This window comes from Anabrus simplex, chromosome 6, assembly GCF_040414725.1.
Source record: "Anabrus simplex isolate iqAnaSimp1 chromosome 6, ASM4041472v1, whole genome shotgun sequence".
NCBI classification, from domain to species: Eukaryota; Metazoa; Arthropoda; class Insecta; order Orthoptera; family Tettigoniidae; genus Anabrus; species Anabrus simplex.
The window spans coordinates 108,344,910-109,402,047 of record NC_090270.1 but is presented as its reverse complement, the minus strand read 5'-3'; the positions used below and the strand labels follow the sequence as shown (position 1 = coordinate 109,402,047).

The 1,057,138-nt window shown below is 40.8% G+C and overlaps 3 protein-coding genes and 3 non-coding genes across 6 annotated transcripts; 3 read left to right on the top strand and 3 right to left on the bottom strand.

The window, feature by feature from the left end:
- Positions 1-46,740: 46,740 nt before the first annotated feature.
- ATPsynF (ATP synthase, subunit F) lies at positions 46,741-54,811 on the bottom strand. The gene is made up of 4 exons (XM_067149068.2): positions 54,653-54,811; positions 54,228-54,326; positions 47,007-47,123; positions 46,741-46,928 (listed from the first exon to the last, which is right to left on the bottom strand). Exons 1-4 carry the CDS (start codon positions 54,729-54,731, stop codon positions 46,897-46,899), a joined length of 327 nt encoding a protein of 108 aa, XP_067005169.1. The 5' UTR covers positions 54,732-54,811; the 3' UTR covers positions 46,741-46,896.
- A 52,447-nt stretch (positions 54,812-107,258) lies between these two features.
- Positions 107,259-287,836, bottom strand: RNaseZ (ribonuclease Z). The gene is made up of 11 exons (XM_067149877.2): positions 287,448-287,836; positions 237,628-237,814; positions 221,188-221,473; positions 205,714-205,965; positions 187,419-187,563; positions 176,340-176,726; positions 168,272-168,478; positions 148,332-148,668; positions 135,591-135,786; positions 121,593-121,816; positions 107,259-107,570 (listed from the first exon to the last, which is right to left on the bottom strand). The coding sequence occupies exons 1-11, from the start codon at positions 287,720-287,722 to the stop codon at positions 107,415-107,417; spliced, it is 2,652 nt and encodes an 883-aa protein (XP_067005978.2). The 5' UTR covers positions 287,723-287,836; the 3' UTR covers positions 107,259-107,414.
- Positions 287,837-331,297: 43,461 nt separating this feature from the next.
- On the bottom strand, positions 331,298-855,838 carry sn (fascin domain-containing protein singed). Its single transcript, XM_067149067.2, has 7 exons — positions 855,695-855,838; positions 633,387-633,936; positions 607,098-607,512; positions 355,767-355,923; positions 351,313-351,474; positions 346,935-347,071; positions 331,298-333,635 (listed from the first exon to the last, which is right to left on the bottom strand). Exons 2-7 carry the CDS (start codon positions 633,867-633,869, stop codon positions 333,433-333,435), a joined length of 1,557 nt encoding a protein of 518 aa, XP_067005168.1. The 5' UTR covers positions 633,870-633,936; positions 855,695-855,838; the 3' UTR covers positions 331,298-333,432.
- A 151,370-nt stretch (positions 855,839-1,007,208) lies between these two features.
- Positions 1,007,209-1,007,281, top strand: TRNAM-CAU (transfer RNA methionine (anticodon CAU)). The gene has a single exon. It is a non-coding gene; the product is annotated as a tRNA-Met (tRNA).
- Positions 1,007,282-1,012,649: 5,368 nt separating this feature from the next.
- TRNAM-CAU (transfer RNA methionine (anticodon CAU)) lies at positions 1,012,650-1,012,722 on the top strand. Its single transcript has one exon. It is a non-coding gene; the product is annotated as a tRNA-Met (tRNA).
- A 2,568-nt stretch (positions 1,012,723-1,015,290) lies between these two features.
- TRNAM-CAU (transfer RNA methionine (anticodon CAU)) lies at positions 1,015,291-1,015,363 on the top strand. Its single transcript has one exon. It is a non-coding gene; the product is annotated as a tRNA-Met (tRNA).
- Positions 1,015,364-1,057,138: the final 41,775 nt, after the last annotated feature.

Below are 1,057,138 nucleotides of genomic sequence, written 5' to 3'. Positions count from 1 at the left end.
GCCACACATAGCACAGTATTCACTAGCACAGTACAAAAGAGCGAGTGCAGCAGTGCGTAGGGTATTGGCGTCCGCAACCCAGCTACTTCCAGCAATCTTGCGGAGTAGATTCACTCTTGAGCCAAGTTTCTTAGATAACGTGATGGACTGCTGTTTGAATGTCAAGGACCGATCCAGACAGATTCCTAGATATTTGGGATTGTAGTTATGCGGTACTTCGGCTCCGTTGAAAGTCACATGTAGCTTCACATGGGCTTCCTTACTATTTAGATGGAATGCAGTAACCTCAGTTTTATTTGGGTTAGGTTGAAGTCTCCATTTATGGAAGCAGTCATTTAATTTCGTCAGATCCTTTGTCAGTACATTGTCACAGCTCATAAGACCTTTACTCTGGAGGACTAACGCTAGGTTATCTGCATACTGGACTTTCAATGAGTCAGTGTCTGGCATATCATGAATATAAAAGTTAAACAGAATGGGGGCCAGAACTGATCGCTGAGGTAGGCCATTGTTTAGAGTCCTCCATCTGCTAGGTTGTCCGTTCAGAAACACCTTAAAGCGTCTGTTACAGAGCATGTTGTTAACTAGAAACGCCAGCTTTTGAGATGGGGTGATTTCAATAAACTTCGACACCAAGCCATCCCTCCACACAGTGTCATAAGCTGTTTAAGGTCCACAAAAACTGAAGCTGATTGGAGACCTCGTTGAAATCCAGCTTCAACTAGAGTTGTCAGTGTTAAAAGCTGGTCGCAGCAGCTCCGATGTTTCCTAAAGCCACTACGCGATGTGTTTGTTTTAATGAAAACCCTTCGAGTATACACATTTTGTATGGATTTGTATGCTCGAAGAGAAAACCAAGGCCCAGGAATTGAGCAGTCATTTGCGTTTAACTGTTCTGGTATTTGATGAAATGTATATATCGAATGAAATTTGCATCGATAAGAAATTGCAACAAAGGGTGGGACCACACAAGACTAGTCAAACTGTCACAGCTAGAGGCTTAGTTAAAGTATGGAAACAACCCATCCATTACAAAATTGATCAGGTGACGATCTATGAAATTTTGCGCGAAATACTGGTAGAATTGTACAGTAGCGGTTTCACTGTCGTTGGCCTAACTTGTGACATGGGCGGTGGGAATGTGAAACTTTATTCAGGACTGAACATTGGATACAATATATCATCTTTGTTTTAAATGCAGATGCGCCGCATTTACTGAAGCTTGTGCGAAATCATCAACTTGATCAAGGTTTCAATGTGAATGGTGCAGTAATAGACAGATCAGCTTTTGAAAAATTGCTGTGCGCATCAGGTAGTAAAATAACACTTGCTCACAAGGTTTCTAGGCACCATTTAGACATGTCTGGATCTCAGAGACAAAAGGTACGACCTGCTGCTCAGTTATTGTCTAGGATTCTCAAATGCGATAGAATATTGTGACACCCACAGCTTGGTGCCACATATTAACTGGAAGCAAGTCGATCTCCTGGTACAGCTGTTCAATGACTGGTTCGATCCTTTCAGTTCGTTGGCCAAATTTGGAGCACATTCGGGGGTTAATGCTTTTAGCACAAATCAGACTGCTCTTTTAAGCAAGATGACGGAACAAGTGTGAGCAATGACTGTTGGAAAGCATAAGTTTTTGTTACCCTTCCAGAAAGGAATCCTACTTAACAATGCGTCCCTGATGGAAGTAGCCTGGTGTATATATTAACATATCGCTTGAATCAGGACGTTGTTGAGAATTTCTTTTCATATAAAAGAGGAATGGGAGGCCCTCATGATCATCTAAGTCCCTTGGACTTCAATCATAGATGAAGGTGGTACATTCTGGGTAAATATTCTGCTGCTGTGTTTACTAAGAATAAGAACACAGTGGACAACAATGAATCATGTTTAATTAAACCACTACGTGATTGTGATAATATACGAAGTGATGATAGTAACAACACCTCCTAGATATAAGGCCTCACAACTGTTCCGGATGTCTACCGTGACGTCAGGACCGAGAGGCAAGCTTGAACCTCAGTTTTAAGAAAGCAATGAGTGTGGCCATGCGTCGATGCAGTTAAGTAGAAGTGTTTTAATATTTTTAATAGTACCAGTTGCGAATCGTTGTGTACAATGGTGCTAAAGTTTTGTGTGCCCAACTGCAAGGGAAATTACGATAATGATAAAGTGCATGTTTTTAAGTTCCCGAAAGATGAGGTTATGCAGCAGAGACGGTTACGTGCAATTCCAAGACAAGATTACCGAGTTACTAGTTACTCAGTGGTGAGTAACTGTTAATTTTACATTCTGACATAATCATACTGCACATAGGCCTATGAAGAATTAAACTACACGCAGCAACTGGTGATATGTAGGTATATTTACTCTCGCAAAATATGAGGTTATGCTAGCTTACAATCAAGGGATACATTATTATTATTACTCTAATGACATTTATTATACACATTAAACTACATGTCTCCATATGTAGGCCTATTCACTCTCAAAATATATGAAGTTGGCTCACAGTGGTATCTTATTTTATAGGTATGCCACAGACATTTCAAAGTCAGTGATGTTTTGTGGGAAGTAGCTGCTACTGATTCAAAGACAGTCCCCTGTATCTTTCCCAACTGTCCATCATATTTATCTTCACATTCTGCCACTTCAAGAGAAGAACCGGACAAAAAGAGAAGTAGAGTAAATAAAGGGTAATAAATAACTACTGCAGGAACAAAACTAATGTATCCATAAAACATTGTACAAATTCAAGAAAGTCTGTAATTTTCTCAAAATATGTATGTACAGTACTCGTGTAATAGCCAGAAATATTGAAGTCTTTTTGCATTACTAGCATGCCTGATATACCGTTGATGTATATCTTATTAACTTTAGTGCTAATGTGTTATAATTTGGACATAGGACTACCTACAGACCAGGTGAATGTTATGCTCCTCTTCCTTAATATTATTAACTCATTGTCTTTCTAAATTTACTACCGTTATAACTTACTTTAATTCTAAATAAAAATAGTCATTGTATGCACAAAAGACGATACAAGTTAAGAAAAATGGTTATTTTCACAAAATGGAAGTCTGTAAATAAATCTTAAGTTAGTGTATCATATTTTCGTAGTACAGTCTACATGTTAGGCCAAAACTAATTTTATGCGTTCTCTTTTTATTTTAAAATCATTTACTGTCTATTCAGTGCCTATTTAAATTGAAATATGTTTGTGAATTTCAATTCTGTGTGTTAGTAAGTCAGCCTGGAGAGTCTCTAAGATACTGTAATAACGGCAATATAATTCAATGTCCTTTAAAATTTAAACTTTATTTGTTGGTAAATAAGTTATTCCACAAGCTAAAAGTATTAAAATCATGTTTGTGTGTGACCATGCTTTGCATTTCTTTGGAATGCGATCGCCTCCTTAGCATGACGTCACAGCGCTGTTGTGAGGCCTTATTGTCTAGGTGGTGTTGATAGCAACAACGACGAATATTGCTTTACACAACCAAAGGTAAGCAAAAGTTCGGATAATGAAAACGGACAGCATTATGAAAAAGAGGAAATTAATGCTAATATTTTCGTTCAGTCCGAAAATCAGATTTTAAAGGTGGTGGACATGGCATACCGTATTTGAATATGACTCCAGAACACGTAAATGTGCTTGAAGCTTTTGAAGATATGCTATCAAAAGAAACAATCACGGAGGCTTGAAATACATTGCTGGCTATCTCGCTCCTAAGTTTCGCAACAGAAATTCCTACTTAGGCACGATTGTTCAGCAGCCAGAAGCAGCGACCAGACTGGTTCCGATGTATCTCAAGAGGAAATTTAATGAGTCCCAGTGACAAGTTACTGGAAGTTACAAATATATTGCAGAAAGAATTTAATGACTTTCACAGTAGTTTGCGGGGAACCCTACAAGTCTGACAAACTAACAGAGAACTATGAAGGATTTACCGCAAGGAGTGAAAATTCCTGGAGAAGTGATTTTAACCTTAGCGCGCACAAGATCTTATATTAGCTTAAAACAATTAGACAGGAAGAACATTCTCTTATATTCACATAGCAAAAAGTCCAAGAGAATGTCAAAAACTGCAAACTGCTAAAGCTATAACGCTTATGTATAAGGTAGTGATGGGCAACGCTCTCGCTCGAGACTGACGTCACAGATCTCGAGATTCTCGCGAGACCGATCCTCCTGTAGTGCAAGCTGTGCGACGTACCAGTAACTACGACTGTAAACTTGATAGTATAATATATCATTGGCAGTTATGGCGTGAAATAACGTTCTCATATGAAAACGTGTGAGCCAATACATTTTGTCAAAAGCCTGGAAAAGTACTGCATGTTGAACTATGAGTTCCTAAATACCATTAACGAAAGTGAAGACATAATGCCAGTATCATAAAGTGTTCACGACATATTTGGGGTGGACATCTTAGCTGAATAACCCTGCATATTTGTGAATAACCGTAGATAGAATGTAGACCTACTTGGATATTAGAGGCGTGCGTTATTCAAACTTGAGACGGGGAAGATGTGCTTTGCTACATATGCAACTCCCCTTACACATGAGTGGAACGTGTAATCTAAAATGCCCGACTTTGCTCCAATTCTTTCAGCAGGGGTGAAACGCTCTCGAGACCAATTCTCGTGTGCTGCGAGCTGCGCGACGCGACGTCCCAGTAACTATGAGTGTAAGTTTAATATTTATCATCAGCAGTTCTCATATAGAACCGTGTGTCACGATAAATTTTGTCAAAAGCCTATGAAAGCACTGCATGTTGAACTATGAGTTCCTAAATACAATTAACGACAGTGAAGACATAATGCCAGTATCTTAAACTGTTCACGATTTATTTCTGTCGGACATCTTAGCTTAATAACCCAAATAATTGTTATTAGTATGTAACCTACCTGGATGCCTCACAATCGTTGTCGGCAGGGTAGCTTCTTGTGATTCAGACCAGGCCGGAGGTGTTCTGTGACTATTCCTCTTCATTTATATTATGTGTTTCCAAGTGTCGGATCATCCCAGTATTTCTGCCGACGTATTTTACTTCTTTTAATAAACAGCACAGCGGGCTATGTGGCATCTCTTCAATGTAACCGACAACCACGACTTACGTTGCATTTCGGACATCGTCTTCAAGTTGTCGCGTATAACTAGACGCAATTACACATTGCACTGTCACATACCGAAGTACCTAATTATGAAGGGAATACTCTATAACACTGTAAGGATTTATTTCCTTCGATACTAAAATATCGGCAAACACAAGCAGTGGTCATATGTTATTGAATGTGGGGTCTGATAACGCTGTACATCTACCAGTCGAAAGAATATTGGAGCAAACTGAAGCATTTTAGATTACACATTCCACTCATGCGTAATGGTGGTTGCATATGCAGCAAGGCGCATCTTGCCTCGTCTCGAGCTCGAATAACGCACGCCTCTAGTATCCAGGTACGTGTACCTACAGTAGCCGTCAGGTTTTGTGCTTAAACCACTCATTCGCGTATCTACCAGTGCATACAATACCAGAATGCGCATCCTTTATAATTTTGTTATAAAACAAACCCAAACCCCATGGCACTACAGCCCTTGAAGGGCCTTGGCATACCAAGCGACCGCTGCTCAGCCCGAAGGCCTGCAGATTACGAGGTGTCGTGTGGTCAGCACGACGAATCCTCTCGGCCGTTATTCTTGGCTTTCTAGACCGGATAATTTTTTATACTGCGTCAAAATAGACCTCGGTAGAAATGAACGCCCTAGTCGCTTGTTGATACGTATTTACGAAATGGAGAAGGCCCGTGGTTGGCTATTCACATACGGGCACTCCGACTACATGTAGGCCTACGACACGCTGCTCTCCGCACAATGCGGAAACAAAGGCTCTCGAGATCTCTCGAAATTCCTCGCGAGAAATAGTGTCTGCGCTAGTCTCGAGAAATCCCGAGACCTAGTCTCAGACTGCCCAACACTAGTATAAGGCATTGATTACATAAATTAGTCTCGTCCGCGACGTCGTACTGTACGGTTGGTAGTGTTCGATGTTTCGTGTTCCATGTCTGAAGTTTCTAGAACTTACTCCTGCATTCGCGTGCTAGCTTGCGTGTGATTGTGAAGTGATGGCATGAATTCTGATAGTGGAGGTACTGGGGACTTTCCTCCCGCGTTAAATAGTAATGTTGAACGGGAAGAAGAGGTGAAAGTGGATACAAACGTGACTGATAGTTCTCCTACTACCCCTTCATTGCAAACTTCGACCCAATGCAATAATAACCCTCCCCCTCCTGCTCAACCTCCTACTACTATTGCATGTAATTTATACCCATTAAACCACCCAGGACCATATCTTGTTTTTGTTTCATCCAAACAAGGTAATAACATTGGCAACCTGCACCCTATGGCTATTGGGCGTTTACTACATGAAAGAAACTTTCCTGTTAAATACATCCAGTATAAAGGCCGTAACAGGATTCAGGTAAACTTTCACTCTCCTAATCATGCTAATGACTTTTTGCAGAATAAGTTCCTTGATACACACAAGTTGCATGCCTTTATTCCTCACTCCAATATCTTCCGAGTAGGCATTATACGCGGTGTTGAGAAAGATCTAACTGAATCAGATATTCTAACTTTACTTAAGAGTGACGTCAGAGTTCATTCTGTTCATCGCCTACGTCGTAAAACCCTCCAAGATGGTCAGGCAGTATATCTACCTACCGGCTCAGTAAAGATTGTTTTTTGCTCCAAAACTTTGCCCAAATATGTTTCAATCTATCACGTAATGTTAGAAGTCAATCCCTTTAAATTCTACCCCATTATTTGTTCCAAATGACAGCGTTATGGTCACACCATACGTAATTGCCAGTCCACTAACTTTCGCTGTCGTAACTGTGGTTTGAATCATGCTACCTCAGACTGCCTTGCTAATGTCAAATTAAGTGTACATTGCAATCGGGAGCACGAAACGGGCTCATCTGATTGTGCTGATCATCAGAAGCAAGTGGAGATCAAAAAACTCATGTGCACTGATAACATCTCCTTCTCAGAAGCTTCTGCTCTACTATTTCCTCCTACTTATTCTGAGTATAATAACATTCAACAATTCCCTCCCCTACCTTCTAAACATCCTTCTCCAATACCAGAAATGCCTCGCAAACGCAAATTCACACAAGTGATTGTCAAGGATTTGCCACCTAAGCCTTCTCCCGGATATGATAGAGCTGGATATCTTCAGCTAGTGCAATCCACTACATGCGCTCTCCCCTCTCAATCTCTGAGTTTTCAATACCCCATTCAACCCAGTCAGACAACTCCCTCAACATCGAGCCCGTCAATCCCTCTGCAACCCGCACAGCATCAAGAAACAGCTACTACACTCCCACAGCGAGAACATGTTCAACAGTGTGTTCTCAACCTTCTCATGCAGCTTACTCAACTAATTGGAGATCACCCCAATATTTCACCAGTTATTAGTCAACTTCGAGAAAGTTTACACCTTATCTTTAATAATGGTAGTACGCATCCTTCAATGGAATGCTAGAAGCCTACAAATTAAACGATACGAATTCAAAATTCTAATGCACGAAACATCTCCTCATATAGTCGCTCTGCAAGAAACTTTGTTTTCTCATAAAACCAACTTCTATTTTCCAGGTTATTCTATTGAACGCCATCACGGACCAGGATTTGATGGTGTCGCACTTATGATACATAATTCGTTATCGTGCACTCCATTACATCTACAATACATAATACCAAATACCTATTCCCTTGGCCTCACATATAATAACACATATGTTATAAACTAACATAATCCTCCTGATAACTACATCTCCTTCGCCCAATGGTTCAAATTTTTTAATGTTTCCATCAGATACTCCACTAATTTTTTTGGGAGATGTCAATATACATCATACTCAGTGGGGAGCCCCGCTCGACACCTCTAAAGGCACACAGTTCTTACATGCTGTGACTCAACACAATCTCTTGATTCTTAATGATGGTTCCACTACCAGGCTCACTCCTCCTGGTTCGTTGCCTCGCGCAGTAGATTTATCACTTTGCCGCAACACTATCGCCTCTATAACCACGTGGAGAGTACTAAGTGACATGATGTAGACGTTGATTCCCATAGGGAATCAGAAATAATTGTTCCGAATGAGTACATTTATAATACCAATATAAATGGTCCGTTATTGGACATTATAAATTTTCCAGCTAACTCATTCCTGGTTGCCAGCGTTTCGCCCCCGTGTGCTAGGCTGGGCTCATCAGTTGGTACCTAGCACACCTACCAAGACGCTGGATAGTGCATACCGTGGAGGCCACTGCGTAGGCTAACTGTAGCCACCGGCAGTGTCAATGCACTATGAGAGACATTGTCTCATTATCAAAAATTGATGCCTGCTTGGCCATCAGATGATATAGACGTTGATTCCCATAGGGAATCAGAAATAATTGTTCCGAATGAGTACATTTATAATACCAATATAAATGGTCCGTTATTGGACATTATAAATTTTCCAGCTAACTCATTCCTGCTTGCCAGCGTTTCGCCCCCGTGTGCTAGGCTGGGCTCATCAGTTGGTACCTAGCACACCTACCAAGACGCTGGATAGTGCATACCGTGGAGGCCACTGCGTAGGCTAACTGTAGCCACCGGCAGTGCCAATGCACTATGAGAGACATTGTCTCATTATCAAAAATTGATGCCTGCTTGGCCATCAGATGATGTAGACGTTGATTCCCATAGGGAATCAGAAATAATTGTTCCGAATGAGTAAATTTATAATACCAATATAAATGGTCCGTTATTGGACATTATAAATTTTCCAGCTAACTCATTCCTGGTTGCCAGCGTTTCGCCCCCGTGTGCTAGGCTGGGCTCATCAGTTGGTACCTAGCACACCTACCAAGACGCTGGATAGTGCATACCGTGGAGGCCACTGCGTAGGCTAACTGTAGCCACCGGCAGTGCCAATGCACTATGAGAGACATTGTCTCATTATCAAAAATTGATGCCTGCTTGGCCATCAGATGATGTAGACGTTGATTCCCATAGGGAATCAGAAATAATTGTTCCGAATGAGCGTCTTGGTAGGTGTGCTAGGTACCAACTGATGAGCCCAGCCTAGCACACTGGGGCGAAACGCTGGCAACCAGGAACGAGTTAGCTGGAAAATTTATAATGTCCAATAACGGACCATTTATATTGGTATTATAAATTTACTCATTCGGAACAATTATTTCTGATTCCCTATGGGAATCAACGTCTACATCATCTGATGGCCAAGCAGGCATCAATTTTTGATAATGAGACAATGTCTCTCATAGTGCATTGGCACTGCCGGTGGCTACAGTTAGCCTACGCAGTGGCCTCCACGGTATGCACTATCCAGCGTCTTGGTAGGTGTGCTAGGTACCAACTGATGAGCCCAGCCTAGCACACGGGGGCGAAACGCTGGCAACCAGGAATGAGTTAGCTGGATAATTTATAATGTCCAATAACGGACCATTTATATTGGTATTATAAATTTACTCATTCGGAACAATTATTTCTGATTCCCTGTGGGAATCAACGTCTACATCATCTGATGGCCAAGCAGGCATCAATTTTTGATAATGAGACAATGTCTCTCATAGTGCATTAGCACTGCCGGTGGCTACAGTTAGCCTACGCAGTGGCCTCCGCGGTATGCACTATCCAGCGTCTTGGTAGGTGTGCTAGGTACCAACTGATGAGCCCAGCCTAGCACACGGGGGCGAAACGCTGGCAACAAGGAATGAGTTAGCTGGAAAATTTATAATGTCCAATAACGGACCATTTATATTGGTATTATAAATTTACTCATTCGGAACAATTATTTCTGATTCCCTATGGGAATCAACGTCTACATCATCTGATGGCCAAGCAGTCATCAATTTTTGATAATGAGACAATGTCTCTCATAGTGCATTGGCACTGCCGGTGGCTACAGTTAGCCTACGCAGTGGCCTCCACGGTATGCACTATCCAGCGTCTTGGTAGGTTTGCTAGGTACCAACTGATGAGCCCAGCCTAGCACACGGGGGCGAAACGCTGGCAACCAGGAACGAGTTAGCTGGAAAATTTATAATGTCCAATAACGGACCATTTATATTGGTATTATAAATTTACTCATTCGGAACAATTATTTCTGTTTCCCTATGGGAATCAACGTCTACATCATCTGATGGCCAAGCAGGCATCAATTTTTGATAATGAGACAATGTCTCTCATAGTGCATTGGCACTGCCGGTGGCTACAGTTAGCCTACGCAGTGGCCTCCACGGTATGCACTATCCAGCGTCTTGATAGGTCTGCTAGGTACCAACTGATGAGCCCAGCCTAGCACACGGGGGCGAAACGCTGGCAACCAGGAATGAGTTAGCTGGAAAATTTATAATGTCCAATAACGGACCATTTATATTGGTATTATAAATTTACTCATTCGGAACAATTATTTCTGATTCCCTATGGGAATCAACGTCTACATCATCTGATGGCCAAGCAGGCATCAATTTTTGATAATGAGACAATGTCTCTCATAGTGCATTGACACTGTCGGTGGCTACAGTTAGCCTACGCAGTAGCCTCCACGGTATGCACTATCCAGCGTCTTGGTAGGTGTGCTAGGTACCAACTGATGAGCCCAGCCTAGCACACGGGGGCGAAACGCTGGCAACCAGGAATGAGTTAGCTGGAAAATTTATAATGTCCAATAACGGACCATTTATATTGGTATTACTAAGTGACAGCCATACAAGTGATCACTTTCCTATCCTCATTACTTATGGACATGGGTATATTACTAAAAACCCTCTTAACCACCATTATACCGCTCAAATTCGTTCCATCAAAATGCTTCGTGCTTTAAGTCCTTCATGGTAACCCAATTAGAGACATTCCCTGTAACAGAATTATCCTATCAATCAATTCTCAAAATAATAACACAGTATTTGGACCTCTACCATCCTTTTAAAGCACCATCAAACTTCATAGCAACTGGTACCACTAAATTAAAGTGCTGGGACACTGAATGTCACCAATTAATCCTTATACGCAAGAGACTCCTCAAAATATATCGTAAAACTTTAACCCCTTCACACTACTTTCACCTCAAACATCATATTGCTCATATCAGACGTGTATTCAATCAAAAACGACGACAAGCCTGGAAAACTTTTATATCCTCTTTCCATACCCATATTTCTGCATCTCAGTTATGGAATGCTATCCGTGCTCTCACTCGGGCTTCCACTCATGCCCCACGCCCTCAAATCACATCGAATGTTCTGAATCAATTTCTAACGTTCCTCAATCCAGATTATGTACTTCCACCTTATACCCCAGCTATGTCTGCCTCCACTAGTCGGTCTTCAATCCTTTCTCGTCCCATCACTCTCCCACAGCTCACGTTCATTCTTAACTCCTGCAAATCGTCCACTCCAGGTCCTGATTATATCTCTTATGCTATGTTACAACAATTGCCGATCAAAGCCCTACAAGTGCTTGTTCAGTACTTTAACTTTGTGTTAACCACTACGACTCCTCCTCCGGAATGGAACACTTTTTTCCTAGTCCCGGTTCCAAAGCCTCGTCGTCCAATGACCACCCCTCACAATATAAGGGGAATAATATTGCCATGTTGTCTACGCAAACTATTTCTCAAAAGCATGCTCCAAAGGTTTCTGTGGTTCTTAGAGTATTATTCCCTTCTTCCCAAGTATCAGTATTGTACCGGTAAAAGAGTCCGACTCTCAGATTATATTTTAAAGTAAGCAAGTATATAGTTCTCAGGGCAAAAACTGGGTGACTAGTAGCTAGGGCTCGGTACAGGAGGTAGGGTCCTATCTACAAGAAAACTTTGACTTTGACTGAACATGAGTTTATTCATATAAGACATGAAATTGCACATCACCTCCAGGTAGATATAAGTTGTCTTCACATAGTCCTATAATATGGCTCGGATTCTCCAGTTCAACAAGCCGGGCAGGTTGGATCACGCTCCAGAAGATTCCAGGGACTCCGTACAGAAGAGGCTGGACTGTCTGGGTTGGTAGAAGGTAGAGATGCCTCGAACTTTCGAGGCCCAGTTTGAACCCCGATGATCCTGGTGATGTTGCCGATAATCATTTACTACCTCAGTCCAATGTGACTGAGAGGGTTGATGTCTCCAAGGTCACTCGCAGTAGTGATAAATCTGAGTTCATAAAAACCTTGGGTGATTAACCTATTAGCGAAGTCACTGGTTATTATTCATCAAGACTTTCCAAATTTAACACTCGTAAAATGATATGTCTCTGTATACGAGGAAAATAAATAATTTCAAAGTTCACCACTAGCAAAAGTCTTCGTCTCTGATTAAATACTGGCAAAAAACACAAGTCCCTTCTCATGAAACTATGACTAAATTTAAAGTTCGTCACTGGCGAAGGTACAAGTCTTTGAATGAACACGGACGAAAAACATAAGTCCATCCACTTGAAAATCTGAATAGATTTAAAGTTCATCACCGGAGAAATTTATAAAGTTTTGAATCAACACTGGCGAATGTACAAGTCTTTGAGTGAACATGTACGAAAAACACAAGTCCATCCACATGAATAAATTTACAGTCTATCACTGGCAAGGTATCCAAGTCTTTGAATAAACACACGTGAAATCCTAAATTTATGTTTTAAAGACGTTGAATGAAGTTAGAGTTCATCACCGGCAAAGTGAGATGTCTTTGATCCAGTACCAGCAAAATCACTAATTTATGCTTACGGGAACATAAAGCACATTCAGAGATCATCACTAGCAAAGTTTATAAATCACTGTTTATTAGAGGAATGAGTCTCTTAACACTTGCAAATATTGCAGGTTCAATTTATGAAGAATTCGTCCTTTAACACACGTAAATAATACAAGTCCAATTATGAATTTAACACACGTAAATAATACAAGTCTATTTTATGAATAATTGGAAAAATTCCAGTCTCGAACACCCGTAAATATTGTAAGTTCAATTATGAAGACTTAGAAAATATTCCTTAACACTCGAAATATTGCAAGTCCACTTGAGAATACTTGGAAGAATTCGTTCTCCTACACTCGAAGAAAATACAAGTTCACTTTATGAATACTTAGAAAATTACAGAGTTCCTCGTCGGGACTCTCACAACACGACGATAGTAGCAGCGAGAGTGTCCACGCTGACTACTCAGCTGTAACTGAGTGAACAGGCTACAGTGGGTCCTCCTTTTATTCGATCCGGGACGTCTACGTCACAATACGGCTTGACTGAATATCTCCTAAATCCCTCGATGGATTTACTTGAAACTTGAGCATTGCGACGTTCAGGTGATTCCAAACAAGATGACATATCGCTCAAGCCGCTAGCATAATTATTACGGGAGTTACAAAATTTTCCCCGTCGAACAATCTGGAAGATGTGACGTGGAATCTAGAATATACGAGTCCAGGCTGGGAACACGTGGTTTGACGGGCGGGCGGTCTAGCTAGACCCTGTGGCTACGTCACAGCTCACAGCTGTTCTTCACTCGCTTGCTTGCACCGCTGACGGTAAACAAACCAGGCGTGCTCAGAACATCACGCGTGATAATTAAATGTAATTTATACTCAAAAAATACTCATGTACGGGTCGTAACCGGTACCGTATGCTTACTGTAAAGGTAGAAATGCTCAGGATGCGATCAATATGCTTATTATTGACATATTATTAGCTAAATCGAGGAAACAGCACACTATTGCTGTCTTCCTAGACATACAAGGTGACTTTGATTCAGTCCCCCTGAATATATTATGGGATGTGTTATTACAAAAAGGAATCCCGATTACTTTCATAACTTTTCTACGCCATCTGTTAATATATCGCACTCTTATATCTTCAAACCTCCCCTCACTACACAATCCCCTCGTCCGGCTACTGTCGGCATCCCTCAAGGTGATATATTCAGTGGAATACTCTTTGCTTTATATTTATCCGACCTTGAGCAACTTGCCCTCCAATCTGCCAGAATTCTTATGTATGCTGATGACATAGTTAAATATTTCTCCCATAAAGATCTAGATGTTGCCCGAAAATGCATAACACAGCTCCCGCTTAAAGCCCAGTCTTGGTTACATACTCATGGGTTGTCCTTATCTCCTGGAAAATGCTCTGTGGTAATTTTTACTACCAAGCGTGTTTACAATTCAGAGCCTTTACTGTTCGATAGATATGAAATTCCCATACGTTCGCACCATAAATATCTTGGCATTATACTTCATCGTAAATTACACTTCTCCCAACATATACAACACCTACGAAACAGTACTGCCACATATATTAACCTATTAAAAGCTATTACACGTCGTTCCAGGGGAGCTGATCCTGTTACAGCATAATTAGTATACTGCTCCACCATCCGTGCTCGTTTCGACTATTGTGCATATATCATTGATCTTGCATCACCATCCTCCCTTCAATCCCTCAATACGACACAAAATAAGGCGCTACGAGTTTGTTTTGGTGCATTATATACCACTCCTACTAATGCGTTATTAGCAGAAACTGGTGACCCTCCTCTTCTCCTTCGACGCAGATTTCTAGCAACTAAGTATCTTCTCAAACGACTTCTAGTGATCTCCAATAACCTTCTACCCAAAATACAACTACTCGCTCAATCATTTCCATCCCCTCTCACACAAAATTGCCGAGCCCCTGCCTTAATTTGGGCATTAGAGTCTGTCTCCCAATTTAAACCTAATATTATTCGTAGTCACGTGTTACCATACTATTCTGTATCATATGACGTGATTAAATATACTCCCACTATTATTTATTCTAAAGAATCTTCCTTTGCTATGCTCCCTTACCGGCTTTCATATTTTCCTCTATATTCTAAAAAACTTCGTATCTCACCCACTAATGCATGTACCAACTTTTATACCGATGGATCCAAAAATTCTTGTGGCGTTGGAGTTGCTTTTTACTACGAAAAAACTCAGTATGCTGAATTGTTTCATTTATCGTCACACTTTTCCATTTTTTCTGCCGAACTCCTTGCAATACGACAAACATTACTGTACATAAAAAATTCATCCATACTATCTTCTAATATATTTACTGACTCTCTCTCCGTGCTCCAAACACTAAAATCTAACAAGTTTACGCTGAATTGGTATGTATATAACGTAAAGCACATCCTATTTACTTTAAATCAATCAGGTGTCCAAGTTACACTCATTTGGATACCGGCACATAAAAACATACCAGGGAATGAAAAGGCTGACCGATTAGCGAAAGAGGCTTCACTATTATCTATAAACCTAGCTACATTTTCTATTCCCGCTACAGATTTCATATCTCTCTTAAAATCACAACAAAAACAATCATGGCAACACATATGGACAACATCTGCACGTGAAACGGGCAATTTCTGTCATAGTCTACAACCACTATTACCTACTACTTTCTGGTATCAACACGCAACCTACACTCGCCGGCATATTATCAATATCTTACGCCTTCGCTTTAACCATGCTCTTACACCACTACATAAATTTCCCTTTCGTTTAAAATAGCATCCCCTGTTATTGTGGATCCGTAGATGCCGATATCAATCATCTCTTTTTTCAATGTCCGTTGTATAACTCCTCTAGACGCTGCCTGTACTCAAGCTTAATACATTTCAATTTTCCCCTCCCCACGTCAATTGCATGTCTTGTATACAAGCCCCCTCACACAATAATAAATATATATTAAATCAGTTCCTAGATCACTCTAATTTACATCTCTAATCCCTCATTACCACAATACATTAACATCACTTACTTATTTCATACAATTCTCATTTGACTCCCGTCCTCCCTACCGCCTGCTTTTAAACCAAGCCACATGGCTACCGTATATTGTCATCTGTCCCCCTCCGCCGATCGCGTGTACATTTTCATTGACGTCATATCATCACACTGTCACCCCTCTTAATATTTGTTTACGATCTCAATAGCACTTTCCGCTCTCTAAATCCCCCATATACGTTGATCAGATATTCATTTCCCTCTGTCGAAAGTCCCACACTCTTACATATATTCACCCCTCCGTAGTTCCACTGCCCTCACCTACTTATCCCTTATATGTTGGCCCGGTGTTGTATGTTTTGTAGAAGTCGCTGAGATCGGCCACCCCAGCGTGAAGATTAGTATACCTTGTGTCCCTGTGATTTTCCTATATCTCCTAGTATTGTATACATAATTTAATCACTCTCAGTTGTCTAGGTGCTACGTTTTCTAATAAACTATTTCAAGTACTTTGAAACCATTTTGTGCGTCCACTGCACGATCTACTTTACTCAATCTTCAAGTACTTCTCAATCAGAGAACATTGCGAACTGCATTAGTGTCCTACTTTATCGGAATTGTGTGCGAGTGTCGAACTAGTACACATATAATAAAGTATTGTGTCTGGGTGAAATAACGAGCCCACATCAACTTCAAGAACAAGAACAAGAACAACAAGATTACATAAATTGAAGGTAGTACCATATTTGCGGTCTCTCGATTGTAAATACACATTGAACGATGCGCCAAGACCAACTACAATATCTCAGACCTTAACCGACCTATCGAAACTGTCCATAATGGCGGCAGCTGGAGTGCTAGCATGCGTTTGTTTTGATTTGTGAAAGTCGTGTTGTTACCAAATATTTACGGAAATTTGAATATTATTAATCGTACATTATATTTATTTATAGTCTTAAGAAGGTTATAGATCCTCTTGCAGTGCCGTAAGAAGTTGTTTGTTCTCAAAGAGGTTATTTATTCCAACAATATCGGTAGTGATTAGGTTAATGTTCATTCTCGTGTTGTTCTCTGAAAGTATTTTCTTCATTTTTAGTTACCTATGCAATATGTGTATCGATGTGTATAGTTTAATGTGCTGTATGCCTGGATGAAAGTATTAGAGTTTCAGTGTTCCCGTTTCCAAAAGACCTAGTATTAAGGCAAAGTTGGGTTAAGAGAATTCGTAAGGAAAACTTCGAACCAAATCATAGGTCTAATAATGTTCTGTGCATTAATCATTTTTGAAATCAAATGTATTGTTAGGGAAGACATTATATACCCATAGAAGGTGATGATCTAATTCGAGTGCCGCGCAGACTTCCGAAGTTTAAACTAATGATGCCCTATCAGCCAACGTACCTTACTACAAAGAAAATTAAATCAGTCCCAGAAAGATCCGGAAAATCATGATCAAGATGTATGACTCAGAGACGAAATTAATCTTAAACGGTGGTGCAAGAATGATGTAATTAATATTAAACGTTTTACAATGAACGTGCGTAAACTAAACCTAACCCCATTTCCCGTGAGTGAACATGAGGATTGTGTTCTTTTTTATATAATATACAATTATGCCATCAATTCTGGTGAGTTTTAAGGTGACGAGTGCTTTAGATGGTCAAGTGTATCATACAAATATCGCTTGTACCTACTCAACAATACAGGTGGATTTTGGAGGGTTGAAATATTGTTGGAGAAATTTGTTTGCGTGTTTTACATAATGGGCTGTGGTTAATGGTGGTGTCATAGTATTTCATGTAAGGATAATAATGCTTTGTTGACATCTATATATCGTATTTGCTGACCGGAGAATTCATATGTGAAATATTTTTATACAGTAGGCCCTACTCTGTCTTTTTCAACCTGACGTTGATACAATAATTCTCCCTTCGTTATTATTTTCCCCTCTGAAATTACATTTAGACTTACAATACGCATTACGCTACTTTTGGTGTTTAATTATTCATATTTCGAGTTAATGAGTTGCATTTTATGACGTTCGACTTGTGATCTTTTCTGTAGGTGACTCTGAATAAACATGCATAACCTTACCCTCAACCTCTCATATCGCCCACCGATGACCGCCATGCTTTTCCTGGATTACGGTCTGATGTAATTGTAGTTGGTCTTGGATGCGCTCTCTTCACAGCGCGAGAAATGTTACCACCTTCCCTGTTTTGCTACCAGCGTGATGTCACTGCGGGAGAATTGATGCGCACTGACATATCTTATAGGGACCGTGCAACGACATTAAAAACATAGACTGCTAATCTGATGGCCATCTTTGAATCTACTTGAACCACTGGCAGCCATGACACTTGTAGGCAAAACATATGCTTATTTCTTCTGAATCTGCCATACAAAGGTTCTGCAGAAGTTGTGTGATGGAGTACGGTCTTTGAGAAGGTGTGCAAGGTTAAATAAATAAATAAATAAATAAATAAATAAATAAATAAATAAATAAATAAATAAATAAATAAATAAATAAATAAATAAATAAATGTGGGCTATGAATTCAGTCGAATGAAGTCAGGCGAGGTTTGACCAAGAGAGGTCGGTATGTGGAAGGAATGCTACTCTCAACCAGGGGTCAGGTGTTCTCAACTTTAGAATCTGGGGTTACCCCATTTAGTTGCTCCTTACGACAGGCATAGGATGCCGTAGAGATATTGTACAGCGCAACCAACGGACGTCTGTGCTACATGTCGCACAGCAGTTCTTAGAAAGTAGCCATAAGCAGCAAAAAGCATAAAACGTAACAAACCAGACAAAGAAGCAAAATTCAAAACTTATACCAGAATGACACTGAAGGTATGTCATGAAAAGGCAGGGTATCTTTCTCTACGCGTGTGAATTCCTCAATGAACTGCTGTAAGTATAACATGTCTTTCTGTAGTGAATGACTTTATTGTTAGTGCATGACGCCGAATTATCCATTCTTCTACATACGTAATTCTCGTTTTAAGCAAACAAATGCTCACCATATGAACTGCGCTTATTTTATTATAACATCAATGTAACATTAAGCATGTTTGAAAATGTCATGTTTATTCTTAAATATATCTTTAATTTGCAATAACGTATAATCTCATCAATTCATTGAACTGATAAGGGCTAACTGTCAAGACCAAGAAGTGGCAGCCGCCATGACAGTTGCAGGCAAAAGTTAGTTCGCTGTGCTTCAACCAGGGGCGCTCTAACGAGTATGGTTAGCAGTCTATATATTTCATATCGTTGGGACCGTGCGAATAGCTAGTGCTGCAACCTGGTGGCTTAATCTGAACTAACTGGTAGGAGCACCGCCGGATTGAGACGGCGGTGGGTAGGAGTATCTCTCACCATCGAGTTACTAAAGTGTTTTTTTTAATTTTCCTAACTGTGACTGTTTACATTGCTTACTGAGACAGCCTACTTTTTTCAGCATATTCTCCAAGTATGAACGAAACTCATAGTAGGCCTACCTAGTGATGGGCAGTCTGAGACGAGGTCTCGAGATTTCTCGGGACTAGCGCAGGCATTATTTCTCGCGAGAAATTTCGAGAAATTTCGAGAAATCTCGAGAGAGTTGTCCCCGCATTGTGCGGCGAGCAGCGTGTCGTAGGCCTGCAGGTAGTCGGAGCTGAATGTTGTTTGTTTCGAATATGCAAATAGCCAACCACGGGCCTTCTCATTTTCGTAATTACGTGTCAACAAGCGACTAGGGCGTTCATTTATACAGAGGTATCTTTTGACGCAGTATAACAGAATTATAAAGGATACGCATTCGGGCATTGTATACACTCGTAGGTACACGAATGAGTGGTTTAAGTACAGAACCTGACGGCTACTGTAGGTACACGTAACTGGATACTAGAGGCGTGCATTATTCGAACTCGAGACGAGGCAAGATGCGCCTTGCTGCATATGCAACCACCATTACGCATGAGTGAAATGTGCAATCTAAATTGCTATAGAGTATTCACGTCATAATTAGGTAGGTACTTCGATATATGACGGTGCAATGTGAACTGTGTCGAATTGTACGCGACAACTTGAAGACCATGTCCGGAACGCAACGTAAGTCGTGGATGTCGGTTATTTTTAATATTTGTCACATAGCACAGCCCACTGTGTTGCTTATTCAAAAGAAGTAAAATACATCGGCAGAAATACTTCTGGGATGATCCGGCACTTACAAACCCATAATATCAATGAAGAGGTATCGTCACAGAACACCTCCGGGCCGGTCTGAATCACAAGAAACTACCCTGCCGACAACGATTGTGAGGCATCCAGGTAGGATTACATCCTACTAACAATTATTAAGAAATTACACGGGTTATACAGCTAAAAGTCCACCTGACATAACTCGTAAACAGTTTAAGATACTGGCATTCTGTATTCACTTTCGTTAATGGTAAGGAGCTCAGTTCAACTTGGAGTGCTTTCATAGGATTTTGTCAAAATGTATCGTCACACACGTTTCCATGTGAGAACTGCTGATCATAACTATCAAGCTTACACTCGCAGTTACTGGGACGTTGCACAGCATCACCCCTGTTACACGTTCCACTCATGTGTAATGGGGGTTGCGTAGGTAGCAGAGCACATTTTCCCCGTCTCAGGTTCGAATAATGCACGCCTCTAGTATCCAAGTAGGTGTACATCCTATCTACAGTTATTCACAAATTATGCATTGTTATTCACCTAAGATGCCCACCCCCAAAGAAGTCGTGAACAGCTTAAGAAACTGACATTCTGTTTCCACTTTAGTTAATGGTATTAAGGGGTTCATAGTTGAACATGCAGTACTTTTCCAGGCTTTTGGCAAAATGTATTGGCTCACACGTTTTCATAAGAGAACGTTATTTCACGCAATAACTGCCAATGATATACTATCAGGTTTACAGTCGTAGTTACTGGTACGTCGCACAGCTTGCGCTACAGGTGGATCGGTCTCGGGATTCTCGCGAGAGTCTCGAGATCTGCGACGTCAGTCTCGAGAGTCTCGAGCGAGAGCGTTGGCCATCACTAGGCCTACCAGTAAAAGCATTAAATGTCACTATTCCGTGTACGGTTGTAATTACACAAAATCACCCCACCAGAAATGATTTTTTTTTCGTCTTCCGGCCACAGCTGCCCATAAGATCAGAGGGGAAGCATCGATAAAGTCTTTAAAATGTTACAACACTTTATGGAAAACCGTGGGTTTCTGCCAGTAATTCCAGAATCTGCAGCCGACATTCATTGATGGAACACCCACCAGAAACCCTGATAGCCCTGGATATAAACCTACTTTGCATATGTTACCAGGAAGATCTAATGAGGATGAAACAGAGGAAACTAATGGTCAGGTACAAGAGGAAAGGGAGACAAAGTGAAATGCAAGAAAACATGAATTCTGTTCCTGAATCACATCTCCCCAAACTGCTTGTAGTATAGATAGGTAAATAGAGAGAAAAATAATGGAAAATAAGTATATCGACAGGACTGACCACAAATACAAAATTAGAAGGAATTTTAGCAGAAGCGATTGGGGTAAATTTTCATTCACTGGGAAGGGTATGGAGTGGAACAGTTTACCAGGGGTAGGGTTTGATCCTTTTCCAAAATCTCTAGATACACTGACTGACAGTGACAATGCAACACCAAGGAGGAGTGGCTCGATAGGGATGAAAGTTGGGGAAAAAACAGAGTCGGAAGAATAATTGATGTTTATTTCAAACCGATATGCAGGTTACACAATGCGCACGGCATCGACACAGTAGGATGTAGGACCACCGCGAGCGGCGATGCACGCAGAAACACGTCGAGGTACAGAGTCAATAAGAGTGCGGATGGTGTCCTGAGGGATGGTTCTCCATTCTCTGTCAACCATTTGCCACAGTTGGTCGTCCGTACGAGGCTGGGGCAGAGTTTGCAAACGGCGTCCAATGAGATCCCACACGTGTTCGATTGGTGAGAGATCCGGAGAGTACGCTGGCCACGGAAGCATCTGTACACCTCGTAGAGCCTGTTGGGAGATGCGAGCAGTGTGTGGACGGGCATTATCCTGCTGAAACAGAGCATTGGGCAGCCCCTGAAGGTACGGGAGTGCCACCGGCCGCAGCACATGCTGCACGTAGCGGTGGGCATTTAACGTGCCTTGAATACGCACTAGAGGTGACGTGGAATCATACGCAATAGCGCCCCAAACCATGATGCCGCGTTGTCTAGCGGTACGGCGCTCCACAGTTACTGCCGGATTTGACCTTTCTCCACGCCGACGCCACACTCGTCTGCGGTGACTATCACTGACAGAACAGAAGCGTGACTCATCGGAGAACACGACGTTCCGCCATTCCCTCATCCAAGTCGCTCTAGCCCGGCACCATGCCAGGCGTGCACGTCTATGCTGTGGAGTCAATGGTAGTCTTCTGAGCGGACGCCGGGAGTGCAGGCCTCCTTCAACCAATCGACGGGAAATTGTTCTGGTCGATATTGGAACAGCCAGGGTGTCTTGCACATGCTGAAGAATGGCGGTTGACGTGGCGTGCGGGGCTGCCACCGCTTGGCGGCGGATGCGCCGATCCTCGCGTGCTGACGTCACTCGGGCTGCGCCTGGACCCCTCGCACGTGCCACATGTCCCTGCGCCAACCATCTTCGCCACAGGCACTGCACCGTGGACACATCCCTATGGGTATCGGCTGCGATTTGACGAAGCGACCAACCTGCAATTCTCAGCCCGATGACCATACCCCTCGTAAAGTCGTCTGTCGGCTGGAAATGCCTCCGTTGACGGCGGCCTGGCATTCTTAGCTATACACGTGTCCTGTGGCACACGACAACACGTTCTACAATGACTGTCGGCTGAGATATCACGGTACGAAGTGGGCCATTCGCCAACGCCGTGTCCCATTTATCGTTCGCTACGTGCGCAGCACAGCGGCGCATTTCACATCATGAGCATACCTCAGTGACGTCAGTCTACCCTGCAATTGGCATAATGTTCTGACCACTCCTTCTTGGTGTTGCATTTGCTCTGTCAGTCAGTGTATATGCAAGATGAGAATAAACAGCAACAGAGAAAATAAATGTCAAAGGGCACTCGATCAGTGCAGGTTATTGTAAATTTTTAAAAAAATGAGTGTGAATAACGTAATTCTATCTCCTGGTCTGTGGAGATTGCCTGTAGGGGTGAAGTACAGTGGGGACTTGGGACCGCTACGGTAGCTGTGAAGGCCCCTCAGCAACTCTCAAAAGCGGTGGCAAAAGAGGCTCTGCTTAAGACGCAGCAGATCGTTATGCTACTTAGGTTCCAAAATGGGTAAAAAAAAGTATATTTTAATCTTATACCAGTTGTATAGTATTATTTGAAGTAATTCCACATACTGTATATGAGTTGACTATATAAGTACAGGAGATATTATAAGTAGAATTTTGCAAACAATATAAATTTATTAAGGATGAGCTGTGTGTTTAACAGAAAAAATTGTTAGTGAAATATTGCATAATATTGTATTCTAGGAAAATTTGTTCTCTTGTTAATTTAAAATTTCGTGCTTAACAATAATGTATTTTGGTGTACCATTTGCCACCGCGGTAGACACCTCATTTGCAAATAAAGTAATTTTGATTTGATTTGAGGTAGCTATCGAACAGGAAGAGTTAAACTGAACATTAAGGTTGCATGTTTCATTAAGATAATGTTAAAACTAACATTAATACAAATTTATAATATAATAAAAGTATCTAAATTAAGAACTTTATTCTTACCTTGTTAACATTATATGGGGTTTAACTGAAATGTCTCTCAAACATAAACCAAATACGTATTTTAAAAGTTTTTCTTCCACCTGATATATATGTGATGGCTATCATAAGTTCACGTTCTTTTCTCAAAGTAGAATTCCTAAAATACTGAGAACTCCACACATTTTTTTGAAAACCCGCATGAATAATAGCATACGACATAACTGGTTAATTCAAATTATACACATAACACATCTCAATTAGTAAACGACAGGTGATATGTTATTCTGGTGTTTTTCCAAACCAGTGAATAACTTTATCTTCCACTAGGGGCGCTGCGGGCAAAAATTTGTTGTTACACTCTGTTCCTATACTCACATCATGGTCTCGAAGAGAAATCATCTTGAAGCTGTAAGAAACGTCTCTGTAAGGGACTAAGATGAAGACTTATGGAAGCCAAACTGAGACCAAGAAGACCTGCCGGTGTGCAGCTTAATTCCCAGCACCGAGATTGGAATTTTCATATAAGTAATGCATGGTGCTCTTCGCAGATGTGTAACGATTTTGTTTCCCTGGACACCTGACATGAGAGGGAGAGAGTGAAGGACAGGAGAGCAATACTCACCCTGCAATGTCTCCGGAAGAACAGTGTTTGGAGGTGGCTCTGTTATGGCTGGGGTGGCATCAGCTTTTAGGTGCAAACGGAACTTGTAGTTCTTTTTCTTTTTACAATTGCTTTACGTCACACTAACAAAGAGGTCTTATGGTGAATGGGACTGAAAAGGGCTAGGAATGGGAAGGAAGCAACCATGGCCTTAATTTACAGCCCTGGCATTTACCCTCGTATGAAAATGGGAATCCCATCTTCACGGCTGCCAACAGTGGGGTTTGAACCATGCATAACAACATCCACACCAAAAGGCTCGTGTTGGAATTACATCAGCAGCATATAGCCCAGACCTCAGTCTCATTGAGCACCTGTAGTATATACTTGGGAAAAATGTCTGACATTTTAACACCCTGAAAGAGATGGCACCAGCACTATTGGAGGAGTGGATGCACACTGCCTAGGAAACGATCCAGGACCCTGCAGGTAGCATGCTATGGCATATGGAGTCAGACATCGACACAGGTAGACACACACATTACTAGTGTGAAGAAACACGTCAGTAACAGCGAGAGAATGTTTTGTTGTGAGATCATGAAATATGATAAATCAGTGTCGCTTTAATTCTATTCAGAGGAAATGTAAAAATTTGCATTTTTTTGAAAAATGTCAAAATATGGTAAACTTAACCTTTGATGATAATAATGAGCACAGAACAAAGTCAACGCAATGTGTTGTATAATCAATTAAAAAAACAATGTTTCAGTTTAATAGATATAACTCTTTAAAAAAATTGGCACGAACCACTTTATTTGCCAGTCAGTGTACTTCCGAATTGTTTTGATTTCAATATGCAATTACAGGTTCTTTTGCTGTAAGAAATGCTGCAGCAAAAGAGCTCAACCAAATATGCCTAGTAATACAATGGCTTCTTGGATTTCTAGTGCTGAACTGTAGAAGTATTGTAAAGAAAGGAATAGAATTAAGTAATTTAATAGATATATATTTACCAGATATTGTAATAGGAGTTGAATCATGGCTGAGAAATGATATAATGGATGCAGAAATTTTCTCACGGCACTGGAGTGTGTATCGTAGAGATAGGATAGGAAAGGTGGGAGGGGGAGTTTTCATTCTGGTGAAAGAAGAATTTGTAAGCTACGAAAAAGTTAAAGATGAGACACATGAAATTCTAGGTGTAAGGCTCATTTCTAAAGATAATAGGCAACTTGATATATTTGGAGTGTACAGATCGGGAAAGGGTAGCACTGATGCGGATTCGGAATTATTTGATAGGATAGTCAGCTATGTGGGAAACGACATGGAAAGAAATGTGATTGTAGCCGGAGATCTGAATTTGCCAGATGTAAATTGGGAAGGAAATGCGAACGACAGGAAGCATGACCAACAAATGGCAAATAAGTTAATATGGGAAGGACAGCTGATTCAGAAAGTGATGGAACCAACCAGAGGGACAAATATCCTGGATGTGGTGCTGATAAAACCAGAGGGGCTTTATAGAGAAACCGAAGTAATAGATGGTATTAGTGATCATGAAGCTGTTTTTGTGGTAGTTAAAAATAAATGCGATAGAAAGGAAGGTCTTAAAAGTAGGACTGTTAGGCAGTACCATATGGCTGATAAAGCAGGTATGAGGCAGTTTCTAAAAAGTAACTATGATCGGAAGAAAACGGTAAATAAAAATGTAAACAGACTCTGGGATGGGTTTAAAGAAATTGTTGAGGAATGCGAAAACAGGTTTGTACCTTTAAGGGTGGTAAGGAATGGTAAAGACCCACCTTATTATAATAGAGAAATAAAGAGACTAAGAAGGAGGTGCAGACTGGAAAGAAATAGAGTTAGAAATGGCTGTGGAAGTAAGGAGGAATTGAAGGAACTTACTAGAAAATTGAATCTAGCAAAGAAGGCAGCTAAGGATAACATGATGGCAAGCATAATTGGCAGTCATACAAATTTTAGTGAAAAATGGAAGGGTATGTATAGGTATTTTAAGGCAGAAACAGGTTCCAAGAAGGACATTCCAGGAATAATTAATGAACAAGGGGAGTGTGTATGTGAGGATCTTCAAAAGGCAGAAGTATTCAGTCAGCAGTATGTAAAGATTGTTGGTTACAAGGATAAAAATAATAATAATAATAATAATAATAATAATAATAATAATAATAATAATAATAATAATAATAATAATAATAATAATCGTATGGCCTCAGCTACCGTTTGCAGACATTTCGATTTGACGCCATCTGGCTGTCTGCTCGTCAATTTCGACGTTCCGGTTTACTCTGTCTGCCATCTAGCGGACCTAGAGTAAACCGGATCTCTCTTGGGCGTCTATGGCTGAGATTTAATTAATTTTGTCGGGTAAATACCAAATGTATCACCAGAGATCTTTTACATGCCGACATCGTACGACATGGAGTGTCGAATGGACTTTTTTCCGCCCTTCAAAAATCCGACTACCTCTGCCGGGTTTGAACCCGCTATCTTGGGATCCGGAGGCCGACACTCTATCACGGACCCACAGAGGCAGCTCAGTTACAAGGATAATGTCGAGATATAGGAAGAGACTAAGGCCGAAGAAGTAATAAAATTTACATATGATAACAATGACATTTACAATAAGATACAAAAGTTGAAAACTAGAAAAGCGGCTGGAATTGATCAGATTTCTGGGGATATACTAAAGACAATGGGTTGGAATGTAGTACCATATCTGAAGTACTTATTTGATTATTGTTTGGTCGAAGGAGCTATACCAGATGAAGGGAGAGTTGCTATAGTAGCCCCTGTGTATAAAGGAAAGGGTGATAGACATAAAGCTGAAAATTACAGGCCAGTAAGTTTGACATGCATTGTATGTAAGCTTTGGGAAGGCATTCTTTCTGATTATATTAGACATGTTTGTGAAATTAATAACTGGTTCGATAGAAGGCAATTCGGTTTTAGTAAAGGTTATTCCACTGAAGCTCAACTTGTAGGATTCCAGCAAGATATAGCAGATATCTTGGATTCTGGAGGTCAAATGGACTGTATCGCGATTGACATGTCTAAAGCATTTGATAGGGTGGATCATGGGAGACTACTGGCAAAAATGAGTGCAATTGGGCTAGACAAAAGAGTGACTGAAGGGTAGCTATATTTCTAGAAAATAGATCTCAGAGAGTTAGAGTAGGTGAAGCTTTGTCTGACCCTGTAATAGTTGAGAGGGGAGTTCCTCAGGGCAGTGTTATCGGACCTTTATGTTTTCTTATATATATAAATGATACGAGTAAAGGAGTGGAATCGTAGGTAAGGCTTTTTGCGGATGATGTTATTCTCTATAGAGTGATAAATAAGTTACAAGATTGTGAGCAACTGCAACGTGACCTCGAAAATGTTGTGAGATGGACAACAGGCAATGGTATGTTGATAAACGGGGCTAAAAGTCAGGTTGTGAGTTTCACAAATAGGAAAAGTCCTCTCAATTTTAATTACTGCGTTGATGGGATGAAAGTTCCTTTTGGGGATCATTGTAAGTATCTAGGTGTTAATATAAGGAAAGATCTTCACTGGGGTAATCACATAAATGGGATTGTAAATAAAGGGTACCGATCTCTACAAATGGTTATGAGGGTGTTTAGGGGTTGTAGTAAGGATGTAAAGGAGAGTGCATATAAGTCTCTGGTAAGACCCCAAGTAGAGTATGGTTCCAGTGTATGGTACCCTCACCAGGATTACCTGATTCAAGAACTGGAAAAAATCCAAAGAAAAGCAGCTCGATTTGTTCTGGGTGATTTCCGACAAAAGAGTAGCGTTACAAAAATGTTGCAATGTTTGGGTTGGGAAGAATTGAGAGAAAGAAGAAGAGCTGCTCGACTAAGTGGTATGTTCCGAGCTGTCAGCGGAGAGATGGCGTGGAATGACATTAGTAGACGAATAGGTTTGAATGGCGTTTATAGAAGTAGGAAAGATCACAATATGAAGATAAAGTTGGAATTCAAGAGTACAAACTGGGGCAAATATTCATTTATAGGAAGGGGAGTTAGGGATTGGAATAACTTACCAAGGGAGATGTTCAATAAATTTCCGATTTCTTTGAAATCATTTCGGAAAAGGCTAGGAAAGCAACAGATAGGGAATCTGCCACCTGGGCGACTGCCCTAAATGCAGATCAGTATTGATTGATTGAACAACTCCGTGAAAAAAAATAATTTAATAGCCAAATACTTCCCACAGGGTACTGTGAAAAGCCACCAGTGCTTATCTCACAAAAGTTGATGTTCAGTTTCAGAGTTAAGTCTGTTGAGGATTCCAACAAAGTATTCAACAGAAATTAACTTGTATAATTTTGTTTTAGCACTACAAATAGTAAAAACTGGTAGAAACAGAATCGGGCCTATGTATAAACCATATTCACTATAACGTGCTTTTCATGAGAACTTACCAATTTACTTAAATGGGAGATATCCTTAGAAATGAAAAACTTAAGTAGAATTTCTTCTTTAGTAAACACTTTGGGAACAAAGTGGAAGTAATTGGTGCAGGGACTTGGTCCATGATAAATAAAATATTGGCAAACGGTTCATAATAATGTTATTGGATTTTATGTTCAACTACTTTTATGGTTTTAGGAGACCCCAAGGTGCCAGAATTTTGCCCCACAGGAGTTATTATACATGCCAGTGAATCAACCAGCTTGAAACTACTATATTTCAACACCAAATACCACTAGAATCGGCCAGGATCGAACCCAATGACTCATGACACAGCTCTTCCATCAGAACCATTCAGCCTAACAAGTTCAAATTAATTATGTAACCAAACTCAAAGGAAATAATAGAAAATACTAAGATTCACAACATAACATTTCAGAGAATTCTCTGAAAACAGTGCAGCATACAAGTGAATTACCAATTTTCCAAGACTTGGACACTGCAACACCACACAAACCGAGTCATATGCAAAGAATTCTTCACTTGTCAGCAACATAAAAAATGGAATGAAAATGTGTAGAGCGCTCTCAATACATGAACATCATCAAAGAAGGTGGTGATTGTTGTTTTGAGAGTAAGTACAAGGAAACCAACCTCCAAGAAAGAGCAAATTACCTTCATTCCTAAAGTGTTTGAGATTCCCTTTTTCTTGAAACTGTGTTCAACTTTTCCCAAAGAAATCATGTAGTGAGAAACTGCATAAACATTGATACTCAATTATATCACATATTCTAGAAGTTCCTCTTTCACTAGAGTAAACTTTCCAGTTTTCGAGCTGCAAAACTCTTTGCATTACTTGCTGATATCTTGAGGTGTGTTTTTCTGTTTCCTCTAGTGCCGCACATTGCACCTGGACACTGAAAATTTACAGCCAGATGTAAGTTAGAGCACCTTCTCATCGGTTTAGTTAAACTGTTTCATACATGCACATTCAATCCATTTCATCTTCCAAAGAAATTACAACACACTACCCTTTATGATGATTAATACAGTTATTGAACAATGCTGTATTAAATTATTTCCCTGGTGGGCAGAGGCAGATCCAGGGAGGCCTAAGGGGAGCTTCGGCCCCTGCCACCTGTTACATTTAAAAGTTTACAAAGTTGATTTTGTTAAATAAAATGAAGCCTACCAGCATAGCGTATATGAGAGAAAGTGCGTACACTTGCCATTGTCAGCGACAGGCACCATGGTGTCTGGCCGAAACTGTGGCATGACGATCATTAGCTGACTTAGTTGCTAATGCATTCACCTTGTATTGCGTGCAGAAGTTCAGCTTATTTTTAACTTCGACGAATCTGTGATTGTTCATGTAACAGTTTGTTTGAAAATAATGCTTCAGACTTGCACACAGAATAAAAGGAAGGCAATCCAAAGGTCACTGCTTATTGTCTACGCATTTTGAACGGCTGAATCTATTACAAATACCAACTCACCACTCAAAAAAACACCAGATTTTTCACGAATAATGGTAAAGAATAAATTACCTGCACGACCCCCTCCATAAAGGCTAGATTTGGAGAGATACTGCTCACATTGACAACTGAAGGCATAATATGAAATTAATTTCATTTTGGTCCGTACTGATGATTTATCACTATCAACAAGGGTCATCTTCAGGACATCATAATAATGTACTGTTTTATTTTAAGACTATGATTTTCTTAAAAGAAAATGACACAAGTGTTGGAATTACGTGCAAGTCACATCAATTTTAATGTGGGTTACTGTAGTCACGTCCTAGTTCGTGAACCATGGGCAACGGCTGAGTGGCCTAGTAAGTGGTCCTGAGAGTCGGGATACCAGTTGCTATGGAATGGGAGTGCGCATCTCAGACATATTCTGAGTCGTGGCCCTCCTTGTGCTCAGGCGGCTAGGACTACACAATTCACCGGTGGTCCATAACCCGTTAGAGGAGAGATCCTCACTTGGACAATGTGCAAGTAGGGCAGCATCCTGCTTCATGAATTTACCGAGCTCAGAACACTTTAAGCAAGCCTCGGACCTATGGGAGTAATGGAGTCCCACTCTCATTTGACAGGCGAGGGACTCCTTGGAAACAACTTGGCGAACGACATGGAATTCGATGGGGAGCTATCAATATTAATGGGGCTTATGGAAGAAAGAAGGTAGAACTTGCTGAGTCAGCAAAGAGGATGCATCTGGATGTGCTAGGAGTAAGTGATATTCGGGTAAGGGGAGATAAGGAGGAAGATATAGGAGATTATAAAGTGTACTTGACGGGTGTTAGAAAGGGAAGGGCAGAGTCTGGGGTAGGGCTCTTTATCAGGAATACCATTGCACGCAACATAGTTTCTGTTAGGCACGTAAATGAGCGAATGATGTGGGTAGATTTGTCAGTGGGAGGAATTAGGACAAGAATTGTGTCCGTGTATTCACCATGCGAGGGTGCAGATGAGGATGAAGCTGACAAGTTTTATGAAGCATTGAGTGACATCGTGGTCAGGGTCAACAGCAAGGATAGAATAGTGCTAATGGGCGATTTCAATGCGAGAGTTGGGAATAGAACTGAAGGATACGAAAGGGTGATTGGTAAATGTGGGGAAGATATGGAAGCTAATGGGAATGGGAAGAGTTTGCTGGACTTCTGTGCTAGTATGGGTTTAGCTGTTACGAACACATTCTTCAAGCGTAAGGCTATTCACCGCTTCACATGGGAGGCTAGGGGTAACAGATCCATAATAGACTATATCTTAACAGACTTTGAATTCAGGAAATCTTTTAGGAATGTACGAGTTTTTCGGGGATTTTTCGATGATACAGACCATTATCTGATCTGTAGTGAACTAAGTATCTCTAGGCCTAGGGTAGAGAAAGTGAAATCTGTCTGCAAACGAATAAGGGTAGAAAATCTCCAGGACGAGGAAATTAGACAGAAGTACATGGATATGATTAGTGAGAAGTTTCGAACAGTAGACGGTAAGCAGGTTCAGGATATAGAAAGTGAATGGGTGGCATACAGGAATGCTGTAGTAGAAACAGCAAGGGAATGCCTAGGAACAACTGTGTGTAAAGATGGGAAAAGGCGAACATCTTGGTGGAATGATGAAGTGAGAGCAGCCTGTAAACGTAAAAAGAAGGCTTATCAGAAATGGCTCCAAACAAGGGCCGAGGCAGACAGAGATTTGTACGTGGATGAAAGAAACAGAGCGAAACAAATAGTTGTTGAATCCAAAAAGAAGTCATGGGAAGATTTTGGTAATAACCTGGAAAGGCTAGGTCAAGCAGCAGGGAAACCTTTCTGGACAGTAATAAAGAATCTTAGGAAGGGAGCGAAAAAGGAAATGAACAGTGTTTTGAGTAATTCAGGTGAACTCATAACAGATCCCAGGGAATCACTGGAGAGGTGGAGGGAATATTTTGAACATCTTCTCAATGTAAAAGGGAATCATCATGGTGGTGTTGCAAACAGTCAAGCTCATGGGGAGGAGGAAAATGATGTTGGTGAAATTATGCTTGAGGAAGTGGAAAGGATAGTAAATAAACTCCATTGTCATAAGGCAGCAGGAATAGATGAAATTAGACCTGAAATGGTGAAGTATAGTGGGAAGGCAGGGATGAAATGGCTTCATAGACTAGTCAAATTAGCGTGGAGTGTTGGTAAGGTACCTTCAGATTGGACAAAAGCAGTAATTGCACCTATCTATAAGCAAGGGAACAGGAAGGATTGCAACAACTATCGAGGTATCTCATTGATTAGTATACCAGGCAAAGTATTCACAGGCATCTTGGAAGGGAGGGTGCGTTCAGTCGTTGAGAGGAAGTTGGATGAAAACCAGTGTGGTTTCAGACCACAGAGAGGCTGTCAGGATCAGATTTTCAGTATGCGCCAGGTAATTGAAAAATGCTACGAGAGGAATAGGCAGTTGTGTTTATGTTTCGTAGATCTAGAGAAAGCATATGACAGGGTACCGAGGGAAAAGATGTTCGCCATACTGGAGGACTATGGAATTAAAGGTAGATTATTAAAATCAATCAAAGGCATTTATGTTGACAATTGGGCTTCAGTGAGAATTGATGGTAGAATGAGTTCTTGGTTCAGGGTACTTACAGGAGTTAGACAAGGCTGTAATCTTTCACCTTTGCTGTTTGTAGTTTACATGGATCATATGCTGAAAGGTATAAAATGGCAGGGAGGGATTCAGTTAGGTGGAAATGTAGTAAGCAGCCTGGCCTATGCTGACGATTTGGTCTTAATGGCAGACTGTGCCGAAAGCCTGCAGTCCAACATCTTGGAACTTGAAAATAGGTGCAATGAGTATGGTATGAAAATTAGCCTCTCGAAGACTAAATTGATGTCAGTAGGTAAGAAATCCAATAGAATTGAATGCCAGATTGGTGATACAAAGCTAGAACAGGTCGATAATTTCAAGTATTTAGGTTGTGTGTTTTCCCAGGACGGTAATATAGTAAGTGAGATTGAATCAAGGTGTAGTAAAGCTAATGCAGTGAGCTCGCAGTTGCGATCAGCAGTATTCTGTAAGAAGGAAGTCAGCTCCCAGACGAAACTATCTTTACATCGGTCTGTTTTCAGACCAACTTTGCTTTATGGGAGCGAAAGCTGGGTGGACTCAGGATATCTTATTCATAAGTTGGAAGTAACAGACATGAAAGTAGCAAGAATGATTGCTGGTACAAACAGGTGGGAACAATGGCAGGAGGGAACTCGGAATGAGGAGATAAAGGCTAATTTAGGAATGAACTCGATGGATGAAGCTGTACGCATAAACCGGCTTCGGTGGTGGGGTCATGTGAGGCGAATGGAGGAGGATAGGTTACCTAGGAGAATAATGGACTCTGTTATGGAGGGTAAGAGAAGTAGAGGGAGACCAAGACGACGATGGTTAGACTCAGTTTCTAACGATTTAAAGATAAGAGGTATAGAACTAAATGAGGCCACAACACTAGTTGGAAATCGAGGATTGTGGCGACGTTTAGTAAATTCTCAGAGGCTTGCAGACTGAACGCTGAAAGGCATAACAGTCTATAATGATAATGAATGTATGTAATGTATGTTCAAGACATGCCAATAGTGATATATTGTGTGTTGATGTTTACAAGTTACATGTTCTTTTCCATTTATAGTATAATTTAAGGGTAAACATGACCCAATACAGAGGTCGAAACTAGTCCTGATGTAATAAATAATGTTAACATATTATATACAGTATTGAATAGGTGGACCTTCTCATCCCTGTTGATAGTAACTGTAGGTATGGTGCTTTGGCAACAATGGTCATTTTGTGTTGTTTGCACTTTGGTTGTTAGTCCGCACGGCATTTTAATGAGTATCGTATTCTGTGAGTACACTCTCATTGCTGTGAAGGAGACAGGCTTTGTTATTTTGTAACAGGTTGTACGTCGGGTTACAAGGAGCAATAATGAAGCAAGACATTTCTTTATACCAGCAAAAAGTTTTTGAAGTGGATAAATGCTATTCTCCGGAAGCAAAGGAATCGCACAGCACAAAGATCTGTGTGTGTGATGTTAATTTTCATGACAAGAAGCATTAGTTAAGCTGATATTTGTGATTAATGCCAAACACGATGGGATTAACACGACTGAGAAGGCTATCATGGAGTGCAAGGATGAGGAACAGGATAAAATTTAATTATAGCTTCTGGCGAGAACGAGTACCAAGGACAGATGATTCCAAAAATCCTTATATGAGTCGAACCCATGTCCATCATGTTCAAAGAGGGGCAGTGCCCGTCTAGCGTGTACACTATCGTCTTTACTACGCAGTGGAAGTAGAAGGGGGTACTGGAGCAGAAGTTCGTGCGGTGTGTTAATATCTCGAAAATTTTCGTGACTTAGGCCCAGTTTCACAGTTTGAGTTTAAGCCGAAGCTTTAGTAAGCCACGCACGCCGCTTAAGCAAAGCTTACTCTTTGGCTTAAACCACCACCGTCTCGATCCTCCTATACTGCCTGCTCTATAAGAGCCTTTTTGCGACTACGCTGCGACAACATTTCTCCGCTAGATGGCAGACATAGACGCACAATGTTCTAAACTTATTCTAATGACGACAGCCTACAAAACACTATGCAGTATGGTCATATGTTCACTGAAGCTCGTAAATTACAACAGTAATATTAAATATCGGCAATATTACCTGTATGAAGTCGCAGTTGGCCTCTTCATGCAGAATTTAACGATTTGCCTGGAATAAGGCTTGGAGTGGTACCGTACTTTTTGTGTTCTTGCCAACGCAATATCAAGTAACAGGGGTCTTACGAACTTGGTTAGGATAATATCACTAACAGTTTGCTGATGTTCTTTGACTTCACACTCTAACAAAACACATTCTGAAAGTTTTTTTTTTTTTTTTTTGCTATTTGTTTTACGTCGCACCGACACAGAGAGGTCTTATGGCGATGATGGGATAGAAAAGGCATAGGAATTGGAAGGAAGCGGCCGTGGCCTTAATTAAGGTACAGCCCCAACATTTGCCTGGTGTGAAAATGGGAAACCACGGAAAACCATCTTCAGGGCTGCTGACAGTGGGGTTCGAACGCACTATCTCCCGGATGAAAGCCCACAGCTGCGCGCTCCTAATCGCACGGCCAACTCGCCCGGTATTCTGAAAGGGAAGACGTTGCAAGTCCTCGTGTTACGCTCGTACGTTTTAAGGACTTCGACAATAGGACACAGCAGCTTAAACGAACTCCTGCAGATGCTTCACCAGAGCAACAAAATAAAGTTTCGGGTATCGAACTCCTCCTCCGTCCTGATCAGTTCCATTTAGCGGTGTCGAAGTTCTAGGCAGTGAGATGTTCCTGACAAAAATGTCACACTCCATCCTCTCTGCAACAACACGAACCTAGTACCCGCAAATTAGGATTTGATTTCCTGTTTCTAGTTTGATTGGAATATTATTGTTTGGATATCTGAGACGTTTGTTTTGTGATTGTCCGTCACAATTCTTGTCACAAGGAATCCACCATCCTCCACGGCTTTAATGACTTTATGAAAAAAAATCCGCAGCCTGTTTCCAGTCATTCGACCGGGTCAGGAATGGAATGAATGAAGCCCCCATCTAGCAGCGAGGATAGGAATTGTGCCGGCTACCGAATCCTGTCGCACTCCTCCGGGGCATTGATTAATGAATGACAGATGAAATGAAATGATACTCGAGAGTTTTCCTGGAATGAAATATGACATGGAAAACCGGAGTATCCGGAGAAAAACCTGTCCCGCCTCCGCTTTGTCCAGCACAAATCTCACATGGAGTGATCGGGTTTGAACAACAGAACCCAGCGCTGACAGGCCGGCGCGCTGCCGCCTGTGCCGCGGAGGCTCCATCACCTCCTGAAATAAGGTAAAAAGGCACAGATACGAGAGTAATCTGAAGATATCAAATTACTTTCTTTATTAGGTCCTTGCCTAGATAAAGCTGACAGCTGCTTTTCTCAATTCCCTTCTAGATGTAATTTCATGGAGTCGTATCTTTTCTGACTGCGAACCACCTTGCCGAGATTGGCAAAATGTTACACAACAATTGAATATTTCGGGGAAAGAATCTGAAGTTTCAGTTCTGCGAAAAATATACCTTGCACAAATGGAAAGAAACGAGTACCAACACCTTAAAATCACTTTTGAAATGTCTATAAGCATAACATGATTAATTCACTTCACAGTTCTATACAAAATATCTGTTGTACGAACGGAAGTGACCAGACACGTTTACTCATTATACGAAATAAGGTTTTCAGACATTCATGCACCAATAACACAGTGCTACACCCACACTGCTTGCGAAGATTGTGCGTCTACTGCTGCACTCTTACGGCGACTTGGAGAAATATTGCTAGTCGCGCCTTCCTGTGTTAAACTAGTGGCAGGACGAATAGAAATGAATAGTGTGACGACTCCCTCTGAATCACATATTAACAGACACGGTGTACATGTTCTCCGCCACCTGCCGCGCTGCTGTCGGTAAAAGGGCCAAGTACGCGCGCTTTTCGTCGGCTTACTGTGGAAGTGTGCAAACATTATGTGGTATTTTTCAGTACTTTTATACATTCTCCAGTTGTATAAATGCAAAATAGCTGGCATTAACTTTTCATGAACTGAAAAGTGAAAAAGGTTATGCATTTGAGAAGTAGGACGTATACTTTGGCATATGCTTCAATTTACTACCGCATGTGAATATGCCTACAACTTGCAGTGTCCCGGGTTGTAATTCGGGTTACAATAAACATTCGAATGATAAGCGTCATTTTTGTTTCACCCCCAAAAGATCCCACTCTGTTCTCAAAGTGGTCGAAGGCTATCCCACGTCAACATCTGCCTTAAAGTGATAGTACCCTTAACATAATTTTTCAGTCAGATTAGACCCATGGCAAAAGCTGGTTGTCAAAGAGAATGCCAAAATCACAAGTACAGCTCAGGGAAAAAAAATTACAGCACGCTTACCTTTGATCAGCCACATTAAAAAAAAAAAAAAAAAAATGCTAGTTGCTTTACGTCGCACCGACACAGATAGGTCTTATAGCAACGATAGGATAGGAAAGGCCTAGGAGTTGGAAGGAAGCAGCCGTGGCCTTAATGAAGGTACGGCCCCAGAATTTGCCTGGTGTGAAAATGGGAAACCACAGAAAACCATCTTCAGGGCTGCCGACAGTGGGATTCGAACCCACTACCTCCCGGATGGAAGCTCACAGCCGCGTGCCCCTAACCGCACGGCCAACTAGCTCTGTCCACCATTATCAAGTTGGGAAGATGAACAAATTGCTCCTTTCACCAGTTCAAAAATTAATGTCATTCATAAGTTCTGTGGGCATATTGTTAAACATGCAAGCGAAGTGATAGGCTGTACAGCATGTATTGGTTCTATGCAAAACAATACAGAGGAGGACCTAAGAAGTCTAGAAGAATATTTTAACGCATCTATCTTATTTGTCCATCGAGTGAATTGTTTTTGATGTTTTCTCATGTAGAGGAAGTTGTGAGAAATATTAGTGTACAAGAAGCATATGGGGTGAAATATTTCAAGAATGCCTGGATAGTTTACCTTCAATTACTGTTTCTTATAGACTTGGGTGCTGTACTGAACATGCTCACTACTTGGTACCGGTATCAAAATTATTTTTTCATTATATACGATGCCGATTTTATTTCCGAACAAGAGAAGTATGGAAAGAAATGCAAGCTTGTACGACCGCAAAACATACCCGGAAAATGTCCAAGGTGTCCAGTTAACTGACTGATGGAGTGAAGTGCTGATAAGATTCATTAATTTGAGCATGTTAATATATAATTTAACTTAAGTAGTTATGTAGGAATTACATGTGTATGACATACCGGTACGTAACATCATGTGGGTGCCTGCAGAGTTTTAATGTGTTTATATTACGCAGCATATACACTAACAGTCGAACATGTGTCTTTTTAAGGTTATAGCTGATAATTGCACTGAGTTTCATTTTGTGGTGAATTAATGAAATAGCTCTATACACACATACCCGTTTGACATTATCGTTAAGACACTGACGAGCCAATTTCAGAAGTAATCTCATTAAATAATTACTAAATGTAAAATATTTCCTACGAACTTGTCACATATTACTTTCAAAACAAGGAACACTAAAATCTTAATTTGCACGAAACACAGATCGCACATAAACACAGTCAACGGTCAGTAAAGAGAATGCACATTCCTGAAACATAACAATAATAAACACACGGTTTTGAATAATTTATTTAAACGATAAATTCCGAATTAAGTCACATCAGATCTCATTTAAAATCACATGCTCAGGGACAGCTGATCCCTGTTTACCTACACCAGCGCCGCGTAGTGTAGGAACATATCAAACAGCAGAAGTCGTCACACTATGTACTTCTATTCGTCCTGCTAGTGGCATAGAGCAGGTAGTATAAGAGGATCGAGACGGCGGTGGCTTTACTAAGCTGAACATCTCCGAAGTTGGTAATGCTTGCGCATGCGCAATGATTCAATTCTCATCTTTGTTTACAACTTTACATCCGTAGCCTATGATTGATTGACTTGTAGGTTATACATCGTTTATCAGCCAAGATAATTTAGAAAAATGATCGGAAAATGTGATTCCAATAATAGTAACAAAAATAAAGTTTAAACAAGGTCACTCGCCCGTCCTGCTGACACGTATTACCACTTAAGTCTAAAATGGCCATAACTTCTGAACCATTCATGCAAATAATGTCCTGACAAGGTTATTGTAATCCTTATAAAATACTGGAGGAGGTCAAACAATTTATTTCGATGAGGAATTCGAGGATAATATCGAAATATTTATTTAATGTTAAGGAGTTACATTTTTTTTTACCGCTGAGTATAGCATAAAATCGCTTCTGGAGGGCAAACGATTGGAAATAGGTATATACCATCGCGGACTTTTTTTAGTAGAGGTTTCTATGCTCTACAATTCCTACGCTTACACTTGGGGTCTATCGTTGATGGTTCACGCAGCGTAAGCCAAGAAAGCAAGTGACCGACCGACATTTTTGTCTCTTTTACTGTATATCGGAACACGGAAACTGTATTATTTCACGAGCCTCGAAATATATTCAGAAATATAAGTTATTTAATGTTAATGGTTTTACGTCCCACTAACTGTGAATTTGAGCACCTTCACCACGACAGACAGGATCGAACCTGCCAAGTTGGGCTATAAGAAGGCCAGCGCTCTGAACTGAATCCTTAGCTTAAACCTCAGTTTCATACAGCTTAAGCCAGTCACAGATAAGCTCGGCTTACCACTTGCACTCCGCACTGTGAAACTCGTCCAGAGTTTAAGCTCCCGCTTAAGCCCGATCCAAGGCTTAATCGTATACTGTGAAACCGGGCCTTATAGCAACCAGTTAAGCCCATTAAAACTCTGTATGTAGTCATTTTGGGTTTAAAAAAAAAAAAAGTTTCCATTGTGTAAGAACAGATGGCGATTGACACCGATGGATAGAACACGATTAAGGAGGAGACTTGTAGCGGTGCAGGGTCTGTTGGGCCTGATCACGTGAAATAAATATTGTGTAAGAACTGCTTGCGCTTGTCGGCCTGTCCCAGCTCGTTGCGGAGGTAATAGCATGAATGCAGTATATTATTTTAATTTTCTTTTCAATTTGCTTTAAATCACACCGACACATAAGTTTTGTGGCAACAATGGAATAGGAAAGGTCTAAGAGTGGAAAAGAAGTGACCACGGCATTAAGGTACAGCCCCAGCATTGCATGAAAATGAGAAACTGCGGAAAACCATTTTCAGGGCTGGCGACAGTGGGGTTCAAACCCACCATCTCCTGAATGCAATTTGACAGCTATGAGACTCAAACCTTGGAGCCACTTGCTCAGTACTCTGTATTTTTAATTTCTGAGGGTCTAGAGCTGAATTTAACATCTTGGAATGTATGTACATTGGTGAGAAAATGACCTGCGGTGCTGCATACGAAAGGCCATGTGATTGTATTAAAATTGCTCACAAATTAAACTTCTCTTTCGTAGAATCTTATATTGCAGAGCGCAATACTATGATCGGCTCAAACAGGTGAAGTGTAACACACTCTTCTATATGCTATGCTAATACTGCAGTTTTATATCTGCCTTAAATATGTACATCACTAATGTTTGCTAGGGATGAGCATACATCCCTTGAATATTAACTATTGGACACATACTAGCAGTGGCCAGCGGACTGGCAACAATAGGCTGCATGGCAGCACATGCCGTTTACCTTAGCGACCGTACGAGTACAGTGCTTCACAAATTATGAAGAGCTTGCGGATTGTGGTGCATTAACTCTCACAGTGAATGTGTTTCAAAAGTTGTTTTAATTCACAGGTAATACTAGACAACAATATTAGCTGTAAGTTTACTATATTCTACGTGATTAGTAACAAACAAATTTTTTAGTGTTTCAATTCTATCATTTTTAAAAAACAAAAATTGAAGCAGGAGATAATAATGCTATTTGCTTTACGTCACACTAACTACTCTTTTACGGTTTCCGGAGACGCTGAGGTGCTGGAATTTAGTCCCGCAGGAGTTCTTTTACATGTCAGTAAATCTACCGACATGAGGCTGGCATATATGAGCACCTTCAAATACCACCGGACTGAGCCAGGATCGAACCTGCCACGTTGGGGTCAGAAGGCCAGCGGCTCAACCGCCTGAGCCACTTCGCCCGGCGAAGCAGGAGATAAAAATACCAAAATTCTTCTAGTGATGTTGACATGATTACTACTGAAAAAGCATACCCGCCAACTTTTAGAAATAAAAAATAGGAAGATATTTTAACTCTTGTATTTGATCACATATATTGCATCACAGTCTCGATGATACAAAGACAAGATAAAAGGCGGTACAGTTACAATACAATTAAATTTAAAATCTTAAACTAAGAAAACAAAAATGGTTACGAGAAAATGAAACGAACACAGAAAAAATGCTTAATAGTTCCTTTTATTTCACTGTAAAATGAAAGGAAATTCAATTTCATGGGTTTTGTGGCCATAACATGAAGAGAAAATTTTAGAAACTGTCATTAAACAACTCTCTGAAATAAATTCAAGTCATTAAAATTATGAACACACATACAGAGACATACACGAAACTACCTCATAAAAAACAGATCAATATGTTTCGTACGTTATTAACAGACGACTTCGACAGGGGGGGGAAAGCACAGAACTGCAAGAAAAAACACATGGACTACAACTCCAACGAAACTAAGCACAGAAACGATGTTAACAGGCCGTGAACCACACAATAACAAACTCGTTCTTTCATACAGATTAACAAAGTCGCTAGCGCACGCTAGCCTCTCTCGCTTGCACGATGATTTCCGTCCCGAAATCCCAGCTGTAAAGCATACACGGTGCTGTAGTGAACGGGAAACACGGTACACTTGCCAAATAAAGCATAAAATATATACGCTTGAAAATTATACAAGCACATAAGAATTATCCTAGGGGAAGAATATTGACTATACTGGAGGTTACATTGGTAAAAAACTGGAAGTAAAAATAAATCTGAAGAAGAGTTAAAAAACGGAAAGTTTCCGGGTAAATTGGAAGGTTTGGCAGGTATGAAAAAGGATCTGCAGATGATGAAACAAGGACAAGTCCTAATATTTCAGTAGCGAAATTAAGCAGGGCTATGTTTACCAGCAAATACCTTTTCAATTAGAGCTAAGCAGTTAGTCACGAGCAAAAAACTTACTATACAATTAACAAAGTTTAAGTCGGGTGTAATTTTTGAGACGCATATTAAATTATTAATTTAAAATTAACCGTACACATGACCAAAACATGGAAATGCGGAGTTTCTAGCGGTGGCTTACATGACTTTGCATGCTTAGTATATTCTCCAGGTTTACAGTAATCTAATCTAATAGCAACCCGCTAAATATTTTGAAGAATTTTCCTTCATATTATTTATGTACGAAAATGTTTAATAATGAATGCTTAGAGGAATGTTGATAGTCATATATGGTCCAACAATGAGAACTATTAGGGTCGGTTGTATAAACATAGCTGATCCGAGGTCAATTTTGATTCGAGATACTTTCTAAGGTGCTCATTATGTTGTATAACGTTGATCTCAGATCTCATGATCCGGATCAACTTTGATCCATCATCAAAGAATTTTGCTTGGCAACGTCGTAAACAGCGTGGGAAATTCGTACTAATCAGGAGTATGTTGGTAGTAGTCACGTTATTTCCCCAGCAGAAGTTTTCTATAATGAGTACTGGTTGGCAAACATGTAAAGTCATTTCAATCAGATTCTGCATGTATTATTCTTTCATAATATATCTGATCTATTAATGCAAAAAATTAGTTGTTTTTCCCTTTCTCTCTTTCTCACAGTAGGCAGACGTCTTAAATTTCACCTTGATTGCTGCCGTCAGTAAAATTATACAAATACACCGCAATTACCAAACAGATCACTTTTCACTGATCCAGAACACAAGTGTAAACAAAAAGAATACTAATATAAATGAAAAAGGTGCATGGCACAACTTGAACAAACGCGAAAGCGTTACGAACTGCAATCTCCAATAGCCAAAAGAAAATAGCCATACCACTATATTTTTCATTAGTAATTCCCTAATGTACTCCTCGAACTGAGAATTTGTATTTCTTAATAACTGCAACGGAATAGTTATTTGAGATGTTTTACTTACACTGACCACGCAACATGCATTGACAAAAGTACTCTCGTAACAGCTGATGTAAAGTCCACAGATAAGAAGGTAACAAACTATAGCTCCCTGTGAGATTTTTAATTAAGGAAGTCCAGATGTTTTATGTTTATTTATGAGACCTCATGTCACTGGTTAAAAGATATAACAACATTAAAACAACTAAAACTCTGTATTTATTATTCAGCAGGCTTATATTAAATGCATACTGGTACACAAGATATTTATTATTTAGTTCAAATGTAAATATTAATGGTAAATACTCCATAATTTCAGATTGAGTGTTCAATAACTGTTGGTGGGACTCATGATTCCAAGCCTAACGAAAGAAATCTTAACATTATAGCTGCACTGAAAGTTCAATTTGAGCCTGATGAAAATCCATTTGATTTGAGTTCTATTTTATTTGACGATTCATTTCCTGTATTGGAAGATATACCTGCAGTAGAGGCATCATGCTCCGAGGAGACTGTAACTGAAACAGCTGGGACAGATCGACACCATACAGGTGGAATCAGTGACTAAAGCCAGTGATAACGTGGAAGTAAACGTACTGACCGAAATATTGTCAACTCCAGCACACCCAAGCACGTTAAAACTACAATGAATGACTGTAAATATATTATAGCCAGTTCATTATCACGTACTAATGTTTACGAAACTAATTTGTTGGAATCAGTTCTAACATAGAGGTAGCTACAGCGCTAGCTGCAACTACCAGTCGTTGCGCACCTATAACTGTTGTTTCGGAAAATAATTTTTTAACATATCACCATGTTAAGTCACTGATAACTACGCATCTACAGATAACTGTCATTCCAGAAACCGGCCATAAATCACTGGAACATCGGAGTAAGTGGCTAGTCTCTATTCGATCGTCTCATTAGAGAGTTTCGAAGTCTACCTTACATAACTTCAACAGTGCGTTTGGTTAGACGGAATCTCATTGTAAAAGCTTTGTTGCTAAGTTCTGAGAATGGGTTTCCTCTTTCTTGGAATACTCGAAGAGACCACCAAAATTCTTCATTATCGTCATCTGAAGAAAAATCGGAGAAGTCAGACATCTGTAATTCAAAGACAGAATCGCGACAAAATCCCTTTATCAGATTAAATACCGGTAACAATGCAGAACCTTTTTTTAAATTTTCTTACCACGATTATTAGTGTACCGGGCGGTACACCTCCACGCCGATAATTCAAACTTTGCGCCAGTTGAAACTCCCCTACTGGAGGAAGTCTGAACTTTATCTAATGTGTTAATTTTCAAGTTTCTCAGAAGATGTCACTACTTGGAAATTTTGAAGTTTCTGAACTGGGTCGTTTTCGATGTATTTTTGTTTTACCTGTAGTAAGAAGTGTGAACTTTCTCTTCTAGAGGACACTACTGAAGAATTACAATGGTGCGCCCTAGTGCGAAGTGAAAGAACTGTTTTTGGAGAAATTTTTATTTCAAAAGTTTGTTCCTTGTTAAATTTCTTTCTGTTATTGTTTAAGTTGGCTGTATAACCCTTTCTTTCCCCTTGTTTTGAATTTAGCCAATCCCGAATTTCTTTAATTAATTTATGACCAATCAGGTGTATCATCCTCAGCGGGGATATGCCGCTTAACCCTAGCCAATAAAGTTTTTGTGGGAGGGTGTTCTCATTCCTGAAACGCCTCGAACTTTCCGCGAGAGTATATAAACTGCTGATTTTAGGGTCTCCGCGCCACTTCAGTAACATCTTTCAGTGTGTAAAGTACGTAACAGGGGGCGGGAAGCGCCTCTTTCTTCGGGCAGCAGTTCATCCATAAGGTAATGGCCTTTTAATAACTTCATTTCTTGCTAGCTCAGCAGTTTAACTCTCGGGGCAGGTCCGAAGCCTTTTCCATGTAACTTCCTTTTAAAAATGTAAAGACACTTGGTGTCAATTCTTTCTGTTTTAACTACATATTGGGATAGAGAGTGCTTAACCCTCTCGAGCTCCCACTCACATTGCATTGAGGTGAACCTATTTTTCACAACCGTTTCTTCCCTTCTAATGTAACGTAAATTGTTTCTCTTATATAAGTCACCTCTTTAGGATGGGATTAGCCCTTGCATTAACGGCCTAGTGCCAAGTAGGTTTTAAACAAAATGTATTAGGAGTGCAGCTTCGCCTCCTCTCAATTTGGTATTGTCGAGGCCATGCAATTTTTCTGTTTCTTCACTTAATAGGCCTCTGTAGGTTGGGTATCTTTTTACCCCTGTGTCTGTGTCCGTGGAGGACAGCTTGAAAGTAGAATTTGGTGTGGCCTTGGATAGGCTTAAATTTTGAGAGCGGGTTGCTCTTTATTGAAAATTGAGTTGTTGTATGCCTCGAGGAGGCTTTACCGTGTAAAGAGGAGTAAATGCTCCTGGGCATGATTGGGGTCTACTGCCCCTTGGTTGAATCTTGTATACCATAAGGTAGAGCTTATTGCTCAAGAATTATGTGTCTGGCTCTCGAAGCCCAAATCCTGTAATCTTTGTAATTGTACATTTTCAAATTGTGTTTCGGCTACTGAGTACCTGTTCTATTTGTTATTTCTTGATCTTTCAAAGAAAATATAACCTTGTTAAATTTTATCTTAACTTTAATTTCGCATCTTGAGACCCGTTCACCCCCGCACCTCCTTTCACCTCTGCTGTTCCACAGATACCTCGGAACAATTAGTACGGCACAATTTTTCACTACAAAAGCCTTCTTCCTTTCACGTTGATAAATGCGGCCTACAATACAAGAACACTACTTGATCCGGATCACAAGGCTTGATCCAAGGAATTTGTTGGATCAATTTTGATTCGAGATTAAGGAAAAATGATCTGCATCAACGTTTATACAACACACATTTGAGGATCAACGTAATTTACACTCAGTTTTATGCCTTGATCTAAGATCAACTGCTTTATACAATTGGGCCTTAAAATGCTTTAATATTCATGAAAATGCATGGAACTATAAAAATGATTCGTTGAATGGGATATGTAGCCTTTTAGTACAGCTGTCCACCTTCTGGCTTTATTACAAAATGTAAACTTGTTTTTGCTTTGTGGTATGGTATGTTAAAAAAAAAAAAAAAGTTAGCCCCCACCTCTCTTCAGGGAATCCTGGATCCACCTCTGCTGCTGGACCAAATGGGGCAGATTGTAGAGCGTAAGCCTTCTGAGTAGAAGTCGGCAAGTTTGATCTTTGCCCTGTCTAAGGGTTTTTGAAAGCGCTCAAATATACCAGTCTAAAACTTAGATTTATTAGCATATAAAACATCCCACAGGACTAAATTCTGGCATTTTGGCACCTATGAAAACCGTAATAGTGGTTAGCAAGAGTGAAAAACTATCAATTGTTAGATACACTTTCTCCCTAACATATTTCAAGCAATTCTGCGTGCAGATTTTTCTGATTTTCTACCAAGGGCAAATTTGTTATGAGCACGGAAGTACTAATGTGCATAATTCATTGTAATACTTACTTTCATTCAGTAAATGTAAAAAATACGATGAGAGCATTGATTTCAAACAGTAAACGTAAACTACATATCTCAAAAATACAAATCAATTACAGTATGTTCTGTTCATACAAGCATTAACTGAATACCCAGGTTTCAACAACGTATGTTAAATTTCAAAAAGACAGCATGAAAGAGTTAAATGCAAAACTAACATAAACATGAAACTGATAAATTTCTATCCATAAAAGATTCCTCCCAACCAGGGACATGATTACTTGTATGAGAAGGCCACCTGGCCTTATTTTACCAAGATAAATCACTTAAATTAAATCAATAAAAAGGCATCTCTCTGGATATAACTCTTAACGGTCTTCAAGGAACTGGACTCCCTAATTTTTGTTTTCAAAATTTACACATCACACATTAAATAACTTTAATTAGCATGATCAACTTATACATTTAATCATATAGCACAACTATCACATTACAGTACATTTTTAAAGTATATGTATTCCATGATTCAGTGAATGTACAATAAAACTGCTGCTGTTAACTACCAATTTGAAGACTTGTCCTTACCAATGGTACTTGTAGTTGCGATGTTGCTCTGAAACAAATCAAAGCACAAGTAAGAAATCTAGGACTATTTATGTCTTAAATATCATGCAAACTATAGGATACTTACTAGTTCTGCCATAGTTAATGATATAGAAGAATGCCATAGCACCGAATAGTACATGAAAGAATGGAGCAATTCCAGCTCTTTTAGGTTGGACATATTTGTGCTGCCATCTCCAAAATGCTGCAACAGGAAAAACTGTCTTTCAAAATCACAATTTTACTCCTAAGACAATACCCTAAAAGTATAATGGAAAGAGGAAATAATATAAAAGTAACATGAAAGAATGCTGACCTATTTCGAACACACTTCACGCACTTATAAAGCATCAAGAGTATTCTCAAATGATTGTATTTCAAAGTCAAATGACGTTGATGGCTATAAAAACAGCCGAGATTCTCAAGCATTCTGGTTAGTAATTTTGTTCATTCTAGTTATCTTTCCTGGAGTCAGGTGTTTTCAGTCACTATCGGTAATATTGTCAGTGACAAATGTATGGTTAAACAAACCTAATTATTACAGTGGTTTACAGTAAACAAGGTCTGAACCTGTCACTAGCATAATTTCTGATAAACTATAGTCCATTTCAAATGGGAAGCCATTTCAGTTGCAGTCGTTTTCACGAAGTAAAAATATGTTGACCTTGCACAAGATTTATTTCATGCAGTGAAGTTTTTCATGGTGTGCAAAGCTGTAAACAATTGCAAGACACAGCAGCCCACTGAATGGACAATTCCAACTATGTAGAACTAGGTCACTTCCCATCTGACATGGACTTCAGGGCTAAACCTGTCACTAATGGGAAATATCAAGGATTATTACACCCCTTTTGCATCTACTAAGGCATCTACCCATATTTCTGAAGCAGTAAAAGTTCATAAAAATTATGCAAAACGATACCTCCAGTAGCAGAGAAGAGAGATCCTTTACTTTGGGCTGATTGCAGAAACAGTATTTAGACAATGTGTGATGTTGATGATGCTTGTTTAAAAGAGCCTAACATCTAGGTCATCGGCCCCTAATGGTACGAAATGAGACAAAATGTAACAACAATTCAAAAGTTCAAAATCATCCACTGACCAGAATTAAAAAAAGGGGTTATGTGAATGATGTTGATCCACGAAATATCACCAAAATATTTGTCACAAATGGAAGATAGTAATTGATTTTACTCAAATAAAGTTTCAAATCAGAGGTTGATTAAGAAATACGGTCGTTACTAGCGAGAAATATGTATACGTACTTATAGGCTGTAAAAAGGACTCCATTATGTTGCATTCTGCTGCTCGCGCCATCTTTTGTTTGTTTCTTGAGGTCCAGGGCTGGCACCGATGAATGGGAGTGCTATGTCTGTGAATTCTCTTTTTTTTTCATATGTCCAGCACAGGTATTTTGTTGAAAGAAAAATAGCATGATCCCTGGACCAATACATGTATATTTTTTAAAAAGGACAATAGCATGATCCCTGGACGAATAAATCATTTAATGAATCAGTTTGGGCACATGAAGTGACAGCCCTTAAATTACTTTGAATGAGAAAAATCAATAAAACGACATCAAAGAACTTCAGTGAGAAAATACATCACACACGACAGTGTTAGACAAACAAAACTCTTACAGAAGCGCTGCGACATAGCAGAAATAGTAGTTGTAAGGCAGTAAAGTGTGTATTCTCTAAAATAAAATATTTCGGATTATTTCTTAATCAACCTCTGACTTGAGACTATTTGAGTAAAAGTAATTATTATCATCCATTTGTGACAAATATTAGTGATATTTCGTGGATCAATATCATTCACATAACATCCTCCTTTAACCAATATAAACATTTTCCATACGGGCCAAAAAATAAATTTATTTCTTGTAATCCTTGTACAGTGGCGTCGCTTTAGTCTCAATGTTACAAGATTTCATTTCCACCAAAAGCAATGTTCTTATCTGTGGGCAAGTCATGCTCATCTATATTTGTGTACTGTGCAGGAAGACGACAGCTGACTAACGTTTGGCATGCACACAGACTATAATTGGTTGCAACAAGCACAGAGTTGCATGGAATATACTCGTATTCCCATTTTTGAATCATTAGTGAAACATTAAACAATGTCTAGCTAAACACAGGCTGAACACTCATGCAATGGAACATTGTGCATAACTTAGATATTGTTCAGGCTTAAAACTAGTCTTTGTTTCTGCAATTGGCCCATTAGGTTTCCCAGAAACCCACTAACCCGCCCCTAGAAGTATTCTTACTTATACAGAAGAATTAAAACAAAAACTGATCAAATGTACCAAATCTGGCCAATTTTTGTGTTGCTCTCAGCAGCTTTGATGAATACAGGTCCGCTATTGTTTCCGACAGTGCTTGCAATTGACTGCCACATTCAGTCTAGAGATGTGGCCAGTTTAAAATTGTCAAGGCATAACTTACACAGTATGTGAGTGTTCCAACGGAACAGATCCAGGGTTTTGCCACTCGCCAGATGGTGATGATTGCTGTTTTAAGAGGAAGTACAAATTGGCAACCATCCTATATATAACACTAATCAGAGAGCGAGAATGGAAGGGGTCTAACACTTCGAAAAATGAAGGTATTGAAGAAGACAAGGGCTACGAATGGCGTGAAAATGAAAGACTCCCTAGCCCTCGCAAACCTAATAGCGGCGGGGTCAGAAAAGAACAAGAGTTGACCAAGTGAGGCCAGATAGGACAGATGAAAGTGAGGAGCCTAGCACAAGTAAGTGGAAGCAATGCCAGAACTCAGCTGAGGACCCCGTGGTCGCCAACCCACGGTCCAAAGTTCAGAGCCCCTGGGCCCCTTTTAGTCGCCTCTTACAACAGGCAGGGATACAGTGGGTGTTATTCTACCGCCCCCACCCACAGGGGGTTCACTCGCCAGACTTAACCTAAGCAGACTTATGCTGTTGTACAATGGAGACTAGGGATCTAGCTCTAACTTGTGTAATTCAACTTTTGTTCACTCCTAATACTGAATTAACTGCTATGCAATGTTTTTGCTCTGTAGGTTAGTGCACAATGTTGGCTGCCCTGTTTACTAAATTCTGATATCATACAAGCTGCAACATGCTGGATTTCTAACCTATCTATTGGGTACTTGCAATTGAATTTTTACGCAAATTTTTATCCAGACAGTGATTTAGTCAGTCCTGCTGCAATAGCACTTTCTGACACAGTAAAAGTGAGGGAAGCAATGACAAAATACCTCACTTGCCTTGCCTACTGCATAATCTTTGATGGTGCTACTTGAGGATCCAACCAGACTCTGGGCTGATGACCTAACAGACAGACATTTGGCAAGGTAACAGTGCACTGAGCAGACAGGAATGGATGAGTGAGCTTTTGTAGTTAAAAGATCTGACATCACACTCTCCTGGCTTCTGCTCAGAAGTAATTGGCAATCTTTTCTTTTTTTTTAGCAGCCAAATCGTTAAATCCAGTGTTCCAAACCACGGTCTGAACAAAAGTTACCGAGTGACAACATTCTTCAGGGGTTAATCTATTAAAGCACAGTAATTACTGCGACTAGTTAGATCATTCAGGTCTCAGAAAAACCTTAACAGGCATCATTGTGAATGGTTAGGTTCCGACAATGAGCAGCATTATAATGCAAATCACGTGTTTAATCTGAACATCTGTCTCACAACTACATGTATCACCTCTAGTATGCTAAATGGGAGGGAATGGTTCTTGTGCATAAATTGCAATGGCCTGGAAATATGCGGGGAGTGTGCTAATTAGCTCAATAACAGATCTTACACTTCGTTACATACTTCTCTTAACCTGATCACTTAACTCTTAAAACAAATAGGTTGATTATTTTCATCAGCCAAGGGTTTGTAGAATGGGTAAAAATGCAGCCCATCAGCCCCCCCGACCCCCTTTACTTGTCCACCCCTACTCTAACCTATCCAGACCAATGGTGTTTACAAAGCAAACTGTATTGTATTACTTTCACTTCAGTAAAACTTCCGTACCCAGTGTGCGAAAGTGAGGTTAGAGATCCAACGTGGTGCAGCTCGAGCGACATCATGTAACACTCGGCAGGCTCGCCAATTTATGCTGGATGGATGGGTTAGGTCCGGGGAGTGACAAAACCATTTGTCTGGATTGGTTAGGTCCGACTAGTGACAAGGCCATCCTAGAGGTAAGTAAAGGGGGCCCAGGTTAGAGCCGCAAAGCCTCTGGTATCCCGTGTGACACCATAATTGGTCTGGATAGGTTAGTGACAAACAATTGGTTTGGATAGGCTGGGGAAGGTTAGTGACAAAACTATAGGTCTGGATAGGGTTCTCTTACTTTCAGAGACAATAAGAAGCTTGTCCAGTGGATAGCAACGCATTGCGAACATTGGCCGGCCAAAAGGAACGCAGCACATGGTCGCATTCAACTGATTTACAGTCTGTTTTAATTCTGCTATATAAGAAAGAATACTTCCTGGGACGGGATAGCAGGTTTCTAGCAAAGATAAAGGAAGGATCTCTCCTTTCTGTTACTTAAGGTATCGCTGCATATCATTCTTATATTTATCACCCCTAAGTCTGCACACCGGGTTCGGAGGTGGCACCTTAACTTCAATTCTTTCCTCTTCTCCTTGGGGCTCAGCCTCCTCATCTCTTAGTTCTTAACTAAAGAGGTTGGCACTCTTATTGACAGCGTCCTAGACAAGAAGGCCACGAGAAATAAACAAACGACAGTCACTTTGCGTGGAGCCGAGGCATTAATACTGGAACCTGTGGGGTGTAGTATTGATGTGGAATGGATTGAGTAATTTTTTGCTGTAATTTGTGCTGTATTTCAAAAGATCTTCAAGAAATTGTCTTTAGCTGTATTGCTTCTGCTGAATATCAATGATACAGTCAACATGGGGTAATTTACCAGGATCACCAGTTACTTTAGAAAATTATTACCTGCTTCCTAGAACACTAATCTAAACACCAGAGACAATGGATATTATTAGTTCAGCCCGTGGGCCCCATTCACACAGACTTTTAACGACTGTAGTTTACTCGCTCACGGCCTTCTCGGAAAGAATGTTCTGCAGCAGTGCTCAGTGCTGCCAAACTCTGTACTTATGAACTATGCTTCAATAGTTCCCCAAGGGACGATTAGGATTCCTGATGATGATGATGCTTGTTGTTTAAAGGGGCCTAACATCGAAGGTCATCGGCCCCGGTTAGAATTTGTGCCGTGGACAAGACCATTGGTCTGGACGTTTAGAAGTCGCGAAGTGGCCTTAGGCCCCTAGTTTCACACACGGTTAGGATAGGATCTAGACAAGACGATTGGTCTGGAGGTTAGGATTCTTGCCGTGGACAAGACCATTGGTCTGAAGGGTTAGAAGACGCGAAGCGGAGTTAAACCCCTATTTTCTTACACGGTTAGGATAGGATCTAGACAAGACCCTTGGTCTGGATGGTTAGAATTCTTGCCATGGACAAGACCATTGGTCTGGACAGTTAGAAGCCAATCGCCCTACCGTGCACACTCAGAATAATGAAAACCGGTGGAGTTATCTCAAACACGAGAGCTACTCGGTTCCGGGATTCGGCAGGAGAAAACTATTTTTCCACGGTTATCTTGCCGAATCTCTCTTTTAGAGCTCGTTCCCTTTAAACACCCGGGTGCACTAATTCCTCAAGGCTACAACAACCCTCTACCCTCCTTCACATTAAGGTAAGTTTTACATATCTTTATTACTGTTCTGTATTGTACATTGTTTTCTTCACGTTACATTTACTTATGATCAACATTCTTGATGGCAAGGAGATTACGTGCCACTTTACATTAGCCAATAGGAATACAAATAGCTACTTCAGAAATGAAAATGGTGTGTAATAATCTTAATTAGGTTATAAAAGTAAATGTGCTTCTTAGGGCGAGATGGTAGGTTCCTGATGATCGCAATGAACACATATCTCCTCTCAGATGCCCTCCAAGTAAGATTTCAAATTCCACATACTTGTAACATTACTAATAAGGGGGGCTCATGGGCTGAACTAATACCTGGATATTATAAACAGAAGAAAAATGTCAATTTTTCAGAGTGATGTCCTATGGGCCTACTTTGGCATAACTGCAGAAAGCGGCACGCAAGGATTAGTAACACGAGCCACCACCAGGTGGCGCAAGCGAGTTTACTGTCGCACTACAAGCGCTTAGAGGGAGCGCCGCGAGGAACGACAATGCTGCCAACTGTTGCTTGTACAGCCGTCTTCTTGTTCGTTTGCAATGGCTGTTTGTGGAGGTTGTAACATTCAGGTGACGAAGTTTATAAGCGATTTTATCGACAACCAGGCTAATTTAGTTCTGTTTGAGGTTATTGTGAAGTATTTCTTGCATTTCAGAACCCCTAAATGACTTTTTTTCTTGCCGTGCGGACAGTATGCGCTGCGGCCATAGTTAAGAGCCTCTCGAAGGGAGTGTGGCTCCGGGAGCCACTGTTCTCATGAAAGAGCTTGGCCTGGATTTAAAATGATAGGTTACAGCTACTAAATTACGTTTTTTCTTGCCGTGCGGGCAGCATGCGCCGCGGCCATAGTTAAGAGCCTTTGTTCTTATGACAGAGATTGGCCTCGAGGTGCAAAAATACCTTAAAGCTAATAAACGATCTTTATATCTCGCACCGAGGCCATTTCAAACTTCCCTGGCCGCTTCATAATTTTCTTCCCCTGCAATGGTTGGTAACACAATCTCGGCCTCATCCTAGGTGTCAATGACGTCATCCTCTTCCATACGTGAACCAATCACCATTAAAAGCAATGGAGTATGGCGTCTAAAACAGTATTTTTGGTTATAAAAGCAAATGTGCTTCTAAGGGCGGGTGGGTTGGTCCCTCGCTAGCGTATTGAACACATCCCTCTTCCACAATCATTTTCAGGTGAGACTAGCAGCATTTAGAATAATATTTTATGTTTCCATTCTTGCGTGCCGCTTTCTGCATTTCTACCCCTACTTTAGATGGTTTCTCAAGGATACCAGCACTGAATGGCTGGGGGACAAGTGTTGAGTAAGTGTGGCTGTGTTTCTCACCAGCCAACCTATGCTACAACATTCTAGCAAGGAGTGGGGGGGAGTATGCAACATCGCATGCTGCAATTCTAAATCATACACCCATATTTCTAGTAGACCTAATAATCACAGGAAAACGTAAGTTACTAACATGAAATTAAGGGAATCGTCAAAATCAATATTAAATGGTTCAACAATGCCAAGATGGTACTTAAATTAGTTGTATCAGAATACAGCCTAGTTTCAAGAATAACAATTTACCTCGACTGCAAGCTGCGGCTATAGCTTGTGGATGCTTATTTCGACGAGCCAACCAGCCGCTAACTTCGCCTACCTTCAGTTCACCAAATGGAGTATCGGCTACAAAATGAAATATTACAAAATTAGGCTACAAAAAGAAATACAAAATTATTTTTTTACAAGCAAATTACACAATCGGTAAAAATCCATGCCACTAATGCGAAAGTAATCTATAAGTCCGAAAATTACTTGAATTATTTAAAACTAGGAGTTTCCTCACTATATATATAGAACACCTATAGAATAATCTCTAGAGGGATAACATATCCACAGTACTGAACACCGAATAAGACGCATAGAGAATGATAAATTACATCAATATTCAAGTGTTATATTCAGTTCAACTAATCGAGAATAAGCTGATGGCATTGTTTTCATAAACTTACGTTTCCCATAATAGCGGGCTGGATCATACGGCCCATGAACTTTCGGGTTATATTCTGCAGGATAATCCCCGAACGCCATATTGCCAAGTGAAAAGCAGCAGGCAAAGAATATGAGGATATGACGAAAGTTGAAAGATCAGCGAAACCACGGCTGACTGGATCCCTCGCAGCGCTCAAAGACAACTAGCTAAAGCGTTCTTGTTGGAACAAACCTTATAACATAGACATAGAGTTTACAAAACACTAGCACAAAGAAGTAAGAATACAGCGTACCTAAAAAACTATACCTCTAATAAATAAACTAATCTTACGCCTAGGGCTGGAAGGAGGAGCGTTGCACGTGACATTTCACGATGTTGCCACATTCCAGCAATCCTTTCTCTTATCCCTCGCTTCCGGCTCACTTGTTCCCTCATAAATCTGACCGCTGAGATCCGTTGCAAAATACATGATCAGATGGTGGCGTGTCATTTGCGATCACTCAGGTAGAACACAAGAATAATTTATTTTTGACGGGTTAAACATAGTCCCATTTACGATCATTCTTATCAGTGACATACAAACAGTCAGGTTGCTGTGAGGGAATTCCCTTACTGAGGGACATGTAGAGGACGACATACCTCAAGTAACTGGCGAAACTACATAGTAAGATTTCTACGAATCGTATGTTGAAACTCATTAAATTACTAATATTTACCGTTTGAGATTGATGTGTTAATATCGGGATTGGCAGAGAATAAACAGGACTCATATAAACGGTTGATTTATAGAGTTACCAGATGGTTGTGTGTGTAAAGACGGTTAAATGAGTTTTAAGAATTATATATGAATAGTAACACAGTAAGGTTTCCACCTATTCAGTACTAATATGTATTTACAATGTTATAAATTACATGGAACTAGTTTCGACCCGCCTAGGGGTCATCATCAGCCATATTAAAGCATACATAAGTATTTTGTCGACTCCTAAAAACATGTTATTTTTAACTGTAATAATCGTATGGATTTTATAATTTATAAAGTAAAGTTTGGTAATGAGATGAGAAATGTTAGTATGGTACAGGTGAGTAGTAAATAATAATATATATACAAACAAGTTTGGAACAAAGTACTAGTGGGGTGCTTAGAGTTGTAAAATATAACCTCGTGGATGTCAGTAGTCCTCGTACTAAAGAAACAATGTAAAATAACACATATAAACATATATACAAGTATGGAGAGTATAGAGTGATACTCTTTTAATGTCGAGTTGGCTTGACACTGATCACTTAAGCGGAGAAATTAGGTATTTGGTGTATTAAAGCTGTGTTGGTCAGTTGCGTTGTTGATTGTTGTTGTTGATCCACGAGGTTATATTTTACAACTCTAAGCACCCCACTAGTACTTTGTTCCAAACTTGTTTGTATATATATTATTATTTACTACTCACCTGTACCATACTAACATTTCTCATCTCATTACCAAACTTTACTTTATAAATTATAAAATCCATACGATTATTACAGTTAAAAATAACATGTTTTTAGGAGTCGACAAAATACTTATGTATGCTTTAATATGGCTGATGATGACCCCTAGGCGGGTCGAAACTAGTTCCATGTAATTTATAACATTGTAAATACATATTAGTACTGAATAGGTGGAAACCTTACTGTGTTACTATTCATATATTATTCTCAGTTCAGTACGGACCAACAACATGAAATTCATAACCCTTTTAAGAATTAGTACAAAAGATGGGCGTATAAAAACCATTGAATTTTACACTTTCCGATTTCAAAACAAAGATTTAGTTGTAACACCTTACTTCTTCGACAGCGCTACCCTTTTTGAAGAAATGATAGCTCATCTCAAACTTAACAATTAACGTACAATTTCTTATACAATAGGGGACAGTATTAAATTTGTATTTATTGTTAATGAACATAACAAGCGTTAAGCCCAAATACTTGTTCACAATGCAATAATAATAATAATAATAATAATAATAATAATAATAATAATAATAATAATAATAATAATAATAATAATAATAATAATAATAATAATAATAATAATAATAATAATAATAATAACCGTGCCCGGTCAGCTTACGTGGGGTTTAGCTCTGAATTTAGTAAGAGCTAGGCATAACCCTTCGTAAGACACTGGGGTGGGGGCCCTCAACCCCGACACGGCGCGTCCCAATGGCTGATAGGGGAAGCTCCTGTAGATATGCAGGACAGGTGCGAATAAGGCTTCGCCAAATAAGCACCCGCGGATCAACTGAGGTGTCAGAAAAAATGGTCAACGGCTTCAACGGCAGAAGAGGACATATCCCAATGGCAGAGAGGGCGGAAGAACCGACCCAAATCCACTTTGCGTCTGACTTGCAGCAAGCGGCAAAGTGGTCAGCGTCTGTCTCCAATGGAGCGGCTGAACATCACATCACCTGGCTGTAGGTTATAAAAAGCAAAAATCAACTATGAAGAGTTCTAAAACTGTGCCTCGGAAAATGCCGCTGCCTGGGGTACGCCAGGGCATCTCTGGAGCCACCGCTAGAGATGACAGCATGCGAGCCGGTGGTGGTGGGAGCGTAAGCTGCTGGCCTCCCATCGGGTCACCCGAACAAGCTACAGTAGCTCAAGACGATCACGGCGGAACACAAGAACCTGATTATCATACCGCACCTGGTGCGAGTGCTCTTGTGCCAAGTACGACCTCTCGTATCAGTAAGCCCAAAAAACGCATTAAATGGAACAATGATATGAATGAATCTATCATGCGGGCATATCTTCGAATAACTCGTCTTGAAACTGAAATTGCAGGATATAGGCAACAACTACACGCAGCCTTTACAAATCAGTACCCAACAATGAAAGTTACTGAACAGCGCGTTGCAGATCAACGAAGATCAATCATCAAGAACAATTTGATCCCGGGTCCTGTTCTTAGTAGAATCAGACAAGAAGTAACACAAGAACTCTTTCCACATCTTGAAAGTACCGAGTCTGACTCAACGGTTAACAGTCCACCTGATACTGATATAACAGTACATACAAGTACTCCCGAAGTGTTGAATTCTACAAGGCCCTTCTAGAATATTCTGGTACCGATCCCACACAAAGACCCATACTGCCAAGGCAGCAATCATCCAAATAGTTTGCAAAAATCATTGAAGATCTTAATTCGAAAGTCTTGCCAGAATATCTGAAAGAACATCAGACGTTCCCTGAAGTACATACTGCAATATACTGTGCAGCACTTGCCGCAGTACGACTGAACAATGGAAAGCCATTTTTGCCTAACAATAAGTCTGTCAAGAAAAAATTGAGAGAACCACCTTGGGCAAAACGCCTGAAAGAACGCATCATCCAAATCCGCCAGGACGTAAATCGCCTGCAGCAATATAAGAATGGAGTCAGAGGGAAACGCCTAAATAACAAAATTATTCGAATTCTGAAAATCAGTTCAAGGCAGAGTCTGGAGGAACCTGGAAGCACAGTACTACAAGAAACCCTCGAAACCATGAAGCAAAAGTTGGCCGCATTATCCAAGCGCCTCAAAAGATACCAAAACACCACAGAGAGAAAATCACAGAACGCAATGTTCGAAAGAAATGAGAAAAAGTTCTACAACAATCTGAACGAGAGAACACAAGATGCAGCACAAGATGGAAATACGCCCAGCGAAGAAAAAATTCACAGCTACTGGTCGGGAGTATGGTCGAACCCAATAGAGCACAATGCGGAAGCCCATTGGATCAGTGAACTGAAAGATAGAAGTAATGAAGTGAAGCATATGGCAACCAAGGCTGTTGAGATCGGAGAAATACAACAGAGCATCAAGAAACTGCAGAACTGGAAGGCCCCAGGCATTGATCGTATACACAATTATTACTACAAGAAATTTACATGTACTCATTTCCTTCTGACTGAACATTTCCAGAAATTCTTAGACAACCCGGCAACATTCCCAGCTTTCCTGTGCACTGGCATCACATATCTGAAACCAAAGGATGAAAATCTGCAAAATCCAGCGAAGTCTCGGCCTATAACATGTCTATCTACTCTATATAAGATATTTACATCTATAATAGCCAACAGAATTCTGAAACACTGCGAGGAAAACCACATCATTGCCGAGGAGCAAAAGGGTTGCAAGAAGAATACCAAGGGGTGCAAGGAGCAACTGATTATCGACACTGTGGTCCTGGAACAAGCACACCATAAATCCAGGAACCTATACACGTGCTTCATTGACTACCAAAAGGCCTTTGATTCAGTACCACACACTTGGCTCATACATGTTCTGGAACTATATAAAGTTAAAACCTCAATCATTCACTTCCTTAAGACGGTAATGGCAGACTGGAACACCTCACTTCACGTTTCTCTAAGAAACTACAGTGTTGCAACAAGACCCATACCAATACGACGAGGGATCTTCCAAGGGGACTCACTGAGTCCATTATGGTTCTGCATGGCATTAAATCCACTATCCTATCTACTGAACACAAGTGGGTATGGATTTAGCATTAAGAATAAGCGAGAAGAGCTATTCAAAATCAGCCACCTACTCTATATGGATGACATTAAACTGTATGCCTCTACCAAACCCCATCTCCAACATCTCTTCTCAATTACCAAGACGTTTTCTTCAGATATAGGCATGCGGTTTGGATTGGACAAATGCAGAACCCAAACTGTCATCAGAGGATCCTACTCAGCACAAGGGACACCTTTCAGTTTAAGCGACGAATCCATACAACAGCTGGAGGAAGAAGAAATGTACAAATACCTCGGTTTTCATCAGAGCACTCGTATGAAACACCCCGACATCAAGAGAAATGTCACGCAGCAATATATAACGCGTCTCAACAAGGTACTATCATCAAAACTGACAGCTAAACATCTTACCAAAGCAGTCAATACGTACGCCGTACCACTGCTCACATACTCCTTTGGTATCATAAAATGGACCCAAACAGAACTTCAGCAGTTACAAACGAAAACAGCAGTTTCACTCACCCGGTACCATATGCACCATCCTAAATCTGCAACCGAACGTCTTACACTCCCGAGATCAGAAGGTGGTAGGGGCTTCTTATCCATTGTCAATTTACATAGCAATCTGATATCAAGTCTAAGAGAATATTTCCACTCGAGATCTGATACATCGTGTCTTCATCATGCTGTTTGCAGAGCCGATATAAACTATACACCTCTCAATCTGTCGTCGCCAGAAATGCCTGTTTCTACCCCACCTACAAAAGAGAAGAATATGGCCATGTGGAAGCAAAAACCTCTTCACGGGAAATACCCCCATGAACTGGATCAACCTCATATCGACAAATCTGCGTCGCACGCTTGGTTGACCTACTCCGGTCTTTTCCCAGAAACAGAAGGATTTGTTCTGGCCATCCAAGATCAAGTAATTGCTACACGGAACTACCGTAGATTTATCATGAAGGATCCAACAGTTGTCTCAGACAACTGCCGCCGCTGTTCCAGAACTACAGAGAGCATACAGCACGTCATCTCTGGTTGCCCACACTTGGCCAACACCGATTATAAGCACCGACATGATCAGGTAGCAAAAATCATTCACCTGAAACTTTCTGTAAAATGTGGATTTCTTCAGTCACCAACTGCATATTGGAAATATACACCTCCACCCATTCTCGAAAACTCTTCATATAAACTACTATGGGACCGAGAAGTCATAACCGATGTCACGCTCAGCAACAATAGGCCAGATATTATTCTAATCGATAAATCAAAAAGATCCGCATCCCTTATAGAAATTGCTTGTCCAAATACCTCCAATCTGCAAACAACAATAGCCACAAAGATATCAAAATACACAGAACTGGCAATAGAAATACAACGCCTGTGGAAACTAGAATCAGTCACCACAGTTCCAATAGTAATATCATGTACCGGTGTTATTCCAAAATGCTTGCACAGCTCTCTGGTCGCATTAAACCTGCATCATCACACATACGTAGAACTACAGAAAGCCACCCTCCTGAGCACCTGCCACATTGTGAGAAAGTTCCTAGGAACGACTTTTCCTCTGACTCACGCCAAACAACATGAAGTTCCAGGTCGCAGTTCCAGTAATACTGAAGAACAGATTCCCAAAACGGGGACATAAGAAGTCTGAAGTTGTTTGTATTTATTGTATAAATGTATATGTTGTAATTATTTCTGTTGTAAATATTTGTACATATATGTACCTGTAGTTTCATAATCAAGAGGGTGACTCCTTGCTTAGGCCGAGTCAGCCCATTATGTTACCGGCACAAGCCGAGCCTTCCTAAATTGATACAAATAATAATAATAATAATAATAAGGATAATAATAATAATAATAATAATAATAATAATAATAATAATAATAAACAAGAATCTACAAACTAATATGATACAAAAAGACTAATCTAGCCCCACCCTGTACTTGTATTCACCACATGACCGTCCCAAGAGATAGTCGCAACAAGAAACGCTGACTTCACGTTGCAACAGATTCAGCTCATGACATTGTTTACACAGTTGCTTACCTCGCATTCTTTGTTCCCTGACCCACTTCCCTCGATTCAAATACACCAAATGACAACAGTTGCATACTATCCTGACACATCGTAATCAGTCATCATTTCCAACATACCATTTCATTTACTTGCTCAACTAATCCGCAAAATCAATGCCCTTTGTTATCACTTGGTCTTACTTAACTTCCAGGCTCGAAGTCCTTCTTCACTCTGTACACATCACCAGCACTTCACTTATTGTTAAATTTACCAAACAAACTCCATCCACTGAATATCCTCATACTATTAACCAAGCCTCCCTTACATCCTGGCCTTAACTCACCAGTTTACACATCTCCAATACTCCACTTACCATTAACCTAACCGTACAACTTCCATCCACTAAGTATCATCATACTGTTAAACAAGACCCCAGTAAACCAACATAAACACACATCCCCATTCCAAACACATGCCCCTTATTCCCTCCAAGCTATACTTCCTCTTCGCATTCACTGCACATACCTCCCTTACACTCACCACAATCGCTCTATTACTTTCCTTCTTCCATTTTTCCCCCACAGGAAATTTTGCCGAACATAAATACCCGTTCAATTCTCCTCCGTCTTCCCATTCCGTAATAATCCACCTTATAATACTCCGCTCATCCCCTTTTCCTAATATTCTCCGATGTTTGGCACTAAATAAACTATTTCTAATCTTACCTGTTTCTTCACAATTACCTAATAAGTGAAAATCATCGTGCTCTGCCCCACAAAGTATACATACTGACCTTTTAACCCGCCCTTATGTTTATGTAGTCCTATCGGACACCATACTCTCCCCTGTTTAACCCATCAACGTATCTAATATTTATCCCCGTTACTTCGTCCACTTTAATAAAAACACTAAGAGAACTTCTTAATCCACTGTACTTTCTGCCAATAATTTCTGCCTATACCGTACATATATTTAATCTTCCTTGAAAGCACCTTCATCCCTCTAGCTTCTGTTTTCGTCCACACCTCTTCCCACATGTACCCCAAGCCTATCATTTCCAAGTATAGCCTTAATTTTTTCTAACCAGCATCCCTTATACATGCTCTTCCGTTGTTGTTCGTACGCGGCTTGTAATACCCTCCCTCTTCCTAATGATCCTTTTCACACACTCAAATTTCAAATCCTCCTCATACATTAATTCCGCCCCTGCATTAGCTGTGCACAGCGGGAGCCCCATCACCATCTTACCGAAATCACTAATAATTCGTCTTAATTCCACTCTTTTCTCATCTAACCCCCATATTCAGCGCCATACAATACCCTACCGAAAATCACCGATCTTAAAACTAACCTCAAGGTTTTATAAATGATACCCGGAAATTTAGCTAGCAAGATTTTGACTGATGCTAGGGCGGCCAAACCTCTGCTTCTCGCCCTACTAATATGACCGTTGCAAGTGCCTTTACTGTTAATAATGACGCCTAAATATCCCAACTTACTTACTTGTTCCAAAACTAAGGTAACAAATTATGTTTCATAGTTTTCATGAGAGCGAATAAATTGAGGAATTTCGCACCTTAATTTATTTTGAAAAATTCAAATTGATGTTAGAAATATCATTTTAAGAGTTTAATCATGTATTTTCATCTATCCAGTGAAGTAAAATGTAAGAGAAAACGTTATTTGACGCATTGAAATTTCTAAATATTCATCTTGTTGGTCTCTTCTAGTAGAATATATGCGATTTTAGTTGATTATATGTAGTGCGTACTTGTTGGCGAAGCGTTTTCATAAGTGTAAATGATTTTCCCTATGATGTTACATTTATCGTGTTAAATTTCGTGATATTTTCGTTTTAACCAATACCAGAAATCCGGCTACTGCTGCAGCCATGTTTTTTTTATATTACAGTCTGAGGATTGGAGTCTGTCTTGCCTTATTGAACGCCTTTTCAAAATCGATTGCCGCCACATACACTTTACTTCTTGACAAGCTCCTATACTTCTCCAAAACTGTCATCACTAGCATTATATTATCCACTGTTCTTTCCATTCTTCTAAATCCCCCTTGGTAATCTGTCAATACTTCATTTCTTTCGGCCCATTCACTGTTCGTCAACACCCGCGTGTAAATTTTACTTAAGGAATCCAACAGAGATATACCTCTATAATTATTCAAACTGTTTTTACTACCCTTTACCTTATATATAGGACATACACTTTCTGTATCTATTCCTTCGGGTAATTCCCCTTATCAAAGATCTTATTGAATAGTTTAACTATGCCCTCTATCTTTGTAGCATTTTTGCTAATTTCTTTCCAAAACTTATTATTGATCCCATTACAACCCCCGCCGACCTGCCCCTGAGACTTTTATCGCTCTCAAGGTTTCTTCGCTTGTAATTTTCTTGTCCAGTTCATAATTTGCCACTCCTTTATTCCTCCAAATTACTTCTTCCCCCGTTTATCTTCAACATTCTTCTCCCTTTCCCCCGAGTAATACATCAAAGTAGCTCACCCACTGTACATCCTCAATGCGTTTTATCTCTAGACTCCTTCCACCCTTAATTATTCTGCTAATCCCTTCCCAAACTCTTTCAATGCTGTTAGTCTTACATTCTTTATTAGTGGCTTCAGCTTGTTCCTCTAACCACGCCTTTTTACCTCACAAATTTTCTTTTTATACTCTTTCCTCAACTTACAGAAGACCTCCATTTCTGCACTCCCACCTATTTCTCTATACTCTCCTAACGCACCCAGCACCTTCTTCAGCATTCCTTCACACTCTCTATTAAACCATTCTTCACCCTCATTCTTTTTCCTCCTCCTACATTTTACCTTCTGTGCTGTCATCTCTATTGGATGTTGCAGCAGTTCCAAGACTTTATTAATGACGATATTAAATTGATGCTTACATAATGTTCAAACTGTTCAAATATTCATACTGACACGTTAAGTGACCAGCTGCTCAAAGTAAAATTAGCCAACATTCTTCTGTATGTATGTATGTATGTAGTTCTAATTGTCTACACATCAGTCCCATTTCTTGATACCGGGTCGGGATGAACTGAGATTAACGTATACATTATGTTTCTACGATCGGATTCCCTTCCTGGCACCAACCTCAACTGAGGAGCTAATGAAGATGAAATTTGTTATGTTGAATGAAACTGGGTAAGGGGGTGGTAGGATTCAGCTCTGGCCCATGGATAGCAACTGTACGGCACTTGCCTGGAAGCGAAAATATTAAACCACAGAAAACTATTCTGAGAACAGCCGACGGTGGGGTTCGAACAAACGCGTTTCTCGAATGTAGAGCTTGGCTCCATAGACTTAGCGCGCTAAAACGCGCGGCCACTCAGCCTATTTTCACCTGTGTAAATAAAACAATAATTTTTGTCTGTACGCTCGGATTAGATGTACAAGATTCCAGCACTTAATGTTACGAAAATGTATAGATTAAAATAAGATTAAAATGATAATTCTATACCCATAGCGCGAAAAGATGATATTGCATTCGGAAAATAGTGGGTTCGAATCCAATTGTCGGCTGCCCTGAAAGTGGTTTTCCGCGGTTTCCTATTTTCACAACAAACAAATGCTGGGGCTGTACCTTAATTAAGGCCACAGCAGCTTTCTTAGCACTCCAAGCCCTTTCCTATCCCATTGTCGTCATAAGACCTATCTGTGCCGGTGCGACCTAAATCCAGCGGTAAAAAACCATGTCACCAAACATCGCTGACTTTTCCATAAATTTCTGTAAGAGTATCCATTATATAAAGCATAAGGCTTGCCTTTCTTAGTCTCAGTGACCTGCATGTCGTAATTAAGAACGCAGATAGCATAACAACAAAAGCTACATCAACGATGGATGTCTACAGCTGGAATAATTACAATATGTTAAAAACTATAGACTAATATTACATCAAAAAACGTTCAAGAGAGAGGGGGCGGGTTGGGAGAATCCTTATCACACAGTTGTGTGGAGTACGCCCTAACTAGCAGTCCCTTGCTGCATTGACGTTGGAAAACGCTGACAGGCTGCTGATAATTTTACAGTGATCGCAAATGGGACACGAACTGATCTTTCTCCATATTCTTGTTTTCTACTGTAATGGGAGTGATCGAAAATCGGGAAAATTTTGCTGTAATCGCAAATGGGACTGATCGCAAACTTACTAACGGCCACAAAACATAAACAGAAATAGAACGTCACTCACACTGAACGGCTAGCGACAAGATCTAACTCAGAAGTGAGAGGTTTGGCCACCCCAAGCAAGACGAGCTGGCCAGAAGATTTATCCCCATGGAAACCGCAGTCTCCTCACCCTCGTTTCCAGTCAACATCAAAACTGGATCATGAACGAATGGAGGCGTGTGGTCTTCACAGATGAATCCCACTTCAGTTTGCGGGTCGATTTCCGTCGCACATTAACCTGGAGAAATCCGGGTAGCCGATACAACCACAGGAACATCGTGGAACTGGGCCAGTATGGAGGTGGAAGCGTCATGATGTGGAGCACCATCATGTTGAATGGCCGTACGGACCTGCACATCTTCACGGGTGGTCCTAGGAACACTGTTAACGCTCGGAGACACGGGGATGACGTACTGAGACAACATGGTCGACTCTTCAGCGGTGCGGTTGGTCCAGACTTCCTCTTAATTAACGATAATGCCCGACCGCACCGCGCTGCTCTGGCGGATGAATTTCTGGCTGGGGAAGACATTCATCGCGTGGACTGGTCAGTGAGGTCAGCGGATCTGACTCCTATAGAACATGCCTGGGATGTATTGGGGACGCGAATTGCAGCCCGTCACCCTGCACTAAGGACCCTCCAAGACCTTCGCATTGTCCTTTCAGAGAAATGGGATCGACTACTACAAGAGCTCATAGACCATCTGATAGAGAGCATACCACGTCGCTGCGAAGCATGTGAGGCCGTTAGGGGTAACCATACACACAATTAACAGCATATTTCGTTGTGGAAGATATTGCTAAGTTTTACTAGTTGTTGTCAAAAGTGTACCTTAGCTATCAGATCCTTACTGGCACTGTTTTTTTTTTTTTTGGGACAAGGTGTGTGACATGGTTTGTGAGTCAGCTTCCGTTGGTTCAGCAATCCGTCTGACATTCCTATCAGGCGGTATGGCCTCGCTTAGTGATTATGCTTAACCTTTGGTCAGTAGTGTATTTGTGGGAACGCTGAAGGGCAAACTGCCCTACTTTACGTTAACTAAAATGTTCAGAAACTGTGGTCAACATGGACGTGAGATCGACCACCTAATGCGAGATATAATCGCACCAACTCGGGCTGGTTTGATCTTTAGAGTTTTGAAGACTGGTTTATGAACATTCTACTTCCAATATTGAAGCGTCAAGTTGGCTGTATGGTAATCATTGTAGACAATTTGTGTTCTCACATAAATATGGATGTAATTCTGGATTGTAAAGCGAAGGATATTCGCTTCATTGCTTTGCCACCATATTCTACGCAACTCCTTCAGCCACATGATGTGGCCATCTTCCGTCCAATGAAGGATAATTGGGGGAAAGTTCTCAACACGTGGACAGAGTCTGCTCAAGGAAGTCAGTTCACTTCTGTTACTAAGGATGCGTTCTCTCGTTTGTTGGCACAGCTGATCGACAAATTGCAGGTGAAAGGAAGAGAAAATCTACAATCGGGATTAAGGAAAACATGAATTTACCCCTTAAATTCTGAGGTGGTTCTTAATGCATTATGCAGTAGCGTTATATCTGAAGACAATGTTGTTAATGAAATTGTTGGAAAAAACTTCAATGAGCATCTTCAGAAAACATGAGATGATGCAACACAAACCCGTCAGATCAGAAGAAAGAAGTGGCTGATCTTGCCTGCTGGAAATAGCATAGCGGGAAGTGTTGTTTTTGTTGAAGTGACTTCAAATGAACCTCAACCATCCAATTAAATGATCCTCAAACTTCTACAAATAATCAGCCCAACAGAAAGCACAATAATTCAAGTTGTTCCTCGGACAGCAGTGACATGGAAGATGTTTCATACAAAGACAGTGATGATAGAACGTTAAACGGAGAACTGTCATCTGATGGAGAGTGAAAATTGCTTCAGTTTTCCATGAGAGAGATAAAACAACTGAAAATTATGCCATTGTAACATTAAACGGATCCTTGGACGTAAACTCAGATAAAGACAGCAAAGTTCCTTTGCAACATTTAATGCTAATTCACTGCTCAATGTAGGTAAACTGAAACATCTGGCCGACTCACTAACACGGCATAGTTCTGACAGCAGTATAGTACAGTACAGTACAGTAAACCAGATTCACTGAAGAACATGCATTTGAGTCACAAGAATACAGAATCTTAAAAAGAAAAGTGGGTCAGCAGGTAATGAAGAATGTACCTCACTTAGGTACAGGATTTACGTATAATCGTCCAGAAGATACTGGATTCAGTCATTGATTTTATAGTACGCGAACCTTTTCTTGAGCCCTGAGCTCCATAGTGCTGAATGGGAACTTGGGCTCAAGAAAAGGTTCGCGTACTTCACCTCCTCAAGCAGTCATGTATTCATCCTCTCTCTCAAATGCGCTAAGAAGAGCTACACTTTAGTCAATGCACGTGCCCCAATCAACGAGGAAAACAAGCGAAACCCGGACAGAGCTGACAAATTCTGGGAAGACCTAGAAGATATTTCCTCTAAAATTCCAGAGAGACATACCATCGTAGTGCTAGGCGATTTCAATGTCCAAATGGGAAGAGAGAAAAAATACAGAAATATAGTGTGCAACATTCCGGCGCATAAACGAACAAATCACAATGGAGAACGATTGGTAGAACTCTGTAGGATTTTTGGATTGGTCATGAAACCTAGAGCCTTTAAATATCTACCAAGGAAAGAGACAATTTGGATCTTTCCTAACACCATCCTGGGTGAATTCCAGATAGATCATGTAGCCATCTCAAGAAAATCCAAAAAGGAAATACGGAACATAAAGGTATCAGGAAGTGCCAATCTGGACTCAGACAACTACCTCTCAAAGATCAAATTGAGGCCTCAGCCTGGAAATACTACATTTCACAGAACCTTCAAGAGGGTCAGGTTCGATATAGAGCAACTTAAAGATAATCATGATGTCGAAGACTGAACAATGCAGATCTTAATAATTGGGACCAACTGAAAGAAGCTCTTATCAAAACGGCCAGTGAGCTTGCTTTCTTACTAGAAGAAGGAACCTATAAAAACCAAAAATCATGTATATCTCACTTTTTTCTTCCTCAGCAACAGAGAGTACTAAAGAATTGTAATTTGGTCTGCCAATCACACTATGCTTTCCCAATATGTTCGTGTATTTACAAGTCATATGGGGAGTGCATTTCATCAAATTAGGAATTGAAAATGGAGGCTGCATACCGTGCACTGCTCCACCGTTTCCCTAATATTTTACACAAATATTGTTTTTCATGAATTCCTTTTTCATTGTATTTACTAATGCAGTAGCTAGAGATTGACGTAGAATCATTGGAATCTATAAAGAAAAAATACTTTTTATAAGCTTATATTAAAGTGTATCTTTTTTGCAAGTTTTTTCACAGAATAATTTTTAAAAATCCAAAACAATGACATGTACAGCAACAGTTCTAGGTAATACTGTTCTTCCCTATAAGATACACGTGTGTACTAAATTTCACTTCATTATCTTGAAAACTCTGGCAATTACTAAGGAAACGGATTTGAAAATCCAAAGTTTCGGGAAACGAGCAACAAAGGTACCAATGTGTAGGAAAACTATTAAACCTCCCCTGTTGCATAAACTGGGCCTTCATCGGCACTCTTTCTTGAATTTTCTTCAAGGCTCAACCTCTTCGTGCACTTTCTGAAAGTTTTTGTGGATTCCAGAGTTATTTTTGTAGCAGACCGCACCCTTTCCTTGTTCAGGTCTGTGGCTGAGTCTAGACAAAATTTTCCACATTTAAGTCCCAGATTCTTCATAACTTTAATTCTGGACTGCAAACCATCATTGAAAGTCATACTAGCAACATGCACAGCAATCTGGACAGTCTTCTTTCCTGCAAAGCCTTTTTTAGACAAATTTTCCATATTTTTGCATTAAATGATTCATTGGTATTTTGAGTATGCACCACCCAAACACACCTTATTAGAAGCTCTCTTGTTACTAACCTCTTAAAAACAGAGTTTATTACATCCATAACTGCAGTTGGAAGATTATTTTTATGGAGGTATTTATCCGCAGAGCATTGAGTACAGCTCGTTGATAGGGACACCAGGTATCTGGATTCTTAGGACAAAAGTAACGGGTTGGATTTTTATCTGTTGATGCCTTATGATACCATTTTGCCCATATGGCTTGCCTCATATCATTAACAGACATGCAATGTTCTCTTATTGCATTGCCATAGTAGACTGTCAATGTGTTTATTACATTTTCTGTGAGTCTGTTCATCCCAGACAAAGGCTTCCCATCTTGTTGACTTTTTGCCCTTCATTTGCTGCTTCAAATTACATAAATGTTTCCCCATCCGTTTCTGAATGCGGCCAACAATTTGAACTTTTTTTAAACCACATCAGGTCTATATGGTTGCAATTCGGAGGCTGCCTTGAAATATTTGATGTCCCAATAAACCTATATAATTTATATATCTCAGGTTATGAAGTTTGAACGAAAGAAGGAATATCTTCTTCATTCCCTACACCTCCGTAATTCCTGCAGTCCCTGTGTGATTAATGGTGCATTCTTCACGCATTTCCCTCCTCTCTAAATATTCTATGGTTTCAGTCTTACCTTTCCACATCTCACAAGACTTTCAGGTCAGTGACAGGACTTCACCATCAATCACTTTTCCAGACTTCACACCAATAACTGAACACACTCCTTGTAAGGATGAATATCCCCTCGTCAACCAGGTCCCATCATATGAAACAGATATACCTTTGCTTCCACAGAGATTGGCTTCTTCAACAGCAGCCTTTCTTGTAGATTCATCAGCAACATGTGACGTAGCTTTCAAAATATTCTTCATCACCAAAGAATAACTTTATTCTTTAACAGGTGGTGGCAAGTACATAAGTCCACAAAAACATTTAAACTTGCCAGACCAGCCCTACACACCTCCTAGCATAAATTACTTGTCTATCGGTGGAATATACACGATTTTTTCCCTAATGTTTCACAGTTGTCAAAATAATTTTTTTCACATTTCTCACAAACTAGCTTCACTTTACAACCTAAACCTACAATTTTATCCAACATAATATTTACACAGCCTCCACATACGCATCGAAGGTGATTCATTAGCTCACCAAACAAAATACTACCGGGCGAGTTGGCCGTGCGCGTAGAGGCGCGCGGCTGTGAGCTTGAATTCGGGAGATAGTAGGTTCGAATCGCACTATCGGCAGCCCTGAAGATGGTTTTCCGTGGTTTCCCATTTTCACACCAGGCAAATGCTGGGGCTGTACCTTAATTAAGGCCACGGCCGCTTCCTTCCAACTCCTAGGCCTTTCCTATCCCATCGTCGCCATAAGATCTATCTGTGTCGGTGCGACGTAAAGCCCCTAGCAAAAAAATACTTACATCAAGGATTATATTAACATCACTATCACTTTCAGTCTTCAACTGAGATCCAAGCTTCCTCGAAGATACACTATAGAGGTTAGGTGGTACCAATGGCTCCTCTACGCATTATTATTAGTGTACGTGTGACTATTGGCAATAAATGTTTTTTTCTTTGTTTTATGAGCACACCTGCGGTATCCCATCGCGTATTTTATTACCCGGACACGTATTTTACTTATTCCACAGGGTGTAGTCAGAAGTAATTGAAAGAGCGTCAGCGCAAATTGTATGAATCAAGTTCACATACGGTAAATTTTACTGGAAAATAAGGTCAAATACTGTAAGTGCTGCGCATGGTTGTAGTCCGGAGAAGTTTAAATGGCTCACGTCGGTGACACTCCTGCACGTACCGAGCTCGATAGCTGCAGTCGCTTAAGTGCGGTCAGTATCCAGTATTCGGGAGACAGTAGGTTCGAACCCCACTGTCGGCAGCCCTGAAAATGGTTTTCCGTGGTTTCCCATTTTCACACCAGGCAAATGCTGGGGCTGTACCTTAATTAAGGCCACGGCCGCTTCCTTCCCACTCCTAGCCCTTCCCTATCCCATCGCCGCCATAAGACCTATCTGTGTCGGTGCGACGTAAAGCAACTAGCAAAAAAAAACTCCTGCACGTGTTTGCTCATAACTTCAAAAGTATGATACATATCAAAGGAAATGTTGCAGTGATTTGAAGAGGAAGGATCAATAAACGTAGAAAAAATAAATTGAAAAATGACAAATGTTTATCCTTATAGGTGAAGGTCCCCCACTAGGAAGTTCCAATCAAGACTCAGACAACTACCTCTCAAAGATCAAATTGAGGCCTCAGCCTGGAAACACTACAATACACGGAACCTTCAAGAGTGTCAGATTGGATATAGAGTACCTTAAAGGTAATCAGGAAATAAGTCGAAGACCGAACAATGCAGATCTTAACAATTGGGACTAACTGACAGAAGCTCTTATCAAGACGGCTAGAGAACTTGCCCTCTTACTAGAAGAAGGAGCCATCTGTGGTGAACTGAAGACTGTGGCAACACAATAGCTCAAATACTTGCAGCCTGGATGAAATGGAACTCTAAAATATCCAAGGAAAATTGGAAGTAATTTCTGATTAAAAAAAGGAAACTTACAACGAAGATAATCCGAGGAACCAAGCGGACCTTCACATCCAAACAACTAATCAACAAATCCAAATCGAAGAGGGCTTCGTTAAAAATAAATCCATGGCCTTCCACAAAACATTCAAGCAGACACTTGGAAAATACACTCCACCAAGTCTTCACTTCAGAGACTTACAGGCCAACCTGGCTTTTAACGACAACGACAACTGCCGCCTCTTAGCCCATTATTTTACGAACTTACTCAATTGTGATCCACCCAGCAATGTTTTTTATTATAAACAACCCACACCAAACCCAGACTCGCTGCCTCCTTTACATAAAGAAGTTTGTGAAATCATTTAACTTCTTAAGAACAATAAAGCATCTGGATATTTCTCCATTGTTGCTGAACTCTGTAAATATACTGGAAGCAATACCGTGGGCAAGCACACTGAGATCATACAGAACATCTGGGAAATAGAGAAGTTACCATCTGATTGAACCTCAGCTCTGATTCATAACCTTCATAAGAAAGCAGACTTTACTGACCTCAGCAACTACCGTGGAATTTCTCTCGTCCTGGTAACATATAGGACAATCTCGAAAGCGTTACTAACATGGGCAGAACGTCAACTGGACCGTCAACTCGGAGAATATCAAGGAGGCTTCAGGAAGAGCCGATCCTGTTCGGAACAGATCATCAACCTTAAAACTATACTTGCATACTTCAAAATGAGAAAGCAAAAGATGGTCGTCACCTTCGTTGATTTTCGGTAGTCCTACTACTCCGTTGATAAACAAACACTTCGAGATTAAAATATGGGTGAGACAAGGGGATGGACATTCCCCACTTCTCTTCAACTGTGTCACTGAAAAGGTTGTGAGAGAACTGACCAACTTGAGTATCCAGAGTGGTATATACCTGGATCATAAAAGGGAGTGGCTAGTTGTAGATATTGTTTACACATTTGTTTACGACATGGCACTGATCGCCTATTGGCTGGATACAGCAACAATACAGGTCAATTGCCCCAGAACACAGGCAGTCAAAGTGTGTCCTCAAGTGTCTTTGAAGAAAACAGAGTTCTTCACCACCATCAAAGAAGCTATCATAGAGATACTACTACAATGGGGAAAAATCAAGGGGGCTGATTTAAGTACTTGGCGAATGGACTGAACCCAACTTATCAGAAAGAGCATCATTATCCATGTGAGTTAACAAATTTAAACTGGCCTATCGACTGACAAAGAAAACTTATAACAAAAACTCCCTATCACGCAATCTGAAATTGAAGCTCTGTACGCCATGGAGTGTCTTTCATTGAACCGAAGAGGTCTGATGGAGAAACCGGAAGACAGAGGAGAATTCTCAGGAAGATCTTTGGTTCGGTAAAGGAAGATAAATAATTCCGTAGATGGCAATATTCCGAAATCTACGAACACATAGAGTGGCTGTCTAATTGTGCTAGTAAGACTGTACAGTATGATTGTATAGTAAGACTGCCTTCCGAAAGACTGACCAACCCCCTGTTCAATCTTCAAGCAGAACAAGAAGATCCACACAACTTGGCTGAGGGAAACTGAGAAGGACGTTAAAGAACTGGGAATATCAGATCTTCAAGATATACGGTCTGTAAGACGTACCGTGAAGGAAGTCCATGAATTTCAGGAAAAATCCCGGATGAAAGGTACTCCTTGGACAGATGAAAGAAAAAGTTGCACCTGCAGAAAATGCGCCAATCTTGGGCAAATATCAATGCCCAACAGTTGAATAAGCGTGGCCCATTCGAACGAAGAAGAGAATAACTTATTTTTTATTTTCTCCTTGTACCTAGTATCAATTGATCCACTGAGGTCTTACTTTGTGATGGGGAGGCTGTAATGCGTGGAAGGAAATGGAACCATAATATACTTGATCAAAGATAAAGGTTCTATTTTCGGCATTGTATCGCTGAAAACGTGCAAATATGTATATATATATATATATATATATACACACACACATATATATATATACACTATCATTTTCAAAAACACTAAACACTCTCATGAAGTAACCCGACTTTACAGTAATAAATTTTGACTTCAACGTTTCAAACTACGGTTCCTTATCTCAATTTGATCCGTTTGCCGTCCTCCATCATCCCTGAAAGTTTACATCATCACGAATACACCCTGTATAGGCTACTTGCTGAACGCATTTACAATTATTTTGAAAGGTTTTATCAATAAAAATTGAGGTTAGGTGTATGTATTTCCTAATTTTAACAGCGACAAAATATACACGTAAGCTCCACCTGCGTATTAGAACGTGCAGAATTTTGAAACAATTGAAGTTATTCTGCTATCTGCTTTACGTCACACCGACACGGACAGATATTTTGCCCTCGATGGGATAGGAAAGGCCTGATGTGAAAACGGGAAAAACCACCTTCAGGGTTGCCGACAGTGGTGTTCGAGCCCACTATCTCACGGATGCAAGCTCACAGCTGCGCGCCCCTAACCGCACGGCCAACTATTGAAGTACCAGGTGATATGTTTAAATAAGAAATTAAAAAAGTATATATACTGTACCAGTAAAATATGGTCCGACTCTACTGCTGATTTTAAAAGCGCACAAGACATTTCTCAGTTCAATCCTAGGTGAAAGTTAGCTGGGGCTTGGTACAGGAGGATAGGTCCTATCTACAAGAAAATTGAGATTTCTTTATAAAAATAGTTTATTCAAATTAAATGCAGGTTGAATTGCATATCACCTTGGTGAAGATATTCATCGTCTTCAGAATCGCCTGCCAGGTACGGTAACCTCGTACTCCCAGGTCTCCTTGTCACTATGGAATCGAATCCGTTCTGCAGAGATCTTTCGTCACCATGAGGGCCGATGATCTTCGATGTTAGGCCCCTTTAAACAACAAGTACATGGAATGAAGCTAGAACACCGACATGGGGTCGAACTCATATCTCGTAGTGAAGCTCTAGACGATCTCGAAGCTCTCCTACGATCTTGCCGCGGGGTAATCACTCGTGATTTACCAATACGCGCGTCCACATTTGCACAGTCCCCCGACACATTTATCCGGCACCAACGATTGAACTTTAATATTGAGGCAACACGAAGTTTGAAGTAGTCAGAACTTTACTTCTCACTTATAGATAGCAGAATTTGAATGTCATTTAAGAAGTTGTAGATGCGAGTAGCATTGAGTTAAGAAAGAAAAAAATCACAGTTCATGGGTACTGGCTTCTAGAAATAATGAAACTAAAGCTCGTTCACGTTTTGTGCACTGTTCGTGGTCTCTTTCCACAGTAAATAATGTTGCACTTGGCACACACACAAAATAAATAAATAGCTGCTCAAGAGTTTATCCATTGGACACTGCTATTAGCGACAAACTGATAAATTGTTCATCACTCTTAGGAAATAATAAAGTATGGAAATGATTACGTACAGTTTCAAAATCAGTCCAGTTTGAATTGATTACCGTTCACTTCAACACAGAATCAATCACCTGTATCGGAGCACTCGAGTATTCAATTACGCAAAGGCAAACACTTGTATTATTATAGCGAGCCAGTTTAAGCACTATCAAGATCACGTTTGCGTAGCAAATGAAATAAATTGAAATGAGTTTCTAAGTACAGATCTCTAAGAAAGGATCCACAGTTAGTGACATAATGTTGCAATGGTTCTTTGAAATATTTTGCACATTTATAACACTGGATAGTGAGAAATCTAAGTTCCACAAGCCGTTGAAAAAAATTTAAAAGCTTGACAAATGTTAAAGTCCCTTAGTACTGTGACCGTATCATCACAATTAATAATTATTTTAAGTTATATGCTTGGGAAGGAAGCAGGCAGCAAGCTTTCTCTGTGTGGATGTTGGGAGCAGCATCAGCTTGCGCAATAGAACGCCCGTCAGAGCGGCGCCTTACACACCCAGTGGATGGCTTAGGAAACCCCGAACTAGGCACACGTCATAGAAGAAGCAGCAGAAGAACACTATTTTAGGTACTCCATATTGAAAACAAATGCCAGCGTACGGCGATGCCAAAGCGATCGGGCCAGTTTTAATATATTTTCGGCTTAAAAAAAGGCTTGGTTAACCAAAATGCATCGCTCAGAGCAGTAGAAAGAATATTGGCTAAATTTTGAAATCAGGAGTTATGGTAGAAGAGATTCTCCACGGTAAATGCGCTTAAAACAGCCTACGTAACAGGCTTGGCGTACTGACGCTACTGGTGAAGCCAGATGCCTTCGGGAATTCCCAATTTCCCCTCCGATCTCATTAATTAATTACTGCAAACTTGCCGATCATTTTCAATTCCGCACGGCATAACGCACTTGTGAATAACCGAGCCACACAATCTGGCGTATTTCTGAATTCCACAGACTGGTTGATCTAGGAGATGTGAAAATAAGGGAGGGGGCGAGGTCCGCCGGCCACCCCGATCCCTGGCTTGCCTATAAGTATTTGAACTTCCCAGGGGACAGCAGCAGTCGTGAAGGAGCTTCGACGGGAAAAGACGGCCGGTTCGCTATCGAATTTGCCGCTCCTTTGTATATGAAGTGAACAAAGCAGGAGTGAATTTTCAGTGTTTTTCTCTTCTATTTCGGTGATAAAAACGGAAGATTATGATAATGAGACGTACCTGATATATCGGCCACGAGGTAGACTGTGAGTTCATGAAATATGAAGTAGGTTTTGTGTATAGAAAGTGATTACACGAAAGTTTGCAGAACTTCTGTCGAAGAACGCTCTTGTAAACTAATAATCAGTAGCTGTAAAAGAGAACAATTGATAGGGACAGAATCATGGTATTCGAAGACCTAGGAAAGGTAGACGTCTGACGAAGAACTGTGTAAATCTACGCTAATTTATGAACAAAGCTTAGGGTGAGATTATTGCACTGATCATCAGGCGGAGAGAAGTGTTCCCGAACTAATAAACTAGATAGAAGATAGGGATAAATACAGTTGACCAGCGTCACGACTTTATGTGGCGAAAAAATCTGGACCATGCGAATGCTTAGAATGTCCATATTAGCTGTGTCATAATTGAAGTAGACTAGCTGAAATTAGCCATTATCAACACGGAACCGTCGGTGGTTAAGGAACGAGGTAGCGGAAGTGAATGGTGACGTGTGAATAAGAAGTCTGTAAATTTGTGTCAACTACAGTATATTTTCAGTGATCCCTGTGCTATTCAAATGGATTACGCAAGAAACCATATGGAACTTCTAGATCCCAGGACTCCGAGAGCCAGCGCCAAGGAATAAGTCAACATGGGTAGGCCCCCGAAACGCCGGATGGGCCCGAAGACATCAAACTCTTGAGTACCAAGTTATGTTTCTACTCCAATGCTAGTGTTTCCCTTTTTAAATAACAGTAATGTAAGGATAGGGTTATTAACAATATGATTTGATAGGCTAACTCCGCTTAGAATGGTCGGGGACCCTTTATTCATGTTGTTTCAATTGATTAGATATGGGAAGGGAGTGATCCAATGTCAGTGTATAGAATTTGGGAACCTTTTAGTGGCTATATTTGCATGTTATCATAGTTTTGTTTATTTAGTGCTGAGAATTAATTGAGGGGGATAGGAATAGAAAATCGTGTAGATTAATGGTGTAGATCTCTCCTGAGCGATTGCTTAACTCAAGCAGGGATTAGCAGGTGACAGAGTCATTAACAAGTGCCCGTATAAAAGAAAGATTGGGAATAGAGTCAGCACTATAGTCTTAAAAGTAGAATCAGTAGTTTGTTGCATGTTAGTGTAAGTATTGGCTGTAACTGAAGATGTTCGAGAATTGCTGTGCTGAGGTTTGAACGCTTGCCCCCCACTACACTAGTGAGGTTACGTGTAGAAGCTCTGTTTAGTGGTTAGCAGGATTTTAATAATTTAAATTATTTTTTATGATTATTATTATTATTATTATTATTATTATTATTATTATTATTATTATTATTTCTTTTCGTATATGTTTGATCGATGATTTTATGGCGATCTATTTAAATGGCAGGTTAGTTTGATGCCAGGTACACAATCTCGGCCCAAACGGGAGAGATTAGGAGGCATTGTCCTTCGGCGAAAGGCGAACGAAAGTGTGAACTAGGTTACGAGAAGAAATGAGTGGTTGAATTCCAACTTCTGGCAAAATGAGGGAGTTTTGATATAATATGGCTGTTTAATGTGAGATATAATTATTGGTCATAATGATTGTATGAGTTGGTTCAAGCAGGTGGACCCTGCATTAGCTCAATTGAATGATTTTATTGACCTAGTGACTGCCGCTATTGAGCGTGTTAAATGGTCTCTCGCCGTGGTGTGAGGGGAGTATACTTGAGTCGTGATTTATTGCTCCCAGGAGGGAGGTCCGTGAGGGACACAGCCAAAAGAACTCGCCTTGCCAAGGAAGTGTTTTCTGTTAAAATGTTGCATTCTACTGTGAGAAATAAGGCAGAAATTATATGTAACCTCCACACACAGTCCATTAGCCTTGATCCGAAGAACAATGTAGAAATTGACGACCGTCCGTGACACGATTAGCTAAGTTAGGGTTTTTATTACAGCGCCCTGGATGGAGACGGCCAGAGTCTCAGGTTCAAACCTCACGTGAGCACAGAAGGGATCGACCGCTCGCTCATACAGCGGGTCACAACGGAATGACTACAGCCCTTGTATTTATTTGTACATACATTTGATATGTTTCTTTTTCAGGGTGTGTTCTTGTTTATTGTTAATCAATGTCAATTTGAATTTAGACTTCGTGAGAGTCCATTGGTAGTAATCGCAAGTGATAAGTTTGTTTCAAGTCGGTGCTTGATCTCATATGGGAGACTTTAGACCACCTATTCCTTTTCCGCGTTTAAGTGATGGATTTTTGATATGGTCGGAGCATTTGGATTAATTATTTCCAACTTTGTTATTTTTATTGTTTTCTAGATATATTCTGCGGTAGAGTTAAATTAGCCAACCATTCTAATGCGGAAAATTTTTCAGTGTAAATAGATTTTTATTGTGTAATACGGGATTTAGTCCCATGGAATACTCGCATTGGGAGGGACATGGCTTACTTTGTAAATATTGAAGGGTTATTTTATTATGTTGTCATACTCGACAGTTTATGTTTGACCGGTGGATAGCACACAAATAAACCAATATAGCACACATCTAAACCGATGTGGCATTTCTGTAAACAATGTAGGACACAGGTAATCCAATGGGATAAAATGTGAAAGTAAAGAGAAGTAGTGTCATCCTCTCGGACATTCTTCGTTTCATAGAGAGGAAGGTAACCATTAATGTATGTGTCAGAAAGGAAAATTTGTGGTATAAGAGACATTACCAGCGATCGTTGTCATCCACATAGATTTTCTGTGGAATGTGGAGGCAACTGCTAATGTCAGTGGTAGCACAGACTTTCCCGCTGCTAAAATATATGTTTTGTAATGTCACTTGTATCATAGTTATCCAGGATGTCAGTAATTGTTGTAAATTTTTCCCCGAGTGATTAGTAAATTGTTTGAAACTATTTCGTGCCTATCTATACCGAAACACAAGCATCCTAAAACCTCTTCCGTTTATTGTAAGCCTGTAAGATAGTTTAAGTTTTATAGCCTTTACTCGCCGCGGACGGTCTTCGACCCTGAGTAGCCAGTGTTCAGACCTCAGGAACGGGAGAGTAGCATTGACCTTGCTGTGCTGCATGGCCAATAACTTCTCATGTGAGTGGATTTATGGTAAAATCCCAATGAGTGGAAATCGGCACAGGCCGAAAAGGTCCCTTGACTATCGACTTCCGTGGAGCATGGTCCCATGTGTTCGTGACCCGAAAGGGTTAGTTTGTTGTCACATGGTCCCATGAGTTATGGGGGACGGTGGGAAAGGTCCCAGTACATTTATAACACTTGATGGTGAAAAATCTAAGTTCCACAATCCGCTGAAAAATTTAAGAAACTTGACAAATATTTAAGTCCCTACTTGCACACAAATTCTAAGTCCTATTTACTTGTAGAACGTAAGTTCATTTGACTCGCAGACTTGAACAGTACTATGTTCCAACGAACATAATTACGACTTAGCGTGGTGAGTCTGACACATCAGAACTCCCAGCTGTGACTGGTATCTACTGCTTTTTTTTCGGCGGGGCCCACGAAGCCCGCTCCCCCGCGTGAACATCGACTCAATCTACATGGCCTCCGACATGCTATTATTTCTAAGAAGAAGAAAGAGATAGAGGCAGGAGTGGGAAGTGATACAAGGAGTATCTGCCGGTTTCCGAGTCAGACTCGCTACCACGGCAAGAGTTTGTGTTAGGTAAGGTGGTGTTGATGTATGGTATTGAAGAGTCAGCGAAAAACCATATAGGCAGAAAGAAGAAAGAGCCTACATGTAAAATTTGACGTCTTTTGATAGCACATGCAAGGATGTGGGCTGGAAAAAGACCAGAGGTTGTGTTAGTTAGGAATAAGTGTCATGCAATCATAACCATTTCCTTGCCATTTTCTGTTATTATGGGGATCAGTCCTTCTTGTCACTGCCGGGTCGGCTCGGGTCTGCTAGCGTCTGGGCTTTGGACCACAGGTTCGTCCCATTGTCCAGCAGCCAGCAGTCTCTGGTGCCAAGTCTCCTTTTGGACAGGGGGAATTAGAGCCAAACCTTGCATGCAAGGGGCTATCTTCTTCCGCCTGTTGATGTCCCTCTATGCGGTGTTGTTGGAACACACTTGTCATTGCAGATCTAAAACTAAGGTTATTAATAACTTATGTATATACAGGTTCTCATTGGAGTGCCGGCTGTTTGCCTGCTCTCATGTCCAGCGTTCTACCTAAATAGGAGTGAACTCATCAAACAGTGCTGTTTGTAGAGCGCGGGCTGGTGTTCCGCTCCCATGTCTCTGTCAGGGGGCGGGGGTGGATTGATACGTCCTTGGCCGTCTAGCTGCGTTGCCGTCGTCTTCTTAACTTGTACATCTTATCAATCTTCCTCGCCTGGGCCCTGGGTCTAGGACAGCTGAGACATATTTACATAGGTGTCTGCAGTGTGTGGGTTTATGTGGTATATAGGTGTCAGCTTGGGGGAGGGGGTTGGCTATCGGCCCCTCGCCCACCCAACCCTGTGGCTGAACAGAATGTGCTTCGGTGTGGGATACTTTGTGTAAAGGTCGACGTCGTCGCGTCCGATCCCGCTTATTAACGGGTTGATCTTATTACTCCATGACTTTCTGTACATATTTAGTGTCTGTTTACGTACTTGATGCCTTATTGAGCTGACTTCCGCAATACTGCGTAGTTGGCGTATTGGAGTGTCGTAAGGGAGTCTGGTCGCTGCTCGTATGCATTTATTTTGTATTAATTCCAGCTTATCCAGGTTCGTCATTGCAGTGAATCCCCACGCTGGGGCTGCGTACATGATGATTGGTCTGATTAGGACCTTATACATGTTTATGGCTACTTCCGTGTTTATACTGGACTTTTTGTTCAGTATAGGATATAGCTGGCTAAGTCGTATGTGTGCTTTTCTTTGGATATCTTTGATGTGGTGTAGCATGGTGAGCTTTCCGTCTAGGACTACTCCTAGTTATTTGACTTTGTCATGCCACACTATATCTTCGTTGAAAAGCTTTAGCGGTTTTATGTTCACTGGTCTGCGTGTGCGTCTGTTCTTCTTAGTGAACAGCACGGCTTGGCACTTGTCAACATTGACCTTGATGCGCCATTTCGTTAGCCATGGCTCGAGAGTTCTTAGTGCTACTTGTAGCCTCTTTCGAGCGCACGCTAGCTGTGGATGTTAAACTGTGATAGCGGTGTCATCAGCGTAGAGGTGTGTAGTAGTGAGGTCAGTAGTAGGCATGTCGTTTGTATACAGGACGAAGAGGATTGGGCCGATAAGGGACCCTTGGGCTACACCCGCTCTAATCCTACGCGTACCGGTACTTGACAGTGTGTTGTGTACGTCTACTTTGAACTCTCGGCCCTCCAGATACGATTTTGTCTTATATAGCCTGGGTGGAATTCGTGGTCTATTAGTTTCGCTAGTAGGCCTTCGTGCCAGACTTTGTCAAATGCCTTCTGGGTATCAAGGAAAACCGAACCTGTGTCCCTTCGTTTATTGAGACCTATGTTGGCTTGTTCTATGAATCGAGTGAGTAATTGTGGGGCAGAATGTCCGTTCCTAAAGCCAAACTGCTCGTTGCGAATTATACCTTTTTCCTTGATATGCCCTATTAACCTTTTCAGTAGTATTTTCTCGAATACTCTACTGAGGGCGTCCAGAAGGCTGATGGGCCTGTAGTTGTTGGGGTATGACTTGTCTTTGCCTGGTTTTCCAAATATGAGGATCCTAGCCCTTTTTCATTGTTCAGGGTAATATTGGTATCGTCTGCTTAGCTGGCTCGTCTTATATACGATTGGAGCCCATACGTCATCAGATATCGTGGTTCTTAAGAAGTGGAATAACGCGAAATCCCTCGGTGGATTTGCTTGAAACTTGTTATGATAGCAGTTCATCGAATTTCCTACAATATGGCGTATCTCTCGAGCTGATACGGCCATTATCACAGAAGTTTTTGAAAATTTCTGAATCGAAGTTTCTGGAAGGCGCGACGTTTGTTCTGGAACGTTAGACCATGTCGTGTGGCAAGTGGATGAGCAGGCGGGTAGTCTATCTCGCTCCTGCACCTACGTCCCTCGCAGCTGTTTGCACTTCATGCTGGCTCGCTCTGCTAAACGTAGATACATCAAGCTTGCAGTAAATGGTGCGCATGTCGATTAAATAATATTCATCTTAAAAAATACAGCATGTGCCGCGCATTCTTGGTACAATATTACATGTAGCATACTTGAAGATATTTTTTGTTGATTTATATACATGCATTCACTTTCAAAGCTCATCTATTCACACATGTCACTAATTATTATCAAATATAATATAGACAATACTAGACACTTCCGTATTCTCCCGTACTAAACTGAGAGACGTGTTGACAGTGGCGCATCTGGAGGTCGACCTTAACCATCAGCTGCCATAACTGAAACTACAACAGTTGCATGTTAAAATTGATAGAAATAATGAAACTAAATAATTATATTGCTTTGTTTAACTATGAAAGATGAATGTTAATACTGATAGAAATAATGAAACTCAGTGATGATTTTGTTTTGTCCGAATCCTTGGTTGAATGGTCAGCGTTGAGGCCCTCGGTTCAACAGGTCCCGGATTCGACTCACGGCCGGATCGGCGATTTTAATTGCCTCTAATTCTTTTGGGTCGGCGACTGGGTGTTTGTGTTTGACGGACATGCCTCTTCATATTCAGACAACACACTACATTTTCAACCACCGCAGAAACGTACAATATTGATCACTAGACCTCAGATTATTTGGTGATTGTTATTTTAGCTGCCTAAAATAGATTCTCAAATAGGTTCGAAAATAATATTAGGCAGCTTGAATTCTAGGTATTTTAACAGTCATCAATTATACTACTACCATGACGAATAGAAGAACAAGTGTGAGGACTCATCGAGTTCAAGCGCGCCCCACCAGGCAGCGCTAGAGTGGGCTATATCCACAGTACCGATCAGCTGCTCTTAGGAATGAGGTAATTGATAAGTATATACACTGACTTTTAAAAACAATGATAGACTACAATTGCAATAACACGGCAGAGTACAATGGAAAAAACTCATGCACGGAAATAGGAGCTACGACCTTCATCATATGTTGCGAAAAGCACAGGTTACTGGAGTGTACATATACAGATAAATAAGACATAACTCCCAGCATATTAAAGCAAACACCCATGACCTACTTTCCAACTCAGTTCATCGGTTACTTGACTTCCGAAAGCTTGCGTGAAAATTTGGTGGATGTCCGAGATTGTAAATCTCGCCGGATATCTTTCATGTTAAGAAAAATCGGCACTTCAGATAATGATAAACAAGTCTGGGGATTATATCCATAACATGTTGAAGACAACAGCCACCTCCTGAAGGATCAACAGAAATTTTGTCTATGGAGTCGATACAATAAAAAAATATTTCGCCCCACATAGATTGTGAGTTGTTTTCCATGAATTACTTTCTCGGCCTGGAAAAGAATGTCACATATACTTTTCGAAAGGCGTGTTAAAATACTTTATTATTGCTTGAACCGTAGTCTTTTCTTTCGGTGAGAACTGAAAATGTACTTTGATTATTGTCACGTAGAAAATGGGCACAGGGCGAAAAAATAAATTTAGAAGAGTGATTAACAACGTACCCAGCCAAATGGTACACTAAATACTTCTCAATCGAAGAGTTTCGAACTGCGCTGTCAAATTCAGGTACAGAGCTTTCCCAGTCTTCGATATTTACTGCATCTTGAACCACAAATTTTTGCATATTGGAAATTTCCTCTGATTGTTTCACTGCCTTGTTATGCATTTCTACATTCCTGGCTAACATACGCATCTTATTAACATACGAGGTCAATATCATTCTGTATAAGGGACACTATGTCAAAACTGAAAGTGTGCTATGTTTGGTAGGAAAGCATACTGAAATTTGGAGAAGAAATGTATTTTTATTAGGAAATTCAAGACTTGTTTTTTTATTACTACTTCAAGTACTTTTCATTCATTCATTCATTCATTTATTTCAATTAATTCCAACGAGCCTGCAGGCTCATACATAGGAATTGTACAGGACATTACATACTGGCGGGCACTTACACATCAAAATATAGTTTGTGTATATAAGATAATTAGTAAATGGTTGAACATATAAACACATACAATATATAAAATATGTACATCATCAATATGAGGATTACAGAGAATTATTTCTGACTGTATTTACATTTACGTAACATGAAAGTTGCAAAAGTACAAGAATGGATTATGGAATATTTTCATTTACATAAGAGTTGCTGAAGTACAAGAATAGATTTCAGATTATTTACAATTACATAACACAAAAGTTGCAGACGTACAGGAATTGATTACAGAGTATTTATAGTATATATACATAACACAGAGTTGCAGAGGTACAAGAACAGATTACAGAGTATTTACATTTACATAACATAAAAGTTGTAGAGGTGCAAGAATAGTTCCGGACAGTTTGCAAGATTGTTTGGGAGAATGCCTTAAATGACATCTGATATTTTGATTTAAACAGCACTGTACCTTTCCCAAAAATAATGCTTGACTCTTTGTTTGAATTTTGCCAAAGTTGGTGCTGTTTTTATCTCCACAGGGATGTTATTAAATAACTGGATCGCAGAGAACTTCAAGCTGTTTATACCATATTTATAAGAGCAAACATTGTATAAGGCAAAGTCATTTGCATGCCTAGTACTATATGGATGGTTGTCAGAATTCAGAGTATATGTAGTGTTGTGTTGTATAAATTTATGTTTTATTTTGTACATGAGTACAGCTGTATTGAATTCTGCACTCATGCTTAGGGGTGGTATTTTAGCACTTAGGTATAGATATTTTATTGGTGTTAAGTAGGGAAGATTAAGTATATTTCTAACAGCTCTATTTTGTACTACCATTAGCTCATTCAAGTCGAACTTCTTACAGCGCATCCAGATTACATTCAAATATTGTAGGTGACTATGAATTAAAGAGTAGTAGATGTGTTTTAGAAGATGTTGTGGGACAAGATAACTAAGTTTCTTTAAAATTCCTGCAACAGGTGTGATCTTTTTAGTAATGTATTCAACATGGTCTGTCCAGTTCAAGTTCCTATCAATCACCAACCCAAGATATTTGACAGTTCTAACTAGTTTTATTTCAGTATTCTGCATATATATTTTACTGTGTGGGATTTCATTCTGACCTTGTTTTGTCATTATCATATAATTAGTCTTTTGCACATTAATAGTTAATTTATTTGCTTGAAACCAAAAGCACAGAGTATTGAGGTCTTCCTGCATATCCTTAACAATGGAGTCTATATTACTACCAGTATAGAACAAGTTTGTGTCGTCGGCATACAGTGTGATACGTCCTTTCAAGCGGCAAGTTGCAATATCATTGATGTAGACTAGGAAGAGAATCGGCCCTAATACTGACCCCTGTGGAACGCCATGGGTTACCCTAATTGCTGAGCTCCTACAGTTATTCAGCACTACATACTGTTTTCTATCGGACAGATAATTATCAAACCACTTCAATGCAACACCACGAACTCCTGCTCTCTCTAATTTAGCTAACAGTCTTTCATGGTCTACTGTATCAAAGGCCTTCTTTAGATCTATAAACAACCCACCAGCAAAACTATTAAAATCTATTGACTCTTGCAGCATATTTATGAGATCTACAGTTGCTATTTCAGTGTTAGAGTTCTCACGAAAGCCATATTGTGCATTGTAAAAGAAATTATTTTTGTTTAAAAAAGTGAGAAGTCTCTTTTTAACAATAGTTTCTAATATTTTGGAGATTATGGAAAGAATACAGATAGGCCTGTAGTTACTAGGATTCCTCCCGTCCCCACCCTTGAAGACAGGAACTACTTTAGCTACTTTTAGCTCACTAGGTAATGTACCAGATGCCAAGGATTCGTTAATGATATCTGTTAGCATCCCACTTAAAGAATCCTGGAATTCTTTTAGAAAGTTGGCAGTTATACCATCCTGCCCACAGCTACTCTTGCTTTTTAGATTTGATATTATAGATCTTACTTCAGTTTCATCAGTTGGATATAGGTAAAATGAGTTCAAGTAACTAGGAACTGCAAGTGTTTCAGTGCTCTGGGGAGGGATTGCTGTAGCCAGGGTTTTAGCAATATTTGTAAAATATAAATTTAATGATTCACATATTTCCTGACTGTCTGTAATTATCTTGTTATCTATTTCTAGAGATGTACAATTATCGCCTTTTGTTGTTTTTCTGTTATGTATGATTGCATTGATTATTTTCCACGTTTCCTTTGGGTTCTTGTTATGAATTCTAAATTTTTCAGAGTAATATTTGTTTTTAAGCTCCTTTTTAGATTTGTCACATTATTTCTACACCTGCGATATTCCTGATTGAGATTGATGTTATTCTTTAGGGTGGGATTTTTAAGTTTTGCACGTCGCTTAATAAGGCTGAGAAGTTCAGAAGATATCCATGGCAAGCTACCAGTTCTTTGTGTTTGATGACTTTGTGCTTTCTGTTTCTGTGTACCAAGCGGTAGCTGGTCAATAAAGGAATTATACATTATGTCAATTCTACTAGTAGTGTTGTTTATGACTTTTGTGTTATGTTCAGTGATATTACTACTTTCAGGTCTATCATTATTTTGGTCTACATTAGTTGCTTTCAGCCTTTTCAGTTCAAGCGATTGTGATGGAGATTTAGAATTTGGCAAAAGAATATCAAATATTAATATATTATGGTCACTTATATAGCTACCAACATTTGATAAATAATAATATATTCCACAATTATTTATAGACACATGATCTATTAAAGTGCTTGTGGTATCACATATTCGTGTTGGATATACATTATTGCATTGCTTGAAATCATAGCAAGAAAGCAGGTTCATGTATTTTCTTTTTAGTTGGCCACTAGTTAAGATATCAATATTCGTGTCACCCAAAAATAGGCATAAATTGTTAGTTGTTTTACTTAGAAAATTTTCGAGGGATGCTAGAAATGGTATGGCATTATTCCTATTTGGGTTATATCCTGCAATTAAATGAATACTTTTATATTTACTACTACTGTAATTACTGGGGTCAGATTGTGTTCCTTTCTTTAAGAACTGGTACCACTTTTGCAATTTTACATTTATCTGGTATTACCCCTGTTTGCAATGACAAATTAATTATCTCGGTGAGCAAGGGGGCCAGATGATTTACACACCTCTTGAGGAGTATGTTATTTATTCCGTCATCTGTGTAGTTATTCTTGTTTGCTAGTGCTTCTATGATTTGTGTAACTTCTTTAACATCTGTTGGCCTAAAACAAATACAGTAGAGACTACTCTACACACAGTTGCAGATCGTATGATTAGATAGCGAAGGTGGGTTACATGGACGAAGATCTTGAACCAAGTTTTCTACTACATTAACGAAAAATGTGTTAAAATCTTTACAAATATCTTCGCTAGAAGTGTGTTGAACATTTTCATAAACAAGTTCTGTAACTTTTGGTTTACTATTAGTTCTACAAAGTATCTGGTTCACTGCCTTCCATATTTCTTTATTAGTATCCCCTTTTCTAATTGCATGATAATAATATGACATTTTAGCAATCTTTTCATTTTAATTACGTCCTTGTAACATCTTGTGTACTCTTCGAGTGTTTCAGTTAAAGGGTTTTTAGCTTTAGTTTTTGTATATAGGCTATTTTTTCTTTTTATCACTTCTAGTTTTTTTTTATGCTACCCATGGCTCATGTGTACCTTTTTGTGGTGGTTTTTGCCCAATATTTGAACTAGCTCCTCTAAGTCTCTAACTAATAAAAGCACAGAGCTGGTCGTAGGCTTCATTCACGTCAGCAGATAGATTTGTACATGTATTTTTTTGTGAAAAAATGTTTCATGCTGAAGAAAAATCGGCACTTCAGATAATGATATATTTTTATGTTTGTACATTTGCGTCACTACTCAATGGAGAGCTCTCTTTAATTTGTTTTGTTACTTTTAGAATTAGAATATTATGATCACTAAGGTCACTTATTACATTATATACATAGTAATCAGCAGTGGCAAAGTTTGTGTGTATATGATCAATTAAAGCTGAGGATGTGGGTGTTATTCTTTTTGGTAGCCTTGTATTGTAGGGGTAAACGTGGTAACAATTCAGTAAGGATGTATAGTTCCTATAAATATTGCTATCATTTAGAAAATCTACGTTATCGTCTCCTATAAGCAATGAGTTTGATTTTCGGGTATTGCACAAATAAGTTCAAGGTCTACCATAAAGTTAGTAATATCTCCATATTACGTTATATCTCCGGTTTTTTAATAATTACTTCTATTTGGGGAATACTGTGATAACTGTTAATGACCTTAATGACTTTAGTTGTCCATTTTCTTGATACATACACTGACAGTCACCTTCCAGTACCCTCTCTAGCTAGGTGGTAAGATTAAAAGCTAGGTATGTTTCTTCATCTGATATCCAATTTTCTGTTATAACTATAATGTCAAGTTCTGCAACCTCATCAATAATAAGCATGATATCCTCAAACTTCTACCTAACACTTAGTTTGTAATTTATAGTTTATAGTTTTCTATAGTATCACATTGGATCTCAACAGAATTTATTATTTCCTTACTGCTATAAATGCGCTGTACCGGTACCATTTAAAATCAGTATAACTTCGTGTGAATATAGTACCAAATACAGTAGAGGCAATACACGACACTGAGCGAGATATCGAGGGACAGCTATTGGAACTCACTCTAGCGGATAGACCTGAACGGTACTGATTCTGTCATAAGAGCACGTGTATTTTTGTGTGAAGTTTTTGGTGTTATTTATGCGTTTTCAGTGAGTTGACATAATTAAATAGTAGCGTGTGTCATTCCTTGATATGTGCTGTGTTGGGCTGCAGTAATTACGAAGTAGAGAAAAATTCGCGCTCGTTCTTCAGGTTCCCTCGTGACAAGAACATGTAAGTAATATTGTGTTTGCATATATATTCTTCCAGTGACAGAGATTTTTATAGTACTTCATAATCTTCTGACCTGCTCGATCCATGTTTTAACGGGCTTAAAATATAATACGCATATTTTATTGTATAGTGCAGCAGTTAACCTTCAATACCGATGTGTTGTTGTAGGTGTGATGTGTGGGTTTTGAAATGTCACAGAAGCGATTTGGATAAAATGTACAAGAAAGAAGGGACGTTACGCTTGTATAAGAATTATAAGATCTGTTCAGATCATTTCCAGGCCAGCGACTTTAAAAATCCTCGACTATACAGCCAAGGGTATGTTACATTTTTACTCTAATTGTACGTAAATATTCCTCAAAGCATCACTATCGACAACATTTTAAAACTTTTCTTTCTTTTATCCCTCTTCTCAGATTAAAGCCGGGATTTTATAGATTTTCTTTCTGTTAGTAGGCTTCATGTTAAGAGGAAAATTCTCCAGCTATTAAATGTTAATTCACTGCATTGTATGTGTAAGGAATGTGCCGATATTTTTATTGACAAATGTCTTAATGTGATGATACATTGTTTTTAAATGAGGAAAAAAGACAAATCCAACCGTAAGACTTCAGCAGGTATGCTAAAGCTAAAAAAGTAATGCATAAATGAAAGATCAAGCCATTTCACAGCAGTCCATTTCACACCTTGTTTATGTGTCTAATTTCAGTCTTTGAATAATAACCTTTTAAGTAATTCTTCATTCATTTATCCAGAATTGCTTTAGCAACTTCGAAGTTAATATCTCAATACCACTGTCTTTCTAGACGTAATTTATTTATCCATTTCCGTATATACATTTCCATTGATATTTGAATTTAGCGCGATTTGTTCAGGTCAAGTCACTAGGAGCGCCACCGTCGAATTGTCTCCCATTTTAGCAAGGCGAAATCCGTAAGTGTCGTGTATTGTCTCTACTGTATTTGATAGTACCTGCAGTGTTTACTGTCAGAGTTTGTTCTCGAGGTGTGCGATCTTTTCTTCGTTGCTGATGAGCATGCTTGGTCCATCCCTAGCTTCGCGGACGTAGATCTTGCAGTCCCTTGTCTATGTGGCAAATACTTTGCCATTCTGCTTCAGTAGCCTGCACCTTCTTGCAATGTTCTCATTCTTGGGCGAAAGATGGTCATTAATGAATACTTTGCGTGATGGGCAATTCAGTCCAATATCCCGGGTGTTCAACACTCTTTTCTGCATTCTATGTATAGTATCTTCACTAGCAAAAGTACTTGAAGTAGTAATAAAAGGACAAGTCTTGAATTTCCTAATAAAACACATTTCTTCTTCAAATTTCAGTATGGCTTCCTACCCAAACATAGTACACTTTCAGTTGCTTTTGACATAGTGTCCCTTATACAGAATGCATTAGATAGTAATAAAATAGCAGCTGGAATTTTCATAATCCTTGCAAAGGCATTTGACACAGTTAACCATATCCTACTACTTAATAAACTATCAAATGCAGGAATAAGAGGAACAGCCTTTGAGTGGTTTAAAATTACTTAACTGATAGGAAGCAATATGTTAATATCAATGAAACTAAAGTGCCCATCTACAATGTTAAACATGGTGTCCCACAAGGGTCAGTGCTGGGACCATTACTGTTTTTAATATTTATTAATGATATAGGTTATCTTGAGTTTACTGGTAAGATATTCCTGCTTGCAGATGATATATTTATATTTTATGACAGCAATTGCGAACAAACTATTATGGAGTATATTCAAAAAGATCTGGACTTACTAACATCATGGCTGAACAAAAATAACCTAGTTATAAGCACCTCAAAGCACATGATATTTCAAAAACCAACACAAATTATCAATACCTGTAATGTAGTAAAAATTGGCAATGAGCCCACTGAAGGAGTAAAGCAGTTTTCATATTTAGGCCTGGCTATAGACAATAACTTAAGTTGGAATGAGCATATCTTAAATGCAAAGAAAAAAATATTAGTGTAATTGGAGTACAAAAAGATTGAAAGACTATGGAATAAACAACCAACACTTAAGAAACATATATACCTCCCGCATACATTCACACCTTATGTACATGAATATAATATGGGGAAATTGTACACAGGAGGCTATAAAGGGACTAGAAGTACTCCAAAAGAGAGCTTTAAAAATTATGTATGGATATGATCTACTAAAACCATCCATGGACATTTTTCAGGAAACAAACATATTACCAGTACAATGCCAGATTAAATACTCTCAAGCTTTATTTATGTTCAGGTATAAAAATAATATGATTTCTCTTAATACAGAACTACGATGCAGCAAAGATATTCACACCCATAACACAAGATCAGCAACCCAGTTTTACAAAGATTCCACTAACACTACCAAATATGGTGTTAAAAGCATTTCTTATTCAGCAAACACAGCCTTTAACAATCTACCTCCCAAACTGAAACAAATCAAGGCGCCTTTAGAGCGATAATATTGTCTTTTCGGCATCAGAAAGTACATGAGAATAACCCAAATTTTGATCAACATTAGACTGACCTTTTAATTCTCCATTCGCTGCTGCATTCCTACCTTCAATCTTCTTTCTTCTTTTCCTGGTGGTGTCTAGGTTCTTTTTCCTATTGGGAGTTTCACGGGATTTAATGTCACTTGAAAGGTACTTCGACAAATTAGGGAAAATGTGAGGCACTGCTCCTGGACGTAATTTCTATCTCGCACGAGAGATGGCCACTTTTTCACCATTCACTATAAAATTACCTGATTTTACTATCAAATCATCAGAGAAATGAAATTTACAAATTCTACTATTACGCGTTAACTCAGTATCCTTTCCTGGAATAGCTCTGGTCCGTTTTTCAAATGTATTTCTATCCTTCGGTGGTGCAAAGAATCGCATATCATTAACTACTCTACCACAGCCTGACTTACAGCCAGGCACGAAACAGTACGGCATGCAGAACTGTTAATTTAATCAAGCCACATAAGATACCTGTTTTAAGTATACAACACACAATGAACTGAGTTTAGGAACTGAACGCAAAGAAAATTCAACTTATATACTGAAATATCTCGCACAGTAACGGCTCCCGCACTTTCCTATACCCGGCTTGACGGAACTACTGGAGCACGTGTTGGACAGAATCGCTTGCACTGCTTGCACTGGCGGGGCCACAAAGTAACGCTATAACGGCTGAGTCCTCTCACTTGGTTCTTCTATTCGTCATGCTACCACGTTTATTTTGCTAAATTGAGAATAACACGTTAGGGGGAAATATAGAACAAGTTTCACTCACTGCTTTGCTGCAAACGTCACAGGATATAATTTTACCATCCGATGTGAAATGGGGAAACTCCTATAACCACATCTTAATTAAAGACTCCTTTGGACCTGACACTTCCGGCATTATTTATAATATATAGTGTACTACTACACTCAGTTTCAAGGCGTTCTCGCTAGGTGCGCTAGCAATCAATATCTTGTGATATCTCGCAAAAGTAGCACGTATTCTCTACAGCGTATTTGTTATTATCTTAACTCTAATTCCTGTTACCATTATTTCTACCAGAGAATGATTAAACAATAGGCCTAAGTTACTACACCTTGTAAGTGTAACTTTTAAATGTCGCATACCAACGCCCTTGAAAGGGTTTGGCCTGCCCGGCGTCCGCTGCTCAGCCTGAAGGCCTGAAAATTACAACGGGCCGTGTAGTCTGCACGACGCATCCTCTCGGCTGTTATTCTGGGTTTTCGAGACCAGGGCCGCCATCTCGCCGTCAGATAGCTCCTCAATTCTAATCACGTAGGCTGAGGAGACCTTGAACCAGCCCTCAGGTCGAGAGAAAATTCCCTGTCCTGACCGGGAATCGAACCCGGGACCTCCGGGCGAGAGGCAGGCACGCTACCCCTACATCACGGGGCCGGCTCTTTAAATGTCGCATGACTAACTAAAATAATCCCTGTGAAATGCTCCTACAAGCCAAGTTATATACAATAGAACTTTTTTATACAACATCTCTTTCAGAGATCCCTTGTCTGCAACGTCTGTTATTCTGTTGAACAAACATATTCCTCATGAGGAAAGTGTGCCTTTGCCTCAGTAGAACTTCGTTATACGACTTCGATTTCAGAGATGCCTTACCTGCAACATGATGTATTCTGTAGTACTAACATATTCCTCACGGGGAAAGTGTTGCCTTGCTTATGACGACAAACTTATATGCATCTACCTCGTCATTCTCAACCACAGCACATTTCAATGCCTTGCTTAATTAAGCTTTAGAATGGCCATAAAAAAGAACTCGGCACGAAAGCGTTAAAGTCATTTAAAAAAAAAAAAAAAAAAAAAAAAAATGGAAGAGAGTTGACGTGCCTCGTCTGGTGACATGTGAACATGTTCTACAAAGTTAAAAGAGGGTGCAACGAAACCGTTATTGATGCAAATAATGAGCATGGAACATAATTTTGAGTGTGTATGAACAAGCGGGAGAAGACAGAAGAAAAGTACTCGTATTACTCCTAAATAAAGAAGCTTCGTGAGTACTGTACATTCGACACTCTAGTTGTAAGTTTAACTGCACAAGCTAAAACTCTTTTACAATAATAATAATAATAATAATAATAATAATAATAATAATAATAATAATAATAATAATAATAATAATAATAATAATAGGTGTAGTACACGAAAGTGCAAAGTACATTTTGAGACAGACTTCCTCAAAAACAAAAACAAAAAGGAAAACTTTGCTCTGGTACATTTTCTGTGCTTCACGGAGAAGCACAGGAGCATGGATATGTTTTTGGACTTGCAAGGGAACTGTTCATACTGTCATATCGAAATCGACAATGAAATTTCGTAGAGACCATGAAGAGACCCATAAAAAAGAGATGTACAAAAATTTAGCTGCCATTTCGAAGTGGAAAGTTTGGAAATCTTGAGACAAATTCCACGTAACAACGCAGCTTACTGGACAACCCTTGCTTCTTGCTGGCTAGCGTGGCGCACAGCGGAGTGGAATTTCAGTTGTGCTGGAGAGAGTGAGAGAGAACGAACTGGCAGCCAGCCACTCACCGGGGTCACGTTATGTTACAGAACGAATGTGAAACATAAATGAGGTGCGTTAATCGCATGATAAAAACACAAGTATTTTTGGCACCATACACAGCGAATATGCATTTTGAGGCCGCACTGTTTTTCACAGTTTTCCTTACTTGTTTGAAGGCAATATTTCGCAGGTACTTCGAACTCAGGAGGACTCTCCGTTGTATAATTGGGTGCGAACCACGAATATATATCTTCATATTGTGATCATTCCTACTTTTAAAGTCATCACTTAACCTTATTCGTCTACGGATGTCGTTCCACGCCATCTCTCCATTGACAGCTCGGAACATACCGTACCACTTAGTCGAGCAGGCCGTCTCCTTTCTCCCAAGTCTTCCCAGCCCAAACTTTGCAACATTTTTGTAACGCTACTCTTTTGTCGTAAATCACTCAGAACAGGGAACTGAAAGTTAAGTAGGGAAGACATAAAAATGTTAGTGCTCAACTGCAGAAGTATCGTGAAGAAAGGAATCGAATTAAGTAATTTATATATTACATATTATATACATAATATAGTAATGAAAAATCCACAAACTGTTTCCAGTCATTCGATCGGGTCAGGAATGGAATGAATGAAGCCCCATCTAGTGGCGAGAATAGAAAATGTGACAGCTCCCGAAGCCTGTCGTACTCCTCAGGGGCAATGATAAATGAAATGATATTGGAGTGTGTTGCTGGAATGAAAGATGACAAGGAAAACAGGAGTACCCGGAGAATAACCTGTCCTGCCTCTGCTTTGTCCAGCACAAATCTCACATGGAGTGACCGGGATTTGAACCACGGTATCCAGCGGTGACAGGCCGGCGCGCTGCCGCCTGAGCCACGGAAGCTTCACGTAATGTAGTAATATATATATCATATATACATATAGAAGGAGATCAGTAGTGATTGAATTGCATATTTTATCATGTCCTTGAACCGTGGGGAAGAAAACTGAATAATGAAGGACTGCATTTTCAGTATGCTGCTTCTCTGATAAACATCAAACTGAAAGTATTCACAATTCGGCACAATGTCTGTTAAGCGGCGATGCAAAGCCTTCCTCTGCCGGAAGAAAAACTTGTCCAAGGGCTGTAATTTCGCTGTAGTGCAGGGAAGAATCTGGATAATTTCTATATTGTTGCCTGGAGAAGTGTCTTCAAGACAGCTCATATCACTATAAGTAGCAATAGCTAACACTTCTCTTCCGCAAATGGGAAGAAGGATCCTTTAAACGAATACTTTAATTCCTTTTTCCCTGATTTTGTGGCTGTTACAATTATATTTCTGGCATGAAACATTTCTTTGCTCTCGGACTGAAATTTCCAGTTGCTTCCTGTAGTACAATGAATAACTTCGGGAAAAGAGTACAGGCCATACTAATTGTAGGCACAATTGTGTACGAACTGGTGAGTGCACTAATTGATTGAGCAACTGTTTCTGTATGTTTCCCACAAACAAAGGATAGAGTCCGTTTCGCCTTCATTTCGCGCACGAAACCACTTCTGATCAGTTTTGTATACTGAATAAGGGGTGTAGTCAAAAAATCGCTCTGTAGCTTCTTCCACAAATTTCTTTAAGAATTTATTTTTCGTCTTCTTCTTGCAGGCACGTACGGGATACAAATTCCGTAATTTTCTACTTTTTCTTAAAACGGCTCAAACCAACTAGCACATACGCTGAAAGTTCGCCCCATTGAAATCTCTCTTGAAATTTCGAAGGCGTACAGTCGCAGGTCTTCGTCGCATACATTCCACTTTAGTCTTCTTGCTTCTGTAAAGCGAGAAAATAATTTTGTATGCATCAATTTCATGTGTTCAATGAGGCTTATTGATGCAGATTCTAATTGGTTCTACCACCTGTACAGTTCTCGTAGTGACGTCACTGTACAACTTTTGCGAACAGTGGTTAATGAAAGTCGCTTCTTACCCCCCTTATTTAACCATAAATTTACAGCTTTTCTCTTGTACGCATTATCTACAGTTTCTTTCACTTTCTTCTGTGGACTATCAGACTCAGGGCTAACCATCGGATCCCTAACACATCTTGTTCCTGGCAATGGTGTGCTGCCTTCTCTTTCAGATAATGCAGATGAGTTGTCACTGCTTCCACTATCACATTCACTGTCACTATTTCTCTCCAGACACAACTCCGAGACGATGCTGGTACCCATGGGATGATTTTCAATTAGTTCGATCACATGTCGACCCATCTCCCTTTCTTCCGAAGTTATTTCACGGGAAGAGGAGAATTTTTTTTTTTTTTTTTTTTACAGAAATAACGTAAAGCATACTCTACAACATTAGCCGGATTCGTGACTGCTCTTTCAAAGGAACATGTATCAACTGGCTAGCGCAAAAGGCTCAAGGTAATCCGGTCGCTTCAGCTGGTCACCAGGGCTGTCCACGTCAGCTATACGCTAGTGCGTGCAATTCTATTAGACATTTCCGTATCGATTTCAGGACCTTACAGATCGAAATGGTCGCTGGAATTTTGTACCTTGCTTTCTTATGGAGCCCTCATCCTCTTTTCCAAATTTCATTGTCGGTTTCGATATATGACAGTATGGACAGTTCCCTTGTTATAAAGTCGAGAATTAGTTCATATCCACAATTCTGTGCTCTTCCGTGTAGCGATGATGATGCATGAGTGCAATGTGCTAGTGTCTGTAATAGAGTATACAGGTGCAATTAAATACTTTTCATGAAGAAAAATAATGATGGAATGAAACAAAAATGTATTTACACATTAATGTACAAACATCGGTTTGGGTACGTTAATTGTGTTATACTCGGTGTAATGGACGGTGGTAGGAAAAGTACAAGACGTACTATTGAATTGTTAACTGGTTTACATGGTGACTGAACATAGCATCGGCGCATGTACTACTGGGTCGTCGTTTAATTCAAGGGCAAACCTAGCACACATGAAGGAGAAAAACCTTTGATGAGATGCTGACTACAGATCATTGTTCAAATCCCCACCAAGTACGATGGATAGTAAACGGTAACCATTCTCAAGAAGCTTGCGTTCTTATAGGAACGTATAGACGATGCTGCTGGCTCCCCCCGCATGACCATCGATTCAATCTACATGGCCTCCGACATGCTACTAGTTCTAAGAAGAGAAAGATAGCAGGGAGGAGTGGAAATGTAATACTACTGGAGTATCTGCCTGTCCCCATGCTCAGCATGTGACTAGGCCAGATGTGGTGATGGGTATTAATAGTGGTGTAATCGGGTAATAAGGGTCAGGACAAAACCACATAGGCGAAAAGAGAAAGATGCCTTCATGTAAAACCTGACATTTTGTAGATAGCACATGCAAAGATGTGGTTCTGGAGATGTCCAGGTAACTGCGTTAGTTGGGAATAGCTATCATGCACAAGTCAGTCTAGTTACTGAGGGGATCAGTCCTTCTGGGCACTGCTGTGGCTAGCGCGGGCCTTGCCGGTTGCCGAGCCATGCGGCAATAGCCACTAGGGCCTGTTGCACCGCCCGACCCCCTTGGGGTCCTTCGTACCCAGTCTCCGATGAGTTCTCTCACCTGCCTATAAATCTACCGACACGAAGCTGACGTTTGACCACCTTCAAATACCACCGGACTGGGCCAGGTTCGAACCTGCCAAGTTGGGGTCAGAAGGCCAGCGCCACAACTGTTTGAGTCACTCAGCCTGGAAGTGTAAGTAAAATCAACGGACCGAGCAGCTGGCTATACGGTTTGGGTTACTTAGCTATCAACTTCCATTCGGAGATAATAGGTTCGAAACCCACTATCGGAAGCCTGGAAAGTGGTTTTCCGTTGTTTCCCATTTTCACACTAGGCAAATGCTGGGTATGTTCCTTAATTAAGGCCACGGTCGCTTCCCGCTCCTAGCCCTTTCCTATCCCGTCGTCACAAGTCCGTGTCGGTGCGACGTAAAGCAGACGATACGAGGCTGTCGAATTTGAGCACATTCAAATACCACTGGACTGAGCCAGGATCGAATCTGCCAAGTTGGGGCTAGAAAGCCAGCGATTTCACCGTCTGATAATAAACAGTTACCGGGCGAGTTGGTCGTGCTGTTAGGGGTGCGCAGCTGTGAGCTTGCATCCGGCAGATAGTGAGTTCGAACCCCTGTCGGCAGCCCTGGAGATGGTTTTCCGTGGTTTCCCATTTTCACACCAAGCTGTACGTTAATTAAGGTCACGGCTGCTTCCTTCCCATTCCTAGTCCTTTACTGTCCCATCGTCGCCGTAAGACATATCTGTGTCGGTGCGACGTAAAAAAAGTGTGAAAATAGATTGTTTACATGGCACTTGTAGGATATTTTGGCATATAACCAGTAAACCATCATCTAATCAGTAGGATACGTTAGGTCACGAAGTCATAATTCCGTTTCGTTGTAAATGAAACAAACAAAAAAACAAAAAAAGAAACCAGATCATTTCAAACATGGTTTCAATTATTTTTCTGACAGATTACGTGCAAATGCATATCGTTCTAAGTCGTCTATACGCTGCATTGCTTCTTCATGGGTTATTTCTGAATCGAGAGGACAGATGTAGAACTCTTGAGATAATGAAATTACACAGTAAGCACAAGATAAGTTCATCCTCTCATGTCCTTGAATTGGAATGCAGGGAGGGAAGGAGGAAGTTACAGTAACTAGGAAAATCCATCCTTTCAAGCTGTTTTTCTAAGCCCCATTGCTAAATCGTTAGCACGCTGGCCTTTGGCCACAGGGGTCCCCCCGCTTCGATTCCCGGTAGGGTTGGGAATTTTAACTATCATCGGTTAATTTTCTGGCGCGAGGGCTGGGTGCATGTGTTGTCTTTATCATATCATCTTTATCATGATGCGCAGGTCACCTACGGGAGTCAAGTCAAAAGACCTGCATCTGGCGAGCCGAACATATCCTCGGGCACTCCCGGCACTAAAATCCATGCACCATTTCATTTCATTTCATTTCATCCACCACCAATGAAATAACAATAGGATCAAGTACAAAACCATCTACATCCTCCTCAAATGTTAAGAAATACATTGACGAAAAACTCCTTCAGATGTTCATGAAGGATCAATCAATCAATCAATCAATCAATCAATCAATCAATCAATCAATCAATCAATCAATCAATCAATCAATCAATCAATCAATCAACCAATCAATCAATCAACGCTCATCTGCATTTAGTGCACTCACCGAGGTGGCAGATTCCCTATCTACTTTTTACCTAGTCTTCTCTTAAATAATTGCAAAGAATTTGGAAATTTATTGAACATCTCCCTTGGTAAATCATTCCAATCACTAACTCCTCCTCCTATAAATGAATATTTGCCCCAATCTGTCCCCTTGAATTCCAACTTTATCTTCATATTGTGATCTTTCATATTTTTAAAAATACCACTTGCACGTTGATTTACATGCCAGTAAATCTACCGACACATGAGGCACCTTCAAATACCACCGGACTGAGCCAGAATTGAACCTGCCAAGTTGGGGCAGAAGGCCAGCGCTGTACTGACCAAGCTACTCCGCCCGGCACAATTTTTTTTCAAGAAATAAATTACAAGTAAGAATTACCTTTTCTGGTAATACATAACGGTTACATGTAAAACTTGCTATGAATGTAATAGTTACAAGTAATCCGATTACTTTTACCCCATTACTTCCCGACTCGGAAAATGAAAGCATATTGTGTGCAATTCTTCCCTAAGATTCTGACATGTGATTGACTTATAATATTGTTTAGAGATCGCTGATAATCATTTTGAAACATCTGACGTTTTAAAAAGTATTCAGTGTTGTGAATTTAAAATGTTCATTGATCATATTCGCCAGATTAAATGTTTAGTTATAGTATCAAAAATGACTTTTGACTATATGTTAACTATGTTAAGATAAACAACCATTAATAATAATCACAATAATACATTATTATTATTATTGTTCCGAGGTATCTGTGGAACAGCAGAGGTGAAAGAAGGTGCTGGGTGGAATAGGTCTCAACTTACAAAATTAAAGTTAATTTAAAACTTAACAAAGGTTATATTTTCTTTTCAAGATCAAGAAATAACAAGTATGACAGGTACTCAGTAGCATATCAACAAATTAAGAATGTACAATTGCAATTTGTTAATGGATTTGGGCTTCGAGCCCCCAGACACGCAATCCTTGAGCAATGAGCCCAACTTTACATATGAACAACGTTCAACAAAGGGGCAGAAAACCCCAACCATGCCAAGGAGCACTAGCTCCCAATTACCCAGTTAAGCCTGCTTGAGGCACACAGAAACCAAATTTAAGAAAGAGCCACCCGCTCTCAAAGTTCAAGCCTATTCAAAGGCCACACCAAAATCTACCTTCAAGCTGCCCTCCAGGCACACAAGAACAGGGGTAAAAATACCCAACCTACTGAGGCCTATTCAGTAAAGAAACAGGATAATTACATGGCCCCAAAATACCAACATGAGTGGAGGCGTAACTTGCACTCCTAATACACCTTTTTAAAAACTATTTGGCACTAGGCCGCTTATGCAAGGGCTAATCCCATACTACGAAGGTGACACGATAGGAAAACTTTATTACATTACAAAGAGAAAACGTAGTCACCTCAAAACACTATGAGTGGGAGCTTGAGAGGGTTAGGCACTCTCTATCCCAATTTGTAGTTAAAGAGATAGAATTTTATACCAAGTGTCTTTTACATTTTAAAGGAAAGTTACATGATAAAAGTTTCGAACCTGCCCCGAGGGTTAAACTGCTGAGCTAGCGAGCAAAGAAGTTATTAAAAGGCCATTACCTTATGGATGAACTGCTGCCCGAAGAAAGAGGCGCTTCCTGCCCCCTGCTACATAATCACACACGGATAGATGTTACTGAAGTGGCCAGGAGAGAAGAAAATCAGCAGTTTATATACCCTCGCGGAACATTCGAGAACTTTCAAGAATGAGAACCCACACCCCCCTCAATTTTATTGGCTAGGATCAAGCAACATATCCATATCGGAGAAGACATACGTTATTTGTCAAAAATTAATTAGAGAAATTCGGGATTGGCTAAATTCAAAACAAGCGGAAAGAGAAGGGTTATACTGCCAACCCAAAAAATGACTGAAAGAAATTTAACAAAGAACAAACTTATGAACACAAAATTTCTCAAAAAAAAGTTCCTTCACTTCGCAACAGGGTGCACAATTGTAGTTCTTCAGTAGTGCCATCTCGAAGAGAATGTTCACACTTCTCACTACAGAGAAAACAAATATAAATCGAAAAAGACACAGTTCAGAACTCTTCAAAATTTACAATAGCGACATCTTCTGAGAAACTTTAGAATTAACATGGTTGTTAAAGTTCAGGCTTCCTCCAGTAGAGGAGTTTCAACTGGCGCAATGTTTGAATTAGCGGCGCGGAGGTGTACCGCCCGGTACAATTATTATTATTATTATTATTAATTGTAGAAAAGTTTTAGTGTTGAAGTAGACTACTGTGAAATAATTAACACTGTACCGGTATGTCTCCGTCCTGTTCTTGTCACAACCTCCCTAACGGTACGGGACGACGATGGCTGGACCACTGGACAATTTGCGGATAACAGTAACAACACTTCCCGGTGCAGGAAACTGCGAGTCGCAGCGCAACACTGTCACAGTAGCAGTGGACCAGTAGAGAAGAGACTCCTGGAGTAGGTTGCCACTGCTCCATTCCAAGAATAGGTGATGCGTACCGGTACACCAGTACCAACACACCTCTAGCCCGGAGGCTCGAGTTGCATGGTCTGATGAATCCCGATACCTTCTTCATCGTGCTGATACGAGGGTGCGAATCAGTCATCTTCCAAGGGAAGAGCCCTTCGACAGTTTTATTGCGAGACGGAGACAAGCTGGCGGCAGCTCAAATATGCTCCAGGGAACATTCACGTGGGCATCCATAGATCTAGTGGAGCTTGTGCAAGGCAAAATGATGGCCGAGAAGTATCGTACACTGGTTGCAGACCACATACAGCCCTTTATGATGATCATGTTTCTCAACGGCAGTGGCATTTTTCAGCAAGATAATGCGCCATGTCACAAGGCCACGAGAGTGATGGAGTGGTTCGAGGAACACAGTGGCAAATTGCAATTGATGTACCTGGCCTCCAGCATGCCAGATCTTAACCCAATCGAGCACATCTGGGATGTAATTGAATGTGGTGTCAGAGCTCACCGCCCCCCTCCCCGGAATTTACAGGAATTAGGTAACTTGTGTGTGCAGATGTGGTGCCAACTCACTCCAGCGACCTATCAAGGCCTCAATGCTTCCATGCCAATACGCGTCACTGCTGTTATCCATGCCAAAGGTGGACATACCGGCTATTAGGTAGGTGGTCATAATGTTTTGGCTGATCAGTGTATAGATGATGAACCTGCTAATTCCAGATAGACCTCCAGCCCAAAAACATATCCACATTAACTGTGTAAGGGACTACAGTCTTTTCTCACACATCATGACATATCTGTTACATTGTTTTCCCCATAACCAGCATAAGCACTGTAAGTCTACTTGATAAAAACTCTTGTTCTTACACAATTTGTGGTGAAAATCGGGTCTTCACATGTTGCAAGTCATACGATGCCTGCATATTCCTGAGAGATCTTCGCTCATATAATGATAATTATTTCCTCATACCCTTGTGTAGATTGAACAAGTAGCTGGAGCTTCGAATCCTCGTCGAGAGGGAGATCTCTTTTTTTTCTTTTGCTAAGGGCTTTACGTCGCACCGACACAGATAGGTCTTATGGCGACGATGGGATAGGAAAGGCCTAGGAGTTGGAAGGAAGCGGCCGTGGCCTTAATTAAGGTACAGCCCCAGCATTTGCCTGGTGTGAAAATGGGAAACCACGGAAAACCATTTTCAGGGCTGCCGATAGTGGGATTCGAACCTACTATCTCCCGGATGCAAGCTCACAGCCGCGCGCCTCTACGCGCACGGCCAACTCGCCCGGGAGGGAGATCTCTTCCGTTAAGGCATAGGCTAGGCATGAACACCTGCATTTTGATAAACAAGAACTCTTTTTAAGTATGTCGACTTAACCTTCTCTAGTTTTGCAAAATGTCTGCATTTCAGATGCGATCCATATAAGGCCACCTGAGCAATTAGGTGAAAAAGTCTGATTGCTATTTCCAGCCAGAGGTCTGTAACATGCTTTATGTCACTCATTGCTCTTATGGTTGCATTCGCTCTCTGCTGAACACAGGTTGTGAAGATGTTCCCTTGTGTCTGTAACGTGACCGCTAGGTATCCACAGTGTGAGACAGGCAGGAGAGGGTCTGCTTTTAAAGGGAATGGCTCCACATTTACTCTCTTTTCGAAAAGTCACCATCACTGTCTTACCCTTATTCTGAGCAATTAGTTTCCTTCTGCCAATTCAGTCACTCCATTGAAGGCTTGTTGGAGATTATCTTGGCTACTTGAGGCCAACACCATGTCATCTGCATACTTGTACAGCTTTACATTTTTTGGTATTGTTCTGACAACATCTGCTGCAGCCCCAGTAAATAGAATTGAGCTCAATGGGTCCCCTTAAAGGACTCCTATCGTCTGTGGTATGGTGTTGGATCTTGTTATGTTGTCGCAGATTGACACACAGTTTCTACTGAGTGTGTCCCTTATAGTTACAATGCTAAAAAGAGAAAGATGTTCCACCTTTTCAATACAATAACACTGTTACACGAATCAATGTAGCAACTTATTTAATTTATTATGGGACCGGTTTCGACATCTGTCCATGTCATCATCAGCCTACACAAAAATGGAAAGAAGTCAACACAATTGTAACACTTATGACACTTTTCTTGAATTAAAAATAGAAGTTCATGAGCACTCTTGCTGATTTTTTTAACCTCAAGATCAGCAAGAGTGCTCAAGAACCTCTACATGAACTTCTATTTTTAATTTTGGTGGTACTATATTTCCACATAAAGATTGTCATAAGGTGACATGGGTATCACCAGATCATAGGACAGAAAACCAGATAGATCATATGGCTATTGGATAAAGGTGGAGGAATTCATTGTTGGATGTGAGGAACAAGAGAGGTGCGGACATTGGTAGTGATCACCATCTTGTTGTGGCTACCTTTAGAATGAAGATCGAGGCACAAAAGAGAAGGATAGAGCAGATAAGGAAGCGATATGATGTTGGAAAGCTAAGGGATAGAACTAAAGAATAGATTCCAAGCACTCACTGAGGTGGAGGATGAAGCTATTGAGGAAAAATGGGTGAAGACTAGATCTGTATTTACTGAAGTAAGTGAAAATATCCTGGGTTTTAAGGACAGGAGGAAAAGAGACTGGATGACTGACCAGACATGGGAAATTATCAGGCAAAGGAAAGAGATAAAGGAAGTAATGAATGCATGTAAGACACGAGCAAGGAAGGCAGAATTGCAATCCAAATATGCTGTGAAGGATAAGGAAGTAAAGAGAAGTGTGAGGAGAGATCAAAAGAAATGGATAGATAACCTATCTCAATAAGCAGAGGAGGCAGCCAGAAAGGGAAATCTTAGAGAACTCTATACCATCACCAGAGTTCTGGCAAGGAAGCAGATGCAGAAGAACCGTCCAGTCAGAAACAAAGATGGTGTCCTCCTAACAAACTCCGAGGATCAACTGAAGCGATGGCAGGAACATTTCTCTGCGGTGTTAAACCACTCCTTGGAGGAGCAGGTAAATGCACGAGAAGGCGAAGAAGAAGAAGAAGAAGAAGAAGAAGAAGAAGAAGAAGAAGAAACCCAGCCTGACCCAAGGATTAAAGTCTGCATTCCAACAGTGGAGGAAATCAAGCAGGCATTGAGAGAGTTGCATATTGGTAAGGCAGCAGGTGTTGACAATATTCCAGCAGAAGTCATGAAGGTTGATATGGATACCACTGCCTATATGTTGCAGCCGCTATTTAAGAAGATGTGGGTTAATGGAGAATTGCCAACAGATTGGAAATGTGGGTTGCTGGTGAAGTTGCCAAAGAAGGGTGATACGTCAAACTGTAACAACTGGAGGGGCATTACGCTTCTTTCAATCCCTAGCAAAGTCTTCACCAGGGTTCTGTTGAACAGAATTAAGGAGTATATCAACTTGAGGCTCCAACGGGAACAGGCAAGCTTTCGATCGAATTGCTCGTGTGTAGACCAAATAAACACCTTGAGGATAATTCTGGAGCAGTGTGCTGAGTGGTCATCTTGCCTCTATGCAGTGTTCATTGATTTCGAAAAAGCTTTTGATTCGATCAGCAGAGAAGCTATGTGGAAGGAAGTGAAGCGGTATGGAGTGCCATCACAAATTACCAACCTCATTCAGGAAGCATACCGTGATTATACATGCAGAGTCATACATGAGGGCCGTGTATCTGAGCCTATATCTGTACGTTCAGGAATACATCAAGGTTGTATCCCCTCGCCAACTATGTTCCTGGTGGTGATTGATGCGGTAATGTGGAATGTAATGCGAAATGTGAAACGTGGTATCCAGTAGGGATTGGCTAATAGGTTAGAAGACCTAGACTTCGCTGATGATGTGTGTCTCCTGTCTGAGGCACATGGTGAAATGCAATCAAAAAGTGAAGACTTGGTAAAAGAAGGAAAAAACGTGAGACTAACGATCAACTCGAAGAAGACCAAGGCCCTAAGGATGAACACCAACAAACTAGACCCATTTGTCTTCAGTGATGAACCTATAGAGGATGTAGATAGTTTCCCCTACTTGGGCAGTGTAGTTACTAAAGATGGAGGAGCAGTATAGGATGTTTCTCAACGTATACAAAAAGCAAATTGTGCGTTTGTTCGGCTCTAACCGGTATGGAAGAATAACAAAATATCTATCAGGACCAAACTTCGCATTTTCCGAAGTAATGTCAAGGCTGTTCTACTATATGGGTCCGAGACCTGGAAAGTGACTCAAGTGATTACCTCCAAGTTGCAGACCTTTGTCAACCACTGTTTAAGGAAGATTCTAAGCATCTACTGGCCGGAAGTAATCTCCAATCATGAACTATGGAGAAGGACGGGTGAAACCGAGATGGCCATACAGATAAAGCGGCAGAAATGGAAATGGATAGGGCATACGTTGAGGAAAGGGAATGAAGCCATTGAGAGAGAGGCACTGGATTGGAACCCGCAGGGTAAAAGGAGGAGAGGAAGGCCCAAACAAACATGGCGAAGATCTGTACACATGGAGGCAATGGAAGAAGCCAAGACCTGGAGAGAGGTGAAGAGGTTGGCTGGCAACAGGATCAGATGGAGATACTTTGTTAATGCCCATGCTCCACAAGGAACAACAGCAATTAAGTCAAGTAAATCAACGAAGTTCCATTTAAAAATTGCCCGTATATTTCCCGCACTCAGATTTTTAACATGAATATTTTTGGGAAAATGTGCAAGATATACCGTATGTCAGTAAATATGATAGTAGAAGTTAACTGAATGTATAAAATGAGAATAACATGAGAATGCAAAAGAAGAGTTTTAATGACAAAGGAACGTCCTCGGGTTCACAATCTGTGGATATACGTATATCAGCAGAGTTTGGTATAACTTTCATTTACTCACTTTGTCTTACCCCCATTTAGCAAAAGTTGTCTCTTTCTCCTAATCCAATAATTCAAAGTCGACTAATCGCAAATCATAATTGGAGGTTGTGATGCAAATAAAATACAAGTAATTTCTTTTCCTTTTTTTAATTGCATTTACATGAGAAAATAATGCTATTTACTTTATTCTATACACATATAATAAATTAAAGAAATAATTCATAATCCAATGCAATTTAGGTGTCTAACATGATAACAACTTATACCGGAGTACGTGTCAAAAATCGTTATGTACTGCTTTGTATTGCTTTATTCTCTCTTTCCCTTTCCTGCTTCATCAGTCTTCGTGCAGCTTTCTGTTCCATTTCTTCATAATGTTCAGCAAACATCAGTTTCAAGGCCGGATAGAGCAGTGGTAAAAGTGGTAGTTCACTGAAAGTCACCTGGAAAGAGAAAAACCCATTCAAAGAAACGGTCAGTGCACATTGTAAATGAAGTTAAGACTAGAAAACAATTCAACTATTGACCGCCAGATCTCCCAGTCCATGAAATCTTGTCCCCAGACTACTTAAGCAATTCTCCCTCTAGGGACACCAAGACCTTGACATCGGTGTGGGGGCACTCGTAGGACCACAAACGGAACCTTTCTTTTCTCTTTCAAAGGGTGGCACCATTCAAAATACGGCATCTGAGATTGGTAAGAAATGTAAGTGGTACAGTCCAGTTCCAGTGGATTATATAAGTGATGAACGTCCTTCTCGATTCCAGCTTGCTTCCAGGGTTGATGATAAAAGTTTTCTTGATGAATGTCCTTTCATGATCAGTAATTCTATCGAAGAAATTGTTGCTGGTGAAGTTCACAAGATGCGCATGCTCCGCGATGGATCAGTACTAATAAAGACATCAACGGCTAAACAGTCCAGACAGCCAGTTAAGCCAAGTTATTCGGAAAGTTTGAGGTCAAAATTGAGATGCACCAGTCCCAGAACTCCTGCAAGGGATTTATATTCCACAGGGACCTGGTTAAGTCTTCCAATGATACTATGATCCGGTAAATAACACGTCGGGGTGTAACCGATGTGAAGAGGTTGATACGCTGCTTGATAGGGCACTTTCATCCTTAGCTTTGACGCCGAGACCATAACTGAACGGATAAAAGTGGCAATGTATCATCTGACTGTTTGTCCATATGTTCCAGCACCAATGAGGTGCTATAATTGTCAAAAGTTTGGTCACACCTCACTATGATGCACAGATTCGATGACCTGCAAAATGTGTGGGAAGTGCAAGCATGCTGGGGTTGAGTGCACAACACCACCACCACCACCACCACCACCACCACCACCACCACCACCACCACCACCACCTGTGTGCATCAAATGCCCAGGTGTGCATGCTCCAATCTCAAAGGAGTGCCCCACATTCAAGCAGGAGAAAAAGATCCAGCAGATTAAAACACTGGATAAGTTGTCTTATCCTGACGTCCAGAGGAAGTTAGATTCCATGGCTGCTCGAGAGTTTTCCATCCCCTTTGCTGAGAAGGTCGCGAAAGTACAGATCACGCCAGGATCTTTGGTACAGAACATCGGTACAAACAATGCATTGAAAAGTCAAGGTCACCAACAACTCATATGTAAGGAAAATGGAGATTCAACTAATGTACCAGAAAAAGCTGGAACGTCAAAATGTGCATTAATGCCGACGTTGCCTGGGAAGGGTCCTTACCAGGAACGTTTGGCTGGGAAGTCCTCCCTCACTAGGGTGGGTGGAAAGACTTCCCCAAATAGGGCTGGTTAGTCCAGCCCTCTTTACCAAAGCCCAGACCAAACAGGAGGAGAAGGACAAGCCCTAGAGCACCCCTAAGAAATTGGAGAAGAAGCCCTCTCCAACTGAGTTGGGGATCACAGGATCCCCGCAGGGATCAGGCAAGCCATCTGCCGGTTCTCCTCCAAAGAAGAGGGAAATGGTGGGCAAGGTCGAGGGACTCCGATGGCCTCTTGCTCGATCGCTTTCAGGAGAACACAGTTCTTCTAAGAAGGCTTACCGTTCCCAATCAGCTAGATCACCATCCGCAGAGTGCTCAACCCGCATCTCCCTCTGCTGAGGAGAGAATGGAGACTGAACCACTCACTCTCTGGATGGTGATAATGACAAAAAGGACAACAACAAGGAAGGTGGAAACTGGCAGGTATTTGATCAAAAGAAGGGCAAGCATTTGTCCTAATTTCGTATTGCTACCAATCCACACAATGGCACTATTGCAGTTCAACTGCAATAGTTATCACGTCGCCTAGCAGAATTACGTCAAGTGATATCCATCTCGGTGGCCTCCATAGTCTGTCTACAGAAACCTTGTTTGAGACCTAGACACGACATGACTATGAGAGGAAATCATCTTTATTCTAAAGACAGAGTAGCTTTAGATGACGCTGCGACTGGGGGCATTTGTACCCTAGTCCGCTCCAACATCTTCAGCAACGAAGTACCGCTCCACACTAAGCCAGATGCAGTTGCAGTTCGCGCTCCGTTGCCAGTAATGAGACAACGGTGTGCAACGTGTAAATACCACTGGATATGATCTTCAAATGCACTACAAGATTTGATCACTCAGTTACCTCCTTCTTTTCTCAAACTGGTAGATGTGAACACCCGTAACACACTCTGGGGTTCTACGTCTTCCTGTGCTAGGGGGCGGATGCTCAAGCGATTGATCAACCAGTTCAATCCGTGTGTGCTAAACACAGGGGAGCTGACACATTTCAGCAGCGCATATGGTACATTCTCACATCTGGATATCACTCTGTGCAGCCGTGTGCTAGTTACCCTGCTACGGAGGCAAGTACATGATGACATCTGTGATAGTGACCACTTCCCGATAATTCTATCTCTCTTGAATCAAAGACGGTCCAAAGTACACAAGCGCAGTTTTTACTTCGCTGGGCAAATTGGCCAGAATTTTCCAAACGTGCAGTGATGGCCGATGTTATGCTGGAGTCTGTTGACGACCATGTTTCTTCTATTACTACTGGAATTCATTCTGCTGCAGAGGAAAAAATTCCTTCCTCATCCAGTATACCTCACTGGAAACAGGTCCCATGGTAGATCGACGAAATTGCAGCAGCTATACGTGATTGCTGATGGGCTATTAACCATTATCATCTGAATCCTACGATGGCCAAACATATTACATTTAGCGTTTGCGCAAGAAGGCCCTTTTTTTTTTTTTTTTTTTTTTAAGAAAGTAAGAAAGCTACGTGGTAGAAGTATGTGTTTTCCATGACGGCACAGACTCCGTCATCACACGTGTGGACAAAACTCCGCCGTATTGTTGGAGTTCACAACTTGCCCTCAGTCCCCGGAAACTCCATTAATGGAGATATTACGATTCCTTCCATCATTGCAGAGCACAATTAAATTGAAATAAGATATATAGTGGTTCAACCTTTTCAATACAAGTAGAATTAGAAATGTAATGTTACATTCCTAGCTGATTACAAGCGGTGATCTTTAAGCCCATACAATAGAAGGCTTTACGTTTTGCTTGGTCAGCATGTTCATTTAAAGATAAAAATTTCATAAGAGATACAGTTTGGAAAGGATTTGAATCAACATTTAAAATGTATTATTTATTCATGGTAGGTGCAATGCAAGTAATTTACCTTTTTATTAAGAAATTCAGATAGGAAACTTAGGAGGAGTATGATACAAGTTTAGAAACTAACAACATGAAACTGTCAGAATGAAATTAGTTATTAAAAAAAAAAGGAAACCTTTTCTTGGAAGAATTACTTCTGCCAGTCATGGTGAGGATCCTGCTGGCGAGTCTGTAGAGGTTCATATGGGTCGAGTGTCCATTGAAGGCTAATCGCCTTTTCCTCATGGATGCCATTATGTCTTCCTAGAGTACACAGAGTGCATTGTTGTGCCTGATTCTGTAGGTGCCATCCTCTTCTGTTAAGGTTCCTAGTATTCTCCTCAGGATTTTCCTCACCTTGAGTTTTAATTCTCTGATCGGGCCCTTCTTATTTATCACGAGACATTCTGAGGCGTAGAGAGTACTGATGTTCTTACTGCTGAGTTGCAATGATTGAGCTTGAGGTTCTTGGAGGTGTAGATGCTCTTGCAGGAGTGGAGGGCCCTCTCCAACTTGGCGTTCCTTGTGTCTATGACCCGGGTCTCGCTCTTGTTTGTCGAGACCCACTCTCCTAGGTACTTGACTGCAGTGACTTTATGTATGGTGGCGTCTTCTAGTGGGATTGTAGAGGGGTCATGTTAGGTCATGAACTCTGTTTTTTGTATGCTGACCTTCAAGTCAGTCTTAGCTGTTACGCTGTAGACGTGCTCTAGTTCGTTGAGTAATCTCCTGTATGTTGCTAGCTAACTTGACATATTCTACCATATGTATAAATCATTTGATGAAAGATTACTGGTGGCAGCAAGGGAAAGTACTCACTCTAAACAGTGTGTGTTACCTGAGGACGAGAGGCACAGTCATATATTCAAGGAACACTAATCAGTTTTGTTAGGAATAGTGCTGCTGCTGTTGATATGCAGGGAATTGCTGAGAGAGAGAGAGAGAGAGAGAGTGAGAATTTTTTTGCTTCTGTGTTGGTTAACCGAATTGTAGTTCTTTGTAGTGTAGAAACACCTCCAGAGAAATCAGTGAAGTGATCCATTTATACAGCAGAAATATCAAGGGTCTCGATTATCCAACCTAAACGGGACATGGAGTACGTTGGATCACTAAAAATGTCAGATAATACACAATAACTTTGAAAATGAACTGAAACAAATAGGAAGGCTATACTCTAGTACTAAAACAATGACATGTTTTATGGTATTCTATTTATTGAATTATCAATTCAATTGTACACTATATGCAGTATTGAATGAAAGCATTCCAAATGTCTTACGAAAAGAAAGTTGTCAACGATGTCTGCTTGCCTGCTGATCCATGTTTCCTTGCTGCGAGATCCCGCCATCGAAGAAAAATCAACACCTCCGTTGCGCTTACTTCCGGCTGTTGCTCAACGTAGGTTACGGCCATTTCCAAGGCACTTAATCCTTCACTGTGAGTCATCGTTTTCTCCTTTTGTTCTGCAATGCCTCCTTCTTCTTCATCCTCATTTCATTAGCATACACAAAATCAATAATATCAGGGTTAGTTAGTTCAAACAGCTGATCTTGTACACACCACTTACATCTTCAGTCTAGCATCCTCACAGCCAGGAATGCAATTCAGTAAGGGCACAATATTTTCCGTATCTTCTTGTACCACCTCCTCTTGATGTTCAACCTCACTCAACAATATGTTCCAAGACTTTGCTAATGTCGTTGTTTCAACTTCTTCCCAAGACTGCGCTATCCAGTATGCCACATCTTTCATGCTGATTTGTTTTAACTTTTCTATCATGTCATTGCCACTGTTCATTTTCTCTATCAGCGATAAAAGGAGTTTCTGCCGATATTTCCTCTTCAATGTTTCCAGCACACCTTGGCCCATTGGCTGGCATAATGATGTCACATTAGGAGGGAGGAACAGGACTTCGATCTCACCACTTCAAAGTTGCTCTTTATTTGGGTGTGATGGAGCACTGTCTAGTAGAAGAGCATTTTTGGGGGGGATTGTTTGAAGCTAGTAATGGACTGGAAGAGCATTAACAGAAATGTTTTTAAATGCCCTAGGCTGCTTTGCTTTACCGATAATAAGCAAGTTTGCTTTTAAGTTCCCAGCAACATCACTACAGGCAAGAACAGTAAGTCTTTCCTTACTATGCTTGTAGTCAGCTGCAGACATCTCGGCTTGGGCTGCGAGAGTTTTTGATGGCAGCATCTTGAAATTTAGCCCAGTCTCATCACAATTAAAAATCTGATCACTGGTTAATCCTTCAGCAAGAATTATTTTCTGAAATTCATTTTTAAATTTCATAATCTCATCGGATTTAGCTGACAGTTTTTCTCCACACATATTAAGCTGCCTAATGTCGTACCGTTTTTTCCACCGATCAAGCCACTCAGCATTGGCAGTAAAATTATGGTCCCCTTCATTAAACTCCTTCTGGAAATACACAGTCTTTTCTTGCAGAATGGGGCCAGACATTGGCAGGCCCTTTTCCCGGTGTTGAGTGAACCAAAGAAATAGTGCTTCACTTACTTTTTCGTACTCACATTTTTTCGCTGTTTTTTTAATTTTCAGTGCATCACTTGCTGCTCTGGTAGAGCACCGCTTTTCAATTTCTTCCCTCTTTTCTTTTCTCTCAATGTAACACGTCCAACACCATAATCTAAAGCCACTTTTTGAAGAGTTTCCCCTATGTCCAGTCTCTTTAATGCACTCAACTTGTCTTCCGTAGAAACAATCACTTTCTTCCGTTTACTCGCCATACTCACAGAGGATATAAAAACTATAACATCCGTACCCAACCAATACTATAATGTACAATGACTGAAGACTCGCTGCACCTGTCCTTGAGGAAAATAACCGGTCGTCCTTGAGGAAAAAAACGGTCCTACCGCCAGCGGTCAGGCCAGTGCTTGTCTCACGGTCGCACCCTCCACACTGGGTGTCTTTGAATTTAGTATCCACCAAAAGTTCAAATTAAGTCTACCAGTGTCGGATAACACGGAATGTCGGATAAGTGAAGGTCGGATGAGTGAGACTCTACTGTACTATGTTTTAAGATTTTATAAAGAAGATAGGTCTTCAGAGCTATGTTAAGGCAGAATAGGTAAAAGTGAGAAGACAGTATGCAACACCATCAGTTAGTGTGCAAAAGTGGATAAAATTCTAACTCGAGGTCATTGTTGACTATGAGCGAAGACAGAACTTGATGATTTAGATAAAAGTGTTGCATGACCAACATTCTCGGAGTATTATCAAGTGGGGAAAGAAATTCCTACTGGTCCCATGTTGCATTAATTTATGATGAACTAGAAAGAATTGTGATATATATTAATATTGAAAGCAGCGATTAAAGTGATGATGAAACCAACATTGTGGGTGAGGCAGCCAACGATTCTGACACAGTTTAACACACACAGCCGATGAGTTAACTGATACAGTGGATAAAGATTTTGATGCTGGATATTCCACTTCAGATGCTGCGCATTAACGGATTACTATACTGAGTGTCTGCATGAAGTTGTATATTTAAATAAATTATTATACTGGTACCAGCGTAGTCTCTGTGGCTCAGGCGGCAGCGCGCCGGCCTTTCACTGCTGGGTTCCGTGGTTCAAATCCCGGTCACTCCATGTGAGATTTGTGCTGGACAAAGCGGAGGCGGGACAGATTTTCCTCCGGGTAATCCGGTTTTCCATGTCATAATTCATTCCAGGAAAACTCTCCAATATCATTTCATCTGTCATTCATTAATCATTACCCCAGAGGAGTGTGACAGGCTTTGGCAGCCGGCACAATTTCTATTCTCGCCACTAGATGGGGGCTTCATTCATTCCATTCCTGACCTGTCGAATGACTGGAAACAGGCTGTGGATTTTCATTTTCATTGGTACCAGCAGCACAATAACATGCAATCTGTATTCTGTATTCTCAGCCAGGTATAATCATTAATGGCATATGGAAATGGCATACACAAATACGTATAGTGTTCTTCTGTTGCTGAAATCATGTCTGTGTATGCCTATCTACCTAGTTGGGCAACACCACACTGTTCATGTACTGGCATTACCTACTTCTTATAAGACATTCACATTTGCACAAAGTATAACTGTTAACAGTGCTCTTTGAAGTGAGTGTAATGCTGGCTCTCTTGCTTTGCAAGCTGTTCCCATGCCTGTATTGTATGCATTTTAGATGCCCTATACTTGCACGAAAAGTACCCGATGCCCTTAAAACATGGTGGCTTATCAAACTTTCCTATAATGAGGGGAGGAAGTCTCTCGCTTTTGTCTGCATTGCAACACAATACGGTGACTCTATCCTTGTACGACTTCTCGCCATGGCACTTCTCTTGTAATTCAGAAATGCCAACCCTTGCCGCATTATAGAGTATTCTAAGACTAATTAATGCATGGAATCACCTTGATTCTCAGTTTAAACCTTTCAAATGCCATGGAAAAAACTACTTCCGAAACATATCCAACAAGGTGCATTTACACTATTCAAATAATGCACTTGGATAAATCACTGGCAAACATAACCTCACACAATGAAAGAAGAAAAAAACCACTATTTAAAGATGAGGACAAATTATGCTAGCTCCCCTGTGAAATATTTTTTTGGATTACTGTACTGTTTGCATTTTTAGATGCCCTGTATTTGCAAGGAAAGTGTCCGACACCCTTAAAACATCGTGGCTTATTGAATTTTCCAATGACGAGGGAAGGAAGTCCCTCGCTTCCTCGTGCACTGCAAAACACTACAGTCACCCCCACCCTTATACGATTTCCCGACTGGCACTTCTCTCCTTTAAAACCATAAGTTCGTCTGGATATCAGCATTAAAGAAAAAGAAACCAATGCAGTATCATCGGCATTGAAAATATTAAAAGAAATAAGTTTCATAATGATAGATCCGTATTGAACTGTGATTACAATAGAGTAAAATAATATATTATTATTGGTCCACCTTTTCAATACAAAATGAAAATTACATAGGGACTAGTTTCGACCTAGTAATAGGTCATCATCAGCCTGAAGTAAATTAAAGCGTAAATATCGAAGAAAACATAAACAATGTAAACACAAGTACAGTCTTTTTAAAGGTACATACCATGTAGAAAAAAAAAAAGAAAAAAAAATCTCATACCTTTATTTTCCTTCCTTCACCTCCTCAAAAATTTTCCTTTGATCCTTACCTACCTCCGTTTCTCTCTTCGGCTAAAAAAAAAAAAAAAAAAAAAAAAAAAAAAAAAAAAAAAAAAAAAAATCTTACTGCCTTTTATTCAGATAAAAAAAATTCCTTTGATCCTTTCCTACATCCGTTTCTCTCTTCAGCTCATCACATCATGCTTAAATTTTCCTTTTGACATATTTATTAAAAAATCTTACTGTCTTTTATTCAGAATCAAATTTATGGTCCGCATTGAACTGCGAATTTATATCCACCTTTATTTAACTCCATATATGTTATTCCACCTCGTGAAACATTCATCGTCCTTCAAGATTCCAGAAGCAGAAGAGCTTTCTCCTAGTATCATACTTCGCATCGTCTATTAATTCTAGTTTATAAACATCTTGAGAAGACAATGTTACGATTCTTTATTTTCAATTAATCTCTGAATGAACAACATTATCGCTTAAGAACCAAGTTTTTTCGATTTCCATTTCCACAATTTATACGACGCACGGGACTTTTTTAAGGATCTCTATTTTTTAACATAATATAGCGCTTCTCTGGTTTCCTAAGCCTCCTCGCGCAACAATTGCCTTGTTCCAAAAAATGAAGAGCCTTTCCAACATCCATGTATTTTGACGTCTTTCAATACCTTATAAAATACGACGTAATCTTCTTCGAATATACAACAGCTAAGAAGAAGCCAGCATTCTACCTACTCTTCTTCTTTATTACATCATTTAGTGCACAGTGTTCTTTTATAATATACGGCGCACCGAACTTTACATAACTTCCGCTCAGTGCTTCGTCAATTGGAAGAGTTATTATTTTTAATATATCTCTTCTCAACTTCCCACATGGTATGTACCTTTAAAAAGACTGTACTTGTGTTTACATTGTTTATGTTTTCTTCGATATTTACGCTTTAATTTACTTCAGGCTGATGATGACCTATTACTAGGTCGAAACTAGTCCCTATGTAATTTTCATTTTGTATTGAAAAGGTGGACCAATAATAATATATTATTTTACTCTATTGAAAATATTGTTCGGTGTGTATGAATTGATTGTATGAGCCACGTTTCTTTGCCAACTGTTGGCATGACCAGTGTTCACAGATTCTGTTTCTCCGCACACTGCCTGCCAAGTTATATTGTGACGTTCCTTAAAACACTGAATACAAAATAATTACAATTTCACTAGAACTTAGCAAATATGAAGCACACTGGTGAGTGAAAGTGCGGAAAGCTTCTCCAGCATGTTGTGCAAGATGCGTTCTTTCAAGATGCGATAAATTTTGAATATAAATTTCTCTGTAAAATACTATATTTTTTCGAATTAAAAGTCTGAATTTTGGTAATGGGACGACACTCTTCTTCGAATGACGGATTATCCGTATTTCGAATTAGATGGGATTCTGAATTAACCAATTTTGAATTATCGATGTTCTACGGTAATCAGACAAATAATAAATGCTCATCATATTATTAAACATATTCTACAACACTTTGTGTTGGATTTTAATAACAATTATCCCTACAAACATATACAGTATAATCCCACCAGTCCGAACTAGGGACCAGTCTGTTCGGAAAAACAAATATTCAGATTAACACGGTAAATTTATAATCAATATAATTAGGCCTATACATGAAGTCTACAAGTTCATTCAACTCTATTGTTGTAATGTGAAGTGCTATTCTTCTGACGCAAATGTCATTGTTTGAAAGCAATCTCGTGGAGGTAATTCACATGATCCCATGCATGGCTGAATGATTCAAGGGTATTTTTGTAACTGACCGAGTATGTACATTCCCTCAGCTCTTTCACTATTATTCATCTTGCAGAAACCAAGTTCGAGCACTTGATCAGTCATCTTTATTCTGAGTTTAGATGAACTGCAGATATCAATCACAAAATGTTATGAGTGCCTCTAGTGGATATACTGTATTGCATCATGAATAGTTTTTCCTTTTTGTGATTTTAATTCTCACTGTTTGATTAAAAATATTAGGCAAGTAAAAGCATAGTTCTTGTTCATTTAAAGATAAACTTGAAGTTTTAAAATGCTTAGATAAAGGCAAAAGTGGAACAAAATTACCAGATGAATTTGGTGTCAGAAAAGCAATGATAAATGATAGAAAGTAATTTAAGCCCAGATGGAGCAATTTTGCAGATCTGTGACTGAGAAGGTAATTGAGGAGCACCATGCATTAAAAAATTCCGAATTTGACAAGTTGACGAAGACATTTTTGTATGGCTTTTGCAAGAAAGACAGAGAGGTGTTCCACTGAGTGGTGCTGTAATCCAAGGAAAAGCACTCTGGCTCAGTAAGCTGTGCGTAGTGATTCCAAATTTACTGCGAGTAATGGCTAGCTGGACCAAGATGAAAGACGCAGAATGGGATATGACAATTATCAATCATTGGAGAACCTTTATCAGTGGATCACCTGGCAGTACAAAAGCAAGTAACTGAACTTCCAGACATGGTTTCATCAAAAATTATTCACCCCAAGAAGTTTACCACTGCAATGAAACTCGATTAATTTTAAGTTGCCAAATAAGAGTCTCACTGCTAAAAATGAAGCTAGTGCTCTTGGTTTCAAGTTAAGCAACGAATAAGTCACAGTTTTGATGTGCAGTAATGCATCAGGGAATCATAGTTATCACCTATGGTTATTGAAAATTCAAGAGCGTTTTAAAATTATAAAGCCCTCCCTGTTTTCTACAGGAATCAAAATAAAGCATGGATGACTAGTGCATTATTCAAAGAATGGTTTTGTAACCAGTTTGTACCTTCAATACAAGGGTTTAATGAAGAAAATGATGTACCACCCAGGGTGTTACTTATTATGGATAATGCAAGAGCACACCCCTGAATATGTGAAATGGTCAATGGAGATGCAAGAACAATTTTTCTGCCTCTGAACATTATGCCATTGTTACAATCGATGGATAAATGACTGCTACAAAATATGAAAACTGCTTTAAAAAAAGAAGCTTATAAGCAGCATTGCCAACAGTGGAATAGGATTACCAACTAAACAGCTGCTTGAAGACCACTACAAACACTAGCCCCCCTCCCCTCCTTAAGCTTGTTGAGTTATGAAAATACTAATGAATATCAACACAAAAATTAAGTAAACCCTTGTAGTTCAAAGGTTAAAAGTATTCAAAATATGTTTCAAGGTAACATATATAATAGTCCAGGATCAATGCTTTTTCTAACACTTCAATAGAAGGCACAGAGGAAGAAGCATGAGTAGAAACAGATGTCTGATATGTCCCTACAGTCCCTACTTGCTGTAATACTTCGTATGGTTGCTCATATGGCAGCACTGTTTCATCCGATAATGGTAATACCAGGCACAGCAGTGCAAATGTTGCCAGATCCTGTAAGGGATTGGTGTTATTTGCACCACAGCATGTCATCATTTTACATCAGAAATCAACGGTGTCCATGGTTTAAGACCAGTTTACAAAGGACACATTTTTCCAACTGATATGTTAATCTCCGCACTGCGTCAAAGTTAAATTATTCAAGAAGGAGAATCAACATCTTTATAAAAATCTTTTGTGCTTTTGACACTTGAAGAAGTCACTTAGTCACTTGAAGAAGTGACGTGACATGTCACTATGAAAGAAGAAAGCAAGATGCACTGAAGCGCTCCTTGCTTCAAGTGAATCTCCTACATCTTAGCTCTACCTACAGTTCAGCTCTTCCCCAGCAAGCCTTTTAATGATGGCATCACAATTGTCAATATCAAGAACTTAAATTTTAACTATTATGTTATTTTACTCTTTATATTACATAAAACTTTAATCGAAAAACCACCAAAATATCCACTGACATATGCACAAAAAAAACCTAGATTCCCCACTGCCCATCATGTGTTAATATTTATTCACGAGTAAAAACATGTAAATTTATTGGGAAAACCACCGTGTTGGCAACACTGCTCATACGATCCCTAATTGAAAACTAAAATGCTTCTAAAACCATTGTTGATCTCCTCAAACAAGTCACTATCAAAGATGTGATTTACTGGGTGGCAGAAGCATGGGAAAATGTCAAAAAAAAAAATTGTTTAGAAAATCATGGAAAACGTTATGGCCAACTCTATCATACAGCAAAAGCCCAGACCAAGCAGAGGAGACCAGAATTGAAGTTTTAGATCTCGTGAAGCAAATCCCAGGCTGTTAAGAAGCAGATGAAACAGGTGAACAAGTGGTTGACAGCTGACACAGAAGACCAAGTTATGACTGATCAGGAAATAGTCTCCCTTGCAAGTCAGGCAGATGAAGCAGCTGCAGCCCCACTACCTAGAATTACTCACTTGGATGCAGCAAAAGCATTGGAGAAATCCCTTCAGTACATAGAGCAATACCCCAACACTACAGCAGTGGATGTAATGTTTATGAAGCGATGGTGAAATATTGAGTCATCTTCAAGATTTTCGTCTGTGTGTCAGCAGAAAGTGACAATTTCTGTGTAATAATGAAAGATGTAAGATACTGTGTTGTCTTATAGTTTTCAGTCTTAAATCTGTTGAGTATTAAATTAAATCTGCTGTTCTGTACCGTAAATAATTATGTACTGCATATTTTTAACAGTATACTGATGTTCTAATGTGTAATACAAGGCCATTTGAGCCTGAAATTTATTTGATAATTTTTCTATCAGAATTTTAGGGTTTGGATTATCCAGGTTTTCAGACTGCTGGGGTTTGGATTGGCAGGGCTCCACCATACTTCACAATCTGTTCTCTCTTTCTTTCTCCATCTCAAGAGTAAAACACTGCTCTTTAATGCAAATTTGAATTAGGCCCCCTCTTAGCTTCCTGAAAGTATGTAAACTTTATGACACACAAAGCGATCAGCTGAAAATTTCAAGTCCCTGAGTACAAGCGTGACCAAAAGGAAGGAACACATAATCAGGGAGATTTCTTAGCTAGTTAATACACTGAGATTTACCTCCACTTTGTCAGTAAACGGGTTCACATCTGTGTTTTAAGAACAAATTTTAAAAAAACATTGTCTATAAACATAATAGAACAATGCAAGTTTATATGTAAAAGACAAATGTATATTAAAGGATAAGACCAGATATATTTTATTATGAAAGATCAAAGCACAGGACAAGGTATATAAAATATAATGCTGATTCTTCCATACAAGAGTCCACACAGATTTTGTGTCAAGTGTGAAACAGAACCAGGTTAAGACTTGGAGTAAAGAAAGGTATAATCAAAGGAAAGGAAAATAAGAGAAGAAATCTTAATAATAATAATAATAATAATAATAATAATAATAATAATAATAATAATAATAATAATAATAATAATAATAATAATAATAATAATAATGTTATTTGCTTTACGTCCCACTAACTACTCTTTTACAGTTTTCGGAGACGCTGAGGTGCCGGAATTTAGTTTTGCAGGAGTTCTTTTACGTGCCTGTAAATCTACCGACACGAGGCTGACGTATCTGAGCACCTTCAAATAACACCGGACTGAGCCAGGATCGAATCTGCCAAGTTGGGGTCAGAAGGCCAGCGCCTGAACCGTCTGAGCCACTCGGCCCAGCAGAAGAAGAAGAAGAAATCTTAATATTACGGTGAAAAAAAAAAAAAAAAAGCTGTGTATCTTAATCAATTATGACAAACCTTCATATTGTCAAATGCAATGCCCACATTTGATGTGAAGTTTTCATTTAACCGAGGCAGCTTGGCATAGCGTTGGCTGAAGTGTGTCAATAAAATAAACTTTGCATTCATTCTCTTTCCAATTTCTATTGCTTGTGATGTAGTAGAATGAAACTTTATTCTAGCTTCTCCATTCAAATCGTCTTCCATAGTTGCTTCATGAATTAATACATCACTGTCTTTCCCTGTAATGGAAAAAATAACACAGTTTTAATAACAGAGCAATCAAATACTGGCAACTAATTTAACATTGCACTAACAAATGAAAAGTTTTTGGTGAGACACAAGATGGGAAAGGGCTAAGATTTGGAAGGTAATTATGTTTTATGCGATTCATGGTGTGGGTTACTGTAGTCATATCCTACTTCTTGAACAAAGGGCAAAGGCTGAGTGGCCTAGTAAGTGGTCCTGAGAGTTGAGATACCAGTTGTTACGGAATAGGAGTAGGCACCTTGGACATGTTCTGAGTTGTGGCCCTCTTTGTGCTCAGCTGGCTAGTAGTGATGGGACATTCGATTCATTTTACTGATAATACAGATGTTGATTCCCATAGGGAATTTAAAATATTTGTCCCGAATGAGTAAATTTATAATACCAATATAATGGTCCGTTATTGGACATTATAAATTTTCCAGCTAACTCATTCTTGGTTGCCTGCGTTTCGCCCTCGTGTGCTAAGTTAGGCTCATCAGTTGGGACTTAGCACACCACCCAAGACGCAAGGCTAGTACATACCGTGGAGGCCACTGCATAGGCTACTTGAAGCCACCAGCAGTGCCAATGTACTATGAGAACTATGTCTCATTTCCAAAAATTGATGCCTGCCTGGCCATCAGATAATACAGATGTTGATTCCCATAGGGAATTTAAAATATTTGTCCCGAATGAGTAAATTTATAATACCAATATAATGGTCCGTTATTGGACATTATAAATTTTCCAGCTAACTCATTCTTGTTTGCCTGCGTTTCGCCCTCGTGTGCTAAGTTAGGCTCATCAGTTGGGACTTAGCACACCACCCAAGACGCAAGGCTAGTGCATACCGTGGAGGCCACTGCATAGGCTACTTGAAGCCACCAGCAGTGCCAATGCACTATGAGAACTATGTCTCATTTCCAAAAATTGATGCCTGCCTGGCCATCAGATAATACAGATGTTGATTCCCAAGAATGAGTTAGCTGGAAAATTTATAATGTTCAATAACGGACCATTATATTGGTATCATTTTACTGAATCGATTCATTTGATTCTGTTCACGTTACTGAATCGATACAGTGATCCGATTCACGGCACATTAGTCACCGCTCCTACTGCATCTGTGTAGTATGTGCCGGTAAGACAACAGCAACAGCATTCAGTGCTCGCAGCTGCCATCTGGTCTTCATACTAAGGACTCCTTTCTTAGAAAAAAAATGCTAGTCACTCTAATACATCGAAGGTTTCTGGCGACGCAAGGTGGGAAAGGTTAGGATTAGGAATGTAGCAGTTATGGCCTAAATTAAGGTACAGTCCCAGCATTTCCTGGTGTGAAAATGGGGAAACTACGGAAAACCATCTTAACGGCTGCCGACAGTGGGATTCGAACCCACCATCCCCCGAATGCAAGTACATAGCTATGCGATACTAACCGCACGACAACTCGCTCAGTCATTTTTGAAAATATGTATATAAAGCTGATTATTCCATACAAGAGTCCACACAGATCCACAGGATTTTTTTAAATCGTCATATTTTGTATGCTACCCAAGATGTACAGTAGCCCGCTGGTTTTCTGATTCAGCATACTGTTGGTTAAGTTATTGCGTCTGTCCACATATGATTGAAGTCTTGTGCAACGATGTGACATATGAACTGAGAGAATACTGAGCCGTTCTTCCCAATATAAAACAGGTACCTTTGAATGATCATGAGCATGACTCCTAGTCATATGGCGGGCTAGAGTCGAGTTTAATTGTCAAATGTCAACTAAGTTATAATACTAAGATTCATTAAACTAATAAATAGTATTACCTAATAGCCTACCTACTTACTAGCTACTTCAGAATTATGTTTTGACTACCTTTTTAACACTGCAAACAAATCCATCTATTTTTTTTTTTTTTTTTTTGCCATTTGCTTTACGTAGTACCGACACAGATATGTCTTATGGCGACAATGGGATAGGAAAGGCCTAGGAATGGGAAGGAAGCAGCCGTGGCCTTAATTAAGGTACAGTCCCAGCATTCGCCTGGTATGAAAACGGAAAACCATCTTCAGGGCTGCCGACAGTGGGGTTCGAACCCACTATCTCCCGATTACTGGATACATCTATTATTTAAACCTCCCTGTAAGAAGAGGACAGTGAATGCAAATGGGCATTATTTTCAAATGAGCTGAGCTCGAAAGTCCATTATAGCATACGATTCTTTCAGTGTACCATGGCTCACTGTATGTCTCGCTGCAGCGGAAGCTCGGTTCTCCGCCAGTGTCCAGTGAGCCGAGAAGGAGCTGGGTGTATCTTGTGTCTCACTGAGCCATGTTCGTTCACGATTCTTTCGGTGTGCCATGGTCCACTGTATGTCTCGCTGCAGCGGAGGCTCGGCTCTCTGCCAGTGTCCAGTGAGCCGATAAGGAGCCGTGTGTATTTTGTGTCTCACTGAGCCGCGCTCGTTCACGATTCTTTCGATGTGCCATGATTCACTGTCTCGTTGCAGCGGTAGCTCCGCTCCCCGTCAACGTCTAGTGAGTGCGCCACTCAGCACTGTCCGCTGGGAATAAGCTCAATCGTGTGCCGTGAGCTTGCCGTTCCTGTGAATCGATTCACTCGGACACTTGAATGAATCAATACACTGCTTCGAATCATGCATTCAGTAGCCAACACAACTGCCTAGGACTATACAATCCACTGTGGTCCCTAACCCATTAAAGGAGTGATTCTCACTGGGATTATGTGTAAGTAGGGTAGCATCCTGATTCATGGAATTTATCAAGCACAGAACATTTTAAGCAAGCCTCTCGGACCAATGGAAGTAGCAGAGTCCCACTTCCATTTGTCAGGTGAAGGATTCCTTGGAAACAACTCGGTGAACGAAATGGAATTCGTTTGGGAGCTATCAATATTCTGGCGATTTGTGGAAAAGCCTTGTAGCATTCCTAATCCTTTCAACGAAAGAAGAGTTTGGGCATTTTCAGATGCTGTTCAGATTATAAAGTGCGTGCAAAATAATTTCCACCAAATTTCTGAGTTATATTATCACGATGTAATCACCTATAATTATTAACAATGAGTTTATGATGCAGGTAGGTCCCCGCTAGAAGCTCACTTTCGCTCATTTTGATCCTATGTCATTTTGACGTATAAAGTTAAGACATGGATTAGCATCATCCTCCTTTTCCTTTATGCAGTTCCTGGCAGATCAGGGCATTTATGGCACTTTAACCTCTTCTCTCCTTCCACCATTCCTCTACCATCATTTTGTGCCAGTCCAGGTATTTTCTTCTTGCATTCCTCTTTATTGAATCAATTTACCTTGTTCTAGGTCTCCCTCTCGCTCTCTTTCCCTCAAACTTCCTCACCATCTCACCATCATATGTTTAGGTATTCTTTCATCCTCCATCCTTTTTACATGTCCAAACCATCTTAGTTTACTACTATCAATTCCCTCATTTAGGTTTTCCATTCCTACATTCTTTCTCACATCTTCATTTCTCAATCTGTCTTTTCTTGTCTTTCCTACCATACTTCTTAGGTATTTAATTTCACTGGCTTGAATTCTACACTGCTCCCTACTTGTCACTGTCCAGGTGTCAACCACATGTCAATATGGTGCATAATACATGTTTTACATTATCTCTGTTGCACCTTCTTGCTAATCTCCATGGTCCAGCCTTGTAGTTTGCATTAATTCACTCCCTAGTTATTTGAAACTGTCAACAATTTCAAGGCTTTGACCATCAATTTTCACCCTTGTCTTTCTCCTCTTGATAACACGGTCTTGCTTTTCTCTACGCTGATTTTCATACCATACTTTTCAATTTTCCTGTTCAGTGCAACAAGTTGTTCTTGTACTTCTTTGCTGTTTGTTCCCCAGACTACAATATCATCTGTAATAACTTCATCTCCCCATTCCCATATCCTTCTTTATCTCCTTCACAATTTTGTCCATAACCGTCAGAAACAAGAGGCAACATTACACTCCCTTGTGTTAGTCCAGTTTCATTTCTAGATCATTATGTCTTTTCAAACGGTGTCTGTACAATCAATCACTACTGATCTGCATTTAGGGCAGTTGCCCAGGTGGCATATTCCCTATCTATTTCCTAGCCTTTTCTTAAATGATTGCAAAGAAATTGCAAATTTATTGAACATCTCCCTGGGTAAGCTATTCCAATAACTCCCCTCCCTATAAACAAATATTTGCCCCAATTGATCCTCTTTGAATTCCAGCTTTATCTTCCTTCCTACTTTTGAAGACACCCCTCAAACTTATTCGTCTACTGATGTCATTCCACGCCATCTCTCCACTGACAGCTCGGAACATACCACTTATTAAAATTAGAAAATTATTTTATTTATAACCACAATGAAACTCATATCTTTATAACCACCTATTCAATACATTACAATACACTCATTGAATTATAATATAATCGTGAAGTGTTTAATATTGGGACATGTTTCGTTCGACATAGCGAACATCATCAGCCATTAATGCAACAAAAACTAGATCAGGGCCCTGAGCTTAAAATATAGAGAATGTTATCATCATATTAAAAAATGAACTATGTCATAATAAAAAGTGATAATCAACAATCAATACAATAAAAACATTAGACTTGAGGTTGTAACAACATATTCAAGTTAAAAGCAAAATTTGTCGTGGAGTACATTAACGGTGGCAATCTGTGGAATTAAAAACAATTATGAGGCCACTGAAACATGACAATGGATATTGTGACATAGACATACGTCAATGTGTGAAGCGTGGATTAATAATATGAGGATGAAGTTCCTTTGAATTCATAAATAAGTACTTAACATTAAGAATTTCATTCTTCAGGTTCCGTACTGAATCAAGATTCACAATAGAGAAATGGGAAAGCTAATATCCACCTTTTCAATACAATATATTATGTGAAGGTTCACATTTAAAACATCACGTTTATTTACATTTGGTACCGGTTTCGACAATGTTTGACGTCATCATCAGCCGGGACAACTATACAAAGATATATTACATTAATCGTGACTCCTACAGTAATATTACATTAATAGTATTGAATATAAACATGAATATAATTAAAAAGTATATACATATATAAGCTGACAGTCAGTGCGATAAAAGATTGTTTTTTAATAAGTATTTTAGTATTTTAGCTAAAAAAGGAGAAAGTAATGAAAGTGAAGTATAATAATCAGCTTTTAGTGACATATTTGTCTGTTGAACAGTAGGGTTATGTTTATGAAGGCTTTGTAGCCATGTTTAACATTATAAAAGAAGTGAACACATGCTTAGTTATGAGTGTTTCTACATAAAAATATGTACAGTAAAATCTAGAAAGTATTCGAATGTGGCTTGAGCTTGGACTTAATAGATTGGATGTCACAGCACGTTGATGCTGGCATGTAAGGATGTCCGTTGGTAGATTCTATGTATAAGTTTTTTGTACTCTAATTTTGTATGTTTATATCATATTAGTGGATAGAGCATTTTGGATTACGTGCAGTTCTGTTGTGATGGTATTGAAGAGTTTCTTGTGCTTTGAGTTGCGAGTACATAGGTTGTTCGAGAAAGATCTTGAACCAAAACGGAACCTATAAGAAAATATAATCCGCCAATTTAGAATTACGTAAGCCAGGAATGTATATTATTAATAAAAGAATAGAAAACTCACCTCGGATGCCAAGCCAGTATTAGATGTGTCAGAGAGGAACCAACGGACTAACTGAAGGTAAAGGCGGATCTGCACGAGTGCAGAGAAGGGTGGAGTTTCTAAGTTGGAGGGAGGGGGAGGGGAAGGGCGATAGAGGCGGGACTATAATCAGGTGGGCCCGGAGGGCGGTAGGGGTAATACTTGAGCATGTTATGTATTGTTTTGAAGACTGATTGATTTTGGGGTATTTTTAGATTATTTAAAATTTTAATGAACGTGTCAAACAAGATCGTAGGTTTTTCAGAGAGGTCATTGAGATTATAATCAGGGTTATAGTACTGGTCAAGTGATATATAGAATTGTTCTGTTAAATCGAGTGCAGGGCCTTTGTTTATTATTTCGATGATGTCTATGTCTTGGTCTAAGCCTTGAAATTTGTGTTCGTAGTCATTTATATGTTGTCCTACTGCAGAGAATCTTCGGTATTTGATAGCATTTACATGTTCTGTATATCTAATTTTGAATGATCTACCGGTTTGTCCAAGATAAGTACTGAGGCAGTTGTTACAATGAAATCTATATACACCTGACTTTTCTAATGGGTTGGAAGTGTTGAGTTAGAATTGTGCAGAATGTCTAGGTTTCTATTATCGGTTCTGAAAGAGATGTTGATATTCTGTTTCTTAAATATGTTTGTAATTGGATGGATGTTGTTGTTAAAGGTGAAGGCTGCAAAAGTTTTTGATTTAGTAGTTTCTTTAAGAAGGTTAGATTTTGAGCGATGTTTGAACTTGCTAATTATACTTTCTCTCTTGTTGTAGCCGTTATAGAATGCTATCTTGCGTGTGGTATTTAATTCTTTATTGAGGTCACTCCAGTATTGTGTATATCCTTTCTTCATTCTCATCTTTCCTTTCTCCTTCCATTTAACTTTGCTCAACACCAATATTTCTATATCCTCTTTCTCCATAAAACTCCACCACTTCTTCTGCCTTTCCTGTCAGAGCCATAAGGTTGATTATGCCCAAATTCATGATGTCGGCTACTGGTCGCCCAATTTTCACAGTTCCCCCGGTGCCTAAGGAACTGCGCATCGCTGGCAGCAGGGTACACCCTAACCTTTTCAGACGCAAGTTTAGAAGTACTATATCATGTATAGACTATTATTACAGTGGGGTCGCCACTCCCAGAGGCTTTAATATCTACTGCCAGGTGTAACTTTAGGCCACTCCTCAGGAGTACAGACTCCTTCTGCAACAGCTTCACTGAAGTACAGACATTGCTGACAGGAGAAAGTTCTTCTGTTTTATACGTCATTAGGACCAAGGTCCTCTTCCACCATCTAAACCGTTAACCACGTTCTTCTTTCCGGTGAATTTATGTGTCATTTCCTATACAAAGGCCTCATCTGGCCTCCAAAGGGAGGGCTCGTCTGGATGTAGCCGCTGGTCCCCCCTTTGGTTGTCAAGTTTGGTAATAGCCGCTTGACTATGGGCCAGACAGTTGCTGGTAGTACCGTCTACTGTCACATACGGTAGCAGGATGATCCTGACCTGACTAGAGTTAAGATGTGCTATGCAATTGTTAAATAATTCAGTAGCCAACAGTATCAAATTCTTTAGAGAAATACATAATATATAAATACAGCCGGATTCAAGGGCAGCAATTCAACATAAGTGTTCACTAGGGATGTTAATTGTTTCAATGTTATTGGCTTTACGCCCCACTAGCTACTTTTGCGGTTTTTGGAGGCGCCGGAATACAGTCCCACAGGAGTTCTTTTACATGCCAGTAAATCTAACGACAGGTGGCAGTCATATTTGAGTAGTACCTTCAAATACCACTGGATTGAGTCAGGATCGAACCTGCCAAGTTGGAGTCAGAAGGACAGCACCTCAACCGCCTGAGCCAATCAGCCTGGCCGTTAAATGTTTGGTAGATTCACTGAACTGCATAAACTCTCCGTAGGGCATGCAGCTTTAATAAAATGGAAACGTCTTTCTGAAAGAAGAGTACCTTTGCTTCTGAAAGGACTCTAGAATTTCTAAGAGTAACAGCTGAGTAATAACTGAAAGTACTCTTTTAAGTATCTGAACATTTATGGAACCATGGATTTAGTTTTATTCTTGCTTTCGAATTTTATCAGGACCCTCTAGAATGCCACTCTGAAATCTTGAGGTTAAGTTGCTACAACCACCCATCTCCAATAGACTTTCTGAATCTTCACATGCTACTGTCCATTTATGTCCCAACAAAGCTCTCATTATCATTGGGTTCCAACTAGGAATATAAATCATAAAGTCTATTGACTTCCTACATAAATCAAATAACCATTTTATCTAGAAACTTAGAGTGAAGAAACAAAGATGAAACAATTGACGTCCGAAACGGGGGAGGAGCTTACCGTCAGCTGTTTCCAATATGGCGGCGAGATAGTGACGGGATGTAAACACGACAGTGATCGGGTGTGCGTCTGTAGGATTTATTAAGTGTTCAAAATGTCTTTGGTGTCGTATGCGCAACTGTTGAGAGTTGTCGGAGATTTCATGCGTCCATTAGTGGAAGGGGAAGAAATATTCAAGCGTAATTACTTGATATGTGTAGGTAAAAAGTTTTAAACAGAAGATGAAACTGGTTGTCTTTACAATCATCCCACATCGATTCAAAACAGCACAAAGTTAATGTTGTCTTGAACAAAGGGGTGAAAATGTGAAGTGCAACTGTATATGTAAAGCGGGTTTGTCAGAGAAATGTTACCGCTGACACGCTAATTCACCTTAACAGTTAAGCTACTGTAATTTTCCACTATTAGAGGTTATGGAGTAATTTCTTAGCCAGGTGACGGGGGAGTTACCTGTTTTGTAAACTGTAATCTTGGGGAAGAAAGAAAATAATAATTCTACTAAGTAAATGTTGTAAAGCAAATAAATCTAGGCTTTATACAGGCTTGTGTTGGAACAGCCCACACAAACTTAAATGTTCTTCCATTTTTACCATCAGCACAAAAGTTAGAACTTAGAACCGACAATAATAAGTATAAAAAAATTATAAGTACCTACAGAATATGCAGAGTAAAGTTGGAAAATTATAATTTAAGAGTACTATAACCTCTACAGTCACAGCTGTTTGGGGTTGAAGAATACTTGCTTTGTCCAATTCTACCAAATAATTAGGTTATGGCTTCTAATTTATGATGACCGGGCGAGTTGGCCGTGTGGTTAGGAGCGTGCAGCTGTGAGCTCGCATCCGGGAGATAGTGGGTTCGAACCCCACTGTCGGCAGCCCTGAAGATGATTTTCCGTGGTATCCCATTTTCTCACCAGGCAAATGCTGGGGCTGTACCTTAATTAAGGCCACGGCCGCTTCCTTCCCATTCCTAGACCTTTCCCGTCACATCGTCGCCATAAGACCTCTCTCTGTCGGTGTAACGTAAAACAAATAGCAAAAAAGGCTAATTTATGACGGCAAAATACTACATATTTTCTTTCATTGATAGAAGTATTATATAGGCAATTTTAATTCAGTGCTTAATTACTATCAGTTAAAGATATTACTCACATGTAGATAGTTAATTTACTGTCTGCTGTTACACATATGAAGAAGTTTACAAAGAGCGGATAACATTCTATGTGCGGCACAGAAGTATTAGGCTACAAGTTTATCAGTATTTTTGATGTAGCTAAATCTTTGTGAATACAAATTAGAGATAACAACTATCAATGAGTACAATAAACAGTACCGGTACCTACGCTGTGGAAAGAAGTCGTCTTCACGAGAATGCAGACTGCGCACTGTCATGTATCGCGCAACGCGTTTTCCAATTGACAGCGCGGAAACCCATCTTTCTCTCTGAACTTTTTGTACAGGAAAGTAGTGACCAGATTTCGCATCCGTTTTATACGATTTGCAACCTTATACAGAGCAGTACCTCCTCAAATTTGACAATTTTCTTTCTGTTTCCATCACGACGTCAATGCTTCGCCATGTAAATATACCTCACCAGTCACTGTGTTGCAGCTTCAACAATCTACCGCGTGGCTGCGCCATCCAACTTTTCTGACGTCAATAACGAGAGTGTTATAAAACAAACTTTAGATGTTCAAGATCAGAGGTGCTCATGCTGGACGTTTCGTCCCATGAGCGCACAGCAGTGTAAGCTGGCGGACAGGCAGATGATGAGCATATGCTGCTCAGCCATAGTGACAATGTTGTTACGTCACAGGCCGTGAAGGTTGAGCGAAGTTCTCCCAGTCACTCTCGATCACTGTGGCAATACCAGAGCCAGGGGAAGAACTGGTTGGGTTTTTTTTTTTTGCAAGCAGGAGACAGTGCAAAATGTGGGCAGTTTGTTATATCAAAGAGGTATAATACAGAACGCCACTACAAAATGATTTTCTATTTATTTGTTCAGCAAGATCGATTTCCACGTCTACATTGGTGATCAGCTAGGATAATGAGCATCTTTGGTTCTACGTATTTGTGCAAACAGACTTACTGACCTGAAAATTTGTAAAAATAGATGCAGCTCGTTCCTGTCAGGCGTTTATATAAACTGTTTCATTCGGCTGCATTCTTCTAAAATTATTATCCCCGATATCCCCTCTTGCCGTGCACAAACAAAAGGTGCATTGAATTTTGAATTGAAAGGGGAAATTTGGTGACTACAACACAGACAGAAGGTGACAGGGAGTGCAGAAACAGTGAAGAACAGTAAATGTTCAATTAAGAATTAATTTTCGAAGTGCTAATTTTATTTTGTTTTATTGCCAGTGGATGGAAATCCAAGACATTTTCAGTTTACGTTGTAAGAAATAAGTTATTTCTGCTCATTGCAGTTTATATGTTTTGATTGGTTATTATAAAGAATTATAACCTCAAATATTTTTGTACTGTATGCAATGATTTACAATTTTTACTATTACATTTTAAGAGGTGCTTTATCAGCATTTTAAACATAATACATAGTTAAGGTAGATAAGCTGCAGGTTGTGACTGCTTGGGTTTTATTTATCTGATAAACTCACCAACAATCCAATAATGCTTACAGGAAATAACATCAGTTAGGTTCTTTAGTTAAAGGCATACTTTATATCTATACAGTAGATGCATTTACATTGTTGTTGTACTTTAATCTTGGTTAGTAAATATCTGCATCCTCGTTTGTAATGGAACTCACTCGCCTGATAAGTTTTAAATACTATTTTCAGAAATTCAGTGAAAAGAGAAAAACACATAACACTACAACATTGTGCAAATATCAAGCATTACACTTGTTGAATTACTTAAATATATCAAGTTTTGCTGAATGAATAACAGGAATTTTACTTTCCTTAATGGAAATACTGTCATTTCCATACCAGGAATTGTAAATCGTAAACTCCGTATCTTTGTAAATTGTAACACAAAAATTGTAATGTGTCAGTTTTCTTTGAATGTACTGTATAAATATAAGAAAATAAAACTGACTGTTTATATCGAGCACAGTATAAATCAAACCGGAATATCTTGAAAAGGTTGGTTTTCTTGTGATAATAATATCTTCAAAAAACAATACTGTAAACCCAACCTACATTTTGCTAAGTAGTTAAGGAGAGATTTGTAGTCACAATCCAACATCACAGCTTCACTTCCCTGCAAAGTGTGTTCGCTCTCTCGCTTCAATGTGACATATGCTTGCTACGTAAGCTGCCCAGCTGAGCACCTCTGTTCAAGATACTGACTGGGAAGACGTTCCAAAAAGCTCGGTGGGAGTAGTATTGCTAAGGAATGCTTAGTTCACCATTTTCGAGGGTTCACTGTTCGCCAAGAAACAAGAATTATGAAGTGTGATAAGTGCCTTTGTCTTTTCTGTGACATTCCCTCAGGAAATAGTTCAGTTGCATTGCTCACAGATATCAAAGACTATGGATCTAGCGTGGGAAACATCTCTCATGCATCCCTCGAAAGATGTTTCCATAAGCTGAAAATGTGCTAGTTCAAAAACTTTTGTGTGAAATAAGTATGCGGGGAGACATATTTTTTTAATGTCTTGAAGATTAGAACAAATAATTGTTCAGATTGGCAAAGTCGACTGTTCTGAGGTACATGTTAAGGACATAATCTCTGGCTCTTCAAGAGTATCAGACAACCGAGGAAAGAGTTAAAATATTGTAAGACATCGAAAGAAGCACAAAAATTATCTAAAGTAGCCGACAACAATGGGGTGAGTGAAAATTAATCCATCCACATTTATGTTAGTGTTTGGTAGTACAATCCAGTTTATTCCCTATGGCAAAGCATGTTCCTTCTATTTGTTCAAGTTTTTATTTCTTTAAGCTACTGTTGTGCAATCAATTATGATAACACGAAGCGTGATGAAGTGATGTGTTGTAAACACACAACGTAATCCTTGGGGCACTAAGGAGGCAAGAGCTATCTTGTACGAGAATGCATGAATTAAGATTTGGATAAAAGCATTTGATAGAGTTAAATGGGAAATGTTAATAGAGATCCTAAAATAATTTTTTTTTTTTTTTGCTAGGGGCTTTACGTCGCACCGACACAGATAGGTCTTATGGCGACGATGGGATAGGAAAGGCCTAGGAGTTGGAAGGAATCGGCCGTGGCCTTAATTAAGGTACAGCCCCAGCATTTGCCTGGTGTGAAAATGGGAAACCACGGAAAACCATCTTCAGGGCTGCCGATAGTCGGATTCGAACCTACTATCTCCCGGATGCAAGCTCACAGCCGCGCGCCTCTACGCGCACGGCCAACTCGCCCGGTGATCCTAAAATCAAACACAGTAAACTACACTGACTGAGCAAATGTTATGGGATAGCGGAGCACTGATGTGCAGGTGTGTTGTCTGCGCACCACACGCTCTCTGTGCCAGCAGCAGTTGTATAGGAGACCTTGTGAGCAGTGGCTGTGCATGTGACAGGTGTAACATGGAACGTCGTCGTGAGCTGACACCGTTCGAACAGGGTATGGTGGTCGGTGCCCGACGGATGGGAAGTGCGATTTCGGAAGTGGTGCGGGAATTCGGCTTCACACGATCAACCATGTCCAGGGTGTATCATGAATGGTTGAATGCGGGTGTCACCATCCACAACAGATGAACGACCGGCCGTCCAGCCACCCTCGATGACCGTGACTGGCGACATCTGAGACGGATTGTCAATAGTGACAGACGGGCACCGTGCAACACATCACGGTTCAATTAAACACAGGCCGTGCTACACACGTCTCCCAGTGGACAATCTGTAGGAACATGGGTTCTATGGGGTATGGGAGCCGGCGCTGCACACGGGTGCCACTGTTAACCCGTCATCGGGCACGAAGACGCGCATTTGTCGCCAGTCACCAGGGATGGACACTGGAACAATGGCGTAACGTGACATGGTCAGACGAATCAGATTTCAACTACACCATGCCAATGGGAGGCACCGTGTATGGCACAGACCACATGAAGCGGTGGATCTCGCTTGCCGCGAAGGTGTGATCCAGGGCGCTGGTGTCTCTGTTATGGTCTGGGCTACATTTTTCTGGTATGGAATGGGCCCCCTAGTTGTTCTGGAAGAGACTTTCAATGGTATGCGGTATGTTGAGCTGTTCGGAGACCATCTCCACCCATTTTTGGCCTTCCAGTGCCCAGACGGTTCTGCGGTGTTTCAAGATGATAACGCGCCGCCACATCGCTCCCATGTTGCCCGGGAATGGTTCCAGGAACATGCAGCGGAGGTCCAACGACTGCCATGACCACCCAGGAGCCCCAATATGAACCCTATCGAGCATATCTGGGATGACCTGGTACGCAGGCTCCTTGCCATGGATCCTGCACCCGCGAACAGACCAGCACTGGAGGCCGCTCAGCAAATGATTTGGTGTCAGCTGTGTCCAGAGGACTACCAGGGACTTGACAACTCACTTCCACAGCGTCTCATTGCAGTTCGCAGGGCCAGAGGAGGCCCCAGCCGCTATTAGGTGACTATCCCATGACATTTGCTAAGTCAGTGTAGAATGACCAAAGATTAATTAAGGAGTTGTACTTGGCCCAAAAGAAGAAAAAGGGATGATGTCACAGATGGTTCGATTTAGGGAGAGGAATACGACAAGGTATACACGTACCTAAAATTTCGAGTTCTGGACATGGCATTGTATCTCCAGAGTAAGTCAATTTCCAACCATCTTGATGCTTGAAGGCAACTCCAAATGCATTAGGACAATGTTTCACCAGCACAGTGCTAATATCTGCCATACGTAGTTTTTCAAGCAACTGAAGTTTTCCAGACCCATGGGGCAACGAGCTATCACGCATAAGGTCCTATTAAAAAAAAGAAAAATATTAACAAAACAAAATGAAAAGTAAGATACACAGCAGTAAAAATATTTCATCTCGCACGAAACAAGAATAAAGCATGTCTCGAATGGAAGAATAGTAATGACAATATTCTCCAAACCCGATCAAGCGTTAAAATTTATGAACTATGTATAAAAATAAAATCAAATTATTGAACATATGCACTGCTATTAATCAATAAAGTAAAATGATAGAATATACATGTACACAAGAATATAGTCTATTATACAGCACATATAAAATTATATGTGATGTGTAATATAAGCAGGTAGCAGATAGGGACCCTCTTCGGAGGCAGCTCTACCCAGGGAATGGCAGCCCTGCCTATGTGAGTTCCAGAGACCAGTGACCTCAGGGTTACGAGTGAAGACCTCAATGGCATCTACAACGGAGAAGGTGGACTTCAGTATGGTGGATGTGGCAGAAGACGCAGCTCTGGAATCGGGGATAAATACAAGTACAATCTAAAGAGCCCAACGGCTTCGAGCAGATGAGGTTCTTTAAGAGGGCTGATGGTCGCTTGATGGAGGTAATACCACTAAAGTCCATTTAACAGCATCTGCACTCCATGTTAGGGGTGGCCTGAAAAAATCCTAGCAGTAGGTATAAAATGCCTTTGGGTGTGGCAGTCCTACTGTACTAATAGCTTATAAAATGACAGAGTTAGTAGAGGCCTCAGAAACGGTTAGGGCGTCCCACAAAAGCGACGTGCACTTTCTGGAGTTCTCATCCTGGGGAGACTGTGACAAGTGGGCAACCAGCGATGAAGATTGCAACCATAAATGTCTTCGGGTTCATATCACATGGTCCAAGTAGGGACAGACGTCTAAAATAGTGGGGCCTATCAGCCGATTATCGTCATTATTTGTCGACAGATATTCTAAAATTCATGCTTCATCCTTCTTATGAACTAGCAATGTGATCCTGAGAAAGAAACTTTTCAATATAATTTAATAAATATGGCGAGATTTCAAAAATTTGTTAAACCTGACCCTTAAAAGGAAGACAGAAAAACTAATGCATGGAAAAGAAGGACGATGCATTTTTGGGACAGAGTGAAACCAAGTGGACAGGAACAGGACAGAAGAGATTGAGGAAAGGGTTTCAGTTGTTTTGGAGTAGAGGAGCAAACTGCAATAAAGGGGTAGGTTTTGGAGTGAGGGAAGACCTGGCACAATATACAGAGAAGGTCTACCAGGTAAATGACAGTCATGCAAATTAGACTTGGCTTGGAAAGTGGAGTGAAAGATTTTATCAAAGTATATGCACCTCGGAGAGATAATGTTGAAGAAAGTCAATACGAGTTCTTGGAGAAACTAGAGGAGTACATCACAGATAAAGAAATGGTGATAATGGGAGACATGAATGCCCTCATAGGAACAGACAGGCAAGGTAAAGAAGAAATAATTGTCCTTTCAATTACAGAAATAAAAAAGCAGGAGAGCTACTACTAGATTTTTGTGAGAGGAATGGCTTAATAGATGGTTCAGAAAAAAGAACAGCCAAAAAATAACTAGATATGGATAAGGACAAAGGAGAACGAAAACAATGATTGATCTGATTTAGTTGAGGGAGAGAAATGCAGACAGCTGGGAGATATGACAGCTATGCCGAAAGAAGATTTTGAAGGAGACCATAAAATTGTAGTATCTAAATTAAGACTTGGTAAAATAGTGAAATTAAAAGAGATGAGAGAAAGAAAAATAAAGGTTAAAGGAAAAGAGAGCCTGAGAGAAGTTCCAGAAGAACTTAAAAAAAAAAAAATCCTAAAGGAGAGGTTGGCAATGTTGAAGAAGAATAGGCTAAGTTCAAACAAGGAATGGTGAAATGCGCAAAAGGTACATGTGGTAGAGTATCAGGGAAAAGAAGGACAAGGAGACACTCTGGTGGAATAACGAAGTAAGGGATGCGGTGAAAGAAAAACAGAAGGTATGGAGGAGCCAGATAGGAAGCAGAAATATGGAAAGTAGGCAAAAGTATCATGAAGCAAAGAAAGCATGTCAGAAGATTGTACAGGAAGAAAAACCAGAAGTGCAGTGAAAACTTCACACAAACCTTGCGAGAGAATGTTAATGGAAGTAAGGAAGTGTTGTATGGATTGGTAAAAAAAGAAAGAAAAAAAAAGAAGATACATAATTTGTAAGGACAGGTACAGGACAAATTTTGACACAAAGAGAGGATATTCTCCAGCAATGGGAGGAGTATTTTGCTAAATTACTTAATATCAAATTCAAAAAACAGGGGGAAGTGGAGAACATGAAGAAGAAATGATGGAAGAAAACCAAAATTAAGATATAAGAATGCTGGAAGTAGAAGGAACTACACTATAAAGAAGATGAAAAGTGGCAAAGCATCAGGTGTGGGTGAGGTGGCTATAGAGATGATAAAGGCAGCACGACCAGAATGGTTACATTGGATAAGATTATTTTGAGTGATATGAAAGAAAAAAAACACCAGAAGATTGGAGGAACGGTCTAATAATCCCAGTATTCAAGAAGGGTGATAAAAGAGAATGTAGCAACTATAGGGGAATCACCCTCATTTCAGATGCAGTAAAGATCTTTGGGAGGATATTAAGAGGGAAGACTGAGGATGAAAGTAGAAAAGGAAATGGAGGAAGAACAATATGGATTTAGATCAACTTTTCATCTAATTTTTGCATTAAGGAACATGATGGAGAAAAAGTGGGAGTTAAGGAAGTTAAGAAAAGATTTAGTGATAACATTTATAGATATTAAGAAGGCATATGACAGTGTACCATGGCAACTGGTCTGGGATGCATTGATAAGAGAGGTAGACAGAGCAGAATTGCAAATGACCAAAGCCATGTATAAAAGGTGTGTAAGTAGTGTAAGATAGGACAAACAAGCTTCAAATATTTGGGGAGTATACTTGCAGAAGATGGGAAATTACCATATTTACTCATTATTAGACCACCCTCCCTCCCCCCCTGGCTTTTCAAGACGAAGAAAATGAAAAAATAAACCTTGCATACAAGACCCCACAACGTAATCCGTCAGGGAAGAACGACTCCGCTTTGAAGCGGGTACAAGCCTTATTGCAGCTCTGATGATATCGCACAAATTTGCGAATAGTTTCGTCCGTATGACCCACGCAATGAGAACACTCATCAATGTCATGCGGTACACCTTTGTTTCATATTTAAGAAATGTCTGCCCCTGTAGTGTAGGCCTACTGCAGCTCTGCTGGTGTTGTCCAAATAGGTGAATAGTTTTGTGTCCGACCTGCGCATTGCAAGCACGCATCATTCATGTATGTGTCTGTGTTTTGTAGTTAACAATGTCTGCCAGCATAATGGTTAGCACAATTAGCTGCCATTCTCGGGAGCCTGAGTTTGATTTCCAGTACCATACTGCCCGAGATTTACGAATGGCAGGAAGATTGATATGCAGTAAAAATGGTACATGCAACTCCCTTCCACTGGAGGCCTGTCAAAAAAGAGCTGCACCACTTCAGGATGAGGAAACGAGTTTACTTGAATTAAGAAATATTCATGGTTGTTGCTATTAATATAGCAGGCGAGATCATTAACAAAATGATCGTTTAATATCTCGTAACTCGGGCCAATATAGGTTTTATTTTTGGAGGAATCATAATTTTTGTTTTACTTGCCAACGTACTTCATAATAATAATAATAATAATAATAATAATAATAATAATAATAATAATAATAATAATAATAATAATATTTTTTGGAGACGCCAAACAAAACATACTATGCATTAATAAAACAATGGAGACAACGATCGTACAAAATTAAACTACCACCACACCTGTAGATATCCATAAATGCAGTAAACTTTCCTGTTATTTATTTTTAAGCTTCCCGTTGTGGAACTTCTGGCACTATGCGCACTTGATAGCATACCTACCTAACCTAAACAATGCGATCTCTCTCATCTCATTTACAGCTATTTAGGTAAATCCTGATATGATAATGTGCAGAACGAACATGAAATATACTTAAAAATAAGGATTTGGCTTTAAATAGCCACAGTTCTGCAAACAACACTTCCAGTCGCTATGTATTACATTTGGAAGTACAACTAGTAACATGCTAGTTATCAGCTGGTGGTTTGGCACGCTTTCTGCAGCACATCTTTATTCGGAAGGCGTGGCTTCTGCTACACATACACAAACTCTCCCCAAAACTATTTGGGAATAGAGTCTCACTGTTCAGACCCTATAGTCGGGAACGAAACTACTTTTAAAAGTTTCAAAAAGACGGGACCTCGAATGCTCTTGATGCATGGCTGACGAGATGGCAGTGAAGATGATGTCATTTGGAATGATGACATGCCAGTAGCAGGGAAGATGGCGACATCATCATCATCATCATCATCCTAAACCATCTCCAGTTTCCTGGGTGTGGTATATGAGCCTCCTCCATCCCATCCTGTCCTTGCACCATTCCTCCTCCACCAACTTGTCCTCTCAGCAGTACATCATTCTTAACTAAATCTATCCATTTCCTTTGTGGTCTTCCCACAGGTCATCTTCCTTCTACTTTTCTGTCAAATTCCTTCCTTGCAGTTCTTTTAACTGGCAACCTCTTCATGTGACCAAACCACTTCAGTCTTGATGTCTGAATCTTATCGAGGAGAGAATCATCTATTCCTACTTCTCTAATTTTCTCAATAGAGATAACAGAGATAATTCCAAACTCAGGGCAGCTGAAATGAAATTCCTACGCACTATGATCCAGAAAAGCAGGAAAGACAAGATTAGGAATGAGAAAAGATGGCGACACACTCAGGTTTACTGTGTAGTACGCCTACTACTCAACTGACAAGAGACAAGTGACTGGCCATTAAGTTCTTATCTATCAATATTGCATAATATGATAATACGATACGCTTATCCCTTTTCTCTACGGCGTCGTGAATGAAGTGAGACGAATTTACGTAGCGAGTTTTTATGATTGTATGTCCTTCCCGACGTCAACCTAATCAGAGGAATTAATGAGATGAAACGAATGACGTGATATGATTAACTAAAACTGACTATATTTACTTTATAGGCCTAAAAGTCATGTTCACCATTTGTTGTCTGTTTACATTTAGAAATACTGCCTTCCAAGAAAATAGCCAGTATAACTCAAATACATTCATAAGTTTGTTAAAGAACAGTGTAGAATGTTTACATGAATAATTTATAGCTCCTTATATCTAGAAGCCATGTGTCCGCTGCACAAACTTTGAGGTTATCGCATATTCGACCCCCCCTCCCCTTACCTTTTAAGCTGTAAAAGTGGAAGAAAAGGGGTCTAATACGTGAGTAAATACGGTAAATGATGAAATTGGAAAGAGAATCCAACAAGTTAATGGGTTTTACCAATGTGCGAGAGGTATAGTGTGGAACCAGGACATCCCAGAGAAATACAAGAAAATTTTGTACTCAATGTATTACACACCAATTTTGACATATGTGACGGGCACATGGGCAACAATAAAACATGATGAAAGCAGAATCCAAGCAGTCGAGATGAAATTCCTTACAGGAATAACGGGAGACACACAAAGGGATAAAATCAGAAACATAGAAATCAGAGACAGAAGTGGATTCCCTACACTGCAAGACGAGACAGAGACCAGTAAGCTGAAATGGTATGAACACATGATGAGAATGGGAGAGGACAGAGTTCCAAAGTGAGTATTTACGGAGAAAATAATATGAGGAAGACAACGGGGAAGGCAAAGAAAGTGGTGAATGGATATGGTGAAAGAGAGTAAAGAGAAGAGGGGAGTAAAAGTAGAAGAAATATTGGAGAGAGAGAGAGAGAGAGACAGAGAGAGAGATGTGGAGTCCTTGATTCACAACCTGACCCAGAAGACTGTAAATGGGAAGTAGAGATGAATGAATGTAATACAATAAAACTTGATTAACCATTATAGTAAGTATTGCTCCTAGGTTCCAAAAAATGAAATAGTTCTACACAATGTCAGCAAACTAATCTAATACAGAATTCACATTTTAAACACAACAACTTGGAAACAGCATTCATGGCCCAGAATTATATCTAACAAGTGAGAGCTTTACACAACTACAAATCTTGTGATAAAATACAATCTACTGTTTTACGTGAAATCCGAACTACATAGATACAACATCTCCGAACAATTGTCACATCCGTTCAATAATTTCTCGAAATGCAAACAGTAGTGAAATAGTCACTATTCATGCAGCTATATGTTTGAGAAAAAAATCTTACTAACCCAGTTCCTAAGTTGCTTTCAAACTGAAAGGGATACTGTTAAGAACTGCTTTTTTTTTTTCCCCCTTTCTTTTCTTTCTGGTTTTACATCATACTAACACACAAAGTTTTCAGCAACAGAAGGATGGGAAAGGACCAGGATCATGAAGGTAGCAGCTGTGGCCTGGTGTGAAAATAGGAAACAACAGAAAATCATCTTCACTGCTGCCAACGGCAGGATTCAAACCCACTACCTCTCAAATGCAAGCTCACAGTTACGTGAACCTAGCTGCAGAGCCAAATTGCTTGGGTAAGAATTGAATCAACATTTCAGAAATACAGTTTAAAAATAAATACCTCAAAGATGAAAACCCAATGCATGACTCATGAAATTACCAAAACATTTTTGCTTAAAGACTGACTCAGATACAGGAAAAGTCAAATCTTCAATTTGTCTACGTCAGAAGATTACAGAAGATTGAAGGTGCACCACCTGAAGTTAAATGTTGAAATGCTCAGGCCAGAGAAGCAGAAGAAAAATTTTAAGTTAGCAGGGTTTGTACTTCTGAGAAGTGGCTGTAAAAGGCATCTGTACTTCAAAGAAGTGCTTGCAAAAGGTGTCTATACTCCAGAGGAGCAGTTGCAAAAGGCACTCCAGGGGAGTGGCCTACATTTGACAAATGGCATGTTATCATGAGAAGAACAGCGGAGCAACATGACAGCTGGAGTATTTCTCAGTCACGTCGATATCATGCAGTGTCATTTCAGGATTTGGAACAACAGGCTAGTGCATCCCCCTCGAGTTACCCCTCACCCCCCAATATCTGAATGGCATGGGATATTGGCGAAGGCTAACGATCATGGGACGAGATGGGCTAAAGAAGCTGCTTCCATCATGTCTTAGCACTCTCAAGATCAGTACCATGACTGGAAAAAGCCGCTAGCAGGCCAGTGTTCTTAAAAACTGCTGAACAGACATGAAGTGGAAAGGAGCAAACCCAAAGGACATTGGGGAAGTTTGCAAACTTCACAGCCATAAGTCAACCAGGTCAGCAAGAAGTTGCGAGATAATATCCTACAAGTCAACCACATACCTGATTGCTTAATGTTAGCGATGATTGATGTCAGCACAGTGAACCTTCCAATTACTTTCATGCTGCACCCTGCAAACAAACTGCCCCAACAATGTGAAGAACAACTTCTAGGAGAGCCTTAACACCCATCTGGAGTCAACCAGGCAAGAGGAACATATCACAATTGGAGGTGACTTTAACAGACATGCCAGACAAGAAAGAGATGGCTATGTACAGCAACATAGTGGCCAAGGATATGGCACATGCAATGAAGATCAGTGATGCATCCTTGACTGTGCTGAAACACGTGACCTTGAGGAAGAGACCATCCCAGCTGACCACCTACAACAATGGAAGGCATGCAACTCAAACAATACTAACAAATGCAAAGGTTTTTCCATAAGACCGTATTGCCCCTCAGCAAAGTCTGCTTGTCCTGCATAAGCGACCGAATGTTAACCATCAGCAAAGAGTGCAGACAGCAATAGTGGAAAGGACTAAGTGGTGACAGTTAAGCAAATACAAACAACTCATACATGTCCTAAAAGAAATTGAAGTCAACTCCAGTCAATCGGTGGCATCTGTCTGGAACAATTTAGCTATCCAAATCTCCGCAGCATCCCATGAAGTACTAGAGACAACCAAACTGGCGAAGCACATTTTACACTACCAGATATGGTGGTGGAATGATGAAGTTTAGAGAGCCCTTAAGGCAACATTCCAGACAGGTATGGTATCTCATATTGAAGCAGACCATGAGCGATGTAAGTCCATGAAGTTGGCGTCAAATCAGGCGGTTGCCGTAGCAAAATCAGCACACTTCAATAGACTGTATGAAGAGCTGGATAATCCTGATGGAGCAAAGAAGATCTGCTTGGCCAGTGTGCAGCACTAATCAACGCAAATGTTGGCCTTGTCAAAAGAATAAAGGATGATACACAAAGTCCTTCAAGATCTGCGTGTGATTCTAGAGCAATAGAGCAATACTTCTGAAATATCTGCAATGAAAAATTTCCACACCTATCTATATAGAGCACTGATCCAGTTCTTGGTCCAGTACCATAAATAATAATGTTTTTTGCTTTACGTCCCACAAACTACTTTTACGGTTTTTGGAGATGCCGAAGTGCCAGAATTTAGTCCCGCAGGAGTTCTTTTATGTGCCAGTAAATCTACTGACACAAGGCTGATGTAGTAGAGCCCCTTCAAATACCACCGGGCTGAGCCAGGATCGAACCTGACAAGTTGGGGTCTGAAGGCCAGCACCTCAACCGTCTGAGCCAGTCAGTCCGGTTAGGCCAGTACCATACCAGCTATACTGGTATTATAAATTTACTCATTCGGAACAAATATTTCAGGTTTCCTATGGGAATGAACATCTTTATCATCTGATGGACCAGTACCATCCATCACCACAACAGAAGTGGAAACAGCTATCTGAAAAATGAAGAACGGAAAGGTGACTAGCCTGCTGATATCCTGGCCAAGGTATGGAACAGATTAGGTATTTGTGACACTTTCGCTGTCATGAAGCTCTTCAATCACATTGTGGAGTCAAATGAGGCTCTCTGTTTGGCTGAGCAGTATAACAGTGCCCACCTAGAAGGGCGAAGGTGGTGCAACCGAATACTCAAATTGTCGTCCTATCCATCTAATATGCCACATGTTAAAGATCTCAGAAAGATAATATGATGCCCTGCTTCACAACATTGTTTCCATTACACCAAACCCAGTGTGGATTTGTCGCAGGGTGTGGTCGTCATCGCCTGATACTCGTACACGAGTATTCATCTCTCTCCTATGATTTTTCCAGTACTTGAATTCTGGGATGCAGATGCCTTCGATGGCTAAGGAAACCAATCCTGAAATGAAACATACGACCATATTGGTTGCACCTTATAGAGGGTACAACATATGCTATCTACGTGGCTCTCTTCCTCTGAGAACGACATCATGAGAAGAACAAGACTGTTCACATTATCTTTTAAGACTTGGAAAAGTCATTCAACAGGATATCCTAATGATCTCAGCTGGCATGAACAACGTTTGCACAAAGTTCCATAAGCCTACATCGAAGGACAAACTTCTGTATCGCAATGTCAACAGCGCTGTTTGTTGTCCAGTTGGAGTTTCGGCTTTCTTCACCATCAGCATAGAAGTTCACTAAGGCTCAGCCCTCTTGCCAAAACTATTTAATCTCTGTATGGATGCAATAACCACCAACCTTCAAACACCCCACCCATAATCTCTTCTCTTGATTGACAATGTCCTTCTAGCATCAGAAAGTCACTAGGCATTGCAGCATCAGGCATGACAGTGGAAGACATGCCTTGACACCAATGTAATGAGGCTTAAAACTCAGAAGAATTAGTACATAGATGGGCAAACTGATGATGATTAGAACATGAGACGATGTAAAAACTAAACATCTCACTAAATGCATTCTGAGATGCAAATGAACAGCACAAGAAACACACAGCAGTGTATCGGCAGATAAAGTAATTTAACTTCCTTTTATTTGCCATAGATTTTAAGAGACACTGGATTATTAGAATTTTGTCCTGCAGGGGTTTAATGTGCCAGAAGCCAATGATATGGCGGTGTTGGATTTACCATCTTTACTCGTGTATTAGGACGCCCTCCCCCCTTGGCTTTTCGAGACAAAGAAAATGAAAAAATAAATCTTGTATACAAGACCCCGACCTCCCAAAAATAATTCGTCAGTGAAGAACAAAGATTCCGCTTCGAAGCGGGTACAAGCTTTACTGCAGCTCTGATGACATCACACAAATTTGTGAATAGTTTAGTCCGTACAACCCACGCAATGAAAACACGTGCCGAAGTCATGCTGTACATCTGCGTTTCGTAGTTAAGAAATATCCGTCTCCATAACGTAGGCCTACTGCAGCTCTGATGACGTCGCACAAATAGGTGAATAGTTTCGTGTCCGACCTGCGCACTGCAAGCACGTATCAGTCAGGCTATATGTCTGTGTTAAAGAATGTCTGCCAGTGTAATGGTTAGCACAATTAGCTGCTGTTCTTGGGAGCCTGAGTTTGATTCTCGGTACCGCAATGCCAGAGATTTACGAATGGCAGGAAGGTTGATATGCGCTAAAAATGGTACACGTAACTCCTGTCCACTGGGGGCGTGTCTAAAAAGAGCTGCACCACCTCGGGATGAGGAAATGAGTTTGCTTTAGTTGAGAACTATTCACGGTTGCTGCTATTAATATAGCAGGCAAGATCATTAACAAAGTGATCGTTTAATATCTACTAACTCAGGCCAATATAGGTATTTTTTGGAGAGAAGTAAGTTTAAAATGTGATAAAAATAATCCAATCATATTCGCCAACGTACCTAACAAATAATAATAATAATAATAATAATAACAATAATAATAACAATAACAATAATAACAATAATAACAATAATAATAATAATAATAATAATAATAATAATAATAATAATAATAATAATAATAATAATAATAATAATAATAATAATAATAATAATAATAATAATAATAATAATAATAATAATAATAATAATAATAATAATAATAATAATAATAATAATAATAATAATAATAATAATAATAATAATAATAATAATAATAATAATAATAATAATAATAATAATAATAATAATATAGATTTTACGTGCCCACTTACTTTTAATGATTTTCGGAGATGCCAAACAAAACATACTATGCGTTAATGAAAAAGAAAGGAGACACGAAATGTACGAAATGAAACATAATGATAATAAAACACATTACCACCACATTTATTGATATCCATAAATGCAGCAAACTTTCCTGTTACTTATTTTCATTCTTTCGTTGTGGAACTTCTGGCTCTATCCAGGCACTTGATAGCATACCTAACCTAAACAATGCGGTCTCCCTTCTCTCATTTACACCTGTTTAGGTAAATCCTGATGTGATAAATGTAGAGAACAAGCATGAAATACACTTAAAAATAAGGGTCTGGCTTTCAACAGCCACAGTTATTTAGTTATGATAATATTCAAAGAATGCTTCCAGTAACTATGTGTTACATTCAGAAGTAGAACTCATGACATACGCTAGTTATCAGCTGGTGGTTTGGCACGCTTTCTACAGCATGGCTTTATTCAGAATGGGCAGCTTCTGCTACATATACACCAACTGGGAATATCAGAGACCATCTCCAGCAACCATCTGGGAAGAGGTTCTTACTGTTTGGACTCTATAGTCAGGAACAAAACTATTTTTAAAAGGTTACAAAAGATGGGACCTTGAATGCTACTGATTGCCATGCATGGCTGACAAGATGCCAGTTAAGATTACGTCATCTGGAATGACGGCACGCCAGTAGCAGGGAAGTTGGCGGCACAAGACGATAATTCAAATGAAAGTAGTGATCAGATTTACTCAGGTTTACTGTATGGTAGGCCTACTGCTCAACTGGCAGACAAATGACTGGCCATTCAGTTCTTTTATATGAATACTGCGTAATATGATCCCTTATCCCTTTTCTCCACGGGGTTGAGTATGAAGTAAGACGAATCTTCATAGCAAGTTTTTACAACCGTATGCCCTTCGTGACGTTAACCTCATCAGAGGAATTAATGAAATGAAACGAATGACGTGATATGAGTAACGAAAACTAACTATATTTACTTTATATGGAGGCCTAAAAGTTGTGTTCACCATTTATTGTGTTTTTACATTTAGAATTACTGCCTTCCAACAAAAATAGCCAGTATAACTCAAATACATTCATAAGTTTGTTACAGAACAGAGTAGAATGTTTACATGTACAATTTATAGACTAGAAGTCATGGGTTCACTGCACAAATTTTGAGGATATTGCATATTGGACCCCTCTTACTATTTTTAGCTGTAAAACTGAAAAAATAGGGGGTCTAATACGCAAGTGAATACGATAAACTGCTCTAAATGCCAGTGACTTAGGTGGGATCAAACCAACTATCTTGAGAAAAGTACGTAACTAAGCAACTATATCCCAATAATTTATCTATGTTCCACTACTTTAAAAATATGAGAAGATACTGGCTTATTTCCTCTTCTGATTCTACAAATAAATCTCACAATGTTCAAAATGGCTTTTGGAATAGATGTGACAGATCCTATTGCCTATATCATGCAAATGTACTCAACAACAACCAGTAAATAAATAATTTATCAAATGTAATTTAAAAAATAAATACTCACCAGATCACCATTAGCCACTAATTCTAAATCTTGGAGAATAGGCTCAAAGCATCTGTGGTATAAACTCAGCCATGATTTAATTTGCTTAGGAGCCATTAAGAACACAGGTCGATTCATTTCTTCTTGAGGTATTATGTTTTGAGCCACGGCATTACACAGAGCTTTTCTTCTTCCTTTAAGGATGCCAATAAGCCCAATGTGATGGTCGGCATGGAGATGAGAGACATAAATAGCTCGTAATTTACAAAGAACTGTATCAACTTTCTCTGGTCCATAGAACCTAACAAGCTGCCCGTATGTGCCTTCCCCACAGTCTAGAAGAGTACAACTATCTTCACTGAAAATTAACAAAAATACAAATAACAAAAGCACGCCAAATTTAAAAGGAAAAATTCTGTGAATTAAATACAAATAAAAACTTTGTACTTTACCTTCTACCCAGTCTAGCCATAAATACTGTTACAAACTTTTGACACACACTGTACAACCCGTTTGCAGTGGGGCATCGAAACTAGTACTGATTGAAATATATGTTGTAATTACATCTACGCAGCAATTTTTATGTACTGAATAAGGTGGACCCAAATTATAATAAAAGTTGTAGTGGAATGGGGTGATTATGAAAATCGTGTTGCAGTAATAGCATTACATAAAGTTGAAAAATCTCCAAGCGACATTTTCAAGATTCTGCAAAAGCTGAAAATCATTCGTATGTCTGTGAACCGGACCATTGAGCAATTCAATGCAACCGGGACTGTAAAGGATCTTTTTTTTTTTTTTTTTAATCTGCTTTATGTCGCACCGACACAGATATGTCTTATGGCGAAGATGAGATAGGAAAGGCCTAGGAAGTGGAAGGAAGCGGCCGTGGCCTTAATTAAGGTACAGCCCCGGCATTTGCCGGAAACCACGGAAAACCATCTTCAGGGCTGCCGACAGTGGGGCTCGAACCCACTCTCTCCCGATTACTGGATGCTGGTCGCACTTAAGTGACTGCAGCTATCGAGCTCGTCTGTAAAGGATCATTCGAGGGACGGTCGCCCACGCAGTGTCAGGACTCCTGCAGCAAAAAAGGCAGTGGGGGCTCGTATTCGGAGAAATGCGGTGTGGAAACAGGCTATCATGGCCCGTGAAATAAACATTTCAAAAAGGTCAATGTCACGGCTTCTGTCAGAGGAACTTGGACTACGGGCTTATCGCCAACGAACAGGACATTACCTTGACGCGCACCTAAAGAAGCTGAGAGTGCTTGAATGTCGATGTCTCCTGCAGTGTTACGCACAAAATGGTCATCAAAACATTCTCTTCACCGATGAAAAGGTATTCACTATTGAAGAATCTTTCAATGTGCAAAACGACAGGGTTTATGCATCATCATCATCATCATCATCATCATCAACAATCAATCAATACTGATCTGCATTTAGGGCAGTCGCCCAGGTGGCAGATTCCCTATCTGTTGCTTTCCTAGCCTTTTCCGAAATGATTTCAAAGAAATTGGAAATTTATTGAACATCTCCCTTGGTAAGTTAATCCAATCCCTAACTCCCCTTCCTATAAATAAATATTTGCCCCAGTTTGTCCTCTTGAATTCCAACTTTACCTTCATATTGTGATCTTTCCTACTTTTATAGACGCCATTCAAACCTATTCGTCTACTAATGTCATTCCACGCCATCTCTCCGCTGACAGCTCGGAACATACCACTTAGTCGAGCAGCTCTTCTTCTTTCTCTCAATTCTTCCCAACCCAAACATTGCAACATTTTTGTAACGCTACTCTTTTGTCGGAAATCACCCAGAACAAATCGAGCTGCTTTTCTTTGGATTTTTTCCAGTTCTTGAATCAGGTAATCTTGGTGAGGGTCCCATACACTGGAACCATACTCTAGTTGGGGTCTTACCAGAGACTTATATACACTCTCCTTTACATCCTTACTACAACCCCTAAACACCCTCATAACCATGTGCAGAGATCGGTATCCTTTATTTACAATCCCATTTATGTGATTACCCCAGTGAAGATCTTTCCTTATATTAACACCTAGATACTTACAATGATCCCCAAAAGGAACTTTCACCCCATCAACGCAGTAATTAAAACTGACAGGACTTTTCCTATTTGTGAAACTCACAACCTGACTTTTAGCCCCGTTTATCAACATACCATTGCCTGCTGTCCATCTCACAACATTTTCGAGGTCACGTTGCAGTTGCTCACAATCTTGTAACTTATTTATCACTCTATAGAGAATAACATCATCCGCAAAAAGCCTTACCTCCGATTCCACTCCTTTACTCATATCATTTTTATATATAAGAAAACATAAAGGTCCGATAACACTGCCCTGAGGAACTCCCCTCTCAACTATTACAGGGTCAGACAAAGCTTCACCTACTCTAACTCTTTGAGATCTATTTTCTAGAAATATAGCAACCCATTCAGTCACTCTTTTGTCTAGTCCAATTGCACTCATTTTTGCCAGTAGTTTCCCATGATCCACCCTATCAAATGCTTTAGACATGTCAATCGCGATACAGTCCATTTGACCTCCAGAATCCAAGATATCTGCTATATCTTGCTGGAATCCTACAAGTTGAGCTTCAGTGGAATAACCTTTCCTAAAACTGAATTGCCTTCTATCGAACCAGTTATTAATTTCACAAACATGTCTAATATAATCAGAAAGAATGCCTTCCCAAAGCTTACATACAATGCATGTCAAACTTACTGGCCTGTAATTTTCAGCTTTATGTCTATCACCCTTTCCTTTATACACAGGGGCTACTATAGCAATTCCAGCAATCAATTCCAGTCGCTTTTCTAGTTTTCAACTTTTGTATCTTATTGTAAATGCCATTGTTATCATATGTAAATTTTATTACTTCTTTGGCCTTAGTCTCTTCCTCTATCTCGACATTATCCTTGTAACCAACAATCTTTACATACTGCTGACTGAATACTTCTGCCTTTTGAAGATCCTCACATACACACTCTCCTTGTTCATTAATTATTCCTGGAATGTCCTTCTTGGAACCTTCCATCATCTCGGGAAGCCAGTAAAAAGGTTCCGAAAGTTCAGAGGGCCGATCATCCCTCCACTGTGATGGTGTGGTGGGGGGTGAGTTATTCTGGCACCACCCAGCTGCATTTCTGTGAAAAGGGTGTTAAAACCAGCACCAGAGTGTACAAAAGCACAGTTTTACAGCCTATAGTGAAGAACTTAAGTGGCACATTATTTCAAAACCAACTCAGGACTTTCCAGCAACATTCTGCTCCAGCCCACAGGACTAGGTCAACTCAAGGGTGGCTTCAGCGTCATGTCCCAAACTTCATTTCAACTGAAGATTGGCCCAGTAGAAGTCCGGACCTGAATCCTTTGGACTACTGACTGAGGTCAGTGATTGAGGGCATCGTCTGCAAGAAGAGACGCACCACCATTGGAAGTTTAAAGCGTTCGTTATTGTTTGCAGTGGTGGATTTCCCCCTGGATGTCCTCCGTTCCGCCATAGACGAGTAGCCACAAAGACTCAGAGCCTGTATCAGTGCCCAAGGAGACCATTTTGAAAAGTGATCGGTGATTTGTGTAAAGAATGCCTGTAAGAACAACATACTAACAGCAAATTAAAATACTTCTCATAATATTTGCATTTTTCACTTTTTAAGTTGTAACAGAATTTATGGCTAGACTAGGTATAGTTATGACTTAAGATAGCCAGCTTAAGTGAATGCAAGTGTGAATATGAGAATGAATGGTGCAGTACTTAAGTATTCATACTCGTATTACGATGCACTCAAGTCACATCCAGTAGATAATCAGTTTCCTGCGTAACTCTAGAACCGATAGGGTATAGCGCATTTTATTACTAGTTTTCATTATTTTTAGTATCACAACTATTACACAGAGTCACCTAGTTACAAACAAAATTAAGTCGGCCAATATATTGTCAAAGTCCCTGTTTCTCATTGCAGCGTGAATGTAAAAAACCTCTTCTCCACCATCACCTCTACCATCATAAGCATCACCTCATTAATTTGTAAGAATAAGACAATCCAATCTGTAATTAAAAATGTGGTTAAGTGTGAGAGAGCCAAAAGCCCAAACCTTGCCACTTGTAATGAATGAATGAATGAATGAATGAACGAATAAATAAGTGATGAAGAAGTTTAGGGTCAGGTCAGGTACATCCTGCTACCATATGCGACAATAGATGGTACTACCTGCGACTGCCTGGCCGAGGGTTGGCCGGCTGTTACCAAACCTGACCAACTAAGGGAGAACCAATGGCTATGGGCAGAGGAGTTCACCCTTAGGGGGCTTGTTGAAGCCATTGTGTAGGAAATGACAAATTCAACTGGAAGCTGCTGCCTTGCAGATGTGGCAGGGGACTGCTCTAAAGGCAAAGGGAAGAAGTTTAGGGTCAGGTCAGATACATCCAGCTACCGTAAGCGACAGTAGATGGTACTACCTGTGACTGTCTAGCCGAGGGTTGGGCGGTTGCCACCAAACCTGACAAACTGCACGACAGAAAATCTTCTCTAACGTTAGGCCTAGCAAGTCAGTTGGAGAGTAACTGCAATCGCTTTCAACACTTATGCGAGCCTAGGATGCAAACAAAGAATTCGGGAGTAGACAACAGCACCCGCAGACCCACGCCAGGTATGATGGCTTTAGGTCAAGCCTTGCGATTGTGCAAAAACCACAGAGAAGGCAACACACTCGAATAGAAACAATCAATGTACTGAGTTTGACGGGGAAATGTGAAGAGTTAGTGGACATCATGGACAGAAGGAAAATATAAATCCTAGGACTGAGTGAAACTAAATGGAAAGGTAAAGGGAAGAAAGAGTTGAGGAAAAACGATACCCTCTAATGGAATGGTAACAACAGAGAGATGAAAAATGGAGTAGGATTGATATTGTCTAAAGAGTTAGATGGTATTACAAAGATCCAGTACATCAGTGAGAGGATTATAAAGGCAACAGTTCACCTTGGGAAAGAGAAGCTGACACTGGTGCAAGTGTATGCCCCTCAGACAGGTTTGCAGTCAAGATGAAAAGAATAAGTTTCTCAAAGACCTAGAAGAGACTATCAGTGAAGAGAGGGCAATCATCATTGGACCTCAACGCACAGCTCGAAACAGAAAGGAATGGCTATGAGAAGGTGATGGGACTACATGGCTATGAGAGAAGGAATTCAGAAGGGGAACATCTCCTAGACTTCCGGGGGCGAAGGCGGCCGGGCGTAGAGCTATCCACTCTACCCCACCAAGTGCCAATGTTATGGATAGTGGAAGCTTTTACCTTCCACCCTTCCAATGGCCTCCTTGGCTTATATGGAGATGACTTTGCTTTTTGAATACTAGTACTCATGTTTATTATGTTTGTTTATTCATACCCTCTGCTTTGTAATTTAGTGACCATGGAATGGCTCTTGATTAATTTATTTACACTGTTTACGCCCACACTGAAGTCCCAAAATCAACCTTATACAATAAAATCTTCAAAAAATAAGTACATTAAAAAATAAGTTCATTTTTTAACACTTGATAATTTCTTCTCTTTCCAAAACTTCTTCATTTTAGACGATATTACAGCCCGTTCTTCTGCTGATATAACATACGGCTTACGTTTTGATGTTTTAAGTGATAGTTTTGTATATTTGTTGTTTAGAATCTTCTTCTCTTCTCTATTTTCAATTTGTTCTGTAGTAATTTTCAATTCATCCAAATACATTTGTATTTCTTTAAACCAAGTGTTTTTTGTTTTACTATTCCAAAAGAAATCAAAAAGCTGTTTTTGGAGTCTAAAATTTGGCAAACGGTATGTGTGTCCAAAACATGCAATCCTCCGTTTTCTCATCGTGTCGAAAATTGATTCACTTTCCTTGTAAATTACTGAATTGGGTAAAGTCTCCACTGGCCATCAACCTGATGTTTTTTATTAATAACTGTCTGGAGAATTCTTCTATCCACTTTCTGCTTTGTCTGTTGTTGCATGGGTATTTAGTTTGAATAATGTTTCACTTGCATATATTGCTTCTGGTTCGATGACGGAGTTATAATGGTGAATTTTGACATTAATTGAAAGAGACATTTTTTTTGTAACTCGGCCATGTAATTTGTTGTGCTCGTCTCAATTTTAGAGTTCCATTGTCTCTGGACGCTTTTTCATTAGCATTCCAAGTGACAATTGCACCAAGATATTTAAATTTACGTGTATTTACAAATTTAATTTTCTGAGTATTATTTAATAAGTAACTTCACAGAGGCTTGCAGACTGAACGCTGAAAGGCATAACAGTCTTTAATGATAATGTATGCATGTTATTTAATATAATATGTGGAGTGTCAACTTTAAAGGATGGCATCTTTTTTGTTTTCTCAAAAGATATTTTCAACCCAACCTTTGCTGCTAATCTTCCTAGTTCCTCTACTTGAAATTTTGCTTCTTCTATACTATTTGCTAATAGCGCCAGATCATCAGCAAATGCAAGGCAATTTAGTCGACTATTTCTTCCAATCTTAACAGTCGGAGGACATACCTTACTCCATTCAGGCAATTTTTTTTTTTTTTTTTCACACAAACATCAATGGGAATAATCCATCTCCCTGTCAAAGACCAGTAAGAATTTCAAATGGTTCAGAGATTTCATTTCTTAACCTAACTTTAGACTTTGAGTTTCTCAGAGTGACCGCAATAAGGTTAACAAGTTTCCAATGTAGACCAAATTCAGTAAGGATATTGTGACATTTTTCTCATATCGGCGTTGATAATAAGCATCTTTGCTTCACGGAGAATGGAATCTGCATCTATAATTATCTTTGGAATATGATGGAACGACGACATTTCAATATAGTAATTTATTTAAATGAAAGAATTGATAATAAAAGTTGAGAAAATGGAGCACTATTTCTAAATTCACGGCATGATTTATAAGGTAATAACGAGATGGTTAATTAACAAAACTGAGTATGGAAACTCAACATTTAAAGTGGGATACAACTGAAGTCGTACAGACGTGGCAAGCTTACATTGCCCATTGTTAACAACTCTCACTCACTCTCTTGCCCTGAACGTGGAAGGAAACAATCGTATAAGCTGAGCATTTATTATTATTATTTCCACATTTCACGCTACGGATTGTCGCCAATATTCACGACAGATGCAACCGATATTCTGTCGTACGGTCGGAGTTGCGGATTTAATATTAATCTGAACTGTTTGCTGTGATAATTTCAAGATCGGAATCACAATTTCTCGATCGTATAAATATTGATTTTATTAATTGTACTTTATGCATGCTTGGCCAAGAATAATGTATACTATTATGTTACAGTGTGCAACATTCAAGATGTGCATTTTCTTTAATGTGTGTTACATCAAGATGAATAATATGTGAGGCACCAGGACAACGCCAAGATGGACTGTAATACTTCATCTGATCCCGGCGGAGGCGGCTCTACACAAGATAAGTCCTTACTTTTATGTTCATTAATACAGAATTCTCTTTCAGGTTATTTTCCTTATTTTGATTTTTGTGTACATATCATTTACAATCGGCAGGGAAGAAAGAATATTTGGGATATGAGATTGATATTATATCTTCAAATAAATCAAGGTACCGTAGGACATAGTATATCTTCAATTAACAATTTCAAGCCACATTTAATGTTGATCATGTATCTAGATCTCACTTACTTGAATTTCTGGATGTTAGTCTTCAGTAATATCAATTTCAGTGTTAAATGGGTCAGGTAAATTACGATCTTCGAAACAACGATTATGCATCAACTGTAATAATATTTGTACTATTATTGTTGAGTAGAGAGTAGTAATTCTATTTCAGAGTATTCAGCAGATTTAGCAGATTTGTATGGTAAATTTTATTTTACTGGAGAATCAAGGACAGTGTTAGCTACATATTATTGAATCTTTGTATCTTAGGTCGACAAGTTATTGAATCTACGTATTTTTGAAGGTCTGCGAGTATTGAATCTATGTGTTTATGAGTCTATGAGCTACTGAACTGACGTGTTATTTAAATTGCCTGTTATGTTGCACTGATATTTTATGAGAGGTATTTGTTGAATAGGGTCTTCGAGTAGAGAAATGAATAGATCGCTTGTAGCAATTAAATAAGAAAGGTAACAGAATGTAGCAATCTTCGATATTAATCCATGAATATTAGAAGCCGTATGCCGAGTTGTGCTCTTGTTATTAATTACAGGTGTATTTCCACGAGAATCTGACCAGAATTGATCCAGTAACCACCAGCAGTAGTACTGTAATATTATGTTTGTGCATGAGATTTTATTTCAGCCTTTCATCGAAGAGTAATCCAGAATTAATACAGTGTGGCTATATTGTAATATTGTGGGATGTACTTTATCCATTCTAGGATGATGCCACATTCTTCTCATTTTATCAGTATGTTGAAATGATTTATTCTCTACTTGATGGTACCACATTTGTTTATGTTCTTCGAATCGATCTTTAATCTCACATTATTTATTTCTGCATTGAAGTGAGTACATTGTTTGAGAAAGGGAAAATCTCTTTCATATTTTATGAGTATCTTTATGTTGCTGCCATTGAATTAATGTTAATTTACAATTGCTCAAATGATATAACCTGAAGGCGAATACTGGCCGAAGTAAAGATTTCTCTTAGAACCGCGGGTAAAGGAGACGAAAATCAACCAACTCAAACTCATTCCGACCAATTTATATCCAAATTCAATCATGTTATTGCCAATTACAATCGAGATTAACTTATAACACGGTGACATGTATTAAATCAATGATTAAGGTGATATTTAAACCACCATTTATGGCAATGTTTTAAATCATTTTCAAGTTACTTGAATATTCATTTGAAGATTTATTATTTATGATTGAGTCAATGTCAGACTATATGAAATTTCAAATGGACTAAGGATTAAATATTTGTAAATGCAATTGTAATTATGGACATGTTGTCATTTTAAAGGTCATTGATTTTTTTTACGTCGCACCGACACAGATAGGTCTTATGGCGACGGTGGGACAGGGAAGGGCTGGGAGTGGGAAGGAAGCGGCCGTAGCCTTAATTAAGGTACAGCCCCAGCATTTGCCTGGTGTGAAAATGGGAAACCACGGAAAACCATCTTCAGGGCTGCCGACAGTGGGGTTCGAACCTACTATCTCCCGAATACTGGATACTGGCCGCACTTAAACGACTGCAGCTATTGAGCTCGGTGTAAGGTCATTGTTTACATATGCCATTGTTGTTACTAAAGACTGCCATTCTTCTCATGTTATCTTCAACAATGTACATTGTGTCCTCCAACAATAGTGCATCTGATGTAAATAAACCAGCCATCCTATATTTAAGTTTATTATTTGATAGTTAGGAATCCTCCACATTACTTCATAATAATTAATTATTACCATTGCACGAGACGCCTGTCTGTTTCAGGTATGTTTTATTGTTTTACGATTAATTTAACATTGTGGTGAAACTGTCGTGAGAACCTACTCATGAGTTAGGAATCTTATGTTCTGCCGGAGCTAAGCGAAATACAAAAATGATATAATATGATAATAATATAATATGATGATATGCGTTATGATGAATATGAACATGCGCCGAACCCATATGAGATATCTATTACGACATCCTTCCTAACGATGATTTTGATGTTATTATGATTCATGATGTACATATCTGTTGTTGTCTGTAATGGATTTATGATGAAGCCGTAGGATGAACGTTATTGACAGCGCATATTATAAATAATGTAACAGTTAGGCCCCATATATTTTCACCACGCTTAATTTACTTATAGACAATACGACCCATTTTCGTCACCCAACTGTGGGGCTGGACTCATATATTTAATTCACGATGGATAGTATCATAAGCCTTTTGAAAATCAACTAAAGTGATCACTAAATTTTTGCTCCTAATGCGTTGATGTTTTATGATACATTTGAGACTGATAATTTGATCTGGACAACTTTGTCTTGGACGAAAACCACCTTGATATTCACCCAATTCACTATCAAGCTGGTCATGGATTCTGGAACATAGGATCTTAGAGAAAATTTTATAGGTGATATCTAGCGAAGAAATTCCCCGATAGATACTAGGATCTGATCTATGACGTTTTTTATGGATAAGTGCAACATTCCATTTTTCAGGCAATTTTTCTGTATTCCAAATATGTCAATGAGATGTTTACGTAGATTCTGAATAGTCTGTATATTTTCAGTCTTCCAGAGTTCCGCTACTAGATTTTCTCCAGCTGCTTTAAAAGGCTTCAGTGAATCAATAGCTTCACTTACTTCATAGTAAACCAATGGTATGACCTTCTCCAAAGATGTTTTATTTCTGAGAAATAGATCAAATTCAAAATATTTTCCAGGTTCATCAATATTAAGTAATGTTTTAAAGTATTCAGCCAAAATTATTGCATTGTCATAATCATTATAGGCCACCTTTCCATTCTTATCTTTCATCAGGAGAGTAGGGGGAGTATAATATTTTTGGTATTGTTTAAATGTCCTATAATAGTCTCTTGTTTTATTTCGACTGAAAGCTTCCTCCTGGTAATTTCTTTTAAATCTCCTGATTTCTTTAGCCGTTAATCATCTAGCATTGATTAATTCTTTTCTAGAGCTTTGTGTTTTTTTTTTTTGTTGATCATTCAACCAGGCTTCATGCCAGTGTAGTATTGTTGTATCACACTCTTATTTCAACAAGCATATTTTTTTTTCGTTTTTTAATGGGAGCAACTTCCTCTGCTATGGCTTTTAGTTTGTTAATAGTGGTTCCCGAGCTATCACTTAAAAGTGTTGTGGATTTCTCAAAGTATGTTCGATTATTATTAATGACTGAAATAGGATCATACAATCTTTTCCTATTAAGGTTATGCGGTTAATTTTTCCTTTTAGGAGTTAATATAAATTATACTTGGAGATGTAATGGTCTGAATCAACATCGACACCACACAGAACCTTAACATTATACATCTTTTTATGAAATTTCCGATCCATGGCCACATGATCCATTTGGGATTCACCCAATTTAACATTTGGACTTTTCCAAGTCATTAATTTATATGGTTTTCTTCTAAACCTTCTCGTTTCTAAAATTGGTCCATTGTTATTACAAAATTCAATTAACCATTTGCCATTCTTGTTTGTTAATTTATGTGCTGGCCATCATCCCACCACAACAGAAAATTTTCTCTCATGTCCAATCTTTGCATAAAAATCTCCAAGGAGAATTTTTATGTTAGTATCAGGTATACTCGTTACCAATTGGTCAAGTTAATCCCAAAATTGATCTGTTCCCTCTTTGTCAGTTCTGTTCTTTTCATCTGTTGGAGCATGAACCTTTATCAATCTATAAATCTTGTTTTTCACTTTAATCATTAATAATGCTATTCTTGATGGATTTGTGGAAAAATTAATAACGGAATCTAGAATTCTATTGTGTATCAAGAAACCAACTCCAAACTGAGGAACATTCTTTATGACTCTTTCACCTGGAGGTTCTTTATAGAGACTATGCCTTCCTGATTCAATTGGGTTCTGATCAGTATTACATAATTCTTGAAATCACAATGTTATGTTGATTCAAAATACTGTATCTGATAGATGTTTCAACTTACCAACCTTCATCAATGAATTGATATTTAATGTTGCCATATATGAAAACTTTCCTGGTTTATTGAACTTAAATACATTCTTAGTTTGATTAAACTGCACGATTGATCATTAAGCCTCACCACAATCCTCTATCTGACACCCCACCGTATCCGAATGATGTCTTCGTTTGGAAGATTATATAGCTGTCCAAACTGGTGGATTCTTTCAATAGAATACTTTCCATATTAGATTGATTGTCTGATCAATGATCAAGAGTTTGACCATGGTCAGGGTTTGCAATTCCAGATGTGACCTGGAAAGGTGATAAATGAAATATGATATGATGAAAAATGAGATTGTGAAGTGTGATTGCCTCAAGATGTTCTCTGGCTGTTATTGTACGGCACTGAGCCAACCCTCCTCCTTTCCCCGGGCTTGGGACCGGCAACAGCAACTACTGACCTACTCAATCCACCCAGTAGGTGCCGTGGCTCTTGATGTTGTAAATTATATTTATTTTTCTATTGCATACTGTTGTTGTTGTTGTTGTTGTTATTATATTTTCCTTAACATGTAAATAAACTGATATTTAACATAGTAAATTATGCTTATCTTTTGTATTCATTTATTTCATTGCATATTGTTACTGCTATGACAACATGCCTTCTTAACGATGTAAATATAAAAGTATTCCTTCCCAAATAAATTTGTTATACCTGCACCAATCAGACAACGGACTAGCATAAATGGCAGTCATACAAATTTTAGTGAAAAATGGAAGGGTATGTATAGGTATTTTAAGGCAGAAACAGGTTCCAAGAAGGACATTCCAGGAATAATTAATGAACAAGGGGAGTGTGTATGCGAGGATCTTCAAAAGGCAGAAGTATTCAGTCAGCAGTATGTAAAGATTGTTGGTTACAAGGATAATGTCGAGATAGAGGAGGAGACTAAGGCCAAAGAAGTAATAAACTTTACATATGATAACAATGACATTTACAATAAGATACAAAAGTTGAAAACTAGAAAAGCGGCTGGAATTGATCAGATTTCTGGGGATATACTAAAGACAATGGGTTGGGATATAGTACCATATCTGAAGTACTTATTTGATTATTGCTTGGCCGAAGGAGCTATACCAGATGAATGGAGAGTTGCTATAGTAGCCCCTGTATATAAAGGAAAGGGTGATAGACATAAAGCTGAAAATTACAGGCCAGTCAGTTTGACATGCATTGTATGTAAGCTTTGGGAAGGCATTCTTTCTGATTACATTAGACATGTTTGTGAAATTAATAACTGGTTTGATAGAAGGCAATTCGGTTTTAGGAAAGGTTAGTCCACTGAAGCTCAACTTGTAGGATTCCAGCAAGATATAGCAGATATCTTGGATTCTGGATGTCAAATGGACTGTATCGCGATTGACCTGTCTAAAGCATTTGATAGGGTAGATCATGGGAAACTACTGGCAAAAATGAGTGCAATTGGACTAGACAAAAGAGTGACTGAATGGGTTGCTATATTTCTAGAAAATAGATCTCAGAGAGTTAGAGTAGGTGAAGCTTTGTCTGACCCTGTAATAGTGGAGAGGGGAGTTCCTCAGGGCAGTGTTATCGGACCTTTATGTTTTCTTATATATATAAATGATATGAGTAAAGGAGTGGAATCGGAGGTAAGGCTTTTTGCGGATGATGTTATTCTCTATAGAGTGATAAATAAGTTACAAGATTGTGAGCAACTGCAACGTGACCTCGAAAATGTTGTGAGATGGGCAGCAGGCAATGGTATGTTGATAAACGGGGCCTAAAAGTCAGGTTGTGAGTTTCACAAATAGAAAAAGTCCTCTCAGTTTTAATTACTGTGTTGATGGGGTGAAAGTTCCCTTTGGGGATCATTGTAAGTATCTAGGTGTTAATATAAGGAAAGATCTTCACTGGGGTAATCACATAAATGGGACTGTAAATAAAGGGTACCGATCTCTGCACATGGTTATGCGGGTGTTTAGGGGTTGTAGTAAGGATGTAAAGGAGAGTGCATATAAGTCTCTGGTAAGACCCCAACTAGAGTATGGTTCCAGTGTATGGGACCCTCACCAGGATTACCTGATTCAAGAACTGGAAAAAATCCAAAGAAAAGCAGCTCGATTTGTTCTGGGTGATTTCCGACAAAAGAGTAGCGTTACAAAAATGTTGCAATGTTTGGGTTGGGAAGAATTGAGAGAAAGAAGAAGAGCTGCTCGACTAAGTGGTATGTTGAAATAATAAGTGGTATGTTCCGAGCCGTCAGCGGAGATATGGCGTGGAATGACATTAGTAGACGAATAAGTTTGAATGGCGTTTATAAAAGTAGGAAAGATCACAATATGAAGATAAAGTTGGAATTCAAGAGGACAAACTGGGGCAAATATTCATTTATAGGAAGGGGAGTTAGGGATTGGAATAACTTACCAAGAGAGATGTTCAATAAATTTCCAATTTCTTTGAAATCATTTCGGAAAAGGCTAGGAAAGCAACAGATAGGGAATCTGCCACCTGGGCGACTGCCCTAAATGCAGATCAGTATTGATTGATTGATTGATTGATTGATTGATTGATTGATTGATTGATTGATTGATTGATTGATTGATAGGGAAGTATCTTTCATTAAGGTACATAATGTTATTACATATATGTATAACTGAAGATCCATGTACAGGTAAGTGGGTCGCCCTATGGTAGAAGTTCAAACTGTGTAATTTGGGAGAATAAGCCCATGTGGAATTGCGAATCACAAGAAACTGAGTGAATTGGCTGTGCAGTTTGATCACATTGCTGTGAGCTTGCTTTTGGGAGATGGTGGATTCGAACCCCACAGTTGGCAGATCTGAAGGTTTTTTTTTTGTGGTTCCCTCATTTTTACTTCAGGCTAATACTATGGCTGTACGCACAGAGTTAGTAAATGATACACTAGAGGTAGCATTGGCGCCACCGTCTACGAGAAAATCACTGTAGCGAGCGGAGCATGTTGAAATCGCAGCTGTTTGGCAAAAAGCTCACTCCGCTGTACTCATCAATGTAAATTGGGGACTTTTAAAACTGTGTGGATATTACATGTAAACATTCTCAGATACTACAGTATACTTGCGACGCTTCTCTCCATAAAAAAGAAAGCCCATAAAGCACAAATACAGAGCTAAATGCGTGATAAAAGAGGACGGTGTTCAGGTGCAGTTAAGTAACACAAAATCAATTTTCTGTTTATATTATGTCTTCTAACAACATACGTTTAGAAGGAGGGCACGTATATTTCGCTATTTTTTGTGTAAATGACCAGAAATTTGGTATAATTCTGCCCAACGACCGAAAGTGTCCTCTCTCGTACGAGGCGGATGAGCGAGTTTTTAGGCCTAAAAATGTTGGCGAGATTTTGGGGTAAAGTAGACAAAATATTATCATCGCCGGTTTAGACGTTAGCTTTCTGAGCCCGGGAAAGAAATCCGACACCTCAGCTTCTCCGAAAACCGTGCAAGTACTTAGTAGGACGTAAGGCCATTATTATTATTATCACTGTCACTGTTTTCTAAACGTGATTACAAGTGGAAATATAACACTCGGTTGTGGTTTCAGTCTATTATGGAGTTTTTATTTAGCTTTTCCTCAAATTTGCTTTAAGATTTTAAACGTTTCTAAAATGATTTCCATTAATGGAAAGGGAAAGTGGTAAATTGTATGTTTGAAGAGAACTTGCTTTATATCACACCGACACAGATAGGCCTTATGGCGACGATGGGATAGGAAAGGACTAGGAGTGAGACGGAAGCATCCGTGGGCTTATGGTGTGGAAATGGGAAACCACGGAAAACCATCTTCGCGGCTGCCGACAGTGTGTTTGAATCCACTATCTTCCGAAAGCGAGCTTACAGCTGCGTGGCCCTATCCGCACGGCCAACTCGCTCGGTCAATAATTTATTATGCTTGTATATAGTCCTATATGCCATTTAAAGGAATAATAATATTGACGAAAGTAAAGGACTCCCATGTTCACACGGTGTTGCACATCTAATTTCTAATTGTAAAATCCGGTAAGGTATGAATGTGGACTGCTACACCTATTGTACGAAGGGAAAGCAACATACTGTATATACAGAAAATATATTCAATAGCTGTTAATACCACAAATACACTCAAAAAGGGAAAAGCGGAGCCCAATTCCAGGCTAACATGCACATATTTCCTTATTTTCTTTTTTGTACCAATTTGCTTTACGTCGCACGGACACAGATAGGTCTTACGGCGACTATGGGACAGGAAAGGCTAGGAGTGGGAAGGAAACGACTGTGGCCTTAATTAAGATACAGGTCCAGCATTTGCCTGATGTAAGATTTGGAAACCATCTTCAGGGCTGCCGACGGTGGAATTCCAACCCGTTATCTCTTGAATGCAAACTGACAGACGTAAAGCCTGCAGCCGCTCGCTCGGTATCATGCACATTATTTTTCTGGGTATTCGCTTTCAAAGGCATGGCCATTCAGTGAAAGGAAAATGTCATCCCTTATATTTCCTAAAACATTAATTTCAGTCTTCAAGGTAAGATCCAAAGAATCTCATTCACGCCGACAGGGGAATCAGTCGCGAAGTCACCCCAATTAGGCCAATTCACATGACAATAAGGCCCGGTTGTATAAAGACATCTGACTGGAGATCAATTAAGAACTTAGTTCTGAAAATGAACTGAGATTACGACTTCATCGCGTTGTATAAAACTGAACTCGGTTTACACATGTGTAGTTCAAATGTAATCGGAGTTCAAAAAATTGGACGTGGCAACACCGCAAAACAAATGAAATACGAAATAGCTCGGCCCGTTGGATAATACTTAAATAGTGGGATTGACCTGGCCGTGACTGTCAACAAATGAAATACGAAATTGCCGTGACTGTCGAAGAAGGAGAAGAAGATAATATTGTGATCTCGCGAAGTAAACATGGAAGGAACTTCACACAGAAAGAAAAGGGCGATCTGGTGGATATTGTACTATCAAGGTACAAACATATAATAGAAAATAAAAGAACCTATATGGTGATATCAAAGTTGAAAGAGAAAGCCGTTGACTTGTCAATGTTAAAGAGCTCTCCAACAACCATTTGAAAACTTACTGTAGCATAAAACCTAAGAGTTATTAGGAACATACACATGGGTGACAGGGGATAATTTATTTGACTAGGTTTTTGTAGTGTGTCCCTTAACTTTAGTTCCAGTCGTTCCACAACATCTTTCGATAAACGAAATCTTATTTTGAACATTTCACACAATTCAATAATCGGATTCCGTCTGTGCCGAAAGACGCGAGGAGCTCGTTGTAAAATCAACTCTTCATCAGACGAAAAGTCGGAATAATCTGACATCCCTGCTAAAGAAAATATATATGCTTTGTTTTGTAAACTTGAAACATAATAGAAAACTAAGTAAGAACATGTTGGTATAGCAGTAGGCTATTGTTTATATGATATTCACATAACCTCACTTCTGAAAAAATCGAGCGATCTTTAGCATTATTTAACTACTAGCATTCAATATATTTATAACGCACCTCGATATTATTAAGGTACGGCATTCTTACGCATATACGCTACAAGGAAACATTTCTCAAGTCTTCAGGTCTAGTTCAATGTTTAATATGAATGATAATGATCTAAGTTCAAGGAGATTAACCGACGAATATTCGGCAGTCAAATCTGAACTTAGATCAAGACGAGATGATCTTAGGTTAGCGTTTATACAACGGAAAATCTAAGTTCAACTTGACTGGCAGCCATTTTTCCTCTTTAAACTCAGATCAAAAGTTTTATACAACCGGGCCTAAGTGTCACGCAAAGTATTATTTTACAAGCACGGAAATGAATTTCAAGGAAAATACCTGTGAAATTATACGCCATTGCTCTTTATGAACCTATCTATGCAGCCATAAGCTGCACAGGAGACTGGCATTTTCCTTCAATTTATTGGGAAGCTCCAGTAGTGGCAGTGCCAAACAATCTAGCTTTTGCCAAACAGCGCGATCGTTCAACTTCGCACGCGACTGCAGCGCCAATGCTACCTCTAGTGCAGGGCCTCTCAGGGTGCATGCGCGTGGTGCATGCACTGTGCACGGTGCAAAGACGACTTCGCTTGGTTGACCAGAGTGCAGACCCCTCCACTCCTCTCTCCCCACACCTGTCTCACCCGTTCGGCCTGTCTCCGCGTTCCTCACCTTCACTGCTGTTTCTCCCCCACTGCGAAATGTTTACGTGTGGTGAGCGGAGACGCTCAGCTGTATGGGACAAGGTTACCAGTGTTATTAAAAAAATTTTAAAAAAGTGAATTAGAAATACACATACATGTTTGAGAGGAATGTAAACATAATTTTAAAAAATGCAGAACCCGTAACCACAATGAAAATGCTACAGTACTGGAACAAACCTCATTTGTGGCTATAGAATGCTCTTCTTCAAGATGTTTCAACTTCCTTAATTCTTTCTCTCTGACGTTTCCTATGATTTCACAATAATTTTCCGAATGTAGTCTGTTGTAGTGTCTTTCAGCAGACGATTTTCTTACGCACGTAATTATCGTCCCTATCGTCCCTATCGTCCCACAGATTAAGCATTTGGCGTTATCGTCACGACAAAAAAAAAAAAAACGAAAGTTCCCAGTTCGACTGAAATGGACTTTTGGAAGTCTTTGCTTTCTTCGAAACAGGTTGCTCCATTATTATGTTGTTGTCGTGCGCTTATCTATTTCACTGATAAACACGTCGTCTACCACCAAACGCTTCGTCGCTCTCAGCACACTACACCATCCGAGTCAAGCCGAGTTGAGGCGAAGCGTACCGATGCACAGTGCACAGAGCCTATGCACCTCGCTCTGCACGCGTGAGAGTTTGGGCGTTTGAGAGGCCCTGCTCTAGTGTATTATTTACTAACTCTATGGCTGTACCTTTATTAAGGCAATGATCACTTCCAGTCTTAGCCCTCTTTCCTATCCGATTCTTGCCTTACAACGTGTCTTCAATAAGCGTGACTTAAGCCAATATATATAAAAATCTGGTAATGTTGTTTGACTCATCAGTGCCCCTGTATATTTTCTGGGTTTCCCTAATGTGGTAAGCTTGAGATACACCAACTTGCAACCTAAAAATATGTTTTAAAATTCCCATCTTCTACTGCTTATTGAAGAAAGAAGAAGAAAACAACTTCCAAGCAAACGGAAGGACAGATAGGTCCTATGTGGCAAGTCCTTGAACTTTTGGACATTGCAATAAATTATACAATCTTCTCTCTCTCTCCCCCCCCCCCCCTTTAATTTTAAGAATAGGGCTTTAGTCATGCGTACATCAAAATAAAGGCAGGAAATGTTTAAAATTAATTTAAGCGAGTGAAGGAGAGTTCAGATGGTAGAGATCAGGTTGGTGGGTTCGAGCCTGACGGTATTTGAAGGTGCTCAAATACGCCAGTCTCGTATCTGTAGATCTATCGGTACGTAAAAGAACTCTTGCAGGACGAAATTCTGGCACCTCAGCATCTATGAAAACCATAGAAGTAGTTAGTAGAACGTTTAACCAATAACATTATTATCCTCAATTCCGCAGTGAGCTTGAAAGCTGACCTAATTTCCATTCAAGTAGCTTGGCACATTAGCGCATTTGTATGTTTCCTGGATAAGCTTGAAGAAACAACCAGCCTACAAGGTGAAAATATGTCCAATAATCTCTCTCCTTTACTGGTTACTGAAGAGAGAAGAAAACGTTCGTGCAAAAGAAAGGAACTTTCTGGAACTTCCGAAAATTACACTGCAAAGACTTAAACAGACTGCATCGTTGAAGACATCCCTCTTTTCAAGAATACGCTTACAGTAATGCGTATATCAAAATAAAGGCAGAAATATATAAAATTAATGAGTGAGTGTGAGATAGTGAGTTTATTTCCTTAATTCCTCATTGAATGTGGAAACCAACTTAATTATATATATCTTGATTTATTTCATCTTAACTTTTCTCATTTACTTGGGTAAGGGAACATTCATTATCGATGCTTACAATGAGGTTAGTTTGTTATGGTTAAGTCTGGTGATTTTAATATGAAACTACTCAAGTTGGCAGCAGTGATGAGCCATTAAAAAAAAATAAAAGAGAATAGGGCAGCAAATATTTACCTTCTAGTGTATGGCCTTACGTGGCGATTACTATAGCGTGATACACCCTACTCTTATGGAGGTGTATAAGAGACACCTTCAGTTATGAACTACGGAGCACGACAGAATAAAAAGGACTTAGGAGAGAATCCACTTACCTTGTGTGGAGCAGGATTGCACTAGTATTCCGAGTTTTATTGGGAATGCAGGAACCTGTTCCCAGGAATACCAAATGAGGGTACGGTTCTACAGGTTTCCGTGCTGTGACTAACTGTTTCTGCAGCTCCACAAAGGCTTCTTTGAAACCATCAACTCTAAATGTCTCGTCTACAAACTCTTTCAAATTGAGTTTCAGCTCTTCTTTCCTACAAGAAAATGATCAAAATTATACGACTGATAACTTATCTCTCACTTTAAGTCTTAATATCCACAGGGATAGAAGCATAAAGAATCAAATTCTAAATACAAATGGCAGAAAATCTAAAACTACAGTAGATTTAAAATATACCAAATTTGATTTCTTAATAACCTGTAATACTCAAAATATGGCTACCAAAACAAGAAATATATCCTCTCTTAGAATGATACTGACTCTCAGAGGAAACAGGTTACTTCAATGGAGTGCTTTCGACCAAATTTGATCGGCCATCTTCAGACAGGAACACTTGATGACTGATTCCAGTTAGAGGGACGCAAAGGTGCTCGCACCCACAGAACACCCTGAACTACACTTACCCACTGGATGGTACTAAATGAGTAATAGTGTTACTGACTGTTACTTTGAGAAAATATTAGCTATATCACGAAGCCAAAAATTTCAAATCACTAAAAATCAAAACCAAAAACACTGGCAAATCAATTGCATTTAATAAGAAGTGTCTAAAATTGAAGCTCATTCCCAAATACATACCCACAGTATCATCAACTCAAATATAAACATCTCAACCACAGTTGTTATGGATAAGAAATGAAATAAAATTCACACATATAAAGAAACAAGAAACCAACAAACAAATGTTATGCATTCATATAAACCTATGCAGCTTTGGCACCCCACTCAAGGATCCTACATATATTTTTTAGATTACATAAAAAATGAAGAAAAAAGATCACTGAAAACAAAATCAGTACTCTAAGCAATACACAAACTAAACTAGAACTTCCACTCTAAAGTAATTAATAATTCAAACACAACCTTCTCAATAAGGAAATAAATCTGCTCGAAAAAGGTTACAAGATCAACTGCTATGGACGTCACACCAAAAAACAACACAAAACAACTAATCACTGGGATAGAAATCGCTTGTGAAAACAAAAAACAACTAATCACTGGGATAGAAATTGCTTGCGAAAACATGTCCATACCACCCAGAGAAATAATTTTAAAATATAGCCACCAACGAAGCCCTTAAAATAATGAAAATTCTGCTTAACCTAAATTCTACAATCACAAAGAATGGGTATTGTCTGCCTAATCAATACTTTATTATATCTTGTTACTAAGCAGTACCGGTTTCGACCTTCACAGAGGTCATCCTCAGCTGGTCATAAGATCTAAAGTTAACTTAACATATAATTTTAAAACATTACTAAATCTAATGAAGAATGTCACATGACGTGAGTGATAATATTAAAATATACAATGATATGATGTGTCTTCTGGTTTAAAAACAAGCGTCAATATTCTATGACTTGTATATGTTACATAAAATTCTAGTGTACTGTTCGTGAGTAGTAGATAATTTGAAATTTGATAATGTATTTCACCAAATTATCTACTACTCACGAACAGTACACTAGAATTTTATGTAACATATACAAGTCATAGAATATTGACGCTTGTTTTTAAACCAGAAGACACATCATATCATTGTATATTTTATATGTTGTATATTTTAATATTATCACTCACATCATGTGACATTCTTCATTAGATTTAGTAATGTTTTAAAATTATATGTTAAGTTAACTTTAGATCTTATGACCAGCTGAGGATGACCTCTGTGAAGGTCGAAACCGGTACTGCTTAGTAACAAGATATAATAACGTATTGATTAGGTGGACGGTACCCATTCTTTGTGATTGTAGATACCAAGTATCAATACGGACATGAAACTGATAGATTACAATAACCTAAATTCATAACTCAATACTTGGCATTAAAAACAGTTATGAACAAAAAAAAAATGAGAACGTAACAGTCACAAAAGCAGATAAAGGAAACACAGCTGTCATAATAGAAAAAGACTAGTACACAGAAAGAAAAAAAAATTCATTAATAACATTGGAATTCAAAAGGTACAGCACAACCCAAGGAAAGTTTCAAAAATAGGATGAAACAAGTGATCAAGAAAACAGACCTTATTCTTACAAAACAGGAAAAAGACAGAAATCCCCAACTCCCCACACTATGAGCCCCTCCAAAATACATCAAGATTCATGTCCCATCAGACCAATAGTAAATTTCATAGATGAACCATGTTACAATATATGCAAACAACTCAACCAAATGCTAAAAGAAAAAAATCTCAGTCAAAGAAGAAAGGTAGATTAAAAACACCCACAAACTAACCAAAGAACAACATAAGGTAAAAAAACAAAACAACGGAGAGCACAAGAATGATAACCTTTGACATCACCAATATGTACACTAACAAAATAGAATCATAATAATCACCATCATAATCATTTCCTAAAGGCCTTGTCACTGCAACCATTGATCTCTTCTCTCTGCAACTCGTTTCATGTGTGCGTAACCTTGGCACCCCATGATCTCTACTACCACTTCCTTCTTGTATGGTTTTCCTCTACTCTTCTTACCCAGTACTCTGCCCTTCAAATATACTCTAAAGGAAATTGTTGTGCCAGAGAAGGTGACCAAGTACCAATACCAATGTTTTCCTCTTTTTTACTGTTGCAAGAAGCAGTTCTCAGTGTTTCTTTAAGCACTTCATTATTGGTTTTCCTCTTGGTCCAGCTGGTTCTCATCATCTTTCCCCATAGCCACATCACTGCCACCTGTAGCCATTTCTCATCCTCTCTCAGAATGATAAAGATAAGCAATGATAGAGATCAATAGAAGAATAAAATTGTAGAAAACCATCTAAAAGACAACAATCCACTACAAGAAACAAGGTCGAGGACGGCAAAGACAGATACAAACTCGTAAACATCGGAACATGAACAAATAGGATAGGGGTCGTACACCAAACTTCCCAACTTAATGATTCCGTATAAAATTCGTACAACTTGAAAATAGGTGCAATGAGTATGATATGAAAATTAGCCTTTCCAAGACTAAAGTTCTGGCTCCTTAAAAATGTCAATATATTATTTTCATCATAATTAATGCTTGTAATTTATGTTATAGGCCTACCATTTTCCTCAATCTATTAATGTCGTAATATTCAGGCTATGATTTCCCACCTTTCAGACGGCCGATGGCAGGGTTATTCTCCCCCTGCATCAGATTCATCAGCTGCTTCTCCCATTATTTTAATGATATGCATTTGTTTCCTGTACGCTTTAATTCTACTTTATATTTCAGTCTTGTTTTCATGTTTTGTAATTTTTTTACCAACAGTTGTTAGACAGAAATTCTTCTCCTCCTTCTACCGCTTTTCCCACCTTTGTGGGGTCCTGGGTGCGAATTGTGTCGCATGTGTGGATTTGGCCCAGTTTTACGGCCGGATGCTCTTCCTGACACCAACTCTAGATGGAGGGATGTAATCACTATTGCGTGTTTCTGTGATGGTTGATAGAGTAGTGTGTTGTGCGAATATGAAGAGGAAAGTGTTGGGACGAACACAAACACCCAGTCTCCGGGCCAGAAGAATTATTCAGAGGCGATTAAAATCCCCGAGTTCGATAGCTGCAGTCGCTTAAGTGCGGCCAGTATCCAGTATTCCGGAGATAGTAGGTTTGAACCCCACTGTCGGCAGCCCTGAAAATGGTTTCCCATTCTTACACCAGGCAAATGCTGGGGCTGTACCTTAATTAAGGCCACAGCCGCTTCCTTCCCACTCCTAGCCTCTTCCTCTCCCATCGTCGCCATAAGACCTACTTGTGTCAGTGCGACATAAAGCAACTAGCAAAAAAAAAAAATCCCCAACCCAGCCGGGACCCTCTGAACCGAAGGCCTCAATGCTGACAATTCAGCCAATCACACAGTTGTTGGACGGAAATGTTTAAGTTAAATTTAGCGAGTAGTTCATACTGAACTGCATTTATTGTGCTTGTTTTCTTGTGCGTCTTATCCGGTAACTGTATGTTCCTTTAAAATGGAGATAAAAGTGGACTGGAATTCCACACTGTCGTCTGCCATGTTAAGCATTGAACTACCCGGAAGTCATCGAAGTGTTATCACAGTCTAAGGTGTTATATACATGGCACGTGCACGACCTTGATCAGTGACACTCAGTGGCTGCTTCAGATACTCGAGTGTACGCTGTGCTTCCGCTCTATATTTTTATTCACCGCAAATGCGGAGTGGAAGCTCATCGGCAGGGAGACACTCAGGCACCCAGCGAGCATACGCTCACTCGCTAAGACTCATTTTTATTCACACCACCCATTGTAATTAATACTTTACAAATCGATAATGAGTGTCAGCAGGAGGGCGTCGGTTATTGTAATCAGTACTTCCCACATCGACTTTGACTTTGACCTTTGTACTGTAATTAATAATTTCCTTCTCGATTTGACAGACAGAAGGCTTGGGAACGTGGAACTTTATTCAAAACTCCTTTACCCAATCGCATTTGGCAGTAGGCAAGGGTGCCCCCCATTATAAACAAATTTACCCATCTAAAATGTGACTGACGTTAGGCATAGTGGCCTGCTATTATAAAGGAAACTCACCTACTCGGCGTGACTGGCAGTAACCTGACTAAAATTAGGAAAAGGAGCCTGTGATTATAATGGTAACAGCACAACAACTCAATTTTGACTGGCAGTAGGGAACCTGCCTGCCATTATTATAAAAATTCGTGAACTGTTATCTGTCTGGAAGTAGGAAATGGGGCCTGCCATTGCAACGAAAAATCCCCATATGGATTGTGACAGCGCAGTAGGCAATGGGGCCTGCCATTATAATAAAATCTCCCAACTTGGTTGTGAACGGCAGTAGGCAAGTGGACCTGTCGTTACCAGCACTACTCCACAACTCGCACTTTACATTAAAAACAACGTATGTGGATCTGCCTATGCTGTTTCTTGGATAACGCTAAGAGAATGGAATTTTAAAAAAATCTTATTCACTGCATTTACAGTAATTTACTTCGATATCCGTATCTAATGTAGAAAAACGTAGCAAATTATGGGTATATTTGCTAGTTAAATATATATATATATAAATACATCACTTATCGTGTTACAAAAAGTTCACTATTGCTGCTTAGTATGATCACATTTTTCCTAGCCCAGAAAAATGTTCTTGTGAAATGAACATGATTTACAACACAGGTTAAAGCCCTCACCATAGGAGGCAGGTCGGGGGAAAGTTGCTCAAAAACGGGAAATGGGCTTGAATTCCTGAATTGTACAGGTTAAATTATAGCTTCAGGAAGCAAGCCATTAGCCTCACGAAAGTTCAATTTTGCTCTCTGGTTTTCATTGATGTAGCTGAACAACTTAGTAAGCCTGTTTGTGCTTTTATTTTGCATTTGATTCAGAAGTTAGAAATTTATTCTGTGTTGAGTAATACAGTGAAGGGTTGCAAATATTTGTCACTTGATAGCCTACCTATGGATTAGGAATATAATCGTGTGAAGTTAACTAGTGTGGTGCATATTTGTCTTGTAGTGATGATGCTTGTTGTTTAAAGGGGCCTAACATCGAAGGTCATCGGCCCTATTTGTCTTGTAGTAGCCTAGTTATGGATACTGAAAAAATTGTGAAATCACTTACTAATGAAGACAAATTTAAAATCCATGAAGTGGACAGTCATCCACTTCTTTCAATGGTGGCACGTTTGTTGAAACTTGCACCTTTGAGTTGAAGTGTTGAATTCAAGATGGCAGTCAAGGTCATTATCTAGCACAGGATCAAGTTTAACCTGCAAATAACTCATGGTCGAAGAGTGTGACCAAAAACAATGTTTAATAACCCACCAGTCCGAAATAGAAGTCTTCAACTGAAGTTTGTTTTAGAAATGCTCTAATACTTTTATGGGCACCAGTGCAAATGTTTTTATATTTGTTGTCTGGTATATAATATAATTTTTATTTTATTAGATTCCTGAAAATTATCAAGGCTACCACAGGGACAAAGATTATCAAAGGCACAAAATATGGTCATAAAATTGCTGATAAAAGTTAGGAATAACCCAGTGGAAAAGGTTTTCTTATTTTTTCTCTTGTCTTTTTCATGCCTTTTAATAATCTCATCTTTAGAAACGGTACGTAGCCTATATCTTTCACTGTACCTGTACATATACAACTTAAAATGCACACGTCTCAGAAAAAGAACATATCAAGAGTTCCCAGATCCCTGTTTTTATTCGTGTATTCCATAGTACTTTCTCTCACTTAATACATTCTCTTTCCTTGTCCCCTGCAAAAACATTCTTACAAGGTTTAACTGAATAAACAAGCCCCTAAAATCAGTCATCCACTCTGCATCGTATTTTGAAGCGCATCACATTCTTACTTAATTTCAGTATATAGCATTGAAATTAAGTGATCGTTTACCTTAGCCTTTATTTCTAATGACTTAACTACTGCTATCGGCCATGTTATTTACACATTTATTACGGAAACATGTTTTCTTTCAGTTTGAATTGTGTTTACAGAACACCAATCGATGAGTATTACCAATCGACTCTGACATCGCCTTCGAGTTTGAATGTTGACGAGAGAACTCACTAGTGTATACACCTAAAAAACTATACCGAAGATGATCGATCACATTCAATATAATCGCTGCAGTGCATAAATATTAATAACGGAAATAATGCACGCTTAATCACTCATAACGAGTGCAACAGTGATAGGGTTCTCCCTTTAACTGAAGGATAATACACGGTTTAATATAGGAATTCTCAAGGGACAGAAAGAACTGTCGTTATAATGGAGTTCTCGCTATATGCCGTACTCGCTATAGTCAACTGCTACTGTGTTATATGAAACAACTTAAAACATAATAACAATTTAGAAATGATGCTGTGAAGCTCAAATAGAATGATGGTTGCTTAATATCATCTGACATGAACTGACTGTTGAAGATTTTGACTTGCCTTGTCAAATATTAACAATCCTGAATCAAGCTAGGATGAAACATGGCAGATGCAGGAACTTGCCCTTTCAGTGGTAAAATGTAGCAAGTCACAGGTGTGATTGCGGAGCCCCTTGCCAGACAGCTGAACATGTCACTCATGAGTGCAATCTGAGAAGCTGGACTGGTGATTAGAAAAACGTAATAATGGCTACTCCTGACACTGTTAAATGAATCTGCGAGCTTGATCTTCAGTTTCGAGTGGTTTGTTGTCTTTATATTTTGCATTGTTTTGAATTTCTACTGGTCTGTCCAATGTATCTGAGACAATGTCCATATTCAATTTTTTAAATAATGGACAAGTTATGTTTGCATTGTGGATATTATCTCCAGGTTATATTCTGTTCTTTGTTCTCAGTACTGCCATGTTCAAGTGGCCTGTAGAGAATGAAACCAAGGAGCTATCAACTGCAGTTAATGAAAAGTATTACTGCTAAAGATAACTGAGGTTAATCAACTGCAGTTAATGAAAAATAATACTGCAAAATACTACACTGCAAGTATAATAAAGCACTTGGCCTGGATAACATACAAATGGAATACAGTTAAAACAACTCTTGGACAACTAACTACAAAATGACTGGCTGAATTCTTCAATAACTTTTTAAACAGAATCAGATACCAAAAATTTGGAGAAAGTCAAAAGTAACTGCCATCTTAAAACTTGAAAAAGAACAATATGATCCTAGAAGATAGAAGGCAAAACAAAACACAATCTAGAAAAATGGTGAAGTTCAAAAGAACCAATACAAATCCAGTTTGGAAGGAATCTAATTGTGAACATTTAGATTGGTGTAGTTGCTGCCCCTGTCATGCAGCGAGGAAAAAATGAGTTAAGGCTAAAAACAATCACAGCTGACAAATTCATTTCTTCCAGTAAAATTTTTCATTTTATTCTTTGATGTGATGGGTATTTCATGTGACTTCTGATATGAATAAATAAATGTGACTTACCTATCAAACATTTTTTTTGGTCTCATATGGACAGAATAGAAAGTCTTGCCTCTCACTAGGGAAATGTCTGTGAAAACATCAGGTCTTGAATGCTTGTCACATACACCATTAAGAGTAGTCAATTTACACGTCCTTTCATTCACCACATCACTCTGTTCTTGCAACCCTCCTACATGCTCTTTTAATATCGGAGCTGCCTCACTTTCACCATTCTCAGTCTCTTCCACTGCTATTCCATTGTCTTGTAACAGAGGAAATATATCAGGATGCAACAAATGCAGTTTGTGCTGAATACGATGTACTGCCACACTTCCCATGCAAGTGTTCTGTTCATTCAGAACCAAGTGATGTGTGCTGGGAAAGAATTTCTCCATCCAACTGCGATACCTGTAAAAAGAAATTATAAAATTCAAAGAAATGTAAATAACACTGGTCTTATAACAAGCCCTTTCTCCACATCTACTGAAAAAAAAAAAAAAAAAAAAAGCAGCATAATTTGTCTATACTCTCAAAGCATTTTGCAATTACTCTGCGCATAGTACAACACTGGAATGACAGCCCTTAGAGGCCTAAACCGCACAAATTTTCATCCACTAATGAATACACCCTCTTATCTAAAATGCCTGTAAACACTTAGGCTGGTGATTAGTGTTTTAATAGGAAGTAACAATGGGCAACCATCGTCATTGGCTGGGATACTGATCAAAGAAATATTTTCATAGTTGTTGCTATCTCTTCTATTCCCTTGTTTGCATATTAATCCAATTAGTACTTTTCAACTAATCGAAAAGTATTTTTTCAAAAGCCCATCCCTGAATAGCTGTAAAAGGGATTGCAGAAACATACATCTTCATTATAGACTGTTATGCCATTCAACAATCAGGCTGCAAGCCACTGAGAATTTACTAAACATTGCCACAATCCTCTATCTGTAACTAGCTCTCTGGCCTCGTTTAGCTCTATACCTTTTATCTTGAAATCATTAGAAAATGGAGTCTAATCTCTGTCATCTTGGTCTCCCTGTACTTCTTTCTTTTTTTTGCTTTACGTCGCACCGACACAGATATATCTTATGGCGACGATGGGATGGGAAAGGCCTAAGAATGGGAAGAAGGAGCCGTGGCCTTAATTAAGGTACAGCCCCAGCATTTGCCCAGTGTGAAAATGGGAAACCAAGGAAAACCATCTTCAGGACTGCCGACAGTGGGGTTCAAACCCACTACCCCCCGATTACTGGATACTGGCCGCACTTAAGCGACTGCAGTGAACTTCTCTTGCCCTCCATAACCTAGTCCATTATTATCCTCGGTAACCTATCCTCCAAATGCTTCACATGACTCCCACCACCGATGCTGGTTAATGCGTGCAGCCTCAACAATCAAGTTTATTCCTTTATCAATCTTTATCTCCTCATTTTGCATACCTTCCTGCCATTGTTCCTACCTGTATGTACCCGCGATCATTCTCTATACTTTCATGTTTTTTACGTCTACCCTACGAATAAGATATCCCAAGTCCACCCAGCTTTCACTCCCGTAAAGCAAATTTGGTCTGAAAACAGACCCGTGTAAAGACAGTTTCATCAGGAAACTGACTGTGAACTCACTGCATTAGTTTTGCTCCACCTTGATTCAATCTCACTTATAATACCACCATCCCAGGAGGATATACATTCTAAAATACTTGAAATCATCTACCTGTTCCAGTTTTGTATTCCCAATCTGACATTCAATTCTCTTAGGTTTCTTCCCTCCTGACATCACTTTAGTCTTGGAAAGGCTAATTTTCATATCATACTCATTGCACCTATATTCAAGTTCCAAGATATTAGACTACAGGCTTTTGGCACAGTCTGCCATTAAGACAAAGTCATCAACATACGCTAAACTGCTGACTACATTCCACCTAACTGAATGCCTCCCTGCCACTTTATAACTTTCAGCAGTTGATCCATGAAAACTACGAACAACAAAGGTGAAAGATAAACAGCCTTGCCTAATCCCTGTAAGTACCATGAACAAAGAACTCATTCACAATCTGTAAGTTTCCTGTCCGCACTGATTTTTGATGTTTTATTCAACCTAGCTATAAGTTTTAATATGGAATAGTAAACGTTTATAATTTAAGAACATTGTATTTTAAACATTTATCATCCATGTACATAATAGTAATGTTAAGTTTTAATTCTCATACGATTTAACGTAGATGAGTGCTTAAGCTAGGACAAAGAATATTTGCAAATTGACAATGTTTGTACCCATACTATGTGACAGTCTTATTGTATCAGTGATGTTTTAATTACATGTTATGTTAGTCAGCTGCATATGACCTTCACAAGGTCAAAACCGGTACTGTAAAATAACAATACATAAATAAAGTATTGACTAGGTGGAAGCTTCAAACTTCATATCTGTGAAAGAACCCATTCTACCATCGATTCTCACTACAACCCAACTGTCAATATAAATGCCTTTCATTGCTTTTAATAATCTACCCTTAATCCCATAGTTCCCCAGTATGACAGACATCTTTTCCCTTGGTACTCTGACATACGTCTTCTCTAAATCTAAAAAACAAAAACATAACTGTCTACTCCTCTCGTAGCATTGGAAAATCTGATCCTGACAACCCCTCTGTGGTCTGAAACCACATTGGTTTCCATCCAATTTACTCTCAACCACTTATCGCACCCTCCCTTCCAAAATGCCAGTGAACACCGTGCCAGGTATACTGACCAATGAAATACCTCAATAGTAGTTGTTGAAATCCTTCCTGTTCCCTCATTTATAGATAGGTGCAATTACTGCTATCTATCGATGGAGCATAATTTCACCAACATCATTGCCCTCCCCATGAGCTCAGTTGTTTGCAAAGTCCCTACAAAGATTTCTTTTTACATTGAGAAGATTTTCAAAATATTCCATCCCCCTGTCCAGTGATCCCCTGGGATCTATTATGAGTTCACCTGATTTACCCAAAACACTATTCATTTCCTTTTTCCCCTCTCATTTTAAGAATATTTATTACTGTCCAGAAAGGTTTTCCTGCTGTTTGACCTAACCTTTCCAGGTTATTACCAAAATCTTCCTATGACTTCTTCTTGGATTTAACAATTATTTGTTTTGTTCTGTTTCTTTTATCTATGTACAATTCCCTGCCTGCATAATTCCTTGTTTAGAGCCATTTCTGATACACCTTTTCATGTTTACAAGCTGCTCTCTCTTCATCATTCCACCAAGATGTTCACTTTTTCCCATCCTTACACACAGTTGTTCCTAGGCATTCCCTTGCTGTTGATACTGCAGCATCTCTGTATGCACCCTCACATTCTCTTTCTATATCCTGAAACTGCTTACTATTCACTGTTTGGAACTAAATCATATCCATGTACTTCTGTCTAATTCTTCGTCCACCGGGCGAGTTGGCTGTGCGGTTAGGGGCGCGCAGCTATGAGCTTGCATCCGGGAGATAGTGGGTTCAAGCCCCACTGTAGACCTGAAGATGGCTTTCCGTTGTTTCCCATTTTCACACCAAGCAAATGCTGGGCTGTACATTAATTATGGCCACGGCCGCTTCCTTCCCACTCCTAGCCCTTTCCTATCCCATCGTCGTCATAGGACCTATCAGTGTCAGTGCGACGTAAAACAACTTGAAAAAAAATTCCTCATCCTGCAGATTTTCTACCCTTATTCGTCTGCAGACTTTCTCTATCCTAGGCCTAGAGATACTTGGTTCACTACATATCAGATAGTGGTCTGTATCATCAAGAAATCCCCAGAATAGCACACATTCCTAACAGATTTCCTGAATTCAAAGTCAGTTATGATATAGTCTATTATAGATCTGGTGCCTCTACCCTCCCACATGTAGCGGGGAATTGCCTTATGCTTGAAAATGAAAATCCACAGCCTGTTTCCAGTCATTCGACCAGGTCAGGAGTGGAATGAATGAAGCCCCCATCTAGCAGTGAGGATAGGAATTGTGCCGGCTGCCGAAGCCTGTCGCACTCCTCTGGGGCAATGATTAATGAATGACAGAGGAAATGAAATGATATTGGAGAGTGTCGCTGGAATGAAATATGACAGGGAAAACCGGAGAAAAACCTGTCCCGCCTCCGCTTTGTTCAGCACATATCTCACATGGAGTGACCGGGATTTGAACCACAGAACCCAGCGGTGAGAGGCCGGCGCGCTGCCGCCTAAGCCACAGAGGAACAGCCTTATGCTTAAAGAATGTATTCATAACTCCTAATCCCATATTAGCACAGAAGTCCAGTAAACACTTCCCACTCCCATTAGTTTTGATATGTTCCCCACATTTACCCATCACCTTTTTGTATCTTTCAGTACTACTTGCTACTCATGTATTGAAATCACCCATTAGTACTATCCTTACTGTTGACCCTGACGATGACGTCGCTCAATGCTTTATGGCGCACCCTCACACAGTGAATACACCGAGACAATTCTTGTCCTAATTCCTCCAACAACTAAATATACCCACATCATTCACTCAGTTTTGTACCTAACAGAAACTACATTGCATGCAATAGTGTTCCTGATGAATAGTCCTACCCACACTCTGCCCTTCCCTTTTAATGCCTGTTAAGAATATATTATGATCTCCTGTGTCTCTCCTTACCCGAATATTGATTCCTAACACATCCAGACGTATTAAAATTATAAAATCCTTTTAATCACAACCACCTACTCAATACATTATATTACTCATTGAATTATAAAACTATCATGAGGTGTCTTAAATAAAGGAACATGTTTCGTTCGACATAGCGAACATCATCAGCCTTAATTTACAAGGATTAGGTCAGGGCCCTGAACTGAATGATAAAAATTATTAAAAAGGTGACAATACCATAATAAAAAGTAAAATGATAACATTAAACATGAAATTATAACGATATGTACAGATTAACAGCAAGAATGCAGAGGAATACTTTGAATGATGGTAGTCTATAGAGTTAAAACAAACATGAGGTTGTAAAAGTAAAAAGATACAGATGTAGTAGATCCCAAATTATAAGTCAATGTGTGAAGCGTGGACCAAGACACCTCATGATTGTTTTATAATTCAATGAGTAATATAATGTATTGAGTAGGTGGTTGTGATTAAAAGGATTTTATAATTTTAATATATTGTCCTCAATACGGTCCCATTATGAGATTAATTACATGTAACATCCAGACGTATCCGCTTTGCTGACTCAGCCAGTTCTACTTTCTTCCTTCCATAAATCCCATTAATATTGATAGCTTCCCATCAAATTCCATTCTGTTCATTAAGTTTTTCCAAAGACTCCCTTGCCTGTCAAATGGAAGTGGGATTCCGTTACTCCCATAGGCCTGAGGCTTGTTTTAACGGTTCTAAGCTCAGTAAATTCTGTGAAGCAAGATGCTACCCTACTTACACCACTCAAAGTGAGGATCTCTCCTCTAACAGGTTAGGGACCGCCGGTGGATTGTACAGTTCTAGCGGATTGACCACAAGGAGGGCCATGACTCAGAATATGACTGAGATGTCCACTCCCATTCCGTAGCAACAGGTCTCCCGACTCTCGGGACCACTAACTAGACCACACAGCCGTTGCCCATGGTTCACGAGCTAGGACGTGACTACAGTAACCCACACCACAAACCACAAAGAAACTGTAAACACAGTAATACTGTACTTATAATAAGCCTTGAAAATGTAATCCATTCTCTATGTCTACGGAAACACAAGCATAATTTACATATTTATCGAAATATCTTGGAATTATGTGGTGCATGCAGAAAATCTGGACCTGACAGCCCCACAGTGGTCTGAAATGGCACAAATTTTCATCCACTATCCCATCAAATTCCATTCTATTCATCAAGTTTTTCCAAAGACTTATCTAAAATGCCCACTAATACCTTAGCTGATATACTGGCGGTAGAAGTGGTGGTGGATATTTTAAGAGAAGTACAACTGGGCAAATATCGCAATTGGCAGGTACACTGATCAAAGAAATACCTTTATACCTGTTGCAATCTTTTCTACTCCCATGTTTGTAGATTGGTCCAATTCGTGCTTTCAACTAATCAGAAAGTACCTTTTAGAATTCTTTGTTAATTTTATTACTCTTTGAATCCATTTTACCTGCTCCTTTCCCATTATATTTTACAATTTTTGGTTAAATTTTTTTTTTTCACTCCTCCAAATTTATAACAGTGCAGTTTATTTACAATTATTTCCAATTTCACAGGCATGATTATGTTGCATTATTCTCCTCTGGTGTCCAATGATCTATATGAAATTTGTCTTGTGTAAAAATATTCCTTTAGTGACAACCACCATATTAACATAAATGCACATGCAGAAGTTGAAAACGTTTTAAAGAAAATGAGAACAGCCAAGTCACTGGGCACTTTCACATCAAAACTGAAGATCTGTCCAGATAGCCCTGCATAAGTATTAATGCTCATCCTCTGTATGAAGCTGGGAAGGAGAAATGAGATAATTGGGAACTCGGAAGAAATGAATGCAAAGAACTGGGGATGATTAGGGGAGAGCCCACCTATTTGAAGAAGGCAGTGTGTGAAGATGTGGAGATTTTCATCGTCTCCTCATTGACCAATCATTGTGTTTATTCTATAATGCTGTCCGCATGATGTTGCTATCTCTATTACTAAACTTGACTCTTAATTGTTTGTTCCTTTCCAATAATCATAAGCAGTATGAAGATATTTGAAGAGAAGAATGGAGAAAATGGAATGGATAGAAAAAGGAATGAGGAGGAGTTGGAGGAGAGTTGATTGTAAAAGAGTGCAAGTGATTTAAGAATGATAAGAGTATTTTTGGCTGTATAACAAACAACAACATAATTTGTCCCTATATTGGCTTATAGGTTGGAAACATGCACATCTACCAAAAAAGATGACAGCAGACTTCAGGCTTCAGAAAAGTTTCTAAGAAGCAAGCTTCAAAAGACTATGAAAGACAAAGTAAGAAATGAGAAGATTAAAGAACAAGCTGGAATAAATCGGTCCCCAAAGGAGACCAGAACTACGGCATGTTTGCAATGTTTTGGTAACGTCAAACGTATGATAGAAAGAAGAATTGCAAAACAATGGTTGCATACTGAGATACTGAAGTCTGCTGTTATCTTTTTTGGGAGTTGTGCATGTTTCCAACCCATAAGTCAATATAGGGACAAAGTATGTTGCTGTTTGATATACAGCCAAAAATACTCTTATCATTCTTAAATCACTTACACTCTTTTACAATCAACCCTCCTCCAGTATTAACCATCAATACGGACATGAAACTAATAGATTACAACACTAATAGATTACAATACTCTTACGTGGCACGTCCTAGGTGGCGGATAGGGGGGTCCTAACCGGCTTGCAGGCGGACTTGAGCAAAATAAAATACCTCTTGCGGACCAAACACACAATCCCGTGGATGGGGGGACGCAGTGAAGAATACACCCACGTTATCCCCTGCCTGTCGTAAGAGGCGACTAAAAGGGAGCGACCAAGGGATGATTGTATTAGAACCATGATGATGATGATGATGATGATGATGATGCTTGTTGTTTAAAGGGGCCTAACATCGAGATCATCGGCCCCTAATGGTACGAAATGAAATGATAACAAAAAATTCAAAATCATCCACTGACCAAAAGAAAAAATAATCGTCATGACGAAGGAATGGATGGACATGAAGCAAAAAAAGAAAAGAGCAAACAAAAAAATTAGTGGATTCAACTCAAAAAAAAAAGGGATCATATATAATTTATTACTGACCAAGGGACCACTCATAAAGCAGAATCCTGAATCGAGGATGCTTGATGTCTAAAGGGGTGCAAACTCCACGTCTAAGGCCCCACAGAATGGTACATGTTGCGAGTAAAGTAGAACTATGCTATTTGTCATGTTGGGGTACTAATCAAAAGTAGCGAAGACTCACAGTGTTCCACACAAGATGGTACTAATCACAAGTATTGTACTTCGTACAGGTAACGCAGACCTATGGTGTTTCTCACACAATGGCGCCACTCATAGCCAATGCAAACCGATGAGTTTCCTCAGCTAGGTGTACTAGGCACGGGTGCCGGTCCCACGGGCTCCGTGGTGCTCCTCACATAGTGGGTACTAATCACAGGCAACGCAGACCCATGGTGTCGCTCATATAGTGGTACAACTCACAGGCAACGCCCGGACCCGTGGTGTTTCTCACAATGGTACTAATCACGGGTACTGGAAACCCACAGGGGAACCACTCTCTGCTGCTACTAATCACAAACCTATTGTGTACCGAATATAGTGGTACTATTCGTAAGTAAAGGCGACCCATGGTGTTCCCCGCATGATGGTACTAATCAGTAGTAGTTTCATGGTTCTAATACCAGCATCCCTTGGTCGCCCCTTTTAGTCACCTCTTACGACAGGCAGGGGATACCGCGGGTGTATTCTGCATGAGCGTCCCCCACCCGCAGGGGGTATTAGAACCATGAAACTACTTGTGATTAGTACCACCACGCGGGGAACACCATGGGTCGCTTTTACTTGCGCGTAGTACCACTATGTTAGGTACCAAATAGGTTTGTGATTAGTACCAAGAGAGTGCGTTGCCGGCTTCTATAGTACCTGTGATTAGTACCACTTTAGGAGCAACACCATGGTTCTGGCTTGCCTATGATTAGTACAATACCCACTATATGAGGAGCACCACGGGATAGTGCGAGTCCCTGTGGTTAGTACACGTATGTGATGAACACGATAGGTTTGTGTTGCCTGTAAATGGCCCCACAATGTGTGAAACACCATAGGTCTGTATGCCATGTGCGAATTTCATTACCTGTGAGTAGTACCATACTATGTGGAATGCTGCAAGTCTACGCTACTTTTGATTAGTATCGCAACATGACAAACACCATGGTTCTACTTTCCTAGCGATAAGTACCATTATGAGGGGCCGATGACTTGGATTTTGGACCCCTTTAGACTAAAAGCATCATTGATTCAGTATTATGCTATACACGCAGTCCCTTAGTCAGTAATACTATTGTTTCAAGTCAGTTTCTGTGAATGCGAGACATTGTGGGTCGGATCCACTGATTGTTTTAAATTCATATCCATCCATTCATTCTACGACCTCACGTTTTGAATTCTGGTCAGTGGAGGATTTTGGACTTATAATTTGTCATTCCATTTTGTCTCATTTCGTACCATTAGGGGCCGATGACCTCGATGTTAAGCATCATCATCATCATCACCATCATCATCACATCCAAAGGAATCACCTGGGATGAAGTCTTGAAGGAGCAGGGGTACATGAATAGACTAAAATGGAGGGCGCTCGTAAACCACACCCGGGAAACTGGAGTGGAAACTTGATGATGATGATGATGATGATGATGATGATGATGATGAACAAACAACAAATGAACCTTCTATAGCACAGGATTATAGAGAGAAAATAAAATAAAATATGTATTAGATAGTAAGAGATGACATGAAAGAGATACTACAAGGAAATGAGAAAAGATGCTCAGTACTGAGAAAAATAGAGGAACTCCAGTTGAAACCAGCAATGACAAGGAAGGTGGAGAATGGTGAAATGAAAAATAGCAGTGTAATTTTCCATAAACCTAGTTTCAACCAACAGAATCAGTAGTGGCGACTAAGGGGAGCGAGGGGGCACCGCCCCCCCCCCCCCACACACACACACTTTGTGGAGAAAACATTACATTTTAATTCCATTTTAGCCGGCTGAAACAAGGAATTATTGGAATTATTAAAAAAAATTGTGCGAGCCCCGTTATCTTATCAGCTAGCTATTTAGTTTAATTTTCTTTAATTATTAGCAGAAATGTCATTTGGCACGGCTAACCGATTTGCATAGCGCCGCATTAAGTAGTGGAGACGTTGCATGTGCCATAAAAAAGGGTAGCAGGGGTACGTCTTTTTGCCGAGATCAAGGACACTGAGGTATGATTCACCGATTGTCAGGCGCATTCATCCGTCTGGCAGTATCTTTATTGTCTTAGTTTCTTTGTGTGTAGTGAAATACTAAACGATTTTTAATTTCATAATCACGCCGTAGTTCTATTTAATTGTAATACATATGTATATTGTTCCTTTGGTGAAAGTTTTATTTTGTAGTCTAGTATGGAATCAACATCTCAAAAACTGTTAGTACTGCACTTAAATTGGTAAAACCTTTACCTCTCTGTGGAAATTCGCCCAGAGAGCATAAAAAAAGTACCACTTTGTAGCTTTTCTTCCAGTTTACATGCATATACCCTGCCCTCCCACCCGCCCGCTATATCCCACTAACCCGGGTACTTTTTGTTGTCCGTAATTTTGTTTTGCCCCCCTACTTTTCATTCCAATAGCTGCTACTGAACAGAATTATCGCTCAAAGTAGTTATTCTAAAAAGTTCTCTTTAACAGAGACCTCTTATTCCTCATGTTACTTCATTTTAAGGGATTGGAGTATCTTGAATTACCAGTCCAGAGCAATGGTCTGAGAGAGGGAGAGAGTGCAAGTGTGTGTGTTAAATCTGATATCCTGTGATCTTGAGAGGTTAGTTAAGAGTGCTACCGTAATTATTTACATCCAGTACAGAGTTAATTGCCCAAAGGCTTAAACAGCTACCAAGTTGGCATTTTCCTGGAGCAAGAAAGCTTGTAGATTATCATAACTGTAGATATCATGATCACAGACAAGGGACCTGAATTTTTAAGTGGAATTCAAAATGCACAGATGTGAAATTTAATTTTTTAAATTCCCACAAGCATGGGTTGGATTTGAAATATGCCTAGATGGTAAGCCAGTGATGATATCACTTGGATATCACAGCCTCCTTTACTAGAGCAAGTGCAGAAAATAACACCTCATGATTGTCGCTGTCGGAATCAAAATTCAACCTTTACTTCTGAATTGCGCAGATTGCTTGTTCTATCACATAGCACTTGACTGGCTATGAAAATTAAGTGTTATTCTTCATTGACAGGTTATAGCTTATCCATAGTAATGCAATAATAATCTGGAGTTTCAGAACTTGACAATATAACATAACCGACTGACCTGGCATCTTCCATAACTTCTGGTGGCGTAAAATGAACAACAAGATGAGCTGCATCTTCCTCTACCTTTGTGGTAGCTTGATGTTGAATGAAGGTAGGATTACTGACCAATGAGTCTATGTAGTTTACTGTTGGACATTCCACCACTGAAGACAAAAAAAGAAATATTTACTGACTGCAATTAAGTAAACATCTGAATTACTTTTCATGAGAAGTAACATTAATATGAAGAATAATCATTTCTCTTCTGTTCTTTTAGTCAAGCCACGTTCAGACCAGCATTGATGGATGAACTCTCAGTTTAGTCAGTATGCCAGGATATAGTTTCCTTGCCTGAATTACAACCTGAAGCATCAACTACCCTGGTAGTGCTGGTGGATTTAAGGGACAAAGCAACAAAATTCCCAGACCCTCAAATCTGCATTATCATCTTACTTCTCAAAATAGGTAATAGCACACTAAAAATTCCAAAATACTGACAAGTTTTCATGTTGTTCTGACATATTATGCATGTTGATGTTTCAACTACTCTATGGTACACCTTGTCAAAAAGAAATGACACAAGTTGGTGGTCGCTCATATGAGCAATTCATGACAATTCATCTTGACAAGAGCACTGTAGAGTAACTGAAATATCAACATGCTTGATGTGTTCAACACGGCCTACTCTATGAAAGCCCTTGTCAAGAAGCAATGACATGAGCTGGTTAATGGTAGGAGCAGTTGAAACATCAACATGCCTAATAAGTCAACATGCTCTAATATCCCAGAACAACATCAAAGCTTGTCAATTAATATTGGCTATGAAAACTTGCACCAGTAAAATTCTAAAATATTATGAGCATAAAACTGAATTTCCTTCAGATGGGTGATGCATGTTTCTGTTACACTGCAGCACTCTCGAATTTGGGTTGACACTGATATACCAACAATTCATCCTCAATAACAATTCTCCACAACAGAGGGAGCTCATTTTCACTACAGATGATTATGCCTTTCAGTGTACAGTCTGAAAGTGTCTTAACTACGTGCCTCAGTTCTGCAGTCTTCTTTGAGTTCCATGTCTCGTATCTTTAAATCATTAAAAACTGGGTATAACCATCGTTGTCTAGGTCTTCCTCTGCTTTCTCTGGCCAAGACCATTATTCTCCTCAGTAACTTATCCTCCTCCATTCATATCACATGACCTCATTACAGTATTGCCAACTCATTTTCTAGTATGTCCCCATAGACCTCTCAAAATGTCCCCACACTGACTCCAAAAGTCTGTACTCCAAAGATGAAAAAATGTAAATCCACAGCCTGTTTCCAGTCATTTGACCGGATTGGGAATGGAATGAATGAAGCCCCCATCTAGCAGTGAGGATAGGAATTGTGCCGGCTGCGGAAGATCACACTCGTCTGTACTCCAAAGATATTGTAGGTAAATAAAAAAATTTATATAAGAACAAGAATAAGAATTATAGGTCGTCTTCTTTTTCTTGCCTCTATTTTCTAAAATTTTATTTATAATTTTGCTTCTCTGTTCTTTCATGTTCTCTCCACGATTCCTTTTTTTCTCTTTCCAACGCTGAAACCATCAAATGAAACTAATTACCACTATCATAACAGTATCATTCTTAACCCGGCAGGACGCGCTGTCTCTATTGAGATGCAAGGATGTGCGATAGGTGAATATTAAAGGCAAAGAATAATACTAGATTATGAATTCCACCTATTCAATACATAAGAGATTTTTATTTAAATTTAAGAAATAGATCTTAACATATTAGATACAAGGACATGTATTGCCCATAATGAGGGCATCATCAGCCCAAAAATCTCATACCTGAAAGAATGAAAAATCAGGATAAATAAATGGCACCATATTTACCAGATTTCATTTCAACGCAGTAATTTACGTATTTATTTTGAACTTTTAACTCACTACTTGTTACCACATTTAAAAACAGGACATTCGTAAAAATCTATAATAAGGATTGATTATAAGACTTTGTCATAAGAGTACTTAAAACTACTGTCTTCCACTTGCTAGTTTTTTTTAGATATATGTACCTACAACAGTATCCTCTTATTTATATTTTAGACCTTCGTTAAAAACTACGAATAAGACCAATCAGAATCCTGATTTTTCATTCTTTCAGGTATGAGGTTTTTAGGCTGATGATGCCCTCATCATGGGCAAAACATGTCCTTGTATCTAATATGTTAAGATCTATTTCGTAAATTTAAATTAAAAACTCTCATCTATTGAATAGGTGGAATTTATAATCTAGTATTATTCTTTGACTTAAGTACATTTCAATACGAACCATACCATGAGATTTGTAACATGTAAGGTGAATATTACCCATACGCAAAAAATGCTCCTTAATTCTGAATTGCAATTATTGGAAACCACGTAAATGATGATAAATTAATGTACTAAATCAACTGTAATAATTTCGGAGTAATGATAGCAATATGCAATTTCTAATAATAAGAATGGAAATTGAAATATTCATTTTCTCGGTAAAGCATACACTGGTATCAGTCAGTTGTTTATGTTAGATCATTTATATGACACGTTTTGTATCAAAAGAGTTGCATACGGTAAATGCCCATTGGCTCCAGAGGGAAGAGCTGAGGGTGAGAACTGTAGAGAATGGTCAAAGATCAGGCTTGATCACATTTCACTCCCGGTTGCTCATTCGCTTGTTCTGCGCAGTCTTCACACACACTGGCTTCACATGTTCCTGGCAAATTAGCTTTTCACACATTATGCAACACATTGTGCTTTTCCGGTCCATATTACTTCCACAGTCTTAGCATCTTCCTGCTTGACGCTTTCCGAGGACTGTACTTTCTCCTTGCTCAGTTTTTCCAGAAAGCCACTGAATACGACTTTGGAGACTTTTGGGAGAGTCAGTATTTTATTTCTTGATACTAAATGTTCCTCTGCGAGATCTAAGGATAGCATTTTCAAGTCATTTTGACGGAATGTAGGTTCAGTATTGAGATTGTTTACTTTACAGATGACTTGAACATTGATAGCAGTGATGTTTGGAATGCTGAAAAATAGTGATAGTGGCCATCGAGATGATGTCCGAGAGATGATGTAAGTGCCACGTATTTCATCAACAGTGTTCTACAACCCCTTTTTTTTTTTAAGGCCTAGGAGTTGGAAGGAAGCGGCCGTGGCCTTAATTAAGGTACAGCCCCAGCATTTGCCTGGTGTGAAAATGGGAAACCACGGAAAACCATTTTCAGGGCTGCCGATAGTGGGATTCGAACCTACTATCTCCCGGATGCAAGCTCACAGCCGCGCGCCTCTACACGCACGGCCAACTCGCCCGGTACAACCCCTTTAGTACTATTGTACAATGTTATCATTTCTGTCTTCTTGGTGCCAGACACTTTATCAATGGCTGCAATGCAATGTGCAGTGGATGGAGAACCAATAACCACAACACCTACAGTTCCACAGTCACCATTCTCTTGTTCACTTTCCGAACCGTGATCACTTTCTTCGACACTGTCAATTTTTGACTCATCACTAGCCTCGATGTTGTTGTCTTCCTTGGGAGTATCTAACAGGTTTGTAATTTTGTTCTGCATCATATACATTTTCACTTCCTGAAATTCACTAAAATTTTGCATAAACTTACCGAAAAATGCATGCATACTATAAAGTACACTTGTCTAATAATAATAATAATAATAATAATAATAATAATAATAATAATTACTACACCGTTTGTCCATAAAAATAAAGTAGTTAACAATAAACAACAATGGCATTCTGAAACGTATGAGCTCGTGCACGGGTGAAATTTACCCCGTTGTTGTTTCTCTCACACTATGAGCAGAACTAACAAAGCTACGTGGCTGATTCAAGGTCATGACATATGGAAGAGTTCACTAGAAAGGTGCTGAGAGGGGAGGTGTGAAGAGCATGTTAGAAATGAGTGAAATATACATTTCAAATTCGCTTGGGTAATTTTTACCCATACACACGTCCTTACGGTAAACTTAAATACAAACTGAAAACTACGCTTTGAACTTCTTATCACACTATGTAATAACAATATAGGTAACTGAATTCACTGTTTGATTACATGATGTAAAATACTGGAAGCGAGAAAAAACGAGGGAATTCAGCAAGTTCATCTCTCTGCACACTCATCAAACAAAATACTGAAATACTGAAGAGAGTTTGTCTTCTACAGTGAAAAGTTTTTTTGTTTTTTTTTATTTAGTTAATTTCTGTCTCCAGCTGAAACATCACTGTTTTGAAGTAGATTCAGAAAATAATTCCTACTTTATAATGAAATGGGACAAACATCACTAAGCTTAGGGACATGTCCCTATGATTGACAATACTGCCCCACTACCAAAGCTGATTCATATGAACAAATTCACCCATGAAGATCACTCCTAATGGAGCCTTTATTTCCTCACAGTGAGTACCCTCTGGATATTGTTCCCACCCATTTGTACCAGCAATCAAATCCTGCTACTTTCATGTCTGTTACTTCCAGCTTATGAATAGGATATTCTGAGTTCACCCAGCTTTTACTCCTTCTACAACAGTCTTCTGCAACTGATGTGCTGCCACTAAATGATAGGTACACTTAACGTTTATGAATTGCAATATTTGTACTTAAAGTGGATTACCAATGACTGCATGAACTACAAGTAAGTACTGTATATGCAGCCCTTCTTCTATTTTTAGAATAATAGTCCCGCATTTTCTAATTTCAGCTTTAATACAGCAGTGTTCTGAGGTAGTCCAAAATTTGAGTTTAAGAATCATAGTCTCCTTATTTTCTAGTCCATCCTTTTTTCCTTGTAAGGAACAATACATTCATTATTTTGGCAACATGTGCCTACTTGTTGGCTGAATGGTCAGTGTACTGGCCTTCGGTTCAGAGGGTCCTGGGTTTGATTCCCGGTCGGGTCGTGGATTTTAACCTTCATTGGTTAATTCCTATGGCTCGGGGCTGGGTGTTTGTGATGTCCTCAACATCCCTGCAACTCACTCACCACACATAACACTATCCTCCACCACAATAACACGCAGTTACCTACACATGGCAGATGCCGCCCACCCTCATCGGAGGGTCTGCCTTACAAGGACTGCACTCGGCTAGAAATAGCCAAACAATATTATATTATTTGGCAACATGTGATACAATTGTGACTTTTCTAAAATTAATGCATAATTCATAATCCTTTTCCTGAAAAATAGATATCGCACTTCCCTTTTATCAGTCTTCTGGGATTTGTTTAACGTTCACACTCTCTTGAGTGGTCCCTGTATCTACTGTAACACAGAGGTTTAGCTGCCTTTTCCAGGTGTGCAACATGTTCATCCATTCCCTACCAGTTCTACTAATGTATCAATATCTGTTTCAACTTTTTCTCTTGTTAATTAGATATCCTCCAGTGTTTAATCATATTATGATCTTATATTCAACAAGTCTTGAATATTTCTTCCCATCTGCTCATGATTCCTGCTGGTGATGACAAGATTACTGCAAAAGAGCCCGATTTGATCTAACTGCAATTCAATAACATTCAACTTTGAGTCACAACAAAAACGGAATTCAGGAAATACTTAAATTGGGCTACATATGTATATTACACAATTAAACTGAAATAACATTTCTCAAAACCTGACTGGCGAATTTAATTCTTTAACTTTCATAGGGCCAGTTGCATACAAAGATAATCTGAGTTCAAGCAAAGAAATTAAATTTCAGTCAAGCTAAACTTAGAATTTCAATGACAAATTTTCGCCCCATACGAACTTTAGCTTGGAACATATTGTTTAGTCAAGCAGCTCATTTTGTTACTTCCAAGTCTTCCAAGCCAGAGTTTGCAAAATTTTTGTAACACTACTCTTTTATCGGAAATTACCCAGAAAACATATGCTGCTTTCCTCGGGATCAAGCGATCCTGGCGAGGGTCTCATACACTGGAACCATACTCTAATTGGCCTTATATGCATATGCCCTTTCCCTTACAAACTTACTACACTACATACCTACCAGCCTTCGGCCATGCGGTTAGGAACGCGCGGCTGTGAGCTTGCATCCGGAAGACAGTGGGTTCGAATCCCACTGTCAGCAGCCCTGAAGATGGTTTTATGTGGTTTCATATTTTCACACCAGGCAAATGCTGGAGCTGTACTTTAATTAAGGCCACAGCCGCTTCCTTCCAACTCGTAGGTCTTTTCTATCCCATAATTGCCATAAGACCTATCTGTGACAGTGCGACGTAAAGCCACTAGCAAAATAAACACTAAGTACCCTCAAAACCACATCAAGAGATCTGTAACCTTTACTTACAACCTTGTTAATGTGATTATCCCAATGAAGATCTTTTCTTATATTATCACCAAGGTAGTTAAAACAGTCCCAATGATGATGATGATGATACTAAAAATTGAAGAGCGCAAATTATCATTACATTTGTTGCAATTACGTTATTTTCAGATTACTCTGATGTTTCATCTGAAAACTACTTAGAATTTCAGCGGGTTCCTCGTGTATTTCAACACAGAACGAATCTCCTCATTGAACTTGATAATAGAGAATTTAAAATGATTCAGATAAAGAAAATCTGTTGTAGAAGAACTACATCCATAGCTCACAACTTTTTTTTTTCTAGTTGCTTTACGTCGCATCGACACAAATAGGTCTTATGGCGACAATGGGACAGGGAAGGACTTGGAGTGGGAAGGAAGCGGCTGTGGCCTTAAGGTACAGCCCCAGCATTTGCCTGGTGTGAAAATGGGAAACCACAGAAAACCATTTTCAGGGCTGCCGACAGTGGGGCTCGAACCTACTATCTCCCGAATACTGGATACTGGCCGCACTTAAGCGACTGCAGCTATCGAGCTCGGTCATAGCTAAGAACAAAACTGACAGAAATCCTGGGTTGAACCTAACGTTTATGATTCTCCTCATTTTGAGGTTCTATACAATTGACAGTTTCCAAATGGTGTCTGGAGTTAATATATTAAATGTGAATAAAGGAACGGCAAGTAGAAGGCTGCATAACATTAGAAGAGAAATAACTTTTTTAAGACCTCGGTTCATCAAGTGCCTTAGAGGAGGATCAAATTGGACAGATGATGACGACGACAACAACTGGACTTTTAAGTGCAATAGACTGCAAACTTCACCTACTGGCAATAAGGCTGAGGTTTATAGAAATAGCCATTGTTGGTTTCCTCTAAATGTCCTAGCTGCCTGAGACTCAAAAACTTGTTTCCAGAATGTTGTTGCCAGATGGCAATGATTAGAACCTGAGAGTAACATTTTTGTGAATTCTAAAATTCATGCCAAGTTTGAAGCTACATAATTTCATATAGCAGACTCCTGAGTGAGAGTGGATGTCATTGCTGTTACTACCTGCTCATCCCTACAATGTGTGGGGAAAAATAACTGAAGAATGAGCACAGAACACAGCCCACAAGCAAGCAAGATCAGTAAATAAGTGGTCTTTCAAGTAGCCAAGATATGTTTTCCATGCTTTGGAATGAAACTGGAAATATGATGTAGGTGCACCGATGTAGTAAAAAGAATAATCACCACTTTAAAAGTAGTCATACTTAAAATCACTCTCCACCATCAGGCAATAGCCGTAACCTCAATTTATGTTCATACACAATAGTCCTGTCATGGCCACCAATTTGTTCCCCCTGTGGGTGGGGGCGGCAGAATAACACCCACGGTATCCCCTGCCTGTCGTAAGAGGTGACTAAAAGGGGCCCCAGGGGCTCTGAACTTTGGAGCGTGGGCGGTGACCACGGGGCCCGTAGCTGAGTCCTGGCATTGCTTCCACTTACTTGTGCCAAGCTCCTCACTTTCATCTATCCTATCCGACCTCTCTTGGTCAACTTTTGTTCTTTTCTGACCCCGACGCTATTAGGTTTGCGAGAGCTAGGGAGTCTTTCATTTTCACGCCATTCGTGGACCTTGTCTTTCTTTGGCGATACCTTCATTTTCCGAAGTGTTGGATCCCTTCCATTTTTCTCTCTAATTAGTGTTATATAGAGGATGGTTGCCTAGTTGTACTTCCTCTTAAAACAATAACCACCACCACCACCACTACTCACCAATTTGATGTAGATACAGCAATGAAGTTAAATATAATAAAACTACTACTATCACTTTTTTTTACTCAACACAATTACAATTACACTTGAAATGTATACATACGAGGGTAATCCCAAAAATAAGATCTCCTTTTTATAAATACAGAACTCTGTTCATATGGCTGTTGGTCACAATATTGTGAAGCGTGTTTCCCGCGCTTGCTTATAAACATGCGCACGCCGCGCTGACACCAAGTACGAAGTGCGTGCGGTTGTTTGGTTTCTGAATGCAAAAGGTACTGAACCGATTGAAATCCATCGCCAATTGATGGAAGTGTATGGTGAGTCGTGCATGGACGTTAAAAATGTTCGTGAGTGGTGTAGAGAGTTTGCAGCCGGTCGGACTGAAATTCACGACGAACAAAGGAACGGGAGACCGTCAATTTCCATTGAGACAGTCATGAAGGTTGAGAAAATCATGTGTGAAGATCGGCGGATCACCCTGGATGATCTCTGCACTTTGGTTCCTGAGGTTTCCCGAAGCGCCGCTCACAGAATTTTTACAGAAAATTTGAAATACCGGAAGGTGTGCGCGAGATGGGTGCCACGCATGCTGACTGAAAACCACATGCGGCAACGAGTTGATTCTTCCTGCGCATTTCTTCAATGCTTTGCCACCGAACAGGACAATTTTTTGGACTCAATTGTCACGGGTGATAAAACCTGGGCATTCCACTTTACACCTGAGACCAAACAACCACCACGCCAGTGGCGGCATCCCTCTTCGCCAAAGCCGCAGAAATTCAAGCAAACACAGTCTGCCGGTAAAGTCATGACAACTGTGTCAAAGGAAGTTATGTTGACTTTACATCATGTTTATCAGAGTAAATAAATGTCTGTGTCTCCCAAGTTGCTCAGGAGAACCCCCATTGGTAGGATGTGTGTGAATGTAAAAGCTCTGGAATATTTATGAACCAAAGACCTGTTGTATACCATCATGATATTTCTTTCAAGACAATGTTTCAGTGAACATCATCACCCACCCACCCTATAGTCCCAACTTGGCGCCCAGTGACTATCACTTGTTCCCTAAGTTGAAAAGAACATTTGGCTGAAAAGCGATTCAGTACCGACGACGAGGTGAAAGATGAGGTTCACAACTTCCTGAACAGCATGGCGGCGAGCTGGTATAACTTGGGCATACAAATACTATCACAGCATCTACAAAAATGCATTGACCGAAATGGTGATTATGTAGAAAAATAGCTAAATGTTCAAGCTGTAAAATGATGTAAACCATTGTAGAAATAAACAGGTCTATATGCATTTATAAAAAAAACAGGAGACCTTACTTTTGGGATTACCTTCGTAATAATTTACAATCAATCTGTGAAGCAGAATCAATATGGTACGAATGATCTACTCACTGCAATCCACTACCACCACAATATCAAAACAGCTGAACTACGATAACATCACCAACCGACTTGCATCTCTGTACCAACTCACTTTACTTCTTTCAACACTCTTCATATGTATACTGGCTGTGATCCTAGATAATTCTGTTTTCATACAACATAGTATTATTACAAGATACCTGGGTCCCGTTTCATAAAACATATTACACTAATATTATTAGTAAGAAACCAAAAATATTAACTTATAATATATTATGTTTCATAGAGTTATTAGCTAATAATATTAGTAATTAGTTTACGAGTCAAAATTATTAGTAGATATTACTAATAATATTAGTAAACTGTTTCATAGACAACATGACTAATAAAAGTTACTCATATTATTAGGATTATTTCCATGAGTGTATGTTGACTCATAATTCATATTATTAGTGATACCAAAGTGAGTGGTATTTTAATATTTTGGCATAAAATCGTGAAGACCACTGAAATGGTCGACTCTGATTCAAATAGTGATAAGGAACGAGTGTAGGTACTCACCGTTCAATAAATGTTACGTCAAAAAACAGCCTGTACTGGCATGTAACAAACATATGAATACAATGGGAGATTTGGTTAGAACTTTTTAGTATTTGCTTGATAGGACTGGTAATAGAATGTACCAATGCAAGGAATAAAGCATAACCTTAAAATAGCAGTTTTGCATTGCACTCCATCGGTTGGCAGTTATACATAGTATCATTGTGTTTCTCTAGTGCAGTTTTGGCCGGACACTCCAGGTATCCTTTAAAATCTTGGCTTATATCACCAGTAAACCAAGATAATTGTGGTGATGTTTGTTTTAAGAGGAAGTAGACTACAACTAGGCAACCATCATCTATAATAACACTAATCAGATAGAAAAATGGAAAAGATCTGACATTTTGAAAAATGACGGTATCGGCCAAAGAAAGAGAAGGGCCACGAAGGGCGTGATAATAAAGACTCTCTCGGCCTTGCAACCTAATACTGTCAGGGTCAGAAATATACAAGAGTTGAACAAGGGAGGTCGGAAAGGTAGATGAAAATGAGCCTGGCACAAGTAAGTTGAAGCAATGGCAGGACTCATCTCAGTGCTCCGTGTTCGCCAACCCACGCTCCGAAATTAAGAGCCCCGGGACCCCTTTTAGTCGTCTCTTACGACAGGCAGGGGATACCGTGGCTGTTATTCTACTGCTCCCACCAACAGAGGGTAGTAAACAAAGATTTTGCTAGTCCATCTCAACAGATTTTTAAGAGCACTTGAAATAAAAAAGTAAAAGGAACAAGGAGGGTTATAGTGTGCAAAAGCCTGTGAATAGTTGACGCTTTAACTCAATCACTTTCCGCAAAGGAACTTTCTTCTCTCACATGAAAATGGATACATGAAGTGAAAATAATATGTACCAAAGTCACAACGAAAATATCAAGTGAGCCTCTCGAACACGTGGATTAATAGTCGGTTGTAGTCAAGCATCAGCCTCCCGCTAGGAACAAACCCAAACCAAGAACATATGCACCAGACCGCTTCTAACCTCCATTTGTATCAGCTGACTAATGAACTAATGTAATTACTGAAGATATTTTATTAGTCATGTGTAAATCTTTATGAAACAGAATTTGGTTGACTAATAATTATGTTTATGAGTTCTAATATTATTAGGTAATATTATTAGTTAGTTTTATGAAACAGGGCCCTGAAAGATTCTATAATAACATCGGAAAGTCCTGGTAAGTTCCGGTTTTAGAATTGTCTTGAAACAAATTTATCACGATGGTATACAACAGGTCTTTGGTACATGAAGATTCCAGAACTTTTACATTCACACACATCCTACCAATGGGGGTTTTCCTGAGCAACTTTGGAGACACAGACAGTTATTTACTCTGATAAACATGATGTAAAGTCAATAAAACTTCCTTTGAGTAATATACATATAACCATAATTTTCCTGAATGAGTGAACACATCAAGGATTACGGAAAACATAGCCTAATCTATAACAATGAACTATATACACATGATTAACCCATTGAGCTGCGCAAATTTTTTGGCATGAAACTGCATTGGAACTGGGATTATTTTGAAGGAAATACAGTGGTACTTTAAATGAAGATACATTTCTTATTGGCAAGAGCATTAAAGAGTTGACTGTACATGAATAAAACATATTTGAATTAATAAATGCTACATCACACCTAACATTTTCCTCAGTAGTTCAAAAGTGTGTGGTAAGCCAGAAAACACTCTTCCAAATGCAGTGGAACCCAGCATTTTTGGCACAACCACCTCACTTCAGCTCTCTTCTTGCGTTTTGTGCAAACTATACAGGCTCTGGAGAGGAACTGCTTTGTTGCAATGGGTGGAATAGGAGTAGGGAAATGAGCCCAGTTCCTGGATTGCAACCTAATGGGGTCATCAGCCAGTGAAGGTCTCCCTGAAATACTATGCTGTGGAAGACAAACTGCTGATAATCCCTTCAGCTACATCTACTCTGAAATCTGTGTAATGTGTCTTTTTCATAATAATATTCTCACACACAACATACGAATTGAATAAGGTCATGTCCAACATACAGAAGAACAATTTCCATTAACCCTTTACTGTATGATGTATTACAGGAAAGCTAGCAAGTACTTGATCTTGCCTATCCACTTGTTATAGTCTATGATCGGAAGAGACTTCTCAATCATCTGCTCACCACCATTCCTAAGTTCCCTCCTCTTCCTGGTCTGTTGCATACACATATCTCTACGGTCTTTCCATTTCACCACCAGTATGTTCCTACTACTCCCAGCCACTGCCTCCCCTGTTTATAGTTGAACTGTCTTGAAATATGGTGGGATGTTCCTTTTGTTTATCCTAACAGTGCTACTATTTGCTTTACGTCGCACCGACACAGATATGTCTTACGGCGACGATGAGGTAGGAAAGGCCTAGGAAGTGGAAAGAAGCGGCCGTGACCTTAGTTAAGGTACAGCCCAGCATTTGCCTGGTGTGAAAATGGGAAACCACGCAAAACCATCTTCAGGGCTGCCGACAGTGGGGCAAGAGGGAGCAGCAAGATGAATGGACTCTGTCAAGAACAGTATAAGAAAAAGAAGACTGGACTGGAATACAATTACTGAAAAGAAGTGGTGGAAGGAGAGGCAACAGTGGAGAGGTTCCCATCAACACCCCGACCTGGCAGGAGCTGGACAAAGGGAAATGAAAATGATGATGATGATTATGATGACTAAAGTAATTAAAACAATGATTACTATTTTTGTTTATGGAAGAGTAACTAAGAAAAATGAAAATCAAACATCACTGAGGACTTGCATTCGATTTGATACAATTACGCTTTTCCCTTACATTTTCCACCTGCTTCACACTATTAAATGCCTTTCCATGATCATAGGTCAGCAACGAACCAGGTTCACATGATCTAAGATTACAGTTGCAAAATGCAAATAGAGAAAAAAAATAACTATATTTTGATCAAAAGCAAACCACAGTTAGCAATTTTAATGCAAACAATATCAACTGGTCAACAGGTACTGATAAATACCGTATTTACTTGTGTATTAGACCTCCTTTTCCCCCCCACTTTTAGAGCAAAAAAATAAAATAAAGAGGGGTATAATATGTGATAACCTAAAATTGTGTGCAGTGAACACATGACTTCTAGGCTATTATGAGCTATGAATTGTACATTCTACACAGTTCTTTAACAAACTTATGAAAGTATTTGAGTTATAGTGGATACTTTCATTGGAAGGCAGTATTTCTAAATGTAAAAAGTCAATAAAAGGTGAACACTACTTTTAGGCCTACATATAAAGTAAAAATAATCCGCTTTAGTTACTAATAATATCACATCATTCGTTTAATCTCATTAATTTATCTGATGAGGTCGATGTCAGGAAGGGCATACGGTCGTAAAAACTTGCTATGAAAATTCATTTGACTTCATACTCGACCCCGACAAGAAAAGGGATATGGGTATCGTATTATCATCATCATATTACAGTTCCAGCTTCCCGGGTACTGTTGGCGAGCCTCTTCCATTCTGTCTTATTGAGATACGTTCTGTTGTTAATGATGTCCTCCAGTGTCCTTTCCCGATCTGCAATGTCCGTCTTTACGATGTCCATCCAATGGGTTCTTGGTCTTCCCACCATCCATTTCCCTGCCAAATGTCTCTCCAAGTCAACATATGCTATCTTTGTTGGCTCCATCCTGATTACATGCCCAAACCACCTCAGTTTGAACATGCTCTAACAATGATGTAACAATCTCAGCTTCCTTCCTAACCACATAATTCCTCAACTTGTCCAGTTTGGTTTTTTGAATTGTGGACCTAAGGAACTTCATCTCGGATGCCTGCAACCTTGATGAGTCTTTCTTAGTGAGGGTGCAGGTTTCAATACCATACGTTAAGATTGGTATGAAGTACTGATTGAACATTATCATATTATGCAATATCGATACAAAATAACTCAATGGCCAGTCATTTGTCTGTCAGTTGTGCAGTAGCCCTACCACACAGTAAACCTGATCACTGCTTTCATTTTAATTACCTTGCGCCACTAACTTCCCTGGTACCGGCATGTCGTCATTCCAAGTGACGTCATCTTCACCGCATCTCGCCAGTCATGCACTGCAATAGAGACCGAGAGCATTCGAGGTCCCGTCTTTTTTTAACCTTTTAAAAATAGTTTTGTTCCTGACTATACAGTCCAAACTGTGTGAAATGATTCCCAAATTGTTTCTGGAGATGGTCTCCGATATTCCCAGCTGGTGTATTTGTAGCAGAAGCCACTCCTTCCGAATAAAGCCGTGTTGTTGAAAGTGTGCCAAACCACCACCAGCTGATAACTAGCATATGTTACGAGGTGCATTTCCAAATGTACCGGTAATACATAGCGACTGGAAGCACTCTTTTGATAACTGCGGCTGTTGATAGCCAGACTCTATTTATATTTCATGCTTGTTCTCTACATTCATCACACCAGGATTTACCAAAACAGCTGTAAATGAGATACGAGAGACCGCATTATTTAGGTTAGGTATGCTAATGTCCAGATAGTGCCAGAAGATAGATAGATAGATAGATAGATAGATAGATAGATAGATAGATAGATAGATAGATAGATAGATAGATAAAGCCTTTATTTTCTGTGGCGAAGTTAGGGCTCTTGGCCCTTTCTTACACTTAACCACACACATATTGTTATTATTCCATAATCATATTAAACCAATATTTAATTTATTGTGCAATAATATATCATTTTCACACACATGACAGAAAGAATAAAAATAAATAACAGGAAAGTTTGCCGCATTTATGGATATCTACAGGTGTGGTGGTAATGATGTTTAATTTTGTACATTTGTTTTCTCGTTTTTTATTAATACATACCCTAGTATGTTTTGTTTGGCATCTCCGAAAATCGTTCAAAGTGGGGACGTAAAATATCAATATTATTCGTTAGGTACGTTGGTGAATAAAACAATTGTGAATGGATTGTTTTTATCATGTTTTAAACTTACTATTTTCCAAGATATCCTATATAGCCCAACTTACAAGATAATCGCTTTGTTAATGATCCCGCCTGCCTATATTAATAGGCCTAGCAACAACTGTGAATGTTTCTTAACTAAAGTAAACTCATTTCCTCATCCCGAGGTGGTGCAGATCCTTTTTAGACAGACCCCCAGAGGAAGAGAGCTGCATGTACCATTTTTACCACAAATCAACCTTCCTGCCATTCGTAAACCTCTGGCAATATGGTACCGGGAATCAAACTCAGGCTCCCGAGAATGGCAGCTAATTGTGCTAACCATTACGCTGGCGGACATTCTTAACTACAAAACACGGACATATACATGACTGATGCATGATATATACATATCTCTATATATAAAATAAGAGTTTTGTCTGTACATTGCTCAGAATTTGAAAAGAATGGTATTTCTGTATCGGTCATGTCCACAGTAACAAGAAAATGTATTTTTTACTTTTCCGTAATTTCTGTCTGTCTGTCTGTCTGTCTGTCTGTCTGTCTGTCTGTCTGTCTGTATGTACACGCATCACGAAAAAACGGCTGAAGAGAATTTAATGAAAATCGGAATGTAAAGTCAGGTGATGAACCGCTACAATCTAGGCTATAAATTATATTAATCACGCTGAGTGAAATGGTAGTTTAGGGGAAGGCCTGAAATTTAATTCTCAAATATTTATGTTATTAGTGGTCGTGTCTTAATGAAAATCACTAGACAAAGATGTGAAATAATTCGCTACAATATAGGCTATACATGCTGAGAAAAATGGTAGTTTAGGGGAAGGCCTAAAATGTAACTGTCAAATATTTATTTTAATAGTGGTCGTATCTTCACGAAAATTGGTATGCAAAGTCGGAGAATAGGTCGCTATAATCTAGGCTATCAGTTATGTTATTCACACTGAATGAAATGGTAGTTTAGGGGAAGGCCTGAAATGTAATCTATATATAAAATAAGTGTTTTGCCTGTACATTGCTCAGAATTTGAAATGAATGGTATTTCTGTACCGGTCATGTTCACAGTAACAAGAAAATGCACTTTTTACTTTTCCGCAATTTCTGTCTGTCTGCCTGTTTGTATGTACACGCATCACGATAAAACGGCTGAAGAGAATTTAATGAAAATCGGTATGTAATGTCGGGTGATGAACCACTGCAATCTAGGCTAGAAATTATTTTATTCACGCTGAGTGAAATGAGGGGAAGGTCTGAAATGTAATTCTCAAATAAGTTATTTATGTTATTAGTGGTCGTATCGATACTACATAACTAACATAACTTTAGTTATGTCGTAAGTTTGTAGTAGTTATGTAAGAAGTTATTAAATTTCCAATTACTTATGTCTTATACATTGTTACCGTACTGCATGTAATCGGAGATATTCATGAATTTGGATTTTTGTTACTAAGTCCAAATCAGCGCCGAGTCACGAGAAAATGGGTAAAGAGAATTTAGTGAAAATCGGTATGTAAAATCTGAGAATAAGGAACTACAGTCTACGATATAAATAATTTTGTAAGACACCCTAATATCACAGAGTCGAAAGAAAACTAATGTGAAGGCCTGCAATATAGAAAGCTCATAAACTTTATCAACAATAACATTACATTGACCATTATTTGTTGTGATGTGCTTTTTGTCTTCTGTTTCCTCTCATCCCCGATAGATAGGATTACTGCAGCGTACCGAGGTTTTTTTTTTTTTTTAATTTGCTTGACGTCGCACCGACACAGGTATGTCTTATGGCGACGATGGGATAGGAAATGAATAGTGGTGTGAAGGAAGCGGCCTTGGCTTTAAGCTACAGCCTGGTGTGACTGGTGTGAAAATGGGAAACCACGGAATACCATATCTTTTTTTTTTTTTTTTTTGCTTAACGTCGCACCGACACTGATATGTCTTATGGCGACGATGGGATAGAAAAGGTCTAGGAAGTGGAAGGAAGCAGCCGTGGCTTTAATTAAGGTACAGTCCCGGCATTTGCCTGGTCTGAAAATGGGAAAAAAACGGAAAAACCATCGTTAGGGCTGCCGACAGTGGGGCTCGAACCCACTATCTCCCGAATACCGTCTTCAGGGTTGCCGGCAGTGGGGTTCGAATCCACTATCTCCCGGATGCAAGCTCACAGCTGCGCGCCCCTAACCACACGGCCAACTTGCCTGGTCGTACTGACTGTAACAGCCTGCCTGTATATTGGTGGGAAGTAGCTGGGGTGTAAAATAATTTTCTTCCTCTGGTTCATACATTTTTTGATATATCTGGTACGTAACACACTGGTTCATCATAGTATTCGAGCTATACAGTCCCTACTCTGAGCCACTAATTGGAATGAGTAGTGTGCATATTTAACGGAATAATGACAAAGGAGCGTTCACGGCAGTCTGCGACTTGGTTATTCCATCTCTGGAACTTTGGACTCTTAGATCGGCACCGTAGTACTGTCGTTGAAAATGAGAAAGTGTGCGGTTTATTTTTTTTCATTTGATCGAGTATTTTATATGATAACATTCCTTTCAATCGCTACATTCCTACTGACGTTTTTGTAATGACCTATGTTGAATTCAGTTAGGAAAACCACCAAGACAGTCTTTCTGAGAATCCCGTAGCGAAGCACGGGTACATCAGCTAGTATATATATATATATATATATACATGCTTGCACTGCACGGGACAGACACGAAACTATTCATCTATTTGTGCAACGCCATCAGAGCTGCAGTAGGCCTACGCTACAGAGGCGGACATTTCTTAACTACGAAACACAGATGTACCGCATGACTTCGATGCGTTTTCATTGCATGGGTTGTACGGATGAAACTATTCACAAATTTGTGTGATATCATCAGAGTTACATAAGGCGTGTACCCTCTTTGAAGCGGAATCGTTGTACTTCTCTGACGAATAAGATGTATGCAAGATTAATTTTTTTCATTTTCATTTTCTTTGCCTTGAAAAGCCAAGGGGGGTCTAATATGCGAGTAAATACGGTATCTTTTTGCATGAACATAACAAATGGGTTAGAGCAGAGATAGGATACAATGGTTACACAGAGTTGAAGACGACAACAAAAACAAAAACCACCATAGAAACGGAGGAGATACAAAGTCCCCACCCCAATCATTATATCACTCTCTAGTAGTAGTAGCAGCAGCAGCAGCAGCAGCAGTAGTAGTAGTAGTAGTAGTAGTAGTAGTAGTAGTAGTAGTAGTAAACCTACTGAATGCTCACCTATGAATACAGGTCCAGGATCATCTGGCAGACGTACATCAGCAGAACGGACAACTGTTCCGTCATCAAGTGTCACATCCAGTCCAGATTTAAGGATTCCCAGCAAAGGGCCAGCAGGAACACGCTTCTCCACACAGCGTTCTAAACATAACGCTCCTGGCCTAGGTTTCAACCGGCATATATAGCATAGCGATACGGGGGAATCTTGCAGAGAGATTTTTCGGGTACGTTCTTGGCAGAAGCGTTTCTTTTCTGAAATTTGTTAAAAACAATTTATTTTACTTATTCTACTTTGTGAACATGAAATGACTGTACTAACATACTTCACCACTACAGTCCAGATACCAAAATGAAAAGACACTGCTATGTTTATTAAGAGACACAAACAACCACTCAATCATTAGATATACTTTGCTTGACCTTGAAGTGATGATGTAATTTGAAGTGAAATGATTAACAAAATTTCAATAGAGTTCCATAATGACAGCTGAGCAGCTTGTCTATGCTGTGAAGAGTAAGAGTAATCTGACAATACCATCTTGTGCAAAATGGTGGAAACATCATAGAACAAAATCAAATATCTACACCAGAAATCTGTGCATAATATACAGGGCTCTTTATGTTTAACTCTGTCTGACCCCGCGTTGTAGGAGGGAACGCGTCCGCCTGTCACCCAGCGGCCCCGGGTTTGATTCCCGGCCGGGTCAGGGTTTTTTAATTGTAATGATTAATATCCCTGGCCTGGGGACTGGGTGTTTGTGACGTCCTTAATCTTCCTTACCTCACACACAACATTCCACACTACCGCCATTCCAATTACACGCAGGTTCATACAATATGGTGCCAGTAGGGGCAAAAGATCCACATGGGTCGACACCCCGAACACATAGCATTTAAAAAAGATGACGAAGTGATTTCCTTCCCTGCAGCCAGGCACGCGATAGCACCAGTTCTGTCCTTGAAAGCCGGTCTGCAGCCTGCAATGGCGAGTGCTCAATCGAAGTTAAAAACTTCATGATCGTTCCGTATTGAATAGAGAAATAAGAAGATGTACAATATTAGAAGGATCCACCTTTCAATACTTCGTTGTAAGTTGAACTAAAAAGAAGTCACAACTTGTTTATTGGGACCGGTTTTGACACATTACAAGTGTCATCATCAGCCAAATAGTAAAGTAGGGCAAGATATAAAGATCTTAAAACAACTAATACATTGAACACAGGCAAAAAATTAACATTGATTCATATCGTAGCAATTCAGTTAATGTCATTGTGTTTTGTTTTGGACGAATCCACGATGCATAATTTGCACAGATATGGGCGTTGAAGAGTCAAAACGACATCATGCTCTTGGCTCAGGCAAGTGTATTGTGTTTCGTGAAGCACTAGAAAAGGCCAAAAAGCAGTGGTGAATGGTACAGATCCTTCAAGCCAATATACACAGGAGTCTAACTGCCAATGATCTACTGACGCAGATGATCTATGAGATAGAAGCAGACATCTTGATTCTCAGCGAACAATATCAAGACAGAGATCAACCAGGCTGGTTTTCAGACAATCTAGGGACAGCTGCGATATGGGTACCAGACCTCGGAAAATACTTAGTTACAAATCACGGATGCGGAGATGGGTTCGTCTGGGTCCAAGTTGAGAAGGTAATTTTTGTCAGCTGTTATTTTACCCCGAACGAGACTATTTCTGACTTCCAGACAAAACTAGATGGCTTGAAGATACTCTGCAAGGGATGAACACTAACCTAGTTGATGCTGGTGATTTTAATGCTCAAGCAGTTGAATGGAACATGCCTCAAACAGATTCTAGAGGGCGGCGTACAATGGAGATGGTCGCGAGATTGGGATTAATGGTTATCAACGTTGGTAATGTGACAACCTTTCGGCGACCAGGGTGTCAGGGAACTATACCAGATGTAACCTTTGCTTCTGAAGACATTGCGTCTAGGATAACTGAATGGCGAGTAATTGAAGAATATACTGGAAGCGATCATCAGTATATAACTTTTCGTGTACTTCAAGAGACTCCGAATCTAAGGATTACCATGCCCAAGCCAGAAAGATGGAACATAGCCACTATGGATAGAGAAAAATTTCATGAAGTAATACAGAATGGAATGGATTGTGTGATGGATACATGTCACGGAGGCAAAAGAAGCATTATTGCTAATAAATGCGTGGAACACACCATGAGACTCCTTCAGCAAGCATGCGACGCATCAATGACCAGAATCAAACAATGGAGAGGCAAGTGTCCAGCATATTGGTGGAATGAAGAAATTGCTGAGCTGAGGAAACAATGCCTGCGACTCAGACGAAGGACACAAAGAGCACGACATAACGATGAAGCTCTCTCAGTAGAGTATAAGACTATGAAGAAAAGACTGCGAAATACAATTAAAAAGAGTAAAGCCGACAAGTGGTGGGAAATGTCTAAGGAAGTGGATGAAAATCCATGGGGATTAGGGTATAAAATTGTCATGAAGAAATTCGGGATGCTACCAACCCCTATCATGGATCCACGCACCATGGAAGAAATAGTACACATACTATTCCCTGATCATGCAGAGAGGATTGATGATGAGGCCGAGAAAGAACTAGACAATGTACCACCTTTTACAACTGAAGAATTGATAACAGCAATTAATTCCCTTAGAAATAAGAAAGCCCCTGGACCAGATGGTATTCCAGCAGAAGTACTAAAGGTGGCAGTTGAATTATGTCCTCAACTGCTGTTGAGAATGTATAATCATTGTTTGAAAGCGGGAATTTTTAGCTTTCGTTGGAAGATAGCTAGATTGGTTCTGATCAGTAAAGGGAAAACTGGGGGGTTACAGACCTCTATGTATGCTGGACACTGCCGGAAAAGGTTTAGAGAAGCTCCTACAACCGAGAATACTAGCAGCAGTCCGATTAGCTGGCGACCTATCCGACCAACAACATGGATTTCGCAGAGGTCACTCAACGCTAGATGCTGTGAAGGAAGTGGTGAAGACAGCAGAACGAGCTCAAACGGGTAATCATTATTCTAGGAAGCTGACGCTTCTTGTGACTCTAGATGTTAAAAATGCCTTCAACTCGGCAAGATGGAGTGATATTTTGGAAGCTCTAGAAGAAATTTTCAAGCTACCAGAATATCTCATGTATATACTGCGAGACCATTTGAAAGACCGTACATTGTTATACGACACGGAAGACGGTCAGAGAAGAAAACGGCTCACAGCTGGTGCAGCGCAAGGCTCAATTCTCGGACCACACCTTTGGAACATCATGTATGATGATTTGTTACGGCTGGAGATGCCAGAAGATGTAAAACTTGCGAGTTATGCTGATGATGTGGCTGCTGTGATAGTAACCCGTAACCTAGAGCTGGCTCAATTTAAATTGAATCAGGTGATGCGACGTGGATGATAAATCACAAGTTAGAACTCGCAGATCATAAAACGGAAATTGTCCTCCTGACGAGGAAAAGGATTAATACTGTTGTACCGATGCAGATCGGACAGATAGCCATCGAAACAACTAGGAGCACAAAATATCTTGGTGTAACGCTTGATACTAAGCTTACATACTGGGACCACATCCAACGGGTAACAGATAAGGCAGCGAAAACCATGACTGCACTGAGTAGATGTTAAAAATTAAATAACTGGAAAGGAGGTTCAACCTATTCAATACTCAAAAGAAAGAAACGTAGCAATCACATTTCTATTTAAATGGGACCGGTTTCGACCTTAGTCTAGGTCATCATCAGCCATAAAAACATGTAAAATGTTTATGAATGTTGGATGTCAGTTTCACACTCTGTTAGGCACAAAGACACGACACCACATTCTGTCCTGCACAAAGTCACAACACTAACAATCAACATGCGAAGATCAAAAAGGCTTGAATTCGCAGACGAACAGATCTGTAGTAGAAAGCCGCCAGCTCCCGGTGACCAGCGCGGCACACTCAAGGTCACGCGCTGCGGCCAAACACCAAAGTGAAGTGGAGAACGTTTCGAAGGTCCAGAACCTGTCACGGCTGCGGGAAGCCAAGTACGTATATAAAAATATACGACGCCAATTAGTACAACCGAATGAGCACCCGTACTCCAGTTAAGTTCTTGGTAAACAGTTGACTTGAAAAAACAATTGTAGAGAGAAGAAAAAAATGTAGTAAAAAGCGCAATATCGGAAAACAAATGAAAACTTATATGCACAGTGCGCTATTTTTTAAAAAGAAAAAATGTTTAGGTTATGATTGAAGTAGTCGAAGTTGGCGCAAGGCAAAAAAATTTTGAAAGAGGAGAATAAATTAAACGAGGAAGAGTGATATTGAAATAAGAGAAAGAATAAAAGAAATTGAAGTTAGATGGTAATGAGGAAAGATAAGATAGGGAAATGAAGGAGGGGTAGTTTAAGGTGGGTTAGGAGGGTGGGTTATTGGAGGTAGAAAATGTGGGTGGGAACTATGTAAGACATGGAAAATAGAATTGGGGTTTTGGAATTTGGAATTTTTGAGAAGAAGAATTAGGAAGTCAAAAAGGATATTGGGTTTTTCAGAAATGTCGTTTAAATTGAAATTAGGGTTGAAGTACTGGTCAAGGTGGATAAAGCAATTTTCAGTAATGTTTAAGAGGGGCCCTTTGTTAATGATTTTAAGTATGTTTATGTCATTGTCAATACTGGTGAAACTATGTTTGGAGTCTTGTATGTGCTGTCCTATGGCAGAGAATCTGTTGTATTTAATGGCGTTGACATGTTCAGAGTACCTGATATTGAAGTTGCGGCCAGTTTGTCCGACGTAGGAGGAACTGCAGTTGTTGGTGTATACAGATTTAAATGCAACAACTGCAGTTCCTCCTACGTCGGACAAACTGGCCGCAACTTCAATATCAGGTACTCTGAACATGTCAACGCCATTAAATACAACAGATTCTCTGCCATAGGACAGCACATACAAGACTCCAAACATAGTTTCACCAGTATTGACAATGACATAAACATACTTAAAATCATTAACAAAGGCCCCCTCTTAAACATTACTGAAAATTGCTTTATCCACCTTGACCAGTACTTCAACCCTAATTTCAATTTAAACGACATTTCTGAAAAACCCAATATCCTTTTTGACTTCCTAATTCTTCTTCTCAAAAATTCCAAATTCCAAAACCCCAATTCTATTTTCCATGTCTTACATAGTTCCCACCCACATTTTCTACCTCCAATAACCCACCCTCCTAACCCACCTTAAACTACCCCTCCTTCATTTCCCTATCTTATCTTTCCTCATTACCATCTAACTTCAATTTCTTTTATTCTTTCTCTTATTTCAATATCACTCTTCCTCGTTTAATTTATTCTCCTCTTTCAAAATTTTTTTGCCTTGCGCCAACTTCGACTACTTCAATCATAACCTAAAAATTTTTTCTTTTTAAAAAATAGCGCACTGTGCATATAAGTTTTCATTTGTTTTCCGATATTGCGCTTTTTACTACATTTTTTTCTTCTCTCTACAATTGTTTTTTCAAGTCAACTGTTTACCAAGAACTTAACTGGAGTACGGGTGCTCATTCGGTTGTACTAATTGGCGTCGTATATTTTTATATACGTACTTGGCTTCCCGCAGCCGTGACAGGTTCTGGACCTTCGAAACGTTCTCCACTTCACTTTGGTGTTTGGCCGCAGCGCGTGACCTTGAGTGTGCCGCGCTGGTCACCGGGAGCTGGCGGCTTTCTACTACAGATCTGTTCGTCTGCGAATTCAAGCCTTTTTGATCTTCGCATGTTGATTGTTAGTGTTGTGACTTTGTGCAGGACAGAATGTGGTGTCGTGTCTTTGTGCCTAACAGAGTGTGAAACTGACATCCAACATTCATAAACATTTTACATGTTTTTATGGCTGATGATGACCTAGACTAAGGTCGAAACCGGTCCCACTTAAATAGAAATGTGATTGCTACGTTTCTTTCTTTTGAGTATTGAATAGGTTGAACCTCCTTTCCAGTTATTTAATTTTTAACATCAATAATTTCAATACGGAACAATGAAATTTTTATCTTTAAATGCACTGAGTAGACTCATGGGAAATATCAAGGGACCGATATCTAGTAAAAGGTGGCTTCTCATGTCGATTGTTCAATCGATACTGCTATACGGTTCGGAAATTTGGGCTGAATCGTTAAAAATTGTGAAATATCGGACAAGAATTGCGGCTGTACAACGGAGGGCAGCTTTACGAATTGCCTGAGCATATCATACAGTATCAGAACCTGCGATTCTAGTAGTAGCAGCAGTAGCTCCTATTGACTTGTTGGCCTTCGAAAGGCAAGAAATTTGGCTCACACAAGAAGAGCTAGGAAGGAAAAGGGCAAAGGCTTTGGCTCATAGTCACAGAATGCAACGATGGCAAACAAGATGGGAAGATGATTCTAGAGGGAAATGGACGAAAAGACTGATACCTTCTCTGGGCGTATGGGTTGCCCGAAATCATGGTGAAGTGAACTACTATCTCACACAGTTCTTGACAGGTCATGGATACTTCCGAAAATTTCTTCATAGGCTAGGGCTAGCAACTAGTCCGGTGTGCATATACTGCGGTGATATCGATGACGTATCACATTCTTTCTTTGTGTGTGTTCATTGGCTGCCACAAAGAAGATGCTTAGAAGTTATGCACGGAGAATTGACGCCAGAAGGGATCATGTCAGTAATGCTACGAAGTCGAGAATCTTGGGACCAGGTGACAGTCTACGTAGAAAATATTCTGCGTCAGAAGAAGGACCTGGACGATTACGACAGACAGTACAGCAGAAGAAGGAAGATGAAGCACAAGATGCATTAAGCACGACATCCGCCCTGAAGTAATGTGAGAGCGGTTTCCGGGGCGGAGATAAACGTCGTGGGAAAAGGGAGTGTGGTTTTTAGTGGGTAAGAATCTCCACACACTTTTTGAGTGCGGACCCTCACAAGCGTCTTATGAAAGATTTTCCACACTCCCTCGCAAAAAAAAAAAAAATTATTATTATTATTATTATTATTATTATTATTATTATTATTATTATAATAAGAGTTAGGTTCACATACACCATCACTCAGCTGTTGTCCATGATTCAAAGGTAGAAAACCAATACAGAAATTCTATATCATTATTAACACATTCCAAAGACTTCTATTCTTTACTATCCATGTTTCAGATCTATACCATGCCATATTATACTTTAGTGATAAACGCAATACTTGTGAAATAGTTTCTTGGTACACTCTTATTACGGATTTATCATGGCCAAATAACAGATCTCCAAAAATTTTAATAAGGTACAATAGAGTAAAACCCCACTTAACTAAAATGTTTGCAAAAAACCTAAATAAATCAAAATTTAACTGGCAACATTGCAGCAAGTAACATCATTCTCTTACCCCTAGCCCACATTCAAGTATCCTGTATACCATTTCCTTCTACTGCTCATTCCATTTCTGTCACAGCAAGTGCTACAGTACCTGCTCGCAAGCATTGGGGGAGAATGTTCAAAAGAAAATTTCCAATTTTTTGAAATATTGGGTCTAAATTAGTCATGGGACCTCAATCCCACATTCCCTTATAGGAAGTTTGTGGGTGGGACGATTGGTCTCTAATAAGCCTTCCAAAAATAATACAAACTCATGCTCCATACGTGTGCATGAGTCACACTCAGATGCCTAACTTGACTTAAAATGCATCGTTACTCTTCGAATGTCCATGCCCTGGCTGGAATCTTATATATCACCACTGACTCTAATCGAGGCTTATTTACAAAACCTATGAACCCTTAACTCCCACGGAAGGATGGGTTTTACTATGTTAGAGGGAAAAAGTAAAGTACGAATTCCATCGCATACTAGTTCCTGTTCATCTGGATGTGACCCTGCATTGTCCAGCAATAAAAGTGCTTTTATAGGCAGACCCTTCTTTCAAAAAGAATGTTTTAGTTTCAGGCAGGACAACAAACACACGTGTGATCTCCGTAGAGAGATTATTTAGCGTATGATGTATACAATATTATATACAATATTTACAACAACAATCAAGTTCATAACTAAAGTTCCATATCAAAAGTTGAGAGCCAGAAAAGAGCTTCACTTGAGACACAGTGTAAGTCCCCTATAAAGCCTCTATAAGCATGCAAAGGACACTCAAATGCAATGTGATCCACTATCTGCTCCTCTTCTCCGCAGTCACATTGTAGTGATGTCCTCCATCCCCATTTGAAGAGAGTGGCTCCACATCTATCTTCGCCGGTCCTAATTTGGTTTAGCATCCTCCACTGCTGTCTGGGAAGGAAAAAATCCATCTGGGCACTTGCAGAGGTTCTTAATGTGATGATGTGGTAACGAGGATTGCCGTTGCCATTGTTCTTTTCAGGCGTCCGATACATTAAAGGAGGTGTCCTGCAGATTCACTGCAGTACACCAAGAAGGGTGTCTGGATTTCAGTCGTTTAGGTGGAGAAGCTGCTATGTCAGAATGAATAGGGAGGTGAGGATTGTTTTCTATTTTCTTCCACAAGTTAAGCAGTGACTGTGATCTTCTTAGGGATACAGGTGGTATGTGGCTTAGGGTGGGAATCCAGTGTGTGTTAATCGAATTCACCCTGGTTCAGCTGGGTGTCTACTAGTCCAGTGTGAGCACTGTCAAGCCAGGTTGAGCAGCAATATTCACCAACAGAATAAGAAAGTGCAAGAGCAGTGGATCGCAGGATTTGAGCGTTAGCACCCTAAGATGTACCCGCCAGCTTTTGAAGAATGTTATTCCTGTCTTGATCTTGGCTGACACATTACAGAAGTGATTCTTGTAGGTCAAGGACCTGTCCAGGGTGACTCCCAGGTATCTTGGGTTGTTACATTACGGTATTGTAGATTCTCTTCTCTGAATGGTATGGTTGGTTTGTACTGTACCCAGCACTTCTATTCCGCAAGTGGAAGGTAGACATAACAGTTTTCTGAGGGTTTGGTCTAGGGTTGTTCTGACGAAAGTAACTGTTTAGAATCTTTAAGTCTGATGTAAGCACTGACTCAGACTCATCGAAGCATTGGTGTTGGGCGACCAATGTGATGTCATCTGCGCAGATGAATTTTCTGGATTTGGTTACTGGGAGGTCGTATGAGTATAGGTTGAATAGCAGAGAGGCAAATAAGAGAGCCCTGAGAGAGTCCACCACTTATCTTATGTACTTTACTTCTGGAATCTTCTAAAATAATCCAAAAGTACCTATTACTCAGCTTGTTAATGAGTAATGTGGAGAGTTTCAGGCAAGGGATGTTTTCAAAGCCATTTTCAATATGGGTAACTAGTGCTATAACCTGTTCATCAAATCCTCATCCAGGTCTAAATCCAGCTTGCTTGACTGGAATATGCTGATTGATTGTTGCAGAGTTCCTGTTATGAATCAGCCTTTCCAGAAGCTTCACTAGAACACTGAGCAGTGCTATTGGCCAGTAACTCTCAACTTTTGTTGCGTCCTTAGATGTTTTTAATACAGCTATTATTTTTCTTTTCTTGAAGAGTGAAGGCAGGTTACCTGTCTCTAGTATGTTTGTGAAGAAGTTAGTTAGCCATTTAGCAGCAGCTGGTCCAAGATGAAAGAACTCTGGATATATACCATCAGCACCTGCCACTTTTCCAGGTTTTTTACTTTCTATGGCCTACTTAGTTTCTGGTGGTTGAAATGGGGCAGAGAATTCAGAGGACCGCAGAGCCGAACATTTCTTTTCCTTCAAGAGGTGCTTTACGTGCCTTCTATGATGCTTTTCAACTGAAAACTTTGAGGTAGAGATCATATCATCACTGCCAGGAGAAAACCTCCTATGTGAAATATTTTAACTTAGAACTTTGGCTGGTAAGGTTCTGTATCAGGATCACCATTGGCCTCAAATTCTTTGAAGAGCCTTTCACTCTCCTCATTGTATTGTTTACGATATCCTCTTGGGATACATCATTCTGTTGCACTTTAAACTACACTGCTGTAGTTACTATGGATAGGTCTTCTCCATCGCAGGTTGGAGTCAATCTGTTTAGAAAATGCATCCCAATTGGCTTTTTTTTAATTCCATCTCTGTTTCGGGCAGGAGTGAACGATAGACACAAGCAATCCAGACTGGAGAATTATTGGTCTGTGCTGATTGTGAGGAAATTTGTTGAGCACTGTGTGTCATATGTTGCTGAGTGGGTTTTGACTGCATTACAAAACAGAGATCCGGGGTGTATTCTTTGTTCCATCGTGCAGAATGAAAGGAAGCCTTATCCTTGGCATCAGAGATAAGTTTAAGGTTTTCAGTTTCCATCCAATCAGTGAGCTTTTGCCCATTACTGTCGTTCTCCTCGTATTCCCATAGTGTGTGATGTCTGTTGAAGTCGCCTGCAATTATACTTGGATTTTGCAGAGTTGGAATTGCCAGAGATGGCCAGGGAATTCCAGGAGGTTTATATACGTTGACTACTGTCAAATCGCAGACTTAAAATGAGATAGTAAATATTTCATTATCTGAGGAAGATGGCAAGACTAGATAGTGGGTGATATCACTTCTCACATAGGTGGCAATCCTGTAATTCGCATGATTAATTGCGGGCACTAATTTAAATCCCGGAATTTTCCCTCTGGAATGCAGTTGGAGATATTTTCCATATGGGTTTCTGGAAGCAGGATGATATGAGTCTGATGTTCTTTGAGAACCTTTGCTCTGCTTATGCCCTCGATGTTAAGCTGGCATATTTTCAATGAAGGGTCGATGTTACGAACTTGAGGGCCCTGAAAAGTGCCTCTAGGGCACATACGATGACATGGTGGGATGTAGCAGGGAATGAAATGCTGTAGAAAACTCATTTTAAATTTGTGAAAAGAAAAATGACGAATTAAAAACGGCGATAAGGTTCTTCTTTATCGCCGTTTTTAATTCGTCATTTGAACACTGACTTGTTGAATTTTTAACCAACATGAATGAACTTTATTTCATCATCATAATTATATGTTTTAATCTTCGTGCCATTTTATCATATCTTTTAGCTTTTGTATCATCATAACATCAATGTATTTTAATTGTCTTGCCATTTTGTCAAATTTTAGCTGAAGATGTTCCATAATCGGAACAAAACAGTTAACAACACGACATAAGGGAGGACGTTAAATACGACACAACTGACTATAAGACTCATTTCAATAATCTAACCACAACTCAACTTCAACTACGGTTATTTTATCAAGAGTTCTCCCGATAAATATACATTAAGAAAATCTTGTATTTCTCCAATTTATCTTCAAGATTAACAAAATGTACACGTCTCCAACATTAAGAAAAACCTTATCGCCGTTTTTAATTCGTCATTTGAACACTGACTTGTTGAATTTTTAACCAACATGAATGAACTTTATTTCATCATCATAATTATATGTTTTAATCTTCGTGCCATTTTATCATATCTTTTAGGTTTTGTATCATCATAACATCAATGTATTTTAATTGTCTTGCCATTTTGTCAAATTTTAGCTGAAGATGTTCCATAATCGGAACGAAACATGTACTAGAGATTATATGGTTTATATTATGTAATTAATAAACCTATTATATAGAAATTGATAAGTATTGGAAGGTGGGAACCTACTCATAACTTAACCTTAGTTGTGCTGAGCCAATACGGAATAAATATGAGATTTATAAGCTGTAAAGTACAGAGAGGTGCCAAATTCGACTCGGATCATTACCTCCCCAAGGTTAGGATGAATTTCATCACTCTGTAGAAGGTTCCCTACATCATAAATAGAATTCATAAATGCAATGTTGCAAGTCAATTATGATGTTCTAGAATACCACCAGCAACAGACCTTTGAATCCAACAGAAGGACAGACATCGCGTATACAATACAACAAGCAGCCAAGACAAGGAAAAACAGATGGGGAAATGAAGCCTGTGATGACTTGCAGAATACAGTAAGTGCCTGTTAGAACTGGAACTCGACCCAGAGACCTGAAGATATCGAGATGTTCTGTGAAGCTTGAAAAGATGCAACCAGAGCGTTCTGAGGTCATATGTAAAACAACAGTTAGAAATGATCGATCAGGCATTCCAAAAGAACATCATCTGGGACTTCTTTTTCCACTTTTTTGATTGGAAAGGAAGCAGTTGTGGCCTTAATTAAGGTACAGCATCAACATTTGCCTGGTGTGATAATGGGAAACCATACAGAACCATCTTCAGGGCTGCTGACAGTGGGAGTTCGAACTCTGGGACTTCTACCAAACATTCAAATCTAATCTGAAAAGATACCAAAATCTCTAGTCTGTGCTTTAGAGATGAAAATGGAAAGCTGGGTCTGATCAACAAAGAAAGATGCACTATTATGGTTCTTGGTACTTTGAGAAGTTACTCAACTGTGATGAACCAAAAGAAAGATTATCCAGGTGCCAGCTGATTCACAGACCACCCAAATCAAGCTCGCCTAGTAAAATGGAAATGAAAGAGATTCACTCAGGCTGAATAATAATAAAAGCAGCCAGGAAAGACTCACTCACAGCATAACTACTTGAACTGGCAAATGAGGAAACTCTGGACAAACAAGTTGAGGTCTTCAAGGAGCTCTGGAGAAGTGCAGGATCCAGATGACAGTCGACACTAATCCATCCTCAACATAAGAAAGGTGACAAGGAGGATGTCAATAACTATAGGGGCATTTGAATAGAGATTGTGGTGAACAAGATTCTCTCCACAGCACTCCAGAGCAGAGCCTATCACCCGGGTAGACAGACTGGAGAATACTGGATGGCTTCATAAAAGGGCTTTCCTGCCCAGAACAGAGTTTCAACCTGAAGAAAGTAATCAGAACAAGATGACAGGAAGGTACAATTACGTGGTCATGTTCGATGATTTCAAAAAGGTATATATGTCTATTGACTGGCAATCACTAATGAATGTTCTGGAAGAATTTTTGGGGTGGACAACACATCCAGAGTCCTGATCAAACACATGCTCACCAATACAGTATCAAAAGTGAAATTTACGGGTGAGATCTCAAAAACATTTACGATCTAAACAAGTCTCAAACAAGATGATGGACTATCTCCACTCCTATTCAACTGTGTTCTGGGAAAGGTAATTCAAGAGTGGAGGAAAATGCTGAGCCAAGAAGAAACAAATGATCAGTTCTGAATTTGTCGCAAACTCAATAGTGTGTACATTGACTGCCTGGCCTATGCGGATGACTTGGTTGTTTTTGCTAATGACATTAATTCAGCAATCAATAAGATCAATAGGATGATTTAAATAGTCCAGAAAGTAGGTATGTAGAATTCTTTTAAAAGACAAAATATATTGTTGAACATCAGTGATGGACCAGCCTGGATGATCATTATGGGAAGATTAGACGAGTCAAAAATTTTGGATGTCTGGGTGAGGTGAAGCAGCAGAATGGGTTAGAAGGGGAAACTATTAACGTCAGGATAGGGAAATTAGACCGGACATACCATCTCACGAAGAACTTGTACAACAAAAGGACAATGAGTAAACAAGCAAAGTTCAGGCACTACAATACAATTGTTAAAACAGAGGGATCATATGCATCAGAAAACTTGACCACCAGTAGACAGGGATAAGTAAGTCAAATGTAAAAAAGAGGAACATAGAATATTAACTTTTTGAACTCCATTACCCGTAGCGTATGCTTCCTGCTCCACTCCTAATTAATTTCTGCACTATTAACAGCTGTAGGATGTGAACAAAGCAAAAGAATCTAACACAAAATATAAGTATGTTACATGAATATATTTACAATTAGGCATCCAAATACATTAATCCTTGTAGGTTTTCACTGTGTGGTACTTTTCAAAACAGTTTTCTGGGTGGAGACCAGGTTCTCTCGAACATATTTTGCAGTAGTAAACTTTCCTTTCTACCACCTTTCTTGCTCCTGTTTGAACAGACAGCACCGTCCTTATGTTGTTTTCCAGGCAGCTTGTTGATGATGTGCAGTTTACCATTCAAACATTCTTCAACATCAGAAGTAGATGGTCTTCCTCGCTTTTGACCTTTGTTGCGTACTTTGCCAACCAACTCACTGATCACCTGTTTTCGGAAGGTTTTGTGTGACGGAATCTCCATGCGATTCGTGGTGCAGTAATCTTTATAGAGCAAAAAGCTGTTGACTATTGCCACTTCCAATAGCCAGAAGTACAATTTTCGCCACCATTTCAAGCTTTTCACTACAAAAGCGTAGCTTGATGTGTAGTGGTCCGAGCGATCAACCCCTCCCGTATGTGACGTGTAGTCAACAATTACATTTGGTTTCTCTAATTGTTCAACACAGTTTCTCTTCTTTCTGACAATAACTGAGGTTTAATTGTTTCCAGATGTTGAAAGCATCAGTACTGTGCGCTTGTCATGCCATTCCAGAACCATCATGGTGTCTGTGCGAAAGCACTTGACTTCATGCTTCTTTAGGCGCAGATTTTTCTGCCGGATCCCATTTGGCAAGTGCTTGCGATTCGGTTGAATTGTTCCAATGATATGGATCTTTTGCTTCAGTAATTCATCAGCCAGAGTAACACCTGTATAGAGACGATCAGTGTAGACATGGTACCCAGACTGACCTGTTGCATTTGTAACATTAATAACTAACTGAAGCACGATTCTTTCTGTGAAAGGCAAGTCTGGTCGAATCAAAGATTCTGTAGTTGCAGAACCGTAGTAAGGGATAAGACTACACACATATCCATTTGTAGAAACGCCATTTAGTAGGATTCTGAGGATTGTACATCTTGAGTAACACACGGCCTCTGAAAGACACTGTTTATTCATCAGCTGCTAGATATTTGTGTGGTGCATAAACTTCCAAGAACTTTTCATTGATATAGTCCAAAACGTACTTGACTTTGCTAATTCGAGACCTAACTTGAGGATTCAAATGTATTGCTGAATCTGGAGCAGAAACATGCAGAGCCCAGAATATCTGAAAAAATCTTTTATGGCTAAAACAGTCTACAAAAAAATTGGACGATTCTAACCAACCTCTTGAAAAGAAATCCTGCATTCTGTCGTTTTTCTGCATTGCCATATTCAGTAAAACTCCATGGAAAGCCTTCATTTCGTTTACGGTAACATCAGTACAACCCCACCAAGCCGAATGCCTTTTAAGTGGTGTCACTTTCTGAATTTTGACTAGCATTTTTGTTGGTCTCATCGGCAATTTGCTTGAATAACTCGTCACTAAAAATATGACACGAAAGCACTGACTGATGGACTCAAGAAATACTGGGAGGATATCAAAGCCAGAAGAAGAACAAGAAATGAATTTAGTTGCTATCATGGGGTCCATAGAGGATCAACTATGTTTATCACCACTAAGCAATCTCAACTGCTGACCAAACTAGCACGGATTCAATCCACCAACCTGGATCATAAGAGAAAGAGCACCTTACCAACTGTACTATACCAGTGGCTATATTAATAATTTACTTACCTCTGTCACCAGATCTTCGACGCTTCTTCTTCCTTTCATGAGCATAGTAGTCAACATCATCATCACTTTCTTCAGACATCCTTGATGGTGAATGTGCACTTTTTTCGTGACTTGCTCCATCTATTCTTGATGTACCTTCAGAGTTGTTTTGAGTGTCCGGTGTTAAATGAACATAGTGCACAGTTAGTACATTATCTTCAAAGAACTGCCCAGCCTCGCAGTTAGCCATTCGAACAGAGAGATCGCGAAGGATTACAAACCGACGAGTAGCAGCAAAGATTTCATTCTGAAATAAATACAGTACTCCATGATTTACAGAAGTTACTGGACTATAAATGATATAGATTACATACAGCCAGATAACGCAAGGACAAATTATTACATTTACAGCAGAATTCCAACTATTTGTTTACCAATTTACAACACACAATAAAAAAGGTTTCTTTCTAAATTTTGAACTTAAGTATAGCAGAGAATTTAAAAAGAAATAACATAACACACAAAACATGAATAAAGAAAACTGACATAAAAATTATATTATTTTCTAAGTCATAATTTGGTGGGTACTGTCACTGTCCTGAAAGTCTATGACAAATATTAATTAGAGCAAAAATCATGGAATGGATAATGAAAGACATCTGAATCCAGTTCCCAGCATATGAGCAATACTGAAATAGTATAGGCATTTGCAAACAAAGAAGAGCAGCATTGCAAATTATGTTCTTGAAGAAAACAAAAGGACAAAAGTTTCTCTACATCAGCAATCTACCGGAGGTACAAATTTGTAACCTGCGATATGTGTATCCTGTATCATGATCACAAACGAAAAAAAGAAATGAATTTAAAAAATAACATGCCAGAATAATAAATGTTGCCATACTGTGCTTTAGTTAATTACTGACGCTTTTTCAATATATCAATTTAGCCCATTTAATTTTTGCATCCAAAATGAAGTAAAAATGTAACCAGTGATTTGAATACTTCAGGGATATGAAAAATATTTTTAATATTGTTCATCTTGCATCTGAAGAAATTCAACTAGAATTCATGGAGTTTTGAAGTGATTTTTGGCTAACAGAAAAATTCCACAGAAGCAGACTCAGTTTCTTTTATGCTGAACCGACACAGATAGGTCTTACGGTAACGATGGGACAGGAGGGGGCTAGGAGTGGAAAGAAAGCGACCGTGGCCTTAATTAAGGTACAGCCCCAGCATTTGCCTCGTGTGAAAATGGGGAACCACGGAAAACCATCTTCAGGACTGCCAACAGTGGGGTTCAAACCCACTATCTCCCGAATACTGGATACTGGCCGCATTTAAGTGACTGCAGCTATTGAGCTTGGTGTCTTACAGTTTGCTTCAAAGACAAGTATCATTCAAAACCGAGCTACAAGGGTAACCAACATATTCATGTTAATTATTTCTCTTGAGAGGAACACCTATCTGAGAAGTGGTATGTTCAGAAGACATTTCTCCTAATACTGATAATTAGTGTCAAAAACCTGGGCCAAAGTTTCTCATCAGAAAAAGTATGATGTGCACAGGCCTCCTGCACTCAGTAATTGAGATGTTAACATTTCACTTACCATATTTGCAATTTGTGGGATATAAAATGTAAATAGTTAACATATTTTCTACCTATTAACTTCATACCTACATTAAGCACTATGGCAAATAAACTGCTGAGTAAACATTCATACCTTATAAAAAAATTGTCACTACTCTCAAAGCCTTTAATTGAAGGGCTGCCTAGAATAATGTTGCAAGTCATTTTTCATTTCATTTTTTCAAAACAAATCTATTTCATGTTTACATTGTAATGTATCATTAAGAAAATAAAATTAAAACACTTCAGGCTTCAAAACTAGTGCATATATTTTCATGAAGACAGTAGCACAAGAAGAAAGACATGCAATATAACATTTTTTCAGCAAAATCTCTTTGTTGAAAGGTGACTTGGAACGTTATTCTAGGTACTGGTAGCCATTCAATTAATTATTCATGCAGCCACCCTAGATCCTACAAACTTACAAATGGCCCTTCAAAGGGTCTGAGTCTGAGACCATTGCTGTACAAGCATTTAGCTCATCTACAAGAAGACAACAATACATGAAGATGTCCTTGTATTATTGTGTTTTCATGTTAGTTCTTGTCCTTACTTTCTGTTGCTTCATCATCTCACACAGACCTATTATTGTCCTTCTACTTGTGGCTGTTCCTAGACATGTGCAATGGGCCGACCGTGTCTTATGCTATTAGTACCAAAATTGAAATATGGATCAAATAATCTCCCAGTATGACACTGATTATCATCACCATCATGTTAAGTTCTTCTTCATTTGTGTATAGCATGACTGCTTTACGTGGGTGGTACCGTGGTCTGTCATCCTAAATGATATTAAGTTTCATGGCATTATAAGATTTTTTTAAACAATTTGCTTTACGTCGCACCGACACAGCTCGGTCTTATGGCAACAATGGGATAGGAAAGGGCTAGGAGTGGAAGGAAGCAGCCGTAGCCTTAAGTACAGCCCCAGCATTTACCTGGAGTGAAAATGGGAAACCATGGAAAACCATCTTCAGCACTGCCAACAGTGGGGCTCGAACCCATTATCTCCCAAATGCAAGCTCACAGCTGCGTGCCCCTAACCGCAAGGCCAACTCGTTTGGTCGTATTATAAGACACAGATGGCCAAACATATGGAATGAATATTGTGGAAGTGATGTTTTTAAATTTCATAGCGGGCCAACAAGATTTTAATCCATTTTAAGGACATAAGCATTTGCGATAATGATACTTTAACATATGTTCACAGTCATCTGAATTCCCATAAGACTATTTCACTGGTGTTTGTATTACATACCAAAACTTCAAAACCCTCTTTGGTGTTTGAATCACATGTCAAAACTCCAAGCACGTTACAGCAACTGATGATGATGATGATGATAGGACTATAATGTCCGGCTCCATGGCTAAATGGTTAGCGTGCTGGCCTTTGGTCACAGGGGTCCTGGGTTCGATTCCTGGCAGGGTCGGGAATTTTAACCATCATTGGTTAATTTCCCTGGCAGGGGGGCTGGGTGTATGTGTTGTCTCCATCATTTCATCCTCATCACGAAGCGCAGGTCACCTACGGGTGTCAAATCAAAAGACCTGCACCTGGCGAGCCGAACCCACCCTGGGATCTCCCGGCACTAAAAGCCATACACCATTTCATTTCACAGGACTATCATTTTTAAGCTAATTTTAGATGTATAATATCAAGTTTGTACGACTTACTTACTTTGACTTATTTCCTGTTGCTCCTCCTGGAGCATGGGGCTTCCATGAAACACTTCCATCTGTTCCTATCCATCCGGTTGTGTTTCACTTCGGTTTCTAGTTTATATTTGAGGCTGTGCGAGTTATTAGCCCACAACAACCCGAGCTTGGTGGTGGGACTGCCACCTAAGCCTCCAAACCTGTTGTTTTCTTAGGGGTTGTCCCCCTTAGCCTTTGAAGATCCCTCTTCACCACAAGGCAGTGGTTCCCCTTGTTTCTTTAAACCCCATGGGAAGAGGATTGCCTCGTCTGCCAGCTTTGCCGTTCCAAAAGTCTATTTTTCAGCCGCATCTGCCATTGAGGACTCCACAAGAGCCCCGTTAGCAGTCACTTTTCAGGGTTCCTGTAGGGCCTTCACAGCTACAGTAGCGGACATGGGGCACACACAGTCCCTGCTGTACATCACCCCTGCAGGCAATCCCCTACTTCATGCTGTTGCCCACCTCCCACGACGCGGACGAGGGTTTGGACTTATGGGAGGCTTAGTTTGTATGGATGTTTTAATATTTTGATCACTGATGAAGAGAATAGGTCAATTTCTCTAAACATGTATAACTCGTGTAAAGTAGCATTGTTTTATGTATATAATAAAGTATTGACAGGCCAAACCCACTAAGAACCTTTTGAGTTACACAGTTCTGTCTTAGTCAACAGGGACCATATTGAGCATGCTCAGGATCATAAGGGCGTATCTACATTTCTGCCATTTTGAGAAAATCAGGAATATCACTACACAATTTATTTAAAAGTATATCACCAGTACAAGATAAGTACCAGCACATGATGATGCAATTAAATGGTTTCATTTAGGTTTGAATTAAGCAAAAAACCAAGTAATTCAAAACAAGTTCGAATAACATTGTTCCTAACTTTATTTTAAAATTCTTTTCCCTGACATACGCCCTTTTGTTATTCACAGTTTTCAATGAGTTAAGTGGCGTAAGTACTTGTCTGATACTTTAAAACTTAAAATAACAGCAAGGCATACGTCGAACTGTCCAAGATAAATGAGATAATAATAATAACAATAATTTTATTGTTACGATATAGTAACGTGATCATTCCATTATTAACACAACCCTGACTGAAAACTCAATATGTTTGTGATACAGAACACTCCAAAGTTACAACAGAACATCCATACAATATTTTATCTAGACTATGCTAAATTCAGACTGATAATAAGACTAATAGTTACTACATTAAACTTTGACAAATATGTAGATCATTGCTGATTTAAAGCATAACAAAACTACACTAAAGCAATATGCAAGAGCAGTTTTGAATATTTTTCATATTGCTAATAACGTAACATTGATGAAATCCGTAAGCAATAATTGCAAGAATCAATAAAGGAAAAGGATACTCATTAATTGCCAACATCATCCGGATCATTGTCACTGTCTTGGATTGTGGTGATTGACTTCAGGGACATATAAAATACTGGGATTTAATAATACCTTGATGGCAAAGTTCTTGTAAATCTTTTAACTTTCCAACCGAAATTGGAAGAGGTTGTGAATAGATCCTCTCTAAGACTGTTACAATTCTGTTTCCTCCTAGGTGCTGATCTCTTGTTTCCTACAATATGCATTTTGTTGAATTTTTCATGCATGTTATACTTGAAGTAAACATGTTCGGGATCCTCTTTCAAGTACCGTACTTCAACCACACAATTTTCATCTATGTTACTTTTGACCACTAACATCTACTATTGTATTGTTTATAGGGGCCTGCTTTACTTTTCTAAAATCAAAGAAATCATCTTGTGACATAACTTATACTTCATAAGGTGATTTTCTTGCTAGGCGGATGACTGTCTTCCAACCAGTTGACTCAAATATGTGAACACTCTTCTTCTTTTTTCGATCATAGAATGTACCGAATCAACCTCCGTCTGTGTGTGGCCTGGAGTAAGATATTTGTGGTTGATTTCAGGTATATTTAATTGTTTTACAGCAAAAAGAAACATTGCACAGATATACGCATTCCTATTTTGGCCACTGCATGTATCTGTATAAAAACAATCTCTTTGCCATTTGCATTTTGAGTAAGAATCTTATAAACACATGATACTATTTCAGATGACCCTCTCTTAGCTATAGTCTCATTCCACGTGTAACAGACAGCACTATTTGCAACTGCATTTAACACTGTTAGGTTGTAGAAAGCAAGTCTTCTTTTGTAAAACAATGCTTTGGCATTTGTATGTGGACAGTACAGCACAGCTTGTAAATCGAATTCAATGAGTAGCCACTCACCTTTGCATCATCATTACATTTCTTAAATCACCCATATTTTCTTCAGTGCTTGACAACGCATTACGGCATTCCAAATGGGGTAACTTGGAACACAACCAGCCACATACATATGCATATGCATGTTCCTTAATTAAATCAAAACCCACAGATCACACCTACAACAACACATCAGTATTGAAGGTTAACAGCTGCACTAATACAATAAAATAAGCTTATTATAATATTTTAAGCCAGTTAAAATATGGGGCGCGCAGGTCAGAAGTTTAGGAAGTAGGCCTTCTATAAAAATATCTTTGTAACTGGAAGAATATATATGCAAACACAGTATTTACATTTTCTTGTCACGAGGGAAGCGGAAGAAAGACTGCGAATCCTTGTGCACTTCATAGTTATTGCAGCCAAACGCAGCATATATCTTTCCACTCATATTGACAGGAGATATAAAGGAATGACACACGCTACTATTTACTTATGTCAACTTAACACAAACGCATAAATAACTCCCAAAACTTCACAAACAAATACACGTGCTCTTATGACAGAATCAGTAACTCTCAGGTCACTCCGCTAGATTGAGACCTAATCGCTGTCCCTCGATATTTCGCAAAGTGTCGAGAATTGTCTCTACTGTATTTGGTAATATACTTTGCTAATTTGTGTGGCTCATATTTTAGACTCACCTTCTTCATTGATAGTATCATTCTAGTTTTAAAACACTATCAAGTATTTCATTACTCTTATAGTGCTCGAAAATAGAGAAACTAATTCACCTCACAATACGGTGATATGTTTAACACACGCTAGTCACATAGGTTTCCATAGAGAATAAACGAAATAATAGTTAGAGTGAAAATGGCATATCAGGTGTTACGCCATTTTGTTCCTAAAGTATGTGCCTCATATCTTACGTGTTTGTGAGTAACAAATGGGCGTATACTGATATGCCCTTTTGTTATTTACTAAAACAAATATCTTAATGACTTACGCCATGCAAAATTTAAAAACTAGCATAGTTAAAGATACGCCGTTCTGTTACTCAAATACAGCATTCTTTTCGCATTGCAATGATATCATAACCTCAAAATGTCAAAAATTGTAGATACGCCCTTATGATCCTAAGCATGCGAGGACCAGGAATAGTCAAATTTGTTCATTCTAATCAGTGCTACACGAAATATTGTCACAAAACGCAGAGCAGTGCTTAATTCGGAGCATGTGAATGCACTCTTCATGTTTAAAATCGTGGATGAAGCAGTACTGACTAGGTGAGTCTTCCTTTCAATTAACATTTTTAGATTTAATCTATGTTTGTTGTATAATTCTCTTACATAAATTTACACAGTAAAAACTATCATCAAGAAATCATAAAATATAATATTAGTAAGTTATTTTATATTAATAACTGGCCTTCGGTTCAGAGGGGCCCAGGTTTGATTCATGGCTGGGCAGAGGATTTTAACTATCTACACATAATTCCCTCTGGATAAGGTCTGGGTGTTTGTGTTCAACTTAATAGGCTACACTTCTCTTCACTTACATACAACAAACCATACTACCAATCACCACAGAAACACGCAATAATGAATACATCCCTCTACATAGGGTTGGTGTCGGCAAGGGTTTCCAACCGTAAAACTGGGTCAAATCTACATTCAGTGCCAACTACAAGGACTTGGAAAAAGGTCAAGAAGAAGATAATATTTTTTTTTAACAATTTGCTTTACGTCGCACCGACACAGATAGGTCTTATGGCGACGATGAGATAGGAAAGGGCTAGGTGTGGGAAGGAAGCAGCCGTGACCTTCATTAAGTACAGCCCCTGCATTTGCCTGGAGTGAAAATGGGAAACCATGGAAAACCATTTTCAGGACTGCTGACAGTGTTATTTGTTTTTACATTCAACTAACTGCTTTTACGGTTTTTGGAGATGCTGAGGTGCTCGAATTTAGTTCTATAGGAGTTCTTTTACATGCCAGTAAATCTACAGACATGAGCCTGATGTATTTGAGCACCTTTAAATACCACCAGACTGAGCCAGGATCGAACCTGCCAAGTTGGGGTCAGCACCTCAACCGTCTGATTCAATCAGCCCGGTCCCAGAAGAAGAAGAATTTCCTTGTTTTAGCCACAAATATTTTCAAATCAATCAAATTTTGATTTATCAATAGATTAATCTAATCTACTGAACTTAATAGTTAATCGATTAAATATTTTGACCACATAATCATGCACCTGGAATTGATGACATTCCCTCTGAATTACTGACTGCCTTACAAGAAACCAGCATGACAAGGTTATTCCATTTAGTGTGTAAGATGTATGAGACAGGAGAAGTTCCATCCGATTTTCAGCAGAATGTTGTTATACCTATTCCCAAGAAAGCCAGTGCTAACAGGTGTGAAAACTATCGCATCATTAGTTTAGTATCTCATGACTGCAAAATTTTAACACATATTATTTACAGAAGAATGGAAAAACAAGTTGAAGCTGAGTTGGGAGAAGATCAATTTGGCTTCAGAAGAAATGTAGGAACACATGAAGCAACCCTGACTTTACGTCTGATATTAGAGGATCGAATCCACAAGGACAAGCCCATGTACATGGCATTCATAGATCTAGAAAAGGCATTCAATAATGTTGACTGGACCAAGCTATTTAAGATTCTGAAGATGATTGGGATCAGATACCGAGAACGAAGAATTATCTACAATCTGTATAAATATCAGTCTGCAGTGATAAGAATCGAGGGCTTTGAAAAAGAAGCAGCAATCCAGAAAGGAGTGCGGCAAGGCTGCAGTTTGTTCCCCCTCCTTTTCAATGTTTACATAGAACAGGCAGTAAAGGAAATCAAAGAGGAATTTGGAAAGGGAATCACAATCCAAGGAGAGGAAATCAAAACCTTGACATTTGCCGATGATATTGTTATTTTATCTGAGACAGTAGAAGATCTAGAGAAGCTGCTGAATGGTATGGGCGAAGTCTTGGGTAAGGAGTACAAGATGAAAATAAATAAGTCCAAAACAAAAGTAATGGAGTGCAGTCGAACGAAGGCAGGTGATGCAGGAAATATTAGATTAGGAAATGAAGTCTTAAGATGAATATTGTTACTTGGGTAGTAAAATAACTAACGATGGCAGAAGTAAGGAGGACATAAAATGCAGATTAGCACAAGCAAGGAAGAGCTTCCTTAAGAAAAGAAATGTGCTCACTTAAAACACTGATACAGGAATAAGAAAGATGTTTTTGAAGACTTTTTTTCTTTTTTTGCTAGGGGCTTTACGTCGCATCGACACAGATAGGTCTTATGGCGACGATGGGATGGAAAAGGCCTAGGAGTTGGAAGGAAGCAGCCATGGCCTTAATTAAGGTACAGCCCCAGCATTTGCCTGGTGTGAAAATGGGAAACCACGGAAAACCATTTTCAGGGCTGCCGATAGTGGGATTCGAACCTACTATCTCCCGGATGCAAGCTCACAGCTTTGAAGACTTTAGTGTGGAGCGTAGCATTGTATGGAAGTGAAACATGGACGATAACTAGCTCAGAAAGAAAAGAGAATAGAAGATTTTGAAATGTGGTGTTACAGAAGAATGCTGAAGGTGAGATGGATAGATCGAATCACAAATGAAGAGATACTGAATCGAACTGTTGAGAGGAGATCGATTTGGCTAAATTTGACGAGAAGAAGAGATAGAATGATAGGACACATCTTAAAACACCCAGGACTTCTTCAGTTGGTTTTTGAATGAAGTGTAGGTGGTAAGAACGGTAGGGGTAGACCAAGGTATGAATATGACAAGCAGATTAGAGCAGATGTAGGATGCAATAGTTACGTAGAAATGAAAAGGTTGGCACAGAATAGGGTGGCATGGAAGGCTGCATCAAATCAGTCTATGGACTGATGACTCAAACAACAACAATCACGAAATACATAAATCAGGAATGCAAGATGTATTTTACTATTTCTTTCTTATTTTGAAGGTGTACAAATATTTTGACTACATAATAATGAAGTATATAGCCTAAATCAGGAATGCAAGACATATTTTAATATTTCTTTCCTATTTTGAAGGTGTACGTAACATCCAAATCACACCTGGGTGACTGGAGTGGAACACTGATAATGAAGACGATGATGATGTAACATCCAAGAAAACCTAACTCGGCCACAGCCAGTTTCAAGCACAAAATCATAAAATACATAAATCAAGAAATGCAGAACAAATGAAGAAGGAAAAGGGTTAGAGTTGTAGGTCTGCCTCACTTCACTCCATAAAAGTATAAGAGCAAGCAAGTTGGCTGTGCATTTCGAGTTGCTTAGCTGTGAGCTTGCATATGGGAGATGGTTGGCTCGAATTCCATCGGCTGCTCTGAAGATGGTTTTCCATGGTTTCCCATTTTCACATCAGACAAATGTAGGCTGCACCTTAATTAACACCGATCCTACCTCTTTCCCATCCTTGAATTGCCGTAAACCTTTGATGTGTTAGTGTGACATTAAACCAAATCACTAGAATGAGAACATAGGAAGCAACCCCTCTATGAAGCTAGGGTGCTGCAGAAAATCTCAATTTTACGATTATTCCACATTTTACACGAGAGCAAGTATGGTAGAACAAAAGGAGACCAAATTGGCAGGCACATAGGAAAAAGCACCAAATCATTGGTGCAACAGCCTGCAGGCCTGCAGTTTACAAGGTGTTGCACACGTGGATTTGGCCGTTTTACGGCCGGATGCCCTTCCTGACGCCAACCTTAGAGGGTTGTAATCACTATTGCGTGTTTCTGTGCTGGTTGGTAGTGTAGTGTGAATATGAAGAGGAAAAAGTTGGGACAAACACCAACACCCAGTCCCCGGGACAGAAGAATTAATCAGAGCCAATTAAAACCCCCGACCCGGCCGGGAATCGAACCCATGACCCTCTGAACCGAAGGCCTCAATGCTGACCATTCACTCAATGAGACGGACAGATACTGTAGCTTGTCGATATCACTATTAAAATATGCATGCAATTATACACTAAAAGTGTAGAAAATATGCATTAAAAATTGAAAAATATGCACTTAAGAATAAGCCAATTTTATTCACTCACTTTATAAATGTATCATTCACTGCATAAGGAAGCATGATAATAGATAACTGCAAATTTTTCAATGTTTTCTGGAGACAAATTATGTCTATTGTCTGTCAAAATAAGTCTATAGGCCAAGAATGACCCTTCTAGATCAACTGAAGTGATGGGACAAAATTTATACACTGGCAAATACCAAAGATCCCGAACATTTATCCGACGACGACACCCTGATTCTACTCAAGTACTGACTAATTGTTTGAATCTTCTTTAGTCTGGATGTTTTGGTTTACACACTGTTTCTTCAGAAACGATTGTAGAGATAGTTTGTTTCATGTATTTCACAGATTACTGCTGCGTACTAAAGCCTTACAAAGATTGGCTGAAAATGTATTACGTGGAGACCTCAGTTTTACAACCATAAGAAGTAGCTGCAGTGTGCTGTTTTCCTTTCCCTCCTTTGCCATATATGTGCAGTCGTTTTTGCATGTTCAAGTTGAAATTTCTTTTCACATTTCACTTCTTCAGGCATACTTGACAATAGACAACACCATCAGCTGAATGTCCGCCTCCGTAGCGTAACGGTTAGTGTAACGGGTTCGATTCCCGGTACTGCCAGAAATTTAAGAATGGCAGGAGGGCTGGTATGTGGTTCACATGGTACACGCAGCTCACCTCCATTGGGGGGTGTGCCTGAAAACCACTTCAGGATGAGGACACGAGCTTACTTTTTTATCAGCTGAATAATCACTATTTCCCGACACCCATGGATTTAAGAGAGATAATCCACTTAACAGCTGCCCCTATAATGGAATCGAAAGATCGGCCTCCTAATCAGTTCATATGAACAATATTTATTTTATGTGATGTTTGGATTAAGTCATAACTGAAGATTAAAACTGCCAACCATCAAGCAGATTGTCCCTTTCAGATTTTATTTGAAAAAGAAACTCCAATATATGGTGCTTCAAGTCAAGGAGTACAAATGGTATCTAACAATGGCCAACAAATTTTTCAACGCAGAGTACGCTATGGTTTGGATAATGGTGTCTGAAATTTTGTTTATTCTTAAGAAGTTCAGCGTCTCCTTAGGAACTGTTCCTTTCATGCCAATCATAAGGCTAAGGACTTCCCATTTTGTAATATCGTACTTCTTTTCGAGATCCTCAATGCATGATTCTTATATGGCCTTTTTCTCCTCACACACTAATTGAGGCTGCTGTTCCCTTTCCTCAAATCTTACAGTGGGATCAATCACCATACTCGGCCGTACCTTTCTGCTGTTCTTCTCTTGGGTCATTTGGAGAATATGCAGACTAAGAATGAAGTAACACATTAACTGAAGAAACTCCTCATAAAACTAACCCCGGGCTACTGGTTGCCAGACAGTGAAAGGAATGTCCCATCCCATCCCTTTGTTGAAATAGCCAGGCAGCATGCTTGTGTAAAATACTGTTATCGTGAGAGAGGTAACTTAAAGGATTCAAGACAAATGAATGTTATAATGGTTAAGTTACAACATATTTACTTGGGACTAGTTTCAACGCTGTTTAGTGTGATCTTCAGCCAAAATGTGAGAACAAGCATTGGTACATATATACAAACATACACAACAGACAAAATATTATAACGTTATGCTTAAATGCGAGTAAAATGGGGATAAATTTTTTTTTGCTAGGGGCTTTACGTCGCACCGACACAGATAGGTCTTATGGCGACGATGGGATAGGAAAGGCCTAGGAGTTGGAAGGAAGCGGCCGTGGCCTTAATTAAGGTACAGCCCCACCATTTGCCTGGTGTGAAAATGGGAAACCACGGAAAACCATCTTCAAGGCTGCCGATAGTGGGATATGAACCTACTATCTCCTGGATGCAAAATGGGGATAAAATAGTGTATAGATTTTCAATCACAAGTTCAGAATTTGACAGTCATTATCAGAACAACATATGGAAGGTGATTTAAAATGGCAATCTGATCGTACAAACACGAGTTAAGAACTCAACAAACATAGTTTTTAAGAATACATATAACACTTTAAAACATTTGTTGAACTTTGTAGTCAAGGGTTCGACTTTTAAGTCACTTTTTGCATTAAATGATATCACTTATTGACTAGAAATATAATGAATATTTTCACTGAGTAAAGATTTTGTCGCTTTTTGACCAGAAGTATAACATTCAATTTGCATAAAATGTTCCTCTGAGAGCTTTGAAGTCATATATCACGGATGTGTTGTTGCCTGTGGTCTAATGTTTTAATGTTTAAACATAACGTGTGAGGTGGAGACCAAGATTTGAACCAAGGTCCTTTAGATATTCGCAGTTCAATACAAGACCTGCAGTATAAAAAGAGATATTAAAAGTTGAAAACTATGAGGAAAAAGAGCTTGGGCTATAAACGAATGAGACTCACCTCGGGTGGCAAAGCTATGATGCGTGGAGAAGAGGAACTAAGCATGATGGCCAAGCTTGGGTCAGGGAAGCAACTAGTGTTGGGATAGAAAAGGAGAGGGAAGGAGGAGGAACGGCAGGGGAGGTGTGAAGAAGGGAAAGTTAGAGAGGGTGATGCGGTAAAAGCATGTGGCGTGAAAAAGTATTGCACATAATATGAAAGACAGATCTTATCGACATGATACTGTATAGGCTTTTGGGCTTATGCTGTGTCAAGAAAATAAGGCGATATTATTTACGTTTCGCAGAGAACTGTGCTCTACGTCATCAGAAGAAAATCTCGACTGTCCATGAGAAAGGCTTCTTAAAGAATGACTTTTTGATATTTAGACGTTATAATAGAAGTGGAAATGGTACGTTCATTCGTCACCAGGTGGCTCACCGGACGAGGCGCAGCGCTAGTGTTCGAAGCGGAAGCTGATGGAACCATCAGAAACAAAAAAGATGTTGCCCACAGACCTATTGTTAGTGCAATAGGTTCTCCTACGTATGCTCTGGCTAAATACCTAAGTAAATTGCTTCAGCCATACATAGGACGTACTGAATCATATGTCAGGGACTCTCGGTATTTCGTCAACAAGCTGTCAACCATAACCCTTCAACCGAATGCACTTTTGGTGAGTTTCGATGTGGAGTCCTTGTTCACTAAAGTGCCGAATGACTCAATCATTTTTAAGGGCAGATGGCGCATCTATAGAGCATTCATCCAGGACTATGAATGTGTCATCCATGATGACAGCCGTGATGTAACACTGCCTTCAAAGCTCTCGGAGGAACATTTTATGCAAATTGAATGTTGTACTTCTGACCAAAAAGCGACAAAATCATTATTCAATGAAAATATTCATTGTACATTTAGTCAATAAGTGATATCATTTAATGAAAAAAGTGACTTAAAAGTCGAACCAATGATTACCAAGTTCAACTCGGACGTAAACAAATGTTTTTTTTTTTTTTTTTTTTGCTAGTTGTTTTACGTCGCACCGACACAGATAGGTCTTACGGCGACTATGGGACAGGAAAGGGCTAGGTGTGGGAAGGAAGCGGCCGTGGCCTTAATTAAGGTACAGCCCCAGCATTTGCCTGGTGTGAAAATGGGAAACCACGGAAAACCATTTTCAGGGCTGCCGACAGTGGGGTTCGAACCTACTATCTCCCGAATACTGGATACTGGCCACACTTAAGCGACTGCAGCTATCGAGCTCGGTAAACAAATGTTTTAAAGTGTTATATGTATTCTTAAAAACTATGTTTGTTGAGTTCTTAACTATGTTTGTACGATCAGATTGCCATTTTAATTCACCTTCCATGAGTTGTTCCGATAATGACTGTCATATTCTGAACTTGTGATTGAAAATTTACACACTATTTTATTCCCCATTTTTCTCACATTTCATAATGTTATAATGTTTTGTGTATTGTGTATGTTTGTATATATGTACCTATGCTTGTTCTCACATTTTGGCTGAAGATGACACTAAACAGCGTTGAAACTAGTCCCAAGTAAATATGTTGTAACTTAACCATTATAACATTCATTTGTATTGAAAAGGTGGACCCTTTAAGTTACCTCTCTCACATTCTCAGTTCAATACGGATATAAGATGAAATTCTCAAATTCTCGTAACCTGTTACTAAAAAAGTTGCTTACTAGGGATGTCCAACATGCAGGCAAAACCAATTTTGTTCGAGATGTTGTATTTAGAATATGCGATAAATCCAATAAACCTACAAAATATGCATTTGCACATGTATTTTCAAAAAATCCGGTCCCTAGTAATCACACAGGCTGAGTGGACCTCGAACCAACCCTCAGATTCACATAAAATCCCAGACTTGGCCAAGAATCAAACCCAGAGCCCCCAGGTAAGAGGCAGCCCGGATGGCAGGAATGAGTAGCCGGGCGGGTATTACTATGTAAAAATTGATACAAAAAATTTTCAATTTATTCCCCTAGGGGCAGTAACAATAATACCAGGCAAGTAAATTAACTGCAAAGAACTATTTTAGTGTTATCACGAAAAAGACATAACAGAGTAACTTCTAGTGTTCTACTGCTCATTCATAATCGTGTAACACCGGGGCATACCACTTGGTTGCTGTGGAGTGCCATACGGATTTATGACGTCCCATGGAATCGAGTATTCACATGGGATTGTGTGCTAATCCAGACACCACTTGCACACGACACTATGTGATAGTCAAGCTAAACATTTAAACACCAATATACATAACTGATGCAATTATGCTGACAATAATGAAGATTTATCATTTAAATCAATAGATTTACAGTATTTTCATTTTAATTTGGAGCACCCAATGACTCAAATATGTTTTAATATTATGTAACCAGCACATACCTAAATTATGTTAGCCAAGCGGTCTGTGAAAACGGCAGGGCGGCACACCCAAAGAAAGTCCTAGGGAGAACACTGCCGTGGGGCCAGCAAAAAAAAAAAGGAGAGAAAATTTGAATTGATGCATTGGATAAGAAAGGACTGCAGAGGACTGGAGACATATACAGTCCCAGGCATAGACAGAAATATCTGCTAAGCTACCTGTTATTCCCCAACAAAGAGCAAGAAGAAGATCAAGCAAGTTGCTTTACGTCGCACCGATACAGATAGGTCTTATGGCGACGATGGGACAGGAAAGGGCTAGGAGTGGGAAGGAAGCATCCGTGACCTTAATTAAGGTACAGCCCCAGAATTTGCTTGGTAAGAAAATGGGAAAACCGGAAAACCATCTTCAGGGCTGCCGACAGTGGGATTCGAACCCACATTCTCCCAAATACTGGATACTGGCCGCACTTAAGTGACTGCAGCTATCAAGCTCGGTAAGATGAAGATCAACTGAGAAAGTAACTTCTCTACATTTTGACAACTCATGCAAGCATAATTTTTAATTATGCTCAAGGACAACTCCAAAGTTCCTTCAGTGTGGATATACACAAACTTTTCTTTCTGAAAATCTTGCAAACCGGACTGAGACCTGATATGCAACTGCTCTTCAGTCAAAAGCAGGTGACGCTGTTACTCAACTGTCATGCTGCCAGGTTTCCTCTGTTTCAAACACCCATTCCAAGGACAGCACACTATTCCAATATCTCTGGCACATATCAGAGTCCTATATCCTCATAAATAAAAAAACATACATTTCCAGGGTAAAACACATGACAAGAAAATTTCCATACACATCATTACATCAAGTATCTGGGTTTAATTACTAAAAATGTCCATATTTCCAAAAATGGATCAACAACATAAAACAACATTTCCTATGTAGATGATTTCTGCAGAGTTTAAAATATGGTATCATATTGTTTTCATACTAACAGTTCCTTCGGGTCCATGAATGGTAATTTCTGGAACTCCTACATCTTGGATGGTCAGCGCTACACCAGGAAGGCCACCAATATTCTCCCAAGAAGGATGGGTGATAAAAATATGCTCAAGTTTCGATAATTTCATCCGGTGTTCATGTGCAAGCCTCTGGGTTCCTTCTCCACAGTTGAACAGGTATCTAACCATAAATAAATAAAAAAACACAATTTCAAAATATGAACATTTACAATAAAATGTCTCATGATCAACTATAAACACAGAACATCAATCATTAACACCACTAAGCTATTTGTAGCTTATATTTATTTATTTATTTATTTCATGCCTTCATTTGTGGCGAAGTTAAGGCTCACGGCCCTCTCTTACACTTAACCACATATCTAATAAACTTTATAAAACAGAATAATGAAATAATTTAACAAAATATAAATCCTTACCTCATTCATTCTTCCATTCATACTGCCATTCATACAAGCTGGTTATACATTTAATAGGTAATCTCGGCAAGACCGCTTGAAAGAAGCTAAGGAAGTGCAATTCCTAACACTAACTGGAAGGGAATTCCATAGCCTTGCACCAGACACTTGAAAGGAGCGGTTAAATGAAGATGAGCGATGCACAGGAATTGAGAGTGTTATAGTCGATCGTGTGTTGTGTTCATGAGAGGAGGAGAGTAAATTAAACTTTGAGGATAAATACTGGGGTTTAGATTCATTCACCGGATGAAATACGAGAGTAGCAACGTGAAGATGTCGTAGTTTATCGATTTTTAACCAGGAGAGAAGTTCATAATAGGGGGAGATATGAGTTGAAAATTTAATTGAAAATATATAAACCTAATGCATGAGTTCATTGCCCTCTGTAATTTTAGTGTCTGTTCCATGGTGGCATCTATCATTACAATATCACAATAATTAAGTATGGGAAATATGAGGGTCTGGATAAGTTTAATTTTCAAGCTTAGTGGAAGAAGTGATTGGCGAGTTTTGAGAGGGTGAAGTGACGAGTGAATTTTCCTACAGATGCTTGTTATGTGCTCACTCCAATCTAGTGTGTCACTTATGATAATTCCAAGATTTTTACCGACTTCTGAAATGGTATAGCTACACCACAAAGCAAAAGTGAAGGCAATAATTTCTTATTAAGGATATTTAACTGCCTTTGTTGCCCTATTATAATAGCTTGTGTCTTTTTAGGATTAATTAATAAACAATTCTTATTAGAATAGGAGCTAATCAGATTTAAAATGGAATTCATCTGATGAATTCCAAACTCAATATCAATAGCTTTACAGTGATAATATATTTGTAGATCACCTGCGTATAAATGATACTTACAGTTACTGAACTGAGAAGATATATCATTGATATATAGAGTAAACAGAAGAGGACCAAGCACGGATCCCTGTGGGACACCTGTTTGCTTCGTCTTCCAGTCTGTGGTAGTGCCGTTTATGACAACACGTTGTCGCCGATTGGAGAGGTACGAAGCAAAGAGCTGAATAGCAGAGGGACTCAGATTAAATCTTTGTAGTTTCGCTAATAATATGTCAATATTTACTGTGTCAAACGCACTACTGAAGTCATTTCTTTTTTGATACTAGGAACAATCTTGGTCGCCAGCCCCGTGTGTATGATTATTACAAGTGTCCTAAGAATTTACACATCCAAAACAACGAAGAAATATTAACCCACTGACATACTCATTTTAATGTACTGAGCATGTGCATGTATAACATTTTTTTCATGCATAAGATACAGTTTTACACTACTAAGATTTATACATGTAATCTGCAACATACTGAATTTTAATCATACCCTTATTTGATGTGATGAAGTGCAGCACTCAGAAGAACAATCTGTGTAAGTTTCAATGGTGTGAAAACACCCTAAAACACTCTGGGAAATGCAAAGCCACCAAATACTGTCATAGTCATATCTCATTACACTTTTCTTGTTTGTCCTGCTTTCAACACAGTCACAGCATGATTTAGGATTGTAAGCCTTGTAAAATGTTCCCAGCAAACTCATACAGGGTGATTTAGGATTATTTTTTTCTGTGAATATCTGATCAGCAAAACTGTTTCTTTCAGTAGCTAGCTCATCCCATAAAGAGATGTGAATCACATGTTGAGATATGTGTAGAGGGGAGGAATCTGGAGAGAGGGTCCTGTTTATGATGGGTTTTATTCCAGAATTTCATATAAAATCATATTTGGATGGTTTATCACCTGTTTGATTCCATTACCAGCCATCTTCCTTTGTCTTTTTGTAGGCAGGATGGACTTCATCGTCACTTTCAAATGCATCATCACTCTCACGTGAAATTTTTCGTTATGCTGCTATAATTTTCACTGCTAGTAAATAAAATTGTTTAATTTTCTAAAACTACATCACAGCCCAATTCACTCTTACTACCCATAATATACATGTCAGCAGATTCTCAACTTACAGACGGTATACTGCATGTCATGCCATCTATGGACAGAAGGCTGGAACTAGTTGCAGAAAGCGTGCCTCTCAGTGGACTGCCTGCCAGGCGTCATTGCACACGCGACCGCCAGGCAGGCAGCAAAGTATGCCAATGAGTTAATGTTGGACAGGACAGGTAAGCCTAAGCAATTATATCTCAAAGCAAATATTGGTATTTAACAGCTTAAGTAGTAATATGAGATTGCAAAAGCAAACAAGACAGATGAGGAAGTCCGTCTAGTGCAGAAAGAAAGTAAAGGACTGTGCCATGCAATGTTACACAATACTGAAAGTAACAGGCAGTGTACATCCAGAACTTGTTCTCGTATCTTGAACAGATTAGGTCATCCCCCTCCTCTTCCCCTCCCCCCACCTCAAGAGTCAGGTCTTATGGCGACGATGGTATAGGAAAGGGCTAGGATTGGAAAGAAACCACAGAAAACCAATTTCAGGACTACCAACCAGTGGAGTTTATACCCAATATCCCAATGGCTTGAAAGATCTATTTCAGTTGTATGCCCCACAAACAGGTCGCATAGATGAACATCTAGAGGACTTTTTAGAGGAAATGGAGAGACAGATAGAAGATAAGGAGGTGCTATTGATGGGAAGTCTAAATGCACAAGTTGGAATGGAAAAACAAGGAAAGGAAGATGTTGTAGGGCCCTTTGGTTATGGAAATGTAAATCCAGAAGGCAAGTTATTGGTGCATTTTTGCATGAGGAACCAAATGATTGTTGGAAACACCTGGTTTAGGAAGAAGAACAGTCAGAAGATTACAAGGTATGGTTGGGAGACAGACAAAGACCATGATTGATTATATAACCATCGAGAAAGAACACCGGAAGAACCTTTTAGATGTTACAGCCATGCCTGAAGAAGCCTTTGGTGGAGATCACAGAGTGGTGATAGGAAAATTGAAAGTGGGAAAGATTGCAAAAACCCCAATTAAGAAGAGAAAAAAGAATTAAAGTATGGAAGTTGAAGGAGAAAAGCATACAAGAAGAATTTCAAAGGTAAATAATACCCTTGGTACTGTGACATTTTCCTCATATGGATTTTGAATAAGTAATTTTTGAGTCATGGAGAACATAATTTATAGTAGTAATAATCTATGAATGCGATGTAATAACAACATGTCAACATAACAATTTCATTAAAATGAAGTAATAGATAACAGAACTTGAGGAGAAGATGGAATAATCTCTCATAATTTATATCATAATTTATTACAATGTTACCACATCGATACTTAACAAAATGCTTATAGAAACTCAGAATTCAAGATATGACATGACTGGGATCCGAACGCTGAGCCTTGATATTTACATTCATAACCGCCGTGTTCCGTATATACATATCGCCACCGTGTATACGACAGAACGAGTCGCGACTGTCGTACGGTCGGATTGCTGGAATTTTAATATTAAAGAAATTTATTAACTATGATTCTTCAAATATTACATCTGAAATAATCTCTCGACCACGTGTATCTTATATTAATCAATATTTAATTTGCACGTGTTTGGCTCATATAATAATGTGCAATATTATTTTTCAGTGTGCGGTGATTATGAAAGGTTTTTTAAAATTTGAGTGTACAACATCAAGATAGAGTAAACATGTGAGGAGCCAGGACAACGCCAGGATGTATTATAACTAGGGTTCGGAAGTTTAAGACCTAAAGAAGTACAAAATATGCAAGCAAATATGCCCTAAAAACTAGCTAAATATGACCTAAAAGCTATAAAATATGACCTAAAAAACTATAAAATATGACATGAATTTTTGGGACAGGTAGAGTATCACTAACATACAGTAAACGTCTTTAGTGGCAAAACGTGATCAGTGATAATACACCAGGCACATTTAATCATCTTCTTCTTCTTCTTCAAGTGCCATATCCGGGTGCCCAGACGTCGGCGATTACTCTGGAGAAAGTTTTTCTGTCTTCTGCTAGTCGGAAGAGTCTCTCAGTTGTCTCAATACCGGTCCACTGCTTGATGTTGTGTAACCATGTTATCTCTGGTCTACCAACTCGCCGTTTGCCCTCTATTTTACCTTGGAGAATGAGTTTTATGAGGCCAAGTTTGTTTCCTCTTAATATGTGGCCTAGATAAGCTGTTTTGCGAACTTTTATAGTTGTTATTAGTTCTTGCTTTGTCCTAGCTCTCCTTAGGACTTCATCGTTTGTTATCATATCTGTCCAGGGTATTCTAAGCATTCTTCTGTGCAACCACATTTCAAAGGCGGCAAGTCGTTTGATACTTGCGGCTTTTAAGGTCCATGTTTCTGCTCCATATAACAGTACTGACCAGATGTAGCACTTCATTAATCTCTGTCTGAGCTTCAGATTTAGATGATTATTACAGAACGAGCTCATCCTGCGAAATGCAGCTCTAGCGTTCTCAATTCTGCATCTGATTTCCTTATCTGGATCCATACTCTCTGTTATTATGTTGCCGAGGTACTTGAACTGGTGGACTTGTTCTATTTTACGGTTGTTTAATGACAAGGTGACATTTGCATTACTATTTCTGCTAAATACCATTAACTTAGTTTTTTCTAAATTTATATTGAGACCATACTGTAAACCTCTGACATGGATTCTGTTCAGGAGTTCTTGAAGGCCTTCTATAGTGTTGCACAGAATCAGAGTGTCATCTGCATATCTAATATTATTGATCAAAACACCATTTACTTTCACCCCCAGTTCAACAACATGCAACGCTTCTTTAAAAATGATGTCAGAATACATATTAAAAAGAAGCGGCGAGAGAATACAACCTTGGCGTACCCCTCTTCTGATTTTCACATCTGATGTTTTGGTTTGGTTGATTTTGACTGTTGCTTGTTGGCCCCAGTAGAGATTCTGTATGATGCGTATGTCTTTTCCATCGAGATGTTTTCGTTGGAGAATCTCTATCAATTTTTCATGTTGCACTCTATCAAAAGCTTTCTCATAGTCAATGAAACATGCAAATACATCTTTGTGTAGTTGGCGGCATTTTTGGAGCAGGACATTGACGCTGAATAAGGCTTCTCGTGTGCCAAAGGCATTTCTGAAACCCATTTGGTTGTCATCCAAGTCTATTTCGCACTTTGTTCTAATGCATGCATGTATTATACGTAAGAATGCTTTTAGCATATGACTCATCAGACTTATGAGACGGTAGTCACTGCATTTCTTTGGATGAGACTTTTTAGGTATTGCGATGAATGTCGATTGCAACCAGTCCCCTGGGATTATTCCAGTATCATAAATTGTATTGAAAAGTTTACCAATTTGGTCAACATTCTCTTCAGTTATTAGTTTTAGAACCTCGGCTGGTATCTGGTCTGGACCTACTGCTTTACCATTAGGTGATATTGTGAGGGAATGTAATACTACTTCTTTTGTTATTTTTGGACCTTTCGCATTGTGTAAGTACACAATTTCACCTCTGTCATCACTGAACAATTCGTTTATGTATTCTGTCCAGGTCTGTATGACTTTTTGTTCATCTAGGATGGGTTCGCTGGTGTCATCAAAGAGAGTCATTGGCGTCTGTTTTCTGTACAGCCCAGCTATGTCTTTTACTTTCTTGTATAACTTGAAACTATCATGGTCTTTATTTAGTTCTTCTATTTCTTCACAGTTCATTGTCATCCATCTTACCTTGGGTAATCTGATTTCCTTCTTAATCTCCCTTTGTGTATGTCGGTAGCTGTCTTCTCTGCCCTTTTCTATTCTTCTCCATTCCATTAGATCAAGTATTTCATCAGTCATCCATCTCTGCTTCTTTTGCCTTGTTGGTGTAAGATGATCCTTACAGACTTTTAACAGTGTATCATGTAATATTTTCCATTGATATTCTGTACTGTTGTCATTGTTGTTGCTATTGTTGGTTTGCATTTTGTTGTTCAGGTCTTGTATTACTTTTTTAATTGTACTATCTTGCAGTTTGGTAACATCAAACTTGTTAGATACTTGCTTTGATGTGGTGGTTTTCAATTTCAATCTGATATCTGCCACTAATGGCACATGGTCGGACCCAATATCTGCTCCAGGATACGTTGTTGCTCGTTTAACAATATTTCTAAATCTTTTGTTAACCAGAATATAATCAATCTGATTCCTGATTGGTCTTCCTGTTTCCTTTTCTAGTGGTGAAATCCATGTGTGGAGGCGCCGTTTATGAAGTTTGAACCAAGTGTTGCAAACAACTAGATCTTGCTCTTGGCAGAATTGGAATAGTCTGTCACCTCTTTGGTTAGTTGAACCCAATCCATATTCTCCCACTAAGTCAGACCTTCTACCTTGCCCAATTTTGGCATTGAAATCTCCTGATATTATTATTATGTCAGTGCTGTTGAGTTCTTTACACACCTTATTCAGCATTTCATAGAACTCATCAACGTCATTGTCATGTTTTGTGTCTGCATTTGTAACAGCATTATATGGTCAGAGATTGGTATGAAGTTTTTGACATATCTGACATAGTTTGCCGAAACGAACACACCTACTCCATTCCAGTGATTGCGGTCTTGCGGGTCCCTGCCAGAGTAGTAGTGTGTGCCATGTTCATGGCGACACAATCCAGAACCTGACCAGTGTAGCTCACTGATTCCTAAGATATCCATTTTCAATTGCCTGGCTTCTTGAATCATATTGTCCAGCTTTCCAGCTGCATATAAACTTCTAACGTTCCATGTAGTTATACGTAGTTGATTTTTAATTATGTTAAACCGGGGGATTCTTAGCATCCCTTGCCCACTTAAGGGCTGCCCGGGACTAGTGGCCTTTGATTTATTCTTTCTCTCCATAATAACTTCCTGGGAATATTGTCACTGGGGAACAGAGAACAGACGCTGGGTGTAGCCGCCCACTCTGGATCAGACGCTACACGTCGTATCAAAATTTGCCCTTCTTAAGATGGCTGACAAAATGGGCAGGCTCTGTGTCCTAGGCAACCGCGTGAAAATAGAGTAGAGTGCACATCTTCTTTGTGGTCTCCATGGTAGTGATGGCAGACGAGACAAAATGGGTGCCAGTTAGGGCAAAATGTTTAAAATAGATATAGTACGTTGCACCGATACAGATAAGTCGTATGGCGACGATGTCATAGGAAAGGGTTAGGAGTTGGAAGGAAGCGGCCGTGGCCTTAACTAAGGTACAGCTCCAGCATTTGCCTGGTGTGAAAATGGGAAACCACGGAAAACCATCTTCAACGCTGCCGACAGTGGGATTCGAACCCCACTATCTCCCGGATGCAAGCTCACAGTCACGTGCCTCTAACCGCACGGCCAACCAGCCCGGTAATCATACAAACTGACAGAGAGCTACAGTACATTAAAATTTTCAACATTCATTCAGTATCATAGCCTTGAGATGCAGTTCTTGCTCGGTTTTCCTAAAAGAAAACAAAAAAAACCCTGAAGTATTGCCATGCTTTATGATATCTGTTGGCATAAGTTAGAAGACACTGCTTAACAGGAAGTTTATTGAGTTCTTATCGTACATACCTCTTAATCTTCTTCTTTGCCAGCATTGCACATCACAACCATGTGCATTCTCAGGCTGTCGAAAAGAAATCTCCTTCAAAGGTCGCTCAGTATTTTTCTTTTCTTTTTTTTTTTTTTTTTTTTTCTTTTTTTGTACTGGGAGAAGCTCCTTTCTATGTCACAGGAGCGTATTTAAACATAGTTCACTGCTGCTTAGCTGCGGGTCATTTTTGCCTAAACCAGATCCATTACCCTCTAAAATGGCACCAATTCTGCACATTGTTGCGTATCCTCCATTTGCACTCAGCACCTTACTAAGTTCGTTCTTCACCGCAACTGACACTGTACCCCTTGCTTGTTCTACTTTGGATACCATGTCCTTTACTATTCCAAAACTCTCACATAATTCTAAACCAGCAGTTTCTAGGCGAGAGATAGTTTTCGATAGATCTCTATAATTTGAAGAAATATATACTAATTGTCCCGACAAATCATTGGAAAACAGTTCCTGTGCAATTTTTATTGATGATGCCTCACTACTGTCAAAAGTAGAAACAATTTCTTGCACAGTTTTGTAGTGTTCACAGTAGTACTCTGCTGCGTTAAGCCATGTTCCCCATCAGGTGAGTACTGGCTGAGGAGGAAGAGGAAGCGAAGGCACATGATCTTTGAATTTTGCCACCCTCAGTGGAGCCTTCACAAATATTTTCTTGACGTTTGATATTAACCAGTCAACATCAGGAAAATTCTGCCGTATTTCTTCAGCAACTCTGTGCAATCTGTGAGCAAGACACGTTAAATGGACCATTTTTGGGTAATGTACCTTAAGTCCCCTTACTGCTTTCACCATGTATGGTGCAGCATCGGTTAGTAACAGCAAGATTCGTTCTCGCTTAACTTCACCATCCCACAAAAGCTTCATGGCATTGTCAAAAATTATTGCAATTGTGGAATACATCGCCTGGACGATCCACGAGAAGCGTGCCAATTATAACATTCGCAACATACCTACCACAAACATCCGTAGTTTCATCAACGGATACCCACACGCTATTGTTGTCAACACTAATTCTAATTTTTCGAAGTGCGTCTTCATAACAGGAGGGCAAATAACTTTTTCGCAATGTTACCTCATCCAGGATCGACTGTGCTGTGTATTTAGTTAAGAATTTTCGGAAGTGTTCGTTGTTCACTTTGTTAAGCGGAATATTGGTAGATAACAACACTTCGCACATGTCTTTTGAGAAATCGGAAAGTCTGGTTGATGAAGATTTCGCTGTATCAAACAAAAGAGCCTGCATGCTTTGTTCAGAAGACTTTCGATTCGCGCAGCTTTTATGCTTGGCCGTAGCGCAGTGCTGTTGCACATTAAATCATTTTATCGCCGCTATCTTAACTTCACATGCTTTATAAAAAAGAAATGTTCCATCAGTAATGAACGTCTCTTCACCGAACTCTTTCACATACTTTCTTAACTTTACAGCTTCACTACACTTCACTTTCGGCATGAAGGGGCTCACTGCAGTACTACAAGTGTGACCAATCTGTTGAAATCCGTTGATAGTGAAAGAGCAAGGGAGTTTTAACTCAACCCTGCAAGGAAGAACTGGGCGAGATACAACATGGCATTTCCTTGTTTGCTTCTGAGCTAAATATATCTACTGGAGTGACATCCTATTGAAAGGCGGAAACTCACTATCGTCATGTTCCGTGACCTCATGCATACAGTGTTGCAATCTAACTTGTCCAGAAAGATGTGTTAAAAGATGTCTGTAGAAGAGCGCCTTCTTGGAATCAGGTCTTCTAAACCTCCTACCTGCCTATTCTGGGAAAAGAAAGAAAAATATGTCTACCACACTATTAGAAACAGGCGTAGGGATGTGGCGACCCCATTGCCCAGTGGGAAAACACTGCAATCAGCCACCCGAGTATTGGCGGGAAAACCATACCTCATTGGGTTAGGAGGAAATGCCAACCCAGAACCCTGAACATCTGGGGTTGTCCCTCTGCGGTTAACAACCGTAGTTGTAAATCGGAGCTTGCTCTACCCAAGGTTAACTACCTTCGAAAGTCAACCATGGAAAGGTCTTTTAGGAAAAGAATTCCACCGTCCTGTCCAAGAAAGCAGGAGAAGGCTACATCGGATTCGGTGGGTAGCCACCTTGAAGGCATCAACGAGTCGAGCGTTGGCAATCACCCATTCCTATGCCAGCACATAAGAACAGGAGCAAACAAGATCAGATCAACTACATTGCAACTTATAATATTAATTCTCTACTTAAAGTAGGAAAACTAAAGAACTCAACAGATGAATTAGGTAAACAGAAAATTTTAGTAGCAGGACTCCAGGAGATGAGAAATACTACAGAAGAACCATTTGAATCTCAAGGCTACAGAATTTACAACGGGAAACCTGGACTATTTTATTTATTTAATCATATGGTGATTATAACTACAAATTTATAAGTCCAGGTTGAAGTGTTTCAGCCACGTCCGCAGGATTGTACCTATTGATTGCCCTGCACGTGTCCCCCGGGTGGTGCTAAGCGAGCAATAGCGTTATAAGGTGATTATCAGGGAACGGATTTATATGTAAATACATATCTCTTTAGGAAGCTAAAATTAATTATATTTTGCATTATCTTTACGAATCATGACGTGTGGAGTTGAAAAATGGAGTATTCATTTTCCGTATTTTTCCATATTTTGGAGTTTAGCACATATGTTCCATATTCTTCGTCATTAAAATCAATATAGTCCACATTTCGACTAAAAAGTAGTCCTCTCAATAATGGAGAAATAAATTAAAAATATATATTCAAAAAATTAATATTTTAACTGGTGTGCAGGTCATTATCACGCCTGTCCACGTCTGGGCTGATAAAATAAGCTCATAAGCGGTGCGAAGAAAGAGAGGGGTTGAGCCCGGAAGTGGTGGAGATCAGCCGGTCAGTACCGTGACTACCTGAATCACACTTACAGCACTGATAAGCTGCATTACATAACATCGACTGTGTCTGTGACGTAATTTTGTAACTAGGGAAATCTCATTCATCGACGATGTGGTACTGGTTTCCGGATTAGTTCGTAATTCTGGCATTCCCTTTGATTGTTTCATAACTCCATCTAGTTCACTACCAGTCATTCACAGTTTGAATTACCAGTGAGACGGATCATAGTGTTCTTGTACGTTAATTGTGTGCAGTTGTATAGTGATATTCATAGAAGACATTAACGTTGTTACAATATGCCTAAAGTAGCTCAGTCAACCAGTTTAAAATTGAAAAGTTACGTATCAGAATTTAAAGAAGATGGTTTATCAACTGACAGTAAGATATTATTTTGTAATTTGTGTCAATGTATAGCGACATCTACTCAAAGGTTCCTTGTGCAACAGCACGTTTCAACCAGTAAACACCAGGCTAACAAACAACGAGATTCCAAGCAGAGACAGTTGTTTCCGACACAACCAGCAACTTTCAGTGTAACGTCCGAGTTCAACACCGATCTCTGCCGTGCTCTCATCTCTGCTGACATACCTCTCTTCAAACTGAATAATCAGTGCTGCAGGGAATTCCTCGAGAAATGTACTAAACGATCCATCCCGGATGAGTCAACGTTCAGAAAAGCGCACTGTTCAGCCATATACGATGAAACTGTTCGGAAGATAAGGCAAGAGGTTAAAGACGGTCCAATTTGGGTTTCCACTGATGAGACAACAGACAAAGAAGGCAGGCTAATTGGCAACGTAATCAATGGTTTGTTAAGCGAAGATTATTGTAAACTGATTCTCTTACACTGTGATGTTCTAGAAAAGTGCGATAAAAAAACTGTAGCAAAACTGTTCAATGAGGCTATGGGTATCCCCTGGCCACAGGGCGTCAAGTATAATAAAGTGTTATTTTTTATTAGCGATGCCGGACCTTATATGATAAAAGCCGGAGAAGCATTAGGTGTTGTATATCCTAAGATGACTCATTTAACATGTGTAGCACATGCCTTTCATCGTGTGGCAGAAGTGATAAGAAGCAGTTACCCCAAAGCAGATTTATTGATTTACTCAGTGAAAAATGTTTTTCTCAAAGCCCACAGAAGAGTTCATCTTTTGAAAGAAATGTACCCAGAGATTCCATTGCCGCCTAAGCCGATTCTAACTAGGTGGGGTACGTGGTTGCAAGCGGTTGAATATTATGTTGAATATATAGACTGTATTAAGAACGTTCTGCATGCCATGGACTCTGAAGATGCAGCCTCACTTGAAGCCGTGAAAACAGTTGTCTGCAATACAAGTGTGAGAAATGACTTATGTTACATTCAGCATAATTTTTCATGCATCATAAAAACACTGAAAAGGCTCCAAAACTCGCATCTCTCGCTTTCTGAAAGTTGTGAAATTGTGAATAAAACTGTGGAACAACTAAATCGTGGTACAGGTAAAGTTGCAGATGTAGCAAACATGAAGATGGCCACTGTACTTTCAAAGAACCCTGGATATGAAGAAATGACAAAGGTTTCTGCAATGCTGTGTGGAGATTTAAGTGTAAAATTAACACTGGATTTAACCCCAGCAGATATTGTGAAAGTGAATTATGCCCCCATTACCTCTTCCAATGTTGAACGCAGTTTCACTCAATATAAATCTGTCCTTAGATATAATAGGAGAAGATTCACTTTCCAGCACTTAAAAGAACATTTTGTAATCCATTGTTTTGGTAATTGAGAATAAAGGATTGTGTGTTCTTCAAATATATTAAAATGAGAAATGCAACATTATGTTGCATGTAGATCTACTGTGTTTAGCTTCTTCAAACTTTGATATTAAATAGAAATTAATGTTATATGTGTAATTTTAAGTCTATATGTAATTCCATATTTCAATAAAAATAACTAAATATGTACATATTTCAATAATTATTAGTACATATAAATCTGTTCCCTGGCGATTATCTTCCAGAAAGTGCTGTAAAGTGGCTGAAACACTTGGCTGAAACCTGAACTAAGGGTTATGAAACAGTGTCCCCAATTTGGAACTGGGTTTATAGTCAATGTGAAAATAATAGATTCAATAATCGATTTTCAAGCCATCTCGCCTAGAATTGCAACTTTGAGTTTAAAAGCATCCAACAAAATTTATACCATCATAAATGCCCATGCCCCTACTAATGAAAAGAATTTTCTAACAAAGACTAGGAAAGAAGTGGAAAAGTTTTGGAATCTCCTTGACCAAACTGTAAACCAAATAAATATTAACAACGTTAAGATCCTATTAGGGGACTTCAATGCCCAACTCGGAAGATAAAAGAAATACCGAGATGTCATTGGGAAATGGGCTCCACATAAACATACAAATAAGAATGGTCAAAAACTTGTTGAACTCTGCAGAGAACACAAACTGATCTCAAAGTCCACCTACTTCAAAAGGAGGCCCAACAAACTTAAAACTTGGAAACATCCTGATTGGAGAAAAGGGGAATGGCAGCTGGATCACGTATTTATGGACAAAACCTTTCACAGAGAAATCTACAATGTTCAAGTATTAAGAGGAGTAGATATATGTTCAGATCATTACAAAGTCAAAATCAAAATTAAGTTCACACCACTAAAAAAGAAACCAAAACGCAATAAACGAAACGGAACTTTGATCCACACCAATTAATTAGGAATGATAAATATAGAGAAGTCATACTACACCCTACCGGGCGTCGAATGGATGACCCACGCATAAGAATGCCTCCACGTAACGGGGTAAACACCCACGGATGAGATTTGATTGAAGAGCGGGTCGAATTGCTTAACGAGCTTCGGACCGCTCCCCTTCCTACTTTCTGTGCCGGCCCGGCAGCCTGAGCACTTGGGGAAGTGGTACGTTCAAGAAAAACAAAAACAACAAATACTTAAGATGGAGTCTTATGTCTATAATATGAAAGTAGGATCTCTGGGTTCAAATGCCTACTGGATACTGCTTACCACTGCTACCAATGACAAGAACCATAAAATAGGGGTTACGAATGCAAATTTATTCAAAAATAACAATTTAAAAAGGTTGATACAGCTCTATACAATGACTCTCCACATATGGGATGAAAAGAAAATAATAATCATTTTAAAATACGAATCGCCCATGGGCGTCGTCTGCATAACGGTATGATTGAGGTTTTGCGACTTGCTATCGTTCATTTTTCCTCATTAATTCATACCGCTCATGAAATTTGTACATTATTCTGTCGATCACACCGTGAGATGACTTGATGTCCCGATACACAAATATCACTAGCTGTTCTAAGCACGAACATAACCGGGGCCTACGCTACATAATATCATATTAAAAGACACATTTGCATAATGCACAAACAAACACAAATACCATTTTTGCTAAACCCCGGACTTCTCATCTGTCACCAAGACCACACGTCGTGCACATAGGTTCTGTTTGAACTCAAAAATATGTGCACATCATTACGAAACATACACAAAACATATGGATATATACACTTCATGCACACCGGAGAACCCTTCCTAGAAAAGAAAACAGCATGGTTATCACAGTCTCCGGCCCAAAGCGCAAGCTTGGAAGCAGCTCGCTCAAGGGCGCCGTCATCATCCGGCGTCGAACTGGCAGACTCCCGACCGAGAGGTACTGTGGGTTTCTGTAGATACCGAGAATAGCTACAATCTCATCTCGCCGGATATCTGGGGGAATCCCTACTCATTTATTAAATACCCTTTTAAAAGAAGTTACCGTGATATTATCATTATACAAGTATTCTTAGCTGAGCCATTTAAACCAACCGAGGGGAGCGCGAGGTTGACCCAGGGCTCCAAGTTAGTCTTAACACAATGGTTTAAAGGGATCCCTCTGTCGCGAGGGCGAGAGCCAGTCATTCACAACAGAAGGAAGGCCGGCCATTCACTTCGCACGGCCGTTCTGATTCTTCTCTCGCTCACACGTCTACCCTCTCATCTCGGGGACACACATATCCACAGCCCGCTTCATTTGTTTATTCATATCATTATGGAATTCCCATGAAATACTCTTTTTATTCACTCCCTTCTCATTATTATCACTGAGACTGTGGGCACGATCACTTCTCAATCATCTCATCGTAAGTTCCTATTCGGCCCTTCCACTACGCCTCATACCGCGTATCTTCTTCCCTTGGGCCTATGGCTCTCATGGCTCCTCGTCCATACCACATAACTACACTTATATTTAAACCTTCTGGCCAAAGATTAGGAACTCATGCCCCTGGGTCTTACCCCGGCTATAGATAAAAAAAATACACTCCAAACCATTATGGCCCATTAATCAAAAATCACGGGAGACTTGCACATGGTCCCTCACACCTATCTAGATCACACAGTATGTACCTCTCCCGGTCGGGATTTTCTTCATTCTTGATGTACATGCACGGATTATATCTGTAAGCTAGGCATGCATTATCTGACTGACCCATGAGTTTCCCTGGCATATCCGACAACCACGTGGGACAGTGACTACCAACATTTCGACAATTTCCCTGCTTGCCAGCACTATGTTTCCAACCGCCCCTACGGGAAACTCAAATATTCTCCTAACCTTGTTCCCATATTTGCTAGGACATTCTACATTAAAAATATAACCCTCACGATAAGCTAACCATTAAGAAAGAAATATGAGTCGTCCGGGAATTCAGCTCCCTTAAATTTTACTTCAACATTATAAAATCAATAAAATTTCCATATAGGACATGCATTAACTTACAACATTTTGATATTTACAAAAGAACGCTAATCCTATCCCCGGGTTATGTCATGCTTAGAAATTAAATTTGGACATCACTCATCTGTTTGGTGGCCGTTGTTTCTTCCGCCACGGGAGACCCATGGTGAAGTTCTTAGTACTCCATGACCACTCGGTAGGTGGCGGGCGTGCAGTCCTTCATCCCTGGTCCATACAAGTCCGACATCATGGGGAACTCGTCACAGCTGAAATCTTACAGTAATCCAAGTGGGTAACACTTTTACACTCGTCACACGTCCTCTATTTCAGAGTTTACACCCGCGTTCACAGTAAGAATCGGGTGGCTCACGAGATTCGAGCCCCTGATTCAAAGTAACACGTTGGGTGATACCAAATTATGAATTTGACTGACTCATTAAAGCCGGCACTGTCTCAGCCGAATTCCAATACTTGTTTGCAAATTATGCTCGCGGGTTTTTACTAGTTTGACACGCAGCACAGGAACAATACCTAGGCTCGTTTGGCCTCCCGTTCACTTCACAAAGCGTGCTGGACACAATGGCGCTTTCAATACACGGTCAAGGGTTTCTGACTTAAACTGGGGCACCGCGGGATATAGTGTCCTCCTCACCGACCCGTAAAAGAACAACTGTCTCTACAATGGCCTGCCCGGCTTATATTATCTTACCCACCGGAAGCTCGGGGGCGTCAACGTTCACGGTTCATTAAGAACAAGAGCTCCTTTCGTACCAAGAATTGACGATATTTGAATAGTGCATCTTGTAGCCCTCTGTCTCCTCTTTCATTTGAGCCTGGCGTGCTGGACCGACGATCAGCAGTTTTTATGTAATTTGCTTCCCGCCTTTGATTAATTCATAGCGTCCTCTGGGGGGTGGAGCTATCTCCTAAGCGCGATTCTTGGCGTGGGTGACGCCGCTGTATCCACATGTGTTAGCGATATGTTACATCTTGACAGCTGGTGACCTCATTTCTTCCCCTGCATAAGTTATTACATATTTTTAGTCTGGAGAACGCAGAAAATTCCGCTCTATTCAATGGTGTGTCTCGCATAATTTTCCTATGTCTGGATTAAAATATCATTCTATTGTTTACGCGCCAAAATCCGACGTTGGCACCCGTGACACGTGCATAAAAAACCGGAAGTTCCTTATGTTCGTTTGGAACTCGGGGAGGCTAGGCTCCACCTCGGGGCGTATCTGACTATTCCAGCATCGCGTCCCCTTCTATCTCTCTCTGCACGTTGAGAGCGTATTTCCGCGAGGGCTTGGCTGTTGCTTTGTCTTTCCATTGTTCGCAGGCGCTCTTTTCGCGGGTTCCGTTCTGGCCGGACGCCGCTCGATCCCCTTCGCCCATACTGCTACCAATGACGCGACCTTTAGGAGTAATTTTAATGGAGTATAGAGGCCCATATCATTCCCATGGAGCTGTACAGGACACTGTACGGTTTCAATACAAAACATAAAACTGACAGATAACTTAGAAGAACTGGTTCCAATTCTCAGGCAACAAGCTGAAAATTTAGCCCCATTGAACACACGTAATTTTTTTTTTTTGCTAGTTGTTTTACGTCGCACCGACACATATAGGTCTTATGGCGACGATGGGACAGGAAAGGGCTAGGAATGGGAAGGAAGCAGCCGTGGCCTTAATTAAGGTACAGCCCCAGCATTTGCCTGGTGTGAAAATGGGAAACCACGGAAAACCATTTTCAGGGCTGCCGACGGTGGGGTTCGAACCTACTATCTCCCGAATACTGGATACTGGCCGCACTAAAGCAACTGCAGCTATCGAGCTCGATGAACACATGTAAAAGACATGCCTGGTGGACCTCAGAATGTGACAAAATTCATGAAGAAAGACATCAGGCATGGTTAAAATTTCAAACACACAAAACAGAAGAAAGTGCAACCAACCTCAAAAATATCAGGAAAAAGTTTACACAAATTATCAGGCAAACCAAGAGACAATCACAGAAAGATCTAATCAACTCAATAGAGGAAAACTACCACAAAACCAATTATACAGAGACTTTTACAAAATGTTTGGAAGACAAGTACAAAAATTTGCCCCTCCCACATTAATGCTGAAAAGTGAGGATGGAAAAACGACACATAATGACAAGGAAAATGCCGAAATCATGGCAAAAGCATTCATTAAACTTTTGAATTATGAAGAACCCCAGGAACTTTTAGCAATTAATACAGACACGCCCATCAAAACCCTGCCTGAACTCATAAACCACCCAACAATCCAAGAGGTGGAAACAGCACTCAAAGAGTTGAAAAATTATAAGGCATGCGGAGAAGACCAAGTTTTCACAAGAATGTGGAAATATGCCAGTGATACAGTTCGAACATCCTTACACATGGCCCTAACAAAAATCTGGATAACAGAAAAGTTCCCCGAACATTGGACCACAGCCATAATCCACTCACTCCACAAAAAAGGAGATAAAAGCAATCCAGATAATTACAGAGGTATTTCTCTCTTAGATTGCACATACAAGATTTTCTCCAGAATCCTATACAGGAGGATCAGAGAGCAACTAGAGGAAGAATTTTTTTTTTTTTTTTTTGCTAGGGGTTTTACGTCGCACCGACACAGATAGGTCTTATGGCGACGATGGGATAGGAAAGTACTAGGAGCTGGAAGGAAGTGGCCGTGGCCTTAATTAAGGTACAGCCCCAGCATTTGCCTGGTGTGAAAATGGGAAACCACGGAAAACCATCTTCAGGGCTGCCGATAGTGGGATTCGAACCTACTATCTCCCGGATGCAAGCTCACAGCCGCGCGCCTCTACGCGCACGGCCAACTCGCCCGGTAGAGGAAGAATTAGGTGAATACCAAGGAGGCTTCAGACCTTGGAGAAACTGTGCAGAACAAATCATCACTTTAAAATTAGCCATAGCATATTACAAGAAGCAAAACAAACCTCTTGTAATAACCTTTGTGGACTTTAAAAAAGCTTACGATTGTATCCACAGACCTTCAATGTTGAAAATTTAAGAAATTTTGGGCTCCATCCAAAATTAATCTAACTGATAGAACTCAACCAACACTAAATCAAAAGTCAAGTTCAGAGGGGAATTCTCTGAGCCATTCATCATAAAAACAGGCTTAAGACAAGGAGATTGCTTGTCACCACTGCTGTTCAGCTGTGCCTTGGAATATATAATGAGGGAATGGTATAGGAGTAACCCAAAGAACATCCAAATTGGAAGATCCAAAAACAACATAAGTTTAAATTCCCTAGGATTTGCCGATGACGTTGCTCTCTTGTCCAGGAAACCAGACAACAAGTTATATCACTACAGGAAATAGCACAGAAAATTGGTCTTGGAATATCTTTTGAAAAGACAGTAATCAAGTTTACTGACCCACCACTCATAAACAAAATTGCCATAGGAAACCAAGAAATCAAAACTGTAGATAAATTTAAATATCTGGGAGAAATCATAACATATAACCTCAATGAAAAGCCAGCATGGCATAACAGAATAAATAAACTGACCAGAGCACAATATGTCACCAAAAATACCTACAACAAAAAGGGCCTGTCAATAGCAACAAAATTGAAACATTACAAAACAGTCACTCAACCAGAAATAACATACGCAAGCGAAACCATCTTCAAAACAACTAACACTGCACAAATGGACAAAATACTCAAGATAGAGAGAAGAATCATTAGAACGTGCATCAACAAATCATACCAAAAAGATGAACACTGGAGAGTAGCTTCTAATGAAACAGTCTACAAGGAAATAGAACCAGTAATAAGCACAATCAGGAAGAAACGCATTTCATTTTTTGGTCATCTAATCAGGACACCAGAGAACAGGATCATCAGGAGAATAGTAGAAAAATTATGGAATAGTAAGTACAACATTAAGTAGATTACAGAAATCAAAGAAGATATGGATGAACTACAAATTACAGTGGAAGACCTAAGAAACAAAACCGACAAAATCAAGAAATTCACAGACAAGCAAACCAGACTGCAAATCAGAATCAACAAACAGACAATAAGAAGGATGATTTCCGATGAAGAAAGAAGGATAAGATCAGAGAGAAAAAAGAAGTACTGCGCTAACAGGAAACTGAAAACTTCTTGGTATAAAGTTGGCTAGAGTGGTCCAATGAAGGCCATAAAATGTAAATAATAACACTATTAGGAAAACCTGTGTTTGAGATACACGTAACTAATCTCATTTTGTTCCATACTGAAGATAACAATAAGTAAAATTCTTTCAAGAATAATATTTACTGTGTCCACCTATTCAACACAATTATATTCTGTAGTGATTAAATTCTACATGAATTACAAACACTAATTAGGAACATGTTTCGCCCTAGTTTTGGACATCAGCCTAATAATAATCTTAAGGTCAAACCTTTAAATCTATTAAACATTGGAACTTAAAACTAAATACAATGGTCTTTTGCTAAAATAATTTACAAAAAATTGTGCTTTAGGTGATATTTACATAGTTTACAATGTGTACATTAATTAAAACCCAGAATTTGTGACTAGGAAGCAATTAAAATTATCTTACAATGACTAGAAATTGTCAAAAGTGTAAATTGGAACTTCTCCTACTGTATGGATGAAACATTAGGTTGAAGGTTTATACAGTTGTGTTCGTTCATTATGGTCACCTATGTCGTAAGTATACTGTTACAAAACCGGAACCGTGGTATAATGCCAATCTTGTTGGGTTTGAATATTCCTTTAGAAAGAAGCATGGTTGGATGGTAATATTTTATAGGTTAAAACATGTATGTTGGAACATACTGTTAATATGATTCATTAGTCAGGTGCTCATCTGATAAAATGTTTTCTGGAATTTTGTGCCATTCTTGTTGGATTAATGTTCCCGTTGGTGCATTATTCAACCTTTGGGAGGGTTTATGAGTATTGTCTGTAAATGAATAAGAGAAAAAAAAGAATTTAGAATAATGAACGTAGAGCTCACATAATAACTGTGAAGATGAAAGTGTCATACCGCATAAAAGTGGACAAACTTATTTGTTCAGCCAGATGTTAGCTGGATCCACTTGTTCCGGTTGTGTCTGAACGACTAACCTTGTTACTTCTAGTGAAGTATTGATGCGGTAACGGAGGGGTGGACCGTAGCGGGGAAAGGGGAGTGAGTTTTAATTTGTGCGCCTGTGTTATTGCCAGAGAGGTGTTACTCGAATTGGATTGGGCGGGCCCAGCATTAGGCGTGGCAATTGGAGCGCATGCGTGCTGTGACTGAAACATGCTGGGGACTTTATTCTGATTTACAGCCTGGATTAACCTTGGAGTTGCCTCATATAATGGATTTTTGTTGTCAATGACGTCATTAAGATTATTATGTCTATTATAAGTTTGCTCCAAATAAATGTACAAGTTTTCCGTCTCACTCAATAACTTCCCCTTACCTAGGCTTCTAACGATCGTCAAATCTTTCTCTATTGAGGTGAATTTATGTCCCGTTTCACTCATATGCTGGCTCATGGCTGAATACTTGTTATATTTGGAAGCATTGTAATGTTTCACATACCTTGTGTAAAAGCTTGTAAAAGCTTCTCCCTGTTTGACCAAGATAAGTGAACCCACACTATGTACATTTTAACCTATAAACACCAGATCTTGAGTAAACATTATTATTGACCTCATTGTGGTTGAGGAATATGTTCTGGTTATTATTTACTGTCCTGAAGGCTATGCTGACGTTGTGTTTTTTTTTTTAATATTAGTGATCTGATGAATGGCCGGGCTGTTATACGTAAATGTGGTGTAGCTATTTTTCTTTGATTTCTCTGGGACTAGGCTGGAAGACAGCCTAGTTTTGATCTTATTAATTAACCGATTGATTATATTTATTTTAAAGCCATTGAACTGTGCTAACTGTCTTATGTAATTCAGCTCTATTTCCAAACTTTTTGGCAAAAGAGGAATTTTTAGTGCCCTATATATTTAGACTATGATAGGCAGCTAGTGTTTGGGTCTTAGGATGCAGGGATGAATCTTTTATAGTTATGGGTGAATGAGTAAGTTTCCTAAAAATATGAAATTCAAAAGTGTTATTCAAGCATGTAACTGTTAAATCTAAATAATTTAAAGAATTATTGACCTCATCCTCTTTGGTAAATTTGATATTAGGTTCTATTTTGTTTAGTGAAACTAATATATCGTCACTATTAGTAATGCCCTTATTGATGATCACGAAAGTATCGTCAACAAATCTTAGCCATAAACAAATACCCTTTATTTGTGAAATAATTTTTGTATGTTCTATCGAATCCATATAAATACCTGCTTGAATGCCAGAAAGAGGGTCTCCCATAACTAGGCCTTTCTGCTGGTAATATTTTCCATTAAAGGAGAAGTAATTATTGTTTAGAACGAAATTCAATATCTTCATGAATTCTTCAATTTCCATTTTATTAAGGCCGCTGTGTTTACTGATGTTGTCATGGATAATTTTAATGGTTTCTTTAGTAGGAATGCTCAGAAACATGTTTGTGATATCGTAAGAACATAAAATATGGTTGGGTTGCAGTTCAAATTTCTTCATTATTTCGCAAAAATTAATTGAATATCTTAAGACGGATATATTATTGAAAACATAATGCTTTCTTAAAAACCTATGAATGAATTTCGATACTTTATAGGTAGGGCTATTCCTACAATTTATAATGGGATGCATTGGGGTGTCCTTCTTATGAATCTTCGGCAAAGCTCTGGCGGTAGGGATATTGGGGTTCATGTTGAAAAGTCTTTGTTGCTCTTGTTCGTTGAAAAGAAAATTAGAACTTTTTATAAAAGGTTTTAAATTTCGCTGAATTCTTACAGTAACACCTCTCTGGCAATAATACAGACGCACAAGTTAAAACTCACTCCCCTTTCCCCTCTATGCTCCACCCCTCCATTACCGCATCAATACTTCACTAGAAGTAACAAGGTTAGTCGTTCAGACGCAACCGGAATAAGTGGATCCAGCTAACATCTGACTGGACAAGTAACACTTTCATCTTTACAATTATTATGTGGGCTCTACATTCATCATTCTAAATTTCTTTTTTTCTCTTATCAGTTACAGACAATACTCATAAATCCTCCCAAAGGTTGAACAATGCACCAACGGGAACATTAATCCAACAAGAATGGCACAAAATTCCAGGAAACATTTTATCAGATGAGCACCTGACTAATGAATCATATTAACAATATGTTCCAACATACATGTTTTAACCTATAAAATATTACCATCCAACCATGCTTCTTTCTAAAGGAATATTCAAACCCAACAAGATCGGCATTATACCACGGTTCCGGTTTTGTAATAGTATACTTACGACATAGGTGACCATAACCACCTTTGAACGAACACAACTGTATAAACCTTCAACCTAATGTTTCATCCATACAGTAGGAGAAGTTCCAATTTATGCTTTGGACCATTTCTAGTCATTGTAAGATAATTTTAATTGCTTCCTTGTCACAAATTCTGGGTTTTAATTAATGCACACATTGTAAACTATGAAAATATTACCTAAAGCACAGCTTTTTGTAAAAATTTTTAGCATAAGACCATTGTATTTAGTTTTAAGTTCCAATACAAGATATTAGAATCATTCCGTATTGACGGTTTTCACTTTACAATGGCGAAAAATGAAAGTATCCTCCTAATCAATACATCATATATTCCGTCATTAGACGGAGTAAACAAGATCAGACATGTTTCGGCTCGTTTGAGCCATCTTCAGTGAAAAAAAAAAAATTAGGGGGGTTGGAATAATTTACATAATATGAGTTGAAAAAATGCTAAAAAACATAATGAAAGCGCAAATGAAAAAACAAACAAAAGAGCCTATACGGAAACAAAATTAGCACAAATATACAATATTTACATCAATATGCAGAGTAAAAAACAACTTATTGTGACAAAATTCAGTGAAACAGGTGTTAATTTGAAATAATAATTGATACTAAAAACTGCGTTAACCTAAGAAGCAAGGGAATGAGAAAACAAATGATGTAGATGGAAATGAATAATAGTAGCACATGGTGAGGTTGTGGACCTCATAGTTTACAAATTATTGGTTTATAAAAATCACAAAACAGTTTGAAATCGCTGTCAAAATCATCTTAGTGGAAACCCATCACATCAAATTGGTCAGGAGGAGAGCGGGAGCAAACATTTTGAGAGAAACCAAGCCTGAATTAACCTGCAGGCGAAAAGCCTGTGATAAGGAGAAAAAAACACCATGAAATTTAAGGCTTTAGAAATAGCAGCATTCTCAATATCTTCTCAATCTAGCGGTCCCTTTCTTCATTAGTGTTTCATAATGTTGGCTGGTGTTTTGCCTTATTATAGAGGGGTCGGAAGAGCCGCATATAAAAATATGAGAAGCTGTGTTAGGTACAAAACAGATGCATAGTAAATTGTAGTAATCTAGTGGAAACCGTCAATGAAGTGGTGTCCTCTCTAGTGGCCTGGCTTTCTCAAAGCCTACTGCACACCATTAGAACTTCATTGACGGTTTCCACTAGATTACTACAATTTACTATGCATCTGTTTTCTACCTAACACAGCTTCTCATATTTTTATATGCGGCTCTTCCGACCCCTCTATAATAAGGCAAAACACCAGCCAACATTATGAAACACTAATGAAGAAAGGGACCGCTAGATTGAGAAGATATTGAGAATGCTGCTATTTCTAAAGCCTTAAATTTCATGGTGTTTTTTTCTCCTTATCACAGGCTTTTCGCCTGCAGGTTAATTCAGGCTTGGTTTCTCTCAAAATGTTTGCTCCCGCTCTCCTCCTGACCAATTTGATGTGATGGGTTTCCACTAAGATGATTTTGACAGCGATTTCAAACTGTTTTGTGATTTTTATAAACCAATAATTTGTAAACTATGAGGTCCACAACCTCACCATGTGCTACTATTATTCATTTCCATCTACATCATTTGTTTTCTCATTCCCTTGCTTCTTAGGTTAACGCAGTTTTTAGTATCAATTATTATTTCAAATTAACACCTGTTTCACTGAATTTTGTCACAATAAGTTGTTTTTTGCTCTGCATATTGATGTAAATATTGTATATTTGTGCTAATTTTGTTTCCGTATAGGCTCTTTTGTTTGTTTTTTCATTTGTGCTTTCATTTTTTTTTAGCATTTTTTCAACTCATATTATGTAAATTATTCCAACCCCCCTAATTTTTTTATTTTTTTTTTCCACTGAAGATGGCTCAAACGAGCCGAAACATGTCTGATCTTGTTTACTCCGTCTAATGACGGAATATATGATGTATTGATTAGGAGGATACTTTCATTTTTCGCCATTGTAAAGTTTAAGTTCCAATGTTTAATAGATTTAAAGGTTTGAGCTTAGGCTGATGATGTCCAAAACTAGGGCGAAACATGTTCCTAATTAGTGTTTGTATTTCATGTAGGATTTAATCACTAAAGAATATAATTGTATTGAATAGGTGGACACAGTAAATTTTATTCTTGAAAGAATTTTACTGTGTTTGAGACTCGATGCAGATAACACGCACCTTGTTAATGACGCCTCAATTTAAACAAAAATGCTGAAATTATAACTATATATGACCTTATAACACTAAAATGAGCAAAATATGACCAAAACAATTAAAATGGCCGAAATATGCATTTAAAGGCAACATCAAATTGCTTTAAATGTGGTCGGGGACCCGTCATTCAAACTTATTTTTCAGATTTCAGGTAAAATGAGCTCAGGAAAAAATATGACTTTTCCTTAACATCCGTACCTTAATTATAACACATCACCAGAACCCGGTGGTGGCCGGTTCATCAAAAAGATAAGTCCTTACCTCATTATTTAACTGATCGGTATTCTCTTTCAGGTCGTGAATTTCGATATATATTTTTGTGATAATGAGCAGAACATGTAGAATATCCCACTCATTGGATGAATGGTCAGCGTTGAGACCTTCGGTTCAGAGGGCCCCGGGTTCGGTTCCCAGCCGGGTCGGGGATTTTAATCGCCTCGGATTAATTCTTCTGGCCTGGGACTGGGTGTTTGTGTTTGTTCTAACACTCTCCTCTTCATATTCACACAACACACTACACTACCAACTAACACAGAAATGCGCAATAGTGATTACATCCCCTTTTATATGGTTGGCGTCAGCAAGGGCATCCGGCCGTAAAACAGGGTTAAATCCACATGTCCAACACAGTTTGCATCTTTTATTATTATTATTTATTATTATTATTATTATTATTATTATTATTATTATTATTATTAATAATAATAATAATAATAATAATTATATACAGTCGTATCAGCACGCACTTCTTTTAAAAATAACCGGTTTTCGGACATTAAGGTCCATCATCAGTGTTAAAATTTAAATTTAACTCCGCATGAGTGTGTCGTCAAAATTAGTTAAATGACCAACAGCCTGAGCACGAGGAAAAGCCAGCCCTTCCTATGTTTATGTCAACAGGGCTACATTTTAAACTCATTTAACTAATTTTGACGACACACTCATGTGGAATTAAACTTAAATTTTAACACTGACGATGGAGCTTAGTGTCCGAAAACCGGTTATGTTTTAAAAGAAGTGTGTGCTGATACGACTGTATATGATTAATAATAATAATAATAAAATAACTGCATCAGCACTGTTAATAAGAAATGGCTTTGATATTTTATAACAGTTTGCATCCGCGACCCCAGGGGTGTGGGAAAAGCAGTAGAAAAAGAAGAGGAGAACATGTAGAATATTTAGAAATAATTATGAAAGTGATATCGTGTCATCAAGTGAAATAGAATCTCTAGGGATGTAAATCTTCATTTAATAATAGTAGGGTTGGGCACTATGTCCCTGTTTCGGCACACTGTGCCGGTGCACAGTTATGTTCCGTTGTTCCAGAACACCGAGTGTCAATTGTTCCGAAACACTCTCAAGTGAGCTGGAGACAATGACTCGCAGTCCCGTCAGAAGTGCCACTATGCACTGCCCTTCGCTTACTAGCTGAACTGTGCAGTGGGCGCATGGGACGCGGGACTGTAACTGCGCAGTGCAGAGAGAACTTTGAGAGACAACATTACATGCTCCGCGCCAGTGGGAATGTGCCTGTTCGGAACGTGGTGTGTGCCTGTGTGTAGTTATGGCCATGGTCCTGCATAAAGCTGTAGGGAACGTGAACGAACAGTCGGAACACTGAAATTCGCGCCCAATAATCACGTTTAAAGGCTGCTTTTAGGTTAAGATTTTTCCGGTCCATATAAAATACACATAACACGGTTACAATGGCAGCGCAGGTGTTTAAAAGTAACTAATTCAAGAATATTTTCACCAGATGAATGTGTTGGCCTGTATTGTGAGTAATTAGTGCCAGGATAAAACTTCACGGCACGTGAGAAAGCAGTCGGAACTCTGAATGAAATACTCACCCAAAAAAATCATGTCTAAATTTTCTTTTTAGGATAAGAATGTTTTCATCTGTTCTGAAATACACCTGTCATGGTTACACTGGCAGTACAGGTGTTTACAAACATCACAATGTTATTTTCACCAATTAAAAGTATACTCGCACAGTTGAAGAAACAATCGTCAGTGCTCTATTCACGTACACAATATACAAGCGGAACACGAAAATAAAAACTGTGGGGTGTTTAAGTTTGAAATGTCTTGTCATTGTGCTGGTTGAAGGTCCCTTTTCAGACAAAATAGAACATAAATTGCATTTCACTCTGTCCGGTTTTCTTCTAGTAAAAGTCCTGAACAGGACTCCAATGTGACATTATGCAAAGTTTACCGTCTTTCGTACGGTTTAATTACTTTCGTGCTGTTATGCTCTTTGCACTTCGAATTCCTTCCCTCTCAACTTCCATTTACTTTGTTTAATATCTCGAAAATTTCCCTCAACACTTTCTCGGGGATTGACGTTAAAAATTAATTTGGATTTTAAGGAAACTTTTAAGCCCAAGAAAAATATAGATCATTGCTTTGGAATTAAAAATATTACAGGATGAATGCATTGTTGTACTTTCGTGCTGTTATGCCGTCTGCACTTCGAATTCCTTCCCTTTCAACTTCCATTTACTTTCTTTAATATCTCGAAAATTTCTCTCAACACTTTCTCGGGGATTGACGTTAAAAATTAATTTGGATTTTAAGGAAACTTTTAAGCCCAAGAAAAATATAGGTCATCGCTTTGGAATTAAAGACATAACTGGATGAAAAAATGTTGACACTCCAGCACAGGGCGGCACACAGCCGGTATCGACAGACACAGCCAAGGCCAACTAATCAATCTAGTGCGGCCTTGACACACCACGTTCGGTTCAGGCATATTGCAGCTGAAGCGGAGCATGTCATGTCGCCTCTTAAAGTTCTCTCTAGGACGCAGTTACAGTCCTGTGTCCTGTGTCCCGGCACTCTGTATCGAAACACTCCGCCTCAAGGTCCTAATGTTGCGGAACAAGTGAATGTTCCAGTCTGCCCAACCCTAGTGCAGAGTGGCGCTTCTGACGGGATAGCGAGTCAGTGTCTCCGGCTCGCTTCAGAATGTTTCGCAACAATTGACACTCGGTGTTCTGGAACAGCGGAACATAACTGTGCACCGGCACAGTGTGCCGAAACAGGGACATAGTGCCCAACCCTAGTTGCAACACAAGAATGTTGGAGGGCGGATATAAATTATACTGGAGTGGTAATCCTGCAGTGGCGAGGAATGAAGTTGGTTTTATACTCCAGAAAGACATTGATAGTGTAACAGATGTCTCATTCATCAATGAGAGATTAATCAAAGCTAAAATATGCCTAAATGGAGAAACTCAAACTATGATCCAAGTTTATGCTCCCCAGCAGAGTTGTAGCAATGACCAAAAAGCAAGCTTCCTAGAAAAACTAGAAGACATCACTGATAAGAGAACATAATGGTAATTGGGGATTTTAATGCCCAGGTAGGAACGGATAGGTCAGATTATGAAGGATTTATTGGTCCATATGGATTTGGTAACAGAAATGAGGAGGGTGAACTTCTGTTTGATCTATGTACATGAAACCAACTTCTGGTGAAGAACTCGTGGTTTTAGAAATGGGAAAGCCACAAGATAACAAGATACAGCAGGGATGGTCAGTATAGATCAGTGATAGACCTTATCATCACAGATAGGTCAAGTGGAGAAAAGGTGCATATTGCAAAAGTGATACCTAGTGAGAGCCTTGATAGTGACTCCTCATTGCAGACCTAAGAATCACCAAACCTATTATTAAAGTACACAAGAAGAAAAAACCATGAATTAAAAACTGAAAATTGAAAGATCTAGAAGTCAAACAGCTGTTTCAAGAGCAAATCAGAGCTAAAATACCAATAACAGACACAAAGAAAGGTAATGAAGAATGGAATGATTTTAAGGCAAGTCTGGTTGGTAGTGCAGATAAAATATGTGGAAGAACAAGCAGAAAAGCTACAGAGAAAAGACCATCTTGGTGGAATGATAAAGTGAAAGAAGCCATAATGAAAAGGCAAAAAGCCAAAAAAAGTCCTTGATGTGGCTAAGTCTGACAGAAGAATTGACAGTGACCGAATAGACAACAATAAATTGGAAGAGATGGCAAAAGAATACAGATACAGGAAGTTGAGTGTCAAGAGAATTGTACGGGAAGAAAAAGATAAAAATTGGAAAGAATTTACAACTAAACTGGAAGAAGACAGTAAAAGGAATATGAAAGTGATATATGGAATAGTAAAAAGTAAATGATCAGATAAAGAAGCAATTACAGCTCTGGAGACAGCAGATGGGAATATAGTTCGCAATATGAAAGATATCACAGATACAATGGGATAGTATTTTGACAAGCTCCTAAATGGCTCTAGTAAGATCTCTGTTGAGGATGTAGGACAGAAAACAATAGAGGAAGATATCCCAATTACATGGACAGAAGTAGAGCAAGCTCTCCATAGGATTAGAAGTGGTAAGTCAGCAGGAGCTGATGAAGTTACAGCTGACATGATTAAAGCTGCTGGTCCACTAGGAATACAGTGGCTGTATAGAGTTCTCAGAACAATATGGAAGGATTATGAAATACCTGAAGATTGGACAAAAGGGATGATGGTTCCTATCTTTAAGAAAGGGAGTAGAACGAAAAGTGAAAATTACAGAGGCATTACCCTCTTATCACATGGCCTTAAAATTATGGAGATCATTGAAGCCAGAGTAAGGGATATACTAGAGCCTATCTCAGAAGAGGAACAACATGGCTTTAGGACTGGAAGAAGCACAACAGATCTGATATTTGCTTTAAGGATGTTGGCAGACAAACACTGGGAAAGAGGAAAAGACATTATTGTGTTTTTGGACCTTGAAAACGTGTATGATAATGTTCCTAGATCGACTATTTGGAAAAATCTTAGAAAACTTGGTGTATTACCAGAGTACCTTATTAGGAAGATCCAAATGCTATATACTAATTGCAAAAGCATTTGTTCAGTATTGGAGATGGTCACTCTGAATGGTTCAATACAACCAAAGGAGTGCAACAGGGAAGTGCCTTATAACCTTTTCTATTCATAGCAGTTATGGATACCATTTTAAAGGAACTAAAAGGAAAAGGTAATAAAGATCTTCAGGCTCTGGTGTTTGCAGACAATGTGGTAATATGGGATGAAACAGAGGAGGGAGTGCAAAATAATCTGAATGCATGGTGTAAGAAGTTTGATGATTATGGAATGAAACTGAACCCATCAAAAACAGTAGCACTGAAAATCAGCAGACATTATACAGAATGCAACATAAAAATACAGGACCACCAAGTTGAAGTAGTACACCAATTCAGATATTTAGGAAGTGTAATGGCTAGTAATAATAGAGCTGAGACAGAAATAACAGAGTAACCAAAGGCTCTAACTTTTACAGTATTCTTAGACACCTACTATGGAATGAGAAGGTCCCACAAAGAACAAAAATAACCTTGTACAAGTCATATTTCATTCCCATCCTTACATATTCTCTGGAAACCTGCACACTAACATCAATGGATTGTAGTAGGATTCAAGCCTGTGAAATGACATTTTCTAGAACTGCCCTCCAAAAGACACGACTTGATCATGTGAAAAATGATGAGATCCGATCTAACCTAGGTCTAAATGAATCGATGGAGGAAAGACTTCGGTCATCTAGAATTAAATGGTTTGGGCATGTTGAACGAATGAATAGCACAAGGTTACCATGTGCTTATTTGGAAAAGAGAATAACAGGTAGAAGACCAGCTGGAAGACCAAGAAGAAGATGGATGGACCAACTGAGGGAAGATGTGGAGAGAAGAGGATGGGAATCTGTTATGGACAATAAAATCTTTTTGAATAGGCAACTTTGGAAGACGCTCGTTTTCAAACACCCTACCCGGCTCGCTGGAAGGGCAAACCGACGATGATGATATCGGTCAGATTAATTAGGATCTTCAAGATGATAGCCATTCATAGTAGAATTACTTAATTTTGTACCTGTATTGCTGTGTACAGCAGGAATTTTATTTCAGTGTGGTGCAGCTGTATTATGGTTAAATAGTACGGTTATTTTATTACAGGAGCGGCGAAGACAGTATTAGCTATGTGTTACTGTGAATCTACGTGTCATTGTGAAGCTATGTGTTTATTATGAGTCTACGTATTTATTGAGATAGTGAGGAATTTGTTGAATATAGAATCTTCGCATATGAAAATGAGTAGGTCGTTTCGAGTAATGAATTAATATGGAGGCAACAGAATATAACAATCATCGATATGAATCAAAATAGGTATTAGAAGCTGTATTTCAAGTTCTGCTCTTATTATTTCTTCTAGGTATATTTCTACGGAAACCTGACCAGATCCTGTGACCACCAGCATCATGGTAGTGTTGTACACGTGCATGATTTTCTTGCAGCTATTCATGAAGGAGCGATCCAGATTCATCGATCCTGTGTGGCTATGCAACTGAGATATATTTTGGGAATGTATTATCCATTCCAGGAATGAGCCAATGTCACGTTACTGTTATTTTTATTCGCATGTTGGTGCATAATTCTTTTCTTACTTTGAGATGATGTTATTTGCATATCATATCTTCAAAATGAATTCTTTCAATTTCACGATATCTACATTTCATTGAATTATGTGATTTGATATAAGAGAAAAATCTCTTTCATATTTTAATGAATGTCTGTATGTTGTTGCCATTAATGTAATGTTAATTCATCTTTGTTTTTAATTGAACAACCTGAAAGCATGTACTAATATTGACGTGAGGATTTCTCTTAGAACCATGGGCAAAGGAACAATAATTCACTAAATCATACAACTTGTATATATTATGTTTCAAGTCTTATATTTATTATTTATTATTATTACAACTTCCCCCATGCGGAGGCTGCCACAAGGACAAAGTATGTCGACTACACAGTATTTTGTCTTCTAAGTTACTGCTGACTTTGCTAGTGGGCTAGGTAGAAAAATCACCACAAGGCTTAGGAATAAATTTGCAATACAGTTCTTCAGATGTTATATAGATGATTACGGAGTATGGTCACTGAACCTCGTATTGCGGCGATAGCAATGTCATGAAGTCGTGTCCGGCTGAGACCGAGAGAATCCCATAGCTGAGACATTTAAGCCACTATTTCTGAGGGCAAGACTTTCTTAAAGATTTTTAAATATTCAATTTAAGATTGTCATAATTCAGCGATTTAATAATGCAAAGATTTTTTTAAACTTTCACATGGACTAACATTAGGATAATTTTTGTAAATTCAATTGTATTCCACGGTCATGTTATCATATTAAAGTACACCATTGTTAAAGATTAATATTGCCATTATAGTCAACCTCTTTCTCTTCAACAATGTAATGTTGCGCCTCCACAACAAAGCAAAACAATGTAAATAAACCAGCCATCCTGTATTTGTAGATAGGAAATCCTTTCATATCCCTTCATTTAGATTAAATCTCTACCGTACCATTACACGAGATGCCTGTCTGTCTCAGGTATTATTCTAATTTTTAGTGATGATTATCTGTCGTGAGAACCTACCCTTATGAGATATGAATCTTATGTTTTGCCAGAGCTAAGCCATGATGTGAAATTTACAGGGTTATACGCCAACACTACCTGTGTAATTAAAGCTGATTGATGACATCCTATTTTGATAATAATTCAGATTCAATTATATTTAAGATGTAGATATTTATTGATGATAATAGGTTTGCTAGGATGCCATCATATGAGTAATGTCCATAGCGCATTATGTTATATTTCGATGCCCAATTTCAATCACCACATTTGTTACATTTTGACGTCCAACTTTAGGGCAAATTTAAGGACCAAAATTTTACATTTTTGGACACCCAACTTTGGGGCATGTTGTCATAGTACCCAGGATGGAGATGGGGAATGTTGAAGATGAATGAAAAAGATTTAAGAAAGCACTGGTTGGATGTGCAGAAAAGGTATGTGGTAAAAGATAGGGAAATGAGAAAGACAAAGAGACACACTGGTGGAATGATAGGATAAAGATTAAAGTGAAGGAAAAGAAAATGGCATGGAAAGCATGGAAATCATCTAAGACTGAAGAAAGCAGAAGAAAATGTGTGGAGGCAAAGAATTTGGGCAAGAAAGTAGTGGAGGAAGGAAAAAAAAAAGAAGAGGAAAGGCTGGGCCTTATTCACACAGAAATTGAAAGATGATATGCACGGCAGCAAGAAATTATTGTATGGTATCTTAAGAAACAAAAAGAGGGATCAAGTAAACACCAGATTTATGAAGGATGAAGGCAGCATAATATTAACAAATCCAGAAGAAATAAGAAATAGATGGAGAATATATTTTTAGAAGTTGCTGAACAGAAGAACTAATGACAGTCATTCAATGGACCCCCAGGAAAGGAAATTAGTTGATGAAGAAATGGAAAATGAATGAAATTGAAATGGCAGGCAGAAAGATGAAGAATGGAAAAATGCTGGAATAGATGAAATTTCAGTGAAGATGATGAAGGCAGCTGGAGCTGTAGGCTTGGACATACAGAGTTCTCAGGATTGTCTGGGGGAATAAGGAGATCCCTGAGGATTGGCAAAAAGGAATAATCATCCCAATTTTCAAGAAAGGTGATAAGAAAGTATTGAATAATTACAGGGGAATTACTCTGATATCCCATGTTGCTAAGATAATGGAGAGGATACTGGAAAATAGGCTAAGGTTGAGGGTTGAAAATCAGATACAGAAAAATCACGTTTGGTTTCAGAAGTGGAAGGTCAACAATAGAGCCCATTTTCGTTATGAGACAAATAATGAAAAAAGCAATGGGAGTACGGGAATGATATGGTGATGACATTCACTGACATTAAAAAGGCATATGACATTGTCCCCAGGACTAAAGTTTGGGGCAGTCTGGTGCAAAAAGGAATTGGACAGGGATTAATAAAAATGATCATGGCATTGTACAAGTAATGTAGTTGCATGCAAACACAAGTTGCCAGGACAGGTTGGTTCAAAATCATTAGTGGGCCGAGACAGGGAGGTGTTCTATCACCAATCCTGTTTAAGACAGTGGCCGACCTCAGGGATCAGTTCTGGCCCCCATTTTGTTTAACCTGTATATCCATGACATGCCTCACACAGATTCCATGAAAATCCAGTATGCAGATGTCCTAGCATTAATTATTCAGAGTAAAGATTTCATGAACTGTGAGAATGTTATAACTAGTGATCTAGTGATCTGGTGAAACTGAGTGATTACTTCCACTAATGGAGAATTCAAACCAACCCAAACAAGACTGAGGTTACTGCATTCTATCTAAATAGTATAGAAGCCCAAAGGAAGCTGCATGTGACTTTTGACGGAATCGAAGTACCCCATAACTACAATCCTACAATATCTTGGAATCATTCTGGATAGGTCCTTGGCATTTAAACAACAGTGCATCAAGTTATCGAAGAAACTTGGCTCAAGAGTGAATCTACTCCACAAGATTGCGAGAAGCAGCTGGGGTGCGGACGATAATACTCTACGTTCTGCTGCACTCGATCTTGTGTATTCTGCTGGTGAATATTGTGCCCTGTATGGGAAAACAGCGCTCATACCACTAAGATTGATGTACAACTCAATGAGACTACGAGAGTTATCACTGGTACTGTTAGATCTACTCCCACACAGTGGCTACCAGTCCTGGTTAATATCGCTCCGCAAGATCTAAGGAGGATAGAAGCTAAGGTAAGCTTGCTCAAGAAGATCACCTCTCATAAGAACTCTCCAATGTATGATGCCCTGCACGATCCACCAACAACACGTTTGAAATCACTCAAGCCACCCTGGGTTGATTTAGAAGGTATCAATTCTTTCTACATGACCTCCAAGTGGCAACAACGTTGGAGCGAACATCCACCCAACAATGCTCACCTGGTTGAAGATCCTACAAAGAAGGTAGAGGGATTCCAACTACCACGCCAAACCTGGTCAAAGCTGAACCGCATTAGAACAGGTCAAGGGAGGTGTGGTCACACCTTAAAGAAATGGGGTTTCCGTACATCAGCTGCCTATGACTGTGGAGTAGAGGACCAAACCATTCAACACATTGTTCAGGAGTGCCCACTTCGTGCATTTGATGGTGGTCTGAAAACTCTACACCAAGTGACACCATGTACTCTGGAATGGTTGTCAAATTAGGATATTTCCATTTGATTGTTTTAAACTTTTGTGTACTTGTACAACCATACGATATATATAATGGGAAGATCGAAGAATGTGAACTGAAAATAAGTGTAGAAAAGAGTAAAACTCTTGTTATGACTAGAGGGGAGAAAGAAGGGAAAGGTCAGATTAGATTTGCAGACAAGTCCCTGGAATTAGTGGAGATGATCAAATACCTGGGGAGTGAATTAATGGAGAATGCTCGACTGGATGCTGAGATTGGTAAGAGGATTCAAGCTGGAAGCTGTTTCTATCATAGTGTAAGAAATATGTTATGGGACAAAGATTTACCAACGGAAGCAAAGGAAACTATGTACAAGATGTATTACGTACCCATAACAACTTAGGGAGCAGAAACTTGGACAATGATAAAGAAGGATGAGAGTCAAATACAAGCAGCCGAAATGTAGTTCTTGAGGAGTATGATACAGTAGAAACAAAATAAGGAATGAGAAAATCTGGGAAGAAATTGGAGTGGAAAAAATGAATGACAGAATAGAGAAGAGCTGATTAAGACGGTTTGGGCACATACAGCGAATGAGTGATGAAAGAATGCCAAGAAAGATGACCGAAATGCAAATGCAAGGAAGGAGAGGCTGCGGATGAACATGATTGAGATGGAAGGACACAATCCAACGTAGTATTAGAGAAAGAAACCTGGACTGGGACACACTGTTGGAGGAGGAGTGGTGGACAGACCGAAGAAAGTGGAGAGGAACCATATTTGCCCCTATCCGGCTACAGCTGGTAATGGGAAATGATGATCATGATGATGATCTCCTGGAATGCAAGCTCTCAGCTACAGGACCCAAACTGTGTGACCAACTTACTCAGTTCTGTTACAAAGTAGTGAGGGGATGAAAATGATACTTGGAGGTCCAAGTCATCAATATGATAAATATATAAGTAGGATTCAAAACTGACATCTGGAACAGTTGTGGAAAATACTATTAAACTTGCAGTCACTGCTGGGATTAAGGCTTGGTTCTACCATTTCCTGGTGAAATAAATGGTAGCTACACTGGAAATAAATGACCCACAAGTACATATCCCTTGGCACTATGGCTTGCACACTGCCTATATGTAATCACTAAGTAGTTACCAAAAGACAGACACCATTAAAAGCAGTTGGCTAAATTGATTTTCAATAAATTCAAACTTTCACCCAAAATGCTACTGTTAAAAGTACTTTATAGAGCTCACGAGACAATCCCTGAAAGTGCAGCGCATACAGAGAGTAATGAAATGTGTTGAGCAGTTGCAGCTTGGCAGAAGACCTGCTATAGGCTCGCGGCGAGCAATATCTCATACTAGCCTCAACAAAATCATTGAGTTGTTTGATGATGATGATGCTTGTTGTTTAAAGGGGTCTAACATCTAGGTCATCGGCCTGTAATGGTACAAAATTAGACGAGATGAAATAACAAATTAGAAGCCCAAAAAAATCCACTGACCACAATTCGAAACGTGAGGACGATGGTTAGATGGATGGACGGACAGACGGATTTAAAACGATCAGTGGAACCGACCCACAGTGCCTCACATGCACAGAAGCTGGCGAAGAACAATAGTACAAGGCATGTTTTTTAAGTAAGTAAAGTTTTGATATTCCGCCAATGCAGCGCTGCGGTCGGTATTACGTGCATGCGCACTGTGTACCTGCATCTATTGGCAAGGCTGAGACGCCATTACGGCAATAGTTGCCCTTGTGTACGTTTGTTGGCAATCATTTGAAATGGCCTCGCCGATCGAGAGTCCCACCGACTGTGAAGTCCGGTCTGTTATTCGTTTTCTGAGTGCAAAAGGTTTGAAAACTATCGATATTCATCGTGAGATCTGTGCAGTTTACGGACCAAACATTATGAGCGATGGAATGGTTAGGAAATGGGCTCGAGCATTTAAAGGTGGCCGCAAAGATGTGCATGATGAAGAACGGAGTGGGCGACCTTCAGTAATTAGTGAAGATTTGGTGCAGACAGTTGACCAAGCAGTGAGAGAAAACAGACGCTTTACGATTACGTCATTATCTGACGTGTTTCCTCAAGTTTCTTGAAGTGTTCTTTATGAAATTGTGAGTGAACGATTGAATTGCCGAAAGGTATGCTCACGCTGGGTACCAAAAATGTTGACGGAGGAGCACAAAAGCAAACGTTTGGGCAGTGCCTTAACTTTCCTGGAGCGTTACCACGAGGAAGGTGATGATTTTTTGAGTCAAATTGTAACGGGGTATGAAACCTGGGTGGTCTACATTACACCTGAATCAATACAGCAGTCTATGGAATGGCGACATTCAACTTCACCCAAGAAAGTTAAGTTTAAGCAAACAATGTCAGCCCGGAAAATCATGTGTACAGTGTTTTGGGGACAGAAAGGGGGTGTTACTACTTGACTTTTTGTCCCATGGTGAGACAATCAATTCAGCAAAGTATTGTGAGACCTTAAAGAAACTGCGCCGCTCAATTCAGAACAAAAGTTGTGGCATGCTCAGTAAGGGCATCCTTTTGCTTCATGACAATGCCCGTCCACACGCGGCTCATCGAACCCAAGACCTCATCACATTATTTCGCTGGGAACAACTCGATCACCCTCCATACAGTCCCGATCTTGCGCCCAGTGATTACCACTTGTTCCTGCATTTGAAGAAACATATGGCCGGCAAACGCCACGACGACGATGATGGTATCAAGATGGCCATATTGCATTAGCTGACAAATCAGGTGGCCAACTTCTATGAGGATGGTATGCTAAAGCTCGTACGGTATGACAAGTGCCTCAATATTGGAGGGAATTGTGTTGAAAAGTAGAGTAATGTACAGGCTTTCATATAAATATAAAATTGTTAAAAATCTCTGTTTGTTTTTCATTTATTTAAAAACGGAACTTACTTAAAAAAACATGCCTCGTATTACTGATCAAGGGACTGCTTCTATAGCACAATACTGAATCGATGATATTTGTAGTCGAAAGGGGTCCAAAATCCAAGTCAGCGGCCCCTCACCAATGGTACTTATCGCTAGAAAAGTAGAACCATGGTATCTGTCTTGTTGGGGTACTAATCAAGAATAGTGTACACTCGCGGTATTCCACACATTATGGTACTACTCATAGGTAATGAATTTCGCACATGTATTACAGACCTATGCTGTTACAAGTGATAAATATCATTTTTGATCCGTATTGATGATATTTGATTCAAATAATAACAATAAGTTAATTTATTAATTTGTCCACCTAATCACTACATTTACAGGCAACGCAAACCTATGGTGTTCATCACATAAGGGTACTAACCACAAGGACTCGTACTATCCCGTGGTGGTCCTCACGTAGTGGGTACTAATCATAAGCGAAACAGAACCATGGGTTCCCTCATTCCATGGTGTCGCTCATACAGTGCTACTAATCACAGGTACTGTAAAAGCCGCAGCACTGTTGTTTGCTACTAATCACAAACCTATTTGGTACCCAACATAAGGGAACTACGCACTAGAAAAAGCAACCCATGGTGTTCCCCGCGTGGTGGTACTAATCACAAGCAGTTTCATAGTTCTAATTTGATCATCCCTTGGTTGCCCCTTTTAGTCACCTCTTATGACAGGCAGGGGATACCGTGGGTGTATTCTTCGTCTGTGTCCCCCACCCACAGGGGGTTTGAGTTGTTTGAGCGCACTGTGTATGCTTGTCCTGTATAAATACTGCAATCTGGGTGATGTATACCGTTTTATTTCTGCATACCATGTGAAATCAATATTGTAAGTTGTGTCGGTATGAGACTTAACATGATAGATTAAAATACAGTTTAAATACTGTCGATGTTGCTAATACCTGAATTATTATTGTAAGAAGATTTCTGTGTATTGCTTTGTTCTACTGTTTTATGCTGCATGTAAAAAATGACAAGTGATCACAGGCATGGTAAGACTATCCATAGCGAAGCGTGGGAGATTATAGCCTCCACAATAAGCATATGTGATGAGGAAGTTACTAGTTATCAATTGGAGATATCTATTGCAGACAAAGCAGTGAGGTACCCAGGAGGAAGAAGTCACCATTAAAAGAATAAGGTGCAAGGCAAAGAAAAACGACAATAAGGGACCATCATCACCTACGCAATCACCTGGAAAACAGCGACCTAGAGCAAGAGAAACGAACATCAACACAGATCAATCAATCAATCAATCAACCAACCAACCAACCAACCAATCAATCAATCAATCAATCAATCAATCAATCAATCAATCAATCAATCAATCAATCAATCAATCAATCACTACTGATCTGCATTTAGGGCAGTCGCCCAGGTGGCAGATTCCCTATCTGTTGTTTTCCCTAGCCTTTTCTTAAATGATTGCAAAGAAATTGGAAATTTATTGAACATCTCCCCTGGTAAGTTATTCCAATCCCTAACTCCCCTTCCTATAAACGAATATTTCCCCCATTTTTCCTCTTGAATTCCAACTTTATCTTCATATTGTGATCTTCCCAACTTTTAAAGACACCACCCAAACTTATTCATCTACTGATGTCCTCCCACGCCATCTCTCCACTGACAGCTCGGAACATACCACTTAAAAAAACAGATCAGATGTAAGGCTTTTCAGGCGTTTGCTCTATTAACCAGCGTTTTGTCTTAGGTCTGAAACTAGACTCATCAGAGTGGGATGTGTCAGATCCTACGCACTGACGCTGGGGTGTATGCAGGTGAACTTATCAGAAGCCCATTATAAGAGGCACAGTCTGATAACTGCATACGGGAGAATCTCCACAATGGAATTATTGCCCGCCTAGCAATTCCGAATGGAAATTCTAAGTTCCCTGGAACTTAGTCGAGCAGCTCGTCTCCTTTCTCCCAAGTCTTCCCAGCCCAAACTTTGCAACAGTTTTGTAACGCTACTCTTCTGTCAGAAATCGCCCAGAACAAATCGAGCTGCTTTTCTTTGGATTTTTTCCAGTTCCTGAATCAAGTAATCCTGGTGAGGGTCCCATACACTGGAACCATACTCTAGTTGAGGTCTCACCCGAGACAAATATGCTCTCTCCTTTACATCCTTACTACAACCCCTACATACCCTCATAACCATGTGCAGAGATCTGTACCCTTTATTTACAATTATATTTATGTGATTACCCCAATGAAGATCTTTCTTTATATTAATACCTAGGTATTTACAATGATCCCTAAAGGGAACCTTCACCCCCATTAACGCAGTAATTAAAACTGAGAGGACTTTTCCTAATTGTGAAACTCACAACCTGACTTTTATCCCCGTTTATCATCATACCATTGTCTACTGTCCATCTCACAACATTATCGAGGTCATTTTCCAGTTGCTCACAATCTTGTAACTTATTTATTACACTGTACAGAATAACATCATCTGCGAAAAGCCTTATCTCTGATTCCACTTCTTGACACATATCATTGATATATATAAGAAAACATTAAGGTCCAATAATAACCTTGCGGAACAGATAAAGCTTCACCTACTCTAATTCTCTGAGTTCTATTTTCTAGAAACAGAGCCACTCATTCAGTCACTCTTTTGTCAAGTCCAATTGCACTCATTTTTTCCAGTAGTTTCCCATGATCTACCCTATCAAATGCCTTAGACAGGTCAATCGCGATACAGTCCAACTGACCTCCTGAATCCAGGATATCTGCTATATCCTGCTGGAATTCTACAAGTTGAGCTTCGGTGGAATAACCTTTCCTAAACCCAAACTGCCTTCTGTCAAACCAGTTATTAATTTTGCAAACATGTCTTATATAATCAGAAAGAATGCTTAACCCAAAGCTTACGTACAATGCATGTCAAACTGACTGGCCTGTAATTTTCAGCTTTATGTCTATCACCCTTTCCTTTATACACAGGGGCTACTATAGCAACTCTCCATTCATTTGGTAAAGTTCCCTCATCCAAACAGTAATCAAACAAGTACTTCAGATATGGTATTATCTTCATTCACATGCGCCAAGTGAGTTATGCCGCTTGTAAATTATAAACTGAAGTTTACGATAAAAAGAGGACAAACACAAGAGATTGTTCTAAATGTTTACAGTTTTATGAAGAAAGAAACTACTGAGGGGAGTAAGAATGAAGATGAATAACATATGGCTGTAGTACGTTGAACTGTGCATGAATTCTATATGATGCAAAAGAAAGAACTGGCATGTCCCAAATTGTTGCCATGTCCCCATAATTTTCAGGTTTTCTATGGCTAATTAACCACATACGTGATACTGATTGTATTGAATAGGTGGAACAATAAATGTACTCCTTTTGTAAACTAAGTGAGAATCTGCTTTATGTCACACCGACACAGATAGGTCTTATGGCAACGAAAGCTGGGACCTAGATGGTGTTAACGTATATCTCGACGCAAAATATTAATTGAAAGACCAGGTATCGTTAACTGGAGAGGGCAACATCTGCAAACAATCACAATATATAACTGCCTGAAATCAATTTGGCACTTGAAAGAGACAGCAAAGCCTGCTGGCCAACCTATCCCATGTTGGTTAGTAACTAGTATCCAAGATAAATGTTGAAGTAGGGCAGGAAGGGAAGGGCAGTTTCTTGTGACAGACTTGATTGGGAAGTACGGTCAGTAGCTCAAAGCAAATTGGTTCATTTCCAGTGCAGATTCCTACTATACATGCGCCAAGTGAGTTATGCTGCTTGTAAATTATAAACTGAAGTTTACAACAAAAAGAGGACAAACACGAGATATTGTTCTAAATGTTTACAGTTTTATGAAGAAAGAAACTACTGAGGGGAGTAAGAATGAAACACAAAAACAGCACAGAAGAGAGTTGTTCAAAGTATAACAAAGAGCAGCAGATGCAACAAACGTGTTGTTGAGGACAGTCAAAAGAATTTTAGTAGAACAGAGAGAAAACACAAGACCAAGAGAACTTCATTTTGTATGGCAGAAAAATCATGGAAGGGAAGAAGTATGTAACGGACACTGATGATTTTGATAAGTGAGTTATTCGACGCACAATTCACGAATTTTTCATTCATCAGAAAACGGCTCCATCAATATCTAAATTACAGCCTGTACTAGAAGAGAAGATTAGTTTCCAAGGAGGTTGCACCAAATACAGAAATACTGTAAAAGAGTTTCAAGTGGAAGAAGACTAAAAATAATAAAAGTGTTTTACCACAAGAAATGAGCTTCATAATTAATCCATTTTTTCAACCTTGAGCAAGTTTTAAGAGTGTCTGAGTAAACACCTTTACAATAAAAAAAATCTTCATTCCTTTTCTTCAGAAAGGGACATTTTTTATCTCTATTTTGGAACACGTCTCTTTCCTTAAAAAAAAAATAAATAAAGAAAGAAAGAAAGAAAGAAATTTATTTTAAGTATTGTAAAGGTGTAGTTTACCCAAACACTTTTAAAACTTGCAAAAGAATTTAATCAATAAATGTGACATAAGAAGCATGTGACTATCTTAACTTACAGTCATAAAGAAGTACAAGGAAGAAGGCTGTTCGATCATATAAGACGAAACCTATATACATGTTAGGAATTCTATGCCTAAAGCCTGGACTGACGACAGAACTTCAGGAGTATTAGCCCCCCGGTCTCAAAAGGAGAATGACTGACTATTCTCCATGCTGGTCATAGGAAAGGTTTTGTTCCCAACGCGCTGCTTCTTTACCAGTCCCACAAAAAAAGTGAAGATTACCTCAAGGATATGAACTGTGAATATTATATTTGTTTGTTAAAAGAGAAATTGATCCCTAATTTGGAATCTAATTCTGTGCCTGTTATTGACAACACCTCATACCACAACACAAACACAGAAAGACAAGGCCCCAACATTAAATTCTAATTAGAAAACTATGAAAAACTGGCTGCGGGTTAAAAACATTCCATTCTGTGATTCGATACCGATATCTGCACATAGGGTAGTCACCCAGGTAGCAGATTCCCTAGCTGTTGTTTTCTTAGCCTTTTCTTCAACTATATGAATTTATTAAACTTTATAAAACACGACACAAAACTTAAGTAATTGATAGCTGCTAGTGGTATTGAGACTGCCTCCATAGCATGCAGATCTAAATCCCTAGAACTCATCTGGTCTAATGTAAAACAGTAGGCTGGTACTAATGTCACTTTTAAAACTGATTATGTTAAACACTTTTGCAAACAGAGTTTGTTTTTTTTTTTTTTTTTTTTTTTTTTTTTTTTTTTTTTTTTTTTTTTTTTTTGTTAAGAAGGAAGGAAGCCGTTTTTTCAATGACAAATCAGTTAAATATAACTTAAAAGCTTTCCAGTCTGTTGAACACAAAATCCTTCACTAATTTTTTTTAAACGATTACATTACACATGTTCCCTGGCACTGCGTAATTCATGTGACATTATGTTAGATTAGTGACTCGAAACCACGTGTGACATGATGGATAACAATCGTGTACTGATAGCCTCAAGCCTGACTCAGCGCTGGGTGGCAAGTCTGGACTTGTTCTTCATGAGACTTCGCCCTCAAGTCGGCACGGGTTAGAATGCTCCGATCAACACCAAATTTTGTATAGATATATTTTAGTATCATTCAAATCAAACAGGAGGTGAACATTCAAAAATTTTGAAGTCAGAAAAGAAGGGACACCCTAGTATATATATATAATACTTTCATAAAAGTACAGGAAATCTTGTATGAAAACAAGGCGGAAACTTTGAAAAATTTTCAAACAGATCTGTACCTAGCGTCAACACAATAAGAAATCTAGCTAAAAACTTCAGCCAGGTTTGTAAATGATCGTAAAAGACACGGAGACATATTCTTACAGAAAAGAAATTAGATAAGATTAGAGAGAGACTAGATGACAACCCGCAAAAATGTCTTAGGCATTTGGCGCACGAAGCTGGAGTAAGTAGGAATTCTGCACCACGGAAAACCATCTTCATGGCTGCTAATAGTGGGGTTCGAACCCACTAACTTCCAGATGCAAGCTCACAGCTGCGCGCTCCTAACCGCATGGCCAACTTTCCCGGTAAAAAATAAAATTAACACCCTTCTTTTAAGACTCTCAAATTTTCAGCAGAAGACGAGCACAGAGAACAGCTATAGTGATTTCATACAAATTCAAAAAATTACGATCGGAACAAATGAAAAAGTACTGAGCAGACCGCAAGGACCAACCCTAGAACCAAACCTGCAGAGAGAAAGTGAACATGGAACGACTCAAGTGGTCCAAAGTGGCCAATAAAGTTCTTAATAATAATAGTAATAATAATAATAATATGGATCTGGTGCCCCTACCCTTCCACAAGTAGTGATGATAAGTGTTACTGCTAATTCCATACTAGCACACAAGTCCACATATATATATATGTATATATTTTTTTTTACAATTTACTTTACATTGCACCAACACAAACAGTTCCTATGGTGACTATGGGAGAGGAAAGGGCTACATGTGGAAAGGAAGGGGCCAAGGTCTTAATTAAGCTCTAGCCCTAGTATTTGCCTAGTGTGAAAATGGGGAAACCACAGAAATACATCTTCAGGGCTGCTGACAGTGGGGGTTCGAACCCACTATCTCCCAAACGCAAGCGCACAGTTGCGTGACCCTAACCACACGGTCAACTCACTCTATGCACAAATGCTTTTACTCCTGAACACGATATATTGCAGACCACCATCAAGTCTAAAGTACGACAACAATCATCTGATCGTACGTTTCCAATTTTGAACTGTCTCAGAGTCTGAAGTGAGATGAGAACTGATGTCAATTAAATCCCATGCAATGGGGGCTGATGAAATCCCTATTTACTTTATTACTAACACTATGGATATTATATTGCCGATTATTACTGACTTATTTAATGCATAACTCTCTCGAGATTATTTTCCGAAAAGTGAAAAGATGCACAAGTTGTCCCAGTTCCTAAAAGGTCAGCAGCTAACATAGCATCCGACTTTCGTCCCGTATGCATTCTTTCAGCACTGCCTAAAGCTCTAGAAAAATTGATCTACAAGCAATCTGAACAATACTTGGAAAAATATTCTCTGCGTGACCCCTTCTAATGTGGTTTCAAGAAAGGACATAGCACAGGGATGGCACTACTAAGAATTACAGACGAAATTAGACAAGCTATAGATGAGTGGAAAGTGATTATACTTATTCATGAGGTATATTTTTGGGCTTATGCCGTGTATGAAAATGATAAAAACACCCTCAACGCGTTTCGAAAGGAACCTTGCCTTTCTACATCAGGAGACGCAGAGAAAATGAAACGACGCCATGCGTTGTCTCTATCTGGGGCTAAAATGGCGTCCCGTTTACATCTTAGGGCACCATTTCAAGTTCCTTGTTGCTTTCTCCTAGCAACCTGTTATGCGTCGTTTCATTTTCTCTGTGTCTCCTGATGAAGAAAGGCAAGGTTCCTTTCGAAACGCGTTGAGTGTGTTTTTATCATTAATTACACGGCATAAGCCCAAAAATATACCTCATGAATAGTTACACGGGCCGTGAAAGTCTAAATGATAATGATTATACTTATTTTACTTGACTTCAGTAATGCGTTTGACACAGTAAATATTTACATATTACTAGAGAAACTACCAAGATTTAATCTGAGTCCCTCTGCTGTTCAATTCTTTGCTTCATACCTTACCAATCGGCAACAGGTTGTTATAAACGGTATGACCACAGACTGGAAGACTAAGCAGACAGGTGTCCCTCAGGGATCCGTGCTAGGACCTCTTCTGTTTATTCTACATATCTATATCTCTTCTCAGTTCAGCAACTGTAGGTATCATTTATATGCACATGATCTACAAATATATTATCCCTATAAAGCTGTTGATATTGAGTTTGGAATTAATCAGATGAATTCCATTTTAAATCTGATTAGCTCCTATTCTAAAGAGAATTGTTTATTAATTAATCTAAAAAGACACAAGCTATTATAATAGGGCAACAAAGGCAACTAAATATCCCAAATAAGAAGTTACTGCCTTCACTTTTGCTTTGTGGTGTAGCCTTACCATTTGAGAAGTCTGTAAAATATCTTGGGATTAGCATAAGTAACACACTAGACTGGAGTGAGCACATAACAAGCATCTGTAGGAAAATTCACTTGTCACTTCATCCTCTCAAAACTCGCCAATCACTCTTCCACTAAGCATGAAAATTAAACTTATCCAGACCCTCATATTTACAATACTTAATTATTGTGATATTGTAATGATTGATGCCACCATGAAACAAACATTGAAATTACAGAGGGCAATGAATTCATACATTAGGTTTACATTTTCAATTCAATTTTCAACTCATCTTTCGCCCTATCATAAAATACTCTCCTGGTTAAAAATCGATAATGATATCTTCACATTGCAACTCTCGTATTTCGTCTGTTAAATGAATCTAAACCCCAGTACTTATCCTCAAAGGGCGTGAAAATGAAAGACTCCCTAGCCCTCGCAAACCTAATAGTGTCGGAGTCAGAAAAGAACAAGAGTTGACGAAGAGAGGTCAGATAGGATAGATGAAAGTGAGGAGCCTGGCACAAGTAAGGGGTAGCAATGCCAGGACCCAGCTAAAGGGCATCGTGGTCGCCAAACCACGCTCCAAAGTTCAGAGCCCCTGGGCCCCTTTTAGTCGCTTCTTATGACAGGCAGGGGATACCGTGGGTGTTATTCTACCGCCCCCACCCATGGGGGGTGGAAAGGGAGTAAAGGAAGTACAAAGGACATTGGACATTTGGAATGAAAATCTGAAGGAGTTTGGAATGGTAATTAGCAAAAAGAAAACTATGGTCATGCACTGTTTAAAAGAGAAAAAGAGAAGCCAAGTGAACAGAGACGGAGAACGGTTAGAGAATGTAGAACAGTTGACATATCTGGGTAGCATTATTAATGGAAGTAATGAAATCAACTTTGAAATTAATAACAGACTAAGTAAACTTTACAAAGGAATATCTTGTAATAGACTAAGTAAAGGTACAACATTTTATCATTAAGTCAGAGAGCTTTTATGGTATGACAAAGTACCCAAGAGAACGAAATTACCATTATATAAACAGTATTTCATACCAATTGTAACACACAGACTAAAAACACTAGTAACTAATAAGAGACAAGATAGTAAGATCTAAGCAGTAGAAATGAAATTTTTAAGAACATTGGTTAAAAAGACAAGAAGAGATAGAATTCAAAATATTAAAACCAGAGAAGAGCCAAATATAGAGCCATTAGTACTGAAGATACAGAAAGCAAGACTGAGATGGATCAGACATGTAAAAAAAAAAAAAAAAAAATGGTAAAGGAACGGGTAGCAAGAAGAGAAGTGGAAAGAGAAGTTAAGGGAAAGAGAGCAGATGGAAGACCGAGAAGAAGGTGGATGGATCAGATTTGGAAGGACATTAAAGAAGCTGGACTGGATGCAGCGGAATTAATGGAGCAGGCAAAGTGGAAGGACAGAAAGGACTGGAGGAGGCTTGTTAACCACAGCCGGGCGACTGGAGTGGGACACTGATGATGATGATGATGATGATAAACTATGGAGCCTACCATGAACTCTAAGAAAGTGATTTCCTATTTCAAAAATCTTACTGTACCATATCTATATGAACTGCTCTGCTTAATAAGTGTCTAGAACTAGGCAGAATATCAACACAATGGAAGAAAACCACAATAAAGCCTTTATACAAAGGTAAAGGAGACACAGACGACCCTAATTCCTACGGAGGAGTATTCTTAGAGTCAACAGACCTAAAAATGCTAACAAGAGTCCTGACCAAGCGAATAGAGGGAATGATAGATCCATTGCTACCCGAGGAACAGTTCGGGTTTAGAAAAGGAAGGTCCACTATCAAGGCTATAGAAAATCTGCTGGGACATATCAAATCTACGTTGGAAACACCAGGAGGAAAACTCTACGTGATATTTGTAGACTACTCAAAGGCTTTCGATTTAGTGAACAGGGAGATCCTAGTCAAGAAGCTGGAGAAATTGACCGGGAGATCTAACGTGACAACGCTTATATCAAATATATTAGCGGAAAATTATGTACAAATAGGTGATGGGATAGACGTATCAGAGTGGATACCACAAAAAATAGGGGTCCTCCAAGGAGATCCACTGAGCCCAATCTTGTTTAACACCTTCACATGTGATGTAGGGGTAAAGATAAAAGGTACCGATGAGAAAATGTATATCTACGCGGATGACATGGCGATTGCTTCAGAGAACGTCGATGTACTGCAACGAGCTATGGACTTACTCGTGGAATGGGCAGAAGAAAATGAAATCTGCATAAACAAGGACAAAACAGAAATTATGATTTTCAGGAAGGGTGGTAAATTTGCAGAGGCTGACCAAATAATGTGTAGAGGATCATGTAAATCATTTCAAATATCTAGGACTAACTCGGCAAACAAGTGGGCATTGCTTCCGAATACACATCAGATCCGGGATGGTTGCTGCGATCAGAGCAATGAACGACATAGGGAATATTACCCTTATTGCAGTAGAGACAGCTACGCAGCTTTTTAAGGCAAAGGTAATACCGGTGCTGACATATGGTCTTGAACTCATAACAGAATACCTTACTTATAAACAACTGGAGGAAATGGAGAAAATCAAGGCTCGCCACCTCAAAAGGGTTCTGGGGGTATCAAAGGCAACCCGATCGTGTTTGGTATCTGAGCTAACGAGGGAAACGTACCTGATTGAGGACCTTTGGCATGAGCTGATACTGCCAGTTAATGCGGCATACGAGAAGCTTCTACAAGATCTGAAAGCCAAGAAAATGGAAATTTCGGATTCCTTCTACACTAAGTTACTGAGGCCATGATGGACAGAAGGTGGATGGGTACAAATTACCAGCTGCGCAACATCGCTACAAGAATGGCAGTCCATGGTTTCCATTTTAAGTTGTACTCAGAGAAGAAATTCCATGACCCAAGTGATCAGTGTGTGTGCAAACTTTGTGGTCAAATCTGCGGGCGATATCATATACAGGAATGCTCCTAGAGAAAGTGATCAATTAGTGAATTTGTGAAAGACTGATAGTGATCTCCGCCTGAACTAAGCAGGTCTGGATGCATATATATCCTTGTATTCTTGTTTTATGGCCACTGGCTGCATTAAGACATTAAAATCTTACTTGGCCTGATCGGAATTCGAACGAAGATCACCTTGGGGAGATGCTAACAACATAATCACTCTGCTACCACACTACAGCATCTTCCAAGTGTTGCATACCGGTTTTTAGAAGAACACACTAAATGTCACTAGACTCTACGTGATTGCCATTCAACAATTAAGCCTATCAGCATAATTTTCGAGGTTAATCAGAAGTAAAAGACGTTACGAGGGGAAAATAGGTTATAAATATAGCAAAGAAGTACACCTTACTGTGTTCCTCTCACCTTGATTGGTCAGTAAAGATATATAGAGATCTAGGCGCTCCTTTAGCTCCACTCCCAAGCACTTTGATGGTTACTGTTCCAGGTACATATTTCTGATTCTTTTCTTTCAGCTTCAGTCTCTGCTGTTGAAGGACTGCAGTATGTTTCATCTCCTTCGGCATGGTCACGAGAAGGTTTTTGAGGTTACGCGCTGATTCGGAAGAGTACTCTCTACCATGTGGCAATAACACCGTTGACACATTGAAGCATCTACTTAATATAACAATTAAATTCATTTGTTATGAAACTTTCTCATAACAAAACCCAAAAATTAGTTTCATGACGATGTTATGTCATTTGACGGAATGAATGTCGTGAGACTTTCACGGAACTTCTATATCGTCCATCTTCTCAAGCATCTTCTAACTCTCTCACACACTGCCTGCTCGATCTGCATCCGATGGCTGCTTATACTGCCTGCTCATTACAACATTTTAACATGGCACTAAATGAAACACTCCGTTTACAAATACCCACAGCAGGTGGCAGCACTAACCGGCTCCAGACCTGTCGGAATGAAATAGCGGGAAATAGGATAGGCTGTACTTGTTTTCAGTGAAAATGGTGTACTGCTGCGTGCCTTTCTGCAAATCAAAGAATGGGAAACCAGAATGCCGTGATATTTCATTCCATGATATACCTTCAAGTACACAATTGTGTCGAAAGTGGTTAAGTATTATATCCAGGGAAGGAAACAGCAAGGGAAGTAAATGGATTCCTGATTATTCCGTGGTTTGCAGTCTACATTTTGTAAATGACGATTTCAAAGTGACCAGCAAAACGCGAAAATTAAAAACAGGATCTGTACCCAGCCCTTTCCCTGATTATCCAGCTTATAAACAACCGCTAATTTCAGAGATGATTAAGAGAAGGGATTCAAGCACAGAGACGTCTAACAAGAGCTCTTCAAACACCATTGCAGAAAATGGTAAGCGTAAGGTTTGAAGTATTACATACTAAGTAATATAATATCTGGGGTCACTGTACTGTTAATGTGAAGGTACAAAACAGAATAATATGCTGTCATAGATTCCATTGTCCGCCTCTATGGTGTAGTGGTTAGTGTGATTAGCTGCTAACGCCGGAGGTCCGGGTTCGATTCCCGACTCTGCTACGAAATTTGAAAAGTGGTACGAGGGCTGGAACGGGGTCCACTCAGCCTCGGGAGGTCAGTAGAGGTGGGTTCGATTCCCACCTCAGCCATCCTGGAAGTGGTTTTCCGTGGTTTCCCGTTTCTCCTCCAGGCAAATGCCGGGAGCTTCCTTCACACTTCCTTGTCTATCCCTTCCAAGGCCCCTGTTCAGCATAGCAGGTGAGGCCGCCTGGGCGAGGTACTGGTCATCCTCCCCAGTTTCATCCGCCCGACCCAGAGTCTGAAGCTCCAGGACACTGCCCTTGAGGCGGTAGAGGTGGGATCCTTCGCTGAGTCCGAGGGAAAAGCAAACCCTGGAGGGTAAGCAGATTAAGATTCCATTACGAGTTTTTTGCTAGCAGTATAATATCGTGTCAATATACTGCTCTTTTTATTACTATTATTATTTACGCAAGTAGGGCCTATTTAGTTAATTGGTTAATTCCAGTGGTTCGGGGGCTGGGGTGTGTATGGCATCTTCAGCATTAGAAATCATCCTAGGTAGGGCTTTCATCTTCACAGATATGCAAGTCGCCTAATAGGCCGTCTATTATTATTATTCCCTGAGTATGTACTTGATTTACTGGAAGATTTTCGTGAGCCCCCTGAGTCAGTGTGTGTCACTTCGGAAACTGCTTACCAGGGATTAGTGTGTGGTTATTTAGTGCGTGTAATCGAAGAAAACACAGAATGCAGCACGTGCTTGAATAACGTTTCTACCTCATTTAATTCATCCCCATTGATAGCTGCGCTAGCCCTAGCAACGATTTATTGGCCTAATTATGAGGGTTCAGAAATTTGTTGAGACGGCTCTACCGTACTGCAAGAAATCTTCAAGTCTGCTCCAGATTATAAAAAACTATGTTCTACCTTCTTTGTGCCAATGTAATTTTTTAAAGTGTTTGAGTAACAATAAGCACCAGGAACTTGTGTCAGAAACTGTGCTGGCCAAAGTCGTGAAACCTCTACTTAGTAATGTAGGGAAGTACCATACAGACAAAGTTTCCAGGTTTTCTTGTTCGTCGTAACCTCTTTCTCGAAAAGTGCTGAAGCTATAACTCTCTAGAGCACCACTTTATACGTAAAATTCTTTAATATTTCTCTTACTTTCAGATTTTAAATTTTGCTAGTATGCTTATCTAGTTGTATTCACGCGGTAAATGGGTACGTTTGGTGCTGCCATCTAGCGGCAGATTGTTTGTAAGGCGTGTTACACGTTTGAGTATGGAATGAGCAGGCAGTTTAAGCAGCCATCGGATGCAGATCGAGCAGGCAGTGCTCTCACATAAACGAGCAAAGTATTATTCGCACACTTTTTAGTGATCGATTTTTGTACTGGGTCGTTGCCTACCAGATATACAAGGCCGAGAAGTGTGCGCTATTTCTGAGCATAAAAACCGTTCCCTACCAGGTTCGCAGTACCGCCGCCAGATGACTCGACTTCGTGCTATAGTTTCCATGTCCTGTAGTGTATTAACATATAGAGAAAAGTGTTTTTAATACGTTTGCTTACAGATTTCACTTACTGTTAGTGTTCAAATGAACTCGAAGTAAATTTCATATACTCTATAAAATATGGTATATCGTACTGTAAGTCCAATTCGTCAAAAAAAAAAAGGACAATTGGAGTTTTTAATAATTTCCAGCCGATCCAGTTTTAAAGGAGAAGTGGATAATTGCTACATCCGGACGGGGGGGGGGGGGGCAATTAGGTTCGCTTTGGTCGCCTGGGACGTCATCCAGAGTCTGTAATTTACATTTTAAATATTGAGACTTCAGATTATGGGTTATAGATTCATTAGATCACTTCACTGCCTCCGACTACCGCATCAAAAGACACGAGTTAGGCCTATGTTGGCTTTTCGAATCGAAAAAAGTAGAATAACACCCCTCATTAAAGATCCCCTCGTGGGTGGGAGCGGTAGAATAACACCCACGATATCCCCAGCCTATCGTAAGGGGTGACTAAAATGGCCCCAGGGGCTCTGAACTTTGGAGCGTGGGTTAGCGACCACGGGACCCTTACCTGAGTCCTGGCATTGCTTCCACTTACATGTGCTAGGCTCCTCACTTTCATCTATCCTATCCGACTCCTCTTGGTCAACTCTTGTTTTTTCCGACCTCCGTGGTATTAGGTTCCTCAGGCCTAGGGATTCTTACATTTGCACGTGGTCCTTGTCTTCCTTTGGCCGATATCTTCATTTTTGAAGTGTCGGATCCGTTCATTTTTTCCCTCAGATTAGTGTTATATAGAGGACGGTTGCCTAGTTGTACTTCCCCTTAAAACAATAATCTGCATCCGGGAGATAGTAGGTTCGAATCCCACTATCGGCAGCCCTGAAAATGGTTTTCCGTGGTTTCCCATTTTCACACCAGGCAAATGCTGGGGCTGTACCTTAATTAAGGCCACGGCCGCTTCCTTCCAACTCCTAGGCCTTTCCTATCCCATCGTCGCCATAAGACCTATCTGTGTCGGTGCGACGTAAAGCCCATAGCAAAAAAAAACAATAATCACCACCACCACTACCACCACCACCACCACCACATTAAAGAAAACCTCCATTACGAAGCCATGAATTTGACATGCGTGGAGGAAACGTTAGGATCCCTTATCATAGATGAAATGGTTATCAAGCCCAGAGTACACTATAATCAGCAACATTTCTGGAAATAGGCCTACTTGATGAGACGCTCGAAGGTAAGCTAACCAATCAATTCGCGATTATTCTATTTTCTTTCAGATGTACTATTTTTAATAGGCCTAAAATATCTGGAAGTATTTTTGCTATTGGTTTTACGTCGCACCGACACAGATAAGTCTTATGGCGAAGATGGGATAGGAAAGGGCTAGGAGTGGAAAGGAATCCACCGTGGCCTTAATTAAGGTACAGCCCCAGTATTTGCCTGGTGTGAAACTGGAAAACCACGGAAAACCATATTCAGGGCTGCCGACAGTAGGATTCGAACCCACTATCTCCCGGATGCAAGCTCACAGCTGCGCGCTCCTAACCGCACGGCCAACTCGCCTGGTAGTTTTATATTATATTGGATGCTATTGATATTAAGAATGACACCATGCCTTTTCAGAAAAACCTGTCACTCTGGAGTTGTCTTCCTTGGCTATGATATGTGGTTATCTTGTTGGAGTTGCGGAAGAAAATTCCAACTGTGAATCATGCTTGGGACAGATATCCTCGGCCACTACTGACAGTCCATTGATGTGCCTCATTAAGATGAAAGATTGTGGAGCATTACGCTACCCCTCAAAATAATTTGTTTACTTCCTGCAAAATATGTTGAATTTTACGCGTCACTCATTACGTTATCTGGGAAAAACGAATTTAGTTTAAAAACTTCACGTTTTTTGTTGTTCCAAAGTTCATTAAGGCATTCAAATGTGACGAGTGTGATCAGAGAGTACTGACTGCAACTCCCATTACAAAACTTTTCAAACCAATACTCGACAATGAAGCTCATACAATTACAGATGCTCATGTCTTGGAAAAAAAAACTTCAGGACAAAGCCTTAAAGTTGGAAGATCTTTAAAATGTGAGTGAAACGAACAGTGATCGTGGTAAGTCATTTTTAATGTATTACTTTTATTAATTATCGCACTTGACTTCGCCTAAAATAATTCCAAATACCACTTAAATGTGCTTTACTTTACACCCAATCACTCGAAATCACATTTAGGTGGTCCTAACTTCATTATTTGTAGATTTTTACGTCTTTAGAAACCAACATGTACTATTAATTGAATGTATTTCGCGCGAGCAGCATAGCAAGATGCCGAGACCTCTAGCGGACATTCGTAAAACTACTTCGACCCGCATTTCTATCGGTCCACTTCCCGGCCTTGTATATCTCGTAGGCAACGACTGGGTTGAGGAGTAAGGATGGAGCCTGCCGGTTCCGGTAATACTGCCAACTGAATGGACATTAAATCTGAATTGAATCGATAATATGATCGATCGATAAGAATTTTCTATACCTTTATTATCTTGCGCCAACAACAGTGTCACACACATAATATATAATATTATATAACATTTCTCGATGCGAAACTTGTTGCTAGCATGAATTCTATAGTTTGGCTTTGCTGTGTAAACAACAACAGTACGAGTACGTAAAGTGTACGCCAGATGTCGCGCAGCGATCATAAGTGATTTTTAGTTTGTGTTTCAAAAGTTGCCAATACGAATCTCGAAGATAACCGAGATCGACCGATTCAGCACTAATAAAGTTAACGTAAAATTAACCGCAAGAGCTTGGAGTTTGCAATCCCTTAATTTTACGGACTCGCAGTTAAGTTTACGTCGGCGCATTGTGAATGGATCCATTAGATAAGATGGCCTTTAACTTCTAAGTTAACGTAAATTTTAAGTTAACGTTACGTTACGTTTGCATTGTGAATGGGGCTTAAGTGTGTCCATCTATCACTAAAAAGTTCGCGTACAATATATACTTTCCTATTTCCCCCAGTTTACAGAGATTCGTTAAAATTTTGACGTTTTGGCTACATCGTCCAGGAAAAAAATGATAGTAGTACAATGCAATCAATAATCCCGCTTTCGGCAGGATAGTCCCTGTTTTTGTACTCTGCCCCACAAAACATAATTGTCACGCTTTCGTAAAATTCAGTTTAAATTTCCCGCTTTCCAAAAAAGTCCCAAACCAAATGATGACCATGCAATTTCTGATGAATTTAAATTTTATGTTAAATTATGTGACAGATGGACAAAGTCACTGTGTGGAATGATTCTAGGATAACCTATGGACAAGCGATGGACTGAGTTAACACTATGGAGAATACGAGTCACGTTGCGAGATATCGCGAAAACATTGATTGCCAGCGCATCTACCGCGACGGCCTTGAAACGAACTATAGTAGTAAAATAGATTACATAGCTGTGTAGTGTGAAATTTTGTACTTGGACTGGCGTTAAGAAGAAGATTTTCGTGAAAACTTAATTTATCCGGTGACTTAAGATTTTTAGTTTACAATCATACAAGGTTTGTGCTGTTTCGGGCTGCCATAAATTTGAAATTGTTTAGCTATCGAAAACGTTCTTCCGCTTACCATGAGAAAAACAGTGGGATCTTTCTTAACAATAGTTAATTTACTGAAATGAAAATGAAAAATGAAAATCTACAACCTGTTTTCCAGTCTTTGACCGGGTCAGGGATGTAATGAATGAATCATACATATACGGTAGGCTATTAGTACGATGGGGTCGCCACTCCCGAAGTGATTTTATTAAATGACTGATAGATGCTATGAAATGATAATGGAGAGTGTTGCTGGAATGAAAAATGACAGGGAAAAACGGAGTACACGGAGAAAAACCTGTCCCGCCTCCGCTTTGTCCAGCACAAATCTCACATGGCTTGACCGGTATTTAAACCACGGTATCCAGCGGTGAGAGGCCGACGTGCTGCCGTCTGAGCCACGGAGGCTCTAGTTAATTTACTATCGGTGAAAAAATGTTCTGTCTTCTTAATGTATTCAGTTATATCCATGATTATTGTATAGTAGGATGGCCTTTATCCGCCATGGTGATTGTTGTCTTTAAGTTTTATTTCAGGTTGTTATATTGTTTGTTAGCTACCGAGTTATTATTATTCTCCTGCTGTTTTTTAATAATAATAAATTTGAGTTAATATATTAGAAAATTAAAACAAAGTACATAAATCAAACATTCTTCTACTTCTTCCTCTACCGCTTTTCCTACATCTGTGGGGTCGCTGATGCAAGCTGTGTCACAGATGTGGATTTTGCCCTATTTTACGTCCGGATACCCTTCCTGACGTCAACCCTATTTGGAGGGATGTTATCACTCGGATTTTAGGGTAAGACCTAGTTCGTTCCTGATTGATAACTTAAAACAAAGTTGTATTTACACGTTTTATGTATTTATGAGGTTAGAAGCGGTGGTCGTACAGAGCTTAAAATACCTGAAGTGACGTTAGAACCTATATTAGCCTACATTCCTATAATTCGTATTTTTATTCCAAAATCGGTTAAAATGCTTTTAATAAATTCCAAGAAAATACAGTATTTGCTGACTCCTTGTCAGTGTCTTCAACAAAATCTTAAAAACGTAAAGCGGAAAACCATACAAACCGGAAAGTCTTAAAAACCTCCCGAAGCGAAAACTCCCGTAGTCTGTCCCGAGGCAGGAGACAGTATCCATTGAACTACTGGAAAAAAGGAAAATCTCCCATTCATTCTGAGTGAACATTTCGGTACTCCCGCTTTGTCAGTTTGTGAATTTTGCAGAAAGTGTCAAGTTCCAAGTCGTCATTAATAAAAATGTGGTTACAGGTGTTTCCCCATTTCACATCGGACAGTAACATTGTATTCGCTGTCCTTTGCAGCAAAGAGGTGAGCGAAAATTGTTTTATATTTCCCCCTAACGAGTTATTATAAATTTAGCAAAATAAACATGGTGCTTTAATTGGTGCCGATTAAAATACGTCAAAGTGAACAACAGTTTACCATCTAGTTTTAGGTCTCGTAATCACTAGTGCATGATTCTGTGGTGGTTGGAAGTGTCGTGTGTTTTCTGAATATGAACAGAAAACTGTTTGAATAAACACAAAAACCCAGAAGAATTAATTAGACTAGATTAAAATCCCCGATCTATCCGGGAATCAAATGCAGGACCGTCTGAACCGAAGGAATCAACGCTGACTATTCATTCAAAGATTCGGACAAAACGAAATCATTATTGAGTTTCGTTATTTCTATCAGTATCAACATTTAACTTTCGTAGCAAAACAAAACAAAAATCGTTTAGATTCATTATTTCGATCAATTTTAACATCCGAGTTTTGTAGTTTCAATCATGCCGCCTCATGTTTAAGGTCGAGCCGCCAGGTGCGCCACTGTCAGCATGTCTCCCAGTTTGGAACGGGAGAATCCGGGAATGTCCAGTATTGTATTATCTACAGTGTATAAACTTTTCGAACTGATGTACTTATTTATTAATTAATTATTAATAAATTGTATATTACCTTCCTACCACATCCATCCAACTTATATTGAAATTATAAATAATCTGAAGATAATGCAAAATGAAGTTAATTTGTAATGACAGATTACAGATTGGGTCTCGTAAGTCTTACTTTGATTCTGACTTCCAGAAATGCCTCTTTATGATATCGGTACGCAAGTATTGAAGTTGTGGAAGCTATACGGAAATGATATGCGACCAAAACGTTGTAAACCATTATACGATCGTATCAGCTCGGCAGAATAAACCAGCCTGCTTGGCCAGTTAGTACTTCCCTATATTTTAAGTGAAGAAATCCAAATACCAGCACTTTTCTCCTGATTTTATCCTTCAGAGAATAATAATCAGGAGAAAAGGCGGCTTCTTAGTGACAGGGGATTCAGAGAATCATTTGAACCTAAAAAGAAGCCACACACGCGTGCGCGCTGAGATGCTGGATTAATAGCCCACAGGAGTTCTTTTACGTGCCGGTACCGGTATATCTACCGACAAGATGATGACGAAAATTTATGATGACAATAAAAGAACCTGTGATTATTTTCTAACCCTCATATTCCTCTATCTCTATGCTAAACAGTTAAAACTTAGGACTAAACTTTGAACAGAATCTATCTTGGTTAGACCTAACATCATTTGGCAAGAGAGTCTTTGCTTCACTACTCAATATACCCACTAATTTCAAATTGTCATTTCCATTCAAATTAAATAAAATTCTATCAGAGGCACATACTTTACCAATATTTGATTATTGTGACGTTGTTTACCAGGATATCAGTAAGGAAGGCGAGCACTAGTGTTCACAGCACACTATGTCTTCTGGTATGGGCTGGATTAAATTTGTTATTGACCTGTCTCAGTTTCATCCCTGGCTTTGACAATATGAAAGTGACTGAGGTACAAGTGATTCTAGTAATGCTATTCCTTATGCAGGCAGTCCCTGTTATGAATGGTGTGAAAACGTTGTTCATAGGGTCAGTTGGTGGATGCATTTCAGTGGGATTGGCAGACTGATATGAAACAGCAACTTCTGGCTCTGTGAGGAAAACAACAGTAAAATACCCCACTCTTCATTTCCCTAGTATGCCTCTTCAGTGATGCATAGGCCATCTATGACAGCTGATGATGGAGATTATGAGGATCAAACCAGCCTTCGAGCTGAATATCAGGTTTTACCCTCTCCCTTCCTACTATGACGTGTCATTCATTTCATCTTATTATCTTCCCTGATGAGGCTGTGGAATAGCATCGAGACAAATAACTGTCAGCAGCATTATATGCCTTCACTCCATATGAGCACAGCGGAGAGAATTGGAATTTAATCAAGGCCTTTTGGGCACATATTCTAGTAATTAGAAACTGTATACCACCACCTACCTTACCCTGCCAGGCTGAATAGCTCAGACGACTGAGACACTGGCCTTCCATCGCAAACTTTGCAGGTTCACCTCAGGTCATACACGACACTGTAGAGAAACGGGATAAGGATTGGACCTGTCAAAATTGATTTTTTATAACCAACACATAGACTTCTCCTGTCGAATAGCATCCAGAGGTCTGCGCAAGGTTTTACGTCTCCATCCGACGGACAAAATTATCAACACTCCTCCTCCTCCTCCTCCTCCTCTTCTTCTTCCTTCTAACATACGTGTCTACATAGTTGAGCAAAATATTTGATAGCTATGAGGAGGCAAAGGGAATGCAACAAGAAGAACATTTTAATGTTAATGGAATATATATTGTGCAATTATTTACAAAATTAAACAAACTACTGCCAGTTATACTACAGTCTTTGTTATGCTGCCCACAAGGTTGCTGTACTCCTTAACATCTTACTGTGAAGAGGTAGCATGCTTCCAAAATTGTCATGCCCACTGCAGCATTCAAATTACACAAAATATTTATTGTTTATGAAATTAAGATTTCAAAATATATTATACTATGCATGTTATGCTTCACAAAGAAGTTGATGCAGTTCTTACCTTGATGTCATCCATGTGTTTAGTTCATTTCAGAATCATTAACAGGTACTGTAAAGAAAGGGAAAAGTTCATGCACACACTGTGTACAGTTTTCAATCTTCAGATTAGGTCCATCCCAATAGATGGATGTGATTTACACCTCAGTGCTTGTAATGTCATCGACAGCATCTGCATGAAGCTACATCGATTGACATCTTACTGCGGAGAGGATGTCCCAAAAAGCATCCACGAAAGGAGCAGCGTACGTAGATAAAAATCCTGGTGGTAAACACTGAATTAGATGTTTAGGCATAACTGGGCTGTTAAAACATCACATTTTACTGAAAAGCCTTTGTATATTTTTGTGGGTTTCAATCCCATCGTAAATTCAACCATGAATATAGTCTTTGCCCTGTGGAAACCCAACTTGAAGACTTTATTATAGTCAGTGATAAAGCTATTGTGGCTGCTTCATACTGGAGCACTTTCAACATTTGAGAATACTTGAATACGGTCATCATCAGTACTGTAACTCATTCTTCATTCGCTGATCAAAGAAATAAAGTCTGCCTTGATGAATTTTTTTACTCTGCCAATGACTACTTTGTGTAAAGTAACTCTTATAGATCATCTTGAGTTTTGTCACAGATGGAGTAGGGAAGGAAGGAGAATTTTTTTTGTAATATGTGAAACAATTGTTAAATCATAAATAACAAAATAATAAAAAGTGTAATGAACTTCCCATGTGATATTAACAACAGCCTACACACAAAATATGTTCTTAAAATCTGCCCTTATGAAAAAAAAAAAAATTGTATTCATTTTCTATTCATTTTTAGACAAGTATTTGCAGACCGCAATATTTCTTATTGCCCTTTTTTATTTCCCAATGCAAAGTAATTTAAATCTTCTATGGCAAAACCTTGACTGTTCTAAAAACGAAAAAAACAGGAATTGTAACTTGAATGCAGCATGGGAATTGAGTTAATGTACATGTTTCTTTTTAATCAAATATTGTGCAATAAGATGACCTGGATATGTAAAGAGGATGGAGGAGCAAAGAATACCAAAACAGACAATGGAGATGAAGTTTGAGGGCATGAAAGTGAGAGAGAGACCCAGAACAAGAGGTGTACAAGAAAAAGAAACCAGGATTGGGACAAAATGATTGGAGAGGAATGGAGGAAGGTGAGAGGAGGGTGAAGAATGTTATAAATGCACCAACCTGGCAGGAGCTGGATAAGGGGAAGGGAGGAGGATGATTGTGCAGTTACTCACTGTTGACAGTAATTATGCTTTGTTGATTGGAACATGATTTACTAAAATTTGCATTACCGGGTCAGTTGGCCATGCGGTCAGGGGCGCGCAGCTGTGAGCTTGCTTCCGGGAGATAGTGAGTTCGAACCCCACTGTCGGCAGCCCTGAAGGTGGTTTTCCGTGGTTTCTCATTTTCACACCAGGCAAATGGTGGGGCTGTACTTTAATTAAGGCCATGGCCACTTCCTTCGCACTCCTAGGCCCTTCCTGTCCCATCATCGCCATAAGACCTATCTGTGTCAGTGCGATGTAAAGCAAATTTTAAAAAAAATGTGCATTACAATAACAGACTCGGTTGAACAATTTAATTTAAAATTATCCAATTAAAATACACAATTCTGAATGATATAGCATCTGGAAATATGTTCAGATTTCTGGTCGGTGGATGCAGAGTGGGTCTCGGCTCACAAGTGGCCACGGCTGGTCCATGGTCCAACAGCTCTGCACTCTCACCGGCCAACCGAGCAGAGGAGGGGTGGCCATATTCGGGAGATGGAACAGGGCTGGATCTCAAGGCTGGCCCCAATCGTCGGCTGTTCTGAGAATGGTTTTCCGTGGTTTTCCATTCTCCTACACTGAGGCAAATGCCAGGACATTTCCTAGTATAGGCCACAGCCACCATCCCCCTCGTGCATCTCCTTCACCGCAACAAAACTCCCGGCCCGAGAGACGGTGTTACCATCTGCCTCCCCATTCGGGGGAGGAATGAAGACATTTTACTAGCAGTAGTTCAGATTTCTTCTGAGAGGTACACCTATATTCTGAATAGTCTGGAAATACAGTATCTGGATTGTTGGTAACCCTAATTATATTGGAAATTTAGAGGTAGATATTTCTGGTGCCAGCCAAAGGTAAACTTTCCGTCTTTCTCCTGTAGACAAGGTTTCCCATTAGCAAGTAATATTACACATGTAGAGCCTCCATGGCTCAGGCAGCAGCGCGCCCGCCTCTCTGCGCTGGGTTCCGTGGTTCAAATCCCGGTCACTGCATGTGAGATTTTGCTGGACAAAGCGGAGGCAGGACAGGTTTTTCTCCGAGTACTCTGGTTTTCCCTGTCATATTTCATTCCAGCAACACTCTTCATTATCATTTCATTTCATCTGTCATTCATTAGTCATTGCCCCAGAGGAGTGCGACAGGCTTCGGCAGCCGGCATAATTCTTATCCTCACGTCTAGATGGGGACTTCATTCATTCTATTCCTGACCCTGTCGAATGACTGGAAACAGGCTGTGGATTTTCATTTTTCATTACACACGTGAACTAGATGCTGTGCGGTGCTTTTAATGTCATTAGCAACATTGTGTTTTCCTGACTTCTGAGTGCAATATTTTCCTCTTAAGCTATTACTCCCCCCTAAAAGAACTCAAGATTAAGCATTTTAATAATGAGTGCGCAGAAAGAGTTGAGAGCAGCTGACTTCTAATACATTATGTTGTAAAAACTAGATGGCAATATGCGGAGTCAAGGCGCAAGCAAAGCTACAGTGATGTACCTGGCTGAGTATATTATGTTCACCCAGTACAATCATACAGTTCATTTGTTGTTAATTATTTAATATTAGAGCCCTGAACTTCAGGCATTTATTTTTGCTAAAATAGGCAAGAAAATAAGCACTTAACATTTAGGAAATAGGCAGTAAAATAATTAAAATAAGCATTTATAATGAAAAAAATGGACACTAAAATAATAAAGATGCTTTAATGTAAGCTATGTGACACACATCTGCATCACATTTTAGTACTTAATCTTATATCCTCCTGTGGATGGGATGATAGAATGACGTCAGCAGTATCCCTTGTCTGTTGTAAGAGGAGGCAACTGAAAGGGGGACCAAGATGATGATGCTTGTTGTTTAAAGGGGCCTAATATCAAGGTCATCGGCCCCTAATGGTACGAAATGAGACGAAATGGAATGACAAATTAAAACTCCAAAATCCTCCACTGACCAGAATTCAAAACACGAGGATGAAGATTGAGTGGATGGATATGAATTTAAAACAATCAGTGGATCCGACAGGCAATGTCTCGCATTCACAGAAACTGACCATTACTGACCATAGCATAATATTGAATCGATGATGCTTTTAGTCTAAAGGAGTCCAAAATCCAAGTCGTTGGACCCTCATAATGGTACTTATTGCTAATGAAAGTAGAACCATGGTATTTGTCATGTTGCGGTACTAATCAAAAGTAGCGTAGACTCGCGGTATTCCACACATTATGGTACTACTCACAGGTAATGAAATTCGCGCATGGAATACAGACCTATGGTGTTTCGTACATTGCGGTGCCATTTACAGGCAACGCAAACCTATGGGGTTCATCACGTACGTGTACTAACCACAGGGACTTGCGCTATCCCGTGGTGTTCCTCATATAGTGGGTACTAATCATAGGCAAGCCAGAACCATGGTGTCGCTCATCCCATGGTGACGCTCATATAGTGGTACTAATCACAGGTACTGTAAAAGCTGCCACTGTACTCTTTTGCTGCTAATCACAAACCTATTTGGTACCTAACATAGTGGTACTGCGCGCAAGTAAAAGCGACCCACGGTGTTCCCCGTGTGGTGGTACTAATCACAAGTAGTTTCATGGTTCTAATTCAATAATCCCTTGGTCGCCCCTTTTAGTCGCCTCTTACGACAGGCAGAGGATACCGTGGGTGTATTCTTCGTCTGTGTCCCCCACCCACAGGGGGTAAAGAGGGACGAGGGAGTGTGGGTTGGCGACCACGGTTCCCCTAGCTGAGTCTGGCGTTGCTTCCACTTACTTGCGTCAGGTTCCTCCCTCTTACCTTTCCTGTCTGACATCCCTTGGTCAACTCTTGTTCTATTCCGACCCCAACGGTATTAGATTTGCGAGCCCTAGGGAGTCTTTCATTTTCACGCTCTTTGTGGTCTTCCCTTTCTTTTACCAATACCTTCATTTTTTGTAGCATGGGACCTCTTCCATTTTCCTTCTCATTAGTGTTAGTAGAGGATGGTTACCTTAGTTGTTTCTCCTCTTAAAACAATAAGCACCTTTATGCAGCAAAACCGGGACCTGGCAATCCTCTCGACCTTTGACTTGTAGAGTTTTCAGTAGAGATTTGTGTAATATGAAAATATCATTTAGGTAAATGTTATTTTTTATCTATTAAATTAAATTTTTCTTTATTATTAATACAGTACATTGAAATTATATAATTTTTCTTTCCATTTATTAATTTTAATACATAAATAACAGCAGAAAACATCCACAACAACTTCAAAAGGGCAAAAAAAAGGCATTAAACTATCAAATAGACTACGGAAGCTAAAATAAGCAAGAAAGGCAAAAATAGAAACTGGTCCTACTGTTCCCAAATCTACAGAAACATGTTTGTCTCTATGAGTCACTTCGATACATCCACCCAGATTTAGAAAAAGCATTTTGAATAACTTCTGGGCTCTATTTATAATGTATTCCTAAACAAGCTTTTATTTTGGCCTAATGAGTAGAGGTAATAGTCAAAGGAGTAGGCTATTTAGTTATCACTTATCACATATAGAAATAATTGAATGGGTGAGATTAAAAAGGAAAAGATTCCACTTTTTGGTCAAATTAAACTGAGATTGCCATTATGTAGCTTATACTCAGTCACATCAAAAAGTGGAAAAAAAGAAAAGAATGAACAAATTTCTATGGCGCTATTGGAAGTTGAAGTTCAAGAGTGAGTTGGCTTGTTTTCCTTTTTAAACTCAGCTTGTAACCAATTTGCTTTTGTAACGCTAGGAGAATATGATAAAATTATCGTAGAGGCAAACAAGATAGCCCCATTTATTTTGTGTTAACACCATACTAAATGAAGAAATTAAGGACTATAAAAAAAAAAAAGTGACTACTCATTTTAAGGAGAGTTTACTCAAGGCTCGAAAGAACCATTCAAAATAAATAAGTACAAACATCTGACTTTCAAAATAGAGGAACCAGGGTATGTTGCAGCTAAGGAGTTTATTGTCAGACTGCTTACTGTTCAGACTGTTTAGAGGAGGAAATCTGAACCTTCCTTCGCAACATACATATGGCGGAAAAGTTCTCATTAAGGCAAAATTAGATAATGTTACAAAAGTTATGCACTATATACCTGATTAGCACAACATGAGAACATGAGAACATTTTAAACCGAGCTCGATAGCTGCAGTCGCTTAAGTGCGGCCAGTATCCAGTATTCGGGAGATAGTAGGTTCGAACCCCACTGTCGGCAGCCCTGAAAATGGTTTTCCGTGGTTTCCCATTTTCACACCAGGCAAATGCTGGGGCTGTACCTTAATTAAGGCCACGGCCGCTTCCTTCCCACTCCTAGCCCTTCCTTGTCCCATCGTCGCCATAAGACCTATCTGAGTCGGTGCGACGTAAAGCAACTAGCAAAAAAAAAAAAAAAAGAACATTTTAACAAGTCCATCAACAAGTGCTCTGGGTGATGATGACAATGACTAGTGTTACAAAAGATATACTGAACATTCTTTGTATGAAATAAACAGTACAGCCTACTAAGAAAATATTGCTTTACATTATGAAACATTTACAGAATATTAATAGGTGTAAAAGGTAATTATAATAAAGTTCTAAGTTAGATTAAATTTTTGTACACTCTTAGCATTTCCCAACCCATTGAGATAAAGAAGGAGAAGATTCCATTTACTGTAAACTGACCCAGGAACCAGAATATTAATACTACTTGGTAACATATATTACAGTATGGTAACTAATATACAAACAAACAAATACAATTGCACATTTTTCAATAAAAGTAATAGTTTTGTAGTTTCTTTCTCTTTTTACAAGTTGCTTTATGTTGCACCAACACAGAAAGGTCTTATCATGATGATGGGATAGGAAAGGGCTAGGAGTGGGAACGAAACAGCCGTAGCCTGAACTAAGATACAGGCCCAACAATTTGCCTGGTGTGAAAATGAGAAACCATGGAAAACCATCTTCGGGGCTGCCGACAGTGGGGTTCAAACTCACTATCTCCCCAATGCAAGCTCACAGCTGCACGACCAACTCACTCAGTTTTTGTAGTAAAACAGTTTTTTCTAGTTTACCAAAAACTACTGCAAGTGGAATCTTTTCCTTCTTAATCTAACCCATTCAATTAATTTTGTTTCCTACGCATAACCTAATGAAACAAATATAATTAAATGTATTTACTTACCACAAGGCATTTGAATACAAAATGACTTATTTTGTTTCCTCACCATAATCTAATGCACTGAGCAGAACAAGACATTAGGCACAATAAGATTGCTAAAAGTTTAAATCTGTTCAGATATGTGCCCCCTCACTAGTTGCAACTGACAGCTGTGCAAGCAGCTGCTAGGCTGTACCTTCCATCAGAACGCATACTCTGCTCCTGTACCTGCTTGAGATGGAGCGCTGCTCAGAGAGCCGAATTGTGCCCGCCTTTGGTTTAAGCTATTTGAAAAGTTATAAATCTGGGAAACAAAGTTTAAATTCTTTCTTTACAGTGTTATATTACCCAGAAACAAAATGCAATCGATCTTTTTGGAGTTTATTAAATATTTGTTCATAAATTATAAGACAGCTTATTTAAAAAATAATACACACACATATAGATGCCTAAACATCTTACAACATATACTTTTCTCTTATGACAAGGATTGAATTCACTGATCAAGAATTTACCTTCTCAGCATACTTATGATGATGGTTATTCTACTCATTAAACACTTTTCATTCATATTCACATGTACAAAGCAGGCATTCACTCAGTTTGACCTCAATATCCATAAACCTAGCAATAAGAATATTAATTGTATTAGAATAGAATGCTCTAGTTGGAGACACATTAAGTAAAAAGCCATGATCAGTTTATATGAAAGAAGCTCTTTATCATATATCAGAGGGTATCTGAACACTGTTCTTCTGATAACCACTCTTATATATCATATAAATGCAATTTCTGGTAAAGTTATGTTCCCATCACATTGCTGTGAAGGATTACATATCATTATACATCTCTAACTCAAAGTTACACTTGAAAAAAATGTATTATGCTACAGTTAACAACGATTTGTAGTTTGACTTTGGACTTTTAGTGAAACCTGTTCTCATAAATTTCTTTTCTCATATCTTTGGTTCTCTTTTGTCTAAAATATATTACATTTTTTTTGTCATTCTTCTATGTGTTTGCCTTGCATATCTTTTCCTACACAAATTCCTCTTCCCCTGCATTTTTCCCTAATACAGATTGACTGTTCCCTGAACAATATCCAGCTTTGTTCAAGGAAGGTTTAAACAGTGTATATTTTATACGGGCTGTATCAGAACTATACTGACAAAAAAAATCAGGGATGCTTTTCGTGTTTTGTTAACGATGGTGCAATCGAATAGGCAGAGCAAATACAGCGAGTTTGTCAATTTGAACCACGAGCAAGTAACCTCATTTTCTTGAAAAGAAAAATTTTCTCCACCAATCCGATTACACCATGGTTCTTAACTTAACACGAGGAGCATCCATTATTTTTTTGTCGGTATAGTTCTGATACACCTTGTATAGTCCAAACATGCTTATTTTGATTTCTGGAATCATTTCCATGTCAATTGCTGCACTGAAAGTCTTCCTTCATTACCTTAATTTGCTAATTAATGTACCAAGTGAATCAGGATTAAAAATCAACCAGTTTAGGCAATGGAGAAACATTTCTCTAAAGTGTATTAGGCAGATGTTAATGATCAGATGTTTTTACAAAATTCTTGGAACAGTAAAACCTCTGTTAACTAAAATAACAGAAACCAGCCCCATGTTTTCATAAGCAAAATAGTGGATGCCAAATGAATACCCACTTTTAGAGATGAAACTTCAGAAGCCAACTCTTGAATTATAGTTACATTAACGTATTGTGTGTGTTAAAGAAAAAACGTTGTTTAGATAATGAAATGAAATGACGTATGGCTTTTAGTGCCGGGAGTGTCCGAGGACAAATTTGGCTTGCCAGATGCAGGTCTTTTGATTTGATGCCCATAGGTGACCTGTATGTCGTGATGAGGATGAAATGATGATGAAGACGACACATGCACCCAGCCCCCGTGCCAGCGGAATTAACCAATTATGGTTAAAATTCCCGACCCTGCTGGTAATCGAACCCGGGACCCCTGTGACCATAGGCCAGCATGCTAACCATTTAGCTATGGAGCCAGAAGTTTAGATAATGCATGCGTTAGATACAGTACACTATTTATTTAAGAAAAATTCTGAAATAAAACCAATTTCATGTTTTTACCCATATTGAACTTACTACTAGTATTTACAATTCTTGTTTTTATTATCCACTCAATTCAATACATAAAATGTTTACTGTCTCTAAAGGGACATTAAAATACAAATGTTTATTGGGACAGGTTTCGCTCGCTGTATCGAGCATCTTCAGCCATCTTTTATATGATTTTTTCAAGGTTGAGTCATACATTAAACCTTATTTATACTAATTTTTTTAATTAAAAATGTTTTACCTATAAATTTTTGTCACTACTTAAAAAGTAAACAAGTAAAATTGATTGTATCATTAATGGACTAGACGTTAATTACATTAAACATTTTATGTATTGAATTGAGTGGATAATAAAAACAAGAATTGTATATATTAGTGGGATATAGCGGGCGGTGGGGAGAGGGGGGAAGACAGCGGGGTGTATGCATGAAAACTGGAAAAAATAGCTACAAAGTGGTAATCTTTTCGATGCTCTCTGAGCAAATTTCCACAGAGAGAGAAAGGTTTTACCAACTTAAGTGCGGCAATAATTTCAGATTTTGATTCAATAATAGCTATAAAATAAAACTTTCACACACATCTATTACATTTAAATAAAATTACGGCGTGATTATGCAATTAAAATCATTCAGTATTTGACTAGGCTTATACACTAAGAAACTAACAGTCAGTAAAGAGACTGCCAGATGGACGAATGTGCGCGGCAAGTCGGTGAATCATACCTCAGGGTCCATGATCTTGGCAAAAAATTATACCCCTGGTACCCTTTCTCACAGCACATGCAAAGTCCCCACTACTTACTGTGGCGCTATGCAAATCAGTTAGCCGCGACAAACGACATTTTGTGTGTATTTCCGCTAATAATCACAGAAAATGAAGTAAAGAATTAGCTGATAAGACAACAGGGCTTGTTCAATTTGCTTTTTTTTTTTTTTTTTTAATCCTATATTCCTAGTTTCATATGACTAAAATGGAATTTTAAAAAATTTTCTCCACAAAGTTGGGTGGGGGTGGGGAGCAACTGCCCCCCTTAATCACCGCTACTGATGTAACTTGGGTGTATCAAAAGATCCTGAAACCAAGATGCAATCTTCTGTTTGATGCTTTCCACACCCACAAAATTTAAAAGAAGTTGGCTGTTCTGGAAAGAAAATGATTGTGACTTCCTTCACTAAAATGGATTGTCTGACCAGTGTGACCTTGTTAATGCCAAATGGTAAGTGAATAAATGTCCTATATCCTATGATTCATATCCTATGAATAAATGTCTACAACCAATTTCTGCACAACAAAATCACACATGCATCTGACCAAGCCACAGGAGGCTTCTTCATATCCAGGAAGTTGTTAAGAAAATGAGTTGTCTGATTTCCATTCTTTTGTTCAGTTTGTTGTAATGTGGAAGTTCTCTCTTTCCAATTGTTAGGCTGTTGCAGGAGAATGTTTTCTCAATTTGAACCTTCTGTTTCTTGCAGCAGCAAGATTGGTGGGGTTGTTTATCCTCTTATATTCACAAATAATAACATCATGTCAGTGATATTGGGGAGGCTAAGAACAGGGAAGCAGTATATGGGGTGTGGATCTAATGGTCCCAGAGAATAGTCTCTTGGTGTTTTTGAACAGGTCATCTACATTTCCTACCTATGGACTGTTTACCCAAACAATTCCATCACATTCAGCTGCTGAACACATAACAGAAGAGTGCCTAAAGTGTCTGTAGAGGCTCCCCACATAATACTGCACAGTTTGTGAATGATGATCTTCCTAGTTTTAAGCTTGTCAGGCAAATGTTTCATATGCTGTTTACAGAACAAAGTTCTGTCTAGGGTTATTCCCAGGTACTGCACTTACAGAAATAGTTGCCTAAAAGGAGAGTTTTTCTGTTTGGTACTCTTCAGTTTGTTCCATTGATTTGTGCTTGATAGTCAAAGCAATATCATCAGCATAGGTACACTTCTGTGGTTTTGTTTCTGGCAAGTCTGATGTGTAGAAGTTACGGTACTGTAAACAAAAGGGGAGCAAGAATTGATCCTTGTGGAAAGCCATTATCCAGTTTCCTTAGTCTGCTGTTTTCTTGCTCCAAAACAACTTAGAATATCTTGTCACTTAAAAAGTTATTTATAAGACTGGCAATTGTTTTGCACTGAACTGTACGAAGAAGTTCATAGATTAAACCTTGTCTCCATACTGTACAGTGTCATATTATTAGTGATTATACATAATACATAAGAACTACCTATTAAATATGATTGCCAATTCATTTTACCATAACACATGCTGCATATTACATTTGGAATAAACCACAAGAGTAAACCAAAGTCATCTCCGTATAGGCCATGAAGGCCCTGGGAGGGGTGGAAGGTAAAAGCTTCCGCTATCTGTAACTTGACGAGGAGGTATTAGCACCAATTCTAAACAGATGAAATAACTTTTCAGAAAGTGTATTCTAACACATGTTTAAATATATACTAATTACTCCTACAGTTTAGAATTCCTATTCACATAAAGATAACTGAATGTAAGGTTATAACTGAAGCCAAATGATAACAAGCACCAGGAATAGATAGCTAACAGATTGGAATTATTTTATACAATTATACCTAGCCCTAGGGTACACTTTGCAGTAGAACAATCATTTTAATTTTATGTATATATTTTTAAATGATGGAGTTTGTAGGTTGGTTACTAACCGTCTCTCTGAATGAGAAAAGAAATAAGTTATGCTACGGGTACTTCAGTTGCTTGATGATTAGATGTTGATTCCCATAGGGAACCTGAAATATTTGTTCCAAATGAGTAAATTTAGCCCAAATAGAGCCCAACTTAGCACACTGGGGTGAAACACTGGCAACCAGGAATGAGTTCACTGGAAAATTTATAATGTCCAATAACAGACCACTTACATTGGTATTACTTCAGTTGTGTCAGTAACAATGTAAATAGGTCATGGAGATCACTCAAACATTGAGTTGACTCCTACTGAAGAGCACCAGTTCACAGGCACTGAGGTATGTGATTAATTGTATTTACTACGCTTGAAATTTAAATAAATACTTTATAATCCATAGGTTTAGTTGTGCTCTGTTGTAAAATGTGGGTACCACACGAACAGAGTGAACAGACTTTGGTTCGGCTTGAGTGTATCTCCTATTCTTTGTTGAGATATAACTAAAATGATCCTTTCCTCAAACTACTGGTGATGAAAGGTAGATTATGTATGATAGATAACATTGTGAAAAAAAATCATGGTGCATAAAAAGGTGAACCTCCACCAACAGTTCCTAAACTAGGTCTGCATCCCAGGAAAGTACTGTTCTGTATTTGGTGGGATTGGCATTCTACACTATGAATTATTTATTAATGATGATATCATCAGTTCAGAGATACAATGTAGGTGCTTGTGATATTGCAGTAATGAAAAACTGACTATGTTGTACTCTTGGCTGTAGTATCTCAGCAACTTCCTTGCCCCAGCTATATAGTTGGTGTGCAGCTTCATAATTTTCATGTACAGTTCATTTTGCACTTTTCTCATTTGCTTCTCATTTGCTCATTTGCTGAGGCAAGATCAGATGCATCCAAATCATTCTTTTGTTTTCAAAAACTGCCAGAACTTTCTGATTTCCCTTGTTTTGAATACATTGAAGCATTTTTATCTTCTCAATGAATTCAATTATTTTTCTTGGGGAAATCTGTCATAATTCTAGTACAATGAACAGTGGCGTATCCTGGAATCTCCACTGAGGCATGCAACTAGTAACCATGCAGTTAACACAATGTATTAAGTAAATTTCAATCCTAATTACATGTAAGTGAACTCGAGCCAAACAGTTTTACTGTAAGTTCCTGGATTGAACGTGCGTACACAATTCTTGTTTTCTATTTTTAAATTTACGAGAGTCCGCCTCTGTGGTGTAGTGGTTAGTGTGATTAGCTGCCACCCCCGGAGGTCCGGGTTCGATTCTCGGCTCTGCCACGAAATTTGAAAAGTGGTACGAGGGCTGGAACGGGGTTCACTCAGCCTCGGGAGGTCAACTGAGTAGAGGTGGGTTCGATTCCCACCTCAGCCATTCTGGAAGTGGTTTTCCGTGGTTTCCCACTTCTCCAGGCAAATGCCGGGATGGTACCTAACTTCAGGCCACGGCCGCTTCCTTCCCTCTTTCTTGTCTATCCCTTCCAATATTCCCATCCCCCGCAAGGCCCCTGTTCAGCATAGCAGGTGAGGCCGCCTGGGCGAGGTACTGGTCATCCTCCCCAGTTTTGTCCCCGACGCAGAGTCTGAAGCTCCAGGACACCGCCCTTGAAGCGGTACAGGTGGGATCCCTCGCCGAGTCGGAAAAGCCAACCCTGGAGGGTAAGCAGATTAAGAAGAAGGAGAAGAAGAAGAATTTTTTTGCTACGGGCTTTACGTCGCACCGACGATGGGATAGGAAAGGCCTAGGAGTTGGAAGGAAGCGGCCGTGGCCTTAATTAAGGTACAGCCCCAGCATTTGCCTGGTGTGAAAATGGGAAACCACGGAAAACCATCTTCAGGGCTGCCGATAGTGGGATTCGAACCTACTATCTCCCGGATGCAAGTTCACAGCCGCGCGCCTCTACACGCACGGCCAACTCGCCCGGTAAAGAAGAAATATACGAGGGAAGGTAGAGGTCTCCCAGCTTGAATAATTTGAATCTTTTCATCAAACGAACGGCCAGTAAACTGATTTACAATTATATCCGTTTTAGACTCATCCATCGTTAATACCACAATAAGCGCAAAATATAATAAAAGACCGAAAACGACGAATAGCACAGGAACAGCACACACAGAATGAACTCACTAATCAGCAAAACACACAATGAATTAACTCACTAGTTAGCCACAACTGAAGCACTGGAGGAAAGTCACCTCAGTGGCATTGGTCAGTTTCGTCACGTTGGGTTCTCGCTGGGGGATAATCTGTGGGTCCCGTTCGCTGTAAACATGTCGACTTTCTCCAAGTTGCTAACAGATGGCAGAGGGTAGCACGGGTGTGGGGTGACAAATTCTGACCACGTTTCAATTGCAGCGACATCGTTCGGAGGGTTTCAGAACTACGTCTGCCACTGAATGCAATTTTAAGATTGAATGCCTTGCATCCTTAACTCCGCCATGCTGTCTCTTTCTTCCTAGAGAGGAGTAGCCGGCGAGACTACACCAGCACCACACGTAGTCAAGCAACGGAACTAGTACAGTTGCGCGGACCTTTTGAACTTCTGAGAGATGAAATCGTTAGTATTTGACTTAACAACCTAAAATCGTACATCAGACAGTTCTTTGTGTTATCATAACGCATGCAGTGAATGCCTTGCATTCAAGGAGAATACGCCCCTGACAATGACGTTACCATATCAGAATCTCAATGCTTTGGAGGATTGAAAGTTAAGGACTTGCTCCTGCACAACAACTTCACCAGAGAGCAAACTGCTAGTGAATCGTAACTGCTATACACAAGATGGACCAGACTGAAGAGGATCAGGACAGGTCATGGAAGATGCAGGGATTCTCTCTACAAATGGACCATTATGCCATTTCTAGAATGCGACTGTAGAGCCCCTTGTCAGACCATTCTTTGCATTGTAACCGAATGTCACCTTCGGGCTTATCCAGGTAGCTGGAAGAGTTCCTACTGTGAATAGTAGTAATAAAGTGGATTGAGAAGCTGGATATTCAGCTATGATATCATACTAATGCCTGATGTGAGTTCATATTTTTTGTTATTGTGTATGTTATATTGTATAGAGTATATGTTAAATAAATAACCATATCAGACCAACATAAATTGTGTAAGGTGGTCTGATATGGCGACATATCTTTACACCATGATTGTGACCGACTTCCTGAGTTCTGAATTCATTGAGAAGATTGAGACTGGTCAGCAAACAAGTTGCAAAAGAGTTTGGGAAAAAGCCTAATGGATTATACGTGGAAGGTTTTTCTTATTACTTGTTACATTAATAGACAAATGTTCTTTATATGATGTACAATATACTCTCTATTGGTATTGATGATATGCAAATCAAATTAAGATATTTCTTGGCTGTGCTCCATTTTGTTTATTATATCAACTAACTTTGAAATATCCTGTACAAGGAAGTTCTAGTCCTCTATATACAGCACAGCTGCTTCAGCATTCAAAATAGGGTTTGATGGAAAATATATTCATATATATATACTTATGAAGCTCAGTTACTTTGGATCTTTATTAATCCTTATACTTATTACATCATCAGAAAAAACAAATTTTATTTTTAGGTCTAGAAATTTTTAGCCATTGAGTGTAAGAAACTAACCTCATCCCTCCAAGTGTTCCACCATTTCGTTCACACTTTGTAAATCCCCCGTTCTACAAGAATATCACCTACTGAACCAACCGATTGCTCTTGTTGACAATCAAAAAGACTTAGGAGTGCATTTTGACAGTAAATTGTTGTTTGTCTCGCACATAAACAGGGTTACCTCACGTGCTATGTCACTCCTTGGTTTACTCTACAGGTTTTCTGACATCACAGATGTAAATGCCCTCAGAGCATTCTACGTCTCCTGTATCTTACCTATTGTTGAATACGCCTCTCCAGTCTGGTCCATTTCTGCTTCTTCAAACCTCAGCCACCTTGACCGTGTACAATCTTTTTTCTGTGCTATCGTCAGAGCCAGGGTCCCTGCATGTCGCAATCTAAGCACTATCCAAGTGCTTGGGAAACTGAACCTCAAGACTCTTTCTGCTCGGAGGAAAGTAGCCGACCTAAAGCTGCTATACAAAGCAGTTAATGGTCTGTTTAGGTCTCCAGATTTAGCTTCCTTATTTCCCCTCCACGTCCCATCCCGTAATACCAGAATGAAGACCCTATTCCATACTCCTTACTCCCGGCTTTCTCTCACCCAAAGGTCCCTTTCGGTACGTATTCCAGCAATGTTAAATACATTATCTATCAACAACAACCTAGATCGCTTCGTAACGTTTCCTTCCTTCTGTCATGATATTTATCATATAACTTAATTTTCCTTCTTGTTCTTTCCCGTTCTGCTCCTGTATTTACTGTAAATGTATTTTTCTTTGTTAATAACGTTGTTTATGTAAATATGTATTATATATGATTGTACAGTTTTTATTGTGTATATTCGTGTCCTTTGTAAGTATTTATATATCTTTCATTTTAGATTCATATCTATTGTACATAGCTCAGATCGTTGTAATTCGGCGTTATGCTGTTGCTGATCCTGAATAAATAAATAAATAAATAAATAAATAAATAAATAAATAAATAAATAAATAAATAAATAAATAAATATATAAATAAATAAACAAACAAACAAACTCAGGTAGCAGGTAGGGACTCTCTTTGGAGGTAGCCCTGCCCAGGGAGTGGCGCCCCTGCCTATGCGAGTCCCAGAGCACACTGACCCGGTGTGTAACATCTGGTAAGGGTCTCATCTCAGGGTTACGAGTGAAGACCTCAACGGCATCTACAGCGGAGAAGGTGGACTTCAGTATGGTGGGGATGGCGGAAGAGGCAACCCTGTATTCAGGGTTAGTAAGAGTACAACTTTCTATTAGACAGTGTTTGTTCCCCATGTTGGGGCAGCTGTTGAAAGCGTCTATACCCCAGGTTAGGGGCAGCCTGGTTTAATCCTGGCAGTAGGTATAAAATGCCCTCAACAACAGGCTAAGCAACCAGCCGGTTGAGGTATTTTTTGTTGCATCTATGGCTATGTCTTCTCAAAATTCAGAACATGCTAGGGCGTTCCCCCAAAGTGATGTGCGCCACTTGCACCTGAGTGACGTGAGAAATGTGCAAGGTTACCTTCCCATGGATGGGGTAGGTTAAAAAAGTTAGTCCGAGAAGAGCAATTAAGAGTAAGATTTGCTACTCTGAATATTGGAACGTTGACTGGCCAACATCGTGAGCTAGCAGAAATGTTGAACAACAGACATGTTGATATTGCTTGCATATAGGAGACCAAGTGGAGAGGTTCCAAAGCAAAAGAAATTGAAGATGGCTACTAATTCATCTAACATGACACCAGCACAACATCGAATGGCGTGGCAATAGTGGTTGGCCTAAGTTACTGCAACAACATCACAAGTGTCATCAGAGTGTTGGATAAGATCTTGTCTGTCAAGACTGATTTAGCATCAATAACTACCCATATCATATCTTACTATGCACCTCAAACTGGATGCACAGAAGATGAGAAGAATGAGTTCTGGAACAGTCTGGAACAGTTCCTCCAGATGAGTTCATTTTCCTTTGGGGAGACTTAAATGTACATGTCAGATCTCAACGGGATGGATATGGGCGATGTCATGGAGGATATGGTCTTGGTATGCGAAACGATGAGGGATGTCATTTACTTGATTGTGCAGAGGGTCATGACCTAGTTGTGACCAACACATATTTCAAGAAAAGGATAACACATCTGGCTACATATACCAGTGGAGGTCATGCTACTCATGATCGATTACTGGATGGTTCAACAACAAGATCTCAAGATGGTAATGGATACTGAAGTGATCCCATATAACAGCATTGCCCCCAACATGGCTGCTTGTTCTGCATATTCCAAAAACTGTCAAGCGTCCTATGACACTTAAAACTGGACCTGAACTGGAAAATGAATATCCACAAGAACGAAATGAAGACAAATTTAACCAACTTCATAGTGAAACCTGACTAGTCAGGTAAAGACATATGGGAAAATGCTGCAAAACAGATACATCAGGCAGCAACAGTAACTCTGGGAAAAACAAAACCTGGGGGAAAATACATTGATAAACAGACCTGGTGGTGGAATGATGAAGTCCAACAAGCTAACAAGGAGAAAAAGGTAGCCTTTAAGGCTTGGTGGAAGACACACCTGAATACTGACCTTCAGAGATATGAAGTACTGAAATCAGCAGCGAAAAGAGCAATGGCTGCTGCAAAAGATTGTTATTACCAGGATCTGTACGACCAGCTTGATACACCAGCAGGAGAAAATAATGTTTATTGCCTTGCGAAGTCCCGTAACTGTTCAACCCAAGACATTGGATATGTCATGCATATCAAGGGAGCTGACAACAAATTACTACAAGACCAACAAGCTATCCTTCAATGATGGTCAGACTATTTTGCAGATATCAGTAACAAGGAATTCTGCAGCGGGCTTGCCAAGCATTTTCCAGATTTCTGCTGGTATGTCATCTGGGCCAGGTGCTTTTCCATTCTTCGTCTTCTTTATGGCAATCATTACTTCCTCTGCCACAATCAAAGTCACATGTCCATAGGTGGAATCAGAACTTGCAATCAGTGGATGATCAAATTCTTTGTTGGGTTAAAACCTGAAGATGTCACCAATAGGACGAAATGGAGGAGGAGATGTAGCAAAACAGCAGACCCCATACTTTGGGATAAATGCTAGGAAAGAGCGAATGTTAGAAACTATACATCCAGGAACTTTTGACTTATGATCTTTAACATGTTCTTTTCTGGGGGCAAAAGATCTACATGGGTCAACGCCCAGAACAAATAGCATTTTTTTAACATGTTTTTTCACTGTCATTACCAGTACTTTTATTTTCAGAATTGTTGCCTTTTCTATTAAAATGAATGCATCATTATCTAAGATATTTAATTATAATAATAATTATTAAAATTTCATTAAATTTGTATATTTTAAGTCTTGTCAAATACAGACTATACTGTACTTTGGCACCGTAATTGTCTTTCAGTCAGAAGTCATTTAGGGCTTGTAAGAGTGAATTTGAAGTATTATAAATAAGGTATTCAGAGGCTAAAAGTCCAAAGTCTATCCATTACCATACATGTCATTCAAATCTTGTTTTTCAAGCATAACGTACAATATACACAATTAATCAAAACAAAGTTTAGAAAAACAATTTCTTTTTCTCCACTTTCTTTCAAAAGTACATATATCTATGTGCAACAAGATGACATTCATATAAAAACATTTTTAAAAAAGGTACAAAAATTTCTCCATTGAATTGGAGATAGTTACAAATTTTCTACCTTTGTATCAGTACTTTATTAAAGTTTTAGTTGTCCAAATGTGTTAATAACAATTTTATACATCATGGGCAGTAGTCATATGACTAGCAAACTGCATGATAAAGACAGATGTTCTGTTTTTTAATAAATATATATACATGGAAAAATATTGAATCAATTGATCAGTATGGTACTGCAATGCTAGTAAAGAGGTTAACACGTAAGAGATTTATTTTTGTCTTATCCTTAACCCTAGAATCATCAAGTCCCTCCAGTGTAACACGAATCATAAACTTTCGTCTGTCAGACTACCAAAAAGAAAAGCACTTTAATATGCATAAACCCAACATTTTACACAAAATACAGAATATTATACTTAAAACTACCACACGTAGTGATGACAATACACTCTGGTCAGTTTTTCTTCAATAGGCACATTCAATGCACTGTTTTGCCTGGTGATCAAGACAAGTGCCTTCGGCATGTCTTAAAAAAGAATTGGGTCATTCTTCATTTATTTGATGGACAAAATGCACAATTTATAATTTCTTCACCAGTACCTGATTGAGGCTCTTCAGGAATGTCATCTTTTCCAAGAATTCCAGCGATGGTCTTCTTTAGGCTGCGCCTCAAAGTTGGTGTCTGAAGTCTCTCTTGCAGCTTTGGAACCATTAGCATTTCGGATATATCCTTTGCAAACTCTCGCCTTGAAAGTGGCTTTTGGCCTTTTTCAACCATCTTATGCGCATAAATAATGTATCCATTGACAAGTGATGTATTAATCATACTATAAAAGATACACATTGGCCATCTTCTCGTTTTTCTTGAAGAGGACATCAATGTTGACAATTCATCGAAAGTGTCCACGGCACTTTTAGTCCCATTGTAATCTTCCGCCATATCTGGTTTCCCACTGGCTGCTATTGTTCCTACTTCATGGCATGTAGAAAGGATTACATTCTTGTTTGGTTTCCCTTTATAGGCTACCATTGTTTTTATACCATCATAACAAAACGGGGAGGACCCAAGCTTTCTTCCTTTGACTGTTTTCATCTCTGGCGGTATCTGTGGCTTGTCTTTTCTCATTGTTACGATGATTGTCAGGTTATTGTCGCAATGCAGATAATCAGCCAGACGAATTGAGGTGAACCAATTTTCGGTCGTAATATTTCTGTTTGATCCATGTATTGCCCGGGTAATTTCATTCACGAAATACATTACCACTAATGTCTCCTGAAGAGAGTGGTTCTCTGTCTAATTCAGAAAGAACTGCCGCTATCAATTCATCATCGTGCGCTAGATTTTCCATTTCAGTATCCTATTAAGCTTACGTATTACGTATAAAATACATTACTGTAATAAACCAAATATTCACACTATTTACAGCTATGTACAAATCACGAATACTTTCACAAATCATAAACTTTCGCCTCTCAGACGACGGTCATATCGCAGTGAACAAACAACTGGACCTTTATGCTTGAAATCAAGGTCAGCACTTATTGTTGATAGCTGGGGAAGATTAGATGGAGGGAGAAAGCACAGCTCATTAGCGTCTTGAAGTTCTCGCAGAAACTACAGGGGTGCGTAGTCTGGGAGACGAAAGTTTATGATTCTAGGGTTAAAAACCATCATGTTGTTTCTGGTCTCCCAATGGCTACAGCTGTACAAGAAAATGAGTTATTTCCATTGGTAACAACTTCATAACTCCATGTGCAGTTGTACTGATCTCTCCTTGCCTCTAAACGAAGTGCCTGTCCGCAATTCTGTTTGTTCCATCACCGCAAAAAATACGGAATAAGCAGGATTGGGATAGTTAAAATTAAATGTAATGAGACGGGATGGGCTGGGAAATACGCAGTGTAATGGCAGGGAAGATGATGGCAGCCCATAGCGCATGACACTGACTGCATAGGGCAGGTAAATGCGACAGATTTGCAGAGTTCTACTCCAGTGCCCCCCAGAAACATCTGTGATAACCCGAAGAAAGTTCTTTTCCCCCCCCCTAGTATAGCATGCAACATGAAGAATGTTAAATATCAGTTACATGAGAAAGAATAGAGAGAATAGATTTACAGATACAGGACAGTCATCAGGAACATCTTATTCAGGTAAGTTTATGACATCTTTTCCATTGTATTGTTCATGTTAGTTGATCAGAATCTCATTAGATGATCCCATTTCTGGTGAGAATTTCTCCGACAGAGCCTCAAGTGTGTGTTCAAGTTTTTACATTATACTTGGATTTCAGTGATTTAATAGTTTAACTTTAAGGAATAAACTAATAGTATTAACACCGTAAGTTCATTTAATTAGTTTGTATCATTAGATATCTGGTTCAGTATCTTACTAAAGATTTTAATTATAGTATTTGTTATAATAAAGAATAATTTATAGTGTTACCAATATTTGATAATAAGAAAGAATGTGTAGAAAAATAATAAATTAGGACTTGAAAAAGATTGCACTGAAGTGATGTGAATACTTTTATTTTTGATATTTTGTTTCATAAAAAATTTAGATTTTCAATCATTATTACAAATAATTTGTCTAACAATAAGTTATTACTCATGCCTCCGTACTATTGAGATTATGATTATGCTAATTGCTTATAAGGCAATATTGCAACTCTCTATTAAATAATTTCTACTCCTATTTACTTGGTATAATTAATTACTGGTACATTAGCACTGTTTTAACTTCACAATAGGCCCATGGATTGCTAAGTTTATTGCCCAGTTGACTAACTTTGAATGTGGTCAAAAAAAGGTCACAGACCCTTGCACTAAGTGATCTTGTCTCTTCTAATGAAATTTTATTTGTTTGTTTGTTATGTTATTGTTTTGCCACATTTTCAGATATTGTTTACTGTTAATTATGTTATTGGGTGGTCTCATAACTTCATTCACTTCTCCATTGCCATTCAGCCACTATTAACACTTGAAAACACTGCCACCTGCAGCAGAGGTCTGGTAGAGATCTGCTGAAAATCTTCGGGTTTGGGATATGGACGTAGCAAAACATTCTACACAAGTCATCCATACCAGAGAAAGGACATACAGTAGAATAATATGTTATCATAAACAAACTTTATTTCACACAGTATGCCCCATTGTTAACACTATATTGCCATTTTTCTGGAATTGTATAAATTCCTTCTCCTAAATATAGGGCTTTTCTGGTTAATGAACTGTCCCACATTTAGCCTCCAGTCCTCCAGGGAAGTGAGGCATTTGTCATTAAGGAAATTCTGCTGGGGTCTCAATAGGTCAGAAGGGGCAATGTCCGGATAATAGGGTGGATGGAGTAACACATCCCTGTCGATATCTATCAATGTCTGACGGGTCGCCACTGATGTATATGTTATGGTGTTGTCATCATGGAAAACAACTCCTTCAGTGTTCACCAATTCAGGTTTTTCTCTTGAATGGCAACCTTCAGTCTCTTCAATTGCGAATAGTATTTTTCAGAATTGGTCTCTCCAGTGGTAAGAAATTCAAAGTAGAGAGAGGATTCCTCTACAGTTCTGCCAAATATACAACATAACCTTCCTAGGATAAAGAACTGGTTTTGTAACTGATAGAGGTTACTCATCTTTCTTGAACCATGACTGAACCTTTCGGATATTGTCATACACTATCTACTTTTCACTGCCTGTCACCAGCCATTTCAGAAAATCATCCTTGTGATGGCACCGCAACAACGAATCGCAGATAGAAATGCGCTGTGCCATATTCTAGTCTCTCAGTTTGTGCAGAACCCATATATCACATAGATTGATGTAACCAAGCATCTGCAAGTGTCTCGCTACATTAGCATGAGATACATTCAGTACTAGTGCCATCTCTCATGTTGTCATTCGCCGATTAAGTCCTTTACTGCCACCACATGCTGTCCTCTGCACAGTTAGTCTTTTAGGGAAAATTCCCCCAATTGAAATTGCAAAAACCACTTTTGATATGCCTGATTCATCATTAAATCTTCTTCATTCACTGCACAAATTTTCATTCTGGTTTGCACAAGTTTTACCCTTACAGTAATAAAATGATGTAAGATGCCAAAAATGTTCCTTTTTATTGTTGATTCTCATGCATTGTATTTTGAAAACAGTTTTTACTTGTTGCTTCCTTCAACAAAGGCTACTGAAGGCAAAACACACTAAATGATGAAAATGGACACTATCTGAACAAATCTAGTTCCGAAAGTCTACTCAAACTATTTAAATATGAAATTATAATAACAGTTCTGTCGAATGATATATCAAGGATTCAGTTACACAGAATATAAATGATTTTTCCTTATGGCCAGAGATCTTTCCAGAACATTGAGGGCAATAGCAGTCTTAAACATGAAGAACAACAACTTGTAACTTTGCTTACAGAGAAGCGTTTAAGATTTCGTGATGTTGATGTCTATGGCCAATTTCTCTAAATTGTGCATTAGCTGCTGCTGTCAGCACAGTTATAATTTCCTGTTGCTATGAGTGTGTCTTCGGCAAATCCCATGGGTGTTGAGCTGGAGACTCCCGAGCATGACGGTCATTTAGATTCTAATGAGAGGTCAATTCTTGTAAGATGCAATTTGTTGACAGGTAATGATGGTCCTTGCACGACGTAACTTTTGATCATAATTGGTTTGGTTTTACAGTGTCTTCTTTCAATCTGTGCAACGCTGTTCTCTTGGAACTCCACTTCAAGGTTTGTTAGCTTTGTTGGAACAACTTGTGAAGATAGCATTTTCCTACAATGGTTATGCACGACATTATTTAAAGAGTTTGTGATATCCAAGACTCGAATGTGACATTGTTCTTCAGAGCTTTTGCTGGCATAAGAACTGCCTTCATAAAAGCTGTTCTGATGAGAGTGCCAAGTATGTTAGGAAGGATAGTTGAGCGTGGAAGTGGTGATTTATTTTACTGATGTTAATTTGGCATGATGTTTGCCTGTCATTTAATACTAACCGTGCTGCTGTTCTTTGTTTATTATAGTAGAGAAACAGAGTCTTATGATGCTCATACTTTTTATATCACTTCTTTCCATCCCCTTTTGTAGCGGGGGTGCTCGACTACTGATATTTCCGTTCTTCTTCTTATTATTATTATTTACAATTTTGCTTTGTTGCACCGACACAGATAGGTCTTATGACGATGATAGGATAGGATAAGAAAGGGCTAGGAGTGCGAAAGAAGCATCTGTGGCCTTAATGAAGGTACAGCCCCTGCACTTGCCTGGTGTGAAAATGGGAAACCAATGGAAAACCAACATCAGGACTGCTGACAGTGGGGTTTGAACCCACTATTGCCCGGATGCAAGCTCACAGCTGTGCGCCCCTAACCACAAGGCCAACTCGCCCGGTAGTGATAGTTCCATTGTGTGTTAAACCATCTCTTTTTTTCATCGTGCTTTATAGAAATGCACAGTAGGGTGTTCAGGTCTAGGGAACTGGTGAACTGTTCTGGAGAGAAATTCAGTGAAACATTTTACATTGTTACAGAATGTACCATTTGTATATTTGATTATTTTTTGTTTTCACTGCGTGGACCAACCCTCCCATTTCACACACTCTCAGTGGTGGTATTGACCGGTCCAGCTCCACCTTGGGAACACCCTTTCCCATTCATGCATTTACCATTTATATGCTGTGGTAGAATCTAGCAGAGATTCAATTAAAACACTGCAGTCTCAAAGACTTCTTGGTAAGCAAGCTCCTTCTGGTCAACAGAGTGAGTGGTCATGGGATACAGACTGTTCTGAAAGTAATGTTATTACTACTGATTCAGTACTGCATATACAGTTAATCAACATGCTTACCTTACAAAAGGTCCTGGAAGTGGCAGCCTCGTTCCCCTAAACAAATCTCATAACACTAACACACATTTTCATTAACACATTGGAGCTCTGCTAGAGAAATTCCAATCTCACATTGAATGTTTACTGAGAATCGTACACTTTGGCGCTACACTGTTTCTACATCAGTTACAGTGTTTGAAAAGGAACGACGATGACATGAAGAGGATAAACGGCAACACAGCAGCTCCGTTAAGCTCAGCCCTGCCTCCCCCAGTCATTCCGTGTGATCTGTGTGGATGTATGTTTCATGCCAAGATTGGGCTACAAACACATTCACAAAGCATTTTGAGTGTGAAAATGTAAACTGCTGAAGAATATGTTTACTCTGATATGAAGTTGTAGCCAATGACGATGACACTTTATCTTCTACGTTTCCCCACAAGAAAAAACTGCACTCTGTAACATCGGGGCTTTTAGGGGGGCCACAAACCTTTACTTATCAGCCTATCTTCAAACACTTCACTTAGTGCAGTAACAGACTTAGCTGCTATGTGAGGTTTTGCTGATTCTTGCTGAAACAAAGCATAATCCCACTCCTAATCAGTTAACTCTGCGAAGAACACCCTTAAAATTTGCATGATGTACCTCTCTGAATTCACTTGTGAAAAATATTGGACTGATAATTCTCAGTCCGGCCCCACAGTATAGGGGGCAACGCATCCGCCTGTCACCCAGCGGCCCCAGGAATCGATTCCCGGCTGGGTCAGGGGTTTTTAATTGTAAATGATTAATATGCCTGGCCTGGGGACTGGGTGTTTGTGTCGTCCTTAATGTTCTTTTCCTCACATTTAACACTTTACACTCCCGCCATTTCCAAATATACGTAGGTTCATAACATATGGTGCAAAGTAGGGGCAAAAGATCTTAGGTCAACACCCCGAATAAATTGCAAAAACAAAAGCATTTAATGGCACACCAAACACCTACCTTATCACTGTAGAGTGGAATTTCATTAAGAAATCATCTGGTTTCTCGGAGCTCCAATAGCAATTGTTGCGCGTGTTAACTCACCCACTTAAATGGAACCAGGATTCACCAGAAAAATACAAAAGATACGGGTCTACTGTGTCGTTAGTTACTGACTGCAAAAACCTTTTAAATTTATTTTATTTTTTACAAGTTGCTTTACGTTGCACCAACACAGATAGGCCTTATGGCGATGATGGGATAGGAAAGGGCTAGGAGTGGGAAGGAAGTGGTCATGTCCTTAATTAGGGCACAGTCCCAGCATTTGCCTGGTATGAAAATGGAAAACCATGGAAAATCATCTTCAGGGCTGCCAACAGTGGGGTTTGAACCCACTGTATCCTGAATGCAAGCTCACAGCTCGTGCCCCTAACCACAACTCTCTCAGTATTGGAAAAAATAACACTCACTAAATAGCACTCAGAAAGCTGGATCTTTAAATTTCAGTGCATGAACTCAGATTGCTTTATACGATTTTAGGGGCAACAGTTTGGTAGCCTTATAGCAGAGCCTAAAGACATATTTCCTTGTGCAAGTTTGGGAAAGGTTTATTGCTGGAAACTCAAGTCATAATACTAGCACAGATTTCACCCACCTTTTCTTTTGTCAACAGTCAAGAGCACATGTATCTTCTGGAAAATATACACAATAATTCAGGAAACAGGAAAGTTCCAGCAATTTGGTATCACTGAGATTGGTAGAAGTGTGAAAGAAACTATGCATTTCCATAGGAAAGCGATCACATTCCATCTGTCATCCAGTGGAATTCCATTCATCTGAATTTACTCCATGGGAAGTGCCCCTTGTTTGCTCCAGTAGCAAGATGATCTGTATCATCTTTAATCTTATTTATCTTGTTGACAAAATTAAAAGCAAAAATATTCGCATTGACTGTGACAATCTTTCTTTACTGCAATTGCCAGTTGAATATACCTTGAAAGCTTCCATATTGTCACAGCCAAACAATAATAAAAGTAATCCTATTAGTTTTACATCTCACTAACTAGACACTTATTAAAATTTTTACACTTGGCACACATTATGGTAAAAAGTGCATTATGTTCATTTAAAAAATGTACTGAAACATAACGAGAACACTACTGTTTGATATATCTAAAAACCAGTTTCAACCAGTAGCTGATTTGATATACTGGAATTTCATCTGCAATTATAATGTTTGTCATTCCTTCTTTAATCATATTGTCAGCAATGAGCTTGCATTTGAGAGAGAGATGGTTCGAACCTGTCAGCAGCCTTGTAGATAGTTTCCCCCGTGGTTTCCCATTTTCATCACAGGAAAATGCTGGGACTGTACCTTAATTAACACCACAGCCATTTCCTTCCCATTGTCACCATAAGACCTATCTGTGTCAGTTTAACGAAGCCAACTGTAAAAAAAAAAAAAAAAAAAAAAAAAAATCTAGGCCTATTTCTTCCAGAGAAACATGTGAACCAGATACAGTTACCGAAGTTCAAATGCTTTGTCTAGGTTAAATGAAATGAGTGGTTGTCACACATGGCTAGTCCTGCTGTATAGGAGTAGCATGCCTGTCTCTCACCTGAAGCCTTAGATTCCATTCACCACTAGATTTCAATCTGGACCAAGAGCTGGAACACCGGGTTCACTCAACCTCATGAAAGCAAGCGAGTTGCTGTCTAATGTGAAAGGCAGTGGACCCAGTCAAGGAAGCAAGCAATAAAGCTGAGGATGTCGTCATGCTAATCACATGGCACTCCAGTATCTGCATGCCATCTGGCTGTATGGCAGTCAATTTGACAGAACAAGGCCATATACATGTTAGAAAATCTGCCGATTTTGTTCATTGTTTATTTAGCCCAAAAATCTTTCATCAATTTGAGCATAACACTTCATTTAGAGAAAGTTAAGAATCTTCCTGCTATCTTCTTCTTTAGTTTTGGTCGACAATGGATCACGTTAATTCGAATTCGGCTTCATCTGTTTCTGGGCTTTAATCCTTGTCCAATACTCCTTATATTCCTTCACCCTTTCACTGTGCATCTCATCCTTTCTTCTGCTTGGGTATGGGATCAAACTTTTTCTTGAAACCTCTTTGTGGCCTTGATCCTCGACTTGTAAGAATCCCTGTTGCTGATTTCCATTCTTTGTATTCCTGTTTCTTCCACGTCCTTCTTCGTATCAGCGCACCATAGTTTTCCTGATCTCAAAAAATCTTATTATCTGATTGGTCAGTCTTCTCGAGTTCATTCTGTAGATATGTCCGAAGAACATAACTCTCCTCTTCAGGATGGTATCCAAGATCTTTTCCATCTTGAGGTATAATTACTGTTTCCCATCTTTCTGTATGATCCATCCACTGTTCTTTGGGGTCACAGAGTTTTGCATTGATCGAGATATTCTTCTTGTTGTGTTCATAGTCAGTTTATATGCAAAGTTCATCTTGTTGATTCTTGGTAACAGTCTCTCTCTTTCTGACTCCCCCAGATATTTGAATTTCTCCACTTTCTGAATCATTTCTCTCTTAACTGTCATCCATCCATCCATCTGGGTGCTGTTTTGATGTTTGTTATGTACCATGTTTTCTCAACGAAGATCCATAGGCCTGCCTTACTTGCTTCTTCCTGGAGTTGGGCAAGTTGGTTCCGTGCCTCCTCTATCAACTCTGACAGAATCACGTCATCCACAAAGGCTAAACAGTCAACTCCAATTCCTTTGTTCTTGCATCCCATTTGTATACAGTACCGCCTAATCCTTTCTTCCTGCTATATTGATTTATACTTCAAATTTTGATTACTAAGCAGCCAACTCAACAATTTCTTTCATAGATGACTGATAAAAGCCAGTGGCAATTAGCAAAAATCATATAGCACACATGAAACATGTCTTGATTTATCCATATCTTGAAAGCCTTTGGGCTTCTTTAGTCATATAATAAAATAAATGGACTATTGTAATCACTGTCAGCACAGGCTAATTCTGCAAACACATTTTACAGTTTAGTCTTTCAAAGAGGAAGATGCTTAGAATAAGTTTAGCAATAATGTACAAACAATCCAAAAAAGGAAGAGCAAGTCTTATTAATTAACAAAAAAAGTTTGAGCACCAGAAAAGTATTTACACTGGTCAGTTCTCTGAAAAGAGAGGGACCATTCTGAATCAAAAGTATAATTTAAGACTGTCTTTAACATGCAGGAACTGCCAATTATAAGTTTCCAAATGGTAATTTCAAATCATTTGACAGTAATCTGATCAACTAATTTCTACAATTTAAATGAGAACATTGCAAAATAATCTTCATATAAATTCAAATATATTACAGTATTCTAGTGACCAAAACTAAGAAATAACTACCTATAAATAATACTGAAACAAGGAAATTTTCTGGCCATAGGGTACTTGCAGTATTACAAGAATTTAGCACAGTTGACCAACAGGAGCATTATTTAGCACTGCTTAATTAGGAAAAATTTATCTTTAAATAGGTTTTAAAAATTAGCACAACAATTATTCAGTATGAGCAAGTCTGAAAATTGAAGGATATAAAACAACACTAACATTTAAAAAATCTCTCGTATTCAAGATTATCTTCAAAATGATCAGATTATCCTGACAAGACTATGAGAAATTCCTAAATTTTTTATTCCATCACCAAGAAATGATGTCTAGTATTGCCTAGTATTCCACTTGGGTTACTATACATCACTACAGCTATAATGATCACTAAACACATGTAGAGGAAGATTATATCTAATACTACCTAGTTAAAAAGATATTTGATACTGACAACTTTTTAAAAATCAGTGTTTATAGTTAAAAAAAAGAATTATTACAATCAAAATTTAATGACTGAACTTATACACTTCGAAATACACCAATATGTCTGCAATGTGGATACCACATTGATTTTAAGACCTTGTAGTAGGTCTTTTACCTGTTATGGTATTCTTTTAATGGCAGTTATTCCATAGCTGTAATATTGCAAAATAATTGATTTTGCACATTATATTTTTAATATTATGCATGCAATTATTAAATACATTTTTTTTTTTCCAAAACAGTTTTATGCTTACAAAGATATCAAAACCATTCACACTCACAATTCACAATTAAACTTCTTCAAACAACTGGGCTAAATATAACTGGAAAAGGAAAGAAAAAAAAAAGAAGAACATTTCTTTAGAGAAAAGCTCATCTTAAAGTCTCTGTACATGAAGGTTACAACAATTTATACTTTCATGAGAAATAAATAATGTATTGTGGTAAGTACCAACAACATGTAAAAGTGAAACTATAGAGGTGGTAGCAGTGACAGGGGAAAGACATTCTTGTTTATAAAAATGTCAGCAATATGAAGGCATGGACAAAATTAAAAGTACTGGTAAGCTATGTCTAGAGAAGAACAAAAATGTTTTTACAGATAATGGCATGCTTTCTTGAAATACATCAATATATCACAAATTAAAAATAAAATACAACCAGTCAATACATCATAAGGATTGTTCTTAACTCCACAGCATACTCAGCTATATATGGCATAGCTTTATGAAAATTAAAATAATTGTTCTTTCTTATACCGATTGTCATCCTAGGAATGTAATAAGAATCTATAAATTCAAACAGGTTATAACCTTAACCTACTGCATTTTTTGATAGATAATTAACTTCTCTCTCCTAAGAATATTTTATTCATCCTTCTATGTATAGTTTAGTTTCATTAATATTTTAATTAGGGATGGAAATCAGAAGTAGTTTCCCAACAATATTAATTCCAAGAATAAAATAACATTTTACCAATACTTTTAGAATAAATCTGAATTCAGCTGGTACTACATCTACCAAACAAGCATTCCTGTAAAGTAAACCAGGTTAGCGGAACACGTTTGGATAATTTTGTGTATCTCAAGAATACTGATACTGGAAAACAAACTTCCTGCATTTAAATAAACGGCCATCAATTTATATACTTATGAAGTTTAATGATGAAAAAAATAAGACTGAAAAGCTACTGCTTTATTGATAAATTAATGTCTTTGATAGTTTACATTAATCTACATGGTAAGCATTTGCAGAGTGTTCTAATTCTTTTTATCAAGGTTTGACATTGGCTTTGTTGTGCATAAAACACAGGGAAAAATAATCCTGAGTGTGTTTATATACTGCAAGCAGGACTAAGTGTGAAGGGTTTTTCTATTCACCACAAAAATGAGGCTTAATTTTCCCCAAATATTGGTTATATATTACTGATACAGTTTATTTTAGGTTTTAGAAATTGTTGAGTATTGCATCGGGCCAAAGGATTTCCAAATACTCTATTCTTTATAATATACCATATGGAGAAATTTTGACCAAAGCTGAGCACACATCTGAGCAACTCTGAGGAGAAAGTTGCTACAAATTTCACAAAGATCATTCTGTAAAGTAGCCAGAAAGGACCAGAAACAGAGAGGCTTATTTAGCAGAGAAGTTCTATCTCCTAAATTATACTGGGTAGTTATGAAAATAGAACGGTTTCCTGGACTGATCCTCATTAATCCAATAATATCAATGAATCAATTTATAGTTTCCGAAGATCATGCCTGAATCAGTGCACACAGGCTTCCTTTGCAGCAAGTTAAAATTAAACCCCAAATTAAAATAAATTGCTTCTTTATTGATTTTATGTACCGGGATTTACTCGGCAAAGATTAGAAAAGACCTTCACATCCAAGATTGTGATTTATGTATATAACTATTAAGATATAATGTACGATCAGAGGAACAATATCTCAATAATTAATAAAAATAGATGCATCCATTCTCCAGATACACAGCAAGTTTCAATGCATTGCTTCATTAGCAGTTTTTCTTTCTTTACCACCCACCCGTATACACCAATCATTCACAAGCTGTCAAAAACACACACACAAAAAACAAGTGTTTCCTTTCCTATAATTCTCTGACACTCAATGTGCAACATTTTGAAACCTGTTACAAAAGGAGGCATTTTATCTGGTGTTGGTGTAAACAGAATTATCATCCCAAAATTTTTCAAGAGGACCTAGTTTGGAGAAGTACATCATACAAATTTTGAACATGTTCATTGTAGAGCTAATGGAACAGGAGCAGGATTATGGTTGTTTTTGGTGAGATTCATCAAGATCCCAAATAGAACTTCATTCTATAGCAGCAATAAGTGGACTGTTTGATAAAAGGGTGATCAGTGATCAACTGTAGCCCCCAGCAAATCAGAGATATTACATGATTTGACTTATTCGTAGGAAAGTCTAAAAGATAAAATGAACAAATTCAATCACCAAACACATAGGAAATCAAACACAACATATGACATGAAACTAAAAGAATTCCCTCAGAAGAGCTCAAACATGTTTTCCAGAAAATGCTCAAGGGTTGCAAGCTTTGTTCAGAATAATATGCATGTCATTCTGGTATATGCTTTACTTTACTGCTTATTCATAACAGTATCACTCTAAATAGTCTGTATCCTGGCTTTTGCTAGCTTGATGACAGAGCCTTCTGTACATACTGTGTGGTGTATTGTCAAGTTAATTGTGACATACCATAGTTATACATGAAAGCGATGGTCTTAGATCCCACCATTCGCTTTGAAAGAGACCTTAATCAGGCTCGGGATGTGGACCTAGAAAAGCAAGCTATTTATGTTCCGTGCTTGCCTTACCTTTCATCTAAGTATAAAATACCTATTGATCGGTGGATTGTCACAGGCCTGCTTTTCGGAGCAAGAGGCACCCTCCCTAGTCAGACATCGAACTTCCTACAAAATTTGAAAGTTCCATTCTGCGAGTTAGAAAAAATAGTAATACAGATACTGAGGGACTCGCTGCAAATCATTCATTTCCACCTATACCTGAGAACGTGAGTTACATTCCTCCCCCACTAACCCTGGAAAAAAAAAGAAGATAACAGCATTAACGATTAAATGTTCATCTTTTGATATTTTTAAACCATTGAAATTGAAACTGTATTCCGGATCCAAATGGTCACCCTCATTGGAGGACGGATGATTTATTTCTTTAATAAATCTCTCTCTCTAATAATAATTACTTCAAAGCTCTAGCTTAGAGCCCACAAGGATGGTGGTTTCATTTTAAGCCATTCACAACCATGTAATATCAATTACAAAATGAAATCTCATATCAAGATTCTGGTGCAGAAGATGCCACATAAAAATAAATGTATCCTTCATTTGAAACAATAGATTGCTAGGTGCCAAATTTAGCAAACATAAGGCACATTCAACTGCAATACCAATTACAAAACATAATAAACCAAACACACTCATGCTAGTAACATCAAACTTCACACTATATTATGAATACATTTCTGATGAAAGGTAGTGTCTACTGTGCAGTATGTCTTCTGGTATAGGCTAGAACAAATTTGTTACTTTCACCGACTTGTCTCAGTCTCATCCTTGGCTCTGACTTAGACTTCCTGCTTTGACAATATGAAAATGACAGACATGAGGAATGCTAGTAATACCATCCTTATACAGCTTGTCTCTGTAATGAATGGTGTGAAAGTGTTACTTTTCGGTCGGTTGGTGTGTACATTTCAGTGGGTTTGGCAGACTGATGTGTGATAGCATATTTTCTGGATCAGCGAGGAGAAACAGGAAACTACCGTACATCGCTCTTAGTTTCCTTAGTATGACTCTTCAGTGACACTTAGGCTGTCTACGACAGTTGCTGGTGGACAGTTCGGGATTCTATCAGCCTTCAAATCGAGATCTGAATAAAATGCATATGAATATGAAGACAGACCAGCAATTCAAACTATATTTGGAGATTGTGTTTCTCTACAGGCATACAAAAATCATACCACCTAAAAGAAAATCAGACATTGTTGTTCATAACTCCAATGAGAAAACTAATTTCACCATTGTTCACCCCTCATTTTCCATTATTAACAAGAAGAAGTCTCCAGACAATTCAACTGGTTACATCAACAGAAGTCTGAAGGAAAATTATGAGAAACTGAGTCTAGATCCAGTCCATACCCTGTTGTCATCATCATCATCATCATCTATTATTATTATTATTATTATTATTATTATTATTATTATTATTATTATTATTATTATTATTATTACTACTATTATTATTATTATTATTATTAGAAACACAAATTACAAATAATTTCTCTTCAATAAAAACAAACTGCCAAGAAAGCATGCTTGTTTAAGAAACTGAGACCTTTAATAATGCCTTTCTAGTGTTGCATGGAGATTGGATTGTTAAATGGTGACTTTTGTAAGGAAATATATTAACAGGTATCTTGGGGTATAAACATAAAACAAATCATATAGAAAATAAGCAAATATATATTTATTAAGGATGTATTTAAAGCAAGACAGATATTCTTACAATAAAAATGTACATTACATATACAAAATGTAACATTATAAAAAGTTTCAGGATATAAGTAACTGACAAATATTTTTCAGCTATTAAAAATTATAGTTCATTAATTATATAAGTTAAAATGTATATTGTGCTATTACCTATCACAATTTACCACTGTAACTACATATAACTGGTACATAGGTTTTTTTACCTTTATCTGAAATATACAATAAAAGTTAGGAAAGTGTCAAGAGTCTGCAGCACAAAAGAACTGCATTACCCTTCTCACTTTTGAAGTTACCAATAAAGAAAACATAAAAATAGAAACTGTGATGATATTTTCATTATTATATATAAAAAACAAAATTTAAAAGTGAATATATCAAGACAGAGTAGTTTATGAAGTATGTTGGCAGGGAATGTTCCTGTATTTTTAATCATTATAGAAACTTTGGTCCATTCAAAATAATACTTTTTGAAAACATATGTATATAAAAAAGTTGCCTACTTTTCAAGCCATCCCTATCGTATTACTAAACATTGCACATTCTTCTTGTGTGATAGTAAACTGTGCTTTGTGCAAAACTGTAATCCAAATTTCAAAGTTTGCTTTGTTAATAAATTACAGTTAAATAAATAAAAATGTTGGTAAGTCGTCAAAAACTAGTTTATTTAGAGAGAGAATTATATTGAGCTTTTTGGTGGTCATCAGCTTTCCCTGCAAGTTATTTCTAAGCCATTGGAACTTTAAAGACCCAACAACATAATCACAATTATTTTAAAAATCTAGACTAGAAAAGTCTTCAGCAAAAATGTCGAGGTATGCAAGACTGTGTGGGCAGTGTTGTGTTTTTGTAAGTTCAAGGCAATAAATTTCCAGTTCTATGGATGTACTTTCCTTTCTCTCTTTTGATTTATGGAAGAACTAGTCATGACTTTGTCATTAGGTGACAGAAACTATCTTCATTGTAGGCCTTTTACACTTTTACAAATCCAGCCAACAGACTATTTTGCAGTCAATGGAAAACAGCAAAAATTGGTAGGTTCCTTTACAAGAACCTTGAATGACTGGAATGATATTTCCTACACCACAATGAAAATCCATTTACCCTTCCTTGAAATTTAATGGATTTTTTTCATAAATATGGTGTTAATAGGTATTATTGATAAATTACTATGTCCATGATATGAGAAGTACTTTTAAATCTTAATGCCATGTAATATAGTGTTAAATGAAGAATATTCGTAAGATTATTATAAAAGTTAAAAATAAATAATGATCTCAATTAACACTTTTTACATGACATTGTCTATACAGAGCATCATCTTAAACTTGTATGGTTTCTCATTTGTGGGAAACACATTACATACACATATCTTATACCGTACCTTAAACGGAAACAAATATTTAATATTTTAATGCTAATTAATTTTCAAGATGTCATAGTTAAATGTCCATTGTCCAATACTAGCAAAAATTTGTTTCCTTTTGATAACAGAATGGGGTATATACATTACACTTCCTCACTCGATTTCCTATTTATTAAAAGTACTCCTCCCTCTTAAGTCATATTTCTCATCTTCACTGCTGATAATATATACATATAAATTATAAACTTCTACTTAGATTTAATTGGAAAAGAAATCTTTGGAATTTCTATTGCTTTAAATTCACTTTACAGCAACTATTTTCATAGAAACTAGTGAAGTGATATACATAATGTTCCTAGTTTTGGAGCACAACTTTATAATACCCTATTTCAAGAAATATTTCTGGAGTTGAAATCATAAAAAATAAATAAAATTAAAAAAAAAAAATGCCTTCTTCTATCAACTGTCATTGAACACCAATAAGCACATTTATATTTCATATAAATAAATAACCTAATCATTTCATTAAGCCTTTTGGTTTTAATAAAAACTTGCTCTCTATCATCTCAAGAAATTCTACAAAACTGTTTCTACCTTTGTTTTGACACCCAACCATTCCTACACACAAATCTCTCACACAGTGTTATGCCATATCGTAACACACAAACAAATGAGTAACAGACATTGGACATATCTTTAGAAGGCGCTAAAGTAAGAAAAAGACTTAGTACTCCCACTTGGTAGCATTCTCATAATCTGTATCTCCCAGACGGAAGGCTCCATTCTTTCCAGCAACAAGATATTCACCACCGACGCTCTTGATGCATATTCGTGTAGGCTCACGGAGCTCAAGGAAGAAGCCTTCGGGTGTGTCTGAATCTGCAGTCACAGTCTCACCATCAACATGCCAGTATTTTCCATTTTGACCTAAAAGTAAGAAAATACACATAAAATACTTTGAAGAATAATCCAACACACCACAAAATAGTATATTTTATAAATATTAACAACACTAAAGACTAATATCAGAAGCATCATACAAGGTATCAACCACTGGCAAGAAAACTACTTGTTCCCTGGAAATAATTAAATATACACTTAATCGAGGCCACAACAGTAAAAATTTATGGGTGCATTGAGAGAAAGTTTGTTTATTGGGAGTCCAAAAGGTTTTCTACTCAAACTCAAATATTTATTTAATGCAAAGGAACGACAAGTGTCGAATCGAGTCGAACAGAGCAATAGGAACACGAAAACGAACACTATGTCATTGTGTTTATCACAATGCATTTTCCTTCCCACATTCCTGTGTGTCGACAAACATTTACAACTGTTGATAAAATAATTTGACCGTAATAGGTGCTATTTACTCCTGTATTGACTTGTATATTAAGATATACGGAACACGTTAATGCTGCTTAACATAGAAGATATTCAGCAATGGGAGAACGCATAAAAAACAATCATAAATTCACAGACATTAATAGCAACATGGAATTAATACATTTGGCACAAAAAAAAAAAAAAAGGGAAATTCATGAACGCTGTAGAAAATTTAGAAATTTATCTTGCACAGAAAAATAGTTTTGATACAAGTTTAGATGAAAAAATTACAGACAGCATATAATCATTTAGAAAACAAAAAAAGAAAAGAGCCTGAGTATATATATCCTATGATCGGATTGCAAAAGAAGACGTTTACTACTAGGGTACTGCTGAAGATAATAGAGAAGTATGCTGAAGCATGTTAGAAATGATAAACATTTTATTTGTTTTAAGACCACATTATATTTCATCCTCTTTTTATCAGATTCTTACTCTACAACAAACTGCCTAAGAAATAAAAAATCTGAATGGTAAAAAATTTCAAAAGACATTAAAAGATCTCTTAATTAACAGGTTCTTGTATGCCATAAATAGGGGCCGTATTTTTTGGTAATAGCGATAAGCACGAAATTTTTCATATCTTCTTTCTAGCCTTTATATGACCTTGTAGGTACCGTACCGTAACGTATTTTAGCGAAATGAACTCGCGAAATATCGCGAAATCTGTTTATTACGCGAATCGCGCAAATAATCACGAAATATACCCCACCTGGTAAGAAAAATGCGAAATCGTATCGGAAAAGATCTCTAATAAACGTTTAAATGCTCTTGAGAACTTGACTATAGTAGTTTCCTTCTCAGTTGATTGATAGCGCTGTATATTCTCTACACAAATGCACACAAAGCGATGAGCCCTGTGTATCGGAAGTATGTGTATTCAGTTCCGCGATCTCTAAGGCAGTCATTAAAAATCGATATCTGTTATCGATTACAGCAAATGGCGTTGTGGTCGTAGCAAGATCGGTTGTAGATACAGCAGTGCGCATTATACTCTTTCGCATTGAAAGTTCGCCACTTATGAACCTTTATCAGCGAATGTCCAACATTTAAGTACAAAAATGCTGAAAACTAAAGTCACAACAGTTTTTCCGAGGGCCGAGGAATACAACAGTGAGGCGTTCTATGTATTTGATACTGCAAGAAAGATTCTAATGTGTAAGTACTGTAATGTTCGCATTACGTGAAAACGAAGAGATGCGTGCGATAAATACTGTAGAGAATCAGAAACACACAAAAAGAAGAAGAATGAAGCAAATGAACATAATTTTAAGCGGCAAATAACAATCGGCGATACTTTACACATCGCAAAGGAGTTGAAAAGTGATAGAGAGCAATTTGTAATAGACACAACAAAAGCATTCATGCAAGCCAGCATTTCTATAGAAAAATTGGATAATCCTGGCATGAGGACATGGATGAATATAAAAGGGAAGATAAATAATACCGACTTTATTATAAAATATGACGATATTAGTAGGCCTATTCTAAATAAATCGCACCGAGCTGGATAGCTGCATTCGCTTAAGTGGAGGCAGTATCCAGTAATTGGGAGATAGTGGGTTCGAGCCCCACTATCGGCAGCCCCGAAGATGGTTTTCCGTGGTTTCCCATTTTCACACCAGGCAAATGCCGGGGTTTTAAGGCCACGGCCGCTTCCTTCCAATTCCTAGGCCTTTCCTATCCCATCGTCGCCGTAAGACCTATCAGTGTCGGTGCGACGTAAAGCAAAGAGCAAATAAATAAATAAATAAATAAATAAATAAATAAATAAATAAATAAATAAATAAATAAATCGCCTGGTTGAGTTGTAATAATGTTATTGTTTTTACGTCCCACTAACTACTTTTACGGTTTTCGGAGATGCCGAGATGTCGGAATGTTGTCCCACAGGAGTTTTTTACGCACGAATCAAACTAGTAACACGAGGCTGACGTATTTAAGCACCGGACTGAGCCGGGATTGTACCTACCAACTTGGGCTCAGAAAGCCAACGCCTTAACCGTCTGAATTACTCATCCCCGGCCGGGCAGCACCAGCATATCCACGAATATCTTCCAGGGATATATGGCTTTGCAAAATGCAGTGAAAGCACGTCTGATAGAAGAGAAGAAAGAAGACATTGTTAGTGAAGTTTAGGAGGATTTGCACCAAGTGTTCGCAAGTATTATGGTTTCCGACGTCTAATGTGGTCAGCGAAAGGGGCTGCTTTGTTTACAAAAACATACTTTCTGACTGTCGCACAACTCTGAATCCTGATAATGTTGAAACCATGCGTAGTTTTTTTTTTTACTTTGGAGACAAGTCACTCAAAATGTTAAAACATGTAGAACCAAACCAAACCCCACGGCACTTAACTCCCTGAAAGGACCTTGGCCTGCACTGTGACTGCTGCTCAGCCTGAAGGCCTGCAGATTACGAGGGGTCGTGTGGTCAGCACGACGCATCCTCTCGGCCATTATTCTGGGCTTTCGAGACCGGGGCCGATATCTCACCGTCAATAGCTCCTCAGTTCTAATCAGGTAGGCTGAGTGAACCTCGAACCAGCCCTCAGGTCGAGAAAAAAATCCCTGACCTGGCCGGGAATTGAACCTAGGGCCTCCTGGCGAGAGGCAGGCACGCTACCCCTACACCACGGGACCGGCAAAAACGTGTAGGCTACGTATACATTCCTAACTTCCGCCTAAATTAATTTTGAGGTTTCAGTGATTTATATAGGCCTACCGATATTTATTTCTACAACATTTTGTATAATTGGTTGTTCTAAGGTTTAATAACAATTTAAAACATTACAAGTGTTCACTTTAAAACCCCTAATCACAAAATTAGTTAGATTTACCCCATACCATAAGGAATATTTCACAAGAAACATCGATCAGTATGACAATTTATTTCACGAAATACCTACCGAAATAGTGTTAGTTTTAACACCGAAATCAACAGTTTTATTTCACCAAAAAATAAGGCCCTTAGCCATAAATGAACTATAAATCAGAATATGTGTTTTTCATTTGTATAAATCAGAATCTATGTTTTTGTTGTACATGGTCTTTGACGAGTTCTATAAACAGTAAATAAAAATTGAAGTTGTTTTTGTTATAAATTAAATTTACCAATAAGATAATTTAATCTTATTTAACATCATCTTAATAATGACTATTTTTATATGTTTTTAAAAAAATGCTGTTCATTTGGGATGTCGACCCATGTGGATCTTTTGCCACTACTGGCACCACATTGTATGAACCTGCGTGTAATTGGAATGGCGGCAGTGTGGAATGTTGTGTGTGTGAGGGAAGGAAGATTAAGGATGTCACAAACATCCAGTCCCCAGGCCTGGAATAACAATCCTTACTATTAAAACCCCCCTGACCCAGTAGGGAATCGAACTCGGGGTCGCCGGGTGACAGGCGGACGCGTTGCCCCCTACACCGCGGGGCCGGACATTATGCATCACCTGTGTAAGACATAAACACACTCCTCGACCCATGTTGATATGATGCAAAACAGCTCATCCTTTGACTGTCTTAACATGTAAACAAACTTGTGTATAGCCCCATCAATCACAAGCATACCCATTTCGTTGAATGTCTGAGGCAGTTACATGCGTGCTTTTGTTCAGACAACATTGCAGGGCTTTTGTACTCAGTGTATGGACGTTCTACAATGGCAAGAAGACGGATATCAATATTTGATCCCACATTGATTGTTGCTTTATGTCAGGGGTTTCCAAATGGCATGTAGCCCACAAAGCCATATAATGCGGCCCGCGAGAGCATTTTAATGAATAATGTGGAGAATAGTTACAAAAGAAAATTTTGTTGGTCATTCAAAAATGTATTAATTTTTATATCCGGTACAGACCCCATTCTGAACCAATTTAATTGATTTCGTCGTCTTTAAATATTCACTTGATCTGAATAGATTATTTTTATTTATAAAAATTTAAAATCCAAATTTAAAGTAATGATTGGTTTTTAAGACCCAATAACTACTTTTGATGGTTTTCGGAGACGCCGAAGTCCCGGAATTTTGTTGTGCAGGAGTTCTTTTATGTGCTAGTAAATCTACTGACATGAGGCCGACGTATTTGAGCAACCTCGGAACGATCTAACATTGAACCTGCCAAGCTGGCTTCAGAAGGCCAGCGCCTCAACCATCTGAGCCACTCAGCCCGGCTCCAAATTTCACTCTTTTGTGCTATTGTAAAATAATGTTTTACCTAGGTAATTAAAATTATCAAATCTTTATTTCAATTGCACAGAGATGCCAACTATTACGATTTAATCGTAATAATTACGAATTACCCATCTTAATTACGCCTTTACGAATCACACACCACAAATTACGATTTTTTGTTGATTTTTAAATCTAAGTGTATGAAGTGTTGAAAAGAATGCACAAGGCGGCTTGAATTCTCAGAATAATATTTTCGGATTTCTCAGTAATAATTTATACCCCTTTCCTGTCCCTCGTTTAAGAATATTTCGAGTTTTCACGCGCCGAACGCAGTGTACGCAGTGTGCTTCCAGTTCCGGAAATATAGGCACCTGTGAAGTGGTATATCTTGCGGAGTTGTTGTCTTTGTTCATCACATAATCAGACTTCCATGCAAGTATGCGAGTTCTTTTGTCTTTGTTTTGGCGGTAAAGTGGTGACAAACTCCGTTTAATTGTGAATACTGTGTGCATGACTGTTGAAGATGTATTTATTGCGATTTTGGTTGCCAAATTTACATATATTGCTCTTCTAGGATATATGCTAATCGTGTGTTACGAAATGCGAAATAATGAAATAATGATGGCATTGTTTAATGCATTCCTCAAAATCTCATTCACATGTGTTTTGTAGTGTGTTTCGGATGCGCATGATGAAGAAGAACAAGACTGAATTTCGTGCTAATATGAACTCCGAACTGTTAAGTGCTCTGTTAGTGCAGAGGATGCACATGATATGAAAAGAAAAAGCATGTCACCAATGTACGTTTACCAAACAGGAACTACAAGCTTTAAATTAAATGATATGTAAGTTAGTAAGATTACGGGGGGGGGGGGGGGAATCTGCGACCGCCCCCCCCCCCCTGCCCTAACGGCTGCATTACGAATTACCTTTCTTGAAAGTTGGCATCTCTGATTGCATTATGCATATTATTTCGTAATGGTACTTCCGTAGGTCTACTATACGCAGAATTTTACGAAAATTGGCCTATTAGTGAAGTGCGGCCCTCGAACATGACTAAGGTTTCCAATAAGCCCCCCCGAGCCCTTACAAAATGGAAACCCCTGCTTTATATCAACAAGGACTGTCGACAAGAGACATTGCGATGCAAATAGCAGCGAGCTACAGAGATGTGGTATGGACTTGAATAATTTTCAAAACACAGAATTTATGACTTGCCCCGTACTGGTCGCCCTAGGGCAATAACTGCTGTAGACGATTGGTATCTGTGACTTCTAGCCCGCAGGAACCCCGATCACACTGCCACCATGATTAACAATGACTTTATAGGGGCCACTGGGAGGCATGTGTCCAACCAAACAGACTCCACAACGCCTCTCTGTATTCTAGACGACCAGTGATAGGCCCACCACTTAAACCGTGACACCATGCTGAACGGTACAGATGGGCACACTATCACTAAGAATGGACTATGGAAAATTGGCGCAAAGTTCTCTTCACAGATGAATGCCCCATATGTCCGATACCCGATGACAGTCGACAACATGTCATGGCATCATGTGGGGGCATTGGACGTGATTCTTGTCCATCCAGGGCACACCTAATGCTCCCCAACAAAGAAATAACATTCTCCAACCCATCGTTGAATGGTTTCATCAGCATTTCGGGGAAGTATTCAAGTTTATGGATGACAACTCCCGTGTTCATTGTGCAGGCATCGTAAATGATTTCATCAATCGTGCTGGTATTGCCCGAATGGATTGGCCTTCATGTTTACCCGATATGAATCCTTGGAACATGCTTGGGATTGACTGAAAAGAGCTGTGCCAACACATTCTGCCCCATCATAAAATCTACAGGTGTTACGCAGATTTCCACTGAAGAATGGGATAAATTAGACCAGCAGTGGTTAAATGAACTTTTGGGCAGCATGCCATGCAGGGTGCAGGCTTGCATTCATGCAAGGGGCCATGTTACTCTGTATTGAAGGAGATTGCTATACAATAGGCTTACCTCAAGAAAAGTGATTTGTATTTCTGTTAGCTTACAGTGGAAGTGATTTGTTTGGTTTTGGTTGTCAATAAACTGGAAGTAGCACTTCAACATTACATATAATGCCTTAGAACTTTTTTTTGATGTGTGTGTATATTCAAATGTTCCTACCATTTATATATGTTTTATTCACTGATACTGAAAGTCTCGATATAAATATTCTCTTTTAAAATCAGAATAAACAAATGAAAACTGTTACATTGTTTTATTCATTGTTGTTATAAATCATTATATAAAAGCTCTGTTTTGAACTTTTACAGATGAAACAAGTTTATATTATTGCTGAGAAAGAGAATGTTTGTTTTTCTCAAAACATGTACAATGTTTTTCACCTTGGCAAGGCAAGGTGGATCTTTCCAGCATCCTATTTCAAATAGATTTTTTTTTGAGAAAATATTTATGATTCATATCTCATTACAAAATACATACCAATTTGAAGAAAGACTCCTAGACGTAAAAAGTTGCACAAGAATTCATCCAATAAATTTCTGTAAAAAAGCAAGGTTGTACTTTTATGTAACAGTTGATTTCTTGATTGTAAGACTCTCGAGTTTTACATAAAATCTGAACCACAGGGAGTGAACTTTATCCTTTCAAAAATCATATGTGCACTGTCTAGGATGCAGATGTCTTGGCAAGAAGCCAGTGATGATGGCATGCAGATCTATCACCTCTACTGGCTGTACTTTGCACAGACACATATGTCTTATGGCGATGATGGGACAGGAAAGGGCTAGGACTGGGAAGGAAGCGGCTGTGGCCTTAATTAAGGTACAGCCGCAGCATTTGCCTGGTATGAAAATGGGAAACCACGGAAAACCATTTTCAGGGCTGCCGACAGTGCGGTTCGAACCTACAATCTCCCGAATACTGGATACTGGCCGCACTTAAGCGACTGCAGCTATCGAGCTCGGTGATCTATCATCCCTCAAATTTCTGTGACAAGGGATATCTATGCAAACAACCAAAATAATTTCAGAAGATACCGGTAGCTGTCACTGCTTGGAAAATTATTTTTCAGAATAATAAGTTCAGTGTCTTTTACCACAAGCAGACTTTACTACACTTCGGTATGAGTTGCTATAATATTGAAGATACTGGTGAAACAGTAACTACCGTATGGTGATATAAAAACTATAAACAGATGAACGTTAGATTACATTTAAATTTTATTTGTAGTACTAAAGCAATTAGATTAATAACAGTGTACTAAGGCAATTTGATTTGTAAGGGTAAATTGTCTGGACATTTAATATGATTAGAGATCACCTGATGTGGCTATCACATCAAAAGTGCTTCCAGCAGTGTATACCATACAGCAGAGTAATCAAGCATGAAACAACACAAGTATGTATGGCCACTTTGCTGTAAAATAGCACCTTACAGAAACAAACCAAGCAAGCCTGTATTGTAGTTTTACGGGCTGTTGCCTCCAGGAAATTGCCTCCATTTAAGAAGGAATGGTATACTCTGATTACAGGTGCTAAATCTATTCTTGGGGAGTGATCATAGATACGGGACCTCCATTTTTATGAGGGATTAATCAATCAAATCACTCAATGATCTGCATTTAAGGCTGTTGCCCAGGAGGTACATTTCCTATCAATTGTTTACCTGGTGGATTTTTTTCTTTAATTTTCAAAGAACTTGGAAATTTATAGAACATTTCCATTGATAATTTATTCCAATCCCTTAACTCCTCGTCCTATAAATGAATATTTGTCCTAATTTGTCCTCTTTCTGTTACCTTCATGTTATGATCTTTCCTACTTTTAAAAGCTCCGCTCAAGCTTATTCGTCTACTAACATCATTCCATGTTATCTCTCCACAGCTCAAAACATACCACACAGTAGAGCATCTCATCTCCTTACTCACAAGTCTTCCCAGCCCAAAGTTTGCAACATTTTCGTAACACTACTCCTTCAGAATGAATTATTTTAACCATAATGGTCAACTATCTTAGGTCCGCATTGACTTAAAATTAATTGAACATTCATTTATGTAAACTCCTTGTTCCACCTTATCAATACTACTAACAGTTTGCTGTTATTGAAAGCCGTACACGTTTCGAGAAACTTAAGCTGTTCTCTTCTTCAGAGCGTAAAATTAACAGATATACTCTTGGACTTGTTGCATCATTATAATCCCACTAGTACATAAGACTGTCTTCGATAGTTGAAAATACTATCTATGAAGTAATTGGAAATTCTAAATTAATGTAACATATGAATAAAAGTTACAATTTCCAGGTTTTATATGGCATTCAAATGGAATCAAAACATGTATTGTGGTATTTCCTTACAAACTATATTGAGTGCAGTGATAGCTCGGAGTTGTACTTCGACATCTATGGATCTGTGTACTCTTGAGAAAGAGTACATACAACTGTCCAAAACACTGGAATGGGAAAATTTATCCCAACTTTAAAATTTATCCTGGTGACTTATTCATTGTGACAGAGATGGCAAAATTTAAAGAAAATTGCCTCCATTTAAGAACAAATGGTATACTCGGATTACAGGTGCTAAATCTATTCTTGGTATACAACACTTTTCCTGAAGCTGAGCCCATCTGAATTTCTGCATGTATGTATTTTTTGTTTAGCTTCCATAGATTCAATCCTGTTCCATTGCACAAAACAGCGTTATTTACTTCATTAACACCACCGCACATTAAAGAGACAATGCTAATGTACTTTATTTGGTCACCTATCAAACTATTCAAACCTATTGGTTGATGATGTTAACTTGTTCATTTCTTGGTCAAAAAAAATGCTACTTCAGAACACATTTTACTCTGACTTGGATGAAAAGAAGAACCAACTGAATAATGGTAAGTTTTTTTAATTTTTAAATACTGTTTTGTTGAATCTCAATAGTGCCATTTGGCCTAGTTCACTGTTTGAAATTTAGAAGCAGTTCAGTGAAGTTAATAAAGTAGAATATTTAAAACTTGACTGGATAACACCTGTTCTGTAACAGTGAGGAATTACTGCCAGGCACTGTCTTAAGTCTGCATTAAGCAAGATCACTTTTCTAGTGAAAGGTGGTTTGTTATTCATTGTAAGTAGCTGACCTACTGCTGAAACAGCATGAAGGGGAACCATGGTTGCTTCATCCCATATGATTAACTTAACCTGTCTCATTTACTATGCGTCTTCTGATGTAATGATGGACGTAGAGATCTGGGAATTACTCTTTCTTTCCTGTGACTTAACTTTTCTCAACTCATCTTTCTCAAAACGTGTCATTTTAGCTTCAGTTGTTTGTCCCTGTAATTGTATTTTATCTTTGCCACTTCTGCCTTTGTTTACTCTTTTCGTCTTCTTCGTGGAGTTTTAAAACGTTGGATGGTCGGCTCATATAAATATTTGTTGATTTAACACACAAAATTCTTGCAGCCTTTGTTGATCAAAAATTCTTTCAAGTGAGACCTCATATCTTCATGGATGTTATGTTCTCCAGAAGGATTTCTGATGAAGTGGCGGATGCAGCAAAAGTGATGGCATACATTCCACAACTGATTATGTTTGGCAAATGATCTACTCAGTGATATACTATGGGACAGGATTCGGGAACAGCCTAAATAAAATCCTTTTGTTGTGACAACAAAGTAATAACATTTAAACTATTGTTAATATTAATGTTGAAGCTATCGTTAAAAACGCATATACAATGTATGACATAATCAAGGTTTTGACATTTCCTCTAATTATTATTGGTATGTGTGGACGTATAGCCGGTTGAACAAAGTCTAAAACTCCAAGCTACAATGAAAAAAAAAAAATTAAAAAAAAAGCATTTTGTGGCATAAAATATGATTCTCTGGACACAATATCATGAAAAAGTAATTGGCATAATTTTCTGGTAAATAATCACCAAATAATTCACTCATTAAATCTGCCATTATAGTGTGAGCAAATGGAGACTATGTCTACTATCCAAGCACTTAAATGCACAGAATACAAATATATCGAATTACTGTTATTTGTTAACATGTCTATCTGTAATCCAAAGACATCAAAGCAGGCAGCAGGACTTGGTTCAGTCTAGTGCCATTAGATTACCTTAAAATGACAACCTCACTGCACTGAATGAGAAACATCAACAATTGTTGTCCGTTATCGCATTCAATACGCGAACACTTCAAAGCGAAGTGTAGAACTTGGTTCGGTCTTATGCCAATAAATGATTTTAAGGTTGTTATGTGCAACAAAATGACAATCTCACGTCAGTGAATGAGAGGCGTTTTGTCGAGGTAAAAGCCGAGCATATGAAACTCCATCTCAACCGAATCAGATCTCTACCATAGAAACACCTGCAACAAAGTATCCAAGATCACCATTTGTTAAGATGTCATTCCTCAAACTTGGTGGAAGGCTTTCTATCTCACATTTGTATGCCCTACACTTGTACCGTTTCTCTACAGGGTTGGGTGTGAAGTGAGATCAATCTTCGTAGCGAGTTTTTATGGCTGGATGCTCTTCCTGACGTCAGCCTCATCAGAGGAGTTTATGAGAAGAAATGAATGATGTGAAGTAAGAGAGTAGGAAGGGAGAACGTTAAGCCCAGTGCCGGGCACATGGCCTACTCCTGTCGAATAGGACCAAGATGTCTGTTCAAGGCTTTACGTCTCCACCCAATGGTCGAATACCATCAACAGCGTCTTATGCCTTCACTCCATATGAGCACTGCAAAGAGGTTTGGAATTTAAACCAGGCTTTTGGCATGCATTCTAGCGATTAGAAATTGTACATCACCTCTCCTACCCTGCCAGCCAACATTCTGATGGTAAAAGTATTCCAACCATCTAGCCACGGTGTCGTACCATATGGATCTGATGTGTTAATAACCATGGCCACCAAACAGGCTGGTCTACTTCATGCTTATTGATAGAAATAAACATCAGAATGGAAAAATAAATAAAAGATTCCTTCATTTTGGTGAAAGAGTATTTTTCACTGAACAGTTCAAGTATGATGGTTACCATTGCGTAGTTCTTGTAACCAATATAGGCTACCACTCATATCTGTAGAAGGTAACAGAAGCCAGGATGTATGCAATCTGACATAATGCCGATGGATATAGCTGTGTACCTACGCCATCATGGTGAATAAGTGACAACAACTTCACTGATAGAATATTTTTATTCAAATAAGCACAAAAGTCATGGTCGTGAGAGGTTCATTGTAATTTTCTTGTAAAGAAAACACAGAAATCTATAATAATAATAAATTATACTACTACTACTACTACTACTACTACTACTACTACTACTACTACTACTACTACTACTACTACTACTTTCCTTTGCTTTCTTCGGCTTAACCCAATTACTTCTGGGGTCGTTGGAGCCACCCTGCTCATTTTGGTTTTGGCTGGGGATTTAAGGCTGATGGCCTGATGGCACGCGATTTCCAAGATGAAAATCTCAACTCAGGATTAACCGAGATTCAAACCTCAGCCTTCCGAGTGCGAAGCCAGCAGCTAAGCCGCCGAGCTAGTCCACCCCGTGAATGATTCTTTTCAGTATTAAAACTAAATTATCCAAGTTTTCAAGCAGGCATTTCAGATAAAAATTTGATAAGTAGTTTACGTTTGTTTGTAACATGTTCATCTGTGGCTAATTTTCAGACTACTGCTTACTTTTGTAAACAAGACTAATTAAAAGGAAAACAGCAATTTATATTTAGTATATCACCAAACATATGCTGTCCGGCCCCGCGGTGTAGGGGGCAACGCGTTCGCCTGTCACTCTGCGGCCCCGGGTTTGATTCCCGGCCGGGTGAGGGGTTTTTGATTATAAATGATTAATATCCCTGGTCTGGGGACTGGGTGTTTGTCTCGTCCTCAATGTTCCTTTCTTCTCATTCAACACTTAACACTTCCGCCATTTACAAAATACACTCAGGTTCCTCACATATGGTGCAAGTAGGGGCAAAATATCTTTTCAGGTCGACGCCCTGAACAAATAGCATTTAAAGAAAAGAAAAAGAGAACATGCTAGTTTGATTGTTGTGTAAAAGTAGATGTACGTTTGAAAATACAGAAACATACAAATATCCTTTGTATTTTAGTCCATTAGTCAATTTGTTTTTTTCTCCTTTTGTAGAAAAAAGAAAAACAACAACAAAAAACTGTTAAGAGTTTACTGTATCAATCAGTTCAAAATCACAACCAGCATCATTTTGATCTGAAAGTATTTGCTGTTCCTTTGTAGCCCCTCCCATCATGTGAGATGCAATTTGATTGCTAATTGACAAGCTTAATATTTTATGAACAATAATTCTGATTTTCATGTAATTTCTACTGAAAAATCAATGACAATCTGTCTTCTGAAATTGTGATGCGCGAGCAGACCCCCTGCCGCATGAAGATATGTGGAAATAAAGACTGACGGGAATGGAGAGCAAACTATGCTGGCCAGTGATTCCGAGTCTCACACTATGTGTACCTCTGCACACTGTGCAAAATTAATTTGTCGAGTGTCTGCCCTTTATATTGAGTTTTGCATAAGTTTGAAACTTCAGAGGCAATTTATCAAGAACATCGTCACAGTGCTGTGTCCAGTCTTAAGACATTAGTGCGAGAGCAAGAGAGAAAATTTATTACCTTTGAAGAATACAACTCCTTTCTCACTGCGTTCAACTTGAATTGTTTCGTACGTAGCCTTGTTGCACTCCAGTTTGGGAGATGATGCACTCTTGTAACCCACAAAGCCTTGTTCGCATTTCAATACCAGGATGGGCCTGCAACAGAAATAAACACATTAATAATTACGGCTAGAAAGTATATTTATTTATTTATTTATTTACTTATTTACTAACTGATGTATCCATTGTTAAAGATTTAGTTTTTGAATAATTATACCAGTAATGCCATCTAGCAGAGGTGAATGGCAGCAGAAGAGACAGAGCATACAAGAATTAACAACACAATGAAACCTCTTTAAGCTGTCCAGATGATAAATAACCTAAAATCTGTGTCTCAGTAGTGAACAATTATTGATATCCTCAGATTCTCAGTAGAGTAAACAAAGCAATAACCTCTTCCACTCCTATTCAAAGTAATATACTTTCACACAAACACACTACCTTATTTAGAATTTCACAAGTGCTGACTAGAAGGGCTGGTAATTAGATCCTGCCAACACGAGTTCGGAGATCAGGTGCAGTCATACATCTTTGAACACAGCAATTGCCCTTAGCACCCGTTCAGATCCCAAGCGACCATTGTGGCGCTAATTTCCACCCACTGCAGCTTAATGACGAGCCGCCTGACAATTTTACTGCCACTTCCTTGCTACGCCATGGGAATAGATAATTTTTTCTCAGTCGGAAATTCGTCAGTCAGTGCGAGTGAACAGCAGTCCTACACTGCTGTAAAGAAGGATTTCTGCACATTCTGAGTAGGGGCGGTTAACCTTCTTCAGTAGTAAATGTATCGTCACAACCATGGCCAAGTGGCTGAATCACAATGGTAAAGAGCAAACCTGTGAAAGTGTTTTGTCAAGAGCCTGTTCTCCCATGAAAATACCGAACAAAGGACAGGATGCGAATTTAGTGGTATGTTCACCTTCCATATCTGCTCCAATTCTCGCTGGTGAGATTAATTATGCAACAAAAACAAAAATGTACAAATATCAAGACAATTCTAAAACAAGGTTTCATTAACATTTTGTGAATTGCTTCAATATTTTAGTCAATGACAGTTTGAAGTCTGCAAAACCTATAAGGCACTTCCAGACAAAACATCCAAAGCATGAGGGTAAACCTATCAACTTTTTCAAGTGTCATGGGTAAATATCAAATTCCTAGTAAAGCATGCTACAATTCCTAAGGAAGCACTAAGAGCACCTTACGAGTTTTAACCAGCATCATTTTATTATTATTATTATTATTATTATTATTATTATTACTATTACTATTAGATGCGAAAAAAAAAAACCCCAGAAAACTGATCATGCAAAGCTCACTTAGAAGTTGTGCATTTTCTTCTTTGCCAAGCAGCCTTCATTTTTCTCTCACCGTGGTTCTTCATTCTTTTGTCCACTTGGCTCCTGTCTTCTTCTCGTGGTTTCACTTTGACTCTACTTCACACTTGCTGATTTTCATTCTGTAGCAGGTTCGGTCTGCGATGCCAGCCACTTTGATTCCTGATTTTTCCAGGTCTTGGCAAATTTCCAATGTCCACTTATTTGTTTTGATGTTTTCTATTGCCTCTAGTAAGATTCTTGGCAGTCTATTTTCTGGAAGGCGTTCGATGTGTCCGTAAAATTCCAGGCGTCTTGTTCTGATGTTGGCCGCAAGGTTTGAGAGCTCCTTGGTTTTTGTACGAGATTACAGTCTGTATCCTTTGTCAGTCAGTTTTGGGCAAAGAATTTTTCTGATGATTTTTTTACGTTCCTCTTTCAGGATGTCTTCGAGTACTGTTTTTCTGTGGAGATCCAGTGTTTCACTCGCGTCTAGTATTTCAGGTTTGATCACGGTGTTGTAATGTTGAATTTTGGTGAAGATTCAGACATTTATTGTAAATGTTTTGCGTTCGGCCGAGGGCTATCTTCATTTTTTGGATGCGGACCTTGAGGGCGTTCTGTTTTTTTTTCTGTTGGTACTACAATTTCTCTGAGACATCGGAACTGTTACTTCTTCGATTGTGCCAAATTTCATATTCAAATTCTGGAGGTTGCAGTGGTTGCACATGACCTTGGTTTTTGAGGAGATTTGTAGGCCAAATTTTTCTGAGCATTTCTTAAGGGTTTCGATTTGGCTGACTGCCTGTTCGTTTGATGCAAGGATCACGAGATCATCTGCTAAAGCGAGGGAAGATATTTTTACATATTTTCTTATCATACTTAATGGTTGCCAATTTGTTTGAGCTTTTAGAGTTTGTTCCCATTCTTTCATGATTTTGTCCAGGGCTATGTTTAAGGGTACCGGAAAGTCTATCTCCTTGTCGGACACCGGTTTTTATCTGAAAATTTTCATATGTACTTGCCATGAATTTTACTTGGGAGGTTGTGATGGTGAGTTAGTCTGATGATTTTTTTAGTCTTGTTGTCCAGTGCGTATTCACTCAGTGTTTGGAAGAGGAATTGCCGCCGGTCAATGGAGTCGTATGCTTTCTTAAGTCCACGAAGGTGCAAATTGTGGGTTTTTTTCTGGTGTGTTGTAGTTTCCGAACGGTTTTCAGATTGAGTATCTGTTCTGCACAGGATCTGTGGGGCCTGAAGCCCGCCTGGTATTCGCCTGTGAGTGGTTCTAGTTGTTCCTGTGTTCTTTGGAGGAGGGCTGCGGGGAGGATTTTGTATGCGACTTTTACTAGTGAAATTTCCCTGTAATTGTTCACATCAGTTCAGTCACCTTTTTGTGAAGTGGAACGAGCAGGGCGTTCGTCCAATTTTCTGATAGTTTTTAAGTTGTCCAAATTTCTTGTATGATTTGTGGGAGTTCTTGGAGTGAATACGTAGTGTGGGGACCCCTACTTTGTCTGCTAAGAAACATTTTCAACATTACAAGCGGTCATTACAAATATCAAATTAAATCACATGGTAAAGGAACATAAAACAGGCCAGACATAATGGCAGGTCAAAATGGGAAGAGGGAACAACAGAAAAAGGAGACTAGGAAAAACATGAATACACAGAAGGACAAGGACATTCTCCACATCCTCGCTCACTGCCATCCTCTAATACAGGGCTTTCCACATGGCAGCCCACGAAGACATACTTTGCAGCCAGCGAGGGCTTTAACAAACAAATATTTTAAGAAATGCGAGGAAAATTTACAAAAAAAAAAAAAAAAAATCTAGCTCATTAAGAATGTATCAATTTTTATACTCTTTATACACTCAAGTAAGAACTAATTCATTCTTTAGCATTATTTCCTTTTTTGAAGTATTCACTAGGTTTGAATAGATTTGTTTTGATTTTAAAAACATGTAAAATCCAAACTTCAGCGAAAAATGAGCCCTCACGAATGATAGTGCTAGGTCTTAACCATTATCAAAAATGGCTACGCGATCCATACCAAATCTTGAATTCCATGCCAACCTCGCTGTGGACATTTTACTGTAGCATGCAATGAATACCAAGAAATACTTTAATTGCCATTGGTGTGAGAAGCAGTTTCAATTCTTTGTTCTTTTCTCATTGGTAGTACAGGCTGGTACAGAGTGCTGCACACTTGAAGAAATTTTCAGGGAAGTACTCCTGGAAGTAGGCCTAAATTGCTGGGATTTTACCCTCTTACAACTGTGTATCATTGTTCCCTTCTGTGTATCATTGTTCCCATCACACTACTCACACTAAACTGTCTTTTAAGCTTCGTTTTGACTACATTATTAATCTCAGTTTGTGTTTAGGTACAGTATTTTTTTCCCTTTTTGTAATTTGTAAAATATTAATTCAAATAATTTGGCATTATTTTGTACTCTCCTTCCAAATTCAATTGTCCTGGGTATAATAGTGTTGATTTTTAATTTCACTCTTTTATGAAATTATAAAATAGTATTTTAAGCAATTACTTTAAAATTAGTACCTCTGTTCTCTTTGCAGAATTTTGAGAAATTTTGAGAAAATTGGCCTATTATTAAAATGCAGCCCGCAATCATGCCTAAGATTTCCAATGTGGCCCTCTATCCTTTACTAACTGGAAACCCCTTCTCTATCAGATAGGCTCTTTCCTCATTCCTCTCTTCTCAGCCCATGATGAGCTTGTTTCTGCTTCCCGGCTGCGTAAGGACGGTGGGCATCAATGCCCACTGAGATCTTCAGTCTTAAGGCAAGAAGTGTAGGATTAAAAAAGGGCTCAATAAAAACAGCATACAGAAAATTACAACGGGTAAAATATTAGAAACACAGGACAAAAATTATCATTTTCTTCGCACACATTTTATTTGAGATTTATTTAATTTATTTATATCCTGCAAGCGTGACCACTGTAAAAACAAAATTACATTTAAAAGAAAGTGTTATGAAAATATTTCCTACCTGTTGATGAGGTAAAAGAAATATTTGGCATTATCGTCAACTGCATCAGAGTTTGCATACAGATGTCCAGATCTCTTGGTGGCAATATACTTGCCATTATTTGCACGGAATGCTACGGAGCCATCTCCCTGCCAGACTAGGTCAAAGAGAGCATTTGAAGATCTGGAATAGAAGAAATATTCAAATTATTATTTGACATACATGCACAGAAAAGGTGAAGCAAGCTACTCTGATCATTTGATCAACAGAAAATCTGCAGGTTGAGTGCTCTAGGTCCTGACTCCCAATACAGAACAGTTATATACTGTCAGCAACTTCTACTAGCTTGCATACACATAGGATATGGTTAAACAGACAAGCTCCCTCCCAACACACGTTTACAGTATTAAGCCAACCGGAAATCACTATAGTTACAGTTTTTATTACTACCACTCCACGTCAGCATTCTAAGTAATATGCAGAATTTACACTGTGGAATATCTATTCCAAACTCTTATGATATTTCTCCAAAGTCAGCCAAACTGTCAACTGGCATTTTGAACAATGACAAAGCAATTTAGAACATGCATAGGAATGTACATGTAAAAAGAAGAAATAATTTTTAATTTTAATTTTACTGTCAGCAAGAGTTGCCGAGAATTAATAATTTTGCTGATTGTTTTTCCTAATATGAATGGATGATAAACAGTACAGAGATTATGTTGCCACTGATGTTCCTGCTGCTTCATGAAAAGACTTTGGAACATCATTGTCAATAGTTTTGTGTACTTAATGCGAGTAAAATCTACGTGATATCCTGTATGGATGTGATTTATATTGTTAGTACATTTTCTGGAAGACCACATGTTGGTTCATAAAGTGGCTGGGTATGATGGAGTGGCAAACACTAAAGGTCAACAATCTGTTTTCTTGTACGAAAGCTAATATACCGGTAACTGTCAAGATTATGAAAGGGCTGTATGATTTAGAACAAGTGCGGCCAATGCATAGTGCACAGAATGTTACTTTTTGTATTGAGAGTTTCAAAAGTGCCCCTCCAGTTCATCATAAACCCTCGAACCCCCCGCACGCACGCACGCACGCACGCACGCACGCACGCACGCACACACACACACACACACACACACACACACACAGGTCACATATTCTAGAAACGTTATGTGTTTCTAATTAGGCTATTTGAGAATGAGTAAAGGGGCCCATAAACGTGCATTACTGCACAATATCAGGGTTTGTGCAATATAATTGATAGTATGTATTTAATATTGAAAGTTTGTGCAATATACTGTACGAAATCAAAAAGTTTAAAAAATATTGCTCAAATCGCAAAATACTATATATGAGGTGTGCCGTGTGTTGGCAATATTGTGCAATATTCCGTCCTCCCGCCAGTAGGTATCAACAAGTGGGGAAGAACGTATCGTGATGGCAGACAAACAGGATCTGAAAATGTTTATTTTGGAGTTTATCGAAGTGTACCATGGCCTTCCGGCTCTACAGTACAGTAATCCCGTTAAAAAAGGTGAACAGAACGAGGTGCTTATTGAGAAATATCCCGAAAAATTCCCGAACACCGACAAGCAAGAAGTTATTTAAAAAAATAGTTCTCTGCGTACAAACTTCCGAAAGGAAGTGAAGCGGCTTCGTGATGCAGAAAAGAGTGTTCACCAAACAAAACACCGGCATGGATTGACTATATATTGCCACGCATAATGGACGTCTATGACACGTTTGCACAATATATTGGACAACCATCAATATTATCTCCACACGATTCTATTTACTGCATAAACCCGATTGTTGTGCAATAATATTGTACGTCTGTGGGCAGCTAATAATATATTGTACAATCCACTTTGCGCAATAATATTGCACGTCTATGGGCCCCTTAAAACAGAATCTCCGTAAAAAATATTTAAAAAATCTGAATCAAAACTAGTACTAATTAATGATTCATACATATCGTTGTTGCACCTTGAAAACCGCTATGTGGCTATGTTCGAGCACCTGAAGGGCAAGTGCAGCACGTCACTGACCTAACTAGGGTGAGGGGCATGACGTAATGGAGGGGCAGCGAACTGGCAGCCATTTGGATTCGAGCTAATGAAAGGGCAACGGTTTTTCGAATGCTTTGCACCAAGAACCTTGGCTTTGCACTTTGCAATGGAGTGATGACAAAGCAGGGCTTCATAAAGGTAAGTTCCAAATTCATGATGTTTGAACAGAAATTAACAAATATTTTTAAGAATGAGACACGACGATCTTTGTTTAATAATGTGTATTTTTATTCCCTGTTTAATAATGGTTTTTTTTTTTTTTTGTAGGTACGTTGTAAGATTTGTATTGAGGTGGTGTGTTCGACGGGCCGAAAAGCTTTTACGTTGCAATACTGAGCCGCAGCACAGATCTCGTCAAGAAGAGAATATTCTTTGAGGATCATCACACAATGCTGAACCTTAAAGGACAGATCCTTAACAGCCAAAGTTCTAATCTGAAATATTTCACATAGCAGTTTTCACAGGCGCAACGACAATATATAATAAAAAGTACTTATGCAATTTATGAACTTCATTGTTTTAATTTTAATTTCGTGTGGCTATTTCTAGCCGAGTGCAGCCCTTGTAAGGCAGACCCTTCGCTGAGGGTGGGCGGCATCTGCCTTGTGTAGGTAACTGCGTTTTTATTGTGGTGGAGGATAGTGTTGTGTGGTGTGTGAGTTGCAGGGATGTTGGGGACAGCACTAACACCCAGCCCCCGAGCCACTGAAATTAACCAATGAAGGCTAAAATCCCCGACCCGGCCGGGAATCGAAGCCGGGACCCTCTGAACCGAAGGCCAGTACGCTGACCATTCAGCCAACGAGTCTGACAACTTCATTGTGACGTGAGTATTTGACATTTTGTAACATACCCACACAGTAACAACCAAGTTCTTCACACCAAAATAAACTAAAACTTGCCTTTTATAGACTCCTAAATATAACAACAGATACAAGAAAATACTTGTGTATTGTGCCTCAATTGCAGTCGAGAGGAGTTTCCCAGCTAGATTTAAGAGTCCCCTTTTTATTGTTAAGATCACAAAACATCACTAGACAACTGAAGAAAGATTTTAGCTACAAACTACTAAATTAAGGATTAAAAATGCCACCAAATAAGCAGCGTCTAACTAGAAGAAGATACTACGACACACACTTTCTTTTTACTTTTAAAATGTTTCCATCATTACCTTAAACATCTTGTCAATTATATTTTTTAGATATATATAATATCTTCATGAAGATGTCCCATATAGAGGAATGAAACTTGTACTAATTAAGCATTGTTCTAATTATATGTTTGTTCTAGATACAGACAAAACAATAATAATAAACGTATTGAAAAGGTAGGAAGTCTCTCAATTACAATTGAAGTACTTCTGCCTCATAAATAATAACTGAAGATGTGAAATGAAAATCCACAGCCTGTTTCCAGTCATTCGACCGGGTCAGGAATGGAGTGAATGAAGCCCCCTTTTAGTGGCGAGGATGGGAATAGTGCCGGCTTCCGAAGCCTGTCGCACTCCTCTGGGGCAATGATTAACAAATGATTAATGAAATGATATTGGAGTGTGTTGCTGGAATGAATGATGACAGGGAAAACCAGAGTACCCAAAGAATACCCTATCCCGCCTCCGCTTTGTCCAGCACAAATCTCACATGGAGTGACCGGGATTTGAACCACGGAACCCAGCGGTGAGAGGCCGGCGCGCTGCCGCCTGAGCCACAGAGGCTACTATTGAAGAGATAATACAGTATATTAAAATGCCTACAAGTAAATAACATATTCCACACTGAGAACACCGACATGAAACAAAACAAGCTTAGTCTTTACAAAGCTTTTGAATGTATTTTGTCCACCAATGTTGGGGTTCGTAAATTATATTGCCAGGAGCAGCAGGTTTTTAAGACGCTGGTAAGTGGGTTTTTAATGATACTCATTTTTCACCAAGCTCGTAACAGAAAACGATTCAATATGTACCCAGGTATGTCGACCCAGTGATATCACAGGGCCATATCTTGGAGTGTTGAAAATAAGCAGGGAGTAAGACACTTCAGATGACAAGTTCTTGGTTAGCTGGGTCTCCAAGGACATCCTTGAATTTGTAGTGAATCGCACTGTTGTTCTGAAGCTCCTGAATTTTGTCCTATGCGTAAGAAGAGAATAGTATTTGTTTTGAAGTGCCACTCTAAACTGAATTTCTTTGCAACTGCAAATAGTATAGTTAGACCACAGCAAACTCTTGAAGTTCACTCTGGTCAGACTCAACTCTGAGGCATGTGGTCGCCAAAACTTCTTATCAGTTGAGAATCCCTCGGAGGAGGATGAGGACATTCACTACAGTTGGATAAAGCTTAAAAGTAAGTATATTAAACATGCAGGATTGTTATTTTAATGTACAACCAGGGTACGTACTTCTTATCTCCACAGGCCTGAATACCACCGCCAGTCTCCAGAGTCCAGTAGCGGTCCTGCATTGTGCGAATGTACCACCGCTTAGTAGAGCCGTCAAACTCAAGCTGGAAGGTCTCATGGTCGGAAATCTCATCCTGGTTGGCCGTCACATCCACGCCTGAAACAGTAGACATAAGTTTATGATACTCCTCCAGCACCTGAATGCAAGACAACTGTTCTAACTTAACAGAAAAGTATAAAAAGGGGCAAAAGTTATTAGTTCAATTAACCCATTTGTCATTATGAAAGTAATAACATAGAGTTCTTGATCTTATAAGCCAGTGATGGCAAGCTCAAAGCCTTCAGAATGCAAATAGTGCAGTGTAAAATTTCAGTTCCGATTACGTTAACAATAATAGGTTTTTTAATTTATTAACTTACCGGAAACCATTGTGGTTTAATTTGTTTTGGTCCGTATTGACTTCAATCTATTCACCACTGAAAATCACTGTCAATACACATGGCAGATGCCCACTCTCACTGGAGGGTCTGCCTTACAAGGGCTGCATTCTGATAGAAATAGCCACAAGAAATTATTATTATTAGCCTTGTCAATCCCATTTTTAATTGTTTGTTTATTTTTTTTATTTCAATCACTAAACATATATAGATATATAACAGTGGTTTTCAGTGGTGAATACAATAGCAGGTTTAGCAAGTCGAGAAAGCACACGGGTGCAGCAGGGACAGTTTATGTTTGTGACCACATGGCTATGTTTGAATGTAGAAGTTCCAAATATTGTTCAAAGAACGCAATTCTAGGATAACGAGATAAAGGACGAAGGCTAGGATTACGTGCTCGAGACATGTTTGCACTCGGCCACTGACGCAAGCTAGGTCCTTCTGGAATTACTGAAGTAATGCACCATAATGATAAGCTTCTAGATAGGATGGTCCTGTTTCAAGATAATTCTAGAATATGGGCTTACCAAGGACTTCTGGATGTTAATTATAGCACCTTTCAGGTATCTAATATGGTGTGAGAAACCAGAATTATCTAGAATTGTAGCCAGAATGTATATAAAGAGTGTTGAGTCAAGTTGTGAGTTAAGTGTCCTGTTGTGCTACGGAGTTGAGTTGTGCGAGTTTACTATCGATAGGACTACCATTCGACAGATCAAGGATTAATTACTGTGTTTTGTATATATGTAAATTTGTGCTTAGTGAAAATATATGAGTAGTCAGCGATGATGGTGATTTTATTGCTACATCGTTGCATCTCCATCACCATGCCAATAACTACTACTAATTTTGTTCAGTTACTCGACGAGTCCTCTGTGATTCAGTGGTTCCTTTCGCTCTAACAAAGCTAGCGCCCGTACGATCTACACACATTCCATTCTGAATTCATTCTATTGTTTTCTTGCACCTTGCAGCAGTAACAAACTATTCTATAAAATATATCTTCTCCTGTTGGTAATGTGACACTTATGTGATGACTGTACTCGGTCCACTAACGTGCCTGCTGTCATGAACCAACTGCGATAAGCCCAAATACAATCATATCTTGAATACGCAGTATTTGATATATTTAAGCATATTCTGTAATAATATACAAACCTCATTTTTTGTATGGGAAAACGAAACACAAAAATAAATATAGTATAGATCGCATCTGTTTCACAGGCGCCATTAATACGATTTTGTTGTATTCCTTAAGTTAATGCTTTAAAAAAATTTTTTTTTTTGGAATTGGCTTTACGTCGCACCGACACAGATAGGTCTTATGGCGACGATGGGATAGGAAAGGCTTAGGAGTGGGAAGGAAGGGGCCGTGGCCTTAAGTAAGGTACAGCCCCAGAATTTGCCTGGTGTGAAAATGGGAAACCACGGAAAACCATCTTCAGGGCTGCCGACAGTGGGGATCAAACCCACTATCTCCCGGATGCAAGCTTACAGCTGCGCGTCCCTAACCGCACGGCTAACTCGTCCGGGTTTTTTCACAACTTGTCGTTTATACACTCAACATTGAATATTATTTCCTGCAACTGTGCACAGGAATACATTCTTCCACTGAGAATTATATTTATTTTACGAAGGAGATTATTCCGATTGACTCGTGTCCCTAGGCATAATGCACACAACATCAACCTCCACTCTCTGCCATCTTACAACTTGGGAGAGGACGGACAGAGTTAAGAGCCGAAAGGGCTGGGTGGGAGGTGACGGTGATAGCGGGAGACTGTCCAGTGACATCCGCATCGACGTCTCACCAAGGCGTTTTGAATCCTGGCTAATGGCTGTAGGATGTTTGAAATAGAAAACAACATCGATGCAAAATCGAAAGGTTGTGGGTTCGGATCCCACTGGTGTCCGGGTGGCCATTTTTGTTCTGTACTTTACATCTCTTCGGGTATGTAGTAGGCATAGTCTATATGTACTGAATGTGACTCAATAAGAATATTCCAAGGCAAAGGTTATATGGCTCTTTTGGTAGAATAGCCAGAATAGCAGCATTCGATTTAGCTGGTCCCGGGTTCGATTTCCGGCCGCATCTAGTTGGTTTCCTCTGGCTGGGGGATTGCGTATCTTACTACGTATCTCTTTATTTACATATAATTTATGACAATACCAACCACTACAAAACGTCAATTTAATGACTAATTACATCGAAGGGCATAAGTCCGTAATATTAGGTCAAGTTCACCTGTGAGAGACAGATCGCAAAAGCGACCCCGGCAAAAGGAAGAAGAATAAACAAAGAAAGAAGTCATAGAAAACTGGGAAAAGGAATAGGGCCTAACTTCGTCTGTTAAACTTAATACCGTCGAGGTCGGAAAGATCAAGAGTTAACCAAGGGCGGACGGTTCGACAGGAAAGATGATAGGAGGAATCTGAAACTAGTATCTTATAGTAAAAGTAAAGCAAAACCCAGCAAAACCTTCGTGATTGCCATACGCGTCCTACAAAGAAGAGGAAGACTGTTCAAGAAAATCTTAAATCTAACCTTAAGAGTAGAAAATGACCACGGGAAGGAAATTACTGGGGGCATAAGCAATAAGATACACTAAGACCAGTAGCGGCCGTATGGTTTTAAACGTACTGACAATTTTAGCACTAGGCGCAGCATGCAGCTAGTGGGACAATGTTTGAGTATGGTGACTTATCTGGATTCTTCCGATTGCCAAACTATTAACAAACATAACTATCAGGTTAGAAAAAAACGAGTATGCATTTGCTTACTAGTGTGTGTTTAGTAAGAATGTACATTTTTTTTAAATAGTGCCCTTCCGGCAGTCCCTTTCAGTAACCGCTACTGACAGACTCAGAGGCGTAACGAATGGGATACGCCCCCCCCCCCTCAAATAGAATATGAAACCTATGAACAGCTAATATAATTCAACTACAGCAGGTAGAAACAATGTAATATATTGTCAAATTATATAAACAAAGTAATTATACATTATTGTAAGATTAGTAGGTATATGCAGTCGCTTAAGTGCGGCCAGTATCCAATAATCGGGAGATAGTGGGTTCGAGCCCCACTGTCGGCAGCCCTGAAGATGGTTTTCCGTGGTTTCCCATTTTCACACCAAGCAAATGCCGGGGCTGTACCTTAATTAAGGCCACGTCCGCTTCCTTCCAATTCCTAGACCTTTCCTATCCCATCGTCACCATAAGACCTATCTGTGTCGGTGCGACGTAAAGCAAAAAAAAGATTAGTAGGTTTTTATTACACTGTCTCTAGGTTTAACGGCTAAGTCACTGAACTTAGTAGTTCGTACTTAACCCGCGAGAAGTCTCGTCAAAATAGATACGTGATAGGTCGCGCATGGTCGATTTGACCGGGAAGTATAAAATACCGGTTTTTGTAGCAAAACACATTGTATTATTAAAGAAAAATATATCCGTGAAACTAAATAGAAGTTTTTGTTGCAAAGAGATTGTAGTATTGAAGATAAATATATCCATGAAACTCACAAAACACTTTTAAACCGACAACAAAGATCGCTGACGGCGAACGTCAGGAGTCGCGCACGGTGGAAACGACCAGGCTTACAGAAAAACCTTGCCACTGACAGACTGGTGATTAAAGTGGGGAACAGCGAGCGTAAGCACGTGTAGTGGACGAGTCCACTGAAAGGTACAGAAAGGGATGAAGCTTTATACCGTGAAACTATTTTGAAAGAATAAAAAATGTATGCGCCCTGGTTTCATTTGTCAGGAACTTAAAACTATAACCTGCAACCGATACTGAAGTCTGCAATAATAATGTATTCAGTTACAACACAGAAACATATAGGAACAAAATTAAACAAGAAACTGTTCAAAAAAGTTTGAAAAATATCTAACCGTACAACTTATAAGCTCATTAATAACTTCGCGCATAGAGAGCTCGTTCGAAAATGAACTGACCGATTGTTTTGTTACAAAACATTCTTACTGGCATTTACACTGTTGTCCAATAATGTGTGACAGAAGTTAAATGTTCAGCAAATTTTGTGCATAATACTGTCTCAGATGCACTATACATGAAGTAAGTATCCTCTTTCTAACTAAAATATGTTTTTATATCCATTTATATTGTTGTGATTATTTTTCAATAATTTGGAGCGGGTCTTTTGTGAGGAGCCTGCCACAGTGTTACGAGAGACAGCAAGAGCAAGCATTGTTCACAGTTGTGCTGCGTTACACTCAGTACAAGGAACTGTTGCTAGATGCAAACGAGTGGCAATTATTCCCTCAACGTACACATTTTAAAACAAACTTTCGACTGATTCTACAAAATCGCCTTGGCCATTTCCCTGCAGAGTTACATTAGTTTATTTTTCTTTTAGCGAGGAGTCTGCGGGCCCCTTAAAGACGCGAGCCCGTCTGCACTGCAGGCCCTCCAGGCCCTAACGTTACGCCTCTGCGAGTAAGACTCATTCATAGTTTAAAAATTCAAACGGTGTATGTAATCCAGCTAGTTTAAAAATTCAAACGGTGTATGTAATCCAGCGTTTTCCATTCATGTCTATTTCGAGAAGAGTCTCTCTGGTCAGTTTCTTTCACGTTCAACAGACCACAGTACATTGTTCAGTAAATCTAATTTTAGCCGGTGCGATAATGTCAGCAACGTATTTAAAAAACGAAACAGATATGATGAATGACACACATGATAGGCTACTTTAATCCTATCAGGAGACCATTAAACGTCTCGAGAAAAACTAATTGGTAGATAAGGAGCAAAGTGGAGATAATAGCCAGTTATCAAGAGCAGGCCTAGGCTACCAAGGGCAAGTGTCCTGGGCCCAGCCGGAAACAAGGAAACGATTGATGTTACTGAACCTACATAACTTCGTTTGTCGCGAATGTGTGATTTTTCTGCAGATTACTTTGCATATACGGGTCTGTTCTTGCAATGAATGCAGGTAAAACAACTCAACGTCATATTTACTAGTAAACTTATTTTCCAAATTCCTAGACTGTTGGTTAGGCGCTCGCTTGTGAGGAATTAAATCCCAGCACATTAAGAGTGCCTACACGAAAGAGAGAACTACAAGCATATACCTACATAGGTAAACTTGTATGTATGTTCATAAATACCTTTCTTTCGAAAACAAATAAAAACAAGAAAGAAGTATCAAAATGGATAGTTTGCCCGAGTTTCACGTTATGCAATGGTGGAAAAGAACTGAAAGTACCCGAGTTCAAATATCTAGAATTTTTTTCACAGAAAAAGATTGCCAGAAACAAAAACAACATACGAGGAATTGCACTGCTGGCTAAAGATAAAATTTAATGCACAAAATAGAGGTAGTCGTCTGAACTGGGTATTAAGGTGCTATAATCATTATTCTTGACTTAGAGAAATAATGTTATTAGTTTTACGTCCCATTAACTACTTTTACGGTTTTCGGAGACGCCGAGGTGCCGAATTTTGTCCCACAGGAGTATTTTTACGTGCCGGTAAATCTAAGGACAGGGGGATGGCGTATTCGAGCGCCTTCGAACACCACCGGACTGAGCCAGGATCGAACCTGCCAACTTGGGCTCAGAAAACCAGCGCCTTAACCGTCCAAGCGTGTGTGTGTGTGTGTGTGTGTGTGTGTGTGTGTGTGAAGAGGTCGAACACACAAATACCCAGTCCCCTAGTCAGGGGCATTAATCATTTGCGGCTAAAATACCAGGGACCGACCCGGAATCAAATCGAAGACTATCTGAACATAAGGGCGCTGCTCTGACCATTCAAAACCCAACCAACAGCAGTAAATAAATGAATAAATAAATGAAAACTTTGCACTGATCGTCCCCTGCTGGACCCCTAAATCTCTAAACACAAATGAACACAATCAAAACCCTTCATCCTATCAGGACGGGTAAAAAATCTGATGTCAATTACAAGTGCAGCATTTTTATTATTTGCTTTTTAATCGTCCCCAAAACAAAGATCTTAATACTCAACGTAGTAAACTGGCAGAGAACTTCAGCACAGTTGACTACCGTCGACCTTGTAGTGACCTTCATGAACCTGGGGAAGAAGACATTCTAGTCGCGCACCGGAAACTGTTTATTTCTTCAGTCTCCTCTCTTTCTCTTCACGTCTTTCCCTTCTGTACGGAACGGAACAGAAAACTTTCATCTAAAGTCTGCTACAGTGCTAGTTAACTATCAAAATTGTCACAATAAAATAGTAAGATCTGAATAACCAAAAAATATCAATACTGCCCTTTACCTCCAGAATATATGAAATCACTAAAACTGCGCAAAGGATAAGGCTAAAATAAACTGTTGCTCAGTTTGAGTTTATCTTTGCCTGAATAGAAAACACTAAAATTATCCTAGGTAACGAATGTTAAAAGAATATCATCAAAAGTTAGTAAGTGAACAAACTATGTCAGGTCTGTAAAATACGATTTCATACCGAACTTTAAGGTCAGGTTATTCCACAACCTAGTAATCGTTCCAACTGCAGATGTGAAAAGAAAATTCTAGCTATCCTTTTGCGCCGACGACTTACAGAAATACAGTAGTATGTTTCTTAGTGAGAGTTCAACTGCAACTAATAATAAATTCGAGTCACGTATCAAATGGTGATTCATTTGAACGCAATATTGATACAGTTAACCGACGATAAACTTGCGTATATATTGGACTAATAGGACTCGAACCGATAAATAACTACGTGGCAACATCATGCAATGACGCCGTAACGACTATGGCTACCTAGGCAGCTTGTAGTTTTAGTTCTTGCATGCAACTCATATAGTTAAGAGTCAACAACTTGTTAGCTTGGGAAGTCTTTAAAAATTCTGTGATAGCTGGACGGGATTCCGACAGCAAAGTCTCAGATAGAAGTAAAGTCTCAGTTAAGGGCGTTAACTGCCTCTCGAACTTCTCCATAGCTAAAGTAGAGACTATTCTCCCACATAAATGTTTTCGACCGAATTTCCAAATAAATGTGCAAACTGTCGCATAAATTTAAACCGAGATTTTGTCTGGCTGTCGAAGTACAGGTCCTAAAGGTTATATTTCATCCCTTACTCTGTTCTCTTCTGACTAGGGATCCTCCATATGATTCAATTTAATCAAGCGTCGAAAATTAAATGAAAAAATAGATGCATTAAACTGCATTGAATGCCACCTTTGCAGCAACGTAAATATCACTGTCGTATTTTAGGTCAGATGTAGGGGATTTACGATTCCTAAGGAGGACTGAGTATTTATACAGTGAACCACCGTTTCTATGGTTGAGATATAAATGTTAATAGAAGGGCTGGGACAGTCTGTATACCAGCTATAAGAGTCGTTATAATGCCCCTTCATCTCAGGCAACCCACATAACAAATGAGTGTTGTTGAATGCCTGCCTTCCTCCGCTTTATAATACTCTAGATAACCTTGTGCCACATGTTATATTTCATCCCTTACTCTGGTCTCTCTTAACTAGGGATCCTCCACGACGTACTATACGAGAAAGGAGACTTCAATGATAAGAGTCTTGTTCCCGGGTTCAGTCGAATTTATAGTCGTCGTATGTGTGTTTTACTCCCAGCATTTCCGAACTTTGGCATTTTCACATGCATTCTCTGCATTCCTCATCTTTGAGAGACTGATTCCGGTACGATACTTAAACTAGAAGCGCTGACCGTTCTGAGGTTGAGTCTACCCTTAATTTCCTCACTACATTTCGACAGTTTTCGGACGCCGTGCACGTTTTGAACTCGTGCAGCATAATTACCTGCTACTCGCGTCGTCCGAACAAGTACACAACACTGTAGTACGTCTTACGACACCTACAGCTTCACTTTGTGTGGCGTAAAGGCTAACTATTGTGATGATCTTCAACGGGTACTATTCACGTTTCCAGACGTCCCGTACAATAGGAGGCAGAGACGACTGAATATGGACATTGTGCATTTCGGGCATTGATTTCCGTACAGCCTAGTATTTGTGTTTTTTTAAAGAGATGAACTTTTTAACGAAGCACCTTTCACTAGAACAGTGTTTAGATATTTACGGTGGCCATTATTTTTATTTCATTTATGTTTGATGAACTAAATCACTCCGAAATTCATGCAACTGATTTCCATTTCCAGATTTCTTCCTAGTTTCTATTTATTATTATAATTCATAATATTAATTATATAATAATAATAATAATAATAATAATAATAATAATAATAATAATAATAGTTTTGTGTCCCACGAACTACAGTCCTTTTACTTTCACGGAGACCCCGAAGTGCTGGAATTTTGCCCTGCAGCAATTCTTTTACATGCCGGTAAATTTACGGAGGAGAGGCTGCCATATTTTAACACCTTCAAATACTACAGGTGGGAGTCGAATCGAACACACCAACTAAGGCTCAGAAATTCAGTGGTCTACCGTCTGAACCACTCAGCCCAGCAGCGGTGGCGTTTTGTTGAATGAATATTTCCTCCTGAGACACAGTTACCTCTTTTCATCGAATAAGGAAAACTATGTTCTTATTTAAAATGCTCATATAAGTATTATTTTACCGAGCGAGTTGGCCGTGCGGTTAGGGGCGCGCAGCCCCGAGCTTGCATTTGGGTGATAGTGGGTTCGAAGCCCACTGTCGGTAGCCCTGAAGATGGTTTTCCGTGGTTTCCCATTTTCACACCAGGCTGTACCTTAATTAAGGGCACGGCGACTTCTTTCCAACTCATAGCTCTTTCCTATCCCATCGTCGCAAGAAGATCTATCTGTGTCAGTGCGACGTAAAGCCAACTGTAAAAATAATATATGTTTTAGAAATTACAGCATCGACATAGAGAACTTGAGTTGCATTTTATAGTTAGTATTAAATAAATAAATAAATAAATAAATAAATAAATAAATAAATAAATAAATAAATAAATAAATAAATAAATAAATAAATAAATAAATAAAGGCTGCGAATCTCTTGTTACGATTCCCAATACCTCTAGCTATGACGAATAGCTGAAGACAGATGACAGAACTATTTAATTTACTTGGCAAGTAATTACGATAAAAATGGGCTTAATCAATTAGGCCTACATCAAACTTAGGTCTACTTAATACATTCAATTTTATCGCGATCTACCTCCAACGAAGAAGTTCCTTTATCAAGTGTTAAATTCTCCTCTCCTTAGTTCCCATATCAGCACCTAACTTCCTTTCTGTGATGGTAATCCTGATAAGAGCTACGATTCCTGCGTCCTGCAGATACCATGTACTGTACATCGGTATCAAGTTACACAAGGTTGTACGCGAGGTGGTTTCCACAGGAGACAAGACAACAGTGTTCCTTCTTAGACATCACTTACATAGATACAGGCCTAGGTGAATCTACGTTCATCTAAACCTCTTCAGGAAGAGGAAACTAACCAGGTTTATTGTAAAAGCACAAACCAATACCGATTTCCCGAAGAAAAATGTTTGGTTGGTAGTACACAATGATCCACTATGGTAAACCATCATCTGACATTCGGGTTAATTCATAGGTTGTGTTACGAAAGTTAGAACAGTAATTTTGCTAAGTGAGCGAGACTTAATAATGGAGCCTCTTTTTCCGACATCTGTAGTATTTATGAAGAACCCTAATCAAACTGGCACCATTAATATGGTTTGAGCGTTACAGCTGCTTTTCTTATGGCGAGTTCACAGAGATACGGGGAACAGAGGTTAAAATCACCCTCTGCTTTCCTTAAAATGGATTTCCATTTGTTTTATTTCTAAGAATATGAACATTACGTCTGTTCTCTCCCAATCCTTTTTTTACTGTCGAGTTAACAAAATACAGTGCTAGAAAAATATTTTGAAATCAGATGCGTGATAGCCGAGTAGCAAAATCACCAGCTTCTCACTGAGCCGACGACGGTTCGAATTCCGGCCCATACATCTGGGATGATTGTGAAGAAAAGTAACGTCCTGTGGTTCTGATTCCAGGTAAAAACTAAGGTCACATTAACAAAAACGTGAAACTAAAAATCATTCTACAACTACCGAAGTATTTATAGAAAACCGCAGAACATTCATGCCGTAAATTACTGCTCTGTGGTTTTGTTTCAATTTCTTTCAAACATATACCGGAACAGTACTTAATGATGGGTATTTAGAACTGTTCCCGATGCCTTCTGTATAACGATTAAAAGTGTGGGAAACATACTTTCAAAACAGCCTTTCATAAAGTTTGGAATACCGAAAGTTATTGAATAAATAATTATCTACTGCCGGGCTGAGTGGCTCAGATGGTCGAGCGCTGACCTTCTGACCCCAGCTTGGTAGGTTCGAAGTCCGGTGCTCAAATGCGTCAGTCTCGTGTAGGTAGATTTACTGGCACGTAAAAGAACTCATGCGGGACAAAATTCCGGCACCTCGGCGTCTCCGAAAACCGTAGAAGTAGTTAGTGGGACGTAAAGCCAATAACATTATTATTATTATTATTATTATTATTATTATTATTATTATTATTATTATTATTTTGCTATTTGCTTTACGTCGCATCAACACAGATAGGTCTTATGGCGACGATGGGATAGGGAAGGCATAGGAATGAGAATGAAGCAGCCGTGGCCTTTAAGGTACAGTCCCAGCATTGCCTGGTGTGAAAATGGGGAAACCCACGGAAAACTATCTTCAGGGCTGCCGACAGTGGGGTTCGAACCCACTATCTCCCGATTACTGGATACTAGCCGCACTTAAACGACTGCAGCTAACGAGCTCGGTATTATTATTATTATTATTATTATTATTATTATTATTATTACTCCGAAGAATAGTGAATTGAGACATCCTGATTTGTTTGTGTTGCGGAGAAGCACACAAGAAGTTCATTGAGAATTGGTTTACATCGCACTGACACAGACAGGTCTTATGGCGACGATACAAGAAGTTCAGAAGAAATTCTGTTCATCATCACGATCACTATCACCATATGCAAAAATCTATGGTATTCTTTCTCTGGAGATGAGAGTTGTCGGTTGGCGATTACATCCTAACAGGCTGCATAATGCAAAGGATGAAAACTAATGGGCACCATAAAATAATCTTAACTACGTATGTCAGCACGAATTACGAATATCAACAGTGGGCTGTCCACAGTCATTAGTTACCGGGACGCTCTACCGTACTAGCTTATCCGAGCTGACGTGGCCGGAAGCTAGTTCTCTAGGCGCCGTCAAAAAACTCTGGATATAAAGCTGTAACTGGCGGAAAGTCGAATCGTTCATCAGTGGTAACAGCTGCCAAGGTGACGACAACGAGGAAGGAGGATCATAATGTGGCTCTAAATCGACTGATAAATCAGGAAAATCCCCTTGTGGGTGGGGGGCGGTAGAATAACACCCACGGTATTCCCTGCCTATCGTAAGAGGCTTCTTTAAAATAACTAACTAAATATTATTACTCATGTCAAGAGGAGTTTGAAAGTTAAGTTACACACTATAGACAACATTACTACCGGGCGAGTTGGCCGTGCTGTTAGGGCGCGCAGCTCTGAGCTTGGATCCGGGATATAGTGGGTTCGAACTCTACTGCCGGCAGCCCTGAATATTGTTTTCCGTGGTTTCCCATTTTACACCCGACAAATACTAGGGCTGATAGCGGCCCCGGTCTAGTAAGCCAAGAATAACGGCAGACCACACGACACCTCGTAATCTGCAGGCCTTCGGGCTGAGCAGCGGTCACTTGGTAGGCCAAGGCCCTTCAAGGGTTGTAGTGCTCGGGGGTTTGTTTACATACTGGGGCTGTACCTTAATTAAGGCCACGACCACTTCCTTCCTACTCCTAGGCCTTTCCCGTCGCGTCGTCGCCGTAAGACACTTCTGTCGGTGCGATGTAAAAGCCAATTTGCAAATTTGACAACATTATTGATTTTACATCTTTTAATGGTTTCTTCCATGCTCTCTTAATTATCAGCATACATTGTTCTAATTACTATGTGATAAAAGACATCAGCATTTTGCCAGTATTCGAAGAAACTAAAGTATTTTTTACTCATTTTAATGTTACAGCGATTCACACTAATTCAAGAGAAAGCCATGTTACAAAATAATCCTGAACAATAACGGAAATGGTCCGAAATATGACTCAAAATGTGTGTCTTTTTAACGTAGACTTACGCTCCTTGACAACGGGTATATGGAAAGAAAAACTTTACGACGCTTTTAGTGTTTGGGTAGAACTCTTACATCGCCGAGAGTTATTTAACTTACGATTATGTTTATTGTTTCAATTAACAGATAAAAGAGGAGGCTATTTGTCCCCCTCCCCCAAAAAATTAAACAAATTAAAAATATCTGAAACTTAGTTTTTATGAAATAGCGCTTCAAAGTAAGGCAACATGTGTGCTAAACATGTGACGTCACACGCATACTCTGTTATAAGATGGATCTGTGTTGACTCGCGCGCTCAGCTGGAGGTTAGCTGGAACAGCGAAAACAATCTCATAAGCAAGTCTACGAAGCCCTGCAAACCCTACGGCCGTTACAATAGCGACAGTCTACCGCCAACTTTTATCTTGTGCTCACTCTTCCCATCACTGTCCGAAAAGTTCTAATACACCGGCAGGAACCGAAGACGTGAATAATGGTTTCCATCTCACCGTTAACGTGAACAGTGGCTGTAGTCTTGCGGGAATTAATCGTACATAGTCCATGTTGGTTCAATTTGCAGTGCTGAATGGCTCAGACGGTTGAGAACCGCTGGCCTTCTGACCCCAACTTGGCAGGTTCGATCCTTTTTTTTTTGCTAGGGGCTTTACGTCGCACCGACGCAGATAGGTCTTATGGCGACGATGGGATAGGAAAGGCCTAGGAGTTGGAAGGAAGCGGCCGTGGCCTTAATTTGCCTGGTGTGAAAATGGGAAACCACGGAAAACCATATTCAGGGCTACCGATAGTGGGATTCGAACCTACTATCTCCCGGATGCAAGCTCACAGCCGCGCGCCTCTACGCGCACGGCCAACTCGCCCGGTAGGTTCGATCCTGGCTCAGTCCGGTGGTATTTGAAGGTGCTCAAATACGTCAGCCTCGTGTCAGTAGATTTACTGGCACGTAAAAGAACTCCTGCGGGACTAAATTCCGGCACCTCAGCGTCTCCGAAAACCGCAAAAGTAGTTAGTGAGACGTAAATCAAATAACACTATTATTTATTAAATTTAGATTAATTGAAAACGCAGCCTGGTCTACAAACTTCTTAGCAGTATTATCTGACACGTACACATTAGCTAAGGTCCACTAGTCTGCATTGAATTTCTTCAACTCCTCAACGAGAATGAACTATGTCTCGTCATTCATCATTCTGCTGATTCTTCATACACTAAGAACAAGGTATGACGTTAACGATGCAATAACTAGGCTAAATAATGATCTACAGTTCCTGGCAGAACAATGGTTTCACGATGAAACCAGTTTTACGAAATGTTACGTAAGGCGTACGCCAGGAGAATGGCTACATATAGCTTTTGGACAAATCAGATCGGGGATCTCTCTAATTCATAGCTGGTTATTAAGTCGTCACAATTTCTCTCTGCCGCTATCATATTGCGATACTGATCATAAGAGAGCATAATGAAATGTAACTGGCGGCCACGGATGAATTTGTATCTGTCACCGAGCCATTTCACTAGGACTCCATCTTTTGGTGGAACTACAAACTAGCGGATTCGTAAGTTGCAGCGAACTCCGTTCCATTGTTTCTGATGAGTCTTTTTCCCAGAGTTGGAGTCTTGACAGTTGAGTGGCAACAATGCGCTGAACTACAGAAAATAAACACCACCAAACAATATTGCCAACAATACGCAGTGCCCCGCCCCTCTCACGGACACTCGTTTTGAAAGTCATGATTCATTCTCAAAATATTCACATATTTTCAATAATACACTTCTTCCGCTGTTCCCACATCTGTGGTGTCGCGTGCGCGAACTGTGTAGAATATGTGGATTTGACCATGTTGTACGGCCAGATGCCCTTCTTAGCACCAACATATATGGAGGGATGTAATTACTATTGCGTGTTTCTGTGGTGGTTGCTAGTGTGTTGTCTGGATATGAAGAGGAAAGTGTTGGGACAAACACCCAGTCTCTGGGCCAGGAAAATTAATCAGACGCTATTAACATCCCCGACGCGGCCGGGAATCGAGCCCGGGACCCTCTGAACCGAAGGCCTCAACGCTGACCATTCAGCCAATGAGTCGGACATTTTCAATAATACACCATTCAAACTAAATCCACAGGAGGAAACACACGAATCTATCCTATCTTAAATTAACCTAACCTTCTAAAACTAACCTAAAAGTAACCTTCAACTATGAACAAACTAATAGTGAGCTAATTGTGAATAGCAAACAGAATAACTGCGCACGAGGAATGAAATAAAAACACTGACAATAAAAATACTGTACGTGCCCGTGAGACAGGAAGCTTGCGTATTTCAGCACCTTTAAATAATACCGGACTAAGCCCGGATCAAATCCACCAACTTGGACTCAGAAGCCCAGACTTTGACCGCCTGAGCCACTCAGCCGGGCTGAAGTTTTCCGTGGTGGTCAGAAGTGTGATTTCTTGTATGAGAATAAAGTAGGGAATTGAAACGATCGCTAATAATAATAATAATAATAATAATAATAATAATAATAATAATAATAATAATAATAATAATAATAATAATTTAAAAAATCATATCCCTGAGAGAGAGGGGAGCCTCCGTGACTCAGGCGGCAGCTCGCCGGCCTCTCACTGCTGGGTTCCGTTGTTCAAATCCCGGTTACTCCATGTGAGATTTGTGCTGGACAAAGCGGAGGCGGAACAGATTTTTCTCCGGGTACTCCGGCTTCCCCAGTCATATTATTCATTCCAGCAACACTCTCCAACATCATTTCATTTCATCTGTCATTCATTAATCATTGTCCCGGAGGAGTGCGACAGGCGCAATTCCTATCCTCGCCGCTAGATGGGGGCTTCATTCCATTCCTGACCCGGTCGAATGACTGGAAAGAGGCTGTGGATTTTCATATCTCTGAGGGAAAGTAGTACTGGAGTCTAAATGTAGTCAACAACACAAGACTGTGAACCTTTCCATGGTACTTGAAGGAGAGACACTTCTACGTAAATATGCAAATGAAGTTTCTTCGAGCTGAAAGCGTACTCTGCCTGAGGGGAGCCCTGAGCCCTATGGATCAATAGAGAGAACGACTTGGTACGGGAGGTGGGTAAAGCCTCTCCCTACTCCCTGCATGCGTTCCACAGCACGCACAAGGCCGGTTTACACTACACGATGTGACTATACATACAAACGTACATACTATAAGGATGTATTGAAACACTACTGAGAGGCAAGTCTCTTGTAAGATATGAGCTACTTGTTTGTAATTTGTTCTGCTGTGATTTCAAATGACGCTGTTTAGTTGGACGCTTTTTAATGTTCATTTTCAACTAGTGACCTCTTCAGCAAATACGGCAACAAGAACAACAAAAACTTACAGTTCCCCGATACCCGAATAAAACTGCAGTCGATCTTTGCAACCTAGTGGCCGTTGTAAATGTCTGGGCTCAGTTTCTGTAGGATCGACCGCGGTTAAGGGGACGTTTCCTAGCACATACAGAGTATAAAGGAAGTGTTCGAAAAAAATGGCCCTGTTTCTATTACGTATATTTAGACACCATGGAAATGTGTTACATTTACCGAACAAATCAGATTGGTACTATTACGTAAATCCTCAGTTTCACTCTTAATTACAAATGCCAATATGCTCTCCACCTGCTACACAGATAACACCGAGGTGATAGCTGAATTCGTCCCAAACGCGTCTGGGATGGTCTTGTGTCACTTAGTGCGCTGCAGCCGCGATTCTGGTTCTGAGCTCCCCCAAGTTAGCGTGTAATGGTAGAACATAAAGACTCTCTCTGACGTGTCTCTATAAGAAGTCGCATGGTATGGTCTGGAGATTGCGGGAGCCAAAACCGTTGTGCCAGGTCGTGGGCACCCGTGTTTCAAATTGTCGACACCAGCGACGAAAGTTGTTTTGGTACCGGTGGAGCAATTACGTAAACGCATTCTGCTTCTTAATTACCAACTTTGCCTTCTGCTGCCTACCGTAGACGCCATATCGAAGACTACGCCTAGGGCCTACGCGGGCCCTCTTACTGGCATCTAGCGACAGTCAACTAAACCGGCCATGGCATCCAGCAGGAGTGGTCCTTTAAAGAGCGCATTGGCGGTTCACAGTATTGAAGTTTCATTCGTGTGGGTTTCGTAGGTGCGTAGATAACTATCGGTTTTCAAATTAAGTCATTCTTTTTAAACATCCTGTATTGATGGATATACGTATTAATTGTACATAGCGTCCAAGTTCGTAACGACAAAGCTTCAAGTCACAGTTCGTAGTAACTTCAAGTTACCGTCTTAACAGTACGCCAACGCGCTGATGCTTGAAATCGGCTATTTTCCCCGCTGTGGCGCTGTTATCAGCTACCACATGGTACCTAGCGGTAGTCCTCGGAATTACTTCAAGAAAACAAGAAAATTACGTAAGATTTTCTTTTCGCCGTTGGATTTACATCGCAGGTCTTATGGCAACGACTGGATAGCAAAGGACTAGGACTGGGAAGGAAACGACCATGGCTTTCACTTAGGTACGGCACTAGCATTTGCCTAGCGTGAAAATGAGAAACCGCGGAAAGCCACCTTCAGTAATACCGACAGCGGCGTTGAAATCCCCGAAAGCTAGCTCATAGCTACACGACCCGTAACGCGTAACTAACTCACTCGGTCCGATCAAATTAATCTAGAACTTAATCACGTGTTGACCGACAGATATGCTCACTTGATCTCAGAAAGAGTCCAGTTAAAGTTAAGCCCACCTTCCTTCGGTAGCGGCACACATTGGGACCGTGCAATTAGTACGCGAACCAGCGAAGTGTTACCACTTTAGAAGGTCATCAATACACTAGCTGCATTATTATTATTATTATTATTATTATTATTATTATTATTATTATTATTATTATTATTAAATAATAATAATGGTACCAACCGGTGTGAAAAATGGCAGGAAGGTTTTCACAATAGAGTGACGTTCGGTGAAGCCACCAACATCAATCGTCTTCTGTAGTTGGGTCGTACGAGGTGTGAATAAAGTAGGGTAAATTACCTGCCGGACTAGTGGATCAGCTGTACTGTACATGGTAAAAGAAGAGGGACAATCACGAAACGAGGTTGGCTTATGTGCTAAATGATTTCAAGGTAAGAGGCCACATTAGGTTACTGCCTATACCCATTCGTGTAGAGGCACCAAGTTGTCAAATACTTGCAGACTTGTCATAGAAAAGCACAGTCTATAACTGAATATATTTAAAAATTAATTACAGAATCAGAGATGGATCCTATTACATTTAAAACTAGTTTTATAAAACCGTATTAAGTTTTTCTTATTGGTAGACATTGCCAAGATCAATTTCTGGCGAAACACTATCCACTATGATTCCTGGTATGGGATGCGTATGGTATAGAAAGATAGAATATTTGTAATGCTGAAAACAGTTTCTTAGCAGACAAAGTAGGGGTGTCCATACTATGGAAATAAAAATATAAAATTAAGCAATTTTCTCAATTGTGCTGAACGTTGAAGGGCTTAAATGGAGTTCCAAGAAAACAGCCTAAATCCGCTATTTTCTTTACTCGTTTTCCTTTTTTATTCAAATTCTAGCCTAATTAAGTTAATTATTTCTGTAACGTATACCTTAGTTCAATACACTCAGGCGTTGTTTGATTTTTTGAAAAATACCCACACGGAATGTAGTTGTGTATGTATGTTCAGTCATCAGCCCTAAGGCTGGTTGGATCCTCAACACTCCGCCATCAGCTGTCATAGATGGCCTAGGTATCAGTGAAGAGGTGTACTAGGGAAATGAGGAGTGAGGTAGTTTCCCGCTGCTTTCCTCACCGAACCAGAAGTTGCTATTACATAACGGTCTGCCAAGCCCACTAAAATGCATGCACCAACCGTTCCTTGAGCAACATTTTCACAGCATTCACAGCAGGGACTGGCTGCATACGGAATGCCATTACTAGCATCGCTCATACCTCAGTCACTTTCATATTGTCAAAGCCAATGGTAAGACAGAGATCAATGAAAGTAACAAAATTGTTCTAGCCCATACTAGAAGACTTAGTGCACTGTAAACACTAGGTCCTGCCAGCAAAGGCAGGTAATGTAGTTATAAGGGCTTAAGTTAAACTCACAGTTAGGGCTCGTAGTGCTGCTTAAGTGAAAAATCCATTGACTCACATTAGCCCTCGTAGTGGTAGAAGACGCAAACTGCTAATCTTTTTTTTTTTTTGCTACGTCGCACCGACACAGATAGGTCTTATGGCGACGATGGGACAAGGAAGGGCTGGGAGTGGGAAGGAAGCGGCCGTGGCCTTAATTAAGGTACAGCCCCAGCATTTGCCTGGTGTGAAAATGGGAAACCACGGAAAACCATCTTCAGGGCTGCCGACAGTGGGGTTCGAACCTACTATCTCCCGAATACTGGACACTGGCCGCACTTAAGCGACTGCAGCTATCGAGCTCGGTAGCTGCTAATCTAATCGACCGGATAACGATTAAGAAAAAGGATTGTTTTTAGGAATAAATAAATAATATATTCTCCTACTTTATTATATTTTATTCACCTAAAATTCGTAGCTCATATCCCTAGGATATTTTCAACATTGAGTTGCTTTCCTGAAGGGCTAGAACTGTGTCTCATCCTTGGCTTTGACAATATGAAAGTGACTTCAGCTATCCAGTGTTAGTAACGCCAATTGTTGTGCAAGCGGTACCTGATGTCAAGGTGTAACTCTTAGGGTTGGTTAGAATACGCATTTCGGTACGCTTAGCGGACTGATTTAGTGATTTGTAACAATCTTTTGGCATAGTGAGAAAAACGAGAAACGACCTCACTTATTTTCCTGGGACGTCTCTTAAGTGTCGCTTGGGGTATGACAGGCGATAGTGGAGCTATTGGGGATCCAATGAGTCTTCGGGTTGAGCACTCAACGTACATTGTTGGACTACGCCGCCATACGCTAGGTGTTACTACAATACCTCACCACCATCCCTCCGTGTGTTAAGTCCGGGTTGGATTTCCGACTGTCACGTACTGAAATATGACGGGATGGGGCGCACGCTGCCTCTGTTAACACAACTGAGAAGAAATAGGAGTTACAATTCCACTCTCTGTCATTCTATGAACGGATTTCCTTTCAACTCCGCTTGAAAACAAGAATTACGGGATGGTCCTGAAGATTGAAACCACGTCTGCCTCTTTCCTGGTAGTCATCAGTACTAAAGTTATAGAGGCATGATAGCAGACCGACATAATCCTGACTTCTCACCATGATGGTAACTGTTCGAATCCCGACCAATGCATGTGGGTTTTTTAACATAACATACGGCTGATTCGGATTCCACGTAAAATTGGCTGGAGGTCCCCTGGGCTATGATAGCGATATCAACAGTCGTGTAAAGCAACAAAACTTGCTCGTTTAGTGCTAACGTTAACTACATCGACACAAGGTATCGGAGAACACTTCAGGCACAAAGTACAATAGCAAAGAAAAACTTGCCTCTCCGCAGTAAAGGAATTTCGGGTCGTTTAACATGGACTTTCCACCCCTCCTCCCCCTGCCATGACGAGTTAGGGTGAGGAACGCACCATCAGCTTGGAGCGAGGTGACACTTGTGTTTTGTCTAAAAGTAGTCTTTTTCTTTTTTCTTGTGTATATTTAGTTAAGAAGGAAGCCATATTTTCCAGTATCGAATTAATGTAACTCTGAAGTTTTTCAGCCTGTCGAAAAAATTATTATAACATTTGCTCGTTGTTTAAAGGGCCTAACATCTAGGTCATCGGAACAATTATAACACAAATAACATAGGTACCTGTAAAAAGATCCACACTATTAAACAAAAGAATGGCATGCCACCCCCGGAGGACCGGGTTCGATTCCCGGCTTTGCCACGAAATTTGAAAAGTGGTACGAGGGCTGGAACGGGGTCCACTCAGCCTCGGAAGGTCAACTGAGTAGAGGGAGTTCGCTTCCCACCTCAGCCACCCTTGAAGTGGTTTTCCGTGGTTTCCTACTTCTCCAGGAAAATGCCGAGATGATACTTAAGGCCACGGCCGCTTCCTTCCCTCTTCCTTGTCTGTCCCTTCCGATCTTCCCATCGCCCCACAAGGCACCTGTTCAGCATAGCAGGTGAGGCCGCCTAGGCGAGGTATTGGTTCTCCTCCCCAGTTTCACCCCCCGACGCAAAGTCTCAACGCTCCAGGACAATGCCCTTCAGACGGTAGAGGTGGGATCCCTCGTTGAGTACGAGCAAAAAACCAAGCCTGGAGGGTAACGGATTAAAGAAAGAAAGAAAGAAAGAAAGAAAGAAAGAAAGAAAGAAAGAAAGAAAGAAAGAAAGAACATCTTCAGATTCTATCAAATGACTTCAAATCATGCGTATGCATGCACATATTGTTTACATTGCGTAAATTGTCAATGATTGAGTGTTGGTGATATAATTAAAAAGTAATAACAGACTGTTCTGGCTAGCAGTCCGGAAGCAGTTGTTGAGAGACGACGGGTTACTCATTAACAGCTTAGGTAAGTATAGAAACATTTCTTTAAGTTAATAAGGTGATGGTTGGATACTAATAGAATAGTTATTTCTCACTGGTTGTTCATAATATCACCAACTCTAAATTATTGACAAGTTTACGCAGCGTAAACAATATTGTACATATATGCGCATGATATTCAGTGATTTGATAGAATCCGAGGATGTTCTTGTAGAACGAAACGTCATTCTTTGCTTAACAGTGTGTATTTTTTACAGGTATGTTATGGTGTCATGAAAATCCGCAGCCTGTTTCCAGTCCTTCGATCGGGTCTAGTGGCGAGGGTAGGAATTGTGCCGGTTGCCGAAATCTGTCGCACTCCTCCGGGGCAATGATTAATGAATGACAGATGAAATGAAATGATATTGGAGAGTGTTGCTGGAATGAAATATGACATGGAAAACCGGAGTACCCGGAGAAAAATATGCCCCGCCTCCGCTTTGTCCAGCACAAATCTCACATGGAGTAACCGGGATTTGAACCATGTAATCCAGCGGTGAGAGGCCGGCGTGCTGCCACCTGAACTAAGGAGACGTTATGGTGTCATATATGTTATAATTCTACAGACTGAAAAGCTTTAATGTTACATTACCTTACGGATATATAAAATTTATCTTTGTTCTTATTTTTTTGAAAAACTCGTTTTAAAATACCAAACGTTTATTTCGGTTGCGATGATAGTCATTTGTTAAACAAGAGGAGATTTTTACTTTACGTCGCACAGACAGACAGGTTTTATGGCGACAAGAGGGCTAGAACTAAGAAGGAAGTGACTGAAGCCTTAATTATGCCTGGTGTGAAAATGGGAAACCACAATAAACCACATTCAGGGCTGCCAACAGTGGCAGTGAATGCAAGCTCTCAGGCGCAGCTGTATCCCAAACCCCGTAGCCAACTAGCTCGGTAAATATTTTATTTTTAAACAGAATTTCACATAAGCGAAAACATTATTTTGGCAGTTATCACTATCATGTGTTCATAGGTGGTGGTGGTGGTGGTGGTGGTGGTGGTGGTTACTTACGAGGAAGTACAACTGGGCAACCATCCTGAATTAACAATAATCACGAGGTCTGGCGAACCTAATGACAGCGGGGTCGGAAGAGGAAGAACTGACAAAGGGATGCAATTTAGTAAAGATGAAGGCGGTAAGCCTAGGAAGAAATGCCAGACTCAGCGAGATGACCGGTGGTCGTCATCCCACGCTCCCAAGATGAAATCTCCTGGGTCCTCTCTTAGTCGCCTTTTACGATATGCAGATATTCTACAACCCCCATCCACAGAGAGTTCATGTGTTCATTCATCAATAAAAATATATCTATTCATAAATAAAATAGTTGTTTTTTTAACCTTTATGTAGGTTTTTAAATCTGGAAATACGCATTTATTTCCATTTTGTTTCTTGTTATTACAGAACAAGAAATGCTGTGAAGTACTGCATACGCATACGGAAAATATAGTAATTCCACAACCCCATCGCCTCCATTTTAATATTTAGGTCTATACGTAGCAGGGCGAGTGCCTAGCTTTCTGTGTAGGCTGTGTCTACTGAGTATAAAGGGCTTTTGACGCCAAGTTTCTAGACCCTTACCTAAAGTAACAACGAAGCAGAGAAGCTCCTATTCATCCTAAACTTTTGACATCCACCGAAGTCTTCCATGTTTATTGAGCTTGTACAGTACTAAATTACAGTTCTCCAGTATCTCTCTTATAATAATAATAATAATAATAATAATAATAATAATAATAATAATAATAATAATAATAATAATAATAATAATAATAATAATAATCTTCCGCTTTTCCCACAGCTGTGAGGTCGCGGACGCGAACTGTATCTCACATGTGGTTTTGGCCATGTTTTACGGCCAGATGTCCTTCCTGAGGCCATGTCTATGTGGAGGGATGTAATTACTATTGCATATTTCTGTGATGGTTGGGAGTGTGGTGTGTTGTCTGAACGACGTATTAGGACAAACACAAATACCCAGTATACGAGCCAGAAGAATTAATCAGACTCGATTAAAATCCCCGACCCGGCCTGGAATCGAACCAGGTCCCTCTGTACCGAAGGCCGCGGTGCTGACCATTCAACCAAGGAGGCTAACAGTATCTCTGTTCAAATCTGTTATTATCATTATTATTTCGTTTTCGAGCATGAAGTATAGAAATTTGATAAGCCGAAGATGTTATAACAGGAAAAGCATGCTACGCCATGCCCACGGTGCACAATCAACAACTCCAAGTGACATGAACAGCTGGTGGTGTAAGCCCGCCTCTGTTTTGGGGCGAGGCGATGACCTGCACCACAGACTTCGCTCTTGAGGAAGGGAGAGCACGAAACAGCGTGCACAAAAAAAAAAGTACACCCTCCGGCAGCTGGCCCCTCCCTTTCTCTGCAGTTCAAGACGAGCTTCGCTTGGTTATCTATGAAATGCTGTCTTGTTTCATCTCCAAGCCCCAGAGTCTCGAGGGTTACTAATGAAGGACATTCAGATGTCAAGAAAGGGGTTGAGTTTTGCCTCCTCAGAAATTCAAGGGCATTCTTCTGGCATTGACAAATGACTGAAATGAAAATACGACAGATGGATTAAGAGGAGAGTTAGGAGAAACAGAATACGACTCCAATCTTGCTAGCGGTGTTGCCAAGTGCCACACTACGTGAATATAAACGAATGAATGATGAATGAATGAATGAATGAATGAATGAATGAATGAATGAATGAATAGAATAGAATAGAATACTCTTCTCTCTCAGGCACTGAAGATCACAAACTGGGGAGAGTGTATTAAGTAATCATAATCAATACATGCAATTAGTTTATTATAATGCACAAACAAAACTAAGAAAAGATTACAACATGATATAGATATTACCCATACGGAACCTGAAAAACTTGTCCTGAACGAATAAATTCATAAATCCAATATAAATGGTCCGTTATTCGAGATTATAGATAAAAGTAAAGAATGAGTTAGCTGGAGAATGTATTACATCTCCAATAACGGACCACTTATATTGAAATTATGTTACAACATTATTTAAGTACACTTACTAAGATACAGTATATCCCATAAACAGTTCTTGAACGTACTTTTGATTAATTTATATATATATAAAATAACTTGTCCTGACTGACTGACTGACTGACTGACTGATTCGTCATCGCCGAGCCAAAACTACTGGACATAAAGGAATGAAATTTTGGGGATACATTCATATTACAATGTAGGTGCTCGCTAAGGGAGGATTTTGGATATTCCGTCGCTAAGGGGGTGAAAACGGGGCATGAATTTTTAAAATGAATGTGTCTATATCTCAAAACTTTAAAAGTTTACAGATCTAAAAATTGGTATTTAGAATCTCCTCTAAGTAAAAAGAAAGACGTATTTTTTGTTTTCGGAAAATCCCAATAGGAGGGGTGAAAAATGGGTTGAATGCATTTAATGATGATACCTATATCTCAAAACCTGAAGACATTACAGACCTGAATATTGGTTTTGGGGATCTCCTTCAAGAATAAACATTTTGTTTTTGTTTTTGGAAAATCCAATTAATGGGGGTTAAACAGGAGTGACAAATTGGGGTGAATTTTTAGAAAGATTATATCTACAGTATGTTTCAGAAACTTAAAATGTTACAGACGTACAAATTGGTACTGGAATCTCTTGTAAAAGTAAAGAAACATAGGTGATTTGATTTTAGAAACTCCATTTCAGGGGAACTAAACAGGGAGCGAAATTTTAAAATGAGCATTTATACAGTATATCTCAAAAACTTAACACATTACAGAAGTGAAAAATGGTATTTTTATCTCTATTAAAAATTAAGAAACATGTATTCTTAGCTTTCGGAAAAATCACTTGGACAGGGGCGGGGATAAAAGTGACTGAATTCTTTTAATTTGGATACTGATATCTCAAAAACTGAAGATATTACAGACATGAAATTTTGCATTTTGAATCTCCTTTAAAAATAAATAATACGTATTTCTGTTTTCGGAAATTCACTTAAAGGGGGCGGGGAATTGAAAAATTAGTTGAAGTATTTATAATTAAGATACCATTATCTCAAAACGAAAGATTTTGCAGACGTGAAAATTGGTATTTGGAATCTGCTATAAAAACAAAAGAAAAACGGATTTTTGGGGCAAAATCATCTTGCGGGGCGGGTATGAAAAGGAGTTTAATTCCTTTTATGAGGACGCATATTTCAAAAACTAAAGATGTTAGAGTCGTGATAATTGTTATTTAGAAAATCCTTTACTATAAAAGAAACAAGTATTTCTTGCCGGAAAATTCACTTGTGGGGGGGGGGGGGTGAAAGGAAGTGAAAGAAAATTCTTTTTATGAGTATACTTATATCTCAAAACTGAAAGTAACAGACGTGAACATTGGTATTTGGAATCTCCTTTAAACATAAAGGAACACGCCTTCTTTCTTTTCTTTTTTTTTTGGGGGGGGGGGGGCGTAAATCAACTTAACGGCGGTGGGGTGAAAAAGGAGTTGAGACCAATTGATTTTACTGTTCATAATGTACTTATTCTGATCATAAACCGATTATTTTAATCATTCGTGGGTTCGTTTTCAATGGTTATCTTTTCCTTTGGAGAACGTAAAGTTAGATTACAGTAGATTCTCCTGGCATATAAATAAAAAATTAAACACGTTTGAAATAAACGATAGGAATGACATTGACTGTCAATTGTTCACCTCTGTAATAAGGTCAATAATGCACGGAAGTATATCATTCGTATCGCCAGGATTCCCGCGCACTTGCCTACGCGCGACAATGGTGCTGGTCACATTGGCAGGGTCCATAATAATAATAATAATAATAATAATAATAATAATAATAATAATAATAATAATAATAATAATAATAATAATAATAATGTTCTGGACCGTCGTCAAAATGTGCGCACCGCGCTGGAAACGGATCCTGGCCGGGTAATGACAACGAATGCAGCCCGGCCGCGGGTTCAGTACCGTCAAGGCACCCAAGACGACACCACACCGGATATTCTCAAGGATTTGATCCATATTAAAAATGCTTATAGAGACATATTCCAAAGATGTAGGGAGCCAACTGACCGGGTGGAATCCCTGGACCTAGCGCGGGAAGTACGAAATCAATTGCTGGAAAGAAAGATTGAAAATGGGAGGAACTTTGCCGCAATCTTCTGAAAACGAGTCAGATAGCGAATTTCAGCGGATTATATATAAAACGTTAATGATTCAATTATAAGTTTCAGTATAATACCGTAGCGATGCACGGGTATTTTGCTAGTGATTAAATAAACTTAGTTAAAGTCTACGAAGTATCTCATAAGGTCATGGAGTAGAGGTGACTGGATTGATGGTGGGTGGTCGTGAAACGACACCGAGCCTTTTTGTAAAGACCTGCAAAATGCTAGGCATCCTTACAATAATAATAAAAATATCGCAATCTCGACAGTTAAGAGATCTGTCGCGATTTTACGAAATCATTTATATGCTACACAATAATATGTTAATGTTCTTAATTTCTTCTACTATTTTTCAATCTTTTTATCGGCAATTGTATAACCATAATTTGTGCTTTGTTATGCTTTGTCCCTGTGGCAACCTTGATAACTTTCACGAAGCTCATAAAATAAAAATACCTCCGTATGCATATTCTTACCACTGGCTACATGCATCTTCTCTGTTTCCACCTTCTTTAGATTTCTTTTCCCACATACACCTTATATGACAAAGTTTTGCTGTTCTACCTGGTGTCTTCTTCTTCATCTTCATCTGATTACCCTCCAGGGTCGGTTTTTCCCTCGGACTCAGCGAGGAATCCCACCTTTACCGCTTCAAGGGCAGTGTCCTGCAGCTTCAGACACTGGGTCGGGGATACAACGGGGGAAGATGACCAGTACCTCGCCTAGCGGCCTCACCTGCTATGCTGAACAGGGGCCTTGCGGGGGGGGGGGGAGGATTGGAAGGGATAGACAAGGAAGAGGGAAGGAAGCGACCGTGGCCTTAGGTTAGGTACCATCCCGGCATTTGCCTGGAGGAGAACTGGGAAACCACGGAAAACCACTTCCAGGATGGATGAGGTGGGAATCGAACCCACCTCTACTCAGTTGACCTCCCGAGGCTGAGTGAACCCCGTTCCAGCCCTCGTATCACTTTTGAAATTTTGTGGCAGAGCCGGGAATCGAACCCGGGCCACTGGGGGTGGCAGCTAATCACACTAACCACTACACCACAGAGGCGAACCCTGGTGTCTTCCATTTCTGTTCATTAACTTACCGAAAGTGTGAAGTTCGGGATTATTTTTGATTTTACCTATCTACTTCCCATCTACAGTATGTATTTCTCTGTCGTCTTTCTCTTTTCGTTACAATATTTCAGAAGGTGTGCTACTTCAATAATATCTTTTGCCGGGCTGAGTGGCTCAGACGGTTGAGGCGCTGGTTTTTTGGTCCCAACTTGGCGGGTTCGATCCTGGCTCAGTCCGGTGGTATTTGAAGGTACTCAAATACGTCAGCCTCATGTCGGTAAATTTACTGGCACGTTAAAGAACTCCTGCGGGAATAAATTCCGGCATCTCGGCGTCTCCAAAAATTGTAAAAGTAGTTGGTGGGACGTAAAGCCAAATACCTTATTTATCAATATCTTTATTGCATTTTCTTCATTTTTTTGTCTTATGGCTTTATTTTTATACACTCCCCCATCAGCCACCAAATTATCCGTCCCATTTCCATTCCAGTTAACATTTCAGTCTTTACATACATATTTTTACTTATTTTACAAATTTCGACAAGTTTTCTCTTGTTACTACATTTTGCCCTTATTGTTTGTCTTTTACTCTTTGGACCACCTAACACAACCCCATATTGTCCTTTGATAAATTCCTTCCCAGTGGTAACCCATTCAGATGTCATCCAGTAGTTTCTTCACCCCATCCACCCATTAACCCCCATTTTGATTTTTCATTTGGTGCTGGTATGCTATCCTTAGAATTAGGTGAAGGTAAATAGGACTGAGACTGTAAAACGCCGCCCTTCTAATTCAAAGTTGGAGGGTTCGAATCCGGAAAACTATTTTCAGGGCTACCAACATGTACCGCTAAAGCCAACTCTTTCAGTGCGTAGAAGTTTTATGTACACCTATAGTAAGATGACTATCCTCTGCTTTTGCGATAATTTGAGCACGGACTTGTATAGAACACTCATTGTAGACAAAACCAAAGCCGACCTTTAGACAATGGTCAAAATATGAGAGAATTTGGAGAGGATGGAAGGTCCAAGAGTAAATTTTACAGGTACTATTTAAGCATCAGTTAAGTGGATATTGCAACACAAATGTCTTTGCAAGTATGTGATCGATTTCTTAAAATAAAATGCAAAATGTGCAAAATAAGTCACCCCTCATGCCGGACTATCCTAACGAACACAGGGCAGAGGGCAAGGATGTATTATTCCATGGGACAACATCACGCATTCTCCTCCGAATATTTCTTGGCTAGAGTCAGTCTAATAACATGTTTCGCCTCTGGTAAGTACTCGACGTGTTTTGGATCCCAATAAGGACGTGTCGCGCCAAACTTGTCCGCTAGGCAGCGAGTGCGTTAATAGACTCTTTGTGCTTCCCGCTTCTCACTTGCCTTGTATATAATTCATTAGTTATGGAGATTTCAGAATTTGAGGTTTCCAAACCAAAATGTTTATTTTTATTCACAGAAAGTGAAATTTTTATCTTCTATTGATGTTGTGAAAGAGAAGGCGAATAATATAGGATCGACATTCGCTCACCTGAAAGCAGAACTAAAAGAAGAAGAGAGGCGGAAAAATAAGTGCAAAGAAGCAAGAGTTGACAGCATGTAAAATATATAATATAGCAATATTTAGTGAATTTGTTAAACGTTCAATTATGTAAGCTCATATAGCCTTTTAAAAATTATGTTTGAATTTTCGTATTTCTTATCGTTACGTTAGAACATAAAGAAAAACAAGCATGGCATGTGTAGGACTACATTAACAGTGGTTACTACTGATCGCAATTTACCTTCCGTTATTTTGAGTTTTTCAACTCATAAGTAAATATTTCAGTCTCGGAATAGATTTTTTTTTTCTTTTCGTTTTTAGGAAGTTTGAGATTTATACTGTTCTAGTTTGAAATTTATAAGTCACTCTCTGATTCGGGATACCGAGGTTTATTAAGTTTGTCAAGTGTTCAGCAAAATCCAGTAATTTTTACAGGATAGGACAGGTTCGAACAGAGCTTGGTAGTGCCAGTCACACTTGTTATTCCAGTAAATCGCATGCAACCACACCTCCGTATAGGCTCCCGCTTAGGGAACGCTGGCATGAATACTCAACGGTTGATTGACTTTGGTACACTGGAAAGCAGAGAGTCTGATATTTTGCAGTTTTCTCCTTTTATTTTCACGTGTTAATGCCATTTGAAACACACACCCATAGACCCCACCACCCCTCTAATGGACACCAAAGCGGTAATTTCAAACGCTTATAGCTCCCTATACATTTCTGCTCTCATCGGAACGAACTGCATTCTTCACACCAACAGTGTCGCAGTTTTACAAAACAAAAATGTTTTGTCTAAATTAATATTTGTATCTGTGATGTCATCATAAAGACTATGAAACTTTGAAACCCTATATAACTTCTAAAGTTGAAAACAGAGACAGGAAATAAGGTCTACATATCTCGGGTCACTTTTTCGTTAGGAAAAATACATGATAATAGTTACTTCGTATTACAATTGAAACAGTGCTCGACTTCGAGTGTCAACGTAGAAACACTCATTAAAAAATCAAGGAAACATATGACGAACGAGAAGCACTACTCGTGACGTCGTGAGACATCTGTCTGTTGTATTTCAGTATAACCCTATTGAACATATGCAGGGTATTTTACTCCAGCATGCCTGCACGTCTGAGAAAGGATTCAGTTTAGGATGTCTTTGAGGTGTTTAACATCAAGAGTTCATCACATATATTAACTGAACAGCAACTTCTGATACGCAGTCAGCTATAAATATCGTAATCACCGGTCTTGTTTGCAGAAAAAATCTCGACAGACTCTTCAAGACTGGAATTTCTATCCACAAGTTGTGGTCATGTGCCCACAGCACACATGTTCATGCAAATGACTCTCTGTGCTCTCGTGTTTTAGCATAAACTGTGACCGGGATTGTCACTCTTGACTGCCAATGAGATCAGTGTGCTGGAGTAGTGCTGCTGTATTATGCAATAAAATTAAAAATAAGCTAGTAAATAGTGAAATCCTACACCTGAAAATAAATTACTGGGAAGGCGAACAGACACATGAATATCATTTGGGCCTGTGCATGTGCTTCTGAAATCACTTCCGACATTATTCCTCACAATCCACTAACGTTATCAGACGTATTACCTATTTGCTTAAAGAAAAAATTCGCGCAAGAAAACGCAGCAGATACGTATAAACATTATAATAACAATTTCTAATTAGCATAATAAACCGAATGTAGGATGCAGACGCTAGCTCATGTGAAGTTATTCAGTCTGTGACCAATCAAGAACTAATTCAGAGTTTAAAAGTCTACTAGAAAAGCCCCGCTATTAGGGTTGCCACCTTTCACCAAACGAGATAAGGGACATTCAATGGAAATAATGGACACTGCTGATTTGAGAACAGGATTAATTACTATACTTCTTCCATGTGCACTTTCTATTTGCTTTTGCAAATATCTCCCTGTCGGTGGGGGCGGTAGAATAACACACACGGTATCCCCTACCTAACGTAAGAGGCGACTAAAAGGGGCCCCATGGGATCTGAACTTTGGAGCGTAGGTTGGAGACCACGGAGCCCTTAGCTGAGTCCTGGCATTGCTTCCACTTACTTGTGCCAGGCTCCTGACTTCCATATATATTATCTGACCTCACTCAAGGCCTGGGGGAATCTTTCCTTTTCACGCCTTTCGTGGCCTTTGTCTTTCCCTGACCGATACTCTTTCGAAGTGTCGGATCCTTCCAATTTTCCCGCTGATCACTGTCATATAGAGGATGGTTGCCTAGTTGTACTTCCTCTTAAAACAATAATCACCACCACCATCACCTGTCAGCATAGTATTTTTGCACGATATGGAATTCTTGACACGACACTTTCATATTTGTAAAATCAGTTCACTCTTTAATAAGGACAATGAGGATATATATTTTTTGTATCACATGTTTGCCATCAAGGAGGATACGCGTTCCACAAATACACTTGAACCAGGATCACTGTGCAAGAAACACACCAATTTTTTAAGTTCCTTACATGTACGCACATGTTTATGCTTTGTAAACACGTTTACTCACTTTTACGTTTACTCTTTACCACTTTCCAGGATGTCCGACGGGATATTTCCAAAAATGCAGAACTCTTCCATAGTCTATCAGTTTTTTCCGTTAACTGAAATTCAACGTCACCTTCCGACGAGAAATATGAATGATTTTCTTCAAAGTAAACACTTATAGCTCTGCTGTAACATTGTCTTCAGATAAATCATCGGAATGGAGGACATTTTAGAGCTTCGCGTGTATTCAAGATCGTATTAAGTTTTGCAAAGACTACACATAGACAATTTCTTAACCAATGCTATTGAAAAATGAAGGACACCAACAGATAATCTGGAACATGTCGCTTTTGCCGAAAATACGGGACAGGTGGCAATCCCGATCATTCACGTAAACATCAGACCTTATAAAGCAAACTATGATTACATTCGTTAGTACATCGATGACTGAGAATCCATTGTCCTGCATCAGTCAGGGTATTTTCCAAAGGAAGTAGGATGCTTCAACAAGAAGACTACAATATCATGAACATTCGGTGTAAATATCTACATGATAGCGTTGTATTTTCACTGTTAAGCTAGCAATAAGTCACTGTACTGTTCTGGACTATAAATAGTAGTGTTAAGATATTGGAAATATTTAAATTATTTGTATATATGTAGGTGATTGCTTGTAATTATTATGTTACACTACTCCCAAATAATTTTTAACCGTTATGTATTCTTTGTTTCTTGTTTTCGCGTGTTTATTTTTAATTTTTCTTTCGTAATCATGATTTTTCTTGTTATGATATAACTATTTGTACGGAAGTTGTGACACGCAACTAATGTCAATTTATTTCACAAGCATGGAAGAATCACGTTGCAAGACTCAGTCCCATTTATAATAATGTTTGATAACGACAGAAAGATTAATTCACGTGGCAAAGAACGTTCTGTGCACTGAATGAGCGTAGGTACTCAATTATATGATTATTAGAGGGTCAATTGAGGCCCTTAACCTCTAGTTTACTGCTCAAGCTCGTGAATATTAGTGAACTGTTGAGGGTCCGTACGATGATTAACAGGTTCGGTGAGTTTGATTATTATTATTATTATTATTATTATTATTATTATTATTATTATTATTTAAGACACTTGAGAGTTATCTTCAGTTATTAGTGGTGAGTACTATAAATGGGTAATGAGATTTCTACGAGAACAGAGAAGGTAGTAGTAGAAGTAATGGCTTTAATCCTCAAAGATGAGGATCTTTCTGAAATCAAGAAAGATGCTGTTGTCACTCCTGTAAGTTATAAAACAAGGGCACCGAAACAGGAACAAACAGGTTTCAAGGTAATCCAATATTCCGATTGGAATTTTAAATTGGTTGTTAGATGTAGATGCTTGTTCATTTGAATATTTTGAACCGGTAATAAATCAGTAATTAACTTGAACTGAAGAGAACATACTGTATTCACAGGTAGTTGGCCCCAAACAATTTAGTTTCGATTGTAAGCCGAGTTATGTCGACATCTTGCCACCTAAATAGCACTGCTTGTACGATTATACCTTCTGAGCATGAAATAGTATTTCTTATCGTGAAATAATAATAGGCTCCTGCAGTAAACTGCTACAATTTTATAAGAACCAGAGAAATGTGAATCACAGTTAAATCAGTCTACGGTTACACTGTTACCACTAAAAAAAAAAAAATCTGTTTCTAAACGTGTCCATTTAAATAAGGATAACAACGGTACAGAAGACATTTACGACTAAAGAAAAGAAGCAGTGAAAGGTCGCCATTTTTAACTTATTCTAAAAACAAACATTTCGGTCTTTTAAAGCAAACATGTCCTGATTTATGTATTATTCTGCAATACTCCCAATTAATTTCCTTTTAATGATTGGTTCAGTGAAGCCCCATTTGAAAGACTATTTTATTATACAGCATAGCTTACTTACGCGGGAATGCTCTTTCTGTCTCTATTTTCTTGTGAAGGTTTTTTTTTTTTTTTTTTTTGCTTTACGTTGCACCAACATAGATAGGTCTTATGGCGACGATGCGATAGGAAAAGGCTAGGAGTGGGGGGGGGGGGGGAAGCGACCGCGTTGTGAAAATGAGAAACAACGAAAAACCATCTTCAGGTCTGTCGACAAAGGAGATCGAACCCACTATCTCTCGAATGCAAGCTGATAGGTACGAGACCCAAACCGCGCGGTCACTTGCACGGTGTTGTGAAGTTCAAATTCTGCGGCGGATTTGGGAAAGGATCGGGACTTCCCACAATTGTATTAATGAACAATTCCAACAAGGATTAGTGACGGATTATAAGCAGAGGCAAATGGTTCCTCGAGAGCATTAAACACAGTGTATCCAGTTACAGTCACCCACGATGTAGTGGAAGTAATTTGTTTCTATAACAACATATGCCTATGAGCGAGACAGCCGTATTCTATTGTGAGTTGTTGGTTTCACTCGACAACAGATGGCACTGCAGTATCAACTAAAGGATCAAGGGAGACTGGTTCTGCTAGCTCTTTCCCGGTTCCCATGACAACCGATCCGAATAATAACAAATGTCGTAACTCATGTCCAGCTCCGTTGTTAGCATCCTGACCTTGGGTCCAGGGGGTCCTGGGTGCGATTCCCGACCTGGACGGTTGATTTTAACCTCCATTGGTTGATTCCAATGGCTCAGGGGCTGGGTGAGTGTGCCGTCTTCAGCATTAGAATTCAACATAGGTAAAGGGCCCCATCCTCACAGACGCGCAGTCGCCTGTACGGCGTCAACTCGAAAAACCTGCACCAGGCCTCTCCAGAGGCCGCGGGTTCTATTCCCGGCCAGGTCAGGGATATTTACCTGCATCTGAGGGCTAGTTAGAGGTCCACTCAGCTACGTGATTACAACTGAGGAGCTATCTGACTGAGACGGCGGCCCCAGTCTAGATAGCCAACAATAACGGCCGAGAGGATCCGTCGTGCTGACCATACGACATCTCATAATCAGCTTAGCACCGGTCGCTTGGTAGGCCATGACCCTTCGGGGCTCTTGTGCCATGGGTTTGGTTATTATTATTATTATTATTATTATTATTATTATTATTATTATTATTATTATTATTATTATTTTTAATGCGTAACTCATGAAGGAGTGTACTGGATAGAAGCGATTAGCGGAAACCGGTTTGGGGGAATTTGAGTCGCTTATTTTCTTGCCGTAAACACGTGTAGGGATTACGGTTGTTACTAAATTCATTTAAAGTGTTGTATTTTCAGGTAGGTAGTAAGTCAGGCTACTGAAAATCAAATACAGCTTGATCTCAGAAAGTTTCAAACTTACGATCTGCAAATGTTTACGGTCGCCCGTTCTACTCGGAGTTGTATCAGTCTGAAGTGGATGGTTTATTTACGTCAAGAGGTGCTTGTAAGTAGGGAAATGATTGTTAGGTGTGAATAGGGAAGAATGCTAACGTATTAGCACAAGGCGCAAGAATATTCTAGCAGCTCTACAGTTATCCCGGCGAGTTACATACATTTTAGGGGTTCTGATCGCTAATATGTATGCAAATATCACTACAGAATTGTTGTGCGGGTAGAAAACACTTGTGCCTTGGTTAAATACGTTTGCACTAACTTATTCGTGCCTAGTAAAACCGGCCTCGCTGTTCCTACGCAAAGGGAGAGACTGTGGCGAGGTTTCACTGATCGGGTAATCAAGTGACCATATTTATTGATTCAAGGCCTTCCCTGATCAGTTTCACGAGCTGGCGCACCATTTACGGCTGACCACTCACGTGCTCGTGCTCATATAAGGGTGCCCAATTGCATCCATCAAGATCTTGAAACGCCTCACTTGAGGTGTTAAAGAGTCATTATCATTTTGGCAAGCTCTCAACTCAATATGCATATGAATTGTAACTGCTGCTACTGCACAAGGTGTTGACAATGTATTCAACAGCTAACGGTTAAATGCGAAGCGCTGCAATATACCCTACGCCCAGGAGCGAAGTATTATCGAGGAAAATTGCTCAGCAGTGGTTCTACACCATAAAACGACCTCTGTCCAGTTTAAAGAAGTGACATTTAAGACATTACAAACACATCGTAAAGACTGACTATCACACAATGTATGTGTATTAACCGAGTATGCATTACAACAGCAGGACTGAGTAGTTAGATGGTAGAGCGCTGGCCTTTTGACTCAAGTCCGATCCCGGCACAGAACAGTGGCACTTGAGGTCACCCTCGTATCCATACTTTTAGAGGCACGTACAAAATTTTTTTCCGTAGAATGGAATTCGGGCACCTTGGCGTCTCAAAATAAAGGTGCCCCTTTGCGAATATGTCTCTGCAACTCTACGTCGAAGGAAATTGTAACCGCAGCATCTTTGACGACCAAGGCCTAGGATAAAGACAAATGTGACGTCACTTCCGTTACACATTTTGTCGCGTTACATCACACAAATTTTCGCATGACCCCCAGCCATGAGAATATTCATGGCAGAAACCGTAAAATTAGTGCCCTTAATTACGGCACCCTAACCCTATGGCTTTACGTCGCACCAACGCAGATATGTCTTTTGGCGACAAGGGATTAGGAAAGGCCTAGGAGTTGGAAGGAAGCGGCCGTGGCCTTAATTAAGGTACAGCCCCAGCATTTTCCTGTTGTGAAAATGGGAAACCACGGAAAACCATCGGATTCGAACCCACTATCTTCCGGATGCAAGCTCACAGCCGCACGCCTCTAACCGCACGGCCAACTCGTCCGGTACCTTATGGACTGTGACACATACAAGAGCCTTAACCTGCGAAGAAAACGTTGCCCAATCATATGGCCTGGAGATATGATCGTGCCACTTTGCCACCGAGGCGACATTCTCGGCAGTATTTATTGGCCAGATCCATCGCCTCTCATACCACACAGCTCCTCAGATGACCTCAAGAGGCTGGGTAAACCTTGTTCTAGTCCTCAAACCATAATTAAAATTAGGTCGGTATCTCTCTCTCTCTCTCTCTCTCTCTCTCTCTCTCTCTCTCCCTCCCTCCCTCCCCGTCTTCTTCTTCTTCTTCTTCTTCTTCTTCTTCTTCTTCTTCTTCTTCTTCTTCTTCTGTACGTTGAAAATACAATTTCAATTCCTCGTTTTTGTATTTCGACTCCTTGCTCTCTGGAGTGTGACGACATTGCGTTGATATATATCGTCGTTGCCGGGACAAAACCTCTTATGTGATAATATTTTTGGAGAAATACTGACCCGCAGCACAAACACTAAGAAGAGCGAGAATGCCTTGACAATATTCACACAATATTGCACCTTCGATGACAGAACCTTACCGGCCAAAGTTCTGAGCTAAAATATTTCACATAGGAGGTTTTTCCCCGGCAGCGACGATATTCTCTACCCATTCAACGCCAAGACGCATCGAACCAGGCTGTATTTTAAAACATATCTCAGCTGCAACAAACGTGCCGACGTAATGGTGGTAATAACATTAAAAATGAGAATTCCTAACACCAACTACTGGCATAATGTACTGTCCGGCTACAATTTTCTGCAGGTTACAAAGTACTAGGATGATATATTCCAATTATTTTAGAATAAATACTAGTAGTGTTACAGATGTTCGAACTACGTTCTACTCACGCCTGTGGAATGCAGAAATACCAGACCATAAATACACCATTCTGTAGCGCACGAGTGAACTTGCAAGAACGGGCAATCGTTCAAGTAGAGGACGCAGAATACTTCCTAATGATGCAGAACACTTCCGAATCATGAACAAGAAGCAAGTTTGTCTTATCACTTAACACACTGAGAAATTGTGTTAAGAATAGAAAAGATAAAATCCAAGGCATTCCTAACGATTAATTTTACAACCAAATCTATAAATTAGCAGTTGACAACCGAGTTCATTAATGTTCTGATAAGCTGACCACAATGATGGTATGAAAATGTCGCCCACGGGGTGGTGCGTTTATTTCAGTGGGCGTTGTAGACATGTGTAATAGATGCCTTCTGGATCAGTAAAGAAAGCAACGGGAAACTACATCGCTCATTTCCCTAGCACTCCTTTTTAGTTACGCCTAAGCTATAAACGACAGCTGATAGTTGTTGGGGATCCAAGCAATCTGCGGGCTGAAGAGTCAAAATGCATCTGAATAAGATGATCTAGAGGAAATGGGAGTTGTCATCAATTGAAAAAATGATCAAAGCAGACTTTTATCGTGTATCATGTGCAGCGAATGAAGAACGAGTCACTGCACTAATACGGAAGTTCAAACAAACAAACCCATAGCACTACAGCCCTGATGGGCCTTGACCTACAACGCGACCGCTGCTCAGCCCGAAGGCTTGGACGTTAAGAGGGGACTTGTGGTGAGCACGACAAATCCTCTCAGCCGTTATTCTTGGTTTTCTAGACCGGGCCCGCTATCTCACCGTCAGATAGCTCCTCAATAAATTGTACGAGTAATCACGTAGGCTGAGTGGACCTTGAACCAACCCTCAAATCAACGTAAAATATCTGACCTGGCCGGGAATCGAACCCCGTGCCTCCGGGCTAGACCGGGGGCCTGGCTTACTGAAGCTGACCCCATCTACAGTATATCAAAAGCAAACTCCTTCGGTGCAATAAGCCATCGGCCATTCAGGACTATTGTATATGTATAGAGATGATTCAATAAAATTTCATTAGACCTATTAACTACGCATCATCATCATCATCATCATCATCATCTTTTTCTTCTTGCCTTTTCCCAAATACCTGGGGTCGGCGCTTTGTATGGGATGACTTTCCTGACGCCAACCCTACATACTCACCACTGTGTGTTCCTGTGGTGGTCCGTGATGTGTACAGATAAAGATATGTGTTAAGACGAACACAAACACCCGATCCTCGAGCTACAAGAATTAATCAGACACGGTTAAAATCCTGGATCCAGCCGGGTATCGAACCTGGCCCTCTGAAACGAAGACACCAATACATGGAACATTCAGGCAATAAGTCAGACTTAACAACCACAATTCTGACAACAGAAATAAGGAACGTCCAATGAAAAAAGAGCAAGGCACACGAACATATAGTTTCTTAGAGCAATGCTTAAAATAAGACCGAGTGGAACCGAGCTAGTTTGATTTTTGTAGTACGGGTCGTGTGAAGAAAAGTTTTCCGTGGTTTCCCATTTTCACTTCAGACACATACAGTACTAGGACATTACCTTAATTGGGGCTACGGTCGCTAGGAAGCGACTTTACCTCAGGAAGTGACCTTTCCTATCCTATAGTCACTGAAAACCTTTCTGAGTTAGTGCGACGTTAACCCACAGGCCAACACAAGCTTAATACGGATACGATTTATAATATTCATAAGGTTTACTACGTAAGTAAATAATAGGTAAATATAATTTCTAATGATGATTGTTATTCAAAGGGAGGCCAAATAATTTCTCACCGTTCATTCATTCTCTCAATCAACCGGCTGACTAATCGCACATTCGTTCACTCATTCATGTACCGAGCAAGTTGGCCGTGCGGTTAGGGTCACGAAGTTGAGAGTTTAAATTAGGAAAATAATCGGTTCAAATCCCACTTTCGGCAGCGATGAAGATTGTTTTCCGTTGTTTCCCATTTTCACATCAGACAAATGATGGCGGTATATCTTCATTAAGGCCACGGCTGCCACCTTCCCAATCTTAGCTCTTTCCCATCCTTGCATCGCCGAAAACCTTCGATGTGTTAGTACGATGTTAAACCACTAAGAAAATAAAGAAACAAAAACTCATTCATGTGTTCACATACTTTCTTCCACTCTTCACGTCTGTTATTCACTTGTGCTCTACCGGGCGAGTTGGCCGTGCGCGTAGAGGCGCGCGGCTGTGAGCTTGCATCCGGGAGATAGTAGGTTCGAATCCCACTATCGGCAGCCCTGAAGATGGTTTTCCGTGGTTTCCCATTTTCACACCAGGCAAATGCTGGGGCTGTACCTTAATTAAGGCCACGGCCACTTCCTTCCAACTCCCAAGCCTTTCCTATCCCATCGTCGCCATAAGACCTATCTGTGTCGGTGCGACGTAAAGCAATTAGCACTTGTGCTCTCACATATTCACATACACATGCAGTTTGAAATAATTTTCTTTTCTTTACGTAGAACTAGCCATTGCCCGCGGGTTCGCTCACGAAGATTATTAAAGAATTGTTTACAAATAACGAAACCGCAATGAAGCCAAGCCCGTGAATGAGGCGGAACTATGCGTATTTCATTCGAACATCGTCAGTTCTGTAGAAGGCGCTCCCACTGGTCCACCTGGTCGTTGTCGAGCGATTTATAATTTTCGGAGACATCTTAAAGTGTATCTCTTCGAAATACTTCCCGGAAGAAAGCCTTTTCAAGCAATTTGCTTTACGTCGAACCGACACAGATAGGCTTTATGGCGACGATGACATAGGAAAGGGCTAGGAGTGGAAAGGAAGCGGCCGTGGCCTTTATTGAGGTACAGCCCCAGTATTTGCCTGGTGAGGAAATGGGAAACCATGGAAAACCATCTTCAGGGCTGCGGACAGTGGGGTTTGAACCCATTATCTTCCGAATTCAACCTCACAATTGCGCGACCCTAACCGCAAGGCCACTTGCTCGGTAAAAACAAAAGGCCTTTTCAAAGTCATTAATTTTGCTCCCCTGCGGATTTTTTTTTCAAGTGAAGTGTCGCAGATTTTCGAAATAATCATGCCAACATTTTACTGTTCTGAAAACGGCAAAGATGGAAACCACAAAAACGTTTATTGTGAGCTATCTACTGCAGGTATTTCCTCTCTTTTATAGAAGATCTAACAACCATTTTCTTACCGTGTTTGCTCTATTTGCAACAGAGATGGCCATAACTTTTAAGAGTCAAAGCCAAGATTTTTTCTGGAATTGCTCGATTTTCTTTTACTGCATACGTCTCATCAGATTTATCTTTATGCGTTATATAGCCCAGTATTTAAGTTTAGAATGCAACTAAACGTTTACCAGTATTCGGAAGATAGTGGGTTCGAACCCCACCGTCGGCAGCCCTGAAGATGGTTTTCCGTGGTTTCCCATTTTCACACCAGGCAAATGCTGGGGCTGTACCTTAATTAAGGCCACGGACGCTTCCTTCCCACTCCTAGCCCTTTCGTGTCCATCGTCGCCGTAAGACCTGTCTGTGTCGGTGCGACGTAAAGCAACGTGCAAAAAAAAAAAGTTTACCAAATTACAGTCCAGCAGTTTCTCAGTTAGGGCGGAGAAAAACCTAACAGACATCACTACTCCCTCAATTTAAGTATTATATGTACGGACGATGTGCAAAAATATGATTTTACTTTAGCTTCTCTCGCAGTGCTACGGAGAAGATGAGAAATACGAAGTTCAGGCTGTAATCAGTTGACGGACTCATGAGTAGGTAGCTACACAATGACCAATGGACGGCACAGTAGCAGCTGCTGTGCTAGTACCGCTATCTGTTCTGCGAACTACTGCTGATTCATGATATTAAACAAGGACTTTAAACATATTTGAATGCAAGGCTGTTTTCATCAGGTACTCTCGGCAGAACAAAGATACAACAGTGAAGCACACACTACTATGCACTACAGTGCAGAGATAGCTTAACCGTATCCTAATACCCAGACATCCATAACATCAGCCCCTACAGCAACATCGCAGACTCACATTTTGAGACACATCTACAGGGCAATCATGAGGGTTTAGCTAAGTTTGGCATTATCTTTACTGTTTCATAAAAATGATGTTATTCGTGGAATGTCTCTGCAATTCACACAGATTTTAAGAGCCACTGGGGTGTCACAATTTTAACGTGCAAGAAGCTAACTGTTCACAATCGAACCTTTTTTCTTCCTTTCTTGTTAAAATATGCTATCTTGATCGAATTTCTAGCTATTTATTCTTTCTTTTCTTTCCTTTCTTGTTAAAATATGCTATCTTGATATAATTTCTAGCTATTATTTCTTTTTTCTTCCTTTCTTGTTAAAATATGCTATCTTGATCGAATTTCTAGCTATTTATTCTTTCTTTTTTTCCTTCCTTTCTTGTTAAAATATGCTATCTTGATATAATTTCTAGCTATTTATTCTTTCTTTTTTCTTTCTTGTTAAAATATGCTATCTTGATATAATTTCTAGCTATTTATTCTTTCTTTTTTTCTTTCTTGTTAAAATATGCTATCTTGATATAATTTCTAGCTATTTATTCTTTCTTTATTTTCTTTCTTGTTAAAATATGCTATCTTGATATAATTTCTAGCTATTTATTATTTCTTTTTTTCTTCCTTTCTTGTTAAAATATGCTATCTTCATCGAATTTCTAGCTATTTATTCTTTCTTTTTTTCTTCCTTTCTTAATCCGCTCACCCTCCATGTTTTTCCCTCGGACTCAGCGAGGGATCCGACCTCTATCGCCTCAAGAGCAGTGTCCTGGAGCGTGAGACTTTGGGTCGGGGATGAAAATGGGAAGGAGGGCCAGTACCTCGCCCAGGGGCTTTTTTGGGGGATGGGAAGATTGGGAGGGATAGGTAAGGAAGAGTTGACGCGGCCGTGGCTTTAAGTTAAGTACCATCCCGGCATTTTCCTGAAGAGGAAACCACGGAAAACCACTTTGAGGATGGCTGAGGTGGGAATCAAACCCTCTTATACTCAGCTGACCTTCCGAGGCTGAGTGGAGTCCGTTCCAGCCCTCGTACCAGTTTTTAAATGTCGTGGTAGAGCCGGGGATCGAACCCTGGCCTCCGGAGGTGGTAGCTGATCACAGTAACCACTACACCACAGAAGCGAACGAGCTATTTAATACACGTTAAAAACAATGAAATATGTCAGTATGCTGTGCGGCGTGCCATAGAAGCCGTCTTCGCGAGACACCTAGTGGGACGCGTGTCACAGGTTCGCCATCCCTGCTTATAGACCATAGGTGGGCAATGAGAGAGTCCCGCTCCTTGAGTTAACGGCAAGAGCGTTGGAAGAGCCGAGAGCAGCTCACTTCTAATAGTTTGTGCTGTAAAGACTAGGTGGCGATATGCGGAGTCAAGGCGCAAGCAAAGCCACGGCAATGTACCTGGCAATACAATCGTACAGTTTGTTGATCATCGTTTATGCTGTATTCCTGAACAAGCTTTAAGTATGGCCTACAGTACAGGCAGTAGTCAAGGGAATATTTAATTATCACATGTCAAAATAATTCATTTTTTCCTACGCATAACCTAATGAAATTAATATAATTACATGTAATTAGCACAAGGCGTCTGTATACAAAATAACTTATTTTTGTTCCCACCATAATCTAATGCACTGAACAGAACAGGGCAATAAAACTGTTAAAAACTTAAATTAGTTTAGATACGCGCCTCTTCACCTTACAATGTGCTTTACGTTGGCTCGACACAGGTAGATCTTATGGCGACGATGAACACGAAAGGGCTAGGAATGGGAAGGAAGCGACCGTGGCCTTAATTTAGGCACAGCCCTCAGCATTTGCCTGGTGTGAAAATGGGAAACCACGAAAAACCATCTTCTGGGCTGTGACAGAGGGGTTCGAACCCACTATCTCCCAAATGCAAGCTGACAACTACGTGACCCAAACCACGCAGCCACTCGCTCGGCAGTGCACAATCTGGCTATCCCTCAACTTAAAGAGTTTCGCAGAAATCCTATCAAACCATGTTTCCATCATGTCTCAAACCCACCCCATTTTTCACTTCTGTATACGAAGTCTGAGGTAAAAAGAAAAGTTTGTGGAAAAAATCTTAAGTTATTTTATATTGAGTTCTCAGCCCAGGGCTGGTTGAAATCCCTCAACAGATCCACGAGCAGTAGTCATAAATAGCCTACGTGTCACTGAATAGGTGTACTAGGGAAATGAGGAGAGAGGTAGATTCCCGGAGCTTTCCCCTTCGGACCAGAAGGTGCTGCTACATATCAGTCTGCTAAGCCCACTGAAATACATATAGAAAAATACCCTCTAAATAACTCTTTCTCGCCAGTCCTCACAGGCACAGAAACGGCATTGCTAGCATCGCTCATACCTCTATCACTTTCGCATTGTCAAAGCCAAGGATGAGACCGAGACAGAAAAATGAAAGTAGCAAACTTTACCTAGCCCATACATTAGAATCTTAAATGAAGATGGGAAGAGGATTTACACGTTTCGCTTGTCAAGCAATCGTCTTCAGAATAATAATAATAATAATAATAATAATAATAATAATAATAATAATAATAATAATAATAATAATAATAATAATTCAAGTATCTAGGTGAAATTATTCAGCCAGCAGGGTTAAATCAGGAAGCGAACAAAGAAAGAACTGCTAAACTGCAAAGGGCTTACAAAATCACATGGAACAGATACAACAAAAGATGTATATCAAAAAATGCAAAATTACGACACTACAATACAGTGATCAAACCAGAGGCACTTTATGCATTTGAAACACTGATCATTGGCGGCAGGTCACAAATGAAAAGCATTGAGAAACAAGAGAGGAAAATTCTCAGAAAAATCCTAGGACCAAAGTTCGAAAATGGAATTTGGATGAAAAAGAAACCACACGAAATTTTTCAATTCACAGAAAAAATCACAGATACCATCAGAAAGAGACGGCTAAAATTCTACGGACACCTACACAGAATGGATAACAACAGGCTGACAAAGAAAATTCTAAATCTAGCTCTAACCCTGAAAATCCGCAACAATTGGTTAGCAGAAATTCACGAAGATCTACAAGAAATGGGTATTGAGGACGAAACCATTCAAGATAGAATGAAATTTAGAAGCTTAGTAAACAAACATAAATTTGCAGAGAAACCAATAAGAAAAAATACAGGCTGGACAGAAACACGCAGAAAGGAACACAGTGAAAAAATGAAGAGATATTGGGAAGAAAAGAAGAAGAAACATTGTGCAAAATAAGTTCAAACGCGCTTCACAGTTGGGCACAACGAATCAATAATAATAATAATAATAATAATAATAATAATAATAATAATAATAATAATAATAATAATAATAATAATAATGGGCCGATAACCTTAGATGTTAGGCCCCTTTATATAACAAGCAAGGATTAATAATAATAATAATAATAATAATAATAATAATAATAATAATCTTTTGAGTCCTTCCTTTTAGTTTCATACCACTTATGGAAATAGGCCTGATTGTTTGATAATTTTACGTATTATTTCTCTCTAACGAGAGTTTTCACATCGTTTAAGTGATATGTTCCACAAGCAGTAACAGTTATAACTTTGTAAATTAAGGTCCCATTAAAAATGATTGCTTATAAACAAACATTCTACTGTACATCAGCCTGCGCTATATAACTATATAAACGTTTTCTTACCGTCGTTAACAGTGTCAGTTCCTGACATTCCAACTCAAGTCTTTCAGTCTATATTGATTTCATCTTCTATCAATATTAATCTAGCATTCACTATAATAATAAGCAATTGTGCGAGGATTTGAGATCGGATACCATTCTTGACGTCACGATATATCTGTACCTGAGAGCTAAACATAAGTCCACAGTAGTTTTATTTTTATGTAAATAAAATAGTAATTAACCATTTTAAGTGTAAATCATATCAGTGAATGTATTCAGTGATCAAAATTACACAAAATACACTAGCAGAAATGGAAAACGTTACTCCATAAACATCTCGACCGAAAGTCACCAAACTTGTACCCCATGCCTGTGAGATATGATGATTAAAATTTCATCCTCGCACGGCCTAATTGTTAATACAGGAAAACGCCATTCCAAATGATGGCGGCTGGTGTGTGTTCGTGTTGGCTGTTGGGTGTGTCTAATGTTACTGTCTTTTTTCAAGTAGAGATCGTAACACAGCATGCCTAGAGGACGTGCAAGGGCAGCTTATTGCTATGTTTCGAACATTGTGAAAGGTCGAATCATTGGCACGAGGGATATGGTAACATCATACCGAAAGATTGTGCGGACAGTTGACTGTAGTGCAATGACTGCAGAACGAGTAGTGATGAGATGGACTCAGGACAACAGTGTGACACAAAGAGCAGACACGGGTCTTTCCAGGACTACACTAGGATTCGTCGATTTGTTCTGACGAACAGACGGATGACAACAGCTGAAGTCCCAGCAGAGGTTACAGGCAGTGTGTCACCACAAACCTTCGGGAACAGATTACTAGAAGCTGGGTTGAGATCTCGAGTTCCCATGCGTTTACCGCTGACACCAGACCAAAGACAACGGAGACTTGCTTGGTGTAGAGCCAGAGTCAATTGGGACATCGAATGGTATTCTTTGGTGTTCAGCGATGAGTTTTTTTTTGTTTTTGTTTTTTTGCTAGTTGTTTTACGTCGCACCGACACAGATAGGTCTTACGGCGACGATGGGACAGGAAAGGGCTAGGAGTTGGAAGGAAGCGGCCGTGGCCTTAATTAAGGTACAGCCCCAGCATTTGCCTGGTGTGAAAATGGGAAACCACGGAAAACCATTTTTAGGGCTGCCGACAGTGGGGTTCGGACCTAGTATCTCCCGAATACTGGATACTGGCCGCACTTAAGCGACTGCAGCTATCGAGCTCGGTATTCACTCTTATCAATGTTGGTTTCTTGCACATTTAGAAAACCTGCGTCGTATTTATATCAGTGGGTGAAATGTGTATGACTACGTAGTTTGACTTAATTTACAAACCAAGGGTGGAAATATGGAATAAAGAATGACCAGTGAAAACAGAAAAAAATTGTCTCGCCCTACGATTCCCCGACATGCAGCCCTTATGAAGTGATAGGGCTCAAGAATGAACCATAGCTACTGCCAAAGAAAGGAAATTGTGTGCCCTGGCGAGGTCTGTCGCATTCCCCTGGTTATAAAAGATTAATAAATGACAAATAAAATTGTTTGAAACGGTGATGCTGATATAAATATGAAGAAATCAGAAATAATATTTTGAACGCCAGCTTTGTCCAGGGGTAAGTAGGGGGTGGACACTGTCAAACTCTGAAACACGAAACTTCCCTGTGGAATTTCCAAACAAGACCTCTAGTTCCTAGAATGATTAATGACCACGGCGCAAGTTTTACTGATTTTAACACGGCGCAACTTTTACTCGGCGCAACTCATACGACACCTGTCTGGGATGTGGTGGGAAGACGTACACGGTCATACCAGCTTCCAGCCAGCAATTTTCATGAACTGACAAAGCATGTGTTTCAGGCATGGCAAGAAATCCCTCGAGATGACATTCGGGGGCTGTTCCATGTCACACAGAATACAAGGTGTATTCGTGCCAGTGGGGATCATACCTCATACTGTTGATGATGGTGATAGACAGTTCCGAATGGACTGGAAGTTTAATCATTTAATACCTATTATGTGGTGAACATCTCCATACAGTTTGATAAATATCGGAGTGGTTATTCATGGTGTATATCATGGTGTATATCACGAACAATGATGAGCATTTATTGCCGAAGTCATAATGCAGCAAAAATGCTCTTCAACCGACGTTTTTCCGCTCTCCTGTATAGTGACTAAAATGTGACTTACGCTGGTTTAGATATCAGGTACAGATCTGTAGATGCATTTAGTTTCTCTCTTCTTTAATAATAATAATAATAATAATAATAATAATAATAATAATAATAATAATAATAATAATAATAATAATAATATTATTCTGGAGGTAATGGGTTCAAAGCCCGCTGTACATTCTGTACCTAAGAGCTATTCCAACGTAAGCCACATTTCAGTCATTTTACAGGAAAGAGGAAAAACGTCAGTTGTAGAGCATTTTTGCTACATTGTGACTTAGGCAATAAATACTCGTCATTGTTCTTGATATATTTTGTGTAATTTTGATCAGTGAACTCATTCATTAATACAATTTACACGCAAAATGGTTAATTATTATTTTATTGACATAAAAATAAAATGACAGTGGACTTATGTTTATACGGCTCTAAGTTTCATAAAATGTGACATGCTTGTTTAGCTCTCGGGTACAGATATTTTTAGTTGAAAATTCTGATCTGAAATTAATCGGGATGTAAACCTCGGCCATCCGGGTGGAATGCCAGCCACTATGCTAACAACATTCACAAAATGAAATAAAAATAAATGCTGCAGAAATACTGTCTTTTATATTTTAAGATGAACTTTACTGCGGTATTGTATATTTTATTTCAACGAACACTGTGTGAGAGGTTCCTACTGTTTCACAAGTTTAGACTATGTCCATTCAGTGCCTATTTTAAGAAAGCCCAAAGCAACGTTAGTCATTCCCCTCCAGGTAAAGGATAATGTTAATTTCCGGCTAGGCAAGCGGCTTGACAGTGAACAGCTGGCTGGAACATGCCAACCCCATATGGCACGAACACCTGGCGCCATGAGTTAGCCTACGCAAACTAAGAAGCGGAAGAGCTGCAACTATTTACACTAGCTAGTTTAAATGGTTAACGGTACGCTCGCTGCCATCGTAGAGATATTACAGTTCTATTGAATGCTATTAAATGCTAAATCATGGTCAGTGGAGAAACGTGTGCCCTAGAATTCATCGGCAATCATGTGCAAGTTTATGGACAGAGAATCTATCCCTGAGTTGTTAATAGAACTCCTGTCGTGAAGAAAGTTCATATTGCTTGCACAACACTTTTGGGGCTATATCTATTCTTATTTTTTACTAAAAGTTTATAAAAACTCTAAACATAATTTCATGTTTCCACTATCGAAACTTTGAGATACAATGTATGCAATTGGAAGTTCTCGTAACAATTTCTGATTTTTTATGTTTTGTTTTACGTCGCACCGACACAGATAGGTCTTATGGCGACGATGGGATAGGAAAGGGCTAGGAGTGGGAAGGAGCTACCGTGATCTTAAGGTATAGGCCCAGCATTTGCTTGATGTAAAAATGGGAAACCATCTTCAAGGCTGCCGACAGTGGGGTTCGAACCCACTATCTGCCGAATGCAAGCTGATAGCTACATCTACGTGACCCAAATCACGCGGGCATTTGCTGGATTATTATTATTATTATTATTATTATTATTATTATTATTATTATTATATTACTATCTACGTATAAATTAACAGCCCGCCTGGTGGCCATGATAAGGCGTTGAAGTCTAAACGGTCTGACACCGTGATTGGCCGGTTCAAGTCCCGTTGGTCGAGAAAATTTTCACCATCAGAATGTTGGCTGGCAGGGTAGGAGAAGTGGTGGTATACAATTTCTAATCACTAGATTGGGTGCCAAAAGCCTGGATTAAATTCCAAACCTCTCCGCAGTGCTCATATGGAGTGAGGGCATATGACGCTGTTGATGGTGATTCGTCCGTCGGATGGAGACGTTAAGCCTTCAGCAGACCTCTTGGTGATATTCGACAGGAGTAGGCTATTAACGGCACCAGGTTCACCCTCCCCTTCCTACTGCCATATATCATGTCATTCATTACAACTCATTAACTCCTCTGATGAGGTTGACGATGGGAGGGGGATACAGTCATAAAAACTCGCCACGGCAGATTCGTCTTACCTCACTTATACCCGACCCCGTAGCGAAATGAGACATTTACATATAAATTAATAACTGCACGTTTAAAACCTGTATTCTGTGTTGCAGCTATGATCGCCCCTGTTAATTTTAAGTTTATACCCAAGAACTAATGCGGACATGTTTCTATCTTACATTTGCTGCGTAAATCCATAAAGTGGCTCTGAAACACCGCAGGCCCATATTCTTCTACGATGGCTACGTTAAGATGTTTAATTCGCAACAACAGGGTTTTGTGTGTGTGTGTGTGTGTGTGTCACTTTATGTTTAAGTTGCCATTTATTTGCCGATAATAGTCGACCAGAAGCGCAACCATGCGTAATGTCTGCCATCACACGTATTCCCCCATTACTTCGCCTCTCCCCTCACACCCCCAGCATCAATATAATCCATCCCCTTGCTACAACAGTCCTAGAACTTTCTGCTGCGTAGTAAAATGATGGCATCGGTTTTGCGTCCCTCTAACTATTTGTTAGGATTACTAGAAATGCCGACGTGCCCAACATTTCGTCCCGCGAATGGAATTTTCTTTTACGTAAATCTTCGGACGTGATTCTGGCTTATTTGAGCACCTCCTGGACTGGGTTGGGATTGAACCCACAAACTTGGGCTCAGAATCTGCGTGGAAGAGAGCTTACCTCTGATCGCATGGACATTAAGATCCGACCCCGATATTAGTATTTTGCTATCTAATGGTATGGTTCTATCAGTTTTACTGAGTCAAAGCTACAGCTCCCCCGCCCCCTATTTTTTAAAATTTCCTTTACGTCACACCGATACAAATACGTCTTATGGCGACAATGGAAGAGAAAAGGGCTAGGGATGGTAAGGAAGCGACCGTGGCGTTAAGGTACATCCTCAGCATTTGCCTGATGTGGAAATGGGAAACCACAGAAAACCATCCTCAGGCCTGCCGACAGTGGGATTCGAACCTACTATCTCCCGATTACTGGATACTGGCCGCACTTAAGAGACTGCAGCTATCGAGCTCGGCGAGACCTCCAGTTTATAACGTGGAAGGTAAGTTACAGAGACGCAGGAAGGGGCTAGGAGTGGGAAGGAAGCGTCCGTGGCCTTAATTAAGGTACAACCCCAGCATTAGTCTGGTGTGAAAATGGGAAACCACTGAAAACCACGTTCAGGGCTGCCGACAGTGGGATTCGAACCTACTATCTCCCGATTACTGGATACTGGCCGCACTTAAGAGACTGCAGCTATCGAGCTCGGCGAGACCTCCAGTTTATAACGTGGAAGGTAAGTTACAGAGACGCAGAGGTGCTAACTTTATGGAACCCAGATCCCCTCACCCCCTCACGACCCCGCTTCCCAACTGAAAACCCTAAACAATGAATAAAAATTAAATAAATGGAAAGCAGTTTCAAGAATTTAGTGAGCACTTTGCTTCTTCTTTTTCTTCTTCTTCTTCTTATTCTTCTTATTCTTCTTCTTCTTCTTCTTAGCCTTTTCCCACGTCACGTAATGTCAGCGTTGTTTTTGTGGATTCTTTTCTTGCATAAATGTCTATCCAATGCTTCTTCCCTCTTCCAACCTTTTTCTTTTAGATGCTCTTTTCCCTCGTATTTTCCATCTATTTTAGGTGTTCCTCTCTTCCTTGACCCTTCAGTTTCTGGATTTCCAATTGTTTTCCTCATGTAGTCCTCCCCTCTTCTCTGCATATGCCCATACCATCTTAGCCTACTTTCTTGAACCTTACTTCGTTTTCGTATAGGTCGCACTTTCACTGATCCTCTGATGTAATCGCTCCCTATTCTACCCTTTCTTGTAATTCTACTCACCTACTGTATATTAGCATTATTATTTCTGCCGCTTCCATTATTCTCTCTTGGGGTTTTGTGATCGGCCGAGTTTTTGCACTATACAGCATCGCAGGTCTCACCACAGATTTGTAAAGTTTTCCTTTCATACTACAAGTGACCTTCTTATCACCGAGATATATTTTTCGATATTTTCAAAATAATTAATAAAAAAGTTCTCAGTAATGAATCTTACTGACGTTCTTGTGAGAAGAAAACAACAACAACAACAACAACCGGAAATCAAGAGCAGGCTTCCTGAATTCCTACTACTATCCCTATTTCATATTCTACAGCAGAAAGGAAATTTTAGAGCCTGAGAAGACTAAAAAGTAATCTGAGGTTAACAATGACTTCCAAAGGCCTACACCATCTTGCTGTCCTGAACTTTCATCGTGAGGAATCCACCTCTTTGGATATGGATTCTATAGCAAAGTATTTAATTTACACGGCAGATATACGGGAGTTATCTTTCACAATATAACTGGAAACTGAATTTTATTTACGCGCAAACAAGTCGTATTCAACCAACGTAATCCTGCAGGGGTGCAATATGTTGCATAGCTGTATAGCTTAGCCCCGTTTCTTGACACAGGGTCGGGGATGAGGAGAGATGAATTTGTATGGCATGTTTTACGGTCGGATGCCCTTCCTGACGCCAACCTCAGTTGAGGACCTAATGAAGATGAAATTAATGACGGGGGAAAATGGGTAAGGAGGTGAAAGGAATCGGCCGTGTCCTATGAATTGGAACTGTCCCGGGACTTGCCTGGAAGTAAAAATGGGAAACCAGAGAGAACCATTCTCAGGTTTTCCTACGATGCGTTTCGAACCCACGCGTGTCCAGAGATGTAACGTTTGATTTCAAGGATCCACATTTATTGGCCGGGATTTGAACTACGATCGGCTTGGTGAGAAGGCAGTGACAACATTACTCAGCCAGTGATGACTAGTACATAAAATGCCGGCGTTCCATTTCCCGTATGAGCTTCTTTGTGGGTTTCAAATGAGAATGTTTAGGTGCAACCACAGTCAAATGCAGTTCCGGTTAGTGGCCTTTTCCTAACTACTTGTGACCGACACAATGCATGGATTGAGCCTAGTTTTACGGCAGGAATACTATCCTGACGCCAAGATTACGCTGACGGATGTATTCACTATTGTAAGTTTCCGCTGTGGTTTGCTGTAGGATTATCTAAATGAAGCTGTGTCTAACACGACACCCAGCCCCCAAACTAGAGGAATTAACCATGAGGTTAAAATCCCCGGCCCAGCCGGGAATCGAACCCGAAGGCCACTATGCTGACAATCCAGCCAAAAGCCGGACACTGCAATCAAATGCAAATGTGAATACAATTTTTTTTGCTAGTGGTTTTATGTCGCACCGACACATAGGTCTTATGGCGACGATGGGATAGGAGAGGCCTAGGAGTTCGAAGGAAGCGGCCGCGGCCTTAATTAAGTTCCAGCCCCAGCATTTGCATGGTGTGAAAATGGGAAACCATGGAAAACCATCTTCAGCGCTGCCGACAGTGGGATGCGAACTCACTATCTCCCGGATGCAAGCTCACAGCCGCGCGCCTCTAACCACACGGCCAACTCGCCCGGTACCACACAAAACTGTAAACAGATGAAAGGAGTAACGAACTGAGAAACGCAAAACGTGCCAACAGAATTAATGTATGGTTTCTTCATTCTCACCACACTATCTCGGAAAGCCGAGTGTTCTGCGCACAATCTAGGAAAGTTCACAAAGTTTCAGAAAGAGAAAACCGTCAGTGGGGTTTGATTTATGTTCTGATGTTTCTCTTCCTTTGTTCTCTAAAGAGAATCATGATATTTAAAAATATTAGACGATGGTGAAGGTTGCTGTTTTAAGTGGCCAAATACAGAGGCCATCAGCTCCTTATGCTTTTTATATCGACTTCCTGTTTCCCACGTGTAGGACACTAGGTTTTGTTCTTTGAGTTTAAACGTCTTTCATCTTACGTTTTCAAGAAACGTATTATTTTTTTCCACTTCCTGATTCTCATGTCAGTCTCTTCATTCATTCTTCTCCCGTCAAACCTATATTCAACTAACAAGTAAAGCAGCAAAATTGAAGTCATCCTTGTACAGTTTATGAAGGCCCTTGGAGGAGTGGAGGGTAAAGTCCTCCACTAACTATAACCTCAGCATTGTGGGACAGAGAGATCAATCAATCAATCAATCAATCAATCAATCAATCAATCAATCAATCAATCAATCAATCAATCGGAAATTTATCGAACATTTCCCTTGATAAATTACTCCAATCCCGTACTTCCCGCCCTATAAATGAATATTTTCTCTAATTTGTCCTCTTGAATGCCAATTTCATCTTCTTTCCTACTTTTATAAGTTCCGCTCAAGCTTCTTCATCTATGTACTAATGTCATTGCACGCCATCTCTCCACTGACAGCTTGAAACATACCATTTAGTCGAACATCTCGTCTCCTTACTCTCACGTCTTTCTAGCCCAAAGTTTGAAACATTTTCGTAACACTACTCCTTTGTCGGAAATCACCCCGAACAAATCGGGTCTCGTAACCATGTGGATCAGTAACCTTTCTTAACAACCTCGTTAATATGATTACCCCAATGAAGATAATTCCATATATTAACACCTAGATATTAACTCTATCCATGGCCGCCTCTGTCCTTGGGAATTACAAAGGTATTGAACGCTGATGTAGGCTGAGCTAACTTCGGCCGTGTGCCTCTACAGAAGTGGAAATCGAATTTCCTAACGGATGATCAAACCACGTGTTTCCGAGTAAACCAAGCACATCAGTTACCGCCGCGGCTACGTAGTCCCGTGTTCAGCAGTCAGTCAATGGGAAATGTTAATTTAATTTATTTAAAGTCCCTTTAAGGAACACCGGGATATCGTCGGATTTTGACCCGTACGAGTTCTTTATCACGACGGATATCAACTATATGCTAGTGACTTTTGTCGGGATCGAACCTGTTTCTTGGGATCGGAAAGAGAACACCTAATCGCCTACACCAATGAGATGCTGGTGGTGTTTACTGTTTTATGGGAAGGTACATGTAGCTAACAATCTCTTCTCAAAACTAACCAGAAAGGAAAAAAGGAAGAAGTCTTGGCTCTTCGAAGAATAAGGTTATTCGCAAAAGAGGGGGAGGGGGCATTAAAAACGTGGAAACCGACACTAGGTCTCGTAAACTTAATGCCGCCGGCTTAGGAAGAGAACAAGAGTTGAATTAGAAAATTCTGTTAGAGATGCTGAAAGAGAGGATGCCATCAGTTCACTTATTTATTGTATGGATTTTATCGCCAGGAGTAGGGGCTGTCTGGCCGAGGCGATAAAAGCGTGCTCGGTTCACCCGGAAGGACGTGGGCTCGAATCTCCGTCAGGAAGTCGTAAAATTTAAGAAACGAGATTTCCACTTCCGGAGGTGCACATAGCCCTGAGGTTCACTCAGCCTACACCAAAAATGAGTACCAGGTTAATTCCTGGGGACAAAGGCGGCCGGGCGTAGAGCTAACAACTCTATCCCATCAAGTGCTGAGGTTGCGGATAGTGGGAGCCTTTACCTTCCACCCCTCCAAGGGCCTTCATGGCCTGTACGGAGATGCTTTGCTTTGCTAATGTTAATAATAGTATTATGACCGTCAAATGTTTAAATATTGGTAAAATATGAATGCGAAATGTACAGTCAATAGCCCAGGTTGGGTACAGAAAACAGTTGTGTCCTGCAAAACGTGAAGCAATGTAACTGAAACAATAACGTCACATCAAACAAGTATTCGTACACATCACAAAAGTATTCGTACATAGATCTGAAACATCGGTTTGGTTTTGTCCTGAATGGAAACGAAACCGAGGATGCACTCAAGATAGCAGTTGTGATACAGACACAGAGCGCAACAGCCTACTACAAACGGTACAATGGCCCGTAAATGTAAAAACACGTACGTTGAATTATGTCAGCTGATAGTTGATAATTTCAAGAAAGATAAACATACCAACAGATTAAATAAATCACGAGAAAATAAATTTCGACAATCCAGTCAATCATCAAGGAATTCAAGAAAGGAAACAGGATTCGAGATGAACCAAAATCAGGACGTTCTAGACTCCAAGAGGTGAACGATTTATTGTAAATAAAATGAAATAAAGTAAAATAAAAATAAAATAAAATAAAACAAAACCCAAAAACGAGTGCTCCAATGATTGTTTCCATCAGTGAAAACAATATTGGTAAAAGTGCAGAAACTGTAAGACGAGTGTTAAGGAGTAACAACTATAATGGGAGAGTAGCTATAAAAAGAGATTTGCATTTGTTGTGGAATATGCAATGAAATCAGAGGATTTTTGGAAGGAAGTTATATTTACTGACGAAAGTAAATTTAACATTTTTGGGTCAGATGGTAGGCAACTAGCATGGATAAAGGCAAATGAACTAAATATCAAAAATCTTAGTTCCAATATATAAAATACGGGGATGGTTCAGTACTAGTATGGGGTTGTATGTCTTCCAGCTGTGTTGGAAATCTAGTCTTCATTGAAGGCACGATGTACCAATACAAGTACGTAGACATACTGAAGAATAATTTAAAAGAGAGTGCTATAAAGATGGGCATAGAGAATAGTTTCAAATTCTACCAAGACCCGAAGCACAAGTCATAACTTGTACGTACTTGGTTGTTATATAATTGCCCTGAAGTACTGGAAATACTTCCCCAATCGAAGAATATCAATCCTATAGAAAATGTGTGGTCCCACTTTGGAAAACAACTTCCAAGACATGACATTCGAAATGCTACAGATCTTAAAGAAAAACTTCATGAAGAATGGCAGGCTATTTCACCATCAGTAACAAGCAAGTTGGTAAAATCAATGCCTGAACGGCTACAAAATGTAATACAACAGAAAGGTTATCCTAACAAGTACTAATTCGTAGAACATTCGTGTTATATGCATACTTTTGTGCTGCGTACGACCTGATGATGATGATGATGATGATGATGATGCTTGTTGTTTAAAGGGGCCAAACATAGAGGTCATCGGCCCCTAATGGTACGAAATGAAATAACAAAAACTTCAAATTCATCCACTGACCAAAATAAAATAAAAAATGCCATGAAGAATGAATGGATGGACATGGACCCAACAAAAAACAAACAACAAAACAGTGGATCAGTCTAAAAAAAGATCGTAAATAATAGTATTAGTTACCAAGGGACCACTTACAAAGCACAATGATGCTTGATGTCTAAAGGGGTGCAAAATCCACGTCAAAGGCTCCACAGAATGGTACATGTCGCGAGTAAAGTAGAACCATGGCATTTGTCATGTTGGGGTACTAATCAAAAGTAGCGAAGACTCACGGTGTTCCACAGAAGATGGTACTACTCACAAGGATTGCACTTCGTACAGGGAACGCAGACCTATGGTGTTTCTCACACAATGGCGCCACTCAGAGCCAACGCAAACCGATAACGTTCCCCACCTAGGTGTACTAATCACGGGCGCCGGCATTCCCGTGGTGTTCCTCACATAGTGGGTATCAATCACAGGCAACGCTGACCCACGGTGCCGCTCATTTAGCGGTACAACTCACAGGCCACGCCCAGACCCGCGGTGTTGGTCACATGGGTACGACGCACGGGTACTGGAAACCCCCAGGCCAGCCTCTTTACTGCTACTAATCACAAACCTATTTCGTACCAACTTAGTGGTACCACTCCGAAGTACAGGCAACCCATGGTGTTCCCCGCATGATGGTACGAATCAAGAGTAGTTTCATGGTTCTAATTCAATCATCCCTTGGTCGCCCTCTTACGACAGGCAGGAGATACCGCGGGTGTATTCTACATGTGCGTCCCGCACCAACAGGGAGTAGTGTGTTTGGTCCGCGAGAGGTATTTTATTTCCCTCAAGTCCGGCGGCAAGCCGGTTAGGACCCCCCTATCCGCCACCTGGGAGTATCACTTCTCCCCCTGCTACGCCTGCGTAACAGGTTCGTGGGCGTACGACTTTTACGATGCGTACGAATACGTCTGTGGCACTGTATTGTTATGATTTTGTGATATTCCTTATCAGTGTCCTATGTAAAGGTCAGAAATGATTAAAGTCCATATGTACAATCTGCATTCCTTTTCATTTTCGTAAAAAATATCACAATCCAAACATTAAATATCTTTCATTTATAAATACCTCTAGTGTACGAATACTTTTGTGAGTCACTAATTAATGTCTGAATCACAATTTTTAACCATACCCGTCCCAAGTTCAGCGAATTATTCTGCAACACTGATGTGTTAAAATACATTCACACTGGTTTCCTTATTTCTCGTTCGTTAAAGGCAACATACTCTGTATTCATAACAACTTACGGAGCTGAAACTTGGAAAATAAAGAAGGATGACAGTCCAATACAGGCAACCGAAATGAAGTTCTCGAGTATGATACAGAAGAGAGAAAATAAGGAATGAGAAAATCCGGGAAGAAATTGGAGAGGAAAAATGATAGAATAGAGAAGAGTCGAGTAAGATGCTTTGGCACATAAAGGAATGAGTGATGAAAGAATGCTACAAAAGGTGATGGAAATGCAAATTAAAGGAAGGAGAGGCCGCGGATGACCACGATTAAGATGGAAGGACACAATCAAACGCAGTATTAAAGAAAGAAACCTGGACTGGGGCATAGTGATGGAGGAGGAGTGGTGGAAAGACCGAAGGAAGCGGAGAGGAACCATATTTGCCCCTATGCGGCTACAGATGGATAATGGGAAATGATGATGATGATGATGATGATGATGATGATGATGATTACTGCGCGGAAACTGACCACCGGGTGCAACTTCTGTATATCCAAATTTAACCACCGAGATCAGCTCATGCATTACGATCAGGCATAATATCTTGAACGCAACTGATGAGCTATCGTATAAGTTATACAACAGCCTGAAGAGAGACTACTGGGTGGGGAAAAATGCTGCTATGCTTGAGCCAGTGCAGCGAGGTCGGGTACGGACAGGGCAAGGTGAGGGTCAAACAAGGCAACTCTCTTGAACAGTTACCTAAGTTTCTCGTTCTCTACTGGTTTACGTCATTCAGAATGCGCCAAGCAATTAGACAGTATCCCAGCTGACACCGGTCCTCCATTAAACAAGTGCCAAGTCACCAGCATAGCCTGGAGCAATGACCTGCAGCCGCTAGCGCACGTCCCATTAAGACGAACACCTGGGAATTAGCGACGTGTGCTCCGAACTTCCTCAATTAATAAAATAACAAACCTTCAGCGAACGAAAAATAAGGAAATCAATGTAATGGCGTTTTAAACACATAGTATTATTGTTTGGGTCATCAGTCCATAGACTGGTTTGATACAGCTCTCCGTGTCACCATATCCTGCGCTAACCCTTTCATTTCTACGTAACTAATGCAGTACATCCTGCATCTACTGTAATCGGTTTGTCATATTCATACCTTGGTCTACCTCTGCTGTTTTTCGCACCTACATTTCCCTCGCTGAGGAAGACCTGGGTGTCTTAAGATGTGTTCTATCATTCTATCTCTTGTCCGACTCGTTGGCTGAATGGTCAGCGTACTGACCTTCGGTTCAGAGGGTCCCGGGTTCGATTCCCGGCTGGGTCGGGGACTTTAACCTTCATTGGTTAATTCGAATGGCCTGGGAGCTGGGTGCTTGTGCTGTCTTCATCATTATCATTTCATCCTCATCACGACGCGCAGGTCGCCTACGGACATCAAATAAAAAGACCTGCACCTGGCGAGCCGAACCCGTTCTGGGATATCCCACCACTAAAAGCCATGCGACATTTCATTTCATTCTCTCTCTTCTTCTGGTCAAATTTCGGTAAGTAATTCTCCTCTCACCAGTTCGATTCAGTATCTCTTCCTTTGTGATTCGATCAACCCATCTCACCTTCAGCATTGTCCGCCTCCGTAGCGTAACGGTTAGTGTTATTAGCTGCCGTCCTCGGGGGCCCGGGTTCGACTCCCGGTACTACCAGAAATTTAAGAATGGGGGTGTGCCTGAAAAGAGCTGCACCACCTCTGGATGAGGACACGAGTTTACTTACTTACCTTCAGCCTTTTTCTCTAACACCACATTTCAAAAGCTTCTATTCTCTTTCTTCCTGAGCTAGTTATTGTCCATGTTTCACTTCCATACAATGCCACGCTCCAGACGAAAGTCTTCAAAAACATCTTTCTAATTCCTTTATCAATGTTCGAAATGAGCAAATATCTTTTCTTATGAAAGGTCTTCCAAGCTTGTGCATTTTATGTCCCTCTTACTTTTGCCATCATTAGTTATACTACTTGTCGGCAGGTTTCCCATTTTCACATCAGGCAAATGCTGAGGCTGTACCTTAATGAAGGCCACGACCGCTTCCTTCCCACTCCCAGCCCTTCCCTGTCCCATCATCGCCATAAGACATGTGTCGGTGCGAAGTAAAGCAACTTGTTATTCTACTACCCAAGTAAAAATATTTTTACAATTTGTTTTACGTCGCACCGACACATATAGGTCTTACGGCGACGATGGGACGGGAACGGGCTAGGAGCGGGAAGGAAGCGGCCGTGGCCTTAAAGGTACAGCCCCAGCATTTGCCTGGTGTGAAAATGGGAAACCACGCAAAACTATCTTCAGGGCTGCCGACAGTGGGGTTCAAACCCACTATCTCCTGAATACTGGATACTGGCCGAACTTAAGCGACTGCAGCTATCGAGGGTAATAGCTCACAATAGAAATTGTATGGTTTTCGTCTTATCCTTTCACAGAACAGTAAAATGTTCGCATGATTACTGCGGAAATATGAGACACTTTATGAAAATAACATACCCCACAGGTGAGTAAACGGGAACTATTTCGAATGAACAAGTGTCAAGGTACCACCTCCCAAACAGTAAATAAATCGTCGAACAAGCAGTCGGACAGTTGGGAGCGTGTTCATTCGACAGAACAGCTGGCCATATTCCAAGGCAAGGAGCACAGCACCACCTAATTCAGGGACTTAGCTTCATTACTGGGCCGTTATTTTGTTAACGAATCCCAAATATACGTTAACGAAGACGGACGTGCAATGACTGGGAGGGTGGAGGCACGAGCGATTAAATTTCCTCCCGCGATCAACTTTTAATCCCGATTCCCTCCAGAACAAACATTGTACTGTAAATATCCCAATATTCTCTCCTTACCACAGAGGAGTAGGAAGATTCCCTCTATACTATACCGTCGACTAGAAATACAAATCGATGTTTGAGATAAAAATCTATTTGGCGCACGCATGCACAGAAATGGTGTTCCGACAGACAGACAGACAGACAGACAGACAGACAATAAACATTGCCTCACTCCAGTACTGAAAAGGAAGGGAGAGAGTGAAGGGGGAGTGCTGAGGGCACAGTGTGTGTATTGCTATATATCCACCACTGCGCCCATTCCACTGACAACAGTCTTGTAGCGGGCTGTCTACCTGCAGCAGTGCGTTAAGCGAAGAGGTTAGGTGGGGGTGGGGGGACGCCATGCTTTGTTAATATCGGGACATCATTTCTGTGCATGCGTGTACTACAGTATTTTGGCTTTTGTTTTGTGCTGGTGGCACTGAATGAGTTAAATGGGGTGTGGCATGTTTATTCGTTATAACATATTGCACTGTGTAATGTGGAGACCATAGGGTGGGGAAAAGAAATGAGTGAAGAAGAAGAAAAGAACGGATTGTGTTGGGAAACTACTGTACACGTTTTTGCTTTCAGAAAACAATAAAGGATGGTGATCATATAATTTTCCCAACAGCATTGTTCTGGAAATACACATACCTTAAGTTCTTTCTTTCTTTCTTTCTTTCTTTCTTTCTTTCTTTCTTTCTTTCTTTCTTTCTTTCTTTCTTAATCCGTTTACCGTCCAGGGTTGGTTTTCCCTAGGACTCAGCGAGGGATCCCATCCTTACCGCCCCATGGACAGTGTCATGTAGCGTGAGAATTCTGGTCGGGGGCATACGAATGGGGAGGAAGACCAGTACCTCGCCCAGGCGGACTCACTTGCTATGCTGAACAGGGACCTTGTGGGAGGATGGGAACGTCGGAAGGGATAGTCAAGGAAGCGGCTGTGGCCTTAGGTACCATCCCGACATTTGCTTTGAAGGAGAAGTGGAAAACTGGAAAACCACTTTGAGGACGGCCGAGGTGGAAATCGAACCCCCCCCCCCCTACTCAGTTGACCTCCCGAGGCTGAGTGGACCCTGTTCCAGCCCTCGAACCACTTTTCAAATTTCGTCGCAGAGCCGGGAATCGAACCCGGGCCTCTGGGGGTGGAACATCCCTTCGGCATGTACTGTCTGTACTCAACACGACCTAATAAGTTGAAGGCGTGGCCTATTTTAAGTGAAAATTAAAGGATTGTGTTAGATAGTGCTGTTTCTCTATACCCTTGACAGTCCAACGTCTGTGTAAAAGTTTAACGGAAAATTGTGTGTGGTTAAGGAATATTTGCTATGGATGGCATAAGACTACACTAAACGATAAATAACGTAAACTTTAAGAAAAAGAAGAAGGGGTGGGGCTGTTTGTATGCTTTCTCGGGATAGAATTATTACAGCTTGTCCAATAAGAGAAGGGTTCTGACTTCGAGCACTGCGATCGCTCGGTCAGCTGTTATTTATCCGCGCATTTCCAACGTGGTTCAGTTGCTTAGAAGTACCTAGGCTAATACGGTATCTGTGATTATTTATAGCCGTCATTCCGTGCATAGGCCTACATGTATTATAGCTTGTCATTTAAATACATGTATGTATTACAGGAGTGTATTACTTCGTTATAATGGCTGTATTGAGTGCCTGTTTTCTTTATGCGTTATGACAGATGGATTTTTCAGCTAATATTACGTGCCCTCCTCTATTTCTATTTTATGGCAATATCATTACAGTACGGGTGATAATATTTAAGAATGCATGCTGTCGGTTGATCGAATATGTACATTTCGTAGCTTACGGAAGCGAAAAAAAAAAAAAAAAAAGAATTGCATTACGAAAACCGACGCAGATACACCATTCGGAGATTTAACAACAAATCAACTGATGGATATCTCGCAACGCAGTTCGCCATTGTTTTCGCAGTAGTTCTCGTCACGGCCGCATCTGTCAGAACCCTTCTCTTATTGGACAAACTTTAGAACCTGACTTTTGTGAGGGACTCTGCTTTTTACTTTACCTGAGTGCTCATCCCGAGGTGGTGGAGCTCTTTTCAGGTACACCCCCATTGGAGGTGATCTGCATGTACCATTTCAATCACATACCAGCCCTCCTGTACTTTTAATTTCTGGAAGTACCGGGAATAGAGCCAGGACCCCCGAGGACGGCAGCTAATAACACTAAACTTTACGCTACGGAGACTGAAAATAATAATAATAATAATAATAATAATAATAATAATAATAATAATAATATGCGAACATTCAGGGATGTGACGCACTGAATTATGAATGGAGAACGCTTCGCGATATCTCCGACTGCACTAACAGCCGATTCACAACGTTAATATTTTCTTCCTATTCTGTCCATAGTACGCCGTGTTTTTCTACATTCAATGACAAAAGGGACTGTAATAGATTCTCAAGTTTTCTTTGGCAGCAGTTCGTATTCAGAAGTTAATACCACACTGCATTTATCATTTTATACAGTCTTGTAAAAAACATACACATGTAGGCTGTACAAGGTGCTGTTGTTACAGCTATGCATTTGAAACGTCTCTTGCGTGTTGTAATTGGAAGTGATAAATCAAATTGAAATGTTTACATAGTTTTATTTAGTCATGTATACTTTGCAGATGTTTTGTGCAATTATGAATATTTTATTGAACAATGGTGAATGATGTGAGAAGTAAGAAGAGTATGACTTACACTATCCTCCCATTAGTTGTTTGTTTTTCCTTGCTGATTGTGGGATTTGAAGCCACCATCTTCGGAATGCAGACTGAAAGCTAAACTCGCCAACTCGCTCGCTGAACGAAGACTTATCTCTGATAATCTCTTTTTTTATTGTCCTTGTACTCGAGGACTAGAAATTCTCAGCCGATCACTTTTTGTATCACGATGTAGTTCGTCACTGTGCATAAAGCAACTTGTGACGTTACAACTACGCAAATTCACTGGCAAAGCGAGTATTGAATTATGGCAGCAGGGTTAGTGTTAAGTTGTCTCTCAAGAGGCTAGCATCGCTACGCCACCTAGTAACCGACAGAAGAATCGAATAAAATGGCGTAGACACGTTTTACATTCAAACAAGTTACAATTCTGAAGGGGTATTTTCAAGCGGAGAACATGTAAGAAGAAAGTGAAAATGGAGAATGTTCAATACTGTCTTACGAAGCTCTGTTTAAATGAAACCCAAAATTGTGTTTTCACTGGGCTCCAGAAAATTCATGTGGAGAAAAAGTAAATTTACGGGGGGGGGGGGGGGGGGGAGGACTGCACCCATGTGCTCTGTGCGGATGAGCATTTTTCATTCCAGCACGACGCATCATCATCAACCACACTACCATCGTGATGTGAGAGTATTTTGATGACATCCTACCAGGACGTTGGATAGGACGAAGAGGTGCTGCTGAATCCCCTCCACTTGAGCCAAACTTAACAGCCCTCGAATTGAAGGATGTGGTGTACCATCAATAATCAGATACACTGCCTGCACCATGGGAAGAAATTGAGGTGGCGTGTGGATATCCGCGGATTTAGTGTCTTGGCGGATAAAAAAGTATGGCACTGCGGATAATTTTGCTGATAATCTTTATATAATGAATTTTATTGAATTTCACTCAGGTATACTCTTATTGTTGCTTGTGGTTCGGCGACCCTTGACATTGGTATGGGGAATGGCGATATATAAAGAGCCTTGAGTCCATAAAGCCGTAAATCTGACCTAAGCCTAACTGTCTCCTGCCCGCAATAAGTGGAAGGAAGGAAGGAACAAAGGTAATACAGTTAAATATTTACAAAATCCGCGGATAACCATTCGAGGATGCGGGTGAGGATGAAGGAAGTGTGGATGCGGATAATATTTTGTATATCCGCGCAGGGCTCTCTACCTGTGAACACCGTTGCTCGTGCAGTGTTTCACCCCAATCAAAAATGTCTGGATGCTAACGGTGGACATTTTGAGAGCACCTGAAGTGATTTCAGTAGTGAAACATACCTCGAGTATATACACAAAACCTAGTAATATACAGTTATATAAGGAAGAAATATTTTATTACGGTATATTCTACAAGATTTTACGCTAATCCCCCCGTACTAGAGTCCTCTCAGTTTGTATCTTTTTTCCTCGACTTGTTAATATCATTTAAAACATGAATCCCATAGCCACCTTCCTCCAAATCCACATCGACTATAATGGCGTTACGAAAACAAGGGTCATTTCAAACGCTTAGAGCTCCCTTCGTTCACATCGTATCCCAACTGGACAAACTGCGTTCTTCACAGTAATAAGAGTTGCCAATTTTATAATACAAATAAATTTCGTCCGAATTAATATTTATAGATGTAACATTATTACAAATGTAGATTTCGAAACTAAGCGTTGACTCACTGTATTTTAAAAAGTTGAAAACAAAGAAACAAGTGAGGGCTTAAATTGACGACTTCAGAACATTCTTTCATAACCAAGAAATATGTTATTTTTAAGTTAAAAATTAAAAAATGGAGAAAGTCATCAAAACTGTATGTTGCATCGAAAACATGGCCCCAAAAGATACGGAAATCAATGCCAGCAAAAGCAGCAACACATAGAGGACTATTTGGGAATTACCAAAGAAAAATAGCCAAGTCCGACACGGAGCGCATGCGCGAAGGCCGCTGTGCTCGGCACGCTATCAGAGGAATTAGGACCAAAGAGTATTTGAAGTCTATGAATTATAGAGGCAGCATATACAGGATGGTTAAAAACGACGTGAATCAGGTATCAGCGAGTTGGTCATACTGATAAATAATTTGAAAAAAAAAAAAGCGATTCAATATCTCGCGCCGTTATTTTATCAGCTTATGAGGTTAACTAATCAGATCGCTTCGCGAGCGAATTGAAATACGTTTCATGGGCTGTGTTGCTAAATATGTACGTGACTCAAGACCGGCTTGAGAGCACCAGTCGAAGAAATAAAACTTTGCCCGAGGAGGGATTGGAACACAGACCTCCAAGCTGACAGGATCGCGCCACAGCCACACGGGTTGAAACCAACGGGGTGTGTGTGTGTGTTTCATGCTGATATCTCAGCATAGCCCTCAAGCCGGTCTTTAGTCACGCGCAGATTTAGCAATATCACCTCGCAAAGCCCATTTGAATTCGCCCGCGAAGCTATCTGATTAGCTAACTTCAGAAGTTGATAAAATAACAACAGCCGGAGATATCGAATTAGTTTTCTTTCATATTATTTATTAGTAAGACCAATCCTCTAACGCACATATACCCAGGTAACGTTGTTTCCAACCACTCTGTACCAACAACAATGCCTTGAATAAGTGGGAAAAAAGCTTTCTTATGGTACACTATAGCTGAAATTCTCATTACCAATCCAATTGACTTAAAGTCAACAGAGCAATAATCATCTTTATAGCTTTTTAAATTTTTTAACATTTTATTTCTTTAGGAAGATGATTTACACTAAAGTGCACAAAAAATTGTCTGCCGCAGATGACTATTTCAAAATCCTCTTGCTTGAAATAGAATAAACGTACACAAGAACCTCGTTTATCCGTCCCTCATTAATCCGTATCTCCGGTTTATCCGGATCGAAAATAATAAACATTTATTTTTACTTGTATAACATTTCTTTTACGGCGTCTACTCTTCTTGAATGTCTTTTCCACCAAGGATAGTTACGGACAGGAATTCGGCCACTGTCTTTCAAAGGTACCGTCCCGGCTTTCCCCTGGAATTGAGAATGGGAAACCGTGGAAAACCATTCCCATGACGGCTGAAGTGGGATTCGAACCCACGCTCTTCTGAATGCAACGCACTATTAATTAACTGATGGTAAATTCGAAAATGAAGCCGGCGCTTCATCAGAAGAAACAATGACTCATGTAGAGGCAACAATGCAGCTGGACAAACTGATGGCCTATTTAGAATCCTTAACTGAAACCACACCGGCAGAACTATTGTTAGTGAAACGTCTTCATGATCGTGCTGCGCGCAAACGCTGTACAAATGTAAGACAGAAAAAAAAAAACCTCTCAGATTATTTTAGTGCATAAAACAGAGTCGTAAATCTACGAAAAGTGTTCTTATATTTTTTGTACAATTGGAAAAAGGTATTACTGTACAACTGATGTTAATAGATTATATAACATGTACTGTACTTATTTTTCAGCTTTTCCGGATTATCCGGATTTTCGATAATTCTGATCAGTCCCGGTCCCACTTAACCCGGATAAACGAGATTCTTATGCACGTTCTTCGACCACCGGCTATCCTGTTTACAAATATCCTCGCGTTTCGAGAATGTATAAAATTAAATATTTCTTCGTCGGCCAATTTTTGTGCGGTAGAGTGTACATCTTGCATGGTATTCTACGAAAAGAGCAATGGAGGTAATGTTCCGTACGAATTCATGTACGCCCAACTACAACAGGCACATAGGGTAGGCTTACCTGAACAAGCAAAGTGAACTTACTCCTCATTCTTAAAACAGTGATTACTGGAACTTGTAAAGCCATAAGGAAGTAGCTGATTCAAACGTTTGAGGGGGACACTCTTTGGGTAATGGAAGACCAGGCCACAGAACGATAACACAGGTAGGAATGTGTCGGCTGATTCGAGTATATCCCCCTCGCGCCCGTCTCTAGGGCCGGTACATCCCGTTACATTACGTCGGCACTAACAAACTGGTTGGTCAACGTACCCAGATTTCTATGTAATGAACTCAAGGCCGCCAGCCCAGGTAGGAACAGCGTACAACACTGTACATCCGGGCCCACACTACTTCAAGGATCGATTCTAGCGGGGCCCACACTACAAGGATCGATTCTCGCGGGACAGATCCTGACTGAGCGTAGTAAGAATATTACAGAGACATTTTATGGGCCCAGTTTCGAATGCATGTTAAAAAAAAATCTGTTTTCATTTAACTATTAATTGTAAAGATTACATACCTACATTAACTGAAGGCTACCTTGGTCAGCTTTTAAGCTAAAATCTAGCCTTTTGATTCCTTTTTAGCTTCATACTCTTAAATTGTAATAATATTAATGTTATTGTTTTTACGGCGCACCAACTAATTTTTACGGTTTTCGGAAATGCCGAAGTGCCGGAATTTTGTCCCGCAGGAGTTCTTTTACGTGTCAGTAAATCTACCAACACGCTGCTGACGTATTTGAGCACCCTCAAATACCACCGGATTGAGCCAGGATCGAATCTGCCAAGCTGGGGCCAGAAGGTCAGCGCCTTAACCGTCTGAGCCACTCATCCCGGCCTTTTAAATTGTAATCTGGACTTCATAATGGCGTGTGGCCTCCGAAGAGGCCTGTTGCAGGTCTTTCAAGCTGACGCCGTACAGGCGACTTGCACGTCTGTGAGGATACGGCGCAACCTATGATGAATTCTAGTGATAAAAACGGCACACACACTCGCCCCCGAGCCACAGAATTAACCAATGAAGGTTATAACCCCCGACCTGGCCGGGAATCGAACACGGGACCCTCTGGACCAAAAGCCAGCACACTAACCATTCAGCCATGAAGCCGAACAATCTAAAGGTAAAAGAACAAGTTATTCTTAGGAGCCCATATCCCCTTAACAGTTTAACAATAAATGTGGCGTCCGGCTCGTTGGCTAAATAGTCAGCGCTGACCTTCGGTTCAGAGAGCCCCAGGTTTGATTTCCGGTCGGGTCGACGGTTTTAATAGCGTATGATTAATTCCTCTGGCTCGGGGCGAAAGAGTTTGCGTTCATCTTAATACACTCCTCTTTATCTACATGCAAACCGCTACACCACAGAAACACGCAATAGTGAATCAAACCCCATATAGCGTCGGCGTAAGGAAGGGCATCTGGTCATTAAAACTAGGCCAAACTCACATCAAGTGCCCAGCAATAAAGTATTGCAAAGGTCAAGAAGAAAAAGAAGCAGAAATCTGGCAACAAAATTTGAGTAGTTCTACGAGTTATGCAAGAATGAAATTTCTAGCACGTTCTGGTCCAGTGAAAGCAATAGCAAGCTACCTCATTCCTCATCTTGCTTTGTAGGCCTCATTATGGCACCGCCATAGGTTTTTTCAGGTTTTCCCTATAACAGCAATAGCGAAAAGATTCTTAGGCACGCGTAAGTTAGAATGCAAACGTATTTATCCAAGGCGCAAGTGTCTTCTACCCGCAAGACGGTTCTGCAGTGAGATTTGCATAAATATCAGCGATCTGAACTATCAGAACCCCTAAAATTTATGCAACTCACAGACATAACTGTAGAGCGGGTACATGATACTTGCGCCTTGTTCAAACACGTTTGAATTCTAACCTATTCGTGACTAAATACTACTTTCCCTAAGCATAACCTTTGGCGATTCTCTTTGAGGATACAACTAACCTACGGACTGAAGAGTTTAACAGACATTAACGAGGTACCGAATACTCGACTCAGAATATTCATGATGATAAGCTAAGCTATGTAGCGGAAGTTTTTTTTTTCCTTTTTTAAAATATTGGCTTTCGGTCCTAACGACCATTTAGCCAGCTACAATTTTGTATGTTTCTGATTTTAAGTACTCATTATTAAGTGATTTGATGAACTGAACTTATACATTAAAGACGAACACAAACACCCAGCCTCAGAGCCGGAGAAATTAACCAGGCGAAGTTGAAAATCCCCGATCTGGCTAGGAATCGAACCCGGGACCCCAGTGACCAAAGGCTAACACGCTAACCATTTAGCCATGGATCCGGGCGTGGAGGTCATGTATAAGAGGTACTCCGATCTTCAAAGTGCCTAAAGCAAAGGAAATAAATTTATTCTTCCCTACCGCATTCTGTCAAAACGTCCTCATTAAATCATTACGGTGTAAAAATAATATTGCCATTGTAACATTTCGGACATTTACAAACTATTCTTCACGATTACAGACATTAGAGGGTTTAACTCTCCTTATAATTCGAAGTCATCTTAATTGCGATCTTTCCTTCCAGCAAGCTAGTGCAATTTGTAAAAGGTCCATACAGTTTGGGCATAACTTACAAATAATTTTTGAAAATTAAAACTGTTTTGAGTAAATTAAGGTTTTGTCCCCATCTGAAGTCCTAACACGTAAATTTCCCGCCTAACAAGTAACGCATTATCAAAATAGCAGTACCTCTTCAACTATATTGCGATGTAGCCTAAATTATAAATGGAAACTCAGACTGTGTGAACAGATGCAAAATATCCGAAACACAACAGTCCTGTAATTAAGTCGCTATAAAGTCCTTTTAGTTTTATGGGACAACTAGCTGTCACCCGCGGCATCGCTCGCGTGGATTTCTTAATCTGATAAAAGTAATCGTTCCACTGTGCTGCACTAAGACATTTGAAAATTCCTGAAGTGTAAAAACTACTGAATAATTGAGTTTCATTAGCCCAAGAACCTCTTCGTAACGGTATTGCCTTTTAGAGCTAAGATGAGCAGGCTACTGGCAGAGCTAACTCTGGAACATGCGACATAGAATTGTACATGTCGAAAACAAAAAGAAAATACTTGTTTCTTTATTTTTTAAAGGGGATTCTAAATACCTGTTTCCACGCCTGTAACGTCTTCAGTTTTTGAGATATAAGTATCCTCATAAAAATAATTCAACTCCCTTTTCACTTCTTTTCCTCCCCCGTTAAGTAGCTTATCCGAAAAAAAAGAAGAAAAAAACATGTTCCTTTATTTTTAAAGGAAATTCCAAATAACAGTTTAAAGACATGAAAATTGGTAAGTTTTTGAGATAGAGATATACTAATTTTTAAAATTTGCTCCCCTTTTCATCCCCCTTAGCGACGGAATATCCAAAATTCCTTACTTAATGAGCACCGACACTGCAATATAAATGTATTTCAAAAATTTCATTTCTTTATGCCCAGTAGTTTTCGCTCGGCGATGATGAATCAGTCATTTTATATACATATATATATATCGAGACAACAGCCACGGGACCTCCATTTTTAAGCGAATCCGAACTACGTGGACGTGACTACATTTCAAATTGTCATTATTCGCAAAGATTTCGTTTCATCCTGTATAATCCATTGTGAAATACTTTAGCCCAAAGATACGAGAAATAACAGGCGCTATAAATAACCACACGCGGTTTCTCCATTGCACTAACCAAGGTGCTTTTAAAATCTACAAGTAATATATACCGTAATTCCCTAGGCAAGTGCTTTTTATACATTCTGTATGCCTACGTGAAAATTGCACCTCCACCAACGCTGAAGTTACACCGTAATTACCATAATCGCAATGTAGATGTAACTACACGGGTAACATTATCTTCCTTCGAAATTATTTGCTTACGTACGACGAAAATAGCCGAGAGCGTTAACTTCGTCAAAGCCGCCAAGCTGGACTAAGTTCAAGGGGCCATGATCAACTTGTTGGGGCAAAGATCAACAATGATCTACAAAGCATAGAGTAGACTTGCCAGAAACCGAGGTCGGCAGATACAGAGTGGGTCTCGGCGCACGAGTGGCCACGGCTGGTCCGTGGTCCGACAGCTCTGCACTCCAACCGAGCAGAGGAGGGGTGGCCTTGACTGTACAGTGGCTCTACGCTTCTGTATTCGGCAGACGGAGAGGGGCTGGTCCTCACAGTCTGCTGTCCTGAGAATGGTTTTCGGTCGTTTTCCATTCTCCGGCACCAAAGCGAATGCCGGTACAGTTCCTAGTACAGGCCACGGTCGCCAACCCTCTCACATTCTCCCCACATCATCATCTCCTATACAAATCTCCTGGCCCGAGAGACGAAGTCACCGTCAAGCACGTCCGTCTCCCCCTTCAGGGGAGGAATGAAAACATTTAATAATAATAGTAGCAGTAGTAGTAGTAGTAGTAGTAGTATCAAAACCGGAATTCAAGGAATAGAAGGATGCACATATCTTCGTTGATAAACTTACACCGAGCTCGATAGCTGCAGTCGCCTAAGCGCGGCCAGAATTCAGTATTCGGGAGATAGTGGGTTCGAACCCCACTGTCGACAGCTCTGAAGATGGTCTTCCTGTTTTACCTTAATTAAGGCCATGGCTGCTTTTTTCCCCACTGCTAGCCCTTTCCTGTCCCATCGTCGCCATAAATGTGTCGGTGCAACATATCAAACCGTAAACAAAATAATATTTCCGTTACGTCCCACCGACTACTTTTAGGGTTTTCGGAGACGCCGAGGTGCCCGAATTTAGTCCCGCAGGAGTTCTTTTACGTGCCAGTAAATCTACCGATACGAGGCCGACGTATTTGAGCACCTTCAAATACCACCGGACTGAGCCACTCAGCCCGGCAAAATAATAATAATAATAATAATAATAATAATAATAATAATAATAATAATAATAAATCTATAGCACATTGCCCTCATAAATATAATATCCCAGATCAATTGTTTTATTTAAGAATACGAAGTTGTAATACTGTTACTTTTAAGACCTGAAACCGCGCGCGCTCACATTAGCGCCTATGCATATTTAAAAATACAATATTCTGAACTTTTTCTTTATTGTTTCGGAATAGTTATCTGTAAAATACAACTTTTAATTATATACTGAATCTAATGGAAATTCAAACAGCAGCCTTCTCAGATAACAAGGAGAGTCGGCGAATTATATCCGAACAGAATTTGTGTAAACTGGGAAAAATCTTTTAACTATTAAAACATTTAAACTTAAAGAAATTCTTGTTTCAGCCCTACCTGATTTAAAAATAATTTTCCGTGAATAACCAAATAAATTAAGTGTCATCGTATTTTGTCATCAGTTCGGCTATAATTTAGTTTCTTTCAATTTTGTTCTGGTTTTTGTTTTGTTTTGATGAGTATTATTGTAGTAGTTTTGATGTAGAATTTCATTGTAGCTTACCGTTCTCTAGCACACATTGAAAGTGTTCTAATTTTATCAGCTGCATATTATGCGATGTCCAATGCATACAGCCCCTTAAGGTGAGCTTTGCTCGTTGGAGCCTTTCACAAATAAATAAATAAATAAATAAATAAATAAATAAATAAATAAATAAATAAATAAATAAATAAATAAATAAATAAATAAATAAAATCTTCAAATATCTCGAATATTTCAGAACGAGATACTGCAATACAAATGAGCCGATATAATGAACAACTCTGTGCAGGGATACCTCACGCAAGTAATCACTACTCTGTTTTCATGTCGCATGTCATTTCGTGATTCGTGATACATGAACAGCCTGGCTGGAGCCTAGGTCTGTCCAACACACAAGTAATGAATTATTCTTGGCTATATAATGTTTGTAGTGACGTTAATGTACATGGAATAGGGAAGGAAACTTTCAGAAAGAGTTAATGAAAATTTTCTTTGATTCCTACTTCCAGAAAGCCTCTGTTCAGGCGGCAGCGCCGGCCTCTAACCAGTGGGTTCCGCGATATTTGTGCATGCGATATTTGTGCTGGACAAAGCGGAGGCGGGTCAGGTTTTCGCCTGGGTATACCCTTTTCCCTACCATATTTCCCAGCAACACTCTTCAAAATAATTTCATTTCATCTGTCAGTCATTAATCATTGCCCTAGATGAATGCTACAGGCTTCGGCAGCTGGCACAATTCCTATCCTCGCCGCTCGAGGGGGGTTTCATTCGTTCCATTCCTGACCCGGTCGAATGACTGGAAACAGGCTGTGGATTTTCATTTTCTACTTCCAGAGAAGTACATGGCCCAGAGATTCACTCAGGATGCAGTGTCATGTTAATTGCTGGGGACAAAAGTGACCGGACTTCAAGCAACTGTCCACTAAATATCGAATAATGGAGGCATTACACTCCTCCAAGGGCCTCCATGGTCTGTACGGAGATGGCTTTGCTTTTAGCTTTTGCTACATTATTCTCCTATTGCGACTGAAATTATTATTAACAGCTGTGGATTTCTTTTTTTTTTACAATTTGCTTTATGTCCCACCGACACAGATACGTCTTATCTCGGCGATGGGATAGGAAAGGGCTAGGAATGAGAAATAAGCGGCCGAGGCCTTAATTAAGATACAGCGCCAGCATTTTCCTGGTGTGAACACGGGAAACCATCCTCAGGGCTGTCGACAGTGCGATTCGAATCCACCATCTTCCGAATGTAAGCTAATAGCTACGTGATTCAAACCACTCAGCCACTAACTCTGTTTGGATTGTTTAATTTTGTTAGCATTTTAGTCGAATTAGCAAACAGTGGTTAAGTTAAGAAAGGGCCAGAGCCCTAAATCACCGCCAATAAATAAGGTATCAAATCAAATCAAAAACAAGAAAGTTCACCCCGAAAGTAAACTCTGCTGTAAATCGAACGAGTTGGGAGCGCGGTTCCAGCCGTGTAGCTGGTAGCCTGCATTCGGTAGATGGTGGGCTCGAAATCCACTATCGGCAGTCCTGAAAGGGTTTAAGATTTTCACACCTGGCAAATGTTGAGGCTAAAGCGTAACTAAGATCACGGACTCTTTTTATTTTTTTATTTTTAGTCGTAGTACTTTCCTATTCTGTCGCCACAAAACCGGTCACAATGATGCGACGTGAAAAACCACTATGAAAAATACCCATATGCTATAGATGATCAGAACTCAATCTTTACAACACAATGAAAATAGGATGGATTCAGGTCATTTGATTCGTAAAAACGGAAAAGAATTAACTGAAACAATGTAATAATGTTTCCTAGTAGGGCCTAAAGGAAAAGTTGAATGAATACGACAGGTAAAGCTTTGCTGATAACAAGCTGTGACCGTGTGAAAACAAAAAACAAAACAAAAAAAACCGCTCCTTCTCTCTCTCTCTCTGTATGTGTGCACGCTGGGTCGGATAATAATAATAATAATAACAATAATAATAACAATAATAATAATAATAATAATAATAATAATAATAATAATAATAATTACGTCCCACTAACTACATTTTGGTGGTTTTCGGAGACGCCGAGGTGCCGGCATGTTGTCCCTCAGGAGTTCTTACGTGCGAGTAAATCTCCCGACACGAGGCTGGCGTATCTCAGCACCTTCAAATACCACCGGAGTGAGCCAGGATCGAACCTGCCAGGGCCTCAACCGCCTGAGCCACTCAGCCCGGCTCAAACATTTGAAACTTGAGATTGTTCATTCTTTAATAGACTGTTGATAATACAAACCCTGTTTCGTGATACGCAATTCACATGTTTATGACCTGATTTAGGAATATCGAAATATAACACGATTTCACCTATTTTCTCGCAGGACATTTGCTTGAACTGACAATGAATATTTCTTGACTTGCTGCAAGAACATACTTAACTCACCCGATTTCACATCCAACAGGAAACAAATTGTTTACATTGCACTGAATTGTTTTGCCGACAGTCAAGAAAGGGTCATTCCCTTGACCGATAGAACATTGATTTAGGGAAGGATTGCTAGCATGTAACTTTTGTATATGTAAGGGGACATCGTGAAACTGTCACCAGGTGGAAATATCGTAATTTACATTTTTTTTCTATTTGCTTTACGTCGCACTGACACAGATAGGTCTTATGGCGACGATGGGATAGGAGAGGCCTAGGAAGGGGAAGGAATCGGCCGTGGCCTTAATTAAGATAGAGCCCCGGCATTTGCCTGGTGTGAAAACGGGAAACCACGGAAAACCATCTTCAGGGCTGCCGACAGTGGGGCTCGAACCCACTATCTCCCGATTACTGGATACTGGCCGCACGTAAGCGACTGCAGCTATCGAGCTCGGTAATTTACATTATTAACATGCGTATCACATTTTAAGGAAGATTCAGCTGTCCCTGCCACTTTTCCTGTTTAGTTTGTAGGGCAGTTTCAAGACGAGCGATCAACATTTGTTCCAGAAGTCTTAACATACAGCTGCTGGGTCTAATAAATTCTATGGTTAGGCATTTGTCTTGTACGCTCACAGTTTTAAAATCTAATCTCGGCCCAGCCGGTTGGCACTGAAGTGTGCATAATGCCAGAGACCAGACTCAGTATATTTCCTGTCATGTTAGAAACATTTCAGATCAAATTTCGGCACTCCGCCGTCTTAAAAGCTACAGCAGGGAAAAGGACGTAAACATATTTATTATTATTATTATTATTATTATTATTGCACCCATAAGCGAATGTACGTAATTAATTTACAAATTAAAAGTTGAATATTTCGCGTATGGGATACTACAGTAGGCTGTGAGAGCTAGCAGTCACAAAGGAACATTCTGGCGCCAGTCAGTCGGCAAGGAAATCCTCGAAACTTCTCTCATGGCACGAGCAACTTGTAGACCGACCTGAGTACTGCATCCAATAAATTTTATGGTACCGCCTAGGAGTGGCAACTTTCTACTTGGTTCTCACGAGAAAATCACGCGTTGAGGCCTGACCTACTTAGCAGGACAAAGGAGACAACGATAGCACCCACCATCCCTTGGGAGAAAATGGAAGCATCCACGCCGCGAAGAGCGCGAAAGTCTCAGCCAATCACAAAATTCCAAATTTGAATGTCCTGTCATAGCGGGAATCTACAGTCAGTAGTTCGCTTTTTGGAGCCCGGAGTAGTGGTGAAAAACAGTGTCCTGACTTCCTAATAATATTTGAAAATTTATCGGTGCGAAGGTGTGGTCAATTATTGACTAATTAATAAAAATTTAACTTTACACGGAAGAGTAGTATCGCCCAGGAATTGAACTGTCATGGCGGGAAGAAGCCATTCGCTCGAAGAAAATAACGCCGGTGACGCGCGCCGTCGTGTGGATTATCCTGTGATCGTTTCCCACGGCGCAATATAACAAGTAAGTCAGACCGAAATTAGGGAGATTTTGTACATAATTTTTGAAGCTTTAACCTACGGATGTCTGATAAAGCGCTCCCAAGTGCTGGATTACTACGCCACATCCCTTCCACAGAACTATTTTCAAGGTGGGGGAGAACTCATTACAAAACCAGCGAGCAGAGTGGTGAATCTTCAGTGTATCCTGTGTTCGTGGGTTAGTTGAATCTTCAGTGTGTTTAGAGTGTGTCAGCTAATTCAGTTAGTCAGCTTTGAACTTTACTTTTGTCTGGTAGGAACGCGATCAGAGACACTTGTTGGCATCCGAGTGACCCATGTATTTTACTTGGGAGAGTAACATTTCAGAAATGAACACTTTAACAAACTTTACTTTATTTTCAGTTTATGCAGAGATAACAGGCAATAGCTATATTTTTCAACACTTGCCTTAAATGAACTCACATTACTAATCGAGAGGGACAAGTCCATGTTTCAGCGTAGCTGCATAAAACCTTTCTAATCCACGTGTAGTTTGACATTTGTTGGAAAGCTATTTTATTCTTCATTTTTGGAGGACGATCAGCATAAATTTCTCCACATCATTGGAAACTGTACTTTAGCTTGCTTTTACCACTTAAAATAAACTGTTATGGCAAGCGAGATGTTTTCGGGGAGAAACTAGTTAAAGCAGACAGGGAGCAGAATGTCTTTTCTTTAATGGAAGGCCGCAATGTTAAAGACCTTGAGCAAACTGTTATGTTCCGAAGGGGTGAACAACCGGTAAGCTGTAGGTAAACAAAACTGAGAGAGCGGTGTGGAGACCAGCAGGTGTCTTCAGCCAGGTAGCGGAGAGGAAACTTTCGACTTCACGTCAGGAGTCTATGCAGTGCAATTGTATAATCTTCACTGGAGTGCGAGAAAATGCGTGTGTTATGTTAATGTGAACGTGTGTAACGCCATAATAAAAATGTATCAAGTTTGCGCGTGTGAAAATTCGGAATACCACATCAGCTTCAAGATGGAATTCTAATTCACCATGACGGAGCCCGGAGGGTGATCCAACATGCCTCCAGCACCCAGGTATGAGCATCAAAATAATAATAATAATATGTAAATAAATATGTAGGACTGTGACTAATCGATGATCAAATGTAGCTTAGACTGTTAGGTAGGATTGTAAATAATTCACATTTTAATAACCATAATAATAATAATAATAATAATAATAATAATAATAATAATAATAATAATAATAATAATTTTTGCACTTTTAGCTAGGGTTATTTGCGCACTTCCTTTATGTATATGTGTTTGCGTATTATTATTATTATTATTATGGATCTTTTGTAGTAAGTCATTTTGACAATTTAGGATGCTATATTATTTGATCTCAATGAGTGTAATGCCGATTTTCATAATAATAATAATAATAACAATAATAATAATGTTGTGATAACGTTGGTTTTGAGCGATATTTCTGTTGGAGTTGTGATCTTGTAGACGCCGCCTTGTTGATTTTAATGCTTATTTGGAGATTTGCGCATTCAGCTTGTTTTATGTTGTGGAATCATCATTCAGATGATTTCCGGTAGTTCTTATACCGTGTATTTTTGCGACGATTGTTTTGGTGGACGCGAGTATTTTATTCCTGTGTAGTTGCGGCTACACATTTTTCAATAGCCGTGTTTTTGAGAGGCAATCTCGTCATATTTAAGAAACAGTTAGTGCCAGGAAGCCATTGAGGAGTCAGCTGATATTTTGTGATATGTGAAGCAGAGAATGATCTAGAGATCGAGCTAAGTGAATAATAACCCTGATCTGCGTTGATAATGGAAATGTGATATTTGGACCATGTCATGAACTGTCGTAAGAAAATAGAGATGTGCACGACAGATATTTCGCCCGCCGGATACGAGCGAGGCCGTATTATGAGGTACGTCGAGATTAATGATGAGTAAATAGAATTGAGAGATGAATAATTTAACCAAGAGTGTTAAATACGTAACGACATGGGTTATGATTGTAGGCAGAAGCCTGTATTTTGTTTCAAATAGTTCCAGGGAAAGTAGATGCTTGGCAAATAGGCCAGTTTATGCTAGCCGTAGTACATGTGAGCAGAGCGACGAATCAATGTGTATTTTTGATAGTCATGTTGTAACGGTTCAAATCCCGTTACAAGATGATATCTGTATTTTTATTATTGTATGATTTTATCTGTATTTTATTATTATTATTATTATAATTATTATTATTATTATTATTATTATTATGTCAGTATTATTATTATTTTATCTGTGATATTGTTACTATTATTGTAATTATCCGTTTTATTCAATTCGATTTTGCAATTGCCTGTTGCTTGCAAGATTGTACTTAGATGTATGCATATATACGTATGTGTAGTATAACACTCAATACCTGTACAGTGAGAATTGTTGTATATATCAGAGATTGGGTATGACGTTGGTGCATTGTGCAATATTGTTGGCGATTCTGCCAAGTCATCGCCAAGTCTTGGCTACGTCATCGTATTTATTTAGATATGCGCTCAGAAAGTCGATCGCCGCAGGGCTATTTCACCACTGTATGTAATATCTGTCGCGTAGGTGGGAGTATGTCATTGTTATTTCTGGAGATTACGTAGTTGTGTCAACCAACGTCTATATAAGGTAGCTCCATATTGTAGCGTCAGTCATTACTTATACGGATGCAGTACAGTGAAGTAGTCTACTAGATCAAGAGGCCTTTGTTGGCCAGTCAACCAGTGTGAACGAGAGATGGAGAAGACTCAGTGAGCCAATATTGGTCATTGAGAGAGTGAGACCAAATGGTTGGTCCGTCACTTAGTGGAAGACGCGGACGCAAGGCTTACCAAGGAGTCAGAGAGGGCAACCCTGGACCTACCAAGAGGTCATACCATATTGACTTACAAAGAAGTCAGATGATATGGAGAAGAAGCAGTCTCAAGGATGTATCACCACGTTAGGCGTGACACATCTACAGTAAACACCAGAGCAATGGATTACGTCGTAATTACACTAAAAGTGTTGAAGGTACAGTCAAGTGAATCAGTGAGGGAAATATTTCGTATAAATTGTTAAATGTCCGGTCAAGAAGAATTCAAATTCATGCCTAGTTTCTTTCAGTTGCAATGTCATAATTTCACATTCTCATCTGTTTTATCGCAACAAGACTCACTATTTTTGATATATTTTTTAAAGAATATATATTGTTCTATCAAACGAATTCATAGTTTCATTTCATTGACAGTAAAATATCTTAACCTCAAAATTAATGGGGAAACCGAACGCCAATCTCCTTTTCCCAGAACTTATATGGTATGTTGTCAAAAGTAAGCTTATTACCCCACACCCTAGAGATGGTCAAGAGTCTCATTCTATTATTGCTGTACTGAGTGACAGCTGGCGCCCTTCAAATAACGTATGTGTAAGTAAGCAGGTAACAAGTAAGTGTGAGTACAAGGTCAGACGAGTGTGTATTTTATTTAATGAATGTTAATTTTCAGATTTCCATTTTAAATGCAGATATTCAGATTTTCAATTAAATGCAGTTTTATAATGTTTGTAAATTCAGTAAGACAGTTAGGAAGTTCTCAATGTAGAGTCATGGATGACATGGAATAGCAGTAATTATTGTCCATAAAGGTTAAATAGTGTCATGGCCAGACATTTCTCGTCTGAGGTTAGAGATTGCCGTCAAATTCACAATATTTTGCTACTCGTAGCGGGGTAAATTTTTCTGTAGACTCCGAAATTTTGCGCATTTCATCCTTATTAATTTTCAGTAGGCAGCGATGTTGGGATCTAGATTTGTTTATTTGTTATTCTTTCTGAGTGTACCTTTTATTACCGTTTATTTGTGGAATGTGATCGTATGTGAATTATTTATATTTGATTTGATGTAAATAGATAGGTGTAGTTAGGCTAGTTTTGATTTTATTTTCTTTGTTGGAGCAGTGTTTCTCCATTAACAGGTCTAATTATGTAAATAAAATTTCATGTGTTAGGATAAGAGATCATCGATTAGTTCATAGTAGTAGTGGTATGCTCATACCAGGCATTCAGTAATTACCAAACCTTTAAAATCCACTACTTTTTAAATTAGGAAATGAAGCGATCTTTAATGAACCAGTTGTATAATAACTGCCGCAATGAATGAGGTAAATGAGATGGGGTCTGCCTCCATCTAGTGGTGGTACCACAAATTATGAGTTCGTAATGAAATGCAGTCAGCGGCAAATTAAGTAAAATTTTAATGTACAAGGATCGCTTCATTTGAAATGTAAACATGAGGCACTTGGCCTAATCATTATTTATATTTTAAAGAGGTCCAGGCTATCACAGTCATGCAAGTGAAGTTTAAATAATTAGATGAGTGATGGTAACACTCAGGTTCAGGTGTCAATAATTTCCTTTTCAATTATGAGTTGTTTTGAATGTGGCAGTGGTTACGTGGTAAATGAAGTATGATGTTCATGGCTGTTTTCTTTGAATTTTGGTCTTATGTTTTGTTACACTTGGTTAGTGCAGTCCACGATTATTTTAAACTTGGGTGTTTCCCAACTGAGTCACATGTGTTAATGATTTGATAAACACCTCTGAGTCAGTGTTGATTTGATGACGTAACTAATTAATTAATTATTCAACCACAATTTATTTTGTGTGACATTTTCTACGCAATACAATTCTGTACTTCAAATGAGATGGTATTTTCTGACCAGAGTTTTGAATTTATTCACGTCATCGTCCTGAAGACAGTGTCAACATAACCTGGAATAATTCATTTTGATTGAGCTCCAGTCAGTTTTATGAGGCAGAGATTGAGCTATTGTAAGGCAGATCTTTAATCTTTCTTTTAATTTCATTTCATTTCACTTTATTTATTTCACCAGTTTATTTCAATTTTTTTGACACTTTGCACTTTATTCAATAAATCAGTTTGTTATTTGAATTTTAATTCAGTCTTTGGGTACCGTCATTTATAGTTAGTTTACCCCAACTTTTCATTTCCTCACTCCCTGATCGACGTGTGGCCTATCTTCGGGGATATACGGACGCACCGCGCCTGAGAAGGAAGAGTCTACATGCAGCGGTGAGTATCATTTAAATGTCATTTATTACAGTAGCAGTCGGCGCACAGAAGAAGGAAGAAGTTCACCGCAGTTGTTGCCTTGAAAAGGGCACATTATTATTATTATTATTATTATTATTATTATTATTATTATTCTCTTCTTCCTTTCTTAATTTGTTTACCATCCAGGATTGGTTTTACCCTCGGATTCAGGGAGAAATCCCGCCTCTACCACCTTAAGGGCAGTGTCCTGGAGCGTGAGGCTGTGAGTTGTGGGATACAACTGGGGAGGACGATCAGTACCTCACCCAGGCGGCCTCACCTGCTATGCTGAACAGAGGCCTTGTGGGAAAGAGGGGATGGAAGGATTGCAAGGGAATAGGCAAGGAAGAGAGAAGGAAGCGGACGTGGCGTTAAGTTAGGTACTATCCCGGTATTTGCCAGGAAAAGTGAGAAACTACTTCGAAGATGGCTGAGGTGGGAATCGAAGGCCCCTATTCAGTTGACCTCCCGAGGCTGACTGGACCCCGTTCCAGCCTTGGCACCACTTTTCAAATTTCTTGGCAGAGCCGGCAATAGAACCCGCGCCTCCGGCGGTGATAAAAGTATGAGGAGAGCCAAGTAGTCGGTTCCCCAAAACTACCTAAAATATTCCTTAAATAAGAAAAAGAAACAAACAATAATATCAATTTCGAGGTAGTAAATTTTAAGTTCTACTCATCAAAATGTTGACATTCATTTCTTGATTAGTATTAATATCTACATTTTAGTTAGTCACAGAAGTATTCTGAAATCTACGAGCGGTTTCAAAAAGCACCTAATGATATCATCCTATCATACGAACTAAGAACAACAGCGGAATATTTAGTTATGCAGCAATCTCGGAAAGTAATGTTTTACCTTATGAGCGAGGTGTTTATGACAAATAAGGTAAACTTGTCACTTCAGTTGCTATTGCGTACAATATTTCATTCCATACTGTGACAAAATGCCTTTGCTGGCGGGACCTACTGTTTACAGTGCACTATGTCTTCTGGTATGGGCTAGAGCAATCTTGTTACTTTCATTGATCTGTCTCAGCTTTATCCTTGGCTTTGACAAAATGAAAGTGACTGAGGTATGAGTGATGCTAGTAATGCCATTCCTTCTGCAGCCAGTCCCTGCTATGAATGGTGTGAAAATGTTGCTCATAGGGTCGGGTGGTGCATGCATTTCAGTGGGCTTGGCAGACTGATATGTAATAGCAACTTCTGGCTCGGTGGGGAAAGGAACGGGAAACTACCTCACTCCTCATTTCCCTAGTACTCCTCTTCAGTGATGCCTAGGCCATCTATTACAGCTGATGGTGGAACTGTTGAGGATCCAACCAGCCTTCTGTCTGAGGACTAAACACACATACTGTGACAAATTTACATTATTTTAATATACAACATTTTGACACGGCACCACCTAAATCATGCATGATCGAGGAGGCCATGATAAACACACAGAGACCAAATGACAAACCGAATACTCGAGAGGAAATTTGAACCATACAGAGAAGCTGCTGGTAAGCGAACTGGAGTTCAACTAATCAGAGACACTCTTTAAGGAAAGTGAATGAGTGTCATTTTCCGTACACTTTTGAGAGTGAAAAGAAGTAAAATTCGCCTTATTAGGGATAAAACGGTGTAATTCATCACATTCTGAGAAAAACATTTTAAGCTTGCATTCAGGAGAGAGTGGGCTCGAACCAGATGGTCTTGCGTGGTTTCCCATTTTTTTACACCAGACAAATGCTGGGACTGTACCTTAATTAAGGCCACAGCCACTTCCTTCCCACTCCTAACCCTTTACTATCCCATCGTTGCCATAAGACCTATCTGTGTCGGTGCGAAGTAAAGTAACTTGTAATATACATCGTAAGGTATGGAAGGCTTGGAAAGCAATACAGAAATGTCGTTACAATCAGAAAATAACACAGGCACCATTGAGAAGGCAGTGGTTGACTTGCCTTGCTACAAAGATACTGTACGTTCAATAACAGAGGGATTGGCGGAAAAAAACAAAGGCCGGAAGAACTAAAAAAAAGCGGGATATAGAGATTATCTGTACGCCAAACGAAATGGCGGCAATTAAAGACGAGGTCAATATACTCTTTCTCAATGAACAGTTCGCATGATGCACGCTTTCTTAAACTTTACCGACGGATTTAGCGTTTAGTCAGTCGATTCCATCAGAGGAGGGAATTGGAAGGACATAAGAAAGAAAAGAGGAGGGGTTGGATGGGGCCTGAGGGTAGGAGAGGATCAAATAAAAGAAAGGGACACGGAACAGAATACCACGTAATATAAAGGAAGCTCTCAGAGATTCGTAAAGCAAGCCAAAAATAATTGGATGCTCGGAAGACTAGTAATAGGCAGAGAAAGTATTATCAAAACTGAATGATGGATGTGGGTATATACGAGCAAACCTTCAAATAATATTGGACGAGGTATAAGGTACACAGGAATGAGGTGCACTTACCAGAGAAGAGGTCGTGAACGCCTTAAACACGGGACTATTCAACAAAACACGGGAGCAGAGTCGATACCATGTTTTCCTGTTTCTTAGGTTTCATCGGTTGGTAATGCGGCGGGAAACAGGAATATGTTTTCACTTCCAGATTGTTTCCAATAGGCCTATCAGACTATCAGCTGTATATCCGCTCTGCAACATTCAACATTCCCGTGCATACACGTCAGTTTTAAATTAATCCTCTGTAAGCTAAATGAGTAAAATCAGTAGTTAATTCATGTATTTTTTTTTTACAGTTTTACGTTGCGCCTACACACGTAGGTCTTATGGCGACGATGAGATAGGAAAGGGCGTGGCCTTAATTAAGGTACATCTTCACGTCAATGAGCAAAATAAGGAAGACTGAAGAAGTAGAATTTGTCAAATCTATTTGTGATCCTGTAAAACAGTAAACTAACGCCGAAAATACACGTGCTGAAGAGGATCTCGAAACCAAGACTGTAAATCCACAGGTGAAAGGAAACAGATTCTGATAATGACTAGCTAGATCGTTGAAGACTTCCGAAAAAAAAACCATACTTATTCGAGAAAGGAACGGATTGTGACGTTGAGAGCATATCGGAGTGCAGAAGTGTGGAAGTTCGTGTAATACCACCTATATGGTGAGTGCCGGCATTTTTCTCCTAGCAAAAGAGCCCTGTATAGCGGCAATAATGAAACACGAGGAGTAGGAGGAAATTAAGGAAACTATTTTCAAGACAGAGCATCTGTTTAAAAAAAACTGTTGGCTTATGGGTCATTCGACGTTGTAGCGACCGTAGAACACAGAGTATATAAAACGTTCTTCAGAAATGAGAACAAACAAAACATTCACATTAAGCCAAATGCTCACACAACCATAATAGCACTGTGAGCTTGCAATAACGGTCAAATGGCCTTCTGCTATTAGGTATAAATTTTACTGCTTGGCAATCATAACCAGGTTCGTGGTCTCTCATTAGTCATTTCACGAAGCTGATTAAACTCCGTTTGAAACCTGTCACGATGTAAGATGTTAGGCTACCTGGGGCCACCGAATACAAACCTATTTCTAGACAGAGAGAGAGAGAGAGAGAGAGAGAGAGAGAGAGAGAGAGAGAGAGAGAGAGAGAGAGATCCCATTTAAGAACGATTAATCAGACACGGCGTTAGGATGAACACTATGAAAGTACAACAGAAAGTAATATCGCAAGAATAATGAGGGGGAACAAAAACTGCAAGAACACCACACTAGGAAATGATTGCGTAAAGCAGAGGAAGAAATGTAAAAAGAAGAATCCTTGGTACATTCCATGGGTGTAGCAATTCGGGGTCACAGAAGAGTTTGACACCATTCTGCTTATTTGTAGTCTTCCTTCCCTTCTCTTCTCATCTCATCTCAATGGTTATCATGCAATCGAGGCCAATAAGGTTCTTTGTTGCTTATGATTCAGTATTTGTGACTCGCTGCTCGGTAAGGGTCCCGAAGTCAGAAATAGAAATTTTACAGCAGAGCTTACCAACAGTATTTAAGGTGTAACCATTTCATTTCTATGTTATGACGTCTTCCACGTTTTCGACACTGCACTTCGGTTAACCGCTACGAACTGTAATACTACTTCCTGTGTATGTCCACCCTGAATCAATGCCACATTTCTGGCTCGATCAAACTGGGAATTAGGCATTACACATAAAACGTCAACATTGGCTGAAGTTCGTACTGCACTGTATACACTCCTATAATTCTCTGAATTTCCTCGTTAACGACCGGCGACTCAAACATTAAGCAGTAACCAGATTTATGACTGTCTCCAGCCGCCTCTGTTGTGGCCAATAGCAGGTGGTTCTTGACCAATAGCATGCTTGCTTTGTCAGTGACAGTCCACGTGGAGTATTTCGAAAGCGCGCCGGTCCTGGAGCCGGCTCGCTTGTCAGGTCTCCAGTGTTGCACAGCTGCACGCAGTTGTGTCCTGTTTCGCTGTTCACTCTCAGAGATTAAGTAGTTAAAACGGAGAGATGATAACGCTGTGCCACGAGTTGGGGAAATCCTGGCACTCTGCGGACAAGGAACGTAAACACAGCCGGCCAGCTAGGCTTCAAAAACGTGCCGGTCGTTAACAAGGAATCTGCAAGAACTATACCAGTCTTCGTCTGAAATGGCACTGTTCATCCCAGGCTCAACGCAGAACGTAGGAAGAGACATCTGCTGTATGGTAAACAAGCAAATGAATTACTTGTGCGTGTGTGCAATGCTCTGTACCACAAATTTAATTTAATGGCATATGGCCTCCGGAGAGCCGAAGTGTAGGTCTTTCGAGTTGACGCCAGTTTGTGATCTGCACGCCAGTGAGGATGGGGCCCTAGTTGGATGAATTCTAATGTAAATGATCACACACACACACACACACACACACACACACACACACACACACACACACACACACACACACAAAGAGAGAGACTTAAAACCATCGGAATTGACTGAGGTTAAAATCCCTGACCCGGCTGGGAATCGACCCCACGACCTTTCTACCGCTTACAGGACTACACATGCCCTACGAGAGAACGTGCCTAATCCTACAATACTCCAAACCTAATCTGAGGTGTATAATTTAGTATATTTGCTTAGTGAGCAATCCACAAGGGAGTGCAATTTTAACTGGAACATCTCAACATGTATTACTATGTATTTATTATATATTCACGACAAGCATTGCATAGTTGATATCGCAATAATACGATATGGAAAAATAACACAAAAATAAAGAATAGATTTAAAGAAATAGGCATGCACAGGTCAGGATAAGATTTTACTTTAGATTTGCAGTTAATTGCGATGGCTCCCAATGAGTTTGCATAGTTAATTCTATTTTATTTTTAAACTATGTTGTTTTTGTAAATAACGTTTTATATATGCTTGCTGAGATTAATTAGTAAGCAAATTTTGAACTCAGATTTCACAATGTCCCTATCTAAGTCGTGGTTCTTAACTAGCATATTAAAAGCGGAGCACATTCTTAGCAGTTTCGGCTACGTAAGTTTGATTTATTTACGAATTCATTCTGGTAAGCAAATCACCGCAGTCTGTACTTTGAGTGGTGTTGTACACCGTATTACTTTCCTACATAAAATTAGAATATTTTGAGAACTTACCAAATTCGGAGGAACAGTGCCACGCGTCAAATAAACTGAATGAAAAATGAATTCTTCGAACATGGCTTACCTGAAACAAAAGAAGACAAAATTGAGTTAGAACGACATCACATAAACTTCGAGATTGTTTGATTAATAACTGAAGAGGAATAATCACTTGGAACTGGAGGCTGATGATTATTCTGTAGGCAGTGCCAAAAAATTCAAAATTTGTAAAAAATAACAAATAAAAAAGGAGAAGTTGCAAGTATTGCCAGTACATAATGCTGTAAGTTGCATGAAATCACATTAACTGTGATAGGTTACAACAACGTTTTTATGAAGTATCCATTGAAACCAATTTATAAAATGAGAAATTAATATATTTACATAAATCCACATGCATTTTTTTTTTCCAGTTTTAAGAAATTAACTGAATAAACAACCTCTCTTATAAGATAGGTCTTATGGCGACGATGTGATAAGAGATAGACGTGGAAAAGAAGCGATCGTGGCCTTAAGATACAACCCCAGAATTTGCCAGGTGTGAAAATGGGAAACCACGAAAAACCATCTTCAGGGCTGCCGACAATGGGGCTCGAACCCACTATCTCCCGAATGCAAGATGGAAGTAATACGTGCTTTGCCTCACAAAAATAACCATAGCTTTTGCCAACATACGCAAGCACTTGTTCACAATGTCAGCAACCACTAAACTGAAATGTACAAAATGCCTTACCTTCTACTTTAAGGCTACTTTATATATTTGGAAGGGATATCCGCTACACTCTGTATGATTAGATACAAATAATTCAACGACGCTATTCATAAACACTTAAAATGAACACACAAAAAAAGTTGGCAATTTTGATATTTATTGTTTGCATTTTAGTAGGTAAAGGTAACTGAGTCGCCAACTTACATTAAAGAAACAGAGCAAAATTCATTGCAAAAATACCAGATTGTTACATTACAGAGTGAAAAAGATTTATTTCTGTCGCTAATAAGATATCTTTAAAAAGTCGCTAAGTGTCTATTTCAACACGCTAGAACGAGAAATATCTTCTTAAAAGACACAGTCGTCAGTTACAGTGACAAAATCGCTATATTGCCAATGCTGGATGTTGTGCTTACCACAAGCTGTACTTCGCCGTTCCTTATGGTTGAAATATAAAGCTTTTTGACTATTGCTTGTACATGCTGCACTCTAGCGGATGAATCTGAAGCGTTGCGTAACGTGACCACTGGCACACACTCCGCCCGTAACAACACACATAAAACCAAAGCCAAACTGAACCAAACATTCTTCTGTACAGTGTCTTATGTTCGGAAGCGGGGCCCGTGAGATCTTGTCTCTCATACTCAGACGAGTTTTGCCCGAGTGCATGACAGTTGGCGCGCTCGTTTAAATGAGGGAAAATAAGATCTGCATACATTTTATTCAAGTTTCTTATATTAAACTTCTTCAGAGGAGAAGAAAGATAATTTAAAAAAAAACTCCAAGCCTGGTTTCTGAATTCCTTTCTGAAAGAGATTGCGTCAAAAAACAAAAAACAAAAAAAAACCAAACAAACAAACCACTGGCGTTACAGCCCTGAAGGACCTTGGCCAACCAAGCGACCAGTCTTCAGTCCGAAGGCACGCAGATTACAAGGTGTCATGAACAGTGGAACAAGTCCTCTCGATCGTTATTGTTGGTTTCCCACAGAGTGTACCAAAACTCAACGGCAAAACTTCAGGAATTGATTCCTCATACAGAAAGAGAATGCATAATTGCAAAGTTATTCGGCCTTCGCTTGGCCGCCACACTCTCCTGACTTCAAATGGATTTATAGTTTTGGGGACACATTAAGTTTGTCATGTATTCGACTGCTGCTGATGAACCCACTCTCCACGTGTGTACTTTGGTAACCTGTCAGACAGCAGGCACTACACAGGTATTTTTCACTATGTTCGGTATTCAATGCAAAGACGGGCAGGAGAAGGTCACTGAACTAGGGTTGCTAGGTTTCAGAAATACCATTAAGGACAGGTCATGACTAGAGTCCGGATTTTTAGACAGTAATAGGTTAGAATGCAAACTTATTGAAGCGGGTAACAAGTAAAGTCTACCCTACACAACGGTTACATTATGACTATTGCATGAACTTTCGGGGTACGGTCCACTAGAACCCCTAAAATTTATGTTACACTTGCTACATAACGGAAGAACGGGCTACACGACACCTCCTATAGTTTGCATTCTGTCTAAAATCCATGGCTTAATGGTTAACGTGCTGGCCTTTGGTCACGGGGATCCCGGGTTCGATTCCCGGCAGGGTCGGGAATTTTAACCCTCATTGGTTAATTTCGCTGACACGGGGGCTGGGTGTATCGTCATCATCATTCCATCCTCATCACGACGCGCAGGTCGCCTACGGGAGTCAAATCAAAAGACCTGCACCTGGCGAGCCGAATTTATCCTCGGACACTCCCAGCAATAACAGCTGTACGTCATTCAATTTCATTTTACTGTCTAAAAATCTGGAGTGTAGCTCATGGCACACTATTATAGCTTAGATTATGTCGAACAGAATGCTAATTCAACAGCAATGACACTAATGTCATTATTTCCCTTCTGAAACATAAATGTTGTTATTTTAGAGGCAGTGTTTATTTGCCTCACTTTCCCCTCTAAAAACGATTACAAGTAACACACGTTGCCTTGAAACTAATTTTGACAACAGGTGCAATCCACTTATAATCTTCCCATTTTTTTTCAAATAAATCTAAAGTCTTTTCTTCTTTGGTTTCGAGGAATCACACGTTAAAGAACACTAGTATGAACACTCTTACACTCACCTCACTTCACCACAGAACACAAACTGCCAGCTTTAACAATTTCCGCTAAAAAGCATTGGAAAATGAAAGAATGTCGGGTTTCGTTAACTGATGCGCTGTCATAAGCCAGATGCCTTCCTGCCTCGCTCCCGCGAGTCGCGCGCTTACAAGGTGTCGAATACATGACAAACTTAATGTGTCCCCAAAACTAAAAATCCATTTGAAGTCAGGAGAGTGTGGCGGCCAAGCGAAGGCCGAATAACTTTGCAATTATGCATTCTCTTTCTGTCTGAGGAATCAATTCCTGAAGTTCTGCCGTTGAGTTTTGGTACACTCTGTAGGAAACCAATAACGACCCAGAGGACTTGTTCCACTGTTCATGACACCTTGTAATCTGTAAGCGTTTCACTCCCTCGCCAACTGCACGTTAAGCTGCGTTTACACTAGCGAAACTCCCTCACGAAAGTCACTCGGGCGAAACTTACTCGCTCCGAGTGAAATTTCGCACGACCCAAAACAGAGCGCAATTCAGAGCGAAAAATAGCGCGAGTGGGGCGAGCCGCCTTCGACAAGCCTGAAAGCTTCAGTTCTGGTTTTGCAGCCAACATGGAAACTTGTTTTGTCCCTCCAGCCCCTACAATATTTCATCATCATATAGTAGATTAGTGTCATAAAAGTGCCATAAAGTTAAAATAAATTTCAGTTTTTGTAAGAAATTGAAGTGTTGCGTTTTTTCGTGCCGGTCAGTGTAAGTTCTTCACAATGACCCAAGAATGCTTCAAAATAGGTAGCGGTAGGTTCAAATAAGCAATGAAATGAGAATTTTGCATTTTAAACCAATAGTAATTGCTTACATGATCCAGTGACTCTATTCTTATTTTCTTTCGATCTTTCGCTCCGATATGATCCCAGTAGCGCATTCGTCTTCCCTTTCACTGTAGAAATAGGAAATTTTAGTTGACAATTAATTTCCTTCCACGCATCTTCTCTTTTATTGCGATTGAAATAGTTTTTGTTTTTCGGATTCCACATAAAATCTCGATTTTTTCTAGAGCTCGATGAGCTTCAAGTACTGTTCTTGATTCATCCCTCGCGCAACTATGGGGACCACGTTTACACTGAGCGAAATTCGATGAGCGAAACCCTTTGATGCGCGGACAAAAACCGACTGAGCTCCGGCTCGCAGCGAGGGCCCTCACTCCGCAATTACTCAGGGGGGGGGGGGGGAGAGGAGCGTTTACACTAGGCTCAATTCCCTCGCGAAATTATTTACGATCATAGTGCAGAATCGCCAGATGAAGAATAATGAACTGAAGTACAGGATCGGTAAATGTTGCTGTAAATAGATAATATTACCCATGGCAGAAATGAGTTGTTTAAATATGCGAAAAAAGGCCGTCCCGTATGCTGTTAAAACGGAACAGTACTTTAAACCTTCAAATGCGGGAAATTGCGTTTAACACGGGACACCTGGCAGCCCTACGTTGACCTTTTCATCGTATACGAGAACAGGATGTTCCAGCTGGTGTTAAAGAAGGATTTAGTGTAACAGTGCAACAGAGTTGGGACTGCCTGATTACACTATACTCCGCACGGCTCTACTTCTAAATTGACGTTTTGGCAGATTTTGGCTCCGTCTGGTGATTATGGGCTGAAGCATAGGCATCCAACCAATCCCAATCTGCCATTCATATCGATTTATATCGGCAGAGCACGATCTCGAAACCCAGTTGCCAACTCTAATCTTTACATTCGCCACGTGGTTAACCTATCTCACGCGAAGCCCATCAAGTTATCAAGACAAGGCAACCTATCTCGCTCAGCGTGTATGGTATTTGGTACGCTTCGCGATCTTTTGCATTTTCCTTCAGTAATTAGTGTGTTTTTCATATTGCTGGAGGGTTCTAGTGACTGAGATCAGTGGAGTGTTCCCTTTGTAGGCCATAACCTCCTTTCTGTGCCAGCCATTAGCGGTGAGTGATGTTTGATTTCCTCATTCTCATTTATTCTTATTAATATATTCTCTTATTAGTGTCAGATGTTGTTAGTAAGTGTAGTTTTTGTGAATTTGTTTTCAATCCATATTCATTAGTTTTTCTGAGTACGGTATTACATTTTACAAGGGCTGTTTACCGCGGTCATATAGCATCAGCTGTTCTCGCGGGCGTAGCGCGCTGGCAACAGAGGAAAGGCGATGCTCATTTGTTTTGCGAAACTTCAATTTAGAAGTAAGGCCGTGCGGAGTATAACTTCGGAAAATAATGACTCGTACAGAGAGAGAAAATGGTGTGCCAGCATGGGCTCTAAAATGCAATAACTCTAAATTTGCGATTAGTTTTCATACACTCTGCAGAGTGAGGCTCATATCTCGCCATTAGATAGATTCTCAAATGTTTTTACGTGAGTGGTCCTCGAATCAGCTGGCAGATTCAGTAAGAATCCTGTCCAGGAATCGAACCCGCGGGCTCCGGTTAAAAGGCAGGCTCACTACCTACAGACCGCGGGACCGGCCCAAGAAAACAACAACACTTTGCCAAACATCATTTTCTGAAACATATTTTCGGGCGTGCAATCGAACAATTACACCATTATTCGTCAAAGAACAAGATATCCTATCAGAGGAAGTAAAACGGCATTGCACGGATGAAAAATGAAGAGAATTAACCGCAAGAAGAGGAGGCTCATGATAGTGCACGGAAGTGTATATCCTGCCGTGCTTGTTTACAGAGATGACTCCCGTCTACTTAACGGTGTCTCAACCAACAAACAAGAACACACATGTGACTATGCATCAGAGAACTAGCCCAAGCTACTTGAAAGTAGCAAGCCTGCACGTCAAATAAAGATACTAAACAGATCACTTCACGTTCTCGTACAGCATTATTCCAGGTTACATATGAACTGCTGTCTTGGAGAGGAATTTCTCTGCCTTGTGCTCCAGTTCAGGTTACCAGTTTTTAATTAATATTCTCTAAATGCTACCCAGTATAGTTAATATGTAATAGACTATGGAGATGGACTGGTCGATCGATTTCCATCTCAACTCCAAGGAAAATCTCAGATAATACCTTTCCTTCAAAGATACGACTTATTTGCATAACCTAGTCCCAAAAGAAACATTCATATATAAAAAATCGCAACACCGTAAGTTTCCAAACTAGCACATAATAATAATAATAATAATAATAATAATAATAATAATAATAATAATAATAATAATAATATTGGTTTTACGTCCCAATTACTTTTACGATTTTCGGAGACGCCGAGGTGCCCTACACGGGGCTGACATATTTATACTCCGTACGGCTCTACTTCTAAATTGACGTTTTAGCAGATTTTGGCTCTGTCTGGTGGTTATGCGCTGAAGCATAGGCATCCAACCAATCCCAAGCTGCCATTCATATCGACTTATATCGGCAGAGCACGATCTCGAAACCTAGTTGCCAACTCTAATATTTACATTCGCCACGTGGTTAACCTATCTCGCTCAGCGTGTATGATATTAGGGACGGTTCGCGATCTTTTGCATTTTCCTTCAATATTTAGTGTGTTGTTCATATTGTTGGAGGGTTCCAGTGACTCAGATCAGTGGAGTGTTCCCTTTGCAGGCCATAACCTCCTTTCTGTCCCAGCCATTAGCCGTTAGTGATGTGTTATTTTCTCATTCTCTTTTATTGTTAATATATATTCTCTTTTAGTGCCAGATATTGTTAGAAAGTGCAGTTCTTGTGAATTTGTTTTCAATCCATATTCATTCGTTTTTCTGAGTACTGTATTACAGTTTAAAAGGGCTGTTTACCGCGGTCATATTGCATCAGCTGTTCTCGCAGGCGTAGCGCGCTGGTAACAGAGGGAAGGTGATGCTCATTTGTTTTGCGAAACTTCAATTTAGAAGTAAGGCCGTGCGGAGTATAAGCACCGGACTGAGCCAGATCGAACCTGCCAACTTAGGCTTAAAAAGTCAGAGCCTTAGTCGTCTGAGCTACTCAGCCCGATTATTATTATTATTATTATTATTATTATTATTATTATTAATCTTACGCTCCACTAATTATTACTTTTACAGTTATCGGGGACGCCAAAGTGCCAGAATTTTACCCAGCAGGAGATGATTTACGTGCCAGTAAATCTACCAACACGAGGTTGGCGTATTTGTGCACCTTCAAATACCACCGGACTTACCCGGGATCGAACCCGACAACTTAGAAGACCATCGCTCTTCCATTTGAGTCCCTGAGTTTCATAAAACCACTATAGGTACATGAGAGACAGGTAATATCCACCCAATTCTATAAACTGAAACAATGTCACTCCTTGGCTTAGTATTAGATGAAGTATTGACAATGACTGAGTTACTACCGTCTAAGAACTGGATTATGGCACTGATATGTTCATCGCGAAGACTTATTCCATTTGTGTATTTCTTGTTAGATGCAGTATTCTTTACATTTGACTCTCGACATAGGTCATAGTACAAGGTAGCTTCCACTGAAGACCGTCTCATAAGACTGCGACGGAGTGGAAGCCTGTTTCACTTTCTTGTTTACAATATTTGCTTTACGTCACGCCGATACAGATAGGTTTAAGGTGTCCAGGGGATAGGAAAGTGCTAGGAGTTCGAAGGAAATGGCCGTCGCGTTAATTAAGATACAGCCTCATCACTTGCCTGGTGTGAAAATGGGAAACCACGGAACACCATCTTCAGGGCAGCCGAAAGTGGGGTTCGAATCCATTCCCGAATGCAAGCTCACAGCTGCACGCCCTTAACCGCACAGCCATCTCGCTCGGTGAGAGGGGAATACCCCACGAACGCTCTCACTGGCCTTTCGCCTGCGTGTCCGTGTTTCAAATCCCGTCCAATGAAGGCCTATGAAGGATTTTTAAAATTAAAAGTCACGTCCCTTTAGTTCGGATTCCACGTAAAACCGTAAGTTAGCTTGCTTCTGCTTCTAAAAAAATGTAGCAGACACGAAGATTGACGCCAAGCAACAGGTGCTATTCTGCAAACCAGGAACACCACTATTTGTCAAACAATATTAAATGAAGTACTGATTTGTATTCTCGCATGCAGAAAGGCAATATGTAACGGAATATAAACAGTTCGTAACACCGCACACTGTTGGAATTCTAGCCTGTCATGTTGTTCCGCTGCGGGGTACATAATGCAGCATGACAGGCAAGCAAACAGCACAGCGCAGCGTGAGAAGACATCGATGCAACAAAAAAAAGGAATTCGAACTCACTCAAGTGTGTTTATCAAAGATGGTAGATTTTTGCAAACGCGATAAATGCGAAATATGGCCAAATTCTGTAAAAGAAACTGCACTTCACGTTCAAAGGACAATTAAGTCTATCATAGTTTCTTCATGTCCGACGCCTTGGCTGAATGGTCAGCGTTGAGGCCTTCGGTTCAGAGGGTCCTGGGTTCCATTTCCGGCCGGGTCGGGGATTTTAATCACTTCTGATTAATTCTTCTGGCTCGGGGACTGGGTATTTGTCTGTTCTAACACAATCCTCTTCATATTCAGACAATACACCACACTACCAACCACCACAGAAATACGCAATAGCGATTACATCTACATCCCTCCACACAGGGTTGGCGTCAAGAAGGGCATCCTGCCGTAAAACAGGGCCGAATCCACATGTGCGACAGTTCGCACCCAATACCCCACAGGTGTGAGAAAAACGGAAGAAGAAAGAAGATTACGGTTTCTTGATCTCTGATTAAACGTGAAGGTATGAGTTTCCGCGAAGTAAGAAGGAAACTACGTGGTTAGAGCATTGTCCTGTTTAAGAAGAAAATAGAAATGATGAGTGTGTGCCTTGTGTGTATTACTGTATACTTTCATTTGACTTTACACCGAATTCTGGCCCACGTCCCGACTTTTCTTCAAATAGTTCGGTCACCCCTCCATGCATTTGTCTTCTTACCGTCTATTAAATGTTCTTGTTATACTTTCATTGAGTGCTTCAAATAACGTTAAGTTCACATTTTATCTTGAGCAGCGATGCTTTAACTGAATGTCAGGTTAAAAAAGGAAATTAAATTAATTTCATTTTATTATGTAATTCTTTTCTTTTTTCTAGTGGTTTAACGTCCCACTAACACATCAAAAGTTTTCGACGACGGTAGAATGGTAAGGGCTAGGATTGGGAAGGTAGCGCCCATGACTTTAAGGTACAGAAGCAGCATTCGCATGGTGTGAATGGAACACCACGGAAAACCATCTTCAGGGCTGCCGAAGGTGGAATTCAAATTCACCATCTCCCGAATCCAAGTTCACACGTACGAAACCCTAACCGCACGGCCAACTCGCTTGGTAAAATTGAAACAATTTGTGTTAAACAGTAATGAGTGTATTCAAACGACGAAATAAAATGATTTATTGCCTTGAATACTGACTGAGCAAGTTCATGCTAATTTACATGTTTATGTTCCAAATTTCACTTCAATTTTACATGTTCTTTTAGTTATTTTCTTAAATTTAAACTGGAAAATCTAGAAAATCCAGCAGTTGATTTTGATATTTAAACATCCAATTATCTACTCGAGAATATCGTTTCCATCGTAAAACTCTACTATATGCTAAATAATATCCATTCAATCAATCAATCAATCAATCAATCAATCAATCAATCAATCAATCAATCAATCAATCAATCAATCACTACTGATCTGCATTTAGGACAGTCGCCCAGGTGGCGGAATCCTTATCTGTTCTTTTCCTAGCCTTTTCTTAAATGATTGCAAAGCATTTGGAAATTTAACATCTCATTTGGTAAGTTATTCCAATCCCTATCTTCCCTTCCTATAAACGAATATTTTCCCCAATTTGTCCTCTTGATTTTCAACTCAATCTTCATATTGCGATCTTTCCTACTTTTGACACACCACTCATATATTTTTATACATCGAGTTGAGCCTCTATGGACTGCGTGGTAACAACCAACTTCATTTCAGTGTCTAGGTCTTGTTCTTGTTCCGGCTTTGACTTCCTGCCAGTATCTTCTGAGCCCAGCGACGAGTGCCTGTTTATGCTCATCATTTTATTTTATGTGGGATGTCCCTTAGTTTAGCCCTCTTGTGAAAAAGCAAGTAACTGACTTTTCACCTCTGAAAGGACAGATCATGTTTCATTAGCTAAGGATAAGGGCAATAAAGAGTAAGCCTTCGCAGTGACTCAGACTCACAGTGACTTAACAAGTGGTAAATCGTACAACGAGAAAATCCAAATAGATTCCCAAACTTAAATGCCAGCGCACGCAAATGCATTTACTAGATTATATTATGAAACGGTGATTGGCAGAGCAATCATCCGGATGTCACTCAAATAATAATAATAATAATAATAATAATAATAATAATAATAATAATAATAATAATAATAATAATAATAAAAGACTGATAAATGCGGTGTTTCCGCCGAATCCTTCATTTCAAATTCTTTAGAATATTCAGTAATTCCAGAAATCCATTGCATTATGTATTTATTTATCGTATGGCTTTTAGTGTAGAGGGTGTTCGAGGACAAGTTTTGTTCGCCTAGTACAGGTCTTTATATTTGAACCCCATAGGCGACCTGCGCGTCTGAGTGTGGGATGATGATGATGATGATGATGATGATGATGATGTAGACAGAAGGTCTAACTCTGTGTCGGTACATAGCGTACTCCTGGCGAGCAGCACTAAGCGGTCTGCTCAAGGCTTAACGTCACCGACTGACGGACGAAGCACCACCAATCCCCTCCCTCCCTATGAACACTGTGGAGATGTTTGGAACTGAGTCCAGGCTTTTGACACGCTGTCTAGTGACCGGAAATTGTATACCATCACCTGTCCTACTTTTCCGGCGAAAATTCTGATGGTGATTTTTTTCCACCAACGGGACTCGAATCGGCTAACCACGGTGTCGGACCACATACAGAATTGACGACTTAACGATCATGGCCACCTGTCGGGCTACTTTTATACTTAAGCAGCCCGATTTTTCAAAATATTGACGATGACAAGAGAAGGGAAAGGCTAGAGGGCGTCTAAGAAGGCCTTAACACTGAAGGAGTGTGAGTACAAAGTGACTAGTCTAGTGTAAGTAACTGGAAGCAATGCCGGACTCTGCTACAGCCCCGTCCTCGCCAATCAGCACTTCCTCTCTCTTATAAACAAGCACCGGGTGAGTTGGCCGGGCGGTTATGGGCGCGCAGCTGTTAGCTTGCATTCGAGAATAGTGGGTTCGAACCTCACTGTTGGCAGCCCTGAGCATGGTTTTCCGTGATTTTCCATTTTCACACCAGGCAAATGTCGGGGCTGTACCTTTATTAAGGCCACGGCCGCTTCCTAGACCTTTCCTATCCCATCGTCACCATAAGACCTATCTGTTCCGGTGCGACATACAGCAAGTAGTAAACAAAATAAAAAAAATAAAAAAAAACAAGCAGGGAATATCGTGGATGTACACTACCGTATGTCCCAAGTTATGCCTAACGCAATCATACAAACAGTTGGAAGAATTAGGCCGCTCTTTTATTTTACAAAAATAGATTTTAATGGATTTCATCCATCTAGTTTAAGGTCTGAACTTAAACTCTCTCGTGAAATAAAGAAGATAGTTCAGAACACTCCCTATATCTGGCGATACCAGACATTCTCGCTGATAGGATGAATGCGAACTACGTTACGAAGTCTGTAGCAATCCACTCATCTGACTCGTAAATCTATATTGCACCTAGTAAGGTAGCGCGCACATACTGCACTGCGCAGAACACACTGCATAACCAAGCTGCCTACCTTACAACAGCTCAGGAGCTTACAGCAGACACAGCTAAGCAGATCGCCGAGTATTGGCAGTACTTTGCCTGCTAAGCCGATTCCCGCTACTGCTTGCAGAAAGAAGAAATCTCTGCAAGCAGACTGTGTGCTAGGATGAAAAATGGATTTGAAAGAGTTCTAATCATGTATGAAAAAATATCTTTGTTACAGTGTCCAGGCATTTTAATCTGACGCAATTCTGGGCTTTCTGCGTGTAAATTTCGACGTTTCGTTTACTATACCAGATGTCAGAGAAAGCAGATCACAATCGGGCGATCTACGAGTGAGTTTTAAGAAGAATTTGCTTTACGTCGCACCCACAAACTCACAACTGCATGCCTCTAAAGCTGCGTTTACACTAAGCGCAATTTCGTCTAGTGTAGACGCTCCCTCACCCCTGAGTAATTGCGGAGTGAGGACCCTCGCTGCGAGCCAGAGCTCAGTCGGTTTTTGTCCGCGCATCAAACGGTTTCGCTCATCGAATTTCGCGCAGTGTAAACGTGGTCGCCGTAGTTGCGCGAGGGATGAATCAAGAACAGTGCTTGCAGCTCATCGAACTCTACAAAAATCGAGATTTCATATGGAATCCGAAAACAAAAACTATTTCAATCGCAAAAAGAGAAGATGCGTGGAAGGAAATTAGTTCTCAACTAAAATTTCCTATTTCTACAGTGAAAGGGAAGATGAAAGCGCTACTGGGATCATATCGAAACGAAAGATCGAAAGAAAATAAGATCAGAGTCACCGAATCAAGTAAGCAATTACTGTCATTTCATTACTTTTTTGAGCCTACCGGTACCTATTTTGAAGCATTCTTGGGTCATTGTGAGGAACTTACATTGTCCGGCACAAAAAACGCAACACTTCTATTTATTTTAACTTTACGACACTTTTATGACACTAATCTACTATGTGATGATGAAATATTGTAGTACGGTCCCATGTAGGTGTCTAACAATGAAAAAACAATGAAACAACAGTGACAATGACGATTTTAAACAAATTAACTCATAAAGGTAATGCACAGCTGTAGCAGCTGGAGGGACAAAATAATTTTCTATGTTGGCTGCAAAACCAGAACTGAAGCTTTCAGGCTTGTCGAAGGCGGCTCGCTCCACTCGCGCTATTTTTCACTCTGAATTGCGCTCTGTTTTGGGTAGTGCGAAATTTCACTCGAAGCGAGTAAGTTTCGCCCGAGTGACTTTCGCGAGGGAGTTTCGCTAGTGTAAACGCAGCTTTACCGCATGGCCAACTCGCACGGAACGTAAGTTTTAATTATGTTGTGTAAGTCACAAGAGATCTGTTGCGTGAGAACATCCTCAAATAATGATATACCTATCCTATTAATATTTTATTATAAAACCTAAATTAAACATTTTAATTAATAATAATAATAATAATAATAATAATAATAATAATACATAGCAGACAAGTCAAATAAAATTTCAAATAGAGAAAATTATTTCACTGAACATTAAACTATAGAGATAAATCTCTCTGCAATTACGTAAAGAATTCCCAACTTGGTCTTTAAAACTCAGTTTACCCATATCATGCTGTCATCGTACGCCACTGATCATCATCATCATCATCATCATCATCATCATCATCATCATCATCTGAATCTGAGATTTCCTCATTCATTTGAAATAGCAAATATTTCATCAATAAGGCATTTATAATGAGATAGTGTTATTTTATGAATTCAGGTAATATCGATGATGACTGCAGGTAATAATTTCGTGTGGCTATTTCTAGCTGAGTGCAGCCCTTGTAAGGCAGACCCTCCGATGAGGGTGGGCGGCATCTGCCGTGTGTAGGTAACTGCATCTTATTGTGGTGGAGGATAGTGTTGTGTGTGGTGTGTGAGTTGCAGGGATGTTGGGGACAGCACAAACATCCAGCCCCCGAGCCACTGGAATTAACTAATGTATAGGTTAAAATCCCCGACTCGACCGGGAATCGAACCCGGGAGCCTCTGAACCAGTACGCTGACCATTCAGCCAACGAGTCGGACATGATTGTAGGTAATACGGATGCTGAAAAATCCCAAATAAGCTTCTCTGTAAGTCACGTTAAAATTCAAGATTCAAAAACAGACTCGTTGGCCACATTAGTAGATACACGTTAACCTGATACGTATCACAGTGTTTACGGTGTTACCACGTACTCATATTGACCTCAGTAACTCAGAAATCAAAGAACATTGAGCATTAGCGTTTTAACGACCATTACTTCACTTTCGATGTGCAGTGCTGTATACCGCAAGGACTTTTCCATATCTTCCACATCAAGCAGGAAATTACACTCGAACACTTCTCGGCACCGCAGAAGAAAACGAAACCACATCTCAACATAGTTACGGTAATCACGTTAGGTATTTCACGATACTGCTTGCACTCCCATATCGTAGTTACTCTCGACAAAAATAAAAAAGCTTAAAGAATATATGTAACCAGACAATTCGTGCGAAAATGGCCTCAAGCTTGGATGATGAAGCTGTTTAAATCAGATTCGTGACAGCGTCGGTCCAAAATAGAAGAAGAAGGGCATTGAAAATTACAATACTTCGTTCGAAGATCTGCGTTACTTATCTCACAAATTGGTTTTGAATATCTAAATCATACAGTACTATCACGAAACATCTGCATTACTCTCCACTGTCCACACCAGGTTCTCTTGGTCGGTGTTGACCATGAACTCTGGGCAAGCCGTACACTCGACCAACAGACCTCAGCGATGATGTCACCGGTGTCCGGTCATCGTCTAGTTTCTAAAATACAGTGAACTCCCGATAATTCGTGAGCAGTTAATTCGCTTTGCGGTTGATTCGCGAAGTCTACTGCAGTGCACTGGTCAAAGCTATAGTTTCAACAGCAGAACGTCCGTGTGAAGTAATCTTTTCCGCAAAGAAATATAATTTTAATGCTTGAGACGAAAATATCTGATCAGCATCAGCATTTCTACTTAATGGAACAAGGGCGTGAGAATCTATCTGACCTATCTGACTTTTCACTTGATTTTCACAAATAATGCAATACAAAACATATTTACAACCTTTTTTTAAACACATTGTTGTTGGTTTTACGAGCCACTAACTACTTTTACGGTTTGCGAAGACGCCGAGGTGCCGGAATGTTGTCCCACAGGAGTTCATTAACGTACCGGTAAATCTACCGACACGAGGCTTGAGGTATTTGAGCACCTTCAAATACCACCGGACCGAGCCAGGATCGAACCTGCCCACTTGAGCTCAGAAGGCCAGCGCTCTACAACCTGAGCTACTCACACTGGCTTTAAACATCTTTTTATCCACAGCAAGCAGTGTAAAATCTTGTAGACAGAGTTCAGTAATTATTAAATAAACACTGACTTGTGACATATATATAGCAAGCTGCTTTACGTCGCCCCGACACAAGATAGGACTTATGGCAACTAGGAAAGGCCTAGGAGTGGGAAGAAAGCGCCCATGGCCTTAATTAAGGTACAGCCCCAGCATTTGCCTGGTGTGAAAATGGGAAACCACGGAAAACCATCTTCAGGGCTGCCGACAGTGGGGTTCGAACCCACTATCTCCCGAATACTGCATACTGGCCGCACTTAAGCGACTGCAGCTATCGAGCTCGGTGTGACATAATTTAACACCAGGGTTCTGAATGCAAGACGCTTGGCATATTCGAACCTGGCTCAGTCCGATGGTATTTGAAGGTGGTTAAATACGCCATTCTCGTGTCTGTAATTTACTGGTTCGTAAAAGTACTCCTGCGGGACAAAATTTCGGCACCTCGGAAGCTCCGGAAACCGTACAGGTAGTAGTGGGGCGTAAATTATTATTATTATTATATTATTATTATTATTATTATTATTATTATTATTATTATTATTATTACATGCCAACCCCGTGGTAACCCCACTCGGTACTTCAAGGATGGGGCTAGTGACTCAGACGACCTGGGATCTCCCAGCTGGCTTGTGGGATGGGGCCGGCTTTCTCGTTTATTGTTCTCGTCTGCCGACTTACCTGTGAGTTTCTTGGAAATTCAACGGGAATGTTCTGCCTCTAGCCACGTCGCGAAAATTCTGATTCAAATCACCCGAGCTATAAAAAGGGACGCTAACCGCGGACAGTCAGTCGCAGTTGGACCCCGTGATGGAGACAATGTCAGCGTTGGACTCCGTGGTGAAGTCAGTGAGAGAGTATATTAGGGTTCAGTGGCTGGGCTGAGGGCGACATATGTTGGCTGTTGCTAGTGTCCCACCGAGATCTGAACGAGGAACGGTCATTGTGGTGTCGGAGAGACCAGTGAGCGGATGGGCTGGAGATGACGGAACGCAAGAAGGGTACTATCTGAGAGTACTGTGTGATCGTGTATTTCTGTGGACTGAGGCTCGGCGTGCGCCAGCGAGGGAAGCCGCTATCGCGAGTGTGAAGATAAATGGACCTGTGTTTATGTTCACTGTTGTGAGTATCCTCCTGCTATTGAGTACTGTTGAGCTGTTCACTGCATGTGACTGTGTGAATTACAGAACTGCCTGCGGAATCGAACCAACGAACAGTCATCGTGTGCCAAATGGCTCGTAGCCCTGTGTTCAGATCCAGCTGTCTAAACAGAGCTGCTGTATGAGGTGACTGGACTTTAGGAAAGTGAAAGTAAGGATTAAGCGTCCGCAGGTATAGTAACGGGCTGGAGCGCCTACTGTGCCATGAGAGAGAGAGAGAGAGAGAGAGAGAGAGAGACGCTTGTAAATAGACAGCAATTAGTGCGCGTGTGCATTTATTGTGTCATCCTGATTTTTTTCTAGTGGCTTTACGTCGCACCGACACAGACAGGTCTTATGGCGACGATGGGATAGGAAAGGGCTGGGAGTGGGAAGGAAGCGGCCATGGCCTTAATTAAAAGGTACAGCCCCAGCATTTGCCTGGTGTGAAAATCCGAAATCACGGAAAACCATCTTCAGGGCTGTTAACGTTGGGGTTCGAACTCTCTCCCAAATGCCAAAAATAATGTATTAGCATGCTTTTTGGTATCTGTCGGCGTAAGTTCGTACAGCATCTCTTTCATGGAATCATATCTTCTAAACCTGCTACCTATCTCTTTCTGGAAAAGAAAGAACTACATCTACTACAGTATTTTAATCCTGTGTTTGAAAATAGATGCAGATAACATGTGCCTTGTTAACCATGGTCCCTCAATTTAAACAAAAAATCTGAAAATATAACAAAATATGACCTTATATCACTAAAATGAGTAAAATATGACGGAAGCATTAAAAATGGCCAAAACATGCATTTATATGCAACATAAAATTGCTTTAAAAGTGGTCAGAGACCCATCATTCACAGTTATTTTTTAAGATTTCGGGTAAAATGACCTCAGGAATGAAATATGACTTTTCCATAACATCCGAACCTTACTTATAAGAGTCAGCCGTATGGGCTTGGTGCATGCTCTGACGCTTATAAGCTTCACCATCAATGAATACGTTAAAGAAGTGCGTGTTTTTTAAAAACTTTAAAACACACGACGAAATATAGACAATTACTACTCGCAGTACGTGAGGTTCGCTTCACGCCAGAGTTTCACGGTTGTGAACCTAATGTGGCCACCCTTTAGAAGGCCCTCCGAAAACTTGTGATTTATATGTGAACGTTCTAAACTGCATTGTGGCTTAGAACATGACGCTTTCTCTCCAATTTATCTCCCACTGCACCATCAAGGGTTCGAGCACGTGTTCTCATATTTCGGGCTGACAGCCTGCGACTATATTCTACTAACCCCTCCGCCTGTTAACAATCAGCCAACAGGAGTGTCCCTCTTCATTAGAAAGTAGTAATCAAGTGACGAAAAAACCTCGTCATGTTTACGGATTAACACGGGCAGAAACAATACGCCATTGAAGCTCGCCTGACTGATTATCGCGGTACACAGGGAGGGAAGGGAGGGTCTGGTTTCCATAACGACCCCTCATCTCAACTCTGTCGTATTGATCGAGGATGCTCTGACACGAGGACTCTGCTCGATACCGGTGCCGATTCCTCGCTATCAGATCTTTCGCATTTTTCTCTACTACTATGTCGGCTACATCGCAGCGTACCTTCTCAACTAACAAGTGTGTTTAGAGGTGTCAACTTTCCGATGGCCGATTCCTTCACGCCACTAAAAATCTACTTACAGGCCAGGTATGACAATACGAGCAATAGGCGACATTGGTCACAGATTGATTGACTGAAAGCTGGGGCAAGAAGGCAGCATGTTGTGACGGTTGAGTTTAAAAACATATAAAATCAAATTTTCGAAGAATCCTTACATTCCATGCAACCGTGTAAATAAACAAATACATAAATTAATTCATTAATTAAAATGATAGTGACTATCAAAATTTAGTCCGACTCCAGGATTATGCGGTTAGCATGCCTTTGATCACAGGGACTCGCGTTCGATTCCCCGCCGGGTTTGGGATTTTAACCTTAGAAGTTAATTCCTCTGGCTCGGGGACTGGGTGTTTTTGCCTCTTCAAAATTAGATTTCATCTTAGACAGGGTCTTATCCTCACAAATGCGCGGCAACGCGGAAGACTAATTTATTTATTTATTTCACTCATTCATTCACGAACCACAAGATACAGTTACACTGGGCACATTTCACTTGACCTGTCAACAGACTAATAACCAAATGTAAACTTTCATAATATAATATAACAAATATAACAAAAGATAACAAGATCACTTACACAGACTACCAATAAGAACTGTCCAAATCGAAAAACCGGGTTCAAACCCTACTGCCGGCAGCCCTGAAGATGGGTTTCCGTGGTTTCCTATTTTCACACCAGGCAAATGCTGGGGCTGTACCTTAATTAAGGCCACGGCCGCTTCCTTCCCACTCCGAGTCCCTTCCTGTTCCATCATCGCCATAAGACCCATCTCTGTCGGTGCGACGTAAAGTAATTTGTAAAAAATTGAAAACCCCTCTGGAATAAACTTTTACAGTACTTGCTGCCACGTCAAGCTCTTGTCTCCTATTAATAGTGTTAAAGAGAGTTGGGAGGTGGATTAGAAAAGATCGTTGAAGTATTGAGTGCTGAGTGCGGGGAATGTGGAGAAGGTCTTTACTCTGGTGGAGCGGGAAGGAACGCGGGGAGACCAGACGTTCCGGGTGGTAATGTCCATTTAAGATTGTACCAGGTCTCTCCGGACACCAAACGCCATTATAACCGACAGTATGTACATCCAGTACCGTTCACCCGGCAACAAGTAGATCTGGAGCAGAAATCCAGCAGTGTCTTAATGTTCGAATACCGTGGAAAGGAACGCTTAAATGTCAGTGTCATTTCCTCACACATGTGGAGAAGGTGCTATTTTAAGAGATCGGAGTTCAAAGACTTGTAAGAATATTGTTTTTGTTCCCTTGTGGTCTCTGCGTGCCACAGCCCACGGGATGGAATCCAGAAGCAAGAAACTAAGTACTCCTGCCGGAAGGAAAACAAACGACACTTGAACTGTTTACCAAGTCCTCTGTAATCATGACGCCAAGCGTAGCAGGCGCTGAAGCACGCATTACAGGAACATTACAGAAGTTACCTGACCGAATAAAGAGAGCTCTTGGCAGGCATCCAAACACCTTCATCTCTGAGAACTAAGTAGCTGTTACTTGACTCGTCAGAATAGAACCAGAGTACCTGTGAATATACACGTGCACTTTCTTCACTGCGGGGTTGACATGATTATTGTTTTAAGGAGATTCCTCGGTGGATCAGCGGTAGAGAGTCGGCCTCCGGATCTCAAGATCGTGACAGAGAGAGTCGAATTTTTGAAAGCCAGAAAAATTCCACTGCTCACTCCATATCGTACGATGTCGGCATGTAGAATATAACTGGGAATACATCTGGTGTTTATGTGAGAATATTAATTAAAACTCAGCCACAGTTCACCCAACACTGCCATCTGGTAGAGTAAAATGGAACGTCGAAACTGACGCGCATGCAGCCTAGTTGGCCTCAAATGAAAATTCCTGCATACTGTAGCAAATACCACAGATTACTTCTCCTTATTATTATTATTATTATTATTATTATTATTATTATTATTATTATTATTAATACAAAGGGAAGTACAACATGGTAACCCTGTAATATTGTTTCCCCACTTTCGCACCAAGTGAATGCCCAGAGCCAATACGTTCCTTGTGCTAGCCCTTTCCTATCCTAGAACTGACAAAAAAACTACGACTCAGTTAAACTGTTAGAAAAAGGAAAAAAGTAACCCTTCTCAAAAACATTTAAGCTCTTCAGGCTTTCTCAATCGTGAAATTACCACCGTTTCGCCTCAATGTAGCAGTGGGCTCATCAGTTGCATTGCTACACCTTACCAAGACGCTGGCGGCTAGTGCGTCGTTGAGACACTCCAAGCCTCTTACGTAGGACAATGCAGTGACGGTCCACCTCCACGTGTATAAATGCCTGCCTTTAAATAATTAACTAATTCATGAAATTAAATTAGGGTTTCCTTCTGGGAACTCAATTTTTTATAATAACCCTTCTTGTTTATTTATTTATTTATTTATTTATTTATTTAGAGGGGCTGCTGATATAGATATTTTATTCCGTAAATAACACTATCAAGATCACGGCTTTGCAGGGTAAAAAAAAACAACCTATCTTCATTCAGGGCATAAAAATCTTTGCCCTCTTATATCCGTAGGCCTAACCTCTGGACTAAGTGCACTGGGGGTGAGGGGGGGAGGGGGGCAAATTGTTAATTCTGGGCCCGGCCGCCTTTGTTTCCAGCAATAAACCTAGTACTTAGTTCTACCGAGCACTTAGTGAACACCACAGCCACACACCTCCGAAGAAGTCATTTTGATATTCCTTGCCGGGGAAACAAACTCAGGTCCCTCCAAGAGTATAGCCTCAACTAAGCACCTTCAATATTACCGAGCCAGTACACCGTGCGGTTACGGGCGCGCAGCTGTGAGCTTGCATTCGGGGGATAGTAGGTTCGAACCCAACGGTCGGCAGCCCTGAAGATGGTTTTCCGTTGTTTCCCATTTTCAAACCAGACAAATGCTGGGGCTGTACGTTAATTAAGACCACGGCCGCTTGGTTGCAAGCATCCTCAATAACGACCATGATGACAGTGGACAATTTACTGCCGAATAATGAAAATATAAATGTAATTATTTAAAGTTTGACAGTTCGCTCTGTAGACTACATACTCACGAGTAAGGTATGTCAAACTAACAGGCACACGCCTGGAATCTAGGTGGAAACTTTAACGCTACAGTGGATTACCCAGCCATGCAGAAAATTCACTTCCTTATGAGAGTTCGAATCTAGAGAGGTCATTTCCACAATGAAATTTCTCACACTTGCGAAGGCAAGACTTAAACCAGAACGATTTGCCTGCTACTGGATCACTTCTATAAAACAGGTATCTGATCTCTCGCGAAGCGAGTTCAATTCCACAATACCAGATATAAAATGTTTACTAAATCAGAGGCGGGATTTCTAATATATTAAGCTTTTTTCATACGCGACTTTCAATAATTCGTTCTAGAGTGACAACGTGAAAAAAATTCAGTCCATAAAAAAAAGACATTGTATTACAGTGCTAACAAAATATTAAAACAACTTACGACCCGAAATAAATAAATAAATAAATAAATAAATAAATAAATAAATAAATAAATAAATAAATAAATAAATAAATAAATAAATAAATAAATAAATAAATAAATAAATAAATAAATAAATGTTGTGCGATTTCAGTCACGTAGTTATCAGCTTGCGTTCAGAAGATAGTGGGCTTGAACCCCACTGTCGGCAGCCCTGAAGATTTTTTCCGTGGTTTCCCATTATCACATCAGGCATATGCTGGGGCTGTTCCTTAAGGCCACGGCCGCTTCCTTTCCTCTTCCTTGCCTATCCCATCCAAACTTCCCATCCCTCAACAAGGCCCCTGTTCAGCACAGCAGGTGAGGCCGCCTGGGCGAGGTACTGGTCATTCTCCCCAGTTGTATCCCCTGACCCAAAGTCTGAAGCTCCAGGTCACCGCCCTTGAAGCGGTAGAGGTGGGATCCCTCGCCGAGTCGAAGGAAAAGCCGACCCTGGAGGATAAACAGATTAATAATAATAATAATAATAATAATAATAATAATAATAATAATACCTTGGGTTTCAATCACACTGTCCACGTTAAAAATTTTCGGAAACGCCAAGGTGTCTGAATTTCGTCCTGCAGGAATTGTTTTACGTGCCTATACAAATATACTGATATGAGGTAGTAGTTGTATGGCTGTTCTAAGAGGAAGTAGAACCAGGCAACCAACCGTTCTCAACACCAATTAGAGAGGGTGGGGTCGGAAGTGTTCAAACGCTTCGAAGAATGAAGGTACCGGTATCGGCAAAAGGAAAGGAAAGGGCCATCAGGAGATGCGTGAAAATTAAAGACCCCCCTAGGCCTCGCAAAACCTAATACCGTCGGGGTCAGAAGAGAACTAGAGTTGACTAAGGGAGGTCAGACAGGAAGGGTGGAAAGTGGGAAATCGGATATGTGGAAGGAATGCCAAACTCAACTCGGGGAACCATACTTGCCAACCCATGATCTCAAGTTGCGAGTCCCTGATCCCCTGTTCTGTCACCTCTTACGACAGGAAGGATGCATTCTACCGCCCCCCATCCATACTGGCCATGTGAGGTCATACAAGAAAGACGAAAGCAAGTAGGATGGTACAAGGAAGTGGAACCAATGCCAGACTCAACAGCGGCTCTATGGTCTCCAACGCAGAGAGCCCCTGAGGATCATCCATTTTAGTCTTGACTAAAACTTACTGTAGCACATATATCCGTTTCAAATTAACTATCATCACTGCTATGTACAAATCTGCCCGACTCATTGGCTGAATGGTCAGCGTTGAAGCCTTCGCTTCAGAGGGTTCCGCGTTCAATTCCCGGCCGAGTCGGGGATCTTGATCGCCTTTGATTAATTCTTTTGGCTCGAGGACTGGGTGTTCTGTTTTTCCAACACGTTCCTTTTCATATTCAGGCAACTACACTACTAACCATCACAAAAACACGCAAGAGTGAGCACATCCCTCCATACAGGGTTGGCGTCAGGAAGGGCATCTGGCCGTAAAACAGGGCCAAATCCATATGTTCACCTCAGGGCTTAGCCGCGGCCCCACAGATACGGGAAAAGTGGTAGCAGAGAACAAGACTGCTATGTGCAAATTAAGTCCAGTCTTCACTGTACCTTTATTTATTTTTATTACAAGTGGCTTTACGTCGCACCGACAAAGAGAGGTGTTATGGCGATGATGGGACAAGAAAGGGCTATGAGTGGGAAGGAAGCGGCCGTGGCCTTAATTAAGGCACTGCCGCAGCATTTGCCTGGTGTGAAAATGGAAAACCACGGAAAACCATCTTCAGGGCTACCGACAGTGGGGTTCGAACCTACTGTCTCCCGAATACTGGATACTGGCCGCACTTAAACGACTGCAGCTATCGAGCTCGGTGAGTTTGAAATGGAAATACATGTGAGAGGCTATTATTTTGAATGTAATGTTCTCGAAGCCTAATTTTTATTTTGAACACGTATTTGATTTTACTGAATTTCAAAGAATTACTGTGAAAAAAACCGTCCGGATTGCGTACTAAGCAAAAGGGTCATATCTGATGTCCCAAAGCCGGACATCTAGCAACTCTATTGAGAACCCCTACTTCAGAGCGTGATGCGGTTCATTCAATCGAGCATCGCTCCACAATATTAGGATGCTGAATGTGAACCCTGGGTGTTACTCACAGGAAGACGCAAGACGGCAACTGAATTGCTATTAGTGTTGTTTGCTAAGTACTAATAGGATACAGGCGATTGATTTGTGAAGTGTGGTGCAACCTTACACCAGTCCGTCGTGAGAAGCTTAAAATTATCGTCTTGTACCGGATATGATCAGCTTGGCTCGTTCAGCTTTATATGCACAGTGACCTACTGTAACAACAGGTAGATAAAAGATTAGCATAAGGTAGGAGTGGTGAAACGCTTATAAATACTTGCAGTTTTGTATTTTTATTTTCAGGACTCAAACCACTTATTAATGTGTTTTCGAAACGTGATTTACTCAAAATGCGATATAAATGCCACGTCGAGCCCGCCAATTTGATTTCTGAAGGCCAGCTCTCCGCCGGCTGAGCTACCCAGCTCGGCTCTGTAATCTTTCACCTTCGTTGTCATAGTTTACAAGGATCATCTACTGACAGGTATAAAGTGGCAGGGAGTGATTCAGTTAGGTTGGAATGCAGTAAGCAGTCTGGACTATGCTGATGATTTGGTCTCAGTAGCAAATTGTACTGAAAGCATCCAGTCTGATATCTTGGAATTTAAATATAGATGGAGTGTATATGATACGAAAATTAGCATTTCCAAGACTAAAGAGATATCAGTAGGGAAGAAAACTGAGATAACAATGTCAGGTCCTGAATGCAGAACTGGAACAAATAGAAATAATAATAATAATAATAATAATAATAATAATAATAATAATAATAATACTGTAATATTGGCTTTATATCCCACTAGCTACAGTACTTTTACGGTTTTCAGAGACGCCGAGGTGCCGGAATTTAGTTCCGCAGGAGTTCTTTTACGTGCCTGTAAATTCTTTTACGTGCTAGTAAATCTACCGATACGAAGCGGACGTATCTGAACACCTTCCAATACCACCGGGCTGAACCAGGATCGAACCTGCCAAAGTGGGCTCAGAAGGCCAGCACCTCAACCTCACTCAGCCTGGCTGGAACAGACAGATCAAGCAAAGCTAATACAGTGAACGCGCATTTGCGATCAACAGTATTCTGTAAGAAAGAAATTAGCTCACGGACGAAACTATCTTCACACCATTCTGTTTTCAGGCCAACTTTACTGTGCTGGAATTGACTCAGGATATCTTATTCATACATTAGAAGTAACATACATGGAAGTAGCGAGAATAATCGTTTTTACAAACTATTGGGAACAATGGCAGGAGGATACTCTGAAAGAAGATATAACGGCTAAGTTGAGTATGGATCCAGCTGTACACAAACAGACTTCGGTGGTGGGGTTATACGAGAGTAATTGGGGGGGGGGGGATAGATTACATAGGAGAATAATAGACTCGTTCATTGAGGGTAAGAGAAGTAGAGGGAAATCTACACTAAGTTCCAAATTATTTAAAATAAGAGGTATGGAACTAAACGAGACCACATATAACTAGTTACAGATAGAGACTATTTGTATCTTTGAACATGGTAAGGAATGGTAAAGACCCACTATATTATAACAGAAGTAAAGAGACTAAGAAGGACGTTTAAGGCCACGGCCGCTTCCTTCCAACTCCTAGGCCTTTCCTATCCCATCGTCGCCATAAGACCTATCTGTGTCGGTGCGACGTAAAGCCCCTAGCAAAAAAAAAGAAGGACGTGAAGGTTGGACAGAAATAGTTAGAAATGGCTGTGAAAGTAAGGAGGAATTGAAGGAACTTACTAGGAAATTGAATCTAGCACAGAAGTCAACTAAGGAAAACATGATGGCAAGCATAACTGGCAGTCATACAAATTTTAGTGAAAATGGAAGGGTGTGTATACGTACTTTAAGGCAGAAACAGGTTCCAAGAAGGACATTCCAGCAATCATTAATGAACAATGGGAGTGTGTGTGTGTGTGTGTGTGTGTGTGTGTGTGTGTGTGTGTGTGTGTGTGTGTGTGTGTGTGTGTGTGTGTATCTTCAAAAGGCAAAAGTATTCAATCAGCAATATGTACAGATTGTTGGTTACAAGGATAATGTCCAGATAGATGAGGTGAATAATGCTAACGCAGTATTAAAATTTACCTATGATAACAATGACATTTACAAAAGTTGAAAATCAGAAAAGCAGCTGGAGTTGAAAAGATTTCGGGGGATGTACTAAAGACAATGGGTTGGGATATAGTACCATATCTGAAGTACTTATTTGATTAGTTTTCATGAAGGAGCTATACCAAATGAATTCAGAGTTGCTGTCGTAGCTCCGGGGTAAAAACGAAAGGGCAATAGACATAAAGCTGAAAATTCCAGGCCAGTCAGTTTGACATGCATTGCATGTAAGCTTTGGGAAAGCATTCTTTCTGATTATATTAAACATGATTGTAAAATTGATAACTGGTTCGATAGAAGGCAGTTCGGGTTAAGGAAAGGTTATTCCACTGAAGCTCAACTTGCAGGATTCCAGCAAGATATAGCAGATATATTGGATTCAGGTCAAATGGACGGTATAGCGATTGACCCATCTAAGGCATTTGATAGGGAAGATCATGGGATACTAGTGGCAAAAAATGTGTGCAATTGGACTAGACAAAAGAATGATTGATAGGGTGGCTATATTTCCAATAAATATAAATCGGAGAATTAAAGTAGGCGAAGCTTTATCTGGCCATGTAATAATTAAGAGGCGAATTCCTCAAGGCAGTATTATTGGACCTTTATGTTTTCTTATATAGGCCTATATATGATATGAGTGAAGAAGTACAATCAGAGATAAGGCCTTTTGCGGATGACGTTATTCTGTACAGAGTAATACATAAGTTAAGACACTGTGAGCAACTGCAAAATGACCTCGATAATGTTGTGAGATGGACAGCAGGCAATGGTATGATGATAAAAGGGATTAAAAGTAAGGTTGTGAGTTTCTCAAATAGGAAAAGTCCTTTCAGTTTTAATTACTGCGTCTCATACACTGGAACCATACTCTAGTTGGGGTCTTACTAGAGTTTTGGCTGGGAAGACTTGGGGCAAAGGAGACGAGCTGCTCGACTAAGCTATCAGTAGAGAGATAAGGTGGAACGACATTAGCAGACGAATAAGTTGAAGTGGTGTCTTTAAAAGTAGGAAAGATCACAATATGAAGATAAAGTGTAAATTCAAGAAGACAAATTTAGGCAAATATTCGTTTATAGGAAGGAGAGTTGGAGATTGGAATAACTTGCCAAGGGGGACGTTCAATAAATTTCAAATTTATTTGCAATCATTTAAGAAAAGGCTAGAAAAACAACGGACAGGGAACCTGTCACCTGGGCGACTGCCCTAAATGCAGACCAGTACCGGTAGTGACGGATTGATTGATTGATTGATTGATTGAGAATTATGGAGGCGTTGAGTTACTTGACAGAGGCTTGCAGACTGAACGCTGAAAGGCATAACAGTTTAAAACAGATGTATATAGCCTGTATGTATTCCAAAATATTCCCATTTAGAATTTCAGGTCTTCGACGGTGAACTGCATTGGGAATGTGAACTGCTAATACTGTATGAAACTCACATCTCATTGTGGATTACTGTTGCACGGACGATGAGCTGCATTAGCCTCACAATGGTGGGAATGCAGCTGTTGGCTGGCCGGAGGAAGTATGCGGTCTGGACGCGGAATGTGCACGACTAAGGTTGATAGGTGACGTCATATCCGCAGATTCAGCACAGGTTGTTGTAACAGAGGGCGTATCTACCATCCTGTTAATTGACAATTTGGTTGCCGTTAGCACTAATCGATCGGAGTCTGCTAGGACCTAACTGAATAATGTTTTTATGCCTTTTTTCACCCTTCCCCATACAAGTAACCGAATGAGTGAAAACAAATGTTCTGCTCCTTACTGAATTGTTACTGCCGCGGCCTTCGGTTCAGATTTCGATTTCTGCGCGGGTCAAGATTTTCATCGCGCCTGGTTAATTCCTTGGAGAATGCTTGTTCGTCTTTTCTTACACAAGCAAATAAATCACATTACCAGTCACTAAATAACACGCTATAGTTAATTCATCCCTTTACAGAGGGCTGGCGTTGGGAAGGGCATCCCGCCGTACAACAGGATCAAGCAAACATGTTCGACCCACTTTGAACCCGCGACCACACCAGGGTGTGGGGAAATCGGTGGAATAATAATAATAATAATAATAATAATAATAATAATAATAATAATAATAATAATAATAATACAACGAACGCCTTGCTGAATATAATAGACTCCTATTCATCTGATGTGGGAATGACGTTGGGAGTAAAGAAGTGTAAGCTGCTAACAATTGAACGTGGTCGGTACGCTAACTCCCAACCATATGAGCTTCATACCGGATTTTTAATTGAGGGAATGACACAAACAGAGACCTACAAGTGTGACTTCCCCTCTCGGAGAACAATCATCGAACGAGAAATGCAACCATTCAAGCTAAGGGCGCCAATCTTTAAGTTGAGGACTTAAAGATAAAAATTTATAATCAAGCTTGGACGGACTCTTATCACAGGGGTGGGGTGATAGTGCACTAATCATTAAGCAGGAGAATTAGAAATCAAAAGGCTAATTAAGGCAGATTGATTAAAGTGAACTAGAAAAATACAATTTATTATATTTAATATGAATGACGACGGTTTAACGAGAACTGAATTTAAAATAGAAAATGAATTTAACAAAAATTTGAATGACTCTACTTCGCGAAAACTTGCAATATCTTTAACTCGCTTGCTCACCATGTAGTCTTGTTCTGCTGGTCCTTGGAAAGCTTCCATCCTTGTAGCTGGAACATCACCGGTCGTCTTTGAGATCTCTTCATCTGCCGCTAAGTACCATTCCTGCCTTGCAAATTGCACCTCCCACTAATTGGAAGATGACTTCAAAACTAACACTCCCTATTATGCTCTATCCCAATATTGGAGATAAGCCCTAAGTCATAGTTAGAAGAACCACCTTGGGTTATATGGAGAGGATACTCAATTAAGAATCCTTCCAACTTTACTGAAAATGTGCTCTGAAGTTTCATTTCTATCTGGTTTAATACTACCTATTGACTTAGACTAGACTTGGCTAGACACCCCTCATCCAGAATTTCTAAGTACCACGTCGTGGTAAATGAAGTAATTACTGTAGAATACTAATGCAGAATCAAACGAAGAATCCGAAGAATCAAGTAGAAGAGATGAAGCCAAGAGCTCCAACACGCCCTTTTATAACCTTCTCTGGCGCTAATTATAGGTCGCTACACGTGGTCCAATCAGATGACACGTCTCTCCCCACTCCAGATATTAGAGTTGACGGGTCTTAACCATGATATCAACTGTTCTTCTATTAGTCCTTTCACTCAGTATCCATGGCAACATGACGCTCCTTTGAAAATATAGGCGGTGATCATTTTGAATAATTCTGGTCGAAATACGGTAGCTTACGTTAGAACGCTTGAACACGTGCTCGCTTTTCCCAGAACTTGGTGTCTAAATTTGTCCTTCCTTCTTCCTCGGTGATGTGGCAAGATAGAGGAAATCTACTGCAAGTTAATTTTAAACTAATGTCGCAAGAATCTAAGTGAATATTAGGATGTTCAGCCCTCGTTTACAAGTCGTAGTTACAAAGTAATGAAATGATAGTGAGCAAATGATTAAACATGAATTATAATACAATTACATACCAAAATAAATATCATGACGTTAAATTCCTGAATTAATTACACATAATAAAATTAACATAATTACACTGTAACGTCTGGAACGTTACACAAGTATTATCCGCACACTTTATCTTGGTGCATTTGTGTACGGGGGTAAGGAGTAAGGAGGGAGCTGTCCCGGTATCGATAGTGCTGCCTGGTGCTGCCAACTGAATCAAAATGCAATCTGAATTGAATCGAGAATATGATCGATCGATATGAAATTTCTAAACCGTTATCATCTTAACCCTACAACTATGTCACATACACATTATATAACATTATAAAACATTTCTCGGTGCGAATCTTGTTCCTAGCATGAATTCTATACTTTGGCTTTGTTGTGTAAACAACAACAGTACTAGTACGTAAAGTGTGCGCCAGATGTCGCACAGCGATGCTTAAGCGATTCATAGTTTGTGTTTCAAAGGTTGCCAGTACGAATCTCGAAGATCGCCGAGGTCGACCGATTCAGCACTAGGGTGTAAATGCACCAAGATAAAGTGTGCGGATAATACCTTGGATTTGCTCAGAATACAACCCTGGAGCACAAGAAAATCAAACAGGAACTCAATGACAAATGTACATCGAGGTTGCATCAGATTTTGCGTAGTTACCTAAACGCCAAGAACAAAAAGCAATAAACACGTACACTATTCCAACTCTGTTTTATTCGTTTGGAATTCTGAAATGGTCTGCTACAGAAATAGACAGCATACATAGAAAAATGAGAAGTTTGCTCTCCACCTACCGTTTACATCATCCTAATTCATGCATGGAAAGGGTCACTCCCTCACGAAAATCGGGAGGCTGAGGAGTACTGGATCTTCAAGTCATGCTCCTTAAGCAGATAAAGAACATAAGAAGATGCTTCCATAAAAAGCAAGAAAACAGCCTTCTCCGTAAAGCTGTAGTAGGCCTACTTGCTGACAAGTGCACTGAACTGTATCCATATAATGCCTCTGACCCTCATACAAATTATCAGCATACAATTAATCAAGTATCCCTGCAGGAGAAAGAAAGAACCCGGGGAGAGAAAACCCTCAACGGAAAATACTACAGCAATGTAAACCAACAGAGCATAGACAAGAATGCGTCATGTATGTGGTTACAAAGTGGGCGCTTATTTGGGGAGACAGAGGGATTTACAGTTGCTATAGAAGACCAAGTAATATCTACAAACAATTACAAAAAGTACATCATCAAAGACACCAGCGTACTCTCCGACAAATGCAGAGGATATTCCGTTCATCTCGAGACCATCGACCATATCACTGCGGGCTGCCCAGTACTTGCCCCCGCAGAATACACGATACGGCACAATCATGTCTCGGGAATTATACACCAGGCACTTGCTCAGGAAAACCAATTAATTCAAGAGCGTATCCCTTATTACAAGTACCATCAAACACCAGTCCTGTAGAACGATTCGATTAAGCTTTATTGGGACACTGCTGTAGTGACAGACAAAACAGTTAACCATAACAGACCAGACATCATACTGGTAAACAAGAAATCTGGGACTACCTTCATTATTGACATCGCAATCCCCAGTGACACCAACATCGACAGGAAGTACCATGAAATAATCTGCAAGTACAAAGAACTTGCAGAAGAGATCAGGAGGATCTGGCAGATGAAACTGGTACGAATAGTCCCTGTGATTCTGTCAGTCAACGGCCTCATTCCACACACACTTCACTGGAGTCTGCAAGAACTGGGTCTCCCACCGAACATCTAGAAAATTATGAAACATTCTGTCTTCATGTCAACATGCAACATTGTGCGATCGTTCCTCTCGCAAGAATGAAGATCCCGTGATCTAGAGTTTTGTAGCCTATATACCTGTAATTTACATCAATGTTTGTATTATAATGTATAAATACTTTAATTATTGTAAGGCACTTTGTGCATCCCGTGCCTCGTTAATACCCATATTTCCTGTGGAGAAGTGTATGTAACAGTAATAATAATAATAATAATAATAATAATAATAATAATAATAATAATAATAATAAATAATAAGCTTTACGTCCCACTAACTACTTTTTCGGTTTTCGGAGACGCCGAGGTGCCGGAATTTTGTCCCGCAGGAGTTCTTTTACGTGCCAGTAAATCCACCGACACGAGGCTGTCGCATTTGAGCACCTTCAAATACCACCGGACTGAGCCAGGATCGAACCTGCGAAGTTGGAGTTAGAAGGCCAGTGCCTCAACTGCCCGAGCCACTCAGCCGTATTAGTGTACTATGAACAGTGTTTCTCGACAGACGCGCTCTTTTGCGCCTCATTTAGCCTATAATGACATAATTGCTCAGGCTTTCAGTAATGTTATGCATGACAGGAAAACCGTATTTTAAGCACGGTTCCTCTTCCTCTGGTCCCTATGAAGTGGGCACATTACGTGCGAACCACAGTTTCAAGAACCACGAGATGCAAGTGTAAAGGAGTTAAAAATACCTGTGGCACAAACAATCATTTTGGGCTTTGGCTTGCGATTGCCTGCAGATACTGGAGAAATACGCGGTCAACTTGATGACGTCCTCAGCCATATTTCCTGGCTTTAGTTACCGGGGTGTAAAGTTCAGTAGTTTCAGAGCTATAGAAGGTGTTCCTACCTTTGGAAGTAATGGAGGCGTACGTAGAACACCGCAAAGAAACGCAAATTATTCTATGAACGTACGTATTATGGTCCATCGCTTACGAGTCAGACAGTGCCAAGTCGTACTGTACTGGAATTATATTTTGTAATACCTCCACCTGAAAGTATTCAAAATCAACCGGGCTGAGTGGCTCAGATGGTTGAGGCGCAGGCCTTCAGACCCCAACTTGGCAGGTTCGATCCTGAGCCTGGTCCAGTCCGGTGGTATTTGAATTTGCTCAAATACGTCAGCCTCGTGTCGGTAGAATTACTGGCACGTAAAGAATTCCTGCGGGACAAAATTCTGATACTTCGGCGTCTCCAAAAACCATCAAAAGGTAGTTAATGGGATGTAAAAAATACACTTAAGAAAATGGAAATTGCAACACCATGAAGACATTGGTCGTTTGTGTTGATTTTCAAGATAAGGAACGATGCCATGTAGGTATGTAAACGATCAAAGTTTCAGACCCATTCGATTGTTGCTACAGGTCTCCCCACGTGATTGGTCGCGGAGGAATCAACTCCTCTATACGGACTCTGGTGTAGCGTAGTTGACTTGCAGTCTGTGCAGTGAAGTGTTCCTCGTCAAACATGCCTCGACGACAGAGAAGAGCACGCTATCAACAACTGTCGCCGTTTGAGAGGGCTCGGATAATTGGGCTGTGTGAGGCTGGATTATCGCTAAGGACTGTCGCTGCACGTGTTGGCCGACAGGCATCTACGGTACAACGTGTATGGCAGCAGTGGTCAAATGAAGGTACCCACACTCGTAGACCTGGCACAGGCCCAGCGCGACGGACAACTGTGAGAGAGGATTGCCGCATTATTCGGATGGCCCGGATGGAACCCTATGCAACAGCAGCGCAAATTCGAGCAGCTGTGGCACCCCACGTTACACAACAAACAGCTGGTAATAGTCTGCGTGCAGCTGGCTTACGAGCCCGTGTCCCTGCAGAAGGTGTTCCATTGACCCCACAACAGCGACGTGTAAGGCTGGCCTGGTGTCGAGAAAGATCAACGTGGGTCGACGAATGGAATACGGTCGTCTTTAGTAATGAATCGCGCTTCTGTCTTGCCCGCAGTGATCGCCGGAATCGTGTGCGCGGACGTACCGGGGAGAGGGGCCGCCCAGATCTTATTGTCGAGAGGCACACAGAGCCAACACCAAGCATTATGGTCTGGGGAGCTGTTGGCTTTAATGTGAAATCACAATTAGTGCTTGTTGAGGGCACTATGACTGCTCGACAGTACGTTGATAGGGTACTCAATCCAGTGGTTGTCCGTATTGACAATAGGATGTTTCAGCAGGAAAATGCCCGGGTTCACACTTCACGCATCTCCAGAGAAGCTCTCCACGACATCACAACCTTAAAATGGCCCGCCAGATCCCCGGACCTCAGTCCTATTGAGCATGTGTGGGGCATGATGTGTCGACAACTGGCCAACCGTCCTCAGCCACCCACAACTGACCCGTGCAGTGCAGCAAGCATGGGCCACAATTCCTTAGGAAGCGATCCAGGGCCTTATTGACTCCGTGCCTAGACGAATTCATCAATGTATTGCAGCTCGTGGTGGGCACATCCTGTATTGATTGTTGTCCAAACTTGCTGTCAGAGGAACCTGAAAGTGTAATCATCGAATCACATCCGAACACTCGTCCTGCATGTTCAATTGCAGCAATGTAGCACAACTCCTGCTGGGTGTTGCAATTTCCATTTTCTTCAGTGTAGCATTATTATTCTATCGTTTTTCCCACATCTCTGGAGTCGCGGGTGCGAATTGTGCCGCACATATGTATTTGGCCCTGTTTATGGCCGGATGCCCTTTTTGACACCATCCCTATATGGAGGGATGTGATCACTATTCCATGTTCCTGTGGTGGTTGGTATTGTAGTGTGTTGTATGAATATGAAAGTGTTGGGACAAACATGAACACCCAGTCCCCGAGCCAGAAGAATGAATCAGACAATTAAAATCCCCGACCCGGCGGGGAATCAAACCCGGGATCCTCTGAACCGAAGGTCTCAACGCTGACCATTCAGCCAATGAGGCGGATTATTATTATTATTATTATTATTATTATTATTATTATTATTATTATTATTATTAAAATCACCCCTTTTATATGAATCACTGTGATTTTTATTTAAACAATATCGACACCGACCTCAGAGCATGTAAAACGGATTATTTAAAATAATTTGAATGTTTATGATCTAAAGCCTTAAATCAAAGGAACTCACTCATTTTGACAATCGTGCTTACTGGAAACATTGAAAATTTAAAAAAAGAAGAGAGTGGACCGAGCGAGTCTGCTGCGTGGTATGAGCCACGTAGCTTACACTTGGGATATAATTAGCTGGAACCCTACCATCGGTAGCCCTGAAGATAACTGTCCAAGGTTCCCCCCCCCCTTTTTTTTTTTTTTTACACCAGGCAAAGGGCCGTTTTCTTCCAAATCTTAGCCCTTTTCTTATCCCATTTTCGCCGTAAACCACGTATGTAAGTCAGCTCAATGTCAAGGAAGAGACTGCATTCTCTTTCAGAAGAGGAAAAAAGGAATTAACCACTGACTATTATGTGAAGAGGACGGCAGGAGGATGTAAATGAGAATGCCATTCAAAGTTAGTCCACAAATAGCACAGATACGAAAATAGCAAACACAAAAAGGAAGCAGTAGATTTAACAGCTGTAAAGGAAATTGGTAGGGAGCACCACCAGCTGCTGAGCGGTTCACCCCCCCCCCCCCCCACACACACACACACTTCTACTATCCGATTGGTTACAAGCCTGCCGCTCAAGGTCGAAGGGTGAACAGTGGGAATTAAAAAAAAAAAAAAAACTGTCGATCCAACGCAATATATAAACCCAAGTGAAAAACTTTTTCACTTCTAGTAGTTTTTCTTGTAATAACTTGTTCTGTCTAGCTCCGTGGCTACATTGTTAGCGTGCTGGCCTTTGGTCCAGAGGGTCCCGGGTTCGATTCCCTACCTGGTCGGAGATTTTAACCTTAAATGGTTAATTCTCTTGGCTCGGGGACTGGGTATTTGTGCTGCCCCCAACATATCTGCAACTCACACACCACACATACTCTCCTCCACCACAATAACACACAGTTACCTACACATGGCAGATGCCGCCCACCCACATCGGAGCACTTGGCAGCAGTTTTTTCCTATCACTTGTTTCAGAAGCAGTTATTTTTGTCATTATATTGCAGCGTACCAACCTTCGCTTCAAAAGGTCTCGGTTTCGATTCTCATTGAGATGCGACTTTTCACCGCGTATGGTTAAATCCGCTGGTTCGCGGGACTGGTTGTGTTCGTCGTCATATATTTCTTTTCACACACGCACATATATAACATTGCACTACCAAACCACAGAAACATACAATAATAAACACATCCCTCCAGGAAGGGCATCCGGCCGGAAAACTACATCAAATCTACATCAAGGTTCCGAATCCAATGAAATGTGGAAAATGGCAAGAATAAGAAGAATATATTTATCGATTGTGAAAAAAGAATCATTTTTGGGATAAGTATTATTTTGTGAGAAATTTTGTTGATGTAAATTATCCTAAATATTCTTTGGAATATGAACCAAAGTCGTGTCGGCGGTCTTGAGATAGGAAGCCTGCCTGTTATCCAGAGGCCTGGGTTTAATTCCCAGGTAGTTCAGGGATTTTTAACCTGAATCGAAGGGCTGGTCCGAGGTCCAATTAGCCTACGTGAGAACTGACGTGCTACCTAATATTGAGATAGCAGCACCGGTCTAGAAAGCTAAGAATAACGGCGGAGAGAATTTGTCGCATTGAACAGGCGCCATCTCGTAATCTGCTGGCTTTCGGGCTGAGCAGCGGTCGCTTTGTAGGCTACGGCCCATCAGGGCTGCACCATCATGGAGTTTGGTTTGGTTTGGTTTTGAGATACTCGAGGGTTGGCTCAGAAGTGATGGCAAATTTTTTTCTCTCTCGAAAAATCTCGAACACAGCAGATGTTCCAACGACATTTGAAAGTTCATGACAAACACTTTTTAGAGGAGACACCACATACGGTAGGGATCTCTGGTAAGGCAAAAGAACAAACATGGGATTTCGAAATCATTGTTTTATCTGGTTTATTCTCCTACAACCTGTACACAATCATTTGCACGTACCTTACAAGCTATTTAACACCCTTCAAAGTAGTCTGCTAGGTTGTCTGTGGTTCGTTGCCATCAATGAGGAACACTAAGTACTATCGACTGCATGAGATTCGTCAACGTGCAGTACATCACGTCGAGATGTTCGTGTGATGTCTTATTTGTAGGCAATGCGTTTTCCACGCAATGGCTGCTTGCGTTCAAAACTGCGTATTTCCCGACATATCAGACTCTGTCGTGGGCTAAAACGTCAGGTGGTGTAGACTAGCTTGCATTTACTGATGCACTCCGGTCATTACTTTATAAGAGGTGTTCAAAATACTCGCCTCTTGCCATACTACAGGCTTGTACTTGTCCATCGAGTTACGAACACGCTCAAATATGCCCGGTGTTGCAGGTATTATTTAAAAGGACCTCACTATTCTGCCATAAAGCGCTGCTTCATTTTCCACAGCAGTCGCGTGTACCAAAGACTTCATGTATCCCCACAGAAAGATGTCCAACGGGTTCAAATCAGGTGATCGTGACGGCCAAGAAAGTACGCATTTCCGGACTCAAGTTTATATGCCCTTTCTTCCTCCTCTATATGTAAGGAATGAAATTATCTCGTGTATTTATTTAAACAGCCTGTATGTTAAATGTTTGGCGTTGGCACATTATCGGAAAAAGATAAATCCTTGCCATGACTTTTGAATCAACGCTCGTATATAAACTACGTCGTAATAGCAAAGGAACAGCGCTGTCCATATTAAAAGGATAATATTAAAATAGAATCCACAGTGAAACTAAGTAAGTTACTGAGTGCTCCTAGCTTCGGCTTAACGGCGGATACTTTTGGCTATCTCTGCAGTTCGACATTCGGGAGGAGGAGGGGCTGGTGCCCACCGTTGGCTGCTCCGAGAATGTTTATCAGCGATTTTCCATTCTCTTGAAGTAAGGTGAATGCCGGGACAGTTCCCGGCCGCATCCCCCTTACCCTCTCCGCATATCACATCACCGAATCAAATCTCTCTGGCCTGAGAGACCGCCTAAGGTGGCCCCACCATACCGTGGTTGGGTATGGAATGAAAACTTTAACCCATCCCCCTTGAATTACGCGTGTAAAAACCGCCATATCAAATATTTTACCTTAGAAGTTTGACCGGTAAGGTTCTGTCATCTAAGGTTCAATATTGTGCAAATATTATCAAGGAATTATCTTTTCTTTCTTTCTTTATTTCTTTCTTATTCCGTTTACTGTCCAGGGTTGGTTTTCCCCTCAGTTTCTGCAAGAGGTGCTACCTCTACCACCTCAAAGCCAGTGTCCTGGAACGTGAGACATTTGGTCGGGGATACGACTGGGTAGGATGACCAATACCTCACCCAGGTGGCCTCACCTGTATTGCTGAACAGGGAAGGAAGAGAGAAGGAAGCGGCCGTGGCCTTCAGTTAGGTACCATCCCATCATTTGCCTGGAGAAGAAGTGGGAAAACTACGGAGAACCACGTCGAGGATAGCTTACGTGGGAACTGAACGCCCCCCCCCCCCCACACACACACACTCTACTCAGCTGACCTCCCGAGGCTGAGTGGATCCCGTTCCAGTCCTTGAACCACTTTCCAAAAAAAGTGGCAGACCCGGGAATCGAACCGGGGCCACCGACGGTGGCAGCTAATCACACAAACGACTCTGGATTCTCGCTGTCAATGTGCTGCGGGTCAGTATTTCTCCAAAAATATTACCACATAGCAGTCTTCGCACGAGCAACGAAGAGACAAAGATAATGCTTGTTGATTAAAGGGACCTCATATTTAGGACATCGGCCCCCTCGATATAAAGAATTTGTCACTCTGTCTTTCTAACACTGATCTATAGAGGATGGTTCTTTCTTCAGTTAACACAGTACCAGCTACTGCCCTCGTTATTACAGTGTTTTAACGACGTGATTTAATTCCATTCATTTCAGACCTTTTTATACTTTCTTCTAAAGGTTAATCAATGGCGCGCACTTTCTTTATTCCTTACAAGCTGGAAACTTATCTTGTTTACATGGTAACGAGACGTTTAATTTCATCTCCTTCATTATATTCAACTTGTTCTGCTACTCTGGATCTTCGCTGCGATATCAAGAACTTTGTAATTGATTAATTACTCGACTTAACAAGCACACAGTGGAGCTTGCAAGAAACACTAACTGTGCCTCTTCCACTCCGGCTATTAAATAAGGTCTCAATTAAAGTTGTTGCATTAAAAAAAGTAACGTGTAGACTTTTACCGAGTGAAAGATGTGGTGCTGGTTATTAAGGAAGACTAGTCTGTATAGCTCATATAAATAGCACTAGCAGATCCCGCGATTCCTCCCACATTGAAGCAGAATAATAATAATAATAATAATAATAATAATAATAATAATAATAAGAAGAAGAAGAATGGTTTAACGTCCCACGAACTACTTTTACGGTGCCGAGATGCCGGAATTTTCTCCCGCAGGAATGTTTTTAGTGTCTGTAAATCTACCGACACGAGCCTAACGTATTTGTGCACTTTCAAATATCACCGGACTTAGCCGGAATCGATCCCGCCAAGTTGAGCTCAAGAGCCCAGCGCTGTACCACGTGAGCTACCCAGTTCGGCCGTTGAAGCAGCGTTGCCAGATGGTCTATATAAATTTTCCCTCAGGCGGTAGATCGCCGGCCATTTGGACTTAAGTTGGCAGGTTCGATTCCGGCTCAGTCCGGCGGTATTTTAAGGTGCTCAAATATGCCAGCCTCGTGTCTGTGGATTTACTGGCACTTTAAGGAACTGCTGCGGGACAACACTCTGGCATCTCAGCGTCTCCGTAAACCGTAGAAGTAGTTAGCGGGACGTAAAACTATAATAATACAACATTATTATTATATTTTCCCTCTTACAAACGTTCCTACACAAAAATTTACTACGGCTAGTATTAAGATTATTCCTGCTGTAAATGTAGAAATAATATTGCGTAAATAAATAGCGCAACCTGTGTTCTGTAACACAAATCTTCTCCAGAGATATTAAGAATGGTTGAAGTTTCTGGTGAAGCTGCAATGAAAGCTGCCTTGGAAAAAATAATAATTTAGAAACGTTGATGTCTTTTCCATGATTGTGCACCTCTACACGGGTAAGACTTGGTAAACAAAAAAGTAATTTGCGAGGTACAGTATCACGGCTTTGGCGCTTCCTCCATACTCTCCAGATCTGTCACTACCAGACTTCCCCCTTCTGCGACGACGATCCACGAACACAAAAGAAGTCACCGCAAACGTGACGAGAGAACAAAGAATGGTTTCATAAAATGGTTTCCAGCAATGCTTCCAAACAATTTACACATGTTGGCAGCAGTGTGTCACTTTGGAATGGGACTATTTTGAAAGAAATATCTAAAAGAATGTAGAGCGAATAACTTTTGTGTTATCAAATTCCAGAAGGCTTACTTTTGAAACTAAGATGTATCTTCATAAGTTACGTAAGTATATACAAAGTGTATGTTACACACCATCCCTTTCATTTCGCTTAAAGTGACGCGGAAAAGCCAACCTCAGTGGCATAGTTGTGGGTCGTACTCCGGTATACGTCTGTCCCCAAGTTATATTTACCCTGTGGTAGGTCTACGCTGTGCGTGAGACAAGAAAGAAGTCTGAGAGGGTAACTTACAGTCCAGAGCAGTTTTAAAGCAAGTTTCTTAATTACAATTTTCGAGCTTAAAATATTTTCAACTCTTTGTCATGTACAAAATGCTCCTTGCGACTGAGTTCTTAAAAGATTCACTTGAAATTTTCAGAGAATGTTTTATTATGTACAGGAATTAAGGGAAGTTCTGCATTTTATTACCAATTGAATATTACCTTCATAGTTTTACACCTAACATAGCACAAAACTAGATTTTTGCATATTGTATGAATTTTTTTTAAAAACCTGAAATGCGTGTATCTTCAATATTGTATACCTGACCGCAAACGCAGAGTTATGATTAAGTACATGAGTATTTTTGACAAATCTACCAAATTATAGCCCAAAATAAGGAAAACTGTGCCAAAAGAAGCAGTTCCCGTGCAACATAAAAATTTAGCATTTTAAAATAATAAAGGTATTGGCTTTACGCCGCACCAACTACTCTTACGATTTTCGGAGACGCCGAGGTGTCGGAATTTCGTTCCTGAGGAGTTTTTACGTGCCAGTAAATCTACCGACAAGAGGCTGACGTATTTGAGCACCTTCAAATATCACCGGACTGAGCCAGATGATGATAACGCTTGTTGTTTAAAGGGGTCTAACATCTAGGTCATCGGCCCCCAATGGTACGAAATGTAATGACAATTTTAAAATAAAAATCATCCACTGACCAGAATTCAAAATGTGATGATGAAGAATGGATGGATGAATATTAATTTAAAACAATCAGTGGATTTGACCCGCAATGCCCCACCTTCCCAGAAACTACATTGAATCAAGACCAAGGGACTGCTTCCAAAGCACAATCCTGAATTGATTATGCCGCTTGTTTAAAGGGGTCCAAATTCCAGGTCAACGGCCACTTATAAGGGTACTTATGGCTAGTGAAGTAGAACCATAGTATCTCTCATGGTGGGGTACTAATCACAAGTAGCGTAGACTCACGGTGTTCCACACATTATGGTACTACTCACAAGTATTGTACGTTGCACAGGTAACGCAAGCCTATGGTGTTTCTCGGATAATAGCGCCACTTATAGGCAACGCAGACCCACGATGTCGCTCGTATTGTGCTACAAACTACAGGCAACGCCCAGACCCGTGGTGTTTCTCACATAATGGTACTAATCAAGGGAAACATAAGCCCGTGGTGTTCCGCATTTAGTGGTACTAATCACAGGTACTGGAAACCCACAGTGAACCACTCTCTGCTGCGACTAATCACAAAACTATTGAGTACATAACATAGTGGTACTACTCGCAAGTAAAGGCGACCCATGGTGTTCCCCGCGTACTGGTACTAATTACAAGTAGTCTCATGGTTCTAATTCGATCATCCCTTGGTCGCCCCTTTAAGTCGCCTCTTACGACAGGCAGGGGATACCGTGGGTGTGTACTTCGTCTGTGTCCCCCACCCACAGGGGGTGGACTGAGCCAGGATCGAACCCTACCAAGTTGGGGTCAGAAAGCCAGCGCCTCAGCTGTCTGAGCCACACAGCCCGGCAAAACGTTTTTAAACCCTGCAACAAATTAACTAATCAACTCCAAATTGTGTATGGTGCTGCATCTTATTAATATACGCTGTCATGATCGCAGATCAGGACACGCCCTTCCGTCATTTTATTACGGAGCGAACAGACTCGAGCGAGTTTCGAAACCGCAACCTCCAATGGAGAGGGATATTGAAAAATGTATTAACCCATTAGTGCATAGCGTCCATAAAATCGGACGTCTTAAAAATGATAAAAAGTACAAATTTTATGCATGGTTTTAAGCCCACACTACTTTCTTTTCATTTCAGAAAGGCTGTAGCTAACAGGAAACAAGAATACATTATTCTCAATTCTTAGCATTCATTGTTGAATCACATTTGTAGCCAGGAAGGCGGCAAGACAAAAATAAACCTCATGCATTAATGGGTTAAAATTCAAGAGAGAAAGTAACAGTGCTTCGAGTGTATAATGATGTGAGCAAGTAAGAGATACTTCTGTTTTGCACTCATTGATGCATACAATTCAATATGTAAGTATAGTTTGGTGGAAACAGAAGCGAGTGCAATGTGGTGAAATAATGCGTCAGCGCCTAACTGTCGCGAAACTTTAGATAGGGCCATGTTCGTCACATAAACTGCGAAGGGAAAAAACGCAGAGCTAAAGCGCTGTAGAAAAAAATTTTGTTCTAGAAACTTCCAAAGGCCTTGCCTAGTCACCCTTAAAGTGGTAGGAGGATCAGGAGAGCCAATCAGCTCACAACACACCAGAGTTATGAAGTAATAGAAGTTGATATTTGGGAAGAGCTCTCGCTAGTAACCTCTAACAACACACACTGGATATTATAAGCTGAAGTTTTAGGGTGTATCAGGGAGAAACCTGGTAGCCGTGGTGAAGTTCATATCGGGGGAAGCTCTGCAACCTTGGATAAGTTCATATTAAGGGAGAAACTGAGAGAATCTCTGTTCATATTTCAGAGTGGAATCCGTACAGGGATGTAAATGAACAAGAATATAGTGAGGAGGGAAAACCTATATTTAAAGGTGGCTTGCCACTTACTGTACTTAGAAGGCCAAGAGTTCGAGTCTGTGGATCTGCATTTTACTTTGAACAGTGAGCCACACGTCCTAAGCTTCATTGGCGTCCGAAAGAAAGAAGAGAGATGACATACAAGCTAAGTGAAATGAAAACCTACAACCTTTTTTCTCGTCAGTGACCGGGTCAGGGATGGAAGGAGGATAGGAACTGTGCCGGCTGCCGAAGCCTGTCGCACTCCTCTGGGATCCTAGCTAAGTATTAACTATATTTAAGAGACTAGAGAGTAAGAATGTACTTCAAGATATTTTCAAAAAAAGCAAAGACAAAAGACAAAGACACCTTCGTACAGGCAATGAAGGCCCTTGGAGGAGTAGAAGGTAAAGGCTTCCACCATTGTCAACCGCGGCACGTGATGGCCGTCTGTGCCCCCAGGAATTAACCTGGTACTCATTTTTTGTGTAGGCTGAGTGAACCTCAGGGCCATATACACCTCCGGAAGTGGAAATCTCGTTTCTTAAATTTTACGACTTCCTGACGGGGATTCGAACCCACGTCCTTCCGGGCGAACCGAGCACGCCTTTACCGCCTCGGCCAGGCAGCCCCTAAGATATTTTCAAAGGGAACTGAAAAGACTTCGTTTCAATCGTAGATTTGTGGATAGGGAGTTCCCTCAGTAAAGATAAGAAAAGTAGAGTGTTGTATATTTTGTAGTGTATATAGAACTGTTAAGATTTATTAATATATGGTGACAATTTTGGTGTCCGCCTCTGTGGTGTAGTGGTTAGCGTAATTAGCTGCCACCCCCGGAGGCCCGGGTTCGATTCCCGGCTCTGCCACCAAATTTGAAAAGTGGTACGAGGGCTGGAACGGGGTCCACTCAGCCTCGGGAGGTCAACTGAGTAGAGGTGAGTTCGACTCCCACCTCAGGCATCCTGGAAGTGGTTTTCCGTGGTTTCCCACTTCTCCTCCAGGCGAATGCCGGGATGGTACCTAACTTAAGGCCACGGCCGCTTCCTTCCCTCTTCCTTGCCTATCCCTTCCAATCTTCCCATCCCTCCACAAGGCCCCTGTTCAGCATAGCAAGTGAGGCCGCCTGGGCGAGGTACTGGTCATACTCCCCAGTTGTATCCCCGACCAAGAGTCTGAAGCTCCAGGACACTGCCCTTGAGGCGGTAGAGGTGGGATCCCTCGCTCAGTCCGAGGGAAAAACCGAACCTGGAGGGTAAACAGATGATGATGATGATGATGATGATGATGATGACAATTTTGGTGATAGGGCAATCTGATTTGTTGTGTATTGCTCCTAGAATCGAACCCAAGCCCAAACTGTAAGAACATCGTACACTGTATATATTCCAATAATGTAACAGTGATTTAATACAGTCGCATGTAGTTACTGTGATAGAAGAACGTTTTAGAAAGTGACCAAGGAACAGACATTCGCAAGTAATGGACATTAAGGTTCATAAATTATTATTTAATGTGTAATTGTACCAGCAACTATAAGGCTCATAACCATTAAAACTCAATTAAGTCTGAAAATTATGATAACTTCATGCTGCACTCCCTCTAAAAGCAGAAGTAATGGCTCATCATTTTTCATGTCATGCAGTAATTTGTAATGGCTGTAGAAATCATTCCTGAGTTGCAGTGAAAGTTCATAAGCTGAACTGTACAGTATTCGAAATATGGACTCTCTTCAACAGAGGGAGAGGATTGTGGAGAAATACCTTCCTTTCACCAGTGCGAAAATTAGCGTGTAATATAATTACTGGTGAGAAGCAAAGGAGTTGTAAGGAATCCTGTAACATTCAATGAAGTGTTAGTAGGAAGCTTCCGTTATGTATGGTATTTATATTGCAATAGCACGAGGATCTGCTAATTTTAAATGATGTGACAATATCGTCATGTACAAGGAAATATTAAAGAAATTACTGAACTTATGAACTTTTTATTCATTTTTACTATTTGCTTTACGTCGCACCGACACAGATAGGTCTTATGGCGACGATGGGATACGACAGGGTTAGGAGTGAAAAGGAAGCGGCCGTGGCCTTAATTAAGGCGCAGCCCCAGCATTTGCCTGGTGTGAAATTGGGGAAACCACAGTAAACAGTCTTCAGGGCTGCAGACAGTAGGGCTCGAACTCACTATCTCCCAAATGCAAGCTCACAGTTATGCGACCCCAACCGCACGGCCAACTCGCTTATGTAAACATTATTGCAAAATTAAGCTGCTGATTCTTCTTCTTCTTCCACTGCTTTTCCCCACACCTGTGGGTTCGCGGGTGCGAACTGTGTTGCACGTGTGGATCAGGCCCTGCTTTTACGGCCGGATGCCCATCCTAACGCCAGCCCTATATGGAGGGACGTAATTACTACTGCGCGTTTCTGTGGTGGTTGTTAGTGTGGTGTGTTGTCAGAATTAGAAGAAGAGAGTTGGAACAAACACCCAGTCCCCGAGCATCCGGGAGATAGTAGGTTCGAATCCCACTATCGGCAGCCCTGAAGATGGTTTTCCATTTTCATACCAGGCAAATGCTGGGGCTGTACCTTAATTAAGGCCACGGCCGCTTCCTTCCAACTCCTAGGCCTTTCCTATCCCATCGTCGCCATAAGACCTATCTGTGTCGGTGCGACGTAAAGCCCATAGCAAAAAAAACAGTCCCCGAAGCCAGACGAATTAATCAGCCGCGATTAAAATCCCGACCCGGCCGGGAATCGAACCCGGGACTCTCTGAACCGAAGGTTTCAACGTTGACCATTCAGCCAAGGAGTCTGATAGTCTTGCAAAATAAATAAAATGGAATGAAATGCAGTCGAATGAAGCCGAATGAAGTCCGGTGATGCAAGAAATAATACGCTAGTAATGAAGCTCCAAGGAAGACCGGCTCCTTGAGTGAATGGTCAGCATTAAGGCCTCAGTTCAGAGGGTCCTGGGCTCGATTAAGGTTCTCTCGGGAATTTAATATCGTCTGTTTCATTTCTCTGGCTCGAGGAATGGCTGTTTTGCTTAATACATCTCCATCCCCACACAACACACCACACCATTGCGCGTTTCTGTGGTGGTTCGAGTGAATACAACCCTGGACATGGGGTTGGTGTCAAGAAGGATATCCAGCCATAAAACTGGACCAGGTAAACATATGTGACATATAAAGCATCTGTGGCTCCCCTAGGGAGGGAATAATAATAATAATAATAATAATAATAATAATAATAATAATGTAATTGCTTTTACGTCCCACTAACTAATTTTACGGTTAACGGAGATGCCGAGGTGCCGGAATTTAGTCCCGCAGGAGTTCTTTTACATGCCAGTAAATCTATCGACACGAGCCACTCAGCCCGGTCTAGGGAGGGAAGTAGACGAATAGCGTAAAATAACAAGTGCTCGCACGGATAAACTTTATTTTATAGGCAGATATACACTCATGAGAAATTTTAGAGATACCTAGCTACTAGCGTGTAGCACCCCCTTTCGCCCTGACGATGGCGGCAATGTGGTGTGGAATGGACTTCACATGACACCGGAAGCGTTGGAGGGACCGTACTAATCAATGATTGCTGCACAGCCTCCCATAATGCATGAGGATTGTTCGGAACAGGGTCCAGGGCACGCACATCCCTTTCGACAGAATTCCAGATGTGTTCAACGGGATTGAGGTCGGAGCTCTTCGAAGGCCAGGCAAGCATCTTCACCACATCTGTGGAACCAGTCAGGCACAGTTCGGGAGCGGTGGGCTGGAGCACTGTCTTGTTGTAGACACAGTTTGCCTGCAGGTTGCTGGAGATGAACGAAGGGGTGAGCATGATTTGGCAGCAGGTTCCTGTAACGTTCGTCGATGAGGGACGTTTTCTGATGTACCGGGAGTCCCATTTCATCCCACGTGAAGTCACCATACGAGAATACCATCACCACCGGCCTGAACTGTATCTCGTTGGTAAGAAGGATACATTGCCTCATGCGGTTAATGACGCAACCGTACCCGGCCATCAGCCATGGTACCTTGACCCATCTGTCCACCTGACCTTTTTCTTTGCTTCGAGCGTCCAATGGCTGCGGTCCTTTGCGCATGCCATTCGTTGTGCTTTGTGACGGGTGATGAACAGAGGTACCCTCGTAAGACACTTACTTCTGTACCCCATGGCGAGGAGATGGTTCTGGATGGTAGGGGCTGCTCACACGTCGTTATTGTCGAGCATTGATTTGACGAGTGATCTGCTGCACTGTGGCCCGTCTATGCGCTCTTGCAATCCGAGCTAGCCCACTGCGATCCCTGTCATCAACGCGTCGTACACCACGGCAGATGACCCTGGCGGTGGTGGTTTTTCCAGAATCCACGTACTCAGGTACGCTCTTGACACGGTGGCCCTTGAAAAGCCCAGTGCCTGCAGGACTTCAGAAATCGAGTGGCTCATACATCTGCCATCGAAATCTGACCGCTATCAAATGCGCTGAGGTCTCATGTCTTGACCAATCTGTAGTCAACTGTTACTCATACAGCCCATACTAGGACTGGCGTGCCCGCTTTTACGTGCCACGCCCTTTTATTACACTCACCGGACCAAGCACAGCGCCATTTCCCAAATATGACAGCTAATTCAATTGCACGAGAGTGTAAGGATACACTGCAGTAGAGCAGTAATGCGTATTGCTGTTCAATATAGTTACCATTCTTGTCCAATCACTTTTTCCAACGGCCCATCAATGCATCGATACCAGCATGGAAGGAATCTGCGTCCAATTCCAGAAGCTACGTCACGATGACATACTAAAACGATCATATTGTCATCGAATCTCCTAGTACCCAAATGCTTCTTCAAGAGTCCGAAGAGATGAAGACAACTGGGTGTCAAGTCGGGGCTGTAGGGAGGATGGTCCAGATGGTTGATTTCCTCGCCAGGGGAGTGACAGTGAATGCTGACAGTTCGCGGAAAATGACCAGGATTTCTTTTAACAGGCGTCGTGTTACTGCAAAACGCCAGGCCACAAGCATCAAATTGCACGCGTGAATTGCTGCGGCACTTCCGCCTGGAGGTATTGGACCATCCTCCCTACACATGGCACTCTGATTTCGATCTCTTCGGACCGCTGAAGGAAACACCTGGTTGGTAAGCGATTCAACGACGATACGGCCGTTTAGCATGACGTCATGATCTGAATTAAAGGACTGGACGCAGATTTCTTCCATGCATCATGGCATCAATGTTTTCGTGTACCGTTGCAACAGCTGCCTGGGCAATAATGGTGACCACGTTGAACAGTAATGTATATCAGTGTCCTACTACCGTATATCTTTACATCTGCCTGTAAAATAGATTTTCTCCTTGCGAACTCTCGTTGTGTTTCTTATTTTACAAAGCTACCTTGTATCAATAAGAATTTACAGAGCACGACAGCTGCAGTCGCTAAGTGCGGGCAGTATCCAGCATTCGGGAGATAGTGGGTTCAAACCCCGCTGTACCAGGCGAATTGGCCGTGCGGTTAGGGGCGCAAGCTGTGAACTTGCATCCGGGAGATAGTGGGTTCGAACCCCACTGTCGGCAGCTCTGAAAATGGTTTTCCGTGGTCTCCCATTTCACACCAGGCAAATGCTGGGCTGTTCCTTAATTAAGGCCACGGCCGCTTCCTTCCCACTCCCAGGCCTTCCCTATCCCATCGTCGCCATAAGACCTAGCTGTGCCGGTGCGACGTAAAACAAGTTTTAAAATATCAACAAGAATTTAATGTATTCAAGCCCGTTAGTCTTTTTTCAAACTTACGTCTTCTGTCCACTACTACATTCAGCACAGTTCACTGTAATCTTCTGACAGTGTGTGTTACGCTGCATGAATATTGCGGCTTTCTGCTCGGTGGCTCCTTGTCTTGACAGGAAAAATCTATTTCAAACATATGACATTTTTCAAGTTTCGAGAGTTGCTAAAAGTTTAAATGCTGGCTTAAACGTGAAACTTTCTTAGAATAAACATACACCTGAAGAGTTTCGAAGTACAATAAGAGCACAACACGAGGTCTGCTCGTCGAGTCATCACTTGGAAAGCTTGTTGGATCCTCAAACAGCACCACCGAAGCTTATGTGGTTATAGGGAAAGCACAAAATCCGACAGTTATAATGAGGCGTACCAGGCATGATGAGGAATGAAGTAGTTTACCAACGCTTTCTTCGGTGGGTCAGAAAACGCTATAGCAGCATGAGTGACTGAGCAACACCTTTCATAAGAATCCTATGCATTAGTCATGCTCTGAATGGAATTACTCAGCACACATCATACCTCAGCAGCTTCCATACTGCCACAGCCTCTACATTTCGCACATTTTATTCTGACCTGTAGGCTAAAAGATTGATGCAAAAATTTTGCATTCATCAAGAAACAGCAAACGGCAGATATCCGACATACGAGCGAGAAAACCTACATTTATCTATATAAATAAAGTTGTAGGGTGTCCGCCGTCTGTAATTTCGTTGGTTTTGCCAATTTTTCAGATATTTATTCGTTTTAGGTCAACTCAAGACCGTATCAGTGGTTTTTATTTTTCGTGTCTGTTTGTTCCACCATCACGGCGAAACGGCTGGACAGATCTCGAGCAAACTTCATATTTACAGTAGAGTATACTCATCCCATGGAAGGTTTTGATGGGCCTATGCATATGCATATGATTTAAACCTCTGTGAACAGACGGGGGGTTTATAGGAAAACCAGAACAGTTTTATTCCATTTTCTCTTCTAATATTGATTTTCTGTAAAATCCGTGGACTATATGTGAAACTTCTCTTCATTACAAACAACTTTTGTTATGATCCGAATTTCGCTTACTCTTCAAATGACTGAGAAAATTACTGCATTGAGTGACAGACAGACGAACGTACAAGTTACCATGGCAACGTCTCTGACTGCCTGCAAGCAGGGAAGTAACGTATTGTCATTTTCGTAATCATTCCTGTAAACTCGTTGTTCCTTGGTTAGAAAACGAGAGATGTCAATCGGCCATTCTGCGAGATATTGGTGGAATACTGTTGGAGGTTACAATCGTCCTCGAATAGCACTACTATAATTGTTACTGTATTTCTATTCTACTTCTCTTTTCCGCTTTAATTCTTGCCTCTGCCTTGCCTCTTTAGGCTTAGGTAATAGCAACAAAAGTCATCTTCTTATATGTTTACCTAAGAATCCCTGCGCCTAAATTTCTCCTCTGTTACCGCCTTCTTATATCCTTAACTCTTATCAACACAATTTATTGAGGGGCATTTTATTTTCCAATATATCCACTTGGTATTTCCATATTTGTCCTATCTGTCCGTCCTCTGTTATAATTCTATTTTCTATTAATTTCACTTTCTTCCTTAATTACTCCGTATGAATGCGAGTGCTAATCCCGAAACCTGGACACTTTTCTTTGAGGGCAAATTCCAACCTCTTCAAATGTACAACTTTTGGTCTCGGAAAATATCGAAATGTGGATGCAGTTTTAATGACTGTCCAGATCTTCGTTTCGGGATAATCGGTTGCTAAACGGGAAGTCTTATCGCAAAACAGATAGCACAATCGCCGTTCAATTTGGAGAGATCTACAACTTTTGTCCTATTACTTATTGTCGTGTCTCGATTGATGATACGTTAGCTAGCGCTGCATTTGTCAATTATAATCAAATATCTCCAACTCCATTGTGACTAGCAACTGGATAAGGAGCCTGTCTTTATAATGAAAACTCCCCATCTCTATTGTGAATAGCAGTTGCCACGTGAGCCTGCCGTTATTGCAGAAACTCCCAAACTCGATTATGAGTGGCAGTAGGAAATGTGGCCTGCCATTACCCTCAAAACTTTCCCAATGCCTACCTTACATCCGAAAGAAGTATAGCGTCCTCCCTGTTTTTCTCGGATAGCGCTAAGAGATATGCAATTTAATATAACCTTACTAGTAGTATAAGAGGCGGATTCGGCCGCCACCACCCCCACCGGCTCCCAGAGGCCTCCTCCACCACCACCACAGCCAGAGGCCTCCCAGAGGCCTCCTCCACCACCACCACAGCCAGAGGCCTCCCAGAGTTCTCCTCCACCACCCGCAGGAAATTTGAATTTGTAAACAAAGCCACGTGCTTTTTGACAGCTATCATCGACAACAACGCATCGCTAACCTCACTGCTGCCGTCTTGACGGGCCTAAACCTCAGTAGCACCAACTTAACCTAACTAGCGCGAGATTTGAATTGGTAAACAAATCCACGTGTTTTTTGATAGCCACGTGCTTTTTGACAGACAACAACGCATCGCCAACCTCAGTACTGCCATCTTAACGGGCCTAAACCTCAGTGCTACCAACTTAACCTCACTAGCGCGAGATAAACAAATCCACGTGCTTTTTTGACAGCTGTCATCCGCCATCTTTAATCTATAGAGCACCGTGCTGCCCTCATTAGCTAGATACCTTTGAAATGTGGTGGCAGACAATTCCACGTGACAGCAGCCATCTTTAATCAAGAGCACCGTGCTGCCCTCTATGTGGTGGCGGTAAATTCTACATGCTCTTGTTTGGAAACAAACTCACGCGCTTTTTTGACAGCCGTCATCCGCCATCTTTAATCAACAGAGCACAGTGCTGCCCTCTTTAGCAAGATACCTTTGAAATGTGGTGGCGGCAAATTCCACGTGCTCTTGTTTGGAAACAAAGCCATGTGCTTTTTTGACAGCTGTCATCCGCCATCTTTAATCAACAGAGCACCGTGCTGCTATCATGCGGGCAATTTCGTCAGCCGTCATCCGCCATCTTTAATCCACAGAACACCGTGCTGCCCCCTTTATGGCTACTACCTTAAGCACGTAGTAGCGGGCAATTTGAAAAGTTCTGTTAGCTATCATCCACCATCTTTAATCAAGAGAGCACCGTGCTGCCATCTTTAGCTAGATACCTTTGAAATGTGGTGGCGGCAAATTGAAAAATTCCACGTGCTCTTGTTTGGAAACAAACCCACGTGCTTTTTTGACAGCTACCATCCGCCATCTTTAATCAACAGAGCATAGTGCTGCCCTCCTTAGTTGAAATGTGGTGGCGGCAAATTCCACGTGCTCTTGTTTGGAAAAAAAGCCATGTGTTTTTTTGACAGGTGTCATCTGCCATCTTTAATCAACAGAGCACCGTGCTGCTATCATGCGGGTAATTTCGTCAGCTGTCATACGCCATCTTTAATCTACAGAGCACCATGATGCCCTTCTGTAGTAGCGGGCAATTTGAAAAGTTCTGTTCGCTGTCATCCGCCATCTTTAATCAAGAGAGCACCGTGCTGTCATCTTTAGCTAGATACCTTTGAAATGTGGTGGTGGATAATTTAAAAAGAAAAATTCTACAGCAGCCATCTCTCGACGCTAATTGCATAAGATGGTGGCTATTCATGATTCCTTAAGGGTGCTAACGCAAGATGGCTGCTATACATAGGTTCTTATGAGACTCCCTTGGGATGCTTGCACAAGATGGCAGTTATACATGACTCCTTATGAGATGCCCTAGGGATGCTTGCTCAAGATAGCGGCTGCTCTTATAGGACGGCTTAAGGGTCCTTGCACAAGATGGCTTGAGACGCCCTAAGGATGCTTGCGCAAGAAGGCGGACACAAGATAGCTGCCACTCCTAGCTTAGAGGCTAACATGTCGTGCTAGTTCGATTCATTAAATTTAGGGCTTAAATGCAAAATGTTAAATATCTCGAAAACGGTGCACCGTAGAGCAAAACGGACAAAATTTTTCCGCCTAATACCCAGGTTCGCAGTATGAGGAACAAGAAAACCATAGTCTAATGATGGGATCAACGGTTCGGTTCCTACTTAGGCCCTTTGGCATTTGCTCTATTTTAGCTTGTATTGAAGCGAGTCTTCGTGACATGATCAGGTCTAGCTATGGTAGAGAGTATAACGTACCGTGCTGGTTCGATTCATTAAATTTGGAGGCTTAAATGCAAAATGTTAAATATCTCGAAAACGGTGCATCGTAGAGCAAAACGGACAAAATGTTTCCGCCTAATACGTAGGTTCGTAGTGTCAGGAACAAGAAAACAACATAGTCTAATGATGAGATCAACGGTTCGATTCCTACTTAAGCCCTTTGGCATTGGCAGCTATCTATTTCTACAAGATGGTGGTTGCTCTTATGAGACACAAGATGGCTTGAGACATCCTAGGGATGCTTACGCAAGATGTCGGACACAAAATGGTGACTATACATAGCTCCTTATGAGACAGCCTAGGGGTGCTCGCACAAGATGACGGCTACACTTATGAAGAAAGCTAGCTTAGAGGCTACTGCGCAAGATAACAGCTGCTGTTATGCATGCGGTGGAGGGCAATTTGAAATTCTATGTGCTTAATCAACAGAGCACCCTGCTGCCCTCTTTAGCTGAAATGTGGTGGCGGATAATTTGAAAAATTCTTTTGACAGCTGTCATCTTTAAACAATGGCGACTATACATAGGCTGTTAAGGCCTTATCATTCTCCTCCTCCTCCTCCTTCTCTACCTCCTCCTCCTCCGCCTCTTATGTCAAGGCATAGCTTTATATCGAACAAGTTTAAACCTGCATCGCGAAGGTAAGCGTGTGCAGCGATAACATTATTGTGCATGTTTAGACTTTCGAAACATAAGATTAGTAGAATCAAACGCTGTACTCGATACAACATGTGAACAGAACATTGATTGATGTGTTCAGAAAACAAAATAAGTGATCAAGACTAGAATCGATCACTGTACTCAATACAACATGTGTTTAGAACATGTTAGGGGTACCCTTGTTCTAAGAAGATCAGAATGAAACATAACAAGACTAGAATCGAACACTGTAATCGATGTTGTTAACTTCAACATATGATCAGAACATTGTTTGATGTGTTCAGAGCAAAAGTACAATTTTGATGATTTGCTTAGTGTAAAATCAAAAACTATGGAAACACACTGTGCACATATCGCGTAGCTAACTCGCTCAGTAAGCAATATTGCAAAACTACAACTTCAATGATTTGCCTAGTGTAAAAATAGTAGCTTATGCGGGAAGTAAAATTAAACAGAACGCTAGTGCTATGAGAAATACTCTGCTTACATTTAAGTCCCTAGCTGTTGAACAAGTTATTACATAAATATGTAACATGAAATATCGGTTCGGAAACATATTGTTTCAATCTGTTGACATAGATTACAAGCATGTAGCTTGTGCAGGCGAGGGCTACTATGCAAAATGCTAAGCCGAAAAAAAAATCGTGATAGGGTATGGAACCCAGGGGTTACATCTTATCAGAAGGGCAAAAAGGATGAAAGGACTCTTCCTCCTCCTTACCGCATATTCCTTGTAGGGCTAATTGGCTAAAGGGCTAATGGGCAAAAGGGCTAAAGGAGCAACAACCTCATCGATCGCTATCAGCAAGAACGCTTGTACTTTGTTAAGTGTAGAAAATTAATCTTTATTGGTAAATAGTTTTATGTTCAGAACAAGGAATGGAACCTAGGGGTTACGTCTTACCTAATAAAATCCCCGAGGTGCGATGAGTTACGTTTTCTAACTAGTGTTTGGAACACTGAACTTTTCAAGATGGCAAGAGTGAGGTTAGCAATGTTCTGTTGTTGGATTTTAAATTCTACGCTATAACATGCATAAGGTGGCAGCCTTGAGGTTTACCGCCGTAAAGATGGCAAGAGTGAGGATAGCAATGTTCTGTTGTTGGATTTTAAATTCTACGCTATAACATGCATAAGGTGGCAGCCTTGAGGTTTATCGCCGTAAAGATGGCAGCAGTGAGGTTAGGGACGCTCTATTGTCCTCCAAAGTGGGTTAGGGTTCGTCAAGGAGACAACTCTCAAAAAAAGCACGTGGCTATGTTTACCAAACAAGAGCACGTGGCTGTGACGTCACGGTCACGAAGTATGCTGCTTCAGCATGCAAAGTTCAATGTCTACAGCTACGTAGTTAACACTCTGCTATGTTCACAAGATTTTTTACACATAACTATTCTTTATGTTTTAAGTTCGTGCACATAGGTTATGTTAAGATAGCAGCACACGTACAAGCGATGGTCGCTCGCTCTAGTAGAAGATGCATGCATTATCAAAAGGTGGTGTGTACACGCTTTTAAACCTTGCTATTCTTACTGCTACTATGTTCGCAAGATTTTTGAACATCGCTATTCTTTGTGCTTTAAGTTCGTACGCATAGGTCATGCTAAAGTAGCAGCGCAAACACATGTGAACATTGTACAATGTAGCGGAATGTGTTTGGTATAATAGCTGATGCATGCAAAATCGATAGGTGATGTGTACACGCTTTGAAACATATCTATTCTTCGTGCTTTATGTTCGTGCACATAGGTTATGCTATGATAGCAGCACACTCTAGCGGGAGAAGTTTAGTACTCTAGTTGATGCATGTATAATCGATAGGCAATGCGTACACGCTTTTAAAACATTGCTATTCTTGCTGCTGCTGCTATGTACACAAGATTTTTATACATCGCTATTCTTTATGCTTTAAGTTCATGCGTATAAGTTATACTAAGTTAGCAGCAAGGTTGTCGCACGCTCTAGTGGAAGAAGTTTAATACGAAAGTCGATGCATGCATAATCGATAGGTGATGTGTACACGCTTTGAACTTGGCTATTCTTTGTGCTTTAAGTTCGTGCACATAGGTTATGTTAAGATTGCAGCACACACAAGCGATGATTGCACGCTGTTGTAGAAGAAGTTTAGTACGATAGTCGATGCATACATCATCGATAGGTGATGTGTACACGCTTTAGAACATAGCTCTTCCTTGTGCTTTAAGTTCGTGCACATGGGTAAGGGATACACAAAAGCAATTGCTACATGCTCTAGCGGAAGAAGCCTAGTACGATAGTCGGCGCATGCATGATCGATACGTGATGTGTACACGCTATTCTTTATGCTTTAAATTCATGCACATAGGTAGCAGCATACAATTGTGATCGTTGTACGCTCTAGCGGGAGAAGTTAAACTTTATACACATACGTTAGCAATACACATATGCGATCGTTGTACGAAAGTCGATGCATGCAAAATCGATAGGTGATGTGTACACGCTTTGAACTTAGCTATTCTTTGTAGTTTAAGTTCATGCGTATAGGTTATGCTAAGATAGCAGTACAATCTAGCGGAAGAAGTTTAGTATGAGAGTCGATGCAAGCAAAATCGATAGGTAATGTGTGCACGCTGTGACACATAGCTATTCCTTGTACTTTAAGTTCATACGTATAGGTTATGATAAGTTAGCAGCACAATCTAGTGGAAGAAGTTTAGTATGATATTCGATGCATGCAGGAGGCCTCTGGCTGTGGTGGTGGTGGTGGTGGTGGTGGTGGAGGAGGCCTCTGGGAGCCGGAGGAGGTGGTGGCGCCAGAATCTCTGTATTATACTACTCTTACTCACTGTCTTTACAGTAATTTACGGAGAAATCCGTATAGAATGTACAATTACGTAGCGAAGCACGGGTACATTTGCTAGTCACAAAATAAATTTATTTGTAAGTACTTGTGACAGGACAATTTCTCTCCTACACAAGTGGACAAAGGAGTCCTCTATAGGCCACCAGAGCATCCGAGTAGTAAGCAAGCAGCACATAGCGTGTTAATGAGCTGTGAAACACTTTACTGAGAGTGACACAGGCATTTGATGAGTTTTACACGACTGTTCTTGCTGTGGTGGTGGACAAATATATAATTAACCGGCCGTCTCCTCCTGAGTACTTCCATATTACACCGAGTGAAAGTCGTATTAATTCAATTAATGTACAATGACATTTCATAAAATTACATACAATTGTAAAAAAAAAAGAGAGATTGTATTCAAGCTTTCCACCCTAGCGCAACTTCCGTAAAACGTAAGAAATGAATCTTGACAACTTAGTACAAAAGGTCAGAGTGAGAAAGGAGTGAATGAGATTAAGTCACAAGGTTCTCCCAGTCACACTGGTTAAGTGGTCAACGTACCAGCCTTCGGTACAGAGGATCACGGGATCGATTCGCCGCAGAGCTGTGAATTAATTTATTTTTTTGTTTATTTTCTAGTGGTTTAACGTCGCACTGGAGGTTTTCGGTGAAGTCACAATTTGCAGCTATCTCTGCAGCCGTGTTTATTTCCAAACCTGGTGTCATAAATAATAATTACAAATAGAGTCTATCCAACCTCGTTCCGGTCTCCTCCTACTTCTCCATTCTCCTCCACCTAGGTGGGTTTATGCGTACTGTTTCATCCATCGAGTTGATCCCTAACTAAGCCTTTATATCCTCATTCCGTTATTTCCTCCCGTTTGTACCAGCAGTCATTCTCACTACTTTCGTGTTTAATACTTCCCAACTTATAAGTAAGATGTTGATCCCACCCAGCATGCATTCCCGTTGACCAAAGTCTGTCTAAAAACAGTCCGATGTAAAAGTTTCGTTCGGGAACTGAATTCTTAAGAAAAAAGTTCACAGTTCTAGCCCTTCGGACAAGCAACTCAATGTTGAAAACATCCTAGGGATATGATCTACGAATTTTAGTTAAATAAAATATAGTAGAGCATGAGAATATATTTATTTATTCCTAAAATTTACAATCCTTTCCTTAATCATCGTTATCCGGTCGATTAGATTAGCAGTTTGCCCTTTTCTACCACTACGAGCGCTAATGTGAGTCAATGCAGATGATGATGCTTGTTTTTTAAAGGGGCCTAACATCGAGGTCATCGGCCCCTAATGGTACGAAATGAAATAATAAAAACTTCAAATTCATCCACTGACCAAAATAAAATAAAAAATGCCATGAATAATGAATGAATGGACATGAACCCAACAAAAAACAAACAACAAAACAGTGGACCAGACTCAAAAAAGATCGTAAATAAAGGTATTACTGACCAAGGGACCACTCATAAAACACAATGATGCTTGATGCCTAAAGGGGTGCAAAATCCATGTCTAAGGCCCCACAGAATGGTACATGTCGCAAGTAAAGTAGAACCATGATATTTGTCATGTTGGGGTACTAATCAAAAGTAGCGAAGACTCACGGTGTTCCACACAAGATGGTACTACTCACAAGCATTGTACTTCGTATAGGTAACTCAAACCTATGGTGTTTCACATAATGGTGCCACTCAGAGCCAACGCAAACCGATGAGGTTCCTCACCTAAGTGTACTAACCACAGGGACTCGCACTATCCCGTGGTGTTCCTCACATAGTGGGTACTAATCACAGGCAACGCAGACCCACGGTGTCACTCATATAGTGGTACAACTCACAGGCAACGCCCAGACCCGCGGTGTTGCTCACATGGGTGCGACGCACGGGTACTGGAAACCCACAGGAGAACCCCCTCTTGCTGCTACTAATCACAAACCTATTTCGTACCTAATGTAGTGGTACTACTCGCAAGTACAGGCAAACCATGGTGTTCCCCACGTGATGGTACGAATCAAAAGTAGTTTCATGGTCCTAATTCAATCATCCTTTGGTCGCCCCTTTTAGTCGCCTCTTACGACAGGCAGGGGATACTGCGGGTGTATTCTACATGTGCGTCCCCCACCCGCAGGGGGTAGTGTTTTTGGTCCGCGAGAGGTATTTTATTTCCCTCAAGTCCGCCGGCAAGTCAATGCAGAGATTCACAGCCCTTGTAACTAAATATGGTGTGTACATTTTTCAAAAAAGGAAAAAAAAAAAGGAAAACATTACAGAAAACGAGTAAATAAACAAGCGATTTTAGGCTTTTTTTCTGGAACTGCATTTAGGCCGGAAGAGATTTTCGATTTTTGTTTGTTTGTTTGTTTGTTTGTTTGTTTGTTTGTTTGTTTGTTTGTTTGACAGAGCTATCCAATACTCACAATTTGAAACCTTCCCCGGCCAGTAACCCTTCAGCGTTCGGCACAACTGAGGAAATTGCATAAGTTGACGTTTTTTGTAGTAGTGGGAACTCTACTTTGCTAAGAAAGGATTTCAACATTGAAACAGAATACCGTTGATCGCAATAATGTTAGCTCACTGCATTAGCTTTACTGCTCCTTGATTCATGTTCACTTCCAGTGAATATTCTGGTACTACTACAGTATTCTGGAAGAATACAGATCCTGAATACTTCAAATGATCTACCTGTTCCAAATTTGTATTCTTGTCCTGGCATTTAGTTCTCGTAGGTTTCTTCCCTATGGACATCACTTTACAGTCTTGGAAATGTTAATTTTCATATCACAGTCGCTGCACTTCTTTTCAAGCTCCAAGATAGTAGATTGCAGGCTTTCACTACAGTCTGCCATTGTGGTTATGTCACTGGCATAGGCCAAATTGCTTACTACATTTCCACCCAACCGAATCCTTTTATAGCCTACATTTCAGTAGATAGACCATTTATACTATGAATAACAAAGGTGAAGCCGCTAACCGCTGTAACTATTTTGAACCAAAAACTCATCCTACCCATTAATTTTCACTACGGCCCGATTCTCAATATAAATATCTTTGATTGACTGGAATAACCAACCCCTAATTTCTCAGTACGCCTAATAAATTTTCCCTCAATATTATATAAACACAACTGTCCATTCCTCCCGTAGTCTTTTTCAATTACTGTACTTTACGCACAGCCCCTTCTCCTGACAGCCCCTTGTTGTCTGAAACCATACCAGTTTTCATCCAATTTACTGTCCACCATTGATCACTCCCTCTTTTCCAAAATGCCTGTAAACACCTTGCCTGATGTAATCATCAATGAAATACCTCGATAGTTTTGTTACAATCCATCCCGTTTCCTCGTCGATAGACAGGTGCAAATTCTGCCAACCAGAACATACATTCCACGCTAATCCTGTCACTATTTAGCCATTTCATCCCTGCCTACAGTTCTTAATTAAGGACACTAATTTTATCTCCACATTGGTTCAACAATTTTGTATATCATCAACTATTATACTGATAAGAGCACCATTTCTTTCTGCTGGCTAATGGCCAAGAAGTAACTAAGAGTGAATTCTTATACATGGAATATACATTTTTAAAAATTTTTTTTTTACAACTTGCTTTCTGTGGCACCGACACAAGATAGGTCTTATGGCGACGATGGGATAGGAAAGAGCTAGGAGTGGGAAGGAAGCGGCCGTGGCTTTAATTAAGGTACAGCCCCAGCATTTGCCTGGTGTGAACATGGGAAAACACAGAAAACAATCTTCACGGCCGCCGACAGTGGGGTTCGAACCAACTATCTTCCGGATGCAAGCTCACAGCTGCGCGCCCCTAACCACACGGCCAACTCGCCCAGTCATGAAATATACTAGATGCAGTCCGGCTCCATAGCTAAATGGTTAGCGTGCTGGCTTTTGGTCACAGGGGTCTTGGATTCTATTCCCGAAAGGATGGGGAATTTTAACTATAATTGGTAAATTCCGCTGGCACGGGGGCTGGGTATATGTGTCGTCTTCATCATCATTTCATCGTCATCACGACGCGCAGGTCACCTACGGGAGTCAGATAAAAAGACCTGCACCTGACGAGCCGATCATGTCCTCGGACACTCCCGGCACTAAAAGCCATACGCCATTTCATTTTAGTAGATGCAGTGTGTGTACTGCGAAATATTAAACAATTACGGTCCCTGTTCTGTCGGTAATATATCACACGTTTGGTAATCCTAATCACCGTATTCTCGGGAAGACCTCAGTCACACTGTATCCGCATCTTCTGTGGATCAGTTCACCGTCGTTGCAGAATTGGATTAAGATTTTACCTTATTTGAGGGTCACTCGATGACTTTGCTGAATACAGTAGTCGGGTAAGAAGTATTGAGAAAAAAGAAAGCTGCTTGTGGAAGGTCAATACCGACAGCGAAAGCTGCCCGCCCCCACCCCAAAGAAAAATAACCAAGGTAACTGCATTGCCTGAATAGTTCTGTCGTGCAAACACGGCACATGTCGTGGCAAGCATCACTCCACAATGTCAGTCTTGCGTGGTAGGTCTACGTACGCCCGTCATTCGAAACATGACACGCGGGGGGCGCAGCCTAAAAGGACACCGATTTGCACACGAAAGGGGAATTAAATAATTATATATATATATACAAATCCCGAGACAGGAGGGAATTCTGCAACTGTGTTCAGGAGTAGAAACCCATGAAAGGTTTTCTTTTCAAGCTGTTTCTAACACCGCAGTGACATGAACACTTGGCATTATACATCCAGTAGGCTTCCAGCTATTCGGTCATGTCGAAGGGCCTGTACAGGTATGACTTCGCTGTGGGTAGATACTGTATAGTACATGCCAAAGAGAAGTTAAGTGGGTTCGAATCCCACTGTCGGCAGCCCTGAAGATAGTTTTCCGTGGTGTCCCATTTTTCACACCAGGCAAATGCTGGGGCTGTACCTTAAGGCCACGGCCGCTTACTTCCAAACTCCTACGCCTTTCCTATCCCATCGTCGCCATAAGACGGTGTCGGTGCGACGTAAAGCCACTAGCAAAAAAAAAAAAAAAATAAAAAAATAAAAAAAAAAAAAAATCAAGTACAGAGCAAGAATATGTATGTACATTTCTCCGCTACACTGAAAAACATAGCATCATGAATATGTTTTGGGGCTTGGAGGACAAAAGAGAGAGTACAGATTCTTTGGTTGTTTACCTCTTAGTAGCCACTTACCACATTCAGGGCGTACAGGGGAGATGAAAGTTCCGACAAATCGAAATAAATAATTCTCCCTTCCTTCCGCAGTCCAGTTTTTTTTTCTTTTCGAATTGGCCACTGAGGATCACGCTACAATTTCATTTTTCCTTTGTCTGAAGTTTATTATTCATTCATATGGGCGCTATGCTGTTTCTTCTGTTCATCCGTCCAGGCTCTTCCCGTCTTTGCAGTTCTTTCGACTTGAAACCCTTCCAAATTTTGAATCACGGTCCGAAATATTTTCCTGTCCAACATCTGAACTTCATGGATGTTGGACTTCTCTAGATCTTCACGAACTTCCTTAATCCATGCCATCGCTGTCTTCTTCTTCTTCTTCTTCTATTAATATTATTATTATTATTATTATTATTATTATTATTATTATTATTATTATTATTATCCACCTCTGTGGTGTAGTGGTTGGTGTGATTAACTGCCATCCCTGGAGGCCCGGGTTCGATTACCCGCTCTGCCACGAAATGTGATAAGTGGTACGAATGTTGGAACGGCGTTCACTCAGCCTCGGGAGGTCAACTGACTAGAGGCGGGGGGGGGGGGGGGGGGGGGGGTCGATTTCCTCCTGAGCCATCCTCGAAGTGGTTTTTCGTGGTTTCCCCACTTCTCCCCCAGGCAAATGCCGCGATGGTACCAAGGCCACGGCCGCTTCCTTCCCTCTTCCCTGTCTACGCCTTCCAATCTTCCCGTCTCTCCGGAAGGTCCCTCTTCAACACAGCAGGTGAGACCACCTGGACGAGGTACTGAACCTCCTCCTCAGTTGTATTCTCCGTCGGAAAAGTCGGGCACTCCAGGACACTGCCCTTGAGGCGGTAGAAGTGGGATCCCTCGCTGAGTCCGAGAGAGAAACCAAAACCTGGAGGGTAAACGGATTATGAAAGAAAGAAAGGCATTATTATTATATTATTATTATTAATACCGTTTTCCCGTTAAAATTATTCGCCACTGTTTTGTTTACAGCCTCTCTTTATAGGTCTAATATACGTCCAACATCAACATCTTCCAAAACCTTGCCTTTCCGTCCACCAAAATGGCGCAGTTCTTCCATCCATACGATGTATACTGGTTGCCTTGTTACGGTGTCTGTTCTTTGTCGACACAAAACTGTCGACGCTAAAATGAAGCGGCCATGGCCTTAAGTTAGATGCCATCCAGGCATTGTTTACGCTAATTGTTTACGCTAATTTTAGATAGACCCCACTCCCCGAGCCCAAAAACGTATCCATGTTAAAATGACCAGCCACACACCAATGTGACTCCGAACCCACAGCCTTCGGATTTGGATTTCGATTCCAATCGATTGAGCTAGGGTGACCCTGACATTTCTGCTCTGTTACCTAAGACCTGTTGCCAGCACAACTGAACGCGCTAACGAGCGTTGTGAGTGCTGCGGTTGGTGTAAACAGAATAAATCACGATAAAGCTTTTTCAGGGCTGCCAACGGTGAGGTTCGACATCGTGATAAAAATAATTATTATTCCGGCATCAACTTTTTTTTTGCTAGTGGCTTTACGTCGCACCGACACTTATACAGTAGGTCTTATGGCGACGATGGGATAGGAAAGGCCGAGGACTTGGAAGGAAGCGGCCGTGGCCTTAATTAAGGTACAGCCCCAGCATTTGCCTGGTGTGAAAATGGGAAACCACGGAAAACGATCTTCAGGGCTGCCGACAGTTGGATTCGAAACCACTATCTCCCGAATACTGGATACTGGCCACACTTAAGCGACTGCAGCCATCGAGCTCGAGCTTTCCTTGGCAGATACCTTCATTTCTCGAAGTGTCGGACCCTTTCCATTTTTTATCTTTGATTAGTGTTGACAGATAATGGTTGTCCAGCTGTACTTCCTCTTAAAATTGTAATCACCACCATCACCTCCACCTGCCTCCCATTCTTCCAATGAAGCACTCAGACGGCAGCACCCTTCAGACAGTGAACTCGTGATCAACCGTCTGGCAGGATATAGGACGACGTATTTTCGCATTACTCCTGCTTGCCTCCCCTTACTTGGCAACCAGCAGCCACCTTCAGTCCTGCTTGGAGGGGAAGCAGTAATCTATCGCCGCAAATACCTCGACCATTCTTCAGATCAAGCAGTAGAAGCAGGTCCTGGTAGTCCTGCTCTTAACTGCTCTAGTGAAATGAGTGGATGTTCTAGTTTGTACGCAGTAATTTGAGTGTTGCGAGTGGGGACAAAAGACAATGGACAAAATAAGCAAATAAAGGAAATTTTGGAATCAGCAGAATTCAAAGCAGTCAAGAAAGACACTGTTACTGGCGCACAAGTTAGTCGAACATACTTGTAAAATGATCATGAATAGTGCAATGAGCATATCCAAAAGATTTTTCTGGAAGTTACTTTAATATTACACTACAGGAAAATGTATCCCATGCTCGACCGAGCAGTTTCTATAGATACTTTGAGTTCCATCGCATTGAAACATAATTTTACAATTACCTTTTTCAAATTTGATTTACGTCGAACCATCATACATACAGACTGAAACAGTCTTATCTGTACAGGTGGTTATTTTACACTTTATAACATAATAACTCGTACTCCTATATTATTTTTGGGCCTTTTTGTCCTGTTCTGATTGTACAGGTATTTAAGGAGTAGGACAACATAGGTAACAATGTCATTACACCTTTAATATAGAGAACAATGCTGACAGAAACAAAACGTACATTTCATATCACAACATTTCTTTATACACCAGTACACCAAAACTACTAAACAAACATGTTCTGCGATACAAGAAGAACCTAATATCGAGTGGCATAACCTCTGGCCTTTATTACGGCCTTACAACGTCTCGGCATAGAATTTACTAGCCTTTTACAGACATTGGGGTCAATTTTTTTCCCATTCCTCTGCCACAATTTCCTTTAATTGACCTTTAGATTGAATGTGCCTAGAACTAACTCGTTTTTCCAAGTGAACCCACAAATGCTCAATGGGGTTCAGATCTGGGGAATGAGTAGGTTTTTTGAGCTGCTTAGGATCACTCCATATGAGCCATTCTTTACACGCACCAGCAGTATGCTTAAGATCATTGTCCTGCTGGAAAATGCACGACGGTAGAAGTCCCATCTTTTGCGCGCTCTGTTTCAAATTTTCCTGCAATACTTCAAGATAGCCCCATATGTCCATGATTCCATCAATAAAGTTAGATTACATACACCCCCACTCTAGAATGGAACCACTTCCATGTTTTACTGTAGGTATTATTAGGTTCATTCGCAGTATTTGCCTTCCTGCATACTCTGCTATTCCCATCTGGCCGGAAAATTTTAATTTTGGTCTCATCAGACCAAATAGCTTGGTCCCAGAACTCTTGGCTCCTATTTTCTTACGTCTTGGCAAACTTCATTCGAGCGACTCGATTTTTACGACTTACAAACTGCCTCTTTCTTGCCCGTCTTCCGTGATATCCATACTTCCAAAGTACTCTGCGAACAGTCTGGCTAGAAATGTTCTTTCTAAACAGTGTTTCTGTTAACTGTCTGATTTCTGGAGCACTTATTTTCGGATGTTCAATCACTTGTTTACAAATGAAACGCTCGTGTCTGTGATTTGAGTTCTTCTCGGCAAATTCTTTGTTGCGCCATTGTACCGAAATTTATTAAGCACATAATTCTGTGTAGAGTGCGGTTTGTTTACTTCTCGTCCAATTTGTCTAAGTGAATAGGCTTTAAGCGCCGGCCCCGTGGTGTAGGGGTAGCGTGCCAACCTCTTACCCGAAGGCCCCGGGTTCGATTCCCGGCCAGGCCAGGGATTTTGACCTGGACCTGAGGGCTGGTTCGAGGTCCACTCAGCCTACGTGATTAGAATAAAGGAGCTATCTGACGGTGAGATAGCGGCCAGGGTCTAGAAAGCCAATAATAATGGCCGAGAGGATTCGTCGTGCTGACCACACAACACCTCGTAATCTGCAGGCCTTCCGGCTGAGGAGCGGTCGTTTTGTAGGCCAAGGCCCTTCAAGGCCTGCAGTGCCATGGGGGGCGGGGAATAGGCTTTAAGCACTGGGTTAACGATAACTTGTTTCAAATCAGTGTTTAACTCTTTGCCCTTACCCATCGTGCACGCAACTAACGAAACGACACTTTGGCCGCGCAGTCTGGCGGTATGCGCACAACGTTTATTGACGTTCGGAATTCCCTGCCCATTACTTCCCATGTACAAACAAGACTGTTGCAAGCAAATAGGCCACTACAAAACATATTGCCCTCCCAATCTTTAACAATGATATACCGAGGCTTTTGGTCGCTAACATCCCGTTCTGAACACCTTGTGCAATAACGTATTCACGTCCCGTGCATTGATAATCTGTATGTAGACATTCAGGCACTGTATATCTGCTATACGCGGGGTGTACAAATATGAATGTTACGAACTGTAGGTCTGCTGTCTAAGCCATTCAACCTGGCAATCTGACCTTTTATGCTGTCTTTCGAATTTCCAGTTTAAAACAAACATTTGTTTACATAAATGCACAAGGTAAACACTCTGCGGTCAATGGATCCTCTACGTACAAAATCCCCAGAATATTCGCATGCTGGAACCGAATCCAGTAAACACGCTCATAGCGACATATGGTACTCGTACCCACCGCGGCGATTTACAAGCGTGTTCGAGGAAGAAGGGAAAAATAACACTAGACACATGTTCATGACTAACGCTAGTTAAATACACGGAGTCATCAACCCATCTGCCTCTGTGCAGTAGGTTCGTGTTTACTTTGCTCTTCGGCTTTTGGCAGAGAGCAGTACCGTACATGAAACCTACTTCCTGAAACAGACAAGTACTAACAGTGTCCACGACCTACTGGAGTGGCCCCATGCATTCCATAGAAATTATGGTTTCTAATCCCCCCCCGTGTCATGAGTAAACCATTCCCCTAACTTTTTTTTTCAATCTGCTAATTGTTAAAATTTTGCCATCTACATTTTTTATCATGTGACAATTTCGGCCAACAACGTAACACCGGATCAAGTGAGAAATCCGAAGTTAAACCTGTGGGTCAATGAATGAAGTCGCCAATGGAAGTGTGCTCTGTTTTCAAAGCAATTGATATAAGACGACTTCGGCGGTTTGACCATTTCTGCCATATGGATGAGAACATACAGGCTTCTTTGGCGGCAGTGGAAAATTCAGAAGACAGAATCCGAGTTTTTTTTTTTTTTTTAGTGCCGGGATATCCCAGGACGGGTTCGGCTCGCCAGGTGCAGGTTTTTCTATTTGACACCCGTAGGCGACCTGCGCGTCGTGGTGGTGATGATGATGATGATGAAATTATGACGAAGACAACAAATACACCCAGCCCCCGTGCCATTGGAATTAACAAATTAAGGTTAAAATCCCCGACCCGGCCGGGAATCGAACTCGGGACCCTCTGAACCGAAGGCCAGTACGCTGACCGTTCAGCCAACGAGTCGGACAATCCGAGATGACGTGGGCGAACACATTGAACGTGACGTGAGGAACTTATGACATGCTATAACTCACGCTCCTATCACAACTACAGACAGTAAAACCTGGAGAAAGGCAATTTATTTTTACACGTTGTTTTACGTCGTACCGACACAGATAGGTCTTATGGCGACGATGGGAGAGGAAAGGGCTAGGAGTGGGAAGGAAGCAGCCGTTGGCCTGGTGTGAGAATGGGAAACCACGGAAAACCATCTTCAGGGCTGCCGACAATGGGGTTCGAACCTCACCATCTCCCGAATACTGGATACTGGCCACACTTAAGCGACTGTAGCCATCCAGTTCGGTTGAAAGACGATTAATGAAGTTCGAAAACCAGCGGCACCCATCGCAGCGTACCTGCTTCGGAGCAGATACCGACGGAACAAAGGAGAATAAGATGGTGAACTTAAATTTCACTCGTATCACTTACACTATAACAGAAAAGAGAAAATGAAATAAACTTAGACGACCAAACACGTTTATCCTAGACTGGATTCGAACCGCAGTAGACGAATCATAACATCTCCTCGGCCTCAGATGTCGGTCTTGAGCTACGCCTGCTTTCTCCAGATTTATTTCGCGGAGTATGTGAGAGAAATCTACAGGATAGGTCCTTACTAAGCTCAGACCTTAATCTTATGGCTCTACCCGATACGAATCTCTCGTCTGCAAGCAGAATCCTCCCAGCTGCTGAAGCAATTTATTTTGGGGATATAAAAACAAGCGATAATGACGGCAGTTTAGTGTTGCTATAGAAAAAGTAAGGTCATATAATGTTCCAGTTTAGTTTTTCTCCCCATCTCGAATGTTCCCAAACCGAATTGTCAGCTGTCTTCCAAGCAGGAGACTTCCAACGCGCATGACATACGTGCGCCCCACCCCGGCTGCACGCGTCTCTAGCATACAAGTACCATTATGACAAGTGTTTTTCTTTCTTTTCTTCTTTCTCTCTGAGTGTGACAGAATTTCTTGACAAAAGCACATCTGCAGGTATAAAATGGACATTAAACTAATGAAAGGAATCTTAATTGTATCATACACGGTTAAGAATATGTCTGCTGAAGTAGGTGTAGACGAATGTGGATGTCGTTTCGAGGACGTGTATTATGACTAGGGCTCTGAAGTTTAATACCTACACATTTCCTTAAAAATACTTATAAAATTCCTATATATAACCAAGAAGTTATCTAAGAAAATAGCAAAAGGTGCCATAAAAATGCGATCCAAATTCATTCATAATTTTCGTCTAAATCACATATTTAATGAAGAAATATGTTAAAAAATGCAAAATTCTTATGTTATGCAACATACAGTGAAAAATACGAGTGAAGTAAGTCTTCTTTCGGACAGTATATATACATTTTAGATTAATCATTTTAAAAAGGAATTCCGTGTATGTTTTAAAAAAAACTATTTGCAGAATTTAAAATGAAGTTTTCGCCACCTGGAATGAACTTAGCGAACCCGCAATGGACATCGTGGAGAAAGAAACTGAAATTAGTATAATTGGAATCATACGAAACACACTACGGTTACAGAAACTGGAATTCCGAAACCTTACCTCAGTTGGCTTTGCAGTACATCACAATAGCCATCTTCAGGTTCGTATGGATCGTTGGTTTTCAAACAGCACTTTGCGAAACATCGATGGTACTTCTCTTCACATCAACGGGTGTTAAGAGTTCATACTTAAACAAAGTAAGATCTTCCTCTTTAAAAACACATCAACATTTTCTCCTTTCAATATTTTACTTATCTTTCACACAATTTGAACACACTGGTTTTTTCAAGCACTAGTTTCATTTCTTCCATGTCATCTCATTTTAATCTCTCTATTTTCAGATATTGTACAAATATACTGTCCGGGTCCATGGCTTAATGGTTGTCGTACTGGCCTTTGGTTAATGGGGCCCGGGTTCAATTCTCGGCCGGGTCGGGGATTATAACCTTAATTGGTTATTTACACTGACTAGGGGATTGGGTGTGTGCGCGTGTGTGTGTGTCATCCTTAAATAGAAAATAAAAGGAAAGAAAGAGAAAAATAATAAACACTTCAATCATTTTAAAAAAGTAGAAATTTTTTAAAAAAGGTGAGGTTGCAAAAACAATTAAGACCTAAAAAAAGGTTAAAAAAGGATCAATAACCCAAAAAAGAACGCGGCAAAAAAGGACAAATAAAACGCTCCTTTTCTGGCCTATAGCGACCCAGAATGAGCATGTATTATTATGCGCCTCGTTTTCGGACACTCGTGGAAAAAGAAAAGGATTTTTCCTCATCTTCCGTGCCCTAATTATGACTAGTGGCGTGAAGAATTACAAATCTCTTCCATTTTATAATGCACGTTTCGATTCGGGAATAAACCACCTTTTTAAGGCGAAATGCCGAATTATTCGCAAGGTTAATGTTAACTGAACTAACAATTTGAAGAAGGGAACAAGCGCAAAAAAATCGAAATTAGTTTTTTTAACCAACCGCGTGTTATCGAATAGACGCTCATTTTACACCTATTTCATAATCAGTTTGAAAAGGGGAACGCATCCACTGTTTTGGATATCATATTTCGTTACTAACAGTTCAAGTGGTCTTCCCAAGTTACTGGAAGAGTGGATTAACGAAAAGAAATTCTCACAAAAGTTCATTAAGAAAAAATTATAAATAGGGAAAGTAAGAAGTTCATTTACTTTCTCGACAACCACTTTTTGGATTCCTTCCCTTCTTCAAACTGCTGATTCAATTAAAGACAATACTGCACAATCAGTTTGTCATTTTTAAATAATAATCATCATCATATTGTTTTACTTTTATGAAAAGTTGGAAGGACGTAGGTTCAATTCCGCGTTAGTAAGCTGAGAAATATGAAAACTAGAGTGACACTTGTGGAGATAAATATGACCCACACATTCTGTCAGAAGAGAGAAAAAAAGAAAACAAAACAGAGTAGGCCTACCGCGTTAATTCCTGGGGACAAAGGCTGTCGAGAATAAAACAAACCACTCTTATCCCACTTAATAACCAAGTTATAACTGTTTCTTTGCCAATGGAGTAGCTTTCAGACTTACCGACAAGCGAACAGCACACAGCCTTCTGAACACATCCGAAACGCTTACCTGAAACAAAGTAGAAAATACACATTATATTAATAACACTTACAAAAGTTACATGCTGTTAATACAAAGTGCATTAAGAGTATAAGAACGAGCTGACGAGGTATTATGACTGGAAATCAAACAGACATCTTCGCAGCTTCCTAACAGTGTGATGCAATTACACTTGCGCGAGCATCGCGTGAGAAATTAAGCCTTTCCAATCGTAATGGAGAAAGTATTATTAATAATGTTATTTATCATCAGTTATTGCTACCGGATACGTAGGTTACAAACCACCGGGATGTCTGAATTTTATCCCTGGCGAATTTCTGGAAGTTCTGAAAGCTAACGACATTAAGTTGTCGCAATTAAAGACAGTCATACGCCCCCGACAACACATAGGATCGAGTTTGATATCTTAACAACAGAATAATTATAATCGATTGTGCTTGATATTGGCTATGGAAGTAGCACTAACTATTTTTATGAGTAAACACGGATAAATTCCCAGGTAGTGACCATTCTTTCATAATTACGTCGCAATCCACCATAAATCTCGTGGTTTATGGATTGAATTTCGAGACCATTCACACTTTTAATTCCCTTCCGCTCCTGAACTATCACTTTACAAGAGTAAATTCTCTCAAAGCAACTTCCATCAAAATTCCTTCTCAGAAATGAATCATTTTCACTTCGAATATCCTCGAAAATTTCAGGTTAGAATCCGGTCAGAAAGATTTAAGGGTGAATTTAATTAAGGCAAGTATGAGAGAAAACAAAAGTAATAAGTTAAACAGATTACACATGAACTACAGGAAACACATTTACTCTATAAAGGAATGCACGTAATGAAAACAGGCATGCAATTTTATCCCAGTACTGGGTAATCTTAACCCTCACCTTGTGAGGTGCGGTCTACACAAGACCACAAAGACATTCTCCAGCTGAAACACATCCGCTCTTGTCGCTGGTTCTTGCTCATTTACTGTATTCTGTCCTTCCTCCTAACTTGTGAAGCTCTGCACAGCTCAGTGCTGTTCTATCTGTTTAAATAAGTAATTAACTACATTACAAACTCTGGCTGCTACCTCGGAATGAAACTCTCTGTCCGTGCTTCAAATTTACAACCTTGAATTTAATATTTACGTATGAAGTGAAGTAAATGAATGTTCTCGTCCCGAGGTGGTGCAGCTCTTTTCGTGCGCACCTCGAATGGAGATGAGCCGTGTGTATATCTTGAACCACCTAACAGCCCCTGCCAATCTTAAATTTCTGGCAGTACCGGGAATCGAATCCAGATGCTCTAGGACAGCGCTGACAGTTCTGGACGTAAGGAGTATACTATCGTAAATGCAAAAACTATGATTTTGAGGTTTTTATTGTATGTGACTTGTTTTGGTCGCGTCTTCTTATGGGTACACTAGTACGGCTCCATGGCTAAATGGTTAGCGTGCTGGCCTTTGGTCACAGGGGTCCCGGGTTCGATTCCCGGCAGGGTCGGGAATTTTAACCATCATTGGCACGGGGGCTGGGTGTATGTGTCGTCTTCATCATTTCATCCTCATCACGACGCGCAGGTCATCTACGGGTGTCAATTCAAAAGACCTGCACCTGGCGAGCCGAACTTGTCCTCGGACACTCCCGGCACTAAAAGCCATACACCATTTCATGAGTTCACTATTGTATATATTTATGTTTCACAGGAATGAAGATAAGCTATGTGATACTATCGAATGTGCTAGTAGAACCCAGCGATAAACAATGGTAAGTGATTATACAACAGTTCAGCCTACTCCTTATCGTATTGGTTCTTAGGATAGTTTACCATAGAACTGTTGATTTGACCTTCCCTCAAGGTAATAACATATGCGCCTTAGCTGCTTCTTTCTGCTCTCCTGTGAAGTTAGTCAAATATCACTTACCCTGACGTCCAGAGTTATACTACGGATGCGAACTTTTACGAATTATAAGGCAAATAAAATGAACTAATATTCGCACATGATCTTAATTAGTTACCGTAATCATTTGTCTTGTGTGCATGCTAAATACACACTAATCGGCAAAAGTAATTGATCACTTGAATTTCCAAAGGAAAATGCACGTTAAATTGTGAAATATTTGTTTTATTATTTACATTAATTTTTTCATGAAAAAATTTAAGTAACTAAGGGTAGTAATGCCATCACTTAGATAATTTATAATGAAAATAATCGATGAAAATAAAACAAATGTTTCCCAATTTTACATGCTTTTTCTTTCGAAAATTCAACTGATCCATTCATTTTTCTGGTCAGTGTGTGTAGGTGGGTATATGTATGGGTCCATCGGTGATCTCTGTGACCATATTTTACAGTATACGTCCCAGAAATTCGACGTCACAAGTTAATGTTCTTAGGATTTGCTGTGAGCAGATATTCAAATATAAACGTTTTGGAAATTACTACTGTACAGCTTGCTTTGGTATACATGCCTTGATTGTGTAACTCCCCAATCGCATCAGAATGACAAGATGTATAACTTTTTCAACTTAATGCCTGATGTTGCGACTTCGTTAAATATCGCCCGACCGAGCGAGTTGGCCGTGCGTTTAGGGCCGCGCGGCTGTGAGCTTGCATCCGGGAGATAGTGGGTTCGAATTCCACTGTCGGTAGCCCTGAAGATGGTTTTCAGTGGTTTCCCATTTTCGCACCAGGCAAATGCTGGGGTTGTACCTTAATTAAGGCCACGGCCCCTTCCTTCCCACTCCTAGACCTTTCCTATCCCATCGTCGTCATAAGACCTGTCTGTGTCGGTGCGACGTAGAGCCACTAGCAAAAAATCACCCCGATCATTTTCACGTTCCATTACGAAATGACAGTGCCATGATGCACAATGACTAGAACGTTCCGACGCTGAAGCAGTGTGTATTGCTGGAATTAGAACAAACGCGACGATCACTTCACGTCACAGTTTCAAGATTGTGAATCCAACCTTGTCATCCCGGTTTTAACTACACGAAAAATCTTGAAATATCATCCAAATGAGCAGGGATGGAACCCACCAACTTTGCCAAAATAACACTGAGCTATTGATGGGATAATCAAATACAAAATAATAGCTTATTCGATTATTTAGGCCTAATTTTATTTGGTTATTCGAGTTTTCATCAGATTATTTTTTCGATTATTCATTCACAACTCCATTCGGTATCTTCGAAATTTTGTCGCTAAATAACTTCAAAAACCTTCAAATCGCTAAAGCTGGCAACACTGATACTGATGATGATATTGATATTTTGTGATAGTGGTTCTTTCCCCAGCCAATAAAATGTGGTAATCGTCAATATCAATAAGAGTTGAAAACAATAAAGTAAAAGGTGGTAGTGATTACTGTTTCAAGAGGAAGTACAACTGGGCGACCATCCTCTTTAAACACTAATCCAAGGCAAAATATGGAAGATGCCCGACGTTTCGAAAAAATGACGGTATCGGCAAATGTAAGACAAGGACCACGAAGGGTGTGAAAATGAAATACTGCCTAGGCCACGGCAACCGTCGAGGTCGGGAAAGAACAAGAGTTAAATAAATTAATGGCGTGTGGCCTCCGGAGAGGCCTGATGCAGTTCTTTTGATTTGATGCCCGTAGGCGACCTATGCGTCCTGATGAGGATGAGACGATGATGAAGACGACACATACACCCAGTCCCCGTGCCAGGGTAATTAACCAATTATGGTTAAAAATCCCAACCCTGCCGGGAATCGAACCCCGGAACCCCTGTGACCAAAGGCCAGTCCAGCGACCATTTAGCCATGGAGTCGGACAGAACAAAGGTTGACTACGGAAGATCGGTTAGGAAGCATCGTCTGGATTCAGCTGAGGCCCCCGTGTTTGCCAACCCATGATCAATCAATCAATCAATCAATCAATCAATCAATCAATCAATCAATCAAATACGTGTTTAGGGTTTATCACTTGTTTACCTAGGGAAGCCCTACGGCGATTTTTAGTCGCCTCTTAGGACAGGGTGGGGGAAAATAAGAGATTGTGAATGAAACAGAACCGTATTATTATTATTATTATTATTATTATTAATACAGCTCTGTCTCCTTCATTCACCACCCTTTATTTTCCCTTATTTTCACTTATTTAGTTTCAATATTTAGAGGTTTTTTTAAAAAAGTCGTATTCCTCTTTTTCGTAAGAGTTCATCTATTCATTGTCCGGCCCCATGGCTAAATTGTTAACGTCCTGGCCTTTGGCCTAGAGGGTCCCAAGTTCGATTCCCGGCTGGGTCGGGGATTTTAACCTTTTAATTCCAATGGCTTGGGGACTGGATGTGTGTGTGTGTGTGTCTCGTCTTCAGCATTAGCATTCACCCTCACAGACGCGCAGGTCGCCTACAAGGCATCAACTCTAAAAGATCTGCACCAGGCCTCTTCGGAGGCCACACTACTACTACTATTATTATTATTATTATTATTATTATTATTATTATTATTATTAATTCGCTTATTTCAATCGCTTATCCATCCGACACACTGGAACCGAAAACTGAATTCATGGGTCATGACAGATTATTCTATACTATGCAACTGAATGATATTTGTAACTCATTCCATTATTTTATTCGATTACTTAAATAATCGTTTGGAGCTTATTCGATTAGCATTCAGCCCATCAGCATAGGTTACTTTGTGTTTAAACGTCAGTGTGTGATCCAGAGTGACTCAAATATTTCGACTGAAAACAATGTTCCAGTTATATATCTCTCCTAATTACTTGAGTTTTTTTTATGTCTGTCGGGAGTGTTTCCGAAGAATGCATTATATTAACAAACCCGTTCGAGCGTTTCCTGGGGAACAGCAAGGTATCGGACGATTTTTTTTTCCGATCACCTGAAATGAAAATCAATCTTGTAACGAGCGAAACTTATCTCGTTAATGGACAGAGCTGGTGATATCACTCAAGGTGGTGTGGATCACCCCTCTGAAAGCCTCTTCACGCGAAGGCTGGTCGAGGAAGAGAGAGATGTATCTCATTTGAAAGTAACACTTTTACTGCCGACCAAAACACATCAGCTCGACCGGAAATAGGGGGAACAGTTCAGCACGGAACGTGACCACAAAAAGTTCTCTCCGAGTGCGACAGAAATGGAACTATTCAGGCCGGATTCCGTAGGTAACTGGTTAACATGCTGCCATGGGTCAAAGGAGCCCCGAGTTTGATATACGGCGGGGTTGGGTATTTTAATCTTCAATGGCTGATCCATGTGGTTTGGGGACTGGGTATTTGAGCAGTCCCAATGGGATTCAACAAGAAAGAACTGCATCAGGCCTCTCCGGAGCTCACACGCCGTTATATTACACTTTCCTTCAGAATGTTACAGCACAGATCGGCAACAGCCTGCTGAGAGAGAGAGAGAGAGAGAGAGAGAGAGAGAGATATACCCCCGCAAAACGCAAGTCACTAGAGGCAAGAATTATCTGATCTAGAGCCCGGATTTTTATGCATTAATAGGTTAGAATGCCAAGTTTCTGAAGCGAGCAGCAATTGAGGACCGTTTTTTTTCAAAACTCGCTCCTTGCAAAATCATAATTTTTCAGGAGAGACAAAAAGTTGATTAGACAGTAGAGTAAAAAGAATAATTTGACAAAGTACATCTTAAACAGTTTATTTGTTAGTTACAATCTCATATAAGTATAGCCAAAAGCACAAATTTGAAAAGTTTTTACCAAAAAGGTAGGGGAAAATGTTCGTTTTTTTCAAAACTCGCTTATTGCATAATCCTAATGAGTAAAAATTTCCTCCACAGCATGTATAAAACAAATTTAAAAACATAAAATGTCGGAATTTACACACAGACATTATTACAATACTATAAATGAAGAATGGTAGTGGTAATAGTATATACGATACCAGTGTTTCAAAATTTAACAGATATAAAATTAATGAATCTCTGTCTTTATTGACTAGATCACTTAATTTCTCAATCAGTTTCCCGAACTTCTGTATCCTCCATCATATCACTTACATTTAGCTTGTTCTTGGTATGTTTTCCCTTAAGAACCACTTCATAGAACTCCTTAGCTGCCCCAGGTATTTGTATGAATTTCATTAACTTTGCCATATCTTGGATCTTTTCCTTACTAACGTGATTTACTATTTCCATTTTTGGAGTGAAGTCCATTTCTTAGAAGGAAATCTTTCCTTTATTGAGTATTTCTACAATGGCTGATTCACCACTGTATGTGTATCGAACAGCGACTTGTACCTTGAAGTTTTCATGTTTCCTGTATTGAATGATGCGGGATTTCGCGATGTTGAAATCTTTCTTGATTTTGCCTTCAGATCATAGATGTTCCGATCTCACTTGGCCGTGATCACTGAGTAGGCTATGATACTCCATACGCGATACAATCTCTTCTTTCTCTCTGTATTTTTTCTCTACGTTCCCGAACTTTAGACTTTTCTAGGAAACGTGCCACAGATGCTAATAAAATACTATTCTTATTTTGAGATACAAAAGAGTCTGAAAATAGCCTGATTTTTTTATATCTAGCCCCTTCCCTGCGAAGATTATTTTCTTTTGCTAGTTGCTTTACGTCGCACCGACTCAGATAGGTCTTATGGCGACGATGGGACAGGGAAGGGCTAGGAAGTGGAAGGAAGCGGCCGTGGCCTTAATTAAGGTACAGCCCCAGCATTTGCCTGGTGTGAAAATGGGAAACCACGGAAAACCATCTTCAGGGCTGCCGACAGTGGGGTTCGAACCTACTATCTCCCGAATACTGAGATTATTTTCTAAGTGCTCAAGATAGTCCTTTACACCCGAAGCTATTTCATTCGCTCCACTACCCCTTCTGTCTCCAACCACGTATAAAAGAAAACTTTAGTTTTGTCCAGTCGCTTTTCATTTGTCATGACACAAAGATTATATAACCATGCTTGTCTCAGGTAAAATACTTCCCCAACAGATATTTTAGGAATGGGTTGATTTTGTTGCATGTCAAATATGACATCAACATGACTATCATCCTTTTCTTTAAGAATGGCAACAAAATTATTAGCTCGTGCTTTGTGTAATCTATAATCAATTCGAGCCTTGTTCCTTACAACGTCATTTTTCGTATCCTTAATTATCAATAAAAGTTCTTTACACGTCGAACATGTATCTGAGTGTGGATTCCCAAAACCTAAATTGAATTTCGTATAGTAAATTTGCTTGTACTTTGAGGTTGAACATTTTGATTTCCCTTCTAAATCTCTTTCTTTGCAGAACTGAACGTACATTTTATTGATATTAAGGTCCGGATACTAACATTCATACTTAAAAAAACAATGGAAACTTACATGTCAGCAAAATATCCAGCAGTCTAGCGACGTTTGCTGTAATGAGCGAGTTTTGGTATAACGCATATCGTAGTAATGAGCGAGTTTTGGGAAAACAACCCATATTTAGCGGCTTGTTGTGATGACAATAAACAACTTTTGCTAAAACCAGTTTAAGGACATGAAAGCCAAGTGACCTAACATCCACGTCCCGTATATAACTCAATTCACCCCATTTTTGCAATGTGCGAGTTTTGAAAAAACGGTCCTCAATTATAGTCTACCTCAGGGCCTCTCAGGGTGCATGCGCGTGGTGCATGCACTGTGCACGGTGCAAAAGACGACTTCGCTTGGTTGACCAGAGTGCAGACCCCCCACTCCTCTCTCCCTACACCTGTCTCCCCGTTCGGCCTGTCTCCGCGTTCCTCACCTTCACTGCTGTTTCTCCCCCACTGCGAAATGTTTACGTGTGGTGAGCGGAGACGCACAGTTGTATGGGACAAGGTTACCAGTGTTATTAAAAAAATTAAAAAAGTGAATTAGAAATACACATACATGTTTGAGAGGAATGTAAACATAATTTAAAAAAAATGCAGAACCCGTAACCAAAATGAAAATGCTACAGTACTGGAACAAAACTCATTTGTGGATATAGAATGCTCTTCTTCAAGCTGTTTCAACTTCCTTAATTCTTTCTCTCTGACGTCTCCTATGATTTCACAATAATTTTCCGAATGTAGTCTGTTGTAGTGTCTTTCAATAGATGATTTTCTTACGCACGTAATTATCGTCCCACAGATTAAGCATTTGGCGTTATCGTCACGACAAACAAACAAAAAAAAAAAAATACGAAAGTTCCCAGTTCGATTGAAATGGACTTTCGGAAGTCTTTGCTTTCTTCGAAACAGGTTGCTCCATTATTATGTTGTTGTCGTGCGTTTGTCTATTTCACTGATAAACACGTCGTCTACCACCAAACGCTTCGTCGCTCTCAGCACACTACACCATCCGAGTCAAGCCGAGTTGAGGCGAAGCGTACCGATGCACAGTGCACAGAGCCTATGCACCTCGCTCTGCACGCGTGAGAGTTTGGGCGTTTGAGAGGCCCTGGTCTACCTTCACAACGATTACGCTATAGGGTTTGCATAAACATTAGGGGTATGGCCCATCAGAACTCCTATACTTTATGCTACTCTTGCAACATTATGAAAGAGCGGTGCCCGACACTTCCTATTAACCAAATTTAATTTGCAATCTACCCTGTTACAGCATGAAAATCCGGGGCTTTACGATAACACTACATAGAATGTACGGTACCGTCACAGCAGCAGAGGATTAACGGGTCAGCAATCAGTTACAGACTTTTGACAGTGAGACCCGGTTTCTTCAACTCTGTGTTACATTTCACTTAACAAATGTTAAGTAACAATTGTTATTAATTTAATACTACGGTTAAAAGTACCCTAGCTTATTTCACGAAAACATTTCCAACATTCGTTACGAAACAAATGTTAAAGACAATTGAATACATTTCCGTGAGATTTCTGAACGCGTTTGGCAGTGCACGTATTTTGTTTCTTTACATAAAGCGCTCCTAGCGGTATGTTGGAATAGTATTTTGTCACACATGGGTCACATTATTATAGGTTATGGTTAGCGGAGACCGCTGAGACGTAAATATGTCAAGTACGACGCAACAAAAGCGTTATGATGCTGAATGCGAGGCAAATGTTACAGAGTTAATTTGAAAGTTTGCGAGTGTGCTAGAAAAATGAAAGAACGGACTGTTATACCACAGTATTCAATATATTCTTGTATAAGTGTAACCTAAGGCCCCTACATCACTGGGACAATGTGATAATTGATAGGTTTTGAATGATTTTCGGGCATTCTTTTACTGCGGGGTGGGGGAAAATACAGTAATGTTACAGCACAGATTGGCAACAGCCTGCTTTCCGAGAGAGAGAGAGAGAGAGAGAGAGAGAGAGAGAGAGAGAGAGAGAGAGAGAGAGAGACCCCCGCAAAACGCAAGTCACCAGAGGCAAGAATTATCTGATCTAGAGCCAGGATTTTTATGCATTAATAGGTTAGAATGCAAAGTTTCTGAAGCGAGCAGCAATTATAGTCTACCTTCACAACGATTACGCTATAGGGGTTGCATAAACATTAGGGGTATGGCCCATCAGAACTCCTATACTTTATGTTACTCTTGCAACATTATGGAAGAGCGCTGCCCGACACTTCCTATTAACCAAATCCTGCAATGGCAGCAGGAATTCTTCGCAGAATTCCAAACACTCTTGTCTTGCACTCATGTACACAGTTGCCTACAATTACATGAAAAGAGCCTGAAGCATAATTTCTAAGTTAGTTATAATTATAAGCAACTGCTGCACTGGAGACACTGACAAGTTTCAATCTGTGGGAAACTAACCTATTTTCAATTTCTTCTACCGCAGTACCTTTGTTCATTATGGCTTTGGTAATTAGGTATATTTGTATAACACGTCCTGAAAACTCTAAAAAATGTAGTTAGTTTTTTTCTTAGTATGGGTCGTACGTTGCTTTCTTCAGTTTATAAATAGTCTTCAAACAGCAGTAAAAGCTTCAAACTTACGTCCTCTACATGCTACCATTTTGAAATGTTAACAACAGCTGTTAACAGGTTAACACAGGCCTGCTACCATGTTAATTTAACACAAGCATTAACAATTTGTTAGAGTTAACAAGTCTTGATGAGACGGCGATTTTGTTTATGTCCTTAACAGTCTCCTTAACAGCAGTGTTAACACTTAAAATTCGTTTAAGAAACTGGGCCTCACTGTCATTCTGTTCTGTTAAGCGAGTGAAGGATGTCTCCTTCTGAAATAGCCACTTGTCCTTGAGCGACCTTGAGCTCAACTGTCAAGTCATTGATCCAGAACACACCATTTTAATGCAGAAAACTGTATTTTCCATCCATCCATCATCCACCTTCCTGACTTGCCGTAAGTGTTGTGATTTACAAGCACATTTCAACCACACACGGCATAATCTATACCAATATTATAAATATAGAAAGTTAGCGGATTTGTTTGTATGTGGTGGGCAATCTCGGGAATTCAACCGATCTCGGTAATTATTTCACAGTTAGAAAGCTAATTTCATGTAAAATCCCCCTCACAACCTAGGGAGGAACGATGTATACGTTTTCTTTTATCATTTTAAGAAGATGTAGTGTTCCAGATATACCATAATTCTTCCTGTCTAAGAAACAAGCAAGTACGTCAAGAGAAAATATGTTCCTTTTGGAGAGGACACGAAGCTGGATCAGACACGTTTCCTACTCCAGCCTAATTGTATTGAGGACAAGCGGAAATTAATGAGGCAGTTGTACTTGTATAGTGATATGCAAAGCAGGCATCTTTACAACCTTCTAACAAATGACTTGGAATCCCAGATTACATGCCTCCGGACCCTCATCAACGGTATCCCAAACTCACCATTCATTTAGCAAGAATATCTAAGAAAAGAACAATAACAATATATTGAAAGAGAAGAATACTTTCCACTCTTCTACATCGAAATTAGGCAAAAAGATGCGGTATAGAACTGCAATATCGTACTGAAACGTTGAACAACAGTTGGGAAAGAAGAAATATCTAAAATGATGCTAACATTTTGTACATTTTACAGATGCAATGGAGTTTGACAGCAATAAGAATATTAGGGCAAACGTCGGCATTGTGGTCGCGTGATTAACGTGCTGGCTTCTTTCTCTATACTTCGGGTTCGATCCCGGATGAGGTCTGTAGGTTATTGAAGACGAGGAAAAAGCAGTTGCCGTTGATGTCTATTTTTAAAAAAATGCTATTTGTTCGGGGCGTCGACCCATGTGGATCTTTTGCCCTACTGGCATCATATTGTATAAACCTGCGTGTAACTGGAATGGCGGTAGTGTGGAATGTTGTGTGTGAGGAAAGGAATATTAAGGACGTCACAAACACCCAGTCCCCAGGCCAGGGATATTAATCATTACCATTAAAAAACCCTGACCCGGCCAGGAATCGAACCCGGGGTCGCCGGGTGACAGGCGGGCGCGATGCCCCCTACACCGCGGGGCAATATCCATCTCACCAAATTCTCTGAGTAGAGTTTAAGTTTCTCTGATAGGAGCTCTCTTCACTGTTAAATGTAATGGCACGAACTACTGGTGACAATGGAACGTCAAATTGACATCCAAGTCACCCATGTGGTGTCTACTAACGAGACTTTCATTTGGCCAGCTGACGTCGTACGATATTACCATGGATACATTTTTGGGCTTGGAACTAACGTCAACAAATTCCTGACATCATTGTAACCTTGGCAACCAGTGTTCGTCTATGAACACTAGGCCAGTTGCGTCACCTTAATGCGCGTTTCTTTCCTGTAACTAAGAGCTTAAGAAAATATCGCATCAAGAGAACCCCGTTCTATTCCTCAGTCCATAATTAAAATCCTTGAACTGGCTGGAAAACGAACCCAGGCCTTGGAATAAGAGACAGGCACGCTACCTCTACACCACAGGACGAGATAATAATAATAATAATAATAATAATAATAATAATAATAATAATAATAATAATAATAATAATGGGATAGTGTATGAAGAATATCAAATATGCCTAGAGCATAGTCGAGACAGATAAGGAATAAATTCCCTTATACTATCGCTATTTATTTTATATTCCGTCTAAAATGTTAAAAAGCAGAGAAAATGTATGATGTATGAACGTTCAATACTGCCGTAAATGTAAACAAACAATCTTGTAATATTACGTGACTCTTAGTATTGTGATCACAGCCAAGGGACCTACAACTTTTACGTAGAACCATCGGGTCATGCCTTTTCATTCAAGAAATTCCGCATGAATTGGACGGGATTCGAAACGCGGCCGCCTTGGTGAGAAGCCAATGATAATACTATAAGGCTATCTCACGCTCCGCGTCGTAAATTTGTTCCAGTTACTGCACAAAGCAGGGAATCTTGTTCAGTATTTTACAGGAACAAGATCGGGTTCCGCATCAGATATGAAGTAGTACACAAATGAAATTATTCTTCCGGAATAAAATCTTATCGGATTGAGAACTCCTCATTCTTAGGCTGATAGGCCTGTTCCGAACTTTTGCCGAGATGTATCTATAGTTTTATCTTCTTCTTCTTCAGTCTCCTCAAAGAACGTTGGCGAACATCACGGAGTACGTTTTCCTATCTTATGTTTCCCATCTCGGAGTTACCGCACCGTGAATGTCGAACTACTGTTGAAGGTTCTTCTCCACCTAGGACCTCGTAGCCCTTCTATGATCCTTTGAATCAAGCTGAATCATTTCAGAAGAAGTGGCTGCTTTCTTACGCTTTGCAAGGGTTAAAGCTTCACGTGATCTCACGGCGCGTTCTCTTTGACTGAAAAGGGTTTAAGTAATGGTTTTTAAAAGTAGCACGTATCCCTGGGATTTAAGGAATCTCGAAACATGTTTCGACTGTCCCAAAGTGAAAATGTAATTATCATAAATATGTCTTTCAATAAAATGTGTGACGAGATGTTACCTAGCAACCGTGCAGACTTATGTCAAGACTGACGGGTGGTCATGGCATACAGATACACGACCTGGACAGCTCTCAATGTACAGTTGCTAAGTAACATGTCATAAATTTTGTTACCTTACGCAATTTCGTTAAACAGATTTTCGGATGACCCTCGAACCCCCAGCTCGAAGACATTTTAGTCAAAATTGACCGAGCACAGAATTACTGTATGTTCCTAGAGAGCTGAACCACGTATTGAACAAGCAGAACGTCCTTTTTTCACATAAGAGAGATATTAGGGCAATGTTACTCAAACGGAAGTGCCAGGCTGAGTGGCTCAGACGGTTGAGGCGCTGATCTTCTGACACCAACTAAGCAGGTTCGCACCTGGCTCAGTCCTGCTCAAATACGTCAGCTTCGTGTCGGTAGATTTACTGGCACGTAAAAGAACTCCTGCTGGACTAAATTCCTGCACCTCGGCGTCTCTGAATATCGTAGAAGTTGTTAGTGGGACATAAAGCCAATAACATTATCCTTACACATCAGCCGAATGTAATTTTGACCAAGGGGTACCAAAGAGGTAGATCCGGCCTTGTTATTGAATATCGTTCACGAAGATCTTCCGCTTCAATCAATCAATCAATCAATCAATCAATCAATCAATCAATCAATCAATCAATCAATCAATCAATCAATCAATCAATCAATCAATCAATCAATCAATCAACATTGATTTGCATTTATGGCTGTCACCTACATGGCAGATTCCCTATAAGTTGTTTACCTAGTATTTTCTTACACGAGATCAAAGAAATTGAAGATTAATCAAACGCCTCCCTAATGTGGTGGTGGTGATTGTTTTAAGAAAAGGTACAACTAGGCAACCATCCTCTATTGAACACAAATCAGAGGGGGGAAAAATGGAAGGGGTCCGACACTTCGAAAAATGAAGGTATTGGCCAAAGGAAGACAAGGGCCAAGAAGGGCGTGAAAATGAAAGACTCCCTAGGCCTCGAGTGCTCTAATACCGTCGCAGTCGGAAAAGAACACGAGTTAAGGAGCCTGGCAGAAGTAAGTGGAAGCAATGCCAGGACTCATCCAAGAGCCCCGTTGTCACCAACCCACGGTCTGAAGTTCAGAGCCTCTGGGGCACCTTTCAGTCGCCTCTTACGACAGACAGGGGATACCGTGGATGTTATTCTATCGCCCCCACCCACAGGAGGGGAAACACCTCCCTAATTCCTTTTGCATTAAACAGTATTTGCCCAATTTGTCCTCGTGAATTCTAACTTAGTCTTCATTTCATGATCTTTCCTACTTTTAAAAACTCCACTCTAGCTTATTCATCTATGTCATTCCCAGCTTTCTCACATCTAGACCACGATTATTAAAATCGAAAGATCTTCCGCTTCCTCACAACTGGAACACGATTATTAAATTCGAAACAACCAATCATCCCTATTATATCCTGGGCTGTGAAAGTATCAATGACCGAGCTCGATAGCTGCAGTCGCTTAAGTGTGGCCAGTATCCAGTATTCGGGAGACAGTAGGTTCAAACCCCACTGTCGGCAGCCCTGAAGATGATTTTCCGTGGTTTCCCATTTTCACACCAGGCAAATGCTGGGGCTGTATCTTAATTAAGGCCACGGCCGCTTCCTTCCCACTCCTAGCCCTTCCCTGTCCCATCGTCGCCATAAGACCTATCTGTGTCCGTGCGACGTAAAGCAACTAGCAAAGTATCAATGAAAACAGCAGGAAGAAGTTTCAATGTTACAGAATATTATTCTGTAACTATAAATTTAAAAAAATGCGGAATTACAGATAACCTGCACAGCTGAAAACAACTTTCGTTTGAGTCACATTGCCCATAATTATATCCCACGTATGTTATAAAGATGTTCTGCTTTACAAGGCAGAACGTATTCGTGTAAGAATATTCTAACTACTGAGAAATTAATTTTCTAAGGCAGAAACTGTACTAGACAACAAACAGTTCAGTAGCAGAAGGCGCATCATGATTAGCACATCGGAAACGAGACAGGAGATTAAAGCAATGTTCAGTATCACTCATTATCTTATCAAGCAGGGAAAAATATGGCCCATACAAGAGCAACAACAGAAAAGTTCAGGGAATATGTGTAGCACATATCTAGACGATCAATAACACGCATGGAAGACCGATATGACAGCTCATCCTAGCAGTAAAAGCCATTGATAAAAAGACCACGCTTTCCTTATACCACACGCAAATTCTTCAAATGTGTCTCGCAAAAAGGGTTATTCATTTATTTATTTATTTATTTATTTATTTATTTACTGACTGATTAGTCGAGGTTTCTGCCAAAAAATCGTAAGTACACAGGCAAATAACTCCTTGTCTAGTGACCAATGAGAGAAATGGAAGTTAAAAAAATGAATTGGAATTCCTTTTCCATTTTAGTGCCGGGAGTGTCCGAGGACAAGCTCGGCTCGCCAGGTGCAGGTCTTTTGATTTGACGCCCGTAGCAACCTGCGCGTCGTGATGAGGATGAAATGATGATGAAGACGGCACATACACCCAGTCCCCGTGCCAGAGGAAGTAACTAATTATGGTTAAAATTCCGAATCCGGGACCCCTGTGACCATAGGCCAGCCATTTAGCCATGGAGCCGGACAATGGAAGTTAAGTCAATAGGAGGGAATGTTGGCACGTCAAATCACGGAAATCTACAGGGCCTCACATAAACTCAGACCGAACACACAGTGTTTGCACTCTGCGCTACGGCAGCTGCCTCAGCCGAAGTTGCGTCGCGCGCGGCCGCCCTGCTTTAAGCGTGTATACAAATCTTACCATATTAAAAAAAAAACTCGTATCCTCATCCCGAGGTAAGCCCGCCTCCGTAGCGTAACGGTTAGTGTTATTAGCTGCCGTCCTCGGGGGCCCGGGTTCGATTCCCAGTACTGTCAGGAATTTAAGACTGGCAGGAGGGCTGGTATGTGGTTGAAATGGTACATGCAGCTCACCTCCAATGGGGGTGTCCCTGAAAAGAGCTGCACCACCTCGGGATGAGGACACGAGTTTTTTTACCATATTAAAGACGCAGGCATTGTATCTGGTAACCACATTCTGGCTGACGTGAGTTCTGCCACTGTAATGTTTCTGATTTCATTCGTAATGCTTTATTTCAGTTCTTCCACTGTGCGAGGATTTGTTTTTCTTTTTATTTCAGTTTACCCCACAAGTATAAATCACACACTGTTAGATCTTGAAGACGAGGGGGAAACAGACCAGCACTGATCACTCTGTCTGCAAACACTTTCGAGATTGTAAGAAGGGAATCTTCTGCTGTATGAACAGGGGCTGAATCTTGTTTAAACGACCCACGCGATTTTATTCTTCCGTTAACTGATCGCAGAACGACGTCAAAATGTCACCTTGGTAACTTACCTCTCTGCATTTTCTGTCGTCCCTAAAAATAGGCCCAATTATTCGTCTTGCACTAACAGCACACCAAACACCAATCTTCCTATCATAATGAGGGACTTCATAAACATCATTAGGATTTCCTGCGCACCAATACCGAGAGTTATGACTGTTCACACTACCATTAAGATGAAAGCAGAACTTGCACATTCGAAAATACGGTGTTGCAAACTATCTCACCATGTTAACAGCTGATAATCAGACTGGCCAGGTCGAACACGTACAGGCTGCTTGCACGGTCAAGAACTACGCGCCCACCTCCCATACTGTAGCTGCCGTAGCGCAGAGTACAAACCTAGTGCTTTCGGTGTGGGTTTATATGAGAGACCCTGCATATGTATAAATGAGATGGAACTCCGTAGGCAGAAACGGGAAAAGAAGTCAGAAATTCAATCAGAATTGCACTCTACTGACGCAACGATAATCCGTAACTGGGCCGAACCGAAGAACAAAATACGGAGTGCCCTAGCACCGCTAGCAATTCATTAATTTCATCATAAGATGAAGTCCGGCTTCTGAGATGAATGGTTAGCGTAGTCGCCTTTGGTTTAGAGGGCCCGGGTTAGATTCCCGGCCGGGTGGGAGGTTTTACTCTTATATAGTTACTTCCCTTGGCTCCGGGAAATGTAAATAATTTATTCCGAGACTCCTCCTTAAATTGCTGTCAGTGAGATTTTCTTGATACTGAATTTTTTAGCTTCTAACAGGAAAGCTCTGCACACTGTGCTGTGCAGATTACAAGAAAGCCGCTTATCAAATCAGCTACGGTAGAACGATCTGGCCACGAATGCGGGCAGTATTATTAGCTATGGCTCAGTTTGCCATGCCTGCCTCACGGATTATTGGTAACAGATCGTCGTTAAGGCCAGTGGACCGTTACCATAAAATAATATTGTGTATTAATCTGTTAATATCGTGTGGTTTTTCTGTCCGCTGAAGCCCGGTAACCTACCTTATGAGAATGTTTACAAAGAGAGTGAGCAGTGAATTATGAGCCACGCGTCTACGACTTCGCCATTTATGCCATCATCCCGTATCGGGAATATACCTATCTCTGGTATTAAGGAGAGAGAGAGAGAGAGAGAGAGAGTCAAATTAATATAACCCAGGACAGGCGGATGGACAGCGGGGACCCTTCACAAGCTGTGTTTTCTATTTCTGCTCCATATTATGTTTACGGAGCAGCTATAAAAACCGAGATGGTTTCTTTCCGAGTAACATTCTTTCCGTACATAAAAACGAATGCGCACGAAGCTTTTTCTACGAACAGGAAGGAATGCCAACGTTTGGCAAAAATGAAGATTGTGAAAAAAAAACGTATCTCCCCATTCGTACTGACTGTATTGGCAACAATTAACTCTTTACAAGCGGTCGTCATGCCGTGGCCAATTTTTATGGTCAGCACAACACAAAGCATACCGTAATATTGGAATCATGCATGTTCCCTAAGAAACAAATATAGCAGATCTAAGATTGCTGCCAACTTGCAACGTCACGTATAAAAATCATTAAATCAAACAGTAACTCAATGCAAGTATCAGTAATGGAGATTTACTTCCCTACATTGTTAATGAAACTTAGAATGTAATCCTACAGCACGTACATTATGAAATAATACATTAATGTCTTTATTCTATTTACCCGGCCCGATGACCTAGATGATAGGCCCTTTAAACAACAACCATCATCATCATGTTCTATTTATCTGATATTACCCTAAAGAAACCAAACAAAAAAGAAACCCATTACTATTTCGATTTTCTCTAACATTCCTAGGAGTACTGAATTTTTAGTATCTTTGACAAAGATTTAGTACAGTAATTCGTCTAGATCGCGGGAACGGTACAAATAAATACTGATGTTATTGATATATGATCAAAATAATAACGAGCAAGTGGCCGTGCGGTCAGGATCGCACAGCTGTGAGCTTGCATTCGGGAGATAGTGGGTTCGAACCCCCCACTGTCGGCAGCACTGAAGATGGTGTTGCATGGTTTCCCATTTTCACACCAGGCAAATGCTGGGGTTGTGCCGTAATTAAGGCCATGGCCGCTTCCTTCTCACTCCTAGACCTTTTTTATCCCATCGTCGCCAGAAGACCTGTGTGTCGGTGCGATGTAAAGCAACTTTTAAAAAACAATCAAAATAAGTAATTAAAAATGTATCATTATACAGAATACCCGAGATCCTGTGCCGAATTTTTGACAAGATCTTTGGAGGTAGTTACTGTGATGACCGGGCTGAGATGCTCACGCGGTTAAGGTACTGGTCCTCCGACCCCATCTTGGCAGGTTTAATTCTGACTCAGTCTGGTGGTATTCGAAGGTACTAAAATAAGTCAGCCTCGTGCTGGGAGACTTATTGGCACGTAAAAGAACTCCCGCGAGACAAAATTCCGGCACCCCGGCGTCTTCGAAAATCGTTAAATGTAGTTAGTGGGGCATTATTATTACTACTATGTTACCAACCAATGTTACGTATAAAATCAACAATAAAATGAATGCCATTATGTCACCCATGTGGCCTGTATTATATGAAAAAAAGAAAAACAGAAACATAAGAAGAAACAAAAAACAAAACAATAGAAACAAAAAATACTCCTAAATTTGTACTGCCCTTGATAGTCGTCTAAGAAGACTTATCGTCCCCTTGGCCTAGGGACAAACCCCCGCAATCCATCCCCAATACCTGTAATGCTTTCCTTCACCATCTCCCTCTTCTAGCAATCGCCTGCAACCCTGTCCAATCCCCTCGCCAGGGAGAGGGCGACACCTTCTAGATGGGCCGCCCCATCACTTCAGGGCGTGGGAATGAAAACTTGAGAGAATGTAGCAGGCATGGCCCTAATTAGGGTACAGCTCCGTTATATGCCTAGTGTTATAATGGGAAACAATGAAATTATCTTCAGAATTGCCGACGGTGGGGTTAGAACCCAAGATCTACGAAATTTAGAAGGGAGTGGGGCGTGATAACCAAGTGGCAATGTTACTGGCTTCTCACCAAGGTACCCGCGGTTCGACTCCTGGTTAATGAAATTGGGATTTTTATATATATATATATCTGTGGTTAGGCTTCCGCGATAAACCGGAGGTCTGATGGCTTTTTTTTTTTTTTTTTTGCTAGTGGCTTTACGTCGCACCGACACAGATACGTCTTACGGCGACGTTGGGATACAAAATGCCTAGGAGTTGGAAGGAAGCGGCCTGGCCTTAATTAAGGTACAGCCCCAGCATTTGCCTGGTGTGAAAATGGGAAACCACGGAAAACCATCTTCAGGGCTGCCGACAGTGGGATTCGAACCCACTATCTACAGGATGCATGCTCACAGCCGCGCGCCCCTAACCGCACGGCCAACTCGTCCGGTTGTCCGATGGTTATGATCACAATAATTAAGTCAAGTAAAACTACAAGCTGGCTTTGAATATATCTTGGAAAAGGAACCTAGCAAGTGAAAGAAGTTATTTGTTCATACATTGAAACTGATAAATAAGGAAAACCGGAAACACTACGCTGAATTAACAAAATATAGGTAAAGTAGGGTTTTCCACTATTATAATTAAAAAATGAGGTAGTATTAAGGCGGAGGCTGGAAGAATCGACAATCTATCAATGACAGCATTCTTCAATACCAACCGACGAGGCGATGAGATTGCACAATTCTGCACAAGGAAGAGGAAGGCTTATTAATTAACTTTTTTCAGGGATTTAGTAAATAAGAGTATTTCCTACGATGTTGAAGGGCAGTCACGCCTTCAAGCGTCAGTTTTTACCATTTCCTATATCCAACCAGTCATATCCCATGCCAGCTGTCTTATTTCATTCAGAGTTTTTGCTCTGTACCTAGTAATTTCACGAACTACTTATTCCCATTCCAGTCGCTGTCGTCCTTTCTTCTCGCACTTTCAAATCTACCCTCGAATACTTGATTGGTCGCTTTGCGTTCTTTATCCATAATCACAATATTCATTTTCAGATCGGCCTTCTGCAACCCTTCTTTTTCAATAGACAATGGTCGCAGACACTATTCACCTTGTGTATTCTACTGTTAATCTCGCGGTCAATTCTAGTCATTACTATAACTACAGTACAACATTAAGCTTGTCCTCAATCTACCGTGAATCGTAGTGTTAAGGTAGGTCTATTACAATTTGAGTGAGTTTCTACGCCAGTCCATTACAGCTGTGTTCTATTAGTTGTAATGGAGTATTTTACGTTACTTTAGTAAATCTTGTGTGAATTCCCATGCGGCTGATTGTAATTATATCACACTTCTTGTTCTTCATAGCATTTTCTCAATCACTTAGGGTTGATACTAGATGTAGGTAAAGTCCATTTTTACGGTCGGATGTCTTCCTCGACTCCAAACTTTCAACGTTTTCACATGTTAATTTCGTAGCTATGCTATGGTAAGCAAGCACTGCCATCGAGATAGCTCCGAACTACAACGCATTTGTTAGTAATCATCGGGAATTATTACTGGTCCCAGTCTTGTATAGCAGATGACTTACTCTAAGATTTCTCCTTTCCATTTGTTCTTCACCACTACTGATATTCATATCATGTACCAGGGGCCTACATCACATGTTACAGTTAGAAGTTCCCGAGTAGTACTACAGCCATCGCTATGAACATGTTCCGCATATTTTAGCACACTATATAAATTGGCCGTTTTCCTTGCGGTTCATCATGATGAGGTGTATTTCCATTCACTTAAAGCACCTTTAATCGCATGCTATAAGAAGAGAATCCTCTCATTTCGGATTATTAGTGCCACGCTATGTCAGGAGGAGATGTTAAAGCGTGACAGAGCGCCATGGTCTGATTTTGTTAAGTTGCCGATCTTCAAAATTGTCGGTTACCTCTTTCTTCATTGATCTCCACAGCCGTTCGTATGTGTTGTAGCTGAACTGTGGACATGATTTAATGTAACACTTCCAAGCACCCTAGAAATATGAACTTTATACTTGATAACCGTATTTATTGACACGTCTGTTAGGTCATCAGCCCAGAGGCTAGTTGGATCTCCAAATAGCACCACCAAGGATTATGCGGTTATAAGGAAACCATAAAAACCAACGGTAGCATCAAAACGAGGCGTACTAGGCTAGATGAAGAGTGAGGTAGTTCGCCATTGCTTTTCTCACATTTATTGACATAAATATGCTTTATAGCTGGGGGTTCATCTGAAAATGTGTGTAACGTAAGGCAACAAAATGTGTGACGGAAGTGTAACCATAGCAACTATGCAGGCTATGTCTTACGGCAGGCTGCCATCTGAAAGTAGCAACCATTGATAGATGGCCATAACCGGGAGATATATTTATGTGCATTTGGTTTTCGCAAAGGGAAAAGTGTTTTCTATTTTTAATGCTGAAGTCATTTGTTAGCAGACTACGAAAAACGTAAAATTGAAGCAATTTTCTCAATTGTGCCGAAAGGTTTTTTTTTTTTTTCAATTTGCTTTACGTCGCAGCGACACGGATAGGTCTTATAGCGACGACGGGACAGGAAAGGGCTAGGAATAGGAAGGAAGCGGCCGTGGCCTTAATTAAGGTACAGCCCCAGAATTTGCCTGGTGTCAAAATGGGAAACCACGGAAAACCATCTTCAGGGCTGCCGACAGTGGGATTCGAACTCGCTATCTCCCGAATACTGGATACTAGCCGCACTTAAGCGACTGCAGCTATCGAGCTCGGTGTTCCGAAAGTTGAAGGGCTAAACGACCCGGGAAGATTTCAAATTTCGAAAATCACTTCCGGCCTAAATGCAGTTCCGGAAAACACCCTAAAATCGCTTGTTTTACTCGTTTTACTTTTTATTCAAATCCTAACCGAATTAAATTATTTACACAATTCTTTCAATAATGTGTTCCTTGGTTCAATACCCTAATGCGTTTTATTAATTTTTTGAAAAATGTCCACACCGAACGTAGTTATAAGGGCGTAAGTGAAACTCTCTGCACTGGCTCACATTAGCGCTCGTAGTGGTAGAAGAAGGCAAACTGCTAAGCTAACAGACCGGATAACTATGATTAAGGAAAGGATTGTAAGTTTTAGGAATAAAAAATATCTTTTAATAGTTTATATTTGATTTACCTAAAATTCGCAGCTCATATCCCTCTGATGTTTTCAACACTGAGTTGCATGTTTGAAGGTCTAGAACTGTGGATTCTTTTCTCGTATGGATTTTACCACCGGGAGTATCCCGAGGACGAGTTCGGCTGGTGTTTTTATTTTACGGCCATGGGCGACCTGGGCGTCTGACTGTAAGATAAGGTAGGGAAGAAGGTGAGACCCGGTATGTGCACAGTCTACTCCTGTCGGACAACACCAAGGGGTCTGCTCAAGGCCTTACGTCTCCATTTGACGGACGAATCACCATCAACAGCATCCATATGAACATTGCGGAAAGGTTTGGAATTGAATCCAGACTTTCGGCACGCAATTTAGTGATTACAGATTGAATACCACCTCTCCTACTCTTCTGGCCAACATTCTGATGGTGATTTTGACATTAATATGTCTTAGGGCTAGAGGTCATCCGAAATTTTGCGTGACTGACAAAATGTGTAACGTCAGGGACGTCACAAAATGTTTTACGTAGCAACAGTGACCTTGAAAGGTGCACGGGATGTAGATCTGTATAAACCTCTGTACCCATCTCTGTGAAATGGTTCAAATAAATCGTTCGTTATCAATATTTGAGTTTCTTTTATTGAAAGACATATTCATGATCATCAGCTTTTCACAAAGGGCGAAGTTAACATTTTTTTTCCTCTACTAACGGGCAATTACCAAACTTGGCCAAGCTGGGGGACGAATTTTGGTTCAGAAGCGAAACGAAAGTACACACGAGTAAGCAATGTTTTCACCCAGTAGGAAACTACTTCCTTCCCTCCCCTCCCCCACAGGTATTCGGAATGTCCATGGGCTTAGGGAAAAAACAGATTTACGAATATTTTAAAGTAATATAAATGCTAAAGAAGTCAGTAGGAAATAAATAAATAAATAAATAAATAAATAAATAAATAAATAAATAAATAAATAAATAACATACATACATTATCATTATAGACTGTTATGCCTTTCAGCGTTCAGTCTGCAAGCCTCTGTGAATTTACTAAACGTCGCCACAATCCTCGATTTGCAACTAGTGTTGTGGCCTCATTTAGTTCTATACCTCTTTATCTTTAAATCGTTAGAAACCGAGTCTAACCATCGTCGTCTTGGTCTACCTCTACTTCTCTTACCCTCCATAGCAGAGTCCATTATTCTCCTAGGTAACCTATCCTCCTCCATTCGCCTCACATGACCCCACCACCGAAGCCGGTTTATGCATACAGCTTCATCCATCGAGTTCATTCCTAAATTAGCCTTTATTTCTTCATTCCGAATGCCCTCCTGCCATTGTTCCCACCTCTTTGTACCAGCAATCATTCTCCCTACTTTCATGTCTGTTACTTCTAACTTATGAATAAGATATCCTGAGTCCACCCAGCTTTCGCTCCCGTAAAGCAAAGTTGGTCTGAAAACAGACCGATGTAAAGATAGTTTCGTCTGGGAGCTGACTTCCTTCTTACAGAATACAGTCGATCGCAGCTGCGAGCTCACTGCATTAGCTTTACGGCACCTTGATTCAATCTCACTTACTATATTACAATCCTGGGAGAACACACAACCTAAATACTTGAAATTATCGACCTGTTCTAGCTTTGTATCACCAATCTGACATTCAATTCTGTTGAATTTCTTACATACTGACATCAATTTAGTCTTCGAGAGGCTAATTTTCATACCATACGCATTGCACCTATTTTCAAGTTCCAAGATATTAGACTGCAGGCTTTCGGCACAATCTGCCATTAAGACCAAGTCGTCAGCATAGGCCAGACTGCTTACTACATTTCCACCTAACTGAATCCCTCCCTGCCATTTTATACCTTTCAGCAGATGATCCATGTAAACTACAAACAGCAAAGGTGAAAGATAAATAAATAAATAAATAAATAAATAAATAAATAAATAAATAAATAAATCATGAAATCTATTTTGGCTACTTAATTTTGAGAAACTCGACGGCGATGGTTCCTCTTCTTCAGCCGTATCCGCGTAACGATCCTTGGCGATTATTAATGACGCTCATATTAGTTGATTATTCGAATCCTCCTCGAAACATTTCGCATGTATATTTCCCATTTCAGTCCTTTAGATTATTATTTAGCCACCGAGCTCGATAGCTGCAGTCGCTTAAGTGCGGCCAGTATCTAGTAATCGAGAGATAGTGAGTTCGAGCCCCACTTTCGGCAGCCCTGAAGATGGTTTTCCGTGGTTTCCCATTTTCACACCAGGCAAATGCCGGCGCTGTACCTTATGGCCACCGCCACTTCCTTCCAAATCCCAGGCCTTTCCTATCCCATCGTCGCCATAAGACCTATATGTGTCGGTGCGACGTAAAGCAAATAGGAAAATTATTTAGCCACAGTGTTCTGCCGGGATCTCGACTGCCTTCGATCTCACCTTACATGGTGATGTGCAAGAGACTGTATCCCTGGGTGTTGAATGACATGAGTAAAATATTTCTAGCTGCACTTCTTGATGTTTTTTTACCACTTATTTTGGTTTTCTCGGCACGCCTCAGCTCCTGCATATTTCTCATATTACACAGGGGAACAAAATCAAGTATGATGCATGAGATTTTTCGACTATTTCTATGTATTTTAGCATCGTCGATTCCAAACATGAAGTCTGTTTTCCTGTGCATGCTCTAGTTTTCATGCAATAAGAGTGTTAATTACTGCTGCAGATATGTGGTTTTCATGCTGAATGTTCTAGTTTTCATACAACGATTTTCATTATTGCTACATTTCTGTTTTTCACAGAAGTTAGGTGAAAACGAAAATTACTAATACTCCACATAGACTAAACATAACTACAGGGTAATTAATGGTTTACCATTTTGTAATTTGTATACAACAATAGGCTATACAATGACTAAACATCCTTTGTTTTGTTTTTTTCAGACTGGGTCATATATTCAAGTCAGCATCAGTGTAAAAATAGCCCTGATACATTATATTTTATATATGGCTGTTACACTCTTCAACGTCAAAGGCGCAATATTTCGTCATTTGTCAGACGTGCATATGAAACACATTTTGAAATTGCAGTAGGCGACCAAGACAATAAATGGGCTCCGCATATTGTGTTTCAAAACTGTGAGGAAATGCTTCGCGACTGGACAAAAGGAAAACGAAATGGCATGCCTTTCGGTGTTCCCATGGCTTGGCGTGAACCAAAGAACCACAGCAGTGACTGCTATTTCTGCCCGGTCAATACCAAGGGTATCGGTACGAAAGAAAAAAAAAACGGCATAATATTACATATCCCTGCATTCCCTCAGCAATACGACCCCTCCCACACTCTCCCGCGCTCCAGGTTCCAGTTTTCAATGGTTTTCATAGTGATCACGAGACTTTTCTTGAGATGCATGAGGTGATTGTTGCAGAATCTGACGGATCTTCTTCAGATGCCAACCAGTCATTAACCCCCCCCTCCCCCCCAGCAGTTCAATCAGTCTGAATTAAAATTTCATATTTATGCACAAAATAAGTGATTTTATTCCTTTGAATTTCAAAACTGTATGCAAAATTGTACGCCAGTGCAAGTTTTTTGCGTTTAAATGACATTATCACCACGCACGTGATTGAGATAATATCCAACAGTTTTTCGTCGAGATAAATGCCGAAAGAATTGAAAATTTTACATTAACGTGAAAATAGACAGAAACGAATAAAAAAAAAACCTGTAGCTTACAGAGAAAAACCTTCAGGTATGAAATCAGTGCACCCAAATTAGACAAGAACAAGTGTTTTTATCAACGCAACAAAAATTTTGTTTCCCTGAGTCATCAACCCACTTTAAGCGTTTACAAAAGCACATTTCAAGTGCTTGGAAACTTTTCAATGTTGAAAACATTTCTTAGACAAAGTAGCCCCCCCCCCTACTACGAAAAACGTAAAATTAAGCACTTTCCTCAATTGTGCCGAAATTGAAGGGCTAAAGTGCCCGGAAAGGTTTCAAATTGTAAGTCTTGGATAGCTCTATCAAACAAAAAACAAAAAAAAAAGCAAATATCGAAAATCAGTTCCGGAAAAGTAGCCTAAAATCGCTTGTTTCTTTACTTTTATTTTTTTTACTTCAAATCTTAGACATTAACTTATTCACATAATTCTTTCTGTAATGTGTTCCTTGGTTCAATACTCTCAGATTTTTATTTTTATTTTTGAAAGATGTGCACACCGAAAGTAAATATAAGGGCTTAAGTGAAACTCTGCATTGACTCACATTAGCGCTCGTAGTGGTGCTCAAGTGAAACAAAGCACTGATTCACATTAGCGCTCGTAGTGGTGCTCAAGTGAAACAAAGCACTGATTCACATTAGCGCCCGCAGACGCAGAAAAAAGGTAAACTGCTAATCTAATAGACCGGATAACGATTATTAAGGAAATGATTGTAACTTTTAGGAATAAATAAAGAATATATTCCCATACTTTATTATGTTTTATTTACCTAAAATTCGCAGCTCATATCCCCAAGGTATTTTCAACATTCAGTTGCTTGCCTGAAGGGTGGATTTTTTAAACGAGTGTCCGTCAAGGACAGATTCTCTAACGGTAAATCAGGATAGAGCCTGTAAATTTAAGATGTTAATATTACCACCAGTATGTTATAATTGTATCCAATTTACTTCCCTGAAAGCAGTCGAGCGCGGTAAACAAAAAACAGGATATAGACTTTCGGGAAATTAGAAGTCTGTTTCACTTCAATGAGTTTACGTTACAAGGGAGTGCCAATGCACGTAACTGGAACACATTTCCACTTCATTTCAAGTAGAGGGAGTTTAATGTGCTCAATACTAGGAGGCATTTTTATCACGCCAGTACTGAACTTCAATTTTATGCCTTTAGTAATGGCCCTGTTAACAACTTGGCACATTGACAGATTTAGTTCGCTTAGCTGTTACCATCTCCAGGGTATGGTCAACAACACGACCAGAATAACCACCACACTTCCATCAGCACAGCTTTAACACCGGAACTGAAAATTAAGTTTCAAAACAAACATAACTACCGCTGTAAAACTTACTTCTGGAGAAGAGTGTAAGAAGAATTGGATGCTAGAAGTGAACTAACAACTGGTAACGAGAACGGACGTCAGACCAAGGAGAAACGTGTTCGTCAAATATAATCAAGTTTCTCTCAATTTAAACTAAGGCCCGGAAGTTGATGAAAAATAATTTTTTTTGGAATGTCATAAGACAAGGCCCAACATAATATATGTTTATTTTGGGTCATTGTAGGCTAGAAAATGGTCTGTTTTATTCGTCTTTTTTAAGCTTTTTTTGGCTTATTGGTCCTTTTTAGCCTTTTTAGGCCTTAAAGGAATTTTTTAACTATTCACCTTTTTTCGACTACATTTTTACTGCCCATTCTCAGTTCGAATCCTCATGAGTTCATCCATCACCTCTTAAACATCTTTTCTCTAGTAAATACGATCTAATCGATATTTGAAAAAACAAGATGTGAAATGAAAACAAAATCTAGCGCTTGAAAAGAGGGGTATCAAATTATGTGCAAGATAAGTGAAATAATGGAAGGAGAAAATTTTGATGCGAATGTTTTTGAAGAGGAAGATCTCACTTGTTGCAAGTATGAACTCTTAAGATCAATTGATGAGGAGAGAAGTTCCTCGATGTCTTTCTGATGCTGTCTGAAAATCGACGATCCTTTACACCTAAGAACCTGGAGATGAATATTGTGGTATACCGGTACTGCAAAGCTAACTGAGGCAAGGTTTCCGAATTCGAATTTATGTAGCCCTAGTGCGGTTAAACCAAATATGTCCATTGCAGGTTCGCTGAATTCATTGTAGGTGGAAAAAAATATTTAATTCTAAATTCTGCAAACAGGCCTACTTTTTTTAACAAAAATTGTGTTCATCTAAAATATATTCTGATGATGATGATGATGCTTGCTTAAAGGGCCCCAACATCTAGGTCATCGGCCCCATATTCTGTCTGAAAAGAAGTACTTCACTCCTATATTTTAGCCCTGTATGTTGCATATAGGCCCTAACACCAGAAGTTTTCATTTTTTAAACATATTCATTAATTAAATATGTAATTAAAACTACACTTATGAATGACTTTAGACAGCATTTTTTACGTCCAAATGACAGTTTTTAAGTCCTTTTGTAACATATATTTTTTAGGTTTTTATACGTCTTTTTTAGGCAATGTATAGGTCTTCAACTTCCGAGCCCTATTTATAACTGTTCGGTTCTTCAGTCTATCGAAACTAACTTTGAATAAATAAATTTATAAACTACCAGGAAGAGAAAGCGTAATACCTGAGAAACAGCTTAATTAAAATAGAATGGGATGTTTCGTTCCTGAAAGAACATCATCAGATTCTATCAAATCACACTCAAACATATCTAGAAATGTATAAACATTTATATTTATTTCTGTTTAAATCCTTAAAAAAACTGAAATGTGGAACTCAATCAATCAATGATCTGCATTTAGGGCTGTCGCCCGGGTGTGATTCCCTATAATTTGTTTACCTAGTTTTTTTAATGAACATTTTCAAAGAACTTTGACATTTATCGAACATTTCCCTTCATAATTTATTCCAATTCCTCACACCTCGTCCTATAAACGAATATTTGCCCCAATTTGTTCTCTTGAATTCCAACTTTATTTTCGTATTATAATCGTTCCTGCTTTTCAAAGCTCCGCTCAAATTTATTCGTCCACTTATGTCATTCCACGCCAACTCTCCACTGACAGCTCGAAACATTCTTATTCTTCTTCTTAGGACCACGCGAAATCAACACTTTCTAGCCTTCCTGTTGGCCCAGTATTCCTTCATGCGCAACGTTTGGATCTGTTTTCGTTGCTCTGACCGTGTATGTTGTGTAGTCTTCTCTTCTTCCTCGAAATCCCGTGTGTAAGTAATTTTCCTGATTTCATTCCGGTCAAGTAGGTTTGGTGATCCTAATGCCTTCAGGTCTTTTTCTGTAAGCTTGTAGCAATTCGGTCTAGTAGCCTTGTTCTTTATGAATGTATGTATTTTGTGCGTTAATTTGATCGGGTCCATTCTTTCTAAGTGTCCTATGAATTGAATTCTTCGCATTCACATTGAGTCTGTGATTTTGGGATTTTAAAAAATATCTTTCTGTGTTAGGCTTTGGATAATGTACACCGTCTTTGGTTCTTGGCCCAAGAATTTTTCTCATTTTACGGTTTTCACTTCTATTTGGTGTTTTAGTGTTTTGTATTGGAGATTGAGTGTCTGAAGTATAGAGTGCTTCGCGTTTGATTACAGTTGTGCGAATTTTTCAGTTCCAGGAGAGGCTCTTTTTGTTTTATATATTTTTTGTTAACTGGAAAGCAATCTCCATTTTCTGGAGTCTCGATTCAATAGATTCCTTTTCGTTACAGTTTGCTGTAATCCATTCACCTAAATACTTAAACTCGTTTACACTGTAAAGATCTTATTGCCAATTAGAAGTTCATTTGATGAGATTTAGATGTCGGTCATAACTTTTGTTTTTTCAAGCGAGATTTGTAATCCAATTTTCGCTGCTTATTCTTGTAGTAGTTCAAGAAGTCGTATCAGCACACAAGTGAAACCATATCCATTTCACAAGCGCAAATAAGCTTGAAGGCTTGGATAACCATTAACCGACTGTCATGCGATCTCCAGTTTTACAGTACGCTAAATCCGCACCTCTGAGAAGTGACTTTACTTTAAAAATCCCACATGCAATAGCCAGGATTCGCACCTAGTAACAATGCCATTCTATCACGCTATTAATTTCATACTGATGTTTTCAGTTATAATAATAATAATAATAATAATAATAATAATAATAATAATAATAATAATAATAATAATAATAATAATAATAATAATGCCACCGAGTTTCAGACCTTTTGAAGTGGTGCCATCTTGGCGGCTTGCCTACGAATTCTGACATTTCGATTGTGCTGCTAACAACGAACGCGGAATTTTTACAATACGTTTCCTATGGCAGAGTTAATTTTAATCTTGTCGGAAGATACCGAGTGCGCGATCAGATATATTTGACATGCCTACAACAAAGACATGGAATGCCAACATTTTTGAGCGCCCTTCGAATATAGACTACTTCAGCCGGGATCGAAACAGATAATTTAGGGTCGTAAGTAGGACAGTCTACTACTGCTCCAACGAAGACAGGCGTTTAGGAACAGCTAAAATTGGGACAGCGTGACCTGGAAACGAACCGGAAAGCTCTTCCCTACTGGGAAATTCTACCTAGGAGAACACTACGAACTTCCTTGACAATGCAAACCGTAAGTTTTAAGGCGAAAAAGACATATACAGATCGCATTTAGCGAGGTAAATCGATGAAGAAACGGGTGAACTCCCTCCGTTTCCGAAGAACTGCTGTAACCAATGAGGATTCGGACACAGAAAGGACACCTGCTGTGGTCGGCCCAGCCACGGAGGTCTATGTGCAGCCCAATGAATGTTAATTGAACGCAGAATTGAATTTTCATGAGCTCACTAACTCAAATTAGACTGTCGCCTAATAGACGGTGAGGCTGAAGACTAGCTGGAGAAGGGATTGAGATACGAGAGACTGACACAAGATGTTCATATCAGTTGTATTAACGAGAGAGAAAGTAAGTTTATATGTATCGGGAGATTAATCTCGGGATCAACTCAACATATTACAATGATTTTTTCAGCATTAAAATTTTTATATCTTCCAGATTATTGAACGCCACATGTAATTGTGAGTAAAGCAATGGCAAACTACCTCACTCCTCGTGCCTGGTTTGCCCCCATTATGACGCCGCCATCTATTTGTGTGGATTTTTCTACGATAACATAATATTTAGTAGTGCTATTTGAGCATGCACACGGCTCTTGAAATACGCAATGAGGAGCGCCACCTAGCGTGGAATGCAGGTAACCGTGAGGGTGAAGCCGCTGCGGCAGTAGAACGTAGTCAGTGTGAGAGTCAGTGTCACAGCACAAAGGAGTAACACGTGAACAACGAGTTCTGCTATAAATTGGGGAAAACGGTAATGGAGACGCATGCAACGCTGGTGCAAGTTTACGGGAGGAAAGTCTTAAACAGAAAATGCCCCTGCGCACAGTGCGATCCGTGCGTGCTAATTCCTCCCTCAGCGTGCCGTGCCTTTTCTTCAGCATCCACCATACTGCCCTGATCTGGCTCCTACGAACTTCTTGTTTTCCCACCTGAAGAGGGTCATGAAAGACGCACATTTTGCTGGCAGCCATTTAAGATTATGTGACAACCGTTCTGCAACCCAATCCTAACGAGGACTTGCATGTCGAGCATGGTACAGCCGAGTGGATTAGAGTGAAAATCCCTTTTTTGTTTTTTGTTTACAAGTTGCTTTACGTCGCACCAACACGGATAGGTCTTGGCGACGATGGGATAGGAAAGGGCTAGGAGTGGGAAGGAAGCGACTGTGGCCTTAATTAAGGTAGAGCCCCAACATTTTCCTGCTATGAAAATGGGAAACCACGGCACACTATCTCCAGGGCTGGCGACAGTCTGGTTCGAACCCACTATCTCCCCAATGCAAGCACAACATTTCCGTGCCCCTAACCTCACGGCCAGCTCGCTCGGTGGGGTGAAAATCGTTAGTGATATGCATTAGAGGTGCTAGTCCAAAGTCTCTTCCACACTGTGGCAGAGGCTTTGTTGATGTGGAAGGCGGGAGGCAATGAAAGAAAATATAGTTGTAAGGGACCTAACATCTAGGTAAAGTCCGCTGATAATGAAATTAAACGAAGTTATTAAGATTTTAAAAGTCTGTACTCTCTAAGGTGAGTATGGAAAACAAATAAAAATAGTTAGCAGAACTTAAAATCCAAGCCTTGTTATGCACCCTTGGTCTCAAGGGTACATTAAAAATGATTAAATGCAATTTAAAGGTAAATAAAAGAAACGAGGAATATCGTGATAAAAATATTCGAAACCAGGTTAAAATGCACGTATAAGACGTATTATTACATAAGGTAAAGTACTAGCATTTTTTTTAATATTTTACTGTATATTTTACAATTTCCTTTACGCTGCACCGACATAGTTGGGTCTTATGGAGACGATGGGATAGAAAAGGGTTAAGCGTGGGAAGGGAGTAGCTGTGGCCTTAATTCCGGTAATTAAGGTACAGCCCCAGCATTTGCCTCATGTCAAAATGGGAAACCAAGGAAAACCATCTTCAGGGTTGCCGACAATGGTGTTCGAACCCACTGTCTCCCGGATGCCAGCTCATAGCTGCGCGCCCTTAACTGCACGGCCAACTCGCCAGGTAAATTTCTTTCTTAACGACGGGCGACTGAAACGCTCAAAATTATCACCTGCCGACCATAACCAGATATACGACTGCCAGGGGTCGGCTCGACTGTCGACGAATAGCAGACGGCTCTTGCCCAATGGCATTTTGGCTTTTAAAAGAGATTCCAGTGTTGCTGAAGTGCATGCAGTTTTGTCCAGTTTCGTTGCTTGCACTCAGAGGCTATACAGATACAAGAGTGCAAAAGCGTGCCGGTACGGAACTATTAACAACGGAAAATTATTGGAGAAGTCTTACCTTGTGAACAAGTCGAGATTTTCTTCTGAAGACGCAGATCAAAGTTCTTTGCGAAGTGTAAAGAATTTCACTTTGTTTTCACGACACGGCAAAAGCCTAAACGCTTATCATGCCACGTGAAAATTAATTTAAAAATGAAGTAAAAATGCATCTAAAATATTGACGATTAAGATAAAAATCACAACTAATCCCATATTTTCATAATGCATTCCTGAATCTCTCTCTCTCTCTCTCTCTCTCTCTCTCTCTCTCTCTCTCTCTCTCTCTCTCTCTCTCTCCACGAGTTCTAGTAAAAGTTAAGTCTCTCGCGGAGAATCTTAGAAACATCCATTTAACAACATTTCGTAAGATTTTGTCAAAAAATAAACCAAAAACATCTGATAATTGGAAAGGTACTAGTAAGTTCTGATGCAGATAAATGTCTAGTCGTTTAGTGGTTCCGACTGCAGAGGGCCGGAGTATTTTAGCTCAAGGTGGCGGGTTCGAGACCAGCTCAGTCCAGTAGCTCAAATACGCCAGCCTCGTGTAAGTAGCTGTGCAGGCACGTGGACTATCGTAGGACTAAACTCCGGTACCTCGGCGGCTCCATAAACCGTTGAAGTAGTTAGTGAGCCAGTGCTCTACTGTCTGAGCCACTCAGCCCGGTGGCTAAGAATGGCTGTGTCGCGATTGAGGTACAGCATTTGCCCGGTATAGAAATGAGTGGCCATGGATAACCACCATCACAGCTGCAGACAGTTCACAACCGAATTCAAGTTTATAATCAATCATAACTACATGACACTAACCGCCAGGCAACTCGCTTGGTAACAATCAAGTAAAAATAACTAGAGCCCTTTGTGACAACACTCTTGTCTTCTTGTTTCTTTTGTTGATACACTTCACTTCAAAGCCTTGTACTTGAACACGGAAGGCAGTTAAATAGGAAGTTAGCGGTTGATGACAATTTCCGTATCCGGTAGCGAGCGAGCTCAACTCCCGGAGGTCCACCTGAAGCTCGTCTTGCCAAGGATACTCGTTCCTCTTCTTCAATAACGGCGTAAATAGGACATACCGTCATGATTTAATAATGGTACTCGGGTAATAATTATTTCAGCAGTATAGATCCCTTTTGCGGCGCTCACAAGTAACCGATAGTGACAAATGAGTATTCAAACGAAAGAGAATAGACATTAGCAGTGACGAATTATTGCACTCTCATTACATAAATATCGATAATTTCTTTAAAAAATGAGTTAAGAAAATTGTACGAAGTGTGCGATTTGCAAATACTGTTGCTGTAGGAAAATATGCGCCATCTTTGCTGTCCACTTCACACTTGGCCGCCTGTTTTATATCATTATAATATGCTGTAATTATCAGTTAAGAAAAGAATGATAGTAAAACCAAAAATTACTTCCGGAACATTCGTCAGTATAATAATGCACTTGCATTTGCTTCCGTTCAAGTGGATAAATGTTAAAAAAAAAATCAAAGATCACATTAAGTGGTACGTAAAACTGTCTAATTAATATTATACTGATTTGTGTATTCCTTAGTTCATCAGGAGGCTACTCCACCACATACTTGATGAACATGCGAGATTTCTCGCACAGGTCCCCTAGTTTCCTGATAATTCCTGTCTACTCAGAGATACTTCACAATATGGCTGAGACGGACGAGTGCTCGAGACAGTGCGTAATTAGAACAGGATAGAATACTCCCATCCCCTAGTTTCGGATCACCTAAAACCGTGAAGAGAGCATTCAATTATTGCAATCTATTTTTCTACATGAATTTGATTTTCTTTAATACGATATTTTTAAAATTTTTATAACTGCACTGAATTATAATTAAACCCAATAATGTTTATATTGCCTCTTCGACTAATTATTACTTTTTTCCCCCTTTGTCCTAGATGTTATACTAGGACAAACGTGTATCCTATCCTTTAGTGATTTAGTGCTAGTTTTGTTTTCTGTACTTCACTTTTGCCATACATATGTTTAGGCCGGCCCTGCAGTGTAGGGGTAGCGTGCCTGCCTCTTAACCGCAGGCTGCGGGTTCGATTCCCAGACAGGATAGGGATTTTTTTTACCTGGATCTCAGAGCTGGTTCAAGATCCACTCAGCCTACGTGATTACAATTGAGGAGCTATCTTACGAGATAGTGGCCCCGGTCTATGAAGCCAAGAATAATGGCCGAAAGGCTTCCTCGTGCTGACCACATGACACCTCGTAATCTGCAGGTCTTCGGGGATGTTGCGCCATTGGGTAGGTTTTTTAACATATATTTTTAGAATGCAGAAAAATGTTGCTCTTTACTTTATATTCATCAGGCAGATATTTTATCTTAAGTGAATCATTCTCCCTACATGCTCTCAAATAGATGAGCCTCTGGCATTGATTCTCCACACAATAAACAACAATTTTCTTATACTGTATACACCCAGCAACCACTATACCACGCTTCTTACTTCTCTATTTGTAAACCTTTCTTTCTTAACTAATTTTGCATAATTATAATGTTCTTTCGGTCTCACATCCTGCCATGATCATATGTTTCCCACTATCTTTCACTCTAATAGTTACTTTCTTACTCATATCCTAATCATCGTTCCGAATTTCCTTATCTGAACAGTCTCCCGTTCCTATTCTGTCTAGCATCATGTTTACTTAGCCGGTAATCATCTTAAATGTTTCATCTGATGTTGGTAAGCTGAATATTTCCCTCCCGTTTTCCCTTCTTAATCTTAAACAATATTTCATAAACTGTCTATCTATATCTACTTGTATGCTTATATCTTCACATATGATTGTAACTCCACTATTAGCTATACGTTCTGGTAGACCCATTATTATTTTGCAAAATTCATTGCCTATTATTTATAGTTCTTTACTGCTTTCTTCAATGCCCCATACTCATACTCCCATACAACGCTCTGGGTTTTAGAAAGGAAATTAAAATATTTTTATGCAGCTTATATTCCGTATTTGGTACCTTTCTCTCCAAGCAACTTGTGCTAGGTAGAGTTCTCAGACCTTCCATTTTTGTTGGTCTAATTTGTTCATTCCACTTACTGTTCGATGCTAGTATAATTACTGAATATTCTATTTTATTGACTACTTGTAATTCTACGCCATCTATCAACTATATTTCTTTTTTCTTTAATGTATTTCCCTTCTTACATACCGCTACTTTTGTTTCATTAACGTTAATTTTTAAATTCCCATTTTCTGCAATATTATGCAGTTCTTATGGTGCTGCTTTGCATACAAACTGCTGTTAGAGAGAGCAGACATTCTCCTTCCCTTCATTGTCCAAAATATCGTTAATAAATATAATGAGCAATATTGGTGATAGCTTGCATCCCAGCTTTAGCCGACTGTGCGTAACTGCGAGGTCCCAGATTCGAACCTTGGACGACATGTTGGATGCACTTATTTTCATATTGTCATTCCTCTCTCTCTCTCTCTCTCTCTCTCTCTCTCTCTCACACACACACACAGACACACACACACACACACACAAAAGGTAGATTCAAAAACTTCTGTAAAAAGAGCTTGCATGGAGAAACATTTTATAGGCTCATAAGGATACACACCAGTAGAGCACTGATACCTTTACTACTCAACATAGTGACAAATCTTGTCCAAACACTTGTCCCAACAGTATTCCAAGACATCGCTGCAGGTATGGAAGAAATCTGCGACCCGTTCCTGAAGGCACGGTGAACGGACATATTGTCGTTGAATTGCCTATCACCTACAGTTGATGCTTCTTCAACGGTCCAAAGAGATGCAAATCACTGGGTGCCAGGTCAGGGCTGTAGGGAGGATGATCCAGATGGTAGTTTCCAACAGGGGAGAGAGAGTAAATGCTGCCAGCTGATTCGACAAACTGAAGGATTTGGGGGTAGTGATTCGCAGAAAACGACCTGGTCTTCTCTCAACAGGCGTCGTGTTACTGCACGACAATGTAAGGCCACACGCAGCCTATAACATGCGTAAATTGTAACCCCTTGGTGGGAGGTATAGTTTTCAGAGACGCCGAGTGACTTCGTCACTGGCTTCACACCACGGCGACCGCGGTTCGAATTCTAGGGAAATACATATGATAAATTTTCACATTCTTGTTGTTCGGATTTCACGTATAACTGGAGGTCCCGTAGCTATGATCACGATATCACGAGTGGTATAAAACGTCAAGCTTTCTGTTTGCAGAAACGTCGGAATTTTGTCCAGCAGAAATTCAAATATCACCGGAATGAGTAGAAATCGAACTCTTCACTTAACGCTGAGAAAGCCAGCGATATATTATCTGAACCATTCAGTGCGGATATCGATACACAAGAGTCAAACTCTGGAACTTCTGACTCGCGAACCCCTCCCTCCTGTCTTTCACAGTCCCTCTCAAGTCGGCATTCCAGGTCAATACTGTCAATCCACTTGTCTGAAAAAAATAATTCATTAATCAGTTGGTTACCACCCTAATGACAGTTCCATGGACTGTGAGGTCATGCTTGATATGAGAGCAGACGAACAAGAATCTCCAGAAGGAATGTGGTAGGGCTGGAGCACGAGAGCGTGTCACTTTTTGTTACTGCGTGGCAAGGCTCGAGTGACATTTCACGCAAGACGGCGACTGGTAATAAGCATGGAAGTGTAGCCTTTCTCCTCCACCCACAAGAAAGAAAGAAATTCTCGCACTCAGAAATTCGCCCAACCGCCATGTCTAATTTGTGATGGACAGAATAAAGGCCGCATTGGCAGGGATGAAGGGTTAAATGGTAAATACTTACACTCTCGGCAAGTTCATCATTTCAGAATTAATGTGAATAGTTGTGCCCCTAGAATAGTACTACTTCTAATTTGTTTAGTGATCGATACAGTTGTTGTCATGGTTGCTGTGGTTGTTGTTGTTGTTGTTCACAGAAGGCTGACGATCACTGTGAATTAGTTATCCCCAGTTTCCCGTATCGTGGATGTCGCACAGCTGTTGGATTATCTCCACCCACGTCCAAATCCATATTTCCCCTTTTATCACACTGTATATATTAATCACAATCAGCCAGTTCTTTGCGTGAATCTTGACGTCTTCAACTCAAATAAGTGTTTAGTAGTCTTTTCCACACACAGCGACCTTGAGCTGAATTGTGCCAGTTTAATCCGGCCATCTTTCGGATGCCCTATTTCAGCGATCCGGTGACCTTCCGCTTGGGCTCCATTCAAGAACCTTCGTCCATCTACAGTCCTTTCTTCGAGCTTCATGGCCTGCAAATTGTCATTTCAAGGTGGACACTCTCTTGATGATGTCACTAACATTTATGACTGCTCTTATACCATCAGCACTCTTCCTGTCCTTTCTTGTAAATCCGAGCATATACCTTTGCATGCATTTTCGACCTGTTCTTAATTTCCGTTTGATAAATTAATTCATTGCCCAAGTCGCACAGCCATACTTCATTAAAGGGAAGATGCACTGGTCATGAATTTGTTTCTTCAGATTTACTGGAACGTTGGCCTTGAAGATATACATACAGGGTCGTCGGAAACAACGCGAACCGATCACATGAACATTAGATGTTTGGTCATACTGATACATAATTTGAAAAAAATAATTCCATTAACACTAGGGCCCGGATACATATGCACTAAAAACTCCGAAAATATGCATGCACATATGCAGTAAAATGTTGAAAATATGCACGAAAATATGCACTAAAAATAAAACAAAATGCACTTACCAGCCGCATTATTTAATTTTAACTGAGTGCTAAATTGATAAACAAGTTTCATTCCTCGTAAAATGATACATGGCAGTAGGTTATTAACAGTTTTTCAATGTTTTCAGAGGTCAATGACTTTCTGTTGTCGGACGGAATTTATTTATACGCTGAAAATGATCGTTCTAGTCGACGGACGTAACTGGGCAATACTTGTGCACTGGCACTGACTGCTCGGAACATTCTTCTGGCAAAGACTGCCTGATTGTATGTAGTTGCTTATGGATTGAAACGTCAAAAAGAAGGAAATATCTGTTGTGAAAAGGGTTATTATCCGTCTGCGACACTGAAAGCACTGTCCTTGATCAGGGAAAGCTTCCCGTGTTGCCAAGGGATGTAAACACACACACACACACACACACACACACACACACACACACACACACACACACACACACACACACACACACACACAGAGAGAGAAATCTTCGATAATCGATCACACATAAGAGAAAAATATATCTATATATGCACTAACGTTCACATTATGCGCATATGCAAATGCATATCGTCGCTGCCGGGACCAAACCTCCTATGTGAAATATTTTAGCTTATAACTTTGGCCAGTAAGGTTCTGTCACCTAAGGTGCAATATTGTATGCATATTGCCAAGGCATTCTCGCTCTTCATAATGTATGTGCTGCGCGTCAGTATATCTCCAAAAATATTATCACATAGGAGGTTTTGTTCCGGCAACGACGATATGCATTTGCATATGCGCATTATGCATTTTTATTAAATTCGGGCCCTAATTATCACTCGCCATTGCCATTTTATCAGCTGATGAACTTAGCCAATCAAGTCGCTTCGCAGGAGAATCCAAATGGGTTTTGTGAGATGGTGTTGCTAAATCTGAACGTGGCTTACGACCAGCTTGAGAGAACAAATCGAAGAAAACACTTCGGCAGGAGAGTGATTGAAACAGGGACCACCGAGCTGACAGGATCGTGCCATAGCAAGTGCGCTACAGTGACACCAGCTGTGTTTGATGCTGATTTCTCGGAATATATCTCAAGCAGTTCTTAGGTCACCTGCAGATTTAGCAACACCGCCTTGCAAACGCGATCTGATTGGCTAACTTCAGAAACTAATAAAATAACTGTGCGAGAAATCGATTTATTTTCAAATTATTTATCAGTATGAACAATCCTCGAATGAACATTTATATCCGCTCACGTTGTTTCCGACCACTCTGTATATTCGTAAGGTGTGACCAAAATAGGCTAATTTGCTATGTTTTGAAGGAATTAGAACTTCACGTCATTTCCCGGCTCTACGGAGTACCCCCTCATTTGTAACAGTCCACCCATGGTGTCTTCCATTCTGATGCATTTAAATTTCGCATGCCTTCAGTCGATTCACTGACAAAGCCTGCATTTCCAGCCTTCGATACAGTCTTAATATTTTGGCGAACACAAATGCCTCAATCGTGTTACATCCGCTCAAATGTGCCTCAACTCCTACCACCTCTATGTTTACTTCCGAGAGAGGCCAATGTCAAAGAAGCCGGTCTGGTCGGGTTGGCAAGTTGTCTGAACAGGACATTATTCGGCTATAAACTATTATGGAACGATTAGCTTGGGAATGTAAGCATATTACTATAGCTGAAGGCAGTGAGTCATTAGGAGTCCAGTCAAGTTCAACGCAGTCCACCAGACGAGAATACCAAAAACATCTTTAATATTCACTCCAAGAAGCCACATTGTTAACACACAAAGGACGGCCACTGTGATGCTGGATGACTCCTCTCCAAACAGGATGGGGGCAAGATAAGGCACTGTAGAATATTTACAGGAGTAAAGAAAAAAAAGCTTGTGCACTCTCATGACAATACCAGTTTCTGCCATTAAAAATTCTGTATACGTTCACATGTGAATGTCACAATATCAATATAATTATAATTACTAATTATGTGTGTGAAATGCGTGTTAAGTAGAATAGAATAACCCCTTCCCCTCTCGGAACAGTAAAAATTGAAGAGACAATGAGACTGAAATCTAAATTGTTTGTTATATTGTTCATAGGCTGCAATAGTTACCGAGTTATTGCGGACTCCAACATTGACCGTACATATATTTCATTATTATAAGCCACAAACTCCCGAGATAGACCAACATAAAAGATATTGCAGCAATAGTGACACGTCTCAAAATATCTAGGTCATGACTTCGGCAAGGAGACGGAAGGAGCAGTTTTTTAAGTAGGCAGTTTTATTAACTGAACTCCTATAGAGCCGGTCAGTACCGCTTGCCGTTTATTCCATAAATGAACTGTATGATTTCTGTATTCACTACTAAGGGAAGCTTTGTACTTATTTACCTCAGAACCTGGCTTTTTGACTTGTGCCTCTGTTGCAGCCCATGAGCGATATGCTTTCTATTATAATCCGTATTGGAATTCTTCCTTGCAATAGATTATAATTATACACATTATAATTATATATTTAACTAGCAAATGTACCCGTGCTTTGCTACGGTATTCTGCATTGTATACGAATATTGAAGTAAATACTGTACATGCAGTAAATGAGATTGTTTTAAAATTGTATGTCTCTTAGCCTTATCCGAGAAATAGCATGGGAAGGACCCCATACGTTGTTTCCAATGTAAAGTGAGGGTTGCGGAGTTGTGATGATAACGGCAGGCTCACTTGCCTACTGCCATTCACAATCGAGTTGGCAAGTTTACATATAATTGCAGGCCCCATTGCCTACTGCGCGGTCACAATCGATTTGGGGAGTTTTAGTTACAATGGCAGACCCATTTCCTACTTTCAGACAGATTACACTTGAGGAGTTTTTATTATAACAGCAGGCAACTTCCCTAACACCAGTCAAAATTGAGTTGTGCAGTTATCATTATAATGACAGGCCCTTTTTACTGCTGCCAGCCAGCTTACTGCTAGTCACACAGAATTAGTGAGTTTCCATGAAAATAGCAGGCCACTATGCCTAATGCTAGTCAAATTTTAGATTGGAACATTTGTTTATAATGGCGGGCACCCTGGCCTACAGCCAAACACAATAGGGTAGGGAACTTTCGAACAAAACTGCATGATCCCTTGCCTTCTGCAAGACAAATCGAGAAGTGAATTATTCATCAAAATGGTAGGCCCTCCTTACTAATGCCAGTTACACAGGCGTTGGAGAAGGGCCCCATTCCTACTGCCAGCAGTCAAAGTCGGTGTAGGGAGTACTGATTATAATAGCAGACACACCCTTTCTCGATCGCTACAAATCGACATCAATGAATATATATAGATGGACATACGAAAGTATATGCATGTTTACAATATTGGAGACCTTCATTTACAGATTAACTGCTGCTAAACGGTACGTCATATTGACAAAGGATTGTACCGTAAGGCGCAGTATTTAGTGATCTAAATGGATGGCCCTATGATATTTTCTCGCATCTCATCTATTCATGGGTCAGATTGAGTCAGAAACGTTAAATAGGTCGAAATTTGTGTACGATTATCTTACATTGCATTACTTTTCGGATAATTATGTGACAGCGTTTGGCTCACATATGGGTACTGGGTGGGCCAATGTTCGTGTAGAGTTTGATCGTACTATCTTTCCTGTAAGTGACTGAAAGTATGAATTATATAGTTAAAGAGTCGAAATGTACTTAAAATCGAGAAACAGAGACGAATCTAACGCATAAACGATACAGATACGATAAAAAGTCATAAGACCAAGGTTGAAGATCAATCCTAATTCAACGAAGATTGTGCCATCCGTTGTGTGATAGGACTTCAGTTTATTCCACGAAATACCTCGAACCGAAGGTCTGCACCATCATTAAAATTGCTTCGATATTTCTATATTCGCCTGGGATAAAAAATGAAAAATTTAAAGATCTGTGCAGTTTTTCGTTCGTTACAGGCTGAAACGTATAATTTCGCCAAATTTCAATTTTCTTGCTTGTCTGGCAGATTATGCTGCAATCTGGATTTTGGGTGAGAGGGTAAAAATTATGACTTTCAGGAAATTAAATAAAAAAATATGCAGACGATCATTATTACCCCTCAAACGGGCATCTGCACGAAAATTTCACCAAAATAGTCTATGTACAGGCACACACAGTCGTTACGATTTTATTTATATGGCTAGATAAGGAATCTGCTCCACGTACAACACATTTTGGCTACGTCCGCTGGACTTAACCTGCAAAACCAACCGTTCATGATATCTCACTTATTAATCCTCCTGTCGAAAAATTCACATGAGAACAAAAGTTTTAGAAATGGATTTCCATTAAGGATTGTAGATTTCGATTAATTTCGGATGTGCATATTTTGAGGAAGTGCAAAATCATGGTTCCGGTTTCGGATAAACCCCCAGTAAATTTAGGTATTAAGAATTAATATTAGCCCTAAAACCTACACAAGGACAGGTGAATTCTAAATATCAAGTTAGGTAGAAATATATTCAGTAGTTTTCAAGTTATAAAAACTAATTCATTCAAACCGACAAACAGACACCAAAGTTAAGAAATATGCAGATGGTCATTATTACAACTGCAACGGATAACTGTACGGAAATTCCGCCAAAATAGCCAATGTATAGACAGACAGTCGTTGCTATTAAATTTATGTAGATGACAGATAAGCATGGGCACGTTCGAAAGTGCAAACCTTCATTTCGAGATTTACTGCTCGTAAACGGTACATCATACCAACAAACGGTTTGCACCCTCAGACGTCCCCTTTACCGCTCTACATGTTTGGTCTTAAAACATTTTCTCGTATCTCACATATTTATGGGTTCGATTGAGTTACGATGTTTGAATGGGGTGAAATTTGGGTACATTTTCATCATTTTACATTATTTTTCACATACTTATGTGGAAGCTAGAATCATGAAATTGGGTTCACATATAGCCTTTGGTCGTGTCAATGTGCATGCCAAATTCAATGGCTCTACCTTTCCTATAAGTGTGTCAAACTAATACACGTGTCAAAAGCAAACATTTACGAACCATCGAAATATACAGCCAAATCTACCCTATAAGGGAGAGAGAGAGAGAGAGAGAGAGAGAGAGAGAGAGAGAGAGAGAGAGAGAGAGAGAGAGAGAGAGAGATACGACAAAATATCACAGGACCAAAGTTGTAGATCACTCGAAATTGAACGGAGATAGTGCCATCCGTTTTGTGATAGGACTTACCGTTTAGCCGCGAAATAATTCGAAACGAAGGTCTGCACCGTCATTAAATTGCATATATTTCGATATTATTCGGCATAAAAAGTGAAATATTTAAAGATCTTGGAAGTTTTCCGTAGGTTACCGGCTAAAACGTATACATTTGCTTAATTTCAATTATTCAACTCGTGTGGCATATTGTGAGGCAATCTTGATTTTGGGCGTGTGTGTGTGGGGGGGGGTAAAATTTAGGATTTCCAGGAAACTATAGCTAAAAATATGCAAAGCTGTACGAAAATTTCGCCAAAATAGTCAATACACAGACACACGGTCGTTACGATATGATTTATCTAGATAAATAAGGAATCTGCTCCACGTATAACACCTTTTGGGCTATGTCCGCTAGACTTAGTCTGAAAACCGACGTTTCATGTTATCTCCCTTATTAATCCTCCCGTTGAAAAATGAACATGAGAAAAAGAAATTAGAATTGGATTTCCAAATAGTTTGATCGATTTCGAGTCAGGTTGGTCTTTTACTTTATATATTGTGGGAGAGTAAAAATCACTATTTCGGTCCCCTATAAAACCCCAGTCCATTCCGGGAATTTGAAATGGTGTAAATCTTTAAACCTACCCTTGGAAGGGTGGATGCTAAATATAAAGTTCGGTTCAAATATCTCAGTGGTTTTCAAGTTGTAAGAAATACGCTTTACGCGCACCCGCTCTTGCGTTAAGTCCGGTGGGACTTGTACCGAAAAACGGTCCGTTAATGATATCTCCGTTATTAATCCTGGTATCGAAATGATGCACATGAGAAAAAAGGTTTAGATATTAATTTCCATTAAGGCAGGTAGATTTCCATTAAGTTTGGTTGTGTATATTTTGAGGGAGTGCAAAATCACGGTTTCGGTTTCGTATAAATACCCAATTAGTTAAGGTATTTAGAAACAGTATTTGCCCTAAAACCTACCCAAGGACAGGTGGATTCTAAATATGAAGTTTGGTTTAAATATATCCAGTAGTTTTCAAGTTATAGAAGGACAGACAAACAAACAAACAAACAAACAAACAAACAAACAAACAGACACCAAAGCTAAAAATTATGCAGATGGTCATTATTATACCTGAAACGGATAACTGTACGGAAATTTCGCCAAAATAATCAATGTTCAGACACACGGTCGTTACGATTTTATTTATATAGATTATAATTTCATACTGGCAGAGTTTTATACCTATTTTACCCATTATAACCATTGTTTAACTCTATTAAGCAAGACTGTGGATGACGTGTCGAATACGTTATTCTGTGAGATTTTGAGGAATTCTTATTTTGGAAACTTACAAGAAACCCTTCAAACTGTTAAGTCTCCAATCTGATTGAGATTTGGTACAACGATTCCAGTAGGAATGCTTTACTCAGCCATATAAAAATTAGATGCCCAGTCGTATATTTAGCACCTGTTTTGGGGTGTCAAAGTTTACTCATGTAAGGGCGACGTAGACATGAGTGAGCTACGGGAAGCAGGTAGAGATGGGGAAGTAAAGTCTGTGTATGCAACACCGCCTCGCAAGGCCCATTTGACTCCGCCCGCGAAGTGATCTGATTGGCTAACTTCAGCAGCTGATAAAATGACAACGGTGCCAGATATCGAATTATATTTTCTAATTATCTATCAGTATGACCAACCCTCTAACACTCATGTACCCGATTCACGTTGTTTCTGACCACTCTGTATATAGTACGACGGTAAAGCGATTGCAATATCTATGATTGATTTCCTGAATCATCATCTTCCTGGTCTTCTTCCCAAGTTATTGGGAAAGACAGCTGATGGGTATTTGGCACAGTTTGATGAACGGATGCCCTTCCTTGCGCCAACTCTATGAAGAAGGATGTGTTAAAATAATGCGAGTACGAACACCTCAGACAATTGAAATGGCAGTATGTGCACTATCCAGCAATTACTCGTGAGTAAGTGACGGCAGACACAAGTTATAGCCAGATTAAAAAGATACGTGAGAAGCTTCTCAATTAACATTGAGGTTCTCCTCAATCACGACTCTTCAATATCGCACATTAGTCAGCTGCGAGCGTGACTTGCCAAGCCGAACAATAGCTCGGTGTACAGTTAGAAATACACACCGTACGGTGCAGGTCAATGGGGTTCACAAATAACAGCAAATTTATAATAAGTCTCCACCGTTAAAAACTGGGATAATGTTGCTCAACATTATTTTTTTTCAATTGGCCTTACATCGCACCGACACAGATAGGTCTTACGGTGACGATGGGATAGGAAAGGACTAAGAGTGGCCCTATTAAGATACGGCCCCAAGCACTGCCTGGTGTGAAAATAGGAAACCACGGAAAACCACTTTCAGGACTGCCGATAGTGGATACTTGGGGATAAAACATGACGACTTCCCCTCACATCACTACTCTCCATCAGCAGCCCGTTGTCTATTAGCGGCTTGTAGGATTTACTACGTCTACTGTAGCCGGAGGTGCCAAATCGTCTAATGCACTCGACATGAAGGAAGGGTAAAGACTGAAGAGAGCGTGGAAGAAAGTGGTTTGGCAACCTCTCCACACCAAACAACGATCACTTAGAAAGAACTCGTGAACTCAGCTGCAGGGTGTGATTGATAGCTAGCTTCCAAGAACTGAGGCAGTCATGTTTTGGCCCCAAGTATACCATCAGGAGACGAGCATGCCGCACTGGAACTACCATCAAGTGGCGGCATGGCCAGCCGTCTCATGTTGATTTATTTCGTGTTTTAAGTTCAAATCATTAGTGTACATGTGAAGAGAAAGAACGATGTTTGGTCGTAAATTCAAGAGATACTATAAAATCAACCCTAATGTTCGATGAATTTCATAGTTCTTTGAAAAAGTTTAAGAAAAGGCGAGGTAAACAATCAATAGAGGACCTACCACCTGGACGACAGTCCTAAAAGCAGATGAGTGATCTATTTATTTATTTATTTATTTATTTATTTATTTATTTATTTATTATTTATTTATTCGCAGTTTGCGAAACTTCATTCAAAATAATATTTACACACATTCATTAATTTATTTGTCCGACTCATTGGCTGTATAATCAGCGCTAAATCCTTCAGTTTAGAGGGTCCCGGGTTTGATTCCTGGCCGGATCGGGAATTTTAATCTCGTCTGATTAATTCTTCTGGCTCAAGGACTGGGTGTTCGTGTTCATCCCAACACTTTCCTTTTCATATTCAGACAACGCACTGCAGTACCAACCACCAAAAAAAAACACGCAATAGTGATTACATCCCTCCATATAGGGTGGGCGTCAGGAAGGGCATCGGCCGTAAAATAGGGCCAAAACCGGCTGTACTCAACAGTTCGCACCCGCGACCCCCGCAGATGTGGGGAAAATCGGTACTAGTAGTAGTAGAAGAAGAAGAAGAAGAAGAAGAAGAAGAAGTTCATTAATTTAGTTCGAATTTGTTCTCCTGCATTATGCTCCTTTGGATTCACAAATTATTAAATCAAATTTTAAAATTAGCCTCTCTGGAAATGACTAATCCAAAATCATTCGTGGATCAATATATTTATAAAATCGAATAGCCAACATATATTTATCTCCCAACAAATGTTGGAAATCCAGTTCATTCTACGGGTGCAAAGAACAAGGCAGTAACAAACGTGATTGACGGCAGCCAGTTGTCAGCATGATTCAAGCCTGTTGCATGTGCAATCCACATTGACTGCACTCGCTGCTGTTGAGGAGAAGAGGGTGGAGTAAATGCATTCTTCTCCCACGGTTCCAACGTTTTTTTATTTTTTATTATTCGGCGGCACTCTCTTTAAGAAATTGATAGTGCAGACAACTGCAATTTGCAAGAGTACCCTACTCTCTCAAGAGTAGAGTTGTTACTTTAATTTAAAGACTAGGGATATCATGATCAATAGGAGTGCTTTTTTACCTGTATATATATATATACCCTAGGGCAATAAAATAACAAAGCGTGTAGTTTTACGTAGCTACTCATTTCAAAAGTCCAACATGCACTGGTTGGGATTCGAACCATGACCACCTTGGTGAAAAGCCAGTGTAATAAATTGTAAGAATGTAACGGGAGCTCAGGTAGGGTACCAACAGTTTATTAAAGCACAACATAAATAAATACAATAAATAAATACCAGGCAAATGGTGGGGGCTATACCTTAATTAAGGCTAAGGCAGCTACTTTCCATATCCTAGTTCTTTCCTATCCCTTCGTCGCCGAAAACCTTTTTGTGTGTTAGTGCCACGTTCAACCACTAACAATAAATAAATAAATAAATAAATAAATAAATAAATAAATAAATAAATAAATAAATAAATAAATAAATAAATAAATAAATAAATCTGCATTTAGGATTGTCGCTCAGGTGGCAGATTCCCTATCAGTCGTTTGGCTAGTCTTTTCTTAAATGATTTCAAAGTATTTGTAAATTTATCAAACACCGGCTTTGATAAATTAGGAACTCCAATCCCTAATTCCTCTTCCAATGCAGTAGTATTTGCCCAAATTTCTCACTTTAATTGAACTCCATCTTCATTTAATGATATTTTCTGCTTGTATACCAATAAAATCACTTTAAAAGGCTGCATGCCAAGAATTGAACGCATCACTAGTCATTTTTCTTAAAATAACGAAACTTCCACCAATTTGCTTCCATTGGTTGTAATAGAAACCAGTCGTCTGAATGCTAGTAGAAACTCAGTCTCTACTGGCTTTTCTTAGTACAGTACCCTACCCTTACAAGCGTGGTAGTTCACAACAATGCTGCTTCGCCGGCCAGCCCTGTGAGTATAGCCGACCTTCCCAGTCTACACAGAAAATTCATCACGAGCGTGTCCATTCCAACTTCCTATAAGCTATATCCCTCATTCCCACTATTCATTTTGAGAAATTTCATGACAGGACAATGAAAATGCGAAAATACGGAATCCAGTAGCCTGGTGGTGACTGAAGTACATGATAAATTATGTAACTTGTAAAAAGAAAATAACATCCCAGAATTTACCTAAACTCTCGAGACTGTCACCGTTTGGTCACTGTTAAAGCGTTAGGTACAGTACCATCTCGGCATCTGAAAGATAGCTGGCAGGTTAAATACTATGCCGCTTCTGTAGCAAAACGTAAGGTTTTTGTATACTTAAACAAAGAAAAGATAGGCTTCGATAAAAGTAGCATCTCCTAAAGTAACCGTGTCGTTACAAAAGAACAAAAATACTAACACACACACTAACAAATGACTGTAAATCCTAATGCCACAGCCTAGGTAGTTGCATGTTTCAACCATTACTTGTAGACCAAAACAGGTAACTGGAACTTATCACCAGTAGGCGTGCACAGTCCTGAGTCAGCAACGTGGGGGAGTACAAACCGACTGAGGGGAAGAGACCTGCGCCCTGGTGCACAGGTATTTCTGGCACGGACACTGCGCTTACGACGGGTAAGCTTTGACATCAGTCATCTGAATGACACGGTATAACGCAAAACGGCCATCCCTGGGTATCCGTATGTTCCACCTATCTCCGAAGAGATAGGTGGTTTGTGACCTGCCGATACGGGTGCGCTATTCCACGCTCCTCTGTCGGTCTGTAGTGTGTTATGTTTTTAAAAGCCAGTTATTGGTTTAGTATTCAGTTGAGTTTTTTTAGTAAACAGTATATGCACGGACGTTTGGCCACCCATCCAGTGGGTGACCACGCCCAATGATGTTTAACTGTGTAATTGTGTTTTCCAGTATGTGTGTGTTTCGTATAAGACATTATTAAATTGAAAAGACACGTCAAAAACATTATTTGTATGATAGAACATTTCAAATAAAATATTGGCAAACTTTGTTAAAGTTGTAAGTCATATAATCAATAAAACTTGTTGAATTGTTCATTAAACCCTTGATGATAAAGTTCGTGGGAACTAACAGTTGTATTCATAAAATCTTAAAAAGGTCGTTGTTGTGAATAAGAACTCTTGATTTAAAATATTGCCAATATTTTATTTTAAATGTCCTATCATACAAATAATATTTTAATGTGTCTCTCCAATTTCATAATTCATTTTGGTATTCTGATATATTATTGTAGTTTATTATAACTGATCATGTCCCTTAGGGGACGAAACATGTACTAAACGTAATAAATTACTATATATTGAATAGGCGGACCACTTAAATATATAATATTTAAGTTAATCTTAAATATTCACTATTTGATTTTATTGGTATAGTGAAGATCTAAATACGTGACTAAATGTATTTTTGAGCAGTGTATAATAATAATGTGTACTGGTTCCTGAATTTGCACTATAAAGGATTCTCAAGTTAGTCACAACGGAGACCGATCTTACAAGTAGATCATTTATTTCCCTCTCCGTCTCCATGGCCAAATGGTTAGCGTGCTGGCCATTGGTCCAATGGGTGTCTGGTTCGATTCCTGACCGCGTCGGGGATTTAAACCTTAATTGGTTAGTTCCGATGACTCGGGGGTTGCGTGTACGTTTGCCGTTTCCAGCATTAAAACTCATCACAGGTAGGGCTTAACCCTCGCAGACGCGCAGGTCGCCTATAGGTGTCAACTTGAAAGACCTGTACCAGGCCTCTCCGGAGACCACTCGTCATAATGACTACCTATTTCCCTAGCTACTCGTGGGACCAAGAATGGCTAGGTTCTTCCTCAATCGCACGTTTCATTTAAAAAAAAAAATAATAGAGTTTTAATCCAATCGGCCAGTCGAAAGGAAGTGACCGACGACTACTTAGTTGTTTTCAGGATCGTTGTTCTAGTTATTTCTGTAGGATATGAACAGTAAAGTTACGGACTGTCAAGGCAGAAACTTAAGGATCTGACCTAGCCAGAAATATGTACAATAATAATAATAATAATAATAATAATAATAATAGCTGCAGGTAATCTCTGAATGAACTAATTGGTCTACTTCAGAAACCGCCCTGCATTGTGAATACAATAGCAAGAACTGTCCAAGCTGCTCCCCTGGGAGCAGGAACCCTACTTCGTAGACCACTGCCTAAGGCACCTTGATTTGTGTGTAGAATTGTCCTATCCTCATAAACAACAGGTTTTCAAATGCTTTGCTTCGTACAGACACTAATTCCACTTCCAATTACCAGTTTTCAATTTATATCAACCGTGAAAACTAGAAGCAGTTTTAACACCACTGTGTCTAATCGTACCGCACGCAAGCTCGGGTCAACATGGCCGCTAGGACCGCGACCAACTTCATTAGCGCGCTTCTAAAAAAAAAAGAAATGCTCACAAGGAATGTGAAACAGAGTAAATTACTGAGATCGTTAGCATACTTACGTTCTAATTTAATGTGCTGATAACATTGGAATATAGCACAAAAAAGGAAATATTCTTGACCTCTCTAAAAATGTCACCCCTCTGCTACACCAATGTTACTTTTTCACAAGGTAGACAAAACATATGAATAGCATATTCCTTCTGATATCTCTTGCATGAAAACTAATATCAAGTTTAGGGTTGGCCATGCGGTTAGGGACGCGCAGCTGCAAGCTTGCATCCGGGAAATAGTGAGTTTGAAACTCACTGTCGGCAGCCCTGAAGATAGTTTGCGTGGTTTTCCGTTTTCACACAAGGCAAATGCTGAATCTGTACTTTAATTAGGGTCACGGCAGCTTCCTTCCTACACCTAGGCTTTTCATATCGCATCGCCGCAGTAAGACCTATCTGTGTCGGTGCAACGTAAAGCAAATTGTAATATATATATATATATATCCTACATACATACAGGGCTGTCGGAAACAGTGTTGCCAACTCAGCGGATTTTCCGCTAAATTTGGCGAAATTTTAAATGGAACAGGGGATAAAATTTTCTTTTAGCGGACAGCGGAATTTTTGACGGATATTCAAACTTCCGTTAACGGTTTCCAGCGGTAATATCATCATATTTTATCGTAAGGAGAAACAATAATATAGAACTTACCATCATTATTTGCTGCTGCTGTAATCGTCAGCCGGCCCCGTGGTGTAGGGATAGCGTGCCTGCCTCTTACCCGGAGGCCCCGGGTTCGATTCCCGGCCAGGTCAGGGATTTTTATCTGGACCTGAGGGCTGGTTCGAGGTCCACTCAGCCTACGTGATTAGAATTGAGGAGCTATCTGACGGTGAGATAGCGGCCCCGGTCTAGAAAGCCAAGAATAACGGCCGAGAGGATTCGTCGTGCTGACCACACGGCACCTCGTAATCTGCAGGCCTTCAGGCTGAGCAGCGGTCGCTTGGTAGGCCAAGGCCCTTCAAGGGCTGTAGTGCCATGGGGTTTGGTTTTGGTTTTTGGTTTTGGCTGTAATCGTCACTGAAATGGTGAGCTGGGTATGTTGTGTTTGATACTGTGTGTCTATGCCGAAAGGAAAGGTGCAGCAAAGTAACACAAGATGGCTGTCTATTCAAGTTGTTTTTCTGAAACACTCTTTGTCAAAATGTTGGAAAATCAATAAATCATTCCAGTCGAACTCGGCAGACCATATCGCCAGAAGAATTGTTCCGAGATACTAAAGGTGATATTTTGACAGTAGATATTAGTAAATATAAATTTACTTAAATATCTCTTGGCTATGAAAAGTGATGAGTGTGAAAAACATTTCGAAATAGATCTGAAAATGTAAAATTTTCACTACTGGTGAGCTGCAAAGTCGACGGAAAGTTCCTTTGACAGCTCTGAAAGAGTAATAAAGAGTTAGGATATTGGTCCAATGCTGTTGTTGAAAGAGCTCTCAGCCAATTACATTAGATAAAAAACTTGAATGTCAACCGCTATTGCTTACCCTTCGAGCAGGATTGAAACGAGTGAACAATTACTGCAGTGATTATGAATTGGCATCAGATATTTCGAAAAGGAGTGTTACCAAGGCTTCATATGAAACCATAGGAGAGGAGAAGATTATGGAACCCTGTTCTAAAACTGGCGAGTATCGACTTAATTTCCTATATACAAAAAGCTGGTATATGCTATTTTGATTTATTTCGAAATTTAGCGGAACTTAGCGGATTTTAAACTAAAATTTAGCGGATAAAGTATTTCTCGGTTGGCAACACTGGTCGTGAACGGGGTATATGAGCGTTAGAGGGTTGGTCATACTGATAAATATTTTGAAAGAAATAATTCGATATCTCGCTCCGTTGTCATTTTATCGGCTGCTGAAGTTAGCCAATCAGATCGCTCCGCAGGTGAATTCAAATTGGCTTTGAGTGGCTGTGTTGCTAATCTGTACGTGGCTTGAGAGCCTTGCCGAGAAATCAGCATCAAACACTAACACAAACACACACCACTGGTTTCAGCCAGTGTCACGGCAGCGTACTTGTCATGGCCTGATCCTGTTAGCTCCGAGGTCTGTATTCAAAGCCCCTTCCCTGGCAAAGTTTCATTCCTCGACCGGTGCTCTAAAACTGGCCTCAAGCCACGTGCAGATTAAGCAACACAGCCTCAGAAAGCCTATTTGAATTCGCCCGCGAAATTTTATGATTGGCACACCCCAGCAACTGATAAAATGACAACGGTGCGAGATATCGAATTATTTCTTTCAAATTATGTATCAGCATGGCCAACCCTCTAACGCGCATATACCTGATCGACATTGTTTCCGACCATCCTGTATATGTACTATCAAGCTTAGTACTAATTAATTCTGGCATTTACTTTGATAAACCCGAGCTCGGAGTTTTCGATCATTACGCTAAGTGATTAGACTAAAGACACTGAAAAAAAAAAACCCACCAAATTACAGGCACATATAATATTTTGTAAATAAAATCCTATCCAACTATCGTTATTTTGATCTTCATAGTTTATTATTTTAAGGCAGTCCTGCAATTTAAAAGATATCAAGATGATTTAATGGAAAACATCCCCATTAAACAGTTTTTGTCCCTCCTGTAAAATTTGGTTTACTGGAGCTAATGGGTGTTTTAGTACCATGATTCATATGTAAAACATATTTGCTAATTAATTATATACATTTTTAAAATTTTGGCTTTCAGTTTTAACGACTATTTAGCCAGGTACAATTTTGTATGTTTCTGATTATTAATTATGAATTTTGCCTTTGCTGGCAGGACCCAGTGTTTACAGTGCACTATATCTTCTGGTATGGGCTAGAGTAATTTTGTTACTTTCATTGATCTGTCTCTGTATGAGCGATGCTAGTAATGCCATTCCTTCTGCAGCCAGTCCCTGATATGAATGGTGTGAAAATGTTGCTCATAGGGTCGGTTGGTGCATGCATTTCAGTGGGCTTGGCAGACTGATATGTAATGGCAACTTCTAGCGCAGTGAGGAAAGCAACGGGAAACTACTTCACTCCTCATTTCCCTAGTACGCCTCTTCAGTGATGCCTAGGTCATCTATGACAGCTGGTGGAGGAGCTGTTGAGGATCCAACCAGCCTTAGGACTGAAGACTGAACATACAATTGTGAATTGACTTTGATGAATTTAACGTATACATTTAAGATGAACACAAACACCCAGCCTCCGAGCCGGAGAAATGAACTAGACGAAGTTAAAATCCTCGACCCGGCCGGGAATCGAACCCGGGACCCCAGTGACCAAAGACCAGCACAAGATACAATTATTTACGATGAATGTTTTGGTACCTGTAAAAGAATGATTCACAGCATGTAGCACCAATGTCTTCTTCATACTCCGAAACACAGACTACAGACATTTCCAATTTCCCGTCTAACCAGCACGTGATGTGGAGATCATCGTTTCCTTCCTAATGCCTGTGGTAATATATAACCGCAATACATTGGATACTAAGTGAGAAACCATCTGGCCTCGCACGAGATCGCATTACAATAAAAAGAATGCCTGGCCTTGAACTAATTCAGTGTTCTGAGATCTAAGAATTATCCTCTTCCCCACAAGTAGCGCTCGTCAGTAAGATTACGGTACGAATAAGACCAAGATCTTGTGTCAGCAGAAAACAGAAGATGTTAAGATTAAAAGTAACAATGAAGAAATACAGGTGGTTAAAGCTTTCATCTTCCTTGGTTCTAAAATGCATTGCGAAAGTGACTGCACCCCTGAAAACACGCGGTGGCAGGATAAATTAACAATCAGGGAGAAATATAACTGGAAAAGCAGGAATATCAGTGAGAGAATAAAGTACGGATTGGTCAGCGTCATCGTTTAACCTACAGCCACTTAAGGCTACAAAACATGCACCATGAAAAAAGATGGTAGGAGGATAGAAACATTTGAGCTTTGGTGTTGGTGACGTCAAATGGGGACGCCGTGAGCAGCCATAAATGGTAATAAGAAAATCTTTGAATAGGTCAAACCAAAAATCTTCTTGGAACGGAGTCCAGTGAGACAAAAGCTATTCTACTCTGGCCACACAGTGAGGAGTACCTCCCTGGGAAACGATATCATACTCGCATTGGTGGGTGAAAAAACTGGAACTGAAATGCCAAGATAATGCTGGCAAGATGGCATCGTATATTTCACCGAAAATCTAACCCTTAATTTTCGTTGACAAGTCTTATAAGTAAAGGTTAAGTGAGCGGAGGAAGCGGAAGTGACGAACAATTTCTAACAGTTTCTAAGTAACGTAAACAGAGAACATGGGAGTGGTTCAAACCGGCTATCCTATCTGTGGCAAAATAGTACACCACATAAAACATATCTGTACACCGTCGTTGAGCCTAGAAACACCGCTTTGTGAACTCTGACCAGAACGCTTCTGTCGTCTAAGGTTCAGTATTGTAAGAACTACACTGACTTAGCAAATGTCATGGGATAGCCACTTAATAGCGTGTGGGGCCTCCTCTGGTCCTGCGAGCTGCAGTGAGACGCAAGGGAAGTGAGTCAAGTCCGTGGTAGTCCTCTGGATGCAGCTGACACCAAATCGTTTGCAGAGCGGCCGCCAATGCTGGTCTGTTCGTGGGTGCAGGATCCATGGCACGGAGCCTGCGTTCCAGGACATCCCAGATATGCTCGATAAGGTTCATATCGGGGCTCTTGGGTGGCCACGGCTGCATGTTCATGGAACCATTCCCGGGCGACGTGGGAGCGATGTGGCGGCGCGTTATCATCATGAAACACCGCAGAACCGTCTGGGCGCTGGAAGGCCAAAAATGGGTGGAGATGGTCTCCGAGCAGCTCAACATACCGCGTACCATTCAAAATCTCTTCCAGAACAACTAGGAGGCCCATTCCACACCAGGAAAATGCACCCCAGACTATAACAGAGACACCAGCGCCAAGGACCATACCTTCGAGGGAGGTGGGATCTATCGCTTTATGTGGTCTGCGCCATACACGGTGCCTCCCATCGGCATGGTGCAGTTGAAATCGTGATTCGTCCGACCATATCACGTTACGCCATTGTTCCAGTGTCCACCCCTGGTGACTGGCGACAAATGCGCGTCGTTGTGCCCGATGACGTTGGGTTAACAGTGGCACCCGTGTGCGGCGCCGGCTCCCATACCTCATAGAACCCATGTTCCTACGGATTGTCCACTGGGAGACATGTCTAGCACGGCCTGTGTTTAATTGAGCCGTGATGTGTTGCACGGTTGCCCGTCTGTCACTATTGACAATCCGTCTCAGATGTCGCCGGTCACGGTCATCGAGGGTGGCTCGACGGCCGGTCGTTCTCTGTTGTGGACGGTGACACCCGCATTCAACCATTCACGATACACCCTGGACACGGTTGATCGTGTGAAGCCGAATTCCCGCACCACTTCCGAAATCGCACTTCCCATCCGTCGGGCACCGACCACCATACCCCGTTGGAACGGTGTCAGCTCACGACGACGTTCCATGTTACACCTGTCACATGCACAGCCACCGATCACAAGGTCTCCTATACAACTGCCGCTGGCACAGGGGGCGCATGGTGCGCAGACAACACACCTGCGCATCAGTGCTCCGCTATCCCATGACATTTGCTCAGTCAGTTTAGATCGACGAAGTTTCGCTCTAAGTTATATGTCACATAACGATATTTCGAGGCGCAACGACGATATATTATTTACATTTTATGTCATGAGCAGAGTTGATTATCAACATCTAGGTCTGGCCACAAATCGACCGTGTAATAAAATATCTTGGGCCGCAGTTTGACATGTATATCAGGTCAACTTTTCGTTTGGACCGTGCCTGCACCGTCCCGAATGCCAGATGCACTTGAACTACTCCACAGCAACTGGTTATACAGACTGAGAATCACCAAACCATTTGACTGGTTTATGAATCACGATGGAACAGAGATGCGAATAAATAAATTTAAAAACAAATATTTACCTAACACCCACATTACAGTTCTCAGTAAGCGACCGTGTTTCGAATCTCGGCCGCTGGGAGACTGTTTCGAAAGATCACGTCCTTGAGGTTCGAATTCCACGAAAAGGGAACTGTAAATCCCGTGGCTTGTCAGTATGGTGCCGGCCCCGCAGTGTAGGGGTAGCATGCTTGTCTGTTTCCCTGAAGCCCCGGGTTCGATTCCCGGCCAGGTCAAGGGATTTTTACCTGGATATGAGGGCTGGTTTGAGATCCACTCACCCTACAGGATTATAATTGAGGAGCAATCTGACTGAGATGGCGGCCCCGGTCTAGGCAGCTAAGAATAACGGCCGAGAGGATTCGTCGCGCTGAACACAACGACACCTCAGTCTGCAGGCCTTCGGGCTGAGCAGCGGTCGCTTGGGTAGGCCATGGTCGTTCCAGGCTGTTGCGCCATGGGGTTGGGTCTGGTTTGGTTTATGTCAGTATGGAATTCAAGCTTGCTGTGACTAGGGCGGACCACAAAAAGAACAGTGGACAAAGAACAATGAAACAATACAAACTATATGTCTCTTTAACATCAATACTACGCACAGGAAGTGAGCTAGTATTCATGACACACACCATGTACCTCGTCTAGCATCAGAATAAACGATCAAAAGAGAACAGGGAGGAGAGCTATTCCCTCAAGGTTACAGCGTCCAGCCTCAAGACTTCAAGGAAGAAACGTATCTGTCATCAGCAGCGCGCTCGCGACACAGTCTTCATGGTAAACATTCCATTAGGAGTCTGTCTGCAGAGCGTTCTTTATAGCTACCGGAGATCATCGCTCCACGGTCATAGCCAAAGAACTTGAGGGATTCCTTAAAACAATAGTTCCCAAACATTTCCAGTCCCCAGTAAGCTCTGAAAATCCCTCCCCCCCCCCCCAACCTGAAATGCAGTAATTTAATTCTTTATTTAGAAACATATATATTTGAAAATAAGGTATAATAAATAAGAAAATTTAAGAATTCATTAATTCTGTAAAAAAAAAAAAAAAACCATAGGATGTGTGGCGGCAGCTAGAATGTAAATTGAAATATACAGTAAAAAGGCTTAAATCATCGAAGTGTCAATATCAAGCGGCTGCTTCAAATAATTTTAAAATGTAACTACATTTATCATCATCATCATCTAGCCGAGTAGCGGGCTATGAAAAAACTCTGCATTTGGGAGACTAGTAGGTTCGAACCCCACCGTCGGCTGTTATGAGAATGGATTTCTGTGGTTTCCCATTTTAATATCGAGGCAAATTCCGGGACAATTGCTATTTATAGGCCACAGCCACTTTCATCCACTATCATTCACTTCTTCTGCATTAGCTCCTCAACTGAGGTTGGCGTCAGGAAGGGCATCCGGTCGTAAAAATATGCTATAATATTTCATCTTATTTCATCCCCGACCCCGTACCAGAAAACGAGACTAAGAGGTAGACATACTCTTCTTCGCTTTATTATTATTATTATTATTATTATTATTATTATTATACAGACAAGTTTCTCTACGGTTAGGGTCACGACTCATACCTAATTTAAACTGAAACTGCGTTTTAACAGCGCCTAGTGACTACCATCTCTTTCTGCGTCTGAAGAAGTTCCTCGGTGACGAGTGTTATCACGCGGATGACCAAGTGAAAACGACGATTCAGAAATGGTTTCCCTAGCAGGCAACAGATTTCTACGACGGGGATCAAGAAAACCTTGACTTTCGCTACGACAAACTTTTCAATACTCATACAATTATACGGAAAAGTAGCTAAAGATATGCAGGGAATTAACCAATAATATGTAGCGGTTCTTACTCTACTGACAAACGGTCCATATTTAAAACATAGTGCTCGTACGACAATGTGAAAAGGAGAAACCGTTCAAATACACTGTGTCTATGTCCGAACATGAGACGTCTCGCCGGTGCAACCTTGGAGGGACTGAGCAGCGGAGTCACAGTTGGCGAAGCATGGCACAAGGCGAAGGTTTCACAGTTCCCAGGACAAGTAATTCAAACCCTCACAAAAGTAGGACATAATAAGACCCTCAAAGAATGCGTATATGGGACGAATCTAAGGCCAGGCGATATTGGGAAAATTATATTCACTAAATGATGCAATTCCTATCCTAGTTAGGAACAAATAAGAATATTCAGCAGTAATTCAAGATTCCTTTTAAGCAGATCAAATTCAATTGATTCAAACTGTGCACAATAAGATTTTAAGGCATTTGTATTATTAGATATTTTGAAAGACACTTCGACTTGCAAAATATTTTATGCACCATTTCATTTTTTTTATAAAGGTCAGTAATACGAATGAAAATCCTGAGAAAAATGCTTGCTGGTGGAACTGAATTGCTCGGTCTGGTCTCCTTTGCTGTTCCACGTGTAAGTTCACGCCAGCAATCTGTTTCGCGTCTCGAGATCTAGAACTGTGTAGGCCTATCACATGAATTCCTCGCTTGTAAAAATTTGTTCATTTTACAATTCAATCAGGGGAAAAAACTGAAAATCCACAGCGTGTTTCCAGTCATTAGACCGGGTCAGGAATTGAATGAATGGAACCCCCATCTAACGGCAAGGATAGGAATGGTGCCGCCTGCCGAAGCCTGTCACACTCCTCTGGAGCAATGATTAATGACGGACAGATGAAATGAAAGGATATTGGAGTGTTTCGCTGCAATGAAAGGTGACAGGGAAAACCAGAGTACTTGGAGAAAAACTTGTCCTGCCTCTGCTTTGTTTGTCCCTGCACTTCATTAATGGGCATACAGAAGGCTTGCTACCTTTCCGTCTGTGGGAACGTTGGTTCTTTTCTCTTAGCAGCATGCAAGTTATTAGGAACGTTCTGCCATCTGTTGAGTAATACTCTGTGGTTTGACATGTAGTAATCAAACATGGCTGCATGAAATCATAATACTAAGGAGGAAAACCACATATATCAGAATATCTATGAAAGTGTTAATCGCTTAGCAACCTGCTCAGTGCAGAATGTATTGCGGGCTACGGTAAGCCTTCGCCTGCAATTATTGGAGTGGTCATTAAAGTGATTTGATTTTACGATTACTCAAAGTTGGCTGAACTTGAAGACCTATCAATGCCTTATGATTCACAGGCAGGTAATTCCGGAGAGAATAACAATCCACAGTTCTAGGCCATTCAGGTAAGCACATCCTAGGGATATGAGTTACGAATTTTAGATAAATAAAATATAATAAAGTATGAGAATATATTCATTATTTATTCCTAAAAATTAAAACCCTTTTCTTAATCATCATTATCAAATCGATTAGATAGCAGTTTGCCTTTTTATACCGCTACGAGCGCTAATGTGAGTCAATGGATTGTTTCATCTAAGCCCTTACAACTATATTCGGTGTGGACATTCCTCATAGTAAAAACAAAATGCCTGAGGTTTTGAAACAAGAAACGCATGACAGAAAGAATTATGTAAAGAAGTTAATTTTGGCTAGGATTTGAATAAAAAGAAAACAAGAGTAAAGAAACTATGGATTTTACGGATTTGTTCCGGAAGTGCACTTAGGCCGGAAGTTATTTTCGAAATCTGTATTTTCAATTTGAAAAAGCTATCAGATTCAAAATTTGAAACCTTCCTAGGCCCTTTAGCCCTTCAATATTCGGCACAATTGAGGAAGTTGCTTAATTTGACCTTCTTCTTCTTCTTCTTCTTCTTCTTCTTGGCTGCTAAGAAATGTTTTCGACATTAAAAAGAGTTAAGCAATGTTTCTAGTAAACTTTTTTGATATATAGACAGCATTTTTCGATAAATGTAAGTGCATTTCATTAATAATTTTCAGTGATTTTTTACATCATCAACATCTACCTCTTACTGATGAGTTTTCTTCAATCAGCAGGCACAGACTGCTCGTTCATTTGGTCTGGTGACAATCCCGTTCTCCCACCTTTGGATAACTAGTGCTAGTTTACATCCGTTTAACGGGGTTTAACTTCATCTTGTCAGACAATAATTTACAGGAAATCCAAAAACTTCGTTACACTATTATTCTCTTCTTGATATAAGAACCCATCATTAACTGGAGATGACCATAACGGTAGCAGCGAGCATTTCGTAAGCTGTTCACTTCTGTTCTGGAGTGCTGTACCACCCTCCGAGTAGAAAGTAGACACGGGTCTTGTTAACTTCCTCATTAGAAAAGCGTATTCAGTTAAGTCAGTTAGAAAAACATAAATCCATGTAGAGACCAAACATCTGCCGCGACCACTTAGCGTGCCCCAGCATCACAGACTTCACGTTCTTGGTTGGCTTTCATAATGATACTCTACCCAGACCACAGAACGGACTAAACAAGGTTACAGACGAGGTTTTATGTAATTGAAAACTAAGTTTCTAAGTCATCGAGTACACCACGAAGGAGCACGTTATCATTTATTTCCCGTCAACACACGAAAGTCTATCTAGAGCAGGTCTGTCCAACGCGACGCCCCTGGTATAATTTTTTGGCGCCCTCCAAATGCAGATTTAGTTTTAACCGCAGCTGAAAGTTCACGAATAGTTTTGAACATAATTTTAATGGTTAAATTTTTCCCTAACAATCCCACATTCTAGTTCACCTCTTTCTCTTCTTAGTTTTAGCTTTACTCATTCCAAATACCTTGCTGTTGCTATTTGCTTTACATCGCACGGACACAGGTAGGTCTTATGGCGACGATGGAACAGGAAAGGCCTACAGCCCCGGCATTTGCCTGGTGTGAAAACGGGAAACCACGCAAAACCATCTTCAGGGCTGCCGACAGTGGGATTCTAACCCATTATCTCCCGGATGCGAACTCACAGCTGCGCGCCCCTAACCGCACGGCCAACTCGCCCGATATTCCAAATACCACACCGTGTGGTATTTCAGAATATTCTCTCAGGTGCTGTGTCTTTTGAAGTACGCCGTGTATTATGACAACTGTGTGCATTAAAATCCCTGCTTTCTGTGGAGTGCTAGATGTTTTAGAGAAAGGCTGCGGAATGAAGAACGTGTTAACACTTGGTATTCCCCATTTAGAACATTTCAGGGACATATTTCATTGTGAATGTTTCATAAATCCTTCCTTCTCAATATTCTTACAAAGCATCGGATGTTCACAGCCGTGGAACAGTTTCACGATATCCTCAGTTGAATTTGGATTGTATCGTGACAAGAAGCAGTCCGTTATTTATCTACAAGTTCATTTTATTTGCTCTTTCCTTTAGCTTAGACTTAACCTTTATTGAATTGAATTGAATTTCCACGACCTCTGTTTTTACTTATATTGATTGCGAAAAGTATCAATCAGTTTTGAGGCGACTAAAAGGGGCCCAAAGGCTCTCAACTTGGGAGCGTGGGTTGATGACTACAAGGGCCCTTAGCTAAGTCCTGGCATTGCTTCTACGTGCTTGTGCCAGGCTTCTCACTTTTATCTATCTTATCCAACCTCCCTTGGTCAACTCTCTTTTTCGATCCCGACGGTATTAGGTTGGCGAGGTCTAGGGAGTCTTATTCTCGCGCCCTTCGTGGCCCTTGTCTTTCTTTGGTAAATACCTTCATTCTTCGAATTGTCGGATCCCTTCCATTTGTTCTCTCCGATTAGTGTTAATAATTGTCGATGGGTGCCTGGTTGAACCACCTCTTAAAATAATAATTACCACCACCACCACCACCACCACCTCCTCCTCCTCCTGTGAACCGAGGTAGACTGTTCCGAATGACTGCTTTCAAGCTGGATGGTCGGGCCAACAATAATAGCTGCGGAATCATTTGTGTTAAATGCCACGATGTCACTGAATCAATGGGATCCATTATTACTAACAGCAAATGCCTCGTCTATGCAGTCGAAATCTCTCTTGGCTAACAGGTCTTTTAGCCTATGTTTAACCTTATGATGTCTTGAGTTTATCAGTCACCCGTTATATAATAATAATTGTACCGGGCGGTACACCTCCACGCCGCTAATTCAAACATTGCGCCAGTTGAAACTCCTCTACTGGAGAAAGCCTGAACTTTAACAACCATATTAATTCTAAGGTTTCTCAGAAGATGTCTCTACTGTAAATTTTGAAGTGTTCTGAACTATGCCTGTTTCGATTTGTATTTGTTTGCTCTGTAGTAAGAAGTGTGAACATGCTCTTCTAGATGGCACTACGTAAGAACTACAATTGTGCACCCTAGTGCGAAGTGAAGGAACTTTTTTTGAAGAAATGTGGTATTCATAAGCTTGTCCTTTGTTAAATTTCTTTCGGTCATTGTTTGGGTTGGCAGTATAACCCTTCTCTTTCCGCCAGTTCTGAACTTGACCAATGAGGAATTTATGTAATTAATTTTCCACCAATAAGGTGTTTCTTCTTCGTCTGGTGTATTAGTTTTTGCTTTTACCCAATAAAATTTTGTGGGCGGGTTGTAATCATTCATGAAACGTCTCGAATTTTCCACGAGGGTATATAAACTGCTGATTTTTAGGTCTCGGGGCCACTTCAGTAACATCTCTCCTAGTGTGATTATGTAGCAGGGGGCGGGAAGCGCCTCTTTCTTCGGGCAGCAGTTCATCCATAAGGTAATGGCCGTTTCATAACTTCATTTCTCGCTAGCTCAGCAGTTTAACCCTCGGGGCAGGTTCGAAAACTTTTCCCATGTAACCCATCTTTAAAATGTAATAGACACTTTGTAAAACTTCGGGTCTTTAACTATAAATTGGGATAGAGAGTGCTAACCCTCTCGAGCTCCCCCTCCTATTGTTTTAAGGTGACTGTTTTCACAACCGTTTCTTCTTTTTTTTAATGTAATAAAGTCTTCTTATACAAGTCACCTCTTTAGTATGGGATTAGCCCTTGTGTATACGGCCTAGTGCCAAATAGGTAAAAGTGTATTAGGAGTGCAAGTTACGCCTCCAGTCAAGTTGGAATTTTGGGCCATATAATTAACCTGGGTTTTTTTTTTTTTTTTTTTTTTTTTTTTTTTTTTTTTTTTTTTTTACTGAATAGGCCTCAGTAGGTTGGGTATCATTACCCCTGTTCTTGTGTGCCCGGAGGGCAGCATGAAGGTGGAGTTTGGTGTGGCCTTTGAATTGGCTTGAACTTTGAGAGCGGGTTGCTCTTTCTTAAAAATGTATTTTCTGTGTGCCTCGAGCAGGCTTAACTGGGTAATTGGGAGCTAGTGCTCCTTGGCATGATTGGGGTTTTCTGCCCCTTTGTTGAACTTTGTACATACGTAAAGTTGGGCTCATTGCTCAAGGATTGCGTGTCTGGGGGCTCGAAGCCCAAATCCATTAACAAATTGCAATTGTACATTCTTAATTTGTTGATATGCTACTGAGTACCTGTTATACTTGTTATTTCTCGATCTTGAAAAGAAAATATAACCTGTGTTAAATTTTAAATTAACTTTAATTTCGTAGTTGAGACCTGTTCCACCCAGCACCTTCTTTCACCTCTGCTGTTCCACAGATACCTCGGAACAACAATAATAACAATAATAATAATAATAATAATAATAATAATAATAATAATAATAATAATAATAATAATTCACCTTGTCCTTATTTATCAAAGAGTTGTCGGTCCGGTGGCAAGCTGCTTGTCCCACTGACCACTCGACTGCTCGTCCAATTAACACACACACATTAACGTTAGTCGTCCTCTTTAGGTGCAAGTCAGGTACGCACCACTTCTGCTGATGTACCTGATATCAGAACTTGTCTTGTGATATATGTGATACATGTGGTACCCGTGCGCTCTATTATGTATACAAGTCAGTGAGATTTAAGAAAAAAATTCACTGATAAATACACACTGTCTTACTAATAGAAGAGACAGCGTTATACAGTAATATAAATACACAGGTGAAGGAAGCAGGCTCATGACGTTCTTCAAATTCAAGGGCCAAAATACTTTTCAGCAACCGCAACTAATTCATGTTTTGAAGAAATGATATGAAAATCCACAGCCTGTTTCCAGTCATTGACCGGGTCAGGAATGGAATGAATGAAACCCCCACTTAACGGCGAGGATAGGAACTGTGCCGGCTGCCGAAGCCTGTCACACTCCCCTGGGGCAATGATTAGTGAATGACAGATGAAATGATATTGGAGAGTGTTGCTGGAATGAAATATGACAGGGAAAACCGGAGTACCCGGAGAAAAACCTGTCTCGCCTCCACTTTGTCCAGCACAAATCTTACATGGAGTGACCGGGATTTGACTATGGAACCCAGCGGTGAGAGGCCGGCGTGCTGCCGCCTGAGCCACGGAGGCTCAGGTTTTGAAGAAAAAAAATTTAAATTATTTCACTCGGGCGAACTCAACAAAAACATGTTCTTAAAAATGTTACGAACTTTCTTCAGATAAATATATTAATGTCCACCTCTGTGGTGTAGCGGTCAGTGTGATAAGCTGCCAACCCCCGGAGGCCCGGATTCGATTCACGGCTTTGCCACAAAATTTGGAAAGTGGTACGAGGACTGAAACGGGGTCCATTCAGTCTCGGGAGGTCAAGTGAAGAGAGGGATTTTGATTCCCACCTCAGTCATCCTCGAAGTGGTTTACCATGGTTTCCCACTTTTTCTCAGGAAAATGCTGGGATGGTACCCAACTTAAGGCCACCTTGACTATCTCTTGCAAAGCCCCTATTGAGCATTGCAGGCGAGCCCGCCTGGGCGAAGCACTGGTCCCCCTCTCCAGTTGTATGTTTCACGGTACAGGACAGGCAGCAGAGGTGAGACCCCTCGCTGAATTCGAGGCCAAAACCAACCCTGAACGGTCAACGGATTAAATTTAAAAATACATACGTACAGGATGGTCGGGAACAACGTGAACCGAGTACATGAGCGTTGTCATACTGATACGTAATTTGTAAACAATATACGTCGATATATGAGCATATGAGCGTTGTCATACTGATACGTAATTTGTAAACAATATACGTCGATATATGAGCATATGAGCGTTGTCATACTGATACGTAATTTGTAAACAATATACGTCGATATATGAGCATATGAGCGTTGTCATACTGATACGTAATTTGTAAACAATATACGTCGATATATGAGCATATGAGCGTTGTCATACTGATACGTAATTTGTAAACAATATACGTCGATATATGAGCATATGAGCGTTGTCATACTGATACGTAATTTGTAAACAATATACGTCGATATATGAGCATATGAGCGTTGTCATACTGATACGTAATTTGTAAACAATATACGTCGATATATGAGCATATGAGCGTTGTCATACTGATACGTAATTTGTAAACAATATACGTCGATATATGAGCATATGAGCGTTGTCATACTGATACGTAATTTGTAAACAATATACGTCGATATATGAGCATATGAGCGTTGTCATACTGATACGTAATTTGTAAACAATATACGTCGATATATGAGCATATGAGCGTTGTCATACTGATACGTAATTTGTAAACAATATACGTCGATATATGAGCATATGAGCGTTGTCATACTGATACGTAATTTGTAAACAATATACGTCGATATATGAGCATATGAGCGTTGTCATACTGATACGTAATTTGTAAACAATATACGTCGATATATGAGCATATGAGCGTTGTCATACTGATACGTAATTTGTAAACAATATACGTCGATATATGAGCATATGAGCGTTGTCATACTGATACGTAATTTGTAAACAATATACGTCGATATATGAGCATATGAGCGTTGTCATACTGATACGTAATTTGTAAACAATATACGTCGATATATGAGCATATGAGCGTTGTCATACTGATACGTAATTTGTAAACAATATACGTCGATATCTCAAGCCGTTGTCATTTTATCAGCCGCTGAAGTTAGCCAATAAGATCGCTTCGGGGGCGAATTCAAGTACAGGTAGACCTCGTTATACGCGATAGTTACGTTCCGCGGAATTGTCGCGCATACCGAATTCGCGTAAATCGAGAGTCATTTTATATGTAAAATATAGGGTTATGTTTCTGTTTACTCGCATGTTAAGTTCAAAATAGCAGAGATTCTTACTATTTTTGAAAAAAAAAAAGTATCCATTATGTTTCTGAAACGCATTTTAATGCAAATTTTACATAAACTTAATTTTTTAACACTGAAACACAATAATAAACTAAATTCTGCATACAAGCTCTTGCTTTTAGCTTCAATAGCAGCTCCAGAGAGAGGCATGTGTTGGTTGGGGTAGGTTGTGACGCTCAATCCAATCCATTATTTCTATCACTTCCGAGCGAGATTTGGTCATTCTAGTCACACTTTAGTAGAAGATAGAGCAGTTTTTCGCATTGATTTCGCATTGTCACGAATAGTTCTCACAGTGGGTTCAGTAAGTCCCAAAGCACGCTGAATATCAACAATACGCTCTCCTTTCTCATAGCGATCCAAAACTTTTTTTTTTGCTACTTGCTTTACGTCGCACCGACACAGATAGGTCTTATGGCGACAATGGGACAGGGAAGGGCTGGGAGTGGAAATGAAGCGGCCGTGGCCTTAATTAAGGCACAGCCCCAGCATTTGCCTGGTGTGAAAATGGGAAACCACGGAAAACCATCTTCAGGGCTGCCGACAGTGGGGTTCGAACCTACTATCTCCCGAATACTGGATACTGGCCGCACTTAAGCGACTGCAGCTATCGAGCTCTGTCCAAAACTTTTAAATTCGTTTCTAACGAATACAACTTTGATACACGTTTCTTTCCTTCGAACAGGTACATTTCTTTCCTTTTACCCGGTATTTTAAAATAGGAAACCTGTCAAGTGCAACTTCACAGCTCTACTGACCAAAACTGACGATTCACGTCTCGACAAATACGACAGAACATACGCGTAGAGATGCGCTTGCTCCGTTTAACCTTGGCGCGCGGCGTAGTGTACGTTACAGAGTTCGGCACGCATGTCTGTACCCGTCTTAAGGCATTACAGCTTCTATGTACTGTTAACAGATGGCAACATTAGACTAAAAACTAAAATCGCGGATAACGAATCCGCGTATAACGGGGCTTACCTGTACGAGGCAAAGTTGCTAAATTCGCACGTGGCTTGGTCGGGCTGCCTATCAGCAGGGAGGTCGTTGTTCAAGCCTCTCCCCTGGAGAAGTTTATTTCTTCTTATATTGTACCTTAAAAAAGCCAACTGGGCCGTTTTGTTTCTTAGCCTCGGTTACTTCTACCATCACAGTATTCCTTTCTTCGCCCCTATGTTCATTCAGATTAACTTCGCAATCCTATCCCGCACACAACGAAATATTTACACTAGTTGGAACACCACAGCCACACAAATCAAGATACATGTTTTACACACAAATACACGGGACAGTTAACCAAGAAGTTATAAGTCCTATAGCTGTGACAACTGCAAACAACTTTTCCTTTGTTGTGTGCAGGTCGACTCGTAGTATTTGACGAATTTGTTTTGTGGGGCTGAGGTGGCCAATAAAATGTTAGAGAGATCTCAATTCAAATGCAGTAATGCTTTTAAAAAACTGTAAATTGTTTGTAACATTCGCAAATTGATATTTTATGGATAGTTTGATTTTAATTTTACCAATTCTCCTGCGGAACGTTAAACAAACACTCTTTTTACAATTTGCTTTAAGTCGGACCGACACAGATAGGTCTTATGGCGACGATGGGACAAGGAAAGGCTAGGAGTGAGAAGGAGTTGACCGTGGCCTTAATTAAGGTACAGCCCCAGTATTTGCCTGGTGTGAAAATGGGAAACCACGGAAAATCATCTGCAGGGCTGCCAGCAGTGGGGTTGAAACCCACTATCTCCCAAATGCAAGCTGATAGCTATGCGATTCAAACCACGCAGCCACTTGCTCGGTTCGCAAAAATATACAGAGAATGCCATATAATGTGTAAGAAAGGTTAAATGCCATAAATGGCCACCTTAAAAAAAGACTAACCGCTGATATTTAAAAAAACCCAAAAATACTACGTTGTTTAAAGGGGCCTAACATCTAGGTCATCGACCCTTTCTAGTGAAACATTCGTAACTAACTTATCATTGTATCGCTCTTACAAACAAAGCAAAGCAAAGCAAAGCAAAGCAAAGCAAAGCAGTTCAATAGAGGCCATACCTGTAACCCAGACTACAGTGGGCTACAGTGGTTAGCTCTAGGCCCGGCCTTATTTGCCCCCAGGAATTAACCTGGTACTCATTTTTGGTGCAGGATGAGTGCACCTCAGAACCACGTAGGACCTCCCTCCTAAGAAGTGGAAATCTCATTTCTTAAATATTTCTACTTCCCCGACGGGGAATCGAACCACGTCCTCCCGGGTGATCCAAGCCTGCCGTCCCGGCTAGGCAGACCCTAGTCAAAAAAATGCACATTCAACAAATCTCAGCCCTACTGAGGGAGCATTTCTTCCGGCAGACGTAAGTTATCCTCCAATGCATTGTACTCTAATCATTCCGTAACTTAAACTGTACAGCAAGAACATTGTGTGGTTTGAAATACTTGGCTTGTGGCAAGAAATAAAATTAAAGCAACTTAAATCGCTATATTATTATTTGTTGGCATTTGTTGGTTGTAAAACATTGATCTACAGTACGTGATAATTATGACTGGCGCGTTAATGGAAAGATATAAACTGGAATTCAATTCGAAGCTGTGTTTTTCCACAACTTTTTGTTACTTACGGCGAAAGAAACAAATTCCTTTGTCGTTTGCTACAGAACACAAGTTTTGAAACTGTGCTTCGCAGATCCCTGGGGCGTTACTGCAGCTCGAGAAGATTAAAACTGCGCACCGTACCAATTTCTCTTTGAAATAATTCATCACTGCTTGAGTTGGCGAGGCAGAGTTTTAGAGATTTGTAGTGAGGCCCTCTCTGTTTGGATTTGAGGAACTTTCTAAAATCAATTAAACCGTTTATTCCCATTGACTGGGATTAAGTAAAATATTTACAAATTAATATTCATACCCCTTCCAAGATCCGAATTTAAATCATCATTCTTTTGTAACGTGGTTCGTAAGCTGGGTTCCTGTAGTACATCCTAGTTTGTGAACTATGGTCTATGACCGAGCAGCCTCCTAGACGAGTCAGGACACCATTAAGTTAATGGCATTAACAATCGTCTGGGACCGGGCATCAAGGGTATATTCTGAGGCATGGTCCTTCTTGTGTTCAGGCAGCTAGGACTTACCAATCTACCGATGGCCCCTCTTCCGTTAAGACTTCAATCAAAGGCGGAAAGAATTTGGCTCAATGAGCAATGCTCCATCTTAGGCAGGTATACAGTAGCAGAGAATGAGCTCTGACGGAAGGTACAGGCTAACATGTGCTTGGACGGCTCTTAGTGTCAATTAGTGAAGGGGCGCGTATCTAAATAGATTTAAACTTAACAGTTTTATTAAGCCTAATGTTTCGTTCAATTGCGTACATTAGATTATAGTGAGGAAACAAAGCAAGTTATTTTGTATACAAACTCCATGTACTAGGTAAATACGTTTACTTATATTCATTTCATTAGGTTATGGGTAGGAAATAAAATTCATTACTTTGATATGTAATAACTAAACACTCCTTTTTTTTGCTAGTGGCTTTACGTCATCCCGACACAGATAGGTCTTACGGCGACGATGGGATAGGAAAGGCCTAGGAGTTGGAAGGAAGCGGCCGTGGCCTTATTTAAGGTACAGCCCCAGCATTTGCCCGTTGTGAAAATGGGAAACCACGGAAAACCATCTTCAGGGCCGCCGACAGAGAGATTCGAACCCACTATCTCCCGGATGCAAGCTCACAGCTGCGCGCCTCTAACCGCACGGCCAACTCGCCCGGTAATACTCCTTTTACTACTATCTGTACTCTACTCATAGAAATACTGCAGGCAAACAAAACCGGGTTCAAGAATAGAGCATAAACAATGAAGGACAACTGAGATGTCCCACTGTATTGCATAAGCATTGTATACCTAGCAAGGTACAATGATGTGGCTTTGCTTGGGTCTTGACTCCGCATATCGTCATCTAGTCTTTACAGCAGCTGCTCTCCGCTCTTCCCACTCTCATGTCGTTAGCTCAAGGAGCGGAGCTCTCTCATTGCCCATCTCTAAATTAAGACCTTACTTCGGCTACGTTTAAGCAAGTTAGCAATCTACTTCAAGTACATCCCTAGTGCTTTACAAAGTCTCTGATCTATGAGGGTGACGAATCTCCACGTCCACTAGGAATTTCTTGAAAACGACTCTTAGAGGGCACAGAAGCAAATGAAGGCATAGTGTGAGTCATAAGAAATGAATCAGCCGGGCCGAGTGGCTCAGACGGTTGAGGCGCTGGCCTTCTGACCCCAACTTGGCAGGTTCGATCCTGGCTCAGTCCAGCGGTATTTGAAGGTGCTCAAATACGTCAGTCTCGTGTCGGTAGATTTACTGACACGTAAAAGAACTCCTGCGGGACTAAATTCCGGCACCTCGGCGTCTTCAAAAACCGTAAAAGTAGTAAGTGGGACGTAAAGCCAACAACATTAATTAAGAAAGGAATTAGAGAGACAATGGGCACGGTCACGAAATCCAAGTAATATGGATAGAGAACGTCGTCACATTGACCATGTGACTTTCCAGTATCTGCAGGCCATCTGAATCGGCAGCAGTTCCTTTTGGCAGGCGAAGGCACTTAATAGACTGCATGCGCCACGAGAGGAGAAGGAGGTGCAGTACCTGCCTAATGCTCCATAGACGAAAGAGTACGTACGTACCTCTAGGCTGACCTGAATGCTCTCATCACAGTTCTGTACACTACCATGCTTTCCTAGAATATATATTCGAGCTTCTTGGCTAAACGTACAGCCTTTGGTCCAGACGGTCCCGGGTTTGATTCGAGGGCGGGACGAGGATTTTAACCTTAATTGGCTAATTCGACCGCCTCGGGGCTGGGTATGGGTGCCGTCTTCATAATTAGAAATCATCGTTGGTAGGGCCCTATCTTCACAGGCATGCAGGTCGCCTACAGGCAGTCTACTAGGAAAAAACATGTATCAGGACCCTACGGAGGCTATACGCCATTATTCTTATTCTCATTATTATTATTATTATTATTATTATTATTATTAGTGAATTCTCCCAATATTCGAAGACGTTACGCAAATAACGCAATCAATTCTTTGAGTTTTTCTTAATGTTCCAATAGGCTTTCTTTCTTTCTTTCTTTCTTTCTTTCTGAGAAGGCTTCTTTACGTTCTACCGACCACTTTGGTCTGTACTGTTTTTGTTGCGGTTGCTCTGATGTAGCTTCCCAATTGTTTACTTTGTGTCTAAATATATCTCTTTCTATTATTAGACCTGCTTTCTTTTTCGTATCTGCCCTTTATTTCATTTTATACACACTTAAAAAAGCATCTGTGTTTAAACGCCTACCATAAATGTGAACGATAACCCGCAACGCAAGAGCATGTTCCGTTGACTATCGTCTACTGTACGAAACTGATTTTTAAAGTGTTAAGATGGGTTGCTCGCCAGTATTTGCACGATTCGTATGTGTTTAATGATCTCTACAGGAGGTCGTCCGGTTTATATCTGACCGATTTTCGAGGGTACTCACCTTACAAGATACCTCGTCACTACCGGTCGGGTTCTATTGGATCCCAAGTACGGCGGATTACCGCCAGACATCGTAGTTTCTATTGAAGCAGATTCCGGCGGAGAACAGGATTAAGAATTCTCTCCCAGTCCTTCCTACCAGCTTTCCATAGACCATACACAATGCACAGACGGTGATGTTGGAAATGTCTTTTTAACAGTGCAAATGAGCAGAATTCCATTGGATCAATAAATATTATGTCTTGCTCCGTGGCTGGATCGTCAGCGTAAAGGTCTTTGGTTCGGAGCGGACTCAAACCATGCGCGTATCCAAGTAGACAGGCCTCAAGTCATACCTCCAGAACATCTCTGCGTTTTTATCAGGAAACGGAACGGGAATTAAGGAATTTGTGTAATTCAACACATTCCTGTGAAGAGCCCTAATACAGATCCAACGGAAATGCCTGACTGAGTAGCTCAGACGGTAGAGTGCTGGCCTTCTGACTCCAAGTCAGTAGGTTCGATCCTGACTCATTGAGGGTGCTCAAATACGCCAGTGACCTCGTCGTCCATTTTATGAGGGACAGTGGGTTGTTTTATCGTATATAAACGTATTATTTCCTATTAGTCTTTATATTATTGTTTCCTACGTTTTACTTTATTGACTCTTAGTTTCTGTTTGTATATTTTAAAGTGTTCTTTTATATTAATTTGCATGATATATTATTGCATTTTAAGGCAATGTCTAATTCTACAATAATCTATCATTGTATCGAAAATAAGGCATTGCGAATTAGATCAAGTGATTATTTTGAACTCACTATCATTCTTCATCATTTGTTTTAGATTCTTGACAGTGGATACATTTTAAAATTTTAATTATCATATCACGTCGTCCACCTCGTACCATTAAGGGCCCGTGACCTGGATGTTAGGTCCCTTTAAACAACAAGCATCATCATCATCATCATCATCATCATCATATACGCCAGCCTCGCGTCGGTAGATTTGCTGGCACGTAAAATAACTCTTGCAGGACAAAATTCTGGCACATTTTTTCACGAGTGGCTATTGCTAGCCTGGTGCAGCCTTTGTAAGGCAGACCCTCCGAAGAGGGTGGGCGGCTTCTAAGGTGTATGTTAAACTGTGTGTTGTTGTGGTGGACGATAGTATTTTGGGTGGTGAATGAGATGCAGGAATTTTGGGAACAGCATAAACTCACAGTCCCAGAATCACGGGAATTAACTATTTAATTTCAAAATCCTCGATCCGACTGGGAATCGAACACGGGGCCCTCTGAACAGGATACTATGCTGGCTATTCAACCAAGGAGCGAGGCCATTAGTTTGCACTGGAAAGGGATTAAATGTGAGAAAATCACCAAGTAATTTACTGCATATTAAACAATTCTTTTCCCACCCTGCTGAGCATAGAAGGCAAGCACCTATCCAACCCAACAGAGCCAATTAACGAAGACTGTAACTGAATTTACCATTATGCTAAACATGACATTTCTGGGCTACACTAAAATGTGCTACATTCGCTACCTTACTTCCAGTAAATTGCTTCTTCAGTTGTGAGATTAACATTGTACTACCTCCTGTAATAAAGCAAAAAAGAAAAACAAGGAGAGATACATAAGAAGAGAGCGACATCAAGGATAAAATACACACACAACGCTTCAAATCGCTGAATACTCTCGAAGAAACTAGTTACAGAGACGCCCATCACTTTATATTATTGCGCTATTTCAAGTGGCATTTATAAGGTCGTGACACGGAAAGCTTCACTTGAATGATAGAGCCTTTCTGAAACCCAGGAGCACCGTTATGCCGTTTGCCAAACCGCATCTAACAGCGATGGATAGACATTAATTACGATGAAATACAAAACAGTTAAACTACAGTACGGACAAGCAAATGGCCCTGAGGTACACTCAACCTACACTAAAAAATGAGCATCAGATAAATTCCTGAGAAGAGGGGGGAGAGGGGCAAAGAGAAAGGGTTACAACTTTTTAAAATGTATTTTTGAAATTTTTTCATCAATGTATAGTTAATTTCGATCTCTATAATCCCCGAAAGTGTTACAACAAAAAATCTAATGTCTTCATGCCAGGAAGCACTTCTAACGGTTTTCAATGTTCTGAAATTAGTCGCCTTGCTTAATTTGAAAGGGTTGCATTTTGAATTGTAACTTTTCCAGATTATAAAAATTATGTGAGAACTATGTATACATAAATTTTCATAAAAAACGTGTAACATGTGTATTTTTGAGAGGCAATCCTGTAAACTACTAAAATCTTTAAACTCTTCTTCCGAAAAATCGGACTTTTAATTGTAACCCTTTCGTTCTCGGCCATCGAACTGTTCTTCTATCCCACTTCGTGGTGTAGTCTAAGGCTTTACTTCCTACTTCTCCTGTGGCCTTCACGGAGTTTGCTTTGCTATCTGTTAGTCTCGTGGTGTAGGTACAGCGTGCTTGCCTCTTATCCCGAAGCCCCGGATTCGATTCCAGGTCAGTCCAGCGATTTTCATTCTGGACTAAGGGCTGAGCGGAGTTCACGCAGACCGACTAAGAAGCCGTCTGTTACGAAACGCAGCGTATGCGCTAAAGAAACCCAAGGAATACGGCTGATGACAACATCCTGAATGACATATGACTGTTTTCTGAACTGAAACAGATAATCAGCGACAATAAAAAAGGAAAGGACTAGGACGGGTAAAGTAGCGACCGTGGCGTTAATTAAGGAACAGGCCCATCATTTGCTTGGCGTGACAATGGAAAAAATATCACAGAAAATCTTCAGGGCTGCTGACGGTGGGATTCGAACACACATCTCCCACACGTGAAGAATATCTGGTAATTTAACTCACCGCTTTAGTAGAGATAGTAATATTCCGTGGAACAGGTGTTTGTATCGCGGGTCAGTATTTCAAGGAGACGCTCAATTTTGTTAGCCAGAGGTGGTATAAGTTTTGTAGCGGGGTCAAATACATTTTTATTTTCTATGGAAAAAGTATTCATTCCTATAATTCCACGATTAACCATTTTTATTTGGTCGCGTTTGATAATTATTCTGCATCTATATAATTATTTAAAGATGGTTTACTCCGTTATATAGAATAATTGATACTGTCGTAATGTTTAATACAAGGTTTGTAATATGTTTTGTTGGCTAACACTACATGTATCTTCTCAAATATTATATGCCTCTTGGTCAGATACGCTCTTAAGACATTACATTATTATTATTATTATTATTATTATTATTATTATTATTATTATTATTATTATTATTATTATTATTATTTATTGTACCCTATTAGCCGGTCCCGTGGTGTAGGGGTAGCGTGCCTGCCTCTTACCCGAAGACCCCGGGTTCGATTCCCGGCCAGGTCAGGGATTTTTAGCTGGACCTGAGGGCTGATTCGAGGTTCACTCAGCCTACGTGATTAGAACTGAGGAGCTGTCTGGCGGTCCAAGAATAACGGTCGAGAGGATTCGTTGTGCTGATTACACGACACCTCGTAATCTGCAGGCCTTCGGGCTGAGCAGCGGTTGCTTGGTAGGCCAAGGCCCTTCAAGGGCTGTAGTGCCATGGTGTTTGGTTTGGTTTATTGTACCGTATTCGTACCCGAGTACCATACCTGCCGAGCTCGAACGGTAGTTCGCTAGCCTTCTGAGATCAAGCCTGCGGGTTCGATCCCGGCTTTGTTCCAATTGTTTCTGTCCACCAGCCTCGTGTGATTTACTGACACGTAAAAGAACTGCAGCAGGACAAAATTTCGGCAACTTGAAGTCCCCGGAAACCGTAAAAGTAGTTAGCCGGACGTAAAAACAATGCAATTATTGCACTGCCTTACATTTGCCCTAAGATGATGTTCTTTAAGTGTCAGTAAACACTAGTTATAGATGAGAATTAAGAACCCTTAAATGTAAACGAACAGCACCGGGATTCGACCCTGCAATCTCGATCAGAACAGTAGGCACCTACAGAACTCCACTATGCAGCCTTTTGAGAGACATGCAGACCACATGTGTGTTTTTGGAACCTATTCAATGCTGACGAGAAAAAAAAAAAAAAAAAAAAAAACCCAACATGTGTTTACTTCACATAACCAGCCTCCGTTTACCAACTCTTCAGTTCTCTCAAGTTCGACCGGTTAATTACCTGGACGGATATTGGAATACCCACGTGTTCAATCAGTAGAACACTCGCTAACGGGGGCTAATGGACTCCTTGTTTGAAGAGTGGAGGAAGAACAAGAAGTTTGTTTATCGCTCAAGATGCAAAGCCATTCATGTAAGAACAAATATTTGACCTCTGATCGAGATGTTGATGCAAGTGGACTGTATTACTTGTGTAATTACAATCGCAGGGCAAGATCTTTACAGTAATTCTCTATAATACTGTCAAACCTCTCCTTACGGACGTTCCTCAAATAGATATTTCCATGACGTATATACGTACTCCTACAGTACGGTACGGTACGGTACGGTACGGTACGGTGAGGTTAATTTTTCTTTACCCATGATCATAGGAAAATCAACTACGAAAACTGTTCTGGTGGACTGCATATCCACATGTGGCTGGGAGGCGCGACGTGACCAATCTTAAGGAAAGTAATGGATAGAAAGGACATTGACAAATACCCGGTATTCTTTCTCCAGTGGCTATGCACTTGGGCCGATGACCTTAGATGTTTGGCCCCTTTAAACAATCATCATTATCATCATCATCATCATCATCATCATCATCAAGCTGTGCACTTCTTCGCAAGAACGCTATTCAAGCACACTGAAAGTACTTTCTGCTGGAGAGTAGGGATCCTCCAAAAATAACGCTGATAAAAGAATCTCAGGAAGAACCAGAGAACAAAAAAGGGTTTCGGATACGGCTGCTTCTCGCTCCAGTGCCCTGCAGATACTTCTGGTGCCACATTGTAAGCGTAAGGACTTGCTCAGCCATACTGATTGGTTTTCTGGCCCAGTTCACTGCCTCTCGTATCCGACAGCTCCTTAATTGTTCCAGGTCTCAGTTCATAATTACAATCCCTGTACTGGCTGGGAAATGAACTTGGCGTAAAAGGCAGGCGCGCTATTGCTACACCACGGGGCTGGTCCATCTTATATCAAGAGATGCGTTTATCATCTGCGTATAGGCCTTGAACGCCTCAGGAGTGCAAGGTAAAGGCTTTCACCTTCCGCAACCTCAGCAATGAATGAGATAGGTAGTGTGTTCAACTTTACATCCAGCCGCCCTTGACTCCATGAAATAATAATAATAATAATAATAATAATAATAATAATAATAATAATAATAATTTACGTCCCACGAACTAGTTTTTAACAGTTTTCTGAGACGCCGAGGTGCCGGAATGTTGTCCCATAAGAGTCCTTTTAAGTGCCAGTAAATCTACCGACACGAGGCTGACATGTTTGAGCACTTTCAATAACCGCGGACTGAGCAATTATCAAACCTGCCAAGTCGGGATCAGAAGGCCGGCGCCTCAAACGTCTGAGCCACTAAGCCCGGCGTTCCAGGAATTAACATGGTACTCATTTCTGGCGAAGGCTGAGTGAACGTTAGGGCCATTTACAGTCCCTCAAAAATAAAATAAGAGGAACATATAATACCATACGCTCATATTTTTTAGCGACTGTACCACTCCAGGAGTGCAAGTAGCTTTTCGAAATATTTCGACTCCCTTATGGAAAATCGAACCCACGTTCTTCCGGATGAACCGAGCACGCCTCAGCTAGGCGTCTCCCAATTCTAGACCTAGACAGTCACGGTTCTTACCGAAGAGAAACTTTTAACCGAGGAGAGAAAGTACATCCTTAATTTCTGGTTTATATCAAAGTTAATTTGTTTCTAGGTTTGCGATGAGTACAATAACCACGGACTTAGTCTTCCTTGTCGTGTGGTCTGATTATCTAATGACAGACTCTTCCCGGAACTGCTCTACAGAGCCAGATTCCGCGAAGAGAGTCGTCATGAAGATAATTACTCTACGACAATACGAACAGTTTCAAATTGGCAATAAACAATAGCTTGCAATTGAGTAGGAGTGAAACAAGTTCCTTTATAACCGTTACTTATAGCTCATCAGCTATTACTTACATAAGAAACCTGATTCATTGTCTAAAAATATAACCGCATCTTATATAATTTTTCCCAAGAACAGTGCAGAGGAAGAATTGTAATTTTCTTCGTCCTTTGTTTTAAATAATTAACAACAGGAGTATATGTTTAAAAAAAATTATAACAAGATAATACAGTGTGTTTGTGTGCCTCCGCGCCAGCCTCTCACCGCTGGGTTCCGTGGTTCAAATCCCTGTCACTCCATTTGAGATTTGTGGACAAAGCGGAGGCGGGACAGGTTTTCCTCCGGGTACTTCGGTTTTCCCTGTCATCTTTCATTCCAGCAACACTCTCCACTATAATTTCATTTCATCTGCCAATCATTGATCATTGCCCCAGAGGAGTGCGACAGGCTTCGGCAGCCAGCACAGTTACTATCCTCGCCGATAGATGGGGGCTTCATTCGTTTCATTCCTGACCCGGCCGAATGACTGGAAACGCTGTGGATTTTCATTTTTCAATAGTAATGCGTCTATTAACCTGAGCATGGTGTGCAAGGTTGCCACAAGAGAACAAAATGCTAAATGTGTCAAAGGTAGTAGATTCGGAAAGAAAAATCTAAATGCTATTTAACCCTAGAACACTAACCCTATATCGCCACGCATTATTACTAACCCGTCGTAAATTTGACTACTCCAATTTATAATTGTTATATTTTCTAAGTAACAGCTTATATTCGGCAAAATTTTGGTTATTTAAAGTTCCTATAGTGTCGTAAACTTAACAGGAATCAAAATAGGTAGATATTAAATAATTTTATGCGATTATTTATTAAATATAGAAAACTTGACACATACAAAATATTAAATGAACACGTTTTATAAGAAGTGAATTTTATAACACAATATATTCAAATAAACCCTTAAAATTATGAATGTGTGTTATTTACATCGCAAAGAAACCAAAACTACCAAGAAAATAAGTAAAATAAGTATAAATGTAAAAAAAGGCATTAAGATACATTATACTTATAAGTTCACACTATCACTAACCGTTCGTCAATATGACGACACCCACCCAATTATTACAAGAATGAGCAAAGTTGTCAACAATCGCAGATGCCACAGTCAATAACTGCTCGAAAAAATCAGCTACACAAAACGGCGGCAAGCACGCATGCGCGGAAGGGAGTAAACTATACCGTTCTGCTACCTACCGTCGTAAAATTTACGAAGGGTTAGTGTTCTAGGGTTAATTTTGAATATTAGCGTTAATAAGTTAATGAATGAGTTACTAGTAATGGACCAGAACTTGTTAAATATGCTTTAGGTGTAATACACTGTATGTTAATAGAACTATATTTCAAACATGAATGACGAAAAGCTCACCCTGTTTGTCAATCACTTTGGTTGTACCCGACTGGTCCAGGTTGCAGTTCTGCCATTCACTATTACACCACTGTAAGAATTATCACCAGGTTCTTGTTAACAGCCATTTCACGATATTCGAGTATGTTTCATAATGTATATAATATAATGTTATATATATAATATACAGTAATTTAATTTCGTGTGGCTATTTCTAGCTGAGTGCAGCCCTTGCAAGGCAGACCCTCCGATGAGGGTGGGCGGCATCTGCCATGTGTAGGTAACTGCGTGTTAGTGTGGTGGAGGGCAGTATTAAGTGTGGTGAGTGAGTTGCATGGATGTTGGGGACAACACAAACACCCAGCCCCCGAGCCACTGGAATTAACCAATGAAGGTTAAAATCCCCGACCCGGCCGGGAATCGAACCCCGGACCCTCTGAACCGAAGGCCAGTACGCTGAACATTCAGCCAACGAGTCGGACATAATATACAGTATATGTAGTATATACTGTATATTATATGTAGTATATACATATTAGTACATGCATGCATATATATAGTATATTAACACTATCGTAAATAAAAGTCAGCTCAGCAAAGTTTTATGATTTGAAATCTTCTTCATATAAAGCACACTATCTTAAAAAATATAGCGAGAGAGTCATGTAAAAAACATCAATGATTTGACCTATGTAAAGTAACAATATGACATACTCATGTACGAAGGATGACGCAAACACAATTTGTGTGTTAAAGTAAACTCAGGAAGCGTTGGCGGATTCTGAATGAATAAGAACACTAGAAATTACATTTTTTAAACAGGAATATCCAATTGTTTATATTATAAATATAAGAAATTATTCATAAAATATGTTACGTAACTTTAGGGGAAAGGTACTAGATTTCCATTAAAAAATCTCTGACGTGCTAAAATTATTATTGTTATTATTATTATTATTATTATTATTATTATTATTATTATTATTATTATTATTATTATTATTATTATTATTTTGAAGGTGATAGACGTAGCGTGAAAGTACTAACTGTTGCATGTTCCACGTTCTTAAGTCCACAGTAGAGAATGAACTCATTACACTCATTAGTTTTTCACGTTAGTACGGGACTAGACGTATACCTATTGTTGATGTTCTTGTACTTGTAATTGTAATTGTAGCAGTAATGCTATCTACCGGAGATCAGCAGCAGCAGCAGCAGAAGTGACAGAGCACAGATCAACTAGAGTCCGTTGTGTAATATTACTGTTGGTAAGTTTTAGAAGCCTAGAACATTGCAGGTCATCACTAAAGCCTGGAAGTTCAAGCATTTATTTTGACGAAAATATAGTTTCTGCAAATGTTATTTTTTATCTATTAAATTGCTCTCTTATTAATACAGTAGCCGAGCTTAGTAGCTCAGACGGTAGAGCGCTAGCCTTCTGAGCCCAATCATCCGGAAACTTATGTAAAGAAATAGTGTTATGTAACAAAATGTGTGACGTGATGTTACCCGGTAACAATACATTGCACAGAGTTGCACAGACCGTGATATGACCATCCATCAATACTTCACATCACAGCCTGCGCGGTTGCTAGGTAACATCACGTCACACATTTCACTGAAAGACATATTTATGATTTGATTTTCCCCAAAGGGAAATTTAATATATCTTTACCCATGCCAATTTTCATTATAAAAGCTGCCAGTTCCAAGTCTGGAAAAAGGTGGTAAGGAAAATGTTCGGGTATCCTTTCTTGCGCCCGTACGAGTTTACATGTCAGTTTCTAATTATCGAGCTCTTCAGAAGAGTTTACATTCCTCTAAATAATTTGTTATTAAAGGCCAAAGCATAGAACGAGGTACACAAAGTTGACGTTCATTTTTCTGTACAAGAGTTCACTCAGCTTTTTTAAATTCAAAGTGCAGAACTGTTTTTTTGCTATAATATTTAATATTGACTGCTCGGACCGTAAATTTCTTGCAGGCCTCAGATTCATCAAAACGTCCTCTCTTTACGCAGACTGACAATGTTTGTACGAGTGCGTTAACTAGCTACGCCAGCCTGTAGTAATTAAACACTGATCGGTGACCGAAGTGTACATAGTGTGACGCGTCTATATTATTAACCTTTTGAACTGACAAGCAATTCAATGACATATTCCCCCCCTCCCCCCTCCAGAGCATTTCATAACATTTTACAACGTTAGACACCGTTCATTTGCATTCCAGTTAATATTCAGACAAGTTTACCAGGAAGTTTGGTCTTTTTTATTTGTATTTTTTAGCAGAGGTCACACTGTAAGTTTCATAACCTACAAGCATGTCGTTAATCAAGGGAACAATAATCTATCAATCACCACTGATCCGCGTTTAGGGCAGTCGCCCAGGAGGCACGTTCCCTATCTGTTGTTTATCTAGTATTTTCTTAAATAATTACAAATAATTTTAAAACTGACTGAACATCTCCCTAGTTAAATTATTCCAATGTCATCATAAGCTGCTGCTGCTGGTGGTGGTTGAGGTGGTGGTGGGTGTTGCCTGTAATGAGAATTTTTTTCTGATAAGACATAACACAGAATTTTACTGTAACATGCTTTTGCACTTGTTCGTAATACTCCCCAATTCGCAATCAGAAGCATATGCCACACAACGTAAGCAACACCGAATTTATACACGCATGATATAATCGGATGGTGTTCTTTTAGGAACGGAACATGTCATTTTGTTATTACATGTCTTCTTTTATAGGTATCTTCTAGTATGTATTTATTGATCTTGCATTAGTTTCGACAAATTAAAAAACTTAAACATTTTTTTTTCAATTTGCTTTACGTCGCGCCGACAGGGTCAGGTCTTGTGACGACGATAGGATAGTAAAGGGCAAGGAAATGGGAGAGGGAGCGACCATGGCCTTGATTACGCTACAGCATCAGCATTTTGCTGGAGTGAATCACCAAATACTATCTTCAGGGCTGTCAACGGTGGGATTCGAACCCACCGTCTCCTAAATGCAAGCTCACAACTACGCGACCCTAACCACACGACCAACTCGCTCGGTGGGCACGTGTTTCTGAACGTCTGGTATGTTACACTTCTTTTGAAAAAACTGGTTCCACTGGCGTATTGCAAAGAACATTGAGTTATGGAATCGATACAATGAGATGTATCATTTCACCAGGCGAGTTGGATAAGGTCGGCGTCAACGCATCACTACCCTACCTGACGGCCGACATCAGGTCATTTCTGCGTTGCGTCGTTGTAACGCTAGTGCCAGAGAACTACAATAAGACTTCAGAAGGGCTACAGGAGTCACGGTAACCAACCACACTGTACGGATTAGGCTACGCGAAAGGAACTCTCGACCCAAACGACCTGTTCCGAGTGCCTCGCTTAAAGCGACAAAATCAAGCAGCTGGAGGGGCGTGCCAATCCAGCTGATGAGACCAAATGGCACGTCTGGGAGAAACTCTGCAAAATGCACACGGCCTAACCACCGAAAAGCTGGTTCTATTCATGAGCTCGCCTTCTGTTCACCCGTAACCACGTCAACTGGCAACTTCACCACCGGAGAGGTGTAATGCTCACAGACGAACCATGATTTCCCCCGACTCAAATGATGGCCGCGTACGTGTATGGAGACGCCCTGGTGAGCGTCGCTACTTGCCAAATGCTGTACAGCAAGCGGACAGATTCGAACAAGGTTATGTGATGGTGTTGGCATTAATGTCGACAGCTGTATAGATTTTGTAGTTGTCCGTTGCCGCCTTACCACCAGGGTGAACATCAAACAGATCTTGTTAGACCATGTGGTGGTTACTGCATACTATATTGACCTTGAATTCCTTCTCATTTATGACAATGCTAGGGCGGATGTAGCGGGCGACATCAGGGACGTCTTGAGAAGCTGGTGGAATGGCGAGCGGTCAGTCCCAACCTGAGTCCCATTAAGTACGTGTGGGATATGGTTGATAGACATGTTCGATATCGCCGTGCTGCAGCACAGACGCTCCAAGAACTCTCGCATATTCTCACTGAAGAATGGGGACAGACAACGCAGAGCGAACTCCGTAGATTTGTACGGAGTATGCCACGTAGGTGTAAGGCTGTGAAATTATTACGGAGTGCATACTTGATACTGCAGCTCTGAAACTCTGAAGAAAACCGAACTGGTTGTACTCTTCAGACATTTTAGTTCATTTTGTAAAAATGAATGACAATCAAATGATGTTCTGTTGTCAATTATTGTTCTATGCAGTATGGCGTACGTTAAAAAAAAAAAATGTTCCGCCATTTCTTTCGGCCAGTGTATTATTGAAACTTAGAAGAAAATATTTTCACTTCAAAAAATCGTTAAATAATCAGAGTTTCGACCCCAGTGGACGAATCAGTTTGAATATGACGCCTTTCCTAGACGCTGGCTAGTACACAGTCAGTTGAAACACCTCATCCAGTCTCCTTGGAAGCACAATGCATTGGCAGTACACTAGGGAGATATGTTACTCGACATGTTGTCAATTCTCCAATGAAGTAAAGCGCTGACAAGCCTGTACACTTTTAATTTTTGTTGATCTAAATGAAATATTTCACAAGATTGCATTTGTTTTGGAAGTGCAGAATGTGTAGTTACCTGTATATTTAAATTATAAACTCTGAACAGCACATGTCAAAGCTAACACCTCGACGAAGACCTGGTTTCGTGCAGAAGATTTGAGAAGAAGAGAGTTTCTCCTCGTTTTTCTTTGTTCTGTCTGTTACTGCACTTCGCAAGTTTTGTTGTAACCTTCTAAGCGTGCAGGTAGGTGAAATGTGACTCTCCGTTTAGTGGCTTTTCGTCTTGATTTAAAAAATATATTTTCTGAAGACAATGGACTGCTACTTTATAGACATGATATTGCCTAGCAGCTACTAAATGCTTGTTAACGTGCGCTTTCTTAAAGCAAACTGACATACGAGCGCAAAGGGTTTGGAACGTTCAATATGCAAATGCTACACAGGGATTACTAACAATTTCACATCATGGCCTTTTCAAGTTACTTTTGGCTAACGTACTATACACGTAACACCAGTGTTAAAATCTCTTGGGGATATAAAATATAATCTTGTGGAATTTCAATTTCCATGAGCATGAAATCTTGATTGTGTTCCATTTTCCCTAATCCCTACAATCATCTGGTGAGAGCTACTGGCTGGACCAGATACAATCTCTCTGGTAAGCCCTCGGGACGGGGAGTGGCTGCTGAGTGCTGGTTGCTAAGCAACAAGCGCTGCTGGAGTCGTCGTGCCCGCCCTCAGATTTCAGGCTTTGTGTGTTCCATTGCACCGCATCACACTGACTGCTCCAACAGGCCCACCCTCTCCTAACCGTTGTGTTGACGACTTTCTGAAACGGGCCATTTTTGGCTAAACCGACATAGTCCTGGATTAAAATTGTGAAAAAGTAATAAGGCTGGATGTAATTTTCGTATTTACTATTAAATGTAAGTCAGTTCAAATAACAATTTCTTTATCATGTAGGGTAGAGAAGTGAGAAATGAGGTGGTGTTGAGAAGAGTAGGGGAAGAGAGAGAAATATTAAAGGTAATCAGGAGGAAACACAACTGGTTTGGTCATTAGATGAGAAGAGATTGTTTACAGATGGATGCTATAGAAGGGACGATGAATGGAAGAAGAAGGCGCCAGATGGTTGGTAGTATAAGGATAGATGCCAGTTATGAAAAAACGAAAAGGATAGTAGGTGACAGGATTGCATGGAGAACTGCCATGTGAACACTTGCCCTAAGACAGAACACTACTGATGATGATGATGATGATGATGATGATGATGATCTTGATTTTGTGTGACTTTTACAACCTGAGTCATCTCTTCGAGGTCACACACATCTGTGAAGACAGGGAAATAAACAGCGTGGATTAGTAGAGTTTGAGGTGGAGAAATGTGAAGCACCTAGTCCCAGAGCTACATGAATTAAAACGCTGTTAAAATCCTACGACTAGGTCGAGACTCTAACGTGGAATCCCACGGAACCCTGAATATCAGGACGTTGATCAATTCCCCACGAAGTACAGGCATCTACTGATCAACACGCTAAACAGAAATCAAATCACATTGGGCCGACATACTTTAGTGTATGAACTTCGCCCTTTAACGGCATAATAATAATAATAATAATAATAATAATAATAATAATAATAATAATAATAATAATAAAATAAGAAGAAGAAGAAATAGTTGCAAATAATTTCAAGAATTGCCAACGTTGGGATTCGACCCTCTATTTTGTGAGACTTTGTGTATATGACACCGTCTACGGCAAAAACATGCAGAACAATTTCCAGAACTCACAAGATACTACTGCGGCGTATCAATCAATCAATCAATCAATCAATCAATCAATCAATCAATCAATCAATCAATCAATCAAGGATATCATTTAGAGCTGTCGTCTAAGAGGCAGATTCCTCATCAATATTGTTTACTTAATTTTTCTTACATCAAATCAAGGAACTTGAAAATTTATCGAACATCTCCCTTGATGAATTATTCCAGTTCCTAATTCCTCTTTCTATAAATGAATATTTGCCCCAATTTGTCCTTCGAATTTCAACTTTATCTTCATATTATGATATTTCCTACATTTAAAAGCTTCTTTGTCGACTAATGTCATTCCACACCATTTCTCCACAGACAGCTCGGAACATACCGCTTAACCGAGCAGCTCGTCTCCTTACTCCGAATTCTTCCCAGCCCAAAGTTTGAAACATTTTGTAACACTACTTCTTTGTCGGAAATCACCCAGAAGAAATCGAGCTACTTTCCTTTCAATCTTTTCCAGTTCTCGAATCAAGTAATCCTGATGTGGGTCCCATACATCGGAATCACACTCTAATCTGGGTCTTACCAGAGACTTATTTTCCCTCTCTTTCACATCCTTACTACAACCCCTAAATAAACTCAACCATATGAAGAGATCTGGAACCCTTATTTACAATCCCGCTTATGTGATCACCCTAATTATCTTTCTTTAACACTACGTACTTACAGTGATAAGCGTCGAAGAAAATTCTGGTGAAAATTAAGAACAAATAGCCGTGGTGCAGAAATAAAACCGCTCTGCTTTTAACTAGCTCCTCTTCTCGCTGTACGAGTCAGGGAAGCATTCAGGCTCTGTACCTGGAAATTATACGTTACTGTGTTTACAAAATCTGCACTCTAATCAAATTATTGTGTCTGGAAAGGTTACAGGCACCAACCTTGTTTCTAACATCACGTTATGCTTTATGGGCGCTCTAATCAGTGCCCAGGAGGCCTGCATGAGCGAACATCGGCGCAAGTTCTGGGTGGACTTTAAACAGGGAGGGGTCGAACTGAGTGTTTTGAGAGTCCTCCAATTACTAGCTCGACCTCAATTACTGGAAAGATGCGTGGCTTGGGCGTTGCTTAGACCGGACAACAATCAATTGAGGGCGTTTAGCAGGACGCACCTTTAACTCTCAGCAGACAGCAACGAGGTTGGCTAACGAATGTGATGTACCAGCTTATTCATAAAAGTTTGACTAATGTAATACACTCTTAGGGCTCACGACTGGATGGAAAAGGACAGCATTCACGAGACCTCGGAGTTTGATCCCGGCTTGGGCAAGGATTTTAATCCCACGCTAAAACTGAGTTTACTCGCAAGAACACAACCCTGAAGTGTACTCTCCGATTTTGATTAAACTAGTGTTACTGAAAATATTTTCAAAATGAAAATCTTCAGCATGTTTCCAGTCATTTGACCGGGTCAGGGATGGAATGAATTAAGTCCCCATCTAGCGGCAAGGATAGGAATTGTGCCGGCTGCCGAAGCCTGTCCCCCTCCTCTGGAGCAATGATGAATGACTGGCAAATGAAATGAAATATTATTGGAGAGTGTCGCTCGAAGGAAAGGTGACAGGGAAAACCGGAGTACCCGGACAAAAACCTGCCCCACGCCACCTCCGCTTTGTCCAGCACAAATTTCAAATTAAGTGACCGGCATTTGAACCAGCCGCCTGAGCCACGGAGGATCTTATCAAAATAATTAATAAAGATACGAATATCGTCGACAATCATCAATGCACAAGCAATGGCATCTATACTGCCTCGTAATCATCAATGCTTAGTTGAGTAAAAATATTTCGTTTTCTAATTTTACCCATCACTGTATGTACTTTAATTGATTAGTGTTATACTATTTCTACTGTGTTATTTATAGAATATATCTGACATCTGTATTGCGACCCAGCCTTCAAAGATTAATAACGGGTCCATCCTCTAATAGGTGAACATGGTTAAAATAAATCCATTCAACGTACTAAACATACCCATCGATACTTACGGAACAACTACAACAATGTACCTGAATTGAAAATCAATTGTTACGAGTGTGAAGATTTTCACTTCTGTATTTGTGATTGGTTCCAAAAATCTTAGTTTTTTCACTTTAAAAAATTAATTATCATGATTGCCTACATTATGTACCGTCATAGGTTAAAACCACCTTCTGACGTTCCTTGGTATATACTAGTTTATAACAAAAGTTCTAAATTTTCGCTGTTAAACACCGATAACCGCCAACAAATGGATATCGTTGTTGATCATTTTGAAGGTATTTTCAGTGACACTAGTTACATCAAATTCGGAAATGTACTCTTTGCGTAGTGTCCCTTGTCAACATCATGAGTTTAGTAAAGTAACCGATAGATAAATAAATAAATAAATAAATAAATAAATAAATAAATAAATAAATAAATAAATAAATAAATAAATAAATAAGTAAATTGGTTTACGTCCCACCGACTGCTTTTACGGGTTTTCGGAGAAACCGAGGTGCCGGAATTTTGTCTCGAACGATTTCTTTTACGTGCAGGTATATCTACCGACATGACACTGGCGTATTTCAGCCCCTTCAGGTAACGCCTTACTAAAATGGAGTCCGGTTCCATGGCTAAATGGTTAGCGTGCTGGCTTTTGGTCACAGGAGCCCCCAGTTCGACTCCCGGCAGAGTCGGGAATTTTAACCATCATTGGTTAATTTCGCTGGCACTGGGGTTGAGTGTATATGCAGTCTTCATTATCATTTCGTCTTCATCACCACGCGGAGGTTGCCTGCGGACGTCAAATCTAAAGACCAGCACCTGGCAAATCGATCATGTCCTCGGACACTAACGGCACTGAAATCCATACGCCATTTTCATTTACTGAAAAGGAATCAAGAAAACTAAGCAATACGGCTGAATAAGTCGTCAAACTGGCCACGTGCATTCAAATATCTGTAGGCCTGTGACTGAGCACCGGTTTTCTTGGCCCACAACGGTCCGTATGTGACACAGTGTTTTGTTTCAGGGCTACAGAACAGACTGTAGAAAGAAAAGAAAAAGAAATGGTCAAGTTCTATATCTATTGTTATTACATATTTGTACTCTGCGCTAAAAGCTACCTCACCTAATGAATCCACCAATCATTACGATTAGAAAGGATATCCACGCTGATATCGGCGAGTTTACCAGAATAGTCATATTGACTGCTATCTGTCGTTGACATTGTGTCTTAAATGTAAATATTTATTTTATGTTCTGCTTAATTTGCAGAATGAGACGAATTATATCTCCCTGATAAAGTTTCGCTTAGACGTGCAACTGTGTCTTGTGATGGTAAATTTATTAAACGGAGACTTTTGGGTTAAGATTATTCTGCGTGGCTTTTTAATTTTATTAGTTTTATTTCTTTTCTTTTTGACTTTACGTCGCATTGACGCAGATAGGCCTTATGGCGAAGATGGGATAGGAAAGGCCTAGGAATGGAAAGGAAGCGCCCGTGGCCTTAATTAAGGTACAACCCCCAGCATTTGCCTGGAGTGAAAATGGGAAACTACGGACAATCATCTTCAGGGCTACCGACAGTGGAGTTCGAACCCACTATCTCCCGAGTGTAAGCTCACAGCGGCGCGCCCCTAACCGCACGGCCAACTCACTCGGTTTTGTTGTTATTGTTATAATTAGTAGTAGTAGTAGTAAAAAGAATGAAATGGCGTATGGCTTTTAGTGCCGGGAGTGCCCGAGGACAAGTTCGGCTCGCCAGATACAGGTCTTTTGATTCGACGCCCGTAGGCGACCTGCGCGTCGTGATGAGGATGAAATGATGATAAAGACGACACACACACCCAGCCCCAGTGCCAGCGGAATTAACCAATTACGGTTAAAATTCCCGACCCTGCCGGGAATCGAACCCGGGACTCCTGTGGCCAGAGGCCAGCACGCTAACCATTTAGCCATGGAGCCGGACGTAGTAGTAGTAGTAGTAGTAGTAGTAGTAGTAGTAGTAGTAGTACTACAAGAAAACATTTAGCCTTAAAATAGGTAGCAATAGATCCATACTTTTCTAGATATATACATACAGGCGGGGTTATGCACCCCGGCAAACTTATTCAAGCGCTAAGGATTACTGAATATATCCACGTTGAACTACGTATTCGCTAACTATCGAGAAAAAGAGTAAACTGAGTCGTCACATTTGAAAGTAGCGTGTAGAATCGTGTTACAGTGGATCAATACACTGCCCGCACGGTGCTCTAGCTCCTCATTATATTGATGAAACTGCCATTAGCCATCCAACTGTAAAGGGTTGGCCAAAGCTAACAATTGAACGTCCACTAATCATATTGATTGTTCTATACACAATATTGCTTCCAGCTCGTTGTTGGGCAATTACAATATGGTTCTGCTACACTACAAGGTGATGGGAATTATGGAATTATGTAAGCCCTATATCTGTTTCAGAGTATGGGACGAGGAAACTGACAGAAATAAACCTCGTTTATTCCGAAACAGAGGAATACGCAGCATATCTTGTTGCCTGATGAGTCTAGTGTATATAAAGTTGAAATTTTTAAGAATACACTCAAATATTTCAATACATGTTGTTACCTTAAACTGGTATATGTTTCATCCCCTAGGTGCCATAATCAGCTTAAGTAATATACGTATATTCATCAGATACAAAAACATATATAAAAATGGTGAGACAAGTTAAAAATCACGAGATAAAACATAACATTTAAAACTGGATGATTAAATTGTGAGCATTAAAATACAGTGTTGCCAAAAAGTTTAGAGACACCCGTATACTTCAGACTTGAACAGAGTGTCCCTGTACTTTTAAACTTATGATTTATTTTAAGTACAACTGATATAAGGTACTCTAATATCATGTTTGGTTGAAAATTTGTAACTCAAATAGTTAATGAGTTATGATCTTTTATTGTCTTTTATGACCACCCAAAATTGACCTTGATACTGAAGAAACAAATGATACATTTAAAAGATATCCAGCAATGCATACTGATTGTTACGTGGTTACTAAGCGATAACAACACTTTTAAAATGACCCCTGTTAGGTGTTAAAGGAGTTCTTACTCAGTTTGCCATCATTTTAGGAAAATTTCAAATCGGAAATAGCTGAGCAAACAGTTAGGTTCCAAACTTCACAAAGGTATGAAACACCTGTGAGCTGGTGATTGCGCACGCAGTTAGCTCGCTCAAACATTGCAACATACGGAATCAATTCGTGAAAATGTCATCGCACTAACTGCCTCCGTCCATAAGTTGCAGCAATTCAAAAGTCAGTGCTATTACGCCTAAAATTTACAGGAATTGAAATTTTACTAAAATGATGGCAAAATAAGTAAGAACTCTTAACACCTAACAGGGGCCATTTTAAAGGTGTTATCGGCTAGCAACCACGTAACAATCGGGATGCATTGTTGGATGGCTTTTTAATTGGATTATTTTGTTTCTTTAAAATCAAGGTCAATTTTGGTTGGCCATAAAAGACAATAATATTCATAACTCATGAACTATTTGAGTTACAGTCTTCAAATTTTCAACCAAGCATGATATTAGAATACTTTATATCAGTTGTCCTTAAAATAAATCATAAGTTTAAAAGTATAGGGAGACACTGTTCAAGTCTGAAATATATGGGTGTCCCTCAACTTTATGGCAACACTGTAGACGTTTTGAGTCTCTTGAACTATGTTAATTTTCATTAAAATTCCCACCAAGTATTTCCCAACAATAATTTTAAGAAGCTATATGTATGTGCATTAAACATGTTAAACACAGAAGAAATTTAATCAACACTATTGTTATTCTTACCACTAATGTTAACATCACATCACACTTAGTACCTTAATGTAATCCTGAATCAAGAATTTTATGGATCCACCAATATTTATTATTTTTAATGAAAATTAACATACTTCAAGAAACTCAGAACTTCTATTTTAACGTTCACAATTTATCATCCAGTTTTAAATGTTATGTTTTATCTCACGATTTTAAATTGTCTCATCATTTTTATCATTTTTGTTTTTTGTATCCGATGTACATTACTCTAGCTAACGATGTCCCGTTGGAGACGAAACACGTACTAGTTGAAGGTAACAACAGGCGGATACTTACATAGTATATTTGTGAGTATTTTTAGATATTTCAACTTGATTTCAAGTCAATGGAGCTATTAAAGCTCGTTACTTGTAATCTAGTGTATATATGCGAGTCCCATCCGACAAGGTAAACCAGTCGAGCAGAAGCTTGAAGCAGTGATAAGTTATGTGCTATTCTTCGCTTGCGGAGTTCAGTTCCACGAAAGGTCAGCTGTGTTTAAAGCTTGATGGTGTTTTCTTCGTCAAACCATTATGGAATTACTGAAGTGTACTTCAAAAAGAAGAAAGGAAGTCAGATGAACATAAAACCATTACCCGCTCTAGAGCTCCGTGTTTTTAGGTTTGCACGACAAATGATACTGGTATTACTGGTAATACCTGTGTGGAAATTTACATACACTGTTATTTTCAAAAATAACTGTGGAAGTATTTACAAACATACTTGTTATTTCCGATATTTATGGCGGAATTTACGAATGGCATAGCCATTAATATTACTTTTTTACGCCCCACTAACTATTCTGACGGTTTTCGAAGACTCCGAGGTGCCGAAATGTTGTTCTGGAGGAGTTTTTTACGTGCCAGTAATCCTACCGACACGAGACATCTTGAACACCTTCAAATACCACTGGACTGAATCAGGATCGAACCTGCCAAGTTGGAATCAGAAGGCCAGCTCCTCAACCGTCTGAGCCACTCACCCCGGCATGGTATAGCAATTTCTAATAATATAGGTCTACAGTATTTATTTATTTATTTATTTATTTATTATTTATTTATTTTACAAGTTGCTTTACATCGAACCAACACAGGTAGGTCTTATGGCGACGATCTGATAGGGAAGGGCCAGGATTGGGAAGGAAGCGGTCGTGGCCTTAATTACGGCACCGCTCCAGAATTTGCCTGGTATGGAAACAGGAAACCATGGAAAACCATCTTCAAGGCTGCCGACGGTAAGGTTCGAACCCACTATCTCCCAAACACAAGCTCACAGCTGCGCGCCGCTAATCGCACGGCCAACTCGCTCGGTCTGATAATATCGATGGCCGAACTTAAATACTAGTGCTAGGCTATGCTTGGTAACATCTGTGGCATTTACGAATGGGATTTTTATGCCTGATAACTACCAATGCGTCAATAATCTAGGACTCAGGAGAAAAGTAGGTCACCCATATTTGAAGTTCGGCTTTGCGACAGGTGAAAGCGTGCTGGTCTTCGGTCCCAGAGGTCCTGGATGTTATTCCCGAGCCGATTGTGGCATTTTCATCACGGATAGTTAATTTTATACTTCTGGGGATGAGCTTTCTGGGCTGTTTTCAGCAGCTAACAAACAACACGTTCCTCCAATAGCATACACCAAGACACAGAACTTCTCACGGTAACTTCCGCTTACTCTCCATGGAAAGACTGCCTAACTGCTTGTGTCTGAGAGGACTATCAACAAAGGCAGGGTCAAGAAGGGTAAGTGCACCAAGTATTTCAGAGGCGATCCGTGACCCAGCTATCTCCAGCGCATGACCTGCTCCCGGGAGAATGCAATAAACTTAAGCAATAGATTATGGAGCTATTTTCTTACAGAAGAAACTGAAGTGCAGCTTCTCCTCTTGTACGTATCACGACCCTGCGAATAAAGAACCAGCCAGGCTGAGTGGCTCAGGCACTTAATCGCTGGCTTTCTGAGCCCAACTTACCAGCTTCGATTGCAGCTCACTATTGGTCCGGTGCTCAAATACGCCAGCCGCAGTGCCTGTAATTTACCAGCACATTAAAGAACTTCCACGAGACAAAATTTCGGAGTCTCCAAAAATCGTGAAAGTAGTCAGCCCCTACTAGAATGAAAAATCAACGAAATTTCTATTAACTTGGAGCAGTACGTTTTTAGACACTGATTAAATTTCGTGGTGAATACTTCGCTTTAAGACTTCCTTGGTGTGCGGGTTTGATCTGGACACTCTCTTAACTATTCCCACACACAAGTTAACTTTCAAATTTTGCACGGATTTCATCCAGATTCTTAAAATCCTGGCGCTAAAATATCTTTATAAAGCGAAATGACCGTCGCTTCACTTACTCCATTTTCTAAATAAGATTTTTTTTTATAGAACTCATACACCTGGGAATTGGACAAATTTCGTTCATATCGATCCAGGGTTACGCTTTCTTCTGTAGCACCCGTATATTTCAATCCACTGTAGGCTACCACAGACATTTTAAAGCTTCTTTTCTATCAAAATTATCCACTCGTTAACACAATGTTTAACTATTAATAACAACACTCGATATTCAAGCACAGCACCGTAACAATAGTTCGATTACTATCTGATAAAACACAACCACAGTTGCTCACTAAATTAGTTTTGCACGCGAACGAGTCCATTTTCTGCAGCGTGAAAGGGGAGGAATATTCCCTATTCTAGTTGCTACGGAAGTGTTCACATCGGCTCCTGGAGACTAGTGTGACAAGGCTTCATTTTGGTCCCAATAGCGCAGCATTAGTTACTCCCTCTACTACCTTCCCTTACAAGCTCGGGGCTTCGCGCAGGTTCGTGCCATCACGTAGTATTCTTATACTACAAATTGCTTTTGCCCCACGATTAAACAATTATTTACAGTAAGAAGTGAAACAGTTCCTTAAGAATAGGCAGAAGTGCGCCACAATGGCGAGCACATAACACGCTGACGACAACCAGGCTGCCCTACACTCATCACTCCTGTCACAATTCAACTTGTACGTTGAACAGTACATGGAATCACATAATCTATGAAACTGATCTCAAACAAGAACTCCCTGGTCAAAGGAGAGGAGAACACTTGAATTCTAGTAACAACTGCACAGAAGTTCACCTACCTTGCTTTACGGAGACGTAGCGAGCGTTGAGAGCAGCCACAAAGCTGGCCTGGGGCAAGGAGTCCTCCAGAGAGAAGAGTTCGTCCTTTGTGACAGTGGTAGAGCGAGATTTGAGAACAGCTTTGGAACCGATGGGCGACAGGTAAGCTCCAGATCGGTCTCTGAGAGCCAGTTGACCACTGTGGTACTCGGCAGAAAAGAGGCAGTCCCTGTTACATTCGTCCACCAGCTTGCCTTCTCGACTCAAGTACTTGTTGTTGCAGGTGTGCAGGGCATATTTTCCACCTTCATCCACACGGAACTCCAGGGTGAACAGTGTATCCTCACCCCAAGGGATGTTGGCGTCTACGTGAATCTCGTCCAAGTTTTCAGACAGGTGAGCAAACCGCTTACGTCCCACTGAGCGAAGGTTGACCTATAAGCAAAGAGTAAAGAAGGGGATTTCAGAACAACATCCAATCAAACTAATATTTTCAACTGCATTACAATACTATACATTAAGAGGTTTTGGGTTTATTCCGTGTAAATGACACCAAGAATGATGAACATTTTCTGAGGCCAGTTAAGAGTTATTCAGTAGAAACTGTGGCTAAGAACTCATTGTAGACAGCCTGTGTGCTGTTGAGAAGACATAGCTAACCATGTCTTATGAAGGGTGTTGCCAAACACGTGTGAAACAATGGAAGGATGGATATGTTAGTACACCCGAAAACACAAAACGTTCCTATTAACATATGTCCTACACCTGGAGCTGGGCGAGTTACACAGACATGCTGTTAGCAGTGTCTTCGACGTCAGAATGGGGAAAAGCGGCCGATCACTCCGCGTTTGATAGAAGGGCCTTGGCACCAACATATCTGAAGCCACTGTGGTGAGCATGCATCGAAGGTGGTGCATTGATGGGCAAAGAACGATGCGTCGTCCAGCCGTGAGTCAACAGCAGGTCATTGATGCTGCGCACATTGTTCGGAGCGACCGCGGGACCACAGTTCGAGAAATCGCCAATAGGTACAACAGCGATGATCAGGCCAATGTTTCCCAGCACATGGTTCATTGTACACTGTTATGTATTGGACTGTGGAGTCGAAGACCCAGTCGTACCCCAAGGCTGGCAAAGTAGCGCATGGGGTGGGCACAAAATAATCGCCACTGGACTGTGGATGATTGGAAATAGATCACCTGGTCCAATGAATCTAAATTCTTGGTTCATTATGTCGATGGCCGAGCGCATGTACGCCATCGGAGGCTAAGGCATACGATTACACGGTCGGGTGGAGACAGACTGGTAGAGGTGTTTCTTGCTATTTGCTTTACGTCGCACCGACACAGATAGGTCTTGTGGCGACGATGGGATAGGAAAGGGCTAGGAGTGGGAAGGAAGCGGCCGTGGCCTTAATCAAGGTACATACCCAGCATTTGCCTGGTGTTAAAATGGGAAACCACGGGAAACCATCTTCAGGGTGGCGACAGTGGGGTTCGAACCCACTATCTCCCGAATACTGGATACTGGCCGCACTTTAGCGACTGCAGCTATATTTGGAAATATTTGTGTTTATTTCTGACCGAAGATCTATTTTTGAAATCTGGAATTTATTACATATGTTGTTTTAGGAACGAAACATGTCATTTTGTTTAAATGGTGTGTACTTTATTCCTTGTTTAATGATGTTTTTACAGGTATGTTATACTGGATTTTTGATACTGAAATTGTGTGTTCGGGTGACTGGAAAGCTTTAAAGTTTATAAATATATCCCACAATACCTCCCACCACCTCGCTGAATCGATGCCTCGACAGGCGGTCGTGGTTCTGCGGGCAAAAGGTGGCCTACCGTACTAGGAAGATAGTCATAACGTAATGAGTCACTGGTGTATAAATTCTAGAAAATATTAGATGTAAAAAAAGCAAAATTTCTAATTTCAAGACTATAAACATCAGCACCTCTAATGATGGAAAGCAATATTTACTTGTAAGACACATGGAAGATCTATTGAAAATAAAATACTTTTGTGCACATTTTTATGGCGCCGGAGTATCGCAAATTTGTCCTCAAAGTGATTTGAAAACATGCCAGTTAATCTAGTCACAGGGAGACTCTCATTGGAAAATGATTTAAGGCTAACCGACTGCCCCACGATTTCAAGCCACAACGCTGAATGCAGAATGCGTTAGCCCAAACAAACTGCCAGTCAATAATAATAAACGCTACAGAAACACTAGAAAAAATGAAAGGTATGTAGATTGAGAAAAAGGAAAAGTTCCTCAGAAATACTTTGGGTCGTAAGAAAGTGGCCGATGGTTTTGTCTTCTACCTAAGCTCAAACCAGGAACTGTATGAGAGAGTCGAAAAGATCACCACCGTTATGAAAAAAGAAAGCTTAAGCTTTTTTTTTTTTTTTTTTGCTAGTGGGTTTACGTCGCTCCGACACAGATAGGTCTCATGACGACTATGGGACAGGAAATGGCTAGGAGTGGGAAGGAAGCGGCCGTGGTCTTAATTGAGGTACAGCCCCAGCATTTGCCTGGTGTGAAAACGGGAAACCACGGAAAACCATTTTCAGGGCTGCTGACAGTGGGATTCGAACCTACTACTGTATCTCCCGAATACTGGATACTGGCCGCACTTAAGCGACTGCAGCTATCGAGCTCGGTAAGGTTAAGCTTTTATGGTCACCTAAAGAGAATGAACCCAGAGAGATTGGCGCACAAATTGCTAACTTCACACGAAAAATGAAAATCTCATCCTCGCTGCCTTGAAGAGATGCATAAACACATGCGGGTAAATGAGGGAAGACCGGAGGACATACAGAGAGTTTCTCAGGTTTCGACGCTCTGTCTGACTCCTACTGTTTGTCGTCTAGGTCCAGTTACAGGTGGGGCTCGATGTGACGACCACGAACCTCCGTAACATGTTCTCGTACACACAATCACCAATCCCTGGTACTCCAACATCCACTGCAGCCATAACCCGCGCCAGTATGTCTTCCTCGGATTCCACAGGGGTCTCGTAAATCAAGGTTTTCATGCGACGCCACAAGCAATAGTCTAGCGGTGTCAAGTCGGGTGAACGCTGAAGCCAAGCAATCGGGCCACCATGACCAAATCTTTGATGCAAATGATCTCGGACCGCAAGTGAAAAATGAGGTGATGCGCTATCGAGCTGAAACCACATATTTGACGCACATGTAGTGGCAGATCGTCTACGAACTCATGCAGTACGTCTTGAAGGAATACGAAGTACGCGCCACCTGTGAGATTTCGTTGAAGAAGGTATGGCCCAATCACACATCCATTCAGGAACCCTGCCCACATGTTCACCCATGTGGGCACGCAGCATACGGGTTTTCAGCAGCCCACACGTGACTTGCGGGATTTGAAAATTTCTTCCCTGGTGAACACTGCTTCATCGGTGAAGAGGTTCCGCCGTGGGAAGTGAGGATCATCCACAAAACGGTGCAAGAACCACCTGCAGAAGTGGGCTCTTGACGCAAAATCCTGTGGCTGCATTGCCTGTGCCCTCTGGGGATGGTTCTGGTGTAGATTCTGCTCATGCAGAATACGCCAGACAGTTGTGTGATCCACATTCAGTGTCCTTGTTATGTTTCTGGTACTCGTAGTATCGTCCTCTTCAACTGCGTGGAGTACAGCCTCTTCGAACTGGAGCGTGCGGCGCCATCATGGAGCGCCACATTCGTCTCTGTTGACGGTTTATTTATTTAGCGTATGGGCCATATAATCAAGCTGAGTTCAGATATAAATTATATACATATTTACATAACAAGAAAACAATGAACAAGAAAAGGCTCCCTACAACTGAATGTCAAGATCACTGATCCACTGTATTGCTTCTGGAGTTGCCATCAGGAAATCCACTTTGCTGCCTGTGTATGCCCGCGTTGCACACTCTCTGACATAATGATGTATGGTTTGTCGTGCAGCTCCACAGTCACACGCGGGTGTCGGCAACTTGTTCCATTTAAACAGCATGTCACTGCATCTGCCATGGCCTGTTCTTATTCTGTTCAGAACAGACCATGTTTTACGTGGTAGTTGGAATCCACTTGGAAGTTTGGCATTCGAGAACATACTGTGCAGGTGCGTCCCCGTTGCTGCTTCCCACCGTCTTTTCCACTCTGTAGTTGTTGACGGTGGAACTACCCGTCTCATGGGCTCGCCTATACATCTTAGCAAAGAGGGAGTGCGAAGGTGTCCGGCAGTTTGGAAAACGCTCCCCATAAAACTGACAAGCAGCTCTCCCACCGCACCGAGCTTCGCCGTATGATATCTATATACAATGAAGAAAATGGAAATTGCAACACCCAGAAGGAGTGGTGCTACATTGCTGCAATTCGACTGTTACACTTTCAGGTCCATCTGACCACAAGCTGCGACAACAATCAATACAGGATATGCCCACCACGAGCTGCAATACATCGATGAATTCGTGGAGGCATGGAGTCGGTAAGGCTTGATCGCTTCCTGAGGAATTGTGGGCCATGCTTGCTGCACTGCACGGGTCAGTTGTTCCAGAGTTGTGGGTGGCTGAGGACGGTTGGCCAGTTGTCGACCCATCATGTCCCACACATGCTCAATAGGACTGAGGTCCGGGGATCTGGCGGGCCATTCTAAGGTTGTGATGCCGTGGAGAGCTTCTCTGGAGATGCGTGCAGTGTGAACCCGGGCATTGTCCTGCTGAAACATCCCATTAGCAATGTTCGCCATCATAGGGACAACCACTGGATTGAGTACCCTATCAACGTACTGTCGAGCAGTCATAGTGCCCTCAACAAGCACTAATTGTGATTTCACATTAAAGCCAATAGCTCCCCAGACCATAATGCTTGGTGTTGGCCCTGTGTGCCTCTCGACAAAAAGATCTGGGCGGCCCCTCTCCCCGGTACGTCGGCGCATTCTGGCGATCACTGCGGGCAAGACAGAAGCGCGATTCGTCACTAAAGACGAACCTATGCCATTCGTCGACCCACGTCGATTTTTCTCTACGCCTGGCCAGCCTTACACGTCGCTGTTGTGGGTTCAATGGAACACCTTCTGCAGGGACATAGGCCCGTAAGCCAGCTGCACGCAGGCGATTACCAACCGTTTGTTGTGTAACGTGGGGTGCCACAGCTGCTCGAATTTGCGCTGTTGTTGCATGGGATTCCACCCGGGTCATCCGAATGATGCGGCGAGCCTCTCTCTCAGTTGTCAGTCGCGCTGGGCCTGTGCCAGGTCTACGAGTGTGGGTACCTTCATTTGACCACTGCTACCATACATGATTTACCGTAGATGCCTGTCGGCCAACACGTGCAGTGACAGTCCTTAGCGATAATCCAGCCTCACGCAGCCCAATTATCCGATCCCTCTTAAACGGCGACAGTTATTGATAGCGTGCTCTTCTCTGCCGTCGAGGCATGTTTGATGGGGAACACTTCACTGCACAGACTGCAAGTCAACAACGCTACAGCAGAGTCCGTATATTGGAGTTGATTCCTCCGCGACCAATCACGTGGGGAGACCTGTAGCAATAATCCAATGGCTCTGAAACTTTGATCGTTTACATACCTACATGGCATCGTTCCATATCTTAAAAATCAACACAAACGACCAATGGCTTCATGGTGTTGCAATTTCCATTTTCTTAAGTGTATGTCGGCATATTCCGCAAACGTGTATGCCATGGTCAACAGCAACACATACCAATGAACTACTGTACGTACAGCTTACTGCTGTGTACGTAGTGAAGAATTACTGTTATACTGTAGTATGAACGATGATCGAAAGGATAACAGGAGGTCTCCGTGCGGAAGACACACTCAACAGAATGGCATGGAATGTCAACAAACCTGGAGGGGTATGGGATATCACGTGATCGTTCAATGGCGTACGAACTCTCGTCAGTAGCGCCGAAAACGCGGGAGATTTGAACGTGTGCTGTGGTGTTTTTTGCGGGTAGCGGGAAGACGGTACGTTTCCGGACGCAAGTTCCTAGGCTAAACTTAACCGTCTTGGTCCCCACTATAAGCCCTCAAAGTCTGCAATGGGAATATAGGAACAGACCGAAATGGAAAAGACCATCTTTAGAAAGAATGTAGCGGGGTTGAGGATGATCCAGAGACAGAACTTGCTAAACCGCGGAACATTTTGGCGGAATAACAGCTGAAAAGGAGCGAGAGGTTGAAAAACCTTTGGTTACAATGTAAACAAAAAGCTGCAAGACTATGGAAGAGAGGCAGGTAGTGCGTGTAACCGTAGTCCACAGCTGTCTGTATCGATAAAAATAAGTAAATAAATAAATAGTAAGACTACTAATAAAATCCTCTGCTTGTTTTGAAGGGTGTATTGTGAGTGGTTGTGTAAGCATGTCATTTCTACCCCCTCTTAATTTCTCGGTCCGCTCCGAATGTATGCTGCAGAATGTAATATCAAAGCAACGTGGCGTTTGTTTTGACTCTGCTTGTTGATGTGTCAAGTGGGATTTCCTAGCTGTCAGTTTGGTTCTCGAACGAGCGCACTGTCAATGACAGCCCATCCTTATCACAGTGACAGGAGAGCCAACACACACTCGACCACTCTATAGGGGAACCCCACGGTTACAGGTTGAACAGAATACACGAGGCAGTACTTAATCGAATCTCTCTACTAGTGGATCTCCATACAGAGCTAATTACCCACGTGAACAGGGCATGTGGTCATAGGTCACAGAGGATATGACATCGAGCATCGAATTTAAATAACAAGAGAGTGCTTTAATCCACTGAGTGGTTTTCAAAAATCGTAAGGGATTTACACCGTTTTAATTAACAATAATGTTCTGAGGGTAAGTAATCGGTCATCCGATAATAATAATCATCAACATTGGTTTACAGTCCTAAGACTTATCAGTTGCCATGAAACATTTCCAGATTATCCTGCCAACTGCCACTTCCTTCACCAAAACATAATTCTGTGGCAGGCTTCATTAAGAACAATATGCACAAGAAAGACCTAAAAATACCTTACTTAAACTAATTCTAATTGACGTCTAGGCACAGAATTATGTTTCGGTGAAGGAAGTGTGTCCACGTATCACGTGCAATCCAATAATAATAATAATAATAATAATAATAATAATAATAATAATCCCGGAAAAATCAAGGTCCGCCTCTGTGGTGTAGTGGTTAGTGTGATTAGCTGCCACCCCCGGAGGCCCGGGGTCGATTCCCGGCTCTGCCACGAAATTTGAAAAGTGGTACGAGAGCTGCACTCAGCCTCGGGAGGTCAACTGAGTAGAGGTGGGTTCGATTCCAACCTCAGCCATCCTGGAAGTGGTTTTCCGTGATTTCCCACTTCACTTCTAGGCAAATGCCGGGATGGTACCTAACTTGAGTCCACGGTCTCTTCCTTTCCTCTGCCTTGTCTATCCCTTCCAATCTTCCCATCTCCCCGCAAGGCCTCTGTTCAGCATAGCAGGTGAGGCCCCCTGGGCGACGTACTGGCCATCCTCCCCAGTTGTATTCCCCAACCCAGAGTCCGAAGCTCCAGGACACTGCCCTTGAGGCGGTAGAGGTGGGATCCTTCACTGAGCCCGAGGGAAAAATATGGACCCTGGAGGGTAAACAGATGAAAAAGAAGTAAAATCAAGAGAGTGGGGTTTATACAGAATTAGCCACGACAAGGAACTTCGCCAACAATTACCATTACAAGAGCTACGAGAAAGAGGAGACTGACCTACGGTCATATTTAGCATGGATAATCGGAGACTCACCTCGAGACACCAACACCATCTCTAGAGCGAAAGTGACAAACACAAAATGGACCGCACTAGTTACAAAAGATTTAGAACAACTGGAAATTCACCCCCCCCCCCCCTCCGGAGATCTACAATAGAAATAACTACAAAATGCTGATCAGAATACCAGATTCCTTCCTGTCAATAACAGCCTGCGCCCTGGAATAAGAGAGGACCATACTACACGGTCCTGCAGTAGGCGTGAAGTGGACTCAAGAACGAAGAGGCATTCACAGTGCGAGGATGTGAGAGTACTGGACTAAGAAGAAAGCCCGCGAGACTTGAGAAATATGCGATTCTTCATCAGCCTAAACGGGCCAATTAATAATAATAATAATAATAATAATAATAATAATAATAATAATAATAGTAATCATCATCATCATCATCTACAGTGTTTAAAGAAGTCGATTCATTCAGGCGGCCTGTGTACTAATTTCGATCTTCTGATTGCGCTGCCATCTCGCAACGAAATGGAATCCTACATTTAGTTCAAGTTGAGTTAATTCTGTCAAATGGATACAGTATGTGCCACTGAAGGTATTAAACACGCCAAGAATTATGGCATGGAGTGTCAAGTATTTTGACCGCCACCTACAGTATTTGATACCTCGGAAAAAAAGTCTCTTACATCTCTTCCAAATTCCAACTATCTTAGCAGAGCGGCTGAATGAAGGAATTTCGTCTTACAGGACTTCCTTACGGAGCCAGAAGCAAATAAAATAGGGCTGTCGCAATTAACCATTAATATAACCAGCCTAAACCGAAAGGAACTCGCTTTTCCTAAGCATTCACTCACTGGCGAGCATAAAGATGTCTTCCAAGTGCATCAACGTTGCTGACTATGGGTTCTTAGAAGCAAAAGAAATCAATCCCCTCTATCTGGATAATAAATAAAAACAACGTTTAAACAAATGTTAATAAGGTCGGAACCTTAGAAAAAATTGCTCAGTATACGACTCACCACAGAAGCAATGCATTTTTATTTTTATTTTTACAACAGGCTACGTCGCACCGTCACAGGTAGGTCTTATGGCGACGATGGGATAGGAAAGGGCTACGAGTGGGAAGGAAGCGACCGTGGCCTAAAGGTATAGCCCCAGCATTTGCCTGATGTGAAAGTGGGAAACCACGCAAAACCATCTTCAGGACTGCCGACAGTGGGGTTCGAACCCACTATCTCCCGAAGCAATGAACTGATCTGAATATTATCCTCGGTATTAGTTTAATAAGTGCCTATGTTTCTACACCACTGTGATTGTGCTCTTATTTTTACCTTTATGGTTGGTAATTATACAAATCAGATAATATTCGTGTCATCGCGGTGGGGATTCACTTCACACCAGTGATTTAATAGAGCGAGTGAAGATGCGCCGGTAATGGTGAGGGAGGTCCACACACTTAGTTAACACAATTACAACTCCCACGTGCCCTGGAGTTCGAGGGGAGCTGACCCACGCTGTATAATCCATTCAGAGAGGGCTGCGTTATGTATTCATGAGTACAAAACGTTCGACCGAGTACACCGTCATTCTTTCAGACAACCAAACTTCTCGTTCCTGGATTCAGTATAGAACATTCCATGTGTAACAACAACAACAACAACAAAAATAGTATTTTTTAAATTTTGAGAGAGAAAATCCACTTACTAGACCTGCCCTAATACCACAGAAACCAAAAAGGTTGATTGATCCGTAAGGACAATAAGAAAATACTTTGAATTCAATTTACATTGGAAACTTTTAAAATGTTGGAATTTTTTTTTAATGTTGGAAATGCCGGGCTGAGTGGCTCAGACGGTTAAGGCGCTGGCCTTCTAACCCCAACTTGGCAGGTTCGATCCTGGCTCAGTCCGGTGGTATTTGAAGGTGCTCAAATACGACAGTCCCGTGTCGGTAGATTTACTGGCACGTAAAAGAACTCCTGCGGGACTAAATTCCGGCACCTCGGCGTCTCCGAAGACCTTAGAAAAGTAGTTAGTGGGACGTAAAACAAATAACATTATTATTATAAAATGTTGGAATATTTATTAATTTTACGGCAGCTACCCCGGATGGATTATATTTATTCAAATACTATACTATTTGGAGTGAATCTCTCAAAATCGTAGTTGACATTTCTTGTAGAACAGTAGTGGGGAGTAGAAACGTTTTAAAATTATTGACATAGAAATTTGTGATTGTTCCACGCGCACGAGTAACTTCCCAAGTCACGAAAGAGAAGCTCATAGTGCCTTTTCTGTTTCAACCTCTTTGGACTGCATTTCATCTCGCTCAAATGTCTTGAAAGTCTTCCTGTAATTGCATGCGAGTGAATATATATTTTGTTCAGTTAAAAAAAGAGTCGCGCCTGAATGTATGCAACCCTACATGAAAGGTTACTTACCCGTTTCCGTAGAACATGTGCTGCATTACTATCCGCATGTTGAGTAACTGTGTTTCTTGTGGGAGCTCAACCTCGCCACTGTAATTATTTAATGATTTTTCATTTGTATACAACCGATAAATTTGGCAAGGCAGATTTATTCAACTATTATTAATGATTAGATGCAAGGCTTTTCAGGCGTACCCTCCATAAAACCAGGGTTTCGTGTTAGGCTTGGCACTGACTCAGAGAGAGGTGTGGGACCCTATCCATTGACACTGGGGTGTATGCAGATTCTTCTTCTTCTTATTATTATTATTATTATTATTATTATTATTATTATTATTATTATTATTATCATCTTCTCGTATCTTCTCGCCATTTGGGCCTTCTGTTTTCTCCTCTTCCAGTATTCCTTCATTATCTGGCTGTGAGTCAGCTTTCTTTCCTCCCTTCACATCGGTCCGTTGGTTCCTGTGCTCTTCCTACTCGTAAGTGAAACTGGAAAATTTTTCCGCTTGATGGCTTGCCGAAAGTATGGGTGTAGTCATGTATGGACTCATGTATGGACTCATACGGGATCCCCAGCTGTTCCAGATCAGACTTGACCGAAGAGATCCACTTGTTCCTGGATGCCTTCCCTGTACCTGCCACAGCGAAGATCCTGTTGTTAAGTCTGCAAGGGCCCATGCAGGTTAAGTGCCCACAGCAGACAAGACTCCTTGTTCTTATGCAAGTAACTATGTTTTTCTGATGTTTGTATAGCTCAACGTTGTGCCGAATTCTGTAGGTGCCTCCTTCTCTTATGGGTCCCAATATTCTCCTCAGGATCTTCCTTTGAGTTTTAGTTTTCTGAGAGGGCCTTTCCTGGTTAGCACGAGACACTCAGAGGCGTAGAGAACAGTTTGTTACTACCGCATTATAGTGCTTGAGTTTGAGGTTCTTCGAGAGGTACTTTAATGCGTAGATGCTTCTGCAGAAGTGATAGGCCCTCTCAAACTTGGTGCACCAGGTGTCTATGGCTAGGTTCTCACTCTGGTTTACATAAATCCACTCTCCTAGGTACTTGACCGCCGGCACCTTTCTGATGGTGGTGTCTTCTAGTAGTTTGTTGGAAGGGGCTTCCTTGATATTGGTCAGAAATTCAGTCTTCCTGGTGTTGATCTTCAAGCCAGCCCTAGCCGCTACAGTATGAAGGCTCTGCAAGTGATGGGTAGCTTCCTCTATACAGTTAGTATGGTGAAGTCGTCGGTAAAGGCTAGGCATGAGATATTAAGGTTGTCTTTCTTGTACCCTAGCTTCAGTCCTACTCCTGGTGGTAATAATGCCGTCCATTCCGTATGATCTTCTCCAGAATGCAGTTGAAGAGAATTATATATTATTATTATTATTATTATTATTATTATTATTATTATTATTATTATTTATTCCCATATACACAGATGTTGCCAAGAAAACCCGATGAGTCGGAAAAATCTCCGTTGTACTGTACTGCTCTGCCATGGGAGCAAACAATCCGTCATGGAGGCGGTATTTTGCCCCATGTCAGAGAAGAAACCATCTCTTGTCTAAGCTAAAGTAGTCCATTAGTAGAGGCACAATCCGATAACTGCATACAGGAGATAAATCTCCACAATGGAATTATTGCCTGCCTAGCAGTTCCTAATGGGACGTAAGTTCCCGAACACTTGCCACACCAAAGAGTAGATGCAAGGCTTTCCAGGAGTTCACTCTATAAAAAACAGTGTTTCGTCTTAGGCCTGATAACTGTCGAAGCTTAAAGCATTCGTCTTTCAGATATTTTACCATTGTGGAATAAAAATTAATTTAATGATTATCATTTAGACTTTCACGGCCCGTGTAACTATTCATGATGTATATTTTGGGTTTATGCCGAGTAATGAACTATATACACACTCTCTCAACGCGTTTCAAAAGAAACCTTGCCTTTCTTCATCAGGAGAAAACAGAAAAATGAAACACGACGCATCCTGTGAACAACTAAGGACAGCTTGCCTAAATCGCAACAACCTGGTATCTACAACGTTCCCCGTACTTGTGGCAAGGTTTATACTGGGGAGAATGATATGTACTCGCAGTAAAGAACATAACAGGTGTATCAGACTTAACCACCATAATAAATCAGCTGTTGCTGATCATGCCTTAACACCTGGTCATGATGTTATGTTCCAAGGAGTGAATGTTCTTGACCGTAAAAAACAAAATCACCCTAGAATCATCAGGGAGGTGGCTAAAATACGTAAACACCCAGATAATTTTAACCGCGATACAGAGTACAACCTCTGTGAATCATGGGTACCTATTATCAGCACCATCAGAAAATAATGCTGTGCTGTTGCCATTCGTTGTCCTAGCATGGGGCTTAAATCGCGTCCCTATTACATCTTAGGGCACCATTTTAAGTTCTTTGTTGCTTTATTTGATCAACCTTTGGTGCGTCATATTTCATTTTTCTATTTGCTCCTGATTAAGAAAGTTAAGGTTCCTTTAGAAACGCGTTGAGATTGTTTATATAGTTCATTACACGGCATAAACACAAAATATACAACCTGAATAATTGAATGATTACCTGAATAATAACGTGCAGTATACACATGAGCTACACATAATAAAAAAAAGCCTATATTATGTATGTGAAATCAAAACCTCCTTCAATTTTCGAAGGATAACCGATATATGGGCCCCAAAAATAACGAAAAAGCATATTACAAGATTATAGAGAGTAAAATATTATTCACATAATGTTGGTTTTGAAGCTTTTCTACGTATATTTTACTTTTACGTAGTAAAACTTTAAAAGAATGACATTCATTTTTTGCCGTTTTTTGTCCGACTTGTAGAATGTTCTACATGCTTCAGACCTTGAGATTCGTGAAGATTTATTACCTATATCACAGTCTGCAGTGACCAGAATCGAGGGCTATGAAGAAAAGAAGCAGCAATCCACACAGTGAGACAGGGCTTCATTTTGTCCCCCTCTTCTTTTCAATGTTTATACAGAATAGGCTCTAAAGGAAATGAAAGAGGAATTTGGAAAGGGAATCGCAATCCAAACAGAGGAAATAAAAACTCTGAGATTTGCCGATGATATTGTTATTTTATCGGAGTCTGCAGAAGATCGGGAGAAATTGTTGAATGGTACGAACAGATTCTTGGAGCAGTGCAAGACGAAAATAAGTCCAAAACAGAAGTAATGGAGTCCAGTCGGACGAAGTAAGGAGATGCAAGAAATATTAGATTAGGAATTAAAGTAAGTAGGTGAATATCCTTACTTGGGTAGCAGAATAAACTGTTTATGGCAGAAGGACGACATAAAATGCAGACTAGTACAAACAAGGAAGTCCTTTCTTAATAAAATGAATGTGCTCACTTCGAATATTGATACAGGAATTAGAAAGATGTTTTTGAAGACTTTCATCTGGAGCGCGACATTGTATGGAAGTGAAACCTGGACGATAACTAGCTCAAAAAGAAAGAGAAGAGAAGCTTTTGAAGTGTGGTGATACAGAAGCATGCTGAAGGTGAGATGGGTAGATCGACGAATGAAAAAATCTAATTGGTGAGTGGAGAACGATTTGGCGAAATTAGATCAGAAGAGACAGAATGATAGAACAGAACTTAAAAGACACCCAGGATTTGTTCCGATTGTTTCTGAGGAAAGTGTAGGTGGTAAAAACATCAGGGATAGACCACGATATGAATGTGATAGACCCATTATAGTAGATGTAGTAGTTACACAGAAATGAAGAGGTTAGCAAAGACATGGATAAGGGCTTCAAACCAATCTAAAGAATAAGAAAAAGAATTTATTCACGGTTAACACACGATACGTTGAAGAGCTTTTTACTGGAGTTTTACTTGTTACGATATTAAGGCAATTAGGATAAATACAGACAAGTGAAAGAGTGACATATAGGGATAATGTACTTAATAACTTAACTGGTGTATGATCACTTCTTAAATTTTATGGATAATATACTCCTACATGCACTCCCATGGATTCGACCATGGACCGCAATCACGCCTTCTCCTGCGCCAATGAAATTAACCGGACAGTTTTCAATGGCATATTCATGCATTTTTTCTTTTTGTCTAGTTACGTTCTAATGTTACGCGTATACGGAGAAGGTATCTCAGTCGGCTGATGGAAATATAACTTTTTTTAAATGTGCAGATCTTTCGAGTTGACGCCTATAGCTGTCTGTGAAGATGGGGCCCTACTAGGATGATTTTCTAATGTTCCAGACGAGACAAACACACACAGCCCCCAAGCCATCCCAATTAACCAATTAAGGTTAAAATCCCCGGCCCTGCCAGGAATCGACCTCAGGACTCACTGAACTAAACGCCAGCCCACTAAACATTTAACCATGGAGGCGAACAGTATAACTTAACACCAGACATAATAAAGCTGAAGGTAAAATAAGTAGAGATGAGCTTTCTATGTCATATACAGAGGGAAATAAAATCAAATAATTCATAAGGTAAATGTGGAAATAACTATTACATCATTTCTTCATATGAGCTCTCGCAAGGCAAGTACGAGTATTTAAAACCGGTTTCATAATGTTGTTCAGGAGGAAATGTTAAAAGCCTGACATTTATATGCCAGTCAATTTCCATTAAGGTTACTATTTATTTTTTACACTTATTTTCCTTGTATACATGTCTCATTCAAGCTCAGTCACAGAGCAAGTACTTGATATGCACACGGGCAGTTATGTCAATGTATTCTGGATATTAGAAATAAGAAGGCACGTATTTATGGTTCGCATTCCATGTACAAGAAGAGATCTTGTGCCTGTAACGATTACAAGTCACGTAAAACCGCAACCTAGCTTGTTTTCTTCTGTTTTGCGTATACATTTGAACTTCCTAACACAAACTTATAAGAGATTTTCGAGAAGAAATGTCAAGACAAATCCCCATGCTATCAAGCTTTTCTTCAGTTGGCACACACCTACAGCATCTCTACGGTATTATTTGTTCCTAAATGAATATCGTTCACGTCCTTCTAATGAATCCTCAATTTATTGTTTAAGGCCAAGTGACACCAGATTTTTATTCTTCAATTTTTTACAAACCCTCCTTATGCAAGACTTTACAGAGTTATTTTTGTAATCACACGTGTAAAGCTTTTGATGTGGATCTTGATTCCCACAGAGAACCTGACATATTTGTTCCGAATGAGTGAATGCATAATTCCAATGTACATGAAATTATAAATTTTCCAGCTAACTCATTGTTGATTGCCAGCGTTTCGCCCCAGTGTGCCAATTTGGGCTTGTCAGTTCGTAACTAGCACACCTACCAAGACGCTTGACTAGTGCATGTAGTGGAGGCCACTGTGTAGGCTACTTGGAGCCACAGCCAGTGCCAAAGCACTACGATATACTTAGTCTCTATTGCTAAATTGATGCCTGCTAAGCCGTCAAATTATGTGGCTCCAAGTAGGCTATACAGTGGCCTCCTCTATGGGGCGAAACGCTGGCGACCAAGAATGAGTTAGGTGCAAAATTTATCATTTATTTTACATTGGAACTGTGAAAATCTTTTGTTCAAGTGCAATCCAGTACTCACTATTTTAATGAGTCTACTTGGAAACAGAAATCTTAAGTTATTTTCAACCACTTGTACAGCAAATCACGCTGAGAAGGGAATGCAAGCAACGCTTCTGACCGTGTGACCTTGGCTGGAGAAAAAAATACTGATCTTTGAACTTCCCTTTCTTCTACAGACCGAGTTATAACGGAGCGCAGTTCAAGGAAGTTCCTGAACATCGGCGATCGTCAACAAAACTTGCCATATTGTCGTTGGTTTCGTACCTATTCGAAAATTATATTGCGGAAGATTGGCTATATACTTCTGAAAAGTTCCGAGAACTACAGTTCTGTTAACAATCCGATAAGTTAAACGTTTGTATCCTTATGAACTTCCTAACAACAACTAGCTGCTTAAGAGAAGAGGTAGTGATCACGCAAGGTACAGCTCCGGTCAGTTGCGACAGGCAAATCAGTTTCTTGAAGCGAACTCACGATGTTATACAGAAAGCACTCCCGTGCTCTAGAACACATCACTCAAGGAACACGCAAGATAACGGAAGGATGCCACAGGCGCAATACTTCCAGATTATTCCCATTCTTTTTTGTGACGTTGTCCTTTAACAAGTCTACTTACTCTAGTATTTAGTAACGCAAGAAGCCACTACTGTGTATCCTTATATCTTCCTGTAAAATAAAGTTTCTCCGTGCGAGCTTTTGATACTTTATTTTTTGGAGCTATTTACCAGCGTGATAGGTCCTTCTGTTCCCAGGATAGTGATTGGCTGTTCAGTTTAATGCCCTGTACATAATGGAGTGTCACGTGTTCAGTGTGACATCCTCATATGTATTTCTTGACTTTCTTGACCGGGTCCGCTCTCTCGTATCAACAGTTCCTCACTTTGCCGAGAGCGGGTTAATAAACTCTGTTCTATCCTTGGACGGGCCGAAAATCGAATCCGTGTTCAGAGGGTAACCCTACCCCTCGGGGAAGATAAAAGGATACACAGTAGCGGTACACTGATACGCATCATTATTCAACAAAGTCACTAGTTTTGTTCAAGCACTTATTCCAGTGGTGCATCAAGGCATCGGGGTCGGAATGGAAGAAATCTGCGTCCAGTCCCTGAAGCCAAATCATGAAGACATGCCGAACGACCGTACAGTCGTTGAATCGCTTACCACCCGGGTACTTCTACAACGGCCCGAAGATATGGAAATCACTGGGTGTTAGTTCCGGGTTGTAGGGAGTATGGTCCAGTACCTCCAGTGGGAACCACCGTAACAATACACGCGTGCTGTTGGCTGAGTGTGGCCTGACGTTGCAGTGCGGTAACATGACGCGACGTCACGCCGGTTTAGGGAAGTCCTGGTCATTTTCTACTAACAGTTACTTGCAAACACTCCAATGTGTCATGGTAACTGGCAGTATTCACCTGTCGCTTCCTTGGCGAGGAAATCAACCACCTGAGCCATCCTCCCTACAGCCCTGACCTGGCAGCCAGAAACACCTGGTTGGTAAGGGATTCAACGACGATAAGGATGTTCAGCATGCCGCGATGACTTTGCTTATGTGTACGTGACTTACGAACGGCTTGAAAGCCATGGCGAGAAATCAGCATCAAACACAAACACACCGTTGGTTTCAGCCGGTGTCACCCTACAGTACTTGCTTTGGCGCGATCCTGTCAGCTCGGAAGTCTGTATTCAAACCTCTCCCCTGGCGAAGTTTCTTCGACTGGTGCTCTCCTGCCGGTCTTAAGTCACGTACAGATTTACCAATAGAGCACGCGAAGCCCATTTGAATTCGCCCGCGAAGTGATCTGATTACCTAAATCCAGCAACTGATAAAATAACAACTGTGCTAGGTACTCGAATATCATTATTTCTTTCAAATTATTTATCAGCATGACCAACCCTCTAACGCTCATAGCCTATATCTAGTTCACGTTCTTTCCGACCACCCTGTATATGACCGTTAAGTGCCTACAATCTGTACGATATTCACATCCTATTAACTATTTTTTGGAGACGCCGAGGTGTCAAAATTTTGTCCCACGGGAGTTTTTTTAAGTGCCTTTAAATCTACCGACACAAGGCTGGCCTTGTTTAGGACTGAGCCAACTTGTGCATAGAAAATCAGCGCCCTACTCCCTGTGCCACTCCGTCCCGCAGCCTGATTGAGGAACACACAAAATACAGATATCCTCTACTTACACATTTCGCGCTTTCGGGAATATTAGTACGTATATGCAACTTTAGCAGGTTGTCTTTAATTGACATCTGCTACTTTCAGTTCGTTTCAGCATCATTTTTGAGTTTGTAACACTACCGCCAATTGTACACGCATTTATAAAATTGTTCAAGGAGAATTTTGCGTCCCGTAGAATATTTTCAGAACACCAGGAAGATTGAATATTATTTTTATCTTTGTTTAACAGTTCTTTCAACGAATCATTCAACGGGAATCTGTTTCATAATGTTTACCCTAAGACCATTTCCATTTCCATCGATCAGGAATATTAAAAATAAGACAAGGAATTATAGGACCAAGCAACAAACTACATTATCTTATCGGAAAATTATCTGCTTATTACTAAAGAAGTCATGGACTCCTAACTAGCACTGTAGCGTTGAAGTCAGGTCACGTTCATCCAGAACCCTAATATTTCAGGGATACTGGTGCATTAGCTCAACAAGTCATGATAGCAAGAGCATGGTATCCGGTTCAGTGACTGGCAGTAATAACATGACCTGAGAAAATCCATAATATGATCATTCTTATGTTCTCAATCGATTATAGATAACTCACCTGAGATGATCGAGAAAGATTTACATTTCTTCACGTAAGAAGTGCAGCCATCATCAAACCGACGTCCACAACAAGTAAAGGCACGATTTCTTCCCATGAACACGATCAAAACATGAACAAAAATTTGAATTGATTGTGAGATATCTTAATATTTTTTTACAAGTTGTTTTACGTCGCACCGACACAGGTAGGTCTTATGGCGACGATAGGATATGAAAGGGCTAGGAGTGTGAAATAAGCGGTCATAGCCTTAATTAAGGTACAGCCCCACCCGCATTTGCCTGGTATAAAAATAGGAAACCACGGAAAACTATCTTCAGGGCTGCAGACAGTGGGGTTCGAACGCGCTACTCTCCGAATACTGTATAGTGGCGACTGCAGCTATCAAGCTCGGTAGATATCTTAACGAATCATATGATTTTGGTAAAGTTACTACAGCGATACGGACGACTTAAAGGGAAATTGGATTGCGATAAGTAGGAAAAGGATGAATATTGAATTTTCACGACCGCATTGTAATCGTAACAGACTTTCAACGTATTAGATCGTGTTACGTACATGTAGTACGTGTTGAAGAGATGATAAGTACAGAACAAAAATGGCCAGCCGGACACCAGTGGGATCCAAACCCACAACCTCCCGATTTCGCGTCGGTTGCTCTACCAATTGAGCTATGGTGGCCTAGGCCATCTTTGTTCTGTTTGAACGGATCTGAGCTACAGGTCTGGCACTGCTGCTAGCACACTGTAGAGTGCGTTTAAGTCGCCCGTTGTGAAAATTCAATATTCATTGACATGCCCCACAACGGGCGACTTAAACGCACTCTACAGTGTGCTAGCAGCAGTGCCAGACCTGTAGCTCAGATCCGTTCAAACAGAACAAAGATGGCCTAGGCCACTATAGCTCAATTGGTAGAGCAACCGATGCGAAATCGGGAGGTTGTGGGTTCGGATCCCACTGGTGTCCGGCTGGCCATTTTTGTTCTGTACTTAACATCTCTTCAACACGTACTACATGTACGTAACACGACCTAATACGTTGAAAGTCTGTTTCGATTACAATGCGGTCGTGAAAATTCAATATTCATTGACATGCCCCACAACGGGCGACACACTCTACAGTGTGCTAGCAGCAGTGCCAGACCTGTAGCTCAGATCCGTTCAAACAGAACAAAGATGGCCTAGGCCACCGTAGCTCAACTGGTAGAGCAACCGACGCGAAATCGGGAGGTTGTGGGTTCGGATCCCACTGGTGTCCGGCTGGCCATTTTTGTTCTGTACTTAACATCTCTTCAACACGTACTACATGTACGTAACACGACCTAATACGTTGAAAGTCTGTTTCGAGTAGGAAAAGGATATTTAGGCACGAACAGGTTAGAATGCAAACGTATTTAAACAAGTTGCAAATATCAACTAGCCCGCTGTACAGCTACGTAGGCGATTTACATACATTTTAGGATTTCTGATAGTCCACATCCCTAATACTTATGCAAATCTCACAGCAGAGCCATTATGCGGGATAGACGATACTTGGAACGTTTGCATTCTAACCTATTCGTGCCTGGAAGTCCTCTCTCTAGCGAGGAGTGTGAAATTACAGCAACGTTCGTACACGCTAACGAGCTTGACATTTTGTTTCAAACTACGTCTGTTACGGGAAATGGAAGAGAGAAAAACATCTCAGCTGTGTATAAATGCCCATTAGGTTTTAAATATTCTTGGAATCTCTTCATACAATGACCACACACGCGACAAAAAAAAAAAAAGAATCATTTCTTAGTAATTGTTACAAATATCATCAATCTCATAGGTGTTGGACTCCTGCCAAGTGAAGTGATTGGAATGTTACACTTGGAATGGCTGGGTTCAAGCACACCACTTTATACGGTACGACTCTTGGGCATACACCATGACCGGTTGTACTTCCGTCTTACGGTGTTTTTATATGGACAAAATTTGCAAATGATGTATTAAAATCCTTTTGAGTTTTCTGTTCATCCCTTGACGTACAGAGATTTATTTCTCGAAGTATAATTCGAACGTCACCGGACTAAGTAGTTCAAACGGCACAGCGCTGGCCATTTGGGCTCAAATTCCTAGGTAATCAATAGTGCTCAAATACGCCATCCCTTTATCCGCAGATTTATCGGCAAGTAAAACAACTCCTGCGGGACAAAATTTCGCCCCCTTGGCATCTCCCAAAATCGCAGAAGTAGTTAGTAGAACGTTAAACCATTAACATAATTCATAATAATTCATAATAATAATAATAATAATAATAATAATAATAATAATAATAATAATAATAATAATAATAATTTGATGATGATTGTTGCTTAAATGGGTCTACCCTCCAGATCATTGGTCCCTATTGCTAATTTGAATGTTAATGACTGGAGACGACCAGTGCAGAAGAGGTCCACTGTAACATAAGAGGGGTGTTCGTTTATTCATTCATGCGTGCATGAATACAATTATTCAATCATGAAATAATTAATTAATTAAGAATTAATGCATTCATTCATGTCTATTGTAACAGACTCAGGACAAATACTTGCACTAATACAAATTAATAAGGGAAAGATACATGTTGTCCTAGACTATATAACACTTAAGGTCCACACCAAAAATTAAGTATGATTTTAAAAACTACAATCTAGAAATTGGGTGTAAATAGTGATAAGGCGCAATTGTAACAATTAATGTAGTAACAGATTAAGTAATTGTAACAAGAAAATCATGCATGTACCAAAAACACCTTCAAAGACTAGAGATATGAAGTTCATATTCACAGGACATGTGCATTAGTATGTTCTGAAGATTAGAATTTGAATCATCTCGGCCCTCAGGTTCAAGGTCCACATCGATATCTCGGCGCACCAACACCGACTGGTAAAATGTGCCTGCGGCTCTCGTTGTCGCTATAAACCTAAGGTAATGGATCAGTGTGACTTGAGCAGACGTGCAGGATGCCTCGCAAACGTATGCGAGAACCGTACCGTGAAATGAGTTTGAAAGAGGGCGCATTATTGGCGTGAGGGAACGTGATGTATTCATCCAGGAAATTACTGCTCGTGTGGGACGAAGAGTGTCGACAGTGCAACGGGTGTGTACAGAATGGTTCACAGAAGGCCGCAGAACACGACGACATGGGTCTGGTCGCACCACCGAGACCAGACACCCTATCCGAATGGCATTGCAGGACAGATCTGCGTCCTCCGCGGCTCTGGCGCAACAGTGGAACAGTACCACACAGTACACTGTCAGGAGTGACAGTCCGTCGCCGTTTATTACAGTCTGAGTTACCGGCGCGTCGTCCAATTCTCCGCCTACCTTTGACTAATGTGCATAAAACATGCTAGATTGCAATGGTGTATGGAACGATGTCACTGGTGACAAGAATGGTAACAGATCGTGTTTTTGGACGAATCCAGGTTCTGTTTGTTTGAAAATGATGGTCGCATTCTGGTTCGCCGCAGACAGGGGGAGATGCATCACATTGACTGCATTCGCACAAGATATACAACGCCAAACTCAAGGCCTTATGGTGTGGGGTGCTATTGGGTACAACCACAAATAACATTTGGTGCGTGTCCAGGGTACTGTGACCAGCTTGACCTACGTGAATGGCATCCTGTGATCTGTAGCCATACCCTTTCTGCACGACACCCCAGACGTCATATATCAGCAAGACAATGCCTGACTATGTGCTTCTTGTTGTCACAGGATGTCACACTGTTGCCCTGGCCTGCCCGATCACCGGACTTATCGCCAATCAAAAATGTGTGGGATATGGTGAAACGACGGGTGCGGCGCTGTGACCAAATGCCAACCACCAAAGATGAAGTGTGGAACCAGGTGAATGCAGCATGGATGGCTATACCCCAGGACGCCATTCGCGTCTCATACGCGTCGATGCCATTAAGCGTGGAACAAGTTATCAGTGCCCATGCCATGGAGGACCCACTGCCTACTAAGCAACAGGACACATGCTGAACCTAGGTGACTGAAATGCTAATCGTTTCTGCATAATATACTAATGAACATGTCCTGTGAATATGAAGTTCCTATCTCTAGTCTCTCAAGGTGTTCTGTTTTTTTATGAAAATGAGTGTAATTTGGATTACAATAAATGATTACCCTCTACCCAGTTCCATGCGACCTGGGACTAGGGGATAGGAAGTATTCTATTATATAGTATCCGGTTCTGTTTCTATTCTAAATAACGCTAAGAGAGAATTTGGGAAAACATTTAGAAAATTATTAAAGCTATACGCGAGTTCCATTTCGCGAAATAACGTGACGAGTGGTCTCACTGTTTATACATAATCAAGGTAGCGTAGGATAGTCCAACTACTTGGCTGAATGGCAGCATATTGGCCTTCGGTTTAAATGGTCCCAAATTCGATTCTCGGCGAGACAGGGATTTTAACTGAGTATGGTCAATTCTTCTGGCTCGGGGACTGGGCTTTTGTAAACACGTGACTACATCAGGGTGTGCGATAAACTACGGAAGAATAAGAAGCAAAAATATATTACTGATCCATTAGTAGAGCAATAAATAAATACATCAAGCCATGTACGCCTTTGGAGAAGTGGAAAGTAAAGGCCTACACCTCCCATAACCTCGGTGTTAAAAGGCACTGAGTGTTTAGCCCTGTGCTTGTGTACCTTTGTCCCGAGGTATTCATTTTGGCGTAGGTGGTGGCTATTTTAAGGAGGAGGTTCAACTAGGTAACCATCCTCTCTGAAAAAATTAAGGGGGAAATGAAAATAAATTAAAACAATTTACTAAATGGATGAATTTGAATATTAATTTAAAAATAAAACAAATGATATTATAGTAAGCCGAAAACGTCATAGAACACTTGAAATGTATACGTCTTTGATTAATCCACTCTCATACACAAAGCGATATCGGTAACGAGATAAGCAGTATTCCCGTCATTGGCTAGTATGAGTTCGTGTCTCTCCTGCAGGCCGAGGTTCCGCCTTGGGCCAGAGAGATCGGCGCACTCTGTGAGGAACCGAGCAAGTGGCCGTGCAGTCAGGGTCCCGCAGCTGTAAGCTTGCAGTCGGGAGATAGTGGGTTTGAACTCCACTGCAACAGCCATGAAGATGGTTTTTAATAATAATAATAATAATATTTGTTTTACGTCCCACTACTTTTTAAGGTCTTCGGAGACGCCGAGGTGCCGGAATTTAGTCCCGCAGGAGTTCTTTAACGTGCCAGTAAATCTACCGACACGGGGCTGTCGTATTTGAGCACCTTCAAATACCACCGGACTGAGCCAGGATCGAACCTGCCAAGTTGGGGTTAGAAGGCCAGCGCCTTAACCGTCCGAGCCACTCAGCCTGGCAAGGTGGTTTTTCGTGGTTTCCCATTTTCACAGCAGGCTGTACCTTAATTAAGGCCATGGCCGCTTCCTTCCCACTCATAGCCCTTTCATATTCCATCTTCGTTAAGATCTATGTGGGTCGGTGCGACGTAAAGCAAATTGCAAAAAAAAGCTCTGAGGATGTGGGCCACAGTGAATTCGGCACTACAAGAACACACTGAGAGTCTTTCCTCCTTAGGACATAAGAGTGCGTAGATTTTCCAAGACCTATCTTCAGCCCACACAAAACTAAGATGAATGAACCCACTCTAGTGCGACTCCATAAATGGAAATTTCCCTTCTTAACTGTTCGACTTCTTTAGTGAGAATCGAACTCTTGTCGTACTGGGGGAACCTAGTACGCTCTTACAGCCCATCTGAGCCGTTCTTGAAACGATTAATAAGGTCACACAGAAATAAGTTATCATAAATAAATGACAACAGGAATGTTGCAATACTGACCTCAATGTAATATTGTAAACCTCAATATTATGACGAACAGTTTTAATGGATGTAATGTGACATGTCGCAAAATTGGCACGGCTAGTGATGCACACTAAATATAAACGAATGGGATTCGTAACGAGGTTATGATTCAATAAAATTAACCAATATGTATTGCCATTCATTCCCATTTCCGTAACATTCTCTTAAAACACACACAAACATGACAATTTCAATACCCTCTCAAATAGGTAATTTATGATATATCACAGTGTAATTATATTCATTACAAAAGGAAATTAGAAAATAAAAGTACGAAATAATAATAAGAATAATAATCCTTCCCAATATAAAAATGTGAAAAAGTGTTTCGATGTTTGTGGATTTATCACGTCTGAACGATTTGATGCATTTGATTCAATTTCACACAATTTTAGAGCATGATATGGGATCATGTACAGACTAGTTATACTATTATGCTGTCTCCTAAGGGGGCCCTGCAGCGAAAGAAAATCTGAAGCAAGTCAAGGTTATTTGTACATTTGAGGCCCTTACAAGTGAATATACTGCCTGAACGGTTAATCATATTAAATACAGACCACACCAAGTGTACTGAAAATTTTTAATTTTCAGTTTTCAAACAAAAAATCGTATTAATTTTCTTTCTAACAGTTTAAAAAAAAATATAATATGTGTGTTTGGGCGTGTATTTTACCCGCTACAAAATTAATCGGAAACCTGTTAGTGTTGTCAGAAAAGGAGATTAAGAGCGTGAATCTGTCCGCTAATTCTCTACATTTGGAGGATGGTTGCCCAGTTGTACTTCCTCTTAAAACAATCACCACCACCACCTCTGTCATACATTTGCATCCGTTGAGCTGAGTGGCTCAAACGGTTACTGCGCTGGCCTTCTGAACCCAACTTGGCAGGTTCGATCCTGGCTCAGTCCGGTGGTATTTGAAGGTGCTCAAATACGTCAGCCTCGTGTCGGTATATTTACTGGCACGTAAAAGAACTCCTGCGGGACATAATTCCGGCACCTCGGCTTCTCCATAACCCGTCAAAAGTAGTTAGTGGGACGTAAAAACAAATAACGTTATACAATAACATTCGCATGCTCGATTTTTTTAAATGTTGGAAACTATGACCGCGCGGGCCAAGCCGCGGGAAGACTATGATTATAATAATAATAATAATAATAATAATAATAATAATAATAATAATAATAATAATAATAATAATAATAATCATAATGGAATTTTGCTCCGAAAAGTGGTTCTTTAACGATCAAGTAAATCTGATGACAGTTCGCTGGCATCTAAGTACCGTTACATGCCACCTGATAGCGCCGAGATTCGAATCCGCAACCTTCGGCAATGTAATACAACCTCCTGGCAAATTTATGCTACGTAGTTGGCACAAATTTAGAGATAAAGTGAAGGGTAAATCGAAAGAGAACAGAGAGATAAAGAGAAATAAGTAACGCTTCTTACAGTAGCGGGCTAATTTTAACCCCGCCATGCTGATGGCTCAAATTGGCGGGTTCGACCCCGGCTCATAAGGAGACCCTTAGACTTTTGGATCACCGATGACATTTTGAAACTTCATGTATCAGTGCATGGCATTTTTTCTCGCATTTAATGTTCCATCAGATTTAGTAGATATCAAAACATAATTCACCTTCTATGTAAGAAACCCTGGGGATACCCACAACAAACAAATATTGTATCACAAACAGTGAAGTCCATAAAGTGTGTTACTTTTGCTCAGGCTCTTTTGGTACGGCATACGATTTGGCAACTCCGGCTACAGCCGCTAACAGAAATTGCGCTGCCACCAGGGAATGGTGGTATGAGGCGAGGACGTCATGTTTTGTTCCAAGTTCATAACCAATTATATTTATAATGATATTTCAGAATCTCTGAATGCTCACTCTAGTAATAAACCAGAATTTTACTAACCTGAGGTCTGGCGGCGAGGTGAACATGCCAGAACTCGGCGTCTCCAGGCACCTTGGCGGTGCACGTCAGTTTGTCAGCGGACGCCCCGAGGAAGTAACCTCGTGTCACGTTGCGGAATGCCCAGCGCCCAGTGTTGTCGTCCGCCACAGAGATCTGGAACTTGGAGCCAGGATCACGTTCCTCGCTCTCACAGGTCACATTACCGAAAGAGTCTACCGCCAGGTATTTGTCAAGGTGAGAGCGCAGGTAGATGGTAGAGTCGGAACCGCTGAGGGAAGCTGGCTCCAGAGTCCACACTTGCTTCTTCTTGAGAGAAGCGCCGTTAGCGTTGATTTTGAAACCAAATGTCTCTGCTGTTAGGTAACGGAACTTGGAGTTGATCAGCCCGATGGTCCAGCAGCCTTTGGGTAGGTTCTGGGAGATCAGCTCCCCACTTCCTCCATTCAAGTCGCCGTGTCCGTTGAGCCCATTTACACCGTTCATGATTTTCACGTAGCGGGGACCGTCAACGATTTAAAAATTACTCTTCTCTTCGGGCTCTCGCAGGTTTCTGAAACAAAATAATATTCTATTAATCAGAGTAAATATAACAAATCCGTAAAAAAAGCTTACTCAAACACAATATTTTTTTTAAATAAGCCATTACACAACAAAGTGAATTTCCTATTTCCATACTCTTTTCCAGGAAAGCAGCAAATCAAACCATACGTCGACGTCGAATAAGAAAAAAAATCCCAATCTATTTCCAAATGTCGGTTCTTTTTTTAAAGTAGAAAAGATCATGATATAAAGATAAAGTTGGAATTCTAGAGGACAAATTGGGGCAAATATTCATTTACAGAACGAGGATAAAAAATTTCTGTACGTCGCACCGACACACATAGGTCTTATTGCAATGATGTAATAGGAAAGGGCTAGGAATGGGAAGGAAGCGGCCGTGACCTTAAGTCACAACCGCAGCCTTTGTCTGGTGAGAAAATGGGAAACCATGGAAAACCATCTTCAGGGCTCTCGACAGCGATAATAGAATCTCCCGAATGCAAACTGACAACTACATGCGTCAAACCACGCGGCCACTCGCTCGGTGGATAAAAAATGAGGGATTGGAGAAATGTTCCACAAATTTCCCAGTTCTTTGAAAACATTTAAGAAAAGGCTACGTACAAAATTGATAGGGAATCTGCCACCTGGGCGACAGACCTAAATGCAGATCATTGATGAGAGGAGTAATTTAAAAAGTATAAAAATAAGTAGAACTAATATTTTTTATATCGGACGTTTCGTCTAGAACTACAGGAGACATCTTCAGCGGCATGGTAGGCTTCGTCAAATATACTACCTGGTTTATTTGTATGTTAATAATAATAATAATAATAATAATAATAATAATAATAATAATAATTGTATGGTCTGCGGTACAGTGTGCTGATATATTTATCTGATGTCATTTAGGCTGCCTAAGTTCCAATTTCGACGATCGATTTTATTCTACCAGATAATGGAGAAACATATCTTTGTTGGGCGATGTATGAATGAATGAAGAATGAATGAATGAATGAATGAATGAATGAATGAATGAATGAATGAATGAATGGGCCGGTATAGTATTTATTTAACATAGGTTTTCGCTTAATTACAATGTTCCCCTATTCCAAATTCAAAATAACCACAGAAATAAACATTTATAAACAAATAAAATCAAACTAAATCTACTATGTGGCCTTTCACATGGGCGGATAGCCAGTCCACATGCACACGCAACCTGTACATCTAACTAAACTAACGACTTAACTACATTAAATCTATACTAATTCTATCCTAAATCTGTCTAGACCGGGCGAGTTGGCCGTGTGCGTAGAGGCGCGGCTGTGAGCTTGCATCCGGGAGATAGTAGGTTCGAATCCCACTATCGGCAGCCCTGAAGATGGTTTTCCGTGGTTTCCCATTTTCACACCAGGCAAATGCTGGGGCTGTACCTTAAGGCCACGGCCGCTTCCTTCCAACTCCTAGGCCTTTCCTCTGCCATCGTCGCCATAAGACCTATCTGTGTCGGTGCGACGTAAAGCAACTAGCAAAAAAAAAAAAAATCCCTACAACCTTCGACGGGTTTGAGCCCGCGATTTTGTGATTCTACGGGACAAAATCCCGGCAGCTCGGAGTCTCCGGAAACATTTAAAGTAGTTTATGGACCTCCTTTATCTCTTCTGATTAGTGTTAAAAGGTTTTTTTTTCTAGTTGCTTTGCGTCGCACCGACACAGATAGGTCTTATGGCGACGATGGGACAGGGAAGGGCTAGGAGTGGGAAGGAAGCGGCCGTGGCCTTAAGATACAGCCCCAGCATTTGCCTGGTGTGAAAATGGGAAACCACGGAAAACCATTTTCAGGGCGGCCGAATACTGGATACTGGCCGCACTTAAGCGACTGCAGCTATCGAGCTCGGTGGGGTGGTTTCTTAGTTGTACTGTACGTCCCCCTATACCACCTGAGAGTGGAGGGGGCAGTAGAATGCATCCACGGTATCCCCTGCCTAAGTATCGTAAGAGGCGACTAACAGGGTAAATACCCAGGGGACCTGAACTTGGGAGCATCTGTCAGCAACCACTACCAAGAGTCCGAACTGGCTTCCACTTGTGCGAATCTCACTGTTTTCAACATTCCTATCCAACCTTCCGTGGTCAACTAGTTCTTTTCACAGGCCTAATACCATCGGGATCGGAAATCTTATTTTTACACCCTTCGTGAGCCTTTTCTTTTGCTGATACCTCATTCTTCGAAGGAGTAGACTTCTTTCTCCTTTCTCCCTGTCCAATCAGCTTTGAAGTTTCCGAACATTTACAGAAAAAAATACAAGTAATCATATGTATCAATTTGTAAGACCTCGATTTCGAGGGACTTCAACGATATAAATAACTGACTTGTACAAAAAGCAACAGTTAAAAAGTTATAAACAAAGCCTTTCTTTCACCTATCGAAGGAATGTTGACATGTAATATCGACATACTCATATTTACAGAGGTTCCGAGACCTAGCGACTTTCTTAATGGAGTGGAAACATCAGATAATACTAACGTTCCTGTTTTCATTTTCGTAACTACCTAACTTCGAAGAGTTCACCATTATTACGGAGAAACATCTTCATGATTACTTTGTAGAATGCTCGTTCAGGGATTGATGTAATTAATTTTACGGCTTGTCTCATCTTGCCCGTTGTATTACGAAGAGTGGAAGACTACGTGAAAAAATCTTTGTCGAAAGAAGGCCGTTTAAACCCTTGAAATAAATCCCCGCCAGAGTATTATCTAATAGCAAGGTGTCAACCCGGACCAGTGACATTTCAGTACAAATCGTAAAGCCAGATCTAACTGCCTTTCTTTCCTTTCACATCCAGCAGGACAAGGTCGTCGCAAAGAGGGTGATGGTCAAAGAGAGGAGAGCGTGTGATTTACAGCCGTGCTTGGAGCAGACGTGTCAACGATCCCAAGAATTGGGTCGTCTCTGCGACACAGTTCTTCTAATACGCGTGAATAAGCCAGCCGTGCTGAAAGGCGTGCAAATCATACATTGCATATGTGCGACTCTATCGAAGAAAGCTATAGTTAAGCGTGCACTCATGCTTTCAACCTAATGTTCTGTCGTTCACAGATCCAAGCAAGGTTGTCAGATCACCATTATCTTTGGATCGCTAACGATACACAATATAAAGGATGGGATCGCTCGTCGCTGTATGTATTATACCTTTCATTCTGGTGTTTATGCAGCTTTGCAGAAAGTATTATGAAGCCGCGCATGGTGTGCACTCAACACCTGTTAAACAAGACAACAAGGGATTGAAGTACATTTCAACATATGAATCTTGAGCATAGTCATTTCCATAGTACAGACATTCAGTGAACGTTATGAATTGGCTCAATTGATGGTGACAGTTGGTGACATTTCACGCGAATGACCAGTAGTGTTTCCCGCTGAACTAGAATATCTCATTGTCAAGGCCTCGGGGACAATCAACTGTCAGCCGGCCACGGGCAGCTCTAGTTACGAGCAATTGAAAATATGGGAACCCGAAAACGCTCACATTCACACAAAACTTTCCTTCTCAGATGCAGTATTTGACAGCGCGACAATATACTTTATATCGAACGATTCGCACTCTCCGGTGTTTTGCCGGGCTGAGGGGCTCAGTCCGGTGGTATTCAAAGGTGCTAAAGAACATGGGTTCAAACTCGGCAACGAGAGAGAGAGAGAGAGAGAGCAATTTCTGAAAGATGGAAAGAAATCCATTCGACACTCGTCATTATCAATCATCAGTCAATAAACATTTAGGACCGTCGCCCAAGTGGCAGACTGCCTATCAGTTGTTTACCTAGTTTTATTCTTAAACGATTTCAAAGAACTTTAAATTTACCGAATATTTTTCTTGGTTAATTATTCCAATCCCTAATTCCTCTTTTGTAAGCTGTTTGCCCCAATTAGTTCCCTTGAATTCAAACTTTAACTTCATAATTTGTTCGTCCCTGCTTTAAAAAACTGCAGTCAAGCGTATTCGTTTACTAATATCATTCCATCATAATCTCTTCACTGACAGCTCAGAACATATCACTTAGTCTAGCAGCTCGTCTCCTTACTCCCATATCGAAGTTTATCGCATTTTCGCAACATTACTCTTATCAAAAATCACAACTTCTCGAATCAAGTAATCCTACCTGGGCTGAGTAGCTCAGATGGTAGAGCGCTGGTCTTCTGAGCCCAACTTAGCAGGTTAGATCCCGGCTCAGTCCGGTGGTATTTGAAGGTGCTCAAATACGCCAGCCTCGTGTGATAGATTTACACACGTAAAAGACCTCCTGCAGGATAAAAGTTTGGCACCTCGGCGTCTCCAAAAACCATAAAAATGTAGTTAGTGGGACAAAAGACAAGTAATATTATCATTAAATAACCCTGGTGAGAATCCCATACACTGGAACTATAAATTAACCCCATGGTACTACAGCCTGAAGGGCCTTGGCCTACCAAGCGACCGCTGCTCAGTCCAAAGGCCTGCAGATTACGAGGGGTCGTGTGGTCTGCACGACGAATCCTCTCGGCCATTATTCTTGGCTTTCTAGAACGGGGCCGCTATCTCACCGTCAGATAGCTCCTCAATTCTGATCACGTAGGCTGACTGCACCTCGAGCCAGCCCTCAGATCCAGGTAAAAAGCTCTGACCTTGCCGGGAATCGAACCCGGGGCCTCTGGGTACGAGGCAGGCACGTTACCCCCACACCACGGGGCCGGCCTGAAACTACTATAATAATAATAATAAAAAAATAATAATAATAACAACAATAACAATAACAATAATAATAATAATAACAATAATAATAATAATAATAATAATAATAATAATAATAATAATAATAATAATGGCGTGTGGCCTCGAAGAGGCCTGGGGTAGGTCTTTCGAGTCGACGCTGTGTAGGCCATCGGAATTGACCAATTAAGGTTAAAATCCCCGACTCTCTGGGAATAGAACCAGAGACCCCCTGGACCAAAAATCAGCATGCTAACAACTTAGCAATGGAGCTGGTCACTTACGCACTCTCCTTTACGTCCTTAAAGCAGTCCCTAAACACCCTCCTAACCATATGAAGAAAGCTGTAACTTTTATTTACAACGTCGCTAATATAATTACCTCAATGACGATATTTCCTTATATTAACACATTTGTACTTGTAAAAATCTCTTGTGACACGTTTGGTGTTTACTCCAAAAAAAAAAAAATTAGTAATAATTCAGCCATAGATCCACCACCACCACCACCACCACCACCACCACCACCAGCGTGTTATTTTCGACGTTCCGTTTTACTCTTCCAGATGGCAGAGAAACTGGTGGCGGTGATTGTTTTAAGGGAAGGTGGTTTATCTTATTCATAAGTTAGAAGTAACAGACATGAAAGTAGCCGAGTCGACGCTGTGTAGGCCATCGGAATTGACCAATTAAGGATGGGCTACCATCCTGTGTTAACACACATCCGAAGAGGAAAAAGAACGGAAGACAGCGAGTAGACTGCGTGGTCGAGTAGCTGTAAGCTAACATTTGAGAGATGAAATGAAATGTCCTATGGCTTTTAGTGCCGGGAGTGTCCGAGGACAAGTTCGACCCACGTAGGCGACCTGCGCGTCGTGATGAGGATGAAATGATGAAGACGACACATACACCCAGCCCCCGAGCCAGCGGAATTAACCAATTATGGTGAAAATTCCCGACCCTGCCGGGAATCGAACCCGGGACCCCTGTGGGCAACGGCTAGCACGCTAACCATTTAGCCATGGAGCCGGACATTTAAGATATAGTGAGCTCGAACCCCACTGTCGGCAGCCCTGAAGATGGTTTTCTATGGTTTCCAATTTTCATAGCAGGCAAACCATACAGTGTGGACATGTGTTCATTTCAGAGTTTACTCGTTGCCCTGATGGCCCTGTAAAATGTGGAACACCGCTAATGATGTTGACGAATATAGATTGTGCGCTGTAAGGTCGTAAAAGGTAAAAGCTGAAGAAATGTTATTGTGGAGACCAAATCGAGTCATTTATCTTGATGTTCTCTGCTATTTGAACGTTGTCGTGCTGCAAGATTGACGCTGTCATAAGAACTCTCAGTACTATGATTGATGAAGATACTTTGATAGCTTTAAAATACTATTTCCTCCCTAAGATACACGGTCATGTTGTCACTTTGAGCCTGTATTCTTGCACAGTTGGAGTTTACAAACTTCCGGAACTTCTGTTTGAAATAAAAAGCAATGCCATTCCTGTACAAGCCATGCATACGTCTTGAGGAATTGGTGGTGGTTGTTTTGGGAAGAAGAACAGTCAGGCAACTATCCCCTCTTTCAAATACTGATCAGACGGGGTAAAGGAAAAGCTTCGACTTAGACTAATGGAAAAAAAAAAGAAAGGGAACGACCACGGAGGATGTAAAATTGCAGTAGGGTACTGTCACAGACCTCGCAAACCTAATACTATTGAGGTTCAAGAAGAACAAGAGTTGGCCGTGCGGTTAGGGACGCACAGTTATGAGCTTGCATTCGGCAGATAGTGGGTTCGAACCCCACTCTCGGCAGCCCTGAAGATCATTTGCATCGTTTACCATTTTCATACCAGGCAAATGCTCGGGCTCTACCTTAATGTCACGGCCGCTTCGTTCCCACTCCTAGCACTTTCCTATCTCATTGTCGCCATAAGAACTGTCTGTGTCGGTGCGACATAAAGTCAATTGTGAAAAATAAAAAACAAAGAGTTGACTAAGGGAAGTCATGATCAAGGGATGTGGTGGTGATTATTGTTCCGAAGGAAATGCGACTGGGTAACTATCCTCTCTTAACACTAGTCAGAAGATAAGAAAGAGGTGGAGAATGTGGTGGTGATTATTGTTTTAAGAGGGAGTACAACTGGAAAAACGTCCTCTATTAACACTAATCAGAGGAGAAAAATGGAAGAGGTCCAACACCACCAAAACTGAAGGTGTCGGCCAAAGAAAGGAAAGTGCCACAAAGGGCGTGAATATGAAAGACTCCCTAGGATTGGCAAACTTAATACCGCCGGGGTCGGAAAAGAGCGAGTTGACCAAGGGAAGATGGGATACATGAAAGTAAGGAGCCTGGCACAAGTAAGTAGAAGCAGTGCCATGGCTCAGCTAAGGGCCCCATGATCACCAACCCACTCTTCCAAGTTATGAGCCCCGGAGCCCCTTTAGTCACCTCTTACGACGGCCAGGAAGAACGGATGCATTGGCACTTTCCGTATGCAATACGAATTTAGATTTGTCTGTTGCACCAACTGCAATGGACTGGGCGTCACAGAGCAGAACCATCAACGTAATTCAGCACAAGCCGCTACTTGTGCACACCAAGTTGGAATAATGTCCTTGGACACATGGAGAGAGGCCTGTATGGTAGCGATCAGGGGGCTCCTAGCTGGATCTGAAATTGCTTCCACATACTTGCGCCAGATTTCTCATTTTCGTCTTCCTACTAGACTACTCTTGGTTATCTCTTGGTCGAACCCTATGGTAAATAATAATTGAGTATGGCCGCTGGAGAGACCTGACAGTTACAGGACCAGGAATTGACTCCAGGACTCCTTGGACCAAAGGCCAGCACGCGAACCATTTAGCCATGCAGTGGGACAACTCTGTGGTAAACCATTAAGGCGTGAACATGGAGAACCACGGGAAACCATCTTCAGGGCTGCCGACAAGGGGGTTTGAACCCATTATCTCCCGAACGCAGGCTAACCGCTACTGTACACGGCTTGAACTGCAAATGCTCGTATGGGAAACTAGTATTCGTTTCCAGCCAACCAGTGTAGAGACAAAGGAGAGAGACGTGACTATCTTTTTTCGCGCTGTATCTGTCTTGCGTTGGTGTGGCCACTGTTCGCAAGCGACGAATGAATTACAACAGCCCTTGTCGTGACTAATGCTAACGGGGCACAGCAGCAGGGGGGCAGAAAAAGATAGCTATTATAATAGATCGCGTCTGCCTGTCTGTCCAGTAATGCTGGTCCCAAGTACTATACTTCACTTCAGACTACTTTCTGACTAAAGAGAAAGGAGATGCAAAGAAGCCTGCAGACCATATAGTTTAGTCATTTCGTACTGCATTTCATTTTACTCGACAGTAACTCAAAATACTAAAGTGTAATATTCCGGGCCGTAAAATACAGTAAATACACGCGAGGACTACGCGCTTGCTTCACTATAATAATAATAATAATAATAATAATAATAATAATAATAATAATAATAATAATAATAATAATAATGTGTTATGATCATCAGTCCATACAATGGTTTGAAGCAGTCCTCCATGGCACCCTATCCTGTGCTAACCTCTTCATTTCTACGGAACTACTACATCCCAAGTCTACTCTTATCTACTCCGTGTGTCATATTGTACCTGGGTCTTCTCCTGTCTACACTTCGCACAAAAACCAACTGAAAAAATCCTGGATGTCTTAAGATGTGTGTCCTATCATTTTATCTCTTCTTGTGGTCAAATTTCGTCAAATCGTTATCCTCTCATCAATTCGATTCAGTATCTATTCACTCGTGATTCGACCCATCCAACTCACCTTCCCCATTTTTCTGTAATAATAATAATAATAATAATAATAATAATAATAATAATAATAATAATCTGTAAATGATGGCCGAGTGCTGAACGCTTGAGTCGAGTGTTCCGAGAAAGTGTGTAATATCTAGTGTAATAGCAGATGCATTAAGTTCAAATTATACTGATGATGATGATTATGCTTGTTATTTAAAGGGATCTAACATCTAGGTCATCGGTCCCTAATGGTACGGCATAAGACGACATGTAATGACAAAAGTCCAAAATCCTCCACTGACCAGAATTCAAAACGTGAGGACGAAGAATGAATGGATGGATGAATATGAATTTGGAACAATCAGCGGATCCGATCCGCAGTGCCTCACACTACAGGGGGTTGTGTGTTTGGTCCGAGAGAGGTATTTTATTTCCCTCAAGCCCGCCCGCAAGCCGGTTAGGACCCCCCTATCCGCCACGTGGGAGTTGCACCTCTCCCCCTGCTACGCCAGCGTAGTAGGTTCCTGGCAAATAAGACTGCACGTGTTTTCTGTGATAACAATATAACCACAACATTTCTTAACTGAATACATCCCGCGTAAAGCATAAATTAAAGGAGACCCTCACTCGAACCCTTCAGTTTGGGCGCGTGTGAGGGCTGCAGAAAAGGCCTGAAGGTACAGTGCGCTTCCTGTAGAATATGGTACCACACAAAATGTGTGAACAAGGTAAATAAACTCAGTGAAAGAAATAAGAGACTAAATGAAGTAGCACCGTCGCTAAACAGCACATTTCATCTTCTAAAAGAATTGAAGGAGATGAAGAACGAGCAAAAGGCGAGGGAAAATGATCTTAGTAACTCCTTGGAACTGTGTTACAGGAAACTGGGCGACACTCTTCTTCTTAAAGCAAAACAAAAGGAAGTGATGGCACAGTGTAACAAGTGTATCGAAGAGTTAACTCAGAAAAACACTAACTTGCAGGTAAAAAATCCAGTCACTGGAAAACCGTGGGAACGAAGCTGAAATGTATTCCAGGAGAAATACTTTAGAAATGCATGCGGTTCTCGAAGTACAGAATGAGGCAGTTTTTGATACTGTAAGGAGGCTTGGACACGCGCTGGACATTAACCTATCCGAGGAAACGGTGGACATGTCAGGTTTATTCTACCTCAGTTAACATTTAACTGCATGTTAAAATATTTTAACAGTGAACTTAACCAAATTAGGATTTAATCAACATTGCTTAAGACTAACAATCTGTTAAACTCTCAATTAACTGCCCAGATTCAATTCTTCTTCTTCTTCTTCTTCAAGACGCCGTCTCCGAGCGGAGGTTGGCGATCCAAGTAACTAGCTCTGATCTTGACAGCGCAGAATGGAATGCCACGTCTGAAGTACAGCAGTGCCATCTTCGAAGGTCTTTCAGCCATGAATTTCTTCTTCTCAGTTACCTCAAAATTAGATGCCGAACTTCTGTCTCTTGAATATTTGGAATATGATAGGCCTTTTCCAGAAAGAGTTAGAAACAGATAATTTTCATGCAGTTCTTCCAGTTCCTTCATCGTACGTTAGCTAACGTCAATATGCACTTTACACTACAAATTTTCTGTCAAGCGTCACTTTTAGCTTTGAACACGGATCCATTAGCTTGCTTACTTTCTATAATAGGTATATACTTTGAAAGAATTTCCAAAAGAAGAGAAATTTGAACCACATATTTTATTCTCGAATTTTTTCATATTTGTCTACAGAGCAACAGAAAATTCACGGTCAAGACAAAAAGTTATAATAAATGTTGACTTTACGCACCTTGGTTTACAGCTGTATTCAAACAAAAGCACAACGGAGCGCGCTGAACATTCTGCATGGTTCTGCCACTGTTTTCATGTTTCTGCCACTGTTTTCTAGATCGTGACTCTTGTGAGAGTTCAGAATGTTAGCTAACAGTTCCCAGGAAATGTTTGGATAAACGCAGTAATCTTAACATGCTGCTAAATGTTTAATGCTATGTTAACAAATAGAGCGCTAGTATTTTAACCGAGATTGAATGACCCACGCCATAGTCTTCCTAAGGCACTCAATCAACTCACAGCGTTTTTATTGTGAAGTTTATACGACGAATGGACAAGGAGAGGTTCCTAGAGCACAGACGAGTGAAGAGGAACGTGTCTATCAGACACAGGAGACTCTCAAGTGACACAACGTTGTACGTGTACGAGAGCCTGTCTTCTGAGGAAATTCCTAGCACAAGCACGAACCATCACGAAGGAGAAGTACGCCTACACCTGGGTAAGAAATAGTCATAAATTTACTTAAAAATAAATTTTCCCGTGTTATCGTAATCAATGGCCATATATCAATATTTGCCAGCTCTGGCGCAGATACGATTTCTCCCAGGAGAAAGCAGAGCGCAAACCACGGTAAAAAAAACATGAAGGGTTTATTGATATATATATATATATATATATATATATACTGTAATAAGATGTCTCCTACTCAGGCTACAATACAGATCTGAAAAAATATCATAACAGCAGCACCTTCCTACGTGTGGGCGGGAAAGCTAGAGAGACCCTGAAAGTTTCATTCACTTGTTACGGTACATTACACGAAGGCGGGCGGACTACGTTACACCCGACTATCCACAGAAATAATCATCCCAACAAGGGCTGAACAGTACCGTAAAAACGAATTCTATTGGCGACATGTTGGATATGGACATACGAAAATTAAGAACAGAGCCTGAGAGGTAAATGACTTTCCTGATCTGAAATAATCTGTTTCAAAGCTAAGTTCCGAAGAAGTCCTCAAATTGCTCGTGTAAAGAATTGAACAAACTATCACCAACCTACAAGACATCATACGAGCTATGATCTCTCTCTCTCGCTCTCTCCGCGCGCGCGCGCGCGCGCGCGTGTGTGTGTGTGTGTGTGTGTGTGTAAGTGGGAGAGAGGCGTAGAATACATCTACGTATCCGTATCCCCTAACTGCTGTAAGAGGCGACTGAAAGTCACGAAGGCCCTCAAAGGATAACTAGTATCACTACTCAGGATAAGCAGGGCTGCAGTCGAGGGTACACGCGGACTTAAGCCGTACGCCTTCTGCTCAACTCCACTGATTTAGATTTGCCTTCTGATTTCTTACGTATACCTTGTACTTTCGTTTCTTTTGTTCTTTAACTTCGCCATTCTGTCAGTGAGTTTTAACTCTCCCGCTACGCTCGTAATCGTGAACATCGAAGGTTCAGCTTAATGAATAACAGTATCAGCAATCACTTATTGAAGATCACCACTGTTCATTACTTACGTCTTCGGCTTTATGTTCATACATTTAAATGCCTCACCAGTTGACTGGTTTAAGCCTGAGAAATATATGAAAACGTGGCTGCAAAACCACCGTACTGCAAGATATACCAATTCAAGATTTTTTTTTTTTTTTTTTTTTTTGCTAGTTGCTTTACGTCGCACCGACACAGATAGGTCTTATGGCGACGATGGGACAGGAAAGGGCTAGGAGTGGGAAGGAAGTGGCCGAGGCCTTAATTAAGGTACAGCCCCAGCATTTGCCTGGTGTGAAAATGGGAAACCACGGAAAACCATTTTCAGGGCTGCCGACAGTGGGGTTCGAACCTACTATCTCCCGAATACTGGATACTGACCGCACTTAAGCGACTGCAGCTATCGAGCTCGGTAATTCAAGAGTTTGTTCCAGTGACAAGTGTAATAGCAAATCAAAAGAGGCACTTTGGATTGCTTTTTAATAAATATCTGGCAGTAGGTCCAGTAGAAAACTACTGTGTAAGTAAATGAAGATTTTCAAACTAGTGCATTCAAATATGGATTTCTTCTTTGTCATCATAAAACTACCTCTGCGTGCCTGATTTATGCCAAATTCAGGGAAGTTAGGAAAAGTTATATTTCTGTCCTGAGCTCATTTTATCAGAAATTTGAAAAATAAGTGTGAATGATGGGTCGCTGACCCCCTTTAAAGTAATTTTTATTTGCCTATAAGTGCATATTTCCGCAGTTTTCTTTGTTTCGGTCATATTTGGTTATATTTTGAGCATTTCTGCTTAAACTGATGCGTCATTTTTAACATGGTACAGTTGTATGCGTCGAGTTTCGAACACAGTATTTCCAAATAGTGTAGTAGACATATTTTTCTTTCTTTTCCTGGAACAGACAGGTAGCAGATTTAGAAGACCTGATTCCGAGAAAGAGCTGGTGTACGGACGTCTCATTGAGGAAAATGTCACTTCAGCTGCTTCATTTACCTCAGAAGAATTAGCAAACAAGGACATTCCATGCTTATCCTCACCCGGTTCATCCTTGACGGGTCCAGTTACAGCCCTCTTCCTCTTTCACCACCAACGAATTTCAGACTGATCACACTTCTAGTTTTTTTTTAAATACTGCAGTGAACCGTATCATACCTATATTAAGGCCCACGAGGGTTAAGAGTCTGACGTTCAGCGCCACCGGCGAGGAAAAGTTGACTAACGCTGCTCGAAAATTGTCTGTTGCTATGGCAACGATAACAGCGATGTCACGTTTAAAGAAGCTATCGCCACGTGGATTGGCTTGTTCCCAGTCGCTCTTGTGATATTATTGGGAGTGATACTGTGTTAGTTGTTGCTGGTTTATGTCATTATTTACCTGTTTGTTTCCTGAATATTGTTTTCGTTCTTAATTTATTTTCTTGGTAATTTAATCAGTGGCTAGTTGTACAGTTCTATTATCTATGTAGCGTGTGCATCTGTTGAGGTTATGGTCAGCTTAGTGATTATGAAATCTCATATTTATCGGCAATGACGTGTTCTGTCTTACATGCTGGAATTATTAGCACGAGCATAGGAACGGGTCAAAGTTTATTGAAATGCATTAGGCCTACATATTTGATTAAATATTCAGGCTGTGTGAAATGGTAATATGCTGCAGATGGAGGTAACTATGACAACGCAGCGTACTTTGTAGTTACTGCTTTCGCCGCTCAAATGTCAGACTCCAACTCTCGTGGGCTCAACTATAAGCGAAGTGAAGGTGCAAAATTAAGAAATGATGTGGAAGAGTTCTGTGAAGAGATCTTCAGTAGTGACGGAACAAAAGACGTTTAATGTTAGTGATACTCTCATATTTGCTACTTATTACTAAATTCCATGTCATATTAAGCTAGTTTTGAGGCCATAGCCTATTTATTTTGTACTTCTTTACGTAATAAACTTCCGAACCCTAGTTGAAACTAGCTTTAACCGACTAATTTTAAACGCCACAGTGGTCTGGCATTCGGGATTTGTCATGACAGAGCATACCTCGTGAGAATTTTGGGACTACAGCGCTGAGGATAGGGTTCTTAGCAGAGTCTGCTATTGCTTTCACTTACCCGAGCCAGGCTTCTTTACTATCTGACCTCACTTATTCAACACTGTCTTTTGAACCCGTGGCTATTAGGTTTGCGAGGCCTGAAATGTCTTTCAAGGCCGTTCGTAGCCCTTCCCATTATTTCTCTAATACATTCTATAAATGATCGGGCCTCTTCTTTTCCCCTTCTAATTAATGCTAAGAGGGGATTTTTGCCTGTTATTTTATGGGGAACTACAACTAATCACCTCCACCACACCTTAGACGTTTTATTTTCAAGCAAGTCTGCAATCGTTTCGAATCAATCAAGATCGCATTCATTTTTGCTAACCATCTCCACTTCCGATACCAATGGTAGTAGGTTTGCACGGCCTAGAGTGTCTCATTTTCTCGCCTTTCACGGCCATTCCCTCTGTTTAAACGACTCCTTCATTCTTTACTTTTCCAGATATTGGCATCATTAGAAGGGTTGATTATTCCGTTACTCTAGCAACTACCATCACCGCAAAAAATCACAATAAACATCCTTGTCAACCGCAGAAACAATCAATCGAGCTCCCACGCGTTCAATTCGTAACTTTCCAAAAACAAAACAAAAACTCATGGCGCAAAAGCCCGTAAGGGCCTTGGTCTACCAAGCAACCGCTGCTCAGCCCGAAGGCCTTTAGATTACGGGGTGTCGTGTGGTTGGTACGACGAATCCTCTCGTCCGTTATTCCTGGCTTTCTCACCGTTAGATAGCTGCTCAATTGTAATCACACAGGCTGAGAGGACCTCAGATCCAGGTAAAAATCCATAACCTGGCCGGGAATATAACCCGAAGCCTCCTGGTAAGATGCAGGCACACTACTCATACACCACGAGGCCGGTCTACGAAATGTGTGTAGGAGTTAAAGAGAAAATAAAGTTTATTCGTGGGAAAAGTAGTTTATGGACCCTTGTACTAGGTTGTATGTTACGTGATTGATAAGTTGAGCATAAGCAAAGGGCAAGCTGAAGTATACATGCTATTCTGTAATATCAATAGAATCTTGGGTATATAAATTACAATAATATAAGTTGTATTTTTGTGTGCGTGTGTGTGTGTTTAATTTCGATATCATAATGATCCGTTATGGGACCTTGGAAGCCGGAGATTATGGAGTAATTAAAGCATGTCGCTCAGTTTATTTATAATTATTTAAAAGGGCAACTTATTTTTGTGAGGAAAAATATATTTATTGTTGGTAATCCAGCAGAAATCTCGGAAAGCTGTAATGACGATGCTGGAGGTCCAAGTGCGCAAGTAGAGAGGATTGATGCTGGCAGGCCAATGCACCCCGAGTATTGATTGTAGTCCACGCCCAGCTCCAAACTCGCCCGCTCCCTGCAGTTTCCAATGGAGATCTGAGAACGCCGCTCTCGTCCACAACCTTCTCAGCGGGAAGTTCACTTAATTACCCTGACTTAAACCTAACCTATCATTGACGTTCATTTCTGAGGTATGACAAGATGCTGGCTGCATTAATCGAGATGCATAATTTTAATGATCATTTTTACAGAGAATCACTGAACGTACATTCAAGCAAAACAAATTAAATTCAACAACATAACGCTACAAAAAGCACAAAAATACATCACTTATTTTTGGACTGGAATACATCTGTCATTTTTTTCCAGTACTGGGTCCCTCGGGAGGAACAGGTGTGTCGCAAACCAATGTATACCAGAGTTCCTTCAATTATTTCCAAACTGAATCGATCCAGGCAAAAAGGGCTTCAGTTACGATATTGTTGAAATCAGGATTAGCTCAAATGAATACCTATACAGGGCGAACCGAAAATCGCGCGCTCGGGCGTCGCAGTGCGACTCCTCACATGCCAGCAATAAAAAAATCTCTCGCACAACAGTTCGTCCTGCGAGTATATCAGGCAGATAAAGGACGTTCAAGAGTGGCAATATGGCAACACTGTAACCACATGTAGGGTAACTACCTCTGTCAGCACGTATTAGTCGTGCTGTACAGTTGGTGCAGTGGATAGAGGTTTGGGTTAACAAGCAGGAGGTCGAGGGGTCGATCCTAGGTCAAGGCGTATGTTTTTTATTTCGTAAATGTAGTCCAGGTGGTATATACTATCTGGCACCTTAATCGTCAACAGCGATTCCAGCGTGTCCTCTAGAAAGCAGTTGCAATTACATTCTATGATCCTGGATATGGACGAACAATCGTTTTCATTGGTCAGCTTTGAAAGACACCCTTTCCACGTCGTGGGCGTGAATTTATTCGCTGTAGAGGCGGTAGAGGGAGGATCCCTCACTAAATCTGGGGGAGAAACCAAAAACCTGGACGATAAACTGACTAAATAAGAAACTATTGTAATTTTATCCCAAAACAAATATTTTTTTCTGGAAATGCAACTACGAGGGCAGATCAGAAAATAAGTTGCACTTCCCAGTTATGGCCATTTATTACACCACCTACACAACAGCAACACGACTATAACGATATACACTGTAACGTCACTTTTCCACATAGTTTCCAAGAGACTCCAAACATTTCTGCGAACGCACAACCAACTTGTCGATGCCGGATGCATAGAAATTTCCTCCAGCGTTCTGCAACCAGTCGGAGACAGCGGCCTTCACCTCCTCATCGGTCTGGAAACGTCGATCACCGAGCTCCGTTTTGAGCTTACCGAACAGATGAAAGTCACATGGCGCTAGGTCGGGACTGTAGGGTGGATGTTGCCAGACCTCCCACTTGAAACGCTGCAGCAGGACTCTCGTTTGGTGGGCCTTGTGAGGTGTTGCGTTATCGTGCAACAAAATCACACCGGCGCTCAATTTCCCCCAGCGCTTCTCTTTAATCGCTTTACGCAACCGGTGCAACGTTTGACAATACGACGCCGCGTTGATCGTCATTCCTCTCGGCATGAATTCCGCGTGCAGCAAACCCTCCATGTCAAAGAACACTGTCGCCATAACCTTACCGGCTGAATGTTGAACATTGGCCTTCTTTCGTTGTGGTGATGAGGGGTGCACCCATTCCATTGATGTTCGCTTCATTTCGGGGGTGAAGTGGTGGACCCACGTTTCGTCGCCTGTGAAGATTCGCCGCAGAAACCCGTTGCCGTCTGCGGCATAGCGTTGAAAAAAATGCCAGGGGGGATTGGAAACGTTCTCTCTTGTGCTCATAGGTGAGAAGACGTGGGACCCATCTTTGACACAGCTTACGATATCCAAGGTCCTTGTGAACAAAGGCGAACACAATGCCATACAAAATGTTCAGCTGTGTCGCGATTTCTCTCAGTTTAATGCGCCGGTTCTGTCTAATGATCGCATTCACACTGTTGACACACCTCATATTTGAAGTGGACGTCCAGTTGACGCGCCATTGCATTTGGATGCTATTCACACAATACTAGACGAGACACCACAGCGACCTGCCTAACATTCGAACGGGCATTGTCTGTCCCTGTGCCCACGTTTGTGACACACAGCGCGCTGCTGCGGCGCGTTAGTGCAACTAACCTTTTGATCCACCTACGTACTTATTTTCAGGACGAGAGAGGCTTTGCATGTTTTTCTCAAAATCACTTCTTACCGACTGAAGCCCATTCTGTATGTTGCGATTCAACTATAAAAGCTAGCAAAGACTTAAATGAGGAATGCCCAAGAGTCTACCCGAATAGCTTTCAATTTCAGATGGCACGACAGTGAGTAGTGGCCGCATCCGCCATTTTGTGGTGAAATCTGAGCTCTGAGTGGAGTGTAAAATTAGTGTAATTCGGGAATGCGAAGTAATAGTACGTACAGTGAGGTGGATAAGTTTCGTATACGCTAAACCTATCGACATCTGTAATGATATTTGTGAGTAAACTTGACTCAGTGGATGAAAAATTGTGAAATAGTCGAGAATTTTGTGAAAAATTCCAAAATGTCTCAATATCTTAACACAAAGAAGACTCAAGCATGCAGCAGACGAAAACGAGTAGAAAAATGAGTCTCAACACAACTACCCAAACCCAAAATGGTACCGAGTCTGATCGTAAGAGAGCCCGTGTACACGCATGCACAGATATGGTGTCCCGATATAAACAAAGCATGGCGCCCCCCACCACCTCCTAGCTTAACGCACTGCTGCAGGTAGACAGTCCGCTACAAGACTGTTGTGACTGAAATGGGCACAGTGGTGCATGTATAACAATACACACACTGTGCCTTCAGCACTACCCAGTCACTCCCTTCTCCTCCTTTTTGGTACTGAAGTGGCCTTCAAAACTACCCGTTCCTCTTTTTCAGTACTGAAATGGTACTATGTTGGTTGTTTATGTCGGGACGCGATTTTTGTGCATGCGTGTACACTCAGCGCATAAACAAAATCGGCCAGCAAAGAAATACTTAATTTTATAAATTCTCAAAATGTGATGATATTCGTCAACTTGTGCAATCTGTACAATCTAAGAAAGTCGAGAAGGCGAGCGCTACTAGTCATAACCGAGTAGGTCCTATGTCTACTGCGCCCGTCTAGCCTCAGGAGACAGATAAATCTGAAAATACTCAAGATATCATCGAGTCGATGGAGATTGGAAATGGTGACACTCCATAATATCCGCAAGAGGAGGGTACAGCTAAGAAAAGGAAATAAAAATCTCGTTAAGCCTGAACTGTACGCATTCACTTAATTGCAACATCTACCCAACACCCTCGCGCAGAAGATCTGCGACCGTGGTTTCGACAAAGCACGTAGGCGTATACTTTTTTTAAATAGTGTACTAATGTCGCATCAACTGAGGGTTTTTGGGGAGCGAGGAATATAGGATAGGTTTGGGGCGGGGAAGGAAGTGACCGGACCTGACACCTTAATTACGGTACAATCCAAGTATGTCCTTGTGCGAATGTAGAAAACCACGGAAAACCATCCTCAGAGCTACCGATGGTGGGGTTTGAACCTACAATCTAGCGAATGCAATGTAACTAGTGAACCGAATCGCACAGCCAACTCGCTCGGTTTATATATCACATTTTTTTAGGACTGTTTTATTGTGAATGTGTTTTCTTACCAGCTAGAGGCCCACAGTACGTACGGTAGATGGTACCTTCTACCTGTAGTAAGAGGCGACTGAAAGGTGCCACCCCCAGCGACTCTGAACTTGTGCTGGCAACTTCCGGACCCATATATTTGTGCGCGACTCTAAAACTTTCATGTCTCATACCCAATATTCCTCGGTCAACCCTCGCTTCCTTCCAACCCCTACAGTATTAGCTTTGCATCGCTTACGAAGTCTTCCATCTTCAAGCCTGTCGTGACCCCTTCATTCTTCTACCGATGCCTTTATTCTCCAAAGGGTTAGAACCCTTCAATTTTTACTTCCTCCAATTAGTGGTAAAAGGGGACGGTCGCCCACTTGCAGTTCCCCTTTAAATAATCACCACCAATCAATCACTGGACGTACGCCGTCTTCTATTTACCATCCACCCTCAAAAAAAGAAAAAAAAAGAAAACAAGCACCGTTGAGGAACTTAATCGCAAGTCAAAATTATTTCTCGGTTGACTGCGATGATTTTGCGCGTGAGAGATTTGCTGAATGGCACATTCTACAAACCGTAAATAGATTATTATTATTATTATTATTATTATTATTATTATTAACTACTGTACTCCATGGCACCTTATTTGGTCTCTCACTAAACCTAGCAATATAAGGGCATTGCAATTAAACACCATTAAATATTTATAAACCATTTTACAATGGGAGCGAGCAGCTGCCTCTGTGGATCACTGGTAGAGTGTCGGCCTCCGGATCCCAAGACAGCGGGTTCAAATCCGGCAGAGGTAGTTGTATGTTTGAAGGGCGGAAAATACTGCATTGGACACTCCATGTCGTACGATTTCGGCAAGTAAAGGATCTCTGGTGACACATTTGGTGTTTACCCGACAAAATTCATTAAATCTCAGTCACAGACGCCCAAGAGAGTTTCGGTTTACTCGGTCTGCCGTCTAGTAGACCTAGAATGAAAACGGAACGTCGAAATTGACGAGCAGACAGCCAGATGGAGTGAAATTGAAATGTCTGCACACGGTAGCTGAGGCCATAGGATTTTTTTTTTTTTAAATGGGAGCGAGTGCTGACATGAAACCTAAGTGCCTTTCAGTCTCAGTGTTCTACAAGCAACCTCTCAGGAGCTGTTAATTTGGGGAGCGTGAAATGAGGACCTAAGGAATCCTAACCGAGTCTCGAATAATTTCCACCTGTCCATGCCAGATTCCTCATATTAATATTTTCCGTTCTTCCGAACCCAACGGTGTTGGATTTATGAGGCCCTTCCTGATACTTCTCTATTTCTACCGATATGCCTTAACGACTTCCGATCACTTCCCTTTTCTCGACCGATAAAAATTTAATTGATCTTTAAACAATAATGAATACCTCCAACTCGAAAGAGAAAAAAACCACGACAACTATCAGGCCTGACATTTATTATAACTAGGACATTTTGAATCGATTGAAAATTGAAAAATGTCGATGTTATTTCTATTGAGTTTTTGAAAGTGTAATTGCCGTAAACGATAAACGGCAAAAACCTTTGAAATATTTATATGTATTTTTCAATTTTGAGTAACTGTTTTCCGAGTTAGGTCTATCAAGAATTACTCTAGAACAAGTTCCGGTTACACGCAGCATACTTCTGTTTGTTTCTTTTTTTTTGTTTTTTTTCTTTACGTCGCACCGACACAGGTAGGTCTTACGGCAACGATGGGATAGAAAATGGCCGGGAGTGGGATGGAAGCGGCCGTGGCCTTAAGGTACAGCCCCAGCATTTGCCTGGTGTGAAAATGGGAAAACACGGAAAACCATGTTCAGGGCTGCCGACAGTGGGTTCGAACCCACTATCTCCCGAATACTGGATACTGGCCGCACTTAAGCGACTGCAGCTATCGAGCTCGGTACTTCTGTTTCAATAGAGCACGTTGAGGTCGACAGGGGATATGTTAATTGCTCCACTCTGCATTACAATAGAACAAGATATTGCCCGCATAAAACAAAAGCGCTCTCTCTTGATACCATCTCCCTTCCACCGAAAATCCATTACCGGAGACTTTCAAGCAAGCAATTCCAGATTCCGGAAGTGGCTTTCCTGGCGCTATTATGCGCCTGAGGGCCCCAGAGAATAGTAAAGTGATTCACACACGAGTGGAGGAATCAAACTTCTCTCAGCCACTCAAGGGCGCCTTGAACACTAGAAGATTGCCCCGGTGGAGTGGCGGGCCACAGTGCGGTCTCAGCCTCTTACCATCTTAATCGCGAACGAAAAATAAGGCATGTAAAGCTTACAACATTTCTTATTTCAATTTGGTAGTTGGCTTTAAAAAGATTTTACTTTGTAATAATAATAATAATAATAATAATAATAATAATAATAATAATTGTACCGGTTGGCACACCTCTACGCCACACTTTTGAATTTTCCGCCTTACTCTGAACTTCAAAAACTGAATTATCTCAACAGTTTCTCAGAAGATGTCACTGTGTTAATTTCGAACTGCTTTTGTTTACTAATTATCAAGAAGTGTGGACATTCTGCGATAGATGTCTCTACAAAACTATGACCATGCACCCTAGCGCGAAGTGGTAGAACTTTATCGGAAGAAATTTTGTATTCTTAAGTTTGTTCCTTACTAAATTTTGTTCTGCCATTTGTGGGTTGGCAATAATAATCTTTCTTTCCGCCAGTTTTGAACTTAGCCAATCAGTAATTTCTGTAATTAATTTCCAACCAATCCTAGGTTTCTTCTTCTATTTTGATGTGTAACTTTTAGCCAGCCAATAAAGTTTAGTGGGTGTGTTTTAATTATTCATGAAAGGTCTCGAATCTTCCCTGAGTGTATAAGAACTGCTGATTTTCACGGCTCCTGGCCACTCGAACAACATCTAGCCTAGTGTATGGAAGTGTAGCAGGAGGCGGGAAGCGCCTCTTTCATCCGGCAGCAGCTCTTCACCAAGGTAATGGCCACTTAAACTTCTTTACTTCTCGCTAGCTCAGCAGTCTAAACCGCGGGGAAGGTCCGAAACCTTTACTGTGTAACCTATCTTGTAACATGCAATTTGCCGTCGCTTTTGTAAAAACTTCATCTATCTTTAACTGAAAATCGGGAATAGAAAGTGCCTTACCCTCTTGAGCTCCCCTTCATTTTTGGTTTGAGGTGACTACGTTTTGTAACTGTTTCTTCCCTTCTGTAATGTCTTAAAAAGTTTTCTCATACGAGTCACCTCCCTAGCTTGGGAATAGCCCCTGTGTCATCGGCCTAGTGCCTCTTAGGTTTTAAAAGTGCATTTAGGGCCATTTTAATTAAACTATTATTTTTCTTTTAAGGCCCTGTAGGCTGGGTACGAGATACCCTTGTTTAATTCTTGTAAGTTGTGCCTCGATGGCAAGTGATTGTAAAGTATAGTATTGCCTTTAATAGGCTTGAAAGGTTGAGAGCGGGTCAGTTCTTTCTGGTGTTTTGAAAGGTACCTCTAGGAGGCTTGACATTACTAGGTGGGAGCAAGTGCCCCATGTAATTAGGGGTTTTCTGCCCTTTGGTAATTTGTGGTTGTGAGCTGAGAGCTCAGGAATTATAAAACTTGGGGCTCGAAGCCCAGATCTTTTAATGATCCCCTAAAACTTGTGCTTTCGTGCTCTCGTTTATAAATTATACCTTGTACGTGATTTTTGGCTTGTTGTTGATTTGTTACTTTTTGAATTTTGAAAGTCTATATGAAAATTGTTAAGTTCTGAAAATATAACCTTTATTGAAATTTTAATTCATCTTTCGGCCTTGTAGTTAGACCCATTCCAGCCCGCACCTTCTTTCACCTCTGCATTCCACGGGTAACCCCGAACAACAACAACAACAATAATAATAATAATAATAATAATAATAATAATAATGATGGCGTTGTTTATGAGCCAGCCCCGCGGTCTACGATTGCCGTGCCTGCATATTACCCTGAGGTCCTGCGTTCGATTCGCGACTAGGACAAAGACTTTTACATGAATCTGACGGCTGGTTCGAGGTCCACTCAGCCTACCTGAGAATAATTGTGGGGCTTTCTAACAGATAGCTTCCCCGGTTTAAAAAGCCAAGAATAACGGCCGAATGGATTCGTCTAGCTGACTACGCATTCCCTGGTAATCTGCAGGCTTTCGGGCTGAGCAGCAGTCACTTGGTATGCCAAAGCCCATCAGAGTTGCCGAGCCAAAGGGTACGTTTTCGCATTGTTTATGAATATTTTTCTATGTAAGACTTGCCTGATGTGTATTGACAAGCTTACAAATGTTTAAATTTTATTTAAAATTATAGCACGCTTATGCGATTTGAGACTCGGTTTAGTCAGTCAGCAACAACAGTAATTTTTAAAAAAATCATTTTGACGGATGTAATCTACAGCACTGCAACAGACAGAACGCTGTGCTTGCAGCTGGGATGCTGCCTGTACCAACCCCACAGGAACAGAGAGCGCCGAGATGACGCAAGGTCGATACTTGGCTTGGCTGCTGCTCTTCGACAAGGTTAAGGCCACTAAGGGCGTCGCCCCCAACATCGCTCGAGCGAACGAAATTAAATTCCGTCTCCTTATTGAAATACTTACTTCCTGGAGAGCAATGGAAATTAAATTTAAAAAGCACTTTCTTGATGTACCACAAAAGGCCTCCTAGGTTATATGTATGAAATATGCGCACCCTTGAATTCTACTGGAAATTGATTTATAATTGAAATCAAAAACATATTATAGACTGTGCTTTCATGAATCAGTCTGTAAGCTTCAGCGAATTAATTACGAGCTTCCACAATCCTCCATTTGCAATTAACTCATGGCCTCGTTAAGTTCTCCAGCTTTCATCATTAACTCATTAAAACTCAGTAAAACCATCGCCGCCTTGGTCTCCTCTGGTACGCTTACCCTCCACAAAACAAACCCGTAACACAACCTTGGCCTGCCAAGACGACTGCTGCCCAGTCAAATGACTTGGTGCCACGTTGTCAGCGTAACGACATTTTCATCCTAATTGCTTGGCTTTCTTCAACGCCTCTCGTATTGCACAGTTCCTTAGTTGGTCTTCACGGCAGAATTATTCAGGCCATTAATTAAGTCTATTTTCTTCACGTGCAGTTTTCTGGATAAAGGGCCGTAAAGGGTTCAGATTCTTATGAATAGAGGCATGATGTTTTCACATTAATTTATCTACGAATTCGCGAAAAGGAAGCAATTTATCGCTTTATTTCGCGAAGTAGGTCTTGCCCATCGCTTGAATTTCGCTTTAATAATTTTCCAAAATTAATCACAAGTTTCCTTCGTGTGATTTGTGAATTATTTATGTAGAAGAGAGATACCATAAATATAATATTGATAATCATTCATTATTGCTTATATAATTATTTATGTAGAAGAGAGATACCATAAATATAATATGATAATCATTCATTATTGCTTATATAATTATTTATGTAGAAGAGAGATACAGGTACCATAAATATAATATTGATAATCATTCATTATTGCTTATATAATTATTTATGTAGAAGAGAGATACCATAAATATAATATTAATAATCATTCATTATTGCTTATATAATTATTTATGTAGAAGAGAGATACCATAAATATAATATTGATAATCATTCATTATTGCTTATATAATTATTTATGTAGAAGAGAGATACCATAAATATAATATTGATAATCATTCATTATTGCTTATATAATTTTGATTAGAACTATAATATTGTCCTAATCAAGATTACATAATGAATAACCTTTTCACCCTCCATGGCCACACCGTTAAGGCATTTACTAGAAAATTAAAACGAACAGGTATTTGCGTCGAATTGAGAAATACTTATTCTGTGCTCCGTTTCTCTTCACACGCGTCATATTGGAATACAGTTAAAGCCCGTTTCACTTCTTATCGCAAAATAATTAAACTTCGCTTTAAACTGGCGTTATCGCTTTAATTCACAGTAATCCGCAAAAAAAACAAATCACTATTTTCTTATCCAAAATAATGCGTTTCGTTAACGTATCTCAACATCGCTTCAAATATTTTTAGTTGTGATTATCGTTAATGCGAAAAAATAATGCACCTACGTTTAAAGTACTGTTTTTAGCCATTCACCGGCGTCAATTTTATGGAAAGTGTGACTGATAAAGAGGATTCTGATGTACTCACTGTACAGACAGCCACTGATGGTCGGATATTGTAAACACACACAGGTTCACCGACCTGCTGGAAGGGGAGGGTTGACTACTCTTTCTCGTCGATTAGTGGACAAGTTATTCCGTAACTAGCAAGGCTCCAGAACTTTCGGAAGTCGACTGAGATTGAAGTTGTATTCAAAGTATACTGATGCCCTTTAATTATCCCGCAAATATGACTTAATATAAGTTACAAGTAGAGACGAGATCTTTAATGCAAATGCATGTTTTACAGGAACGTAGGACATACTGTAGCTCAAAATGGGTATACTTAACCATTTTCTAACTTTTCGGTTTCAAGGAGTGTGCATGTTTGCATGTTTTTGCCATTTGTTTGGAGAAAAATCACGCATAATTCATGTTTAATGTTTTTTGGCTTAATCACGCATAATAATATACCTTATATTCAGTTTAAATGCATGCCTTTATGGTTTTTCAAAAAAGGTAATATCCTGGCGTAATTTTCCCGTTACCGATTTTTACTACCCGTTTTTACGCTCGCTTGTGAATTGAGCTTCGCTTTCTCCAGTTCCATAATAAGCAGTCATTTAAATCGGTATGAAATGATACTGTTACTTAGTTAACGTATCTAGTTGTAATGATCGAAAATAATATTTCTCTTATTTCATTCTGAAATAAATTGTCCTTGCCCCTGCGAAAAAGAGTCTGTGATAATATTGTTGGAAAAATACTGACCCGCAGCACATATATTATGAAGAGCGAGAATTCCTTGACAGCCGTCGCACAATATGGAACCTTACCGGCCGAAGTTCTAAGCTGAAAGATTTCACACGGCGGTTTTAGCAGACGCAACAATGAAATACTTCTTCGCCACATGAAGTAGCGTGTATCAGAAATGCACTAGCAGTGTTTGAATGAAAAAAATATGTACAGCAGGATTTAATGAACATTAAGACAAACTTGTGTGAACTACCTTCTACAATAACCAAATTAGAAGCCACATGTCTGCCACTGGTAGACTATGTCAATTGTTGAGAAATTCCGCAGATCCCTCAGTTATGCCTGTGGAAAAGTGGACTTAGCGACGAAGAATAAATTGAACAGGGTCATCAAAGCGAACCCGGACTACGGATGTTTTTGTTCAGTGAAGAAGGTTCTTTGTAGAGAAAACTCGAATGAAGAATACTGTATATTCATTTAAGTTTGTACCCGTAAGATCCTGTGATTAGAGGTTATTCTCTGCCTACAAAAACGAATGACTGGAAAACACTGACTGACGGACAATATCCTAGAAAGTTTTATAATGCACGAGTTGTATGAAAATGAAGTAATCTAATCTTCTTCATCATCATCATCATCATCATCATCATCTGTTTACCCTCCAAGGTCGGCTTTTCCCTCGGACACAGCGAGGGATCCCACCTCTACCGCCTCAAGGGCAGTGTCCTGGAGCTTCAGACTCTTGGTCGAGGATACAACTGGGGAGAATGACCAGTACCTCGCCCAGGCGGCCTCACCTGCTATGCTGAACAGGGGCCTTATGGAGGGATGGGAAGATTGGAAGGGATAGGCGAGGGAGAGGGAAGGAAGCGGCCGTGGCCTTATGTTAGGTACCATCCCGGCATTCGCCTGGAGAAGAAGTGGGAAACCACGGAAAACCACTTCCAGGATGGCTGAGCTGGGAATCGAACCCACCTCTACTCAGTTGACCTCCCGAGGCTGAGTGGACCCCGTTCCAGCCCTTGTACCACTTTTCAAATTTCGTGGCAGAGCCGGGAATCGAACCCGGGCCTCCGGGGGTGGCAGCTAATCACACTAATCACTACACCACAGAGGCGGACATCTGATCTTCATAAGGATATTAAAGGACGTACATTTCTAAATTATACTGCATTGTTTAAAATAAATTGTACATGTGGTGTCTTTAATAACAGACTAATCGCCAAAACCCACACCTCTAAATAATTTGTCCTCCAGTGGGCATATATGCCCCCTACATACCAACATTCGATCCCTGTTGACTTGTGAAAGCATTGGAATAACTTGTCCACCGCTGAACGAGGCAGAGTAGAAACTCCGCCCTCTGCAGCAGGCAGGCAAACCTGTGTTTGTTTACATCGTCCAACCATCCCTGACAATGCCTGCGTATGTAGTCGTATGCACAGAAATGGCGTTCCGACGTAAACAATCAACACTGCCCCGCTCCAGTACTGAAAAGGACAGGATGGAAGTGAACGGGTAGTGCTGAAGGCACAGTGTGTGTATTGCTATACACTCACCACTGTGGCCATTTCAATCACAACAATATTGTAGCGGGCTGTCTACTTGCAGCAATGTGTTAAGCGAGGAGGTGGGGGGGGGGGGGGCAAGCTTTGTTTATAGACTGTCAATTGTTTATGAATTCCGCAGATCCCTCAGTTATGCCCGTGGAAAAGTGGACTTAGCGACGAAGAAGAAATTGAACAGCGTCATCAAAGCGAACCCGGACTACGGATGAAAAGCACATCGTATTGTACAAATTCATCGCAGGAAAACTAATCTCAGAAAAAACTGAATCTATACATACAGTATGTTTGCTGTGGGTATCCACGAGGTTTATATCTAGACGAGAGGTGATTTATATTTTTGAAAAAATTTAAAGTCTATATTAAAGGCGCGACATGTACAATTCATTTTAAACAATACAGTATAAATTAGAACTGTACGACCTTTAATATTCTTTTGTAAGATTAGATGACTAATTTCATATAACTTGTGCACTATAAAACATTCTAGGACATTGTGAGTCACTGTTTTTGTAGGCAGAACATTATCTCTCTACATCACAAGAATTGTATTTATGGGCACAAAATTAAATGAATATATTTGTGACAGTGTCAGGTCAAGTAATTCATTCAAGTTTTCGCTACAAAGAACTGTCTTCATTGAAAAAAAAATTCGTAGTCCGGGTTTGCTTTTATGACCCTGTCTAATTTGTTCGTTGCTGCTACACTCACATTCCCATGGGCGTAACATGGATCTATGGGATTCCCCAATAACTGACATTGAGTCCACCAGGAACATAAGAAAACCATATCCTCATTTTCTTTTTTGAGTGACTATACCTTCTGTCTAGACCACTGTGAGTGTATTGTATGTGAATTGTTAAAACGCATTATGAAAGCCGAGTCTCTTAAAATATATTATTTGTGGCCAAATCATGTGAATTTTGAAAGAAGACTGATTAAAATAGAGCCTCTGTGGCTCAGCTGGCAGCGCTGGGTTCCGTGGTTCAAATCCAGATCACTCCATGTGAAATTTGTGCTGGACATATTTTTTCTCCGAGTAATACGTTTTTCCTTGTCATCTTTCATTCTAGCAACACTCTCCAGTATCATTTCATTTCATCTGTCAGCCATTAATCAGTGCGACAAGCTACGGCAGCCGGCACAATTCCCATCCTTGCCGCTAGATGGGGCCTCATTCATTCCATTCCTGACCCGGTCGAATGACGAAGCAGGCTGTGTATTTTCATATATTAAAACACCACATTATTCTCGGAATTTCAACTTTTTCCCCATTTAACAATAAATTAGTCTACCTTTATAATGAGATCTTTAGAAAAGTGGCACTCGCAAATCGTAGGCACGCGTACGCAGCATGTATTTTTTGGGGGGGATTGCTCTAATATACTATAAAACATTTCATTGTTCCCAAAAATATTCAAAACTGAGTTCTCTATTGGAAGGAACAAAAAACACAAGACAGATTTTGGCGACATGTAACATGGTTTCTCGGGCCACATCAAGTACAGCAAAAATGAGGTACTTAAATACTATTCAAGAACAAAAAATAAAACTATTTCCAGTAAAATTGTTTCTAGGACATAACCAGCTGAGAGTATTCTTTGTTAGCAAGTGCAGAGTTAGGTAGCAACGTGAACATGTTACGAAGGTAATAATCAGGCTGCCAAGAGGCTTTTTGCAGCGTAGAGAAGGGAGCATGTTGCCATGACGACCAGCTAGGTCGTAGGAGTGACACACAACACAAAGGCGAGGTGCTAAATGGAGAAATTTCGTTACTGCAACACGAAATAAACTAGTTCAAATCGAGGGGTGAAAGAGGGCTGAGGATCGTACCGAATTTCCCTTCCAGTTTCTTCTCACGCGTAGAAGAAAATACGTTATATGGACATGGGTCTGGAAACCTTTATTTCCATGTTAGAAATCATTTTCTACAACCCTACATTGTACATTAACAATGGGAAACACGCAGGAACAGAACATACCAGCATACCACACGACACTTTCTTACATGTTCAAAATGCTCTCTGTTAGCATTGGCACATGCATCGGGAATTCAATATATCAACCCGCCTCGAACTGCGTAGCCAACTCTCTCTCTCTTTTCTCCAGGTTTCTTGAATCTACAGCGAGTGTCCAGCCAAAGGCCGGCTTAATCCTCAACAGTTCCGCCATCAGCTGCCATAGATGATCTAGGCAATACTGAAGAGCCGTACTAGGGAAATAAGGAGCGAGTTCCCAGTAGCTTTGCTCACGGAGCCAGAAGTTGCTATTACATACCAGTCTGCCAAGGCCTCTGAAGTGCACTTACCAACAGACTATGAGCGACATTTTGACACGATTCATAACAGGGACTGGCTGCAGAAGGAAATGGCATTACAAGCATCGCTCATACCTCTGGCCCTTTCATATCGTTAAAGCCAAGGAGGAGACAGGTCAAAGAGAGTAACACATTTTTGATCTAGCCCATATTTCAAGACATAGTGCACTGTAAACACTACGTCTCGCCAGTAATATGGTCTTAAATAGAAAAAATAATACCAAGTACACATTTCAAATAACTATAATTTGTTATAAGCCCCTAGTAGCTCCTCCCCTCCGACAAAAGGAAGAAATCAGTTGTGAAAATACAATTCCCTTACATATGATCTATATATTATCAGAACCAAAATAATATCCTTAAAGAGAAAATCCGCACGAAGTAACTGCCCTATAACAAGGGGTACCGTAATGTAACACCATCAAATTGATAATGTACTTTAATGCCAATCCAACTTTCACACTAGATAAAATGAGCTGATATATTTTTAATTCTGAAATTTCCCTACAATCTAATCTAAATGATAATTTGACCGACATTTTAAACAATTTAACGATCACTTCAAGCACAGGCTTAAACAAGTTCTGGACAACACAGGAAATACCTCAGCACTGCCAAAAGTATTACTTCAAAGTTTATACATCAAATAATCCCCAAAGAGGGATCATGGCAATTAATGGGTTATGAGAAGTCACGTCACTAATGTTAGCAGAGAGGGAACTATGACCTGGCAGAAGTGATCGCGAAAGATAGCAGTACAATGTAAGAGTATGGCAAGAGAATAACCAAATACTGTACTGCGCTGATAATTTGATCAGAGGAATTTGAAGTGTGAAGAAAGGCGAGGTGATTTATCTGAATTATTCTGCGGAGAAGAGTTAATGAGTGCAATTTACGGCGGTCTTACACTCGAAGCCATTCGGTATTCTACGAGTATCATAACGCAGACTGGAAATAAATCTAATGGGGGCGTAAAGCAAAGAGCATAAATTATTATTATTATTATTATTATTATTATTATTATTATTATTATTATTATTATTATTATTATTATTACTAATCTAATGCAGCCATTTCAAGTCCAGTCTAGTTTCTTATTACTGTCTGGAGTTACGTCCATTAATACAGTCTCACAATACTCAAGAATACGTAAGAAGAAGAGGTGGCGGTGATTATTGTTTTAAGAGGAAGTACAACTGGGCAATCATCCTCTATTAACTGTAATCAGAGGGGAAAAGGGAAGGGATCCGACACATCGAACAAAGAAAGACAAGGGCTATGAAGGGTGTGAAAAAGACTCCCTAGGTCCGACCATCGGGGTCGGAAAAGACCAAGAAATGACCATCGGAGGCCAGGTAGGATGTATGAAAGTGAGGAGACTGGCACAAGTGGAAGCAACGCCAGGACTCTGATAAGGGCCCCATGGTCGCCAACCTACGTACCCAAGTTCAGAGCGAGTGCACAAGTTGTATTTTGAGGCATATAGAGAAAAAAGTTTATAATCGCTTCAACGGATAGTAATTTTTTACATTTTATTGCAGGTACTTGTTATGTTTTAGGTCCGATGTAACGTCTCTTTCATTACAACATCTGTGCGGCTCCATGGCTAAGTTGTCAGCGTCTTGATCATCGGTCCTCGTGGCCCCAGGTTCGAATACCAGCAGGGTCGAGCGATTTTAATCTAAAGGGTTCATTCCCCCCTGCTCGGGGTCTGGGTGTTTGTGCTGTCCCCAACATTCCTACAAGTCATACACAACACACTAACAAGCACTTTTACTTACGTACACGGCAGAAGACACCTACTCTCGTTGGAGCGTCTCCCTATTGCGGGTACGATCTCAGGACCTGCGCAAGGGTTTCATTTTCTATGTGGCATCGCCTGAAGAGAATTTTAATGGCATTTCGTAGTTTTACCTATCGTTTTACGTAGGAGAACCGCTATGTGACAATATTTCAGTTTAGAACTTTGACAAGAAAGGTTCTGTCTTCTCAGATTCAGTATTGCATGAACTCGATCCAGGAATTTTTGTTTTAAGTGATGCGTGCGTTGCGGGTCAGTATTTCTCCCCTGAATATCTGGACATAACGGCATTTCGAGACGCAACGAAGTCGACAGTCGCAGAGGCGTTTAAGGTCAAATTTGATTTGGTCAATACATATTGTATTTTATTGCTCACTGTACAACGTTTACAAGTACTGTTTTCTGCAAGATCATAAAATGATTACAAGGTGTCAAGGTTGATAGGATGGGCGTGCAATAAAGTTGTCGATGTAATATACAAAGTCTATCTGCTAGTCCATTGACCAGCTGACCGTGCAACTATTGTAGCGGTACTTCCAAGTGACGGACGTGTCTGAGCGACGGTCAAGTCTACCTGCGAGCGAAACTGACAGTCGTCGACCCACTTCTTGAGATGCTGGCCTCGTTGAAGGCGCACAGAGAGGGAAACTGGATTCCTTCTAAAGCTCGCACCTGCTGACGCGTATTGACCTTGCACTTGAACTTGCTTATTCCAACATGGCAAGTATCCACCCTATTTAGCGACTTGCAAGTCTGCTATTATTGACCTTGTTCAAGGAACAAAGACCACTCCATGTAACAACCTTTCATACTTACCAAAGTATTCATTATGCAATGCGTAAACCAGGGGCGTTACTGGGAAATTGAAATTTTACAAAAATGAAAATAAAAAGAAACTGATAAATAATAAACTAAATAAACATTTAGAGACATAATTGTACTATGGCCGTCTGACGGGAAGTCGCGTGCTTCCGGGGTAAGGGGTAAGCATGGTTGCTGCGCATGTGCTAATCTCAAGTCTCACGACCAGACAATAAACATCGGTTCCACCCGCAGTGATTCTTCTGAACTAAGGTGCTGCTGCTGTGAAGTTTCAAACTGGTAATGTAATTTACTGTAAGTACTGTACAATGAACAATTTAATAATGAACACGCATCTCTTTCAAAGAGCTCGTACTGATTATCACTACCAATATTTTTACCTTAGTGTAGTATTTGTTACACGTGCCGTACCTACAAGCTGCCGCGACTTCTCGTGAGACGCAGATAGTAGAACCAACAGATCTGTTGAACCTATTTTCTAAGAAGGCTCGAAAGTTCGATTTTAGATTGTAAACTGAACATACCATTCGCTGTAAAATTGTTGACCTTAATCGTATTGTTCCTAATCTGTATTTTAATGTAAGATTTTGTAATGTACTGCAATCTGAATACCAACACAATTCACTTGTATCAGTGTCATAATGACAAGTCTTGCATTCGCGCACCGCACACCCACAAGCACCTTCATTGTGCTCTGTCATCATTTTGTAACTATGACCCCACACAGCGGCCAATCCTGGTTATGCTGCTGCGTAAACCTCATGGTTTTAATATGTTTGGATTGAATACAAACAACTTGAGGTATGCAGATGACACCACTTTGCTTGCTGAAAGTAAGGAAAAGCTCGAGAACATGGGCCTGTACCTGAATATTAACAAGACCAAAATCATGACAACAGGTTTACCAGCAAATATTATGATAAATAATGAGTTAATCATAGAGGTGAATAGTTTCTGGAGTTGGGATCAACCATTAGTAGAAGTGGCTCAAGTAGTCCAGAAATTCACCGAAGACTTGCCCTTGGAAGAACAGCATTCGAAAGTCTGGATAAGATCTCCAAGTCTTCAGATGTATCTTTGCATACTAAAGTCAGAATGGTTAAGGCACTAGTCTTTCCCATAGCTGCATATGGTTGTCAAAGCTGGACCATAAGGAAGCGAGATAGGAAGCATAAATGTACTTAATATCTAGCTTTGAACTCATGTACACAGATCAATGTTTACGGCCATACTTTTCATTGCTTTATTATGTATTGTGTTCTGTTTATGCATTGCTTAAATTTTTCAGTTTGTATGTTAATTTTTTATTATGAATTTCTCCTTTTTTACTTTTATGCTCCGGATTCCTTCTTATTTCAGGTGTTGAGCTTTGCTTTCTTTCTTCATTATATTATTATTAAGAAATGCAACGCAATCGGGAAATATCCCGGTGGCAATGGCCACTTATAGTAGTGTGATAATATACCCAACAACAACAACAAAGCTACAACAAAGGTCCAACAAGCAACTGCATGAAACGAAAATATTACGAGAAATACCACGAATTTAACATTCTAAATCTAGCATCATATATAAATTCACATGAAACTTAAGAAAATCCAGTGCTTAACATTACGGCTTACAAACCAATAGGTTGAGCTTAACATTACAAGTGTTAACAAAGTAAAGTTAAAAACATAGGTAATTAGCCAACAACAACTATGTTCTTCAAATCCTTAATTTTTAGCTTACAGTTAGTTATCTTTTATTTTATAATAGAATAATACATTACTTTTATATCCTATATATATTATCAAACTTCGCCACTGCTAAAGTCAAATAAATAAAAATATTGATGCATTTGAGCTCTGGTGTTGGAGAGGAATATTGCGTATCCATTGGAGAGCCAAGAAGACAAATGCATAGGTCATTCAAAAGATCAAACCAGATTGTCTCTTGAGGCATTCATTACGAGATTATAGTTGTCATATCTTGGACGCATTATGAGAAGCTCTGGTTCATTTGAAAATACTATTAAGCTGGAAAGGTGGATGAGTCTCGAAGACGAGGACGGCCAGCAATGAGACAGATAGACTCCATCAAATCAAATATGAACATGCGACCGAAGGATCTGAAGTATATGGGTGAAAACAATGTGGGGGCAGTCCATTCAACCAGTCGCCAGGGGTCTACGTCGACTTGATGGCACCTAATAATAATAATAATCATCATCATCATCAAACCCGGGAATGGCAATGGAATCTATCCAGGGAGTGGTCTACTTTACTGGACTAGTGACAATACAATCAGCAGAACTGTCAACATCTCAGATTTCAGTAAATGTTATGAAGATTGATTGCGTTTTATAGCTTCCAGAGCTCAGCTTTATCAAAACACTTAGATACGACTCAGAATTGTCATCCCTAACAAACGTTTAAGAACACCCATACCTTTTTGGATAACTTTTTAAATGCAATGTACACTATTGCCGACTTGCTGTAGTGCCCGCTAATACTTCTAAAACCGAGCGAGTTGGCCGTGCGGTTGGGGGCGCACAGCTGTAGGCTTGAATTCGGAAGATGGCGAGTTCTAACTCCACTATCGGAAGCCCTCAAAATGGTCTTCCGTGGTCTCCCATTTGTTTTTTTGGAATTTTAAAATTTTCTTTAGGTAGCACCGACACAGATAGGTCTTACAGCGACAACGGTATAGCAAAGGGTTAAGAGTGGGAAGGTAGCAGCCGTGACCTTAATTAAGGTATACCCGCAGCATTTGTCTGTGTGAAAATGGGAAACCATGAAAAAAACATTCAGGGCTACCGACGGTGGGATTCGAACCCACTATCTCCCGAATGTAAGCTCACAGCTACGCGACCCTAACCGCACGGTTAACTACCTCGGAAAATAAAATTTACATAGGGCATGTAATATTATGCTCACCGACTGACAATGACAATTGTGTATGTCTCCAATACTTAGTCCGTTTCTCTACGGCGGTTATCTGCAGGCTTGGCTCGCTGGAACAGCCCACGAGCAGACCCCGCCAGTACGCTAGCGATGTCCTTCCTTCCAGTACGGTCACGGAAGGTTTCCTTTCAAGCGCTGTTTTTCAATGAACTGTTCTACCACTACCGTAAATAATTGTTATCTGAAATAATACCAGCAGCTTTACAGGGTCTACACGAATATTTACTATTATTACTTAAAGTTTTAATTTGATACCAGATAATATACTCAAAACATAAGAGGAAACTTCGCAAAAGAGATAAGTGATATATATGAATTACATGTTCCTTTACAATGAAAATTCCTCTTAGGGCTGCAAGAGCTATGTCAATATTTAATAATATGAAAGAAAATCATCATCATCATCATCATCATCATCATCATCATCATTTCCCCTTTTCCAGCTGATACCAGGTGGAGGAAAATATGGTTCCTCTCCACTTCCTCCTGTCTCCCCGCCATTCCTCATCCAACAGCGTGCTCCAATCAACGTTCCGTTGTCCTACGCTGTTCTTCACAGAGTTCATCCATTGTAATTGTGGTCTTCCTCATCCTCTCTTCCCTATCATCTGTATTTCCAGTGCTTGTCTAAGCAGTCTTCCTTATTTCATTTGCTTGACATGTCCAAATCACCTCAATCTGTTCTATTCCAGTTTGTCATTTAGTTTGAATATTTAATGTAACTCTTCTCACATCTCTTCATTTCTCACTTTATCCTTCCTTCCCTGTCTTCTGTACCATACTCTTTACGAACTTTACTTCAGCTGCCTGGACTTTACTCTCATCTCTCCGAGTCACTGTTCAGGTTTCTGCTGTATATGTCGTTGCAGGTAAGTACATTACTCCCTTAGCCTTCATGGGTACATGTTTATTCCATATTGATCTCCGTACGTGGTGGTAGAAAGCAATCCCCAGTTTATCCATCCACTAATTTCCATATCCAGTCTTCCATTTTCTGTCAGTTCTACTTTTTCCAGTTCCTTGCCAACAATTATGAGAGCTCCTTTTCCTTCTTGACTTCCTCTGTTGGTCACCACTGCCTTGCTCTTCTCCACATTGATCCTCAATCCCCATTGTTCAATCCTTCTTTTCAACACATTCAGCTTTTGTTGTACCTCGTCCTCACATTCTTCCCGGATCACATCATCATCTGCTATACCACTATTTTCAGTCAACAGAGGAACGTTTTTACTGTCTACATTTTCATGAATACGTTTTTCAATCTTTGGTGTTATTGTGAGCAACTGCAACATGACCTCGATAATGTTGTGAGATGGACAGCAGGCAATGGTATGTTGATAAACGGGGTTAAAAGTCAGGTTGTGAGTTTCACAAACAGGAAAAGTCCTCTCAGGTTTAGTTACTACGTTGATGGGGTGAAACTTCCTTTTGGGGATCATTGTGGTGCTAATATAAGGAAAGATCCTCATTGGGGTAATCACATGAATTGGATTGTAAATAAAGGGTACAGATCTCTGAACATGGTTATGAGGGTGTTTAGGGGTTGTAGTAAGAATGTACAGGAGAGGGCATGTAAGTCTCTGGTAAGACCCCAACTAGAGTATGGTTCCATTGTAGGGGACCCTCACCAGGATTACCTGATTCAAGAACTGGAAAAAATCCAAAGAAAAGCAGCTCGAATTGTTCTGGGTGATTTCCGACAAAAGAGTAGTGTCACAAAAATGTTGCAAAGTTTGGGCTGGGAAGAATTGGGACAAAGAAGAACTGCTCGACTAAGTAGTATGTTCCGAGCTGTCAGCGGAGAGATGGCGTGGAATGACATTAGTAGACGAATAAGTTTGAGTGACGTTTATAAAAGTAGGAAAGCTCACAATATGAAGATAAAGTTGGAATTCAAGAGGACAAACTGGGGAAATATTCGTTTATAGGAAGGGAAGTTAGGGATTGGAATAACTTACCAAGGGAGATGTTCAATAAATTTCCAATTTCTTTGAAATCATTTAGGAAAAGGCTAGGAAAACAACAGGTAGGGAATCTGCCACCTGGACAACTGCCCTAAATGCAGATCAGTATTGATTGATTGATTGATTGATTGATTGATTGATTTTGAGTTGAAGGTATCCTTAAGGCTCAGATCTCAGAGCCTATTTTTACTGCCTTCCGCAGTAAGCTCCATTATGTTAACTGAGAAAAACTACTGTACCACAGTCACAGAGAGGAATAGAGGACAGTGGATTGTGACGTCACACCACCGTGCCAATGCAATGTGCTTTGCCCACGCCTAGTTCTCGCAATTTCTTTGTTAAAGCCTGGCACGCTTTTGAAGTCCACGTGGAGTCTGTCATTTACGAGCCAAGCTAGTCTAGTCACCCCTCAGACAGCCGTATACGTGTCATCTGCTACGGGTCGAGCCAGTTTCAGTCGCCGGTCGTTAACGAGAAAATTGCGAGTACTACAAGTGCTCGCTGCCAGTTTTTCAGCATTTGCACACCCCTGTTCTACGCGGTCGGGTATTAAGATGAATTTTAGTAGTGAGTTTTTATGACCGAATGCCCTTCCTGACGTCTACCTCATCACAGGAGTGAATGAAGTGAATGAAGTGATATATGATAGGCAGGAAGAGGGTAAAACCCCATGCCGACACATAGCCTAGTGCCGAATATAACCATGGCTTTACGTTCCATCCAATGGACGAATCACCATCAACAGCGCCATATGCTCACATTCCTTACGAAAACTTGCAGACGTGCTTGGAATTTAATCCAGACTTTTTTTTTTTTTGCTATGGGCTTTACGTCGCACCGACACAGATAGGTCTTATGGCGACGATGGGATAGGAAAGGCCTAGGAGTTGGAAGGAAGCGGCCGTGGCTTTAATTAAGGTACAGCCCCAGCATTTGCCTGGTGTGAAAATGGGAAACCACGGAAAACCATTTTCAGGGCTGCCGATAGTGGGATTCGAACCTACTATCTCCCGGATGCAAGCTTCACAGCCGCGCGCCTCTACGCGCACGGCCAACTCGCCCGGTAATCCAGACTTTTGGCACGCAAGCTGAAGTGAAGAACAATGTTAATTAACATTCCATTTTTAAAAGTAACTCGAAAACTAATAACCACATTATCAGTTCTGTTTAACTGGAGATATTAATCATAGCCTGAAGTTTACAAAAATTCATATTCACGATACCTAAACAAGCGAGTCCAGGATTTCCTTCATCTGAATTAGTGTAGTGGTCTTAAACGTTTCTTAGATACTTCAGTAATTAAAGCGTAATATTATAAACCCCCTTCAGTTTGTTACAACAGTTCGACTCCTTGGCTGGATGGACAGCATAGCTGCCTTCGGTCCAGGGAGTCCAGCATTCGATTCTTCTTGGTCGAGGCATGTATTTCAGCCGTGTCTGCTAAATTCCAATTGCTCTCCGACTACGTATTTGTACTTTTACACCAAGCTGATAACCACCGCAAGAATACGCAACTGTTGAATCCATCCCGCCACACAAGGTTGGCATCAGGAAGGGCCGTAAAACTGGGTTAACTCAACCGTGACCGAATCGACTTGTGGGAAAATAAGCACAGCCAGATGATTTTAAAACAATAGTCGTCAGATGGCTGTGTATATACACACTTATGTTTTAACAGACATCGTGACACGTGAAGATTTCCTACAGTTCATTTACTTGACACGGGTAAAAACCCAAAAGATTGTCATGTCTGTACATAATTTAGTAAGCGTACAGCGAATTACTGGAACGTGCAGGGAGAAAGCGCTTGAGAAATAGGTATTCTAAATAGCTGATGACTTATGTTTATGTAGAGTCATATCAAGATTCGATGTCTCATCATGAAACACAAACTGTGAGTTCTGTGTCATCACAGAAAACAAACACAGAGTTCCTCTATCCAGGTCAATGACTGAATAAATGACACAGTTCTATTTTAAGGTAAGACCGAATGCCCTATCTCGCCAATGTTAATTTCGTATAATTTATGTTCTTTTTTTCTCAGAAACTGCTAAAGATAAATGCATGAAATTTTTATAGTATATTCCTCAACTCTTACTAGGTGCTGGGATCTACAATCGGAACTGTAGTTAAATAAATGTGGGAGTAATGATTTTTTATTGAAAAGATACATTCCAATTTAAAAAAATCATGAACAATAAGGCATAACTCCCAAGGTATTAGTCGCAATGACCTGATTGTAGATCCCCAGCTGTACTGTACATACATCAGGTACCTGTCAAAATTTTATGGTTATACATTGTACAGTTTTGAAGAAAAAGGAACATTTATTGAGATTTTTTTAAGTTTCAAGAAAATCAACTCCAAAGTTGAAGAGTGAAAAAAGTATCTTAAAAGTTACCCTATCGTTTTCCTAGACCAATTAGATGCATCCAGCACCATAACCTGACTCGTTACTGGCTAATCTGCTCCTTTTTGTCTTCTTCCTTGCTTCTCTTGCTGCCAGATTTGCCACAAATTCTGCTTTTTGCACCCTTAACCTGTCAAGCACTTTCAATACAGATGCTGTATGCTTTCCTATTTCTACTCCCAGTTCTTCAAAAACCTTAAGTCTGCCTGAATTCCCATGATTTAAGGTTATTACAGCATCTGAGACCCCTAACTTTAATGTATTATATCGCACAAGCCCTGATCCAGATGATATTATTAAAAAAACTGTAAGAAATGTGAAACCACAACAAGGATTCAATAAACATATAACTCTAACGCCACTTATTTGTTTTTCAACAGCAGTAGGTAGACATTTTAGAGCGTAACAGTATAGCCAACTTCCGTAACTTTAAAATGAGCCAAACTACAGCCTTCTAGGTCAAGAAGTTCCTGATATATCAATAACAATACCAATCGGTGCAACATGGAACAAAAATCTATGTAGTGTAGATTTAAATTTAAAAAATAATTAAAAATACTTCTGGGACGAATTTCTATATAAATTATACAGCAAAATGTTCGACGACGATTAAATTGTAACAGAAGTCAATAAACGAAAAAGGTCATTTTTTTCAGATTTTGGCGTTCGGTCTTACCTTAAGGGATTATAATTCGATGATGATGATGATGCTTGTTGTTTAAAGGGGCCTAACATCGAAGGTCATCGGCTCTGGATTATGATTTACTTCACGTCGCACCGAAACAGCTAGAACTTATGGCGACGATGGACTAGAAGTGGGAAGGAAGCGACCGTGGCCTTAATTAAGGTGCAGTCGCAGCATTTACCTGGCGTGAAAATGGAAAACCAGGCATTACTATGTTCAGGCCTGCCGTCAATGGGGTTCGAATCCACTATCTCCCGGATGCAAGCTCACAGCTGCCCGCCCCTAACCACAAGGCCAACTCGTCCGCTGAGTGGTCTGTTTAGTTCCAGGAAATTCCATGAATGTATAACCACTCCACGTCTCTGATCGACTTCTGGATCCGTAACATCCCCTACACCCTACAATTTCTAGAAAGGAAATATTGCGTTTAATGCCTTTCATGTCAACATACCTGTGTGAGTGTACCTTTTCTCCTCTAACTCAAATGAAAACGAAGTACAGAAACAGAGCTAATGTAGAGGCTGATCTTCGGTTCGAGTGAGTACGCTTGTAAACCCGCTTGGTCATTGAAAAACACCACCATCCGTCCCATTCACCCAACAATCGCAACAAATGAATTTTTTGAAGTAAGTTTCCAGATCCAAACTGTTGTAATGAAATATCTTTATGCAAATTAATTTAATTAAAATTCCAAATAAAGCAAATATTAGTCCTAAATTATACGAATAAAATCAAACATGGTGTCATTACAAAATTCTGTTTTTTTGTTTTGTTCTTTACTAAATACAGTAGCCGTCTCTGTGCTGTAGTGGTTAGTGTGATTAGCTGCCACCTCCGGAGGTCCGGGTTCGATTCCCGGCTCTGCCACGAAATTTGAAAAGTGGTACGAGGGCTGGAACGGGGTCCACTCAGCCTCAGGAGGTCAACTGAGTAGAGGTGTGTTCGATTCCCACCTCAGCCATCCTGGAAGTGGTTTTCCGTGGTTTCCCACTTCTCCTCCAGGCAAATGCCGGGATGGTACCTAACTTAAGGCCACGGCCGCTTCCTTCCCACTTCCTTGTCTATCCCTTCCAATCTTCCCATCCCCCACAAGGCCCCTGTTCAGCATAGCAGGTCAGGCCACCTGGGCGAGGTACTGGTCATCCTCCCCAGTTGTATTCCCCGACCCAGAGTCTGAAGCTCCAGGACACTGCCCTTGAGGCGGTAGAGGTGGGATCCCTCGCCGAGTCCGAGGGAAAAACCGACCCTGGAGGGTAAACAGATTACGATACGATACGATACGATACTAAATACAGTATTATGTTCTGTAGCTAAGGGGTTCTTGGACATACATGCAATATGCCAGGAGGCTTCAGAGAAAAGAAGTTCGGGAAACCTTGCTCTAATTAGTCAAAATAAATATAATTCGAGCTCCGGATTTCCTCAATCTCTTGGTATATTAATACAGGTAAGGATTTTTTTTTTTTTTTCCTTTTACGTAAGGTCGGGAGCCTGAGAGACAAAAGCAAGTTACGTACAAGGATGTGATCTGTGTGGCACACCAAGGTGAGAGACCGCGATTATTCACCGGTCGAGCTAGTTTGAGTACGGGAACGCACCTGAGAGTATGTTATCCCAGACGTCCTCCTTTCAGTATAGCGGAAGTTTTTCAATTGGAACGAACACAAGGTAAACACATAAATGTCAATATCATATGACAGCAGCAAGCACAGTAACTGACCGCAGCAGGTGTTCGCGCCATCTGTTGTCCTTCTGCCACCTCACGCGTGGAGTTAACATACTTCATATGCATTCTGTCACATTCAATAGCTTTCTACATTTAATGGACAATTAAACTTAACATCGCTGCCCTGGACAGGTTTTATTGAAAGCGATATATGTATCGGATGGCTTCACTGGTGTATACATATTATATTGTAACAAATCTGTATAGTGACTTTCTGATGACCGTTGAATGAAAGAACACATTTTTTAATTTACCTTGCAGCTTTAGTAACCGACATTATAACCTAGTTCTTAAGAAAGTGGGAATGAGGAAGACTACATTAAATTATCATCATCATCATCCCCTTATCACATATTAGGAACCACGTACCAATTGGAATTCCTCAGCTTTTGATGTTCCTCTTCCTTTCCCTCTAATACTCCATCCTTTCGCTGTGATCCTTCTTTCTCTCCGCAGACCACCTTTGTGCCAGTATTTATTCATTTCCCTTTAGCCCTGGAATCCTTCCATTTTTAACACTTTATTTATAAAATATATCTCTGCCCTTTATTTCTTCTTCTCTTATATCGTTCCAAATTTGTTTTGACCCCTTAGATGCAGGTTATTGTTGATTTTTTCTCCCAAAGGAATTTGAATATCATTTTTGTTATAATACTTTCATCAACCTCAAAGATATGCCAAAAAAAATAGCACACTCCTTATTTCTTATTGTTTATGTTTTCTATGTTCTGATAGATTTTCTTATTACATCTTAACTGTCATAATTATTTAATTTTCTTTTGACCCAGGATTTTGTGGGGGGTTTTCTTGCTAGTGGCTTTACGTCGCACCGACACAGATAGGTAAGGCGACGATGGCATAGGAAAGGCTTAGGAGTTGTAAGAAAGCGGCCACGGCCTTAATTAAGGTACAGCCACAGCATTTTCCTGGTGTGAAAATGGAAAACCACGGAAAACTATCTTCAGGACTGTCGACAGTGGGATTCGAACCCACTATCTCTCGGATGCAAGCTCAGGGCCACGCGCCCCTAACCGCACGGCCAACTCGCCCGGTCAGGATTTTTCTAATGATTCTTCTTTCTAATACTCCAATTCAATACTAGGCATATTATTATTATTATTATTATTATTATTATTATTATTATTATTATTATTATTATTAATCCATTACTTTTGCAAAATTTAAAACGGGTTTTCAGCGTCCCATGGTTGGGAAAGGCATGACCGTAATATGAAAAATGTAAACCAATGAAACCTATTTTTAGAAATGCCGATGGCAGTGTTCGAACCCACTATATCTGGAACGGAATCTTACAGCTAGACGACCTGTACGCCTACACCGAATATCGCTTCGTAACAAAATTAGCAGCATTGCTCAATTAAGATCCGAACTGTTTGTAAGAGAACTTTCATACTGGCATCGTCAGCTTCGGACAACTGTTAAATTACCCAAATGTTCTCCTAAGGAGAAAACCCAAATCGCTACATTAGGTAGTAATAAATGTAACCCTTCATACTTTGGAATTCAGTTACTTTATTACGTCCTGAACTACAGCCTTTTAATAACACTTGATACTTTAGCACTATTTCAGTGGTGTAACTGCAAAGCATTAAATTCTATTTAAAATTCTTGAACAACATTAAATTGTTCTATAATTTTCAGTAGACGTTTCTAATCCCGACGAACGGACCACTTATTTTTGAAAGAATATTTCTTTCTGCATTTTGAAGCAATAATAATAATAATAATAATAATAATAATAATAATAATAATAATAATAAAGCGTGTGGCCTCCGGAGAGGACTGGTGCGAGCCTTTCGAGTTGACGCCGTATAGGCGACCTGCACGTCTGTGAGGATGGGGCCGTACGTATGCTGAATTCTAATGCCGAAGACGACACATACGTACACCCAGCTTCCGAACTATCGGAATTAACCAATGGAGGTTAACATCCCCGACCCTGCTGAAAATCTTAACCCGGACCCCTGGACCAAAGGCCAGCACGCTAACCATTTAGCCATTGAGCCGGACAGCAATTTTAATGAAAGACGAGGAAACTATACATCTTCATTTGAGTATCTTCCTTCTTCGATATGTTACCGCACCATTCGTCAAAGAAATCTTACATGAAACTCCTTTAATAAAACGGTAATTGATGTATCCCATCAGTAACCTACAGATTCATTTAAGGACAAGTTGATAAATAATGGACGATGTAATTAAAGAATCCTCCGGTAAGTTTAAATTTCTATTTGCTTTACGTCGCACCGACACAGATAGGTCTTATGGCGACGATGGGGCAGGAAAGACCAAGGAATGGGAAGGAAGCGTCCGTGGCCTTAATTTAAGGTACAGCCCCAGCATTTGCCTGGTGTGAAAATGGGAAACCACAGAAAACCATCTTCAGGGCTGCCGACAGTGGGGTTCGAACCCACTATCTCCCGAATTCTGGATACTGGTCGCACTTAAGCGACTGCAGTTATCGAGCTCGGTGATAAGTTTAAAGACGGTTTACTGCATTCATCTAGATGAGGAGCGAGTAGCCGCGTGGTTTGGGGCACGTAGCTGTCAGCTTGCATTCGGGAGACAGTGGCTTCGAATCCCACTGTCGGAGCCCTGAGGATGGTTTTCCCTGGCTTGCCGTTTTCGCACCAGGCAAATGCTAGGGTTGCACTTTAATTAAGGCCACTGCCGCTTCATTCCCGTTCCTAGCCCCTTTCTATCCCAAGGTCGCCATAAGCAAAAGTAATGGACTGCAGTCGAACGAAGGCAGGTGATGTAGGAAATATTAGATTAGGAAATGAAGTCTTAAAGGAAGTAGATGAATATTGTTACTTGGGTAGTAAAATAACTAACGATGGCAGAAGTAAGGAGGACATAGAATGCAGACTAGCACAAGCAAGGAAGAGCTTTCTTAAGAAAAGAAATTTGCTCACTTCAAACATTGATATAGGAATTAGAAAGATGTTTTTGAAGACTTTTGTGTGGAGCGTGGCATTGTATGGAAGTGAAATATGGACGATAACTAGTTCAGAAAGAAAGAGAATAGAAGCCTTTGAAATGTGGTGTTACAGAAGAATGCTGAAGGTGAGATGGAAAAATCGAATCACGAATGAAGAGATACTGAATCGAATCGGTGAGAGGAGATCGATTTGGCTAAATTTGACTAGAAGAAGAGATAGAATGATAGGACACATCTTGAAACACCCAGGACTTGTTCAGTTGGTTTTTGAAGGAAGTGTAGGTGGTAAGAACGGTAGGGGTAGAAAAAGGTATGAATATGACAAGCACATTAGAGCAGATGTAGGATGCAATAGTTACGTCGAAATGAAAAGGTTAGCGCAGGGTAGGGCGACATGGAGAGCTGCATCAAACCAGTCTATGGACTGATGACTCAAACAACAACGCATATTAAGTTGTCCTTGGATGGTGCATCACTCCGAATGATTTTGCTTTTTATTTAGACGGAGTGCAGTGTCTCATTCATTTCCATCAGTTTGTGAACTGTACTGTAGCTCCTTCATTAAACGAAAGCAACTTTGTAATTTTACGTGACTGGATATATAGTGATGAAAGCCAAGGGACCTCCATTTTAACGAGAACTCCGAATAACTGGCATGTGACTTATTCGTTTAAAATATCACATGCATTCGTCGGGATTCGAACTGGAACCACCTTGATGAGAAGTCAGTGACGATGACACACTGGTTTCGCCTCCCCTCCCAGCCGCCTGCCATCAACTCCAAATCGGAAATCGGCACCTTCTTTAATTTCTTTTCCTGTATCATCTGTTTGAAGAACGCTGGCGAGATAACAGTGTGTTTAGTACTCTTTATTTATGGTATCCTTCAAGATACGCTCTCTTACGAAAGTGCGCCATTACATGTAGTTTATCACGGTTCATGTCCTACTTCTTTTAGCAACTAATTATAGGACTTAATTACTCCCGTCTTATTAAACTCCTCGTGTGCTCTGCGCAGAGAAAGTTGTTACACAGAGGGAAGTTATATTTAATTACATTTGAAGACCGCTAAATTCGTGTTGAGGAAATTATGAAGTAGATATCTAAGTACACTAAAATGTTGGAGATATTTTCATTTTTATACGGGAAATGGGATGCTGTTTTCTAGAGTTTAATTTTGCTTTACGTTACACCCTAGTGCTGTATTACAAACTAACTGAGTAGAACAAATGTTCTGTTAATTAAGAAGCATTTTGTCTCAAAACGATGCACACCTCCCAGAGGGACAGAATTCGTCCACGGTATCAACTGCCTGTCGTCCGTCCTTCTTGACGCCACGTGTTTTCCCCCTTAAGTGTGAGTTGCAACCCGGGATCAACCGGGAATCGAACCTCGGCCATCCGGCGGAAATCCAGCACGTAAGCTACTGCGCTCATCACGCCCCCCCCCCCACCTCTATTTTCTCACACGATGATTACAGAAAAAAAGGGATGATTTACTTCGTATTTCTCCTTAAAAATAATCTTCACCGTGTTGTGCTGTACGTAGAATGATATAGTGATAGTTATCGTTTTAAGGCAACCGCACCCCAGTTAACACTAATCATAGGATATATGAAATAATTCGGACACTTTGAAGAATGGATCTATGCAAGAGGGTTTGAAAGAATTGAAAAATTAGTTGAATTATTTTATGAGGATACTTACATCTAAAAACCTAAAGACGTTATAGACATGAAAATTGGTAATTGAAATCTCCTTCGAAATAAAGAAACGCACATTCTGGGGGAATCAACGTGGGATGGGGGGGGGGGGGGGTGAAAAAAAGTTGAATTCTTTATGAGAACATTTACATCTCAAAAAGTGAAGATGTTAGACGTGAAAATACTGTAGGTATTTGGAATCTATTTTTAAAATAAACTTTTTTTCGATTTGAGTGAAGACTGTTTCTCACTTGTAGAGTTCTATGTCGCATGGCCATGTTAGTCCCATGTTAGTACTCCTGAAGCCTGTGGTAATGTGATGGGGAGGGCCCACGTAAAATAAACGATGGTTGGTACGCGTGGATGTTGACGGGATGGAAGGAGTACCTTTGGTTGTAGGGCTGTTTTGTCTTATGTTATATATAAATAATAAAACAAGGTATCACTGGTACATGTCTTTAATTGACTGTACAGTTGAAGGTGTGCCGTAAAACTACCTCTGTCCACAATCTGTATCCATTTATAGAGGTGAAAAGTCATATGTTGCCTGAGGGCAACAGTATGCAATAAAGGGTTTTAACATGGTGGGACAGTTATCATTGCAACACCGTATTTTCGTACGTAAAAGTTCTGGTTTCATCTTAACGATCGTGTGAATAGTCATAACTCTCGCTATTGGTGTGCAGAAAATCCTAATGGTGTTTACGAACTCCCTCATTATTATTAATTTCGTGTGGCTATTTCAAGCCGAGTGCAGCCCTTATAAGGCAGACCCTCCGATGAGGGTGGGCGGCATCTGCCATGTGTAGGTAACTGCGTGTTATTGTGGTGAAGGGTAGTGTTATGTGTGGTGTGTGAGTTGCAGGGATGTTGGGGACAGCACAAACACCCAGTCCCCGGGCCATTGGAATTAACCAATGAAGGTTAAAATCCCCGACCCGGCCGGGAATCGAACCCGGGACCCTCTGAATCGAAGGCCAGTACGCTGACCATTCGGCCAACGAGTCGGACACTCCCTCATTATGACATAAAGACTGGTATTTGATGTGCTGTCAGAGCAAGACGAATAATTGGGCCTATTTTCTTTTCGAGACGACAGCAAATACAGAGAGGTACGAATAAGAAATGCTGAAAGAAAACACTACGAAATAAATCAGAAACATTACAGTGGCACAACTCACTTGCGTCAGCTAGAATGTGTTCACCGGACACAATTCCTGTACAACCCCGGAAGGACGACACCTCCGGTATCTTTTATAAGGTATGATTTTACATTTCACGCTTAAAGCAGGGCGGCCGCGCGCGACATAAGTTCGACTGAAGCAGCTGCCGTAGTGCAGAGTACAAACACCGCGCCTTCGGTCTTAGTTTGTCTGAGACACCCTGCGACATTTACACGGATACAAAACAACAGGCGCATGCCCCAATAGAACCCCTGCAATTTATGCAACACTTCCTACGTAACCGTAGAAAGGACTACTGACTGCACAACTAACATGATAACATTTACTTGGAAGGTCAAGAATTTTGACTACTCTTAAATAAGTCTTCTATCACAGCAAGGACGGAAACCGCGATCTCCGGATCATTATTTGAAAACTCTACTACTGATCCACCGAGAATGAGCGAAGAGTTGCCACCACTCGTAGAGTTCATTCCTGAGGATATTTTGAGCATAAAAACCAGGGTCGTACTGCCATTGTTTAAAGTAATTTAAGCTGCAAGCTATTCCTATTCTTCAGTTTGCGGAGTAAGAAGGAAACAGCCCGCATTGTTTCGATCTACTTGTATTTCAACTGCAGTAAACCTTAATCGACTAATTTAATGTTTCTCTTGAGTTATGTTAGCCCTGGAACCTGTGTGTACGTTGAGTAGAATGTCCTAAACCGGCTGCTGGTCGATGACTTCAGTGTCAATGTCTCGGCCCTCTGTCTTGTCATCGCGCTCTGGAACGTAATTAATGGTGTAATTATAATAGTCCTGCCTCCTGTTGAGGCATTGTTAGACGCATCTGATAATCGATGTGGAAGATCTCTCATTAAACCTGGAAGTTGGATGTTAGTGGGGATTATTAGCCTAATTCCCTTACATTACTTCACAGCGTGAAGCATAGCAACTATTCTCCTGTGCTCTTAACAACCTTGTTCAATCTGCAACGATAAAATGTCATAGTCAAATACGCATTTCAGTAGTTTATTTTCAAAGTTCAAAACACAGAAATCATTTCTAAAAAAAAGTCTCCTATTTACTGATACGGTGGAGTTGTCGAACTCCAACCCTTCAAATGGCTCCGACAGAAATTAAACCGATTACTTTTCGAATAGGCTTCAAGTTCAACACCCTCCAATGTGCCACTAAGGTCGACTCGTATAGTACGTCGCTGTCATGTGAGACAACCACTTACGTCAACAACTCTCCATTCATGCTGCACGAAGGCGCTGAAAGCTGCTAAGTAGGTTTCTCTGACCAAGCAAGGTGTATCAAGTAGGCCGTTACTGCAGTCGTTAATTGCACCTGTTGAAGACATACAGCACACTAAATGGGCAAGGTTTCTCCTCGAAGAATCTCTGTCACTACTGTCCTGATTACATCTCGCATTAACAGATCTAGGATTTATATAGTCATAATTACCATGTAAACCAATTCCCATCAAATAAGAGACCCTAAAAGTCATGGCCTACCAAGCGACCGCTGCTTAGCCCCTGAAGGCTTGCAGATTACGAGGTGTCGTGTGGTCGGCACGACGAATCGTCTCTGTAGTTTTAAAGTCGAAAACATTTCTTAGCAGATAAAGTAGGAGTCCCTATACTACGAAAAACGTAAAATTAAGCAATTTCCTCAATTGTGCCAAACATTGAAGGGCTTAAAGGGCCCGGAAAGGTTTTAAATTGTGTGTCTTGGATAGCTCTATCAAACTAAAAATGATCGAAAATAGCTTCCTGCCTAAATGAAGTTTCGGAAAAACCGCCTGTTTCTTTACGCATTTTCTATTTGATTCAAATCCTAGCCAAATTAACTTATTTACAGAATTATTTCTGTAATGTGCTCCTTGGTTCAATACCCTCATTCATTTATTTTTGGCTTTTGAAAAATGTCTACACCAATTGTAGTTATAAGGGCTCAACGGAAACTCGGGATTGACTCACATTAGCGGTCGTAGTGGTAGAAAAAGAAACTGCTAATATAATCGACCGGATAAAGATGATTAAGAAAAGGATTGTAATTTCTCGCAATAAATAAAGAATATATTCTCATAATTTATTATTTTTTTACCTAAAATTCGTAACTCTCATCCCTACGATGTTTTCAACAATGAGTTCCTTGTCTGAAGGGATAGAACTGTGGATTTTTCTTGGCTTTCTAGACCGGGGCCGCTATCTCACCGTCAGATAACTCCTCAGTTGTAATCACGAGGCTGAGTGGACCTCGAACCAGTCCTCAGATCCAGGTAAAAATCGCTGACCTGCCCGGGAATCGAATCCGGAGCCTCCGGGTAAGAAGCAAGCACTCTACCGCTACACCGCGGGGTAGGCGATAATTGCCGTATAAGTGTAAAATTAAATTTTATATCGTTCAGCTGTATACAAATGTCTGATCTGACTGGTCAGTGTACTGGTCTTTAGTACAGAGGGTCCTTGGTTCGATTCCCGGCCGGGTAGGTGATTTTAACTACACGGTTACTTTCTACGGCTCGGGGATGGGATGCTTGTGTTCATCTTAATATCGTCACACTATCAATTAACACGGAAGCACGCAATAGTGAATACATCCCGCTATAGACTTGGTGTTAGGAAGGGCATCTGATTGCAAAACTTGGTCAAATCAACATCGAGTACCTATTCCAATAACTTGAGAAAAGGCCAGGAAGAAGGAAGCTGTATACAAAAGAAAACTGTGGTGTTTGTGGTGAATCAAACAATGCGATAACGACAGTGCAGTGTTCTAATAAGATGAGCTCAGTAGCTCAGGCTGCAGAGCGCTGACTTTCTGAGCCCAAGTTGCTGGGTTTGACCCTGGCTCAGTCTACAGTAGTGGTATTCGAAGGGCTCAAATATGTCAGCCTTGTGTCGGCAGATTTACCGGTACTGCACGTAAAAAAAAAAAACTCCTGCAAGACAAATTGCGGCACCTCCGGAAACCTTAAAAGTAGTTGGTGGGACGTAAAACGCTTATTATTATTATTATTATTATTATTATTATTATTATTATTATTATTATTATTATTATGTTCGGTTCCATGGCTAAATGGTTAGCGTGCTGGCCTTTGGTCACAGGGTTCCCAGGTTCGATTCCCGACAGGGTCTGGAATTTTAACCATCATTGGTTAATTTCGCTGACACGGGGACTGGGTGTATATGTTGTCTTCATAATCATTCCATCCTCCTCACGACGCGCAGGTCGCCCACGGGAGTCAAATCAAAAGACCTGTACCTGGCAAGCCGAACATGTGTTCGGAAACTCCCGGCACTAACAGCCATATGCCATTTTATTATTATTATTATTATTATTATTATTATTATTATTATTATTATTATTATTATTATTATTATTATTATAAGATTTTCTTTTCATTCTCGAGAAGAAAAACATAAAACGAGATATTTATTTACACAGAAAAGCGCACAATTTGCAGGGGTATAAACTTAATCACTACAAAGTTTTGTCAGAGAACACGGTCTTTTCGGGCACTCCAGTGCGTGGTAACGACCACAGAACTTCTCACACCATCGACATACACAGTCATTGTTACAACACTCTTTGAGAGTGAGAAAGAAGATTCTCTTTGGTTAAAATTGATGATCACGGGAAGACAACCGTAACCAACATTAAAAGCAATTATTAAAAGTGCGTTGTGAAGTTTGCACTGAGATTAGATTCATGCGATGGTTCGAAGAAAAAAAAAAACAATTACGTACCGCTAATGCATATCAATGACCTCAGATACTGTGTGTAGGCAGTTTTGGGATACTCATTTAGGCTGCCTGCGCGTCAATTTCAACAAGCCACTTCATCAGATGGCAGAGAAATCGAAACACTGTTAAGCGACCTCTGTCTGATATTTAAAAGATTTTGTGGAGTAATCACTAAATGTGTCAGAAGACGTCTTTTACATGCCGCCATCGTACGACACAACGGGTGTCGAATGGATTTTTTTTTTCTAGCCTTCAAAAATTCGAATGTTTTTCGCGGGTTTGAACCTGCTTTCTTGGGATCCGGAGATCGGCATTCTACCCCTGATACAGAGAGGGAATTTGACACATTACTCGACGATGGTGTTTATACGCACCTAACAGAGAGGTAAACGGAGCCAACATCTGGACTATCGTTACGGGAAAAGGCGATGGATTAAAACAAGGTACTAAGTAATCCTTCCATCTTGTAAGAGAGTACAAACTGGTAAAACATGCTACCCCGGAGTAAGAACTTCATACTGAAAGCAAAATGCTGTATACTGATTTACCTGGCATGCGGTAGAGTGTTCTGGTCCGATCCGGAGTGGGGGCGGTTTTATTGCCATATTCCTTCCTTACTGGCACTTGTTATCGCTATTTTATATGTCGCACGTGACCGGTTGCAGAGCACGGCAAGTCAAATCACTTCATCACTAATGCCGGTAGCAAATTCCTGATAATCCTTAACAGCTATTTTAAACATAGTGCCTTTTAATGTTTCTGAGGACAGTAGTGTTTTTATAGAATGATTTACAGTCTAATAATCAAACGATAACTGAAGTCAAATGAAACCGTGGCTCTCTAGCATGGAAAATGAAATGGCGTATGTCTTTTAGTGCAGGGAGTGTCCGAGGACATGTTCGGCTCGCCAGGTGTAGGTGTTTCGAGTTGACTCCCGTAGGCGACCTGTGCGTCGTTATAAGGGTCAAATGATGATGAAGACGACACATACACCCAGCCCCCGTGCCAGAGAAATTAACCAATGATGGTTAAAATTCCCCACCCTGCCGGGAATCGAACCCGGAACCTCTGTGACCAAAGGCCAGCACGCTAATCATTTAGCCATGGAGTCGGACTCTGGCATGAAAATATAGTAAGATATAGCTTTTCTAAGCATGCACGTGAGACAGCCAGTGTTGACTGAATGGGGAGACTTTAAAAGAGAACCAAGCATCTTAATTCAAGAGATTAAAGAACGCAATGATATTGCGACCATTCAAAGCACCTGGTGACGGTTTTGAAAGAGACTGCTGGTGGTGGTGGTGGTGGTGGTGGTGGTGATTTTAAAAGGAAGTACAATGGGGCAACCAACCTCTATTGACAAATCTCAGAAGGAAAAATTGGAAGTGGTCCGACACTTTGAAACATGTAGGTATCGGCCAAAGAAAGAGAAGAAACACGAAGGACGTGAAAATGAAAGACTCCGTAGACCTCGAAATATAATACTTTCGGCGTCGGAAAAGAACATGAGTTGACCAAGGAAGGTCAGATAGATGAAAGTGAGGAGTTTGGCACAAATGGGTGGAAGCAATGCCAGGACTCATAAGTGCCCCGTGGTCGCCAACCCACGCTCCAAAATTTGGAACCCCTGGGGTCCTTTTTAGTCGCTTATTACGATACCGTGAGTGTTATTTTACCGCCACCACCCACAGGAGGAAAGAGCCAGGCGATATTGGTGCTCGAATTATCACAGTCGTTTGCAATAAAATATGGAGAAATTGCAAATGGCCAGATAACTGGGTACATCCAACTTGACTCCTCCGTATAAAAAGGGCTCCACAGTGAAATGCAATAATTATAGGGCCTCATCTCTATTCTTTAATGCTCGCAAAATCATGTTGTGTGATCTGAAAGAGAGGGTCCAAACTGGCCTTTTTTTCCACTGATTTCCCTGGAATAAACTGATACTGTTAAAAGGGAAAAGCACTAGTGAACAGCAACTCAACAGCCGACAGATAACTAGTAAAAGTAGAGAATTCTAACTTCCTATGATTGTCTGCTTTTTATATTATAGGAAAGCCTTTGAACTGCGTTCAATGGGCGACGCTGAGACCAATTTTATTGGAAATGGGAGTTTCCAGGCATATTGTCTACGTGATAAATGACATTTAAAAGTCTGTCGCAACAGGTGTCAGAATGTATAGCAAAGTGTCTGAAATCTACAAGACACAAAGCGTTGTTCGCCAAGGCTATATACTGTTACCAGTGTTTTAATATTCATGGGGATTTCATCATGAGAGCTGCACTGAACGAATAGGGTGATGATTTCCTATTGGTGAGAGAAAGATATGGAATCTCCGCGGATGACACCGTCCTCATTGCCGTGGATGACGCAGAAATGACAAGAGCTTCTTGATCGTGTCAGAAATGAGAGTATTAGTTCGAGTTTGCAGATCAACATGAAAAAGACCAAACGATGGTAGCTGATCGGGCCGGTAAAATGACAAATCAACGCTACTAGGGAAATGAAAACAGTTTCAGAAACGTTGTACCTTGGATAGCAAAGATCCGCCTCTGTGGTGTAGTGGTTAGTGTGATTATCTGCCATCCCCCGAAGCCCGGGTTCGATTCCCGGCTCTACTGCGAAATTTGAAAAGTGGTACGAGGACTGGAAAGGGGTCCACTCAGCCTCGGGAGGTCAACTGAGTAAAAAGGATTCCATTCCCGTTTCACTCATTCTCGAAGTGGTTTTCCGTGGTTTCCCACTTCTTCTCTAGACAAATGTCGGTGATGGTACTTCAGGCCACGGCCGCTTCGTTTCCTATCCGTTCCAACCTTCCCATCCCTCACACCGTCGCTGTTCAGCATAGCAGTAGAATTTAAAAACGCCAAATGAAGTAGAAGCCCAGGAGATAACTTTCAGTTTTGAAAGTGTGTGTGGTATTCTAAATGTAATTGGTGTAATAGATAGAACGCACATTCCAATTTTACCCCCAACAGAAGGTTATTGGCCAGTATCCAGTAATCGGGAGATAGTGGGTTCGAGCCCCACTGTCGGCAGCCCTGAAGATGGTTTCCGTGGTTTCCCATTTTCACACCAGGCAAATGCCGGGGCTGTACCTTAAGGCCACGGCCGCTTCCTTCCAATTCCTAGGCCGTTCCTATCCCATCGTCGCCATAAGACATATCTGTGTCGGTGCGACGTAAAGCAAAAAAAAAAAAAAAAAAAGGTTATTGTGATTTTCTTAATCGCCAGGGCTGGCCGTCATATAATATGATTGCAGCTGCTGATCATTTATACACGTAAATATATTTCGACAGAACTTTAATGCTGATGATTTTGTCAGAACAAACATGGAGTGTGTGCGCAGTCGTGTTCAATACGATCTCAGTACGATCCGCGTTTACATGGAACTCAATTCGAACTGAGTACGATACGATCCCAGATTTTACCGTATCGACCTCGAGACTCAATCCGATTTGAGTCCCCGTTTACATGGCGTTTTCAATACGGAAAGTGTACTTAGATCGATCTGAATCCTGCATGTAAACGTACTAATTGAGGCGGTAGAGGTGTGATTCCTGCTACGGACCACGTGGTTCTTATCTCTAGCAGCTTTCTTCTTTGACCAGTACTCCTTCACTCTTGCATTGTGAATGTCTTTTCGCTCCTGAGTCCATTTCACACCTCCTCCCGGACGTACTGTTTTTTCTGTTAGTGACTGGAGAGAGTTTGATGTTCTGATCAGCGTTCTGTACCTATTCCTGTCATAAATTTCACTGGGAGCAACGTCCAATTCTTGAAGGTCTTTACTGACGAGTCTTGCCCACTTGGCATTACTCGCTTTCCCTCTAGAGATGGTGTGGAAGATTCTGGAGGTGAGCCTCTGATTGTCCATTCTCATGACATGACCGTAGAAGTTCAATTTCCTCTTCCTCATAGATGTTGAAATGCTATCCAATTGTTGATACACTTCGTTGTTGTGCCTGATTCTGTACTTGCCTTCTTTATTTATTTATTTATTTATTTATTTATTTATTTATTTATTTATTTATTTATTCCTTCATTCATTTATTCATTCATTCATTTATTTGTTTACGTCGCACCGACATAGATAGGTTTTATGGCAACGATGGGATAGGAAAGGTCTAGGAGTGGGAGAGTAGCAAGGAAACGGCGGTGGCCTTAATTAAGGTACGCCGGGCTGAGTGGGTCAGACGGTTAAGGCGCTGGCCTTCTGACCCCAACGTAGCAGGTTCGATCCTGGCTCAGTCCGGTGGTATTTGAAGGTGCTCAAATACGTCAGCCTAGTGTCAGTAGATTTACTGGCACGTAAAAGAACTCCCGTGGGACTAAATTCCGGCACCTCGGCGTCTCCGAAGACCGAAAAAGTAGTTAGTGGGACGTAAAGCAATTAACATTATAATTAAGGTACAGTACCAGCATTTTCCTGGTGTGAAAAGCTGTCATCTGCGCGCCCCTAACCGCACGGCCATTCCGCCCGGTTTTATAAATAGGCCCTACTAAAACTTTTCATGTATCTGAGCTTTAGAACACATGACTCTTCACTGTAACTGCATTAGTCCACTTCGTAAATTTCTGAAATAGATTTATGCTCATAGCGCTGGCTGGTCTTGTTGATCGGGTTTTAATGTTCAATTTTTTCCAGGATTCTTTTTCGGGAAGCTTTCGTCTGAATTAAGTTTCTGTCCTTGTAAATATGCTAAAAATAGTTTCACAGTCGGCATTATTATGTGGAAATGATAAAATAAAAAGCATTACGTTAGAGATGCTGTCGTGTTTAAGAACACTGCGTCTACATTACCAGTGTCCACTGAACATCAGTTCTCTCCACTTACTTACAGAACGAGGAAAAACCTAGGATTTGCAAGAAATACAGGAACACTAAATCTGTTCTCAAAATCGGGAGATAAGTCTGCGATCTAGAGAGTGGGAGGAAGAACCAAAAATAGGAAGTCTCCCGCTTAAATCGGGGGACTTTGCACGTCTGTAGAATGTTTAGCCGTACCTTATTCTTACGCCCAGTAATTTATATACGAAAGAGTACATTCTCTTAGTCAAATTAACAATTAATTTACCTAACTTAAGTCCTCATGTGGCGTTTTCAACCTAGAATTTTAGCGTATTCTAAGGGCATTTTGTCTAATGGATAAAGCTGCTAGGAGGACCTTTGTTTGTAACTGAAGACTTTACATAATACACTTACTCCTTATCAGTTTCTATGGCAGACATGTATCAGACAGATTCTTTTAGCATAAAATGCTTCCCTCCAGGACGTGTTGACGAATTTAACTAGTTTTTTTCCCTATATGCTTTACGTCGCACCGACACACATAGGTCGTATGGCGACGATGGGATAGGAAAGGCCTAGAGGTGCGAGGGAAGCGGTTGTGGCCTTAATGTACAGTCCCAGAAATTGCCTGATATGAAAATGGGAAACCACGGAAAACCATCTTCAGGGCTGCCGACAGTAGGGTTCGAACCCTCTATCTCTCAGCTGCGCGTCCCTAACCGCACGACCAACTCACCCGGTTTAATTAGTTTTGGCTAGTTTCATGACTGAGTACTTTTTAACATGAGCGGATTCAAATTGCAAAAAATTTCGCTTTCAAATGGTTTTAAGGTTCAATACATTTCAAGTTTGAAAGCACGGGCTTTCTCTTAATTTCATAGCGAAAAAAAAAATCATACCATAACAAATAATTAGCAAACAAATTCTTCTATTTTCATTTTATCCTTCCCACATCCCTTTGTACAGTATGAAGGGTAAACAACAGCCACGAGCAAGCTGTCTAGGTGATTTGTTACAGCATTCCCCCCGCGTGGAATGGCCGCCGTAATAATACCATTTACGAGAAAAATGTAGATAATAAAAACGTAGATAGTGTGTACACGTTAAACCCGGCCTCCATGATGATATCACAGCCCAGTGGCAGCTAGGCTTTATACGCCGTCCACTTCCGGAGAGGGTTTAAAAACAGATAATAAAACTCCCGCCCTTCACTGCCTGGCTGGAACAAAAATAGCTCAACACCAAGCCTCACTCCTCTGCAGTTAAAAATTTCAAATATACGCCGTAAAATGAGGGTACTTGGAACACCACCACCAACACCAGCAAGAATAAACTCACCTCTAAAATGCATATAAAAGAACGGATGCGAAATACGGCCAGTTAGACCTTTATAGTTCGTGGTGTATTAAGCCTTCTCATCAACCAAACAAGAACACGAAGCTGCTACTTTTCATTTGTGAGTAAAGAATGGAGAAATGTACGATAGTGGTAAACTTTCACCCTTCGATTCGTACTTCTGACGTACCCAACTCATCCGTTGATTAGAAAATGGAAGTTACAATATATTCAGTCCGAAAAAACTTAGTTAAATAGGACGTACAAAGCAAGCAAGCCCGAGTCTTACTTTGACTGTCGACATCGTGATCACAGCTACAATACCTTCATTTTTACGTAAAGGAAAGGTAAGGGTGTATTCTGCCCGAAGGCAGGTCCGAACCTCCGCGGAGGTATGCCTGAGCCGGAGTTTACCTACGGTAGGGTGGCGAGTTCCTTTTCGTTTCTCCATTCCCTTACCCCCACCAACAGCGCGCGACTACCCATCCAAATCTTGACCAAGCCCAATGTTGCTTAACTTCGGAGATCTCACGGGATCCGGTGTTTCAACACGGCTACGGCCGTTGGCATTTTTACGCAGAATCCAAAAAATCCAAAATGTGTTTATAGCGTGCGATGTCTTAAGTCCAGAAGTTAATTGAATCCTCAGATACCACCACCAGCATGAGGCGTACAAGGCATGTAGATGAGCGACGTCGCTTACTATTCATTTCCTCACTGGACCAAAACGTTCTATTGCAGAACGGCTGGCCCTGTAACATCCAGGCGCAATATGGTCGGTCCGTCTCAAAGAGCTTGACACTCTACATAAACACAGTCAAACCCAAGAGTGTCGGGCTGAGTGGCTGAGACGGTTGAGGCGCTGGCCTTCTGACCCGAACTTGGCAGGTTCGATCCTGACTCAGTCAGGTAGTATTTGAAGGTGCTCAAATACGTCAGCATCGTGTCGGTAGATTTACTGGCACGTAAAATAACTCTTGCGGGACTAAATTCCGGCACCTCGGCATTTCCGAAAAACCGTCAAAAGTACTCAGTGGGATGCAAAAACAGTAACATTTTTATTGAACCAAAAGCGTACTAGTGACTTTCGCGAAAACGTTCGTTATCTCACCCTGAACTGCACTACACAACAAAACATTTTTACAAAATTAGCACCACCCATACCTCAGCAGCGGTATACTCTTAAACTTTATCTCATGACATAAGAACTATGATACTACTGTAATGGTAGTGTTAGAGCAGTGGTATTCGTACTTTTTGGTTGGCGTGCCCCCAAAATCCAATTGTTTTAACTTCGTGCCCCCGAAAAAATCCTGAGATTTGCCGATGATATTTTAACTGACTCTGCAGAAGATCTGGAGAAATTACTAAATGGTTCGGACAGAAGGAGCACAAGATGAAAATAAATATGTCCAGAACAAAAGTAATAGAGTGCAGTCGAACAGAGTCAGGTGATGCAGGAAATGGCACATTAGGAAACGAAGCCTTCAGATGAATAGTTACTTAGGTAATAAAATAACTAACGAAGGTAGAAGTAAGGAGGACATAAAATGGAGACTAGCACAAGCAAGGAAGGCCTTTTTTTAAGAAAAGAAATTTGCTGACGTCGAACATTGATATTGGAATTAGAAAGATGTTTTCGAAGACTTTCGTCTGGAGCGTAGCGTTGTATGGAAGTGAAACATAGACAATAACTAGCCCAGAAAGCAAGAGAACAGGAGCGTATGAAATGTGACTACAGAAGAATGCTGAAGGTGAGACGGACATATCGAATCACGAATGAAGAAATACTGAATAGAACTGGTGAGAGGAGAACTATAAGCGAAATTTGACGCGAAGAAACAGAATGATAGGACACATCTTAAGGCTTGTACAGTTTGTTTTCGAGGGAAGTTTAGGCGTTAAGAATGGTATGGGTAGACCACGGTATGAATATGACAAGCAGATGTAAGACGTAGTAGTTATGTAGAAATGACAAGGTTAGCACAGGATAGGGTGGCATGGGGAGCTGTATCAAACCAGTCTACCGACTGATGACTCGAACAACAACAACAACAACAACAACAACAACAACAACAACAACCCCCGAAGTGCGACAGGGTTTTGGCCTGGGATTTAAGATCGCATGCCCTTCCCACCCCAGCAACACTGGGAATCAAACCACGGTCGTCGGAATGACAGGCAAGCAGCTAAGCCCCTACACCATCCTCTTCCCCAATAATAGCTTATACATCGTCGCTGGGCAAATGAAACCTCATCACTTCTTCGGAATTAACTGTCTACTGAAGAAGCCCAAAAATGAGCTGTGAGAAATGGCCGAAGAATTGTTCCTAACATTTACAGTGCTTAATGATAGCATTGGAGTCTTCTCCTGTTGTATGTCAAGATTGTCTTCTTTATATCAAGGGATATCGTTCACAATGACTTTCTCAGCATGAAAACAACGGGCAGTGTTTGGCTACATATCACACATCATGGAATGAGAGTAATTCCCAAGCACGAACTGAGCAACAAGAGGATTGACTTAAGAATGTAAAATTCCTGTATATAGATGGGACATGTGAGTTTCCAAATCCTAACACTTACAAGGTTGTGAAGAACTTAAGAGAGGTACAAACTAACACGTTTTATAATGAATAGTTCAGAAAGGGGACTGTACAACAGTAGACAGAAACACTGAATCAAAATAACATGTTATTGACATCGATAAGGCCTATGACAGCATAGCAAGGGAGCTTATGTGGGAGTGCCTGAGAAAGCTCAAAGTTCGAGACAGTCTAATTTCAAAAGTTAAGGTGCTTTACGAGAAAACCAGAAGCTGTGTATACAAGTCGGTTTTGGACTGTCAGACTGGTTTGAGACAAGAAGAGGAGTACAACGAAGTAGTGCTTTGTCGCCCCTACTATTTATGAGAGTAATGGATACCATATTAATGGCGCTAAAAGAAAAGAGGGCAACAAGACTTAAAAGCATTTGCATTTGCAGATGTAGTAATTTGGGGTAACTCAGAGAAAGATGTGGAAGGGAGACTGCAGGGGTGGAGTGAGGAGTTTGAGAGATATGGATTCAACACCAACAAGGCTAAAACGGTGGTGTTGAAGGTACAGAAGGGTGACAATCAGCCAGAAATCATGCTAAATGGCACTAAGCTGGACAGTGTCACGGAATTTAAGTACTTTGGTAGAATAATGTCCAAGGACAACTTAGCTAAATATAAAGTAAACAGTCGAATCAACAAAGCAGTACATTTTTACCTCCAAGTAAGACAGCTACTATGGGATAAACATGTACCACTCAAAACCAAGATGACACTGTATAAATCAGGGCCTCTCAAACGCCCAAAATCTCACGCGTGCAGAGCGAGGCGCAAGAGCTCCGTGCACTGTGCATCGGTGCCGCTCGGTATGGCTCGGATCAACGCTTCGTCTCTGGGCTACTCGGCTATGCTCGGCTCTACTCGGCTATACTCGGCTCAACTCAGCCCGGATTTGGAGCGCTACGGCGCAAGTGGGGGAGAGGGAGACAGGCGGAGCGAGCGAGACAGGCGTGGGGAAAGAGAGAGTTAGCGCTATTGCTCCAAATCGAGGAGTGGGGATCTGCACTCTGGTCAACCAAGCGAAGTCGTCTTTTGCACCGTGCACAGTGCATGCACCACGCGCATGCACCCTGAGAGGCCCTGGTATAAATCATACTACACCCCTATCCTCACATACAGCCTGGAAACCGCTACATTATCAAGAAAGGACAACTCGAAACTCCAAGCAGCGGAAATGAAGTTCCTACGCACAATGATCCAGAAGACCAGGAAGGATAAAATAAGGAATGAAAAAGTCATAGAAGACTCCTTACTCCAGAAGATTCAAAAGGCAAGACTGCAATGGTTTGGTCACGTGAAAAGAACGAGTGTCAATAGGTATGCAAAACAGAAGTATGAAAGAGAAATAAGGGGAAAGAGACCAGTGGGCAGACGTAGGGAAAAATTGACATACTTAGTGAAGAATGATGTAGAGGAGAGAGGACAGGATTGGGGGCGGATTGTGAATGAAGAATGGTTCATGGGCCGAACAAAATTGAAGCGCTCGTATATCACACCTGGGAAACGAGAGTAGGTCAATGATGATGATGATGAAAATGAGCTGGCTCAACTCTCTTCTGGACTGTTCACCGAAAACAGGTAGGAGCTACAATAAATGTGTGTACCCCTAGTGGTACGCGTACCACACTTTGAATACCAGGGTTAGAAGAAAGGTTTGCAACAGCTGCCAACTTCACTGCTTCGCTGTCTCTCTCGTTTACTTACCAGTTCTTAAAACTCATACCTTGGGACAGTAACTGAAAGCCTTCGCAACAGAAACATTGTCCAAACAGCAGAGAATTGACAACTTCGATACTTGACGGGTCACCTTGCAGGTTTTTAGTCAGTCTCTTCCCCAGCTGATGTCGCGCGCCCGTCAGATTTATGGTTTCTTGTCAGGCAGGGTTCCCTAGTCATGAAACCGAGACTTTGGTAAAGACTACGTTTTGCTCCGATCTGTTCTACGAGACAGATGTAAAAGCACTGGTAGTAGAACCAAAATAATGATTACGAGGTTTAGAAGTACACGGACAGGCCACTGCAATAATTCTCGAATGTACGTAATTCAAGTGTCCCTTCATATAAGGGCTTATCGTAGTGAACAGCTTCGTCTACGTAGCGTGTGTAAATCTTAGCTGATGAATTATATAGCTGTGGTGTTGTATCTGTAATTAATTACCGCTAGGGCTGCTACTGGAGTTTGTTTTCAGGGTAAACAATGCGGGCGATATAAATGCCATTAGGGGAGGCTGTGAAAGTCGTCTATAGTGCCCGCTGAGGACACAAAATACACGAACAAGAGGCATTGAATTGTTTGTTGCTCCCCACAACCACAAAGGCAGGTATCGGATAAACAAACGCATTTCCGTAGAACATTGGCAACTTCTGCCTGTTCGAAGTTTACTGATAGCCTTCTATATTACCCATTACCCCGTGTGATTACAACAGAGATTTTCCTTTGGTTCCATCCAATTTGGAGACAAAGTCCGGCACCTCGGAGTCTCTGAAAACCGTCAAAAGTAGGTTAGTAGAACGTAAAAACATTATTATTATTATTATTATTATTATTATTATTATTATTATTATTATTATATTATTGTGAGAGCTCAGTTCTTTCACATTTTTTGAACCTGCTCTCTCTCTAAATTCGACGGTTGTTCGAAGGAAACTTTCCCTAACCGCGCGACCAACTCGCTCGGTGAATTCCGTTGTAGTAATGGCTTCAAAGTACTGGACTCGTTGATTGCACACTAGGTAAAAAAAAACTGCTTTGGCAACACTGCCAGTTCATACCCTCTTCACAACTTCTTACTGACAGCGATCTCCAGCGATATTCCCCACTATATGAAATTAGCTAACAATGCACAGTGTCATGTTTCTCATTAATGATACGGTTGTTAAAGTTAGCAATTTGCAGAGTTTTCACGTTTATGTCATCTGTAATTGTTATGCGATTCCATTAATATCTTCATGAATCTGTTTTTAATAAGAGGCCGACTATTACATCCCTGAAACTCTGAGGCTGGAATATTGACATTTGTACAATTATAATATTCGTATTTTGTTTATTACGTTTAAAATATGTTTGTTCTTAACAAGTAACGCAAACGCTTTAATAAAAGATGAAAATTCAAATATAAAAATGAGTATTTTTCTTTACACCCTCATAGTAAACCGCTCTTCATACTTCAAAGGATGCCTATCGCTGCCATGTGGTATTCGGTTGTTAAAGTTTCTACAGTTCCTAATATTTCAAACTAGTTGATCGAACAGGAGATCTAGCCTATACAGTTTTCTCCCCTGTGGAAGTGAGGAGCAGTTCTCTTTCCACTCGACTCGGTAATTGCTGTGGGGCGCTGTTATCTCGCTTGGTTTCGCCTCAATAAACCTAATTACTGCTCCGGGGCTTGAGTACACAGCGCAAGCTCCTGCTTCTCTTGACGGTATTTTAGTTTCTTCAAGGGGGAATCTCGTCGAACTTACAGCTTAGTATCGTATAGATGTTTACTTCGAAATAGTGAAGTTCCTAAACAATGGATCATTCAAAAGCGGAGTCTTTGCTAACATAGTAGGCTGGTCTCGCGATCTACGCGTTGAGCGCCTGTCTCTTACCCGGGCCCCGGGCTCGATTACCGGGCAGGTCAGAAATTTTTTACCTGCATCTAAGGGTTGATTCGAGGTCCATTCAACCTACGTTATTACTTATTGGGGAGCTATCTGACGGTGAGATAGTGGCTCCAGTCTAGAAAACCAAGAATAACGGCCGCGTTAGCAGTGAGTCACCTGGTAATGTGCAGACCTTCGAAATGAACAGCGGTCGCTTGACAGTCCAAGCCAATTAGGACTGTAGCGCCAATGGATTTGGTTTTGGCTAACATATTACAGTAATTTCATATTATCATCATCATCATCATCATTGCCTTATATGGTGGGGCTAACCAACCACCACTTTTCAAGAATACCAATATAATAGCCATCCCCAAGCCCAACAAATATTCTACGAATGTGGAAAATGATCGTCCTATAGTCATCAAAAGCGTCACATTGAAGCTACTAGAAATATTTATAATTCTTGATACCATCTACGAGCATGTCCCACCTAGGAGGAGATTTGATGAACACATTCTTGTCTTAGCGACGCATATTGAAATTGGTTTTGAGAAGAAACTCATAGCATTTATTTTTGGACCTCTCAGCTGCTTATGACACAGTCTGGCGTGTAGGTCTTCTACTTAAATTCGTCAGTGGCATTCCCTGTTTGAAGCTCACTGATCTTATCTAACATGCTGAGCAATGGATATTTCCTGGTCTGCCTTCGCCGAGGATTCACGGAGCAGCTGAACGATGGGCTTCCGCAAGGGTCTGTGTTAGCTCCTGTTCTCTTCGATATTTGTACACACATGACTTACCAAGAACCAAGTCCAGGAAATTCATTTCAGCTGATGACGTTGTTTTAGTATATCAAGATCAAAGTTTCTATTAAGCAGAAACAACACTTAGGTCAGATCTGAAGAAGGTGGATAGTTATTTCCAAAGATTCTGTCACCGACTTAACTCTCGATAAACAGTTGTAATTACATTCCGTCTCCGTAACAGACATTAAGATTTTCAGCCAATCATCATATTCAAACGACATACCCTCCATCAATGCAACGCACCCAAATACCTAGGAGTAAGAGACAGGTCAATGACAAACAAGACCTACATTTCGAAAGTTGCTGCCAAGTTTGTAACACGGAATAACATACCCAGAAACTAACAGGCACCCCTTGGGGAGCTAATGCTTCCCGATCGACTGCTCTGGCTCTTCGTTTTTCCGGTGCTCAATACTGTTCTTCAACGTGGCTAAACAGTGCTAATAACAAACTGTTTGATACCCAACTAAATCAATGTGCCTCATTACTGGTTGTATTCGACCTTCCAACACACAGCAGCTACCTGTCTTAAGCAACATATCACCCCCATCGCTAAAGAGATTAGGATCGCTACTGAAGACATGGAGGAAATTTGCAAGCAATCCATGCTCACCAATTCACGCCAATGCGTTAAGAACTACAACAAAGAGACTGCAATCTCGGCAACCATCACGGCGCACGGCAGAAAACCTTCTTCGGATCTATGTCAACATCTCAGATACGTGGAAACGTCAATGAAAAAAATGTTCTTCTCTGTTGAAAACTCTTCCCAGATGTCAGTAAAGAATTCTCAATCGAAATGGGACTGATCAAGCCAGATGATACACTCACCACATGGGGATGGCAGACTTCACCGAGCATTTACAGACAGTTCAAAGTTATTATTATTATTATTATTATTATTATTATTATTATTATTATTATTATTATTGTGGGGTTCAGGCCATTAAGCCTACTATTATCCTAAACCACAGTACAGAACTGTTATATAGTCGGAAAATATAATAAACATTAGGGTTTATAGCACTACACAAATAATCACTCGTAGAAACATATTTATAAATATTGTTAAAATTAATCTGCCAAGACCGAGCGACCCTTCTGGAGATGGTCGGTTCGAATCCCACCGTCGGCAGCCCTGAAAATGGATTTCAGTGGTTTCAAATGTTGACACCAAGCAAATGCTAGGGCTGTGTCTTGATTAGAGCTTTCCCACCCCCACATCAGCGAAAACATCTTGTATGTGCGTGCGACGTTAAACAAAAAAAAGTCTAGTCTTAACCTATTACTGATAATTTAGGTAATAATAATATTGGTGTTCCTGATGTGATATACACGTATTATTGTGAAATCTACTTTCTGTACTTTACTTCAATGCCACTTCAATTTATTTTAAATGGCCTATTTCTTGCATCTCTGATTTCAACTGGGATTGGGTTCTAATGGTAGCTCGTTTGAGTGAGTTACTGTTATGTGCTACTCTGATGAATGGGAACCGACAAGAGGGATCATTTTGGCGACAATGAGGGGAGAGGTACTTAAATATCTATTTTGAGATAGTCCGGATTGCATGTTTACACAATATCGTGAAGAAGGGAAATACGGAATTTATATCGTTCAGCTAATTTTGGACACGACAGCTGAGAGAAAAGGGGCCTGGATTACGATATTTAATACGAATATATGATAGCAAAGTGTTTTCTTCACATTATTATAAACTACGCCATCAAAGTCAAATATTAGGAATATTCGACTCTGAACTACCGGGTGAGTTGGCCGTGCGGTTAGGGGCGCGGCGCAGCAGTGAGCTTTCATCTGGGAGATAGTGGTTTCGAGCCGCACTATCGGCAGCCTTGAAAATGGTTTTCCGTGGTTTCCCATTTCCACACCAGGCAAATGATGGGGGTGTATTTAATTAAGCCCACGGCCGCTTCCTTCCCACTGCTAAGCCCTTCCTATCACATCGTCGCCATAAGACCTATCTGTGTCGGCGCGACTTAAAACAAATTGTAAAAAAAAATTAAAAACAGACACTGAACTACTGTCAAACTTATATAATACGAACGATTGTAACTCGAATGTTTGGTATCTCGAAGGAACTTCAGTTTCCACACGGAATCGTACATATTTCATTTGTTATGTATGTTCTATAACTCGAAGTTATATTTCTCGAAGGATACTTCAAGCTCAGAAAAAAAAATCCGTAATTCGAAGTTATGAAGAAAATTACGCTGAAGCGTACTCGATTATCTACTAAAAAAACTAATTCCTACCGAAGGAATCTGAAATGAAATAGTCACGTTATAGAAGAATAAGCATTTTTTGACTAGCCACATGCCATAACAACTTAAAACCCTGCTTTAAGTTTACTACGCAACCCTCAACACTGCCACAAACAGAACCGGCATAAAAAAACGACGAAATTCATTTCACGGGTATAGATTTGTAAGTGTCCTAAAATGAGAATGCTCCTAATTAAGGCATGATAAAACTGGTTAAAAAACTGATTTTTTATACGATTTTTTCAATTCAGGAAATAACGTACAGCCGTTTCTTCTTTTTTGAGCTGAAGTAGAATGAACGTTTTTCTCTACCTCTAATTTTCAATAACTAAGTATTTTCAGTCTCTGCAAGCACTTCGAGATATCGAAGTTCAACTGTAATCATTTTCTAGCGGTTCATATTTAGATACTGTAACGAGACTTGTTGACTGATTTTTATTTTATTTTTTGTGACGTGTTCCAGCCAACTAAAGTATCTTTACAGAATCTAAAAATATTATTTGCGTTCCACTGGTTATAACGCTCGGTATTTTGCAGTTTAATGTGAGGAACGAAGTATGGAGAGCAAAGCGGGCAGCTGGTTAATTTTCAGACCTGCATTCTTATGCCTTGGTTATAACAACCAGAACCTGACCCTGGTTGATTCTGCTTGTCACAAATCATACAGTGGCCGGGACATAACAGTTACAGACCACTACTTTCTTAAAACAACGTTCTAATTTAAGATCAAACATGTACAGTTAAGTGGAAGAGGATGTCCACTAAGAGACCAGCGGGAGGCGGGACATGAAACAGGAAAGTAGCTCTCAAGAGAGCACTTACAGCTGGCTAGAGGTTGTAAGGGATGAAGAAAAGAGCAGTGCCACTTCAAGGCATGGGAACGGTAATAAACATGTCGTGCTATTCGCATTACACTCCTAAGAGGTATTTGTACAGAAGAATACTATTTATTTTATCATCGGCAAACCTGTGGAGTGGTTAGCGAGCTGCTCCTCGGGCTCGGTGGATCAGACGGTAAAACACTGGTCTTCTGAGTAGTAGTTCCCAGCTTCGATTCTCGCTCAATCTAGTTGTATTTGAAGGTACCCAACTACGCGAGCATATGCTGGTATATTTACCAGCGTGTAATCGAAAACGTTGAGACAATATTCCGGTACCTCGGCGTCTCAAAAAACGTAGAAGTAGCGTAAACGTAAAACTGATTCGAGAACTGAAAAAAATCAAAACCAAAGCTGCAAGATTTGTTCCAGATGATTTCCGACACATTCATATTGTTACGAAAATGTTGCAAACTTCGGGCTGGGAAGACTTGGGAGTAAGGAGACGCAAAGTTCGATTGAGCGGTATGTTCCGAGCTGTCAGTGGATAAATGGCTTGGAATTAAAGATGAATAATCTTCAGTTGAATTTTTAAAATGTAGGAAAGATCATAATATGAAGATAGGCCTAAAGTTGGAAGTCAAGAGGACAAATTGGGGAAAATATGTACTCGTTTACAGGAACAGGAATTAGGGATTGGAATAATTTACCGCTGGATAAATTCCCTTATATTCAGGAGCTGATAATTTTAACTTCACCATCGGCAGCCTTAAAAATGATTTTCCGCGGTTTCACATTTCCACACCAGGCAAACGTAGGGACTGTACTTAACTGAACTTCAATAAGGGACCCATACTCCAAAATACCTTCTGGGTCTTCCAGTCCTTCCCCCCACCCCCTCTTTTCTGTGTGGGGGATTTGGCCCAGTTTGATGGCACGATGCCCTTCCTGACACCAATCCATCCGGCCGTAAACCTGCGTTAAATACATTATAAGTGCCCGACCCCAGGTAATTAGGAAAATGTTTACTCGGTCAGTAAACCGCAATTCAGAGAAAGCTCTGATAGAAATGAGTGCGGATCAGTTTAAAAATGAGCTAGTGGATAGCAAGAAATCGTAGACTGTGCAAACTGAAAATACAGAACTTCAGCAAGAGTAGATGCCAGCGGGCGCAAATATTTTACTGCACGGATAAAAGAGCAGGACTCTCAGTCATGTACCGAGAGGAGTTCTGGTTTCCTAGCAACAGCACTTGCAGGTGGGTGGTAACACGATAATAATGATGCATTTACATTTGCTGCCAACTTGTCACTAGGTCACGTGAATCAAGTTCTATTGTTCTCACGTATCTATGCAACAACCACTGGTCTGATTATGTGGCGCAGGAGTAGTTTCCTGCGGGACATACTTAAAATTGATGACGTTGGTAATATTAGACTAACTGTATTGTTATCTAATAATTAAATGTACTACTGTGCGGAACAGCTTGTTAGACGTACACTTCCATCGGCCCGAGGTAGTGCGTTCAAATTCTGGTACAATTTTTTTTTTTTGCTAGATATTTTACGTCGCACCGACAGATGGTCTTATGGCGACGATGGGACAGGAGTTGAAAGGAAGCGGCAGTGGCATTAATGAAGGTACAGTCCCAGCATTTGCCTGGTGTGAAAATGGGAAACCACGGAAAATCAACTTCAGGGCTGTCGACAGTGGGATTCGAACCCACTATCTCCCGGATGCAAGCTCACAGCCGCGTGCTCCTAACCGCACGGCCAACTCCCCCGGTAACTGATTGGTTTTAAGAGACGCAAAAGTGACTAAATTTTTCCCTTTCTTCAATCCTTTCAAACCCAGTGTCCATAATAATGTACACTATTTACTGTATCCTTTGCAATGCTTCGTACGTTCGGCTTCATAGCCAAGTGGTTAGCATATTGGTTTTTGATCCAAGGGGGTCCCGAATTCGATTCTCGGAAGGGTCGGCAATTTTAACTTCCATTACCGGTACGTAATTCTTCTGGCCCTGGGGATGGGTGATTGTGCCGTCTTCATCATTCGAATTCATCGTATGTAGGGCCTCAGACGCGCAGGTCGCCTATACGGCGTCAAACTCGAAAGACCTGCACCAGGCCTCTCCAGAGGCCATACGCCATTATTATTATTATTATTATTATTATTATTATTATTATTATTATTATTATTATTTATCAGATTAACACTTTTGGGAAGGCTTGTACGTGTTCATGGGCTTTTCTGATTCCATAGTGCCATCTCTTGTAACTACAACTACATGCAGGGGAAACATTAAATGAAGAACAGTTTGCAAGCTTGAGTGAGCAAGCATTAAGCGAGGCACTCCTAACCTTCTTAGTTTTGTAAGTAAACTAGCTGTTTTGTACCAGTCTTTGAAGGTTAGATTTTTTAATAGCAGCAGTAATGTTATCAAGCGAAGTAGAATGGCAGCGGAAGAAACAGAGCACGTCTCAACAAATAACAATAGTCAATAAGTTATTGGAAATGTTATCCCACCTGGTGGCCATGATCGTTAAGATATTCAGTCTGTATGGTCTGAAACCGTGGTTAGCTGGTTCAAGTCCCATGGGTGGAAAGAGAAAAAGTCACCCAGACTGCAATAATAATAATAATAATAATAATAACAGCGTGATTCAGGCCTTCTGAAGTGGTGCCATCTAGGCGGCGGGGCTATCAATTTCGACATTCCGATACTGATGCTATCAACGAAAGAGGAATTCCACTGGAACTGATATTATGGCTGAGTTATGCCTGTTGGACACCGTCAAATTTTTCCTTTCAATTCTACACTTCGCAAGAAAAGTTGTCAAATCTTGTCGAAGATCGTTCAAAATTGCTGACGGTTTGACAAGATTTAGCAAGGTTTGATAGGATTTCGGAGGATTGATGGAGGAAACGCAAACAACAATTGTGCTTCTTGGACTAGCAGTGGGATACATTCTTAAAAAGAACAAAACACGCAATAAACCATAATTTACACGGGGAAATATTAATGTGGTTATCTTAAACAGAAATTCTGCAACATATTTACTGCCATAACATCGATTGCAGAAGTTACGTTACACTGCATTTACTCAAATGAACTGATTAAAAAATAACAGCCATGCAACGGAAATTCATATCTTATTACATGAAAACATTATTAGGAATTCAATAATAATAATAATAATATAATGCGAAGATCGTTCTAAACTGATCACTGCTGACAGTGTTTACCTACAGGTTACCGTACTGCAATAAACATATAAAGTGTCCACTTCTTTGAGTTATTTCTCTTGCAATCTCCTCGTACGCTACCGTTTTATTCATTTTATTGTAGTCCTCTACCGAGTCCACTGAATATAGGCAAGGATGTGCCTCATACTTAGCAATTAATACACAAACATCCCTCGGTCATGAAAACTACGCCATTATTGTTCTGATTCCCGTCCCGGCAATCCCAGAATGCATAGCGCATTAATACTCGAATTCCATCGGTCAATTCTGTCAAGGCAATTCTTTGTCGATTAGAACATGTTCTAATTCAGTTTCAAGACTAGTTAAGACTTCTCGAGACTTGTAAGGTATTGAGCACGATTTGACAAGTAAACTTGTCAAGTACTGAAAACTCTTGTGAAGTCTTGAATTTGACAAATCATCCTGAACAGCAGGCTTTAATTCAATTTAATTTTGTCAGTCAATAACTCGTTTATGACCTATGGTTATTTACAAAACAACTTTGTTTCTGTCTCTTCTACCATCCCTAGAAGTTCGAGCATTAAATGTTGGTACTTCCTTTATAATAATATTGACTTTAGGTTATTAACGAACGACTCGTGGGCACAGACAGGTTACAAGAGAAAACGTGACAGCTAAGCGCCAATAGCCAACAATTACGTTTATATGAAATGTTGTAAATCAACATAAATATCAAACCATCTTTATTGAGGAGTCTGAAAAATAGATGATAGAATATACAAGACGAAGAAACTTGCAGAGTGGAAAAGTTTCCAAACTAATCTTTCCTGCGTAATTTAATTTGTACAGAAAAGTTCTAGACAACATTCAAACTTCACTTCTTTTTAATTCCTTTTACTGAAAGCTTATTCAATAAAGTAATGTTCCACATAACGGACAGACGCCGTGCAAAATTGTAATGTGATCCGCGATCCCACACAGCCAATGTTTCAGCATTACGAATATAGTGAAATGCTTCAATAAGTTACATTTGATATTTTTGTTTGTATCGTGTGTCTATTGCTCGTCTGGTGCAGCCCTTGTAAGGCAGACTCTTCAACGAGGGGGGACAGCATCTGCTGTGTATAGGAAACTCTGTGTTACTGTAGTGGAGGATAGTTTTGTGTGTGATGTATGAGTTGCAGGGATGTTGGGAGACATTACGAACACACAGTCCCCGAGAAAGGAGATTTGACCATTTAAGGTTAACATTTCTGACAAGGTCGCGAATCGAAACCGGGGCCTTCTGATCCGAAGGAGACTACGCTTACCATTCATCCAAGGAGCCGAATACATTTGAATTGATTATACAGTAGTATAGCAGAGTGAACCTGCAGAAGGTTTTGTCACTTAGCTATGCTTTTAGCACAGACAGCTTCAATTTCATCTCACAGCAGGACATTTTGCACGACAAAGGCACGATCAAGGTCAGAGATGAAAAGATTAAATAAATTAGGTACCTTTTATTAGATCTGACATTCCACCTAGCCTTGGAGAATCAACTAACCTTTCAAGAAATAACATGTGCACTTTCAAGTCAGGAAGATTTTACAAGGTGATCTGTGAAATAAAACTAATCTTAAAAGAAAAAAATATAACCGTATTTAATCTGTGGGACTTGTTTTTGTTGGTTTCCTTCAGTCTCCACTTCGGCCGCTGGATAAGGTACAAAATAATACGAAGGATTCAGCTGGCTGAAAAAGTGGTAACCAATGCTTACATAAATCTGTTTTCAGGCGACAAGTACACAAGTTCTTGCAGTTGGCTTTACGTCGCACCGACACAGATAGGTCTTATGGTGACGATGGGAAAGGAAAGGTCTAGGAATGGGAAGGAAGCGACCGTGGCCTTAATTAAGATACAGCCCCAGCATTTGCCTGGTGTGAAAATGAGAAACCACGAAAAATCATCCTCAGGGTTGCCGACAGTGGGGTTCGAACCTACTATATCCCGAATACTGGATACTGGCCGCACTTAAGCGACTGCAGCTATCGAGCTCGGTGTTTGATAAATTTGCAACTTCTTTGATATCATGTAAGAAAAGACCAGAAAAACAAATTACAGGCAATCCGCTACGTGCGCGGGAGCCCTAAACGCAGGTCAGTGGTGACTGATTTTATTTTTTATTGTGAAAAGGGCCTAAGTGTATAACGATTTATTTTTATTATTTTTTATTTATTTATAACTATTCAATGTACAAAATGTTACACTGATGCAAGCAATATCTAGCTGTAGCTGTTAGCAACTGAAGGAAATTTTCAGAAAGAGAATCATTTCCGTGCTGTATAATGAGGAACTTCCGAGTATGAAAGCTCACGCGACGCTACGCGACGACTGGCAGATACAATCTGGTTGCGCCTCCATCACAGCTTCATTATACAATTTGAGACTAGAAACACAACGCCCGCCCCACAGGAAGAGGGCGTGTCAACCGTTCCTGATAATTGTGATCATTTCCGATTACAGGAGGCTGTCAAATTATGAGCACACTACCCTCTGTGGTTTCTCTTCCACGAGATAAAACACTTACTGGTACAAAGAGATCGGCTGAAAATTTCCAAGTCCTCGAGTACGAAAAGGAAGGAAACGGGAGAGAGAAAGAGGTAGTGCCGCGGCATTACGGTAGGTGCTTGAAACTCCACTTGTGAGTCGGCGAAGTGCACGAACTGAGTGAACCAAATTTCGGAACTTGGATCTCGTCGTATATAAACTTCTTACAATATATTAATGGCGTGTGGCCTTCGGAGAGACCTGGTGCAGGTCTTTCGATTTGACGCCCGTAGGCGAACTGCGCGTCGTGATGAGGATAAAATGATGATGCAGACGGCACATATATCCATTCCCCGTGACAGGGGTATTAGCGAATTATGATTAACATTTTCAACCCTGCCGCGAATCGAACCCAGGACTCCTGTGACCAAAGGCCAACACGCTAACCATTTAGCCATGGAGCGGGACACTTCTTACACTTGAATAGTCACAAACCATCGTGCTGGAACCGCCGTCAACGTTAGCGGTGACGTCACCATCTCCGTCAACTTCCACTGCTCGCAGAATTGTAGCAGGCACTGATTCGGCTGCCACCGAGTTTCTGTTATACTTTTTTAACAATTTGTTTTACGTCACATCGACACAGATAGGTCTCATGGGGACGAGGGATAGGAAAAGACTAGGAATATGAAGGAAGCGGCCGTGGCCTTAATTAAGGTACTGCCCCAGCGTTTGCCTGTTGTGAAAATGGAAAACTACGGAAAACCATCTTCAGATCTGCCGACAGTGGTGTTCGAAATTACTATCTCCCGAATGCAAGCTCTCAGCTGCGCGACCCTAACCGCAGGGCCAACTTGCTCGGTACTGAGTTCCTGTCGCTCCCGAAATTGTCTGGAATATTTATTCCATGGATGATATTCTTGACTTATTAGATTAAGAATTCGGTGCTCTTATATCCTGTAACATATGTTATATTTTTGGTTTAGCCATTCGCTTCCTTACTTTGGAGGTATTTGAACATTTTCCCCGTAATGCAAAATTCTTTCAATACATCACGATTTAAAACTATTAATTTGTTGAACCCTTTTTTTTTTTTACGAATTCAGTTTATTAATTTTGTCAGTTAGTACGACCTAAATGTTTTAAAATTAACCCACTCATGAACTCATCGCACGATTTGACCCTTTCTACCTTCCTGCTTCGAATGGATCATGGCCGTTTGGATACCTATTATACTTTCCGAACGATGAAGAAATGTTTGGTATACACAATTTCAATTAACCACCGCCGGCCCCCATCCATACTGCTTTATAAGACGTTTAGCGTTATTTAGGGATTTCTAACACTGAGGTTTATCTATACTTGAGCAATAAATGGGTGCTTTAAACGAATTTAAATGATAACACTTTCTCCAGACAGACCTGCATGCTGCCTGCCACTTTCGCAACATAATGTAACTCCGCAAGTTTACAGGATAAAAAAAGTTATTGGCTTTAAGTCCTACGAACTACTTTTACGGTTTTCGGAGACACAGAGGTGCCGGAATTTCGTTACACGGGAGTTCTTTTACGTGCCGGTAAATTTATACCGACAAGGGACGGATATATATATATATAAGCACACTCAAATACCACCGGTCTTAACCAGGATCGAACCTGCCAACTTGGTCAGAAACCCAACCCCTTAACCGTCTGAGCCACTCAGTGTGGCAAGTCTGTTGGACAAATATGCATTAGGGAGTAAGATAAACATTTTATAACTAGTACGTGAAGTTTAACGATGAAATGTGGTGTGAAAATCTGTTTCTGAATAGGATGATTATCTGGAGTTACATTAAACACAGTGTTCGTTCTTACTGTTCAAAAAACATACCTTCAGCCTGCATCACGATCAGCGAATGAAGATCGTCACTGCACTGATTATCAAAGTTCACTATATTGTAATCAGAAGTGAACTCCATAGGTTTGGTAACCATTCAGTCTGGTCGGTACTTAACCTCATTTGGGATTACAATGATCACCATCTCCAGTCCTAACCCCAGTTAATCACAAATATATTCACCACTCCAGACAACCGAGCAAGTGGTTGCGCGGTTGGGGTCACGCATCTATCAGCTTGCATTCGGGGAATAGTGGGCTCGAACCCCACTATCGGCAGTCCCGAAGATTGTTTTCCGTGTGGTTTCACACCAGGTAAATGCTGGGACTGTATCTTAAGGCCACGGTCGCTTCCTTCCCACTCCTAGCCCTTTCCTGTCCCATCGTCGCCGTAAGACCCATGTGTGTCGGTGCGACGTAAAGCAAATTGTAAAACGAAACAATCTGCTGATCACGTTAACTCGTTCGCCTTATATGATGATAATAATAATAATGTTATTTGCTTTACGTCCCACTAACTACTATTTCCAGGTCTTCGGAGACGTCGAGGTGCCGGAATTTAGTCCCGCGGGAGTTCTTTTACGTACCGACACGAGGCTGACGTATTTAAGCACCTGCCAAGTTGGGGTCAGAAGGCCAGCGCCTCAACCGTCTGTGCCACTCAGCCTGGCTTATATATGATGACAAACTGAATTTATGTGAATTTGAACATTTCACTGACCCATCCGTGAACTTGTACTCCCCATACCAATTATTTTAGTTTTTCCGCTATAGACGTGTATTTCTTAAGTTTCGAACTTATAGCCTGCCTCTAAATACTGATACAAAAGTAGAGGATTTGTCCTGAAGAATCATAATATAATAATATAATTTCATCTCGCGTCATCCCCGAAGCCGTTAGGAAACGGACTCAAGGATAGAAATAATAATAATAATAATAATAATAATAATAATAATAATAATAATAATAATAATAATAATAATAATAATAATAATAATAATAATAATAAATATTATTATAAATTATTATAAATTTATTATTATAAATTATTATTGACGAACGGGCTAAACCGAGACGAGCAACCGAAGAGAAGACATGGTGCCCCTTGGACAGAGGAGCGCAAGCAGGCCTACTCACAAAGAATGAGGGAAATTTGGACTCTAAAGAAGGCCAAGTTCAGTGTCAAATGCAACAAGACTTAACGTGGTCCTTGATGGCCCCAGCGAATTATATAATAATAATAATAATAATAATAATAATAATAATAATAATAATAATAATAATAATAATTTTAGGATAAGATTATTGTTTGATCACATGTAATTCAACTGGGGTGGCAGCTAATCACACTAACCACTACACCACCACTTCTAAGGATTTTATTTGAGAAATTTTTGGTTTGTCTTACATGAATATATTCAGTTTTAATTGTTTTTCTACTGAAGAAAGTGTTATTCGTTGCGGTTAGTGTATTATTCAATAACAGGTTAATTTAATTAAACTTCATTTCATCTTTTAAATGATGACCGATGAATTATACTGAAAAGTACTTTATTATTATTATTATTATTATTATTATTATTATTATTATTATTATTATTGCTTCTTTTGTAGCCTCTTTTCTTATTTTCATTCCTTGGAGAAATCACTACTTTCCTTTATTTACGAGGCTAACAACCTAGTCCTTAAATCTAATATAAATAAATCAATTCTTGAATAAGAACTGGAGAAGGGTGATAGCTAGAAAGGAGGCTGGAACAATCATTAATCATACTGGTTTGTGACTCTACGCTGTCCAAGGAAGTCACGATTCAAGTGAGAAAGGGAGAGAAAGATGTGACCAAGGGCTACAGGGCCCGCTAGGGCATGTAGAAACATGAACAGCGCTAAATGTCACGTAACATTAGGACTGGATTATGTTAAAAGGCTAACTGCCAATTATCTTGGAACCTTCCTTTCGTTTCACGTAATACGAGTAGTGAATATTACTTAACCATCAATACCGTAACATATCTATCTCACAGGTCGATAAACCAGTACCTGTTGCCATTCCACACGTGCTGGGATCGACGAATGGACAGCAGGAAGATAGGAGAGAAACTATTTGTACGAGGCCAAAAGAAAGAAAGTCAAACCTTTCGTTTCTGACGAGACATCTTTTATGTTATGAACAAAATCCTGACTGAGTCCACGGGTAAATTTATTTATATACTTTTCATTTGCCTAGTTTACCTTAGTGTAGTTAAGGCTAGGACGCCTTCTCGTACACCAAACGAAGGTTTATAATTACATGAAACTAATATAATTAAAATAACTACGAAATAATGTTAAAAACTAACCTATAAAATAATTGTAACTGTAGTAAGAATGTGTCAAATAAATAAATAAATAAATAACGTTATAATTATAACAATCACAAGTATATATTTTTTAATTTACTTTGCGTCGCACAGACACAGATAGGTCTTACGGCGACGATGGCGTAGGAACGGGCTAGGAGTGGGAAGGAAGCGGCCGTGGCTTTGATTAAGGTCAGTCGTAGCATTTGCCTGGTGTACAAATGGCAAACAACGCAAAACCATCTTCAGGGCTACCCACACCCAGATGGTCCGACGTAGCTGAGAACAAATGGGAAACTTGACCTTTACCCAGTACCAAGTCAAAAATCTCTGACAGAAGTTACTGCCACAGAGAAAGGTACTAGTCTCACAACAAACTACTTATACTTTCAGAAAGAGAAGGTAAAGAAAAACTTGGCAGCTGAGTCGTGCAGAACATTAAAATGATGAGCCACTTTCTCATCTTAATAACTGCAATAAGAAAAAATTAGCAGCTTCGTGTGAGATCACAATGAGCATTACCCTTCACTTCATATTCGGGAGTCGTAAATGTTATTCAACGAGGTGCCAGAACAGCCTATTTAGCGTTAATGGAAGAACATAAAACAAATTATGTTGCTTTCTATTCGCGTTCTTTGTGAGAATCTGCACAGCAGTGAAACACACGCAGTATGAGAAGTATGTTTTATGAATATATCTGAGACAATTTAGATCAGATGGAACAAAAAGTCGAATACTGGTTTAATACAAACTGCCACGGCTCAAAATTAAAAACGATTATTGGGTGTTCAATTCCATGGGCTAATATTTGTTTTAACCATGCTTTTTTTAATCAGAATATTTCTTCCATCCTACAGATTCTTGATGAACTGTTTTCGGGATTATTACATCCTAGAATTAAACTTCGTTTTACTTACAACTACAACGAATGGAAATACACTGGCGGAAAAAATATCCAGACACCATGAAATAAGGAATGTAGAATACGAAAATGTTGGCAATATATTTGTCGAGGTAACATTTAATCGATTAAACGTACAAGACTACAGGTTAATATCCGCGTGAGAAATTCCACCGCAAATGTGCTATGCTGGTCCATTAATAACCGGTGTAATCACCTGACTGTTGAACGCAGGCATGAAAACGTGCGTTCATTGCGTCATACAGGTGTCGGATGTCAGCTTGTGGGATTGAGTTCTATGTCTGTTGCACTTGGTCGGTCAATACAGGGACGGTTAATGCCGGTTGTGGATGATGCTGGAGTTGCCGTCCAATGATGTCCCCTACGTGCTCGATTGGGGGCAGAACGGGAGATCGAGCACGCCAAGGCAACATGTCGACACTCTGTAGAGCACGTTGGGTTACAACAGCAGCATCGGGGCGTGCATTATCCTGTTAGAAAACGCTCCCGGGAATGCTGTTCATGAATGACAGCACAACAGGTCGAGTCACCAGATGGACGTACACAAATGCAGTCAGGGTGCGTGGGATATCCACGATAGTGCTCCTCCTGTCACAGAAAATTGCTCCCCAGACCAGAACTCCCGGTGTAGGTCCAATGTGTCGACGTCGTAGACAGATGGAATGTAGTGCTCACCTGGTCTCCTCCTAACCAACATACGGCCATCACTGGCACCAAGGCAGAACCGGCTTTCATCGGAAAACACAACGAATCTCCAGTCCATCCTCCAATGAGCCCTCGCTTGACACCACTGAAGTCGCAGACGGTGATGGTTTGGGGTAAGTGGAATGCGCGCCGCAGGGTTTCTGATTCGGAGCTGTCCTTCAAGTAACCGATTTCGAACAGTTAGTTACGTCACTGGTGCCAACTGCCGCAGACGCAGTCCGCTGCGCCAAAGCCTCCCTCTCGGTAGTGGCACGGGGACGTCCGGAGCCTGGTCTTCTTGCGAATGTACCTTCACGAGACCACTGCTGCCAGCACGCATGCACAGTGGAGACATTCCTGCCAAGTCGTTCTGCAATAGCGCGGAAGGTAAATCCACCTTCACGTAGCCCTATTATACTGTCTCGTCCAACCACAGTGAGCTGTTGATACTGGCCTCTTCATCGTCGTAAAGGCATTCTTGACCCACTCCCAGTCACTCCGTCCAATCTCACAGGTAACGCTCTCACACTACTACTATCGAAGTTTTTATTCCCCACCCTGAAGGGGTGGGGCGGGCCACCTAGAGGGTGTCGCCCTCTCTCTGGCCAGGAGAGTTGATGGGGTTGAGGAGAGCACAGCACAGCCCGTATTTAAAAGCAAACCTGATGTGCAACATCATGGGGCCGCTACTAGCGCCACGCTAATGCGATTTGCGGGAAATCTGAATCAACGTCGTCGTTCGGATGTATAAACACGCCTACCAACTTTCATTAATCTAGCACAACCCCTTCTTGCTGTTTGGACATTTTTTTTCGCCAGTGTATATTCTAGGATTCAAAAAGTATTCTTGACCATCACACTTACTACAGACATCCCTCCTTAGATGTTAATGTCAGAACTTTCAACACTGAGCATATATCAAAGTCTCTGAAGTGTTCATTTCATACTTGGTCCCACGCTGTGTAAATGTAGAATTCAGCACCCTTTGGGGTAACTGAACTGATATCTGTTTAAATGAATAATGTAACACTAGACTGAAGCAGCCTCCTTCACTCTCTGTTTATCGTGGTGTAATATAAAATGAACACACTGTTTCTGAAAATATTTCCGGTATTCCTCGCACAAGTAAGTATCTACCCATGTCAACTTCGTTAACTGGAGTTAATATTCATTCATATTCATTTGCATTTTTACAAACAAGAAATATGAAATGTTGCGCATTTGCTCAATGAATGTGTTGGCTCAAAAATCATAAAAACGTCTACGTTCCTGTAGAAAACTTTGTAGGAATGTTCTTAACCTCTACCACATCGCTAGAAATATTATATCGTGTACCTCAGCTTTTCTTTACAAAAATGTATCTACAAATTTATATCTAATGCTGATATACAGGCTGTGTCTCTGGCCTGATAAAGAAACTGGGGTCCTATTCTGGAACCACTAACTCTGACACACTGGTGGCACACAAGGTCACAAGTCAGTTGCTGATGGTTGTATGTATTTATTAGGTGTTGTACAATAATGAAAATCCACAGCACGGCCAATGATGAAGGGATCAGAGTTCAAAAAATTTTAAATGTTTACAATTCCCTTTCTAGTTTTGGAAATCAAGTAATCTTTCCTCAAATTTTATTCCACAAGATGAACTTCGAGCAAGGATAATTCATTATATGCAATATTCCCAGAGTTTTTAAGAAGCGTCTACGTTTAACTACCTGCTATCAAAATATTCGGTCAATTCAAATGCTTATACAGAAGCAGAACTTAACCTTGAAACACAGCCAACCATTTTTTGAGGGCAAGCATTCTATTCAGAATAAACTCACATTTAATCAATGTGGTCGATAATGAATGTCTTGTTAAACCATGAAGACTGTTCTAAACTATACCTCAATTCGTGCTCCGCGATGGCCGAGCCATGGCTTAAGTTATTGGTCGGTGTGCATACTGGAAAGCTGTCCTGATTTAAGATTCGGCGGGTTGAGCATCTCATGTGGTAGAGCGTTTGCCTTCTGAGCTCAAGTTGATGGATTCGATCCCGGCTCTGTCTGGTAGAATTTGAAAATTATCAAATACTTCCGCCTCGTATCGGACGATTTATGACGCATTAAAGAACTTCTGCGGGACAAAATTCCGGCATCTCTGCGTCTCTGAAAACCGTAGAGGAGTAACAGGGACGTAAAATCAATATTATATTATTTATTTTACCTGCCCAGGATATCAATAGTTAGAGAAATCTGAGTATACAAACTGCATTACTAAATGGAATGTGAGGAGCAAAATTCAGCAGTTTTGATAACCTTACCATTAGCAGAAACAAAATGTTCATGGTGCAACTTTCAGACAGGTTTCTGCAGATCAACACATGTTGTGGATCCTGTAAATCACCACACTCGCACCGCTCGTCTTCAGTGATGTATTCCCATTTCTTCAGGTTAATCGTGCATCGGGACACTCCAGTTCTCGGACTATTTAACGTCTTTCATATAGCATACGCCAACGGCCGTAGCCGTGTTGACACTCCGGATCCCGTGGGATCTCAGAAGTTAAGCAACATTGGGTGTGGTCAAGAAGCCGATGGGTTGCCACGCGCTGTTGGTGGGGGCGGGGGGAGGGAATGGAGGAGCGAGAAGGAACTGGCCACCCTACCGTATGTAAACTCCGGCTCAGGCACACCTCTGTGCAGGTTCGGACCTGCCTTCGGCGAGAAAACACCCTTACCTTACCTTTATATACCATACGGCAAGTGATAGCCCGCCGCAGTTATCTCTTTAACATTCTCCGAATGCCCTTCCGATTATTATTATTATTATTATTATTATTATTATTATTATTATTATTATTATTATTATTAAATAAGATTCCATTGGCACTGTAGGCGGTGTCGATTCCTATCCTTGAGGTTGGTTGGGTAAGAATCATAATAATACCAATACGCCTAGTGTTTCCGGTTTGTGATATTTCGTGATCTGCCAACGTAAGCACATTCAGTGATATAACTCGTGAGAGGTCAGTAAAAATAGGTTTCCGTTTGGTCATTAAATTACGATACGAAGATACGATTCGGGTTACATTGAAGGTTTTTTTTTTTTTGCTTTACGTCGCACCGACACAGATAGGTCTTTCGGCGACGATGGGACAGGGAAGGGCTAGGAGTGGGAAGGAAGCGGCCGTGGCCTTAATTAAGGTACACCCCCAGCATTTGCCTGGTGTGAAAATGGGAAACCACGGAAAACCATTTTCAGGGCTGCCGACAGTGGGGTTCGAACCTACTATCTCCCGAATACTGGATACTGGCCGCACTTAAGCGACTGCAGCTATCAAGCTCGATCATGCTATATTCTAGACCCTCCGATAAGATAAGAGTCGTATCTAAATCAACTCTTGGACTGGGGGAGGGCTAAAAGCTCTCATTTTGAGACATCATGAACACTCATCTGAATAAGAATTTTAAGTATTGTAGCTGTTCTTGTAACTTTTTAAATGTGTTTGTAGTTTTCAATTCACTAATTGTTTTACAGAATTGTTTAATTTGTAGATCTTACTTCACTATCATTTTCAACTTTTCGAGTTTTACAAACTACTTTTAAAAAAATCAATATTCACTGTATTGTGTATTGTCTGCCTTTTGGGCTTCCTCTACGTGGAGGAAGGATTTATAATAAATAAATGCACAGATGACTGAATGTTTCTTACCCCGAATGTAATTTAGAACTGCCCGTTGCAGAGTAGATCTATCTCCAGTGAGATACAATATTCCCAGTGCAATAAGCCTTCTCGTATGCGCTAGCAACTTGCCTTTTGACTTTTAGTTTGGTGATCTGAATGCTACAGAAGTTCGAGCGGAACTAGTAACCTAGTAAAGAACTGAGAAGAAAGATGTAAAAGAATAGCTTGCAGGGTCGGTTCATGGGTACGTTTCATTGGACTTGGCAGACTGATACAAGTAATAGCACGTTTTGGCTCAGTGAGGAAAGCAACGGGACTGTACCTCTCCGAGCATTTGACAGCTGAATTCCAGATTTAACTAATATTCCAATGAATGGATATTATTGTATCAACTCCACTCGCCGTTATTTATATATTTGAGATCACCGTGTTTTACCCTACACCGGGGGAGTTGCCTGTGCCGTTAGGGGCGCGTTAGGGAGATAGTGAGTTCTAACACCACTGTCGGCAGCCCTAGGGATGGTTTTCCGTGGCTTCCCATTTTCACACCAGACAAATGCTGGATGTGTACCTTAATTTTAGGCCACGGCCGCTTCCTCTCACTCCTAGCCCCTTCCTATCCCATCGTCGCCATGAGACCTATCAGTGTCGGCGCGACGGAAAAAAGCAAATTGTAAAAAAAAAAAAAAAAAAAAAAACACAACTAAATTGTCCGGCTCCATGGTCTTTGGTCGAAGAGGCCCCGGGTTAGATTTCCGGCCGGGTCGGGGATTTTAACCTTCATTGGTTAATTCCGATTATATGGGGACTGGGCGTGTGCGCGCCTTCAGCATTTGGCATAGGTAGGACCCCACTCTCACAGACGGGCAGGTCGCCTATCAGGTGTTAACTCGAAAGACCTGCACCAGGTAACTCCATAGGCCAGACAGCATTATTATCATTATTATCATTATTATTATTATTATTATTATTATTATTATTATTACTAGCTGATGTACCCGTGCTTCGCTACGGAATTCTACATTGTATACAGAATTCTAGGCTAGGTAGTGTACACGTTGTGAGCAAGATTGTATTAAATTGCATAGCTCTTAACGTTACCCTAGAAACGCGACGGGGAAGTCACCAAACGTCTTTTCTCATATGAAGACTGTGTTAGGGAATTTTCATTGTAATGACAGGCCCGCTTACCTACCATCAGTCACCACCAGGTTGGGGAGTTTTCATTATAATGGCAGACACCCACTCTCTACCAGCCATTTCACATCCTCAGAAAGACTATCTTAGTGGTTTTTCCAACTGAAATGAACATAGGTCATTGCAATGACGTCAGTAGGAATGGCGCGATTAAAAGCAATGCTTTCATATGAAATACTCCATCAAATGAAAGACCACACACCTTCTCACTTTTAACGAACAGTACTATGCTGGAATTCCAGAGCTGGAATGACCAAGTCGCAGACAGCTCTGATCCGTGAACACTCTTCGTCCTTTTTCGGCGGTGCGGGGGGAAGGGGCAGGGAAGGCGAATAGTAGAGAGTCGCAGAGCAAAAACTATGCCCTTTTACTAATCTGTTTCCGAGGAGTACCCGATGAGTCGGAAAATCTCAATTCACTACAATGGCAACGGAAAAACCTATCTGATTTGGAGGCAATTTTTTCCTCCAAGCCAGAGGAGAAGCCCACTCTTCACTGCTAATTTGGAATTAAATTAATGTAGAATTTAATAAAAGTGAAGAGGAAGAAGCTTTTCTTAAGAAACGGCTCTTTTCAGGGTTGACTTTTGAGTTATTTAGTGAATTGTTGTGCTATAATTTGAAATAGGCTTAAATTGTAATTCTAGACCAGGTCATACTTCTACTACTATTAAGTGAGCCTCTGCCGTAAGTGTGCATACAGCTCATTCAAAACCGCGTCAGAGTAGGGATCGAATAACTGGAATACTATGATGAACCAGTGTGTTACGAACCTGCAGTATCAGAAAATGTATGAACCAGAGGAAAATGAAAATGAAAACCTACAACCTGTTTTCCAGTCATTGACCGGGTCAGGGATGTAATAAATGAAGCATATATATAGGCTGTTAGTACGATGGGGTCGCCACTCCCAGTGATATGTTAATGACTGATAGATGCTATGAAATGAGAATGGAGAGTGTTGCTGGAATGAAAGATGACAGGGAAAACCGGAGTACCTGGAGAAAAACCTGTCCGCCTCCGCTTTGTCCAGCACAAATCTCACATGGAGTGACCGAGATTTGAACCACGGTAACCAGCGGTGAGAGGCCGACACGCTGCCGTCTGAACAACGGAGGCTACATGAACCAGAGGAATGGCATGCTAAAGAAGAAAGTTTTCCAACTCCCCAGCTATTTCCCGCCAATGTTCAGTCGGGCTGTTATACTCGGTACGCATTAGTAATCCCATCTATCGGAGTTGAGCGGGATCATAAGAAACGAAGAACATCACAACAAACAATGGTCAATGTAAAGTTATTGTTGATCAGTAACAAACAATGGTCAATGTAAAGTAATTTTTGATCAGTGTTATGCGCTTTCGATATTGTAGGCGTTCTGAAATACCACTCTTATCATAGTCGGTACAGTAAAACTGAATGAATCATAAATGATCGGAAATTGTATTGTCTGTAACTTTTGTTATGTAGTACTTTTCGATAGCACCAATAACATAGGTACCGGTATTTGAAAATTAAATTTTAGGCGCCTTCCCCTAAACTACCATTTCACCTCGGGCGAATAAAATTATTTACAGCCTAGACTGTAGTTCCTTATTCCCCAGCTCTATATAGCGGTTTTCATTAAATTCTGTTGAACCATTTTCTCGTGTCTAGGCGTTGATATGGACTTAGCAACAAAACTACAAATTCATGAATATCTGTGTTATCAGAGCCCGTACGGTAAAAATGTATAATACATAACTGATTGGAAATTTAATTCTATATAACTTTAGTTATATAGTATTTATCGATAGGACCGCTAATAATATATATATTCGATAATTAAATTTAAGGCCTTCCCCTAAACTACCATTTCACTCGGCATGAATAAAAATATTCATAGCCTAGATTGTAGCGGCTCATCCCTCGACTTTACATACCGATTTTCATTAAATTCTCTTCAGCCGTTTTCTCGTGATGCGTGTACATACATACAGACAGACAGACAGACAGACAGACAGAAATTACGGAAAAGTAAAAATTACATTTTCTTGTTACTATGGACATGACCGATACAGAAATACCATTCTTTTCAAATTCTGAGCAATGTACAGACAAAACTCTTATTTTATATATATAGATTACCTTACACATTTCCCTAGTACACAACCTTTAGTACATTGCTAGGAATAGAACCAGCCTTGGGGCTGAGGTCTCGACAGACAGACAGTTGTCTATTAGCAATAGTTTCATTTCACTTGTTATAATTTGTAGTTTTAAACAATTCAGATTAGAGACTAGATTTCTCTAAACGAGTAGGCCATAAAAGACTTAATGAACCTAAAACTCAGGCTCTTTGATAGGTGAATAGTTTTATTCGAGAACTACTATGAAGCTTCCTTCATGACTGTTCATAAATTTAGCAATCTAATTTACATTTCTTCAGCGAAAAATCATTAGCGGTAGGGAGAACCATGAAGAAAGGAACAGTGCTTTTTACGGACGCAAGGAAGCGCATCTCCGGTTGCACGATCCCCCACACACATCATTCAGTCAGCTGCCTTAGATAGCAACAGCTGCATTCAAGAGAAAACTCGTCCTTAATTTAATACGATGAACACTTAAACAGGTACAACTTAATCTTCTGAAAACGATCAGGGTTCTCAGCAGAGAACACTTTTCTCGGGTAGGATGGATCACTTTCTCAGAAATGACTAGTAAGACATCTAGCAGAGACATTCCCTTAAAGACGTTTCTTGTGGTTTCCCATGTTCACGTCAGGCAAATGTTGGGGAAACACCTTAATAAAAGCCACGGCCAATTTCTGCCTAATCCTAGCCCTGGCCTGTCCCCCCATCGTCGTACGACCCGTCTGTATCGGTACGACGTAAAACAAATTAGAAAAAGAAAAACATATCTTAGAACGTAAAAATATTACAATAAGCGGTTATTAACAGCGACTTTCTGAATTTCAATTTCTATTATTTGCTGCCAACTTAAATTCATAGGCACGGTGTTTGAACGCCGAGTAACTAGTAGTTATTTCCCAACTCGTGTACTCGCAGTGAACTGAAAGACTCGCATATTTGTAATATTATATACTTCATTTTCTTTCGGGATTTTACGGCTAACAAGACAGCGTAAGTTTTTGCTAGTTGCTTTACGAGGTACGTCCTCCGACACAGATAGGTCTTATGGCGACGATGGGGCAGAAAAGGCCTAGGAATGGGAAGGAAGTGGCCGTGGCCTTAAGGTACAGCCCCAACATTTGCCTGGCGTGAAAATGGGAAACCACGGAAAACCATCTTCAGGGCTGCCGACAGTGGGGTTCGAACCTACTATCTCCCGAATACTGGATACTGGCCGCACTTAAGCGACTGCAGCTATCGAGCTCGGTAGCGAAACAGCGTAAGTAATATTGCAATTATTGATATAACATGCACGTATAACCAATAATAATAATAATAATAATAATAATAATAATAATAATAATAATAATAGACATGGACACCAAAGATAAATAATTGTAATTAATAAGATGCTATATTTAGTTTGCCGAGGCCAAGCGAGTCCTTAGTTTCTACCCCTTCGTGACCCTTCCCTTTTTTAAAATCGATATTGATGAAAATACAGTACTCCCCTCCCCCCTCTTATTACTGTTGGAAGAGAATGGTTACATCAGAACATTTTTCTTTTTCTACTACACAAGTTGCTTTATCAGCCTACCTTACAACTGGCAATCTTCAACCAACAAGTGTGGATGTACTGCAAGTAACTGCACTCACCTGCAACAGAAATAAATAAATAAATAAATAAATAAATAAATAAATAAATAAATAAATAAATAAATAAACAAATAAATAAACAAATAAATAAACATAACACACACATTTTACTATACACCCCGATCATAAAGAACGTGTGCAAGCACTGGGACCAACGGATTGTGAGCCCCGCATTCACTTATGTCACTGAATTATCCACCGTAGTGCTGTAGTGCCGAACTTTGTACAGTTTGTGTTGTTCACGGATGAGGCCTCATTTACCCATTATGGTGTTTTCAACAGCCGCAACAGCCATGTCTGGAGTGAGGACAATCCCCACGCCACCCACACCGGTGGTCACCAGCAAAAATTTCTGTTAACGTACGGGCGGGCATTGTCCAAGATCATCTAAAAGGTCCACTGGTCCACGTTACCTTGTGTTCCTGCGAGATGTGCTGCCACAGTTCCTGGAGACTGTATACCTTGTTGTTCGCGAAAGGATGAGTTTTCAACACGACGGTACACCAGCCTACTTCGATGTTAATGCCAGCGAGCACCTGGACAACACGTACCCTCATTCCTGGATTGAAAGGGGAGGTCCTGTCCCATGGCCAGCGCGATCGCCGGATCTCACACCTCTGGACTTTTTCCTCTAGGGTTACTTCAAGTCGCTGGTATATGAAACCCCCGTAGAAACTGATTAAGACCTGCTTGCTAGGGCACAAGCTGCCTGTCTCCAGGTACAACGGACACCAGGGATCTTTGAGAGAGAGAGAGAGAGAGAGAGAGAGAGTGGCAGCAATCCATGCGCCGCTGCCGTCTCAATATAATCGGTTGTGAACTCAATATCACCTGTTTCAATTTGACCCAAAAGGTTTGAGACATTCTGTATACTGACAGGAGTGCTTTCAAACGTCAACCAACTGTATCGAGATTCGATCCCCAAACCTTGAACAAAGAAGGAGAGCAGCTAACGCTACGCCTTACGTCTCAAGAAATACTGACAAGTAGCCTATATCACAACTCTCAATCTCAATAAAGAGAAGTTGATAATGTGTTATACTTAAAAGTTTAAGTCGTATTGTAATGATCTATAAACCAAGATACTAAAATGAAAATAGGCATGAATTGAGCCACTTCGAGGCAATTTAGAAACTTGATGATAGAAAACCTGGTATCTCTATTGTGCAGAAAAATTAACATTCCCAAGCTCCCCAAGGGGCCGAGCTGGAGAGGGAGGGGGGGAGTATTCGAAATTGGGGCTCAGGGGCAAAAAAGCTATTTTAATCATTTTATGATCCTCGTTGCATTTTCAAGAAACCCAAAGGTTAGCGAAACGACGAGGGCAATACACGGAAATATAAATACCAGCCAGGCCCTCCACACCGGCTGGGAGCTCGCCGGTTGGCCGAAGTCCCTAGTCCTTTCCAAGAAGTACCGAAAGGTGCTACCACAGGGCTGGCAAGTAACACTAATAACACTAATCAGTAGGGAAATGGAAGAGGTCTAACACTTCGAAGAATGAAACTATCTGAAAAATAAAGGTAAGGGTCACGAAGGGCGTGAAAATGGAGTCCCTAGGCTAAGCGCGAAGGCCTGCAGATTACGAGGTGTCGTGTGGTCGGCAAGACGAATGCTCTTGGCCGTTATTCTTGGATTTCTAGACCACGGACGCTATCTCACAGCCAGATAGCTCCTCAATTATTGAGAATTGTTCTGTGACGAGAGCTTTCATTATAACAGATATCACTCAACATTTTTTTTTTTTTTTTCAAATACCTCACTGATTTCACTCGAATGGAAATTCTCCGCCAAACTGCCAAGTTTATGGGCAATCAAGTGTTAGTTGACGAGTCATAACAGCAGACAAAGGCATTAATTCAAGATACTGGAACTGACCGGAGAGTAAAGTTTGCGAAACAATGTCGTAGGAGAAGGATCGAGAGCGTGTAGATTCACTTCATATTTCTAGACACAGGATTTCCAGCTGACCCAGTGGTGGAAGTGTAGCGTACCTACCTACCTACCCACCCACCCACCCACCCATCCAATCAACCGAAGGCCTCGCGTTCGATTCTCGAACAGGGATTATGAACTGTGGGCTGAAACAGGTTTCAGTCAGTCTTGCAATCGTCTTGGCAGGCCCGAGACGCTTAATGGGCTGTATATGTCACAGTCTGTTTTATTTTTAAAGATTTAGTACAAATAACGCAGGGTGTTAAGTTTCAACTCCAATTACGTCATTTGCACTCTATATGATATTGGTGTTTTTATAATATTTATAAATTGCTCTTTCATTAATAAGTTTCTATTTTTTACCACTAGCTCTAGAAGAAGGAGAAGAAGAAGATGGCCACAACTACCAAACAGCAGGTCATACGAATCGCTGCCATCTAGCTGGCTTGTGTGTCAATTTCGATGCTCCGATTGCACTGCTATTTAATTGAAAGCAACTGTAGAGAAGATTTTTAAAGAAGTTTCTTATCAGCATGTTGCTTTAATATAATCCCCAATTTAATTTAATGCAAAGGAGACCAAAATGTCAATTCGAGTATGATACGATAGTGCCCATTTAATTAGATATTGGATACGGTATATTACGGTTCCTGTCCCCACCCCCCACCCTTTTTTTTAGCATTTTGATGTCTATCAATCCGCAGCCTTACGACAACATTAGAACTTCATGGACTACAAAAATATTCCTCAACATTTTCAGGGTTTGACAGTCTGTTCCCATTCTGGTATATATATTAACCGTAAATACAAAGAAAATTGTGGGTTTTTTTTGCTAGTCGCTTTACGTCGCACCGACACAGATAGGTCTTACGGCGACGATGGGATGAGAAAGGCCTAGGAGTTGGAAGGTAGCGCCCGTGGCCTTAATTAAGGTACAGCCCCAGCATTTGCCTGGTGTGAAAATGGAAAACCACAGAAAACCATCTTCAGGGCTGCTGACAGTGGGATTCGAACCCACTATCTCCCGGATGCAAGCTCACAGCCGCGCGCCTCTAACCGCACGGCAGAAAATTGTGTTTGGAAAATTGAATAGTAGGCTGTTATCATGATCAAAGTATTATCTTGTTGTACCCGAGCATAAACCGGCGCTATCTGAAGCGCAGTAGATATGAAGCCATGCACATTGTTAGTAATGACGGACTTTCTCCTTGGGTGAAACTTGATGACTTCATTATTATTTCCTGTACTGCAGTCTCCGTTTGTCTGTAGCAATGTTTCTCGACAGCTAAGTCGTCGGAATCACGACCATAGAGGGGTCAGAGATCTTGGTATGCAGACTGTGCAATCGGCAAGTGGCGTACAAACGGAGTATTATCAGTTCTTCCTGGCCTTTGACTTGAGAAATTCACTTATACTTCACCAGTGGGCAGTACATCGATATCTCAACAGTTCATGTAGATAGCCTGTGTGTCCAGGAAACAGGGATCAGCAGGGTTCAGCAACCAGTGCCAGAGCACGCTGCATCGAAATTCAATAACGATTTCGACTTCGGTTACGAAAGCATCAGCGAGGCAGCACTCAAATGTTTTCACATTTCGCTCAGGACAAATGAACTTATTAAAGAGAGAGACATTTAATTCCAAGGGTCCGCACCGCACCGGTCTTCTTTCTTCCAGCCAGATTTCAATGCGTTTTCTTGAATTCTCCAAACAAACTCAGAGACTAAGAAAAGAGTTTTTGTATTGTTTCTGGTTTCGACCCCTTGTCTAGCCATATGCAACAGTTAACAATAAAGTGTAATGTGTTGTTTGAGTCATCAGTCCATAGGCTGGTTTGACGCAGCTGTCACCCTATCCTGCGCTAACCTTTTCATTTCTGCGTAACTACTGCATCCTACATCTGCTCTAATCTGCTTGTAATATTCATACCTTGGTCTACCCCTACCGTTCTTACCACCTACGCTTCCTTCAAAATCCAACTGAACAAGTCCTGGGTGTCGTAAGATGTGTCCTATCATTCTATCTCTTCTTCTCGTCAAATTTAGCGAAATCGACCTCCTCTCGCCAATTCTATTCAGTATCTCTTCATACGTGATTCGATCTATCCATCTCACCTTCAGCATTCTTCTGTAACACCACATTTCAAAAGCTTCTATTCTCTTTCTTTCTGAGCGAGTTATCGTCCATGTTTCACTTCCACACAATGCCACGCTCCACACGAAAGTCTTCAAGAACATCTTTGTAATTCCTATATCAATGTCTGAAGTGAGCAAATTTCTTTTCTTAAGAAAGCTCTTCCTTGCTTGTGCTAATCTGCATTTTATATCCTCCTTACTTCTGCCATCGTTAGTTATTTTACTACCCAAGTAACAATATTCATCTACTTCTTTTAAGACTTCATTTCCTAATTTAATATATCCTGCATCACCTGCCTTCGTTCGACTGCACTCCATTACTTTTGTTTTGGACTTATTTTCATCTCGTACTCCTTACCCAAGGGGCTGCCTGGCCGAGGCGGTAAATGCGTGCTCGGTTCACCCGGAAGGACGTGGGTTCGATTCGCCGTCAGGAAGTCGTAAAATTTAAGAAACGAGGTTTCCACTTTCGGAGGAGCACATGGCCCTGAGGTTAACTCAGCCTACACCCAAAATGAGTACCAGGTTAATTCCTGGGGACAAAGGCGGCCGGGCGTAGAGCTAACCACTCTACCCCAACAAGTGCCGAGGTTAAGGATAGTGGGAGCCTTTACCTTCCACCCCTCCAAGGGCCTTCATGGCATGTACGGAGATGACTTTGCTTTGCTTTTTTACTCCTTACCCAAGACTTCATCTATACCATTCAGCAGCTTCTCGAGATCTTCTGCAGTCACAAGATAAAATAACAATATCATCGGCAAATCTCAAGGTTTAGATTTTCTCTCCTTGGATTGTGATTCCCTTTCCAAATTCCTCTTTGATTTCTTTTACTGGCTGTTTTATGTAAACACTGAAAAGGAGGGGGGGTGGACAAACTGCAGCCTTGCCTCACTCCTTTCTGGATTGCTGCTTCTTTTTCAAAGCCCTCGATTCTTATCACTGCAGACTGAATTTTATACAGATTGTAGATAATTCTTCGTTCTTGGTATCTGATCCCAATCACCTTCAGAATCTTAAATAGCTTGGCCCAATCAACATTATCGAATGCCTTTTCTAGATCTACGAATGCCATGTACGTGGGCTTGTCCTTCTTGATTCTATCCTCTATAGATATTTAGAAATATTTCTAACACTCAAAATTTGTAGAACAGAAATGTATTTTAGAATTCGATTCAACTACTGCATTGCCCATCTTAAAAGACATAGGATTTCTTAATTTTCTTCCAGACTTTGGGAGAAGAAATCAACAACAAGCTAGATACAAGAGGTCAAGAAAGATGTAGAAAGAAATAAAGTAAGAGAAGTGGAAACTAAGGTTTAAAACAAGATTTAAGAACGGAAAGATTCCAAGAAAGAATGAAAAGGAAATGAAAAGTGGTATGAGGAGACAAGAATAAAGCACAGTGCAAAGATGAAGGAATACTGGAAAGAACGGAAGAGGAAACAAGGAAGGATGAAGTGAAATCGACAATAGGAATCATCAGGGTTCAGCAACCAGTGCCAGAGCACGCTGCATCGAGATTCAATAACCATTCTTCCCAGACGTTTCGCCTACCGCTGCGCTGCAGTCGCCAGAGGGATACAAGACAGAGAGTACATAGACGCACAGAAGACTACTACCGCAGCCGTAGTCGAAACGTCTGGAATGAAAGAGGAGTGGACCACGGCAGAATAGCCCGGAAGATACCTCTTGCATCCAGCTTTCAATTAGATAGCAGTGCAATCGGAACATCGAAACTGGCACACAAACGACCTAGATGGCAGCAAATAGTAAGACCTGGTGTTTGGTAGCTGAGACCATATTATTATTATTATTATTATTATTATTATTAAAAACGTACGAAGGGTTTCACGGCCGGAGTCAATATAATAAAAATCTTCCGGACTATTCTGCCGTAGTCCACTCCTCTCATTCTTTCCAGACGTTTCGACCAGGCATCATGGAAAAGAAGAAGACTAACTTGACAGTAAATAAATACAAAAGTCTAATTTAAGTATTAAAATTCCACTACCGATGGTGGTTCAGCAGCGTATTCAGGATAGGCCGATGTGGGGGAGGGGTTGTAGTTACAAACTGATTGTAGAACACAATAAAAGTGCATGAATCACTTGTCACAAGGACAATGATATAAGTTAATTACAGATCTGTTCGTTCTACAATTATGTCTCTGTATGTTTATTTAATTTTGTCAGTTTCAGTTTATTTTCTTATTGTAAATATTCCATGGGGGTTCTAACCCCCCCCCCCCACGAGTAACCCCCACCCCTCGCTACGCCACTGGCGGTTGTGATTGTTATAAGGGAAAGTACAACATGAAAACCATCCACTATTAAGCAAAAATATCTGAAGAAAAAAGAAAAGATGCTACCGTCCGATAGTGGAGTGAAAATTAAGATTTTTTTAAATTTGCTTTACGTCGCACCGACACAGATACGTCTTATGGCGACGAGGGGATAGGAAAGGCCTAGGAATGGGAAGGAAGCAACCGTGGCCTTAATTAAGGTACAGCCCCAGCATTTGCCTGGTGTGAAAATGGGAAACCACGGAAAACCATCTTCAGGGCTACCGACAGTGGGGTTCGAACCCACTATCTCCCGATTACTGGATACTGGCCGCACTTAAGCGACTGCAGCTATCGAGCTCGGTAAGATTTTTCTGAACCTCACAAATCTAATATCGAGCAAGTCGAAAGAGAACAGTAGTTGTCCAATGGTGGTCAGATAAGCAAGACAAAATTGAAGAGCTTGACGTAAGAGGAAACCATACCAAACACAGCACGTGCGCCAATCCATGCTCACTATTTCAAAGACCCATGGGGTTAACCTCCCAAGTTTGAATCCGGAATCTTTGTGTCCGGGGGTTTGACACTTTACAACTCGTCCACACAGACGAAGCTACTAATTCAGTCTTCACAAGTTAATACATTTTACCTTCCTTATTATAAAGGTGAAGTTTCCTTCTTTCCTGAACACTGAAATCACACCTCAGACTTTCTCCACTCTTATAATGAATTTGATAGGAAGTCAAAAGAAACAGCTTTTTTTATTTTAAAAAAAAGCAAGACAATGCTACGGAATGACACTGTAAATGTCGCTTAATTAAACCTCTTACCGCAGATTATCACAGTCTCTTGTGGTAATAGAATTATTTAGTTTCCTAGTCACAGACATGACGTAACTGCCGACATTGACGTGACCTCAACTTCAGCCAAATCTGACCGGATGAGGTCTGATAACTCCAGTACACTTTACGGGGAAGTAGGGCCTACTGTGTGTGCTATAAATAACTGGGATCGTAGATTCTTCTGGGATTTTCAGGAGGAAATGTGTGTAACAAATACAGTTCCTCTTTGCATTGAAATTGCTTCCGAAAAAAATGAAACTTAAATGTTACAAGGTAGAGCACAATAATGGTGAAAGTAATTACTATCAGAGACGTGCCTCTCGATTCGAAAGACAACTACTGAGTAGGTAACTGAAATGAACTTTCATGTTCCGAGTGGTGAAATGCACTCAAAATACCAGGTATTTCTCGGGCACTATTCTCGTTAATGAGCGCCACATCAAGCGATCCAGGCCCGCGTCATATACCCAGCTCAGAATAATGCGTTGCTGCAACTTTTCCTTACACGACCGTGTGTGATCATGCGGTTACTGATAGAGAACGGATTTTGTGTTATTTTGCTTACAATTAATTACTGAGCCAAGACTCATATTTCCTGTACTTTCTATCAATTTTATGCTTTTCGTTGGAACACACGTAAGATCATTTATGGAGATGGTGGTGGTGGTGGTGGTGGTGATTAATGTTTTAAGAGGAAGTACAACTAGGCAACCATCCTCTATATAACACTAATTAGAGGGAAAAAAAGGAAGGGATCCGATACTTCGAAAAATGAAGATATCGGTCAAAGAAAGACAAGGGCCACGAAGGGCGTGAAAATGAAAGACTCCCTAGCCCTCGCAAACCTAATAGCGTCGGGGTCGGAAAAGAACAAGAGTTGACCAAGAGAGGTCGGATAGGATAGATGAAAGTGAGGAGCCTGGCACAAGTAAGTGGAAGCAATGCCAGGACTCAGCTGAGGGCCCCGTGGTCGCCAACCCACGCTCCAAAGTTCAGAGCCCTTGGGGCCCCTTCTAGTCGCCTCTTACGACAGGCAGGGGATACCGTGGGTGTTATTCTACCGCCCCCACCCACAGGGGGGCATTTATGGAGAGTGGAGATATAAGGCAGTCACAACGGTGTGAACAGTGGTACATAAGGTGGTGTCCTCGAATGCTGGCCTGGATGGACATGCAACATTAAACATTATTTAGTGGTGGCTTTTAGCGCCGGGATTGTCTAAGAACATTCGGCGCGCCTAATGCTGGTCTCTATTTGACTCCCATGGACGACCTGCGCGTCTGTATGCGAGATCATGATGATAGTGGTAGTGATGATAAATAATGTGAGGAGAAGGTGTAACCCAGTGTCTGTACATAGCCTACTTTTGTCGAAAAACACCACGGTGTCTAGTCCAGGTTTATCGTCGCCATTCGACACATGAATCACCATCAGAGGTGCCATATCCCGCAGTCCATAGGAACACTGCGGAGAGGTTTGGATTTAAATCCAGGCTTTTAGTACGAAATCTAATGATCAGATTTTTTTTTATTTTATTTTTTACTAGTGGCTTTACGTCGCACCGACACAGATAGGTCTTATGGCGACGATGGGATAAGAAACGGCTAGGAGTTTGAAGGAAGCGGCCTTGGCCTTAAGGTACAGCCCCAGCATTTGCCTGGTGTGAAAATGGGAAACCACGGAAAACCATCCTCAGGGCTGCCGACAGTGGTATTCGAACCCACTATCTCCCGGATGCAAGCTCACAGCTGAGCGCCCCTAAACGCATGGCTAACGCGCCCGGTGATCACTAATAATAATAATAATAATAATAATAATAATAATAATAATAATAATAATAATAATAATAATAATAATAATTTCGATTTTCGGAGACGCTAAGGCACGGTAGTAGGGGTGACAATTTCTAATCGCCGGGGGCGAAGGGATGGGCCCTGTAAGGGAGCAAATAGTTTATGGTTAGCTCAATCGTTGAGAGCCGATCTTTATTATTCCTCCAATCCATTTTCGCTAATCAGTCCTATAGCCCCTAAGTATGGAAACATTTTTGACGATACTTGTTTGAAGGGGCCTAACATCTAGGTCATCGGCCCCTAATGGTACGAAATGAGACGAAATGTAACGACAATTCAAAAGTCCAAAATCATCCACTGACCAGAATTCAAAACATGATGACGAAGAATGAATGGATAGATATGAATTTAAAACAATCAGTGGATCCGACCCATAATAAAAACATGTTTAGCATCCGGTTTATTATCAAGATTTTTTTATGATTTTGGGATAACCTCAGAAGATTTATGAATCAAGTGCACCCGGAACTGAGCTAAAGGCCAGGATTGTTAATTGGTCGTGCTAATTGTTCATTGTTGAGTGCCACTTGAGAACTGGAGCACTATTGTTCTAGTGGCGGGTTATCACGGCCCACATACCGCACACTGTGCGTGCTGGCGTGACATGATGGTCCAGGCTGATGCTCCCCATGACCTGAACATTTTTACTTCCACGGTCACACAAACATGGAGCATCCTTTTGTGTTCTACTGGAAAATAAAAGAACAACTGCCTGATGGATATTACACAAGGATGGACGAAAAAAGTATTTTGCTACAACTTGTTTAATAATCTGCTTTACGTCGCAGCGACACAGATATATGTTATGGCGACGATAGAATAAGGAAGTGCTAGGAGTGGGGTGGAAGCGGCCGTGGCCTTAAGGCACAGCCCCAGCATTTGCCTGATGTAAAAATGGGAAAACACGGAAAACCATCTTCAGGACTGCGGACAGTGGGATTTGAACCCACTATCTACTGAACGCAAGCTCACAGCTGCGCACCCCTAACCGCATGGCCAACTCGCTCGGTCATCGACAGTTATCTGGGCACATTGATTCTTATGTGTCCGACTCATTGGCTGAATGGTCAGCGTTGAGGCCTTCGGTTAGAGGGTCCCGAGTTCGATTCCAGGCCGGGTCGGGGATTTTAATCGCATCTGATTAATTCTTATGGCCCGGGGTCTGGGTGTTTGTGTTTGTTCCAACACTTTCCTCTTCATATTCACACAACACAATTCACTACCAACCACCACAGAAACATGCAATAGTGATTACATCCCTCCATACAGGGCTGGCGTCAGGAAGGGCATCCGGCCGTAAAACAGGGCCAAATCCACATAAGCGACACAGTTCGCACGCGCAACTCCACATGTGTGGGAAAAGCGGTAGAAGAAGAAAATTATTATTATTATTATTATTATTATTATTATTATTATTATTATTATTATTATTATTATTATTATTATTATCATTATTATTAAATAATGTTATTTGCTTTACGTCCCAATAACTACTTTTACGGTTTTCGGAGACGTGAGGTGCGTAATTTAGTCCCGGAGGAGTTCTTTTACGTGCCAGTAAATGTACCGATACGAGGCTGAGGTATTTGAACACCTTCAAATACCACTGGACTGAGCCAGGATCGAACCTGCCAAGTTGGGGTCAGAAGGCCATCGCCTCAACCGACTGAGCTACTCAGCCTGAATTATTATTATTATTATTATTATTATTATTATTATTATTATTATTATTATTATTATTATTAACACTTCTGTTCTAAGCTTTCAATTAGACGCGAAGAACAGGCAACAGTTTACCACAAAATAACAAGGAATGCCACGACAGAATTTATGATTACAAATGGCTGTACATCGATCAACTTCCTGCGAAGGTACTACTCATCTTTCTTGATTGAAATTGTAAGGGTGAATTGTGAATGATAAATATTACGAGTATGGAAGCAAATTACCAGAGGTACTGATTAACAGGTATTTAAAAGTAGACAAAGCTAGCAATTTCATTTTGACGGTGAAGGAACAACAATACACTGGAAAGAATAGAGAACACAGAGCTTTATCTGAATCAAATGCAGTTGAACATTAGAAAACACAAACGTCGCTATGAATGCATCATTTAACATTCTCTAAAGCGACTCGCCATTAGGTGTTATCGAAGATTTCTGCACTACGTTCTTCACTCAAACAGGCTATTTGAAGTCGCTGTAACAGTGTCACGGCACACATGCATTCAAAGTCGTATTGGTCGTATTGCATCCTCCAACAGAGACGTAGACTAATTTATCAATACAATATATCTAATTCGCGAAGTGGTAGAAGTTTTTTTTTTTTCTTTTCAGTTTAAAAGGTGAGAATGTCTTCTAGTACTTTGTAAGAATATCAAAACTTTGAATGCATTCCAGTCTCTATGATTAACAGACTAACAAATTTCCAAAATATGACACGTCCTCATAAAGAAAGGCAACGCCATAAAGATTCGAAGACGAGTAGAAGATAAAGGCTTCCACTACGTACCAGTGGCAGTATGTAAAGACTTCCACTATATACCAGTAGCAGTATGTCCACCTGAGGATCCCAAGATAGCGAGGTTCAAGCCCTGGATATGTAGTCGGAGTTTCGAAAGGCGGAAAGAAGTCCATTCGGCACTCAATACTGTCCGACGGAGGCATGTAAAAGATGTCGTGTGATATTTACTGAACAAATTTACTAAAATTCAGCAATACGCAAAATAGATTCTGGTTGTCATCTGAACTGTCACTATGGCACTATTATTATTATTATTATTATTATTATTATTTCTGTTATACGCGTGTTGAACTCCATAGCCATGTGTCCATGTAGTAGTAGTAGTAGTAGTAGTAGTATGTTTTTCTAAATTTCTCGACTTGGTGGCAGGAATGAAACCCATGACCGAGTGAACCGAGCATGCCTTTACCTGACTAAGGAACACTCGCTTAAGTTTCAGTTTTGTGAAGAAAAGGGAGACTGCGAGAGCAAGTTTTATAAATCCGACCGGGATAACGTTTGGCTTACACTAAAAATAAAATAGGCCTACAGAGAATAACTTTTTTTTTTATGAGCAACCTGACGCAATGAATTTGTCAGAAATGTTCAAACCCCCTAGTCACACATTTAATGAACAATAGCTAGCATAATGTTGTTGTTTGTCCAACCCTTGTCCCGTTTCCCTACGGGGTCGGGTATGAGGTGAGATGAATTTGTCGTGGCGGTTTTTTTATGACCGGATGCCCTTCCTGACGTCAACCTCATCAGAGGAGTTAATGAGAGATGAAATGAATGACGTGATATATGATAGTAGGGAGAGGGTGAAACCCGGTGCCGGCACATAGCCTACTCCTGTCGAATAGCACCAAGGGGTCTGCTCAAGGCTTAACGTCCCCATCCGACGGACGAATCACCATCAACAGCGTCATATGCCCTCACTCCATATGAGCACTGCGGAGAGGTTTGGAATTTAATCCAGGCTTTTGGCACGCAATCTAGTGATTAGAAATTGGATACCACCACCTCCCCTACCCTGCCGGCCAACATTCTGATGGTGAAAATTTTTTCGACCAACGGGACTCGAACCGGCTAACCTCGGTGTTAGACCGTTTTTTAGACTTCAGCGCCTTAACGATCACGGCCACCAGGCGGGCTAATGAACAATAGCTAGCATAATGCAGTGATGAAAAAACTGTATGAAGCATGCACTTACACAGCAGAAGGCTAAAACAAACATCATATTATTCACTGAATTCAAGGCCGGCTCCATGGTTAAGTGGTCAGCGTGCTGGCCATTCGTTCTAGGGGCCCCGGGATCGATTCCCAGCCAAGTCGGGGAATTTAACCTCAATTGGTTATTTCCATTGGCTCGGGGGAAAACAAGAAAAGAAAATAAGAAAACGGAAAAAGATGGAAAAATTAAAAAATGTAAGGAAAAGAAAAAAAATAAAAATGTAAGAAAGTTTTATAGGACAAGAAAGATCATTTTAAAGAATTCAACGCTGATTATGATGATGATGATGATGATAATAATGATTGTTGTTTTAAGGGGCCTAACATCGAAGGTCATCGGCCCCAATTCAACATAGGAAAATAACTACAAGTTGTTGTAGCACTCATAATAACAATATAAATATATTTTTGAAATATGCATAGTAAAATTAAACACATTCAGAAAGAAAGAAAGGAAGAAAGAAAGAAAGCAAAAAGTTGAATGAACGAACGAAGGAACGAACGAATGACAACGTTCTCTCTATACATTACGGTTCCCGTCACAGCTTAAAATTCAGCCTCATCGCTGTGGAATGTCACCATTAACAAAATATGTCCTCTCTCGAGTCGTCAAGTAATTCACAATGCTATAAACAGTGGTGGTAAAAGTACAAAATACAAAAGCAACTTGTTATATAAGGAGTCACTTCACAAATAATTTCGTACCGAGCTCGATAACTGCAGTCGTTTAAGTGCGGTCAATATCCAGTATTCAGGAGATAGTGGGTTCGACCCCACTGTCGGCAGCCCTGTGGATGGTTTTCCGTGGTTTCCCATTTTCACACCAGGCAAATGGTGGGGCTGTACCTTAATTAAGGCCACGGCCGCTTCCTTCCTACTCTTAGCCTGTACCTGCCCCATCGTCGTCATAAGACCTATCTGTGTCGGTGCGACGTAAAGCAACTTTAAAAAAAAAGTTTAGTCAGTTACAATAATTACAAATTACTTCAACAAGTAATCAGTAAACTTACGATTAGAATATTACTTCACGGGAAATCAGATATTTTTTCACATGACACGAAAACTAGCAAGGAAAGAGAAATTACTTATTTTGTCATTCTTTTACATAGAGACACTAAATGGCTATGTAACACTGAATAACATACTTTGAAATTTGCAAAATTATTGCTCCAAGCTAAGTTTGCATTTCACACTGAAGCTTTCATTATTTGTCGGCCAACTAACAATTATTTTATCGAAATGGATCATGAGTGTCAAAGTTTGCACGCCGTAAGCGTAGTGCCGTAATAGAAATGCTTGTGCTCAAGGCCGCAAGTCCCTTCCCCTCAGCAGGTTTGTACTGCCCCACGTTGCTGACTCAGGGCTGTCCATGCCTACCGGTGATAAGCTCCAGTTACCTGTTTTGGTCTACAAGTAATGGTTGAAACATTGATCTGCATAGGCTGTCACACAAGGATTGACACAGTAATTTGTTAGCAAGTGTTTGTATTTGTGCACTGCAGTATCAACAGGGTTGCTTGATGAGCAGCTACGTTTATCATAGCCTTTTTTTTTTTTTTAATTTTATCTAGAAGCATGAAGTTTTGATTCACAAGCTATATGGTAGCGACATAGTACTCTGTATTATTCTGCTTCATAAATGTTCATAGGAGAGTCAAGCATGTTAAATCCCTAAAATATAAATGCTTTTTTATTTTGTACTTCATTGCTTACGATAACGTTTAAAATAATTATTTCCCCGGTACACGGTGATTACAAAGTATGTTGTTTGGCACATTTTATACAAACGCCGTGTTGAACACATTTAATTATGTACAAAGGGCATTAGGAAAGTTTTGCAATGTGAGTGAATGCTTTAGACCTTTTCAAAATAATTTCCACCACACTCAATACACTTCTCCATACGTCGAAACCAGTCACTGAACCAACTCTACCACTTTTCTTCGGTTACATTTTCACACTCTTGTTCCCATGCTGCCAGAAACTCCTTGTCGGATGCAGAACGCCGCCCTTTCAGCTTCAAGTTCACTTCTGGGAAGACTGCGAAGTCACTTGGGGCAAGATCAGGACTGTATGGAGGGTGATCAAGCACAGTCAACCCTGATCTGGCAAGAAAATCCATTGTTACATTAGCACGATGTGCTGGAGCATTGTCGTGATGCAACATCCAAGTGTTGAGCCGTGACCTTGGACGGAGCTGCTTGAGAGCCCGGATGACCTGAGGCAGACCAGTCTCACTGTACCACTTCGCAGTAACTGTCCTTTGTGTTTCTAGCACAATCCGAGTCAGGATGCCCTGTTTAGTGAAGAATACTGCAATCATCCTCTTCTTCACTGACCTTGACTTTCGCACAGTCACAGGAGTACCCTCATCTTCGAACAGCCACACCTTGTTCGGGGATTTTGTTGAGACATCGTAATAATAAAGCCAACTTTCGACACCTGTAACGATGCTATTGACGTTACGCGAAGTCCCATTTTCAAACTGCTTTAGCATTTTTCAACACTATTTCACTCGATGTGCCCTTTGTTCCTCTAACAGTGAATGGGGCACCAAAAGGGAACAAACCTTTCTAACATGGAGACGGTCGTGTAGAATTGAATGAATAGCTGGTGCAGGGATGTGGAGAGTCTCCTCTACCTGCCGATATGTCAACCGCCTCTCTTGCTACATTTTCCTCAAAGCTTCAATGTTTTCCCCAGTCACTGATTCAGGCGGTCGCCCAGAACGGGGATCGTCTTTAACCCCAAAATTTCCCCTCTGGAACTCTTTGTACCAGCGGAAAATTGCTATCCGATGTGGATAGTCTTTCCCCAGAACAGGAGTCACTTCCTCCAGGCACTTGTCAACAGTTAACGGACGAACAAAATTGTAGCATATAATTGCGCGATATTGACCCTTATACCACACTGATAACACTAGCCAACATGATTTTGCGGTAAAATAGAACATATGTAATTCTTATGGAAATCGCTGCCCTGATTCCGAAAAATGCTATATTTTTCCCCATCACGTCTAGTTTTGGCGCAATTCAGCGTTTTAGTATCTGCATGAATTCGTAAGATGTAATGTTGAGATGTTCTCGCGCAACTTTTTTTTAGAATACAATTATGTGATTTGATCTGTTATTGTTTGCATTTTATTATAAGTTTATTGCTGTCTAAACTTTCATTTTGTAGTTGGGGGTTACCTGGTAAATTCATAACAAACTCCCCCAGATATGCAATAGACCGCGAGGTATGTATGATTGAAGATAAGACAATTGAGCGTTTGTCTCATCTTAGACCACTTGAATAAACAGACGTGTTAAAAGCCCCAGCCCTTATGCAATGTTTATGATGGACAGATAAAGCAGTTTCCCTGCAAAGATAACAGTCCGAAAGTATTATACTCATGAAGATGAACTTTTATTTTGTACGGATCTTTCAAATCTACACCAATTGGGAGAGAAAGAGTATGATCCTAGTAACTGGCGTGTTTTTATTGACTCTTCCAAAAGAAGTTCAAAGGTTGTTTTGCTTCATAATACAGATGTTCTGGCATCTGTACTACTTGCACACTCCACAAAAATGTCTGAAACATACGAGACCTTAAAGTTGGTGCTTAAAAAAACTAAATATCACGAGCATGGGGCAAATCTGCGGTGATTTGAAGATCATTGGATTGTTGCTGGGACAACAAAAAGGCTATACAAAATTTCCCTGTTTCATATGCGAATGGGATAGCAGGGCATGGAATAAACATTGGGATACAGTGAATTGGCCAGAAAGGAAACAACTACAACGAGGATCCAAAAATGTCTTGAATGTAAGTCTTACTGACCGTAAAAAAATTCTACTTCCTCCCTTGCACATCAAATTAGGATTGATGAAACAGTATGTCAAGGCATTAGATAAAAGTAGCCTATGCTTCCAATATTTATCCACTAAATTTCCCTCATTATCAGATGCAAAAATCAAAGAAGGCGTATTTGATGGACCACAGATTCGTAAACTGATGAAGGAAAAGAATTTCATGGACACGATGACCAAAATTGAGAAAGAGGCATGGAACGCATTCAAAGATGTAGTAACTAAATTCCTTGGCAACATTAAGGACCCTCAGTACAAAGAAATTATAAGGAAAATGTTGGTAAGGTTTAAGGAACTCAGTTGTAATATGAGCCTTAAGCTTCATTTCTTAGCTTCGCATCTGGATTATTTCCCTCCAAATTTAGGAGCTGTCAGTGAAGAACAAGATGAAAGGTTTCACCAGGATCTCAAAGATGCAGAACGACGCTATCAGGGACGTTGAGATGTGAATATGATGGCCGATTACTGTTGGTCGATTGCACGAGACGACCCTTCTACATATCATTCGGGAACTTCAAAAACACGGAAATTCCACGGAAAACGGGAAAAGACGGAGGTGTGAATCTGACCTGCATATAATGAAAGTAAAAAAAACCTATGTATGTTTAACCATGTAATTTTTAATAATAATAATAATAATAATAATAATAATAATACTATTTGCTTTACGTCCCACTAACTGCTTTTACGGTCTTCGGAGACGCCGAGGGGCCGGAATTTAGTCCTGCAGGAAATCTACCGACACGAGGCTGTCGTATTTGAGCACCTTCAAATACCACCGGACTGAGCCAGGATCGAACCTACCTAGTTGGGGTTAGAAGGCCAGCGCCTTAACCGTCTGAGCCACTCAGCCCGGCCACGTAATTTTTATTCAAGGTACGGTTATATTAATTTTTAAAGCAACTGTACAGCCGAAACTAAATAGGCGCTTTATGCTTCAGTTTCACGAATTTCAATATACAATAAAAATATAATACAAACCATCTACTTGCTTACAAGCAGCATTTATGTGTATTTAATGCAAGCAAAATATGATTACGTTTTGCAAGCTGAAATTTACATTAATACATCAAATTTAATCAATACTAAGTATCAACAATTTTACGTAAGAACAAAATAACATTTTGTAAAATTGTCACTAAACCAGACGTGATACGCCAAAACTATTTTTTTTTCTCGAATTCTGCGTTAAGAAATTCATAAAACCCACCTATTTTTGTTTTTACCGCACAAAAAAAGTTTTTTTTTTTTTTTTTTTTTTTCAGTCTAGCGTCTGTCTGCTTTCAATCCCACTGCTTAGTAACAACTGGTGTGAAGGTCGCGCCTTGCTGTCTTCTAGACTGGTTTTCACCCCTCTTTTCATCCCTCACCATAACAGGGGTGTCCAGCCAACAGTTTTTGCGTATTGCATAATTTTCCTAGTGGCCTTTGTACTTCCTTACATGAAAGAACATATACATGTATTGCACGGAGCATCGTAGTTATGAACACGAAATGTACACCCCTGGAGGCTTGCACTATCTGATAACGTCCTGGGCTAGCGCTCGTAACAACCGTTTCTCTTGCACGCAGAGATGTCATTCTGCTCGAGACGCTGACTACCTGAAATAGATGAACGGAAATTCCTTAACCTCTTCACTGTCACGTGTTCATTCCGGTTCCATTACCTACCATATACAAACTCTGGAAATTGTGGTACACGATTATCTAACTCTCAACTAGTAACCACAAGAAGTTGCGAGTGAATGAGCGCGTGTGCATTGTATCTTTGACTTCAAACCCATGCCTTGCGAGTGCTGGGGCGCTAAAGTTGCCAAAATCTCGATGCGAATGTATATCTAGTACTAGAATGTAGCATGTAACGGTTACAAGGGGGAAAATACTAAATCAGTATTTAAGTTACAAATAATTGGATTACTTTTACTAAATTACTTACTAACTATGAACAGACTATAAATCATATCGGAAGTAACAAGATCACATGTATAAACCAATGCAATCACAGGTTCATTAACGGAATAAGAAAGTAGGTATCTACTGTGTCCGACGCACTGGTCTAATATTTCAGCGCATTTTAGACGCCACGCTGAACGACGCACAAATGGAAAATTGTCCGTGTTCTATGACAAATAACTGAATAATAATTTATCGCTTTCACTACAGTTTGCAGCGGGATAATGGGACGATATCAGGCAGAAAAAACCAACCCTAAAAATGATAAAGAAATGATTTAGTGGCGTTCTTGCTTCCTATTTTCATCGAAAGGAACACGTCCTAAATACACTCATTACTAAAAAATATTATTGTTAACAAATTATCTCGACACGAAATGCAGAATTTCCACTTCAGGAGAAAGTAATTACGTAGTAACTACTTTGGTTCCTTCTTTATCCATTTAATTTCAGTCCAAGAAAGTAAGCAGCGTTGTGCTTACGTACTTCCTGTGTCCAAGTCCCAAGCACGAAATAAAATATAAACGAGCAGTTGAAGTTTGTGATAACTAGAAACTCGCGAAGCAGCGCGAGTTCGTGACATCCTCTTTGGAAGGCCCAGAGAACGACATGCAGAATGACAAACTTGTTTACTCTAGGACTGTAATGGAGGAATATAGAAGCAGGTCAATTTACATTGTAAATATCAGTTTTCAGGTTGTATAGGAAAGTGGTACAGTGACATGAGATTTATATTCTCATTAAGACGATGTTAGGCATGTCCCAAAATAATACTTTTGTCCGAATTACCAGTCTTAGGTCATCAATATTTCGTCAGGTATGTTTCAAACCTAAAATAACACGTTCAGAGCAGTTTAGGATTCATAGGAGTTCTTTCTTCAATGTTTCCTATCCTTGTTAAATGAAGATTGAGGCAAGAGGTGGCATCCAGGGTCGACCTGAGACTTTGCACGGAGTCAAGCCCTTATTTGAAACTGGCCCTACTGAAAATCCCATCGTAAGTTCTTAAAATTCGTACTGAGTGCCGCCTGGGTGGAGAACTTTTTTCAAAGCACCGAATGCTTATCTATTTGTTGATGTTAATAATTATGACGTTCGTTAACACCATTTTTTTTGTCCGGCCTCGCCTGTCACCCGGCGGCCCCTGGTTCGATACCCGGCCGGGTCAGGGTTTAAAAAAATTATAAATGATTAATATCCCTGGCCTGGGGACTGGGTGTTTGTATCGTCCTTAATGTTCCTTTCCTGACATTCAACACACTAACTACACTTTCGCAATTCCAATTACACGCAGTTTTATATCATAAGGTGCAAGTAGTGGCAAAAGATCTCAGGGGTCGACGCCATGAACTTATATCATTTAGAAAACACCTTTTAAAAAAATCAAGGGAGAAAAACAGGAAGTTGTATGAATTATTTCTAGCTCGAATCCATGAATCACGAAAAATCCATAGACTGTTTCCAGTCATTCGACCGATTCAGGAATGGAATGGATGCCCCATCTAGCGCCGAGGTTAGGAATTGTACGGGCTGCCGAAGCCCATCGCATTCCTCTGGGTCAATGATTATGACTGACAGATGAAATGAAATGATACTGGAGTGCGTTGCTGGAATAAATGATGACAGGGCAAACCGGAGTACCCGCAGAAAATCCTGTCCCACCTCCGCTTTGTCCAGCACAAATCTCACATGAAGTGACTGGGAATTGAACCACGGAACCCAACGGTGAGAGGCTATCTATGAATCATAATGTTTTTTTACTGATGATGAACTTTGAATTCGCAAAGCAATTAACATCCTCATTTCAGAAAGTCAGTATTTATCCAGATACATTCACCACATTTTGAGAATATTCATGTTCTTTAAGAGCCTCCGTGGCTCAGACGGCAGCGCGTCGGCCTCTCACCGCTGCATACCGTGGTTCAAATCCCGGTCACTCCATGTGAGATTTGTGCTGGACAAAGCGGAGGCGGGACAGGTTTTTCTCCGGGTACTCCGGTTTTCCCTGTCATCTTTCACTCCAGCAACACTCTCCATTCTCATTTCATAGCATCTATCAGTCATTAATAAATAACTTTGGGAGTGGCGACCCCATCGTACTAATAGTTTATATCTGCTTCATTCATTCCATCCCTGACCCGGTCAATGACTGGAAAACAGGTTGTAGGTTTTCATTTTCAAAGATTTCTAGGAAGAAAGTCTTACAAATGGAAGGGTTCCAAGAGAGGAAGGAAAAGGAAACAGGCACAAAGTGGACTGAAGACAGGAAAAAGAAGCTCAGTGAAACAATGAAAGAATACTGGAAGAAAAGGAAAGAAAAACTAAGAAGGAAGAATTGAAATTGTAACGTGGTCCTTAAAAGGCCGAAACGCAAGAAGAAGAAGCAGAATATGTAGAAGATACATTCTTTAGATCATAATTCTAGAATCTCAGTCAAATAAAATTGTTCCAGTAAATAGCATGTTTCACTAATTAGCTAAATACACGTACACTGCGCTATAACCACTGAACATATCACCATCACCACATCAGACAGTATGGATAATTCGGTTCTGATTTATTCAGTGAAGTTGAGCTTTATTTCGAGTTTGGTTCTTTCACCTTCTCACTGACCACAATGCTTGAGCAGGAAGCTTTGAACGTGTCTAGACGTGGGAATATTAAGCAATACAATCTGCTTTACGTCGCACCGACACAGATACGTCATTGCGACGATGGGATAGGAAAGGGCTAGAAGTGGGAAGGAAGCGAAGCCACAATCTCCCGAACGCAAGCTGATCGCTGCGTGACCCAAACCGCACAACCACTTGCTCGGTGGAATATTAAGCGAGACCCATCTCTTGCAAGCGAATTTGAAAGAGTCCAGAGGTCGTTTTACACAGGTCTACACAGAACATCGTATGCACAGAAATACAGTTACCATCTAAGCAGCTTTGCTGACCTTATTGAAGAACTAGTTAATAAATTGGTTTCTCACTTCACTGAAACAGGTTTAAGACATGTTGAATAAATTGGGGCTATTGTACCAACAAGCCACTAATAACAATAATAAAGATAACATTGAAACTATATACAGGACAATCTCACATATTTCCTTTTCTAAATACCTTGGGGAAATAATTCTTCCTTCCTCTGGCCAATACAAAAAGGGCCTCAAAACTTCAGAGGGAATTTAGACTATAATAAACGAGTAATGTCACGAAATGTTAAACTGAAACATTACAGAACAGTTGTCGTACCGGAAGTTCTATATGCATCAGAAACCTTAATTTTATGAGGTCATTCTAAAACTGCAGATAATAAAAAAAGGGAAGAACGTAATATTCTTATGAAAATTTTTGGCTCCGCACAAGAAAAGGGCGAGCTACAGACCTCTATAGTCACACAGATTCAGCAATACTGTACAGAGAAGACGTCTGAATTTTTTTGACACATTTTTAGGATGGATAACAATAGACTCGCAAGAATATTATTCAATAATACATTCCCAAAACAGGATAATAAACTGGCTGGTGGAAACAAGAGGGGACCTGAATGAATTTAACATTGGGGAAGACATCATGAAAACTCGCGAAGTCTTCAGGACGTCAGTAAATAAACACACATTTATGGTGAAACCTAGCAGCAGGACTGGTACAAAATAATAATAATAATAATAATAATAATAATAATAATAATAATAATAATAATTTCGAGCGAGATTTTATGGGTTCCGCTGGTTCTCTAACTTTTGAATAATGCTGCATTTCTGCATTTATCTGCCTGAAATTACTGGTGAACACAAGGATCGAGAATACTACAGCAAGTTTATACAGATATTTCTGATTTGCAACACTAAAGTGCGTTAAGATGAAGACGCATATATGTACTGTTCGGAGCTCACGTGTTTGCTAGAGAAGAGTGAAGCGGGTGTCGGGGAGAATGCACTACCCTCCACGCAGGCTAGCTGCAGTTACCATACCAACCTCTTTAGCTCAGGTAGTGGAAAATATCGGCCAGCTCTTCAGACATTGCCTGAATGGATTTCTTGGCGTTAATCGTATCTGCGCTCTTATTAAGTCGACGCTCACTCTTGTGAGTTTTTCTCTTGTGATTTCCAGAAAACTTTATTTGAGGGGCTGTAGATTTTTATGACTCTGGATGCGTTTTCTGTATTCATTATCATGTCTAAAGTTCGCAAAGAAGTGGCAAATAAAATTCGTACCGAAGTTAGGCACATAATAGGGAACATCATTGAGCAGGGCGATCAGGAAGCTGAAAAAAATAGCATCATTAGCTAAGTCGCCCTGTCTGATTTTTAAACCATCATAATTAAATTAATGATAATCTATGGCCTCAGCTACTGGTGTACACATTTAGACTTGACCCCATTCAGGCGATCATCAATGATAACTGTCATTAAGTGAAAACATCATTGGTAGCTCCAGTTCTCGAATTAATCTTCTATGAGCTCTGGATGTTTTCCGGAAGTCAAGGCATCGCTACGCTTCAGTCAGACTGGCAGGCACAGGCGTTCCTCAGTATCCTGACTGTACCCTTTAGGGCTGTAAGGGCAACGATGTGGATGACACTTTTCTTAATTCTGAGTCTGCTGCAGAAGTCGACCAAGAAGGAATTAATCGTACTCTAACTCCGACCATATGTCCTACAACGTCCAGGTTTTTAAAATGGTATTTATCATGATGGTAGGGGATACACAGACTGTAGATATTTTTCTCTTTGTCGACTTCTACTGCCTGTGTCGCATCAGTCTCGAATCTGACAGTTGGGTCGATTATATGCTCGAGTTCTGTTTTGTCGTCGAAGGCGATGATGTCTATTCGACTAGTGCTGCCAGTAGTCAAGATGCCGTGAACTTCACGGACCCTGCCAGAATCTTTCAAGCTACTGGCCAGGATGGAACGAATGCTGTGGGTGTCTAATTAATGCTAGAGTTTCATTGTGCGTGCAGTGTCCTAGAAGGCGGGGGAGGGTCTCAATCTAGCTGTGGCAGTGTTTACTTCAAACAAATTTCTCAAACAGTTGTATACCTTGATACGGACAGATAAAATACATATTAACATTACACAACCAGGTGTTGCAGTTCCTTGCTGTAGCGGCGATTGGGAGGGGGGGGGGGGGTGCGAGGATACAAGCTCTGTAGCCTTATGAGCTAATTCTTTCCTTTATTTTCTTTCATTATTTAACAAAATGATTAGCAGAAATACGCACACAGCTCGTCGCGGCTAACCGACTTGTATAGCGCCACAGCAAGTACTGTACTCTTTTGTGCTATGAGGAAGGGTAGCAGGGGTAGCCTATATTATTTCCCCAAGGTCATGGACACTGAGGTATAACACCCGCTTGCCGCGAACATTCGTCAGTCTGGCAGTCTCTTTTTGTAGTGTCTGTTAATTTCTTCGTCTGCAGTCAAACACTAAATTATTGTTAATTATATAATCACACCGTACTTCTATTTAATTTAATACATGTGTAATATTGTTCCTTTGTTGTAATTTTAATGTATAGTATTAAATCAAAATCTCAAAAAAACTAGTATTATCGCACTTAAGTTGGCAGACTGACAACCTTTATCTCTGTGTCAAAATTCACTCATAGAGTGAAAAAATTTACCAATTTTTAACTTTTTTTTTTCAGTTTTGATGTATGTACCTCTCCTCCCCACCCCCACCCAGCGCCCCCCCCCCCCCCCACACACACTTAATTCCCAATCGCCACTACCGGTTCCTTGGTAATTATTGGAACATCACTCAGTTGTAACAGAGAGAGCATAGCCTATACAAATGTGTAGTACAGGTTTGAACAATCTGGCGAGAAACCTGAAACCAGAAAGAAATATTTTCTTGACCTACACGTATGTGCGAGTGGGGTCTAAAAGAGCTAGTGATGTAGCAGAGAAGGAAAGCTTACAAAGAGATACGACTACCAAGGTGGAAACCCGCCTTAGTATTAACAAAGTAAATTAACTTTAGACTAACTGCAGGCCATGGCGTGCTCACTGTGGTTCTCGTTGTGCTCCACTGTAAATATCCCAGCTCTATTTATCTAGTGGAACAACTTGCCTATTGTTTCCAAGTGGGAAGTGTGCACAGCACGCCATGTTACCACTTCCTAGCTGCAGGGTCTTCCCACAGTCACAACTCTGAACCAGCACGAAAGTAAAGATTCTCCTTACACAGTCCAGTGATGTTTGAATAGTTCTTGTTAAGTACGATTGCCAATTATCACTGGTAGAAATGAGCGAGAGTAAGGGAGTTGTTTAATTAAGACTTGTCAGGGATAGTGAACCATGGGCAATGACTTTGTGGGAAACTAACCGGGGAAAATTCGTGGTGCTAGACAGGTAAGTGTAACACTACTCACAAGTTGCTTTACGTAGCACCGACACAGATAGGTCTTATGGCGACGATGGGAGAGGAAAGCTCTAGCAGTGGAAAGAAAGCGGCCGTGGCCTTAATATACAGCATTTGCATCGTGTGAAAATCGGAAACCACGGACAACAATCTTGAGGGCTGCCAACAGTGGGGGTCGAACCCACTACCTCTCGAATGCTCGCTCACAGCTGCGGGCCCCTAATCACATGGCAAACTCGCTCGGTACTCCAACTACTTCAACGGCTTTCCGAGGCGTCAAGGTGACAGATTTTATCCCGCAGGAGTTCTTTTACTTGAGAATAAATCCGCCGACACAAAGCTGAAGTATTTGAGCACGTTCAAATCCACTGGACTGAACCGGGTTCGAACCCTCCAACTTGGGCTCAGAATGGCACGGCTTCTTCTGCCCGAGTGCTATTTCTTTTTACGTCCCACTAACTACTTTTACGGGTTTCAGAGGCTCCGAAGTGCTACAATTTAGTCACCAGGAGTTCTTTTACGTGCCAATAAATCTACCGACACGAGACTGTCGTATTTGAACACATTGAAATACCATCGGACTGAGCCAGGTTCGTATGTGCCAAATTTGGATCAGAAGGCCAGCCACTCAGCCTGGTTGAGCTATTATTATTATTATTATTATTATTATTATTATTATTATTATTATTATTATTATTATTATTGTACCGGGCGGTACACCTCTACACCGTTTATTTAAAAGTTGCGCCAGTTGAAACTCCTCTTCTGGAGGAAGGTTGAACTTTATCTACTCTATTAATTCTCTACTTTCTCAGAAGATGTCACCACGTGGAAAATTTTGAGTTTTTGAACTGTGTCACTTTTGATGTGTTTTTGTTTCGCTTGAAGTAAGAAGTGTGAACTTTCTCTTCTAGAGGACACTACTGAAGATCAACAATAGTGCACCCTAGTGCGGAGTCAAAGAACTATTTTGTTGGAGAAATTTTTATTTCAAAAGTTTGTTTCTTGTTAAATTTCTTTCTGTTATGGTTTAAGTTGGCTGTATACCCCTCTTTTTCCCCTTGTTTTAGATTTATCCAATCCCGAATTTCTTTTAGTAATTTCTGACCAATCTGGTGTATTTTCCCCCAACTTGTATCTGTTGCGGGGTCCTATCCAATAAAAACATTGTGGGCGGGTGTTTTCTTTCCCCTAACGCCTAGAAACTTCCGCGAGAGTATTTAAACTGCTGATTTTTGGGTCTCTGGGCCACTTCTGTTCCATCTTTCAGTGTGTTAAGTACCTAGCAGGAGGCGGGAGGCGCCTCTTTCTTCGGCAGCGGTCAACAATAAGGTAATGGCCGATTAATAAATTCTTTCTTTTCTTGCTCAGCAGTTTAACTCTCGGGGCGGGTGCGAAGCGTTCCACCATGTAACCTTTTCCTAAAATGTAACTAGTCTTTTCTTCTATTCTCTTGAAAAGCTACATACTGGGATAGAGAGTGCTAACCCTCTCGAGCTCCCACTCATAATGTTTTGAGGTGAACTTATTGTTTCTCAACCTATTCTTCCGTAATGTAATGTAAATTGCTATTAAGTCACCTCTGTAGTATGGGATTAGCCCTTGTAATAACGGCCTAGTGCCAAGGTAGGTTTTAAAATCAAAGTGTATTAGGAGTGCAAGTTCGCCTCCTCTCAAATTGTTTTAGAGGTCATTTAATTAACCTGCTTTTCATTTAATAGACCTCAGTAGATTGGGTATTTTACCCCTGGGTTTGTGTCCGTTGTGGACAACTTGAAGGTGGAGTTTGGTGTGGCCTGGGAGAGGCTTAAATTAAAGAGCGTGTGGCTCTTTTGGAAACGGAGTGTTGTGTGCCTCGAGGAGGCTTAACTGTGTAATTTGGAGCAAGTGCTCCAGGGTTTGATTGGGGTCTTCTGCCCCTTTGTTAAAATTTGTATATCGGAAAGTTGGGCTAGTTGCTCAAGAATTGTGAACTCTGGGCTCGAAGCCCAAACTCTGTAACCCCTGTAATTGTACATTTCAAATTGTGTTTTGGCTACTAAGTACCTGTTCTTTGTTATTACTTAATATTGAAAAGAAAATATAACCTCGTTAAATTTTACATTAACTTTGATTCCGTAGTTTGAAAACCCATTCACGCCCGCACCTTCTTACACCTCTACCTACCGCTAAAACACGGTAACAATTATTATTATTATTATTATTATTATTATTATTATTACGGATAAGGAAGTCACCAAACATGTTATTTTCCACCTCTAATGAAAATCCACAGCCTGTTTCCAGTCATTCGACCGAGTCAGGAATATAATGAATGAAGCCCCCATCTAGCGGCGAGGGTAGGAAATGTGCCGGCTGCCGAAGCCTGTCGCACTCCTCTGGGGCAATCATAACTGACTGATAGATGAAATGAAATGAAACCGGAGTACCCGGAGAAAAACCTGTCCCGCCTCCAATTTGTCCAGCACAATTCTCACATAGAGTTACCGGGATGTGAACCACGGTATCTAGCGGTGAGAGGCCGGCGCGCTGCCGCCTAAGGCCACGGAGGCTTTTTCTTCCTCTAATAAGGAGGCGAATGTTGTTGGCATGGCAGCTGTTCGTTATGAGATGTGAACAGACAGGAGCGAATCTTTCAGTCTTACTAGATCGTTAGTGTACAAGTTTCGCAGGCCTGTGGAGTGTTACATTTCGAAGAAACATAGGCATAAAACACTAATAGTCGTAAATGTGTCCCGGCACCAATCACTTCACAGAGCTCTTATAGTGAGAGATCAAAGGCGCTCTCCTAGCACACATGGATCGACACCAGTCAGCGTGGCGCGTGCTGCTAAAAATACAGTATTACATGCCATAAGAACCCCCCAGTGGGCCACCAACAACGTGCTGCACACAGGATGTCTTCCACGTGCTCATCACTGGGACACACCAACTGTTGCGAGTGAGTTTCAAATTAAATGAATTAAATGAAACATTGTGTTGGTGAAGTCGCTCCGCTTAACACCAGCCGTATCCTCACGTAAACTAACAATTAGTTACTGCAAGTGGTAGTAACTGTTGAGTAAGTGTAACGTCACCGTCTTGAGTTAACATCACGACTCTAAAGGCAGTGCAATCCACGGTATCTTCATTCGAAGAACGAATGAACGAGTTTCAGGAACAGCTGGAACAAGCGACCATGGCTGCAAGCAGGGACACAAACCACACGGAACAACTGGAGGCTCTGCACTCGGACTTCCGTGAATTTAAGGTATCTATAAGTGCTTCAGCTGAGAGTTAACAAGCAAGACGATATACTGGATGCTCAGGAGCAATATTCGAGGAGGAATTGTCTTCTTCACGGTGTTAATGAGTGTCCTAATAAGGATACAGCTGTAAAGGTACTAAACACTGTGAAGGAGAACCTGAACATTGAACTGACAATGGCCAGCATTGACAGGTGCCACAGACTTGGAGGGAGGACGGTGGCAGGCGCAGTGGCTAATGGGTAGAGACTCATAATAGTAAAATTTGTTAGGTACCATGAGCGAGAAGCAGTGTGGCGTGCCAAACGGGCTTTAAAGGGTACTCACACGAGGAAGGAGATTCTTCCACACAGCCAGGGAATGTGTGGGCAGGCGGGCTTGGTCACAATTGGAGGTATCATTTTAATGGACAGTGGCGACAAAAATTATTTTGTAAATACACCTGCTGAACTAGATTCTATTCTGCAAAGGCTTGGTGCAGAGATGAACTGATTAGTCCACAACGGCTGTATTATACCGTAGTAATCTTAGGATAGGTTTATATTATAGTGCGTGTGCCTCAGTTCAGTTAATTTTTATGTGTATGTGTGTGTTTGAGTGCAAGTATAAGTTGGCAATTTATCTATAGAGATAAGACGCATTCTTTCTCTCCTGGGTAATCCCTTTATTACAGAGTACTGTTATGCCTCCCCCTAAGTGTGGCAATGACCTTCAGGTAGACAGCGGGCTTGCTCCTTCCCTTTCCTCACCCTCCCAGCACATGCGCCATTCCTCCCATCGCTTTGTAACACGCTAGAGAAAAGATTTGACTAAACCCCTTCTTTGAACTGCATTCACACAAATGCACAGTTTGTCCCAGCCCATGTTGACGAGCTTAAAGCTCTACTTCAAGACAGCAATGTGCATATTGGTGGAGTGAGTGAAACATAGTTCAGGAAATCCATTCCTAGTCGCATAGTAGATATAAACGGATATCGTCTATACAAGCATGACAGATGACAGGAGAGGAGGAGGAGTAACGTTATACTGTAGATACGATATCCGTTGTAAAATAGTTTACACTTCTGGCCACTCTGCTGAGCCGAGACCTGAGTTCATGTTCGCAGAGGCAATTATTTCCCCAGTAAAGGTGTTAATTGGTGTTGTCTACAGGCCCCCCAGAGTAGGGCATATGACTGACTTGATATTCTACATCGACTATTACCGACTTATGAACACGTATTAATATTCGGAGACTTCAATACTGACATATTACAGCAAACAAGTGAAACGAAGCAACTGCTAAACACATTCCAGTCGTGTAACATGACAGTATTACCACTACAACCGACTAACCGCACTATCGGAACCACCTCCCCATCTCATACCCTTCTTGATTTAATGGTTACGAATAACCCTCATAAAATATAGCTTCATGGTCAGATGCCTGTTCTATGAATTTCTAAGCATGACTTGATATACCTGTCATATTCTCTTAAAGTGCCAAAATATAAAACTAAATATATCACTTACAGGGACATTAAACATATAAATATGCATGACTTTAGACTGGATACTTCTAATTCTCCTTGAGAGGACATAATTAACATAGATGATATTGATACGAAACTACAAAAGTTCAATTCCCTCTTACTTGTTCTCCTCAATAAGCATGCTCCGAAACGTGGAGTTAAAGTATCTAGACCTCCCTCACCATGGCTAACTGATGACGTCAAACGCATGATGTCCCATCGAGATTCATTACATCGGCGACGAAGACGAACCAACTCTCCTGATATTCTTGAACAGTATCGGTCTCTGCGCAACAAAATTAAAGTATTGATCCGAAATAAGAAATTCTCTCACTACCAACAGCTAGCCAATAATAATATGAATGCACGAAGCACATGGCGAGAGCTTCGTTCCATGGAAAGAGGGAAACTTGAACCTAACCATTGTAACCCAGATATATCACTTGACGACTTAAACACTTCTCTGACGTTAAAATTAAGCACCAACCACAGATAACTCACACAATATTAACACATTACTGACTCAACCGCCACCAAATAGACCAATGTTCAAATTTCTTACTGTTAATGAAACTGAGGTGAAGCGTGAACTGCTTTCGGTCAAGTCAAATGCCACTGGAGTTTATAATCTCCCAATCATCATCATTAAACGCGTTCTAGATATTATTTGCCCAGTAATTACTCACATATATAATTTCTGCCTCAGTTCTGGAACATATCCAAGGATATGGAAAGATGCAATAATAAATCCGGTACCAAAAATGTCTCCAGCTACTTCTCTATCAGACTATCGACCGTGTGTATACTTTCATCTCTGTGTCCTTGGTCCACTTCTTTTTGCCCTGTTTATTGATGACCTTATCGATACTGTTTCCCACCATTCATGTGAAATACTGCTCTTTGCTGATGATTGTAAAATCTTCAAGCAGATCGATTCTCCGACAGATACGATCCAATTGCAAAATGCACTGGATTCACTATCAGGTTGGTGTACTACATGGCGTCTTAAACCTCATCCCTCCAAGTGTTCCACCATTTCGTTCACACTTCGTAAATCCCCCGTTCTACAATAATATCACCTACTGAACCAACCGATTGCTCTTGTTGACAATCAAAAAGACTTAGGAGTGCATTTTGACAGTAAATTGTTGTTTGTCTCGCACATAAACAGGGTTACCTCACGTGCTATGTCACTCCTTGGTTTACTGTACAGGTTTTCTGACATCACAGATGTGAATGCCCTCCGAGCATTCTACGTTTCCTGTATCTTACCTATTGTTGAATACGCCTCTCCAGTCTGGTCCATTTCTGCTTCTTCAAACCTCTGCCACCTTGACCGTGTACAATCTTTTTTCTGTGCTATCGTCAGAGCCAGGGTCCCTGCATGTCGCAATCTAAGCACTATCCGAGTGTTTGGGAAACTGAACCTCAAGACTCTTTCTGCTCGGAGGAAAGTAGCCGACCTAAAGCTGCTATACAAAGCAGTTAATGGTCTGTTTAGGTCTCCAGATTTAGCTTCCTTATTTCCCCTCCACGTCCCATCCCGTAATACCAGAATGAAGACCCTATTCCATACTCCTTACTCCCGGCTTTCTCTCACCCAAAGGTCCCTTTCGGTACGTATTCCAGCAATGTTTAATACATTATCTATCAACAACAACCTAGATCTCTTCGTAACGTTTCCTTCCTTCTGTCATGATATTTATCATATAACTTAATTTTCCTTCTTGTTCTTTCCCGTTCTGCTCCTGTATTTACTGTAAATGTATTTTTCTTTGTTAATAACGTTGTTTATGTAAATATGTACTATACATGATTGTACAGTTTTTATTGTGTATATTCGTGTCCTTTGTAAGTATTTATATATCTTTCATTTTAGATTCATATCTGTTGTACATAGCTCAGATCGTTGTAATTCGGCGTTATGCTGTTGCTGATCCTGAATAAATAAATAAATAAATAAAAACCCCTTCAAACGAATCGGCAACTAACGGGGTATCTTAAATATTCCTTGTTTGACCCATTACACTCAGGCTTTAAAAAGGGACACAGCACGACCACTGCCCTATTCAAGGTTACAGATGACATTAGATACACAATGAGTGAACAGGTCACATTACTTACTCTTCTTGATTTTAGCAGTGCATTCGACACTGTTAACTTAGACATATTGCTAGCCAAATTATACTTACTCTTCTTGATTTTAGCAGTGCATTCGACACTGTTAACTTAGACATATTGCTAGCCAAATTAAAATCCCTTCATCTATATCAGACTGCTTTACAACTCTTTAGCTCTTACCTCACAAACCGCGGACGAGTCGTTATAAAGAACAAGACTTCTCAATGGGCAATGAAACACGCAGGAGTACCCCAAGGCTCTGTACTTGGACCATTTTTTATTTTATACATAAACGACATAGCATCTCGACTGAAATATTGTAATTATCATATATATATATATGCGTATGACCTCCAAATATATTATCACACAAATTTGGGAGATATTCGTCTAGCAACTGATAGAATGAATGCTGACTTACAAAATATATCATCATATGCTTGTGAAAACTCTATATTGATAAATCCCTCCACGACAAAAGCTATTATAGATGGACAATCGAAATTAATAAACATGACAAAGTCTTTAGACATCCAGCTCGGTAAATAATCTAGGTGTTATAAATGAAAACCTAAATTGGAATGAACACGTCACACGTATCTGTAACAGGGTATATGCCTCACTCCATCCTCTGAAATACCACCATAACATTTTACCGTTAAATATGAAAGTCAGGCCTATAAAAACATTAGTTCTCCCTTTGTTCTACTATTGTGATGCTGTATTCATAGATGCAACGAAAGAACAGATTAGAAAAATACAAAGCACCATGAATTGCTGCAACAGATTTATATTTTCGTTACGATACGACACTCATGTCACACCTTATTACAAGCAACTTTATTGCGACGGGAAGTAGATTATGGAACTCTGTTCCAAATAACATCCGGAGTAGTAACTCACTAGAGTCTTTCAAGTCTTCCTACAGAAGGTATCTCTTAGATGCATAAGCCCACGGTGTGAATCTTGATGAGTGAATGGTGGTGTATGGATGTGTTATAATTTAGTTAATTTTTCTTTAAATTAATTTAAACTTATCATCAAATTTTATTTAGTAGTTTGACAAATATGTTCATTTTGGTACAATTATGATGAATTTATTTTGAATTTATGATACAAATTAGTTTCTTTTAAAATATATAATATTCTCTACGGTTTTTCTGTACAATGGTGTGCTCATGTGTAAGAGAGGACCATGAATCCTAACTTCGCTACTATTAAAGACAAATAAATTTTAAAAAATAAAGTCGCTCCTCTCTCTACAGGTTGTAGGATTGTGAGCGACTGTAGGGCACATAGACCTAGACAATGTCGTGAGACAGACAGCGGACAATGTTATGTTAGTAAATGGAATGCAAAGTCAGGTTGTAAGTTTCACCATGAGGAAAAGTCCTCTCGGTTGTAATGCCTGGGTTGATGGGGTGATAGTACCTTATGGGGAAAACTGCAAATACCTAGATGTCAGTATAAGGAATGATCTTCATTGGGGTAATCCTGTTAATGAGGTTACAGATCTCTTCACATGCTTATAAGGATATTTAGGGATTGTATTACGGATGTAATGTAAGGGCGTATATGTCTCTGATAAGACCCCAATTAGAGTATGGGACCCACAACCAGGACTACTTGATACGAGAACCGGAGAAGATCGAAAGGAAAGCAGCACGATTTGTTCTGGACAAAGGAGAAGTGCTACGAAAATGTTTCAAAGTTTGGCCTGGGAAGACCTGGGAGCAAGGAGACGAGATCCTCGATTATGTGTTATGTTTCGAGCTGTCAGATGGCGTGTAGTACAAGCTTGAACGAATTGCGAAACGGACAGAAAATAACAAGAAAGAGTGCTGATACTACTGTGTCTGAGTAAATAACATATACCTATTGCAAGGATTTGCATAAATTATATTTTTTGTCCCTTTTTCACTTTTCTTTACGTTGCACCGATATAGATCTTATGGCGACGATGGTATAGGAAAGGGATAGGAAAGGGATAGGAAAGGGCTAGGGGAGGAAAGGAAGCGGCCGTGGCCTTAATTAAGGTACAGCCCCAGCATTTGTTTGGTGTAAAAATGGAAAAGCACGAAAAACTATTTTCAGGGCTCCGGACAGTAGGGTTCGAACCCACTATCTCCCGAATGCAAGCTACAACTGCGCGCCCCTAGACGTACGGCAAATGGTTTGTAAAATATGTGTTTTAATCCCAATGGCATGCCTTTGCTGGCATGTCTTGTGGTATGGGCTAGAATAAATTAGTTACTTTCATTGATCTGTCTGTCCGACTCGTTGGCTGAATGGTCAGCGTACTGGACTTCGGTTCAGAGGGTCCCGGGTTCGATTCCCGGCCGAGTCGGGGATTTTAACCTTCATTGGTTAATTCCAATGGCCCGGGGGCTGGGTGTTTGTGCTGTCCCCAACATCCCTGCAACTCACACACTACACATAACACTATCCTCCACCACAATAACACGCAGTTACCTACACATGACAGATGCCGCCCACCCTCATCGGAGGGTCTGTCTTACAAGGGCTGCACTCTGCTAGAAATAGCCACACGAAATTATTATTATTTATCTGTCTCAAGTCTCATCCTTGGCTTTGAAAATATGAAAGTGACCGAGATCTCAGCGATGCTAGTAACACCATTCGTTCTGAATGGTGTGAAACTGTCGCTCATAGGGTCTGTTCGTTCATACAGTATATTTCAATGGGTTTGGCAGGCTGACATGTAGTAATTTCTCGCTCAGTGAGGAAAGCAACGGGAAACGACCTCACACCTCATTTCGCTAGCATGCCTTTTCAGTGATGCCTACGCCATCTATGACAGCTGTTGGCGGAGCCGTTGAGGATCAAACCAGCCTTCGGGCCGAATACCCAACATGCATACATACAATACTAATGGCCAGGCATTTAGATGCATTGGCCGAGATGATGGGGCGGATTGCGATCTTCATTTCTTTGTTTGCACATCTTTAGTCCTTGCCTTAGAGGCGAAGATTTATTACACGTGTGTGTATGTTTCTGTTTCCGATATGATGCCTGCGGGTTAAGTGTGGGCGACAATTGGCTAGGGAGAGGGTAAAAACCCGGTGTCGGCATACAGCCTACTCCTCTTGAATAACACCAAGAGGTCTGTTCAAGGCTTGACGTCACCATCCAACGGACGAATCACTATCAATAGCATCACATGGCCCCACTCGACATCAGCACTGCCGAGACGTTTGGAATTGAATCATGAACATCAAAAACCCACTAACTCCAGTAAACCAAATTTTAAAGGAAGAACAAAAATATATTTTATGGCCATATTCCCATTAAATCATCTTGATATTGTTTAAACTGCAGTATTACCTTAATATAAACGAACTATTTATATCAAAATAACGATAGTTGGATAAGTTTTTTATTTTTAAAAATACTATATAGGGCTGGAATTAGGTAGTTTTTGATTTCCACCCAAATTGAGTACCAGATTAATTCCCGGGGGCAAAGGCGCCGGGCGTGGAGCTGACCAATCTACCCCATCAAGTGCCGAGGTTACGGATAGTGGAAGCCTTTACCTTCCACCCCTCCCAGGGACTTCATGGCCTGTACGGATATTGCTTTGTTTTGCTTTGATTTCCAGAGTGTCTTAAGCTGGACATACCACAACACCCTTTATGCCAGTCTACTTCACTGCACATATACATTAATTGCTTATTTTCTGGCATTCAATGTACACCGAAGTTTATTTATTTATTTATTTATTTATTTACGTCGCAATGGCACAGATAGGTGGCCACGATGGGACAGGAAAGGGCTAGGAGTGGGAGGGAAGCGGCCGGGGCCTTAATTAAGGAACAGCCCCAGCATTTGCCTGGGAAACCACGGAAAACCATTTTCAGGGCTGCCGACAATGGGATTCGAACCCAATATCTCCCGGATGCAAGCTCACAGCTGCGCGCACCTAACCGCACGGCCAACTCGCCCAGTTCACCGAAGTTATACACCCACATGTACCCGAGGTAGAAATCATCACAAATGTTTGTGATGGAAACAGGGAGATATCGCTGGAAGTCTAATATTAATGGAAAGCAGAAACTCACTAACTCGATGGAATAACTTGGTTTGTGATTCCCGCGAAATAATAAACAGCTTGTAGTTGATTAGTTACGTTCGGATTAAGGGTTTTTTGCTATGCATGGATAGCAGGCTACACTTGCAATACTTGTCCATCATAACCTCGGAAACTACAAAAAAGTGGAGGTAGGTTGTTTTTGGATTTCCATGATTAAATTGTACCCAGACATATTAACCAGGAATTGCGTAACACCACCTCTCCTACCCTACCGGCCAATATTCTCATGGTGATTTTTTTTTCCACCGCGGGGCTCGAAACTGCTATTCCGCAAAATAACTTTTATTTAAGTGCTTGATCGGTAATTTCTGATGAGCGGTTAACAAAACGCTGGAATAAATTTTTGTTTTGCCACGTCTTTCATGGTCAGTGTGGTACAGCATGAAGGAAGGTCAAAGAACCTGTAGATCAGACGTCACACTGGTCATCAATTTGCCATTTCTAATGACGTCATGGTACACAGATATTTCACAGCAGAACCTGTTAAGAGATGTCATACTCGGGTGGCTTCTCACTTCCGTCTTTTAAGTGGAACACCACAAGAAGCCAGGAATGCAACTCCCATGTAAGATACGCATGTTTTTTTTTACCAGATCTCACCCGGCAACATTGACTGATCCGCTAGTAACGACCGTAATTAACGTATACTACATATCACCAAACATATGCCCCATCAGCAGGTTCCAATTGATGTCAGGAATTTGACAATAACACAAATAAAAACTTTCATGTACAGATTTCTTAGCGAGTGTTTAGTGCGAATGGTAACTTATAGTACTATATGTGACTGTGCTAATGTGGTGTATAAGCTAGTAGCATTGCCACTTGACTGTAAAATATCAAAGTACTCTGTTTATTTCTATTGGTAATATAAGATGATTTTATTATTATTATTATTATTATTATTATTATTATTATTATTATTATTATTATTATTATTATTATTGTACCGGGCGGTACACCTCTACACCGTTTATTTAAAAGTCGCGCCAGTTGAAACTCCTCTTCTGGAGGAAGGTTGAACTTTATCTACTCTATTAATTCTCTACTTTCTCAGAAGATGTCACCACGTGGAAAATTTTGAGTTTTTGAACTGTGTCACTTTTGATGTGTTTTTGTTTAGCTTGAAGTAAGAAGTGTGAACTTTCTCTTCTAGAGGACACTACTGAAGATCAACAATAGTGCAACCTAGTGCGGAGTCAAAGAACTATTTTGTTGAAGAAAATTTTATTTCAAATGTTTGTTCTTTGCTAAATTTCTTTCTGTTATTGTTTAAGTTGGCTGTATACCCCTCTCTTTCCCCTTGTTTTGCATGTAGCCAATCCCGAATTTCTTAAATTAATTTCTATCCAATCAGATGTATCTTCCCCCAACTTGAATCGATTGCGGGGTCCTAGCCAATAAAATAATTGTGGGCGGGTGTTTTCATTCCCCTAACGCCTAGAACCTTCCACGAGAGGTTATAAACTGCTGATTTTTGGGTCTCCGGGCCACTTCTGTTCCATCTTTCAGTGTATTAAGTACATCGCAGGAGGCGGGTAGCGCCTCTTTCTTCTGCAGCGGTCAACAATAAGGTAATGGCCGATTAATAAATTCTTTCTTTTCTTGCTCAGCAGTTTAACTCTCGGGGCGGGTGCGAAGCGTTCTACCATGTAACCTTTTCCTAAAATGTAACTACTCTTTTCTTCGATTCTCTTGTAAAGCTACATTCTGGGATAGAGAGTGCTAACCCTCTCGAGCTCCCACTCATATTGTTTTGAGGTGAACTTATTTTTCTCAACCTATTCTTCGATAATGTAAAACAAATTGTTCTTTTCTAAGTCACCTCTGTAGTATGGGATTAGCCCTTGCATCAGTGGCCTAAGAGCCAAAGTAGGTCTTAAAATCAAAGTGTATTAGGAGTGCAAGTTCGCCTCCTCCCTAATTGTTTTAGAGGTCATTTAATTAACCTGCTTTTCATTTAATAGACCTCAGTAGATTGGGTATTTTACCCCTGTGTTTATGTCCGTTGACGGACAACTTGAAGGTGGAGTTTGGTGTGGCCTGGGAAAGGCTTAAATGAAAGAGCGAGTGGCTCTTTTGGAAACGGAGTGTTGTGTGCCTCGAGGAGGCTTTACTGTGTAATTTGGAGCAAGTGCTCCAGGGTTTGATTGGGGTCTTCTGCCCCTTTGTTAAAATTTGTATATCGGAAAGTTGGGCTAGTTGCTCAAAAATTGTGAACTCAGGGCTCGAAGCCCGAACTCTGTAACCCCTGCAATTGTACATTTCAAATTGTGTTTCGGCTACTAAGTACCTGTTCTTTGTTATTACTTAATATTGAAAAGAAAATATAACCTTGTTAAATTTTACGTTAACTTTCATTCCGTAGTTTGAGACCCATTCACGCCCGCACCTTCTTACACCTCTACCTACCATCAAAACGCGGTAACAATTATTATTATTATTATTTTTTAATTGAGTCTCTATGGACTGCGTGTTAACAACCAATCTCATTTTCAATGTCTGTATCTTGTTCGTCTGCCGACTTCGACATCTTGCCAGTATCTCTTGAGCCCATCGATCAGAGCTTACTTCCGCTGCTCTGGTGAAGACCTTCCCAATTATTATTATTATTATTATTATTATTATTATTATTATTTAGGGCCAATAAAGACCACGTTAATAAGAGTTACACATGTTGCCATTGATGTTTTCACGGCCCGTACTTATAGACACGATAGCCCAAAAACCTATATCATGACTATAGGGGTTACACATTTTTGTGAGTCTTTTTTTGGAGCCCAGAATTGCCGCATTCGAAGCGGCCGTGGCCTTAAGGTGCAGCCCCAACATTTGCCTGGTGTGAAAATGGGAAACCACGGAAAACCATGTTCAGGGCTGCCGACAGTGGGGTTCGAACCCACTGTCTCCCGGAAGCGAGCTCAGAGCTGTGCGCTCCTAACCGCACGGCCAACTCGCCCGGTCAAACCATCTCTGAGCGCACTTAAGTCCCACTGGGCACAGAAATACGCCGGGTATTATTTATGAGCGGTCTGGGAAAAATGTAGCAAACTATGAAAATTACGCATATTGAAAAAAATGCAGAGTTCATTTATGTTGAAGTAAATACATGGAATCTTGTCAGACAGCGAGCAACTCCAGCACTGCGTAAAGTTAAAGCATGTTTAGAAAAACTCCGCCAATTTTATATCTTTCCAGACGCTCCTCGCCTTTACTTTGGCTTTCTTTGCTGCCTTTTAAATTTTTTCTGGAACTGTTGAAGTTGTCTGCCAGTTCTCATTTTCTTTAAACGATGTATGGCAGGGCCTCTCAGAGTACATGCACCTGGTGCATGCACTGTGCATGATGCAAAAGACGACTTCGCTTGGTTGACCAGAGTGCAGACTCCCACTCCTTGATTTGGAGCAATAGCGCTGTCTCTCTTTCCCCATGCCTGTCTCGCTCGCTCCGCCTGTCTCCCTCTTCCTCACTTGCTCCGTAGCGCTCCAAATCCCAGTCGAGTTGAGTCGAGTTGATCCGAGCTTAGCCCAGTAGCCCAGAGACGAAGCGTTGGTCCGAGCCGAGCCGAGTGTGACCGATGCACTGTGCACAGGACCTCTGCGCCTCCGTTTGCACGCGTGAGATTTTGGTCGTTTGAGAGGCCCTGGTGTATGGCCTCCCGAGAGGCCTGAATAATGTCTATGGGCGAACTGCGCTTCTGTGAAGACGCGGCCCTATGTAGAATGATATATGTCAAGCAAGGCACAAACATTCAGTCCTCAAACCAAAGAAATCAACCAATGAAGGTTACAATTCCCAATCTGACCAGGAATCAGACTCAGAATCCCTCGGGTTGGCTAAAGAAAATAAATTTTCTAAAGAAGAGAAAATGGTGTCTTTCTTTTTCTTCTTAAAGTCTTCCATTGTTCCGATCACTGCTATCGGGCCTCTCACGAAAGACTAATGCAGATTGCTAAGGAACTGTGGAATAAACTAAAATACCGCGGGAAAAAGAAACAGAAGAACTGCGCAAAAAGTGTGTTCATAAACTCTAATTTTCAGTCACTGCTTTCTTGATTGGTACTGTAGCGGTTTCCAGCGAGAATTAATGTGATGTTAGTTAATATACTCTACCGAAATAGCTCTGTGAAACGAATTACTCGCAAGAACGAATTAGTCTACAAAGGGTATATTTAATCCTCCTTGACGAAACTGGGTAAATAGTACCAACTTCTGAAATTAATCCTACACGGGAAAATAGAAGGTCGTAGAGGGGTTTGAAAAAGGCGAACATTTCACTTTTGTCTCTAGATAGTAGCTTAATCGGAATATTGAAACTGGTGTTCAGGCTGCCTTGGTGGCTTTACATCAAGAGGGTTTGTAACACGCTAACTGGGGCCATATAATTATTATTACAATATTTTTGCTTGTTTCTTCTTCTTCTTTCCGACGAGGCCTGCTAAGGACCACGTGCCAATTTCAATTCAGTTCTTCATACTTTGTTGTTTTCTCTTCCGCTCCTTCCAATATTCTTTCATCCTTTCACTATGCTGTTTCCTTCTGTCCTCGGACCACTTCGCACCAGGCTTCTTGTTTAATCTTACTTTGAATCCTTCCATACTTACTACCCTCTTTCTAAAAATGTCTCTGTCCATAGTTTCTTCTTCTATTATTTCTTTCTAAATATTCCTTTACTTCTTGAACCCAGCTAGTTGTTGCCTTTTTGTCCCAGAGGTACTTGAAAATCCTGTTTCATAATTACTACATTTTAAATTTACCATATTTTGGCGTGTTGTGGCCTATAATTTTTCGTAATTTCTGTTGCAAAGTCTTACGATAATCTACATAAACTGAAGGCAATTCAATAGCGAAAATAAATGTGGTAGTCAGTACGAAGCCTGGTAACCGAAAACACAGTACATCATCCAGAGATACACATCCACCTCGGAACCTCATGCGTGGGCCTTAACAATGGTAGGACGAAGGGAGGTTGCCTGATTCACAATTCACCCCAACTTGCGAGTGAGGGTTGTGCTGGGGGCAGCGGAACAATGGCTCGCACGCGTCTCTCAGTTCCTGGGCGGCAGAGGGCTGATGAGTCTCTGTCTAGAACGAAAATAACTCAAAATAAGTCAAGACAAGCGACGGGCCCTTAGCCAAGGGTGAAAATGGATGAAGACAGCGAGACGATACCATAGCAGCTGTTCTTCACAAGCCTCGTGACACATTGTACAGTGGACCATGTCGCAGAGACTGTCCAATTTTGCGATTTTGTCTCTAGTTCAAAAAACATTTAAATCCTGCTCTGTAAGGCTGCTATTACACGACCAAAGAAACAGATATTTGGGAGAAACAATAAAAGAAAAATGTTCGGGAAAATCCGCTGTAGAAAAAAGGATTCACCAGATGGAAAGAGCATATGGTAGAATTAGGAATAACTACAACACTAACTACACTCAAAATACAACACTACAAAACAGTATCCAAAGCGAAATTCCTATACGCGAGTGAATGTTTAGTACTTAATTAAAAGCTGAATAAATTAAAAGAACTGGAAAGAAAAACTGTACAGAAAATACTCGGGTCCGAAAAGGACTACAGAACTCTGAAAATCAAGAAGTAATGATGAAATATATCGGAACATAGAAAACATAACAGAACAGAAAGAATGCGGAAGATGCGATTGATATCTTTGGAACATTTATACGGAGCGGATGACAAAAGGTTAACCAAAGAGATCTTCAAAAATATATGGAACAAGAAGTCAACTGATACCTAGATTCATGAAGTCAAAACGGATTTGGAAAGAAACAATACAGGGTGAAGCGAAATTCGCGCACTCGGGCGTCGCAGCGCGACTCCTCACATGCCAGCAATAAAAAAATGTCTCTCACAAAAGTTCGTCCTACGAGTATATCCGGCAGAAAAAGAATGTTGAAGAGTGGCAATCTGGCAACACTGTAACCACGTGTAGGGTAACTACCTCTGTCAGTACATACTAATCGTGCTGTACAGTTGGTGCAGTGGATAGAGTTTTGGGTTAGTATGCAGGAGGTCGAGAGTTCGATCCTGGGTTGAGGCGCCCTTTTTTATTTGCTAATTTCCATCGGACATTACATACTGTAATACAGTAAGACACCGTTTCTTAGGTCATATGTATCCTACATTTCCAAAATTTAGTAACGCTGAACACGTTGTAACGCATCTAGTAGATGAAGTGGTGCGAATAAATTCACGCCCACGACGTGGAAAGGGCGTCTTTCAAAGGTGACCAATGAAAACGAATGTTCGTGCATTTCTAGGATCGTAGTATGTAAGTGCAAATGGTTTCTAGAGGACCCGCTGCAATCGCTGTTGACGATTAAGATGCCAGATACCATACCATCTGGACTACATTTACGAAATAAAAAAATAAAGTAAAAACGCCTCAAAACCAGGATCGACCCCCTCGACCTCCTGCATGCTAACCCAAAACTCTATCCATTGCACAAACTGTACAGCACGAGTAATATGTGCTCGAATTTCGCTTCACCTTGTATATGTATATATATATATATATATATATATATATATATATATTGCTATTTGCCTTACGTCGCACCGACACACACAGGTTTTATGGCGACGATTGGACAGGAAAGGCCTAAAAATGGGAAGGAAGCGGCCGTGGTCATAATTACTGTACAGCCCCAGCATTTGCCTGGTGTGAAAATGGGAACCACGGAAAACCATCTTCATGGCTGCCGACAATTGGGTTTGAACCCACTATCTCCCGGATGCGAGCTCACAGCCGCGCGCTCCTAACCGCACGGTCAACTCGCCCGGTAGAGAAAATATAAGAAGAAGCAATAGAGAGATTTTTAGAAAGAAAGTGCTAAAAATGGAGGGACTCCAAGGTCGGGAGGGAAAGAAAACAGGCTCGAAACGATCCGAGGCGAGTAAAAGGAGACAGTGTCAGCATATGAAGGAATATTAGAGGAGGAAGAAGAAGAAACAACAAAGGATGAAGCAATGAAATTGTCACGTGGTCCCAAGAACACCCTAACAAAGAAATAAATAATAATTCAGTATTAGTATCGCACAAAACTCTTCCTAAGCGTAACTAATACAGAGTATGAGAGCTGGTGTCACACGTACAACGTTGCCGGATCGGAGATTTTTAAAAAATGCTAGTTGTTCGGGGCGTCGACCTATGAAGAACTACTTGCACCATATCTGAAGAACCTGCGTGTATTATGTAAATGGCGGAGGTGTAAAGTGTTGAATGTGAGGAAAGGAACGTTAAGGACGACACAAACACCCAGTCCCCAGGCCAGGACCCGGCCGGGAATCGAACCCGGGGCCACCGGGTGACAGACGGACACGTGGGACGTACGTTACGCTTTACTTCGCATATACATTTTGTTCCCCTTCTAACAGTCTGTTATTGAGTTGAGGTCGCATGAGTTCTTAGTAGTTAATGTAAATTCATAACAATTTACTTAATAATACTCCCTATATTAATATTGTTCACGGCTTGTCGAAGCACCTTTTTCGTGTTTCACGATTATTCCTTACTTCATACTCTAAAGCATTCCTTCATTTCCTCCGTCAGTAATCCAATATTGATTCCAATACACACTCCAATTTCCCGTACACGCCCTACGGAGAACAAGACTGTTTATTGATCGTAGAAATTCCTTGGATGATTCAGCTTCTCTTCCCCTGAGACATTAAACTGAAGGGGGTGTTCTACACGGAGTGGGAAACAAGCTGCTCTTCATAATCTACGTAGGTTATCATTTACGCTTGATGAAAAGTGTGCCAGTACTATTAACACGGCTAGAATAGAACTTGTTTCTTTCCGAATATTTTTTCCACATTATTTCTGAAGATTTACTCATCACTTCCTATCAAAAAACGGAGATTTGATAATTGCATTCCAGATGCTTCTTCGCCCACAGCAGTTAGTGCAAATTCGCATGGTAAGAGACTGGATTTGCTTGATTCGAGCTTCAACGTAGATGCTCATTCGCTTAGGTAGTAAAGTCGTGTTTTGTTCGCCTGAAATGACGTGGGTCCGATTCCCCGTTAAGAACTCGAAATATTCAGGAACTTCTGAAGAGCCACATAGCCCTGAGGTTTACTCAGTCTACACTCCAGAAATGAGTACCAGATTAGTTCCTGTTGGCAAAGATGGGCGAATATAAAGCTAATCATTCTATCCCACTTACTGTAGTGTCGAGGTTCCTTACACTTTATGGGCTGTACTGAGCCGTACTTCGACGGTCACCAAAAATTTCAGAGGCCGCGCATCAGTGTTGTCAACCGTAGCAGAAATTTGGAACACAGAGCAGACTATGTAGCAAAATTTCATATCTAAGACTCAGTTGTCAATCTCGTTTCTTTACATTCGAGAGTAAACGTCCCTTTCAGTATGAATGAAATTTTCTTGACAATTCAGTTTTACCGAGCTCGATAGCTGCAGTCTCTTAAGTGCGGCCAGTATTCGGAAGATAGTGGGGTTTGAACCCCAGTGTCGGCAGCCCTGAAGATGGTTTCCCGTGGTTTTTCATTTTCACACCAGACAAATGCTAGGGCTGTACCTTAATTAAGGCCACGACCGCTTCCTTCCAACTCCGAGTCCTTACCTGTTCTATCGTCGCCATGACCTATCTGTGTCGGGGCACGTAAAGCAACTTGTAAAAGAGGGAAAGTGAAGGATTTTCGACAATCTTGTACAGCTTTTCCCACATCTGTGGGGTCGCGGGTTCGAACTGGGTTGCACATGTGGATTTGGCACTGTTTTACAGCCGGATGTCCTTCCTGACGCCAATCCTATACTGAGGGACGTAATCACTAGTGCGTATTTCTCTGGTGGTTGGCAGCGTAGTGTGTTGTCTGAGTATGAAGAGGAAAGTGTTGGGACACACACAAACACCCAGTCTCCGGGTCAGAAGAATTAATCAGACGCGATTAAAATACCCAACCCGGCCGGGAACCCAACCCGGGACAATCTGAACCGAAGGCCTCAACACTGATGATTCAGCCAATAAGTCGGAAAAAAGGATTTTAGTCAATGTCAGTGAATTATTTCTTGGGCTGAAATGATCTCTACGTTGTCTATTAGGTTATTCACCTTTTCCACTTCCATAACCTAAAATTGTCCTGTTCTGTGATTGCTGTAAATCTGATCCCTGTAATGCATAAGCGGAGACTAGAGCACAGTACACGGAGGAACGACTGCAAATCTTGCACTGACGTTGCTTACCAAATGAGTTGAAGTTGTTAGCTTTAGTAGTAAGTGTATTAGGGGCTTGGTTGGTTACGAAATTTCCAAATTTTCTTTGTCTTATAATTTATTATCATTAAAGATATTTATACTATCAAATTTTTCGGGATCTATGTAATTCATGTCTTATCAATACGTACAGGGTGAGATCTTTACCTTTATTCCTGGGAAAGCATATGTATAAGTCTTTAGATCAAGGCTGAAGAGAAGACTGAGGTTGTCAAATGATCCACTGTATAAACAATCAGATCAGTATTCTAAGGTGATTCAAGGGGGACAAAATTATAGTATTACGGTTTATTTGATTAGATTTGTTCTGAGAATAATTATGTTAACTTTATTGATTTTGTACTTAAATAGCTTATAATTAGAGCACAACACTGAAGATGCTGGAAGAGTTGTATTTTTAAATATTGTCATCTTAATTATACGATTAAAATGTATTGCCTTTTTTAACTATTTCATTAATATTTGTCATTTATAAACAATTAAATAAAATGACAGCTTTAATTTGATCAACGCATTTCTTTAATTGGAAATGACTTCCGTTATTATTATTATTATTATTATTATTATTATTATTAGTAGTAGTAGTAGTACAGTAAAACACCTCTACTGTGGTTTCAATTAATAAATAAGAATGGAGTCATCTAAGATCAGGTCGAAACTTCATATTTAAGATAAATACTTTTTGAGTGCAAATCAAATTATACAAACTAACCACAACCATGCCTTCGCTGGCGAGATGTAGTGTTTACAGTGCACTACGTCTTCTGGTATGGGCTGGAATTTGTTATTTCATTGCCCTGTCTCAGTCTCATCAGTGACTTTGACAATATGAAAGTGACTGAGGTATGAGCGATGCTAGTAATACCATTCCTTATGCAGCCAGTCCCTGTTATGAATGGTGTGAAAATATCGCTCATAGGGTCAGTTGGTGCATGCATTTCGGTGGACTTGGCAGACTGATATGTGATAGCAACTTCTGGCTCGGGGAACTACCTCACTCCTCATTTCCATAGTACACCTCTTCAGTGACGCCTAGGCTGTTCATGACAGTTGTTCGCGGAGCTGTGGAAGATCAAACCAGCCTTCGGACTGAATACCCGACATACATACTAGTATGCTCATTAACTATAGGTGCGATTATTCTTTATAGTATTTAAAGGCAAGCAAATACTCATAAAAGGTAAGTGAATTAATTACATTGCATAGATTTTTTTGTTTAGTACATCTTCAATCAACTAACAGGAAGTAACAGAACAGTTTCGGTAATGGCAGAATTACGGGCTACTAAAAATTAAAAATAAAAGATTTTTCCCTTCGGTAGGTTGGGAACGCTACCGCATATCGCCTGGAAATCTCATTCTGAGTCGCACATAGGCATTTCCGATATGAAACATGCTTTCTAGCCGCATGATAAATACGGTAGCAGCATTTACGAATGGAAATTGAAACAGTCTGAAGAGAACGCTAGCTGGAAGAGAAGGAAATAGCGTCTGGTAAACGAATGTACAAATTACGGAAACAACTAAGAATGGCGTGAGGTAAGGGAAGGGAGAGAAAAGAAAAAATGGAATGAATGGGCTGGTGAAGAAAGAAAAAGATGCTATTGAGTCTCCGCGGAGGGGAGAGAAAAAAAGAATGCTCCTTTTTTCATTCATGTAACCAGTGGATGAATGAGGAGGAGGAGGCATCTGCTTCAGTCCCAGCTGAAGCCCATACATCACGCAGAGATATTAGAACACACACCGTTATCAGAAAACATTTTTCTTCAGCACTATAAGACAGCTTTTCATTAAATTACCCCTCAGACAACTCGGAAAGTTGTGTTTGCGTACGGAATATAAGTTAGAGTGTGTTCTTAAATAACGCTGTTTAGCAGGGAAGAGGTTTATATCAGTCTGAAGATGTTGGGGAAGTTGTGTAATTGTTTAGTATTTATAAATATTTTTATATTATTTATACAACGTAAATGTATTGTTTTGAGTATGTAAATGACGTGTAGCGTGTCTGCCTCTTACCCAGAAGCTCTGGGTTCATTTCCCGGTGAGATCAGAGATTTCTACCTAGATTTGAGGTGTGTTTGAAGGCCCACTCAGCCTCTGCGAGCTATCTGACAGATAGCGGGCCCCGGTTTAGAAAGCTAAGAATAACGGCCGAGCAGCTTCGTCGTGCTGACCACACACCACCCCGTACCCTGCAGGCCTTCGGACTGAGCAGGGATCACTTGGTAAGTACTTACTACCATTACGCAATGATGTTGAGAAAGGGAAGGAAAATAAAAAACGTAGCCAGTGATGGTCTAATAGTGAAGATGAAATCAGATGACTATGAGCAAGCAATGCCCGACTACGGTCAGCAATGAGCCCAGTTCACAAATTTCCACGCATTGCCCAAATACTCAGCAGTTTTAACCAATCGTGTTCGTAGCTGACCAAGTGCACAAACCTTGTTTAGCATATTCGGCGTGTAAGATTCTTCTTACACCTTCTTTAAATAAACCGGCGGAGCACCATTCCTTATTATTGTCGATAAAGCAGTCAAATTCGGGTAGTTAGCGAACAGTATTTAACAGTTAAGGTGAAATACCTTCCAGATAAGATGAACTGTTGTCTCTGGAACTTCTGGAACATAATGGAAATAAGCGCAAATGTGGGGAGAGGTGCTTGCTTTGAAGAAATTTTAGTGATAAAAAGTGTGGAATGGTTTAGTTTATCTAAACAAACAGTTTCAGTTTTCTGGGAAGGACGAAAAATAACCTACAATTTCCAAAGCTGACAAATCCTGTTTCTGCTATCAATATACATTCATTCTTCTGCGATTTTCTTAAAAGTTTCTTGTGTCTGCTTCATAGTAGCTCCACCGGTTTTTAATTTTTATGATGCCTGTGTCTGAGAAATAATTCTACAATATCTGTTTCAAAATCAGAAACATTTTACGACCTCTTTCTCTTTTGTTCTTCGATGTTGCTATTACATACTTTCAGCAACATAGAAATGGATATTCCTCCGCCTAATTAAGGAAACTCGAAATCACCGTGGTGCGTTCATTATTCTCCGTTCGCAAACAAATCTTCACGCAGGTGTTTTAATTCCACAGGCAACTAAACGTGCTTGGAAAATCACTGATTAAGAATGGTGCTCCATTATTCCTCGCAATTATTAGCGAATGTTAAACAAGGTTGACGCACATGGCCATAAATATGAAACCTCTATAAAGCACCTCTGTTTATCGTATTGGAGAAAGTATGGTGTTTAATAAGCGCCACCCTGCTATTATGGTTTTAATTTCAACTGCACTATCGAGACTATGACAAGGGAAAGGGCTTTTATTCACGAATAAGTGAGAATGCAAACGTACAGTCGAACCACGATATCTCGAACTTCCATTACTCGAATTTTCAGTATCTCGAAGTAACTTCAAATTCCCAGCCGTTTGTCCTATTCCTCTGTCTGTCTGTTAGGTCATCAGCCCAGAGGCTGGTTGGATCCTCAAATAGCACCACCAAAGGTTATGTGGTTATAAGGAAACCACAAAAACCAATGGCAGCACTAAAATGAGGGGTACTAGGCAAGACGAGGAGTGAGGTAGTTTGCCATTGCTTTCCTCACTGGGTCAGAAAGTACTATTGCAGCACGACTGACCCTATGAGCAACACCTTTCATAACACTCAGATGCACTAGTCGTGTTCTGAATGTCATTACTCAGGACCACTCATACCCCAGCAGCTTCCATATTGTCACAGCCATGGATGAGACAGGGACTTCGGTGAAAGCTACACTTTACTCTAGCCTGTGCCAAGGGATGGATACAAAAGTACTGTATCCATCAAGAAATGGCAGCAGGCAATCTATTCCTCTATTACCGAAATTCAGTTACACTAATTTTTCGATTTCTTGAAGCAAAAAATAATTTGTACATCGAATTTTGTACAACTTTGACGGTGCATTTTTAGTTTATGAGGAATAGTTAACAAGTGAAGAAAGGGTTACAGTGATGCTGGGAGCTAATATGACAGGAACCGGAAAACAAACTTCTAGTGATCGGAAAATCGGCGAAGCCTCGTTGTTTTTCAGGTGCGAATTCATTACCGGTCACGTACGAAAGCAACCACGGAAGTCGTGGATGACAAGCTCCATTTACGAATCTTAGCTGCGTGGTTTGGAACCTACTGTACATACAGAGTCAGTCGAATATAAATGGCAGTGTTTCTCACAGTAATAAATGTTTTTGAGAAGCATGTGGAAGAAAATAAGGTTAACAGTAAAAAAATGAAGGACTAACGATTTTCTTTCCAAAGGTGTTAACTTTTCTTGTTTCATTACTCTATGTACTGTATTCTGTCTTCTTACAAGTTACTTTAATAAGGGTCATAATTAAAGCGATTCCGTAAAATACGAGTTTGTTAGTAGGCCTATATTTTTAAATACTGTACAAAATATTCTATTCAATATAAGCCCATAGATACATATGATTCAATTATGCGCTATATATGCTCAAAAACGGTATTCTCTATATCTTGAAATTTCGATAACTCGAAATAAAATTTAGCTCCCAAGGTGATTCGAGATATCGAGGTTCCACTGCATTCAACCAAGGCGCAAGTGTTTTCTACCCGCACAACGGTTCTGTAATGAGATTTGCGTAAATATTAGCGATCTGAAGAGGGAGTAAAGACTACAGGAGCTGCCCGCTACACTACTCTCTGTGGCTAACGCTGAAGCCAACGCCCACGCCTCCTATGTAGAGCAAAACATGGCAGTTCTTTCGCTGTGGATATATACAAAGCAGATATTTTCTCGAGAGTAGGGAAATTTACAATCACAAAATAACACGGGCATTAACTGTAGCAAAATTCTCTGGCTAACAGACCTATTAATGATTTATTACTAAGCACTAGAGAAGCGTTTTTCAAGACTCGCAGGCTTAAACCAGTCTCTCGCTACTTGGCTATCGGTTCTATAAATTGATTATCTTGAAAATGAGAGATGTAAATCTTCACCAGATATCGGTAAGGACGAGTAGGCTATTAACAACGGCAAACCGCAATCTGAATGCTTGGAGGGGGAATGTGGACTAAATAGCCAAACCGGGCCTAGCAACAATGTTTGATACATATTTTAGAGCGGTTATGGTGCTTATTGTTTTAATGGAAGTACAACCATCAAGTAAACCATACTCTATTAAAACTAATCAGAGGGAAACAAATGGAAGGGGTCCGAGACTTCGAAAAAATGAAGGTATTCGCCAAAGAAAGACAAGGGATACAAAGAGCGTGAAAATGAGACTTCCTAGGCCTCCACACGTAATACGGTTGGGGTCGGAAAAGAAAACCAGTTTACCAAGGAAGGTCGAAAGGATAGTCGAAAGTGAGGAGCCTGATACAAGTGGAAGCAATTCAGGAGTCAGCTAAGGGCCCCGTGGTCGCCAACTCACATTCCCAAGTTAAGAGCCCACTGGGCCCCTTTTAGTCTCATTTTAAGACAGGGAGGGGATACCGTGGGTTTTTTCTACCGCCACCACGCACAATGGGATACATATTTCAGAGGCGGTAAGTAAGTCTAACCTAAAAATTCTTACGAAATGTGGACGGTGCTACTGGGAATCTGAAATACTAGCACAATAACAATGGAGGTAATATACTAGGCCCTATACTACATACTTAGAATATTAGCTGTGAAATGTTATTCCAGGAATATTTTTGGTGTTCCAATTTGTTCAACTGTACTCGCAACACGACATTATAATTAATACAACACAACTTAATATTAGTATCTCTTTTAAGTTTTAATGAGTCGTACAGTGTTCACGTCTGAACATTCCCGCAATTACAATTTGGGTTCACGGTATTCACTTCAATGAGGCTGTGATGGGTTTGACTGTCAAGAAACAACATGCGTTCTTGGGCCTATATACGACCACGCCCACAATGTAGAGCACTGTCAATTGGGCTTCACTCTCAGAGCTCCAAGGATCCCCTCGTATTCCTTACTCCCTGGAGCTGAACTATCAGAACCCCAAAAGTTTATGCAACTCGCCTACATAACTGTAGAGCGGCTAGATGATACTTGCGCCTTGTTCAAATACATTTGCCTAAAATCCTTCCCATAGCTATAACTCAGGGTACCTAGCTACGCAGTACATTTCATTACTAAATATTCTAGTCACGTGCGAGCTGACTAAAGCTCCAGGATGCTCAACAAACATTCAAAATAGGCTAGTGTTGCTTCTCGAGTCCCTTGCTCGATCAGATAATGTGTCAGCTGGAATGGCTCAACCACTGTTTAGTCTCAGAATAAACAATGATTACGACCACTATTTATACTTCGTATCTCCACAATTCATGTACAGACAGATAAAACTGAAGCGAGGATGTAAATATAACAACTGTACTGTGAACCGGTAGTTAAGTTCCAAACAGCCTGTGGGGAACAGGAAGGATCCTGTGTGTAGCAGGGCAACGAAAACTACAAGCAATGAGATACGGAACTCTACAGCATCCAACATACTGTCCTGACCAAGCAACCACCGATCGAGATCGCGAACCTGTGACACGAACTTATGTGGCACTTCCGACAACATACTAACATATTTGAATGTTTTCAACATGTAATAAATCTAGCAACATAGGATATTTTAATATTATGTTTTAATAAAGAAGCACACTGCCGGCCAAAAGTTTCCGGACAAAACAATGTACCCGCATGAATATGTTTAATGATTGTTTAATGTCAGAATATATTACTCTAACCAAGTTTTGAATGGATTTGGGCAACGGCGACATTCAGCATCGGAAAAAATGCATCCTGCTGTGTAACAGCTACAGTGAAACGTGGAGGAGGCTCTGTGATGTTTTTTTTTTTTTTTTTGTCATATTCAATGGAGTTGGTAGACTGTGCACCAAATTCAAGGAACACTGGACAAAAACGGCTCGTTATTCTCTTCCGTCTGGACAGCAACGTGGGTTTGTCCTCCAACAAGACAATGACTTCAGACACACGACTCGTTATTGCATGAATTATCTGCAAAACAAAGAAAACTCTGGGGAAACCCCGGACTGAAATCCAATTGAGCTGCTGTGGGGTGAGTTGGATCAGCAAGTCCGAAAAGAGTGTCCTCCATCGGAAAAGCTGTGGGATATCTTGCAGAATGCCTGGAAAAATATACCTGCGTCAGTGTTAGAAAAACTTGTTCTGAGAATGCTGAGAATAGTTAAAAGTGTACTTGCAGCAAAGCGGGGTTTCTTTGATGAGACGAGAGTTTGATGTGTTCTGGTGATCTGTGAGAGTGAATGTGTATATATTGTCTCTTTCTTGCTCAGACGTAATGTAAACACGTAGATTTATTGTAAAATGTTAGTTTTAGAATATATATTTGTCAATTCCTTGTATAGGTATGTTTTCTTCTTTTAATCTCAGTCCATTTTTTAACAGTTCAACGCTTGTCCGGAAACTTCTTGCCGGCAGTGTATGTCTCAATTCTATTGTCGTATTTTTTTAGAAATTTTATTAAGTTAATGCAAAACGTATGCCTTATTAAAATGTACCCGTTTTAAAAATATGTCATTTCAGTGATCTGCAAAATAAAATCATGAGATATTTAGTCGGATAGATTTATATGTAATGCTAACTAATGCTTGTATCTCATTCCATGTTAAGAAAACAGTATTGTTCTTATGACAACAATATTTCCATGTCGAACAGCTCTGCTCAACAGCACGGGAAAACCGTGGCATATACATTGGCGAATCTCAGTACTTAAGTTCAAAATAAAATAAGTAAGAAAGTAAGCTGAAAATCTAAAGTAAAGGGGATGTAGGGCACGTGGAAGTGGGGGGGGGGTCTATTTAGGTTTTTACAATAACATGGACGAACTACTGCACATAAAAAGCCTCAATATTGAAGTTCAAGGCAGACTGGGAGAAAACAGACAACACACAATTTTTATATATTCGGGATGCGGGATGCAGTTAATTGAATTTAATAAATTTGCCCAGGCAACGCCGGGTAGTTCTGTCCCGTCAAAACGCTCTACGAAAAGAATAGTAACAATTAAGTGCGCTTCAGAAACAAATGCTCAACAACAAAACCAAGCACAGATTAATTTCTGTCTCAGTACAAGTCATACCGTGATATATCACTGCACACCACAATATCGAAGTCTTCAGTAACAACTGCCATACAGTACAATAATGTTAGAACACACATATAAATAAATAGATGGCTTCTCTTCAACAGTGATAAGCTGCCGAAGGCAACAAAGGGATATCAGACTCCGCCATTATGCTTATGCTCCCTCCGTGCGATTTTTTTATTTTTTTAAAGTTGCTTTACGTCGCACCGACACAGATAAGGTCTCACGGCGACGATTGACAGGAAAGGGCTAGGAGTGGGAAGGAAGCGGCCGTGGCCTTAATTAAGGTACAGCCCAAGCATTTGCTTGGTGTGAAAATGGGAAACCACGGAAAACGATCTTCAGGCCTGCCGACAGTGGGATTCGAACCCACTATCTCCCGAATACTGGATTCTGGCCGCACTTAAGCGACTGCAGCTATCGAGCTCGGTAATAGAGAATGTTGAGTAGTTATTTTAATAACTCGCGGGGAAAAACATGCCTCATCCATTTTCTTTCATAATACAATATGAAGTACATTACAACATTCCTTAATCACGAGGAATTATGGGAGTGTGTTGACTCCTTGTAGGTCAATAAGAGTAATATTTTCTTAACATGAAATTTCTAAAGAAAAATAACCGATGACACATTAAACAGTAGAAAATGATAAACAAGACCTTAACTGACATGCTAGTCTGTAAAGGACCGGGCGAGTTGGCCGTGCGCGTAGAGGCGCGCGGCTGTGAGCTTGCATCCGGGATATAGTAGGTTCGAATCCCACTATCGGCAGCCCTGAAGATGGTTTTCCGTGGTTTCCCATTTTCACACCAGGCAAATGCTGGGGCTGTACCTTAATTAAGGCCACGGCCGCTTCCTTCCAACTCCTAGGGCTTTCCTATCCCATCGTCGCCATAAGACCTATCTGTGTCGGTGCGACGTAAAGCCCCTAGCAAAAAAAAAAAAAAGTCTGTAAAGGTGTGCCACCCCTGCCTACAGCATCCAACATAGTGTCCTGACCAAACAGCCATCGATCACAAACGTCTTCAGGATATTAATAAAAAATAATGGGTAGACAACGTCAGCAACGAGAGGCTGCTCCGGGAACTAATGTGAAAGCCTATTTCACTTACATTTTCCGGCATGACGAATACACTCCCCATAGAAGACAAGATAGAAGAGAAATACGGACGTGGGCGTAAAGATTATTCTGACAAGGGGACATTCCCTACTCGTCACCACCGATTTCGCTCAAATTTATAGAACATTCAGGGCTTGGCTAGAAATGAAAGTATCCGAAGTGGGAACTCCAGTTGGCCAAGCGTATAGAAAATAAAAATAAAAATGTTGACGCGGCTCTCGCACCGTATAAGCCCCTTACGTTAGTGCACACGCCGAGCAGTTATTGGCGTAGCGGTAAGAGCTAGGACTGGTAATTCGATTGTCGTGGGTTCAACTCCCCGTGTGGAGAGTGGTTTTTTCTGTCAACTTTTATATTATTCATTTTCCAATTCAGCAAAAAGGTGAATAATTCATTTTATTTATTTATTTATACGCAAAAGGCATAGAAAAATTTTTAAAAATGGGATTTAATTGTCAGACATTTTTCTACCTGCGCCAAGAATCTATTGTCTGTACAGCCGCCAGGAGCAACCTTCACTTGTCAAGTGAAAACGAATCTTACAGCGAAATGACTATTCACGTTTATGGCACATTCCCCAAGGAGGGAGATAGCCAATAAAGGAGAAAAAAGAAGAATTTCTGTTTGAACACGTCGGGAAAGTTAGGAACTCCAAATTTTCTACAATTGTGAGCTCATTACAAAAATGACGTCCAGTATGCCTTTCGCATACAAATAAATAAATTAAATTAAAATAAGAGAATAATATAAAAATTGAAAAAAATACTCTCTACACGTGTAGCTGAACCCACGACCATCGAATTACTAGCCCACGCTCTTACCGCTACACCACGCTCTTACCGCTACACCATCAACTGCTCGGCGTGCGAACTAACGTAAGTGGCTTATACGGTGCGAGAGCCGCGTCAACATTTTTATTTTTATGTATATTTTCTATACGCTTGGCCATCTGGAGTTCCCACTTCGGGTACTTTCATTTGTAGACAAGCCCTGCATGTTCTATAAATTTGAGCGAAATCGGTGGTCACGAGTAGGGAATGCCCCCTTGTGAGTATAGAACCTCTGACTGCCGGGCTGAGTAGCTTGGGCGATAGAGCACTGGCTTCCTGAGCCCAGCATGGCAGGTTCGATTCTGGCTAAGTCCGGTGCTCAGTAGATTTACTGGCACCAAAACCAACTCCTGTGGAACCAAATCCCGACGCTTCGGCGGCTCCAAAAGCCATTATAAATCAGTTAGTGGTATTTAAAATCAATAACATTATTATTAGCACCTCCGATGTTGGTTCGACATCCACGAAACGGGAACAATGATACAGGAAATAAATCAGCGTGTAATCAGCGCACCTCAGGTTGCTGATCTTCCTACCCTCAAAAGAAATATCTCCTTTCCAGTCATCGATCATTTTTATCCTTATGTGCACTGCGTAGGTGTTGAAGAGAACAGGTGAGAGAATACAGTCGTCTTGAATCACCTTCTCCTTCGAAGTTTTTGAACACTACTTGGTTGATACCAGAAGACTAATTAAAAGTTTCTTTGAAGTCAAGTAGGACGTGAAATAAGCTCCTTTGTAGTTTTATGCGACGTTAAATGGTTATAAATAGGGTTCCGAAGTTTATGAGCTAAAGGACTACAAAATATGCAAACAAATATGCCTTAAAAACTACCTAAATATGGCCTAAAAAAGGGTAAAATGTGACTAAGCATTTTATGGATAGGTATCAAGCATTGTACTATTACTGAGATTAAACGTGCCAAAAAGTAATTAGCGATAATACAGCAGACACATTTAATCATACGAACTGCCAGAGCTACAGGAGGTACGTTAAAACTTTATAGATTAATTCAGTATCATGAGGCGGAGTTTTCGCACTGTTTTCCTTTTAAAATTTAAAAATTACAAAAAACTAAGTATTGGCATGCATTTTGGTATGTGTCGGCGTACAGCATCTCTTTCTAGGAACCAGGTCTTGTAAATCTGCCGCTAATCTGTTTCGAGAAAAGAAAGAAAAAATGCATCTACTTCAGTATTTGGAAATCCTGTGTTTGAAACTCAAGGTAGATAACATGTACCTTGCTAAATGCTACACCGAATATGAGCAAAATATGACCAAATCAATAAAAACGGTCGAATTGTGCATTTATATGCAACACAAAACTGCTTTAAACGGGGCCAGGGACCCATCATTCTCAGTTACTTTTCAGACTTCGGGTAAAATGAGCGCAGGACAGAAATGAAACTCTTCCTTAACATCCGTACCTTAAATATAAGCGTCGGCACTTACTTTACGCGAAACCGGAATCACAAGCAAAGTCATCTACATACAGGCTATGAAGACCGGAGTGGAATGTAAGGACTTGAATCACGAATAATTTCGGCGTTAATTTGGAAACGAGCAGTAAGCTCTACACCCGGTCAGCACTGCCCAGAGGAATTAACCTGATACTCATTTCTGAAGTACGTTTTACCACCCGAGCTAGCCACCTTGTCCGATACTCGAGTGAATATATCCTAGATGCCACGACGAACAGAAATTCAGTGAATTCAAAACGTGTTAACTGTTCGAGAAAATAAATACAGTTATCAAAAACCAACTGTGAACTGTATTCAACAACTCCATCTCCTAGTATCTTCATTCCTTGCAATTAAGATGTCTGCATTTCACAATGTTCCTAAAATTTAATCTAACAAGCACTCTAAGTCTTCGCAAATGGCCATATTCTAGGTGTTTTAGAATACACAGTTACAGAACGTTACTGAGGAGTCTCCCCCTGTGGATGGGGCGGTAGAATAACACCCATGCTATCCCCTGCCTGCCGTAAGAGGCGACTAGAAGGGGCCTCAGGGGCTCTTAACTAGGGAGCGTAGGTTGGCGACCACGGGGCCCTTAGCTGAGTCCTGGCGCTGCTTCCATTTACTTGTGTCAGGCTCCTCACTTATCTATCCTATCCGACCGCCCTTGACCAACACTTGTTCTTTTCCGACCCTGACGGTATTATGTATGGAGGCCGAGGGAGTCATTTTCACGCCCTTTGTGACCTCGTCTTTTTCGAAGTGTCTGATCCCTTCCATATTTTCTGTCTTAGTGTTGGCTAGTGTACTTCCTCTTAAAACAGTAATCACCACCACCACTACTGAGGAGTCCTACGGAATGATCTAAATGACCTAATCAGTAACTGATGTACAGTGTTTCTGTCACCAGCTTTTGTTTAATTATTGGTAACTACTTCGTATACGAAGGGTAGTAATGCACAGTGTAATATTAGGCATAGGCACATTTTGGCCCTCGCTTTACGAACATACCCCTAGTTGTAGTGATATATCTTTGTACCAACAGAGTTACAAACAAAACAGAACGAATACTAGCGTTGATCTTAGCTCCCTCGTGTCACAAACAGAACCTTAAATTTAGTAAGACATCCAACGTGGAGTTGAAGACTGCTGTCAAAAGAATCTTATTCGTACCTTCTTGCTCAGACTTCTCTGTAACTTTATGCTTATGTTTTCTCCAACTATTCCATTCTCTGCACAACTTCAAGGGCGTGGGAAGATGACGTCTCCCAGACTTTGACACCCTAGCAACTACAACAAAAGAATTCTTCCTTCAGAAGCAAAAAACTTGTTTGTTCGCAAGTCCAGAAACTAGGAAAAGTTATTCTCCTTACTGCAATAAGATATGCTCGTCTTGTGGTAAATATTTACTGAAAAGTCAACTGCTAACTTGGCTGAGTGACGTAATGTAAGCACTAATAATTACCACCATGAACCTCCTGACGTAGTAACAAATGCGCTGTTCCCATCCTTTGAATATCTAATGGTCCAGTTTCCATCAAACTTTCATTTCACTTCACTATGAAGATGAACCTAAAAGAAGCTGTATCTGGCGAGACTAAAGAGGCTTGCTACTGGGGTGCATATCTGAAAGGTGTAGTCCATTCCATGAATATTTCTAAACTAGCAAGGTACTTCCCACCGCTTTTCCTGAACCTCAGTGGGGTCGTAGGTGCGAACTGAATCGCACACGTAGATCGGGCGCTGTTTTACGACCGGGTGCCATTTATGATGCGAATACGATGTGAAGGGATATGTTCACAACTGCACTTTTCTGTGGTTGTTAGTACATACATACATACATACATACATACATATCTTTATTGCCCACCCTAGTATACCATCGGCTTACAGGTAATAAAGACAGAAAGATAAAATCACCACTACATCTCTCTTAAAACTACTTAACTAGATTAACTACCTCTACATCTACTCCGTATCATCCCACACGTGCGCGGATAGCCAGCACATATGCAGGATGCCACCACACTATAAACTACCCTCATCACCTAACTCGAACCCACCACCTAAAAAACTAATTAAAAAGATAAAACTAAAAATCAAATTAATATATATATATAGTAGGCTGGTCGCGCTGTCAGCCCCGGTAAGGAACACAAGCCTGGTTGTTAGTAGTGCCGGCTGTCTATGAAGAGGTATGTATCGAAACACAACCAGCTTGATCAAGTCGTCCAAGCCTCACCGATCACGAACTTTAAGGTATGGAATGAATGGAATTACTTTTCAGGATACCGTTCTAAACCATACTTGTACGTGCCAGGGATCGGGCGCAATATACAGTATCACACCCGTTATTAAATCTACGATTCATTCCGAGGTATTCGTGCGAATTATTTCGTAAGAACTGCCTGAGTAACTAATTTACATGCATTTATGCTGGCTCGGAGCAACCCAACTCAAAACCGATAAGATTTGGATTATGTCCCTTCGCATTGTTTTTAGTGTTACATATTCAACATTAATTCATGTAAAAACCAAACCCCATGGCACTACAGCCCTTGAAGGGCCTTGGCCTACCAAGCGACCGCTGCTCAGCCCGAGGCCTGCAGATTACGAGGTGTCGCGTAGTCAACACGACGAATCCTCTCGGCCGTTATTCTTGGCTTTCTAGACCGGGGGCGCTATCTCACCACCAGATAGCTCCTCAATTCTAATCACGTAGGCTGAATGGACCTCGAACCAGCCCTTAAGTCCAGGTAAAAATCTGTAACCTGGTCGGGAATATAACCCGGGGCCTAAAAATTATAGATTTATTGAATAGGCGGAAGTAATAAAAACTTGTTTGTTGTAAAAAGTCGGCTGTGACTATTCATCCAACGAGTCGGACAAACAAGTTTAATAAATGTAACCACACAACTTGAATGACATTTAATGAACATTGACATTTTGCGACCTCATTGCACTCGAAATACATTTCCAGCGTCTTAGGTAATATTCAGTATACTGTATATTGAAGAGATGTTAAGTACAGAACACCGACACGAGTGGGATCCGAACCCACAACCGCCCGATTTCACGCCAGTTCTATCCATTTGAGCTATTGTGGCCTAGGTCATATTTGCTCGGTTGGAAAGGATCTGAGATACTGCCATCACACTGTAGATTGCATGAAAGTCTCCCATTGTGGGCCAAGTCAATGAATACTGGTGTTCGGTTGGACATTTGTGTTCAGCACTTGACATCTCTTCACAATATGTACTATATATACAGAACACGATCTAATACGCTGAAAGCTTATTTCGAGAAAATTAGATGTAGCGGTACCGATGTTCAATACACGGAATTTTGTGATAAAAAGTCGACGTACATACAGTATTAGACAATTGAAATCACAAACTCAATACAAGAAGAACCATTGTCGGGAATGAGAGGTTTTACAGGAAGAATGCAGAAGATGGTGATTGAAGTTAAACAGCTACCCCGATGATCAGAACCAATATTAATGGTTCCACAGCATGAGGGCTGATGACAAAACGATACGAACTGCCCCAAGATTCATTGAAATTTTAAATGAAACTGTGTGATGGATTCGAAAGAAGATTTCTCTTTGATCGATTCTGAATAATCTTTCTACAAAGAATATACCTCAAAAATTAATTAATGGAAACATTCTATGATGCCTAATAATAAAGAGGCGAAAACATAAATCGTAACACAGAAGGAACCTGAAGGCAATTAAATTAGACAGTTAATCAGTTAGGAAAGAATTTTCACGAACGCCTCGGAATGAGATTTAATAGTGGGTGTGATAGTGAATCTTTCATCCGATCCCTGGCACGTACCTTGTATGGTTTAGAACGGTGTTATTTTACATCCTGAAACTTGATTTTCATTCATTGCATACTTTAAAGTTCGTGACCGCCGAGCCTTCCTCCGCGATGTCTCTCATCAAGATAATGACTTTACAGTTGGTTTCATATCACGACAACTGAGATTGCACAGCCTCGCTCAAAATGTTTGCTTTGTCTACTATCTACCAACATCATCTGAAATACGAGCTCTGTTCATTCCTCAACTAAACAAAAACAGATCAAATGTGACAAGCTTCGACAACCTTATCTGATGTCTAATATTGTGGACTTGGAACTATATACCGCGCTTGTTAAATGAGAATATTGTTAATGCAGTGATCTGGACTACGATCGCTGAGCAGCCAACACGCGTTTTATTCTTTAGATATACCTTACACCTTCTGAATGATAGTTTCGCGTAATGTGAAGAAATGGTTACGTCTGTATACTTATGATTAGGGCCCGGATGTTGATGCGCTAATAGGTTAGAATGCAAACTTACTCGTGAGTGTAACAAGTTTATTCTAACCCGGTTAACAATCCTGTTATGTGGTTCGCATAAAGATTAGGAGCTCGGTCTCCTAGAACCCCCTGAAAGTTATGTTACTCTCATTACGTTACGGAGGAACGGGCTAGACCACACCTCCTACTCGACAATTCAGTTTGCATTCTACCCTATTACTACATCAACATCCGGGCTCTACTTATGATATTTTTCTTCTGAGCCATAATTTTGAACCCCCTCAGTTTCTAGGAATCTTGGGGGTTGCAGAATTTTTGGTAGAAAGCAAGCAGTTTTGACCGTTTATGTCGTGATCACTGCCACAAAACCTCCAGATTTACGTGAAAACTGAACTACGAGAGCAAGAGTATTCATTTCAAAAATCTCACAAGCATAGTTCAAGATTCAACTTTGGCCGCCTTGGTGAAAGGCTAGTAACAATGCCACACGGCTATCATGTCCCTCTCTGGTGCTAAGTTCAATATTTTAAGGTGCCTGGAAGTCCCTGAATTCATGTCTGTACATCCTTACACAACGACTTTCACTTAGTATAGGCCTAGGTATAGATGAAGGGTTCTTAACTTGGGGTCCATAAGGTCAAATATAAAATGTGTCTTTATATTCACTATAATTAACTTGCACAGTAAAGGGTTATCTAAAGAAAATAGCAATTCAAAGTAACAATTAAAGAGATTTACGGTTAAATTGCTATGGGAAAGATCACAATGTGAAGATTCGAATTCAAAACGACAAATTGAGGCAAATACTAGTTTATAGAAAGAGGAGTTAGGGATTCGAATAATTTACTAAGGGAGATGTTCGATAAATTTCCAAAGCCTTTGAAATAATTTAAGAAAAGACTAATACTGCTTTGTTAGAGCTGTCGACTCGATATATCTTCGTTGCGTTGCAACAGCTAACTTATCGAACTGTCAACTATTGGCTCGTTCATCAAGTTTCATAAATACATACTAGATGCCACCCCTCGTACTGCTTTGTTTTTGTGCATTAGTTGTGTTCCCTAGATTGTCAGGCGCATGCGCACAAGTAATGAATGCATCGCATTTGAGCTTTCTGTGCAGCTCCTATTATCCCATCTTTACCATGCAGCGAGAAATGGGTATTCAACTAGTTCTTGCAGACGTGGGTGTCAGTAACGTGGTATTTAAGGACTGTCAGAAGAATTTGACATTGTTTGAGTATTTCTAATGAAATATGCACACGAGTGACACATGTCACGCGCAATCCAGTTTGCACTGAGCCTTATAAGTATACCGTATATCATTCCTGCTATTACAAAATATGAACAGTGTTTGATCACAGCATAACGATATATATCGGGTAATTAACATAATTATATAACCTGTTAGTTCCTTGTAATGTAATATCGTTAATTAAAAACAATCCCACGATAAAAGTATATGTTCACTGCCAATGCAAGGAGGCAATGTGCAATTATCTGTTATACTGAGTTACTGGTACTAGTGCTTTCATGGACACGAATGCAGTCACAGATACAAATATGATAAGACTCAGTAGTACTGAATCTTAAAGGGTAACATAATTAATAATTGATCAACAGGGGACAATAGAAAATTATTTGTCACACGACGCAAATTGTCGCCTGTAACCTCTACCAAACTTATGACAGTAATTTGTTTAGCCTCAATCTGTCTTTGAATTCATTTGCACTACTGTATACTTCTTTAGAACATTAGGCCGACATTGATATAATCGCGGTCGTTCTGGAATGTTGACCATTTCTATAATTTCTTCGTCGGAAGAAGATGAGGAAGCCATAGAAAATTTTAACAAACGCAATGTTAGCTGCTGATACTGAAGTAGTGCGCACGCGCCCAGCAAGTTAACAAATAGATATCTCCTGCTCACGGCCCTTTAAGTTAGCAAGCAATTTATCGAACCGATAGATGTATCTTACGTTCGTGCAACGCCAAAACACAAGTTAACGATTCGATACCGCTATAGGTTCGATATCTCACGTTCCGGAAACCGGGCATAAGAAAACAACTGACAGGGAATATGCCACTTGGGCGACTGCCCTAAATGCAGATCAATGGCGACTGATTGATTTGTGACTGACTGACTGACTGCGTCTGTCGCTATGTACCTTCGTGAGGCAGGGTTTTCAAGCAATTGTTTCTATCAACACAAAAATTCGAAATCGATTGGATGCAAATATTACATGCATATTGCCTTGTTGAAGACCATTCCAGTTTCATCGTCTTATTCAATAAAACTGAATTAAAGATTTGTTTTGTTATATTCAATTTTTACTTCATGATCACAATTCATACTAGTGCCTGTCCCAGCAATAGCTGCAAACAAAGACTAAAAATTAAACATGATAAAGGAAGCATGAAAAAAGTAATGGAAAATATACTGAACTCCGGAAGACCATTTATATGTCTTTAAATTTACATTTCCGTGTTGACTATACATATAGAGTTTTTGAAACAATATTGCATTGAATACATAAAACTGAACTTTCTGTTACTGGAACAGGCAAACCGATCATTTTGTGATTTGTCGTACCATCTCGTAATAACACAGCTGCAATTCTTGTCCGCGCAGAAGCGATTGCAATCTCACCTCTTCATCTGATTATGTATACTAAAGTTTAATATACAAATGTTTTTCAGCATCCTCCTGGAGCTTCTAAAAAAAAAAAAAGTTCTGCCTTGATTTTACAGAGCCACCTATCGGATTAACATAGAAATATCTGCATAGACCAATTTCATAGAGCCCTCTTTTAGGCTGGCATAGAAAGATCAGCGGAGACAAATTTCATAGAGCCATCTACCGGCGAATGCAGTTAACTGCAATGATCTCAGCATCGTATTATTCTGTTAATGAGTATGCTATGAAAATAAAGGACAAATGAAATAAATGATATTCCTCTAGTAATCCAGAGATGGATGTACAGTCGAACCTCGATATCTGAAACCTTCATTATTCGAATTTTCAGTATCTCGATTTAACTTTGATTTCCCGGCCGTGTGTCATTTCATTCTTCACGTGTTTTCATCTTTTCGAAATTCGATTACACGAATTTCTCGATTTCTCGAAGCAAAAGTTTCCTCCCTTGAAGCAAAAAAATACTGTGTAACTCGAATTTGTAGAACATTAACTGGGCAATACAGCATTTGTGGTTTGTGAGGAAGAGTTAACAAGTAAAGGAAGGGTTACAGTAATACTGGGAGCTAATATGACGGGAACCTAAAACCTGAAACTTCTAGTGATCGCAAAATCGACGAAGCCACGCTGTTTATCGGGTGTGAATTCATTACCGGTCACGTACGAAAGCAACCCCGGAAGTCGTGGATGACAAGCTTCATTTACGAATCTTGGTTGCGTGGTATTAACGAGCAGTTTCAAGGTCCCTTTCGTGGACAACTGTCCTGCTCATCCCAAAATGCTCATTCAGGAGTTAAAAGCAGTGCGCGTGGTTTTCTTGCCACCGAACTTAACATCCAAATTACAGTCCCAAGACCGAGCGAAGCATTTTCATAGCAAGAGCGCTATTCAGAGAATTGCGAGAGCAATTGAATCCGAGGAAGTCATGCTGAGTAAATCGTGGGCTGATATGAAGAATAAACCATTAAACTGCTTCTGCAAAGCAGGATTTTTGAAAGGTGGGTTAGGAACTTCAGAACACGAAGAGCGGGAAGTCACTTCTATTCCTCAAGAATGGGTGGAGTATCAGCAGCTTAATAACTGCGAAGCTGATTTTGAGGCTTACATAAATGTGGACTGACGTTATAGTGGCTTAACCTCCTACGGATACCGTCAACGCTGCTGCCGAAGAAGAGAAGAAGATGATGATGATGATGAAGATGAAGAAGACGGGGAAGAAGGAGAAAAAGAATAATAATAATAACTAAATGAGGCCACAACACTAGTTGCAAATCGAGGATTGTGGTGACATTTAGTAAATTCTCAGAGGCTAGCAGACTGAATGCTGAAAGGCATAACAGTCTATAATGATAATGTATGTATGTATGTATGTATGTATGTATGTATGTATGTATGTATGTATAATAATAATAATAATAATAATAATAATAATATGATGATGATGATGGAGAAGAAGAAGAAGAAGAAGAAGAAGATTACTGTAATAAGGGTTATGATTAAAGTTATGCCGTAAAACATGACTTTCTTTGGTATATTTTAAATACTGCTAAAAATACTGTATTCAGTATAAATCCGTAGATAGATATGACTCAATTATGTGTTACATATGCTCAAAAACGGCATTCTCTATATCGCGAAATTTCGATAACTCTGAATAAAATTTATCGACGTGATTCGAGATATCGAGGTGGCACTCTATATCACATAGGCGTTCGTATTGTGGTTTTGTCACAATATTTTGTTTCACGTTCAAATTACATAGATTGTATGGAGTGCCCATTAATGTTTGCATGATAAAGATTGGAAAAAACTGTAGTTAAGATCGTTTACTTCTTTCATACTTTGTGTATGGTATACAGGTAATAGGTTTTCAACAACATAAAGGTATATTCATTGCCTAAAAAGTTGTATTTATATCCATGTGCATTTTTATAGGAAGGGGGTTCATAGGTATTCACATATTTTCGAAGGTGCTCGAGACGAAAAAAGCAAAAACTGTAAGAACTCCTGCTATACATAAGCAGTGAATTAAGAAAATCTTCGAGTCATAGGTTAATCCTCCCAGGAAGATGAAAGTTTGCATAACATTTTCTTACAAATACATTACATAAGCAGTTTGGAAAGGACCGTCTTCATATCGTAGCAACTCATATTGTAAGAAATCTCTGCGTTACGTCTGGATGACAGGAGAACAATAGCACAAGTTTACAATAAACATGAGGACGCAAGTCGCATGAAACAAGCATCATTCTGCGTGTCCACGCAGCAGTACACAACTGTCATCAAACCGTGGAAAATAACTGGCAAGAGAAACACGACAGGTTGCCAAAATACGAGCCGGAACATCCTTCAATCTGATCAGCACAGCGTAATAAAAGTAACAGTACTTTAAGTCATCACGCCCAGCATTAAGAGTAGAAATACATACTGTGTTATTTGGTGACTGGGGTTTAAAGAAGAGAGGAATTTTTTAAATTTGCTTTACGTCGCACCGACGCAGATGGATCTTTTGGCCTGGGAAAGGAAAGGGCTACGAGTTGGAAGGAAGCAGCCGTGGCCATAATTAAGGTACAGCCCTAGCATTAGTCTGATATGAAGATAGGAAACCACGGAAAACCATCTTCTGGGCTGCCGGCAGTGAGGCTCGAACCCACTATCTCCCGAATGCAAGCTGATAGCTAAGTGACTCAAACCGCACAGCCACTCACTTCATACATAGTTTTCTCACAGGGATCTTACTTTAAACGCAGCCCTACCGTATGCAGTCTCAGGTCTGATAGCTGAGCCATTCAGTACGCATTGTATTTCGATGACCGGGCGAGTTGGCCGTGCGGTTAGGAGCGCGCGGCTGTTAGCTTGCACCCGGGAGATAGTGGGTTTGAACCCCACTGTCGGCAGCCCTGAAAATTGTTTTCCGTGGTTTCCCATTTTCACACCAGGCAAATGCTGGGGCTGTGTCTTAATTAAGGATACGGCCTCTTCCTTCCCATTCCTAGGCCTTTCCTATCCCTTCGTCGCCATAAGACCTATCTGTGTCGATGCGACGTAAAACAACTAGCAAAAAAATGTATTTCGATGTGCATATTGAGAAAACCGATATAATAATAAGCATCGCAATCAAGTGCACCTCCGGGATTAGTCAGTGTGTTGCCAATTTAGTATTAGGTATGTGTGTGGGATCACAGAGAGAAGAAAGTGATCCTTGTGACGGTCGATTCACTGGCACATAAAAAACCCTGCGGGACTAATTTCCGGCATCTCGGCGTCTCCGAAAACCGTAAAAGTAGTTGGTGGAAAGTAAAGCAAATATAATCATCATCATCATCATCATCATCATCATCATCATCATCTCCAGAAGAATGAAATGTCCATTTACAGTACAAGTATTTGCTTGTGAAGTTCGAATGGTTGCAGATAGTACAAATCTTCAGGCTATTAAAATAAAACGGGTCATGAAGAGAATGCAGGAACCATAACCGCCACGGGTAGCGAACAATTTCGCGGAGTAATACTTGAGCGAAATTGTAGTCGTACTTTCCCTTCCAATGACCTTGGACGAATTATATCAGGTAGCAACATTTAAACAGAACTAATCCAATCATCTTGGAGAAATCATGATCCAGATTTGTTGTTAGCAATCCAAACATTAGAAGGAACTTTTATAATCAACGTGATTTCAGAATGTGCAGAGATGCGTAAATTTTATAGTTAACTAGCTGCTGTTCCCGTCGTTGACGAAAAATCATATCGCATGTGTGTAACCATTTACAATATTATTCGCAGTTCTGTCAGTCAGGGTGGCTCTGTACCCCAAATTAGCGCCCATGTAAAGAGTGAAACCCAGCACAACAATGCGGGAGCCTTTGAAGCAATCCCTAGGCGACTATTTGAAAGTAAACTTCAAATTCACAACAGTCATCAGAACATCGAAATAAGAGGGAAACAACTGATGGATATTCAATTCGACTCTTGAGGTGAATAGTCGGTGTTGAGGCCCTCGGTTCGGAGGATCCCGGGTTCGATTCCCGGCCGGGTCGGAGATTTTAATCGCGTCTGATTAATTCTTCTGGCTCGGGGACTGGATATGTGTTTGTTAGAACACTCTCCTCTTCCTAGTCATACAACACACCACAATACTAACAGACACAGAAGCACGCTATAGTCATTACATCCCTCCACATAGCATTGGCGTCAGGAAGAGCATCCGGCCGGAACAGGGCCAGATCCACATGTGCTGCATAGTTCATATGCGCGACCCTACAGACGTGCGAAAAGCGGTAAAAGAAGAATAGAGGGAAATTCACTCTTCTGATGTAACTTTGATTGACCGTGAGAGATCCAGAATCTAGTTCGGTCGCCTATTTGTGTAGACTAGCAGCCGTCCTGCATAAGCAGTCCGTTGCCCAGGGTACACCACGAGGAGTTTTTTTTTTTACTTGTCATACGATAAATAATAATTTTAAAAAAGGGAAATTCACTGAATACCGAGTAATTAGTTCATTACTTTTGTTATTTCTGCAGCAAATGACAGAACTAAATGAATATTTATTCGTTCATTCATTCATGTGCTGGCGAGAAGTGGCGTTAACAGTACACTATGTCTTCTAGTATGGGCGAATTTGTTACTTTCATTGACCTGTCTCAATCTCAACTTTAGCTCTTACAATATGAAGGTAACAGGTATGAGCGATGCTGGTAATGCAATTTCTTACGCAACCAGTCCCTGTTATCAATGGTCTGAAAATGCCGCTCGTTGCGTCCGTCGGTGCACGCATTTCACTGGGCTTGGCAGATTTTTTTTTTTTTTTTTTTTTGCTAGTTGCTTTACGTCGCACCGACACAGATAGGTCTTATGGCGACGATGGGACAGCGAAGGGCTAGGAGTGGAAAGGAAGCGTCCGTGGCCTTAATTAAGGTACAGTCCCAGCATTTGCCTGGCTTGAAAATGGGAAACCACGGAAAACCATTTTCAGGGCTGCCGACAGTGGGGTTCGAACCTACTATCTCCCGAATACTGGATACTGGCCGCACTTAAGCGACTGCAGCTATCGAGCTCGGTGCTTGGCAGACTGATAAGTAACTGAGACTTCTAGCTCGGTGAGGAAAGCAACGGTAAACTACCTCTCACATTTACCTAGTATGCGACTTCAGTGACGATCAGGCCATCTATGACAGCTAATAGTGGAGCTGTTGAGGATCCAACTAACCTTCGGGCTGAAAATTCAATCAATCAATCAATCAATCAATCAATCAATCAACCTACCTACATACATACATGCCAATAAACAATCAGTTGCCTATCCTTTTAAGGCCCGGTGAACTGTTGAAAAATATCTTTGATGACATAACGACTTGCCAGATGGCTAGACGAGAACGACGCAAGTATGAGAGTAGCCTATGTATCCTTAGCGCGGACACGGAACACGTGAATTTCGGGGCGAATAGTATGGGGTCCACCAAACTATTTTTCTCTTAAATGTTACACCTTTTCACTAAAACTTGCCATCTCCACGTAACTGAATTCCATACATTTTCGTGAACATAAAACATATTCAAGTTGATAATGGTGCGACCATCACCGTCAACGCTGCAAGCTACCGTACCAGGAGCAGGTCTTTATCCACTTCCACACCGATTTATGAACATTTCGTGAATCAATGACTGATTTCGAACAGCAAATATTTCACAAGACGGCGCTCCACACATCGGCAATGGCGATCTGGAGTTCCTCGACGAACTCTTCCTGAATAGGGTCGTGTCTAAGGGATTTGCCTTTCCTAGGGCTCCGAGATTCCTCCTCATTCCTCACACTCAGCACTTCAACGATCTTTTCTAGTCCGCCTCTTAACCCTGTTTATCACTAATAATAAGAGACCAGACTTTAACATAGCAGGTTCTAGCCTGCCTCAGTCCGGTATTTGAAGATGCACGTAAAAGAACTCCTGCGGGACTAAATTCCTGCACCTAGGCGTCTCCGACAACCGTAAAAGTGGTTAATGGGACGTAAAGCCATTATTATTATTATTATTATTATTATTATTATTATTATTATTATTATTATTATTATTATTATATACCAATAAGTATATTCCAGAGGGGGTGTTAACAATATCTTACGAATAAGTTGATGTGAAGAGGGTATACCGCCATCTTTGCCCACGACGACTTGGCTATGAACATGGACATTATCATAGTTTTCGATTTGGACAGTTATCAGTAGGCTGTGTACCTGATCTTGTTACTCATTTATTTTGTTTGGTTTACATTTGTTAATTAGTGTGTTGACAGTACAAGTGAAATGCAATCAGTGTAGCTGTGCTTTTTCTTTCTTTCTTTCTTTCTTTCTTTCTTAATCCGTTTACCCTTCAGGGTTGGTTTTTCCCCTCGAACTCAGCGAAGGATCCCACCTCTCCCGCCTCGAGAGCAGTGTCCTGGAAAGTGAGATTTTGGGTCGGGGATACAACTGTGAAGGAGGATCAGTACCTCGCCCAGGTGGCCTCACCTGCTATGCTGAACTGGGGTCTTGTGGAGGGATGGGAAGATTGGAAGGGACAGGCAACGGAGAGGAAAGAAAGCGGCCGTGGCCTTAAGTTAGGTACCTCCTGGCAATTGCTTGGAGCAGAAGTGGGAAACCACGGAAAAACACTTCTAGGATGGCTGAGGTGGGAATCGAACCCATCTCTACTCATTTGACCTCCCAAGGCTGAGTGGACCGCGTTCCAGCCCTCGCATCACTTTTCAAATTTCGTGGCAGAGCCGGGAATAGAACCCGGGCCTCCAGGGAAGGCAGCTAATCACGCTAACCACAACACCACACAGGCGGACGTAGCTGTGCTTTGTAAATAAATAAATAAATAAATAAATAAATAAATAAATAAATAAATAAATAAATAAATAAATAAATAAATAAATAAATAAATAAATGTTATGCCCCTTTAAACAACAACAACAACTACCACCATCATCATCGTCATCATGAATATTATCGGAGTCGGAACAACAGACTATGCATCACTTATCGGAAGTGTTCTTTGTCGTAGATAATAAACAGACAAGTATTGCAATCATCCTTTCCCTACCCGCAACCAGACTTAACGCTTACATGGTTTCGAACCGATTGTCCTGACAGACATACAAAGATGGAAACTGAATTGCATTATGTAAAATCCTCAAAACTAGACAGGAAATACATATAATGGTTTGGTACAAACCGGCGCTGTTAATGGTGTATTTTATGGCCCATGAACAATAGCGTGTTAAAGGACGTCTCAGATAACCGTTACGGGGCGCATTGGGTCAAGACCTTGACTATGTTTTCAGCCATACATCCGGATGGAAATGCGTTCAACGCGCATGTGAGGTAGGGGGTGGGGGTCCAATACCACAGTACGAACGACTGTCAATGTTAACACAGAAAAAACCTGGAGGAAAATTTACGAACCTGCAGATTCATGAAGATATACTCCGTAAATAAACAAATTATGGACACAGAAGAAAGAAGGAAAGAAAAATATAATCTCTATAATTAAAGTCGTTCAGAAAATGGTAGGCAGGCAGTTTTAGATGGCATGGCTTCAGAAAGTCGGCAACTCTGTGGCCGAGACCATACGATCATTTTGAACCTGCTACCCTGGGATCTGGAGGCTGATATTCTACTACCGATCCATACAGGGAGCCGTTTTGCTCATTCATAACCACCAGAAGGATTTTGAGCTGACTCCTAAAGGCTGAGTGCAGCGTGTTCTAGATCCTCAACCCAGTCTCTGAAGTGTAACTGATTCGGAATTGAGCGAGAAGGCAAGGAAAGAAGCTAGCCAACCAACAATACAAAATAATTCTGCTAAGAATTTGTCATGTCCGCCTCTGTGGTGTAGTGGTTAGTGTGATTAGCTGCCACCCCCTGGAGGCCCGGGTTCGATTTCCGGCTCTGCAACGATATTTGAAAAGTGGTACGAGGGCTGAAACAGGATCCACTCAGAGTGGGCAGGTCACTGAGTAGAGGGGCGGGGGGTTCAATTCCCACCTCAGCCATCCGCTAAGTGGTTTTGCGTGGTTTCCCACTGCTACAGGCAAATGCCGGGATGGTACCTAAGTTAAGACCACGGCCGCTTCCTTCCAAACATCCCCTCATAAGGTTCCTGTTCAGCATAGCAGGTGAAGCCGCCTGGGAGAGGTACTGGTTCTCCTCCCAGTTATAACCCCGACCCAAATTCTCACGCTCCACTAAACTGGCCTTGAGGCGGTAGAGATGGGATCCCTCGCTGAGTCCCAGGGAAAAATCAACCCTGGAGGGTAAACTGATTACGAAAGAAAGAAAGAAAGAAAGAAAGAAAGAAAGAAAGAAATGAAAGAAAGAAAGAAAGAATTAATCGTGAGAATTACAATCTGACTAGTTATTGATCTGAAATATCTTACAAACACTTCTCACAATAAGTCGACTTTTCTCGTTTCCCAGAAGCCTACTTGAAAGAGTACGGACCGGAGGAACAACAAACGTAAACGCCTGCGATCAACGCGCGATTGGCTCTTGGGATGAAATCGTGGCACGACTCTCCATAATTGAGCTGCTACCTTCTCATCCTAATACCCCATTAAGTGAAATTAATTTCCCACTAATTCCTGTAACCCTAGTAGGCTCTTCTGTCTTCATGATAATATCCCCGGAGAATACAGTGATCAATATTTGACATGCACCACATAGGCGTACTATAGCTGGAGTAAAGTGATAGGGGTAGTGACATTTTAAAACAGAACAGGTTCTTATGAAGGACCTACTTGGTTGAAAGCTTATTATTATTATTATTATTATTATTATTATTATTGAATGTCCCACTAACTACTTTTATGGTTTTCGGAGATGCCGAGGTGCCGGAATTTAGTCCCACAGAAGTACCTTTACGTGGCAGTAAATCTACCCACACGAGGCTGACGTATGTAAGCACCTTCAAATACTTCCCGATTGAGCCTGGATCGATCCTGCCAATTTGCGCTCAGAAGGCCAGCGCTCTATCGTCTGAGCTACTCAGCCCGGTGACAATTATGGACATTTACTCCTACCGTGATCAATTCACTTAAGAGCAAACATAGCTACACTTAACTAAAAACCTCGCAAGAAAACACTGGTAAAAGAAAATTTAATTAGGGCACAAATGGCAAATAAAATAATGGGCCATTGTCGTGCTTAGAATTTGTGAAATCTGTTTCTTTTAAGAGCTTTCCAATATAATACCTTACACATTTTTGTTATTATTTAGTAGTAGTATCTTATGGCATCAGTTACCGACTGCAAGCATTTTAATTTGACGCCATCTGACTGCTTGCTCGTCAATTTCGACGTTCTCTTTTACTCTACTAGATAGCAGAGTGAACCGAATCTATCCTGGGCGTCTATGAATGAGTTTCAAAGAATTTTGTCGGGTAAACACGCAAAGTGTTACAAGAGATATTTTACATGCAGAACACCGTACGACATGGAGTGTTGAATGGACTTTTTTCCGCCCTTCAAAAATCCGACTACCTTTGCCGGGTTTGAACCCGCTATCTCAGGATCCACTGACCCACAGAGGCAGCTTACATTTTAACTTGCTTCCTGCGACACCAAGTATTATCTCGCCTAGTATTTGTGAAATCAGTTGCTTTTAATAATAATAATAATAATAATAATAATAATAATAATAATAATAATAGGCTTTACATCCCATGAACTACTTTTATGGTTTTCGGGCCGAGGTGCCGGAATTTAGTCCCGCAGGAGTTCTTTCGCGTACCAGTGAATCTACCGATACGAGGCTGACGTATATGAGCACCTCCAAATACCACTGGATTGAGCCAGGATCGAAGCTGCCAAGTTGGGATTAGATGGCCAGCGCCACAACCGTCTGAGCCACTCAGCCCGGCTTAGTTGCTTTTAAGTATCTCCCCACATGTATCCTCTTTAAAATATATATAATTTATTTTACGTTGCAAGAAGCAATTGGCTAGTCAGTGTACTGTGCAAATAGTCCTAAGTCTATAAAAAAAAAAGGAAAGGAAAAGTTTGTATAGCGTAGTATACAGTGTGGTGAGAAAGAACATGAACCGGATATGTGAGCGTTAAAGAGTTGGTTCTCAAGCCGGTCTTAAGCAATGTGCAAATTTAGCAACACCGCCTCGCAAAGCCCATTTGAATTCGCCTGCGAAGTGATCTGACTGGCTAACTACAGCAGCAGATAAAATGACAAGGGCGCGAGATATCAAATTATTTTTTTTCAAATTATTTACTAATATGACCAACCCTCTAAGCCAGCCCCGTGGTGTAGGGGTAGCGTGCCTGCATCTTACTCTGAGGACCCGGACATGATTCCCGGCCAGGTCAGAGATTTTATCTAGACCTGAGGGCTGGTTCAGGTCCACTCAGCCTACGTGATTAGAATTGAGGAGCTATCTGACGGTGAGATGGCGTCCCCGGTCTAGAAACCCAAGAATAACGGCCGAGAGGATTCGTCATGCTGACCACACGACACCTCGTAATCTGTAGGCCTTCAGGCTGAGCAGCGGTCGCTTGGTAGGCCAAGGCCCTTCAAGGGCTGTAGTGCCATGGGTTTTTGTACCAACCCTCTAACGCTCATACAGCTGGTTCATGTTGTTCCCGATCACCCTGGATGCTTGGTCCGGGACTCTGAACTGGTAATGAGTACCCTTCATATTTCCAGGACTGAGTTAGTTACGGATATGCTACTGGTTGAGGAACATCAAGTAACATTGACCTGGAGAAAAGAAACAACAGTTTTATTTGTGCTACACTTAGAAGCAGGTTCCAGAACAGTGACATTCGTGTCAATAATTAGTGGATACCAAGACGAAACAACGGCACGCGCAGTTACAGAAATGAGGCCAATTAACTGACGCTAAAAGCAAGTTGACAACTACATAATTCTCACAACTGCCAAACTGCCAAAAGTAACGGTTACTAGAATCCTTTTTAAAATTAACTAGCAACAGGAAAGCACCTGTAGAGCCATGACCGGCCAACCAACCAACAGCGGGAGGACACTGAACAGTCCCATTACGAGACTGGACGTAGAAATGCGTTATCACCTAATCAACGTGGTGAATACTGCAGCCTAAAATCTTGTAATTCCATCTCAGGTAACCGGGTACTTCATCAATTCGTGTGTAAATACACTGGCGTTATAATTCATAATGTCCGAGTAATAGAAGGCAAATCTACAATCAAAACTAAGACGAATCACTTTAGGCTAATAGGCTATTTCCTTCTTCTACCTCCCAAACATGTCCTTACTCCCTTACTTTCTCATGACAGAAAATGCAACTATTTCATGTCCTATCTGAATATTTTCCAGGATAAAACGACGATTGTGATGACAAGTGAGATAAAATTGAATCATATCACACATCGACCACTTTGCTCAGTGTCACAGTCAACTGGGAGACTTTATACTTCATAGGCGGTTCCCTAAGGTCACTCTATATTAGACTAAATGACCTATTCTACCCTTGTCGACAAGGACACTCACATCCACTTCTTCAATGCAAGGGTTAGCACTATAGCTGTCGTCCTCCGAGGCCCGCGTTCGATTCTCGCCAGAGATTCAAGATTGGCACAAGAAGGGGTATGCGGTTAAAAACGGTTACTGGAAGAGGTGAGCCTAAAAAGAACTAGACCGGCTCCAGGAACACCAGAACACGAGTTTACTAAACTAAATAAATCCATAATTTCGAAATCACATTATTACCGCAACAATATGTCCAGGATCACTGTAAGTACCTGGGTATTACTATGAGGTAAGATCATTTGGGTATTTATTTATTTATTTATTTATTTATTTATTTATTTATTTATTTATTTATTTATTTATTTATTTAGCGTCTGGCTGTATGTATCAACATTAGCCAAAAATAAAATACGTATTTACATTATTTACAGTTTGACTTTCAAGTTGTTAATAAAGTCTATTACAGCTGGACCAGCTTCCACAAAGTCACCGAAGTTGCCACTATAGGAATGCGTCGGGCAGTCATTCACTATGTGCCGTATGGTCTGTATGGGAGCACCACAACTGCATTCTGGCGAATATATATGCCCCTACTTGTAGAGAAGATCTGCACATCTGCCATGGTTTGTTCTTATCCTCTTCAGCGTCGATCACGTTTTCCGGGATAGGTGACGGCCACTTGGTGGTGGTGTACTGCTTGTGATCATTTGGGTAATCACATAAATGAGACTGTAAAGAAAGGTTACAGATCGTTTCACATGGTTCTGACAGTATTTAGTAGAGGGTGTATAAGTCTCTGTAAATATCCACAGAACGGTTTAGCGAATCGAGAACTGGAAAAAATTGCAAAGAAAATTAGCTTGATTTATTCTGGGTGATTTCCGACAAAAGAGTAGCGCTACGAAATTGTTGCAAAATTTGGTCTGGGAAGATTCGGGAGTAAGGAGATGAGCCGCTCGACTAAGCGGTAGTTCCGAGCTGTCAGTGGATAGATGGTATCGTATGTAATCAGTAGACGAGTAAGTTTGAGTGATGCTTTCAAAAGGAGGAAAGATGAAGATAAAGTAAAAGAGAAAAAATTGGGCCAAATATTCTTTTATGGGAAGAGTTAAGGACTGAAATAATTTATCAAGGGAGTTGTTGGATAAATTTCTAAACTCTTCGAAATTATTTAAGAAAAGACTAGGGAATCTTCCACCTGCGCGACTGCGACGGCCCCCCAATGCTGATCAGTGGCGATTGATTGATTGATTGATTGATTTTTACGGAGGTTGCAAAGTGCATTTACAAGGTTTGAAAATAAATTTCCGAGTTCCCTTCCATCCACATGTAGGTAAAAACAGACTCGCAAGTCAACGATGTCGTACACTACAGGGGCAAGTGGAGTGCGCAGGCAGATGTACCTCCTGTTTCGCTCACTTTAATAAGGTCTGGTGGAGTGGACTTATAACGAAGTATCTCACATGTTAGTCGATAGAGTAGATTCTACAGAGAATGCGAATAATAATTATTGTGTCGTTAAGAGAGGAGAAAATAGACTACAATATTTCCTGATCTCAAAAATACTTGTCGAGGTTTGCAAAATAATGAACAAGTGAGGCGCTATAAAATGAAGTCATACGTTTCCACAGTATACATAGATTAAGATACTGCTGTCAATATCACACAATGTAGCCGTCACCATTTTATGTATATAGAGCTCTCTGAAGTTTACACTGTTCGGTGAGGAATGTATTTCCTTACTCCAACTTCATTTCCTTTCTGTTATGTCACAAACCGGACAGTTATGCAGACTTGCATGAAAGAAAATTTGTAGCAGTTTTACGCAAAAGTAAACACCTTAATCACAATGACGGAACCCCCAGTTTTACCCGAATTTCAAATCAAAGAATCTATTCATTTCAGAAATTTGACAACATGCCTTGCTCAGGATTCGATTCGGGCCAGTCTTTGACAGAAGTCCGTGACTGAACAACTAGTCAATTGTATATTAGAAGTGATGGTGTAAAGATTAACACTATATTTCAACAAAGATCGAGCAGGGCGTATTCGGAGTTTAGTCTACCTGACAAAATTACAGTAATCGAAACTGTGTAATAAGTTGGTAAGGGTTATTCTGCCCGAAGGCAGGTCCGAACCTCCGCAGAGGTGTTCCTGAGCCGGAGTTTACGTGCGGTAGGGTGACTAGTTCCTTTCCGCTCCTCCATTCCCTTACCCCCCACCAACAGCGCGTGGCAACCCATCCAACTCCTGACCACGCCCAATGTTGCTTAACTTCGGAGATCTCACGGGATCCGGTGTTTCAACACGGCTACGGCCGTTGGCTGTAATAAGTTAGCCAACAGATTTCCGGTTTCCCTGCCAGCTGATAGAGGAAACCTGAACTTCAGTACTGACACGTAAGTAGCCCAAAGGCGTCAAATACAGATGCCTGCACACAGTAGCCGAGGCTATACCGATTGAGCTGGCAGTGCGGTTAGTGTTGCGCAGCTGTGAGCTTGGATATGGGAGACAGTGGGTTCGAATTCCACCGTCGGCAGCCCTGAAGATTGTTTTCCGTGGTTTCCTATTTTCACTGTACCTTAAGGCCACGGCCGATACCTTTCTAATCCTAGCCCTTTCCCATCCTTACGTCGCCGAAAACCTTCGATGTGTTAGTGCAACGATAAACAACTGACAAAAAATTATTATTATTATTATTATTATTATTATTATTATTATTATTATTATTATTATTATTATTATACTATTATTTGCCAATTACCATCCTGATTTCGGAAGCCGGCACCGCGGTGTAGGAGTAGCGAGCCTGCCTCTTATCCGGAGGCCCCGGGTTCGATTCCCGTCCAGGACAGGGACTTACCTGGATATGAGGGCTGGTTCGAGGTCCACTCTGCCAACGTGATTACAACTGAGGAGCTATCTGACGGTGAGATTACGGCCCCGGGTCAAGAAATCCATGAATAACGGCTGACCACACGACACCTTAATCTGCAGGCCTCCGGGCTGAGCAGCGGTCGCTTGGTAGGCCAAGGCCCTTCGGGGCTGTTGCGCCATGGGGTTTGCTTTTTTTTTTCATTCTGATTTCGGCGGTATAGTTTTCTTCCCTACCACATTCCAGCGTCAATAAAATAGTGACAGTGGTATTAAGCCGTACAAATTCGGTGCATTGCAGCGGAACACGGCTAGTGAGATACGCAGAGCTTCAAAGAGAGACCACGTTTTAGTACTCATGCATAATACCCCTGCATTAGTATTCTACACAGGTCTGCAGTAAGGGTTGCCTGTAGCGGCAGGCGCCGAGTAGCAGTGAGTCACGGTCGTATTATTCATGGTCCATCCACCTCGTTACTGGCACTGCCATTGTTGCCAGTTCACCGCTCACCTGGTGACAGGCTGCCACACAATAGGTGACCTCGTCACTAAGCTATGCCTTGCATTCAGAGAGGAGACACGATCGCCATCAATGCACGTACTTACCACTCGTTACGCAATATCATAGGGTTCATGTGTCGTTAACTATTAGATCAGGGTTTTTTTTTTTTTTTCTTCATTAAGGTCACGTTTGCGGAATGTTTAGCAGACGATGGACAGCACAGTGGCGCAGAGAGGCTTATAATGTGCTTCCAAAAACATTCGGTAACGCACAAGACAATTTGAAATTGAAGCAATAAGAGCAAGGTGGGAGGAAAAAAATGCGACAGGTATTTTCTCCCGCAAGGTTACTCCCTTTCAGTTGGACGAAGGTGAGTAAAAACCGGATTTATACTTCAAATAAGATCGCTATACTGTACCTAGAAGAGGGTGAACTACTTAAATACTGAACGCCCTCAGAATGTACCTCATTAGAATACAATGTCCATAGCTTTACGAAATCCACCACTCACTCTCAATACAAAACCAGAAAAGAAGTAAATATTAATATTAGGCGATTCTATCCCTTAAAAGCCTCCGTGGCTCAGCACGCCGGCCGCTCACCTCTGGGTTCCGTGGTTCAAATACCGGTCAATCCATGTGAGATTTGTGCTGAACAAACCGGAGATGGGATAGGTTTTTCTCCGAGTACTCCGGTCTTCCCTGTCATTCCAGCAACACACGACAGTATCATTTCATCTGTCAGTCGTTAACCATTCCCTTGCGGAGTGCGACAGGCTTCAGCAGCCGGCAGAATTACTAGCCACGCCGCTAGATAGGGGCTTCATTCATTCCAACCGGGCTGAGTGGCTCACAGGTGCTGTCTTTCTGACTCCAATTCGGCAGGTTCGATCCTGGCTCAGTCCGATGGTATTTCAAGGTGCTCGGTACGTCAGCCTCGTGTCGGTAGATTTTTCGCCAGCACCACATTTGAAAAGGTTCAATTTTCTTCAGGTCTGTAGCACGAAGAGTCCACGTCTCGGTTCCACAGAGGAAAACTGATTAAATTACGAATGAAAGTACATCTAGATAGGGAATCATTAAACAAGAAAACATGTTGCCCTGGAACTACCCTACTACTTACGCTCCAGGCTGAGTGATTCAGAGCCGGTAGAGAGCTGGATTTCTGAACCAAACTTCGAGTGTTCGATCCCGGTTCTGTCCTGTGCGAACTTATTTGAAGGTGGTCAAATACATCAGCCTCGTGTCGGTAGATTTAGCAGCATGGAAAGGAACTGCAGGACAACATCTCGACACCTCTGCATCACCAAGAACCGTAAGATAGGTCGCGGAACATAAAAATCCAAAACTTTTCTTTCTTCGTTATGTCCCTTCAAAGACCGCGTTTGAACTTGTTCGTTGGCCTGATGATTTTCGCCTTCTTATCCTCTCAAAATCTCTTCACGAATGCACTGTGTTACATCTTACGGTCTGTGGAACACTTCCTACTAGTTTTCTTTTTAGGTTTCTCCACGAATTTGTGCTTGGCTACTATTATACTAAAGGCTCCAAGATCTATTTATCATCATCATCATCATCATCTATTCATACACCTTTTGAAGTAAACATGAAAGTCTCCGACTGAGCGAGTTGGTCGTGCGGATAGGATCGCACAGTTGTGAGCTTGCAGTCGGGAGATAGTGGGTTCGAACCGCACCGTCGGCAGTCCTGACTTCCTTCCCACTCCTGGGCTTTCCTATCCCACCGTCGCCGTAAGAGCTATCCGTGTCGGTGCGACGTAAAGCAAATTGTAAAAAAAACTTAAAAAATAATAATAAACAGAAATTTTCTCCGAGCTTCGTATTGCACGTAAAACTGGAGATCTCAAGATACATCAATAGTAACGTATAAGATCGCCTGTTGCTTTCTATTCACATCCGGCACCGTAAGAAGCACAAGAAATATGGTACCTGTCAAGTGATAGACAGCAAACGAACCAAGTGATTGTGATGGTGGTGCTGATTATATTGCTTTAAGAAGACGCAAAACAAGGTAACCATCCGCTATCAACACTTGATCAAATGGGAAATGGGCACTCGAAGAATGAAGGTATCTGAAAAGGAAGGGGAAGGGACACAAAAGGTGTGAAAATTAAACACTCCCTAGGCCTCACAAATCTAATACCGTCGAGGTACGGAAAGAACGAGAGCCGAGCAAGGGGTATCTGGCATGATATATGAAAGTGAGGAAACAGGCACAAGTAAATTGAAGCAATGTCAGGACTCCGCTAAGGGCCACGTGGTCGGCAACCCACGCTCCGAAATTAGAATCCCCTGAGGCGCAAAGAACCAAGGCGAGTACAGAAAGACTCGGTCTCACTCCCACAAGCCCTGAAGGTAGTGCTCTCGAGAGTTGTATGTCATCATTGCTAACCTTCAGATTGGCAGCAATACCCGTAGGTCAGTGAATAACCAGTTCAGAGTATTCTAAAAGATATCTTACTGGATTGTTGCTAAAAACAGGTTATGCGACTAGTCCCGTGTTGAAGACGATACCAACAACAACAACAACAACAACAACAACAATATGTGGTGTTGGTTTTACGTCACTCCAACTACCAAGTGCGAAATCCATTTTTTTTAAACTACGTTGTAATATTATACAGAGTGTAACGATCAAACTTTCAGCACACATTCCTCACAGTAGAGGAAAATGCCTACGTTATATAAACGTGACTCCAGAAACGCTTTATTTCCATGCTGGTACTCATTTTCTACGACTCTGCATACAAGGCCTACATTGATCATGGGATAAACAGGAACAGAAAGTACCAGCATACCACATTAAATGTTTAAAATGTCCTTTAGCGTTGATACATGAACCCGCCGTCCAACTAAATCCCGGATGTGCTGATCTATCCCCGGAGTATTGCGTGTGCATAGGCCTATATCAATGCTAACTGTCGGCAATTAAAACTCCATATAAGAACGAGTTTCATGTGGTATGCCGGTTAAGTTTTGTTCCTGTGTGTTTCCCATGATTAATGTACTCTGTAGAATTATAGAAAATGAGTTCTAATACGGGAAAAGAGCGTTTCCGGATCCATATAACATATTTTCTTCCACGTGTGAGCCTAAAGGTCTGGTCTACTTTATCTACATATTCTGTATAATGACTGTTCCACGAAATGAAATGCCGTATGACTTTTAGTGCCGGGAGTGTCCGAGGACATGTTCGGCTCGCCAGGTGCAAGTCTTTCGATTTGACTCCCGTAGGCGACCTGCGCGTCATTATGAGGATGAAATTATGATGAAAACGACGCACATACCCAGCCCCCGTGCCCGGGAAATAAACCAATGATGTTTAAAATTCCTAACCCCGCCAGAAATCGAATCCGGGAACAATGCGACCAAAGACCAGCACGCTAACCATTTAGCCATGGAGACTGACAGTTTCCCACGCATTTCTTAAAATTAGGATTTTAGACTTGGTTTACCATACAGCTGACTCCAACTGAAGAGATGCTTTCAAAAGTAGGTAACTGCACGAAAACTAGTTCCGAGATATTTAACTTTTATTGTCTACACCGAAAAGGTGCGAGTTCTTTTCACCGCTATTTTTGCATGTTAGACTGAACATATGAAATGCTTTTGTAAAGAAATCACACCTTTGTGGCGGGTACAAAATAAATATCTGGAGACTAATTTTCGTGCAGTTATCTCGACTTTTTTTTTTTTTTTTTAAAAAAGCTCAAGTTGTTTCAGTTTCTGGATTAATTACCAAATGTTCTTGTTGACAACAAACACAGATCATCGCTTTTGGCTCAAACTGTACACCGAACGTTAACGAGGGGTGCGGACAGGAACATCGATACTTGCCGAAGCGCAAGGACGTAATTGAAGTACAGTAGTTGAAGTGAATAGCGCTTGCCAGCAGAGCGAGCTGCAGCGAGGAGCTAGTCTGGGCTCAGCCACACCCTCGTGCCACCCCCACACGAGCCCATTGATCGCGAGGGGTAGGAACAGAGCTGGCGGTGGCCCAGGTTAGTTAGCTGCGCGTAGGACCACAATGTCAGGGACACGGTCACCAATATCACGAACTGCCGCTCGTTCTAAGGCCACGCTGACGCCATGCAAGTTCAACACTACACAGCTGAAATTAATACTATTCAATGCTAAACTTATTTTCTCTTCGGCGCACACGTCTTTTAGACAATTTAGTCTGCTAAACAATACATAAATTCAGTCCAATTATTACTTAATCAATTAGTGTCAAGAAATATGAAACTGTGGAGCTTTCCTAAAAATTCCGACGTAGTTTCTCTTTTTTAATTAATTAGATTCAGTATATCAATACTGTAATTCGTTCCTACCCTTCTCCGCATCGCAGCACAGTGAGGGAAAGCAAATCTAGGTGTAGCAAAGACGTCTTCATTTTGAAAGAACGCATCTTCTACTTCTTAATTTTTAAAGTTGCTTTACGTCGCACCGTAGCAGATATGTCTTAAGACGACAACAGGATAGGAAAGGGCTAGGAGTGAGAAGAAAGTGACTGGCCTTAATTAATATATACAGCCCCAGTATTTGCCTGGTGTGAACATGGAAAACCACGGAAAACCATCTTCAGGCTTGCCGAAAGTGAGTTCGAACCCACTATCTCCCGAATATTGGATTCTGGCCGCACTTAAGCGACTACAGCTATCGAGCTCTGTTCTTAGTTTGCAGCATCATTACATCGCTCTCTTTTCAGGACGGTTTTCTTGTACGGAGAGAAAGCAGTGTAGCTATGGAGGTAGAAGATATGGAAGTTGTAAGAAAGATTCCTGGTAGCAGACTAGATGGGATAAGAGTCAGGATAAAGATGTACACCTAGGGTGGAAAATGAGGTGAATGGAATGGAGAAACGTAAGGATGTCTAAAAGGTTAAGTAGGATGAAGAAAAAAGAAACAGAGCGAAATATTGCAACGATGGTTAGTTTCGGGAGGTACATTCCAAGCTATGAGAGATTGAAGTATAAAAAGTCGTCTATATTGTTTTGTTCAGTATGGGTAATTTTATATTAGCGTCAACTTCAGACGAAGGTCAGGTTTCCTCTAACTACGGTTTCGTTATAAGGGTATTGTATTGAATCATGGCCTTTTTTTCTGAAGTTGGATATAATCTTCCAGTCTTAAAACATTAGATCATTTTTAATATAAAATTAATGTTGGATAGATGAATGGTCCGTACATAAACCTTCGTATACAAGAGGCTCTATTTCATAAGATATCATCATGTCGAGTTATCCACATAGGACAGAACGTTCTCCTTGGTGAGCCAAAGCTATGGTTACCATACGTTCTCTCTTTAACATCAGAATGAGCAATTTTGCAAACATGAGGAAATGCCTTCCCATTTGGAAACGAATACAAAAACACAAATTTGAAACGAGAGTGCTAATACTGTTCAAGTTCCACGGTCAACATGGGTGACTGCATTGACATTGGCACCTCTAGTATGTGTTGAAGAGACCATTTTCAACTTTTAAATAGGGAAAAAAAAAACTTACTCATGGTCTAAATACGAGACCGAGCTTGCTGGCTACAGGATGGTTAGTGAAGATATGAGCTTGCGTTCGGGAGAGTCTCGGTTCAAACCCCACCGTCGGCAGTCCTGAAGATGATTTTCCGTGTGTCCTATTTTCCGACTAGGGCTGCACTTCAATTAAAGCCACATAAACGGTATTGTAAATTAAGGTTACAGACCTCTTTTTCTTTTTCTTTTTTTGCTATGTGCTTTACGTCGCACCGACACAGATAGGTCTTATAGCACTTGAGACTTCATATGGTTATGAGAGTATTTAGGGGTTATAGTAAAAATGTAAAGAGACCGCGTATAAGTCTCTGGTAGGACTCCAATTTATAGTTCTAGTGTACGTGACCCTCACTGCGATTACTTGATTCGAGAACTGAACATACTCAAAGGAACTAGTTCCTTGATGTTGACGTTGCTCTCTAATCGGTAGGTATTCGAATTTCGGAGTTTATTTTAGCATGTCTGCCGCGCACAGAAACTCCTAGGTAGTTCAGAAATGCGTTGCAGCAGGCGATTAGAAGTTCCCCCTCCAATACATAGCACCCCGATAACTTAATCCTGATAAGACGCACAAACAACTTCGATACACAAGAATGTAAAAGAATAAAAACATACGTGAGATAGAAATCATACAACTATCTCACAAAGTTTTAAATGCAGTCAATACAAAATTAATTCTATATGGTGGCCGCTCTAAAAATAAAAAATGTCATTTTTTAGACCTGCGATCCGCAAACAACGAGGGAATGAGGGCTGCACAAGAGTAAGGGGGCGACATTTGCGTACATTTTACTCAATACATATTTTTAACGTTCATGTGACCGTTTCTTACTTCAGTTCATAAAATAATTTTTCACTTTACCAAGGTATTATTATTATTTTTATTATTATTTTTATTATTATTATTATTATTATTATTATTATTATTATTATTATTATTATTATCTTCCGGCTCTGTGGCTGACTGACACTGACTGGTCAGTGTCTTGTCCCTCGGACCTCAAGGTCTCTGATTCGATTCACCGTCAGGCGGTGGAATTTTAAATCACAAATGATTTGATTTCCTCCGCTCGGGTACTAGGTATCTGTGCTGTCTCGAACTTCCCAGCGATACACAACTATGCTCCTCCACACTAAAACGTATCTTCTGTATCGAAGGTGTTTGTGCGTCTTATCACGATTATCGGGGTGCTATGTATTGGAGGGGGAACTCCTAATCGCCTGCTGCAACGCATTTCTTAACTACGTAGGAGTTTCTGTGCGCGGCAGACATACTAAAATACGTTAGACACTTGTCGGAGAGTCTGCCTTACAAGGGCTGCAACAGATTAATGACAAGTATTATTGCATTAGCAGATTTAAATTTTATGTGTTGGCGGAATTATTATTATTATTATTATTATTATTATTATTATTATTATTATTATTATTATTATTATTGTGATTGATTAACGGGGCATAACGCGTGCAATTGGGCCAACGGTTTTCGTGATATGAAGCTACAGATATAAAGACAATTTGTTAGCCCCGGAAATATTGCTCAAACTTGGAGATATCCCAATATTTTCTCAAACAAATACCGTCTCCACTCACCTCCAAGCAGGGCCGGAATTATTTCAAATTTATCCTGTATACTGGTGCAATCCGCCGCCACTAACGTTCAACTACAAATAGCATGCATAATGGTTAGTGCTCACTGACTCCTTGGCTGGTCAGCGTTGAGGCCTTCGCCTCAGATGGTGCCGGGTTCGATTCCCGGCCAGGTCGAGGATTTTAATCACGGGTGATTAATCCTTTCGGCTCAGAGACTGGTTGTTTGTGTTTGTTCCAACGCACTCCTCTTATACACAGACAACACACCATATTACCAACCCCCACAGAAACACGCAATAGTGATTATATCCCGCCACGGAAGGTTGGCGTCAGGAAGGGCACCCAACCGTATATCAGAGCTAACTCAGCTACCCCACCAGGTGTGGGAAAAGCGGTAAAAGAAAAAGAAGAATTGTTAGTGTTCACCGACACGCCTTTGAGCTTAAGTCCGTAAGCCTCTTTAGAAAATTAAAAAAAAAAAAAAAGAAGCAGGAACATCTCAACTTCAAATATGCAGCTGAATTTTCAAACTCAGAGGTTAACCAACACTGTCTTCTGTATGCACAAGTATAGTAACTGAAGATTATCCGTCCAAAGTAGGAAAAACAGAACATCTTCGTTCATGTGATATCGTGAAGATGTATACTATAGCCTCCGAGAGGACCTAGAGCAGGTCTTTCTACTGACATTCATTGGCGATCTGCGCGTTTGGGTGTATGATGAAGGAATAGAGTGAGACACGGTGTCTGTACACACTGATCATGTTGAACAACAAGGGCATCTGCTCAAGTATGAACGTCCCCATCTGAAGGGTAAATGCCACCATAAGAGTATGCTCTAACTTAGTAAAAACACTGTGGAGAGGTTTAAACCTAGGCTTTTGGCACGCAATCTTGTGATTATAAATTGTGTAGTAGCAGCACCTCTCCTACCCAACAGGCCAACATTCGGATGTTTTCACCATCATGACTCGAACCGACTAACCAGAGTGTCAAACCATGAAGATATGACGCCTCAACTGTCACCACATCGACCGGGTTGGCCGCGCGTTTACGGTCGCGTAGCTGTGAACTTGCATTCGGGAGATGGTGGATTCGAATCCCACCGTCAGCAACCCTGAAGATGATAATCAGTCGTTTCCTTTTTTTCACACCTTTCCAATACTTCTTTCCCTTCTTCGCGTCACGGAAAACTTTGGATATGTTACTGTGACGTTAAACCACTAGAAAAATCTCTCATCGGCACCAGGCGGGCTCTTTCGTCACTACAAAAGCCATCACTGATTATGGGTTCCTACATGTCTGAAGACACCAATCCTAGAATGAGCACTGCCGCAATGCTGGCACATAAAATCTACCTAAAATCCTCGTTGCTGCAGAGACTGGCGGATTTTCTCGTTTTCTACAATGTCTTGTAATTAGACTCGTGCGGTCGTCACAGCTGTTAGGTGTCTAGCATTCTTTTCCTTAATTTACACTGTTTCATTTAAAATTTTCCTCGGCCTTGCCTCTCGCTTTCTCTCGTCTTCCTCTGATACTTTATACAAACGAGTGTACAGTGAGATTCAGATAATAAAGCATCCCGTGACTTAAGGGTCGGGAACACATTCAAACCAGTTATCACACACACAGCTTCCTAGCAGCAAACCTAAATCAATGTCAGCAGGACCGGCTGTACCAGACAACCGAACTCAGGACTTCACGGTAACCGGTTTTTATAAAATATCATGGTCTTTACAAGAATTAAGTTAGAAATGGTTATCCCCCACGCAATTTACTAATAAATTGCAAAAACATTCCGACATAAGCACCACTTTTAAATATTACACAAGTATTGTACAGTATATTTATGGCGACATCTGCTTTAAACCGTAATTTATGAAATGGCTTCGTCATGCAGACTGCGACAGTTATTTTCTGGGTAAATAACTGTATTCAGGAGCGAGTAAAAATACCACGTAGCCTAAATTAGCCAGAACAGACCTTCTCTGCCAGGATTAAACTACTAATCATTGCCCACATAGTACTCCCCCACCCCACCAGAAAATCAGTGATATTGGTTCTTTTTTTTTTTTTTTTTTTTTTTTTTTTACAATCGTGCTTCATGTGGCACCGACACAGATAGCCATAATGGCGACAATGGGATAAGAAAGGGCTAGGAGTGGGAAGGAAGCTGCCGTGGCCTTAATTGAAGTACAGCTCCAGCATTTGCCTGATGTGAAAATTGCAAACAAAAAAGCATTTTCACGGCTACCGACAGTGAGGTTCGAATCCAGTATCTCCCGAATGTAAGCTCAATGCTGCGCACCCCTAACCACACGGCCAACTCTCCCGGTCCGAGTTCAAAAATCAGGGGGCGAGAAACATGCGGGGAATCAGGAAATTTAACTTTATTAAAACTAACTTATCTTTCCACTTTCTTGTCCCAGCAACGCTTTTCTTAATTTGTAGAATATATTCAATCCACATAGCAGTATCTCCTTTCAGTAGAGAAGGGAAATATCAGGACGACAAAACACGTCAACGGTACATGGATATGTTCAAGGATATGTTAAAAAAAATTCCAAGCCATGCCGGGATTCGTTAGCTACAATTAACATGGTGTCATATGTTTACGAATTAGGATATCTGGAGTGATTTAACATTTTTATTTTCCATATTTCCGGCTTTAGTAGGCCTACACGTTTTTATATATCTGAGGAAAACTCACATATATTTACATACTTTAACACGGTTTTTAAATTTATTCCATATTTTATGATTTCAAACTTATTCAAGGTAGAAAATAATTCAACATTATTAAACTAAATTGGTGTCCTCGTCCGAGGCGGTACAGCTCTTTTCAGGCACATCCCCAACAGATATGAGCTGTACGTACCATTTTAACCACATTAGAACCCTCCTGGCATTCTTACATTTCTGGCAGTATCGGGAATTGAACCCGGGCTTCCGAGCTAACTGTTACGTTACTGAGGCAGACATTTAATATTAATTTACCAGCATCAGTATTACAAAGCTGGATTCTGGTATTTCTATGAAATGTGGACAGCAAGTTCTGCTTTATTCACATTCTTTTCCCGTTGGATTTAGCCTTTTAACTTGTTAGAGCAGCCTAACTTGATTCGTCTTCTAAAGTTACTACTTGAGAATTGAATCTGAAGTAACAGCAATGATTTATTATTCGCACAGCACATTCGGTTAACAACCCGATATAATAATAAGTTCCCCAAGGTAATGACACAATCTTAAAAACAAAGAGAGAATGTGAAGATTGGTCACCAAGTCTTTAGAGTCGTTTTAACGTAGGTGGAGCCACGACAAACTCAACCCACTGTAACCTACTTGGATTTTTACAATTTACAATTTGCTTTACATCGCACCGACAGAGGTAGCAAGGAAGCGGCCTTAAGGTACAGCCCCAGCATTTGCCTGGTGTGAAAAATGGGGAAACCACGAAAACCCATTTTCAGGGCTGCCGACAGTGGAGTTCGAACCCACTATCTCCGGGATGCAAGCTCACAATTGCGCGCTCCTAACCGCACGGCCACCTCGCCCGGTATCTTTGAATTTTAAGCAATACAATTTTAAGTGAACTCTGTTCTGTAAGTATGAAAATTTGATAATTCCTTACATTATTTCCTCACCATTTTTATAATAAACTAGCCTAAATTTTACTCCGTATTTTGAACATTTTTTGCCTATACGTATGTACATATTTAGCCATTCTGATTACATTAAATCCTAAAAATCGTATCCCTACTTATAAATAAAAGATGGGTAGACAATATCAACATCCTGAGAGAACAGCTAGAAGAATCACACAAGCAAGCTAAATAAAAGTAGAAAAGCAGGGATATTAAAAATGGCTTCAAAAATGCTGGCTGCTTCTCCTTCATCCACTTTTCCTGTACCATGGTGACGTTTTTTGGCGCACAATATATGCCACATACGGACTTAGTCCTTTCTGATGCCTCTCTTTATGGAGGGACGTATTCTACTGCAATACGTTTCTGCGTCGATTCGTAGTGTAGTGTTGAGCGTAAATTAACAGATATGCATTAAGAAGAACATCCATTCCCCGAACCAGAGCCGGGCTGAGTGGGTCAGGCGGTTGAGACGCTGGCCTTCCGACCCAAACCTGGCTGGTTCAATCCTGGCTCAGTCCGGTGGTATTTGCAGGTGCTCAAATACGTCAGCCTCGTGTCGGTATATTTACTGGCAAGTAAAAACCTCCTACGGGAGTAAATTCAGGCAACTCAGCGTCTCCGAAAACTACGAAAGTAATTAGTGGGACGTAAAGCCAATATTATTATCATCATCATCATCATCATCATCATCATCATCATCGCTATCATTATCCGAATCAGAGGAATAAACTAGACGTGGCCAATATGTCACCCGGCCGGTAATCGAAACCAGGACTCTCTGAACAGAGAACAGCTATGATGACTATTCAGTTTAGGAGCCGGATAAAAATGTTGGCTATAGACAGCATTAAATCGAGGAGAGTACCAGAGCCAAAGAATGAAAAATGACGCCCCAAGGAGAAACATTTAGGAATAAAATTAACAGAATTCTAAGATCCAAACCCAAACAGTTTTAGTCTTCTGACACATTCAATACCATCCTGACTATTCTGATGTTCCTTCCAAAGCCTCTGCTGGTATACAATGCACCAGATCGAAATCCAGTTGCTTCTTGGATTTCGAGGTGACCGTGAACAACTGAATGTAAGCGTAACATCGACACTTCCCTTGGAGGATCTGATCTACATTTATTTTGATTACTCGCAGCGGTCTTGAGAGTCTGGTTCTACTAGAAAAAGGACAGACTTACTTTCATTAGCGAAAATAGCCGGTCCTCACAACATGCAAGTTTGTACCCGTTTTCTTCTGCCTAGCATTTTCCCCATTTTATGTGGAGGTCTACCTTACCTACATTTCGCCCCCCATTTCCCTTTATTAGTTTATGGGTGGTGCTGAATAATGACATTCAGAGCACGACTAGTACATCAGAGTGTTATGAAAGGTGTTGCCCATAGGGTCAGTCGTGCTGCAATAGCACTTTCTGGCCCAGTGAGGAAAGCAATGGCAAACTACCTCACTCCTCGTCTTGCCTAGTACGCCTCATTTTGGTGCTACCATTGGTTTTTGCGGTTTCCTTATAACCACATAACCTTTGGTGGTGCTATTTGAGGATCCAACCAGCCTCTGAGCTGATGACCTAACAGACACAGACATTAGGTTATTACCCTTCAAAAAATGTAGGTGTATGTCTAGTATATAATAAAGTGATATATATCTGAAACGGCCACCAGTAGTCCTTTCGATAAGAACTGACTAAATTAAGGTTAAAACATTTTGGAGGCTATTTCAACACATGGTTATCTACAATAGGATCTACATTATATTAAAAGCAACAAATATTTGCATCGACTCACTTACACTCTAATATCATTTCATTTCATCTGTCAGTCATTTATCATTGCCCCAGAGGAGTGCGACAGGCTTCGGCAGCCGGCACATTTTCTATCCTCGCCGCTAGATGGGGGCTTCATTCATTCCATTCCTGACCCGGTCGAATGACGAAACAGGCTGTGGATTTTCAATTTCTCATAGTAACATCCAAGCAAATGGCTGATTTTATTAGGATTTCACTGCCGGATACTTGCGAAATTGACTGAAATGGGCTAGGTGCGACATACAGTATCCTTCAACGGAAGAAACAGACCATTCTGCAACCAGATATGTCACCGAGGGGTCAACTCCAACTCTACCATGTCGCGAAGGGAGAGGAAGAGGCAAGTGCGTCTTTTCTTTTTTTCCTGCATCCATAGATGAATTACGATCAAGGCTGCAACCATGGTTCGAATTAGGCACACCGAGTTCAGCAGTAGAAGCAATCAGGAATTCAAAATGTTTATGCCTTTAGCAAACGAACAATCAAATTAACACTGCTAGAAAACTGAAAGTGATTTTGTTTACGAATAAAGAGATTCCTATGAATCCAGTATATACACGCAACTCAATATTTTCACAAACTCGCGTTGTCTTTCATTTAAATGCTTCATCAGTTAAATTGCTGTCGGTGGATGCAGAGTGGGTCTAGGCCCACGCGTGATCACGGCTCTACCGTGGCTCTACACCTCTGTATTCGGGAGACGGAGAGGCGCTGGTCCCCACCGTCGGCTGTCCTGAGAATGGTTTCCCGTGGTTTTCCATTCTCCTGCACTAAGGCGAATGCCGGGACAGTTCCTAGCATAGGCCACGGCTGCCAACCCTCTCACCTTCTCCGTAACAAATCTCTTGGTTTGAGAGACGGCGTCACCATTTAAGAGGCCCGCCTCCCCCTTCTGGGGAGGAATGAAAACATTTTAGTTCTCAAACTGTTCGATGGCTTCACCATTAGTAAACACAATATGTAAAAATACCTTATATCAATGATTTATTTTTTGTCAATTTGTTTTACGTCGCACCGACAGACATACGTCTTATGGACCCAATAGGACAGGAAAGGAAGCGGCCGTGGTGGGAAACCACGGAAAACCATCTTCAAGGATGCCAACAGTAGTGTTCGAACCCACTATCTCCCGGATGCAAGATCACAGTTGCGCGCCCCTAACTGCGCGGCCAATGAACACTGTACCGGGTGGTACACCCCCAAGTCGCTAAGTCAAACTTTGCGCCAGTTGAAACTCCTCTACTGGAGGAAGCCGGAACTTTATCTACTGTGTTAATTTTCAAGTTTCTCAGAAGATGTCACTACTTGTAAATTTTGAAGTTCTGAACTGGGTCGTTTTCGATGTATTTTTGTTTTGCCTGTAGCAAGAAGTGTGGACATTCTCTTCTAGAGGACACTACTGAAGAATTACAATTGTGCACCCTAGTGCGAAGTGAAAGAACTATGTTTTTGGAGAAATGTTGAATTCATAAGTTTGTTCTTTGTTAAATTTCTTTCAGTCATGGTTTAAGTTGGCAATATTAACCCCTTCTTTCCCCTTGTTTTGAATTTACCAATCCCGAATTTCTCGAATTAATTTTCCACCAATAATGTGTTTCTTCTTCATCTTGTGTAGGGGTTTTCTTGGTTAGCCAATAAAATTCTTGTGGGAGGGTGTTCTCATTCCTGAAACGCCTCGAACTTTCCGCGAGAGTATATAAAATGCTGATTTTCGGGTCTCCGCGCCACTTCAGTAACATCTTTCAGTGTGTAAAGTACGTAGCAGGGGGCGGGAAGCGCCTCTTTCTTCGGGCAGCAGTTCAACCACATGGCCTTTTAATAACTTCTTTTCTTGCTAGCTCAGCAGTTTAACTCTCGGGGCAGGTCCGAAGCCTTTTATCATGTAACCTTCCTCTAAAATGTAAAGACACTTGGTATCTATTCTATCTTTTTAAACTACAAATTGGGATAGAGTGCTTAAGCCTCTCGAGCTCCCACTCATATTGCTTTAAGGTGAACTTATTTTCACAACCGTTTCTTCCCTTCTAATGTAACGTAAATTGTTTTTCTTATATAAGTCACCTCTTTAGGATGGGATTAGCCCTTGCATTAACGGCCTAGTGCCAAGTAGGTTTTAAACAAAATGTATTAGGAGTGCAGCTTCGCCTCCTCTCAATTTGGTATTGTCGAGGCCATGTAATATTTCTGTTTCTTCACTTAATAGGCCTCTGTAGGTTGGGTATCTTTTTACCCCTGTGTCTGTATCCGTGGAGGACAGCTTGAAAGTAGAATTTGGTGTGCCCTTGGATAGGCTTGAACTTAAGAGCGGGTTGCTCTTGCTTAAAATTTGTTTCTGGATGCCTCGAGGAGGCTCTACTGTGTAATTGGGAGCAAGAGCTCCTGGGCATGATTGGGGTCTACTGCCCCTTGGTTGAATCTTGTATACCATAAGGTTGAGCTTATTGCTCAAGAATTATGTGTCTGGCTCTCGGAGCCCAAATCCTGTAATCTTTGTAATTGTACATTTTCGAATTGTGTTTCGGCTACTGAGTACCTGTTCTAGTTGTTATTTCTTGATCTTTCAAAGAAAATATAACCTTGTTAAATTTTATCTTAACTTTAATTTCGTATTTTGAGACCCGTTCACCCCCGCACCTTCTTTCACCTCTGCTGTTCCACAGATGTCCCGGAACAAACACTATAAACTGAACTGCACAGTGAGGATATTTAAGAAAATAAAAAACACAGCCAGTAGCCGTTGTTACAGATAAAGTTACATTCCATAACACAATACCATACAACGGCAGTGTGTTTGCTATGACTTCACGATTCCAAAGCTAGGAAGTACCACAGATCATTAATGTCAATGTTTTTAAAGCACGAACTAACTGAGCGCCCACTTTCTTGTAAACCGTTAGAAGAAAACGAAACGACAACTTCAGTGCATGATATGTAACCATGAAACCAGTTTTAAAACACAACGCGCGCTCGAGTACTGACAGTACAGTCGAGTCCGACAACTGTAGACAGATTCAGCTCTGTACTCTACCACGTAACGTACGAACTGGACATCTTCAATGTGGATACTGTTTAGTTAGTTACGAAAAACTCGCAAAACATGAGAACGACACACGTTGAGCAGAATAACCAGCGAGGAGTTCGCCGGAGGTTCCAGGTTCCTTTACGGATTTCAATACAGAACTGAAGGCTGGAACGGGGTTCGCTAAGCCTCTAGAGCTGAACTGAGCGCTCTCTCATATACTGTTCAACCACCCTTGGTCAACTCATGGTATTTTCAGTCTTGGACGACGGTAGGTTTAGTTCACATACTTTATGTCCTTTCCTTTAGGGGGTCGTCTGAAAATCAGCATCACGGAATTAGCGATACAAATTGTATGACGTGATGTTACCTAGCAACCGTGCAGGCTGTGATGTGAAGTATTGATGGATGGCCATGAGAGGCATATATGAAAGAAGCCTCATCTGATTATTTCATTCGTGTTAGTTTCATAGGCATTAAGTCATTCCCCCTCCCACCACCTTTCATTACACTGAAGCCTACACTTGTCGACTCCAAATTCGATAGGATGTCTCTCGATACAAAATAAATTAATTGTTGTCAATTGACTTTCACTTACTGAAATATTTATGTTCATTTGATTTTTCCAAAGGAAAATTCGACCCTCCTTCCTTTTTTTTTTTTTTTCCTGTTCCGATTAGTGTAAAGCAGTGCTTTGTCCGTAAGCGTCCGGGGTAGACGTTCAGAAAGGCGCCCGCTTTTAGAAAAAGCAAAAATGTTATCTTCATCACAGAATGTACACTAGGGCGGTTCAATAAGCATATGTGCCAACTTTCAAAAGTAAAAAATCAGGAGATTTTTTGCGGCAAACCCCGGCATTGCCACGACACATCATTGATAACGTAACTTTGGAGAATATAACACATTATACTACTCAATTATGTAATTTCTCTTATTAATTAAATTATTTATTTAATTTATTTATTTACTTTAATTTTAAATACTGAAATACTGCATATATCTGAGCTTTAGAACACATGACTCTTCACTGCAGCTGCCTTAAGCCTCTTCATAAATTTCCGAACTATATGTTCAAAGCAGTGGCCTTGTGGAATGGGTTTACGGTTTATTTTTTTCCCCGAATTCTTAAACCATATAATTAAACCATAGTCTAAAGCGAAAGAATTTGTCCTCAATACTGATAAGCATGTAAACGTGTCGTATTTTTAATGGTACTTAATAATTAATTAAACCAATATCAACTGAAATTTATAGTCACGATTACACTTGGGTCTTAAAAATATTCGTTAGGAAGCCTTTGTGATTAAAAAAAAATTCAAAATGATACTGAAGAGGACCCAGGTAGAACGCCCCACACTGACACGATACAATTCGCGTTGATTTACGCTTGCACTCAGGAGGTAGTGGGTTCGAAAGCCAAATAATGGAGCTGTATCTTAGTTAACGCCACCGCCACTCTCTTCCCAGTCCTAGACCTTTCCTATCCCATCCTCACCAAAAATCTGCAAATGTGAAAGAGACATTAAATACCACTTAAGAGCCTCCGTGGCGCAGGCGGCACAGCGCCGGCCTCTCACCGCTGCGTGCCGCGGTTCAAATCTCGGTCACTCCATGTGAGATTTGTGCTGCACAGGAAAGCGTTTTCCCTATCACCATTCATTCCAGCAACACTCCCCACTATCTGTCAGCCATTAATCATTGCCCCAGAGGAGTGAGACAGGCTTCGGCAGCCGGCACAATTCCTCTCCTCGCCTCCTGATGGGGACTTCATTCATTTCATCCCTGAAACGGTCGAAGGTTTTGGGTTTTTAACGTAGACTTACGTTCCTCGACAACGGGTATATGAATTTTTTTTTTTTTACAAATACATCATTACGTGTACATTGAAGTTGGCTACTGTACTTTATAGTAATTGATAATGGCACTTCATGGTACTGGAGTCGCCGTTTTGTGTTTTTCCTTTTAAATATATTTTACGCTGTTATGATAGATGTTGGCAAAAGTTTATGATTTTCAGCTTTTATGTTTTTGGGGTTATATGGGTCGAATATGTGTTCGTGATTTACATATTTTTTAAAAGATAAATAATATCATTTCGTGGTTTTGTACTTTGTAAACGCAGTTAAAAAATGTTGAATATAATAGTTCTGCACGTAAATTTTCGTGAACATTATCGGCATTAATAATTTTATCTAGAACTTACGTTCATCGCTTTACTCTCGCCTCACAGCAGACTGCAAATCTACCGGCACGCCGAAGGCAATGGCCCAAAACAATCGCCATGTTGGATTCTACATCCGTCGGATGGGGACGTAAAGCCTTGAGTAGCCCCTTTGTGAGACTCGACCGGGAGTAGGCTATGTGCCGGCACCGAGTTTCACCCCATCCCTTTCTACTATCTTATATCACGCCATTCGTTTCATCTCATTAACTTTTACAATGAGGTTGACGTCATGAAGTGCATCCGGTTGTAAAAACTGGTTACGAAGATTCATATTACTTCATAACCAACCTCGTGGGGAAACGGGTCAAGGGTTGGACATACCTTCCGCTATTTACAGTACGTATATCTGCAGTATTTTGATGCCCTTAATTTTTATTTTATTTAATAAGTAAATATACTTACTGGCAAAATTAGAAAACGGTAGAGTCTGCAAATTATACAAAGCAATAACGATAACTTTGTGCTAAAATATGGAGATATTAAAAACAATTTTATCGTCTCATATCATAACAGTAAGTCATAGAGGAATACACGAACATGTTTAAAATGTAATGCATTAACACTACTACATATTTCATGAATATTACATATTTAATTACATATTTTAGGGGCTACTTGGCCCAGGTGGTAAAGGCGTGCTCGGTTCGCCCGGAAGGACGCGGGTTCGAATCCCCGTCAGGAAGTTGTAAAATGTAAGAAACGAGATTTACACTTCCGGAGGTGCATATGGCTCTGACATTCACTCAGCCTACACCAAAAGTGAGTACCAGGTTAAATCCTGGGGGCAAAGGTGGCCGGGCGTAGAGCTAACCACTCTACCTCATCAAGTGCAGAGTTTGCGGATAGTGGAAGCCTTTACCTTCCACCCCTCCAAGGTCCTCCATGGCTTGTACGGAGATGACTTTGCTTGCTTTGCTAATTACATATTTTATAAATATTAAGTTCTTTACTAGAGGAGCCGTGCTGCTCCGTAGCATTCGTTATAAATAGGTCAGATAACTCGTCCTGATATGCCTGTCGTAGTCACCTGTCATTTTCAATTGTTTTATGAGCTTTTAATTAGAAGCGCGTTGGAGTATGCTGCAGTTCGTAGTCAAAATTCATCCATTCCGACGTCATCATGGCATCTGTTTGGTAAAAATCTATCCATATATTTGCCTTTTTTAAAATCCTGCTGTTCTTGATGTACAGCTTGGTAATGTCACGGAAGGCAATGACATTTTTAATTGCTGTTCTTCGTTGTCTTGTGAATTCGTAGGTTACTCTCGAAGGAGCGGGTGTTTTTCTTTTTTTCTTTTTTTTTTTTTTTTTTTTTTTTTGCGCTAGACAGAGAACGTTTTTAAGATACATAAAATTCACTCTTTCGAGTGTAGCTAGGTTATCCTTCGATAGGTGTTCCCAGATAATGTATGTCACGAAGGGGTCTGTTTGCACGTAGACTTTTTTTTTTCTCTTAGGAGCATGAAAGTTATTAGGAATGCTCTGCCATCTGTTGAATATATACGGAAGCAGGGAAAGGTTACAGAATCAAATAGTATCTAGCAGGGAATAGTATTCTTCAGTGATCAGAGGAAATGTATACTCTCTGGCTTGACAGGTAGTAATCAAATATGTCTGCATGCAATGACATTTCTAAAGATGAAAATCACGTATCAGAATAATAATAAGTGTGTTCGTCACTAAGTACACAGTGAATTGCGCGGTAGGGTAAGCCTTCGTCTACAATTATTGGTGTGAACATTTAATGATTTGATCTTATGATTACTCAAAGTTGGCTGAACAGAGACCTATCAATGTCTCATGATTCACCTGCAGGTAATTCCGGACGGAATAAAACAAAAATGAAGCATATCGGTCCAGTACAAAGGACGGACGGATTTGCCAAACCCGTTTTTAATAAACTCTTAAAATACAGATAATGTATAGATTACATATTTCTCTGATATTTACTATATTTTAATGTAAATATTTCATACTTTGATATTACACAAAAATCCACGCTTACTAGTCATCCAGGAAATAAATAAAAGTAAGTAAACCTTTTAACAGCAGACACCAAAGTAAGGAAAAAGAAGACCATTAAAACTTGTCACATAAATCCTTGCCCTATGTTGTCCGGCTGAATACATTTACGGCGTATCTATTTCGTGCATCACATGCAGTGTGAGCGAGGCGTGTGCTGATACACCGCGAGGTGCAAAGCCTTAAAAAGGGAAGGAATTTGAACACTCGAGTTCGCACCTAGTGGATACAGAATATAACCATACCCGACAGGCAGTTGAGTCATACTCGTAACGTACCGCCCACGCCAAGGTTCCTGAACCACGTGATCACAATTCCGCCGATTTATGGCATCGGAACGTTAACATTTACGGCCATCATTATCGGCCGCGAGAAAAAAAGGAACTAATAGGCCTACTCCAGTCTGGCACTCTTCATCGGACACTGGGTGAAGAGCTCAACGTGCAGGAAGAAAGAGCTCAGCCGTAATTTCACATGTAGAAATCTGAGTCCTACAGCCTTTCGAGAAGAAAGACACTTAGCCTATACACATAACACTTCGATATGATGAGTAAACTTGGTGGTGAAGACTGTTTCTAAAGAAAATTACTACGAGGAGATAATCATGACCTCTTAATTTCAATAAGGGAAAAGTAATAATAATAATAATAATAATAATAATAATAATATGAAAACCTACAACCTGTTTTCCAGTCACTGACCGGGTCAGGGATGTAATGAATGAAACATACATAGGCTGTTATTACAATGGGGGTCGCCACTCCCAAGGTGATTTATTAATGAGTGATAAATGCTATGAAATGATAATGGAGAGTGCTACTGGAATGAAAGATGACAGGGAAAACCGGAGTACCCGGAGAAAAACCTGTCCCGCCTCCGCTTTGTCCAGCACAAATCTCACATGGAGTCAGCGGGATTTGAACCACGGTATCCAGCCGTGAGAGGCCGACGCGCTGCCGTCTGCGCCACGGAGGCTAATAATAATAATTGTACCGGGTGGTACACCTCCACGTCGCTAATTCAAACCTTGCGCCAGTTGAAACTCCCCTACTGGAGGAAGTCTGAACTTTATCTAATGTGTTAATTTTCAAGTTTCTCAGAAGAGTTCACTACTCGGAAATTTTGAAGTTTCTGAACTGTGTCGTTTTCGATGTATTTTTGTTTTGCCTGTAGTAAGAAGTGTGATCATTCTCTTCTAGAGGGCACTACTGAAGAACTACAATGGTGCGCCCTAGTGTGAAGTGAAAGAACTGTTTTCTGGAGAAATTTAGATTTCAAAAGTTTGTTTCTTGTTAAATTTCTTTCTGTTATTGTTTAAGTTGGCTGTATAACCCTTTCTTTCCCCTTGTGTTGAATTTAGCCAATCCCGAATTTCTTTAATTAATTTATGACCAATCAGGTGTATCTTCCTCAAAGGGGATATGTTGCTTAACCCTAGCCAATAAAGTTCTTGGGGGAGGGGGTTCTCATTCCTGAAACGCCTCGAACTTTCCGCGAGAGTATATAAACTGCTGATTTTAGGGTCTCCGGGCCACTTTAGTAACATCTTTCAGTGTGTAAAGTACGTAGCAGGGGGCGGGAAGCACCTCTTTCTTCGGGCAGCAGTTCATCCACAAGGTAATGGCCTTTTAATAACTTCTTTTCTTGCTAGCTCAGCAGTTTAACTCTCGGGGCAGGTCCGAAGCCTTTTCCATGTAACTTTCCTTTAAAAATGTAAAGACACTCGGTGTCAATTCTTTCTGTTTTAACTACATATTGGGATAGAGAGTGCTTAACCCTCTCGAGCTCCCACTCATATTGTATTGAGGTGAACTTAATTTTCACAACCGTTTCTTCCTTAACGTAATGTAAATTGTTTCCTTTTAAAAGTCACCTCTTTAGTATGGGATTAGCCCTTGCAGTAACGGCCTAGTGCCAAGTAGGTTTTATATAAAATGTGTTAGGAGTGCAAGAACGCCTCCTCTCAAGTTGGTATTTTAGAGGCCATGTAATTAACCGTTTCTTTAATTAATAGGCCTCAGTAGGTTGGGTATTTTTACCCCTGTGTATAGGTCCTTGGAGGACAGCTTGAACGTGGAGTTTGGTGTGGCCTTTGATAGGCTTAAATTTTGAGAGCGCGTTGCTCTTTCTTTAAAATTTTGATTTCTGTGTGCCTCGAGGAGGCTTTACTGTGTAATTAGGAGCAAGAGCTCCTGGGCATTATTGGGGTCTTCTGCCCCGTTGTTGAATCTTGTATATCGTAATGTTGGGCTTATAGCTCAAGAATTGTGTGTCTGGCTCTCCGAGCCCAAATCTTGTAACACTGTAACTGTACACTTTCGAATTAGTGGCCTTGCTACTCTGTACCTGCCATGCTTGTTATTTCTTGATTTTGAAAAGAAAATATAACCTTGTTAAATTTTATCTTAACTTTAATTTCGTATCTTGAGGGCCGTTCACCCCCGCACCTTCTTTCACCTCTGCTGTTCCACAGATACCTCGGAACAATAATAATAATAATAATAATAATAATAATAATAATAATAATAATAATAGGAAATCGCCGAACAAACTGGCCTGCAGATATCGTTTGTAGAAAATGACGAACTTTAAAGATGTCCCAGCAAAACACTGGACGAAAGACGGGAACATCAGCCCAGTCGAATTCAAGTACCTAAGTGATATAATGAAAAATGAACTGGACAAGGAAGCACTTAAGGAACGAATACGCAAACTTGAAATAGCCTACTAAACGTCGCGCACATCAACAACAAAAGATGCCTTTCCCAAAACACTAAGATGAGTCACTATGAAACGGTTCTGAAGTTGGTTATTATGTATGCAGGCGAAAGTCTATCCCCGAATGCCAATAAAAGACTTCTGGAAGAACTGGAGAAAAAAGAGCGCAGAATCGTTAGATGAATCGTTGGATCCAATTACAAGAATGGCATCCACAAAACAATCCAACAAGGAAGTCTATAGCGAAATAGTAAAAATTACAGAATACGCCAAAGACTGACATTTTACTGTCACCTTAAACAAACGGGCGGAAACAGGTTGATCAAGAAGACATTTCACCTTTTCTTTTCAAAGCCAAAACCACGATTCCTTAGTTCAAAAACGCCAAAGAAAACCTCCAAATGCAACAAATCAAACACGAAGACGCCTTTGACAGACATCTCTTCCGAAAGAAAAGATAGTGATGAATGGGCTATACCGAGACGAACAACCGAAAAGAAGCCACGGTGTCCCTGGGATAGAGGAACACAAGCAGGCCCATTCACGAATAATGACGGAATTTTGGGTTCAAACGAAAGCGAAGTTCACTGCCAAATGTAACAAAACTTAATGTGGTCCTCGATGCCTCCCAGCGAATTATTATTAGGTCTCAACTACTGAGTTGCAGACCGCCTGAAGTGTCATTTAGACGGCCTGCGTACCAATTTCAACCTTCCGACTGTGCTATCTGGAATCGACAGTGAAACTCTAGTGGTTTAAGGCTGCGGACGTAATTTTGTTAACCGACAGAATACGCCAACAGATATTTTAAATCTCCAATCTCTGCCTGTCTTTCATAACACGATTATGTCCGTATGTGTAGGGGCACAATAAATGAAATGATACAGATAAGGAGATAGGCATGGAGATTTAAGAAATTAACTACTGTAAACTCGTCAGTCGATGGCTGGTTGGTACCCAAACCCCCATCATCAGCCATTATAGACAACCCAGGTGTCACTGAAGATTGAACAGGCACTGGAGAAATAAATGTGGTAGTTTTCTGTTGCTTTCCTCGCCGACTCAAAAGATATATAACGTATCAATCAGTCTACCCAGCCCACTGAAATGAACACACCTACCGACCTATGAGGAACACTTTCACTCCATTCATAAGAAGGCCTGGTTGCACAAGAGCATAGGGGTAGTGTGCCTGCGTTTTACCTGGAGGCCCCGGGTTCGATTCCCGGCCAGGTCCTGAGGGCTGGTTCGAGGTCCACTCAGCCTACGTGATTACAGCTAACGAGCTATCTTATGGTGAAATGGGGTTCCGGTCTAGAAAGCCAAGAATAACGGCCGAGAATATTAGTCGTTCTGACCATACGACATCTCGTAATATGCAGGAAGGCCTTTGGGCTGAGCAGCCCATGGCCCTTTGGGGCTGTTGCTCCATGGGGTTTGGGGTTTTCGGTTGCACAAGGAATGGCGTTGCTAGCAACAACAACTAACTGAATACAGCAAGTCATACTTCTAATGCAAGAATTTCGCGGCCTACAAACTTGTGTGTGTCAATTTTGTCTACTTGGTAACTGAATACCAGTTTTACTGTCATTTATACAGTTCCCAGTCCCACACAAGAAAACGCCTTCCGTGTGCAGCATAACAATTCTGTAAGGCGCGCTTGCATGATCATTAAAACAGAATGAAGGGAAGTATTTGGAGAGCTTCCAGATGCTCCTGTACGGAAGGATTGACAGATAAAATCGGGGGGGGGGGGGAAGGAAAGGCAGAGGGGAGGGCTGAAGACGAAATATACTGAACCGTAGCCGGATAAGTCACATATTGAAAAGAGATTGCTTTCTGTGCTCACAGAAAACAATTATAGAAGGAGAGATTGCAAGCAAGAGAAGATAGGAAAGTGGAAGATTCGGAATGTTGACATACATGATGAGGGGAAGGGGATGATGATGATGATGATGATGATGAGGAGGAGGAGGAGGAGGAGGAGGATGAGGATGAGGAGGAGACTGTATGAGATGGTTGTCAAGAAAAATGAAGTGTTTATATATTTAAAAAAAAAATTTAGTTGATGGATATGCTTTTTAATTATCAATCTGCAAATAGGAGGCACCGCCTTAAGTTTTTACCCGGTTTAAAAATGACTGAAATTTAATCTACTTCGACACCTTATCATGAAATCAGGGTCTCCAGGGCCTGTTCTTCATTAAATAAACAGGCTAACTCGGTATAGTTACGAAACTGTCAACTTCCTTAGACTTTATTTACGCTTGTGACAAACATATTAGGAAGAGGAATTATTTACTCTCATAAGGGTCCTCTTGAATAAATAGACAGGAACAGAAATGAAATACATAAATAAACAAGATATATCAAAAGTTAAGTTCCCAGAAAGAAACAATAATTTTATCCATTGCGAATGTTAAAAACATTTAAGCTCTTGAGAGGTCTTTTCAAACGTGAAATTGGAAAAGTGTAGCAAAATTCAACTGATGATCCCACTGCTACCCTTTTCATGATTGAAAAGTCCTAAAGAACTCAGATGTTTTAAGATATATTGTGCGTTGCATATTGAGCAGTGAAGTAGATATATGCGTTAATTCACGCGCCACCGTAAAACAAATGCTGTTTAACACTAGTCGTGAATGGTAACACCCTCTAAGCCAGTAGCAGAATGACGTTGAGGAGTTAAATGAATTTTGCTGCGACAGTGAAGTGGAATAGACGTAATCAAATCGCATTCGGGAGATAGAGGGCTCGAATCCCAGCGTCGGCAGTCCTGAAGATGGTTTTAAGTGTTTCTCATGTTCACACCAGAAAAATGCTGGGGCTGTATCTTAAGGTCAAGGCCGCTTCCTTCCCAAGCCTAACCATTTCCCACCCGTAAGTTACCGAAAACTTTCGATGTGTTAGTGCGACTTTAAACCACTAGCAAAAAAGGAAAAATATCTTGTGTCCAAGATTTCGGATTCAATTCAGTTATTATCCCTGGCGTTTTAAACACACGAAAGATCCGCACCTCACGCCGTCGTATGTAAAAGAACCTGGTGTAAATGTACTGATACCTTTTAGCGTTATGTTCACAAATAAAATTTACCATATATTTATAGATTATTAAAAATGATCATTTTATTTGGCTGAAGATTTTCCATGTTGCATTAACACCTTCGAGACCACTTATATAATTTCTGTACGTTTGCTTTCTCGTTCGAACATCACGAAATGGAATGGGAATCTTTTATGAAACTCTCCACATATTTTACAGGTGTGTTAATGTAGAACTGGGGTCCGATTCGTTTGGTGAATGGTCAGCGTACTGCCCTTCGGTTCAGAGGGTCCCGGGTTCGATTCCCGGCCATCGCTTTTGATTAATACTTCCTTTCTTTTTTTTCTAGTTGCTTTACGTCGCCCCGACACATATAGGTCTTATGGCGACGATGGGACAGGGAAGGACTAGGAGTTGGAAGGAAGCGGCCGTGGCCTTAATTAAGGTACAGCCCCAGCATTTGCCTGGTGTGAAAATGGGAAACCACGGAAAACCATTTTCTGGGCTGCCTACAGTGGGGTTCGAACCTACTATCTCCCGAATACTGGACACTGGCCGCACTTAAGCGACTGCAGCTATCGAGCTCGGTATTAATACTTCTAGCTCGGGGACTGGGCGTTTGTGTATGTCCCAACACTCTCCTCTTCGTATTCACACACCACACCACACTATCAACCACCAAAGAAACACGCAATAGTGATAACATCCCTCCATATAGGATTGGCGTCAGGAACAGGGTCAAATCCCCATGTGCGATGCAGTTCGCACCAGCGACCTCACAGGTGTGGGAAAAGCAGTAGAAAAAGACGCAGAAGTTAATGTAGAACTGGGCTAACAGGCATTCCGATATTCAAAGGAGGAAGGGGCTTAGAGGCCTGAGCCGCATAGGCGACCTGCGCCTGTAAGGACGTACCCATCTAATGCTGAAGACGTCACGAACACCCAGCCCCCGAGTCATAGGAATTAACTAATGAAAGTTAAAATCCCTGACCGGACCGGGAATCGAACCAAGAGCTCCTTGAACTAAAGGCCAACATGCTAACCACTTAGCCATGGAGCCGGACAATATTGTAATTGTATGACTTGATGGTTCTGTTCATGTGCGCATTCCAATGGGTTTTGGGCAGTCAGTAATAGCATCCTGTCGCTCAGTATTGAAAACTAGGGAAAACTTATCTCCTGATTTCACATGCCCATTTACGACCAATGGCGAAATTGTTGGCATCCGATTGCTTTCGAGCTGAGATATATTTAAAAAAAACTAACATACATACAGTAAAACCAACAATGTGAAATCAAGGCACTACAGAGTGTTTTCATTATCAAAGGAAGATATTTTCGAACTTGACCTCCAGGTAAAGTATGTGGCAAGCAGAAGTAAACAAACGCTCTTGCAACATCAGCTGAACTGTCAGTAATACTATAAACCACGCGTCTACAACTTCCGCGATTGAATACGGTACCGTTACGCCTAATTTGTGGAGCCATAGGATCGAAGAAATATGCGAAACACAGAAGTGAACTATTTCGGTCATATCTGCAGATTGACAAATACAGCCTAGTACAACTGATCGTGGAAGGCAAAATAAAAGGGAAACGTTGGTTACGTTTCACGGATAGGCGTGTCTTAGAGCGCACACTTCTTGGACATGCGACATGGGATAGAAGACACGACTGAAGTAACTTGTCCTGTCCCGTGTCCCATGGGCCACGCACATGCACATCTGTGGGTCATTAGTAGGGCCCGGATTTTTTAAAAATGCATATGCGCATATGCAATTGCATATTTTGACATATTTTGAGGGTTAGTGCATATTCTAGACGTAACAGCATATTCCGGTATATAATGTCTGAATTTAAGGATAATTACAAGAACTACTAAAATAAATCTGTTTTGTACGTCCCTAGCTAGTTGCCTATTTTATGTGCATCCCTCGCTAGTTGGTATTTTCGACTGTCTGTGTAACGGCATTTTACTTTCACAACTGACAATGGCAACAGATAGCTTAGGTGTGGGTAGGCAGGCTGGACTTCCCTGAAATCCTTTCTCTATCACAGCAGATAATAATCTCAGGGGGCTGGGCACTTGGTCAGGGCAGAAGTATCTTCAGTTCACTAGTTACGTTCCATTTTAGTGCCCTGCATCTCATCTCTAAAAGTGTTAGTTTTTAAAAAATGCCTAAGGAAAAGAGCAGCAGAAGAAATTTACTAAATCAGTGGGTGGCGGGTAATAGGGACTATTCAACAGATGGTGTCATCGTGTACTGTCAAGTTTGCTCAAAGGAAGTGAAATGTGAAAAGAAATTTCAGCTTGAACAGCATTCAAAAACAACTGCACATATTATAGCAAAGGACGAGAAGAACAGCACACCACAACTACTTCTTACACAGGTAAAGCCCAAGTCCTGTAGTCTTAATACATTTTCAAATGATCTTTGTAGGGCTTTCGTATGCAGCAACATTCCATGGAATAAATTAAACAATTCAGTTCTGCGATCATTTCTCGAGAAATATTGCGTAAATCAAAAAATACCAGATGAATCAACTCTTAGGAAAAATTACCTACCTCCGCTATATGAATCTACCCTGGAATTGATCCGTTCTGATATCGGAAGGAACTGTGTCTGGATATCGGTGGATGAGACAACGGATTCGTGTGGCCGTTACATACCAACTTTCGTGGTTGGTAAATTACATCCAGACGAACCCGGTAAGCCACATCTTCTTGCTTGTAAAGTACTAGAGAAAACCAACCATAGCACAATAGCAAGATTTGTAAATGATTCTCTGCGACTATTGTGGCCATCTGAAATTGAGACTAATTGTTGTAAAGTGCTTGTACTACTCACAGATGCAGCTTCGTACATGTTGAAAGCAGCAAAGGCCCTCCAAGTATTTTATTCAAAACTCATACACGTAACCTGTTTAGCGCACGGATTACACCGCATTGCAGAAGAAATACGCGCACAGTTTCCAGCTGTTAACAATTTAATTGGATGTGGGAAGAAACTGTTTCTGAAAGCACCAGCTCGTGTCAAGCTCTACAAAGATTGTCTACCTGAAGTTCCTTTGCCACCTGAACCTGTCCTGACAAGGTGGGGGACATGGTTATCTGCAGTATCATTTTATCAGGAACATTTTAATGAAGTGAAAGAAGTGGTTACAAAACTTGAAGATGAACATATTGCGTGTGTCCGTGATGCAAAAGGTGTGTTTGAAACCGCTACTGTTTATCAAGATGTGAATTTCATTCATGCACATTTTTCTAAACTTCCAAAAGCCATTGAGAGCTTAGAATCTTCTGGTACTCCCCTCCAGGAATCACTTGATCTCGTTGAAAAAGCTGCATCTTCGTTGAATTACGCTCCAGGCGAAATTGGAGAGAAGATTAAATGCAAGTTAGAAAAGGTGTTGAATTCGAACCCAGGACTGAAGAAGATTAAGTTAATTAGTCAATACTTGAGTGGAACTAGGGTATCCTTGCCAGATGTATGCTCCGAAACGTTGGTGCCCATGTATAAGTACTGTCCAATTACGTCAGTTGATGTAGAACGATCAATTTCAACCTATAAACTCATTTTGACGGACAACAGACATAGTTTGTCTCCAGAAAACATAGAAAGACTACTAGTTACCTATTGTGATGCTTCTTTTTGCAATAAATGATACCTGTAAATAGGTAAGTGAATAAAATTGCATGTTTTTAAGAGCATATTTCCTTATTTTCCGTGCATATATTGTAACTTTTTAGTGCATATTTGCATGCATATTTTCAGGTTTTTTAGTGCATATAAATCCGGGCCCTAGTCATTAGTTAAGATGTCCTCTAGTGATTTGGAAGGCTTGTTGTTACAGTACTTCGGGAATTACGAAGAAAACGGGTGACTAGAAGAAAAAAGGGGATTTTGGGTCAACTCATATAACGTGGACTGCCAAGAGAATAGAGCTTTCGATGATGCTTGTTGTTTAAAGGGGCCTAACATCTAAGGTCATCGGCCCGAAATGGTGCTTTCGTGTTGGCTAAGAAACTTACTGAAAATCCTTCACAATTTCATACATTTTATAGAATGACGTGGGATACGTTTCAAGAGTTACTGCATATGGCAAAGCCACTAACTGAGAAAAAAAAAAAAAAAAAAACAAATTCAGGGATCCTATTCTACCATCTGAAAGATTATTGATAACACTCATGCTGAATGCTTCGCCTATTTCTCGCCAGATATTTTCACATATGGACCTATTTGAATAATCCTTTAATCTGTAATCATACAGCACTTCATGGTTCTCCACTTCTGCTATAACATTTATAGTAGTTGCCTCTATTGAGCTGCACATACTATTTCAATATCTACACCAAACTCACGCGCGAAGTAATGGGACACGTCCTACCAAGGTAGGTAGAGTAAGAGGTAGGGATCACGCGCAGGTCTCCCCGCCACGCTTGGCCGTCGATGACGTCATCGTGAACCCTCAGCGCCTTGACTTCTGTATGAGGTAGGCTAATACACAGCTGTGAGCTATTCTGTTTTAGCCACAAGTTAGAGATAAGAGAACTTCATTGATATTTTAACATTACCTCAGAAAAGGCATTCCACTTCACTATTACAGTAGAATAATAATAATAGATCAAACACAGTGTGAATCCAGCAGCGTTTCTGAAGTATTTCGATCTGTATAAAAGCAAATACAGTAGAGACAATACACGACACTTACGGATTTCGCCTTGCTAAAATGGGAGACAATTCGACGGTGGCGCTCCTAGTGACTTGACCTGAACAAATCGCGCTAAATTCAATTATCAATGGAAATGTATATACGGAAATGGATAAATAAATTACGTCTAGAAAGAAAGTGGTATTGAGATATTAACTTCGAAGTTGCTAAAGCAATTCTGGATAAATGAATGAAGGTTACTATTCAAAGACTGAAATTAGACATATAAACAAGGTGTGAAATGGACTGCTGTGAAATGGCTTGATCTTTCATTTATGCATTACTTTTTTAGCTTTAGCATACCTGCCTGAAATCTTACGGTTGGATTTGTCTTTTTTCCTCATTTAAAAACATTGTATCATCACATTAAGACATTTGTCAATAAAAATATCGGCACATTCCTTACACATACGGTATGATGCAATGAATTAACATTTAATAGCTGGACAATTTTCCTCTTAACATGAAGCCTACTAACAGAAAGAAAATCTATAAAATCCCGGCTTTAATCTGAGAGGAAAGATAAAAGAAAGAAAAGTTTTAAAATGTTGTTGATAGTGATGCTTTGAGGAATATTTACGTACAATTAGAGTAAAAATGTAACATACCCTTGGCTGTATAGTCGAGGGTTTTTAAAGTCGCTGGCCTGAAAATGATCTGAACAGATCTTATAATTCTTATACAAGCGTAACGTCCCTTCTTTCTTGTACACTTTATCCAAATCGCTTCTGTGACATTTCAAAACCCACAGATCACACCTACAACAACACATCGGTATTGAAGGTTAACTGCTGCACTATACAATAAAATATGCGTATTATATTTTAAGCCCGTTAAAACATGGGTCAAGCAGGTCAGAAGATTATGAAGTACTATAAAAATCTCTGTCACTGGAAGAATATATATGCAAACACAATATTACTTACATGTTCTTGTCACGAGGGAACCTGAAGAACGACCGCGCATTTTTCTCTACTTCGTAATTACTGCAGCCAAACACAGCACATACCTTTCCCCTCATGTTGAGAGGAGATATCAAGGAATGACACACGCTACTATTTAATTATGTCAATTCACTGAAAACGCATAAATAACACCAAAAACTTCACACAAAAATACACGTGCTCTTATGACAGAATCAGTACCGTTCAGGTCTATCCGCTAGAGTGAGCTCCAATAGCTGTCTCTCGATATCTCGCTCAGTGTCGCGTATTGTCTCTACTGTATTTGATAAAAGGTTGTAACAATGTTAAGACTGTGATCGCAGTGGAATGGCAATTCCATATGTTCATGTTACCTATGATAACAATAACAAGAGGGCTCTAATTGTTACAGACTCGAACATTAAAGCTTGATGATTGCAAGAAATATGTCCGTTGTTACAAGCAATATTGGGAAATTATATACAACACAAACAGCAAATGTTAGAAACTGACCACTACACAAAGAGTACAGTAAAGGCTCTCCTCCAAGTGCCAGGAACTGACAAATTCCACGTTAACATTAGATAGGCTATATAAATTATGAGCCTGTATATTAACATTCTTAGCTCTGGTTTCATATACAACGTAATAAATTGCCTTTCATAAAAAAAATAACAGGTATGGTATACACAAAGAATAATGTATACTACGTACCTTCCGTCCTACGAAAAGCAACAGGCGTTAGCTCGACGCTGACAGATGGGACAGTCCATGCCCTTGACCGATAAGTGTGCGGGCTTCCTCTTGATTGCACGTGCTGTATCCACTTGGAACATGTCCCTTTTCTCGCATCCCATGTGTGGTGTCCCTTATCCTACTTTGGGGTAGGAAATGTCTGGGAAGGAGATTTTTTACGTCGAAACGACACAGATAAGTCTTATGACGACGATGGGATAGGAAAGGCCTAGGAGTGAGAAGGAAGCAGCCGTGGCCTTAAGGTACAGCCCCAGTATTTGCCTGGTGTGAAAATGGGGAAACCACGGAAGAACATCTTCAGGGCTGCCGACAGTAGGGTTCGAACCCTCTATCCCCCGGATGCAAGCTCACAGCTGCGCGGACCTAACCACACGGAAAACTCGCCCGGTGGGAAGTAGGTAACCGTGGCCTTAACTGAAGTACAGCGTGGTGCAAAAATGGGAAAACCACGGACAAACATTCAGGACAGTGGGGTTCGAACCCACTATCTCCCGAATGGAAGCTGACGGCTACGTGACCCAAACAGCGCAGTCAAGTCACTCTATAAATGGAGATGATTACACTGCGTACAGAAACTCAAGACAGTGTGATTCAACATAAATGAAACGGCAACGCTGATATGAGAAACAAAAAATCGAAAAAAAAATACTCCAGGATTGATGTCAATCTTATCCTCATTATTAGCTGAATGGTAATCGTTGAGATCTTAGCTTAAGGGAGTCCCGGGTTCGAATCCCGGGCAGGTGCAGATTTTAATTGCGTCTGATGAATTGTTCCTACCACATCACACTTCCAACCAACATACTTCCACATAGAACTGACGTCAGGAATGGCAACCCACCATAAAACAGGGCCAAATCCCCTGTAAGCCACAGTTCGCAACCATGACCCCAACAGGGTGCGGGATGAAGTATGCAACAAGATAGCTGCCAACCTTCAGTGAGGACACAACACCAGAAAAGAAATAATATTGTTTTTTACGCCCTCGTAACTACTTTTGACGATTTTCGGAGATGCCGATGTGCCGGAATTTTGTCACTCATGAGTTCTTTTACGTACCAGTAAATCTGCCGACACGAGGCTGACGTATTCGAGCATCTTCAAATACCATCGGACTAAGCCATGATCGAAACTGCCAAGTTGGAGTCAGAAGGCCAGCGCCTCAACCGTCTGAGCCACTCAGCCTGGCAGACGAAGAAGAAATAATTTGATTGCAAAGTTCGAACTCCCCTAACAGACACGACTGTTCCATGGCATTCCAGCACTGATATCCTCAAAACAGAGAAGTGGTGATACAACTGCGGGAAGAAAGCTGTCACGCGAATGTATAATGTTGAGGGTCATTATGTCACTGTCGAGAGTTAATAAGCACACTGATACATGTTGTACTCTCAAGGCTAACACAAGCAGCTAGCTTTCTAATCCCAGCTGTTGAGGACAATAACCCCAAGCACCACATCACCAAGGTCACTCTGGTCTATGCAATTCGAGGCGCTTTCCTTCCACGCGGAAGTTGTCACTTCTTTTTCTCACCTTCACCATCTCAGCGCGCTCCTGATCATATCTTCTCTCCGTTAATGCACGTTCACAAAAAGCAACATTCACAGCGAGTTACGCCTCGAGGCGTTGTTCGGATGTGACTTACTGCTATATGGTTCGATGTTTCTCTTCTACGTCGAAACTAGTGGATCGTATCTCTGTACAAAACCCGCGTAAATGATAGAGAACCGAGGGGGTAGATTCACCAGCAGATAAAAGAACCTCTATTGGGTAAAATGACTAGCTGAACGGCCATGAATGACTATGGACGTTAAATAAACATTAATTCTGTATCTTGAGCTATGACTTCGAATTTCGTCAATTGATCACACAGATATCCGTTTTAGAACTACTTGTCACAGTTAAGTGGACGAAGGGGTAGTGTGTATAAATATTTAAAAAAATCATATGAAGTGTATTAAATACAATAATGTGAACGACTGTGTGTCGAGTTCATACTCCGAATGCTTGTCGATTACCAAACATCAGCTGTGATAGAGATATCCTCACCGAGCCAGAAGGTGCAGTTACTTATCAGTCTGCGAAGACCACTGAAATCAAAAGATCCTACATAAGGAATGGTTGTTAATGGAGTTGATCGTAGTTTCTATTTCTGCAACTTTCATACCGATAAACCAGAGGATAAGTGAGGCATATCAATGGACTAAACAGGCATACTCTAGATCTTATCGGAAGAGACAGAGAACTTTAAAAACTTGTATATTCTTAAATGTCTATTTGTCGTGTACATGAAAGAAGAGTGTCACATTCAGGAAAGCTATTGCAATATTGTGCAAACTACAGTATCTTTTTCGTACAAGCCGCCCCTACATCAGAAAATTCTTGCCGTGGGTTGTACTGACAAACTGGAGATCCAGACAATATTTTACTAACTGATTGGAGGTCTAATATTACGACTAAAATCTACAGCCTCCACAGTGATGAAGTATACCTCTTTACTGAGTATTAGTGAATCTGGTCCGACTGCTTACTGCACTTCATGAGCTGATTTACTGGCAATAACTGGAGTTATTCAAGAGACACAACAGACAAATCAAAAAAGTGCGCTCAACCCCTTTTGAATATTCAAGACACACAACGGGCAAATCAAAGAGGTGTGATTGTGGAAGAAACGTGACGCGAGTAATAGCTGCCTAGTTCGAGCAATTTATTTTACGCACGGAATGGAATTCTTCCCTATATTCGGATAGAAAACAATAACAGATTGGGTACATAAAATGAATGAACTTTGCTAAGATGCTTGATGGGAAAGATGAATTCAACTTGAAATTAGAACACAAAGAAAACTAATCTTCCCTTAAGATTACTGCAGATTTATAATGCTCCCCTGAATAATTGAAATATAATCGTAATACACCGCGAAATGAAAACAGAAGAACAACTATTCCGTAATATGAAAGGTATGATACTGTAATTATGAAAAAAAGAAAAAAAAGAGGATGAAGACATGGGAGATGAGAGAATGAACGAATCAGTTTAGGCAGCAAGTAATGTTCAGCTGAAAAGTTATTCCATACTCGTTACCAATAGATTATTCAATTTATCTGGACTAACCTTTAATCTTGCCGGCCCCGTGGTGTAGGGGTAGCGTGCCTGCCTCTCGCCCGGAGGCCCCGGGTTCGATTCCCGACCAGGTCAGGGATTTTTCTCTCGACCTGAGGGCTGGTTCGAGGTCCACTCAGCCTACGTAATTAGAATTGAGGGGCTATCTGCTGGTGAAATGGCGGCCCCGGTCTCTAAAGCCCAGAGTAACGACCGAGAGGATGTGTCGTGCTGACCACACGGCTCTTCGTAATCTGAAGGCCTTCGGGTGGAGCAGCGGTCGCTGCGCAGGCCAAAGCCCTTTCAAGCGCGTTAAGTGCCGTGGTTTTTTATTATTTTTATATATAGCTTTAATCTTACCCTGTTACTGAGAACGCTATACACAACCTTGTTCATTTCGAGTTTTGAGCAGGTATATAGGGTCGGCTGCCCTTTCTGAGTGCAGGATGGACTGATCTATATCACTTCGGCCGTCTGAGCAAACAGCGAGGCCGTTGAGTTATTCACGCCTCTCATTTCTTCATCAGCACTATTTACCCAAACTCAAAGTCAGCTTCGTGGCGAAAGGAATGTTAGTGGCTTTGCTTCTTAGGCAGAGAGTTCTCGTTAGATACCAGATTCGTTCAAATGACTAATTTGAGGAATGGAGCGGTGTTCTCTCAGCTTTGAGAGTACAGTAACTGCATACAACGGGATAGGAAAGGGCTAGGAGTGAGAAGGAAGCGGCCGTGGCCTTAATAGATTAAGGTACAGTACAAACTATAAATCGCGTAAAACCATCTCCGGCGCTGCTGATTGTGGGGTTCAAACCCACTATCTCCGGAATGCAAGTTCACAGCTGCGCTACCCTAAACGCACGGACAAATTGCAGAAGTGTGAGAGGTTGAAGTTCGTTGCGAATACCAAGCAAAAGGAATGACCTAAAAAAATGGATTGACGAGTCTAAGGTCCTTTAAGCGGTTGCGTGAGATACAGGTTTAAAATATCAGCACTGATTTTTACCCAATTACTTCAATACTGTAAGAAAAATGCTTGTTATTAATCAGTGCAAATGGGGAAAAAAGGAAAGCCCATTCTATGACTGTGACAATGTACCTCAGACCATCCAGCACGTCGCCACGGAGTGCCCAAAGATGAGATTTGTGGGATCGATCTGAGATACACACAGTACCGTTACAGATACTATGAACTGGCTGAATACACTGGACATTTCAATTAACCTAAACGTTACCTTCAATGCACTCTGTAAATATTATATATAAGCTTATTGTAACACAGCCTATTTATATTTCCAACGAGTACATAAGCCTGTCTTCGATAGTCGAAATTACTATCTATAAAGCAATTGGAAATTATAAACTGACTATGAATATATCATATGAATAAAAGTTACTCTTTCCAGGTTTTATATGACATTCGAATTGAATCAAAACAGGAATTTTAGTATTTACTTCCAAACCATATTGAGTTCAGTTGTAGCTCGGAATTGTACTTTGACGTCAATGGACCTGCATACTCTTGAGAAAGCTTCATACGACTGTCCAAAATGAATCACCATGTACAGCGTCATATGCCCTCACTCCATCTCAGCACTGCGGAGAGGTGTGGAATTTAATGGAAGCTTTTGGCTTCTCGAACACCACCTCCCTTACCTTGCCAGCCAAATTTCTGATAGTAAAAATACTTCCAACAAACGAGATTCGAACCGGCTAACCACGGTGTCAGACCATGCAGATCTGACGCGTTAACGAACATGGCCACCAGAATGGAAACATGATTAATTCATTTCACTGAAATATAGTACTTTTCACTAAACAGTTCAAGTATGATGATCATCATTGCATTGTTCTTGTCACCCATAACTGGTACCTGTTTAAGTCTCCCAAATACAACTGTGGAAGGCAACAGAAGCGAGGAAGTACGCGTTTCGACATCATGCCGATAAATAGTGTGTACCTGTGGCGAATACGCGACAGCGACTTGGCTGCTAGAAACGTATTTGTACAGTGGAGGTCGTGACAGGTTCATTGTAGTATTCTTGTAAAGACATAACAGTCTATAACCGGTACCAATCTCAGCTGTTGAAATCTTGTAGTTTTCTCAATATCTGTGAATGACAGACAGAATTAGGGATGTTATATAAATAGCTAGAAGATACTGTTTGTTAAATAATGTATCCTCATTTTTGCCATGCGAAATAAAATATATAACATTTCCTCAGTTGCTTTCTTTCATTTATAGCCGCAGTTCTTTCCCGATAATTGCTTGTTTCGTAACCTGTTAGAATGGATTGAATGAGTGTAAATTTAGAGGCAGGCGTTATTCTTCTAAGGAAGGAGAGTCTATTCTTGACCAGCAATTAATATGCTTCGGAAAGTTTCTTAATTATTCAAAGTACCCAACCAGTCATCTCGTGAAACGTCAGGTTTGGTGGATCCTTAATCCGTTGACTGGTACTTTCACACGGTGGGCGACTGAACAGTTCGAAGAGCCCACTGCCGCCGTTAATGCCATATAATCAAGACTAGAGTGCTAACTTTTCAAAATTATATTCTCAAAATAACGGAAACTTTATATTCTTGTAGTAATGATAACAATGTTTAAAGTATCTTCACTTTCAATAGGATTTAAGAAACGCCACGGTGTCGAGTGTTTGTACTGCAGTTGTTTGCCAACAATACGAAGTTATCGCACTGAAATACCCTCAACTTGCCACCGACATCAGCTGGGATCGAACCTTCTATCTTGAGAACAATAGGACAACGACTTTGCTACTGAGGTCAGATATCAGTTTTCTTCAATTCTTCCACTCATATAAAAGAAACACTTTATAACTGTTATACAGCCACAATATTTTCTCATTCATCTTATGACTGCCTACGCGTGGCCGAGTCAAACAAGACCAGTACCAGTTAGCCGATGACCAACGCCTGGGGCACATGATGACAATAACTACACCATCACAATCGTAGTACCACGAACAACGGTCTACCCAATGTACACGCCCTTCACAGAATGGTCGAGGACTGAATACTTCAATTACAACCCAAGAGCGTAAGACAAAGTGCCTTCCAACACTAGGTTAACAAATCAACTTGTTAAATCCTTCATCGATCAGTCCTTTTACTGAAAAAGTAGACAAGAAGCTGCATACCATCCACAGTAGTGAAACTAACCACAACACTGAAAAACGACGCCAATATCTTCACAAGAATGTTTTAGAAAAGAAACTCGTTTCCTTCCATTTCCACCAACAACAATGTCTTGAGTCGTCAACGCGTGGTACTTCCCCTCGAAGGAACTCGACAAGTCTGTAGCTATTGATAACTTAATAATGAAACACCCAAGTCCGGAACTTTGGCATATAAAGGCTTCCTTTACATTGCTAGTAAATCACCTTACAGGAACTCTCGCATTTAAGCATTCTTCAACCCTGAACTTCATCGAATGAAATGTAATAGTTAATAGGAAATTATCAGGGAACACAAAGTGGTCACTCATCAATCGAGTGCTGCAAGAAATATTAGATATATTAATGATGGTAAGATTTAATTCTAAACTATGAAAACTGCGGTATATTCAGTAACATTACTAGGAAAATAAGGTGGAAGGGAGGGGGAGTAAAATCGCAGTGGCGTAGTTCGAATATACAGTAGGTCGATCCCAGATTCGAATTCCGATGTAAAAAATCCCATCGTGTACAGAAGGGACCTAAACCCCCAGCTAAAGCCAAAAAATAAACCACGGCGGCATGAATGACCACAGAAATATCTGGAATAAGCTGCAGAAAGGATGATGTCGATAGAGAAGCCGAATGAGTCCATCGATCTCATATTTTAGTTACTGACCTTGCCGTATGTTGTTTCACAACCACTCGCATTCAATTATGAACAAGAATATTGTGTATCTCAAGTAGGCCTGCGTGCCCTTTCATACAACTAGAAAATGTGGTCTTAAAAAAAGAAGACATCCTTCAACTTGACAAGCTACGTTATCGACTGTTATGCTTTTGGTCAAGCACGCAAGGGTTATCAAATATTCAAAACGGTTCTCCTGGCAACAGTTTCTTACTGTTTAAACAGGTCGTCAGTCATTCGAGCAGATTCCACTCACAGAATTAATTACTGATCAACGTTGCACGAACATTGGGTTTCGAGTAGAATTATTTGTTGTTCATATACTTCAGTGACATGCTAGGGACAGAATGAACTATACCGTAGTTAGTGGTGGACGGCCGAGGATTTATGTAAATTCTACCGAAGAATCCAGTTCAGCTACATTTTCTGTTCTCGTCCAACTTGCTCTTTGTAGGTTTTGAATGCTGTTGACCCGGTCAAGTTAGGCCGACAAGACTTCTTTCCTCACTGTTGCAGAGAGAGAGACAGCCGTGATCGAAGGAATTAGGCAGAAATTCATAATACTTCATGTAAAGTGTTGGAACACCGTTGCAAATTCCTGAAATGCCCTACACTCTATCCATGGTACTTTTGATCGTAATTATCGAGCTGCACCGACTATAGATTATTTGGATAGCAGAGGTGTTTGAATTCTACTGATACCATAGCCTTAATCACGCTGTTCTACCCACAATTATAATTTTAACTACGTATTATAAATGTGAGCTTCCGTGGCTCTGGCAGCAGCGCGCAGGCCTCTCACCGCTGGGTTCCGTGGTTCAAAACCCTGTCACTCCATGTGAGATTTGTGCTGGATAAAGCGGAGGCGGGACAGGTTTTTCTCCGGGGATTCCGGGTTTCCGTGTCATCTTTCAATCCAGCAACACACTAACACTCTCCAATATCACTTCATTTCATCAGTCAATCACTGCCCCAGAGGAGTGCGACAGGCTTTGGCAGCCGGCACAATTTCTATCCTTGCCGCCAGATGGGTGCTTCATTCATTCCATTCCTGACCCGGTCGAATGACTGGAAACAGGCTGTGCATTCTCAAACTATGTACACTGACTGACAGAGCAAATGCAACACCAAGAAGGAGTGGTTCGAAAGGGATGAAAGTTGGGGAAAAAACAGAGACGGCACGGACGAATAATTGATGTTTATTTCAAACCGATATGCAGGTTACACAATGCGCACGGCATCGACTCAGTAGGATGTAGGACCACCGCGAGCGGCGATGCACGCAGAAACACGTCGAGGTACAGAGTCAATAAGAGTGCGGATGGTGTCCTGAGGGATGGTTCTCCATTCTCTGTCAACCATTTGCCACAGTTGGTCGTCCGTACGAGGCTGGGGCAGAGTTTGCAAACGGCGTCCAATGAGATCCCACACGTGTTCGATTGGTGAGAGATCCGGAGAGTACGCTGGCCACGGAAGCATCTGTACACCTCGTAGAGCCTGTTGGGAGATGCGAGCAGTGTGTGGGCGGGCATTATCCTGCTGAAACAGAGCATTGGGCAGCCCCTGAAGGTACGGGAGTGCCACCGGCCGCAGCACATGCTGCACGTAGCGGTGGGCATTTAACGTGCCTTGAATACGCACTAGAGGTGACGTGGAATCATACGCAACAGCGCCCCAAACCATGATGCCGCGTTGTCTAGCGGTAGGGCGCTCCACAGTTACTGCCGGATTTGACCTTTCTCCACGCCGACGCCACACTCGTCTGCGGTGACTATCACTGACAGAACAGAAGCGTGACTCATCGGAGAACACGACGTTCCGCCATTCCCTCATCCAAGTCGCTGTAGCCCGGCACCATGCCAGGCGTGCACGTCTATGCTGTGGAGTCAATGGTAGTCTTCTGAGCGGACGCCGGGAGTGCAGGCCTCCTTCAACCAATCGACGGGAAATTGTTCTGGTCGATATTGGAACAGCCAGGGTGTCTTGCACATGCTGAAGAATGGCGGTTGACGTGGCGTGCGGGGCTGCCACCGCTTGGCGGCGGATGCGCCGATCCTCGCGTGCTGACGTCACTCGGGCTGCGCCTGGACCCCTCGCACGTGCCACATGTCCCTGCGCCAACCATCTTCGCCACAGGCGCTGCACCGTGGACACATCCCTATGGGTATCGGCTGCGATTTGACGAAGCGACCAACCTGCCCTTCTCAGCCCGATCACCATACCCCTCGTAAAGTCGTCTGTCTGCTGGAAATGCCTCCGTTGATGGCGGCCTGGCATTCTTAGCTATACACGTGTCCTGTGGCACACGACAACACGTTCTACAATGACTGTCGGCTGAGAAATCACGGTACGAAGTGGGCCATTCGCCAACGCCGTGTCCCATTTATCGTTCGCTACGTGCGCAGCACAGCGGCGCATTTCACATCATGAGCATACCTCAGTGACGTCAGTCTACCCTGCAATTGGCATAAAGTTCTGACCACTCCTTCTTGGTGTTGCATTTGCTCTGTCAGTCAGTGTATTTTAAAATGTTAAGAAAAATTAAATTGCCTTTTACAAGACCTCCTACAATCTACAGCTAATGAAGTATTTTTCTCTAATGTTCTGGGCATGTCTTAGCTTGTGGAAAAAACCCATTTGTCTAACACAGGGCTGCTCAGGGTGCATGCACCAGTGCATTGCGCTGTGCACGGTGCAAAAGAAGACTTCGCTTGGTTGACCAGAGTGCAGACCCCCACTCCTCGATTTGGAGCAATAGCCCTGTATCTCTCTTTCCCCACGCCTGTCTCCCTCTTCCTCACTTGCTCCGTAGCACTCCATTCGAGCCGAGTTGAGACGAGCTTAGCCGAGTCGCCCAGAGACGAAGCGTTGGTCCGAGCCGAGCCGTGTGGGACCGATGCACTGTGCACAGGAACTCTGCGCCTCACTTTGCACGCGTGAGATTTTGGGTGTTTGAGATGCCCTGGTCTAACACGTTGAGGGTGCACAGCATATTGCGGAGGTGCTGTTTCACGTCAGATCAAGTATATACATACTGTAAATATATATGGGATAAACAGTGCTCTCTGGTTATCTTATTTCTTCCACATTACCTAATTATTACCGGAAAGTTGATCATCGATTTAATTCAATTTCATATTTCGCGTCGACGGACCCTCCAGAATTCCTCCGACCATCGGTGCAACTCAGTATCTGTCCTTTATGACGAAGGTCATGCTTGGTAAAGACAGAAATAAATCAAGATGAGAAAGTTGAGTGATGAAATTGTGAGAAATGGACCGGGAAGTTTTGGAAATAATGAACATAGAAAAAGAAATATCAAAAGAATCAAGGAAAAAGAAAGAGTGGGGTCGAGAGGTTAGCACGGCTGGCTCGTGGTTTTGACTAGATTTTAAGACTTAACTTCAGATAACAGAACTGAGAAGAGAAGCGGTTAAAAATACCACTCTCGGCCACCCCGTAATTGGTTTCCTGTGTAGGCTTCTCCCATCCTCTTCAAAGCCAGAATCATACTGGGATGGCACGTACCATGGCGATAGATGCTTTCTTACGTTTTTTCCACTCCTAGCTCACCTTCTTCAGCACACAACACACAGTTTGTCCATTGCTTCCTTCACAACTGATCCCCATTCTTCTCGATCACCAGCTGTCGCTCACAATCTCGTATTTTACCAAGACTTTCCTATACATCTTGCCATCTCATTCAGAGACTTCCTTTCTTTCCCTATCAGGCTTACTCTGGAACACATTTTTACAGTTCTTTCCTGTAGTATTTTAATCTAATCCATGTATCTTCCGTAAGACTTTCCTTTCTCACGTTTTGACCATTTATTCAGTCTTTCCTGCCATTGTCCATGTTTCTGCACCATTTACTAATATAAAATCAAAAAAGAGGTGAAGTCATCCCCGTATAAGCCATGAAGCTTGGAAGGTACAGGACTGCACTATCTTTAACCGCGGTACTTGATGGGGTAGAGTGGTTATTAAAGTATGAAGGCTTTCACGGCCGGTGTCAATATAATAAAAATCTTCCTGGCTATTATGCCGTGGTCCACTCCTCTCGTTTCCTCCAGACGTTTCGACTACTGCTGCGGTAGTCATCTTCTGCAGTCTCCAGGGGGATACAGGAGAGCGTATCTACACGACGCCACAGAAGATGACTACCGCAGCAGTAGTCGAAACGTCTGGAGGAAACGAGACGAGTGGACCACGGCATAATAGCCCGGAAGATTTTTATTATATGTAGAGTGGTTAGCTCTACGCCCCACTGCCTTTGCTCCTCCCCCTCCCCCGGAATGAACCTGGTACTCATCTTTGGTGTAGGTTGAGTGTACCTCAGGGACATGGGAACCTTCGGAAGTAGAAATCTCGTTTCTTAAATTTTTCGACTTCCTGACGGCGAATCAAACCCACGTCCTTCACGGCAAACCGAGCACGCCAGGCCAGAACGCCCCCATTTACTACTACAGACTACATACAGGTTGGTCGGAATCGACATGAACGGGGTACATGAGCGTTAGAGGGTTGGTCATACTGATCAATAATTTAAAAGAAAAAATCGATATCTCGTGCCACGCTCAATTTATCAGCTGCTGAAGTTAGCCAATCAGATCACTTCGTTTGTGAATTCAAGTGGGCTTTGCGCGGCGGAGTTGCTAAATCTGCACGCGGCTTGAGAGCCATGGCGAGAAAACTGCTTCAAACACAAACACACCGCCTCGACAACTCGGCTGCATGGACTCATTCTGGATTATCTGTGTGTGTCATTTCTTGCTTGGCTTTTCAACATTTCTCCTTTTCATGTCCAAAGTGTTTACGAGCCGTCAGGCTTCCTGATGCAGTCCTTGTAATGTTTGTATATCTATACATGTGCATTTGTAATTATTGAAATTAATAAAGTACTTGAGAGGGCTGTTTGTCTTCTGTTCGGCGGCAGGTAGTCTTGATAGTGGCTACCTTGGGCCTTTGCCCCGGCCGCCTGGCAGTCCTAGCAGCCTCGCTCGCCTTCCCTCTTCTCGGCCGCCGCGGCTACCGCCAGTGTGCTCTTTCCATCCAGACGCGCCCTCTGGTTTCCTTTAAAAGCCAGAGGGTTTCGCGGCTCGTTCCTCTTTAAGCAAACAACACCTCTGCTTTCTTCTCCCTTAAAGCACTGGAACTAGCTGCTACGTCAGTTAAGCAACATTGGGCGTGGTCACTCATTGGATGGGTGACCTCCGTCTGTATGTTTGCTCCACCTTCTCTGCACTGCTAAGAAATGCTCAAGCACTCTCAGCGCACATGACTGTACGTGCGCCCGGCCACATTCTGGCCAATGAATGAGCACTAGAAATCACATATCCCAATTCACCAACTTCGTTAATGTAATGGGATCACTATGAATGTCATGGCACTCAAGACCAGTAAGGTCGATGGGCCAAAAGTTCTCGCACTGAGCCTACGGCTCAATGCATCGAACATGGGGATGGCATGGCATGGCCTGGCGAGCAGTCTGTGGTAGGTCGAGGGGAGGGACGGTCATCGTAGCGTTCTTGCTATGGCACGATCCTGTCAGCTTGGAGGTCCGTGTTCAAATCTCTCGCCCGGCGAAGATATTTTTCTTTGATAGCTGCTTTCAAGCCAATCTTAAGCCACGTGCAGATTTAGCAACACTGCCCCGCAAAACCCATTTGAATTCACCCGGGAAGCGATCTGATTGGTTAACTTCAGCAGCTGATAAAATGACAATGGCGCGCGGTATCAAATTATAATTTTTTCAAATTATTTATCAGGACGACCATCCTCTAAAACTCATATACCCTGTTCACGTTGTTTCCGACGACTCATTAGCAACTACGGCCCTGATGGGATCGCCCGCGAAGCTATTTTATTCGCTAACTTCAGCAGCTCATAAAATGACGAGTCGAGATATCTATTTTTACTTTTTTCAAATTATTTGTCAGAATGACAACCTTCTAACGGTCGTACGCACGGTTCACGGTGTTTTTTCGACTACCTTAAGTACTCAGTTTAGTAATTAACGAATAGTTGGAGAAAAAGAGAGGGAGAGATAACATCTGGCAAGGCCCGGCAGCATTAAGGGTAACAGAATGAGAATGAGGGCTTGATGAAGTGTACACAAAGCATTGACGCATACGGGCTAAACATTGAGAGACTGACAAGACCCCAGCAAACACCGTTTCCACTTAATTGTGCTAGACTACTCTTTTTAATCCGTCCTAACTGACCTACCTTGGGCAGCACACTTTTTCTCTTCCAACCGTGACGACTTAATTTTGCGCGACGAGCCTTTCAGTATTCCTTCATCTATTCTCCATCTATTGATGATGATGCTTGTTGTTTAAAGGGGCCTAACATCGAGGTCATCGGCCCCTAATGGTACGAAATGAGACGAAATGTTATGACAAATTAAATGTCCAAAATCCTCCACTGACCAGAATTCAAAGCGTGAGGACGAAGAATGAATGGATGGATGGATGGATGGATGGATGGATGGATGGATGGATGGATGGATGGATGGATGGATGGATGGATGGATGGATGGATATGAATTTAAAACGATCAGTGGAACCGACCCACAGTGCTGCACATGCACAGAAGCTGGCACAAAATAATAGTATTACTGACCAAGGGACTGCTTCTAAAGCAAGATGCTAAATCGATTATGCTTGTAGTCGAAACGGGTCCAAAATCCAGGTCATCGGCCCCTCATAATGGTACTTATCGCTAGGAAAGTAGAACCATGCTATTTGTCATTTGGCGGTACTAATCAAAAGTAGCGTAGACTCGCGGTATTCAACACATTATGGCACTATTCACAGGTAGTGCAATGCGCACATGTAACACAGACCTATGGTGTTTCGCACATTGCGGCGCTATTTACAGGCAACGCAATCCTATAAAGGCAACGCAAACCTATGGCGTCCCTCACATACGTGGACTAACCACACGGACTCGAACTATCCCGTGGTATTCCTATCTTTTTTACAACTGGCTTAACGTCGCACCGACACAGATAAGTCTTATGGCGATGGGATAGGAAAGGCCTAGGAGTGGGAAGGAAGCGACCGTGGCCTTAATTAAGGTACAGCACCAGCATTTGCCTGGTGTAAAAATGGGAAACCACGGAAAATCATTTTCAGGGCTGCCGACAGTGGGGCTCGACCTTACTATCTCCCGGATGCAAGCTCACAGCTGCGCGCCCCTAACCGCACGGCCAACTCGCCCGGTGCCCGTGGTATTCCTCACATGGTGGGAACTAAGCATATGCAAGGCAGAACCATGGTGTCTCTCATCCCATGGTGTTGCTCATACAGTGGTACGAATCACAGGTACTGTAAGACCCTCATCCTGATTCACACACTGTCGCTACCAATCACAAACCTATCGCGTGCCTAACATAGTGGTACTACGCGCAAGTAAATGCGACCCATGGTGTTCCCTGCGTGATGGTACTAATTACAGGTAGATCATGGCTGAAAATTGATCATCCCTTGTTCGCCACTTTTAGTCGCCCTTACGACAGGCAGGGGATACCGCGGGTGTATTCTACATGTGCGTCCCCCACCCGCAGAGGGTTCTCCTATTTCCGCACCCAATGCCCTCACACACACTTCGATAAAACAAACAGAACTGAAATTACAAACATGTTCTGAACAACGCGAAACGCCATTATAACAAGCGATATGACGACGGCAACACGTAATTAACTGTGTCAGCACAGCGTATGTTCAAAATGTGCACCCTCATGTCTCACTCATAGTTCATAACTGTCCTGTAGATTGTAGAACATGTTGATGAATACAGTTTACCGCAAGGACACAAAAAATGACTCTTCTCCCGAAATTCGGGAACGTTCCTGCGAGGGTCATCTGATCGGAAAATGTGTTCTTTCAGCATCTTCCATATGTAGGCATCAGAGGACGTGATATCCGGCGAGTGGGAAAGTTACAGAAAATTAAGGCATCTCCGAAGTGTTGTTTTTGAGAAGGCCAAGTTGCAGTGGCATGTTTCTGATGACGTTCAGCACAATTTGTTTTGCCGTATACTGTATTTTGAGAATCAGACCTCCTCCCACTAAAATTAAGAGGGTAGGATGAGATTATCCCCCCCCCCCCTCCCGTAAAACAACAACCACCATTACCACTGTTCAAATTTGACAGAACTACGCTGTGGCCTGTTTTATTAAAATAAACATCACACAGAAGTCCATTGTGGGCCAAGAATGGACTACTCCCCAGCCAGATTGCCTGTCAGGTGATCGGCGAGATAACATCCTCAGCAGTATTGCTTTGCTTTCGCGACCGCGTCCGCTCTCTCTCATATCAACCCGTTCTTCAGTAGGTCTATCAAGGATGGTATCAGAAAGAAAGGTTGTCACCCTATTTCCATTACAGGCGCGTCACTGGGAAATGTCAGCGAGTGTGATGATTGCCGGCGACTAACTCCGACAAACAAGTACAATAATACTGTCACATGTCACGGTACACACATGCACAGAAATTGTCTCCCGATATAAACAAAGCATGGTGCTCCCCCCCCCCCCCTCCACGCTTAACGCATTGCTGCAGGTGGACAGCCCGCTACAAGACTGTTGTGACTGAAATGGGCGCAGCGGTGGATGTATAACAATAGACACATTTAAAGATGGCACACTCTTGTACGTTTATTCAACTGCTTTATTATCCAAATTCTTAATTTTATAGTAGTGTTGAGTTAAAGTGTTGAATTGTTGAAAAACCGTATGTGCTGTTCGCATTTGTCAGGTGGAACCTCCCCCCCCCCCATATACCCCTCCTGGGTACGGCCTTGATAATAATAATAATAATAATAATAATAATAATAATAATAATAATAATAATAATAATAATAATAAATGTTACTGGCTTTAGGTCCCATTAATTACTTTTACGATTTTCGGAGACGTCGAGGTGCCGCAAGTTCGCCTCGCAGGAGTTCCTTTAAGTGCCAGTAAATCCACCGACACGAGGCTGACGTATTTTAAAACTTTTGAATACCACCGAACTGAGCTAGGATCCAGCCCGCCAATGTGGACTCAGAGGGATCGCGCTGTAACGTCTGAACACTGAAGACAGACCGTCTGAGTTCTTCCGTAGGAAGGATTTTGTGTTTCACTTCTAATGTGTGCGAAAGTCAAGAAGATCGAACACTACCCTTCGGCAACAGTCTGTGTAATTGGTGGTCACTCGCTGTGTTGACCGGCAAAGAGAGCACGCTCAGAAAGGTCTCTGCGGTCGGCGAACTTGAAAATCTAAGCCCGAGGGCTCCGTAACCTCCACAATGACACGTGACAATACCAGTTGTCTGCCAGTGTTGGTCGCCGGCAATTCTCGAATCTTCACACTCGCCGACATATAAGTCATACGCTTGGTTATGCAGATACGGTGGCAATACTTCTTCTGTTTCATTTAACCTACAAATGCGTGAGCAAATTCTCAAATATTGCGGCAGCCGCTCACTTCTAAGTTGAAGATACAAAATCCAGTGCCGTATGCTGACATGTACGGCAGAAAAATCGGTGCAGACTTTCGTAAACAACGCATCGATAAATTATCATTACGGAGTAAGAATTTTGAAAATATAAACAGATAAATGGATCTGTGAACCGATATAATGTTATTGGTTTTACGTCCAACTTCACGATTTTTAAGACCCCGAGGAATAGGAATGTTGTCCCACAATTTTTTTAAGTACCCGCAAGTCAAATAACACTAGAGGGAAAGAAACTGGAGCAGTCAAGTCATTCAGATATTTGGGGAGTTTGTTAACATGAAATGGAAGCTGTACAGATGTACCACTGAACTAAGTGACCGGCTCCATGGCTAAATGGTTAGCGTGCTGGCCTTTGGTCATAGGGGTCCCGGGTTCGATTCCCGGCAGGGTCGGGAATTTTAACCACCATTGGTTAATTTCGCCAGCACGGGGGCTGGGTTTATGTGTCGTCTTCATCATCATTTCATCCTCATCACGACGCGCAGGTCACCTACGGGAGTCAAATCAAAAGACCTGCACCTGGTGAGCCGAACAAGTCCTCGGACACTCCCGGCACTGAAAGCCATACGCCATTTCATTTCACCGAACTAAGTCGGGATCGAACCCGCTAATTCAGGCTCAGAAAGCCAGCCAGCGCTCTCTCTACCATCAGAGTCACTCAGCCCGCCAGTATGCCGATCGTTAGAATATTCGTAGTATAAACTTCCCATCTGAAAGTGGCCTGTTTCATGTTTCCAAGAACATGTTCCGACTACACGTAATCATTACATTAATTAGAAAATCAGTTACGCTATGAAGAACTTCATGAAGTTAGGAGTTTAATACGAATATTTTCACTTTAATAATTCTGAAACCGCTTGGCATGTAACGAAACTAAGAAATAACATTATATAATCATCTACTGCAATTCAGTTGTCACTATTCTAAGATACACTTTAAATATACTACAGGTCAGCTGAAGCGCAGGAGAGCGAGTACTTGGATAAGGAAATTTAACATTCTAACGAATATGAGGTGATTTCTTAATGGTATCAAAGATTATCTCAGAGAAAGCCGCGTAAGAGACCTGAAATAGGAAGAGATTCCATATACAGTTAGCCACTTAACTCAGACAGACCAGAACGACAGGAACTATTACACAAAAATGCGCCGAGAAAAAGACAGCTGAGCTAGTACCGGTTACTCCAATTCCTATCTTACAGAACTGTTCCTAACTAGCAACGATTCAAACTGAATAAAACCCAATTATCCTAAATGTGACATTCACAAGAACCTCGGATCCCTTGTAGTTCATTAAGCAACGTTCAAAAATTACGTTCGAGAATAAGAAAGATTAGAGAAAGAGTAAGTTTGTTCGTCGTCTCTTCAATTCCTGAAGATTTTTAAGAGACGCTGGGTGTCGGGATACTATTTTACCGTGGCAGAGAAGTCATCGAAAAGAAATTGCCGCATTTAAACACTTCTGTGCTACAGACTATGGCCGGAATCGAAATCACCGTCTTAGGAACGGAGCGACAAACCAACTCCGCCATTGAGGTTAGCTAACAATAATAATAATAATAATAATAATAATAATAATAATATGAGGAAGACGAAGGCTGGTACTCTTGATACTCAGTCTACAACAAAAATGGAAGGCACAACCTTTATGGCTTGAAGAGGTTCGCAAGGGCTTGGAAGAAGTGGGGATGCAAGAGGGAGATATACAGGAAAAACTAATCTTCAGGAAGAAAATTGCGCCAATGAGGGATACACCGGAGAAACTCGTCAAGTCACGCAACATCTAGGTTGAAGACACAGGAGAAATCAAAGCCTAAAGAACATCCGGAAAGAGTGTAAAGAAAAGGGACTAAGGGTGTGGGGGGGGGGGGGGGGAGGAAGAGAAAGAGAGAGAGAGAATCTGGTGGCTTGCGTAAACTTGGCCCATAGGTAACCTTAACGAATGAAATAAATAATGCCATGTGGCCTCCGAAGAGGCCTGGTGCAGGTCTCGTAAGTTTTTGTTTGTTTTTGTTTTGCTCGTGGCTTTACGTCGCACCGACAGAGATTATGGCGACGATGGGATAGGAAAAGCCTAGGAGTTGGGAGGAAGCGGCCGTGGCCTTAAGGTACAGCCCCAGCATTTGCCTGGTGTGAAAATGGGAAACCACGGAAAACCATCTTCAGGGCTGCCGACCGTGAGATTCGAACCTACTATCTCCCGGATGCAAGCTCACAGTCGCGCGCCCCTAACCGCACGGCCAACTCGCCCGGTCTCATAAGTTGAAACCGTACGGGCGACCTGCTCGTCTATGAGGATGGGGTCCTACCTATAATAAATTCTAATGATGAAGACGGCACATACACCCAGTTTCCAAGCCAGTAGAATTAACCAATGAAGATTATTTGGTTTATTTACAATTTGCTTCATGTCGCACCGACACACATAAGTCTTATGGCGACAATGGGACAGGAAAGGGCTAGGAGTAGGAAGGAAGCGGCCGTGGTCTTAACTAAGGCACATTTGCCTAGTGCAAAATGGGAAACCACGGAAAACCATCTTCAGGGCTGCCTATAGTGGCGTTCGAACCCACTATACCAGCTGAGCAACCCTAACCACACGGGCAATTCGCTCAGTAAATGAAGGTTAAAATGCCTGCTCCGGTCGGAAATTAAATTAGGGACCCCCTGGACCAAAGGCCAGAACGCTAACCATTTAGGCTTGGAACCGGACAATGGGTTAATGCCATAGGGCTTATGTATTTGTTCAAAATTTTCACAAGTCCCGTCAGTCCGACGGCGTCCAATGTGAGCGTGTTTGCTGCAAATGCAAAACTGATCCTAGTTCGGAAGACAAGAGGAGAGTAGTTTGGCTAGGCTTGCTGCTCTAACTTCGGGAGGCTGGTCCCCACAGTCGGCTGCCCTTGAATGCCGGGCCAGTTCCAACGTCGCACCCACCTCACCCTCTCCGCAAAAAACACCACCGTAACAAATCTCCCTGGTCGGAGAGACGGCGTTACCGTCCAGGAAACCCGCCATCCCCAACAGGGACGGAATAATACCTTGCGTAGCAGCAATAAGAACAGAAACTGAAAAGTCCGTTTACAAATTTATGAGTTCTAATGTAATTAGGCTGGTCGTGGTTTTTCTAGGAAATCAAAATTCGAAAGACTGCTTTATTTCTTCAGTTTGCTAGATTACGATCTGAACCGCATAACATGAAATACGTGCGCAAAAATATTCCAAGTAAGAGCTTGGATTTTCTGAAGGCCTGAAAGAGGAAACCATTAGAATGCAAACTAGCTCAATACTAATTGAGCGGTACATCTTCAGTTATCCGTCTCTGTGGTGTAGTGGTTAGTGTGATTAGTTGCCACCCCCGGAGGCCCGGGTTCGATTCGCGGCTCTCCCACGAAATTTGAAAAGTGGTACGAGGGCTGGAACGGGGTCCACTCAGCCTCGGGAGGTCAACTGAGTAGAGGTGGATTCGATTCTCACCTCAGCCATCCTGGAAGTGGTTTTCCGTGGTTTCTCACTTCTCATCCAGGCAAAATGCCGGGATGGTACCTAACTTAAGCCCACGGCCGCTTCCTTCCCTCTTCCTTGTCTATCCTTTCTAGTCTTTTCATCCCCCCACAAGGCACCTGTTCAGCATAGCAGGCGAGGCCGGCTGGGCCTGGTCATCCTCCCAGTTGTATCCCCCGACCCAGAGTTTGAAGCTCCAGGACACTGTCCTTGAGGCGGTGGAGGTGGGATCCCTCGCTGAGTCCGAGGGAAAAGCCGACCCTGGAGGATAAACAGATAAATTAGAAGAATATATCTTCAGTTGTGCCGAGTGTCAATAAGAAAGGAAAGCCCCACATCCAGCGGGCGAAAAATGCTTACAATTTTCAAACAGTTGCTGTAAAAATTCGCCATTCTCCTAATCCTTTCACAACAATACACTTGGTGGTGGTGATTACACCGTTCTACAAGGCGAAACAATGGGATATCCGCCTCTAAACAAGAAATCAACGTTGCAGTTTTACATTGACTGTTGGTAATTATCGTGATCATAGCTATCTGAGCTCCAACTTAACGTGGAATTCCTATCAAGGGACGTGACTTCTTATTCTTGAAACCCCACAACCACTCGCCGGGATTCGAACCCACAGCTTCCTTGGTGAGATGTCACTTGCCTATCACTTACACAAATCGTCACGAGAAACAGGTCCGAAAACGCTTACTTGTTTTACGTCGCAACAACACAGACACGTCTTATTGCGATGAATGGGTAGGGCAGGTCTAGGACTCGGAAACTGCCGGCACTGGAGTTCGAACACACCATCTTGCGAATGGAAGTGCTCAGCTATGTGAACCAAACCACCTTGCCAACCCGTTCGGTCCGATAACAAGGGCAGGAACACCGTTTAGACAGGCGGGGGGAAATGACGGATCCTCACGGATTCGGAGAACAAGTATCAACCAATAGAGGTCATTGGGAAAGATGACTGACGTAGTGCCTGGGACAAGTTGAAACAATGACAGACTCACCTCTGGTATCGTGATTTCAACACGCTGGGGAAACAGTTTGAATACATGATTAAGTACATCTGACCTAATGACTGTGATTTCGTGAAGTCCTGAAAATATGCAGCATTGCGTATTGACGGAAAACAACAACAACAAAAAAAACACTGCCAAAGATTTCGATTTTTTAAAATCCACATTATGTGTAATTCACAAGTCAAATTACAGAAGAAAAACCATTCACATCCATAATAATTCTCACTGCAGATATCTGCTACAGTCTTTCGTCGTCTTCACCATCCATCCCCTAAATTCCGTTTCGCCAAAACAAGGTATGTTTTACAAGCAACTTACAATTCTATGCCCAGGTTTGTAAAACCGAGGAAGACTAGTAGGAAAAATAAAAATGTAAGATCCCACGTACCATCCACTAACATGAGTCAGGAGCTAAGTAGGATACAAGGGAGAACTGTTTTCGATAACGGGATTCGATCTCGTCTCCCAAATCTCCGTATCCGTACCCACAACATCTACATTCTTAAGTTTTTGACTGATTAATGTGTGGCCTCCAGAGAGGCCTGGTGCAGGTTTTTCCAGCTGATGCTCATGGGTGACCTCCGTGACTGGGTGTTATAATGATGAAGTTCAGAGACAATGAACCCCAGTGTAGGAACATAGCCTACTCCTGAGGAGTAACACCAACTAATGACTCAAGGCTTAAAGTCTCCATCCGACGGGCGAATAACTCATCAGCGTCATATGCCCTCACTCCATATGAACACACCGGAGATGTTTGGAACTGAACCCAGGGTTTTTAACTTAGTTCGCAATCGGGTGATCAAAAACTGTATACCACCACCTCTCCTATCCTGCCGGCCAACATTCTGATGGTGATATTCTTTTCCACCAAAGGGACTACAATCAGCTAACCAGGGTGTTAGACTACGAAGACTTGACGTCTTATCGATCACGACCACCAGGTGGGTTTCATTCTGGAGTAACATGGCTGGTTTCAGTTCTGAAGTTAATAACTGAATACTTTTCTCTGGCTAAAATAATCTTATTAATATCCACCTTAGCTACAAAAGCAGGATTTAAAAACAAGCTACAGTTCAGCTTTTCTCTGGAAATTTAATTCAGTTTCGAAAGCCGCTGATGACATGTTAGAGTTGGATTTTATCTAACTAGCAAAAACATTTGCATGTTTTCAATCCAAATGATGACACCTTGCAGTCAACGGAAGGTACGGATGACCAAGTCCAGAGAATTCGTATTAAACAAACCAACCTTCATTGTCTAGCACTCGCTCTGTATTTTTTTTTTTAAAGCATTATCTGAAAGAAGTTGAGAGCAGTTAAACCCAAACTAGTTATGCAAGACTCCAAGTCCGACCACTAGAGGAAGGAAGAGGAGACCTGAATACAAAAACAAACCGGCAGGATGTGGATTCAACAGAGCAACTCGAACAAAGAATGGGGAAGGAAAAAAAGAACACTATTAATGCCCGCTGGGTGCTGTACCTTTAAAATTCATGAACAGCGCACTGAATGCAGGGGCCAACGCCCTCCAAATAAGTCCTTGCTGCATGTCCCTCCCCAACTATTTTCGAAACGCTGTCCTAAACAATAGATCTTGCTATAATAACAAATAATATTTACGAGTATTTCTGAAAGCACGTCCGAATTGGAGATCCCTATCAACATCAAATACAGTATACTGTATAGCGTTTGTGAAAAAAGTAAGCCAACAGAATACGCCTTGCAGCGCGAAAGAATTTATCATTATTATTTAAAAAAAAGATTGGATGAGTTAGAAACAATATGATAAAAACAAACAAATATTCCGAAACGTTCTTGTACGCATGTAAATCAGTGCTCAAAGAAACAAAAACACTAAAACAGGTTTAGCACAACTGCGTCAAATAGGGAAGTAGTCATACAGTAAGGAACGACAAACAGAAGCAACTCTGAACGCGATGTACAGCATTAGTCAGTTGCTAAGGGAATTAATAAAACAACGGTATATAATATCACAGAGGAAGGCCCAACTTCCAGGCAACACAAAAGCTCAAAACGCTTAACGAATATTTGACGTCTCCTTCAGAGAAACTACCTAATCCGCAAAGAACAAATATTATAAACTGCACGTACTTACCAAAGAGATGCCAACACACAGGTGCAGCTATATCACTTATGGAGCCCAAAGTTATTTTGTGAGGGATGCTGCTTCCTATCGCTTAAAGTCCTCCTACACGATCTAAAGCACGCTTCGAACTGACTACACAACCTCTTTCACTCACCGCTCGAAACAAACTGGCGACTAGCATGCCTCCGTGCGGTATAAGCACTCAACTAACTGTGACGTCACAGCCGCCAATGAGCAAACGTAATGTACGGCCAATAAAAGACATTGTTAGAAAATATGGGATTATTGCTGACCGCGCGAAACGCACTGAAACACAAGTAAAACGCAGAATCGCACATTGACTTCTAAAAAAGGGCGATGCAGATGATACATTCAGCTCATTCATAGCTTAGTAAACTAGATTTTGCTGAACATACAGTCTAACAAATCTTTTGTTTATATTTTGCAACTAAGTTTCATAATGAGAAAGTATAATCTCCCTGTGCACCTCTAGATGCAACAGGGTTCGAATCTTAATGAGCATGTGTCCTTTTTATTTAATACCGGCACAGTGTACAAAGCCTTTTTTCAAAAATGTGAGATGCTTCAAGAAAAGACTCCAATATCTCGTAAGTTTTGTGTAAATTTCTATGTTATGGCCCGCCTTTATGGTGTAGTGGTTAGTGTGATTAGCTGTCACCTTCGGTGGTCCGGGTTCGATTCTCGACTCTGCACCGAAATTTGAAAGGTGGTACGAGAACTGGAACGGGGTCCACTCAGACTCAGGATGTCAATTGAGTACAGGGGTGTTCGATTCCCGCCTCAGCCATCCTCGAAGTGGATTTCCGTGGGTTTCCCACTTCTTCTTCAGGCAAATGCCGGGATGGTAGCTAGCTTAAGACTATGGCCACCTCCTTCCTTCTTCCTTCCCCAGCTCTTCTAATCCCCCCCTCACAAGGCCCATGTTCAGCAAACCGGGTGAGGTCGCCTGGGTGAGGTACTGGTCCTCCACCTATTTGTATCCCAAACCAAATGTCCCACGCTCCAGAACACTGCCCTTGAGGCGGTAGAGGTGGGATTCCTGGCTGATAAAGATGGAAAAACCACCCCTTGAGGGTAAAAATAAATAAATAAATAAATAAATAAATAAATAAATAAATAAATAAATAAATAAATAAATAAATAAATAAATAAATAAATAAATCCTATGTTATGGGTTATAATTGCGATGTTAATCTAGTAGTAAGTTGCTGTATTATACCATTCAGCCTACTGTAAATATTACAGTTAAGTTATCGGAAATAATTTGCTAGTGTTTTCTAACAGATAGGTTTTCGTCGATTAAGGGATACGAGAAGGAAATGTCTGTAGCCTATTAAGGGGTAGCCCTAGTATTTAGGAAGGGTTGTTTTTCTGGTTTTAGGTTCTGAGAAAATAATCGATAAAAAGATCCGAGATAATTTATCAAAGGTTGCCATAATTTTAGAGGCATGATTGTGAATTTTATGGGTTGTATATAGCCAATTTAATTGCGGCATTTTTTAAGATGCTAGACTACATTTTTACTACTTTTACATTTTTAAATAGTTTTCTCATGTTTTTAAAAACGTATACAGTATTATTTTGCTGCATTCTCAAGATTTTCGTGATGTGAGAATATTAAATTGGTTTTCTATTTATATTCTTTTAAAGTACACTTTCAGAGGCTGGCAGCTGTTGACGGAACTGTGGAGAATCAAACCAGCCTTTGGGCTGAATACCCACCATATATTATTCTTCTTCTTCGTTATGCCTATTTACAGAGCGCGTTGGAACTTGTTAGCTTGATGATGGTTTTCCTGTCTTCTTCTCCTCCCAAACACTCTTCATGATCTCGCTATGCTGTTTCTTGCGTTCTTCTTGTTTCCCTGTGTTTTTTTTTTAACTTTTCCGTGAACGTGCAACCAGAGTTCCAAAAGCCTTGGGATACCTGATGGTATCTTCTGTGATGTTCATTTTTTTTAAGTCCTGCTTTATTTCCTCTAACCAGCTGATTTTGACCTTCTTTGAAATAATTATACCAAACAGCTTTTTTGCATATCTAGTGTCGTCCATTCTACAGATGTGGCCATAGAATTTCAATCGTCTCCTGCGTACGGTGGACTTGTCGATTGCTTTGTACAAATCCACAGTTTTTATTTTCATCCATATACCATTTACATGAAAATGAAATGAAAATCCACAGCCTGTTTCCAGTCATTCGACCGGGTCAGGAATGGAATGAATTAAGCCCCCATCTAGCGGCGAGGATAGGAATTGTGCCGGCTGCCCAAGCCTGTCCAAATACTGTAAAGTATTTGGCCTGTCGCACTCCCCTGGGGCAATGATTAATGAATGACAGATGAAATTGGAGAGAGTTGCTGGAATGGAATATGACAGGGAAAACCAGAGTACCCGGAGAAAAACCTGTCACGCCTCCGCTTTTTCCAGCACAAATCTCACATGGAGTGACGAGGATTTGAACCACGGAACCCAGCGGCGAGAGGCCGGCGCGCTGCCGCCTGAGCCACGGAGACTGTAACCATTTACATGAACGGGGCCATATATTTTTCTAAGAATATTATTATTTATTTATTTATTTATTTATTTATTTATTTATTTATTTATTTATTTATTTATTTATTTATTTATTTGTAGCCTCCGTGGCCCAGGTGGCAGCGCGCCGGCCTCTCATCGCTCCGGTTCGTGTTTCAGATCCCGATCACTCCATGTGGGATTTGTGTTGGACAAAACGGTGTCGGGGCAGGTTTTTCTCCGGGTACTCCGGTTTTCCCTGTCATCTTTCATTCCCGTAACACTCTCCAGTATCATTTAATTTCACCTGCCAGTCATTAATCATTATCCGAGAGGAGTACAACAGGCTTCGGCAGCCGGCGCAATTCCTATCCTCGCCGCTAGATGGGGGCTTCATTCATTCCATCCCTGACCCGGTCGAATGATTAGAAACAGGCTGTGGATGATCATTTTTTTTACTTTTAGTGGTATTAAGAAAGGAGATGTAGACTACATTATGCTCGAAAAGCAATGTATGAACTACCTGAAAACAAACTTGGGTGATTTTAGCCATCTTGACAATAAGCTAATACCTCGCTTAGCACTATCCATTATAGCGCCGATGCTCTACAATTATGTTTTAATAATTTTTAAATATGACTTTGTGTTTTGACTTAATTTGTTCCTATGATGTCCAAAATGCCTCAGTAGCATACAAATGCATCCACATTACAGAATTACTCACTTTCGATAACAAAATATTGTTATCAATTCCTCTGCACTCTTATATCACGAATTGCAATGTCAATGTTTTTAATGAAAAAAGTATTACGATCAAATACTTTTGAAAAGGCAACAGCAAAAGAGATTCAGAGATCAACGTCACAGCATCACAGAATTACCTCTTAAAGTATACTGTACTTGGAAAAATGTGTGGCCTGATATCGCTGAAAAGTCAATGTTGCAGAAGAAATTGTATCCATAGCAATACAAAATTGTCTTGGAAGAGATTGTTTTCCGAGGTGCAGAAAATCTGCTGGATTTCCAAGGTGAAATCATGTCTTCAGATAGTGGTGGTGGTGGTGGTGAATACTGTTTAAAGATGCAGTTCAACTGGGCAATCATCCTCTATTATCACTAATCAGAGGAAAAAAAAACGGAAGGGTCCAACTCATTGGCTGAATGATCAGTGTTGAGGCCTTCGGTTCAGAGGGTCACGGGTTCGATTCTCGGCCGGGTTGGGGATTTTAATCACCTCTGATTCATTCTTCTGGTGCGGGCACTGGGCGTTTGTGTTTCTCCCAACATGTTCCTCTACATATTCAGACAACACACTACACTACCAACCCCCACAGAAACACGCAATAGTGATTACATCCCTCCATATAGGGTTGGCGTCAGGAAGGGCATCTGGCCGTAAAACAGGACCAACTCCACATATGTGTGACAGAGTTCGCACCCGCGACCCCATAGATGTGGGAAAAGCGGTAGAAAAAGAAGAGGAAACATTGGAAGGGGCCCGACACCTCGAAAAATGAAAATATCGGTCATAGAAGACAAGGGCCACAAAGGACGTGAAAATAAAAGATTCCCTAACCCTCGGTATCTAATAGCGTCGGGGTCGGAAAAGAACAGGTGTTGAACAAGGGAGGTGAGATATGATAAGTGAGTGGAAACATGCCAGGATTCGGCTAAGAACCCCATGATCGCCAACCCACACTCCCAATTTAAGAGCCCCCGGGGTCCCTTTTAGGCCGGGCATACCATGGGTGTTATTATTCCACCTCCACCCACAGGAGGATGTCTGTAGATACTCTTTTAGGTATAGACCAAGTCCAGATACACGAGGAAAGATACATTTCAGAAGCCGTTTGGATCATGGGAGATTACTGGAAAAAGTGACTGCAATATATTGGCCTAGACAAAAGAGTGACTGAATGGGTGGCTATATTTCTAGAAAATAGATCTCAGAGAAGTAAAGTAGGCGAAGCTTTATCTGACCCTGTAATTCTTCTTCTTCTTTTTCAGCTGTTTACCCTGTAGGGTTGGTTTTTCCCTCGGACTCTGCGAGGGATCCCACCTCTACCGCCTCAAGGGCAGTGTCCTGGAGCTTCAGACTCTGGGTCGGGGGATACAACTGGGGAGAATAACCAGTACCTCGCCCAGGCGGCCTCACCTGCTATGCTGAAAAGGGGCCTTGCGGGGGGATGGGAAGATTGGAAGAGATAGGCAAGGAAGAGGGAAGGAAGCGGCCGGGGCCTTAAGTTAGGTACCACCCCGGCATTTGCCTGGAGGAGAAGTGGGAAACAACGGAAAACCACTTCCAGGATGGCTGAGGTGGGAATCGAACCCACCTCTACTCATTTGAGCTCTCGAGGCTGAGTGGACCCAGTTCCAGCCCTCGTACCACTTTTCAAATTTCAAATTTCACCGTAACAAATCTCCCGGCCTAAGAGACGGTGTCTGTCGTCAAGTAGATTTCTTGTCTGGATTTTATTTGTTATTATTATTATTATTATTATTATTATTATTATTATTATTATTATTATTACGGGGATATCCGTGAAACAGCACAGGTGAAAGAAGGTGCGGGCTGGAATGGGTCTAACTACAAAGCTGAGATATTGATTAAAATTGCATTAAAGGTTATATTTTCGAAATTAGCAAAACAATAACAATTTTGACATAGAATTTGAACATTCAACAAATAACAACAAGTTAACAAATCAGGTACAAGACCAAGAAAGCCAAGATTTAGAGACACTTTAACGATCTGGGCTTCAAGCCCCACTTTTTACAATTCCTGAGCTCTCAGCTCACAACCACATATTTATCAAAGGGCAGAAAACCCCTAATAACCTGGAGTACTTGTTCCCACCTAGCACTGTCAGGCGTCCTAGAGGCACATATCCAAATACAAGAAAGAGCTGACCCGCTCTCAATTTTTCAAGCCTATCAAAGCCCACAACGGACTTTACTAACTGCCTCAAGGCACACTTACAAAGAAACAAGGGTATCTTGTACCCAACCTAATGGGCCTTAGTAGAAAAATAATAGGTTAAGTTAATGGCCCGCAACACCAAGTAGAATGGAGGCGTGTACTTGCACTCCTACATGAAATCTTTTAAAACCTAAGAGGCACTAGGCCGATGAACCAGGGGCTATTCCCAAACTATGGAGGTGACTCGTATAAGAACATTTAATACATTAAGGAAGAAAAGGTTACCAAAACGTAGTCACCTCAAGGCCAAATGAAGTGGAGCTCGAGAGGGTAAAGCACTCTCTATCTCCGATTTACAGTTGAAGATATATGAAGTTTTACATATGTGACGGCAATTTACATGTTTGAAGATAGGTTACATAATAAAGGTTTTGGACCTTCCCCGCGGGTTAAACTGCTGAGCTAGCAAGAAATAAAGATTGTTAAGTGGCCATTACCTTGTTGAAGAGCTGCTGCCGGATGAAAGAGGCGCTTCCCGCCTCCTGCTACACTTCCATGGCTAGATGTTGTTCGAGTGGCGGAGAGACAGGAAAATCAGCAGTTTTTATACTCTCGGGGAAGATTCGAGACCTTTCATGAATAATTAAGACACACCCACAGTCGTTTATTGGCTGGCTAAAAGTTACACATCAAAACTGAAGAATAAAGACACGATTGGTCAAAAATTAATTACAGAAATAATTGATTGGCTAACTTCAAAACTGGCGGAAAGAAAAGATTTATATTGCCAACCCACAAATGAAAGAACGAAATTTAGTAAAGAACAAACTTATGAATACAAAATTTCTTCAAATAAAGTTCTTCCACTTCGCACCAGGGTGCATGGTCATAGTTTTTTTGTAGAGACATCTATCAGAGAATGTCCACACTTCTTGATCAATAGAAAACAAAACAAGTTGAACTCCACCCAGTACTGACAACTTCGTAATCACAAAATTTACGGTAGTGACATCTTCTGAGAAAACTTATGAGTTGATACAGTTGTTAAAGTTCAGAGTTTCTCCTGTAGAGTACTTTAAGGCAGAAATTCAAATGTGCGGCGTAGAGCTGTACCAGCCGGTACAATTATTATTACTATTATTATTATTATTATTATTATTATTATTATTATTATTATTATTATTATTATTAACTGCAAGTCTGTCTACGACAGGAGGAAGTGCTAGCAGAATAAGTGCGTTCGTATCTCTTCAAGGGAAAGTAGCTAAGCGAATGAATGCCATAAAGTCAGTTTTTAGTTCCGAATGCATTAAGTAATCAGAACATTAAGGGATAAGAATTACAACTGGGAGCTCAATTTATGTGACAGTATTCAAGAGATGCTTGTTGCTTGTTGTTTAAAGGGCCTAACATCTAGGTCATTGGCACATACATATTCAAGAGAATGTAGCTATAAAAATGAATATCACAAAGCGTGAACCTTCATTTCAGTATGTATGTCAGCAGATCTGAAAAACAATATAAAATACTGAGAGAGTTGGCTACATGGTTTGCGTCATGGAGCTGTAAGCTTGCATTCGGAAAATGGTGTGTTTGAACCACACTGTCGGCTGCAATGAAGAAGGTTTTCTGTGGTTTCCCATTTTCGCAGCAGACTTCCTTCCCAGTCCAATCCAATCGTCGTCATAAGACTTGTCTGTGTGGGTGAGACGTAAAACTCATAGCCAAAAAGTAAAACCACGACTTCGTTATGCCTGGCTAAAATCTAGTCGGCAGACGACACTAAACTCTTCACAAGGGTCGTGGTTATGAACGGGTTACCAGGTATATCATCAGTCAGCTGTGAGATTTCATATATCTTCGCTTACGTTACCATAATAATAATAATAATAATAATAATAATAATAATAATAATAATAATAATAATAATAATAATAATAATAATAATAATAATAATAATAATAATAATAATAATAATAATGATAATAACCGTCGTCATTATCTTTATCTTCATCAGCATCATAATTGTTTGTTTATCGAATCCTTGTCTCGTTTCTCTACGGAGTCGGGTATGAAGTGAGATGAATGTTCATACCTAGTTTTAGGACCGGATGCCCTTCCCGACTTCATCCTCATCAGAGGATTTTATGAGATGAATGATGTGATATATGATAGTAGGAAGGGTGACACTCGTTGCCGACACATAGCCTTCTCCTGTCGAATAGCACCGAGAAGTCTGCTCAAGGCTTAATGTCTCCATCCGACAGACCAACGAATCACCATCAAGAGCGTCTTATGCCCTCATCTCGTATGGACACTGCGGAATGGTTTGGAATTTAATCCAGACTTTTCGTACGCAATGTAGTGATTAGAAATTGTATCCCACCACTTCTTCTACCCTGCCGGCGAACATTCTGATTGTGCAGTGGACATTTCTTCGACCAACGGGACTCGAACCTGCTAACCACGGTGTCAGACGATAGAAACTTGACGCTTGAATGACGACGGCCAACAGGCGGGCCAGTAATAATAATAATAATAATAATAATAATAATAATAATAATAATAATAATAATAATAATAATAATAATAATAATAATAATAATAATAATAATAATAATGTTTTTCCTTTGGGCGAAGAGATTTGGGAAGCTCCGGTATATTCCCGCATGATGTTCTCGGTCCCCCAGAATCCGATGACCGAGAAAACCTAGTATGAATACTAGGGCCTGGGGTAGTAGTATCATTAACTGACGTTGCCATCATGCTAGTAAGTTGAAGATAATGGGGAGATTGATCTTTGTCAATCTCATAGTTACAACTAAGGTATTGAGCCTCAGAGGTTGCCTCAAGATGTTTTCTGGCTGTGCCTGTTTTTGGTCCGCGAGAGGTATTTTATTTCCCTCAAGCCCTCCGGACAAGTCCGGCAAAATTCATGAAGATCTACAAGAAATGGGTATTGAGGACAAAACCATTCAAGATAGAATTAAATTTAGAAGCTTAGTAAACAAACATAAATTTGCAGAGAAACCAACAAGAAAAAATACAGACTGGACAGAAACACGCAGAAAGGAACACACTGAAAAAATGAAGAGATATTGGGAAGAAAAGAAGAAGAAACATTGTGCAAAATAAGTTCAAACGCGCCCCACAGTTGGGCACAACGAATCAAAATAATAATAATAATAATAATAATAATAATAATAATAATAATAATAATAAATTTCGTGCGGCTGTTGCTAGCCTGGTGCAGTCAAACAAACACCCAGTCCACCAGCCAGGGTAATTAACCATTTCAAGGTTAAGCTTTCCGATCCGGTCGGGAATTGAACCCGGTGCCCTCTGAAACGAGGGTGAATATGCTGACCATTCAGCCATGGAGTCGGACGTTCCCACATTTACTTCAGTTCTGCACAGGTAGATGGGCTGGATGACGTGAGGGTAAGGCATATATCACTATTGTACAAATGACAACAAGGAGTTATTTTTGCCTGGAAAGACCTCAAATTAGTTTATTCAATATAGTTAAAAGAAATGGAAGGTGAGTGGCAAAAAATTAGCATCGTAACAGCAATTACAACAAAGGGTTTACGTAATTCAAGATTGCGTGAATGATTGGTTCACATGCCTCGTCAACAATAGGGGAGTCCCTACTACACAACAATGATACTTCACTCTCAACAATAGCGTATAGGATTCCACAGCTGTATATAAAATGGAAGCCATATTATTCTGCAAATCATTTAACCTCCGTCAGGCATTAATAAAAGAAATTGCACTGGCTGCCAAATCCTGAAGGAGCATATCTCCCAAACTTTTTAATGCCACAACGTACAGTATGTCAAATGTGCTATAACTCATAATTACTTATTCATATTACCGGGAGAGTTGGCCGTGCGGTCAGGGCCGCGCAGCTGTGAGCTTGCATCCGGGAGATAGTGGGTTCGAACCCCACTGCCGGCATCCCTGAAGATGGTTTTCCGTGGTTTCCCATTTTCACACCAGGCAAATGCTGGGACTGTACCTTAATTGAGGTCACGGCCACTTCCTTCCCGCTCCTAGGCCTTTCCTATCCCATCGTTGCCATAAGACCTATCTGTGACGGTGCGACGCAAAGCAAATTTTGAAAATAGAAAAATAAAAATAATAATATTGTCTTTTTTGTATACTTTGTTCTCAGGAGCATTCTCCAGTTGGGGAAAGTCGAAACAAATAAATAATATCACCATTGTCCCACGAAGGTTCAAATATACTCACCTTGAAAGACTATAGATACGAAGTTCATGTTCACAGGACATGTCCATTAGTATGTTCTGCAGAAACGATTAGCATTTCAGTCACCGAGGTTCAGCATGTGTCCTGTTGCCCAGTAGTCACTGGGTCTCCATGGGCACTAATAACTTGCTCCATGCGCGATGGCATCGACGCTTGTAAAGCGAGAATGGCGTCCTGGAGTATAGCCACCCATGCTACATTCGCCTGGTTCCACAGTTCATTTTTGGTGGTTGGCATTGGGTCATAGCACCGCGCCCGTCGTTTCAGCACATCCCACAGATTTTCGATTGACGATAAGTCCGGTGATCGGGCGGACCAGGGCAACAGTGTGACATCCTGTGACAACAAGAAGACACGTGTTCGTGCAGCAACATGTGGTCGTGCATTGTCCTGTTGAAATATGGCGTCTGGGGTGTCGTGCAGAAAGGGTATTGCTACGGGTCACAGGATGTCATTCACGTAGGTCAAACTGGTCACAGTTGCCTGAACAGGCACCAAATGTGATTTGTGGTTGTACCCAGTAGCACCCCACACCATAACACCTTGAGTTGGCGCTGTATGTCTTGTGCGAATGCAGTCAATGTGATGCCTGTCCCCCTGCCTGTGGCGAAAGAAAATGCGGCCATCATTTTCAAACAAACAGAACCTGGATTCGTCCGAAAACACGATCTGCTGCCATTCCTGTCCCAGTGACGTCGTTCCATACACCATTGCAGTCTAGCATGTTTATGCACATTAGTCAAAGGTAGACGGAGAACTGGACGACGCGCCGGTAGCCCAGACCGTAATAACTGGCGACGGACTGTCACTCCTGATAGTGTACGATGTGTTACACTGTTCCATTGTTGCGCCAGAGCCGCGGAGGACGCAGATCTGTCCTGCAATGCCATTCGGATAGGGTGTCTGGTCTGGGTGGTGCGACCAGACCCATGTCGTCGTGTTCTACGGCCTTCTGTGAACCATTCTGTAAACACACGTTGCAGTGTCGACACACTTCGTCCCACACGAGCAGTCATTTCCCGGATGGATGCATCACGCTCTCTCATGCCAATAATGTGCCCTCTTTCACATCCACTCATTTGACGGTACGGTTCTCGCATACGTCTGCGAGGCATCCTGCACGTCTGCTCAAGTCACACTGATCCATTACCTTAGGTTTATAGCGACAACGAGAGCCGCAAGCACGTTTACTAGCCGGTGGTGGTGCGCCGAGATATCGATTTGGACTTTAAACCTGAGGGCCGACATGGTTCAAATTCTAGTAATTTCTTCAGAACATACAAATGCACATGTCCTGTGATATGAACTTCCTATCTCTAGTCTTTCAAGGTAGTCTGGTTTTTATGAACATGAGCATACATCTAATCTGTTCCAATAATTTAAATTAATTTACAACAAGTCGTGCACTTATTTACATTAACATTAGTCCATAACCTCACATTTTGTGGAACTGTCCTTATTTTCTTTATTATAATTCAAATGTTAACATTTTTGCGCATCCACGGTCTTGAAAGAGGGCAATTCTTACTTTCGTTGAGAATACACATTCCTGTATGCAAATAAATAATATCTTCCTATTCGTGAAATAAATTAATTAATTAATTAAGGAACAATCTAGCTTTAATTTGAAGGGAGACTACCAATAGAATGTAAACAATGACGCCATGCGTGCTGAAAAACAATGAACACTGACACACAAAGCAAAACTAACTTTGCTTCAGCCATCGAGAATCTGCACAGAACTGAAAAATGCATGCAGTCAACATACGAAATAACAACATCAGCAGACGTAAGCAATGAAAGAGATAATGGGTAGCAGAATAAAGTACACGAAACACATGAAGTCAAATAAGGTCTCCAAATATACAATATTCCTGCGCTTGACGATGATCAACAAGGGCCGGATGTTAAGGAAAAGTCGTTTCTGTTTCCTGAGGTCATTTTACCCGAAATCTGAAATACAAGTGTAAATTATGGATCCCTAATCCCGTTTAAAGCAATTTGAATTTGAATTCAAATGCATATTTCGTCCATTTTTATTGCTTTGGTCGTATTTTGTTCATTTCAGTGTTATAAGGTTATATTTGATTACATTTTCAGCACTGTTGTTTAAATTGATGCACCGTTTTTAACATAATACATGTTATCTGAGTCGATTTTCAAACACAGGATTTCAAAATACTGTAGTGGATGTATTTTCGCTGCTCTGGTGGATGAATTTCTGGATGGGGAAGACATTCATCGCATGGACTGGCCAGCGAGGTCTGCGGATCTGAATCCTATAGAACATGCCTGGGATGCATTGGGGAGGCGAATTGCATCCCATCAGCCTCCACCAAGGACCCTCCAAGACCTTCACATTGCCCTTTCGGAGGAATGGGATCGACTGCCACAAGAGCTCTTGGACCATCTGATAGAGAGCATGCCACGTCGCTGCGAAGCATGTGTGGCTGTGAGGGGTAACCATACATCCTATTAACAGCACATTTTGTTGTCGAAGACATTGCCAAGTTTTGTTAGTTGTTGTCAAAGGTGTACCTTAGCTATCAGAACCTTTCTGACACTGTTTTTTGGACAAGTTGTGTGACATATGGTGTGTGAGTCAGCTTCCGTTTGTTCAGCAATCCGTCTGACATTCCTATCAGGCGGTATGGCCTCGTTTAGTGATTATGCTTAACTTTTGGACACTAGTGTAGTAGAAGCTGGCTTCCATTTCTTAACGTCACAATAGCACATGCATTTATTTCATTTCATTTATTAATTAATTTCAATCACTACTGATCTGCATTTAGGGCAGTCGCCCAGGTGGCAGATTCGATATCTGTTGTTTTCCTAGCCTTTTCTTAAGTGATTTATTATTCAATAGGCATTTCTGCCCAATTACAGAACATTTCTTATTTCCAATGTTTTAAATATTATAAAATTATAATTAAAATATGAAAATATTAATTTTAAACACACACACCTGCCCATAGTTCATAAGAATAGTATTATATTTTAATGTCTCCTAAAATATACATGTTAAATCTAAATTAATGTAGGGACTAAAACTATTCATATCAATGTTACACAAGTAAGATAGTGTATTTAATTAATGCCTTCTCTCTGTCTGTGTTCCCTTCTGATTGACCTTAAGGAGATATCCTCCTCATAAAATATGTCTACGTTTGGCATTTTATTAACTGATTGACATACACACTGATTAAAGGTGAGTTCATATGGTGATTAGTGTTTGACCTTTTAATAAAAGTTGAATTATTTATGTTACTTCCATATGGTGTACAGTATACACGTTTATTTGGTAAAATAATTCTCGGTTATCTGATTTACCTTCGAGAAGTCTTTGTGGGAATTTTTGACTCGTTAATGTTCTCTTAGTATGCAACTTTTCTATAACAAAATTTGTTATTAGGTCAATGTATGTCATATATTTTGCACTAGTTTTAGAGATATAGAAATTCAGATATCTTAGAAATTTAGCTTGAACATTTTCTGTTTCTTTTATATACGTATTACATAGCGGATTCCAGACTATAGATGCATATTCTATTACTGTTCTAACTAGTGAATGGTATACCTGTATAATGGCTTTGATATTTGTGAATTTTTTATGTTTCTCATCAGAAAACCTAGGTTCCTAAAGGCCTTATTCACGGCGATACTTATGTGCATGCTGAACATAATTTTACTATCAAATATTACTTATGAATATTTCTTTTCTTAACTCGTTTTAGGGTAGTACTGTTCATCTTATAAGAATAGATTTGTGGTTGTCTTTTCTAGTAAAAATCATTGATTCATATTTCTTAACTTTGAGTTGAAAAGAAATTTGTTTTCCCCATTCAACCAGTGTTATGTGGCCTTGTTGTCATTTTTCATTATCCTGTTTTGAAGAAATCTGCATGCAAATTTTCATATAACTGAAATTTAGAATTCTTCAATACAGAACCATTATAATTAACAAACAAAATTAACAACAGTGGACCTAGTGTTGAACCTTGGTTTATGCCTGAAGTTACCCTGTAACTTGAAACCAACAATCTGAAATCTATTCCTGAAGTAGGAGTTAAATAATTAAAACCGGTTTGGGCTAAAACCGATGTTGTGAAGCTTGTTTTGAAGTTTGTGATGATCAATCCTATCAAATGCTTTTGCCATATGACACCCACTTGGCTTCCTTGATTTAAAATAAGTTCTAAAGTTTACTCAATTTGAACTCGTCAAACTCTCTTGCATAAAGCCGTGTTGTTGCTCTATGATGACATTCTCAACATGTCGATAGACATTACAGTAAAGTATATCCTGAAACACTTTGCTTAAGACTAATAGTATTGATATTGGTCTATAATTATGTATGTTTTCAATATTACCATCTTTGTGAATTGGACACACTCTTACTATCCTCTACAGTTAGGAAAGATTTTTTGTTGTATAGATTTGTTAATAATTATACAAAATGGTTATACAAGATCGTCTCCGCATCCTTTCACCACATATTGGGCATATTAATTGAACCAACATTCCATTATGACACATTTAACGTCACCAACAAGGGCCTCTGAACTGTTTAACATGTCAAGTTCCTTATATTTCTCAAGAATTTACTGCTGATTGTTCCCGGTGTGTTTTTCGTGTATATACTTTTGAAGTAAGAGTCAAATCCATCGGCTAATTTCTGTCTTAGAAGTTACGGTGCTATCATTCAGTACATATCTGTGACATTCTTGATTTGCTTTAAAAGGTGTCAGAAGTGTTTGCTGTTACTAGCTATACTGCTTTCTATATTCGAATATATTATACGCTCTCTTTGTTCTCTTTGTTTTCAACTCTGTCATACTATAATCACCAATATTTACTAAGATGTCTTCTTTTCCTACGATACTCCTTATTACTAATTAGTTGTTTTAATTATTCTATCATATTGGATGAGATCTTTTACTATACTTGGTCAGAGGAACGCAATAATCAAGAATCTCATAGAATTTGTTATAGAAGCACTCTATAACACTGTCAACGTCCTCAGTGTCATTAATTTCTGACCAATCACAAGTATTTTAATTCAAAAAGTAATCGAAAAATGAGTCTATTATAATTATGATGCCTAAAAGTTGATCTACTGTCCAACGTATTATATTTTCTTAGATTAATTTCTATTGAAAGAATCAGTCATCTTCAGGTAATAAAGGCTGGTCATCTCTCTCAATGTGAATTTTCGCTGTTGTAGAGGCCATAATTACATATAAACGGTATCCAAATGCATTAAATATTATTTCTAGATCTAGACGTTAGACTCATGAGATTTAGGAAGCTTTGAAGCTTCATTGTGGCCGATCTTGCTTTACGTGTACCAGCATCCTAATTTGTTTCTCTCAAATTGAAGTCTCCTATTAGGATTTTGATTTCTTGGATTTATTGCTGATTCAGCTATTTCAAAAATCACATTACTGATCAGGGTTATGTAATAATAATAATAATAATAATAATAATAATAATAATAATAATAATAATAATAATAATAATAATAATAATAATAATAATAATAATAATAATGTTTTTGCTTTACGTCCCACTAACTACTTTAACGGTTTCCGGAGAAGCCGAGGTGCCGGAATTTAGTCCCGCAGGAGGTATTTTACGTGCCAGTAGATCCACCGACACGAGGCTGACGTATTTGAGCACCTTCAAATGTCACTGGACTGAACCAGGTTTGAACCTGCAATGTTGTGGTCAGAAGGCCAGCGCGTCAATCGCCTGAGCCACTCAGCCGGCCCATCAATTTGGTGGAACATGTATTACTCCTATAAATAAGACCTATATTCAAACTGAACTTCAACCATTACAAATTCGAATTCACAAGTATAAGAAATAAGTTGGTGTGTTTTAAACATTTTATTTACTGCTATAACCACCCCACCTTCCCTCCGTTCATCTGTTATTTCATTATCTCTGTCTGCTCTAAACACCCAGTAACTATTAGGGATGATTTCATTATCATATAAAGACTTAGTGAGTTATCTTTCCATCATGCGGATTCTTCTTCTTCTTCTTCTTCTTCTTCTTCTTCTTCTGTGAGTCTGTCTTGAGACAGGTATCATCTGGACATCGTCCAGGATTCCCTATACTGAGCATCTTGTTTCAGTCGTTCATAGTTTGACATCTGTTAACATTCCAAACCTTCCTCTTCTTCCATCTATTTTTCCCTTCATCACCCTCTGTTGAAGACGATTTTTGCGTAGTATGTCACTCAGAACATTTTTCTCTTCATTGTCCTTTACATTAGGTGTCTCTCCTTTCCTACTTATCTTAGCACTTCATGCAGATTATCTTATGGTTATTTTCAGAGGCAGATAAGTATAGTTCTTGAGTCTTTGTCCTAACTCCCCTTACATTCTGGTAACTAATAGTTACTTCCACTTTATTACTATACCTCTCTATATTACTTTGTAAGTGTTTCGTTTTGGCATTTTACTTTATACTTTCAATGTCTTCTGAACATGTAATCCACAAAGCCGGATCGCCTGGCTTCCTCCTAACAAATATCTTCCCATTCCGCAATCAGCAGAACTAGTTGGCTGGTTTCCTCTTCGCTCTTACCTGCGGAAAGAGCTTCTTTGTGGAAGGAGAGAGGCATTCATTCATAAATACTGGCTGGGCTTGTTGTCCACCCAAGATCGAGGGTTGTTATTATCTTACGGTGATGTTGGGACAGGAAAGAGTTAGGGATGGGAAAGAGGCGAGCATGGTTTTAATAAGATGCAGCCCCAGTATTTACCTGGTGTGAAAATGGGAAACTACGGAAAACTCTCTTCAGGGCTGCCAACAATGGAGTTCGAACCCACGGTATCTCCTTGCCTGTCGTAATAGGTGAGTAAAAGTGCCCCAGCGATTCTTAACTTTGCTGAGTTCTGACATTGCTTCCGCTTATTTGTGCCAGGCTCCTCACCTTAATCTATCCTATCCGACCTCTCTTGGTCAACTCTCGTTCTTTGCCGACGCCGGTAATATTTGGTTTGCGAGGTCAAGGGAGTAATTCATTTCCATGCCCTTCGTGGCCCTTGTCTTTCTTTGGCCATTTTTGTTACTATAAATTAGTGTTGATAGAGGGATGATTACCCAGTTGTACTTCTTAAAACCATAATCACCACCATGTGGAAACAGAACTGCTTATGCCTGTTGTATACCATCGGTTTTTTTCTTTGAATTCAACACTTAATAAGAAAAGTTGGCAAATCTTGTCAAGGACTCTACAACATTGCTGAAGGTTTGACAACATTGGAAAAGATTTGGCAAGGTTTGATAGCATTTTGTTTTAACATGGAGGAAAGGCAAATAGCAGTTGTGGTTCTTGGACTAGTAGTGGGGCATATTCTTAAAAAGAAGTTAAACACGCAATAAACTATAATTTACACGGGGGAAATATTAATGTGGTTATGTTCAACATAACTTTTGCATTGTATTTACTGCCATAACATCATTTGCAGAGGTTATGTTATATTTCATTTACTCACATTAAATGACAACAGCAATGCAACGGAAATTCATGCCCGGTATCTTATTACAAGAAAACATATTAGGAATTCCATAATAATATGAGAGGATCGTCATAAATCGATCATGGCTGACAGTGTTTGTTTATAGGTTACCGTACGGTAAAAAACATAAAAGCTCTTCACTTCCTTGAGATATTTCTCTTGCAATTTACTCGTACACTGCCGTTGTATTCAATTTATTGTGGTACTCTACAGAGTCCACTGAATATTGGCAGGGATGTGCCTCATACTTAGCAATACATACACAACATCTCTCGGTCATGAAGACGAAGCCATTTTTGTTGTTTTGATTCCCGTCCCGGCAATCCCAGCATGCCTAGCGGCATAGCGCGCACCGTTATACTCTAATTCCATTGGCCAATTCTGTCAAAGATTTGGCAATTCTTTGATCAATTAGAACATATTCAAATTCACTTTCAGGACTTCTCGAGATCTGTCAAGTATTGAGCGCGATTTGACAAATAAACTTGTGAAGCATTGAACATTCTTTTGAAGTCGTGTACAAAAGGCTTAAGAGAGGTTCAAGCTCTTGGCTCCATTCACAATGCAAACGTAACCATAAACTTGACGACGTAACGTAACCGTAAAATTAACGGAAAATTTGTGGTATTCACAATGGAGGAACGTAACATGAATGTAAAGAGTACACAGCAGCCAATCAAAACACTGCCATGTTATTTAGCACAGAAGTCGGGTTTTAGGCTATCTCACAGTTTTATATTTTAATACCTCGATGGAATCAAACATCGTGGTAGCGGAATTCATATTACTTCAAACATCTCTTGCTTTGCTCCTGGGAGCTGTGCACCTGAAAAAGGCGAAGTAAACAGCGGTGCAGAAAATGGGTTCATGCCTTGAATCAAAGAAGGTTATCTCAGGGCGATTTCGGTAATCTACTCTAAGAAATGACCCTCATAAGTTCGTTTTGTACATGCGGATGAAACCTGAACTGTCTGACTCTTTATGTTTCGCAGAGAACTTTGCTCCGCCTCTTCAGAAGAAAATCTCGACTGTTCACGAGGAAGACTTCTACAATAATGAGGGTTTGAATTTAAGAATGCTTTACCGTTGGAGAACTGTAATGGTACGCTCGTTCGTCACCAGGTGGCTCGCTGTATGCTGGCACAGCGCTCCAAGTGGGAATGATAACAACATTAAGGTCCAATTAAGGTGCTCTATCACACCGTGTGTGTGTGTGAGAAGTGTCAGAGAGGACATAGGATGAATCATAGACGAATGTGGTAGAACGAACGAAAACACCAGGATAGAATATAACAGAGCTGAAGAATGGAAAGAAAGTATTGTAACCGTTCATGACATCGTCATCCTCTATAGAGAATATGTCGTTTTCCGCGTAGTTCTACGTTAAATAGCCGCCAAACGAGGATATTCTTGACGGTTCCGGGACTCGAGCTGCTCGCTGTAGAGTCGCGCGCCCCTCCTCTCGTTGCGCGTAATTGGGAAAAAGAGGGAGTACAAGCGCTTGTAAGTGGAGTTCGCTCCCTCTCTGAGCGAGAGAGATGGAACAAGAAAGATGTCACATGACTGAGAAGTGAGGTCACGAAACAGCCTCAAAGAAGTCGTCTCAACATACGAGACTATATCACCCCATGTATTCCCCTAAATATCTAGTAGCACCAATGCGTAGCTGTCAACTGTTTCGAGGGTATTAACATTAATAACTCGGAAATACTTGATAGATAATTTCGAGTTACGACTTCGATGAATGAGGAGATTTTATGCGGATTTATCATGCAGAGAACCATTTTACGTAAGAATAATAGGAAGTACCCAGATAGTTGAGGCACGAAGAGAGTAAAACCAGATGCCCGACTCTGACAGGACCAGGAGAACTGAAAAATCCCTGGAGTCAGGCTCCACCTACTGAGAATTGATACTGACGCTTTGATGATTGCAGACGAACCCGCGAAGGACTCGGAACGAAAATTGATCAGTGTTAAGAGGGATGTACAGGTTTTGATTTGATATCAAATTCAACGTTTAAATATACCATCCAACGGACCGATGTTTGACAAGGGGGCGTGGACTGACTCCCCGTCCAAAAAAATAAGGCTTCCCACTATAAAGGCGAGTGGCAAGAAGGCAGTATACACAATATATCCAGTGCATTCGGTCTAATCAGCAGACCTATTCTTTAGTGAACAGTCAGTTTTAATATTCAGTGTTTCATATTGTGAATGTTGCTTATCGAACAGTGTTATGTAGTGGTAAATGACAACACACAGTGAGTGACAGTGCGCTGCGTGCTAAATATTTGTTACTTCCTTAATGCAATTTGCTATGATCTGGATGTGATAAAATTATATTTTGATTATGTGTCAGAGCGGCGCGTGATTGTAAAAAGAGGTGGTCGGTTGAAGTGAATTATTACGTGTACAGTTACGAAACTGATCTGAGTGAATATAGTGGACTGTGCCGCATTATACGATATATATAAACGATCGTATAAACGAGGTTAAATGAAGGAAGTGATCCAATAAAGAGATAGTTCGATAACAGTGTTACAGTAAGGCTTGAACCAACGATAACAGTGAGCGACTTATCAGCTATCATTTTAGTAGATCGGGCGGCACTCTCCGTGTTCTCTCAAACGCAGTGAGTTGTGTATCATATCAATAGTTAGTGAAATGGAGTAGGTCGACTAATGGCCAGTAAATATATATATATATATATATATATATATATATATATATATATATTTTTTGCTAGGGGCTTTACGTCGCACCGACACAGATAGGTCTTATGGCGACGAATATATATTAATATCTAACATTCATGTCCTGTGATTGTGACCGGCTAGTGTGTGATGCTCCGAGATTAAATTACTTGTGGAGAACTGGAGTATGCAAATGAAGGTATCGATATCGGGCTGCAGGACAAACACCGATATAGGGCTAGGGTGCTTGTATTTATGAGTATCCTTAGTCATAACAAAGTTATAATTCATGACACAATTAGTGCATTTATGACAAATTAGTTCTTCCTCATTTGCATATTTGACCTCCGAGAGCCTCGAGTTTGAAGAGGGCCGGTGAGCGGTCCGCTGTACAGTCACTCCAACGCAGCAGGGATACTCTGGAGCTTCCGACGCCAGACAATGATTCAACCAACATGCAGGTGAACCGACATAGGCCGACTCTGGAGGCCATCGCAAGTGAAGACGGCCTGATGGCAGCTTAAAACACTGGCTGTACTCCCTGGGGAAAGCTGATTGCAGACATCTGAGTGTTGAGTACATTTTAACTTATTACCGTGATAGTTAGTCACATTTAGATAAGTAAATCATTTCCATGTAAATACTTTAAATATTATCTGAATATGACGAGGTTTCAGAGGGATTATAGTTCTTGTAAGATTTTTTCTGTGAGATTTTCTTCGTGGTTTGAACCACTTATTTCATTCATTATGGGGAAATATTGCGTGGTAGTTATAAGGCCCTAGTATAACTTACAGTTGACGTGACGTAAATGGAAAGGGATAGATTTCGTAGTATGATTCATTCTTCTTGAAGTTACAATTAAATGCTATGATTCATCGTACGAGTTTCCGATTATTTTTTTTGTATTGCACGTCACTTATTGGTAGAAATTCCTCCTGTATAGATTCAAGATTGCAAACTTCAAGACAACAAGGAGTCAACTGTGGGGGTGTAACTGAATTATGTAGATCGCGATTAACTGTGAATTTTTTAAAATCCTTTTTAAGGATAGAGTCTTCTTTTTAAAATATGCATGTTCTCGGGATATGAGGATTGAGAAGACGGTATTTGATTTGTAGGCTCGTAAATGTGAAAGTACAGTGGTGCTTAAATATGTGAATTCCCCTGTTGAATATATATTTAGGGCGATGTAGAATGGCGCCTCGTGAACAAGATAATTGAGGCCATATGTATGATGTCCGCTGATAGCGTTAATGAATCGCAGAAAGATAGTGTTTTTTGCGATGATATGAATATTTAAGAATAGCAGGTCAAGTCCGGAGCTCTGCTCTGCAGGAGAGAATAACAGGCTATCCCGGCCGACTCGCTCGACAGTTTTATGAGGAAATAGCGAGGGGAAACCTTAAACGTAGTTTGTTGGCCACTTTGTAAGGAGATACATTCAGTTCGCTCTTTTCTTTCCGAAGTATAGCGAAGATATACATAAATCAAGAAATTGACATCGTCGTATATATCTCAGATTTGACAAATGAATGAAATCCTCCCATCTTTTGTTATTTTTTTAAATTAAAATAAAAACCGTTATAGGGTTTCCAGGTTGTTATACCCCCACACGCCGAAGTTCCTGGGTTTGAGTCCCAGATTCTGGCGAGGATTGTTGCTCACACGTGGCAAATTAGATGGGTCTTGCCAGATATTGTTCTTTCCATGGAAATGAAGTGCAGAATAGTATATTATTTCTTCAAGCGAGTGTTTATTATACGTCATATAATGTAATATACTGGTTGTTGAGTTGCTATATGTTTTTTGGAGCACCGTTGAAATGGAGTGTCGCATGTTATATTAACGCATAGGCAATCCCACTGAAACAGGTGTTATGAGGGAGTTAATACTCCGCACGATAAATTAGGCGAGGTCATTAACGTAGACAATGTGACATAAATATCATGTGTTTAAAATGAGCTCAGCGAATTTGCAGTAAACCTCAATTAACATGATCTGAATAAATTGAATGAAATAATTCGTGCCATAAAGAAGATATGTCTTTGTGAAATAAATGTATAAAATGTTTTAATATTATGATAAGATCTTCCGTGTGCTAAATAGTACTAAAAGGGGACGCCCTTTCGATGTATTTTCAATGATTTGAAGGTTATGAAGTGATAAATGCTAGTCTGAGAGAGACAGAAAAGGACATTCAAAGCTCAAACCTAATTTATGAATTAATGTTATTGAATATGTAAATATCCCGGCATATCTGTGTGTAGCGTGTTTCCTTAGCTAATTAAAGATGTTTGTGCAAAAATAGATGATTTTCCTTCTCATTAGTAGTGTATTCGTATTCCTCTGATATCCGAGACTCTTTCGCCCTACTTAGAATTAAATAGTTTAAGCCCCTTTCCGGACATACCACGTACCCAAGCTCTTGAGCCAGCGGAGGAAAGACTCAAGTAGGGGTGATGGTCTTCGACTCCAGGGACTGTTCGAGGGTCTTGACAAATAAATCCTTTCAGCCACTTTATAAGCCAATTAAGATAAGTTGCTATGCACTGGAACCCTGGACAGGTGTAGTATGTGGAGAAAGCCAGAGGATGACAATGAAGTGAGAAGGTGCGAGAGGGACCGGTGTACACACGCTATGAAAGTTTGACATTAACACATAACACATAGCTTGGAATGAGCTAACTGGTGATGACGCACGTACGAATTTGGAATCTGATGACGTTTTCATTTATAAACAGCCCCGAAGGGCAAAGGCCTACAAAGCGACCACTGCTCAGCCCGAACGCCGGCAGGTTGTGCGGTCAGCACGACCGATCCTCGGCCTATATTCTTGCCTTTCTATACCAAGGCCGCTATCTCACCGTCAGATAGCTCCTCAATTGTAATCATGTAGGTTGAGTGGACCTCGAACCAGCCCTCAGATCTACGTAAATATCCCTCATTTGGCCGGGAAGCGAACCCGGGACCTCTGGGTAAGAGGTAGGCACGCTACCCCTATACCGCGGGGCCGGCGTTCAGGTATGTCCTAGTATTTCATAAATTTATATCTCGTAGGCCCCTATAGCTTAGAGGTGTCGACACTGAAAACCATAATATCTTAAAACAACACTAGTTTATTTTAGGGTTGAAAATCCACAGCATGTTTCCAGTCATTCGACCCGGGTCAGGAATGAAATAAATGAAGCCCCCATCTAGCGGCGAGGAGAGGAATTGTGCTGGGTGCCGAAGCCTGTCGCACTCCTCTAGGGCAATTATTAGTGGCTGGCAGATGAAATGAAATGGTATTGGAGAGTGTGGCTAGAATGAAAGATGACAGGGAAAACCGGAGTACCCGGAGAAAATCCTGTCCCACCTTCGCTTTGTCCATCACAAATCTCACATGGGGTGACCGGGATTTGAACCACGGAGAGGCCGGTGAGCTGCCGCCTGAGCCATGGAGGCTGTACTTATTTTGGGGTTATTTTTAGATAATTCTCCACAACCTTCTAGTTCATTACAATGCAGTACTGTTCACAGAGGATCAACAGTGTAGCACTTTCAAATTGATTCCTCTGAGGCTTCATGAAGATGGGGAGAGAGGGGTTCTCATGATACACATCTCCCCTTCTCTATTGTGCAGGGACATTATTCTTCTATGTGGAGAGGTTATACTTGAGATTCGATTTGCGTACGGTGACCAAGATAATCACAGCAACAGGAACTCGTATTACAATACAGGGCTGCCTCGTTTTCTGGCGCACCCTGGCAAAAGTAGCACACCTGTTACGAAGTTTGTTTTAGGTTGATACCAAAGACCTGAGATATCTTTGCCCATCAGCCTTGTATATTTGTTATAATTATAACTGTCAACCTGTGTTACTGTGAGGTCTGGAATAGTGGGTAATTTTTCTTTCTAGCTGTAAGGGGACAGTTTATTTTCCTTTAAAACGAAAACAAACAAAAACTGACAAAGAAATCACTCAGAATGGTCGCTCTCAACAAACAGATTTGATCTTCCGACCTCCTAAGTAGGAAATGAGGTGTAACATATCGGCTTGTTGTAAGAATTAGTTCATAATTCATAATGTATTTTATAAATAAAATAAGTAAATAAATAAATAAATAAATAAATAAATAAATAAATAAATAAATAAATAAATAAATAAATAAATAAATTATAGACTGTTATGTCTTTCACCGTCCAGTCTGGAAACCTCTGTGAATTAACAAAGCGCCACCACAATCTTCCCTTTGCAACAAGCTCTGTAGCCTTCTTTTTTTCTTATTATTCTAGCGCTTTTCCCACATTTGTGGGGTTGCTGGTGCGAAATGTGTTGCACATGTGGATGTTTACCTTGTTTTATGACTCGATGCCCTTCTTGACGCCAACCCTATATGGAGGAATGTAATGCACTGATGATTGGGAGTGTGGCGGGCGTGTTGTCTGAATATGAAGAGGACAGTGTTGCGATAAACGCAAATATCCAGCCCCCGTGCCAGAATAATTAATCAGACCCAGCCGGCAATCGAACCCGGGATCCTCTGAGTCGTGAGCCTCAACGCTGACCATTCAGCCAAGGAGCTGGACATCTGTAAAAACTGAGTCTAACTAACCGTCATCTTGGTCTCCCTCTACTTCCGTTAGTCCCCAAGACTACGTAACCCATCCTCCTCAACTCGCCTCATCACCGAATCCGTTTCATATGTACAGCTTCATCCATCGAATTTATTCCTATCTTTGTCTTTTTCTCTTTATATCGAGTATCCTCCTGCCATTGTTTCTACCAGCAACCATTCTCGCTTAATTTCGTGTCGGTTGCTTTTAACTGAAGAATAAGATATCCTGAGTCCACCCAGCTTTCAGTCCCGTACAGTTAAGACGGTCTACATGCAGAGCGATCTAAAGATGGATAGGTCCGAGAACTCACTTCTTTCTAACAGAATACTGTTGATCGCAACTGCGAGCTCACTACATTACCTTTGCTGAATCTTGATTAAGTTTCACTTACCATAGTCCACTTCCATCTTGGGTGAACACACATCCTAAAAATTCTGTAGATAACTGAATCGGAACTTTATTTCAATAACTAACACACCGGATATGATAATAAAAAATATACATACATACATACATTACACACATTATCATTATAGACTGTTATGCCTTTCAGCGTTCAGTCTTCAAGCCTCTGAGAATTTACTAAACGTCGCCACAATCCTCGATTTGCAACTAGTGTTGTGGCCTCATTTAGTTCTATACCTCTTATCTTTAAATCGTTAGAAACCGAGTCTAACCATCGTCGTCTTGGTCTCCCTCTACTTCTCTTACCCTCCATAACAGAGTCCATTATTCTCCTAGGTAACCTACCATCCTCCATTCGCCTCACAAGACCCCACCACTGAAGCCGGTTTATGCGTACAGCTTCATCCATCGAGTTCATTCCTAAATTAGCCTTTATCTCCTCATTCCGAGTACCCTCCTGCCATTGTTCCCATCTGATTGTACCAGCAATCATTCTTGCTACTTTCATGTCTGTTACTTCTAACTTATGAATAAGATATCCTGAGTCCACCCAGCTTTCGCTCCCGTAAAGCAAAGTTGGTCTGAAAACAGACCGATGTAAAGATAGTTTCGTCTGGGAGCTGACTTCCTTCTTACAGAATACTGTTGATCGCAGCTGCGAGCTCACTGCATTAGCTTTACTACACCTTGATTCAATCTCACTTACTATATTACCATCCTGGGAGAACACACACCCTAAATACTTGATATTATCGACCTGTTCTAGCTTTGTATCACCAATCTGACATTCAATTCTGTTGAATTTCTTACCTACTGACATCAATTTAGTCTTCGAGAGGCTAATTTTCATACCATACTCATTGCACCTATTTTCAAGTTCCAAGATATTAGACTGCAGGCTTTCGGCACAGTCTACCATTAAGACCAAGTCGTCAGCATAGGCCAAACTGCTTACTACATTTCCACCTACCTGAATCCCTCCCTGCCATTTTATACCTTTCAGCAGGTGATCCATGTAAACTACGAACAGCAAAGGTGAAAGATCACAGCCTTGTCTAACTCCTGTAAGTACCCTGAACCAAGAACTCATTCTACCATCAATTCTCACTGAAGCCCAATTGTCAACATAAATGCCTTTGATTGATTTTAATAATCTATCTTTAATTCCATAGTCCCCCGGTATGGCGAACATCTTTTCCCTCAGTACCCTGTCATATGCTTTCTCTAGATCTACGAAACATAAACACAACTGCCTATTCCTCTCGTAGCATTTTTCAATTACCTGGCGCATACTGAAAATCTGATCCTGACAGCCTCTCTGTGGTCTGAAACCACACTGGTTTTCATCCAACTTCCTCTCAACGGCTGATCGCACCCTCCCTTCCAAGATGCCAGTGAGTACTTTGCCTGGTATACTAATCCATGAGATACCTCGATAGTTGTTGCAATCCTTCCTGTTCCCTTGCTCATAGATAGGTGCAATTACTGCTTTTGTCCTATCTGAAGGTACCTTACCAACACTCCACGCTAATTTTACTACTCTATGAAGCCATTTCATCCCTGCCTTCCCAGTATACTTCACCATTTCAGGTCTAATTTCATCTATTCCTGCTGCCTCATGACAATGGAGTTTATTTACTATCCTTTCCACTTCCTCAAGCATAATTTCACCAACATCATTTTCCTCCTCCCCATGAGCTTGGCTGTTTGCAACACCACCATGATGATTTCCTTACATTGAGAAGATGTTCAAAATATTCCCTCCACCTCTCCAGTGATTCCCTGGGATCTATTATGAGTTCACCAGAATTACTCAAAACACTGTTCATTTACTTTTTCCCTCCCTTCCTAAGATTCTTTATTACTGTCCAGAAAGGTTTCCCTGCTGCTTGACCTAGCCTTTCCAGGTTATTACCAAAATCTTCCCATGACTTCTTTTTGGATTCAACAACTATTTGTTTCTTTCTGTTTCTTTCATCTACGTACAAATCCCTGACTGCCTTGGCCCTTGTTTGGATTTCTGATAAGCCTTCTTTTTACGTTTACAGGCTGTTCTCACTTCATCATTCCACCAAGATGTTCGCCTTTTCCCATCTTTACACACAGTTGTTCCGAGGCATTCCCTTGCTGTTTCTACTACAGCATCCCTGTATGCCACCCATTCACTTTCTATATCCTCAACCTGCTTACTGTCTACTGTTCGAAACTTCTCACTAATCATATCCATGTACTTCTGTCTAATTTCCTCGTCCTGGAGATTTTCTACCCTTATTCGTTTGCAGACAGATTTCACTTTCTCTACCCTAGGCCTAGAGATAGTTCACTACAGATCAGATAGTGGTCTGTATCATCGAAAAATCCGCGAAAAACTCGTACATTCCTAACAGATTTCCATGGTTTCCCATTTTCACACCAGGAACTTGTCCTTAATTAAGGCCACGGCCGCTTCCTCGCTTTTAGCCCTCTCGTATCCCATCGTTGCCATAAGACCTATCTGTCTCGGTGCGTCTTAAAACAAATTCTAAAGAAAACAGGAGTCACGGAGACTTGTTGGAGACACAATCAAAGTTAATTGTGTGAAGGTAGGTTCACACACACTCCCCGCAAATGGAATATTGCCAATAATGTTCAGAAGGGGCAGAAGGGATGGTGGACATTTCTCCTCCGTAAGGTACTCTCGCCGCCTCTGTAGTGTAGTGGTTAGTGTGATTAGCTGGCACCCCTGGAGGCCCGGGGTCGATTCCAGGCTCTACCACGAAATTTGTAAGTTGGTACGAGAGCTGGAACGGGGTCCACTCAACATCGGTAGGTCAACTCAGGGGGGGGAGGGGGGGGCGGGGCTGGTTTCGATTCCCTCCTCAGCCATCCTCGAAGTGATTTTCCGTGGTTTCCCACGTCTTCTCCATGAAAATCCCGGGATTGTACCTAATTAAGGCCACGACCGCTGCCTTCCCTCTTCTCTTCCTTGTCTATCCCTTCGGCTTTTTCCTTCCCCTACAAGACCCCTGTTCAGCATAGCTGGTGAGGCCGTCTGGACGAGGTAGCCTACTGTCCTCCTCTCCAGTTGTATCCCTCGACCCGACGTCTCACGTTCCCGGACACTGCCCTTGAGGCGGTCGAGGTGGGATCTCTCACTGAGTCCGAGGGAAGAACCAATCCTGGAGAAAGCTACTCTCGAAAACATCTTACTGAAGGATTTGTACCTTAGGAAGCTAAGCTAAACTTAGGAAAACCTTTCGATGGTCGTGGTATATTTATCGTCCTCCAATGAGATTCGCAAAATGTTTATTTAGGGTTTCGCGTACCTACGTGCTCCTCCTGAAGAATTAAAACACTACATTAAAACACAATAACATTGTAATTAAGCCTAAAGCGTTATACGCATCGGAAACCTTCATCATTGGAGGCAGATCACTAACTACAACTTAAAAAACTAGAAAGAAAAATCCTGTAGAAAATATTTGTCCCTGTATCCATAGGAGTATGGATGAAAAGGAGGCCTCCTGAATTATATCAGCATTTCGAAAAAATATCAAACACTATTAGAAAATAACGACTGGAATTTTATGGCCGTATTCAAAGAAAATATAATTATTTAATTATGCCTCCTCACTAAAAGTCAAGACTAACTGGATAATCGAAATTGAAAAACACCTTCAAGAAATTAGCATAACAGGTGAAATTATGGGACAGGCCTAGCTTTTAGAACGTTGGTAAACAAACATCACTTTGCTGAAAAACCCAAATGAGAACCACCACTGAATGGACGGAAGTACCAAGAGGATGAAGAGATTCTCGGAAGACAAAAAGCAAATTAATTTGCTAAATAAGTTCAATCACGCTCCTTAGTTGAGAATAATAATAATAATAATAATAATAATAATAATAATAATAATAATAATAATAATAATAGTAATAACAATAATAATCTATGATCTCAGAGAAACCGGAACACTATTAGGCTATTTGCTAGTGGCTTTACGTCGCACTGACACAGATAGGTCTTATGGCTAAGATGCTATACGAAAGGGCTAGGGGTTGCAAGGAAGCGGCCATGGCCTTAATTATGGTACAGCCTCAGCATTTGCCTGGTATGAAAATGGGAAACTACGGAAAACCATCTTCAGGGCTGCCGACAGTGGGATTTGAACCCACTATCTCCCAGATGCAAGCTCAAAGCTGCGCGATCCTAACCGCACGGCTAACTCGCCCGTTAACACTATTAGGTGGCCTGCTGCTGAGAATATTCTTTTTCTCGGGTAAGTACAAAATGAGTCAGCAGAGTTCTTTCACGTGATGTGCCTTTTTTTAAATTCTTCCACTATTCGTAACCTGGGGACTTGGTGGGTTAGCCCGACCACCTCTTCTGAGTTTGCACGAGCAATTTTGAGATCGAGACGACAATATTCTGCCGCTGTATAACAGGGGAAGCTTTATGAGTGCAGATATATCTTGGCCTACTTCCAATCCTCACAACTTAGCCTCTACTTTTGACGTCAGAACATTTAACTCCTTGTCAGAGGGTTGAAATCAATTACTTAACTTCGCGAAGACAAGAGAAGCTGTCAGATACAGGAGGAAAAGAACTCGATTATAAGAAATAAAAATAGTTTATTCAGTAACTTTCTCTCTCCAACCAGAGATATTTGGCTGTCAAGTCGAAGAATTCAGCGAGACATTGATTTTCATACATTTCGGCATAAGAAGGTCTCAGAAATTGAATTGATTCTTTAATGACACACAATACCAAGGTTCTTGTGACTGATGTTCATAGATTGAGGCTGGCTGGAAATACTTCAAGCGATTTAAAGTGTAGACTTAACTTTCGATAGGCAATTATTAAAATCGAATTCTTGACATCTGAACAAATGGTCACAGCTGACTACTGATACCGCATTCTCAGCCCCTTGGTTAAAGTCAGCGTAGTGGCCTTCGGTTAAGAGGGACCCGGATTCGATTCCCGGCTGGGGGGGATAATTCCTTTGGATCGGAGACTGGGTGTTTGTGTTGTCCCCAACGTCCTTGCAGGTCATACACCACACACAACAATATCTTCAAACATGATACAATGCAGTTTCCTCCACTCTCGGCAACCAACCAATTCGGAGCGTCTACCTTACAAGGGATACACCAGGCTAACAATAGCCACAGAAATTACTATATTTTACTCGGACAGCGGTCACCTTGGTTGGACTAGCGTCCTTCAAGATCTGTATGAGCCCTAAGTATAAAAAAACACACATTCGATGTTCTTCAGGGAACATTCATTATAATATTTAGAAGGAATATGAAACTGCTATAGCCGAAATCACATAACATGGCTAAGTAGTTGGCGTGCTGGTATTTGGTACTGGGGGACCGAGTTCAATTTCCGGCTGGGTCGCGGATTTTAACCTTCAATTATTAATTCAGATGGCTTGGAGGATGGGTGTGTGTGTGTGTGTGTGCGCCGCCTTCATCGTTAGAATTCATTATTCTGTAGGTAGGGCCTCATCCTCACAGGCACGCACCAAGACTCGACGGCGGCCACACACCATTATTATTATTATTATTATTATTATTATTATTATTATTATTATTATTATTATTATTATTATTATTATTATTATTGTACCGGGCGGTACACCTCCACGCCGCTAATTTAAAATGTGCGCCAGTTGAAACTCCTCTGCTGGAGGGAGTCTGAACCTTATTGACGGTATAAATTTTCAAGTTTCTCAGAAGATGTCACTACCTGGAAATTTTGGAGTTTTTGAACTGTGTCATTTTCGACGTATTTTTGTTTTGCTTGTAGTAAGAAGTGTGAACTTTCTCTTCTAGAGGACACTACTGAAGATCAACAATAGTACACCCTAGTGCGGAGTGAAAGAACTATTTTTTTGGAGAAATTTTTATTTCAAAAGTTTGTTTCTGGTTAAATTTCTTTCTGTTATTGTTTAAGTTGGCTGTATAACCCTCTCTTTCCCCTTGTTTTGTATTTAGCCAATCCCGAATTTCTTTTATTAATTTCTGACCAATCGGATGTATCTTCCCCCAACTTGAATATGTTGCTGTATCCTACCCAATAAAGTGATTGTGGGCGGGTGTTTTCTTCCCTAAAACGCCTCGAACCTTCCGCGAGAGTATATAAACTGCTGATTTTAGGGTCTCCGGGCCACTTCTGTTCCATCTTTCAGTGTGTAAAGTACATAGCAGGGGGCGGGAAGCACCTCTTCCTTCGGCGGCGGTCAACAACCAGGTAATGGCCGATTAATTACTTATTTTCTTGCTTGCTCAGCAGTTTAACTCTCGGGGCGGGTCCGAAGTTTTTCCATTATGTAACCTTCCTTAAAATGTAAAGAAACTTGTATCTATTCTATCTCTTAAACTACATATTGGGATAGAGAGTGCTTAACCCTCTCGAGCTCCCACTCATATTGTTTTGAGGTGAACTTATTTTCTCAACCTATTCTTCTTTAACATTATGTAAATTTGTTTCTTTTCTTAAGTCACCTCCGTAGTATGGGATTAGCCCTTGCATCAGTGGCCTAGAGCCAAATTAGGTTTTGAAACAAATACATTAGGAGTGCAGATCGCCTTCTCTCAAATTGTTATTTTAGAGGTCATGTAATTACCCCTTTTTTTCATCCAATAGACCTCAGTAGGTTGGGTATTTTACCCCTGTGTCTATGTCCAGAGAGGACAACTTGAAGGTGGAGTTTGGTGTGGCCTTTGAGAGGCTTAAAGTTGAGAGCGAGTGGCTCTTTTTCGAAAATTGAGTGTTGTATGCCTCGTGGAGGCTTTTCGGTGTAATTTGGAGCAAGTGCTCCTGAGCATGAATGGGGTTTTCTGCCCCTCTGTTAATACTTATTTTGAAGTAAGGTTGGGCTGATTGCCCAAGCATTGTAAAGTCAGGGCGCGAAGCCCGAATCCTGTAAATATTCTAACTACCTTTGTGACTTGCTACTCTGTACCTGCCATGTTTGTTATTTCGGTATTTTGAAAAGAAAATATAACCTTGTTAATTTTTAAATTAATTTTACTTTCGTAGCTTGAGACCTGTTCACCACCCCGCACCTTCTTTCACGCATAACTACCACAAAAACACGGTAACAAGTGGTAGCAGAGCGTGGTTGAATGGGTCTCATTTTAGCCCCTTTTGACGGCTAAACAATGTTTTGATCCGAACTCTAACCATTTTCTCAGTTGCTGGAATTTTTTGAGTTTTTCAAAATTGTTCTGTCATCATGCCCGGCCCTCGCGATGTTCTCCATCTTAACTATTTGCGCAAGGAGGAGTTGATCTATGAATTGACTATTAGAAATGTTCAATCTGGAGGCACGGTTGCAGTAGACACAAATAAGCTTAGAGAGTCCCTTGATTTGCCCATTTCCATCCCCACCTTGGGAGAGAAAGAAGTTGACGACTCTCTTTCCACGATCGTCGAGAATATTACTGGGCTAGCATCTGTAGTTAGTTTTTTTTATGAAAATGATCCTTCTCCTAATCAAATCAAACGTGTGCAAGCCAGGCTATATCACTTTTCAAATAGAGTTAACGATCTGTTGTCTCTGAAGTTGAATGACGTTCAGAGGAAGGAAGCTAGTACGCTGCTTGAAAATATTTCTGAATTATCTAGCAAGGTCACTCAATTGTTAACGGGGGAGGTTCCTCCCAAAAGCGATCTACCCACCACAGTGAATGTAGGTAGCGAGGAAGAGCCTCCTAAGGGAGAAGTCAATAGGATAACCGTTGCTGCTCAAACTATCTCTGCCCCATTGGACAACGAGTCTGAACGCCGTAACTCATTGAATAATATACGTTCCGAATTAACTTCCTTGCCATTGAAACCGTTACCTATTATGTCACCCGGGTTCAGCAGCTTGCCTCATCCATTGGCAATGTTGCTCAAAGGTATATCGAAGTTTTCCGTTAATACCACCAGTGACGTTATTTCATTTTTAAGGTTTTTAGTTGAATTTCAGGATCATGCCCTTGTTTTTTCTCTTTCTCCGTGTCAAATTTTGCAAATCATCTATCCTTATGCAATTGGTATTCTCTCTGACAAAATAGTAAGAGCCATAGCTGAACAGTCATCTATTGAAGATTTTCACGCACACTTGCTTGCAAATTTTATTCCTGCTCGCGCGAGGTCATCTCTGATTCAGAAGTACTATTATCGTGTACAGCGCTTGGATGAGAACTTGGCTGATTTCATACAGGACATTAAGTTTTATACAAGGGTGTTTGCTCTTCACTTCCCTGAGGATCAAATTGTACAAGCTATTGTGGAAGGCATTTCACCATCCTATAGGTCATATTTGTGTTTCGCGGCGTGTCAGCAAACCTTCTCTGAACTTGAAGCCTTGGCCGTCTCAGCGGAAGGAGTTAGATACGCCGATTCCTTGCGTGTCGCGAAAGAACCCCCGCCTTCTTTTGGTAATCCTCGGCCTCCTCCTCGCCGACCAGTCACACCTCGTAAATGCTATGCTTGCGGGTCGCCCGACCATCTTCGGAACAAGTGCCCATTGCTCAAGTCTAGTGGGACAAGGAATGGAGCTGGTTCATCACAAGGCTGTTTTAAATGTGGGGCTTTCTCACATATCGCCAAGAATTGTCCCAATTCGAATAGCACCCCCTCCTGCTCAACTTCAGGTGCAACTTCCAACAATAATAAAAAATGACTCGTGGCTTCAGCTGAGTCGACTAATCCCTCTTCCCGAGGCTCAGCCCCTGGTAAACAGATCGAAACTTCCGGGAACGTTCCATTTGCAAATCCTTTTTTTGAATGCCCCAAAGAGTGTCTTAGGATTGCGGCGGATACCCCCGCACCGGTCCCTTTTCTCAAGATTGAGTTAAATAACGAGCCTATAACAGCTCTATTAGATTCAGGCAGTGTTTGTTCTATTATTTCGGACCAATGGTATTCAAAATTGAAATCTATTTGTAAATTACCTGACTATGTCTCATCTACTGTTCAATATGTATCGGCTAATTCATCCCCATTAGAAATTCTAGGTTCCTTACTGGTCAAAATTCGTATTTTTAAATTTACATGGAAAATCAAACTGTTTGTGGCTAAGCACTTGTCTTGCCCCATCATACTGGGAGCGGACTTCATTTCTCACACTGGTCTTGTGCTCGATCTCCAGAGTAGGTCGTGCACATTCAAATTTGCGTCCAATTGTAAAATTCCCTTGTTAAAGTGTAATTCTGTATCATGTTCATCTATTTCGCCTACCCAGGATGAGATGTTGTTAGACCTTAGACATCTACCTGAGGAGCAGGCTGATAGTATTCGTAAGTTGTGTCAGTCGTTTCCAGAGGTGTTCTCTGATACTCTTGGTGTTACTGACCTTATCGAATACAAAATTGAGGTCACGGATTCGATTCCTGTCCGTTTTCCACCATATAGGCTATCTCCACCTAAAATGAAGGCATTGAAAGAAATCATCGATCAAATGTTGAAGGATGGTATTATTAGGCCCTCTAAGTCGGCGTATTCTTCGCCTATTTTTCTAGTCCCGAAACCCCAAGGAGGCTTCAGGCCTGTCATTGATTATAGGGCTCTCAACCGGAAGGTGGTGTTGCAATCTGTGCCCCTTCCGGACCTTCATTCTTGTTTTTCATGGTTTCGTAAAGCCAAGTTCTTTACTCTCTTGGACTTGAATCAGGCCTACAACCGAATTCCTCTAGCCGAAGAGTCTAAACATCTTACAGCGTTTGCCACGGACTGGAACTTATACGAATACAACCGCGTGCCTTTCGGGCTCCCCACGGGAGCAGCTGTACTCACTAGGCTGCTAGATAGGGTCTTCTCCGACATCAAATTTGAGTACTTATATCACTACTTGGATGATGTCGTCGTATTTTCGGAGACCTTTGAAGAACATCTAGATCATCTGCGAGAAGTTCTCAATCGCCTTCGTAAGGCTGGGTTAACTGTTAATTTGTCCAAGGTTGCCTTTGCTAAGCCCTCTATGTCATTCCTAGGGCATATTGTGTCACCTGATGGTGTAGCAGTCGATCATTCCAGAACACAGGCCATCCGTGATTTTAAACCTCCCAAGGACATTAAAGGTATCGCCAGGTTCATTGGTATGGTGAATTTCTTCAGGAAGTTTATTCCTAACTTCGCTAATAGAGCAGCGCCCTTAAACCTTCTTCGTAGGAAAGGCATCAAATTCGAGTGGGGACCTTCTCAACAAGCCGCTTTTGAAGATCTTAAATTAGCTCTCTGTAATGCCCAAGTACTTGCTATGCCTGATTTCTCGAAGAAATTCATCGTCCAAACCGACGCGTCGTCGTCAGCAGTAGCTGCAGTCCTTCTTCAAGAGACTGAACTAGGGAGGCGACCCATCGCCTATGCATCTAGGACTCTATCGGCTCAAGAAGCCAAGTATTCCATCTATGAGCTCGAAGGTTTGGCAGTCTTATTCGCCTTAGAAAAGTTCCGTCTCTATCTGGAACACGTCAAATTCGACCTGGAGACAGATAATCAAGCCTTAAGCTGGGTCTTAGGTAGGCCGCGTCGTACTGGTCGTATAGCCCGTTGGGCCATCCGTATTTCTGCCTTCCAATTCGATGTCAGGCATATCAGAGGTACCGAAAATGTTGTTGCTGATGGACTCAGCCGTATGTTTTCCAACGACGTTGAGAACCATGAACCGGTCGATAGTTCATCTCCTCCCGAGTCCATACTATCTGATGTTAATGCCATCTTAACAGATGCTCCCATGCTCTTTAGGGATATCGAGAAATACCAACGTGAAGATCCGACGCTGGCTCCGATAATGGAAACCCTTTCTTCTGGGGAACATGTTGTCCCTTATGTTCTGAGGAATGGTGTTCTATGTTGCCCTTCGAGGCATGATAAGATGATGAAAGTTGTCGTTCCAGCTGTTCTTGTACCTATGATCTTCAAGTATTATCATGAGACCCCATTAGGAGGGCATCTTGGTATCTTTAAAACTCGTGAGAAGATTCGTGAAATGTTCATCTGGAAAGGTATGGACGGTGAAATCCGTGAACTAGTAAAAGCTTGTAAATCTTGTTTGCTCAGTAAACCCACCATGTCCACCAAGGTAGGCCTTTTGTCTTCGCATCAAGCGTCGCGCCCCATGGAACGCCTGTATATTGATTATGTAGGACCCTTCCCCCAGTCTAAGGGAAATGCTAACAAGTTTATCTTTGTATGCGTAGATGGCTTTACTAGATTTTCCTGGTTATTTCCGACTAAGCTGGCTACCGCTCAGTCTACCATTACTTGCTTAAATTCTATTTTTGCCTCTTTTGGTCCGTGCCAATATATTGTGTCTGATAATGCTAAGGCGTTCACATCAAATCTTTTTCGTAAATTCTGTTTTGACTTGTCCATCTCTCATGTAACTACTTCTGCTTATTACCCTCAACCATCTCTGGCTGAACGGGTTAACCGTAATCTCAGGTCCGCGCTTATTGCCTATCATCATGAAGATCATTCCAGGTGGGACACGTCCCTGCATTGGTTAGCTTTTGCTTTGAATTCGGCGGTTCATGAATCACATAAATTTACTCCAGCCTCTTTGATGTTCAAGTTTGTTCCCAACACGCCGCTCTCTAACCTCTGGTCTCTGAGTGACATTCTGCCCGAGACAATAGATCCGGACAACATTAAAGATCTTTGGAAGAAGGCTAAAGCCAATCTTAAAGTGTCTCATGAAAAGGTTAGGGAAAGGTATGATCGTGGACGGAGACCCACCCCTTTGAAGGTAGGTGACCAAGTAATGGTCAAGAATTTTGTTCCCGCGGGCAAGCTTGCCCCCAGATTCCATGGGCCGTGTGTCATTCTCGATTTCCTTACGCCGGTTACGTTGTTATTAAGCAATCCAGCCACCGAGAGGATGTTTAGGGTTCACTTGTCACAGGTGAAACCGGTGTAATTTCTGTGTTAACTTGCTTCATATTATTTTGAAAGGAATATGAAGGTTATAAATATATTTTTTTTTGAGTTTCACTTTTAAGGCTTTCTGCCCCTTCTATAATATTTTGTTCCATATGTAAGTATTTTTGTAAACCCTCCCCGCACCGTTAAACTGCCATTCTGTCCTTACCACGGCCATTACCACGCTCCCGTCTCCTGCTATACACACTGTGGCTTGCTTATATTAAATGCCATGGATATCTGCACGCCGCTGGCCCCTCAACCTCTCCACAAAACCTGTGCCCTCAAAAAGATGATGGTCCAACAAATTCTGCCGCCTAATTTTAATGTTTCAGTGCCCCCGCAGCCGCGCGGCGCCGTGCCGCGACTGGGCTAGAGGAAGGGCCCCCTCGACCCCAGCGAGGACGACATGTGCACGGCGAGCCGGAGCTCTCCTCCCGGCCAAGGCTGATGTGCGGCGCACGACCTGCTACTTGCCCGCAGCCTGTATATGTTCACCGCGGGCGCGGCGTGCTTCAATACCACTGCTCCCCTCATAGTGCGGGCGAGCGGTATCTCAGGGTACTTGTGGGGTCCGAGCGGCCGCCTTTGGACGCAAGCTGCAACGGCCGGTCTGGCCATCCAACTTTATCAACATCAAGTACATGGACAGTTACTATTAGCAATTACTACACTTGGGAATTCAATAGCAATATTTGGTGGACCTTGCAAAATTTTTATTCACTTTCAAGTATTAAAAGTTTATCTTCTGAATTCAACTACTACAAACATAAAGACTTTACTTCACCAAGTCACAACAAAAATTTTGAAACTGAATCAAACCAAATTAAGAAAATCTTATAAATGCTTCTGCAATCAATCTTCATATCCACATCATAACTTGGACCTTGTTTCAAACAGATTTCATGTGTCACCCCTGGAGGAACTTTTGGGGGGGGGGGGAGGTCTGTACCGGGCGGTACACCTCCACGCCGCTAATTTAAAATGTGCGCCAGTTGAAACTCCTCTGCTGGAGGAAGTCTGAACCTTATTGACGGTATAAATTTTCAAGTTTCTCAGAAGATGTCACTACCTGGAAATTTTGGAGTTTTTGAACTGTGTCATTTTCGACGTATTTTTGTTTTGCTTGTAGGAAGAAGTGTGAACTTTCTCTTCTAGAGGACACTACTGAAGATCAACAATAGTACACCCTAGTGCGGAGTGAAAGAACTATTTTTTTTGGAGAAATTTTTATTTCAAAAGTTTGTTTCTGGTTAAATTTCTTTCTGTTATTGTTTAAGTTGGCTGTATAACCCTCTCTTTCCCCTTGTTTTGTATTTAGCCAATCCCGAATTTCTTTTATTAATTTCTGACCAATCGGATGTATCTTCCCCCAACTTGAATATGTTGCTGTATCCTACCCAATAAAGTGATTGTGGGCGGGTGTTTTCTTCCCTAAAACGCCTCGAACCTTCCGCGAGAGTATATAAACTGCTGATTTTAGGGTCTCCGGGCCACTTCTGTTCCATCTTTCAGTGTGTAAAGTACATAGCAGGGGGCGGGAAGCGCCTCTTCCTTCGGCGGCGGTCAACAACCAGGTAATGGCCGATTAATTACTTATTTTCTTGCTTGCTCAGCAGTTTAACTCTCGGGGCGGGTCCGAAGTTTTTCCATTATGTAACCTTCCTTAAAATGTAAAGAAACTTGTATCTATTCTATCTCTTAAACTACATATTGGGATAGAGAGTGCTTAACCCTCTCGAGCTCCCACTCATATTGTTTTGAGGTGAACTTATTTTCTCAACCTATTCTTCTTTAACATTATGTAAATTTGTTTCTTTTCTTAAGTCACCTCCGTAGTATGGGATTAGCCCTTGCATCAGTGGCCTAGAGCCAAATTAGGTTTTGAAACAAATACATTAGGAGTGCAGATCGCCTCCTCTCAAATTGTTATTTTAGAGGTCATGTAATTACCCCTTTTTTTTCATCTAATAGACCTCAGTAGGTTGGGTATTTTACCCCTGTGTCTATGTCCAGAGAGGACAACTTGAAGGTGGAGTTTGGTGTGGCCTTTGAGAGGCTTAAAGTTGAGAGCGAGTGGCTCTTTTTCGAAAATTGAGTGTTGTATGCCTCGTGGAGGCTTTTCGGTGTAATTTGGAGCAAGTGCTCCTGAGCATGAATGGGGTTTTCTGCCCCTCTGTTAATACTTATTTTGAAGTAAGGTTGGGCTGATTGCCCAAGCATTGTAAAGTCAGGGCGCGAAGCCCGAATCCTGTAAATATTCTAACTACCTTTGTGACTTGCTACTCTGTACCTGCCATGTTTGTTATTTCGTTATTTTGAAAAGAAAATATAACCTTGTTAATTTTTAAATTAATTTTACTTTCGTAGCTTGAGACCTGTTCACCACCCCGCACCTTCTTTCACGCATAACTACCACAAAAACACGGTAACAATTATTATTATTATTATTATTATTATTATTATTATTATTATTATTATTATTATTACATTCGTTTACGGACATTTGAGACCACGTTAAGCAACAATTACATACTACTGGAAGCCTTCTCTGCAGCCCAAAATGTTTGCATTCTTTCTCAGGCAAAACTGTCTTCTTTGCTCTGACTATTCCCTATTCATTTTCTGTTCGTCATGGAAGCCTCTGAAGGTGCCGATCACTGATCTATACTTTGTTCGGTTTAAGATGTCTTCGCGATTTAATCCAGATTGATCAAGATCCTGTCTTACCTCTTCTTACCTTATTATAATTACTATTATTATTATTATTATTTCTTTCTTAATACTTTTACCCGCGAGAGTTGATTTTTCCCTCGGACTAAGAGAGGGATCCTACCTCTACCGCCTCAAGGGCAGTGTGCTGGAGAGTGAGACTTCGGGTTTGGGATACAACTGGGGAGGAGGACCAGTACCTCGTTCAGGCTGCCTCACCTGCTACGCTGAACAGGGTCCTTGTGGGGAGGGGAGAGGAACATAGAAAGGGATAGACAAGGAAGAGAGAAGGGAGCGGCCGTGGCCTTAACGTAGGTACCATCCCGGTATTTGCTTGAAGGAGAACTGGAAAACAACTTCGAGGAGGCTGAAGTGGGCATCGAATCACCTCTACTCAGTTGACCTCCCGAGGCTGAGTGGAGCCCGTTCCCGGCCTCGTAGCACTTTTCAAATTTCGTAGCAGAGCCGGGAATCGAACCCGGGCCTCCCGGGGTGCCATTATTATTATTATTATTATTATTATTATTATTATTATTATTATTATTGTTATTACATAACATTAGTCCTCAGAGAGTAATTATTGCAGACCTATGTACGATCCATCGATGCTCTCTAAGGAAATGAGTGAAAATGACCAAAACTTACAGAATGTCAATGCAATTAGGAATAATGGAGATTCAGTTACCCGAGTAGGCCACATCACTTATGAAACTAATCCTACGCTAACTAGTGTATTAAATACATTATTCGTATACGCTGCTACTCGACTTAGTTGTTAGTTATCCTAATAACCTTGCAAATCCACAAAAATATAAAATATTACTCAATTACACTGGGAAATGCACCAGTAGTTACTTTCACGATAATGCAATCATGAGCGTTGGTAGCAGTTCAACTCCGCGCAAATGAGGGTAAACGCTACCAACGTGTAAGTTAAAAGATAACTAGGTACAACATGTACTCTCTTCACTCTATAGGTGGCAATACAGAATTAAATGAAACAGTTAAAAGATAAAATGGTTTATTTCTAGGTTCAATAATATAAGATTTCTCCCTTGCGGACCAACTTCAGGTGTTGCAGAGGATGTGATAATGACTGGCTTAGCTGCCGGGATTCCACCAAGACGTCCGAAATTCGAAATTTGGATTTTGGGATAAAGTTTCACCTGAAAAATTACATAACTTCAGGAAGGGCATCTAACCTTGAACCCTCTACCGAAATTTAATATGACCGAGTAAGTTGGCTACGTGGTTTAGGTCTGTAACTGTAAACTTGCGTTTGGGACATGGTTGTTTCAAACTCTACTCTCGGTGGATCTGAAGATGGTTTTTCGTGCTCCCCATTTTCATACCAGGGTCTGTACCTTAATTAAGGCGTCGGTGGACATTTTCCCATTCCTAGCCCTTTCCTCTCCCATCGTCGCCATAAGACCTATCTGTCTCGGTACGACCTAAAGTAGATTATAAAAAGTAAAATAAAATAGGAACTGATTGGACTGGATCCGACGGATTGTAATGAAACTAGGTAGAATTATTAAACAAGACATTTTAATTTGTATTTATTTATTTATTTATTTATTTATTTATTTATTTATTTATTTATTTATTTATTTATTTATTTAGTCAGTTTACCGTCCAGATCGACTTGTGTGGCGCAGTCGGCTTATCGTTCTCCTTATTTCAGGAGGGTGGGGTCAATCCCTAATGATGTCGGTGACATTTGAGAGTGTTTAAATTGGATAACTCCGTATCATTGGTTCGCAGCTAAAAGAATTCCTGCGGGACAAAAGATCTCTGGTGACACATTTGGTGTTTACCTTGGATCTCTTAAAATTATAGCAATTAATAAAAATAACAATAATAACAATGAAAATCCATAGCCTGTTTTCAGTCATTCGACAGGGTCAAGAATGGAATGAATGAAGCCTCCATGTAGCAGCGAGGATAGGAATTGTGCCGGCTGCCGAAGCCTGTCGCACTCTTCTGGGGCAATGATTAATGACTAACAGATGAGATGAAATTATATTGTAGAGTGTTGCTGGAATGAAAGGTGACAGGGAAAACCGGAGTACCCGGAGAAAAACCTGTCCGGCCTCCGCTTTGTCCAGCACAGATCTCACATGGGGTGATCGGGATTTGAACGAGGGAACCCAGCGGTGAGAGGCCGGTGAACTACCGCCTGAGTCATGGAGGCATTAATAATAATAATAATAATAATAATAATAATAATAATAATAATAATAATAATAATAATAATAATAATAATAGCGAATCGCAACTCAGCATAGCAGGCAAGCGACAACGAGGGCGACCCAAATCAAGAAAGACATGCGAGCGGCCAGCGTAGAAAGGAAGATGCTGCAAACCTTGCAAAATGGAGACAAATGTGCAAAAGAATCGACCCTGCTACTCGTGATAAAGCTTAGACTAGGAGAAGAATAAGATCGTCTATTAATAATATATTTTGTCGTCCCTTTGTGCAAATTTCTACCTGCTGGGGAAATATAGCTGTGATATTGGTGACCTAATTGGATTATAGATTAAGATTTGTCTATTAACAAGTTTCAGTGCTATTTACATGGAATGGCTCTCTCTGGTGTCCAGCCTACGCTACACATTAGTTTACTACCCATCAATGAGATATAATTATGTGACTATAATGTTAATTTTTTTAACATACATAGTTGTACAGCATGAAAAATACAGAGTGCTCCTGTGATCAATGTTCTTCAACCCGCTCAACTAATGGACGATTATGTTGCATACCCTGTAGGGGCTATGATATTGTCGTTACTTCAAAGCTATATTTTTCAGTAAAATGTGCGAAGACATGGGGGCTGAGCTTAAATATAATGATTTAATATTTCATTCGATCACCCGAATTAAAATCCAAGTAGAAAAGGAACAGCATTGTTACAAGAGTGAATAAAGGACTTCTAGGGATTATAATTATGGCTGGAAATAGGAGAAACCCGAACGGTGACAAACGCAGTGATGATATGAAGAACCCGAGATAAATACAAGTGTTTGTCATATGGCCTCCTCAATGTTTCGATTGTATCAGTGCGTAAGCAGACTGACGTACTCTCATACTACCTACCCTGTCTAACTTCTCTGATATTTAGCAATTACGTTACAGATTTTACGTCCCACTAACCACTAAGAGTTTCGTCATTACCATGGCATTGTGTGGAAGTGAAACACGGTCGATAACTATCTCAGAAAGAAAGAGAATAGAAGCTTTGGAAATGTGGTGTTACAGAAGTATGCTGAAGGTGAGATGGGTAGATCGAATCACGAATGAAGGGATACTGAACCGAATAGGTTAGACGAGATTTATTTGGCTAAATTTGACGATAAGAAGTGCTAAAGTGATTGGACACACTTTAAGGCACCTAGGACTTGTTCAGTTGGCTTTTGAGGGAAGTGAAGGTAAGAACGATAGAGGTGAACCAAGGTATGAATATGAAAAGTAGATTAGAGCAGATGTAAAATGCAGCAGTTATGTAGAAATGAAAAGGTTAGCACAGGATAGGTTGGCATGGAGGGCTGCATCAAACCAGTTTGATGACTCGAACATAAAGCACTAACAAAGTAGAAGCAAAGAGAACAGACATGATCACTTCGATTGAGTACTAGGAAAAGTATTAGATTGATAATGATGTTAAGGTGTAATTCTAACACGCCAAAAGTAAAATATTTTAGTAACATGATGATGATGATGATGATGATGATGATCAACGACGATGGTGGCGGATGTTGTAAGGAGCCAAATACCACTCGCTCGTTAATAATGAGGTAGGGAGAGAGTGAAACCTGCTATCTGCAGAGAGTCTACTCCTGTCGAATAACACCAAGAGCTCTGCTCAAGGCTTAATGTCTCCATCCGACGGACGAATTACCATCAACAGCGTCACTAGTCTAAACACCCCCACACGACAGATGCGTGCAGACAGCTAGGTTTGAACATAGGGCTACTAGCCACACAACACACGATGACTGTTTCTTGGTTCGACTCCAGATACAGTCCAGTAATTCACACAGTCAAACACAGTGAACAACTAAACAGCAACAGCTCAACAGTATTAAACGGCAGGACAATAATCCTCACAACAACGATCATTAACACTGTTCCAATTACATTCACGATAACTGCTCCAATTGCCGACTCTACGACGGTCTACAGTCCATGGGAGTAGACACACACAGTACTCTTTTTTTTTGCTAGTTGTTTTACGTAGCGCCGACACAGATAGGTCTTATGGCGAAAACACACAGTACTCTAAGGCAGTACCCAGAGTATTCCGTTCTTATGCGACGATGCTCCGACTCCGGTAATAGACTGACGGCAGCCAACAGCCGTCCCGATCAGCTGTTCACTCGATACTCCGACGCAACAAATCCTCGTTCAGACTCCGGTGGGACACTGACGACAGCAACATCACCGCCGCCCTCAGCCCAGCCATCAAACCCCAGCATACCGAGTCCAACTCCGACTCCAACATTGACTGACTGTTCGCGGCTAGCCTCCTTTTTATAGCTCGGGTGATGTGTACCGGAATATCCGCGATGTGGCTAGAGACGGAACATTCTCGTTGCACTCGTAGAAACGAACGGAGAAACCAGACGAAGAGAAAAATACACGGTAAGACCAGCCATGCCCTCCACGCCAACTGGGAGTTCCCGTTCGTCTGACTCACTAGTCCCTTTGAGGAAGTACCGATAAGGGCTACCACAGGGTTGGCACCTAACAATTTAGTTTTCATTATAAACGGTACAGAATAATTAAGACCCTAAAACTTTGAAGTATTTATGTATTGTACGTGTTAGAAATATAAGTCTATAGGGTATGAAAATCTGACGTCAAAATCTCACTTTCGGTATGAAGAATTTTATGTAACTTTAAAATGGAACTTCCAGTATTTTTCTACAGTACGTGTGTCATCATCAGCCAACTTCTCCTAGCCACCCAACTTTTTTCCACTACCATTGATTTTACGGCAAAAGGATTATCACTATTATATTTAGACCCGGTTTTATCAAGGAGGGTTAAATATTCTCTAACACTCGGTTTGTTAACTTCTGAGTAATAATTTAAGTCGTTCCTGTGAGTCACACGTTTGACCAAGCTAATTCTGCAGAGGGTTAATTAACAACCATAATTATTAACCCTCGCTGGATGCAACTACCGGACCAAACAAGGAGGCTGTGAGTACATGTCTTGCGCAATTGTTTTGTTCCTCTTTTGCGCGGTATTTTTTTTCTTCCACAGTTCTGCCTTAGCCTGAATTAATGTTTCGTAATAAACTTGATAACAGTGACCGAAAAACTGGAAGAGATAAAGAAAAGAAGCAGAATCACAAATATTTGTGTTTCAGAAAAACACATTACTCACTGAGTAGTATTAAAGCGTTATAGAATGCAAGGAGACTGATGATGTGAGATTAAAAGGAACACGGAACGAAATTACAGGGGGATAATAATAATAATAATAATAATAATAATAATAATAATAATAATAATAATAATAATAATAATAATAGTAATTTAATCTGACACTAACATGTGCTTGCCATGAGGCACAGAATAATACAAAAGCGATTTACATGCATTTCTAATAAATTTCGACTTCTGCGGGCACGTCAAACAACATACCACATATTTTACTATTTTAACATGTAATAAATAGGTTAAAAGTCTAGCAACACAGCATATTTTGACATTGCGCTTTAAAAATAAGTACGGTATGTCTCAATTAATTCTATGGCCACATTTAAAAAGTATTAGGTTGAAACAAAAATATACCTTATTCTTAACCCACAAATGCGCAATTTATTATTTCTTTTGAATGTTATGGTTTTTCTTCCAAAATTTATACGTTATTGTCAGAAAAATACACTGACTGACAGAGCAAATGCAACACCAAGAAGGAGTGGTCAGAACTTTATGCCAATTGCAGGGTAGACTGACGTCACTGAGGTATGCTCATGATGTGAAATGCGCCGCTGTGCTGCGCACGTAGCGAACGATAAATGGGACACGGCGTTGGCGAATGGCCCACTTCGTACCGTGATTTCTCAGCCGACAGTCATTGTAGAACGTGTTGTCGTGTGCCACAGGACACGTGTATAGCTAAGAATGCCAGGCCGCCGTCAACGGAGGCATTTCCAGCAGACAGACGACTTTACGAGGGGTATGGTGATCGGGCTGAGAAGGGCGGGTTGGTCGCTTCGTCAAATCGCAGCCGATACCCATAGGGATGTGTCCACGGTGCAGCGCCTGTGGCGAAGATGGTTGGCGCAGGGACATGTGGCACGTGCGAGGGGTCCAGGCGCAGCCCGAGTGACGTCAGCACGCGAGGATCGGCGCATCCGCCGCCAAGCGGTGGCAGCCCCGCACGCCACGTCAACCGCCATTCTTCAGCATGTGCAAGACACCCTGGCTGTTCCAATATCGACCAGAACAATTTCCCGTCGATTGGTTGAAGGAGGCCTGCACTCCCGGCGCCCGCTCAGAAGACTACCATTGACTCCACAGCATAGACGTGCACGCCTGGCATGGTGCCGGGCTAGAGCTACTTGGATGAGGGAATGGCGGAACGTCGTGTTCTCCGATGAGTCACGCTTCTGTTCTGTCAGTGATAGTCACCGCAGACGAGTGTGGCGTCGGCGTGGAGAAAGGTCAAATCCGGCAGTAACTGTGGAGCGCCCTACCGCTAGACAACGCGGCATCATGGTTTGGGGCGCTATTGCGTATGATTGCACGTCACCTCTAGTGCGTATTCAAGGCACGTTAAATGACCACCGCTACGTGCAGCATGTGCTGCGGCCGGTGGCACTCCCGTACCTTCAGGGGCTGCCCAATGCTCTGTTTCAGCAGGATAATGCCCGCCCACACACTACTCGCATCTCCCAACAGGCTCTACGAGGTGTACAGATGCTTCCGTGGCCAGCGTACTCTCCGGATCTCTCACCAATCGAACACGTGTGGGATCTCATTGGACGCCGTTTGCAAACTCTGCCCCAGCCTCGTACGGACGACCAACTGTGGCAAATGGTTGACAGAGAATGGAGAACCATCCCTCAGGACACCATCCGCACTCTTATTAACTCTGTACCTCGACGTGTTTCTGCGTGCATCGCCGCTCGCGGTGGTCCTACATCCTACTGAGTCGATGCCGTGCGCATTGTGTAACCTGCATATCGGTTTGAAATAAACATCAATTATTCGTCCGTGCCGTCTCTGTTTTTTCCCCAACTTTCATCCCTTTCGAACCACTCCTTCTTGGTGTTGCATTTGCTCTGTCAGTCAGTGTATTTAAAAAGTTATTTCCCAAAATTAGTAATGTTTATTTATTTGGATCAGTCAAAATGTTAAGAATTTTGAATGTTTTGCGTGCCGATATATGCAAAACTGTACGATTACTGTAGCTACTGCCACACTTCAGTCTTAGGGATAACCTTGCTCACAAATACTCTGAAGTAAGCAACATTTTATTTGTTTTACCTTAACTCTTTAAAGTTTAAACTTCACTCCAGCAGATTAACAAGAAAAATCATAAAATAAAATATTATTCCTATTTTAATACACTAATGACCCCTAGCGAGTTCTTCTGCAAGGTAGAAGTAAATACATACTTGCAAATTGTAAAGCAGGCATAACAAGCAAGTAAATTCTACTTTGCACCTATGCAATGCTGTGCATTTAAGGGTTAAAATTACATGTTTTTAATGATGTTTGCAAAATAAGTTAACGAAACATTCAGTTCAATGGATTTATATTGTTACGAATAAAACTCCATCTGATTCATCTCTCTAATTTATTTCAGGATGACCCAATAAATGCACGCACACACACACACACAATTCTAATCAGCTATGAATGGCCACACGTACTAATTACTGTCTATTTACAAGTCCCCCTATTCCTTATGGCACAACAGGCGGTCCAGCCCGTTGCTATACCTGCGGACGATTAATCCTTACTTTCACTTCTCAAAGTCCAGTCACCTCATACAGCAGCTGTGTGTAGACCGCTGGATCTGAACACAGGGCCACTCGACACGCGATGACTGTTCGCTTGGTTCGACTCCACAGACAATCCAGTAATTCACACAGTCACATGTAATAAACAACTAAACACTTCAGCAGTATTTAACAGCAGGACGATACTCACAACAGCGAAAATTAACACAGGTTCATTTACCCTTACGCTCACGATAGCGGCTTCTCTCGCTGACTCACGCCGAGCCTCAGCCCACAGAAATACACGAACACACAGTACAGTCTTCCGTTCCGTCGTATCCAGCCCATCCACTCACCGGTCTCTCCGACACCACAAGAGCAGCTCCTGATTCAGACCTCGGAGGGACACTAGCGACAACCAACATCTCTGTCGCCCACAGCGCAGACGCCGAACCCTAATACATTGAGTTTCTCACTCACTCCACCAAGGAGCCCAGCTGTGACTGACTGTCCGCGACTAGCCTCCCTTTTTATAGCTCTGGTGATTTGAGCCAGAAAAGGCCGCTCCAACCCTACAAGACGGGTGGGAGATCCCAGGTCGTCTGAGTCGCTAGCCTCTTCCTGAAAACAGCGAAAGGGGCTACCACGGGGCTGGCACAAAACAATATGTTATGCAAACTACTACCTAATGAAGTCAAATGATGGGTTTCATGATGATTTTAAATGAAAATAACTGATGGTACACTAGACAATAAAAATTAATGTACAAGACCTTAATTGACGCGCTAGTCGGTAAAGGTTTGAAATCCTTGCCCTACAGTGTCTGCAGTGGGCTGTGCTCGTGGAGTGTCCAGGGAGGGAACGCACCGGACTAAGCATTGTCGTCATGACTCGCCATTCAGAGCCCGAGAGTCCATTATGCTTACCCAAGAGTTAGCCGATGGGACTTGTACAAACAATGGAATAACTCTTCCTTTATGAGGATAATTACACCAAGCCTCAAATTTTTGTGCAGGGCTGTGCCTTATTTATGGACACGGCCGCTTCCTCGCCACTCCTAGCCCTTTCCTATCCCTTAAGACCTATCTTGCGACGTAAAGTAGATCGTTTGCAGTATCCGTCTTCTCTCTTTAAGAATATCTCGAATTTTCCATACTGTGACCGATCTGTCTACACCATTAATTTGGAGTTCGTTAAAACAACGGGTTATTTGACTGTGTGAACTAGCAAGCAACTTCAACAATTGTACAAAAATATTAATGCACCAGCTGCAGACACTTGTAGAGACCATTCTGCTGACGGTAGCTTTTGATACACCAGCGTTGTCTCCGATCATTTCATGAAACGACCCTGTGGCATAATTATTATTATTATTATTTTTTTTTTGCTAGTTGCTTTACGTCGCACCGACACAGATAGGTCTTATGGCGACGATGGAACAGGGAAGGACTAGGAGTGGGAAGGAAGCGGCCGTGGCCTTAATTAAGGTACAGCCCCAGCATTCGCCTGGTGTGAAAATGGGAAACCACGGAAACCCATTTTCAGGGCTGCCGACATTTCCTCGTTATTCTACTGAAATGAAATGGCGTATGGCTTTTAGTGCCGGGAGTGTCCGAGGACAAGTTCGGCTTGCCAAATGCAGGTCTTTTGATTTTACGCCCTTAGACGATCTTCGCGTCGCGTTGAGGATGGAATGATGATGATGAAGACGACATATATATCCAGCCCCAGTGCCAACGAAATTAACCAATTGAGGTTAAAATTCCCGAACCTGCCGGGAATCGAACCCGGAACCACTGTGACCAAAGGCCAGCACGCTAACCATTTAGCCACGGAGACGGGCGTTATTCTACTTATAAACACGATATGACTTCACCAGAGATGGATTGGGTTGTTCAGTGCAGTGTTAGCAGCAGGATTTCAGGTTTATTGCAAAGCGAGTTTTAGACTGTCGTGACAAATGTGAAGTTCCTGGTGTGCAAATGTATGTGTACATATTATACAAAAAGAAATGACTTGGTTCTTGTTTGGCAGCTGCACTCGCAGAGGCATATATTTAAAAAAAATTAAGGACAATGCAAGACAGACATTAAAGAAGGAGTTCATAAAGAGCAGCTTGGTCGAACGAACTATGATAAAAATTCGTACGTACATCCAGGAATTATTATTATTATTATTATTATTATTATTATTATTATTATTATTATTATTATTATTATTATTATTATTATTATTATTATTATTTATTAATTTTTGCTATTTGTTTAACGTCGCACTAACACATCGAAGGTTTTCGGCGACGGAAGGGTGGGAGATTGGGAAGGTAGCGGCCTTGGCCTTCATTAAGGTACAGGTCCAGCATTTGCCTGGTTTGAAGAGGGAAAACCACGGAAAACCATCTTCAGGGCTGCCAACAGTAGGGTTCGAACCCACTATCTCCCGAATGCAAGCTCACAGCTGTGCGACCCTAAACGCACGGCCACTTGCTCGGTGGAATTATTACTTGGAATGCGTTACCTGCAACAGTCTCCGAGCCTTTTTTCAAAAATGTGAGATGCTTCAAGAAAAGACTCCAATATCTCGTACACCTTTACGGTGTAGTGGTTAGTGTGATTAGCTGTCACCTTCGGTGGTCCGGGTTCGATTCTCGACTCTGCACCGAAATTTGAAAGGTGGTACGAGAACTGGAACGGGGTCCACTCAGACTCAGGATGTCAATTGAGTGGAGGTGTGTTCGATTCCCGCCTCAGCCATCCTCGAAGTGGATTTCCGTGGGTTTCCCACTTCTTCTTCAGGCAAATGTCAGGATGGTAGCTAGCTTAAGACTACGGCCACCTCCTTCCCTCTTCCTTCCCCAGCTCTTCTAATCCCCCCCCCTCCCCCACAAGGCCCATGTTCAGCATACCAGGTGAGGTCGCCTGGGTGAGGTACTGGTCCTTCACCCATTTTTATCCCAAACCAAATGTCCCACGCTCCAGAACACTGCCCTTGAGGCGGTAGAGGTGGGATTCCTGGCTGATAAAGATGGAGAAACCATCCCTTGAAGGTAAAATAAATAAATAAATAAATAAATAAATAAATAAATAAATAAATAAATAAATAAATCCTATGATACGGGTTATAATTGCTATTTTAATCTAGTAGTAAGTTGCTGTATTGTACCATTCAGCCTACTGTAAATATTACAGTTAAGTTATCGGAAATAATTTGCTAGTGTTTTCTAAAAGATAGGTTTTCGTCGATTATGGGATACGAGAAGGAAATGTCTGTAGCCTATTAAGGGGTAGCCCTAGTATTTGCCGAGTGTCAAAATGGGAAAGCACATAACGCGCAGCCATCTCGCTCAATTTGGAAATATTTAAGTTACAGGTCAATGCAATTGAATTATTACGCTAAACTACTTGTAATATTTTGTAAACTCTAGTTCATTCCTGAGTTACTGCGCTGTAACTACAGTATCTTACGATGTGCTACTTATAGGGGAACCTTTCTTATTTTACGTAAATTTCGCGTGAATTCCTATACGATTGCGTGTAATGATAATGTATGTATTCCTAACGAACTGTTAATTTACCGAGAGAGTTAGCTGGGCTGCTCGCGCTGTATGGCTGTTAATTTGCATTCGGAACATGGTGGATTCGAACCCCACTGAAGATAGTTCTCCGGGATTTCTCATTTTAACACCAGGAAAATGCTGAGGCTGTAAATAAGGTCGCAGTCGCTTCCTTCCCACTCCCAATCCCTTTCCCATCTTATCGTCGCCGTAAGACCTATCTGTGTCGGTGTGATGTAAAGCAAACTGTATAACATATATATATTCTTGTTCTAAATTATTCCAATAATGCATTTCTTACATTATCACTGTGTTGAAAAAAATAATTACATTAATTAATAATCGTATTAAAAACTTACTGCAGCTGAAGTGGCCATAAAATATGTACAATTTATACAAAATCTAAACTGTACATATTGATTGTCACTTTGTGCACAGATGTATTACTGATATATTCCGATTTGTACAACTTAAGACTTGAAGATATTTTCACATAAAATACATGCACAGTTCTCGTCCGGTTCGTGGAAAGAGTGATTTCTGCATATATTGAGGTGATAACGATGGACCGCCAGGGACATTACAAAGTGGCGGAGCTCCTGGTTCTTGCTTGTCCAGTTCTGGTTCCTCATCGCCTCCGTCGTGTAACATTATTCCCAGATGTTTTCTCTTTTCGTCATTCTCTCGTCTACTGCCTTCTTTCAATTGGGAGTGTAGTGTATAATAATCGAAAAAATCATGTTCTCAACCATAATAGGAATTAACGCAGGAAATAACACTATATCCTATGAATATGTTGTCGTTGTTGTTGTTGTTGTTTTTATTGTTGTTGTTAGTGGTGGTGGTGGTGGTGGTGGTGGAGGTGGAGGTTCGATTATACGGGAAATAAAGGAATTGCCTGACGTGACAGTGTGATAGTACATATATCACACCCCCGAATTATATGTAGAAGTTAGAGATATTATTGTCAGTATTCGATTTATTATTATTATTATTATTATTATTATTATTATTATTATTATTATTATTATTATTAGTATTAGTATTAGTATTTCATTTATATATTTTGCCATTTATAATGGTAAGCTGGAAGATATCCACATATGTAGGTATGAGTAATTTGTTTTGCACGAGTGGGAAAACATTGCTTTAATAACTCTGGTAACTTGAATGAGTCATCTGGCTGCCCCAGTGTTTGTTGATGTACTTGTGTCAGGAAATTCCATTAGTCATGTATATATCCCAGCCTGATGAGATGAGCTTGTTGTTGTACCAGGGAAAGTTTGGTGATTCATGTAAAACTCCCGAGTGTTTGTTTATAACTTGGGAGAAGGAAGAGGACCACCCATGATTGGCTGGCAAGCACCAATCCAGACGTATCATCTGAGAGGAGGGGGATGTTGATGTCTATAAAGGTTGATGATACGGTGGCAACCGGGACATTATGAGAGACATTGTAAGGGTGATTGTAGAGGTGATTGTAAAGGAACGAGAAGGAAGATAACTACAACTACAACTGAGGCACTGTACGGGAAGGAAGTGGTGCTGATACACGGTACTGGAGTGACACGGCTGCAATGGACTGGACTTCAAACGTTTGTGGAGCGTAGTCTTGTTATGTTCGTAGAAAGTGGCTGATTGTGGAGAGTGCTTGCGCATTAAGTATTGTAGCACTTGTGGCGGCCTAGCATTATATGTTGGTGAAAGCTATCTCAGACTTTCCATAATTTATGTTGAGGATCGACAGATGTGTGTATAAATCTTTACAACAAGTGTTAAAATATGTGAACACAGTAGTACAAGGTACAGTATCTGTGTGATGTGATAACTGCCGATTATGAGAATCGGTAAGTCGAATTGATATAGAGACAGTGAAGGGTATTTATCTTCATACATGTACATTGTTCATCGGACTATCTACAAATGGTAGCTTAGTTCTCGCTTTCGTTTTCCCACGATTTTCATTATTGTTGTTGTAAATATGGAGTTTTCCAGCAATATTTTATGTGTGTATTATATGTATAATGTTGTATGTTGATGAGGTGCTCATGCACGGAATTTGTTCAGAATATAGTTAGCTATTTTAGAATCAGTGTTATTGATGAACCTAGGTGCAGTTCCTACCTAATTAGTCGTTTTCAGGAAGTTAGGTAAGGCCTGCAGCAGATGTACCAGTACGCAGCATTATGTACACGCCCTGGGATATAAAGTTTATCATGCTCTTATCTAAATTCGAGGGATCCATTCTGGTGAACTCTGGCGCCCATACTACGGACATTTCGGTTAATTATGCTTATTAATGTTATTAAGTTTTTGAGTAATTTTATTTATATATTTTTATTCATGATTTTATTATTATTATTTATTTGGTAGTCATCAAAAAAAGTTACAACAGATTTGACACAGACAAAATGGACCAAACATAAAAGGACACTCTCTCCGCAGTTACTGGTTATCCGCGACTGGGAGTAAAGAGTTTCCTTTCCTTTTTATGCATGCATGAATTATATTCATTCATTCATTCATTCATTCATTAATTCATTCATTCATTCAGAATGGAATATTCTCCCCATAGTTGCTGGGGTTATTTGTAGCCTGAGGGCATTCAATTCATTCATCTACTCATTCAGTTACGAATGATCTCTCCCCAGTTGGTGGCTATCCCTAACTGGGAGAGAAGAGTTGTGTTCATTCATTCATTCATTCATTCATTCATTCATTCATACATTCATTCATATTTTCAACCATTCATTTCTTCAATTTATGCATAATGTCTGCCGAGTGTGGAGGAGACCTCTGTACGGGCTTATGACATAAACAAACTGGCTGAATATTTCATACTCGGTTGTACACAATACTGCTTTACAGAAAGGTTCGATGGTTTGCCGATATAACCGGGAGTCAGACTACTTCATTTAATGTACAATCTTCATACTGAGTCATGCTGGGCCTTATATTACAATTAGGACTCGTTAGGACTGAGAAGCATTCAAATGCGAACCTATGATGCTCAAAGTATCAGATATCAGAGACTAAACCGAATGCTCTTGTGTAACAAGAGATCTGAAACTACTTTATGTTTGACTACTATGTAGTGTTAGAGAATGACGTCAATCGTTCAACTGGAGGGCTTCACAGGAACTTCCGGTGACGTACTCAGACAATAGACAAACAAACACACTCTATTCTACAAACTTTATACTTCAAACCATAGAGCTAGTGGCTCTTTGTTTAACGAATTTCCAAGTTTAAAAGACTGTATAGAGATCAGTGGTCTTCTCCAACTGGGTCGATCCTGTGCAGTACGTTTTGCGTTTGCCTAGTTCCTGCATCCTCATTTCACAAGAAATGTCAGCATGAATGTCTTTCTTGGTCTTCCACGAGGACGGTTTCCTGGTATTTTACCTTCCAAAATTTCCATCAACACATTCCTATGACGAAGCCTATGCATCATCCAAGAAAGCTGCCTCTTTCTAATCTGACTCAACAGCTGATATACATTGCAGCTGTCTTCTTTCTTGGAGTGTTCAATACCTCAGTGTTAGTCTTCTATTCCACCACTTGTTATTTCATATTTTGTTGGTGTATTATTGCTGTACGTACTGTGTAAAGATTATAAGAAAAATGCCAGACAGCTCTAGTCCACAAATACTGTATTCCAAATACAGTAGTTATTTCGGTCATGTTTCCTGAAGTTTTAACTTTAATCTGTTAATTAACCGTGTAAGCGTGCACCCTAAATCCAACTTACTTTTAGCAGCAACAAAGAAAGACCGGTTTGTGCGACTATCGCTTATAACGAGCATTCGGAGTCGTTATAACCGGTTTCGACTGTATTTATACACATTTTACTACAGAACCGTTGAGCGGGTTGTAGACACTTGCGCCTTGATTACATACGTGTGAATTCTTATTCGTGTCTAAAATTCCTTTCCCTAAAAATGACAAAACAAATATGAAAATGTTTAGGTTTAAAGTTGGCAAATTCATTGCTTCTGTAAATTTTATTTGCCCAGCTAATCAATATTCCATACAAGTTGTTATCAAGGTACACAGGTGGCTTTGTACCACAGTTAAGAATCCATGTACAACGAGCTACAGTAGACTGTCAGGTGCTACAAGTTAACTGCACTGGCTGTGTAATAGAATTACAGAACTCGAGTAAAATGCAAGACCACGCATCTAGAATGAATGTGATATCACGCGTGGGAAGGTGTTAATGAGGAAGACCTGAGAGCTGTGTCTTACCAAGCGCAACACTTAACGTAGGTCAAGATACAGGTTGGGTGATGACCCCACTGACTTGATAGGAACCCGGTTCTACTGACTCTCCCAAGCCTTCTTCTAACGGGTGTTTTGCTGTCACACGTAGAATGTGAACCTCCTTGCTACTTCACGGATATTCTATATTTAATATGATATGTGGGATATCTGGCAATCCTTTCGTCTCTTCTGCTAGGAGAAGACATAAACTTCTAGAGACTCGCTCTGTAGGAAATGAAATAGCAAACGAAGAAACTAAAAAAAAACAGCATGAAAGCTCATGCATAGTTTTACCTCATTGTTTGCCAAGAGGTCTACAGTTTTACGTTGAATCCAAACCAGTTAGACCTCGAAGGTATTAGGTTTGCTAGGTCTAGAGAGTTTTTCATTTTCCCAACGTTCGTGGCCCTTCTATTTCTCTTGCCGACACCTTCATTCTTCGAAGTGTCGGATCTCTTCCACTCTTTCTGTGAATTGTGTTGAGGGAGTATGGTTGCCTAGTTGTACTTCCTATTAAAAACAATTATCACCACCACCTTCTGTCAAACCTTCATCCTAAAATCAATGCCAACACATTTCCTGGCACTCCCCAACAAGAAGAAATATGCAGATCCCTCAATGTATCAATTACCATACAAAATCAATAGAAAATCATGAACGATAAAGTCAAAACAGGAATTCTAGATTCGGATCATCACTTATTATTATTAAAAGTAAATTTGCAACCTAACAGATCCAATGTGAGAACGATAAGAATACCAAGAATCGACCTAGAAGTCGTAAAACTAAATTCCGGTATCTTCCTTGAAAATTTACCCTCACAAATCCCCTCAGAATGAAATAACCTCAAATATACACTGACTGACAGAGCAAATGCAACACCAAGAAGGAGTGGTCAGAACTTTATGCCAATTGCAGGGTAGACTGACGTCACTGAGGTATGCTCATGATGTGAAATGCGCCGCTGTGCTGCGCACGTAGCGAACGATAAATGGGACACGGCGTTGACGAATGGCCCACTTCGTACCGTGATTTCTCAGCCGACAGTCATTGTAGAACGTGTTGTCGTGTGCCACAGGATACGTGTATAGCTAAGAATGCCAGGCCGCCGTCAACGGAGGCATTTCCAGCAGACAGACGACTTTACGAGGGGTATGGCGATCGGGCTGAGAAGGGCAGGTTGGTCGCTTCGTCAAATCGCAGCCGATACCCATAGGGATGTGTCCACAGTGCAGCGCCTGTGGCGAAGATGGTTGGCGCAGGGACATGTGGCACGTGCGAGGGGTCCAGGCGCAGCCCGAGTGACGTCAGCACGTGAGGATCGGCGCATCCGCCGCCAAGCGGTGGCAGCCCCGCACGCCACGTCAACCGCCATTCTTCAGCATGTGCAAGACACCCTGGCTGTTCCAATATCGACCAGAACAATTTCCCGTCGATTGGTTGAAGGAGGCCTGCACTCCCGGCGCCCGCTCAGAAGACTACCATTGACTCCACAGCATAGACGTGCACGCCTGGCATGGTGCCGGGCTAGAGCGACTTGGATGAAGGAATGGCGGAACGTCGTGTTCTCCGATGAGTCACGCTTCTGTTCTGTCAGTGATAGTCACCGCAGACGAGTGTGGCGTCGGCGTGGAGAAAGGTCAAATCCGGCAGTAATTGTGGAGCGCCCTACCGCTAGACAACGCGGCATCATGGTTTGGGGCGCTATTGCGTATGATTCCACGTCACCTCTAGTGAGTATTCAAGGCACGTTAAATGCCCACCGCTACGTGCAGCATGTGCTGCGGCCGGTGGCACTCCCGTACCTTCAGGGGCTGCCCAATGCTCTGTTTCAGCAGGATAATGCCCGCCCACACACTGCTCGCATCTCCCAACAGGCTCTACGAGGTGTACAGATGCTTCCGTGGCCAGCGTACTCTCCGGATCTCTCACCAATCGAACACGTGTGGGATCTCATTGGACGCCGTTTGCAAACTCTGCCCCAGCCTCGTACGGACGACCAACTGTGGCAAATGGTTGACAGAGAATGGAGAACCATCCCTCAGGACACCATCCGCACTCTTATTGACTCTGTACCTCGACGTGTTTCTGCGTGCATCGCCGCTCGCGGTGGTCCTACATCCTACTGAGTCGATGCCGTGCGCATTGTGTAACCTGCATATCGGTTTGAAATAAACATCAATTATTCGTCCGTGCCGTCTCTGTTTTTCCCCAACTTTCATCCCTTTCGAACCACTCCTCCTTGGTGTTGCATTGTCACTGTCAGTCAGTGTACAATTGTCACGTATCCCAAAATATCGTCACGCCAATATAGGATTTGTTCTGCATAGGATCTCCCTTTTCTCACTCCTGCCTGATATTCTCCAATCCATTAAATAGGACTTTAGAGAGGATTTTATAGGTGACTGATAGTAGGAAAATTAATTGATTATTTTTTTTTTAGTCTGAGTTGTCCTCCTTTTTGCGAAGACGGTAAATTAATGTACACGTTTTCCAGTCTTTGGGAATTTTCACAGTATACCAGTTGTCCTGTATGATTTCTTAAATATTTTGGGCCAGTTTATCGCAAACTATTTTCAGTATTTCAGTAATTATTCGGTCTTCTCCTGGTGCATTGTTGTCCTTTAGGTCTCAGATTATTTGTTTGAATTCTTGTAACGTAGGGGGTGCTGAGTCTGGATTTTTGTTTTAGAGTTTAGCTCATTTTTCGCAATTTAGTAGTCTCTGAAAGTAGTCTGGAAGGAGTTTGCAGTTTTTATCTATTATTTGTTTCTTGTGTTCCAACATCTGAGGCTTCTAGTATTGCTTCTATAACTTTTGAAAAGTTTTGCACGTTTCTATGAACTTATTTCCACTGCACGAAGGAAGCTTGCAATGGTGTGTCAGTGGCGCACTATTCGCCAACGCCTTGGCGCCTTGTAAAGATGTGGCATTCGAACTGACTTTTTTCTCAAAGTTTATGACTTATGGCTTTTAGTGTCGGGAGTCAGGCACGTATTAAGAAGTTCATCTCGGCGGAGGTCCAGTACGATTTGAGAATTCCGAATTTGCACCCTAAAAATACCGATAGTACTATATAAGATTTACGGAGATATGATAGGGCATACACATTACTATTTAATGAGTATTGCTGGATTATTATTATTATTATTATTATTATTATTATTATTATTATTATTATTATTATTATTATTATTATTATTATTATTATTATTATTATTATTATGGCACGATTGTGTTAGCCAGTAACCCCAGTGATCTTCAAATCATTATAAACAACATCGTGAGGATCAGTGAAACCTACGGTTTATCCTTGAATATTAACAAGACCAAACTGATTGTATTCTCAAAAACACCAAAACAGGCCTCCCTTTACATCAACAACAACATCGTCCAACAAGTATCTTCTATCAAATACCTTGGAACTTTAGTGAACCAGCATTGTGACTCAAAATGCGAAATCTTATCCAGGATTGGACAAGCAAAAAATATGTTCAATACCATGAGGAGCATATTACCAGCCGAGAACTCAACCTCCAGCTCAGAGTTCGAATGATACGTTGTTATGTCTTTCCTGTCCTTCTGTATGGTTTCGAAGGGTGGACACTTAGCCCTTTATTGGAGAAACGTATTGAATCTTTTGAAATGTACTTATACAGAAGAATACTCCGAATATCTTGGGTAGAAAAGAAGATAAATGAAGAAGTCCTCAACATCTTGAACAAGAAGAAAGAGCTTCTCATAACCATCAAGGAGCGTAAGCTCAGCTACCTCGGGCACATCATGAAAGGCGAACGATACGAACTTCTCCGACTGATCATTCAAGAGAAGATTGATGGGAAAAGATATGTGGGAAGGCGGAGAAATTCCTGGCTGAAAGACTTGCGGCGGTGGTATGGACATACGTCGATAGAAATCTTCCGTGCTGCCGTTTCGCGTGTAATCATAATCAATTGGATCGCCAACCTTCGGAGGGAGACGGCGTCATAAGAAGAATTATTATGTAGATCTAGGGAAGATATATGACAGAGTACCGAGAGAAAAGATGTTAGCCATACTATGGACTATGGGATTAAGGGTAGATTATTAAAGACCATTTATGCTTTCACCTTCGCTGTTCATAGCTTACATGGATCAGCTACTGGAAGGTATAAATCGTCAGAGAAGGATTCAGTTAAGTGGAAATGTAGTAAGCAGTTTGGCCTATGCTGACGACTTGGTCTTAATGGCAGATTGTGCTGAAAGCCTGAAATCTAATATCTCGGAACTTGAAAATATTGGTGCAATGAGTATGGTATGAAAATTAGTTTTTCCAAGACTAAATTGATGTTAGTAAGTAAGAAACTTAAGAGAACTGAATGTCAGGTTGGGAATATAAAACTTGAACTGCTGGGCTAGATCATTTCAACTATTTTTATGCTATTTGCTTTACGTCGCACCGACTTACGGCGACGATGGGATAGGAAAGGCCTAGGAATTGGAAGGAAGCGGCCGTGGCCTTAATTAAGGTACAGCCTCAGCATTTGCCTGGTGTGAAAATGGGAAACCACGGAAAACCATTTTCAGGGCTGCCGACAGTGGGGCTCGAACCCACTATCTCCCGATTACTGGATACTGGCCGCACTTAAGCGACTGACTGGGATGTGTATTCTCCCAGGATGGTAGTATGGTAAGTGAGATTGAATCAAGGCGCAACAAAGTTAATACAGTGAGCTCGCAGTTGCGATTAACAATATTCTGTTAAGAAAAACGTCAGAGCACCCGGACGAAATTATCTTTCCACCGGTCTGTTTTCAGATCAACTTTGCTTTACGGGGTATCTGCACCCAGGATATCTTATTCATAAGGTAGAAGCAACAGACATGAAAGTAGCGAAGGTGATGCTGATGATGGGAACAATAGCAGGAGGGCAATCGGAATGATGAAATATGGGCTAAGTTAGGAATGAACTCGAATGATGAAATTGTACGCATAAACCGGCTTCGGTGGTGGGGTCATATCAGAGGAATGGAGGTGGATAGGTTACCTAAAAGAATAATGGACCCGGTCATGCAGGGTAAGAGAAGTAGAGGGAGACCAAGATGACAATGGTTACACTCAGTTTCTAATGATTTAAAGATTATATAGAACTATATAGAACTAAACGAGACCACAGAGCAGGTTACAAATAGAAGATTGTGGAGGCCTTTACTAAATTCACAGAAGCTTGAAGATTGAACGCTGAATGAAAATGCATTATTATTATTATTATTATTATTATTATTATTATTATTATTATTATTATTATTATTTTCCTTTCAGCCATCTATGGGCTGCGATTACGCAACTTCCATTGCTTTCTCAAGTTCTTTCTCCTTCCTCTTTCGCCAGTATTCCTTCATCCGTTGGCTTGCTCGTGCTCGTTCTTCTGCCGAGAATACTCTATTCTTCCTCATTTTCTCATCAGCTAGGTCCTTCACCTCCGCAACTCTCTGCCTGAAGATTTTTCTTTTTGTTATATCTTCTGCCGTGATCCCACATTTTCCCAAATGTTGGTGACTTCTTTTACCCATAGGACTTTGTCTTCCTGTTCTCCTGGAAGGTGAGGATCCTGTTGGCGAGTCTCTCTGACCCCATCCTTTTAATATGACCGTAGAACGTCAATCTCCTGGTTTTCATTGTGGTGGTGAGGTTTTCAAATTGTTGGTATAGTTCTTGGTTTGGTCTCATGCGAAACGTAAACTTGTCTGATGATTTTCTAGGTCCAAGAATCTTTCTCTAAGAAACGTCCTTTCTTTCATTTCCAAATCTGAGAGTCCCTTCGTGGCTATTGTCTGAGCTGCGTATAAACATTCAGGTTTGACTATCGTGCTGTAGTGCTTGAATTTGGCCTGGTAGGAGAGTGACTTTGATTTGTAGGTATTTTGACATAATCTAAATGCAGTTTCCATCTTTCTTGCACGTTCTTGAATTGCTGCTTTTTCATTCGCGTTTGGAGTCAAAATCTCTCCTAGGTACTTTCATTTTGTAGCTCTTTTGATGTCACCGTACTTCGTCCTCATGGGTCAGTGGTATTTATGTTCATGTACTCCGTCTTCTCGAAAGATATTTGCAATCCTGTTTTGTCTGCTGTTTCTTTGAGGACTTCAATCTGTTTAGTTGCAATTTGCAAATTCTCTGCAAAAACACTATATCATCTGCAAATGCGAGGCTTTCAAATTTAAGCCCAGTTGTCTTGTGACCTAATCTAATTCCATTTGGAAAGTTGAACCTGCTCATTTATTTTCGCTATTCCCTGATAACTTTCTCTAAAGGACAGTTGAACAAAATTGGAGAGAGGCCGTATCCTTGTCTCAAACGTGTTTTGATTTCAAAGGGCTCTGAAATTTCTCCTAAAAATTTTACCTGCGCTCGTGTGTTTTTTAGTGTTTGATAGTGGAGATAGTGGGTTCGAACCCCATTGTCGACAGCCCTGAATATGGTTTCCCGTGGTTTCCCATTTTCACACCAGGCAAATGCCTGGGCTGTACCTTTTTTAAGGCCTCAGTTGCTTGCTTCCCACTCCTCGTCCTTTCCTCTCCCATTGTCGCCATAACACCTGGCTGTGTCGGTGCGACGTCAAGCAAATTGTATATATATATATATAATTAGTTGCCGTAAAGGATTTAAATATGGCTACTTGTTAATCCAATAATACTATTCCTGGCCAGCTCATTGGACTGTTAACTGAAAAAAAATAATAATAATAAATAATAATAATAATAAAATAATAATAATACCAACCCCATGGCGCAATAGCCCCGAAGTGCCTTGCCTTCCAAGCGACCGCTGCTCAGCCCGAAGGCCTGCGGATTACGAGATGTCATGTGGTCAGCACGACGAATCCTCACGGCCGTAATCCTTGGCTCTCTAGACCGGAGCCGCCATCTCACCGTCAGATAGCTCCTCAATTGTAATCACGTAAGCTGAATGGACCTCGAACTAGCCCTCAGATCCAGGTAAAAATCCCTAACCTGGCCGAGAATTGAACCCGAGTCCTCCAAGTAAGAGTTAGACACGCTACCCATACATCGCAGGACCGGACGATAATAATAACAATAATAATAATAATAATAATAATAATAATAATAATAATAATAATATTAATAATAATAATAATAGTAATAATAATAATAATAATAATAATAATAATAATAACTGCTAAGTTGCTGTACAAATTAATTGTTTTAATAGGTTGTATAATGTAAATGTTATTTGATTCTACAGACCTCATTTCTATTGAAGCTGGAGCAAATAACTTCAGTTTGCGACGTATTCAAATAGGCGTATATCTAACTTTTCAAAGGTACGGACATTTCTAAGGGGGTCTGACCCCCCTCAAGAAATACATCCTTACCGGAAATGTCCGAGGGCATGTTCGGCTGGTCAGTTTTGTAGCTGCTTTTCCCGATACACCTCATATGGGTGGACTACGTGTACCGCGGTGTGAAGGTATTGTCTGTGCAGTAGTACGCTTTAGGAATGTGAGCAAAGCAGCCATGTCCTTGAGAAAAGTACTATCCCAGCATTTACCTGGATTTGACGGAAAAACTTTTCCAGGATGGCCGACGGGGGATTGGAATACACCTGTGTACTGAGTTCAGAGCTAGCAGCCAATGCACTGAGCCAACCTGATCGGTTAGAAAAAAAGCCTAAAGAGTCTGAACACCTTAATATTCACAGTCGATGAAATTAAGTCCTGGTTTCATTTCTGGGAACTAATGTTTAATTAATTGCTTTTGCTTTATCTATAAGACTGTCATCTTTCAGGACTTGGTGGACATTAGCTTGCGGTCATGGTCGAACATGTAACGAGTAGCTCAACCCGAATTCCTTCAAATTTATGAGGAAATGTATGTTTGTTAGGAAGATACAGTTATCTTGGATATGCTAATATTTACCGTCAGTGTAGGAGAGTCATAAATGGTCAAAAATTGACAATGACATCTTCTATTTAATTTTGCTTGAGCGAGCTGGCTGCGCAGTATGAGACGCCTGGCTGTTAGCTTGCATTCTGGATATGGTGGGATAGAATCACACCATCGTCAGCCCTAAAAAATGTTTTCCGAGGTTTCTCATTTTTACACCAGGTAAATGCTGAGGCCGTATCTTAATTAATGTCACGATCGCTTCATTACCTTCACTATCCTGTCATTGCCGAAAATATGAATAATAATAATAATAATAATAATAATAATAATAATAATAATAATAATAATAATAATCGTATGGCCTCAGCTACCGTGTGCAGACATTTCGATTTGACGCCATCTGGCTGTCTGCTCGTCAATTTCGACGTTCCGTTTTACTCTAGGTCCGGTAGATGACAGACAGAGTAAACCGGATCTCTCTTGGGCGTCTATGGCTGAGATTTAATTAATTTTGTCGCGTAAATACCAAATGTATCACCAGAGATCTTTTACATTCCGACATCGTACGACATGGAGTGTCGAATGGACTTTTTTCCGTCCTTCAAAAATCCGACTACCTCTGCCGGGTTTGAACCCGCTATCTTGGGATCCGGAGGCCGACACTCTACCACGTTAAAAACTAGAAAAAAGTGCATCTCGTGTCTGACCGTGGACATACAAAAAATATTATTCTTAAAAACAAATAAATGTTGCTCAATACGGGTCTCTTTGAGGACTAACTTTTACCTTTCACATGAGATTATTTCTTTTGAAAAATCCCCAAAGTATGTGATTTATCTACACGTCAAGTTAGTAATTTGAAAACGAATAACATTTCAGTTACATTTTAGATTGGGCCGATGGCCTAATGTCACGCCCCTTTAAACAACAATCAATCAACATTTTATATTAATTTGTTTTTCGTTTTTAAACGGTTTTCATCTGCTGGAGATCCTAGGGCAGGGGAATTCATGTTCGAATTCCGAGAACGCCTTCATTTTTAAATCTTTCACCTTAATTAGACATGGAATCGCTACAATTGCTCAACGTCTTACTAGGTATTTCTGAGCCGGCATAATGTCTAGTGTCAATAAGAAAAGAAGATCTCTCAGTTACTAGCACTTATTATTATTTCTCACAGTCGTGGTACAATTTAAGGATCGAAGATAAAAAAGGGACATAAACAAGATGGCATATTTTATAAATACTTAGGCATTATAAATTGAATAAATGGCCTTCGGATGATAATCTTCTTCTTTTTCTGGCCTTTTCCTCCATTACATGGGCTCGGCAGATTTATGGCCGGATGCCCTTCCCGACACCAACCCTATGTGGAGGGATGTATTCACTTATTGCATGTTTCCGTGTTGATTTATAGTGTAATATGTTGTCTGCAAATTAAACTATGTATCAAGATATACATCAACACTCAGTCCCCGAGCTAGAGGAAGTAATCAAACGCGGTTAAAATCTTCACCCCAGTCGGAAATCGAATCAGGGACCCGCTGAAGCGAAGGCGAGTACATGGACCAGCCAAGGAGCTGGTTGGCCTTCGAATGATAATACTCCCCATAAACACACTAGTGCTACCAAGTGACGTAAAATTAATTCACAAAATCACGATTGAGTCTGAGCACTGCATTTGCGATTTAAATACACGATAACGCGTACATCCTTTGCAGGGAAGTGGGTTAAATAAATTCTGGTTTCAAAGGGTTTAAAAATGTTAGGACAAGTATAACAGTTTAATACATTTAAGCCAAAAAAAAATCAGTCCTTCCCAGTGTGTCTGCAAAGAATGAGGGCACTGCAACCTTCCATGTGGAGATAACGATCATATTTTCTCGTAATGAATACACAATATTATCATGATCTTATTCGCTGCTTGCACTAATTAAGGAAGAGCAATATCCCGGGGAAGATACACATCTCTGTCTGGAACAGTGCTCCTGCCTTCACGTCGTCAATCCAGTCTCCTTTTCTTGTTCGTGTAGGAGTTCCCTGTAACAGAAGAGAAGTTGTCACAGATGAGCTGGGCAGTTTGGAATATCAGATAAGACTTCAGATTTGTTTGTGCTCTCTATTTGTCACAGAGGAAGTTTCCTAAGTCTCGAAGTTTGTTTAAACATCGTCATTAGACATGAGTTAGTGAGGTTGAAACATCTTCCTACACCAGAGCTTTGTAAGCTAAATTCACACATGTATTTTAAATACTCCCAGTCAAGTTCAATTAAGGCCATTGGTAATTCCGTGATAGTACCTTAGTAAGTTCGTGACGTTTAAATAAGTCCATTAAAATACTATTAACGCCGTTATTTATAATGTTAAAATATTACTTATTTTATTAGTGAGCGACACCTCAAAATTAGGTCAGTCTTTGACAGCTAGCACATAATTATGACAGCAGGTACATTCAGGGTGTAAAAATAACATATGGTCAAATTTTCAGGACACATTATTTATCATACTTAGAAGATATGATATATCGACATGAGTTCTACCATGTTAGAACTCATTTTCTACAACTCTGCATAGTGCAGTAGCTACAAAAGTTCAAGACCGAAAGCGAAAATCACGTAATGATCCCCTGGTCGTACATTTATTGCACAAATTGGTCTGGAAAACATTTTGTGGCTTATTCCTGCTAATATACACATTATGATAAAGAGTAAACTTTGCTCATTCCGTATTAATCTGGAATGTATTTAAATACCGTAAAATCGTGCGAATATTTACAAATTTTCAAGTTATATTTCATTAGACTGACATTTCGGTCGTTAATATTTGTGGATGAAATAATAGTTTAACTTACCTGTTCTATGCAACTTACCCCTTTTGTCACAACTGACTGCCATTGGTTATTTCGTGATATCCTTGGTAATAACATGATAGTACCGCGGTGAGTTCATGATGTTTAAATAAGTCCATTAAAAGATGACCCTTACTTTATGAAACAACCATTACAAACGCGTGAACAGAAAATATAATTTGTGAGGGGAGGGGGGATTAACGATTGTAAAACAAATACCAGTCATAAACATGATGACCGAGCTCGACAGCTGCAGTCGCTTAAGTGCGGCCGGTATCCAGTATTCGGGAGATAGTAAGTTCGAACCCCACTATCGGCAGCCCTGAAAATGGTTTTCCGTGGTTTCCCATTTTCATACCAGGCAAATGCCGGGGCTGTACCTTAATTAAGGCCACGGCCGCCTCCCTCCCATTCCTAGCCCTTCCCTGTCCCATCGTCGCCATAAGACCTACCTGTGTCGGTGCGACGTAAAGCAAAAAAAAAAAAACGAAAAAAACGAAAAAAACAAAACAAAACATGATGATGTCACAGTATCCTTCATTTAATCAAAATACACAATAGAAAACTTTCAGATTTGACAACGCAAACTGTGCCCGATATCGTCTTCACCTTCAGTCCGCTTTAAAAAATATTTTAGAGTGGAACATGGCACCTCACACTCTTTCGAAGCTTTATAAAAGGATTATTTTTTTTTTTGCTAGGGGCTTTACGTCGCACCGACCGACACAGATAGGTCTTATGGCGACGATATAAAAGGATTAGTCTTGCTCCTTTACCAGCTTTACTGAAATGAACAAGTTTTAGTTTTCTTTTTTTGGCGGTACTTCGGAGGCATCTAACTTGGAAGAGAAAAATAGGGTATGGCTAGTTCGTGATACCTTGGTTAATTCGTGATATGTTAATTTAAATAGATATTATGTTTAAAACATAGTATATTAACACCAAAACCGGGCGAGTTGGCCGTGCGCGTAGAGGCGCGCGGCTGTGAGCTTGCATCCGGGAGATAGTAGGTTCGAATCCCACTATCGGCAGCCCTGAAAATGGTTTTCCGTGGTTTCCCATTTTCACACCAGGCAAATGCTGGGGCTGTACCTTAATTAAGGCCACGGCCGCTTCCTTCCAACTCCTAGGCCTTTCCTATCCCATCGTCGCCATAAGACCTATCTGTGTCGGTGCGACGTAAAGCCCCTAGCAAAAAAAATTAACACCAAAGGGTCAAATATGGCAAAATTATGGCAAAAATCCGAAATACACTTCATCAACGTCATGTCGGTTAAAATTTTCCCGTAAAATGCTAAAATTTATATTTGAAAATCTAAGGATATTAAATACAAACCGATGTTCACAATAAGATTGAAATGTGTTCAAAAAATACGGTAATGTTGAATGTACCCGTATGCTAAATTATAATTTATTACCTCTCTTCTCTTTGTAGATATCTGTTTTTTAAAAGCAAGAATTTCATAGCATAAAAGACAACAAAATACTTCCCTCATGAGTTAATAATTATCTGCGACCCACGCTGGTGGTGGTGGTGGTTTTAAGAGGAAGTACAACTGGGCAACCATCCTCTATATACACTAATCAGAAAGAAAAAAATGGAAGGGATCCGACACTTCGAAAAAATGAAGGTATCGGCCAGAGGAAGACAAGGGCCACGAAGGGCGTGAAAATGAAAGACTCCCTAGGCTTCGAGTGCTCTAATACCGTCGGGGTCGGAAAAGAACAAGAGGTGACCAAGGGAGGTCGGATGGGATAGATAAATGTGAGGAGCAGGCACAAGTAAATGGAAGCAATGCTAGGACTCAGCTAAGGGCTCCGTGGTCGCCAACCCACACTGCCAAGTTGAGAGCCCCTGGGGCCCCTTTTAGTCGCCTCTTAACGAGAGACAGGGCATACGTAGGTGTTATTCTAACGTCCCCACCCACAGGGGAATGGCCCACGCTGGGTGAAAGTAGAAAGCCTAAGTGGATGCTTCCAGCAACAATACATGCAGCACTACCTGTAGCCGAAAATTTGTACTTACAGGACGAAGGATTACTTTGAGAGGGAATTTCAAAAACTTATCACGAAATTACCAAGGTTCATCCAACAACAGTTGAAATATCGAATGAAATTTTAAGAGGTATAATTTTTCAAATTTTTTGAGAACCTATAAAAATACCCCACATTGCGTGTAAAGACCATCCTATTCACTAAACTACTACATCCTACATCTACTCTAATCTTTCCCTACCATTCTTACAGCCTACAGTTCCCTCGAAAACTAAACTGAATAGGTCCTATAATTTTTTCTCTCTTCAAATTTTGCCAAATCACCTCATTCGTGATTCGATCTATCCATCTCACCTTCTGCATTCTTCTGTAATATCACATTTCGAAACCTTCCATTCGCTTTCTTCCTGAGCATGTCTCACTTCCGTACAGTGCCATGGTCCAGGTGAAAGTCTTCAAAACATCTTTCTAATTCCTATATCAATGCTCGACGTGAGCACAATTCTTTACTTAAGAAAGACCTTTCTTACTTGTGCTAGTCTGCTTTTTATGCCGTCCTTACTTGTGCCTTTGCCAGTTGTTATACTACCTAAATAACAACATTCATCTACTTCCTTTAAGACTTCATTTCCTAATCTAATATTTCCTGCATCACCTGACTTCGTTCGACTGCACTCCATTACTTTTGTTATAGATTTATTTATTTTAATCTTACACTCCTTCTCCAAGGCTCTATCGATGGCATTCATAAATTTCTCTAGATCTTCTGTAGACTCAGGTAAAATAACAATATCTCAAAGTTTTGATATCATCTCATTGGATTAAAACACCCTTTACACATTTCTCTTTGATTTACTTCGACGTCTGGTTCTATATCTATATAACTTATTAAAAGTATTTATGAAAACTAAAGTCAGTCAGTCCGGCCATTCTATCCGGTTGATTTCCTTCATTTTTTAAAAAAACTGAAAGGTATTCATGCACGGATTTGTCATCAGGTACTATAAATCACTTAACTTCCGCCTTCCTCGAATTATTTGATTTTTTCTCTTTGAAGCAATCATATCTTTGGTTTTAATTGAGGCACGGAGTTCGTTTTGGCCTAAGAACACTCGGTGGATCAAGCTCTTTTATTTCAGCTCTTAACTATTCAAATTGGTTGATTCTGAGGAAAGTTATGAGTGCACATTCAATTTGACGTCTCATTTCTTCAACATTTTTTCGTCGCTTAAGTGTGGCCAGTATCCAGTATTCGGCAGATGGTAGGTTCGAACCCCACTGTCGGCAGCCCTGAAAATGGTTTTCCGTGGTTTCCAATTTTCACACCAAGCAAATGCCGGGGCTGTACCTTAATTAAGGCCACGGCCGCTTCCTTCCCACTCCTAGCCCTTCTCTGTCCCATCGTCGCCATAAGACCTATCTGTGTCGGTGCGACGTAAAGCAACTCGCAACATTTTTTCTCATTGAAGCAATCATATATTTCGTTCTAATTGAGGTACGCAGTTTATTTTGGTCTAAAAACACTCACTGGAACAATCGCTTTCTTTTGAGGTAATAACTACTTAAATTGGTAGATTCTGAGAAAAGTTATGAGCACATTTGTCTTCATGAGGAAAATCTTTGGAGGACTTGTTAACAGTTTGGCACGTAGTGTTGGTCCAAGGAACGTTTAATTCAATTTCTTTGTGTGATGTATTTTCAAGTGTTTTGTTGACATAATATTACATTCTATTACCACAGCAGATCATGTGCTTTATTTCATTAACTCGAAACTTTGCAAATACATCCGTGAGGATAGTAAGGAACAACACTATACTTTGTACATTGCGGGCGGAGCCAGCGGGAAACTGCTAGTAAACACTGAAAAGGAGAGGGGACAAACTATAGCTTTTCCGTACTCCTTTATGTGCTTCCTTTTCACACCCCTCGATTTTTTTCACTACAGACTGATTTTTGTGCAGATTGTAAGTAATCCTTCTTTTCCGGTATCTGATCCCCATCACTTTCAGTATATCAAGTAGCTTGGTCCAATCAACAGTATCGAATCTATGAACGTGGGCTTGTCGTTCTCAAACTCTCCTAGAAAATAAATCATCATGATGCGCATAGTATAGTTCAATTACCCATCTTGTTAACTAGTCTCCCGTGTTGTTCAGCGCGATCTATATTTTATGACGTGTTAGAGCAAGACTGTCTAGGATAGGTTATCAACCTGTGACCTCGTTACCCTAGCAACAGACTCCCCTAGAAACGTCTGGCTGTTGAACCCAGCCCCCAGCCACGAAAGAAATGAATCATTTGCAACGTTATTGCCCTTTGTACCTAGCGCATTTGTGCTGTTTCAGATGAAACATGGAACCACGAAATAAGTTATAAGATTTATTAGCAGTTCCTCAACCGGAGACGTAAATCCAACGCAGTGAAAATCAATCAATCAGTTTATCATTGATAGTTAAAATCTAAGAATCCTCCGTGGCTCAGACGGCAGCGCGTCGGCCTCTCACCGCTGGGTACCGTGGTTCAAATCCCGGTCACTCCATGTGAGATTTGTGCTGGACAAAGCGGAGACAGGACAGGGTTTTCTCCGGGTACTCTGGTTTTTCCTGTCATCTTTCATTCCAGCAACACACTCCATTCTCATTTCATAGCACCTATCAGTCATTAATTAATCACTCTGGGAGTGGTGACCCCATCGTACTAATAGCCTATATCTGATTCATTCATTACATTCCTGACCCGGTCAAAGACTGGAAAACAGGTTGTAGGTTTTCATTTTCAGTTAAAATCTAGGAGCAAGCGAGTTGATCGTCCGGTTAGAATCGTGCAGCTGAGAGTTCGCATTCGAGAGACAGTGGGTTCGTACCCCACTGTCGGCTGCCCTGAAGATTGTTTTCCGTGGTTTGCCATTTTCACACCAGGCAAATGCTGAGGATGTACCTTAATTAAGGTCATGGCCGCTTCCTTCCCAATCCTAGCCCATCGTCACCATAAGACCTATCTGTGTCGGTGTGACGTGGAGCAAATTGTAAATAAATAAATAAATAAATAAATAAATAAATAAATAAATAAATAAATAAATAAATAAATAAATAAATAAATAAATAAATAAATAAATAAATAAATAAATTGTAAAGTCTAGGACGTATCTCAAATGCTAAATTTATATAATCATTAGTTAAAGATACGTCCAAATACTATTTATGGGAAATGCTGAATATTATACTTAAGTCCGTCTCTGTGGTGTAATGGTTAGTGTGATTAGCTGCCACCTCCGGAGACCCGCGTTCGATTCTCGGCTCTGCCAAGAAATTTTAAAAGTGGTACGAGGACTGGAACGGGGTCCACTTAGCCTCGGAGAGGGGGGGGGGGGGGTCAAGTGAGTAGAGGCGAGTTCGATTACCACCTCAGCCATCCTCGAAGTGCTTTTCCACTTCTGCTTCAGGTAAATGCCCCGATGGTACCTAATATAAGGCCACGGCCACTTCCTTCCGTCTCGCTGAGTCCGAGGGAAAGAGCAACCCTGGACGGTAAACGGCTTAGGAAAGAAGAAAAGACAATTTTTCGTACTTTAAAAAATTGTAATATTTTTCATAGCTGGATTATCTTGAATATTGTATCTTATAAATATTAACTGCATATTATACTTACAATATGTGGATGCTCTCTCACCAGTTGGTGGCCATACGTGACTAGGAGAAAAGAGCATTCATTCATTATTGACCTGCATTTACGTCTGCAGTCCAGATGACAGCCACCTCACCTAGAGGTGGTGCAGCTCTTTTGAGGCATATCTCCAAAGGAGGCGAGCTGCATGTACCGTTTGAACTACATACAAGCTCTCCTGCCTTCCTGAAATCTCTGGCAGTACCGGGAATCGAACCTGGGCCACCGAGGACTGCAGCTAATAGCGCTAACCGTTACGCTACGGAGGCGGATTCTCTATCAATTGTTTACCTATGCTTTTCTTAAATTATTTCTAAGAACTTGGCAATTTATCGAACATTTGCCTGTATAAATTAGTCCACTCCCTATTTTCTATTCCTTTAAATGAATATTTGCTCCTATTTGTGCTCTTGAATTTCAACTGCGTCTTCTTCTTCTTCTTCTTTCGTTACGGCCTCTGTAGGACCACGGACAGCTTTGTCGTGGTTTGGGTTTTCTTCTTCTTTCCTTCCCAGAACCTCTTCATCCTCTCTCCCCTTCTCTCCCGTTCTTCAGCTGATATTTTCAGTATCCTCTTCTCTTGTCTCCCACACTGGTGCTTCTCTGTCCTATGCCTGTACCTTTATCTCTCTCTGGCTTTTTGGTTGGTCTGTATTTATTTCTCCAGTTTTCTATCCCTTCCACCTTGATCTCAGTCCAGTCCTTCCGGAGTTTGACAACCCAATTAGTTCCCGTCTTTCCTGCCGTCCTACCCGTAACTTTCTTCATACTACATTATGCGCTTTCCTACCTTTAAATGCCCCACTTAACCTCATCTATGGCGAGCAGCGTAGCCAGGATCGGCCTATGGGCGTGGGGGTGGGGAGTTATAGTTACAAAACGATGGTAGAACGCAATGAAGGTGCATGCATGACTTGTCATTACAATGCACTGATACAAGTGAATTATAGAATTATAGAATTATAGAATTATAGATCTGTCGTATGTCTCTGAATATTTATGTAGTTTATTGTCAGGTTATGCTCATTTTCTTTTGTAAAACTTCCATGGGTGAGGGAGTTCTAACCCCAGTAAACCACCCTCTTCTGGATATGCCCCTGTCTATGGCTCCTGAACAGTACCCTCGGCTTCAAATTTATCCCGAAAACGATAAATTGTTGTACGCGCTGATGGCTGAGTTCCGTACACATTACGCAATTGCCCTTGTACTTCCATCCTGTTGTCGTACTTCCAGTACCACTTTAATATGGTCTTGAGTAGCTCAAACGAAAATCTTACTTATTGACATGATATAGATTTTTGGGCTTATGCCGTGTCAAGAAAATAAGGTGAAATTCTTTAAGTTTCGCAGAGAACTGTGCTCTGCGTCATCAGAAGAAAATTTCGACTGTCCACGAGAAAGGCTTCTTAAACAATGAGCTTTGAATTTAGGCGTTATAATACAAGTGGAAATGGTACGTTCATTCGTCACCAGGTGGCTCCCCGGACGCGGTACAGCGCTAGCGTTCGAAGCGGAAGCTGACGGGACCATCAGAATCAGTCTAAGAGGGTGACATAACATGTGTACGTAACATATGACATTGACAGGTGTATGACATTGACACGAACCTGGAATGAAACATATGGCGATGAGGAACGTACGAATTAGGAAAACACCGAGACGAAATAACAATAGTGAAGGGACAGGGAAGGGAACTACCTAGCCTACGTAAATCATTAAAGGCTAGCAACCAGGTATTACTTAATTGACAGCCAGTGTCCCTGTTTAAATTGTTAGTATTTCTATGTCTTTCCACATCTTCTAGTATAATCCTGGACCTGTAGTGTCTAGTGTGGGTAAGAGCTCGAGCATCTTAGGACATGACATCTTGACCCGACGATAGAGAGTGCTCAGCTATTGCTAATTTGTCTGGATGGTTGAGACGAATATTACGTTCATGTTCCTTGATACGGGTACGAATGGACCGGCATGTTTGGCCGATGTATACCTTACCGCAAGTACAGGGAATTTTGTATACCCCAGGATGAAAAAATGGGGACAATTTGTCCTTCATTCATTGCTACACTGCCATCTGCTGAAACAAGCGCACCAAGATTGTCGCCATTCACGTGACCTTCGTCATCTGTTGAGAAAACAATGGAATACGTTACCGTGCAAGAATTGCTACGATATGCCATTTTGTTCCAAATGAAATGAAAATGAAATGGCGTATGGCTTTTAGTGCCGGGAGTGTCCGAGGACATGTTCGGCTCGCCAGATGCAGGTCTTTTGATTTGATGCCGGTAGGCGACCTGCACGTCGTGGTGGGGATGAAATGATGATTGAAGACGACACATACACTCAGTCCCCATGCCAGAGAAATTAGCCAATCGAACCCGGGACCCCTGTGACCAAAGGCTAGCACGCTAACCATTTAGCCATGGAACCGGACATTTTGTTTCAAAGAACTATCAAAGAATGTCTACATTTTGTCTCGACCCCTCGTTAACGACTGGCAAGCTTTTGAAGCCTAGCCGGCCGGCTGTGTTCATATTCCTTGTCCACAGGGTGCCAGGATTTTCCCATGTCGAGACACAGCGTTATCAACTTTCCGTTTTAAGTACTTAGCCTCCGAGAGCGAACAGCCAGACTGGACAGAACTGCGTGCAGCTATACAACACTAGAGACCTGACAAGTGAGCCGGCTTCAGGACCGGCACGCTTTTGAAGTACTCCACGTGGACTGTCACAGACAAAGCAAGCATGTTATTGGTCAAGAACCATCTGCTGTTGGTCACAACAGAGGCGACTGCAGACAGTCATAAATCTGGTTACTGTCGGGGAGTGATACTGCTTAACATTTGAGTCGTCGGTTTTTAGTGAGGAAATTGAGAGAACCATACTCTGAATGTGATGTTAAATGTTGCTTTTGTAATTTTTTTGTGACATTGTGACGAAAACTGAAGCTCGGGCCTTAAAGCTGAATAGTTGACTCTTATTGTATCTCTTCTGAGTTTACATCACTAGTTTTAGAATACATTCCTTTACAGTAAGACTCGTAGTGCGGGTGTTTACGTCTACTGGAATGTCACCCTTGTTAAGAGACAGGTAAATACCACAACGGCTTATCTTTTTACCTGTCTTAGCACTTGTGACTTGTGATCACTTTAGGTAGAGCCTAAATTACCTTCCTCCCCTCACCTTCCTTTAAAAAAGTTAACAGAGACAATTTTTGAGGTTTCATAGTTACATTAACAGTGATAGAGCTGTCATAAAGATATCTAAAGAAAGCGTTAGAGAGTTCGGGAGGACATGCTTCTCTACCGAACGAAACATTCTATCCTGCAAAGCGTAAATGCTATAAAGCGTTTTCATTTTCAGCAAAATAGCGACACTAAAAATGCTGAGATCAATGGGGAATAAGAGATATGAATAAAATATTTCCTATATTATACTTTAATTTAAAAAACCAAACCAAACCAAAACAAACCCCATGGCACTACAGCCCTTGAAGGGCCTTGGCCTACCTAGCGACCGCTCCTCAGCCCGAAGGCCTGCAGATTATGAGGTGTCGTGTGGACGAATCCTCTCGGCCGTTATTCTTGGCTTTCTCACCGTCAGATAGCTCCTCAGTTCTAATCACGTAGGCTGAGTGGACCTCGAACCAGCCCTCAGGTCCGGGTAAAAATCCCTGACCTGGCCGGGAATCGAACCCGGGGCCTCCGGGTAAGAGGCAGGCACGCTACCCCTACACCGCGGGGCCAGCACTTTAATTTAAACAAAATAAAATAAAAATCCGATAGTTCGTCTTGGTATGCTTGTTGCGGTCGTATTGATTTTTCCTTCCTTTTTCAATGATTTTATTAATATTTAATGCCGGTGATGTAGTTTTTAGGCCTGCTGCCATTTCTTGATGGATACAGCACTTTTACTTTTGTATCCATCTCTTGGCACAGGCCAGAGTAAAGTGTAGCTTCCACCAAAGTCCCAGTCTCATCCATGGCTGTGACAATATGGAAGCTGCTGAGGTATGGGTGGTGCTGAGTAATGACATTCAGAGTACGGCTAGTGATGAGTGTTATGAAAGGTGTTGCTCATAGGGTCAGTCGTGCTGCAATAGCACTTTCTGACCCAGTGAGGAAAGCGATGGCAAACTACCTCACTCCTCGTCTTGCCCAGTACGTTTCATTTTGGTGCTGCCATTGGTTTTTGCGGTTTCCTTATTACCGCATAACCTTTGGTGGTGCTATTTGAGGATCCAACCAGCCTCTGGGCTGATGACCTAACAGACAGACAGATGTAGTTTATAACACTTCTTTCCATACAATATTCTCCGTGCTTCGACCATTCGGCCGTATCTGGATGTTAACATTTTCAAACGATCTTGCTCGAGATAGTGCAACATTCAATTGGCCCTGGTTTGGGTAAATAGACTACCCACTTTTTTCAAGTCTGTGTCCCTGCGCTCTATTAATGATCATACAAAAGGCTGGTCGACTTGATACATTCCCGTCTGTACGTACGTGGACTGTTTTCTCTTAGCAGCATGTAAGTTATTAGGAACGTTCTGCCATCTGTTGAGTATATTTAGAAGCTGAGGAAGGTCAGAGAATCAAAGAACATCTAGCAGAGAGAAGAATTCTTCCATCATCAGAAGACGTGCATACTCTCTGGCTTAAAAAGTAGTAATCAAACATGGCTGCATGCAATCACATTTTTTTTTTTTTTTTGGCTAGGGGCTTTACGTCGCACCGACACAGATAGGTCTTATGGCGACGCAATCACATTACTAAGGATGAAAATCACATAATTATATCAGAATATTAATTACAGTGTTAGTCGCTTAGCAACCTGCTAAGAACTGAACGTATTGCGGGTTAGGGTAAGCCATCGCCTGCTATTATTGGAGTAATCATTTAATGATTTTATTTTATGAACACTCAATGTTGGCTGAACTTTGAGACCTATCAATGTCTCAAGATTCACCGGCAGGTTCTCGCGGAAATAATAAAACAGAAATGAAGAAAATCGGTGCAGTAGAATGGACGGACGGATTTGTCGAAACTGTTTTTAGTAAACTCTGTTAATATATAGATTTCGTAACCACGGAGACTGTCGAAAGCGCAATGAATCGACGATCCAGTGGAATGTTACCCAACGACTCGAAGATTTGGACCTTGCCCATGACCTATGCTTACTTGCTCATAGTTGTAGAGATACGGTAATTAAGCATAAAGACCTGGAAACTGAAGCAAGCTGGGCTTCGGATTAACATTAAGGCCCGGTTTCACAGTTTGAGTTTAAGCCGAAGCTTTAGTAAGTCACGCACGCCGCTTAAGCAAGGCTTACTCTTCGGCTTAAACACTACGAGTTTCACAGCAGGGGGACCATGTGCAGCTTTACTAAGCTGAACATCTCCGAAGTTGGTAATGCTTGCGCATGTGCAATGATTCAATTCTCATCTTTGTTTACATCCGTAGCCTATGATTGATTGACTTGTAGGTTATACATCGTTTATCATCATCATCATCTGTTTAACCTCCAGGTTCGGCTTTTCCCTCGGACTCAGCGAGGGATCCCACCTCTACCGCCTCAAGGGCAGTGTCCTGGAGCTTCAGACTCTTGGTCGGGAGAATGACCAGTACCTAGCCCAGGCGGCCTCACCTGCTATGCTGAACAGGGGCCTTGTGGAGGGATGGTAAGATTGGAAGGGATAGACAAGGAAGAGGGAAGGAAGCGGCCGTGGCCTTAAGTTAGGTACCATCCCGGCATTCGCCTGGAGGAGAAGTGGGAAACCACGGAAAACCACTTCGAGGATGGCTGAGGTGGGAATCGAACCCACCTCTACTCAGTTGACCTCCCGAGGCTGAGTGGACCCCGTTCCAGCCCTCGTACCACTTTTCAAATTTTCGTGGCAGAGCCGGGAATCGAACCCGGACCTCCGGGGGTGGCAGCTAATCACGCTAACCACTACACCACAGAGGCGGACTACATTGTTTATCAGCCAAGATAATTTAAAAAAATGAACGGAAAATGTGATTCCAATAATACAAACAAAAATAAAGTTTAAAAAAGGTCACTCGCCCGTCCTGCTGACACGTATTACCACTACAGTCTAAAATGGCCATAACTTCTGAACCATTCATGCAAATAATGTCCTGACAAGGTTATTGTAATCCTTATAAAATACTGGAGGAAGTCAAACAATTTATTTCGATGAGGAATTCTAGGTTAATATAGAAATATTTATTTAATGTTAAGGAGTTATATTTTTTTACCGCTGAGTATAGCATAAAATCGCTTCTAGAGGGCAAACGGTTGGAAATAGGTATATACCATCGCGGACTTTTTTTGTAGAGGTTTCTATGCTCTACAATTCATACGCTTACACTTGGGGTCTATCGTTGATGGTTCACGCAGCGTAAGCCAAGAAAGCAAGTGACCGACCGACATTTTTGTCTCTTTTACTGCATATCGGAACACGGAAACTGTATTATTTCACGAGCCTCGAAATATATTGAGAAATATAAGTTATTTAATGTTAATGTTATTGGTTTTACGTCCCACTAACTATGAATTTGAGCACCTTCACCACAGGACTGAGACAGGATCGAACCTGCCAAGCTGGGCTATAAGAAGGCCAGCGCTCTACCATCTGAACTGAATCCTTAGCTTAAACCTCAGTTTCATACAGCTTAAGCCAGTCACAGATAAGCTCGGCTTACCACTTGCACTCCCCACTGTGAAACTCGTCCAGAGTTTAAGCTCACGCTTAAGCCCGATCCAAGGCTTAAGCGTATACTGTGAAACCGGGCCTAAGAAGATAAAGGAAATGTGTTTGAGAAACCGAAATAATACGACAGTTACAACGGGATGGGCAGGTTAGAGAGAGCATGAATAGCATCTGCTGAAATAACAAGCATTGTAACGGTGAACGGAGGAGCAGGTGAAGATGTTACCTGCCGTTTGAACAAAGCTAAGGGTGCGTTCGCAACACTCCGTCCTGTATGGAGATCTGAAGAACTCAGTATGAGAAAATAACTTCGGATCTTCAATAGCAATGTCAAATCTGTGTTGCTTTAGACGTGTGAAACCCGGAAAGTGACAAAGTCTCTGACACGGATGATCTGTGAACAAATGTCTTAGGAAGATCTTAGGGATATAGTGGCCAGACGTGTTGTCAAATGAGGAACTATGGAAAATAACGCACCAATTACCGATTTTGGGTCATAATTAGCTGTTTTTACAAGCATATTTACCTGCATATTTGGGCGATTTTTAGGCCCTAAACGTCTCAACTCTAATTATGAGCAATATAAAATAACAGCTTTATTTAACGGCTGACTGGTGGTCGGTAAGAAGAATATGCAGCAGGTCATTTACTCTCAGGTATGTAGCCCGCCTCCTCAGGGTAAGTGATTCAGCACATCACAAACAGCTGACGGATGACAGATGGTGAAGAATTCGTGTTTCTCTCTCATGACACTCATGAAGTTTCAGATACGAATTCATGGAGAGATCCTATGAAATCTGTCTATTGTAGACTTGGAATAAAAGTCTTCAAATAATGTACGTAACTCTAGTACTTTCATATTTACATTAAGATGCAGTCAGTGTATTAACCTGATTAAAAGCAAATTAATATATATCTTTTCAAATTGCTTTACGTCGCACCGACACAAATGAGTCTTATGGCAACGATGGGATAGGAAAATAGTTAGGAGTGGGAAGGAAGCAGCCATGGCCTTAATTAAGGTACAGTCCCAGCATTTTCCTGGTGTGAAAATGGGAAACCACTGATAACCATATTCAGTGCTGCCGACAGTGGGGTTCGAACCTACTATCTCGCGGATGAAAGCTCACAGCTGCGCTCCACTAACTGCACGGCCAACTCGCCCGGTCAAAGTAATATCTGCCTCTTACGGGGAGGGCTCGGGTTCGATTCTTCTCCAGGTCAGGGATTTTTCCTGAATCTGAGGCCTGATTCGAGATGTGCTCAGCTTATATGAGAACATTGAGGGACTGCTTGATGGTAAGATGGCGGCTCCCGTGTTAAAAAGCCAAGAATAACGGCGGAGATGGTTCGTTGCCCTGACCCCGCGTTACTTCGTAATCTGCAGGCCTTCGAACTAAGCAGCGGTCATTTGGTAGGCCAAGGCCTATCTCGGATATAGCATCATTTGATGGGGTGGAATGCCACAGTCCGGTACATAACATTATAATTACAGTAGGTTTTTTTTGTTTTTGTTTTTACAATTTGTTTTACGTCGCACTGACACAGATAGGTCTTAGGGCGACGATAGGATAGGATGGGCTAGGAGTGGGAAGGAAGCGACCGTGGCCTTAATTAACGTACAGCTCCAGCATTTGCATGGTGAGAAAATAGTAAACCGCGGAAAACCATCTTCAGGGCTACCGACAGTTCAAACCCACTATCTCCCGAATACTGAATACTGACCGCACTTAAGTGACTGCAGCTCTCGAGCTCACTTGCAGTGATCTAGTGATACAGAATGATTTAAAGTATACTAATGATACAATTTAGCGGGGGACCGATGACCTAGATGTTAAGCCCCTTAAAACAGATTCAGTCGTCACAAGTTAACGATAATGATGTGTCATTATTTTCACAAAGTGTAATCGAAAATAATTCCTTGTTGAGTAGTCTTTCTGAAAATTCTTACAGATATGACGAGGATGTTGGAAAGGATCACGATTTCACTCACTGATGACTGGTGTTTGTTCGTCAACGCCGAAGAAGACGGAAAACACCCTAAAGTATCCTGGCGACCGGACGGGTTCATGATTTAACAAAACAAACTTTAAACAGTGTCGAGACAGGCTATTTGTTGACGTCTGTGAACGGATTTGGGGATGAGACATGTAACCCCGGGAGAGAGAACGTTTGTTGAGAACACCAGGAGGAAAGAGCTCTGAAACTACCATTCTGCTACAAAACATCGAGCATATCTCAAATCGATTAAGATTCAGAGTCTGGTGTCTCAGTTTCTGATTCGCTAGCTATTTTAGTAGACAAGAGCAATGCTGTCTTTCGAAGCGATACAGGTGAGGTGTATAACTACTGCCTGGCCAATGGAGTATTATTCTCTGACTTTTGGAAAGACGCACTAATAAGGCACATACTTTTCTTGAAAAAAACACTACCTTCGATTCTCCATCAGATAACCGCCCAGTGTCCATTCTACCACGCCTCTCGAAAGCATTCGAACGTCTTATTCATGCTCAAATACCGTCCCAGAATTTCCTCTTTGACCCTTTTTAATCCGGCTTTAAAATGGAACATTGTACCACGACAGCATTACTGAAATGAAATGGCGTATGACTTTTAGTGCCGGGAGTGTTCGAGGACAAGTTCGGCTCGCCAGATGCAGGTCTTTTGACTCCCGTAGGCGACCTGCGCGTCGTGATGAGAATGGAATGATGATGAAGACGGCACATACACCCAGCTCCCGTGTCAGCGAAATTAATCAAGGTTAAAATTCCAGACCCTGCCGGGAATCGAACCCGGGACCCTATGGCCAAAGGCCAGCACGCTAACCATTTAGCCATGGAGCCGGACGACAGCATTACTGAGAGTTACAGACGATATGCGACATGCAATAGACCAACGATATGTGACTGTAGGGACACTGCTGGACCTAAGCAGTGCCTTTGACACCGTTAAACCTGAGTTACTACAGCAAAAATTTTGTCTCAACTTTAATGGGAAACATTTTTAGCTCCTACCTCACTGACTGCCGGTAACGAGTACCAGTGGGAACAATGTACACAGGATGGCACAACAGTCAATAGGTATACCGCAGGGGTTGGGTTTGGGCCCACTTTTATTAGTTATCAGCGTGAAAGTCATAGGGTACGCATTAAAATATAGCAAGTATGTTGCTGTTTGCGTCATCAGTTCATAGAGTGGCTTGATGCAGCTCTCCACGCTACGTGCTAACCTTTTCATTGCTACAAAACTACTACATCATACATCCAGCCATATTCATATCTTGGTCTACATCATAACAAGTAGTCTATAGAGATGATCTACAGATTGATTATCACTCTTATCCACAAGGCATGCATATAGCCATTGGCACAATCAGTTTTGACTTACGACTCAGTCACTATGCCAAAAATAATATTTCTTTAATTAATCCTAGGAAAAATCACACTATGAAATTTTGTATCGGAAGAAACCTTTCGTTAGTGTAGCCATGTACCCATAATTATGTTAAATGGCATTGTCGTGCCTCATTGTACGCCAGTAAGAAGCTTAGGTGTTATAATAACTGAAACACTAAATCAAAATGAATAAGTGACAAATGCATGATGTAAAATTCAGAAATTACCTTTCCTCTCAAATGCTACTGTTTTCCCAAAACATCTTAAAATACAACTGGTACACTTCCTAATCTTACTTGTTCTAGACTACTGTTACACTTTACTTATCTCAAGACAGTAATAAACTGCTCGAACGGAGTTTAAATACTTGTACTATATTTATACGCTGCGTTATAATTCTCATATTTACCGAGCGAAGTTGTCGCGTGTGTTAATGCACTACAGCTATGGAGCCAACCTCAGCATTCGGGAGACACGTGGTTCGAAACCCCCCATCGGCTGTCTCGAGAATGGTTTTCTGTGGTTTCCCACTTTCACTTCCAAGCAAATGCCGGGACAGTTCCTATTCGCAGGCCACACACGATTCCTTCGATGTCTTTATCCAACTTCATTCACCATCATTCATTTCATCTTCATTATCTCAACTGAGGTCCAGCTCCATGGCTAAATGGTTAGCGTGCTGGCCTTTGGTCACAGGAGTCCCGGGTTCGATTCCCGGCAGGATCGGGAATTTTAACCATAATTGGTTAATTTCGCTGGCACGGGGACTGGGTATGTGTGTCTTCTTCATCATCATTTCATCCTCATCACGACACGCAGGTCACCTACATGCGTCAAATCAAAAGACCTGCACCTGGCGAGCCGAACATGTCCTCGGACACTCCCGACACTAAAAGCCAAACGGCATTTCATTTCATTTCATCTCAACTGAGGTTGGGTATCCGGCCGTAAAAGCATGTCATATAATTTCATCTCATCTCATCCCAAACCGTGTATCAAACGGGACTAAGGGGTAGACATATATACATGATTCTCACATTTCCCCTTATCACCGGGAATTGTCACGACTTCACGTGTACGTATAGGAGAGGCAACAAGTGACACAGCCCGTACTTGGTACGGTCTTCGACCTCAATGTGTTAATGAACACAGGTTGCCGCAAGCATACAACAAATAAATACTGTATCCCCTCTCGTAATTCGAGGCATGCTGAAAAGATCCATGTTCCGGCAAGATGATCCGAATTATGAGAGAAGATTCTGTCATTTTTTGTGTCCTGGCGCCGTGTTGCCGTCGTCACATTGGGTGTTATAATGGCGTATCTTGACGTTCAGAACATGATTGGAATTTCATTACTGTTTGTTTTGGCACCTACTGTACTTCTGAGTGTTATCTGAGGGCGGTGAGGATAACTGTGAGAAAATCTCTTATACCACGCTGCCTCTCGCTTGAAAAGTTAATCACCGAGCTCGATAGCTGCAGTCGCTTAAGTGCGGCCAGTATCCAGTATTCGGGAGATAGTAGGTTCGAACCCCACTGTCGGCAGCCCTGAAAATGGTTTTCCGTGGTTTCCCATTTTCACACCAGACAAATGCTGGGGCTGTACCTTAATTAAGGCCACGGCCGCTTTCTTCCCACTCCTAGCCCTTTCCTGTCCCATCGTCGCCATAAGATCTATCTGTGTCGGTGCGACGTAAATAAACTAGCAAAAAGAAAAAAGTTAATCAAGCTCTCGATACAATGTATGAGCTAGCGGATAGGTATTGGGGCGCCTATATCGAAAGCCGTCAAATCTATTTACCTGCATTTTCAGCAAATAGCAAAAAATAAATAAATAAATAAATAAATAAATAAATAAATAAATAAATAAATAAATAAATAAATAAATAAATAAATAAATAAATAAATAAATAAATACATCATCATCATCATCATCAACTGTTTACCCTCCAGGTTCAGTTTTTCCCTCGGACTTTGCGAGGGATCCCACCTCTATCGCCTCAAGGGCAGTGTCCTGGAGCTTCAGACTCTTGGTCGGGGGATACAACTGGGGAGTATGAGTACCTCACCCAGGCGGCCGCACCTGCTATGCTGAACAGGAGCCTTGTGGAGGGATGGGAAGATTGGAAGGGATAGGCAAGGAAGAGGGAAGGAAGCGGCCGTGGCCTTAAGTTAGGTACCATCCCGGCATTCGCCTGGAGGAGAAGTGGGAAACCACGGAAAACCACTTCCAGGATGGCTGAGGTGGGAATCGAACGCACCTCTATTCAGTTGACCTCCCGAGGCTGAGTGGAACCCGTTCCACCCCTCGTACCACTTTTCAAATTTCGTAGCAGAGCCGGGAATCGAACCCGGGCCTCCGGGGTTGGCAGCTAATCACGCTAACCACTACACCACAGAGGCGTACAAATAAATAAATAAATAAATAAATAAATAAATAAATAAATAAATAAATAAATAAATAAATAAATAAATAAATAAATGTCCAGAATAAATCGTTATTCAGAGTAACATGGATTTAACGTTTTAAATTGGCCATTTAGCGTAGAATTTTAAAATATAAAAGTCTTGTGTTTTTTTATATAGGGCCTATTTGAGAAGTATAATTGAAGAAATTTGGATGTGGCCGTGTTTGATACTGAAACTGGGATTTAGCTTATTCTGAAACAAAGGAATGAAAGATTTTAAAATACGGGTAACGCTGAAAGAGGTCCTGTTACCTAATACAACAATCACTTTTCATAACTGATGGTTACTATAGATCATTCCATGTTGAAATGAAATGGCGTATGGCTTTTAGTACCGGGATGTGTCCGAGGACTTCGGCTCGCCAGGTGCAGGTCTTTTGATGTGACACCCGTAGGCGACCTGCGCGTCGAGATGAGGATGAAATGATGATTAAGACTACACATACACCCAGTCCCCGTGCCAGGGGAATTAACCAATTGTGGTTAAAATACCCGACCCTGCCGGGAATCGAACCTGGGACCCCTGTGACCAATTACCATTTAGCCATGGAGCTGGACATTCTATGTTAAGTAAATAGTACTGCTCTTATGGACCATAATTCCTCGTGATTAAGGAATATTATAATGTACTTTATATCGTATTATGAAAGAAAACAGGATGAGGCATATTTTGCCTGTGGGTTATTAAAATATTTACTGAGGCTTTTCTGTTTCATAAATACATTCGTAGAGAGGAAGCACAGTGGCGAAAACTGCCATTGCCTTGATGCCTTCCTTCGTTTTCCCTCTGTGTCGCTCTGCTACATGTAACTCGTAATCCGTTACTCTGTGAATCCTGGCAGCTTATTACTGTTGTAGAGAAGGCATCAATTTACGGTATGTGATGCGTATGGTTTCTAGTCTTTATATCAGTGCGTACTTGTCTTGCGTTGGTTGGCTTTTCCCTCGGATTCGGCGAGGGATCCCACCTCTACCGCCTCAAGGGCAGTGTCCTGGAGTTTCAGATTGTGGGTCGGGGATACAACTGGGGAGAATGACCAGTAGCTCGCCCAGGCGGCCTCACCTGCTATGCTGAACAGGGGCCTTGTGGCGAGATGGGAAGATTGGAAGGGATAGACAAGGAAGAGGGACGGAAGCGGTCGTGGCCTTAAGTGAGGTACCATCCCGGCATTTGTCTGGAGGAGAAGTGGGACACCACGGAAAACCACTTCCAGGATGGCTGAGGTGGGAATCGAACCCACCTCTACTCAGTTGACCTCCCGAGGCTGAGTGGACCCCGTTCCAGCCCTCGTACCACTTTTCAAATTTCGTGGCAGAGCCGGGAATCGAACCCGGATCTCCGGGGGTGGCAGCTAATCACGCTAACCACTACACCACAGAGGCGGACGCGTGCGATTTTTTTCTTTAACATTAATACAATGATTTATTTACTCTGTGGATATGTGCCGGGCTGAGTGGCTCAGACGGTTGAGGCGCTTGCCTTCTGACCCCAATTTGGCAGGTTCAGTCCGTTGGAATTTGAAGGTGCTCAAATATGTCAGCCTCGTGTCGGCAGATTTACTGGCACGTAAAAGAACTCCTGCCGGACTACATTCCGGCACCTCATCGTCTCCGAAAACCGTAAAAGTAGTTAGTGAGAGGTAAAGCAAATAACATTATTATTATTATTATTATTATTATTATTATTATTATTATTATTATTATTATTATTATTATTGTTACCGTATTTTTGTGGTAGGTAGAGGTGAAAGAAGGTGCGGGGGTGAACGGGTCTCAAACTACGAAATTAAAGTTAATGTAAAATTTAACAAGGTTATATTCTTTTTTCAAAATCAAGAAATAACAAGCATGGAAGGTACAGAGTAGCGAGGCAACAAAAGAGCAACAACAGTATTTACAGGCTTTGGGCTTCGAGCCCCGAACTCACAATTCTTGAGCAGTTAGCCCAAGCTTACATGTACATAAGGTTTAACAAAGGGGCAGAAAACCCCAATCATGCCCAGGAGCACTTGCTCCAAATTACACAGTAAGACCTCCTAGAGGCACGCAGAAACAAATTTCAAAAGAGCGATCCGCTCTCAAGGTTTTAAGCCTATCAAAAGGCCACACCAAACTCGACCTTCAAGCTGTCCTCTAAGGACGTAAACACAGGGGTAAAATACCCAGCTTACTGAGGCCTATTAAGCGAGAAAAGGATAATTACATGGCCTCTAAAATACCAATGAGAGAGGAGGCGATCTGCACTCCTAATACATTTGTTTTAAAACCTAATCTGGCTCTAGGCCACAAATGCAAGGGCTAATCCCATACTAACGAGGTGACTTTAGAAGGAAACAATTTACATTACGTTAAAGAAGAATTGGTTGTGAAAAGGTAAGTTCACCTCAAAACAATATGAGTGGGAGCTCGAGAGGGTTAAGCACTCTCTATCCCAATATGTAGCTTAAAAGATAATAGATACTAAGAGTCTTTACATTTTAGGGAAACGTTACATGGTGGAAAAGCTTCGGACCCGCCCCGAGAGTTAAACTGCTGAGCTAGCAAGAAAAGAAGTTATTATACGGCCATTACCTGGTTGTTGAACTGCTGTCCGAAGAAAGAGGCGCTTCCCGCCCCCTGCTATGTACTTTACACACTGAAAGATGGTACAGAAGTGGCGCAGAGACCCTAAAATCAGCAGTTTATATACTCTCGCGGAAAGTTCGAGGCGTTTCAGGAAAGAAAACACCCGCCCACAATCATTTATTGGTTAGGGTTAAGCAGCATATCCAATTTGAAGAAGAAACACCTTATTGGTCATAAATTAATTAAAGAAATTCGGGATTGGCTAAATTCAAAACAAGGGGAAGGAAAGGGGTATACAGCCAACTTAAACAATGCCAGAAAGAAATTTAACAAGAAACAAACTTTTGAAATAAAAATTACTCCAAAAAAACAGTTCTTTCACCTTGCACTAGGGTGCACTATAGTAGTTCTTCAGTAGTGTCCTCTAGAAGAGAAAGTTCACACTTCTTACTACAAGCAAAACAAAAATACGTCGAAAACGACCCAGTTCAGAAACTTCAAAATTTCCAAGTAGTGACATCTTCTGGGTAACTTGAAATTTAATACATTAGATAAAGTTCGGACTTTTCAACTGGCGCAAAGTTTGAATTAGCGGCGTGGAGGTGTACCGCCCGGTACAGACCTCCCCCCCCCCCAAAAAGTCCCTCCAGGGGTGACACATGAAATTTGTTTGAAAATAAGGTCCAAGTTATGATGTTGATATGGAGATTAATTGCAGAAGCATTTATAAAAAATTTCTAAATTTGGTTTGATCCAGCTTGAAAATTCTTGTAGTAACCGTTGAAGTAATGTCTTTATGTTTGTAGGAATTGAATTCAGAAGAAAAACTTTTAATACTAGAAAGTGAAGAAAATTTTCAAAGTCCACCAAATATTGCAGTAGAATTCCCAAGTGTAGTAATTGCTGATAGTAAATGTCCATGTAGTTGATTAAATTGGATGGCCAGACCGGCCGCTGCAGCTTGTGTCCGGAGGAGGTCGCTCGGACCCCTCAAGTACCCTGAGATACCGCTCGCCCGCACTATGAGAGGAGTAGAGGTGTTGAAGCACGCCGCGCCCGCGGTGAACATATACAGGCTGCGGGCCGGTAGCAGATCGTGCGCCGCACATCAGCCTTGGCCGGGAGGAGGGCTCCGGCTCGCCGTACACAGGTTGGCCTCACTGGGGAAGGGCGGGCCCATACCCTGCCTCAGGAACGGTACGGCGCCGCGCTGCTGCGGGGGCACTGAAACATTAAAGCTCGGCGGCAGAATTTTGTTTGACCAGAATGATTTTTAGGGTACAGTCTCAGTGGAGGAGATGAGTGGCAAGCGGCGTGGAGATATTTATTTCATGTACAAGCCACTGTGTGTAGTGGAGCAGGAGACGGGAGCGTGGTAATGGCCGTGGCAACGACAGGATGGCAGGTTAACTAATAGGGGAAGGTTTACAATCAATGGTTACAGACAAGGTAAACAGATTCCAAGGGCGGAAGGCCTCAAAGGTGAAAACCTTCAAAAAAATATATATATATAACCTTCATATTCTTTTCAAATTATATGAAGCAAGTTAACACAAAAATTACACCGGTTTCACGTGTGACAGGTGAACCCTAAATATCCTCTCGGTGGCTGGATTACTTAATAACAACGTAACCGGCGTAAGGAAATCGAGAATGACACACGGCCCATGAAATCTGGGGGCAAGCTTGCCCGCGGGAACAAAATTCTTGACCATCACCTGGTCACCTACCTTCAAATTGGTGGGTCTCCGTCCACGATCATATCTTTCCCTAACCTTTTCATGAGACACCTTAAGATTGGCTTTAGCTTTCTTCCAAAGATCTTTAATGTTATCTCAGGTAGAATGTCACTCAGAGACCAGAGGTTAGAGAGCGGCGTGTTGGGAACGAACTTGAACATCAAAGAAGCTGGAGTAAACTTGTGAGTTTCATGAACCGCCGAATTCAAAGCAAAAGCTAACCAATGCAGGGACGTGTCCCACCTAGAATGATCTTCATGATGATAGGCAATAAGCGCGGACCTGAGATTACGATTAACCCGTTCAGCCAGAGATGATTGAGGGTAATAAGCAGAAGTAGTTACATGAGAGATGGACAGGTCAAAACAGAATTTACGAAAAAGATTTGATGTGAAAGCCTTAGCATTATCAGGCACAATATATTGGCACGGACCAAAAGAAGCAAAAATAGAATTTAGGCAAGTAATGGTGGACTGAGCGGTAGCCAGCTTAGTCGGAAATAACCAGGAAAATCTTGTAAAACCATCTACGCATACAAAGATGAACTTGTTGGCATTTCCCTTTGACTGGGGGAAGGGTCCTACATAATCAATGTACAGGCGTTCCATGGGGCGCGAAGCCTGATGCGAAGACAAAAGGCCTACCTTGGTGGACATGGTGGGTTTACTAAGCAAACAAGATTTACAAGCTTTTACTAGTTCACGGATTTCACCGTCCATACCCTTCCAGATGAACCTTTCACGAATCTTTTCACGAGTTTTAAAGATTCCAAGATGCCCCCCTAATGGGGTCCCATGATAGTACTTGAAGATCATAAGTACAAGAACAGCTGGAACGACAACCTTCGTCATCTTATCATGCCTCGAAGGGCAACATAGAACACCATTCCTCAGAACATAAGGGACGACATGTTCCCCAGAAGAAAGGGTTTCCATTATCGGAGCCAGCGTCGGATCTTCACGTTGGTATTTCTCGATATCCCTAAAGAGCATGGGAGCATCTGTTAAGATGGCATTAACATCAGATAGTATGGACTCGGGAGGTGATGAACTGTCGACCGGTTCATGGGTCTCGACGTCGTTCGAAAACATACGGCTGAGTCCATCGGCAACAACATTTTCGGTCCCTCTGATATGCCTGACATCGAATTGGAAGGCAGAAATTCGGATGGCCCAACGGGCTATACGACCAGTACGACGCGGCCTACCTAAGACCCAGCTTAAGGCTTGATTATCTGTCTCCAGGTCGAATTTGACATGTTCCAGATAGAGACGGAACTTTTCTAAGGCAAATAAGACTGCCAAACCTTCGAGCTCATAGAAGGAATACTTGGCTTCTTGAGACGATAGAGTCCTAGATGCATAGGCGATGGGTCGCCTCCCTAATTCAGTCTCTTGAAGAAGGACTGCTGCTACTGCTGACGACGACGCGTCGGTTTGGACGATGAATTTCTTTGAGAAATCAGGCATAGCAAGGACAGGGGCATTACAGAGAGCTAATTTAAGATCTTCAAAAGCGACTTGTTGAGAAGGTCCCCACTCGAATTTGATGCCTTTCCTACGAAGAAGGTTTAAGGGCGCCGCTCTATTAGCGAAGTTAGGAATAAACTTCCCGAAGAAATTCACCATACCAATGAACCTGGCGATACCTTTAATGTCCTTGGGAGGTTTAAAATCACGGATGGCCTGTGTTCTAGAATGATCGACTGCCACACCATCAGGTGACATAATATGCCCTAGGAATGACATGGAGGGTTTAGCGAAGGCAACCTTGGACAATTTAACAGTTAACCCAGCCTTACGCAGGCGATTGAGAACTTCTCGCAGATGATCTAGATGTTCTTCAAAGGTCTCCGAAAATACGACGACATCATCCAAGTAGTGATACAAGTACTCAAATTTGATGTCGGAGAAGACCCTATCTAGCAGCCTAGTGAGTACAGCTGCTCCCGTGGGGAGCCCGAAAGGCACGCGGTTGTATTCATACAAATTCCAATCCGTGGCAAACGCTGTAAGATGTTTAGACTCTTCCGCTAGGGGAATTTGATTATAGGCCTGATTCAAGTCCAAGATAGTAAAGAACTTAGCCTTACGGAAACATGAAAAACAAGAATGAAGGTCAGGAAGGGGCACGGATTGCAACACCACCTTCCGATTGAGAGCCCTATAATCAATGACAGGCCTGAAGCCCCCTTGGGGTTTCGGGACTAGAAAAATAGGCGAAGAATACGCCGACTTAGAGGGCCTAATAATACCATCCTTCAACATCTGATCGATAATTTCTTTCAGAGCCTTCATTTTTGGTGGAGATAGCCTATAAGGTGGAAAACGGACAGGAATCGAATCCGTGACCTCAATTTTGTATTCAATAAGGTCAGTAACACCAAGAGTATCAGAGAACACCTCTGGAAACGACTGACACAACTTACGAATACTATCAGCCTGCTCCTCAGGTAGATGTCTAAGGTCTAACAACATCTCATCCTGGGTAGGCGAAATAGATGAACATGATGCAGAATTACATTTTAACAAGGGGATTTTACAATTGGAAGCAAATTTGAATGTGCACGACTTACTCTGAAGATCGAGCACAAGACCAGTGTGAGAAATGAAGTCAGCTCCCAATATGATGGGGCAAGACAAGTGCTTAGCCACAAACAATTTGATTTTCCATGTAAATTTAAAAATACGAATTTTGACCTGTAAAGAACCTAGAATTTCTAATGGAGATGAATTAGCCGAAATATATTGGATCGAAGAGGAACAATAGTCAGGAAGTTTACAAACAGATTTCAATTTTGCATACCATTCAGCCGAAATAATAGAACAAACACTGCCTGAATCTAATAGAGCTGTTATAGGCTCATTATTTAACTCAATTTTGAGAAAGGGGACCGGTGCGGGGGTATCCGCCGCAATCCTAAGACACTCTTTGGGGCATTCAAAAGATGGATTTGCAGATTGAACGTTCCCTGAATTTTCGATCTGTTTACCAGGGGCTGAGCCTCGGAAAGATGGATTAGTCGACTCAGCCGAAGCCACTAGTCACTTTTTATTATTAGCATTGGTGGAATTTGCACCAGAGGTTGAGCAGGAGGGGGTGCTATTTGAATTTGGGCAATTCTTGGCGATATGTGAGAAAGCCCCACATTTAAAACAGCCTTGTGAAGAACCAGCTCCATTATTTGCCCTACTAGTTTTGACCAATGGACATTTATTGCGAAGATGGTCAGGCGACCCGCAAGCATAACATTTACGGGGTGTGACTGGTCGGCGAGGTGGAGGCCGAGTATTACTAAACGAAGGAGGGGGTTCTTTCGCGACACGCAAGGAATCGGCGTATCTAACTCCTTCCGCTGAGACGGCCAATGCTTCAAGTTCAGAGAAGGTTTGCGGGCACGCCGCGAAACACAAATATGACCTATAAGATGGTGAAATGCCTTCTACAATAGCTTGTACAATCTGATCCTCAGGGAAGTGAGGAGCAAACACCCTAGTATAGAACTTAATGTCTTGTATGAAATCAGCCAGATTTTCATCCAATCTCTGTACTCGATAATAGTACTTCTGGATCAGAGATGACCTCGCGCGAGCAGGAATAAAATTTGCAAGCAGATGTGCATGAAAATCTTCAATAGATGACTGTTCGGCAATGGCTCTTACTATTTTATCTGAGAGAATACCAATTGCATAAGGATAAATTATCTGTAAAATTTGACACGGTGAAAGAGAAAAAACAAGGGCATGATCCTGAAATTCAACTAAGAACCTTAAGAATGAAATAACTTCACTGGTGGTATTAACAGAAAACTTAGAGATACCTCTGAGCAACATTGCTAATGGATGAGGCAAGCTGCTGAACCCAGGTGACATAGTAGGTAAAGGTTTCAGTGGCAAAGAAGTTAGTTCAGAACGTACATTATTCAACGACGTACGGCGTTCAGACTCGTTGTCCAATGGGGCAGAGATAGTTTGAGCTCCAACGGTTTTCCTATTGACTTCTCCCGTAGGAGGCTCTTCCTCACTACCTACATTCACCGTAGCGGGTTGATCAGTTTTGGGAGGAACTTCCCCAGTTAACAATTGAGTGACCTTACTAGATAATTCAGAAATATTTTCAAGCACCGTACTAGCTTCCTTCCTCTGAACGTCATTCAACTTCAGAGACAACAGATCGTTAACTCTATTTGAAAAATGAAATAGCCTGGCTTGCACACGCTTAATTTGATTGCGAGAAGGATCATTTTCGTCAAAAAAACTAACTACAGATGCTAGCCCAGTAATATTCTCGATGATCGTGGAAAGAGAGTCGTCAATTTCTTTCTCTCCCAAAGTGGGGATGGAAATGGGCAAATCAAGGGACTCTCTAAGCTTGTTTGTGTCTACCGCAACCGTGCCTCCAGATTGCACATTTCTAATAGTCAATTCATAGATCAACTCCTCCTTGCGCAAATAGTTAAGATGGAGAACATCGCGAGGGCCGGGCATGATGACAGAACAATTTTGAAACAGGAAAAATCAAAAATTCCAGCAACTGAGAAAATTCGGATAAAAGCAATGTTTAGCCGTCAAAAGGGGCTAAATTGAGACCCATTCAACCACGCTCTGCTACCACTTGTTACCGTATTTTTGTGGTAGGTAGAGGTGAAAGAAGGTGCGGGGGTGAACGGGTCTCAAACTACGAAATTAAAGTTAATGTAAAATTTAACAAGGTTATATTCTTTTTTCAAAATCAAGAAATAACAAGCATGGAAGGTACAGAGTAGCGAGGCAACAAAAGAGCAACAACAGTATCTACAGGCTTTGGGCTTCGAGCCCCGAACTCACAATTCTTGAGCAGTTAGCCCAAGCTTACATGTACATAAGGTTTAACAAAGGGGCAGAAAACCCCAATCATGCCCAGGAGCACTTGCTCCAAATTACACAGTAAGACCTCCTAGAGGCACGCAGAAACAAATTTCAAAAGAGCGATCCGCTCTCAAGGTTTTAAGCCTATCAAAAGGCCACACCTAACTCGACCTTCAAACTGTCCTCTAAGGACGTAAACACAGGGGTAAAATACCCAGCTTACTGAGGCCTATTAAGCGAGAAAAGGATAATTACATGGCCTCTAAAATACCAATGAGAGAGGAGGCGATCTGCACTCCTAATACATTTGTTTTAAAACCTAATCTGGCTCTAGGCCACAAATGCAAGGGCTAATCCCATACTAACGAGGTGACTTTAGAAGGAAACAATTTACATTACGTTAAAGAAGAATTGGTTGTGAAAAGGTAAGTTCACCTCAAAACAATATGAGTGGGAGCTCGAGAGGGTTAAGCACTCTCTATCCCAATATGTAGCTTAAAAGATAATAGATACTAAGAGTCTTTACATTTTAGGGAAAAGTTACATGGTGGAAAAGCTTCGGACCCGCCCCGAGAGTTAAACTGCTGAGCTAGCAAGAAAAGAAGTTATTATACGGCCATTACCTGGTTGTTGAACTGCTGTCCGAAGAAAGAGGCGCTTCCCGCCCCCTGCTATGTACTTTACACACTGAAAGATGGTACAGAAGTGGCGCAGAGACCCTAAAATCAGCAGTTTATATACTCTCGCGGAAAGTTCGAGGCGTTTCAGGAAAGAAAACACCCGCCCACAATCATTTATTGGTTAGGGTTAAGCAGCATATCCAATTTGAAGAAGAAACACCTTATTGGTCATAAATTAATTAAAGAAATTCGGGATTGGCTAAATTCAAAACAAGGGGAAGGAAAGGGGTATACAGCCAACTTAAACAATACCAGAAAGAAATTTAACAAGAAACAAACTTTTGAAATAAAAATTTCTCCAAAAAAACAGTTCTTTCACCTTGCACTAGGGTGCACTATAGTAGTTCTTCAGTAGTGTCCTCTAGAAGAGAAAGTTCACACTTCTTACTACAAGCAAAACAAAAATACGTCGAAAACGACCCAGTTCAGAAACTTCAAAATTTCCAAGTAGTGACATCTTCTGGGTAACTTGAAATTTAATACATTAGATAAAGTTCCGCCTTCCTCCAGCAGAGGATTTTCAACTGGCGCAAAGTTTGAATTAGCGGCGTGGAGGTGTACCGCCCGGTACAATTATTATTATTATTATTATTCTATGGATGAGATTTAGGAAGAAACAAAAGTAAACTGTGTTTCATTTGCAGCTTACTTACTCCCCGTTTTTACCTTGGACGTAAATACTGAGTTTCACAAATTTACCTGCCACAGTTTCCCGTGATGCTGTTGAGTAGAGCACCCCTGTTTTCATAAGAGAAATACTGTTTTCTTAACATGGAATGATCTATAGTTTGAAAGAACTCGGCTATCTGAAAACCGAGATTTATACCACCTTGTAAAGGAAGGTGTCACTTTATCACAACAAAATTCAAGATCCGTTATGAAAATGTATCTTTTTTTTTTTTACACTTTTCTTGCTTTTACGGTACATCCGTGGCTATTTCTTCCTCATAGCCTAATACGTCTTCATTTTCTTCAGTCTGAAGTCCTAGATCTTTCTGTTTGTGTAAAGCAGAATTAAAATGAAGCAGCTCATTGTTCTCTAACATGTTTTGGTAGTAATTTTGATACCTCATTCAAACAGAAGAAAATGCGCCAACAGTGTGACATGTGTAGTAGCAGTAAACACACACGCAGTGCCTACTGGGAAGTCACAGACAGCGCTAATTGGCTGACAGGGACATTGCCACTACAAATGTCACTACAGGTGTTGGATTTGGAGGATATTGAATCAGCCTCATATCTGAGTATGCATTTTAATGGGATAAGTCGGGTTTTGATCCAAAATCATGGTTGGATTGAATTCTTCGGAGTAAAAACTGTAAGTAGCTATGTGTAGCTCCATTTTTCAAAGTGGATTTGGCTGCTTTTGATACTAGGAGGCTCAGTTTTTCTAAAATTGTGCGTGTTGTCCATTAAACCCGCCTTTCACTGAAAATATTGTGATTACGGGTTAATTTCGCAAAATGCTATCAACTTTTAGATAAATAGTGGATATATATTACACAGTTTAGGATTTTTATGATGGGGTTTGGCTTTTCTATGCATACAATGACATTTTTGACCCATTTATGTATATCGTTAATACCAAAAAAAAAAAGTCACCCCCCCCCCCTATCTATAAAATACTTCTAAACTTCAAATACGGACTTCAAGTGGATTTGGTTCACTATCGTTCTGAACCCCTCATATATCGCTGAAGAGAAGAGTAGATGAATATATTTTACGGGGAAATTTGTTATACATTGCTATCATACGTTCAAAAACGAAATACTAAGAAACTCTGATAAGGGTGCCCTACTTACTTTAGGGAAGCTTCTGGCCGCTTGGCAGCGCTGGAAGTGGTGGATCATCCCACTCCCGGTACTTCTGTTTCAGCCTCATCTCTCGGAACTTATAGATACTCTGCTCATACTCTTTTCTGGCCTCAGCAGTCTTCCTCTCAAAGATGGCCAGCGCCTTCTTATAGGAGGGTACTTCTCCCGACCTCACGCTCTCCGACAGGCTCCGGGGCCTGTCAAGGACGTCCCTGAGCTCACTGTCACTCAACGCCCCGGTGATATGTTTCGTGCTTCGAGAACAACCTTTGTAGTAGTGCGGACTGGGATCAGCACTAGATTGCGCTCTGCGCTTTATCTTCTTCTTTTGATCTAATATCATTTTGGAATCAATGCCAAAAGGAGGTGCCGTTTGTTGAACTCTCGATTTAGTCAACAACTGAACAGGGTCTTCTACTTCTTCTTCAAGATATATTATTTCCCCACTCCTTCGTGCACCCTTCGAAGAAATGAAAGGATCCCCATTAGGAAGCGAGTTAGAATCGTTGACCTTCAACTGAGTCTTCTTTTCTTTGACTGGAGACGTTCCGAGTGAATTTCTTCCTCCATACCGGGAATCTTTAGCAGGAATGGAGGGTATTTTCCTAGTCAAAGATAGCGTGTTTCTAGTAGATCGATACCCCACCACTGAATTATTACTTGATTCTTGTGAACTCTCAGACTTCGATCTATTCCCAATCTCTGAAGCTGTGTTAGGTGAGAAAGAACTCAGTGATTGTGTATTGTCACTCTTTCTTCCATCGTGGATGCTATAATAGCCTTTTCGACCTTGCTGATAAATATTTCTCGAAAATACTCCTTTATCGGCTGTATGAGGTTTGTCAGCAGGAGATGTTCTCTCGATAATGCCTTCATGGCAGTTAAGGGTGGAACATGATACTCTTCTTGCCCGAGTTGGTGATCGAAGCTTGTTGTCTTCTCGATATGAGACAGACGAAGACGTTACTTCACTGGAACAGGGCTCACCTCTGTACGACGATGCCAATGAAGAGCTAGCAATCCACTGTCGTCGTCTTTTAATCACTTCCTGGCGAAGTCCATCACTTTCTGTTTCTGCGGAGGAAATACCTTCCCTGTCTCTGGCCTGAGGTTCACAGCCTGGACGCTGATTTGAGACAGATCTGTGATTGACTGAAACCGTTTTCTCAGGACATTCCTTCCATTCGTCAGTGATGTTCAGCGGTACTTCATTATGATGAGGAGATCGTTTGTAATCATGACTGTCATAGGACACCTCAGTCCGTTCCTCTATGCTCCTACATGAATCAGATTTCTTATATGAATACATATCCTCCTCCCCACTTCTAGATCTTTTGCCTATAGCACGTTTTATTCTTGACGGACTGACACTGCGTCGATTATTTCTATTTGAGACGTCATAGTAGCGTTCCTCTAAGTCTGACTCTGAACTACATCTTACACGTAATGAATCTATACTCGGTTCTACAGATCTAGATCTTCCGTGACCTACTGATCTCTTTGCCTTTAGTGCACAAGTTCTAATACCAGGATATACACTTTGTAACTCAGGTAAATAATTTTCCTCATATCTTGACTGCAAGTGTAAATCTGGTAGTCGAGTCTGTGATACTTCTTTCCCATTTTCCTGTGGATAAGATTGAGATGATTTGCCTCTTTTAGGAAAGTCGACATAATTTTCGTGTTGTGATTTAAAACCAACATTGGCTGCAGCCATCCTATTGTGTCTTAATTCAGTGTCAGTTTTCCGTGATTTACTGATATCAAGCTGTGAATCAAATTTACTCTTCGAAGAAGTAACTTTTCTCTGTCGTGCCTTCTCAGAGACTTCTCCTGAAAAGGAAGAAATCGGGCGTGTTTCATAGAGACGAAGATGAGAGAGATACTCTTCAGAACAAGGTGAGGTATATCTTTTCTCATTTTGAAACGCAGACGGCTTGCTATTTCTGAGATGCTGTTGTGACTGAATATTTGAAATACGTTTCCCAGAACTTGAATACCTAGAATTAACTCTTGTGCCGGACTCTGACGAAGAGTCTTTTCGCAATTCTAAGCGGGATCTCCTCACACAATCTACGGTGTTCCCTTTATAAGAAGTGTTTTCCATACTGAATGCCCTTCCACTAGGAGAAGATATTCGTTCACGCTGTGCTACAGGTAGTGCTGTAAGACTAAATCTTTTATTTCCTTGATAGACATTTGATTGGGATTGAAGGTTTCTTCCGATGGAGGTTTCCCTCTCAAGAGGAGATTTCGTTCGTTCATGGACGTCTTGATACATAACTCTACTTGTTGAAACAGACTGTGGATCATTCCTCTCTCTACTATTTGATGGGGAAGTTAAAGCTCCACGATGCGTTTCTGTACGACGTAAAGGGGAACCTGATTTACTACGAATTTCACCTACGTTCCTGCTGTTACTCCTATTTGCATTTACGGGAATTTGTTCAGTCCCAATTTCTTTGCTGTGATCTGTTGATATCTTCCTTCCACTAATTTCGCGTTCCCCTCGAATTTCTTTTTTACACAAGTTATCTCTATTTCCGGATGAGTAGGTATATTTTCGGTTGGTGTTCTTGCAGTTTCGCTGAGGTGAAGATACTCTTTGATTCTGATTAAGACTTTGTACGTCTGAGCGGCGCTCTGGAGAGTTTCTTGAGCTATTAGATTCCACTCTCCTTGCCGAAGTTGCCACTGCGCATGATTCCTGAATCGTTTCAAGACGTAACATATCTTTCGCTGCGGCTAGATTTGCGGTAAAGTCGTCGTGGGAGATTTCAAGCCTGTGAGATGGTAGTAATAAAAGGGAAGTCTCTGAAGACGATTGCAGTAATTTTTCTGGAGTCGGTGGAAGGGGAAGGCTGTCGTCTTCAGCTACATTTTGCTTGCTACTTCGTTCTCCGTTTCTACCGTCGTCTTTCGTCTGCACATTAACAAAAATAGAGCGTTTCCTTTTAGGTGAACTTGAACAGCACCTTCTCTCCCGCAAAATACTAGCGATTTTCGTCTCTTCCTCTCCCATTGTCCGGTTATTTACTTTATTATTCTCATTATCAAGGTAACAAATCTGTTCTGTAATAGATTCAGAATGAAAATTATTGCTTGCAATCCTTTCTAAACAGCTTTCTCTTAATGATTCTCTGGAAGTCCGCGACTCTTTAATTTCTGGAATATTCTTACAACTACTATTTTCATTAACATTAGCTCTGTCGGAAAGTTTTCTTTTCGGAAGTCTATTGCTAACCTCAAGGCCAGCTTGGTTATCATCAACTAGATTTATGTCCTTTAATTTGGTAGCAATTTCTTCTTTCTTCGTGCACTGATCACTCTCATATTCTTCTATTGTAGTTAGAGGACTCCTCTTCTCGAAGCTAGGAAGTTCTGGAGAACCTGAAGAGTCCTCTCTGATTTCACCTTCTTTACTTCTTTCTGGAGATAGAGTATCTTCAGATCTCCGAACTTGCTCCTTGCTAGGAGCTTCAACATTCTCCCTTGTTGATCTCATTTGCTGACTATTCACACGCCTTCCTTCTTTCCTGTTTGGAAATTCCTTCACAACAATTCTTTTCTCTGTAAGATTTGACTTACCCTCTCTAGTCCCGCGTGACTGATTGTCGCAATCTTCGCTGCGAGTTTTCTTAACCCTGAAAACCTGTGTCACGTTTTCCTCACGAACGTTGGTAAATCTTTCTTGTGAATGGGGATTTCTGTCCATCTTCTTACGCGATATTGTTTCTTTTATGGTCATGTAAATGGCAGAGGTTTTAGCTGCATTCTTCCACAGAATACTTTTCTTACCTGGCTCGAGTGAGCCTTGATCTGTCTGTGATTTGGATACAAGATTGCTTTTATGAACTGATGGGTTTCGACTAGGAATTTCTTCATCTAATTCAGTTATCCGAGGAAGTGCTGACAGATTTCTAGAACTATAGCTTGTTCCTCTAGTCTTACTCGGCAAACTGTTACTCCTCTTTACGGTGTTATGTCTATTAACATCCGAGTCATACTGATTCTGAATTGGGGCGTTAGGGCTCGGCATTCTTGATCTACCTTGCCGGTCACCGTGGGTTTGGCCATCAGCTCGGTAAAGAACACTCAACTCTGAACACTTACCTTCCTTAGAGTTTTCTGGAGTTGAGGTTCTGAAAAGACTTTGCTCCGAAGTCTTCCGGGATAAAGTCCGGCCTCTGTGAGCGTGAGAATCTTCTGTATTAAAAGATCCCACAGAACTTCTTCTACTTCTCGAATGAGGTTTCGCAGAATCCGAAGCACGCATAGCAGTGGCGCAGTGTAAGGCGTGAGCACTCACGTGAGATACGTCAGTGGGTGCACTGGAAAGACTAGATTCTATTGGTTCCGGATACGTTTTACAATGTGATGCCGACAAGGGAATTGGTGTATTAGGACGTTCTGAGCGTGACTCTCCTGGAGGAGAGGCTGGACAGCAACTCCTCCTGCTTCCAATGGAGTGGTGTGAGGTAATATCGTAGTGCTGAAGTGGAAGGATATTTTCAGTCCGGGTTTCGAGGTTGTAGTATGACGGTGAATGAACTTCACCTTCAGCCAGAGTCTTGGTGATGGTACCTCCCATTGTAATCATTCCTCCCGCTCCCGGAGCTGGAATAGCAGGCTGAAGAGCTGCGGGAAACCACATCCTGAAGTTAGTAAATACAACAATAAATCTCTATAAATAAGATTTACGTTTTGTCTGCACATTATGAGAATGATATTTTGTTTGACCAGTGGCGTGAGGTGAACAAATTTCTTACCCCAGCTGAAAAAAAAAACAAAAAAAAAAAAAAACAGACTCACTCGATAACTAAGTGGAAGTATAACAAGCAAGATAATGAATAAAACAGTTTAGGTATTAAGTTAAAGAACGTCATCATTATCATCATCTGTTTACCCTACAGGTTCGGTGTTTCCCTCGGACTTAGCGAGGGATCCCACCTCTACCGCCTCAAGGGCAGTGTCCTGGAGCTTCAGACTCTTGGTCGGGGGATACAACTGGGGAGTATGACCAGTACCTCGCCCAGGCGGCCTCACCTGCTATGCTGAACAGGGGCCTTGTGGAGGGATGGGAAGATTGGAAGGGATAGACAAGGAAGAGGGAAGGAAGCGGCCGTGGCCTTAAGTTAGGTACCATCCCGGCATTCGCCTGGAGGAGATGTGGGAAACCACGGAAAACCACTTCCAGGATGGCTGAGGTGGGAATCGAACCCACCTCTACTCAGTTGACCTCCCGAGGCTGAGTGGACCCCGTTCCAGCCCTCGTACCACTTTTCAAATTTCGTGGCAGAGCCGGGAATCGAACCCGGGCCTCCGGGGGTGGCAGCTAATCACGCTAACCACTACACCACAGAGGCGGACAAGTTAAAGAACGTACGAAATTATAATTCACTTGAGTAATAATATTTTCAACCACATACTCGCATATATTTCCAAATTGGTATTCACTGCTGAGACTAACCGCCCCAGGGGCTCTGAATTTTAGAGCGTGGGTTGGCGACCACGGGGCCCTTAGCTGAGCCTTGGCATTGCTTCCACTTACTTGTGCCACGCTCATCACTTTCATCTATCCTATCCGACCTCCCTTGGTCAACTCTTGTTCTTTTCCTACCCCGACGCTATTACGTATGGAGGACTAGGGAGTCTTTCATTTTCATGCCCTTCGTGGCCCTTGTCTTCCTTTTCCCGACACCTTCATTTCTCGAAGTGTTGGACCCCTTCCATTTTCTCTGATTAGTGTTATATAGAGGATGGTTGCCTAGTTGTACTTCCTCTTAAAACAATAATCACCGGGCGAGTTGGCGGTGCGCGTAGAGGCGCGTGGCTGTGAGCTTGCATCCGGGAGATAGTAGGTTCGAATCCCACTATCGGCAGCCCTGAAGATGGTTTTCCGTGGTTTCCCATTTTCACACCAGGCAAATGCTGGGGCTGTACCTTAATTAAGGCCACGGCCGCTTCCTTCCAACTCCTAGGCCTTTCCCATCCCATCGTCGCCATAAGACCTATCTGTGTCGGTGCGACGTAAAGCCCCTAGCAAAAAAAAACAATAATCACCACCACCACCACTGAGACAAACTTTTTTTAAAACTTATAAAGCCTTACCTAAACTGAATGAACAAAATTTAGCTGATATTTTACCGTCAGCGAAGTTTTACAGTTTCATTTGCTTACTGAGCAACGACAAACAAGAGAAGATATTCCTCACGACGTATACTACTGTTATATTCACGAAGAATGCCACAGAACTCGCAAAAACTTCACCTTAAGTCCAAGAAGAACGCTACAAAAATTCACAATATACCACCACTACAGGCAAACACACTCGTATAAAAGAACCAAATAAAAAATGTTTTGTACTTCGCGCTTGGCTCTGTGTTCATGCTGGGCAACCTAATTATTTTTCCGCGTGTATCAAAAAACATTCTCTACACGTGCCATCCAAGTCTACGTGCAAGTGGCTATACTATTTTATATTTTAGCCTCTGGTGTGTGGCCGTGAATACTTAAGAGTGCAATTAACATGTACCCAAGCTAGCTGCTCCCCCGCCGTAACATGCTGTGAATCTCCAGCGAGGCCAACAGCTATCACCCCACCTCCCCAAGAAAAGGAAGCTTAAAACGCATCACGTCAACTAAGCGACTTGAATTTCGCTGGGGTAGCTTCCTTTCGCACCAGCAAAGGAACCCAACTAGCTAGAGAGACTGGTTTCGCGTCGGCAAAGGAACCCAGCTCGCTGGAGAGACCTGGACTGGTTTCGCGCCGGCAAAGGAACCCAGCTCGCTGGAGAGACTTGGACTGGTTTCGCGCCGGCAAAGGAACCCGCTCGCTGGAGAAACTGGTTTCGCGTCGGCAAAGGAACCCAGCTCGCTGGAGAGACTGGTTTCGCGTCGGCAAAGAAACCCAGCTCGCTGGAGAGACCTGGACTGGTTTCGCGCCGGCAAAGGAACCCGCTCGCTGGAGAAACCTGGACTGGTTTCGCGCCGGCAAAGGAACCCGCTCGCTAGAGAAACCTGGACTGGCTTCGCGCCAGCAAAGGAACCCAGCTCGCTGGAGAGACTGGTTTCGCGCCGGCAAAGGAACCCAGCTCGCTGGAGAGACCTGGACTGGTTTCGCGCCGGCAAAGGAACCCGCTCGCTGGAGAGACTGGTTTCGCGTCGGCAAAGGAACCCAGCTCGCTGGAGAGACCTGGACTGGCTTCGCGCCAGCAAAGGAACCCAGCTCGCTGGAGAGGCTGGTTTCGCGCCGGCAAAGGAACCCAGCTCGCTGGAGAGACCTGGACTGGTTTCGCGCCGGCAAAGGAACCCAGCTCGCTGGAGAGGCTGGTTCGCGCCGGCAAAGGAACCCAGCTCGCTGGAGAGACCTGGACTGGTTTCGCGCCGGCAAAGGAACCCAGCTCACTGGAGAGACCTGGACTGGCTTCGCGCCGGCAAAGAAACCCACCTCGCTGGAGAGACCTGGACTGGCTTCGCGCCAGCAAAGGAACCCAGCTCGCTGGAGAGACCTGGACTGGCTTCGCGCCAGCAAAGGAATCCAGCTCGCTGGAGAGACCTGGACTGGCTTCGCGCCAGCAAAGGAATCCAGCTCACTGGAGAGACCTGGACTGGCTTCGCGCCAGCAAAGGAACCCAGCTCTCTGGAGAGACCTGGACTGGTTTCGCGCCAGCAAAGGAATCCAGCTCGCTGGAGAGACCTGGACTGGCTTCGCGCCAGCAAAGGAACCCAGCTCTCTGGAGAGACCTGGACTGGTTTCGCGCCGGCAAAGGAACCCGCTCGCTGGAGAAACCTGGACTGGCTTCGCGCCAGCAAAGGAACCCAGCTCGCTGGAGAGACTGGTTTCGCGCCGGCAAAGGAACCCAGCTCGCTGGAGAGACCTGGACTGGTTTCGCGCCGGCAAAGGAACCCGCTCGCTGGAGAGACTGGTTTCGCGTCGGCAAAGGAACCCAGCTCGCTGGAGAGACCTGGACTGGCTTCGCGCCAGCAAAGTAACCCAGCTCACTGGAGAGGCTGGTTTCGCGCCGGCAAAGGAACCCAGCTCGCTGGAGAGACCTGCTGGACTGGTTTCGCGCCAGCAAAGGAATCCAGCTCACTGGAGAGACCTGGACTGGCTTCGCGCCAGCAAAGGAACCCAGCTCTCTGGAGAGACCTGGACTGGTTTCGCGCCAGCAAAGGAATCCAGCTCGCTGGAGAGACCTGGACTGGCTTCGCGCCAGCAAAGGAACCCAGCTCTCTGGAGAGACCTGGACTGGTTTCGCGCCGGCAAAGGAACCCAGCTCGCTGGAGATACCTGGACTGGTTTCGCGCCGGCAAAGAAGCCCAGCTCGCTGGAGAGACCTGGACTGCGGTAAAGCGAACATGTTATCGAGACTGCTGTACTTGCCGTGACTCAGCTGTCTGTAATTGTTTTACTTGATAAAGAATCGTTCTAAGGAATAAAAATGTAATTACAAAATGCTTTGCCCCAACAGCGCTGGGGTAGCTGGGGTAGCTGAGGTTCAGTGCACGCCACTGTAGTATGACTGAAACAAAGCATGCAAAGACAGTTGCGGTCAATGGTATTCTGTAAGAAAGAAATTAGCTCTGAAACGAAACTGTCTTTACATCAGCCTGTTTCCAGACTAGGGTTGCCATATTTTGCCGAAAGAAATAAGGAGCTTGTCAGCGAAAATACAGGGAATTACAGTACCGTATATGGAAATAATGAATACCGCTGATTTGAGGACAAAATAAAATTACTTTATTCCTTCCAAATGTATTTTCTTTTTGACTTTGGTTCCTTTGAAACGCCAGCTTCAGATGTTATCATAGCATGGAACTCTTGATGTGATAATTTTATATTTGTTGAAATCAGACGTTCTCTTTACTGGGGATACTGAACATCTTTTGACATGAATATATCTCATGGCTGGAGTTCATCCGAAAATGTGTGTAACGCGACAAAATGTGAGGCGGAATTGACGCCACATTAGTCGTTACCGTAGGCCTTGGTTTTATTTATTTATTTATTTATTTATTTATTTATTTATTTATTTATTTATTTATTTATTTATTTATTTATTTATTGAAAGACATATTCATGATCATTAGCTTTTTCGCAAAGGAAATTTCTAGTATCAGTCCACTTCTTTGCCATCAGGGAGAATACTCATCCAAGAAACACATTTGAACGAGCAACATTAAACATAAAACACCCAAACTGTTGACATTTCATATGCCTTACAAACACTTTTACCCACCTAAGCAATACATCTTCAACTATTTCTAAGATGCTCGAAGGGATGTCTCCAAAAATGCAAAACTCTTCATAGAGCTCTTCCATATCAATCTCCTGACAAGAAAAAGACATATTCTTCTTCAAAATGAACACGTGAAGCTTTGCAGCAACATTATCTTCAGATATATAATAGGACTGGAGGAGATATTTTAGAGCTTTATTAAAAAATTGAATGAAAATTCCCTCTGATTTTCTCTTTTCTGAATCACATGCTTCTTAAATTTTCTTGTTGAAAAATAAAGGACAAAAACAGATAATGCGGGACACGTCATTTTTGCCTGAAATACGGGATGTCTCCTGTTCCAGCCCTATTCCAGACAAAATTTTCTGTACCGTAGTTAAAGCTGAGTGCACTCAGGATATTTTATACATAAATTGGAGGTAACAAACAGCGAGAAAGGTCGCTGCCGGTATAAACTGGCGGAGGAAATGGTAGGAATGGAACACTATTGGGAAAGGGATTAGGTACAATACCAAATAATCTGTAAAACGTATTTGTAAGAGTCAAGGATATGGAAAAGCAACAAATTGCTACTCAGTGCAAAATTAAGAGGTCACTGGGAGAATGCATTGTAATTGTAAGAATGAGGACTAACGTAGGTAATATAACAAAACGAAACAGTAAGGGGAATAATATGGTGGTTAATGCGGGTATATAAAAAAAGGATACAGACAGAATAGGGATGATAATAAATGTTTATTATATTATATATCTTGTAAAAGATTATTTAGAGATAAGGGAAATGAGAGAGAAATTTATGGATAAGGAGGATATCGTCGGTGAAGAATCAACACCTCGTATGGCACAATGTTCTTCCTATCCACTATTTCCCTTAGGACTGGTCACGCCTCCCAGCCACATATGGATATAGAGTCCATTAGAACAATGTTCTTTGTGTTACCTAGCATAATTTCATATGGGCCTTGGTAAGGATTTTCCAAAGCAGCTTTTACTCTCTCACAAACATATGACCACATGTTTGTATATCCCTGTGTATGAATGGCGTTTTCTACGATTTGAGGACATATTTAACAGGTTTAATTTGGTTCATACACTGTCGAAGCTAGGACACACATATTGGTAGTTCCACATCTACCTTTGTACCACGTTAATTGTTAATTGAACAAATTTCCAGGCCATTTGAAAGTGTTACTATACACCATCTCAGCGATGTTGCATTAGTTCCCTCTTCAAGTGAACATCACAAACAGAACATGATTACAGGAGTGCATTTACTATTTGATTTTGTACGAATAGTTGTATTTAGAATATGGTAGAACCTTTCAAATTTTCCATTGGATTGTGGGTGATAGGCTGTAGTCCATGTTAATTTGATTCTACAGATCTTCGCAAGTTCTTTAGACAACTCTGACGGAAACTGTTTTCTGTGGCCGGTCACTATCTGACATGGTGTTACGAACCTACCGATCCATGAGTCAAAGAACACTTATGCTACAGTTTCTGCTCGAATATCTGACAAATTAGTAAATCTGTCAATGCATGTTAAACAAATAAACTCATCAGATGGAGGCTGTGGTCCAATTAAATCTATAGAAATGCTCATCTTTACTGGGAAATACTCCAATTGGTGCTTGAGTATGTCAAGAGATTTTGCTTTTTTTTTTTTTTTTTTTTGGCAGGTTATGACAGCACTACTCTTCAGGTTTTCTTCCACCTGCTCAACTACATTGCATCAAACATAATGCACGTCGCTCCGATAGCCTCCCTGATCTGCCTCCACTGTGTATAGTTTCTTGGAATTTCCTCGTTAACGACCGGCACGCTTTTGAAGACTAGCTGGCCGGATGTGTTTATATTCCTTGTCAGCAGGGTGCCTGGTTTTCCCCAACTCGAGACAATGCGTTGTCAGCTCACCGTTTTATCTACTAAGCCTCTGAGAGCGAGCAACGAGATTGGACAGAGCTTCGTGCAGCTGTGCAACACTGGAGACCTGACAAGCGAGCCGGCTTCAGGACCGGCACGCTTTTAAAATACTCCACGTGGACTGTCACTGACAAAGCAGGCTTTCTACTGGTCAAGAGCCATCTACTGTCGCTGGTGGTGATGGTGGTGGTAATGGTGGTGGTGGGGTGGAGTGGGGTGGTGTGGTGTAGTGGTGATTATTGTTTTAAGAAGAGCTACAGTTTGGCAACCATCCTCTATTACCACTAATCAAAGGGGATATACTGTATATACCGTGCGGCCACTTGCTCGGTGAACATGATGGAGATATAATACTTGCGGCAAGTTCAATTTCAACAGGTGGTGAGCACATGGCGGTGTTCAGTAACCTCTACCAAATTTGATCAATCGAATTTTCACCTAAACTAACCTCATTTACTCGGCAAAATTTTCATGTACAACGATTTCCCTTATGCTTTATATTACCAGATGCTTTCGATCGAACCACTGTATGCTAAGAAAACACAATATTGCAACACCATCACATAAATCAGATTTTGTAAATACAAACTAACGATATCAGAACTTTTCATTATTATTACCAATATAAAGACTGGGCTTTACAGAGTAGAACGGAAGTGAGTTCAGAAATCTAACAGTTTAGATATTATAGGTTCAAATGAAAAACTTTAAAAGTGAGCTTGTCCTTCCAAAGTGCATCTTCGTGACTGAAGTCTCCTCAGATACTCATTTTTCTTCATAATTACTTTTTGACAAGGCTCGGGGTCACCCAAAAATGTGTATATGCCAACCGTGCAGGCAGTGATGTAAGGTATGAATGGATGGTCAGACAATGTTATCTAGCAACCGTGCAGGCTATGTTTTATGGCTGGTTAACCTTTGGTTGATGCATATCAATGCTTCGGTGTGTTTCCTGTATGCACAGAATATGGCATTTGTGTCGGCTACATAGATTTTGTAACAGCTCCTTTTAGACTGACGATATCCCTTATATATTAACAGAGATAATTGTTAACTGTGGCCCTGAAAAGCGCTCCACTGTTGATAGTATTGGTTACATCAAATGTGACTGCGGCGAAGAACAAACTATGCAGCATATGCTCCAGTGTTCATTGTCTCCATCTTCCTGCACTGAAGATGATCTTTTTCATACAACACGGAATGCACTTGATGGTCTGGTCGAAATTGGTGTGAAGTGTTTTGATTTTTACTTGTGTTATAGTTTGTTATGTACATCATTGAGCCGTGTAAATGATATTTCTGTTATGACAGTAATAATGGTTGGTTGCCATCTGAAAGTGATGGATGACCATGACCGGGAGATATATTTATGATCATCTGATTTTCAACGTACGATTATTTCTGTCCTCTAAACTTTAAATATCTAAATACGCAAAACATCTCACTTTCGATTTTTCACTTGTATCTGGGTCTTTCCTACCTCAATAAGTTTTGGAGAAAATCATGTCCCAATATGCCCTTTGATACGACAGAAACAGAACTGAGATAATTACAAAACAGTAGATGAAGCATTGTCTGATCCAGCACGTCAGGAACAATGAATAGCCATGGTCGTCTGATGAGAAGTCGCGTGCATGCTGTGCAAGGGGTGCGGATGGTAAGCATAGCTGCTGCGCATGCGCCAATCTTAAGTCTCAAGGCGCGACAATAAACATTGGTTCCGTCCGCGGTGATTCTTGTGAACTAAGATGCTATTGTGAAGTTACAAATTGATAGTGCAATTGCGCTTTAGTTACACATTTAGTGTAGACCTAAATACTGCATTATGAACAGTTTAACAATGAACACACATCTCTTTCAGAGATCTCGCACTGTTTATCACGATTAATGTTTGTAGCTCAGTGTTACTCTGTGTTACTCTGTGGACCGTATGTGAAACGTCTCTTCATTATAAACAACTTTCGTTATGTTCATAATTTACCTTACTCTTCACATGACGGAGAAATTTACTATTTTATGCGGGTATCATGCTCTGCATTGAGTGACCGACAAACCGACAACGAACCTACAGGTTACCATGGCAACGTCTCTGACTGCTTGCCAGCAGGGAAGTAACGTATTGCCATTTTCCTCATCATGCTTTTAAATTCGTGGTTGTTCCTTGGGTAGAAGGCAAGAGAGGCGTCAATCGGCCTATCTGCGGGATATTGGCGGAATATCGTTGAAGGTTATAACCGCCCTCGACTACATTAAGTAATAACACCATTAATCATCTTCTTATCTGTTTACCTAAGAATCATTGCACCTAAATTTCTCCTCTGTTACCGCTTTATTATATCCATAACTCACAGCGGCATAATTTATTGAGGGGCATTTGATTTTCCAATACATTCACTTGGCATTTACATATTTGTCGATATCCGGCTGTCCTCAGTTATAATCCATTTTCTATTAATTTCAACTTTCTTAACTGTATTATTTTTTCCTTAATTACTCTGTATGTACGTGAGTGCTAGAATCTACTGGATATAATATTTCCACCAAAGTTCATATTTAGAATCCACCTGTCCTTCGGTAGGTCTTAGGGCAAATATTGTTTCTAAATCCCTGAACTAACTGGGGGTTTATACGAAACCTAAACCGTGATTTTGCACTCCCACAAAATATACACAACCAAACTTAATGGAAATCTACCTGACTTACTGGAAATTAATTTTTAAACATTTTTTCTCATGTGCATCATTTCGATACGAGGATTAATAAGGGAGATATCATTAACGGACCGTTTTTCGGTACAGGTCCCATCAGATTTAACTCAAGAGCGCGTGCGTGTAAAGCGTATTTCTTACAACTTGAAAACTACTGAAGATATTCGAACCAAACTTTATATTTAGCATCCACCTGTCCAAAGGTAGGTTTTAAAGGTCTATAACATTTCATGTTCCCGGAATGGACTGGTGGTTTATAGGGAACCGAAATGGTGATTCTTCCACAATATATACAGTACAAGACCAACTTGACTGGAAATCGACCAAACGTGATGGAATTCCATCTCTAAAACTTTTTTCATGTGCATTTTTTCGTCAGGAGGGTTAATAAGGGAGATATCATGAATGGTCAGTTTTGCAGGTTAAGTCCAGCGGACATAGCCCAAAAGGTGTTGTACGTGGAGCAGATTCCTTATCTATATAAATAAAATCGTAACAACGGTGTGCCTGTACATTGACTATTTTGGCGAAATTTTCGCACAGCTGCCCGTTTAAGGGGTAATAATGGCCAACTGCATACTTTTTGGTTTAGTTTCCTGAAAGTCCTAATTTTTACCCTCCTCGCCAAAAATCTAGATTGCGGCATAATCTACCAGACGAAAAAGAAAATGGAAATGTGACAAAATTATACGTTTTAGCCGGTAACGGACGGAAAACTTCCAAGATCTTTAAATTTTTCACTTTTTATCCCCGAAGAATATCGAAATATGGAGGCAATTTTAATGATGGTGCAGACCTTCGGGAAGTCCTATCACATAACGGTTGGCACAATCTCCGTTCAATGTTAAGTAAATTTGGACTTTTCACATGCATAATTCATACTTTCAATCACTTATAGGAAATATAGAATCATCAAACTCTTCACGAAAATTGACCCACCCAGTAGCCATATGTGAGCCAAATGCTACGTATGTAGCTGTCACATAATTATCCGAAAAGTAATGCAATGTGAGATAATCTTACAAGAACTTTACCCTGTTCAACGTTTCTAACACAATCTGACCCAAGAATACATGAGATATCATAGCACCAGCCATTTAGGCCACTAAATCCGACGTGTCTTATGGTACAATCCTTTGTCGATATGACGTACGTTTAGCAGCAGTTATCTGTAAATGAAGGTCTGCAATATTGTAAACAAGCATATACTTTCGTATGTCGATCTATATATATTCACTGATGTCGATTTGTAGCGACCGAGAAAGGGCGTGTCTGCTATTATAATCAGTACTCCCCATACCGACTTTGACTGGCAGTAGGAATGGGGTCCTTCTCCAACTCCTGTGTAACGGGCCTATCATTGTAATGAATAGTTCACTTCTCGATTTGACTTGCAGAAGGCAAGGGAGCATGCAGTTTTGTTTAAAACTCCCCTACCCGATTGTGTTTGGCAGTAGGCAATGGTGCTCGCAATTATAAACAAATGTCCTCATCTAAAATGTGACTGGCATTAGGCATAGTGGCCTGCTATTTTGATGGAAACTCGCCATCTTGGTGTGAATGGTAGTAAGCTGGCTGGCAGTAGGAAAAGGGACCTGACATTATAATGATAACTGCACAAATCAATTTCGACTGATAGTAGGGTAGTTGCCTGCCATTATAATAAAAACTCCTCAACTGTTATCTGTCTGGAAGTAGGAAAGGGGGCTGCCATTGTAACGAAAACTCCCCAAATCGATTGTGACCGCGCAGTAGGCCATTGGGCCTGCAATGATAATGTAAACTTCCCAGCTCGATTTTGAATGGCAGTAGGCAAGTGAGCCTGCCGTTATATCACAAATCCGTAACAAAGACCTTACCTTGGAAACAGCGTATGGGGACTTCCCCATGTTGTTTCTCGGATAACGCTAAGAGATATGCAATTTTAAAACAATCTTATTTACTGCATGAACAGTATTTACTTCGATATTCGAATACAATGTAGAATACCGTAGCGAAGCACGGGTACATTTGCTAGTTTTATTATAAAACCAAGCGAATTTCGTAAAATACGAAGTACGACATTGAACTTCGCAGAGAAGAAAATGGAGGGCACTGAATAAACCTAGTCCGCAAGAGAAAAGATATTTCATTAGCAGACAGATCTCAAAGAAAGCATTCATATAGTAGAGTATATGGACAAAAGCTATTATAAAACCAAAACCGACATTTTTGTAGTCTGTTCAACAGCAAAATAGAAACATTTATCTAAGCCGATGTACATATAGACAGCACTGCTAATATAAATATAGGCTTTGCATTTGGAAATATGTATGCACTAATTTTTTTCTTCTTTGAATTTATATTCTTGTAATGCTCAAGAGAACGCCATGATTGACATGTAAACTGCGATATGGGGATGACTATCGGAGGAACCCAACCGACATTCACGGCGGACGAGAGCTTGACTGCCGAGAAGCAGATTCCAGATGACCGATCCGCGTACACCAGAGAAGACTGATGCAGCTGATGAATGAGACCAGCCAACCGAAATCCCGGCAAGCAAAATGCAGAATGAGATAAGTTTGACAGTGTAATAAGTTTTTTGTAGCTTTTACAGGCAGTGTAGAATGTGTATTCTTGGATTAGAATGTGATATCTCGTAATATCTTCGAGATATGTTCAATATATGATAATTTCTCACTAGTAATCTTACAGTGTGACGTATTTATAAAGGTTGTTAGGTGGTCTTTATAAAAGTTAGAGCTATATCAAAGTAGGGAAGTGACTGTATGAAATTATAGTGAATTTTCGATAACAACAGTCCGTTAGTATAAATCATGCCATAACCAAGACGGGATATTTTGAGAATAGGATGCTGTAGGTAATGTTACGTGTGACAGAGTATTGTTTATTGCCATAATTGAAGCAGTTGAGGTTAAATACGGATAATATATATATGGAAGACATATCTGATGTTGAAAGATTGGAGATAGATCCGCAGGTTGAATTTATTGAAAGATGGGATGAATTGTGCGTCAATAGGAGTTAAATAAGATTAATATTTAAATGTGTTCCGTCAGATATATGAAGTGAAATAAGTGAATAGGAATATGCGATGATATTATATGATGATATGAAAGAAAGGTTGAATAAATAATGACAATGTTGCGAAGATATAGATAAAATGAAGGAAATGGTGATAGATAAAGGAGAATTTAATGACGCACACACGGATCTATAATATGTTACTGAGGCAAAAACGATACTTATATGGTGAATTATCCATAAATACGATACTTGAGGAACATTGATAAGGCATTATCTTCAAAAATTAATCCCGATAACTACAATAATATTCGATTTAAGGTACATCTCAATGACCGATTCTTACTCATACCTTGTATTAGTTGGTTATAACAACTAATGGCAGATAGTTATTGACATATATACAGTATATAGATACTAATGTGCCTTCAGAAACATTTTATGGCTGAATAACTTAGGATTTTCATCTATAGTATTCCCTATAGGCTACTTGATATTAATTGAATTTCACGAAGTTACATGTTGGGATAATTATTCAATTGACACGATTACTCATTTCCACGTAGCTTTGATATCAATGCAATACTGTTAGATAACAATTAGTTAATTTTAAATAAACTGTAGCCATTGAAAGCTACAGAGGGAGAAACTATTCTTATTCTGCATATGTCTAAGTAAAGAAAACTTGAAGAAAATGCAAATATTTTCGTTATCGCGATGAAGAAAATAGATTATAATTACAATGAATGAAATTACCATCTACAAGACCATATAATTAATTTAAATGATTCCTACCCATGCAAATTTGTAACTATTCGTTAATGTATTCTTCTTTCATGCCAAGGCGAAGTTGAATTAAATATCCTGCTCAATGATGATTATTTAAAGTTATACGATTCAAAAAGGATTACTTATGAATAATTCAAGAATAATGTTCAGATTTAAATAATTAATTTGGGATTTTTCAATTGAGACTTTAGCAAACTTCTTTATCCATCATATTAATTTATTTTTTCTCTTGAATAAACAATAGTTTGTAAGATAAACCTTGACATTATTTACAGATCGTTGGTATAGTATGTGAGCTTAGATGAAGGCAATTACATTTTGAATAATCGTCGTTACATTTGGATATTGGTGGAGACGTCCATCAAATGCGTTTTGAACTAAGGCATGAGTAATCGACTCTGTATTTGGATCCACGTTAATATATATATATATACAAACAAATTATTTAACGGTTACCCTGAGATGCCTATCGAACCTAGTCGTGGATTTCTTCGACGCCAAGCATCCTGGACGCGGGAGACGGCGTAATAGATAGATGACGAACATTGGTTTCTTAGTTACCACGCTGTCGGCTTTCTGTCCACGCAAAATTGTAGGCGCTAAACTGATAACGCTAATTCCAGACTGACTCCCAACTCAAAAATTCCTTCAGGCAAGCAACTCAATGTTGCTAGGGATATGAGCTACGAATTTTAGGTAAATAAAATATGATCAAGTATGAGAATATATTCTTCATTTATTACTAAAAATTAAAATCCTTTTCTTAATCATCGTTATCCGGTCGATTAGATTAGCAGTTTGCTTTTTTCTACCACCACGAGCGTTAATGTGAGTCAATGCATTGTTTCACTTAAGCCCTTATAACTACATTCGATGTGGACATTTTTCAAAAATAAAAAACGCCTGAGGGTATTGAACCAAGGAACGCGTTACAGAAAGAATTATGTAAATAAGTTAATTTGGCTCATTTTTTTAATAAAAGAGAAAACGAGTAAAGAAACAAGCGATTTAGGCTGTTTTTCCTTAACTGTATTTAGGCCGGAAGTGTTTTTCGAAATTTGTTTCTTATATTTTGATGTAGCTATTCAAGATTCATAATTTGAAACCTTTCCGGGCCCTTCAACCCACCAACTTTCGGCACAGTTGAGGAAGTTGCTTAATTTTACGTTTTTCGTAGTATGGGACCCCTACTTTGTCTGCTAAGAAGTGGTTTCTAAAACATATCTATGTTAATGTTGTACTGATTAAGAGTCTTGGGTAAACAGGCGGCCTGATTTAATCACCGTGGTAGAACACTCAGCCACTATTCTGCCCACCCCATTTCGTTTACCTTGTTTTGCAATTGATGGGTTGGAACACATTTTTCAGGTTTGTATTTTGTATAAAACTGGAAGAGGTAGTAGCAATATTTATAATTTCTAGGCCAGCTTTTAATTGTACTTCGTGGCCGACACCTGTCAGGACTTTGGCTTCTTCGAACTTGTTTTCCAAATTCTTCAATTCTCATTAGAAGATTTTGAAGAGAAAGGTTAAGTGTTGTGGATGCTGTAGATTGAACGGATGTCATCAGCACTTCACCGATGGCAAATACTGCTAACAGAAACGGTGTTCGAACCTATGTGCGTGAAGCTGCGGTGTGGAGTGACTGAGCGTGCGAAGCAGAGTGAAAGGTGAGCTGTCAATCAAGGTTACGGAATGGATCGTGCTGCAGGTAAATAGCAGAGCTGGCGCTCTGCTGTGACGATGACAAGAGACTTTGTAAATAGCCAATAATTAAGGAGTGTTGCCATCCATTCTCAAATATAATGGTGTGTGTTATGTATGCTACTGTAATTGGGTCATCCTATAACGTGTGTTTTTGGAAAAGTAAACCATTATTGTACTAGTATTTAAATCTATGAGTGGCTAGAAATAGACAGGACACCACGTGTCGGTAGGACAGTCCATGAAAATTGTATATATTGCACAAAGTATTGGATTGAGTTGATTTTATCATTATTTGCCGTTGCAAACCCGATTACAAGAAAGGCTAGATCGTAGTGTCTGATGTACTTTTTCAGCTTTAGATTTGTGTTGATATGTTAATGAAAGCTTCCCGTCTTTATTTTGAAGTGTTGTTTATTTATTAGTTACTATGAGATCATTCCATGTTAAGAAAAGAGTATTGCTCTTTTGGCCCAGACGGTTAAGGCGTTGGCCTTCCGACCCCAACTTGGCAGATTCGATCCTGGCTCAGACCGGTGGCATTTGAAGGTGCTCAAATACGTCAGCCTCTTGTCGGTAGATTTACTAGCACGTAAAATAACTCCTGCTGGACTAAATTCCGGCACCTCGGCGTCTCCGAAAACCATAGAGGTAGTTAGTGGGACGTAAAGCAAATATTATAATTATCATTGCTCTTATGACAACATGGTTGCCATTTCGAACGGCTCTGTTCAACAGCATCTTGGGAAAAAGGTGGCAAGTAAATTTGTGAAACTCAGCGTTTAAGTTCAAAATAAAAGGGGGAAGAAAATGAGCTACAAATTAAACACAGTTTACTTTTCTTTCTTCCTCAGCCTCATCCATAAAGTAAATCACTGTTAAAGAAATAAATTGCACGCGTAGGCTAATTAATCACATAACACTCACTCAACACAAGACTAGTACGCACTGATGTAAGGACTAAACACATACGCATCATATAAATAGACGACTTCTCTTCAGCAGTAAAAAGTTGCCAGGATTCACAGAGTAACGGATTACGCGTTACATATAACCCAGCGACACAAGGAAAATGAAGGAAAGCAATAAAGCGATGGCTGTTCCGGCCATTTTGCTTCCTCCCTGCGAATGTATTTATGAAATGGAATAGCTTCAGTAGTTGATTTAATAATGCACGGGCAAAAGAAGGCCTCATCTTTTTTCATTCTTTCACAATGCAATATAAAGTCCCTTATAATATTCGTTAATCACGAGGAATTATTGGTGTCAAAGGGTTGGGAGCGGGGCATTCGCTCCTTAAAGGTCCATAAGAGCAGTACTGTTTTCTTAACATGGAATGATCTGTAAGTTGTGATGGAGCGGATCTCCGGGAGCTAGTTTATTCCAAGTCATTGTGGAGGTTTTGTTCACGGTAGATAATCTAGGTGCAGTTCCCGCTCGTTTAATAATTTTCAGACGGTTACGTATGACAAATACCGTAGAGACAACACGCGACACTTCGGTATTTAGCCTTGTTAAAATGGGAGACAATTCGCAAGTGGCCCTCCTAGTGGTGTGACCTGAAAATTAGCGCTAAATTCAAATATCAATGGAAATCCATATACGGAAATGGATAAATAAATTACGTCTAGAAAGAAAGTGTTCTAAGTTATTAACTTCAAAGTTGCTAAAGCAATTCTGGATAACTAAATGAAAATTTATTTAATAGGTTATTAGTTAAAGACTGAAATTAGACATATAACCAAGATGTGAAATGGACTACTGTGAAAGGACTTGATCTTTCATTTATGCATTACTTTTTTAGCTTTAGTATTCCTACCTGAACTTTCACGACTAGATTTGTCTTTTTTTTTTCTCATTTAAAAGCATTGTATCATCACATTAAGACACTTGTCAATAAAAATATCGGCACATTCATTACACACATGATTCAATGAATTTATATTTAAGAGCTGGGCAATTTTCCTTTTAACTTGAAGCCTGCTAACAGAAAGAAAATCTATAAATTTACCCTCAAGAACATTAAAAATTTCCCTATCAGCAATACTTGCCATTACATTAGGGTAAAGCAAATTTGCATCGTCATATTGTTTCAACAAAATATGTACATTTCTTAAATCACCCATATTTCATTCAATACTTGACAACGCATTACGGCATTCCAAATGGGGTAACTTGGAACAGAACCAGCCGCACACATATGCATTTTCTTGAATGAAATCAAAACCCACAGATCACACTTACAACAACACATCGGTATTGACGGTTAACTGCTGCACTATACAATAAATAAACAATGGATCGCGCAGGTCAGAAATGTTGGAAGTACTATACAAATGTCTTTGTAACTGGAAGAATATCTATGCAAACACAATATTTACTTTTTCTTGTCACGAGGGAAACGGAATAAAGACCGCGAATCCTCCTGCACTTCATAGTCATTACAGCCAAACGCAGCATATATCTTTCCACTCATATTGAGAGGAGATATAAAGGAATGGCACACGCTACTATTTACTTATGTCAACTTAATGCAAACGCATAAATAATGCCAAAAACTTCACTAAGAAATACACGTGCTCTTATGATAGAATCAGTAACTCCCAGGTCACTCCGCTAGACAGAGCTATAATCGCTGTCCCTCGATATCTCGCAGAGTGTCGCGTATTATCTCTACTGTATTTGGGTATGGCACACAGCGGATGTACTAGTACACAGCCTCGTGTACAATCCCTAAGAGAGAACAATAATAAATTTGTCATGCTCTATTTAATTTCGAGGGACCAAGTTTGGTGAGCTCTGGCGCCCAAATTACGGACATTTCAGATTATTATTATTATTATGATTATTATTATTATTATTATTATTATTATTATTATTATTATTATTATTATTATTATTATTATTATTATTATTATTATTATTATTATTATTAAAGTTCATGTTCAATTTATTCGCTACTAAATATTACACATCTTGTGATACGTATAGCTGGTTTTGTTCTACCAAATGCTCAAAATATGAATATAGCCAGCGCGAAAACACTGTACATGAAAGCTATACGTTGAGGTGTTCTGTTATCGGTATCATGTCAACGATTAGTTTATCGTTGGCTGTGCAGTTGTTTAAGAAACATTCGTTTTTATGTTATTTTAGATGCGGTTGGATAACGGACCATCTTCCGTGGCATTTGTCGATTAACTTGTTTTGCTCAGTTTCACGTTTAGTGCTTTTGTACTGCGTTGGATGTGGCATTATGTACATAGACGTATGGCACTTCATATTATGTATTGATCTGTCTAATTACTTCCCAATTACAATGCTATCTAGAAGAAGTCACGTTCTCCTTGCTCTGTCAATACGATAATGGCATTCTCAATTAAACATATAACTCTTCATCATAATATTGATTCTTTCCTTTCGCGTGCTTAGACAGCATATTATGGTAGCGGTGGTGGTGGTGCTGCTGCTTATTGTTTTAAGAGGAAGTACAACCAGGCAACCATCCTCTATATACAGTGACACTAATCAGGGAGAAAAAATGGAAGGGATCTGATACCACGAAAAATGAAGGTATCGGCCAAAGAAAGACAAGGGCTACGAAGGGAGTGAAAATGCAAGACTCTCTAGGCCTGGAATACTGTAATACCGTCGGGGTCGGAAACGAACAAGAGTTGGCCAAGGAAGGTCGGATAGGATAGATGGCATAAGTGGAAGCAATAACAGAACTCAGCTAAGGGCCCTGTGGTGGTCAACTCACGCTCCAAAGTTCAGAGCCCCTGGGGCCCTTTTCAGTCGCCTCTTACGACAGGCCGGGTCTACCTTGGGTGTTATTCTACCGCTCCCACCCACAGGAGAGAGCATATTAAGGGGTTGCCTAGTCGAAGGGTGTTTGGTTCACCCGGAAGGGTGTGGTTTCGATTCGCCAGCAGGAAGTCGAAACATTTAAGAAGCAAGATTTCCACTTCCGGAGGGGCACATGGCCCTGAGTTTCACTCAGCCTACCTCAAAAATTAACACCGGATAAATTCCTGGGGGCAAAGGCGGACGGGCGTAGAGCTAACCACTTTACTCAACCAAATGTCGAGGTTACGGATAGTGGAAGCCTTTAAATTCCACCCCTCAAAGGGCCTTCGTGACCTGGACGAAGTTGACCTTGCTTTTTTTAAAAAAAGAAATCAGCATATTTACGGTCTTATACTTTTGACAATCGAACTTCTAGTACCATAGCGCCTATCATGAATGTACTAGTACTAACTTCTTGTGCTAAAGGGCGTCAGCGTGCAGACTTCACTCTGCCTGTTCCTCAAGATCACATATTTACTCCACGTGGTTGGTAAGGTTAGATATTCTTCTTATTCTTCTTCTTCTTCTTCTTCTTCTTCTTCTTCTTCTTCTTCTTCTTCTTCTTCTTCCCCTTTTCCCACCCGGCTGTCCATCTTGCTTTTGGTCGTCCGGGGGTTGATAGCGACTACAAATCTTTTCACTATGTGAACCACATACTGTTTTTCCCTGGTCGTCGTAGGAGGTAACGTAACCATCTCAAACAGTGTTCTCTTATTCTTGTCAGGCGGTGATGATGGTGATTATTGTTTTAAGAGGAAGTACAACTAGGCAACCATCCTCTAATAACACAAATCGGAGGGGAAAAGATGGTAGGGGTCGGACACTTCGAAAAAGGAAAGTATCTGCTAAAGAAAGACAAGAATAACGAAGACTCCTAGGCTTCATTTCCTAATACCGACGGGGTTGGAAAAGAACACGAGTTGACCAAGGGAGGTCGGATAGGATAAATGAAAGTGAGGAGCCTGGGAAAGTAAGTGGAAGCAATAGCAGGGCTCAGCTAAGGGCCCCGACGTCGCCAAGCGACGCTCCCCTCCTCCCAGTTCAGAGCCCCTGGGGCTCATTTCTCTGTATTTCATTCTACTCTCAGAGATTTTCATATGGTTTCATTTCGAATTTTATCGAACCTGGTCACTCCATGTGCCTATTTTCTTCAGCATCCTCATCTTTGCTAAATTAAGTCTCTGCTCGTTTCCTCCGTAGACCAGCATTCTGACCTACAGGTGGACGGGGTTCTTATCGCAGGGAAATCTTGGAGCTTTCTGCCAATTTGCCCAGCTGTTGTTTATCAGATTACCGAGCTCGATAGCTGCAGTCACTTAAGTGCGGCCAGTATCCAGTATTCGGGAGGTAGTGGGTTCGAACCGCCACTGTCGGCAGCCCTGAATATGGTTTTTCGTCGTTTCAAATTTTCACACCATGCAAATTAATTAAGGCCACGGCCTCTTCCTTCCCACGCCTAGCCCTTCTCTGTCCCATCGTCGCCATAAGACATATCTGTGTCGGTGCGACGTAAAACAACTTGCAAAAAAAAAAAAAAAATCGTTTATCAGATTGGTGATATCCCTATCAATTTTTAAGTTATATTTGTTGTAGATCCGAGATGTTTAAGGTATTTTAGAAGAACAGAAAATCTAGTTCCGGATCGCCAGAAACTGAGGAGAGTGTTGTTTGATTGTAATACAAACCCTTTCGTTACATGCATATTTGTCTGTCTGTTAGGCCATCAGCCCAGAGGCTGTTTGGATCCTCAAATAGCACCACCAAAGGTTATGTGATTATAGGAAAACTGCAAAAACCGATGACAGCGCCAAAATGAGGCGTACTAGGCAAGATGAGGAGTGAGGTTGTTTGCCATTGTTTTCCTCACTGGGCCAGAGAAAGTGCTATTGCAGCCCGACTGACCTATGAGTAGCACCTTTCATGACACTCATACGCACTGGTTTTGCTCTAATGTCATTACTCAGCACTACTCATACCCCAGCAGCTTCCATATTGTCACAGTCTGGGACTTGAGTGGAAGCTACACTTTACTCTGGCATATGCCAAGAGACAGATGTAAAAATACCGTATCCAACAATAAATGGCAGTAGGCGGACATAAATATTAGAAAATCCTTAGTACACCTACGTACAACTAAACTAAAGATTATAATTAGATCTAAGAATAGTTTTATATCCATTTTACACATTATTAGATCTCTTAAAGTCCTAGATTTAAAACGGTGTTATATACTCGAGGGCAAACATGTATCATCCCCTTTATTGTTGACATTCATGCTTATTTTATGTTAAGTTACTAGCAGTGTCCCGCTGGCTCCACCCGCAATGTACAAAGTATGGTGTTGTTCGTTATTATCCTCACGGTTGTATATGCAAAGTTTCGGGTTATGCGGTGGTACAACAAAACACTTGAAAATACATCACAAAAAGAAAGTAAATTAAACGTTCCTTGGGAACAACACTACGCGCCGAACTGTTATAAAGTCCTTCAAAGGTCTTCGTCATGGAGACAAATGTACTCAAAACTTTTCTCAGAATCTACCAATTTAAGTAGATATTACCTAAAAAGAAAGCGCTTGATCCACTGAGTGTTTTTAGACCAAAACGAACTGCGTACCTCAATTAGAACGAAGGATATGATTGCTTCAATGAGAAAAAATGTTGAAGAAATGGGACGTCAAATTGAATGTGCACTCATAACTATCCTCAGAAACAACCAATTTGAATAGTTAAGAGCTAAAATAAAAGAGCTTGATCCACAGAGTGTTCTTAGGCCAAAACGAACTCCGTACCTCAGTTAGAACCAATGATATGATTGCTTCAAAGAGACAAACGATTGAAGCCTTTGAGGAAGGCGGAAGTGATTTATAATACCTGATGACAAATCTGTGCATAAATACCTTTCAGTTTAAAAAATGAAGGAAATCAACCGGATAGAATGGTCGGACTGACTGACTTCATAATTTTTTTTAAATATATAGATTTCCCTTTGCCACGTAACACAAAATAATTCTGCTGTCTTTATCGGTGAGACTTGCTCTTTATTTAATACTTCGACAATGTGTGGAATTCTTTCTCTCGTTCTATGTTATCCTCAGATTCGCTAACAGTATTTGATTATAAGTAATTATGTCTCCGATTCTTAAAAGATGTCGCCTACCTCTTCCATTTGTTTAACTCTCGTCATATTTCCTCTTTGCTCTTTGGCCTTTGTTATTGTTCATAACCATTAAGCACCACACCATACATCTTACTTCTCCATGGTCTTTTTTCCTTAATTGTCATCCTTTTGTTAATTTCGCAGAATCTCCTTTTGTTTTTACATGATCATTTCTTACCTTCTTACTCAGCATATTTTTTTTTCATTCTGCCTCTCTTGTCCCAACAGTCTCCCATTCCTATTCTATCTCGCATTCTTTTCACCTTATTTACTCAGTAATAATCGTGTAAATGTTTCACCTGATGTTGTTACGCTGACTTCAAAATGTCCCTGCCCTTCTCCCTCTTTAATCTTAGCTAGTATTGTATTACAGTTTTAAATGGAGGGAGTGTGTGGACATAGGAATAAGCTCAGAGATAGCGTTAAGGAGAATAATAAGCTTTGAGGTGTTAGAATATGGGTTGACAGAACATATGCCTATCAAAATAAAATTGAGAACGTTGGTCGCTGATGAGAAGGGAAAGATGGAGGAAAGTAAGGAGAGGTATAGGAATGGAGGATGGAAGTATGTATGGGATGATAATACTAAAGAGAAATTAAGACGGCATTTGAAAGAGGAGGGAGATATATTAAGGGTACGAATTGAAAGGGCGGTAGAAGGGAATGATATGGATAACGTGCTAAAATTAATTGAACTCCCTGTATGAAGGGTGGGGAAGAAAGTGAGGAGAAGGGTAGAGGGAAAAAAGAATAAAATGAATGGATGGTTTGATGAAGACTGTAGGAGAAAACGTGAGGTTGTAATGAGAGCCCTAGCGGAGTTTAGGAAGGAGGGTGTGCAAGAAAAAAGGAAGGAATATTGTAAATTGAGAAGGGAATATAAGGAGGTATTGAATGAGAAGAAAAGAGGATTGAAGGAGGCGGAAGCTGAAAAAATAAATATATATTGTAGAGAGAAGAAATTTGAGAGGATTTGGGAGTTAATAAACAAGATCAGAAGAACGAAACCGGAGGGGAAGGGGGATAAAATAGGAGAAAACGAGTGGGTTAGGCATTTTAAAAGGCTTTTAGAAGGGGAGAGGAAATTGGGTAGAGAAATAGACAAGTTACAAATTGGAAGGGAACTGGAAGTAGGCATTACAATATTGGATGGGGAGATAACAAGGCAGGAGGTAATTACAGTATTAAGAAATGCTAGACCCAAGGCTGCAGGAGGTGTGAATGGTATTTCCAATAGTGTATGGAAAGAGGTAGGGGCAAATGAACCGGTGTTGAGAGGGATTGTGAAATTCTTTAATAGGTTGCTGGAAACGGGGAAATTTCCTAGAGAATGGAGGAAGGGGGTATTATGCCCTATTTATAAAAATAAAGGAGCTAGTAGTGATCCAAACAACTATAGAGGAATTGCACTCCTAGACTCGCTGTCAAAGGTGTACACAGGGGTTTTGGCGAATAGGATAACAAATTGGGCGGAACAGTACGGTAGGATATCTGAGTTCCAAAATGGATTTAGGAAAGGATGTAATACAGTTGATAATGTTTGGATTCTGGACACTTTGATTACAAAGTATGTGAGGATAGCAGGGCGTAAATTATTTATAGCAGCGATTGACTTAGAAAAAGCCTTTGATACGGTCAGTAGGGAGGCGCTATTTTTGAGATTAGGGGAGGTTGGAATGTCGAAAAAAATGAGGGTGGCAATTGAAACTATTTATGAGGAAGTGTTTGTGATGATTAAATTGCAGGATGGAAGGTTGAGTAAGTGTTTTGAATCGAAAAGCGGGGTGAGACAGGGATGTAAGCTATCCCCGATATTATTTATATTATTTATAAATAATATTTTAGAGGGTCATGGTGGAGACGCATGGCAATGCCCTTGGGTAGGGAAAATGGAGGTTCCGGGGTTGCTCTTCGCGGATGACCTATTGATTTTGGCTTTGACGGCAAATGGGTTGCAAAAAGGGTTGGACAAGGTAGTTGAATATACTAGGAAATGGTCTCTCAGAGTAAATGTAAGAAAGACTCAGATAATGGTGTGTAGGAAAAGGGGTGGGAGAAAGAATAAGGAAGTCTGGAGGCTGGAGCAGGAAGAAATTAAACCAGGGGGAAAAATTGAGTACCTAGGTGTAATAATTAGTAAGAATGCTTCTTGGAAAAATCAGTGTAAGAAGGCAAAACTTAAAGGAAGAGGAGCGCTTGCGGTAGTAGGAGTATTAGAAAAGAAATTTCCAGACGTTAAATACAAAATTCAGAAAACGGTGTTTAAATCACTGGTAATGGGCAAAATGCTATTTGGGGTTGAAGTATGGGGATTGGAGGAAGACAGGAGTGAACTAAACCAGGTGGTGGCGAAATTTAGCAAGATCATGATGGACCTACCGAATTGTACAGCCAATACCGGGGCCAGATTAGTCTGTAAAGAATCGATAGAGGTTGAAATAGCTAAGAGGGTGTTCAAGTACTGGATTAGATTGGAGGAAGGGAAGGGTGGGGCGTTAGTACAAGAAACGTTTAATTTTCAGAAAGGTATGACGAATGAAGGTTACTGGGTGAATAAGTGCAAAAAATGGTTACAAAAGATTGGATTGGGGGTATATGGAGAGGTCTGGGGGGATGGTAGGAATAAATGGGTATGGGAAAGGATAAAGGGAAGACTACTAGATATTGAAAGACAGAGCTTAATAGGGGAATGTAGAGAGAGAGTCTCTTTATCAGTATTAAATAAATTGGTGGAAGTAATAAACCCGAAAACGGAGTTTGAGGGTAGAAGGGATAAGAGAGGTTTGTATTGGTGGGTATTGGGTGTACCGAGGAATAGGGGGTGGGTAGGTAGTGAGAATAGGGATAGATGTGTGTTATGTGGAGAGAAGTGGGAGGACCTGCATATTTTTAATCAATGCCGACCTTTGGTGGAGATAAAGATCAAACTACTAAGTAAGAAGGAGCTGCATATGGTAGGGGAAAGCTATAAGATAATATCTTGGTTATGTAGAGAGTAGGAGAAAGGAACGAATATAGCGAAATTCTTAAATGTGGCCAGAGCTATATTTATAAAGAAATTGAGGGAGTAACAGGGGTTGTGCAGATAATGTGGTTCGTGCTGAGGGAGAAAGGGGGAAGGCATTCTGCTCAGAGGAATGGATATCCGCCCTGAGCAAATGCGGGAAGGGTATCATGGTAATCATGATATCAGAAGAGGGGGCTGTAGTGTTAGGGGAAAGGGGGAGAACACTTTGCCCTGTGGAAAGGTGATCCGCCTGGGGCAAAGGGAAAGCCTGAGAAAATTAGGTAAGCGTTGAGAAAAGGGGAGGTTGAGTAGGTTTGAGGGTAGTGTAAAGCTTAGGTGGAAGTAAAAAAAAAATTAAAAAATTAATAAAACAAAAAAGCGAGTTGACTGAGTGAACTAATGGACTTGGAATGGAGTACTGTCTGTTGGTGTGTAAATGAGGAGTGAAAAAATGGATTGTTTAAGTGTATTTGTGCGAGGAGGGAGTATAAAGAAGGTATATGTGATAGAATTGTGATAGATTAAGTGGGAATGTAGTTAAGAAGAAAATGTTGGCAGTATGGAAATTATGAATGTAGGTCATAAAAAAATTAAAAAAATTTAAAATGGTGTAGATGCCTTGATGAGGGGTGTAAAATTGAGGGATTCTTGATGTTTATGTTTAATAGGATGGAAGAAATGGGATCTAACAGTTTGATGGAATTGAGGTGTTGTAGACTGAGAAGACGGAGTGAACTAATGGATTTGGAATGGAAACTCTTTGTTTGTGTGTAAGTGAAATGTTAAAAAAAAAGTCAAATTGTTTTAAGTGCGATATAAAATGATTGTTAGTTGATGTTTAAGTCTGAAGCTTAATAAGGTGAGTAGGTTTGATATATGAAGTGTGGTGCGGTAGGTGGAGAAGACTGAGTGAACTAATGGACTTCGAATGAAAAAAGTTTGTCTGTGTAAAAAAAAAAAAGTGTTAATTGTTTTAGGTGCGTTGATGAGGGATTTTAAATGGTTGTTAGCTGATGTTTAAGTCTTAAGTTTTATAAGGTGAGATGTAGATAGCGGAAGTAGTGCGTGAGAGGTGAGGGTGACGTATCAAGGGAAGAGGGAGGGGTGGGGGACTTGACCCCACTCCAAAGAAGTTAGACTTGAGCATGTCTGCACGGAAATGAAAAGGATAGGGAAGGTAGTGTGCTGACAATGGTCAAGAGTATGTGTGACGTACATAGCGGAAGTGTGTTGCAGGCTACCTGTTGGGTCTGGTTTCAGCCAGGGTGGCTTGTAACACATGATAAGGAAAGGAACACAGTGTTTGTCAGCGAGGGTCGGTGAGATACGATACCAGTTCTCACGTGGCAAGGCTGGTGGCTGCTGTAGACGGGTTGGTGGGCGTGTGTTCCATGCCAGGGCTGTTGCAGCGACCAGTCTAATTAATTTTTTTAAATTATTTTTTTAGGTGGTAGTCAGGGGTTGGGCTTTGGGTAGTTAGTAGTGCGGTATCGTCCTGCATGTGTGCTGGCTATCCGCGTACGTGTGGGATGATACTGAGTAGATGTAGAGGTAGTAAATGTAGTTAAGTAGTTTTAAGAGAGATGTAGTTGCTATTATTGCTTGTTTTCCTTTGTTTCGCTCTGTCTGTCTTTATTGCCTGTAAGCCGATGGTGTACACTAGGGTGGGCAATAAAGATATGTATGTATGTATGTATGTATGTATGTATGTATGTATGTATGTATGTATGTATGTATGTATGTATGTATGTATGTATGTATGTATTACAGTTTTAATAATAATATGTTATAATATATAATGTTATTTGTTTTACGTCCCACTAACTACTTTTTAAGGTCTTCGGAGACGCCGAGGTGCCGGAATTTAGTCCCGCAGGAGTTCTTTTACGTGCCAGTAAATCTACCGACACAGGGCTGTCGTATTTGAGCACCTTCAAATACCACCGGACTGAGCCAACCTGCCAAGTTGGGGTTAGAAGGCCAGCGCCTTAACCGTCTGAGCCACTCAGCCCGGCTATTACAGTTTTGTCCGACTCATTGGCTGAATGGTCAGCGTTGAGACCTTCGATTCAGAGGATCCCGGGTTCGATTCCTGGCCGGCTCGGGTATTTTAATCGCCTCTGATTAATTCTTCTGGCCCGAGGATTGGATATTTGTGTTTGTCCCAACACTTTCCTCTTCATATTCACACAACACACTACACTACCAACCACCACAGGAACATGCAATAGTGATTACATCCCTGTATTATAGGGTTGCGTCAGGAAGGGCATCCAGCCGTAAAACACACACACACACAGTTCGCACCCGCGACCCCACAGGTGTGGGAAAAGCGGCAGAAAAAGAAGAAGTAGTATTGTATTACAGTTTTAACTGCAACAAATGGCAGCACAAGGAGAATTGATATGATCGCCATTAAGGCCCCTTCCACAAGATTCACTGCTTTCCACGTCACGTCACGTCACGTCACGTCACGTCACTCCACTCCACTACACTCCACTCCACTTCTCAGTCTGTTTTTCCTTACTGTCCACTTCCGGTAACTTGCTGGCAACTTCGTCCCCACCACATCTTTTGCGTCTCAGTTTGACTTTGGACCAGAGATGCGAACATTATCCTTCGGATTTATAATCTTACGAAAGAAATATTGAGAAGAAAGAAGGGTACTGGGGTTCATTGGATCCACCCATTGAAGTCATATTGCCTAGAATGAGAAGCTCAATGTTTTCTTCTAGATGAATGTACCAGTTCTTTAAAAACTTCCGTATGAGTGGGAATTCGTTTGATGAATTATTGTCAATCCTTGAAGCTAGTTTACGGCGTCGAGACACCAACATGAGAAAATGTATTCCACGGACATTTTGAGACAAAATCTTCGAACTTGTGGTGCACATTGTTGACCGTCTGAAGAGTGGAAGAGACTTCAGGCCGGTTGACAGCGGCCTGCTGTTGACGAGAGTGCATGGAGGTGGCGTCCGTGGCGCCACCCGAAGTGTCTCGTGTGAATGCTCCGGGCCTCTTTCTACACATCTGGTGGAGTGGAATGGAGTGCATGGAAAGCAGTATGAAAGAGACCTAAAGGGAAAGGCAAGCTACTCGTATATTCTAGACCTCACGAAAAGATCCGAGTCGCATCCAACTCAACAAGCCGAAGTTGACGACTAAAAGAAACATATATATTGCCATATTACAGAGAAAAATACCAGTTAGAGGATACACTGTAACTGGCCCTCAAGCCTGCATTGGTTACTAACCTCAGTGTGTGCGTGCTACAAAACATTGCAGGCCAGTCAACTGGTGTCAGCCAGTTGAACTTCCAGATACACTGGCTTGATGCAAGAATAATCCTTCAATAGTATCTCGCATTATACGCTCCATAAATACCCCACACTTTGAGATCTAAGGATGGACCATTTTCCTATGTTCAAGATTGTGGTCGCGCGCGAATATTAAGATAACTGATTCATCTATACACGCTTTAATCGCGAAATTGGACGTAGATATACGGGTAGTGTTCTATAACGTACATTTAGTGTACTGGTGTAAATAAAATTAAATAGATAATTTCAATAAAAGCAATGTGCTAGATAGCAAAATTATAATAAATTATTAAAAGTAGTATTTCATCCTAACATTACTGTACCATCCTCCTTACCACGTACAGGAGTTTGCTGCGAACAGTGAGAGGCCAATGGCGAGGATACTCTGACCATGATTCCTCGGACTCTTCGCAAGACTCTACATCCGAGAACACTTGCAGCATCTTCAGTTATTCAACGGAAACGGACGAGAAAAACTTGGCAAGTCTCATGTAAAGAAAAATACAAAAAAATGTACGACGTCAGAAATTGAACCGTGAAACTAAACCATGGAAACCAACCAGTTAACCGTTGTCAACAATATATGAGAGGTCTTGTGGGCATTATTTGCAACGATGCTGAAAGTACACGTATTGCCTCTATCTAATATAAAAGGCACACAAGTTTCGTTAATATGGAGATAATTTGCACATTTCCTTTACTATGTCTAAGTGATATTAAATGTATTGGTAGGACATCGTTTTAACCGGGAAATCCATATTTTCTTAAATTCTGTTCTGACTACTTAGAAATCGAAGTCAGGAAGCTGATGTCCCTACTTTCATGATCAAACTTTTTCTTGTGTTTATTTTCTGTGCTGTCCGCCATTTTTAATTCTTTTTGTTCTATCTTCCTTGCGCATAAACGCTGCATCATTGTTATCCATTGTCGTGCCTGTCAAGAATCCTTGATATACTTCGTCTCCACTTGTGCCATTATTGTCGGGCACATTGTGTTTGTTGCATGCGGTTTGAAACCTTGGAGAAAGGACATCAGCTGAACTTTGTAAATGGAGATATTAAGTTGCCTATTTACGGTAAGAACGGAAGGCAGAGGATGGTGTGACTTTCTATAGTTTTGAGTGATAAAACGACCTACGAATAATGCGATCATATTTTCAGTTTACGAAATCGCGACCCCCTCCAAGCTTTGGAAAAATGTCAGAAAACAGAATTTAGTGCAGAAAACGTACTTATTTCGGGTGAAACTCCAGCATTTTCCACGATTTTGAAATATACAGTTTATTGAATCTTATAAATTGTACCGCGTATTATATGTTAGACAGACAGAAGTGTTCGTTGCCAGTACTGAGAGGTCAATCAATCAATCAATCAATCAATCAATCAATCAATCAATCAATCAATCAATCAATCAATCAATCAATCAATCAATCAATCAATCAATCAATCAATCAATCAATCAATCAATCAATCAATCACTACTGATCTGCATTTAGGGCAGTCGCCCTGGTGGCAGATTCCCCCTATCTGTTGTTTTCCTAGCCTTTTCTTTAATGATTTAAAAAAAATGGAAATTTATTGAACATCTCCCTTGGTAAGTTATTCCAGTCCCTAACTCCCCTACCTATAAACGAATATTAGCCCCAATTTGTCCTCTTGAATTCCAACGTTATCTTCATATTGTGATCTTTCCTATTTAAAATAGACGCCCATCAAACTTATTCGTCTACTGATTTCCTCCCACGCCATCTCTCCCCTGACAGCTCGGAACATACCACTTAGTCGAGCAGCTCGTCTCCTTTCTCCCAAGTTTTCCCAGCCCAAACTTTGCAACATTTTTGTAACGCTACTCTTTCGTCGGAAATCACCCAGAACAAATCGAGCTGCTTTTCTTTGGATTTTTTCCAGTTCCTGAATCAAGTAATCCTGGTGAGGGTCCCATACAGTGGAACCGTACTCTAGTTGGGGTCGTACCAGAGACAAATATGCTCTCTCCTTTACATCCTCACTACAACCCCTAAATACCCTCATTACCATGTGCAGAGATCTGTACCCTGTATTTACAATCATATTTATGTGATTACCCCAATGAAGATCTTTCCTTATATTAATACCTAGATACTTACAATGATCCTCAAAGGGAACTTTCATCCCATCAACGCAGTAATTAAAACTGAGGGGACTTTTTGTATTTGTGAAATTCACAACCTGACTTTTATCCCCGTTTATCATCATACCATTGCCTACTGTCCATCTCACAACATTATCGAGGTCATGTTGCAGTTGCTCACAATCTTGTAACTTATTTATTACACTGTACAGAATAACATCATCTGCAAAAAGGTTTTCCTCTGATTCCACTTCTTTACACATATCATTGATATATATAAGAAAACATAAAGGTCCAATAATACTGCCTTGAGGAATTCCCCTCTTAATTATTACAGGGACAGATAAAGCTTCACCTACTCTAATTCTCTGAGTTCTATTTTCTAGAAACAGAGCCACCCATTCAGTCACTCTTTTGTCGAGTCCAATTGCACTCAATTTTGCCAATAGTCTCCCATGATCTTCCCTATCAAATGTCTTAGAGGTGTGGGAGTGGGGGAAGGGCACACCAACCTACCCATCCTAATAAGTACGATATGTTTATTAGTAAACGAACGACATCTCCCAAAGTAGCCGGATGAACGAACACTGCTATTGGCTATAATCAATTCAATGTGGCATCACTCCCAGAATTAAACACAGATTTCATTATCATCACGAACTGGGGAACAATTAAACCTCCTAAACAATAATCTGACACGAACAGTAGCCCCGCTCCACAAGACTATACTTCCTTCAACTGGCTCTGTCATGGGCGCCCGTATTACACTTTCTAGAGGGGGGCCCAGACCTTGGGGTACGTAGTCTATACTAATAGGCCTATTATAAAGAGGAAAAATTTGTTTGTTTGTAACGAATAGACTCACAAACTACTAAACCGATTTTAAAAATTACTTCACCTATAGAAAGCTACAATGCCAGTGAGTAACATGGGCTGTATTTTATTTTCAAAACAATTCGAGGTGGGGCGCACGCGGGGCAGATATAAAAATAATAGACTAATATGGGCAAAATATCGAATGTGTCGTATAAGGACGGGACAAAGCTCAATTTAATCCTCTTGACGCAAAGAACAAAACTCGGTAAGCCCAACGGGCCCGAAAACCATGTTTTAAGGCCCTAAAACCAACCGTTACGGAGATATTGGTTCCACACTACCCTTGCTCTAGGAATCGGATAAAAGAAATGAACTGCCGTAACCATGGCAACGTCAGCTCCAGGATTCTAGAGCAGCGAGATTATGCATGTACGTTTGGGCATAGCTGCCAACCAAAATTGGTACACATAAGACTTACTATCTGGAAAAAATATACTGTTGTGTAAGGCACTCATAGGACTCCTTTGGGTAGGGATGGAAAGGGGGTGAAGTATAAAAGCCTTACTATATATAAAAATGGATGTGTGTGTAAATGGCACATCTCCTCCTAAACCACTGGAGCAATTTCAACCAAACTTGGTACGCGTATTACTTACTATCGGGAGACGAGCACTGTGGGAGTAAGCCATCCCTGGCGCCTTTAAGAGAGGGGGTTTAAGGGGTCAGTTATAAAAATAATCGATAATAGTGTCGTATTCATAGTTTTCGGGGTCGCTGAGTTGAAAAGTAATACTCCAGAATTTTTTTAAGTTCAGCTCCGTTTTAGGTGGGGAGCGTAGGGAGGTGAGATATAGAAATAATTAAAAACGGTTTCGAATCCATAGATTTCAGGGTCTCTGGGATGAATAGTATTACTCCGGATTTTTTACTAGTCCAAGTGCGGGGGTGGAGGGGGTGAGATATAAAAATCTTCTTATTACTATATATAAAATTCGTGTGTGTGTGTGTGTGTGTGTGTGTGTGTGTGTGTGTGTGTGTGTGTGTGTGTGTGTGTGTGTGTGTGTAAATGACACATCTCCTCCTAAAGCACTGGAGCAATTCACCAAACTTGGTACACTTATCAATTACTGTCAGGAGACAAACCGCGTGGGGGTAAGACACCCCTAGCACCTTTATGGGCAGAATAGTACCGAATCCATAGTTTTTGTGGTTGCTGAAATGAATAGTGACACTCCTAATTTTTTAAAGTTCATGTTCAGCCTCCTTTGGGGCGAGGGCGAGGGTAAGAGGGGAGTGAGATATAAAAATAATCGAAAATGTCGAATCTACAGTTTTCGGGGTCACTGAGATGAATGGTGACAATCCAGATATTTTATCTCTTAGGGGTGGGGGGCGAGTGGAGAACAGTCTCATTGACAGTTGAAATCCTGTACATCGTATCAATAGTGCGACGGCTAAATACATTTAGTTATCACTTATTAATTTTTGACGGGATCAAATACTTCCCAGTCGATTCGAGCTTCCACAAGGACGAAGTTTTACTCGAAAGGCTCCATGGCTAAATGGTTAGCGTGCTGGCCTTTGGCCACAGGGGTCCCGGGTTCGATTCCCGGCAGGCTCGAGAATTTTAACCATAATTGGTTAATTCCGCTGGCACTGGGGCTGGGTGTATGTGTCGTCTTCATCATCATTTCATCCTCATCACGACGCGCTTGTCCTTGGGCACTCCCGCCACTAAAAGCCATACGCCACTTCGTTTCATTTTACTCGAAAATTAAATAATCTAAAACTTGAAATCAAACACTCCTAAATAATTCTAAAACTACACAATAGATCGTAACATATCAATCTGAAAGTCAAAAAGGAATTCTATAAAAATTCACTTCACACATAATTGACAGGTAACGCAAATGTTAAAGGTAAATATTCAGAAACTATCCGGGCAACGCCGGGTACTACAGCTAGTAATTTTAATATTTTGGAAGATAAATGGCGATTTGTATTCTGCGGTAGAATAACCCACGGTATCCCCTGCCTGTTGGTGTGGGACGGTACTACCGCTTTCACGTAATACTGACTTTTAAATAATTTTCTTGAAAAGAAAACACGTGACTACACTAGACTTTTGCCTTTCCCTGAAAGCTAGAGGGGCGCCGCGGCCCCGCCTTGCCCCCGGGTATGGGCGCCTGTGGGCTCTGTACTAAGCACGCCTGACGTGTTAAACCAAGACGGTGATATCAAAACCAAAATGGTGGAATTCATAGGGGATCAGCTGACAACTGTTCAAGGTTAGAGAGTCATCTAAATAACTTCATTTTGACGTGAAACCTTTGCATATTAGATTACTTTCCTTCTGGAACTCCAAGATTAATGTTAAAAAGTACTTTACAGGGCGAGTTGGCCATGTGGTTAGGGGCGCGCAGCTATGAGTTTACATCCGGGAGATAGTAGGTTCGCACCCCACTATGGGCAGCCCTGAAGATGGTTTTCCGTGGTTTCCCATTTTCACACCTGGCAAATGTTTACCTTACCTCACCCGTACCTTAATCAAGGCCACGGTCACTTCCTTGTCACTCGTCGCCCTTTCCAGTCCCATCGTCGCCATAAGACGTATCTGCGTCGGTGCGACGTAAAACAAATTCTAAACAAATAAAGTATTTTGTAGAAAATAATTGAAATACTGCACAACAAACAAGAAGTCGGTCACTAGATAATGCATTAGTTTGGTTAATTAATTACCAAAACAGCGTTTAAAGTAGGTATGGATAACACAACAATGACATTTGAGTAATCACATAAACGGAATTGTAAATAAAGGTTACAGATCTCTTCATATGAGGGTATTTAGGCGTTTATTAAGGACGTAAAAGTCACTGCCAAGAGCCCCAATTAGAGGATAATTCCGGTGCAAGGGACCCTCACCAGAATTACATGATTCTAGAAAAGAAAAAAATCCAAAGAAAAGCAGCACGGTTTGTTCTGGTTGATTTCCGACAAAAGAGTACTGTTACGAAAATGTTGCAAACTTTGAGGCTGGAAAGATTTGAGAGTATCTGTGGTGTAGTGGTTAGTGTGATTAGCTGCCACCACCCGAGTCCCGGGTTCGATTCCCGACTCTGCCACGAAATTTTGAAAAGTGGTATGAGGGCTGGAACGGGGTCCGCTCAGGCTCGGTAGGTCAACTGAGTGGAGGTGGGTTTGATTCCCACCTCAGCCATCCTGGAAGTGGTTTTCTGTGGTTTCCCACTTCTCCTCCAGGCAAATGCCGGGATGCTACCTAACTTAAGGCTACGGCCGCTTCCTTCCCTCTCCCTTGTCTATCCTCCCAATCTTCCCATTCCCCCACAAGGCCCCTGTTCAGCATAGCAGGTGAGCCCGCCAGGGCGAGGTACTGGTCATCCTCCCCAGTTGTAGCCTATCCCCCTACCAAGAGTCTGAAGCTCCAGGACACTGCCCTTGAGGCGGTAGAGGTGGGATCCCTCGCTGAGTCCGAGGGAAAAACCGACCCTGGAGGGTAAACAGATAAAGAAGAAGATCCAGAGAAAACATATAACAGGGTACCGTGGGAAAATACGTTCACCAAACTAGGGGATTACGGGATTAAGGGAAGAAATAAAAGGCATTTACGTGGACAATTGGGCTTCAGTGAGAACTGATGGTTGAAATGAGTACTGGTTCAGGGTACTTACAGTGGTTAGACAAGGATGTAATCTTTCAACTTTGTTGTTCGAAGTTTACATGGCTCATCTGCTGAAAGGTATGAGGTGGCAAGGAGGGATTCAGTTAGGTGGAAATGTAGTTAAGCAGTCTGGCCTATGCTAACGACGTGATCTTAATGGTAGATTGTGCCGAAAGCCTGCAACTTGAAAACAGATGAAATGAGTATGGTAATATAGCAAGTGAGATTGAATCAAAGTGCAGTACAGCTAATTCAGTGAGCTCGCAGTTGCGATCAAAGTATTCTGTAAGAAGGATGTCAGCTCCCGGACGAAACTATCTATACATCGGTCTGTTTTTTAGACCAACTTTGCTTTACGGGAGTGAAAGCTGGTTGGACTCACGATATCTTATTCATAAATGAGACGTAACAGATATGACAGAAGAAGCGAGAATGATTGCTGGTACAAACAGGTGGGAACAATAGCAGGAGGGTCACCGGAAATAAAGAGATAAAGAGTAAGTTAGGAATGAACTCGATGGATGAAGGTGTACGCATAAAGCAGCTTCGGTGGTGGGGTCGTGTGAGGTGAATGGAGGAGGTTACCTAGGATAATAAGGGACTCTGTTCCGGAGGGTAAGAAAAGTAGAAGGAGACCTAGACGACGATGGTTAGACTCATTTTCGAACGATTTAAAGATAAGAGGTATAGACCTAAATGAGGCCACAGCACTATACTAGACTTAACTAAAGTTGGCGTCTGACAGGTAAGGTTGGAGGGAGGAGCACTGCACGTGCCATTTCACGATGTTGCCACATTCCAGCATTCCTTTCTACATACTCTTACCCCTCGCTTCCGGCTCGCTTGTTCCCTCCTTCATTCTGACCGCTGTGATCTGTTGTAAACTACCTGGCCAGGCGGTGTCGTCCCATTTGCGATCACTCTTATACAAACAATCAGGTTCTTATCAGTAACAGTGACAGGTTTGGCAACTCCCAGCAAGACGAGCTGCCCTGAAGTTTTATCTCCATGGCAACCACAGTCGCTCCACCCTCGTTTCCATGGCAACCACGCAGCCACTCCCTTTATCCCGCCTCGGCAGGCAGTAAACGGACCTCCCTCTAAGAAATGTCAGACCAACTCTTATTATTAGCAGTATAGTTTTAAATATAGAGGATTGTGGCGACGTTTAGGAAATTCACAGAGGATTGCAGACTGAACGCTGAAAGGCATAACGGTCTATAATGATGTATGTATGTATGAAATTGTATTCAACCAAGCTGCTAGCATTTTATCGTTTATTGGTTCATTTTTCTTATTATTTCCCATTCTTAGACACGAGTAATTCGCACTCAGATCGTGAGGAAAGGAGAGACCATGTAAGAGAAATCCAACCATGAAGACACCATGTGACAAAACTGTTCCGCCTTACGGTTCTTACTGTATTTCCTGAAATAGGCTGCTTCAAGTGAGAACACCTGTATTGCCATAAGCGCACGTCTGGATGTCAGACAGATGATGGGTGAGCGGGACTGACACCATGCTCTGGTTACGGAGCCGACCCCAAGGACTGACTAGCGTGTCACAGGAGCTGCTGGTCTTCTAATTAGTTGAGCTTCGAAGATCTCCGGCGAGTTCACTCACTTCCGTATACTGCAGAACTCAACTTCAGAGTCTCTGTCTCAACATTAACTCATTTCTCACTGCCCGTTCGTCAGTAGCATTTTAACCTTTCGTTCACGAATTTTTCCAATGATCAGAAAAATCTGTTGATTTTTTTCACCTCAGTCATGTAAGGATGAAAGAAAACTATATGCACATTTTCACGGCTAACATACCAATCCCTAAGCCACACTCGAAAATATGAAGAATTCCTTAGATTAATGATTAATCATAAGTAATAATAATAATGTCTTCATAATGATTATAAATCATCGTTAATAATTATCAGCCCGCCTTCATGGCTAAATGGTTAGCGTGCTGTACATTGGTCACAGGAACCCCATGTTCGATTCCCGGCAGCAGTGGCGGCTCGTGACAAAATTTTTAGGGGGTTCACAACAACATTTTCGTTCATGTCTCAAATCAGCAAAAAAAATAACCTAGATACATAAATCACTACACTAAAAGTTCACTGCACGGTTCCTTTTTCACAAATAATATGGTAGAACCCCTGTAACCAAGGTTAAATTTTGTACTAGACTAATCTGTTAGTGTAGAACAAAAAGTAAAATTCATAATAACTTTACTACACTGCGAATACTGAAGGATGCGAGTGCTATTCTTGGTTTTAAATAGCACGAAGTTCACCTGGGTGTTAGTGTAGAACAAAACCAGACCCCATTGCCTACCAAGCGACCGCTCGTCAGCCCCGTGGCCTGCAGATTATGAGGTGTCGTGTGGTCAGCACGACGAATACTCTTGGCCGTTATTCTTGGCTTTATAGACCGGGGCCGCCATCTCACCGTCAGATAGCTCCTCAATTGTAATCACGTAGGGTGAGTGAACCTCGAACCAGCACTCAAATCCAGGTAAAAATCACGTACTTGGCCGGGAATCGAACCTGGAGCATCCGGGTAAGAGGCAAGCGCGCTACTCCTACACCACGGGGCGGACTATGTTAGTGTAGAACAAAAGTAAAATTCATAATAACTTTACTGCACTGTGAACATTGAAGGATGCGAGCACTATTCTTGTTTTTTAAATAGCACGAAGTTCACCTGGATATGACGAGAAGCATAGAAATAATGTGTACCGCATTTACCGGTCGATTTTTTAAAAATAATTATTTCCGAATTGACCCCAATAGTCTCCACATTATCTGGGTTATTCAGGATTCTACTGTATCACATGTTAATTATTCTCGTCTTGGAAATTATAGACAACACTAGCATAGGGAATTAAATACTTGCGTTTTTGTGTGCATGAGAATTTTCATGTTTATTTATTTATTTATTTTTGCACTCAAAAGAGCAAAGTCTGTGCACCCAGCTGAATTCCATACACTCCTCTCTTTGTTGAACTATATACAGGGCAAACAAACAAGCGCATTCCTAGATCTACATCCACAGAGCCACTTGCGTGTTTCGTACACTTCTCTCTTAAACTTACGCCTATACTCGCGTTTGTCAGTTTTTAAAACTTTTTCGATAATCAAAGCCGGTCTGTCCGATCCAAGCCTTTTAATTTCAAACATATGCTGAGGTTAATATTTCACTGGTTAAAATTACCTGAACTGAATTCATTTCCTCTTGCACAAAGAATACCATGGTTACAAACCATACAAACAGAGAAGCAAAACACAACACTCAAATAAATTTCACTTGAAAAGATTGTCCAGTCAAAAGGTAAAGCAAACTTCTTCCCGCGATTACGAACAGCTGTTCAGAACGAGGTAGAAAATGCCTACTCAGATTATTATTATTATTATTATTATTATTATTATTATTATTATTATTATTATTATTATTTTCTAGTTGCTTTACGTCGCACCGACACAGATAGGTCTTATGGCGACGATGGGATAGGAAAGGCCTAGGAGTTGGAAGGAAACGGTCGTGGCCTTAATTAAGGTACATCCCCAGCATTTTCCTGGTGTGAAAATGGGAAACCACGGAAAACCATCTTCAGGGGTGCCGACAGTGGGGCTCGAACCCACGATCTCCCGGATGCAAGCTCACAGCCGCGCGCCTCTACGCGCGCGGCCAACTCGCTCGGTCTACTCAGAATTACTAGCGAAATCTGCCGGTAATGTGATGCAATAGTAGCTCCTGGGAGGCTGTGGCTAACCGTAATAGGGGACGTGGTCAACTGTAATACTGCCACTGGTTTGAGGGTGGCTCTAGACGGCAAGGCACATACCTTACCGTGCTCCTCGCTAATGGGAATATCAGTGCATAAACCATGACGTCATCTGCTTTGCGCATGCGTATAGTCTTCAGCACAACAGCGCATTATCCAGTGTGCTCCCTGCACTGTCAGTCAAAGCGAACAACTGTCGGTGTAACGGAGCTTCGATATAAGTCGAATGGTTTCGATCGATTGTCGAAATCAGGTCGAAAGAAAGTTTTAAACTATCCATGAATGCTTAAAGATGTATTAAAACTGGGTGTTCACGTGCTCATTTGTTCCTGAGAGCCACTGCACGGCAGGGTCAGGAATTTTAACCATCATTGGTTAATTCCGCTGCCACGGGGGATGGGTGGATATGTCGTCTTCATCATAATTTCATCCTCATCACGACGCGCAGGGTGCCTACAGGCGTCAAATCAAAAGACATGCACCTGGCGAGCCAAACATGTCCTCGGACACTCCCGCATTAAAAGCCATACGCCATTTCATTTCAATGATTAATATATCTACATGAAATAAATAATAATAATAGTGCTCTTATTTGTTACACTAACTACTTTTTACGATTTTCGGAGACGTCGAGATGCAGAAATTTAGTCCCGCAGGAGTTCTTTTACGTGCCAGTAAATCTACCGACATGAGCTGACATATTTGAGCACTTTCAAATACCACCGGACTGAGCCAGGATCGAACCTGTCAAGTTGCAGTCAGCGCCTCAATCGTCTGTGCCACTCAGCCCGGGACATGAAAGAAAGGCAGCCATATTGTCTACGACGTCACAAACACGGTTTTTGAAATAGAGCATGTCCTCTAAAAGCAGGATGTTAGTTCTAAAGTAGGCCTAAATAATATTAAACAGTCCAATTCTTTGGTTCGGTAAACAGTAGCGACGATTGGGAAATAGAAATGTGGTGGGGGCATAAATATTTATAGACAAGAAAATATACCAGGAGTCTGGGGGATATATTGGGGGCAGAAAACAAAATTTAAAAATAAACAGCTACTAAATGGTAAGTTTTCGATAATCTCTGAGTATATTTTGGCAAAGTAGTAAAGGTTGACAATTTAACAACTTGACTGCGATAATAATAGTTTTTGAGAATTTGATTCAATAACTTAATATACAATAACACTTTCACCAAAGGAACGTCCGATTCGTTAGCTGAATGGTCAGCGTACTGGCCTTCGCTTCAGAGGGTGCCGGGTTCGATTCCCGGCCGGGTTGGGGATTTTAACCTTCATTGGTTAATTCCAATGGCCCGGGGCTGGGTGTTTGTGTTATTCTCAACATCCCCGCAACTCACACACCACGCATAACACTTTATATTATTATTATTATTATTATTATTATTATTATTATTATTATTATTATTATTATTATTATTATTATTATTATTATTATTATTATACCAAAGGAACAATTATACATGTTGAATCGTATGAAAGCACGGTACAATTAAATTGGTTTAACACTGTGGAACATTTTGAATTTAGGGCTGAGGAACGAGCTTAGGAACGCTGGGTGGCTGTGTGTATATACGTGTCAAACCCGTAGCAAGCATGGTGTGGCGCTGTTCCCGCAGACGAACCAAGGCAGGATACCGTACGTTTACTGTTGTAAATCCCGTCGATGGTTTGGGTGCGCGAGGAGGAGAGAGAGTCGGCAAACAGCATACAAGAGAGAGAGAGAGAGCGAAAGATTTGAGAGCGGAGAACTACCGAACAACGCCAGGGTTTCGTCTAACACGAAAGATCCAGGTCAGGAATAATTTGAATTCGATCCCGGATATTAGTCACAGAACCATATCCCACAGATCCAAGAAGGGGACAGTTCCTTTTGATATTTTCGAAGTACAGTGGGTCATCTTAATATTCGGACAACACAGATAATGGACTGTTTCCTGACATAATGAGTTCGCAAACAAATGTATATACAACAAACACACGTCCAACAATTCATGAGTATATAGCCCACGTATCGCAACAAAATTAAATGTCAGGCGAATTTATGAAGTGTTCTGATAGTGATAGAAAAGAAAATCATGATATACTACACATCACTTTATTATTCGGACACGACGTCGTTACTCCGTTTACACGTGACTACCTTAATCGATTGCGGCAAGGGAGAAACGTAAGGAGTAGGATGCGTTTCCCCGAACTCCACTGCAGAATCACGGTTGAACAGCGCCTACTGGTTATTTTCCACGATGCAAAGGGTTGTAGTTGCAGAAATATGGCGCAGATGTTGTGTATGTGTAAGAGTACTGCCAATGGCATTGTACGGCGATTTAAAGAAGAGGACAGGATTGCGTCTATACCGCAAAACGGGTCAACTGTAAAAGCTAACTGACCGTGGAGAGAGATTTCTCTTAAGAAAAATAGGGTACGATCCTAAACTGAATGTGCCAAAACTTGCACGGGAACTAGAAGAGGAAGCTGGTAAATCCGTGTACCCTGAAACTGTGCGCAGGAATCTTCGAAAGGCCAGATTTAACGGGAGGGTGTCCAGGAAAAAGCCATTTATCAGTGAAGTGAACTGAAGGAAAAGACTGAAGTTTGGCTTGCATTATGTACACAAGGACACAGAATGATGGAAACGTGTGTTATTTTGTGATGAGAGCAAATTTAATATTTATGGATCGGATGGGAGGAGAATGGCTTGGTACAAACCAAATGACGATTAAAACCGAAACATTTGCAACCAACTGTCAAACATGGAGGCGGGAATGCAATGGTATGGACGTGCTTTTCGTCTTCTGGAGTAGGTGAAATGTCGTTTGGTGAACATACAATGGACCATAAACAGTATCTAGCCATCCTGAAGCAGAATAAACACCAAAGTGAAACAAAGCTTGAGATAAGGGACATTTTTCATTTCTATCAAGATAATGGTCCCAAGCATAAAGTGTGGAATGTCCGAATGTGGCTGTTGTTGAACTGCCTAAAGGTGCTTGAAACTCCATCCCAGTTCCCGGATCTCAATTCCATTGACAATTTATGGAGTGAACTTGACAACAGGGTGAAGAATTCCAGAATAACGACAAAGAAGGAACTGCAACGGAAACCGTTACAAGAATGGGCTAATATTACCCCTAAGGACACGGAAATGTTAGTTTGATCTATGCCACAACGACTGAAAGCCGTGGCAGTGCCACCGAGTACTAGATTGATTTCAGTTCCTTGTTACGCTACAGTTTCGGTCATTATGATCCTTGTGTCCGAATGTTAAAGTGGTTTCATTATGTGATAATGTGACGACTTTTTATCTGCATGTCATTTGTGTTCTGAGACACTTGTATTATTATGTAATAATGTTGGAAATATTGGGGTTTGTATTGGCACTCTTTCTTTTCTGTATGTATGAAAAAATACAAATATAATGTTCAGATTGTCACATGTCATATGGTGTCCGAATATTAAGGTGACTCACTGTACATGTTTTAACACAAGTTCACTCTGTGTAATAATTCCGCGTGCGGCTAATGACGGCTAACCGCTGAGAAGGACTTGATCGGAACCGGAAAGTATCCCTTCATTTGGTAGCTATCGTCTGACCGGACTAAAGTCCCGATAGGGGATACTGTCAATTGTGTCCTTTCCAGGGTTACGACAGTGTATTCGTGCAGAAAGAAGCGGTGAAGAGAATTGAGATTGACAACGATTACCAGGTTACAGGGACACATCTGCAGCACGTGACCGAACGCAGCACATCATGGAATCAGAAGGACTGAACCAGCAGACTCCTAAATCCGTCGTCAGCAACGCTGTCATGAAAAAATTACACCAATGCAGCGGTTCCAAGGGTACCGCTAATGGCAGAAATGGAGATGAAGATAAGTCGAACTGTTTATAAGCATGAAATGTAGTGATCAGATTCGTATGTGGCCCTTTAGTTAAATGCACATAGTAATGGTAACGTAAGCCAGAGTGGCATTGGTTTGTTTTCGTTTATTGTGTATATAACGCTTGGGGCTGGATGCATGCTATACTTTAGTTTTATTTCAGTGTCAGTTAGAGTTGGGATACGAAGGCTATGTTAGGATGTAGAGTAGCTTATTATTATTATTATTATTATTATTATTATTATTATTATTATTATTATTATTATTATTATTATTATTATTTGTCGTATGTGTATTCGTGTCATGCAGACACTAAGTTATAAGCGATGTGAAAGTCATATATGCAAAATGGAGGGCACTGGACCGGGAACTTAAAGATAAGTAGAACTAATCTATTGCATCCGAGAGATAGTGGATTCGAATCCCACTGTCGGCAGCCCTGAAGATGGTTTTCCGTGGTTTCCCATTTTCACACCAGGCAAATGCTGGGGCTGTACCTTAATTGAGGCCACGGCCACTTCCTTCCCACTCCTAGGCCTTCCCTATCCCATCGTCGCCGTAAGACCTATTTGTGTCGGTGTGACGTAAAGCAACTATTAAAAAAAAAGAACTAATCTACAGACAGGCTATGCTTTTCAGCTGACGATGTGTGGAAAGGGCTATCCCCATCGTTGAATTTAGTAAATGCAAACTCGTGTCCTCATCCCGAGGTGGTGCAGCTCTTTTCAGGCACACCCCCATTGGAGGTGAGCTGCATGTACCATTTCAACCACATACCAGCCCTCCTGCCATTCTTAAATTTCTGGCAGTACCGGGAATCGAACCCAGACCCCCGAGGACGGCAGCTAATAACACTAACCGTTACACTACGGAGGCAGATGTTGAATTTAGTGAGGGTAATTTATAAAAAGTGGCAGGCAAACCCTATCTGCGTTCCAGAATTGAACCGGTGACTATTGAATACGAGGCCGTGATGAGCCACGATTATTGTGTTGAGGCCTATAATTGGAAATAGTATCGTGGCTAAAGTAATGAGTTGTACCTGGTTTGTGAGAATGTATACCCCAGACCAGATGTTATAACGATATATTTAAGGGCCTATAAGCCGAGATGGTCTTTCTGCTGGGCAAGATTTTTTCCCAGGTAAAAAGCGAAGTGTTTATACTGTATATCCCGCTCAAGGCCTTGAGTGAAAGTTTACGCATTGTCCCGCTAACTTGAAAGGGTCGTATTCGGGGATTGCTTGAGCGACGCAGACCAAGGTTGTGATTGTTTGTTCCCTTGCCAACAAGCTGACCACCTGTTTGGGAACATGTAGCGAAGAATAGCCTGTGTAATGTGGCTCTGATTATTTACGAGAACTCTGCAGATCTTCAGCGCGATTGCCGCTCAATCCGAGATGCTGAACAAGTAGCATTTATGTCTTTCTTTTTCAGATGTGGTTTATTTGCGTTCATTGTTTATATGTGTCTTATGGGTGTGATGATGTTTTCAATTATTTGTGTTGATTAGTGTTCCACAGTCCGTTCGCTGTAGTTGGATTGCGAGTTTTCTAAACCGCTGTCTTATGCCCACGGTCCAGATATCGTGTATTAGAATCAGTGTTCTTTTGATAGTTTAAATTTAAGGCCAGTCCCGAACAAAGTGTTCTTTTTATGATGTTTATATCCGACAGTTTCGGAATTAGCGTAGTTAGACCAATATTTGAATCGATCATTATGTATTCATGAAAATACAGTTCTTAATCGCAGCCTACGGGCAAATGACAGTCGACTTATCACGATCTCCGTTATAAATAGGTAGATTTCACGTTTTGGAATTGAACCTTATATGCCCGGGTCCTTGACCAATATACTTTGAACGACCTTTTAGTGTCAAATTTTACATTGTGAATTTTCTTTGTTGTATATAATTTGGAGTTTTCATTGGCGTATAACACTTGTTTGAATTTGAACTTTATGTTGTTGTTTTTTTTGCTAGGGGCTTTACGTCGCACCGACACAGATAGGTCTTATGGCGACGATGGGATAGGAACGGCCTAGGAGTTGGAAGGAAGCGGCCGTGGCCTTAATTAAGGTACAGCCCCAGCATTTGCCTGGTGTGAAAATGGGAAACCACGGAAAACCATTTTCAGGGCTGCCGATAGTGGGATTCGAACCTACTATCTCCCGGATGCAAGCTCACAGCCGCGCGCCTCTACGCGCACGGCCAACTTGCCCGGTGAACTTTATGTTTTAGCCGGAACGAATTATGCTCTTATCTCCTTTATCTTGCTGAGTTCTCATTCACGAATATGTATTCCAGATCCTGTCGCAATCGTGTATTATAAGTTTTTAGACATACGAGTTTTTTGGCCGCACCACGCAACGTCTCCGCTGAGCTAGGCCATCTGGGACAGGGAAAAGGTGCAATTTGTTACAATTAAATAGAAGTACGTCGTGATTATATCAATTTTGTATTTCACTCTGCACTAAAAAAATACATAGGGATGGAACTACACAGATACATTGGCTGAGTGAGACTGCCAGACTGACCAATGCGCGCGGCAAGCGGATGAATCATACCTCATTGTCCATGACCTTGGAGAGACATACCCGTGCTACCGTTCTTCAAACCACAGGATAGAGGTGCGATTACTATCTGATGGTACAAATCTGCGCGAAGCCCCAAGTTGGAGGGGGGAGTAGGGGAAAAAGGTAGTGGAGGGGTTAACTACTGCTGAGCTACAGTTGGTACGGGCAACCTATCTTGAGCCGGCAGCAAAGATAACGGTAAACGTTTGATATCCTGGTCCCTCGCTTGCTCAGCAGGGTGTGATTTATGACGGTAGCAGGCTTTAAAAAGGAATTTCTCATTCCTCAACAGAAATCCTCACAGCTCTGTTGCCAATGCACCTCTCATTACAAAGGACGTCAGTCTTTTTTTTTCAGCTCAGAAAATTCGCACTGTTTCGCTGTTTGAAAGTTTAGTAACATTTGCTTCATTAATTAATATTAATTGTGAAGTGTGTTGCATTTCACTTAGCTTTATGCAATAACGTGGAGAACGCAAAACTTGACAACCATGCTCTTGGTAGCGCTCTCTTGCTTTTAAAATGACACGCCCCCCTTGTGTTCAGAGGAAGGAAACCGACTGACAACCCTCATTATTACTTGGGCGGGCCATGTTTTGAGATCAGAAGCTGCCGCGTGGGGATACGTTCGCCGTCCCAACTTTATTGTGAGCGAAATGAAGCCTTGTCACACTAACGTAGTCGCCAGGAGCCGATGTGAACACCGCGGTAGCAACTAGCGAAGTGGACGCTCCTCCTCTCTCAGGCAAACTGCAACACATGCAATACAAAACTCATTTAGTGTGCAACTAAGGTTTTATACCATCAGATACTAATCGCAATTTTACACTCTGCTGCGCGAGTCCTCTGAAGTGCTGTACGAATCGGTTAGTTGTGTCAAATGACATTTTTGTGCGTATTTCCAATACGTATTCTAATATTTTAAAAAATAAGGTAAAGTATTAGGTGATAATACAACAGGATTTGTATAAATAGATGTTTTAATAATTCTTAGTTTTGGGTGGCTAAAATGGAATCAGGATTTTATATTTTCTCCCACCTAATCGCCGTCACTGTCGGTAAAGAAGCGGACCATCGCCAATTCGGGTACTAGAATTTTTAAACATACTGGGCGAATTTTACCATGTCCAAAAAACAAACTTACTGCAGACGCGAAAATCAAAACATTTCTCAATTTCTAAGGAATAAGCAATTCTTTATATTTTCGAAGTGTAGCTAAGGGAACGGATCCGCCTCTGTTAGTGAGATTAGCTTCCAACCCCGGAGGCCCGGGTTCGATTCCCGGCTCTGCCACGAAATTCGAAAAGTGGTACGAGGGTTTGAACGGGGTCCAATCAGCCTCAGGAGGTCATCTGGGTAGAGGTGGGTTCGATTCCCACCTCAGCTATTCTGGAAGTGGTTTTTCGTGGTTTCCCACTTCTCCTCCAGGCAAATGCCGGGATGGTACCTAATTTAAGGCCATGGCCGCTTCCTTCCCTCTTCCTTGTCTATCCCTTCCAATCTTCCCATTCCCCCGCAAGGCCCCTGTTCAGCATAGCAGTTGTATCCCCCGACCCAGAGTCTGAAGCTCCAGGACACTGCCCTCGAGGCGGTAGAAGTGGGATCCCTCCCTGAGTCCGAGGGTAAACCCTGGAGGGTAAACAGATAAAGAAGAAGAAGAAGAAGAAGAAGAAGAAGCTATGCTTATAACGTCACACATCACATGATAATATATATATACATGAAAGAAAGGCAAACATATTGTTCTATGACGTCGCACGTAGATAGCAAAATATTAAAGTGGGCACTGAATATTAAAGAGGGTAAAAATAAGTTTTGAAGCAATTCATTCTCACATATCCGTTATCCTATAAAATAATATCGTGACACTAGAAAGTCGTGCAGAAATACCGATGATCTGACACACATTCAGAACATTCCAATTTTTAACACTTTAAATCTTCCTACTCATGAGTTTCGCAGTGTCAGAAACGATTCGAGATTGAGAATAGCACTACTAAACCCCCTGGTTAAATACTCGTCCGCCTCTGAGGTGTAGTGGTTAGTGTGATTAGCTGCCACACCCGGAGGCCCGGGCTCGATTTCCGGCTCTGCCACGAAAAGTGATGCGAGGGCTGGAAGGGGGTCCACTCAGCGTTGGGGGATCAGCTAAGTAGAAGAGAGTTCGATTCCCACCTCAGTCATTCTCGAAGTGGTTTTCTGTGGTTTCTCACTACTCCTCCAGGCAAATACCGGGGTGGTAGCATACCTAACTTACGGCCATTGCCACTTCCCTCCCTCTTCCTTCTGATCTTTTCTGATCTTCCCATCCTCCAAAAAGGCCCTTGTTCAGCATAGCAGGTGAGGCCACCTGGGCGAGGTACTGGTCGTCCTCCCCAGCTGTATCCCCCGACCCAACGTTTCACGCTTCAGAACACTGCCCTTGAGGCGGTAGAGGTAAGATCCTTCGCTGAGTCCGAGGGAAAAACCAACCCTGGATGGTGAGCAGATTAAGGAAGAGAGAAGGAAATAAATAAATAAATAAATAAATAAATAAATAAATAAATAAATAAATAAATAAAGAAAGAAAGAAAGAAAGAAAGAAAGAAAGTTACATGAAAATTCCAAAACGATTCAGTTCTAACACCGAATAACTAACAAAGCTTCAAAATTTAAAAACATACATGCGTAAAACAGTATCGACAGAGGTGATTCAACAACAGTTCACCTGTTTTCATGGTATTTCTCGAGGAGAATGACCAGTACCTCGCCCGGGCCTCACCTGCTATGCTGAACCCCGGCCTTGTAAGATTGGAAGGGATAGACAAGGAAAAAGGAAGGAAGCGGCCGTGGCCTTAAGTTAGGTACCATCGTGGCATTTGCCTGGAGGAGAAGTGGGAAACAATGAAAAACCACTTCCAGGATGGCTGAGGTGGGAATCGAACCAACCTCTACTCATTTGACCTCCCGAGGCTGAGTGGACCCCGTTCCACCCCCCTCAAATTTTGTGGCAGAGCCGGGAATCGAACCCGGCCCTCCAGGGATGGCAGCTAATCACACTAACCACTTCACCACAGAGGGGGACTTCATAGTATTTCAGTCATTTTTAATAGAGTGCATTTTGGCAACCCTGTTCGTTCGTTCGTAATCGGTTTACCCTCCAGGGTCGGTTTTACCCTCGGACTCAGCGAGAGATCCCACCTCTACCGCCTCAAGGGCAGTGTACTGGAGATTCAGATTTTGGGTAGGGGATACAACTGGGGAGAATGACCAGCACCTCGCCCAGGCGGCCTCACCTGCTATGCTGAACAGGGGCCTTGTGGAGGGATGGAAAGATTGGATGGGACAGGCAAGGAGGAAGGAAGCGGCTGTGGCCTTAAGTTAGGTACCATGCCGGCATTTGCCTGGAGGAGAAGTGGAAAACCACGGAAAACCACTTCCAGGATGGCTGAGGTGGGAATCGAACCCACCTCTACTCAGTTGACCTCCCGAGGCTGAGTGGACCCCGTTCCAGCCCTCGTACCACTTTTCAAATTTCGTGGCAGAGCCGGGAATCGAACCCGGACCTCCGGGGGTGGCAGCTAATCATGCTAACCACTACACCACAGAGGCGGCTTGGCAACCCTGTTTCTAACGTAAATAAAAAGAAATTGCCAACTACTGAATTGTAAAACATATGTAAAATGCTTGTGACTCGTCACGAACGAATTGCTAATTAATAAAATTCGCTGCACATACGCAATAGCGAAAATTCGGACCCTTTCTTTATATTAATTCACTGTCTCCCTCTAATACGATGACTTCATCACTCCTCAATTGGCCTTTAAACATGGTTGACATATATATGCCTAGTACACTATTCAATGTCATATATCTTGAGTAAGAATAAAAGAACACAGTAATTTCGCACCTTACCTTGTTCCTCGCATCTTAAGGAATATCTAATAGCATTTAAGAGCGCCTACCAGTGAATTGGCGAAGGGCCGTTTTTTTCTGTAATCCAAACGTGTATCCTATGTTAGTTATAGTACACTGACTGACAGAGTAAATGCAACACCAAGAAGGAGTGGTTCGAAAGGGATGAAAGTTGGGGAAAAAACAGAGACGGCACGGACGAATAATTTATGTTTATTTCAAACCGATATGCAGGTTACACAATGCGCACGGCATCGACTCAGTAGGATGTAGGACCACCGCGAGCGGCGATGCACGCAGAAACACGTCGAGGTACAGAGTCAATAAGAGTGCGGATTGTGTCCTGAGGGATGGTTCTCCATTCTCTGTCGACCATTTGCCACAGTTGGTCGTCCGTACGAGGCTGGGGCAGAGTTTGCAAACGGCGTCCAATGAGATCCCACACGTATTCGATTAGTGAGAGATCCGGAGAGTACGCTGGCCACGGAAGCATCTGTACACCTCGTAGAGCCTGTTGGGAGATGCGAGCAGTCTGTGGGCGGGCATTATCCTGCTGAAACAGAGCATTGGGCAGCCCCTGAAGGTACGGGAGTGCCACCGGCCGCAGCACATGCTGCACGTAGCGGTGGGCATTTAACGTGCCTTGAATACGCACTAGAGGTGACGTGGAATCATACGCAATAGCACCCCAAACCGGGATGCCGCGTTGTCTAGCGGTAGGGCGCTCCACAGTTACTGCCGGATTTGACCTTTCTCCACGCCGACGCCACACTCGTCTGCGGTGACTCATCGGAGAACACGACGTTCCGCCATTCCCTCATGCAAGTCGCTCTAGCCCGGCACCATGCCAGGCGTGCACGTCTATGCTGTGGAGTCAATGGTAGTCTTCTGAGCGGACGCCGGGAGTGCAGGCCTCCTTCAACCAATCGACGGGAAATTGTTCTGGTCGATATTGGAACAGCCAGGGTGTCTTGCACATGCTGAAGAATGGCGGTTGACGTGGCGTGCGGGGCTGCCACCGCTTGGCGGCGGATGCGCCGATGCGCCGATCCTCGCGTGCTGACGTCACTCGGGCTGCGCCTGGACCCCTCGCACGTGCCACATGTCCCTGCGCCAACCATCTTCGCCACAGGCGCTGCACCGTGGACACATCCCTATGGGTATCGGCTGCGATTTGACGAAGCGACCAACCTGCCCTTCTCAGCCCGATCACCATACCCCTCGTAAAGTCGTCTGTCTGCTGGAAATGCCTCCGTTGACGGCGGCCTGGCATTCTTAGCTATACACGTGTCCTGTGGCACACGACAACACGTTCTACAATGACTGTCGGCTGAGAAATCACGGTACGAAGTGGGACATTCGCCAACGCCGTGTCCCATTTATCGTTCGCTACGTGCGCAGGACAGCGGCGCATTTCACATCATGAGCATACCTCAGTGACGTCAGTCTACCCTGCAATTGGCATACAGTTCTGACCACTCCTTCTTGGTGTTGCATTTGCTCTGTCAGTCAATGTATATAAATGCAATGGAACATAAAAAACCTTCTAATCACAATAAGTCCGCCTCTGTGGTGTAGTGGTTAGCGTGATTAGCTGCCACCCCCAGAGGCCCGGGTTCGATTCCCGGCTCTGCCACGAAATTTGAAAAGTGGTACGGGGGCTGCAACGGGGTACACTCACCCTCGGGAGGTCAACTGAGTCCTGGAAGTGGTTTTCCGTGGTTTCCCACTTCTCCTCCAGGCAAATGCCGGGGTGGTTCCTAACTTAAGGCCACGGCCGCTTCGTCTTCCTTGTCTATCCGTTCCAAACTTCCCATCCCCCACAAGGCCCCTGATCAGCATAGCAGGTGAGGCCGCCTGGGCGAGGTACTGGTCATCCTCCCCAGTTATATCCTCCGACCCAGAGTCTGAAGCTCCAGGACACTGCCCTTGAGACGGTAGAGGTGGGATCCCTCGCTGATTCCGAGGGAAAACCGACATTGGAGGGTAAACTGATTGCGAACGAACGTACAAATCACAATAAGCAACATAATCGTTGCAATGTTCGCTCAACTACGCTCAGAGTACAGAAGATTGTCATAGCCTCGGTAGCGCAGTAGGCAGCGCGTAAGTCTCATAATCTTAAGGTCGTGAGTTCGATCCTCACCCGGGGCATAGGTTTTTATCCTATGTAATTAGCAGCTCATGGAGCACTTTCATGTTTGTCACCTGAATCTATATTACATAGTTCCGTGTATTTGATTTCCTAACAATGATTTACTCACGTAGGATTGTGAAAGTCCGCCTCTGTGGTGAAGTGGTTAGCGTGATTAGCTGCCAACCGGGTTCGATTCCCGACTCGGCCACGAAATTTGAAAAGTAGTACGAGGGTTGAAGTCCGCCTCTGTGGTGTGGTGGTTAGCGTGATTAGCTGCTACCCCCGGAGGCCCGGGTTCGATTCCCGGCTCTGCCACGAAATTTGAAAAGTGGTACGAGGGCTGGAACAGGGTCCACTCAGCCTCGGGAGGTCAACTGAGTAGAGGTGGGTTCGATTCCCACCTCAGCCATCCTGGAAGCGGTTTTCCGTGGTTTCCCACTTCTCCTCCAGGATGGTACCTAACTTAAGACCACGGCCGCTTCCTTCCAATCTTCCCATCCCTCCACAAGGCCCCTGTTCAGCATAGCAGGTGAGGCCGCCACATACTCCACAGTTGTATCCCCAGACCCAGACTCTCCAGGACACTGCCCTTGAGGCGGTAAAGGTGGGATCCATCGCTGATTAAGAAAGAAAGAAAGAAAGAAAGAAAGAAAGAAAGAACACTCTTTATTTTCATTTCATATGCACTCTAAATGAATTACACCACATAAAGTTACATAGTTACGCGACAATTCCAGAACGTTTCAATTCTAACACCGCATTTAGACTGTGTTCGAACTGTCAAAGCTTCAGTGACAAAGACATCTGTAAAACAGTATTGACAGAAGTACCAACAGAATTCAACAACATACCACATGTTTTCATGGTACGGTAATTCAGTCATTTTTAAAAGAGTGCATTTCGGCAACCCCGTTTGTGACGCAAATACATATAAATTGCTAACTGCTGAGTTTTAAAACATGTGTACAGTACTTGTAACGTCATCACGAAAGATGTATTGTTCCTAGTGAATTTATAATTAATAAAATAGGTCACGCATGCATAATAACGAAAATTCGAAAGTTTTTTATATTAATTCACTGTCTCCCTCTAACACTATGAAGTCATCGTTCCTCAACTACCCTGTAAACATGGTTGACATATGCGGGTTGTCTGAAAATAAGTTTCCGCACGGAAACTGTAAGAGTACATAGTGTTCTGAAACAAAAAAATCGGTCTATGGCGTTTTTTATTTCCCCCCAGTGAAAGCTCACCGGAAAATCGATAAAGAAATCTAAGTTCAATCGTGAGCAACTTCTGTGTCAGCCTATGCAGCGTGTAGCCGGCCAGGCTCTCCTATTTTATAATGCTGGGCGGTGCGCTACCGTAGTATACTGACGTGTCGCTCGCTCACACGCAACCTTGCTAGTACTGGCTGCGTATCACTGAGCAACATCTGATCATCATGCCCAGATAATGTAGCGTCTTTATTCTCAATATTATTATCATGCGCTAAGGTATCCTGAACCGACTGGCGTACGAAACTGGAATACTAGCAGTAAAACTCCTCCCGGTTTCGGGTGAGCAAGCTACATGGGGTCCGCCTCTGTGGTGTAATGGTTAGTGTGATTAGCTGCCACCCCCGGAGGCGGAGGCCCGGGTTCGATTCCCGTTTGTGCCACGAAATTTGAAAAGTGGTACGAGGGCTGGAACGGGGTCCACTCAGCCTCTGGAGGTCAATTAAGTAGAGATGGGTTCGATTCCCACCTCAGCCATTCTGGAAGTGGTTTTTCGTGGTTACCCACTTCTCCTCCAGGCAAATGCCGGGATGGTACCTAACTTAAGGCCACGACCGCTTCCTTCTCACTTCCTTGTCTATCCCTTCCAATCTTCCCATCCCCCCGCACGGCCCCTGGTCAGCATAGCAGATGAAGATGGTGAAACTCAAGCCCACGACATCTCTTATGCTAACGAAACACAGCGGGTTCGTTGGAAGCATACTGGGGATTTTGAACCTCTTCCTCCTGCTCCAGAGTATCAGCCAGATGTTCATCCATATCGAAAGCAATTACCCTTTGATTATGTCTTGAAATATCTTCCCACTAGAATTTTATGAACTTGTGAGCGAGAAGGCTAATCATCGCGATCACGTGAAGACGGGAAAACTACTGAATTCAACTCCACAGGAAATTTAAAAAAATATTTGGAATTGTTATAACCATGTCGTATCTGCGATACCCACAAATGCGAATGTATTGGTCCAGTCGCACGAAGGTTTCCGCAATTGCAGATAAAATGCCCCGAACAGGTTCTTGCTTCTAAGGAACAAACTCAAAATTGTTGATGACGATTCTGTTTCTGAGGATGACAGAAGTAAAGATAAATTTTGGAAGGTGAGGCCCATGCTGAATTTTGTGAGAGAAGGCTGCCTGAAAAATTCCAGAAGTGCAACTGTTTCTGTGGATGAACAGATCGTACCATTTCATGGACATGTTAGCATGAGGCAATATGTTCGTGGCAAACCAAATCCTTATGGATTAAAAGTTTCCCTTGCTTGTTCTCCAGATGGACTGCCATTAGACTTTTTCTTGTATGATGGTAAAGGTGATTCAGTTTTTAATGATGATACTTTAGAAACAGAAACACTTGGAATAGGCGAAAAAGCTGTGATGCATCTCACTACAACTCTCAGTGAAGGATCTACAGTCTACATGGATCGCTATTGTACATCAATTCCCCTTCTAGACCTTCTCCATTCAGAAAGAAAACTGCAAGCAAGGGGAACAATTCAGAACAACCGAATTCCTGAAGGAGCTCGTCTGAAGACAGATAAGCACATGAAACAGGAAAGTAGAGGAACAACAGATCAAGTGGTACGAAGCGATGGACAAGTGGCAATTGTGAAGTGGTTTGACAATAAATCTGTAACCTTGGTGTCCTCAAAAGAAGCTTCGGCACCATCTGAAGAGTGTCTCCGTTGGTGTAAAAAAGAAAAAAGGTATATCAAAGTCAACCGACCATTGATAGTGAAGAATTATAATTGCCAAATGGGTAGTGTTGCGTCTTCGACAGAATAATTGCATTCTATATGATTATGAACAGGACAAGAAAGTGGACTGTTAGACTTATTATGCATATGTTGGACTTCGCAATTGCATTAGGGTGGATTGAAATGAGACGGGATGAAACAGCCAAGAAAACTCCTAAGAAGAACAAATATGGATTTTTGGACTTCAAGAAGTAGCCTACGTTGCTGATAGCCTTCTGCATTGTGAAAATGAGTCACAAATTGTTTCGGATGACACCAGTGAGGAAGAGAGAAACCAGGAAATGAACAGCAAAAGAAGAAAAGTTGTTCCACACCCATCCCCTCAACTACGAAAGAAAAGTGTGCTGCACATGCCCGAAATCGTGGACACTAAAGAACACAGATGCCGCCTGCCAACTTGCCAGAGCAAGAAAGCGAAGATAATGTGTACTACTTGCAGGGTGCATTTGTGTTTGGTTACAGGACGAAACTGTTTCAAGCAGTATCATGAAATGCAGTGAAAGGCCAGTGTGATTGTTAGGTAGAATGTAACAATGTAACAACCTTTAGGAAGAAAACTGTGATTATTGATTAACACTTCAATTCATAGCTTAAAGCCCAATGTCCCCTATAGGGGACATGCCATTTTTCTGTTAAAAATATTTCAGACATCCATAATACATGTTTTGTTGTTGTTTCATACACTAAATGGAAATAAATATCGAATAAATACATTTAATTATATTTCCAATTTTCTGTGGGTCTGAGGAGGTTAAGAAAAAATTGATGACAGATCCTTTCTTATATTACTGGGTTTATAATTTCCATAAATTTTCCGTAACTTATGTTCGCTATTCTTTCTTCTTAATCTGTTTACCCTCCAGGGTTGGTTTTTCCCTCGGACTCAGCGAGGGACCCACCTCTACCGCCTCAAGGGCAGTGTCCTGGAGAGTGAGACATTGGTTCGGGGGACACAACTAAGGAGGATGACCAGTACCTCGCCCAGGCGGCCTCACATGCTATGCTGAATAGGGGCCTTGGTGGGGGATGGGAAGATTGGAAGGGATAGACAAGAAAGAAGGAGAAGTGGGAAACCACAGAAAACCACTTCGAGGATGGCTGGGGTGGAAATCGAACCCACCTCTACTCAGTTGACCTCCCGAGGCTGAGTGGGTCCGTTCCAGCACCCCGTTCCAGCCCTCGTACAACTTTTTCGAATTTTGTGGCAGATCCGGGAATCGAACCCAGGCCTCCGAGGGTGGCAGTGTTTTAGATTTACCAGCAATTCTTAACTGGGGCCAATAGCTTAACACTAGTATGTGATGAGAATTACGATAACCGGGTATATATACGATTTTTCACGATTTCCCGCTAAGCTTTTAACATTCAAAGATCGAACATTACTGTCTACTGGCCATGGGTACGTACTGCAAGGCGCAAGTACAGCTTGCACGACCATAGGTCGGTAATGTCTTTGAGGTTGAGCCAGAGGTACTCCTGAAGCCTGTGGTAATGTGATGGGGAGGGCCCACGTAAAATAAACGGTGGTTAGTACGCGTGGATGTTGACGGGGTGGACGGAGTACCTTTGGTTGTAGGGCTGTTTTGTCTTAACTCATGTAAAAAAAGAAAAAAAATTTAATCATTGGTATATGTCTTTAAATGAGTGTACAGTTGAAGGTGTGCTGTAAAACTACCTCTGTCCACAATCTGTGTCCATTTATAAGGGTGAAAAGTTGTATGTTGCCTGAGAGCAACAATATGCAATAAAGGGTTAATGACGATATCTAACCGCATTTAAAAGCGCCTACCAGTGAATTGACGATGGTCCGCTTTTTTTACTGAAACCAAAACTTATATGTTGTCTTGGTTACAGTGCATAAATGCAAAAGAACATAAAGAACATATTAATCACAATAAGCAACATAATCGTTGCAATGTCCGCTGAACTAAGCACAGAGTACAGCGCATTGATGTAGCCTCGGTAGCGCAGTAGGCAGCGCCGTATTAATCACAATAAGCAATATAATCTGTGCAATGTCCGCTGAACTAAGCACAGAGTACCGGCGCACTGCTGTAGCCTCGGTAGCGCAGTAGGCAGCGCCGTATTAATCACAATAAGCAACATAATCTGTGCAAAGTCCCCTGAACTAAGCACAGAGCACAGCGCATTGATGCAGCCTCGGTAGCGCAGTAGGCAGCGCCGTATTAATCACAATAAGCAACATAATCTGTGCAATGTCCGCTGAACTAAGCACAGAGCACAGCACATTGATGTAGCCTCGGTAGCGCAGTAGGCAGCGCCGTAATAATCACAATAAGCGACATAATCGTTGCAAAGTCCGCTGAACTATGCACAGAGTAGAGGAAATTGCAGTAGCCTCGGTAGCGCAGTAGGCAGCGCGTAAGTCTCATAATCCTAAGGTCGTGAGTTCGATCCTCACCCGGGGCATAGGTTTTTATCTTGTGTAAATAGCTGCTCACGAAACCCTTTCATATTCGTCACACAAATTCAGGAGAGATAATAATGATATTCGTTTGCTTTATTTGATTTACTGATTTAATAGGCTGCTTCTTCTTCTTCTTCTTTTTCTTTTCTGCTTAATCTGTTTACCCTCCAGGGTTGGTTTTTCCCTCCGGACACAGAGAAGGGTCCGACCTCTACCGCCTCAAGGGCAGTGTCCTGGAGAGTGAGACATTGGGTTGGGGGATACAACTGGGGAGGATGACCAGCACCTCGCCGAGGCGACCGCACCTGGTATGCTGAACAGGGGCCTTGGTGGGGGATGGAAAGATTGGAATGGTTAAAGTAGGAAGGGGGAAGGAAGCGACCGTGGCCTTAAATTAGGTACCATCCCGGCATTTGCCTGGAGGAGAAGTGGGAAACCACGGAAAAACACTTCCAGGATGGCTGATGTAGGATCGAACCCACCTCTACTCAGTTGACCTCCCGAGGCTGAGTGGACCCCGTTCCCGCCCTCGTACCACATTTCAAATTTCGTGGCACAAACGGGAATCGAACCCGGGCCTCCGCCTCCGGGGGTGGCAGCTAATCACTACACCACAGAGGCGGACATTTTCGCTATTCAATGTTTTATATATCTTGAGTAACAATACAAGGACGCAGCATTTTCGCACCTTATCTCGTTCCCCGAACCTCAATGACGATATCTAACAGCATTTAAAAGCGCCTACCAGTGAATTGACGATGGTCCGCCTTTTTTACTGAAACCTAAACTTATATGTTGTCTTGGTTACAGTACATAAATGCAAAAGAACATAAGGAACATATTAATCACAATAAGAAACATAATCGTTGCAATGTCCGCTGAACTAAGCACAGAGTACCGGCGCACTGCTGTAGCCTCGGTAGCGCAGTAGGCAGCGCCGTATTAATCACAATAAGCAACATAATCGTTGCAATGTCCGCTGAACTAAGCACAGAGTACAGGGCATTGCCGCAGCCTCGGTACCGCAGTAGGCAGCGCCGTATTAATCACAACAAGCAACATAATCGTTGCAATATCCGCTGAACTACGCACAGAGTAGAATAAATTGCTGTAGCCTCGGTAGCGCAGTAGGCAGCGCCGTATTAATCACAATAAGCAACATAATCTGTGCAATGTCCGCTGAACTAAGCACAGAGTACAGCACATTGATGTAGCCTCGGTAGCGCTGTAAGCAGCGCCGTAATAATACAATAAGCAACATAATCTGTGCAATGTCCGCTGAACTAAGCACAGAGTACAGCACATTGATGTAACCTCGGTAGCGCAGTAAGCAGCGCCGTAATAATCACAATAAGCAACATAATCGTTGCAATATCCGCTGAACTAAGCACAGAGTAGAATAAATTGCTGTAGCCTCGGTAGCGCAGTAGGCAGCTTTAAGTCTCATAATCTTAAGGTCGTGAGTTCGATCCTCACCCGGGGCATAGGTTTTTATCTTGTGTAAATAGCTGCCCACGAAACCCTTTCATATTTGTCACACAAATTCAGGAGAGATAATAATAATATTCGTTTGGTTTATTTGATTTACTGATTTAATAGGCTTCTTCTTTTTAATATCTTTACCCTCCAGGGTTGGTTTTTCCCTCCGGATACACGAGGGGTTCGACCTCTACCGCCTCAAGGGCAGTGTCCTGGAGAGTGAGACATTGGGTAGGGGGATACAACTGGGGAGGATGACCAGCATCTCGCCGAGGCGACCTCACCTGCTATGCTGAACAGGGGCCTTGGTGGGGGATGGGAAGGTAGTAAGGGTTAGACAAGGAAGAGGGAAGGAAGCGGCCGTGGCCTTAAATTAGGTACCATCCCGGCATTTGCCTGGAGGAGAAGTGGGAAACCACGGAAAACCACTTCCAGGATGGCTGATGTAGGATCGAACCCACTTCTACTCAGTTGACCTCCCGAGACTGAGTGGACCCTGTTACAGCCATCGTACCACATTTCAAATTTCGTGGCACAAACGGGGATCGAACCCGGGCCTGCGAGAGTTTCAGCTCATCACTACACCACAGAGGCGGACATTTTCGCTATTCAATGTTTTATATATCTTGAGTAACAATACAAGAACGCAGCATTTTCGCACCTTATCTCGTTCCTCCAACCTTAACGACGATATCTAACAGCATTTAAAAGCGCTTACCCGTGAATTGGCGATGGTCTGCTTTTTTTTTTTTACTGAAACCTAAACTTATATGTTGTCTTGGTTACAGTACATAAATGCAAAAGAACATAAAGAACATATTAATCACAATTAGCAAGATAATCGTTGCAATGTCCGCTGAACTAAGCACAGAGTACAGGCGCATTGATGTAGCCTCGGTAGCGCAGTAAGCAGCACCGTAATAATCACAATAAGCAACATAATCGTTGCAATATCCGCTGAACTAAGCACAGAGTACAGGGCATTGATGTAGCCTCGGTAGCGCAGTAGGTAGCGTCGTATTAATCACAATAAGCGACGTAATCGTTGCAATGTCCGCTGAACTACGCACAGAGTAGAATAAATTGCTGTAGCCTCGGTAGCGCAGTAGGCAGCGCGTAAGTCTCATAATCTTAAGGTCGTGAGTTCGATCCTCACCCGGGGCATAGGTTTTTATCTTGTGTAAATAGCTGCTAACGAAACCCATTCATATTTGTCACACAAATTCATGAGAGATAATAATGATGTCCGCCTCTGTGGTGTAGTGGTTAGCGTGATTACCTGCCATCCCCGGAGGCCCGGGTTCGATGCCCGGCTCTGCCACGAAATTTGAAAAGTGGTACGAGGGCTGGAACGGGGTCCACTCAGCCTCGGGAGGTCAACTAAGTAGATTTGGGTTCAATTCCCAAGTGGTTTTCCGTGGTTTCCCACTTCTCCTCCAGGCGAATGCCGGGATTGTACCTAAATTAAGGCCACGGCCGCTTCCTTGCCTATCCCTTTCAATCTTCCCATTCCTCCACAAGGCCCCTGTTCAGCATGGCAGGTGAGGCCGCCTGGGCGAGGTACTGGTCATACTCCCCAGTTGTATATCCCGACCAAGAGTGTGAAGCTCCAGGACACTGCCCTTGAGGCGGTAGAGGTGGGATCTCTCGCTAAGTCCGAGGGAAAAACCGAAAAACCTGGAGTGTAAACAGATGATGATAATAATGATATTCGTTTGGTTTATTTTATTTACTGATTTAATTGGCTTCTTCTTCTTAATCTCCAGGACACAGCGAGGGGTCCTACCTCTACCGCCTCAAGGGCAGTGACCTGGAGAGTGAGACATTGGGGCGGGGGATACAACTGGGGAGGATGACCAGCACCTCGCCGAGGCGACCTCACCTGCTATGCTGAACACGGGCTTTGGTGGGAGATGGGAAGATAGGAAAGGTTAGACAGGGAAGAGGGAAGGAAGCGGCCGTGGCCTTAAATTAGGTACCATCCCAGCATTTGCCTGGAGGAGAAGTGGGAAAGCACGGAAAAAACTTTCAGGATGGCTGATGTAGGATCGAACCCACATCTTCTCAGTTGACCTCCCGAGGCCCTCCAGCCCTCGTACCACATTTCAAATTTCGTAGCCTCCGGGATATCAGGTAATCACTACATCACAGAGGCGGACATTATCGCTATTCAATGTTTTATATATCTTGAGTATCAATACAAGAACGCAGCATTTTCGCACCTTATCTCGTTCCTCGAACCCTAATGACGATATCTAACAGCATTTGAAAGCGCTTACCCGTGAATTGGCGATGGTCCACTTTTTTTTACTGAAACCTAAACTTAAATGTTGTCTTGGTTACAGTACATAAATGCAAAATAACATATTAATCACAAGAAGCAACATAATCGTTGCAATGTCCCCTAAACTAAGCACACAGTACAGCGCATTGATGTAGCCTCTGTAGCGCAGTAGGCAGCGCCGTATTAATCACAATAAGCAACATCATCTGTGCAATGTCCGCTGAACTAAGCACGGAGTACAGCACAGTGATGTAGCCTCGGTAGCGCAGTAGGCAGTGCCGTAATAATCACAATAAGCAACATAATCTGTGCGATGTGCGCTGAACTAAGCACAGGGTACAGCGCGTTGATGTAGCCCCGGTAGCGCAGTAGGCAGCGCCGTAATAATCACAATAAACAACATAATCTGTGCAATGTCCGCTGAACTAAGCACAGAGTACAGCGCGTTGATGTAGCCTCGGCAGCGCCGTATTAATCACAATAAGCAACATAATCTGTGCAATGTCCGCTGAACTAAGCACAGACTACAGCGCATTGATGTAGCCTCGGTAGCGCAGTAGGTAGCGTCGTATTAATCACAATAAGCAACATAATCGTTGAGATGTCCGCCGAACTAAGCACAGAGTACAGCACATTGATGTAGCCTCGGTAGCGTAGTAAGCAGCGTCGTATTAATCACAATAAGCAACATAATCGTTGCAATGTCCGCTGAACTAAGCACAGAGTACAGGGCATTGCCGCAGCCTCGGTAACGCAGTAGCCAGTGCCGTATTAATCACAACAAGCAACATAATCTGTGCAATGTCCGCTGAACTAAGCACAGACTACAGCGCGTTGATGTAGCCTCGGTAGCGCAGTAGGCAGTGCCGTATTAATCACAATAAGCAACATAATCGTTGCAATGTCCTCTGAACTACGCACAGAGTACAGGCGCATTGTCGTAGCCTCGGTAGCGCAGTAGGCATCGCCGTATTAATCACAATAAGCAACATAATCTGTGCAATGTCCGCTGAACTAAGCACAGAGTACAGCACATTGATGTAGCCTCGGTAGCGCGGTAAGCTGCGCCGTAATAGTCACAATAAGCAACATAATCGTTGCAATATCCGCCGAACTAAGCATAGAGTACAGGGCATTGATGCAGCCTCGGTAGCGCAGTATGTAGCGTCGTATTAATTACAATAAGCAACATAATCGTTGCAATGTCCGCTGAATTGAATTAAGCACAGAGTAAAAAAAACTTGCTGTAGCTTCGGTAGGGCAGTTGGCAGCGCGTAAGTCTCATAATCTTAAGGTCGTGAGTTCGATCCTCACCCGGGGCAAAGGTTTTTATCTTGTGTAAATAGCTGCTAACGAAACCCTTTCATATTTGTCACACATATTCAGGAGAGATAATAATGATATTCGTTTGGTTTATTTGATTTAGGGTAAACTTGGCAAATATGGGCACCATAAGGTATATCTGAAGAAAAGGGGCACTAAAACAACTTCCATTTTCCTGGTAAAAAAATCCTTGAAAACTTACAACTATTTCCATTCGAATAAAGCTTGAACTAGCCTCTATCCCATAGTGGTTGACATACTGTGCAGCTTCGCAGCAAACCCTGCAACTGCCCATATTTGCCAAACTCTTAAGGTAATATGGGCACAAGTTATTAAATCACAATTAGAGCCACTGATATGATTATATTCATTTTGTATTGTAACAAGGTGGTTGTATTGAACCTACATATATGAAATGAGGGTAAATATATATTATAATTAAACACTGATCATGAACAAATTCTACCAAGGAAGTAGAACTAATACCATTATTAAGTTATCAACTCGGAATCACTTGAATTGAATTAGAAAATGTAAGCTAGATAAAACTGGTCAAAACTGAGTGTAATATGAAAAGTAAAAGGATTAATCTAACAGAAACAGTCACATGAGAGCACTCTGAGTCATAAATACTGACAAAAATTTTTAACTGCCCTCATCACAATAGAATGAATCGCCTTCCATCTCTACGCACTCCTCATGGAACCACTTAGCACATGAACCACAACACTTAGACCACTTCTGCCCTTCATTCTCATCATAATAATTAACCTTACACACAGGACAAATACAGGGAACTTTGTTGCTCCGTATGGCTTTACGCTTTGCGGCTAAACCTCCACTACTGACTCCTGCGATAGGCCTAGCCCTTTTCTGCGCTGAAGCCAGATTTTCTTCACTTGGAAGTTCTCTTGCAGAACACTTACGTCTTCCCCGGTTACTAGTCGTCATCTTCAGTTTTGAACTGGACTAATTTTTTCCTTTTTCACATACAACATGGCCACCCCTCGTGTTCATTTGGAGTCCTGACTCGTCGGCATTAAATATTCTGGCCGGCTTGTTTAGCAGATTCAAATCCTTCATCTTTTTTATCGAAAATTTTAAGTTTGTCTAGGCACATATGTTCTAGATGCTTGTAACTGATTTCAATCGCAATGTCTTTATCCCATGCTATATTAATCGATTAACATGAAAACGTACAGGTTGCCCGTCACGTAAATACAATGTAATTTGATGATACCCATATTACCTACAATGTCATCATCATCATCATCTGTTTACCCTCCAGGTTCGGTTTTATCTCGGACTTAGGGGAGTATGACCAGTACCTCGCCCAGGCGGCCTCACCTGCTATGCTGAACAGGGGCCTTGTGGAGGGATGAGAAGATTGGAACGGATAGGCAAGGAAGAGGGAAGGAAGCGGCCGTGGCCTTAAGTTAGGTACCATCCCGGCATTCGCCTGGAGGAGAAGTGGGAAACCACGGAAAACCACTTCCAGGATGGCTGAGGTGGAATCGAACCCACCTCTACTCAGTTGACCTCCCGAGGCTGAGTGGACCCCGTTCCAGCCCTCGTACCACTTTTCAAATTTCGTGGCAGAGCCGGGAATCGAACCTGGGCCTCCGGGGGTGGCAGCTAATCACGCTAACCACTACACCACAGAGGCGGACACGTACAATGTCACTGCCCATATTACCTTAGTGCCCATATTTGCCAAGTTTACCCTACTGATTTAATAGGGTTCTTCGTCTTAATCTGTTTACCCTCCAGGGTTGGTTTTTCCCTCCGGACACAGAGAGGGGTACGACCTCTACCGCCTCAAGGGCAGTGTCCTGGAGAGTGAGACATTGGGTTGGGGGATACAACTGGGGAGGATGACCAGCACCTCGCCGAGGCGACCGCACCTGGTATGCTGAACAGGGGCCTTGGTGGGGGATGGAAAGATTGGAATGGTTAAAGTAGGAAGGGGGAAGGAAGCGACCGTGGCCTTAAATTAGGTACCATCCCGGCATTTGCCTGGAGGAGAAGTGGGAAACCACGGAAAACCACTTCCAGGATGGCTGATGTAGGATCGAACCCACCTCTACTCAGTTGACCTCCCGAGGCTGAGTGGACCCCGTTCCCGCCCTCGTACCACATTTCAAATTTCGTGGGACAAACGGGAATCGAACCCGGGCCTCCGCTTCCGGGGGTGGCAGCTGATCACTACACCACAGAGGCGGACATTTTCGCTATACAATGTTTTATATATCTTGAGTTCAATACAAGAACGCACCATTTTCGCACCTTATCTCGTTCCTCAACCATAATGACGATATCTACCAGCATTTAAAAGCGCTTACCAGTGAATTGGCGATGTTCCGCTTTTTTTTACTGAAACCTAAACTTATATGTTGTCTTGGTTACAGTACATAAATGTAAAATAACATATTAATCACAATAAGCGACATAATCTGTGCAATGTCCGCTGAACTAAGCACGGAGTACAGCACAGTGATGTAGCCTCGGTAGCGCAGTAAGCAACGTCGTATTAATCACAATAAGCAACATAATCGTTGCAATATCCGCTGAATTACGCACAGAGTAGAAAAAATTGTCGTAGCCTCGGTAGTGCAGTAGGCAGCGCGTAAATCTCATAATCTTAAGGTCTTGAGTTCGATCCTCACCCGGGGCATAGGTTTTTATCCTGTGTAAATAGCTGCTTACGAACCCCTTTTATTTGTCACACAAAATTCAGGCGAGATAATGATGATATTCGTTCGTTTTATTTGATTTACTGATTTAATAGGCTTCTTCTTCTTCTTCTTCTTAATCTTAATCTGTTTACTCTCTACGGTTTGTTTTTCCCTCGGACATAGCGAGGGATCCCACCTCTACCGCCTCAAGGGCAGTGTCCTGGAGCGTGAGACATTGGGTCGGGGGATACAACTGGGGAGGATGACCAGTACCTCGCCCAGGCAGCCTCACCTGCTTTGCTGAACAGGGGCCTTGGTGGCCTTGTGGGGGAGGGGAAGATTGGAAGGGTTAGACTAGGAAGAGGGAAGGAAGCGACCGTGGCCTTAAATTAGCTACCATCCCGGCATTTGCCTGGAGGAGAAGTGGAAAACCTCGGAAAACCACTTCAAGTATGGGAATCGAACCCACCTCTACTCAGTTGACCTCCCGAGACTGAGTGTACCGCGTTCCAGCCTTCGTACCACTTTTCAAATTTCGTTGCAGAACCGGGAATCGAACCCAGGCTTCCTGGGGTGGCAGCTAATCACACTAACCACTACACCACAGAGGCGGACGATTTAATAGTCAAACAATGATATACTTCACTTAGTTTCTTAATGATCCACCTCTGTGGCGTAGTAGTTAGCATGATTAGCTGCCACCCCCCTAGGCCCTGGTTCGATTCCCGCGTCTGCCACGAAATTTGAAAAGTGGTATGAGGGCTGGAACGGGGTCCACTCAGCCCTGGGAGGTCAACTGAGTCGAGGGGGTTCGATTCCCACCTCAGCCATCCACGAAGTGGTTTTCCGTGGTTTTCCACTTCTCCTCCAGGCAAATGCCGGGATGATATCTACCTTAATGCCACGGCCGCATCCGTCCCTCTTCCATGCCTATCCCTTCTAATCTTCCCATCCCCCACCAAGGCCCCTGTTCAGTATAGCAGGTGAGGCCGCCTGGGCGAGGTACCGGTCATCCTTCTCAGTTGTATCCCCAACCCAGAGTCTGAAGCTCCAGGACACTGCCCTTGAGGCGGTAGAGGTGGGATCCCTCGCGGAGTGAGATGGAAAAATCGACCCTGGAGGGTAAACAGAAGAAGAAGAATTTGTGTAAGTTAGGTACCATCCCGGCATTTGTCTGGAGGAGAAGTGGGAAACCACTTCCAGGATGGCTGAGGTAGGAATCGGACCCACCTCTACTCAGTTGACCTCCGGAGGCTGAATGGACCCTGTTCCAGCTCTCGTACCACTTTTCAAATTTCGTGGCAGAGCCGGGAATCGAACCCGGGCCTCCGGGGATGGCCGCTAATCACACTAATCACTACACCACAGAGACGGACAATAACGAATATAGTGTCTTTCGGACAGTAGGGCCTATTTACTTTTAGATTAACATAATTTTAAAAAAGGAATTCCATGTTTGTTGAAAGAAAGTACTTGTAGAATTTAGAATGAAATCTTTTTTTCCACGTAGACTGAATTCAGCGAATCCTTAATGGACATCCTGGAGAAGGAAATTACTATAACTGGAATCATATTTGGCTTAACCACACTAGGGTTATAGAAATTGGAATTCGGAAACCTCACATCAAATGGCTTTGCAGCATACCACAATAGTAATCTCCAGGTTCTTACGTGTAAAGGATCGTCAGTTTTCAGACAGCACGTTGCGAAACATCGAGAAACTTCACTCATCATCAACTTGAAGCAAGTGAGATCTTCCTTTTCAAAAACACTCACATCAACATTTTCTCCTTTCAATATCTAATTTTTGTCTTGCACATAATTTTACACCCCTGGGTGCCTTCAAGCATTTCCTCTCTTTTCAGATATGGTTCAAATGTATGCATTTATCAGAGAAAAGGTGTTTACATGGTTATGGATGAACTAATGATCATTCGAACTGAGAATGGACAGTAAAAATGTGACCGAAAGGAGATGAATTTGCAACAAAAGGCTTAAGATCCAAAAAGAGCCTGAAAAGGGACCAATAAGCCAAAAAACGCCGAAAAAGGAAGAAAAGAACAAATAAAACCCTCTATTTCATGGCCTACAATGACCCAGAATGAATATATATTTTGTTGACCGTCGTCTTCGGACACTCTAGAAAGAAATGATTTCTCCTCAATTTCCGAGGCTTATTTATGATGAATGATTTGCAAACTCCGAATGGAATTAAAAATTTGTTCACATTTCGATAGTTGCGGTACTAAGTAGTAATTTGTTTTCCGTGCGGCAGTATGCAACATTTAAGGTTCAAATTCAAATTGAAACGAAAACTTAGTTTTGGTAAATCGAGATAATAAATGTTGTGGTGAATCCATAAGTGAGCATTATCCGAGTACTGGAAATCTAAGATAACAGCAAAAGTAAGTGAGCTGGAGAATACGAAAGACTTGAGTTAGGTAATGAACAGGACGCAGAGGTACACCAAGAAGAGACTATTTATGAACCCACAGTCCGTTTCTCCGAAGATAAATATCACTTGAAGTCAATTGAATTTTATGGTCTTCTGGGAGCTCCAGGTGCCATATCGAGACTTATGAAGATTTTAGAAAGAGATTTAGCTCACCATTGTATTGACGGTGCCGAAGGAAACCTGTCAAATTTAAATCAACATTTCAGTGCAAATATTTGATTACAGTTTGTTGTAGCTGTTATATCCTGTTCACACACACACAAAAATAAAATCAAACTTTTGCTCGGCTCTGTGCCTTTATTTTGCAGACGTAGATTAATCAGAACCAAAATATGTTCATTTATTTGTATACCGGGCGAGTTGACCCTGCGGTTAGGTGCGCACAGCTGTGAGCTCGCATCCGGGAGATAGTGGGTTCGAATCCCACTGTTGGCAGCCCTGAAGATAATTTTTCTTGGTTTCCCATTTTCACACGAAGCAAATGCTGGGGATGTACCTTAATGAAGGCCATGGTCGCTTCCTTCCCATTCTAGGCCTTTCCTGTCCATCGTCGCAGAAGAAGAAGAAAGCAAAAGTAAATCCACCCTTGGCAAGTGCTGCCTATTGGGCCTATACTGTATTATAAATCCACCTCTGTGTATAGTACGAAAGTTAATTGCGTACCAGTTATCTGCTGTATTAATACGTTTCTGGAAAACGTCAGTTAATATTTATAAAATAGATATGGTCTAACAAACCAAAAACTTGCTTTCGATGTTATTTATATGGTGACGAAAGCCTACATCAGCACTCCACCTACTCTATTTTTGCAATTTCATATATACAAAAAAATGAATCGATATTTAGCTAGTGCTGCTAGTGATCAATGGGCTCTTAAGGGAAGTTAAAATGAACTTTATATGGTAAATTATTTGTGATTACTAAGCTCCATGATGGAAGAAACAAGGGTATAATCTCATTAAGTAATACTGATAATGCCGTAACATGTTGCTGCTGGACCGCCTTACTAAGCAGTGTTAACTACGCCTCTTCAGCTCATTCTGTCCACTATTGCTGACAGAAGCTCGACTGTAAGCTATTGTCTTATATGGGTCTTCAGGCAATGTTTTGCTCCCAGATAAGTCAGCGACGTCCTTAAGCCCCAAGAATACTAACTGCTTCACTTGCGCAAGAATTGGCACACTACAAGATGGACTTATTTGGTCAACTGCACATTACATTTGAATTTCATATCTCCTTACGCTACATGGCCTTCTACATCCTATTATCGACACTTTAAATAAAAATGGATTTGTGTTTATTAGTTCCTGACCTTGTATGTTAATATATACGTCGCTATGGGCAATCGCTTTAAGATAAGCACCGTCATATCGGCTAAGCGTGAATCATACAGAGCAAAATGAATACCACTTTTGCCTCTATGATTACATCGAACAATAATAAAAAGAATCATGGTTATTACCAAACGTAACTTCAAAGGGCGTATGTTCTCGGTAAACGTAATGGAGACCATCTGTTATTTGGAACATGAGTCCAAAGACTGCTTTGAATACAGCCCTCCAGGTTCCTATCCTGCGCTAACGTTTTCGTTCCTACGTACCTACTGTATTAAATCCTATCTATTCTAATCTCATTGTCATAGTTATGTCTTGCTCTCCCCCGCTACTGTTCTTACCGATGATCTTCTCATCAAATTCCGCCATATCGTTCTCCACTCAACAATTCGATTCAGTGCCTTTCCATCAGTGATCCGTTCTATTAATCTGACCTTCAGCAATCTACTGTAACACCAAATTGGAAGGATTCTATTCTCCTGTAATTATCCATGTTTCACTTTCATACGGCAGCATATTCCACTCAAAAGTTAAAAAAAAAAAAAATCTTCCCAATATGCATACCTCAGTTTCATGTGAAAACATTTCCGTTCCTAAGAAAGGTATTTCTTTCTTGTGCTGGTCAGTATTTGATGTCTTCCTTACTTCAACCATCGTTGGTTATTGTCTATCTTTTCTGCATCACCTGGCTTTCACTCGACCGCATTCCATTACCTTTGTTTTCATCTTTTACTCTTTCTCCAATAGTGCGTCCATACCACCAGATCTCCTGTAGACTCAACAACAATAAATTCGACAAATTTCACGCTTTCGATTTGCCACCTTGAACTGTGATTCCTTTTGCACTCTTTGATTTCCTTTACCTAATGTTATATGTGAGATGGTGAGACTCAAAACTATCTTTATCTAAAAGATTGAAAAAAAAAAAAAAAAAAAAAAAAAAAAAAAAAAAAAGAGAAAGAAATAGTTTACTGTGGTCTCCAAATAAGTTGGAATCCCTGCACTGAAAATTAACTCAGGTAATGTCAAAGGTAAGGTAAGGGTGTATTCTGCCCGAAGGCAGGTCCGAACCACCGCAGAGGGGTGTCTGAGCTGTAGTTTACGTACGGAGGGTGGCCAGTTCCTTTCCGCTCCACCATTCCCTTACCCCCACCAACAGCGCACGGCAACCCATCCCAATGTTGCTTAACTTCTTAGATCTCATTGGGATGCGGTGTTTCAACATGGCGTCAGCCGTTGGAAGATAATGTCAAAACTGCCTATTTTGCTATAGAAAAAAGAGTTTTAAATATGAGTTTGGCTTCAAAACTCTCATTACCCTATCAATGATTTGCTCTAATCTCTCCTTATCCACCTGAAATGATTTTCAACAAAGTTAACCTTATTCCTGTAACCCCACAACTACCCTTATCCGAATTATTACTGACTTGAGAGAATTAATTCGTAATGACTTTCTCCCCTATAAAACAGCGGGTATACTATAAAAAAGTAATTGATACTCAGCTAGTTCTGTATGATAAGTCGGAAATGGTGGAAGAAACAACGCAAGAAAGTGTCCTTGAATTAGCCGATACCGAGCCAGTGGCTGCGCGGTTTGGGTCATGTAGCTGTCAGCTTGCATTCGGAAGACTGTAGGTTCGAACCCAACTGTCGGCAGCCATGAAGATGGTTTTTCCGTGGTTTCCCATTTCCACACCAAGCTCATTCCGGGGCTGTAATTTAATAAACTCCAGGTTGTTATCCCCCCATTCCTAGTCCTCTCCTATCCTATCATCACGAAAATCCGATGTGACTTCGAGCTATGCTAATAATAATAATAATAATAATAATAATAATAATAATAATAATAATAATAATAATAATAATAATAATTCTTTGCCATGAGACATATGTGTCGTTGCGACGTAAATCAAATTGTAAATAATAATAATAATAATAATAATAATAATAATAATAATAATAATAATAATAATAATAATAATAATAATGTAAGTTATGTCTACCCGTTAGTCTCGTTCCTTGATACCGGGTCGGGAATGAAGTGTGATGCAACTGATCAGAGCTTCAAGCCGTTCGAATGAAGGGATCAAAAATCGTCATGAGTACGTACTCTGAATAAACTCTGGCAAACTCGGGCTATCTCAAGGAGCACAAAGGTCCATCTGGTAGAGGTTCTTGTTTTCTGCCTTCTTCTATTGGTGTGAGATATGGACTATCAAGATAAACGATAAAAAGCGTACCGACGGTCGACGCCTTTGAAATGAGGTGCTGGCGGAGGATGCTATTCGTTCTCTAGAGGAAGAAACACGCCATTAGTTCATTACTAAATCCCCAAACGCCTATCTGCCCGGGCTGAGGCGAGGATACAGCATGTCAGTTCATGAGACGAGCTGGAGAGAACACTGAAAAGAGAGAACATGCCGCGTGGAATGACAGCTCGACTATGGACAGATCTGGTGGCGAAGATCCAAGGGAGAATCTCTCTAGTGATCATTATTTATTTTATTTATTTATCTATGTCTTTTAAAGCCGGAAGTGTCTGAGGATGTGTATGGCTTGCATGGCGCAGACCTTTCTATTTGACATCCATGGGCAACCTGCGCATCTCGATGTGGGATGATAATGAGTGAGATACGGAGAGGGTGAAACCTTGTGTCGGCACTTAGCCTACTTCTCTCAAATAACACCAATGGGTTTGCTTGAGGCTTAACATCTCCATCCGCCGGACGAATCGCCATCAACAGCGTCATATGCCCTCACGCCGTACTGAACCCATGACCTTTACCTTAAAGGGTTCAGTACGAACCCTGTGGACAGGTTTAGAATTGAATGCGCCCGAAGGCAGGTCCGAACCACCGCGGATTAGAAATTTAGTGTTCATTGATGAAGGTATAAGATGACAGTGGATGGCGCAGTTATATCGAGAATATATTTAACTAGCATTTGTACCCGTTCTTCGCACGAGAATTTGCAGTGGATTACATGTTTCCTTCAGGAATTTATGCGAACTAACTTGGCTCTGTTCACACGTTTAATGCTACATGTTAAAATGATATTTTCGTACGAAAGCGCGTGGCCGTAACGTGAAATTTTTGTACGGTACTGTTCCTTTGTGGACTTTGAAAAGGCTTTTGACTCGGTGAGCCACGCTGCTGTTATGCAAGCCTTAGCTGAACACGGCGTCAATGCTGCCTACATAAGAGTTCTCCAGCATATCTACGAAACCTCTTCAGCCTTCGTGAACATCAATGTGCCAACCACGGATTTTCCCATTCAAAGAGGTGTTAAGCAAGGCGACCCCATATCTCCCAAGCTGTTCTCAGCCGTATTAGAAATGGCCATGTCAAAAATCAACTGGCAAAACACAGGAATCAACATTAATGGGAAAAGGCTGAACAATTTAAGGTTTGCAGACGACATTACACTTTTGGCCAACGACATCGATGAACTACAAACTCTAATACAAGATCTTGTCTCAGCCTGTCAAAAAGTGGGACTATCCATGAACCTTTCTAAAACCAAAGTAATGCTTAACAAATGGGCCCCAGCAGGAAAGCTGCATGTGGGAAACACCACATTACAACAGGTCAATGAATTTGTCTATCTTGGGTAACTTGTAAACATGAAAGGGGACTTAAGACCGGAAATCTTCCGACGTATCAAACTAGGATGGCAAGCCTACGGAAGAAATTCTTCAGTCTTCAAATCCAACATGCCACCCCACCTAAAGAAGATAGTCTTTGACCAGAGTGTTCTCCCCGTACTGACTTACGGTTGTGAAACCTGGACATTGAGCGAGTTTGTTAAGCAAAAACTCAGAACAACCCAAAGAGCTATGGAACGGTTCATGCTAGGCTTCACGAAGAAAGACAGGAAGAGAGCAGATTACATCAGGTCAGTCTCAAAGGTCAGTGACATTTTAGAAAGGGTATTTACCCTAAAATGGCAGTGGGCAGGCCATGTTGCTCGGAGAACTGATGGTAGGTGGACAAAGCTTGTGCTTGAGTGGTGTCCGAAAGATCATCTCAGACCAAGGGGAAGACCACCGGACAGATGGGATAAAGACATCCGGAAGATTACTGGGATCAATTGGAAGAACATCGCTCAAGACCGTCCCAGATGGAGAGACCTCATGAAAACCTACCTTGCTTCGGACTTAAAGAGGCCACATCGTAAAAACGATTGAATATGGCTGATAGTGATAGTGATAGTGACTGTTCCTGGTCCAAAGTTGTGCGAAATTCCCTATAGTTCTCAGGTTTCATATTGTATCTCTGACCAATGGCGTGGCGCACTGGCATTGACGATACCTCATTTAACATCTTTCCTATCGAAAGGATTAAAATGGCTCTTTAGTTTTTCCCGTTACCCACACTGAAGTGACATGCACGACATGTTCCACGGGACTTGGACTAAGAATCTAATTTTATCGTAATCATCTGCGTTATTATCCATCGTTCGATAAATACGTACATAGCGTAAAGGAACGGAAACACCATATTCTTAAACGTTTGTTGTATACAGACTTTTGACAGGCCTCATGTTAACGAAAATATTTGCTATCAATACTATCTCCATGTGATTACTATGACATCATATACACCGGAGTGAGTAGAATCCAAATACGTAATTTGGTTGAAATAAGTCCAGCTGTTGTTCACTTTTAGGAATAACCAGACAGACAGATAGACTGACACCAAAGGGAAAAGTTCTACCTCAGTTACGTCGGTGCTCATATACATTAGGTGAGGGAAATTATAAAGCCGAGAGAAATATGATGTATCCTCTGATTTTCTCCTGGTATGGATCCTTCAAATAACTGTAGGTCTGCGAGGATGTCCGTCACTGGCTGCAGAGCATGAAGCCTACAGAAAATAGTAATTTACTCTGTCATTTAAGTAAGCGAAATTATGTACCTAACAAAAATTATTTAAAGTGAAGAGGCGTTTCACATATAGTCTACAGATTTTACATATAATCAGTAGTGTAAGAGAATTTTTTTTAAAAAAAACCTCTCCTGGTCTTCCTATAAATTCCCAGTCTACTCAGTGTTTTTATATGATATGCATATCGAAACCTGCCCCTGTATGAGTAGACTCTAGATATGTAGTTTGGCCGAGATATAACAAAGAGTGTAAGAGAAAATTGAAAAAAAAAAACTTTCCTGGTCTTCCTATACATTCCCAGTCTACTCAGCGTTTTTAAATGATATGCATATCGAAACCTGCCCCTGTATGAGTAGACTTTAGATATGTAGTTTGGCCGAGATATAACCAAGAGTGTAAGAGAAAATTGAAAAAAAACTTTTCAGGTCTTCCTTTAAATCTCCAGTCTATTTTGTGACTGTTAAATGACATACATAATGAAACCTGCTCCTGGATGAGTAGACTCTAAACATGAATTTTGGTCGAGATATAAACGATAGTGTAAGAGAAAATGAAAAAATGGTCTTCGTATAAACCCTCAGTCTATTCAGTGATTTTTAGATGTTATGCATATCGAAACCTGCTTCTGGATGAGTAGACTCTAAATATGAAGTTTGGTGGAGATATAACCAATGGTGTAAGAGAAAAGGAAGGTCTTCGTATAAACCCCCAGTCTACTCGGTGATTTTTAAATGATATGCATATCGAAACCTGCTCCTGGATGAGAAGACTCTAAATATGAAGTTTAGTCGAGATCTATTCAGTCCGACTCGCTGGCTGAATGGTCAGCGTACTGGCCTTCGGTTCGGGGATTTTAATCGCTTCTGATTAATTCTTCTGGCACGGGGACTGGGTGTATATGTCCGTCCCAACACTCTCCTCATCATATTCGGACAAAATACTACACTACCAACCACCACAGAAACACGTAATAGTGCTTACATCCCTCCATAGAGGGTTGGCGTCAGGAAGGGCATCCGGCCGTAAAACAGGGCCAAATCCATATGTGCGACGCAGTTCGCACCCGCGACCCCACAGGTGTGGGAAAAAGCGGCAGGAAAAGAAAGAAGTCGAGATCTATTCAGCCGTTTACCCGTGATGGTGAAACAAACAGACACGAAAGCCAAAAACTACTGATACGAATTTGAATTGACCTGAAACGGATAATATATCAAAATTTGGACCCCTTAGAATTTTATTTATAAGATACGTGCACGGGTTCACGATGCGATACTCAGTAATGAGTCAACGACTAGGATGAAAGTCCACTGATATGCGTCTCCTCCAGTCTCATGTAAGCACTTTTATTTGCCGACCGGTTACAGAATGCAAGCGCCTAAGCAGCTGCACCGCACAGCCATAATGTAAATTGCTATTCCCCTTTTGGTACCTCCATGGCTGTCACTCTACTGGCTGTGGGACGTCGTGCGGAACAATCTGAGAAATGCTACAGTATATGGATCATACAGGAGCTGAAGTAGCACCTGCATGGTCTTCTTAGAACGGCTGAAACAGGTCACCTCACACAGACGATCACTACATACAGAGTATTTGTGTTCTATTCGTTGATATTAATTATGATAAGGATGTGATCTGTTTTTCTTGTTTGCAGACGGAGTGTGTAGCGTAATTCGTTAGACATTCACCATCTATGCTAAAAATTGCGGGATCGAACTCCAACTCCGTCGAATGGCACAGTATGTGTTTTAACTTCCCTTCAATTGTTGTAGATTTTCAGAGACGGATCGCATTTAAACATTCTTAAACGCCACACCGAATTTATCCGGGATGGAACTCACTATCTTCGGAACAGAAGTTCAACAATTAACACGACTGAGCTGCTGAGTTCGGCATTTGAAGAAGGGAAGACATTATTATTATTATTATTATTATTATTATTATTATTATTATTATTATTATTATTATTATCACATAATATTGTCCGATTACACAATGTCCATAAAATTGCTAATGGGCCGATAACCTTAGATGTTAGGCCCTTTAAACATCAAGCATCATCATCATCAGTATAAAATGGCTAAGCTCTTGGAAGCTGAAGTTAAGAAGTTCTGCAACATTATATCAATAGTCCTCATATAGTTTCCATTTCCATCTCTAAAGCAAAAACACTCCTTCAAGTAACGAGGTTCTAGTTAGATGATGACGTTAATATAGCCGAAAAACCTGATGAGACTCTTTTGGCGGAAAGCCGTGTGTATTGATGTCGTGTTAATCTTAATGTTGGGTAATAACAATCATTCATATATTTTTTCCCAATTCCGGTTTATTTTCTTGTCCTGCTGTTCTATTTGAGCTACAGATCTCATTAAATACTTACATTGTTTGCCTTGCTAACAGTTTTAACGTCGCACTAACAAACTGAATGTTTTCGGTGACGCAAGGATTGGAAAAGGCTGTGTAGGAAGCGGCTATCACCTCAATTAAAGTATCGGGTGTGGAAATGATAAAAGCATGGAAAACCATTTGTTGACAAATACTGAACTAGTCAGCGTGCTTGCGATATCACAATCATAAACTAAACCAACAGATGACTTTGGGTGTACCCGTAGTTCTGGTGATTGCGGCAACTTCTCTCTCTAGGCTGTACAGCGGGAGTGCATCCTCATCAGGCGAATATTCGTAGTTTCATGAAATGAACTTATTTCCCTATCTAATATCTGTCTTAGTTACGAAATGAGGTCAAAACCTCCTTTAGGGCCTATGTTTCCTTTCCAGCGAATTTATTCACCGTGTTCAGGCTTATTGTCATTTGTATCAGTCTATTTTCCCGTTCTTTCTTGAGATATCGATGTTCATCATTCAGACATGTGGATCTGTGTTCAAGCCTTGGTCGGGATTCTTTATCCAAACTGATCATTTTTGGAGGGGCTCATATTAGACAATTAGTGTAAGATAACAACTTTCGGAGGAAAGAAGGGGGACGGTGAACTTCTGAAAGGCTACAGTGTGGTTACAGTGCGGTTACATTTCAGCACAACTTCTTATGAATTATGGTATAAATAAACAAAAATGTTTTGTTACCCACTTTCAATTCCACTTTGATTCACACTCTTACTTGTAGCACTTATTAATTTAGCGTATGGTTTTTATTGCCGGGAGTGTCCAAGGGCACGCTCGACTCGACTGGTGAAGGTCTTTCTACTTGAAGTCCATGGGCAACCTGCGCGTCTGGATGTGAGATGATGATGGCGAGGTAAGGAGAGGTGAAACCCTGTGTCGGCTCATAGCTTACTCCTGTCGAGTAACACCAATGCTTAACGTCTCCATTCAACGGACGAATCACCATCACCAGCGTCATATGTCCTCACGCTATATGAGCATTGCGGACAGTTTTCAATTGAATCTAGGCTTCTGGCATGCAATTCAGTGATTAGAAATTGTATATGTAAATACTACATCTCCTACCCTGCCGGCCAACATTCTGATGGTGACATTTTTCACCAACGGGACTCGAAACGTCTGACCATGTTGTCAGACTATATAAACTTGACGCTTTAGCGATCATGGCCAGGCGAGCTACTTGTACTACCTACCGTTGAGAAAAAAAAATTGAATGCACAACAATTCCGGTTGTTTCATCAGGTTGGAACAAGTTCTGGTAGTTACATTTTTGACGCAAATGTACGGATCATAAAATCCGACAAAGACAGGAAACAAACTTTATATTTCTGTGGTGCGATGCACCAGTTAACAATAACATAGCCGGGCTGAGTGGCTCAGACGAATGAGGCGCTGGCCTTCTGACCCCAAATGGCAGGTTCGATCCTGGCTCAGTCCGATAGTATTTGAAGGTGCTCAAATACTGTACGTTAGCATCGTGTCGGTAGATTTACTGGCACGTAAAATAACTCTTGAGGGACAAAATTTTGGTCTCGGTGTCTCCGAAAACCGTCAAAGTAGTTAGTGGGACGTAAAACCAATAACATACAGTGTGCATATACGCTTCTATGTGCAACAAGACAGAACACGCGACTACACGACTGAATTGCACACGGATCAAGAACCAGAAATAACTAATTTGTTTTACAGCCATTATTTTTTATTTTTTACTTTACAATTGGGTGTACATTGCACCGACACAGATAAGTCTTATGGCCACGATGGGATAAGAAAGGGCTAGGAGTGGGAAGGAAGCGGTCGTGGCCTTAATTAAGGTACCGTCCCAGCATTTTCCTGCGAAAATGGGAAACCACGGAGAACCACATTCAGAACTGCCGACAGTTGGGTTCGAACCTACTATCTCCCGAATACTGGATATTGCCCGCACTTGAGCGACTGCAGCTATCGAGCTCGGTACAGCCGTTATTAGCGCTGTGGTAAGTGTAAACGGGAACTGGACAGATGCGGGGGGGGGGGGGGAGGAATCTGTATCTTTACCGAACGCGTGGTAGTGGTGGTGGTGGTGGTGATGGCGGTGGCGGCGGCGGTGGCGGCGGCGGCGGCGGCGGTGGTGGTGGTGGTGGTGGTTTTTGTTTTAAGAGGAAGTGCAACTGGGTAATCATCCTGTATTGACACTAAACCAGAGGGAAAATGGAAAAGTTCTGACACTTCAAAGGATTAAGATATCGGCAAAAGAAAGGAAAGAGCCGCGTGAAAATAAAGGACACCCTAAGTGTCGCAGACCTACAGTAATACCGTCGGGGTCGGAAGAGAACAAAAGTTGACCAAGGGCTATCGGGTAGGAAAGTGAGGAGCCCGGCACAAGTAAGTGGAAGCAATGTCAGACTCGGCTATGGAAACCGTGGTTGCCAACCTACCCTCCCAAGTCGAAAGTCGCGGGTCCTCCTCTTAAGATAGGCAAGGGATACCATGGTTGTATTCTACCGCCCCCCCCACAGGGAGTATTTTGCCGTGAAGAATTAATTCTTCAGGTGTACTATTTCAAATTATGACGGTACAGAAAGTAACCCGCGTTATCTATTTTGACCTGCAGTGTTATATTAAGCGGAATTGCGTCACTCTTACTACAAAAGCTCATTCAGATTTGAAAAAAAATCTTGGTTTGTTTGTAAGTTAGTTATGTCACTCTTGCCAGAAATTGTCTGTGTATTTCTGACGTACGACATTAAGCCTATGTTTCACTCACGCCCTACTGATTTTACTGTCTTTATTTTCCTGTTTTTGCTGTAGATTACGATGCTCTCTCGAGGCAAATTGTTGGTTTCATTAGCTAGAGCTGAAGGTGAGCGAATTGCTGATTAGTTAAAAACCAACAATATACTGTAATAGAACCTGCTGATGTATCAAGTTAATGTACATTTACTGCGAAAAATGAGGCTGCTGTGGAACACTACCAGATGGTTTGATTTGTTTGAATATTAAAATGACATGGTCGTTTTACGAAGTTAGGTTTATCAGGAAAAATAAGTCGTATGCTGACTTCGACTGGTTTTGACATTAAATATTTTAATTGGTATTAACAATACTTGTTAAATTTTAAAAGGTCACTAATACTACTTTCTCTTTTATCTATAGAACATCCAGTATTTTACATCCAACCTGCAGAGGCAGTGACAAACAAGTCTTGTTCACGTACGCTCAGTTCTTCGTCATCTAAGAGTTCAGCTTCGGAGTCTTCATCATCCTCTGCTCCTACAAGTAGACGTCGGCATGTAACAGGTGTCTGTCAGAGACGTCCAAGAGAGATTCAGGTTACTCTGCCATCTAGTAGACCTAGAGTAAAACGGAACGTCAAAATTGACGACGATTAATAATTAGTCCTATGAAGAATAATGTGAAACGCAAAAAAAATTTATATTCAATGGAAAAGGAATTTGCTGAAGAAACCATGGGATAGCAGAGAAACATAAGAAACACACTGAAAGAGGAAGAAGATAAGTGGTCAGAGGACACAGAAACCGCACTGAGGACAACACAAGAAACTCAATCGAAATTTCCTCTAGCTGATTCAGTGAGCACTTAAAGAGTGAGATATGACATCAGAAATGATGTTCAAATTACAGTCTCACTATACTCACTCTGACCAGACAGGTCACGGATGTTTATTATAATTATGTAATCATTTCCGTCCTTATGGTTTCATTTTTTTAATTTGACGGTTTAATTTAACTTATTTACTATCATTTGTGAGAAAATCACTCTATTATCATAATCAAATTTTATTGTTACTGGTAGAAATAATTGCATTATGTCATAAACATAGTTGTTAATACACTTTCCTTCACAGTCAAGAATGTCTAATGTTACCTTTCGAATATAATTGAAGACCTCCCTGGAATAAGAATGTAACCAACACATTCTTGAAAACTGATATTTCAGTGAAAATACTGTGTATCCTCACGCGTCTATGCTGTGCTGTCATGTTATGTCTTAAATTTGAACTTCAAGCTGGAGTCCTCCGTGTTGTAAGGATGGAACATCAGTTAAGACGGTGGACAGTACTTGTGCCGGTTCATCATCAGGTGTAATAGATAATATAAATGAAGGCCATAGACGAAATATATTTTGAAATACTTTCTTGACATTTGTATTATTACACTAATATTATTTGCTACCATTTATGTTCCTTCTCTTGTGTTGTGTACAAACGTAAGACATACTTGCGGATTATTTTCTAGTGTATTCCTTCCAATTCATGCATTAATTTTAAAACCTTAAGGTATAATAATGAAATATTGTTTTTAATAGAGAAAGTCATCTGTACATTTGCATATGCAATTAGTTCAAGTAGTGTTTACCATGAAATAAACCAGAGAGATTATTTTCCTCTCTCCCGATAAATGACTGATTTGTTGGTTACATCGTTATTCCGGGGAGGTCTTCAATTATAATACATTTATTGTAATAAATGTGTCACAAGTGAGTCCATCTCCTTGACTGAAGCTCAGTGTACTGACCTTCGATACAGAGAGCTTCATTTTCTATTCCTGACCGAATCGGGAATTTTACTTTTGGTTAATGTAAATGTAATGTAATGGTATTCTGCACGGCATGTGCGCATTTTTTCAATAATAATTATTCTTCTTGCTCGGGGACTGGGTTTTCATCTTCATTTACATACAGCACTGATACCGAAAACCGCCAAAAAAATACACATGCAATAATACTTTCTTATCATGGAGCTGGCGCCATGAATGGCATCGGACCGTAAAACGGAGCTATTTCTTTGCCTTATATATTAACTATATATTTTTTCAACTATTTCTTACCGGAATGAGAAGTCAGTTCTTTAAATTAATTTTCTGCGAAATAACCATAGTTGGATTACGACGTATTTAATCTATACTACAGTATTAACAAAAATGAGATGGTGTTTGTTTATTTTTTTGTTTAGAACAGGCTCGGAAAGTACTAGACCGATTGAGCTGAAATTTGGTACGGATACATTTTGAAATCCCGAGTCACGTGAGGGATACTTTTGATTTTGCTATGCACCGTTTTCAACTAGTCCGGGATTTTAAAGGAGTGTGTCCCAATTTGGGCAATTATTGCCCTATATCAACCAAATTTACGGGTAAACGGTTGACTCTATCGGAAAATGAAGCTCACCATGTGGCCCTGACATTACATTTTCTACAAGAAACGTCACATGCATTTTCTTCGTAACTGAAGGTTTTTCGAGAAAATTCACCTTCCTTTGGTTTTTGGCTGTCGCCTTCACTAATGGATTCGCCAATCATTTCCCGCATTTCGTAGTTCGTTTGTTAGGAGGTCAGCTGAAGAATGAGCGCGCCATTCTGCGGAAAGCTGTTGAGAGTGCTAAGCGTGCTTATACAGTACATAGGCCTATATAAGAACTGCTGTGGGCTGTAGTTGATTTATTCAGTCGTTTTAATTATCACCATCGCCACCGTAATATATGTACATTCCGTATTTTTATCTTTGTAATATCGTATGGATTTAAGATTTATAATTAGTAGATTTATAATTCACATTTCATTTTGCATCATTGTCTGGAGAACCACTGCTTCAGTCACAGCCAATTTTACGTGGCGTGCTCTCGAGTATCGAGAGGGTTATATATTTATGTGCCCGATGAAAAGGGCGTAAATATTGTCTACAAGAGCGTGTTGTAGGACACACATACACTTGTGGGCCACTTTCATTTAACCATTTTAATCCTTGTTCATAAATCCGTACGAAGAACGGATAGCTTAGCTAGTAAACAATGAAACGGCGTATGGCTTTTAGTGCCGGGAGTGTCCGAGGACAAGTTTGGCTCTCCAAGTACAGGTCTTTTTGATTAATTTTTCTGGCATTCATTTATATTATTATTCTAATATCGTTTATACAATGGTAGGTTGATTAGCACTATTCTCGCACTTCAGTGTCCTGTGGTTATACACTTACACATTAATTTACAATATATACATAAGCACTTAATAAGGGACATGATAATTGAACAAGAAACGTGATATCGTTATCTATCAATCTTTAGCACACTTCTTGCACCTCAATGTCCTGTGCTTATCCTCTTACACCTATGCACCTACACCAAAGTACATTACTCAACATAATACATGCGATTCACTGAAGAACACAGTCTATGCAATGTTGCTTTTGATCTTCACTGTACCAAGCTCGATAGCTGCAGTCGCTTAAGTGCGGCCAGTATCCAGTATTCGGGAGATAGTAGGTTCGAACCCCACTATCGGTAGCCCTGAAAATGGTTTTCCGTGGTTTCCCATTTTCACACCAGGCAAATGCTGGGGCTGTACCTTAATTAAGGCTACGGCCGCTTCCTTCCCAGTCCTAGCCCTTCCTTTTCCCATCGTCGCCATAAGACCTATCTGTGTCGGTGCGACGTAAAGCAACTTGCAAAAAAATTATCTTCACTGTAACACTGCGCGTCGCTTGACACTCCCACAGCTTTCACGCACATTTGTGCCATGGTGTTAGTAAAGAAACTATGACACACACGACATATTGTTGTACCGGGTGAGTTGGCCGTGCAGTTAGGGGCACTCAGCTATGAGCTTGCATCCGGGAGATAGTGGGTTCGAAGCCCGCTGTCGGCAGCCCTGAAGATGGTTTTCCGTTATCTCCCACCGACACACGTCACACCGACACAGATTGGTCTTACGGCGACGATGGGACAGGAAAGGGCAAGGAGTGGGGAGGAAGCGGCCTTGGCCTTAATTAAGGTACAGCCCCAGCATTTGCCTGGTGTGAAAATGGGAAACCATGGAAAACCATCTTCGGGGCTGCCGACAGTGAGGTTCGAACCCACTATCTCCCGAATACTGGATACTAGCCGCACTTAAGCGACTGCAGCTATCGAGCTTGGTCTTCAAATTCTTGAGGTCGGAATTTCAGGTGAATTTTACCCTGTTTTAGGGTCGGCTGCCCTTCCATGTGCGGAGATATGTATTGGACTATTGTGTGTCCCTGTGTTGCTGAAGTGTTGTGTCTATATCAAGTTGAACACACACATCTGATCTACGCGCCAAAGGAATTAACCCCACGTGGTTGAAATTCCCGGCCCGATAAGGAATCCAACCCAGAACGCGCCGAACTGAACGTTGACACTTCAGCCAAGAAGCCGGACAACTATGCAAAAATACAGCCTGGTCGGAAACAACGAGAATCGCGTGTATGAGCGTTAGAGAGTTGGTCATATTGATAAATGCTTTTTAAAAAAATAATTCAGTATCTCGTGCCGTTGTCATTTCATCAGCTCCTGAAAGTAGCCAATCAGATCACTTCGCGGGCGAATTCAAATACGCCTTGCGCGGCGATGTTGCTAAATTTGCACTGGCTTAAGACCGGCTGGAGAGCACCAATCGAAGAAATGATGATGATGATGCTTGTTGTTTTAAGGGGCCTAACATCAAAGGTCATCGGCCCCTAATGGTATGAAATGAAAGAACAAAAATTGCAAAGGCATCCACTGACCAAAATAAAAATAAAATATGGCATGAAGAATGAATGGATGGACAGGAACTCAACAAAACACAAAACAAACAAACAAAAACCAGTGGAGCGGACTCAATACAGATCAAAAATAACATTACTACCGACCAAGGAACCACTTATAAAGCACAATGATGCTTGGTGTCTAAAGGAGGTGCAAAATCCACGTCTAAGGCCCCACAGAATGGTACATGTCGCGAGTAAAATAGAACCATGGTATGTGTCATGTTGGGGTATTAATCAGAAGTAGCGAAGACTCACGGTGTTCCACAAAAGATGGTACTACTCACAAGTATTGTACTTCGTACAGGTAACGCAGACCTATGGTGTTTCGCACACAATGGCGTCACTCACAGCCAACGCAAACCGATGAGTTTCCGCACCTAGGGTACTAGTCACGGGTGCCGGTCCCAAGGGCCCCGTGGTGTTCCGCACATAGTGAGTACTAATCACAGGCAACGCAGACCCACGGTGTCGCTCATATAGTGGTACAACTCACAGGCTACGCCCAGACCCGCAGTGTTGCCCACATGGGTACAACGCACGGGTACTGGAATCCACCAGGCCAGGCTTGTTACTGCAACGAATCACAAACATATTTCGTACCATATTAGTGATACTACTCGCAAGTACATGCAACCCATGGTGTTCCCCGCATGATGGTACGAATCAAAAGTAGTTGCATGGTTCTAATTCATTCATCCCTTGGTCGCCCCTTTTAGTCGCCTCGCACGACAGGCAGGGGATACCGTGGGTGTATTATTCGTCAGCCTCCCCCACCCACAGGGGGTGTGTGTTTGGTCCGCGAGAGGTATTTTATTTCCCTCAAGTCCGCCGGCAAGCCGGTTAGGACCCCCCTATCCGCCACCTGGGACGCGCCACGTGGGAGTATCACCTCTCCCCCTGCTGCGCCTGCGTAGCAGGTTCGTGCCAATCGAAGAAAAACGTCATGTGGGGAGGGGGGGGGTTGAACACGGAGCTCCGAGCTGACAGGATCGCGGCTCAGCAAGTATTCTGTGGTGACATCGGCTGAAACCCAAGATGTGTTCGTGTTTGATGCTGATTTCTCGGCATGACTCTCAAGCTGGTCTAAGCCACCTGCAGATTTTGCAACATCGCCGCGCAAAGCCCTTTTGAATTCACTCGGGAAGCGATCTGATTCGCTAACTTCAGCTGCATATAAAATGACGTCGCGAGATATCGATTTTTCAAATTATTTATCGGTATGACAAACCCTGTAACTCTCATTCACATTGTTTCCGTCCACCCTGTACAAATAAATAAGTAAATAAATAACAAATAAATAAATTAAAAAAGAAAGAAAGAAAGAAAGAAAGAAAAAAGGAACAATATGAAGGTGCTTGTGCGTGTATGATGCGCGCCTGAAAGACTTGTCATTAAAAGACCACAGATTGAAATCTTACATTAAAATACAGAACAAGAACAATACAATCAAGGTCAACAGTTTTACAATAAATGGTATGTTCTGTTTACAATCTAAAATCCAACTTTCGAGACTTTATTCAACAGATCTGTTGGTTATACTATATGTCTCTGAATGTTTATTTTGTTTATTGCCAGGTTCTGTTTATTTTATTTTTGTAAAATTTCCGTGCGAGGGTGGGATGGGAAATTCTTCTTCTTGTTCTTCTTCTTCTTCTTCTTATTATTATTATTATTATTATTATTATTATTATTATTATTATTATTATTATTTATCTGTTTACCCTCCAGGGTCGGTTTTTCCCTCGGACTCAGCGAGGGATCCAACCTCTACCGCCTCAAGGCCAGTGTCCTGGAGCTTCATACTCTGGGTCGGGGGATACAACTGGGGAGGATGACCAGTACCTACCTATGCTGAACAGGGGCCTTGCGGGGGGATGGGAAGATGGGAAGAGATAGACAAGGAAGAGGGAAAGAAGCGGCCGTGGCCTTAAGTTAGGTACCATCCCAGCATTTGCCTGGAGGAGAAGTGGGGAAACCACGGAAAACCACATCCAGGATGGCTGAGGTGAGAATCGAACCACCCTCTACTCAGTTGACCTCCCGAGGCTGAGTGGACCCCGTTCCAGCCCTCGTACCACTGTTCAAATTTCGTGGCAGAGCCGGGAATCGATCCCGGACCTCTGGGGGTGGCAGCTAATCACACTAACCACTACACCACAGAGGCGGACGTGGGGTATTTCTAACCAACAATAAACCCGACCTTGACTACGCCCCTCGTTTTGATGGCGTATCCCTTTCCTACCAAGTTCGATGGTCCCAGCGAAAATTCCACACGAAGTCGCTGAGATTCGATCTCAGAATACTCCATTTGGAAGAGCCTGTCTCACCCCTTCCATAAGTTATTAAATTAGGAAGCTGTACTTCAACTAGAAGTCAGATTTGGACGGAGCAAACGTCAAACAGCGTAGTGTTCCGTCTTGACGGAGTAGTATGGTAACTTATCGGTCTGTCTTCACCTGGTTGCGGATCTCAGTCCATAAACGGTAAGTATGAGCTTACTGGGCAATTAAAACTATCGGAGCTGCACATCTGGCTGGCGTCACAGTCCTAGTGATGTAGGCTCGTGGTCCTCAGAGCAGAAAGCCTCTAATGACTGTGTACAGCATAATGTATGTAAGCACACGTCACTTTAATTGCTGCATCTTCCTGTCAGCCAGGCGAGACCACTTGAGTTCACTGACTTCAGCTTACCGGGGATTCGGACTGTGGACACCCGCTTCGCCCCGGTACCTGCAGCACGCTATCCTCCTGCGGCAGGTTCTCCAGTCATTCAACAAGAAGATACAGGGTGTTTCAGTAAAAGCATGCAAAATTAAACATGTTATACTGGGTGCTCTGACTGGAGACACCCGCTTCGCCCCGGTACCTGCAGCACGCTATCCTCCAGTCATTCAACAAGAAAATACAAGGTGTTTCAGTAAAAGCATGCAAGAATTAAATATGAAGTACAGGGTGCTCTGACCATGGACACCTACTTCGCCCCGGTACCTGCAGCACGCTATCCTCCTGCCGCAGTTTCTCCAGTCATTCAAGAAGAAGACACAGGGTGTTTCAGTAAAAGCATGCAAAAATTAAACATGAAATATGAGGTGCTCTGACCGTGGACACCTACTTCGCCCCGGTACCTGCAGCACGCTATCCTCCTGCCGCAGTTTCTCCAGTCATTCAAGAAGAAGACACAGGGTGTTTCAGTAAAAGCATGCAAAAATTAAACATGAAATATGAGGTGCTCTGACCGTGGACACCTACTTCGCCCCGGTACCTGCAGCACGCCATCCTCCTGAGGTAGTTTCCCCAGTCATTCAACAAGAAGTTACAGGGTGTTTCAGTCAAAGCATGTAAAAATTAAACATGAAATATGGGGTGCTCTGACCGTGGACACCCACTTCTACCCGGAACCTGCAGCACGCCATCCTCCTGCGGTAGTTTCTCCAGTCATTCAACAAGAAGTTACAGGGTGTTTCAGAAAAAGCATGTAAAAATTAAACATGAAATGTGGGGTGCTCTGACCGTGGACACCCACTTCGCCCCGGTACCTGCAGCACACTATCATCCCGTCATTCAACAAGAAGATACAGAGTGTTTCAGTAAAAGCACGCAAAAATTAAACATGAAATATGGGGTGCTCTGACCGTGGACACCCACTTCATCCCGTTTCCTGCAGCATGCTATCCTCCTGCGGCAGTTTCTCCAGTCATTCAACAAGAAGGTACAATGTGTTTCAGAAAAAGTGTGCAAAAATTACACATGAAATACGAGGGGCTCTACTGAACATGTTGAGATAAGTAACTTAGGATATGAGAACCCCGTGCCGGGTTGAGTGGCTCAGACGGTTGAGGCGCTGGTCTTCTGACCCCAACATGGCAGGTTCGATCGATCCTGGCTCAGTCCGGTGGTATTTGAAGGTGCTCAAATACGTCCATCTCGTGTCGGTAGATTTACCGACACATAAAAGAACTCATGCGGGACAAAATTCCAGCACCTCGGCGTCTCCGAAAACCGTCAAAAGTGGTTAGAACGACGTAAAAACCATTATTATTATTATTGTTATTATTATTATTTTATTAGTGACTTAAGCTCACTATGGAGCGCGTATGACTAGTTCTTTTTGGATGCTCACTTACGTTCCCAATACCTCTTGTGTCCTACTATTAATTTTTCCTTTCTTTCCTTTGATAGAGGTTTGAGAGATTTAACAACCTTAGATAGAGGAGACCACGAATTTATCAATTTACAACATTTAGGGCGGTCTGAGACATCAGTATCAGAAATCCCAGCGCAAGCTAAGTATCCTTTTACTTCATTTAGCAACATGCTTCCAGTCTTGTAGCTTATGATGAGATTTTTGTTGTTGTTATTATTATTATTATTATTATTATTATTATTATTATTATTATTATTATTACTGAAAATCCAGCTTATACGGGCTTAAAAATGCATGTCACTATTTTTTTCCGAATTACTGACAGTTAAATTTTTGTGATTTTTTTTGCTAGCGGCTTTACGTCGCACCGACGCAGATAGATCTTATGGCGACGATGGGATAGGAAAGGCCTAGGAGTTAGAAGGAAGCGGCCGTGCCCTTAATTAAGGTACAGCCCCAGCATTTGCCTGGTGTGAAAATGGGAAACCACGGAAAACATCTTCAGGGCTGCCGATAGTGGGATTCGAACCTACTATCTGCCGGATGCAAGCTCACAGCCGCGCGCCTCTACGCGCACGGCCAACTCGCCTGGTTTTGTGATATTTGAAACCATTTCTTCTCAGTCTCGACTCTGTTAATTTATAACTGTTAGGTTCTTCAGTCTATAAAAAAAAAGTGTATAAACTGCCTGAAAGAGAAAACATACGATAATAGAACCATACCTGAAAAGGAAACAACTTAATTAAAAATTGCATGCTTCGATCTTCAAAGAACATCATTAGTTTCTATAAAATAACACTCAAACATATTTAGAAATGTATAAGAAAGTATTTTAAAATCCGTATATACTTGAAATTAGGAACTTATCTTCCTGAAGTCTATGCTAGCCCCTTCAGACCCAGTGTCCATTAGAATGGACATTTTCACTCACAACAGAAATTAACAGGCTTCAACAATGTTGTCGACCCTTTTTCCATCTCACTTGACATGTACGGTATACTCAATACACATTCAGTGCTGCAGCCAGTGTTGGCAGCTGCAATTAAGGTGGAAATTACAACCAAATAATGTTTAGTGCTTATAAAAACAATTCAGCTCTGAAGGGGCTCGACTGGAGAGAAGTGAGGACGTCATTTTTCGATAAGGTCAACTGGTTACCCATTATTTTAGTTTTCTCGCCGTGGACCACAGCCAAAATAACAAGAACGTTAAATTTTCTCGAAAACCGTTAGAGTTACGAAGAAAATGCACGTGAATATTTTGTAGAGGAAGTAAATTTTAAGGCCACGACGCGCACTTCATTTTTCCATATGGCCAATAGCTTAGCTGCTATTTTAGTAGATGTAAGGGAAAATTTCCCAAATTTAGGATATACCCCTGTAAAATACCCCACAAGTTCGAAACGGTGAAATATATCAACATCAAAAGTATCCCCTGCGTAACTCGGGATTTCAAACTATATCCTTACCAAATTTTAGTACAATCGATCCAGTAGATATCGAGCCTACCCGGAATAAACAAACAAACAAACAAACAAACAAACAAACAAACAAACAAACACCATTCCATTTTTATAGTATAGTTAATATTTTGGAATGTTTCACAAAAATCGTTTGATCACTGTTTCTCTTGAGACCTCAACCCTATTTTGAAAAACGTTTCACGTCAAAATTAAATGTGTACAGAACTCGAAAGCTGCAGTCGCTTAAGTGCGGCCAGTATCCAGTATTCGGGAGATAGCAGGTTCGAACTGTGGTTTCCCAACTTCACACCAGGCAAATGCTGGGGCTGTACCTTAATTAAGGCCATGACCATTTCCCATTGGCGCCATAAGACCTATCCCTGTCGGTGCGACGTAAAGCAACTTGTACGGAAAAAAAGAAAAACTAAATGTAAATAGAGTAGAACTGTATTTCAGCAACACCACCAGGTATCCTGTGGTACCATGGTACCGACATATTAGTCATACAATGAGAACGAATGCTGGTAAACTTCCTATGGATTAGTTTTAAAAATAATAAAAATAATTATTATTATTATAATGAAATGGCGTATGGCTTTTAGCGCCGGGAGTGTCCGAGGACATGTTCGGCTCGCCAGATGCAGGTCTTTTTTGATTTGACTCCCGTAGGCGACCTGCGCGTCGTGATGGGGATGAAATGATGATGAAGACGACACATACACCCCGCCTCCGTGCCAGCGAAATTAACCAATGATGGTTAAAATTCCCGACCCTGCCGGGAATCGAACAGGGACTCTTGTGACCAAAGGTCAGTACGCTAACCATTTAGCCATGGAGCCGGATAATAATAATAATAATAATAATAATAATAATAATAATAATAATAATAATAATAATAATAATGGCCTACAGCTCTATATCGAAAAGACACAGTATATTCTTTATTCTTTATTATTATTTTTCTCCAGATCACAGTAAACAAATACCAAATTGATCCGTTGAATGAGAAAAATAACAGCGTTCAAATTTAGCCACACACACAAACTTCTACTAACTTTAAAACAGACATAGTTAATATACACACAAAGAAAGAAAAGAACACAACAGATTATAGACAAAGACAAAAAGAAAAGAACACCACATAAAAACCTACTGTCCGGCCGAGTCATCACCCCTGGTGAGAAGAAGGCCGCCCTCCCGATGATAACTCGACCGGCCCTGCCCGTGGAGACCTCCTAAAGGCCCCAAGATCTAACCAGATGACAATGTTTTCCCTCTCACCATTCCATTTCTAAACGTACCCCTTGGACATGCCATGAAGTCCGTCGGATACTCCGGATACGTGACTCCCTCTGATAGGGTCACCCAGTAGTCATCCTCAGTGTTTTCATGTCATGTCCCGCCTAAGTATATTTGTCTTGGGCCCTTCCCCACCCCGACTTCTTACGGGTGAGTCCTCCTCACCCTTGTCCCTCTTTCCTTGCCATCTACACCATCATTTCTCTATACTTCTCCTGCACCACCTTCCAGCATAAAATTCAGCCTTAAATAATCACTTCAAAAAAGTCAGCCCTTACCATTACGACCACCCTTACATAATGCACGAGTATATGACAAACATCAAGGCAGCTCTTAAGATGGATGACAATACAAGGAGGGACATTTCGGAAGGTGGAGAGATTTAATTACCTAGGAGAATGTATAGAAACAGGGCTGACAGAAAAAGAAGTAATGGGAGATCGAATAAACCAAATTAAATTAACATATATACTAAGTAGAATATTTAGATCAATGCAAAATTTAGACATTACCAGACAGTGATCCACCCTGAAGCCTTATACGCAGCGGAAACTCTTAACCTAGAAAGAAGAGGAAGATGCCAGACTTCCAGGGATTTCCAGGGATCTTCAACATTCTGCGATATTTCCATATTTCAAAAGTCTGCTGTGGTGGTGGTAATTATTGCTTTAGGCGGAAGTACAACTGGGCAACCATCCTCTCTTAACACTAATCAGAGGGGAAAATGGAGGAGTCCGAAATTTCAATGAAGGTATCGGCAAATGAAAGGGAAGGAACACGGGAGGCGTGATAATGAAGGACTCCGTAAGTCTCGCAAAACTAATATCTTCAGGAAGGGAACAATATTTGACCAAGGGTGATCGGACAGGAAAGATGAAAGTGAGGAGCCTAACACAAGTGGAAACACTGACAGACTTAGCCTGGCGAACCGTAGTCACTAACCTACGATCCCAAGTTGAGATGGTGGTGGTGATTATTGTTTTGAGAGGAAGTACAAATAGGCGAATAGCATGTAAAGAAACGCTTGTAGAATAAAATTCCAGCAGTTCGCAAAAATAAAATTTCCAAACCTTGATCCCCATTTTAATCAGAAGATTCCGTGGATGCATTCTACGACCCCCACCTGCAAGGGGAAAGGCCTGATGTCGGTTCATTGACGATGCCTTTAGTGAAACTTGGATGAATGATCATAATCATTCATCGTTTACCACTGATCTGCATTTAGGGCTGTCACCCAGGTGGCATATTCCCTATCAGATATTTACCCAGTCTCTTCTTAAATTGGAATTAGTAAATTGGTAAATTATTCCAATCCCTAACTCCTCTTCCTATGAACGAATACTTGCCCCAATTATTCCTCTTGGATTATTCCAACATTATATTCATATTAAAAATCCACAGCTTGTTTCCAGTCATCATTCGACCGCGTCAGAAATGGAATGAATGAAGCCCCATCTAGCGGCGAGGATAGGAATTGTGCCGGCTGCCGAAGCCTGTCGCACTTCTCTGGGGCAATGATGAATGAATGGCAGATAAAATGATATTGGAGTGTGTCGCTGGAATGACTTATGACAGGGAAAACGGAGTATCCGGAGAAAAACCTGTCCCGCCTCCGCTTTGTCCAGCAAAAATCTCACATGAGTGAGTGGGACTTGAACCACGGAACCCAGCGGTGAGAGGCCGGCACGCTACCGCCTGAGCCACGGAGGCTCCATGATTCACATATGCCACGTAATTTTAAATGCTAAGGAGATGGTATATTTGGGTTGGTTTTTAGTGCATATTTTACAATTTGTAAGTTCATATTTCCTTGCCTATTTTGGGATAGTGCCTATAAATCTTCATCCTATTTATAATATTGTATTCTGTCTTCACAGAATGAAAAGACCTTCGTACCAGCTTTCAGTGCATCTGCCTTACAGCATCAGCACAAAGAATTTCCGAAAACTAGTTTCATGGCTAAGGAGCACCTTTATCAATATGCCGTTTATGGGCGCGATAGAGCCGATTACAGGAATTTTGCACACGGAAACGCTCAGGAATTCTCCTCCTCTTCCACACATACGCACGCAAGATACATTTTTGCTACGCTTGGCTCTTTATGGTTTTCTCCACTTGTTTGCTGTATTCTGTACACTTTTATCACATTATTAATTCATAGTGTCCGCCTCTGTGGTGTAGTGGTTAGCGTGATTAGCTGCCACCCCCCGGAGGTCCGGGTTCGATTCCCGGCTCTGCCACGAAATTTGAAAAGTGGTACGAGGGCTGGAACGGGGTCCACTCAGCCTCGGGAGGTCAACTGAGTAGAAGTGGGTTCGATTCCCACCTCAGCCATCCTCGAAGTGGCTTCCCGTGGTTTCCCACTTCACCTCCAGGCGAATGCCGGGATGGTACCTAACTTAAGGCCACGGCCGCTTCCTTCCCTCTTCCTTGTCTATCCCTTCCAATCTTCCCATCCCCCTACAAGGCCCCTGTTCACCATGGCAGGCGAGGCCGCCTGAAGCTCCAGGACACTGCCCTTGAGGCGGTAGAGGTGGAATCCCTCGCTGAGTCCGAGGGAAAAAGCCGAACCTGGAGGGTAAACAGATGATGATGATGATGATGATGATTTATTCATACTCATAAGCAGGCTGTGGATTTTCATGTGAATCATGGCCTTTCCAATTCACATGAGGTCGAGGGACAGTATGTAAGGTTAGACAGCTCTGCTGGGGTGAAAATTGATGGCAGTAGCCGAATAGCTTAATATTAAGCTATTTGCAGTAGCATAGCCAGGATCGACCGATGGGAGTTTATAGTTACACAATTATGATAGAACCTAATGAAGGTGCTTGTGCGTGTGTACTTCAGTGTTATTATAATGACATTAAAAAACCAAACCCCATGGCGCAACAGCCCCGAAGGGTCATGACCTACCAAGCGACCGTTGCTCAGCCCGAAGACCTGCAGATTACGACTTGTCGTGTAATCAGCACGACGAATCCTCACGGCCGTTATTCTTGGCCTTCTAGACCGGGGCCGCTATCTCACCATCAGATAGCTCCTCAATTGTAATCACGTAGGCTGAGTGGACCTCGTGCCAGCCCTCAGATCCAGGTAAAAATCCCTGACCTGGTCGGGAATCGAACCCGGGGCCTGCGGGTAAGAAGATTATAATGACACGGATACAAGTGAATTGTGTTGATATTCAGATTGCAGTACACCACGAAATATTACATTAAAATACAGAACAAGAACAATACGATAAAGGTAAATAGTTTTGCGGCGAATAGTATGTTCAGATTACAATCTAAAATTCAACTTTCAAGGCTTTTTAGAAAATACATGGATTCAAGAGATATGTTGGTTTTACAATTATGTCTCCGTGAATGTTCAAAGAGGGATTTTTACCTGGACCTGAGGGCTGGTTCAAGGTCCACTCAGCCTACGTGATTAGAATTGAGGAGCTATCTGACGGTGAGATAGCGGCCCCGGTCTACAAAGCCAAGAATAACGGCCGAGAGAATTCGTCGTGCTGACCACATGACACCTCGTAATCTGCAGCCCTTTGGGCTGATCAGCGGTCGCTTGGTAGGCCAAGGTCCTTCAAGGGCTGTAGTGCCATGGGGTTTGGGGCGAATGTTCAAAGAGTCAACCCCTTCAATCGACTTTCACTTGGTTATTGTCAGTTTGTCTTTATTTTCTTTTGTAAAAATTCCATGGTGGCGGGAGGGGAGTTCTAACCCACAGTACCCCCCGCCCCTGGTACGCCACGGCTTGGTGGGGGTATTTCGCTCCTTAAAGGACAGCAGCAATGGCCAAAGCATCTCTCCAGCCAGGATTCTTCTGCATTACACTGTTAAATTTGGCACTGATTTCATCTCCTATCGCTCAATGAAGGTTAGCAAAGGTCGCCTCCACTTCACGAACAATCCCTACAGCCGTCACAAAAGGTAATTTTCTCTCTTCCGGCTGCTTTATTTTGGAAGGTAGATGTTCAAAATTGCAAGAAATGTACGTGAGACCACAGTGCAGGGTGTAAATTCAACGGCAGCTCGCTTCAAGGAGAATCAGAGGACAGAAAGAACCCTTTGTCCTTTAACCACATTTAAGTGCATGTCTTTGGTAGCTACCTGCAAATAATGCCTGCTTTCAGCGGCTATCTGTTAAAGAAATCGAACAAAGCAGAGATGGGTGGAAAAATACGATTTAAAACTTAATATTTGTCATTTTAGGCACTTAACATGCACATATCTTCATTAATGCTCGAAATAGGCATTTATTGGCACTATAAACCTCATGCATTTCACAAATCTACTGAAGCAGATTTTAGACTTTCGAGCCTATAATTCTGGGTTGAGGACAAAGTAGGAATTTATGACGAAATCCTCGCCTTAATTATAATACATACTCTGCTATTATAAGCTTGTTGTCTTCGGAAACAAGATGAAGAAAACTTAGTAATATACAATGTTATAATTTTGACAGCTTTGTACCAAGACCAAGTCCTTGTTTACACATACGAGTGAGCTCTAAATCATACTGGAGGTAACATATTGTTTTCTTGAAACCGTGTTGGTGAGCGTCAAAATAACATAATATTCACGCCCGTCATACTATTTTGATTGATTGATTTATTGACTTATTTATTGATTTATTGACTTATTTATTTATTTATTTATTTATTTATTTATTTATTTATTTATTTATTTATTTATTTATTTATTTATTTATTTATTGTCTCGTTTTATATAGCGGGAATCAGGCTATGACGCCTGCTATTCTGGCCGACCATACATACGCCTACATGAAGAGTTAAATATACACTAAATAGTCTACAATTTAATATCTAAAGGTATTAATTAAATGTTGTATATTAACCTAATAACTTACTATACAACAGGGGTTTCCAATTAGTAATGCCTCGAGGGCCACATTGCAAACCTTGGGCAAGATCGCGAGCCGCACTTTAATAATACGCCAATTTTCGTAAAATTCTGCAAATAGAACAGAGGTGAAAGAGTGAAATTGAACACAAACACTATTATACCCAGGACAATCGAATTTGGAAGAAGGACACCTAACATAGTTCATATGAATTATTTGACAAATGACAAAAAGTTTTTTAAAAATACCTAAAGACAAACTGAAAGTAATATTATAGTCAAAACAAAACTTAAAGAAGGGATGTTTATGGGAGTAGTGTGAAGGAAATAAGGATATACAGTTATCTGTCTGTCTGTCTGTCTGTCTGTCTGTCAGGTCATAAGCCCAGAGGCTGGTTGGATCCTCAAATAGCACCACCAAAGGTTATGCGGTTATAAGGAAACCCCAAAAACCAATGGCAGCACCAAAATGAAGCGTACTAGGCAAGATGCGGAGTGAGGTAGTTTGCCATTGCTTTCCTCACTGTGTCAGAAAGTACTATTGCAGCATGACTGACCCTATGAGCAGCACCTTTCATAACACTCAGATGCACTAGTCGTGCTCTGAATGTCATTACTCAGCACTACCCATACCCCAGCAACTTTCATATTGTCACAGCCATAGATGTTGACTGGGACTTAGGTGGAAGCTACACTTTACTCTGGCCTGTGCCAAGAGATGGATGCAAAAGTATTGTATCCATCAAGAAATGACAGCAGGCAGTATACAGTTGTAAGAGCTTAGAATCCGAGCAATGTACTTCCAGGAGTACTTCCCTGAAAATTTCTTCGAGTGTGCGTCATCGGCCAATACTACCAATGAGAGAAGAACGAAGAATTGAAATAGCTTCTTACACCAACGGCAATTAAAGTATTTCTTGGTATTCATTGCATGCTACGTTGAATAAAAATGTCCACAGTGAGGTCGGCATGGAGTTCAAGAACTGATATGGACACACAGCCATTTTTATAACGGTTAAGAAGAATGATTATATTTTGCATTAAAATGCGCACGAGTATTAAATTTGAACTCGAGAAATTAAGATAAAACAAGGTAATTTTCACTTAAAACTTAATAAGACGATTCCTATTTCATTTTAAAACAAATACCTACTCCTCTACTAAAATATCATACCATTTGCTTTTTCTTCATATTATGGGAAATGAAAGAGAAATTAAATGGCATAAAATGACGAACAAAAATAAGACAAACACAATGCTTACATTTACAAAGACTTTTAAGTGAAGAATATTCTACAGAATTCAACAAAATAAAGCATAATGATAGGCGAGTTGTAATAAAGAAAAATACGATAGTTTCATAATGTCATAATGAAATGTCTTAAAGAAACAAAGGAGTGCATTCTATGGAAAAAGAAAATAAGTTAAATAAAATTAATGGTTCCTACGAACAAAAATACATGGCCTCTTCAATAGAAAATAGAAATGAATGGTAGGCCTATATCTATTGTTTTTTACAATTGGCTTTACGTCGTACCGACACAGATAGATCTTATTGCGATGATGGGATAGGAAAGGGTTAGGAGTGGTAAGGAAGCGGCCGTGGTCTTAAGGTATAGCTCCAGCATTTTCCTGGTATGAAAATGGGAAACCACGTAAAACCATCTTCAGGGCGGCCGACAGTGGGGTTTGAACCTACTATCTCCCGAGTACGTTAAAACAATCACCACGTCACCTCAATATTGGCATCAGTAAAGTTTTCATCGAATCAAACCCAATGAGTCTATCATGTCCTTCTGAATTCCGTAGTATTCCCGTTAACGTACTATCAGCCTTTATTCGATGCAGCTCTCTTTCAAGTCTCCATTTGGTTTGGGCGTCAGCTGCGTCTTGTAGTTGTCACATATTCAGCAGCAATCATTTACTGGTGAGTGAAAAGAAAGATCAAATTGTGTATTTGAAATACTCGAAAAGTCTATTAAGAGTTCAGGTCCCTGTGCTCATCTTTATATAAACTCTATAACTTCCTTTGACTAAGATTTGGTGACAAATATGAATGGTCCACATTGTATTGCCTATTGTTATTGGTATGATGAAACTGCCTGTTCCCGATAAGAGGTTAGAGCATGAACGCTGCAACAGAGGCGAACGCCGTAGAGGCCAGCATATTTTTTAAAAACAGATTTATTGATCAAATATATAAATTACAGATTTTTTAATGTTACATCTTCAAAGAAATATTGTAATTTCGGTACGGACTGGATTGGTGTTTTTTAAAATGCTGTTTACATGTTACATGTTAGACATACCTAAGGAGTGATACAAACTAGTTTCACAGAGTATTCTAGACAAAGACATTACTGTACTGTGTTCAAATTTCTCCCTGTTGAGGTTTTAGAGTCTGTAATGTGTCCGAAATTCCTGTGACACTTTCACAATTCCTGTAACAAAACCAAACAAAGACACCAACAACGAAGTACTACTTACCACAAAGCACTTTGATAATGTCCACACACGTCGTTGACTCGGGGAGCAACAAACTTCCATCTTGTTCTCTTCAGGTATACACCGTAAAGTTCCTTGTCCAGCTCTCCATCAGTAGTCATTATAAAATGGATAGTGTGTCCAATTATCCATAGTGAAGAATTGTGCTTTGCCCTTGGGGTAAGGAGGTAATCTGGTCTTATGAATTGGTCCTCTCTATTGATTGTGAAGTTCAGTTGGTGAAGAAATGCTTTGGCTTGCATATACACCGGTCTAAACCTCAGACAAGTGGTCAGTCTGTGAAGTATTGAGTATCGTTGAGCACAATATGAGCAGGAGTTCGAATCAGTCATTCGTATTCGATATAGCCCTTCTTTTGTTGGTACAATGTCATGGACTACCACATACCATGTAGATCGCACTTTAGCAGGGAGATGAGGGGGCACTAATGTTTTTCCAAAGTTGTTTAAAGTCGGTGTTTGAAGGCACTTGTTGAAATAAACGCATGAGTGGTGTAGGTGTTAGACGAAATAAATCAGCATAAACCCGACGTGTTAATTGTACTTCTGGTACGAACTTGGCTTCCGTCAAATAGCACCATTCTTGCAAATAAATGCGGAGATATTTCAGGGCAGACGGGACAATCCGAAGATCAGGTGGATTGCGCAAGTCCGTCACAGTAGACCAGTGTTTCAGCCAAAGCAGATGAGAAGCTCCGTTGGTTCATTTCTATTTTTCTTCCAGACTCAAGAAGAGGGCTTGAAATTGAATGACGACGTTTACCACGTTTCCACCAGCTATTGGTGGAAGATACAAGGTAGTTATCGGTACTCGGAAGATATTGCCACGCCATATGTATAAGGAACTAACACATATTATATGTCTAGCAAACGTTGCAGGCAGTGGTAGTACTTGTGCAAGATACCAGCATTGTGATAGAAGGTATGTGGGTGTCCGGACATTTGCGGTCATCACAAAATCACGGACATTTGCGGTCAATGAGATACACTTGTGCCCAGTCACAGAAATTCCCCAGTTGTCACAGGACATTTGCGGTCATTGCAGCAGGTTTAGCAGCATTAGTTTAATCTCGGAATATCCCCGCTAACCTGCCTGATCTCCTGCTCGCTCCTTGCAGATCAACATTTTTCTCGCGCGGGCATTATTTAGAGACTGATACCTTCAGACACAAACACAGTTCTATATCGAAACTTCCTGGTGTAATTATTTACTGTTGTGTGCTGTAATGGATTTGACAGTTACTGATGAGGCAAATGGTCACCGGTATGTCAACATGAAATCGTCACCTGGGTGTGTCTGAAGGAGAAGAACAAGTAATGTCATGTTTTTGGTAACATACAATTATGTAGATGATAAATAAATATATTCTATTTCCTATCCGGCCTCTCTTGGTCAACTCTTGTTCTCTTCCAACCCCAACGGTACGATGTTTGCCAAGCCCAGGCAGTCTTACATTTTCACGTCCTTCGTGGCTTTTCCCTTTTTCCCTACAAGAGAGTCGGATCAATTCGACTTTTTTCTGGTTACTTTTAAGGGAGGATGGTGGCACTGTTCTACTTTCTCACAAACACAGTAATCACCACCATCACGAAAAGGTCCCGTGGCTACCACGATATAAACATTCCCGCAGATATACAAGCTCGTATATTGTATATTTAAACTCAAATACAACACAAAGTAAATTTTTATATACAAACATCAGAGGCTAATTCAAAATATGTTTCCTATTTATTTCTCGTTGAATTAAAGGTGGGCCAGAGTAAAGGACACTGTTTTATTCCGCACCAGTCCTTCATTTTTAGAAAAAACGAAATTTAATCCATCGTTAATTAGTTAAAATTTATTTATTTATTTATGGTTGTCTAACGTCACTTCAACATTTTTCGGAGGAAATGGGATGGGAAAGAATTAGAAATGCCGGACTCAGTGGCTCGCACGGTTGAGGAGCTGGCCTTCAGGCCTCAACTTGGCAGGTTCAACCCTACCAACCCACGCCCCCGGAGACCCATTTAGTCACCTCTTACGACAAGCAGGGGATACCGTGGATGTATTCTTCGTCAGTGTCCCCCACCAAGAGGGGGTCAAAACCTCCAAACTCGAGTACATTCAATAATTTGGTCGACAGTAAATTATATGTTTTAAAATGCTGATTAGCATCACACTTTATCCAGGCTTTGGACTGGTTCAATGATTGTATTAAAATCATTTTGGCGTGTTCAAAAATCAACTGTAACTAAGCTTCGTCAATTGTTTTTGTCGGCTTTAGGTAAACGTCGTTATAATTTTGTTCCTTTGCACATACCTATTTACATTAGGAATACCTGAAGCAGCAAGAAGATTACGCAAGATTGTCTATGTAAGAAATTGCTTTTAAGCAGGACCTGATGTCGCTAGTTTCTTCATATTTCTTAACAGTTCTTTCAATCCTGTCATATTTTTTTCACATATTTCGTCTTCCTCCTCTTACCTTCAAGATTGAGCTCCAGTTTCAGGTACATGCAGTTCGTCGCTTCTGCTTCCTTCTTTAAACAAACCACCAAATCGTCAAATCGAGGATGTGGATTTCCAACTAAAGAGTTGATCTTGTGATGCCATCCCTCTACAGCATTTGTTGTTCGATGTCGCTTTTTGTAACAGCTCCACATAGTGATTGGTTTCTCGCTGTTTTCAAGCCATACGTATACAAAATAATCGAAGAAGCCAGTAAGTTATTCTGTAGAAGGAGCATGAGAATGTATCACCAACCTTCCCTCACTGACGTCATCTGGCTTCAAAAATGCCAGAGCAGTACACATTCGGATGTGGAGACGTGTATCTTCGTTCTGTTTGTAGTCGCTCGTCAGGCCAAGTTCCTGTACTTCATGTGAAAAAAAAGAAGAAAACAGCCACTTAACTCTGCTGACGGAAATACAAGTCTGATATAGTAGCTGCTTCGAAGTCAATAGTGATTTTTTTAGGATTCAACTGGGGAACCGCTTCCAAGATGAGGTGAAAGAAACGAATGTAAGTTTATTTCTTTTTGTCAGGCAGGAACGCAAAGACGACTGGATAAATGTTGCTTTCATCACTCCGGCCTTCAAGGTCTGGGTGAATGCTGTACATCTGGACGAACTGTTTGCTGCAACTCTCGAACGTGCCATCCATTAAAAAAATGAGCATTATGCCTAAGACTTTCTTTTACCTTTTTCGGCTCTAAAAATTATAAGTATTTCTCCTACGCCGTCGTCAGCTAAACGGAACAGGCTGTCATTATTCATCCTTAACGCCTCTTCATTAAGAATTATGTGAACACTTGTTTTTGGCTCTGCTTGAAGTCCGCGTGCATGATTTCGTTGTCGACGCATTGTTCTTTTTAAAGTTTCTTTAGCTGGCATGTCAGTGACAAAGTCGTAGCCCCTGTTATGCAGATCACCCAACTCCTGCGCATAAATCCGTGATAGTGGAGTCGCTTCTTCCCTTGCTCTTTCCTTTCCCTCTTGAACCTGCTTTTTCACTGTGAAGGCCGCTTCTTCAGGTGGTTCACGCTGATGAACGACGGTATGAAGCATTCCTTCGCCTCTTGTCCTCAGCTGTCCTTTACACTTGTTCTTCTCCTTCAGACACACCCAGGTGACGTTAACAGGTTGACTCTCCCTATACTTTCTGTACATATAACGTTTGTAAAGTGCACAACGATTTGCCTGATTAGTAACTTTCAACTCCATTACAGCACACAATAGTAAATACAGTACTCACACCAGGAAGTTTCGGTATAGAATGTTGTTTGTG

Bases quoted from the DNA above. Each gene is read 5' to 3' on its own strand.
- ATPsynF (XM_067149068.2), bottom strand. From the start codon at position 54,731: ATGGCGTTCGGGGATTATCCTGCAGAATATAACCCGAAAGTTCATGGG. The intron at 54,327-54,652 runs GTAAGTTTATGA...TTCATTTTGTAG, and splicing joins AGCCCGCTATTATGGGAAAC to CCGATACTCCATTTGGTGAA. The intron at 47,124-54,227 runs GTAAATTGTTAT...TTCCTGTTGCAG, and splicing joins AGCCGCAGCTTGCAGTCGAG to CATTTTGGAGATGGCAGCAC.
- RNaseZ (XM_067149877.2), bottom strand. From the start codon at position 287,722: ATGAATTTAATTGTTATATTAAGTAGATGCTTCAATGTGTCAACGGTG. The intron at 176,727-187,418 runs GTCAGTCGGTTA...TTCTTTTTACAG, and splicing joins GAAGTTATGGAAGATGCCAG to GTATCGCAGTTGGATGGAGA. The intron at 135,787-148,331 runs GTGAGTATTTAT...TTTTTTTAATAG, and splicing joins TAGTGGCTAATGGTGATCTG to GACCTTATGCGTGATAGCTC.
- sn (XM_067149067.2), bottom strand. From the start codon at position 633,869: ATGAACGGTGTAAATGGGCTCAACGGACACGGCGACTTGAATGGAGGA. The intron at 607,513-633,386 runs GTTAGTAAAATT...CTTTGCTTATAG, and splicing joins ACCTCGCCGCCAGACCTCAG to GTCAACCTTCGCTCAGTGGG. The intron at 333,636-346,934 runs GTAATAAATTTT...TCTTACTTTTAG, and splicing joins AGGAGTTGTATTCTTCAAAG to GTCAAAATGGAAAATACTGG.